Source organism: Exophiala mesophila (genome assembly GCF_000836275.1).
Source record: "Exophiala mesophila strain CBS 40295 unplaced genomic scaffold supercont1.3, whole genome shotgun sequence".
NCBI classification, from domain to species: Eukaryota; Fungi; Ascomycota; class Eurotiomycetes; order Chaetothyriales; family Herpotrichiellaceae; genus Exophiala; species Exophiala mesophila.
Genome location: NW_015622506.1, coordinates 3,189,703 through 4,227,250, shown reverse-complemented (window position 1 = coordinate 4,227,250; position 1,037,548 = coordinate 3,189,703). Strand labels below are relative to the sequence as shown.

At 50.4% G+C, this 1,037,548-nt stretch overlaps 319 protein-coding genes, 2 non-coding genes and 1 pseudogene across 351 annotated transcripts in view; 169 read left to right on the top strand and 153 right to left on the bottom strand.

Moving 5' to 3' along the window:
• PV10_05022 (uncharacterized protein) overlaps nucleotides 1-1,568 on the top strand; it is a 2,705-nt gene extending 1,137 nt beyond the window's left edge. The window contains exon 1 of the mRNA XM_016369623.1: nucleotides 1-1,568. This exon is cut by the window's left edge and continues 1,137 nt beyond it. Coding sequence (XP_016225411.1) covers nucleotides 1-1,479 — 1,479 coding nt within the window. The 3' untranslated portion in view covers nucleotides 1,480-1,568.
• An 8-nt stretch (nucleotides 1,569-1,576) lies between these two features.
• Nucleotides 1,577-5,620, bottom strand: PV10_05021 (uncharacterized protein). The gene has a single exon (XM_016369622.1). It carries the CDS (start codon nucleotides 4,791-4,793, stop codon nucleotides 1,854-1,856), a length of 2,940 nt encoding a protein of 979 aa, XP_016225410.1. The 5' UTR covers nucleotides 4,794-5,620; the 3' UTR covers nucleotides 1,577-1,853.
• A 3,233-nt stretch (nucleotides 5,621-8,853) lies between these two features.
• Nucleotides 8,854-11,741, bottom strand: PV10_05020 (uncharacterized protein). The gene has a single exon (XM_016369621.1). The coding sequence runs from the start codon at nucleotides 11,201-11,203 to the stop codon at nucleotides 8,984-8,986; it is 2,220 nt and encodes a 739-aa protein (XP_016225409.1). The 5' UTR covers nucleotides 11,204-11,741; the 3' UTR covers nucleotides 8,854-8,983.
• A 311-nt stretch (nucleotides 11,742-12,052) lies between these two features.
• PV10_05019 (uncharacterized protein) lies at nucleotides 12,053-15,026 on the top strand. The gene has a single exon (XM_016369620.1). The coding sequence runs from the start codon at nucleotides 12,377-12,379 to the stop codon at nucleotides 14,666-14,668; it is 2,292 nt and encodes a 763-aa protein (XP_016225408.1). The 5' UTR covers nucleotides 12,053-12,376; the 3' UTR covers nucleotides 14,669-15,026.
• A 33-nt stretch (nucleotides 15,027-15,059) lies between these two features.
• On the bottom strand, nucleotides 15,060-16,906 carry PV10_05018 (uncharacterized protein). Its single transcript, XM_016369619.1, has one exon. The coding sequence runs from the start codon at nucleotides 16,584-16,586 to the stop codon at nucleotides 15,225-15,227; it is 1,362 nt and encodes a 453-aa protein (XP_016225407.1). The 5' UTR covers nucleotides 16,587-16,906; the 3' UTR covers nucleotides 15,060-15,224.
• A 1,549-nt stretch (nucleotides 16,907-18,455) lies between these two features.
• On the bottom strand, nucleotides 18,456-20,717 carry PV10_05017. Of its 2 annotated transcripts, XM_016369618.1 has the most exons (2): nucleotides 19,292-20,717; nucleotides 18,456-19,213 (listed from the first exon to the last, which is right to left on the bottom strand). In XM_016369618.1, exons 1-2 carry the CDS (start codon nucleotides 20,550-20,552, stop codon nucleotides 19,200-19,202), a joined length of 1,275 nt encoding a protein of 424 aa, XP_016225406.1. In that variant the 5' UTR covers nucleotides 20,553-20,717; the 3' UTR covers nucleotides 18,456-19,199. The 2 variants fall into 2 exon arrangements, with proteins under 2 accessions (XP_016225406.1, XP_016225405.1); XM_016369617.1 differs by having other exon boundaries at nucleotides 18,456-20,717.
• An 822-nt stretch (nucleotides 20,718-21,539) lies between these two features.
• On the top strand, nucleotides 21,540-23,558 carry PV10_05016 (uncharacterized protein). Its single transcript, XM_016369616.1, has one exon. It carries the CDS (start codon nucleotides 21,712-21,714, stop codon nucleotides 23,212-23,214), a length of 1,503 nt encoding a protein of 500 aa, XP_016225404.1. The 5' UTR covers nucleotides 21,540-21,711; the 3' UTR covers nucleotides 23,215-23,558.
• Nucleotides 23,559-25,207: 1,649 nt separating this feature from the next.
• On the top strand, nucleotides 25,208-26,724 carry PV10_05015 (uncharacterized protein). Its single transcript, XM_016369615.1, has 3 exons — nucleotides 25,208-25,483; nucleotides 25,546-25,687; nucleotides 25,744-26,724. The coding sequence occupies exons 1-3, from the start codon at nucleotides 25,412-25,414 to the stop codon at nucleotides 26,118-26,120; spliced, it is 591 nt and encodes a 196-aa protein (XP_016225403.1). The 5' UTR covers nucleotides 25,208-25,411; the 3' UTR covers nucleotides 26,121-26,724.
• Nucleotides 26,725-29,229: 2,505 nt separating this feature from the next.
• On the bottom strand, nucleotides 29,230-38,688 carry PV10_05014 (uncharacterized protein). The gene is made up of 3 exons (XM_016369614.1): nucleotides 38,526-38,688; nucleotides 33,137-38,421; nucleotides 29,230-33,090 (listed from the first exon to the last, which is right to left on the bottom strand). The coding sequence occupies exons 1-3, from the start codon at nucleotides 38,536-38,538 to the stop codon at nucleotides 30,421-30,423; spliced, it is 7,968 nt and encodes a 2,655-aa protein (XP_016225402.1). The 5' UTR covers nucleotides 38,539-38,688; the 3' UTR covers nucleotides 29,230-30,420.
• A 1,174-nt stretch (nucleotides 38,689-39,862) lies between these two features.
• Nucleotides 39,863-43,444, top strand: PV10_05013 (NADPH-cytochrome P450 reductase). The gene is made up of 2 exons (XM_016369613.1): nucleotides 39,863-42,269; nucleotides 42,323-43,444. The coding sequence occupies exons 1-2, from the start codon at nucleotides 40,491-40,493 to the stop codon at nucleotides 42,617-42,619; spliced, it is 2,076 nt and encodes a 691-aa protein (XP_016225401.1). The 5' UTR covers nucleotides 39,863-40,490; the 3' UTR covers nucleotides 42,620-43,444.
• A 230-nt stretch (nucleotides 43,445-43,674) lies between these two features.
• On the bottom strand, nucleotides 43,675-45,585 carry PV10_05012 (uncharacterized protein; the record flags this gene model as incomplete). The annotated part of the gene is made up of 1 exon (XM_016369612.1): nucleotides 43,675-45,585. One exon carries the CDS (start codon nucleotides 45,583-45,585, stop codon nucleotides 43,675-43,677), a length of 1,911 nt encoding a protein of 636 aa, XP_016225400.1.
• A 1,745-nt stretch (nucleotides 45,586-47,330) lies between these two features.
• On the bottom strand, nucleotides 47,331-49,666 carry PV10_05011 (uncharacterized protein; the record flags this gene model as incomplete). The annotated part of the gene is made up of 3 exons (XM_016369611.1): nucleotides 47,331-49,274; nucleotides 49,329-49,508; nucleotides 49,568-49,666. 3 exons carry the CDS (start codon nucleotides 49,664-49,666, stop codon nucleotides 47,331-47,333), a joined length of 2,223 nt encoding a protein of 740 aa, XP_016225399.1.
• A 313-nt stretch (nucleotides 49,667-49,979) lies between these two features.
• On the top strand, nucleotides 49,980-52,247 carry PV10_05010 (uncharacterized protein). The gene is made up of 5 exons (XM_016369610.1): nucleotides 49,980-50,243; nucleotides 50,304-50,461; nucleotides 50,511-50,670; nucleotides 50,730-51,612; nucleotides 51,666-52,247. The coding sequence occupies exons 1-5, from the start codon at nucleotides 50,192-50,194 to the stop codon at nucleotides 51,712-51,714; spliced, it is 1,302 nt and encodes a 433-aa protein (XP_016225398.1). The 5' UTR covers nucleotides 49,980-50,191; the 3' UTR covers nucleotides 51,715-52,247.
• Nucleotides 52,248-52,942: 695 nt separating this feature from the next.
• PV10_05009 (uncharacterized protein) lies at nucleotides 52,943-54,527 on the top strand (the record flags this gene model as incomplete). The annotated part of the gene is made up of 3 exons (XM_016369609.1): nucleotides 52,943-53,375; nucleotides 53,425-53,512; nucleotides 53,564-54,527. 3 exons carry the CDS (start codon nucleotides 52,943-52,945, stop codon nucleotides 54,525-54,527), a joined length of 1,485 nt encoding a protein of 494 aa, XP_016225397.1.
• Nucleotides 54,528-55,515: 988 nt separating this feature from the next.
• PV10_05008 (uncharacterized protein) lies at nucleotides 55,516-58,378 on the top strand. Its single transcript, XM_016369608.1, has 2 exons — nucleotides 55,516-57,402; nucleotides 57,462-58,378. The coding sequence occupies exons 1-2, from the start codon at nucleotides 55,845-55,847 to the stop codon at nucleotides 58,103-58,105; spliced, it is 2,202 nt and encodes a 733-aa protein (XP_016225396.1). The 5' UTR covers nucleotides 55,516-55,844; the 3' UTR covers nucleotides 58,106-58,378.
• Nucleotides 58,379-59,446: 1,068 nt separating this feature from the next.
• Nucleotides 59,447-60,743, top strand: PV10_05007 (uncharacterized protein; the record flags this gene model as incomplete). Its single annotated transcript, XM_016369607.1, has 2 exons — nucleotides 59,447-59,799; nucleotides 59,879-60,743. 2 exons carry the CDS (start codon nucleotides 59,447-59,449, stop codon nucleotides 60,741-60,743), a joined length of 1,218 nt encoding a protein of 405 aa, XP_016225395.1.
• Nucleotides 60,744-61,255: 512 nt separating this feature from the next.
• Nucleotides 61,256-63,439, top strand: PV10_05006 (1-pyrroline-5-carboxylate dehydrogenase). The gene is made up of 3 exons (XM_016369606.1): nucleotides 61,256-61,565; nucleotides 61,627-61,734; nucleotides 61,823-63,439. Exons 1-3 carry the CDS (start codon nucleotides 61,419-61,421, stop codon nucleotides 63,305-63,307), a joined length of 1,740 nt encoding a protein of 579 aa, XP_016225394.1. The 5' UTR covers nucleotides 61,256-61,418; the 3' UTR covers nucleotides 63,308-63,439.
• Nucleotides 63,440-63,857: 418 nt separating this feature from the next.
• PV10_05005 (uncharacterized protein) lies at nucleotides 63,858-64,922 on the top strand (the record flags this gene model as incomplete). The annotated part of the gene is made up of 1 exon (XM_016369605.1): nucleotides 63,858-64,922. One exon carries the CDS (start codon nucleotides 63,858-63,860, stop codon nucleotides 64,920-64,922), a length of 1,065 nt encoding a protein of 354 aa, XP_016225393.1.
• Nucleotides 64,923-65,205: 283 nt separating this feature from the next.
• On the top strand, nucleotides 65,206-66,310 carry PV10_05004 (uncharacterized protein). The gene has a single exon (XM_016369604.1). It carries the CDS (start codon nucleotides 65,532-65,534, stop codon nucleotides 65,733-65,735), a length of 204 nt encoding a protein of 67 aa, XP_016225392.1. The 5' UTR covers nucleotides 65,206-65,531; the 3' UTR covers nucleotides 65,736-66,310.
• On the bottom strand, nucleotides 66,187-71,118 carry PV10_05003. 2 transcript variants are annotated; one of them, XM_016369603.1, is made up of 2 exons: nucleotides 66,883-71,118; nucleotides 66,187-66,792 (listed from the first exon to the last, which is right to left on the bottom strand). In XM_016369603.1, the coding sequence occupies exons 1-2, from the start codon at nucleotides 70,919-70,921 to the stop codon at nucleotides 66,437-66,439; spliced, it is 4,395 nt and encodes a 1,464-aa protein (XP_016225391.1). In that variant the 5' UTR covers nucleotides 70,922-71,118; the 3' UTR covers nucleotides 66,187-66,436. The 2 variants fall into 2 exon arrangements, with proteins under 2 accessions (XP_016225391.1, XP_016225390.1); XM_016369602.1 differs by having other exon boundaries at nucleotides 66,187-71,118.
• Nucleotides 71,119-71,377: 259 nt separating this feature from the next.
• PV10_05002 (ribosomal protein L24) lies at nucleotides 71,378-72,300 on the top strand. Its single transcript, XM_016369601.1, has 3 exons — nucleotides 71,378-71,457; nucleotides 71,524-71,636; nucleotides 71,775-72,300. Exons 1-3 carry the CDS (start codon nucleotides 71,439-71,441, stop codon nucleotides 72,045-72,047), a joined length of 405 nt encoding a protein of 134 aa, XP_016225389.1. The 5' UTR covers nucleotides 71,378-71,438; the 3' UTR covers nucleotides 72,048-72,300.
• Nucleotides 72,301-72,834: 534 nt separating this feature from the next.
• On the bottom strand, nucleotides 72,835-73,947 carry PV10_05001 (uncharacterized protein; the record flags this gene model as incomplete). Its single annotated transcript, XM_016369600.1, has 1 exon — nucleotides 72,835-73,947. One exon carries the CDS (start codon nucleotides 73,945-73,947, stop codon nucleotides 72,835-72,837), a length of 1,113 nt encoding a protein of 370 aa, XP_016225388.1.
• Nucleotides 73,948-75,169: 1,222 nt separating this feature from the next.
• PV10_05000 (uncharacterized protein) lies at nucleotides 75,170-76,119 on the bottom strand (the record flags this gene model as incomplete). The annotated part of the gene is made up of 4 exons (XM_016369599.1): nucleotides 75,170-75,259; nucleotides 75,328-75,628; nucleotides 75,718-76,014; nucleotides 76,070-76,119. 4 exons carry the CDS (start codon nucleotides 76,117-76,119, stop codon nucleotides 75,170-75,172), a joined length of 738 nt encoding a protein of 245 aa, XP_016225387.1.
• A 4,909-nt stretch (nucleotides 76,120-81,028) lies between these two features.
• Nucleotides 81,029-83,861, bottom strand: PV10_04999 (uncharacterized protein). The gene has a single exon (XM_016369598.1). The coding sequence runs from the start codon at nucleotides 82,791-82,793 to the stop codon at nucleotides 81,696-81,698; it is 1,098 nt and encodes a 365-aa protein (XP_016225386.1). The 5' UTR covers nucleotides 82,794-83,861; the 3' UTR covers nucleotides 81,029-81,695.
• Nucleotides 83,862-88,214: 4,353 nt separating this feature from the next.
• On the top strand, nucleotides 88,215-91,121 carry PV10_04998 (uncharacterized protein). Its single transcript, XM_016369597.1, has one exon. It carries the CDS (start codon nucleotides 88,528-88,530, stop codon nucleotides 91,078-91,080), a length of 2,553 nt encoding a protein of 850 aa, XP_016225385.1. The 5' UTR covers nucleotides 88,215-88,527; the 3' UTR covers nucleotides 91,081-91,121.
• A 371-nt stretch (nucleotides 91,122-91,492) lies between these two features.
• On the top strand, nucleotides 91,493-92,766 carry PV10_04997 (uncharacterized protein; the record flags this gene model as incomplete). The annotated part of the gene is made up of 3 exons (XM_016369596.1): nucleotides 91,493-91,710; nucleotides 91,789-92,383; nucleotides 92,446-92,766. 3 exons carry the CDS (start codon nucleotides 91,493-91,495, stop codon nucleotides 92,764-92,766), a joined length of 1,134 nt encoding a protein of 377 aa, XP_016225384.1.
• A 185-nt stretch (nucleotides 92,767-92,951) lies between these two features.
• Nucleotides 92,952-94,570, top strand: PV10_04996 (uncharacterized protein; the record flags this gene model as incomplete). The annotated part of the gene is made up of 6 exons (XM_016369595.1): nucleotides 92,952-93,190; nucleotides 93,241-93,477; nucleotides 93,534-93,655; nucleotides 93,705-94,097; nucleotides 94,149-94,430; nucleotides 94,494-94,570. The coding sequence occupies 6 exons, from the start codon at nucleotides 92,952-92,954 to the stop codon at nucleotides 94,568-94,570; spliced, it is 1,350 nt and encodes a 449-aa protein (XP_016225383.1).
• On the bottom strand, nucleotides 93,594-96,314 carry PV10_04995. 2 transcript variants are annotated; one of them, XM_016369594.1, is made up of 3 exons: nucleotides 96,078-96,314; nucleotides 95,955-96,010; nucleotides 93,594-95,866 (listed from the first exon to the last, which is right to left on the bottom strand). In XM_016369594.1, the coding sequence occupies exons 1-3, from the start codon at nucleotides 96,210-96,212 to the stop codon at nucleotides 95,095-95,097; spliced, it is 963 nt and encodes a 320-aa protein (XP_016225382.1). In that variant the 5' UTR covers nucleotides 96,213-96,314; the 3' UTR covers nucleotides 93,594-95,094. The 2 variants fall into 2 exon arrangements, with proteins under 2 accessions (XP_016225382.1, XP_016225381.1); XM_016369593.1 differs by having other exon boundaries at nucleotides 93,594-96,010.
• Nucleotides 96,315-96,495: 181 nt separating this feature from the next.
• Nucleotides 96,496-97,595, top strand: PV10_04994. 2 transcript variants are annotated; one of them, XM_016369592.1, is made up of 3 exons: nucleotides 96,496-96,649; nucleotides 96,759-97,045; nucleotides 97,126-97,595. In XM_016369592.1, exons 1-3 carry the CDS (start codon nucleotides 96,647-96,649, stop codon nucleotides 97,148-97,150), a joined length of 315 nt encoding a protein of 104 aa, XP_016225380.1. In that variant the 5' UTR covers nucleotides 96,496-96,646; the 3' UTR covers nucleotides 97,151-97,595. The 2 variants fall into 2 exon arrangements, with proteins under 2 accessions (XP_016225380.1, XP_016225379.1); XM_016369591.1 differs by having other exon boundaries at nucleotides 96,759-97,595.
• Nucleotides 97,490-99,783, bottom strand: PV10_04993 (uncharacterized protein). The gene has a single exon (XM_016369590.1). It carries the CDS (start codon nucleotides 99,683-99,685, stop codon nucleotides 97,631-97,633), a length of 2,055 nt encoding a protein of 684 aa, XP_016225378.1. The 5' UTR covers nucleotides 99,686-99,783; the 3' UTR covers nucleotides 97,490-97,630.
• A 241-nt stretch (nucleotides 99,784-100,024) lies between these two features.
• On the top strand, nucleotides 100,025-101,316 carry PV10_04992 (uncharacterized protein). The gene is made up of 3 exons (XM_016369589.1): nucleotides 100,025-100,274; nucleotides 100,370-100,615; nucleotides 100,667-101,316. The coding sequence occupies exons 1-3, from the start codon at nucleotides 100,214-100,216 to the stop codon at nucleotides 100,876-100,878; spliced, it is 519 nt and encodes a 172-aa protein (XP_016225377.1). The 5' UTR covers nucleotides 100,025-100,213; the 3' UTR covers nucleotides 100,879-101,316.
• Nucleotides 101,317-101,711: 395 nt separating this feature from the next.
• On the top strand, nucleotides 101,712-104,192 carry PV10_04991 (uncharacterized protein). The gene is made up of 3 exons (XM_016369588.1): nucleotides 101,712-102,013; nucleotides 102,060-102,488; nucleotides 102,542-104,192. The coding sequence occupies exons 1-3, from the start codon at nucleotides 101,957-101,959 to the stop codon at nucleotides 104,117-104,119; spliced, it is 2,064 nt and encodes a 687-aa protein (XP_016225376.1). The 5' UTR covers nucleotides 101,712-101,956; the 3' UTR covers nucleotides 104,120-104,192.
• Nucleotides 104,193-104,225: 33 nt separating this feature from the next.
• On the bottom strand, nucleotides 104,226-105,336 carry PV10_04990 (uncharacterized protein; the record flags this gene model as incomplete). Its single annotated transcript, XM_016369587.1, has 2 exons — nucleotides 104,782-105,336; nucleotides 104,226-104,639 (listed from the first exon to the last, which is right to left on the bottom strand). The coding sequence occupies exons 1-2, from the start codon at nucleotides 105,172-105,174 to the stop codon at nucleotides 104,226-104,228; spliced, it is 807 nt and encodes a 268-aa protein (XP_016225375.1). The 5' UTR covers nucleotides 105,175-105,336.
• A 2,982-nt stretch (nucleotides 105,337-108,318) lies between these two features.
• Nucleotides 108,319-110,273, top strand: PV10_04989 (aldehyde dehydrogenase). Its single transcript, XM_016369586.1, has 2 exons — nucleotides 108,319-108,607; nucleotides 108,681-110,273. The coding sequence occupies exons 1-2, from the start codon at nucleotides 108,442-108,444 to the stop codon at nucleotides 110,003-110,005; spliced, it is 1,491 nt and encodes a 496-aa protein (XP_016225374.1). The 5' UTR covers nucleotides 108,319-108,441; the 3' UTR covers nucleotides 110,006-110,273.
• On the bottom strand, nucleotides 110,129-112,556 carry PV10_04987 (uncharacterized protein). Its single transcript, XM_016369584.1, has one exon. It carries the CDS (start codon nucleotides 112,244-112,246, stop codon nucleotides 111,683-111,685), a length of 564 nt encoding a protein of 187 aa, XP_016225372.1. The 5' UTR covers nucleotides 112,247-112,556; the 3' UTR covers nucleotides 110,129-111,682.
• PV10_04988 (uncharacterized protein) lies at nucleotides 110,658-111,640 on the top strand. Its single transcript, XM_016369585.1, has 2 exons — nucleotides 110,658-111,027; nucleotides 111,126-111,640. Exons 1-2 carry the CDS (start codon nucleotides 110,746-110,748, stop codon nucleotides 111,552-111,554), a joined length of 711 nt encoding a protein of 236 aa, XP_016225373.1. The 5' UTR covers nucleotides 110,658-110,745; the 3' UTR covers nucleotides 111,555-111,640.
• A 956-nt stretch (nucleotides 112,557-113,512) lies between the features above and the next one.
• PV10_04986 (uncharacterized protein) lies at nucleotides 113,513-115,036 on the top strand (the record flags this gene model as incomplete). The annotated part of the gene is made up of 2 exons (XM_016369583.1): nucleotides 113,513-114,375; nucleotides 114,427-115,036. The coding sequence occupies 2 exons, from the start codon at nucleotides 113,513-113,515 to the stop codon at nucleotides 115,034-115,036; spliced, it is 1,473 nt and encodes a 490-aa protein (XP_016225371.1).
• A 615-nt stretch (nucleotides 115,037-115,651) lies between these two features.
• PV10_04985 (uncharacterized protein) lies at nucleotides 115,652-116,760 on the top strand. The gene is made up of 2 exons (XM_016369582.1): nucleotides 115,652-115,754; nucleotides 115,824-116,760. Exons 1-2 carry the CDS (start codon nucleotides 115,711-115,713, stop codon nucleotides 116,743-116,745), a joined length of 966 nt encoding a protein of 321 aa, XP_016225370.1. The 5' UTR covers nucleotides 115,652-115,710; the 3' UTR covers nucleotides 116,746-116,760.
• Nucleotides 116,761-117,620: 860 nt separating this feature from the next.
• Nucleotides 117,621-119,039, top strand: PV10_04984 (uncharacterized protein). The gene is made up of 2 exons (XM_016369581.1): nucleotides 117,621-118,082; nucleotides 118,187-119,039. The coding sequence occupies exons 1-2, from the start codon at nucleotides 117,632-117,634 to the stop codon at nucleotides 118,906-118,908; spliced, it is 1,173 nt and encodes a 390-aa protein (XP_016225369.1). The 5' UTR covers nucleotides 117,621-117,631; the 3' UTR covers nucleotides 118,909-119,039.
• Nucleotides 119,040-119,183: 144 nt separating this feature from the next.
• Nucleotides 119,184-120,854, top strand: PV10_04983 (tRNA-intron endonuclease). The gene is made up of 2 exons (XM_016369580.1): nucleotides 119,184-119,385; nucleotides 119,630-120,854. Exon 2 carries the CDS (start codon nucleotides 119,646-119,648, stop codon nucleotides 120,582-120,584), a length of 939 nt encoding a protein of 312 aa, XP_016225368.1. The 5' UTR covers nucleotides 119,184-119,385; nucleotides 119,630-119,645; the 3' UTR covers nucleotides 120,585-120,854.
• Nucleotides 119,570-121,801, bottom strand: PV10_04982 (uncharacterized protein). Its single transcript, XM_016369579.1, has one exon. It carries the CDS (start codon nucleotides 121,548-121,550, stop codon nucleotides 120,819-120,821), a length of 732 nt encoding a protein of 243 aa, XP_016225367.1. The 5' UTR covers nucleotides 121,551-121,801; the 3' UTR covers nucleotides 119,570-120,818.
• A 237-nt stretch (nucleotides 121,802-122,038) lies between these two features.
• On the bottom strand, nucleotides 122,039-125,378 carry PV10_04981 (uncharacterized protein). Its single transcript, XM_016369578.1, has 2 exons — nucleotides 125,093-125,378; nucleotides 122,039-124,755 (listed from the first exon to the last, which is right to left on the bottom strand). Exon 2 carries the CDS (start codon nucleotides 124,547-124,549, stop codon nucleotides 122,294-122,296), a length of 2,256 nt encoding a protein of 751 aa, XP_016225366.1. The 5' UTR covers nucleotides 124,550-124,755; nucleotides 125,093-125,378; the 3' UTR covers nucleotides 122,039-122,293.
• A 3,379-nt stretch (nucleotides 125,379-128,757) lies between these two features.
• PV10_04980 lies at nucleotides 128,758-128,857 on the top strand. Its single transcript has one exon. It is a non-coding gene; the product is annotated as a tRNA-Thr (tRNA).
• Nucleotides 128,858-129,158: 301 nt separating this feature from the next.
• Nucleotides 129,159-130,599, top strand: PV10_04979 (uncharacterized protein). The gene is made up of 2 exons (XM_016369577.1): nucleotides 129,159-129,404; nucleotides 129,456-130,599. The coding sequence occupies exons 1-2, from the start codon at nucleotides 129,184-129,186 to the stop codon at nucleotides 130,456-130,458; spliced, it is 1,224 nt and encodes a 407-aa protein (XP_016225365.1). The 5' UTR covers nucleotides 129,159-129,183; the 3' UTR covers nucleotides 130,459-130,599.
• Nucleotides 130,402-131,888, bottom strand: PV10_04978 (pantoate-beta-alanine ligase). The gene has a single exon (XM_016369576.1). It carries the CDS (start codon nucleotides 131,756-131,758, stop codon nucleotides 130,583-130,585), a length of 1,176 nt encoding a protein of 391 aa, XP_016225364.1. The 5' UTR covers nucleotides 131,759-131,888; the 3' UTR covers nucleotides 130,402-130,582.
• A 208-nt stretch (nucleotides 131,889-132,096) lies between these two features.
• On the top strand, nucleotides 132,097-134,765 carry PV10_04977 (uncharacterized protein). Its single transcript, XM_016369575.1, has one exon. It carries the CDS (start codon nucleotides 132,180-132,182, stop codon nucleotides 134,598-134,600), a length of 2,421 nt encoding a protein of 806 aa, XP_016225363.1. The 5' UTR covers nucleotides 132,097-132,179; the 3' UTR covers nucleotides 134,601-134,765.
• PV10_04976 (uncharacterized protein) lies at nucleotides 134,712-136,741 on the bottom strand. The gene has a single exon (XM_016369574.1). It carries the CDS (start codon nucleotides 136,498-136,500, stop codon nucleotides 134,890-134,892), a length of 1,611 nt encoding a protein of 536 aa, XP_016225362.1. The 5' UTR covers nucleotides 136,501-136,741; the 3' UTR covers nucleotides 134,712-134,889.
• A 197-nt stretch (nucleotides 136,742-136,938) lies between these two features.
• On the top strand, nucleotides 136,939-139,459 carry PV10_04975 (ribose 5-phosphate isomerase A). Its single transcript, XM_016369573.1, has 2 exons — nucleotides 136,939-137,823; nucleotides 137,874-139,459. The coding sequence occupies exons 1-2, from the start codon at nucleotides 137,448-137,450 to the stop codon at nucleotides 138,386-138,388; spliced, it is 891 nt and encodes a 296-aa protein (XP_016225361.1). The 5' UTR covers nucleotides 136,939-137,447; the 3' UTR covers nucleotides 138,389-139,459.
• Nucleotides 137,586-139,829, bottom strand: PV10_04974 (uncharacterized protein). The gene is made up of 3 exons (XM_016369572.1): nucleotides 139,729-139,829; nucleotides 139,422-139,665; nucleotides 137,586-139,306 (listed from the first exon to the last, which is right to left on the bottom strand). Exons 1-3 carry the CDS (start codon nucleotides 139,736-139,738, stop codon nucleotides 138,502-138,504), a joined length of 1,059 nt encoding a protein of 352 aa, XP_016225360.1. The 5' UTR covers nucleotides 139,739-139,829; the 3' UTR covers nucleotides 137,586-138,501.
• A 194-nt stretch (nucleotides 139,830-140,023) lies between these two features.
• Nucleotides 140,024-143,491, bottom strand: PV10_04973 (uncharacterized protein). The gene has a single exon (XM_016369571.1). The coding sequence runs from the start codon at nucleotides 143,319-143,321 to the stop codon at nucleotides 140,214-140,216; it is 3,108 nt and encodes a 1,035-aa protein (XP_016225359.1). The 5' UTR covers nucleotides 143,322-143,491; the 3' UTR covers nucleotides 140,024-140,213.
• Nucleotides 143,492-143,953: 462 nt separating this feature from the next.
• Nucleotides 143,954-145,649, top strand: PV10_04972 (uncharacterized protein). The gene has a single exon (XM_016369570.1). The coding sequence runs from the start codon at nucleotides 144,217-144,219 to the stop codon at nucleotides 145,588-145,590; it is 1,374 nt and encodes a 457-aa protein (XP_016225358.1). The 5' UTR covers nucleotides 143,954-144,216; the 3' UTR covers nucleotides 145,591-145,649.
• A 372-nt stretch (nucleotides 145,650-146,021) lies between these two features.
• PV10_04971 (uncharacterized protein) lies at nucleotides 146,022-147,596 on the top strand. Its single transcript, XM_016369569.1, has 2 exons — nucleotides 146,022-146,380; nucleotides 146,671-147,596. Exons 1-2 carry the CDS (start codon nucleotides 146,138-146,140, stop codon nucleotides 147,085-147,087), a joined length of 660 nt encoding a protein of 219 aa, XP_016225357.1. The 5' UTR covers nucleotides 146,022-146,137; the 3' UTR covers nucleotides 147,088-147,596.
• Nucleotides 147,597-147,753: 157 nt separating this feature from the next.
• PV10_04970 (uncharacterized protein) lies at nucleotides 147,754-149,547 on the bottom strand (the record flags this gene model as incomplete). Its single annotated transcript, XM_016369568.1, has 1 exon — nucleotides 147,754-149,547. The coding sequence occupies one exon, from the start codon at nucleotides 149,545-149,547 to the stop codon at nucleotides 147,754-147,756; it is 1,794 nt and encodes a 597-aa protein (XP_016225356.1).
• Nucleotides 149,548-149,840: 293 nt separating this feature from the next.
• PV10_04969 (uncharacterized protein) lies at nucleotides 149,841-150,946 on the top strand. The gene is made up of 2 exons (XM_016369567.1): nucleotides 149,841-150,403; nucleotides 150,619-150,946. The coding sequence occupies exons 1-2, from the start codon at nucleotides 150,109-150,111 to the stop codon at nucleotides 150,843-150,845; spliced, it is 522 nt and encodes a 173-aa protein (XP_016225355.1). The 5' UTR covers nucleotides 149,841-150,108; the 3' UTR covers nucleotides 150,846-150,946.
• A 288-nt stretch (nucleotides 150,947-151,234) lies between these two features.
• On the bottom strand, nucleotides 151,235-153,259 carry PV10_04968 (uncharacterized protein). Its single transcript, XM_016369566.1, has one exon. It carries the CDS (start codon nucleotides 153,034-153,036, stop codon nucleotides 151,243-151,245), a length of 1,794 nt encoding a protein of 597 aa, XP_016225354.1. The 5' UTR covers nucleotides 153,037-153,259; the 3' UTR covers nucleotides 151,235-151,242.
• An 873-nt stretch (nucleotides 153,260-154,132) lies between these two features.
• PV10_04967 (uncharacterized protein) lies at nucleotides 154,133-155,568 on the top strand. The gene is made up of 2 exons (XM_016369565.1): nucleotides 154,133-154,498; nucleotides 154,559-155,568. The coding sequence occupies exons 1-2, from the start codon at nucleotides 154,385-154,387 to the stop codon at nucleotides 155,276-155,278; spliced, it is 834 nt and encodes a 277-aa protein (XP_016225353.1). The 5' UTR covers nucleotides 154,133-154,384; the 3' UTR covers nucleotides 155,279-155,568.
• A 1,120-nt stretch (nucleotides 155,569-156,688) lies between these two features.
• Nucleotides 156,689-157,066, top strand: PV10_04966 (uncharacterized protein; the record flags this gene model as incomplete). Its single annotated transcript, XM_016369564.1, has 1 exon — nucleotides 156,689-157,066. One exon carries the CDS (start codon nucleotides 156,689-156,691, stop codon nucleotides 157,064-157,066), a length of 378 nt encoding a protein of 125 aa, XP_016225352.1.
• Nucleotides 157,067-157,685: 619 nt separating this feature from the next.
• On the top strand, nucleotides 157,686-158,111 carry PV10_04965 (uncharacterized protein; the record flags this gene model as incomplete). Its single annotated transcript, XM_016369563.1, has 1 exon — nucleotides 157,686-158,111. One exon carries the CDS (start codon nucleotides 157,686-157,688, stop codon nucleotides 158,109-158,111), a length of 426 nt encoding a protein of 141 aa, XP_016225351.1.
• Nucleotides 158,112-159,842: 1,731 nt separating this feature from the next.
• On the bottom strand, nucleotides 159,843-163,431 carry PV10_04964 (uncharacterized protein). The gene is made up of 4 exons (XM_016369562.1): nucleotides 163,066-163,431; nucleotides 162,874-162,959; nucleotides 160,505-162,691; nucleotides 159,843-160,449 (listed from the first exon to the last, which is right to left on the bottom strand). The coding sequence occupies exons 3-4, from the start codon at nucleotides 162,676-162,678 to the stop codon at nucleotides 160,293-160,295; spliced, it is 2,331 nt and encodes a 776-aa protein (XP_016225350.1). The 5' UTR covers nucleotides 162,679-162,691; nucleotides 162,874-162,959; nucleotides 163,066-163,431; the 3' UTR covers nucleotides 159,843-160,292.
• Nucleotides 163,432-163,460: 29 nt separating this feature from the next.
• On the bottom strand, nucleotides 163,461-165,493 carry PV10_04963 (uncharacterized protein). Its single transcript, XM_016369561.1, has 7 exons — nucleotides 164,987-165,493; nucleotides 164,782-164,871; nucleotides 164,704-164,717; nucleotides 164,419-164,630; nucleotides 164,286-164,367; nucleotides 164,082-164,217; nucleotides 163,461-164,027 (listed from the first exon to the last, which is right to left on the bottom strand). Exons 1-7 carry the CDS (start codon nucleotides 165,194-165,196, stop codon nucleotides 164,013-164,015), a joined length of 759 nt encoding a protein of 252 aa, XP_016225349.1. The 5' UTR covers nucleotides 165,197-165,493; the 3' UTR covers nucleotides 163,461-164,012.
• Nucleotides 165,494-165,819: 326 nt separating this feature from the next.
• PV10_04962 lies at nucleotides 165,820-169,136 on the bottom strand. 2 transcript variants are annotated; one of them, XM_016369559.1, is made up of 7 exons: nucleotides 168,873-169,136; nucleotides 168,752-168,800; nucleotides 168,594-168,687; nucleotides 168,302-168,386; nucleotides 167,949-168,243; nucleotides 166,531-167,894; nucleotides 165,820-166,480 (listed from the first exon to the last, which is right to left on the bottom strand). In XM_016369559.1, the coding sequence occupies exons 1-7, from the start codon at nucleotides 168,924-168,926 to the stop codon at nucleotides 166,367-166,369; spliced, it is 2,055 nt and encodes a 684-aa protein (XP_016225347.1). In that variant the 5' UTR covers nucleotides 168,927-169,136; the 3' UTR covers nucleotides 165,820-166,366. The 2 variants fall into 2 exon arrangements, with proteins under 2 accessions (XP_016225347.1, XP_016225348.1); XM_016369560.1 differs by having other exon boundaries at nucleotides 168,302-168,687.
• A 643-nt stretch (nucleotides 169,137-169,779) lies between these two features.
• PV10_04961 (uncharacterized protein) lies at nucleotides 169,780-171,672 on the bottom strand. Its single transcript, XM_016369558.1, has 2 exons — nucleotides 171,476-171,672; nucleotides 169,780-171,425 (listed from the first exon to the last, which is right to left on the bottom strand). The coding sequence occupies exons 1-2, from the start codon at nucleotides 171,557-171,559 to the stop codon at nucleotides 170,496-170,498; spliced, it is 1,014 nt and encodes a 337-aa protein (XP_016225346.1). The 5' UTR covers nucleotides 171,560-171,672; the 3' UTR covers nucleotides 169,780-170,495.
• A 944-nt stretch (nucleotides 171,673-172,616) lies between these two features.
• On the top strand, nucleotides 172,617-175,266 carry PV10_04960 (uncharacterized protein). Its single transcript, XM_016369557.1, has one exon. It carries the CDS (start codon nucleotides 172,756-172,758, stop codon nucleotides 175,066-175,068), a length of 2,313 nt encoding a protein of 770 aa, XP_016225345.1. The 5' UTR covers nucleotides 172,617-172,755; the 3' UTR covers nucleotides 175,069-175,266.
• Nucleotides 175,267-179,183: 3,917 nt separating this feature from the next.
• On the top strand, nucleotides 179,184-181,773 carry PV10_04959. 3 transcript variants are annotated; one of them, XM_016369555.1, is made up of 4 exons: nucleotides 179,184-179,467; nucleotides 179,592-179,654; nucleotides 180,087-180,955; nucleotides 181,011-181,773. In XM_016369555.1, exons 3-4 carry the CDS (start codon nucleotides 180,680-180,682, stop codon nucleotides 181,464-181,466), a joined length of 732 nt encoding a protein of 243 aa, XP_016225343.1. In that variant the 5' UTR covers nucleotides 179,184-179,467; nucleotides 179,592-179,654; nucleotides 180,087-180,679; the 3' UTR covers nucleotides 181,467-181,773. The 3 variants fall into 3 exon arrangements, with proteins under 3 accessions (XP_016225343.1, XP_016225344.1, XP_016225342.1); XM_016369556.1 differs by having other exon boundaries at nucleotides 179,184-179,654; nucleotides 180,087-180,117; nucleotides 180,735-180,955; XM_016369554.1 differs by having other exon boundaries at nucleotides 179,184-179,654.
• Nucleotides 181,774-186,054: 4,281 nt separating this feature from the next.
• Nucleotides 186,055-188,586, bottom strand: PV10_04958 (uncharacterized protein; the record flags this gene model as incomplete). Its single annotated transcript, XM_016369553.1, has 7 exons — nucleotides 186,055-187,065; nucleotides 187,115-187,282; nucleotides 187,328-187,902; nucleotides 187,963-188,057; nucleotides 188,106-188,142; nucleotides 188,195-188,315; nucleotides 188,363-188,586. 7 exons carry the CDS (start codon nucleotides 188,584-188,586, stop codon nucleotides 186,192-186,194), a joined length of 2,094 nt encoding a protein of 697 aa, XP_016225341.1. The 3' UTR covers nucleotides 186,055-186,191.
• A 10,924-nt stretch (nucleotides 188,587-199,510) lies between these two features.
• PV10_04957 (uncharacterized protein) lies at nucleotides 199,511-202,948 on the bottom strand. The gene is made up of 3 exons (XM_016369552.1): nucleotides 202,615-202,948; nucleotides 200,494-202,559; nucleotides 199,511-200,442 (listed from the first exon to the last, which is right to left on the bottom strand). Exons 1-3 carry the CDS (start codon nucleotides 202,808-202,810, stop codon nucleotides 200,407-200,409), a joined length of 2,298 nt encoding a protein of 765 aa, XP_016225340.1. The 5' UTR covers nucleotides 202,811-202,948; the 3' UTR covers nucleotides 199,511-200,406.
• A 511-nt stretch (nucleotides 202,949-203,459) lies between these two features.
• Nucleotides 203,460-203,984, bottom strand: PV10_04956 (uncharacterized protein; the record flags this gene model as incomplete). The annotated part of the gene is made up of 4 exons (XM_016369551.1): nucleotides 203,460-203,488; nucleotides 203,550-203,679; nucleotides 203,738-203,789; nucleotides 203,848-203,984. 4 exons carry the CDS (start codon nucleotides 203,982-203,984, stop codon nucleotides 203,460-203,462), a joined length of 348 nt encoding a protein of 115 aa, XP_016225339.1.
• A 9,869-nt stretch (nucleotides 203,985-213,853) lies between these two features.
• PV10_04955 (uncharacterized protein) lies at nucleotides 213,854-215,786 on the bottom strand (the record flags this gene model as incomplete). The annotated part of the gene is made up of 9 exons (XM_016369550.1): nucleotides 213,854-214,099; nucleotides 214,157-214,444; nucleotides 214,501-214,581; nucleotides 214,636-214,889; nucleotides 214,946-215,036; nucleotides 215,089-215,323; nucleotides 215,375-215,416; nucleotides 215,485-215,574; nucleotides 215,628-215,786. The coding sequence occupies 9 exons, from the start codon at nucleotides 215,784-215,786 to the stop codon at nucleotides 213,873-213,875; spliced, it is 1,467 nt and encodes a 488-aa protein (XP_016225338.1). The 3' UTR covers nucleotides 213,854-213,872.
• A 1,410-nt stretch (nucleotides 215,787-217,196) lies between these two features.
• On the top strand, nucleotides 217,197-218,377 carry PV10_04954 (uncharacterized protein; the record flags this gene model as incomplete). Its single annotated transcript, XM_016369549.1, has 3 exons — nucleotides 217,197-217,533; nucleotides 217,598-217,967; nucleotides 218,020-218,377. The coding sequence occupies exons 1-3, from the start codon at nucleotides 217,290-217,292 to the stop codon at nucleotides 218,375-218,377; spliced, it is 972 nt and encodes a 323-aa protein (XP_016225337.1). The 5' UTR covers nucleotides 217,197-217,289.
• Nucleotides 218,378-218,855: 478 nt separating this feature from the next.
• Nucleotides 218,856-220,242, top strand: PV10_04953 (uncharacterized protein). Its single transcript, XM_016369548.1, has one exon. The coding sequence runs from the start codon at nucleotides 218,918-218,920 to the stop codon at nucleotides 219,545-219,547; it is 630 nt and encodes a 209-aa protein (XP_016225336.1). The 5' UTR covers nucleotides 218,856-218,917; the 3' UTR covers nucleotides 219,548-220,242.
• Nucleotides 220,243-220,323: 81 nt separating this feature from the next.
• Nucleotides 220,324-225,019, top strand: PV10_04952 (uncharacterized protein). Its single transcript, XM_016369547.1, has 3 exons — nucleotides 220,324-220,580; nucleotides 220,646-224,451; nucleotides 224,511-225,019. The coding sequence occupies exons 1-3, from the start codon at nucleotides 220,572-220,574 to the stop codon at nucleotides 224,554-224,556; spliced, it is 3,861 nt and encodes a 1,286-aa protein (XP_016225335.1). The 5' UTR covers nucleotides 220,324-220,571; the 3' UTR covers nucleotides 224,557-225,019.
• Nucleotides 224,425-225,755, bottom strand: PV10_04951 (uncharacterized protein). Its single transcript, XM_016369546.1, has 3 exons — nucleotides 225,588-225,755; nucleotides 225,331-225,454; nucleotides 224,425-225,260 (listed from the first exon to the last, which is right to left on the bottom strand). Exons 1-3 carry the CDS (start codon nucleotides 225,630-225,632, stop codon nucleotides 225,097-225,099), a joined length of 333 nt encoding a protein of 110 aa, XP_016225334.1. The 5' UTR covers nucleotides 225,633-225,755; the 3' UTR covers nucleotides 224,425-225,096.
• Nucleotides 225,756-226,037: 282 nt separating this feature from the next.
• Nucleotides 226,038-226,964, top strand: PV10_04950 (uncharacterized protein). Its single transcript, XM_016369545.1, has one exon. It carries the CDS (start codon nucleotides 226,302-226,304, stop codon nucleotides 226,845-226,847), a length of 546 nt encoding a protein of 181 aa, XP_016225333.1. The 5' UTR covers nucleotides 226,038-226,301; the 3' UTR covers nucleotides 226,848-226,964.
• Nucleotides 226,960-231,000, bottom strand: PV10_04949 (uncharacterized protein). Its single transcript, XM_016369544.1, has 2 exons — nucleotides 227,985-231,000; nucleotides 226,960-227,929 (listed from the first exon to the last, which is right to left on the bottom strand). The coding sequence occupies exons 1-2, from the start codon at nucleotides 230,652-230,654 to the stop codon at nucleotides 227,045-227,047; spliced, it is 3,555 nt and encodes a 1,184-aa protein (XP_016225332.1). The 5' UTR covers nucleotides 230,655-231,000; the 3' UTR covers nucleotides 226,960-227,044.
• A 371-nt stretch (nucleotides 231,001-231,371) lies between these two features.
• Nucleotides 231,372-232,937, bottom strand: PV10_04948 (3-hydroxyisobutyrate dehydrogenase). The gene is made up of 3 exons (XM_016369543.1): nucleotides 232,633-232,937; nucleotides 232,421-232,578; nucleotides 231,372-232,218 (listed from the first exon to the last, which is right to left on the bottom strand). The coding sequence occupies exons 1-3, from the start codon at nucleotides 232,757-232,759 to the stop codon at nucleotides 231,493-231,495; spliced, it is 1,011 nt and encodes a 336-aa protein (XP_016225331.1). The 5' UTR covers nucleotides 232,760-232,937; the 3' UTR covers nucleotides 231,372-231,492.
• Nucleotides 232,938-233,274: 337 nt separating this feature from the next.
• Nucleotides 233,275-237,225, bottom strand: PV10_04947 (uncharacterized protein). The gene is made up of 2 exons (XM_016369542.1): nucleotides 236,711-237,225; nucleotides 233,275-236,659 (listed from the first exon to the last, which is right to left on the bottom strand). The coding sequence occupies exons 1-2, from the start codon at nucleotides 237,105-237,107 to the stop codon at nucleotides 233,652-233,654; spliced, it is 3,405 nt and encodes a 1,134-aa protein (XP_016225330.1). The 5' UTR covers nucleotides 237,108-237,225; the 3' UTR covers nucleotides 233,275-233,651.
• Nucleotides 237,226-237,739: 514 nt separating this feature from the next.
• On the top strand, nucleotides 237,740-240,141 carry PV10_04946 (DNA repair protein (mre11); the record flags this gene model as incomplete). The annotated part of the gene is made up of 1 exon (XM_016369541.1): nucleotides 237,740-240,141. The coding sequence occupies one exon, from the start codon at nucleotides 237,740-237,742 to the stop codon at nucleotides 240,014-240,016; it is 2,277 nt and encodes a 758-aa protein (XP_016225329.1). The 3' UTR covers nucleotides 240,017-240,141.
• Nucleotides 240,142-240,310: 169 nt separating this feature from the next.
• PV10_04945 (uncharacterized protein) lies at nucleotides 240,311-242,872 on the bottom strand. The gene is made up of 5 exons (XM_016369540.1): nucleotides 242,272-242,872; nucleotides 242,123-242,220; nucleotides 241,691-242,069; nucleotides 241,539-241,640; nucleotides 240,311-241,492 (listed from the first exon to the last, which is right to left on the bottom strand). Exons 1-5 carry the CDS (start codon nucleotides 242,635-242,637, stop codon nucleotides 240,446-240,448), a joined length of 1,992 nt encoding a protein of 663 aa, XP_016225328.1. The 5' UTR covers nucleotides 242,638-242,872; the 3' UTR covers nucleotides 240,311-240,445.
• Nucleotides 242,873-243,260: 388 nt separating this feature from the next.
• Nucleotides 243,261-246,258, top strand: PV10_04944 (uncharacterized protein; the record flags this gene model as incomplete). The annotated part of the gene is made up of 2 exons (XM_016369539.1): nucleotides 243,261-243,576; nucleotides 243,635-246,258. The coding sequence occupies 2 exons, from the start codon at nucleotides 243,261-243,263 to the stop codon at nucleotides 246,055-246,057; spliced, it is 2,739 nt and encodes a 912-aa protein (XP_016225327.1). The 3' UTR covers nucleotides 246,058-246,258.
• PV10_04943 (uncharacterized protein) lies at nucleotides 246,121-249,172 on the bottom strand. Its single transcript, XM_016369538.1, has one exon. It carries the CDS (start codon nucleotides 248,932-248,934, stop codon nucleotides 246,376-246,378), a length of 2,559 nt encoding a protein of 852 aa, XP_016225326.1. The 5' UTR covers nucleotides 248,935-249,172; the 3' UTR covers nucleotides 246,121-246,375.
• Nucleotides 249,173-253,804: 4,632 nt separating this feature from the next.
• PV10_04942 lies at nucleotides 253,805-255,757 on the bottom strand. Of its 2 annotated transcripts, XM_016369536.1 has the most exons (3): nucleotides 254,257-255,757; nucleotides 254,141-254,193; nucleotides 253,805-254,018 (listed from the first exon to the last, which is right to left on the bottom strand). In XM_016369536.1, the coding sequence occupies exons 1-3, from the start codon at nucleotides 255,150-255,152 to the stop codon at nucleotides 253,885-253,887; spliced, it is 1,083 nt and encodes a 360-aa protein (XP_016225324.1). In that variant the 5' UTR covers nucleotides 255,153-255,757; the 3' UTR covers nucleotides 253,805-253,884. The 2 variants fall into 2 exon arrangements, with proteins under 2 accessions (XP_016225324.1, XP_016225325.1); XM_016369537.1 differs by having other exon boundaries at nucleotides 254,141-255,757.
• A 429-nt stretch (nucleotides 255,758-256,186) lies between these two features.
• Nucleotides 256,187-258,738, bottom strand: PV10_04941 (calcium/proton exchanger). Its single transcript, XM_016369535.1, has 2 exons — nucleotides 258,349-258,738; nucleotides 256,187-258,299 (listed from the first exon to the last, which is right to left on the bottom strand). Exons 1-2 carry the CDS (start codon nucleotides 258,350-258,352, stop codon nucleotides 256,474-256,476), a joined length of 1,830 nt encoding a protein of 609 aa, XP_016225323.1. The 5' UTR covers nucleotides 258,353-258,738; the 3' UTR covers nucleotides 256,187-256,473.
• A 2,507-nt stretch (nucleotides 258,739-261,245) lies between these two features.
• Nucleotides 261,246-263,388, top strand: PV10_04940 (the record flags this gene model as incomplete). Of its 2 annotated transcripts, XM_016369533.1 has the most annotated exons (7): nucleotides 261,246-261,271; nucleotides 261,327-261,376; nucleotides 261,425-261,495; nucleotides 261,551-261,965; nucleotides 262,020-262,400; nucleotides 262,456-262,538; nucleotides 262,589-263,388. In XM_016369533.1, the coding sequence occupies 7 exons, from the start codon at nucleotides 261,246-261,248 to the stop codon at nucleotides 263,135-263,137; spliced, it is 1,575 nt and encodes a 524-aa protein (XP_016225321.1). In that variant the 3' UTR covers nucleotides 263,138-263,388. The 2 variants fall into 2 exon arrangements, with proteins under 2 accessions (XP_016225321.1, XP_016225322.1); XM_016369534.1 differs by lacking the exons at nucleotides 261,246-261,271; nucleotides 261,327-261,376 and having other exon boundaries at nucleotides 261,386-261,495.
• A 3,216-nt stretch (nucleotides 263,389-266,604) lies between these two features.
• PV10_04939 (tRNA(Ile)-lysidine synthetase) lies at nucleotides 266,605-269,036 on the top strand. The gene is made up of 3 exons (XM_016369532.1): nucleotides 266,605-266,838; nucleotides 266,902-267,075; nucleotides 267,128-269,036. Exons 1-3 carry the CDS (start codon nucleotides 266,721-266,723, stop codon nucleotides 268,483-268,485), a joined length of 1,650 nt encoding a protein of 549 aa, XP_016225320.1. The 5' UTR covers nucleotides 266,605-266,720; the 3' UTR covers nucleotides 268,486-269,036.
• A 52-nt stretch (nucleotides 269,037-269,088) lies between these two features.
• Nucleotides 269,089-270,311, bottom strand: PV10_04938 (uncharacterized protein; the record flags this gene model as incomplete). The annotated part of the gene is made up of 3 exons (XM_016369531.1): nucleotides 269,089-269,573; nucleotides 269,639-269,758; nucleotides 269,843-270,311. 3 exons carry the CDS (start codon nucleotides 270,309-270,311, stop codon nucleotides 269,089-269,091), a joined length of 1,074 nt encoding a protein of 357 aa, XP_016225319.1.
• Nucleotides 270,312-270,876: 565 nt separating this feature from the next.
• Nucleotides 270,877-272,229, top strand: PV10_04937 (uncharacterized protein). The gene is made up of 2 exons (XM_016369530.1): nucleotides 270,877-271,369; nucleotides 271,433-272,229. Exons 1-2 carry the CDS (start codon nucleotides 270,989-270,991, stop codon nucleotides 272,144-272,146), a joined length of 1,095 nt encoding a protein of 364 aa, XP_016225318.1. The 5' UTR covers nucleotides 270,877-270,988; the 3' UTR covers nucleotides 272,147-272,229.
• A 252-nt stretch (nucleotides 272,230-272,481) lies between these two features.
• Nucleotides 272,482-274,996, top strand: PV10_04936 (uncharacterized protein). The gene has a single exon (XM_016369529.1). It carries the CDS (start codon nucleotides 272,635-272,637, stop codon nucleotides 274,693-274,695), a length of 2,061 nt encoding a protein of 686 aa, XP_016225317.1. The 5' UTR covers nucleotides 272,482-272,634; the 3' UTR covers nucleotides 274,696-274,996.
• Nucleotides 274,997-275,179: 183 nt separating this feature from the next.
• On the top strand, nucleotides 275,180-276,486 carry PV10_04935 (uncharacterized protein). Its single transcript, XM_016369528.1, has one exon. The coding sequence runs from the start codon at nucleotides 275,400-275,402 to the stop codon at nucleotides 276,369-276,371; it is 972 nt and encodes a 323-aa protein (XP_016225316.1). The 5' UTR covers nucleotides 275,180-275,399; the 3' UTR covers nucleotides 276,372-276,486.
• PV10_04934 (uncharacterized protein) lies at nucleotides 276,296-277,171 on the bottom strand. The gene is made up of 3 exons (XM_016369527.1): nucleotides 276,979-277,171; nucleotides 276,801-276,917; nucleotides 276,296-276,727 (listed from the first exon to the last, which is right to left on the bottom strand). The coding sequence occupies exons 1-3, from the start codon at nucleotides 276,979-276,981 to the stop codon at nucleotides 276,533-276,535; spliced, it is 315 nt and encodes a 104-aa protein (XP_016225315.1). The 5' UTR covers nucleotides 276,982-277,171; the 3' UTR covers nucleotides 276,296-276,532.
• A 132-nt stretch (nucleotides 277,172-277,303) lies between these two features.
• PV10_04933 (uncharacterized protein) lies at nucleotides 277,304-278,489 on the top strand. The gene is made up of 2 exons (XM_016369526.1): nucleotides 277,304-277,756; nucleotides 277,820-278,489. Exons 1-2 carry the CDS (start codon nucleotides 277,475-277,477, stop codon nucleotides 278,072-278,074), a joined length of 537 nt encoding a protein of 178 aa, XP_016225314.1. The 5' UTR covers nucleotides 277,304-277,474; the 3' UTR covers nucleotides 278,075-278,489.
• A 351-nt stretch (nucleotides 278,490-278,840) lies between these two features.
• Nucleotides 278,841-280,236, top strand: PV10_04932 (uncharacterized protein; the record flags this gene model as incomplete). The annotated part of the gene is made up of 2 exons (XM_016369525.1): nucleotides 278,841-279,637; nucleotides 279,711-280,236. 2 exons carry the CDS (start codon nucleotides 278,841-278,843, stop codon nucleotides 280,234-280,236), a joined length of 1,323 nt encoding a protein of 440 aa, XP_016225313.1.
• Nucleotides 280,237-280,624: 388 nt separating this feature from the next.
• On the top strand, nucleotides 280,625-284,753 carry PV10_04931 (uncharacterized protein). The gene is made up of 2 exons (XM_016369524.1): nucleotides 280,625-283,217; nucleotides 283,270-284,753. The coding sequence occupies exon 1, from the start codon at nucleotides 280,908-280,910 to the stop codon at nucleotides 282,414-282,416; it is 1,509 nt and encodes a 502-aa protein (XP_016225312.1). The 5' UTR covers nucleotides 280,625-280,907; the 3' UTR covers nucleotides 282,417-283,217; nucleotides 283,270-284,753.
• On the bottom strand, nucleotides 283,006-286,982 carry PV10_04930. Of its 2 annotated transcripts, XM_016369522.1 has the most exons (5): nucleotides 286,592-286,982; nucleotides 286,442-286,534; nucleotides 286,113-286,391; nucleotides 285,931-286,021; nucleotides 283,006-285,878 (listed from the first exon to the last, which is right to left on the bottom strand). In XM_016369522.1, exons 1-5 carry the CDS (start codon nucleotides 286,718-286,720, stop codon nucleotides 283,546-283,548), a joined length of 2,925 nt encoding a protein of 974 aa, XP_016225310.1. In that variant the 5' UTR covers nucleotides 286,721-286,982; the 3' UTR covers nucleotides 283,006-283,545. The 2 variants fall into 2 exon arrangements, with proteins under 2 accessions (XP_016225310.1, XP_016225311.1); XM_016369523.1 differs by having other exon boundaries at nucleotides 285,931-286,391.
• A 231-nt stretch (nucleotides 286,983-287,213) lies between these two features.
• Nucleotides 287,214-288,377, top strand: PV10_04929 (uncharacterized protein). The gene is made up of 3 exons (XM_016369521.1): nucleotides 287,214-287,550; nucleotides 287,600-287,690; nucleotides 287,753-288,377. The coding sequence occupies exons 1-3, from the start codon at nucleotides 287,416-287,418 to the stop codon at nucleotides 287,803-287,805; spliced, it is 279 nt and encodes a 92-aa protein (XP_016225309.1). The 5' UTR covers nucleotides 287,214-287,415; the 3' UTR covers nucleotides 287,806-288,377.
• PV10_04928 (5-formyltetrahydrofolate cyclo-ligase) lies at nucleotides 287,560-288,947 on the bottom strand. The gene is made up of 3 exons (XM_016369520.1): nucleotides 288,670-288,947; nucleotides 288,127-288,621; nucleotides 287,560-288,077 (listed from the first exon to the last, which is right to left on the bottom strand). The coding sequence occupies exons 1-3, from the start codon at nucleotides 288,824-288,826 to the stop codon at nucleotides 287,977-287,979; spliced, it is 753 nt and encodes a 250-aa protein (XP_016225308.1). The 5' UTR covers nucleotides 288,827-288,947; the 3' UTR covers nucleotides 287,560-287,976.
• Nucleotides 288,948-289,357: 410 nt separating this feature from the next.
• Nucleotides 289,358-290,888, top strand: PV10_04927 (uncharacterized protein). The gene is made up of 3 exons (XM_016369519.1): nucleotides 289,358-289,710; nucleotides 289,774-289,888; nucleotides 289,975-290,888. Exons 1-3 carry the CDS (start codon nucleotides 289,585-289,587, stop codon nucleotides 290,490-290,492), a joined length of 759 nt encoding a protein of 252 aa, XP_016225307.1. The 5' UTR covers nucleotides 289,358-289,584; the 3' UTR covers nucleotides 290,493-290,888.
• On the bottom strand, nucleotides 290,764-292,164 carry PV10_04926. 2 transcript variants are annotated; one of them, XM_016369517.1, is made up of 5 exons: nucleotides 291,899-292,164; nucleotides 291,691-291,803; nucleotides 291,579-291,634; nucleotides 291,253-291,452; nucleotides 290,764-291,138 (listed from the first exon to the last, which is right to left on the bottom strand). In XM_016369517.1, the coding sequence occupies exons 2-5, from the start codon at nucleotides 291,771-291,773 to the stop codon at nucleotides 291,037-291,039; spliced, it is 441 nt and encodes a 146-aa protein (XP_016225305.1). In that variant the 5' UTR covers nucleotides 291,774-291,803; nucleotides 291,899-292,164; the 3' UTR covers nucleotides 290,764-291,036. The 2 variants fall into 2 exon arrangements, with proteins under 2 accessions (XP_016225305.1, XP_016225306.1); XM_016369518.1 differs by having other exon boundaries at nucleotides 290,764-291,452.
• Nucleotides 292,165-295,945: 3,781 nt separating this feature from the next.
• PV10_04925 (uncharacterized protein) lies at nucleotides 295,946-301,465 on the top strand. The gene is made up of 2 exons (XM_016369516.1): nucleotides 295,946-297,131; nucleotides 297,181-301,465. The coding sequence occupies exons 1-2, from the start codon at nucleotides 296,888-296,890 to the stop codon at nucleotides 300,354-300,356; spliced, it is 3,420 nt and encodes a 1,139-aa protein (XP_016225304.1). The 5' UTR covers nucleotides 295,946-296,887; the 3' UTR covers nucleotides 300,357-301,465.
• Nucleotides 301,466-301,493: 28 nt separating this feature from the next.
• On the bottom strand, nucleotides 301,494-303,006 carry PV10_04924 (uncharacterized protein). The gene has a single exon (XM_016369515.1). It carries the CDS (start codon nucleotides 302,709-302,711, stop codon nucleotides 301,722-301,724), a length of 990 nt encoding a protein of 329 aa, XP_016225303.1. The 5' UTR covers nucleotides 302,712-303,006; the 3' UTR covers nucleotides 301,494-301,721.
• Nucleotides 303,007-303,128: 122 nt separating this feature from the next.
• Nucleotides 303,129-305,221, bottom strand: PV10_04923 (uncharacterized protein). Its single transcript, XM_016369514.1, has 2 exons — nucleotides 304,991-305,221; nucleotides 303,129-304,941 (listed from the first exon to the last, which is right to left on the bottom strand). Exons 1-2 carry the CDS (start codon nucleotides 305,084-305,086, stop codon nucleotides 303,712-303,714), a joined length of 1,326 nt encoding a protein of 441 aa, XP_016225302.1. The 5' UTR covers nucleotides 305,087-305,221; the 3' UTR covers nucleotides 303,129-303,711.
• Nucleotides 305,222-305,556: 335 nt separating this feature from the next.
• PV10_04922 (uncharacterized protein) lies at nucleotides 305,557-305,963 on the bottom strand. The gene has a single exon (XM_016369513.1). The coding sequence runs from the start codon at nucleotides 305,928-305,930 to the stop codon at nucleotides 305,580-305,582; it is 351 nt and encodes a 116-aa protein (XP_016225301.1). The 5' UTR covers nucleotides 305,931-305,963; the 3' UTR covers nucleotides 305,557-305,579.
• A 978-nt stretch (nucleotides 305,964-306,941) lies between these two features.
• PV10_04921 (uncharacterized protein) lies at nucleotides 306,942-308,174 on the top strand. Its single transcript, XM_016369512.1, has 3 exons — nucleotides 306,942-307,295; nucleotides 307,352-307,569; nucleotides 307,647-308,174. The coding sequence occupies exons 1-3, from the start codon at nucleotides 307,081-307,083 to the stop codon at nucleotides 307,952-307,954; spliced, it is 741 nt and encodes a 246-aa protein (XP_016225300.1). The 5' UTR covers nucleotides 306,942-307,080; the 3' UTR covers nucleotides 307,955-308,174.
• A 2,158-nt stretch (nucleotides 308,175-310,332) lies between these two features.
• On the top strand, nucleotides 310,333-311,720 carry PV10_04920 (uncharacterized protein; the record flags this gene model as incomplete). Its single annotated transcript, XM_016369511.1, has 5 exons — nucleotides 310,333-310,508; nucleotides 310,558-310,716; nucleotides 310,770-311,093; nucleotides 311,145-311,484; nucleotides 311,538-311,720. 5 exons carry the CDS (start codon nucleotides 310,333-310,335, stop codon nucleotides 311,718-311,720), a joined length of 1,182 nt encoding a protein of 393 aa, XP_016225299.1.
• A 368-nt stretch (nucleotides 311,721-312,088) lies between these two features.
• PV10_04919 (uncharacterized protein) lies at nucleotides 312,089-314,797 on the top strand (the record flags this gene model as incomplete). The annotated part of the gene is made up of 3 exons (XM_016369510.1): nucleotides 312,089-312,357; nucleotides 312,412-312,513; nucleotides 312,566-314,797. The coding sequence occupies exons 1-3, from the start codon at nucleotides 312,301-312,303 to the stop codon at nucleotides 314,795-314,797; spliced, it is 2,391 nt and encodes a 796-aa protein (XP_016225298.1). The 5' UTR covers nucleotides 312,089-312,300.
• Nucleotides 314,798-318,768: 3,971 nt separating this feature from the next.
• Nucleotides 318,769-322,224, top strand: PV10_04918 (uncharacterized protein; the record flags this gene model as incomplete). Its single annotated transcript, XM_016369509.1, has 1 exon — nucleotides 318,769-322,224. One exon carries the CDS (start codon nucleotides 318,769-318,771, stop codon nucleotides 322,222-322,224), a length of 3,456 nt encoding a protein of 1,151 aa, XP_016225297.1.
• Nucleotides 322,225-322,363: 139 nt separating this feature from the next.
• PV10_04917 (uncharacterized protein) lies at nucleotides 322,364-323,645 on the bottom strand (the record flags this gene model as incomplete). Its single annotated transcript, XM_016369508.1, has 3 exons — nucleotides 322,364-323,102; nucleotides 323,219-323,557; nucleotides 323,629-323,645. 3 exons carry the CDS (start codon nucleotides 323,643-323,645, stop codon nucleotides 322,364-322,366), a joined length of 1,095 nt encoding a protein of 364 aa, XP_016225296.1.
• Nucleotides 323,646-323,993: 348 nt separating this feature from the next.
• PV10_04916 (uncharacterized protein) lies at nucleotides 323,994-324,684 on the bottom strand. The gene is made up of 2 exons (XM_016369507.1): nucleotides 324,393-324,684; nucleotides 323,994-324,334 (listed from the first exon to the last, which is right to left on the bottom strand). The coding sequence occupies exons 1-2, from the start codon at nucleotides 324,538-324,540 to the stop codon at nucleotides 324,285-324,287; spliced, it is 198 nt and encodes a 65-aa protein (XP_016225295.1). The 5' UTR covers nucleotides 324,541-324,684; the 3' UTR covers nucleotides 323,994-324,284.
• A 1,174-nt stretch (nucleotides 324,685-325,858) lies between these two features.
• Nucleotides 325,859-326,957, top strand: PV10_04915 (uncharacterized protein; the record flags this gene model as incomplete). Its single annotated transcript, XM_016369506.1, has 3 exons — nucleotides 325,859-326,045; nucleotides 326,102-326,343; nucleotides 326,400-326,957. 3 exons carry the CDS (start codon nucleotides 325,859-325,861, stop codon nucleotides 326,805-326,807), a joined length of 837 nt encoding a protein of 278 aa, XP_016225294.1. The 3' UTR covers nucleotides 326,808-326,957.
• A 2,747-nt stretch (nucleotides 326,958-329,704) lies between these two features.
• Nucleotides 329,705-331,691, bottom strand: PV10_04914 (uncharacterized protein). The gene is made up of 3 exons (XM_016369505.1): nucleotides 330,714-331,691; nucleotides 330,487-330,647; nucleotides 329,705-330,430 (listed from the first exon to the last, which is right to left on the bottom strand). Exons 1-3 carry the CDS (start codon nucleotides 331,468-331,470, stop codon nucleotides 330,182-330,184), a joined length of 1,167 nt encoding a protein of 388 aa, XP_016225293.1. The 5' UTR covers nucleotides 331,471-331,691; the 3' UTR covers nucleotides 329,705-330,181.
• An 819-nt stretch (nucleotides 331,692-332,510) lies between these two features.
• PV10_04913 (uncharacterized protein) lies at nucleotides 332,511-333,702 on the bottom strand. Its single transcript, XM_016369504.1, has 3 exons — nucleotides 333,592-333,702; nucleotides 333,368-333,534; nucleotides 332,511-333,312 (listed from the first exon to the last, which is right to left on the bottom strand). Exons 1-3 carry the CDS (start codon nucleotides 333,619-333,621, stop codon nucleotides 333,144-333,146), a joined length of 366 nt encoding a protein of 121 aa, XP_016225292.1. The 5' UTR covers nucleotides 333,622-333,702; the 3' UTR covers nucleotides 332,511-333,143.
• A 724-nt stretch (nucleotides 333,703-334,426) lies between these two features.
• Nucleotides 334,427-335,546, top strand: PV10_04912 (uncharacterized protein; the record flags this gene model as incomplete). The annotated part of the gene is made up of 3 exons (XM_016369503.1): nucleotides 334,427-334,489; nucleotides 334,572-334,758; nucleotides 334,813-335,546. The coding sequence occupies 3 exons, from the start codon at nucleotides 334,427-334,429 to the stop codon at nucleotides 335,544-335,546; spliced, it is 984 nt and encodes a 327-aa protein (XP_016225291.1).
• Nucleotides 335,545-337,941, bottom strand: PV10_04911 (uncharacterized protein; the record flags this gene model as incomplete). The annotated part of the gene is made up of 5 exons (XM_016369502.1): nucleotides 335,545-336,661; nucleotides 336,742-336,912; nucleotides 336,965-337,482; nucleotides 337,533-337,702; nucleotides 337,762-337,941. The coding sequence occupies 5 exons, from the start codon at nucleotides 337,939-337,941 to the stop codon at nucleotides 335,598-335,600; spliced, it is 2,103 nt and encodes a 700-aa protein (XP_016225290.1). The 3' UTR covers nucleotides 335,545-335,597.
• A 1,788-nt stretch (nucleotides 337,942-339,729) lies between these two features.
• Nucleotides 339,730-343,759, bottom strand: PV10_04910 (uncharacterized protein). Its single transcript, XM_016369501.1, has 2 exons — nucleotides 343,250-343,759; nucleotides 339,730-343,129 (listed from the first exon to the last, which is right to left on the bottom strand). The coding sequence occupies exons 1-2, from the start codon at nucleotides 343,270-343,272 to the stop codon at nucleotides 340,213-340,215; spliced, it is 2,940 nt and encodes a 979-aa protein (XP_016225289.1). The 5' UTR covers nucleotides 343,273-343,759; the 3' UTR covers nucleotides 339,730-340,212.
• An 863-nt stretch (nucleotides 343,760-344,622) lies between these two features.
• On the top strand, nucleotides 344,623-345,994 carry PV10_04909 (uncharacterized protein). Its single transcript, XM_016369500.1, has one exon. It carries the CDS (start codon nucleotides 344,667-344,669, stop codon nucleotides 345,873-345,875), a length of 1,209 nt encoding a protein of 402 aa, XP_016225288.1. The 5' UTR covers nucleotides 344,623-344,666; the 3' UTR covers nucleotides 345,876-345,994.
• Nucleotides 345,995-346,692: 698 nt separating this feature from the next.
• On the top strand, nucleotides 346,693-348,934 carry PV10_04908 (uncharacterized protein; the record flags this gene model as incomplete). The annotated part of the gene is made up of 8 exons (XM_016369499.1): nucleotides 346,693-346,958; nucleotides 347,073-347,357; nucleotides 347,411-347,664; nucleotides 347,730-347,866; nucleotides 347,920-348,021; nucleotides 348,074-348,213; nucleotides 348,274-348,383; nucleotides 348,441-348,934. The coding sequence occupies 8 exons, from the start codon at nucleotides 346,693-346,695 to the stop codon at nucleotides 348,932-348,934; spliced, it is 1,788 nt and encodes a 595-aa protein (XP_016225287.1).
• Nucleotides 348,935-353,134: 4,200 nt separating this feature from the next.
• On the top strand, nucleotides 353,135-355,199 carry PV10_04907 (uncharacterized protein; the record flags this gene model as incomplete). Its single annotated transcript, XM_016369498.1, has 3 exons — nucleotides 353,135-353,532; nucleotides 353,617-354,428; nucleotides 354,480-355,199. Exons 2-3 carry the CDS (start codon nucleotides 353,844-353,846, stop codon nucleotides 355,197-355,199), a joined length of 1,305 nt encoding a protein of 434 aa, XP_016225286.1. The 5' UTR covers nucleotides 353,135-353,532; nucleotides 353,617-353,843.
• A 1,050-nt stretch (nucleotides 355,200-356,249) lies between these two features.
• PV10_04906 (uncharacterized protein) lies at nucleotides 356,250-358,879 on the bottom strand. Its single transcript, XM_016369497.1, has one exon. It carries the CDS (start codon nucleotides 358,854-358,856, stop codon nucleotides 356,283-356,285), a length of 2,574 nt encoding a protein of 857 aa, XP_016225285.1. The 5' UTR covers nucleotides 358,857-358,879; the 3' UTR covers nucleotides 356,250-356,282.
• Nucleotides 358,880-359,084: 205 nt separating this feature from the next.
• Nucleotides 359,085-360,206, top strand: PV10_04905 (uncharacterized protein). The gene is made up of 3 exons (XM_016369496.1): nucleotides 359,085-359,370; nucleotides 359,424-359,467; nucleotides 359,521-360,206. Exons 1-3 carry the CDS (start codon nucleotides 359,308-359,310, stop codon nucleotides 360,050-360,052), a joined length of 639 nt encoding a protein of 212 aa, XP_016225284.1. The 5' UTR covers nucleotides 359,085-359,307; the 3' UTR covers nucleotides 360,053-360,206.
• Nucleotides 360,207-360,578: 372 nt separating this feature from the next.
• Nucleotides 360,579-362,320, top strand: PV10_04904. Of its 2 annotated transcripts, XM_016369494.1 has the most exons (2): nucleotides 360,579-361,016; nucleotides 361,114-362,320. In XM_016369494.1, exons 1-2 carry the CDS (start codon nucleotides 360,724-360,726, stop codon nucleotides 361,883-361,885), a joined length of 1,065 nt encoding a protein of 354 aa, XP_016225282.1. In that variant the 5' UTR covers nucleotides 360,579-360,723; the 3' UTR covers nucleotides 361,886-362,320. The 2 variants fall into 2 exon arrangements, with proteins under 2 accessions (XP_016225282.1, XP_016225283.1); XM_016369495.1 differs by having other exon boundaries at nucleotides 360,579-362,320.
• Nucleotides 362,321-362,476: 156 nt separating this feature from the next.
• On the bottom strand, nucleotides 362,477-363,751 carry PV10_04903 (uncharacterized protein; the record flags this gene model as incomplete). The annotated part of the gene is made up of 1 exon (XM_016369493.1): nucleotides 362,477-363,751. Exon 1 carries the CDS (start codon nucleotides 363,698-363,700, stop codon nucleotides 362,477-362,479), a length of 1,224 nt encoding a protein of 407 aa, XP_016225281.1. The 5' UTR covers nucleotides 363,701-363,751.
• Nucleotides 363,752-364,822: 1,071 nt separating this feature from the next.
• On the top strand, nucleotides 364,823-367,028 carry PV10_04902 (uncharacterized protein). Its single transcript, XM_016369492.1, has one exon. The coding sequence runs from the start codon at nucleotides 364,973-364,975 to the stop codon at nucleotides 366,950-366,952; it is 1,980 nt and encodes a 659-aa protein (XP_016225280.1). The 5' UTR covers nucleotides 364,823-364,972; the 3' UTR covers nucleotides 366,953-367,028.
• A 566-nt stretch (nucleotides 367,029-367,594) lies between these two features.
• On the top strand, nucleotides 367,595-369,840 carry PV10_04901 (uncharacterized protein). Its single transcript, XM_016369491.1, has 2 exons — nucleotides 367,595-368,014; nucleotides 368,080-369,840. Exons 1-2 carry the CDS (start codon nucleotides 367,754-367,756, stop codon nucleotides 369,061-369,063), a joined length of 1,245 nt encoding a protein of 414 aa, XP_016225279.1. The 5' UTR covers nucleotides 367,595-367,753; the 3' UTR covers nucleotides 369,064-369,840.
• Nucleotides 369,841-371,699: 1,859 nt separating this feature from the next.
• PV10_04900 (uncharacterized protein) lies at nucleotides 371,700-373,542 on the top strand (the record flags this gene model as incomplete). The annotated part of the gene is made up of 4 exons (XM_016369490.1): nucleotides 371,700-371,798; nucleotides 371,865-372,522; nucleotides 372,592-372,777; nucleotides 372,846-373,542. The coding sequence occupies 4 exons, from the start codon at nucleotides 371,700-371,702 to the stop codon at nucleotides 373,391-373,393; spliced, it is 1,491 nt and encodes a 496-aa protein (XP_016225278.1). The 3' UTR covers nucleotides 373,394-373,542.
• Nucleotides 373,543-374,073: 531 nt separating this feature from the next.
• On the top strand, nucleotides 374,074-375,331 carry PV10_04899 (uncharacterized protein). The gene is made up of 2 exons (XM_016369489.1): nucleotides 374,074-374,222; nucleotides 374,336-375,331. Exons 1-2 carry the CDS (start codon nucleotides 374,150-374,152, stop codon nucleotides 375,037-375,039), a joined length of 777 nt encoding a protein of 258 aa, XP_016225277.1. The 5' UTR covers nucleotides 374,074-374,149; the 3' UTR covers nucleotides 375,040-375,331.
• Nucleotides 375,332-375,334: 3 nt separating this feature from the next.
• PV10_04898 (uncharacterized protein) lies at nucleotides 375,335-376,967 on the bottom strand. The gene has a single exon (XM_016369488.1). The coding sequence runs from the start codon at nucleotides 376,836-376,838 to the stop codon at nucleotides 375,504-375,506; it is 1,335 nt and encodes a 444-aa protein (XP_016225276.1). The 5' UTR covers nucleotides 376,839-376,967; the 3' UTR covers nucleotides 375,335-375,503.
• A 593-nt stretch (nucleotides 376,968-377,560) lies between these two features.
• PV10_04897 lies at nucleotides 377,561-377,704 on the bottom strand (annotated as a pseudogene). Its single transcript has one exon. The product of its transcript is annotated as a tRNA-OTHER (tRNA).
• Nucleotides 377,705-378,225: 521 nt separating this feature from the next.
• On the bottom strand, nucleotides 378,226-381,640 carry PV10_04896 (uncharacterized protein; the record flags this gene model as incomplete). Its single annotated transcript, XM_016369487.1, has 13 exons — nucleotides 378,226-378,890; nucleotides 378,945-379,254; nucleotides 379,371-379,437; nucleotides 379,499-379,546; nucleotides 379,605-379,716; nucleotides 379,821-379,859; nucleotides 379,932-380,103; nucleotides 380,149-380,276; nucleotides 380,331-380,443; nucleotides 380,497-380,635; nucleotides 380,688-380,701; nucleotides 380,764-381,058; nucleotides 381,118-381,640. The coding sequence occupies 13 exons, from the start codon at nucleotides 381,638-381,640 to the stop codon at nucleotides 378,226-378,228; spliced, it is 2,625 nt and encodes an 874-aa protein (XP_016225275.1).
• A 1,099-nt stretch (nucleotides 381,641-382,739) lies between these two features.
• PV10_04895 (glyceraldehyde-3-phosphate dehydrogenase) lies at nucleotides 382,740-384,039 on the bottom strand (the record flags this gene model as incomplete). Its single annotated transcript, XM_016369486.1, has 6 exons — nucleotides 382,740-382,771; nucleotides 382,832-383,002; nucleotides 383,056-383,740; nucleotides 383,799-383,862; nucleotides 383,923-383,936; nucleotides 383,992-384,039. 6 exons carry the CDS (start codon nucleotides 384,037-384,039, stop codon nucleotides 382,740-382,742), a joined length of 1,014 nt encoding a protein of 337 aa, XP_016225274.1.
• A 1,250-nt stretch (nucleotides 384,040-385,289) lies between these two features.
• On the bottom strand, nucleotides 385,290-386,638 carry PV10_04894 (uncharacterized protein). Its single transcript, XM_016369485.1, has 3 exons — nucleotides 386,102-386,638; nucleotides 385,883-386,043; nucleotides 385,290-385,817 (listed from the first exon to the last, which is right to left on the bottom strand). Exons 1-3 carry the CDS (start codon nucleotides 386,125-386,127, stop codon nucleotides 385,426-385,428), a joined length of 579 nt encoding a protein of 192 aa, XP_016225273.1. The 5' UTR covers nucleotides 386,128-386,638; the 3' UTR covers nucleotides 385,290-385,425.
• Nucleotides 386,639-386,961: 323 nt separating this feature from the next.
• On the bottom strand, nucleotides 386,962-387,048 carry PV10_04893. The gene has a single exon. It is a non-coding gene; the product is annotated as a tRNA-Asp (tRNA).
• A 241-nt stretch (nucleotides 387,049-387,289) lies between these two features.
• On the bottom strand, nucleotides 387,290-389,393 carry PV10_04892 (uncharacterized protein). The gene is made up of 7 exons (XM_016369484.1): nucleotides 389,045-389,393; nucleotides 388,849-388,984; nucleotides 388,612-388,793; nucleotides 388,446-388,550; nucleotides 388,000-388,382; nucleotides 387,877-387,944; nucleotides 387,290-387,818 (listed from the first exon to the last, which is right to left on the bottom strand). The coding sequence occupies exons 1-7, from the start codon at nucleotides 389,120-389,122 to the stop codon at nucleotides 387,478-387,480; spliced, it is 1,293 nt and encodes a 430-aa protein (XP_016225272.1). The 5' UTR covers nucleotides 389,123-389,393; the 3' UTR covers nucleotides 387,290-387,477.
• A 1,402-nt stretch (nucleotides 389,394-390,795) lies between these two features.
• Nucleotides 390,796-393,155, top strand: PV10_04891. 2 transcript variants are annotated; one of them, XM_016369483.1, is made up of 4 exons: nucleotides 390,796-391,193; nucleotides 391,250-391,872; nucleotides 391,923-392,306; nucleotides 392,368-393,155. In XM_016369483.1, exons 2-4 carry the CDS (start codon nucleotides 391,313-391,315, stop codon nucleotides 392,984-392,986), a joined length of 1,563 nt encoding a protein of 520 aa, XP_016225271.1. In that variant the 5' UTR covers nucleotides 390,796-391,193; nucleotides 391,250-391,312; the 3' UTR covers nucleotides 392,987-393,155. The 2 variants fall into 2 exon arrangements, with proteins under 2 accessions (XP_016225271.1, XP_016225270.1); XM_016369482.1 differs by having other exon boundaries at nucleotides 390,796-391,872.
• On the bottom strand, nucleotides 392,723-395,055 carry PV10_04890 (uncharacterized protein). Its single transcript, XM_016369481.1, has 4 exons — nucleotides 394,853-395,055; nucleotides 394,543-394,794; nucleotides 394,356-394,487; nucleotides 392,723-394,298 (listed from the first exon to the last, which is right to left on the bottom strand). The coding sequence occupies exons 1-4, from the start codon at nucleotides 394,891-394,893 to the stop codon at nucleotides 393,914-393,916; spliced, it is 810 nt and encodes a 269-aa protein (XP_016225269.1). The 5' UTR covers nucleotides 394,894-395,055; the 3' UTR covers nucleotides 392,723-393,913.
• Nucleotides 395,056-395,190: 135 nt separating this feature from the next.
• On the bottom strand, nucleotides 395,191-399,306 carry PV10_04889 (uncharacterized protein). Its single transcript, XM_016369480.1, has 2 exons — nucleotides 398,487-399,306; nucleotides 395,191-398,434 (listed from the first exon to the last, which is right to left on the bottom strand). Exons 1-2 carry the CDS (start codon nucleotides 398,883-398,885, stop codon nucleotides 395,405-395,407), a joined length of 3,429 nt encoding a protein of 1,142 aa, XP_016225268.1. The 5' UTR covers nucleotides 398,886-399,306; the 3' UTR covers nucleotides 395,191-395,404.
• A 1,406-nt stretch (nucleotides 399,307-400,712) lies between these two features.
• Nucleotides 400,713-402,678, bottom strand: PV10_04888 (uncharacterized protein). The gene has a single exon (XM_016369479.1). The coding sequence runs from the start codon at nucleotides 402,528-402,530 to the stop codon at nucleotides 401,244-401,246; it is 1,287 nt and encodes a 428-aa protein (XP_016225267.1). The 5' UTR covers nucleotides 402,531-402,678; the 3' UTR covers nucleotides 400,713-401,243.
• A 1,042-nt stretch (nucleotides 402,679-403,720) lies between these two features.
• PV10_04887 (protein pyrABCN) lies at nucleotides 403,721-411,013 on the bottom strand. The gene has a single exon (XM_016369478.1). It carries the CDS (start codon nucleotides 410,892-410,894, stop codon nucleotides 404,010-404,012), a length of 6,885 nt encoding a protein of 2,294 aa, XP_016225266.1. The 5' UTR covers nucleotides 410,895-411,013; the 3' UTR covers nucleotides 403,721-404,009.
• A 1,187-nt stretch (nucleotides 411,014-412,200) lies between these two features.
• PV10_04886 (uncharacterized protein) lies at nucleotides 412,201-416,039 on the top strand. The gene has a single exon (XM_016369477.1). It carries the CDS (start codon nucleotides 412,400-412,402, stop codon nucleotides 415,904-415,906), a length of 3,507 nt encoding a protein of 1,168 aa, XP_016225265.1. The 5' UTR covers nucleotides 412,201-412,399; the 3' UTR covers nucleotides 415,907-416,039.
• A 281-nt stretch (nucleotides 416,040-416,320) lies between these two features.
• Nucleotides 416,321-417,623, top strand: PV10_04885 (uncharacterized protein). The gene is made up of 2 exons (XM_016369476.1): nucleotides 416,321-416,581; nucleotides 416,639-417,623. The coding sequence occupies exons 1-2, from the start codon at nucleotides 416,544-416,546 to the stop codon at nucleotides 417,348-417,350; spliced, it is 750 nt and encodes a 249-aa protein (XP_016225264.1). The 5' UTR covers nucleotides 416,321-416,543; the 3' UTR covers nucleotides 417,351-417,623.
• A 531-nt stretch (nucleotides 417,624-418,154) lies between these two features.
• Nucleotides 418,155-421,997, top strand: PV10_04884 (uncharacterized protein). The gene has a single exon (XM_016369475.1). The coding sequence runs from the start codon at nucleotides 418,408-418,410 to the stop codon at nucleotides 421,759-421,761; it is 3,354 nt and encodes a 1,117-aa protein (XP_016225263.1). The 5' UTR covers nucleotides 418,155-418,407; the 3' UTR covers nucleotides 421,762-421,997.
• A 19-nt stretch (nucleotides 421,998-422,016) lies between these two features.
• Nucleotides 422,017-424,929, bottom strand: PV10_04883 (uncharacterized protein). Its single transcript, XM_016369474.1, has 6 exons — nucleotides 424,209-424,929; nucleotides 424,123-424,152; nucleotides 422,899-423,063; nucleotides 422,773-422,843; nucleotides 422,451-422,721; nucleotides 422,017-422,397 (listed from the first exon to the last, which is right to left on the bottom strand). Exons 1-6 carry the CDS (start codon nucleotides 424,425-424,427, stop codon nucleotides 422,395-422,397), a joined length of 759 nt encoding a protein of 252 aa, XP_016225262.1. The 5' UTR covers nucleotides 424,428-424,929; the 3' UTR covers nucleotides 422,017-422,394.
• A 183-nt stretch (nucleotides 424,930-425,112) lies between these two features.
• Nucleotides 425,113-426,515, bottom strand: PV10_04882 (uncharacterized protein). Its single transcript, XM_016369473.1, has 2 exons — nucleotides 426,063-426,515; nucleotides 425,113-426,004 (listed from the first exon to the last, which is right to left on the bottom strand). The coding sequence occupies exons 1-2, from the start codon at nucleotides 426,108-426,110 to the stop codon at nucleotides 425,375-425,377; spliced, it is 678 nt and encodes a 225-aa protein (XP_016225261.1). The 5' UTR covers nucleotides 426,111-426,515; the 3' UTR covers nucleotides 425,113-425,374.
• Nucleotides 426,516-427,062: 547 nt separating this feature from the next.
• Nucleotides 427,063-428,809, top strand: PV10_04881 (uncharacterized protein). The gene is made up of 3 exons (XM_016369472.1): nucleotides 427,063-427,528; nucleotides 427,611-427,939; nucleotides 428,000-428,809. The coding sequence occupies exons 1-3, from the start codon at nucleotides 427,504-427,506 to the stop codon at nucleotides 428,276-428,278; spliced, it is 633 nt and encodes a 210-aa protein (XP_016225260.1). The 5' UTR covers nucleotides 427,063-427,503; the 3' UTR covers nucleotides 428,279-428,809.
• Nucleotides 428,729-430,363, bottom strand: PV10_04880 (uncharacterized protein). The gene has a single exon (XM_016369471.1). It carries the CDS (start codon nucleotides 430,294-430,296, stop codon nucleotides 428,833-428,835), a length of 1,464 nt encoding a protein of 487 aa, XP_016225259.1. The 5' UTR covers nucleotides 430,297-430,363; the 3' UTR covers nucleotides 428,729-428,832.
• Nucleotides 430,364-430,500: 137 nt separating this feature from the next.
• PV10_04879 (uncharacterized protein) lies at nucleotides 430,501-432,334 on the top strand. The gene is made up of 2 exons (XM_016369470.1): nucleotides 430,501-431,349; nucleotides 431,402-432,334. Exons 1-2 carry the CDS (start codon nucleotides 430,730-430,732, stop codon nucleotides 431,904-431,906), a joined length of 1,125 nt encoding a protein of 374 aa, XP_016225258.1. The 5' UTR covers nucleotides 430,501-430,729; the 3' UTR covers nucleotides 431,907-432,334.
• A 212-nt stretch (nucleotides 432,335-432,546) lies between these two features.
• PV10_04878 (uncharacterized protein) lies at nucleotides 432,547-434,218 on the top strand. Its single transcript, XM_016369469.1, has 2 exons — nucleotides 432,547-432,923; nucleotides 432,994-434,218. The coding sequence occupies exons 1-2, from the start codon at nucleotides 432,850-432,852 to the stop codon at nucleotides 433,196-433,198; spliced, it is 279 nt and encodes a 92-aa protein (XP_016225257.1). The 5' UTR covers nucleotides 432,547-432,849; the 3' UTR covers nucleotides 433,199-434,218.
• PV10_04877 (uncharacterized protein) lies at nucleotides 433,979-440,537 on the bottom strand. Its single transcript, XM_016369468.1, has 3 exons — nucleotides 439,496-440,537; nucleotides 439,325-439,448; nucleotides 433,979-439,273 (listed from the first exon to the last, which is right to left on the bottom strand). The coding sequence occupies exons 1-3, from the start codon at nucleotides 439,899-439,901 to the stop codon at nucleotides 434,542-434,544; spliced, it is 5,262 nt and encodes a 1,753-aa protein (XP_016225256.1). The 5' UTR covers nucleotides 439,902-440,537; the 3' UTR covers nucleotides 433,979-434,541.
• A 3,157-nt stretch (nucleotides 440,538-443,694) lies between these two features.
• On the top strand, nucleotides 443,695-445,243 carry PV10_04876 (uncharacterized protein). Its single transcript, XM_016369467.1, has 2 exons — nucleotides 443,695-444,167; nucleotides 444,224-445,243. Exons 1-2 carry the CDS (start codon nucleotides 444,008-444,010, stop codon nucleotides 444,958-444,960), a joined length of 897 nt encoding a protein of 298 aa, XP_016225255.1. The 5' UTR covers nucleotides 443,695-444,007; the 3' UTR covers nucleotides 444,961-445,243.
• A 7,450-nt stretch (nucleotides 445,244-452,693) lies between these two features.
• Nucleotides 452,694-454,444, top strand: PV10_04875 (uncharacterized protein). The gene has a single exon (XM_016369466.1). The coding sequence runs from the start codon at nucleotides 453,509-453,511 to the stop codon at nucleotides 454,118-454,120; it is 612 nt and encodes a 203-aa protein (XP_016225254.1). The 5' UTR covers nucleotides 452,694-453,508; the 3' UTR covers nucleotides 454,121-454,444.
• Nucleotides 454,445-462,856: 8,412 nt separating this feature from the next.
• PV10_04874 (uncharacterized protein) lies at nucleotides 462,857-464,359 on the top strand (the record flags this gene model as incomplete). Its single annotated transcript, XM_016369465.1, has 1 exon — nucleotides 462,857-464,359. The coding sequence occupies one exon, from the start codon at nucleotides 462,857-462,859 to the stop codon at nucleotides 464,357-464,359; it is 1,503 nt and encodes a 500-aa protein (XP_016225253.1).
• On the bottom strand, nucleotides 464,315-465,268 carry PV10_04873 (uncharacterized protein). Its single transcript, XM_016369464.1, has 2 exons — nucleotides 464,988-465,268; nucleotides 464,315-464,919 (listed from the first exon to the last, which is right to left on the bottom strand). The coding sequence occupies exons 1-2, from the start codon at nucleotides 465,112-465,114 to the stop codon at nucleotides 464,444-464,446; spliced, it is 603 nt and encodes a 200-aa protein (XP_016225252.1). The 5' UTR covers nucleotides 465,115-465,268; the 3' UTR covers nucleotides 464,315-464,443.
• A 792-nt stretch (nucleotides 465,269-466,060) lies between these two features.
• PV10_04872 (uncharacterized protein) lies at nucleotides 466,061-470,729 on the top strand (the record flags this gene model as incomplete). The annotated part of the gene is made up of 1 exon (XM_016369463.1): nucleotides 466,061-470,729. One exon carries the CDS (start codon nucleotides 466,061-466,063, stop codon nucleotides 470,669-470,671), a length of 4,611 nt encoding a protein of 1,536 aa, XP_016225251.1. The 3' UTR covers nucleotides 470,672-470,729.
• Nucleotides 470,730-471,015: 286 nt separating this feature from the next.
• On the bottom strand, nucleotides 471,016-476,369 carry PV10_04871 (uncharacterized protein). The gene is made up of 2 exons (XM_016369462.1): nucleotides 472,514-476,369; nucleotides 471,016-472,466 (listed from the first exon to the last, which is right to left on the bottom strand). Exons 1-2 carry the CDS (start codon nucleotides 476,180-476,182, stop codon nucleotides 471,186-471,188), a joined length of 4,950 nt encoding a protein of 1,649 aa, XP_016225250.1. The 5' UTR covers nucleotides 476,183-476,369; the 3' UTR covers nucleotides 471,016-471,185.
• Nucleotides 476,370-476,950: 581 nt separating this feature from the next.
• On the bottom strand, nucleotides 476,951-477,418 carry PV10_04870 (uncharacterized protein; the record flags this gene model as incomplete). The annotated part of the gene is made up of 1 exon (XM_016369461.1): nucleotides 476,951-477,418. The coding sequence occupies one exon, from the start codon at nucleotides 477,416-477,418 to the stop codon at nucleotides 476,951-476,953; it is 468 nt and encodes a 155-aa protein (XP_016225249.1).
• A 296-nt stretch (nucleotides 477,419-477,714) lies between these two features.
• PV10_04869 (uncharacterized protein) lies at nucleotides 477,715-480,641 on the bottom strand (the record flags this gene model as incomplete). The annotated part of the gene is made up of 2 exons (XM_016369460.1): nucleotides 477,715-480,512; nucleotides 480,583-480,641. 2 exons carry the CDS (start codon nucleotides 480,639-480,641, stop codon nucleotides 477,761-477,763), a joined length of 2,811 nt encoding a protein of 936 aa, XP_016225248.1. The 3' UTR covers nucleotides 477,715-477,760.
• A 440-nt stretch (nucleotides 480,642-481,081) lies between these two features.
• On the top strand, nucleotides 481,082-482,586 carry PV10_04868 (uncharacterized protein). Its single transcript, XM_016369459.1, has one exon. It carries the CDS (start codon nucleotides 481,110-481,112, stop codon nucleotides 482,568-482,570), a length of 1,461 nt encoding a protein of 486 aa, XP_016225247.1. The 5' UTR covers nucleotides 481,082-481,109; the 3' UTR covers nucleotides 482,571-482,586.
• A 1,282-nt stretch (nucleotides 482,587-483,868) lies between these two features.
• On the top strand, nucleotides 483,869-485,022 carry PV10_04867 (uncharacterized protein). The gene is made up of 2 exons (XM_016369458.1): nucleotides 483,869-484,318; nucleotides 484,374-485,022. Exons 1-2 carry the CDS (start codon nucleotides 483,981-483,983, stop codon nucleotides 484,990-484,992), a joined length of 957 nt encoding a protein of 318 aa, XP_016225246.1. The 5' UTR covers nucleotides 483,869-483,980; the 3' UTR covers nucleotides 484,993-485,022.
• Nucleotides 485,023-485,462: 440 nt separating this feature from the next.
• PV10_04866 (glutathione-disulfide reductase) lies at nucleotides 485,463-487,639 on the top strand. The gene is made up of 5 exons (XM_016369457.1): nucleotides 485,463-485,950; nucleotides 486,003-486,834; nucleotides 486,885-487,114; nucleotides 487,172-487,358; nucleotides 487,412-487,639. The coding sequence occupies exons 1-5, from the start codon at nucleotides 485,607-485,609 to the stop codon at nucleotides 487,442-487,444; spliced, it is 1,626 nt and encodes a 541-aa protein (XP_016225245.1). The 5' UTR covers nucleotides 485,463-485,606; the 3' UTR covers nucleotides 487,445-487,639.
• Nucleotides 487,640-487,928: 289 nt separating this feature from the next.
• Nucleotides 487,929-489,637, top strand: PV10_04865 (uncharacterized protein; the record flags this gene model as incomplete). Its single annotated transcript, XM_016369456.1, has 1 exon — nucleotides 487,929-489,637. Exon 1 carries the CDS (start codon nucleotides 488,048-488,050, stop codon nucleotides 489,635-489,637), a length of 1,590 nt encoding a protein of 529 aa, XP_016225244.1. The 5' UTR covers nucleotides 487,929-488,047.
• Nucleotides 489,638-489,830: 193 nt separating this feature from the next.
• Nucleotides 489,831-492,863, top strand: PV10_04864 (uncharacterized protein). Its single transcript, XM_016369455.1, has 2 exons — nucleotides 489,831-491,250; nucleotides 491,301-492,863. Exons 1-2 carry the CDS (start codon nucleotides 490,158-490,160, stop codon nucleotides 492,497-492,499), a joined length of 2,292 nt encoding a protein of 763 aa, XP_016225243.1. The 5' UTR covers nucleotides 489,831-490,157; the 3' UTR covers nucleotides 492,500-492,863.
• Nucleotides 492,864-493,634: 771 nt separating this feature from the next.
• Nucleotides 493,635-494,555, top strand: PV10_04863 (uncharacterized protein; the record flags this gene model as incomplete). Its single annotated transcript, XM_016369454.1, has 1 exon — nucleotides 493,635-494,555. The coding sequence occupies one exon, from the start codon at nucleotides 493,635-493,637 to the stop codon at nucleotides 494,553-494,555; it is 921 nt and encodes a 306-aa protein (XP_016225242.1).
• Nucleotides 494,556-495,337: 782 nt separating this feature from the next.
• PV10_04862 (uncharacterized protein) lies at nucleotides 495,338-496,666 on the top strand (the record flags this gene model as incomplete). Its single annotated transcript, XM_016369453.1, has 1 exon — nucleotides 495,338-496,666. One exon carries the CDS (start codon nucleotides 495,338-495,340, stop codon nucleotides 496,664-496,666), a length of 1,329 nt encoding a protein of 442 aa, XP_016225241.1.
• A 497-nt stretch (nucleotides 496,667-497,163) lies between these two features.
• PV10_04861 (uncharacterized protein) lies at nucleotides 497,164-501,548 on the bottom strand. Its single transcript, XM_016369452.1, has 2 exons — nucleotides 501,006-501,548; nucleotides 497,164-500,949 (listed from the first exon to the last, which is right to left on the bottom strand). The coding sequence occupies exons 1-2, from the start codon at nucleotides 501,236-501,238 to the stop codon at nucleotides 497,448-497,450; spliced, it is 3,735 nt and encodes a 1,244-aa protein (XP_016225240.1). The 5' UTR covers nucleotides 501,239-501,548; the 3' UTR covers nucleotides 497,164-497,447.
• An 877-nt stretch (nucleotides 501,549-502,425) lies between these two features.
• Nucleotides 502,426-504,733, bottom strand: PV10_04860 (uncharacterized protein). Its single transcript, XM_016369451.1, has 2 exons — nucleotides 503,449-504,733; nucleotides 502,426-503,396 (listed from the first exon to the last, which is right to left on the bottom strand). The coding sequence occupies exons 1-2, from the start codon at nucleotides 504,574-504,576 to the stop codon at nucleotides 502,794-502,796; spliced, it is 1,731 nt and encodes a 576-aa protein (XP_016225239.1). The 5' UTR covers nucleotides 504,577-504,733; the 3' UTR covers nucleotides 502,426-502,793.
• A 248-nt stretch (nucleotides 504,734-504,981) lies between these two features.
• PV10_04859 (uncharacterized protein) lies at nucleotides 504,982-506,168 on the top strand. The gene has a single exon (XM_016369450.1). It carries the CDS (start codon nucleotides 505,241-505,243, stop codon nucleotides 506,036-506,038), a length of 798 nt encoding a protein of 265 aa, XP_016225238.1. The 5' UTR covers nucleotides 504,982-505,240; the 3' UTR covers nucleotides 506,039-506,168.
• Nucleotides 506,169-506,193: 25 nt separating this feature from the next.
• On the bottom strand, nucleotides 506,194-507,800 carry PV10_04858 (26S proteasome regulatory subunit rpn11). Its single transcript, XM_016369449.1, has one exon. It carries the CDS (start codon nucleotides 507,424-507,426, stop codon nucleotides 506,410-506,412), a length of 1,017 nt encoding a protein of 338 aa, XP_016225237.1. The 5' UTR covers nucleotides 507,427-507,800; the 3' UTR covers nucleotides 506,194-506,409.
• A 232-nt stretch (nucleotides 507,801-508,032) lies between these two features.
• Nucleotides 508,033-510,963, top strand: PV10_04857 (uncharacterized protein). Its single transcript, XM_016369448.1, has 3 exons — nucleotides 508,033-508,255; nucleotides 508,358-509,421; nucleotides 509,470-510,963. The coding sequence occupies exons 2-3, from the start codon at nucleotides 508,387-508,389 to the stop codon at nucleotides 510,583-510,585; spliced, it is 2,151 nt and encodes a 716-aa protein (XP_016225236.1). The 5' UTR covers nucleotides 508,033-508,255; nucleotides 508,358-508,386; the 3' UTR covers nucleotides 510,586-510,963.
• Nucleotides 510,964-512,261, bottom strand: PV10_04856 (uncharacterized protein; the record flags this gene model as incomplete). Its single annotated transcript, XM_016369447.1, has 1 exon — nucleotides 510,964-512,261. One exon carries the CDS (start codon nucleotides 512,259-512,261, stop codon nucleotides 511,071-511,073), a length of 1,191 nt encoding a protein of 396 aa, XP_016225235.1. The 3' UTR covers nucleotides 510,964-511,070.
• Nucleotides 512,262-513,325: 1,064 nt separating this feature from the next.
• Nucleotides 513,326-516,038, top strand: PV10_04855 (uncharacterized protein). Its single transcript, XM_016369446.1, has 2 exons — nucleotides 513,326-514,400; nucleotides 514,469-516,038. Exons 1-2 carry the CDS (start codon nucleotides 513,758-513,760, stop codon nucleotides 515,641-515,643), a joined length of 1,818 nt encoding a protein of 605 aa, XP_016225234.1. The 5' UTR covers nucleotides 513,326-513,757; the 3' UTR covers nucleotides 515,644-516,038.
• A 1,522-nt stretch (nucleotides 516,039-517,560) lies between these two features.
• Nucleotides 517,561-520,398, top strand: PV10_04854 (uncharacterized protein). Its single transcript, XM_016369445.1, has 2 exons — nucleotides 517,561-519,657; nucleotides 519,714-520,398. The coding sequence occupies exons 1-2, from the start codon at nucleotides 518,161-518,163 to the stop codon at nucleotides 520,218-520,220; spliced, it is 2,004 nt and encodes a 667-aa protein (XP_016225233.1). The 5' UTR covers nucleotides 517,561-518,160; the 3' UTR covers nucleotides 520,221-520,398.
• A 238-nt stretch (nucleotides 520,399-520,636) lies between these two features.
• PV10_04853 (uncharacterized protein) lies at nucleotides 520,637-523,866 on the top strand. Its single transcript, XM_016369444.1, has 2 exons — nucleotides 520,637-520,949; nucleotides 521,004-523,866. Exons 1-2 carry the CDS (start codon nucleotides 520,760-520,762, stop codon nucleotides 523,715-523,717), a joined length of 2,904 nt encoding a protein of 967 aa, XP_016225232.1. The 5' UTR covers nucleotides 520,637-520,759; the 3' UTR covers nucleotides 523,718-523,866.
• A 522-nt stretch (nucleotides 523,867-524,388) lies between these two features.
• On the top strand, nucleotides 524,389-528,293 carry PV10_04852 (uncharacterized protein). The gene is made up of 2 exons (XM_016369443.1): nucleotides 524,389-524,925; nucleotides 525,051-528,293. Exons 1-2 carry the CDS (start codon nucleotides 524,824-524,826, stop codon nucleotides 527,805-527,807), a joined length of 2,859 nt encoding a protein of 952 aa, XP_016225231.1. The 5' UTR covers nucleotides 524,389-524,823; the 3' UTR covers nucleotides 527,808-528,293.
• PV10_04851 (uncharacterized protein) lies at nucleotides 528,131-530,746 on the bottom strand. The gene is made up of 3 exons (XM_016369442.1): nucleotides 530,359-530,746; nucleotides 529,908-530,296; nucleotides 528,131-529,855 (listed from the first exon to the last, which is right to left on the bottom strand). Exons 1-3 carry the CDS (start codon nucleotides 530,522-530,524, stop codon nucleotides 528,869-528,871), a joined length of 1,542 nt encoding a protein of 513 aa, XP_016225230.1. The 5' UTR covers nucleotides 530,525-530,746; the 3' UTR covers nucleotides 528,131-528,868.
• Nucleotides 530,747-531,123: 377 nt separating this feature from the next.
• Nucleotides 531,124-533,531, bottom strand: PV10_04850 (uncharacterized protein). The gene has a single exon (XM_016369441.1). The coding sequence runs from the start codon at nucleotides 533,255-533,257 to the stop codon at nucleotides 531,383-531,385; it is 1,875 nt and encodes a 624-aa protein (XP_016225229.1). The 5' UTR covers nucleotides 533,258-533,531; the 3' UTR covers nucleotides 531,124-531,382.
• Nucleotides 533,532-533,782: 251 nt separating this feature from the next.
• PV10_04849 (uncharacterized protein) lies at nucleotides 533,783-535,580 on the bottom strand. The gene is made up of 3 exons (XM_016369440.1): nucleotides 535,310-535,580; nucleotides 535,148-535,242; nucleotides 533,783-535,055 (listed from the first exon to the last, which is right to left on the bottom strand). Exons 1-3 carry the CDS (start codon nucleotides 535,358-535,360, stop codon nucleotides 534,200-534,202), a joined length of 1,002 nt encoding a protein of 333 aa, XP_016225228.1. The 5' UTR covers nucleotides 535,361-535,580; the 3' UTR covers nucleotides 533,783-534,199.
• A 2,020-nt stretch (nucleotides 535,581-537,600) lies between these two features.
• PV10_04848 lies at nucleotides 537,601-540,281 on the bottom strand (the record flags this gene model as incomplete). Of its 2 annotated transcripts, XM_016369438.1 has the most annotated exons (5): nucleotides 537,601-538,474; nucleotides 538,558-539,600; nucleotides 539,651-539,687; nucleotides 539,741-539,968; nucleotides 540,022-540,281. In XM_016369438.1, 5 exons carry the CDS (start codon nucleotides 540,279-540,281, stop codon nucleotides 538,393-538,395), a joined length of 1,650 nt encoding a protein of 549 aa, XP_016225226.1. In that variant the 3' UTR covers nucleotides 537,601-538,392. The 2 variants fall into 2 exon arrangements, with proteins under 2 accessions (XP_016225226.1, XP_016225227.1); XM_016369439.1 differs by having other exon boundaries at nucleotides 537,601-539,600.
• Nucleotides 540,282-544,420: 4,139 nt separating this feature from the next.
• Nucleotides 544,421-545,474, bottom strand: PV10_04847 (60S ribosomal protein L23-A). Its single transcript, XM_016369437.1, has 4 exons — nucleotides 545,391-545,474; nucleotides 545,254-545,304; nucleotides 544,897-545,057; nucleotides 544,421-544,844 (listed from the first exon to the last, which is right to left on the bottom strand). Exons 1-4 carry the CDS (start codon nucleotides 545,402-545,404, stop codon nucleotides 544,648-544,650), a joined length of 423 nt encoding a protein of 140 aa, XP_016225225.1. The 5' UTR covers nucleotides 545,405-545,474; the 3' UTR covers nucleotides 544,421-544,647.
• A 1,166-nt stretch (nucleotides 545,475-546,640) lies between these two features.
• PV10_04846 (uncharacterized protein) lies at nucleotides 546,641-550,742 on the top strand. The gene is made up of 3 exons (XM_016369436.1): nucleotides 546,641-547,262; nucleotides 547,315-550,312; nucleotides 550,362-550,742. Exons 1-3 carry the CDS (start codon nucleotides 546,981-546,983, stop codon nucleotides 550,520-550,522), a joined length of 3,441 nt encoding a protein of 1,146 aa, XP_016225224.1. The 5' UTR covers nucleotides 546,641-546,980; the 3' UTR covers nucleotides 550,523-550,742.
• A 433-nt stretch (nucleotides 550,743-551,175) lies between these two features.
• Nucleotides 551,176-551,951, top strand: PV10_04845 (uncharacterized protein). Its single transcript, XM_016369435.1, has 2 exons — nucleotides 551,176-551,620; nucleotides 551,686-551,951. The coding sequence occupies exons 1-2, from the start codon at nucleotides 551,279-551,281 to the stop codon at nucleotides 551,776-551,778; spliced, it is 435 nt and encodes a 144-aa protein (XP_016225223.1). The 5' UTR covers nucleotides 551,176-551,278; the 3' UTR covers nucleotides 551,779-551,951.
• A 366-nt stretch (nucleotides 551,952-552,317) lies between these two features.
• Nucleotides 552,318-556,141, top strand: PV10_04844 (uncharacterized protein). The gene is made up of 2 exons (XM_016369434.1): nucleotides 552,318-553,326; nucleotides 553,384-556,141. The coding sequence occupies exons 1-2, from the start codon at nucleotides 552,511-552,513 to the stop codon at nucleotides 555,745-555,747; spliced, it is 3,180 nt and encodes a 1,059-aa protein (XP_016225222.1). The 5' UTR covers nucleotides 552,318-552,510; the 3' UTR covers nucleotides 555,748-556,141.
• A 73-nt stretch (nucleotides 556,142-556,214) lies between these two features.
• Nucleotides 556,215-557,777, bottom strand: PV10_04843 (uncharacterized protein; the record flags this gene model as incomplete). The annotated part of the gene is made up of 2 exons (XM_016369433.1): nucleotides 556,215-557,581; nucleotides 557,641-557,777. 2 exons carry the CDS (start codon nucleotides 557,775-557,777, stop codon nucleotides 556,240-556,242), a joined length of 1,479 nt encoding a protein of 492 aa, XP_016225221.1. The 3' UTR covers nucleotides 556,215-556,239.
• Nucleotides 557,778-558,400: 623 nt separating this feature from the next.
• On the top strand, nucleotides 558,401-561,742 carry PV10_04842. 2 transcript variants are annotated; one of them, XM_016369431.1, is made up of 11 exons: nucleotides 558,401-558,655; nucleotides 558,727-559,016; nucleotides 559,068-559,253; nucleotides 559,326-559,344; nucleotides 559,399-559,593; nucleotides 559,677-559,963; nucleotides 560,042-560,248; nucleotides 560,333-560,841; nucleotides 560,938-561,038; nucleotides 561,127-561,356; nucleotides 561,478-561,742. In XM_016369431.1, exons 1-11 carry the CDS (start codon nucleotides 558,556-558,558, stop codon nucleotides 561,574-561,576), a joined length of 2,223 nt encoding a protein of 740 aa, XP_016225219.1. In that variant the 5' UTR covers nucleotides 558,401-558,555; the 3' UTR covers nucleotides 561,577-561,742. The 2 variants fall into 2 exon arrangements, with proteins under 2 accessions (XP_016225219.1, XP_016225220.1); XM_016369432.1 differs by lacking the exons at nucleotides 560,938-561,038; nucleotides 561,127-561,356; nucleotides 561,478-561,742 and having other exon boundaries at nucleotides 560,333-560,871.
• A 10,377-nt stretch (nucleotides 561,743-572,119) lies between these two features.
• Nucleotides 572,120-573,018, bottom strand: PV10_04841 (uncharacterized protein). Its single transcript, XM_016369430.1, has one exon. The coding sequence runs from the start codon at nucleotides 572,691-572,693 to the stop codon at nucleotides 572,151-572,153; it is 543 nt and encodes a 180-aa protein (XP_016225218.1). The 5' UTR covers nucleotides 572,694-573,018; the 3' UTR covers nucleotides 572,120-572,150.
• Nucleotides 573,019-573,910: 892 nt separating this feature from the next.
• On the bottom strand, nucleotides 573,911-576,883 carry PV10_04839. 2 transcript variants are annotated; one of them, XM_016369428.1, is made up of 3 exons: nucleotides 576,508-576,883; nucleotides 575,099-576,447; nucleotides 573,911-575,032 (listed from the first exon to the last, which is right to left on the bottom strand). In XM_016369428.1, the coding sequence occupies exons 1-2, from the start codon at nucleotides 576,831-576,833 to the stop codon at nucleotides 575,820-575,822; spliced, it is 954 nt and encodes a 317-aa protein (XP_016225216.1). In that variant the 5' UTR covers nucleotides 576,834-576,883; the 3' UTR covers nucleotides 573,911-575,032; nucleotides 575,099-575,819. The 2 variants fall into 2 exon arrangements, with proteins under 2 accessions (XP_016225216.1, XP_016225215.1); XM_016369427.1 differs by having other exon boundaries at nucleotides 573,911-576,447.
• PV10_04840 (uncharacterized protein) lies at nucleotides 574,055-575,807 on the top strand. Its single transcript, XM_016369429.1, has 4 exons — nucleotides 574,055-574,484; nucleotides 574,535-574,597; nucleotides 574,653-575,582; nucleotides 575,639-575,807. Exons 1-4 carry the CDS (start codon nucleotides 574,224-574,226, stop codon nucleotides 575,747-575,749), a joined length of 1,365 nt encoding a protein of 454 aa, XP_016225217.1. The 5' UTR covers nucleotides 574,055-574,223; the 3' UTR covers nucleotides 575,750-575,807.
• A 201-nt stretch (nucleotides 576,884-577,084) lies between the features above and the next one.
• PV10_04838 (uncharacterized protein) lies at nucleotides 577,085-578,501 on the top strand. Its single transcript, XM_016369426.1, has one exon. The coding sequence runs from the start codon at nucleotides 577,325-577,327 to the stop codon at nucleotides 578,381-578,383; it is 1,059 nt and encodes a 352-aa protein (XP_016225214.1). The 5' UTR covers nucleotides 577,085-577,324; the 3' UTR covers nucleotides 578,384-578,501.
• Nucleotides 578,502-581,291: 2,790 nt separating this feature from the next.
• On the bottom strand, nucleotides 581,292-583,583 carry PV10_04837 (uncharacterized protein). Its single transcript, XM_016369425.1, has one exon. It carries the CDS (start codon nucleotides 583,508-583,510, stop codon nucleotides 582,101-582,103), a length of 1,410 nt encoding a protein of 469 aa, XP_016225213.1. The 5' UTR covers nucleotides 583,511-583,583; the 3' UTR covers nucleotides 581,292-582,100.
• Nucleotides 583,584-584,049: 466 nt separating this feature from the next.
• Nucleotides 584,050-586,379, bottom strand: PV10_04836 (uncharacterized protein; the record flags this gene model as incomplete). Its single annotated transcript, XM_016369424.1, has 7 exons — nucleotides 584,050-584,633; nucleotides 584,688-584,987; nucleotides 585,038-585,132; nucleotides 585,182-585,271; nucleotides 585,316-585,406; nucleotides 585,453-586,218; nucleotides 586,277-586,379. The coding sequence occupies 7 exons, from the start codon at nucleotides 586,377-586,379 to the stop codon at nucleotides 584,369-584,371; spliced, it is 1,710 nt and encodes a 569-aa protein (XP_016225212.1). The 3' UTR covers nucleotides 584,050-584,368.
• Nucleotides 586,380-587,505: 1,126 nt separating this feature from the next.
• Nucleotides 587,506-588,831, top strand: PV10_04835 (uncharacterized protein). The gene is made up of 3 exons (XM_016369423.1): nucleotides 587,506-587,597; nucleotides 587,647-587,820; nucleotides 587,873-588,831. Exons 1-3 carry the CDS (start codon nucleotides 587,562-587,564, stop codon nucleotides 588,539-588,541), a joined length of 879 nt encoding a protein of 292 aa, XP_016225211.1. The 5' UTR covers nucleotides 587,506-587,561; the 3' UTR covers nucleotides 588,542-588,831.
• PV10_04834 (uncharacterized protein) lies at nucleotides 588,550-590,558 on the bottom strand. The gene has a single exon (XM_016369422.1). It carries the CDS (start codon nucleotides 590,426-590,428, stop codon nucleotides 589,868-589,870), a length of 561 nt encoding a protein of 186 aa, XP_016225210.1. The 5' UTR covers nucleotides 590,429-590,558; the 3' UTR covers nucleotides 588,550-589,867.
• Nucleotides 590,559-590,820: 262 nt separating this feature from the next.
• Nucleotides 590,821-593,073, bottom strand: PV10_04833 (uncharacterized protein; the record flags this gene model as incomplete). Its single annotated transcript, XM_016369421.1, has 1 exon — nucleotides 590,821-593,073. One exon carries the CDS (start codon nucleotides 593,071-593,073, stop codon nucleotides 590,821-590,823), a length of 2,253 nt encoding a protein of 750 aa, XP_016225209.1.
• Nucleotides 593,074-593,226: 153 nt separating this feature from the next.
• On the bottom strand, nucleotides 593,227-594,369 carry PV10_04832 (uncharacterized protein). Its single transcript, XM_016369420.1, has 2 exons — nucleotides 593,848-594,369; nucleotides 593,227-593,774 (listed from the first exon to the last, which is right to left on the bottom strand). The coding sequence occupies exons 1-2, from the start codon at nucleotides 594,311-594,313 to the stop codon at nucleotides 593,482-593,484; spliced, it is 759 nt and encodes a 252-aa protein (XP_016225208.1). The 5' UTR covers nucleotides 594,314-594,369; the 3' UTR covers nucleotides 593,227-593,481.
• Nucleotides 594,370-595,368: 999 nt separating this feature from the next.
• On the top strand, nucleotides 595,369-598,339 carry PV10_04831. Of its 3 annotated transcripts, XM_016369417.1 has the most exons (3): nucleotides 595,624-595,944; nucleotides 595,994-596,022; nucleotides 596,096-598,339. In XM_016369417.1, the coding sequence occupies exons 1-3, from the start codon at nucleotides 595,937-595,939 to the stop codon at nucleotides 598,096-598,098; spliced, it is 2,040 nt and encodes a 679-aa protein (XP_016225205.1). In that variant the 5' UTR covers nucleotides 595,624-595,936; the 3' UTR covers nucleotides 598,099-598,339. The 3 variants fall into 3 exon arrangements, with proteins under 3 accessions (XP_016225206.1, XP_016225205.1, XP_016225207.1); XM_016369418.1 differs by having other exon boundaries at nucleotides 595,369-596,022; XM_016369419.1 differs by having other exon boundaries at nucleotides 595,994-598,339.
• On the bottom strand, nucleotides 598,285-599,188 carry PV10_04830. Of its 2 annotated transcripts, XM_016369416.1 has the most exons (3): nucleotides 598,892-599,188; nucleotides 598,540-598,800; nucleotides 598,285-598,464 (listed from the first exon to the last, which is right to left on the bottom strand). In XM_016369416.1, the coding sequence occupies exons 1-3, from the start codon at nucleotides 599,076-599,078 to the stop codon at nucleotides 598,382-598,384; spliced, it is 531 nt and encodes a 176-aa protein (XP_016225204.1). In that variant the 5' UTR covers nucleotides 599,079-599,188; the 3' UTR covers nucleotides 598,285-598,381. The 2 variants fall into 2 exon arrangements, with proteins under 2 accessions (XP_016225204.1, XP_016225203.1); XM_016369415.1 differs by having other exon boundaries at nucleotides 598,285-598,800.
• Nucleotides 599,189-605,816: 6,628 nt separating this feature from the next.
• PV10_04829 (uncharacterized protein) lies at nucleotides 605,817-607,701 on the bottom strand (the record flags this gene model as incomplete). Its single annotated transcript, XM_016369414.1, has 2 exons — nucleotides 605,817-607,244; nucleotides 607,303-607,701. 2 exons carry the CDS (start codon nucleotides 607,699-607,701, stop codon nucleotides 605,817-605,819), a joined length of 1,827 nt encoding a protein of 608 aa, XP_016225202.1.
• Nucleotides 607,702-608,386: 685 nt separating this feature from the next.
• Nucleotides 608,387-610,266, top strand: PV10_04828 (uncharacterized protein; the record flags this gene model as incomplete). Its single annotated transcript, XM_016369413.1, has 5 exons — nucleotides 608,387-608,677; nucleotides 608,748-608,841; nucleotides 608,913-609,155; nucleotides 609,218-609,472; nucleotides 609,542-610,266. 5 exons carry the CDS (start codon nucleotides 608,387-608,389, stop codon nucleotides 610,264-610,266), a joined length of 1,608 nt encoding a protein of 535 aa, XP_016225201.1.
• A 3,724-nt stretch (nucleotides 610,267-613,990) lies between these two features.
• PV10_04827 (homoaconitase) lies at nucleotides 613,991-616,912 on the bottom strand. Its single transcript, XM_016369412.1, has 6 exons — nucleotides 616,808-616,912; nucleotides 616,237-616,737; nucleotides 615,815-616,177; nucleotides 615,238-615,750; nucleotides 615,105-615,183; nucleotides 613,991-615,052 (listed from the first exon to the last, which is right to left on the bottom strand). The coding sequence occupies exons 1-6, from the start codon at nucleotides 616,820-616,822 to the stop codon at nucleotides 614,229-614,231; spliced, it is 2,295 nt and encodes a 764-aa protein (XP_016225200.1). The 5' UTR covers nucleotides 616,823-616,912; the 3' UTR covers nucleotides 613,991-614,228.
• Nucleotides 616,913-617,161: 249 nt separating this feature from the next.
• Nucleotides 617,162-619,239, bottom strand: PV10_04826 (proline-tRNA ligase). Its single transcript, XM_016369411.1, has one exon. It carries the CDS (start codon nucleotides 619,084-619,086, stop codon nucleotides 617,251-617,253), a length of 1,836 nt encoding a protein of 611 aa, XP_016225199.1. The 5' UTR covers nucleotides 619,087-619,239; the 3' UTR covers nucleotides 617,162-617,250.
• A 189-nt stretch (nucleotides 619,240-619,428) lies between these two features.
• On the top strand, nucleotides 619,429-622,627 carry PV10_04825 (uncharacterized protein). Its single transcript, XM_016369410.1, has one exon. It carries the CDS (start codon nucleotides 619,477-619,479, stop codon nucleotides 622,555-622,557), a length of 3,081 nt encoding a protein of 1,026 aa, XP_016225198.1. The 5' UTR covers nucleotides 619,429-619,476; the 3' UTR covers nucleotides 622,558-622,627.
• Nucleotides 622,628-623,623: 996 nt separating this feature from the next.
• Nucleotides 623,624-625,913, top strand: PV10_04824 (uncharacterized protein). The gene is made up of 6 exons (XM_016369409.1): nucleotides 623,624-624,117; nucleotides 624,207-624,349; nucleotides 624,403-624,575; nucleotides 624,631-625,068; nucleotides 625,123-625,601; nucleotides 625,672-625,913. The coding sequence occupies exons 1-6, from the start codon at nucleotides 623,854-623,856 to the stop codon at nucleotides 625,750-625,752; spliced, it is 1,578 nt and encodes a 525-aa protein (XP_016225197.1). The 5' UTR covers nucleotides 623,624-623,853; the 3' UTR covers nucleotides 625,753-625,913.
• Nucleotides 625,914-626,526: 613 nt separating this feature from the next.
• On the top strand, nucleotides 626,527-629,079 carry PV10_04823 (uncharacterized protein). Its single transcript, XM_016369408.1, has 2 exons — nucleotides 626,527-627,761; nucleotides 627,810-629,079. The coding sequence occupies exons 1-2, from the start codon at nucleotides 626,924-626,926 to the stop codon at nucleotides 628,505-628,507; spliced, it is 1,536 nt and encodes a 511-aa protein (XP_016225196.1). The 5' UTR covers nucleotides 626,527-626,923; the 3' UTR covers nucleotides 628,508-629,079.
• Nucleotides 629,080-629,418: 339 nt separating this feature from the next.
• PV10_04822 (uncharacterized protein) lies at nucleotides 629,419-630,091 on the top strand (the record flags this gene model as incomplete). The annotated part of the gene is made up of 3 exons (XM_016369407.1): nucleotides 629,419-629,488; nucleotides 629,579-629,659; nucleotides 629,751-630,091. 3 exons carry the CDS (start codon nucleotides 629,419-629,421, stop codon nucleotides 630,089-630,091), a joined length of 492 nt encoding a protein of 163 aa, XP_016225195.1.
• Nucleotides 630,092-630,172: 81 nt separating this feature from the next.
• PV10_04821 (uncharacterized protein) lies at nucleotides 630,173-630,760 on the top strand (the record flags this gene model as incomplete). The annotated part of the gene is made up of 1 exon (XM_016369406.1): nucleotides 630,173-630,760. The coding sequence occupies one exon, from the start codon at nucleotides 630,173-630,175 to the stop codon at nucleotides 630,758-630,760; it is 588 nt and encodes a 195-aa protein (XP_016225194.1).
• Nucleotides 630,761-636,456: 5,696 nt separating this feature from the next.
• On the top strand, nucleotides 636,457-637,723 carry PV10_04820 (uncharacterized protein; the record flags this gene model as incomplete). Its single annotated transcript, XM_016369405.1, has 4 exons — nucleotides 636,457-636,574; nucleotides 636,638-636,899; nucleotides 636,945-637,464; nucleotides 637,517-637,723. 4 exons carry the CDS (start codon nucleotides 636,457-636,459, stop codon nucleotides 637,721-637,723), a joined length of 1,107 nt encoding a protein of 368 aa, XP_016225193.1.
• Nucleotides 637,724-639,650: 1,927 nt separating this feature from the next.
• PV10_04819 (uncharacterized protein) lies at nucleotides 639,651-641,858 on the top strand (the record flags this gene model as incomplete). Its single annotated transcript, XM_016369404.1, has 3 exons — nucleotides 639,651-640,464; nucleotides 640,544-640,902; nucleotides 640,953-641,858. The coding sequence occupies 3 exons, from the start codon at nucleotides 639,651-639,653 to the stop codon at nucleotides 641,856-641,858; spliced, it is 2,079 nt and encodes a 692-aa protein (XP_016225192.1).
• Nucleotides 641,859-643,514: 1,656 nt separating this feature from the next.
• On the top strand, nucleotides 643,515-648,546 carry PV10_04818 (uncharacterized protein). Its single transcript, XM_016369403.1, has 2 exons — nucleotides 643,515-647,289; nucleotides 647,344-648,546. The coding sequence occupies exons 1-2, from the start codon at nucleotides 644,143-644,145 to the stop codon at nucleotides 647,863-647,865; spliced, it is 3,669 nt and encodes a 1,222-aa protein (XP_016225191.1). The 5' UTR covers nucleotides 643,515-644,142; the 3' UTR covers nucleotides 647,866-648,546.
• A 69-nt stretch (nucleotides 648,547-648,615) lies between these two features.
• PV10_04817 (uncharacterized protein) lies at nucleotides 648,616-650,198 on the top strand. The gene is made up of 3 exons (XM_016369402.1): nucleotides 648,616-649,586; nucleotides 649,654-649,818; nucleotides 649,887-650,198. Exons 1-3 carry the CDS (start codon nucleotides 648,762-648,764, stop codon nucleotides 649,917-649,919), a joined length of 1,023 nt encoding a protein of 340 aa, XP_016225190.1. The 5' UTR covers nucleotides 648,616-648,761; the 3' UTR covers nucleotides 649,920-650,198.
• Nucleotides 650,199-650,385: 187 nt separating this feature from the next.
• Nucleotides 650,386-651,755, bottom strand: PV10_04816 (uncharacterized protein; the record flags this gene model as incomplete). Its single annotated transcript, XM_016369401.1, has 2 exons — nucleotides 650,386-651,517; nucleotides 651,580-651,755. The coding sequence occupies 2 exons, from the start codon at nucleotides 651,753-651,755 to the stop codon at nucleotides 650,386-650,388; spliced, it is 1,308 nt and encodes a 435-aa protein (XP_016225189.1).
• Nucleotides 651,756-652,656: 901 nt separating this feature from the next.
• Nucleotides 652,657-655,115, top strand: PV10_04815 (uncharacterized protein). The gene is made up of 3 exons (XM_016369400.1): nucleotides 652,657-653,064; nucleotides 653,121-653,354; nucleotides 653,422-655,115. The coding sequence occupies exons 1-3, from the start codon at nucleotides 653,049-653,051 to the stop codon at nucleotides 654,159-654,161; spliced, it is 990 nt and encodes a 329-aa protein (XP_016225188.1). The 5' UTR covers nucleotides 652,657-653,048; the 3' UTR covers nucleotides 654,162-655,115.
• PV10_04814 (uncharacterized protein) lies at nucleotides 654,116-655,402 on the bottom strand. The gene is made up of 3 exons (XM_016369399.1): nucleotides 655,158-655,402; nucleotides 654,844-654,956; nucleotides 654,116-654,783 (listed from the first exon to the last, which is right to left on the bottom strand). Exons 1-3 carry the CDS (start codon nucleotides 655,237-655,239, stop codon nucleotides 654,394-654,396), a joined length of 585 nt encoding a protein of 194 aa, XP_016225187.1. The 5' UTR covers nucleotides 655,240-655,402; the 3' UTR covers nucleotides 654,116-654,393.
• Nucleotides 655,403-655,679: 277 nt separating this feature from the next.
• Nucleotides 655,680-659,377, top strand: PV10_04813 (uncharacterized protein; the record flags this gene model as incomplete). Its single annotated transcript, XM_016369398.1, has 2 exons — nucleotides 655,680-656,081; nucleotides 656,144-659,377. 2 exons carry the CDS (start codon nucleotides 655,680-655,682, stop codon nucleotides 659,063-659,065), a joined length of 3,324 nt encoding a protein of 1,107 aa, XP_016225186.1. The 3' UTR covers nucleotides 659,066-659,377.
• Nucleotides 659,378-659,390: 13 nt separating this feature from the next.
• Nucleotides 659,391-661,082, bottom strand: PV10_04812 (uncharacterized protein). Its single transcript, XM_016369397.1, has one exon. The coding sequence runs from the start codon at nucleotides 661,043-661,045 to the stop codon at nucleotides 659,645-659,647; it is 1,401 nt and encodes a 466-aa protein (XP_016225185.1). The 5' UTR covers nucleotides 661,046-661,082; the 3' UTR covers nucleotides 659,391-659,644.
• Nucleotides 661,083-661,731: 649 nt separating this feature from the next.
• PV10_04811 (uncharacterized protein) lies at nucleotides 661,732-665,549 on the top strand. The gene is made up of 2 exons (XM_016369396.1): nucleotides 661,732-661,963; nucleotides 662,017-665,549. Exons 1-2 carry the CDS (start codon nucleotides 661,796-661,798, stop codon nucleotides 665,437-665,439), a joined length of 3,591 nt encoding a protein of 1,196 aa, XP_016225184.1. The 5' UTR covers nucleotides 661,732-661,795; the 3' UTR covers nucleotides 665,440-665,549.
• PV10_04810 (uncharacterized protein) lies at nucleotides 665,484-667,572 on the bottom strand. The gene is made up of 2 exons (XM_016369395.1): nucleotides 666,040-667,572; nucleotides 665,484-665,961 (listed from the first exon to the last, which is right to left on the bottom strand). Exons 1-2 carry the CDS (start codon nucleotides 666,095-666,097, stop codon nucleotides 665,630-665,632), a joined length of 390 nt encoding a protein of 129 aa, XP_016225183.1. The 5' UTR covers nucleotides 666,098-667,572; the 3' UTR covers nucleotides 665,484-665,629.
• A 959-nt stretch (nucleotides 667,573-668,531) lies between these two features.
• On the bottom strand, nucleotides 668,532-669,320 carry PV10_04809 (uncharacterized protein). The gene has a single exon (XM_016369394.1). The coding sequence runs from the start codon at nucleotides 669,035-669,037 to the stop codon at nucleotides 668,708-668,710; it is 330 nt and encodes a 109-aa protein (XP_016225182.1). The 5' UTR covers nucleotides 669,038-669,320; the 3' UTR covers nucleotides 668,532-668,707.
• A 4,125-nt stretch (nucleotides 669,321-673,445) lies between these two features.
• Nucleotides 673,446-676,405, top strand: PV10_04808 (uncharacterized protein). The gene has a single exon (XM_016369393.1). It carries the CDS (start codon nucleotides 674,207-674,209, stop codon nucleotides 676,091-676,093), a length of 1,887 nt encoding a protein of 628 aa, XP_016225181.1. The 5' UTR covers nucleotides 673,446-674,206; the 3' UTR covers nucleotides 676,094-676,405.
• PV10_04807 lies at nucleotides 676,398-679,124 on the top strand. 2 transcript variants are annotated; one of them, XM_016369391.1, is made up of 3 exons: nucleotides 676,398-676,805; nucleotides 676,905-677,053; nucleotides 677,127-679,124. In XM_016369391.1, the coding sequence occupies exons 1-3, from the start codon at nucleotides 676,764-676,766 to the stop codon at nucleotides 678,541-678,543; spliced, it is 1,608 nt and encodes a 535-aa protein (XP_016225179.1). In that variant the 5' UTR covers nucleotides 676,398-676,763; the 3' UTR covers nucleotides 678,544-679,124. The 2 variants fall into 2 exon arrangements, with proteins under 2 accessions (XP_016225179.1, XP_016225180.1); XM_016369392.1 differs by having other exon boundaries at nucleotides 676,905-679,124.
• PV10_04806 (uncharacterized protein) lies at nucleotides 678,902-679,525 on the bottom strand. Its single transcript, XM_016369390.1, has 2 exons — nucleotides 679,311-679,525; nucleotides 678,902-679,228 (listed from the first exon to the last, which is right to left on the bottom strand). Exons 1-2 carry the CDS (start codon nucleotides 679,395-679,397, stop codon nucleotides 678,983-678,985), a joined length of 333 nt encoding a protein of 110 aa, XP_016225178.1. The 5' UTR covers nucleotides 679,398-679,525; the 3' UTR covers nucleotides 678,902-678,982.
• Nucleotides 679,526-679,987: 462 nt separating this feature from the next.
• Nucleotides 679,988-681,641, top strand: PV10_04805 (acyl-CoA thioesterase II; the record flags this gene model as incomplete). Its single annotated transcript, XM_016369389.1, has 2 exons — nucleotides 679,988-680,539; nucleotides 680,655-681,641. The coding sequence occupies exons 1-2, from the start codon at nucleotides 680,333-680,335 to the stop codon at nucleotides 681,639-681,641; spliced, it is 1,194 nt and encodes a 397-aa protein (XP_016225177.1). The 5' UTR covers nucleotides 679,988-680,332.
• A 473-nt stretch (nucleotides 681,642-682,114) lies between these two features.
• On the top strand, nucleotides 682,115-682,881 carry PV10_04804 (uncharacterized protein; the record flags this gene model as incomplete). The annotated part of the gene is made up of 2 exons (XM_016369388.1): nucleotides 682,115-682,193; nucleotides 682,514-682,881. 2 exons carry the CDS (start codon nucleotides 682,115-682,117, stop codon nucleotides 682,879-682,881), a joined length of 447 nt encoding a protein of 148 aa, XP_016225176.1.
• Nucleotides 682,882-685,110: 2,229 nt separating this feature from the next.
• On the bottom strand, nucleotides 685,111-686,409 carry PV10_04803 (uncharacterized protein; the record flags this gene model as incomplete). The annotated part of the gene is made up of 4 exons (XM_016369387.1): nucleotides 685,111-685,649; nucleotides 685,706-685,894; nucleotides 686,060-686,243; nucleotides 686,305-686,409. 4 exons carry the CDS (start codon nucleotides 686,407-686,409, stop codon nucleotides 685,111-685,113), a joined length of 1,017 nt encoding a protein of 338 aa, XP_016225175.1.
• A 1,120-nt stretch (nucleotides 686,410-687,529) lies between these two features.
• PV10_04802 (uncharacterized protein) lies at nucleotides 687,530-689,018 on the bottom strand. The gene has a single exon (XM_016369386.1). The coding sequence runs from the start codon at nucleotides 688,806-688,808 to the stop codon at nucleotides 688,122-688,124; it is 687 nt and encodes a 228-aa protein (XP_016225174.1). The 5' UTR covers nucleotides 688,809-689,018; the 3' UTR covers nucleotides 687,530-688,121.
• Nucleotides 689,019-689,705: 687 nt separating this feature from the next.
• Nucleotides 689,706-692,308, bottom strand: PV10_04801 (uncharacterized protein). Its single transcript, XM_016369385.1, has one exon. The coding sequence runs from the start codon at nucleotides 692,122-692,124 to the stop codon at nucleotides 690,118-690,120; it is 2,007 nt and encodes a 668-aa protein (XP_016225173.1). The 5' UTR covers nucleotides 692,125-692,308; the 3' UTR covers nucleotides 689,706-690,117.
• A 1,597-nt stretch (nucleotides 692,309-693,905) lies between these two features.
• Nucleotides 693,906-697,920, top strand: PV10_04800. Of its 2 annotated transcripts, XM_016369384.1 has the most exons (5): nucleotides 693,906-694,510; nucleotides 694,570-694,938; nucleotides 695,500-695,652; nucleotides 695,702-695,775; nucleotides 695,823-697,920. In XM_016369384.1, exons 1-5 carry the CDS (start codon nucleotides 694,465-694,467, stop codon nucleotides 697,503-697,505), a joined length of 2,325 nt encoding a protein of 774 aa, XP_016225172.1. In that variant the 5' UTR covers nucleotides 693,906-694,464; the 3' UTR covers nucleotides 697,506-697,920. The 2 variants fall into 2 exon arrangements, with proteins under 2 accessions (XP_016225172.1, XP_016225171.1); XM_016369383.1 differs by having other exon boundaries at nucleotides 694,570-695,652.
• A 187-nt stretch (nucleotides 697,921-698,107) lies between these two features.
• PV10_04799 (uncharacterized protein) lies at nucleotides 698,108-699,611 on the top strand. Its single transcript, XM_016369382.1, has 2 exons — nucleotides 698,108-698,262; nucleotides 698,323-699,611. The coding sequence occupies exons 1-2, from the start codon at nucleotides 698,251-698,253 to the stop codon at nucleotides 698,842-698,844; spliced, it is 534 nt and encodes a 177-aa protein (XP_016225170.1). The 5' UTR covers nucleotides 698,108-698,250; the 3' UTR covers nucleotides 698,845-699,611.
• Nucleotides 699,612-700,427: 816 nt separating this feature from the next.
• PV10_04798 (uncharacterized protein) lies at nucleotides 700,428-702,989 on the top strand. The gene is made up of 3 exons (XM_016369381.1): nucleotides 700,428-701,030; nucleotides 701,102-701,986; nucleotides 702,038-702,989. Exons 1-3 carry the CDS (start codon nucleotides 700,953-700,955, stop codon nucleotides 702,278-702,280), a joined length of 1,206 nt encoding a protein of 401 aa, XP_016225169.1. The 5' UTR covers nucleotides 700,428-700,952; the 3' UTR covers nucleotides 702,281-702,989.
• Nucleotides 702,990-703,861: 872 nt separating this feature from the next.
• On the top strand, nucleotides 703,862-705,574 carry PV10_04797 (uncharacterized protein; the record flags this gene model as incomplete). Its single annotated transcript, XM_016369380.1, has 1 exon — nucleotides 703,862-705,574. Exon 1 carries the CDS (start codon nucleotides 703,874-703,876, stop codon nucleotides 705,572-705,574), a length of 1,701 nt encoding a protein of 566 aa, XP_016225168.1. The 5' UTR covers nucleotides 703,862-703,873.
• An 835-nt stretch (nucleotides 705,575-706,409) lies between these two features.
• On the bottom strand, nucleotides 706,410-707,398 carry PV10_04796 (uncharacterized protein). Its single transcript, XM_016369379.1, has 2 exons — nucleotides 707,188-707,398; nucleotides 706,410-707,124 (listed from the first exon to the last, which is right to left on the bottom strand). Exons 1-2 carry the CDS (start codon nucleotides 707,318-707,320, stop codon nucleotides 706,937-706,939), a joined length of 321 nt encoding a protein of 106 aa, XP_016225167.1. The 5' UTR covers nucleotides 707,321-707,398; the 3' UTR covers nucleotides 706,410-706,936.
• A 198-nt stretch (nucleotides 707,399-707,596) lies between these two features.
• On the top strand, nucleotides 707,597-709,345 carry PV10_04795 (uncharacterized protein). The gene is made up of 4 exons (XM_016369378.1): nucleotides 707,597-707,900; nucleotides 707,958-708,316; nucleotides 708,392-708,821; nucleotides 708,910-709,345. The coding sequence occupies exons 1-4, from the start codon at nucleotides 707,609-707,611 to the stop codon at nucleotides 709,068-709,070; spliced, it is 1,242 nt and encodes a 413-aa protein (XP_016225166.1). The 5' UTR covers nucleotides 707,597-707,608; the 3' UTR covers nucleotides 709,071-709,345.
• Nucleotides 709,310-711,905, bottom strand: PV10_04794 (uncharacterized protein). The gene is made up of 2 exons (XM_016369377.1): nucleotides 711,543-711,905; nucleotides 709,310-711,485 (listed from the first exon to the last, which is right to left on the bottom strand). The coding sequence occupies exons 1-2, from the start codon at nucleotides 711,600-711,602 to the stop codon at nucleotides 709,647-709,649; spliced, it is 1,899 nt and encodes a 632-aa protein (XP_016225165.1). The 5' UTR covers nucleotides 711,603-711,905; the 3' UTR covers nucleotides 709,310-709,646.
• A 929-nt stretch (nucleotides 711,906-712,834) lies between these two features.
• On the top strand, nucleotides 712,835-714,317 carry PV10_04793 (uncharacterized protein). The gene is made up of 2 exons (XM_016369376.1): nucleotides 712,835-713,308; nucleotides 713,366-714,317. The coding sequence occupies exons 1-2, from the start codon at nucleotides 712,894-712,896 to the stop codon at nucleotides 714,064-714,066; spliced, it is 1,116 nt and encodes a 371-aa protein (XP_016225164.1). The 5' UTR covers nucleotides 712,835-712,893; the 3' UTR covers nucleotides 714,067-714,317.
• On the bottom strand, nucleotides 714,308-717,787 carry PV10_04792 (uncharacterized protein). Its single transcript, XM_016369375.1, has one exon. It carries the CDS (start codon nucleotides 717,537-717,539, stop codon nucleotides 714,597-714,599), a length of 2,943 nt encoding a protein of 980 aa, XP_016225163.1. The 5' UTR covers nucleotides 717,540-717,787; the 3' UTR covers nucleotides 714,308-714,596.
• A 906-nt stretch (nucleotides 717,788-718,693) lies between these two features.
• On the top strand, nucleotides 718,694-720,805 carry PV10_04791 (cytosolic Fe-S cluster assembly factor nbp35). The gene is made up of 2 exons (XM_016369374.1): nucleotides 718,694-718,916; nucleotides 718,979-720,805. The coding sequence occupies exons 1-2, from the start codon at nucleotides 718,832-718,834 to the stop codon at nucleotides 719,920-719,922; spliced, it is 1,029 nt and encodes a 342-aa protein (XP_016225162.1). The 5' UTR covers nucleotides 718,694-718,831; the 3' UTR covers nucleotides 719,923-720,805.
• A 3,086-nt stretch (nucleotides 720,806-723,891) lies between these two features.
• On the top strand, nucleotides 723,892-724,710 carry PV10_04790 (uncharacterized protein; the record flags this gene model as incomplete). Its single annotated transcript, XM_016369373.1, has 2 exons — nucleotides 723,892-724,278; nucleotides 724,345-724,710. The coding sequence occupies 2 exons, from the start codon at nucleotides 723,892-723,894 to the stop codon at nucleotides 724,708-724,710; spliced, it is 753 nt and encodes a 250-aa protein (XP_016225161.1).
• Nucleotides 724,711-725,901: 1,191 nt separating this feature from the next.
• On the top strand, nucleotides 725,902-727,906 carry PV10_04789 (uncharacterized protein). The gene is made up of 3 exons (XM_016369372.1): nucleotides 725,902-726,640; nucleotides 726,699-727,453; nucleotides 727,521-727,906. The coding sequence occupies exons 1-3, from the start codon at nucleotides 726,273-726,275 to the stop codon at nucleotides 727,646-727,648; spliced, it is 1,251 nt and encodes a 416-aa protein (XP_016225160.1). The 5' UTR covers nucleotides 725,902-726,272; the 3' UTR covers nucleotides 727,649-727,906.
• PV10_04788 lies at nucleotides 727,882-731,506 on the bottom strand. 2 transcript variants are annotated; one of them, XM_016369370.1, is made up of 6 exons: nucleotides 731,409-731,506; nucleotides 731,320-731,347; nucleotides 730,604-731,244; nucleotides 730,174-730,546; nucleotides 729,852-730,120; nucleotides 727,882-729,799 (listed from the first exon to the last, which is right to left on the bottom strand). In XM_016369370.1, exons 3-6 carry the CDS (start codon nucleotides 730,621-730,623, stop codon nucleotides 728,137-728,139), a joined length of 2,325 nt encoding a protein of 774 aa, XP_016225158.1. In that variant the 5' UTR covers nucleotides 730,624-731,244; nucleotides 731,320-731,347; nucleotides 731,409-731,506; the 3' UTR covers nucleotides 727,882-728,136. The 2 variants fall into 2 exon arrangements, with proteins under 2 accessions (XP_016225158.1, XP_016225159.1); XM_016369371.1 differs by lacking the exon at nucleotides 731,409-731,506 and having other exon boundaries at nucleotides 731,320-731,382.
• Nucleotides 731,507-732,050: 544 nt separating this feature from the next.
• Nucleotides 732,051-733,829, bottom strand: PV10_04787 (threonine synthase). The gene has a single exon (XM_016369369.1). It carries the CDS (start codon nucleotides 733,794-733,796, stop codon nucleotides 732,156-732,158), a length of 1,641 nt encoding a protein of 546 aa, XP_016225157.1. The 5' UTR covers nucleotides 733,797-733,829; the 3' UTR covers nucleotides 732,051-732,155.
• A 1,308-nt stretch (nucleotides 733,830-735,137) lies between these two features.
• On the bottom strand, nucleotides 735,138-737,554 carry PV10_04786 (uncharacterized protein). The gene has a single exon (XM_016369368.1). It carries the CDS (start codon nucleotides 737,515-737,517, stop codon nucleotides 735,163-735,165), a length of 2,355 nt encoding a protein of 784 aa, XP_016225156.1. The 5' UTR covers nucleotides 737,518-737,554; the 3' UTR covers nucleotides 735,138-735,162.
• Nucleotides 737,555-737,807: 253 nt separating this feature from the next.
• PV10_04785 (uncharacterized protein) lies at nucleotides 737,808-739,243 on the bottom strand. The gene is made up of 2 exons (XM_016369367.1): nucleotides 738,730-739,243; nucleotides 737,808-738,625 (listed from the first exon to the last, which is right to left on the bottom strand). Exons 1-2 carry the CDS (start codon nucleotides 739,140-739,142, stop codon nucleotides 738,016-738,018), a joined length of 1,023 nt encoding a protein of 340 aa, XP_016225155.1. The 5' UTR covers nucleotides 739,143-739,243; the 3' UTR covers nucleotides 737,808-738,015.
• A 3,287-nt stretch (nucleotides 739,244-742,530) lies between these two features.
• PV10_04784 (uncharacterized protein) lies at nucleotides 742,531-745,159 on the top strand. The gene is made up of 2 exons (XM_016369366.1): nucleotides 742,531-742,775; nucleotides 742,858-745,159. Exons 1-2 carry the CDS (start codon nucleotides 742,543-742,545, stop codon nucleotides 744,362-744,364), a joined length of 1,740 nt encoding a protein of 579 aa, XP_016225154.1. The 5' UTR covers nucleotides 742,531-742,542; the 3' UTR covers nucleotides 744,365-745,159.
• A 41-nt stretch (nucleotides 745,160-745,200) lies between these two features.
• Nucleotides 745,201-747,140, top strand: PV10_04783 (uncharacterized protein). The gene is made up of 2 exons (XM_016369365.1): nucleotides 745,201-745,407; nucleotides 745,476-747,140. The coding sequence occupies exons 1-2, from the start codon at nucleotides 745,270-745,272 to the stop codon at nucleotides 746,856-746,858; spliced, it is 1,521 nt and encodes a 506-aa protein (XP_016225153.1). The 5' UTR covers nucleotides 745,201-745,269; the 3' UTR covers nucleotides 746,859-747,140.
• Nucleotides 747,034-748,615, bottom strand: PV10_04782 (uncharacterized protein). Its single transcript, XM_016369364.1, has 2 exons — nucleotides 748,243-748,615; nucleotides 747,034-748,148 (listed from the first exon to the last, which is right to left on the bottom strand). Exons 1-2 carry the CDS (start codon nucleotides 748,323-748,325, stop codon nucleotides 747,101-747,103), a joined length of 1,131 nt encoding a protein of 376 aa, XP_016225152.1. The 5' UTR covers nucleotides 748,326-748,615; the 3' UTR covers nucleotides 747,034-747,100.
• Nucleotides 748,616-749,162: 547 nt separating this feature from the next.
• Nucleotides 749,163-751,086, top strand: PV10_04781 (uncharacterized protein). The gene has a single exon (XM_016369363.1). The coding sequence runs from the start codon at nucleotides 749,408-749,410 to the stop codon at nucleotides 751,049-751,051; it is 1,644 nt and encodes a 547-aa protein (XP_016225151.1). The 5' UTR covers nucleotides 749,163-749,407; the 3' UTR covers nucleotides 751,052-751,086.
• Nucleotides 751,087-751,299: 213 nt separating this feature from the next.
• Nucleotides 751,300-761,328, bottom strand: PV10_04780 (uncharacterized protein). The gene has a single exon (XM_016369362.1). It carries the CDS (start codon nucleotides 760,691-760,693, stop codon nucleotides 751,640-751,642), a length of 9,054 nt encoding a protein of 3,017 aa, XP_016225150.1. The 5' UTR covers nucleotides 760,694-761,328; the 3' UTR covers nucleotides 751,300-751,639.
• A 1,214-nt stretch (nucleotides 761,329-762,542) lies between these two features.
• PV10_04779 (uncharacterized protein) lies at nucleotides 762,543-763,602 on the bottom strand. Its single transcript, XM_016369361.1, has 4 exons — nucleotides 763,359-763,602; nucleotides 763,188-763,304; nucleotides 763,019-763,135; nucleotides 762,543-762,964 (listed from the first exon to the last, which is right to left on the bottom strand). The coding sequence occupies exons 1-4, from the start codon at nucleotides 763,465-763,467 to the stop codon at nucleotides 762,672-762,674; spliced, it is 636 nt and encodes a 211-aa protein (XP_016225149.1). The 5' UTR covers nucleotides 763,468-763,602; the 3' UTR covers nucleotides 762,543-762,671.
• Nucleotides 763,603-763,774: 172 nt separating this feature from the next.
• Nucleotides 763,775-766,528, top strand: PV10_04778. 2 transcript variants are annotated; one of them, XM_016369359.1, is made up of 6 exons: nucleotides 763,775-763,941; nucleotides 764,022-764,072; nucleotides 764,127-764,171; nucleotides 764,245-764,319; nucleotides 764,382-764,669; nucleotides 764,734-766,528. In XM_016369359.1, exons 1-6 carry the CDS (start codon nucleotides 763,938-763,940, stop codon nucleotides 765,876-765,878), a joined length of 1,608 nt encoding a protein of 535 aa, XP_016225147.1. In that variant the 5' UTR covers nucleotides 763,775-763,937; the 3' UTR covers nucleotides 765,879-766,528. The 2 variants fall into 2 exon arrangements, with proteins under 2 accessions (XP_016225147.1, XP_016225148.1); XM_016369360.1 differs by having other exon boundaries at nucleotides 764,022-764,171.
• A 138-nt stretch (nucleotides 766,529-766,666) lies between these two features.
• PV10_04777 lies at nucleotides 766,667-773,007 on the top strand. 2 transcript variants are annotated; one of them, XM_016369358.1, is made up of 3 exons: nucleotides 766,667-766,798; nucleotides 766,934-768,117; nucleotides 768,163-773,007. In XM_016369358.1, exons 1-3 carry the CDS (start codon nucleotides 766,732-766,734, stop codon nucleotides 772,789-772,791), a joined length of 5,880 nt encoding a protein of 1,959 aa, XP_016225146.1. In that variant the 5' UTR covers nucleotides 766,667-766,731; the 3' UTR covers nucleotides 772,792-773,007. The 2 variants fall into 2 exon arrangements, with proteins under 2 accessions (XP_016225146.1, XP_016225145.1); XM_016369357.1 differs by having other exon boundaries at nucleotides 766,667-768,117.
• Nucleotides 773,008-775,804: 2,797 nt separating this feature from the next.
• Nucleotides 775,805-776,692, top strand: PV10_04776 (uncharacterized protein; the record flags this gene model as incomplete). The annotated part of the gene is made up of 3 exons (XM_016369356.1): nucleotides 775,805-776,167; nucleotides 776,230-776,487; nucleotides 776,636-776,692. 3 exons carry the CDS (start codon nucleotides 775,805-775,807, stop codon nucleotides 776,690-776,692), a joined length of 678 nt encoding a protein of 225 aa, XP_016225144.1.
• Nucleotides 776,693-777,362: 670 nt separating this feature from the next.
• On the top strand, nucleotides 777,363-778,196 carry PV10_04775 (uncharacterized protein; the record flags this gene model as incomplete). Its single annotated transcript, XM_016369355.1, has 1 exon — nucleotides 777,363-778,196. The coding sequence occupies exon 1, from the start codon at nucleotides 777,498-777,500 to the stop codon at nucleotides 778,194-778,196; it is 699 nt and encodes a 232-aa protein (XP_016225143.1). The 5' UTR covers nucleotides 777,363-777,497.
• Nucleotides 778,197-782,591: 4,395 nt separating this feature from the next.
• Nucleotides 782,592-786,105, top strand: PV10_04774 (uncharacterized protein). Its single transcript, XM_016369354.1, has 3 exons — nucleotides 782,592-783,094; nucleotides 783,152-783,440; nucleotides 783,526-786,105. The coding sequence occupies exons 1-3, from the start codon at nucleotides 782,803-782,805 to the stop codon at nucleotides 784,460-784,462; spliced, it is 1,518 nt and encodes a 505-aa protein (XP_016225142.1). The 5' UTR covers nucleotides 782,592-782,802; the 3' UTR covers nucleotides 784,463-786,105.
• Nucleotides 784,512-787,905, bottom strand: PV10_04773 (uncharacterized protein). Its single transcript, XM_016369353.1, has 2 exons — nucleotides 787,315-787,905; nucleotides 784,512-787,214 (listed from the first exon to the last, which is right to left on the bottom strand). The coding sequence occupies exons 1-2, from the start codon at nucleotides 787,488-787,490 to the stop codon at nucleotides 784,799-784,801; spliced, it is 2,592 nt and encodes an 863-aa protein (XP_016225141.1). The 5' UTR covers nucleotides 787,491-787,905; the 3' UTR covers nucleotides 784,512-784,798.
• A 541-nt stretch (nucleotides 787,906-788,446) lies between these two features.
• PV10_04772 (uncharacterized protein) lies at nucleotides 788,447-790,782 on the bottom strand. Its single transcript, XM_016369352.1, has 8 exons — nucleotides 790,347-790,782; nucleotides 790,082-790,276; nucleotides 789,930-790,024; nucleotides 789,471-789,871; nucleotides 789,294-789,419; nucleotides 789,128-789,243; nucleotides 788,780-789,068; nucleotides 788,447-788,706 (listed from the first exon to the last, which is right to left on the bottom strand). Exons 1-8 carry the CDS (start codon nucleotides 790,545-790,547, stop codon nucleotides 788,516-788,518), a joined length of 1,614 nt encoding a protein of 537 aa, XP_016225140.1. The 5' UTR covers nucleotides 790,548-790,782; the 3' UTR covers nucleotides 788,447-788,515.
• A 1,023-nt stretch (nucleotides 790,783-791,805) lies between these two features.
• Nucleotides 791,806-793,766, top strand: PV10_04771 (uncharacterized protein). The gene has a single exon (XM_016369351.1). The coding sequence runs from the start codon at nucleotides 791,985-791,987 to the stop codon at nucleotides 793,095-793,097; it is 1,113 nt and encodes a 370-aa protein (XP_016225139.1). The 5' UTR covers nucleotides 791,806-791,984; the 3' UTR covers nucleotides 793,098-793,766.
• Nucleotides 793,767-793,855: 89 nt separating this feature from the next.
• On the bottom strand, nucleotides 793,856-796,544 carry PV10_04770 (uncharacterized protein). Its single transcript, XM_016369350.1, has one exon. The coding sequence runs from the start codon at nucleotides 795,858-795,860 to the stop codon at nucleotides 794,721-794,723; it is 1,140 nt and encodes a 379-aa protein (XP_016225138.1). The 5' UTR covers nucleotides 795,861-796,544; the 3' UTR covers nucleotides 793,856-794,720.
• A 7,853-nt stretch (nucleotides 796,545-804,397) lies between these two features.
• PV10_04769 (uncharacterized protein) lies at nucleotides 804,398-807,435 on the bottom strand. The gene is made up of 2 exons (XM_016369349.1): nucleotides 807,026-807,435; nucleotides 804,398-806,970 (listed from the first exon to the last, which is right to left on the bottom strand). Exons 1-2 carry the CDS (start codon nucleotides 807,320-807,322, stop codon nucleotides 804,574-804,576), a joined length of 2,694 nt encoding a protein of 897 aa, XP_016225137.1. The 5' UTR covers nucleotides 807,323-807,435; the 3' UTR covers nucleotides 804,398-804,573.
• A 2,272-nt stretch (nucleotides 807,436-809,707) lies between these two features.
• PV10_04768 (uncharacterized protein) lies at nucleotides 809,708-811,842 on the bottom strand. The gene has a single exon (XM_016369348.1). It carries the CDS (start codon nucleotides 811,154-811,156, stop codon nucleotides 810,374-810,376), a length of 783 nt encoding a protein of 260 aa, XP_016225136.1. The 5' UTR covers nucleotides 811,157-811,842; the 3' UTR covers nucleotides 809,708-810,373.
• A 2,075-nt stretch (nucleotides 811,843-813,917) lies between these two features.
• On the top strand, nucleotides 813,918-815,026 carry PV10_04767 (uncharacterized protein). Its single transcript, XM_016369347.1, has one exon. The coding sequence runs from the start codon at nucleotides 814,028-814,030 to the stop codon at nucleotides 814,808-814,810; it is 783 nt and encodes a 260-aa protein (XP_016225135.1). The 5' UTR covers nucleotides 813,918-814,027; the 3' UTR covers nucleotides 814,811-815,026.
• PV10_04766 lies at nucleotides 814,832-816,493 on the bottom strand. 2 transcript variants are annotated; one of them, XM_016369346.1, is made up of 3 exons: nucleotides 816,425-816,493; nucleotides 815,711-816,379; nucleotides 814,832-815,606 (listed from the first exon to the last, which is right to left on the bottom strand). In XM_016369346.1, the coding sequence occupies exons 2-3, from the start codon at nucleotides 816,107-816,109 to the stop codon at nucleotides 814,899-814,901; spliced, it is 1,107 nt and encodes a 368-aa protein (XP_016225134.1). In that variant the 5' UTR covers nucleotides 816,110-816,379; nucleotides 816,425-816,493; the 3' UTR covers nucleotides 814,832-814,898. The 2 variants fall into 2 exon arrangements, with proteins under 2 accessions (XP_016225134.1, XP_016225133.1); XM_016369345.1 differs by having other exon boundaries at nucleotides 815,711-816,493.
• A 207-nt stretch (nucleotides 816,494-816,700) lies between these two features.
• PV10_04765 (uncharacterized protein) lies at nucleotides 816,701-819,892 on the bottom strand. Its single transcript, XM_016369344.1, has 5 exons — nucleotides 819,409-819,892; nucleotides 819,283-819,347; nucleotides 818,720-819,213; nucleotides 818,477-818,662; nucleotides 816,701-818,430 (listed from the first exon to the last, which is right to left on the bottom strand). The coding sequence occupies exons 1-5, from the start codon at nucleotides 819,582-819,584 to the stop codon at nucleotides 816,829-816,831; spliced, it is 2,523 nt and encodes an 840-aa protein (XP_016225132.1). The 5' UTR covers nucleotides 819,585-819,892; the 3' UTR covers nucleotides 816,701-816,828.
• A 2,216-nt stretch (nucleotides 819,893-822,108) lies between these two features.
• Nucleotides 822,109-824,472, bottom strand: PV10_04764 (uncharacterized protein). Its single transcript, XM_016369343.1, has 2 exons — nucleotides 824,010-824,472; nucleotides 822,109-823,958 (listed from the first exon to the last, which is right to left on the bottom strand). Exons 1-2 carry the CDS (start codon nucleotides 824,195-824,197, stop codon nucleotides 822,290-822,292), a joined length of 1,857 nt encoding a protein of 618 aa, XP_016225131.1. The 5' UTR covers nucleotides 824,198-824,472; the 3' UTR covers nucleotides 822,109-822,289.
• A 1,499-nt stretch (nucleotides 824,473-825,971) lies between these two features.
• Nucleotides 825,972-827,498, top strand: PV10_04763 (uncharacterized protein; the record flags this gene model as incomplete). The annotated part of the gene is made up of 5 exons (XM_016369342.1): nucleotides 825,972-826,131; nucleotides 826,189-826,527; nucleotides 826,584-826,844; nucleotides 826,898-826,957; nucleotides 827,020-827,498. The coding sequence occupies 5 exons, from the start codon at nucleotides 825,972-825,974 to the stop codon at nucleotides 827,421-827,423; spliced, it is 1,224 nt and encodes a 407-aa protein (XP_016225130.1). The 3' UTR covers nucleotides 827,424-827,498.
• An 814-nt stretch (nucleotides 827,499-828,312) lies between these two features.
• PV10_04762 (uncharacterized protein) lies at nucleotides 828,313-830,900 on the bottom strand (the record flags this gene model as incomplete). The annotated part of the gene is made up of 4 exons (XM_016369341.1): nucleotides 828,313-828,383; nucleotides 828,443-829,402; nucleotides 829,983-830,723; nucleotides 830,771-830,900. 4 exons carry the CDS (start codon nucleotides 830,898-830,900, stop codon nucleotides 828,313-828,315), a joined length of 1,902 nt encoding a protein of 633 aa, XP_016225129.1.
• A 3,193-nt stretch (nucleotides 830,901-834,093) lies between these two features.
• On the bottom strand, nucleotides 834,094-835,858 carry PV10_04761 (uncharacterized protein; the record flags this gene model as incomplete). Its single annotated transcript, XM_016369340.1, has 5 exons — nucleotides 834,094-834,533; nucleotides 834,592-834,866; nucleotides 834,916-835,167; nucleotides 835,214-835,741; nucleotides 835,789-835,858. The coding sequence occupies 5 exons, from the start codon at nucleotides 835,856-835,858 to the stop codon at nucleotides 834,168-834,170; spliced, it is 1,491 nt and encodes a 496-aa protein (XP_016225128.1). The 3' UTR covers nucleotides 834,094-834,167.
• A 423-nt stretch (nucleotides 835,859-836,281) lies between these two features.
• Nucleotides 836,282-837,424, top strand: PV10_04760 (uncharacterized protein). The gene is made up of 2 exons (XM_016369339.1): nucleotides 836,282-836,527; nucleotides 836,651-837,424. Exons 1-2 carry the CDS (start codon nucleotides 836,422-836,424, stop codon nucleotides 837,001-837,003), a joined length of 459 nt encoding a protein of 152 aa, XP_016225127.1. The 5' UTR covers nucleotides 836,282-836,421; the 3' UTR covers nucleotides 837,004-837,424.
• Nucleotides 837,425-837,478: 54 nt separating this feature from the next.
• On the bottom strand, nucleotides 837,479-839,472 carry PV10_04759 (uncharacterized protein; the record flags this gene model as incomplete). The annotated part of the gene is made up of 1 exon (XM_016369338.1): nucleotides 837,479-839,472. Exon 1 carries the CDS (start codon nucleotides 839,429-839,431, stop codon nucleotides 837,479-837,481), a length of 1,953 nt encoding a protein of 650 aa, XP_016225126.1. The 5' UTR covers nucleotides 839,432-839,472.
• A 1,672-nt stretch (nucleotides 839,473-841,144) lies between these two features.
• On the bottom strand, nucleotides 841,145-843,815 carry PV10_04758 (uncharacterized protein; the record flags this gene model as incomplete). The annotated part of the gene is made up of 8 exons (XM_016369337.1): nucleotides 841,145-841,515; nucleotides 841,567-841,862; nucleotides 841,924-842,030; nucleotides 842,084-842,706; nucleotides 842,917-843,219; nucleotides 843,277-843,500; nucleotides 843,561-843,615; nucleotides 843,683-843,815. The coding sequence occupies 8 exons, from the start codon at nucleotides 843,813-843,815 to the stop codon at nucleotides 841,145-841,147; spliced, it is 2,112 nt and encodes a 703-aa protein (XP_016225125.1).
• A 9,663-nt stretch (nucleotides 843,816-853,478) lies between these two features.
• Nucleotides 853,479-856,298, bottom strand: PV10_04757 (uncharacterized protein). The gene is made up of 2 exons (XM_016369336.1): nucleotides 855,651-856,298; nucleotides 853,479-855,602 (listed from the first exon to the last, which is right to left on the bottom strand). Exons 1-2 carry the CDS (start codon nucleotides 855,800-855,802, stop codon nucleotides 854,108-854,110), a joined length of 1,647 nt encoding a protein of 548 aa, XP_016225124.1. The 5' UTR covers nucleotides 855,803-856,298; the 3' UTR covers nucleotides 853,479-854,107.
• A 5,309-nt stretch (nucleotides 856,299-861,607) lies between these two features.
• PV10_04756 (uncharacterized protein) lies at nucleotides 861,608-862,886 on the top strand (the record flags this gene model as incomplete). Its single annotated transcript, XM_016369335.1, has 3 exons — nucleotides 861,608-861,796; nucleotides 861,849-861,992; nucleotides 862,041-862,886. 3 exons carry the CDS (start codon nucleotides 861,608-861,610, stop codon nucleotides 862,884-862,886), a joined length of 1,179 nt encoding a protein of 392 aa, XP_016225123.1.
• Nucleotides 862,887-863,267: 381 nt separating this feature from the next.
• PV10_04755 (uncharacterized protein) lies at nucleotides 863,268-864,276 on the top strand. The gene is made up of 6 exons (XM_016369334.1): nucleotides 863,268-863,325; nucleotides 863,386-863,439; nucleotides 863,495-863,509; nucleotides 863,659-863,809; nucleotides 863,867-863,932; nucleotides 863,988-864,276. Exons 2-6 carry the CDS (start codon nucleotides 863,392-863,394, stop codon nucleotides 864,011-864,013), a joined length of 306 nt encoding a protein of 101 aa, XP_016225122.1. The 5' UTR covers nucleotides 863,268-863,325; nucleotides 863,386-863,391; the 3' UTR covers nucleotides 864,014-864,276.
• PV10_04754 (uncharacterized protein) lies at nucleotides 864,132-865,339 on the bottom strand. The gene is made up of 2 exons (XM_016369333.1): nucleotides 865,243-865,339; nucleotides 864,132-865,182 (listed from the first exon to the last, which is right to left on the bottom strand). Exons 1-2 carry the CDS (start codon nucleotides 865,273-865,275, stop codon nucleotides 864,274-864,276), a joined length of 942 nt encoding a protein of 313 aa, XP_016225121.1. The 5' UTR covers nucleotides 865,276-865,339; the 3' UTR covers nucleotides 864,132-864,273.
• Nucleotides 865,340-866,135: 796 nt separating this feature from the next.
• Nucleotides 866,136-871,202, top strand: PV10_04753. 3 transcript variants are annotated; one of them, XM_016369331.1, is made up of 4 exons: nucleotides 866,136-866,471; nucleotides 866,541-866,932; nucleotides 866,999-867,145; nucleotides 867,195-871,202. In XM_016369331.1, exons 2-4 carry the CDS (start codon nucleotides 866,554-866,556, stop codon nucleotides 870,521-870,523), a joined length of 3,855 nt encoding a protein of 1,284 aa, XP_016225119.1. In that variant the 5' UTR covers nucleotides 866,136-866,471; nucleotides 866,541-866,553; the 3' UTR covers nucleotides 870,524-871,202. The 3 variants fall into 3 exon arrangements, with proteins under 3 accessions (XP_016225119.1, XP_016225120.1, XP_016225118.1); XM_016369332.1 differs by having other exon boundaries at nucleotides 866,999-871,202; XM_016369330.1 differs by having other exon boundaries at nucleotides 866,136-866,932.
• Nucleotides 871,203-876,738: 5,536 nt separating this feature from the next.
• Nucleotides 876,739-879,329, bottom strand: PV10_04752. 2 transcript variants are annotated; one of them, XM_016369328.1, is made up of 8 exons: nucleotides 879,114-879,329; nucleotides 878,917-879,043; nucleotides 878,447-878,862; nucleotides 878,330-878,383; nucleotides 878,209-878,279; nucleotides 877,871-878,152; nucleotides 877,218-877,787; nucleotides 876,739-877,122 (listed from the first exon to the last, which is right to left on the bottom strand). In XM_016369328.1, the coding sequence occupies exons 2-8, from the start codon at nucleotides 879,025-879,027 to the stop codon at nucleotides 876,785-876,787; spliced, it is 1,842 nt and encodes a 613-aa protein (XP_016225116.1). In that variant the 5' UTR covers nucleotides 879,028-879,043; nucleotides 879,114-879,329; the 3' UTR covers nucleotides 876,739-876,784. The 2 variants fall into 2 exon arrangements, with proteins under 2 accessions (XP_016225116.1, XP_016225117.1); XM_016369329.1 differs by lacking the exon at nucleotides 879,114-879,329 and having other exon boundaries at nucleotides 878,917-879,106.
• Nucleotides 879,330-884,372: 5,043 nt separating this feature from the next.
• PV10_04751 (uncharacterized protein) lies at nucleotides 884,373-885,425 on the bottom strand. Its single transcript, XM_016369327.1, has 2 exons — nucleotides 885,114-885,425; nucleotides 884,373-885,058 (listed from the first exon to the last, which is right to left on the bottom strand). The coding sequence occupies exons 1-2, from the start codon at nucleotides 885,251-885,253 to the stop codon at nucleotides 884,662-884,664; spliced, it is 537 nt and encodes a 178-aa protein (XP_016225115.1). The 5' UTR covers nucleotides 885,254-885,425; the 3' UTR covers nucleotides 884,373-884,661.
• Nucleotides 885,426-885,909: 484 nt separating this feature from the next.
• On the top strand, nucleotides 885,910-886,857 carry PV10_04750 (uncharacterized protein). Its single transcript, XM_016369326.1, has 2 exons — nucleotides 885,910-886,209; nucleotides 886,263-886,857. The coding sequence occupies exons 1-2, from the start codon at nucleotides 886,048-886,050 to the stop codon at nucleotides 886,566-886,568; spliced, it is 468 nt and encodes a 155-aa protein (XP_016225114.1). The 5' UTR covers nucleotides 885,910-886,047; the 3' UTR covers nucleotides 886,569-886,857.
• Nucleotides 886,753-888,031, bottom strand: PV10_04749 (50S ribosomal protein L4). The gene is made up of 2 exons (XM_016369325.1): nucleotides 887,896-888,031; nucleotides 886,753-887,838 (listed from the first exon to the last, which is right to left on the bottom strand). Exons 1-2 carry the CDS (start codon nucleotides 887,974-887,976, stop codon nucleotides 886,927-886,929), a joined length of 993 nt encoding a protein of 330 aa, XP_016225113.1. The 5' UTR covers nucleotides 887,977-888,031; the 3' UTR covers nucleotides 886,753-886,926.
• A 2,861-nt stretch (nucleotides 888,032-890,892) lies between these two features.
• Nucleotides 890,893-893,629, top strand: PV10_04748 (ribosomal RNA large subunit methyltransferase J). Its single transcript, XM_016369324.1, has 2 exons — nucleotides 890,893-890,999; nucleotides 891,059-893,629. Exons 1-2 carry the CDS (start codon nucleotides 890,963-890,965, stop codon nucleotides 893,518-893,520), a joined length of 2,499 nt encoding a protein of 832 aa, XP_016225112.1. The 5' UTR covers nucleotides 890,893-890,962; the 3' UTR covers nucleotides 893,521-893,629.
• Nucleotides 893,630-894,124: 495 nt separating this feature from the next.
• On the top strand, nucleotides 894,125-896,775 carry PV10_04747 (uncharacterized protein). Its single transcript, XM_016369323.1, has one exon. It carries the CDS (start codon nucleotides 894,400-894,402, stop codon nucleotides 896,509-896,511), a length of 2,112 nt encoding a protein of 703 aa, XP_016225111.1. The 5' UTR covers nucleotides 894,125-894,399; the 3' UTR covers nucleotides 896,512-896,775.
• A 6,995-nt stretch (nucleotides 896,776-903,770) lies between these two features.
• On the bottom strand, nucleotides 903,771-905,628 carry PV10_04746 (uncharacterized protein; the record flags this gene model as incomplete). The annotated part of the gene is made up of 8 exons (XM_016369322.1): nucleotides 903,771-903,974; nucleotides 904,027-904,133; nucleotides 904,218-904,261; nucleotides 904,318-904,484; nucleotides 904,539-904,551; nucleotides 905,161-905,285; nucleotides 905,340-905,433; nucleotides 905,495-905,628. The coding sequence occupies 8 exons, from the start codon at nucleotides 905,626-905,628 to the stop codon at nucleotides 903,771-903,773; spliced, it is 888 nt and encodes a 295-aa protein (XP_016225110.1).
• A 925-nt stretch (nucleotides 905,629-906,553) lies between these two features.
• PV10_04745 (uncharacterized protein) lies at nucleotides 906,554-906,808 on the bottom strand (the record flags this gene model as incomplete). The annotated part of the gene is made up of 1 exon (XM_016369321.1): nucleotides 906,554-906,808. One exon carries the CDS (start codon nucleotides 906,806-906,808, stop codon nucleotides 906,554-906,556), a length of 255 nt encoding a protein of 84 aa, XP_016225109.1.
• Nucleotides 906,809-907,271: 463 nt separating this feature from the next.
• On the top strand, nucleotides 907,272-908,755 carry PV10_04744 (ribosomal protein L15). The gene is made up of 2 exons (XM_016369320.1): nucleotides 907,272-907,704; nucleotides 907,842-908,755. The coding sequence occupies exons 1-2, from the start codon at nucleotides 907,367-907,369 to the stop codon at nucleotides 908,464-908,466; spliced, it is 963 nt and encodes a 320-aa protein (XP_016225108.1). The 5' UTR covers nucleotides 907,272-907,366; the 3' UTR covers nucleotides 908,467-908,755.
• Nucleotides 908,756-908,910: 155 nt separating this feature from the next.
• PV10_04743 (uncharacterized protein) lies at nucleotides 908,911-911,521 on the bottom strand. Its single transcript, XM_016369319.1, has 3 exons — nucleotides 910,883-911,521; nucleotides 909,515-910,822; nucleotides 908,911-909,413 (listed from the first exon to the last, which is right to left on the bottom strand). Exons 1-3 carry the CDS (start codon nucleotides 911,259-911,261, stop codon nucleotides 909,340-909,342), a joined length of 1,761 nt encoding a protein of 586 aa, XP_016225107.1. The 5' UTR covers nucleotides 911,262-911,521; the 3' UTR covers nucleotides 908,911-909,339.
• Nucleotides 911,522-912,950: 1,429 nt separating this feature from the next.
• PV10_04742 (uncharacterized protein) lies at nucleotides 912,951-915,704 on the bottom strand. Its single transcript, XM_016369318.1, has 2 exons — nucleotides 913,879-915,704; nucleotides 912,951-913,825 (listed from the first exon to the last, which is right to left on the bottom strand). The coding sequence occupies exons 1-2, from the start codon at nucleotides 914,992-914,994 to the stop codon at nucleotides 913,379-913,381; spliced, it is 1,563 nt and encodes a 520-aa protein (XP_016225106.1). The 5' UTR covers nucleotides 914,995-915,704; the 3' UTR covers nucleotides 912,951-913,378.
• Nucleotides 915,705-917,042: 1,338 nt separating this feature from the next.
• Nucleotides 917,043-920,426, bottom strand: PV10_04741 (uncharacterized protein). Its single transcript, XM_016369317.1, has 2 exons — nucleotides 917,761-920,426; nucleotides 917,043-917,704 (listed from the first exon to the last, which is right to left on the bottom strand). Exons 1-2 carry the CDS (start codon nucleotides 920,222-920,224, stop codon nucleotides 917,343-917,345), a joined length of 2,826 nt encoding a protein of 941 aa, XP_016225105.1. The 5' UTR covers nucleotides 920,225-920,426; the 3' UTR covers nucleotides 917,043-917,342.
• Nucleotides 920,427-920,723: 297 nt separating this feature from the next.
• Nucleotides 920,724-922,142, top strand: PV10_04740 (uncharacterized protein). The gene is made up of 4 exons (XM_016369316.1): nucleotides 920,724-920,917; nucleotides 920,997-921,272; nucleotides 921,344-921,601; nucleotides 921,686-922,142. Exons 1-4 carry the CDS (start codon nucleotides 920,912-920,914, stop codon nucleotides 921,809-921,811), a joined length of 666 nt encoding a protein of 221 aa, XP_016225104.1. The 5' UTR covers nucleotides 920,724-920,911; the 3' UTR covers nucleotides 921,812-922,142.
• Nucleotides 922,143-922,178: 36 nt separating this feature from the next.
• Nucleotides 922,179-924,515, bottom strand: PV10_04739 (uncharacterized protein). The gene is made up of 2 exons (XM_016369315.1): nucleotides 922,980-924,515; nucleotides 922,179-922,910 (listed from the first exon to the last, which is right to left on the bottom strand). Exons 1-2 carry the CDS (start codon nucleotides 924,224-924,226, stop codon nucleotides 922,544-922,546), a joined length of 1,614 nt encoding a protein of 537 aa, XP_016225103.1. The 5' UTR covers nucleotides 924,227-924,515; the 3' UTR covers nucleotides 922,179-922,543.
• Nucleotides 924,516-925,819: 1,304 nt separating this feature from the next.
• Nucleotides 925,820-928,250, top strand: PV10_04738 (uncharacterized protein). The gene is made up of 2 exons (XM_016369314.1): nucleotides 925,820-926,276; nucleotides 926,330-928,250. The coding sequence occupies exons 1-2, from the start codon at nucleotides 926,202-926,204 to the stop codon at nucleotides 928,178-928,180; spliced, it is 1,926 nt and encodes a 641-aa protein (XP_016225102.1). The 5' UTR covers nucleotides 925,820-926,201; the 3' UTR covers nucleotides 928,181-928,250.
• Nucleotides 928,251-928,874: 624 nt separating this feature from the next.
• Nucleotides 928,875-931,992, top strand: PV10_04737 (uncharacterized protein). The gene is made up of 3 exons (XM_016369313.1): nucleotides 928,875-929,124; nucleotides 929,188-931,109; nucleotides 931,163-931,992. The coding sequence occupies exons 1-3, from the start codon at nucleotides 928,935-928,937 to the stop codon at nucleotides 931,811-931,813; spliced, it is 2,763 nt and encodes a 920-aa protein (XP_016225101.1). The 5' UTR covers nucleotides 928,875-928,934; the 3' UTR covers nucleotides 931,814-931,992.
• Nucleotides 931,993-933,398: 1,406 nt separating this feature from the next.
• On the top strand, nucleotides 933,399-936,001 carry PV10_04736 (uncharacterized protein; the record flags this gene model as incomplete). The annotated part of the gene is made up of 2 exons (XM_016369312.1): nucleotides 933,399-933,534; nucleotides 933,603-936,001. The coding sequence occupies 2 exons, from the start codon at nucleotides 933,399-933,401 to the stop codon at nucleotides 935,999-936,001; spliced, it is 2,535 nt and encodes an 844-aa protein (XP_016225100.1).
• A 620-nt stretch (nucleotides 936,002-936,621) lies between these two features.
• Nucleotides 936,622-938,588, top strand: PV10_04735 (uncharacterized protein; the record flags this gene model as incomplete). The annotated part of the gene is made up of 3 exons (XM_016369311.1): nucleotides 936,622-936,726; nucleotides 936,785-937,137; nucleotides 937,208-938,588. The coding sequence occupies 3 exons, from the start codon at nucleotides 936,622-936,624 to the stop codon at nucleotides 938,586-938,588; spliced, it is 1,839 nt and encodes a 612-aa protein (XP_016225099.1).
• On the bottom strand, nucleotides 937,598-939,808 carry PV10_04734 (uncharacterized protein). Its single transcript, XM_016369310.1, has 3 exons — nucleotides 939,692-939,808; nucleotides 939,361-939,590; nucleotides 937,598-939,247 (listed from the first exon to the last, which is right to left on the bottom strand). Exons 1-3 carry the CDS (start codon nucleotides 939,692-939,694, stop codon nucleotides 938,830-938,832), a joined length of 651 nt encoding a protein of 216 aa, XP_016225098.1. The 5' UTR covers nucleotides 939,695-939,808; the 3' UTR covers nucleotides 937,598-938,829.
• Nucleotides 939,809-940,131: 323 nt separating this feature from the next.
• Nucleotides 940,132-943,515, bottom strand: PV10_04733 (uncharacterized protein; the record flags this gene model as incomplete). Its single annotated transcript, XM_016369309.1, has 1 exon — nucleotides 940,132-943,515. The coding sequence occupies one exon, from the start codon at nucleotides 943,513-943,515 to the stop codon at nucleotides 940,132-940,134; it is 3,384 nt and encodes a 1,127-aa protein (XP_016225097.1).
• Nucleotides 943,516-945,466: 1,951 nt separating this feature from the next.
• On the top strand, nucleotides 945,467-947,800 carry PV10_04732 (uncharacterized protein). Its single transcript, XM_016369308.1, has 2 exons — nucleotides 945,467-945,608; nucleotides 945,687-947,800. Exons 1-2 carry the CDS (start codon nucleotides 945,573-945,575, stop codon nucleotides 947,586-947,588), a joined length of 1,938 nt encoding a protein of 645 aa, XP_016225096.1. The 5' UTR covers nucleotides 945,467-945,572; the 3' UTR covers nucleotides 947,589-947,800.
• A 1,018-nt stretch (nucleotides 947,801-948,818) lies between these two features.
• PV10_04731 (uncharacterized protein) lies at nucleotides 948,819-951,636 on the top strand. Its single transcript, XM_016369307.1, has 4 exons — nucleotides 948,819-949,060; nucleotides 949,119-949,250; nucleotides 949,316-949,480; nucleotides 949,539-951,636. The coding sequence occupies exons 1-4, from the start codon at nucleotides 948,913-948,915 to the stop codon at nucleotides 951,410-951,412; spliced, it is 2,319 nt and encodes a 772-aa protein (XP_016225095.1). The 5' UTR covers nucleotides 948,819-948,912; the 3' UTR covers nucleotides 951,413-951,636.
• An 851-nt stretch (nucleotides 951,637-952,487) lies between these two features.
• On the top strand, nucleotides 952,488-953,501 carry PV10_04730 (uncharacterized protein; the record flags this gene model as incomplete). The annotated part of the gene is made up of 1 exon (XM_016369306.1): nucleotides 952,488-953,501. One exon carries the CDS (start codon nucleotides 952,488-952,490, stop codon nucleotides 953,499-953,501), a length of 1,014 nt encoding a protein of 337 aa, XP_016225094.1.
• Nucleotides 953,502-957,802: 4,301 nt separating this feature from the next.
• Nucleotides 957,803-959,486, bottom strand: PV10_04729 (uncharacterized protein; the record flags this gene model as incomplete). Its single annotated transcript, XM_016369305.1, has 2 exons — nucleotides 957,803-957,989; nucleotides 958,076-959,486. 2 exons carry the CDS (start codon nucleotides 959,484-959,486, stop codon nucleotides 957,907-957,909), a joined length of 1,494 nt encoding a protein of 497 aa, XP_016225093.1. The 3' UTR covers nucleotides 957,803-957,906.
• Nucleotides 959,487-960,217: 731 nt separating this feature from the next.
• PV10_04728 lies at nucleotides 960,218-961,746 on the top strand. Of its 2 annotated transcripts, XM_016369303.1 has the most exons (5): nucleotides 960,218-960,428; nucleotides 960,487-960,569; nucleotides 960,639-960,963; nucleotides 961,013-961,399; nucleotides 961,471-961,746. In XM_016369303.1, the coding sequence occupies exons 1-5, from the start codon at nucleotides 960,341-960,343 to the stop codon at nucleotides 961,608-961,610; spliced, it is 1,023 nt and encodes a 340-aa protein (XP_016225091.1). In that variant the 5' UTR covers nucleotides 960,218-960,340; the 3' UTR covers nucleotides 961,611-961,746. The 2 variants fall into 2 exon arrangements, with proteins under 2 accessions (XP_016225091.1, XP_016225092.1); XM_016369304.1 differs by having other exon boundaries at nucleotides 960,487-960,963.
• Nucleotides 961,747-961,962: 216 nt separating this feature from the next.
• PV10_04727 (uncharacterized protein) lies at nucleotides 961,963-963,858 on the bottom strand (the record flags this gene model as incomplete). The annotated part of the gene is made up of 11 exons (XM_016369302.1): nucleotides 961,963-962,113; nucleotides 962,172-962,349; nucleotides 962,400-962,482; nucleotides 962,534-962,584; nucleotides 962,635-962,759; nucleotides 962,809-962,892; nucleotides 962,946-963,149; nucleotides 963,200-963,306; nucleotides 963,360-963,475; nucleotides 963,525-963,647; nucleotides 963,708-963,858. 11 exons carry the CDS (start codon nucleotides 963,856-963,858, stop codon nucleotides 961,971-961,973), a joined length of 1,365 nt encoding a protein of 454 aa, XP_016225090.1. The 3' UTR covers nucleotides 961,963-961,970.
• Nucleotides 963,859-964,716: 858 nt separating this feature from the next.
• On the bottom strand, nucleotides 964,717-966,919 carry PV10_04726 (uncharacterized protein). The gene is made up of 10 exons (XM_016369301.1): nucleotides 966,628-966,919; nucleotides 966,240-966,561; nucleotides 966,068-966,189; nucleotides 965,780-966,002; nucleotides 965,706-965,727; nucleotides 965,575-965,653; nucleotides 965,439-965,519; nucleotides 965,252-965,385; nucleotides 965,058-965,200; nucleotides 964,717-965,009 (listed from the first exon to the last, which is right to left on the bottom strand). The coding sequence occupies exons 1-10, from the start codon at nucleotides 966,773-966,775 to the stop codon at nucleotides 964,790-964,792; spliced, it is 1,494 nt and encodes a 497-aa protein (XP_016225089.1). The 5' UTR covers nucleotides 966,776-966,919; the 3' UTR covers nucleotides 964,717-964,789.
• A 759-nt stretch (nucleotides 966,920-967,678) lies between these two features.
• On the top strand, nucleotides 967,679-968,565 carry PV10_04725 (uncharacterized protein; the record flags this gene model as incomplete). The annotated part of the gene is made up of 2 exons (XM_016369300.1): nucleotides 967,679-968,128; nucleotides 968,209-968,565. The coding sequence occupies 2 exons, from the start codon at nucleotides 967,679-967,681 to the stop codon at nucleotides 968,563-968,565; spliced, it is 807 nt and encodes a 268-aa protein (XP_016225088.1).
• Nucleotides 968,566-968,729: 164 nt separating this feature from the next.
• PV10_04724 (uncharacterized protein) lies at nucleotides 968,730-969,663 on the bottom strand (the record flags this gene model as incomplete). Its single annotated transcript, XM_016369299.1, has 1 exon — nucleotides 968,730-969,663. One exon carries the CDS (start codon nucleotides 969,661-969,663, stop codon nucleotides 968,782-968,784), a length of 882 nt encoding a protein of 293 aa, XP_016225087.1. The 3' UTR covers nucleotides 968,730-968,781.
• A 389-nt stretch (nucleotides 969,664-970,052) lies between these two features.
• On the top strand, nucleotides 970,053-971,228 carry PV10_04723 (uncharacterized protein; the record flags this gene model as incomplete). The annotated part of the gene is made up of 1 exon (XM_016369298.1): nucleotides 970,053-971,228. The coding sequence occupies exon 1, from the start codon at nucleotides 970,065-970,067 to the stop codon at nucleotides 971,226-971,228; it is 1,164 nt and encodes a 387-aa protein (XP_016225086.1). The 5' UTR covers nucleotides 970,053-970,064.
• Nucleotides 971,229-971,788: 560 nt separating this feature from the next.
• PV10_04722 (uncharacterized protein) lies at nucleotides 971,789-972,948 on the top strand (the record flags this gene model as incomplete). The annotated part of the gene is made up of 2 exons (XM_016369297.1): nucleotides 971,789-971,832; nucleotides 971,928-972,948. 2 exons carry the CDS (start codon nucleotides 971,789-971,791, stop codon nucleotides 972,946-972,948), a joined length of 1,065 nt encoding a protein of 354 aa, XP_016225085.1.
• A 109-nt stretch (nucleotides 972,949-973,057) lies between these two features.
• On the bottom strand, nucleotides 973,058-977,018 carry PV10_04721 (uncharacterized protein). Its single transcript, XM_016369296.1, has 2 exons — nucleotides 973,405-977,018; nucleotides 973,058-973,331 (listed from the first exon to the last, which is right to left on the bottom strand). Exons 1-2 carry the CDS (start codon nucleotides 976,951-976,953, stop codon nucleotides 973,155-973,157), a joined length of 3,726 nt encoding a protein of 1,241 aa, XP_016225084.1. The 5' UTR covers nucleotides 976,954-977,018; the 3' UTR covers nucleotides 973,058-973,154.
• A 779-nt stretch (nucleotides 977,019-977,797) lies between these two features.
• Nucleotides 977,798-978,647, top strand: PV10_04720 (uncharacterized protein). The gene is made up of 2 exons (XM_016369295.1): nucleotides 977,798-978,092; nucleotides 978,161-978,647. Exons 1-2 carry the CDS (start codon nucleotides 978,038-978,040, stop codon nucleotides 978,385-978,387), a joined length of 282 nt encoding a protein of 93 aa, XP_016225083.1. The 5' UTR covers nucleotides 977,798-978,037; the 3' UTR covers nucleotides 978,388-978,647.
• Nucleotides 978,648-978,858: 211 nt separating this feature from the next.
• PV10_04719 (uncharacterized protein) lies at nucleotides 978,859-981,495 on the bottom strand. Its single transcript, XM_016369294.1, has one exon. It carries the CDS (start codon nucleotides 981,305-981,307, stop codon nucleotides 979,049-979,051), a length of 2,259 nt encoding a protein of 752 aa, XP_016225082.1. The 5' UTR covers nucleotides 981,308-981,495; the 3' UTR covers nucleotides 978,859-979,048.
• A 189-nt stretch (nucleotides 981,496-981,684) lies between these two features.
• On the top strand, nucleotides 981,685-984,401 carry PV10_04718 (uncharacterized protein). The gene has a single exon (XM_016369293.1). It carries the CDS (start codon nucleotides 981,906-981,908, stop codon nucleotides 984,093-984,095), a length of 2,190 nt encoding a protein of 729 aa, XP_016225081.1. The 5' UTR covers nucleotides 981,685-981,905; the 3' UTR covers nucleotides 984,096-984,401.
• PV10_04717 (uncharacterized protein) lies at nucleotides 983,274-985,103 on the bottom strand (the record flags this gene model as incomplete). The annotated part of the gene is made up of 1 exon (XM_016369292.1): nucleotides 983,274-985,103. One exon carries the CDS (start codon nucleotides 985,101-985,103, stop codon nucleotides 984,318-984,320), a length of 786 nt encoding a protein of 261 aa, XP_016225080.1. The 3' UTR covers nucleotides 983,274-984,317.
• A 357-nt stretch (nucleotides 985,104-985,460) lies between these two features.
• On the top strand, nucleotides 985,461-986,894 carry PV10_04716 (uncharacterized protein). The gene is made up of 2 exons (XM_016369291.1): nucleotides 985,461-985,673; nucleotides 985,723-986,894. Exons 1-2 carry the CDS (start codon nucleotides 985,497-985,499, stop codon nucleotides 986,749-986,751), a joined length of 1,206 nt encoding a protein of 401 aa, XP_016225079.1. The 5' UTR covers nucleotides 985,461-985,496; the 3' UTR covers nucleotides 986,752-986,894.
• PV10_04715 (uncharacterized protein) lies at nucleotides 986,876-987,967 on the top strand. Its single transcript, XM_016369290.1, has 2 exons — nucleotides 986,876-987,305; nucleotides 987,359-987,967. Exons 1-2 carry the CDS (start codon nucleotides 987,210-987,212, stop codon nucleotides 987,791-987,793), a joined length of 531 nt encoding a protein of 176 aa, XP_016225078.1. The 5' UTR covers nucleotides 986,876-987,209; the 3' UTR covers nucleotides 987,794-987,967.
• A 396-nt stretch (nucleotides 987,968-988,363) lies between these two features.
• On the top strand, nucleotides 988,364-990,077 carry PV10_04714 (uncharacterized protein; the record flags this gene model as incomplete). The annotated part of the gene is made up of 1 exon (XM_016369289.1): nucleotides 988,364-990,077. The coding sequence occupies one exon, from the start codon at nucleotides 988,364-988,366 to the stop codon at nucleotides 989,951-989,953; it is 1,590 nt and encodes a 529-aa protein (XP_016225077.1). The 3' UTR covers nucleotides 989,954-990,077.
• Nucleotides 990,078-990,137: 60 nt separating this feature from the next.
• Nucleotides 990,138-991,430, bottom strand: PV10_04713 (uncharacterized protein). The gene has a single exon (XM_016369288.1). The coding sequence runs from the start codon at nucleotides 991,114-991,116 to the stop codon at nucleotides 990,286-990,288; it is 831 nt and encodes a 276-aa protein (XP_016225076.1). The 5' UTR covers nucleotides 991,117-991,430; the 3' UTR covers nucleotides 990,138-990,285.
• A 269-nt stretch (nucleotides 991,431-991,699) lies between these two features.
• On the top strand, nucleotides 991,700-993,680 carry PV10_04712 (uncharacterized protein). The gene has a single exon (XM_016369287.1). The coding sequence runs from the start codon at nucleotides 991,881-991,883 to the stop codon at nucleotides 993,546-993,548; it is 1,668 nt and encodes a 555-aa protein (XP_016225075.1). The 5' UTR covers nucleotides 991,700-991,880; the 3' UTR covers nucleotides 993,549-993,680.
• Nucleotides 993,681-993,790: 110 nt separating this feature from the next.
• On the bottom strand, nucleotides 993,791-995,244 carry PV10_04711 (ubiquinol-cytochrome c reductase, iron-sulfur subunit). Its single transcript, XM_016369286.1, has 3 exons — nucleotides 994,808-995,244; nucleotides 994,531-994,699; nucleotides 993,791-994,467 (listed from the first exon to the last, which is right to left on the bottom strand). Exons 1-3 carry the CDS (start codon nucleotides 995,118-995,120, stop codon nucleotides 994,215-994,217), a joined length of 735 nt encoding a protein of 244 aa, XP_016225074.1. The 5' UTR covers nucleotides 995,121-995,244; the 3' UTR covers nucleotides 993,791-994,214.
• Nucleotides 995,245-995,432: 188 nt separating this feature from the next.
• Nucleotides 995,433-996,705, bottom strand: PV10_04710 (uncharacterized protein). The gene is made up of 4 exons (XM_016369285.1): nucleotides 996,354-996,705; nucleotides 996,212-996,297; nucleotides 996,068-996,158; nucleotides 995,433-996,012 (listed from the first exon to the last, which is right to left on the bottom strand). The coding sequence occupies exons 1-4, from the start codon at nucleotides 996,415-996,417 to the stop codon at nucleotides 995,696-995,698; spliced, it is 558 nt and encodes a 185-aa protein (XP_016225073.1). The 5' UTR covers nucleotides 996,418-996,705; the 3' UTR covers nucleotides 995,433-995,695.
• Nucleotides 996,706-996,831: 126 nt separating this feature from the next.
• PV10_04709 (uncharacterized protein) lies at nucleotides 996,832-999,625 on the top strand (the record flags this gene model as incomplete). Its single annotated transcript, XM_016369284.1, has 1 exon — nucleotides 996,832-999,625. One exon carries the CDS (start codon nucleotides 996,832-996,834, stop codon nucleotides 999,508-999,510), a length of 2,679 nt encoding a protein of 892 aa, XP_016225072.1. The 3' UTR covers nucleotides 999,511-999,625.
• A 1,491-nt stretch (nucleotides 999,626-1,001,116) lies between these two features.
• On the top strand, nucleotides 1,001,117-1,002,381 carry PV10_04708 (uncharacterized protein; the record flags this gene model as incomplete). Its single annotated transcript, XM_016369283.1, has 4 exons — nucleotides 1,001,117-1,001,457; nucleotides 1,001,547-1,001,605; nucleotides 1,001,699-1,001,864; nucleotides 1,001,921-1,002,381. The coding sequence occupies exons 1-4, from the start codon at nucleotides 1,001,445-1,001,447 to the stop codon at nucleotides 1,002,379-1,002,381; spliced, it is 699 nt and encodes a 232-aa protein (XP_016225071.1). The 5' UTR covers nucleotides 1,001,117-1,001,444.
• Nucleotides 1,002,382-1,003,408: 1,027 nt separating this feature from the next.
• PV10_04707 (uncharacterized protein) lies at nucleotides 1,003,409-1,004,320 on the top strand (the record flags this gene model as incomplete). Its single annotated transcript, XM_016369282.1, has 1 exon — nucleotides 1,003,409-1,004,320. One exon carries the CDS (start codon nucleotides 1,003,409-1,003,411, stop codon nucleotides 1,004,318-1,004,320), a length of 912 nt encoding a protein of 303 aa, XP_016225070.1.
• Nucleotides 1,004,321-1,013,707: 9,387 nt separating this feature from the next.
• On the bottom strand, nucleotides 1,013,708-1,015,726 carry PV10_04706 (uncharacterized protein; the record flags this gene model as incomplete). Its single annotated transcript, XM_016369281.1, has 7 exons — nucleotides 1,013,708-1,014,013; nucleotides 1,014,088-1,014,622; nucleotides 1,014,686-1,014,980; nucleotides 1,015,046-1,015,236; nucleotides 1,015,290-1,015,541; nucleotides 1,015,594-1,015,621; nucleotides 1,015,693-1,015,726. The coding sequence occupies 7 exons, from the start codon at nucleotides 1,015,724-1,015,726 to the stop codon at nucleotides 1,013,708-1,013,710; spliced, it is 1,641 nt and encodes a 546-aa protein (XP_016225069.1).
• Nucleotides 1,015,727-1,019,538: 3,812 nt separating this feature from the next.
• Nucleotides 1,019,539-1,021,247, bottom strand: PV10_04705 (uncharacterized protein; the record flags this gene model as incomplete). The annotated part of the gene is made up of 2 exons (XM_016369280.1): nucleotides 1,019,539-1,019,774; nucleotides 1,019,816-1,021,247. The coding sequence occupies 2 exons, from the start codon at nucleotides 1,021,245-1,021,247 to the stop codon at nucleotides 1,019,539-1,019,541; spliced, it is 1,668 nt and encodes a 555-aa protein (XP_016225068.1).
• Nucleotides 1,021,248-1,022,133: 886 nt separating this feature from the next.
• Nucleotides 1,022,134-1,024,201, bottom strand: PV10_04704 (uncharacterized protein; the record flags this gene model as incomplete). Its single annotated transcript, XM_016369279.1, has 7 exons — nucleotides 1,022,134-1,022,448; nucleotides 1,022,520-1,022,626; nucleotides 1,022,685-1,023,204; nucleotides 1,023,277-1,023,593; nucleotides 1,023,642-1,023,803; nucleotides 1,023,861-1,023,878; nucleotides 1,023,925-1,024,201. The coding sequence occupies 7 exons, from the start codon at nucleotides 1,024,199-1,024,201 to the stop codon at nucleotides 1,022,134-1,022,136; spliced, it is 1,716 nt and encodes a 571-aa protein (XP_016225067.1).
• An 8,628-nt stretch (nucleotides 1,024,202-1,032,829) lies between these two features.
• On the top strand, nucleotides 1,032,830-1,034,363 carry PV10_04703 (uncharacterized protein; the record flags this gene model as incomplete). Its single annotated transcript, XM_016369278.1, has 1 exon — nucleotides 1,032,830-1,034,363. The coding sequence occupies one exon, from the start codon at nucleotides 1,032,830-1,032,832 to the stop codon at nucleotides 1,034,225-1,034,227; it is 1,398 nt and encodes a 465-aa protein (XP_016225066.1). The 3' UTR covers nucleotides 1,034,228-1,034,363.
• A 251-nt stretch (nucleotides 1,034,364-1,034,614) lies between these two features.
• PV10_04702 (uncharacterized protein) lies at nucleotides 1,034,615-1,035,391 on the top strand. Its single transcript, XM_016369277.1, has one exon. The coding sequence runs from the start codon at nucleotides 1,034,687-1,034,689 to the stop codon at nucleotides 1,035,140-1,035,142; it is 456 nt and encodes a 151-aa protein (XP_016225065.1). The 5' UTR covers nucleotides 1,034,615-1,034,686; the 3' UTR covers nucleotides 1,035,143-1,035,391.
• Nucleotides 1,035,392-1,035,749: 358 nt separating this feature from the next.
• On the bottom strand, nucleotides 1,035,750-1,037,234 carry PV10_04701 (uncharacterized protein; the record flags this gene model as incomplete). Its single annotated transcript, XM_016369276.1, has 6 exons — nucleotides 1,036,961-1,037,234; nucleotides 1,036,810-1,036,884; nucleotides 1,036,699-1,036,757; nucleotides 1,036,401-1,036,611; nucleotides 1,036,269-1,036,340; nucleotides 1,035,750-1,036,133 (listed from the first exon to the last, which is right to left on the bottom strand). Exons 1-6 carry the CDS (start codon nucleotides 1,037,204-1,037,206, stop codon nucleotides 1,035,750-1,035,752), a joined length of 1,047 nt encoding a protein of 348 aa, XP_016225064.1. The 5' UTR covers nucleotides 1,037,207-1,037,234.
• Nucleotides 1,037,235-1,037,548: the final 314 nt, after the last annotated feature.

Below are 1,037,548 nucleotides of genomic sequence, written 5' to 3'. Positions count from 1 at the left end.
TGGATCACTCATCTTGTCATTCTCGGGCATAATCACACCATGCCTCTCCAGGGCCCCGCCCCCCACGTTCTCTTTCAACTGCACAGATGGACCGAGTTGTATTCCAAGCATCACTCCGCACAAACACACTCTGAAAATCCAAATGATGCTCTTGCACAAGAGTTTGTGAAAAGCATGACCAAGGCATTCGGCCCGCCACCTCTCGGTGTAGGCGATATTTTGTCTCAAACAGGTATCCGTCGACACCCCGTCTATGCCGAGTTGAATGCCGGACCAAACTACTTCCTCTCAGATGGTGCTGTGGACGTTTCCAAGGTATCATCGCCTGCTGAAAAACGAGCCGCAGATGCCGCCAGGGAGAAGCCCTTGGGTCGCAGGACCCCTACCGACTGGCTCGCACTCATGACCTCTCCACCCTCTGGTCTCCTGGAAAAGGTCACCCAGGCTCAAGTCACCGCTTCGTCTACGTCGAGCCAACAAGACCCCAGCTCCTGGGACGCTCAGTCCACAAAGATCCAACCCACTGAGCCAAGTCCAACTGCAAAAGGTCAACCTCTTATCGAGCTATCCTCAGTCATCGTACGATACGGCAGCAAAACAGTACTCGGTCATCCACCCCCACAACCCGGCTACGACACACCTGGTCTCAACATGACCATTCGACAAGGCACACGACTCGCCCTCCTCGGTCCCAACGGATCAGGAAAGACCACGCTCCTCAGTCTCTTGACTTCCGACCATCCGCAATCCTACAGCCTACCCATCCAGTTCTTTGGCCGCAGCAGACTCCCCACACCAGGTCAGCCGGGACTGTCCCTGTGGGAAATCCAGAACCGAATTGGTCATTCCAGTCCCGAAATCCACGCTTTCTTTCCCAAACACTTGACCGTCCGTCGCGTCCTCGAAAGTGCATGGGCCGAGACATTCGCTGGGAAACCATCATTGACGCAAGAACGAGAATCCCTCGTCGATGCTTTCTTACGCTGGTGGGCACCTGAATTGCGTCAAACGAGTAGTGTTGACAACGATGCAACAAATTCCCACATCCCCGACGACGACCTCATCTGGTCAACAGACAAAACACACCATACATACGGCCAACTTCCATTCCCCGCCCAACGGCTCCTGTTACTCCTGCGCGCTATCATTAAACAACCAGATATAATTATCCTCGACGAGGCATTCTCAGGCCTATCAGCCGAAACGAGGGATAAAGCCATGCGGTGGTTGGAGTTTGGACAAGCCGACACTCAATTTCCGCGTCGAGACGATGAACATGTCTTTAATGGGTTGACGCCCGCGCAAGCATTGGTTGTCGTGTCGCATGTTAAAGAGGAGATTCCTCCGATGGTCGACGAGTGGCTGCGTCTCCCGGGCGAGGACGAAGTGTATGAGTCTGGTAAGGGTGTTGAGGGCGGTTTTGTTGCCAGAGGAGGGATCAGTACGCCGGATGGGTGGAGACGGGTTTGGGGAGTGTGAAGATCAGGTTCTTTTGTATACTAGAATCTAGGATCTAGAATCTGCTGGTTTGTAGAAACATGATACACGTCGAAAACAGTTAGGTACGGTCAAGTTAAGAGAACATCATGTCATTCGTAGATTGCAAACTGTAAATATCTGAATCTTCTCGTTAAATGGCTTCAAATGTGACTCAATTCACGTAAAGTAATCGTGTCCTCCGTCTAGATAAGCCACCCACCCCATCGTTCCATTCCATCCGTAAGCCTAACCAAAAAGGACGTCGCCGCCACCGAAATAGTAGAGACCTCAATTCCGGCATAGATCCCATGAACCCGGAACCCAAGGTAGAGCAGGGTATCGACGCTTCTGCGCCATGCAAAAACATCTCCCCCTCATTCCAGAACCGATCGATCACGTGCACTACTGGATCGATCAGGAATCATATGATAAGGAATGCTGAAAGCTGAAGCACTACTGGCCTGACTTCGGACGCTCGATTGTCGTTTCAGCTGCCGTGACATGACAACACTATTTGTGTTGCTATGCTGTGATTGATGGCTGCCGCTTTGTCGCGACATGTCCGGCGAATCTCGGTCTTGTCTAAACGACTGTCTTGGTGAAGACAATGGTATGGGAAAACTCGACAAGGATATCTCGCCGGGACTTGGTGGCACTGGTGCGTGGTTCAGATATCGAGGCAGGACTTGACCGTTCACATTGGGACGAGCCGAATCAATATCTTGACCATCATTGAGAATCGAAGGACCAGGACCATTCGTGTCCAGCTGGATCCGCGGTTTGTCTTGAGTAGTCCGACGATAGTTTGTGCCAGGGGCTGACGAGTTTGGATCCATATTCGAGTTCACACTGGTGGTGAGGCTGTGATAGGAAGTCCGCGGTCTGCCGTCATCGCTAGAAGCTGATGTCGCGGCGCTGTTCCTCTTGTCGGTGGATGTCGGTGAAGTAGTCCTGGCCTGAGCAAAGATGGAAGATGGGGCAACAGGTTTGCCGTCGCTCAGGGATGAATGATGCCGTTGGGTCCTGGAAGGCTGCTTCGCTGGCGGAGGGTGAGGCTGCGAGAGAAAATTCTCATTCAAGCTCTGCTGAAGACGGACCAAAGCTGCTCTTGCGTCTGCCTGCTTCTGGGCGAATTCCGCTTCGTCGAACGTCGATCGGTAGATGGCCGGTGCCTTGGCTACCTTGCGATTTGAATGAGCAGAATCGTGACTTGTTGTCCGGCTTGCTGTGGTCACTTGAGCTGGCCGCTTGGGCTTGTTCTGCAGGCTGGGCTCAAAATCTTCGGGAACACTTTCCAAGATAGGCTTGCTGGGGGTGACTGCAAAATCCCGAGCGGTCACGCCGAAGCTTCTACTCGGATCGACAAAGTCTATGGAATGAAGGCTTTCAGGTGTCATTTGAATGACCGGTTGACTTTGAGGCGTAACTAAGGCATCCGGAACTTCGGTGTGGTCTTGTGTGCCGACGTCTGTGGGATTGGAAATGCTCTTGTTCCTAACAGGGTTATTGTCTCCATCGCTTAGGCCATTCACACCATTTGGCATCGATCCCAGGCTCTCTGATGTAGTTCCACTCACAGGCGAATGCTCTTCTGTTGTGATTGGGTGTTGGAGCTGGTGGGACACCTCGGATTCTCTTGCGTCATTCGAAACGAGTGGGTCTTGGCCATTAGACTCCACGGAGTTGACGGATGGAAGTTCACGAGCAAGATCGTCCATGAGCTGCTGGTCAATAAATATACTCTTCCGAGGCTCGAAAGTGGCGATGGTATTGATGGGGGAGAAAGCGATGGTCACCGAGTTCGAAGGTGCACCCTGGTTGGGCCCCGGCTGATCTGAAACAAGTTTCCGAGGTGTTTGAGACACATAAGCGTCAGGGGCTTGGACAGGGACATTTGGAACGGTGCCTTCAAACATGTCTGGTGACCTGAAGGAGTTGGGCTGTCCCATGGGGTCATGCCTGATAACGGGGGACACCACCGCAGGGTGCATTCTTTTCATGGTGTCAGTTTTGGCACTCTCCAATATGGGACTTGAACTGTAGGTAGACTCGGGAGATAGCTCTGAAAAAACTTCGGAATCGTCACCAGTCAAATCCATGATGGTGCGGTTTGTCAGATTGATGGTTCTCTTGACGGAAGAGGTGTTGCTCATGGCAGACGGAGGTCGTCCCGAACGCTCGGAGCCATGAGCATACTCCCCATTTTCATCTGGCCTGGTGACGGGGCGTCGAGAGTTGGAGGTGGCTGAATGGTACTGGACTAACTCTGATTGGGAGAGGACATAATTACGAAGACTTTCACTGCGAGCGGCTTCGTGAGAGCGACCACTGTGTAATGTATGAGGTCCAACGAGCTGTCGGTGAGGGTACGACGAGACTTTGGCAAATGACCTAGAAGTCTTTTCACCTGGTAAGTGGCCATTGACCCTGTCGATATGATCGCTGGTGAGAGGCCGGGCTGGTGAAGAGATAAAAGATTCGTTGTGAGAGCTTCTGGGAGGTGGGGGACCATAGTTGCTGTCGGTATGGGCTTGTGAGTGTTGAGAGACAGAAGGGGAGAAATCTGAGAAGCCGACAAAGGGATCCTCGTCAGAGATCAGGACCGGGCCTCCGCGTTGATCCAGGGCCGTTCGCTTTGTGGAATTGATTGCGATTGGATCTCGATCGTCCAGATAGATGGGATAGGAAGAACGGGACAAATCGACAATGTCGCCGGGGAGAGGAGGATAAGCATTACGAGCTGCGACATCCTCTTGAAACTTCGCGGATTCTCGGTAAGGATAGCGGGGACTTGTATGGGCGATGCGACTGAAGTCGAGGTTCCTCTCGGCAATGTCTTCGTTATAGACACGTGGGCTGGCGGGTTTGGAGATGGAAAAGATATCGACTGATCTGGGCGATTTGGGTTGCATCTGATCTCTCGAGTACTTTTCGGTCGGTCGCTTATAGTCCTGTTCGGGTTGGGCGACAACAACGGAATCGGCGGCACGGTTCACGGCGGTCATGAGGCTGCCGCTTCCAGCAGTTCCTGGCCTGGAAGGAGCCGTAGACGGTCTCGAGACACCGACCAACATTGGCTGCTTCCTGTTACCCGAGGAAGGGCGGAAGGCGTCAGTGCTGGCTTGGTGGAGGAGTTTGGATGAGCCATTGCGTATGGATGGACCGGTAGACTGAGGTACAGTCTGGGATGCTGGATTGAGTGGACTGCTGTGGTTTGAGTGATTGATTCGCAGGTTCTTCAGGGTTGGATCAGCGGAACTGTCATGACCCTTGCTCCTTCTGCGAATCCACAATCTTCTCAGGCCCGTATCCATGGCTCAGATGCGCTTGCATTCCCAGGAGGGGTACGATTATACACAAGTCATGACAAGTCTTGGATTGTGTCCCATCAGGCATGGTAGGAGTGCTTCAAACAGTAGAAGTATTGAGAGGAGGATTCATTCAGCTTCGAGTCGACATGTGGAGGGGTTGGTGGTAGGTATAGGTCGAAGGATGCGAAGATGACGTGGGGCGGGAGGAGAACAGAAAGCCGAAATGAGGGAGAGGAAGAAGATGGTCTGTTGTCAGGACCAGTGGGAGATAAATGGCCTTGTCGTCGGTGTCAATTGAGGAGAGGGTCTGGGTCCAGGATGGCGTGCAGAGGCAGCGGCGAGGGCTGGATTTGAGGAAATCGGCGGCGTGCAGTGAAGTGCCGTGCAGTTGTGGAGGGATTGATAGAAAGATTGACAGACTTCCGGTGCGAGGTTGATTTCGCAAAGAGGAAAACAAACGTGGCGCGTAGAGACAGTCAGGACATGACCGGTTGATATCGTATTAGTGGCTGGCGGGTCGACAAAAAGATGTGCAGGTGTCAAGGCACCGACGCGACAGAGTGGAGGCTTTGAAATGGCCCGCGGCGTTGAGTGGGTATGGGCTTTGGCAGAGGCTGGTTCGAAGCAGCAGTATTAGCAGGTGGTCTGAGACAACGGGAAGGTGATGAAGAGGCTCCAGATGCGAGCCTCTCTGCTTAGAGAGGAGGATGCCAAAGAGAGCGTCCAGTAGGATATAGATTGACGCTGGGATGGCGTCGAGATGAAGAAGAGCTTCTTCAACTTGTCAGAATCAGGTGCAACGGTAAGAGGCAAGCGCCACTTACATTATGGCTGGCAGTTGCCAATGACGAATGAATGTATGAAGAAAGTGCCGCGCAATTGCAACTTGAGCTCGACTTCTTGGATCCGCGGGGCCTTACCGTGCCTACTTAGGCCTACTAAGGCCGACTTAGGCAGGGAGTGTGGGAGTTTAGGGGCCACTGAGCCACTAGGATTCACTCCCAAGGACTAAGTAGGTCACTAAGTGGTAGGTCGCCTGTGCAGATACGAGCATGCATCCGCCGGGAGCGTCCTCTTCTGGGTCGTGAGGGGGCCAAATGGGCGTTTCATGGAGCTTTATCCGCCTACGAATACGCCTATCCAACCCTATCTTCAAGCATGTGGACCCCCGAAGCGGCCGGGGCATGCTTTATAATGGACGATCAACCGCCAATCGATGTTCCTGATTGGAGGTTACAAACCTTGATCATCATCACCCATCCTCAGAGATCCAGTATGCAGGAGATTTCTCAAACTCTACAGTAGTGTTACAGTATGGGCAGACACCGACTTTGCTGGTGCTATTTTTTAGGCCCAAGATCAGCAGTTGTTCACTCCAAATCGAGAATGATACTTCAAATTATCCTTGGGAAAAAAGAATTGGCTCCGTGTCAGGTCTCTGATGTTGAAAAAGTCTCCGTTGATGTGCATCATGTGGGTGATGTGCGTCGGTCGACACAAAAAGGGCGAGCCAAACAAAATAAGAGGGCTGGAGATACCGTGCGTATACGAGGACGTTTGCTTGCGTCGGACAATTTAATATCGATGGGTACGAGTATGTGCGTAGAAAACCTGAGAACCTGACCCCAGATCAAGAGCCGAGGGGCCCGTTAATTGGTCCCAAGGGGCCTTCTTTTAGTTGGAAAGGAAGTGTAAGGAGAAGCGGAGGGCGGCTGGTCAAATCCTGGCCCGAAATAGCGGGACCAAGCCTAAAGGATGCCTAGAATATGCAGACTTCTGGTCGTCAAACTCCCCTGAATCCCCCAAGGCGGTGGCTCGTATTGGGATTGGGCCGCGGGAGTGACTTCTCGCGCCTGCATCTGCATCTGCATACCTACTAGGAATCCAATCCATCTAAGTACCTGGTATCTACCAAGGTAGGTATGTACTGCTCCCGTGATCGTGATGCGTAGGTCTGTGATCCACTCATCGGGTTTCCCATACCAATGGTTCGTCTTTGACATGATAGCCAAAATTCATGTTCACCTAGGCCGTGACTACTTTGGATTTGTCTCTTTCTCATTTATTCACCCTCTCGAATTGAAAATTTAGTAATAGACGATTAAAGCATTCAAGTCATGTTTACCTACAACCATTATATCCGAGTCTGGCTCATCCACCCTCCCAATTCCTCTCAACTCCCAAAAGCCTTGTCAAAATCCGTCAAGGTAAATCTGTACTTGACCTTGTTGTTACTGACACGCGACACCGCCTCTGCACACCCCTTTTCCGAGATGGGGATAGTCTCCACCATGGGGAATAGTTTCTTCTCTGCTGCCAGCTTCAACATGGCCAGACACTCAGGTCGATTGCCAATGTGGCTGGCACCAATAGAACTTCCATTGCTCATAAACATCTGCGGCTTGATTGCGGGGAGCGCCTCATCCGGCAGACCGACTTGATGGAATGTGGCGTTGACCTTGCAGAGAGAAAGATATTTGGCAATGTCGAACTTGTGCGTCATGTCTGCCGTGTTGAGGACGAAATCAAATGCAAATGCATATGGTTCCTCCCAACCATCTTCAGAGCTGATGACAAAGTTTTTGGCTCCCAGCTTCAGCGCATCCTCCTTTTTACCAGGGGAATGAGAGATGACTGTCACTTCGGCGCCCAAGGCGTTGGCCCACATGACGGCAAAGTGACCCAAACCCCCCAGCCCGACGATTGCCACCTTCTTCCCTTCCTTGACTCCTGCCCGGACGAGGGGTGACCATGTGGTCAAGCCCGCACATAACATGGGAGCGGCTAAATGGGAAGGGATCTCGTCAGGGATGGGAAAGGTAAAGTATTCGTGGGCTCGAATGTGCGATGCATATCCGCCTTGTGATACTGTCTCGTCTGGATCCTCGCTCTTGGGATACGGTGCGCCGTATGTGTCAACCATGTGGGGGCAGTAGTTTTCATTGTCTGTTTTGCATTGCTGACACTTTAAGCATGCCCAGATCTGTGCGCCGACGCCGACACGATCACCCACTTTGACCGTCTTGACTTCGTTGCCGACTTTGACTGCATGTCCGACAATTTCGTGACCCACGCAAATGGGCAAGGGAGCGTCGCCCCAGCCACCGTTGATGGTGTGTACGTCGGACCCGCAGACGCCGCAGCATTCGATCTTGATGTCGATGTCATGGTCACCAAACTTCTTGGGTTTGAACTAGAGAGAAACAGTCAGTTGCCATCGAAGCAGACTCTCTAGAGCGTCAAGTATAGGTACCTCTTGCTTTTTGAACTCAGTCCATTTCTTCTGGTCCTCGATCATGAACCCTTGGAACTGTTCTGGATAACCCATGTTTGTTGGTGAGGGTGAGGGTGCACGAATCAAACCTGAAATGTACGTGTACTTGTACTCCTAGTGTAAGAGCCGTAGAGATCCAAAGTCGAGGGCTACACCAAAGAACGAATATAAACGAAGCAATTATAAAAATCCAACGGACCAAAGTTAAACACCATTTAAATACATCATGACCAGCTTACCTGCACCACGTAATCTGTTGAACCAGCAAAAATCATGGTAACGTTGACGAACCTCACCTACGCCATGATGTAAGAATTGCTGTCGGCAATCTGTTTATGACCTCAGAGTTTCCACCTTTTTGATGTGTGGTTCCCGCCCGGAAGTCGAGTCCGTGCGGGCGATCCTTTTGATGTCAGGAAGTGGGCGAATAATTGGGATTCAGGGTAGTTTAAGCTCAAGGCTATGATTTACCGCACCATTCAAAAGCGTGGGAACTATTAAGCAATAAGGTAAGCAAGGAAGATCTGGGTTCTGTTTTGCACTAGACATACGAATGCAGTGCATAGGACGATAGAGACATCGTCAAGACGAGGTGGTTCTCGTGGATCTTTAATCTTCTCAGGACAATCATTCCTGTTGAGAAATGAATAAAATAGTCGCAGTCGCCATTTTGCTGTCCACGTGTCCATGTGCTTCAAAGACTGGGCAAGCACGCATCATGTCACGTCGATCACACCTTCCTTCAACTGCAGGTGGCTGGCAAGGCAGGAGCGACTGTTCACATTTTTTCCAAAATCAAAAAAGACCTTCTACGGAACTTCAGGCCGACTACCACGAATGACCCAGGAAACTGCAAATGTGAGAGGTGTGCATCATAGGTATATTGAACAGCGTCACCTCCAGCATATCAAACAGAGTTTCATCCAGCACCTCCATCCCCGAAATGCTCGCTCTCGCCGGCATCCTCAATGCTAGTGATCTTACTTAATGTCTCGCCCAGGCCCGGGCTCTCCTCTTGAGCAGCAGAGCCAACGCCCGCCATTGATGTACATGCTTTGTCCAGGAGTGCCTTGACCTGTTGTGCAACCGTGCCACAGCCCCATCGCCGACCTGGATCACGCTCAATCATCCCTCGGATGCAATCGACTAGTTGGTCTCCTGTGCCTGGCTGGTGGCCTTCGGCATCAACCTTGGCTGCTAATCCTACAGGGAGTCGTCCTTGTTGCAAGCCTTGGAGTACGTGCATTCGTTCTGTCCGCGTTGCGCAACACCAAATAAGCTCAACTAGGATCACGCCCATAGCGAAGACGTCGAGCTTCTCGTCCACCACGGCTGCCCGGCCTTTGGCCCTTGCTTCACGAAACACCGGTGGTCGATAGTACTCTGTGCCAACTGCTTTGGACGCTGGGGTGTCCACATCCGAGTCTCGCGCTAATTGTGCCACCAGTCCAAAATCTCCGATCCGTGGATTGACAAAATATGGACTGTGCTTTCCACAAGCGGTGCAAGTTCCAACGTCGAAGAAACCGTCAGGCACTAGAGATTCGCTCGCCAGGTCCATGCCGGCTAGGAACACGTTGCTAGGTTTGATATCTCGGTGTACAAGTCCTTTGGCGTGGATATATTGCAGTCCACACAGGATTCCCATCAGTATTCTCAGTGCAGGGATCAAGTGGAAGCAGTGTCGGGGTATGTCCCTGGTCCCTGAGCCTGCCGCCGTGTCCAATCCTGTATGCGAGTCTGTGGGTGTTGCAGGTGCGAGATGCTGCGCTAGTGTTGTTGGGTATAGCGACATCTGCACATAAAGGACATAGACCGAAGAGTCCTGTATGCCATCTCTTAAATTTGTAGGCCTCTGTACAGCGTTGCCATCGGAAAAGATCTCAGAAGGCCGTGCCGACGATGTCATCGAGTCATTCTCGCTAGGCTGTGCAGATACCGGGAAATTGGTGGCCAGTTTCCTCGACGGTGAGCCATGGCCATGTGTGAGAGCTTCCTCGTGGCTATCTAGTTCGAACACAACATCGTCACTTTTATCGACCGCTCTGATGTCGCGTGGCGGAGAATGTCGAAGCCCAATTGATCTGGCCGAGTCAATCCCCGACGGAGATGCCACTGCTGCTTCGAGAAGCCGTCTTCCTTGGACTGTCAAGCTGGGGGTTTTTTGCGGTCCATAAGCACCCGGGTTGGATGATTCCTCCTTGGGATCCTCGATCCAGGTGGCATGATATCTGACGATGTTGTTATGCTCCAGCTGTGCCAGGGCTTGCACTTCTCGGAGAATATTTTCTAATTCCCTATGTCCGGATTCTCTATACCTTCGAGATAGTCGGGGGCTAAGGGGAATCTTCTTGACAGCATATTCCTTTTGGTCAAAGAGGTTGTGCGTATGATAGACCGCGCCGAAACCACCTCGACCCAAGAACTTTATCTGTTGGAAACTTGATTCATAGTGGCTTGGCCGTGGAGAGGGAGAAGAAAAGACCATGTCAGAGTAAGGTGAAGGTACTTGGGCATTCCTCCCATGGAGAGACAAGCTGGCCATAGATTGCTGAAGGCCTTGGGCAAAAGATTGGACCGGATTGCCTTGACGAGTGACCGCCAGGGCCTGTTCAGTTGATCGACGCTGTACTTGGTTTGTTTGTTGCAACAGATGGTCACTTTGAATGCTGCTCAAAGCTAAGTTTTCTACTCCTGCCAAGTACGTCGCTCTTGCTTGCATGCTAGCTGCACTTTCACCCGCAGATGAGGGCGTGATCCAACCATTGCGGGCCAAAGGCTGGCTTGCCCGCTGAAATAGCTGTTGGGCAAGTGGTTGTATCTCAGGGGAATGGCGAGTGAAGTTCCTTCCCGGGTGGGCCTTGTTCATCTCTTCACAGGCACGATTTCGAACAAAGTCTTCGAGCAGGGCTGAAAGAAGCATGTTTCGATGTTGATCGACAGCGCCGTAGCCTGCGGAGACTCCATCCTGAACATCACCCGTCGAGATGCTGCCATTGCTGGATATGGACTCGGTGGTAAAGTTCTCAGCTGCCTCTTGACTCACGCCGTTCTCACCAACGCCAGTATCCGGTTCAGAGTCATCGGTGTCAGAACTTGAGCTGTCATCAGTAGGTCGACGGAAGAAGCCGGAACCCATGCCTTCATTTGACAGGCTCGTTGGTCACCAAACAGTGGTTAGTTGAATGGATTTTGAGAACATAACAGGTGCTGTTGGACCTATCCGTCGTCTGATGTGTTTGATTGACGTTGTTCTGATATCGTGGCGCCCAAAGCGCTGGGCGAAACCATAGGTCTGAAGGGAGGAGAAAAGACAAAATGATCAGAGACGAAGGGTGATACTGTTCGCGTAAGCCTGAGAATATGTAAAGAGCCGATCAATGCAAAGAGATGGGACCTGTTGACCTGATCATGCCAGGTGTAGATTCAGCCTTGTCAACGGTTTCTTGGCACGTCCGGCACCAGTTTCGATGACTTTCGATGTGTGCACAACGACCAAAAGGGCGTGGGAGAAGTCAAGGTTACTGGTGCAGATGCGGGCCGTAATGAGATGTGAATCGCTGCATGTGAATCTTTGATTGTTTAAGGGCGTGAGGTGAAATTCAGAGTGATGACTCAGTCGCCAAGGTTTGCCTTATCGTCGGTTGATGGCTGCTGAGATGAGGGAGAAGTACTTGACTCGAGAGCGGCACAGTAAGTAGGAGAAGTACAATGAGTAATTGGTGCCTTATTTGGTACCCTACAGAGCATCATCTGCTACCTGTTAGACAGACCCATGAGACCTCACCACCATGACCACGAATACCAGAGGTGACACTGGCTACAGGGAACTACAGAGGCACAAGAGGTCAACAATAGGCAAAGTGCGGGGTTGGAGCCTATCTGGAAGCTGCCAAGCCAACCTTTGGGTGCGAGCCTCCATGGCCCTTGCCTTCCGTTTGCCCCGGAAGTCCCATGGCGCGTGCCTTCCCAAGCCCCAAGGGTCCACGTCCAATATCGACACCAACACTGACGCAAAGACGTCTCAGAATCCCCTCACTCTCAACCTTCTGGCAATTTTCATATCAGTCGTCCTTCTCTACACTCCATCTCTTCTTGTAGGAGATAATTGCAGGTCATCACCTACCTGTGGTTTGTCTCGTGCTCTGGGCTCCGGCACCTGGTCCCTCGACAAGACGGAGCCAGGTGTCCCAGACGAGAACACTGCTACTGATTGCCCAGTCCCATTGAGCTACATGCCAAGTGTAGGTCAAATATCATCCTGAGCCGAATCCAACGACTTCAATTAGCTTCCAGTACTGTCAGAGCTACTATGGCTGCCCCGATTGATCCCAGTCAGGATCCACTGGTGGCTGCTCTGCCCCCCGCCACCGATTATGTGACTTATTTGACTCTTTTGGAATATCAATTGACCTCTGAAAACTTGCCCACTCTGACGAGGTTGCTGACTGAAGATGATGGCACTCTGGCCGAAGAAATTGGCTGGGACCTCTTGAAGCTTGTCCTTCGTCTTTTGGTCAAAACCCCCCCCGAGGCAAACCGTTGCCTAGAGATCATCAGTCGCAGGGGCAACCCACGTGAAGTGGTGGTTCGAGTCGCTGAAGAACTGGAGCAGCTTGGTGAAACTGCAATTGAAACTCCCTGGAACGAACAAGAAGACGACAATGAAGGTGATCAGTTGCCAACTTTTGCGGGAGAGGCTCCTCGCGTCCATCTTGGAGACATGACGCTGGACGGCATGAAGCAGGACAAGCAGCAAACCCCCCCAGCAACCAAACCTCAATCCGTTAGTCCTGCCAACTTGCCCTCAGATACAGACGTCAATTCCTTGAAGTTTACAGCACTTGTTCGGATGCTGGGTATTTTGCATCCTAGGATCAAGACTCAGTACCCTAGTCGATTCTTGGCCACTTCTCTTCCAGCCGCCCTAGGAGCCTACCGACATATTCCAATCACGGAAGCCACCACCATATCTTTCCTGGATATGTTGGAGAAACTCGCCGCTGAAAGTCGACCTCCTCTTCCTCCCCGAGCGAGCGCCACTCAAGTTCCAACCACTGCCTCCCAAGCTGAGGGTGGCTCAGAGTCAGCAAATGTTGCCGTGCTACCAGATCCGGAGTCCAATGCGGAAAAGAACGACAAAGGCGTCAATTCACCCTCCCCGGAGGAAAAAGTCATTGTCACTCGATTACTGCAGGCCGTACTTTTGGAAGTTCTGGACGAGTATCTATCCTCTTTCACGACCCTGGACGATCCCTCCATGTCCTGGACCAGTCGTCTGCGAGAGCAATTCGAGCCAAAGAGGGTTGTTCCCACCAAGACTACAGAAACAAAACGTTTTGAGAACAGTCCAGATCTGAAACAAAGAGACGCCATTCTTATGCAGTTGGGAAAGCTGAGCAAACTTCTTGGCTTCGGAGCATTTGAAGAGGTGAAAAAGCTCGGTCATGATGATGATGATGACACACAAGAAATCCATGACCCAGAGCATCAAGTCTCCGAATATCCCACTACCCCGAGTCAGATCCCGCTGCCTGCCAACGGAATCATCTTCTTATGTGCATCCCAGTTGTACCTGGACTCCCAGGCACCATACTCGACCCTCCCACTTCCTGTCATTGCTCACTTGATCGATCATACCGCCCCACTCTCTGCATCACCGACCATACCAAATCCCGCATTGCTGGATTCTCTCTTGTCACTACTCTACAGAAAGACAGTTGTCTCAGGGGATGCCGAGATAAGTTCATCCTCGGACTCCCGATTGTCTCACGCCAAGTTCCTCCTCCTCTTGAGTACCCTAACCCAGCTCTTCACCATCACGCCCTGGGCCGACCTCCGCGACTCGCTCCACTACGTGGCAACCAAATTGCTCCATGCTTACCCTGAATCCGCTACGAGACTGCAAGTGGTGGCTCAGACTGTGCAAGGTAGCACATTGAGCTCCAACTGGGATGAGGTGGAAGAAGAGCCAACCCCTGTGCCTGGCATCGATGAAGAAACAGGTCTTACCAGAAGCATTTCAGCTTTGCAACCAAACCCCATTCCCTTGGCTCCTCCCCAACAACTGGGCGTCTTGAGATCTGTTGGAGTGGACTGGCTCAAGGATGAGTTTTTGACTCGGCTTCGACAAGAGAGCCCAGACGCCAAAAAAGGGCTGGGACTTGACCTTCTTGCCGACGGGGAACATGAATTCTCATCAGCAAGAACTCAGATCCTGGACGTTCTTCTTCCGGACGATCTGCCATCATTAGCGTCCATAGCCAAAACCCATGCATCAACCACCTCATCGGCACACGATGAGGACGATTCTGTGTCCGATTTTCTCTTGAATATACCTTTTTACATTTCGACCTTGAACCTACTCTACGTCGTGGCACCGCAACTTTCGTCTGAAAAATTTGTCGAATTCACCCGCCGCGCGAGGGGATTTGTCAAGACTCTCAATTCGTCACTTGAGTACCTGAGCTCAATTCTGAAGCAGATTGGGGATACTGGGGATAACCAGGGGCAGGACAACTACCTTTTAGAAAGCTTGGGAGACGTCAATGCTTTGCAGGATTCGCTCCAACGTGTGGTGGCGATATCGAACCTTTCAAGTTAAGATCGGGCGAGGACAATGGTGCACAGCCTGTTCTCGAGGCAATATGTATTTGGAAGGAACATGATTTGACTGTGTTGGAATCATCGAAACGCCAGAACTGTGACTTTCGACAGACGATGGATTGATTTGTTGTTGGTTGGCTACCACATTCTCTTTGCTTCTGTAAGATGAATCAGAAATTGATATTGTTGACGAAGTCATTGACTCCAAGTGCGGTGCATACTTCTTCCGAGCTTGATCGAAGCGTCGGCCGAACGAGAACAAGGTTTCAAGGGGTGCAGACAAGCGGCAGCACAGGACGACATGTTGGTCATGGACGAGCTCACATAATATGGACAAGCAAGAAAGCGGATCGCCATGAACCAAATGAAAGCAGATTGAAGCTGCGTCTATAACATTATGAGTCGTTAAACATTGCGATCTGATGACACAAGTAGGGGGCCTCCTTGATTCCACATGTTCTGCCCACCCTCCCGACCCAAACGCCAAACTCATTGCTGAATGCGAACGACCCATGAGCCCAAGCCTGACAACCGACTTTTGGGTCATATCTAATCTAACAGAAATTGAGATCTTGCAACAACTCCTCGGCGATGACATCCATGCCTCCGGATCTGGAATCCTCGATGCCAAATCCAATATAAACAGGGTCGTCGATGTAGCCGTGGTATCTCTGGCCGTGCGTCTTCCAACTAATGCTGGTGACGTAGAACATTTCCGAATGATTCTCGGGCAAGTCATTGCGACCTTCCCATAGCACGGCGCCTGTTTCCTTGGAGAAGCGAGTGCGTCCACTCATCCAGTAGGGCTTGGAGGAGATGGAATGCACCGCGAAGGGGGCCGTCTGGCGGAATAGAATGATATAGGGCTCGTAGCCACCGTGCCAGTCGAAAAAGGTCTTGTAGTGAAAGATGTGCATGATAAAGGTGTTTGAGTCGTCGGGCTTGCAATTAGGATCAGCACGGCGGCAGAGTGTGATGGACAGAGCGTTCGTCGCCTGGTGAATAAATGCATTCTCGGCCGGCAATTGAGGCAGATACTGCTGTAAACACTTCTCGTCCTGGGGGGCAGCCAACGGAGCCAGATCTGGACCGACAGAGCCATCGGGCAATAGCTTCGCAAAGACTCGTTTTGGGTGGAGGTCGTAGTGCACATACAATTCCTCCTTGGAATCCCAAAACAGGAAGAAGTTCTTCTCGAGCTCCGCGTACGGTGGTGGGCGTTGAATCTCAGTACCCGCCTTGAATTGATCCACTAGAACCGCCTCCAGACGGAATTCGTCCACTAGCATGCGAGCATCCTGCACAAAGACACCGAGACAGGTGTATCCAGATAGAGAGCCGTAGAGAATGTAAGGTGCGGTTGGGCCGTGAAACACCCGGGCGTCTCGCGGACCCTGTCCAAAGTTGAAGCTGGCTTTGTCTCCCTCACATTGTCCAACCGTCTTCTCGATAGGGATGATGGTCGGGTCGGCGTTGCAGACGAGCACGTCGTTCAAGAAGCCCGCCGTGCACATGAGTTGCTCATGGATGTGTCCCAACTCGTGTGTCTGCACTTGTTTGGCAATAACCAGCCAACTGTCGTGCTTCAGGGGGTGAGGAATGAAACTGGGATTATATCCTTGCTTGCTTCCCAAGAAGACTTTGAAGTAATCGCCCGTGGCTGTCGAGTTGGAATGCAACGGTCGGTAAACGGCGGTGTCAATGACGGGCTTTCCATCGTCGTCGATGACGAGCATGTGTGACGGAGGGATCACCGCCAGAGGATTGCTGTCTGAGGTATCTGTATGCTTGATCCATGGGAACGGCGCTTGAGGAGGAAGTTCGCGGGGGGCGTTGAGGAAGTGAGGAACGAGGTAGCCGATGACGAGGAGTGGACTAAGCACGGCGACGAGCTTGGCCGTCGTCTTGACAATCATGGTGGCCACAACGGTCCGGTCACAATGCTACCAGCTTGACAGCAATATGACACGACCTGACACGGCCTTGAAGTATGGATGCGTGGGTGTGTGAGTGTGGTCGGTGCGTATATGTCACCCTAAACACTCATGCGCAGTGTATAGGACTATAGACCCCAAAAAATCAGGAACCAACAGGCGTCTTGCTGTCCTTGGCTTCACGTGTAAAAGGATGATGGGATTGATAGGTGCTTAGCCTAAGCATATGCATGCCGTCTCTCTCTGTATGAGTACAGCTGAACACAATTTGAGCCACGTTAGGGGGTAGAGGGGATTGACACAGGGAACAAAGATGCCATACCCAGGCATGCAACAGGGGGGACGAGGGATCTAATCTAGGTTCATGTGGGCTGTGGTGAACCGGCCTGGGTCAGTGATAGGGGGGGACCTGGCCCTTTCGGCTTCAAGAGACAAATAAAAGTCGATTGAGTAAGACCATGGAACCCCATTCAATCTCTCGCATGATTTGATCAGAGTTGCCGGTCCAGGCCTGGCGGCTAGTGGGAGTGAGAGAGCTTTGTGGAACCTCCATGCGAGCTTCTTTACGGGCGTCAGGCGCTTTTTTCGAGAAAAAGCCATTTTAACCTTGACGCTGACACTACTGTATGTAAAATCTGCAGAGGCAGATTAAAGAGTCACGAATGTGGTGCGTCTGAGCTCCTTGGCCGTTGAAAAGGCGTGAAAAAGGCTCCAAACTCAACCTGAGGATAGATTATTTGGCTTTCATCATTTATTATTGTGTCAATGGTGAAGCAAAAATTCAATTCTGGCGTCGTGTGTTTCCACATTTGGTGGACTGGCGCCACTCTACAAGTAAAAGATCCGGTGTATCAGACACACTGGGTCCAAAGCAAGCCACGTCGCGACACGAGCAACTAAATGGTGACTAGGTTGGACGAATTCAGACCACCAGTAAACATACCCCTGAGATCCGGGAATCCTCACTGGGCCGAACCATGAGCCATGGCCACTCCGAAAGCTTAACCCGCATTGTTCTAACCTGTTCCTGGCAGGGTGCCCCTCGTTCCTCCACCAAGATAGGCGTAGACATCATCTGGGATCTTCCATGTGGGATCCGCTCCAGTCTCCAGAAGGCCGAGGGGCCTTCTGGGGCCATTTTACCAAACCCATGGATGTACTCCGTAAGCGGATCCAGAAACGACGCATCCTCGATCCGGGCGCGACAAGGCGTGGGCTGAAAATAATCATGGGCTTTTCTTCGTTCCGTCTGGAGGATATAGGGGAATGAGGAAATGCAGGTCACTATCAACATCCATGGCAGCCGTTATCACCATAGCGTACTTAACTAGACTACTGTATGATAAAAGAGTCCTCAAATTTCGTGCAAAACCCCTCTACGCTCTTTTTCCACGCCAGATCGGCACAACGCAGCGCTGATCATGATGATGATTGAGGCAAAAGAGCCTATACGGACGCGTATCAGATCGTCATGGCCCCATATCACAAACCGTGGCCCAGGGACCATGGGATGCTCAAAGCGTTAACGCTGGTGGCCGAGGGGCGCCGGATAGCAGCCAACAAACCCTAAAGCGAAGCCACTTATTTGCTGACCCCTGCATAGCGCTTTGCATCCTTGAAACCAGGTCGGTTTTGTCAACTGCAAGCCCTGTCGTGCCTGGGCTTCGGGTCTTTGAACTTGGCAGATTAACCGAGCACATCCCGGCAGGGAGACCCGGTCAGTAGTTTGGCTCTATCGAAATCCAAAAGCCACAAAAATGTACCAACATACTATCAGAATCGCATCATCACCACATGTCGACATCATTTGCCGGCGGCTGGCCTCACTAATCACGGGCTGAGAGGGGAACAATATTGTTGGGTTTGACATTTCCAATACGTGACGACATTAATGCTACATCTCATGGGCTAGTAGTGGTCATCATGGTCGAAGAAGACAAAACCAGACCCAAAAACAATAACATGTAAGAGCTCAAAAGTTGTACTGTAGTCTAGGTCGTCATCATTTGATAGTAGTCCAGATTCCAGGCTCCCCTATCCAAACATCCGAGTTGCAAATTCCCATTCTACCCCTTGTCTACCGCTCCATACAGTTATGTTCCTTCGTTAATGTGACAATCAAAAACAAACCCCCAAGAGAAAAGTGTCACCAGAAGCATTCTATCGGCGGGAGCCTCGAGCACGGCGGGGGGGATGCGCGTGGGATATCCAGTCCGGCACCGATATTGATGATGCCCAAGCCGTAAAAAAAGATCCTTGTCCTCGAATGGATAACAACCTCAGACCAGGCTTTGCAATTCCTTTCTTCTGTCGTCGATGATGTGTCATGGGCCTTTCCTTCCCGAACCAAATCCCAAGCAGGAAAAGTAGCCTCTGCGTAAACAGAAGGCCAGAGAGAGTCGTATCGTGTGCGTGTGTGTACGTACGTGTAAATTAGGAACCAGAGGCCTTGAACGGTCGAAAATGCAATCCGCGGTGTGGCACAGTAGTAGCTCACCGGCTTTAGATCTGGTGGACCGTTTTCTCCACTGGTCCAAGCTGTTCATCAGGTGCATGTTATAGGTGGTTGTCGAAAGAAAATCTAGCGTTTGCTCATCAAGCTCTGCCACCTTTCTTGTCTTCAGCGGGGATTGCTCCGGGTACACCTGGTGCCATGCCATGGAACAGCGGCTCTGGAGGAGACTCACCAATGGGCGCCTGAGCTGCTGCTACGGCGTCAGCGGCAGCGGCAGCGGCTGCAGCAGCAGCACCACCGACATCGCCCGGTGGAATAACATTATCCTCAGCAGCTGCCCCAGCAGCCGCCTCAGCCTCAGCGTCTACAAAGGCTTGTTCTTCCTCCTCAAGCTCCTTCATAGCGATCAGTTTGAGTTGCTCTTGAGTTGGCAGCTTGTCGAAGAAAGCCGTGTTAGAATCCCAGAGCTTGACGCACTCGGTGTTCCAGTTGCACCTCTCCACTTCACCATACAGAGGATGCTTGTGGCGAGGATGGCTAGTCGGCCACGATGACGCGTGGAAGTGATGTTTGATCAGTGCGTTCTTCGATCCGTGGTTGCCAGAGTCCGAGTGACCTGTTCCAGCAGCAAATGCCTCCACCGTCAAGACCAGCGTTCTGCCAGCAAGCTTTGCTTCAAACATGTTGTGGAAGGGGGTCCAAGTAGGCTGCTCTCCTGTCACCGCTGATATCTCTGCTAGCACTGCTGAGGTGAACGCTGACGGTCCCGTGCCGCTCAGAACTTCATCGAAATCCAATTCAATCTCCGAGATGGGTTTGCCTTGCTCTTTGGCAATGCGATTAAGCCAGTTCAAGATCCCGTCGATCAGTCTCATCATGACAGGAAGTCGAGGTTTGCATAGGAAGGTCCACTGAACAAAGGATTGGGCTTTCTTGCCCAAGATGGGATGTCCAATGAAGCTGGGCTCATCGGTCTCGATTCCCACAACGATATCGATATCTCTCTCGTTGAATCGGTCGGGGATCCAGGCCGCAATTGGTTTCAAAGCTTCGACGTCGATATCGGCGTAGAGGCCACCTTCGGCGTACATGATGAGATATCTCAGCAGGTCGGCTTTGATGATCTTGTCCTTGAGTGATTTGTATGTGAAGACGACATCAGGTCGGTTGAATCCAGAGGGTCCAAAGTACTGCTCCACATAGCCCAGAGCATTCTCATCGGTCAGAACTTCATATCGATGATAGGGATTTTTGGTCGTCCATGTCAATGCTCGTTCCATGTCTCTTGTCTCGAAACTCAGCGGACTGACTTTCCATGACTGCCATATTTTCCTAGGGAACTTTTCTGTCTGTGACGGCGTGCTATCGCCCGGGCCAGCGATGGCTCTGTGGTAAAGGAAAAACACAAAGCCCACAACCAAGACGGGCAACAAGCGGTGGAATTGCCTGGGCAGCATGGCCTCTGAAGGACGTCGTATTGACTGGAACTTCATTCTGAGACTGAAGCGTCCCTCACGAGTGACGACAGAATTGAGTAGTCAATCTCTACAAATCGACAGCACTGGCAGCTTTTGACATGTGTTAGAAGGAGCTTAAGGATCCTCGTGGGAAGTCTTGGTAGTGTCAAAGCGATCAGTTTCATTGAGCTTATCGTGTCCACACATGTAAAATAAACCGCAGACCTCCCTGGCCAGGACTTGCCCGGAAAAGATGGGCGGATCTTATTACGCAGCTCCATCATGTGGTTTCTGCGCCATGGAGAGTCTCGCCCACGGCGTCAGAGCATGCCACCATACTCGGAAATGGCCTGGGCTGACAGGGGTAGCACCCTGGCACAGGCCTCATCAAAAAAGGACAATCTCTCTCTTGCGAGTGGGACTGGGAATAAACCTTGGTCCACCAAAAACGGATTAGATCAAACCTACCACCTCAGATGTGAAAATAGGTCAATATCCGGAAATGAATAGTCCTGCAGTTCAGCTTGCCACATCCCATCGCCACCAGGGCTACTAGATGCACTTTGACGACGCAGTCGAGACAACTTGGACGTTGTACGGACTAGAACCTGGTCCAACAACCGAAGCCTGCATGGCGATCATTGACCACTGCAACATTGGGTGGCTCTCTCTACAGGTGTGTTTGAGTACAGGTCTTACGGGAAATAGGGGTATGCCGGCGCATCCATCCGGCCAAAATGCTTGACTCTCACACACTCTTCTCTCCAACCAACTGCCCTCGATGCAGATTCCCACGTCAGGGGGTGGCTTACATAAGTGGACCAGGCGCGTTCCCAACGCGCGCGAGTGACAGTCTTTTTGCCTTGGGCACGGCAACTGGGTCAAAGTCCAGGTTCACAACACCCGAGGGCCCCTCGGGGTCCACTACCCTGGGCAGAGACGAGGGGCATGGTCCCTCCATGTTCCAAGAAAGAGATTCATTTATCTTATCGTGTCGAGCCGAAATTCCCCATCCAAAGTAGTCCGACGTGGGTGTGGTTCTTGGTATCGATTGTTCTAAGCATTTCTCCTAAGTTAGTCACTCTTTTTGCCTGTTCGACCACCTACTCCGTACCTGGCTTTGATGAGTACTTGGTCGCAATTGAATCCTTGATACGTTTTGACTCTATATTCCCACGTCAACAGCGACACCGCCATGGAGGTCTCGTTGCGGGACGAGCTGCCCAAACATGACCACGACCGAGCCAGCGATATCCACCCTGCAATGACGATATTGACACACGTCAAGCACGCTTGTGCCGACTACCTCCAACCCTCAATGTGGTTCAATATGCACAGACGCGGCAACAAGGTGCTCGGACGCACTGCTTATCTCGACGGCCTACGAGGGTTCGCCGCACTGCTTGTCTACTGTCTGCACCACCAGGTTTGGGGTCACTCAGGAACAAAGGCCGAATTTATACTTGAAAATGCATATGGATGGGACAGACAATTCTACTTTGCCTGTTTACCAGGTATCCGGCTATTCTTTTCCGGCGGACATCTGGCCGTGGCCGTTTTCTTCGTCATTTCTGGCTTTGTGCTGTCGGCAAAGCCTCTGAGCTTGATCCACGCAGGAGAGACAGGCCAGTTGAGCGACAACCTTGGATCGGCCCTGTTTCGACGATGGCTTCGATTGTTCATTCCAGTAATTGGCACCACCTTTGTTTGGATGACTTCGTGGCATCTTTTCGGCATCAAATCCAGCAATCCTGCGAGCCCTGAGCCAGAGAAGAAATACATTGACGAACTCTGGAACTGGTACGCTGCGCTCAAGAACTACAGCTTTGTTTTCCACGAGGACCCAGCATTTGCATACAACGATCACACATGGTCCATTGCTCTTGAGTTCAAGGGCTCCATTATCGTCTACACCGCGCTCCTGGCACTTGCACGGTGTCGACGAAATGCCCGGCTGGCAATCGAAGCGGGAATGGTCTTCTATTTTCTCTATATTGTCGACGGGTGGTACTGCGCGCTGTTTTCCATGGGCATGCTTCTGTGTGACCTGGACCTGTTGGCTCTCAAGGACGAACTTCCAAGTTTCTTCTACCACCTCAAGCCACATAAAAACACCATCCTGTACGTGCTGCTCGCAATCGGCCTGTATCTCGGTGGAGTTCCTTCCATGAGCGAAGACATCAAGCAACTCCGAGACTCGCCTGGCTGGTACTACCTGTCATTCCTCAAGCCACAGGCCATCTGGGATTTTCGATGGTTCTATCGGTTCTGGGCCGCCACGTGTTTGATCATCTCCATCTCATATCTCCCGACGCTCAAGTCATTCTTCGAGCTGGGCTTCTGTCAGTACCTCGGAAAGGTGTCATTTGGATTCTATCTCGTCCATGGTCCTGTGCTATGGACCCTGGGAGATCGAATCTATGCAGCAGTCGGCAGAGTGCGTGAAGGACACGCCGCTGTCGTACCGGGATGGGTCAATCTCTGCCCACTCCCGAGTTTTGGACCGATGGGTTTGGAATTCAACCTGCTCATGGCACACGTTGTACTTTTCCCTGTCACATTGTGGTTTGCCGAAGTGGTGACCAAGGTGTTCGACAACACCAGCGTACGAATCTCTCAAGGATTGTACAAAAAGACAAAGGAAACCGGAGACCGCCCCGATGCAGGCTCCAAGAGAGATCTATGGGAAAAGGTGTAGCAGACCCGGTTATTTTCTCAATCTAGTAACATTACACGGATATGTACATGCATCTTGTGCTGCTGCGGGATGTTCCATCATGGCCCGGGCTATGGATCTTGAGTATACGGAATGAAGAGGGATTGGACAGGGCCAATTTTAGAAGCGGACAGGCGTTGCAATCACGATAGGACAGGAGCAACATGGATTTGGATATGTCTCATTGGTGTTTGGATTGTGTGTTGGTACTGCCGGTATCCAGGTTTCCGAGAGGGCTTTCTCGTGTTCAGCCTCACAGTGTATCAGGAGGGTTGGTACTTTCGCGCAAATAGAATCTCATGATGCAAGCCACTTTGAAAGTACAGAGCCGTCTTCCCGATAGGAGGCGAGGCAGGCCACGAGCAACGCCTCTCGCATGGCCGTAGCGACGAGCTCGTGTATGTGCGTCCTCACCAGGAACACCGTCATCCGCCTGTTTTCAGACCTACTCCGTAGAAGGAAGAATTGCCTGCAGAACAAGCCAACCTAAGCGAAAACTATTTTGACACTATGCCTTATGGACATTCAATCGGTAGCCGTCGAAGCACCAGGGTGGGACGAACCGTTCTGTGTCGCAGCGGTGTTACACGTCAGTCAGGTGTATACATGAGGAAGAAGGCTCTTGGTTGGTCATGGTCCAGAAACATCTGTCGCAATGCAGTATTCACCTGAGTCATGACGAATGATCATTACGAATTTACGAGCAATAGCACACCATGGCAAGTCTACGGACCGAGTTCCGGCCACCAGCAGGATACAACACCAAGTACACTGCAGTCAGGAATACACATGTCTCAATCTGATGGACCTATAAAGCATCACAGTCTGGCTGCGACCGGTCAGATTTATTATCAAGTACGTCGTATTGCCTGAGATTGGATAACGCAGGTTTTAAGTAGGTGGAAGTACTGTAGGATTCATGTGCATCTCGTATGTAATTATGAGTGGTGCGGTTTCTGCCTTGGCCGGAGAAAACTACATACCCCAGCATCAGAGGAGCATCTGAGCCTGCGTGATAAGAAAGTAAACGAGTGTTCAAGATCAACTCTACCGCAATCTCAATCAGTTCCGGTCTTGGCTCGCAGAAAAATTGGTCCTGCTGGAAATTCGGCGGGCCAAGATGGAATTATGGAGCATTTTAGGAAGCAGATGCTTGGACGGCGATGAGCCATGCGAGAGCAATCGATTACCGTACAGGTACACAATACGGATTCCTAGGTAGGGTGGTAGGGTACGTACAGTAGGAGGAGGCTCTATTTCTCTACCTGTCGGAGGAGGAATCGCCGATGCTGACACTAACACAACGCAATACGGAGTACAAGATGATATCTATTTAAGGTTTGGTCCAACATGCAGGATTCAGGAACAGTCCTAGACCCCTGTTCATCCATGCCATCCATGGACCACAGCGCGCCATGGTGGGTCGTCCAGTGTCCACTCATGCCCATCCCTACAAATTTCCCTGAATGGAGTCGAAGATGGATGGCCCTGCTGGCTCTGCTGGACAAGCTGGGACTGGCGCTTCCGTCGTCGATGGTCGGTCCGCCTCGTAACTGACGATAGGGCTTTTGACGCTAACTCAATGTTTGTCTCCGCCACACGCCCATCCCGCAAGGAACGGAGAGACATGGGGCCAATGACACGGTCCCTAGCACGTCAAGGCCTGGAAGCCGTGTGGACAAGGGCGCGGCACCCCGAAGTAATTACAGAACTTCAGGCTGGTGGCGCTTCCTTCATAATCCGATAGTGGGCGCCGACTATACTCAATTGACTAGGAATCCAATCCGCCACGCCCCCTAAAGGAGAGTTGGCGCACCTACGCAGCCCGATCTAACCTTGCCAGGGTACAAGATTACGTCTTGAATAGCGTCTGATGCCTGTGAGCTAGGGCTGACCAGATTGCCTGTGGGACGCGGCGCCAGGGACCCATTGAGACTTGTTTGGTTCCCATGTGAGAATCCATCACCGCTTTATTATCTGCTCTCGGGAACTCGCCTTCTGAAGGTTTTCTCCTCTCTCTCAACCATTGTCGCTCGTTACACAATCGTTCACCAGTCGCTCGTTACAGTCACTCGTTTTTTGTCACTCGTTGCACGCCTTGCTCCAAAGTCCCCTCCCTCTTCACCTCAACATATCCCCTCGACCAACTATCAGTACATAATCAAGAGAACATAGCAAAATGAAGGGCCTTTTCGCTTCGGCCGTGCTGCTCGCAGCAACGGCTCAAGCAGGACTTGTTCCTGTCTCATCGGTTCGTGTCATTCCAATGTGGTGGGCTGGGGGACCATTTCCATCTAATTATCCTTATCGCAGGCTGTCTGCTTGACAAACGCCATCGTCGCCACAGAGTGCTCTGCCACCGACAACACCTGCATCTGTACCTCGGATGTCTTCTTGACCGAGCTCGCAGAGTGTGCCGAGACCACTGCTGCTGATGAGGAGCAAGCTGAGCAGAGTAAGTCCCCAACCAAGCGAGGAATGGTGCCAAACCCGAGTCTAACACCGATGTAGTGGTCACCATCGCCGATGCCTTTTGCGGTTCCAGCGGTGCTGATGTCAAGGGAGACCTGAGAAAGCGTTGGGGAGGTCAATGGACTAACTGGGGCAATGGTAAGCCCTGGGGAGGTCGCCGACCCGGTGGAAAACCCTGGGGTGGACGACGACCACCTTTTGGATTCCGACCTCCTTGGGCCAAACCAGGTACTCCTGCTCCCGCTCCCGCACCCGCACCAGAGCCAGCCAAAGATACTCCCTCGCCACCATCGTCTCCTTCTCGCCCTCCCTGGGCTCGTCCAGGATGGGGCCGCCCAAACAAGCCACCTGGCTGGGCCACCTGGACCAAGCCTTCTCCAGTCAACCCTCCTCCTCCGGTCAACACCGTCTGGTAAACAGATGGACCGATTGCCTCGACCTAGTCACTTTATTGAAACGTTGTTTGCCATGGCAGCGCGACGGGTCAGGCTTCCGCCTTTTCACTTCTTTGCTCTGACGATTTCCACCTCTCCAACTTGAAGGACCACCCTTTTTCGATCAACCAAACTTTTGGGTCAAGCGGAGAGGCCATGCCTTGTTTTTGTGTGTGCGACAGCGCGGAAACAACCTTTGCGAGTCTTTACGGTGTTTCGGGTAAATGTGGTTACGATAATGGACAGACTATAGACAAATCTCTGATAAGGATTTTCCCGAACACCAATGGCTCAGTCAATTTATGGTCACTTCCAAGGCGGTTACTATCCCGGTCGAGGGCACTCCCCTCGACTGGACGGTATGTCGTCATGAAATGCCTGATTTAGGACCATTAGATCCTTGGACCCTGAATTCTTTTCTTCAGTATATCTTGTAATTCACCTCTTGAAGCAATGACAGGACTATGCATTTGATACGCAACGTCCATGTAGGCTTCTCTGGTGACAGCAGTGGCTCACGTCTATGTGGCCCGTGTGACTATGACAGGCTTGACAGCTTGCTTCTACCGTTTTCGCTCGCACGCATGACATTTCTCCCACCCCCACTCCGGCGATCAATATTCCACCTACGCCAGTCTTCCATGACAGCAATGACAGAAATCGGGCGTCGAATAAGGTGTCCACTGCAATTCCTGTAATGGGCTCTGACATGTTTACCTGGGTCGATTCGCGGGAAACATCCATTTGCAAATCTAGGCAGTGGTGGCGCAATAGTGGCAAAGTATCGAATGCAAGAAGCCTTTGACACCGGCTCCCTCCCGTGGGACTTGCTCAGGTACCCGTCCTGGGCAAACACTCTAACACAGGCCTACTGGCTGTGACGCTGTAGGTTCTCAAAAGCGCAAAAGTTTGTTGAGACTTTGGCAGAAGGTTCCAGGCTGTTAATTTGTCTCAATTGAGTTACTTGGCCCTCAGTCTTCACTACTATGGAGTACTCCCAATTTGCTACGCTTTACTATTATTAAGCCGTTTTTGAGCCTTCGACAATCTCAAGATCCCGGTCGCTGTGCACATGTCAGTCAACAATATTGATGTCCTATGTGGTTTGACTTCTGTATGCATACAATACCATAGACTGATTGCTTTCTCGTTGATCTGCTGTCGTGTCCCAAGAGAGGCTAGCAGAGGAGTTATCCTACTGTGATTTCTGCTCCAGCATCCGTAGTACCTACTATTGTACACACATACTTATGCAAGTATCTACCGTAGTATTGTCTAGGCAAGATCTGCAAACATTTCTCTTGGGAGCGAAACGCTGGCTCCTTGAGTCGCCCATAAACGTTTGCGTGGCCGAGCGACATGCTTGGACGACATTGGCTCCTCATGTACAACTGCTCATTACAGGACTCTGCTGATCTTTCGCGTGATACTGCACAATGTCTTTTACTGTGGACACTCCTTGACAATCTTGGGCTTTACGCCCGTCAATCTGTTTTGCTATGCGTGATCGTCAATTACCAAGTTGGTTCGCCACATGCTGGCATCCGTGATGATATGCTACCACGCCCGTATGACCGCGAGCTCCCTTACTTACATTTTGACATCCATGCATCAAATACATCAGTGGCTGATTTCATATTGCTTTCTATCCTCTTAACTCAACTTTGGGGCGTAAACCGGAAGACATCAAAGATGATTTCGATATCTCAGACGACAGGGTGCTCAATTACCCATGCCTATTGCAATCTTGAATTGCATCCTTGCCTTAGGATCTTCACATGCACAAGGTGATTCAAAGCCACAACCAACCAGTCACACACATACTCGTACTCTGGGCGATCAGAGCATGTCGATCAACAATTGACTACAGTATCCTTTCTCAGCGGTAAGGGCAAGCAGCTTCCGCAAGTAGAACCCCCCCTGCGCATTGTTTCCGTAAACGGCCAACGCTGAAGTGACTCAACCGGGTAGGGGGTGGGAGGTTCCGACTATGAGTGCCAGGTCTTCAAACTCGCTCCTCCTTTATCAAAGCCCCTAGGCAGCCTTTGCGAGTCGCCCACGGGCTTGGAAGAAACCCCCCTCGGCCCATTTCCGGGGTCGTTCAAAGGCGTCGGAAGGCAGCGCTGAACGAATTCAACATTATTGACGTGACTGACGATCCTGATACTGCACCTGGCACTCGGTGATTGCCTCGCAGCAACAGCAACAGTAACAGCTTCAGCCGTGAAATATGCAACGCAGCCTTTGCCTCCCTAACACTGACAATCTGCGAGGCAGAACCGGTGAACGAAAGCGAAAGCGTGACACTCTAGACGAAACGTCGTCGCCAATAATGCAATACAACACTTCAACATGAGGCTGGATTCGATTGCATTGGACTGGCACCACTGGACGCGACTGATCGAGGGGCTATGAGTTTCTAACTAAACCCAGTTTGTCCCAACCACAACAACGATCAGAATGTTCAGAGACACAAGGAGCAAGCATAAACCCCCCATCACAAATCTCCCGCCAATCATTCTTTTGGAGCACCCAAGCACGCCATGGCTCAGAAAGAGCACAGGATTCGATTCAAGTGTTTCTAGCGTACGGGTGCCGGTTGCTGCCTGCCGCCTGTGTTCCTCTACAGACTACTCCGTACTCGTACGAAGGGCTGATCGAGACGGGGTAATCAGGGGTCTTATCTTACCACGGTTGGAGGAGAGGAGAAGGCCCAGTCCGGCGCCAGACCAGTCCATCCGTCCATTCATCCAGCATGACCATTCCCATCGTTACTGCTCCTTTTCCACGGTGTTACATGGTGGTAAAAATAACAATAACATGGGAAAGTGAGTTTTGGTGATCCTGAGGCGCCTTGGCCTCGTCTATCACGCCTCATTTCTCAGGACGTCTCACTAAGTAGAGGTCAGGCAGTGTCAACTCGATCGCTTCACTGGCTACGTATTTCAACTCAGGAGAGAAGCAGCGAAGCGACAACGTCTCCCAGGAGGAGGACGTCCAGGAGTCGACTACCTGTCCGAGTAGGATCACCACTCTTTCCCTCTTCGTTCTTCCAAGCATTCATTTTTAGAGTCGAGCCGTCCTCTCGTGACGTGACTCTCTGCGGCACAAAAGTACGAAGAAAGAAAAAAGGGGGGAGGGACTTTGTTGGATGCATGCACACTAATCAACGGGACCTGGCTAACCTCATTGAGTCATCGACTTTGGTATTTTGGTTGTTGGTGTATCTGCCCAAGCATTGCCAATGCCAACATAACAAGCAAAGGGCGCAAGCCCATGCATGATAAAGGCATCATCTAGGTACATGTACTCCGTATGTACTCGTACAGTAGGACTTTAGATCTTCACGCAGTAGGTTTGGGATTGAGTGGCTAACTGTTTAAGGTAGATGTACCCGCAATTCATTCCACTTTCAGATTCCAAGACCTTTCCAGCCGTGTCTAGACCTTGTAAAAAGTACTTTGACTGTGACTGTAGTTGTAGAGGTACCTGAGGTACATTCCATGTTCCTTGGCTACCGCGTACAGAACGGAGGATAGACATCCCTATTCTCTCGCTCATCTCAAGCGACTTCCTCCCGTCATGAACAAATCAGAAAGCATTCGATCCTTCCGCGTATTCGGTCAGGACATTGCATTCAAGAGCCGAGTAGGAGTTTTCCCATATAGTTAGAATCATGTCGTTGTCGATATTGATGAGAAGGATGGGTAGAGTGCTGACCGCTCAATTGACTAGCATATAGTACATCAAGGACATCCCATGTGGGGGCCACGCATCCTCCTATTCCAGAGTTCCCTCCCGTTGTCTGGACTGCTCAAAGAGTAAAACACCAATTACAATGTTGTGAGCACCACTTCGCGTAATGTCCGGTTTCAATGTTGGATGTCACCTGATGTAGCCAGACAGAGGGCATTGGCAACGACTTTCCAAACTCTTGATGCTGTTCTTTATGCGTTGTGCAACGTCTCTTTCTAGTCATACACATGGAAAGGCTTTTTCCTTCTATCCTAGAAAAGTTCTACTGGCGCCGGTCCTCTGCTTGATCGATGAGGCTTGTATGCAATTGCTGTTGATATTGTAATAGATCGTGGCTAAACGGTGCTTTTGTATTGGTAAAGCGCTTTGGTCAGACACACCGGTCTTGGTAGCTAAAGCTCACATCCTCAGATGTCAAGTCAGGCAAGTCATCAAGCCAAGGGAGCCTGTTGTATTCATTCTCAGACCCTAGGGACATGCAGGAACGATCAAGACCTTCGAGAAAGATGGCAACACATATGCCCATCTAGACTCCTGGACTGTTAGTCGGACTCAGGCTTGTGAGATTGCTGTTGCTGGCGTTGAGATACTCCAGCGGGACTTTTGGTACTCGTGGGCTTTGAAGTGCGGCCGCGGCAGGGTTATACCCTCCAGACTGGCCTCTCAGCCGAGTGCCCTCTCGGACCTTCTCTTTCTCCCTGTTGCTCTCACTCTTTCCACCTGTCAGCCGTCGCATGCCCCTTCGCATCCCTTGCAAGCTAAATGACCCACCACTTTCTGTTGAAGATGGATAGAGAGGTTGGTACTCTGACGGTCCTGGCCCAGATAAAAGGCGTGATTGTCCAGACGGTGGAACAATCAGCGATGGGAATGGGCTGTTTTCTCCGTCCGATAGTACTGCATCGTCATCTTGATCTGTGTAGTCGTCCTGTGTTCTGAAAGATCCGCCAAGAGGAAGTCCTGGTAGCCCTTCAGACGTAGGATGTGACGCTGCGAATTGGTTGGCTGGTGACGTGATTGACCGAGCATGCAGGCCTGGGCGGGTTTGACTGATGGGGCTGGTGATTGCCGTTTGAGCTGAAATCTTCTTCGTGGTAGACGTAGGAAGAGATGGGCCTGGTCCACCCAATTCGCCGATCGAGCTGAATGAAGACTGCGTCAGACTACTGTATGTGCTGTAACTAGGCGACGAAGAACTCGGCTGTTTGCGATGAGTGGTGCCTGGTAGCATTCCGGTCTCGCTGAAACCGTTCTGGACATTAGTCGAGGATGAGCTTGCAAGGCTCTGGCGCAGTATCGGCGCAGTTTGTTCATCGTAGAGTGCCGTACTGTGCTCTGGGAATGTAGGAATGCTCAGAGTCGCAGATAGGTGGCTGCTACCTGTTGGTGTCAAGACATTGTCTTCATCCACGTCTTCGAAAAAGTCATCGAGACTATCCAGTGTGTTGACAAGGTCACTGACGTTTGTGTCCGCAGCTACCTCCATAGATCGAATGGTTTCGGCCCTGCTTTGTGAAGGGAAGTATGAGTCGGTGTACCCATCATCGCCTGAAAATTCAATGTCAGGAGTGGTAGTACTTTGTGCCGTCATTGCTTCAGAGTCTCCACATGTAGAGAACACTGCATGCACATTATGCCGAGTCATCGCTGAGTAGATCGCGGGCATTGGTATGGACCAGCCGGAAGGAAGTGGTATGCCATACAGACTTCGGGTACTCTCATACTCCTTTCTTATGGCTTTCGCTGGACCAATGGCCATGCTCATGCGCATATGGTGCTTCTCCATAGGGGTCGTGGCAACTTCCATAATGTAATCCATGACTTCAAGTGCCTGTGCACAATGTTCAGTCTGAAGCAATCGAAGAAGAGGTGAGATCAGATCTGGGCCGTGGGCTGTGACTGCAGGATCTCTCATATTGACGAGTGGTATTAGTTCACACAAGATGTCCATGACCTTGATTCTGAACCATCCCGTTTTGTTGGTTAAAAGCCCGATCATGAAAATGAGGGCCTGGGCATCGAATGCTGGGAAATATGTGACTCGCAAGGCTTGCAATATGCCAGTCATCAGATCCCTACTTGTCGAGTACGTCTTATCAATGAAGCGTTGCAAGGACGTCGCGAGGATGTTGTGACCCCTCCCAGCTGCAATCTGGGATAACCTCTGCGCCGCTGCGATGGACATGGAATCATTTGTGTCTAGATCGAAACTCCGCAAGAGTCGAGGAAGGTTTGCAAAGATGCAGTAAGCCAACCGGTCATTCCTGCCGACAAGATCACAGTCTGGAAGGATCGCCAGCTTGTGAAGAAGAAGCAGGGTCTTGTCGAGGCTGTCGGCGGATTTGAGCCCTTTGTACAGCAAAGGTTCCAGACCGTCGAAGCCTCCCTCCCATTTTGATGGTTGTCCTTTGAGCATTGCTTCGGTGACATCCGTCGCTGACAAATCGATCTTCTCAATTAGCTTCTCTAACATTCCCACGGTCTCATAGAACTCGCGTTCGTGAATTGTATTTAGGCAGGCACATGTGGTCCAAAACAATTGTGGGTAGCGTAAGAGGTTTTTCGGCTCCAAGGCACCTATAATGACTTTCAACGTTGTCAATATCTCCATGGAAAAGGTCTGATAGTCAGTTTGCTCATCGGCGATGGTGTTTGACAGGCGGGCGAGCATATCCGCAAGCATCCTAGCGTCCAAGGTGACAGATATGCAGCGAAAGACCTGGAATGAACGGCATGCGAGATGTCGCACTGGGCAGATGGAAGCCCAGTGAAGAGCCTCCTTGGCCCAACTGTCGCTGAAATTCTCATAGGCGAGATTGAAGATTGATACCAAGTCCGATGTCAGAATTGACATTGCGGGAGGAACACGACTAGCCCCATCATCTTCGTCTTTGCGGGTGTTGTGTTCATACGACCATGTGATGCGAGTATCATTGGTGCGGGCGGCCTCTACAAGACTTTCTATCTTGGGTTTGGCGGACATGAGAAGCTCTGTGTCAATCTTGGTGGTCACCAACTCATGTATCAGATGCACAAGCATCTCTCGGGCTTGCTCCTGCACTGTACTGTTATAGTGGTCCCATAGAATAAGGACAGCATGGACAAGTTTGATGACTTCGTCCTTGACCATGATGATTGGAGTTACCATAAGATCAACCAAGAAGATCAGTGACACATGGCCCATTGATAAACCAGCCTACACTGTGTTAGTCATAAATTTCCAACACTGAATAGAGACATACCTGCTTGTTGCCAATGGGCAGCAAAGAACTTAGGTCCGCAACATAGGGTAGACTTCTTGTATCCGTCACAGCGGGACCCACGTTCTTCTTCTCGTTGACCATGTTCTTCGGAGTGAGTTGCAGCATAAAAAACTCAAACACCCGTGACCCAGCGGGTGTGGACGAGAGATAGACTACTACTTGTTTCGCGTGTTCGACAAAATTCTGGTCGCGTCGTTCTAGAGATAAATCGATGAGAAAATTGAGGATCAACTGCACATTTCCTGCATGTGGACCGGTAGCCAGGGCTTGCCATAAAGCCTGGACCTCGTTGTGTAATGTTTTGATGGATGAGACGGTGATTTCGAACATGTTCGCCAGGAGCATGTACGACATCGCTGTTGGTCCCCCGGTGCCAGGATCTACCTGCAGCTCGATGGTTTGAAGCCACGGTAGTATTGCGGCAACCATATGTCGCTGATGATCATTTCGAGCGGGCATGTAATGAAGGGAGAACTCAGAAAAGACCATGAAAGCCAGGTCAGCATTGGCTTTCGAAAGTCGTTTCGAGTATTCGAACTGCGCCAATTTGTACACCGCACGGGTCTTGTCTGAGATGCTGATGTCAAAGTCTTGGAGGTTTGTGCTCTTGCGCTGTCGCTCGTCTAACGTGCGGATAAGATGAGCGGACTTGATGCGAATATCCTGGTCTTCATTCCCAAGTGTGAAGATGACCAGTGTCAAAATCTTCCAGAATGGAATAGGGTAGTCTGACTGCTTGACCAAAACCTCGCAAATAACACCGAAGTAACTTTCGAGAGCCATCTCAGAGGGTGGCGCGTAACATTTCTCGATGGCGTGCTCGGCAATCTGTGGGTGGTCGGGATTGTGGATCAGGAGTAGCCTCAAGGCGCGTCGACCGATCGCATGCATCCTGTGATTGTTGGTTGCGAGAATGGTATCAATCCAGGACAGCATTCGTTGTAGATTGAAGGACAAAACAGCACTGCTGTCTGTCTTGATCGAAACGGGCCCTGCGCACAATGCCGCCATGGCACTCAGTGCAGCTATGCGAAGATTGTGCTTTTCTCTCTCGACGGCTACGCTGGGATTTCCACGATCATGCAATTCTCTGCCCTGACCTTGATTTGCATCGAAAAGATTCTGCTCAGCAGGGTAGCCGCACCAGTCTTCCATCAGAGCAAAGGCGGACTTGCGTGACTCGAATGGCATCCATCGAGCAGGGTCCTTGGTGCGACTCACCCCTTCAAAAACCTCCTCGACCAAACCACAGAAGTGGTACCGGAGCCGCTGGAAGCGCCAGTCGTTTTGGACATCAGTGTCACTGAGAAACAACCGCAGGTCGCGGGTGTAGGTGACAAGATTCTGTAGAATCCATTCATCATTGAAAGTATCTTCCTCGCGCAAGAAAGACGCGGTCAGTTTGTAAACATGAGTGACCTCGGTTCTGAGCCGTTCGGTCTTCTGTGACCGTTGAGGGCTGCTTGGTGTACGTTGATGGTTGATTCTTGCTTTAGCTTCGTCATTGCATTTGATTACAGCGTACTGCAGAGATTCGAGCAATGTCCTGTATAGCTTGCGATTGATGGCACCGAGTGCCGAAACCACTGCATCTCGAATGGCGTCGGGAGTCGCACCGAGCATTGGAATTATTGCAGAAAACAAGGCTCTTGCGGAGCTCAATTTGTCGTTGGGACGATCAGGGCCTTTGGATGTCTTCCTGGCGTGTGCCGCGTCAGCAAGTTGGCTCTGCGACTGTGCTCCTGGGGAGCTAATCGTAACACAAGCCATGACAAGGTACAATTTCCACTGTTCAAAGAGTACTTCGGAGGATGTGGCAGAGCTGCGTCCTTGGGTGCGATACTCGTAAAGTGCTGCTGGGCCATCCACGGTCTCAGATAATCCCTCGATATCGTTCTGCATCATTACCAGACGTTCTGTGACTGTTCCCCTGCATAAGGCGATTGCGTTTGGGCATGCATCGAAGATGACTCGGATGAGGTTTGGAAACGCCTTTGACCATAATGTAGCATCGTACGAGACTTCGGAACTCGATATCTCTATCAGTGTGCTTTGCCCTGTGTTTCCTCGCTTGTCCTTTTGCAGTCTAATGCGCTCTGCCGCATTGAGGGCATCATCCTGAAGGTTCAGGATCTGAGATGACTGTTGTTCCAAGACTTTCACAATCCGAGTCGGCTCGTCCTCACCGAGGACTTTGTCAAATTGAATGACGAAGCGGAGAACTTTGATCGCGAAAGCCCTCACACGTCGCGACTGAGAGCATAAAAAGAACAAGCCATAGGCTTCGATCTCGTCTACAAGAGGTATGACATTGGTCAACTCCATCTGCAGTGCTCGAGTCGCGCTTGTCCCTCCACGGTCCCTAGAGTCCGACGCACTAGCCATGGCCTTTTGCCTCAACTGCTCTGTCCATATTTGCAGCAGGTCAAGATAGAGGGAGAGCGTGGATTCAATGTGAGCAGGCCCGAGGCGACCCTCATCAGACATGGTCGAATACTGCGAATCGTAGTGAAAAATGAAACGTGGGAAGGCAATTGCCACCGCCTGGGCATGACCTTGGCGAGCGATGGCTTTCAGGGACTGTGTTGCAGATGCGGCAATATTGGCTTGTACGTGTGCTGACCCCGTACAGAGCAAATTGATCAAGGGATTCAGAGGTATGTGATCTGTAAAGCAACGGGGGAGAGCTTGAATAGCAACATGCAGGAGCTCGTAATAGGCCTGCTTCTGATCTGAGGCCAAACCATCCTGGGATCGTGCCAAGGTAAAAGCATCGGCCAAAGGAGTCTTGGGCGTTAGGCTCGTTGTCGAGAATTTCTCGTTGAGAGTGGCCTGGCCACCGAATGTGTTGTCACAGAGGATGGTGATTTTGCCCAAGATTTGACAGAATTGAAGATAATACTGTCGAGAGTTGTCGTCAAGACGTGCTATATTGACCGAGACCGAAGGTGGATCGTCGTCCTCGAGGGTGGCTGGCACGGGCAAATCAATGTTTAGCGCGGAACGAGTGTTCGCTGGGGATGGGGACAAAGGGTCGAGGGTCGGTGTAGGAGAACCAAATGCGGGAAATGGAGGGGCTCTGTTACCCTCCTTTTCAAGGTCAGCCATGATGGCCAAGAAGGATCGAATACCAATGACCATCCTCTCTGGCTCCATGTTCTCAATCTTGAGGCTTCTGCTTGATTGAAACATGTCTAAATGAACCAATGGAAAGATGACTGAGCGGAAGCAAAGATCCTGAGAGGCGTACCCAACGACTCGAATGAGTTGGACCAATGGTGCAGTCAAGGACGGGTCGAATGAGGCCTGCATCTTCCTGCCCTGGGGTAGGGTAATTCTGATAATCTCTTCCAGTTTTCGCGACCGGGACTGTGCAGATTCGGAGACTCGCATGAGATATGTCCAGACGAGCTGACATATGGCTTGCAGTGTCTGCCCACGAGTTGATCTGTCCTTGAGTTTAGGAATTAGGGATGTGATCATTGGGAACCATTGTGCGGTGAAGGTTTCGAGCGGAGAAATGCAAAGGAGGAGGATGGAGACCGGAAAGCCTGTTGCCCAATGGCGGACCTTGACGAGCATGTTGCCGAGCCTGGAATCTATGGCTTCGATGAATTCTTTCCACTTGGGTACGGCCTGAAAGCATTCTGGATTGCTGGCTACTCCAGTCAAAAGCCGTTCAAAAAGCTGGCAGTAGGCTTGCTTGACACGAGGCCCGTGAGCATCTGCAAACAGAGAAGCAAGGGTTCGCAACAAATCTGCGACTGGGAGAGCAGCTTCCCTGGTTGGACTAATGTGGATATGTCGCATACTCAGGAGCAGTAGTTCAAGCCTGGCCTCGAGTTCTCTCGCAACCATGGTGCCGGAGCTTTTGGCAAACTCCTTCTGCCAAAGGTCAAGTTGCTGAGTGAAGCGAGCGGTTACGTTGACAAAGTCAAGTCGACTCATGTGACCGAGTACTTGGCCATATATCCTCCAATTGGCCAGGCGAATGGTGGAGGTCATTATTTGAGCGGGCTCGACCTCTTTGATTTGAGTAAAGACGATGTCCTCCAGTTTGTTTGCCAGATCCTGGGTGATGGCCGCCATGGAGCTTTGCTCGAAGATAGCAATTAGGACTCTACATAAGATGTAAACAGAGATTGTGGCGCGTCGGTCAGCGAGGATGTACTGTTGGATCAAGGCTTCTTCGGCAGAGGAAGGATTGTCCAGAGTAGCCTGGGGTATGCTGGACTCTCCAGGGCCTTGTAGAGGCTCTGTATGACGACGTGGTAAGGATATAGGAAGATGCGAAGCCGTACCCCCGGCCTGGAGGCGAGCTTGGTACACTTCCTTCTTCTTGTTAGCGGCGGCATCTCCTTTGCCTTTGCGCCACAACATCAAGCTGTCGACCAGCGGCTTAGGGCCCTGGCGGGAAATGTGGCCGAGGGAAGAAATCAGCTGGTCAAAAGCAACATCGACGCCAGGAGCACAGGCCTGCTCGACAGGTGCCGGCGAAGTCTCAAGAATGGAAACACAGTGACTTATCCTCTGATCAGCACGAAAGACGAAGGCATGAAACAAATGGTGTAGAGCATATTCGCCCGGAGTTCGTGGTTCTGTGGGAGGGTTGGAGGTTTGGTATCCGTGGCCGCGCCTCGTGCGAGACTGATCTTTCCGTCTCCTAGGCTGAGCATACATGGGTTCTGGCTGAGGGCCAGGAACATCGATCAAAGTATCAATCGAATGGCCTTGGGTGTGATTCTGATGAGGTGACGTCGGGCTTTGAAAAGCGGAAGTGGATTCTGCATTGGAGTACTGCCCGCGGCGAGAGGTGGGTGGATATCGAGTATGGACAGGCCCGCTGGCCATTGGCTCGGGGGTAATGGGACTTGCGGAGGGAGGAGAGTTGAAACTGGGGCTGCGAGAGTGTTGCAGTCCATGGATGACAGAGGTCTGGCGATGGTGGCCATAGTTGTTCGATGTCCGTCGTTGTAGGCTTGTGTCGACTGGAGGAGGGGCGCGGCCGGCGCCTAAAGCTGTGTCTGAGGGGTTGGGCTGAACTGAGGTCGCGCGGGACGAAGACACGTATGTACCACCATGGTTATTTTGTGAAGCGGACTGTTGGGATCTGCCTCGGGGCAGTGAAGCATCCCTTGTATGAAACGTGGGAGGATACTGCTGTGGTGGGCGTGGGACGGTATTGTTTAGTGGCTGTGAGAGCTGCTCTGGCCCTGGACCATCGAGAGCATAGGAGGAATTGTCGCTTGAAGCGGGCAGAACATCTAGATAGTCGAGAGAATCAGCTATTGGACGGAAAGAGGGTAGGATCTCGTATGGCTGACGAGGCCTTGGAGGAGGGCTTGGTTAGGGAAGTTTCCGTGCTTACGGTTATGTAGCATTGTGTGCCGTTGTTGGCCGTGGTGAAGATTGAGTTGAGGGCTGCGTCATCGCTTCTGGATTGGCCTGGCACAAGAAGACGACCAGATAGAGCATGGATTGTGGTGAGATAGTACTGAGGGCAGGCCACAGAAGACCAGCGGTGATGTCTTTCAAGGAGTTGTTGGAGATACGAGATACGATGAGGATTAAGCGTAATTGTTCGTAAATTGTTCGGGGGAGCACGAGTTTCTACGGTGAAACACAATGGTAGTTGCGAGGGCACGTGGTGGCGGCATGGAGACACTGGAGGCAATGCGTGGATGGTCCGGTCTATCTCTCACGTGGAAGCCAAGAACACACTCAGTCCGGGTTGGGGCAGGAGGTAGTGAGTTCAGAAGCACCGCTACAGTCGGATCCCCTACGAGTAATACTCGTATGTAAGATTGGTTGACTGCTCGTAAACAATTGCAGAAAGTAATCTGGTGCAACATGCTATGGTTAGAGACTTGTAAAGTTTCTCACCTAGAAAGCAGCTGAACCTCGACCATGTGGTTGCAGTGCTACCAAATACGACGGCAAGGCTGGGGTGAGAGGGGCTATCATCTGAATCTCTCATAAGCTTAGCTACACTGAATTAGAAATAATGACGATGATACCAAGCATAATACGCAACTCTGAAAAGCTGGGGGATCTGATACGAGTACAATCCCCGGGAATTTGTACTTTGACAATTGTGACAGTCTCTAACATCTCGAGTCGGGAATTTACGCCGGTAAAATGTCTTCGGAAACATCAAACTTTATAGAGGCAATGCACGCCGGATTATCAGAAGGTATTTGGTCCGACGGGACAATGATTTGGTAGCATATGATCATGTGCAGGTGTGCATGGAAGGATGTAATGGGACAGCCGATGGATTGATGGGTAACCGGGAATAACGGGCACCCGAGAGGCCTCCGGACACGCTGCGAAGTGAGTCCGCGAATTCGAGCGTGGGGAAGGTCTAACAGTGGAACGGTACCCAGGCCGCCAGGCGTACCAGGAATACCCGGAGAACGTGTGGGTTTGGGTTGGTGGGCGATTGTGAGGGGTAACAGAGGCACAGAGCTTCTCACTCTTCACCTTACATCGACCCCACGGAGACGTCCGCATCTTGGTGAGTTCAGCTTTCTTTGTGCGTCTAGGCAATTCCGCGGTGATGGGCCGCTGGTTACTGGGTGCTACTGGGCCTTTGGGTTACGAGGTTGCCACCATAGGGTGGTTACCTTACTTTGGTCACTTGGTGGTATCTCTAAGTAAGGATGGCAGTTGGTCTCGCCATTTACGGCCCCCCACCATCCAGATCACGGCAATCATTTCGATTCCTGATTCCCCTGCCCGTTGGCTTCTGTCTCGACGACTCTATTTCGGACTTGGGACACACACACTTACTTCTTGTCTTGGGGACGGAACGCTGAAGAACTCTTTGGATTTACATTGACGTCCACGACTTTCCCGTCCTTCTGCTGAAGGATTCGTCCTCATCTTTATCTTTATTCCCAAGCTGGGCCCTCATATATCTTCTCGAGCGATAGAACCACGTGTCCTCTTCTCCTTCCTGTCCTTTTGCTGCAGTAGACTCCTCTGCACTGTACCGCACAGTGTGTTTGGACTTGGTCGCTTTGGTGGTCGATTCACCTCCACTTCTCCTTCCTCCCACAGGGGTCTCCGGCTTGGCAAGTCAGGCCACAGACGTTTATCTTTATCCGACTTCGCTCCGTCTGTTTTCCTACTGCCCACACCAATCTGATTGCCCATTGCTGCACCTGGACCTAAGGACACATCTTGCAATCCAGTGTCCGACCACTGGTTTGGCAATTTCTTGCTGTCGTCTGTCTCTTCTGCAATTGTCGCTCCTCCACGAGATCCTTTATCCAGTCCATCGCCCAGCCTCCCCCTACCTGCCTCCGCAGTTCCTCTCCCCACCGCTACGATGGCTCAAGTCGACACCCTGGACATTATTGTCCTGGCCCTCCTTCTCGTGGGTAGCATTGCATACTTCACAAAAGGCACATACTGGGGCGTTCCCAAGGATCCATATGCCAGCTCCAACCTCAATGGCAGCGCCACCAAGAAGGGTTCCCGCAACATTGTGGAGAAAATGGACGAGTTGAACAAGAACTGTGTCATCTTCTACGGCTCTCAAACCGGTACCGCTGAAGATTATGCCTCTCGCCTTGCCAAAGAAGGTCATGCTCGATTTGGTCTCGCAACCATGACCGCGGACTTGGAAGATTATGATCTGGAGAATCTTGATACCTTCCCAGAAGACAAAGTCGTTTTCTTCGTCATGGCTACCTACGGTGAAGGTGAACCCACTGACAACGCTGTCGAGTTCTGGGAGTTCATTAATAATGATCCTCCCTCTTTTTCTGAAGCCTCCGACGAAGCTCCCCTGTCCAAGCTGAAATATGTCGCTTTTGGTCTCGGAAATAACACCTACGAACACTACAACCTCATGGTCCGCAATCTTGACAAGATTCTGACAAAACTAGGTGCTGAGAGAATTGGCACCGCAGGCGAAGGCGATGATGGTGCTGGTACTATGGAAGAAGATTTCCTCGCATGGAAGGAACCCATGTGGGCTGCCCTGTCGGAGAAGATGGGTCTCGAAGAGCGAGAGGCTGTCTACGAACCCGTCTTCAGCGTCGAGGAGAAAGAAGACCTGTCCGTCGAAGATGAGACCGTCTATCTCGGCGAGCCCAACAAGAATCACCTGGAGAACGCTCAAAAGGGCCCTTATAATGCTCACAACCCTTTCATTGCACCCATTGCCGAATCCAAGGAGGTCTTCACTGTCAAGGACCGAAACTGCCTCCACATGGAGATCGACATTTCCAACTCTGGAATGACCTACACCACGGGCGATCATATCGCCGTCTGGCCCACCAATGCCGGCCTCGAGGTCGATCGCTTCCTCAAGACCTTTGGCTTGGATGCCAAGAGACACACCGTCATCAGCCTCAAGGCTATCGACCCTACCGCAAAGGTCCCCTTCCCAACTCCCACCACCTACGACGCTGCCGTCCGCTATCACATGGAAATTTGTGCCCCTGTCTCTCGTCAATTCGTTGCGACTTTGGCTCCCTTCGCTCCAACCGAGGCTGCTAAAAAGGAAGCCGCCAAACTTGGTTCCGAGTCTGAGTACTTTAAAGACAAGATTTCGTCTCAAATGCTGAACATTGCTCAAGCTCTTGCTACCATCACCCCAGAGCCCTGGACAGCCGTTCCCTTTTCAGCCCTGGTTGAAGGTCTCAACAAAATTCAACCTCGTTACTACTCCATTTCCTCCTCATCGGTCGTCCAGCCACAGAAGATCTCCATCACCGCCGTCGTCGAGTCTATCCGTGTTCCTGGGGCTGGACACATTGTCAAAGGTGTCACCACCAACTATCTCCTTGCTTTGAAACAGAAGCAAAATGGCGATCCCAACCCGTCCCCTCATGGTCTGACTTATGAGATTACTGGGCCTCGAAACAAATACGATGGAATTCATGTTCCTGTGCATGTGCGCCATTCCAACTTCAAGCTACCATCCAACCCAAGCAAGCCGGTCATCATGGTTGGCCCTGGTACAGGTGTCGCTCCTTTCCGTGGCTTTGTTCAAGAGCGCGCAGAGTTGGCCAAACGAGGCGAGGATGTCGGAACCACTGTTCTCTTCTATGGGTGCAGGAAGCCTAGCGAGGATTGGCTCTACAAAGAAGAGTGGGAGGTAAGATGCTCTCACACCCGATTGTTGCACTCCAGCTACTAACGATGCCGCAGACTTATAAGCAAGCCCTCGGAGACAAACTCGTCATTTTCAACGCATTCTCTCGGGAAACCTCCAAGAAAGTCTACGTCCAGCACCTCATCAAAGAAAATGGCAAGCTCGTCAACGAGCTACTCCAGCAAAAGGCCAATTTCTATGTCTGTGGTGATGCCTCCCATATGGCCCGTGAAGTCAACGAAGTCCTTGGTCAAATTATTTCTCAAGAGAGAGGAATCGATGAGAAGAAGGCCGAACAAGTCGTGAAGAGCATGCGCAGCAGTGGTGTCTATCAGGAAGATGTCTGGTCATAAACAATTCTCCCCAGACACCCCAGAGGCTCACCTCGGCTGTCAGTCTTGGAGTCAGAAGCGCAGAGACATATCACATGCACCCCGTCTAGAATTATTACCCTCCACCCTCTATGACACTCGGGACACTGCGACATCAGTCTGTCACCGCAGCGTCGTGAGCGTTCAACTTGTGTCCTCGGTGGCGCGAACAAAAACCTTGTCCCGCGACACGCATTGATGGGGCCAGGGTGCAATGACTGGGATCCTAAGGAAAGGTGATGGTGGGGTTGAAGAAATTGAGGTGGGGTCTGAAAAGTCTCAAGGCTGACGTCCCGTGCCTCTTCTTCGTCTTCTGCGGGACAGATCCGGAGTGCGGAATTCATTCTCTCCTCTCCAACTTGGACATTCCGACTTGGCGTTTTCCTTTACCCCAGGGAACCACCACGGCCACCTCCAAACTCCGCGATCTTGATGCACTCTCGATGCCATGCTGGCCAATCCTGCAGGATCCCATTGCAAAATTTTTCTTGGTGTCTGGAGGCTTTAGAACTTGCATCCTGCACCCCACCGGCAATGAGAGGAATGCCTTTGAGTGTGAGTCCAACGCGATCCATGTCTTCAGCAAGTCATACGTACATGCTTCAATTTTCTGCGCGCTTGTTGGTTTGGAAATCCGGTATTCATGATTTGGTAGATGTATAGCCTTAGTCGTTACCTTGCACCTTGATCTAGAGTCACGATGAGATACACGCGACCCGTAGCAACGACAAAGCTCAAGCTTCGGTTGTTCGCACGGATTGTACACGCCCCCAGATAGCTTAGTCAATTCATCATTCTCCCGCTTGAGGTTCTTTCTGGCCGGTGAAGTGACGTGGACTTGAGGTCTGTGACAGAACAGATGGTGTCGTCCTGATGCGAAACTCGATGATCTGTGGGTTGTGGCGCACGCGCTCCCTCTGTGAAACTCGCTGTGAGACTCGGTGGCTAGGTGGCAAGTCATCCATCATGACAAAAAAATCTTTGAAGAACAGCATTTCATTTCGCCTAAATAGCTGTCTTGTCGAATCGTAGGTTCGTCAACGTTGTTCGTGATCGTCGTCATTGTCGTCGTCATCATGCGCAGGAGACTGCGGATTGTCCGAGCCGTGGTCTAATTCGGTTCCATTCGTGGCGTTGACAATAGCTGCATCAGCGCCATCGTTGCCATCCATATCCTCAGCGCACCAATTCAGCTCTTGCAACAAGTCCTCCATCTTCACATCAATTACTGCTGATCTGGTGTCCTCGATCCCAAAGCCCACCAGGACGTCGTCGTCGATAAACCCATGGTATCCACTCCCCGGTGTCATCCAATTGATGCTAGTGACGAAGAACATCTCAGTGTGTCCCTTCGGCAGCAAGGCGTCGTCAAAAAGACGCCAGTAGATCGCATCGGTTTTGCGAGTCAGCATGTCACGACCGTTGATCCATAGAGCGCGCCGTGACACCGCCAAGACATTAAACGGCGCCGTGGCGTTGAAGATCAGGGCATAGGGGTGGTACAACGCATGTGACTCGTAGTACTCTTTGTGTTGGAAAATGGCCATGACCACGGTGTTGGACGATGAGGGGACGCATTCAGGGTCGTCCCGTGAGCACAGTGTCACCAGAAGAGAGTTGCTACTTTGGTGGATAGCGTTCACTTTGATGCCGGGACTTGTGTGCGTGTAAAGCGATAGATTGGGAAGAAGCCTCGACAGACACGTTTGGTCCTCTTTGGGAGACAGGTTGCTTGAAACTGAGCCATTCGCGAACAAAGTTGTCAGCACACGCTCTGGCCATAGATCCTGATGAACGTATGTGCTTCCTTCCAGATCCCAAAACAGAAAGTAGTTCTTCTCAATGTGATCATATGGTGGTGGACGCTGGATATCAACGGGTTCGAGAAATTCCTTTGGCTCGGCCGAGAAGAGTGTGTCTTTGATGTAGGATATTGCGTCGAGTTCTGGTACCAGTGCCCGAAGGTCATGCACCCACATGCCGTGACAAGAAAACGCCGAATGTGATCCGTACGTTATATACGGAGCTTCCGGTCCGTAGAACATCCGGACATCGTGCGGTCCATATAATTCGTCGCCTTTGCAGGGTGGCGTGGGTTCGATGGGTAAAAGGCTCGGCATTTCAATGCAATATAGCAGTCCTTCTTCGTACACCGCGTTACAAAACACCACCTGCGAATGCTTGAAGGCTTCGCCAATAGCTTGTCGTTGTGCAGCCATGATGTAGATGCCGGGCACGGTTGGATGTGGTAATATGCTAGGGTTTACCCCCTCGATTCCATCGCCCCAGTGAATCCGGGAATATTTGCCATCTGGGGTTGAGATTGACGAAATCTCTCGATACATTGTTTCGTTCATCGGAGGCGTGTATTCCTTGATAGTCATGGGCTTGAGGGAATTGGGTGTAGTGATTTCTGGGCCGGTGAGTTGTGGGTCAAAAAGCTCTGGTGTCGTGCCTTCTGGTGTCCTGAGTTGGGGCGTGGTGAGGTCGGGTGCGCCGAGTTCGGGCGCGGCGACACCTGGTGCGATGCTTTCTGGCATATTGAGTGCTGGCTGAGCGAGTTCTGGCACGAGGACTCCTGGTGCTGCAACTCTGGGCGGGGCATTTTCTGGTGTGGTGAACCCAGGTGCTGGAAGTTCCGGCTCTGTGTGTCCTGGAAGGATCGCTCCTGGTTTAGGGGGTTTTAAATCCAGTGGTCGGAACCTTGAGCCTTCAGGTCTCATCGGAGGTGGTACTGGCGCATGCCCGACATGCTGTGCAAATGACTTATCAAGTGGTTGAGGCGCCAATGGCGGAGAAAATGGTTGAGAGGTACTGGTAGAGGCGGGACCGAGGGTACGGTTCCAGTCTGGGATCCAGATATAAAAAGCAAGGACCCACAGCACTCCGCTGATAAGTATCGTCAGCTTTCGGCCGGCGACGACATTTTGAAGTCTCTTGGAGATCATGTTCCCCTGCGAAGTCCAAGTCTTCAGGCGGCGAGGCCAGGCCTCAATTAGGAAGCCAGAGGCGGTATGAATAGCACTTTGGCCAGAACCTCGGTTGCTTGAGACAGATCAACTCGTGAAGTGGTTAAATGAATAGTTGACACTGGCGTGATGATGTTGCATCAAAATCTGTGAGTGAGATAGGAATCTTGCAACAGGCAATACCACGAGACAAATAGTCTCCGGTACACAGGTTGTGCTTGCACAGCTCCTGTTTTTGAATGATACAACCGATGTGTAAGTGTTGAAGCAGCCGCACGAAGTAAGTAGGGGGGAATCTGGCAATAGTCTTTGAGCTCATACAGGGATACGAGTCCACTTCATTCGGTTTTCGAAGCCTCATGGCGGTGCCACTTTTCTCTCCTTGGGTGGGAAGGACATCTCTGCCTCGTAGTTTGTGTATACGTAGGAAGAAGGGTGCCAAACGCAGCGAAACCTGTGTTTGCGTTGGCAGGTAATCAAAGGCTCAGGAACCCAATATAGCGAGGTTTCCTCCTCCGAGTTATAGCACGTAAGCTGGAATTCGCTTTGAGGAAACCTAATCGTTGGAGAGATGAAACTTCACGGAACATAGATTAACCTCGAAACGGGTGATGGAAAGGTCCGGCCAGTTGGGTCCTTTACATTCAGTGGCGTCCAGGGCTCGTACTAGAACAGGAGTCGTTCCTGTTGGGCGTAAGGCGCCAGAGATGAGTCTGCGAATACATGGGTGAGAGGCGGTCGCGGGACATGGGCTATGTGCCGTGTGGCGCATCCTTGCGCATAGCATGCTTGAGTGAGATGGAATGCTGTAATCCTTCAGCAACGCCCATCATCGTGTGGCATGGTTGGATGGAGTGAAAAGGAGAACCTGGACGGGCCAGACTGGCGCTAGTGGTCCGAACTCTATTCTGGGCATGGCCCGAGGCGGCCGAGGGCCTCTCGGCCCCTGATCCACCATTTTAGTGTAAGAGCCAGGGCCCGTGGGCTTCGTTCATAAGCCGAATTGGAAGCGCATAAGATGATGCCGATAAGGGGAGTCCAATTGCAGGCCACAGCAAGATGCTGAAGCTTCGATTTCGCCTAATTTCAGTATGGTGGCTAGGGTCCTAGAATGCGCATCCTCGAGATTGCACCAACACGAAAAGCTCCACCCACTATCGATACCACGACAAGAAGTGAGCCTTGCGAACTTCGTACTCGTAGAGACTAGTTTGGTGATCGGAGCGGGAGAGAATCCACGTGTTTGTGCTTGTGGTAATCCCAGTGTGATAATACTTTGTGCTGTGGTTCGTGGTGATTCGACCGGCCAGGCGATCCAAGGAGAAAAGTCCGTTTGGGGCGACCACGGGTAGGTTGAATCAGCCGCCTAAGCATTCGACTATTGCCGTAAGATCAGACAGCGGCTCAGATACGAAAACAATCCGTCCATGGGCAAGGCAGGGGTTGTGATGACATGTGAATCTGATGTGACGGTAGCTAGTCAGGATCTGGCCTTTCTTTTACTTCTTTCGACTCCAGCGAATGGCCACATCTCTCACCAACAACCTAACCAGGCAGTTATAGGTACAATTGCCGATCAGATTGCATTCGAGTTCGCGATGGATATTCTACAGAACGCTGGTCAATCACTGTGTATGGGTCAAAGGCCGGGTTTCAGACTGCATCTCGCTATGCGGTGGTCAGGATGCGTCTATCGCCGGTGGAATTTTGGGATCACCAAGGGCTTAACAGCGCTCGAAAACTCGGTACAGGCCTTTGAGGTTGGCGACCTCGACGACGCCTTTCAGCATGCTGTTGGTGGCAATGATTCGTGACCGGAAGGCCGGGAAAAGGACATGCTCTAAAGCATGTTCGACCTCTTGGTAGCGCTTTGCCAGTGCTTTGTCCATGGCATCATCTGTTTGGCTGCTCTGCGCCGTCTGAACGGAGTTGTGCTCTCCATTTCGGTCGCACTCTGTTCTCGCAGGTTTTGACAACTGTTCCGGGGCATAGAAGGAGGCCAGCTCCCGCAGAAAGGAACGAAAACAATCTCCTTCGGTCGTCCAATCTACGAATGGACCCAGTCGAACGAGAAAGGTAGGCAGTTTAGCCATGGATGGCAAGTATCCCTTCACCAGCATCGGTATTGCCCCGAGAAGCCCATCTTCCGAGATCTCAAGGGAAAAATATTCCGAAAGCATTTGTCTGCGGTGAACCAGTTGATCATAAACACGTTGTATGACTTCTTCCTTTGGCAAGTCTGCACAATCGGGAGAATGGTGTATTTCGTGCTGTGCGCCGATATCGAGGAGTTCCCTGAGGTCCAAGGGGGGATCAAACGTGATCAGGCCAAAGTTGCCAAAGTCAGTCAGCCCGACCTGGTAGAAGAACTCGGCTGATATTAAGCCGTAGTCCACCAGGTAGAGCTTGACGCCAGACTGAATTGCTACTAATCTGCGGTTGGTATCAACCAGGCCAACATAAGTCAGCGATGCAAATACTTCTGTGAGGGCATTGTGCATGGACTCGCGAACCGTGGCGCGAAGGTCTTTGACCGAGGTCAGGCGAACATTGACAGGCTCCCTCAGCGTGGTAGCGAACTGAATCCCATCAGTCTGGTCCGTGATGGTATCTCCAGAACTGGTAGTCGTGAGAGCTGGGGGGAGCATCGAAGTGATCTTACGCAATCTTGAATCTGTGCGAACCAAGTTGTTCTCATAAGGCCTTCTGTTGGAAGATTGCCTTCGTGGTTGGCTATCTGAGGTTTCGACTTCCTCTTGTAGAATAGAAGTCCTGGGACTAGCAGAGGTTGCAGGTCCGACACCCGGGAGAAGGGTCTGTGTCTTAAAGGTACGGCTGGTGTCAACTTTGGACAGGCGCTCCCGAATATCAGAACAGACAAGCTCAATAATTTCGTCTTCGTGTAGGAAATGCACCTCTCGCTTTGTGGGATGAACGTTGACATCGACTCTAGCAGGATCGATTTCGAGGCTGAGATATATAAAGGGGTGACCGCCTTTCGGGAGAAATGCTTGGTAAATCTGTTCAATCGCTTTTTTGACGGCCGAAGATTCGACGGACCGGTTGTTGATGAACAGGAGAAATGAGGTCCTTTTGACACTGTAATTCGCATTGGTCACATAACCTGATGCGCGAAATCCCCATCGGTCATCCTCGACGCTCAACTCAATGAGCTCCTTCGCGATGGCACTGCCATGGGCTTGCCTGATCCTATCAAGTTTGGTAGCGGCGGAAGCTACAGAGAAGCCAGCGCCGGTCTCGCCATGCTTCTTAATGCTAAAAGCAACTCCCTCGCGGTGAACGGCGTACCTGGTGACGACATCGAGGACTTTGGCATACTCATCGGAAGGGGAGCGAAAGGCTCGTCGGCGATTCGGAACGTTGTAAAACAGATCTTCCACCGTGATCTGGGTGCCAGGACGCCCAGCACAAGGCTTGGGTTCAGGACTCTGGCCTGGCTTGGGTGAAGTCAGACGTCCATCAGCATAATGAGCTTGCCAAGCACAGCTCGAACTCGCCGTCCTGGTGGTAACTCTCAGATGCGCAATGTGGCTGATGCTAGCAAGAGCCTCGCCTCGAAAACCATAGGTACCAATCGACATGAGATCTTGAAAGTCTTTGAGTTTGGACGTGGTGAAGCGCTCACATAGGATGGGCAGATCATCTTTCTACATAGTTTTAGCAGTGCCACGGGGACATGGATTGATGTATTGGGGATTTACCTCGATGCCGTGTCCATTGTCGGTAATTTGCAACAACTTTAACCCGCCGTCCTTCACTAAAATTTCAATGGCAGTGGAACCAGCATCAATCGAGTTTTCGAGCAACTCCTTCAGAGCATGCATGGGGGCAACAATGATCTCTCCGGCTGCGATCTTATTAACGACATCTTGGTCGAGAGCCTGTGTATGATGTCAGTTGAAAGGCAATGGCGACGATGGCGCAGGCAGTCACGACGTGCCTTGATTCTTCTTGGGGCCTCGAGGAGACCGGCTTCTTGAGCATTTCGCTTTACCCCACGGGACGTAGTCATGTCATCGGTGTCCATGCTATCAGCCATGCTTCATATGAGGCCGATGGCGTTGATAGCAGATTGACAACCATGAGATTAGATATGAAGAATAAATGTCAATTTGTTGGGAGCAGGAGGCAACACTGTGGGCCCATCAATTTGAGGGAAGGTGCTCTCCAGAGGTTCGCCATGTTTGTTGCGGCAGGGGCGACACAGGACTTGTGGGGAGAGCGCCTTCCTGCATGGCGTATCAACCACTTCTCGGGGAACCTGCCATGATAAGATGCCCTGGTTTGGCGACGTCACATGTTAACTGCCCTGAGCAGATCCCTCATCCTTCGCATTCCGAGTCCAGTCTTTCCCCAGATTCTTGCTGCGACCAATGGTACATCCATCACTTTCAGCAGCCTGGTCTACTCACTTGACTTGTTTCTTGTCTCAAAAACACCTGCCAACGTGTCTTGAGACTGCTTGAATTGACACTCCAGACATTCAACACTGACCCAAAAGATCCATGGCCCCCCCATCATTATCATTATAGCACCGACTCGAAAAGCTGTCCCTTCTCTAAACATGGCGATGAACTTTGTGACATTCAACCAGGACTACAGCCATCTCGCTGTCGGTATGTCAAGCTGGGGCTGGGTTACTCTTTGACCAGGGTTCTTCTAACGACATCTCATAGGGACCTCTCGAGGCTTTCGTATCTTCACCACCGACCCCTTTGCGAAATGCTTCGAGTCAAGAGATGCCGGCAACATTGCCATCCTGGAGATGCTATTCTCTACCTCCCTCGTCGCCCTTATCCTGTCCCCCAGAAGATTGCAGATTAAAAACACAAAGGTGATACAAGTCGGCCTTCCCATCTGCCTTTCCCACTGACAATTGCCAGCGGAATTCCATCATATGCGAACTTACATTTCCGACAACCGTGTTGTCCGTCAAGCTCAACAGGAAAAGACTTGTGATTGTTCTTGAAGACCAAATCTATCTGTATGATATCCAGACCATGAAGTTACTCTACACCATTGAAACATCCCCAAACCCAACAGGTGGGTCCTCCCAATTGCATGACCAGCACATGAAGCCGGTTGACTGACGAGCACCACAGCCATTTGCGCCTTGTCGCCATCATCTGAAAATTGCTATTTAGCTTATCCATTGCCACAGAAGGCTGCCTCGACTTCGTTCGCACCTCCGTCGCATGCACCACCGAACGCAACCCATGTACCTCCAACGTCTGGAGAGGTGCTGATTTTCGATGCGGTGAAGCTCGAGGCCGTCAACGTGGTTGAGGCGCACAGGTCACCATTGTCGTGCATTGCATTCAACAATGAAGGCACGATCCTAGCAACCGCCTCAGACAAAGGGACCATCATCCGTGTCTTCTCCATTCCGGACGGACACAAACTTTACCAATTCAGGCGTGGTTCCATGCCTTCCCGGATCTACAGTATGGCTTTCAACATCACGTCGACGCTACTATGCGTCTCATCGGCCACTGAGACAGTCCATATATTCAAGTTGGCCCCTCCTACGCACTCGGAGGAGCATGATCATGATTCGAGCTCCCCAACCAAGACGTCGACGCCATTTACTCTGCGACTGAGCCAGAGTAGTGAGCGTTCTCTGGAGAATACCGCCGAGGAAGACGGCGAGCCCGGATCTCCCAGCGCTGTGTCCGGCCGCAAGCCCAACGGAACCTTTATGGGGCTGCTCCGAAGGACGAGCCAGAACGTGGGAAGCAATCTAGCGACCACTGTGGGAGGATATCTGCCCAAAGGGGTTGCTGAAATGTGGGAGCCTTCGCGTGATTTTGCGTGGATCCGTCTTCCGCGGGCGGCATCTGGAGTCAATCCCGGACAGCTCCGTAGTGTGGTGGCCATGAACAGCAATTCACCCCAGGTAATGGTGGTGACCAGCGAGGGCAACTTTTATGTCTTCACTATCGACCTTGCCAAAGGTGGGGAGGGCACGCTGAGCAGGCAATACTCGTAAGTTTTTTGGAGAGATCAAGTTTTGGACGTGGCTGACATGGGATGGACAGCGTTTTAGACGTTCACGACCGGATGGGTGCCTCTGGTGTCGACTACTAGCGTCGTTCGACTCGAGCAGTTGTTGGCGGTAATCTCTGGAGGTACACAGGACTGGTTTCTCTCCGGCCAGGCTAGCGTTGGTGTTTGGGCGTTTCCGGATCTCTTTTTGCGATGAACGAGGAGGTCACGATGGTCTCACGTTCCTTTGGTAGCGGTCTTGACGATTTTGGGGTCATTTCCGCAGAGTATGTTTGACCGCAGAGCAAGGGATTCATCCTCGAGCAAGTATCTCTGAGCGTTTCTCGTTGCCCTCGAATGCTGCATTTCCGAGGGGTCGTCGCGTTAGCGTTTCATTTCAAAGCGAGTAGGCAGGGCTACTGACGTTCAACGGCGATGTTCTCAAGATCGCGAGAGTTAGTATACTGGTGCCATATCACATCATGATTTACGTGATGTCGTCCAGACAAGCAAATTGCTGGGCGTACCAATGCTTGACATTGTTCATATGTGATACAGGAAGTTGCACTGTATCAGGTGATACGACGTTGGCTGATGGGAGTCGTGTGAAGTAGAGAGGGGAAAAGTAAGGGAGCAAGTCCCTCGCTCCTTCCTTCTCGTCTGCCGCGGCGGTTTGCGGTTTGCAAGCGAAAGAGCAACCGACCCTGACACGTTATTTGAGAGCTGCACTTCCCCGCTTCAGAACAGAACAACAGTACTGCAGGATATGTCGATCTACTATACAACTACTACCGTCAACTCAATTGCAGAATACAGGCAGCATAGTCGATGATCATTGATCGATCAACTAGGCTAGCATATATACGGTACAGCATGATGCATATCCCAAGCTATAATTTGATTGAGTATCGCAACATCCCCGCCAAAAGAACCTTTTATTATTATGGAAGGATTTCCTCATTGAATCTGGTCCACTCGCGGACCGCCTGCCCTGAATAGAGATCCAACCCTTCTTCGGTGCCTTCCTCATGATCACGGGAGATCCTCGGCACTCAAAGCATCATGACGCCTGGTGATTGAAACTCCAGCGTGGGATTAATGTTATCATTAAATTGATACCTAGGTACTTTTTCCACTTTTCACCGGCTCTGGACAGATACCGTCACCTGATGTGTTGATGCAATATCCATCCACCCATAGAAATTCGTCTCCTAGTCTGCCCGTATTGATCGGGGCAGTCCAATATACTACAAAGATATTACACGCTATCGAAGTAATGATACACCTATCCAGCGAACTTGCCTAGTCACGAGCAGCATACTTGCCCTTCATGGCGTCCAACAATGCTTCAGGAGGGAGCTCTACCATGGTCATCGAACTCCCTGAGCGGACGCTTCGAAGCAGCCGCTCAAACAAAGAATTCCACGAGGTTGTTAAGGACGATAGATCTGCTGGTGCCCTCCCACCTCCTACCACTGCCGTTCCACAACTACAGAAATGGAACTCACCACGCATCAATGTATGGCGTTGTTTTGCCACTTTTTATTCCTTCATTGTCCTTGGAGCCAACGATGCAGCATATGGTCCCCTCATTCCATATTTAGAGACATATTACAACATCAACTATACTGTCATCTCTCTGGTTTTCCTTAGTCCTATCGTTGGTTACTCATGTGCTGCTTTGACCAACAATCACATCCACACGGTGTACGGGCAAAGAGGAGTGGCCATCATCATGAGTTGTTCCCATTTGATAGCATACGGTATGTCGTGTAGGAACGTCCCGACGTCACTTATCTGACATGACCATAGTTGCCATCTGTCTCCATCCGCCTTATCCCGCATTGGTTGTTGTTTTCATTCTTGCAGGTTATGGGAATGGCTTGGGTGACAGTGGCTGGTAGGTGCTACGAGGGTCTCTCTTCCGTGCTTGACACTGATCCGTCTCTAGGAATGCTTGGATTGGGGACATGGCCAACGCCAACGAGGTGTTGGGCTTTCTGCACGGATTCTATGGACTCGGCGCCGCCATTTCACCTCTCGTGGCCACCTCACTCGTCACACAGGCTGGGTGGGAGTGGTACAAGTTCTACTACATCATGGTCGGTGCAGCGGCATTGGAAGTGGTTGTCCTGGTGTCGGCTTTTTGGGAGGCTGATGCAAAGGCTTACAACGCCGAGCATCCACATACCGTGGAGAACATAAACTCTAGCGAGAGCGATCCTTGGACAATTGAAGGTCACAACCAGGAACGCTCACCTGCGAAATCACGGAGCTTTTGGAAAAAGATTAGTCCATTTGGGAAAAGGGCCAAAGGCACCAAGAGCAAGACAGCCGAAGCCGTCAAGAACAAAATCACGCTGCTCGCATCAGTATTCCTCCTGGTCTACGTGGGCGTCGAGGTCAGTATTGGAGGCTGGATCGTGGTGTTCATGCTCAATGTCCGTAAAGGTGCACCATTTGCCTCTGGAATGGTGTCGACAGGATTCTGGCTGGGCATCACGGTGGGACGTCTGATCCTTGGTTTCGTGACCGGGAGGCTGTTCAAGACAGAGAAGCACGCGGTCGCCGTCTACCTCGTGTGCAGCGTGGCATTGCAACTGATGTTTTGGCTCATCCCCAACTTCTTTGTCAGTGCTGTCATGATCAGCTTTGTGGGCTTCTTCCTTGGGCCACTTTTCCCCGCGGCCATTGTGGCCATGACCAAGTTATTGCCCAAGAACCTGCACGTGGCCGCGGTGGGATTTGCAGCAGCGTTTGGAGCCAGTGGTGCGTGCGTCTTGCCCTTTGCTGTGGGTGCCATCGCCAACGCCGCGGGCGTCAAAGTCTTGCAACCTATCGTTCTGGCAGCCCTGGTAGTCTGCCTGGGTGTTTGGGTCTTTATTCCCAAAATCCCCAAGCAGAGAATGGCATGATCACGTGTATATATCACGTGTCATCGTGTCGTTGCTCATCGAGAATACGAACATGGGGGTCAGATGGGTATGTATACGAGGACATATAACATCGTAAAGCAATGTCTTGGGTATCCTAGGTATGGCGGGCGACAGGTGTCACTTTACTGGTCCAAGACTTGTGTTCTCAGGGGATCCCTTGGCCCTGCAATCTCGAGGGGTAGATGGCAGCGATGAGACTATGACAACTGATGCCATGTCGACCACGACCCAATCCATGTGGTTGGATTGATCAAGTTTGTGTTAATGAAACGTTGATTAACATGCCCCGAAGGCATTAGACAGTATTTTGCCTAGTGAATCTATTTGTGGAATGAGAATAGCCTTTACCCGAAATCCTTGGTTAAGCGTGAGGGGAGCGAAGTGGAGCGAAGCTTTGCCCAAGAAAACCGACGAAGCACAGGGCAAGTAATGCAGGACATGAGCGCCACCATGTCATTGCTTAGGGTTCGATACTACCGAAGAGGAGAGATTACAACAATGCAGAGAGAAGAAAAAATGATTCAGCAAGGGGACATGAGAATGTACAGGATGCAGTAGGAGAACATGGTGAGTAGAGGCGATTCGCAACCTCGTACTCTGTAAATTCTCAGGTGATCGCTGCCTAGAATTGACCATGAGGCGTCACTTGAAATGTGTCAAAAGGGGAATGTCAGCCGGCAAGGCTAAACTCAAAAAAGACCAGGAGGATTGGGCGGAGGCAAGAACCAACCCTCGTACTTGCCTGGCCCCGTGGTGCCCTGGAGCCCGTGGTCCCGAGTCCCCGAATATGTCCCCAGCGCCTTTCCTCCCCAAGTTCCCAACTTTTATTTGCCCCTCGCTTCCAATTTTGGCGCAATTCTGCATCTCGCATCCTCTCCACTTCGCTGAATTCTGGCACTTGCCTTTGCTGGACTCAAGAAAATTCCACAGTGGCTCCTCCCTTAACTCAAAGAAACCCTTGACCTCCCTTCACACCAACTTTCTTCCAACGTTCACTTCCATCTCCCTTTTCTGTGCTTTTTGGATTTATTTTTGAATTGCGCTGTCTTGCGCGACCTGTCCGTGTCATATTGAATTGGCCGTGCCAGACAATTGAGACCGATATCGACAACGTTGGGTTCTCTCCACTATACCCCGTCATTTCGCTCGTTACTTAGTCGCGTCGGAAACGCGTTACCAAACCTCCAACCCCACGCCATCCAATGAATTCGACGTCCAACAAGGGGTCTTGAATTTCGCCATTGTCCAACCGGTTGGAGACTCGTACTACAATCCTAATCCTGCCTTGACTTATTAATGTCGCTGCCCGGAGGCATGTTTACTCCACGAAATGCACCACTCAAGGAGGGCCGATCATTACCAGGTCTCCCGTATCCAGGTCCCTCCAGGCGTGCATTGAGGCCACGACAAGTTGCCCTTCTGCTCGTGTTTTTGATTTGCATTCCTCTGATTTACTATCTATATTCTGGCGACTCAGACCCAGCACCTTCGTTCACTGATCACGCTGATCACGCCACTTTTGGAGGCATCCCCCAAGACGCTTCCATCCACGAAGGCTCAGATTTAATCCACACCAACCCCATCGCAAACGCTCCTCATCAGCAAGGTGGCCCTCAAGCGCCTGCATCACCGGATGTCAATGGAGGACAATCAGCCGACAAAATCCCCTTCAAAGCACCTCCACCGGAGAACTCTCTCAACCAACCCAAAGCTCCATCTGTGGTTGAGGTCGACGAGGATGACATCGTCCCACCCCGAGAGGGGGCTGGGTCAAAGCCTCAGCAAGCCTTCAACGGAGCCAAACATGCCCTCTCCGACGACTCGGTTACCTTCGCTCAACGTGCCAAGTTCGAAAAATCACTCCGCCGTGTCATCGACCTGATGCCTGGAGAAATGGAAGGTCGAGATTTACTGCGTCATGTCGAAGGCACTGGAAAGGAGAAACTTCGTGAGATGGGTCTGCGTGTCCGAGAATACAAAAAGTATTTCGAGGCTTGGGAGGATCTTCATTTGTCCTTTGATGAAGATGGCGGCGCCTACGTTCGCGACGACGTGATCCAGTATCTTCGCTACAACTCCCATTCCTCCGACGCCCAGGATCTCGCTGAAGGTGAACTCGCTGCCACCGTCCACTCCTACGAAGCATATCGATACTTTCTTGTCAAATTCGGCCAGCTGCTCTTTCCATGGACCGCCCCGTACTTCCCAGATCATATGACTCTTCATTCGCATTTCCGCCAAGGCGGTCGAGGCATCGTTTTGACCGCTGGTGACGCCCAGGCGCCTTTCCTGCTCACCACAATTCCCACGTTTAGGAAACTGGGATGCGACCTGCCCATTGAGGTCATGTATCTCGGTGACTCAGATTTGAGTGAAGACTATCGACAAGACCTGGAGGCGCTAGATGGCGTCATCACCCGTGATATTGCGCAGATGGTGAACGACGAAGGATGGAAATTGGCTGGTTGGGCTGCCAAGCCGTTCGCCATCCTATTTTCTAGCTTCCGCGAGGTCGTCTTTATTGATGCCGACAGTCTCTTCTTCAAGAATCCTGCCTCGCTCTTCGAAGAACCCCAGTATCAAAAGACGGGTGCGTTGTTCTTCAGAGATCGGCTTATTATGCCAGAGAACAAGAAGCGCTGGCTCCAGCAGATCCTCCCTAAGCCAATCTCGAGGCAGGTCAAGCAGAGTCGTTTCTGGACCGGTGACAGTGGTCACCAGCAAGAATCAGGCGTCATCGTTGTTGACAAATGGCGACATTTTATTGCCCTTCTGCTTGTTACACGTATGAATGGTCCCGATCGTGACGGGAACAAGGAGGAGGGAAGAGTTGGTGTCTACGATATGGTTTATGGTGAGCCAACAACCCATCTCTACCGTGAAGTTTTGCGTCCAATTTAACATGTATCTCAGGTGACAAAGAGACTTTTTGGCTCGGATGGGAACTCGTAGGTGATCAAGATTATGCATTCCATCAAGGTGACGCCGGTATTATGGGTACTGCCGAAGCCAGGGATTCTCTCGATGGCAAGCGAAAAGACAAGAATGAACATCCACCCCCACCGCCTCCTCCGCAAAAACAGAAGAAGAAACCCAAAAAGAAACCGGCACCACCACCTCCTCCAGGTGAGGAGGGCCAGAATCAGAGCCAAGACGGCGAAGTCAGTACTGACGATAAAGCCGAGGGCGACGTGGATGGAGACAATGAATGGGAGGAAATCGACGAGGAGCCTGATGAGACCACGGAAGAGCCTGTGGCGTATACCATCTGTGCACCACAATTACTCCATCTGGATCTGGACGGCAAACCACTGTGGTTCAATGGTTGGCTGATGGAGAACAAATTTGCGGACAAGAAAAAGAAGAAGTTTGGCACATTTGAACACTATCTGATCGAACCTCATGACATCCGAGACCCTGGAGCATGGCAGTTGGAGGAAAGCAACATGTGCTGCTTGACTGCGGAACCCGAATATCGGCGGGACTTTACAAATGAAGAAAAGGCGCTACTGGCAATGATGATCCAGCAAGCGAAGGACGTTGGTGTTCCAGGATGAAGAAGAGAAAGGAGGACAAATGGTGGGCCCGAAGAGAGAATGAGAATTGAAGGAGATTGATTTCTCGACTGCATTATTACGACATATTATCCTTGCGATCTATTCACAGGATAGGGTTGAGGTATCATTGCCATGCATTTTTGTGTCACTAGGATATCTGGGAACACATTTCCCGAGGAGCGTACCAGGATCAGGGAAAACATGGAGACTTTTGGATATTTACGAGACCTTTTTGAAATGATAATCTAGACTTGCCAGCCGCGAATTCATGACTCTTTTCACTGGTTGAATAGCATCAGAGTGGAAAGGAGTGATATTATGATCTACTGGCCGGTACCCACCCATCTCATCTTCTATACGTGTTGGATTATAGATTTACACATATCATCTTCACCTATCTCGTCTCCTCAATCAAAAACCCTTCCCCTCCCCCCGGACCTGGTCTTGTGTTGAATGCCCACCATCGGACCTCAGCGCCCACGCATTCGGCTATCGGTCTCCGACACCCGTGTGTTCCAAGTACTTGTGACGAATAGAATTGCCCTACTGAAGATCGTTGTACTCCATGACCCACTAGATCTGAGTCTGTAAGAGGGAGGGATGGAGGGGCCAAGGCTTATCATAACATCAATCTACCGAACTTGGGACAAGGGGATTTGTTGGACTGAATATGCCATGTCGTCCGTCCATGCTGGGTTCAGCTTGTAATATCTAATCAGTACTTCGACTACCTACCTAGGTACTTGTCTGCTTACCTTTGTAGGTACCCTTTGACGATCGTCTATTACATTATTTAGTCTTCGGTAGTAGTTTTGTGACTTTTCTACTTCTTGATAAGGACAAAAGGACTTGTTATCTGATAATCAATTCATTAGGAGACAGGCATCTTGTAGCATGTCTTGCTGTGGTTTCTCATTATCTTGATTCTTACGAATCCTATTGGTTTCCTTTCAGACTCGAACTCTTCTCGTCATGCATAATCGTTATTGGTTGCGTGTTGCGTCCAGGACGATACGCTTGCTACCAACGGGGACGTCGTTTGGATCTGGGCGGCTGCCACGAGATGGTAGTGTTCAGAACAATTGGCATGTGTCCTGTCAGAAGATCGCATCTAGAAGCATCGTCTGGACGAGATCAGCATCGACAACGACAACTGCGACAACATCGACATCAACATCCGCAGATTTTCACCAATCGGCCATAACAACACCTCCATCGGTCACCACAAGCGATAGCCGTCATGTCAGGCTGTCTCCCCTGTCACGTCTCTCAACCGTCAGTCTCCTCCGCTCCCTGTTTCTTGGCTACTGCTTCACATCTGTTCGGCTGCTTCGAGTCTTGATGGGGGCGATGAATATCATTATTCAATCCAAATCACCCTTGTTGAATCCCGACCGAAACCCAATCGTACGAGGCGTCATCCGTGCACTGGTATACGACCATTTCTGTGCTGGGGCAACCGTCTCAGAAGTGAAGAAGACTATCACCGAGATCAAAGCAGCGGGCTATGCCGGGGTGATCCTTGGGTATGGTCGAGAGATTGTGGTGGATGCGAGGGACGCTTCTTCCGCACAGTCAAAAGGCCCAATCGAGTCAGATTCTCCGACTCAGCAAGACGAGCATATCGCTCAATGGTTCGAGGGCAATCGAGCCACATTGGCCATGATCGGTGCCAACGACTACATGAACATCAAGTAGGCATCAACATCGGCCTGTCAAGGGTCTTCCCACAACACTGAATATGGCAGGACTAACCAACCGTGCGCGCACTAGGTTCACAGGCGCCGGTCCTAATGTCAGCAAGTGCCTTGCTTCGGGAGCCGAACCACCAGAACAATTGCGCCAGGCTATGGATGCATTATGTACGCAAGCGGCATCACAGAAAAGCCAGATCTGGATCGACGCAGAGCAGCAGATTTTTCAACCAACAATCGATACCTGGACGCTGAATCTGATGAGAAAATACAATCGAAACCATCAGGCCTTGGTTTGGACGACTATCCAAACCTACCTTAAATCCTCACGTCAGACAGTCGGACGCTTTTTGCAATATGCCAGCGAAGAGGGCTGGACTCTGGGTATCAAGCAGGTCCGTGGCGCATATATTGCAAGTGAAATGCGTGACAGGATATGGGATACAAAAGAGCAAACAGATGAGTCCTATAACGGCATTGCCAGGGACCTACTCAGGAAAGAGACTGGACAGGGTGTGTTGTTTCCGGGGTTTACCGCCTCCGAATTCCCTGATCTACGGCTCTTTCTCGCAGGGCATAACAAGGACTCCGTCCGTATGGCCACATCTCTGGTCACCGAGCTCGTTCAAGCAGGCCGACAAGTGCCGCCGATTCAGTACGGGCAACTTCAGGGGATGGCGGACGACATCAGTTGTGATCTTGTACAACAGTATGAGGACATTTCGCGGGATGCGAGCGAGCACAAGGGAGAGGAATCGTATGAGCTCAAGCTTCGTACAGCTCCACTGGCTTACAAGTGTCTCTGTTGGGGATCCGTTACCGAGGTGTTGAATTTCCTCATGCGTCGGGCAGTGGAAAATGCTAGTGCGGCTGAGAGGCTGAAGGATGGTATGGTCGAGTTGAGAAAGGAGTTGAAGAGAAGGATGCTGTTCAAGACGACATGATATAAATGATGAATGAAGAAGCATGATATTTGTGTTATGATATCTCTATAGGAGAACCTCGACTTCACGTCGACGATGTGGTTGAGATGCCAAGATCGATATCACGTGAAGTCCGCCGGAATACCTTCCTAATGAACTTTTCATATCAACCTCACGTCCACATGCGATCAATGACCAATGTTCATATGACTTCTTGTTTACTTGATCAGACTGTTGAGATGTTTCTCTCACGCCTCAGACCTATGCTCCAACTCCGTGGCATGCCTAATCTAGGCGCCGTGACCATCAGAGAAAGCTCCCAATCATGTTTACCGCTCAAGAAATGACTTACCTTATCGGCTCCCTTGTTCAACCAAGTGCAATGGGACGCCCTTCTCCGCATGTTCGGCATGACTTACCGATGCATTCTCAGATCCCTGCAGTATTGCCTGCTCATGATGTCGCATGCGAGACTTAGTTGGAAAGATACGGGCATCCAATCTGACGATGACAAAAGGCGGAGCTGCTATCGTCTCGCCGGGACGATAGACAGTTATTTGGTAAGATTGGAGACCCCAGGGTCTATCAACTGGTAAGGGATGAGAGCAGATATCAATCATGTCGTGAATTCTGTTTTCCCGATATCAACTCGTCGCTGTCTCCGTATTGCAGACCTTAACATCAGAGTGAAAAGCCATGAGTCTTCAGTCAGCACAGAGGTTGGGTTTCGCAATCTCACCAAGACATAACGCTGCTGTTCTGTTCCGGCTACGGCCTGCAGCCATCAAATCCTCTCGATCATTGTCACATTGGAACCCTCCATCATTTGAGAATGAGCCTGTGGTGAGTAAATTCGCGCGTGTGAATTCCCTTCTAGAGCGGGCATCATTGACAGGGACGATAGAGGTTATATGCCAAGGGCTCCCCTGAGCGGAGTGAGATCTTGGATGCATTGAAGGCTCTTCGAGCAAGCCTACCCGCTAAGATCCCCCTGGTTTCTGGAGGTGTCGAGGTTAGTGTTCCTAGCGTGCAGCAACTTGAACTGAATTCTTCCCCCTTGTGCCGCTGCAGAGACCCTTTCAGACTAAACAAACATCCAGATCAATTCAAACTTGACCGAATCTCAACCAAACCCCTCAAAGTATCGAGAAATTGTGGCCGAATATGCCCCTGCTTCTGTTTCAGACGTCAACAAGTGTATCGATGCGGCTCTAAAAGCCAAACCGGCATGGGAAGCGATGCCATTTGAAGACCGGGCTGCAATATTTCTTCGAGCTTGCGAACTAATCACCGGTAAATACCGCGCAACGCTCAATGCTGCCACGATGCTCGGTCAAGGCAAGAATGTGTATCAAGCCGAGATCGATGCAGCTTGTGAGACAGTGGACTTTTTCCGCTTTTACATTCAGCAGGCTTTTGATCTATTTTCTCAGCAACCCACAATTCACACACCCGGAACGTGGAACAAGCTTGAATATCGATCTCTGGAAGGTTTTGTATATGCCATCGCACCTTTCAACTTCACCGCATTGGCGGCTTCCTTAGTAGGGCCAGCAGCTCTCATGGGCAATGTTGTAATCTGGAAACCATCACCCTCAGCTCTCCACTCCGCCTGGGTTTTGCACAAGATACTAATTGAAGCTGGACTTCCTCCAGACGTTATTCAGTTCGTCCCAGGCGATGCTGCTCAGATCACAGATACTGTGCTGTCGAGAGCCGAGTTCTCTGGTTTGTCATATATTGGCTCGACTGCAGTATTCAAGGAGATTCTCGGGAAAGTGGGTAAGGCTACGGCAGCAGGCACTTTCAATTCATACCCTCGCGTGGTGGGTGAGACTGGTGGAAAGAACTTTCATGTGGTTCACTCATCAGCCGACATCCGCAACGCTGCGCTCAACACGATCCGTGCCGCTTTTGAATACCAGGGCCAGAAATGCTCCGCATGTAGCAGGGTATACGTTGCGGAATCTGCCTGGCCTGAGTTCAAGCGAGTTCTTGTCGAAGAAACCTCGAAGCTCCGCGTAGGCCAGCCAGAGCAATTCGACAATTTTATCAACCCAGTGATTCACCAACGAGCCTTTGACCGGCTGGCAGATGTGATCAAGCAAGCTAAGACTGATTCTCAACTCGAGCTTGTCACAGGAGGCAAGGTCGACGATTCAGAGGGGTATTTTGTGCATCCAACGATATATCGGACATCTGATCCGCGGCATGACTTGATGAAACGTGAGCTATTTGGACCGCTTTTCGCAGTGTATGTGTTCCCAGACGCGGAATGGTCAGAGACTCTACGGCTGCTCGACTCGACATCTACATACGCCCTGACGGGTTCAATCTTTGCCCGTGACCCCATCGCAAGTCGCGAGGCTCAATCTGCACTTCGACATTCGGCTGGGATGTTGTACCTGAACACAAAATGTACCGGCAGTGTGGTTGCCCAACAGCCATTCGGTGGCAGTCGAGATAGTGGCACCAATGACAAGTCTGGCACTGCGACTCTTCTCAGTCGTTTTGTCAGTGTGCAGACAGTCAAGGAGGAGTTTGGTACGATTGATCAGGTAGCGTACCCAAGTAATGAAGCCTGAGAGATGGCGATCATGATGTCTCCGGTGGCATTCTTTTAATAGCAAGACTTATGATGGGGAGTGTCATAGGAAGTCAGGCAGAAAGGGCCTCCCATCTTTTGTAATGGTATAGCACAATACTACAACAATACCTCCACAAACATACATTACGAGACGGCCCTTTACCCTCAAGATCTAGTCGAACGGCCTATCGAGTACTCAAGGAGTCGATCGATCTCTTCTAAGAGTGGAGATTGACATGGAAAGGGTTCCCCAGGCATGTACGTCATGACTTTGGATGGATACCCCTGACCCGCGACGGTACTCAGACACTCAGGCACCAAAACAAGAGCATCATGATGACACCATGTTTCCCAAAAAGGGAAAAAAGGGAAAAGAAATGAGATACAAATAGATCGGCGACCTTGACTACCTGTCGCTAACGTTGCATCCATCTAAGACGAGTGTGTTGAGAAAAATTGACACATTTTCGACCTGGGCACCACTGTAAAAGAAAGAAGAAAGGGATAATCTCTGAGGAAAGAAAAGACACAGCAAACCACAAAGAAAGATGACATCGTCGCACGGCAAATCCGAAGACTCGGATCGAAAAGCAGAACAGAACGGTGAAGCAGACAACAATCACGAAGCCGTCGAAGAGCCCGAAGAGGACAATAACGACAAAGAAAATGACCCTCACGCTGGTCAGAAGAGAAAGGAGGCACCGACGAATGTCTCCCAAGAGCATTCGACCAAGTCGCAACGACAAGAGAAGAGTGGTGATGATGAACAGGGAAAGGATTCAGCCTCTACTTCCTCTTCCAAAGCCACACCCAAGCAACTCCTCAATTTCCTTCTCTCCGGCAAATCATTACCATATTGTTTTCCAGACGAGGAATTAGAAGCCGGGAAATCGTCGGGCAAATACAAATCCTACTCTCGATCATCTCCAACATCGTTAACTGCATTTGAACATTTGATATGCGCACACTTACTCTCCAAACCACTGAGCCATGTCCTAGGAATGCGATCGATTCGGACACTGTTGAATGAACCATTCGAACTCTGCAGCGCAGACGCCGTGGTCCAAGCCGGCGAGCAGCGTGTATGGGAAGCACTCGAAACCGCGCGGACCCAACATCGCCAGAAGACGGCAAAGTATATCTACGAAACGGGGCAGGCATATTCGGATTCGGAGACCATGTATGCTCTGTCCGAGGAAGCCAATGAGTCCGGGTCGCAGGGAGTGGTGCAGCATATCAAATCAACGGTTCCTGGTCTGGGTGTCGTGGGCGGAGAGATCTTCTGTCGTCGAATCCAATGTGTCGACGGCTGGGGGGATGCATTGTGGCCTTTTGCCGATGATAAGGCACTAGATGCCTTGCGTCAGATTGGTGTACCTGTCAAGGATGCAGATGATTTGCAGAGTGCAATTGAAAGGGAGGTTGATTGGAAATTGGTGGGTGATATGGGTTTGGCTGGGTCAGATTCCAAAGGATTACAGAATGAACTGTCTGGTGAAGAAGAAGAAACTCAGGTTCAGGCCGAGTTTGTCATTGTATTGGAGAGGGCGATTGGGTGTGTGCTTGAGGGGAAAGTGGAAGAGTTGAACGAGGCGGCTGCGGAACTGAAATAAAAAGCAATCTTGTTCGACATTAGGACACGGTTGTATCCAGTCTTGAGACGAAGTAGGGATATCTTGATACATACTATTGTGTTAATATACATATTTGATATATGTTTCATTCTGCATATCAAGTCTCTAAGCTCGTCACTATTCAATTACGGCAAACTATACAGTTTCTCCGCGTCATCCCTAACATCTGGTCGCATTCCTTCCGCCAATAGGAGACAGCCCTGTGTCCGCAAGGAAACCTCCAGCATACGAGTACACCTTACGGACACTATCCTTCCAATACTGATGCATGACTTACCATACATCCACCCGTAGCTTTCACTACACACTCTTTCAAACACAACACACTTATCCTTCGCAAGAGACGTCTGAAAGTGCGGACAACTAGTCCCATTCGACCTAGCTTACCTTTCCTTTCTTTCTCCCCCGAAATCCATCCATCTCTCCACCCCCTCGATTTGTTCAGTCTAGTTCTCTCAACCTCCGAAAGGAGCAAGCTGCTAGAAAGACAGACAGGCAGGCAGACAGACATCTTGAGCCATCCATCCGAATCTCCAAGCCCACCTACATCACCTTCACATCCACATTCACATTCACCTCAACATCACCATGATAACAGATGCCCAATTATACTCGCTGGCCGTATTCCTCGGCAGCGCCGCCATGTTACTGATCGTCTTCTACCATTTCCTCGAAGTCAACGCAGTTGAAGACGAATTATCGAGCGATCTACAATCCGAAAGCCAAGGCGTTGGTGCCACAAAACCTGTTGTTGCGGTGGTGGGTGGTGCGCCGGGGGTTGAGAAGAGGTGATGAGAGGAAGAGGTGGTCGCAATGACTTTCTGAGTGACCTCGGGGAGTAAAGACTTCTTTTTGCAGATCGCCCAACGTCCACGTCTTTTCGCACCCCTGTTCGAATGAGGAGGAAGTCTTCTCTCATATTATGATTGAACACACGGTTGAGTGAAGATGGTTTCGACTTCTTCGCCTTGGAATCCACTCGGAGAGCGATCCTACTTTCAAAGGGAAAAAAACCATTGTCACAAGCATCGATATGAGCCTAGTGGGCGGTTCTAAGGATTGATACTCCAAGCAACGTCTACGACGTCTCGGCGGAGTACCTGAATCTCCATCGGCTAAAGCCCTTCGATTTATCTACCACGAAAGTCAACCGATTCATAGCCACGAGAATATCACTTCACGATGGTAATTTGAATCTGATCTGAAATTGATGGATTTCCAAGCATGGAACCCGGAGGTTGCCCAACCTTGTACGGTCCATCTAGTGTTATCAGTCATCTTAGTTGGCAAATGCTATCGTGCTTTCATTTGTTGACAGCTACATTCAAATGTGCCATGTGATGTCGTTGTTTATTGACGTCTTCGACTCGAGCTCTCGAAAGGCTGCTTCCGTTCGCTTCATTTCCTTTTGCCATCTCCGTCGTCTGACGTTGAGGGCTTTGTACTGCCTCACTACATTTGTCGTCTTCCACCGAGGCCGAAAATACTTCTTTTTAATCCTCCTCGTCCACAACCATAGCGATACCAGGATTGTGTATGAACCTCGCTCTCCTCGCCTCGGTGGCTAGGACGGCGCCGTCGGTCTCGATACCACTTGTTTTGACTTTATGAACCTCCAGGGCACGAAGCATCTCTTCTGCGGCCGATTTGGGCGTGTATTTCTGACGATGATGGGCTTTCATAAAGCTGCGATGGGCCTGACGGTCTGTTTCATCATGATCGACACTGAGTAGTGTTATTGTATCCGGCTCTAAATCTGCTTGCGACTCTTCCGACACAGAGGGGGTTGCAAGTCTTCCTTGTTCGTCCGATAGGTATCTCGTCTTATCAGCGAGTAAGGTCTGGGGATCTAAGTAAGAAAATGTTCTAGTATCTGTTCGGCCAATCGAAGCGTCATAACGAAATCGCGAGAGATCAAATAGCGGCTTGGTCTGCTTACCGATGTGTGTGCTCGAGGGGCCATCTCCATACTTGAGCGTCAACGGGTAAATGTGATCGTCCTCAATGTGCTTCAACCACAACGCAGGGCTTACGAATGTTTTTGAGGGTGCCACCATTCCGTCGTCAAATTGTGTGAGGTGTTTACATTTTTTCCACCAACAGAGATATTCGGTCTCCTCATCCTCTTCGCGCCGAGTATCTTCTTGGTCCTGGTGGACTTTGATAATGTGCTGTCGTAGGGTGACGCGATTGTGCAACTCGGCTCGACATCCTTTCCAACGGCACTTGAATACTGGGGTATTGGCGGCCGCTACAGATGGAACCTCCACGGTCATGACTTGTTTTGCTGCATGTTGCATGTCGGCCACAGACATGTTCTTGCTTTTAGAACCAGGCGGCCGACCCCGTCTCTTAACCGGGACAACACTGGCCATCTCGTTAGGTTCGGCGGCGGGAGCAGAAGGAGGTCGAGATGCGGGGGTCGGGCTTTTGACTAAATTCGACGAAGATCTTCTGCTACTGCGTTCTCGCGTGTGAAGTTGCGCAGGAGGAATAGGAGCTGGAGTCGGTCTACTTTGTCCGGTCAGTGACTGTACTGCTCTCCCTATCGCGGCAACGAGAGAGTATGGTCGATGGTGTAGGTCGGGCGCCTGCACCCGATCGGTCACATGGCTGCGCTCTGACGCCTTTGTCATGCCATTACGACTGGGGCCACTGTGAATGACAGATTGGACATTTCGTGGAATTGGGAGGAAGGCCGCCGCAGGTGGAGGAGATCGCGACGCAAAGTCGCGGTCACGATTATCCAGTCTTGGCGCATGCATGTCACCTCCCCTCGTCACGTGATTATCATTGAATCTGGCATCAGGTTTGATCGATCGTTGAGGCGATCCCATCGTCATTTCGGTATACTCGACCTGGGGAGCTGGAGGTCCTCCAGGATCGACAGCATCCCAATCGAAAGTCGACAGATCAGAGTCAATGCTGATGTGACGGTTCAACAGGCCAGCCATATGCGCATTCAACGGTCGCTCTGTTGGATGTCGGCCTGATGCAATGAGGATGTCCCGAGCCACAGTCTTGGGATCATAGTAAGTCTTGGCCAGTCCTTCTGCATGATTGAGTGGTTTGGCTAGGTTCTTGGTAGGCGGACGAGGACCTTGCGGCGGCTTCGGAAGACCCATGAGGTGCTGAGGTTGCTGGACACTCACTGGTTGAGAGAATATTATTCGCTCGTTTGAAGCAAACGCTTCCCAGGCGGGAAATCGTGCTGGGCCGCTTGGTGTTGACATCGTCTGCTGGTTATAACCTCGGAGCGAGTCTGGTTCGGGGGATGGCTGTCTGGGTGGTGAGTGACTGCTCGACATGACATAATCATCATTGTCGCCTAGCGCTGTGAGATCAATCAATTCTGAAAAATCTTGTTTCCTGGCCATTGCTTCTTTTGATCCCGGCGGTGGTTCTGGTCGAGACGGAATGGATTTTTGTATCTTTGAAGGCCTGTTGTATGGTTTTTCATGCTTCACAGACATGACCACGCTATTAGAGGTTGGGAATTGAAGGGGCGTAACTGCTGGAAAGTTTGTGCTTGCTGTATTGCCACTGGGTGTCATATGAGGACCTACAGCACCTGTGATTGCCGTTGGTTGATGTGGTGTTGGGGTTCGTAGAGCTGCAGGAGGCGGTTGTGTGAGAGATTGCGAAGGCAAGGGCGATGGCTGAGGTTGCTGTTGCTGTTGCGCTGTCTCAGAAGCCTTGGGTGGTGTAGGTGCGTTCAAATAAGGTACACTGTTCAGCAACTGTCGAGCAAAGTGCCCTCGATGAAACCTCAATCCTTTACTTTCGAGAAGTATGCACAGCTCAATGTAGCTAGGATTTTTCTCGAGCATTGCATGAACCTCGGAGCTTGCAAGTTCGATATTCGCATTGCCTGGCAAGCCTTTGAGAAGAGACACAGCCGCGTCAGCAAGAGCATTTCTCTTTTCCTCAGGCCAGACAGTGTTACCGCTAGGCCTATTGACTAACGGTGACTTCGGACGAGCAGAAACTTGACTTGAGGCCGCTTGATGAACAGTAGCAGCTGTTGATGAGATTGATTGGGGTAGCGATGCCGCCACTTCTCCGGGGTAAGCCTCACTAGGCGCCTGGCTTGGGGTTGACTGTACAATAGTGTTGCTCGCCGGGGCTGGTGGTACTGAAGCAGCGCTGGCCTCATTCTGCTTCGAAGACCTGCCATACCGATTGCGGCGCTCTGCAGGGAAGCGTCCCAAGTCAGGCAGGCCTTCCGGGTTATTCTCGACAACAACTCGGTGCCTGTTGGGGGTTTGAGAGTTCGATTTGGCAGACTGTTGTTGTGTTGTCGCTGTGGCTGATGGCTTTTGAGGACTGAGCACCGAGTCTTGATGGGTTAACCCCGTTGATTGCTGTTTCGTTTGAGAAAGAGGTGCGTGCTGAGACTGTGTGATCTGTGGCGCCTGGACAGCTGTGGATTGATTCAGATGCGGCGATGGAGACTGCGTCGGTCCGGTAGAAGTGGCTGCTCCTTGCTGGCCAGGCTTGCGCATATCATCCCATAATTTTTGAAACATGGCCGGATCTTTACTGCGGAAGACCTTCATCTTCTCCATCATCGCCTTCATTTCGGCTGCCATGTCTGCTTCAACCTGATCTGTAGTAGGATTTGTCGTTGGATTGTCAACTGCTTGTTGCTGTTTGGGCAAGGGAGCTGTTTTTCGAACACCTGAAAGAGGAGTTGCTGCGTTCTCCCGCTGTCTCGTCGCCTGTTCTCCTGCAGTATGCAGTCTCTCAGCTTCAGCAGCAAGTCTCCGACTCTCAGCTTCTGCCTCCAATCTACGTTTCTCTGCGACCTCTGCGTCCGCTCTTCGTCTTGCTTCTGCCTCGGCCTCTGCTTGAGCTGCTTCTCTCCGGCGGCGCTCATGTTCTTTGTGGTAGGGGTTGAAGACCTGTGTCGGGTCTATATAATTGGGCATGTCATTAGCATTATCACCAGCCATGGAATACAGCGCTGCAGGAGGTTCGTTTTCGACATTTCGTGTCACAAGGTTAGAAATACTGTTGACAGGCAGCACCTGTTCAGTATTTGCATGGCTTGTTTTTCGTCTCTTGTTTTGCACGGGCGCAGATTCTTCAATCTGAGGTTTGGGCAAACTACGGACATGTGTACTGTTGGGTACAGATTGGCAAGGAACTGGTGGCGCTTGTGTCTGAGTAATCGAGGACGAGGCATGGAAATGTGGCGAAGCCGTCCGACTAATGGTATTCTGAGTCGCAGGCCTTGAAGGATTCCCGGTAGGAGACATTGAAGCTTGACCGATCTGATTTGATGCTTGCGGATAGCAACGACTGACGGCACCTGCTAAAGCGGTTGCGGCTGCAGACGATGAAGGCTGAGTGTTGGTTGGGTGTGACTCTTGATATGAGGAGTGAGTGCCTGGTCCCACATTTGAGTTGTAGACTGATTGCGACTGAGAACGGGAATGAGGTTGTGGCTGCGATGGGAAAGATGGAGACTTAATCCTGTGTGCCTCATTTACCATCGAGGGTGTAGAAGATACTGTGGACACACTGGATTGTTGCGCACCGTGGCCGTTTCTCTGTTGGGCCCCGGTATCATGCACAGAGACATAGGCGAGATTGTTCAGACCCTGGGTATTCTGGGAGGTGGATGTGTTGGAGTTCATAGAGTACTGGTAGGGAGGGCCATTGGATCCTGATGCAGGGTGCTGCGCATAGTCTGTCACATGCCTCTGGCCATCAAACCCCGAGTTCTGAGTGGTATTATTCTGCCACGAATCGATCTGACGTGTGTCTTGACGTGGAGCGTTTCCATAAGTTTGTTGGAGGCTGGTGTTCCATGCCAGACTTGGTGGCGCATACTGCGACCGGTCATTGTTAGGATACTGGCCGTAGCCGTTATAGGACTGGTTTGTAGCCTTTTGTGTGTTGGGGTCGGCTGTCGAATTGTGGTTTTGCGAATCGTAGTACTGTCTGTAATGTCCCATAGAAGAATTCGACATGACTCCCAGAGAGGTATTCTTCTCCTTTGAAGCTGCGGGTGCGGCTCCATCACCTCGGTGGTCGGCGCATTGGTCTCACCGGCGCACAATCGTCGCCCTTTGTCATTGAAAGTAGGCTTCTTGATCGAGACAGAGGAAGGTACGGATGATCATGCCGATCTGATTCAGAAGGGAAGGCCTATCCGGTCTGGTCTGCTACAGACTTTACAGAATGATCATGATCTACGCGAAGACAACGCGCGCAGTCCAAGGTTCATGCATATCAGGCGTCGAATGGTCCGCCGCATACAACAATCTGCGAAGCACAGAATCAATAGTGTAACTATTACGGAGAAGTATCACATAGTAATTTTTCGCCTTGCCCCACTGTAGGCCAAGCCAATTGGAAAAGGCGAGGTCACGAGTGAAATTCTTGGCGCACTTTCCCACTCGCCCTCTTCTCACACATTTCGAGATCAAACTGCGACAACTGGACAGTTTGAGTCGTCGACCAACATCTTCAAGCCACACCACCACAATGACGAAAATCAACTCAGGTACACTCTAATCTGAATCGATGGGACACCCTTCACGGCACAGGTTTGCTAATGTGTCAGGAATAGGTCTGGCTTCATCGAGGCGCAAGTCTCGCAAAGCACACTTCGGTGCCCCATCCAGCGTCCGACGAACAATCCTCAGTGCCCCTTTGAGCAAGGAACTGCGAGAAAAGCACAATGTATGGCGATATCCTCCTCCTTCCGTCTGTTGAATATCTGGGGGGATCTTCCTAGATCTTCTAGCCCTCACATTCGATCTTGAGTTCCGACAACAATGACAAAAAATATCCGTCTCTAACATGGTTTAAAAACTTCAGGTCCGCAGCATCCCCATCCGAAAAGACGACGAAGTCACCATCGTGCGAGGAGCCAACAAGGGCCGTGAGGGCAAGGTCACATCCGTCTACCGATTGAAGTTCCTCGTCCAAATCGAGCGAGTCTCCCGCGAGAAGTCCAACGGTCAATCCGTCCCCCTCGGTATCCACCCCAGCAAGGTCGTTGTGACCAAGCTCAAGATCGACAAGGATCGGGAAAAGATCCTCGAGAGAATTGGAAAGGGCCGTGAAGCCGTCAAGGCCAAGTCATCTTGAAAAGGCTGAGGATGGTCGAAACGTTCTGTTCTGTGTTCAGAGAGTGAGAGAGTGAGGAAAGGCTTACTTTTGATCCCGACAAAAAAAAGCGAGGCGATGATTGACAGCATTTTCCAAACGGGTTTTTGCGACCACTGGGGGTTTTCCACGGAAAGATGACATACAATGGCGATGGTTGATAGAGCAACGCCAAACATACCCGACGTTTGCACCTCGATCTTGCCTCCCAATGAAACAAGAACATTTCACAACATGGAGCTCCTATGGTCTATGGGTTTAGTCTTCCCTCTTTCGTTGTTCGCCACGTGATAAGACGGCCAATTTCTGTGATGCACTCCAGATCTCGGCGAGTGTTGGCTACCGCTCGTGTTGTCCCCTCATGCCCTGTTCTTCCCCTCTGCCAGATTATCACCCTGTCTACCTCTTGTTTCGTGGTAGCTCGGGGTAAATGACTGGCGCAGATTAACTTTACTCATGCTCCAAACGGCCCTTGTTCCTCTGGGAATCAAGGGTCTGAGCTGACTCGCCGGCAGACTGTAAATAAGGACATGCTCCTCTGAATTCCGGGATTTGGTAAGTGGTTTCTCAATCTCCCGAGTGATCGTCCCAAGGTTGAGTATAGGCTCGATATTAACGATTTATTTAGATGGCGAGAGACATTCAACAACGCTATGGCAGAATTGTGCTTTCATCCTCGTTGGTGCTTATATCGTCTGACAGGTTGATCAAGGCTCATATATTCAACTATCAACTATTCCAACAGCTAAACACTGTCCTGCTCCTAGTTTCAAAATTGTTTCTTAGTGACCCCATCTGCAGCATTCATATAACCCTGGTTGGCCAGCCCATTCTCAACGCCATTCTGGGTGATATCGTCGCCTGTGACCCTACTCAGATGCTTCTGCAAGCCTTCCTCACCTTGCGCGTGCTCGGCATGTCCGGCGTGAATCTTTTGCAAACTATCTCTCATAAGGAACTCGTAGTACCCTGTGGCGAAAATTGTAGCCGGAACGTTGACCAGGATGGATATCCAGCTGTAACTGTTACTGAAGGTGAAGGCTTCGCGGCCGAAGAAGATAGCAGCCACAATACGAGTGCCGAGATCACGGGCGAGGTTGGTGGAGATAGTGTTACCGGCGAAGCCCCAGACCATCGTGGCATAGGCGATGCCGATGACTAGAGGTACAGACTGGGGACTGACAAAGGGATTCGCGGGGTCAAGACATGCCCATATGACGATGCCAATGTATGAGTCCACGAAGAATTCCTGGAAGAAGAGAAACCCTTGGTTGGTCTGGTCTGGGTTGGGAAAGGGGCAGAGGATGCTAGCCACGCCACCGTTATAGACAGCGGTACCATGCATTTCCAGGTCGATTGCTTTTGCCGCTTGAATTTGAGGCCAGTAGCATCCCATGAGCATCAGGCCAGCCATGAAAGCGCCGAATATCTGGGAAAAGATGTAATGGGGAACCTTTCTCAACGGAAAGCCTTGCCAGAGCCAGAGACAGATAGTGATGGCTGGATTGAAGTGACCTCCAGAAGTTGGGCCACAAGTGATAATGGCGAAGGCGATGCCCATTGCGAAAGCCCATCCGATTTGGAAGAGAGAGCCAAATACAGGGACACCAAGTGCTCTACCTGCATCACTCGTTGTCGCAAGTGTGAAGGATGCAACGGAACCAATGCCAGCAAAAACGTAGAAGAAGACGCCTGTTGCTTCGGCCATCATCTCTCGAAGAATGCGAGGTCTCTTGTGCTCAAAGTTCAGTTTTCGTTGCGAGACTGGCTTGGGCTGTACGACGTGTCGGGTGACATGACGCTGAAGGGCATCTGAAATGCCTATCTCGATGTCATGTGTGTGCTGTCTCGCTAGGGAGCTAGAATGTCCAGGGTTTGACATGGTTACTCGACTAGTTTTTCGTTGATCGCAACCTGAATACTTAGGAATATCTGGAGCGACTGAATTCTGGGGAAGGCTTTCTGGAGAGAAAATTATTTCGATAAAATCCGGGGGCTCCTTGCGGTTCTTTTATGCAGGAAACACATACTCTCCACGGTCTCCCGCATTGCCCTTGCTCGGTAATCGAGTCTCTCTATTTCAGTTGGCTCCATGATAGCACCGGACTTAGGAAGGCAGTGCCACCCACGAATGATGCGGTGTTTGAGCAGCGTGACACGGCGACGAAGCCAGGAGTACGTGGGTCATTGAAGTGGACTGCGACCACAGTGACCACATTGATGACGACGAGGCTAATCTAAGCATGGTTTATGCAAATTCTCAGGGTGGGTAATGGGTGGGATGACATGGAGAAGGAGTGAGTATAATCAAGGGTAGCGGGAGGATCGGCATCTGCGAAGTGGCGTTGCTTGACCAGAGACAAGCTTTGAGCGGGTACTCTAAACTCGATTAGCGAATGGTGATCGGATATACAATTCAATTCGAAGTTGGGGAATTCAAGAGCGGCTCCCCCGGATCCTTTGCAACGTGGGGATGGTCGGATAGACCAAGTGCCGGCGTTGCAGTGAGGTGGAGGATAGGATCCTCTTGTAACCCAGTTGGTGATTGTGGATTGAGATGTACAGACCTCGGACCAAGTTCGAGTATTGGCCACGTCATTATTGTCCGGACCCTAGCGGACAAAGTATTGCCGTACTGTTTGACCGTCATGAAGATGTCGTGAAAGGTCATTGACGGAAATATTGTAGGTTCACAGGCCATGTTCCAAAGCTCTCGTCTAATTGGACAAGATGACTAGGATTTCAATTTTCGCGACAAGGTCAAATGGGGCACGAGAAGATGATAGAGAGACGGAGAGAGAGGGAAGCATGGGTGCAGTTGAGCTGCCAACGCCAAGAGCTCCCTCCTTGCTGATTGCACCTTCCTTGACAAATGAAACATGATATGGTCTTTCCAGTTTGCAACTTCGACACATCCTATCCTGATTAACATCACACAAGACCGTTAAAGGGGACATGGCTGCTGTATTGTGTTGTGGCAGGTTCTGGCTTCTGACATGATGGCCTGGAGAGAAACATGCACAGTGTAATGGGCTCATTGGATGGTGAGTTAGACAGGTGAGGGGTTTCATATTGCAATATATATGCCCGAAATGGGAGATTGTTTACCATTTTTCGATGTAGGGCCGGATATCAATCTCGTTGGTAAAGGTGGTACGTGGTTGAGTATGCAAGTGCCAGTACGAATCGGCAATCTATCACAAGAGGCATCAGTGTCGGACGCTCCAGATCAGGTATATGCTGAAAGATAATGCAGACTTACCGCGTCGGCGGAGATCTTGGCGTCTGGATGGTCAAACTTGTAGTGTTTGGTTCGTTCAATGTCGATGACGCCGTCAATGATGGCATGAGCCACATGAATGCCCTTAGGACCAAATTCCCGGGCCAGAGATTGGTATAGAGCTCTCAGAGCAAACTTGCCAGCGGCAAAAGACGCACAATGTGCGGAACCCTTCAGTCCGGCGGTTGCTGAAGTGAAAATCAAAGTCGGGGGGTGTTCAACCTTGTCGACAGCATCAAGGAGAAGAGGTAGAACGGCTTGAGAGAACAAGAAACCTCCACGGCTAAGATAGATGTCAGTTCTATCGTCTGAGACGCGTCGAGCTAGCTGAAGCTGAGGCTATTGCATGAGCCTTTGGTTGGATATACATACCCATTGGCTTCCCATCCAGACTCAAATTCTTCGGGCGAAAGTTCCAAGAAGGGTTTGCGAATAAAAGAGCCACCGACGTTGAAGATGGCGGCCGCAAGAGGCTCAGTCCCCCGAGCTTTGTTGATGGCGTCAAAGGCAGCCTTGACACTCTGAGCGCTCGAGGCATCCGTACTGACGCCGATGGCCTTGCCGCCGGCATTATTGATCTCTTGGACAAGAGCTTCATAGTTCTCAGGCTTTCTGGCAAGTAGCGCCACCGAGTAGCTTTTGGCGAAGCGGCGAGCAACGCTGGCACCTCTGTTTTATTGTCAGACAAGGCACTGATCGAGAGGGTGAACCAGTCTACACTCACGTGCCAGGTCCAACTCCGATTACGACGGCCCAGGCTTTTTGTGATGCCATATTGATATCGCCAGCTGGTACCTATGGAAGATTCTGGTATTGTGGTAGATGTGACGGTCGGTAGTGGATTCGGGTGTTTCGAATGAGAGATTGTGAGCTGGTAGAGGCGATACTCGTCGTTTTAAATGAGTAGCAGGTCAATATCGATAGTAATCAAGACAACGGCATCGGACCATGTTGTCGACCAGTGGATTGAATAAAGAGAGGAATCGACCTATGATATTACTCAATGAGACATTTGACCCCACAATGAGGTGCTCGCTGGTTACAAATCCATCGATGAGAACCCCAAGATTCATTTGCTCCAAGGCGTGGCATGGCTAATCAAGCACAGGGATGAGGGGAGACCGAGGGGCGAGGGGGGGTCCCTAGGTACCTACCTAGGTACGCGGCTTGGGTACAACCGGAGAGACCTACAGTAAATCGACCGTACAGAATATAGGCATGTCCTCCATTATTGGCCCTGAGACAATTACCCCTCAGTAATATTAAGGTGGGCAATTGTCCCACGCCCAAGATGTTTAGATGAACATTAGTCAGCCTGATCATTATTCAGGTACGCGAGATGAAATCTGCGTATGATCTTTTTTCTCTTTGATAATTTATGGCACAAGTTGAAGGAGGCCGCATGAAGAATGTCCAGGCATATTGTGAGATACAAGGAAGGGACGACTTCATCAAGGCATGTTATGCCGGAGCTTTGTAGATGGTATGTCGAGGATATTGTGGTGGGACAGCCTCGCATAGGTGAAGTGTCAAGATGCTATAGACATCAGGCTGGATCTGTAGGAGGATCATCAAAGGCTGCGGTGATAGTTCTCCTCGGCTGTAGGTTATACAGAGTATCACTTTGTCGATGCTGTATTCAAGTTCTCATGTTCTGATGTTCTGACGGTCTTACATACCATACCTTACGGAAATAACACAATACAGGTACACAGCCTCATGGTCACCAACGGCAGGGAAAAGGCCACCAGGCAGAAGCACGATAGGGTACCTGCAGGAGGGGAGAGAGCGGCAGGAGCAGCGCTTGTTTCAACATATCGACATTAAGGACATGCATGACTGGTAAATGGTGAGTGATGAGTGGTCGGTGATAATTCGATACATATCTGGAGCCCCTTTTTGTGTGCATGGCCAGCCTTGTCCGGTAGCCAACTGTGTGTGAAAGTGTCAAAAGTGTCAACTTTGTGGCGGGGAATGAGATGTTTGTCGCATGCCAAGACACTGATTTCGATGGTGAGAGTTGTGATGATCCAGGCTGAACCACACGGGATGCATGGCTTCCGAACCTGTGAAACTTGAGCATCCTAGTTTTTGAGGCTGAAAAACATCTCTAGCTGATCCTTTGTTGGAAGTCAGAACAAACGCAGGTTGCAGGCCGGTCGCAGGTTCTCAGCTGCAGAGTCACCATGATCCCAGCTGATGGCGGACAAGTCAAAAGGATTACAAGCCGACAACAGGACCTCTGAAAACTACCTAAGTTAGTGGTGCTGCAGTCAATTGACTGGCTGATGCAGGAGAAAAGGGTCTGTCCCTGGTTCAGGGGTACATTTCTAAAGGATGTGCATGTGTTTCATGCTTGCTCTAGATGCATTGGAACCATCGGTTTGACCCTGCAGGATGCCTACAGAGCCTAAGTTAGGGACTGCGAGTGCTGGGCATGCCTGGCGTGCCTGGGTACCTCACTTAGGCAGTGGTCGGCGATCGCTGCAAAATTCCCGGCATGTATCGCTTCCCCGCAAAGCCTGTCGCAGTTTGACTCCAGGGACTCTGGACCTTGTTGGTCGTCCGTTGTTGCTTTATCGGTTATCCGTAGTGGCGTAAGGTTATAACTAAGTCCAGGCACTTGTGGGGGGCGAGGCCCATCTCGGACATCGATTGGACTTCGTCAACCGTCAACCAAAAAGACTCCTTCAGACGTTGCCTATCATTTCCATAGAGTGTACAGACATACACCTATCAATGGATCTGTATATCCATCGTGCCATTTTCGGCGGGTACGATCTAGCCAGTCAGTCTCCTTACAAGCTGAAGCTCACGTTAATTCGACCACACTCTTGACTTTGTACAGTCAAAAACACGGATGTGAGCCAACCATCTCGTAGACTAGAGTGCAATCCTGCGAGTTGGCTCAGTGCCGCAATCACTGACTCGACCAGTACTATATTATAGTGACTGTAGTGTGCCGTCACCAATGGGCGCGTTAGACTTGCCAGACTTGGAACATCACATTTTGTTGGTGGGCACATGAGCATACCAAAGTGCTCGCAATGGTATTACCTGATTGAACAAGCGATCCATACGAAATCAATGGTTCATGCAAGCAGCTGGAAACGGCCTCGCTCCACGCCGCGTTCGTATTTGACGGCGCTTGAAGTGTTGATGTTGCCCAATAGAAACAACGTGACAGAGTATCGCCACCATGCAGTAACTCGGGCTGGAGGCGCTCATCCCGTGTTTGACTTTGGTGAGAACCGGCGAGTGTCAAGTTGTGCGTCCTTTAAGCGAAGAGACGTTCCATTCAACGATACCCTTGGTGAATGGATGAGTGGCTGAATACTATCTGATTTCTGATTTCTGACCTGGGTATGCTTGTGGTCGTAGGGTCATGACTACACCATGAGTCCATGATAATCATTTCTAATGGATTCAATGTTAAGTGTTGGGCAAGTAGTGCGTGGGGAGTCTGTGGTGCGCAATCATGTGTTCAGCTATTCTTAGCTGGTTACACGGCAGCCTTATGTTCTGGGAGAGCGAGCACAGCGATCTTGCCTTGTTCAACATGTTTGTACTCGGTCGTGCGTGCCAAACAGTATCTTACAGTGGTCGATCACTATTGACTGTAACTTTGGGGAACTTTAGGGATGCTGAATACGATGAAGCCGAGGAGAGCGCTATGCCTTCTGACTAGGTAGGTACCTAGTAATAGATGTGTATCTCGGCAGTTAAAGTAAGGTCCCTACCATACTACCTAGGTACCTAGTACTTAAGGTGCCTACTACTACTAGGTAACTTACCTACACTATACCTAGTACCTTGGAGGTAGGCACCTTGCTCTATGCGAGTAAGCGGACTGCTGTTCATGGAGATCCTCCCCTCTCAACGCCAAAACAGGAAATGTTTGTTCTCATGATGTTTGGTGAGTAAGATGCCGAGTCTCGCTAGCTAGGTAGAAGGTGTCATTTTTGGTTTTAGACATACAGGATGACTTCCAGATGACGACTGTTGGAGTGTGAAGGATCTGAATAATCCCTCTGGTTCTTACTTCTGTATGCAACCTTGGACGGACTGATGTTGTGCTTTGGAATCGGGGGTGGCTCCCAAGGCAGGACGCCTATAGGCCACCCGCAACCGCTTCCAAGACTACAACCGAAGTGCTTGCATGTCAACGTGCTGAGAACCCTCGGGCCATGCTTTTTAGGCTCCGGCTGCCCCGAAAATTCCTGAGGATTAGCCAATGATTAACCATTGTGACCATGGTGTGAGTTTTCCTTGTTCAGCCGCTGACGATCTCTATGCACTCGAATAAATAGTGAGATGCAGTTTACGCAGTGGCAATGATGCCTACTCGTGCAAAGAACATCTGTTAGGGTTTCTGTCTTTGTTCTGCCCCTTGTTCTACGCATATGAATCTTCACTAATACCTGCCTAGGTACCTCCCACCACTAGTGTTGCGATCCAGGTGGCAATGTGCGTGATCGTGATCGTGATCGTACAGGAAGACATACAGCCAACAGCATGGCGGCTGAACCACCACATACTGTAGTTGCCACCCCAATAGAATGTAATTTGGATCCAGTCGCCAGAGCCAGAGCCCCAGAAAAGCAATCTGGTAACAAATAAGATCGACATGAGAGGCTTGTAGTTTGTACGCGTCCGCGTATAGTCCATAGCCAGCCACACCAGCCATGCCAGCTGATCGATCATGATATCTAGAGAATGTCTAAGACGACCTGAAATTGACTACTCTGGACGGCCCGAGTCTTTAACGGTCTGTCCAGCTGATTCAAGACCAGCTACTACTTGCTTAGAAACTTCAAAACTTGGAGGGTCGGGTATTCGCACCGAGCCGCCTAGCAAGCTTGCTGCCTACCTACTTTGAAGGTCCATCTCAACTATTACCCAGGTAGATATGGGGGGTAGGCTGACCACCTTTTCTCTGGACCCCAGACCCTTCTACCCTACTACAAACTACTACATATTGCGATTAGAATAGACGCTGGGAGCACAACCAGAGCTGGACCTGATCCTTCGCAAATGCTATACCGTCCTCACTCGGTGCCCGTGAGCATTCTCTGGTCATGGTTGTTCTTTTTCCGTGTCCCACGAGGGCAAAGACCAATCACTTCACAGCCAAGCCCACGAAGCGCCATTGCGGCATGCCATGCAGTCTTTGTCACTCCCTTTCGGTCTATCTCCCGCGCCGCCCCTCACCCACCCCCTCCACCAGCCTCCCAGGTTATAGGTACCTATCTCTAGAACGCATCCACCACCCTCCACAACGCCAGCGTAGTTTGCCAGTAGTACTTGGTGGTCCAAGAGCATTGGTGTCGCTATCACAGTCCGTCGTTTGGTCTACTTTCTGCAACATTTCAAGACTCTTTCAACCGGTCGATGACATGCGCATGACCTCCATTAGTTCAATATAGTTGGTCAACCAAAACGAGCTACACTCAAATGTTGATCATCACACCTCCAGACCATCTACTAAGTGCTGGCAGTGCTCTTCTAGGTTAGGTCTTATTAGTGAATGACGTATGTTCTCTGCACATGCCATATTCAAGGCACAATCAGGTATTGTACTTTGGGCATTGGTTTCAGAACCAAACACAAGCTCGGTGAACAGGGGACGTTAAGCTATGCAGAAGATCTGGTTCTACAACACAAAACCGGCGAGAAAAGAAGGTCAGTTAACACTTCGATAAAACATTAGAGCAAGTAGTAGCTAGCTAGAGTACATGAGTGTCCAAGAAGGAACACATGGGGTATCATCGCTCTGGCGCAAAAATAATCATCTCCAAGCAAATGCAACCCTTTCCCTGCGAAAGAACAAACATCCTGCGCCACCTAGCAATGGTTCAAACAAAGTATGCTGCCCTGGTCGTTGGTATCCGTCCCGTGCACCATCCTGTCATCGTGTGTCGTCGTGCCATATGCAAAACTTTTGGTTTCGTCCATTGATAGCTGAGTCCTCCACAAACCCTTTGAGTTGCTTTTGCCTTCTGCCAGCCGACATAAATCAAAAACTCCCAGGCGCCTTTGATTCCCTGCGCCATGTCCCTTTCCATAACAAAGCCGATTAGTCCCCCAGACCGCGCTAACAAAATCAACAACGATGAGTGACTCATGGTTACTCCTCCATTGATCCAGAGCGGCTGCTGTGTTCTCCCCCCTGAAAACTCGCCGCTCGATCTGTTGGTACAAGAATCCGTCAACGCTGATGCCTAACGTTGAACCTCGCCGGGGACAGAAAGAACTAGTGAGATGGCTAGTGTGGCAAACTTTTTTTGACACAAAGTTTGCCACCCGAGCCGCAATGACTCAATGCTGCTCATTGGTCTGACGGCCCAAAGCTAGGCAGCAGATGGTCTTCGCAACGTGTTCTCGCAATTGACGTCGAAGCGAAGGTTCCAAGTGCGGACAGAATGCATGAACTTTTCCGTCGCCTCAAGGAATCTGTCACGTCCGAATATCGAATCCACGAATTCGGTCCCCGACTTCTTTCCCATCGTCTTGGATCCGTCACGCCGTGCCGCTTTGAGCATGAACTGTTCGCACTTCCTCAAGAGCGATTTGAAGGCCAGCCAGAGACGATCGCCACTTTCGATAAAGTCTTCCACGGTCTCTTGCTTGTCTACGTTGCGGATGCGGCCAACACACTCCTGGGCGCGCTTCATCTTGCCGGCTAGCTTGATTAGAAGTAGCCATAGCTCACCGGCCATATCGGCCATGGGACTTGATGCGCCATGGTGAAAAACCGTCCAATCATAGATCCAACGTCCGAGTGAGTTGGCATCGAAGACACTACCGAGGAGGATGATTGGCTTTTCAGCAGGGTCCCAATTCTTGTATGAGTAGCCGTCAGGGATTCCTGCCCGGATGGCGTCAGCCTCAGTGGCGGGTCGTGAAGCTGCAGCCTTGGGAATAGGAGATGGCTTGGTAGCTGTAGAAGATCGTCGAGGTCTAGTCGGCCTTGATAGTTCATCAATACCCTGTCCCTGTCCATAGTAAAACTTGGTATCAGTACTGTGCTTTTTGCTATGTTTGGTCCAGGATGACTTTGGTTCTCGGACAATATAGGTTGGTTGCGGTTCGGCATAACCAGCATCATCGTTGTAGACGTAGATGGGCTGGTTGTGCCTGCGCGATGAAGAACGGGTATGATATCTGGAGCTAGGAAAGGTTTGGTAGCCCTCTGATCGGCGGGGCTTGCCTGTAGCCTCACTCACATAATCATATCGTGGCGATTCGCGAAATGGTGGGGACGCGCCGGCCGGGGAGTAATAGCCGCCGACACGAGGTGAGGTGTAGCTGGCATTCCGGGTATGCTTCCTCGGTGGGGTGTGATAAGGCGGCGCGTACTGAACGTATTCGTTGCTGGAATACGGCGAAGAATCTCCACCGTAATATCTGGTGTAGTGCGCTGGTGGCACACCATAGTGGTAGCTCATTTTGAAAGCTGTTTGGCTTGGGTCGTAAAGGTGGTAATTCGGGCGTCACTCTCCTCTCCTGCCCCTCGTCCTCAGTAAGGTTCCCCTCGATCTCGGTCTATGCGTGTCGGGTCTGGTGTTTTGTGTCGAGAGAAGAGGGATGTTTGTAGAATGTTGGAGCGGCAGAATATCATAGCGCGAAAATGTCTCTAAATAGGTGGTTGGGAAGGTGACTAATTGAGCCGCAATTGACTCAATTGAGGTCTGATTGTGTAAGGCTTCGAGGTGCAGATTGATGACGCGCAATGTGTCGAAGAGAAGAGAATGCGAACAGACCAGAGGGGTTGGGCTCGCGGTTATAGTGAACCAAGGTCCAGACAATAGGCTCAGCCAAGGGTGAGTCAAGGTAAACGGGGGAGGCACGGTGGCTCCACCAGGTAGGCTAATCTAGGGGTCGAATACCGGATGACTGGCTCCGGTGTGAGACGACTGACGGACCAGCTTGGGGGGTCTTGAGTATTGACTCTGGGCTGGAAAAACGGGGAGGTAAAATGACCCTGTCGCGGAAGAAATAGCTCGTTGATGGTGGAAAGGCTGTGGGAGGGAGTGCCTCTTGACTAATTCAGGCTAGCAAGGAAGACAGTAGAAGGCACTCGGACCGGCGAGGGAGGGCTAGCACTGTGATGGAGTTGGTCCAATAACAATCCCAGAGGATTGAGAGGAATGGCTGGCAAGAGAGATTTGGCGTTGTCGATGGGAGATCAGGGGCATAAGAAGTGCTGATGCCAGAAGAGAGGTCGATGGAGCATGGCGGATTGGGGTTTTCGTTAGGAAGAAGATTAGGCCGGTGGATCTTTCGAAGACGCTGGGAATGGAATTAAGCGAGAGGGAGGCACGGGAGGAAAAGCTGGTCCATGCCAAAGAGATGGATGACAGGGATGGTGTGGAGTAAAAAGTGACAGTGAAAAAGGTGAGGGTGGAAAGGTGGATGTGTGGATGTTGTCTGCGCGTGTCCTGGAAAGACTACCCACACCCTAGACCGAAAGGCTAGAGGCTAGCTTGAATTGTGCAGGAAGGCGGGAGTGCCAGATGGCCACTAGCCACGAATCCTTGATGATGGTGGTGGTGGTGATGGGTCTCTTTGTAGCTTTTGCAACCTGCTCAAGACCTGCGGTGGGTTGCCCAAGTTGGAACCTAAAAGCAAGGGGACCACAACTGTTCTACGGAGTTCGGATGGGGCAAACACTGGCAAGATTTCATCCCTTCTGGTTCCATACCGTAAGATACAGAATTGAGCAAATCTCTACAGACGCACGAGACGGAAGTCCAATGGCCTACCTGCATAGCCATTTTGCAACTTGAATCCATCAACATTCAACGCCAGTCATCTTCATGAAATTGATGTCGATTCATTGATTCATGGGTGCCTAGAATCCATCCAGCAAGTGATGTTCGCCACCGAGACGACAAGTTTGAGAAGAGAGAAAAGATGTGGCGCGAAGAAAAACGAAAGTTGGACTGGAACTGGACTCTGGCATTGGTACGCGTAGGCTTAGGCACCTAGGACCTTGAATGGAGCCTAATCCTAGCTACCAAGGAACCTTACCTTTAGGCGCAAATGGCCCTCGGCCCTTGTTCCGGGGCGGGCGGGGGAAGTTCTAGCACCCAACGAAGCCCACCAGATGATCCCCATCCGAGCCTTGGAGAGTACGTTGACAAATTTCGCACTGCCCTGTTGTCATACATCTAGCCATCGCATTCTCCTTCTACATCATCCTTGGACCCCATCGACAAGAGGACAATAATCCAAGAGAACTACAGATGACAAACGCACGGTGCTGAGCCATCGCGGCCATGTACTCCGGTGGGTGAAAATAAGGGCCATGTCCAGCACCGGCGTGACCCGGTAGCCGTGATCTACGATTTGCAATCAATTGGCTCAGTACCCACGACTCAGCCTCGTCGGCTTTGCTGCTACAAAAAAAGATCGACCACAAGGTCCTCAGGACGCACAAGACTCTTGCCAGACGGGTCTTGTGGTCTCAAGTGCTGGAGCCCCATAGAGGCAAGACGATAATCCCATGAAATGGCTGGCTCATTTCCGGATCTTTGTGACGCACGACACGACGTCCGTCCGTCAGCTGCACTGCATCCAGCTTTGCAGCTGACACGGCGTGGTGGAAGCCGCTTCACCGTCGAAAGGACCAGCTGCACGATGGTAAGGGCAAGTGGGAAATATGATAGGTCCCACAACAGAGGTAACCTGTCGTGCCTGTCAAGTTGTCCCAACGGCGATATGCAGATTCTCTTCCGTTAGCTTGTGGTCACACAGGCTCGAATATTCAGAGTGAGCAACACTGGGCCGGAAGCTGATCATCACAACATGGCTATGCCTCCTGCAGTCCAGCCCAGCACATGACGATGGTTCCAACGTGGTGTTCGTGTATGTCAGGCATGTATTGAGCCATTTCCACAGTTGGTCAGGTAGGTAATATGGCATTGGGTACTGATCAGTGAGTCTCGACATGGCGTGCCTCTGCTTGTGCCGGTTCTTTATCTGGAGCCTGCCTGCCTGACAATTATCACGTTGTTGGCTGGTCCTTCCAGAAATCATGATGCAGCTGCGCTCGCGTTGTGCAGGCAAGCGCGACGAGTCAACGGGTGACAAGTCATCATGTACTGCGTGGCTCTTGGCGGTTTTGGGCATCAGCAACACCTCTTCCGCCAGTCCCAGTCATTGTTGCTTACCGCCAATTATATAATTTACTTTGAGTCTGCAATCATGGATCAACGATGAACTTTCTCCACCTAAAAACAGATTCGATTCTCAAACTAGTCTGCTGAATCCTCTCGACGTGAGGCATGATGGTGAGCGTCATTATGACCATCCAGTCTGCGCTCTTGCCCTAAACACTAATTTGTTTCCAGCCCCAACCCCAACGCCTTGCATCTGTTGAGCTTTCGACTCACTACCTCTAGGATCTTGTTATGATTCGGGAGGATAGTTCAATAATGACTCCATCATCAACTACAAGGCCGAGTACTCCGTAAGTTGGACATGTCATTGACAGAGCCTTGCGCCTTTTAGCTTCGACGGCTTGGGATCGGGTCGTAGCATCCGCTTCCTTAGCGCCTGGTCCGTGGGAACAAGATGGAAATGGCCCAACGACTCACTTTTCCTCCTCCATCGGTACGCAACACGTCGGCATATCGACTGAGACCGCCATGTCATGTCTTCTTCCTCGCCGATTTTGTCCTGCCGAGGCCTCGCAAGATCAGCAAGGATATGTGAGAACCAGCGGGCCTAGTAGTGGCACCAAAGAAGTGAAGTGAACGCATGGTGGGCCTGGGTATCATCCTGGTTTGTTTGCTTGTTGCTCTACCCTCGACATCTTGAGACAAACTAAAATTATTGAACGAGTTCATGGCGATACGGGAAACACAGACTAAGCGCCTTGGGTAGCAACTATTGAGTGTGTCCACGAGTATTCCTACGTACGTGTACAACCAACTGTGGCAGTTGGGTGAACATGAGTCTCATGTCACCAAAAAAACCACTCCCAATCGACCCCAGGCCAGAAAGCTTGAGAGTGATGAGTTGAACCCGACTCAGAAGCCAGAGGCCCTGCAGCCATAGGAATCTCAACGTTTGGACACTTCGCTAGTGTTGATATGCTTCTTCCGACAATGGCGCGGCGAAAAACAAACCAACTTCCGTCACGAATTGAGTTTGTCCTCATTTCTGAACAGCCATAACATTACCATATGGTCCCAGGACCCAAAGAATGGTAATTGGGTTTTGTTTACTCAGCCACTCTCACCTGCGCAAACATACTCCGTACTCCGTATGTTTTGAAATCATCGGTAGTATTACGGAAGAGAGCAAAAAAAGCATATCCGCAAGGCTCTGATCAGACTAGATCCCTGTCAAAACGGAATTGCAGAATCACAAAACCCCGGCGTGTTAATTTCCCCCGCTTTTCCTTGACCACGTTTGCGCATGGGCCAGCAGCCCACCAGAAAGCGATGATTTCGGTCTCTCATGGCTCTCTGTCAACATTGCACTTGTGCAAGGCTCCGAGTCTATGCTCTGCAGCCCCCTACGCAAACAATCCACACTGGTTTGACGATGGTCCATCGTGGTCCTTGCTCCACGAGATCCGACATCCGAAGCCCAGAGAGCCAGAGACTGACAGATGTCACCAAGCTTCGAATGTGCTTGTGGATACAGGGACGAGCATCCCAATTACAGTGACTGCTTGTTGATAGCCTAGCCCATCTTTCTTGGGAAGCCTGTCCAGGTGAGCCAGCATCGTCTTTTGCAGGCGACAATAATGATAATGAAAATGCACCGCTCTTAAAGGCTTGGCCAAGGGACATCAAGCATCAGCTTTACCTATGTGTATCCGGCGTTCCTCGTCAATATTTATCATCATGTGCGCAAAGGCTATGTTACCCTAGCGTAGGGAATCGAAACTCATCCGACTCACACAGTCGACTCTATTCTCCTGAACTCGTACCGTGTCGTGGGTGTACTACAAAGTACTACTTGTTCCATCTCCGTATCGCGTGCCACAAACAAGTTTCCCGCATCCCATTTGTTGTCTCGCACATTCGAGTCCACATACTCAGTAGTAACTGGCCTCTATCCTCTACACTTGGCAACATAATAATTTATCCCACATGTACACCATCTACTGATGCACTCTTTATTGCACCATCTAACATCCACAGTCAAGCCTTGGCTTGCCACTTCTTTGGCTATTGAACCTCCCTGGTCGATATCTCTCGGTCAGTCGCGGAAGCGCAAGTACTGACGTCCCTCCATCTGCCACATCTGCCTACCACAGTAGATAACAAGGTGACAATCGATCGGTGGCTTCCGACCAATCACTCTGCAGTCTTTGTCTCTCCCCGGGCCGTAAAGGGCTTTTGGCAAAGATGCTCAGCCCACCCGAGCGACGATCCCAGTACCCTCGATCACCCATCCAATGGGCTTTCGAATCAATTGCAGTTTTCCCCTGGCACGATCGAGCCACCTTACCTAATAATGACTAGCACGCAGCATGGAAGCTCTCGTTGACCTTCTCTCGAACCCATGAATATGCGTAAAAGGTTTCACCTTCTACCCAGCGTGCCAGTCGTGCCAGTTTATCACCACTGCCCCCCCAAAGCCCCCGCTCCCTCCATGCTCTTAGCATCATTCTGGTGTCGACTTTTCATGTCGATAATCCATGACCAACCCCACTAAACCTCACCTGCCCTGGCCCAACCGAGGTCGAGATAGAGACATGATTCGCAAGATTGCCTTGGTGCCGCCACAACCGTACAGCTCTCTCCCCAAACCTAGAATATTTCCATCTCCACCAGATTTGGCATCACTTGACCTTGTTCCTCTCTTCGCATTATTGCATGCATTTATGTTTCCTTCGCCTATAGATCTCACATTTCTACGCATACGCATAGTCTCTTGGTCAAGCTAGCTGCACCGTTCGGCTGACTGCAGCTCTTTAATACCAATCATGCAACCCAGGTTCGCTAGATGAGGCCGCCATCGATAAGCGTCCTTGCATAGATAGCTTCGCCTCATCGTCCTGATATAACCTTCTCGCCTTCACATCCCACCATCCGCTGTAGCGATCCAGAGGGGTGCGTGTGTGTGACATGCCTCAGATCTCTGGTGCTTGTGGGTGACCTCACCTCTGTCAGTCTCAATCAGCCTGCATTACATCAACCACCAGGCGGTTTCTTCGCCATGTCCTCGTCGGAGGTCACCAGTCCTCAGGCGGTCGTCCCTGCAATCATTCCTACAGTAAGCGAATCCACCGGACCTCGAAAGAGAAGGAAAAGGGCAACTGCTGCTGGCGCCGCCGACGACTGCTTTACATGTGCCACTCACAACCTCCAATGCGACCGCAGACGGCCATTCTGTTCTCAGTGTTTGAACCATGGCCGAGATTGTGCAGGTTATAAAACGCAACTCACATGGGGCAATGGTGTAGCGAGCAGGGGCAAGTTGCGCGGCCTCTCGCTACCCATCGCAGGAACGACCAAACTTGCCCCGCCTCAATCGCCAGAGAGATCGAAGCGTAGGGAGTCGCATGCTTCACCCACCCACCAACGCCAATCGTCCTTACCACACCAAATCCGACTGACGTCTATACAGCCATTCAATAGCCATGGCCTCCCTCAATGCTCCTCGCCGCATAGTCTTGAACCAGTCCTTGTTTCACCTCGTCACCATGTGCCATATCCCAGCGCCTCCTGGTCGACCACAGTGCCACCGGAAACAGCACCGACTCTACCTCGAGCCATTAAGCCAGATCCTATCAACTTGACATACTCAAACCCCACATCCTTTCCTTTGATGTCACCGCCGGAAGGTTTCGCTCTCTCCTGCAGGCCTACATCTAGCAGTGCTTACAATATGTCTGCCATGGTATCACCAGTACCATACTCTACTCCCCCCGAAGACACGCTCCATTTCGGCAGGATGATGAGCCACGGCTCCATGGGTATTCCAACGCGGATTGCATCATTTCCCCTATCTCCTCCACTTGTTCCCCCATACGAGACCTTCTCTCCCATTGTGTTTCACGACAGTGCACAAGCTCATGTACAACCATATCAAGAAGAAGCGACTCATGGTCTGGGCATCAATTACCAGCTTGGTTCTGAACCAAATCTTGTGCCGCACAGTCAAGCGCGGGACGATGTTGTGGCAACGCTCGAAGTGAAGGAAACTGATGATTCGCGTGTGATCGTCGAGGAAGAGTTTCCTGCCACCCTATCGCAACTATCTCGAACTTTCCGCCCCTCGGTGTCCCGTTTGGCAGGAATGGGTGCCATCGGTTCTACGCACCGGATGCAATATCTCATCAATTATTATACCCAGGTGATCTCACCGGTGATAGTGGCATTCGACGGGCCTTCGAATCCTTATAGGACGAGGATTCTGCAGCTCGCCGCCAGTAGTGAGACGTTGCAACATGCCATTGCCGCGCTCGCAGCAAGTAACCTGAGACAGCGGATCGAGAGCGGGGCCTTGTCTCCCGGTAGAACGGCGCCGGCTCGACAGTCATCCATGGCTCATCAGACTTTGACAACAGAAGCTTGGAAGGAATCTGGATTATTGTCCCCGCAGGAGCAGGCCAGAGAAGAGTCATTTCACAAAAGATTCGCGATCAGCTCTCTGAACAAGCAACTTTCCGATCCTCTCCTTCGCATGGACGATTCCATTCTGGCCACTCTGTTAATGCTGTGCCTTTTCCACATTTGTGATTCTGGGGTCGCCAAATTCCAAACACAATTCACTGGTGTCAAGAAGCTTCTCAGTCTGCGCAAAGCCGACCCGAGGTGGGATTCAGAGAGCACGCTGTGGATCACCAGAATGTTCACATGGTTCGATGCCATGACTGCCACGGTCAATGACCGCGAAGGACAATTGTGCGGTCCCTATATGGACCTGACGACTTTGTCCCAGGAGGAGTGGGCATTGGAGAATCTAGCCGGGTGTGACGGCCAACTCTTTCAGATCTTTTCCAGACTCGGCCGCCTTAATGTGCTGAGTCAAGGCAACTCCGTCATGGAAGCACCCACCATTGTCTCCAAACCAATGCCGCAGCAACAATCAGGTGTTCAATTCGGATTCAACATGGAACACGACTACAGCAACTTCGACGGCAATGGTTGGATACGGTTTGTTGAAGATGAGGTCGTCTTCTCCAGCAAGACTGCCGACGACGGGAGGCATATACAATTTTGGCGCGAATGGCGCGAAATTAGACATGCTCTACAGCTGTGGGAGCTTGATCCCCGAATGATCGACGGGACCAGCTCTCAATCGCCATCTCTCACCGTGGAGCAGCGGTATGACCTCGCCAACATCTCCGAGTCATTTCGCTGCTCCGCGCTGCTGTACACAGAGCGACTTGCCAACCCGACTGTACCCAGCACAGCCCCGTGCATCCGTGTCTGGGTCCAGCGGTGTCTGCACTACATCAAAGCAGTTAAATCAGATGTGTATCTTTTATGGCCACTCTTCATCGTGGGAAGTGAATGCGTCGACACCGAAGACCGTCGTGTAATCCGCGAACGGTGTTTAGACATTCAGAAGGACAGTGGATTTATGAATAACAAAAGTTGTTTAGAGCTCTTGGAGAAAGTGTGGAGGAAATTCGACGAAGAACAAGACAGGAGAAGTCATGAAACGGGCCAGGAAGATGCCTTAGATGCCTTGGAGTCTGGTTTCAGATTTTCGAGGATCATGAAGGCCGAGAATAACGAAGGCGAGTATATAGTCGTATGATTGAGCGACAGCCTCGGTAATTAGCGCATGAAACACATACGATCCACAAAATATAGCTATGCAGAATTCGATATTAATCTGCGTGCGATATCTGGGTAGTGCAGCTAAGTAGTGCAACTGGTCACTTCGAGTATCAACAGTATGACGCATTGGTAGCGGGAGCGGAGGACAGAATCTCTGTTTTCTCATTGGCGGAACTCGACCTGTAAAGGCGGGCAACATTTCTGAGGTTTATGGACACTCACTTTTCCTCACCTCTTTTTACCATTTTTATGGGAAGACTTGCGGGTGTCACTTCGAGCAGCGTTGGACTGTCCCAGTCAGGAACCTCAACATTGTCGTTCGATCGGTGTCGCCGCTCCCTGGGAACCATTTCTACTCCACCCTCCACTTAGGGAACACATCGTCCGCCATGTCAACGCCTGAAGAAGCCCCCTCGAGGTCGTCAACTCCACGAGGGTTCACTGCCCCAACCGCAACGACAGAAGACCTTCTCAAGTCACAAACAGTAGGACTTGTCAACCTCGCCGACTTCCGCAAACGACGCGCCGATGTCTTAGAACAGAAAGAGAAAGAGGCTCGTGATGGCTCGAGCGGACTTCGCACCCCGGATGTGGAAGATAGTGATGGGTGAGTTCGCAGTCTCATGTAGGCGCTGGCAAAACCGGCCACTCAGAGTTGGTCCTCGAGCTAATGTGAAAGGTACAGTGCGCTGAACACAACCAGTGGCCAACGACCGAAAAAGAAGAAAAAGAAGGCGGCTAAGGGCTTACTGTCCTTTGGAGGTGATGAAGAGGACGAGGACGGCGACAACGCTGGAAACACCAAAATCAGCTCACGGCCGACCTCTGCTAGTGGTCTACGTGCCTCCACCGAGCCGCACCTAGATTCGTCAGAGGACACCATACCTCGAAGAAAGTTAACACCCAACCCGAACTCGTCACTACCCGCCCCTCGAGCCTTGACCAAAGCTGCTCGGACGGCTGAAGCCCTTGCACGCGACAAACTGAGGAAAGAGTTCCTGGAGATTCAAGAGGTGGTCAAAGAAACGGAGATTTCCATCCCGTTTGTCTTCTATGATGGCGCCAACATTCCTGGCGGACGAGTCAAAGTGCGCAAAGGAGATCACATCTGGCTATTCCTGGAAAGATGTCGAAAGGTTGGCGCTGAGCTGGGCGTCGCTGGTTCTGGTTCTGGAGGTGGAGGATCCAGTTTCAAAAGCAAAGAGGACAGCAAGAAGCAGTGGGCTCGTGTCGGAGTCGATGATCTCATGTGCGTCAGAGGTCAGGTCATTGTGCCTCATGTGAGTTGTTGTTCTCTTGTTCTCTCTGGAGGCAAATATGGAATGCTAATGACAAAGGTTAGCACTACGAGTTCTACTACTTCATTGCCAACAGAATCCCTGATCCAGCGCGGGAAGGCCGGCTCTTGTTCGAGTACTCTGGCACTGCTTCTGCCAGAAGCCAGACTTCGGAGACTAACTTGCTCCGGGTGCCTGGACAGGATGATCTAGAGGGCTATAATGATGACCCAGCATTGACCAAAGTGGTGGACCGGCGATGGTATGAAAAGAATAAACACATTTACCCAGCAAGCGTTTGGAAAGAATTCAAGGTGGGCAAAGAATTCGAAGAATTGGCAAAGGGACGGAGGGATGCTCAGGGCAATGCTTTTTTCTTCAGTTGAATGAAGTCTAGAAGTCCAGACGAGCCTTGGTGATTATGCTATGCTATAGGGCTGAGATGGTGACGATATGCCGTTGCCCCATTGCTTTGCAAGTATGAGACTAAGAGGTTCAGATCCCGTTCAAGGACGAGGACAAGCACGCGCTTTTCAGATCAACGCTGTGTCGCTCTTGCCTTTTCAAGACGATGCACATAAGACCGCGTTGGCTTCTTTGGACGCTGCGGGTTTCCGTCACCCACACAATATCCTCGGTATCAACTGTTCCCTGGTCCTTTTCATGTTTACCATCAGTCTGTCACCTCTGGCCATCAAGTCTACCCTGCATTGCTGTTGACAAAATGGATCAACATCTCAGATGCAACAATCAAAAAGGTGGCTATTGCCGCGCTGAACTTACCCACACGGCAGTAGTGACAACTTGCTCGCATGTCCATCTCCTCTTCCCCCTTCAGGCTGCCCTCTGACCGTTCACAGTCATATCTTCTGTCTCGACTGCTCAAAAAAGGTTGGCTTAGCCGATGCTACTGCCGAGCAACGTACCTGCCCAGTCTGCATGACTGCACTACCTCACAACGATGATGCCATCCAAACTTTCCTCAGTCCTTCAGAAGAATACAAGACCAGTATCCTCAGTGGGCTGGATCCAACTACCATCATGGAGTGTGCATCGAGGGCTTTGTCTTTCTGGACATATCAGACCACACAAGAGATGTGAGCCATGCCCTTTTGATCTCTTCAGAGCCTTTCACTAACACAATCGTTTGCAGTGCTTATCAGCATCATGTCACGAAGAATCTGACTGAGAGATATTCCCACCTCAACAACGCCCTGGATAAAACCGTTCACGATGCCAACGCAGAGATTCATGGCCTACAAACGCAAGTTTCAGGTAACCATGTCCCGTCAAGTCGCTCTTTAAGTCTACTGATCTGTCTCAGATCTCAACGTCGACCTCAAAGCTGCTGAGCAAAAGTATGTAGAAGTGGTCGACCTATACCGCGATAAGAGCAGGAAATTGGCACAATCACAGAAGCTATACGACACCCTCAAGAAGAAATTTCAGGCCAAGGAAATGGAGACAGCTGCGTCTGTTGATGTCAACGATACTCTCAAAAACATTGACGCTGAGAGACGACCACCGCATTCAAATAACGTGACCGACGTGCCGCTGAATCATAATCATCGGAATGATTGCGACCGCAGGAGCTTGCCAGGCCCGTTTCCAGGTCCCGTTGAACAACTCCATTCCCATCAGAAATCTGGAAGCAGTGTCTTAGGCCGTGAAAATGTGGGCTTACAACCATCGAATAGATCAAAGCAAAATAGACTCCGTGAGTTGTCTCCCTGAGAATATTAGGATCTATCCTCACGCCGACGTATAGCAAGACTGGACACCGGGACTACCCCAGGACATCGTCTGAGTTTACCCGGTACTGCTACCACTGCAGCGAATCGATCTCAGGTTCCTCCTGCGACTACCCATGCTCAATTGCAAATGGCACATGGTGTTGCTAGTGCACAACGTCGCCCTTCGATCCCAGCACACCGAAACAAGCCATCCCCTTCCTCAAGAGTTCCAGGTGGTGTTATTTCGGGAATTAAATTCGGCGACGGAGGACGACCGCCGGCTATAGATCCGCCAACGAGGTTTGATCAATATCGTGGTCGGTCTAGTTTGCCAAACCCATGATTGTTGACCCTCGACTATCATTCCTGACGAATTTTAGCACCTCAATTCCGAGTTCCAGCCCATCCTCATTACCAGTACAATCGCCATGCTCCAACGCCAGCATCCTATCGATGACTTACACCATTTCCTCTGGTCAACCCTCCTCAATGCCATTGGCGCAAATCCAGAATACGCGTTCCATGATGCTTCGAGACAAAACTAGGGGAAGTGAAATTCTCCAGAGTAAGGCTCCACAAGCTGAGCTAGAAACATGGAACAAGCTCCAGTTGCACAGGCTTCATAGGGAACAGCAGGACTCTGTAATCGACCTGATCTCCCTGAGGTTGGAAGCAAACAGCAGGTGCATTTCATCTCCTCCATACGTGAATATGTTGAGACTGTTCGTGCAATATCCGTCCTTCTCTCATGCTGGGACTGTTGGAGGATATGGCATAGCTAGTGTCAAAGAATTGTAGGCGTCTCCGCTGGTTAGCTTTGGCGAGAGTGTTGGTAAGATAGTAGGCGTTTGATTGATAGCCTAGGCGGCACCAGGCCGCTAGTTAAAGAGCCTTTTCACTGCACAATAGCCACGGACTCATGATGAATTCCGCTGGCCTGAGGGATCGTCAAGAGTCTCGGGCGAAATTGGTATGCCGGTGCTACCAATTTCCTCTTCTTCCCTTCCCTCTGCCGCGTCCACCACCGCCACCGAAACCACCGCCGTCAAACCCACCACCTCCAGACCCAGAGAAGCCAGCAGAAGGTCCAGTCGGAGGCTGATTCTGGCCCATCATTCCAGCACCCCCTCCGGTCATAAACTGCATGAAATGAGTGGGATCCATGGTCGAAGGGTCCAAGCCTTGAGACGACATGGCAGCGAACATCTGCTGCATTTGGGCCTCGTTGGGCATGGCCATTTGCGACATATCACCGGCAGCACCGCCGGGCATTCCTGGCATACCTGGCATACCTGGCATACCGCCCCCAGTGGGGATTCCCTCTACAAAGGCCTTCATCTGTTCAGCTTGTTGATTAATCTCCTTGATTTCCTTGGGCATATTTTCTTGCTTGAGGCAGTACGACGCCCACGTGAACTCATCAAATCCGTAGTTGAAATAATCCGTGATATCAGCGCCAGGTTTCCGCCACGGCTTGGATGACTCGGTAGGGAAATCGGTGTCGAAGTCGGTCGATAGGATGGGCTTGCCCGTCGTCGGGTGGACCGGGTTTCCATTCACGTCGAGCTTCGAGGTGTGTCGCGCTGGGTAATCGGTGCCAGGCCGATCGTTGGGTTGCGACGAAACCGCGCGTGCGTCTCGAGGTGTGCCTGGTTTTAGAGATGGTTGAGGTGTAGAGGATAATTTGGAAATGTCTGCTGTTGCTACTGTTGCTGATGCTCCTGGTCCTGATGTTGTTGATCGCTTTGACTGACTAGAGATTATATGACAGTCAAAAACACTGAGACGGGCAGGCGCAGGCGAGGTGCAGGGTATTAAAGGGAGGGGGGAGGATAACTTACGATCCTGGCTCTGGTTTGATTTCTTCTTTGGCGTCGATGATAAAGTCGACATCGTCCTGTACTTTTTGTTAGGAGAAAAAAAATTAAAGGAAGCATGGTATCTGCAAGTGGAGTGTATAGTACATCACTATCTTCCTCGATCTCCTCACCCTCTTCCTCCCCATCTTCTGGCTCCTCCATCTTGACCTCATTGGCTGTTTTTCGGCCATTTGCACCTTCATATTGAGGGTAGATATCGTCATCATCGGAGTCCATCATCTTTGCGCTAGGGAGTGGTGATGCTTTGTACGGGAGAGGAGCAAATGGGAGGGACCTGGGAATGTTGTTGGAATACTTGGGGCAAGCAAGGAAGAACACTGGAGGAGCCTGTAAGAATAATCGCGGGGAGCGAAACGAGGCTGGAAGCACCACAGCCTTGTCCAGTCTCGGGGGGGGAGCATGCAAAGTTCCAATCTGGAAACTTTGGCGAAACGGATGGTTCGAGAAAAAAAAGTTGCCCGAAAGGGAAGCAACGGCAGGAGCCCCGACAGAAGAAGCCCAGAGCGCTCTTGCCCATCTGTTTACGACTAGCAAGTGGTACTTTCTTGCTTCAATTCTCTCAATCAACCACCATCCTCACTTGCCTTCGAGTTTGAAATCCACACTTTCGCTTCTTCTTTGATCTCCGTCTCGACCTCGTCAACTTTATCACAATGGTAAGCATTCCACATCTTGTGGAAGCCTCGGTCTGGCGCAATTCTCTCAGACCAATTCGATCAATTCTGTATGATTCTCATGTCGCTAACGACTTTTCTCGCGCCTTAGTCGACCGCCCTCAAGTCCATCAAGTCTCTGGTGCCCCTCCTCGATCGAGTTCTGGTGCAACGAGTCAAGGCCGAAGCTCGCACCGCCGGTGGTATCTTGCTTCCCGAATCGAGTGTCAAGGAACTCAACGAGGCCAAAGTTCTGGCCGTCGGACCCGGCGCCTTTGACAAGGATGGCAAGCGCATCGTCATGAGCGTTCAGGCTGGTGACAAGGTCCTCATCCCTCAATATGGTGGAAGCCCCGTCAAGGTTGGCGAGGAAGAATATCACCTTTTCAGAGATGCCGAGTATGTCCCTATCGCTACTTGCTTTGTTGCTTGACTTTTTGGGCTTGTGTCAGCCAGCTAACCTGCGGTGCACCTTCAAGGCTCCTCGCCAAAATCCAGGAGTAGATTCCATGTCGTCTCTTGAGTCGCCTCACCAGGCCCCGATTAGTCGATGTGTTGTAGCTCCGGATCCATCCTATTTGCACCATCGCGAGACCATCGCTGCTCCACCGAACCCCGACACCGACCTTGGGGCCATGCATACACCCATGTACACCATGTAACATCACCAAAACCAGATTTCGAATGAGGTTGCCCGCAAGGATTTGACAGTCTCGAGATTTGGACGCAGATGGAAGCACAATAATCAACCCTTAGCATACTATATCTCATGGAGCAGAAGAAAAATGGACAAAGAATCAAAGCGGCTGTTGAAGCACCATCTTGGGAGAGTGCAGAGTCTGTGTTTTGTTCTTGCATATACCATGCACGCTACCATTCGGTCCATGTGTACCTAAGTAGCTCCTATATTCTGCAAAAGAAAGCCCCCAATACAAGTCATCTCCGCTCAGCCATCCTTTTCATTTTCCCCTCTAGCATAACCCTTTACTGAGTCTCCTTCGTTCTGACTCGACTCTTGGAGCGACTCGCGCTTCGAGTCCCACTGGCCTGCCTGGGCGCGGGGACCTCTTTAGCCTCCAAACCCCTTCCAATGACCTCCCTGAAATCCAGGCCTACGTCACCCAGCATCTCAGTCTCATGACTCCAGACAACATCCATACATTCGCGCCACAATTTGCCACGGGTATCCACAGCGCTCAACTGGCGGGTCAAGAGTGTATTGAAGGTCTCGAGATGGTCATTGGACCATTTGATGCATGCGCTGGTGGTGGACGAGGGGAACGAAGCTTGATAGATGAGAACAGTGTTCTTGACGATGTTGAAGTAGACGTATGAGATGGAAAAGACGTAGCGGTGAAGGTCGCCTTCGAAGACACACTGGCGGGCACGCTTGGTCAGGGTCTCGCTGCGGGCTTGCAGGTACGTTTCTCGGGCCCGATCTTCATAACCCAGTCGGATCAGGTAGTCGGCCGTGCGTTTAGTCGCCTCCATGTAAGAGGGTGTCTCGACCAGTTCGCGGCAGAGTGTGGTCGCGAGCTTGGCCGCCCGTTCGTCCACCTTGACTGCGATGAGTTCCTGGGCGATCGAGTTGTTCTTCAAGCCTCGTGCCACGGTCCGCAACTTCTCAACCTTTTCAACCGCCGAATCAAATTGCTGGAGAGCAATCTCAATGTCCAGATCGTCGATCTGCGTCTCAATCCAACGGAAGTTCTGCTGTTTTCCATCCACCTCGATCAAAATGTCTGGTTTGTCCCTCGCGGAATTGAGGCTTTGGATGATCTCTTTCTGGCCAGCTGAGGCGGGATCTCGGCTCGCAAAGTAATTGAGGCTCTCGCCGGCGGGCTTGCTCTGCTCCTCATTCGTTTTAGTCGCCTTTCGAATTTCCTCCGACGCTTTACGAAGGGCCATTAAGAGTCCGTTCTTAGCCTTCTCATCGCGCTTCTCGTGTCGGTAGGTCAGAGCTCGTGATCCGGATCGAATCGACAGGGCGGATGCGACGGCCTTTTCCTCGGCCGCGCTAGCCGTTCCTGGTGCGATGCTGGCGGCCATGTCGATGATCTCGATGTCTTGGAGTGGCCAGCACTCCTCAGCGACCAGCTTGGTCGGGGCTGGGCCTTGCTGTGGTGCATTCGGGTCCACTCGTTTTCGTTTCTTAGACGCTACCAAGAGATGATCGTTCAGGAGAACTATATGCACAGGACGTTTGGGTTTCCACGTGGCACTGTCGAGCTCTATCCAGTTCCCGGTTTCAGCGACAATGTGGCGGCCGGGTGCTGTGGGCAAAAACTTCTGTGACTTTTCCACGTTCTTCCATAGAGTCTGCAGTTGAATATTCCACATTTGCTCCAGATTTGCGACCGATGTTCGATTAGGGTTCCGTCGAGCTTGGGATATGCCGTTGGCAACGGGGGATGTGGTGGTGGGAGTACTGGTGATTGTTGAGTTTCCTTGACCTAAGGTATCGGTGAGATCTGACATGAGGTTCTGCAGCACGGACATCTCGGTCTTGAGCTTTTCGGCTTCTTTGCTGATCCTGATGAACTGGGTTCTGTTCTGATAGACACTTCGTTGTAGGTCGGCCGAGTTCCCATTCTTCAATCGCTGTAATCCTGCTTGATATTCTTGAATGTCCTGCTCCGAGGCATTTGACAACAATTCTGTCACATAGCGCTCATGTTGGAGGTTGGGGTCTTTGAAGATCTCGCTATCAACCAGTAACGGTCTCGAAGACGAGGCGGGACCTGGTCGACGAGGCGAACCACCACCAGAACGTCGTTTGATCGCACCCGGGAGAGTAGGAACCGGAGGTGCCCCTGCATTACTGAAATCAGGAAGTTGGTTATATCGCGTCGAATACCGGCGTTTGACTAGATCAGAGGTTTCGGTGGGCGCATTTCGTTCTCGAGGGACGGCAAGAGTGCCAGGCTTGCTCTGCTGTGGTGCCGATCGATTTATGCCTGGACCAGACGGATTCTGAGGGGCGCTGATGACCGGGCGGTCCTTCCGTTTCTTTCTCAGGGTTAGGCCTCTAGTGTCCATCCTGAGATCGCCAGCTGGGCCTGAAACAAGTCAGACCGTGCAGGATGAGTGGCACACTGATAATGACTGTGATCTTTGAAGTTCAAGCAAGACAGGAGTGACGCGGTGCAGGTGAGACGTCCGCGTCCTAGGGACTAATGCTTCTCGGGAGCTCAGGGGAAGTGTAAGAGTCCGGTGAAGTAGGAATACCACTACACGCAAGGCTCGACAAGGTGGCTGATGTGACTTGATGTGGTGTTGGTGGCTGACCAGATGTGGCTTAGGCATGTACCAAAGCTGCCGCCCCCAAGTTGCATCTTGTGCCCCGATCGGCTCGACTCTGGGAAATTTCATGAGCTGCTACATCATTGCCTCTACCTTTTTCCAACCACATCACAGTTACACAGATTAATCCTGCACCATCATTCTGCAGTGATATTCAGACCCTTTCTGGGCAGAGGGTTTCAATTGGCATTCTACGAGTCCCCCGAAAATTACAAGTCTTTTGCGGACCAGCCCTGTTGTCAAGACTGACAACTTTCCACCATCATGGTGCAGACATCTACCATCGTCACGATATCTGTCGGGACCGTTTTGACCGGCGTAATTGGTATGTGTCGAACCCTGGGCGCTTTTGGGTCTTGTCTACAGCCATCGGCATTCCTACTTTCGTCGTCTTTATGGTCGAGTCTAACGAACCTTCAGCATACGCGGCCTACTTTGATTACAAGCGGAGAAACGATGTTAACTTCCGGAAAGCCCTAAAGAGAGAGTCGAAACGACAGGCCAGAGTTGCTAGGGAAGAAGCCGAGATTCAAGGCAAACAGCAAAGGGAAGAAATAAAGAATGCTGTGCAGGAAGCTATCGAGGAAGGCTTTCCCACTGATATTGAGGAGAGGGAAGCTTTCTTCATGCAACAAATAGCACAGGGCGAGACACTCGCAGGTGATGGTATGTGTCAACCTGCTGCAAATATGCACCAGATCCGCTGACCAGCTACAGGCTCCGACCCCGTTGCCGCGGCTCTTTGCTTTTACAAAGGACTCAAGGTCTACCCTGAACCATCCTCATTGATTGGAATCTATGACAACACCGTGCCAAAGGAGATTCTGGAGATTCTCGCCCAGATGGTGGCCCAGGATAAGAGCTTGAAGGTTGGATCGTTTGGTGCTGGACGTGAAGGATCGCCATCAGACGGACCTGGCGTCGAGTAGGGGCCGATCGACTTACAGTCACTACGAATGGCCGACCAGCATCAAGACCGACTCCTCTATGGCTGATGATGACCGAGAACCAAGTGTATCAACAGATGGTCGGAGGAGTGAATTGTACATGGGGAATCGGCAGGTAATCGACGAGGGTAGGATATGTCCACAGGGCAGAAAACGTCCACATCCTCATGAATCTCGCCTCTTGTGTACGACTGTTGTATATCAGCGCTGCGTGGAGGCGCATTTGATTGATCATCCTGAGAGTATGCATGGTCTATGGACGCCTTGAAAATACTCATTCAAAGGGTGGCGCCATACGCCCTTCTTGAGATCGACATGGCCCCTTTACATTCAAAAATGACCACAGTTTTTCTTGTAGATGGTGAGAGTATCTTTGATCATGGTTGATCGTTGGTTGTCATGAACTACATTTTCCACTCCCAAGCAACCGGCCCGGGTCCTTACCTCTTCCCGGCTATCTGCCAAACTCCAACATTGTGAGATGACTCGTTTAGCCGAAGTCAGGTCCATGCCATTCTTCTTTGTCAAGCTGTTGTGTAGCCTCGAGTGATTTCTCCTAGCAAGGCCAACGCAACGACTATCTCCACGGGACAAGTGGCACGGTTGTAGACTTTGATCATGTCGAGCTAGACAGGTTAGCTAGACAGTCAAGTCATTGGAATACTGAAAGAATGCCCAGTGTAATGGCACCATCTACGCAACGCGAATTTCCGTTCAGATGCTGGCGCACACCTCCGTCATTGGCTCAGACCTCACATGGCCTCGACTAGACTCAACCTTTGCGATAGCTTGGATGTCATTATATATCCTCGTCCCTCGCTTTAGATATAACCCATCTTGTCGAAGGGCGTTCTGTCGCGACTACATTTCTTGAATATAGACTTTGTTACTGCTCCCGTGAGTCTGGTTTCCAGAGTTATATATTCCTCAACATCCAATCAAGCATCGTACCTTTGTACTCGACGTTTCTCCGAGGGCTCATGTAGTTGGGAAACCACTCCTACAGCCAGTTCATAGCCCTCTCGTTCGCAACTCGTCCCAAGGTCCTCCTTTCGGCATCATGACACACACGAAGCAGCATCCTCTGGATCCTCTGACTCCTCAAGAGATTACCGCCGTAAGTGCCTTCTTGAGGGTTGAGTCTCCATCTGAATGATTGCTAGGTCGCCAGCCATGTCCGGTCAGCTCACCCAGACGAGGATGCTTACTTCCGGGTAATTTCTCTCTCTGAGCCTGCGAAGGTGACGTTGCAGCCATACTTGGAAGCAGAGCATTGTGGCACGAATGGTCTTCCCCCACCAGCCCGCCTTGCTATGGTCCAGGTCTTTCTTGGACCTCGGAACAGTGACCACTTCTTTCAACTCAAGGTTGACGTCAACTCCGGGATCATTGTTGAGAAGGAGAGACTCACAGGTCGCCATCCACATGTTGATTCCAATGACATGACGAGGACGGAACGAGCATGTCTGGATGATCCCGCTGTTCAAGCCGCCATCAAAGACCTCCAGCTCCCTGAAGGCGCTACTATCAAGATTGAGCCATGGACTTATGGCACAGATGGCCTCAACGACATGAAGCAGAAGATTACCATGGTACAATTTCCTCTTTCTAACCGTACCTTATTGCTCCATTGACTCCTTGCAAGTGCTACTTTTACATGCAATTGATCAGCCACCCTGATGCAAATCACTACGCCTATCCGCTCGATTTGTGTGTAGAGATGTCTGGCGATGCTCGAGTGCTCAAGATCTACTATCTTCCCCAAGGAAGCTCCAACGACATCAGTGACAAAGCGACGCCTTTTGACCGTCGAAAGATCCACGATTCGAGCATTGAATATCACCCTGACTTAGTTCCTCAACATCGAACCACCACAAAACCATATCATGTCTCTCAGCCCGAAGGCCCTTCATTTGAAGTCCAAGGGAATCACCTCAGTTGGGAGAAATGGACGTTTCGAGTAGGCTTCAACTACCGTGAAGGATTGACATTGCATGATGTGCGGTACGATGGTCGAAGTGTCTTCTACCGTTTGTCGCTTTCCGAAATGTTCGTGCCGTACGGGGACCCAAGGCTGCCATATACCCGGAAGAGCGCGTTTGATGCTGGATCAGATGGCCTGGGCCACACTGCTAATAACTTACAATTGGGCTGCGACTGTCTAGGGCATATCAAGTACTTTGACGGTTGGCACACGACCAGCGACGGCACACCCATCAAGATGCCTAATGTCGTGTGTTGCCATGAAGTTGACGACGGCATTCTATGGAAGCATACCAACTACCGCACCACCAATGCCGTTGTGACTCGCTCACGCATTCTGGTCCTTCAAACCATCGTCACCGTGTCAAATTATGAGTATATTTTCGCATTTCAATTCGGCCAGGATGCCTCACTCCACTACGAAGTCAGAGCCACCGGGATAGTATCCACTGTGCCCATCACTATCGGCGAAAAGGTCCCCTACGGCATTACAGTTGCACCGGGCGTCATGGCTCCTTATCACCAACATCTCTTCTCACTCCGTATCGACCCGGCCATTGCTGGTCCCAAGAACTCCCTTGTCATTGAAGAATCGCATCCTATGCCGATCGACGATCCTCAAATCCACAACCCCTTTGGAGTCGGGTACACGACCACGAGCCAGACTGTGGCCAATGAGTCAGGGCATGACCTTGATCACAATGTCAACCGCGTGTTCAAGATCGTCAATGAAGACATCATCAACCCCGTGAGCAATGTACCCGTCGGCTACAAGCTGGTACCCCATTACAGCCAACTCCTTGTGGCGCACCCCTCGTCTTTCCACGCACGTCGATCAGAGTTCGGCGCCCACGCAGTCTGGGTGACACGCTACCATGACGACGAACTCTACGCTTCTGGACACCACACCATGCAATCTCTGGGCGGAGAGGGTATCGCGTCATGGATCAAGGATCGTCAAGCGAAGGCAGAGGCCGGCGACTCGGGGTCGAGTAATGTGCGTAATCAAGACATCGTCATCTGGCATACCTTTGGGTCTACGCACAATCCCCGGGTTGAGGATTGGCCGGTCATGCCGTACGAAAAGTTGACTGTTGGCCTGAAGCCGGTCAATTTCTTCACAGCTAACCCTGCTATCGACGTTGCGGTGAGTACTCAGGAGAAGAACAGAAGTGTATTGGTCAATGGAGATACCAAGAATGGTGTCTGTGGGGATAGTTCCTGTGCAAATGGCACGTGAATGCCTATGGCCACGAAATATGCGGTAGCTTCGATAGACACATAAATAACCTTGGATACCTAACTTCAGTGGCGAGGAACCACTTGTAGTATCTAGTCTCTTTCCTCTAAAGCTCCCGGGTCCCTAAGGTAATTCCACTTGTTCCTGGCTGAACAATCATCAACCCCGACAGATATAAGCTGACGGTAGTCAAGATTGATGCCAGAATGGCGACTAGAACAAGAACTAAGATATTGGCAAAGGGACTTGCACGCAGAGTCTTTAAAATCTTGGCCCTCACATCGCCCAAAAATAGATATTCACCACCGTGCCGGCGTGCGATGCGCAAACCCGGGAGGCCGTCGAGGGAGCGCCGGTTGTTAGAGGCACGATACTCGTCTATGATGCCTTGCTCAACGTATTTGCCCGACCAATGACCAAGGGTATTGCGATCATCTAGGAAGGCGGTCGTTTTGTTGGGGGACGATGGGTCTATCTTGGTTGCGAGCAAAGGCACGCCAAAGCCACATGACGTTTGAGCCTGCCAAATGATATTATCAGGTTAGAAAAGGTAGTTGGTTTGAGCGGGTTCGATTCCAAGCGCTAGCAATCATGGGACAATGTAGACAATGTAACAGGTAGTATTTACGGAACGCGAGAATGATGTGATGGTTGGAGTTTACCTTGAAAACGTCGAGAAGAATGACGGCCCTAGCCCCTGCGAAGCTCTTGTCACCCATACGCTTCAACCAATCGTCGAAACCGGGTTCATTCCATGCGACCGCTCGTCCTTTGCAGAAGAAACGCATGATACGTGGACTTGTGTCGAACGAACAGAACATGACAGTGCACCGGCCATTTTCTTGAAGGTGGGCGATGGTTTCGATCCCGGAGCCTGTGGCGTCAACGTACGCGCACAAGTTGGGATTGATAATGGCAAACGACGATGAGGGCAATCCCTTAGGTGAGAGGTTGATATGTTCACCGTGCAAAGGTGCAGATGCCACGAAGAAGACGGCTTGTTTCATCGCCCATTCTTGCAAGTCCGGCGTGATCGAATCGTAGAATTTGACCATTTTTGCCGCGTCTAACCGATCAAACGATCGGTTTTTTGTGAAGCGCTTTGCAATAAGGCGCCCCTGATTAATCACTTGAGTACGACACAAGCTGCTGTCGTTGATTGAGAGCTTTGGATGGCCGATATCTTGTAAGTATCAGTGAACTCAATAGTCACGGTGGATGGATGATAGATAGCAACGATGAATATACATATTACTTATCGACGATCTACTCGTATGCTTACATGTATCCGGCACACCATAGCCGTCAACGGCTTCTGTGCCGTCCGAGAAGGATTTGAGAGACAGAGAACCAATCATGATGTGTGTCCCCCGCGACAGGAGCGGAATCGGGAATAAGGGTGTAAATACCTGGTCCTGGTTGGTCGAGAGCGATCTATATACTCGTATATCGACACCAACTGCTGCTTCGTGATACGGATGTAGACGCTGTCACGGGTATACATCCCTGAAGATACCCCTTTACTCGCCTGGAATTCACATTGAATGGATGATCAGATAAATCGAGTGGCCTTGGCTTTGGTGTGGGGAGGTTGGCAGGTAAGTTGAGTGCGCATCGTGGGACACAAACCAAAGGGCTTCTATGCCAGCAATGATAATGTATCAAGGTTGGCACTTCAATTGATTTGAGTGTATGTTTCATGGGCTTTCTGGTGACACCAAGGGTGCATGAGTTTTGGTAGGCCATCATCGTAAGGTTGATCTAAGTCACTGAGTTGCCTAGATACGCACAGACAAATCTTTCAAAAAGCCGTGCCCGCTGTTTGATAGAAGCTTCGCAGGAATCGAATATGAAAAAAAAAAATGGTCATAGCGAACATAGGAGAGATGGATTACACATATCCTTGGAGGACCTGCTTGGCGACTTAGTTAGGTTCAAAAAAGCAAAAAAGTCGACAATTCGACAAGCCCGAAACTTCGCATATCTTGTCACGGTGTCATCTCACATCGCCAATCCTGGGTGGAGGTGTCTCTGCAGAATTGCTTCCCTCAAGGTTCACCTCCATTGCTTAGCGTCCCGTAGCGATCGTGGTTTACACACACGAGTACGAAGAACGACCCAAAACTCCGAGCAAGGCACACATGATCAAGTGGAGTGTGAAGCGACGCCTCAAGCTCAAATGAATTGCCTTCTTCAATTATGACCACGACAGCCAAATGCCAAGACTGCACTTGTACAATATATAGGGACTTTTTTGCAGATTGTATCACGTGATTCTATTGCCCAAAAAGGGAGATAATCGTGAGCAGCGGACTCGCTATGTCATTTTCAACGGCAGTGGGACAATCTTTCGCCCCCGAACGCCGCCCGGCCTACAGAAGATCTTCGGCAATCCAGGAGGTATGCAGACTAAAACTTGCCATGGTCTCGGTACATGCAAGCTACCAGGTCGGTTCTCGGTTTCTGGTTCTCGGGCTCGCGTCAAAGAGTAGTCTCAGCCTCAGCCGAACAAAAGAGGTCTGTGTGTCAGACTTAGATTTAACCAAAGGAACAATTGCTTGTATTGTCGCCAGGCAAAATTGTACCGTTCATCGGATCAGAGGAAAATCGACACGCTTAATAAACACTGTCGGCCGAAAGAGGAAAGGTCGATCTGCATTAGAGGACGCCAGGATGAGGATGCAGCTGAGACGATATGGACGACGTAGACGATGTCCCGTGGGCCGATCTCCCAGACCAAAGGGGAGAAACACCTCGAGTCCAGACTACAGCGTAGGTGCCCTGTTCGGCGTTCGGGCCCCGCTTTCGGTGCACTGCAACAGGATGCTTTTTCGATTACCACTTACTAGATGTGACTGTTTCAAAGGATTGCTTCAAGGAGGCATCCATGGGAGCTGGATTGGCATAATCGAAGCGGGCCATCAGTCCTCCCATGCGCATCAGCTGATGGGTGGCGAGGTCTGCTGTATGGGTAGGGTTTTGATCGCACAAAACGTCATATAATAGTAAAAGTCGAAGAATAATGCAGGGCAGATGATATCGAGTCGATAGCTGTAACCTGTTGCTACCGAGCCAGGGAGGTCCCCACCTTGATCCGTGCCATTTGAAGACCTGGAGGCTCCACGGAAGCTAAATCTTCCTTTTCGAAGCGCATTACATGTGTTCTAGGTCACGGTTGAGCGGGTGCACAAGAAGCGGACCCGAGGAAGCAAACCGGGCACCTTCGTCCGGGGGGCGCTTAGATGAGGTTGCGGCACAGCCATGACATGATTAAAATTTGTGGGCGTGGGAGATTAACACGCTGTTTAGCCAAATCGAGGAGGGCAAGCGTGCTTTTCGATTTTTACCCCTCCACCCCTCCACCCCTCATTGTGTTATACTCGGTATGTATGGGGGGACGCCTGGCTGGACCAACCTTCCATCAACCAGCTACACCGCATGTATCTATATACACATATGTCCAAGGTAGGGACTGTAAGATCTCTGACAGGACTAAGGCTTACCGTGGTTAACGGTGGGAGATGCTGTGGTCAGGGTAATGACATTCCGTGTCAACAGCAGCCTATCACTTCATCCACTAATGAGTAGGTATCTTAGGCACTGTAGCTCGCCACTGGAGCTTAGGACGCCTGGAGCGCTTCACTCAATTTCCATGTCGTGCATGTCTAGCAATTCGACAGTAGTCTCAGAGCATCTAAGCCTCTTCGGACCCGCCCCCTCCACGGCCATCATCGGAGGAGGCAAAAGATTAGTATTCGCACGAGTACGTTGCTACACTCTTGGTACCTCGATTCGTTCATTAGTGCCAGTGGAAGACAATTGCGCGTTACCATTTCCCGACATCCCGACTCTGGATCCCATCCGTTGGTCCACCGTAAAGGACAGTTCTCGCCCTTCTGGAGCTCCTTATAGGTTCTGTGACCCTTTGATCCAACCCCGCAGTACTCGAAGATGCGGAAAAGATCCAATCATGGGCATGGCTACGCCTAGGGCTGACGGAATGAATGCGCCGCTTGTCCCAAAACCCTGTCGCAGCTACCCGTTCGGCCTAAACAACCGTGGCTTCCCCCCATGATCAATGGCTCGGTGTAATGGCAGTCGCAACCATGAGTGGATGCGGATGCAGCTCCTCCTTTGGACACTGACACGACTCACCCTCCATCGTCCCTTCCCCGCGCAGAGATATTTCAAATAAAAGAAGTCTCTCGACCCTCGGTCGCTTGCCTGGATCTTGTTTCTTCCCATCCCCCTCCATCTAATTGATTTTGTTCCACCTGTGATACCCACTTCGAGCACTTTTTCATCCATTCCATAACATCATCATGTCTCTCACTCAGAAAATTGAGACCCCTAGCATCACCTACGAGCAACCCATCGGTCTCTATATCGATGGCAAGTGGGTGAAGGGTGTCGAGGGCAAGACCTTTGAGACCATCAACCCCGCCACCGAGAAGCCCATCATCTCCGTCTACGAGGCTGGTCCTGAAGGTGTGTGAACCTGGCCTCGTCCTTTTCACAAAATGTTCTTTGTTCTATGTAAATCTAACCCATCTCGTCCCAGATGTCGATATCGCCGTCAAGGCCGCCCGTAAAGCCTTCAACGGCGTCTGGGCCCAGACCCTTCCTTCCACTCGAGGCGCCCTGTTGACTAAGCTGGCCGACTTGTTCGATGAGTACTCGGACACCCTCGCCGCTATTGAGGCTCTCGATAACGGCAAGGCCCTGTCCATGGCCAAGGTCGATGTTCAGCTGTCCTCCGGCTGCTTGAGATACTATGGTGGATGGGCTGATAAGATTCACGGAAAGACCATCGACACAGATCCAGAAACCTTCAACTATACGAGACACGAGGCTGTCGGTGTTTGCGGTCAGATCATCCCATGGAACTTCCCTCTCCTCATGTGGGCGTGGAAGATCGGACCTGCTTTGGCCACTGGTAACACTGTCGTTTTGAAAACCGCTGAACAGACTCCTCTCTCTGGTCTGTTTGCCGCCACTCTTGTTGAGAAGGCTGGATTCCCCGCCGGTGTCGTCAACATCATCTCTGGATTTGGTAAGACTGCTGGTGCCGCCATTGCCTCGCATATGGATATCGACAAGGTTGCCTTTACCGGCTCAACCGTTGTCGGCCGCACCATCCTGCAAGCTGCTGCCAAATCCAACCTGAAGAAGGTCACTCTTGAGCTCGGTGGCAAGTCACCAAATATCGTCTTCAATGATGCCAATATTGATGACGCCATCTCGTGGGTCAACTTTGGTATTTTCTTTAACCACGGCCAGTGCTGCTGCGCCGGTTCCAGAATCTACGTGCAGTCTGGCATCTACGACAAGTTCATCGAGGCATTCAAGGCCCGAACTGCCAAGAATGTCGTGGGTGACCCATTCAAGGCTGATACCTTCCAAGGCCCCCAGGTCAGCAAGCTTCAGTTTGATCGTATCATGCAATACATCCAATCTGGCAAGGAGGCCGGTGCCAAGGTCGAGACTGGTGGTGAGCGACACGGAACCGAGGGCTACTTCATCCAGCCCACCATCTTCTCCAACGTCAGCGAGGACATGAAGATTATGCAGGAAGAAATCTTCGGACCTGTCTGCGCCATCAGCAAGTTTGAGACCGAGGAGGAGGTCATCAAGGCCGGTAACGAGACCACCTATGGTCTTGCCGCCGCTGTCCATACCACAAACCTCAACACTGCCATCCGCGTTGCCAACAGCCTCAAGGCTGGCACCGTCTGGGTCAACAACTATAACATGCTCAGCTACCAGGTGCCCTTCGGTGGCTTCAAGGAATCCGGTATTGGCCGTGAGCTTGGAAAGTATGCTCTCTCAAATTACACTCAAATCAAGTCTGTCAGAGTCCGCATCGGTGGTGCTCTCTTTGGCTAGACGAGTCTACCAGAAATCAAATTGTGAAAAAGAAACCAAAAAATTACATATGCAACAAGACAAGGACTACCCGAAGTTGTTGTTCGGATGTACAAAGGATATGGCTCCTCGAGCCTGTGCAATGTGGATGAGGCTGCTGGCGCCAGAAATTCAACTATAGTCACGGTAACTCGGGAAATGTCGCCCGAGTTCCATCTCTTTAGTGTACATGTCATGAGTTATGATATAACCAAGTAGTCCCCAAGACCACCTTTGCAAAAACTCAAAAGTCATGTCTCCGTGGTCTCCTATCCATCATAAGTTTACCGCCCCGTGCGCCAGTTGGTCAGAAGAGATGTCTCTCGCCCGAGAGGATATCCACGTGACATCTGCCCCGCTCTAGAAGTGTCCATTGGGAGACGGTGCAATTTCTAATGGTCGCCGCCTCTTCAGTGCTAACGCCACCAATACTCCGCACTGGTTGCCCAGAATGCTGGGAGAGGCTGCCATGGAGGTTGATATAAATATCGAAACCGCCTCGGTAGCGCATCTGGGGCTTGACGTATATCTCACAAGGCTCAAATTGCTTACTCAACTCGGATACCCCAACCGCGACCCTGACTGAAGAATATTCTCACTATCGACATCACGACTTTATTTCTCTTGTCAAGCGAGACATTGAATCAAGCCCACCAATAGCAAATTCCACCAGAAGAACTGATTGTGTCTTCCTCTGACACACACATACACATCGCCCGTGTATGTGGAGAGCGGTAGTTCTAGTTCGACCAAAGACCGCATTGCGATTTTCAAGACCACAAGTTGCATTGAAGGGCCGCAACCCCAATCGCATCTCGGCTGCTTCATACAGCATGTCGTCTCCAATGGCCGGACCAGAACCGCCACCAATTCCTGAGTGTGAAGCAAGCAAGTCAAAGGGTGAAGTTCCGGCAGCACAATCACAATCACATCCTCCTTTGCCGAAACTCTCCATGCAGGACTTTCACGTGTTTAACCGCTTGGCCTCCCTCATGGAACGATATGTACGTGTTTCTCCTTGGCTCCACGGCTCTAGCCTTTTGATGCCGATCATATTTTGATATCACCATGCTGACATGAAATGACTTTTGTCCCTCTCCAGCATAACCATTTTCGACAAGTATGGAACATGCTATACAATGCGTGTTGCACGGGGTCGCGACCCCAGGGCATGTCGATTCGGTCGTTCATCGCCCAAGGCCTCAATCTGTGTCGTATGATCACCATGCATCACATGATTGAAGAACAGGAATTCTATCCTCCCCTCGCGGAGCGAATGCCCATGTTTAGGGATGACGAGCATTTGATTGGTCAACATGCCCTCATCCACGATGGCTTGGACAAGTTGCAAGAGTATTTGGGAAAGTGTCAAGATGGCGAGATCGAACTGAGGTTGGCTGAGATGAAGTCAATTATGGACAGCTTCGGCGAGGTCCTTTGGGCCCATTTGGAGGATGAAGTGAGAGATCTTGGTGCTGACAATATGAGGAGGTATTGGAGCAAAGATGAGATCCAGGCACTTCCCTTCTGAGAGCCGGGTTGGTGCACATGCATATCGCGCTGATAGAGGCAGGTAAACGTCCCTGCAAAATAAATACTGGACATCGAAGTTCTGCTGGCGCTGTATCTGCCACGGACCTTGATTGTTTGAGCTTGGAATCAATCAACTTCTCTTTCCAGGAAACTCGGATCATTTTGAACTCGTCGCTCGAATTTGGCCCACCATTCCTGAAAGCTCTTTAACGGAATGACTTCAACCCCATTGGCCAGGTTACCGGCAAAACTTGATGTAAAGTTGTAGGCGTTCTGAATGATCCTTTGGGCCAAAACTCGGGTATCTGGCGGACGTTTGGTGACCGCAGTGGAACTCGAGCCTTGAGAGGACTGTTTCAGTTCTGCCAGGAGAGCCTGAATGTTTTGAACTGGTTCGACCGAAATGCCCAGGTTGATTTCTCCCGGAGCCTGGTTGTCAGATATATTGACTTTGAACAACGCCGAGGGCTTCTCGTTGGCGATGGCCCCGAGGAACTTGAAGCCTTGCTCGCCTGGAAGCTGCATATACACCCCGGCTGCGGTGTCCGGAGGCAGTTGCTGGTTGGGATGGAGAAACACACCTACATTGTGAAACGGTGGCTGAGTCGGAATGGAAATCGCAAACTGATTTGGCGACACCGTGGTGAGCTCGGGTATCAGCGGCCGCGTGGGGACGAATGCTCCGAACATTTTCGAGTACTGGTAGGTTTTGATCCAGAAACTGCTTGGGTAGACAGTTCAGCACGTTTGTATATCAAGCTTGAGGTCCGAGTCACGGATGTGACCAGGTACGGAAAGAGGTCCCAAGGGGGATAATATCAAATGGTGTAGAACTGGACCGAAACGAGAAGAAATAGCTAGAGACAAACCACAAGTTCACATTCAATTTCTAGAGTTGGTGGGAGTGCCTGACAAGGCCAACGATGCTGATGATGAAAAAAAGATAGTCAAGATGTCATAGACAGCTATACGTTAAGGAACGCAATGATCTCGAGTGCGAAGCTCAAGTCGTTGGAGGATGAAGTTCTTTGGACAGTGGCATTTGGTGGCCTGCCCTCGAGTGAGAGGAGCTAGTAAGTCACGTGATCACAACTACGAGTGAACCTGCCAATTCTTTACGATTCAACGCGAGTTGCAGGAAAACTCCCCGCCGAATCTGGCGACCAGTACCGCCGCTTTTGGCAGTTTAGGAGTGGCCTTGCCAAGGATATCAAGTCTTCTCAAGGCGGACGACGACCCTCCGACCTCTTCGCTTTGAGGCTGTTATGTAACGACACCCACGAGGAGTGAATTGACAATGAAACGACTGTGTTAGAGACCATGCCTGCTCTCTAGACCACAAGCGCAATTCAGGAACAGTTTCATGCTTCGCTGTAGAGGAATATCCTGGCGGGGAGCATGTAAAACTCGGCCGAGATGTAAATGCGAACCGAAGCGAGGTCGTGTCCGTCACGTAACTCCCTTTCCTCATATATGGTCTGTACATTACGAAGTCACCGGCATAAAGACACCTTTTAATGACAGCATTACCTGGTTAGCCCCTCAGTCGTCGTATCAAGCACTTGTCAACAACTGCAAGCACGCTACTTGGTGCTGATATCAAGGTTTGCCAGCTGAGACAATTGGCTGCTTTTCCACTGGCCACCGTAATAGCACTCTGGAGTGCTCAAAGTCATCCTGAAAAGGTTTCCCAACTCCTCGAAAAATTCTCCTGAAAAGGTTTCCCAACTCCTCGAAAAGTTCTTGTCTTCTCCCAATGACTGTAGGAACATGCCCACTCTTCCTTTGATCAACATCTCACTCAGTGGACTCATCACCTGAGGTGTACGCGAAGATAAGACACGACACCGAAAGGCTTTGCGTCGCTAGGTGTCCAAGATTTTATTGCTTCGTCTGGACGTCCCGTCGCCGCTGGACCTGGTTTTCTTCACCTCTTGCCTCGGCAGAACTGAGGACATGAGTTGGGCTCGGTTGTCCACTCTCCTGGGGATTCCAGCGCTTCGTGCCGCGCCACGCGATGTTCATCTTCTCTATCTGTCACGCCTCCTTCGTACTGCAGCTTTCGGGTCTACTGGCGTGATTCTTGCTGTGTTCCTATCCAGTCTGGGACACAGTGAAATTCGAGTCGGAGCTTTTATGACTTTGACCCTTATGGGTGACGTGATGCTCAGTCTTGTGCTCACTAACTACGCCGATCAATTCGGTCGACGTCGCACCACCATCCTTGGATCTGGATTAATGGTGGTGAGTGGCATTGTGTTCACAATAGCAAGCAACTATTGGGTTCTACTGGCTGCCGCGGTCTTCGGAGTCATCAGCCCATCCGGGAATGAGATCGGCCCATTTCGGGCACTTGAGGAGGGAATGTTAGCTTCTCTCTCTGCTGGTCTGGACATGTCCTCTATCTTTGCATGGCATGTCGTCGCCGGCACCCTGGGTGTCTCTGCTGGGACATTTTCCGCTGGCTGGATCATGGCCGCACTCCAGAAGCTCTTGGGTTGGAGTGAGCAATTGAGCTACAGAGGCATTTTCGTTGCATACGCCTTTATTGGAACAGCGAAGCTCATTGTGGCACTCTGCTTAAGCGATGCCTCCGAATTGGAGCCTCGTAGGAAGCATATGAATGCTGTGGACTCAGAAGAATCTCAGTCAATGTTGCAGTCCGAGGCCACCGCGACCAAGGACAGGTCAACACACGGAGTGGTGAGACGTCTTCTCTCGGCATTCATTCCCTCTATCTCGCCTTCCACACGGTCAGTCCTCTGGAAGCTTTGTCTCCTCTTTGCAGTTGACTCATTTGCGAGTGGCATCGTCGCCTTGTGAGTATCTCATAAATGTCTCTTCGTTTGACGACAGCTGATCCTGGCAAGTACACTTCTGAGCTTCTACCTTAAGTCGCGCTTCCAAGCTCCGATGAGCCTCCTCTCGTCACTACTAGCAATTCCATTCCTTCTTAGTGCCATTTCCTCGCTTTTGGCTTCCCCGATTTCCAAGAAACTCGGTCTGCTACCGACGATGACGTTGACACATTTGCCATCTGCAATACTGCTTGGTTTATTACCGCTCGCACCAACATTAGAGCTGGCGTGCGTACTCTTAAGCCTGCGGGCAGCGTTGTCTACCATGGACCAAGGTCCTCGGTCAGTATTTCTTGCCCAGGTCGTCAAGCCAGAGGAACGAATCAAGGTCATGGGTGTCGTGAACACGATCAAAACACTGGCGCAAAGTGCGGGCCCGACGATTACAGGAGGTCTGGCAAAGGCAGGTTATTTTGGAACTGCTTTCATCTTGGGAGGAGCTTTGAAAGCTAGCTATGATATTGGACTGATCATTTGGTGGCTGAGTGATCGGAAGGTCGCGAAAACACACGAATACGCACTTGCAGCCACGAGCGATAGCGAAAGTGTTGGCGAATCAAATCCATCAAACGCAGGTCTTACATTTCAGCCATCGGAGGGGTCAAGACAGTTCGAAAGATGATCATGGAGGCTTATATGCTCAGCGCCCAGCAACGGGTGGGCAATATCCGGCAGGCACGAGATGGCCGTGGAATTCGATGCATCCAGTTTCGAAATTTCTCATGAGGCATTTCGACGTCCCTGATTTTAGATCTTCGCGACGACGAGACGAGGTCAACCGAGAGACTACGCGGCGCTCGTGAGAATGGTTGTGGACATGGAATTGCGCGTGGAGCCTGAAGCTACCGTCGCATAAAGCCATGCCTTGAATAAGTTGAGTCGCAAATCGAAACCAGATGTGTGGTTTGTACAGACCGGCACAGTCGTTGGGCCGGGCTTGTCAGGTAAAGTCTTGTTCAAAGTACCACGCTCTGATAAATGTTGGAATATTGAAGAACGTACCTAAGCGACCTCCATAGGGCAAAGGTTCTTTTACCAAGTGGCCCTCGGTGTACTTTCTTATTCCTCAGTTAGTAGTGCGTGTATTGGAGGGACATAAGTATTATTACCTACCTACTTAGTGCTTCTACTTAGTTTAAGTCATGTGATATCTGAGTCTTGATCTGCCAAGCAAACTTCACTAGATCCTTGAACCAAGGCTGATATTGATCATCGAACCTAGGTACTTTGCCATGTACCTGGTCTGAGGACATCCACATACTCAGCACCGGATGAGCCATCGTTTGGAGTCTGGAGATGGCGCGGCTTACGAATCTAGAACTGGCCAAGGACTGCGACAAGTAAGTTGTCACGACGTGCTCTCAACGCGGACCCCAAGTTTAAGGCAGGTTGAAGCTGACTTCATAAAGTTTCCCCTACTTCTCGGACAACCCGCAACTTTATGAGGCTACTGTGAACGATTATTATCATTTTTTACTAGAAGGATGTCCCTCGGTACTGGGCTACGTTTCATCAAAAGTTGCTGAGCGATTCCCCGCTAGCCGGCACTGGGAGATAGATGCCAGCAAAAGAACAGTCACCTTTCAGCCTCGTGATGAACAGGGGTCTGCAATCAGTGATTTCGAATCACGTAATGCCATACTAGCAGACTATCTTCAGTCGGTACGAGAACAGCGAGTGTTTGGGGTGCTCGACGGCTGGCGCAGTGAAAAATATCCCGTATATGGACCGAACAAGGAGATCCTACTCAGCATGGAAAGATCGGCAACCCCATTGTTTGGTGTGGTGACATATGGCATCCACATGACAGGCTATGTGAAGACCGACCAAGGGATGAAGATATGGGCTCCTCGAAGAGCTTTGAACAAACAGACATATCCCGGTATGATGGACAACACTGTGGCTGGTGGACTGACTATCGGAGAGCTGCCGTTTGACTGTCTGGTTCGGGAAGCAGAGGAAGAGGCCTCGCTGCCAGCCGATTTGGTTCGCACCGCAAAAGCTTGTGGCACCCTGACGTATTTTCATGTTCGAGATGCTCGAGCATTGGGTGAGACAGGGCTTTGCCAGCCAGAGGTCCAGTACATTTATGATCTCGAGATGCCACCAGATATCGTGCCAAAGCCTGGTGACAACGAGGCCATCGATTTCCAACTTCTGACCGTGGAAGAAGTGCAGACTGCCATGGCCAATGGGAAATTCAAGCCAAACTGTGCTCATCTCCTGTTGGAGTTCTTCGTCAGGCATGGTATCATGACGGCAGAGAATGAGCCAGATTATCTTCAGATAGTGTCGAAACTGCATCGGCGGTTGGAGTTTCCCATGCGCTAATAAGACCTGAATCACCACTCTTTCTTTCCACTTTGAGCATCGTTGCTGACCGGTGATTTTGGCCACGGCACTGGTCGGAGAATGATATGTACAACATCGTCGTGTGTATGTTTATTTCTTCATCAGAAGATAGACGTAGTCGATTCGTAGGGCGTTGAGCAGTTGGTATGGTCCGTCCATGTACAACAGAAGCCCACCGAAAGAGACATAAACCTTGCTGCAAGGCATTAGCTTTTCTTTTGTCATAGCCGTGAGAATCAAATTGTACTCACATGTTGTCTCCTGTGCCCTCTTCAAATCGATAGATCTTGCCATGACAGACATAATCGTATTCGTCCGCCAGCGTCTGTTCTCCTCGTCCCACCTCTCTCCAGCCCTTTCCGTCGTCCTTGCTACCATCAAGATTGAGGGAAAGCGCCAGTGCAACGGTCATACGATCGTCGACATTGAGGGGATAGAGCTCGGTATTCACATCAAGGGTGAGAAGAACTTCTTGACCATTTTCGCTGTAGGCCTTGATTCGCGAGACTCGATCATATTTGGAGTTGTTAAGGTCGGTGACCTTGAAGCTGTTCTCGAAAAGAATGTTTTCCGACATTTCGACAGGGTTAAGATGGTGGCTGCTAATGAATAGTCGGCCGGTGTAATGAGAGTGATGTTTTCGCGCAAGTGTTCTCTGAGGAATCCAGACGGACTTCCGGTTTGATTTGTTTTCACGGTCAAAGAAAATAGTTTGTTGCGTCTGACAGCTGCGTCATCCGCCGTAATGTGGCGGCTACGGTGCAGCATCGGACTATTTTTTCCGTTGGAACATTTACGGTCACCGCGTCACATGTGCCCTCTTCTCTTCTTTCTATTTCACTTATTCTTGCCCCCTAGGAACTCCATGTCCTTTCGAAGGCGCAATGTAGGCCTCACAGGCTCTACGCGACCGGATGGATCCTCTACCGCGCAAGTGCAAGCAAAAGAGAACATTGTCCTGCCTGGAGTACGTCCATCTCCCACCGATGGACGCTTGACAACTTCCACAGGCACGTCAAGTCTTGACGGTCTCCTTGCGGGACACTCCGGTCTCGTCTTAGGATCTTCCCTGTTGGTTGAGGAAAGCGGAACCACCGACTACGCAGGCGCGCTCCTCCGATTCTACGCTGCAGAAGGTCTCGTTCAAGGCCACCACGTTCACGTCATAGGCCTCCCAGAACATTGGGGTCGAGAACTACCTGGTGTGGTTGGCGATTTGGAGAAGAAAGACCAGCCCGCCAGTCGTGGTGAAAAGATGAAGATTGCTTGGAGATACGAGAGTCTGGGCCAGTTCGGCGCCGGTCCAAGTGCAAGAGGTGGGCATGCTTCTCCTTATAGCGCAGCTAGAGTCAATGCTACTGTTTTAGTTCCTGCTCGCGGGTTGTTCCCTCAACTCAACTGACCATACTCTTTCCTCCAGAACGCTCTAAACCATCCTCGCCACAGGAGGGCGACGCAAATGCGGCCTCTCAGTCCATCCCCATCTCATTCTGTCACACATTCGACTTGACCAAAAGACTGGTGCATCCATCATCGGCCAAGATCGAGTTCCTCCCGTTGGGAATCAACCCATCCCAGTCGCCATTTAGTGCCATCTTAGAAAGGCTCAAAGGTAGTCTTGCCAACTCCTCGCCTGACTCGGTACATCGAATTGTTGTACCGTCACTCTTGTCTCCAGCTATCTATCCATCCCACGCCAGCCAACCTCAGAATATTCTCGAATTTCTCCACAGCCTTCGTGCGCTGTACGCTACATATACCAACCGGGTGACAGCAGTATTCTCCCTCCCAGTCTCGCTGTACCCGCGGTCCTCTGGGCTTGTCAGGTGGATTGAGTTGCTGAACGACGGTGTCCTCGAGCTCTCACCCTTCCCGCATTCAGCTGAAGGCGACCGAGCGACTCGTGGCCCTGACGGTGCAACCGAAGATCCTCCGCAAGGTCTTTTACAGATTCACAGATTACCGGTGCTGCACGAGCGTGGCAGTGGCGCCCGCACCTCTGAGACCGATTGGACGTTCACACTGAGCCGGAGGAAGTTTGTTATCAAACCGTTCAATTTACCACCAGTGGAGGGAGACACAGATGCTCAACAAGCAGAAGGCCCAAGTTCCAAGAACAGCAAGGCTGATCTAGAATTTTGAGGGCTAGTAAGGGAAGGGAGGGATATGAAGGGAGAAGTGATCCAGACCATCCGACTGAGTCATCCATTTCTATGACTGTAATAAGACCCACACGGCCTGAGACAGGTCTTAATGCTATGATTATGAGCACACCTAAGGTATTCGAGCGCTCTGGGCCAAATGTTGGTCGCATGTTTGATTCAAAATCACGTGACAGATGTAGTTTTGCCAAGACCGATTCGAGATTTCAACTGTTTTTCCAACTCGACTCTCAGTTCTTTATCCAACACCTTCTGGTCTGACCATGTGTCCATGACCACATCATGTAGTCGCCTCCAGGCTCCTTGAAGATTGCTCATCAAGTATACTACTCTTCTAAAGCCACCTAGAGAACTCGCTGATCTCTACCAAAGCCCCACCGCTCTTGAGAACGCACCGAGAGCTCTTACCCAGGTCATCTTGAAGGCAGCGTTTCGTCGACAGTGTCAACGAGAACTGGTGAGTTTAAAATCTTTTCTCCTCTCACAAAATAACCACCTCCCCCTCGTCCATTTCGAATGATTACACAATATTTAATATCTGTCAATCCACTGAAAAAACGCTCCTTTGGAGTTACATGATTGAAGCGAAAATAAAATCGTTGTTGAAATATGATATCGATCCATATTAAACCTTCCATGTTGTCACAACTCGAGATTTCTTTACAAAAGATCTTCTTACTGACTCTGTTTCATGATCAAAGGCTTTCCGTCAAAAAGATGGCACACAAAGATGATATTGGCTTCGATTTTCAGCCGGAACTCCCCGTGGGGATTTCTTGTGTCGGAGGTCGCTATCTATTGTTCGACGTTCGGGTGGCGACGTATCTTCGTCGAAACCATAATATATGTGGCATGACGATTGGATCTCTTCCGTTAGCGCCGTCTCAAAACCTGTTTTTGGGGATGCCCATCGAAATCATGCCCGAGGAAGCTCAAGTGTTGGTCGAGAAGAAAGTGGCCTTCATCGTCGACGATGCACGTGAGCACCAGCGGGCGCTTCAGACTGCCGACGCCGCCAGACGCGCAGATTACCGGGCACATCTCCAGAAACAGACTCAGAGTGTCGAACAGGTCCGAGCCCAGGAAAGAGCAGAGTCCAAGAAACGGGGTCTGGAAAAGGTTTCAAAAAAAGCTGCAGGAACCCCTCAAACATCAGTCAATGACCAGCCAGCGCGTGATCCACTGGATTTTGAGAATGTCCAAGAAAGTCAAGCCCACCAGTCAAGCCAGGCCGACGATAATGTTGCCGATTCCACAGCGTCTGGTGTAACAACCGGCTATGAAATCACGCCAACAACTTCTCAACTCCTCGTCCCGACGAATGCTCCGTCTCCATCTTTGAGCAATGCTAGCACCCAAGCAGCTGTACCAAATCTCCCGTCATCATACCCTTTGTATCGCCATCTCCATAGCCAAGGATACTTTGCAACTCCAGGCCTGCGATTCGGTTGCCAGTATACCGTGTATCCGGGTGATCCGCTCCGGTTCCATTCCCATTTCCTCGCCGTGGGAACGGAATGGGACGAGGAAATCGATTTGATGGATATTGTCGGCGGCGGCCGGCTGGGAACTGGTGTCAAAAAGGGGTTTTTGATCGGTGCGCAGAGCCCTGTGGGTGATGTGAGAACATTCAGTGTCGAATGGGCAGCCATGTGAGCTCAATCAAGCTTAGATCTACGTAGATCACACTGTTGTCTTGACCAACCTAATGCCATGATGAGACTGTGCAACGGAGATTAGGTATTCCGCGGCGAAGCTTTTTTCCTGCATGATGGAATGACGTTGATTGTGCTGATGAATCTTCGTCGGAAAAGGTGGTTTTAATTTCTGCTGGCTCAAAAATATAATTCCACGAGCAGAGATTGAGGAGAATCTGAGCCCTATAATTTCTCAGACATTATCCATTCCCTTCCATTTGAATTTGCGGTTGGCTCTGTCAGCAGGACGAAATTCGATCTGATTGCCATGCAGTTCCATGACCAATCTTCTAGGCTCGTGATCCTTTTGATCTGTTTCAAACGGCAAGGGAATTTCGTAGCGGAAAACGGTGTCCTTTTTAGGCAAAGTCTTGACTTCATCTTTGGGCGTCACAACGACAAATGTAAATTTCGTATCTCGAACGACGATTCCCTTGATGCCAACCTTTCCGAGATCGCCGCTTCGTACGACCTGGAACTCGGCGCCATGGAAATCAGCACTAGCAAGCAGACTGCCATGGCTTTGACCCGTGACTTCTTTCTGTACACTACTAGCGACCACCTCGCCATCTTTGACGTAGCCAAGCACTTCCAGCATATAACCCTTCCACAATTCATGTAGGCGTTGGTAGATGTCATATTTGATTTCCTCCTTATTCATGCTCAAGAGCTTAAGCCTTCGCTTTTCTTTGGCGCTTAGTGGTCGCGGTTTGCGTTTGCGTATGTGATATTCCTTCTTTCGCAGTCGAAGTTGACGTCGCAAAGCCCGTCCATCGGAGGTGGTGGGTTGAAGGAGAAGAGGTTTATTCTTGATCTTGTCGGTGAAAATGCGATCCGCAGTGTCTGGGGAATGAGCTCGACTGAGCATCGAATACGCAGGATGAGAAATGGCAGCCGACAGGCCGGATTTAGGTGACGAAGTCATGGTTCGTTGCGGTTTCGTGAGACCACGGACAAACTCACCGTGTGAGGAGAGATGGCGCAGTTGTCAAAAGTCGACAAAAGGCCTGTAGTCTTCCCTTGGTGGAATTGAAGGATCATGTCCTGGAGGAAATGAAGGAGCAGATCATGTCTGACAGTTGCACACAGGGGAAGAGTGTTGCAACTGTAAAGTGGGCAGCAGTTGGGCAGTCAATGAGGGAAGAGTCATGGTTCGAAAAGGTATGAAGATCAGATCATTGGTAAAGAGTGAGTTGGAGTTGTTTGACCTGGCGCCCCTCGTCCCTCGTGACCTTTGACTGGCAGACTTGGCAGCGACGGGCACCACCACCATCTGACAGACATCCTCAACTTTAGAGGCGCATGTCGGTGGCAGCTACAGCACGGCAACAGCATCGACGCCAACGAAACAGCAATAGGTAAGGTAGGTACTCTATGGCCCATGAATGTGCATTCTACTACTCAAAAATCTCGTCAAGTTGTGATGTGTTTCATATTACGCGATAGAGGTATATTTCCATATTCACATGTATATATATATGCAATGCTCAAGCAACATTCCAAAGGGTATTTCCAGTTCTCCCCGCCCTAGATCATGCTTGGACTGTTGGCCGTCATATAAACACCGACACATAACAAGAGGTAGGAGACGTGAGTCGCGGCGTAACATCATCACCTTTCTCTTCAAGGATAGCCATCGGACGTCCCCGCCGTAGATTTTGGGATCAATCAGAGGGCTGGAATGCTGGAAAATCCATACATGTTCGTAGTGCTGTGCATGATATGTCCAGGAGTAGGAGGCACATAGTTGCCTTGATATGGTGGATTTTGCGCCGAAAAGTCGGCATTTTTGTACAGAGGGTTGACAATGCCCACGGGGTATTTGGGGCGAGCTGGTGCAGGAGTAGGGGCTGCTGGCGCTGTCGACGCCGGCGTCGGATAGTAGCCCGACGAAATCGAAGACCTTGTGTCGTACTCGTTCGTAATCCATCCCCATTTCTCTTTGAGATCATCGTTGATGAATGCCACTCTCCAGCCCGTCTCATTCTTGATTCGGTCGAAAATTTTCAAGACCTCTTCCTGCTCGCGCCGATCATTGAGGTTCTCGCCAGCTACGGCCAGGCATCGAATTGATGCAGACGCCACTCCACGATCTTTGACGTGAGCGACAATGCCGCAGATTTGCCTCGAATGATAGACTCTCATTTCTTGCATTTCAGCTTCTGTTTGTGGCTGGCCACTGCTCATCGGATGGACGGCCCCCAACAAGGCCATGGCAGTGTGATAGAACAGTTGGGCCACGATGGTGGTCCGTTTCAAAAGCCAGACCTCTGGAAAGGCGCTCTTGGATGTATTGAGGTATGGGGGAACGTATGCTAGAGCGTGCATGGTTGGAGGAATGCATCGGTGCCATCGCTCGCAGAATTGCTTCAACCCCATCCAAACCTGATGTCGCTGATGCAACCGCAACTGCTCGGCGTGGACGGAACTGCCGTCTGGATATCGCGGCTGGGCAGTTGATCTAAAGTTGGTGATTTTGGACAGAATCCATAGAATTTTGTGTGTCCAGTCGTCCTCGTTGCCACCAACCATTTGAGGATTCATAGTCATGTCGATGCCCCAGGTATCTGGGTCCCAAGCCACACCCCAGTTGAAGTGGAGGCAGCTGAACAGCTCCAAGCCGACATTGAGCCAAAAGCAGGCAGCACCAATGCCCGTCGCTGTGGCATCCCATCGGCATTCCTTGATCAATGCCCTGGCTCCGGCAATGTGATTCATTCTCTGTAGTGCTTTCTCAGACATGACCTCATACACGTTGAGAATGGTGGCAGTTGTCGCACACAAAACGCTGTCTCGATCGGGGTTTTGTAAAGACTTGAGCAAGAGCTGAGTGGCAGAATTGTAATAGTTGAGAGCATGTTCTTCAGGGTAGATGGGATTGACCAAGGTCAAATGGCGAACCCCACATGCAAGGGACGCATACTTCAACATAGGTTCTCTCAATGCTTGAAAGGGGATCAAGCGGGAGAAGTGCTTGCCAGCATCCATGCTGTCCATCCACAATGCGACCTCTTCAACAAAGACCTGCATGTAGAGTACTTCATTTGGATCGTCGAGGCATGCAACTGTTTGCGCTTGGGCAGTAGGCACCAGCATGTGTTGGTTGAAGGGCTGTCGTGCTGTTTGTGCCGGTTCGGCATATGCAGGCATCGAGGAGGAATTGTCTCCATAGGGTTGAGCAGCCGAGGTAGCATACTGGTCGGGAAAGGGGGTGGCATAAGGCGCAGCGCCTGGTAGCTGTTGATGCGACAGCACGGGAGCAGCGATTTGAGTGTAGTCGTACGTCAAGGCGGTTGAATCTAGCCTTGGTCGCTTGGGTTCTGGATCTAACGTCACGGGGTCGGGGTACAGGGCCAAGCCACCCTTGTACTCGGATGCGATGTCCCGCGAGTCGTCCTGGAAGACGACCTTCCAGTCATGTGTGGCCGGCAACAGGTAAGGCGGCTTTACACACTGGATATCGATGAAATTCAGGCGGACCCCGCGTTTACATTTGCGGTTGGACTTTTTGCAATTCAAACAGTCGGGCAAGCCCTCGTCGCACTTGAGGTGCCGCTCTCGGCAAGTAAGACATCCGGTCCTAACGCGTTTCGGTTTTGCAGACTGGCCACTATCCGACTTGGTCTGGACATTGGCCTGGACGTCAGTCATGGACAGGGGGCTGGTTTGTTGAGTCTGAGAAGCGGGAGACGAGTGATTCGATGACCCGGCAGGCGTGCTCGTGTGAACGTTGATGCCGGCATCAGCCTCAGCATATGGCGGGGTCAAAATTGGGCGTTGATGAGGAGTGGAAGTTTTGACGTTAAAATGCTGGAACTGTGCGGTGTGTTGTGAGGGATGCGCGTTGAGTTGATCTCTTGGGAAGATTGGGATTGGGCTGAGGGGCCGAGCTATGCTGGAGATCGAGTTTGAATGGGCAAGCATGAGTGAGTTGGTGGGATCCAAGTAGTGCGCCAACTTGAATATGTCACTGTGGGGGCATGGCCTGAGTGCCAACCCAGACCAATCTCATGTGCGGGTTGATTGCGACGAAGGTTCTTGGACCAGTGGAGAGACGATGGGTGAGCTTTGTATCGAGGAGGATAATCAATTGTAGGCGTTGAAAGAAATCCGAGACTGTAGAAGGTTTTCTGTCAAGAGTCCAATGTCAGCTTGTGGGATGGATGCAAAGCACTTGATCGGCCGTGTGCAATTGCCGGTATAGAGACGGCAAAGTTATGCACTCGCAGAGCCCAGCGGTCTCCTTTGAAAAGCGAGATGGATGCCGCATGCAGGAGTAAGACAGGACCTGCTCCAAGCGACCTTCTGTTGCAGGTCCAGGGGCTGAGCTGCGACAACAATGAAGGTCTGGGAGGGAATTGTGCGGGTGGTGGGCGGAATGACCGTGGATTGGGGCCAAAAAGGCTGTAATGTGTTCAAAGAGCCAAAGTGCACGAGGACGGTAAGGTTGCTAGTCATGAAACGTACCTGTTCGTGGTGAACAACTCGGCGATGGGAGGTATGGACAGAGGATGTATGGGGGACGAGGTGCAAGGCTATCAATGAGTTCAACGGTGGAAGATATACACAAAAGACCGTTAAGACAAGCGAGTCGTAAACGGAGCAGAGTTAGGGAAACTTCTGTCGGCGGGTATGGGGAATTATGAAAGAAAAGACGAGATGGATGGATTTCGATCGCACCAGCGCCAGCACCAGCATCAGCACCGATACCAACACCGATACAGGGCTTGAGGGTCGTGAGGGTCCAGGCGCGGACAAGGCGCCACGAATAGCAAAGTCACAGTTGACGAAGAAGAGTGATGAATTGGCAGTAGAACATGCCACCGTGCCACCATCGCTCGCAACGAGCAAAATCAGCAATAGCCTTGACCGCAGAGGAATGGATTTGCGTTTGTGCTGGCCGATCCGTAGATTAGCTTCAAACCAAGAATGAGACGGCCAGCAGCGTCAGAACTAAAATGGGTATCGTGAATCACCCAGAGATCCGGATCTTCAGCTTGCATGTCCCCATTATGGTCCATGACAAGACTCCAGGCCCCAGCATTTGAGCCTACCACGCCTGGTTCCCTGGCCCAGGCTAACAGAGCTAGGCAGCGACAGGCCAGAAACAGAATGGCCGAGCGAATCGCGAGACAATTGGCAGCTTGAAGCGGTTGGGACGAGCGTTTCTCGCCAAAGCCTGTCAGGGATCCTGCAACGTCAAAACTTGCAGGGGTGTTCAGGCGATGGCATACCCTGTCAGTCCAGTTTTCAGCGGCTTGTGGGCGACGAGGGCGGGGCCGGAGGGGCCGAGGGGGCCATTGCGATCTGCCCTTGCAGGCCAACACAGTCTTTGGGTTGCGAGTTACAGCTGTCTGAAGACTTGAGCAGTGTACTCTCTCTAATCGTCTACCGTACGCCCGAAGGACTGTCTGTAGGTCTGAGTTATTCAATTCTCTTCCAAGTGCCAACAAATAATTCCTTGATGCCCTAACAACACATATTCTAGGTGTCCTTACAGTTGATCGCTGACCCGGATCAAGTTACCGTGTCTCCTCTTGGCGGGTCAAATCTCTTCATTTCACCAAATTCTGCAAGGTGACAGGTTTATTACCTACAGCTAGGTGGCGCCTAACTAGGTAGAGGCATGAACTACGAGTCTTGGGTCTGTTAGACCCTGAGTTGCCAGCTGGGAAAGCCTTGTGTCATCATGCCTGAATGCCTACCTACCTAGCCTGAGATGGATAGGGCACTTGGTAGGTACCGTAGATATCGCTACTTTGCTATGAATCGCGATCCCTCCATCTATCCTTCAGCTCATAACCTCAAACATCAAACCACTCGGTGCCAATAGTGCCATATCCCAAATCTCGCTTTCTTCATCCTCCAGCTATCTAGAACAACTATTGAGCTTGGGGTTTCATATCTGATGTTTGGATGCAGCTGTACCAGGGTCCAAGTCGCCGATTTCTAAAGTACATGCATCCTAAGGCGCATAGACGGTAGTTAGGTACCTCTGGTCTGTACCTGGTTCTCGGGTACATGACTGCCAATGCTTCCCCTTCGACCTGTCAAAGACGCTTCGATCAACTCAATGCAATTCTCAAAGTTTATTTTGACAAGAGATTTCCGAGGTCGTTGGCACTGGGTTCATTGGTCCTCGGCGCCCCCGATGGCCTAGAAGCACTCAATCGGCTGGCTGATTTGTATTTTCCTTTGAAGTGACACTTTTTTTTGTTTCTCGCTGCACTGGAATTCAGTCATCGTCGGCGTTGTGTCCTTCTTTGGACCAGGAAATCCACACTGCCCATTACTTATCTACCAAGTCCTCCATTTTCTCCGTCTAGGATCTAGGGCAGCGTTCCAGGCACTATCTTGGACCCAGGCTTCAAAAGTTCCTACTCACCCACGCCCACTACCATCCGCCTCTGACGTCTCCTGGTCTGCCTTCCTTGTGTGTATTGGTCGTCACTGTCGTTCGGTCAGACGTTGTTCCATTCCCCTTGTCCTTGTACCGCGGTATATGTCAGCCATAAACGTCAAGCTTGCATCTCGCATCGCTTGTTTGGCAGCTGGTGAGGTCACGCCCCAGTTCCCCGGGTCGTCGCCCCCTGTAAAGCCCATGCGACTGGTCTCTTCCGAATGCCGGGGCACGGCATGCTCCGACACGTTCATACGAGATGCGTCTTGCTGCTTCCAGCGTACACCTAGGGCGACGTCTAGACTTCTGTCTCCCCTTTCAGTCTACGTCTCACCACTTTGTGTCCAAAATAGGAAGCAATGGCTGCATCTGAGGCTACTTCCGCCTTCTCGCTTCTTCCCAAGTGCTAAAGTAAACCCCGGCATGAACGTGGCTTGCTAGTAATGGCCCCGGCCACGTGGAATTTCGTTTTGCGATGCGAGCTGTGTGGCTTTGGCTCGACACTACAGTTCATAATAGCCGAAAATTCTCAATAATAATAAAATCCCCCCTTCTTGTGTATTTCTTGAACCCCGATCCCTGCACATCCTTTAAACTTGATACATTGACCAAGACTCGTTTCGCATCGAACCCCTGCCCATTATCTCCCAGACATGATTCTCATCCAGTTGCCGCAGCACAGGAGACCTGGTCGTTTCCGCTTGCCTCCTTCGCAGAGCGTGGATCCCTTCCCTCTGACCAATCGCCTTCTGCACATGAAATGTTTGGGCCTTTCCATCACAAACAAGGCCTCCCAATACTCTTCCGTTCAGCTTGCCTACACCTGCATCTTGACATCCTAAAGAGGCTTTTTACATAGTAGGTCACAGTCTTGCCACCATCAGTCCCCGCCTTGTCTTTGTAGGCAATAAATTATGAATCACACATGTGTAATTGACAAGATCTCAGCGAGCCGTGACCGTTACGGTTCCCCTGATCGTGTCTACGGTGGGTATCGAACAGATTCACTAGGTCTAACGATGCGACACCATCAGTCCACTTCCTTGCCTCGCGCTTCACCACCGTTACGCGTCAGCGCATCATGTTGCCAGCATTAATGGCTCCATTCAATTGAAGTGCTGACCTTCAAAAGCGAAACGTTCATGCTCCTCCCACTCACCATCCGTATACTCGTACATTCACGTATGCCGTATGCCGTAAGCGTAGATGAGATGTTATGGTGGCGCTCCCACCAGCGCTCAATAGTTGGGACTCTCAGGTCCACTACTAGCCTAATCTTGCTCAAAGCATTGTATGATGATGGGGCAACCACGGGGATCGCTGGCCCGGACCTTGACATCCACCATCCACCAAAGAGTTTGAGAAGAACTATTGTTTCTCTCCATAATTTCCATAATTTTGTGACCTCTTCAGGCTATACCTGCTCTTCATCAGATAGGCTCCAGCCGTCGAGCCGTCGCTGCGCAAGCGCAACGGCTTTCCTCATGCTTGACCAGACTTCATCTGTCTAACGCTGGTTGCACTGCACTATTATTCGACAGGCTAACCCTCTCTTGCGAGTGGCTTGTTGGATATGACTGAGACACTGATCTCGAACGTCACCATAAAGTAGGTAGAAATCGTTAGCGAAACCACCTGTAAAGAATCCGTCCGGAGCCCCACTTAAGTACAGAATACATATATTAAAACGTGCAGAAAAGGCTCTGATTTGACGTCACAGATGTGATTTGTCGCCCGCTTGGCCCAGGGGTAAGGCGTGTCACTCGTACCAGCCTTCAACCAGAAGTTTCATAGGGATGACAAGATCACAGGTTCGAATCCTGTAGCGGGCAAAATTTTTGCGCTTTGTGGTTAAGGGTTCTTTTTTCGCTAAACTGTTATCTCTTATTGCTCCTGGTTTCATTTGCAATTATTTTAAATCGAAATTCGTATACTTGGTCGAGTAAGAGACAAAAGCAATGAAACGGTCTTGGCACCGATCGTATCTTTTTGAATGGCCAGGCGGAGCGGAAAGTGAACAATATATTCACGACATCATTACAACGACCTTGCCAAACTACCTGCATGACTGAGTTAACAGATCTGCTCAGACAATAACTTAAGGTGGAATACGTGCGATGACCAGGCTTTTCACCCGGTGTAGACAATGAGGTAAATTATGGAGAGCAAGCCACCACTGCCAAAGTATATTCTCCGTGGCCATACGTCGACCATCCACGCATTGGAATTCTTTGCCTCAAATGAACTCCTCGTTTCTGGAGACGGTGATGGGTGGGTTATAGTGTGGAATGTATCTTCGAAACGCCCTGTGGCTGTATGGCACGCTCACAAGGGAGGAGTGATGCAGATCAAGCCCTGGGCGGATGACAGACTTGTAACGTCAGTCGCCATTACTTTCTTGGACATCCTGAGCGCTAACGGTTATCACAGGCACGGTAGAGATCATGCACTTCGAGTATGGCAGGTTCGACCTGACGATTACGCCCGGCTCAGTACAAAGCTTCCCTCGGAGGGTACAGACCAGGACAAGCATCTTCAACCTTGGCTTTTGCATTCTCTTGCAGTCAACGCCTTGAACTTCTGTCCTTTTGCCATCTGTGAGCAGCGTCAAGATGGTTTAGATTCTACAGCGTTAGAAGCTCATGCACCTCAACTCATTGCTTCACCAAATGGCTTGGATCAGGGTGGAGTTGACCTGTTCCAACTACCCTCTGAGCATCGCATCTCTCAGTTGAAGTCAGATCCAAAGGTTAACACAGGCATGGTCATGGCAGTGCAAATATTCTATGACGACGCCTTAAGCGGGCTGATGTTGATTTCCGGGTACGAAGACGGCCAAGTCATGGCTCACGTCTACCAAGGCGAGATGGACAGCCAGACACCCCGACAAGAAACAGGAAAATGGGTTCGTGTCATGCAACACAAGCCTCACTCGCAGCCGGTCCTTTCGCTCAGTGTTATGCCCTCAAAGAATTACTTGATCACATCAAGTGCAGATGCTACCATCGCCAGGTTCGCACTCGAGATTTTACAAGGGCACGGCAACCTTGTAAGCAGGCAGAATGCAGATAAAGTCATCAACACAAAACATGCAGGCCAGCAAGGCCTTTCGGTTCGATCGGATGGCAAGATATTTGCAACAGCAGGCTGGGATTCACGTGTGAGGGTCTATTCGTCAAAGACGATGCAAGAGCTGGCAGTGCTGAAGTGGCACAAAGACGGATGTTACGCGACCGCATTCGCCGATGTTGGCGAGAGCGAGAGGACAAGTCCATCATGGCCAGGTATGACAGAGTCTACATCAAGAGATGCTGCCAGGATACCGTCCGCGTTGGAGACTATCAAGCATGACAGGGAAGAGAAAGCAAGACGGACGCACTGGTTGGCAGCTGGAGGAAAAGATGGCAAGATTTCTCTATGGGATGTCTTTTGATTGACGTTGCGAGTCGTGGCCCACCATCCCGAGAGACTCCGCAGGCTCGATTGTTTACTGACAAGGCCCGCACGATCTGTGGCAGGTAGAAATGCGTGTTATCACGTCTGGCATCACCGTTCTCTCAGCTAGACTCCTCCCGTGGTTCCAATATAACATTGTCGATTAACCTCACTTGCTTTTGTTCCAGCTCTTCAAGCGTCTTTGGATGATCAAGGGGTAAGACGAGCATAGCGGCGCTTAGAACGGCGCCTCTGGAGGGATCAATCTTTTGATTATCCCTGATCATGGTCATTGTGTCTGGATCACTGACAGCAATGTAATCAATCTCGAGGCGGCAATGGCCGCCGAGTTTACCATCTTCCCTCTTCCTGGTCGCCGCTTCGTGAAAAACGGCGAAAGCGGCGTCCCTGATCTTCTTAGTCGAGATGACGCCGGAATTGTAAAGATCACGTGCGGCAAAAAGTGCTTTAGACAGAACCACAACGTCCTCTCGTCGCCGTTCTCCCAGATACACATTCCGACTGCTCATTGCCAATCCATCAGGTTCTCGACTGGTGGGGATCACCCTGACCTCGGTGGGAATCAAAAAGTCTTTGACCATTCGCCGAATGAGAACGGATTGCTGGACGTCTTTCTGGCCAAAGTAGACCTTGTCCGGTTGAACAACGTTAAAGAGTTTGGTACAGACTGTGGCGACGCCTCGGAAAAAGATGGGTCGAGATGCACCTTCGAGGACTCTGCCTAGAGGGGTGATGGTCACAAAGGATCCGTCGCCAGATATATCCGAGGATGGAGGGAGAGTTGGGTACATGACCTTGACGGTCGGTGCAAATATACCTGCAATACGAGAATGATTGCTAGGGCCAGCTGATGCATTATGCTCCTCCTCAACTTGTCTCAACATCTCGAGGTCATGTTTCCATGTCTGGGGGTAGGAGTCCAGATCTTCATGCGCCGCGAACTGAGTCGGGTTGATAAAGATGGACACAAAAACATCTGTATTTTCTTTAAGGGCCGCCCTGACCAGGGACAGGTGCCCTTCATGAAGTGCCCCCATCGTGGGGACAAAGCCCACTACCTTTGACTCCTTGTACATGGTCTTTCGAAGCGTTCGCAGAGATGGAACATCGCGAAAGACCGGGAAAGGGTCTGGAGAAGTTGAGCCATCGGATGCATCAGTCGAGTTGGCCCGGCCTGAGAGAAGAGTAGGTATTTGGACACGGTAAGGACTCGGACGGAAGAGTGGTCGCAGACAAGTCGGGAGTCTCACGCCAACCATGGCTGGTTTGGGAGGCATGGACGCAGGGAGTCTGAAGACTGTGAAGTTTTCGAGAGAAGAGCTAGCATCATGTTGACCAGCGTGAGCCAAGCTGGTGTTGATGGTGGCTCAAGCTAGTGTTCATGATGGAAAATGCTGCGTTTTATACATCAGGGATTGTTGAAGTGACTTGATATTCGACGTGTAAACTGAACCTGTGAGGGGAAGCTTGGACATGGCATTGCCAACAAGGCTGGATGGCGAGGCTGACCAGTTGGAGGCATCAGATCTCCGCACCTGCGCATCTCGCTCGATTTTCCAATGTAAACTTTCTCCACTAAGTAGAGAGAGATTCCAGACAACTTTTGACTACATACCCTCGTTCAACTTTCAATCACTGGTTGGTTTGTGTCGTTCCCGGACATTACGCAGGCCCAAGGGTCGCAAAACTCCATTCAGTATGGCCGAAGATGGCATGCTGCTGAACTTTGCGCTGGGCGAGCCTGTTGTCCGCAACAACAAATTCAAAGGTGGGAATTGGAGGGAACGTCTACAAGCCAAGAGAGACGCTCAAAGAGGTGGGAAACGACGTTCTACCGACCCAAACAAAGTCGCTCTCCCGATAACGAGGCCTGGCAAACATTCTACTGTCACAAGAGAGCAGGGTGCAGACTTGACAGACCCACGGCCCACGAAACGACGTCGAGACAGTGACTATACTCCTTCCTTCAGCAAACATGAATCTCGAATTCACCTACAAGGCCAGGGATCCACACACAGCAAACCGAACTCTGGCCCTCGAGAAGTCATATCTTCCCTTTTCTCATACAACCCCGAGCCCACCAACATTCAAGAGCCGGAGCCTTCTCATGACGAGAAACCTGCCCTCCCATCTAATGCCCCGCTCGTTGATGGCATTGACACATTTACCTCGCTTGGACTTTCGCCTACCATTGCTACTCACCTCCTTACCAAGATGAACCTTAAAGCACCTACCGCAATTCAAAAAGCCTCAATCACACAGTTAGTAAAGGAAGATAGTGATGCATTTATGCAGTCTGAGACTGGATCTGGGAAAACTTTAGCGTACCTTTTACCCATCGTACAGCGCATCATGACTTTGTCTGAGCTGTCAAAAGGCCAAACACAGGGAGTCCAAGATGTCGCCGTGCATAGGGATTCGGGATTATTTGCCATTATCCTGGCGCCTACTCGAGAATTGTGCAAGCAAATCTCAGTAGTCCTTGAGCGGTTACTCGGCTGCGCAAACTACATCGTGGCAGGCACTGTGATCGGAGGTGAAAAGAAAAAATCAGAAAAAGCCCGTCTACGGAAAGGCCTGAACATTTTGGTGGCCACTCCAGGTCGGTTGGTTGATCATCTCGAACATACCAAAGCACTCAGCGTTGGTACTGTTCGTTGGCTTGTGCTTGATGAAGGTGATCGTCTGATGGATTTGGGCTTCGAAGAAGAAATTGGCAAGATTGTGCAAGCCCTGGACCAGAAGAAAAGAAAGTCAAGCCGACAGGGGCTGCCCGAACGACGCACCACAGTTTTGTGTTCAGCCACTCTGAAAATGAATGTACAGAAACTTGGCGAAATCAGTCTGAAGGACGCCGTGCTCATCAAAGGGGAATCTGAAGGCCAAGAAACCTCTAATGAATCACACGACAACGGTACAGATACAGCATTCCTTGCGCCCGCTCAGCTCAAGCAATCTTATCTGGTCACAGCTGCAAAGTTGAGACTAGTCACCCTTACTGCCTTGTTGAAACGCACATTCGCACGAAAAGGGTCTGTCATGAAGGCCATTGTTTTCATGTCATGCGCAGATTCAGTCGAGTTCCACTATAAGGCCTTTTCCAGGGCACCAGAGAGTACGGTCGAGACCGAGGAGGCTGCCACTCAGCAACCTGACGCAGATGACGATAATGACAAGCCTACAACAGCCCCTTCAAACGTCGAGTCGGATTCGATCGCATCATCTCCACTCCTATCGTCCCCGCAGAACCCCATCACCCTTTACAAACTACATGGCTCCCTGCCGCAAGCTACAAGAACATCAATCGTCAAGCACTTTGCCAACACAACCGAACCCTCGCTACTCATCGCCACGGACGTGGCTTCTCGAGGTCTTGATCTGCCCAATCTCGACTTAGTCATCGAGTATGACCCAGCTTTCAGTTCAGACGACCACCTTCATCGCATTGGACGAACCGCTCGACTCGGGCGTGATGGCCGCGCAATTATATTCCTGTTGCCTGGAAAAGAGGAAGGTTACGTGGAAGTGCTGAAAAAGTCGTACAAATCTTCCGCCGAAGCCGACACCACCCGAAACGTAACTCATATGGCCGCTGATGACGTTCTCAAGAAAGGTTTCTCTGCTCTAGCGGGCGTCGTCCCCACAGCAAAATCCATGAAGAACTCAAAAGTACCCGAGAGCAATGCAAGTTGGGATGCCAAAGCAACCGAATTCCAACTCGAGGTCGAGCGCTGGGTCCTTGGCGATGCCAAAATCAAAGAAGCTGCCAAGCGTGCTTTTCAGAGCCATGTCAGGGCATATGCGACTCATATTGCCGCCGAGAGAAAATGGTTTGATATCAAAGAGCTACACCTGGGACATCTGGCCAAAGCATTCGGTCTTCGTGATCCGCCAGGTCGAGTCAATGTCATTGGACAGGGTCGTGCAGGTGGCGGCAAGAATGAGAGACGGAGACCTACGGGTGATGGTGCAACGAAAGGTGATGGTGGTCAGGATGGCCGTGGTAATCCCGAGGCAACGACAGATCAGGATGAAGCAGCAAAGAAGATGCGTGACAAGATCAGGGCACAGAGGAAGATGATGATGGGCGGCGGAGCAGATGAATTTAACATTGCATGAGCAACGAAGGGAAATGAATGATGTCTCTTTAATAGAAGTCTCGTTGGAGTATATTATGTTGTCGTCGCGAGATCAATGCCTTGGGCCTCCATTCAATACCCATGGATAGCCCTGAAAATCGGTGAAGTGATTGAGGTCTCTGGAAGTCCTATTTATATATACTAGGCTAGAACGTGACCTATGTGAATTTCCGATGGATGCTCTCGAAGGCTTTATGGGCAACTGAATCGCTTCGAGACCGTCGGCATGCAAAACGCTCACTCAAACATCTTGACGACGCACGACAAGGCTAAAATTTAAACACCGCCGTCTTGCTGCGAATGCCGTCAAAAACGCATGTCCCGTCTACCGGAACATACTGTCTGGTGAGGAGTTTGATGGACTCTTGGGCCACCATTCCACCTAGTACACTTGAGATATTGTGTAGCTCGCCACCTCCTACTCTCTGCACTTCTTGAATGGCCTTGGTCATGTTGTCAAGGACTTCAACATCCGTCGTCAATTCTTCGACGTGGAAAGGGGGAGGATTTCCGTTGGTGCTATTGAGAGCAATGAAGATTGGAAGAAGGCCTTCCCAGTCGTTTTCAATATGAGACTGTAGGGATTTGATGATTTTGGGGTCTTTTTCGGAAAGTCGGAGGACTGGGATACTGTCGTGATTCTCATTTGTAAGGACTCGGACATGAGAGGCACTCTTGCAGAACGACTCGATTTCCGCGTCGGGAACTGGGGTAGCTCTTCCAAGCGACTGTATGCTGACAGAGACATATTGCTTGACCTCAGCGACATCATGTCGAGCCTTTGATTTATAGATGTTTTGCAGTTTGATGTATTGCTCGCTGGTTGCTTTCATGTCTGGCAGCGTGCCAGGAAGTGGTAAGACTGTATGTTTTTCGTAGAAAGTCTTGACCGCATTCGCAATGATCCAGAAATTTGAAGAGTCTGGGTGGAGATTATTTGTTTGCTCCATGGAAAAGAGCTCTTTACATCCACTTCCTATCGGTGGCGGAGCTATGGTTTTCAGCACCGCAGCCGCGGCTTCATCGTAATTCTCTTCGCCACCTTCAGGATTCGCAGTCCGTGCAGCAGATCGAACAAGATCTCGGAAGGCTGACTTTTGTTTGTAATCTGAGGGGTAGGTACCATCCTGAGAGTTCTTCCATTCTCGTAAATGGTAGAGAAGGAGTAAAATGTATGGTATGTGACCGTGGTCATGATCGGAGAGAAGTGTGATATCGCCAAGGGAGTCTACGGCAGCATCTAGTTCAGGCCACGGGGCGAGAAGCCGCAAATCTTGAGTTGTCTCTGGATCTGGATGGGTGTCGACAATGGGGAACACGGAAGGTAGTTGTATGGAGAAAGAAGCGTAGAAGCCGGCCGACTGGAGATAGATAAGTGGGATGGAAGACTTGAGAGCATAAGAGGCCAAACGTTGGAGAGGCTCTTGAGGGATGGGAGCAGCAAGGAGTATGAGATTGAAAGGCTTGAGGGAATCTTGAACTGGTAACCATTCTGAAAGAGGCAGAGTGATAGAATGGCCAGTGACATCAGGGTTTAGTTCGGACAAGAACCGAGTGGCTTCCTCTGCTCTGCTTTTGTGCAAGGATTGGGGATCAAGGAAAAAGTTGACACCAAGATCGGCTTCGGTGACAATTGAAGAATCCGCAATGGTGAAATTGCCGATGCTAGGCAAGACCAGGTTTTTGAGGGTCTCGACACCAGCGACACTGCTGTTGGAGCCTGCCTTGTCATCACCAATGACTAGAAGAACATGAGATTCTTCCAAGGCACGTTGACCAGAAGCTGCCCACAGACGCAGTTGTCGATCGTATTTTTTTTCCTTTGCGGATGGAACCTGTATAATGGGTGGAGTAACTTCCCTGGGGGCGATATCTGCCATGATTGGAAATCTTGTATGGAAAGTTGAAGTTGATGTAAGAAAGTATTAGCGAGAGTGGTAAAAGGGCTCTTGCATCATTCTGTCTGTCTCTTCCGACTTAAGGAATGGCCCAGTGCCCTCCGATTGAGCTGAAGAACCAATTGAGAAATATGAGGATGAAAGGTACCTGGCAATCACCTAGGCAGAGAGTATCACGCTTTTTGGTGAAGTGAATGATACAACCATACAAAATGGATGTAAGCCATGAGGGGCAGGCAGCATGGGGATGGCAAATAGGCAGGTGCGGCGAACTGATATTAAAGCCGTGATCGTGATCGGTTTGCTCTTGCTTTGGGTGTGGTTTCATAATTGGCACTAAGACCTGACACGTGCCTGCCCTGATACTCACTGAGACTGAGTCCCTGGCACCTACCCTGGCACCCTCAGTCGATCCTTCCTCCGTCCCTGTCCTCCGTGTGTAGAAATCATCCCCGCATTGAGCAGAAACAGCATCTGCTGCTTCTCTAACAGCTCCACCACCTGACATTCAACAACCACCATCCATTTTTTGTCTCCTGACTTTTGGATGACCTTTTGCTCACCACATCGGAACACGAGAAGTTGACGCTTCATTACTCATCCTGTTTCTCTCCAGTCACCCCAGTCACCCAAAAGACGCACGTCACAAGCTTGACTACGTAATCAGCTGTATCCCACTTGCGATTTATGTGCTTGCGCCTGAGCACTCTTCAATTTCAGACTGCCATATGTAAGTCAAGCATAATTCCCCGCCTCACCACATTCATCCTGGTTTCTGATGCCAGTCTTTGTTGAATACAGACCGTCCGTGTTGGATCCAGTGGTCCAAGAAATCTTCTATAGCACAATTCCCTCTTACCAGATTCTCAACACACCTCCGCGCCTATTCCCAACCTCCCGCTTCCACCACCTCAACATCTCGTCTCAATATGGCCGACATTGAAGCAGCAAAGCGTGCTGCCGCTCAAGAAGCTGTACGAAATCACTTCCCGGACAACCCGCGCTTTGTCGGTATCGGTTCAGGCACTACTATCGTCTACGTTGTCGAAGCAATCAAGAATTCTGGAAAAGACGTTTCAAGAATAGGATTTGTGCCAACTGGCTACCAGTCAAAACAACTCATTATCAATGCCGGGCTGATCCCCATAGAATTTGATGCCTTACCAGATGACGCTCAGATAGATGTCGCCTTCGACGGCGCAGACGAAGTCGACGAGGATCTGAACTGCATAAAAGGTGGTGGCGCTTGTTTATATCAAGAGAAGCTGGTGGCCATGCGCTCTAAGCAGTTCATTTGTGTTGCAGGTATGAGATTCCTGGAATCGCCCCTAACAAATTCGCCTGACGATCACTAGATCACCGGAAGCTCCAACATCGTCTAATCACAAAGTGGCCCACCATTCCCATTGAGGTTGAACCCAAGGCTGCTCGCCAAGTCATGAAGAGGTTGCGCATGTTGGGGAGCAGAAGTCCCACGGGTGCAGGGCCCACCATCCGAGAAGGCCATATGGCCAAAGCCGGGCCAGTCAAAACCGACCAAGATTTCTTCATTATCGATGCTCCATTTCCCCACCCCTTGCTCATCTCCGAAGACATTGCCAATGGAAAGAAGGGCGACGGTGAGGATGGGGTTTGGGAAGTCGAATTGCTGGCGCGAACCATCAAGGACATCAATGGTGTTCTGGGTGTCGGCATCTTCTGTGGGCCAACCGGTCCAGAGGCCGAAGCAGCTTCCGTTGTTGGCGGTCAACGCCCAATTGCATGCTATTTCGGCATGGCTGACGGCACTGTGACTTTGCGCCGGGCACGTGAAAAGCCTCTTTCAGTCATCGCGTCGTACCCCCCACTGATACCCATCACGTCTTCCTAGCTTCGCTAACGGCGGCCATCGACCCATGAGCTCCGACTCTGCGTGGCAGTGTCAGAGTGGGGTAAAGATGAATCGAGATAAGATCATAGACCGTATTTCAAACAGCCTTGATATCACTTTGCCTTCCTCTTGACTTCGTTCTCTCCCAGCTCTCGGATGAAGATTCCGACCTGTCCTTCGCTGACGAGGTCCTTTCCGTCTTCGAACCCGGGGCTTATCGCTGTTGCCAGATATTTTCCGTTGGAACTGAAGCTTGTAGCTGCGACACCACTGGCCAGCTTTGGATAAATCCGGATTCTCCTCTTGGCGACCGCATCCCAGATCGCCACAACACCATCCCCACCACCGGTAGCGAACGTGCCATGGAGGGGATGAAACGCCAAAGCGTTGACGGGGTACACGACGTCGACGTCATCCACCGGCTGCCGATGGCATTTGAAAGCATATTTCCTGGCCTGGCTTTCAGCACTGGGGTCAAACCATTCCACCGCCACTCTGCCCTCGATGCTTGAACTGGCGTAGCCCTCATCACTCGGCATGCAGGCGACCGCCCGGGTCATGAACTTGAGGGAACTCTCTCGTCGTTGCCAGGGTTCCATGTCCAACTTCGTTTGGGTGTTGGTAGTTCCGTTCGCAGATGACGCCGCCAGCGCACTAAGGTCGTATATATGTAATTGGCGTGAAGACATGGCGACCACTAGTTTCGAAGGAGACAGGGACAAGGAGAATGGCTTGGACGGGAGAGCGATGCTTGCCGTGGGCCACGTCTCTGCGGTCGAATCGGCCCCGTTGTGGATGTGTAGTGTCGAGTCCCAAGCGGCGGAGATAACTAGCTTGTTCTGTGCATCGTAGACGACGGACCGTACTCCTGCCTCGTGGGTTGAAAGAACCGTTTGGGTAGATGATGCGACATCGATACTGGGAGATGATCAAGTTAGCACTGTGTTCTCGGGCGTGGGGTTCATGTCTCTTGATGGACCTTGATCGCCTTTGGGGTCTTGATTCGTGCTCATGGGGCAATTGTACGACATACCGTCTCACATCCCAATCCAAACAAGCGGAATATAATTCATTGTCATCTTTTCCAAAACACAAGTCGAGAACGGGTGCGCGATGTTCGTACTTGGCGAGCAGGGTGCATGTCTTGCCCTCGGTGACTTCGTATAGATAGACATGTTTGTCCCAGGACGAGGCGGCGAATCGAAGAGAGTTTGGATACGGCGAGAATTTGAGGGACGAGATGGCATCGACAGGGATGTCGGCGACGGGGAATTGACCTAATCATCCACTGTTAGTTCCGGATGCTGTCCTGGCTGAGGGGCGCGCGGGCCTTGACGTACTACTTGACATGATGCAAGCCGGATCAAAACGTCGTAATTATAGACCAGGTTAAGGGGAGGTTGAAGGGTAGCTCATCAAACGATTGTCTGCAAGTCAAGGCATACGACGTCTGGTTGTTTCCGTGTGGGTGAGGGGAGGAAAACATTCAAATGAATTTCTGCCGTGTTTCACCGCCTCTGATAGTAATTTACGTAAGCATTCAGTTTCCACACCTTCCCTACTTCGGTATCTTGTTTACACTTTCGATTACGGAAGATGTCTACGAAGTATTCAGACTCGAATGGTGCCAACGAATGTGAGAAAAGGATGGGGGTTTCTATAACCAACACGATATGCACGACTATATAATCGAATCGAATTAGAATAATGATCAGGCACCAACGGATAGTGTTGATGTACTGAGAGAATGACAAGAGTCAATAAACATCCGCCTTTCCAAATATCCCTTCATTGGAAGCTCCACAGCTCAGAGATTTTTGTGTCTCTAACATAGAGTCTCCTTCCATTCCTCTGGGACTTCATCGTCGGGGACCATTCGCCTAAGGTCTTTGAGGATTGCCTCGGTTCCTTTCTCCACGATTGCCAATCGTGGCATGCGGAATTTATTCCCGCTCACTTCAAGCACTTTGAGTCTCCCTGGTTCTCTTGCAGAGCCAACGAAATTTCCCAGCAGACCGAGCTTTGCGGGCAGTACCTCAATTTCATTGTTGCGAATGTCAAGCACCTCTAGTCCACGTACGCCTTCAGTGTCGACGCTGCTGAACCAATTATCCGTAGCAAGCAATGTCGTACAGTTCGGCCACCAGGCCCGCACCCATGGAACATGTCCAGCCAGCCGGTGGCATGATATGTTCAATTCTTCAAGTTCTGGTGCCTTCAGGTACGTCGTCAATGAGTCCAGAGACGCAAGACCAGTGCTAACCACATACAACGATTTTAGACTTGGCAGGAACAGTTCTGTAGACAGATATCCCGACGAAATGAGAGGATTGTGACTCATGTCCAAAGAGCGAACCGAATATTTCACTGCCGGATGAGTGAGGAGCTCCATAGGAACTATGGCGAGGTCGTTGTTCGAGAGTCTAACCGTATGCACGGGACCGTCTGAGCCCTCCAAGTCCAAATCATCCATGTTGATGTTAGTCAATGACTGAGACGATAGATCAAGCACTCCGTTACATGGCTTGAAGCGCACCGCCCTAGAAGAGACGATAGTGCTTGAGTCTCTATCAGCCTCTGGCTGCTTTTCTTCGAGCTTATTTGCAAGGTGCTGCTTTATCTCCGACGTGCTCATCTTCAGGTATCTCTTCTCGCGCAGTGGATTCCCCACCAAGATCAAGTTGGTAAGAGTTTCCATTCCCGCGATTTCAAGGTCGACGTTCTTGATGTTGTTTTGGCCAAAGTCTGCACTCTTCAAGCTAGCCAGGTCTTGAAACCCTTTGGGAATCTCTGCAATCTGATTCTCCGATGCCAATAGCGTAAGCAGCTGACTACACTTACCCAAACATGGCAATCGTCCGAATCGATTTCCACTCAAGTTGAGGTATTGCATGTTGGGCAGCTCAAGGCCTGACTTGCTAACTTCTTCCAAGGCGTTGTATGAGACGTCCAGGTTGCGCAGATTCTCCAATTTCAAATTCATCTGAAAAAGTGTGCCCGACAGCCGGTTTTTCGAAGCATTCAATGTGGTCACTGGAAGTGTTGCTAGCACCTCCCATGGCAATGTCTTAATCATGTTGCGTGCACAATTAAGCGACTTCAGGGATCTCAGGTTTGCCAGGCTCTCTGCTTTGATCGCAACAATCTTGTTACCCTGGACATCGATCGTATGCAGCGTGGGGAACATATTTTCGGCAACTTCAAATGACCCGCTGAGCATATTTTCAGCAATTGACAGCTGCTTCAGATTGGGAATCTGGCCAAGAATTGTCAACGAGTTGTTGTTGAGATGATTGTTGCTCAAATTCAAAGTCTCAAGCCTTTCCAGTCGGCGAAGGCCAATTGGAATGTCGCGGAGCAGGTTTCTGTGGAAATCAACATTTGTTAGTCCTGCAAATTGGTTCGTCTTCTCGTCATCGTTCATAAGCTCTTCTGTAGTGTAGTCTGGAAAGATGTCATCCTCGATCTTCTCGATTTCATTATCTGCTGCGGTGAATTTGACCAAGTCTACCATCTCGGACCATGGCACAGTGCTGTTGTCTCTCTCGTATAGTTTCATAATTTCATTCGGGATGCGCTTGAGCGACAATCCTTGTATGCTCAGGTGACCCGATGCAAGAGCTTGATTGAATCGGCGTTTCAGAACTCCTCTATGTTCCGGGTGATTCATGCCTTCTCCATCTGCCAAAACGGCCGGCCAAGATGTACCTGCAGAGGCATCATGAGAAACACTGGCGTCGGGGTCCAGGGCCTTCTTTCTCGCAGCCCTTGCTTTAGCAATCGACTCTCTGAGTGCAGCCGATGATTTAGGCGAATTTTTGATCTCTGATTTGGGAACTTCGAGTTGTTCTGTGGCGGAACGACACTTGGAAGCCACAGACGGCGGCGTGGATGGAGCGATCGAGTTCTCACCCCTCGTTCTCGGGCGCAGAAGAGTCTTTTGCTGTTCCAAGTTGGAAACAGCGAGTTTGCCAGTGTTGGGTACTGGTGGTGGGGGATCCTTGAAAATGGAAGCAAGCGAGGGTTTGGATTTCACAGAATGCGATGAAATGGTCTTGCTGCGATGAGTCGTTCTCGAGGTCCATGCCGAAGTTGATGTGTTCGATGAGCGTACAGAGCCGCTCTCGGCCAGATGTGGTGCTTCGTTTTCCATGGGTGTCTTCCCATCACGCAGTGGCTTGGCAATCCGTGACCGATGTCCTTTGACGAAAGCTTTTGGAGGGGTATAAATATTGCCCGGGGACATAACTGCCGGTAACGCATAGAGATCTTTCGATGGTGAGATCCTGCCTGGTGGTCGGAAGGGCGATTTTGTTGGTGAATCAGAGCGAGGGGTCGATGGTCTGGAGTCCTGGCGGGAAACCCTCATACTTGTGACTGGTCGTGTCGGAGATGGGATATCGGGGTGAATGTCTACAGGCCTGGCCTTTTGCGGCACCGGAGAAGGGCAAGGCGAAACCTGAGAGAGAGTCTCGACGGTCCTTTCAGACAACGAAGGCCTATGTTTCCGAATATTGGCGACGTCTCGATGGAGCTCATGCTTGTCATCCTTGGTTGGATTTTCGTCCCCTTGTTCAAAGATGGGAGCCTGAGAAGTTGAGCTTGGTGGTGTCGTGTCCAAAGACGCGTTCTGTGCTTCCCGGAGGGCATCTCGTACGGGTGACACACTCCTCGATCGGATCGAGCCAGTCCAATTAAACCTCGACCTGATGGAGTGATTTATGCTGTCTGTCAGAGGAGCTGGAATCTTGGGACCTGTTGGCCGTGGCAGATGAGAGTTCTTTTTTGGATCATCATGGTGAACCAATGCAAAAGCAGAGGATTTAGCAGTGAGACGTAAGTTGTCGTTGGAAGCCATCACACGTGGCATGGGCAGTCGTGAGAGGCGTAGACTGCCCCGAGGTGGGATATTGGAGCCATGTTCCTGGTCCATGCTCGGCAATATCTGACCGAGTCTGCAAGAAGAATCAATTTACTGTCTCTTTAGAAACATCAGCGTCAATTAAGAAGTGAAGAATCCATAGATGTGGAAATATTGGACATTATTTCCTGGGACTTTTGGCAACTGAATCCACGTTTGGGGTCCAAGCTCGTGGAGCGAGCATAGAGAGGTGACAATATCAGAGAAAAAGAGGCGGGCATTGGATGTTGACAGACGAGAAGAGGAAAGGGGCGACTGGGCACGGCCAGTGGGCAGGAGCGACCGGTTGTCTGGTAAACGAGAGTTAGGGCGCCCAATCAAGCCTAGCTTGTAGGTGTGTCCCAAAGCGGTTAAGTGGAACGCGTTTTATCCACTAGTCCCAAAACTGTCCAGTTCTAACCTTCTCAGGCTTCCCCAATTGTGTGCCTCCCACGCCCACACGCGGCCTCCCAGAGTGCAAGAGTCCCAGTCTTTTAGGTCTCCACTCCACCCACCTCAACGCCCATGGCACCCTCTGGTGGGCAAGGACAGGCTTCCACCCTCCCCCCCAGCCTCCAACCTCTTCCGCTGGGCTCCCAAACCGACGGCCCAGCCTGTCAAATATCAACCTTCAGTCCCCGTGCCACTCTTCGCGACGTCCTTCCGCATATCATCCCCTCTCAACCCAATCTCTCACATCTCACGGACTCTTTTGTTTCCACTCAACATGTGTCAAAGCCGGACAACGACTTGATCATCATTCCGGCCTGACATTTCCGCCTCTCAACCCTAGGCTCCACCATTATCGATAGCATTCTGGAGTCACGCGAGGGTTGTGTCTGAAGCAACAAGAACCCCTCAGTGCTCAACGTCTACCTTCCCTATCTAAAACACTACTCAGGACTCTTTGGTCCGGACAATCACGACGATGGCGACGCCAGCTACCGAATCGCGACAAGAGGATGTCGTGATTCCATCAACCCCTCCACCTGTGCGAGTTCCCTCCGCGGACAGCACAACCAAATCTGCCTACAACTCACCGCCCCCAATGTCTTCAAGCATGACACCCCCACCATCTACACAGCCGCCTCGAATTCACCCACCGTCAAATAGATCCATGGTCGAGACCAGTGACCCGTTGTTGGCGTCTCCGCCCGATACCGTCAACGCGAATGTTCTCCGCGCCCTCCCCACTCCCGATGCCATTGCCAACGCAGATAGCTCGGATCTTCGAACGATGGTACAGGAACTAATAGCGGCAGTTCGAGATGCACGAACTTCAGTTGCGCACCTCAAACTTCAACACAATCTGCTGGCCATGGAATCAGAGGAAGCCGCTCAACGCGCAGAGGTCGAACACCAGATGACGAGGAGAGAAGTGGAGGTATTGCAGGCCGCAGAACATCGCAATCGCATCTCTGTTGCTACGACATCTCACAACTCCCATCTGGCGTCCCAGCCACAAATTGAAGCTTTGACGCAGACTTGTAAAGCCCTCGAATCAGAAAGGGACGAGGCGGAGCGGAGACTTCAACGCGCAAAGAAATTGATCGAAATCGAGAAAGACAGAAGCGAGCTGCTTATGGAAGAAAATACTCTGCTCAAGAAACGAATTCGCGATAACAGAGAGCACTTCAGCCGTCTGAAAAGCCTATCGCCATCTTACAAGAGCCCTCGCGACACCTTCACTACTCCACAAAGAAAGATTGTGCCACGATATCCAGCCACCGCCCCAAACCACTCTAATATTGCGGCATTGCTCGCTGCTGATCAGGTTCTGAACGGCGAAAGCCTCAGTGTGCCATCGACACCGACCAAATCTCATTCCGCTAAGATCAAGCATGGTCACACACGAGGAGCCCATTCCCTTTCTTCACTACATACCACACCCAGCCAACATCGGCCCGTCCGCCACGGTGGATATGACACCATGGTGCCATTTTCTGCACCGGCTTCGCAGCTAGTCATTGAATCCGCGGAAAGGGAACAACACGACAGAGACAGCACCATTTCGATATCTGATGCTGAAGACGCTGGCGACGATGACATACAGCAGTCACAGGCTAGCTCACTTGCGAGTGACATGTTGCGGAGGAATCCTGGGCCACAAGAGAGCCTCAGGCTTTCGCAAAGTGCGGAGCGGTCAAGCAACTTGCTACAATCAAAACTTTTTGGGCCAGTCAAAAAGTCAAATCAAAGTAGGAAACGAGAGGCAAGCTTTGAGGAATCTGATATTGCGTCGAAAAAGGCGCGGCTATCACACGGTGTTGGATTAGGGATTGATTCATGGGCTCAAGGATAGGATACGACCAGATGCATGTTTTGCTTGTATGAATTGTAACATGATACCCAATCTCCACGAAGCTGAAGGACGAGAATCTCGTCAAGGAACATGTTTCCACTACAATAGCTCGTAACTCAATCTTACACAAATCAACGATTTTTTTTCGAATTAGATCAGTAACGAAATGCATTCAGTCGTCTAGTGACTAGGTAAGTAGACCACTCTCACGGGGGACATTGGGGTGGGAGCACTGCGAAAGGCTTCGTAAGGCGATTTCGGGCCCCTCAGGAGGGGAAGAAATTTGACGAGGCTGGAGATGTCGAGCCTTGGAAAGCATAACGCCAAGCCAAAGTCATGTGATCATTAAATCTTGGCATCGAGACTAGCGCACAACCAAAAGATTCATCGAACTGCGGTGGGCAGCACCGCACACGCAGACTGGGGATCTCGAAGAGAAACGACTCTTTTACCAATTCCCGCTCCCCTTCCCTTCTTCCACCACCACCACCACCACCCACCATCCCTCTGTTCAATCTAGTTGTTTCCTTCATCGTCATAAGACACAATGGCGATCAAGCACAACCAACAGCTCCCCAACAACCATTTCCACAAGGACTGGCAACGTCGAGTGCGTGTGCACTTTGACCAGCCAGGTCGCAAATCTCGACGCCGCGCAGCTCGTCTGTCCAAGGCCGCCGCCGTTGCTCCTCGTCCTACCGACCGTCTCCGACCCGTCGTCAGATGCCCTACCATCAAATACAACCGTCGTGTTCGTGCCGGACGGGGTTTCACCCTTGCTGAGTTGAAGGTAAGGAAATTTCCACTCCACCACTAGCCGGATTATTGTGTGGTCAAGATGGTACATTGGGAGCCTGAAATTTGAGGTTAAGAGGAGGATTGATGAAGAAATATCATCGCTGCATCAAGAATGGCTTTGAACAAAAACAGCAGATGGGATGGAGTTGGCCAATTCATGCTCTCAATTGTCCATGTCACACAATATCCATGCCATATCTCCTTTCAACACCCCCAAAAAACCCCATCATATTACATACTACTCGTGCAAAGACAGAGATGACTGACATGAAAAATCAACAGGAGGCCGGCATTCCCCGCAAACTCGCACCCACAATTGGCATCTCAGTTGACGCACGCCGCCAGACCACGTCGCAAGAGGCATTGGCCCTGAACGTCGAGCGCCTCAAGGCATACCGAGCCCGCTTGATCCTGTTCCCTCGCAAGGGAGGTCAACACAAGAAACTCGACAGCAGCGCCGAGGAAGTGAAGAGCGTCAGCAAAGAGAACACAGCCGGCAAAGTCAGCCGTGCCATCCCCATCGACTCCGGTGTTGGCATCAAGCATGCTTTGACCGAGATCAAGAAGAGCGACTTGCCCAAGGGAGAGGAGAATGCCTACCGACGATTGAGAGTTGCCCGATCAGATGCCCGTTTGGCTGGCGTGAGGGAAAAGAGAGCCAAGGCTAAGGCTGAGGCTGAGGATGCCAAGAAGAAATAGATGATGGGTCGAGGAGAGGCGAGTTTGAGTTGAGATGGGAAGAAACATGATCTGGCTTTTTTTCCTGGGCTGGAGTGGAAGGGAGGCACAAGATGAAAATCGTGCATGGCGAATGAAGATGAATGGGGCATAAGTTCATGAACTCCCTCAACCAAGCCCAGAGTGAGGCGTCTGATGATGGCCGCGGTAGCATTTTCCAAAAATCCCAACAAGCTGTTTCCCAAATCATCATTGCGGCGAAACGTCTTTTGATGCCTTGGAACTACTTGGCAGCGTCGTCGTCGTCGTCATCGATGTCACAATGCTAGTGAGATTCCTGGCCAGCTCCGTTGGGTCATCATGTAGCTTGTGTCTCTTACCCTTGCAGCTGTCTTTCAACTGGGGACAATGCTGTCTGCAGGATATCAGGGGCATGCTACATGCATCCTTGTTACACAATCGGAAAAAAAATTACTAAGACAATGCCAGTGGAAAGTGATCGCCTCGAGCTTCAGATGTTCTGAATTGTGATTTCTACCCAAATGTAATAGCGTGCTCGATCATGATCAGATGACATGGTCTCGATAAAAGCACCAGTAGTGGTCGTCTCTCGTAACAAACTCTTATACACTCAGTAGGAATGATCATTGTCGTAGCACCGTATATCCGACTATACTCGACGGTGTCCTACGCAACCCGCTTTCTCTTCCCACCTTTTGGCTTCGACAGAGACTTCGTCTCGAGCTCATCCTCAATGCTGCCACTCAACATCTTTTGCACCTCGGCAAGGGCTGAAAGAACCCCAGCTGGTCGTAGTAAACTACCGAAGACCGTTTTCAATCCTGCCTCTGCCTTCTGCGACACACCACGTACAGCAATGTCGATCGCCGATGTCTGTTGACCTGCCCAATCGATATCTATATCCCAGTTCAGAAGCACTTTCCTCGGTTTCTTCTTAGACTCATCTGTATTGACATCAATGGCAATCTTGGTGGAGTGGAGATGTGTGCCCAAAACACAAGCATGCTTTTCTGTCAGAACAGCGGGATCTTGAGCAAAATCTGTCAGTACCGAAGAGTCATCTTGATCTTGAGCTGACTGGAGTTGTTGGAAGACCTTTGCCCGAACCACAGCTTCTGAAAACCACTGGCCCATGCCCCAGACAAGACCACTGATATCAAGGCAATGAAGATCGTTTGACAGCCGACCTCGGATCCATTTGTATATTCCCGTACGGCGGCTTGTGTCGACAAGTTGAATTCCTTCAACCCGCTTGTCTTCTGGATCCATAGTAATCCTGAAGCGACAATGGAAGATGTGCTCGGGCCAGGGGATTGGCGGCTTAACTTCCAAATGGTGGATCATCTTAGCCCGGCCTTCATGTCGCTCTGGCTTGGTCGTCAAGTCAATCCTGAGCCCTCCAGGTGCGAACAAAGTCAAATGTTCCAGCAGCGACTTCTCATTAAGCCGCGAGAGATTCTCGATGTCCAGGCGAGCATCTGTGGACTCTAAAATGATTGGCGCTAGTCGACTCAAGGTCTTGTCGTCCAAATCATCTTGGTCGATCGCATCCTCTAACTCATTGATCTCGTTTTGTACTTGCTCGATGCTGACAAGAAGAGACTGGCGAAGCCGTTCCTTGATCTTGGCATTTTGAGATAGGTCGCTGGCATCAGGTTGGCTGTCAGGCTCCACTACAGTGTGCGGGATCTCAGCCACAGAGTATTGCTCGCTTTCCAGAGCTTCTACCGGTTCATCATCATTGACGGGAGATGGTGCCTTCTGTTTCAATGGACTACTGTTGTTGTGATCACTACCTCGTACGCGACGTCTGTGCTTACCACTACCGCCCTTTGAGCCACGAGGGCTGCTGCTGGAGGCTAGGCCTCGTGGTCTCTCAGGAGCAGGGCTCAAGCCAAGCTGGACCGGTGTAGGAGGTAAATCAGGCTCATTGCTCCTGCCTCTAGAGGGTGACCGAGGTCGGGGCTTTTGTACCAGCGTGGGTTCCATGATCTGCCGTTTCAAGTGCAGCGAGGTGGATAACTTTGCTTTTTTGGGGAGAGTGTCTTGAGGATTGTGCTCCGGTGGTGCCGATGACCGAGTGACCGCCGCTTGAGGACCGGAGAGGCTGGGCGCCGTTGTGGTCGAAAGGGCCGGAGGAACTCCAGCATCAGTCGCCAGGGTAGCATTTGTTTTTCTGTTGGTGACATTCACATCGTCCTGGCGGACTGGTGTTGGTGCGCCGCGGGGTTCTGATCTGCGACTGAGTATTTCGTCCCTCAATAGTTTTCCCTTTGACCCTGTGGTGGGGCGACGGGGTGATTTAGAGACGAGATGAGGGTGCGACCGCGCCAAAGAACTCTTTGTAGGGGATCTGTAGGACGCCCTTGTTGGGGTGATTGGAGGATTTGAAAGGGGGTCAACGGTGACGCCAGGCTCGGAGCTGTTAAGACGTCTCCGCTTCGCAGGAGATTCAGACATGTTGTAACCGTAGGGGGAGGTTGGGGCATCAGTCTCTCATGCCAGACGTTCATTCTTGTTCCGTGATGTTGTTAAGTGAGTCCATGAGTGCACAACTCGAACTGGTTACTGATTGTGGGGAAGACGCGCCTCGCTGGCCCTGCAAGTACGCGATGGGATTAGGGAGGAACGGAGCCATCAATTGGTTGACGAGCAGATCACGTGGGCTGGTATTGTCTCATGCGTCTGTCCAATTGTATGCTCTTCATTTGCCTTGACTTGACCCATGAACCGGAAACCAAAGCCGTGGAGTTCAACTAGATGACGATATGACGACGTACCAGTCATGAGTGGCATGCCAGGACATCCCTAGCCTTGGGATCACAGACTGAGCTTCCGAACAGCTAATCGGGTGGGCGCTCATCAATTCCCAGCTGTCGCCTCATCCCACATTTCTCCATTTCTGATCGTCACGACGTCACGACGTCATGAGCCCACCAACTGCGCAATGACAATGAGAAGGAGCCCTCGGCAACGGACTCCCAGCAGTCCCAACATGGCGTGCAGACCCAGAAGGAGTTGATGTTCTTTTCAGGAACCAGTGCTCGTCATGTTCATTGTTGTTTTCTCGAAGCTCCCACATCCTCATCAAAATTCCTGACTGAAGATACCACGTTGACTTCTCTTCCTTTTCAAAGCACTTTTGCTCATTTTTCTGACCTTCGCTCAATCCGCATATACAACTCATTTTCCAACATGTCTTTCGTCACTAGGACACTTCCTCCCATCCGCGTGGCTGCGAGGTCTCTTCCCTCGAGATCTGCCACTGCCTTCCACACGTCCTCGGTACGCAAGTCATTAAGTGAAGCCGATCGAGGTAGGTTCTTCTTAAATCCCCTCCTTGCCTCTCAAGCCGATATGTCAAGCGGACGACCTCAACATCTGAGCATCCTTGTCCCAATTCCACCACACTATACTGTCTCCCCTAGCTTCATCCCACCCGCCGATTGTTTGATCTTCTGACATGTTCCACAATATCTCCTTGTCCTCCTGAGCTGACTTTATCATATTATTGCTAACCGACAGGCTCAGATCACCCCGAGAAAGCTCAAACCATCGACCACCACAAGTCAGACAGCGTGGAAAAGGCCAAAACAGGCAAGGGAGAGTGGAAGCCCGAGCTAGCCTCAGCCAGCGAGCAAGCCATCAGTGGTGATAAAAATGACATGACCGTCGAGCAGATGCAGAAGTTAGGGGCCAAGAAGTCGGAGGAGGGTAAATCACCTTCTGGGAGCTCGAGCTCAAAGGGGACGCAGTAAAGCCCGAAGTGGGTAGGGAGATACGATTTTGTTCAAATTTCAAGATTCTTCCACGGCACCATATCACAGAGAATGGAGGTCCAACACCTGTATAGTTCTTGCTGTTAAGTGCTTTCATTGCACGACTCGGCAATGTAAATATTCAATAATACAGCATTCACCAGACTAGCATGAGCTTCTTTGGCGTTGTGGTGAACGTATCGCAGGAGTGTCCGTTGTGCCTGGCCGATGGCCGCTGCTTTGAGATTTATAGTGGTGAGGTGTGATCATGATTACACTGGTCCAGAAAGTGGGTTGAGGCAAATGTGACATGTCTATCTTTAATTATTTCAAGAGGTGCTTGTAGAACTCGACGTATATGTATCGTTCCGAGTAGATATTCAGGTGATCTTCTCCATCACAGCATGAACCGAAAGCCACCTCCGTTCTCGACGTGAAGTTTTCGCCTACCCCCGATCAAGGTCTCCTCGACTTCTTCTATATCATCGTGATCTCCCTCTTGCTTCCTGGTCGTACTCGGCGAGGCTAACATCTCATACTCTCCTGAGTCGACGGGCTTTTCGCCGAAGCCGTTCCTTAAATTTGCCTTGTGCAAAATCAACCTGAGCACGATAGACAGTCCTGCGACGCCCACAGCCATGAATGCAGCACAGGTCACCATGCCTTGAATGTAAAAAGGACCCTGGCTTTTTGGGAACAGACGAACACCGATCAGAGGACCACACTGGCCGACAAGGTTTAGAATGGTGAGGCCAGTACCTTTGCCTGTTGCGCTGGCCTGGTTGTTCAAAGTCCATGTGATGATCAAAGTGACCGACGCAAAAAGACCCATGGCAGCACCATAAACGGCCACATATCGGATCGTGATACTTCCAGCTTCACCGAGGGACTGTTCCAACGCGCCAGCGAGGGCGATGCCTGCGTATGAGGTGGCACTAAGCAAAGAGGCGCCTATGAGGAACAGAGAGCGAGAGTCCGGCACTTTGTCACTGTAGTGACCGATGATCAGGACAAAAACAAAAGCGAAGAGGTAAGGCGGAGCTGACAGCGCTTGAGAAGCAAGAGGAGAGAATGACATGCTGTTGATTATGGTGGGTAGGAAAACTGGCAGAGAGCTGAACGACACGTTGACACTGAGGAACATGAGGGCTGTCAAGTATGACTTCGGGTCGAGAAGAGTGTCAGCAACGTCTTTCAGATTGAGACGATGGGCAACAGTAGCTGCTGAAGTTGACGTTTGCCTCACATAAGAATTATTCTCGGACTGGAGCCGAAGCACGGCGACTTTACGCTCTCGGGGGGACAGGTATCGCACGGTTGAAGGAGAGTCAGGGATGTAGTACCAGGCAGCGATGGCCGTAAGGATGGAGGGGAAACCTTCCACTAAAAACAGTGCCCTCCAGGGCGCAATTGGGCCATCCTGGGTGATTTTGACAATGAGCCAAGCCAATGAGCTCGCAAAACTAGTGGCGAGGGGAGCAGCTGATATCTGCAGTCCCACGCGATAGGCCAGTTCGGACCTGCGATAGAAGAAGGTCATGTAAAAAGGAACCCCGGGGCCAAATGCAGCCTCTGTGATGCCAAGGACTCCACGAAGGACGAGCAGTTGGCCAAAGGATGTAGTGATGCTCTGCAAGCTGGCAACCAGGCCCCAGGTCAGGACGCACATAGAGATGTAGATGTGGGCGGGAACCAGTCGATACAAGAGGATCATCCATTCGAATGCAATATAGGTCATGTAAAAGGCCGTTAAGAGCCAGTCATACTGTGAAGAGGACAAGGACAAGTCCTTCTCGAGGCCGGCAATTCGAGCATTTCCTATGTTGGACCTGTCGAGGAAACTGAGCATGTAAAGGGCGCCGAGGAAAAGGACCAGCTTGCGATCGAGTTTCTTGACCACTGCTTCCTCCTCTTCGTCTGTGTAATCCTTGGACATGGTGGAGACTCTTTGTAAACGACTCTTTCTTGGAGGGGAGTCGATTTCGCTCTCGCTATCCGAAGCATGACTGTGGTAGGGATGGCGACTGGTAGAGGCATGTTCTCGTGTATCGTTGTGGGGAGGAGAAGGTCTTGCCGCGGTCGACTCTTGCGAGGGGCCATCGTTATCAGATTCGGGAGTCAGAATAGTTGGAGTAGAAGAGGAAGTAAGAAGAGAATGGACAGCCCTGCGACTGGAGCTTCTTGAGGACATTGCTCCCAGACAGGGATTCCATGGACGAGCAAGAAAACGCTGGTTATCTTCGCCCGATGGCTCCGTCCATCCGGTCTGGAATGGGCTGCGGGCTGCAGGATGCTATGTCACCGACGACCGCGCCCAAGGGGGCTTGAGGGACTGCTGTGAGCCGCAGTTACCCCAGATTATTGACGTTTATGGTAACGATGATGTCGTTGTGATGTGAGACGAGGTGGCACTGGTGGATGACTGGAGGGGCAGAGCCACAGAGCGAGGGTGGAGGAAGCGCTTTGGAGTCGAGACCCCATTACCCAGGAGAGGAGACCAGGGAAAGAACGACCAATTGACGCCATTCTCGGCAGGAGAGGCCCGGACTCAGAAGCTGGGCACTGGCTGGCGCCCGGAGAACAAAAGAGGAAATCTCCGACTTGCTCCTCACAAACAGGGGTTTACCACTCTCCATCATCTTAATCGTCAAATCATTGCCTGTATAGGACCTGCCCAGAAAGATGCGAAGAAGTGCTTTACGCATAGTATACGGACGATCCTATTATGCTCGGAGAAGGAGGATATGAGGCAGACCTGAACCTGTGATCAAGCGGTGAATCAGATTTCTTTACTACTGTACCTACAGCGCCATCTGATGCAATCCTTCCAGTGGTCTAGGACTCCCAACTCGTGTCCTGGTGGTTTCATGTTCCTCATCGGGCATTTTTTTTGCTCGGCACCACTAACGGCCCTCATATACTCTCCGTCTCCTGAACTCCGCAAAAGCCTCTTTCCCACTGATGAACATTATCTAAGCACACAATCAAGTACGTACAGATGACGGATGCAGCAATAATCAATGTACTGTGCGCATACAAATAGTCTGTAAGAGTCCAGTCTACTTTTATTCTAGACGATCAGCTCGGACCCGCAAGTGCCAATGAGCTAAAATGCAGGTTGTATCCTGTTCTCGTTGGTTCAGTGGGTTCAGCTTCCAGGGGTCAGTGTCAAGCTTGGGCAATTTCCCAGGTGGATGAAACACGGGGACGGCACGCAACACTACCACCTACCTATAGTCCCTGCTCAGCATGTCCTGCGGCTCGGACCACGGTTTTTCTATAATTATGAGGCGTGGCTGGATTTTGTCGCGACTCTCCTCATGAACCACTGCAACATCAGCCGGTCTGTTGAACTGTTGGTCCCTTCACCGTCACTCCTTCAGTCGTTATTGTTTCTCACTGCATTTAACCAAGTCGTTCATTACTCCGTACTCATATACGAGACAGTCGCCATCGCCTGAGCGCGTTCCTTCCGTCGTCGTCATCATCGTCGTCACCACCTTCCCACATTACAAACTTTGATCGCTCCTGCTATCAAAATGCATTCCATCTTGTTGGGCTTCGCCGTGACTGGCTTGGCTTCGTTTGCTCATGCATACACCAAACCCACCACCAACACCTGGGGCCCGCTGTTGACTCCAGACTTGACCAGCGTGCGTATTTACCTCATGAACTGAACCGCGACTACGGGGAAAAGCTAACTCCTATTGTAGCCCGTGACTCAAGGCGAGACGTACAAGGTCACATGGGATCCAGAAGACCATGATACCGACGGAGTCACTGTCAGTCTCGTCCTCTGCCATGGCCCCTCGTCCAACTGCGTTCCCTTTGACGATGCCATTGTTGAAGGGGTTCCTGCGGCCAGAAAGTTCTTTGATTGGACCGTCCCTTCGGATCTGGCTCCTGGTAAACAGGCCACCGACACCGGCTACGGCATGTTGATCATTGTCGACGGCACGGGCGAGTTCCAATACTCAACTCAATTCTCCGTTTTGGCTGGCAAGGGCAGTTCCGACACCACATCATCATCCAAGCCCTCAACCACATCGGCTCCTGTTTCCTCCTCGACTAATAGCGGCATCATTCTTGAACCCCCAGTGACTACAAACTGGGACAAGACTACCACCGCTTCCACCGACGTTCCACATGGTCCGACCAAGTCTTCTGCAGAACCCTTGACGACAGCTTCTGGTGGTCCACCAGGGCCCAAGCCCACCGGGGATTCCTTCACTTACGATGGGACCACCTACACCACCTTCACCCCAGTGGCCACCACATCAATGGATGTGACTGCTGCGGGCGCTACAAGTGGCACCACGACTGCGACTGCATCTCAGGTTTCTGCATCTTCCTTCGAAGGCGGTGCCCCCAGACTCGGTTCCAGCATGGCTGGTCTCATGGCTGTCGCTGGATTTGCTGTGTTGGCATTGTAAGGAGTGTCGGATGCAGAGCAGAGCACAATTGGGCCAGGTTCGAAATTGATAATGACATTAATTTAGCCATGGACTTGCGAAGTCGTTGCTCGAGGATGGTTGGATCAACTGGACGTAGTCACGACAGCTTGTCTGACCATGGTCCAGACGGTTGGAGCATAGATGTCATCTTCATAGCGTGCATATGTATAATAACAGATCCTTGTTGGGATGACTTTGATATCTACAGATAAATCCGAGAATATAGAGGTTAGATCTGGCATCTAATAGCGTCCACTTGTCGGGACGATCCCAAGCTTGGCTTCGCCACAAGTTCAGGAACACACCTCGTATACGTGGAGCTTGTCAAGAATGTGGGGAATCAAGCATGCGCCCTCAAGCCTCAATCCTTCTAGCTGTACTCCGTATGCGTAAGCAGATGCACATGTGTTGATAGCAAGTTGGAATGACGAGCTTCGTCACTGGAAACGTCTATCCTAGTAAAGGAAGGGGATTTTCAACGATGGCAATCATCATGTTGTCATCCATGATGCTGCATACGTGGCAGGTGGAGGAAACCATAATGGAGTCAATGCGCCAATGCGCCAATGCGCCTATTCGTTTGGAAGAGGTTGATGAAAGTATATCTATACATAGATATAGCGGCCAAACTGTGATATTGTACATTCGTATCACACAACGAGAGAGTGAGACACTGTACATACCTAATTTTATTACAGAAGTTACAGCCGTGCGACCAATGGATTTTGGTCAATCGCGTCGTCTTCAAACAACACTTATGTTTGATACACGGGAAAAAAAAAATAACGCCTCGAGGCCGCGTCCAACCCCCCTTCCTTGCCTCCCTTGCCCCGCAGCTGACGAATCCTGGCCATTTGGGTTCTCAATGACTCTCACATACTACTGCACTGGACTAAGGGTCCTAGCCAAGTGGTAAGCTGATCTCTCGATCGTGTACGTATGCATACAGCCCGCCAGGACTAACGACAAACGCCATTGTCACGTGTGTGTTGACTTGCGTGTTTTTACCAACCACACCTCCCCAACCGGAGGGGCCGGCTTGCCTATTCGTCTGCTTTTCTTCTCAAGATGGTGTGCGATTGGGCATCACGTGGACTGAGCGAGCAGAAAGCTGATGGGTCATGTCTTTGGCCGCCCGATCCGAAAGTGAAACATTTTCATGGGCGGGTTTTTATGAAATCGCGTCTTTGTAGACCTTGACGACCGTGTCATCTCATCAGATGGACAACAAACAGAGCGCAAGGAGCACCATGACCACAAAAACAACAAACCGAGATACCCAACAGACAGTCGCAACCTGGGCACTTTTTTGACGGATCCTCCCCACGGCGCCGGCGTTTGCAACCTAAGTCGCCAAAACAGAACCCGACCTGAAGCAGCCGAGCCATTATGAATTATCAAGTCACTATCCTCCTCGCCATTCTGTGCGCAATATTTGTGGTGTTGCTATGTTATGCCTTCTGGCAAATGTCGCACAAGCAGAAACTCTTCAGCAAGCCGGCTCGCGGCAGCAGAAAGGCGTTCTCACCCCAACAGCAGCAATATATGCGGTCACAGAGAATGAGGAATCTACAAGCGTTGGCCGAACTAGCAGACATAGAAGCAGGCTACGGAGCCGAAACTGAATATACCACGACCGCGAGCATGGGCAGGTTTAACCCGCCTCACGACAAATCCATTGCTGGATCTACGCCAGGCCACCTAGCATCCAACCAGTCCCGTCAAGACATTCCGGCCAGGCAATGGCAGGGACAGGGACAGGGATAGGAATATCCATGGAGATGAATATGATATGAACGCCGATAGCAAACCTGAAGTCCAGCCGGATGTTCTTGGATATGGCAGGTGGCTTACTTAGGGCGCTCTCTTATGAGCGACGCGGGATGACACACTGTCTGGGTAGTGTTGTCACATCCATTGTGTTATGACAATGGTGCGCATGATTGGTTTACTGGATTCTTGGTCAGCAGCGACGGCCTTGATGATGCTGGAGATCCTTCTAGGTCGATGATGAGCAGCCATGGTCGCTTGAGAGCACCCACAACCGCGACTTTGGCTCTTCCTGCAATAAAGCCATCGATTCTGTGGGAGCTGTCTTGAATAGTAGTAGCCTCTCATGGCGACGAAAGATGATTGAAGACTTTTTGTTTAAAACGTACCAGGCTTTCAACATCAAATGTGAAGACAAGACAGGTCATAATATTTTAACATCTGATGGCGACGATATTTTGAGGAGGAAAGGCAGGCAGGCAAGGCAACAGGCAAGGCAGCAAGGCGGCAGGCCATGCATCTGAGATCATGCCTCCTCTGCTGATCTCAAGGCCAAGGCGCAATTTTGGCAGGAGCCGAATGCTTGTTGTCCCCCAAGAGAATCAAGTGGAGAAGGATGGCATGCCTGTTCAGAGCTTGTTCCCCCCCCCCAACTTTAAGGGACCCCAGCAAGGCCCGAGAGGTCCGAGAAGATGCCTTGGCCCCTAAGTCGGGCCTATACGTACAAATATTAAAAAGCTCCCTGGACCCCGCAGAGCCTTTAGACACCCTGGTTTGCTCACCCTTAAACTACCTTAGCTACCTACCTAAGGTAGTCATACCTCATCCTTGGAAACCATTCAACAAGACTCATTCGACTCAATTTATTAATGTCGACTGCTTTCTCATTCCAAAGCAACGAGCCGCCTATGTAATTAGTCAGCCTGCAAGAGTTTGCAAAGAGGTGCGCTGCACCGTGATCTCTTCGTACTACCTAAGCTACCAGCGACGCATCAAACATCCAAGCATGACCAAGACCAAGCATAAACCCGCCCTTGACTGACCTCACAGAGTCACAAATATGAGTGTCGTCTATCAGGATGGTATGATTCATACCGTCTCTGATATCGATCAAACCCAGCCCCTCTGTCACGACTTCGATATCTTGGTCCCCATCCATCATGTGCTTCCTGGCTCTTACGCTCATATTGACCGTCCGAAGCCATGTCCCAATGCCGATCATGTCGCTTGTCCCAAGAATTATTGACCTCGGAGCCAACATGAAGGGATCGGCCATGGTGACCGTCATGTTCTGGATGCAGTTGACGACGACCCACGGCTCCCGCGTGTCTTCCGCCGCGTACTTGCCCGCTTGGTCCTTTGGGTGTGCCCCTGACTCCTTCCATTTCCACAGCGTCAAACTTTCTCTTCTTGCCTCCCGTCAACGAAACCACAACTGTTTTGGCCATCTTGTAAGTAGCCTCCAGTTCTGCCAGCATAATATCATCGACGTTCTTGTTCTGCAAGTGATGCAATGTGTTCTCGGCCGTGTCCCGCAAAAATTTGGCTGCCTTGGTGGTTCGTTCGTTTCCTAGATTGGCCACAGCCAGGTATTCTTCTTTTGCAGTCTCGTACACATTCCACAATTGGGAGAGATCGGCCACCATGTCCTTGCGGATCTTCTTCGATTCCTCTGGACCCCTTCCGGTTGGTTCAGTTCTTTTCTGGGAGGTGCCTGAAGACAATAAATGTCAGGACAGATTTGACTGACAAAATTGCAGCCAGTGTGATAGGACCTTGACTTACTCTGTTTCAACATGTCTCTCACATCTACAGCTTGGGTTAGAGCATCCTTGATCGAACCGTCACCTACTCTAACTCCCGCAAGACCGATTCCTAGGAACTCCTCACAATAGTACACCACGGCAGCCGGGTTGTCCAGTAGCGTTCCGTTGTTCGTCAGGCCCAGCAGCACTTTGTCATAGACAGTGACGTGACCATCTTCGAAGGCTTGGGATCGGCTCTGGAGCAGTCTCACTTGACGCTCAAACAAGGCCTTAAAACCTGGCTTGTCCGTGACAATGTTGCTGATGACGAGAGGTAAGTTCTTGACTTGACGGGCAATCTCCAAGAGACTGGCGACTTCGTCATCTGGGTGTGAGGGTGACGGCGACAGTGACAAGGAAGATTGAAACACAGTGTTTTCCGACTTTATGTTGAGTCTTGAAGACATGATTGCAAGGAAGATCTGTGGGAGCAGAGGACAGAGATGCTGAGGCATAGGAAACTGCGCTATGTTTGAGGGAGATGCGACTGCTCAACTCAACGGAAGTTGAAGGGATTTCAATGGGTCATGGGGGAGAAGGAAGAATAAACAAATAAATATCAAGATCTATGGCAGACATTGTGTCCTATGCGCATGCATGCGTGGCGGTGATCATTGACTGGTGACAGAGTGAAGTGGAAGTGCACGTGGTGCTCATCAAGGTGAGGCAGAAACAGCACTACACTCACCAGATCAGAGAACCATGTGAAAGAACCACACCAAAACTTCAAGCCTATATCACCACCAACACGGTCAAACACGATTAGGTCTTGAACTAACAGACTATACGTGACAATTGAGCAAGACTGTCTTTATTTCTTGCTCCTTCCGGCCTGATTTTCACGTGCTGAGGCTTGTCACAGTGTGTCCAAGCAATCACGATCGCTATCACGATGAAGGCCACACAGTTCATATTGCTGCTTCAAATGGCCATCTGGGTGGGAAGGATTTTAGCTTCTCCAAGGAAGACGAGACGAAATAAAGGTGTTATTCGACATTAGGGGGAATCTACCAAGGCCATGCAGCGAAGTCGATGTGTAATCTGGAATCATATCTTGGATCTCCCATTTGCAGGAACAAGACCCAAAGACCATAAAGCTACACTACATACCCTCCTGCCCATGTGGCATAGGACATGCAACAAGAATCATATCGCCCAGTCTATCATACACACACAAAAGGAAAAAAGATGACCTGGGAGTTCTGCTTTCCCAGCCCATGGAAACTTGCCCCTCCCATCGCGAGGAGAGTACTCCGTTCTCCGCATGACCTCCATCCGTGTCCTGCACAGCTCCAGAGTAGATTCATTCAAGAACACTCTGTAGGGAACGATGGTGATCAAAAACTTTTCCGTACGCATGCAGGCCTAAGAATCAATACAACCGGTTTTCAATCTGATCGGAATTTGGTGACCATCTCTTAGGCATTGGTCGACTCAGTGCCCTCGGCCTTTGGTGCTTCGTCTTCCTTGTTTCCGTTGGGACCTCCAGTAGTGGTAGGCTGAGTCTTCATGTAGTCGTCATACACACTGAGTGCTTCATCGACCTTCGAACGAAGTGCAGCGTCATCATCGACCCTATCGAAACGTTAGTACTGAAGTTTTTGGATGAGATGTATACTGTTGAACTTACAATGTGATGAGCTCCGAATTATCCATCTCCAAGAGCATGCCCGTGATCTTGCCAGCGAGTTCAGGGTGGATGGCGGCGATCTTGGGATAGATGGCTTCGCCCAGCATTTGCTTTTGTTGGCTGGGAGGGAGGGCTGCAAGGTTGCTAAGACTGGACGTCGATGGCACCTCTTCACGACCAGGGTAGTTGGGTCCTCGAGCACCCTGTTGGGGCTGACGACCAGCGCCACCGGGAAGTGCTTGAACGCCACCACGGCCACCACCTGGGGGGAAGTTGGGTGCTCCTCGAACGCCACCAGGGATTCCTTGGACGTTAGGAGGGAATCCTTGTCCACCTTGGGGTTGACCACGTCCACCTGCACCGCGGCCGAGTTGCTGCTGCTGTTGGAATTGAGCCATAGCTTGAGGGCTGCCATACATGCCGTTCATGAGAGCGGGATTTTGCATGAATGGCATTTGTCCAGGCAGACCGAACTGGGGAGGGAACTGCTGGCCTTGGGGAAGACCGCGTCCTTGTTGTTGCATACCAGCAAATTGTCCACGTCCGCCACCTTGCATGCCAGGAATGAAGCCAGGTTGACCTGCGAAAGGCAGGCCACCACGTTGAGCACCTGGAGGAAGGAATTGCTGTCCCGGGCCGTAAAAGACAGCGGGTTGGATGTAGCCCTGGGGAAGACCAGCAGCTGCGGCTTGTTGCTGTTGGCGAATGGTGTTGCGAGCTTGGATGCTAGCCTCTAGCTGATTCTTGCGAACATCCTTGCGCTGGGCTAGGGCAACATAGAGCGGCTTGCCGTTGATCATCTTCTGATTCATCTCAGAAACAGCCTTGGAAGCCTCGTCAGGGTTGCTAAAGCACACGAAACCGAAACCCTTGCTCTTGCCAAACAGCTTCTGAGATTTCTTGGTTTCTTTTGGTTCTTCTTTGGCAGCATCCTTGGTTTCAGCGTCTGATGACTCTTCTTTCTTTTCCTCGGACTCCTGGGTCTCGGTCTTCTTATTCTCCTTATCCTTGTCATCGGTGGGTGAATCGCTACGCTCGACACTGTCGCGCATGACCTTTGCCGAGGTGATTGTACCATATGAATTGAAGAGATCACGGAGCTTGTCATCGTCGATGTCATCAGCCAAGTTCTTCACGTAAAGATTGACACCCTGATACTTGGAGGCTTTCTCGAGCCGAGCAGCCTCGTACTGCTTGCGCAGCTCCTCCTCACGTTCATGCTTCTTCTGAGCACGGCCAACATACAAGTTCTTACCATGGAACTCCTTATCATTGAGCTCATCCACGGCCTGGGAGGCGGCCTCGTGGCTGGTGAAATTGACAAAGCCAAATCCACGACTCTTGCCGGAATCGTCGCGAGTGATGCTAGCAGAGACGACGTCACCGTACTTTTCAAACAGTTTCTGAAAGTCGTCGTCAGAGACAGACTCGTCAATGTTCTTGATATAAACATTGGTGAAGTTGGCCTTCATCTCCTCAAACTTGCTCTGGCGATCTCTCTTTGCGATGTGGTGACCGACAAAGACCTTCTTGTCGTTCAACAACATGCCATTGACAGATTTGATGGCGGAGGTTGCAGCCTCGGCGGTTTCGTAGTGGACAAAGCCGTAGCCCTTGGAGTTGCCCAATTCGTCTTGAGCGACCTTGCAGCTAAGAATGTTACCGAATTGAGAAAAGGTATCATGAAGAGCCTTGTTATCGATAGCGGCGTCGAGATTCTTGATAAAGACATTACCCTGACCAGTCTTGCGCAGGGCAGGGTCACGTTGAGACCACATGATGCGACAAGGACGACCTTTGATGCTGGTGTAGTTCAGATCCTCCAAAGCACGCTCACCGTCAGCAGTATTGTTGTAGTTGACGTAGGCGTAGCCAAGGGAGCGACGAGTGACGGCGTCACGGCAGACACGGATGGAGGCGACTTGGCCAATGGAGGAGAACAACTCGAAGAGCATGGCCTCGGTGACGGAAGGATCGAGTTCGCCAACATAGAGCGAGGCAGAGTGTTGCGAGCTGGAAGGAGCGGCCGAGAAAGGAGTCTGAACGTCGTTCTCGCCAGCACCCTCGCCCTGCACCACGCTTGTGTTGATGGTTGGGCCACCATTTTGAGCAGGTGCGTCGGCGGAGCCATTCTGACCAGCAGTGGGAGCGGTGGTAACGTCGGCGGCAGACATGATGGATGGTTGTCTATATGGAGATGTTAGTGGGAAGTTCAGATCAGAAGTTCAGATCAGAAGTTCAGATCAGAAGTTCAGATCAGAAGTTCAGAGAGTGTCGAGATGTGTGTATGTGGAAGAAATGATGGTAAGAGGAGGGCAGAGGTTGTTTGTCGCTCAACACACAAAGGAACGGGGGATGGATTCACCCACTTTTTGTCTTTTACTTCTCTTTCAATACTGAATCCGGAACGGAACAGGTGGAGTTGAAGGATATATGAATAAAGAAGAGTCGAGCACTGCAGGCTGGTCAGAAACCACGATCAGAAGACAGGCTCAAGGCGGAGATGGGGTTGCGGGAAAAAATCAGGAGCGCAGTCTTGGGAGGGAGTGAGTGAAACGTACAGCTGCGACTCAGCCTGGGGTTTTTCGTCGGAGGGTTTTCACGTTTTTTTGAGGACACGAGTATTTTCGGAGAGGGAACGGGGAAGAGAGCAATCGACTGCAACAGAGAAGCAGGGAAATGCTCAAGGAAGAGATTGGTGTGCTGGAGGAAATGTGGATGTTGGATAGTGGAAGGAGAAAAGTGGTAGAAATGAGAATCGGGGACCAAAAAAGTCAAGCCAGGCTAACCAACTAAGAGAAACTTGGTGGGTTTAGTTTGCCTGCGGCAGGAGCAGCAGGCACTCAGGCGCTGTGACAGTCTAAAATAATTAAACAGTTGGCATAAAGTAGGTAGTTTGCCGCAACACTTTTGCAGTCTGATGCAGGCTCTACACAGATGAATATTACGATGAAAACGAAACACCACCTTCAGTACTACTGGCAGAAACCTATTATCCTTCTATTGCTAACAATCAGAATGTCAGATCTCTTCTGATCTGCCTGCCTGGCTTTTTCTCTCCCTTTCCAAATCGCTGCCAAAGACGCTCCAAAAAAAAGTTGACACTGCGCTAGTCCTTTCTAGGTAAGGGCAAGTCATGGGCCCGTGGTTAGGATAGAGCGCGCAGATATGAGACTACAAGTAATTTACACTTATCACTGCTCAGGTCAGGTCAGAACACGCCATCAATTGTTCGTCGACAATGACCGTGAGGAATAGCAGTGGCAACATTTGTAATCACTGATACTTGGAACCATCGACAACATGCTCTCTGAGACGATTTCCTGATGTCTGGAGTGGTGCCTATTATTCTTTTTGCCCCCAAAGTCATTGGCCCTTCTCCTCCTGACAAAGTGACCAGTGACACGTGACAATTTGTGCGTCCATACAAGTCACGTGGACGATAGACACCACTCCTGCTCTGTAGAAACCAACGAGACCAGCTAATGCTCGATCTTTTTGACTGGCATCACCAAGGGTGAACCTAATGGTCGAAGTCATCAGCTGCCTGCATATAGATCCTGAAAGGGCCACTTACTCGTCCATCCCAGCACCAGAACGTTCCAGAGTCTGACTTGGTCTTGCCAGCAACTACCTGTAGCGTTTTGGTCACACTTTCCTCAGGACTAATGATCCCTTCAACTTCCCAGTCCAAGTCGATGTTGGCCATGTCACTAATTAGGTAGCGTCGTATGTTAGCTTGGGATTCAGATGCCCACGTCATCGAAAAGCCTTTGCTCACGTCTGAACTTCGCCGGGGTGCACCGCCAACACGCAGACATCATCCCACGGGCTTCCTTTTCTCTTTAGTTCGGCGGCCATGTCTAGTGAGACATATTAGATCTAAGGCGACAATACAAGGCTAGCCAACTCACGTCTCAACATCTGGTTTAGAGCCGCCTTGCTCGCACCATAAGCGCCGAACCCATCCTCATGGTCCCTAAAGGCCGACGTTGATCCGGAGTCGGAGGAGATGAAGATCACTTTAGATGGAGGCGCGTCACTGCTGATCTGTAACAGCTTCTGGGCGATGATGATGGGGCCAATGGTATTGGTATGTAGATGCAACGCAAAGTCACCGAAGGATCTGGCAAGCTAGTGTCAGAATAGTCTCGACATCGGCCGCCCATGGCTGGCCAGAAGAAATGAAAGGCCTGTACATCTCTGTAGCTCTCTTGACTCGTTGTTAGCTTGCGGTTCCGTGCCGGTGGACGCGATGGGAACCAGGATTTACTCACATTTGGATATTTCAAAACTCCCGCATTCAACACCACATTGTCAATCTTGAGGCCTCCAGCGACTAGCTTCTTCATCCGGCCCACGAAAGCCTGGAAGCTGAAGATTAGCATCCATTCCATAGCAAGAAGTATCATGTCGTGTCGGTGCACGTGCATCGATAACGTCGCCAGCACCAGGGAGGCGACTCTCACCAAAACTACGTACCTCGATGCTTGCTTCGTCTGTCACATCGCACTGGTCGATTATACAACTTCCTGGTCGTGTTTGCTGTGCCGACAATTGCCAGATCTGATTTGCCGTTTGGACATTACGGACTGCCGCGATGACTTGGTTACCTTGGTCTAGTAGCTGGCGAACAAATTCATATCCAATCCCTCTTGAAGCTCCTATAATGACCCAAGTTGAAGGGGCCATAGTCTGAGGTAGAAGCTTGAGGTAGATCCTTCGGACCTCGTGGAATGGGTTGTTTGGTTGCACAAGACTTCTGTCTATGTATGTTGAGTCACAACAGGCTTTGGAAAGACACACAAAGGACAGCTTGACAAACCTAGGGCAAGACTTTAGCCAGACAAGGTTACCAGGAAGCTCGAGGTTGGTGACAACAAACTCAACAACACCAAAAGCAACGAGTACGATACGGGTCCATGTCTCCGGAGGAAATGGAAATAGATTTCATCCTACGTAGTAATCTTGAAAGGAGTGCCAAGTGGGGTCCTGGTCATAACTCGCTGTATGGATACTAAGAAAAATTGCATACATGTGCGCCCAAGTTTCCCTTGAAGTCGAGCAGCTTGCAAGACCCCCAAGAACATGGGCAGGAGGTGCAAGTGGGTGGTTTGCGATCGTTGAATTCTTCCTTGATCGAAATCGTCTATACTTGACCTGCTACGCCTGCACAAACTTTTAGACCAGGGTCGAGGTAGGGGGTGGAACCACTGAAAAAGTCTCAATAGCGCCATCTATTGAGATATCGGCTAAAGATGACCATCGACGGAGGCATAGACGTTTTGCTAGGGCTGAATGGCTCAAGAAACACCCTCGGCTCCATCATGCCTGGGGAAACTAGCTTCCCGGGCCTGTTAATAATAATTGCGACCTGAAGCTCATCGAGGTCATGACTTGCTCCACTTCTTGATACGCCATATACATGAGTCTCAATATCCAACTCTTATTTCTTGACTTTGTGGATGCTAAACAGGAATCTTGCCCAGACCACGTCCTCAACACCGGTAAAACCATCCTTTTCGGGTTGTCTACAGGTGATGGCGCAGAGCCTCTTGGTTCTTGTCTCCCCATAGCTCCAGGAAAATTACCGCCGTCATGTATCTGCCAATTTCGCAGCCTAATCATGGGCCAAGGACCACGGAATCTGCACTGTCATTCCCTATGTGATTTAATATTCAAGGAGGGTGTGATCCTCTTTGTGGAGACCTATTCAAGAGCATCATACACATCATTTTGTTTGGGTCGAGCTATATCTATTCCATATGTAGAAACCCTGGCTCAATTCACCTTCATTCTTGAACAGTCTTTTCCATCACAGGCCGAGAATTCAGCGCCCGAATCTTCTTCAGCTTTACATGACTAGATCAATTGCTGGAAGGCACGGTTGACGGGAGAACGAGGCTTGAGTCCTTGGTAGAAGTCGACTGTGGCCTTGCCACGCTTGGCAATGCCTTCGGGGGTAAACTCGAATTTCTGCACACAGGTTAGTTGATGTGAACAAGATCACGACAGTTCCAGCTTACCTTGTAAACCTCCTTGTATGGTCCTGATGCACCGAATCGGTTCAGGCCAAATTGTTCATGTGAGTATTTGGACCAGCCCAGGGTCGACATGACCTCAACTGAGAGTGTGGGAATTCCGTCTGGGAACACCTTGAGTTGGTATTCCTTTGGCTGTGCGTCAAAGACCTCCCAGCAAGGAAGTGAAACCACGCGAGTGGTGATGCCGTATTGGTCCTTCAAAACCTTGACAGCTTCGATGGCGATCCCGACTTCCGAGCCAGTCGAGACGATGGTGAGACCGGCATCCTCAGCCTCAACTGCAACGTAACCGCCCTTGATGGCATTTTCGATGGTCGAGTTCTCCAACTGGGGCAAGTTTTGTCTCGTCAATGCGAGGATGGAAGGAGTTCCAGTGGCGGTGAGGGCATTGTAGTATGCAGCAGACGTCTCATTGCCGTCAGCAGGTCTCCAGACTTGGACGTTGGGAAGCGCGCGGAAATGGGCAAGCGTCTCGATAGGTTGATGGGTAGGGCCATCTTCGCCGAGACCAATGGAGTCATGGGTAGCGACCCAGATGACACGCTGATGCGACAGGGCAGACAGGCGGACGGCGCCGGCAGCATATGATACAAAGTTCAAGAATGTGCCACCTGCGGGTATCAGACCGCCGTACGCGGCGAGGCCGTTCATGATGGCGCCCATGGCATGTTCGCGCACGCCGTATCGAAGATAGCGGCCGGACCACTCACCAATTCCCAGGGACGGGGGCTGGAAATCAATAGCCTTCTTCCATCGGGTGTTATTGCTGCCCGTCAGATCTGCAGAGCCGGACAAAAGCTCGGGAATGACATCATGGATATCCTCCAACACTTTCTCGGACAGTTTTCGCGAAGCAACTGCGGCATCTGTTGGCTTATACACGGGCAATTTCTTTTCCCAACCCTCGGGCAGCTTCTTGGCCAAGCGGCGGGCGAGATCTGCTCCAAGGTCCTTGTGCTCGCCTTGATACTTCTTGAACAGCTCGTTCCAGGCCTGATCCGCTGCGGCACCCTCAGCAGCATGCTTGTGGTATTGGTCATAGACCTCTTGGGGGACGACAAATGACTCTTCTGGGTTGAAGCCAAACTTGGTCTTGACTTGAGCAGCATCATCGGCCTTCAGGGGGTTGCCGTGAACGCCACCAGTGCCCTGAAGCTTGGAGCCGAAACCAATGGTGGTAGTCAGCTTGATGACTGAGGGCTTGTCGGTAACTTCCTTTGCCTTCTGGATGGCAGCTTCGATGCCGTCGAGATCGTGGTCACCGTCTTCAACGTGCTGGGTGTGCCAGCCGTAGGCTTCGAAACGCTTCAGGACATCCTCAGTGAATGCGCACTTTGTGTCACCATCTGCTCATGTTAGAAGACCCCAGTCTGCTCGTGGAGATGTTGATGGGAGCTTACCGATCGAGATATGGTTGTCATCATAGATGGCAATCAAGTTGCCGAGCTGGAGATGGCCAGCAGTGGAAGCAGCCTCACTGGCAACACCTTCCATGGCACAACCATCACCGAAGAAGACAAAGGTATGGTTGTTGAAGAGCTCGTAGCCGGGCTTATTGAAGACGGCACCAAGATGGGCTTGGGCAATAGCCAGACCAACTGCGTTGGCAAAGCCTTGACCAAGAGGTCCAGTGGTGACCTCGATACCGGGAGTGTCATGTGCTTCGGGATGGCCAGGGGTGATGCTATCGACTTGCTGTTCCAGCCCGTTAGCTTGGTTCATTCACTACTTGCTGCTCCATGGATAAACTCACTCGGAAGTTCTTCAAGTCATCCAAGGTGAGCTTGTAGCCAAACAGATGCAGAAGAGCATACTGCAGCATGCAACCATGACCGTTGCTGTAATGATTCGGTCAGCCAATTCATTGATGGACCGCAACACTAGGTATGGGTATCAAATTGATCGGTTGTGATATCGAGCTGAGCCGATAACTCCGGGTAAGCTCCGACGCATTTTTGTCCTCAGGCATATGCCCTTCCTGCTTGATCCATCTCTTGCTTGGCAATTCAATGTGCGGGAGAGTAGAGAAACAGGTGAGAACTCACGATAGAACGAAGCGGTCGCGGTTGATGTAGTCAGGATTCTGGGGGTTGAAGGTCATGAATTTGTTGAAGAGAACGTGGGCCACAGGTGCCATGCCTGTGTGGGTAGTATTAGCTTCGATACCAATATAAATAGATAGGAATAGACTTGTTCAACTTACCCATGGGGGCACCTGGGTGACCGCTGTTTGCCTGAAGAGTGGCATCGACCTTTGAAGAAACAAGAGAGTCAGTCAACAGTCGACTTGAATCAACGAGGAAAAAGGTGGGGTACATCCATACCGCAAGCAGCCGGATAGTGTTGATTGCTTTCCAATCGGCGTCTGTGTAACCCATGATTGCGGTTGAAGGGGTATCTGTATTGAAGAGGCAGAGTGAAGGGAGGATGCAAAACTGCAAAGAAGCAAGAGAGGATGGAGGGGCAACAAGAGCAAGTACTGTTGAGAAAATTTATGGAACAGCAACAGTGACGGCAGGTTTGTTGTTCGGAGAGACAGCGGCAGGTGGCAGTTGGCCCGGATTGCTGAATTGAGGCTAATCTTCGTCACTCCTTGTGTTGAAACTGCAGACGGTAGTGGGGGGGGGAGGGGGGGTAGCTGGGGGTCGCTTGGGGGCTTTGTCGGTCTGTGTCAGGAGCTCGTCAAATGCAATATTTGGTGGGGCAGAAGCCCATCTACCCAAATCTAAAAGCTGCGGCTCCTTGGTCAGCGATTCGTTCTGGAGGGATTTCACCAGCATTGGTTGGTCTCCCAAACGGCAAAGGTGGAGTGAGCGGGCAGAAAATCAAGCCATCCTTACATTAATGCTGTCTGGAAGCGTAATCAACCCGCCAAGTCGTTGACTCTGTTGAGAAACAGTTGTCTTTCTCCGGGGCTTCAGTGGCACACTTTGGACCCTGAGTAATAATTGGTGGAATTGCTCGGCGGCTATTGCTTGTGGGTTCCGGAAACACTCGATGCGGTATGTCGGTCACTTCTATTCTCTCTATAGAGTGAGTGTTGTTTCGAACCAGAAGATGGAAATGATGAAATGAGGATGATCAAGGTGATGCAACAAGGTCCGGAGTTGGTTGTTGTGTCAGCTCGTTTCACTTCTGTTGCGCAGATGTATGCCTGTCGCCTTGTACTTTAAATGTTGCACTGTAGAAACTCGTACAAGCACAAATGAAGAAATCACTTTCTCAAAGATCTGTCATCAATCGCTACACCACTCAGAGTCAGTATCTATCAGGCATCTTCTCCAATACTTTAACATTTGCACCAATACCAAGCTGCGTTTGTGCCATCCACAGGTCCAAAAGTCTAGAGGAGTATGTAATCATGCCGATTATGCAAGGCTATTGTCACCCCGTTTCTGCTGACTTAGCTAGACTCGACCCAATCACTTCCCCGTCGCCCACTTGCCGCATTGGTCCCTGGCCAAAGCTTGAAACCATGTATGCCATGCTATGGTGCCACGGTCAAAGATCCGAGTCCCTGTCTGTAAACCACTGTTTGCATTGTTCTGGCTCTCTCCACAAAAAGCACACGCTTAACGATACCTGCTGGAGGCCTGACCATTGATCCTTTATCCTGCTACTTCTGTGAGACAAGCCTAGACTTGTCGGAACAGGTCGACCTTCGGCTGTCTGGGTAGGCGCGGGCACGTGGACATGGCTAACGGTGATGCGTCGCATCGAGCCTGCATTTGAAAGTCATCTCGGTCATAGATCACCGTCCCTTTAGACAACGGACAACATGTCGCCCAGTGCGCATCGAGTGCCATCGACACCCAACTCTGTCGCAGGGAGTATCACCCATCCATACAATTTGCAGGACTTCAAAACTGTCCACAATAAACATGGGTGGTATTCGTGCTGGTAGTGACGGGCCTTTTGCCTGAAACGGAGACTGTGTCGACGGCAAATCAATAACCACTTCCGCCGTAACCTGCCCCATATGAATTGGCTCCATACGCAGTCGCACCGCCATTGACGCCGCCATAACCATTGTAGCCTATGTTGGCTGGGGCTGGTTCATAGCCATCTGGACTCTGTCCTCCATTCATGGCATCAGCCCCAGCCACATCAGCCCCTCCAAGCACCAGAATGGTATCGGCGAGTTTTTTCTGTAGCACATCAATGCCACCGCGAACAATATCGTCTGGCTCAAGGGTACCAATGCCTTCGATGTCGAAGAAGAAAGCACTGGGAACAGCATCGGGGTCAAAGGCAGCATCGGCAGAAGAATCGTCGCCTTCCCACGTGGCGTTTCGTTCATCCACCGGCCACTCGGATCTAGCATCACTCTCATACCAGTAGTCAACGTGCCGGAGTTTGTTGTTTGGGTCGTACTCAAAACCCACTGCTGCGGTAGGGGCCCACTTTGCGTGTTCTTTCGAGATCCCCTTCTTTGCGATACATTCCAACTGGATCTCTTGCCCTTGTCTGAGTTTGGCGATCAATGGACCGGTGCCATTAGCATCACGGATCACAGGGGTGCCAATGTTATCTGCGCGAGAGTTGGCCACCATTAGATCACGGGCGTAGACGTTCATCGTTCCAGGTCTGGTACATCGGATGTGGAGGCGCAAAATCACTGAGCAGGCGTCACAATGATCGTCACATTGATCGCATTCGCGTGTGTAGTTTAGGTTTTCGCCAACATGCTTGCTGTGTAGAGGGACTAGGCCCAGTCGGTGGGAAAGGTATTCGTCCGGCAGAACTGAGGAATTTGTGGTGATGTCTACCAGATCGATCGCAATGGTAGGGATTTCGGCAAGGATGGCGCGACGCAAGGAATTGGCCAAGGCGAGGGAGCACGATTGAAGGACAAAGTCGACACGATCTTGTTCAACCTGACACTTATCAGATTCAACTCGCTAGAGGAACCAAGGGACGGACATACTTCTCTCACGGTGACTTTGGGTCCTGACGACTCGACGCCGTCCATTCCATCGTCACCATAGCCATTGTAGCCATTGTAAGCCATGATGCCTACGTCAACGTCAACGGTCGAGAATCGATGAAAGGACGTTCATCTAGATCCACAGCGCGATACACAAAGTGGATTGAACGGTGAAAGGGCAAGTGGCCGTGGCGAAGGGCAATGAAGGCGGCGCGACTCGACTGCGACGGTCCTTGAAGAAAAGTTTCCAGAACGAGACTATGCGGCTAACTTCATTGTGATACGCAGTATTGATTACGGCAGATCATTGCTTAGTGAAGTACATTTAAACTATGGAGTACGCACTCCGACTGGCGACATTATCGATTCTCCCACTCTCCCCACAATTTCAGAATTCGATGGGTGAGCATCATGGCTAGGCTCAAACTTCCTAGGCCTTACTTGATGAATTCTTCTAGTATTTCACCGGCCCGGATTCGGGAGTAAGAGGTCCATTGTTGCACATACGCCGGAGAATCTCCCACTGCAACAGTGTCAACTATAATACTGTTGCGGAGTTACGATGCCGCTGCTGAGGTGTAAACGGTGCTCGATATGTGATATAGTTAGGTACATATGTACAACTCAAAAAGCCTAGATAGATATCAGGCGAAGGCATCCTTGTCCAGTACGAGTTGCCTTAGATATGTTTGTATATGGACAGGATTTGGAAAGGTAGTACTCGCCTGCTGGGGTGTATATCAATCCAGAAACACTTAAAGTACCTAGATACCTAAGGTAGGTACTTGCACATAGGGCCGAGGCAGGCCACTTGGCCCCCATGCACGGTGACTGATTAGCGATGCCAGGGGCGACGATAGGCCTCACACCCTTGTGCCATGCCGCCCGCCCAATGCCGCCCCTCAGGCACCCCCGCGCCCGCGTGAGCATCTTGCATCGATGCTTCCAGATCTTGGCATGGATACGAGGCAGGCACGTCATATCATCCACTCACCCACTTCAAGCCTGGCATCATCAGTTTGTGCCACTTCGTCGTGTCAGGATCAACACTTTACTTATTCCTTTGATCCTCAAAACTCACCATGAGCCACGTCCTCACCCCCTTATGATGGTCCCCGCTGAACATCCAGAGCCGTCGGACCTGGAGCAAACAAACCATAGTCAAGTGACGCCTCCACAATCTCCCTCTAGCATTGTCTAGACTAGAGCAAGGCTATCGTGATATCAACTTGGCCTTGACTTTGAACGATTCATCTCATGTTGCCATTGTGCTAGAGTGGATGGCCATACTGATGCCATGGCTCAACTCTTTTTTGGCTGCCCTTCTTGCCCTGATTCCTGCCGCGTTCGCGCAGTTTCCTCCCCCGTTCTCTGACGACACAACTATCATCCTCGAGTCTCCCATCAACCCCAATGTCACCGTCAGATACACCCTTGTCCATCCTAGCACCTGCGCCACAGTATTCAGCACCCAGAAACAATATTCGGGCTATGTGACCTTGCCTCCCAGTCTCCTGGATCCGACCCAAGGCAACTATCCCACCAACACCTTCTTCTGGTTCTTCGAGGCAAGGCAGCAGCCCGAATCTGCCCCCCTCACCCTCTTCATCAATGGGGGTCCTGGTTCAAGTAGCATGGTCGGCCTGTTCCAAGAGGTGGGCCCTTGCAAAGTCGTCGAATTTTCCCACACCGTGCTAGGCACCACGCCTCGCGACTGGGGGTGGGATAGGAGCAGCAATATCCTTTTCATCGACCAGCCTGTCCAGGTTGGCTTCTCCTACGACACTCCTACGAATTCTTCTTTCAATTTACTTGATAACTCCCGTGTGACACCACCTACAGACCCTCCACCTACTCAGCCTCTGTACACCTTTCTCAACGGGACTTTTGCCTCCGGGAACCCAGCTTTCACCGCAAACACATCTCAAATTGCCGCTCAATCTATTTGGCACTTCTTACAGACCTTCTTGACCGTCTTCCCTGACTACAATACTGCTCTCCGCCCTCAAGGAACCAAAGCTACCGCAGAAATTCACCTTTTCACAGAGAGTTATGGAGGAAAATATGGACCGGCCATTGGCTCCTTTTTCAAAATACAAAACGATCGTCGGACCTACGATGCAGACTTTGCCGGCCGCACTATTGAGATTACATTGAAATCGCTGGGTATAATCAATGGGTGGATCGATCTGATTGAGCAAGCCCCTTATCATCCAAGGTTTGCGTACCAAAATACATATGGCATTCAGGCCATCAGTCAACTCCAACAGCTCAATGCCCTCAGCGCCTTTTCTGGAACGGACGGATGCCGCCAACTGACGACTCACTGCCGTGCTGAACAAACAAGCCTTGACCCCAACGGAGATGGAAATGTCGATCTAGTCAACCAGGTGTGTTCACGGGCACAGTTCGACTGTCAGACTCGTGTTGTCGGGCCCTACACCGTTTCTAATAGGTCAATCTATGACATCACTCAAAACAGGTTTGACCCGTTTCCTGACTCCCTTTATCTCGAATATCTCAATCAGCTCCCGGTCCAGCAAGCCATCGGAGTTCCGGTGAACTATACGCAAGACTCTTCAACTGTCTTCAACGCTTTCAACGCCACAGGCGACTATGCACGAGATGGGCATGTCCAGGCCTTGGCCGATCTCCTCCAATCTGGCACTCACGTTGCTCTCATCTATGGTGACCGCGACTACATCTGCAATTGGCTCGGAGGCGAGGCAGTGTCGTTCGCAGTCGCAGCAGCAGCAGCTGCTGCTACTGCCTCTAATTACGGGGAGTGGTACTCGGCCGGCTATGCACCCATTGTAGCCAACGAGACCTATGTTGGTGGGGTGGTGCGACAGTACGGAAATCTCAGCTTCAGCCGAATCTACGACGCAGGACATCTTGTGCCGGCCTATCAGCCAGAGACGGCCTTCACTGTCTTCTCGCGGATCATCGAAGGTACGGACATTAGCACTGGCAACATTGTCGATCTGTCCACTTACCGCTCTGATGGTGACGCCAACTCCACCCATGAAAACGTTCCGCCTCCAATGGCGGAACCCACATGTCATATTCGAGCCATGGGCGCAACGTGCAATACTGACCAAAGAGACATGGTCATCCACCATGACGGGGTCATCATCAATGGCGTGCTCTACAAACAATCGGCGGATTGGCCAGGAGGAAGTCCGCCGCCAACATCACATGGAGTAGACCCTGTGACACCACCACCCAGCAGCATATCCAGTGTATCCAGGCCCATGACCACCTACATGAACAGCAGTAGCAGTATCGCCCACACTAATCACTCTCAGTATTCACCCATACCTACGACGAGATCGGCGTGGACATCTGCAAGGACATCTGCATCTGGAATGACCTCAGAAGTCGCGACCACAAGCTTCCCGACCGGTGTATACACTGCAACCAGCATTCCCACGACGACCAACGCCACGAGCACCACCACCAGCACGGGGTTCATGGCAAAGCGGAACATCTTCTCGCACATAATGTCCATAATTGTTCGGACGTCAATTTCGACCGAAATGGCATGTGTGCTGGGGCTGGTGTATTTGGCGGTGTGTTGGTCTGTCTCCTGAGCGTGGCCGACCTCGTGACTGTTCGCATCTCCGACACTATTGAATGTAGTGCTAAAATCACATTGCTCTTAGACGGTCCAACACGCTGCGTCAGGAGGCATGGTACATGTTGCACACCAGTCTTGAACACGGCCTTGAATACAACGAAATATTGTGCGAGGTGGAGCGGGGCGATGGCATGTGGCTTGAAGAAGAGGCCATACACATCCAGGTTCGACAGAGCGCAGGTAGTACAGAACGAAAGGATGAGAGCATCAGAGACATCATTGACATTCATTCTGCTCATAAATGCTCTGGCTTGCTGATGCTGCTGCTTGCTAATCATGGTGGGAAGCGTGTCCATGATGGCTACAATGGCAATAAGGTGGTGCAGCAAGGACTGTGACTAGCCACTCGATGAACCAGCATGCTTTCTTACCTGAATGGCTGCGTGTAGTTGCCAACAAGAGTCTCTCTCCGGTGGTGCTGTGGCCTGGTCATCTTTTTCTCGGCTTCGGGCTCCCGGCTCTCAAGAGCGCGCCTGTGTGGGATCCGAGACCCTACACCATGTCTGACCAGTACAGTTCTCAATGGGAGGTGAAATGACAAGTATGGCACGTAAACCCTCGATCGGGATGTCTGCGAGTGTTGTATCAAGCGCCATTGTGCGACACTTCCCTACACGAGTGCGCTTCAGAAGCACCTACCTGTCCCCATCTGTAAGAATTGATTGACTGCAATAAGGAGATGTCGGCGAGTAGAAGAATGAGATCGAAGATGAGCACGTTTCAGTCCCATGTTTAGGCAATCCTATCGAGATCGAGTCAGCGTTAGTGCCTGCGTGTCCTTGCACTTTCCCGGTACATCTCTTGCACAGGGTGGGGGGTAAACTGACGCCTTCCTTATCCATGAATCATACGATCGCTGTTCAATGAAAGACAACTGGTTACCAGTATTGATCGATCAAAACACCCGATCCGATGTTAGTCAATGGGCCACGGTGGTGGTGGTGGATACTGGGACTTTTTCACCATACGCAGATTGGCGTTCTGTAGCCACCTACGGAGGGAACACTTACACCGATAGAGGCTGCAAATGAATCAAGGCAGGATTCGATCCCACTGGTCGCAAAACGATTTCCGCGCCTAGGATTCTGCTGCTAGGCGTTTCGAACAAAATTCTAGAGACCCTTGGCCTAGAATGTTCAAACCGTATGGTAAAGATCGAAAGCTGCTGGTGTATAGAGCCCTGCATATGCGGGCCGAACGGCACGCGAGTCTCGCTAGATTGTCCTGAGTTTCCGACTAGCGAGAGTTGCACTGGAGCTGATGGCTATAGCAATTGCTGAGCAATGAAACCCGGGGTGTGAGGACGAATTAGACAAACACCTCAAGGAAGTATCACACAGTGCATGGAAAAGCAAGCAACAGAAGTCGAGATTCGTGAGCTTCCCTGAATTGATTTGGTACCCAGATCAGAAACGCTGCGTGACGCTGCGTGATCCTAGTCAGTGGCTAGGATGACAAAGAGGTTTCCACGAGGCTTTGGCGTTGCTGGTTGCTCGGAGAAAGGATCCTAAAAAGAACACCACATGAGTCTGTCAGTGTCCACAGCCCCGGAAATCAACTGACTTATATCCACATCCCGGTGGGTGACAATCTCTCGGCATATGTATGTAAACACATAGCTCGCAATCGGCGTGTGTCATTATCGAAGTCATCAGACACTGCCGAAAGACATGACAAGCGTCTGAAAATTCCTTGGGACAGGCTGGACCCCTTGACAGGCATGAAAGCGTTCAAGTTCAAAAAATGCCCCAGGTCGATTGAGGAAGGCGCGCGATGCCAAATTGGTCCGCACATGTGCGTCCCATGGTATGAAATGAATGCACAGGTGCTGTAAAGTCGTGCGACCAAAATCAACCTCGACATCTCTAGCAGCTGTTTGGACTGTTGATTTTGACGAGTTAGATCAGTCTGCACCAGAGCTGCCGATCGGACTAGCATGTCATTACTTTGACCAGGGTTTCGTCTCTTGATATCCTGACAGTGGGTAGACGCAGAGCTGCCGATCGGCCTAACATGTCATTACTTTGACCACGGTTTCGTCTCTTGGTATCATGGTAGTGGGTAGACGGAGGTTGGCTTCACGATGGAGATGGAACGTTTCCGCGACGATCATCCCTCGTAGGACCCTTTAGAGGTCGGAACTGTTCGTCATGTCTACTGCAGAGGATTTCGATGATGCCAGGACATCCTAGCAACGCCGAATGCATGAATTTTTGGTCCCTGGTAAACGAAGAGGTCATCCTTCACATGTCGAGGGAAGTCGTACTGTAGGAAGTCGTGATGTAACTGCGACTGTCGTCCCAGGCTCACCGGGACCAACAGGATGCTGGCTATAAGTCGTGTGTCATCCGTGATGAGCCTATACAAGCAGTTTTTTTTTACGTCGGGCCAGATCAGCAAGACGGGATGGACGACTAAATCTGGGTACAACTCCGTAGCTTGCTCAGGAAAAAGACATAAATCTGCCCCTCCGGTACACATGGGGCCAGCCATGCGCCACGCTGAGGGAGCCAGAATCGGCCCAGAACATAGGTCAGGCTGAGACAAGAAGTAACAAGCGTTGGGAATAGACGACACATGACAATAGATTATAGGGCAGAGAGCTTTGACTAGGGCGTTGGGTGAGGGCCGAGGGCTCTCTGCAACCTTGAATGGAGACATGTGTTTTCCCATGCCGGCGTGTGGCCGTAAATGTCACCAGGTTGACTGCGCAACTTTCACGCACCAGTGTTCATTTTGTGAAGGAACTGTGCCACAGTCACAGGCGTGGATAACTGCAATTGAGATTCTGAGTAATCAACCGTGGCAAAGGCGAAGGAGACGGCAAAAGGTGTTTTGGGGAAGCCTAGGCCTGCTAGCATGCCATTGTTAAAGTGAGGATCCTTTTCGCAGGGTATGAAGTCGCGATAGGCTGAACAGTTGCCGTGATTCTTCGGAGTTGGTCGTGTCTCCGGACTGTAAGTTTGTCCAGCCAGGGGATGCCTTAGTTTGCTTGTTCATCTTTAGGTATGGGACGTGATGTATATCCTGGAAGATTGAGTTAGTATTTTGTACATACAAATAGACCAGAAGCGCTCTTTGGACAATGTTCACAAACGTGTGGTATTTCACATGGTTTTTAATACGAATTGGTATACAAATAGTATTACTCGGTCACCATCCATGGGGAGTTTGGAGGCGGAGTGGAAGATTTTAGGGCCTAGCTCGCATCTTGTCGGCGCTTGAGGTCGCCTGAAGGGGAGCTCGTTCTGGCCATTGATCTGTACTGTAAACTGTGAGTATCTGTCAGCCAAAATGGTCCCACTCCCGAGGTATGGACTCGTACTGTCCTTTATTAGGCTGACCTACTCAGGCTCTCTGAGTCGCTGACTATGCTTAGTTAGGTAGCCGGTTATTGAAATGCTTAATCGCCTTGGTCAAGGAAGTAGTTTTGTTTTAGGTAGTTGTGCATCAATAAGTGTGCGGAGTCTCAGATTTGGGGGGGACATTATTATTAATTCTTGATCCAGGAGCGCACCTAACCTCAAGATGCGACTGCCTATCTTGCACTTGGAGCAGTTTCAGGCAACTTTGCAGGAGACAGCGCCGGACCACACACGCATACACTCCACCGCATCAACTTGAGGTCAGACAGAGGACTCCCTCATCTGCTTGTCTGCTGTGAGATCATGTCACTTGCAACTCCTTCTCGTATGGTCGGTTATTGCATTTCGAGGGTGGGTGGAACGGGCACAACTTACATAAGAAATTGTCATGGAATTGGGGAAGCACAACTCGGGAAACTTTGTCGCCACCAAGGACGGGGTTGTGATTGGTGGAATCTATGGGTGCGTACGTGATGTCGAAAAAAGATGGAGCAACGTTTTTGCGGCAAAGTGCGTGCAGTCAGCAATCTGACTGTGGACAGCTCCACGGTCCACGGGTGGCGCCCGAGTGGGAACAACAAGAATCATCAAAATAAGAATGATGATGAAGCTGGGCTCCGGCTTGCGGCGTTCGGGGCTATGCCAATCCTTTAATTATGTAAGGAATTGCTAATCCTCCCATTTCCATCCTCTGCTCTTTCCCCTTTCAACTACCCACCAACAAAGTACCAACAAAGTCGCGACGCACCAGACCAGACACTCCAGTCTGCGACTCTGCGATTGCTTCACTTGGCCATTCGTTATTACCTACTCTATTTGTTATCGTTGCGCCAGACCTTCCTGAAGTTATCTCTAGTTGCCGGGAGCTTTTGCGCCGTGTTAATTACCTAAGTTGTGCACACGTCCGCCGTGACCTCGGTCGGCACCTTCTCGCTTCTCAATTCCAGTCGCGCCTGCTGACGATTACCTCTCCAACCTCGACCACCGGTACTTGTCCATCTTTCTATTCCCTCTCCCTCGCCCAGACTCTTTGCGCCCTGTGGACAGTTTTGCAAAGTCACAAACTTCGCCGTCAGGTCGTTTTAGTTGTCTAATAGTTGGCAACACACAGGCATCCTGCCTAACAGCCGATGATCACTGATCAGCGTTCGGCATTCTAAGGTTCTTTCCTCAGGTAAGCAGTTCTGCAGCCAAGACTGTGGTTGGCTCCCCCAGATCCTTGATTCCTTCCTCAGAGCGCCTGCCGCAGCTCGCACCTCTCACCATCCTCGCTGCCCTCACAATACACTCCCTCACTCCCTCACTTCTCACCTCTCACCTTTCATCATTCACTTGCCCCATCCCACCTCCTGGTCGCTGATCCTCTTCGTTACCTCTACCTTCTTCCACTTCCAACTCATCTTGGCCCATCATTCCACTTATCAATGCTCTGTGTGCTCGCTCACCTAGCAATGTGCCACGGCCTTTGATGGGACCTCTGGATTTCAAGTCTTGAGTCATGCCTAGGGCGCAAATCTGCTTGCACTCGGGCCCTTAGGCTCATGAAAACTTCCATCTTTGGCCTGAATGTCACCGCAAGCTTTCTGACTCTTTGAACAATCAATAGGACCATATCAAATCCACCAGATCCGAAAACCGTACGTATAGTAATCTCCGACCCACCCTCCGCCTTGGTCGACCCAGCCTGCGTCCCAACGCCCAGGGCTCGTCGCCCCAGGCCTTTCCTTTTGTGGTTTTCCCTCCTCACGCAATTCTCACCCGCTTCCAATTCTCGAATCTCCTCGCCTGGCTCTACCCTATCCCTCTCCTGGGCTCTGACCCACGACATCCCCCCACCCTGCCACCCACCCTTCTCATTACTGTCAGTCTGTCTTGTATCCTGTACAGTTTTCATCGTTACCGTATCGTTACCGTGTTCATACCGTTTCGCCTCGGTTTGCGTCCTTCCCCATTACGTACGATGCTGGCAGACTGCCCACACCCATCCTGATCTCATCCTAACTTTGGCTTTGGTTACATATACCCCCTCGGCACCACCCTCTAAGCCAGCCTCGTCTGTTGAGTCTGCCCTCCTTGTCTACAAGTCACTTCAGCCTTCTAGTACTGGACTTGCAAGTTTTTGCGTGACTTAAGCCTGCCACCTGTCCCAAGCCTCAACAGTGTGTCCCAAGCCTCAACAGTCCATCTCGACATCACACCATGACATCCATCACTCAGTTATTGTCTCCATGGCCTGTTTCTAAGCATTCAATAGTATTACGAGATCAACATTATCCGCCGCCACACTTCTCCAGTTACTCAGATCCTGTCGACACCATGCCACCAATGCCTCCTTCTCCCAGTGACCATGCCAATGACAATGTCACCGGCAGTGCTGAAAGCGATGGTGGGGAGAATAATGGAGACGGCCGCAAGGGCTATGGAAAGCGCGAGCTCAGCACTAGCAAACGCGCTGCCCAGAACCGAGCTGCACAGGTATGAAGCATCCTTCCCCTAAGCTGACTCCCATGGTCCTGACTTGCTTGACCAGAGAGCCTTCCGACAAAGAAAAGAGGGCTATATCAAGAAACTAGAGGAGCAAGTTCGCGATTATCAAGTTCTGAGTGAGAACTTCAAAACTGTTCAGGCAGAAAACTATCAACTTCGAGACTACATCATCAACCTACAGTCACGTCTACTCGAGTCACAGGGCGAGGTTCCTCCGCCTCCAAGCAATGTCGACGGTCTTCAGCCAGGAAAGGCGGGTCCTCCACCTCCCCAGGCGGGCACTTTGCCCCGTCTCTCCGAATTGGGTGCTGTCGGCCAGTCTCAGGACGCCATGGGGAGCAGTCATCACGAACCTCACCGTGGCTCGTATCCAGACCCTACGTACGCGGAGTCGCCAGTATCGAAACGTGCACGGACAGCTTCATCTGATCTGACGCCATCACAATCTGCCCTTCAAGGGCCAGCAATTTTGTCACAGTCATCTGCAGGCGTACGGTAGAGCTATTTGGCGACGGGGTTCGCGTCGAGACAAGCTCCCCAGATGCCGCTGTGGTTATTTTGTCCAAAAGGACCGGCATGGCATTACAGGTGTACGGAACACGGGTGGGAAGGTCGTCGACTTGTTGACTGGCGTTTGATGCATTTTGGATGTGCTCATGACGAAGACGGTGGTTGAGGGAGCCACTTGGAGAGCTGTGACCTGTACCAAGAACAAGGACCCAGCTCTCAAACTGTGTTAGCATAGAAGTCTTCAAAATATGGCTATGAAATGATATCCACAGGCTGAAGCCGAGCATGAAGAAGCATGATGAACTCGCGCGCGTGAAATGTCATAGCCAACGGTCGGCCACGTGATGCTCCGAATGTCGAGTGGACAGAAATATGTCGGTATAGAGGGTGAGCTGATCCGAAGAGATGACATGGCACGCGGGCCTGTGGACCAAGATGCACAATCGGCAACCGAATGAATGCATCATGACTGCGGTGGATTCTCCCCAAAGACGCAGGGTAGCCTCATGGTGGGACGCTTCTGTATGTATGCATACCGGACTGACCATCATGCACCTAGGATAGGCGGCCCAATTAGGATGCTGCGGGATGATCACCAAGCCCAGGGGTCTTCACGGTGCCCGGCACCTAGACGGGCTGTTTATGTCAGAAATGGGCACGGCAGAAGCGGTTTGGTTAGACCCAAAGTGGCGGATGGGCAATGCAAAGAGAGTGATTCCCAAAACATACATATCAAGCGCGGACCGCGAAGGGCTGTGGACGAAGAATGGCAAACTCAACGAAGCTGATACATGGGCAGCAATCCATGAATTACTAATCGTGAGCTTGTAAGTTAGCCAAGATGCGGCGTAGGCTGACTCCACCCAGAAGGTTCAACCAGCTAGCCCATTCGACGTGCTGACAGTGCGACGACTTAGTAAACGAGCCGCCATCTCGACCTAGCTGCATCTGGATCTAACACTTGTCGTGTGCGGCAGGCATTTGGTGGTGGTGCAACTTGAAAGACGAGACGAGATGGATACTCGGGCATCACGAGGTGATGAGGGGCACTCGGGGTTTCGGGTTATTGACAGAGGTCCTGGTGTTCTCGTCACGATAAAGAACGAGGAGATCTATTCTCGGCGCAAGATTGATAATGTTCCATGTGCGTATGCATAGGGCAATATGGTAAGCGAAGGTACTCGGGACTACGCGGTCGAGGCTACTGAACACGAGGGTTGAGCGATCGTGCATGGAAGGTCTGAGATATCTGGAGTCCCGTCTCAGGTCTAAAGGCATGAAGCGATACCTCGTTATACGATGATGATGGTGCTGGTGGCTGTGGCACCGTGAGCTCGCAAAATGGTAATAATCATGGGCACGAGGAGGTGGGAGCCTAAAGGGCCTAGAGTTTAGAGCCTAGAGCCTAGACCTAGAGCCTGGCGCCTACTTTAAGGACCACGAGCGTTTCCCCAGCTTGGAGTTGCGGGAGTATCGGGCCACCTTGAGCTGACATGCCATCTACAATCTCGGAACCCAAGTTGGGTACGTGATCGTGATCGAGATTCAAAGCCAGTGCCGCGGCACCACCATGTCCCGTCGGCCGAACTGGCGGACCCCTGGCCACAAGCGTCTCAATAATGGATGATGATCCAAGGTCCTTGGAATCACGCCAAGTTGTCAGCTGATAGTTTGATACCAAGTACAGTTGCTGCTCCTGTTTCGGAAGTAGATTATTACAACACGTCACGGTGGCTGTGACTGGTAAGTAGATATCTAAGGGTACTTCCTCTGAATCACCATGGTGAACTACCGGATTGAGAAATCGACTGTTTGAGCTTCTGAGGCTTTAGGGACGAGGGTCATGGGTCTACTGACCTGACTTTTGGGTGGAGAGTGAGATAAAAATGGTTATCGTTGCATGTGGGCACGGTGGTTGGCATCTATTGGTGGCAAACGTGGTACCTAGCCTAGGCGCATCCAGTACGTCCAGTACAAGGTACCTACCGAAGGCCTCCAGGGCTCTCAAAGGCGGGTCAACTTGTTGAGGTATTCATCACCCTTCGCGGCCTAGGGGGCTCTGGACCCCCCTAGGCCTCGAGTTCTAAGTAGGCTTTTTGCGCGTGGCAGGAAAAATACCTGGGCATGTAATTGTGATTATTATTAAGGGGGGATATCCCAGCAGTCAGTTGAAATCTTAGGTACCTTAGTTATCGCCTGTTGGTGGAGGAGATAGGTCGTGTGGGTGCCTTGGGCGTCCTTGGCCTCCTGAACCTAAGCGCCATCGGCCCCCGGTGTCTGAACATTCTTTCTCTGGGCTCATATGCCGCCTACAAGTAGGCATTTGTCATATCAGGCCTTGCATTCCCCACCGAGATCTGTCCATAGTAGGGAGGTACCTAGGTACTAGGTACTAGGTAGGCAGGTAAGGCATGTGGCTAAGGTATCACCCAAAGTGGGAAACTGAGATGTAGGTACCTAATGGCTACCTAGGTACTTTCAATTGTGCCTCCTGCACACGAAGAAAGACTCCCTAAACACACCAAACTAGGCTTGTGAAGGTTAGACCTTCATTGGAAATCATATCGCCCTATCAAAGTCAACGCACCGCCATTATGGCGTCAGGTTCGGTTCCCCTAAGCACTGATCAAGTACAGTCAGTAGCAAGTCAGCACAGGACACTCCCCATTCTCCATTCTCTAGGTAGTCTCAGGGTCTCAAGTCAAGCCTTCTCGAGCCAACTGCTTGCTACCTAGGGAGTACAGTAGTACCGTTTGATGTACTTTTGCAGGTCGCTTTGCTGTTGGACGGACCCTGCGCCTCGTATTGAATGTTAGAAAGCGGAAACTACTTTTAGTACGCATCGAAGACAACCACGACCTTTGTGCGTGGCCGAGAAGTTGGGGAAGGTGCCCAGCCTGAAGGCTTCGCTTGCAACTGCTCTTTCCCTCTCTTTATCTTTCACTTCTCCAGACGCGGCAGTTGCGACATGACATTCGCACACATCGGAGATTGGAAACCTCGTGGATTGTTCAGCAAGTTGAGATCCTCCTCCTTTGCCTTGACCATGTTCCACCACTCTACATACACATGACGAAAAGCTCTTCTTGGAAATGACTTCACTGCTTCATCTCGGACCTCTTTATTCGCCTCTGGACTCCCAGAGAACCCCCAACTGGTCAACCACAAACGAAACATGATTCGTCAGGCGGCCAATCAACTCGATACTGGGCCTGGAACCTCTACCTAGGGTGCGTATGGTATCTCCCTGGTATGCGTCGCCGTAATGCACAGGACGATCGATCCGCGCTTCATCCATTCGATACTGGGATAGACCAGCAAACCAACCACGTTATTTGGTCAGCCCACTCATCCGAACCCTGCGGCAGTCCATCGACCTCACGACCCCAAGGAAATGATCAAGTAAGGCACACCAGGACCTCATCCAATCAACATGCTTCGTAGAATAACCCAGAGAGATCAGACTTCCCTACTCTGGAAGTAGCAGGACATTCTTCTCCAGATATGCCCACTTTTTGGCCAGTTCTCTCTCAATGATTCCCGAACGAGTGGACACCAGGTGCAAAAGGTTTTGCCATTATTGTGGCTTACCTATCCTTGTAACTTCCCTTCTTGGATCATCCCACTCCTTGGTTGTCTCCAATACTCCAGACACTTTGCTCACATCATATTCTCCTTGCTCGCAAGAAGGAAGCCCGTCCTGGAACCCTGGCTCACACCAAATGGTGGGCTCAACAAGTCCTCCCCCCATCTCATCTAGGCTACAGCGCTTTCGTTGGCTACACCACCAACATCCAAGTTGTGCCTAACCATCCACATCGTATTCTCTTGTCGTGAAGTCATCCATGGCTTCGATGCTATTCTGTTAGAAAAGCAGTCGGAACTCCAAGTCGGCACTTTGCAGCTCTTAGCAATTCACACGGCCATTTTCCACTGTGCTTTGTCAACTGCTGAAGAATTCCCTTCCTTTTCACAAGGTTCCCAGACCCGAGCGAACAAACAGCCTCATCGTTGGACCGATTCAATACGAATGTGGGTTTGGAAATAAGTAAGGTGTTCTTGCGGCCCTTCTAAGTGATGTTGGCGCGGGCCTCAGGCTAGAAAAGATGGACACTATCATCCATCAAGAGATGCTATCAATACCGTCGTGATCGTTTGAAGTCTGAAGATAATACATGAATGCCGTCGTTATTATCTTGTCCACACGTACACATAGTCTTTGCAGAGTCAGGCCAAATAGTCTGGTCAATGCAAAGCCCGTTAACGAGACTGAGTCCTCGATCGAGGCACGGCAATGGTCTTACAGCCATGAAAATACTCTTTTCGACTAGAAGCTCGCGTTCTAGAGCGTGTATCTGAAGAGAGGAGAATCCAAATGACCTTGTTCCATTTTAATTTGCTTCCTAAGCGAACATTATAGAGCGGGATGAGTCGCAAAGCTTCAAATGCTGGAAGCCTCGGCAGGGTCCTTGACTACCGTAAGGACCGAAAGCATATAGATTAAGAGAGATTCTCTCTTAATCTACGTCCTGTATATAATATAGATCGCATCTCCTATATTATATTTACTTATAATGGAGATATTTAAAAGCTCGAACCACGCCGATTCAATTACCGAGTTATAACTTGAAAATCCACTTTGTAATGGCCTGCTTCATTCCTGCCGCCCCCATTCTTTTTCACCTATCTCAACCATCAGTACGGATGACTGATGCTAAAGAATACCGGGGCCGACCCCACTGAAGCCAAAAAAACAAAGATCTTCCACATTTTGATCGTCGGTCCAAAGATCAGAGCCAGGACCCATGATTGCTTCCAAGGCAGCAAAGTCGGCTTCTTCGTACGAATGATTGATGCAACTAGACCCAGCGTAGCTCACATCGTTGACGGACCATGCGGACTGCTCGCTATTTGCGACGTCGACTATGGGTAGTCCTGGTCCGAGAGACGTGTCCTCTGTAGATAGCGATGCGGCCGAAGCTGTTCGCTTTACGAGGCGATCGCTAGTCTGACGTCCCGGCGCGTCCGTGTCAGTGCCCACGCGCCCGGGCGTGACTTCGCCCACCATTTTGCAGAAGCGTTTAACCAATGTGACCCCTCGTTGGGCGTACTCGTTCCCAAAGGCGAGCATCTCCAGCGTTTCGATGCCCACGCCAACAGCATCTGCAACTCCGAGACGAGGGTGGAGGAGGGAATCTACCAAAATCAAAACAACGGCAGAGCTGCAAGCGTGGAAGTCGGAGTAAGAGAAGGCGGCGAGCCGGCCGACCTGCCGCAATGACTGAACAAGCCGGAGCACTGTGTGCGCAGACGAGGCGCAGAGCTCGGCCAGACGTCGCTGCTGTCGCTGTCGTTTATCTGCTGAAGTCGGTGAATCTGCAAGTTGGTGATCGATCGCCTGCTTCACCAGCGAGAGTAGAGGCGCGCGGCCAAGCTCCATCCAAATCAAGTTGTACATGACCTGAAGATGAATCGTTGCGCGCATATGATCAGGATCATACGAGCGGAGCGAGTCGGGCAAGCTTTGGTTCCAGATTTGTAGACGCTCCTCTATCTTCAAGATCTCGCCAATGTCTGCTTCTGACGTGCTAGAAACTCGTGAGACCGCCGCCTGACAAGTCCGAACATGGAACGTACCTGATCTGTGCGGCATAGCTTTGTATTTTGGTCAAGTCGACGAACGCCCTCAGTCGGACCAGTTTCTGGGGGTTGCTGGAGTCCAACGAAACGTGATGCGCTGGCATTGGAGCTGTGATTTCTCTTTCCCGTAGCATATCGGGTGCCCTCCAGACCAAAGAAAGTCGTCTTTTGTCTCTTAGCATCTGACTTCCCACGGGCGACGTGACTTACTTCTCCAGGCACCAAACAGTCCAAAACACTCTTCTTGACTCTTCCGCCAGTGGTGTCGTATCGAATGTTCGTCTATGCAGAGACAGCGCCATGGCCATGCGAAGACTCAATCCGATCAAGGTGTAGTTCGACTTCCGCTGTCCGACCGGAAGGAGGAATAGCGCCATAAGAACGGTGCTCTGGACACTTTCAATGCTGATATGTTGCATGATGTATGGCAGGAGCTGTTGTGCCGCCTCAAAATATCTTCTTCCTGGGAGTCGGTTGTCATCGTCCGGCATGTTCTGGAGATATGATCGCGACAAGGTTGGGAGATGCTGGAAGTGGCTGCCCATGGCCAGAGCCATGAGGGTCAAGCAGACGAATTCCGGCGTGGCCTCGCTGCTCTGAATACCGTGCTGATAGATGGAGTCGAGCCTTTTCCGGAACCTCTCCTGGTCACAGTAATACCAGTTGCTTTCTCCGTAATGGAAGAAGGCCGAGATCAAGGTGTCGGCCTTCGGCCACAAAGGCAGTTGGGTTAGGAGTTCACTGAGGAGTTCGTGATGGTCGTCGAAACCATGAAGGCTCCCCGTCTTGATGCCATGGTCATTTCATTACTGCCAGACCTGCTGCCACACGAGTGATAAGCTTACCGGTGTTGGACTCTCGATTGGCCTGCCCACGGCTTGCGAAATCTGTTTGGAGAAGTGGTCCAGAAATCCCTCATTCAACGGATATTGTGGTTCTGCTATAACCTCTGTTAGTAGTGCACCGTTAGATAACTCACACAACTCACGTGGAGCCGCCACGGTGTCGGCAACGTCTTCAACAACCTATGATATCAGGTCAGCAGCTCTCATGATGAGCTTGAAGGTACGATGAGACCCTGTACTTCTCCATCGCCAGGGCTGCCGATCGGATAACCTCGAAAGGCACATGCATTCCGGGGTGCAGCTGTTTCACCTCGTCTTCGATATATTGTTGAGCTGCTGGAGGGACCCGCCACCTCGAGAACATTTAGTTTCTGAGATCACCTGTTCAAGTGGAGCATACTTGGAGATGGACCGTCCATCAGTGAATGGGACTTCAATCTCCCTAGAGATCGCTTCGGAGTGACACTCTGTCTGATTCTCCTGGCATTGTACGCAAATCCCGCTTTCTTGCTGGCGACATTTCCGTTTTCGCTTGCGGCATTCCGTGCAGGCCTGCGCAATCCTCTTCCGCTTTTCAGGTGGTACCTTGGCGCGGAATCGCTTTTTGGGCGATGAGGTACTCATTGCATCCCAAGATGCAGGATAACGGGAACCTGGATCGGATAGTCAGACTGGATATCACGATGCGGCGAGCCAAATTGGGGTAAGTGGAGTTTCACAGGCAGCTCGTCTACAACCTCGGACAAGGCAGTTCTCCCCGACAGGGTCACGGGCTCGTGTAGACGGACGAAGGCCGCGAGTGGCCGCATCTTATCCAACGGGTACCTGTACGCGCTGATAAACCAAAGCTTATCGCTTTCTCGTTGCCTACTTCGTACCCCGTACTGAGTTGGTGTTCATTGCTGCTAGGGCCGACGCCATCGCGCGTACAGGTACCCGCCTTGCTGTGGGAGACACTCGCCTGGACGTATCATGCTCCTGTTTCAACCTGGCAAAGTGTCAGTGGCTGTTGAGAATTTAGGGTATTTGCCAGCCTTGCTATGGAGCCAACGAGTCTTTTCCTCAAAGGCGTTGCCCAGGAAGATATATGTTCCCTACAACAGCTGTTTGCATTTCCCTCGTGACGATACTAGTATACTTCAGCAACGACAAGGACTAGGACTATGGCGACACAGCAGAGCAGCGTGGCCACCCCGACACTAATCCTCGACCTGGTCAATCTAGCGAATGCATCTTGCTCAGATGATCCTTCCTCACTCTGGACCTCTGTTGAAACTCTTCTAGCTCGCCACTTCGGGTTTTCCCTCTTTACGGCCTTGTCCTTTTCTCCAGATGCCGGCGTGGAACGTGTCTACACTACGCGACCAGATCTACATCCTCTTGGAACGCGTCAACCAGTCAGCCGTATCGCAACGGAACCACCAAAGCGCGGTCAGTGGCAACAGCGGGTGATTGTGGAAGGAAGGCCATGGCTTGGGTCTGTCAGAGAAGACCTGAGGGACGTCTTCGAGGACTGGGAATTACTGTGGGAGAATGGACTAGGATCAGTGCTCAACGTTCCCATTCGAATCCGTGGCTCGACGATTGGATCACTCAACATTCTTGATTGCGAGCATGCCTATGATACTGCTGATCTGGGTATTGCGAATCTCGTTGCTCAACTGATAGCCCCCGCACTCGATGCAGGCACTTCCAACTTAGCTTCGCTGAAGTCTGAATAGACAATATTTACCGACTTGGTCCTATCTATACGTTTCAAGCCTAACGAGTGTGGAGCCTCGTCACCATCTTGGATTGGACGACAAGTGTCGTAGCTCTTGATTTACGTGGAATAGCGAATACTCTTGTTCTGCCAGTCTGTTTCGTCGAGCTGTGCCAGAACATCCTCCCCACCTTCTCCGGTAAGGACGTCCACTGTTCCAAACTCCGCGTCACGCTTTTTATTTTCGAAAGCCATGATCTGCCTCAGAGATATCACAATCGCAACATTAACAACGAAGCACGCGATCATGATATTATATGCAGTCTGCAGGAGTTAGCGGCGCGGAGGTCAGTGACAAGAGCGTGGCGTACCGGATAACTTGGAGCCTCCTTGGCAAGGAATGTAAGGGGTCCGATGATATACCCAGTGCAAAAGCCCAGGAAGAGCATTGCGTTCACGACTGCCTTTTTGGTGTGCCCAGTAATATTGCTGGAGATCAGACTGAGGATCGTCGGAAAGGCACTGGCGTAGCCGCCGATCAACCAAAGCCCGGCCAAGCGAGTGACCTTCTGGCTGGGATCAACAAGCTTGATCATTAGGCATCCCGCCAGAGAGATGATGTTCAACAATGCAATAGAGACACAGCGTGCATTCTTGAAAAACGTCGAGATAATGACGGTTAAAGCAACGAAGAAGAGGAGGAAAGCGCCGATCGTCATACCAAGGAGGTATGTCTGGAAGATGTTGTACCCGAAACTTTGCAAAATGATGCTTCCAAACTTGATTACTGTTAGTCTGCGCGACAGTGTACATGCAGCAAAGCACTCACCGCTGTCAGGCCGCCGCCAGGAAGAGTGGTGAAAATCGCAAGTAGGAACAAGAGCCAGGATCGGGGATCAATCAGAGCTTCCTTGAATTGATACTGATCCCACTTGCGAGTATCCGCTGAATGTCGTATGCCCTGCACGCGAGCAAATGCCTGCTTCCTCTCAATTTCTGTGAGGAATCTTGCCGTCTGCGGGTTATCTGGGAGCAGCCAGTACATGGCTACGCCCCACACGAGAGTGACGGCACCGAAAACCAGGAACAGAACCTGTATGTGTCAGCACTGCTTTGTGTGCGTTTGGAAGCTCTGTACCTTCCAGGTCGCTATCCAACTTCGGATATGCGAAATGCCGTAGGAGAGGATACCACCGAAGATGTAAGCGATACTGGCACCACTATACCAGATACCGTGGCGAAGAGCATGCTCTGACGGCTTGTACCACATTGATGTGATTATCGTGAAGCCAGGATTGATGGCTGCTTCAAATGCCCCAAGCAGGATGCGGAGTACGGATAATCCTCCAAAGTTGTGAGCAAGAGCCATGCACATGAGAATAGCAGCCCAGATCACCCTAGCGACGGGTCAGCAAACTGCCTCGAAAAACTGCATCTCCCGGCCCTGGTTCGTACACTGAGACGATGACCACCTTTCCCACGGGGAATTTGACCAAGGCGACCGCAGCCACGGGGCTGGCAGCCAGAAAGCCAACATAAAAAAAACTCGACACCCAGGAGTACTGACTCCCGACGAGATTCTGGACCAGTCAGCGAGGCTGGAGGCATGGTTTCATGCACTCACTGTGTCCGCAATGATTCCCATAATCGCTGTATAGCCGAGCGAGGTCTTATCGAGGTATTGGAGCAGATACAGGATGAACATGACCGGCATCAAGCTGTTGGATGTTAGCTGTGAACTTGCAATCCGCCATACCACTTACTGGAAATCTATCTTGCGCAAAAGCCGCTTCTCTTCCGAGGGTGAAAGAACGTAAGCCACCGACCCTTCCTCTGATGCTCGAGGGTGGTCCAGGACAACGTCCCCTTTCTCCTGGCCATGATCGGTTTTTGCTTCTGTTGCGGCCATTGTAGGATATCGTGATAACAGTGATTTACTTGAAACCGACTATCAGAATGCGACGTGAGCTGAATGATGTGATCTGCTCCAATGTCTTTTAATTATGAGTACTTATACCTCTGTGGTTGCGGCTTGAAATCACTCTACCGTACCCAGCCGAGCGTTCGGGTTGTGTGAACCGTATCAAACCGAATCTGGCACAATTTCGCCATGGGGGTCTCAGCGGATGCTTGAGATGAATGGCCGACGACAGACACTTTGCTGGTCCGGGGTAATCTGCGGGTACCTGTACCCGCTGGCTTGGGAAACTAATTGACTTTAACATGGGAAAGGGGGGAAGCCCCATTGTTACTCTCTGCCCAATGATATCGCGGGCGAAGAGAGAGTTTAATCGTTTAGAAAGCCAAAGGCGGGTACATGCTCCCGCGATGGATGCTCAGCGAAGATAGGGATCTCTCTGCTCAGGCGACTGCAGGCCAAGTTGAATATAAGGCACACGCACAGTCGCCCGAGCAAAAGTCGCGGCGTACCAAAACCTCGATCCCATCATGGCATCCACTCCGCAATCTGTGCTGGACTCCATCATCGTGCCCTGGCGCCTAACCCCCCGCCGGCGCTATGTTCTTTCCCACGCGAATATCATTGATGTTTGTCGGGGCATGATCGTTCAGGATGCAACCGTTCATATCCATGGCGGCCTCATCGTTTCAATAAATGGCAGCAACGAAGAATGGGAACAGGACTCTGCCACTGTACAGCTTGATCTTACTGGAAAGTATATTTGCCCTGGGCTGATCGATTGTCATGTCCACCTTGCTGCTGTGCCTGGTGAAAAGGACCTTGGAAGCCTGAAGGCACTGCATCCAAACACCACTATTCTACGGCAACCTCAGGTCTGCAACGCCATGCTGGAGAGAGGTTTCACCACTGTTCGGGATTGTGGAGGCGCAGACAATGCACTTCGTCAGGCCATCGAGCAAGGCGTCCATGCTGGCCCCCGCCTATTCATTGCAGGGCATGCGTTGTCTCAAACGGGTGGTCATGGCGATATGCGCGTTCAGAGTGATACCCGCGAGTGTTGTGGTGGCGCCGTGCTTAGCATCAGTCGAATTGTGGACGGTGTCGCCGAATGTCTCAAGTATGCTCGAGAAGAACTGCGTCAAGGGTCCGATTTCCTCAAGATTATGGGTGGTGGAGGTGTTGCCAGCCCCACAGACGCAATTGAGCATGTCCAGTTCTCGGATGAGGAAATTAAAGCCATCGTAACGGTTGCCAGTAATGCGGGAACATATGTGACAAGCCATGCGTATACCCCTCAGGCGATCCAGCAAGCAATCAGGCAAGGGGTCCGAGGCATTGAGCATGGCAACCTCCTTGACGAACCGACTGCAAGGATGATGGCCGATCGCGGCGTTTATCTGACGCCAACTTTGGTAACATACGCAACGATGGCCAAGCATAACTTCCTACCCCCGGTATCCGCCCAAAAGAACGAAGAGGTCTTGCATAAGGGGTTGCAAGCGCTGAAGATTGCTAAAGAAGCGGGAGTCACCATCTGTTTCGGAACTGACCTGCTGGGGCCTTTGCACTATGCGCAGTCTCGTGAATTTGGATTACGGGCTCAGGTTCAAACGCCTGTTGAGATCATCCAAAGCGCGACAGTGAACGCAGCAAAGATGCTCGGTCAGGAGGGCTTCTTGGGCCAAATCGCGCCGGGATTCGCAGCAGATTTTTTGATATTGAACAGTGATCCTCTGCAAAATATCAGCGTCCTGGATGACCCTGCCAGCAGTCTGATCGCCACTTTCAAGGATGGGAGGGTGGTTGCCTCTAGGTGGTCCAGACTAGCCACTGAGAAGCGTCGACTGGCGAAGCTGGCATGAGCGTGAATGCACGCCTTCGGAAATGAAGACAGAATCCAAGAAGACCTCGTGTCATGACATCTCGCAGGCTATATTAGTGAGAATAACTAAATATAAGAGCCCGTAACTACGCCCTTCTAAATACATAATATGTTAAGAACTAGGGCTAAGGGCCAGAGATATAGGTCTCTGGAATATACTAGTAGCTAATATACAGAAGCTACCTAGTACTTATGGGATAGCTTAGGTACCTATACATGGCTATAGCTTAAAGCGGCTTCCGCAAAGTCGCCACTTAGATTAAATAGTAAGATGCTCAGGTCCCGAAACGGAAATAGATTTAGGAGAGGGCAAGAATCGCAGCTGAGTACAATGGTACATAATATACTGCATCAAATCATGACTCTTCAACGACAGTTGTAGGGGTCATAAGTGTCCCCTTATGCTACACAGCATGGATACGGGTTTTTAATTTCCATGATCATCTCTACACCAATATTGATCGTCCCCTGATGCTTGACTCTGACTGAGGATGTTGACGACGTCATTCATACTCCTGAAGAAGTCTGGGTCGTCATCGCACACGACAAGCCTGTAGATTGTCAAAACCTCAACCAGACTGTACATGTATTTGTCCCATGTCACCCAATCAGGCGACGTTGTGTGCTTGAGATCGAAACAATCAATGCTTAACCAGGACAAACACTCCAAACGCCTCGTCAAGTATCCTGTCTGATAGATCTCATCGTCGATGACAACCTGATCTGCACCTGCCTAATCTGACCCAACCTGCCGATAACGAGGTTCTAATACCTCTCTCACTGGTACTGGTATGTGAATACTCAAGTATCTAACGTAAGTGCCTAAACATGTCGGTACCGTCCAATCTGATCGAACCAGTCGGATGAGAACAGCCAGTCTGACGTACTATGACTGGATGAGAATTTCATGAGGGGTGATGACATTGACGATGCAACTGCCTTGGTTGGTTGGCCTGACCAAATTCCCTTTCTGGATACACAATGAGTAAGGGCTGTATCCACTGTGACGCGATGCCACGAACAAATCAACATACGAGAGGTGTGTTTCAATATTTGAAATCTAAGATTTGAATTCCTCATCTCCAAATGCTGTTAGACTCTTGCTCAAAAGTGGATTCAGTTCCCGATGGCCGGCCGGCTTCCTCTCTCACATACATCCACCGTGTCTCCTCATTCAGCATAGACGAGTGCATATCAGGCCGATTCCTGGGCAAATATAATGTGAGGAACCATGCTCCATTATTTGGTCCAGACTTTAGCATCCGGCTCTACATCGGGGAGTAGCTGCTACGCATTTTTGGATACTTGATTAGATCATGATTGACGCCCTCAAACCGTGTTGAGATAGATACCTAATCATCGTCATCATCTCATGTATCATCATTATCATGCAAGCACGGAAACACCTTCCTCTGAAGGAGTGTGAACGCATCACATCCCAAAAGAGTGTTTACACTAAGTACCTACCTACATACGTATATGTACGTCCATAGCCAGGTCTCGCAATCGCATCCGGGGGATTTGTTGGACGTCCATGACCCAATCGGGCGGGAAAGCTTTGGCGAGAACCAACAAGTCCACCAGATAAACGACTGCGCCGTGCCATGTTGGCCTATGTATAGCTAATGATTCCAAGCGAGGACTCGCTCCACCTGAACTGCACACATGCATTACATCACTCCTAAGCGACGGTAATTCTGCCGAAGGTCATTTTCAACGGCCCTGTGGGTCAGGGGCGACAGATTAGGCTCTCTAGAGGTTCCATTCCCATGATCTTTACCGAAGTATTGGCCATGTCGAGGAGCATTGTTCGCTGCATTCCTCTCAATGGGGACTTGGGGACCCAAGGCATCATGGTCGGGTTCTGTACGTCAGAGAACTGCCGACGAGTCTCTCGGGCACATGCCATTTTCAAACTGTGACATGCGACACTCATCGAGGATGATAATCTCCCTTATGATGAAGTGATCAGGATGACTCAGAAGTCAGGCCAGTCTGGACCATTTTCGTCATTATGTGCTTGATTTCTTTGCCAGAGGTCTGCGGTCCTTTCGACAGGGTAGGCGTGACAGAAGCAACTTGTTGGCCAGGGTTGGTTACAAACCCGGAGAAATGAGTTGACATCCGGGGCGAGAAAGCTTTTTCCAAAGCTTGACTTGGCCTGGAACTTTGGAGGAGAGGAGACGGGGAGAAACATGGTAGCGAATCGGACTGTTACCTATGCATTGTGCTTGTCCTGTCCGACGACAACCGCTTCAACCGCGCCCGGCTCACCCAATAGCCTACCCAGTCTGTGCGAGACCTCTCTGCCCCTTATCCCCTTGTCCCATAGATCCGCAAGATGGTTCCCCCGGCGGTACTCGTGTTGCCGTAGACGCCTGGTCAATCCCTGATGATCAAGCAAACACATCCTCGATGAATAAACCGTGATCAGACCGTCAAACCTGAAGCATGTTCACCTGTGTGCGGTCGTTCGCCAATGAAATTGAGTATCTCGTGACATATTCTCCACTGTGTAAACGTTTGAACCTACAATGACCCCGACATCTAACAGGTTTTGGCATATTCTGGACAGGGAACCAGAGATGCTTCTTGTTGATCATGTTTTGCGGGAACCACCGGGGAAATCCTCCCATGGGTAATTGCTTTAAATGTTTCAGACCCGGTGGATCCTTGCGAACGAGGCTGCATCAGCCACATGATTGAATTGTCAAGCGGGAATCGATGAATCATGATGCGATTCACGTGAACAAGTCGAAGTCTGACGTCGTTTCTCGTTGCGAATTGTCCCTGAAATTAGGATCATGGATGAGATGGGGTTGCTGACAAGTCCTAGGATTGAATCGATCCTACCTTGAAACGGTGCTGACAATCGCATTCATGCTGTTTAGCCTTGCCATCGAGCTTCGCTCACTGGAAGCCCGGGTTTCAGGTTGCCGAAGTCTCCAGTCGTGCAAATGATATCGAGGTGATGACGACCTATGACTGCATCGAGAGCTCGCATCAAGCAGGGCTTAAGGGGAAGTCATGAGAATGTCATGACTTAGCTTCCCCGAGAGGGTCTGTCTGGGTTGCACCGCATGTCCAAGAACCTGGGCCTGGTGTCCTTGTTGATGAGCGAGCCATCCTCACGTGTCCTAGGGCAATTCCCAAAATTGGAATTAGCGGTTGCACGGTCGATCAGATTTGGTCGGGGGCGTCTTGCTGATAAAAGGTTGGAGGGAGGCTTGGAGGGAGCTTATGGGAGGACTGAGTCAGCAAACCTGAGGCAAGTCGACTCCATCTCGCCAAATGCCTCCCAACCCAGATAGGGACTCGCCTGAATCTGGATAAGCGGCGTCAAACATCTGTGTGCTGGAGCATCAAGGGGCTAGTGAGCTGGTACCTCTTGAGGTACAGGTTCCAGCTAATTGCTCAATTTCTCTTATTGTCACGTCCGCTCGTGGATACTACTCCGTAGAGGTCCAACCCTTGGATGAACAAGGAAGTTGCACCTTCTCTCATGGTGTGACTGGCGAGGTCGTTAATATTGCTCAGTGGCGTGTTTGTAATATCACCCGGCCACTGTATGATGTCCTCAGGCAGAGAGTAGCAACAGTACTGTAGGTGTGTGTACACAAGTAGGTATGGACGCTCAGTAGAGCGGGGAGGGACTGCCAGCGGTCGCAAGGCGCAAGTGTCTTCGGCTGGCATCAATCTCGTGTTTCAAGATTGCGACAACTGCACATCCATGACGGTAGACTTTGCGCACGAGTCGTATAGAAAGAGGGGGGCAAGGAGCCAGCCTATGTGCCTGAGTGCCTGTGTGCCTGAGTGCCTGCATCTGCGGGGGGAGTTTCATGGGTAGGGTCAACTTGCACATACGCCCAAGAGCTAGAGCGTATGCCGTGATCGAAAACACGCAAATCATTGCCACAAAGAGTGAAGGGAGGGTATGGGGTGTGCATGAATGAAGCAGTGCATTATTACTAATTCAACAAGGTGATGCACTTGCAAACTGGTGCTGCTGGCAGCCGGTTGATGGGCCGTGTTTAGGATGACGAGAGTGGGAGATCTACCACGCCGGCCCTCACTACCTACTCGTCGAGTCTTTATGCGTACGTACAGTAAGTTCTCATGTCGCTGCAAGCATGGGGTCTCGTTCCGGATACGAGGGAGTTAAACCACACGTGGTGTGGCGAACAATAGTGATGACCTTGCCTCGAAGGAGAGTGTCTCAATGATACTGTATGTGTCAGGTACACGTATGAGGTCAGGTACTGTCCGGAAGTATCAATACGTGACCTGTACGTAGGTAATGACGCCCTGTATCAATTCTTGTAACGGTCAGACAAAAGGCTCGCTGGACCTGCGTGCCTTGGGTAGGTACTGGAGGTAGGGAGGGATCCAGTTTTTTATTAATACCTACAAAGCCCAAAGCAGGCCTAGGGTTCAATTACGAAGAGAAGGCCATTGGGCCAGGTAAGGCAGGTTGTCGAGAAGTTTTGGATGTTCCTCCAGCCTCTTTGCCCAGATGAAACCCTACACCACTGTAAGTCTTTACCAGGACAAGATCTCGCCAGGACTGAACGACGGCATCGTGAGTATGCCGCATGTATCATCCATCTTATCAACCATTTGCCCATATAGGTAGTCAACAACGCTTAAGTACCTTGAGACATCTGAGATACCGGAAATACGTGACCCAAGAGCACCTGCCCCGCCCGGCGCCTACTACCCAAAGTAGATTTTTTGAGATTGAGCACCGTGATCGACCGTTCAAGACCGAGGTTTCCAACGAACGGGGACGACGGGTATCACGCGGATAGGAGTGGAATATGCATCGGACGCTGAGGGTAAGGACTTCTGGCAACAACGTTAACTCCGAAGGGACCTCCTAAGAGGCTCTAGTACAGAGAAGAAAAAGAAACAAAGGACCAGTGACGGTCATGGGTCATCATCACTGGACCCATCGATGATCCGATTTGGGTGATTGAGCGAGACAATGCGATTCGACGTCGTGAAGACGATGCCATGCAGAGGATTCTGGCTCCAGGGGATGAGATGGGCACAGCACCACCCTGTTGACCAGTACCAGCCTCCAAGTACTGTAAATGGTAGGTAGTAACAATGCCTATGATGCGTAGCCTAAGGCAATGGAGATCCTGGATCACGCTTAGGAGGCCCCCAGGGACTGGGGTTTGGGGCTCTGGGACCCGAGACCCGAGACCATCGCCTCCCCCCTTCCTCTCTGGCTTAGGCCAAGCGGACAAACAGTTTCTCTTGGATTATGGATAATGGATTCTTTATTTACTCGGCAGACCCATCCCGTCGCATCATGTAATATCTGAGTCATTCTCGACAGAGTCTCATTGTCCACAATTGGAAAGAAGTCAGGAGGAATGACATGAGTATCACCACACCATTCGCCGTCACTACGATCGATCCGACGGCTGCGTTTGATTCCTCGTCCCAAGGCTCTGACAAGTTCGCACTAAAAACCATGATAGTCATGATTTTATTTGACGATCGTGGCCCCATCATCTCCCAAGGCGTGGCAAATTGTCATCTAGATACTTCGTCGTGAGCGAGAAAATCAAAAGATCCACGGTCTGAAACGTCTAATCTTGCATCTTTGGACTGGTCAGCAGACGCTCGGGGACGATGAAGGTTTCGTGACGTACGGTAGATTTGTATACAGTACGTACTCCGTAGGTACGTGTCGCGCATGGCGCGCATCTACGGTAGAAAAGTAATAGATCAAAGCAAATGCTCACAGGTGGGGCCCATCGGCCAAACTTAACCCGCGATTGATTCTTTGCCTGGTTGGCTCCAAGGATCATGTTCCAACCAGAATGGGGGAATGGGATGGAGTTCCAGGATACAGCATTGGACTGTTCCTATGGGATGGGACCTCGTGGACTCCGTCAGCACCTCCAACCATCTCCACCGGAATGTTTGCGACATGTTCTCAAAGAGGAAGTGAGGTCTGTCGCAACACATACACCCTCGCCCTCACCTCACTCACAGCGATGCATAACTTCGTACACGGAATCCTACTGTCCAGGAACTTATACAAAGTAGGAAGGCCGACCGGATAGGATCAACAGGATTGCATTGGCCAACCTGAGCAGAAACCTGCCATTTGCAGGCGATAATGGTCCTTCTGTAACGAGCCCGAGGCCCACCACCAGCTCGCTATCTCATCCCACGCCAATACCCGAGAGCCATCGGTCAGCCAGGCTCGATACCTTCGTATGCCGTAACCCGAAGCAGGATTTTCACTAGTTGATCATCCATCCATTCATCCTTCTCAAACTTTCCCCACCTCTCTCGCCTGTCGTTTTGCATCTGACTACCTTATACGTACTTTGCTTGATCGCGTACCCTGGCCGCTGATTTGTCAACAACATCAGACACTTCCCTCCACACGCCCATCGAGCAGTGAATGGCGCACCGACACACTCACTTGGTCAGCGTCATATGAGCATCAGAAGTCGTCATATCGTCGTGAGATCTCGTACGCCTTGCCGTTTGCGCTGCGCCGGGGCCTGACCTCGTCGCAAGCTTCAAGCTCTTGCTCACCGCACCGTATCCACCTTGAATGTAGAGATCATACAATACGATGAGCTTGTGGCATCTGCCTTACTCTGCCTGGTCGTGTTGCCGTGTCGAACACAGACCCACTGCCTGTGTATAGAAACTTCACCGTGACCCGGGGGTTTTGCCCACCCCAGGAATGATTTGGAGGTCAGATCTCCATTTGCTGACACAACTGTGTGGGGAGACCTCCACACTTCATTTCGCGCCATATATCCGGATACGCCAGTCATCGTGGTGCTTCATACTCTGGGACCGTGAGATTTGTGACGCTCTTGCCCAACCAAGCAGGTTCAGGTTCAATGGCTCGCAATTGGTCCAGATCTTGTTCACGACTCACGACCCGACTCACGACCCGCGTCAAATGTATGACAAGCAGTTGCCAAGATCGTGCTCCTGTCGACGGTCAGCATTCCTAGTAAATGATGAAAAAACTTATGGATTTACCTTGAGGTACTCGCTCCCCTTTTCTTGGTACTCGGCGCGTGTGATGCTGGCAGCCTCGCGCTCTGTTGCGTCGCCATTACTCCACCACGACGCAGCCCCTTTCCATGCGTCCAGGATCGGGTTGCTCGCTTTGCGTACCTTGACGTCAAATTCTGATGGAGTGGTTGCAGCCAGTTCTCTCTTGAGGCGATCCTCGAATGATGAGAACATTGTGTTTCCCCCAGTTAGGAATACATCCTGAAGCAACGCCTTCTGCTGGTCGGTGTCCGAAAACCGGCTCATGACAATGCCCTCGATGATCTCCACAAGTCCCGCTTGGTCAACACCAGCGATAGCAGGTTGAAAGACCACCTCGGGAACTCGAATTCGTTCTACGTTGAGGTGGATCTGATTCGCTTCGCGTTGGCTTTCAGCGTCGGCCGGTCGGGCTCCTCGCAGGAATGCATGGAGAACGCTTTTGGTCCAGTCGTTTTGTGCCTCAATTGTGTCCTTCTCTTCAAAGAGTGGGTCATACTGGAGAAGTTCACTCTCGACGGCTTTCAGTGCATCCATCGGATCTTCTTCCGGTTCCTCATCGTCACTGGCAGGATCCGTAGCCACAGTGCGATAGACTCCCCAATCGTCATCGTTGGCGCCAAAGTCGTCATCATATTCACCGCCCCCTCTTCTTTTCCGCTTGGGTCCGTCGGCAGCGAGGTTGGCCAAGGTTTTCATTCTCATCTGCGATGCCATGCCTTTGCGGTTTCCTGAATCGGCCTTCTGCCGTGCTTGCTCCTTGATCTTAGCCAAGAGCGCCTCACGCTGGTCTCTTCGTCCGGCAATCCACTGATCGAACTTGGTCTCGCGCTGCTCAACGTCTAGTCTCTGCCGCTCTGCTTCTCGAGCTCTTTCGAGTTCCTTCTCTGCCTTTGCTCGAATCCGCGCTTCGACACCAGATTTCATCAATCGTTGGTGTCGCTTCTCTTTGATGCCATCTTCGTCAAGCTGATCATCTGGGACATCCAGCAGGGGAAACTTATTTAGCTGGTCTTCGAGAGTTTCCTCTTCTTCCACAGTACCGAGATCCTTATTTCTTGATTTTCGGATGGATTTTTCAAGGTCTCGAATGACTCGTTCCAGGGCGGCTTCATCTTTGAACTCCGCTTCATCGAGTAGTCGCCGCTGTTCCTTTTTGGTGGTCGCCTCCTGGTAAGAAGTGTGGACTTGTTGGTAATATTCGAGGTCTTGTTCCTTTTTCATCAGCTTCTCGAGTCGCATCTTGGCAGCTTGTTCCTGCAATCGGCGGCCCGACTCTTTCTTGCGTTCTGCGATCCGGGCGAGTTCTTCGGCCGACTTTTCTACCACAACTTGTTCGGTGAATGGATATTGGATGATGATGTCTCTTTCCTCTTCGAGGCCAGACCAATCCAGATACCCCGAGAGTTCAGGCACGTAGTCGTTTGATAGATAGCAGTACTGCCGAATGTATGATTCCATCTGTTCAAGTGTCAACTTCCCTGGGAAGGTTGGATACTTGAGGCGGATCAGCTTGAGAAGAAATTCTTGGGCTTGAGAACCACCCCAGTTCAGCCTAGCACACGATTGCATCTGAGGCTTTTGGTTGAGCACGGGAATGATATGGGTCGAGGTATGTGATGAAGAGACAATCAAGCCTGATTGACCTTTGTTATATCGATACGAGAATAGACTGTCGATGCCGTAGGTGACGCTCGGCGCGCCATAACACTCAAAAAGCATCTCGTTCATCATGCGCCGACTGTGGGCAAGGTTCGTAACGGGTTCGGTAATGACCAGTGGTCTACCAATGCTGCCTTCTTGGTCCACGCCAAGTTTGAGGAAAATGTAGTCATATATGCCCTCCATGATATCCCAATTGGTTGGGATGCTGGTGTGTTGCTCGAAAGCCTGGCGGATCTGGCCGCGAGTCGTGGCATCGGCGTAGGCATCGTGGCCGACAAAAGAACAGTATTTGCTATATTTTCGATCTTTGTATTTTGCGACAACAGGAGGAATGAGGAATCGGGGAGACTTGTCGAAGCAGAAACCTGCCTTTATCGTGCTCGCGCCTAGATTCGGCAGGTTAGTGTTTGTTAAAAGTCGCCGCCACTAAGGGATCCTCACCATTATCGATGACGATTGCGTTCTCAAGAGGTGCTGCCGCGCTCTTTTGGTATCCGTCGGGTTGAGGTGGTTGCCAACCCTTGAAGGGGAAATCTGCTGCAGGGTAGATACGCGGCTGAGACTGAGGTCGCCCATCAACTGGCGGCGTTGGGAGGCGACGTTCTGTCAAAATGCGGGAGGTGGCTGTGATGGTCATGATGGAGGTGGGTTTCTCTGCTCAAGGAGTGGGGTTTTACATCAAATTGCGTCTATCATGGTGATAGGAAGGATGAGCGTTGGAAGAGAGCAGGAGAGGCTGGGTTGGAAGTTTCGGGTGAGGTGTGGTTGTGACTAGATGCAAGGGTCATTCTGAACGTGGAATCTGGTCTGAAGCAGCCAGAGCGAAACAAAAACGCGATGCGGAGAAAGGCTCGTAGCGCAGCCTCGCGCAGCCTTGTTCAGCCTTGTTCAACCACATACTGTATATTCAGCCTCACCATGTGATCATAAGGCTGGCATTGCAGGGCAACTGCTTCTAAGCTCTCCTATTACTGTGGTGATGGTATCTCGGGTGACTTTGCGAGACTTGGGACATCAACCTTGATATGTTACCATCCCCTGTCGTAATCAAAATTGCCTGTCGCACACTTTGGGCGAACAGAACAATCCCATCAAAGACTCCCGCAGAATTGAGACTACTATCTAGTTGCCTAGCGTGTCAATGCTGGGTCCATCGACATTCACATGCTGTACACTTGATGTCGCGCCATGTGATACAGGGACAGCATAATCTGTCTGGTCTCAACGAAACATCTACCATCTTGAGGTGGTGCTGTAATCGAATGTCTGGCTTAAGAACCATAGTCTCATACCGGATCTTTAAGATTGTTGGTAGCTGTGCCAAAGTCAATAAACTTGAAACGCGGAAACCAGTTAGTTTAGTACTGCAGACTGACCTTCGAGATGAAAAAGTACGTTGGATTGATAATTTTTGAACATCTGTGCCACCAGCTCGACATTCATGTTCTGAATGTTGACTTCTTGCAGATTTCGATTCATCATAGCCACTGCTTCATTCAGTTTCTCCTGCAATAGAGTCAGTCAGTCGGACAGAAACGGTTGGCCCTAGGGAAGCAGGCCGTACAATATTGGTGATGATTCGCGAGAGGAGAAGGCTCTGCTGTTGCTCGTGTGGACTTTCCTGAGAAATGATCAATATGTTACTGGCCCAGAAACGAAATGAAGTCGCCTTACCATGATGGTACAAGTGCAATTTTAACTGTGTATGACAGTCCTTCGAGTTTTGAGGTTGTTGTCGTCAAGATTGTCCATATACGCGTCTTCTGGACGATTTGCCCCGCGGAATAAATATTGTGTCTGACAGAAACCATCTATCCTCTTCACCTGGCTTCATTGGTGGAGATTTCTTTCTAATGTCACGTCATTATGGCCTTCTTTTTTGCCTTTCCATCACCACCGGTTCAGCCTTGCTTCGATGGTTCTTTAGTAGGTATTTCAGATGAGATCTACGTTCGCGTACACGAGCACCCACTCACTGATAGGTTTTTACACGAGATAATTACTATATTCACTCCGTGAATAGTGTCGTACTTGGCTATTGTACTGACGACTCGTGTTGATTAGCCATCCTAGTGGTTGGATTGTGTTAGGCCGTTCCTGCCGGACAGGAGGCAGGTGCTAGGAAAGAGCCAGAGTAGGCAGGAGCCAGCTGGACTGGCTCCCTGCCTACTCCTCAGTCGTTTACATCCTCTTTCATAGAGATAGCTGTGCATAAGACAGACAGACTTCTTTACATCTGGTAGCAACAAATTCGTTTGCTGTCGGGTGGGTGGAGCTGTTTCGTCTGCCACCGCCCCGAGAGCACTCACCTCTGAATCTGACGTCCGGATAGGTTTGACCGTCCGGTGCCGTTTCTGCTATACGTATCCTTCTTCCTTCTCCCTCTACCGGTCTAGGTAGGCTTTTGGGCTGCCCGGCTTCGACGTCCTTACCTACTGGGTATATCTCCTATAAATGGCCCTACGTCTGACCAGCCCTGCATCGTCCTATCGGAGTGTAACGACTAAAAGTGTAGACATCCCGGCTAGTGGACAGCTACTGGATAAGAGGTGGTTGAGGGCCGCGGAGTAAGGCGACCTAGGGAGGAAGAATATCTATACACGACATCCCGCCTTTTATAAGCGGGCCTAATACCACTTCGACGCCTTCCTAGCGAAGGTACTCGCGGGTGTTGATCCGACCGCTAAATTCTATAAATTCCTGAGCTAGGAGGCGATTGGTAAGGCCGAGCTGGTTATCTAGGCCTGCGGTAAGTCACGAAAATTCAAGGACTACCCCGATAAGATCTAACCTTATCTACCCGGAGGGGAGTTCTACGAGGAATTTTGCGGGGGCCCGGATTTTCAATTCTAGGTGGAACGTTTCGTGAAGGGCCTAACAGCCGACCCTGTAATCGAGGACCGGAACGGCTCTAGGGAACGATTCTCTACTTCATTACTAGGCCAGGACGATCGTCAAACCACGGAATAGGGTGAATTATCTTATTCTGAGCAGCTAGACGAGTCACGGGACCAGGATTCACTGATAAGCCGGGTGCCTTCCCTACCTAGATAATCCCTAACGGAAAACTACTAGACTGCGTTAGCTCCTACTCTGCCTAAGGTAGAAGCCGAGTCTACACCTATAGCCGTGGCTGCACCTACACCTACGTCGACATCCGCTCCTACCTTAGAAATAGAATAACCCCTAATAAATCTAATTCAGCAAATTTTTCCTAACTAACCTTAACTGCTAACCTCCCCCCTAGCTATGACGCCTCGAGTGGTATCGACCCCTCCTATATTGTGGCCTCCCCACTAAGTAGGGTTATATCTAAGCGGACTTCCGTTTTTTAGGTTATAGGCGGGACGTATAGGCTCTAGACGGTTGAGAAAAATCCGATTCGCGGGGGTAAAGAGGCGTGCGGACCTATAGGCAGCAGCTATAGCCACTGGAGTACGTCTTTCAGCCAGGCTAGGGTTACCCCTATAGGGGCCTAAGCTACCAAACCTTATCGATAGGCTAGAGGGGGTACTTAGACCTCAAGCCGCCCAAGAATCTCACTAGGAGGCCCAAGAATCCTTACCCTCTCCAGTACGACCTCGAACACCACGTCGAGTAGGGATCCGGGAGCAAGTACCTAAGGACCTGAATCTACCCGTTTTAACCGATATAAGGGTGCCGACTGCGGCCAGGCTTTGAACGGCGGCGATATGGGATGACACTATTAAGAGACTCAGGGAGGAGCTCCGCTAGAAGGATGATGAGATAGTAGAGATGCGTAGGTAGATCCAGTAGCTCATGAGGGCCGTAGCGACTAACCGACCGTCATACTCAACACAGGACGCCCGTCCGGAATTTCGGGTGCCCTTAATGCTATAGGTTGAAATATATCCGGCCCAGTAGCCGCAGGAGATACTCCCTACCTTACTAGTTCGGCAACTAGAAAGATCATTACCTATTAACTAAGTTCAGCGACTACAGGCACCACCGCCGGCCTATATAGATTAGGGGCCACACACTAGTCGAAACTCGTTAGGAGAACATAGACTAAGGTCAGATCGAGCACCTAGCGTATATAGGGAGCTTAGAAATTTCATCGACCGCCTAGAGAGAGACTATTCCTAAGCCCGGATCGATCCTCAACCTACTCCGCGCCGTCAGCTTCAATCCCCTTATAAATCCAATAGGGGCTTGGACCGCGAGCCTGACGGGGAAAGAGGGGTCGGCCGGGCACGTCTATAGGCTAGGGACATAATGTTCTGGGATCCTAAGGAAGCCTCAGTTAACTTCTTTATCAACCGATTCTAATAGATTGCTACTTTATATCCGGAACAGGAAGTCCTGACCTAATTGCCCCTCTACCTTAAAGGGGATGCCATGGATTAGCACAACTCCCTATTAGCCGATATAAAAAGAGCTATGAATTACAGCTTACGGGAATGGGATTACTAACTATTAGCCGAATATAAACCGAATACCGGCGAGGCCTTTACGAAGGCCAGGGCCCTAAAGTTCAGATTTAAGGAGCAGGACGAGCTGCCATTAAACTCCTTCCTTAGAAAAAAGGCCGCCTTACTACGAGACGCAGGGGTGAGGGATAATTCAACCCTGATCTATCTATACTGGGAAGCTCTAGATAAATGTATTAAAACCTCGATCGCGGTTAAAAATGGGGAATCCTAGGTAGAATTCTGCTCTCGGGTTAGAGAAATGGAGCCCGTAGGCCATACGGCCTAGCGGGCTAGCCACCAGGATAGGCGCCAATAGGAGACGGCCCGCAGAGGTCGCGGTTCCCCAGGCCGAAAGTGGCAAGGCCGCCTAAGGGAGTATAACCACGGCAGATCCGGCGACTACTCTCCTCGCAAAGGGGAATACAGGGTAAACAAGAACCGAACCCCGTCTCCCCGGACGAAGACTAGTGCTCCGTAGGGACAGGATAAGCGCTTAGGGCAGGATGGTAAAGGGAATAATAGGTCGGAGGACCGGCGTTTTTCCACCGAGCCACGCCCGGATAGTTAACGGAGTCGTGGTTGGTATAGTCGGGGCGACGATAGCCGCCGCGGTGGTGGCTATAGCGGACGCCTAAAAGACTCTCATTTCGTGGAAGAAGATGATTCTCATACAGAAGGAGGCTCCGCCTATTATTTAGTGGATTCAGACTAGGAAGATATGGATTATCTCCTAGATATAGATCTGTCCGACTTATATAAGTCGGAAAACTAGTATCGGGGACCATCGAAGATAGTGTTAGCGCCTCGATACTAGACAACCATCTATACCTTACGGATATCGCAGATTAGGCGCTACCGGATAGTGTGGATAAACCGGCATCCCTAAATAGAACTATAAATCTAAGTAATGAGCAGGCCCTTATCCGGAGGGACTACACGATTGTAAAAGTAAAACACTACGACCCTGGCACACTCTCTATCTTGGAGGTATATTTAGACACCGGATCACTAGTGTCGCTCGTTAGCTAGGCTATGTTTAAGGAGTTTTTCGGAAATTAGGAGGTAACCGTAGTCTATAAACCCATTTTTATTAGGATCGCGGCACACTAATATACCATTAAACATTATTTAATAGTCAACATAAGATTCAAAATAATAGCCGGACGATTCGTATCGTTCAGCGCTAGGATATATCTTCTACCGAATCTGTCGTGTAGAGCACTACTAGGGAACGATATCTTATATTCATATTCGGTAGTGATTAATGTCGGACGGGAGCGTTTACTCCTTAGCCAGGATTCTCACCAATTCGATATGTCTATAGGACGTGGCGAGAAAATAAAGGTGGAACTAGAGCCGGCACCGACACCCCTAATACCCGTCAAAAAACATAAAACACTAAAAATCCCTAAGGTCCGGGTATTTGTAGCTAAGACGGTGGAACTCTAGCCGGGAACCGGATACAATATCGGCATTGATTATAAGCCCTTGCCGGCTGGAAAATCCTACCTCTTCACCCCATTCCTAATAATGGACGCGGAGAGTGGTAAGTGGGTATCAGCTCCGAGAGCCTTAGTCTCGGATAACGTGAGCCGTATCCTAATATTAAATCTGGGAGAGGTGCCAGTTAAGATGCTAAAGAACCGTCAGCTGGGCGTCTTAGAGGTAGTGGACGAGAGCCACATCGGGGCTATAGTTACTTAGGATGCTTATTTAGCGTCGGTTTTTGACAGCGCTATAGATAAAGATAGGGAGGATATAGGTTAACTAGAAAAACCACGATTTAGAAAGGATTTGAAGGAGAATAAAGGAAAGGAATAGGCAGATAGGCTGTAGTTCTCACTAAACCTAGAGGAAGCGGAGGATGTGAATCAGGAAATGGATGTCTTAGACTATTAGGGCCCGGAATATAAACACCGGATACTAGACCTTATCGCAAACCACCGCCATTTATTCCGGCCGGAGCTAGGTTTGTTCAACGACAATATCCGGATGCCTATCCCCTTTCTAGACGAATAGAACGTTTTAGGCCTGAAATAAAACCTATACCCGTTGTCACGAAGGGACCGGGTGGCCTGCGATAAAGTTCTTAGACCACTGGGGGACGTAGGCCGGGTTCGGGCACTCCCGCTAGGTGAACCATCCCTAGCGGCTTCCCCAGTATTTATGGTATATATAAAAGGAAAACTACGGGTGGTGGTAGATCTTAGGAAAGTTAACGTAAGATTAAGGCTAGATGTATACCTATTGCCGAAGTAGGATAATATCCTAGGAGCACTAGGCGGCGCTAGGATCTTTACATTACTTAATATCACAAAAAGTTTTTTCTAACAACGGATCTTAGAATCGGACTAATGGAAAACGGCGTTTGTTATACCTTATCGGGGATAGGAAGTCCTAACGGTGTTAACAATGGGACTAGTAAATAGCCCCGGATTTTTTCAACACCGGATAGAGGACCTTCTTTGACGATACTTGTGGAGCTACGTCTTGGTGTATATCGACGATGTAGTGATCTTCAGCCGGATACCGGATGAGTATATTGATTATCTAGAGAAAATTCTATCGGCTCTGGAAGAATCCGGCATCTCGCTCTCGCCCTCGAAATGCTATTTCGTATATCTAAGTATTAAGCTATTAGGATATAAGGTCTCACGGCTAGGAATAGCTATAGCGGCGGATAAGGTGGAGGCGATCCGGAGGAAAGCCTTTCTAGAGAATCTTCATCAGCTAGAAACTAGGTTAGGACTCTTTGGATACTACCGGAAATACGTACTGTTTTTCTTAGCTATCGCGGAGCCCCTACAAAAGATTAAGACGTGGGGATTTAAGCCGGCGCTAAAATCTACATCGGCTAGGACGCGATACGCATAAAGAACATTAATTAACTCTGAAGCGGTTCTGGGCTATCTTTCACCTAAACGTCGGAAGGCAATTCTGAAGGACGCCGGAGAGGCTTAGGACCGAATTAAGGAGGTAATTACCACGCAGGCCCCGTTGGCATATCCAGATTTCGCTAAACTATTCATCCTATACTACGACGGATCGTTGGAATATAGGCTAGGAGCGGTAATCCATCAAAAAACCGGAGAGGACGACTCGGAGAGACTAGTCTTATTCCTATCTCGATCCTTAACTTCGGCAGAGAAATACTATTAGCTAACTAAGCTGGAGACGCTGGCCTTAGTCTAGTCCCTATAGAAGACTCCCTAATATTTTAATGGAGATTTCACCGTAGTTACCGATCACTCGGTATTAATATCCTACCTATAGAACCGAGCCCTAGGAAAACGATCGAAACGCTTAGACAGATAGTCCTTATTTCTATTATCCTACGTTCTAAGGATGACGGTAAAACACTAGGTAGGCCGATTATATCTCAATACCGATGGACTTTCAAGGCTTTAGGATATTATAGGACCGCTACTAGTGGAATCAGAGATGATCGGCTATATAGTCGAATATTTCGCCCTATCTGTTTTATAAATAGATCCGGAATTTCTAGGATAAATTCGACAAGCTTTACTAATAGATCCGGTCTTCAAAAAGATCATGAAAGCACTACTAATAGAGAAAACATAGGTAGAGAAGCGGGGAGAAATAGTAACTAACAGGCTGTGGTCTAAAGGAAATTTTTCGATAACCTAGGAAGGACTACTCTTTCACTATAAAGGCGATGCACCGGAACGAGTATGCATACTATAGGCTATGGAAAGGAAAATCCTCGAGTTAGTATATAATACTTTAGCTTATACCGGCTTGCGGAGGGTATATAAGAAGGTGGAGGATATCGTCTTTATGCCTAGACTTCGTAGGAAGCTAGACGCCTAGATCCGGGCTTACCCGGCTTACGGACCTTTAAAACTATCGAGAAGGAGGCTATACGGTAAACTCTAGCCTTTTACTACCCCATCGAGACCCTTTAAGGTCCTAGTAATGGATTTTATGACGGGACTTCCGGCCAGCTAAAATTTCGATGCTATACTAATCGTTACTTATAAGTTTTCAAGGTGGCTGAGAATCATTCTAGGTTAAGAGGCCTTTAGGGCTAAGGATTAGGTGAACCACTTCTTCGATCATATCGTCCGGCTCTAGGGCCTGCCTAACGCTCTACTATTAGATAAGGATGTTCGATTTATAAGCTCCTTTTAGTAAGGCCTACTTATAAAACACAAGATACGAGGACTTATAACCGCGGTATACCACCCGGCTGCGGATGGACAGGTAGAACGAAGTAATTAAATAGTGGAAATCGCTCTAAGGACTCTACTAGCCGGAAAATACGAACAGGAATAGCTAGATCTGCTTACGGAGGTCGAATTCGCCCTAAACACACTTATGAATACCTTATCCGGCTACTCCCCTTTTGAACTGGTATATAGATTCCCCGTAAAAGTTCAATTGGCACTAGGACTAGTGTATAATGATGTGGAGTTATTCACCGATAGAAGGGAGATAATCCGGAAGGACGCGATCTAAGCCACGGAGCTCGCTTAGGCTAGGATGGCTATAGACTTCGACAAGAATCACACCCCACCGCACTTCAAGGGACAGGTTTGGCTAAAAGTGATCCGTATAGGTACGGGATACCGCATCCCAGGCTCTAGCAAACTATCGCCGATAAAGGTAGGACCTTTTAAGGTGAAGCGGCGTGTAGGATAGCTGGCGTACGAACTAGACTTACCTAAACGCTATAAATTCTATCCGGTTATATCCTATATCTACCTTGAATAATATCATCCGGATAGATTCGGTCAATAGCTTGACCAACAGTAGAGACCCTTAGTGGTGGACGGAGAGGAGAGATAGATCGTCGAGAAGATCCTCCGCGAGAAGGACGGAAAGATGGAAGTTAAGTGGAAAGGATATGAAGAGACCAGCTAGGAGCCGCGGGCCACCTTAGTGAAGGATATCCCTAAAATTGTTAAGGCGTTCGAGTCGAAGAATCGTGCTCGCCGCGGTAGGCGGACGTGAACCTCAGCCGGTAACGAGCCGGGAGGAGTAGGACATAACTTACTAGATAAGTGGTGCTATATAAGGAATATATAGTTATACAAAAAAGATTATTATATATATAGGTAGAAAAAATTTCTGCCACTTATTCCTATCACCGATCTTATAACACTTTTACTTTATCTTATCACCCTTCTACTAAAATTCATCACAAACTTATCGATAACTATCTCGTCTTTCGTTCTAACGGCGACGCTTAGACCGTGGGACAGTTATTTAGCCGCTCTAATAGGGACAACACCGCCGGACGACGACGACGATAAAAGACGGAGAGTTTAGCGCAGCCGATCTTAAATAACCCTAGCCCAGAATACACCGCAAAAGAATCTTTCATACCGCCCACGGGAACTAACCCTCTAAGAAACCCATTATGACTCGACCGAAAGCCTCTAAGCCTACGAAAAGGGCAGCTAATACCGCGGAAGGCTCGGCAAAGCCGGCGGGGAAGAAGATGTTGTCAGTAGATAGAAAGTTTAAAGCCTAGATCTAGTACCCGGGCGATAAGGAAACACCTTATGAACTATAAATAAAAACCACCGACTTCACCTATAAGGGATTGAAGATTATGGACTACATAGCCGACTACGACAAATAGTAGATAGAGTAGATCCGTAAGAAAACGATAAGTAAGGTCAAGATGCTCTGGCCGGGAACCGCTTAACTAGACGATGTGATAACGTATATTATAATCCGGATGTTCACCCCGATAGAGAGGACAAGACGTTTCCCTACCGACTTCGACTCTAATAGCAATATTCGTACACTCCGGCTATACTGGGGAGGCGGATGTCGAGTCTAAACTCGAGCCGGATATTAGTTCTTCATGATCTTTAAAGGATACTACTACCTAGTAGGAGAGGATGTACTAGCCGCCGAATACTTAAAGATAAAACTCTTGAGTATAACGGAGGGCCGTAACCTCTTTAAACTCGAAGATAGCCTCTCTTTCGGATAGATCGCCTTAACGCCGACGGCGGCGGAGACTTTAGGCTTTATCTTATTCCGATATACGGCCGGTCCGAAAGGTCTTACCCTATGTGATTCACTAGATATTGATAGGATAGCCGATATACTGGAAAGCCGACTCTCTAAACGTCCGATCTATAACGCGCCATAGATATCCATAGATAACCGAGAGTTTTTTAGGGCCGGTAAAAAGTTAGATAAGGTGATGGAGGAAAACTGGTTTAGGCTGGAAGATATATCGATTAAAGACCCCCTTACTCGCTTAAATGAAATACTGGCTAAGGTATAGGCGGCGAGAGAGTCTCGACCCCTACTTAAGGGAGCAGGCTCCACTATACGATTTCCTATCTAACTGTATTAGGAGACTAAGGAGGCAGAAGCTGCAAGACTATAAAAAGAGAAGTAAAAATAGAAACCTAAGAAAAGAAAAAGCTCACCTTAGATAGCCGAGGAGGGTACTAAGGAACTAGCTACGGAAACCCGGGCTGGCAGCGAGGACTTATCTAATATCGAGATACTACCGGTAAAGAAGCCAAAATACGAACATTAATATAAGAGACCTAAAACTACACCACGGAAGACTAGGGTGGAAGTCCTAAAGGAGATAATGCGTATACCGTGGTTAGATATAGTGGCTTTAGCCTCAGCCTATAGAGGATACCTAGTTAATAGCGAGGATCTCCTATAGATAATGGGGCCAGCTCCCCAGCCGACGGCCATGCCCCTTCTCCTATAATAAGCACTAGCACCATCCCTGCTAGAAATAGCTCCGAGACTACGCTAATCTACGATGTCGACGCCCACTCCGGGAGCTGAGGTAAGTCGCAATTCCAGTGATGGTTTTCCGACCAGACCATTGACAGAGGTGGAAAGCCTTCGACGCCGTCTTGACGAATTGTAAGGATATAACTAGGGGAATTAATAGCGCTGAAAGCTGAGAATAAAGGACAAAACTGAACTAAAGGATGGAACTGAGGACATCACCAAGGACTAGAATGAGACTATGGAGGGCTGACGACGTGTGGAAGCGGTGGAAGGCCGAGGACGTGCGCCTTCTTTCGTGGGGGGCAGATGTTAGGCCGTTCCTGCCGGACAGGAGGCAGGTGCTAGGAAAGAGCCAGAGTAGGCAGGAGCCAGCTGGACTGGCTCCCTGCCTACTCCTCAGTCGTTTACATCCTCTTTCATAGAGATAGCTGTGCATAAGACAGACAGACTTCTTTACAGATTGAGTTCGATTCAATTTCACCAACAAGGTCATAGAACCCTCGTGGACTGCCAATGGGTGCATCAGATCTGGTATCTGTATGTGTGTGCACGGTCAGAAAAGTCCTCTGGAGGAACGACAACTCCTTCCGCGATTGCCTTGTCCTTGCCTGCCTCTCGCTTCTTGAGGATTGCTCTCACAATAACCCATCCGACAACAGACAAGACTAGACAAGCAAGGGACCATGAGTGACCCAATCTGTAGAGAGGGGCCTGCCTGGCTACGTAGATTTGACCAGACACAATACCGCCTATGAATTTCAAAGTCAGCTAATGCACCAGTATGATGATGGAGATACAAGACATACCAATATTGGTTAATGTCAAGGTGATACCGACGGAGGCGGATCTCTTGCCGTCAGGAGCAGTATTGAGCGACAACCAAGCCATGTTGCCACCGGCGCACAGGAAGATGCAGGTCGAGATCAAGAAGCACGAAAAGTACCGAACCCCAACAGAAACATGTTGGGATGCAAGCAGGATGATGTATCCCACAATTCCGGTTGGAGCTGCAATCACGACGCATAGGAATCGTTGCTTGAACTTGTCAGAAAGGTAGCCTCCGATTCCATAGACGATGGCACCCCATAGGAAGACTGTCCGGATGTCAGTATGTTTGAAAATACTCAGCATGTGGCATGTTTCTGCCTACCTGGGATAGCGAGATATTGCGCTTCTTTGACAGAATAGTTGAAGCCAGTACGTAGGATGATGGGCAGGAAAACAGAAAATCCTGGTTACATGTCATTAATGGGCTGTAGCCATACAAATCTAAGCCTCAACTCACCGTATACCACAGTCATGCAGGCAAATTGAATCAGGCCGTGGAGCCAGGTTTTGGAGTCTTTTACGGCCATCATGATGTCCTTGCGTGTGTAGTGGCCTTGGCCACCATTGTATGATTCGGTGAGTTCTGCGCGCCGTCGCATGATCTTCTTGTCATCTTCGTTCAGGAAGTAGGCGGTTTCGTAATGGTTGGGAATGAGCCAAAAGCATGCGATAGCAATGACAACAGTGATGATGCCTTCGATGATGTAAAGCCTGCTATAGTTAGCATTGCTTGCACGGGTCAAAAGTATTCCACTAGACAATCATACCATCTCCAGCCCGCCATTCCATGCGTGCCATCCATATACAGAATGGCGAATGCTATGAGTCCGCCAAATGCGCTAGACAATGCCGCCGCAACTGGGAAGGTTATCAGCACAGTTCTAGATTGATCCAGACTACAAATACTCACTGTATAGATATGAGATGCGCAGTCCAAGCTCCTCCCGATAGTACCAATTGGCCATCAAGATTACCGAGCTCGGGAACAGCACTCCTTCGAAGAGGCCCAACAGCAGACGGCAAGCGACAAGACTAGCAAAGTTGGTGATGAAGCCATTTCCGAGACAGACAATGCCCCAGCAGAAGACAACAGTGGGGATCACACGGTCGAATCGAAGTCTCTTCACATAGAGAGAAGCTGGAATCTTGAGGATTGATTAGCTGAGAGGAATTCCTTTCGGTTCGGGGTTGCTCACTTCAGCTAGAATGTAGAAGACGTAAAAGATGGAAATGGCAATCTGCGTCGGGGTTAACATCATGTCAAATCATGGGTCTAGAAGACCAGAAGGAAAGACGACGTCCGTACGTTGAGCTGCACACCCTGCAGGCCGATGTCAACTGTCATGCCCTGCGAGGCAGCATAACCGATATTTCCTCGATCGAGGAACGAAATGAGCTAGCCATGTTGTTAGAGCTGGCAGTGGAACAAAACGACAAGGATCGACACACAGTCAAGAGGCCCAAGAGAGGCGCAATGTACAGATCAAGCTTGCGCACGAGACGGCGCTCCCTCTTTCTGAAGTCTTCTTCATCTTGAGAGATGGCTTCCTGCTCGAGCTGGGCGACTTGGGCCTTCTCTTTAAGAGAGTTGACGTCGTGATCAGACATGATGGATGGGAGGCGGGATTGATGCTAGGGCCGACAAAATTGGACACTCTATGAGGAGAAAAGGCGAGATCAGCGCATGCAGGAATGTGGGAATATATGTCTGGAGACGATTCCCAACTAGCAGGTCGTGTATTTCAACATTCTGGGTTAGGCCCTCACTTCTATGTGAGGATTGTCGGTCGGTTGCCACGGGCATTTCTTTTCCACCGGAAAACCTTCAGTATCGGACAGCAATAGAGCATATTGCATTCGGAAAGGTGCCGGTTTCTGCTAGGTCAACGATATGCCAAGTTTTGGTCGATGGATTCATTCCAGGCATGGTAAGGATCAAGCCACCCAAACCTATGAAAAGTAGGGGATTTTCTGCAGAATATCAGAGCCAAGGCTGGGGCTATAGGACCCCACAGGCACGAGGACAGAAGCTGGAGCACGGAGGCGGGGCACTATACCCTTTCTCGACTGTGCCTAGACCTTTAGTGCAGAGAAAACAGGTGGAATGAGAAGTGTAAAGGAATCTGACTGGCGCGACGGGTATTGATTAATGTCCAGAGCCCTTGCACCCTGGAACAAGCAGACATCTGCCAGCATTGAGGACCCGAAGCGGCCTCGGTTATGGAGCAACGCTCAGGAATGGAGTCAGGCGAGCAGCCTGTCTTACCCCGGGGAGGATCCCAGTGTTCTGGGATGCGGGGACACCGGGGGACAGGCAGGATTGTATAGACGAACATGAATGTTGATTCACTCCATGTGGTCGGCTATGCACGACTGTTGGTTTCTTGAGAGACGTCCTAAGAAGCAAGCCGGCGGCCGGGATGAGGACTTGGCTTCTTCTGGAAATCGTGGGAGAAGGTGGGAGAGCACCGCTGTCAAGACTGGCAGTTTTGATTGATAATACCAAGACTAGCTTCAAGTGAACTTTAAATGCCTGGCGTGCCTGGCCTCGAACCGTGCGGCAAAAGGGCGAAAGAGATGTAACCAACGACAGCGTAGCAAGAGGACTCTGATTTCCTTGGGGTAGCCAAAGTTCCTCTCGCGCTGTTCTTAATAAATGTTGAACTATTCTGCACCAGACTAAGAAAGCACCTTGGGCACCTGGTAGGCATCAAATTGTCATCAAATTGTCCATATATACAGAACTTACAGGAGCAAAGACGAATATAGAGCAAGGTCAAACTTCCTGTGGTGAGGAGAGGCTCTTGGGGCTTTGGCCGATCGTGTTTTCACAAAGTAGGGCAATTGAAGGCCGAGGACTTGAAGATTTCGGTCACCCTCGGCATCTCTGGCGGTCTGATTGGCCACGAAGACCTATGGAGCGTGGAGGAGGATTGGATTAATCACCCACTCACCCTGACTGTGAATGACGCACTGGTTCCGAGGGGCATTGCCTAGTTGATCAACTCCGCCGGTGACCGAACTACAACACTCTAAAGAGAGAGATTGTTGCTCAGCCGCGTTGCTTATCAACCTCATCAACCCTCAAAGCTGTATTTGCACCTGTAGACAATGTCGTCAGCCGGTGGATTCGTGCCTAAAAAGCTGCTCATAGTGGGAGCCACTGGATTGGTGGGAAGTCGTATCACGGACGCCATTGTGAAGAACCGAGATAGCTTTGAGCGGGTTGCGATCTTCACGTCGCCAAGCACAGCCCAGAGCAAAGCAGAGGTGATTGAGAGGCTGAAAAAGGAGGGGGTGGCGATCATTGAAGGCGACGTGACCAAGACGGAGGATATCCAGCGCGCATTTCAAGGTATACGCGAGTAGTCATAGGTGAACAGAATTAGTAAAAGGACTGACATATTGGTGACTGGTAGATGTCGACACCGTCATCTCGGCAGTCGGCCGAAACGCCATCGAGAGCCAGATTGAGATGGTTCGAATTGCAGATGAGAGCCCTAGCGTCCGCAGATTCTTCCCATCCGAGTATGGCACCGATATTGAACATGGGCCTGGTTCTGCCGTCGAAAAACCTCACCAGAAGAAACTCCAAGTTCGTGCTGCGATCAGAGGTTGCAAGAACCTCGAGCATACATACGTGGTGTCGGGGCCGTACGCGGATGGGGAGCCTGGATTGTATTTTGGAGCAAGTCCGTTCAAGGAGGCTGGCAACTTCGATGTCAAGAACAAGGAAGCAACGTTGATTGAAGATGGGCAATTGAAGATCAGTTTCACGACCATGAAAGAGTATGTAGTGAGTGGAGAACTCGGTCTCGATCAAAAGACTAACGATACACAGCGTCGGAAAGCTAGTGGTACTTGCGTTGAAGCACCCTGATGCTAGCAAGAATCGAGCGCTCAGAGTCAATTCGTTTACTACATGCGACAAGGAGATTCTGGGCGAGTTTGAAAAGCAGACAGGAGGTCAAGCCTGGAAGGTGACATATACCAGCCTGGACAAGTTGAAGCAGCTGGAGCAGGAAGCATGGAACAATGGAGTACCGTACGCAACAGTCTTTACTCTACGGCGCATTTGGGCAGAGGGAGGAACACTATACGAAGCGCGTGACAATCACTTGATTGAAGCTGACGAAGGGATGGAAACGTTGGCGGACGCGGTGGCAGAGGCGATTCGAGTTCAAACAGCAGCATCTTAGATGTATGGTGCAACGTTTGATGGAACCTCTACTGCTGGAAGTTGGGGTTGATTGAAGTGACTCAAAGACCTTGCTGGGCCTTAAACAAAAAGTATATAAGTTGAGAGGTTGAGAGGTTGATGTGGTTGACGATGTATACTTTGTCTGAGGTGCCTTCCGTTGTGGTATAGTGGATGGTGGGTTCTTGCCCTGAGTATTGTCATTGGGTGTCGCCTTGCCCGGGAAGGAGCCGTGGGCTTTTATGGCGTCCCTGTCCATTCGTTCTTTCCAAATAATTGGAAATGAGATGCACTTTCCCTCACCATTGATTGTGTTCCTTCCCAAAGATAAAAGAACCATCAGAAAGCCGAGTTGACGGCAGGCACGACTAGACTTTACCATATGCGCCTTCCACCTTAGGCCTGAAAACGCGACGCTCACATTCCACTTCCACTTCCACTTCCACTCCCATCCACCTCCCACCTCCCACCTCCCACCTCCCGCCTCACATCCCACTCCACGGCTTCTTCATCAGAGCCTCCCTCTACCCCGATCGTCAAGATGCCTCCTCCCCCGCCTCCGGCCGAAAAAGACGAGTCGCACCAAAAACTCCTCGATCAGATGGACATTTACTACGCAGTCAAGCCGTTTCGCAATCCCACCTGGAAACCCAGCACGCGCCGAAACAAAAACACCAAGCAGATCATCTCCGAGTCCCAGCGACGAGAAGCCTCCGTTCTCGCGACACAAAACAATTCTGGCGCCTCCACCCCATTACCTGCGACGGGGGTCACTTCAGACGGCGCTACAACCCCCGCCTACACCACAGCCAACTCCAAGCCCGTCAATATGGCGCAGGCGACTCAGAGCCTCAGCACGCTGGTGCTCGAGCGTAACTTGCAGCGGGCAGCCAACGCGTTGAGTGCGCCCAATGGGGGTCCGGTCAACGGCGGGAGTGGTATGATGGGAGGGCCCTTGGTCACATATACCAACATCGAGAGTGCCCCTAGCCTTCATCCCGCCAACCATCGCCACTATTGCGATGTGACGGGGCTGCCGTCCAAATACACCGACCCCAAGACCAAGCTGAGATACTACGACAAAGAAATCTTTGCTGTGGTCAGGTCATTGCCCCAGGGTGCCCCAGACCAGTATCTGGCAGCTAGAGGGGCCAACGTGGTGCTAAAATGAATGAGACTGGGTATGGAAAGAAACATGATCTTTACAAGCATGACATTGGCATTCATGAATCACGCATTATCTCAGGCCATGTCCCAAGGCAGCTGTCAGTTCAGCCTAGTCAAGCCCATTCCACCCGCTGCACATCTCTCGACGTGCAGTTCAAGAAGACGCTCCGGCTTAATTGTGAACTGTCTACAAGGTTGATCTTCGCCGGTATGACACGATACCGAATCTTCATGGCGAAGCAGATTCAGTTACAGCTTCTTGAAGAAGCTGTGGTCATGGCGCTGCGATGGTTATGGTCGACCCAATGCAGGGGCGACGTGCTTGTCCTTGATAGGCCTGTGGTCGATACCACGGCGACACTCGACCTCACCAACATCTAATATCCACCTGAGGATATCTTTTTACCCGATGGGCATAGGTTGGATTAGACTTGATACAGTAGGATCTTACATGACATGGCGGACTGATTGCTTGCACGTATTTGCTGCGCAGGGGCGGAAGCATCGAGACGTCGACAGCCATATCGTACGGCATGTATATCTGCCCTGGTTGATTGTCATGGAAACAGGGTGACGTCGGGGTTGAGTCGGGTGCTTTGGTTGCTGAAAGACACAAAGAAATAAAAATTGGTGCTTGCCTCATATTGAGAAGAGATGAGAATGTGGCTTAATCGCCCAAAAGGGGATTGTGTGGCTCAGGTGGCTGGTGACTTCCTTCTCCGCTCCTGGCGACTTTTGTTCAATAATAATAATAATACAAAGTGACAAGGTGACAAGTAAGTTGATGTGGCTGCGCAGGCACTCGACACCATCAGTTGCAGAAGATCGAGAGTGCTATAGATATGGTCTGTATGCATCACTCTCAATGACTGTACCATTCATGTCATTCTGTCCTCAATTCCCCATGAACAACCTCTTCTCCTACCACTGAACATTCTCCGTGCCTCATGCTTCCCTCTACCGCCCACTCCTTTTGATTCGGACTTTCAATCCACGGCTGCTGGCAGCCCAGCGCCGTCAAACTGGACATGTTCCAGGTATGCTTTTCCAAACCCTCAGTCCTCTTCTCTCTTCTCCCCATGGCGACTAACCTCGAACCCAGCGCCTGAAAGGCGCCATAGACAGCCGCATTGCCGAGGAACAGGCTCGCCAACGACAGGCTCAGTCCACCACTCAACCAGGGGCTCGCAATCCCGCTCGAAGGCGGACTCCTTCTCAGAATGCCAACTCCGATAGACGTCCATCCCGTCAAAGGCAACCCCCCGCGTCCACCTCCGGCCCTTTAGAAAAAGGCCCTGACCCCTCCGAATTCGAACCCGAGTTTACAGTTGGGGAAGATGACAGCGCTGTTCCAAGCAGAGTGGCAACTCCCAAACCGGAATCCAGTGACACCAAGGCCAATGACATCGGCGTAGATAAAGGAGGCCAAGGCATTCCAAAAGCCCAAAATGAACCCGTACAAGAACATCCAGGGGCTGCGTCTCAAGGAGACAAGTCTCCAGAACAGAACACCGTCCCTACACCCTCCCCACGACCCTCAGAACTCCCGACCGAAGTCCGTGTCAAATTACGCAAGCTTGAACGCATGGAATCCAAGTACGCCGAGCTGCTCAAAGCCTACAGAACTGCACATGCCCGAATCCAAACCGTCGACTCGTTCGAAGCCTCGTTAAGAGAGAACACCCCTTTGACGAGCATCAGCGACGCCGGCGCCTTTGTCGAGTATCTCTCCCAACTCAACCTCAAGACTGACATGGTCCTCGAAGAACTTAAACGTGTCACCACAGATAGGGATGATGTCAAGAAGAAACTAAAGGCTTCAGAAGAAGATGCTGCTAAGTTGCGTGATGAGGTCGAAGATTTGAAAAGCAAGCCATCTGTCGTAGCCGAGGATCAAACACAAGTTGAGGAACCGGCCAACAACACCGCATCCGATGCTGTTTCTGCTCCTGAGCCAGTCAAGGATGCAAGCGCCGAGGATGCGGTGGTCAAATCTCCCGCCTCAGCTTCGTCACGTCTCGCCAGCTTTTCCCTGTTCTCTCCCCGCTCCAAAGCTCTTTCACCTCCGACCCAAGAAACCTCCGAAGACTTCTTCTCCTTTGACTCGGAGCACGCCAGACTGGAAGCAGAGCTTCAAGAGCGCATCGCCGAGGTCGATGGCCTCAAAGACCAAAATTCAAAGCTCCAAGGTGATCTCAAAGTCGCTCGTGAGTCAACAGAAGGCATGGTCCAGAGTCTGGAGACTGCTACACGTGAACTGATCGAGCTCCGTGAGGCAAGGGACAAATTTAATGCATCAGAGACAGATCTCAGGCTTCAGATCGAATCACTGGAGACCAAAATGAAGACAAGCAGTGACTCCGACGATAACCTGAAGACAGAAATCCAGAACCTCACGGGCCAAAAGGATGAGCTCTCGCAAGAAATGGAGGCGTTACAGCTGCAGATTCACCAGCGAGACGCCGAACGTGCCACACTGCAAGAAAAACTGGAATCGAACATCAAAGACATAAACATTCTCAACGAGAAGCTGACGCAAAAAGACTCTGTCGTCAAGGATTTGGAGGATGCTATTGCGGCTTACAAACTGGCCGAGCGAGAACAAGCCAACAAAAAAACAGACAATCAATCCAACGGCAAGAAGTTGGCGACAATGCAAAATCTCATTGATACCCTCCGGAGCCAGCTCACCAACGCCGAAGCCACGATCACGAACCTCAAGACCGAGATGCAGACTAACATTGATGACTTCTCCAACCGCCCCTCTACCAAAATCCTTGGCTTCTTGGACGAAGACAACAGGTCGGGGCTGGAACAGTTGAACTCGCGTGACGATGTGGTCAAGTATCTGCAGACAAACTTTGGTCTACAGAAACAGAATGATGCCAAATCAATCATGGCCGCACCCACATCGACCGCTTCTCCCGCCCCGTCTGATGCAGGAGCCTCTACATCGAAGAAGAAGAACAAAAAGAAGAAAAAGGGCAAAGGTCCACAAACCGTGGCAGACGAGCCCGAGGCCGATGTACCGATCAAAGTATCTGAGAACCTCGCCGAGATTGATTCGACCACAGCAGGCACCAAGAAAGAAGAGTCCACCAATCTGGCCCAGCTCGAGACCGAAATCCGACAGCTACGAGAGGAGCTCTCTACAAAAGAAACCACTATTGAGAAACTGTCGAACAAATTGAAGGATCAGGAAGAGCTGCAAGAAGAGATTGAAACATTACGAGACGACCTCCTTCACCAGGGTCAAGAGCACGTAGAAGCTCGCGATGCGCTCAAAACGGCGCAGACGGAGAAGAGTGTACTTGAGCAAAAGTTGGAAAGCGTCGAGAAGGAGCTCTCAGAAGCACGCAAGGCTATTGCAAGCGGTGCAGACTCGGACAAGGCACACAAGGCTTTGATTGAAGAGCACGACGACTTGCGAGCAAAGAGTTTCACCATGGAGAAAGATCTTGCCGCCGCAGAACAACTAGCCACCGCCAGGTTCAAAGATATCACTGACCTCAAAGAATTACTCGCAAAGGCTCAACCTGAGCTTCGCAACCTACGGAATGAGGTCGCAGAGCTAAAGATTGCGAAAGACGATCTCAAGAACAAGACTGGAGAGTTGAACAGACTTGAAGCTCGCCATGAAGACATCAAGTCTGAGCTTAAGGGGCTCGCTAAACGGCTGAGCGACAAAGACTCAGAGATCAAAACACTCCAGCAAAAGATCGAACAAGAAACCGCCGCCCGGGCTCGCATAGAAAAGGAGCTCGATCAAGCTCAGGCTGATGCGCGTGCTGCCGAAGCCAAACGACAGGAGGCAGCCAGTAATTCGGAATTCCTATCCAAGGATCTCGAGAAAGCCAAAGGAGAGTCACAGGCCCTAAAGACTAAGCTCCGTGACCTCGAGGAACAATTGTCCAATCATACACGGACCGTCACATCCCTGCAGGAAGAGATCACCCTCAAAGCTGCTCTACACTCGTCCACACAGTCCATCGTCCAATCTCTACGAGACCAGACCCACGAGTTGAACATGCAAGCGCGGGAATCTAGCACACGCGCCGATAGCCTGGAAGAGGAGCTCAACGAAGCACAACGGATGCTGACTGAGCGGACTCGAGAGGGGCAAACGATGCGTATGCTTCTGGACCAGAGCGAGACTGGAACAGAGGCCAGAATCCGGGAGATGAAGGAACGGATGGATGCTGCCTTGGAAGAACGAGACCGGGTGGAAGACGAAGCGAGTGTCAGCTCGCGACGCATGATGCGCGAAGTCGAGGAGGCCCGAAGTAAAGCCAGAGACGCGCAACGGGCGTTGAAAGTCTTGGAAGACGAAAAGGACGAGCTTGAGACCCGACAACGCGAGTGGAAGAAACGCCGCGACGAGCTCGAACAAACCGCCGTGCGTGCCACTAAGGAGGTCGAAGAGGTCCGGGCGGCCATGTCGCGACTGCGCGAGGCGCTGGACGAAAGTGAACATCAAGTCCGTGACCTAGACACGCAGAAGAGCGAACTCCGGAAATCAAGCGATGAGGCCAAGGAGCGGGTGGACAAGTTGACCAAGGCCAACAAAAACCTGACGGACGAGTTGAAGGCGCTGCAGTCGGGGGCCAAGAACCTTCGCCTCCCTGGTCGACCGAACACAGGCCTTGATTCAGGTGTGCCCAGTTCGAGGACATCCATCGACTCTTCACACAATGCTCGGTCACCGGCTCCGAAAGAAGCCAGTGGCGCATTGGGCCCCAGTCGAAGTGAGACGCCCACCAAGGGTGGTACACCAGGCGTTGGGCTGAGTCAAGGGTCCGTCGATTACGTCTATTTAAAGAATGTGCTGTTGCAATTCATGGAGCAGAGGGACAAGGGCCATCAACGGCAACTCATTCCTGTCCTGGGGATGTTGTTGCATTTCGACCGGTAAGTTATTCGCTCAGCTTTGTTAACCTTCGGGCAAATTGGTGCTAATATGTCGACAGCAAGGACGAACAGAAATGGCTGTCGGCCATCTCGGCACGGTCGTGACCATGACAAAGACTTATGTACAATAGTAGACCCTCGTGTAATGTTTGCTTCGTCGCGGAGACAGTCTCATGAGGACTCTCCCACGTATACCATGAGCAATCCATTCCGTGGCCCCAATTCCTCTTTCTGACCATTTAAAAAGGGTCCTCTTTCAGTTTCGCATTGACAATCAAGCCATGCCTTGGGCTTTCTTCCTTTGAGCAAGGTGTCTCTTGATTGTGGTCGACACACATCGTAGTTGGATGCAGACTTCTTGGTGTTCCTCGATAGTTGTACTATCGATCCTCTCGATTTGCTGTGTGTGCAGGGTATTTGTCAGGGGAAGTTGAACGGTGTGCTCACTCAGCCCGGCTTCTGCGCCTCGCAGCAATCAGGTCTTGGTCGGTTCGGTACTAGACACAAATTGCTGTTCTCGAGAAGAAAACAAGCGCTGTGATTCCTCCTGGAAAAGTCGAGAAACTTGGTGATGATCCAGCTCAATCGGCGTCGACGCGGCCGAATACAAACGGCGTCTGAAGTAACGTTCTTGGACGTTCCTCCTCATCCGGCTTTCCTCTTCCTCTCGGCCTCGATCTTGTTTAATTCTTGGGTCAAAACCTCAGCCAGACCCTCGTTTCTCCGCGTCAACAACATGACATCGTCAGTCTTGATCTTACTGCGACCTGCATGCTTGGCAAAAGATTCCAGGTCGACTGCTGTATTCTCTGCGGTAGATGGGGTCAGTGACGACAGTACTTAGTCTCCTGATGGCTGTCCAGCTATGTGGCGACTCACCAATCTGAGCCCAAACGAGTTCCATCAGACTTCCAATGAATTGTGGGGTGGCGTTGACACCGAGTTCGATGCTCTCTTCATCGACCATTTGACCAATGTGAAACCATAGTGCTGATCGAAGTTTCTATATTCGCGACAAATACAGAAAATCTGGTTAGCCTAGTGGAATGCATGCATTGCATATGGGTATTAATTCAAGGTATACGTCTGCAGTGCTGAGAGGCATATGGGGGGTCTGCATGGATGGAAAGTGGTACCTCGGTAAGAGCCTGGGAATCGAGTTCTGGATCAGTTGACGGCATGATGATGTCGGTGTCGTAGGGGGGGAGGGGAGGGTGATGGTCCAAGGGGAGGTGATTATGGATATAATGAACTAGTATCGTCGACCAAGATGACCTGAGGAGTTATGGACATGAAAACCATCTATCGAAGTCATGTCATGTCACCAGGCAAGAACCAGGCAAGATTGGACGCTTCCAAGTTGTTGTAAAAGTGACGTTGAGGATTTGAACGGAAATGGAAAGCGACGCGTCGAAGGTTGACGCGTCTGCCTGCCTTGAAGAGTTATTTCGGCAGGCGCAACCCAACCCAGAAGTTGAGGAAGGTGCGCCTGTGCACGTGCTTGTGCGTGTCCCTGGAGGGGCAAAGCCGCAAAGCACAGCACAGCAAGGCTACACAAAACTGATATCATCGTCCAACTCCAACGTCCCAAGCCTTGCTCTCGAGTCTTGGGTTTTAACCAGCTTCAAGTCTTATTAGTTGTGTTGTATCTCTCCTCACCCCCCCTCACTCAATCGACCACCAAGATATCGGCACGATAGATCCTTCTCCTTGACAAACCAAAAGACTCGCGCATCTCACAACCATCTCCTCTCTTTGGACCTGGTTGGTCGACCAATTCGCTCCGATCTCATTTACACATTATACGGTCCCAGCTAGCTCGGCGAATATCTTTTTCATATTGACGCAGGATGGCAACAATCAAGACCAGCGTCGCAGAGAACGCGAGAGCGATGTACGAGGAAGCGAGCAAGCAGGCGGCGATATTATACACGCGACTACCGCCGTCGCTACAAGAGACTTTGGATCGAATACAGACCCAAGTCAGCGAGTCGCCGTACATGACGCGCAGCAACTTGCAGTTTGGGATGCGGATCGTCGTCGTCCTGCTCACCTTCCTGCTGTTCCGGCCACACCTGGAAACCTTGTACCGGAAACTCACCAACAATCCGGACCCGCGCACCGTCGAGCTGCAGAACCGTCTGCGCTTTCTCCAGGACCTCAAGGAAGGCAAGATCACGCCACAGGGTGGTGTCCAGGTCGTCGATGGCAAAGTTGTCCTAAAACCCCATCCTCCCCCGACTGCCCAGGGTATTAAGAACGCAAAGTCCGGGAAAGGCAAGGTTGTCAAGTTGATGGTTCCCGGCGACAACGAGTCTCCATCTGCCTCTGGCGCGCAAACTTCCTCAACAACGGCGACACCAACACCAGCAAAGTCGAGGAGAAGAAAGGCTTGATTGTGTATAAACCATAAACAGTTTCTCTACCTGTTCAAATTTACTTGTCAAAAGTTCCCACACTGTGAAAACAAAACACAAATTGAATAGATTAATTCTAAACATCTTCATGCTTCATCGACTCGTCTAAATTTTACCTGATTGACACCCGTTGCATGCCATCCAAGTTCTATTATACTCTATCCAATTACATTGCCCTAGTATAATCTTCGAAGGGACTCTCCCCATGCTTTTATCTCATCCACAGTGACGTTGTGCCTGGCATCTCGTAGACCGGCCTCCTCGAGGACTTGCTCAAGATCTGCATCTGATAGGGACAACAACCCCTGTTCCAGCATCTCTCCGTCAACGAATCGAAAGGGTTCGTCCTTCTCCACCACCGTTGTTTGCCACGCCCGATACTTGCTCCACGGCATGAAACCAGGAGCCTGCACTCGAGTGGCCAACGCCGTCTGTAGTAGCAGCAACACATTGACAAATGCTGGATTGATGGTTGCCAACATGTAAATCGCTCCTTCAACCGTCGCAATAAACGCACGCGGTGTGACCAGGGGTCCCGTCCGAGGTGCCGCGATGGACAACTTGTTCTTACCTTTGCTCGACTCGTTTCCGTTTCCAGAACTTTCATCTGAAACCTGAGATGGGCCAGGCACACGCGATATGGGAACAATCTTGTTGACCACTTCACCGAGGCGGAATTCACCAATCACCTCCATTCTTCTCCAAGCCTCATCCACAGGAGCGTCGCGGTTCTGGCGAAGAGCGAGCAAGTTGCCTTCCATGTCGCCTACGATCCATTCATGTTCGACAGTTGCGGCAATGGCAGAGCACCAAACCGTGGCAAAGTGTCGTGAGATCTCGCGCAAGTAATAGTTTGCGTCCTCCTCATCTGGTAAGACGACTTTCAAAACTGAGACCGACCTCATAATGTCAGCGACTGCGATCAAGGCTGGAGTGTCTTCTGTCGAGGGTGTGACTGCCAACGAGAGTGGATTCGACGCGGTTCGATAGGTTGCTAGTCTAACGAGCTCCAGAGAACTTCGACCTCTTGTCGACGATGATCTGAGCCCGTATAAGACGACCTGCAGTCAAGTGTCAGTGCAACGATACATGTATGAGGTGTGTTGGTGTCAATACCGTCTTGAGTAGCCCGGCGACAAGTTTACCCTCGCACATGGCCAAGCTACTCACCACCCCTTTGACGAGCAACTCGGTCACTATTTTGAGCTTCTTCTCCCTGTTGACTTCGTATATGATAATTCGTCCTTTTGAGACCTCTTCTCCATTGTCATCCTTGGCAAGGTAGCTGGTGCCGACCACAAAATATGGCCCTTGTGGAGATTCGGCATCGTCCAACGATCCCACTGAAACAATACACTGCACAAGTTCTCCGTCTTTGAGTTCGATCGAGTCAAGTGTCTTGAAACTGACCTCATCAGCAATCTTGACGGAGCTGAGGAGTTCCTCCACACCACTTTCCATGATCCGACGAATACAGCCCATTGCAAATATCTTCGCATCGGGCTCATATGTCAGGCATCTCACTGTTTCCCGGATCGGAAGTGTTTGCAGCTGGGTCGCGGTCTTGGTGCCAATTGAGGCAAGCTGAAGTTCGGATGGAGTGGCGACTGCGACCGCATCTGGATATGCTTCAGTGTTGAAGTAGCATACCCGTGATGCGCTTTCTGCATTAACTGCCGAAAAAACAATCCTCCCCTCCGATGAGTAGATCAAAGATGGTTGTTCACAGGAAGCAAAAACATGGGAGAGATTGGAGTCGGGGCCTTGGCCTCTGGGTAACTCTTTAAAGAAGACAGGTTCTGTCCCGAGTATGACTCGACTCATGTTGGAAAGCGAATTATTTGCCAAGTCGAGTGAGTAGGTCAAGACAGTGCCATCTGCCATTGCGATGAACAGAGAGGGTGGTGCATCAGGCAGAACGTTTGCCACGAGAACAGACCGTGGAATATCCGTGCCGGGCGTTCCAAGGGTCTGTAAACATGTGGGCTCGAGCGAGTGCAAGTCCAGAATGGCGACCGAGGAGGACTGCCAGAACAAAACGACGCATATGTTGCTGGAGGATTCTGGTATGGCAACACCCGAGATCTGCGAGTCGGATGGAAATGTTTTAGAGACGGATGGTTTCGAGTCACTATGGGCGGTATGGAAGACATGTAGGGTGTGTCCGCCCTGGACCACGAGCAGGTGCACAGAGTTTGAAGCAGCGGCGGTCAGTTTGGACGAGGCATCAGTGGGTCTCCAGTCAAGGGTCTGCATGCCTGAGTCGAGGTCTGTTATTCGGACACCCGATTCTACCACTTGCGCCAGTTTTCGATCGGAGAAATTGGCGGCAAGCAGCGTGGGCTGGGAGAGGTCGAGATGATGAAAATCGTCTAATTCCTCCACTGTGGCTTCCGAATCAAAGGCAAAGACTCGGGTCTCATTGACAAAGGAAGCTACCAATATATCATGAGTCCGCCCCCTCCCGGTGGAACTCAAAGCCCATAAATCGGTGATGTGGGAGAGTTCTCCAATGGTACCGAGCAACTCAAGTCCAACACCACTTCTGACACTGCGAATAGAGCCATCCTGCCAAGCTCCCGAGGCTGCGACGATGCGTGCTTGACCTGAAGAGAACTCCGAAGGTTTACCGCTATCTGCACCACGGCCGAGATCCATAATTGTGAAGTCCAGGATCGGGGCGATATTGTCCAAGGTTTGGACGATGCGAATTCCTTCCTCTTCGATGTGTACGACCTGGGAGTCACCCGAATGCGAGCCGACAAAAACATAGCCGTCGTCGAGGTAGACCAAGGTGGAAGCTTTGGAGGCCACACCGACAGGATCGAGTCTCCAGCCTAGCACGTCAAGGTCACCGACCTCTATCATTAAAAAGAACAGTTTTCCGTAGTCGTCGGCCAGGAGCCAGCGAGTATCGTCGATCTTGGTCCAGCAAGTCCATATCGTAGCTTCGTCGGCAAGGTCTTGGGTCACGACATGACTGAGGTCTCGGTCGACATAGCGAATGGCATGGTCACCAAGGATGAGAAAGCCATAGTAAGGAGCAGAGACGGGAATGAGGTGGCTAACTCCTTGATCGAGCTGGTCCCCACTCAGTTCGGCGACAGTTTCGAGTTCGGCGGTAGGTTGATCCCCGGTAGGCAGATACGTCAATTGCCGAAGTTTCAACTGGGGATTCTCAGAATTGTCCTCCCATAAAATAGCGAGTTGGGGCTTGTCTTTGGAGCCAGGCTCGGCATCCATGAAAGCTGATGATCTGGTCAGGAGCTCTTCGATTCTGACTTGAACAGGCTCGCCCAGTGAACCGACTGGCGAAGCGGAGCTGTGGTCCCGTGCCTGACGCTTGTTGGAGGGTTGTATAAAAGGCAGGATTGACACAACGCCATCGTAAAGTTCGAGTGTCATGAAGCGCCTGGTAGGATCTATATGACATCGATCGTTTTCTCTAGAGTCTCGAAGTACCTTGTCGGCAAGGTCAACATAGCTCTGCTCGGTGTGAAGTTGTTTGAGGTTGGGATTCCATGAACATGTGAAGTACTGATAGCGATCTGTGCCGACGAAGAGATGATCGGTTCTTGACGAGGAGGGTCGTATGCTTTCAAGGATGGTTATGTAGCCATAGACGGTCTTGGTGTAGAGCAGGTTCAGGCCCTCAGGGCCTTGTTCGTAGATGAGCAGACGATTGGCCTTTGCAACGACAAGGGTGTCGATCCCAGGCTCGAGGAAGTTGAGCTTGATGGCATGCCTGACTCCGCTTGCATGATGAATGGGTACGACGTAGGACATGGTGGAGGAGATTCAAGGAGGCAGCCTGGATGTTGCAAGAAAAGCGCAGGCGGCAGGCGGCAGGCGGCAGGTCGCTGGTCGCTGGTCGTGTGCGCCGGAGGCTCTTGCCTGCGCAGGGAAATTACAGTGTCGTTCAGATGAGGAAGGCACGCGTGAACATTGTGGCGGCAGAAGGAAGGAAGTCGCAGTCGAAGTCGCACGCAGAGGAGGCAAGAGGAGGCGGAGGGAAATTGTCGTGTGCTCACTGACGATGATCACTCATAGCATTGCTGAAGTATATATGTAGGATGTCATCAACTGGGCTTGTTGAGGTATGTTGATGTGAGATGGATCATTAATGTCCAGGCTCGTCATCACTCGTCTCCAGTGATTCTTAGGTAAAGGCCTCATTTGTTGGAGTAAACGTCAACCCCTCGGCCTTGGGCTTATATCCGATTTACGTCAGCAACACTTTGGGGGTTCACCCAAGGAGTTCCGCGTCCTTACTTAGTACCACCTAAGGTACGTAGGTACCTACCTACCTACCTTAGGAACGCACACTCGTAGACCCCAGGGCCCTGAGGCGTCCCCCTCACGCACGGTGGCTTGGTTAGATGCGGGAATTGCTTACGCTCAGCGAGAAATGTATCGCGGGGAAGCCCCCACGGGCGCGTCTTTGCATTGAGTGGTCACGGTGGCACAACCATCCTGTTATATTACAATGCCGCTGGACAAATATTATATTTACAGGAGTCAAATCAACTTTGGATTGATATAGCGTAGAAAAATGGAACATTCTCTGGCTGTCCGCTTGCGGGAAGCTCAGCTCCATCATGCCGTTCTCACGACAGTGACACGCCTACTCCTTTCCACCCAGCCATCTATACACCACCGAAAAGTCCTTGCCCTTGTGGGTCTTTTCGGCGTCATCATACACCTCCTTGGCCTTCTGTGCAAGAACAAGCTTCGCATCAGCTTCCGCAGCTGCCGTGATGGCAAGTCGGAGGTCCTTATTCATCAAACTAATTCCGAAACCTCCTTCATAGTCTCTGCTTGAGGGGGCTGTTGGGATCACACCGGGCACTGGGTTGTTGATTTCGCTGGGCCAGCTCTTACCAGTGGCCGAGTTGATCAGATCAGCCAAGGCCTTGCCTTCAATCCCCCATTTCATACCGAGATTCATAGCTTCAGCCGCGGCAATATTGTTGATTGCCAAAGCATAGTTGTTTGCTAGCTTGCCACTGAGTCCTGTGCCTTGGGGGCCCATGTGCCATACTTTTCTTCCCATGAGCAACATGATCTTCTCGACCGCAGGTACATCCTCTTTCTCTGCTCCAATCATAAAAGTCAAGGTACCAGCAGCAGCTCCGACCACACCGCCAGACATGGGAGCATCGACAAATGTGGCGCCTGCTTTCTCTTTGACCAGCTTTGCAACGGTACGAGATGTGGTAGGATCAATGGTCGAGGTGTCAATAAACAACCGGTTGCTCTCTGTGGGAGCCTTGGGCAGGGAGGTGGCAAGGATTTCGTCAAAGACGGCCTTGACGTGTTTGGGCTCAGGGAGTGCGGAGACAATGTAATCCTATCAGGCACAGTCAGTGTATTGGTCATGGCATCGGCGATGGAAGCAGATATCCTTGGGCTTGAAGTATTTCAGAGGATTGGCTATAAAAATGGAGAAATCATGACAAGAACAACCCGAAGGTCGTCCCCAACTTAGATCATAGATAGAACAAAGGATCATCATGTAGGGTATTGGCAAGAGATATGGACCGGTCACTCACCGCGTTTTCCACCACTTCACGGGGGGATTTAGCAATCACCACGCCTGTAGGAGTGGCTTCCACCGAGAACTTGTCAAGAGTAGCTTGGCTCACGTCGAAGACCGTGAGGCTGTCGCCTTCGGGAATTTTAGCTCGTAGGTTTTTGGCCATGGGGAAGCCTGCACAATGTTAGGTCATGTTCTGATTGCTTTGTTGCATTCGCAAACACATACCCATGGCACCTAGACCGATGAACCCCCATGAGGCGTCTCTCGAAGCGGAGCTAGAGAAACTTCTAACGCCTGCATAAAGGTGGGAGGATGATCGCCTCAAGGCGACCGAGGCGAATGGTAGTGTCATCTCTGCTGAGCTCGTTTGACATTCCGCATGCTGAGCATGGGACGGTCAAAGCATGAATTAAAAAGAAGGATAGGGAGACCACTCGGCTACCAAGCGGAGTGTTGCCCGAGGTAGAGAGGCCGGGCACGGTGACGGTGACGGTGAGTGAGCTGGGTACACTGGGGCCCCGGAAGAGAAGAGAGAAAGAGGGAGAGAGGAGACGGTCAAAGCCCAAGAGGAAGCGATTTCCGGGTTGTACTTGCCATCCAATGGGTCATTGTACGAGGGCACCTTCCGTTAGGTGGTTCACTGGTTGTGCGAGCCCTAAATCGGCCCGCGGGTAGCCGAACTCATCAGCCTTGGCAGGACAACTCGCCGTGGTTTAGTTCTCGAAGGCACAATAATAGACTGGAGTTTAACTCGTCGGTGAGATGACACAGACAGAGGTCGTGATGGTACATCTCTAGACAGGAATGCCTTCAGATTATTTATATAACAATAGAGTACTGGTTGGCTCGAGAGCAGAAAACCCTCCTCTTGCAATGGCACAATGCCTTGACCACAATGCTCGATCCCCTTCCATTTGTTCATCTTACACCTGACCAAAGTGAGCTGATGTCTATCAAGTCGGGAATAGAGACTCATGCTCAATGACCAGGTATCGCATTGTCAAGTTATCGGACGCCACTTGAGTATGTCAAGACTTCAAGGTGAGGCACATCTATTGGAGGTGAAAGGTGCTAGTATAAGATAGGTAGTTAACCTTCAACAATAAATCCGTTTCTCGCCTTGCCTGCTGCAATTGACAAAACCCCGAGAGACAAAAGCAGATATATAATTATTGCGCGTAAAAGAAGACGAAGTGAACAACAGCCCCTAGCATCGGGCTTGGTTTGCAATCTGATCGCTGGCCTTACCCGCGTTTGGATCGTCCTTTTCCCTTGCCTTTGACCCCTTCGTCAGACCCAGAGCTGCGTGATGGTGTCAACGCGGGAAACTCCTCTTCATGAGCACGGCGGCTCTCCTCTTCAGCGAGGCTGAGTTGAAGCGCAAACTCAAAATCATCCTGATCGACCGCCCCAGATGGTGATGAGACGCTCTCGCGAGCGAGAGATTTCGTCTTGCGGGAAGGTGTGCCGTGCTTCGAGGTCCTGGTAAAACGAATTGGAACGTCGAATTCGCTGGTTCCTGGCGATGGAGAAACATGACTACTTTCAAGCAAGCTCAGGCGAATTGCCTCTTCAAGCTCTGGATCGGTGCTGTCGATCTGTGAGCCTGCTGGTGCCGGACCCGCAGAGATTGATCTCTCATTGGAACGTTTGGCCTCTTCTGTTGAGAAGGCTTCCTCACTGAGCATTGTCGCATAAGCCAGCATTTCTTCTTCGCTTGCGCCTTCGCCCAGTAGATTTGTCCCGTACCTTCCCGTCAGACGTTGGTTTTCGCGCTGGCGTGCCAACTTGTCTCGTTCCATCTCGAAGCGCTCGTTGCTGATATAATCCTTAAGAAGACCTCGACCAGTGGCACTAACCTTCTGACTAGCAGGCGCTGAGTTGCTTCCGCGTTCGGACCTTCGACGAAGTTGTCCACGTTTGCGGCTCTTGTAAGATTCCGCAGCATTCGAGCTGTATGACCAATATCTCAAATAGGCTCCCAGGGACACAATGCCGCGCAAAACAGTAGGATCGGGGTCGAGAGTAATTGCACCAGCAGCAAAGTAGTTGTTGCCAACTCCGTGGACAGATGCTTCCGCTTGGGCAATTCGACGTCTAGCTCGGTCAGAAAACCGAGAGTTCAATGTCCGTACGGGGTCAGTGGAGGAGCCCAATGGGTCCCATGCCTGGACAAGTCCTTCGTTCCCGCCATGGACCACGTAAAGTGAAGTCATCGCTAGCGACGCAATCTGAGGGGACTTTGTGTATATGATGCGTACAGGAGAGATGTTATTGACGACATCTGTGCTGGAGGGCAAGCTGGCGCGCATATTCCATAACATGATCACACCCGACATTGTTCCAATTCCAAACAGACGTGCACGATGCCCTGGGATATCAGAAGCATTTCCTGGCGTCAATGCCTGACCAAATGGAGACGAGGACAGAGATGACGAATTGGACCCAGCGGACATCCCTAGGATCGGATCTTCCATGGCAGCTAAGAGAGCAAATTCGGAATCATCTGAAGCAGCAGCTGAGATGGATAAATTTCGGTGGTCCGCGAAAGAGAAGGTCGAGGTACGCCATTCCTCCTTGTATCTCAAGCTTTCTGGGTCGTCCTGACTAGAAGTCCGCGATCGTGGCAAACTCCTTGGTGAAGAAGGAGAGCCAATTTCTGAGAAAGAAAGGGCTCCACTACCAAAAATTGAAGGTCGCTGGACGGTAGCTTCAATGGTAGGCCACGTGTCGAGGTTGAAGTCCACGGTGACTTTGGACCTACAACGAATAAATCGCTGCACACAGGCCGGCGAGGCGCCGTCAAGTCCACACGCAATGACAAAGACTGATTCTCCAGCTCCGTGATGATCGTCGCCCCCAAAGTCGACCAAAAGTTTGCGCCGCATGTCCCATCCTTCACAGACAGACTGGTAGTGCTTTGGTTTATGGACAATAAATCTTTCAACTTCGATTGCTTCTGCGACAAGTTGTTCTGGGCGTAGTCCAGCAGCATCAGAAGATGTGCGGGGAGAATAGCTCCCATCGACCTGCGTAGTCCCATAGGGGTCGGGTTTCGCTAACCGTCTTGTTGCCTCGACGAGACGCCACTCGACACTTCTGCCGGTCTGCCATCCAAGACGATCTGTGTCTTGGGGAGAAGCTTTCCCAGCAAAATCAGGTCGCACAGGGACTTGATTCAGATAGAATACCTCACCCAGGGCATTGAGAACGACTGCCCAGACGCGGCCACCGCTGGTGCGGCGGGCCGAAACTTTGTCGTCGATACTGATTCCAATGATGGGCACACCGGGACAAAGTGCCCATTTCGCCGTTGGTTCACCCTTGTCCAGTCGCCGATCTTGAACGGGATTTACGCCCAATGCATAGGCTGAGAGCACACCATTGGAAAATCCAGCGAGAAAGCCAAACAAGCCGTTCGTAGCTTTCAGCACAGCTTCGGATTTGGCCATCCAGACGGCGGTGACTGCGCAGCCCAGCATGGTAACTTCGGGAATTCCGAGTTCGTGATGTGCAGCTGAGGAGATTGGAACAAATCTCCCACGCTGTTCGGTGGTAGACGTATAGAACAATCGTCCACCGGGACAGGCTTCACCATAGACTCTTCCATAGGGCTGGCTCACGTCCATGACGTTGCTCATCCCAACGACATTGCCCGGAGCGACACCGTAGGGCGACTCTCCAGGGAATTGGTCGGCAAAGTGCTTAAACCCCTCAAAGTCAGCCAATCCCCACGAGCCTGCTTTTCCACTTCCAGGTTCGCTGGTAGACACAAGACCTTGCTCAACCGCCCCGTGCATGAAGAGAGGCTGTTTCTTGTTCAGACCTGTGCCAAAGGTTGCATGAAGGTGGCTGATGGGGTAGTAAAGACCTGATGGGTATGTCGTTACAGCAGCCACGGCGGCACTGCCTGAGTGACGAGCGGCGCTAGAGCGGGACAACGACTCAATGGCAGGTCTTCCGCGAACAAGGGATCGTAACAACCGAGTACGAAGTATGTATTCTGATCGCCAGGAAGCGAGTGCCGAAAGACGGGTGAATATTCTACGTTGCGTACGCTCAACATCATTCGCAGAGCCGCGGTATTGACCTTCCGTGCCCTTTTCGACCGATTCAGAACCTGGAAAATACCTGGCAAAGGCGATTCGCCAAGCAGGGGGGGTAGTAACCAATCGGTGAAAACGACGAGAAACGAGACTCATGGAGGAGAGGTTTTCCGGCGGAAGGTGAGACAGGATGTGAGTCAAGACTTCTGCTTGCTGTCAGTACTGCGACGAGCACCAAGCTGATGCGGGCAACCAACCGTTGGGGAAATCATTGATTGAGACACGGTAGGGGCCTGGGTTGGTTGAAGGAACAACTTGAAAGATGACACCGTCGGACGGTTTTCTATAACGTGCATGTTGACGTTCATAGTCATCAATACGACTTCCGGGTGAGGCGTCCTGCGAAGAAGTGACCCGACTGCTTATCCGTGCGATGTTGCTACTCCGCCCTCGACGTGTACTACTGGACGACACAGAGGCACTGTCAGTGTCCTCGATGACGAGCGAAGACTCTCTGGGGCTTGTCTCATAGAGACTGCCACCAGAGGTCTGCTGTCCACTGCGAGGAAATCCATGCTGGGAAGGGGGCGAAGAGGATTGGGTCTGATAGAGTGACGACGCGATTTGGGATACTTCAGAGGGCGCAGATTGCATAAAAAGATCGGGGAGAAAAGAGGTAAGTTAACCAGGACTGAGCCAGAAGGTGGATCAGTCTAAAGGGGTTTGAAGGACCGGCGAGTCGAAGAGGGAGTCGATGATGCTGTTGAGCTGTAGAGAAAAGAGGGAGTCAGAGGCGTTGTTGTCAATGATGAAGATTAGCAGAATAATCTTCGAGATCACGTGTAACAAAGTGATCAAACTTGCCCAGACACGAAGGGCCAATCAATCGTCATTCGTGTACTCAGTAGGGAGGAAGGAAGGACAGATCCGCCAGTCAGTCGCGCCTTCCCTTCCCAAGAACTCTTGATACCATTTTAAAGGCAACCACGCATCTTGGCCTTGAACCATCAACCCATATCAAAGACTCTGAGATGACTATGAACAATGAATGAGCCAGGTTTGCAAAACAATTGATTGGTCCTCGCTAAAACCGGCTCCCAGCCTGAACCACAGAAAAGCCCTTCCTTTCGACCTACATGTTGTACTTGCTCTCCACACAAGGGGACAGGCAGAAAGCGCACTAACACATTTTTGGATTTCCCTGCCTGAATGTCCACCACAATCACATCTGACTCTCAAGACCTCGAAGCCAGGTTGGTTGTGCGGCTTCCAAAGCGCTGTTGACCATGGCGGACAGTATACGAATACTCGTCGCCACGGACAATCATGTGGGTGCCCATGAACGTGATTCGACCCGGGGTGATGACTCGTGGAGAACATTTCATGAAATAATGGAATTGGCCAAAGAGCGAGATGTGGACATGGTTTTGTTAGCTGGTGATCTGTTCCATGACAACAAGCCTTCACGGAAGTCCATGTACAATGTCATGCGATCACTGAGATTGAACTGCCTTGGCGACAAACCATGCGAGCTTCAGATGTTGAGCGACGAATCGGAACACTTCGATGCGACCTTCGATCATGTCAACTATGAAGACGAGAATATTAACGTCAGCATCCCTGTCTTCTCCATCCACGGAAACCATGACGACCCCTCGGGTCAAGGCCACTTTGCTGCTCTGGACATCCTTGCTGTATCTGGCCTGATCAACTACTACGGCAAAACCCCGCAAAGTGACAACATATCCGTCAAGCCAATTTTGATCCAGAAAGGGAGCACCAAATTGGCTCTTTACGGTCTGTCTAATGTCCGCGATGAGCGTCTTTACAGGACCTTCCGTGATAAGAAAGTTGTCTTTCATCGCCCAGGAACACAAATGAAGGACTGGTACAACCTAATTTGTGTCCATCAAAACCATCACGCCTTTACAGAGACCTCTTACCTACCAGAAAACTTCCTACCAGATTTCCTCGATTTGGTTATATGGGGTCATGAACATGAATGCCTCATCGAGCCAATGCTAAACCCAGAGATGAATTTTTACGTCATGCAACCCGGCTCTTCAGTTGCCACTTCCTTGATTCCTGGCGAAGCCAAGGCCAAACATGTGGCTATAGTCAATATAAAGGGTCGAGAGATGCATTCAGAACCTATTCGTCTCAAGTCTGTGCGTCCATTTGCATACAAGGACCTTGAGTTAAGCTCAGATAAAACCGCGTTTGCGATAGCAAGCAAAAAGGAACAACATCGAACAGAGCTCACCCAATATCTGATTGGCATCGTCAATGGAATGATTGAAGAGGCGAAAGCCGAGTGGGAGCACGCCCAAAGCGAACGGCCGGATGGCCACGAGGAAGAAGTTGAATGCCCACTACCTCTTATACGGCTACGCGTCGAAACGACCTCATTTGACGGTGTCACCAAGTTCGATCTGGAAAACCCGCAACGCTTTTCGAACCGTTTCATCGACAAGGTTGCCAATACCAATGACGTTGTCCAATTTCATGTCAAGAAAAAGAACGCCGCTGCCACCCGTCTTGCCAAAGATCACGAAGCCGACCAGCGCGTCATGGCAAAGATCGCTGAGTCTGAGAATTTCCAGGTGGACAATCTCGTCAAGGAGTTCCTCCAGGCTCAGGCTCTGACGATTCTTCCGCAGAACCATTTTGGCGATGCTGTGAATCAATATGTGGTCAAAGACGACAAACATGCCATGGAGTTATTCGTGAACGAATCCTTGGCGAGTCAGATAAAGAGTCTTGTGCAATTACAGGCCGACACCAACGAAGATGATGATGACGACCTTGACTTGGCAACTCACATTCGTGAAGGCCGAGCTCGACTTGAGGAGTTGTTTGCCAAGGGCCTGATCAAGAAGTCAAAGCCAAAGTTACGGCCACAGCCTGATGACTGGAACGAGGATTTCGACGGCCTTTGGGAGGACCAGCCAGATGCATTGATTCGTCCCGATGAGCAGCTCGACGCTGAAGATGATCTTGCTAGTGCGGACGGAACACCTGCCCCAAGATCGAACGCTGCTGCGCGAGGTCGAGGCAGGGGAAGAGGGGGCATCAGCACAGCCAAGGCAACCTCCTCGCGCAAACCAGCAGCAGCGGCCACCAAATCGCGGAGGCGGGCCGCTGAACCTGACCAAGACGACGAAGACGAAGAGGAGGACATTGTCATGATGGAAGATGACGATGACGATCACATACAAGATGACGGGGACTCCGATTCGCAGGCCATCTTTTTCTCCGAGAAGCGAAAGGCTGCAGCAAAACCCCCAACAAGCACTCGCACCCGGGCCACTGCAGCATCCTCAAGCGCACGGGGACGAAAACAGCCTACGTCGACGCCAGCTACGAGGAAGCCTCCTGCAAGATCTGCTGCAGCAACGGCGCGACCGTCGAAGCAAGCTACTTTGAATTTTACAGCAAGTCAAGCAAGCATTCTAGGCAATGGGAGCGGACGAAGGCGCCAAGCCGTGAGTGAAGACATTGAAGATGACGACGACGACGATGATGCCTTCGAGCCAGTGAGTGCTGTGAGAAGCCGTCGATGAGATCTAGCGAACGTCGTCGTTATGTCTTGGTACTCATTGATGGTGACGCTTGGCCACAAGTATCGTGGTGGTAGTCAAGTGACGACCGCCGTGGAATTGAGCATCAAGGGATATTTGAGGGGCTAGAACTGCATGATCTGGATCATACCAATCATGTTTCTGCAGCATCTAGGTCCTTAAATCTCCACAGATGCAGAGACATCTGCGCAGAGACCATCTAAGGGTAGCTTCTCAACAGCATAGCTATGCCATGGCTAGCATTGAGACATTGCAAAGACTGTGTCAGCCTGTAAGTGGGTTTTTAAAGAGCACAACGTATTGAGTCTCGTTTGAAATGTATCGTCGGCATAGCTTGCTATTATCACATGGTCGGAGATTGTACTTCCAACCTTTGCTCATCTCATGGCCACCAAGATTCGCAATATAGTCTTATCCTTCAAATCCGCCTGACAACCTCCGTCCGTCACCCATGGTGTTGTTTCTACCACGGAAATTCCACCGCGACGGTCTTCGTCCTGCCCTACCCTCTTCACTGCTATTGTCAAATGGGTCTGCCTCACGCTGCCTGGTTGTGGTGGCATCTTTTGGTTCATCCGAATCCTCGAATCCAGTTCCGAGGCCGTTTCGCACCCGAATTTCCCACGTGTGGTCAATTATTTCTGCCACCTGAACATATTCAGATGGACAGTCGGGGTCTTTTGTCCAGAAAGGTGTCCGATATACCACAAGTTGATTGTCCCGTTGGTAAATTAAAAGGCCCCAATACCAGACCATGCCCCACAACGGCGCTGTTATGCCAATCGCCGGCACAATATACCATTGAATCCCAGTTATTGAGGAGTGGAAAGGAGAGCCCAGGGTAGGTGGCACAAATGCTGTCACCAGCATGAAAGCGCTAGCGATGATGTAGACAACCACATGCACTGGGCTGATCCATGGTCGATAACGTCGTCGTTCCTGCCAATGCCACTGACCTTTTCGTAACTTGACCATCAGAAGCCCAATCGATACCCAGAAGCCAAGTAATGATACGATTGTGTAAGAGTATAGCGAAATCAGAGCTGAATATGCTCTCCGTGGATCGTGGATGGGTAGAGTGACGAGAATCAGCAGGATGGAAGTGAACCAATGAAGAACAAATGCAGCGGTAGGTGCTTGCTCCAGCTCTTCGTTTGGAATGGTGTTGCGACTCATCCATTTCTTGAACAGCCCATATGGAGTGGTGTATGACGTGGCAAACATCAGGGACTTTGGGAGAATTCCTTCTTTGGCGATTTCCTGCTTGACTCTGGCCGCTGTAAAGGTCATGACGATCAGGTTGCCGCAGATTGAGAATGCAATCAGGCCTGCCATTGCTCTTCTGGCACTGGTCTGGTCGTCGAACAGGTGCTCAAAGAACAGGCTCGCCATGTCAATAGAGGTAGGTAAGTCTGTTGAGAGTCGCGGGATCACTGCATCTTTCGGAACAGCGAAAAGCTGACTCATTAGCCCAGAGGCCGGATTTTCAGCGACAGCTACTCACATAGGCAACATTGACCAGCAAAAACAGAAGTGCAGCGATTAACAAAGCTAGCACAGTGTACTTGGGAAAGTATTTTCGAGGACTCTTGGACTCTGCGAGGATCTGCATACAGGTAAGCAAAGACTTCCACATGATGCGTAGGTTAGACAAACATAGAAAGGCTGCTCAAAGCCCGAGAATGAATACATGCACAGAAGCAACGAGTTGGACCAGCTGGTTGGGTCTGTACGATTTGTGGTGAAGACATCGCGAGTGAAGTTGTCGAGAGGTGGTCCACCAGGAGTCGGAAAAGCGCCGGCGGCCTTTGCAATTCCCAGCGCAATGATGGCCAGAAGCAACGACACCTTGATGATGGCAAAAGCATTGTTGAGGACAATGCCTCCACGCCGAGAGAACATATGCAACAGCACCACAGCTGTGAGGGCGCCAATTGCGATCCCAGCAGCGGTACCCTTATCTGGTACATCACCCGAGGTGGGATCATAGATGCCTGCAGCCGTCATGACCTGAATGCCGAAAGAAAGGGCATTGCTGAGATCGATTGTCAGCTGGAGTATTGATCCATCATGAATTAGATCACTCACCCGCTGAGATTATACATGAGGATGAACATGATACTGAAAGAACATGTTGTTCGAATATGAGGCAGCCTTGCACGGGCATTGGGGAACATGAACTCCAGCTTAGAGGATGTTAGTCAGTTGGTCAACAGCGAGACTTCAAGGGTGCATACAAAGTTCTTCTCACCACCTGATCGAGGTACTCCACGCGGTTCTGACTCGCCTCTGACTGTGCGTTGGGGCATCGACAAGCCGCATTCAAGCCAGACATAAAGTCCGCAAAGCGACACAAAGGCGCCTAGGACCCAAAGAAGGAGTGCCCCACCAACACAGCCTGTCCCAGCGAGGATTCTATGCGGTGTCAGGAAAATGCCTGTGCCGATAGTCCGGTTGAGGATGAGAGCAACCAGAGTCCATTTTCCAATCTTGGACTGTTCGGTGGGTGAGTAGTCGAGTCTCTGGTGGTCCAAGTCGATGTCCTCAATGTCCTCTTGTGTGGGATTGCCCAGTAAGGCTCTCTCGTTAGCAGTGAGCACCATGGTCACGAAGGTCTCTGCTTTTGCCCAAGATGTTCTGTTCGAGGCAGTTCAAAGCTTCAATTGACGCAAGGCATGATTGATAAAGGGCGAGATTGAAGCGAGGGACGTCAGCTCATGATATGTCACGCAAGACACGAGAGAAGGAACTCGCGACTGTCCAAGAGCTCCTCCATCCTTTCCTCTACGGACGACTTGTGTCACCAGGCGTTCTTCCCTCTTGGCAATTTGCCTTGTCGCTCTTATTATTACACCAAAAGCCAAAACTCAAGGCGAATTTGGGGGCTATAAAGAGAGTTCCACCGTCACCCAGGCACGCCAGGGCACACAACGTCTGTTGTCGCTTATCTAGCGCGCGTGGCTAGCCATGCTAGTCAGTAGCGAAGGCGGCACAAGGGTCAGGAGGTTATGGACGATCACTTTTACCAGGCAAAAGGTTGGCGGAGGCGCAGCGAACGCCCCATTTATCTACCAACGATTCGAAGCTAATCGCGGCCCACCGCGAAACCGGCGGTATGCGAACCAGGGCCGCCCCTCAGCCAAGAGGTCCTAGGCGAATCCCAATATCTCCTTCACCAATTGACAGGACGTGTCACGAGGCACAAGCCGATTTGGGGGCCGAAGCGATGGGCCGCACGAGGACAGCCACACCTCACAGGCACCAAGACAAGGATTCGGCACAGATATCTTTGGTCAACGTCGCTCATTCAACCTTTCATGGTAGGCTGAATTTGCTCACTGGCTCGTCAATCACCAAGTCCCTTGTGTTTGTTGACTGCAAAGAATATTCCAACGGGCAGATCGAGGAAGACTATCTCACATTCTCGCGACCTGAACCATGTGAAGTGATGGTGTGGGACTTCGGAGCTGGCGACGTTGTTGCCGGCATAAGGCTTGCACTTGCTGTCTATCAAGTCAGCTGTGTGTATGAGAATCGAGCTGGTGAGAGACAAATAGACTCCTGGAAAGGCAAGCATGAGCTTCTAACCAACTGTCTTAGATGTACGATATCGAAATTTTGTTAACGAGATTCATGGCTTTCGGGAGCTTCTAATCAAGCTCCAGACATCACTCAAAGATGCTGGAACTCGCTATGAGCGTGGTGGCTTGTTATCACGGGCCGCATATGACCCATCGTCCAGAGACTTCCGCGAAGAGGGCCGCCAGATAATAGGCCCTTTCAATGAGACCTTACTAGAATGCCAATTATTGTTGGAAAACAACAAAAAGCTTCAATCAAAACAAAGCTCCCTGTACGACAACATCACATGGCACCTAAGCGAGCAAGATCAAAAGATCGACGACCTGCGACGGCGCCTCCACATGCATTCCACCAAGATCAAGCTCGTCATCGACAGGCTAAGCATCAACCTATTGACCGACATAGATGCCAAGGTCGACGACCTGCTTGACATATCCGAGAGGAACTTCAATCTCAACAGAGATATCCAAATCGAGATTCGGCGCTTCTACACATCCTGGTTGGGGGTCTTGGCTGGCCATGAGCCATTGAGTGCCCTGAGCGACAAAGATTGTCATCTTGCGAGTGATCAGATCCAGGCTAGATTCGAACAAATGTTGCCCATCTACGCCCCTGCATCCATCGACATTGACATCCCGCTCAAAGAAGGCTTCGATGCCTTGTTAATACATTTTGAGCAAAGCTTTGAAGGCACCGACCAGACTCCGGAAAAGTATCTGCTCCTCCTCAAGACACGATGGCTTCTGAACCGCCTCAAGATGAGTACGGGCTACCAAAAGGCATGCCCTGGCTTCTTTTACAAGCGTGCCATTGGCCAAGTCGAACAAGCAATTCTGTTGCGTGTCAGAGGTTCCGACATCATTGCATATGACGATGAAACTCTCAATGGCCTAGCAGATGCGATGTACTTAATCTGGGAGCCTCCTCAACAGGAAGAATCACTGCAGCTGGACCCAACGACGGCCAGAGCGAACGAACAGGAGGTCATACGTCTTCAGCTTGCCTCGAGTAGTATTCAAAGTCCAGATTCTGTCACAGTCTTCCGCCAATCGATCGACCGCTTTCGCATCGTTCTCGAAACTACTACTCCCGATGGGCGTGCCATGATTCTACCGCAGACTCTATATACCCAGGAAGACAAACTCATCCCCCGTTATGCCTTGCCCACGATGATGCAGCCTTGTATGGAGATTGCCATCTTCTCCAGAAAAGAAGAAACACTGTATCGGTTCAAAAGTCCAACGGACATATTCGCCTTTCAGACAGCTCTGACCGGCTATGAGGTGTCACACGACCAAAGCAATATCAAGTGCCAGTTCTCGAAAGACTCAGCTGGTCAACTCGATTGCAAAGGTCGAGTCCAACTGTGGCAGGAACCAATTCCCCCACCAAATGTCCTTGACTCGTCAACAAATGGCTCGCCGATCGAATCATTCAGCACCCAAAGTGCGAGATCCCGCCAGAGTAGCATTGTTGAATCGATTGGCCCCACGACTACACTAAGCAAAGTTGGCGACGGGTTTGAGGCAGACAACCTCAAACTGCCAGCCTTGACAATTTTCACAGAATTGAAGGACAGAGCAGGCCAGAAAAGGTTTTCTATCATGTTCATCGAGCTGGACATTGGATTCTCCATCGATCCCAAAAAGTGTTCATGCCATCGTGCCTACAACGAGTGTCCTTACATCTGTCTTGTGCGGAGGAGAGACGAAGAATTTCCGGTCCATGTCTCATTCACAGAACTCGACCCCAGTGGCAGTCCAAATCCCAATAGCTTCGATGTTCTACCATTCCGACTCCCTCGCGATTCCAAATTCAAAGAACTCATGGTGAAAAAGACCAAATATGTTGTACTCAAATTTCCCACTTTGGCCGAGAAGCATACTTTCCGTACCGAGTTACTGCAGCGTTTCTGGATATTGGGCAAGCAGAAGTCGGATCGTGAGGCCATGTGGAAGACATTACGCCACCGACAAAATACGCCAATGGTGAACTATGCTGCAAACGGAGTTCCAATCGCAGGATCTCAGTCTGCCTCTTCAGCGAGTTACAGCCGTATTTCAAGCTCACCACCACAAATCATGATGCCAGAAATGAATACCAGATTCTCGGTTTCCTTGGGATTCGAAAGTGAACCAGGAAAACCGGTAGTTCCGATATCCAGTGGGAATCTTGAATCTGCTGGGTTCACGGACGAGAAAGAGGTGTTGATCACGCCGGCCCCACAGATGTCAAGTCGCAAACCGAGTCGTTTCCAGGATAAGGAACTTGAAGGTCATTTCGAGTCGTCCAACACCCGAGGCGGGAACGCCAGAAACAGCTCGGTCGCCATGCCTATTCGGCAGGCCAGGTCTAGGACCCTTTCGACTCAGTCGAGTATCAGAGAAGAGCCCAAACAACCGAGCAGCACGAAACGCTTTTTGAAAAATATCCTCAAATAGTGAGGCTTGTCCCATCCATGTACTTGCTCCACATTGAAGAGCTATAGAAACATTTCTTTTGGTCAGGAGCCTAAATAGGCTGTGTATGATTATTTATGATGGGATATCCGATATGATTGGAAATGGCGATTATGAGCGCACGTACTACAGAAGGCATTACCCGGTTGAGGGAAGTCAATATGCCAGTGTGAACCTTTATTCCCAGATTTCAATGACATAATTTTGATGATCGAGGGCTCTCAGCTTTTGCGATCTTCTTTCCAAGCATCTCCCACGTTCGCGAATGACCATTTAATGATCTGTCAAGGCTGCCAGATATCAGGGCTCTAGCTGAAAGGGGGTGACGACTGTGACTGGCAGTGCCACCGAGACATCCAGACTAGAGGTCGCAACAGATATCATGTATGTGCCTGCGTCTACCGACCATGTGCCCCTGTCTTGGTTCCAGTAGGCGAGACTCTGGGGGCTGATTTCGATTTGGACTTTCTGGGTCTCACCTGGCGACAGATGGACTTTTTCGAATCCGGCCAAGGTCTTTTTTGGACGGTCGATTTCTGAAACAAATGCTGCACCGACATAGATTTGGACCACTTGACTTCCAGGGACGGTGCCGGTATTTTTCACATCGAGAGTGACTCCTACAGGCTGAACGCCAGTCAAAGACGTTGCCGACAATTCCACCCCAGAGATCTCAAAGCTCGTGTACGACAAGCCAAACCCAAAGGGGAACAGCACACTGTCCGGCAATGAGTCATAATGTCTGTAACCGACGAAGGTGCCTTCTGCATATTCGACCCTGTCGTTATTGATGTCACCAGGAAAGTTGGCGTAGGTCGGACAGTCGGTGATGGCCCGAGGGAATGTCACAGGGAGCTTCCCGCCTGGATTGGTCACACCAAAGATGACATCTGCAATCGAGTGGCCGGCTTCCTGGCCTGGGAACCATGCTTGAAGAACGGCGGCTACTTGCGACAGCCACGGCATTGTGATTGGCGATCCTGTCGAGTTGACCACGATGGTCTTCGGGTTGGCTTGTGCCGTCGCAGCAATGAGTCGATCCAAGGACCCATCTTTGGGTAAATCCATGTTCTGTCGATCAGCACCCTCAGTTTCCCAAGCTGGCGTGTGACCGACGAAGACGATAGCAACCTCGCTACGTTTCGCAGCGTCGACGGCTGCGGGAATCAAATCTGCGTCGTGGTCGGATTGAAGCATTTTGCCAAATCGGAAGCCTATCATCTTTGATGAGATCGGTGAGACATCCTTTTTGGCTAGCTCATCAACATGACATTCAATGCGAATCCTGTATTCTTGGCCAGCTGAAAACTCGTACAGTTTGGTCTCCTCCGCCGCGGTGCCGAGCATGAATGCCATTACGTCGACGGAGTCATCTGCCTGAGAAAACACCATCTCTTCATTGATACAAAGCTTTGCTTTGCCTATGCACCCAAAGGCGAGGTATTCGACGCAGTCGACTGATGGTCGATATGTACCAGTCATGACCGCAGTCACTGCCCCCGGGCACGCAAATGGTTTTAGTTGAGCGGTAGAGCTATTCGAGACAGACGGTCCTCCATCCTTATCCGAGCGTCTTGTCACACGCAGGGTGAATCCAGGTACACCGTCATCGTCAAACACGTTGTCGGCGCCGAATACCGGTAGACTCTTGATGATTCGTGCTCCTTGTGCATAATTGAGCTCGACAGAACTTCCGAGACAGTCTTCGAATGCTTGGTATGGGGTGATTTTTCGATGGCTCTTGACTGATGCCGAGCCTCCTCCATGACCAAGATATTGTTTTGCCAGGCCAATCATGGCGATTGATTTGACTGTGGACTTGTCGAGTGGTAATATCTTTTTCTCATTCTTGAGGAGCACCATTCCCTCTGCTCCCGCTTTCCTGATGAGACGTTGATGTTCTGGCCGGTCGATGGCTTGCTCGCTGGGGATCTCGTGATTGTCAAAACTGCCCGCTCTTTGCAGGAGGCGCAACACGGCTTCAACCCTCTTGTTGAGCGTGGTCTCTAAGATCTCACCACTCTGTATGGCAGAGGTGACGTTCTGACGAGTGCGGTGGACAGGGGGACCAGGCATTTCCAGGTCAAGACCAGCGTTGATCGATTGAGATATAGAGTTTGTGCCGCCCCAATCACTCATGACTAGACCCTTGAAGCCCCATTGCTCTCTCAGAACTTTGGAGAGTAAGAACTGGTTTGCATCGGCGTGGACACCATTCACGATGTTGTAACTGGTCATGACGGCCCATGGGTCGGCTTTCTTGATTGCCATCTCAAATGGTTTGAGATAAATCTCTCGGAGAGCTCGTTGGCCGACCCTTGCATCAATGCTGAATCGTCTGGTTTCTTGTTCGTTGACCGCATAATGTTTAATGGTAGCACCGATGCCTTCGCGTTGGAGGCCCATGATGTAGTGACTAGCCAACTCGCCAGCAAGGTAGGGATCTTCTGAAAAGGATTCAAAGTTTCGACCACCACGAGGATCCCTATGTGGGCAAACTGTTGGTCCAAGCAGGACACGAGCTCCTTTTGTCTTTGCCTCCTCCGCCAGGCTTTGACCGATTTTCTCTGCAAGCTTTCTGTCAAAGCTGGCAGCCAGCGATACGGACGCTGGGAAACATGCGCTCGTAAGTCCCCCTTCGAACTGATCTCCTCGAGCTCCATTTGGACCATCTGAAACCTTGAGCTTGGGAATCCCAAGTCTCGGTATGGGATTCGTTGTCCATAAGTCGGCTCCAGCAATCAAGGAGGCTTTCTCATCGAGGGTTAGCTGGGAAAGGAGATATGGGATGTCGCTTTGAGGAGAAGTATCTGTCCCAAGACTCCGATAAACTTTGTGCAGCCGATCGGAGGGAGACATCGAAGTAGCCTTGGAAATGCCAGGATCTTTCAGGTTGGATATGAGGTCGTTTTAGGTTGTGGTCGATTCAGCATGGAGAAGCCAAGAGGCTCAGGGCTAGTTAGAGACGCCATGAAGCCGCAAGTAAATCGACGGATGACATACTTTGCTCCAAGTACACCTTCACCTATTGGTGACAGTATCCATTAGATGTCAATATATCCGGCGTGAGCGATGCTGAAGTAGTGCTGGATGTTTGAAGATGCTTTCCAAGTTGGGAGGGGTATTTGTCTTGAGGTCCTCGGTTCAATATACCACCGGCAAAGGCCAAGTTGGGTGTTCCCGATTAGGCAGCGAGACCGATCACGTGTGTGACAGGCCAATCCAATCATATGGCGCGAGGATGTCACTATGTCACTTGAAGAATGCGGGCTGTGGCTGCAGTCAAGAAGCATTCGCAAACAACCAAAATGACTCGGTTTGGATTGGTCAAGACTGCAGTCAAAGATAAGGGCAACCCGGCATGATGGAAGGAATGATTTGTTCGCAATCCTGGGCTACTGACCTGGGTCCACATTGATTCAGGTTAATTCACGCTTCTTAGGAGTTGAAATATTGTCTGAAGCCTCGACGAGGCCACTGAACAAGCACAAAGTCAATGAATCTGAGCGGTGTTTCAAAGTTGTAATTAGTAAATCCGTCGCCTGCTCTGACTTTTTCTGAGCACCAGGACTTCTTTCGTTGAAGGAAGTGCTTGCATTGGAGAAATAGTCTGCTGATGTTGATCCAGTTGAAGAGGGGGGCGTTGATCGCCGTTGGGAGTCTGCGGGCGAGGACATGGTCACAACCTTGGTATATTCGCAATTCCTAACAGGAGATGGTTTGATTGAGTATTGGGTTGCTGGAGGAATGGATATGAACAAGCTGGAAGTTTTGAAAAGCAGACTCGGAGCCACGGGTCTGCGGCTGTCCATGGTAATTATATCACCTGCTGTGAGCTGGGTCCTAGCAGACTAAGCAGCAGATGATTCGACGTTGAATTCAATCCTTTGAAAGCCGGCAGTCTAGAGCCTGACCACTGGCCAGAGCAAAGACACCGCACGCATCTGATGACCGTGCAGGGGATGGTGAGCATGAAAGGTGGCTGGATATATATCTCTAGCCACGAATGGGGTTGTGCCCTGCATCGACGGGCCAGGGTGTAAATGTTTAGATGTACAGTAGTCGGCCAATTTCAGGGTGTAGCAGAATATTTGACAATTTCTCGGAGAGCTACACATGGTACCTGAATTTTCTGAGATGATTGCGTGATATCATTGGGCATAACTCGACCAGCCTCATCGGAGTCAACGCGGTCTCCGCTAAAGTGTGGGACCTCAACGGACAAGACAACTGCACTTGCATCGGGGCGTCAGCACCAAACACAACGGTTACATGCTAAAACCAGCCCCAAGGACGAAACAATCTGTGTAGAACAGCTCAGTCGTGGGGGATGGAGATTTACCACACTTCATTTGGTAGCAGGTTGACAGGCTCAGATATCACGAAGGCTATGGTGGAGCCATGAGCGCTAAACTTGTTATGGAAGGTACAGCTGGATACTCATTTTGTGCCAAGATTCGTCATAGCCAATCAATTCAAGGTATCTAGGCTATAGCCAGGGACAGAGGGCGGGTACTCGTATGTGGTTACACTGTATGAACAGATCAGTAGATGTCTACCAGCGTGCCCATACACATCTCCTCGATGCAGACTAGCCTAATATTTATCATGTAAGCAGGTGGATCATGTCATGATGAGCCTCCAATGATTCATCGATCCGTTTTGTTGTTTGGCCAAATGGATAACGACACTACCTTTGCGAATCTCAATCTGTCGTATTTGAGTATTTTATTCCCATGCTTCTTCCCTCAGCAGCAACTCCGCTTTGGCTGAAAAGACCCCAAAATGCAGACTAAGAAATCATGTAAGCAGCCTGATTGCTACGCATATACGAATTCACATAGACATTTGTACATATGCGGGTGTTCCTGACTCTACGAGGTTGGATCGCTCTTGAGTCTTCCTAAAGCCTGTCCATAGCCAATAGCGTCCCTGGCCCGTCCCTGCACCGCCGATGTGGTTGTTCTGTACCCAACGTACTAGCTAAAAAGAATGCCCTACTCTAGCCCTGTGCCAGGACCGAGGATTCCCAAGGTTATTGGCCAAGACATGGTCGGGGAATGAATCACGGCGCCCCAAGTTGGCTCGTGTAATGCGTCCCGAAAAGGGTTGGTGCGCCTGTGGATAAAGGATTAGTGGATAACGAGGCTGTAACTCTCCCTACTTCAACACAAGTCTCTTCCATAATGAAACCCGTTAATATGCCGGCCCTGGTGTTTGTCTGAAGTATCTTGGACCTTCTGGGCAACTGCTCGTTAACCGTGTTTGGTAAGAACTTTTGCAAACGCCCGTGCCGCAACTCGCACCCGGTTTGTCCTCTCAATCAAGGCCCCAAAGTTCCACTTCGCCCGATGATTTCGCACGCCAGAAACACCAACAACAACTGTGGTACCCACGCATCATGTCCCAAAGTCATTCGTCCCTGCATATTCTATCTGTTGACTTTCATTGCCACTATCATTTATCCATTGTCTGCTAAGGCACCAGAATTGGGCTCCGTGTTTAATTCAGCAAAAAGTGTTTGATCATGTTTGATTCCACGTGTAGTGTGCATGTGGGTGTGTCGATCACACCCTCGCCGCCACTACAAGTGACTTTGATATAATGTACCTAATTTATGGCAACTACACTCAGAAATGGCACCGCCGGTCTTCCTTCGAGGAGACCTTTTCGTTCACACGGGTCACACGGGTCGGTCTGAATCTGTCCGTGCATCATGATGACAGACCCACTCAGGACCGATGGCAGCGTTGAGATTGTCGACGACGTCGACAATGAGGGCGAAGCAGACACTTCTGGAGCGCAGACGCCAACATGGAAGCCCAATCGACACGAATATGGAGTTATGCTGACCTTGAGCCTGACCTCGTTGCTGGTGGCTCTTGACGCAACAATCATCGTGACTTCTCTCTCCGTCAGCACTCTGCTCCCAATACCAACATCTCCGTCTCAATGCTAACTCCTGTGCCCCTGACAGACCATTACCAAAGAATTGAACGCATCAACAACCCAAGGAATATGGATCGGTACCTCGTATCTACTAGCCTGTGCATCAACCATGTCCTTTGTCGGATCCCTCAGCAACATCTTTGGACGTACGCAGTTGTTGTTTTCTGCCGTCTCGTTCTTCACTATTGGGACAATTGTCTGCTGCACTGCCCATAACATAGGCGCCATGCTGGCTGGTCGGAGTATCCAAGGTGTTGGTGGCGGAGGTGTCATTGTCCTTTCGCAAATCATCTTCACTGACATTGTCCCTCTTCGATACCGCCCTAAGTATCTGGGTATCATCCAGGGAGCATGGGCTTTGGGAACTTGTTTAGGCCCAATCCTGGGAGGTGCTCTGGCGAAGAACAACCTATGGCGCTGGGTCTTTTACATCCTCCTGCCAATATGTGGTATTAGCCTCTTCTTGATTCCTTGGACCGTACGCCTGGATGGCCGAAAAGCTTCATTGCAAAACATGTTGACCCGTGTTGACTGGATCGGTGGAGGGCTCTTTGTTTCCTCCACCACCAGCTTTCTGATTGGTCTCTCCTGGGGCGGTATCCAGTATCCGTGGTCCAGCGCTTCAACGTTGGTACCTTTGTTCATTGGAGGGGTGGGTATGGTCGCGACCATCGTATGGGAGCGTTACTCCCCCCATGAACCCTTCCTCCCACCCTCTATCTTCCATAATGCTTCAGCAATCATTGTTTACGGAGGCACCTTTTTCCAGGGATTTCTGGTAAGTGGTGGCCCGTTCGTCTGGCGATCTCGCTAATTACTCGTTGAAAGTTGTATGGACAATTGTACTATGTTGCATTCTTCTTCGCGTCAGTCCAGCTCAAATCACCTCTAGGCACTGCCGTCGTGCTGACCCCGTCACTCCTGACTCTGGTTCCGAGCGCAATCGTTGTGGGGGCTGTCATCACCCGGACAGCCAGGTATCGATGGGCCATGTGGTCGGGCTTTGCAGTCCTCAGCCTTTCAGCCGGATTGATGACCATCTGGGACGAGCACACCAAGGCCTCCAATTGGGTGCCTGTCTGCGTGGTCATTGGAATCGGTCATGGCTTGGCCTTGAATGCGCTGTTGATCGCCTCCCAATCCTCCTGCAAGTCTGGAGACGAATCACTTGCCGCATCAACTTATGTTTTTATGCGAAGCTTTGGCATGGCTTGTGGTGTTGGCATCGGCGGCACCATCTTGCAGAACGTCATGGCTGGCAAGCTTCGAGACTTGAGCCTTCCGACAAGCATCGCCCTCGAAAGTGAAGCCTATATCTCAGCCTTGCATCATCTTGAAGATACGCCTGAGCGGACCGCTATTATTTCCGCTTATCGGACTGCTTTCCGGGGTTTGTTTGGCTGCTTCTGCGGCTTTGCAGGTGCTGCCTTGATTGCGACCCTGTTTGTTAAGCACTACGAGATTAACAAGCAGCTTGTGTCCGAACACAAGCTCCGCTACAGTCAGAGATTTGATCAGACAGCCCAGAAGGAGGCGACCGGCACAACCACCTCTCAGTCCTTGCAATCGACTTGCTAGCTTGCTAGACACATCACGGAGGCATTTGGGTAGCGTGGCATGGTGGCTTTTGCCCTTTCCTGGTCTCATAGGGTAACAAAGCGACAGCTCGTGAAAGGTTGATTGTGGATGGACATATGTAAGGTTCGAGTGGAGTTTCAATATCGGCATGGGGTCTGTGAAGCTTGCTTCAATATACTTCATGGTGCCATCTAATAACCCATACATCGATCAACTGCGATTTATTCTTGCTATCAGATATGATACTCAAAATAATGTTGGCATTGCGACTCTAGGCGCATTCTACAGGCCAGATCTAACGTCGACCAAGATCTTGACGTGATTCTCTTTGTCGTCAATCAAAGTGCGGAAACCTTCCTCCTCGACCTTGTCTAGCTTGATCTTCTTCGTGATCATACCTTCGGGCTTCATTTTGCCTGGATCGATAGTCAGCCAATCAGGTCCAGGGTATTGGTAGGCTGATCAGATGCGGAAGCCTCGCACGCCAGGGTGATACTGCAAAGCCAGGAGGGAATAAATGAACGCCAAGGGATCTTACCACTAGAGATAGCTTCGATAACACCCTCAAAGTCTCCTAGAGCAAAGGTGGCACTGTAGGCGTAGCAAGGTCAGTCAATGAATTCGTCATGTGCCTGGGGTCGGCCCAGCACTTACACGCCCATGTATGCTCTTTCTCGAAAGACAAGGTCATTCATGTTCAGGCTAGCACGTTTCTCCCAAATTGCAATGTTGACGAGCATCCCTCTGGCCTTGATTGCCTTGAATGCGGTGTCGACGGCGACTTGAATTCCAGCTGCGTCATAGGCCACATCAACACCCTCACCGTCGGTCAATTTCTCCACTTCAGCCACCAGATCAGAATTTATTGGGTCGATAACATGATGTGCACCAAATAGTTTGGCAAACGCTCGCCTCTTGCTGCTGACTTCGCTGACAATTATGTTTTTGCAGCCTTTGCCGACGAGGGCCTGAACAACTGCCAGACCAATAGGACCACCCCCAAGGACCAAGGTCGAATCGCCGTCCTTGTACGGTGAGATGGTGACCGAATGCCACCCGACGGACAGAGGCTCGATCAATGCACCGACTTCGAGCGATATGTTATCCGGCAGTTTCTTGATGCAGTGACCAGGTACGGTGGCATGTTCCGACAGCCCACCGCCGTAGCCACTGAGTCCCACGAACCCGTTCTTATCACAGCAATTGACCAGACCTCTCTTGCATGCGCGGCAAGAGTCATCCCATATCGTCGGCTGAATGCAGACTTTGTCACCAGGTTGTACGTGTGTAACGCCCTCGCCCACCTCTTCGACAATGGCGCTAAATTCATGTCCCAACGTCAGAGGCAGGGTTTCATTGGTGATGGGGTGAGGGTTCCCTTCAGATGGGATCAGGTTGGCACCGCCGAGATATTCATGAAGATCCGACCCGCAAATTCCGCAGAACTGAGGAGCAACCTTGACGAATCCAGGCCGTACCTGAGGCTCTGGGATCTTGTCGAGACGAATGTCTTTCTGGCCGTAAAACCGAACTGCGTTCATGGTCGCCATTTTGACCAGACTGGGTTCTGCTCGGAGGCCGCTGAGGTAGAGAGGAGGATCTGAGGCGTGTGTCTCGAGACAAGGCCTTGGAGAACGCGGTTGGAGCGAGTCGAGGAGCTGCTGGACCAGTGAGATGGCAAGCTAAGGGGAACGTGGCGGATGTCGTGTTGACTGAATCAAGGAGGTTTAATGGGGGCTGAAGCTATACAGGGTCTTCCTGTGATTTCCAATCCTAAATGTGTGAGGACGAAACAAAGAGTAGAAGGAAGGGAGAAGAACGCAAAGAGATACTTTCAGACACTTTCGTCGCCCAGGGCTTGGTTGGTGTCGAGATTGGCAATGGGGACATGTGAAATACAACACCAGTGTGACAAGCCGAACTGGCTCATAGCAGGGGCAACGCCTTACGCATCATGAGACAGGAAAAGTTGTAGAGTAACATTTGCTCTAGGTAAACTGGTCTTGGGAACCCCGCCTGAGAGGCGGATTTGCACTGCAATTTGGTGGAAGGCGTTTGCGAAGTCAGGCTCGTCAACCGGATCTGCAGCGGGATACCAAAGTGGGAAAACCGGAGAGTGGGTATGAGTGCGGGGCCCATGGGCACGGGGACTCGGGGGCTTGGAGAAGAGAAGAAACTCGGAGACCCTGGATATTATGGATGATGAAGAAGAACCAATTGAATGCATTGATGAATCTATTTATCCATCCAGTGGTAGAGAGAGAGAGAGAGAGAGAGAGAGATGTACGAGATGAGGAGAATAGAAGAAGAAGTCTCCTTGGGTTCATCTGGCTGGACATCTTGGCGTGATCGAACCCACGTGACTATGGATCGCACAGATGATCGTCATTTTGATCAGATCCTTGATGCATGTCCATGTTCGTTCCTTCCCCATCCAGATTTTGTTCGTTCTCCAAAGCTGGGGAAGGAGGTACCGGAAGATAAATTCTGCAGCAGAGTATAGAGACCATGTCTGCATTTCATAGCTTCCACGTGACTGGTAGGAAAAAGGGATTGTGGAATCGGCAAATCTCGTCGCTGTGTGATCCTTTGCAACCGCGTGCTCAAGTCCTGCTGCACAGGTATAAAGCCTATGATTTGGTGTATAGTGGAAGCCCATCAAGACTACGACATTGACTCGTCCAATGGCCGCCCATTTTGGCCTAGGGATAAGTTGCAATACCACATACTAGGTAGCTTACAGCATCCCAACCCTTCCTATTCCAACGTCGTTTCACGAACCCATGATGTACATCCTATTCAACCGCGTCCCGCCAAATCTATTGGCACAATCCTCCCCGCTCCCCAGGACAATCCCATGTCTCCTCCACCTCATTCTGCAGGACAGTCGCTCAGACCCGGGGCAGTGGGGTAGAACCAGGCAGCAACTGCAATGATGATGTACAACATGATGAGCAAAACACCCTCCAGCCAATGTGACTTGCCGTCCTGTATCAAGTAGTTGACCAACAGAACGGCCACAAAAAGAACAGCAATTTGAAAGCCGTCAAAAAATAAGGTCATATCGTCCTTGCCCATTATCCAACCCAGTACCACGACAAAAGGTAAAACTAACAAGGCGATTTGCATGCTCGACCCAACGGCGACACCGATAGCCAGGTCCATTTTGTCTTTGACCGCCACAGTGACGGCTGTGGCGTGCTCGGCGGCGTTGCCAACGATAGGCAAGAGGATCAAGCCCACAAAGTTCTTGGAGATGCCTCCGCCACAAGTGATGGCATTGATCGAATCGACAAGATATTCGGCATTCAAAGCGACCAAGACAGTAGAAATGGCCAGTGTCAGGACAGCGACGAGGATCGACAGCTGGGGCTCTTCCGCCTCGTCCTCTGCCTTGTCTGATGTAGTCGATGCCTCGTCTCGGGATGGCATCTCCTTCGAGCGCAGTCTGTCTGGAATCATGGCATTCTTCAACTTGGATCCCACATCCCGGGTGGGATTCTTCGCGCTTGGCGCATTGTACATGGTGGAATGACTCTTGAGCTGGAAGAAAAGATAACATCCATATACCAGCAAGAGCAGGATTGCCGTCGCCCGACTAATGTTGGCCACACCCGGCTTTGGGTTTTCCGTCGTGGCAGTCTCGGTAGTGCTGTTGTCTCCTGTCCGGGCCCATTGCTCAAATGCAGTGGGAATGATCAAACTGCTGACTGCAAGAAACAGGAGACTGGCAGCCGTTTGGGCCACCGTCATATTGAATGCTTGCTCCATGCGATTGATACCTCCAAAGAAAAAGCACATGCCAAGCACGAGGAGGAGGTTGGACAACATGCTGCCGATCAAAGATGTCTGAACAATTAGAACTTGATCCTTGGCCAATGCAATGATGGACACAATCAGTTCAACGGCGTTGCCGAAAGAAGCATTAAGAAGACCTCCCAGGACTTCACCCGTCCGTAGCGCAATCTCCTCGGTTGCATAGCTCAGCATAGCTGCCAAGGGGATAATGGCAATGAAATTGATGACAAAGACGGCGACTTCGTTGACACCAGCGTAGTGGACCGCAATCCCCACAGGTGAGGCGATCAGGAGGACATTGATCCACGAATTGAACAAGGTCGCGTGAATTTGTCCCCAGGCTGTAAACTTCTTCTTTTCCTTGCCGTTGTTGTCGTCGGGGCTATTGGTGCTGTTGCTGAACAACTTCTTGATGCCATGTTTGTCCTGCGAATCACCATTGCTGCGGTTCCTGATGCCATCCTGCTCATCGGAGGGGTTTACAGCGCCATTGGAGTGGTATTCGCCACTTGGAAGAGCCCCTAGCTCTTCAGTGTGATCAGCTGTCTTTTCTTGACGCAACGACTGTGTGGGACTATCCGACCGAGGGATGATGACATCGTTGCCAGGATAATATGATGGAGCCTTTGACCGTGCATTTGGGGTGCTAGCTACCTGCCGAGAAGACGACTGGCCACCAACAAGTTGTTTTCCACCATCACGGGTCTCGGGTCGATGGTTGTTGGGATCATCGGTGATGGTGCGTCGTACAAAAGCACCATCTCCGCCCTCAGCCAAACTTAGGGAATCCCCCCTCGTGCCTGGCCTCCATTTTTTAAAAGGGTTTGGGAATATGGCTGTCGACTGTTCGTTTGGGTCATCGTACCAGGCGGCAAATTTTGCCTGTCGGCGGTATTTATCTAGACGTTGTTGTTAGTTCTATGCCAGTAGAGGAATTGAAATGCGTACGCATATCGGCGCTCTGCCACTCTTGCTGACCTAGGGCAGAATTGTGTGTTCTGAGGGCAGGAGCGGGATGAGAACTTGATTCTTTTTAGCATTCGTTGTCAAGGAATGTGAGTCGAGGAGAAGAATCTGTTCGACAGAATAATAGCGGCGCTAAAACAAACGATGGAGAATTCAAGGAAGGAAAGGTTGATCAATAAATTGCCCGAGCCTAAATCAAACACAATCAATGACAGACAAGAAATGTGACCGGAAATCAAGTTTTTGGGTTGCAAAGATTGACGGCAACAATGACTGGAGATGCCATGTTGATGGCGGTCAAACTCTGGATCACGGGAGATGGTCGGGCACGCGTAGAGACGAGAGGTGGATATGGAAGGGGCTGAGTACAGCATGGGACATGGGGCTTCGAAGAGAGTCGGCGCCAAATTACAAGTCGATCTCAGCTGAAGACTTCCGGGAGTCCACGCTAGCGCCAGCGGGGAATGTACAATGACGAAGGACATTTTGAAACGTGTGTACGCCACAGCGAGTCTGTTGAGTCCGCCTTTCATTGGGAGTTACTGAACCTTCAAACAGGATGTTCCACTTGTACAGACTCGGTGGATATGTATAAGCGAGGATGTCCTGGAGAGTCTGTTTGGGACAATGAGGCAAAGGAGAGACACAGCAAGGCAATATGAATCCATGATGAAGGGTGGGAAGTGGGTTTGATGAAAGTTCGAGCATGCAAGCTGTGGCTAGGGGTGATGTTGGATGATCTTGGTCAAGCTTGGTTAAGCTTGACACGCCTAAGCCTCCTATGTCAGGCTTAAATGGCCTACCATCAAAGGCTTGTCTTACTTGTTCTTCTCCAGGCCACACACGTGATGCAGTGACTGGATTAAGCAGTTGAAGTGGAAAGTGGAATGCCCGTATCCTTTCATCCCTTGACAGAGTCTTGTGTGATTTGACTTGCAAACTTGATATCACACCATGCCAACGCATTCTCACTCAACTCATGTTTGTGTCTGCCGAGTGCAGTTGTGGCCCAAGCCATGACAACAGTGCATCACACCATCTGAGGGGGAGATACATGACATCTGCACCAAACACTACTCAAGCCACTCGTGGCTACTTCAGTGGCTACCATACCATCAACTCCGTACGTTTACAACACTGGATGTACCAGGTTAGTAAGGTACCTCACTGTTAGTCTGACTTCATCTCGCGTTAGATGGGATAGTATTTCTACTCGCCTAAGCCCTCCTATCAGAGAAGCCATTCATTCTGTTGGACCATTACCCTTGCATGTCTTGAGGCCCAACGAATTGATTCACGTGATGTTCTTACAAGAGTGGAAAGTGCATACCTAGGTACATACTTTGGTCTCGAGGAGGCAAGAACCAACAACAATTCAGAACTTGCCCCGCATAAATACTTTTTGTCCATTTCAGTCGAGGCTTCCACGTGATACTTATACCTCTGACTCAGCATGGCAACGGTAATCCCCCGTGTCCCCTGACGGACGATCCTCCCATGAGGCAGATATCAAGCAGAGTGAGGTAGCATGTCTCGAGCGGACTGCACCCCTGGTTATCACCACGTCTAGACTTCCACTTGCCGGATTGCATCCATCGAGGAGATGCAGCTAAACAAGTGTCCCATTTTGCCGGAATCGCAGGTCCTGTCGCCACAAATGGTGGATACATGGCACATGGCCCCGCGTGCCCGGCATACGATAAGAATCTGACCTCATTCTTCTACGCTGGGAGCATGCTGGGAGCACCGGGGTGGCTGTTCCAATGTCCAATGCCGATCGATACTTGGTGACATTTCTCCAGGATTGGAGAAAATGCCCCGCTGATCTCTCCACACAGTAGAGGGGGTATTATCGCCAATCTCGAAAGCGCGGTCTATAAAAAGTTCCGACTCGGTGATAAAGATGAGAACCGCATCATTCAGATATGGTGCTCGAGGCATGTCGTGCTGTCAGTATTCCAGCGGGGTTTGGAGCCACATTGGGCCATGTGGTCAAGCCCCACGAATTGATGCGAAATGGCTTGGACTTTTGCCCTGGGGAGGGTGGTCTTGGTACGGTAGGGCTGTCTTGGTTTCCTGCCAATCTGTGGCATCCAGAGCTTCACACTGGTCTGTCAGCTCCAGAGGGACGTGGAGGGACCCTCCACTCGAAAAATGGGATATCTCCGCGACCGCTTTTCCTGGGGGGTGCCCGAATCTGGGGTTGTCACTTTGTTTCTGGTCGGATGAGTACATTAACCCACTATGCCGAGCGACTTAGGAATCCCGCCATTCCATTGTTCTTCTCCGACCACTTGGGTGAGCCGATGATTGCCTCGGTAATGTCATCTTGGCATATACATGGGTCATATCTACGAGTTTGTCGACAGGACTCTCGTGTTCAGCCATTCTATTTCCTCCCTCCGCCGCGCCTTATATGGTACTCCGTATGTTGTCGAATGGATTCCCCCCTTGAATAAGGAGACGACCATTCGAAATGCTTCTCGGGCTATTAGTCAACTCGGCGCCCCGGCCACCAGTGTGCCAACCTATCTCCACGCCTCCCCGTGGCCTCCACATCCGACTTCCAAGCGAAAACATGCGGGCCTCCGCTCACTTGGCGCGACTTGGATCCATTCCATGCCTCAAAATGAGAGGTCAGGAGGCTGAATAGCGACTTGGCGACCTGGCTGACTCTTCTCCACCTCCAAGAAATCATTTCTTTGGCAGAGCGCACAAGTCTCCCACTTCACCAAGCAATCAACCCCATGCTCGGCATATCTGTGGGGCTTACCTTTTAAAACTCCTTTGAGTTTCGACGCCTTCAGTTTTCCCCGTGAGATAACAATTTTTGGCCAGTACAGTCCAGCGCATCTATACTGTACGCGCACTCATTCAAGATGGCCCCTTTACACGACACTCACAGGTATGCTCGGTCGCATTGAGCATCTTAGTCAAGATGGCTACTGACCGTCCTTTAGTCATGCGCATGAAGAAGACGTGCCTGGCACATTCAATCTCCAGGCCGAAGGTGAGACTCCGTAAATAAACATACAACAAACAGGTCTAACAATTGCAGAGGGAGCCGAGACTGGTTACGGCCAGGCATTGTTCCCAGTCCCCAGTGCCGATCCCAATGACCCGTTACAAGTGAGCTACGCTTTTTTCTTTTCTTTCAAACGACTCAGCTAAGCCAAATTTTCAGTGGTCGTACTTCAAGAAGGCAATGATACTCGCGATTGTTTCTCTATACTCTTTCTTGGCCAACACTTCTCTCCTGGGACCTGCCGTTTATATTGGAATCTTCATCGAAACCTTCGGAGTGGACCAAACAGCAGCGTCCGGCTTGATCAGCTATCCAAACTTGTCATTTGGATTTGGTGCCCTTCTCCTAGTTCCCCTCTTCATTAAGATCGGTCGCCGACCAGTCCTGATTCTGTCCATGCTGCTGTATTGTGGTGGACTACTGGGCTGCGCGTTGTCCAACTCATATGGCTCTTTGATGGCATGTCGGGTCATTCACACCCTGGGCTCGGGCATTTGTGAGGTGATTCCTATTCAACTGGTCAACGACATCTTCTTTATTCACGAGCGTGGTAAAAAGCTCGGGTGGTACACAGGTTAGTGCATCCTGACAGCAGCCAGAGATACGGTCCGCTGACGCTGGTCAATAGTCTGCCTTTGCCTTGGTTCCACGGCACCCCTGTACGCTGGATATATGCTTGCTGGAGGCTATGAATGGAGACTTTTCTTTTGGGTCGAATTCGCCTTTGGCTGCGCCCTGCTCGTCCTCACCTTTATCTTTGTTGAAGAGACTCGCTATCACCGGGTCCTTCCCGCCGACCCTGCTACATCATCAGTCGATGTGGATGGAAAAGAGGACGTCAAACACATTCGAGATGTCGAAGAGATGCAGATTCCGCCGAGGAAAACCCGCATGCAACAGCTGAGTCTGTGGAGCGGTATTGATCACAATGCTCACTTTTTCAAGATTGCGCTCCGCTCGTTCACATACTACCTGGTCCCTGTGGCGCTTTGGGTCAACACAACATACGGTACGTTCTCCCCGTCCGTCGAAGTGCTGATAGACTTTTATCTAATTCTGCCAAGGAATTTACATTGGCCTTGGTGCCCTCACATTCAACTATACCTTTCCCATGAAGATTGTCCAACCTCCCTACAATTGGAGTCCGGTGAGCAGGCCGCAACGCATAGCACGAGAGATTCATACTAATTCAAGCAGACAAATTCTGGTTTAATTGCTGTCGCATCTGCGATCGGGTTTTTCCTCGCGATTCCTCTGACCCCGAGTTCCGATATCCTCGCAGCCCGACTTACCAAGAAGAATGGTTTCATTCGAGAGGCCGAAATGAGACTTGGAGCCCTTCTTCCACCCATGATCATTGCTCCTCTCGGGCTGGTAGTATACGGTCTGACTGCCGAGTACGATCTTCACTGGATCGGCTACTTCTTTGGCGTCGCCATGTGCCAGTGGGGAGCCTACTTCTATTTCACTTTCACGATGGCCTACGCAATCGATTCCTATTCCGCTAATTTGCCTGAGCTGTTGATTGCCACAAATTTGGGCAAGTCAGCAATCTCGTTCGGTATGGGTTATGGTGTGCTCGACTGGATCCTGGAACGCGGATATGCACGTGTGATATCAGGAATCTACATGGCTGTGATGCTGGTCAACAATCTGGTCGTCATCATCTTCATGATCTGGGGCAAGCGTATCAGAATCTTCATGGCCAACAGTTGGGTTGGTCGATTGCATACCAAGTCGGCATAGGTGAACAACTGGCGGGGCAGTGGCTATTAGGTGTTACGTCTCCATACCCAAGACTGAAAGATTCGGAATGCGGCGATGGATTGATGGTACCGTCACGATAATATTGTCTATTACAATGGCCCCAACGAACAAATTACCATTACTATGCTGTGAAGCTGCCGAGACCCCTCATTGCTTTGTAACATCCTTCCTTCGCATCGAGTTAGGATCGATAAATGAAGACTTGGGTCTAATACGTAGCTGGGTTGAGCCAGAAAATAAATCGGTTGCTACTTGCATCCACGTCTCCACATCTATATATGTATGCATATGCACAACTACTACTATGACTAGTGTTCGCGAAAGGGAAAACGACATCCAAGCAGGGGATGAATTTTTCCGCCTCGAATGAAATTGACCCAAAATTGACGATCTTTGCCGTTCCTGAACTCAAAATGACCAAGTCTTGACAAGCTCCATCCACTTTCCTTGACCGTTGCTTTTCCGTGCTGTCCAGCGGTGTCACAAGTGCCACAAGCGCCCAAGGTTCCGGCAGCAAAGGTTTGCAACGCCTTAAACGTCGCCGCGGGCTGACCCAACTTTCTGCTCAATAGCTACATCATCCGGGGTTTTGCTGGAACTCTCTCCGGATACCCTGATTCAGTCCACCTCTGGTTGGTTGGCTAAGGGTCCCTTTCTCTGCCTTCGGATCATAATGCCCGTCTTCCGATTCATTCCTCGTGCATGGGCGGTAGAATTGCGGAGATGGTCCCCTACATTGTTGTAAAGTATAAGAGAAGTATCCTCGTGGGAAAATCTAGGTATTGAGCATCTACCTTTACATCGACTCAAGCAGACCGCTTTCTGGAGATCGCCGTCTTCTGCATGAGTTACACACTATGGCAGCAGCACGCCATGAAGAACCTGTCGTCGAATCGACTACCAATGCTCAGGCTCAGAAAGCCATCGAGGATCCCGTGTCTACGCAGCACTTGGAAGCTAATGTAGCCCCTGAAGCCCCAAAACTCACCACGCAATCAATACTCGCCGTGATCGTAAGTTTGCATGGCCCTCTTTCAAGCCTGCCGCAGCTGAACGCTTTTGCAGTCCCTGTGTCTAGTCTACAATGGCTATCTATTCACCCTTCTCATGCCATCAGTCATTCTCTCGGTCATAGTCAGCGATCTTGACCCCGACCCTAACTACCCATGGATCACTATCACGTAAGTCATTCACAAAAGATCCAGATGGCAACTCGTTGCTGATGGCTTCCCAGTTGGAACCTTGCTGCCGCTGTCATCGTCACAGTCGGAGGTCGCCTAACGGACATATTTGGTCGACGGTGGTTTATGATACTTGGTACAGTATTTGGTTTGCTCGGTGGCCTAGTAGGGGCGACAGGTCAATCCGTTTCGCAAATGATCGCTGCTGGCATTCTGATGGGGTTTGGCGGCGGCTTTCAGGAAATTGTTTTCGCATGTGTTCAGGTTGGTGCCCGATTGTGCGAGACGTTGGAGTATTTAACCCATCTAACGGTTCGAACAGGAAATTGTACCAAACAAGTACCGTCTCCTTATCCTAGGTGAGACCGTTCTTATATCAAGTCATTTGTTATCAACAGCTAATAATATGTTAAGGATGCTTGGAAATCTCAAACGTATTCGCCATGTTTTCTCCTCTCATCGGCTACGCCTTCATCACCTACAGCCCTATCACATGGCGTGCATGCTATGTCTGGATGGTGTCCTTTGAGACAGCCGCCGCAGTAGGCCTCTACTTCTTCTATTGGCCGCCGTCTTATGAAACGAAACACAAGTACGATGGTAAGAGCAGGATCGAGTTGCTTAAGGAACTTGACTATGTGGGACTATTCCTTTTCACCGCTGGTTGTGTGCTCCTCCTTCTCGGCCTCAATTGGGGTGGGCGACAGCATCCGTGGAAAAGCGCTGCAGTCATCACACCCATTGTACTCTCTGGACCATTATTTGTCGCATTGGGCTTCTATGAAACATACCGTCCACTCCGATACCCGATTTTGCCGGTCAAGATGTTCAAGAAATGGAGAGAGTAAGTCATGCTTGGTCCTCGCCAGCCGGGAACTCATCTGATTTTGCTACAGCTTCACCTCTATCATTGTGGTCACCTTTATTGGCGGTATGCTTTACTATAGTCTCAACGTGTAAGGCCTACAGCCCCTATAATCCAGCCCCTTACTCACAATATTAGATTATGGCCTCGGCAATCGACAATTCTGTTCGTCCCTCCTGGCGATCCGATAATTCGTGGTGTGTATGCCAATATGGTTTCTTTCGGGACCATATGTGCCGGTATCTTGGTCTTGACTATCGTTCCATGGATCGGTCATGAACGCTGGCAGCTTGTCGGGTTCCTGGTCGTTCAAACAGTCATGATTGGAAGCATGTCAACTGTCGGGGTGGGAGACCGTGCACAGGCCATTGCCACCGTCATCATCATCGCCGCTGTCGTAACACCTCCTCAGTTCCTTGCCTTTGGTATGGTCTCTTTGGGCTTGGATGACCAGAATGATATGTGAGAACACCAAAATGTGACATGTTTATGTGGCTAACCAAGTCGACTAGTGGAGTATCCCAAGGTGTTCTAGGCACATCTCGCCTGATCGGAGGCGCCATCGCCACTGCGATCTACACCGCAATCCAAGCAAATGAGTACAACAATCTCGTGGGACCCAAGGTTACAGAAGCAGCTACAGCCTCTGGCTTTTCTGGGAACATTACAATGCTTGTCAAGGCAGCTACTAATGGAACTGCGGCGGCTTACGAAGCCGTGGGAGCCTCGGCGGCGCAAACAACGGCGGTTCGAGCTGCTGTGTTGGAATCAAATGCCGAATCCTTCCAGCTGGTTTACAAGGTAGCTGTGGCATTTGGTGGGCTTGCTGTTCTGATTGCTTGCACGACGAGAAGCATTGACGTCAATAAGAAGAACGCTTCCAGGGCCGCGATCCTGGAAAACGAACGCAAGGAGGTTGAGCCAGATGAAAAAGTTGCAGTTTGATCTGGATGGTATCTAGAGAGGCGATATAGACGCCATATGTTGTCAGAGACATCGTATCAACGCTTAGGTCAGAGACATCGTGAAAGAGCAATCCCGAAGTCGCTGACGAGGCTCAAGCCAAGTAACTTGCTTATGACGATCTGACACACAAATCAATAACATTCCATAGAATAGATATATTCTTCTCTAGAGAACCACTAAAGAGTGTGTTAGCTGGACTATTTAACATGCCTCATAGGTCACGAGGCTGACTCCGTAAGGGGCCAAAGAAACCGGCTTACATAATACAATTTTTTTGATGCCAAGGCCTTGGGACCTCTCGACGACAGATTCATTCTCGATTCAACTTGGGTTCTTCGTCGTCAACCTCATCCATTACCGCCATAGGAATCCCAATTCCATGTCGTTAAAGGGAGCAGTGTTTTAATTCTGGTCAGCGTGCTGAACGCATACACCGTGAATGGAATATTAGCGTCAACATGCGCGTTTCAGTCTCAACCGTTCTCAATCGAGCAGCAGCGCGACTAGGACATCAAAGAAGGCAAGGCACTGTCACAAGCAGGCCACTGATATGGTCACTGCCGAAGTTCTAGCCCGATCGAACCTGGCCAGCCACGTAGTCAGAGCAGTTCGCCAGCTTTGGTACAATGGCCTGGAGAAGCATACAGTCAATGGGGTTGCCAAACTCGGTAGGTGGACGCACAATATGTGTTATACTGACACCGTGGAACTTGAATCTGACATTCCCACAGGAGTATGTGTCAGTGGAGGGCCGGACTCTATGGCTTTGGCCGCCCTACTCAAACGTGTGCCTGAGCTCGATCATGAGTTGAAAATCGAGCCTGTCGCATTTATTATCAATCACAATGCACGACCTGAAAGTGGCGCCGAAGCGGCATCGGTGAACCGGAATCTATTGGACTATGGTAAGCTTAAGTGAGATCCCCCATTCTCCGACTGAAGCTCAATTTCATCAAGGCATCAAAAGTCAGACACTGCACATGCAGTGGCCAGATGTCGCGGAACCTCTGGCATTGCCCAATTTTGAGGCTGTAGCACGCTACAAACGCTATCGTATGTTTGCTAGGGCAGCCCTGGATGCCAACATCCGACATCTATTCCTCGGTCATCACCAAGATGATCAGGTTGAAACTATTATGATGCGACTTTTGAAGACCCAAACACGTTCTTTCCTCAGCCTTCAAGGTATCTATGCTCAGGGAGCCATTCCTTGCTGCGAGGATATTCCTGGCGTTACAGGGTTGCACCCCGATGCTTACTGGCCTGAACCAAGTCCTACCTCACCATCACAGGACGGTGCCAAAGAGGCTGGGTATGGTGACGAACCCAGATCTCCTGGCATCCAAATCCATCGACCCCTTCTGGACTACCCAAAGTCTGAACTTATTGATACCTGCACTACGCTTGGGATCCGCTACGTTACAGACCCCTCGAATTTCGACCCGAAGATCACAATGCGGAATGCGATTCGCCATCTGCGAAGCAAGTATCGACTTCCTCGTGCCCTCCAAGCACCCTCGATCCTACAATTGTTGAAATCTTCTCGCGAATCCATGGCTGACCTAAACCGCCGAGGTGGCAAGTGTCTTCAGAAGGCCAGAGTCGTGCACTTTGATCCGCGCGTCGGTTTCATGCAAGTTTATTTTGAACCAGCCTTCCGAAAAACCTGCAGAAAGGATCCTGAGGCTGCAGCATATGCTCTGGCGAAGCTGACCGCCGTAGTCAGCCCACAGTCTCGTGATGTCGTTCCCACTGTTGTCCCAGAAGACCGTTTGAAAGAGTTCCAGGCGATTTTGATCTCCCCAAACAATCATGGTTCGGTGACAATGCAACAAGTGTGGCTTGAGAAATTGGCCATTTCGCCTTATGAGAATCAAACAGGCAGTTTGTGGCAGCTCTCAAGACCACCACTCCGCAAACCGGAAATCGTGGCGACAACTGCATCCTTCCAACCCTTGTCCAAGATTCAAAACGGAAATTATATTTCTCATTGGCTGTTATGGGACCGGCGGTTTTGGATCAGGGTCAAAGCGAAGACGTCGCACGACATCGAGAAAACCACGGTTGAGACATTCGGGCCAAGTCGCCTGGCAGATATCAAACGTCTCGTCTCAAAAGCCCGGTCCTTGGAGTTGAGCGAAACTCTGTCGAATTCAGCGCCAGACAAGCTCAGGTACACGATACCGGTATTGTTGTATGATGGGCAGCTTTTATCCTTGCCTACGCTTGATTTTGCGATCCGCCGCTCTGCTGAGCGTTCGCCGATTGTGGGTTGGGAGTCTTACTTCAAGGAGATTCCGCAGGCGCTACTTTGACCACAGCGTCGACGAACGACACTGAAACTTGGCGATGGGGAGTTCTTTGTTGAATGTGGCAGCGAGCGACCTTGGAGGATTGTGGTGGAAAAACAATTACCAGTGGACCGATGTGTGCTTCTTCAGCTGAAGAGTTTCACTCCACCTCCACGAATACGCTGCACCATGTTGTCCACAAATCGTTGGATGATCTGACCCTTTTTACTCGCCGCAAGAAGCTTGTAAAGCAGATGGGTTTCGACCGGGATAGTGCCGTCATCGACCTCGTCCAAATACAAGATGATGATAATGGATGGAAATATAGCACCGTGGACACCAAATGAGCCGACCGCTGGTTTCAGAAACGTCGGGATCAACTCGAGGAGCCTCGACAATATATTCTTGGAATGCCGACGTAGTCCCGATATGACCTGCGCCGAGGACAGACTCTCAGGCACCTAAGTCTGTGGCATCTCATCAGTATTTCCTGCACTACTGGTATTGGTGCAGTTGAGCCTCACGATAGTTTCATAGTAAGCTCAACGCCTCTCAAAATGACTAAGAATGTCTCCGTTGCAAGACCTGGCACTCTATTCGTAGCTCGTTCTCGCCTAGGGGTGGATTTCATACAGGAGGGGCCAACTCAGTAATGATATACGTAAGCATGGCCTCGTCGCACCCGTCCTCTGTCTGTCTTCCTCCCACAGGCCATCCATTGGAAAAAGTGTGCATCTCTCCTTTGCCAATGTACTCATTGATTCTGACGCCAGCATCCCTCGACCGTTTGATCCATCGAGTGCTATCAGTCATCAAGATCTCGGCGTCGCCGTAGAAGATCAGCTGGGGTGGTAGTCGTGACACGTCAGGATTGAGGACGGGACTGATCTCTGGCGTGTCGAATGGTAGTCCCTCGGGTCTGAGTATGTCATTCATGGCTTTGAATGATTGATCGTATTTTCGAATGTAATCCGTGTCCAGAAGAGGATGGCCCTTGATTCCTGTCAGAGCGCTGGTGACATCTGTCCATGGAGAATGAGCCACGGCGCATCGAGGCTGTGGAAGATTTGTATGGTCGCGAATGTAGAGCATGGCGAGGAGAATCAAACCACCTAGACCATTGATTTAAAATTCACGCGTTCTCATCAGGCTAGAGCGGGTAGCCCTAGTCACTTACCTCCTGCTGATGTACCTGAGAAGACAATTTTAGATGCTGGCACACCTTGATCGAGTAGCCATTCGTACATGGCCATGTAGGAATCTCTTTGTGCCGGCCACCTCTTGGTTGTTGACAAGGCTAGATTGTGGGTATTAGTTCATGGAGATGGAGAATAGGTCGATGCTTGGATAGATCTGATGGGTAGTGGATGGAGTGACTTACGATACTTGACTGTCACATATGCAATATCCTGACCTCGGGCTTTGGCCTTGCCGATTATGCGAGGAAACATGGTAGAATTCTGCAATCCGTGACCGATGGCGTACCCACCGCCGTGAGCAAATAAGATGACTGCATCCTTGTTCTTCAACTCGGCGACTGGAGTGTCAGGTAGCACCCAGCCTCCAACTGCACTCTTCTGGCCGAGCGGCGTATTGTACTCTCCGGCGGCAAAGACGATTTCCTGGCACCCGTGCCTTCTAGGTTCGGAACAGAATATGTCGGAATTTGCCTCATGAGCGGTATAAATCCATTCACGTGCCAATGCATTACGCAAGGTGAGTTTGCGGATGCGAAATGGCAAAATGATACGGGTCAAGAGCAGGACAGTACTTCTCAAAGAAGCCAGAGTCACCACCTTGAGGAAAGTAAAAGGGTTCCTCAGCAAGACGTTCCATTTCACGGGAGGCATGGCGTACTGAGAGGCGCCAATATGACTGTGGATTGAGGCTGGATGCGCCGTACTTCGGTCTACGTTGTCAATGCCTTTGATCAAAGGTCGGAGTGTGCACGGATGAGATGTAGAGGAGCACGAGGAAATGCGGCCTACTTGAGCATTGCACCTAGATTGCCGAGTCTATCGTCGTGGAAGACAACCATGGCAATTGATAGCCGAAACTAATCGATCTGTGTTCTAATACGTCCCTCATGCCGGGTTGTAAGGCGGCTCGCGGGTGGGGGCTTGGCTGCTTTGGTCGGGCGTCCTATACCACTGTTTGTCCGGAAGAAGCGATGCTCTAGTCTTGTAGGGTATGGTGAGACACAATCAACATGTAGATAGAGCCCTACCAAGCACATATGCTGAATCCAGATAATTTGTCGCGAGCCTCGCCGCTCATATCAAAGGCACAATGTTATACCACGTGACTCGAGATGTAAATGGGGCTTCTCCACGTGCGTCATCCAGACTCTTGAGACTCTTTGCCTTCTTCTCCGCATTTTCGGACATCTCCTCCACCGCCAGCCTCGGTCTGGGCAGAGAAGAACGGTTTTAATAACGACTTGACCCCTCGTGATGAATGGTCCAACCAACCTGACTAGCTAGGCCTCCTTTCTTGATCATCGACAAACAAAGAATCACACATCACCATGGCAGCTCAAGTAGAAGCGCTTTCTGCACCAGCACAGATATTCGAAAATGCTCCTCCATTTCCAGATGACGTTCCCACAGCGCCTCTTCTTCGACTCTCGCTAGCCAAACTGCTCGATCGAGATGCCGACGAGGTCAATCGTTTCGTCCGCGCTTGCGAAGATCTCGGATTCTTCTATTTGGACCTTTCTGGACCAGGAGATTCGTTGTTGGCCGATGCCGATGCCCTGTTCGATGTTGGAGCGAGGCTGTACGACCTTCCGCTCGAAGAAAAGAAGAAATATGACTTTATGCACAAGAAGTCGTATTTCGGATACAAGGGATACGGCGCCAATGTGGTTGACAGAGCCGGGAACCTAGATCGCAACGAGTTTTATAATGTAAGTACTGTCGAGAGCCGTCGAGAGCTCTTCCCGTGTTCAGGGTGGTGCTGAACAAGACAGGTATCCAAAGATGACATCCTCGGAATATCCGATCCATGGCCTGCACCAAACGTACTCGACTCGCAGAGGCCGCTTTTGAAATCCTTCATAACATCCTCACATGGTATTGTGCAGCTCGTCCTTGAGCTACTGAACGAACACCTCCGACTCCCACCCAACACTCTGCAGGATATGCATCGAATTGAAGATCGGTCAGGAGATCAAGTACGCTTTGTCAAAGCCCCACCACAGCCACCAGACGACAAAAAGACTGCATTGGGCGAACATACCGACTTTGGCAGTGTGACTGTGTTGTTCAATCGACTAGGTGGACTCCAAGTACTCCCTCCAGGTCGAGACGCCGAGTGGTGTTATGTGAAACCTTTACCAAATCATGCCATTATCAATCTGGGGGATGCCATGGTCAAGTTCACCAATGGACTCTTGAGGTCGAATATTCACCGTGTCGTCTCTCCACCTGGTGAGCAGGCTGAGCATACTCGTTACTCACTGGTTTATTTCAATCGCCCAGCAGACGATGTGATGCTGAAGCGACTGGATAGTAGCGAGATGATTCCTCCTCTTGAAAAGGACGAGGTTGAGGAGGAAATCAACAGCAAAGATTGGATTATTCGCCGGGCATTGGGTCATCGAATTGCCATCCAAGGAGACAGCGCTTTCGACTTTGACAAGATCCGTGGTACTGAGGCCAAGAGTCAGCGAGCATATCTGTAAATGCTGGAATATAGTTTGATGACGGATATGACTCTTCAGGACAACTTATTGACAATACATAGGGTTGAATCGTTGGAAAATTGCACTCTCCCTGTCATGTTTCAATAAAAGAAGATATCTTGATATTGGAAGCCGGATCATGTATTCTTCCGATCCGTTGGAGTCTTCACAAGAGTGGAGTCACTCTGACATGAACCTGTGAACTGATTGGCTGATTTGTTCGGCACTTGCCTCAAACCGCTCACGCCCGCTTCTACCAAATCAAGACTAGCGTATTGTCCCACAGAATATTTTTCCCTCTAATAAACCTTTTACCAAAAGTTCGCAGTGGGTGAGAGTATTGAACAACCTACATCAATATCTTTCATGGGCTTTAATGCCTGTCTCATCCCCTCCTGTCACTTAATCCCTCCTAGCCATAATCATCTTTACGTTATTGACCGTCCAGTCGATCACATTTCCCATGCCCTTGAGGAGCTTGAAGGTCCATGGCTATGTCGCTAGCCCCGCCACTTCGTCGGCCAATGATGCCGACCAGTGTATCTTTACCCATCACAAAATCACATAGACCTTCTCTGCCCAAACAACGCTCAACACTCAAGCGATCGATCGATGAAACCAGCTTCATGGATGCCCCTTCGAGCCCTTCAAAGCGGTCCCGCGTGACCTTTGACTCTGATGTCGAGATCGTCTCTGCCGATGAGGAAGAAGAGTTGGACCCTTTGGTAGTCAAGGAACAAGTTCGCAGAGCCATTGAGAAACATCGTGTGAGAGATGACGAGTCATATGAACGCATAAAATCCATCTTCTCAACTCCGCATGACAAGGAAAATTCACCCTCCACCAAAGTGCTCAAAATTCACCTCCAAGCACTTCTTGCAAACATCACTTCTCTCAACAAAGACTGCTCCGGATTGGTCAATGCCCTTCTATACAGTGAATGGGTCGGTAGAGACCAAAATTATTACTCCACCTATGTTCGGTTTCTGAATAACTTGGCCGCTGCTCAGCGAGGTTATCAGCATAAAATCATGGGCGTCCTCGTGGATCTACTTGGCCCACAAAAGACTCGAAGAATAGGTGGAGCAAAACCTGTGCGACAGTCCACCATGCACCGCCGGGTTTTGCAAGCTATGCAGTACATCACAACCAATGTACCATCGGCTTCTGCTGCACTTGCAGACCGATTTTCCGCACGCCTCGAGTTCGACTTCCAAAAGAGTGAAGAGCGCATGACCTACATCCGCAATCTCATGGAATTGATCAAGTATGTGCCAGAGTTGACCGCAGAAATTTTGACCACTGTATTGCGCGAGTTGATCAAACTGGACGTCTCTGTACAAGTCGATTTGGACGACGAAGAAGATGATGCCGAAGAAGACATCCTCCAACACATGTCTTCCTCACAAACTCTCATCGCCCGGCAATCTCAAGACCTACTCAAGAGCCCGTTGGACTCAGAGAATGACGACTTGACCACCTCTGATGAAGATTCAGATATGGAAGACGACGACGTGGACCCAGCAACGATGCGCCGACGCAAGTTAAAGGACGACATTCGTCAAGTGGACATGATCATGGACATTCTTTTCCAATACAATGCAAAGCTCACCACGTCTACCAATCTGCAGACGCGCGACACTGCCATCGAACAACTCCTCACCCAGTTCCATACTCAAATCCTTCCTTCATACCGATCTCGACACCCGCAGTTCCTCGTCTTCCACTTTGCTCAGTCTGATCCTATCATCGTCGATCGCTTTGTGACGTCCTGTGTTGCAATCCTAGTCGACAAGAAGCACCCTCATCACATCCGCCAGAGTGCCGCGGCCTATTTCTCCGGATTTGTCGGACGCGGTGCACATGTCTCTCCTCAAGTGGTCCAAGACTGCCTGGAGCTACTATGCGACCATCTCACTGTTCTAAGAAGATCGTACGAAGTCTCTTGCACTGGGCCGGATCTCAAAAAATACGGTGACTTTTACGCCGTATTCCAGGCGATCCTATACATCTTCTGCTTTCGATGGCGGGACGTTGCCTCCACTAGCGAAGACCTTGAATCCGATTCAGAATTCGAAGCAGATGAAACGACGATAGAAACATACCATTTTCCAGACTCTCTTCGCGACTCGCTGAGGGGTGCGATCTACTCTCCTCTCAATCCATTACGTGTCTGCACTCCCGTCATCGTCGAACAATTTGCAAAACTCACCTTCGCCTTGCAACTGTTCTATGTCTTCCCTAAGATTGAGGAGAACAAGCATGTACGACTTCCAACAACCCATGCCAGGAGCACGACCGATCTGAGCATAAGCAATCCAGACCGCGATCTGAGCTGGGTCGGTGATAACGGTATGCTCGAGGGATACTTTCCTTACGACCCATACCATCTCCCAATAAGCCGACATTGGATTGAAGGCGACTACGTCACATGGAAAGGCATCCCTGGTGAACCACTGGACCAAGACAGTGATAGTGATGAAGACGGCATGGATGAAGATGTCGATCTCGACGAAGATCCAGACATGGACGAGGGGCTAGAGGGATGAGTGTGGACCCTGGTCCTGACTCGATCAGTTATCAGAAGCCTTCACGAAGAGTACGATGACCACGATTACGACTACAACACAAAAGTTCTTTCTATGTATGCTCACTTCACCGCGTTACGCATGGTGGCTCTCATTGTACTTGCAAAGCATAAGCACGCTCGGAGTCGGGATTTGATCGTATACGAATTGTTTGGTAGATGAAGTGCTCCGAAAGGGGAATGTCGATGGCCATAATAGTTCATCTAGAATAATCCATCGACCAGTACAGACTAGAGTTGGAATTGATTCCTGTTCTCATCGATGCCGTTGGAATGAACCTCATTCATGAACACACCACCAATGCTTTGCCATAGTTAGGCGTACACTTGACCGTAAAGTATTTTGAGAGTTCAGCCGCGGAGCATTCAGCCCTCTACCGCTGTTTCCCGTAATAATTATTTGGAGTTTTATTTGCGCCGCAGTCCCGCTCATCAAAGTCACGGATTTTCGGGTCAGAGGGTAAGGAATAAAACAGTACAGAATCTCGTCGCATGAAACAACCATTCCTAACCGGCGTGCATAAGGATTTGGATAACAGCCGTCCTCAGATATTTCATTTTCACTACTCGACTGGGCAACGCAATTTGATCTTCTCCGCTTCGCCTTAATCCTCTTCGAAATATTGTGAAAGCCCAAAGACAGCCAACAAATCACCACGAGACAAGATGCGGGCCAAACGAAGCAAGAAATATCGGAAAATCATGTCCAGCTATCAAATGGCATTTGGATTCCGCGAACCATACCAAGTTCTACTCGATTCACATTTCCTCAAGACCTGCTATTCCTTCCACATGCCGCTACAGAAATACGTCGAGAATACCCTCCATGGACAGGCGAGGCTGTTTATAACCAACTGTACATTGAGCCGGATAATGGCAGAGCATGAGAAGGAAAAGGCAAGACTCAAGGCCAGAAACGGCGAGGGCAATACTCCAAGACTGAAGAATCGACCAGACTTCTTGCCTCCCCCGCTGGACCTACCCATGCGGCATTGCAAGCACAAGAATGATGCAGGCGAGGATCTTGGAGTGATTAGTGAGGCGAGGTGCTTACTGGACTTGGTGGCAGACCATCCACATGGAAATGAATTGGCAAAGAATAAACAACATTACATCCTCGCAACGGCGGATGCTGATGAGAAAGAACAGAGGAGCAAGTCGTTTCTCAATGTCAGAGAGAGGGCGAGAATGATTCCTGGAGTTCCCATCATTTATGTCAAAAGAAGTGTCATGATCTTGGAGGAGTTTAGCGGAGTCAGCGCAAGGGTCAGGGTCAAGGCCGAAAAGGAGAAATTCTCCGAAGGACTAGTCAATGATAGGAAGCGGAAGAGAGGAGAAGGGGCCGACGACAGCAGCGATGAGGACGACGGTCTCGAGGTCTCAGAACATAATCCAAAGGGTCGTGGGCTGGGAAGGGCCAAAGGTCCCAATCCGCTCAGCGTCAAGAAGAAAAAGGCCAAACATTCACAGGAGGATGGGCCCCCTAGTACGCAACCAGATGGGTCTAGCGAAGGCCGGAGGAAGAAAACGCGGAGAGGCACAAGAGGGAAGCGCAGGCCAAAGGGAGAGAATGAAACTCTGAATACCACGGCCCAGACTGAGACCGGCGGCGAAGCGACAGGCGCAACGGATACATGAGTTATTTTCTTGAGAGGCGATTTGAACGATGCTCACGGACAAAAAGTGATTCCCCAAGGCTACATCGCATAGCATAGGCCAAAGGAAGTAATGAAGTGTATGGATTAGAATACAATGCCTTTCTTTTCCAACTCCTTTTTGGCGCATTGATTGATACGCTACTACTGCTTCGCTAGGAAAGCACGGCCATAGATGACCAAGCCCGTGACGGCGAGGACACCAAGTCCTGCAGGCAATGGCTTGCCGGTCTTGATGGCGCGAGGAATACTGCTGCCGGCGAGCACAATCGAGGCAAGCAGGGCGAGCTCGACGCCGTAGGGTTGTTTCTTAGAGATGCGGAGGCCTCCGAGGCCATACTGTGCACAACAGGCGTCAGTCAAACCTAACTAGTTTGATGAACGAGGGGAGAGGTGTCTCTCTCTTTCATACCAAAGCTCCGACAGTCAATCCAGCGGCAATGCTGGGGATTGATCCTGTCCGCACATAACCTGTCACTCCACCGATCGACGTGAGTGCGGCCAAAATGTAGGCGGGTGTTTCGTTGGCCTAGGGGTAATATTGTGAGCGGTGATCGGACTATCTCGTCAGGAGACTGCGAGGTACTGACCATACTGGACAAAGGTGGTTGGTCTTGGAAGATATCAGTACGGTGATGGAATTGCTCGGTCTGGTGTTCAGTAGTGGTACTTTTTTGGCGGCATTCAAGTTGTCCGACGCAGTAAAAGTAGGTACCTAGTAGTAATAATAATAATACCGCAAGTACGACTGGATGACACCATCCTGTGCCTGCCAGACTGCGGGGAGCACGGGGAGCAAGAGGATGAGGGCGGCGCGCATGCATCTCAAGGTCTGCATGATTCACAGCAAAGTGCTCCACGTGCTCCCACATACGGCGAACCGAACGGCTTCTTGTGCCACTTCTGTGGTAAGAACTAACGTAGGCGAACATCTGGCATCAAATCCATGATCCATCGGCCTCCACAACAACCAGACGAAGCTCAAGCAGCAGAAGAGCGCAATCCCGATCACGCCATCGTCTGATTCAGGCTGCAGTCACCCTGCCTCATCCTGGGAACTGAGATTGCTAGAACGACAACGATACCATGGCGAAGAAAGTCACACCAGGGCCGAAGCCTGCACCGGCAACTCCAACCAAAGTTCCAGCTGCCGCAGGTTCAACATTACCACCCTCGGTGACCCCAGCAAAGGTCCAGACACAATCAACGCTTTCACCTCGATCGTCTCCCCAGGAGATCATTGTTCACGTATGGAACAAATATGTTCAAGACACCCCCTCACGGACAATTCTCCTTGATGTCTTTATGGCATGGTTAGTAGTAGTTGGAGCAGTCCAGTTCCTGTACTGCATTCTGGCTGGAAATTATGTACGTTTCTCCCGTTGGGTATCTGCACTGGCCTTTTACATGTCTTATTGACCAACATCGCAGCCCTTTAATGCATTTCTATCCGGTTTCTCCGCCGCCGTAGGGCAATTCGTCCTCACTGCCTCTCTCCGAATGCAGACCTCCGAAAGACCCCCGGCGGACGCTTCACTGGTAGCGAAGAAGACCACGGCAAAGACCATTGATGGAGTCACGGGAGAGATCATCGAAGATACCAGGGTCAGCACCGAACGGGCCTTTGCGGATTTCGTCTTTGGTAGTCTGATCCTACACGGGTTCTGCGTCAACTTCATCAACTAGTTACGCTTGAATGAAAATGTACAACATAGAACGAGGGAGATAGACCAAAAGCAGGCCCTACCCAGGCGGGTTTTGGGTGTTGATTCGGTGAGGATGCCATGTATTCATGCATCTTGATTGGCATAGCTTGCCCTCGGACCCTCTTAGGCATCATGCAACGGTGCAATGCAAGGGACGTTAGAAGTCCTGGACGCAAAGGAGCACCAGTTACGCAGATCAGTTATTGCATTTCCATGGGCTCAACCAATGTCGAGCAAAAAGTTTTTAAGACATACATGACGGAGTTGCATCTTGCTGGACAATTATTAGAGGGGCCAGGCCTGAAAATCATGTTCTCTTAAATCACTCTACAGTCGTGGAAATCAACCCATTTACGGCCAAATCTGATCTAAGCTTTGGTCTTACTTCCATCACATCTATCATACTTGAGTAAGGGAAACTAGTAATGTGACCCCGGGGTCTGTGACACGACCATGCGGAAATAAGGCTGTGACGAGTAGTAGAAGTTTATAGGGCAACAACAGAGCCACCGCGACATAAATCGGAGTGCGATTGACTCGTCATCAAGTTTAGGGAGTGTACTTGTACTCTGTGTCTGTGTAGCCAAAAAAAACGATGACAAAGTGGCCGAGTCCCATTCTGAAACGCTTGGGAGCGCTGGGGCTCTAGTGTTTCACCATGGATTATCATCTCCTCAGGGCAGCTAAAAAGCACCACCTCCTTTGCTCTTTAATTATCGCTGAAATGTTATGACAACTTGCGCAAAATGAAAAGCGGCCACATCCTTGGTATTGCATTGCAGACTGCCTTTGCCGTCGTCGTCGTCGTCGCGTCAGACCCTGAGACGGTGGCACGGCGTGAACGAGAACAGCAACAATTACTTGAGCGAGATGACCTAGTCTCCGACGAGTTTATAAGGGGCGAAGATGGTCAGCACGACGCCAGGACGGTTGACGGATCGTCTACCGTTGGAGCGGCGAATTTATCAACAACAGATGGAGAGAGTGTGGCTCACTCCGAGGCCTGGACACATGAGCCTGTGTGTACAGAGTTTCTTGGCGAGCTCGACAGCCCGTTGTGCGTTTATACCAACTCTAGTTTCAGCGAAGGACGAGGCATTTCAATCTTTACAACACCAAAGATTGCAGATGAAATAGCCTCTCTTCTTCCATTCCAGGACGCAGCGGCTCTGTCAAGCCGAGGTATCAATGTCGCAACGGACACATGGTATACGAAGGAGATCCCGGGCAAGGGCATGGGGATGATGGCCAAGCATGACCTTCAGCGAGGCGAGCTGCTCACAGTTTACACGCCATTTCTGTTGGCACATACAGAGAATATCCTAAACACAACGGAGAGAGAAAAATATCTGCAGATTGGCTTGTCGCAACTGCCGAAACAGAGTCAAGAGCAGTACCGGGCCTTGGCCAAAATCTACCACTTGCCTGAGGTGGTGGTGCAAGATGTGGTGAAGGCCAACTCGTTTGAAATGCACCTAGGAGGACAGATGCACTTGGCCGTCTTTCCCGAATCTTCGAGGCTCAATCATGCGTGTGCGCCAAAGTAAGTGGGATTGAATATTGCTCACTCACATAAGTGGAGTGAAGCGGACTCGTGGCTAACGCAGGATATTCAGTGCACAATATTATCTTGATCCAGACCTTTTGACACACGTGGTTCACGCGGTGAGACCAATCGCAAAGGATGAAGAGATTACAATCTCCTACACGACTCCGTATGAACCGTTCTCGGTGCGGCAGAAGTACCTCGAGAAAGCATTCCACTTTACCTGTTCCTGTTCACGCTGTCAAGAGGGCGCAGCCACTGATAGTGGGTTGGTGGAGATTCATAACCTTCAAGAGAGCCTGGGCAATTGGGGGGCGGACTCAACGGCCAGTGTCAAAAAGGCGGAAAGACTGGTCAAGGTCTACGAGCAAGAAGGGCTCGATGCATTCCTCGACAATGCTTACGGCCATGCAGCCTTGATGTACAACTCGGTGGGGAGTATACGGGGGGCCCAAAAGTACGCTCGGCTGGCTGCTGAGGCTGCCTCTCTCAAACAAGGACCAGATTCTTCAGATGTGAAGTTTTGGTTAGAACTGGTGGAGAATCCTCAAGAGCATTCGAGCTGGAAAAGGAGAAAGGTGGATAGAGAGTTGTAAGGGCTAGGAGATCTAGGTAGATGAAGGATGAATATTGATATATACCTAAGTATGTATGTATTGTGACTACTAGATGTATCAAGAGGTTGCACGTGATACGTGCTGATGGGAGACTGTGACATCCATTTGCACGTGTAAATTTTGTCAAGCTATTTTTGTCCTACTTTTTAGGCATTAATATTAGGTTCTTATTAGGCACCGTGGGCCCTTGATAGGCACGGGTTCCGTCCCCGCGGTGGATCGATTCGCTCGCCCAAAAAGTCCCCAACCGGCCTCAACCGCGACGCTCTACCCTCCGTTGCCTCCGAATTTCTTTACTTTGAAGCTTGTCCGTCCATATGGAGGCATCACCGGCTATCAATGTGTCATCCAACGACTCCGTAGAAAACTAAGAGTCACTCCAAAAAAACACTCTCTCCCCCGGCTCCGCTCTTATCCTCGTCTCTCCGCTTCACTGCGTTGGGGCGCATGCATCTCAACTCCTCCCCCCTTCACCGCATTCATTCATTCCTCTCTCATCTATTGTTATCCTTGCCGATTGCCACTTGCCTCTGGCTCCCAGACCTGATCTCGTCTCATCCATTTTGGGATACCGTCTGGTCCCTCTACCTTATCAACACCCGCCCACAGCGCCTCTCATTATGAGAGCGCTACATCCTTGATGATAACACATGCTCACTCAGGTGATTCGACCATCTAGACATACCATACATTTCACGACCACCTTGAGTGTTGAATCATTACTTTCAACATCAAGTCGTCTCCCCAAGTTCTCACCAGCACCTTCCCAATCTCACTCAAAGCGACCGTGTACCCTCTCCCATCGCTCCTTCCACGTCTCATCGCAGCAACTTACTGGCTCTGACCCTCAACAACGCGCTTTCTTCACCTACTCATCTTCTGATACTCGCCGCCATCTCATCTCAGAAGGTCGCACTACCACTCACAAAGACGATCAACCCACCACATCCTCCTCACCCTCAGCTTCTCCCTTCTTCCTCGAAACGGGCTACTCTATCTTCGCCAAACGCCCCAGCCGTGCCTTCCCACCTCCCTTCGTATCCCTCCCGTCAGGCTCATTTTCTGACCCACTCACCACTCACAACAACCCCGTTCGCGGCCGCCGTCCATCATATAATGGTGAGCCTATTCGAGGCATCACCAATGGCGATGACGCCATTCTGATCGGCGATCAAAACTTCCTCGCCGTCAACGACGGTGTAGGCGCATGGGCTCAGAAGGAACGAGGCCACGCTGCTTTATGGTCTCGCTTAATAGCACACTTTTGGGCCGTCGAGATCGAAAAGTCACTCAGCTCCACCGATAGTGATGCCAATAGCAATGGCGTTAAGCTCGAGGATCTTGACCCTATAAAATGTCTACAAACCGCCTACGAGGAGACTAAACTTGCGACTAAAGGCAGGGCCGAAGGTCTTGCTGTAGCTGACGCCGTTGCCTCCGGTGCGTTTGATGATCCAAAGCAGAAAACCTCCGACCTGTCTCCCTCAACCACATCCTCAAAGAAGTCAAAATCAAAATCCAAGGACAACGACAAGGACAATGAGAAAGACCCGTTCGACATTCTCGGCACAACCACGGCAAGCTCTGCCCTGCTTTATCACAAACCTAACCCCTCCCCACCGCCTCCTGATCCAGTCCCAGTCATCCTCGCTACTTCGCTGGGAGACTGCAAAGTCCTAATCGTCCGCCCTTCCACCAAGTCGGTCATTTATCGTTCCACAGAACAATGGCATTGGTTTGATTGCCCCCGTCAGCTTGGCACAAATTCACCTGACACTCCTTTGACGAATGGTGTCACCGAGATTGTCGATGTTCAAGTCAATGACATGGTTGCTGTACTCAGCGACGGTGTCACTGACAATCTGTGGGAACATGAAATCTCGGATATTCTATGCCAGGGTGTCGAATTGTGGGAGGGTGATGGTGAAGGCGAAGAAAAGGCGGATGCTAACAAAGACGGCATCGTCTATGTCGCAAGAAAACTCATGAACGCAGCCCGGGAGATCGCCACTGATCCTAACGCAGAAAGTCCATATATGGAACGAGCCTTTGATGAAGGTATCGCGGCAGAAGGTGGTAAGCTGGATGACATCAGTGTCGTCTTGGGCATAGTGAGGAAAAGAAAATCACCAAGGAGCGAAAACGACAAGGCAGATTGATATCATGATGCTCAGTGTTGCCGAATATAATTCGTGGACCTTCCCAAAGTTCCACTTTCAGCTTACAGCAGTCCGGTCACCGCTGACGGTCTTCGATGCGCTATGAAAGCTGAACGACACTCAACGAGGCATCTAATGCCCGAAATCGGTTCCGCATTCTGTCTCCGACACAAGCCCGCTGCAAGATTCGCGAGTGCTGTTTGTTCTCTGCCAGCCACTGCCACAGCTTCCCCATCAGGTGCTAGAAATGGGAAATCCTCTATCCAAGATGTCTGCCTAGTCCACATGGCAAAACAGTCAGTATCCGCAAGCCAGAGCAAGCTCCCCAGCGCATGTACCACATTAAGACTGGATCAAGATACGCGATTTGACGGAGGTAGCTTGCCCTGGGTTCCAGGGGCCCTTCAAGGCAGCTTGTGGGTCCCAATAGTTCTCGGCAACAATCACCGAGTCGTTGGCTCCAAACTCTCTTGGATAGGGTACCTGTATGTTGATGGTGGCGATGGCTGTCGCCTGGTTTGTCCTAGTGGCTCTCAACACGTGCAAAGCATGGTCATACATATCGAGGAAACAAACACCTCCTTCATGGGTTTACTGGTGGCATACAAATGTTCTGATTCTTCATCATCCGTGGCGCTAGTGTGAATAGCTAGCTAGATTGCTAATATTGTATAGCCCTGAGTTACAGATGTTCAATCTCTGTGGGCCATCCAGAGTCGAACATCTATGTGTCTTAGATTTCCCGACGCCTTGCCATGCCCATGACTGACGGTTGTTCGCGTAAATCATGTCTGCTTTGCAGTAAGACTCCACCTTTAGTTTCGATCGCCTCTTCAAAGCTAATCGACCACAGTGTGTGATGAGACAGAGAGCATAGTCGCTAGCTATGAGGACGTCGCGATTAATTTCTGGCTTTCGGCCAATCTGCGTAGACCAGGTCGGTCAGAGTCGAACGCTCTCACAATGTGGCAGAAGGCAACTTTCTGAACAACTTCAACAAAAGAGCTGAGCCATCCGCCGGCGCTGTGGGTGCTCCTGGTGCCACAGAAACAGCATCACCGACCTGGCCAAACCTTTGGGTCGACCATATTCGAAGCCAAGGTACTGTTCAATTCTCCACCATCGTTCCTCATCCACTAAATCGGAACTTGCTTGCCTCTAACCGTCCCAACCCCTCTCGAGGAGCCACATTTCTTCGTCTGTATGAATTCGTGAAATCTTGCAGGAGGACACGCACTTTTCTTGACTCGTTCTGCTCCAGCTTGTCTGAGATTCCCTTCATCAGCTTGTTCGCCTCTGCAGGTTTCAGAGTGCCCGCTGGAAGGAGCTGCAGTGTATTTTGGACCCATTGTGCAGCAGCTTGGGGAACCAGACTGAAGAGAGACAGCAGGACGGCTGACGCATCTGGAAACACGTCTTCGGGGAAACTAAACATCATGCCTGTCAACACCCGATGAACCAGTTGCTGTCCAGTGGTGCTGAGAACTCGCTTGACAGCGCTTCGCACTTCGAGCGGTGTCACGGGAGTTGGTTCACCATTGGGTCCATTGAAGTTCGAGATCGGAGGATGGTCAAAGCCGAAGTCAAGGAAGTCTCGGAGGAAATGCAACGAGGCCAGAACTGGCTCCAGCGATTGAAGCGTCAGCGCAGTCAGGGATGCCTGTACCATGGGCTCTGCCAAGTGCGATGTAATAGCTTTCGCCGGATAGTATCTGATGGCATCTGACGCTAAACGGAAGAAATCTTCGATGATATCAGGGAGCTCAACAGGCTGTAGGTCGGCCAAAATACGGAAGAAAACCGTAGCTTGCTGGGCGAAGAATTGGTACACATTTTCACTGGTGGCCTCGTCAACGAATTCAGCACCATATGAAAATTCTCGAATGACCGCATTGGTGGCCCACAGAAATGCTCCCTGGCGAGAAGTCTCAAATCCTTCGGCAATGCTGGTAGCAAGAGCTGGCAGTAGTGGCGCAGTAGCGGTCCGATAGGAGATTATCATGGTTCTCCAGCACTTGCAAACTCGCTCCAAGATGGGAATCGACTTTGTAAAGTGTTTGGCGATGCCTGACAAGGCAGGTAGGATTTCCTGGCAGTATTTGACTGCTGGGTTTGCCTCCTGTGGTGAAACATATGGCTGAACATAGTCGAAGAAGATGGTGATGAGGCCTAGATAGTCAGCTACTTGCTTCTCAGCGGCTTCATCCTTGGCGTGTTGAGCGAGCGAAACCACTCTGTTCATGACAGGGTCGCAGAAGAGCTTCAAAGATGCGTAGATATGATCAACTGGCTGCACTCCAACCACTGCAGCAACGCCTTCGGTCACCTCTTCTTGACTTGAAGGTTTCAGTTTGTCTATCACACCTTCGTAGAATTGATGTAGCTGGGGAATGTGGTCTCCCAAAAGCCGTGCGCAATCAGTTCCAAGGAACTTGAAAGCTAGCGCTGAAGCCTGAACCACTTCCAAGGCCGGGTGATTGAAACCGGATATGACATAGGTAAGTTGAGACTCGAGAGTCTCAGGATGCTGAGCAGTCCACTCAGTATAACGGGCCAGAGCCATGATGGCCTGAAACTTGAGCTTTTCATGATCAGGTACAGTTGTGAGGAGGGGTATGACCTGCGGCAAGACTGTGCCTTCCTCAGGACCGACCATGCGTCCCATTGCTCTGAGGCTGAAGAGGGGTGCTTCGAGTTCCTGCCAATGGGGGACGGTGTTGCCAGAGACATGCGAGGCGTAGGATTGACCCCATTTTTGGATTAGGGCAAAGGATTTTGTCAGACATTCAGTAACGCCGACCACTTCGCAGGCATCCTTGAGAACATCGCCCATGCTATGCCTGAAGGCGCGGAACTTGTCTTCTTGTTCACGATCACCGTCAAACAAATCCTTCTCATTGCCGTCTTCTGGGGTGGGAAATTCGAGATGCTTGATCATGACGTCGACGAGCTGTGAGAAAAGAGGAGCAATCTTGGCCTTAGATTGAGCGTACTTTTCCAGAACGAGGATCTGCTTTAGCTCGTACCAGAAAATAAAGGTTGTGGAAATGGCTTCTCGATCTCTGTCGCGCACACAGCATTCTAGGACACATTCGACCAGGTCTTTGAACTGATCTGGCTGACGAGCAATTAGAACCATCCAGGCCTCGCCTGCCTCGGCATAGAGTCTCGTAATGCCTTTCATCATGTCAAGATCTTCTGTCGCAGCGGCCTCCTGAATGAAGGGTCTTCTGATCAAGATGGCAGGGTATAATTTGCTGATGACCGGAAGGGATTCATCGACGTCCCGAGTGTCCCGGAACATGCTGCACAAGCAGTCCACGGCGGCGTCAAAGGATGCGCTATCCTCAAGAGCATCGGTGATCTCTTTGAGCAGAGGCGAATTGACAATGTCGAGAGCGGAAATTTCCCGGAGCCACGAGGCTAAACAGGAGTACAGGTGAGGATTTCTGGCAGCTTGTCCTAAATCCGTGGATTAGCAAGAGGAGTTGTACTGCAACAGGGATCGGCGTACGAGAGGACTGGGAATAGCTAATCAAAAGTTGGAGGACCTGATTGGCATTGCTTTCCAGGAGTTCCATGGTTCTTGCTGCAAGATCCTCTTCCTATATTGCACATGGTGAATTAGACTGTGATCGTCGGCCAGGGTGAGGTGGATGGGAGGCCGAAGACAAAATGCTGCGCGGTCGGACATACTGAGATGTTGATTTTGCGGCCATCAATGACCTCTTCTGGGAGAATTCGGAGGAAATCAAGCAAACAATCTCCGCCCTCGAAGGAATTGCCCACGGCGGAGCCGATTGTAGACACCACGTCCTTCCATGATGGTAATTGAATTGCAAGACTGGCCAAACAGACATTGATTTGAATTCTAATGGGTCTTGGACCAGGAAGATAAAGCTGTAGTAGAGATATTAACGAATCTCGGAGGGGCGTTAAGGCATCTGGAGGGAGTTGGTGAAGGTCATATGTGATCTAGACAAGATTAGCCCAGTGGACGAGGACGGGCGAGTGGTTATACACGCCTTTCCCTTTAAAGTGGTGGCAGCGAAGAGCCTGGCTTCAACAGGAGCTTTGGAGTCTTGAAGGATGGCGTGTGTGGCATTCCACGCCTCGGACTGAACAATTTGTCAAAGGATAACTCAGACGACGGTTGAGTTGAAAAGAGAACGAACCGATTTCTGAAACTTTTCTAAAAATTCGTGTGCCTGCGTCTTTTCTTTACCGGACAGATTACTCTGCATGGTAGCGAGAGCCTTGAAAACCGGGGCGAAGCCATCTTGGACGCTTTGGTGATCGGCCATTGCGGGAGTGATTGGGAGGAGGGGCAAAGAGGAAGGGAACAGAGGCCCAGAGCCTGTGGACTATGGTGGGCTTGCGCGAGCTCGCATCCGGTCGAGTAATGAGGAGAAAGGAGCGATCGGAAAGTGGTGCAGGCAAAAGAAGAAGAACTTGAATGTCGAACAGGATATTGCAATGTCGTGGGCGATGAACAAAGTGATGTGTAGTAGTAGTCGTAGGACTGGGTGGGTGAGTGGGTGCAGGGTAAACTTGGGTGGGTTTGGATGATGCGAGGCTTGAAAAAGGTTTTGGCGTTTGGCAGCTTGGATTGAACACAGCAAGCGCAGCCTGCCACTACTTACGACATTACGCCTGCCGTGGCCTGCCACTCTGCCCACGGTCGGCCTTGCCCAGTTGCCCCCACTGCACAGCAACATTGCACTTGCCCTCGCACCCTCGTCCACTTTTTCCACCTTTCCGCATCGGGCTTTCATTCTTCCTTCCCCGACAAAATATCAAGACCAGTTGCACTTGCACCGCCTTTGCCTTGAATACACATCGCAATCCTTCTCACAGCTTCCCCACGATCGATCTATCGGCCAGCCTAGTGCTACAAGCACACGTTCAAAGCGGTTCAACGTCACAACGCTCACCGCATCCTTTCCTCGCGTGAGACAAGGGCAATCCTCGCCCGCCTTCAACCTTCAAACAAACCACAATGAATCGCGGTGGTGGTGGTCGCAAGACCCTCCTAGCACCAATTCACTTTATTTTCAGTCTTCTACAAAAGCGATCGACAGTTTCAATATGGCTCTACGAGAATCTGCGGATCCGCATTGAAGGAAAAATCAGAGTAGGCTCCGCCCTGCCATGTTGAGGCACATCTGCTAACAGACTACCAGGGATTTGACGAATTTATGAACCTAGTCATTGACGACGCCGTCGAAGTGCAGTTGGCAACAAGAGATGGGCCAGAGAAGAGACGCCAGTTAGGTAAAAACCAGAATCCCCCCGCGAAATTCCCTCCATCCACATACATACTCATTTCTGCATAGGACAAATCCTGCTCAAAGGCGACAATGTCTCTTTAATTCAATCACTAGATTGAGAATCACGCTTTGAAAGAAAGAAAAAAGGCGTGTTTTCTGTCCAATATCGCATATGGCCTCTCCTATGGCTTGCTGACTGTTTACGCTTCTGTTCAAAGCGCCAATTCTGCATGTGTCCCCCAACACCTGCACCCATCGTCTTTGGCAAAAAGCGTCTGGTCGTTCAAGCCTTACTCATGCGCGGTGAGCACCTCGTCAACAGGCCAGTCGTCATCGTTGACTGGGACCTTTTCCTCAGGGGATAGAATTTGTTGGCGGAGCGCAATACCCACTGGCCCAATGTTGGTTAGCCAGTTCGAGATGTTTGGCAGCAGTCTTACCGAGAAAGGGCATCTTCTGGCCCGGCTGCGCAGCATCAAGACATGTTTTATAGGTGTGCAGATAGCGGTCATAAAAACCTTTGCCATGACCCAGTCTTTGGCGAGAATAATCAAAAGCTACGGCGGGCATGTATATCACGTCGAGCGTTGGAAAGTTACCTTGGTCATCCATGTCTTCACTTGGCACGCCCATCCCTCCAAGAGCATTGCTCCTTTGCAGAACCGTGTCTGGGGAAAGAGAGGGGATGCCCCAGGCGTCCGGGACGAGTGACTCGAAATCATGGCGGTCGTGTAGTTTCAACATGTCCATGATCTTGCCTTTTGAATCCTGACCTTTGTGCAGGTATGGCACGTAGACATGTTTTTCATCTTTGAGTGCTTGCAAGACTATCTCCCGCGTTGACACTTCGCGCCCTGGCATGGACAAGAAGATTGCGAGCGAGGTCGCTTTCTTGTAGACTGGTGATTGCAGCACTTTCTGGGTGATGATGGCCGCTTTTGTTATCAGCACAGCGACTTCTACGCCTGATGTCGATGACCTACACTGTCTTTGAATCTCTTGTGGGCTAAGCTGCTTGAGCTCTGACTGGATTCGCTTCCGCAAAACAGTCTTCTGCTCTCGAAGGGTACTGATTGACATCTTGCTTGGCATCCACACAGCTGTCCTAGGCGTGGAATGCCGAAAACACAGAGAGATCATCGGCACCAGTGCAGGGCCATGAGGAGAATGGTGGATAAGACAAAGGATGCCCGTGTTTGATATCCGCACACGACTACTGTAGAGTGTCGTGCTCGAAAAAAGCAATAAAAATGGATGGTTGTCTACTTGGTCTTTGTCCGGAACTCAGTCCAGAATGTACAATATGGCCTGTCACGCTGGTTTAAATGACCCAAAGCGGACACAAAGGCGAATCTGCAGTTCGACGGAGTCCACTAATTATCCGTGAGATGTGATTGGTTTATGATTGAAGCGTGTTTTGAAGTCCGGATTGGCACCAAGCAGAAAGCCCCTCAGCCTCCTGATCTGCCCTGGCGTGCCTGGGGACCAACCACTGGGAGTCAGGGACCTCCAGCCTTTGAACAAGGAGACACAGAGGCTCCAGGGGCTGCAAGCAAAGCTCCCACGCTCCCACGGTTGCTGTAACTTAATCTCTAGCGTCTAATTAATTGCACCTCCACACACCCAGGCAGTGGCAGTTGCCGCGCCTCAGCCTCCGCGTCAACATCCATTCTCCGTTGTCTTGTCTCTGCAGCATCCTTCTGTCTCAGGAGTGAGATTCGTACACACTTCACCCAATATCCAACCCCAACCTCGCCTTTACACCCTCGAGAGATAAGTCACACTTTAACGGCCTCAATCTACATCCTTACCTCAAAACCCTTCGCCTTATTGCCTGTCGCTCCTTTCCTCTCCTCGCCTTCGCTAGCGCCTGCGCCTGCCCCCAAGAAGATGCGACCATGATTTCCTCATTATCAAACATCTTCACTCTGTCCCTTGGCCTTGCAGCCCTTGCCCGTGCACAATTCGATGAACAACTGGTAGGGACATGGACAACAAAATCCAGAAAGGTCTTGACTGGCCCTGTACGTTTCGACGGTTTCCCATCTCCACCAACAAAGTGTGCCGACTAATCTCCTGGACAACAGGGCTTCTATAACCCCGTCGAAGATCGATTCATTGAACCCGAGCTTGCGGGCATTTCATACTCCTTCACCGCCGATGGCTTCTTTGAGTCAGCATATTATAGAGCAGTTGCTAACCGTAAGTCTCACCACTGTTGATGCCTGCAAAAAGGGCGTTTGGACCACTCCCCTCCACGAATTGATACTAAACCATTTCTTCCACAGCCACGACGCCACAATGCCCATCAGCTGTCTTGCAATGGCAGCATGGTACATACACCATTGGTGCTGATGGATCCATCAACATGACTCCATTCGGTGTGGACGGACGACAGTTAACCTCGTCACCATGTTCGTACGACGAAGCCATTTACATTCGTTACGACCAACCAGAAAAGATGGAACGATATGAAGTCCGGACAGACCCTTTCCACAACGTACCGCGCCTGAACCTTTTCCGTTTCAACGGCGTGCCCGTCCAACCTCTGTACAAACACTATCTTACTCCTCAAATGCTCCCAACCCAGACCTTGAATCCAACATCCACCCCTTCGGCGACTGCAGGCAGCAAGCTGAAGCGAGGGCTGGGAGGGGCTGACGGGTTAAGCCAACAAATCTTGGAGCCTATGGGTAAACCTGGCTTGGTCAAGACATTGGAGCCCTTCAACGCCGATAAGATCTGGTGGGCCGGGGTAGGTCTCACCGCTGTCGGCACCGTCATGTACATTGCGACCTCTTCGTGAGCTTCGAGCTTCGTATGTGCATTGCATTGCATTGCTTGGAGTTCATTGGAGTTGGGAATGCGATTCTACAGAGCTGACTGACCACCGGCGTGTGGCACTGCAGATGTTTGACGTTGGAAAGGTGATGTGATACCGCTACGAACAGATACATCAGGTGGGGGCTATATCTACCTTGATATCGGCGAATTTGTTTAGATAGTGCACGATTGGTCATCCTTTTACGGCTCTGCACGCCTTTTGATATTGACGGCGAAATAAATGGAACGAATAGGCTGAAGTGAGTAGAGTATTGGGTGTCATCTGCGATGGACTGTATGTATACTATCGATGACCGTCCTACCAATCTGAATTCAGCAAGGTCGCTTTTGCTTGTACAAGAAGCCAAGCCCCATGTTGTCGACCTGTTCAATGTGAACGCTGCCCTTTCCCCCACGCCTATACTGCTTCCTAGTAGAGCCAAGTTGATTGCTCGTAACATAACGACCACCATCAAAACCATAATGTCGGATAATACAATCACTCGGATATCTAGCAATGCAATCTCCTACCCAGCAGTATTCGAAGGGGGCTCGGAGGCAGTCGACCCGCGACCATTGACTTTTCTCAATTTGAGACTATCAACATCGACGCCCTTGAGTATACGGACCTAAAGGGTGGGTTATTCGTCAGTACAGTGCGACAGTACTCAAGTACTGTCACTTCTCTCCGCCGCCGCCGCCGCCGCAGACCCAAACAGGAGGGACAGGGGGAAAACACTCACATTTACAGCGCGATTATCAGCGAAAAAGTTCGGATCGTTGCTTTTCCCGCCGATACTGGTGCCACAGACTGGACAGAACGAATGAACCACTCTCTTGGGTCCAAAGGCATAATGAGTCATCGAGTCTAGACCTTTATGCCAGGTGATATTAGTCTCGAGCGGATATACCATTAGGTAGCCGTTGATGTTGCAGATAGAGCCTAACGATAGGGGATTTGGTTAGCTGCGGCTCTTGAGGAGATATTGTTTCGTCGTCAGAGATAGATATCAAGGGACTAGAGCGGCTGCGTGGTGAGCTGTAGGGCAAGGATTGCAAGGGACCTCACAGTTGCAGCTCGTCACAGGGCCGTCTTCGACAGGAGGCGAGATCTTGACGCTGAACCTTGAATCACTCGAGTCAATAATAGGTCTGGTGAGAGACCCAATGTCGCCACATACTGAATGTTTCCACAGTGACAAGCACCATCATAGACCTGTGACTTGGGCTTCGTCGGACTGATTGGACTACCAGCTGAGGCCATCTTGTTGAAATCAATCACCTGGTGATGTTGCTGTTATTTGTCTCAACCGTGAGCATGATGATCCTGATGATGTGATCGCCATCATAGGCTTTTAATAACGTTTGCTTGCCTGGTATCAATCTTACCTTGGATGACTTGCCAGGCTGTTCAGATAGCACGTTGGGATAGCAGCCTTGCGCTATTATCAACCGTCAAGCAATCAACTGTCCTTCGAGTGTTTGTTGACGTGTTGCCGGATCAAAGTTGGTCCGGTTTCTAGACACGTGAACGAATTGAAGCGAGCGTAAGAAAGGGTTGAGCCCCAGATTTCGAGACCTTGGAATGCGACTTGCAGGATTTGCGAATGAGGATCTGCTGTTGCCTGTTGGTTGCGAAAGAAAACCACTGGACAGGCACGCAGGCTACTCACCCCAACAATAACCAGGGAGGAGATTCGAAAGCTCGGCTTTGCCATCTTCACAAGGGGCCAGGGTGCTTCCTGCATGCATTAGTGCCGGCTGTTCAGGAACGGTGATTGGTGTCATGAAAACGTGGAGTAACGAACAAAGGAGGGGAAGGGGAAGGGGGGCTGGCAGGCTGGAGAAGTTTGGGTTCCATGTCATGTCTGGTCCTTTTGGCGGGCGCACGCGTTGTGGTGTCACTGGTGTACATACTGTAAACGACGGGTCTGCGAAGTTGCAAATGGACTACTAAGCAAGGGTTCTAAGTCGCTGACTTGTCACCTTGTGCTTGTCCTCTGCGTGGCGCTCCATTGACCCCTGGTCCTGAACGAGTTTCCTGTGGCCGTCAACATACAGAATAGGGTCATTGTGAATTGGCATTTTCCCCTTCATGGGTCGCAGAATGCTGCCTGAAAATGTCGCTGTGTTTGGACTGGTCTCGTACATACGGTAAGTCATAATCTGCTGGACGTCTTGTCCCCCATATTACGTGAGAAGGTCGGGATGTTTTCTCTGGCATGCATCAAAATGATTCAAGTGGCCAATTCAATGAATGGTATTGACCGCATGATGCTTGGATACCTGGTACCTTGGACCAATGTCAGGCACTCCAATAATGCCGCTGGTGGGTTTCAACTTTGGAATTGTTGGTGCTCGACGATCCTGGGCTGGAGCAGGCGACGCGACCCCAAGATTGGGCGTCAAGTATGCCTGCTTGTCGGTTGAGGGTGAATTGTTCGGATAACAGACCTGGTACTACGGAGTACTTTATATCATCACTTGGTTCAACGGCCCAAACACGGGGGGATTCTGATGCGCCAGCGACCCAACAAGGGAAAGGCTGCTCACCGCAATGCACCTGAGAGGCATGGGGAGGTGGAGAGGGGGATGCATTCGAAGGTCGGTACACAGGTCTATCGTTATCTTCCCATCTCTTGAAAAAAGACCACTGGATTCGCATCATGAGTACCGATGACACATAGTTTATGTCGTCGCAAATCTACATCTGAAAAGACCGTTTGTCCGCGTGTAAGCGAATCGGTGCAGGATCAGAGCCCACACGCATCAGTGTGCCTCTGCTCTGGTGACTTTTTAGCCCTGAAGGTGCGGCAGATCATCCATGTCAACATGGAGGTGATTCGACCACGGGCTCGGGAGTATCCGAGCGTGGGTGGTCAAGAGTCGAGAGGTTGGTGGATTGCTGTGGTGCAACGACAACACCCGACGCCAAAAATCCTAGATAACGCCTCGTGCTGCAATGCGGAATGATGTGATGAATTGGCTTGAGACTGGAGCTATCAATGGCGATCAAACCTTGGGGCGTGCTGGATTGTCGAATGGTGTGACCAATGTCCCCGAGAATTCCAACAGACTGGCCAAAGACTGGCCAAAGAAACGAATAATAGCGGCTTGGAAAGCGAAAAGCGTGGGGTTTGACTTTTCAAGGGCTGAGCGGATAGTGACGCAGGGCCCAAAAGAGGTACAGGAACATGAGGGACTAACTATAGTAGTGTGTAATTGAAACGTGAGAGATGGAGATGGGACGGATAGCAACTAAGAAGAGCCAAGTCGAGGCAGACGAGACAATTGAGACTACACTCGGTTGTTCCGAGAATGAGGATCAGAGTGAGAACGTGGACAAGAGGAAGAAGAAGAGCGAGGAGGAGAGGAGAGAAAAGTGCCTCAGTGCCTGAAGGCTTCTTTCCTGGGAGAGCACCCACAGAGTGAAACTTGAGGTTGGCCGCGACTGCTGTTTTCAATATATAAACATACTCCGTACTCCGTATGTACCTACCTGCCTCCCTACGGAGTACTTTTAAGTTTCTGAACAATTCACGTCTCACCACTTTTCAACTTTCAACATCTCCAGAGCCTTGCTAGGAATCGACAAGCTGCACCATTACCTAAGCCAACGGCGGTGTGAATACGCATAGAGTATCACGAAAGTGTATATACCATTTTAGTGACCCATGGCTGGCCAGAATGGAGGATCGTTGTGTAACCTTTTCCCAAGCGGGTAGAAGATCAGAAAGTGAAGCGAAACGGAGTCACTACTTACTGGTGCCGGGAAAAGACGCGAAGACAGCTTATGCAGGTTTGATACAATCTACGCATATGCGTACCCCGTATACATACATATTACTCGTAGTAGGTGGATTAAAAGCATCTCGCAAGCCCCAGGGCCCCTCTCCCATTGTAACTTTAAGTACTAAAAGTACTCCTCCGCTGGCTCCAGCCGCCCGGAGGCAGGGGACCAAGGGGACCCAGGGCCAGGGGCGCCTCGGACTCCACGGGCCACGGATCCTCTTGACTTTTGAGACCCAACCCTTGAACCATGACGATCTTCATCTCCAGACATGTGGAGACATACCTAATGGTGACCACATGATGTCTTTTTCTAACTTCAAATCTCGAGAGTGGGTGGTTGACGTTGCGCTCCCCTTGGCGCTCTATCTCGATTCTATTTGTGTTATGGGTTACAGGTCGTCACCGTCACCGACAGTGGCTGCGTGCTGCCATAATTCCATGTCAGTCAAGGTGCTGGCGACCAGCTAATAAGATATCGAGCCGAGTCGCCCCGCGTCTTTTCCAACTACCAGCACCTGATGTTCAACTCACCTCAGGCAATCTAAGCATCAGGCAGAAGAAGTCTACGGAACATTTAAGTTCAAGTCGCCTCTCGGCGTGGTTGATCTCGAGATTGATAATGCCTCTGAGACTACTGTACAGAATAATGCGTTCTAGAGTACCCTGATGTGCATGTCGCGTGTGAGAAAGACACTACTCGTAGGGCCTAGGGCTCACACACAGCGCCAGTGGCCGCCGTCCCTCGGTAGATTATCTACTACTGCCACTTGTAAGCGATAGCTTTGCCTTGGTCTGACTGCTGTTTTCAGCCACGCTTGGGCTCACTGTGGGTTTCCGAGTTGCAAATTTTGTCGAGGCGAAAGCCAATCCCCTCTCTTCCTGGGTTCCCCGTACCATGAATCAAACCTGGAGCATGGAGTAGGTACTTCACTCTCGACCAGGTATCACCATGGGACAGAGATGGATACTCAGATGCGTACTCCGTACTTTTGCTTTCCTTTGCTTCCGTTATGGGCTATCTGTACGAGCGCAGAAGCGGTTCGGTCCTTGACCCAGTACAAGGACATTTGTCGATGCGACGATGCCTGGCTAATTAATTGCCACCACCCACACACGAATGACTGCTCCTGTTAGGGTTAAGCGCTGGAGGCTAAGCGGAGTAGGCCCGCCCCGAAGCCAAAAATCCAAGTCCGAGGGGGGCCGAGGGGCGGCCGCGGCCGCTTCTTTGTGCAAATCATGCCCAACTCCCCTTGTAAATGTTTGACAGGTTGGGCACGGGGAGTGGTGGAAATGGTACTGTAGTGATGCTGGGGTACTGGGTACCAGGTACTCTGGCTACGCATACAACCAGGGCATGAGAGTCGTAGATTATTGGGACAAGAAAGAGACTGGAGGGTATTGTAGACCAGGAGTTCATTTCTCTTCCTCAACTCTGCTGCAGTTCTACATTCAGTACAATGTGACCACCGCATCTTGTGAAGTCGTCGTTGTTCTGGCGTGCCGAGCCCCGACATCCGACCTCTCAAGCCTCTCACGTCTCCTCTACTCAAAAATTGTCTCCAAACTCAATCCCAACCTTTGATCCCCTCCCGTGTCCACTCTGCCATTCTGCCACTACTTTCTCAATCTCTCCCCTCCATCCCTCCTTCGCTCGTGTCTTTCCACCATTCCACCGCCGCATTTCCAGCCTGTCAGCCTGGTCATCCCGCGTTCACCACATCTGCACCCTGTCTCGTGTTGAGGCACTCGATCATGCACTCCGCTATACACACCTCCTCCGACTAATGCCACAGATCGATTTAGCCTGATCCTCTCCCCATGTCGCTTCTCTCCAGAATAACTGCGACTTGACCTGACCACACCTGGCCACACCAGACCACACCTGGTCGGCCCAGAATCCCTCCTGGCCAGAAGAAATCATTCCCCTCCACAACGTACCATTGACCACCGCCCTGGTGCCACTCCTGTTCCTCGACAGGTTCCATCCACCTACACCAGCGTCCGCGTCCTAGCATCTCGCCACTCTGCCACAGGCCATGAACAGCAGCAGAAGAAGCAATCCATCTTCCTCCATCTCAGCTCCCTTGGCCCACGAGGTCACCTGAACCTGCACATCCTGCACGCCCCGGTACCTGCATCCAAACTCGAGGCCATTCTCCCATCCCGCAGTCCCGCAATCTTCTCCCTCACCCCCATCTTCCTCCCATCTCGCCTGAGTACTCATTCTCACCTTGTCTATTGACTCGTCAAGCCTTGTCCATACACATCCATCTCACCCTCCGCCAACCTCGACCGCTACCAGCGCCCGACTAGTTCCTGACTACCACCTGCCTCGATATCGACCATCTTCTTACACACCACCGCCGCAGCCTGTCCCTCGAACTTGCTGATTGTCCGCTGTTCTAGACTTGTTACAGAGACACGTGCATGCGAGTTGGTCTTGCACTGCTTTCACTCCTCCGCCGCATGTCCATTCCCTCTACTAGTTAATGATGGTGATTGCTCAACGATACCTACCATTCCTCGGCCCTCTGTCCTTGGCTGTGTAAGCTGTTAGCCTTACTCAGATCCCCTCTCGAGTTTGCCATGGCCGAAACTCAAGTCATCTCCAAAGCCGAGGACGACCTCGCCATACAACATGACAACGACAATGACTCCGCCAACGAGGGCCCTCCCGGCCTCGACGACGCCGAACCACAATCCGGAGAGCCTGCAAAGAAACGTAGACGAGTTGTCAAGCCAAATCCGGACAAGAAATTTGAATGCAAACATGAAGGCTGCGGCAAGAGTTATTCTCGCGCTGAGCATTTGTATCGCCATCAGTTGAACCGTGAGTCATTCTGAATATCGTTGTGTTCACGAGCCTAAGTTGTCTGAAGACACCCCAAAGACCATCTATCGATGTGACTACCCCGACTGCCATAGGTACTTCGTCCGACAAGACCTGTGCATCCGACATCGAGAGCGACACACCACCCATGGCTCTCAATTGCATAAGCGTGACACTTTCGCGCAGTCAAGTTCTTCTCAACAACCGCCCGCTGCCCCTGCTTCACGAATGCCCGTCGCTCAAGCCACCAACTACGCAATGCCTGCGCCTACTTTAAAGAGTCCATCTTACGACGATCAACCCCAACTTGGCAATATCAATCCTTCCTACCCTCCCGATGCGCAACATGGTCAACACATGCAAATGTCTAGCAACACTGTCTCACCTTCGACCGCCTCGACCGAGCCCAGATATCATCCTCAGACTCCGCAAACCAACATGGGTGCCCCGGAGCCCAGCATACATCGAACAGGAAGCAACAGCAGCAGTGGACCCAGCCCGCTCCAGAAACAAGAGCCTTCCTCGTGGCAGTCAAGCCTCCGCAGACAGAGTTTTCATGGAGAAGTCGGATCCCACAACACGTCATTTCCACCACCGGGCACAACACATCGGCATTCCTCCCCTAGCGTCCCGCAATCCCCCGTCCAGCAGTATTCCAGCTCTACTGTCAACCCTGGCCTCGGAGGACGTTCTCATTCTGATAGTGTTGTTACAAGGTCAAACGCCACGTTGAATGGTTATGGTCAATCTGCCGACATGAATACTCTGCCCTACAGCGCCACGAGCTATCAGAACGCCAATGCCTCACGACCAAACGACGCAGCATTCGTGGCCGCTGTATCCCACGGCCTTGCGACTAGTGATGGTTATCCTTACCCCATCATGAACAATCACATTTCTGCCATTGATATGAACACCAGCTATGGCTTTCCTGTCTTTGGAAGCGATGACTACACCCAAACCCCGTTCAACGTCGCCGAAGACTTCACCCATTGGCTCTTCAACGACAATAACTCGGGATCAAATGGCTTTTCTCCCCCCAACTACTTTCTTGGACAAGGTGGGCACGACGGTCAGCTAGTTACGCCATATTTCGCACAGAGCCCAACCCTACCGAATTCACACCACAACATGAGCAACCTTTCAAACACCAATTACAATCCGAATCAACCTGTTCATCCCATGAGTGTGAATAGCCTACTCGGGGCCACCGCAACAAGTCAGTATATCATGTCAGAGGCCAAACGACAGGAGCTTCTTGACCTGATGCAAACTCAATTTATCGAGAGACCCCACGACGCCGTCAAGAAGAGAAAGGATTCCGTTTTTGAGGGCGATATCGATTCTGAAGGCCATATATTAAGTCTAAGAATGATGCACACATATATCGGCTCGTATTGGTACCACCAGCATGCGCAATTGCCAATATTACACAAGCCCACTTTCTCGGCCGATCGAACCCCCAATCTATTGCTTCTCGCCGTCGTCGCCATCGGGGCCGCCACGTTAGACAAGGCTTACGGAACCTCTTTGACCGATTCTGCTGCCGAATTCGCAAACTTTGTTGCTTGGCACATCCGCTGGGAGATCATTAGAGATGCAGATTTCCGACCCCCGGCTAAGCTGTGGGTTTTCCAAACACTCCTTCTGATAGAAACCTACGAGAAGATGTATGCCACTAGAGCATTACACGAACGGGCTCATATCCATCACGACTCGACGTTGACTCTTATGAGGCGAGGAAGCTCTCTCCTCGGTCGCTCTGCTTCGGATTCACCGCCCAGCTTGCGCGGGGAACAGGATAGTGGCAGGTTATCTGGTCCATTTGCAACTTCCGAATCATCAAGATCCGAGGAATCGTGGCACAGATGGATCGTGACCGAAGCCACCCGGCGTGCGGCTTTTGGTGCCTTTGTGATAGATTCGACGCATGCCACGATGTTCGGACATGCCGCAAAAATGGTGGCTCATGAAATGAGACTCCCTCTTCCTTGTGATGAAGGCCTGTGGTCGGCTGTGTCTCCTTCTGAGGCGGGTCGTGTACAGTCATCCTTGCAGACCAATGGAGTCAAGCCTACCATGTTCCTGGAAGGGTTGAAGAAAACCTTGAACGGTCAAAGGGTACGGACCAATTCTTTTGGCCGTACTATCATCATGGCAGGACTACTGTCTGTATCTTGGCACATGACTCAGCGAGATCTTCAAATCTCTTCCCTGGGGCCACGAACTGCCAACTCGTTTGGCGGACCAGACAAGTGGAAGGGGGTACTTCTGAGGGCTTTCGACAATTGGAAACGAGATTTTGACGAGGCTCTCGCCGAAGCCGCTCCCGCGCCGAATTCGCCAGTCCCAGCCCCGGCGGTTACACTGCACGGCATGCTACGTCCGGTAGATGATGAGAACATCTTCGAGTCGAGGACTGTACTGCACCATCTTGCCCATATCGCCGCGCATGTGGATGTGGTCGATTGTCAGGTGTTTGCTGGTGCAAATCGACTGCTCGGAAGGTCCATCACTCCCAAGGACTACAGCGTCGTCCGCGAAAAAATTGAGCGCTGGGCGACCAAGGCATCGGCCCGTGATGCGGCCTTCTACGCTCTCAAATTTATTGCCCAGGTTCTAGTACCACCGGATGAAGCAATCGATGGCATCAGCAGTCGACTTTACGGACATGCAAGTCCGATTCTTCCACAAGCCTTTGAGCAGAATCAGTACTTTGCTCGAGATGACTTTCTTCTCAACCGTCCTTGGGTGTTGTATATTTCGGCGCTGGTGGTGTGGTGTTACGGCTTTGCTCTGGAAGGCCCTATCCAACCCACACCCCTAGAGTCGGACTTTGAGACATACGCTCAAAAGGAAAAGGATATGCGAGATTATCTGACTCGGGTCGGGGGCGTCCGAGCCCCCGACGACCTTGTTAGCGTCAAAGGACGGAATCGATGCCTCGGGCTACTCATGATATTGAAAGAGTCCTTTGAGAGCACCAGATGGGAGCTTACTCATGAAGCTGCGGGGTTACTAGGTAATGCGTGCATGAAGCTTCATGGCCTTGAAGGCGACAGAATTGTTGGTCCCGGCTCCCATGGTGCTCGAGATGAGTTCCCGAACCGAAATGCCAATGGACATGCACATGGCCCTCCTCGAGCGACCTACGCTCAAGAGCGACACCGAGGTGTGGTCCCTCTAAATGGTCCACCCACAGACTACAAGCACAATAGTGCTTGAGCAAATCTACCCTTGGAGCCAGGAGCATTAAAGTGGCCTTGTTCAATGGATTGACACTCTGATCCCGCATTAGGCAACCTTACGAGTTCCAAACTTCTCCTCACCTGCATATTTGCTTCCAACTACATCTGGACACGTTGGACATATATATTTATCGGGATTGTGATGACGAGATGCCACCACCTGGAGATCCAGTGTTTTGGACTACAGCATTTGGAGATCATGACCGACTTCAAGCACGAAATATGGTTGGGGTTAATCAAATGTGCGATCATCATCATCATCAACAACATCAGCAACATCATCATCATCATCGGATCATTCGCTTGTTGGGATTTATTTTGACATTTAATGCGCGTTCAAGCAGGCGGCTAACTGATACCCAATTTTGTCTTGTCATTGTTGGTTTTTGTTGATTTGTTTCTTTTCTGGCATTCATGTAAATAAGTCATGGTCGGATCAATTTGTTTGCGAGCCAGCGCTGATGAGCCATGGCATGCATGCAAGCATACATGGGAAATCGAAGATGTTGATTGAGAAACACGAAATGGCGACGCAACATTCTTCAAATTCCACTCGCCACGGGTCACTCGACTTCGACTACTCGACGTCCGTCCGGCCGACACAAAGCCTCACTCTCACACACTCATATGCTCACTCACGATTGACGATCATCATCAGCCTCAATTGCCTGGTCTTGCCGACAAGTCAAGGAGAGACATGACATGGGACCGACCTACTTCCCTACCTTCAGACCGGATGAAAATCAACCGGACGTATGTCGTCTCACATCACTTCTCACGTCTTACGTCTTACGGCTGCAGTACACATCATCGTTGTTCTCCACTGGTCTCTCTCTTCCTCTCTCTGTCTCCCTGAACGCACGCCCCTCGGCATCCCACTTACTTGCAATGCATATGCAACCAGGCAACCACCCCCTTAATCTTCGCTTATTAATGCATGTTGTTTTATATAGACCACATAAGCTTTATGAAGATCAATGCTATGACTGACGATTGCCATCCGTCCATAAAAATAACTTGCATGGATCCTTCCCTATGGGTAAGGGAAAGAGATACGTATCGTTCAAATATCAAAGTTATTAAAAGCGAATCAAGGATACGTTTGTTCTTATGACAAGATTCATTTTCTCATTGCGCTGCTTTTGTTCGTGCTATGAAGTGATTATTTCAACGTACATTTTCATGAGCTAGGTCGCCTCAATATGGGTATTAGACGAGATTTTTTGTTTTTACAAAATATGTACAACCCTCGTTCCTACTTCCTTTTTGGTGAGGTTGTGAGTGGAGATGATAGATGTCCGTACACGTAGTATGTACACTTCACCATTAGTCTTCGTCTTGTTCAGACAACGACTCGATCATTGTCATGTCTTGCGACAAACATCTCGGCACGACCAATGAGCTCCTCATACACGGTCCAAGCCAGAGCCGAACTGAGTGCCTTTCTGCCCATTCTCAAGCCTAAACCGTCGAAGAAACTCTTGAATCCATCTTCTTTAATCATCAATCGCGTGGCTTTGATCATATTGCCATATTTCCGGGGCATGAGTTGCAGTCTTGTCTTGACTGCGTCGAAGGGATTGGTGACGCCGGTTGCCAGTCCGGCTGCCAACACACCGCTGGATGCATTGATGGTAGCGCTGGACCCACTAGACCTTCGCTTATCCTCGACGCCGCCGGCGGCGGTGGAGGAAGACGCAACAGCGAATAGTTTGTTCAACCTCGCTTTACTGGCTTCGTAAAACACCACATAGAGACCCGCATACGGTGCGTCTCGTACGGCCGTGGCCCCGAATCCGGAGAAGAATCCCTTGAGGCCTTCGGTCGCATGGATGGAGCGCGCCGCGGAGGATATAGATTTATAAGTGTAGAAATCAGACTCATATCGAACCTTGATTACCGTGACAGGCATGAGAACGAATCCAGCAAAAACACGCGCACTGGCTCCGGTGAGCAGGTTTTGGATATTAGATAACTTCGGAAGGACGGAGGAGCCATGGGTGATGAGGGCGCTGTGTTGGAGAGTCGATTGAACGGATTGATTGGCGAGGATTTGGCGCAGTGAGCTGAGAGAGGTGAAATACAATGCGGAGCCGAATCCGGTGCGCAGAGCGGAGGGAACGGTTCCTCGCCACAGGCTGGCGATGGGCCGAGGACCGGAGAGGATTGAGCGGAGGACGGGGAGGAGAGAGGACGACCGGCTTTGTTGGACTCGAGTCTTGAGTAGATCGGCTGGTTGGAGGAGGACTGCGCTGGAGACGCCGGAGGTCAACCCAGCCAGGAAGTGGAAGGTAGGATGCGCCTTCCTCGAGTTCTGGCCTCCATGGGACATGTTCCGCGAGGAAGGATGTGCTAGTGGGCTGCACACCTAGGACTGGCGCAGAACTGTAGTGACTATAGATATGCGTGACTGCAGACCAATACTGATGGATGGCTCATGGCGATGGCTTGGGTGCGTAGGTGGAATTACGATTTGTCACCGCCTGGGTAGATGTGTAGAGAGTATGGGTTCTTCAAAAGGGAGAATAGACTCCGATGATCATCTTCCAGTCACCTCGTCGGGTTTCTGAAAGGCGAAGATCGAAATAGAGTATGTAATACACAACGTTGAAACGTCGAATGGAAGACGGCGGATAAAAACTGGAGCTTGGATGAAGTCACTCACTCATATGTCCGTCCATTTTTGGACGGCGCCAACGGTTGATTTAAACGCAACTAGTACGTTAGAGAAGCTCGCCAAGCAAAAGCGGCATCAGGTTGGTTCTCAGGCAGAAGCCACGTGATCAAGATTTTGTGCTCATGTCAATGGATATGCTCTAAGTCGGTGCTATATAAAAGCTCGGGGGTATCAAAACAGAATGGGTGCTTCCATAAAGTGCACATGGTATACAAACACTGGCCTTCTTTGGTCTATACCTAGAAACTCTTCCTTGGAATGCATGTGCGGTAGATGCCAGTCCCAGATATTCCCATGAGAGGGTAGGATGGCCTTGTGTATGAATCGGAATCGTGCTTCCACGAAGCTCCATGAAGTTCTTGCGGTTCAGAGGCTACGTGTAGCCGACTCTGGGATCGATGTGCCTGTCGTTATACCTCAACCCAGGATCTTGGTCGAATGTATCCCTCATCAACGGGCTGTACGGCAATACTGATCGCTGGTGAACACTGGAATGTTCGTCTGGTCCTCCTCAGAAATGATGCATGAACACAATCAAGCCTATTCAGCCAGTGGTTGGGTCAGGTTGAGTGGGTATCCAGATCGATAGGTCGTCTCGCCGGAGGCATCTGTTTCCGGTTGAGGTAGTTCTCATTTATCCAGCAACCTTCCGTGCTCATTCACCTTGGTCATTTTCATACCCTTCGGTCTTCATGTCGCTGAGGCCGAGGTCATCCTTTTCTTCTTGGGTTCTCTCATACTCCTCGGTAGAGATCTGAGGATCATTCCCAGAATCGACGTTCAGCTGCACGAAGGAGTTGGCCAGTGGATCCTCCAGCGTGATAGAGTATTCAAACTCTGCTTTGATGGCGCGATCCAGTTTGTCAAAGAATTGGTCCCACCTAGTTTTAGTTTCCGATGTCATCGAGTCGCCGCCTGAAAGGTCTTCGTCACCAACGTTGAATATTTGCCCGTGCAGCTGTTCACGAACTTGACTCAGGAGGCCTTCAACGGTTGTGAAACGCCCGCCCAGAGTTCCTGGTTGGACCTCAAGACCTAGGTCCAAACTTCTCAAAACACAAGATTCTGACTTGAGAATGTCTCTCGACATATCCTCTATCGTCTTGATCTGCAAGACGATGCGTTTTCCTTTTTCCGGAATCTCTCCTCCTGTCTTGACGTCGCTTGTTCGATAGCCACAATGGTCACACACAGTGGCCATTATGATGACCTCTTTGAAATGCGGGATGTTTGTCTTTTTCATATTGACCGTGCATGGTTTCGAACAAGCAGGACATTCCGAATGCAACTCAAACACTTCATCGTCAACAACGGTCACTCCCTCCATACCGCCACCTTCATCGTCTTCAGTGTCTGCAGCCAGTCCAAGTTGGGCATTCTGCTCGTGTGTGCGCAGATAGTCCTGTCGGCTATACTTTGATTCCTTATCTTCTGGCGAAGGCTCGATGAAGGAGTTGCCTGAGATGTCATCCAACGAGACTGTGACTGGGAAGGCGTCGCCTTGGAGCATTCCGTCCAATTTTTGAATGATGGACTCGAGAGCCGTAAACACCTCTGGACTGGCTTCCTTCCTAGTCGGTTGATCAAATTCCAAATCGGTCTTGATCTTCAGAATCATGCTTTCGAGGTTGGTCAATTGTCCGGGAGCAGCGGGCATCTCGAGGTCGATGGTTTCGATACGAAAGATACCGGTGTCGCTTCGCACGACTTGTCGTTGAAGGTCTTTAACATTGTCCAATCTGAAGGTGTACTTGGAACCCTTCTCTTGAATCTGACCGGCACTCTTAACAGTGTTGTTCTTCCACCCACAATGGTCGCACGAGAAAGATTCGAGAAGAATGTCTTTGAAAAATGGGATCTTGATTGGCAGGATTCGTGTCATGCCCTAAGAGGAGGGTTAGCACCATTCAAAGGCAAAAGTGGAGGATGCGTACATTGTCGTGACAGTTCATGCAAAGGCTTTCGATTTCATAGACTCCAGTCTCATTCGGATCAGCGTGGATGACGCCTGGCGCATTGGTGTTTGCCATCTTGCAAAAGTGAGCCACAGATAGTCTGGGCTCTGGTTGCTCGAGGTTGTGGAACAAAAATGGCCGGGTTAGTATCAACCATATGGATGGGTTGCGTTTGTTTGCCTCCTTGGGAAATGCGAGACGCTTCTGGAAGCAAAAATTTTTGGCTGACAGATTGAATTGAGGTCGACGTATGCCAAGAGAATGAGGGGTTGATGTTTATGGGCACCATGGGCGCAGGCGGGGAGGGGAGGGGAGAGGGCCAAGGGGGGTTCGCGGGTAGGAGACCTGGTGCCTGTCACGCCTGTACGAGATTCGGAGGTTTCCATGTTCTGGGCGTGCTCTGACCCCCAAACTGTGCCTAACCCACAAAATCATAGGCGCTAATGCACCCCTGCCTTTACCAGAACTTCGGAGCCGCGCCGCGGCACAATTCGCACCCATTGCCACCTGTGCGCCGATTTCAATAGACGTGACAAAAATTTTGATGTTCAGCGGCAGATGGAAAAGGTCATCGCTTCATCATGTCCATGAAACTGAGAGACGGTTGACTGCTAGTCTGAGTAGTGCGGTTCAAAAGGGCCTGCAAACCGTCTCGATCTTTTCTTGCTTTTGCCCTCTGCTTGCTACTCAACTTGGGTTGCGCCGCAGCAGCTGGGCCAGGGTTTATGGCAGTGTCGCGTCCAGAGGTGGCTTGAGGAGCATTGGTTTTCTTTGATGGAGCCAAGATACCACGCTTGACTTTGCCTTTCTTCTCCGACTGCTGCTTCGTGACCCTACGGCATACCAGGCACTGTGAATTTTTAACCACCTTTGTGGAAGCTGTGGCTTTGTCGGACGCAAGTTTTCCGGAGGATTTCATCTTGCGTGAAACTATCCTCGTTGACGATGTCCATCCATGAAGCAAAATAGTGCCACAAGCGGCACAAACGTCCTCCACAGCGTGTCGAGCGGGTTGGGGATCAATGCTGCCAAGGGCATCTCGTTCCCTCATCAAATGCCTCGAAGTCGAGGGGCAAGATAGAAGCAGTGTTTGAGCTGACGTTGAAAGAAATTTATTTCGCACATCTCGATTTGCAGGTCCCATGAGAGCTGTGTTGATGTGTACCTGGAGAGTGGTACGGAACTGACCTCCTGTAGATGCTACCACCAATAGCTATTTCACAAACTAGGTCTCTCGATTTCCGTATATCTTTGGTCCTCCCAGAGCGACTAGAATGTTAGTGTCTGTAGAATGATTTGGAATGAATGAGCCGTGGCAGATGCCAAGACCTCAAACTTGAGTTCAATAGGCACTGTTAGACCCGTCGGACCCCGGGACAATGAACCATTGGTGGGTACCTTAGGTGAGGCTGAAGGCCAAAGAGCCTTGAAGTTGAATTAAACGCCAGAACCTTATAGGTATGGGATTTAACCGCGTTTGTATCTCGAAACCGTCAGCTTCGTTGACCGCGGACCGCACACAGGGTTCTTCCGTCCTGTTCCGACCGGTATAATTCCGGTGCCTGTCAACCCCGCCTGCCCCTCCAACGTTGTTTCCTCTCTTTGCTGCATGCTGACTGACAATCCTGCCACGGTTGGTAGGACGTGTTGCGCAAATCTGGTAGCTTATTAGATAGGTAGCTAACCAGTTCAGCTGCTGACCAATTTACTGCTACACAAACCACGTTATACGATCTATTTTCTCTTCACGTAAGACTTGAGTACTCTGATGCAGGCTCTTGAGGTCTTCGTGGTGCAAAAACCAATCATCTACTGCATACGAACTTCCGTCTATAGGACGAATTGCCAAGGAGACCCTACCTAAGTGACCCATCGCCTTGCCGTAATGAGGGACCTCGGATGTGGATTCAAGTAAGGGTCGAGACACAAAGGGCTCTGCCCACCACCTAGTAAGACACCTCCTCGGTTCTTCCCCACTAGTTCCGTCTTCTCGTTCTCCTCCTTTAAGACACCCTTTCCCCCTAGTACTACTACCTGTACCGAAGAAGGCATCTTGTGAGCATCCAAACATGTCTGACTGCTGCAAATCCGGTTTCAAGTGGGACGGTAAGCCAGTCGGCACCGAGACCAAACTCGCCAACGTCGATGCCTATGTTACTGGCTCGAATAAAGACGTGGCAGTGTTGATCGTCCACGACATCTTTGGCTGGACCTTTCCCAATGTCCGTCTTCTCGCCGATCATTATGCTAGTGAAGCTGGAGCTACGGTGTACGTTGGAGACTTGTGAGTGACAGCAGTGCTTGATCCTCTGCTAGCACGCAGGCTGACTTTGGGCATAGCTTCGGTGGAGAGGTCGTCCATCCAGACACAATGTCGGACCCGGCCAGGCTTGCTGCCTTCGATGTTGGTGCTTTCCTTGGGAAAAATGGCAAGGCTGTCCGAGAGCCTGAAATTGCTGCCTGTGCCAAAGCACTGAAGCAAGAACTTGGATTCAAAAAGGTTGGCGCTGTAGGATTTTGCTATGGTGGCTGGGCAGTCTTCCGTTTGGGGGCCAAAGGTCCGTATTAAAAGTTCTCTTACAAACGATCTATTGTTGTATATTTGGCTGACTGTGGAAACCCTTGCCCATTCCAGGAAACGCTCTGGTCGACTGTGTTGCTGCAAATCATCCATCTCTCCTGGAAAAGTCCGAGGTCGACGCTATCTCTGTCCCAGTGCAGGTCTGCGCAACGGAAAACGATCCCTTTTTGGCCGGCGAAATGATCGAATACATCAACAAAGTTATTCCAACGCTCGGTGTTGAATATGACTACCAGTACTTCCCAGGACAAGTGCATGGATTTGCTAGTAGAGCTGACACCAGCGACCCCAAGCAGGTCAAGGCATTGGAGCGAGCCAAAAACGCCACCGTGTCGTGGCTTCGAGAGCATTTGAGCTCATAGACAGGCATTGACATGTCGACCATGTAACTTGACATGGAGGGTGATAGCGATCTGGGGCGGATACCAAGAGCTCCAAAGTACCAAGAAGGCTTCACAACCACATAATCACTCCTTTCTAGTCACAGTAATGCACAGCTAAACTACCCTTGTCCCCTCTTGACAATATCGACGACCATTAATAAATGAAGTCGATCAGGCCCTACACATGCGTTTATCTCAGGGTATAATAACTTCATATTACTGCCCTCTTTGGATCAATGGAGGGTGAGCCCACTTCAACGTCACTGATATCTTAAGCCTAGTAGTATATACCGACCAAATTACGATCAAACCATATATTCGGGCCGACTATCGTGGAGGGAGTGCTATCTAAATAGGCTTTATCAACGGTCTCCCCCCTCACAAACACGTGGATATTTGCGGGGGGACAGGGGGTTGACCACGGGCTGAAGTACTGGAGGGCTAATCAAAATGCCCAGGGTCAATACTACACCATCATTAATCCACCCTTACTCATGGTGATGAGAACTAACTGATAGATTCCCTTCATCTCTCGTTCCCCCCTAGACAATCACTGCACTACTACAACGAAGACTTCACGCTCATTTATCAAGCATACAAAACGGATACTCGAGTCCTGAATCAAGGTTATCTTGGCCCATCATCTTCGCAACAAACTTTGACTTTGCCAAATGTGCTGTCTCCCATCGTAGACTTTAGCAATGATGGCATGGCAATGTCTCGATGTTGCGGCCTTCTGAGAGACCAGTGAACATCGAATGGCAGTCGAAGAAAACCACTCACGAAAGACATCAATTAGGGACGAGAACATTCATTGTAGCTGGAAATCTCATTTTAAAACTCGCGTCATGAATTGCTGCGTTAACAGATCCCCACAGATGCCATGTTCTCACCAACACATTCGCCTATTGGTACTCCTGAGACTGTGCCGTTTCGTTGGATCCAACGACCTCGGTACCTAGTATCTCGCTAGTTGCGCCATGGCACAGGCGACAAACACGGCTTTGAGCTGTTCTTCCTTTTTCTTCACCAAGTCACTTAAGTTCACTCTCATCTAAACCAAGTGGTTGGGACAGAGCGGAAGTAGGACTCGACGTCTACTGCACATGAATGTCAGGTGGATCTCTTTCGTATTTCCCTGGCCCAAAGAAGAGTAAATGGATTATTTAGTGCGTACCTAGGATACTTATAGTATATGAGTACGCATATTAGTGACTTCGGGTGGGTCTTTTATCACGCTGGGAAAGGGCGATTCAATCACATCCACGCCTCAACCTTCTCTGCATGCCGTGCAGTGTTTAGCGAGGTCAGTTATATGCATCAGCGATATTATACAAAAACATCACAGAATTTCTTTAGCAGCTGTAGGTGAGCAGTCATCTACGTAGTGGAAATACCACCAGAACCCGTGTCACCCTAAGGATCTTATTGCTCTATTTTCGGCTTCGTGCTCAAGTGATAGGTACAAATCGAATTACGCAAATGTGGCATTGGTGGGTCTGTTGGATCTCGGAATATGAAAGCTACCGACTGGTTCTGGGCAGAGTCTAGCCATGTTGGTGTATTAATACGAATAGCCGTTCTTTCGGACGAACGCTATCATTTATATGCATCGGTTCAGGAAAGCGAGGGAAACCCAGATTAATTGTACTTATGATTAGCCTACCGAACATGATTGGCTTCACGTCAACCATGGCTTTTGTTCTTGGATAGTATGATTGGCTCCTGGAATGACCTTCCATTGTGGATGAGCCATCCGGGGAATCCCTGACTTCTATAAAATTCCCGACCGCACGTGGGAGTGTCCCAGAAGGACCCCTACTTTTGTAGGGGACTTCAGGGTTCCCTTTCGTTGCAACCGCGAGTCCCAAGTCTCGAACCATACATACATGTATTTCACTACGGTCAGCCCACCCAAAAGGGCTCGAACGTTATTGAAGCCTCGAGTGCTATAATGGCGGATATACAGAAGTGTCACTCGCGCATTGAAGTCATTCCTCGATCCTTCTCAGGTGGTACGATACCTGGATGAGCTCTTTGGTCTACAAAAGTCACTTTTCACTTCAATATATTGTGTGCCTCCAGATGCCTCGGGAGCTACTCATCATGAGATACGAGTAGACTGACAGGCTTATCTATGGACCCAAGGATAGTCGGTAAAGCTAGGTGGATACAGGATACGGCGCCTTATCAAAAGACCCACGAACCTCTTTGGGAATACTTCGAGGCTTCGAGTTCGCGCAATGGACTCCACGCAGGTCTATATCTAGCTGAATACTTCCATGGTCTGGATATCTTCTCATACCTCACTGCATATTTCTAGAATCTAGCTTACTGGATTCCATAGACTTGCCAGTATGTCTGCTCGACGTTTCGTCTCTTTGTTATGGAGTGCATCAGTTCTCCTTGCGCCGACATCACTGGCGGTAGCTGTCAGCTCCGGCAAGGCTGTCCACAAGTTGAATGCTCGAGGATTCTATGATCATTTGGACCCAGAAAACTTCATTATTGCCTCAGTGATTCAATCCCCTTTGTGAGAAACATTGAAAATCCCACGGTGTGCTAGTGTTAATGTCATACAGTGAAGGCCCAATTCCCGTGTCTGTCTGGACCGAGCCACAGTCGCTTCCCCAGGGAACCTGGAACATTACTTTGACAACCCAAAGAGCTGTCAGATTCATCCACGAAGCTGCTGCTGGCGGCGTTGGTCTGCTGGCATTTCCTGAAGTGTGGTTTCCAGGGTAGATAATTTCCTAGTCCGCTGTGCTGAAGTTTTCCCTAATTGTCTTGTCAGATACCCTTTCCCGATGAAGGCTCAACCTAAATACACCCAAGATTACATTGACAATTCTCTTGTCGAGGGTGATTCCAATTGGAACGCTTTGGTCGAAGCTGTCCAAGAAGCAGGGATTTACGTTGCGATTGGCGCCTCTGAACGCCGAGGGGACTTACTCTTCATGACTCAAGTTCTCTGGTCCCCGGAGGGTGAGAAGCTCATCCATCGTCAAAAGGTTCGTGCGAGTGCGTATGAGCGCAATCTGTGGAGCGACGGGGACTGGAATGATCTGAAAGTGGTTGCCACTCCGTATGGTCGTATTGGACTCCTTGAGTGTTGGGAGTAAGTGTTCTGTGTCTCTTGCTCGGCCAGTTGGCTGCTGACCTGGTCTAGACATCTACATCCCCAGATGACCTTCCCAATGCAGGCCCAGCTTGAGGACATTCACGTCGCCATGTACCCAAATTTTGCTGATCCCCACATGGTCGACAATCCTGAAACTGTCTTGCATCCTTTCAGCTCCATGAAGGTCAATATGGCCGGAGTGCATGTGTACACTGCTACCTCCAAGACCTGGACCGTCGTAGCTGTCAATGGTGGCTCACTCATCATGAATCCTGTTGGGGTGATTCAGTCCATGATGGGACCTTTTCCTCAGGGAACCTATGATGCTCCTACTTACCATGGAGTCAGTGTCAACACGACGACTTTCCGAAAGAACAGGACTTACGAGGTAAGTATCGGACTTCCTGCCCAATATACAATAAGCTCACAATTGGATTGTAGATCAACAGCCAATTTGGCTTTGGGTCTCTGCTGGAAATGATTCAAGCGTATCCCGACTATATCCCGAAGGACACTGGGACATGGGTGCAAAAGAAGGAGGTGACTGTCTTCTACCTTTTGGAACAAGCGGCCCAGAATATCACCTACTTCGACGGCGATGATAGCGCAGAGACAATTCTATAGATTCGTAGACACTGCGGACAGTATGTCTCGAGCTTACCACGCCCTGACCTGAAGCCTCTTTTATGAAAGCGGATGGAGTAACAAGCGAGGTAGTGTTATCGGGGCAAAACCAGCTCGCTGGCAAGCTGACACTCGCCAGCACAGTCCGTACAAAAATAAAAAGTTACCTGGATCTGTTTGCTAGGACATGTTCGAGCACAAAGCAAAATGTTCTCAGGCCAAAAAAAGGAGGGATGTCTGGAATGGCACGTGACAATTTTGGTAGCAATCCTACTTCGGAGCATTGGGAATCTGGACGCCGCTGCCAAGATATGAATATCAGACTCAATATGTCGAATATCTTCCACTCTTTAGCAACAGTGTTCACAGTCTCTTTCATCGGAGTAATCTTTCGGTTCTCCATTGAGCTTAAGGGTCTGTATCGCCAATTGCACGATGAGGACATCCTCTCCCAAAGATTGTGTCCTTCGCTCTTCCCCGCAATCAATAAAGTCTTCCACGCTGGCATCGATCTGAAATACCCCAGGCAGAGCACAGAACGTTGTGAAAATCTCCAAAGTTGCACGCTGAACAGAGCAAAATGTCCGACGAAAGCCAGTCGGACAACCGAATGGTTCGACTTGCAATCGAGGGATGCGTGAGTCTCTCTTTGCTTCCCATTCTTGACGAGATCTTTTATTGACTGCTTCAGGGCCATGGCACTCTCCACGCGATATACGCGTCAGTGACAGAGTCATGTAGAATCAAAGGCTGGGATGGTGTTGATTTATTGATCATAGGTGGTGACTTTCAGGTTGGTGTCCTGCAATCTCGGTATTTGCTTCTTGCTGACAGAATCCCGCTAGGCCGTGCGGAATCAACACGATCTCAATGTTACTTCAATGCCTCATAAGTACAGACGAATGGCAGACTTTCATGAGTACTACAGTGGTGCAAGGGTCGCCCCTTACCTGACCGTGTTCATCGGAGGAAACCATGAAGCAAGCAATCACCTCTTCGAGCTCTACTACGGAGGCTGGGTCGCGCCAAATATCTACTACCTCGGGGCTGCAAACGTCCTTCGATTCGGACCTCTTCGAATAGGCGGTCTTTCCGGAATCTGGAAACCATATGACTACAACAAGCCTCACTTTGAAAGACTTCCTTACAGCGAGCGCGATATTGGTAGCATCTACCATGTCCGTTCAGTGGATGTCAGAAAACTCCTAGCTGTGCGGTCGCAAATCGACATTGGACTTTCACATGATTGGCCACAAGGAATTGAAATGCTAGGCGATCATCAGTGGCTCTTCCGCTCCAAACCGGGATTCCAGACAGACTCCATCTCTGGCCGGCTTGGGAGCGTTGCCGCAAAATACTGCCTAGAGTATTTGAGACCGCCTTACTGGTTCTCAGCGCATCTCCACACAAAGTATGTCGCAATTATGCATCATGACAAGTACCAGCCACCCGGTGCCAGCACATCAGTTGAAAACAAATCCTTCTCGAAGAACAGCGTCCCGAAGCACGACACAGGAAACATAGACCAGAGCCGGGATCAGAATGAGATCTCAGCATGGCAGCAGTTCGGTGTTGGAGCGCAAAGAGCAGAAGCTGAAGAAAACGGCCAGATACTGCGCGAGAGGGAGAGCCGTCGTTTCGAGGAAGCGCAAACAGGTGTTCATCGAGGGCCGCAGTACGTCTTCGAAGAGACTTTTAAACAGGTAGTCTCGAGTGACGATTTGGCTCGAAACGTCATCTCCACTACCACCAACCAGGTAGACCACGACCAGCAGGACTTGGGAAAATCGTCTACAGTATCTCAATTGGACGGTTGTGTCTCATCGAGACCCAGCAAGAAGCAGCGACTACACAGTCCTGACCCACAAGGAAATGATCAAGGTACTCTCAATACTTCAAGTGCTGGCAACAATCCTCCACAAGCAACTGCCAATCCAGACGCCATCGACATTGAGATGAGTGACGACGAAGAGGAGGTTGATCACCCCCCTATCATGGAAAAGGCAGTCGAGCCAAGTGGAGGATCGTCACAAGCTCGCGATGAACCGACCATTCAAACCCCTGCTGTCGACCAGAACAAGGCGATGAATGACAACTCTTACGAGAGTGAAGATGGCGGCGTCGAGTTGAACTCAAAAGCAAGTTCCTCCGCCCCTGTCCCAACTGCAGGTGTCCCGCTCGAACACCAGGACTCTCCTTTAGCATCACCCGCGTTTGAAGATTCTGAGCCCCTGTCCCAGGTCAAGGCGTTGGAGCAGCCAGTGGACGCGGTGAAAGATGTTGATGCCAACACCAATGCCAAACCTGAAAGCCAGGTCTCAGAAGAAATGCGGGCTCAGCTCGCTGCCCTCTCAGGAACTTTCAGTCAGCGAGAACAAGTCACGACATCGCCGGCTCTCCCACATCCAGAGACCATCACCAACAAGACAACCCACTTCCTTGCCCTAGGCAAATGCGAACCATTCCAAGAATTCCTTCAACTCCTTGAAGTCAAATCCATCACAGAGCCCGAAGGCCCCTCCTCCCTTGTTCGTCCACTGAAGCTATCATACGACCCCGAATGGCTTGCCATCCAACGTGCATTCGCGTCAGAGCTTTCCTTGGGCGGACACCCCAACCACCGTGCCCCTCCCCATCGCGGCGACACCTACTATCGAGACGAGATTCACCGTGAGTCGGAGTGGATCAATGAACATGTCGTGAAAGCCGACAAATTAGACGTGCCATTGAATTTCACCATTACCTCACCTGTCTATGACCCTGACCTTCACGTGCAGCAGCATGAGATGCCTCGTGAGGTCAGCAACCCGCAAACCCAAGCCTATTGTGACTTGATTGGCATTGAAAACAAGTTTGATATCAGTGAGGAAGAAAGAGACGCGAGGATCCAGCAGGGTCCACGGCCAAGTGATGACGATCGAGGCGGAGCGAGAGATCGACGCGATGGTGATGGACATCGTGGCAGAGGAGGCGGTGGATATGGTGGTCGAGGTCGTGGAGGCTTCGGTTTCGGTCATCGCGGAGGTGGGAGAGGTAGGGGTCGTGGGGGTGGCCGTGGCCGTGGCCGATACCATTGAGATTGAAGTGTCATTGACTTGTAGCAAAACATCAGCGTGTGGTTACGCTGCTATGATCCTATCTCCCGAGCTGAGTCAGCGTCGATGAGGGATTGTATGTATCATAGGAATTGTGTGTGGCGTGGAGACAAAAATGATACCCCTGGACAGTCATTCGAATGATCAGTGAACAGCAGTATTGTCAAGTATATTCATCATAGAAGCACTGACACCCAAGAATCCCGTTTGCGCAGTTTCCATGTTCAAGGAGTGATTGGCGGGTCTATCATTGTGTTATTGGAGGCAGCTCCGTTTTATTTTACAGCGACTGAGCCTCCGCCACTTGGTCTAGATGACTTATTTATCCGATCCAACTTCCTCAGAGTATTCTTCTTCCACGCCTCAAACGCCTTTGTCCTGTAATCGCTCAAGAAGTCCACAGATTCCTGCATCATTGTGCCCAGACCAGGCAACAGAACACCTTCGGGGTCGTCCTGCTCCTCTCCACGAACATCCGCACCACGGAGACGACTCTTTTTCCCACTCAACATGTCATCATCATCTTCCATTTCAGCCCCGTCCTCGCGATACTCAAACTCAAACTCTGCTTCCGGCACATTGTCCCACCAGTCCTGATCTCGAATGTAACCGTCTCGATTGACGCAGCGGATCCATTCCTCTACACCAGCAGATCGATGTGGATACTGGAGCTCTTGCACCGCCTGCTGAGAGATAGCCTTGTATACTGGGACGGTCATTTTAGATGTTTGCATCTTTGTCAATGTCATGAGGTAGAGGGCAATGAGGAGGCCTGTGACGGTTTCGTCAAGGCTCGCACCGCTTGGAATACGGGTGTCTTGGTCCCCATCGTCTGTTTCTGCCGATGGTGGCCAAACTCCGGCTAGTTCGAGGACGATGCAAGTGCCAGTGTAAACGTGAGGCGCCAACAGTGGAGTGTCAAAAAGCCGACATAATTTGCGGATTGAAGGCATAGTGAACCTGGGAGCTTCAAGTTCTCCCTCAGCGAGGGTGCTAGCAGGATTGATGGTCTTTATTTTCCCCAAGAACGCATGGCTCTTTTTGGTTTTTGAGGGTGTGCCAGCGTCGACAGGACTGGCAATATCCCGGCCCCCTCTGCTCGATTTGACTGAACCGTCCGCTGCTCTTTTCTTGGAAGTTGGCGTAGCGGACCCTGCTGCTTTCGAACGTGTCATTGATGCACTGGCCGAAGCTCCTCCTTTTTCATCTAGAAGGCCTTCCAAGAATGCAACCAACTTTTTGTACACCACAGGCTTGCAAGGGGCGCCGCCAGATTTGACGGCCGGTAGCCGGCATTGTGCTCTGAGACGCCTACATGCTATCTCGCAACATGCATGTGTGCGAGCGATCTCCTCTTCCGGTTTCAAGTTTGAAGCCCGTTGCCGGGACTGTGCCAGAAGAGACTCGGATAGATGGACAAGGGATGGAGGGAGTTTGGAGGCGTGGCTAGGAAGGAGGAGTTGTAGGGACTGGCGGACGGTCGAGGACGACATTGATGACGAAGGAGGATGTGAGGAGGGAGGGAGAAAGCACAAGAGGTCGCCGCTGTCTCATCAAGTCTTGGTTGTTAGGTACTAGGTTCGATGTCGATATTGACTGTAGACTTACTCTTCCAGATCTGCCAATATTGTTGCTGGGGACACATTAAAGTTGATCCCCGCGACGCGTCATTGGAAGGCAGTTGCACGCGTCGAGTGCTTGCAGCAACGCTAACCAATCTCGGTTTAGGCTTGTTAGACATATCGATCGCCCTTGCCTTTACCACAACTCGTCATTTCGCTCCTGCTTGTACGATGGATTTAATTCATGGCAAGTTTTTTGCAGTAAATGCAAGTCTGTATCTCTCTCCACGACCAGTTTCCAAGTACATTTGTCCCTTCAAGCCTCAGGCTCATTCCGTCACCCGCTCAACCGCCGCCCGAAGTCTCTCGCATGGTTTCGATGGTGATGTGCTCCCACTTGACGATGCGTGTGCCTTCCAGCATACCGATACATAGAATCATTGATCCGATCATCAATGCTGACCGAGTCCGTTTCGTAGATCTGCACACTTTTGACTAACCAGAATGCTTGCTCAAACGCTTCAGGATTCTTTTCCACATACTCGCTGCATGTCGGTGCCAAAGACGCGCACGAAGATGTGGTCCAACCACCGTTGATCCATGGTCCACAGAAATTGGTATTGAGGATGATTCGCAGATCTCGAAAATATGGTTCCAGATTGGTACCATTTCGACTAAAGACGGCAGTAGGCGTGCCCCAACTGATTTGTGCGTCTGCGTCGATGTACCCCGAGGAGTTTTGTCCAAAGATTTGCTCGCCAAGGGCTCTGTCCATTTGCCATGCCTTGATCCATCCACTCGTGTACTCGACCACCATAAATGAGCCGAGCTGTCGATTGAACTCGCTGCCAAATGCTTCTTGGGGTAGAACAGAGCTTATACTACACCCCCTTCCCCCAGAAGTTACCACATTGCAGTCAGTCGTTAGTGCAACGCCATTCTGGATACCACCCGCGAGTTTGGAGGAGATGTTCGACGGGCTTGTGTAATCATCAAGCGTCAGTATTTTGCTGGTATGTAGTGACAGCCGATTTTGAGTCTGATCATTGATGCCCTCGAGAATGTCGATCTCACCGGCGTCAGGCCATGGTCCATCAGTGCCGAGCATCCAAAACGCAGGCCAAACTCCACAGCCGCCGGGCATATGGTAGATGTCGGCGACGAAGAGACCCTGATTGAAGGTTTCTTTTGACTCTAGCCGTAGAGACGGCCGTCCTGTGGGTGTAAAGTTTCGTGAGTCTACACCGAGGTAGAGAAGGTCTGTCACTTCCTTGGTTGTATTGTCATCGTATTGGTAAATGTAATCGAAGACTCCAGTGAGCTGATTGTCGAGGGCTGATCTCATGTCCTGATAACTGACAAACCCATTTGCTGCGTCGTATCCGCCGTGAAGGTCGAAACCATCAAAGAAATACTCGTCGGCAGTGTCAGGATTGGTGGGAAACACTGTATAATTCTTGACGAGTCTGTAGTTTTGAGGCGAGCCTTGCGCAAGCAAGACACAAGTGCCAAGTGCGTATAAGGCAATTGCTTTCTTCATATTGAGACCAACAGAGATGAATGGAATGCTGAGATACACACGAGTGCTCTGAACAGAATCCGCGTCTTATTTGTCGCAATTAAGGCTGTTCAACTTGGTAAGCGTTTCGAGTTTGAGATATTCAGGGTTCTGGGTCAAGTTGGGGAGAAGATCACACCTCATGGCATATTTGACAAACTGATGAGACTGCAAACAGAAATGATCACCCGTGTCATTGAAAGACTGGTGTGATTGATTGAGAGGAAGCAAACCAGGGCATCATTCATATTGAATGGGCACAATAGCCATTGCATGAATATATTCAGCTTCTCCAGTGAAAGCATTGTTCAATCAGAAAAACTTATCCTCAGTCAACCATGTGAAAATCAATGCTGCCAACAATAGCTTGAAACACAGTGTCCAAGATCCGCGAGAGTGTCTGGAGAAATCTTGGACTCTTCATGGAAGTCCCTTTGAATTGACTCCTTGTGCAGGCGGATCGACATCTTGTCTGCACATTAGTAATATGTCAGAAAGAGGCTGAAGAATCGCGAGCATAGCTTTTGAGACTCTCTGAGCCCAGAAGCTGTGTTGATAATGTGTAGCCTACCTGTATTCTAGTCAATGGAGCACAATCAAGGTCGAAGTCGAGGAATAATATCAAAGAGATTCTGTCACGTGATATCGCGTGCCACTTTACGCGTCCGCGTGAGCCGCCTGGGAAATTCCCGTCGTCATCGATTTTGGTTCTTTCAGGGCCGCTTTCTGGCACGGATTCTTCATTAACATCACTTTATCAGCTAGAAGCGCTCATCACCCTTGACTCGCAGGGAGTGATGCACGCTATCCGTTGTCTATTAGTGCCATGAGCCATGGCCAAGCTGCAGGGAGCGTCCGTGTCGAAGGTGCCTGTCAATCGGAAACGCAAACGACCTCAGAAGCCAACCGAACCGCCGCCTAGTGAGTCAGAGCCTGCTGATGACAATACCACTGCCGAAACCACAACAACCACAGCTGTTCCTACAAAGACACATGATGGAGGCAGCGGTACCAAACGCGGAAAGACGGGTGCTAAACCAGCTCTTCTACAGCGAAGTTCCTCCTCCAACCTAGTCGAATCCGAAATTCCCTGGCCCGAACACTTCAAATTCCTCTTACAGTTACACAAAGCCCTTAACCTTGTATACACCTTCTGCTGCACGCGGAAGCATTTTGCAACTACTTGGGAGAATATAAAGTCAACAGTAGAGGGGCATATAAAGAGACCACTACTCGAAACCGATGTGGCGCAGGTCAAAGCCCTCATACCTCGTGCCATCAATTTTGCCTATGTGGATGAACACCACCTGCTCGTCACTTTGATGGGCGAGGAAGATGGTGTTAAAGGAGGAAGGGCTGATCACTTTCGGTCTCTGCAAGAGGACGAGAGCGGGCAAAATGACAAATCTGACACACAAAGGGAGTTGCTCCTATTTGAGTTCATCGATGGCGATCTCAAAAGGCAAGTTATCGATCCTAAGACGGGTCAGCCTACAAAAGCCACCCAGAAATTAAGAAATGAAGCTTTGAAAATGCCCGTATTCAGCCAAAAATCGATGCTCAAACTCATCGAGAAGCGCAATTCCAAATTTACGTCTGCCATCAATGTCTTCCTCAACCAGTGCGCGGAAGAAAAAGTGGACGCAGTGGAGAAAGTGATCGCTATGAGCCAGACTTGTATCCCCCGCCCTTCGACGATTGAGCCTGACCCATTGGATCTGATCACCACGTCCCTGCCAAAATCAATACCCAAAGATCGGAAATCAATATCAGAAATTGTAAAGGAGTTGAGCGAGATGGAATGGTACACGCAACAAATTGTTCCCGACGGACACCGTGTCTTTGATCCCCAGCCTCCAATATACGGCGACTTGAAGTTTGCCTTGTCTCAGAATCTCGTTAATGCGCTCTACAACTCCCGGAACATCACTCAGTTTTACTCACATCAAGCTGAGGCCATCAACAACCTTCATGAAGGCCACAACGTGATCGTCTCGACCTCGACCAGCTCTGGAAAGTCATTAATATACCAAGTGCCCATGCTTCATGCACTGGAGAATGACCCGGAGAGTCGAGGCATGTATATTTTCCCTACCAAAGCCCTCGCACAAGACCAACGACGAAGTATGAAAGACCTGCTGAAGTACATGCCTGGATTCGAAAATGTCATTGTCGAAACATTCGATGGCGACACGCCTATGAAGGAGCGAAACCTGATCCGCGACGAAGGACGGATCATTTTTACCAATCCTGATATGCTTCACATTACCATCTTGCCACAGGAGAGTGGGTGGAGGACATTCTTGAGGAACCTCAAATATGTGGTGGTGGATGAATTGCATGTTTACAATGGTCTATTCGGTGCGCACGTCGCATTCATCATGAGGAGATTACGTCGAATATGTGCTGCGGTGGGAAATCGCAAAGTCAAGTTCGTATCTTGTTCAGCAACAGTTGCAAACCCTGAGGAACATATGAAGACGATCTTCGGTGTGGATAAAGTCAAGCTGACAGACTTTGACGGCTCCCCATCTGGCCGAAAAGAATTTCTCTGCTGGAACACACCGTACAAAGACCCCGGAGATCCGTCTTCAGGCCGAGGAGACACTTTCGCCGAGACTGCCCGCTTGATATGCCAGCTGATCCTTCGTGGTGTTCGCACCATTGCGTTTTGCCGGGTACGGAAGCAGTGCGAAGTACTACTCGGCGCAGTCAAGGTTGAGTTCGCGGCGCTGGAGCGACCAGAATGTGCCGCATTGGTAATGGGTTACCGAGGAGGTTATTCGGCGCAAGATCGTCGTCGAATTGAATCCGAGATGTTCGGCGGCAAGCTCATGGGAATAGTTGCAACAACGGCTCTAGAACTGGGAGTCGACATCGGTTCGCTTGACGCTGTTGTGACCATGGGCTTTCCTTACACTATTGCAAACTTGCGACAGCAGAGCGGGCGAGCTGGGCGAAGGAATCGCGACTCACTGTCAGTTCTCGTGGGCGATTGCTTCCCAGTTGATCAATACTATATGCAAAACCCTGATGAAATTTTCACCAAACCCAACACAGAGCTTCAAGTCGATTTAACAAATGACTTGGTGGTCGAGGGACACGTACAATGTGCAGCGTTCGAAATGCCCATTCAGCCAGAGGAGGACAAAAAGTTCCTTGGAAAGACACTTCCCGAGATCTGTAGCACGAGGTTGTCATACGATCCTATGGGATTCTACCATTGCCACGAGCGATTCCGACCACAACCTTCCAAATGTGTGAGTATTCGAGACACCGAAGATGGTCACTTTGCAGTGGTGGACATTACACACGGTCGCAATGTCGTGCTCGAAGAGGTAGAACCATCTCGGGCCTTCTTCACACTCTACGACGGTGGCATCTTCCTCCATCAAGGGCGAACATACATGGTCAAAGAATTCTCACCTGAACGCAAGATTGCACGAGTGCAACTTGTCAAGGTGGACTGGACGACACAGCAACGCGACTTCACGGATGTCGATCCGATCGAAACAGAACAAGTCCGACGAGTGTCAGCCAATTCTCTGACGAAAGCATTCTTTGGTCGCATCAAGATCCACGCTGTTGTGTTTGGATTTTTCAAACTGGACCAAAAGCGACGAATCTTGGACGCCGTTGCAGTGGACAACCCTCCCATCGATCTATATTCACGAGGTCTATGGCTCGACATCCCTAGATACGCGCTGCAGATCCTCAAGGACAAGAGACTCAATCTCGCGGCTGGGATCCACGCCGCCGAACACGCACTAATGAGTCTGATGCCTCAATTCGTCATCTCCATGCCAGGAGATGTGCGGACGGAATGCAAGAACGCTTTGAAGGAGTTCGCAAAGAAAGAAACCCAGCGTAAACGACCGGCCCGTTTGACCTTCTACGACGCCAAAGGCGGAGCTGCAGGCTCGGGGATTGCGGCCAAGGCGTTCGAGTTCATCGACGTCTTGCTTGAACGTGCAGTGCAACGAGTTTCAGCCTGTCACTGTCTCGAGGGATGTACTGAATGTATCTGTGACGAGCGATGTAAGGAGAAAAACATGATCATGAGTAAAGCTGGTGCAGAGGTGATTCTCAAGTCTTTGATTGGCATGGAGATTGATCTTGATGCTTTGCCGGAGGGTGAAGAAGAGAGAGTGCCGGCCGGGGTAGAGACGGTTATCTTTGCAGAAGAAATCTTAGGCAGAAATGGCAATCGTGTCCAGGAGCGAGAGTTTGTCAAGCGTGAAAAGGACGACGATGAGGCTATCATAATAAAGGATGAGGAAGACGATTGAATCATCTTAGTTAGACGCATGTCTATATATACGAATATATGTCTTGAGAATCATGACGAGACCTGATCTGCTGTGTCAGACATGCACACGTGTTGGTGGGCCGCCTCCCTGCATATCCTGTTAGATGCTATCCCTGCGGTCAAAGGCCCTTAGTCACGTTCCTGACGAAGGCATCAGCCTCCCGCCTCATAGTCTGGACGTCGACTTTGCCCGTGCCATAGACCTTTGCCAATGCAGCCTGGACTTCTTCATCCTCAAAAAGGCTCTCGTCAGTGGCGGCATCGCTCTCGATAGCCACAACGGTCCGCCAATACTCGTCGTCAACGGCTTTGAGGCTGCTGTCCCTGACAACGGCATTTCTCACCACCGAAAACGCCCTGAGATTGTTCGACGTCATCTGCAAGGCCAGGTTCATCTTCGTAAGGAGTTCTTCGGTGCGACGTTTTGCCAGTGTGGGATCTGCCGACGATGGAGCACTGAAGAGGAGGAACCGGCCAGTGGCTGATGCATAGATAAGAAAGGCGACGAGGCCATCGAAGAGGGAAAATGATAGGTAGCGTAGGGTTGAGGCGAGCCAGAACGTGCCGGCCGGAGAAGGGGTCATCGGAGCTGTGACGGGTGTATAGGTGACGGCCTGCCAGATGTCGAGCGAGAACAAGATCACGGCGCCGATGAGACTCAACCGTCGCCAGTGGCGAGCTTCGACCCCAGAGACGGACTCAGAGGTGGCAACACCAAGCGCCAGGATGTGAATGAGGTGCGGGAGAAGTATGTTGGTCGGTAGGTGGTACAAGAGATACGTAAAGGCGTCGTTTGGATGGCAGAATGTACAGTCAAGTAAAGTTGAAGGGCCAAAGCGGAGGTATAATTGGCGAAGTCTGGAGAGTTTATTGCATGTGTTAGGGGTGGAGGTCATGTGAGGAAGAGGCGGATAGAATGAAGACCCTGGGGAAAGACAGATCTTTCGTCTCCTGGGCATGGGAAAAGGACTTACGATTGAGTAGTAAGCTTCGACTTGAGTTCCTCGTCAATTGGTGTCAGGATTCCATGATCTCGCATGAGCGCCAGGCGTTGGAACAGAATATCAGTGGGCTGAGAAAAGTGAGACTGAGTGACGACGAAGACATTATGATCTTCAATCTTGCCTAGGAGCGGCAATGACAGATAGATGGATATGCATATGGAGGCGAAGAGTACGTTGAGTCCGTGGCTAGTTTGTTGTGGGAGTGGTCTCGGAGGCGGCCTGGTCCGGATAGCAATTTTAACCACGCGATAGTAATTGATGGCCCGTGGCAGGACGAATGTGAACAGAAGCGGCCAGAATGGTTTGATGCTTGCAAGATATCAATGGCGATGACCATGAAAAGGATTCAAAAGATGGCATGAAAGTCAAGTAGCACATACCTTTGCAGAATTGACATTTCTGAGGCTTGGTTTTGCCTGTGGGCACATTACTGATCAAGAGAATTAGACAGGTCAGTCGAGCATAGGGACAAAAAAGTCGTCGTTGGCGCTGTAATTTCAGAATCGGCAGGTTGATCAGTTGCACACTGTGAGGTTTGAGAATTGAAGTCGCGACGATGTCGATCGAGTAGGAGATGTGGCAAGGCTGAGGAGCCGCGAGGCTGAAACACAAACTTTGACAGGCGCGATTTTGGGCAGGTGGGCCGGCTCAAGTACAGTAGTACCTCAAGTTTGAGTCGGTGGGTGAATCATCGAGAAATTGCCAGCCACGATCAAGTCTACTTGAAATACATACAGATCAAAGATCAGGGAAGCCATGGGACGAGATATGAATTCAGTCTCGAAAAGTCAAAGAGATCTAATCGTGAATACGTGACTTGACCTTGTAGCAGCCGTCGACTGGCAAAGCCTATCCAAGCCCCCAGTGTATTCACTGGTTAAATACGCCACGCCATTTATACGCCATCAGGACACCTTGCTAAGTTGATCGTCAGAGCTCCATCACCCGGTGAATAAGAGGAGAGGACGAGAAACAGGAGGATCGAAAGACTCGAGAGTTCTGAACAAATCCTCTTCTGTCAACGCCCCGCGCCATGTTATTTCTTTTTCTGATCTGCAACCTGACCGCCAGCCTTCGCAGCCTCCGCTAAAACAATCGTCAGATCCATTGGCGGAGAAGTAGATGTATTGTTCAAGATACCAACCTTTTGCTTGTTTGGCTCTCATGATAGCAGCTTGGTCTTCTTTGGTTCTGGCAAATTCCGTGCCAGACTGGGTGTTCTTTTTCTTTTGGCCAGCTTGTTCTTTGAGATTCTTTTCGCGGGCCTTGTCTCGTTGATTGCCGCGAGTCATGTTGGCGGATGAGGGTAGAGAGGACTTGAACTAAGCGCGAGAGGATGTGAGAGGGATCTTGACGGGGGATTCTGAGGATTTGTGCGACTGCTGGTGGGTGGATGTTGGTGAGAAATGAGGCTGCGATTATAGTGTGGAAATTGGGAAGGGTAGAAATTGGTGGAGTTGAGGTGGCTGCGGATTCTCCGACTCTTCTTGTGCTGCCTCGCCCGTTTGGGGTTCAGCATGCCTCTTCCAGCATCCTCATTCCCGCTTGTGTGGTACTTCCAGTCACTTAGGGTGGGGAGCCGAGAGGGCCGAGGGGCCCTCAGGCTGCAAATAGGGAAGGGAATTGGGTCGAAGCGCCCCCTCGGCCCCTCGGGCGTCGCCTTACTTAGGTCCCTCGGTCTTACCGACCCTCAAATTAGACTGCTGGCCAGTTCTCAGTCAACTAAAACATTTTGTTTGTCCTCCTCCTACCCTTTCGGATCGTTCAACAATCGTCTCAACATGATGCTTTATTCTTTCACCCAAGTTGATTGATCGATTCTTCGCCTATGGGCCATTCATCACTCATTCATATTCACCAAGGTCCAGGTCGGAGCAGATGGTGACCACCAACGGCGCCAAGGTGTTGGTTATCATTGTCCCTCGAGAGAAGTGTTTCAGCAGGTGCAGCTCTCACAATAATGTCGGTGTCTCTCAGCCAGTCCTTTTCATGAGAGCCTCAATGCCTGGGAATCCCCTCCCAGATTACTTCATGCTCGAAACTACTTGACTCAGGATGCCATCTCCGCGACCAGAGCTGGCCATGTCTCACTCGTGAGTATCAGGTCAAGTCTCCCTGCTTGAAACTGTCGTCAAAGTCTGCTCAGGCCATGATCGGATGCAACCAATGATGGCGCATTGAAGGTGAAATGGACAAGAGTCCTACGACAGCGTCACACTACCCTCGCGCGCTTCCTACCATATCATGGCCATATTCAATGACCTTTGATTGAAGACGATGTTCACGACGTTGACATCACTTGATCTAATATCTACCTTGATCACCTATTCTCTCATCCCTCACTGACCCATTGTTGGAACAAGTCCCATTTTGCTTCAACTCATGTCTTGACCAGATGTTCTCAATAGCCAGCCCATTTCCCATTGTTCTATTCATGATTGCACAACTATATTCTTAATCGCACTTTTCTTCCAACTCTTCTCTGTTGCCTTGCTACGCCTGAAATATTCTTGACACCTCTCACTCTCACACAGCGTCGTTGGTACAACACATTCAATTGCTTCGTTCCTTCCATCCTCACCATAATCACCCACGTGGTCATCTTCCGTCATGCCTTCCTTCGGCAGACGCCTTCTCGGCGCAGGTTACGTCGTGCTCAATGTCATCCGGGCGATGAACATCATTGGCCTTCTCTCAGTCATCGCGGCAAGCTCGGTCATGCTGGTCAAGACCTTTATCATCTCCAAATTCTTCTTCTTCGACGCCTGTGAACATGTGGTCAGGATCATTATGGCCGGTAAGTTCGATCTCCAGCTAGATCTGTTTTCTCTTCTCCGGCTGACTCAAGCTCAGGCTTCCTGATCCTGACCGAACTCCCACTCTTCAAGTCGTACATCTCTCGAAATTGGCCTCTTTTCAGCCCCCGATCAGGATTTGTCATGCTTGGATTTGCCATGATTTTCCTGGGCAACAGCATCCTCGGAAATCTCAACAAAGAAGCGACAAGTCAAGAAAGTCTAGGGATGGCTTTCTGGCGGTTGGTCATAGCCTCTGGCATTATTGTCTTAGTCCTCGGGCCCATCAACATCCTGGCTGTAAGAGCTATCAAGATTTAAGCGTGATGATATAACGATTACTGACAAGCTCACAGAGCTACATTTTTCGAGACCATAAGAGCCACGTCACAGCTCGACAGGTACGATCGGACGGTGCCGTTGCCTCTCATAAAGCGGACGTGGAAGCATCTACACCCAAGCCACCCAGCCGCAAAAGCCGATATCGATCGTTTCTTCTAGGCAATCGACGAGATTCTCTTCCTTCCTACTACTCGGGCAAGACGGCAAAGCACAATGACATGGTGCAGACACCAAAAATTCATACCGCAATCTCCAATCCTTTCTCCCAGGACTCAACCAACTCCAGGGTTGCTCAAAGTCCCGGAGGGTCGAGCTCAAAATACAGCCACAGCCCCAAAAGCGAGCGATATTTCCAGAGCCCTGACATGAGTCGACCCCAACTTGCACGACATCCAGCAATGACCGATGGACATGCTTTGTAGTACCGGCAGTCTCTCAACAGTGTCGGACGGTGGGAGTGAGTGGTAAAAATACGATTCACGGGGTGGTGGCAGATGATTTGCACGGCGTTATCTCAATGGGGATCCTATCTACGCAAGGCGAAATGGGGAATTGGATGTAGGGCTGAAGCCTTGCATGGGATGAAGATCTATGCCAAAATACCGTGCAGACCCAAAGCACCATACCATAGACAAGAACCACACTTAATCGATGTATGTGAACCTCACCGTATCATCCATCATCAAGGCTGTCAAGATAGACCAAGACGAGTCATGGATGGCCAGACCGGATGTTTTTGGCGTGATGATCAGACACGCGCGATTCGAATCCAGACCAAGCATTAAAGTTCGTAAGGACAGGGATCACCAGTTTCCCCTTGAGTTTTTCCCCATGGATTGTCAGATGCTGCAGTGGGCAAGACTATAGTTCTTATCAAATTGCCACTCTGGCTGGGAACCGGTGAGGACCGAGAACCGGCCTATGAACGAGGTTTGTGAGACGGGCCAGCCATTTCCAAGACGCGAAATGAGTTCGTTCTACTGGCTGCATCGTACTCGATTTCCAGATACGTTCGAGTTTGTTCAATACCCCTCACTTCATTTTTTGCCTCGAAGCCTTGGAATTTGATGCACGACAGAGAGGTCATTAGGTGTTTTGGGGGCCGGGTCAAGGAGTTCGCCATATTCGATTCAAGTTTCAATCACCTCTTCTGCTTGATGTGCTTGCTATACTTGCGCTACATATCACAGTTTCGCCTGGTGGTCATGGACTTGGACGGTGGTCTTGGTCGAATTCCACAACGCCTCGCCTCGACTCAACTCACCCGTCGGCCCCGCGCTGAGAAACTCGGCTCTGCACATCAATATGAACTAAACTCGAACTACTGAAGCAGGTAACAGATTGGGTCCACGATAGTGTTTTCCCCTTATCGAATCCGCATGTGCCCAATTCATTTCCACCATTGCTTGCCTCTATCGCCACCACCAGTACCATCGCCTCCTCGCTCCTACTCGTCCTCCACCTCCTCATTGAACCCCTCGTTCGCTCGTTCTTCTCTTCTTCACACTACACTTTCCTCCATCTCCACCTCCACCTCTCTCCATGTACCCTTTCCCCCCACCCTTTGGCTTTCCAATCCACCCCCTCCCTCCTTAATCGGACCCATGACACTACTTCTCGTGGCGACAAGGTTGAAAAGAGGGTCAAATGGCGGCGCGAGGCGTGAGCACGCAAGCACACAAGCATGCCTCGAGCAAACAGCTCCTGTACCCGTCCTAAACAAGTGATTTGACTTCCTAGTTGGGTCATTCTGCCATATCTTCAATTCACGACAGTTGTAGAATCGCCACCTAGGTGGATACCCAAGCAATCCGCCTTGCAGTATTCAGTATATACCCTGGCCCGAGGGCCCCCATAGGCGCCTCGGACGTCTGCTAGGCTTGCTGGTGAGGGATTGGTACCTAGAGGCTACTGGGCCACAGGACACGGCACACGGCACATGGCACATGGCTTGACAAGCTTAGAGTGGTGGAATGGGATGAAACTCTCTGAGAGGCGCGATTACTCTATTCATCCACTCGTGCTTTTCTGTGTTACTGCGTCGTGGAGGAATGTTCATTTGCATACAAGGCTTCATGTCATTCGGCCTAGCTATGTGTTACATCGAAGAAGATAGTCAAGTCTCGTTCTCCTTCCTCTCGGACTCAGATGGCAAAACCAACATGGCAGGTACTTCTTCTCATTTGAGACAAGCGTTGAAGTTGCAACATTGACATGTACCCATCCACCTTAGGTGCCTAGGTAGGTACATACGGTGTGTCCGGAGTACAGTACATACCCACCCTCAGACGCTCCCGTGCTGCCGTGCTGCCATGCTGCCCCGCCGCCCTGCGCGATACTGACATGTCACGCACGCATGCGGTATGCCCAACCATGTCCCTGTCCAACCAACGACCAAGGGATGATCCTTGTCAAGGCTGAAGTCTGGATCCTTACGGGCTTCAGCTCCAGCAGCTAATAAGCTTTAGGCTTGGTGGGACGGGACTTGAGATCGTCCTTAGCCTTACCTCAAGGCACAGGTGCCCTACTGTAACAGCCTCTACCCGTGCAACGCCGTGCGACTCGTAAAAGTGTCTCCTTTGCTTCCGGTGCCCCAGTTATTTCATGCCGGTAAAGAAAATAGGTGGTTGGGCGGATAGGGCAGGTGGTGCAGGACAGTGGAAGTGACATTACTTACTGTTATGAGGGTAGTGGCTCTACTTAGGTACCTGGTAGCTACCCAGGTACTGTTGCATGTGGCCAAGTCGACCGACCACGTACGTACGTTAGATGACATTAAGTAGTACTTGTTGAGTACCTATCTAAACGATAACTCCGAAGGTATCCAGTGGACTATCCAAACTGCTTGGACACTATCTCCATGCTAAAGACCTACTTACGCTGCTGAGTCTCTCCGGTGAAGACAGGTACTTTCAAAAGGTGCTGTGAATACTCAAGTACGTAGGAGGGAGCGGTGGTCCGTGATTATCATGTGCAAATTTGTTACACATGATCTCCTGTCCGGTGGCCGTGGCGATAACTTGTCGATATGTGTTGTGACTGGAACTTTTATCGATCACCAGCAACACGTGCTGGACGGCCTCGGGCAGCCGGCCTCACCAATCGCCAGTTATTTGCCAGCGTTTGATTACTCATTCATCATTCGATCATCCATCATGTGGCGACGTCTACGCCGTGAAGGAAGCAAAGATATCCAATCCTGCCAAATTGCCCTGTTGGGATTCTCGAAATGGTAATCGTAGGGGAACAAATTTACGATATGCATTTACAAGCAGTTACACAGATACACAGATGAATCGATGGGTAGATGCGACATGTGTGATTGTCTCACATGTTGTAGTAGATAAAAGCCAATGAGTTGTCATACAGGATTGATTAAATGGAGCTGCGATGCGAGTCCAAGTAAAGTCGCGAGAGACGGTTTGACAAAAAGTAATACTCCCCAGTTGCTCCGTCATGTCGTTTCGTCTGTTGGTTTGCTCCTATCTGAGGTATGAGCCTGGCAAGCTACATCCCCTGTGACCATTCTTGAATCAACCTTTCAGTCACATCTTAACGTCCCTTCTAGATTGTGCTCGCTATTGGTATCAGCTCGTTCCATGACTCCTCATCCGTTTAATCATCTGTGGGGCGTGCGATGGTATGTCACCAAGAATGAAGCATCCAGGGTTTCCGTTAGGAGCGTCGCTTGAGATCCAGCATTTCTCGGGCAAGGCGTTCTTCTGATGTTGCACTTGCTACATGGTTTTCGCCATCATCAATGTTTTCCATGTCTTGATCATTTATCTCGTTTCATTCACGTGAACATCCAGCTTCTTCGCGACGGGCTCTTGCTTCGCGTCTGGCTCTTTTCTCGGACCACGTACATCTTGTCACCTTTCTTGACGTAGCGATCATTGGGCGTCAACGTTGTGATGGTCTTGGTCTCCTTAACATACGGGCCCGTGATGAGTTTTCGTTGTGTTAATCGGCGCGTATGCTCGAAAAGCTCGTCCTGGAGACTGTCGTCAATGTATTTCTTGATGATGATGAATTCGCTGTCAGCCTATCGAATATCGAGTTAGCTGGCTGGCTGGTAGTCAAGTCGGCTTTCGCACTCACCCCATCCCATTGCCAAGGCAGACCATATGCATCCAGAGTGTCAGGATGTAAATACTTTCGGTTGACTTTGATATAGGTCGGTCGGTGAAGATCGATGGCCAGTGTCGTCTTCTCTTTCTTCTTTTTGTGAAGCACCTCATCCACATAGTCGGCGCTGTAACCTGTTTGCGAAGCATTGCCATAAGCCACTAGCAACAATAATGGAATGGAGATGTCTAAGGACATACCAGCATTCATGAATTTCTCCTTGACCTTTCGCTCGAATTCGGCATCTTCGGCCTTCTTCTTTTCTTCCTCTTTCTTCTTTCTCTCTGCCTCTTCTCGCAGAACTCGTTCTCGTAGTTCCTGCGCCTCCTTTTTCTTCCTCTCTTCCTCAATCTTGGCTTCGAGCAAGATCGCCTCGCGTTCCTTCTTTTTCCGCTCAGCCGCTAACTCTTCCTCATGTTGCCATTTCTTTCTGGCGTCGTCGCGTTCTTTTTTCTTGCGCTCAGCCTCGAGCTCTTCTTCGTATTGCCATCGTTTCTTGGCTTCCTCACGGTCCTTCCTGATTCGTTCTTGCAGACGCCTCTCCTCTTCCTCCTTGCGTTGGAGGCGAGCATAGTCGATCTCCTTGCGCAACTCATATGGGACATCGGCTTCGGTGACGGCATAATTCTTGCTGTATCGACGACCACGGTGAGAACGTGAGCGTGAGTGGTCGCTCGAACTTCTGCTTGAAGATCGTGATCTACTGCGATGACGATGACGACTGCGGCTACGGGAGCGCGAGTGAACGCTTGGGGCCGTGCCGATGTTGACAATGGTGGGTGCGGGGCCGGCGCCTGTGCTGGAGGCCCGCGGACGAGTCTGAGGCACACCTAAATAATTATTGACCACAGCGGGCTCTCCGCGTGACCGTCCATAATCACTCCCACCTCCTCCAGAGCGCACCGGCATAAGGTAATATTCATGCTCTGAGGTTGATGAGCGGCGTGAGTACGGCATTGTGACTATTGTTCAATTCGTCGTGGGCGAGCTTCTCCTACACGACGCCCAGAAACGGTTGGAGATCGGAGGGCGCCCACTTTCAGCCCTATGGTGGGGGATACAGTGTGTGGCAGACGCTGTGGAGCACTGGAACCGGGTGGGTGTGTGGTATGTGCGCTGGGATGCCAATGAGATCCGTGAATTCAAATGGTGAGGAATGTATTGACTCTGGAGGTGGTTCTAGGAGGAGGGAAGACTAGGATGAGCGATGGGCGTACTTATATCCGTAGGAAGTAGCGTGAACTTAGGAAGCATACCGCAATTTCAGCTGGTGGGGGAAGATGATGGACGGTGGTCACGCAGTTGGCTTTATCAAGTGTTTGCAGCCCTGCAACTGCAAGTTGGATGCAAGCACGGGTCATGGGTGGCTCTACGGAGTACTCTTTACTGTCGGCTGCAGCCACTTGCCTCCTGGCCCGTGGCCTGGGGCCGAGGGGCCTGGCGTCTGGGGCCTGAGGGCCGGCACGATAGACAAAGAATTGACTTGTCAGGTCAACCACAAGGTTAAAACTGGCAATGAAATTGGCAGCAATTGACCGCCGATCGTAGATGGTAGACCGTAAACTGTAAGTAGACCGGTTACTTGGGGCCAGAAGGATGTGCCAATAAAGATGCGCTGTGGTGGAATCCCTCCCCTGTTTGTCACGCGCAATCCCATCGTATTTTTACCCAGTCAGCGTTCTCAATCAACTGGCTACGATTCCGGTTGGTGCCACTCTGTCCTCGGTAATGTCTGGCATCCGTTACAGTTGCGTTTCGTTTGCTGGCCGCCACGACTGTTTTCATACTGACGTTAGTGATCGAAGGATTCATTGTGCAGTACCTAGGTAGGTACCTAGTTAAAGGTGGCAAGCAAGCGTTTGCTGGGCAGAGAGGGTGGCTCCAGGCTGCACTGCACGCTTACCCACCCAAACCCGTTGCTTAAAGCCGGTGCTTTGTCACTAACAAGCCAACAAGCCAACAAGCCAAAAAGCTTGGGCTACCTGGTCAACACAACAGCCACAGTTGCGGTATGGGTGCGCCTAAAATCGATTCGCACGGCCGAGGGGCCTCTTGCATGAATGCGTCATTAATGATTCTTCGCGTTCCCGTCATCTTCATCTGGACTAATATTGAGAGGCAAACACAACAGCAGGTTTGTATGACCTCTAGGGTCCAAATCATTTTGCCAAAGACCGGCCTAGTCTCACAAACACAGAGTCTCACCCGGGACGGACCTCCTGCCCCTTTCCATGGCATACCTCGTGGCTCATCAGGGTTCTAAGGGGCCCATTCCTTTGTAGCGACCGGGTGAATTTTTTTCTTGTCGCTAACTGATACGTACCCAGGTCACTCAAGATACTGCAGTATTGAATCGCAGAATTCGAGGAAGTCTTCGTATCAAGTGCTACAATATCCATCTGTTCATTTCAGACGTTCAAATCGTGGCTCCACGTGTTCAGTTGTGTCCTAGTGGCCACACCCAGTCGATCGTGCATCCAGGACCCGAACGCGAACGGAGTAGGGTCTCGCGGAAAGCATTTCCCGTGGTTACTCAGATACCCAGCTTTCAGGCTTTGTGCGACAAGGTTTTCGATGTCAGACAGTCTTGCGATTTGATTGAGCAAATACTGTCTCGGTCAGATTGCCATTCATGAGCGACCACTTGTTTGAAGGATCTTTTCGATGTGTTGCCGGCTGTTCTTGTAGGTCGTCTCTTGATAATGTAACTTCTTTTCCAGGTCGGACATTTCCTTGGACAATGAAGACGACTCCGAGGCAAGGCGCTGGGTCAGGGTGGTAATAGGCACGGCGACAAACCTGGACAAATTGGTGTCAGTTGGATCATGGGAGGCAGAAGACACAGTGGACTGACATCTTGCCAACGCCCTCATAGACGTTTGTGTCCTTTGCCAGGGCCTTGATTTCAGTAGACGTCAGGTGGTTCAAACGAGCATCACGGCGTTTGGCATTGAGTTCTGCCTGGGTCTGGGTAATCTTCTGTTGCGAAAGGATTGCCTGCGTTTCGACCTCTTGCAGCAGCTAATCGTAAATCGAGTCAGAGGACAGCGATAGACATGGGAACTCGGGAAACCTAACCTTCTGCAACGCGGCATTTGGAATAGCCATCTGAGTGTGTATACCACGAGAGACAAGTTGGGTAAATAGTAACGTCGTGGAATGATTTGTAGAAGCAACCGTAGAAGCAATCGGCACTCGGGACAAATGTGAAGGAAGGACTTGGCCGCCAAGTACGTGTACGGAGTAGGTACTAAGGAAGTACCTACTAGGGTAGCCTAACGCCTAAAGGTACCTATAAGCACGCTACCTACATTTAGGCAATGATTGGCTCCACTGAGGGGTAGATTTCAATGTCATATTGGTGGGGCTGGGGGTCCAACAACCAGAGTTACAGTGCAGCCTTCCAAAAAACTTAAGTTCGGCGCCTTGAATTCGGATTTCTCCAATGTCCAAATGCTGACCAGAGATGTATGGAAGACAGCTTACCTACTGAAGCTGCTGACTGCAGGTTGATGAGGCCACTCGATGGGAGGAGACATTCTGGATACCTCAGTATCTCGAAGTTGGGTGCCTCAATACCTAGGTCGTTATAGGTACTGTTTGTGCATCAGGACATATGTACCCATCGTGCCATCACATACGTCACATCTTAGTCAGTGCCACGACTCAATCAGCAAAAAATCAGGAAGCAGGAATGATTGTCTCAGGAATCAAACACGCTCCCGAGCCTTCCACTTGACACGTTGACAACATTTTTTATCAGAAACTTCCCAAAATCTGGACTGCATCTTACACCCATCTTCCTTGATCATTTACCGTGTTGGAATTCTTTGTGTGACTTCGACCTTCGTATTGATCATGTCCTCCCCCTAAACTCACGTCTGACCGCAATCTTCTTGCATCCAATCCCACGATGGTTTCATGGCTTCCTGCAGTCCCTTACCCCCCGCCCGACCAGCCTGGATATTGGGATCCAGTGACCTCTACTCTGCAGTGGTGTGAAGAGGCGAGCCTTATCCATCGTCCTTCCCTCTTACACTGCGGCTAACCATCGATAGGATTACTATGCCACTTACTATGCCGCGGAAATCATCAATACCCTTACAAACAGCTTGTTCATCTACCTAGCCTACCGGGGTGTCAAGAGCTGTCGGAAGCATGGTCATGATACTGTCTTCCAGGTCGCATACTTTGGTTATTTCCTTGTTGGGTTTGGAAGTCTGATGTTTCATGCCACCCTCAAATGTGAGCTCCCAACAACTGCCACAGTGTCTCATCCATACTCATCAAATCGTCTAGATCCGTGGCAGCTGGTTGATGAGTTAAACATGATCTACACTACGTGCCTGATGGCCTTTGCCAATTTGTCTTATTCTCGATCTTTCGCCGCCCAAATGTCTCTCGCCGTCTTCTTTGTCATCTTCTGTGCCGCCATCACGGCCTACTATCACTACATCCAAGATCCAACCTTTCATCAAACCGTCTATGCCGTGCTCACCAGTTTCATCGTCTTTCAGAGCATATACCGCATGGAGTTCACTCTTCGGCCGTCGTTAAGGAAGAGTGAAGAGCGTCACCGTCGAGAGAGAGAACAGCTTAGTGACCACCTCCCTTCCAAGGCCGATACCCACTATGAGAACACGAGGGACCTGCACATTCTCAAAACCATGTGGCTTTTTGTCGCTTTCGGTCTCTCCGTCTTTCTTAGCGGATTTGCAATATGGGCACTAGACATTAAATATTGCTCCACCTTGCGTACCTGGCGCAGGCACGTCGGTATGCCATGGGGTTTTCTGCTCGAGGGTCATGGATGGTGGCACTTGTTGACAGGTCTCGGGGCTTATTGCTATATCGTTTGGGGTATTCACCTACGACACATTCTGAATGGCGACCAAGAACACTATGTCATGGTGTGGCCGACCATCTTTCGTCTCCCCGAGATCGTCAAAGTGTCTGATCCTTCGTCGAACGCAAATACATCCACTAACGGCGCGGTCTCGAATGGCAGTCTCAAGGCATTGAAGCAGAGTTGAATAGATTTCATCTATGGAATGAAAAATAAGGTGCACCGCACCTCCTCGTCCTCAAAAAGCCCTCGCATACACCGCAATCGCCATGCCCGCCCTCCCACACTGCCCAATATTCTGTCCATTACAAGCGACGCAATTGTCGACCACCTGCGAAGATGGCGAGGTGATTTTAATTCCACAATAGCAGTCTCCTTGCGTCGTACCGTTCTGCACTGTCCCAAAGAAATTTCGATCCCCGCGACTCATGCAAGCATTGGCACACTGCGATGCAATGTTCTGTGTGCTTGAGCCAGGATACGTTGTGAGATACCCGCCCGCTGTCGTCTTGTCATCCAGGCCATAGTACCCTAGCGAGCACGCCGCCGCATTGGGAGAGCAGGTTTGCGCGTAGCACCCAAGATATGCGAACTGTATTGACGCTGATCCCTGCGGCCCCGTTGCTCCTGCTGGCCCTGCCGGTCCTTGTGGTCCTTGTGGTCCTTGTGGTCCTTGTGGTCCTGCTACGCCCTGCACTCCAGTTGCGCCGGTCGAACCTTGTGGCCCAGTTGCACCTGTCGCTCCCGGCGAGCCTTGTGGTCCAGGTACTCCTTGCGGTCCAGCCGCTCCTTGCGCCCCTTGAGGTCCAGTTGAGCCGGTCGCCCCTGTCGCTCCGGTTGCTCCAGGCGAGCCTTGTGGCCCAACAGCTCCTTGTGGTCCAGTCGCTCCTGGTGAGCCTTGCGCTCCAGTTCCACCCTGAGATCCCGTAGCACCAGTTGCACCTGTCGGTCCAGGCGGGCCTTGCGGTCCAGGCGCTCCTTGTGGTCCAGTTGCACCGGTCGCACCTGTGGCTCCAGTCGCTCCAGTCTCACCTTGGGGTCCAGTTGCCCCAGTGGCGCCAGGCGATCCTTGTGGCCCAGCGGGCCCAACTGCACCCTGAGGTCCAGGAGAGCCTTGCGGCCCAGTTGCTCCAGTTGCTCCGATCAAACCTTGAGGTCCAGTGGCCCCCGTGGCTCCTGTCTCTCCTTGTGCTCCTGTGGCGCCTTGAGGTCCAGGATCCCCTTGCGGTCCCACTGGTCCCTGTGGTCCTGGGTCGCCTTGAGGTCCAGCGTAGCCCTGGGGTCCGGGAGAGCCAGTTGGTCCTAGTCAATGTTGTCAGTCATGTTCCTGGTAGAGTTCACAGCACGACAAGATCGCCATGTGGGAATTAGGAGAGACAAACCAGTTTCTCCTCGAGGTCCCGAAGGGCCTAAGGTTAAATCAGCGGTAGACTTCTCCATAAATTCATTAATACAAACCTGGTTCTCCTTGCGATCCAGTGGGGCATAAGATATAGTTAGTTGTGTCGCATACGTGGTTTCGAGACAGGACAAACCTGGACTTCCTTGAGGACCTACCAATTTGTTAGAGAAAGCCATATACCATCAAAATAAAACTTAACCAACCTGGTGGCCCGCTCACTTGAGGTCTTCCGGCTCCACCAGCACAGGTGCTAACCCTAGTCATGCTCAAAAGGACAAACACGCAATTTGAAGGAGCAAGGGACGGCTCTCCAAAGACAGCCACGATCGTGTTGTCCTCGAGGACACAAAACCGGGCAAAGTTGTTATAGAAGTCAGGATGTGACCACAGGAGGTTATTTTGAGAATCAACGGAGAAGGTGCTGGTGATGTCCCCAGGGCTCGCACTGGGAGTGAAATTCGCATAGATCGTGCCAGCAGTGGTGCCATATTGGGTCGCGCCAGAGCTGGTGTTTGCAAATAGCTGCCCGTTGAGGAGGTTGTACACTACGGCATTCTGACAACTGTTGGTGACCTGGCCTGATCCACCAAGATATATGGGATTCTGTCGCTTTCGCAGCCGTTTATTCTTCTTTCCATAACTTCGCCTTTGATGACCTTCGACAGCTGAAAGTGACAGGAGAAATGTATACCCAGTGACGTAGCTAAACTGCGAAATATTGCTTTTGTGTGTCAGTCATGGTATCTGCAGTAGAGTGAAGGAGATGTATACATCGTAGGGATAGCTGTGCTCGTTGTAGTCGTGGTTGACTGCTTGACGTACGACACACTGGTTCCCGTGTATATGGCATTGATCGTAGTGGGTGCATTGTCGACATGTAATGTCAGATAGTCATGTACTTGGAGAGTTGTATTTGCTGTGGCATAATAGTTGATATGAATCTACCGCATATGATGTCAGCAAATGTTGAGTATAATCCTCGTAGCTCTGATGAACCTACAGGGATCAGAATGAACACTTTTGTCACTGTAACATCCAAAGAGCAGTCTCCAACATATTGTCGGCGAGGATGGACCAGGCCACGCTCCAGTTCATTTGGAATATATGTTGCATGTGCCCGTTGTTCTGTGAGCAGGATCGATGCGATCAATGACTGAAATAGAGTGGTAAAATGAAGCATACTGGGAGACTGCTTTCTGCACTAATGTCAAGACAACAAAAGAAAGTACTGGAGGAAAAGGAAAAACACGCAAGGAAAATATGGCAGGTAGAAAGGAAGAAACAATGAAGCGAGTGGAAGTAGAATATATCAAATAGAAACGAACAAGCCGAATGCCATGGTCACTAGGTGATGACACTGATGAGTATTAGTTCTCGCCTGCAACTGATGGTCATTGCTGAATCTAGAATAAAAGAAATCATGATTGCAAGCACAGATCGTGGAGGCGGTTGCTGTGTGGATCTCGATTGAGTTGGAATGCTCGTGTTGCTTGGGAAGAAGGGAGAGATGTTGAAGTGAAGGAGATGAGGAAGATGAGTCTGCGTCTTCAGGTGTTATGCTGCGCTGTATTATATCTAGGCATCCTCCCTGGTCTGACGCGATGTGATTGGCTAACCATGAACCTCATTCCTCAAGATGAGGGTTTCTACAGAGACAACACCACCAAATAGATTCACAATCAAAGGGACACACAGTTGAGTGTTGGTCATTGAGAATTCTGCTCCCGGTTTTTTCTAAGAGGAGTTTCACCTGTCGGCTCTCTGACCTGGCTACAACCACACTTATCAATTCCCTAGCCGTGCGAATGCTGGTAACAATTCCACGAAAATCAGAACTCGAGCAGTTTGGCCTGGCATCAATGCAGCACAATCTTCCCCCAACGGTTTCCCTTTTCGGCTCAAGTCAAGCTCGGCCATGATTCATGATGGCAAACCCACAGCCAAATGCAAGCACTGTATCTAACCTCCTCACCACCCACCGCGCTCTGTTAGATACGGTGACATCATTCCTGACGGTTGTCACACACCACATCCTCTTCCTGCGGCAGCTATATCCACCTATCTCCTTCTTATCCGCACGAGCATACAATTTCCCGGTACGACAAAATCGACACCCGCAAGTATGCCGATGGATCAACGACGCCGTGGCGGCGATCCGCGACCAACTGGAGAAGAACACAGTCGAGAAAATCTGTCTGTGTATCTATGAATGTGCCGAATCTCGAGTCTTGGAACGTTGGACCATCGACCTCCGATCGTTCCCCAGTGTTGCCAAGCGAGATCGCGATGTGCCGTTCGAGGACAACCCGTCTGACGCCGACGACAGTAACACCACAGGGGCCGCTGAAGCCGAGTTGTCTCGTAAAGTCAACCTCGCTGACCTCGAGGCAAACTTCCGCGCCATGTTGTCTCGCATCAGTAGTTCGGCAGCCAAACTTTCTCCATTGCCGCAAGGGCCAGGTGCGCCAGAGTGTAGCTTCACCTTGACGATTGAGGTCAAGGACGCGGCTGACAGGCCGGTCGGCCGCTTGGAGAGGGAGGAGCGGAAATGGATCGCTGCTGAACCTGATTCGTTCGAAGAAGGAGAGAATTCATCTGAGGGTGGGCAAACATCTAATGTTATGGGCAAAACCCACCCGCGAACACACCCTGTCCGCCGCTTGGAAGCTGGAGAGCTGCGCATGGAGGTCTGGGTAGAAGAGTCAGCGACCAAATTCAACTATCCCTCTTCACGTCCAGTGTCGGCAGCAGAAGCTGCAGCCATGAGGAGGAACAAAACATCCTTCGGTGCGGGAAAGGATAAATTCGCCCCGGATGGTATGCATGGGGATTATGATCTAGAACCTCCAGATGTGAACCGAAAGCCACAAGGGGGAGCTGGCACAGACTACCAACGTGGGTGAATCATACTGAATTATGCCATTTTTGGCTAGCACGGGAGTATATATGTTTGTCTTGACCTTGGTGATTAAGATTTATGTGCCTGAATTGGAAGGGGTCTATTATTATTAAATCACCGGCTGCTGTTCATTTGAAACCTTTAAGGATGGCATCTGCAACCCATGAACTCAGTCTAAGTGTGCGAGCCCACTTTCGTATCTGTGAAATGAACCAGTTCATCTCATTCTGCAAATCATAGCTGCTGGTTCACCACTGTCTGAATCGCTTTAAAATGATCTCATTCTCCGTGATCACCACTCCGAGGATCATGATGCGACAGTACTCTCATGGATAAAAGGAATGCCATCATGAATTGTGCTGTCGTCTTGTAAAGTAGCTCCACTGCTCGTGTTTCAACGAAACAAGTATACATGCTGAAAGGAGAATGGAGCAGTATATGTCGTCAGGTTAAACCTTGGCTGGGCTATAGTCCTCGTCCTCGTCCTCGTCCTCGTCCTCATCCTCGAATAAAGCCATATTCATCTGTCCAAGGGAAAGTAGCCCTTGGCATTTAAGGAATAAGAGGGCGAGTGCTACCATCTGTCTTGCTTGTATTTGCGTTCGTGTCTGCGTTTCCAAGAAAGCCATGCACACGTTGTCTAGCAGCAGCTGCCGTTGGAAATAGCAGTTGTGATTGCATCGGGATCATATTGACTTCCGGGGCCATTGGGGAGTCGACGAAGTCTCTGAATGGAGTTGCGGAAGGATTGCCAGTATCAGTTGCGAAAAGAGGCATCGTAGGGATAGGCGTGTCGAGCCACGCCATGGTTCCGAAATTCCACATATCTGGTGTCATTTGCGGTGTTCGGTAATTCATTGTCAGGTCCATCTGAGGTTGAGTTCGCCCCAATGCTGGTCCGGGTTGGTGAGGTTGTTGCATCATGTTCAGTGTGTTTGTTCTGGGAACTGGAGGGGGAATAAGCAATTGATCTGGCTGTTGACCTGGCTGCTGACCTGGTATTTGGCCTGGACCTGGGCCTAGATGCTGGCCTGGGTTGACATTGTGCCAAATCTGTGGCCTGGTACCGTAGTTCATCAGATTGAGTAGGCCAGTGTTTTGGCCGTCATTTCGTGTCGCGTTGTTCTGTAGTAAAGCAAGTGAGGCTCTTCGCTGCTCATTAAGCAGGTTTCTCCTACGGATCATCATTTGGAATTGACGCTGTTGTACGTCGCGAGTGAGCCGAGCATAGGGTTGTGGAGCCATTGCCATGGTATTTCTGCCAGTGTTTCCAGCTGGCTTAGCATCGAGACCATTGGCATCATCTCGTCCGAGGCGCAGTTTAGACTCGTCTATGGTAGAATCTTCCTCCTTGGCTTTCTTGATGACTTCGTCCTCTGCAACTTCAGCTTCATGGGCATGTCTGTTGAGACCTGGAACATCGTGAAGAGGGCATGTTGCGTCAGAAAAATGGCTATAAGCCTGGTGCCCAAGGCGAGTGAGATCAGCTTGACAAACATAGCACAAGATGACTCTACACTGAGAGCACACTAATTTGTTGCATCCTTGGTCTTTGACGATCTTGACTTTGCACTTGGGGCATTTCCGCATGACAGCCTCTGACCTGGCCTCCTCGACGCGGTGACGGACTGTGAGATTGTTGACCTCGGCTTCTCTGACCTCCTCACACGTCTTTGGAACGTGGCTTTCCGAGTCACATCTTCTGCAGGATGAACGAGCACAGTTTGGATTTTGGCAGTGGAAAATCGGCTCCGCATCTACCGCGTCACAGATTGCTTTGAAATCACAGAAGGGGCACTGCGCAAGACCCTCAATTTCCGCCGCCATGATTTCAGCTTGCTGTCGGTTGAGTTGGAGACGATCATAGGTCTTTGTGCTTGTTGCCTTTGTGACGCCATGCGGAGACAATTCGGCTTTACATCCGCTACCATCCATACATGTCATTTCATACTTCATCAGACCAACCTGAGACTCCGCTAGGGATGAAATGCAACTGAAGCAGAAGAAATGAGAAACCTCTGCTTGACAGCCGACAACGCGATTGAGGGGGATCTCAGAGTCAAAGCAGCATTGACATTCTGCGAGGGCGCCGGTGGCTTTATGATGTTCTAGATTTCTGTCTTCTGCTGCAGCATTTTCTTGCTGGGCGGAGATTTTGTTTTGTTCTCTGAACCAATGTTGTTTTGCGGCCTGAAGTTCATTAATTCGACTAGGGTTGTGCAGCGCTCCAGGCCGACCCATAAGTTGATATTTCTTCTCCAATGCAACACGTGGAGCATGAAGGCGTCTGTATGGACGCTTTGAGGCTTCAAGCTTGTGGTACCGCGATTCAAGGTTTTGCAGGTGACAAAAGGTGTCAAAAATGGACTTATTCTCGACGATCTTTCTGAAAATATCGATGGTCGGGACATACGGAAACTCCTTATGCAGGAGCGCAACACCATCTGCCAGATACGAGCCATCTTTTGGTACATTCTTGTCCCAATCGATTGTGGTTCCCGATCCATCGCTAGGTTCTTCCTCTGGTTTTCTGACTTTGGGTTCTTTCGGGTAGTCCACCATCTCTGCCAATCGTGTGATGATGTAGTTTGCTACATCAGCCATGCCTGTAGAAGGTAGGTGGTTCTTCATGTTTGGTTGTGGTCTTAAGGGGTGGTCTAAGATCTGGCGCAGGACAAAACGGCGCGCGGCGTTTGGGAAGACATCCAGGACGATTGCGAGGCATTGTTCAGCCCATCTTGAGCTTAGCAAGCGCTCATTGTCAGTCAATATCGCCTCACAAGACTCTGGATCGCTTTCGATGCTGTGCTGCTCTGCAATCATTCCAGTCCCATGTAATCTCGTAGGCCCTCGCTGCGGCTTTACCACTCTGAGTAGTTCCCATTCCTTGCAGAAGTCTCGATGTTCCTTGACGTCGCCCAAGACTATGGGGAATTTTTCGTAGCCGGGACCCCGATACATTGTGACTCCCCATACTGGATCACAGTAGGAGGGCGGTTCTTGGCCAGAGCCATGTTGCGATTTGAGCAGGGTATCGGCGAGTAAAAGGTCATCAGATACAGGATTTGGGTGTGATGGACGAGATGAAGGCTTGAATATGGGTTCTTGCAAACCAATCTGAGCAAGATCTGGCCCAATTGACCGTTGGTTTCTAACCTCAATGCCGTAGTCGAAGGGATTGGAGGCGTCAGATAAGGCGGATTGTTGGTTCGACCCACTTTCTACAGTCTGAACACCTAGACGAAGACGCTTGTTAGTATAAAGACCGTGTCGGAACTGGCCATCTGAGATCTCGCTGTGCGGTCGAGTTGATTTAGGCAGAGGGGTTTGGTTTGGAAGTGATGTGGCTTGATCGAATTGTTGGCGAGTAATGGTGAGGATCTCGTCGTCGCTCTCGTCGCTTCCATTGTCTGAGATGTCGACGGTGACAAATGGTCGTGGGGAAGGGATCTGGTTGAAGCGATGCAGCCTGAATCTCGAAAAGATGATGATTAGTGAACAAAGACACAAAATGAGAAGTCAAAGTCGAAGGATTGGGAAAGAGGGGGGGGGGGGGGGGTTCCAGTAAATGAAATAGACATTGGCATACCAGGGGTTGTGCGCGGCTTCCATGATGAGCAATGATTAGAAGCGGTCTCGATACATTCTTGATTCTCAGTGACAAAAAGGCAAGAAGTTCGGAGGATGCGAGGTTTGTATTGACAGGAGTGGGAAGGAAGCTTCAGGGAAAGTGGAAGGGAAAGAATGAGGATGGAGAGACAAGGCAGTTTCGAGGCCAAGCGATAGAGTTCACCAGCTGCGCTGCAGTGATTGCAATTATCCTGGGGTGAATGATGGCAGGAACATTGAAATTGCCTGACGGTTGAGTGAAGAGTGCAGGAAGGACATGGACAAACGAGCGAGGGATGGTGAGGGAGCCAGATAGTAGTGGGAATTTGTATGATTGAGTCGAGCAAGTCTAATGTAATGGTAGAAACGGTGTCATGGTGTCGCCTTTGACCTCAAAGAATGAGAAAGCGAGGAAGAGAAACCAATTGACCAGGTAGAGCAGAGTGAGAAGACGTTGAATTAAAGAAAGACCACGAGGGACGACGACAGACACGAGAGGCAATGTTGTACGCGTACCAATGAAAGGCTGCCAGGCTGCAACAGCTGACTGAGCATCTTTTCTCACAGGAATGGGAAGGGAAATGGAAGCGAGAGGGTGACCGGAGTTGACTCGCCTGTGGTATGTGACTCGTGACTCGAGGAGTAACGGCCAGTTAGAAACAAACAACCATGACGTTCAGTTCCATGAATGTTGTTGTCGTTATTGCATGTTAAATTTTTAGGTGTTCAACAAAGAAATAGTACCAAATTGACCCAAAAAACAGCCTCAACAAGAAAAAGTGACCTTGTGCTAGCCCAATGCATGGTTAGGGCCGGGGGTAGCTCCTTTTAGAGTGCCACCTAAAAAGCTAAAGCACACATAAATATGCCTAAGTAGTGCCCTGAGCCCCAGTGGCCCCGTTACTTAAGGCCCAGCTAAGGCTGAGAGTGCCTATAGCGTTGCCCAAGTTAGCCGCAACGCGAACACGCCCAATTCATACCTACATACTTACCTACGGAGTAGTACCTATACTTTAGTTATGTGCTAAGTATTCATACTAAACGCCCAAGTGTCGCTGCTCCCCGCAGATCTCTACGCCATGTGTAGGCAGGTACTAAGTAGGTACCTAGGCAAGTGCCTATCTGTTCGCATATTATCGTGGACTTTAAAGTTAATCTCTCGGGTCTAAATTTTAGGCTCTGGGCGCCTGGAACCAAAGTACTCCATAGGCGTCCATCGCCCGATTGTCCATCCCCAAACAATATGGATGGCAGGTAACATTGAGGACTCTGCCTGCCGGTGTGCTTATGCTTCTTGAATGAAAAAAGATAAAAAAACTTTTTGTCGTGCAGAGCCGCAATCAGCCCACGGCCATTTTTAACCACTCAGCTACAGTTGATTGTCACGCCTTTACACCATGGCCATTACATCTTCTGTCCTGCAAACACTAACAGGCTACCAGGAACCACCTCCTGTACCGTCAGACCTCCTCCCTCTCGCAGATTCCCCCGATGTCCACCTGGTCCCTGCCACAGGACTAGAATATGTCCAAACTGCTATATTGAATGGCGTCGAATGGAAAGGTCCTTTGACCCTCGAGCAGTTTCTCGAACGAGAGGTGCATCTGCAGGCCGCCGAGTTGACCAAGGATGGTCGCATCACTGGTTGGATTCTGACAAGCAGCAAACTCCCTCCTAATCCTGATGGATCGCGACCCATCCTAGCCTCGTGTGAAACAATTCCCATCCGTGGTCGAGTCTCCCGCAAGGGTGCGGGCCATGATGTTCAGGCACATGGTGTAGCTTCCGTCTTCACCAGGCCTGAACATCGTGGCAGAGGTTATGCTGGGAGGATGATGAATGACCTAGGCATCAGGCTGGAAACTTGGCAATCGACTCAGGGAGAGACTAACGCCTTCTCTGTGCTGTATTCAGATATTGGAGACAAGTTTTATGCTCGACATGGTTGGAAAACCTTCGAAAGCACACACATCCACCTCGAAACCATGTCATCGCGAGACTACGACGATATCATGGCGTCCTTCCCACCGGTCAAGGACCTCGTTGCCACCGATCTTTTGAAGCTTCCTTCAGTTGCCTCTATGGAGCAGCATCTAGACCAGCTGTCCAAGGCAGACCCATCGCGGCCCTACTGTGCAATTCACCCAGACGTTGAACACTTTGCCTGGCACCATACTCGAGAAGAATTTCTAGCTATGATCAGTGGAAAGGTGGCACCCCAAATCAAAGGGGCCATTCATCCATCGTCAGGCCTGGCGATTGTGTGGAATCGCAGATACACCTCACATCCTAAGGATTGTCAACTACACCTTCTCCATGTCGTTATCCCGACAGACTCCGATGCTAGCCAAGACACGGGCGCAATCTTAGCTGCCCTCTTGTTACGGGCTCAAAAGGAGGCAGGGGACTGGGCCATGAATGCTGGAGTAGAGATATGGGATCCAACAGAAGAGGTGGTTGCCGCGGCCCAACTCCTCAAAACCAATGCCCACGAGAAAGTCCATGTCATAACTCGTGATAAAGAACATCTCTGTTGTCTCCGGTGGACGGCCGGTAACAAGGAAGATCCCGTTTGGATGAATAAAGAGAAATACGGCTGGTGCTAGTATACCGGCGCACAGAACCCTTGGAGTTTATGGCTCATGCGGTCACGTTATGGAAGATTCAATGGTACAGTGACCTTATGAGCATCCTCTCATCTGAAACTCCCAAGGCTATATCTCACGAAGTCAAGCCCTCGGGTAAGACAAGATGGTTAGATGCTTTGCTGGAGGGTCACGTGAATACAAGGCTTTCCCCCCAACTGCCAGTCCCCCGCCGTCCACGTGATGGATGTCAACCCTTCAACATCCACACATTGGATTGTCTCTGTGATGATGATAATTGTGATTTGTAGTAATGGCAGGGAGGTCATCACGTAATTCCAAACACCTGAATAGTCTATCACAGAAAGGCCACAGATTCGCCAACTCGGACCGACCGGTTTGAACGGCATAATTGCGAAGTTGTTCCCCCGCATTACAAAGTGGTTCCCGAGGTTCTTGTTCCCCAAATGCGGATGATAACCCCAGTTTTTCCAATCCAAGGCATTGAGACAGGCCTACGAGTCAACATCTCCGGCTATAATGGCGGATTATGTGTCAGGAGACTTGTTTTTGATGTATTTGAAAGCAAAGGACTTTGACCTCATTGATATACAGCCTGTCTCCTCAAAGAAACGAAAGTGACATCCCCCACCTGTTGGTCTCAAACATCCTTGTAGATTTTCGATTCCTATCCAACTCCAACTTCCCTGGAGATATTCCTATCTTTGGCGTTACCGATAGAGTTAACCCATCTCTTTTCTCACCCTTGCAAGTCTCCAGACGCTAAGCTCAATCCACCTGAGGTGAATATCATTATACATATCTCAATACATCAAGTATGGCGCCATCCAAGGATGGAGAGGGTTTCTCTACCAACCCCAACGGCGAGGTGTATAACGAACTGGGCTGGCTTGTTCAAGATGCCTCAGGCTATCGCATCAACGAAGATCCATACGAAACACGTCGCAAAATCCGCGTGATCCATATCGGCGCCGGCGCTTCAGGAATCACGTTTGCTAAGTTCGCCGAAGATCGTCTACAGAATGTCGAGTTGCAGATTTACGAGAAGAATAAGGATGTTGGTGGTACGTGGCTTGAGAACAGGTGAGTAATAGATCCAGTCGTTGTCCTTGTCTTGTGTGTGCTCGACACAGAGATTCGCGCTCCAAATTCTGAGAGGAAACTCGACGTACTAACATGGGTATGCGTTTGTAACAGATATCCAGGCTGTGCCTGTGACATTCCCTCGGCGTCATACCAGTTCACATGGGAGAGAAACCCGAATTGGTCGCAATACTATTCCGAGTCCCCCGAGATCTGGCAGTATTTCAAGGATGTCACTGTCAAGCATGGCTTGATGAAATATATTAAATTGGAACACAAGATCGCTGGCGCCTATTGGAAGCCTGAAGAAGGTGTTTGGGAAGTCAAAGTACAACGACCTGACGGCACCGAATTTACAGACACTTGCAATGTCTTGGTCAATGGTGGTGGTGTTTTGAAGTAAGATTTTTTCCCTGGCTCGGTCGTGTGAACGCAACTAACTTGTTCAACAGCAATTGGAAATGGCCTGAAATTGAAGGTCTGCATTCATTCGAAGGAAAACTCACCCATAGCGCCAACTACGACACCTCCATCGTTCTGAAAGATAAACGTGTCGCGGTCATTGGAATTGGGTCCAGTGGTATCCAAATCACATCCAAGATCGCCTCAGAAGTCGGACAGCTGTACACCTGGGTTAAGACCCCTACCTGGATCACAGCAGGCTTTGCGCAGAGATTTGCTGGTCCAAATGGTGGCAACTTTAAATGTATGTCATGACCCCAGTGTCTGTCACGGTGTGTTGAAGAAAAGTGAACTGATCTGTTCTGCTAGACACCGAGGAGCAAAAGAAACGCTTTGCCGACAAGCCTGAGTTGTTTTTGAAGTATTCCAAGATGATCGAGTCTGAGTTGAACGTTCGATTCAAATTCATCTTGAACGGTACCCCAGAAGCCGAAGGGGCCAGGGAGGTATGTGTGAATGAACCCATGTTTAAGCCCTGATTATTGACATAATCTTCCAGTTCGCCCGGCAGGAGATGACTCAGAAACTGGGTTCAAATCACCCAGAACTTTTGGAAGCTTTGATTCCCAAGAACTTTGGGGTGGGATGTCGAAGACCTACGGTACTTGAATGCCCCTGAAATCTTGACTGCGCCAAAACTAACACTGCTTCAGCCTGGCAATGGTTTCCTAGAAGCCCTCAGCCAAGACAATGTCAAGGTCTTTACCAAACAGATGCAACGGATCACTCCTCGAGGGTTCGTCGACAGTGAGGGTCACGAGCATGAAGTAGACGTCATCATCTGCGCAACGGGGTAAGTTGTCCATGCAGTCCAAACGAATAAGGGACTCGGGGCTGACATAAGGCCATCTAGATTCAACACCTCATGGATACCACGTTACCCCGTCGAAGCCAACGGATATAGTATCGCCAAGATGTGGGCAAAAGAGCCATCATCCTATATCTCCCTAGGCGTCCCCCATAGTGAGTCGCTAACCATCCGAAATTGTGCCTTTGATAGGCTAACCAGGTGCCTCCTAGTGCCGAATTATTTCATGATGGCCGGGCCTTATGGACCACTCGGCCACGGCTCATTCCTCCCCATTATCGAGACACTGGCCGGCAATATCATTCAATGTATTGACAAGATGCAGAAGGATCGCATTAAATCTCTGACACCAAAGGAAGAAATTGCCCAACAACTCAAACAACATGCAGCGCTATTCCTGCAGCGGACAGCTTGGACGTCTGGCTGCAGTAGTTGGTTTAAACAAGGTCGTATTGACGGGCCACTTCCCATGTTCCCCGGGTCTCGTCTAGTATACATGGACTTGCTCTCGAAGCCAAGGTTCGAGGATTACCAAATCGAATACGTCAATTCAAAGAACATGTTTGACTTCCTCGGCAACGGTTTTGCGACACGAGAGTTTGACGGTAGGGATTTGTCTTATTATCTTGGTCTGTTGGACGGAAATGATCACCAGATCAACCTTGAAGATGACTTGCACGATGAACTGGCAGATCTAGTGCATTGAGTTGATGCCAGATTGTGGGTGGTCGGTATTGCCAGTGTCCTGACTCATGTTCTGTAATTGCTTTCCCAATAAATATTGCAACTTACTGTATTACCTATTGTGCATCACATGATCTTGTAATACATTTCGAACCGGTGTGCCAAGTACAGTAGTATAGAAGACCATGTCAAACAGAGAAATTGTGGTGGTTCTGTTTGTGATGTTGTGGTTAGTGCTGTACCGATGGTGGTTCTCGAGTGACTCTAGTGACATGGCAGAATTGTGGTCATACAAACATATTGAGCCGACCAATTTGCTAGGAAATTTGTGCCCCAAATAGATCCTTGACAGCCATGTGGGATGAGCGTGGATGGATGTTGATGGACGTGGATGGGCAACCCTTGTGGACGACCCTCGACGTGACCACTGCGTCATTGTTGACGATCCGTCATTTCGTTTCTCCATGTTGAGCAACGCGCTAGCTGACGTGGCGTTGTGTGGTGGAATCGGTCACGGCTTGTCTTGCTTGTGTCGTCGCTAGTAATCGTTAGTTCCCGTGAGGATTTGCTGCTACGAAGGAAGCGAAGAAAGCGCGAACACGGTGGATTGGTGGTCCCGTCACCAGGTAGCTAATCTGAATCTCTCCCCAACGTGGCCATTGCCATGTCACGCCTAAAGGTGACAGTTCTACGTGGCAGCCTGGCAGGTCCTACCAAAGTGCATTCAGACACCTTACGTACATAGTAGTTGTAGGTACCTAATAAAAGAATATGAGGTGTTACAGGCAGTTCAAGGTCTATGTAGCAGTTGTCTTTTTGATCTATTCACTGCCAGGTACTGTACACATATAGACCCTGGAAAGTGTCACAAAATTCCACACCGGAGATTCCCAGCTGTCATATCTGCTAAGCTTCCCATGGGCAGGGAGGATGTTTACAATGAGCCCGTCTAATAATAAGCAATGTTGGCTTGGCAGGGGTCGAGCGCCCAAGGGGACCCAGGGGGCTTGCCCAGGAAAATTAAGCGGAGGAGGGCTTGGGAGTCTTACGAGGACTCGTATGGACTTGCAAACTTTTTTCCTTGGTACAGAAGTTCCCCGACTGATGATGTTTTGCTGACATTATTACTGGTGCGTTTACTATGGAGAGAAAAAATCAACACCCCCGGGGCCTGAGGTCAATGCTTATTGTGGGGAGGATGAAAACCTGATGGAGAAGTAATAATGACTCGGTCCACGGGCAGATGTCATCCGGGGCATAAAATCCAGCAAGTGCCTTTGCTCCAAACAATTAACAAAGGCGACAATAATTTGTTCTTCCAAGCCGGAGACTGGAATTCTTATTTCATTATTTTGATAATTTTGATACCAGCATGAATAGAATATCTATATGTGTAGGTTTATCAAACTGTACTCCGTATGTTTACGAACTTCGTATGTCACAAAATCAGTATACAGCGTGACAGGGCCAGGTGAAGGGCCGAGGGGGCCGAGGGGCCAATTGGGGGGACTCGCTCCTTCCCCGGCATGGGTGGCTTCCCTAGGTGGCTTTCTAGGGAGGCAGGCGCGCTGGCAGGCTCCCGTGGCTCCTTCCTTCCGCCGCAACAAGGGTCCCCACTTTCCACGTTTGTAATTTTCCGACGATCTGCTCGTCCAAAAAATCAATAGTTCTTCGCCTTTCCCCTCCATTGCCCACCTTAACAAGCAGTCATATCTTGACTATCGAAGACAAATGAGATGACCTGGGAAGTCTTTGTTTGTTCCCCCATCGAACCAAAGCTTGATCGTCCATGTCTTGTACCTACTCCGTAGACCCCCCCCTTTTGAACCTCTCAATGGGTCATTCTGTCACCAGGCCATGCCAGATGGGACAACATGAGCCACGCTTGAGATTGTTCGGCAGTAGTACCTCGCGTGCCAGCTGCATCCTGTGCCCACAATTGGCCATGATTGTTTGATTCACCTTCTGCACGTCGAGCATGTGGACCAAGACAGCTGTCTGTCCATGCACGCGATCGACATTGGTGATTGAACTGTCATATGAAATTGTTCATGCAATTGGTGCTCCCATCCTTGGTCCATGGGCCTGGCGAATACGAGTCGGAGGATTTGGCCCGACTAGTGGTTGACAAGCGAGAAACCAGCGTCAAGTCCAGTCAACCAGTCGTGTCTGCAGTCAAGCCGGCTCCTCGGATGGTCAAGCGAGATAATCAGGGTCCCTGTTCGGCTGAGGAGCAAAGCCTGACAGCCTGACAAGCCACCACCACACCACACCCGTTGACTCGGCCTACCTAGGCGTCCTAGCATCGCACATCCAAGAACCAAGGATGAGCGTGCTACGTATTTTCGAGAGCCCATGACAAAATACCTCTATCGCAAATGGTCAGATGGAGGTCTCAACCTAGTCTCCATTGGCAACCCTGCTGACAAGACGTCCTCGTCGCCGTCAAACGAAAGAGTTGGGTCAGCTGGCAGCCAATTTCAACTGTCGATAGCGCTTCCCACTTCTGCAGATTTATGCCCGACAACATTCGCTATCGATTGGCTTCAAGCCTCTAATGACCGACGTTGGTGACGCATATGTGTACAGAAATCGTAATACCCGCAATACGACCGACCCAGGAAACCAATATGGTGAGATGACCGGTTGGTACGCATATGTTTCCATTCCCAAGACCATGGAGACGCCGCTTAGGACAGTGGCCACGATGATTCCGGGCACCCATGCGCAACCCGACGTGCAACTCGCGTCCGTGCAGGGGTGTGACATGGAATTCAATCTTAAAGCCCGATGCCCGATCCCACATGCCCCAATCAGCATTTGGCCACGGTACTTGGCCGGTATACCCCTGCCGAAGAAATGCCCTTCCTCCCTGTCAACTGCGGAGGTCTCCAGGCGTCATAGGTGGCACACAATGTCTATTTCTGGCGATTGTGGTCCATTGGCGATTGTCATTCGAGAAAACAACCATTCAGATTCCGGGGCGGATGCCAGACACTCGCTTATTGTCATGCTAATTGACACACCGTCCACACATAGTCAATGTTCAGGCCTTGTGTGGAATGTATAACACTTCAACTCGCCTTGTTTTGGTCGTAATGGGGGCCACGGGGCCAACCTACCGGGGAACACACTTTGGGCCCTGTAGTGTGCGTACGGAGTACCAATATGCATGCGAGTACACGTACAAAAGACATACCTTGTTCTTGGCCTTTTACAAGTTGGATATCCAGTTCATACTTCGTACCAGCTTGGTTGGTTCTTCCCAATGCCGGCAACTTGACCACCCAACTGGGCAATGAGTCTGTTGGCGTTGCAATCTATTCCAACTACAGATATCCGGGATTGACAATCCTCCGTATCGGTTTAGACGGTTCAGCCACAACTCCACGGATGGCGGAGATTTCCACAGGTCAACGGTCCGATTGAGGACTAGGAATACCCTGCCATGTCGAATAGACTTCTCAATTCGGGGCCTCGAGGCGCCTCACCTGATCCGTGAACAGAACTTTGAGCTTTTTTCTTTTGGCGGATTTGCGATTCCCATTTCGCACTTGTGCACAGACCCTAGCAACGAACCAACGGTGAGAATTGATGCAGTAACAAGAGTATCGGCTGAAGATCAAGTCTTGGTCTTGCGGCTGGCTAGGAGTTCAAGTTTCTTAAGCCTGAAATCGCCGCCAATACAGGCGTTTGGCGATCCACTAGCCAGACCCGTATCCGCCGCGAAGCTTATCCCTGATTGCGCGGATGGATTCGTGAAGATCACATTGTGGCCGAAGTCTGATTTCAAACAATCATGCCCTTCCTGGTTCGCATCAAACCCTGCTTCCTCTGGGGCCGCTTAGGTTGTGGCTGATGCCATCTTCTTCCTGGCTTGCCGAGACATCACTATCTGGTACTACCGAGTTTGGGTTGAATTCATCTTGACGAGCGCTGGAGCCTCCTCTAGACCACGCCTCCACTCGCTACTCTGGTGGGATAGGCCATGTCGCAATTGACAGCGGGAGGGAGGGCCAAGTGTCCGTCAAACCAGAAGCTAATGCATACCTTCAGCTCCCTCATGGATCCCTTGACTTTGCATCCATATCCTAGTGGACCTGGCAACGGCACTATTGGGCGAACCCTCTACCTTTTGACGAGAGGAGATCGTCGTTTGTCGGCTGTTGAACATGAACGAGATTTGTCCACATCTCCAGTTTCCACTGCACCTCATGCACGGCTGCTGCCCTTGCATACACCAGACAATGAATGTCCTTCCCTGGCCATGTTTCTTCTTTGCCTCTCTTGACCATTCGTTGCTCGTTTTTCTGGTGTTTACGATTCTGACTTGCGCGTTCTACCAGTCCTGGACACGACACTCGATCCAGCCGCCTAACTCGCCGACGACAACACCATCCATCACTGGCTCTTTGACAGTCGCACGACCTCTGAACCCGCAGTCGCTCCTTCATCTTCTCTCTCCTCTCCTTATTGTTCTGCCCTGCGCACTTTCGAATTCACGGGAAAGTGCCCCTCGGCCCAATCCATTCTGTTCGCACTTGACCGGGTGGCATTGTTTTCTCTGTTTGGTCAATATTGGTTGCACTTGCAATCGGGGCCAAAATCAATCTCGACAAGGTATGGGACGCTGGTCTTCAGTTATGCTGTGCCCAATTTCTGGCCGATGTCATTGGGCTCCAAAAACCGCTGACCTTTTCCAAGCACTTGACCGACATCCAAATAAGTGTCGGAAGTACTCATCGTTGAGCCTCTCACCTCCTCGAGCCTTTGCGCCCTCTTCTATAGGACATTGCATACCACGCACGGTAACGCACGGACGCTCCTAGAGACGTTGTTTCCTTCTTCTGCCTCACCTGCTCAGCGGTGGTCAGCATCGTTCCAACTTGCATTCGACCCATGCGCAAGTTCACTTGCCAATCGTGACCCTGATGCAGACTTCACGTCCCCTTCATTCCCTTCTCTGTCATAAATCCTTCCAGAAGCATCGATCCAGCATTGACAGCTCGCGATACACGGTCGACCTCAGCTTGCCAAAGCCACTTGCAGTGCCCATCGGGGCATCACTGCCCACCCCTCCCATGTCGGGTTCTCCACCCCCAGATCCGCCTGTCGACCCGCCTCAAATTGCTGGGAGGAGAAGAAAGCGGTCAGAGAGTCCGCCGAGGATAGCAGTCGGTCCACTCGCGTCTCCTTCGACACCACTGGAACACGGCAGCTTACGACCTTTCGCACAATCAGCCATTGACGATAATCGGCCTGGGTCATCTGCCCAGTTTCATCCACACGCTTCAAGATATCCCCCTTCTAGTCTCTATGCATCGAGCTCGAGTACACCCTCTGGGTATGTGGCGGCCACACTCCCAGACTTTCCGCGCCCTCAAGAACCCATATCTCCTAGGGCTACCCGAAAACCGAAGGCCCATGTGGCATCAGCTTGTGTCAACTGTAAACGGAAACATTTGAGATGTGACAACAATCGGCCTTGCAATCGATGTATCAACAACAACAAAGCTGTAAGTCTTTGAAAATTTGATATAGAAACCACAACACTCACTCTACAATAGGACTCGTGCCGCGATGTGGAGCATAAGAAGAGAGGGAGACCTCCTCTGAAGCCGGAAGACCCAACGACAAGACGTCCCCACGAACAACCGACCCCTCAGTCAGGATCATTAGGGGAACCCATGAGGCGCTATTCTGGCTCCGATCCGGCATATCAGCCAGCTTCTGCATATCCCCCCCTTCGACCACACCCACTCCATTCACAGAGAGCTCCTTTCCCTCCAATGATGTACGCTCCGCCTTCAGTATCGCCAACTCATATCACGGCAACAGGCACTTTTACCTCACCCACGCCACAGTATTCAAGTGGACCTGCATCGATCGGTCAAGCACCTGGATCCTACCATCCGCCTCAAACAGATCCCCTGAGGCCTTTGAGCTCCTACAGTGGCATGTCAAATTACCCACCCCTTCACAATCAAATGCCACCGCACCAAACACACTATTCGAACCCGATCTTCTCGCGGCCGCCCCTCCCCCAATCCTCAGTAGGTGATAGTTTGCCTCCATTACACGGGCCAGCAAGTCTTCAACTACCACCAATTCGTCAATCAGCACCCATTGGTCCTATAGACCCTGCAATCTCCGAACAACAGAACCGGCCACAGTCGCAACAGTCGACCCGAGGAGAGCAGGGCAGGGGGGACAGGAGCCAAGAACCGCAAGCAAAACGACCTAAAATGGACATTCAAGGTATTCTAGGTCCACGAGACCGAGAATGAGAATGTGCCGCTAGCGCAGCATAAATGCGACGATTGTGTGCGCTCATCTTTGATGTGTACGACCCAAGCGTGATTCTTCTTTCAACACTACAGACGGTTTTCCTGCCTTGGTGCTGGACACAAGGCAAATGAAATGACTCGATCCAAATTACATGTTTGCGAATGGTCCTTCTGCACACTTACTTTGCCTTCAGTTTCTTTACTCATTTCCTTCGGTACATCCAGCTGCCGGGGGCTGCTTTTAGCCAATACTTGGTAATGAGGGCGTGTCTTATGGGTCCCAACAATTACTGATGAAGCACGACTATGATGCCTTGAAAATATACACAGAATCTCTAGAGAAGCCCACAGATTTCAACACACGAAGCATTTTTTATTGCAACTGGCGGAAATATACAGGCCGCCGAGGAGTTTCACTCTTTTCCATGTCGATACTTAATACAGTTACGCATTCAACATTGGCTGGCCAAGGCCAATCAATGGCAGCGGCGACGAGTTTGGGCCCGAGTGTTCACAATGGTGTAACATGAACCCAACAGAGAAATTGATTCAGAGTCGTACGGACGCAATTGAAAGCGAATACGACCCAGCAAATGTACGATATCCATCATGCATCAACTCTGTTCTGGCATTACGCGACGAATGCCTGACTTTTGCCGCGGCTGGGCCAACTGCGGGAGAACTTTTCTTTTCAACACTTGGAGCGAATGTTCAGGATGACCATGGAGACCACACACTTGGATAAAGTGGTTGTGGTTGTGGGTACCGCCGTCGACCTGCAATGCTCAATGTTGGCGGTGCGACTCATGAGGAAACACAAATGCAACGCGGGAATTGGTTCCTATATCAACGACTATCAAATTCTCAGCCTCGCTACATGAGAAGAGGCTAAGTGCCTAACCTAGGTTAGGTTAACATACACATGTACTGTAGTAATAATTATAATAATTCACTCATCACGATTCATCCCGAGAGAACATACATATGTAGCTAAGTCTGGTTGCCTACCTAACGCTCAAGTAGGCGCACCTCTCCAAGTCTACCAGTAGTATGTATTGTAGTTCTAAAGATTACCGGCGATCATCATTGAGCCAATAGACCCGACGCAAGAGCCTCGAGATCCTCAAGAGTCCTCGGCTGCTGATCCTCGCGATCGAGTGCCACACCACGACGAGGTTTCTTGGACTTTCTGGGCTTCGTCTTTGCTTGGTCCTCTTCCTCTCCTGAAGAAGCGTCTTCAAACCATTTCTTAGGTCTTTTAGCCTGGCGATCCACCGCCTCCTCCTCCTCATTACTTTCATCCTCCACATAAGGAATCAACTTAACCCCCTCATCGTCACCACCATCATCCCCATCACTATCTGCATCACCCATATTCGCCCTCCTTTCCCTCTCCTTCCTCTTGACAATCTTCTCCCTCCTCTTCTCCCTCGCCACCTCCTTATCCACCACATCCTGTTCCGCCGCCCTATCTCGTTCCCGATCTCTGAACTGCATGATTTCTCGCCGCACTCCTTGTTCGCCTTGGCCTGAAAATTCAATTTCGTCGCGATATGCTTTGTGGTCCTTAGGTGTGTCGCTGTCACTGTCGAACGTTTGGTGTGTGCCGGTGCCTTTATATTTAAGGAGCTTTTTGCGTGATAACAATAGTTTGGCGCGCCGGTTACTGTCGATGGTGAGGGGTGCGGCGGTGGGGTTGTCAGTGAGGGTGACCTTTTGAGGAGTGGGTTTGGAGGTGGAGGTTTCAGAGACCGAGGCGTTTTGATCGAGGCCTGCGTCCCCGGCTTCGAAGCGTCGTTTGACGGATAGGAAGTCATGGTCGGAGTCGGAGTCGGCGTTGGCGTTGGCGTCGATGGTCTTTGATTTAGATTGATGGCGAGTACGTACTTGGCCATCACCGTCGGACTGGTCGTCATCTTCATCGTCTTGAATCATTTTCGCGTAATGAGGTGCCAGCACGTCCTGGTTGCGTCGTTCGAACATTCGGTCGTATTTCGTTCGAACTGTCTTGGTCTTGTCCTGTTTCTTGCTGGCGATTTTGTCTCCTTGGCCATCAGCATCACCGTTGTCAACTCCGTCGTCGTCATCAGCGCCTTCGCTATCACTACCTTCCAACGCAGCAATCAAAGCCCTCGGCGCATTCTTCTTGGCCTTGATGTCTTCGCCTTTGATGAATTTCACCCTCGGTGTGCCAGGTAACCCGAGACTCGACGCATATCCTTCTAGATCCAACGCCTTGAGATTGAATGTCTCTTTGTCCTTTTGCACGTGGATACTCCTCGTGTAACTCACAAATGCTTTCTGACCAAGATACTTCAGTTCGGGGTCTTTGAAACACATGTTCTGTAGCAGATTTCGAACCGTGTTTTGCATCTTCTTCTCTCGCACATTGATCTTTTCGAGCTCGACCTTTTTTTTGGACAGAGCTGACAACATGCCTTCCTCTTCAGACGGGTCTAAAAATAAGACGGCATGACCTTCATGTTCAAACCGGGCGGTTCTCCCGACTCGATGGATATAAGTGTCTGCATCCTCTGGCGCGTCGACTTGCACGACCCAATCGACTGAGGGAAAGTCGAGACCACGTGCCGCCACATCGGTGGAGAACAGACATGCGTACTGTGAATTGGCGAATTTTGTCGTTATGTCTAATCTGGCAGTCTGTTTCTGTCGGCCGTGCAGATGGAGGAGAGTGATACCAGGCTGCAGATGGCGGAAGGACTCATAGACGAAGCGGACTTGTTTTCCAGATGAGAAGAAGACGAGGATCTTCTTCTTGACGTTTGCGCGGATGAAGGACCATAAAGTGTCGAGTTTGTTGGGAAGAGGAGTGATGACATAATTCTGTTGTAGAGTTGACGGGGTGGCGCTTTCGGCAGTTTCGTGGACTGAGACAAACTCCGGGTCTTTGAGACTGAGCCGGGCCAAGTCAGACACCTTCTTGGTCTGTGTAGCGCTGAAAAGGAGAGTCTGGTGCGAGGGAGGAAGATGTTCAACCAGAGCATCAATGGTCTGCTGAAAACCCATGTCCATGATTCTATCCGCCTCGTCGAGGACCAGCATTTGTAGGTTTCCAACGTCGAGCTCAGCTGTTTGATCCATGTGTTGGAGCATGCGACCGGGTGTTGCTACCAAGATATTCATACGACCCAGTCGTTCCCGCTCCTCTTGTAGATTCTTGCCCCCAATGACCAGGCCGGCAGAAAAGGTATGGTTCCGGCCGACTTTTCGAAGAACTTCAAAGATCTGGATAGCCAACTCACGGGTTGGAGATAGGATGAGGGCGCCGAGGCCGTCGTATTCGGTCCATCTCTTCCTGTAGAGATTCTCGAGGACGGGGATGAGGAAGGCAAGTGTTTTGCCAGAGCCAGTCTTTGCCGCGCCGAGTATGTCTGACTCTTTCAAGGCGAGAGGAATGGTTTTGGATTGGATTGTAGTCAGGGTGGTGAAATGTGACGCTTTCAGTCCATCTTGAGTGGCTTGAGAAAGAGGTAGGTCTGAGAAGTTCTCGAAGGCTGGGCCATTAGAGTCGAGGTCGGAGACTCTTTTGGAAAGGGATTCGAGATCTTCTTCTTGTCTCTTTCTTTTGAGAATACGAGGGCGCTCTGAGTGTTTGATAGGCTTCATTTGCCCACGTCGGCCTCCCCTAGACGCCATTGTGGGCAGAGGCTTAGGTTCACATTGAAGTTTGGCGACACGATTCAAAGGTAAAGTGATTTTTGGGGTTGAAAAGAAAATCGTTATCGATAAGATGGGAGAGAGCCTTGCTGAGTCATCTCCCTTGTAAGGCTTCGAAGATTGTCGCCAAACATGCCTAGTTGGGATACGACAGCCTTATTGTTTTTACCACGCCGCCAGACAACTCCGCAGCAAGTCTAAGGCGCAGTCGCAGTTCGCTTCACGAAAGACTTATGTACACTTTTCTACTGAAGACGTGGTAAAATATCTGAGAGTTCCTGTGCTCATCTCAGTACCCCACAACTACTACTTGACACTCTTCACCTATTCGGGACAGAAAGCCTTTCGGGGGTGGTCCTTACGATCTTGCAGTGTCTCGTGCAATTCAGGCACGGTTTCAGAGTGGTAAGAGATACACCAAAAGCCCACCATGGCTAATGATGAGACGGATGCCCTTGATACTCTGGAGAGAGAAGCCAAGGAATATGACAAGGTGAGTTCAACTGCTTGACACATTGTACCAGATTCTGACAAGCGAATCCACAGGATGCTGAGATTGACCGGATTCTCAAAGCCTTTAAACTTGATTCGTAAGTATGGCTCATGCTGACGCACTTGATGTACTGTATACTAACTGCAAAAGATATGCCGTGCTAGATTTACAACCAGGTGTGCCAGAGTCGGACATCAAGATTGTCTACCGCAAAAAGTCACTCATGATCCATCCGGACAAAACCAAAAACCCTCAAGCACCAGAAGCGTTTGACCGATTGAAAAAGGCACAAACTGCTCTTCTCGATGAGAAACAGCGTCAACATTTAGACGAGTGTATCGCGGATGCCCGCCAACTACTGATCCGACAACACAAGTATACAGTGGACTCGGAAGAGTTGAAAACAGATGAGTTCAAAGTGGAATGGAGAAAGAAGACGGTAGAGGTTCTAGTTGAGGCGGAAGCGCGAAGACGGAGACAGCTTAAGGCTCGAATGCAAGAGGAAGGTCGAGAACAGGCTAAAGAGGAAGCGGAACTGGAAGAGCGGAAGCGGAAACGAGATCACGAGAAAGAATGGGAGAATACTCGTGAGCAACGGATTGGGAGTTGGCGTGACTTTCAAAAGGGAAGTAAGAAGGCAGAGGATGGGAAAAAGAAGAAGAAATTAAAGGTTCTGGGATGAGGAACAAAGGCATTGCGAAAATATGACAAGATTAAACGGATGGTGTTCTATGGTGATAGAAGGGAATAATGGCATTGATTTTAGGTAGGGAAGAGCTAAGCTGCCTATCAGATGACATGGGCGGCGTTTATTGTGTATGTTAGGTACATAGAGTACTATAGTACTATAGTACTATATTTAAAAGTACTACCTACTAGGTAGAGGTACCTGTACTCCGTAGTCACCTGAGACCAGCAAGGCTCTCATCCAGGTACCTAGGCACCCAGACTTCAACCTTGAGCCTCATAAGTGGTGGGAGCCCCCTCGGCCGCGGGGGTTGCCCCTCGGGCGCCTCGGGCTCTCATCTCGAGCCGAGGGGCCCCGGTCGTGGGGATCAGGCGAGGCAGCCACCGGAAAGTCGTTGGTGGTGGAAGTCTCAGGCAGCCAGTAAGACAAGATCAACGGGTTCGTCTCGGAAGTCCCTGGATTTAATCCAATGATGAAAGATCCATCTGCTTCTCCGACTTTCACTCCGAAATAGTAATTAATTTGATTCACGTTGTTCGCCTTTTGAAGTGCCTTCTTGTTACAACGACTGCCTTTTCTGTTGCAACATCAACCACGTTCTCTACTTCCCCTCTCACCTCTCTTTACCTCCGCCATTTCTTCACTCTCTCATTCATGTCAACACTATGACCAAGTCTACATCACTGCCGCCCAATGCCCCCACGACCAATGGCACTGTTCCGTCTGTTACTGGTCGTGGAGAAGTCGATGTAATGCCAGTTTCCCAATCTTCCCCGCTCTCACCATCAACTGGTGTCTTATCCTCGTCCTCCCACACGTTACAAGATGTCTGTGCCAGTCTGCATGCACAAGTCACTGCCTTCTTGTCGTCCCCGCCTCCAGACGACATCACTCGAACCACTCAAGAGCAAACGCGAGTGGCCTGGCAGGTCATTGAAGAGGCCTTGGATCGATACTCGTAAGAAAGCGATTCTCCCTGCGCCCTGGCCCCCTCCCTCCCCCACCAAGATCATGTGTAACATATTCTGTCGCCCTGTCTTACACCTCTCTTTTAGATTTCAGCATGTCTCTCTATCTTATAACGGCGGGAAAGATTGTCTCGTACTGTTGATCATATATCTGGCCGTTCTACATTCTCACTACACCCGACCATCCTCCAGCCCTCAGACAAAGAAATCCGATTCATTTCCACAAACAATTCCCTCCATATACGCCAAACCACCAGACCCATTTCCCTCGGTCTCCTCCTTTGTCGACTACTCGTCGCGTCTCTATCATCTAGACCTCACACATATCTCCACCAATCCAGGACCTCACAAAAAACACCGCTCCCACTCCAACCCACCACTCACTACACCACCACCCAAACTCGACCCCTCGACGACGACTTCTCACGAGATTCCCGCCCCAACACAGCCAAAGCCCACCATCTCATTCCGCGACGCCTTTGCCCTTTATCTTGACTCCCATCCCTCCGTCCGCGCCATCTTTGTCGGTACTCGGCGCACCGACCCGCATGGAGGCCATCTCACACATTTCGATCCGACCGACCACAATTGGCCCTCGTTTATGCGCATTCACCCGGTCATTGATTGGCATTTGTCGGAGATCTGGTGTTTCTTACGCTCTCCGTGTCTCAAGGACCTCGAGGATGGATCTCCGTTGAAGTATTGCGCCATGTACGATCAGGGATATACCAGTTTGGGCGGAGTCAATGATACGCTGCGGAACCCGGAATTGAAGTATATAGATGCGAATGGGTCGGAGAAGTACCGTCCCGCTCATGAGATGACTTGGGATGAGGGCGAGAGGTTGGGCAGAGAATAAGCTGCGCCCACCATCCCATGACTCCGTCTCCGGGGTAATACAAGCCAGCTCCTTTTGATTAGGATGGCTGGGCAAGACGAAGACAAAAAGACCAAGCTCAAGCCGGCAAATGCGATCATGGATTGTTCTCAACGCCAAATTCGCGTATTTCGCTCGCATTCATCGCTGCACGCGAAATTAACTGAGCGAGGTAGAGCTGGGTCAGGGCTCGGAACTGTCACCGTCACACAAGTCCCTCAGCAGAAATTTGACAGGATGGATATCTATACCAGTTCACTGTATAGACATATGCTCCCATATATCATATCATCTACTGTCAGGGTCGACCTGTCGTCATGATCACGCCAGGCTATATTCATCAAATATCATCATACCATCATATTCCCATATTTTACATGCTTATCAAGGAAGAGGTAATCGTGATAAGCGAAAGAAGTGGTTGTAGAGCGAGACTCAATTCAAAGAAGAAAGGGCCGGATAGATCGGTCGGTAAGGAGGGAACAAACAAGAAAGTTTGTACTCTATAGCCTGGAAAGAAACAGGAACTGTTTCTGCGCCCCGAGTTTGGACATCCACTTCCTGGCCCTAAGCCTACTCTAGACGAGCCACGTCGTCCTGCACCCAATTGTCCATGCTTTGGAACTTGAGCACCTCATCGCCCCATGACCACCAGCCTGCCGTCAAACCCCGGGCAAAGAGTTCAAGCGCTTGGTAGTTATCTGGCAACAGCTGCTCCAGAAGCGGCTTGAGGCTGGGCTTACGTGAATGTAGGTCTGGGACAGCAGCAATGACCCGACGTCGTGGTTGAACCGTCGTCATGCCAGGAGGCTGGCTAGCTCGACGGAAAATAAGGCATAATTCATAGGGCCGGCGCCAGACACCATCTAATTGGGTCACGGGAACCCCCTGACTTGTTACTTTGACCCAGACCCATTCTTCCCACAACGCCATGTTAATGGTCCGAAACCGGTCTAGCACCGTGTGTCGAATGGAACTTTTGTTCGTGATCCATACTGCCACCAGGCCTGGATCTTGTAGGTGGCGCTGCACAATATGCACGGCCTGGTCGAATGGATCAACTGGCTGGTCTTGCGCTGTGAGGTAATGGCTCGAGCGACGTGCCGAACGGTTCGTCCAAGGCGGGTCCATCAATATAAGATCAAATAATGGAACATGAGGCGCGAAAAGCGTTTGGGAGCCATGGATAAAACTCTGTAGACCGGATCCAAGTGTCGCGTGGATGAACGTGGCTTCGGGAGGAATGACAAACTCGCCTTCATCGGTGGACATAAGGCTTGTCCGTGGCCAAGGGAGTGGGGGATTGTGAATAACAATGCCCGACAGAGCCTGAAGAGAGGGAAATACGGTGCGCCATTCGGTGGTTGACAGTATCATGGGCACCACCGAGGGCTGGAGTGGTCCGTGAGTAGAGTTTTTCAAGCCGTGACAAATGCCGGACGAGGCTCGTGCCTGGGTTGCCGGTAACTCTCGTGGCCATTTATTAGGTCGAGAGACTTCAGGGCGAGGCACGTGCCAATTGCCGTTTTGGCCGCGAATATAGTCCTTTTGAAGAGTGGCTATAGCCTCACGGATGCAATGTTGTAATGATGAGTGGAGGGCCTGATCATCAATTGATAGAGCCGCAAGGAGAGAGCCTCTTTTCTGCTCCCCAGGTTCGTTGCTGGGGTAAGGGATCTCAATGACTGGAGTGGAGGCCAGCCTGGATTGACTCTGTTGGGCATGCTGGATCGAAGAGGGAAGATCAAGGAGAACAATGCTATAGTCGGGGTTATGGAACAGGAAGGGAGTTGGCATCAATGCATTTCACCCGTTTGCAAACGCTGGGGCTGGGTGGTGCAGGAGCCTGATGAAGTCAGAGATGCCCACCAGAGCTGAGAAGTAGAGATGGAGTACACCACAGCTCTGCCCCGTGACTTGCCTCTAGAAAACAGTAATGAATTGAGAAAATTAGCCACGAGAATGAGATGAGGGTCTCGAGAAAAACTGGGTGTAAGCGAAGTCCGCGGAAAGATGGACCACGTCGAGTCTAGAGCATGAGATTAGCGAGATCTCAGGATCTACTAGTAGGCGATGCGAGCGGAGAACAGGACCAAACTTGTCTCGCCAAGCATGTACAGAAGAGGCGTGTGGGTGCGCATGGAGCGAGAATATGGGTATTCTGGAGAAGAAAAGCGTGATGTACGGAGTAGGAGGTGAATGGGGTGAATGGGCATGGAAAAGGTCCGTGGGATGTCAGCGCACAATATTGAGAGGACCCTTCCTGTTGTCAGAGCACCTTCCGTACTGTCATAGCGATGCCACGCTTGTCCTGTTTCAGGCTAGTCCATCAATCAATTCCTCTCCTTGGGAAGGCGGCGGGTGAGGCTGGCCGAGGGCGGCCTTACTTTCCTCCAATCCCTCTCGTGCCATTTTCATCCACCTCCATCCACCTCTCCCATTGTGGAATGTAGCTTCTCTGCATGGACTTCAAGATGGACCCTGCACGCACCAATGCGTCCTTCCCAGATCAAAGCACGACATATGTCGATCCATCTCAAACAACCTTCTCAAATCGTCCCTCTACGGAGTACTCTTGCTAACCCCGATGCATGCAGATCTTGTTACCCGTCATGCTACCGGAAACATCCTCCCCACAGTGTGCACGGTGCTGATCGAGGCAAAAATATCACATACTCCGTACCGTTCAATGCTCAGAGTTGGTCACTCTCCTCCTCATGCGTTTTCTGACAGCTCCACTCCCTTTGTGCCGCAATGTTTATGCCCGTTGTCCTGTTCGCTATACTCCCTTCCTTGTGCTGGTTCTTCCTCCCATCTGCCTGAACACACCCACCCACGTTTACTCTGCTCGCGAGATCATCCATAATCCCTACATTCGCTGTTGCAAAGTCGCCATATCTGCTTTCAGCCTGGCTTATGACCATCTGATCCTCCCTTTTGCATCTTTGGCTAACCCTTTACGACGCTGCGGACTTATTTGGGAGCGCGATACCATCACTCGAATCTAGGAATGTCACCTCGATAACGTCCTGCGTAGTGTCAGGATCGCAGGCCCTTCATCAGAGCAACATGTCCAACTCCACAAGTGACACAGTTAGGACCGATTTTCCATCGGTGGACGACTTCCTCGAGCGTGCAGCTTTGCTGGACTCCAAGGCCGGAGGATCATTTAGCGCGGACCAAATCAGAGCCATTCATATCGTCTCTCTAACATGCGCATGCATCAGTCTCTTAACCGTCTTGGTGACGTTGAGATGGTTCGTCTTGATGAGAAGAAGTTTCCGGCACCGTCTGGTCATGTTCTTGATCATCAGCGACACATTCAAAGCCTTTTGGTACTTTCTCTTCCCCGTGGTCATCTTTAGTCGTGGCCCTGTCGCGAGTTCCTCCAATTTCTGCCAGGCTTCTGGCTTCCTCCTCTTCTTCGCCGTCGCGGCCTCCGACATGGCCATCTTCATCATCGCTCTACACTCGATCATTTACATCATGAAGCCCACCAGTGCCACTCGTACAGCCGAGGGAGGATTGTATCCCTGGCGGAACTGGATCTACCTGCTGTGGCTAGGACCGCCCGTGATTGCAGCTAGTATACCATTTGTCAACACTCGAGATGGTTATGTCACCGCTGGAACTTTCTGCTTCCTTCCCAAACGACCAATCTGGTACCGGCTGGCCTTGTCGTGGATTCCGCGCTACATCATCATCACCCTCATCATCCTCATGTATGTCTGGATCTACCTTTACATACACTACAAATTCCGAGGATTCGAGAACCTTGGCGAGGCCGACTCCTCGTACGATTCCAACTCGTTCGGGAATGCGAACCAGAGGCCTAATGGATCCAATGCACAGGATGTGGAAGGCAAAACGTTGGCGCATAGGAAAGACTCAGCCACACCATCGGCACCAATTCCTGCGACAAATCGACCACCGTCATCTCAAGACAACAGTGATCCTGTAGCTCCACCTCCTGCGCCTTGGGACAATGTCAGTTTTATCACATCACGCTCTTCGCCGGCCTCACTGCCGACCCCTTCTGTTGAGCCCGTCCAGGAAGAAGATGTGGCCACGTTTCCATCGCGATACGGCAGTTTGTGGTCTGACGAGACCCAGGTGCCCTCAGGTCGCGGCTCCACCAACAATCTCAAGACAGAGGAATTGGCCAGAGGCAGCGCCCAGCCAGCTCCCGGCCTAACGGTGAAGCACGAGGGCACAGAAGAGGCTATAACTTCTTCTAGATCCCGTAGTGACCACCCCTCAAGCCTGGGAGCGAACAACGAGCAACTCAAGCAGACACGTGCTGCGATCCGGAAGCAACTGCGTTACCTCTTCATCTACCCAGCGGTATACATCCTCATGTGGAGCTTCCCCTTTGTGGCTCAAGCGATGAACTATGATGAATACTACATTGATCACCCGGTCTTCTGGGTATCCATGCTGTCTACGATAGCTCTTGCACTGCAAGCGTTCGTTGACAGTGTGCTCTTCTCATGGCGTGAGAAGCCGTGGAGAAAAGTGGACGACAGGTCAAAGTTCTCGATTCCATTTCTGCAGCGCCAAAGCAAAGCATTTGTGCAAAAACGATGTCCCGACAAAAAAATCAAGGCAGAACCTACGCCAGCACTGGCAACTGAAGCAGCTCCGCTCCCCAAACGGCAGGCGCACTGGTGGGAAGCAGAAGGCCGACGCCGTAATGATAGCATCTGGATGGGCACCAGCACTTTTCCTGACAATCTCTCCCCCATAACGACACGAACGCGTACACGGTCAAGAAGTCCCGAGAAGGCACTAATGCCGCGGATGTCTCACGTTCGCGCGATGAGTTCAGAACTACAACGATCAGGTGGCCCGCTTGTGGCAGAAGCGTCTTCTCCCAGTGTGGCACCAAGCAGTACTCCACCAGCTACGGCGCAGCCATCTCGAAGAGCGACATTGACGTCAACATCGATGTCTACAGCGGGACGAAATCAGAGGCACCGCCTGAGTTTACAAACCACCAATCTCTCTCCCATGCGAGAGAATGCCATCACCACCACCGAGCAAAAGTAATGTCTTGTGTAAAAATATAGAAATATAGCATAGGTCCGGCTTCAGGCATTAGCGATATGACATAATTAGTATTGAGTATACATATGTGCCGTGAGAATGACGGTGATATATAGTTGTGACCCTTTTCGACGTGAACTTGGCTATACAGTATCTAAATGTGGCCGCGAGTAACCGGATGAGGCCGAGGGCTTGATCAGAATTGTAATAGGCGATTGGCGGTTGGCCCTCGGCGAGATTCAGGCGATTCCGGAGGTTCCAGCGTTTGTCTTGGGGAGTTCGGGGGCCGAGGGGCTCTCGGCCACCCCACAGAGCCTCCGGAATTAGAAGCTAGAGTTAGAAATTTATGTACCAGGTGCTCGGGGGAATACGATTGTTGGTGCAGACCCCGTGACATGCCCACACTTTTTGGCCCCAGTCTTCAGAGTCTTGACTCTCCCTCGAGATCCGAGGGGAAATATCCGAGGCCTACAAGCCAAGGATGGAAAGTGAAAGTGCAGCGTTTGCCGTGCCTGCCTGGCAATGCACAATCCAAGCCCGAGATTTGATCGGCCAACGGGCCGTGTTCGCTCTTCGTACACAGACCACTGTGACTGCCACTGTTACTGCTCCTGCTAAACTGCCACTGCTGACCCTGGCCGCCAGCCGGGCTTTTCCAATTATTCTGCTCTGGACATTCTGCATCGTTTGCCCCTCGCCTCAAAACGTCGCAGGCATTCTTCACTTCTGCATGTTCTACTCGTCGCCATTTGCATGACAATATCTTTCCACCTTAACATGCCCTGATTGCCGACCGCATTGTCGATGCCTACCCGAGGCTCGAGCAATGCAGCAACAACATCGTCATCATCACACACTTCCGTCATGGAAAGCTCCCCTTCTACTCGGTTGCTCGAGGAGCCCGTGCCTCGAGCACCGAGTCAGAGAATCTTCAGCAACGATGATACCACGGTGACACGGGCGGCCTCTTTGAAAACCCCCTCGCCGCAGGCTACCCGGCTGGATAAGAGGAGTTGGGACTACATCGCCCGCACAGGACTGGCGGGAGGATTGGCAGGATGTGCGGTAAGTTTACTCGCGTGCCATCCTATATCCTGCGAAATTACACCAGTACTGACATGACAACGCAGGCCAAAACAGTCGTCGGCCCTCTCGATCGTGTGAAGATTCTCTTCCAAGCCTCAAACCCCCAATTCGCAAAATATACTGGCAGTTGGTTTGGCGTCTTTACTGCAATGCGTGACATCAATCACCAGTCGGGCCTCCGCGGCTTGTTCCGTGGCCACTCTGCCACCATTCTGCGCGTGTTTCCTTATGCCAGCATCAAATTCCTGGCTTATGAACAGATACGAGCAATTATTATCCCAAACAAAGCTCATGAAACCCCAGTCCGACGGTTTTTATCAGGCTCACTGGCCGGTGTCACTTCCGTCTTCTTCACCTATCCTCTCGAGGTCATCCGTGTCCGCTTGGCTTTCGAAACGAAACAAGATTCACGCTCTTCCCTAGCTCGCATTTGTCGGCAGATTTATCATGAACACCCTCCCCAGCCTCAAGCGTTAGCAGGCAACGGTTCGATAGCCGCTGCTTCGAACATTGCGACTCAGGCAATTCCTAAGACGGGTCTGGCCAACTTTTATCGTGGCTTTTCCCCTACCATCCTTGGCATGCTCCCTTATGCTGGCATGTCTTTCCTGACACACGATACAATTGGTGACTGGTTCAGACATCCCGTTTTGGCCCCTTACACCGTGATGCGGTCTTCTGCGACTAGCAACACGGCCGCGGGCGATGGCACAGAGGCTACCACAAAGACTTATAAACGCGTACCGCTCACTGCCCCAGCTGAGTTGATCTCTGGTGCCTTGGCCGGCCTGGTCTCCCAAACGGCCTCTTACCCTCTCGAAGTCATTCGCCGCCGGATGCAAGTTGGTGGCGCAATTGGTGATGGCCACAGGTTGAGCATCGCCGAAACCGCCCGGCGCATCTTTATGGAAAGAGGCTGGAGAGGCTTCTTTGTCGGCCTCTCGATCGGTTATGTCAAAGTCATCCCAATGTCAGCCACTAGCTTCTATGTCTGGGAGCGAGGAAAGTGGTTGCTTGGGGTTGACTGAGCAAACGCAAACCTGCCATCTTGTACACTTTCACACCTGTGAACAAATGGCCCAATCCAGACTCACACAAATCACCTATCAGGTGAATATGAGGTCCTCCCCAAACAAGGCATTCAGGGCACGACTCGACAAATATCTCTATGCCATATAATGACACGAAGAGCACACACATAGCAACCGCTTATGTGAAGTCTGCTCTGATATGCCCGCAACAAGGCCATTGAAGAGGCTTGTTTTCTTTGAATGGTAACTTGACCACTTTACCGACTCCACCAGCCAATTCGGTTGGTGTATCAGTCGTAAGCCATCGATCTAGCATAGCACAGAAAGGAACAATGATCAACTCCAGCAGCCCTGCTCTAGGGACAGATATTCGCAGCAGAATGAGTTTGCGAACATCGCAACGTCGAGGCAGCACGCGATATTGAGGAAGGACTACCGCCTGTTGAATTGGATACGGGGCGTCGCTGCAAATCCCACGAACGAGATGTATATACATAAGCTGCGAGCTTATCACGCTTGCTGGACTCCTGTTAGCAACCCTGTACTTGCCACTTACCAAATTTGTACAAATTGACAGTCTGGGAAAGCGACCCAGAACCTTGTCGGCAGCAACTCCTTTGATCTTGTTCTGTACCCGAATCAGTGGCTACAAGTGGCCTTGGATATCATCGTCCAATACGCACTATCTCTGAGGTTCATGAGACCATCTGGAGAGCAATGAGAATGTATGAAGCAAGAAATCGGTTCCACCCTTTCCAGTGTGGGTGGACAAATGTGTCGATAATGTATGGCAAAGGCTCCCTCGGCCACAGTATAAGCGCCCGCGACCCACGAGCTTGGCTCACATGCCAAACTGCAACGGGAGGCTGCCCGGCCCACATGAACCAGGGCTCACGAGCCGTGGTCTAGCCATGTGGTAAACGACGCACTGCTGTTAACTTATCAAAAATGTGACAACGATGTGGACAGGGTGATAAGATTGATGCAGCTCGGTCTATGTGTGCGAGTCTACGACGTGTCGTAGGACGGACTGCAATCTAGGGACATCATTCGCGTTTCCGTCCATGCAATAGGCACGATTCCAACACTGTTGAACCTGGCCCAGCAGTACCGGAAGTGCCACTGCTGCAAGTCCTCGGCAATGGCCTGGCAAGGAATCTCGATCATGATTCACTAATAATACTCGGTACATTATCATATCATATGCCAGATCACCAATAGCATTTCAGGTCAACCTTCCCGAAAGATCCGACAATAATGCGCGAGACGCCTCATTGCCACGTTTCCAACACGTGCTAATCTCGAAAGTTCTAAAGGACCGGCGAACACGAATCTCCTCCTAGTCTCCTTGTCCTATCTAACCTTTGGCGTTGGTGCTCACGCTCATCTCATGTCTGTGCTCATTGCGAGTCAAGCACCAATGACGAACAAGTTCCAAGATAAGTCGTCTGATTGATGCTGGTGACCGGAGGCTAGGGGGTGAATCCAACCAACTCGACCACCTCGACATATCAATCTTCGCTTGCTGAACCAAACTAAGAATCGGCAAATGATTATGTGGTCACATCCGATGACATCGATCTTGAGGGTTTCACCAGACGTGTTCGCACAGCACGAGGCAGTAGTCGAGCACGTCGAGTCTCCTGGAGAAGGATCCCGCTCCATAGCCGCGCCAAGGTGGCGCCAAGGTGGCACCAAGCTGCGGCCAAATATCTTGGAACGTCCTTCATGAACCAATTCCTATCTTCAACCTATGACCGGCTCAGGTCTTGTCCAGTCAGGATGCTCAGCCTCGCTGGCGGAATTGATGCCAAGGCCTTGGCACTCCTGCTCCACTGATAAGGACTGACTTGAATAATCGAGTACAGCAATACATCCGCTATCAACCAGCTTCGAGGTCGCGGTGACATTCCAATCCATAACATTAACGCGATCCGCTTGGATGAGATTGGAGCCATTGCCCTTAATGTTGCACCGCGCTCTTGTCGAGTTCTAAGCTCTGCGCCAAGTTGACTCCGTCTGTCCGATGCCTAGAGGTCCACGGCGATCTCTAAGAATGCTCTGCTCCACCCCCCACCGTCATGCCTAATCCGGGGAAGACAAAGTAAGCATCCAGTCTTTGCGGTGCGCGAGTTTGTCCAGTTACCATAGCCAGATCTCGATGACTGTGACCTATTCAAAGACAGTGACCTTATAGTGGATTGTCATAGTCTGCTGTGGCTGAGTACTAGATATCTTGTTGGGCCAGATCTCAGATATGCATCAGTCCGCCAAAACCTTGCCTTTGCCACGTTCCACAGCAGATTAGCCTGGGCGATCAGGACACCTCAGGATTAGGTTTCTACTTTGGGGTTTAGGCCTATCAGTGTCTATCTCTTGGCTTCCAACTCAGCATGGCCGACAACCACTTAGCATGAATCTCACCACCCTTTGCGACAGGGCCAGGTTGGATTATCGTGTTGCATATTTCTAGATATATGTTGGCTGCCTGGGCGCGATCTTCAGACATCTTCTTTCTTCCCCCCCCCCCCCCGTCCGCTCTTGTTCTCATTCCATCGAGACCGCCATTGGTCTTAATCTTGGTGTATTGGCCATATAACTGCAGGTTGATCTTGTAACAACATCACTGCATCATGTCTGAGATTGTGCCAATCACAGAATGGCCCGACTACAGCGAAAACCCTCAGGGTGGTGATCCAATTACACAGGATCTCAATGCCCCATACAACAAGGTAAAACCTCCTTGAGAGCTCATGCACCTGCTTCATCTCAGAAACCATTCTAACATTGACGTCCAGGGCGATCTCTGCTGGATCCTGGTATGCACAATTCTTTGCTGGCAGATCACCCCTGCCATCGGCTACCTTTATGCCGGCATGCACAGGCGTAAGGCGGCATTGACTATGGTCTTTCAATCTCTGTTTTGTGCCTGCGCATGCGGTATCCAATACTGGATTTACGGATACAGTCTGTATCAATCCCATACCTCAAATCCAATCTTGGGGAACCTGTCCTTGGCCGCCTTCCACAACATCTTGGCTCAGCCGTCGCTGGCAAATTCGGACATTCCCGACCTCCTGTACGCCTGCTTCGGCTTCACCTTTGTTACTGCAACCGCCATGATCTTGGCAGGCGCCATGCTTGAGCGTGGTCGTTTGTTCCCCTCAATGTTGTTCTTGCTCTGCTGGACCACATTTGTCTACTACATCTTGGCCTACTGGGAGTGGAATCCCAGTGGATGGCTATACAACCTTGGAGTCTTGGACTTTGCTGGCTCTGGTCCAGTGCACATTGCTAGTGGATTTTCTGCCCTGGCATGGAGCTTAATGCTGGGTCCTCGACTCAACGAGCACAGCAAGGAGGAGAGACAAAAGATCATTCACACCAAGCCACATAACCCTTTCCTCGTCGGAATCGGCACGTGTTTTATCTGGTTTGGTTGGTTCGCTTTCAATGGTAGGATATTGCACGCCAGCCGCCTCTGGCAAAACATTTCGATTGTCAGATGCTAACGAAACATGACAGGTGCAAGTACGGCCAATTTGTCCCTGCGATCGATCTACGTCGTGATCAACACCAACCTCGCAGCTTGCGGTGGTGGCATCGCCTGGGCTCTGCTGGAATACTACTTCAGTGGAAGATTTAGCATCATCGGCTTCTGCTCTGGTATCATCTCAGGGCTGGTGGGAATTACTCCTGCGGCTGGTTTCAGTGAGTTGACATGTGTCTTGACGTCGCTCTAATCTGGACACACGCAACTGACAAATATCACCAAACAGTCCCGGTGTACGTGGCGGCTTTGATTGGAGCTTTGACCTCCTGCTGCTGCTACTTCACCAACAAGTACAAGCATCTTCTTTCGATCGACGAAGGTCTCGATATCTTTGCCATCCATGGTGTTGGAGGCTTCGTGGGTGATATCCTGACCGGCTTCTTCGCCGCCTCTTGGGTTCCAGCCTTGGACGGGGTCTCTGGCGACGCATACGCAGGTGGCTGGTGGGAACACAACTGGATACAGATGGGATACCAACTAGCGGCCGCCGTAACCTGCGCCTCATGGAGTTTCGTCATCAGCTGTATCTTGTTGTTTGTGATCAACAAAATCCCAGGATGCCACATTCGCGCCAAGGATGAGGATGAATTGCGTGGATTGGACTTCAAATACCTCAGCGATGCTCATTGGGACGATCTCATGGTTGATTCCCATCCTCCTGCTTCGAGCACCGTCCATGAAGGTGTTCCTTTTACAGGATCTGGCCCAGGCAGCGAGAGTGGAAGTGGGTCTCCTGTCAAGAGAGATGGTGCTGAACCTGCCAAGTTGGATTAGGCTCTGGGAAAGTACTGCCATCACCATGTCTTAGTTTTTGCGTGGTAGAGATAGATGATCCCACCTCATTCACTCATGTTCAATGGGAGGGAGGTTCGTTTAGATTCACTTGATGTATTTGTTGACCACTGTCAAGAGTGGAATCTAATGTGTGTATACTTCACTGATATGGAGCTGACGTCTAGTTGTGCCACGATTATTAATATATCTGGATGCGAAGAATGGCTTTGGACATGATCAAGGAACTCGGTAATATTTCGAATGTACGAAATAGGTAGGTATGCTGGAACCCACAAGCCGCTTTCCTCGGCACCCCAGTAGAAGCTCATGGTTATCCAAGGCGTCGTGGGCGCCCATGGATACCTGGGGGCAAGGGGCCGAGAAGCTATACGGAGAAATTCTAGGCACTAAGAGGCCCGAGGCCCCTCGCACCCCCCCAGTAACCTCCATAATTGCAATGGCGCTTAGAGGTCTTTGACTAATAATACAACTTAGCTCACTCTTGCCCTTTTTTGGTGGTGAAAATGGTGGAAGGCGTGAAGGGTACCTTGCAGCTGCCAACCAACCGACGAAACACACGTCATTTCTTCGGCCTGAAATTTGAGTTCAAATGGTGCAGGAGGTGCCTGGCAGCCCCGCGTCTTTGGAGGCAGCCACAGAATCTTTTGTCTTTATCACTTGGGAAACTTAGCCCACGACCGCATCTTGCATTCTGAACTGGCATAACACCTAGAGTAGTGGGATCAGTTCCAATTTATGGACATCTCCAACCTCGCCCCATTCCAGCAGACCGGCATGGCCGATGAGAACAGGGCCTTTGTGCCACTCGGTAAGAGACAAACTTTGTTTGCTGCACCAGGCTGAGTCCACCGCAGCAGATGCACTGACTTGCTCATTTACTTGTTCATGGCTTGAGCCTTGACTGACATGAAATATCATCAGAGAATAACCCAGAAGTGATGACAACACTGGTTCAACAGCTAGGTCTATCGCCCAAGCTACAGTTCCACGACGTCTGGTCACTGACGGACCCTTCTTTACTGGCATTCCTCCCACGGCCAGCCTATGCCCTCCTCCTCGTCTTCCCCATTACATCCACGTACGAGAAATTCCGAGAAGAAGAAGACGCCACACGAGAGGAATACACTGGCTTCGGGCCCAACGAACCCGTCGTCTGGTTTAAACAGACCATTCACAATGCCTGCGGCCTGATCGGTCTGCTACATGCGGTGACGAATGGAGAGGTTGTCAACTTTATCGATCCAGGTTCCTCGTTGAAAGGTCTGCTTGACCAGGCAAACAACTTGGCTCCGACCCAGCGTGCAGATCTTTTATATAACAGTCAGGCATTGGAGGCCGCTCACGCCACCGCTGCGGCCATGGGCGATACACAGGCTCCAGATGCTTCAGAGGATGTAGACTTGCATTTTGTCGCATTTATCAAGGATGCAAACGGCGGTTTGTGGGAGATGGATGGGAGGAGAAAAGGTCCCTTGTTCAGAGGCACTCTGGCAGAAGGCGAGGATGTCTTGAGTGAACATGGTCAAGAATTGGGTGTGGGGGCATTCTTGAAGAGAGAGGAAGAGGCTGGTGGACGTGAACTGAGGTTCAGTGTGGTCATGTTGGGACCGAGTTTCGACGAGTGAACCACAAAGTCGAAAACAAGCACACCAGAAGCAACGAAATCATGGGCGGTGAGGTCACCGTACTTGACCACTGACGTAGGGTCAGTCGGTCGGTACTAGGTATGAGGAGATTGAGGATTCGGGGTTTAGGGATGCGGGATGGGAGGGAACATTCATATCTTCAAGGAAGGTCATCTACGATTTCCATGATGATGATACCGAAATGAGACCATGAGACCACGACGAATTTCTGTCCGGGAGGAAACGAAACGGGAAAGATACCGATGAAACCAATGAAACACACCCAACCAACCAACCAACCATGAATCTAGGTTCTATTCCCCAAATGTACAGAGTGTGATAATATGCTGTTGTTACATAGCCAGCGAGCATCATTTCGACCACCTCGCGGCACCCATGTCTCTTGCACGAAGAGTGATCTTTCCCGTCTCCTTTGCCTCTTTCTTCATCGTGTATACCTCGACTCAAACTCGCTCCTCGCCCTTGACACCGGCACTCTGATCCCACGACCTCTCCATATCCGCCTTATCAACAGCGGCAGCAACATCAGCACCAGTAGATCTTTTATTCCTCCGCCTCCTCGAATTCCGTTCCACATGTTCAAACGGCTTTTGTACATCCTCTTCATCGCCATCAACACCTTCACCCCAAATCCCACCCTCACCAAATTCAACATCTGCTTTCTTCGACTTCAAACCTAGCCTCGTATTCCTCACACCCCATAATCCCTCCAAATCCATTTCATTGCGTTTAAGTTCTGTGAACATCTGAACCACGATTCGTGTGGAAGAGTCTTTGTCTCCGAAGCCAGCGTATTTATGGGTGCTGGATTCGGATGATGATTGGTCGAGGTCGAAGTCGGGACCTGGCGGGTTTTCATACTCTTCTTCCTCATCCTCTTCGAGCTCTTGCTCGTTCTCATCTTCGAGGACCCGGCGACCATTCTCATCACGAGCAACCGATGATACTGCAACACCCTCACCGTTCCCGGTCCCAGTAACCTCAATATCATCATCCACCTGGCCCATATTAACACATATCCAACCCGTTGTAATCCCATCATCCGCACTATGATCTCCATCCATCAATGTATTGCCTACACTCTGCGCGAGTCTCAACCGTCGGGCCTTCCTCCTCAGTTTCAACTTCAATTCATTCCGGCCCAATAATCCATCTGCATACGGTCGTAATTTGTATTCTTTCCTCGCCCAACGACAGAAGCGATCTGCTGAGACATTTAAATGCTTGACACTGCGTGCGGTGCCGATGATCATCAGGAGATTGGATCCTAATGCAGGTGGAGGGTTCATGTCTCGAAGATCGAGGATTATGAGGTCGTCAAGACCGATGTGAGTGGAGAGGTGGTCGAGGATCGAGGGGAGGATCGAGGGTGGGTTTGCGGGCAAGGGCGGGATTTCTTGTCGGAGCAGGTCTTGAGGAGTCAAGGGTGTGATGGGAGGGGTTGGGTCGGGGACTTGGAGATACCAGGGTATGGAAGAGGAGGTTGAGGATGTGGATGAGATATCATTGTTGAGGTCTGGAGATGGTTCGTTTTCCGTCGTCTGAGATTCCGACTGTGGCGGAGATGGAGATTGAGATTGAGATTGGTTCAAACGTATTAAGTGATGAAATGGTCGTGATACAGGTACATGAACAGATCTGGATCTGGCGATCGGAGAGATGAGTGCGTTTCTTCCCGTCGACGATACCGACGCGGGTATCGAGATCCCTGCTAAAGAAGTAAATGCATCAAGTACAGATACCCGACATGTCGTGCATCTCTGTATTGAGCGATGCATTCTGGAACAATCTTGTCTTGAAAAACGAAAGGACAAATGGCGCAAGTAAGAAAGAGCGAGGGTGATTGCGCTGAAATCTAAACGGGGTCAGAAATCGTGGTGGAATGCATATATGTATCAAACGGCTTGAAGGATCGCGAAAAGTTCCCCGATGGACAGAAACAAAAAGTTGAAATGCCATCATGGACCTAAATACGGACTATTGTTTTCCCGAGAGTGTAGGATCAAAGAGTTCGCCTACGGCGATGTAATTGGTCTGGCTTAGACGTCGGTCCTTACTAACTCATTACCCACTTCGTCACACACTACTACTGAATTCGAGTTTTGTGGTCGTTATGGTCATGTCTGTTTCTGTGTGTGTATCATTTGACGTCCCAGCCTCTTCACGTGGCTATGCACAATCTTTATACCTACCTATGGAGGGTATTCAGTACACACATCATACACCGTTGTTCGTAGTTCCTTATTCTCCCAGCCAGCCATATACCTATCGCGGAGGAGGTATAAAATTTAGGCAATGCAGTTCTCGAGTAAGGTAGCGATCACCAGTGAGGGAGGAAACCATAGTATTAATCCCTTAATAAATTTTCACGGTAGAATATTTCTGGATCCATCTCTCAGACCAAAAAACTTGGATAAAGTGTCCCATAGACTACTAGGCTACTCAAAGCCTGCACCTCATCATAAGAAGGTGAGCCTCAGTTGCAGGCAAAAAAGAAAATCTCCCCGACAGGGAATCGAACCCTGGTCTCCCGCGCTCGTTACTTGGTAGTGACAAGCGGAAACTGAATTGCATGTTAGACAATGATGCACAACTATTTGCTTACGTGATAAGAACTTACTCATGACCACTAGACCATCGAGGACTCATTCTAATTGGTCAGAATGTACGAAAGTACAATAAATATAATGTGTGCATTGCGATTTGCTTGATGTGCCATGATGCTGGAAGAGTCTAAGTAGCTGTATGCAATATTTACTACAAGAAAATGATTCTTCAAAACTACGAAATTCAGCTATCAACTATGCTAAATTCCTCATGGTTTTGCAGCAGGAATAAAAACAATGGTACGGAGAGGCTCAGGAACAGTTCATTCCGAGCGTCTACATTTCGTTATTCTTTGATCGTATCTATCAAGAATCAAAGTTAGAGGGAAGGACATGGCATAATATAACATAGGAACGGCATCAACTACACATGGCGACTGGTAGAAGATTTCTCTTCATTCTCTTCAGATACAATCCCAGATGCGACGACCAGCTAGATAGGTACTTATCGACTATTTCCATCCATCCTCCTATCTCCTCTACAAAGGATCCAGACACCGATGCTTGCTTGTGTGATGTCGATATTGAGAACTAGGATCAAATGAATAATAACTCGACCTTATTCCGTCGTCATGTACACATCGCCACCGTTGTTCGGGCCTGAGGTGTTGGTAGCGACACCGGCAGAGGTACCACCACCACCACCACCACCACTCGTAGCACCTTCATCCGAAGTTCCATCTGTACTCTGGACGACAGGAACGAGGAACTGGTGAGACGTAGAGTCGAGGGCCCTTGCCGTTTCAGTCTCAGCCGGGTCGTCGATTGTGTCGCCATCACTTTCTCCACGTGTGTTGTTGGCCGTCGCCGTCTCGCCTAGGACGTTTCGAGTATCGTTGTCACTTTCGGTATCTCCAGAAGTTTTGACTGCGACGGCATCTTCCTCGTCTTCAGTCTTACCCTCTGCTTCATCGTCGTCTTCATCTTCATCCTCCTCGTCCTCGTCACCTTCAACGTCAGCTTTTTCTGCGATCCACTCAAAGACCTCTTTCTCATGCAGCTTCATCATCTCATTGAGGAGTAATCCCTCGGATCGGACTAATGTGCCATATCGTTTGGACGCTTTGCCGTCTTTCTTCCACAGACTGTGTGCCCGTGAAACGAAAATCTGAGAGTTGTCTTTATACCATTGCGGGAGCCATGGATGGTTATGGTTGTAGATGGGTCGGATCGGATTGGTCGAAATGAAACCAATGATTCCTGTAAGGTTGGGGTATACATTTTCTGTCACCGGGTTAGTATGTGTCGGAAAGCTGCTCGAGGTGACCTTGTACAGACCATTCTCGGAAACCAGTTTGGCAACAGCATGGAATGCATGGCCTGCTCCAATTAAGAATATCCCACCAGGGAAATCATATGGTTCAACATAATTCTCCCAGAGGTAAGAAGCGAGCTTTTCTCCTTCGCGCCGTGCTAGGTCTGTTTGATTGCTTGAGTATTCCACATTGTTATTTTCATACCCACCCGACTCTCCGTAGGACGAAGACCCGGTGTTGGGATCGACAGTGATGAACTCTGGAATGTTTATATCAATGACACCATAGTTGTGTGATACTCCCCAGCGTATGTACGACTGTACGCCGTCAACCTTTGAAAGTGTAAGAGTAAATTTTTCAGATTGAAGCGGACGACGAGGGCGAAAGAGACAGTCAGGTAGGCAACGCAGATGTCAATGGGAACGGGGTGCAAACGATGAACACTTACAAGCCAGGTATCCTGAGGTTTTTGTTGCGTTGTAACGCCAGAATTGGAGCCGAAGAGTAGATCAGGTCTGGTTTCAACTGATCAGATTCATGAATGAACGCAGAAGCACTTGTCGGGAATCAGCTTACGAATCATGAAAAATCATCAGCAGGTATTTCCGTGCTTCGTAATTTGGTCTGCCAGAGTAACGTCAACATATGACAACCCTCCGCCCGTGTTGTCAGGTCAACTTACGAGGCCAGCACCTGCTGGTCAAACGACTTGGAGACGGTATCACGGAAGACGTGGAGTTGAGTCAACTTGAATTTATCGTACAAATGCATCGCTTGCCACTGTCGGATGATGTCTGTGTTTGGTTTTGTGAGCTCATGGTCTTTCATACGCGACGTCTCCATCTCTTGACAGGATGTTCTGCTGGAAATACAGCTCTTCAGACCCGTTTCCACTCACCATGTAGTCTTTCGCCCTCAAAGGATCCGCTGACAGGTTCTATTTTACTTTGATTAGTGTCAAATGTCTTGAAAGGTAGGAGTACCAGTAAATGCAGAGACCATGGTATACCTTTTGGATACACGCTCCTCCAATACTTCGACTGAACGTTTCGTACTTTTGCAATCGTATCGATGGCTGAAGCTGTCGCACCTGTGGCAGGAAGACGATCTGGCGGCTCTCCCATCAAGGTTCGTGTCACGGCGACGGCGGATTTGGAAATGGCTTGGAAATTGTAGCCTCCCTGAGATCATGTGAGTGACATGTGTGGCCAAAAGAAGCGACTCACCTCGAGACAGACGGCAATCTTGCCACCCGCAAGTGACATGAGCATATGTGTCATATGAGCGTAGCAAGCAGGGGACACAAAACAACCTCCAAGCTCGTCACCGGCTGCGGCATCGAATCCAGAAGCAACTACGACAGGGCGTTAGAAAGATCTCCGAGGGTTTGGGGGATATTGTTACTTACCAATAACAAAATCGGGATCAAACTCGGTCGCAATGGGCATGACAACCATTTGGAAGGCGTACATATAATCTCCATCTCCCATTCCTTTCGAAGGCCAGGGTATGTTGACGTTTCTATGCTATTAGTGCTTTGATCTTGTCCGTCATATCATGGATCCGACACTCACTTGCCAAGTCCTGCCCCGGCGCCACAGTGATACATGTCACCCTCGGGGCCAGAGGGATAGAACTTCCCGTCCATGTGGACATGTAGGGAAATATAGAGAATATTCGGATCATTATAAAATGCTCCTTGACAACCATTACCTGCTTACATCAATATGGGAGGTATCAAATAATCTGGACCATGTTAACCTACCATGATGTACATCCCTGGACGAGATCAAAGTCAGCATGGGGGAGTACGGCGACAATGGATGCATGTGTTTTCTCACCAATCCACAATCAAGATCTTCCGACATTCATTACCGAAGTCTTCTTGGCATACCTTTGAGGCAATGCAGACATTATTGAACAGACAGAATCCCATAGTTCGAGTGACTTCGGCATGATGTCCTGGAGGTCGAATAACAGCTATGGCATTCTTGACTTTTCTTGAAACGACTGCACGGCATGTTTCGATGGCGGCACCAGCAGAAAGCTTCGAAGAAAAGTATGAAAGGTTGTTGAAGTAGATTGAGTCCATGGTGACGTCTTCTGACAAGTCAATGAGGCTTTCGTCACTCATTTCTGTTGTCACGATTAGCCGTGGTCCTTCAGAGCAGTAGAATAAATAATTGGCGACGAACCTGCTGTAGACTTGACGAATTCATAATGTTCGTCAGTATGGATAAGGAGACATTCTTTCTTTGTCGCTTCACGTGCTTCAATCCTTAATAGAGGATGCTCGACGAAAGGGACGACCCCAGGTTCTTCGACAAGACCAGCCTCGCGAAGCTCCTTGTAGATGTAGTAGATACGGCGAGGGTCCTCGGGGTGAACATTTTCGCCACTGGTAGCTGCGATTTCGGAATGATAGCGCATGCGCTCATCATAACACAGCCCAGTGCGAAGCTGCGAGATGGGAAGCCCTTTCTTTGAAGGGGGAAAGCCATCTTCGAGACCAGAAGAGCTATCAGAGAGAAGACTGTCTTCGTAGTCGTCGTCCTCGTCGGAGGTCTCCAGCTTTAAATGAATTCCAACTTCAGTCGAAATGTCCGGGGTCTCACGCATAGGCGTGTCATTGCTGGTTGAGCGGGGTTCTCGTACTTGCGGCACAGGTCTTGGAAGTCTGAAGGCGTCGACACCTGGACCTGCCGGGGTCTGAGCCATCCCTCCAGCTTCCACCAAACGTTGAGCCACTCAATCACAATCAAACAAGAGCGAAACTGGTGCTAAAGCTCAATCATAGTCTGCTAGGATGGTTTGGTGGTTCCAGTGAGATCTTGGCTCCTTTACTTGGGATGCCTTGGTCCAGGAAGCCTGCGCCAACCAATCAGGTTTTGATGAGGTACAATAAGATCAAAGGAACATACTTGGAGTGTAGAGAGGGGCGGAAAGAAGAGTGTCTGAAGTCGAAGCCGGACTAACCCCAAAAATCTGAGCTGATGGCAGACTAGGTGTGGGAATAGGAGGAGGTGGATGAGGTAGATGGATGGTTGTACCCAGTGTCAACAATCCGCTAGAACAAAAAGGGGCTGACGCATCGCCTGCATGTAGAGAGATCTGCTGAGGTGCTTGTATGGAACAATCAGCAGTCGCATCAAAACCGAGATTGAACTGGTGACAGATGTATGATTGTATCTGCAAGACTAGAGGTGGACACGAGAGGAAACACGACTACAGCGAATAACCTGAAGTGGTATCAGGAAGTGCCAAGATCTTCACGTGATTAGATGAAAGGAAAGGCGAGTCACGTGTTGTGGCTGCTGTTCCAACTTACGACGACGACGACGACGATGACTTGCTGCAGCGTGGAAAATCTATGCTTAGTATTTGGGCGTACGTACTTGATCAAGGTAGCCGCTTGCAAATCTTTGTTCATCATGCCATGGATATGCTGTGTGTGGTGTATTGCTGTGCGAGTGGTCTGAACTCGTGTACTTCAATTCATGCAAAAGCTTGTCAACTATAGCGCGAACGATAGCAGTAGCCAATTACAGCTCAATAGGCAAGTCAGGTTTTGGTGCTTTGCGTGGTTGAACTAGGTACGAATGCTGCTAAAGATTATTGCTCCTCAAGCAAGCTAGCACAGTCGATCATCGCTTAGCAGTAGGCTCGGGAGTATCGATCTATGAGAGGTCCACTTTTCCGTGTCCAGACCCCAGGATCTGATCCCACCAGAGCAAAATCTCCACCGCTTTCCTTCCAGCTCAATTCATAAGAATCATCACAGACCAATCTAGGATATTGTTGCTCGAGAGATGGAGCTTTAAGCATTGCCATCCTTCTTAGCAATGTAGGCTAAATTTCGACGTCAGTAAATTTGATCCCGAAAACTTCCGACTCGGTTGTTGCACTTACCCAAGAGATCGAGGACACGGCGGGAGTAGCCCCACTCGTTGTCGTACCATGAGACAAGCTTGATGAAATGGTCGTTGAGGGCAATACCGGCCTTTGCGTCGAAGATGGACGAGTGGTTGTCTCCGAGCAAATCGGTGGAGACAAGGTCGTCCTCGGAGTATGCGAGAATGCCTGAGATGGTTAGCTGGTTGGAACATGTGTGTAAGACAGCTTTGTTGACATACCCTTGAGTTTGCCCTCTGAGGCATCCTTGATGGCCTTCTTGATCTCGTCATAGGTGGCAGATTTCTCCAGGGTGACGGTGAGATCGACGACGGAGACATTGGGAGTAGGGACACGGAGCGACATGCCGGTCAGCTTGCCATTGAGAGAAGGAATGACCTTTCCGACAGCCTTTGCGGCACCGGTGCTGCTGGGGATGATGTTCTGAGCAGCGGTACGGCCTCCTCTCCAGTCCTTGGCGGAAGGGCCGTCGACGACTTTCTGGGTGGCGGTGTACGAGTGGACAGTGGTCATCAAACCTTCCTTGATGCCAAAAGTGTCGTGGACAACCTTTGCAAGGGGAGCAAGGCAGTTGGTCGTGCAGGAGGCGTTGGAAATGACGGGGATGTCGGAGGTGTATGTCTCTTCGTTGACACCCATGACGAACATAGGAGCATCAGCTGAAGGAGCGGAGATGACAACCTTCTTAGCACCACCCTTCAAATGGGCAGAGGCCTTCTCAGTGGTGGTGAAGACACCGGTGGACTCGACAACGTAGTATGCACCGGTCTCAGACCATGGGATCTCGGAAGGATCTCTCTTGGTGTAGAACTTGACGCTCTTTCCATTGACGACCAAGGTATCACCCTTGACCTCGATTGTGCCCTTGAATTGACCGTGTGTAGAGTCATACTTGAGCATGTATGCCTGGAAAGGGGGTGATCAGTATGTTTCTAGACGACGAGGACTCGATAAAGATACGTACGGCATATGTGGGCTCAATGAAGGGATCGTTGACGGCAACAACGTGGACATCGTCGTGCTCGACACTGAAAGGCAGGTTAGAAAGAGGCTCGGGGGAGATTCAAAGGATCGAGAGATGGACTAACGCATTTCTGAAGACCTGTGAGAAAAGTCAGCTACTGAAGAAGAAGAGCATGGTCGTTTCTGGCACTCACAATACGTCCGATACGACCGAAGCCGTTGATTCCGACGTTGATAGGCATATTGTTAGATTGAAAGAGGTTTGAAGAAGCTGTTGGCAGAAGGAAAGTCAGTACACAGAAAGTCCCAAGTCAGATCAAGGGTTGAGGCTTGCGGCGATGATTGTGGTTATATGCAGTTGATATAAGGACAATGAACGCACGTGGGAAGATGGCAGGACTCACGTAAGTGAATATCAGCTTTGGATGATCAAATCAAGGGTTTTGAGGTTTCTGATGAGTTGCAAAAGAGACTGCAACTGTGGTCTGATGAGGTGATGAGGGTAGCTTTTTGTTTCTTTTGAGCAAATGGTGGGGCGGTGTTGATGTTGAGGGGCAGGATGATAGCTGCGATTAAGAGTGGCTGTTGCTTTCAACGCAAATGTGGCCCAGACAGCCCACCAACGGGAAGGCAAGGAGGGGTTCCCACGGTTTCCCCAAGAGACTCTGTTAGCAAAAGATTGCCCTGCGGCCTTGGCACCAACGCCAATCACAACTGGTTGTCGGGTGGTCGGGTTTTTTGGTCGGTCCCGATGGAGGAATCACTATGTGTGGAATTATCGTGAAACGATAATCAAACAACTCGATTCTCCGTTCTTACGATAAAAGAACGGACGACGGACAAAGACTCTCGGATGTTGCACTACAAGTATGGGTAGTGGGACTGATGTGATGAGGCTATGATGTGATCAATTAATCCACACGTGGTGGAAAGGCTGGTTATAGGTACTTATACAGCATCATTCCCTACTCATTGTGTGTCGTATGCCTGCAGGGTCATGACCTGGTGGTGACTCAACATGGTCTTGCTTATCAAGGATAAGACCTTCATCTCAAGTACGAGGTCAGGGCAGCAAACATGGCCGATCAGCATTCATCCAATCGTCGTGGGGGCCCCGGATGGGTGTGCGGCACAGCTGTCGGAGAAATGGGTTGATCCGCAAAATCTCCCGCCATAGCCGACATCTTCGCCCGACACTTGAAGAGGATGCGTCGACAGTGGAAGATCTTTGGCATAAGAAAAATGATCTGGACCAGGCCATGCTACCACTATTGGCTTTAGAACCTGGTAACTTCAGCCAGGTCTCATCTCACATGATACTATGACGAGGGGGTGGGCGTTGAAAAACTCCCAAAAATGGCGCATGTTGAACCCTTCACATGTCCTTAGCGGAAGCCCGGTCCAAGCTACCTGATACGCAAAGCCGATGCGGCGACGGGATATTGGATCCTAATTTCAGTACTGTCAAGTCTAGATTCAACTCGATAACACTGGGGACAACACGTGCACGTGATATCGGTACGCTGCTCTGACTATTGCTCAACCAGAAACTGATAAGATGCGTGGATTGATCGATCTACATGCGAATTGCTTTTGACTGACTCCAAAATTCTATGACATGGAACTGTCTATTCATCCTTGGCACCACCGCGGCCAGAACGCTCTGCGGCCTCAATGCTGGCCTTGTCGCTCTTGGTCTCTCCTCCGCCCATGTTAAAGGGACCAGCAGAAGCCTTCCATGGTCGCTTGAGCTCGCCAACCGCAGGCTGGCCGAACACATGCACCTTGACCAGATTGCCCTCAAGCGCGCTCTTGACCGGAATAATGGACTGGATCAGGAGAGGATTGGTGTAATTAAGGTAAAGATGCATGAATGCCATCATGGCCACACCGGTGAGCTGGCCCTTGTATGCGGCGCCGAGCTGGTTCTGATCGTACTCTTGGATGGTGGTGGTGACCAACTTGGGCTCCTCGCCGGATCCCATGGGTGCCGGCTCAACATATTTGAGTGTAGTGAGATCTGAACAGAGAATGTGTCAGCTCCCTGGTCTCACATGCGCTTTGGGACCGTCTCTGGAAACATACCTCTTTTGGACTTAATCTTCATGCCAATGTAATAGTAAAGGGCCACAATGATCAAGTTGGAGCAGATGTACAGGGCGCGCACCCCGTTCAGCACGGTAGGATCATCGAATGGGATTCGTTTGGAAACTTGCATCATCCCCAGGATGATGGCCAAGTTGGTGCTATTGCGATGTTCAGCCACAATTCAACGGTTGCAGGACAAGTCAAGAGGAAACTTACATCTGGGGGTTGAGCATGTTGACCATGGTTGCGACGGACGAGGAGAGACTTCTGATCCTACCGAGAAAGACGAAGAAGCTCAGTGGCACCAGGGGGATGCGATGAATTCAGATATTATAAGAGAAAGGTGAACTGGAGTTGAGGTTGAGGTCGAGATGATCGAAATGGACAGATCGCAGCAGCCAGATTGAAGACGAATATCAAGTGTAACCTAGTAAGGTCCCACTAATAATACACGCGAGTGTGGACGTTGCCTCTTTGCCGCCAAGATGTGGCACCCCAGATAGGGAAGGAGGACGATGCCGCCCTTGCTCACCACCCACCAGCTCACGGAGTAGGTCTGCCTTGAAAATTGGTGGCGAGTAACAGTGTCGCAAAGCAGCGTTGTGTCCTAGTGTTCGCTGGGTCGTTCTATGGACCTTACATTTACAGTACAGGTGTGTATAGTGTACCTTCGATAAAACGGGACCTGCCACTGGATACCCAATTGCCCAGCCACCCAGCTCGCCCGAATTTCCCAACCTGTATCATAGGTGGCACTCTTACAACTGCTGGGTTAAAGCGGGCAGCTGTGGTTTAGCATAGCATTATATATATACTCGTTGGGATCCTGGTTCTACGCAGTTCTATGAAGAATGCTGTTACATAAAATATAGTTACATTAAATGAGTCTCGTGTGTCCGTCCATAAGTCTCCTAATACGAGCGGAAATATCCAGGCGTTATGCCCGAGAATTTTTACTCATCGGATTTCGCGAGTTCTGGTTGGAAAGAGAAATCGCCAGCCTAATTCTGAGATACAGAGGGGCTAAACACATGACCTGTTCACCAAATAGAACAAAAAGAAATTACAAAAAGAAACTCCCCGACAGGGAATCGAACCCTGGTCTCCCGCGCTCGTTACTGGGTAGTGACAAGCGGAAATCATGACCACTAGACCATCGAGGACGTTTTGCGATTGTTGAGGGGAAACCTAGACTAACAAATCATAACTCCTAAGAATATGCGGAGCCCTCTGTCAGCGCTGAGCATATTTACACTTTTGGGCTGCCAAGATGTGGACAAGCGCCACAATTTTGTCACAGCCACTTCACCAGATTTCGTAGCCAGACAGGAGGAATTCCATCCTCAGATTGGCTATGCCGACCTGCTCTCTCAAGATATGTCGACTTGCCATTTCAATATGGCGCTTGATTCGAAACTAGCTATATTCGTGGGTGAAGATTACCTTCTACAGTGATTACAGACCCAGCTAGGACACCCAATATCCATCGCCGAGAAACACTCCACAGAGCGCCGTATAGTCCCCTTGCTTGAAGATGCCCTATTGACTTTTGAAAACTTGTATTTTATGTCCTCGTTTCGGATGATCTTCTTTCAGCATTCACCATTTCTCTGATTCTTACCGCTGTCCGAACGCATCAATTCAATGTCATCGTTGTCTCCCTGGCGAGATTCCACAGTCACACGATTGCTGAGAGATTTGTGACTTTGGGAACCTGTACTTGGCATAGAAGATTTTGAAACTCGGTAGGTTCGTTCTGATTCGGTTCGTTCTGATTCGGTTCGTTCTGAATCGGTGCTGGATTCGATGGCACTGCTACCAAAGCAGCTAGGGAAAACTCGGCGGAGGAGTGCGCGAATTGCAGGGAGGCAGCAGCAGATGATGCTGACAAAAGCCTCAAGGACGCTCCAGTACGCTGTCGGTACATTGTCATCTAAAGACAAAATCAAATTAGGATCATCCTTGAAGGGGAGTACTTCGGTCTGACGTACATGTAGGGTTGCTTGTTGTCGCAAACTGCACCAATGCGGTCAATCGAACGATACTGACGATGGTGATGCTGTTCCAAAGTCAGTCAAACTATACCCAGCCATCGTGGTGTGGATTTGACTTACAAAAAGCCAACCGAGAACATCAAGATGATATGGATCAACTTTCGTCGACCCAGATCTAGCTTGATCAACTGTGGAATCGGAAGGACAATGATGAAGATGTCGAAAACAATATTGACGATAGCGTGAGCCCAAGCAAATGCATTGAAGTTGATGCAATGCCCTTCCACCTCACCCGTCCAGCCTTCCCAACCAAATGAAATTGGTGTACAATGGAAGATGACTCCGAAGGAGAAGGAGATGATGAATGCAGAAGTCAAGATTAGCGAGGCAATCACGATCTTGCGGAACCTCTCGGACTGGAATACACGATAATAAAGGAGGAGAATGGCCGCCTTGGTAAATCCAACGACGAACATATAGAATATCTCGGTATACCAGGTGAACTATTCGGGTTAGTTCAAGATGAAATCGAGTTAGAGAATGTCTTCGACGGCAGGAATTCATACCTTTACAATTCGGGTGATCTTATCGAAAGGTATCGTCCAAATATCTTTGCCAAACCCGTCACTGGACATGACGAATTCAAGGGCAGCCATCGGAGTTGCGAGTATCTGCAGAGAAGGTTAGAATTTCAAAAAGCACGGCATCATATTTCTCCAGGGGTTTTCATACCAGTGCAAGGACAACACACAAATCCGCCCATTGAAGTCGGGCCAAGTGCGGAAGCCGATCAGCAATTCTTAGAACAACACAGACAACGGCCAGGGCTCCTGAGACACCAGTGACAATAGGCGTGACTGCTGTGTTGTCTCTGACAGGTTCGTTGCAAAATGTGGCAGTGAAGTTTCGCGCCGCTGAGCAGGACAGTTAGCTTGACATCTGTCCCAAAAACAGGTGTTCGGTACATACTGAGACTATCCTTGACTGAACAGCTGCTCAAAGTGCAGTCTTGAACGCTCGTCATGAGAAAGACGTCGGCACATATGCATGGTGCATCTGTCGAGTCACACGAGGACTGTGGTAAGAAGGTCCCAAGACATGTGGCCTAAAGTTCAAACTTGTTAGTCGACATGGGTACCCTCAGCAAAGGTGAGGTAAGTCCTACAGCACATGATGGCAATGACTGTGCTCGAACCGAAGCCCACAGACTCAAGGTAAAAAGACACAGCCAGATTGTGTTCATACTGAAGTTGAACAAGCTAGATGGCGATTTGAGGATATGGCTGTTTGAGACAAGTAACTGCGGTACAACGACTAAGGCATGTCATATATGTCGTTTGGTGCTTTTCACGAGCGAGAGACACAGTCCCGGGGCACTTGAGATGTGATACGAGTAGGACCTCGAGATTTTCTTCATTGTGGAGGTGGAGTGTCAGTAATGGGCTGGGAGGTGGCCAGTGAGGAACGAACGTCAGCGTGCGCGACCGAAAAGCCCGTTTTTGGATCAACGGCAGTGGCGCCAGCCCTGTGGAGAGCCGGTTGGGACACTGGACCTGAAACTGCATGGGCTCATGCTTGTGATGAAGTTGGTCTTGTACGGCTTGATGGAAGGTGACTTCCGTCCAGGACCGGCAGCAATCAGTCTGAGACTAAGCTGGGGTCCGAGCAGGGTTCCGGGTAGAGGCATCGATCCGCAACGTTGAATAGATTTCACCGGGCATACTTCGTGTGTCGTAATCCACTGATGGGGCGAACTAGTCTGGTTCCATACGCCAACCCTTCCTGGGAAGGGATTTTCCTCGTTGTGGTATGAAGCAACCAGTGGCGAACAGATGCAAACCCAAAAGGCGAGACAAGTCTGTCAAACTGCAGATAGGACGTGGACAGAGTGACAGGCTACTAGTCTCGAGAACGGTCGGGTAGCGTAACCAGAGCTTCGCCTGAAGATGCAAATCTTGACATCGGGGCGGGGGAGGCAACTCAGAGGACTAATGGAAACATTGGTGAACAGGTGTGACAGGCTCTGCGGCTCTGCGCATATTGGGTCTAAGATGGGCGCAGGCTTGCGACGCTCAGCTGAGTTCTTGATGTCTCGGACTGCAAGAGAAGTGGTTCCTGGACAAAACTGCTGCTTCCACCATGAGGCTTAGCTTATTAGACATCAATTTGAACGGAGTGTTTACCCTGGCCAAGTTCTTTGTTCGCTAAAAACGGGGGATTTTGACAATCTGATCACCTCACGATGGCGTGAATGTAACTGGTGAGTATGCATGGTTGACAGATTGCCTCTCGCCAATTATGGAGATCTATGCAGTAGTCGAGCATCCCACTGTCTGAAAACCGGTTCACTTGTACCCATGTGCTGGGATTAGCGAGGGTCACCATGAGAGCGTCTCCATATTGCGTTCCCTTCCGTAAAGTCAAACCAGACTGCGATGGATGGCGTGGTGGGTCGGGTCAGGGATCAAGATTCGTCAGGACTCAATGGCAATGATGGTGGTCTGATTGGCCAATTCGGAGGCGCCACTGGGGCTCGAAAGATACTCCGTAGATCGAGCATCGAGCTGGGGATGTGCTACTCCTGTTAACCGAGACGTGGGGTCCGTTCCGGGTGCCGTGGGGCTGGATGTGAGTGCTCAACACTGGTTCAGGAGAATTGTAACTTGAACCCAGACTAGTAGTGAGTCTGGGTGATTTGAGTGAGATGGCAAAAAATAAGAGAATCTCGAGGAATGGTTGTCCAGTAGCAGCCTGAACCACGATTCGAGGAATCAAGGGTTGGAGTTATTTTGACAGTTGACATTTACATGGACATGGAGATGTGGCTAGCGGGCCTTGGCGGAGGTTCAAGGCAAGAGCAACCCAATGAAGTATCGTTGATGCAGGAACGACCGATTCGAGCATCCAACCCTGCTTCATCTGTGTCTGCACCAGAGCCAACCCTGGCTTTTACATTTATACATACGTACATACGTACATACATACATCTATGTTGGAGTTCCCGTTTAGCAAGCCACACGAGCCTGCCGTTGCTCCACACTTCGTGTCAGGAGTCTGTGACTGACCTCGGAAAGAACCCCCCGTCTTTCTCCCACCCGGTGATGGGACAATCCCACCCGACTCTTCTCCAATGTCTCTATCTTAAGACTAGGGTGGGCAAGGAGATCAGTCTAGCCTGGGAAAGAGTTAGAACTTTGGTGATGGACGACAACCCCATCCCGGCAGATGTGCTGGCCGGATAGCGTTGTGAGAGGGACCGAGGATATAGTCTGCCATGGGCTTCTATAACGTCAGGGTCCCTCTGATTATAGGCGGTCGCATTGAGCACCTCAAGTTTCCATCCTATCTTGCAAGCTGATCAAGTTTTTAGTTCACTCCTCCCTCGAATACACGACGGAACGGCTCTGAGGCATAAACAAAGTCCCTTCTGACCATGGCCATCCCGTTACCATCCACTTGGCACCTCCTCTCTCTGGCATCCCTGGCCTGGATTTTGGGGGTTTTTGTGACTTACTGGCTGCTTTGGATTGTATACGCCAGATGCTTCCATCCCCTCCGCAATATCCCTGGACCATGGCTGGCTTCCGTCAGTCGTACCTGGTATATGCTGCAGATTGCAAAGGGTGACATGGAAAAGAGTCAGCGGCGACTGCATGCAAAGCACGGCCCTCTGATCCGCATCGCTCCTAATGAAGTTGCCTGCTCTTCACCTGATGCCATCAAAAAGATCTACCGGAACCAAGCTGGCTTGGCCAAGACTGACTTCTATTCAGTCTGGAACAGCCAAAACTTCAGCAAACACCTTGATATGTTTACCATCATCGATGACAAGTACCATGGCGAACGAAGACGTATCTTCAACCATGTTTACACTCTCTCCAATGTCCTCAAGTCGGAGCAATATATCGACATATGCTCCCAGCTCTTCATGGATCGTCTCAGCGAGTTTGCCAGCCAGGGAAAACCATTAGATCTTGGCAAATGGCTCCAGATGTGAGTAGATCAAGCATTACCTCAGTACAACGTTGATGTTAACCCTTCAGGTACGCTTTTGATGTTATTGGTGAGCTGTACTTTGGAGAAGCCTTTGGCTTCTTGCAGAATAGCCACGACCATGGCTCCTGGATACACTCACTCGATTTGTTGATGCCCTTTTTGTGCATGACAGCTGTGGCACCTTCCTATATCCGACCCTTTATTCTCGCCTCATCCCTGGTTGTTCCTGGGTCACTCAAGGCGTTAAAAGCAATTGAAACCATTGGAACGTCGGCGAGAGCCTGTGTTCTGCAGCGCTTCAAAACGCAAGGCGCCTATGAGAAACAACCCCGGGCTGATATTTTGGAACAATTATACTCGATTTCCGTGGAAAAAGGTGACCAGGTCGATTTCAAGCTTGGTGACATTCAACAAGAAGCATACGTTGCCCTGTAAGTCCCTTTGGTTGTTCTCTCAAGCTGGATGACCGATTGACCAACTGACTTGTCACAGATTTGCTGGCTCCGACACGACTGCAATTGCCTTACGGTCGGTTTTCTATCACCTCATGAAACACCCGGCAGTCTATGCCAAATTGCTTGCGGAAATCGACGAGGCTACTGCCCAAGGTCAACTCAGCGAGCCAGTCAAATATGCCGAGGCCATCAAGCTTCCGTTCTTGTGTGCATGCATCAAGGAGGCTCTTCGCTTACATCCTGGCGTGCAGCTGACAATGGCCCGCCTTGCACCTGTCGAAGGTCTCGAGTTATCTGGCACATACATTCCCGCAGGTTATCGAGTCGGCATGAATGCAGCAGTCGTGCATCACGATCAATCCATATTCGGTCTTGACGCCGATCTCTACCGGCCAGAACGTTGGTTGGAGGGGAATGCAGCCGCCATGGACAAGCATCTGCTACACTTTGGAGCCGGCACCCGAACCTGCATCGGCAAGAACATCTCGCTTGCGGAGCTGCACAAGCTGGTTCCGTACTTGCTGACGAAATTCAGGGTCGATCTGTGGGACGAAAATGACACATGGTCGACGAGGAACTTGTGGTTTTGCAAACAAGAAGGTTTGAATGTGCGTGTGACACCCCGGACGGGAGCCACTAAACAAGAAAGCGGATAGTTTTGAGGACTGGCCTAGAAACGGTTGACTTGACTTTTAAGCCCATGGATGGTAGGGATGGTATAGAGAAATCCAACACGACTTTGACAGGCACGACAGGTTACACATCAGAAATTCTGTTAGGCTGCATATTGACTGTGATAGACATGTCGCATCTTGACATGGTACCACAAAGTGCCTTCCATGCGGCCCAGCATGTCCTTTGGTCGCCACGAGTAGGGAAGAACAAGTGACATGAAGTGTATGATTGGAGTAGACTGTAACTTGTCGATCAAGCCCAACCCCATGCAATGCAATGTTGACAACGGCGACATGGAGTCCCCACCAAAAGTATGTGTAGGGCTAAAACCAGCATGACCTTATGATTGAAACTTCGGATGCACCTTTGGTACAGTTATGCTTTTTCGGATGTTGTTTTGGCATATGGTCACGTGATGACGAATCATTTTGTGTCCACATGCTTTGTCTCTTGGCTGCCACTCGTGCCACTCTAAAAATCCCAAGGCGTGGCCGCCATTAAGGTGATTGACCTGACCCAGTATGCCGGGTGTACCGAGTTTGTCAAATCGCTGATGAGAGCGTTTTGTCACAAGACAATAGTTAGCTGATGACAGGTTGTGAGTCTTGGATTTCCTCTGCGGAGAATTGAAATCCAACACACTAAAGACCGAGGTAAGCGAGCGCAAGCCAAAGTCTGCGGGCTCATGGCAACTCGATGATGGCGATCTCGCTTGGTGGACGTATCTGACCAGCATGCCAATGGAGCCCAGCTGGACCGAAACAGTGCTAAATGTACGAAGTAGTCTTGACAAGAGTTGACAAAATTTCGTCATAGTCGTCAGACTTGGCTTCGCATGACATGTGGGAATGCCTTGCATTGACCAACGGTTCTTGCTGAAGATTGGATGTGGGAAATCGATGAACGACTCAGTGGCCATTCTCAATCTTGACGTCCTCCGCGGAGTCGTCCTTCTCGTCTTTGACAGTTCCATCAGCCAGGACTTTGATAGCCACTTCAGGTCCAAGTGTGCCTTCCCCGCCTGGCATGACGCTGCTGACATTTCCGTCCTCGTCCACAAACTCGAACCTGTATCGTGACAAGTAATGAGGGATGGAGCTCAGCTGAGGTCCATATCTTGCAGTATTGTCGTACAGCTCAAACAACGGAACCGCCAGCAACTTCATATTCTTCGGCACACTAAGCACTTTGTTCGGAGGAAGGTGTATTAGGTACAACTTCTTGAGCTCCTTCGGGCGTGAAACATGAGCAGGGAGAAACGGATAGAGGAAGGTTTCGTGATTCGGTCGCCACCTGCACACTCATCAGTACCTTGGTAGGAGAACTCGTGCAAGAAAGTGTTAAAGTTACCATTGGGCCAGACAGTCTCCGATTTCCCAATCCATGTCGCCTTCTTTCGGGTTCGTGGGAGCGAGTCTATCATTCAGACGAGCCTTGAATCCCTCTATTTCATCCGCGTCGTGGGGCAAGTAGTCGCCTGGCCTATTGTCCAGCGTCAGCAACGCATCTTCAGGGTCTTCGGACATCAATTACGTACAGCTTGAAGAAGGCATTTGCGATCTGAAGCATCAGGACGTGTGGGTGGTTGTGTTCATGGCAGACCAAGATACCCTCACAAGTGCGTCTCATGCCATAGCTTTCATAGTGCTCTCCAAGGCGTTTGAGCCGGGCAATCACTGAAGGATCCTCCTCTGGTTGTGTTTCTTTTGTTCCAAAGGTGTAGTTGGACAGAGGATAAAGGCGGACGGTGGGAGGCTGGTTGGCGGAGAATGGAGGAGGCAGAATCGGTCTGGTCGTGCATATTAGGACTTCACATCAAGAATAGCGTCGCTAGGATCTCTTCTCACGGATTTACTGTTTTTAGGGTGGCTGTGGTTAAGGTACTCATGGCGGAGGTTTCTGCGGTGTGTGCTGGAGCCTGCGGCCGTCACCACGGGGCACTGCGCAAAGTCGCGTTGAGACACGATATAGCTCAGTAGATATGCGATCAAAGCAAGACTTCAGAGCCCCGATGAATACGATCCTGAGTTATAGGTTGCGTTGGTCCGGGGCGCAAGTGGGAGTCACGGACTCGTGTTTCAAACAATTGAATAATTGTTGACGCGGAGTTGGAGACGGCAACCACGCAGGCATAAAAATGTTTGAGGGGAAGGCACGCCTCATCCACTCGTGCCACTCTGAAGCACAACATCTTCTTAAACATCTCCTTACCATATTATTAATTGTCCAGTACCAATGCATAAACTACTGCCCTTTGCAGGTGTCTATCTCTACCCCGATGATCTATTCAACATGATAGTCCTTTGACAGCGCCTTCGCTTGGTACCTTACAGTTCAGGTGGCGGGTGACATCGTAGCCTGAAATCCAATATAATCTAATCACACCTTCAGCCACATCTTCATAACTTTGACTCGAGGTCCTCGAAGTCTCGGATGTCCGAAACTGCAACCGGTCCTTGAGTGACCTGCAACCCTGCTTTCCATTGATACGCATCTTCGATGATTATCGGCGTGGGGATTTGAGCGGGAGCTTCGACTTGATTAGTCTCTGCCATGGGAGGTTTGATCTTCAAAGCCACCATGACCTGAGGAACTGCTTCTTTCATCTGGACAAGGACTTCGTCCACTTTGGTATCTGGGAGCGATTGACTGGCATAGGTCTTGATCGAGTCTAGAACTGCTTGTTGATTGCTGGGTTCCACATTTTCGAACTCCTTCGACAAAGCAGCTTCATCAACGTCGACGCCGACCGTTCCAAGTACCTGGCTAATCAAGCCTACCATCTGGCTTTTCTGTTCTGCTGGTGATAATTCTGGTGGTGTCGACGAGGCTTGTGCCACCAGATGCACCGAAAGTTTGGCTCGAGTGGCCGATTGGGGGTCAATATAGTGAGTGTAGAACTCTTGAATATCTTCCTTAGTCAGCTCGCGGATCTTGCTCACATCTTGGTCAACCTGCTCGAAGTTGAGGTATTCACCGCCAATATAGGCCCAAAGGCGATTAGTCTCAAAGTCCAGATTCTTCAGCTTTTCCAGTCGTTTGTTAACCAGACTTCGCTTGTGGCCTTCAAAGTCTTCGGTCGACATGCTGTCTAGCATGGTCTTGATTTTCAGCAAAAAGGCATTAATTCGGGTTTCGAGGTAATCCGGGGTTCTTTCACTCTGAATCAAGACCCTGAAACCCATGGTGACGGCAGCAGGACGAACACTACTCCAGACGACGTATCCCAGCTGTTCCTTTGTTCTCAACTGATCGAATGCAGGTTCGTCACAGATCTGTGCAAAGAGCTGAAGCTTCGATCGAAGAGGCAAGTCCATCACGTGTCCAATGTCGAGATAATACTCGATGGCGTGATTGACGTTCGCTGGGTCGCTCAACGTGTGCTTGTAGACATAGTTGCTTCCCGGGGGGATGATAATATTTCTTCGCAAGGGCCATTGCGAAGGTGGCAGTGGTCGTGGCTTGAGGATGGACTCAACTAGATTGGCAATCTTCTTTGCTTCTTCTTTGTACAAGTTCCCGTGTGCCAGGATTTCAATGTGTGCCTGTTGAAGCAGTTGTGGCTTGAAGCTCCTGATGTCTTCCACCGTGATGTGGGGTAGCTCGACCTCGTATGAGTCGTTCATCCACGATTTCTCATTCAACAACCATCTCGTGTAGTCGCCAATCTGATAATAGGGCTGCTGAAAGCCCCAATTCTTGTATTTGCGGGCCATACGTTCCTTGATGACATCAAAACGGTCCTCTCGGATCTCAATTTCTTTCAGTGTTGTCAGGATTTTTTCCAAAAGAACGGCCATCTTGTCGTTGTATCCGTGGACACCAAGATCCAGTCCTAGCATGTTTGCAGTGATGGCATAAGACAGTCCGGAAATTTCGGCGTCGTACGAGTAACTAGACAAGGCGTCCCTGACCAAGCCGACAAAAAGGCATGATTTGACATAATCCAAAGGATTGGCATAGGTGACTTGGTTGCGGAGCTTGATGCTCAGATTGGCTTTGGGAACCCAAAATGTGTCATCTTTCTTCCACCACAGGCGAACGGAACTGTCGTTTCGGAGGAGCTTAGGAGCCTTGGCTGGCTCTTTGACCTCGATTTTTTCAACGTCGAGCTTGGTGGGGATGAATTCGTTCTTGTGCGGAAGATGCAGATCTGGAATAGGGCTAACCTCAGGAGCGGTGAGAGCAGTTTGGATATCAGCCAGGACCTCTGAGGGGACTTTTTCCACCTTGTATTCTGTCCCATACCACTTCTCTTTCTGGTCCCAGGTGCCGGGGAAGTCACGAGACACAACCATCAGTCGAAAATTGTCATGGCGGAGAAACTGCATGGCTTGGACAATGGCTTTGGCGTCAAACTTCCGGAATTTGCTGGTGCTGCTCAAAAGCCAATTACGTGGCATGTTTTTCTGCATAACGCTGCTGGTGCCACTGGTGAATCGACTGGCAGGGGATTTCTGGCGGAAGCGGAAGTCGACATCGGCCATGTTCTTCATTTCCTGATGCATCCATTCCAAGGGAGGACTCGATTTCATCATTCCAATGTATTTGAAGACGATCTTGACGACTTCATGGTAACTTTCGAGACCTTTGGGGGTCAAGCCAATGTCGATTTCGAAAAAGGCGGAGCCAGGACAGACTGTATGATAGCCGGCAGAAAGTGTCTGGGCGAGGCCGCTCTCCTTAAGGTAAGCGAGCACGCTGCCGGGACCCTCGTGGCCGATCAAATGACTAATGTATCTGGCGGGCTGGGTCTCATACATGTCTTCTTCATCTTGCCAAGGAAAGCTGATTTCCAAGGATCGCGATTCCATGACGGGTTTGGCAAAGACTTGGGTTGACAGCTGTTGTTCTGTCAACATATCGATGCCGTCCCACCGATTCTGGCTGAGATTTTTGTTCTGGACGTTGGAAAAGAGCTCGACGACCCACTTCTCAAGGTCGTCGAGGGACTCACGGCCGAGGACAACGAGCTTCATGCGGTTGGCGGAATAATGACGGTCATAGAAACGAATGAATTCGTCACGGATCTTGACACCTCGCTTTTCGGGGTCTTCCTTGAGAGTCTGCAGGTTTCCGGTGGAGAAATGGTGATAAGGGTGGGAGGGATTGGAGAGAGATTTCGCCAGCTGGGATAGCCTCCATGCGTCGCTTTGCAGGTTCTTCTTGTTTTCCGAATCGACAGCCTTGAGTTCTCGGTCTAGAGTGGTCTCCAAGAAGAGCGGCTTGACAAAGAACTGAGCAAAGCGGTCAAGAGCACCATACAAGGGACTTTGGCGCGAAGAAGCTCCCAGGCCGTTGGGGCTGTCATTGGATTCTGAAGTAGCGGCACATTCGAAGAAGTAGTTGGTCTGGGTGGCGGCAGTGTATGCGTTGGAATGGCCGGAGTTGGAGGAGAGAAATGAACTGTACTCGTTCTCTACAGGATACTGGTTGGTGTTAGCACTCAAGTCAGCGAGCAGGCGCAGTGATGATCCTGACCTTTTCTGTGCCCATGAACAGCAGATGCTCGACGGCATGAGCCATGCCCGGCATGTCATTTTCGTCGGAGAAGTTACCGACATTGACATTGAGGCTGGCACTTGCTTTGTCTGTCTGAGCATCTTGTACTAGTAAGGCTTCCAATTTATTGGGCAGTTCAATGACTCGGTATGATCGGTCGTCAAGATCTGGCTTCTCAAGTTCGTCGGCGATGCGCCTCACCGAGCCCATGACAGTAGCGAATTGTCGAGGAGGAGACTGTTGGTGGTATGGCAGAGAGGACATTGGTGGAGATGATCGGAGTTTGGGTCGGCTGAAGAAAGAAGAACGAGGAGCGGCGTGGACGATGGCGGATTTGGGGTGAAGCCAGTGACCAGCAAGACGAAAGGGCAAGGTCATCTAGAGCCAATGGAGAAAGTTGAGTACGAAGAGACAAGAGACGGGAGGTGAGACGGTGGGATGGTAAGAGGAATGTGTGTGTGGACACGGGAATGAGAATGGCTGAGGGAACAATGTCGTGCTCTGTGCGGATGCAGGTTAAAGATGCAGGCGCAGTTGGAGTCGTAATGTGTAATGTGTGCACTGAATCGTAGTGACAGACTGACAGTGAGGGTCAACCCGCTGGCTGCCCGTGGGGTCCAGGCACGGGTAGCGGTGATGGGTGCGTGTTTGTGGCGACGCCAAAGCCGTTATCGGCAGCCAACAGTTGAAGGTGACGGTGAAGGGCGGTGGGCGGTGGGCGATGGACGATGGATGATGGTAGGGGCATCCTTAGATCTCACTTAGGCGAGGCATGGCAGACCATGGCAGACCAAACGCCCCGAGGATCCTATCGAGCCTCAGTTGAATAGTCGGTAGGTAAACTAAAACTACTAAGTGCCTAAGTAGGTAGGTAAGCAGTACCTCGCATGATGACCCATCAATATCGCCATTCCACTCATCGACAATCATACTATAGGGCTTCGTGGGCTTTCTAATCTGCACTACGTCATCAATTGATGGCTCCACTAATCAAGTGAAAGCAATTCAATTCAATTCACTCAGCATTGATTGCTTGCTGTAGTTGAAGTTGCATTTTTGGAGTTGGAAATGCCCGGTTTCGAGATAGAGGGACTGTACTTCACGATGCGATGCCTACCACCTGCAAGCCAAGAAATCTCCGGGCACTTCTTGTGGTTTGGTAGGCAATCAAATCGCCCGAGGCGCCCTTAAGTTAAGCGACAATACCCCAGAGCCAGCCAGCCAAACATGCGCATCTACAATTAAAAAAAAAGTGATTGACTTTCCCCCTCCATCGTCACCGCCTTTCATCGGTAGTGAATTAGTTTGTCCATTATTGACAGCCTCGACAAATCCCACGCCGTCAACGTCAACGGATCTAACATCCATTTGTCCTCAACGTCCACTGTCATCGTCCACCGTTTCACAGTGTCACCGTGCCACGAGTTCTCCACACTGGGGTTGTCGTGTCGCTTTCAACGTCTGATCTTCGCACCGAAACTTTCCTACCATCCATGTCCAACCTCCCATTCCTTTTTCGTTTGGCCAGTAGTACTTTGCATCAGACCAGCACTTTGAAAAATGAGGACCTTGAACGAGATTGATTTTCTCTATTTGACTCGGAAGTCAACTTCAGGTCCTCATGCTTGGCATCGGCCACTCCTCTAATAAGTCAGGGACATACATCAGTACCTGGCCCGATTCTTCCCTGGCTGACCGACGTCCCATCTCTGTATCACAGAGAGCCATCATATATTATCATCGAGCCTGGCAGCAATCTGTCACCCATCGTGCATTGTGCTACAATCAACCGCATGCCCTAAGGGCCAGTCTAAGTACTGGACGAGTAATATCTTGCATTTGTGTTGCTTCTCTGCGATTGACTGGTTGTTGGATCGTCTGCTCCCGTTTGGTTGGTCACGCACGAGTCTTCTCTGTAGCCAAATCCTTCCACGTCGTCATACCTGTCGGGTTGGACCTCGTACCATTGGGCCTGTTTTCAATGTCGTTGCCTATATATATCCGTCTTGTCTTTTCTGCCGTCGGTGAATATACGCTAACGATCGAGTAACTAGTTACTTACACTCAAATGGACTAAAGAACTATAAAAGCGAAATTCCTCAATTTGAGTTACAAGTACTTCGTTCTATATGGTTGTTAAAATGTCGGCACGTGATAAGGCTCTCCCCATAGGCCAGGGGCATGTTCAAAGGAGTTGTTCGAAAATTGGGATGAAATCGTTGCATTGTATTCATTGCATTGATCATTTCTCTAAATATCATACTATCTACCATCACGGTGCCAGCCAAGGGCCCATCTGCAATCAAGAGATCAATCCTAAACTGCACTCCATCCTTCATACTCATTCCATCCATTGTTGATTTGATGCTCAGCTCATCCTTTTGTACCGTGGTTCCAGTCTTCGTGTATTAGTTGTAGTGGTTCTTTCTTTTTCGATGCATCAAGCGTGTGCCCCATATGTCGCGTGGTTCTTTGTCTTGATCTTGGTGTTGTAGCGGTTTTTCGTTGTGCCACATTATCGCGTCAAAATTCATAACAAAAAACCCAAAGTATTAAAAATTAGTAAGTATGCCTCTCAGTGTAAAAATAAAGAAGAAAATTGTAATGAAAAGGTAGGAGGTGGGTGGATAGGGTTGTGTGGATGGGAAGATGGAGGTGATAATCAATCCTGAAGGGTTTGGGGTGGTCGAGGGACGTGACGGTTCAACGGGCGGCGTTGGTCATCCTTTCATCGATCTATAGCATTGCCACCAAGCCAACAACGGCGCCAATGACAGCAGCGGCGGCTCCAGATGTCTGTTTGGAAGCAGCTCCGGTGAAGGCACTGACCGCGGCCGGGACAGTCGAAGTCGAACTTGCCTTGATGGATGTGGTAGGCTTGACAGAAGTGGTGATGGGGGCGACGGGGACGGACGAGGTGGTCACAACAGTCACCAGAGAGCTGGATGACCAATCATTCCAGACTTCCGATGTGGGAGCAACTGGCACGGGAGTTGTCGTTGTTGTCCAATCTTCCCAGTGTGCTTCCGAAGTGGTCGTGGGAGCCACAGGAACTGTGGTTGTGGTCCAGTCAACCCACTGCACTTCCGTGGTAGTTGTAGGAGCAACAGGGACGGTGGTAGTAGTGGTCCAATCAGCCCACTGAGCCTCGGTGGTAGTTGTAGGGACTACGGGAACTGTGGTTGTCCAGTCCTCCCAGTGGGCCTCAGAAGTGGTTGTAGGGACCACCGGGACAGTGGTCGTAGTCGTCCAGTCAACCCATTGTGCTTCTGTGGTAGTGGTAGGGACGACAGGGACAGTGGTCGTAGTCGTCCAATCACCCCATTGTGCTTCTGTGGTGGTGGTAGGGACTACAGGGACTGTGGTAGTAGTTGTCCAGTCAACCCAATGGGCTTCTGAGGTGGTGGTAGGAACCACTGGAACAGTCGTCGTTGTGGTTGTCCAATCCTCCCAGTGTGATTCTGAGGTGGTTGTAGGAACCACGGGGACTGTGGTGGTGGTAGTGGTGGTCCAGTCTTCCCAATGCTCGGTTGTCGTAGTGGTGGGGACAACTGGCACAGTTGTGGTGGTGGTGGTAGTGGTCCAATCCTCCCAATGCTCAGTCGTTGTAGTGGTAGGGACAACTGGCACAGTTGTGGTGGTGGTGGTGGTGGTGGTGGTCCAATCCTCCCAATGCCCAGTTGTCGTAGTGGTAGGGACAACTGGCACGGTGGTAGTGGTGGTCGTGCTCCAGTCCTCCCAATTCCCAGTTGTCGTAGTGGTAGGGACGACTGGCACGGTGGTTGTGGTGGTCGTGCTCCAGTCCTCCCAATTCTCAGTTGTCGTAGTGGTAGGCACAACTGGAACGGTGGTCGTAGTGGTCGTTGTTGACCAATCCTCCCAGACACTGGAAGCAGGCACCTCAGGTACTGTGGTAGTGGTCGTCGTCGACGACCAGTCCTGCCATGATTGAGGTCGAGCACTGGCCAACGTAGAGAGCCCAGCAGCCGCCACAACCACAGCCGATTTGGAACGAGAATGCATATTCTATACGGAACGAGCGGGGTAAAAGGTCAAGTTTACAAGTGGGGGGAGGTGGTCAATGCAAGTAGGTCAAAAGAAGGGATATGGCGCTATGATTGCTCTGATGAACGTGTTTGAATCAAAGCGTTCTGTCTTGACAAGACTGAATGGATAAGAAGAAAGGGAAACACAGACCTCCAGATGTTCAATGCGGCTATATACCTGTGTAGCCATGAGTGGTGGCGAGTCCAAGATGCATGTCGTGCTGCGTTGCCCCAGCCATCACGATGGAGAACTCGTTGCTGGAGACGAGCTGACATCAATGGTAACGACGAATTCGTCATTAGATTGGCCAGGGAAGAAGTGTCCATCCGGTTTCCAGCAAGTGGCATGGGGCGAAGCGAGAAATAATGGATGGCCGGATGAAATGGCGTTGAAGTTGGCTAGGAAGCCAAGACCAACCAAGCCTTTTACTTGTCTGTCATTGGTCCGTGAGGCCCCAACCACCCAGGGTCTAATCCAACTTGGAAGCTATAAACAAAGCTAACTCGTATGCAGGACAACCACCTTCTTTTCATTTGGTCGTCGAATCATCTCCCCCGCTGTCTTGAGTACTCCGTATTGTTTAAAAAAAGAGCATTGCGAATGCTGCAAAGTACTGCCCCAAACAAGTCCGATTCGTCATTCCACCTCCATTGTGGAGCTGGCATGTGGCCGGTGTCTGATGCGTGGACTTTGGAGAATGACCAGCCCTCGAAACCTTCTATGGACTCTGTCTTGCTGATGTCTAAGACTAGTCTGGGCTTTGAGGTTCACTTTTGAGAGGATGACATGTGGCACTCTGCATCTCCGAGTGGTGTTGCAGTCGCCATGTCAAGAGAAGCCATAAGCTATTTTCCCAGTCTTTTGCCTAGTATTGACCGATCTCGTCCAACATAGCAGTTTCAAAAGTGGTCTCTAAAGTGGTCTCTCAGGCAATGAGGCAAGGTACATGAACCTGTTACACGTAATCAGAGACCTTTTCGTAAGCCTTTCGGCTGAGCCGTCAAGGATTTGTGGGACTTTAGCTTCACATACAATATTGGCCCAATAAACATGAGGCGGGTGTTTCAGGCTTTATGCCCCACCCGTGAGACACTGTCGCATTGCACAAAAGTCCATGTCATCGATCAGAACACAAAATCATTACGGACTTCAAGTGAGAACAACGTGCAAATCATATTGTTACAGGTGACAGAATAATTCTGTCTACATCTCCGCCGTCTGACCATACAAGGCCTTGTACAAACTACTCGTAGTCGCATCACTCGTAAGCAATCCATACTATTTAAGTACGGCAGCTTTGCTATCCATAAACTAAAACATGCTCTATATACTTTTGATCTGAGGCAACATTCAACGACGAATTTCAACCTTTGCCGAAAACAACAATCTGACAGCCAGACCCAAGGCATTTCGCAAATTCTATGCACACTTTTGTCTTTCCATCTCGATCTTGCTCTAGTGCGAAAGCACCAAGGCCAGGAGAGCCATCCTTGTGTACAACCCATATCGCATCTGTCTAAAATATGCTGCTCGTTGGTCAAAGTCCACTTCCTCACTGATTTCCCGGTTGCGGGGTAGTGGATGCATCACTACCATGCTGGACTTGGCGTATTTGAGAACACTGTTATCCACAATCAGACTATCCTTGAGCCGCTCGTATTCTTCCAGAGATGGGAATCGTTCTTTCTGCACTCTGGTGCAGTAGAGGACGTCGCTCTTAGCAACAATCTCTGGCGTGAGCGATTCGGACTCGACGCCGAGCATGTTGTTGGCCACAATTTGGTCTCGAACTTCGGCGGGCAAAGCAAGGGCTTTTGGCGACACCAGATTGATCCGGACTTCGTAGTATTGAAGAAGCTTCACGAGTGAATGGACGGTTCGGCCGTACTTGAGATCACCAGTAAATGTCACTGTAAGTCCAGTCACGGTTCCGAGCTCCTCCCGGATAGTGAACAGATCCAGGAAAGCCTGAGTAGGGTGTTCGCGGCTGCCATTGCCACCATTAATGATTGGCACTGGAGAAAATTTGGCAGCAATGGCCGCAGACTCATTATCAGGATGACGGAGAACCACCGCGTCACCATAACATCCCAATGTTCGAATACTGTCTTGAAGACTTTCTCCCTTCTGAGTACTCGAAAGGTCAGTGTTGATGGCAATTGTCCGGCCACCTAGACGCTGCATGGCTGCATCAAACGATGACGAGGTTCGCGTGCTTGGTTCGTAGAACATTGTGCATAAAACTCGTGATGGAAGAATGGGTAAGATACCCTGACGCTGAACGCCGAGTCGCATTTCTTGAGCAACTGTGAACAAGATATGAAGGTCTTGTCGAGTGTACTGGTTGACCGACAAGACGTGTCTGTTCTTGAAAGGCGAAGAAGCCAATAGAGAAAGTAGGGATGGGGATATGGTTGATGGCGCCGTGGGTTGTTGAAATACGGCACTTGGCAGGATAGGGCTGTTGGACTCCAGCACCTCGTCCATATTCCTGGTCCTCGTGATTGGCCTGCTTCTGCTGGGGAGTGGCATACGAGGCGAGGTAGCAGTTTCTAGAATTGATGACCGGCGATCAAGATTGCTTTCCTGTGCCCGAATGATTGGTGATGAGGAAGCTCCCTGCACTGGTGACATTGGATGCAGCAAATGCGATGACATGTCTGCTCCCTGTGGCGTATCAAGCAAGACTTCGCCATCGAGGCATACGGTTTTCCCCTGGAATACCACTCTTGAAACCGCACCTCGTAAAGTCTTTCCAACAACTGGCGACCAGACAGGCCCGGCCTGGAGAACATATGGTCGGTCGATATCAATCTCGACAGAGGTTGTGTTCTGATCATGGAGTTCAAAGATCGCCTTTGGATTATCGTAAAGGCGTCTGGTAACATCGTCCAGGGTCAGTCTTCCTTCAGCAACAGCCGTCAGGAGAAGGGGGAGTGCATCCGCGATGCCAACTGTAGGCACGGCATTTTCACCCGCAATCTGGTATGGGAGACTGCCAATCGAGAAGACATCGATAATCGCGACGTGGTCCCAGAGAGCTTCTTGATCCTTGGCCGTTGGTAGGGCCAGACATTGAGGGTACTCGGACTGTGATAAGAAAAGACTGTAGACAGACACATCACATGTGACTTTCAAGCCCTTTTCTTTGGCGAGGGCAATCAGGCTGATGTCGTCTTTGGAGGTGACATTCATGACGTGTACCTTTCTGTCATGCAAGCTGGCCAGAAGCAGAATGGACGCGAGATCTGTTGCTTTGGCATCGGTGACGATTGGCTTGTATGTTGGCCATGTGCCGAAGTGGGAGCTCACTGTTGCGACTTTGTTGATGTTGCCAGACAAGTGATTGAACAAGATGAACAGCGATCCAACGTCACCTTTGACATGAACAATTTGATCGGCGTTAGTGTTGGTAGCTGCTACAGAGAGATTGAAATCGCCATAGGCGCAGTGGATTGCATTGGCTTGTGCAATCTTGAGTGTTCGAGCATCAGTAACGGCACTGTGGACTCCAACTGGCATGATTCGGATCATGCTGAAACCGGCCGCAACAGATGCTTTGCTCACAAGAGAGAAATCGTGAGAATCTCGCTCGGCCACACCAGGAACGAAAGCTGCAATGTTGATGAGGCCTGGAATGACCACTGTCCGATGGCTAGTCTGAAAGTCAATCTCACGAATGTTTAGATCGTAATGTCTGGCAAGAGCTTCGATCAAAATCTTAGCAATCTTGACGTTTGTTATCAGCGGGGTCTGGTAATCCACGGCCATACGTCGAGTGCGATAACCCTTGCTCATGTAGTTGGCCGGTCTCCTGAATCTGTTACTCGAGGGGAGATTGATGTACAGATCAATCTTGTTGTTGGCCAGATGCTGCGTTAAAGAGTACTCCGACTTCTGGTCTTTGTCTTCGCTTCCAAGGACCTCCAGGAATTTGACTTTTACTCCGTGTTCCTCAAGGAAGTCTGCGGTTCCGGCAGTTGCAAAAAGATTGTAGCCCATCTCGTGGAGCTTGCGTACTGATGGAAGCATTTCCATCTTATCCTTGAATGAACCGATCGAAAGCAAAATGTTCTTCTCGGGAAGCTTAAAGCCGGTGGAGATGGTGGCTTTGATGTAGGCTTCGTAACGATCACGGCCAAAAGATGCCACTTCTCCAGTCGAGGCCATCTCCACGCCCAAGACGGGATCGGCACCAGACAAACGAGAGAATGAGAATTGAGGTGCTTTGACACCGACGTAGCCCGCAGGAATGTTCAAAGGCGGGTATGGCACAATCGGCTTGTCCATAATCACCTTGGTGGCCAGTTCGATCAAGTCCAATCCCATGACTTTCGATACGAACGGGAAGGACCTCGAGGCACGAACATTGCACTCAATGACCTTGATCTCGTTATCCTTTGCAATGAATTGAATGTTGTACGGACCAGTGACGTTCAGAGCGTTTCCGATTTTGCGAGTGGCCTCCTCAATTCTTGCAATGGTTTCTGGTTCAAGATCTTGAGGTGGGCAGATTAACGTCGCATCTCCAGAATGCACACCAGCATTTTCGACATGCTCGGAGATAAAGTGGCCAACCATGACACCGTCTTTGGCAACAGCGTCCATCTCGATCTCCTTGGCATTCTCGATGTACTTGGTAATGACGACTGGGTGATCTCTCGACACCTCAACTGCTTGATTCAAGTAGTTGGCCAGGTCGTCCTTGGAATACACTGTGTTCATTGCCGCTCCAGAGAGAACATATGACGGCCGTACCAAGACTGGATATCTGACTTTGTTGCAAAATTCCAGTGCTTCGTCGATGCTGGTCAGCTCCTTCCAAGCAGGCTGATCAACACCGATTCGGTCAAGCATTCGGGAGAATTTGTATCTGTTCTCAGCCGAGTCGATCATCTCTGGAGAAGTGCCGAGGATTTTGACGTTCAGTCTATGCAGTGGCAGTGCAATGTTGTTAGGGGTCTGCCCTCCCATGGAAATAATCACCCCACTCGCCGACTCAAGCTGATAGATGTCCAACACTGTTTCAAGATTGATGTTCTCGAAATACAGCCTGTCTGCTTCATCATAATCAGTGGACACGGTCTCGGGATTAAAATTAGCCATTATTGTCTTATAGCCTTGCTCTCGGAGGGTGCGGATTGCTCGAACTGAGCACCAGTCAAATTCAACTGAAGAACCAATACGGTAAACACCGGATCCGAGAACCATGACGCCATGGTCCTCGAAGGTGATATCGCTCTCGGTACCGTTGTAGGTCAGGTAGAGGTAATTCGTGTAGGCAGGGAACTCTGCAGCCACGGTATCAATTTGCTTGACAATAGGATGAATGCCGGCCTCTGCTCTGAGGCGCCTCACTGCGAGTTCATTTGAGTTCCAGCATCTGGCCAACTGGCGATCGGAAAATCCCAACTGCTTGGCCTCTCGAACCAAGGTGGGAGGGACTGTGGTTGCGTTAAAGGTGGACATGAGTTTAGCAAAATCACTCAAGCCCTTGAGTCGTGACAAGAACCATTTGTCGATCTTGGTCATCTCCCAGATCTTGTCCACAGAGTATCCGGCATGCATGGCATTGGCAATGGCGAACATTCTCTGGTCAGAAGGGGTCTGAAGTTCATCATCAACCGACATAAGTGGATTGGAGATGTCTGAAAACCCGAGATTGTGGAAGTCGACGGAGCGAATAGCCTTCTGAATGGCTTCTTCGAATGTTCTACCGATTGCCATGACTTCACCAACACTCTTCATAGAAGATCCAAGCTGAGTAGACACGCGGGTGAATTTCTTCAAATCCCATCGTGGAATCTTGACAACGACATAGTCGAGCGAAGGCTCGAAACAAGCACAAGTCTTTTTAGTGACAGAGTTCGAAATTTCGTTCAGGGGAATGCCTAGACCAAGTTTGGCTGCAATGAAGGCTAAGGGGTATCCGGTCGCTTTTGAGGCCAAAGCGGACGAACGTGACAATCTGGCATTGACCTCGATGATACAATACTCCTTGGAGAACGGGTTGAGGGCGTATTGAATATTACACTCGCCGACGACGCCCAGGTGACGAATGACGTTGACTGCGGTGGTTCGCAGCATGTTGTAGTCTTCATCAGAAAGCGTCTGAGAGGGCGCAACGACAATCGAGTCGCCAGTGTGGATTCCCAGAGGATCAAAGTTCTCCATATTGCAAACCGTGATACAGTTGTCACGTGCATCACGGACAACCTCGTATTCGATTTCCTTCCACCCCTTCATGCTTCGTTCAATCAAGACTTGAGGACTGGCGGCGAATGCTTTTGTGCAGAGTTCTCGAAGTTGAGTAGGGTCTTCAGCAAAGCCACTACCCAAGCCACCGAGGGCGTAAGCAGCTCGGACGATGACAGGGAATCCGATGTCTTGCACGACTCGCATGGCTTCATCAATGCTTGAGGCAGAGGCAGACTTGGCACACTTTTCGCCAATCGACTCCATACTTCTTGCAAAGAGCTCACGATCTTCAGTGGTGATGATGGTGTCGATCGGGGTTCCAAGGACACGAACTCCAAGGCCTTCGAACTCGTCCTTGAGCTGAATTCCAACCTGCAAAGCTGTCTGGCCACCGAATGTACAGTAGATACCGTCTGGCCTCTCATGCTTGATCACCTTTCGCACAAAGTCGGCATTCACCGGGAGGAAGTAGACTTTGTCCGCCAGACCCTTCGAAGTCTGGATGGTTGCGATGTTGGGGTTGATCAAGACGGTGTAGATACCCTCTTGTTTCAAAGCTTTGATGGCCTGACTGCCAGAATAGTCGAACTCGCCGGCTTGACCAATGCTGAGACCACCACTTCCGAGCACAAGCACCTTCTTAACCTTGACCCTCGGATGGGCTAGATCATTGTCATCAATGGCGCCACCTGGGAAGGTGACTGGAATGGTCAAGGCGGCAGCCGAAGCAACACTCTTCATGATGGCATCGATGAATACATCGAACAGGAACTCGGTATCCCGAGGGCCCGGCGTAGACTCAGGGTGAAATTGAACGCTGAAATATGGGCGTGAAGTATGTCGAATGCCTTCATTGCTGCCATCATTTGCGTTGACGAATAATTCCTCCCAGCCATCTTTGAGGGTCATGGAATCGACGGCAAAACCGTGATTTTGAGATGTGATGTAGCACCGACCGGACAACAGGTTTGTACAAGGGATGTTGTGGCCACGATTACCGAACTTCATTTTGAGGGTTTCGGCGCCTGTGGCGCGGGCGAGCAGCTGATGACCAAGACAGATGCCAAAAATGGGTGTTCTGGCTTCCTTTAGAGCTTCGGCAATATGGGAGACTGTAGGTGCGAGTGTTGCTGGATCACCGGGACCGTTGGAAATGAACAAACCATCGTAATCTTTCCCGGCGAGCTTAGGGAAATTGTAATCCCAGGGCACGATTAGGACCTCTACTCCCCTGGAGAGGAGACAACGAAGTTGGTTGTATTTCAGGCCAACGTCGACCACCACAACTCGAACAGGTCTTCCGGAAGGATGGGACAAGACTTTGGATGCTGGAGGGGAAATGAGTCGAGGCTCTTTGACAGAGACTTCTGAAACAAGATTCCGCTTGTTTTGATCATGCCATTCGACCTCCTCGACCTGGTCCCTCCAGCTAAGTGGTCCAGAAAGAATGTCGGGAGTTGCAGAGTTGGACCTGGTGCCATTGGTCAGAGTAGTTGGGGGAGAAGACCTGGCGTGCAACATTCTTCCCAGCATGCTGCCTTCTTCTCTGATTATCTTTGTCAGCGCGCGGGTGTCGACGCCGAACATGGCAGGAACATTCTGTTCCTTCAGCCAAGATCCTAGAGAAGAGGTTGCAAGGTAGTGTGAATAGGTCTCTCCGGCATAGGAGGCAACAACAAGACCTGCGACATGGATCTGGTTGGACTCGAAATGCTTGGGAAGATCACCAAGTAGCTCATCCAGGGTTTCTCTGGAGGGGACTCCGTAATTACCAACCAGCGGGAATGTGATGACTAGGATTTGACCGCGGTACGAAGGATCGGTGATAGATTCAGGATAACCGACCATGCCGGTTTGGAAGACAAGTTCGCCGGAGATGCTTTTCTCGGCTCCAAAGCTGATGCCATGGAACACCTGGCCATCCTGAAGTTCTAGGTAGATGGATTTCTGCTCATCCTTGAGAGCGTGGGCTGTAGCGATTGGATTTAGGGAATTAGCCGAGGCACCGACGGGCGTGGACGATAACACATAGTCAGTGGCGTTGCTCAGTCCCACTGAGGCAGCGACTGAAGGGCTCTGAGGCAAGGCGCCGCCGCTAGAAAGCGGCCGGCCGTCATTTTGGAGGGGTGTCGATCTCGACATGGTAGACAAAAGAGTGAATTGCCGCCCGTTGAGCAGGCTGCAAGGTCAGGGAATCATTTACCCGATTTTGGTCAAGGTTAGATTCCCAAAGATAAGATGGAAGCAAGGGCGACAAGAGGTAAGAAACAATGATGTTGATGGTGAAGCACAGATGTTGTGAGGAGTGCTGAGAACTTTTTTGATGCCAAGACTTTCCTTTTTTTTACGGGTCCAGAAGATCCTCGCACTGGAGCGGAGCATTACAGTGTTTAGTGACGGGCAATGCGGGAAGGGGCCGAGGGCCTGGAATGGCACGCGTGGTACGCGTACCTGCCCATTCGTTACCTACTATTGTTCATACTTTACATATTAGGTAATTAGGGCTGTGAAGTGTCGAGTCTTGGTACCACGGAAGATGAAGTGCACCTGGTGTGGCTAAAGGCGTGGTGGATGTCACATGCATATTCAAGAATCAAGTTAGGCAGTCTTTGGTCGTACTTTCCTATCTTCAGGCATCTTGTCGCTAGTTTTGACCGCCACTACCGCGAAGATCGAGGGTTCCCTGGACCAAGGGAGTGCCAAGGTCGCCCGGAGAATTCATCCTTATAGGCGAAGGAGTGGGAGAGAGTTCACACAGACTTGAAGAAAGCTACAATTTCTCCTGATCTTCCCCGTGACGGGATCCCGTAGTCTAGAGGACATCAAGAGTAGTGTATATCAAAACCAAGTCAACGCCACTACAATCTACATCTCCTTTTTAGACGTTCAGATCCCCCACAGTAAATATGACCCGCATGAGGTAGACGTAGACAGGATGAGGCGCCATCGATGGATGCCGTGGGTGCTCACCCACCTGTGGCACCTGAACAATGGAAGCTTGGGCGATCTGGGTTCCCCACGCTGCAAGCTGCAGGCTGCACGGCTAAGTAAGTTCGCTTGGATCTTGGGATTGCATAAGTGCCCCCAAGGTGCAGCTGGCCTGTCAAATAGCCAATCTCGATCCTTCAGAACCTGCCTGTCACCAGTTGTCTCCGTGCACAAACGGCCTTTGATGTCACCCATCCACCCTCCATCAGCGCATTCCACCAACTACTACAGGAGATGTTTTCCTGGCAATGGCCCTTTGCCTTCTGACAGACGCATCTCCTACATGGATACGGTGAGTCTGGGTTGGCTGCACTCTTGACCGATATTCGATACTATTCGAGTCAGATGGCAACTGGGTGGGCACTGACGATCTTTGATCCATGCCCCATACCCACTTTTCTCACGCGCACGACTTCTGCGATCTCCTGCCGTGTTTTGGTCTCCCACTTCAATCAACACCAGTGAATCTCCCATCTTTTATTTCTATAGGATTTCTTTACTATGTCGCAGGTTGATTCTACGGCCCTATTCCCTTTCCATGCTATCTCCTTGAAACCCTTGATCCATGAGGGCATGTAGAAAGCGCGTTTGTTTTCTCGATCAAATCGACATATCCTTCTCCCCCGGTGGTTCTACTCCACGTCGTTCTGGACAGACCAATGTTTTCATCTCTCCTCCGTCCAGTTCGCAACAAGCGTCGACGTGATCACTCACCTTTCTCGACCTCTTATGCCCCTTCAGCACGATCACCAGATGTATCGAGGGCCAACACACAACGTCGAAGGAGGAGATCGTCAGATCAAGAGCATGATAACTTGATTACAGAAGAGGAGGAGTCCGAGGGCGATGGAGACGAGGATGATGCCATTGAGGATGACATGGAGGATGAAGACGAAGATGTGAGCGAGTCGGACGAGGATGGTCCGGACGATAATGCCCCGTTGCTCCCTATCTTTTCAGCCGCACGTCTCGACTCCGTCCCGACCTACGCCTTGACTCATGCCATCCGCACGTTGGTGAGTTCGAAATGTGATACTGTCTTGACATGGGAGCAGCTCAGGTCGCCGCAAGTCTCACAATTTCTTGTCAAGCCCATCGAGCAGGAGGTGCGCCGAAATCACTTGAATCCTGCCACAGAGTACGCCTTGTTGTCCAACTGCTTGCAATACACCAAAGAAGCCGCCGATTCAGTGGGCAACAGCGGCACCAACAGCACACGAGCCATGATCTGTGAGCTACTCGCCATCAAGCTATTGCGAGACCATTCCACTAGGGAATTGATCGATGCCTTGTCCTACGACTTCGACCCTCTGCAGGGCTACCTGGACATGGTGGACTCTGCCAATGTTCCAGGACCCCGTGGTGCTGACGCTTCCCGTAAGCACGCACAACGACCTGCCCGTATATCCTGTTTCGAAGTCGCGATTCGTGCTCAGGCCAAACGATTTCTCGCCCATCCTCTGGTGGTGAAACAGCTGGAAGCCATTTGGGCAGGAACCATTGTTTTCCACTCGGCCGCTGATAATCTGCATCGAAAGTTGCCTGTCGTCCCACAGCACAGGACCTATGGAACCGTGACACAGGGGCCGTCCTCTAAAGGTGACTTCACACTTGATCACGGGCCCGTACGGCGAGCCGTGACTCTTTATAATCCTCGTGACGCTTCTTTGTTCAAGCTATCCAGGTTGCGGGTCCCTCGATATCGAAACGTCTTGTCCACCATGTCATTTGCTGTGCTCTTGAGTCTCTTTGTCGCAGTCCTGGTTCAGAGATCGTTGGAAATCACGCCGCTCGAGGTTTTCTTCTGGTTCTGGGCGGCTGGCTACATGCTCGACGAAGTGGTTGGTTTCAACGAACAGGGTTTCAGCCTGTACCTTGCGAGTTTCTGGAACACATTTGATTTGGGCATTCTCCTTGTCCTGCTCATTCATCTTGCCTTGCGCGTCTACGGCATCCTTATGCCTGATGTCAGGAAACACACTGTGGCCAATTTGGCGTATGACATCTTGGCCGCCGACGCCATCCTGCTGTTTCCTCGGCTGTTCTCAGTTCTGGATCACTATCGGTACTTTTCTCCTCTGCTGATCGCCTTCCGCTACATGGCTGCAGACCTCGTCGCCGTGTCACTTTTGATCCTGATCAGCTGTAGCGGGTTCTTCGTGGCACTCACGCTCTCTTTTGGCAATGATGGAGTTGACACGCCCAGCTCGGTGGCATATGCACTCTTGCAGATGGTCATGGGATTCACGCCAGCGGCCTGGGATCGATGGGACCGCTACAATGCCTTGGGCAAGTTCATCTTGACCTTGTTCCTGTTCATTTGTCATTTCCTTGTTGTCACGATCCTGGTCACTGTCCTGACTAATTCGTTCATGGCTATTGTAAGAAATGCTCACGAAGAGCATCAGTTCCTGTTCGCGGTCAACACCATCTCGCATGTCAAGTCGGACGCGCTATTTTCCTACGTCGCGCCTACAAACATCGTTCAATGGACGTTGGTACCTACCAGATACTTCTTGACCTTTCGGCAGTATGTCAAGCTCAATCGCACCATGATCAAAGTAACCCACTTTCCTCTGCTATTCATCATCTACCTTTATGAGAAAACGATCTTGCAAGCGACTATCTTTGACAGCATCGACCTGGTGGAGCGGCGGGGGAGACCCAAAAGAACACATACTACTACGAAGTTGACTCGTTTGAACAGAGCTCCTTCGATTGCAACATTCCGACAGGATATGGCTCTGGAAGAAGTCTTTCGACAGCCCTTTGACAGCACGATGCGCAGTGCCCAACACAGTCGCAACAGACGCAAGACAAGCAATGTAGTCAAATCCTGGATGAAAGGAATCGGGGAGGAGATGGCTAGCTCACCGGGTGACCACGACAGAGCGGCTAGTGTTGTGCTGGAAGGAAGAGAGGTGACCCCTCGACGAGGGTCAAGATTGAGACCGTTTACACGGCCGCGTGACTTTTCTCGGAACACCATGTCCATCGCTTCAGACCCTGCCGACTTTATGACGCATACCGATTTCTTGTCACCACAGCCAGGTCCAGCTGTGACGGATGTTGCGACTCCGTCGCCTCTTGGGGAGACATTAGATAGCACAGATGCAGATGGCGACGACGAGCTTGTTACAAATGACGAATTGGAAGAGGAAGCAGAGACGGCGACATTCTCCCAGAAATCAGCTGGCAGGCATGACCCAGATGTGGATCAAAACACTCGAGATGACATTCATCAAGACTACTTTGCAAATCGAAAGTCTCCAAGAAGTTCATTGCCCGGACTGGCCATGACGAAAGCGAGGACAGCAAAAACGAAGACCAAATCCGGTGCGACCTCGCCGATGCAAGAATCCCCTCAACGCCGTCCTCGGCAGCATTCGCGGAACGCGTCAACGGCGACAATGATTTTCAAGCCTGCAACAACGGATTCAGGAACGGAGAACTCGTCGAGAGGGGAAACAACCTTGCAAGTGTCAGGACAGGCGTCGGGTACTCGAACCCCGATATCCAAGCAAGGCTCGAACGCGGCCGGTCATCGCACACCAAAGCGACAAGGACCAGGGCCGACACGGATGCGGCCAATCATGGCCAACCAGGAGAATCCGGCCTTCCGATCGACGCCCAATTTTGCTGCACTGATCGATGGACGAAGTCGACCCACACCCCAACGAAGGCCATCGCTCGAGATGGATTTAGTGTCTGACATCGGTGACAACAGAGCCCTAGGAGGAGGATTTATCGGGGCACTACCTGCGTCGTTCGCGTCACAGTTAGGCCACGGTGGAGCTGGTACCCGGCATGGCAAGGATAAGGCCAAGAACGATGAGCAGCAAATGTTTACCAAGATCATGATGGCTCGGATGAACACGCTGGAAGAAGGCTTTCGAGAAGTGATCCATGAGATGAGGGAGTCGATGAGAAATGATCCGAGTAGAAGCCGCAGTCGGGGTCGAGCAGCACGACCGGCGGCGATGGTGACCAAAGAAAAGAGAAAGGAGAAGGAACGGGATAGGCCGTCGACGGCTGGAAACAAAGAAAACGTGGATCCGGACCGAGATGGGACGGCGGCCACAAAAGATGGCGTTGAGAAGGGGCTGGACGGAGAACAGAATGATACCACAAGGTCGGTTGAGGGGGAAGACAGACAGGGTGAGTAGAGGCATTGATAAAGAGAGGAGGGGGACACGGGGATCATTGGTCCTTGGGAATCTGTGTCAGTATACGATGATACCCTCAGTGCTGCGTCGGGTCTTTGTAAAGCAGGAAGGCATATTTGAATCCTTAGCAAGCAATCATGGATTGAGTTTTATCTGGGTTTGTCAGAGTCACCAATTGCCTATGCAGCCTACTTATATGTATTTTCTTCTCACGAGTATAGCAGTCTCTAGAGTTCCAAGCACGTGAGAGAGTGATAGGACTGCGGTACAACTTTTATGATTCACCGAATCTATTCCTGCACGTGTCCTAGCATTTGACAAGTCACGTGCTAGTTCCACCATGGATCAAACGTACGGAGTAGTATGACGACAATGACGCAACTCTCGCCTTCCCACCCAGAAAGCACCTGACAACAGCATCGTTGATCACAGGTCCCAGGCTCCAGGCCGTAAGGAGTAGACTCTTTCTTACGTTTCGTTGATCGTTGACCACCATTACTGACTGCCACGAAATCAAGAGACACCTATTCATTACGAGCAGACTATTGGACCTTGATTTGTTCGTTGTGTTGTCCGTCAGGACCAGGAGGAGACTGTCGACAGCCCTTAACAATATCTCCCCACCAGACAAGCTGCGATGGCGTCCAGCTCTAATCAGTCGCACCAGCTGCTCTAGTAAGTGGTGGCATCAGATCATCTACGAGAACCAAAGCGACTGACTACATATTCTAGTGCATGTATTGCACACGGCACCACCATCCTGACCGAGCATACCTCACCTGGGACCTCCTCTACATCAGCATCATCTCTCGCCTCTGTCATTCTTCCCAAGATATCACACTCCACTCCCGCCAAACTCACTTATACCCATGATCGCCTGTTTGTCCATTACATTGCGGATTCACCGTCATCAACCTCCAACAGCCCCGATGAACAACTGTCGAGCCATGCGGCACTGACATACTTGGTGGTTGCTCAGACGGAATTGGGAAGACGGATACCATTTGCCTTTCTGCTTGAACTCAAGAAGAAGTTCCTAGGGCAGTTCAAGCCCGAAACGACCGAGTTTATGAGCCTTCCGGCATATGGAGCAGCCGCCTTCAATGCTACACTCAAGGCCATGCTTCAGCAATACAACACCGCTCCCCCCAACGACGCATTGGCCAATGCACGAAAGGAGATTGACAGCGTCAAGGACATCATGACGGAGAACATCGAGAGAGTGCTAGAGAGAGGAGAGAGAATCGATCTCCTAGTAGATAAAACAGATAGGCTTGGTGGTAGTGCACGAGATTTCCGAGTTCGCAGCAGGGGTCTGAGGAGGCAGATGTGGTGGAAGAACGTGCGTCTGATGGTTTTACTGGTGGTGGTAGTGGTGTTTCTGATCTATCTGTTCGTTGGCTTTGGGTGCGGTCTGCCTGCCTGGGGCAAATGTATTGGTTGAAAGGGGCATACACAAGATTTTAACAACCAGCGCGGGTTTGGCGTTTCATTTTTGGCCTTCCTGTTGTATTTTATATACATAGTACAGTTGGAGCAGGAGTTCCGTGATATTCGTACCTCAGCCATCGAATCACGAGTGCTTAGAGAGGAGTCAGTGTCAAACTAGTTTTCAGTCAAAGGAGTTGCTGGAGTCAGCCATGTCACTAGAGTCACCAGCACCAGAGGAGTCAAACTCACTGCAATCATTGCTTCTTGTGACTCGATCTTCTCTCACCTCCGTTTGACCCTAGAAATATAAATATCTATACTCACTCTTTCTCACTCTCAGTTCTCGGTTCTCAGTTCTCACGCGCTCTAAATATATATACATATGTATATATTATATATATCAACATTCTCAGGTCCTATAACGGCGAGGACAGGCTTAGGCTCGCGGGCGGCTGAGGATCAAGGGCACTGCGTCGCGTTCCTCTGTTCATTGGCCTGAACGCGGCAGACCTCCAGGGTCTGCCCGCTTCTCCCAGGGTTGATTGCGGTTCCTCTCCACCTGACAATGCACAAGTCTTGCGAGCCATTAAGCGACGACCATGACATTTCAACCGTTCGCGGGGCTGGTTCTGCTGATTTGGACCCTGTCGTGCCTGTCACACCTCATCAAACGGGTATCCTGCATGACCACACATGACGGGCCTTGAGCAGGTTCAGGCCAGGCAGACATCTGGACCGTTCACAATCATGGTTGTCCTTACAAAAGGCAGACAGCGGCTTGTTCTTCTTTTCGCCTCATCTCCATCAGCCTCACAATCTCATTTTCATGGGGTTGCTATTCATTCGCCCCGTTGCATGCTGGTCACACTTGCATCAACGTGGTTGACGTCGACGCACCAAATCACTTCTTCACACAAATAGCCCAACCCTGGTTCAGCCTGATCCTCGCCTTGTGTCACACGGCCCTCAACCTTCTTGACACTGTTGCGACTTGCGACGAATTCATCTTCCTCTAGCACCCATGCTTCTCTGTCGCAGTCTCCCACTGCATCTTTAGACAATCCCTCAGCATGGCTTCCAATGTCCCAAATCAACCTGCGACATCCACCAATCCGCTACCCAGCCGCTCTACCTTTGATCCGGCCTGGAATCAGATCCAACAATCTACGGACCTCCCAGATGACCCAGATGTTCAAGATGCCATCAAAGCCTCACTTGAAGAAGCCTCCAAGAGACTTGCCGACTTCAGCCCTAGCCAAACCCAGAACATTTTCGCAGCTCAATCCCAAGATATCGAAAATGACATCGTCTTATCCCTGAGCAACCATTTTGCTCCCTTGGAGGATCCAGATGCCGACACGGCAGTCTACATGGGATACCCTCCCCAAGGTCCTGAGCAGAAAGACAGCGAGTACTTCCATATCAAGCACCACTTTGATCGTGTCTTCCTCCTTCACAGTGCCAATTTGAAGCTCATGGGCGAAGACTCCAAGTTCTACAAACTTCTCGGTCCTGTGTCTGCTCGCACTGAGCGCCGACTTCGAAAGCAGGGCTTGCTGGACATTCCAGAGGCCCAGCGAGGTTCAAAGTTCAAATACTACATTGATCTGAGGCCTGACACCCAAGATGAAGAGGCTATCATCTTGTTGACTGATTTGACTTCCACTAGCGGCGTTCTCAATTGGCATTTGGCGAGATCAAAATACCAGCTTGATCCTAAACTAGTCCTGGGTTACGATGACTTTGACTCTATACCCAAGCTGAAAATCCAGGATGATGATGCGAGCTATCACGAAAAGAAAACTGCTCACAAAGCTGCCACGACATCAAGCCTCCGCCAGGGCTCTCTTTGCGAACCTCCAGCCAGGTCACAGCCTCCTCAAGAATACTCTCAACTTCGGCACTGGTCAGCCATTGAGCGTTTACTCAATGCTATTGAAGGTCGCAACCCAAACCTAGACTCTGCTCCCAAGGTCTGGACCTTTTTTGCTCTCGCAAAGTATTTCGGCTGTGCCAAACATGAGCGTATCTCGGGCTGGATTACTTCATGGATATATCGCGAGAAGAACGAGAATTTCATTCAATGCAACCCTGAAGTCGCCTACAGAATTGGAATGGGCATCCAGTCAGCCATCCTGGTCCAAGCTGCCTTCTCAATCCTTGTCGGTGAAAGAGCTCTACTAGTCGCATACAAGGAGTTCAACCCACCTAAGGCGTCAGACGACTTGAGAAATGTCCACCAACGAAAACCGGAATCGATCGATGACGACGAAACCAACCGTATTGATCATGCTGCTTCTTCGTTGGTCCAGCGCATGCGAGAAGTAGTCCATCAACTTTGCATTTCCATGGCCTGGCTTACCGACTGCCCTGAGTACGCGAAGCTACACGATGTCGTGGCCAGAACAGAGAAAGAACAGAATACCATCAACAATGCCAAGGCCATCATTCAAGAATATGTTCGAGGAAGAATCTACTACGTCGTTTGTCAAGCACAGCTTGCTATGGATCAACTAGAAATGCATCTATGCGATGTTTCTTCCTTCCGCTCGTGCGTGGGGTGCCCGTTTGAGATCGTCTACAACACGCTCAATCAATCGATGAGGGTCTTTACCAAGACGCTATGGATGGCACTGAGTCGCACCATGTTCAATGCTGGATCCAGCAACATCGCATCTATAGGAACTCCTGGCCAACCTGGACTTACTGCGTACACCCAGGCTTTGATCGATGAATATCCCCGCGACCCTCTGAACGGCATCAAGTGTATTCGGCGCACTGAGCTGAATAATGCTATTGAGGCTGTCAACTCGATGCTACTATCCCATCGTCAAGTGGACGCGAGGATCTCTGTCCATCCCGTCGATCTCCAGAATCTCATCGCAGTGCTCGATGTCTTTGAATCATCTTCTCTCAAGCATACTACCGACATTGACATTCGAGAGGCTCAGGATCCAACATCACCGCAAAAGCGTCGCAAAACATGGGATCGTGCAGATGCGGAACCTATTCCACCAGTGTCAGTGTCGGAAGAAAGCATCGGCACAAGTACCAGTACATCTGTGAGACAAGCTCTACCGTTGCGACAGCGTCTCCAACCAGCACATCACCAGACCGGAGTGTCCACACGTCCCCAGGGTCTTTCTTCGAACGAGTCCTCACGCACCACCATTGACCACTGGTGGAATAAGAATATTGGACATGCACCGGCTCATCAGAATTCACCCCAGCCATCAGGCCAATCATCTACATTTCCAACAAACACCGACACCACTGTCCAACAGGAGCATGTGAACAACAACATCAACTCCACCAGTCCTGGTACTGGTACTGGTACTGGCACTGGTACTGGCCCTGTCTCTGGTTCCTTTCTGAATCCAACCGCCGCATCGTTCGAACACTCAGGACCTCCCAAATCTCAACGAACTTCCAAGCCGGCCCAGCCCATCGCCTTTCCCGCTGTTCCCACCTCCACTAACACCGACAAGTACATGACGACAGAAATCCTGCTCCTCCAAGTAAACCGCTACATCCACAATCTGTGCTCCAAAATCCTCCATCCCACCCATCTATTCCACGGCACAGGCGCCACGGGGATGCTCCCCACCAATCTGTTCGACAACCTGCTTTGGCTGGAAGACAACGAATGGAGATATCTCCCCCTTTGGGCTGGCGGTAACGACGACGGTACAGGTGGTGTGTACGATGATTTACCTCTTCCGATCATCGACGAGGCTACTGCACAAGCAGAGAGTTTCCGTCCAGGACGTATTCGACGAGGCTTCGATGCGCCTTCGGAATCGGACGAAGCGGGAGGATCGGATTGTTTTGAAGAGATTGAGAGTTCGCAGGCGTTGAGTACCGTTGGTCGTGCGAGTAAGAATGCGACGGATGGCACGGCCAAAACAATTGCCGATACGGTTGTGAGTTTGGGAAGTGAGAGTGGAAATGAAAGTGCAAGTGTGTCTGATTTCTCGGATACGGCGTTTGTGAGGCTCTTGCTTGATGATGTCAGTCTGAGTGATGGCCATCATGAACCAAGACATGGATATGGACATGAACGTGCAATGTCTCCGAATGTCTCAGATGATGGTCTTGACACAGAACATGAATTCGAATATGACGACGACGACGATGATGATGATGACGACAATGAAAACGTCAGTGGCAACGACAGCGACGATCAGGAAACCATTGCTGGAGGACTCGACGATGACCATGACGAAGGATTTGAGGAAGTTGATGACAATTATGGTGTCACGACAGCAGTTCCGCAGACCATTGAATCCGTCGATGTGAATATCCATATCTATGACAATGGCCGGGACGGAGACAGAGACAGTCACATTGCTCCAAATCCAATGACGGGAAACGTCTCAAACAATCCCAGGTCCATGGAAGATGATGATTTCGAAATGATTTAATTGGAGGGAAACAATACAGAGGAATTCAGAAAATGACCCGTCCCTCAATCAGAGAGTGAGACTGAAGAGATGAAAAAGTTCATACTATGAGACCAAACAACCATTGGAGACATCAAGTCGAGAACCCTGCATGACAACTTACCAAGGTAGATAAACCGTTACGGATAGCATTTCTATCATTGCAGTACAGCGACATGTACACTGTGGAGTGGTGCTGAAATAGATCAAAATCCAAGAAAAGAATAAAAAGGAATTGCACTTTACAACACGGCTTCCACTTCAATCAGTAGAAAGTACGAGTCTTGGGGGAATTGATTGCAATTACAGGGCCTTGAAACTAATCGTCTATCACGCCTCGGCCTGCGTGCGAAAAGGATGTTGTTCCGCGCTCAGATATGAACATCCCACTCCCTCCTGTCCTAACTCCCGTGCACCACGTCGGAGCCAACTGCCCTCCAAGATTTGTCGCCCAGGGATGATAGTGAGTGCATGGCAACGCATCGTTCTCTAAAGTGAAAATTACATGATACAGCATGCTTCCCATGTCGAGTCAAAAGCGAGAGAAAGTGGAGTGGTCGGGTAGGTCTTCAATCTAAGCCAGGCGCAGCCTTTGCATCGAGTTGTCGTCCTCATTTACTGATACGGGTGTCAGTACAATGCACTCAGCATATCAAGTCGACGTCGCTCACCGAGATCTCGTCCATGGCTTCGTCTCCACCGGCGGGAGCAGGGTTGGCCCCGTTGGCCGGCGCTGCCGGGGCAGCTCCGGTAGCAGAAGGGTTGTTGCCTCCCCAGTAGTCTGTCATCTCGGCGTCCAACTCTTCTGCGGTCTTCTTGGGTCGCGCGTTACGACCGCGTTTCGGCTTAGCATCCTTGCCAGCGCCTTTACCTTTGGCACCGTCCTTGGCGGTTGCTTTCTTCACATTGACGGCAGATTTTGGCTGAGCCTTGGGGTTGGCACTGGTTCTGGTCAGTGGTTCCGACTTATTGGAGCCTTTAGGTTTTGCGTACGCAACACGTTCGGCAAGTGGCTTCGGGGCAGCCGGTTGCGGAACACTGCTGGCGTCAACCACCACTTCAATCTATTCGAGGTCAGGATGGATGTCGTAAAGACAGGAATTCCGAGATGGTGCTTGCCTTCATGGGCTTCTTGTCAACAAGCATTCCGTTGAGTTCCTTGGCGGCTTTGGCAGCGGAATCTGCTTTGCCAAAGAGAATATCTGCAATACCACGGCTCTGTCCACTCTGGTTGTATTGCAATGAGACTCTCTTGACAAAGCCTACAGATTTGTTGAAGTATTCCTGTTGGTGGCATAGTGATCAGTAATCGGTTGAACAAAGGTAGTAATAGCAGCGCTGATCGACTCCACGCACGCCTCCAACGACTGGGGCAAGAAACATATCGCTCGACAGAGAAGATTCCGGATACCAGTTCATTCGAAAGGGCGCCAGTGGGATCGTGTACACAAATTACAGCAGCAGTAGCATGGCGGGATGGTCTGGGAGGTATGTCGAGTCGCGAGACAAAGTGTCTAATGTTGGCTGGTGGTAATGCATTGAGCGGTTCTCGGAATCCAATAGCATGCGCAGATGTCGCGCTGACAATCGATCAAACTCCACGTACTCTTCTGTCCCGGAAGAGGTCTGAGCGAAATGGTATGATGGACAGACATAGCATCTGTTGCTCTAGTCTTGGAATGCTGAACACCCCCCCTGCTCAACAAAATATAGTCATGTTGAAGGCGAGGGAAGGGCCGGAGCGTTGAGATCCATGCTTGAGTTGTGACTGCTTCGTTTTAGGGCGGAGAGGCCGCCGTCAGGCTGTTAGCATCACATGTGTTGGATTCCAGGTCCAGGTTCGAAATGGGCGGAAAGTTGTATCCAAGATGGGAATGACCAGTGCGCGATGCTGTGCGATGTGTGTACTGCTAAATTCACCCACTGACGCCACAATCGAGTATATGTTGAGGGAAGTGGCAGCATTCTCAGCATGCCATATCATCCTCTCGGCAGATCTGCTTCAGAGCCTTATGCGGTGGCTAGCCAAAAGGATGAGTAACGCAAGATCGTCGGCGATCTGTAATCTCGTGCAGCAAGCCGCGAATTGATCAAGCGGTTGCTAAAATGAGCATTCAGATGCCGGCCGTTGATGTAACCAGCATTTCCAGCATGGTTTGTAACATCATTGGATATCGATTCTCCTTCTTGGACATAGTCTTTCCATCTCGCAACATCATCTTCCTCGCTTGCCCCCCAGTGGCCTCGACTCTGAATTGAGCGGCGGTTGAAAGAGCGTAAACATAGCGGGTGACGACGGCAGGCGACAGGGTTCCAAGGTGGAAAGCCTTTTCATCAACATACCTTGATCTGGCTTTCGTTGACATCGTGTGGCTGTGAGAGAGTCAGTTCGTGGATCAAAGAGATGAGGTGAAAAGATGGGAGCATACCAAGCCACTGACGACGATTTTGGAATTTCGAGAAGGTTGAGTCTGACCAGCAGTTGGTTTGATGGCTGACTTGACAGGTCTTGTGGTCTTCTTGACGCCTCCAACGGGGACAGCAGCTGTCGTCTTTGGCTTGACGCCCTTGCGACGACGGGCCTCGCGCTTCGCTTTGTTACTGGTATCAATGATTGATTGAAGGGATTGATCGAGTCTGCCAGACATCTTGAAGATCGGAGGGTAGGAGGATCGGTGGAATCAAAGATGAAGAGCGCGAAGACGAAAGTAATGGGAGCTGCGGGGTGGGGTTGCTTGCAGTTTGAAAGAAAGACGTCGTAAGGCGCGAGGTCTTCAACCGTGGTTGGAAGGGCAAGGCGAAGTGGTTGAAAGAGAGATTCGAACTGAAGAAAACTGGCTGGTTGAGGACAAAGAAGTAGATGTTGATGATGAGACTGTTTGCAGACAAGGTTGAATGGGAGCGAAACAGGTGATGATGGTTGTGGTTGATGGAAGTGAAACAAAGACGCAAACGGGGCAGGTGAGGTGAAGATAGGAGCAGATCACGTATTATTAAGTAATAAGGTGATAGTAGGGAAGGCAGGCGCAGGCTGAGGCCCGGACGCAGGTGGGCAGGAACAATAATGCGGCTGGGTTGTGTTTTGAGTCACGTGGTAGTGTTTTGGAGCCGTGGCAGGCAACAACGCTGGAGCCCGATTGACAGAAAGGGTTGGGCTGGCCAAAGCAGTGCGAGGGTAATCCTAACATCTTACTAGCGCCAGATCTCCATCATGTTGGATGCTGCTTTGCTGGAGATGGATGACTGTATTTGTTCATAGATTCATGTGAGTCACGGGTGTCTTTTGCAGAAAACCGTTGAACGAGGTCATCGATAGCACGTGACCAGGGTTCTGGCGGGGTGTGGGTGGAGACTTGCCTGCGGCGCACCTGTCGTGATCAATATGCGCATGAGGGACCTGAGTACTATACACATTCTCCGTGGTTATCTATGCCAATTGCATTGATCCAAGGTATTCACGTCAATTCCCATGGTGTCAACTCAAGAATTGCAATCAGTTCAACGTCATCCATCGTATCTCGTTCAATTCATGTCGACACGGCTGACTTCACTACCACCTCATGCCAGAAATAGGGTTTAGAAGACCCAGACACACTCAACTCTTCAATGCCTCTAATCGGCCTCTCATCTGCGCCAACTCGGCTTCTCTGTCTTCTGCCTCTTCCTCTTCTTCCTCCACAGGCAAATCGGGGATCTTTTGCTCCGGTGCGCCCAGTTTCCCCTTCAGCACTTCGCTGAGCACTTTGTCCACTTCAGTTTCTGCCTCTTCATCCTCGCCTTCTAGTAGCTGATCGTCTGGAAGGACATCGCCGACCATTTCTTCGATAATGCCGGCTTTCATTAGCTCTTGGCTTAGTTCTTGCATTGTGCCGGTCAACTCCGGTAATCTAACCAGTGTGTTGACGTCTTTCATGATGCCAGTGCTAGCCTTCAGACTGCCTTCGATCTTGCGCACTGAAAAGGCCTCGTTGACTTGCATCTGTACACTCTGAAGTTGTGCCTTTGAAGTGTGTAGCCTCCCAGCTTGCTTCCTGACCCGCAGTAATTCCCGGGCATATATTCGTGTCTCATCCGCAGCTTGTTTCGCCTGAGAGGGGTTCTTTTGTGCACGTTTGGAGGAGTTGATGATGAGGGATCGTGTCTTCTGCTCAGTGACTTTGAGGTTCTGAATGTCCCGGTCTAGCCCGCGCACGTTTTTGCGTATGATGGCATCGCATTTTCGTTTCTGAAACAGAATATGTCAGTCGGCGCCAAACAACAGTCGTGTTCTGGAATGGTGTTACCTGTTCTTTGGGATCTGCTTTGAAGAAGACGGCTTTGAATGACTGCATCGCGAGAATAGGCAGTTGCCAATCAGACAGCTAGGCGAAGACAAGGTGTGGTGGTATGGAAGGGGGTCTTGGTCGACGCCAGCGCAGGCTGCAGGTAGGAACAGCGGCCGCTCTGATGAACCAAGACTACTGGACCATGGCGGGGGACCAAGGTAGGCTGATGACGCGGTCGCCGAATCGTCGTTCAAATGTCCTAGGCAAGTGCGCTACCGAAACGTATCAAAGTAGATAAGGGATGGTGTTGTAGGCGGTAATGGAGTCGTTGTCGTTTGGAGTATGGCACAGATGACAATAGAATTAGAGTGTTGTAGGGCTAGTAGTGCTGATGGCTATTCGCTTGGCTGGGCGGTGGGATGAATTGTGCCTGGCCGACTGATCAGTGAATTTGTGGGTTGATAGGGAGCTTGTAGCCTATAGGTTTAATGAGGGGGAATCCCTGTTTATGCGAATGGTGACTAAGTGTCCAAGGTTCATGTACCATGCTTGGTGGCTGTGATCGCACGAATGGGCACATGCTATACACGCTTTGATATTCCAGCTTCCGAGTTGCATGTTGAAATAATGTTCCAAATTACGAAGAATTAATGTAAGCGTGCCTGATCCTCGCTAACTTGATGCTCTGCGTCTGGATCTCATCGTGAGGTTCCTTGTGGAGGTACGTGGTACTTACCAACCTAACCTAAGTATGGTAGTCAAGACGCCTGATGTGGTAGGTGCGATTGGTGATTGTTACCGCCTGGCTAGAGGTGCTAGTGACCCTTAGTCATGGAATTTAGCTAAGTCTGGGCCCGAGGGGCCTTCGACCCCCAGGCCAGTCAACACCTCAGGCCATCCTCAAGCTTGCGCCTCTCTTAAGCTGGGGTGTTTGTTCTCAAGCTGGGTATCAGGACACCAAGACACCCCGAAACCCCGTCAATTCTGCCCTATGCTCCGTACCACCCGCCCGCCCACCAACCCACTCTGCCATTGCGCATCCTCCCAATTCTCCATACAAAACTTTTAGCTGTGGAACAAGTGCGCAGTTTCGATGTCATTCGTCGCCATTCGAACAGCCTCGTCAGGACCATCGTTACGTTGCTAAAATTCCTCAGAGTTGCACTTCAACGCACAATCCACAATCCCCTCCGCAAACACAACATCTGTTCAATTGCCATTGTCACGCCGAAAGTATTATCGACAAACCACCATCTGACCTTCCCTTAAGTCCGCCCGCTTCGTTCTGTAACGCAGGCACTTCCTACAAAGTCTTGTCCCTCGCACCTCATCCAAACCTCCAAAATTCCACCTACTGCCGCTGCCTTGTGGCAACTTTATCTCCTCTCAACTCTTCGCCAAACATCGTTTCTCAAGCTGTAATCCTCTACGGCGCATAGCCTCCGCTTAACATATCGAGATGTCTACACAAGTCACCCCCGAAGGTATGCATGTCGATCGCACTTTGGGCTCTGCCTGATCTGATGGTCTGCCGTTGAGCTCTTTCACTAACATGCTACCCCACAGTCCTTTGGGCCCAGCGCTCTTCTGCCACCGATGCTGAAAAGAACTACGTCTACCTGACCATCTCGGTTCCTGATGTTCCCGCCAAGTCCTTGAAGTTGGACCTCACACCAACTGGCCTGACCTTTACCGGAACTTCAGACAGCAAGAAATCCACATATCACCTGGACATCAAATTCTACGAGGAAATCGATGTTGAGAATTCCAAGACACACCACACTCCTGCCAACATCCAGCTCGTCCTGCGCAAGAAGGAACTCAAGGAGGAGTATTGGCCCCGCCTACTCAAGGACACCGCAAAGGTTCACTTTTTGAGAACCGACTTTGACAAGGTATGCCCCGCTCAAATTTTGCTGTCTTCCATAGGAACAATCTAACCTGTGATTCGATAGTGGGTTGACGAAGACGAACAAAATGAGGCCCCCGAAGATGACTACATGAACCAATTTGGAGGCGGTCTGGGTGAAGATGGTGGATTTGGTGGAATTGACTTCTCAAAACTTGGAGGAGGAGACGGCGCTGGAATGCCAGGTTTGGAGGGTCTAGGCGCTGCGGGCGCTGGCGCTGGTGCAGACGACGATGAGGGCTCTGATGATGACGAGGAGCTTCCGGATCTCGAAGACGATGATAAAGAGGCAGCCGATGCCAGCAAAGGCAAGGCCAAAGCCTAGAGAGTCGCAGCAGATGCCCAAGGGGTAGGGGTTGGGAGAAGAGGGAGACACATATGCACGACGTGACAATTGACTCATCTTAGCCTCTTCTCACTGAACGCGATATCATATCGCAACAAGGCAAGAGGGCTAATGACCCCCTTGCACAGACAATGCTTAAACCTCCACATACGCGCTCAAGTGTTTGGCATCCATGTGTCTTTCAAGGATACCCCCTCAATACAATCAATCAATCACTCAGTACATTGGAACAGGCAATCAAGAGTACTGACATCGACAAGCCCTTGTCTCTGCAGTCCCTTTTCGAGTATACTAGTTTTTGAGGATAGGATTGTGGACATCTGGATGAATCATTGGGCGCAACAGAAGTAACAGATATGGAAACAATTCTATCAACTGTTTTGCTAGAGTTCGTATACAATAACAGACACAATGAAACAAGTCAGGGTTGTAGGGATGTAGGGATGATCCATTCACTTGACAGAGGTAGCCTCAAGTATTGTACATACAACTTCCATGTAGGATTGTTACATTTTGTCACATTCTCAGCGTTGTCACCTCCTTCTTCTCTGTTCCCATGCACTGGTGCCTTGAAGTCCCGCAGATTCTTGTCCGGCTTCCAAGGCTCGCATTCCGCGGTCATATTCTACACTTCCGCTACTTCTTCTTTCTCGTTCCAACATGTCGTCAAATTCCTTTTGTGCCTGTGATCGTGCATACGATTTGTCGGCGTCGGATTTGGAGAAAGACCCCCCTTCGCTAGAACTTGGCATGGGTTCGCCGTACCGATCTTCTCTTGAGGACCTCGAGGAGTTCCAGCCTTGTGACTGTGATGGTGTCTCCGATGATCCTGTACTCGGCTGTGACCTGCCTCCTCTCCTTATACGATCCCAAGCACCTGGTCCGTACGATGTACCATACCGTGACGGGGTGGACATGTCAGGGTCGTTTCCGGCTGTGGGCGAGGCGTCATCGTCGAAGAAAATATCCCCACCGCTGGGCGGGCTTGAGACTCGAGGGGCCGGGGGACGTTCATATGAAGGGCTTGTACCAGTCCCCGAACCGCCCCACCGAGTACCATACTGATCGCCACTTCTATTATTTTGACGGCCCGAGTCCTGGTTGCTCTCGAATGTCGAGTTCCTGTCGAAAGACTCTGGAGTAGATTCCTGATCTGCTGAGAAACCTTGATACGAAGCCTGGCCGTACTCGTAAGAGTTTTGATCTTCGCTTTGGGCATGGTCGGACTCCTGTTTCCCACCTGGCGGTGCACCACTAGCTGATTTCCGGAGATGTGGAGTGGCGCTGTTGAGGCCTGCTTTAAGTAGAGGCTTCAGATGTTTCGTTCGATCGTCCTCATAAATACCATTAACCATTTGATAGTTAGCCACCGCGTTAAAGATCGGCCGAATGATGAAAACGCAGACCATGCTCCAGGTACTGTAGCGAGCAACTTGCCACATGCTTTGAGCTAACGACCCAGTAAGCAAGGGTATGGAGCGAGTGGGAAAAGCGTTATACGCATTCAGTGGTTTAGGGGAGCGAAAGGGAAATTTCATGTTTGCGGAGGTCCTGTAACCGATGGCGCAGGCAGTCGATACACCAGTAGCCACGCCATAGAAATTGTATACCGACCTCTTGGCGGTATGATAAACGATGCCTTCCACTTCGGTTTCCGTCAGGTCCTTCCCTGTGAACACCTCCATGCCAACCAGTGCGTCAATGGCTTTGACGCCTGAGACATATCCTCGTTTTGGGCCTCCGTAGACTATCCACCTTTTGAATCCGGTCAAAGGGAGTCTGTCGAAAGAGAGACTGTAGGAGCGAGTGGAGCCCTTGAGGTCGTAGGAGAGAAACACCCCTGACTCTTGGAGACGGACATTATATGTCGATCTTATGTTGGGTGTGTCCTTTAGAAGTGCATCTATGGACCTCTTCTGTTGGTTTTCTGTCGTGGGCCGGGCACCGGGACCTAATGAAGGGGGTATCGAAGAGGAAGGAGGGTCTTGAAGAGGCATGATGGGACATGCGCATTCAAAATGCGTTGTGCATAGCAGGACGAGGTTGAAGTTTCGTCGAGAAAGCTATCAAAGAAAGCGCGTGATGCAGATGCAGCTGACGTCGTGACTTCCCCACATTCTTTCAGTTTGTACTTAGTGTGAGTTTGCACCCACTAACCCGTTCCTCAGGCAGAAAACGGCAGGAGCACCCGGAATATCTTGTCGCCGGACTTGTCACCTCCACCAAACTTGATAATCTCAACCGCAGACAACTCTTTGATTCTTCATTCAATTTGCCGCTAGACCTACGGGTTCCCCTCCTTGGATCCCACTCACTGCTGACCCTAACGACCGTCTCGTTGGATAAAGATTTCACCGCTCTCAAACGCCTCACCCACATTCTCAACACCCCGACAGCACAAACCCCATCTCAGCGCTAAATTAATTCACCATGCCACCCAAGGCGAAGGGCAATGAGCCACCGAAGAAAAAGGCCACCGTCGATGACAAGACATTTGGCATGAAGAATAAAAAGGGTGGTAGTGCGAAAAGACAAATTGCACAACTCCAGGCTCAAGCCAAATCCAACAAAAGCCCCGAAGAAAAACGCAAAGAAGCCGAAAAGGCCCAACGAGAGAAAGAGAAGGCTGCCGCCGAGCAGGCGAAGTTGGAGGCTGCCGAATTATTCAAGCCAGTTCAAACTCAGAAAGTGCCCTTTGGTGTAGACCCCAAGACGGTTCTGTGTCAATTCTTCAAACAGGGACATTGCGACAAGGGCCGCAAGTGCAAATTCAGTCATGATCTCGACATTGTCAAGAAGACGGCCAAGAGAGACTTGTATCAAGACACTCGAGAAGCAGAACGTGAGGAAAAAGAAAAGGACAACATGGACGAGTGGGACGAAGAGAAATTGCGCAAGGTGGTGCTCAGTAAACATGGCAATCCTCGCACGACCACCGACAAAGTCTGCAAACACTTCATCGCTGCAGTCGAAGATGGGAAATACGGATGGTTCTGGACTTGCCCGAATGGAGGAGACAAGTGCATGTACCGTCATTCGCTGCCTCCTGGGTATGAAACTTGCCCCATCTTGTTTTCCGAATGTGACTAACATTCTATTTAGGTTTGTCCTCAAAACCAAAGAGCAGAGGCGTGCGGAAAAGGCCTTGATGGACAAGTCACCTTTGAACACACTGACACTCGAAGACTTTTTAGAATCTGAACGCCATAAGCTCAGCGGAACATTGACTCCTGTGACCCCGGAATCCTTTGCCAAGTGGAAGAAAGAACGTCTGGACAAGAAAGCAGCCGAGGCGCAAGCCATCAAAGCCAAGGAAGCTACAGGACGAGCCATGTTTGAAAGTGGCGATTGGAAGGATTCCGAGGACGAGAGTAGTGACGATGACGATGATGATGACGACCAAGGCGCATGGAACCTGGAGAAGATGCGTCAAGAGACCGAACGTCTCAGAGCAAAGAAGGAAGAAGAGCGATTAGCCAAGTTGGACGGCCAAGTTCCCCCAGATCCGAACGAGGACAACGAGAACGGAGACTCGGGATTGCAACAGGAGGCGAATGACGACGACGATGACAATGGCGGAGAAGGCAGCAGCGGAGGACGTTCTTGACACACTATGAATCAGCGTGAATACACCTTAGCCCAACACGCGGGATCCCCGTGTCCGAAATCACAATCCTCTCGAGCAACACACATGCCTGTCGAGAAAGACAGTTCTCGGGGGAGTTTGAGGATTTGTCCAGGGACATATGGGCACGACCGTAAAGCCGTGCATGTGTCTTGCGACGATGATTGATGAGAACAGATGCTATGATGCTCTGACACATGGTCATGATGATGGCGTTGCCTCTAACGAGGTTTAGATAGCGATGTCTTACCTCTATTGGGAGGTTGGTCGACTCCTACATACCCTCTTTCAGGATGACAACGTACTGTAACTTGAATTCCAATTGGGTCAAAAGAGGCGTAGATGACATGTTGAAGGGATGGTCTCTACTACCCAATGGCAAGGCAGTCTAGAAGTGTGACTTGATCAAGAGTATCATTTGCAATGTCAGATCGTTGTATGGCGGACGGACAAGATTGTTATATGATACGATCAAGCGTAACAGCCACAGTAGAGTCGTGCCTTCCCCGCAAAAGAAGAACTTTGAGGCGAGTGGAGCTCGGCAGGTGCCAGCTTCTCCACTTTGGACGGTAGCACCTTCCGACATACGAGTGTGCATATCTTAACATTCCTGCAACGGCCACAACGACCTTTTCCTTGCTCTCGTCTTGCCCTCCATCACCACATCTCTCGCCCAGAGCTGGTTTTTGGGAGCTCCTTTGAGACCCCGAATCATAGCTTAGCTCATTCATGTCCTGCTACTTTCTTGTTCATTGCCACAAATTCCACCAAAAATCACCTTCTCACTGGTCGGCCTACCCTCACTCGGTGAACTAAAGCAGCCTTCCAACTACACTGCAATACAATCGATCGAAAGCCTGCACCTGGATAGAGCTTCTAGTTCAGCAAGCCATCCTAAACACCATCTCTCCGCACCTCCGGAAAAATGCCAGAACGCCCTCCTCCCAATCCTGTCCCACAAAGCTCGATACCAGGTTACCGGCCCGCTCCATATTTCACGTACGTTCCCCCCCAAAAGAAACTCGTGTCAGTTGATGTAACCTCAATATCTAACAACCCCGCCCTACAGACGTGGCAATAAGTGGCTGTTAGCCAGCTTTTTCTTCATCCCCACCATTAGCTACATCTGGCTAAAGCGACTGGAAGCAAAATCGAGGCAAGAGAACAAGATCATGGAAGAGGAAGGTCGAAAGAATTGGATTCAAACTGAACGCCAGCGTCTGGCGAGTAAAGACTTGAGCGTCACCGTTGGAAGGAGTGGCGGTGGTGTATGATGTTATCCACGCAGTTGTAAAAACTATCACTCTGCCATGTCGCTGTGGACCCGAACCAATCTGCCGATATAATCTCACATCCACAACTTCTACGAGGTCGGTCATGTCAGATTGAAGTACAATATTGACCCTTCCGATGACCCTCACGAACCAAACGGACTGAGTACTGCCATGGACTTCTGACAACAGCTAGTCCGTCGCGCCCGCGCCGATACGCTCTGTAAAGTCTCTGTGTCGCAGCACCCCCTCAAGCCTGATCTTGGGAGGTACAAAGACGACGAATTCGACTCTCAATGAAGATAGCGATCACGAAACAGACCGTGACTTCTTCCCTCGGCCTCCAATACTCCAAAGTTTGTTATTGGTTGAGATGCCACTCCATATGAACCTCATCTAGCCGCCCAGCATCACGGGGGCTGTGAACTCGGAAGCGGCCCTGTTCCAGATAGCTTGGCCAAGTCGGTAGGCCGAGGATAACCCCGACGAAGCGCGATTTGACCGGAAGCCACTTGCTCTCAGGGCATCTCGCTCTTGTCTCATTATTTGCTGACACAACCACTTCCGAGAAGATGCCGGATTCCGCTGTACCACATCATCCGCCAATATGAGCCACAACATGCAGGCCAATGTCGGGCGTGGAAGGCGGTCTTCTAGGCACATTGTGCAAGGCCAACTAAGGACGGTATCAGAACGAGCCAAGCAAGGCCCATGGCAGTCCTCTGCCCTCCAAACTATGGCATTCCTTAGTTTCAAGTACTAATCTTGCCAAACATTGTTTACCTATCGACATACCCATACGGGTATTCTCTACTCTGCTCATCACAACATCAATTACTCAAATATTCTCCACGTCACCCTCTGCGTTCTCCTCGTAATCACTCACGACCACAATCACCCACATTCCGAGAAGAAGGACCGACCAGCAGAGCTCACCATTTTCACATCTCGTACCTTCATAATTACAAATCTGCCATCATCACTGCCGTCGGCATCATTCAAAGGACCGTAAAGAATCAAAAGTAGGAAAGCTCAGTGTCGGAGCTTTGACAGCATGAGACCGGGCTGCGCGTCGGACTCTTGCGAGCCTAGGTTGATGTATTCAAATCTAGATTGATCCTTTTACCTCTTTTCACACCCAATTGTCCTTCCTTTCTCCCTCCTCTCCTTTCCTTACATCCTGTCTGTTAGTGACATTTCTGTTTCCCACTTTCCAGGCTCGAAAGTAGGTTCCGATCCAGACTCGGGCCTTGTTTGTTGAACAGGTCGCCGCAGCACAAATCGTAGCACCCCAAGTGAACTCATATTGTCGAATGCCCAGCATCTTGTATTCAACGATTAGCCACTCAATTGATCTCGACGCCTCGACCCATGTTCATCGCTGAGGCCAGGCTCTCATAAGGGCCGACATTGCCATCAGGTACTCTGGGGCTCATCGCTGCGTTGTCATCTCCCCTCCTGGCGCTGCTGCGTCCAACGCCCGGTGTTCCCGCCGTAAGACTCTCGTAGGGCTGAGGATGGCCATCACCGATTCTCGGACTCATGGCTTGATTGTCATCATACCTTCGTCCACGGCTTGGACTGCGGGCGCGGCCGAAATTGCGCAGTTTGGAAAATAGCTGCGACGTAGCGTTGCTGGAGTTTGCGCCGCTGGCTGCGTTGTTGGCGCCGAGACTGGCCTCGTTGCCACTTCGGGCCCGGCGATGAGCGCCGAGCAACGGTGCTGATGCCAACGCTGCACTCGGCAGAGGGTCCGCGAACGTGGCTTGAGCAGGTATCGCCGACATGGGGAGCGGCACGTTCTCGGCATCCGGGTTGTTGTCATAATGGCGAAGGGTCGACAAAGGGGCTGGAGGAGAGAAGGCTAACGGTTTTGCAGAGTGTGGCGGAGGTGGCGGAGGCGGCGGCGGTGGTGGTGGTGGAGGAGGAGGGACGGGCGGCATGGCCAAATGTTGCAACTCGGGGAGGATGGGCGGATGATGCTGAGGAGGTGAACTGGCATAGACAATTTCAGGGGAGGACATGGTTTCGTTGAGACTGGCGGTGCCGACACTGATGTGCGACAGTTCACGTGAGTGCTCCCCTGGGTTTGGTGACTTGCGTGTCGCGCGATCGCGAGATGTTGTTCGTGTCCTTGATGATGCTCGCCCCTCGGGGCCTTTACTGTTCGAGCGACTTCCAGCGATACGTGTGTCGTAGGCTGGGTGTTTCGGGATTGACGAGAGGAAGTCCATGGATGGAGGAGCCCGTGCCGAACCCGGTCGAGAAATGCTGCTATTTGTGGTTTCCGTTTCGTCACCTCGAGTTGGGGGCCGGTAGACTTCACTGGTCAGAAACTCTGTGCCTTGAGGCTTCGCAATAGGAGTTTCATCTGCAAGATGGTATCCTCCAGAGGTCGGGGTTGGGCTCCCCAGAACCCCAAAGTTCGCCATATTAGTGATCAACGATGGAACCGCTTGCCTGCTGGGCACCGGATCGTCATCGCTAGATGCTGGTACCATCGGCGGGATGTTACTGGTTGAATGTGATTTTACATGCGATGTCACGTCCCCAGGATGCGGGATGCTTGGAACAGAAGGTCGTCGAGTCAAGGATCTGCGACGGGCTTCTAGCCTTTCCGCTGCAGCCTCTTTTCGCATTCTGCTGCTCCCCTGAGGCTGGCTGGCAGGGCGAAATTCGTCGAAGTTCTCTGGAAACTTCTCCTCAGGATCGTCAGGGTGAGCGCTATAGGCTGCGTCACTAGGCCGCCGGCGTCCCTTGGATTTCTCGCTCCTGGTTGGCTGGGATATAACGGCAGACTCTTCGGCCTGTCGGCTTCGAGAACGAGCGCGGCGCCGCCGTCGATCAGGAGAAGAATCTCTCACAGCACTTGTGCTTCGATGAGTGTGGCGGCTAGAACTTCGCGGGAAAAGGTGACGGTCTTGGGATACGAGGCGTAGGGCTGAACCCTTGTCGAAGCGGCTCTGCCGATCCTCTTCGGACGGAATCATTGGGCGTGGAGAGGAGGGCGATCGATGTCCGCTCTTCTCTTTGTGCGTCGAACTCCTTCCCCTCGGCGAGTAGAGGCCGTTCCCACCTTCAGGGCTCTGCTGTCTGCTGCCATTGCGACTTCCAGCTTTGGTTCTTGTGCCTAGCGTGCCAGACTTGGACCTCTGACGACTCTGCTTCGATGACTTGGCTGCTGAATGCGAGCCTCGTCGACCTGAACTAGACATGGCGGCTGGGGTATCTGACCGGTCAACCCCTGAGAGATTGGAGCTGGTGTATGTATAATCGATGCTTTCTACACTGGTACCGTACAAATGGAGATCCTCTGGCGACATTGGTACCGGCGAGGAAGGTGATCGCTTCCCAGCAGGAATGGTGCGACGCGGTTCGTCCGGTGGGTCAACGCTGTGGGTCACACGCTTCTTTCGCTCGGAAGTATCGTCTTTGGACTGCCTGCTCGTGTTGCTGAATCCACGAGCTCGCGGGTGGTTCGAAAAGAGGTGTGCTTGATCCAGACTGCTAATGTATTGGTCCCGACCTCGGGCTGTGAGCATGGGACTTTTGGCGCTTTGAAAGCTTCTCCCGGTCGTCGGCGGGCTTGTCATGCTGGCTGTTGTGTCGAGCAACGATCCGGTCGTCCCCGGCCTGCTGATGGGATCGCCGTAGCTCGTAGAAGGAAGATATTCCTCGGACTGATTGACTCCGACCGATGCAGTTTGGATGGACAGACCGCCAGGTCTCTTACTTCTGGCTGTTGACTTTGAATGGGAGTGCTCCAGACCATCATCTTGAATATTGTCTTTCGTGGCGGGGAATCTCAGTATGGTCGATGGCCCGACTGCTGTTTGAGGCGTTTCCTTTACAGGAGTCTGTAATGGCTCATAACGTGCCGATGTTAGGACCGTGAGCCCTTGTCTGCCTCTCGCCAATGTCTCTTGTGCCAGCGAACTATCAGTCTTTTTGCTCGATGTCAGCATCTCAACGGGAACCGAGGCAGATCTGAGCGGCACGGAGTCCGGAAATTGTGGACTTTCGACATCAAGTGGCGTTTCTCCGATAGCTGGCAGCCTATTTGGCAGGAAAGCACTGGGGTTGGTCGGTTTTGCTGAAAGTGCACTATTGATGCTACGAATATTGTTGAGACGATAAGATCCCAAACCACCGGGCGACAGGGCAGAGCCACCCACTGCAGATTCGGCGATAGGTGTGACAGCCGCCGCGACGGTCGGGGTACGATCTTGAGGCTTGAGACCGGGAAATTTGAACTGTACATTGGATTGTGTTCCGAACGAAGTAATGAGTTTCAGAGCAGAGGTCTGAGGTGTGATGCGCGTCCCCTTAGCGGCAGCGTTTCTGAAAGGGGTCGGTGGAACTGGCATGGCATGTGCATGCGGCGGCGGCATTGCTACAGGGGTGGGAGCGTCCAGTGTGCGGCGTCTCTCCAGAGTCTTGATATAAATGGCAGGTAGTTCAGTGGGTTCCAGGGGTTGCACCTTGTGAACAGGCTCCTGAGGCATGACGGGAGGAGAGACAACCTCCAATATGGTGCCTGTTGCCTTTTGAGCCTGGGGTGATGTCCATGGATCCGAGGGCTCGACACCAGTGCAAGAAAAGCACCGAATCGCAAGTGACTGCTGAGAGTTTTCGACCACGTACTCGCCCCATTTCCGTACGAGGAAAGATTGTCGCTGCCAATCATCGGGAGACAGAAGACAGGTGAGGAGTACGGCTTCCATATACTGACTTCTTGACACATAGACCTCGATTGCATCACTTGTATCCCCCAGAGCAAGCATCAGTGTGGCGGCAGCATGGATTTCCCCCTTGGTTAGCAGCTTCTCGACGAAAACCTGGACGATCTTATTGGAATTCACATGATTGCTGATTGTACCGAGGGCTAGCAACATCCAGTCGAATTGTGAATTATTGCCCATTGAGCCAAGGACTTCAGCGAGTCGGTCGGAGTCCTGTGTGAGCCATCTTGAAAGCAGTACTGCGTTTTGACTGTCTGGAGGGTGGTTTTGATATTCATGCAAGATCAGTTCATCGATGTCGCCATCCCAACCGAAAACAACGTTCAGCATCTGCAAGCGCAAATCATCGGGAGTCATGTGCACATCGTCTTGAGCACGCGGCGGTTTGTAGGTAACATGGTGCAGTCGTGCTCGGGTGTGGGGGAATAGGTCCACAAACTGCTCCGGTTGTTCTTCAGGTGTCATCACAACCTCCTGCCTCAGACGAGAAGCCTTGCGTGTCGTTCGGCCTCCGATTGGTGACTGTGGTTGATATTGTTGTGGGACCTGTGCCTGTGGAATGTATGTCTGATGCGACTGTATGCCAGTGTCGAATGAAGTCGTGGTATATTCGGTTCGACCTGCGGGTGATGCGACGTCATGGGCAGCTTTCATGGCAGAACTCTGTGGAGTGGTGGCCGAGTCAGGAGTGGGAAAAGTATTATTACCCCCTCTCATGGCCTCGTTGGTGCGTAGGTCTCTTCTCGCACGCGCGAGTGGAGATGCTACTTCTTCTTCACTCTCTGATGTTGTCGTCCACAGTTGCCTCGAATCTTCTGGCGGCGTTGGAGGGATCGTGAGGGGCATATGACGCACATTTTGAACCATCTGGGACCTTTCGACATCATATTGTTGGACAGTGTAGTCAGGGCCCAAGGTAAAAAGTGTGCCAGTGGGCCCATGGGCAGTCACACCTCGAACGCCATCGATTGTAGGGACAGGCTCATACGTGACGTGCTTGGTTCGGACATCCCAGGCCCAGGTCTTTCCCTCTGAAAATTGAAGGATGCGACCATTCTTGGACCAAGAGATCCAATTACGACCCAGTGCGTAGGTGTCGGAGCGTTTCAAAACACGAATCACTCGCGGGGCTTCCGCGGTCGGAGGTTTAGACACACTCCAGACTCTCAAGTCACCATCTGCTGTTTGGGTTGCAAGCATGTCGGATTTTTGCTTTGAGGAAGACGCGTGCCATGTCAGCGAAACAATTGGTGAGGGTGCTCGTGATGTGGTCAGCGTATGAAGAATGGTGAAGGACGGTTGCAACGCTGCAAGCAATATAGAGCCATTGTTGTATCTGTCCAATACTCAGCAACGAAGGGTTTCTATTTTGATGAATATGGCTTACCCGATAGCATATGTTTTACAGTCGTAGGAGGGCGCAATAGCAGTTATGGGATCGAAAATGGTTCGAGCGGATATATGCTCGCTCGATGACGGTTCAAAGAGGATAACCTCGCCTTTTGCGTTTCCTGTATGGTGTCAGTGCGGGTGCTGGGAGTAGACTGGTTCAACATACCAAATGCAATATTTCCATTTCTCATCCAATGCGCCACGCGAAGAGACTCATACGAAACAAACCTCGACAGTTGTTCTCCAGTAAACAAATCCCAGATGATGGCGGTTTGCCCAATGTCATAGGTCACGACCAGTCGACCAGCCCCCGTCTCGCTGACATTGTCGGCAGAGATCAAAATGACGTCCTTGGAGTGCTTTTGAAATCGTCTTTCAACGGCCAGGGAATGATGTTGAAGGCAGACCACGGTAGAACCCTGCGCATACAAGACCAAGGAAGCGGTGCAGGCCAATGGTTCAAAGGTCGAGTCTTCGAGAGGTTGTCTTGCGCGTGGGTTCGAAGGCAGGCTGATTCCTTTGGCCTTGCTTGAGACAGAACGCTGCCGGGAAATGCCGACAGCGGCCGACATATTGAGGACAAGCTATGCAGTGATCTCGACGAGTATATCGGTCGAGCAACGACTTTGGACAGCGTCCGGGCCAGCAGTTGCAGCGTGTGTGTCTATTACTCGCCGTGGGTATCGATCATGTTACCCGCGATGTCCAAATATGATCGAGGTCGTTGGATACAGGACTTAGGTAGGAGTCGCTGGTTAGTGAGGTCAGAGTGAATGAACAGTAGCGACTGAGGGATATGGCAAAGGGGAAAAGCAGCGAAGCGCCTGAGTAGCCGCGGAGAGGTCTCCCTGCAGCGAGTATGGTAGGCTCAGTGAGGTTCGCAAACGCCGGGTCAGGAGAGATTGATGTTTGTATCGGCGATCGGAGCAAAGAGACAACAAGTCATGCAGACAACGACTGAAGAATATGCAGCGGGCAACGCCTGCACCAGCGATATAGAGCAACGAAACAAAAGCAGTGAAACAAGTATAACCTGAGTTGACAAGTCTTTGACGGTGACCCAAGGCAATAGATCGGTCCACTCAGACTGTATTGAGGCGCAGGGAGAGGCAAAGATGCGCAAAGCACCGAGGAGAGGGATTGCTGAGATGGGCGTCATCTCTGGTTGTGCCAACGGGAGGATGGAAACACATTTGCAGGGCTCGACTGGCGGGCGGCGCTTGATTGCAGCCCCGCAAAAGGCCAGGTAGGTGAGCAGGCATTTGATTTCAGAGGTCGGCAGAATCATGGCGACGACCATCTTGTGGCATCTGCAAGAGGATTGTGTGTAGAAGACATCTGTATGGTGGAGGTTGGACGTACGATGGATGAATCGAGGATAAGTCGAAGTCGAGTGGAGGTTGAAGGCAGGCACAAAGCTTGGAAGGTACAGGCATGGGCGCTTACAAGAGCTCGGAAGCTTCCCTGTCACACAGCAGGACATTAGACCCCGACCAATTAGAAGCCCATTCTAGGCTTTGACTGACCTCTATCACAAGCGGGATGCTTAGGCGGTGGGCCAGACCGGGGGGCAGAATAGGCTTGGCCAAAATTTCAGGCTCTCATGGCGGTCCAACCGTTGCACCTCAAGCCTAATGGCACTCATGGCACGGTGACTCCGTTCACCGACCTCTCGTCTCTCGACAGGTGAGACAACGTCTCTGATTTCTAGAACAATCATCAGCGCCTACGCATGACAAGGTCATCAGGAGTTAAAAAAAAGGAAGGGATATGAATGCCCAATTGACGCTGGTGCAGGTGTTGAAGAACGTTGTTGGTAGGTAGGGTTTAACCACAGTAAGTACCTAGGGACGGGAGCAGATGGAGCAGATACGGGCTTTCATAGGCCCTGATCCCTGGTTCCTTAGCCCGAGGGGCCCATTTTGCCTATCATCGCTTCGCTTAGGCTTCCGGCGGGACTACATACCATCTCTGGCATCTACAGGCAAGAATGTTCAGTTCAAACATTGTCACTGCATCTCCCTAGGACATGATATAAATTGAAAAATTATGCTATGTAATGGTCGAAATGATAGTCTAAAACATACCCACTTACGCATACTATCAATCATCTTCAGGGAGTTAAGTGTAGACCAAGTTCAAGGACTGAAGTTTGAAGGCTGTTCTATTTATGCCACAGGGTTCAACATCAAGTCCCGCCCAAGATCGACTTTACTTAAGTCCGGGGCGAACCTTCTCCCGTTATGCAAATCAAAGGGTTCATTGGCTGTAGGTACAAATATAGAGTTCGACAACATCAAGCGAGAGTACTTATCGTCCAGGTATTGACGCACGTAGGGTCCTCGTAGAATTGATAACTGGAGGTGATGCAGCATTGATATGTTGGTCTGGGGCTAGGGCCGGACTGGGGCTGGGGGGCACTCCCGACTGCGAGGGGCCGAGGGGGCACCATTGGCACTCATGCTGCGTAGAAAAGATCGGGCCCATAGGGCCGGGGGCCACCGTCCTTGCGTCTGGCTGGCCATGCGTTAGGTACCTAGGTACCTACCCACCTAAACACACTACCCACCGCTTCCTGACCTAGGTACCTAGGGAATATCCATCGAGACTTGGGACGACAATACCACACCACGTTGTGCAAATTTCGATCACGGTCTGACTGTTGACAGCTATATACCGTCACACTTGATAGCCACGTTCGTTGGTTCGAACGTGCCAGGCGTGCTTCCACGCGATCAAAGGCGAGGAGGGGAGTAAAAATAGTTGCAGAAGTCATGCAGCCTGTTCTCTCCGGCCCCATACTGCATACATCACATCCCCAACCAGGTTGCCCGCAGTCTTTCGTCCCATCAGCCGCTTGACTGGGGAATTACGCGCCGACGCTAACACTAGAGATTGCCATCACGGTCCAATGAGATGACTTCAGAACCACCACAATGCGATGGGATTGCGATTTTTCGACGATTCGAGGCGAAAATCCCCAGCCTAATTAATCACCGCCATCCGGGAAAACCCTCATGGGATATTATGCTCGGGAAATTCTTCAGGTGATGAATGCAGTCGGACATATTGGCACGAGCTAGTACTTGAATTGATTAAGTCCATTGTTGAAGTCCTGTCATCCAGTTGCATGATACCTCGAGACGCGATGGTACCCTACGGAGCCGCATCCAATTCAGAGTCCAACGCTTGGACATCACAACTAAACATGAGCCTCATAGAAGTCCATCGTATCTACATCCTTACCTAGGCTGCATTGTAATTAGTGTCTTGCAAAATGACACAGTCTTGACAATTTCTCGACACACGTGTAGGACGACCCGCTGCATGCACCTTGTCCCTTCTGCAGACACTTTCAAATTGTGAGACTTGCATTTATCTTGTGGGACGTCCTCCCGGATTACAGGGGAGATGTCCTCCGAATGTCCTCCGAGAGTCCAACTCTGCCCTGTTCCAGACGGCTTCCATCTTTGCCGACATCTCACAGGAGAAAAGGAAATCCGCAAACGGGCTAGCCATGCAGCTCACATTCAGCACTGGGGGTTCTCCGCATGATGAGTATTTGTACCCAAAGGAAAAGACGCAGGCCATGTCCAATAGGTCCATGTGCCCAAGCAGACCGTGGAAACCTCATGTAGTGAGTGAGGCTTCGTAAAGCCAAAGGACACCGTATTGAAGCGATCGGCCCCGGCTGTGTTGATGTATCCGCGCGGCAATGAGACTTGGTGTGGTCCATGTGTGGCTATTTTCAGCAAAGGTAGGGTTGGGGTTGGGACAACTTGAGGCTCTGCGACCTGCCAAGCGGCCTATTTACAGTAGATGATGTTGGTGAGGCTGTGGCTATGATATTTATTAGCCTTCTGACCATATTGAACACCCAAATGTGTACGTGGTGAACGCATAGCTCTATGTATAACGTAGCTGAGATCTGAAGTCATGAGTGTTTCGTCTCGTCCCGTTGAATGTGGCTTTGTTGTTTCATGAACCCAAACCTGAAACAGTTCTTCCTCCGAAGACCTTCACAGCAACTTCAAGTGTGCTTGACTGTCATGGCGGGCGGGGTTGAGATGAAGAATCGAGAATACTATGGATCAACCAACAATGTCAGAACTCTCCCCATGTAAAGATCATACCTCATCACATCATGACCCAGAGAGTTTGGTGCATCACAAGATAACCTCAAAGTAAGCGTTGTAGAGGCAGTAAGTTGGTGCTTGTTGAGGTGTAGAGTTCCCGTCAAAGAAATCTTGAGCCTGCGGATCGAGCCTCCCAAATGCTTGGCATCAACCCCTGATTCGCGTCAAAGTCGCTTCAGCTAATCTCAAATCTCGTTTCCGCGCTTTTCAACAACCTCCACCCACGCCCACCAAATCTTGGACCACGCATGGGCTTGAACAGTAGTCATTCATTTTTGGCAGCTCGAGGAGACTGCGCCTTCAGTTGACTGGTCAAAGACCAGCAACAATGTGGACACTCCAGCCTAGAGACCCATCGGTCGACTCCAAGACCCCTACCTTCGAGGCTTGATCTTAACTTGGCAGATGGGGTCAACAACTACAAATATGTCGACGCGGTGCCATTATTTGTGCACATGGTGTTCTGATAGAGACTTGTTGCACTCCGAACACCCTCCCAAACGACCCTTTCTCCTTCCCTAGGACAGCATTCATCCGACAAGATGCAATACTACTCTGTGGTTGTCGTCGCCGCGCTGGCCGCGCTTGGATCGACTCAGAGTGCTCCAGACTTCCCAATTGATGTTACCAGTTCTTTGCGTGTCAACTATGAGAATGGACCCACCCTTGGGAACAATCCTGGCGTTATGCTGACGCGAGAAGGTAAGACCCTGTCTCATCGTCCGCCGTCAAGCCTGTGAAACTAACACAATTTCAAGATACATTGGATGCGCCGACTGGGTTGGGCCCAAGAGGGACGACAAGGCAGGGCACATACGTTTTAATCATGGTCGACCAAGATGTACAGCTAGAAGAGGGTGCCGACCGAGTACAGCTTCTGCATTATCTACAGCCAAATCTCTTTGGATCCGAAATCCTGTTCTACGATGAGTCAGCGCCGAACGCGACGACAGCTACCGGAGCCCCCTACATTGCCCCCAACCCTCCAGCAGGTGATATTGCCCACAAATACACCTTTCTCATGTATCGACAACCTGTTGGATTCGAGATTCCATCCGAGTTTGCCTCCATCAACCCCCCTGCCACTGTGAATGACAGAATTGGATTCGATGTTGAGGCCTTTGTCCGAGCTGCCGGGCTTGTCGATATCATTGGCGCAACATGGTTCCAAGTTCAGAACAATGCAACCGACGACTCTTCCAGCAGCAGCGGCGGCAGCAGCTCCACGACAGAGTCGTCAGCATCCACAACTACAGAGTCGGATTCAGGCTCCCAAACCTCAGCCGCCGAAAGCACCAGCACTATTGCAACCGCTACAGCAACTACAAGCGGAGACTCGTCGAGTACGGGCACCGGTGCCGGTTCAACAGCCAGTGCAACTGCCAGTGCAACTGGGACAAATGACAATGCGGCCGGTATGGTCACAGCGAGTGGCAGTCTATCTCAAATGGCTAGTGCCATCATCTTGGCAGCTTTTGGAATGTGGTTCCTGTAAGGGAAACATCCTACTTGGATTGAAGGGAACTCAAGTTGCCATGTCTAATGTAACAAAACAAAATATGGAATATATCATATGGACCTCAGCATCTAGGAAGGCTGTTTTAGGGTCGGCCAAATAATTGCAGATTTTCCATGTCCGAATACCGTCCTCCGCATCTTCCGTCCAGAGTGACTCCCACAACACCTCCCAAATGACAACACCCTATCGTGAGGTCAGAATGAGCCATCGCCGATTTCACATGCCCACAAAGACCGAGGTACTTTCTGGCTAGCCATTTCAAATCACATGGCTAGAAGACTCGGGCAACGAAGCTGAATCTTCGTCAAGTTCAAGCTGAGAACAAGCGTTTGAGTTACCTTGGGCAGGATGGGCAATGGTCGGCAATTTGATCCTTTCGAGTCATTTCAGGACTGACAAAGCTGGAGCTGCGAAGGTCAGATGATGTCGAGATGAAGTCTTTCGGGCGCTACCGCCCATGGACACATCGTGGCAAGGAACGAGGTCAGTAAGGCAAACCTTCTAGGCAAACAGACAACCCAGCAAGAAATCTTTTGATATCAAATCAATCGATCAGGCCAACCGCATCAAATTATTAAATACCTTGGAACGAGGCGGGGGTGAGGCGAGCTGAGGCGAGTCATGGCGAAAGAGAACCAAGGAAGACGTTGCAGTAGTGACGCAAGACTTTTACTTACCTGCAACAGCCCCAATCACTTCCCTCTCAAACAAACACAGTGTTTGTTCACATGATACACCGTTTAGGCCTTACAACAACGGCTGACTCTCACATGTTGCTGCCCAATGGCCGTGACTCGAAATTTAGAAACCGTCCTCACAAATGGGCATATGAAGCATGTGTTTTTCAAGGAAATGGTCAAGGTCCGTGTGATCTCCTCGGTAGGCAGTCATTGTGACACACATCACAGTGCCTCATGTACAGTATGTACGTGAGCTGTTCAGAGATCCACTTCTAATCCTCCTGATCACACAACCCGCATGTGAATGGATTGTCAGAAAAGCCCGTAAGGCGGACCGTTCCAGCCTCGATCGCGCATCTACGGGCATAGGCGACGGATGACCCTCATCACGTCACGTAGGCTATGCGTCGGGTAGGTAGCCACGCAGCCTGACGCTTTGCTTTCGTTTAACCTGAAAATCCCAGGCGACCAATTACTCGTTGTTATATCTACAAATCATGCCTCGTTAAGGTGGTCTGGTCTGTACACTGCTCCGTGGGGAAAAGTAGGCAGAAAAGTACTCTGCATCTACAACTGAGCAAATGTACCCAATCATCACGTGCTAATAAGTCGAGACCTGTGGCAGTGCGCAGATGTGGCAATTTTATTGTGGCGATGTTAATGTGGTATGCGACTGTGGCGGTGCAACAATTCTCTGTGCCACTGTCCGGTCCACGTGATTGAACCCCAGGTCAACATCTCCGCCTCACTTCGCTTTTAGCCGAGCAAAGTAGGCCGAGGTACGGTACACGGTATACGGGTACCTAAGGTATGTTCGGTCCGTAGGTAGGCACTCATCATGTTGCGAAGTTTAGTTGATGGCTTCACTCGTACAGTACCTCCGCATCCACGGCTTACACGGCATCTTGACCGGGCCTCTTTCGGACCTCTAGTGATGGTGACCAGGGAATCACCGAGTAAACAAAACAAGACACATTCTATTGATCGAAACACCCGATATTGTCTTTAATGGTCCCATCCACTAGACAACTACTATTGCTTCGAACGGGGCCGTGAACGGATACTGGACCCAACCACCTTGAATCCGGGCGCCACACAAGAGCACAAGGTGAAAATGTGCTTCGCGATGTGCATGAACAGTGCATTATTCCATAGCCGTGGATATCGTGTCGGAGTCGGAGAAGAGAATGGTTGGTGCCCAAACAATGACAGACGCACCCCAGGATTGCTTACGGTGTCGTGGGTATGTACAGCAAAGGGCTCCTGCATTCAAACTCTATTTGCATCACATTCTACATTCCCACCCACACTCATACAAACACGCGACGCCGACCGAGTCCGACTGATTCCTTCTGAACTTGATCGATGCTACTGCAAACGAGTCATGGTGCCCAAGCCTCGAAGGTTTCGCATCCCTTGTAAGGCAGATGACACTCCTGGAAAGGGAGTCTTACTTACAAGGGAGGGCATGCCACAGGCAGACAGGTACCTAATTCCCGTCGTCGGAGATAGATTTGTTCCCACCCTTGGAAATTCGCATCCTGTACAGCACAACAATTATTGTTGTAGGTACCTAATAGAAGGCCCAACTCGGATCCGGATCGAGCACCCTGACCTTGACCGGAAAGGCAGCAAGCTACTAAGAGAAGGCCGGAAAGTGAGGCGGGGTAAAAAGGTTGCTCAAGGTAAAAAGGTATGGATTGTCTGCCGCTTGCATGCGATTTGCTAGGTTACGGCTTGATTTCCAGTAGGGTTTTCGGAATAAGGTCTTCCACTGAGACCGTTTCTTGAGCTCTGTCTGAGCTTTCTCCTCTCAGCTCTCCTCTCTCAGCGCTTTCGGAGCCGTGGCCGAACAAGAGTTGCCCGCACGCCCGCTTTTACCCCGTAGTAGCCCCCATCTTCTTCCGACCCTGACCCTGGAGCTCCACATGTTCCACACTTTTCGGCGCGAGCCAGTGAATCAACGAATCAGAGGGATGGAAATGGTCAAGGGTCTAGTGAGGGTTGTTTTCGTGGCCTTGCGACGAGAGGTGACCTAAACCTATCATGATATTGATGTTCACGGGTGCGGTGAAAGTTTATGTTGCTGTATTGACCAGAAGGGCTCCTTTGTTCTGGAGAAATGATGATCTCCGGAAAGCTAAGCTGTCGAGCGGGTGAACTGGTGAACTACTGGTGAAGATGGAAGAATCCGGGGAACAAGATGCGCTAAGTAGAGGATGAGAGTTTCATGTTGAGTATACTTTGATTTATCCCATAATACGAAAAGCAAACAGGATGCAAGACCTCAGGCGGCTACAGTACAGTAGAGTAGATCCTAGCGCTGATCCAATACCGTGGACACGAAAAGAATCAAGCACAATGATTTGTTGGTGCGTTTAGATATTTGTTGAAGTGGATTCCGACCATGGCCGCGTATTACTCCTTAGTGTATGCATTTCGGTCAACATTATCCTACAGTGATGGAAATGAAAGAATCCAAGATGTTGGGGGTTTGTGAACGCCGTAACAACAGGAACCTCGAGATACGATGAAAAGGGTGGTGGACATAATTCAATCATTGGATCATTCCATCCATCCATCTCTCGTAGACCATCAAACCAAGAAACATTCGCGAGTCGCGGCTCGGCCACGTTGTAATCATCATCTGATTGTTGCAGCTTACTCAGAGCGATGTGCTGATTAACCGCCCATGCCATGGAATGGATGGTCGCCCCCATGTTGACCCCCATGATGATGTTACATGCCAATGATCGGCAGAGTACATAAGAACTGTATATCCAAGCATAGGTCACACACCTCATTCAGTAATGAAGAAAGAGGATGGATGGATGGTTCTTGGTGATTCTGATTGATGACCAACACCAACACCAACGCCCAACCACTGAGCTTCCAATTTTGCCGGTCATGTCATGGTGGCCGTGCGGCATACATGGCGGCAAACACCAAAAAATGACCACAGGAATTGACAAATAGACAAATGCTACCTGGACTTGATCCTTGGATCTTGGAAGTTGGAAGTTGGAAGTTGGACCTTGGGTGTAGAATGGGATTAATTTGATTTCCTCCCCTTGCAGCACGGCATGGTGGCATCATTAATGGATGGTAATTGTACTTGGTGGCAGCGATGGCAGAGGTGGTAGCATTTAGTGGTAATTGTTGCGAATTCCTACCTTGGTAAGGTCTCATCTTGGACATTCCATCCCAATTCCAACCCTGGATGTCGGTGTCTCTCCCTGCGTCTCCGTCCTTGAGATGGCACGTCTGTGTTCAGGAATGAATAGGTAGCTTAGCTATGCGTACCAGTCGGTCAGTCTCTGTCAGTTAGGTAACCCCCTCGACTCCGGCATCTCGAAGCCAAGGGATGAACCGTTCTTGTACCGGTTAATAAGAACTCTAAATCGAAACCCCCAGTTCGTAACAGTTAGATAGACTTCTGACCTTATTAGCCATTATTGGGGGCGGGTGCCCCGGGCGAAAAGAATCCCCAGAGAAATGTACCGTAGAGACTTACCGTGCCGACGACTACCTACCATACCTTAGGCAGGTTATGCCTCCGTAACGTGGGCCCCTAGGGCGCCTTCGTATAACCCCGCGACCCCGGCGGCGCCCCGAAGATCTGCCCTTGTAGCCCCGACCATCTACCCCGAAGATCTGCCTTGTGTTTGGCTCAGAAATGAATTACCCAGAGATCTCTGCCGGCACGCTCTGTGTTGTGCCGTTTGCGACTCTCCGAGTTCAACGGGGATAAGTCGGATTGGGTAGAACGAAGTATGTAGTTTTAGAGTCCAGTATGAGAACGGAGGTCCAAGCGTCTGTATGTCCACGCATACGAGATGCATGCGAGAATGGCATACGCCCCCCGTGTATCCTGTGCGCCTCGTAAATTGACGACCGAGACATCTGGTTGATTTTCTGGAGCACTGCCTATCCCAAGGCACCAAGGTACCATGGTACTCACAGAATGCTGGCCGAGGACCTCGGTGATCTATCGCCGTTATCGTTATCATAGCCATAGCCTATTCCCGTAAGGAGTTTCACCACAAAGTACTCCGTACAGGACCTCCAAGGGCTTTGAGGGTCACAGAATGGAAAGATCCCACATCGCTTAAAAGATCTCGAACACGGGGCAGTGGCGGGCGTCGACTTCCGTTCGTCGCGAGCCTTTCCTTCGACATCTGGAAACAGTGGCTACATTGGACTGCCGGGTTGTGGGCACTGTACAGGCGACTAAAAAAGATCCGCGGCTGGCTAAACAGAGATCCGCGGGTAGTGCAGCCTGCGAGTACTACGGTTGGAATAGTCAAGGAGAGGCGACGACCATACCATCGGACTACGGAACTGTCCCTCGTGCGTATGCGTAGGCTTGATTGTCCGGGTACAACGAGCACCGCAGGTACATCCCCAGGGGTAGACAGGGCTTCTAGTTGCCGAACATGGTTCTTCTTGCTATCAAGCGAGATTGAATGGGCAGCAGTTGTTGATCGCAACAATACATAGCAATATCCACTTTTGGACACCTTCTCTATGCACTCCTTTGATGATTGGGTACCAAATGAAAGTCGACATCGACCTCGACATCCCTAAGCAAGCGCAATTTGATCGTTCAGGGTTGGGCCTGGAACCGGATGTGATGATTGTTTTGCATGTCCACAGTGACTTGGGCAACCACGGCAACATAGCACATGGCTAGACAGGCAGACAGGGTGACAGGACAGAGAATAGACGTGAAAGTCGGGGTGAAGGACCCTCCAGGTGTCTACGGAGTATTCCATTATTACATATTGCCTCCAGACCGCCCCAGACCAAGTGGGGGACGGGGAGATACCAGCGTCGCAGGCAAAAGCACTACTACCGGGGAAGTACCGGTACCCACGCTGTTGGTCCAGGCCCTTGAACGGTTTATTAACCGTAGTGGCAGAGTGACAAAGTGGATAATAAGAAATGGTGGAATTTGGGGGCGTGCTTCTCTCAGGAGTCTGGATGTCTACAGAAACTTGAATGAATTACCAGACAGCGGTGACAGAGAAAGTGTGCCTGTAAACACTGTACGTACATAGCCACATCGCATACATGGACCGAGTGCGACAGCTTCCAGACCAACAAAGGGCTAGATGTACGCATAGGCAACAACCCGATTGGAAATACGAAGCAAACAACTAAGACCATGCCATGGCCCTGGACAGGTCTGTCTCAAACTTGGAATTCATTTTCGTGCGAGTTTGGAAGTTCTACCGCTCCAAGCACTATGACATCGTTGCTCAGATAAGTCATATTACTGTATGAAGTTTCCACCTGCGTGGGTGAGGGAAAAATGAAGTGAGAATGTCATTAATAATGATGGGAAAGAATTCAGCCGAGAAAAACAATGGAAGGAACAACGTGGGAGAAAAGGGCACCTTCTCTTTTGGGCAAATTAGGTGCTCAGATAATCATGGATCTGATTGGCTGGATGGCCTCTCGTTCTCGTTCTCGTTCTCTCGACACGCGCACGCGCTTTGTTACTCAGGCTGTTTGTTGCCTTGCCATGACGAAAGATCATAGGGAAACCGGGTAGACAACGGCACATTTCAGGTTTACTAGCCAAGTTTCTGAAAGAGGCAATTGAGAATTGTCAGGAGGAGAGGCACGGCAACCATGGCATTGAGTGGTTGTGATGATCAATGCACCACACTAGTCAAGGGATAGGATAGACAGAGACAGAAAGAAAGACTCGAAAGTGATGAGTTCCAAAGTGTGAATCAGGAGAACCAGACGGTGGTGACGCGAATCTCGAACACCACACACGGGATGAAGCTGTGATTGAAGCATCCTTCACATGGCTATTCGCGAGTCGCAGCGTCAGATTGCTTCTGATCCAATATGGTGGTCCAGACAATTGACCAGTCAGTGCCGAAGAGAAACCGTCACATAGAATGAAAGGCCATCGGTCGCTGAACAGTCTCAAGCGTCAAGCCTCCAAGCAGGAGACCGAGCGCCCCCTCGGCCCATCATCGTGGGGGCACGTTTAGGTACCTTGTCCGGAGCAGTTCAGGCGCCTCCCGCGTGTGGACCGCCAGCCGAACGCCAAAAGACCAGGGTTTACAGCAGGGGGTGTCACCAGAGCCACTGCCTATGCCCAGGCTTTCGCTGTGTCTCTACGGAGTACTCTAGACTCTCTGCCTGGAGGCTGGACGTGTCTACGGGTACAAGCGACGTCGCTCGAGATATCCACGATACCTCAGGTGCTCAGGCACTAGGCCAAGAGGCATCGTATGACAGTTTATAGGATTGACTCCACGGTCTAGACTACCTATGTAGTCTCCTGGATGCCTGACCGCCCTGGAGAATTGGCTCGTCCTGAATGAAGCTGGAGGAAGAGGAGTGAATGAGGAGGTGACGAGTCGATTCGAGTCGAATCTAGTTTGTGACTCAGTGGCCCGGGGTTGAGGACTTGTTTAGCCGGCCGTGGATATGATTATGGTTTCTGGCGGTTGTCGCCTGGTGTGGGAGTGCTTTTGGTTCAACCGTGTCATGCCCTTGGCACCCTGACCATGTCCACCATGTCCAGTCCGAGGCGGATTGGGAACCCCGACCCCTGGTGCCCTGATGAGCTGTGCCCTGTGGCCCAGTAGTAGTAGCCCCAGTAGCCCCGAGTTCCTCTGGCCCTCTCGCCCTGGAGCCTAAAGCCATAGCCCTGCTCCATGTCCTTGTCCAGATGCACCAGCACCGCGTGGCTGACCAAAGTTGGCCTTGTCTGGTGTCACATCCTCTCAAATTCCTGTCAAGGCGGTCAACAGACCGGTGCTTCAACGCCAGTCAATCACAGACACTCGTCAAGTCATCAACTCCGGATGCGGAAGGACGGCCAGTAGTAACTAGTAGAAAGTCGTGTACAATAATCAGCCGGCCAGGGCCAGCTGGATCTTTCTATCTGGGCACCCGCGTGGGAGGTATGAGTGTGAAGGTGACTAAACTGATCAATTGTGCTATATCATCTCCTTGTCTGCCTGTTGCCAGATGATTGTGACTTTCTTCTCACCCTTGACAGTAATTGCAACACATTTTGATTTTGCCTACACTGCAACATTCTCACTTTGACCTCGACACGGCTACTCACACACACAAACCTTGCATTGCCGGTCGGGCATTCCCCCTTCAAGTCCTCCAGCCACCCTGTCGGTACCCCATTTTTACGCTACCACGGTCGTAGTACCGAGGAGTCAAAACACCTCCGAACCCAGGTCGACCCAGGTCGACCCAGTCACTTTGTGATCCACACCGTAACCCACCGATACGACGACAGGTGCCACCCATCGTCCATTCACCCTTGGCACACCGAGCTGTCCCGACACGCCCGAATCCCAGTCCCGGGGATTTTCGCCATCCATCCTTCAATCTGGTATCCAAGAAAGCACGGGGAAGGGGCAAATTTGGTCTTTGGTCGCTCCGGATCCTTGATTCCTCGTGGATTGAAATACTCACACTCCCCCCACAAACCGCCATTCCTGAAGCCCTTCTGCCATAACACATCTACACACCGTCGACACACCTTCAACACCCTCAAAATCCTCCCTCTCGACTCTCAAACACTCTCGTGTGTCCAAGAAACAATCCCCCGGCACTCCCACCCATACCAATTACCGGCCTACCACTTTACCTCAACTCGGTCATTTTCCCCGACCGCCGCTCAACCCTGACTGCTGACATACATTGCATCACCACCCGAAAACAGTCAGCGCGTCCTCCCATCCGATACCCTGGCTGCAAACAGAGGATATCACCCACCGACTTTTACACAGTCAAAACACCTTCACCATCTTCCACGTTCTTCATCTACTCTCTGTCGTCATCCTGTCGACGCCATGTATTTCTCATCGCCCACTAGCAACATTACTCCTGCATCCACATCAGTAGCCATGTCGAGATCAGATTCACGCGACACCACCTACTGCAACGCCAACACGTACTCATACGCTGCTACCAGCGCGTATCTGGCGTTGAGCAATGCATCCCCCAACTCACAACCACTCATGAGGTCAGATAGCAGCTCATCAAGTACTGCATCGCCACTCTTCTCTGCCACCACCATGCGACGAGACAGCAGCAACTCCAGTTGGCTACCCAGCCCATACCGATCATGTCTCTCATCCTTTGGCGCAGAACCCAGCTCCTATCTCTCTGATGACGACCTTCTCTGCTCTGCCGATGAGTTGTCTCTTCCCGTCGAGACCATCCCCACCCCCACTCCCAAGAAGGAACTCACCACCGAAGAGCAAGTCGCCATGTTACGTGAGCTTCAAGAAAAGGAAGCCGCCTACCACCACCACCATCACTCGGCACATCAATCCGAGTCACGACGCAAGGTCGTTCGCTTTGCTGGCCCCACCGAGGGCTCATCCAGAAGGTCTAGCACCGTCAAACGACGACAGACTTCGGTCAGAAAGGGACTCAACCACCTCAATGGACCTCAGTAATTGTGCATGCACTACATTGCATTGCATTATCAGGTCGAGGCTGGCCCTCACCGGACATCATCCATCTGTTTGATCATTTGACTTGCTTTACCTTGTTTGCCTAGCGAGCGTGTGCAGCGAAATTTTTAATCCTCCTACGGGATTTTGGGCATTTCCAAGCGTGCATATTTGCATCATCCATCGACCCAAGGGCGATGTCGATATGGAAATGGAATGGGTTATGGACAACGAAGCTTATGAGCTTCCATTATTGCGATTCATGAATTGGTCGAGTACGCTCCCAATCAGTATTATTACTTAGTGACAATTATATGATTATACCACACCAACACTGTCAACTTTCCTTTCTCTCTATTCAATCTTTTGTGACCGTAAACAACACAACACATCGCCCTACCAAAGAGAAATCTTTACATGACTCACCGACCAGAGAAAGGCATCGCGGCAAGGCCTCCGAGTCACTGCCGACAGACCGACAATTGATGCTGCCGCTGCCGTTGTTGATGCACCGCATGGTCCAAATCCAAGCCTCGGTGAACCCTTCCTTGCCTTACCTCGAACCGAGTCGACTCGAAACCCATCAAACGGGCCCGTTAACGGTTCACGACTACTGAATGCAACCGCAAACCCATATTCCAGGGTCCTGGCTCCTCTCACACACACTCACACACACACTGTCTTTGCCTCTTCCGAACCAAACGAACTAATTACGGACCCCTGTCCTACCGGAAACCCACCCGGATCGAGACCCCTGTCCACTTGTTCTCTACCATTTTCGCACTGGAAAGCCTCCCATGTCTCCCACCTCCGTGCTTTGTTCTCCACAACTGGACCCGAGCCACCGTGCTGGTGGTGCTGTTACTGCCTATTTCCCCACTTTCGACCTTGGCTCAATGCCAAGGCCCCACAGCACGAAAACGAAAAGTGACCGGTTTTGGTCAATCACTGAGTCAGTCGGTGGTTTTATACCGAGCTCAGACCAAACTACTTGTACTGCTAAGGGACACTACAAAGAGGGACAGTAAGCAATAATTAGGTAGTTGTGGAGGGAAGGATACCTGCCTCGGAAAGGGCCTTTGCCTTGGGCTTCGTGGGTTTTGAAAATTCGGTGGTCCGTTCCATGTGCGCAACGCTGACAAGTCCGGGGAGCAAAAGGAAAGGAAAGGAGACTAGCCCTAAACAGATACAGCGATGCGATACGTTACTCGCACACACTGTCTCTCGCACACACTACTGACATCGACAATCAAAGGTCAGAAAATAGACACACCAATATTTTGTTTTGCCGAGGCCTCGGTCGGTAAATTCCTGGATATATGTCTCTACACACCGGGAAATCATCAATAGCCATGAGCCATAATTGACAATATCGATTCAACCTAGTTCGACTCGGTTCTGTTCAATTCAATAGTACATGTGAGTGTGTGTTTGTGTGTACCTCGGACTCGGACTGCGGTCTCTTCACCTCGTACCCTGGCCAGGTACCTGAGTCAGGAATAACCGAGTACATATTATTTATCTATGTACTACGACCGATGCATTCTTTCTGTATGTACATCCAAGCTGCAATGACAACTTGTGCATGACAAACAATGATGATTACCTATTCTTCACTTTCTTTGTTTGTATACACTAACACTCTCGGCCACGACAACAAAAATGATCATATGTATATCAAAATACCTACTGTAGAAAAGCGAAGCTGAGTAAGAATCACCGTGTGTCATCAAGTAGAGGTACTTAGGTGCCTACCTGTATCCTTTCAGTAAGTCCCTAGCCTCCCTGTGGTTGGTCGGTCATGGCACCGAGCACCAGACGGGCGAGTGAACGTGGGTTTTCACCGCGGCACTGAAAACTTTTCTTGGCGCATCTGAGCGATACTTGTTGAACGTTTGCTGCCCGTGCCACACCCATAAGGAATGCTCTCCAGGCGAGCTTTAGGCTTTCCCAGGGCTACTCGGGGGTGTGTCTCGAAGCACCCAAGCGCCCAAGGTCAATGTCTGGGCGTTTGTCCGACCACCGAACAAAGTCCATCTCCATGACACCTCCATTGCATCTCCGATCAAATATGCCATATGTCAGTTGAAGATTATTATTCTTCATCTTCGCTTCTCCTCGACACGAGTGCTTGAGGAACCGAATTACCTTTTACAAGATTGTTTGAAAACTTTTACTTCATAGTGATGATCTCGGATCAACGGCCCTGGTGTGAATAGTGCATGTGCGCAGTTGAGTGTATCCTGCCTCCTCCACCTCTGAATCATCGCCCGGGCGTCCGAACACGAACACGGGGATAAACCTTGAGTGAGCCAACCTTCCCCCGGAGCAATCCCATCAGCGGGTAAATGTAGGCAGGCAAGGAGGTAGGTCAGCAATAACGGATAATTTATTGGGCGCTTACGCCACCCAACCAGCCTTTTACCGCCCGCAAACTCAAACTCAAACTCGGGGTCAGTTATATTGCCCATGACCATAAGGTATTATTATTATCCCGGTCGGCCGTCGGTCGGCTTTACTCGTTTCACACAACCCTTTTTCAAGGTCTTGGCGTCATCACCACATCGCTTTGCCCAGATGCGGTTGCCCGTTTAACTCTGGTCGCTGTCGCTTGGGTCTCGTTCCCGATCGTCTTTGGTCTTCTTACTTTGGCTTTTATGACGATGTCAATGACATGGACTTGGACAATGACGCTGAAGGACATCACGAACCCTACAAGGTTGATTCCTGGTTTTCTTTCTTTAGCCTCTACACATTACTTCGGTATTGGTTCGCGGCTGAGAGGAAGTGCATCATTATTAGCTATAGCCTTTTAACCTCCATGCAGCCTTTGAGTAAGCCCTCGGCCTTTGGCCATTGCTTGTACTGTAGGAGTCATCCTCTGAACCTAAGCTTGTTCCGTCTAGGCGGCGGTAATTCGTTTCCGTGGAAAGCAGGTGCAATCGTCCACCCTCAGGACATGCCAAGTTCACGTGACTCTGTTCTCAGTTGCCAAATCCTGTGAGCACTAATTAATAACTTGGCCATTTTACAATTCCGGGACAGGTCTTCCAGAGTTTGCCGCGACAGTGACAGACCAATCTGGATCAATGCAACTGTGAATTGCTTGCGGTAGACATACTCGGCGTAGGGAGGGCGCTCTAGCTGGCGACGTTGTAAAATCACATGCCGCGATTAGAGGAACCTTTGGCGAGACATCCATATGCCACTCAATACAGTTTTCATGTGATGTGACCTTGGACGTTAGACACGGATATTATCGACAATCATGGCATCTACAACCAGCCCACTCCTGCCACTCCACGGATGCATGGCCACATTAGCCCCCAGACATGGGATAGGGGTGCAGCAGGCATTCAATTACCCCAAGTATGTACTGTAGTAAGCGGCACATTGTCGGTGTGTCGCTTCGAGATACTTGGTTTTGTTGGTTCGAGAGTGGGGTGAAAGGTTTTGCTGTGGTGATTGTACACTCCTATCTCATAATCGAGGCAACCCATGGCATGTGCTCATTATCGCTCAGCTCGACCCCTGTAGGTTTCAATTCGGCGGTCACCGAGAGACACAAGGCAGAGACAAGAAACATAGACAGAGACATGTCACCAAAAGAATCCCAAATATGGTGGGGTGTAGTGCAACAATGTGTTGTAAAAACCAAACACATGAACCCAATATCGACGCCTTGCTTTTTGGTTGGATGTAAAAGCGTGGGGCGATTTGGGGGTGTTTTCCGAGTAGTCGCGACATTCACACATGGCAACCCGCAACAACGCAGTAGCAGCATCGTAGAGGGGAGGGGGAGCAGGGTTCCAAGGGTCCCACGGGCCACACCTGCAGCCCGCCGCCGGAGTGGGCGTACCAAAGCCAGCTAGGCTGCCCGACGGGCTTCTAGCCCAAAGAGGCCTGAGAGTGGGGTGGTCGGGTAGGTGGACATTCTTTTGCAGCCCAATGCTAGTGGGGTGTGATCTCTGTGGCGAGGCCCTTGGGGCTTTCTGGCAGATTTGAGGGGAGGTTTGCCGAGAACATGTGAAGCAAACCATCTGCAGGAGGCGGTCGGCATATGAGAATTGGGAATCCGTGGGTGGTCCGTGGGCTGTGGGCTGGTCCGTGAAGCTTGCACAGGGCTTTTGCCTACCAAGCCACCCGCATTTACGCCGTCCCCAGGCTTGCTAGGTTAGGGTCAAGCAAAGGTTGTGGTGACTGGGGGCGAACTTCGGTACTGGGCACCTGACACTGGGCACCGTGGACACCAAAGCTGTCAGCACTCACAGTTAAAAGCCTTTAACCAAAGCAGACTCCCAGTGGACGCCCCTCGGCCGACGCACATGCCTATGGGTATACCTATGCTTATACAGCCACCTGGACCTGACCCACGCAACACCTTGTCGCCGGGTCTACGCGAAGGTACTCGGTCGGTACTACCACTACCACGGTATCACTCATAATTTTGCAAGGTACCATTCAAGATCCATCCATCTCGCCTCCCATCAGGATTTTACGGTCAGAATCCACCACCATCCTTCGAGAAGGTCCAAGGAACAAAGTTAGTATAAACAATTCCATCAGATGATGCTACTGTGGCAAATAGCTTTCTCACCTATAGACTGTATGTAGTATGTCCAATGTTTGTTTTCATCGCTAACATTTGCCATTGTTATGGGAGGCAAATATCAAGTCTCAGAATTCGATTCTCGACCGCGTCAGCAATTTCATATTCCCCCGCTCCGTCGGTGAAATGCTACATGAATCGAACAGTACACAGCCCCAATTGACAGAGCCCATCCCGCGTTATCATTCCATCGTAGACCGCGCTCAGCTCGGTCCATCTTTTGGCTGGTCCATATCAATGTCACGAGTAACCGCGTCTGCACGTGAGACCGTGAAGCCGGTACCCCCATCATGCCCATACATTCTCCCTTCTACCGCTCTTTACACATCCGAAGTCTGGCCACACATCGGATCCATCTTCCACATCTCATCAGCCATTCTGGGGTTTGATTGACACCTGCCATCGAGAATGTCACACTGACCGATCGCATTTCTGATTTGCTTCCTGTCAGTGCGAGATTGTTCTTGATGAGCTGCAATCGGATCACCGCCTTTGGTCCATGTAAATGTCAATGTCCCTTGTCCATGTCACTGCGGGCGGAACTTCCGCGACACATGCCAGATCCTAGGCGTTGCTTGGGCCTGAAGCCGGTCTGAACCATTTGACCTAGAGAGACATTCGCGACACTTCATTCGACAGCCACTGACGTCCTTGGCTGGTCCGACCCTGTGTGTTATCCAAGCTGACTCGAACTATCGATACATCGGAGGTTGGTAAGAAATGTTCGGAGCTGAATGCTCTTGGTCTATCCTCTACAATCTCAACATGGCACTCATGGCTCCCCTGGACAAGAACCTCCTCCCCAAATGCAAGGGGATCATCTTGTCACATCCTCCCTAGCAGAGGTAGGTACAGTGTATACTGGCTGGCGTACGTAACCCTGATGCTACAGGGCTATTGCACCAGCTGAACAGTCTATTCGCCCTTGTACATACATCCAGTACAATGAATGCCCCTTCCAAGCAGCATGCATGAATGACAAGCAATAATCGAAGGGCCGGCGATACAAACACCCTACCTTTACCACACAATCAGATACCATGGTAAGACTTGGACTGCCATTATAACCTTCCCTTTGATCTGAGGTTTGCGGAGCATTCATTGTGCTTCTCCCCACTCACATCAGAAGCCTTGAAAACAATCAATACAAGTCATCTTTGCTCAAGTCATTATATCGATGCCCCAACGGTGAGCTATATCTGAGTATCAAAGCTTACGTATTGAATACCTTTGATCTGTCGGACTTGAATTCATTCAAGTTCCTCGAAGAGGTCTCTAATGCCACCGGATGTCGAAAGGAAAGCAATCTGGATACCTTGGTCTTGACCTTGACCTCGACCTCGACGTCATTGCAGTATGACATCGTTCAGTGCTTTCACATTTCCGACGACTATGCTCACTGCTTCCAGATAAGTCCTCAGTATATATATACATATACATCAGTACCTTGTTATTTGGCTACTCTTTTTTCTGAGTTTCTTACGTACGAGGCAGTGGCAGGATAATTCAGCGCTGTCTTTGACTGGAAGACCGCCCAAGCCTATTCACATGACCTGAGGAGAAAATATCAGCCTGTTATAGCAAAACTTCCAACTTTCACTTCCACTTCAGGCAACTACACGTTAGGCTGCTGCGCTTCCCAACACTGTACCACGCTACGGAGTTGAGAAACTCTGATCGACTAGGCTGTCCGCACAATGACAAAACTTTTAAGGATGGGTTTCGAAAATTTACTAGGCAGACAGAGAAGGAACATACCGAGACTTTACAGCAACACGTTCACTGCATTCCCACCAGTCATTCAGTTACTTCACAGCTTGACCTGAATAACGATATAAGTGACAGGCGCGACGAACAGACAACAGGATGAAGTGACACAATGCCCAAGACGCCCTCATCCTCAAGCATGGCACCCAAGCATGATTCGCTCACCCTCACCAGGTTGTGAATAAAACAAAACATATGTTAAGCAACTGCGATTTGAGTAACAACCTCACCTCACCGTGAGTCATGTAACGTCGACATTAGGGCCAACCCGTCGCCGCCGAGATTATTCGTCTGAATTCCCACGATCTTCCTCACAACATCGATTGACCGAAAGCGAATTTTTTTCCTGATCTTGATCAAAGCACTTTCTCGTCCTTGCAAAGAGCTTTCGCTGTCAAAGATTGTGCAAGCATCATCATCAAGTTCATTCCTTGCCCCTCTGCCTGACCCTCTCTCTCGTCTTACGAGCTACCTGCCTGTTGTGAACAGCGTCGACCAGAACTCCTTCGTCACACCCCTTCAAGTGTCCCTCAACCGACCAACAGACTCAACGGCCCCAACATGTCTGCTATGGACAACCTCCTTGACGGCAACTGGTGGGATGATTCCACTGATAATGGCCAAGATGAAGACTTGGACTGGAGTCTCCAACAAGCATATCCAACGGAGTGGCCCTCTCAGCCATGGCGTGATGAGGAAGCCGCTAGAGACTTCCCAAATGCCATGGATCCGCACTCATGGTATCGCAACCCTCCGATGGACGAAGGTACACCCAGACCCTTCTCCCAGACACGTCTCGGTAGTCTTCCCAGTGAAGTCCTCCAAGTCATTTGGATCATGCTGGCCGGCAGTGATTATGGCCATGATTGCGAGATCACCCACGATTATGGTCAGTACGAGAGACCACGTTCAGGGCCAGAATATCTTCGGCTCCATGATTGTGGTTATCTCCTTGTAGGGATGTCAAGGGAACTGGGGGTGTGTCAAGAGATGAGAGGTGCTCTCATGGATGAAATAATGCGGTCGACCGTATACAGATGCTGGGACTATCATCGGCTTCCGGAAACCATGTCCGACCTCCGATCTTCTGGGCATCTGCACCTGATGCAAAATATGAGTCTCAACCTAAGCAAATTATCGAATTGGGGGTCAGCAAAGCGGTTCCCAGAGATCCTGGGACTGCTCTGTGGGGAGATGCCTGGCTTGGAGCACTTCGTTATTCACACCAAGCACGATGATTCGAAGCCTGCGTACCCGGAGGCCCAGTCAGGTGACCCAGAGTCCAGCTTGGTCACTCGAAGGCAACAAGAAACCCGTCTTCTTCTGCAGTTGGCCGCCTTTTTCGTCCTTCGCCACCCAAATCTCGACGTCATGACGACGGAACCTCCTGTGGAACCAGAGACCTGGGAGCAAACCCGCAACCGGGGGACGATGGTGCAATTGTTCTCCAGACGTTTGCATGAGAATGTCATTCGTGATGCTGCTCGGAGCAAGCCTTCGGACGCCACCAACGAGGCAGAACCAAAGGTGGGCACCCTCCCCATTCTAATAAGTCGCCGACATGTATTTCTAAAGCTAACATTCGAAAACAGACATACATCCTGAACGCCACCAAGATTCGGCGTCATCTCTGGACCGAGATCGCTCAAATGGATCTCAAGAAATTTGTCATCCCCAGCGCTGATGCATACACCGAACCTCCCGAAGAGGCCAAACGTTTCGAGAGGGTTGATCAGGAGGGATACATCGTTCCGAATAAAGAGAAACCATGGATACGTGGTCCTTCGGTTGACAGCTTGATCATTGAAGGACGTGAACGTGAGGCGTTGTCAGAACTAGTGACGAGCGCAGCTGGCGAGACCGTGCTTCAGATACGAAATCGATGATGACGTTCGATGGATAGAGCTGGATAGAGCGGAGGACGACAGGGAATGATTGATGGTGTTCGTTGGAGCGGAGGACGACAAGGAGTCATCAACGAATAATCCGAATCGAAAAAAAACCCGACCCTTGTCATGACCGGTGCTGGATTAGACACAATCTTGAGAACGGTTGGGTACAACAAAGCCCAGGACCGAAGAGTGTTATCAGTGCATCACATCACATCAGGATGCACAGCAAATCACGAATTGCTTTTACAGTTCGTAGATAGAAAATCACAAACATCCGACCTGTCAGTGCCAGCCTTGCATGACGTAAGCATTTCTACGTAGTGGGTCGATATCAATATGTATCAGATATTGATTGATATCGGCAAGGCTGAGCATTCTCCGTACTCGGCATAGAACCAAGGCTTTCAAAAACAACCTTGCAATTCTACAAACAATCCATTCACTAACAATAACCCATAGTCACAATGTGATATGTCAGACTCTACAACCCTGACTCCTTCTCCTCCAACGGATCAAAAGGCTCGTCCTCGTCGAGCCAAGATCTCATCTAAGCGGCAGGCAAATCCCCTGCGCAGAGGAATCATCGCATTTTGTGCCAAGAGCGGGTTCCGAGAAATAAATCCCATCAATCACGCCGCTGAGACTGAGACTAAGAACAAGACTGATGAGACCTTGGCCGCAAGTCTTTCAGTCGAAGATGTGCCCAAAAGATTCACGAGTTACCCTCCACTACTGCTCCTGCCGTTTAATTTCGCGCGACACAGCGAATCATGGGCAAGGTTCTACGACAAGTTGAACAATGACGAAAAGACGGAGTTATTTCGATCGATTGCAGGAGATGGATTTGTAGGATCAGGGATTACTCATGTCGCCATCAGTGCGCCGATCGCGCTTTCGACTGAACAAGGACATGACGACGATGGTGATGGATGTAATCTCGGCGAGGAAAAGAGGTCCCAACCTCTGACGCGGCAGAATGTCATGCGAAGTCCATCAGGATTGACTCCAGTGTATGGAGACTGGGGATCTAGAGACACTGATGGCGATGTCAATGCAAATGCAGATGCGTTTGAGAATGCATTCTGGGTCTCAACATCACAACATAAAGGAATCACGCAATGTTGGGCACCGCTTTACACCATGTTCAGTCGGGGGAATATTTCGGAAAAGGCCAGGATTCTAGGTATTGAGAGCGGAGCTCCTGCACCACAACAGCGCACACAGCAGAAGCCGTCTTTCTATGGTCTTTCAAACGACCAGCTCGGTCAACCTGTCAAAGATGTCGACGTCGTCGACTTTTACGTGGGTATTGGATATTTCGCTTTCTGCTATTTAATGCGAGGGGTCCGCAGAGTCTGGGGATGGGATATCAATCCTTGGAGTATCGAGGGTCTACGTCGAGGATGTAATGCCAATGGCTGGAATTGTCTTGTGGTCAGAGTGGATGAACATGGATCGCTTACTGACTCGACACCGAAAGATATCGCCATGCAGATTCTTCGACTTGATAGGAGTGACAGTGAACCGGCCCAACGAGTCCGATGTGTGGCTTTTTTGGGTGATAATCGGTGGGCGACCAAGGTTTTGAGTGAGATCGACAAAGCCATGTCGTCGATCGATGCAAGTGACGGGCAGGGTTCTGGGATTAATCTCAAGCACGCGAATTTGGGGTTATTGCCCTCGTCGAATGATAGTTGGGAGTCGGCTGTGGCGGTTTTGTCGAGGTTGAAGGATCGAGGAGTTCAGAGGTCCAGTTGGTTGCATGTCCATGAAAACGTGGACATGACCAAGGAGGATAGCATCAGGGAAGATATTGTCAACGATATCAGGAAAATCGTCGAGGCTGAGGCGGAGACAGTACGCTATGAGGATCAAGATCATAAGGTCAGCTGTGTCTGTTTGCATGTTCAACATGTCAAGACCTTTGCACCTGGCGTGATGCATTGTGTTTTTGATATTCAAATACAATCATGATGCCCATCTTATTCTCGTTCTCGTTCTCGTTCTCATTTGCATCTCGTAATAATACACTGGAGTCTTAGAATCTTGAAATCCCAATTACGACTGTCTCCTAAACTTAGCCGGAATATTCCTCTCCACGATATTACTCTGTTGTTCCATGAGGATACGATATTCTTCATCCTCGCGCAAGTCGTGTTTTCTAAAATGTTCAATATCCTCTGGATGGATCAAGTCCTCCTCTTTGGTGTTCTCGTCATGATATTTTTCGAAATGATGAATTTCATATTCATACTCGTCGTCTCCATGATGGCCAGGACCCATCTGAGAGTCCGGCAGTTTCTTCCCGTCACGAATGCCTTGCAGCCAGTCGTCGCGAGTAATCAACCCCGTGCCAGTTGCATCGAAGATCTTCAGGACATCGAGCACAACTTGATCTTTTTTGTCGGCTGGTTCTGACTGTAATGACTCGTCGTCGAGGCCGTAGGATTTTCGGATTTCGTCAGGGGTCCAGTAGCCGTCGTTGTTGAAATCGTGGAGGGAGAAGAATGAGGCGGGATCAAAGTTCGAGATGTCTGTGGAAGGTTAGGGGATGGGATCAACTCGTGGAAAACGAGTGAGGTGTTAATTGAGCAGGCCTTACGGTGTTCTTCTTGCATGTGGTAGAGAGCCCAATCTTCAGCAGGGTCTACTGATTCCTCATGGGAGTGTGAGCCATGTGCGCAGGCGAGGGACAGGAGGGTAGTGATGGTCACCACGTGCATCCGCATGATGATGCTGATGCAGAACGTGAAGTTTGTGTGCGACAATGACAATGACACTGCAACAGGTGGAGAATGGTGAGAATTGCAGGTGACGGCTCTTCTTGAATGATATGAATCTGTTCAAGACAACACCTCACAATCACGATTACTATCAAATGTACTGTCAAACATTTGATGGATGATATGACGTGGTTATAAGATGTGTTTCTGCAGGTACCAGGTACCGATCCTCCTACTGGGTCTAGCACGCCTAGGCAGGCCTATGAGCAGGAAGCTAGTGCCTGGCGTTGGGTTACTGGGCCGAGGGGGCCGAGGGGGACGAGGGGCTCCTCGGCCTCCCAGTGAGGTCTTTAGGCGTGCTTGGCCACTGTTAAGCCTTGGTGGTTTAACTAAATTTATGCAACCATACTACTTAAGTACATCACCTTCTGTGAAATGATGAATCCTGGCATCAGAATCCCATGCCCAATCTTCTCCTCCTTGGGACTCTCTTCACATCACCCAGTTCGTTACAAAACTGGTCCAGTCCCATGAGTCAACTCACCCAAGATGAGGTGAAGACAAGACTGGTTCTACTTCCAATTCTTGAGTAAAATCTTGAAACTCACACCCACACTGACACAACCCCTCTCTCGACAGTAAGTGCTGACATGGGACATTAAGCAGCAGAACAGTGAAGCAGCAAGTGACCTCTCTCACCAGAGTCACGCATGTTTGTCACCACGCACAATGTTTGTCTTACAAAAATCCCCCCTTCAGTCCCTCTTTCTTCAGGGCACCAATCGTTCAATTTCACTCATACTCATCCTCTGCGACTTGGAACGACGCCCATGACTTGAGCTCCCAGTCAGGTATCCCAATCGCGCTTCCTTGCACTTAGATACGTCCTTGTCCTCTATCTCGTGGAATGGCAGGCACGACCTTTGACGTTGACACAGCAGACCGTCCAAGGATGGGCGAAGAGACCTCCACCCCAATCCTGTCTCCATATCCTTCAGATGACGAGAGTGAGAGTGGTAGTGACGTGTCCATCACTCGCCCCAGCAGTGGGACAGCAACACCAACTCATGCCAATACTGCTGCCTTTGCAGAATTCATCACCACCAATTCCCAAGAGCTGCATCTAGCCGAGTCACAGGGTCCGTCTGCTCCACGGGGAGAGATTGTCGGAAGTGTCATTGACAAAGCACGAGACTATCAAGAAGAACTCTTTGAAAGGGCAAAGGATGAAAATGTCATTGCTGTCTTAGACACCGGCAGCGGCAAGACTCTCATCGCAGCCCTGTTGATCAGACATTATCTACAGCAAGAACTCCTCGATCGTGCCCAAGGTAGACCACGAAAGATCATCTTCTTTCTCGTCAACAGCGTCCATCTCGCCCGTCAGCAAGCCCGTTTCCTCAACCTCAACCTCCCCCAACCCGTCATCCCCCTATTCGGTGACTCCCATGATGATTTGTGGAGGCGAGCCCCCTGGGAGAAAATCTTCGCGGAGAGGACCGTCGTCGTTTGTACCGCTGCTGTCCTCGACCAGTGCTTGATGCACTCTTTCTTGACAATCGACCAGATCTCGCTTCTAGTCTTTGACGAAGCTCACCACTGCAAGAAAAACCATCCATACGCCCGCATTATCCGAGACTATTATCTCAAATGCAGCAATCCCCGTCCGAGAATCTTTGGCATGACCGCCTCTCCAGTCGACTCCAAGCGAGATGTTGCCAAAGTCGCGGATGACCTTGAGGATATGCTGCAAAGCAAGATAGTCACCACCAATGACTTGTCAATCTTCGATTTCGCCCCAAGAGCAAGAGATGCGTATTGGCTCTATCCTCGTCTCGGACCAGAGCTCGACACCGAATTGACGAGCAATCTTCGCTCTTCTGTGGGCTTCGTCGTTGATCTTCAAAAGTATTTCGACTATTCCAGGCAAGCCGCCAGAGAACTTGGGTGGTGGGCCGCAGACAAAATCTGGCACTACGTCCTTGCTCGAGGTCACCAGTCTGCCAAAGTGATGAAAAAGGTCGAAGTCCAACTTAGGGACGAAAGTTCAGATCTAGACTATCAACAAACAAGGCAGGATCTTGTAGCTGCTGCCATATCACTGGTAGAAAACCATCACCTCGGACCTGTCAACCCAGACGACATACATAACTTGTCCCCCAAGGTTCAATGTTTGTACCAAAAGCTCAAAGATCAGTATTCAGCGTTTCCTGACACCAGAGCTATCATTCTCACCGATCGACGGCTCGCAGCATCTCTTCTCTGTGACATATTCCATTCAATCGGTCTGCCCAACGTTCGGCTAGGCGTTCTTGTCGGAGTCTCCAAATCTAACTCGGAGACAGCCTCTTCCAGGAACCAAGAAGTAGTCATGGAACAGTTTCGAGACGGACGCATCAACCTGATTTTCGCAACTAGTGTGGCTGAAGAAGGCATTGATATCCCTCAGTGTAATCTGGTTGCACGATTCGACCTGTACAAGACTCCAATACAATATATGCAGTCACGCGGCCGTGCTCGCGTCAAGGACTCAATATTTGCGCATATGATGGAGGTTGGCGATGCGAAACAGTTAGCCCACGTCAATTATGCCATCGAAATGGACGAGTATATCCGTCTCTTCTGCCAACGCCTCCCTCCCGACCGGAAATTAGGCCGTGGAACTAAACTAAAACAGCTCATGACTCGTGATGCCAGCTGTGGGAGCTTTGTGACAAAGGAGAATGTCGTTGCAAATTTCAACAACTCTCTAGTTCTCCTCAACAGATATAGCGAGAGTCTGCGTGTCATCGGCGCTGAAGGATCCGAAGTCTACGTCGAAATGATCGATGCAGAACACGACATGTTCAAATACAAGGTTGTACTCCCTCCTGTCAATGAAGATTCGCAAGTCAAAGTGAGAGGTGCCACAGGCGAGGCACGTACCAACAAAATATTGGCTAAGCGTGCTGCAGCATTCAAATGCTGTCAAGAGCTTTATGCCGCTGGACTTCTGGATGAGAATTTGGACAGTATTTTTCGAAAGGTGAAGCCCGAGAACCTCAATCGTCGCACTGCCGTTCCTTCAACACTGGACCAGTACGAGAAGACGCTAAAACCCAACTTCTGGTTCGATAGTGGCGTTGGATCTTTAGATCTACCAACCCATTTATTTGTGACGCGAGTTACTTTCCTCTCGAGCACCGGGGCGAACAATAAGAGATCAGTACTCTTGTTCACACGCCTCCCTTTGCCTCTGATCCCAAATTTCCCAGTCTTTCTTGACGAAAATGTCGAACACGAGGTCCTCTTTTCATCCCTCCCTTCTTCCGTGTCTGTCACGACCGAACAGATCAGTCAGTTGACTTGTTACACTCTCAATGCAGTCTTTGCAGACATTTTCAACAAAGTTTACGAGGCCGAATCACACAATATGAGTTACTGGTTGGCGCCGGCCTCTGATCATACTGATGACGATTCATTCGATGCCTTAGTCGACTCCGAAGAGCTAGCTACTGCTGCATCGCCCGAAAGATTGCAATGGAAGACCATAAATCCTTTGTCAGAGTCGCACTGTCAGAGTGTTGACTCGGGAAAATGGCAAAATGCTTTTCTCGTTGACCCGGGGAGTGGAAAGTTCCACTACTCGACCAACAACACCGTGACCGGGGTGACTATCTGGGATAAACCACCAGCCAACGCGTTTCGTGGTGACAAGAAATACGACGATACCATTGTCGAGTTCACTGACAGCACATGGCGAAAGAAGGGAAAGGATCTGAAAACGCTTGCAGACAAATATGATCCTCGACAACCTGTCATCAATGCCACGCTCATCATATCAGGGCGAAATTTCCTTGAAAGTTGCCCTGGATACCAGCAGCGCTCCGGCTCATGCTACATTGCTCCTCAACCATTAGAAGTTGCACGCGTGTCAAAGTCTATGGCAGAGGTTCTCCTGGTCTGGCCTGCTGTTCTGCATAGGTTGGAATCGTATTTGATTGTGGGAGAGGCCTTTTCCAAACTGGATCTGCAAGAGGTTCCTCTGGGTCTCGCCCTCGAGGCCTATACTCAAGACAATGATGGAGTTGCAGATCTCGACATGGAAGAAGGCGATCAGCTTCCGGATCCGAAGGAGTCTTCCAAGACTGACAACGTGAAACAAGGAACTCGTCTCAACTACGAGAGACTCGAGTTCATTGGTGACTCACTACTCAAAATGATGACAACTATTACCGTGTTCAATCGGACAAATGCCGACGAAGAAGGCATGCACTGCAAACGCATGGCCCTGCTTTCCAACAGCCGTCTCTTTTCAGTGGCCTCGAAACCAGAATATGCCCTGTACCGTTACATCAGAGCAGGAACTGGTGATAATTGGAGAGACACTTGGTACCCGGAATTCCTCACGCAGAAAAAGGGGCGCAAGATCAAGTTGTCTGAGAAGCAACGCAGCCATGGTCTAGGACAAAAGACGATTGCGGATGTTTGCGAAGCCACTATTGGAGCCTGTATCATGACCAGTCAACATCTTCCCACAACCGACAAGTTCGATCTGGGCATCAAAGCCATTACAAAGCTCGTCGAAGACCCCGACCACGACATCGTTTCCTGGGCCCAAGTCGCTCCCATGTATAAACCGCCGCGTTGGAGCTTGGATACCCAAGACTTGGTGGCAATCAATCTTGCCGACACCATCTTCAAGACCACAGGCTATCGATTCAAAAGACCACGATTACTCCGTTCGGCATTCACACACTCATCAGATCAGAATTCACCGGTACAGGATCTTCAACGCCTGGAATTTCTGGGAGATGCATGTCTCGACTGGGTATGCATATGGTGGCTCTTCTCATCAAACCCTCATCGCGGCCCACAATGGCTCACCGAACACAAAATGGCCATGGTATCCAACAAATTCCTCGCAGCTCTTGCCGTGGACCTCCAATTCCACAAACACTTGATCGCATCCCATCCGTCATTGTCTTCCGATATTGCCAGATATGTTGAGGAAATCGACGACGTCCGACATGGACAGGACGACGTGAAAGCTGACTTCTGGACAAGACTGACGACATCTCCACCAAAAGCACTAGCCGATCTCGTCGAAAGCTATCTCGGGGCTATGTTAGTCGATTCGAACTTCGACTTTATCGAAATCGAAAAGTTTTTCGAGAAGCACGTCAAACCATTCTTCGAAGATATCGAAGCTTACGACACATTCGCCAATCGTCATCCGACTACCCACCTGTCACGTCTCCTACATGAATACTTCCACTGTCAGAGAACGACACCGGAGACTCTGGGGCAGGTGGAAACGTCGGTGCACACGAGTGATGTCTCGAGAGACGATGAAGCAGTGGCTGGTGTCACCGTTCATGTCGGCTGGGTCATCCATGGAAAGGTCATAAGTTCGAGCCGAGGGACCAGTAAAGGATATGCCAAGACACGTGCTTCTAAGATAGCTCTGACGAAGTTGGAAAACTTGTCGGTTGAGGAGTTTAGGGCGACTTATGGTTGTGATTGTACCACGAAGAAATCAAAGCGAGAGGAGGCGAAGAGAGCGGTGAGACAGCCTTCATAACACGCTTGGTGGAGAGGGAAGATAGGTAGTCAGTGGTGTGAGATAGACATATAGATGACTGCCCTCTACATTGTTGATACCCAGCTAGATCGACAAATGATAAAGCTGGGAAACACACCTATCCTGCTAGAAGTATTCAATCATGATTTAATTATCCATTCATTCTCATATTAAACACAGTTCAATCTCTTGTTTGACCTTGAGTTTTATTGAGACGGCTGACACATTCGGGTGTGGATTCATAATGTAGGTAGGTAGGTAGGTACCTAGTATCATGATGGATTTATTATTTATATTCCCCGCCATCTGAAGTCTCTCGACGTCAGATACCTTCAATATTCGATCGAATTAATCGCAAGAGACTATATATGATATCCTGTAGCACCGCTCCCGGCTGTTCAACTGCATATGCATTACGTTTACATACAGTGGCAGATCGGTTGGCGACTAATGGTTTTTGAACTTTGTATACTCGAATCGCCTGCAATGCGCAGGATCTTTACGTCTAACCTATTTAACCTTCTTTTGCCGCCGCCGCCGCCGCCGGGTCTTCAGAGGATGAAGGGCCCTGTTGTTCCGTAGGAGCAGGAGCCGAGGCAGCGACAGGGGGAGGGGGAGGTGGAGCTGGGAAAAGCTCCTCCATCAACCCAGGCAAAAACCTATCCAAACGCCTGTTGGTTTCGCTCCATATCTCAATGGTTGGCGTAGTGTCTTGCTCGTCTTCTGCCTCGTCGGTCTCTTTTCCTTCTTCTCCTTCTTCCTCTTCTTTAGCCGAGGTTTCGGGTTTGTCTTTGCGTGGTGTGACTGGTTTGGGAGGTGTGACTCCAGCGGCAAGTCCATTGCGTTCGAGGTAATCGGCGCCGTCCATGACCAGAAGCACATTCTTGACTCCTTCACGAACAGCCTCCGCTAGGGCATCGCCTTCGGTCCCAGAGTTCATTAGGCGGTCGAGAAGTTCCAACACTTTGACCCATACATCCGGCATCCGTCCGCATGTAACCAGGCGGTCGAGGTATCGGAGAAAGATCTTGCATAGAATGCTTGCGTTCTGGATGCGCGTTTCGTTCATACCTGTGGGATCCAATTGGTAGACCTCAGGTTTCAATAGTCGCAGAGTCAACGGGAATAGCACCTCGTCAAACACTGCTGTCCACTCGGCGTGCTCTTCATGATCTGCCACAGATCCTGAAAGAAGCACTCGCTGCAATGCTGAAAGGGCGCGGTGTCTGATCTCTCGGCAAGGATTGACACATTGCGCGCAAAGTGCTCGAAAGACGGGGCTCCAATAGGCTGCCCATGCCTCTTGACGCTCCAAATGCGATTGTTCAATGAGAGATGGTGCTAGGCTTGTGATCTGGTAGATGAGTGCGATGGCTTTGTTAGCGCGTTGGACAACAACGATGTCTTCGTTCCTTGCGGGTTTGGCCTGCTGGCCACGTCTCGCGGCAAATTCCCGTCGTTTTTCTTGTATTGAGCCGATCGACCCAGCGGCCGCGAAGTCGTTCGCCAGAGCGATTGTTGCTTCATAATTGTCAGCTGTAACAGCTGTTGGTGATGATGTTGACAATATCGACAAGATTGAGAAGACGTTCTCTGCCTCCGTCTTGTGCTGGTGTAGCCGTTGTAGAGTGGACCAGAAATCGGGAGAACTCGTGATATCATTACGAAGCGCATCTGGCTCAGCAATCAACAGAGAAAATCCCTGGACTACTGTGCTCGCCGTCCGGTCGAGCACGGTGTCGTCGAAGCTGGATATGGCATGTAAAACCACAGGCGCACGCATAAAGTCTTGATTCTGCTTGATGTCAGTGACAACTCGACCAATCCTGGTGAATGACTTACATGGCTGTACTTCAATAGCTCCAAGAAGTAATGTACAACCCGTGATGCAGCAAGAGGGTGCAGATTAGCAGCATCTCTCACTGCGCTTTGCAGAGAAGCCGTCAGATTCTCTCCCACCGTACCTATGGTTTCTTCATCCCTCAGTGTTAACATCGTCGCAAATTCCAGTAGGAATACTGTTCCAGGATCGTATTCTGGCCCAGCCTTGGGCATGCGGTGACCATTGACCCTGACTGTCACTGGCATGGGCCGTTCAGGCTTGACAGAAACTACAGGTGATGAGTCATCAAGCTGGGATAACAAGGCCTGGACAAGGGCCTTGATTTGGGGGGCGGGCAAGCTTGCAATATGTTTCATCACAACATCGACATTGCATGCTTTGACACAATCAATAGAACTTAGGGTATTTTCAAGTTCTTCTTCCGATGGTTCGGGAGGGTCATCGGCGGCGTAACTCGAGATGTAGGAGGTGAAGGTAGAAAAGAGACCGCCTTCACCAAGTTTACCATCTCGATCGATTACTTGGGAGGGTGGCTGCAACGGGATTGGTTCCAGACCTTTCAATCGGCTGCCTTCGATCTCAGGAGGATTGATGAGAGAATTGACAAACAAGTTTCTCAATATTCTCACCACATAGATCCACGTCTCGCCAACAGCAGCTTCATTCCCTGACAGAATTCGGAACAGGAGCACCGTTGATAATTGCATCCGGAAATCCCGGCCAAGTCGTACAGCCATCTCGCTGACCATGACCCTCTTGTTGCCAACTTGGACTTCGGTGTTCAACGAAGTGCTAGGAGGGATTTCCGCAGCGAGGCCGCTGATATAGCTGACGCTGTAGATGATGCGATCAAAGGCTTCGGTAATGCCGTATTTGGCGGCAATCTGTGCGCATTGATCGATTCCGACAACAACTCGAGAAAAGACAGCATCATCCGAAGCGGACATGAAAACATAATTAAGCGTGGCGATGATAGGCTTCCACGTTGCTTTGAACATTTCTGCATCAAAGGCGTTGGTTTCACACAGGTCCAAATCTCCAGCGTCGGTAGTTTTCATGAGAAGTTCCTTCCAGGCGTATTCAAAGGCATGTTTGTTATCATGTTCGTCCGGTAGGATGATCTCGTTGTCCCTGATTGCTTCGTATATATCCTGCAGGAATTCTATGGGGAAATCCTTCCCTGAGTTGACGCCGCGAAGGTTTCTGCCAAAATCTTCCGCAGTCATCTTCTTTTGGGTCTTGGAAGCATTGGGATTGTAGAGATCTGTGTTTAGCATGATGATGGCGTATGTCAGAACGAAAGCCGCATCTTTGTCTGCGATTTCCTCGGGAGCTGCTTCTGCGCAGTATTTTTCGGTAAAGGTTGTAATAATGCGCTCGATTAGGGCTGATTCACCAGGTAAGCGGAATGCGCCCAGCAGTTCTCGAAGCGCTTCGTCAATTCGTTTGTCTTCAAATTTGAAGAGACCAATGAATGCCGTCAGCAACTGGGTATTTGACTTTTTTGTCAAGAAGTCCCCCAGGACCTTTTTGGAAACATGTGAGGTGCTCTTCAAGAATCGTGCAATCTGTATTGGGTCATCTGGATTTGAGATGATGCCATTTCTCACCAGAAAAGCCACACCTGCTTTAGGGTCGTCGTTGAACTTGGTGGCACCGCTTTTGATGATCTTTTTCCTCAACCTTTGTTGTCGCATGTCCTCAGTGCGCCTTTCTGCCCATGAAGGCACCTCTTGATTCAGACGCTCGGCAATGAAGGAGATAAAATTGAGCAACGAGTCTAGGCAGAGCGGGGGAACATTGACGGTGCTCCAGGTCGCTGAGTCTGGGAAAGCATTGCGGGCGAGCAAGCCAATCATGTCCTCACACAGGTCTTGTCTGTCCACATCACAATCATAGTTGATGAATAGTTCGACCATGAATGTTGGCATTCGAACCAGAGTTCCAACATTTTCAACCATTGCCTCCCGTGCTTCGGGCCGCCTAGCACCGCCCTCTAGTCCTAGTTTTTGCCGATCCTTAATCGGAATAGGTGTTGAGCGTCCACTGCTGGGTTGTGATGGTGCTGGTCTGACGAGCTTCGGTGATTGCGGTACACCTTCGTACAAGGAAGGGTCGATCCCTGGCTCCTGTGGAATATCGACGCGGGGGTGGAGGCAAGCCACAAGATACGACAGGAACAGCTCCTGTTGAAGCTTAAGAAGCTTACGACAAGTGGCCAGCAAAGTTCCCGCCACCCGCAAAGAGCTGTTCAGTAAAACCATATTATCCGATCGAACGAGCTGGAATAGATGTCGACAAAGGTCGTCCTGAACAATGACGGCAAGGGTGGGTTGCTGTGCTATTGAAGGGCCAGCGACCTCCAGGGCAACATCGATGATCCTCAAAGCCATGATCCTCATGGGGTCTGAATGGGTCTTATCGTGGGGGTCCAGCAGTCCGATCAGCACTCTGAAAAGCTCTTTAATTGATGGTAATGAGTATGGTTCGACGTTCTCAAACTCGTCTTCCGCACTCTGGGGGACAGTTGTTTGAGGGAGAACAGAGGGATCTCTTGCTTCAGTGGTAGGTTCAATGCTAGCCCGCACATCGGTTTCGGAACTCGGTCGTGATAGGCCACCATTGCCCATGACGCTCCCGGTCATTGGTGGCTCAATTTTGAGATCTTCGGCAGGACTTAAAAGGGTGGTTCTTGTGTTAGAGCGGCTCCTCAATTTGGGAATTTCTTCGACTTTCAGTGACCTGAGTCGGCCAAAAACGACTTGACACATGGTGACCATGGCCATCTCGGCGGATCTTCGGAGTACTTCTGATAGCCGTGCCTGACAGCACATACTGAGACCAGTACTCATCATTTCACAAATGCTCTCATCGCCGAGTAATTGACCCTCAGGTCGTGAGATGATGCTCTCCATCAGTCTAAGTATCCTCAACAAAACCACCTCATCCGCAGAAGTGTCGCTTGCCTCGAAACGACAGTGTGTGATTGCGGCACTTAGCAAGTGCATGGCAAAGGCAATCCGTGGACTTTTCATAGAGATGATGTTGTAGGAGAAGAACTTGGTGATGGAAATAACGGCAAGACTGGTGATCGTGGCACTCGTCGACGAGCTTCGAATGACCTGTAGAAATGGGTGAAGAAGTTCAGGTGCGTCTACGGTCGAGACGTCTTTGCACCCAGCCAGATCTCTCCGCAGGCGGGCAAAGGCAGATAGGAGTGGATTGTCCTGGAGACTCTTGCCCTTCTTCCCTCGAAGGCCCCACCGACTGGCTAAGCTGGCGTTGTCGTCGTCCATAGCATGTGGAATATTAAGAGTCGCTTTGCTGGGGTCGGAAATGACGGCCATCTTGCTCCCGCGTCGACTTTGCGAGTCGGGTCGTTGTAGATCTCTTGTCTGTAGCCTGGAGGCACCTCCTCCGAGAATGGCAGAGACTGATGATTGGGCCCACCGAGCATGCTTGCGCATGGCCGAGGTGATTGTAATACATTCTGTAGTTATAAGCGCAATGGGATCGATTGCTATGGTAGGAAAGCGATCGAGTGACATCTCGGTCAGTAGGTAGGGCGATGTTGGTACATGGGAAGGCTCGATTGAGAGTCTAGAGAGATCTGGGAGAGGGGATCGGGGCTCCTGTGTCGCAGCATCAGGATTTATCAGGTTGGTCATTGTTTATGTGATCCCAGGGTGGTCGACGGACAAATGTTAAGAGAGGGTGTCGATCGCAGGTGAAGGTCAAGCTGTCATTGTGCCTTGGCCGTGGCACCGGAACTCTATCGTTTGGAATGGAATCATATCATGCTCTTGACCGGGAGAAGATGTGTCCTTTGAGTTCTATGGCCTGTATGGTCTACAGCCTTCATTTCATGGCATTGGAGCGAAGTTGCATCTGTGTCTTTGTCGGGGGAAGTTCATGGAACTGGGCAGGGAAGGTTTTCCGATGACAAAGGGGGTGAGGGGGGGACGCTCGTCACGTGAAAGTTGTTTGAGTCTATCTTATGCCCAATTTCTCGCTCATCTCGACGACTGATCATGAAACTTGTTCTACTATTACAGGCGCTGGAGTGAGCAGGCGAACAGGATGTACTGATCCTGCCCAGGTCTGCAAATTCCTTTTTCCGCCAGACAAACAGCTCCTCCGTCCTCCAAGATTTGCAGACGTTTACCTGTGTATCTCGTGCTTCGGTCGGTATACTCTATTGGTAGAGTACAACGCGTGCTTGGGCCGGGGAAGGAAGCAAGCGCTGGGGTCTGTTGACCTTCCATTCACGTAGCTGCGTGAATGGAACATGGCTCAGCATCAAGTTGCTCCGCTCAATCCTCCCAGCCCTGATTCGATCTGATGAATCGTTTCTGAGAGATATGGCAGGGACATCTTCTCAAAGGGAGAGGCGCTGTAGAACATAGGTGTCTTATCCGTGTAGTCTTCTCTTGTCCTCATAGATGCATGCCAGAATCATCATCTTGATCATCATCTCCAAGCCTGTCAAGCATCTGTTGACGAAGCTGCTCATCCGTGAGTCGACCTCCACTCCGCGATTCCACCGGTGCGTCGGCTTCTCCATTCACCTTCCCATTTGTGTCTTGACTTTCATGCCATCGACCACCTCGTCTCTCAACCTCTTGTTTCAAAAGATCGATTCTCTCTTGTTGCCGGGCAATTACGATACTGTTCTCTTCCACCGCTTCTAGACAGTCTTTGTCCCCTTCTTGTCTTGTTTCGTCTGGAAGGGATGTATCCGACTTTATGCTATCGCTGTACTCTTGTAGTTGTTTATTGGACCGTTCGAGGTGGGAGATTGAATTGCGGATCTCGTTGGCTTTGGAGTAGATGTTTTCGATAGGCAGGTCTTGGATGGCAATTTTGAACTGCTCTGCGGTAATGGCGCGGGATTCTGCAGACATGTCGGATAGTGTAGTATTGATTTATCGCCTCACAGTCCCACACTGGTGTAGTAGAATGGGTTGAGACAGAAATAGGAAGATGCGGACGGACATGATGGATCAATGTATGGATACATACAGTATCTGGAGAAGGAAGAAAGAATCACTGACGTATGCGGGGTAGCCTGACGTGCCTGACGAGGCTGAGATTACGGGGCACTGATATAAGATTGTAGCCTTGTTTCTTTGTTTATGTGTCCAAGCGTCGCGTCCAATTGATAACCCCTTGGACCTACTTCAAGCAACTTCATTTCCCAAGTTTGTCACCATGGGTGAGACTTGAACAATATCCTGTCATGGGGATTATGCTCGCCACCCTTGCACAAATTCGTGGACCTTGTCTATGATCACACCAAAGACAGCATTGACACTGTCAGCCAATACTTGATCCAACACCTTGACTGCCTCTTCTTCAGTGAGGTCCAAATGGAATCGCTCCTGGACTTTGGCAACAACTCCTCCACTAACTCCCATTTGCTCCTCCACTAATCTTACGTCTTGGATGGAGCTCTGCACCATGAGGCTGAAGAGATTCAACACCAACGAGCTCGACTTCCGTAGTGCTGCAAAGGCCGTGAAACAGTATTGCTTGAACTGCGCATACTGCGGAGATCCCGCTCCACCAAGCCCTTCCACCATTTCTTTGCACAATTTGATCAGAGGCGCAAATGGCTTGGGATCTCGACCAAGGATGAATCCAAAATCAATGTGGAAGAACTGGCCAGACGGTTGCAATAGGAGATTGTCCAGGTGACGGTCACCAACTCCTAGAATGTAGGTGATTACGCAGTAGCCTGCGCAAGATCTAATGTATGTGTCCATCGCTTCTTTCCGGACTCCAAGAGGTCCTGACGAATCAGGGTTGTTTGCTCGAAGATATGCCAAAACAGAGCCTTTGTACTTGGCCGAAATCACTGAGATGGCAGTCGATGGAATAAACTGCACTGCCCCAGCGAGAGGTGACGTGGCAAGGATTCTGTATGGTGTCAGCTTGAGATCGAGGTTTTCCTTGAGAAGCAAATCGTTCATCAGCGTGATGATTTGGACCACCAGCTGATCTTGTCTCAGATCATCTCCTGTCTTGAAAATGATCGAGTATTGACCCGCAGACTGTGAGCGAGATTGTATAGAAGTACTGGCACCATCTCCCACACTGGCGATTTTGAATTTCAGCAGCAATGGGGACAACGAAGATTTGAACACGTTGGCTTCCTCTGGAAAGATTCCGCTAACGTGGATCTCGGGGTCAAATGGAAGAGGCAACGGCGGATCGATCTTGATCAGCTCGTTTTTCGGATCTGCAAGGTATTTTTTGAGCCTTTCAATCTTGTACGGCCGGCTGTCTCGACTGGAACGAATCTCCTTGCCAACCCTAGTTAGGACGGCAATCAATTCGCCTTGTCGAAGCAGGACTTTGCGCTGTTCTGGGTCTTTCTTCTCCAGCTCGATCATGAAGTAATATTCCACCCTTGCAAATAGCTTTCGATTCGCCGCGTTCGTGTCTGGGCCTTGATCATCAATCTCCACCATAAGGAACCAATGCAAATAGTTTCCCAAAGTAAAGTTATTCGCAGCACGATCGATCAGGAACTTGGCTAGTGACGTTGGTGGTAATCCCTCTTCTTCATTACCATACTTCTCGAACTTTAGAGCTTGGACCAGTTGAAGGAGATAGAGGAGAAGTCCAGCGTCGTTGGCCTGCCGCAGTCTGTCGACAGCATAAGCTCGGACAAATGGACTGTCATAGGTAGGGCCCAGTAGCTCCAGTGCCGAGTCGACATCGATTCGAGCCCATTTTGGAATCAGTTCGGCCATTTGCCGCGCTTCGTTGGGTGCATTCCAGTCGGTAGCCTTGACCACCTTCGTCAGAGCGCGCTTATCGCGACTCAAGTGACGACGGAAAGTCCACAGCACATCCTTTTCCGGCGGTGTCAGCTCTTGCGTGGGGCCGTAATTGAGGATTTCATTCAGATGATCTCGCACTTTGGCGTTGGGTTTCTGGTCACTGTCTGAGTAAGCATTACGATTGCTTCGCACCAAGCGACGATGCTTGCTCTCGCAAGGGTTGTCTTTGTGAAATTGATCAGGATCAAATATCTGCATCACCGGATACTCCTCGTCATCAACGACGGTGCCAAATCCGGATATGCCAGGCCCGTAGCGAACTTCTGGCGCTGCTTTCCCTTGGGTCTCAGCTGCATGTTGGAATTCTTGCATCATTCGTGGAGGTTCGTAATCATGGTCTTCAAAGACGACCGGAAAATCCCATCGGGGAAAGTCAACATATATGGTGAATAATTCCTCATCCTCAAGCTCATCAATCAAATCATCGTCAGAGTCGTCATCAGCATTTAATGTTCCTGTTTTGAGTGTTTTGTGCTTCGAATTGATGGCTTCAAGTCTGGCAGCCTTAGCCAAGGCAGCCCTTTTCCTCGCAGCCTCATCCACCTCCCGAGCCTTCTTTCCCACCGCTTGGAAGACAAGTTGGTCCAGCCAATCGTTCTGTGGAATCTCATTCATTTCATGCTTTTTGAAGAGAAGCTCTAATCTTTCTAGCTCCTCTTCTTCTGGGATCGGAGGTGACGGTAGCTGATTACGCTTTCGTCTTTTTGGTCTCGGAACATGTGGGGTTGACGAGGGCATCTGACCATCAGCTGCCCTTTGGCGGTATACTTTGCACTTCTGCCGGCCCTTTCTGAGAGCGCCGTCTTTGTCGAACAATGCGATTGTGGTGCCACCGAACGGGACAGTGTGATTGATGCTACCGTCTTCGGGGCAAGGCGATATATCCCATATCGTGATGGCGATCTGTGATGACATCGGGCAGTCTTTGACGAGGACGGGAAGTTCCAACCACTTGTTCCAAACCCTGCCATTCTTGAAGAAAACGTGAGGCGTCTGCATCGACACCCCCAGCGGCTTGGATTCGGCCCATAGTTGAGCTGTCACGTACAGTTCTGAAGTCGGACTTTGTATAGACCCGATATGCCGGATCTCTGGATGCTTCAACAAGACTGAGCTTGGTACCGAGTTCTGTCTGCCCTCGAGGCTGTTACTGCTCCGGAGTTAGACTTGAAGGAAACGGGTGGCATTGAACCCCTAGGGAAGCGGTAAGTAGTGCTTACATTCTAACACATACGGGAAAGTTGATCTGACGTGAAGTGGCAAAGGTATAGGTGTCCATGGCGATGACAGCAAGAACATCATTCTGTATAATGCATAGTTTTTGGCCCTCGAATTACGATCGTGAGGTCTATTCAATTATTCAATGGAATGATGGATTAGCAAACAAGGCTGCCTTGAGATGACCAGATGTGACTTGGACTAATCAGGCTTAGTGCAATTACATGTGCCAAGGGAGTTCGCGTCAAATCAAGGCAGGCGCGTCGGTTGCACGCGCTTCAGAAGCGGTCGCAAATCTGTCTTATCCATGCACGGCTGACGGTGCAGACCATTCAGGAGCCCACGAAATAAAAGCCAGCAGTCGGCGCTTGAAGCAATCACAAAATCTCTAAGACAGTCAAGACGTATCATGCGAATTAACCGCTGACCAAACGGGGCCGGGGTCGTTCTCTGATTGTGCAAACTGGTTTCCCGCTTGATCAGTGGGGCATTCCTCTCCTACAACTATCGCCACAGTGACACCAGGAGCATGGCTCGAATCACCGCTCTTGTACAGTCCTCCGAAGCCCAATCTTCACGAAACCCTTCAACACCGACAGAAGACACCGCACCCCTCTCCACAGAGAGTTCGCCTGATCGCTCCCCCGATTCGGATAAGGAAAACCGGACCAACTCCAGAAGAAGCCCTGATAGACGAAAGGGCGGAGCGGGGGCCATGTCGGTGAGACCGGGCGCAGAGACAGGCAGCAGCAAGAAACGAAGAAGAGGTGAAGATGACGGCAACATCCAAACTCAAGCAGCTCATCGCAGAGAACTGAACAAGCTTGATCGGCGGCATTACGACCCCGACCAGAAACCGGAAGAACGACGACAAATCCGCAAAGATCTTCGTAGCCTTTACGATGACCTCAACGAATCTAAATCAGACTATGTACGACCGGAGAATAATGGTCTTCAGGAGATGCTGCGACGGCAGGACGAGATCTTCAAAGCTGTCAGACAACCGGCAGAAGCAACAATTGATTCAAGATTACTGGTGGATCTAGCCGATACGGCAGCGAAGAAGACAAACAATCTCACAGTTGGCAGTGCCTCTACTGGTGTGGACGTCGATGACTTTATCACCAAGTGTATCGGCTTTATGAAACGAGGTGATGAATTGGACGAGGCAACAGCACGAAATGCACCATCAAGTACAGCAACTCAGCGCCAGCGGAGACGGAACCGGGCCGAGGATGACGACGACGATGACGAGCCTATGAATTGGGCATATCTCGGGCAAAGTGCCTGTTTTTTGTACAATTCTCGGCCTTGTTTGACAGGGTTTCTACTTGGGCCTTTGTCTGTTCAGAAAAAACATCGTCAGCCCACACAGCGGAAAGCTAGAGAGGCGCGGACCGATGGCACGCAAGCAGCACGGCCGATAGAACTCACGCATGAGGACTTGGAGCAGCAAGAATCTGCCAGTCTGACAGTTGTGTGTACTGAGATTGCTCGACTACTGGCAAAAGCTCAGGAAAATGGGTCAAACAATGCTGATCGCGACTTTGAGTTGCTTGGTGACGAAGCAACACAAGAGAAGGCAGACGAGATCCTCAGACGGAACAACATAGCTGATAACGGATGTGTGCCGTTGTTCAAGTTCTGCGTCAACCCTCAATCGTTTGGTCAGACTGTTGAGAATATGTTTTATGTGTCTTTCTTGATCAAGGAAGGTAAGCTTGGGTTGGATTTCGATAGTCATGGTCTCCCCACTTTGGGAATTGCAGCTTCACGAACGGTGTCAGAAAGACAAGAAACGCAGCGAAATCAAGCGGTCTTCACTCTTGATTTCGACATATGGGAAGACATCGTTAAGAGCTATGGAATCCAGGATTGCATCATCCCTTATCGTAAAGAGGAGAACTATGATGACGGTATCGTTGATTATGGCCGGATGGAAGATGACGCCGACAGAGAGATTGAGGAGGACTCTGATGCTTATTCATGACCTGTCGAGAAAGCTGTATGGGATGCCTTTAGCGAGGTGTTGGAATCGTTGGATGACATAGCTAGACAGCGTGATAAAAAGCTAGTAAATGTCAACATCGTCAACAAATTACCGAAGGAAGGCACGTCCAAGGATGTGGAAGGCAGTCGTGCTGACAAGTGCTGTGACTCTGGGTATTGCATCATGTAAATTCACGGGCTACCGCGTATGCGTCATCACTGGTACCTCAGTCACAGGGGGAGTCTTGGCACTGGCCACACAGGAATCTTTTCTATAAGTATCTCTCTTGCACTCGATCTCTTCTTCCTCTCTTCATACTTGTAAGCACTCCTCCATCAACACCCTATATTTTATCATGCAACTAACAAATTCTCTAGACCTTGTGAGACTGGGTCAGCTCAAGCATTGGCCTCAGTATAGCGGTGTCCCTGCATTGCACAGCGCGGTGGAAATCGCTATTAAGTGTCCTTCGGGGCTCTTATTCGCGTATTTTTTGGCTCCTTCGCTTTCAAGAAAGCTTTTTCATCATCATCCTTTGCCTCGTGCAAGGTCTTGGAGAAGAGGTCTACGCTATGTCGAGTGGTAAAACGTACAGATGAGATCTGCGTGGCCCTCGGAGATTCGTGGTCTTGTTGGAAGATTATGTAGCGTTTGATTTGCTGTCTGTCAGGAGAGCTAGGAGAGAGCGACATGATGAAGATGAACAACATTATCGATGAATGGCCCGTATCAAGATCTGATGTATGAGCTTGGAGTCTCTTGATCACAGCTAGTCTGGTCAGAGTATCTTAATGATCTGTCCTATCGGTGCTGTTTGAGGTCATAATTGGGTTACCAACACCTTTCAAGCTGTCGCTCGAAATGACACGGATTTTGGCTGCAAAACGCGTCCACCGTAGAAAGAACATCTTAACAGCTTCCTGCCAATCAATGTGTTGTCAAAGGAAACCAGCTGTTACACGTCCGAAACCTCTGACATATCGCCATTCGTGCCTTGGTAAGCTTTGAAAGAGCTACCTACTACTGTACCCCTTCGGGCCCGGGCGCCATTCCTCGTCGGCTAAGTCGTCAAAGGAGACTTTGGGCCCCTCGGCATGCTGAGAGGAGGCACTGGAGGGAACACCCCCGCAGTCTGGAGTGGCTGCCCACTGCTTAAACACAGTCAGGCTTCTCCAACCTAACCTCAACGCAACCTCAGACCGCGGCCGAGCCAGCCTTTCGGTCTGGCTGAAATCTAACCGAGGTCAACACGACATCAAACCGACGCAATGCATACATTTATGACAGCAACTCCTCCAGACAAATGTTGTCCAGTGGTCTTGATCCAGACTTTGTGACCATCAGGTAGGGGTTCTTTCCTCCACTTACCAGAACATCCCAGACCGCTTTTGTTCTACTCATCCTTCCATCATGGCGCCCCAGGTGCCCCAGTCCTACACGTCCCTCCCATTGAGGCATATCAAAGTTTCTCACGTTCCCGAATCGTCTCCTTCCGCCACCGAAGTTGTCTTGATCACGTTGAATAGACCTACAAAGCAAAATGCCTTTACGGAAATCATGCGAGTGGAGATCGAGAAAGTATACGAGATCATAGATGCTGATGATCGGGTCAAGGTGGTCGTGATTACTGGGGCTGGGAGAAGCTTTTGCGCTGGTGCTGATCTTGAAATCGGTTTCCTGGGTGCTGATGACGGCAAAGGCGGCACCAAGAATGCAAAGACTGAGCGTGATGTCGACCACAGAGATGGGTAAGAGATTGACCCTACTTGTCCTCTCCTTTCTCATACTGACTTCGATACACAGTGGCGGACGAGCTTCTCTCGCTATTCACCGAAGCACTAAGCCTACCATTTGTGCCCTTCAAGGTGCCGCTGTCGGCGTGGGTATCACCATGTGTTTGCCAGCCGCAATTCGAATCGCATATGCCAAAGCAAAGGTCGGCTTTGTGTTCAGCAGACGTGGACTGATCATGGAGGCTTGTTCTTCGTTTTTCTTGCCTCGATTGATCGGCCACTCGAGAGCTCTACACCTGACCACGACCGGCTCAGTTTATACAGCAGACAACCCGCTCTTCGGTACCTTGTTCTCCGAGACTCTCCCTACCCCCGAGGCAGTTCTGCCCCGAGCCCTCGAACTTGCCGACGAGATTGCAAAGAATACCTCAACGGTGTCGACAAAGATGATGAGGGATCTGATGTACAGAGGCCCTGATAGTGCCGAGGGAGCGCATCTCTTGGACTCACGGATAATCCATGGATTGTTTGGCAGCAAAGACAACAGAGAGGGAGTGCAGAGCTTCTTGGAAAAGAGACCTGCTAAATTTACAGGGGTGGTCCCAGCGAATGCTCCGGACGGCTATCCCTGGTGGCAGCCTGTTGATATCGGTCCCAAGACGCTCGACCCAAGACATGCCAAGTTGTGAGCGAGGAGATGGCGAGCTAAGGGAGATAAGAGATATCTGTTCTGCTACGTTTACGGTCGGACACTGTGGATACATCAAGGTGATATACAAAACTGGCAACAGTGACATCACCATAATGTGTAGCGAGAATGCATGAGGCTAAATGCTGGATGCCACGATGCATACTTTTGAGTTAGTAGATCTGTCATGATGTGGCAGCGAATGAAATAGGTACTCGTTAAAATACTACTACTAGGATCCAATAAGTTGTAAATAGGACAAAAACAGCTTCAAGCAGCGTTAGTCATTACAGTTGGGCTCGAAGCGGCGTGAGATTCTCAGGATTAGATTGGGGCAGCCACGGCAAAATTATTAGCGAAGACGCTCGGTGCTTTCATAAGCAACAAGCCTGGATCGATCCAGGGTTTAGGCCAGCAAATAGCATTGCTTCGTCGCCCAGCACGCAAAACGCCCTGTCATCATCCCGGGATCTAGTCGATCACATCAGCATTGCACCGAGCCCACTCTCGTGCAGGACCTGAAAACATTTCGCGATAGATGAACCGACGGTACATTTTATATTAAAGACTACCCTGTCCTTGCGAATACGCTTTCTTCTTGTTGTTTTGAAGGACATGTCCTTCGGTGCTGGGCGATATCTCAAGCACATCTCTGCCCCGAGCCTGCGTCACACTTTGTCGAGTTCGTCGAACCTGGCATCCAAAGCAACCCTCAGCTCCGACCCCTCCCCCACGAGACTCGTCTCAAGCCCCGGGCCCGCACTGCGACTTGGTGGGTTATCGCGACACTTGTCCTCCTCATCCTCAAAGATGGCTCCTGTTACGAAGCAATATGACTACATTGTCATTGGTGGTGGATCCGGTGGCTCCGGCGCTGCTCGAAGAGCTAGCGGGTGGTATGGAGCAAAGACAGCGATTATCGATGCAGGCATCTCTGGGGGATGTTGTGTCAATGTCGGGTAGGTGTGACATGCACCGAATACAGAGAGCGTCGATGCTAACGAGCAACAGCTGCGTTCCCAAGAAAATGACATGGAATTTTGCATCCATCAATGAAGCCATCAAAGCCGGCAAACATTACGGCTACACCACCGGCGAGGTGTCATTTGATTTCAAATCATTCGTCGAGAAGAGAGACGCACGAATCAAGGTGTTGAACGGAGCATATGAGAGCAATTGGGCAAAAGAAGGAATTGAGCTGATCCATGCCACTGCAACATTTGTTTCTGCACACGAACTCGAGATCAAGCCCAAGGATGGCAGCGAGGCCTACAGAATCACCGCTCCTCACATCACCATTGCTACCGGTTCATTCCCGACCAAGCCAGAGAAAATTCCCGGATCGCAGTATGGCATCACTTCGGACGAATACTTCCTGATCAAGCACCTGCCCAAGAAGATGGTCTTTGTCGGGGCAGGGTATATCGCTGTGGAACTCGCAGGCGTGATGAACGCCATTGGAGTTGAGACGCACCTGTTTATCCGAGGAAACACCTTCTTGCGAAAGTTCGACCCGATGATCCAGGAAACACTGACCAAGCATTATGAAGAGGCCGGCGTGATTGTCCACCGCAATCACCCAGGTATCAAGGAGGTCATCCAATTGAATCCTGGGGCAGACGAGTCCGATCCTCGCGAGAAACAGCTGAAGATCATTTCCAACGACGGCTCAGAGATCGTGGCCAATGAGTTATTGTGGGCTATTGGTCGCAGTCCTGAGACCCGGGGCCTAGGCCTGGAGAACCTGGACATAAAACTCCAAAAAAATGGACATATTGCTGTTGACAAATATCAGAACTCATCCGTCGAGGGTGTTTATGCTCTCGGGGATGTGACTGGCCAGGTATGAAGCATGAATTGCGAGGCTGCCGACGATACTGACAAGTCTTTCAGGCCGAACTTACCCCTGTAGCCATCGCCGCCGGACGACAACTCGGAAACCGACTATTTGGTCCGCCAGAGTTGAAAGAGTCGTTCCTGAACTACGATCTGATTCCATCGGTGGTGTTCTCGCACCCAGAAGTCGGTACCACGGGGTTGACAGAGCCACAAGCCATTGAGAAATATGGCAAGGACAAAGTCAAGGTCTACAACACAAAGTTTTCGGCCATGTATTACGATGTGTAAGTGACCTGTTATGTGTGGTGGTTGTGAACGCTCCTCGTCTGACAAAAGAATAGTTTCCCTCCTGAGGAGAAGAAAAAGAACCCAACCCAATTCAAATTGGTGACTATCCTGCCGGACGAGAAGATCGTAGGCTTGCATATCCTCGGTGATGGTGTCGGGGAGATGACTCAAGGATTTGGCGTTGCGGTCAAAATGGGCGCAACCAAGAAGGACTTTGACAGCACTGTTGCCATCCACCCGGTGAGTCCACTTTGCTACATACTTGTGGGGCCTTTACTAACAATGAAATGTAGACGAGTGCTGAAGAACTAGTCACCTTGAGGTAATCAAAGATGGTGTTCATAGAGTTCAAAGAAATGTCTCTGTGCATGTGTGAGGCTCAGAACTAGAATACGGCTAATATACAGAGGTTCTGATGTAAATTACCACCACCTCTAACGATTCCTACACAAACATATATGTAGATGGGATGATAACTGCCTCCCAAGGTCCATATCAATGCTTCATCGCAAATCTCCGTCACATGATCTACAGCAGGTGCCAAGAACAAAATGACACTGAGTGGCGCCTGCGCCTCAACTGTGGCTGGAGGTCGCCTTAACCCAACGTCTTTGTCCCTGCCTTGTTTGCTGGCATGTCAAGTGGGTGGCAACTTCCTTGTGCAGGGCAGGATGAGTAACGCCTGCCATGTTTGCATTGGGTAACATATGACAACGTGTAACAAAGACGCCTCAACGTCTTGACCATTCATCATTTCTTCTTACCCAGGTACTCATCTCTCATGCGATGCTCTTCTAGAACAAGAATGTTGTTCTGTCGTGCATCTTTGATCCAACTTACATCTTGACTGGGAAGCCAGTAAATTGCATTCATTGCACAACTCCTAGACTTCAGCCTGTTGTCTCCTTAATTTGCCTACGCATCACCTCATGGCACCTGGCTCCCGGTCTCAGCTAGGTGAGTCCTGGGTCATAGACGACGGTGACCAGGATCCAGACTCTGGAAATACCTCATCCCCGTCAGATCAGCATGAAGTGTCATCTCGACATTCACCCAGAGGATATGCTTCACGACGCAGTGACAAGATGAAACCCTCAAAGCCAACGCCACATTCTTCTACGTTTTCCGAACCTAATCTCATCATGCCAACCCTCGATCACCAGTCTTATACTTCTCTACCGTCGCCTAAGCTACCTCGCAATCGCAAGGCCCCTTCTTCGACCAGAACAGTATCCTCTCGACCTGTTCGCCCAAACCGTCCACCTCTCCAAGAAGCAGACCAATCGGCACCAGACTCGCTCCTGATGCAGACAGTCCATCTGCTCTATCCAGTGGCGACATGGGTATATGATATTCTGAGCAGCTCGCTTTATGTTCTCAAGAAGCCTCTTTCCTTAGTCCTTGCATTGTACCTCTTTGGTGCCCTTGTGGTAATGACGCAGAACCTTTTGACGTCATCAATATATGTCGCCCTTTCTCCCATCTGTCGCATTCCTGGCGTGTTCCTACTACATCTTCCTATCTGCGAGTACACCTCGTCTAGCACCGATGCTCCTCGAATCACTTCTGGGTCGTCCTCGGCACCGGTCGAGTTTGACGAACTCATGAAAACGCAGGCTCATTTTGAGGAAATTCTCGCCGACTCTGCCGCAGGCGTTTCATTGCCCATGGACATGAAGCGGTCAGAGACTTCGATTCGAGACCTCCGCCAAATAGTTCGATTTTCACAACTCCAATCACGAAATGAGCTGGGTCTCGAGTTCGATGGGTTCATTGAAACCGCCAGGCTTGCATCCTATGACCTACAAAAGTTCAATTCCCATGTGGGTCGTGGCGTGGATATTGTGCTGAGTACTGCACGCTGGACAGAGAAAGTCCTCGATGATCTTAGCGTCAAGCAAGCCTCACGTGGAATTGTTCCCACTTTCTTCCTAGACACGTTACTCGCCCCATTCAAGCCGGTACAATTCACCGAGTCACGTCTTCTTGATCAGTATATACAGCACACGCGCATTGTCGCCGAAGAGATTGAACGCCTTATCGATGAAGCACAAGCACTGCTTCTGCTTCTCCAAAATCTCGAAGATCGCCTCGACGTGATGCATGGTATTGCTATGCACGATAACATCGCAGCACAAGCGACCAAAGATGAGATCCTCGCTCAACTCTGGACTGCCCTAGGCGGAAACCGTGGCCAGTTAGGAAAGGTCAACAAACAACTTTCGCTGTTGAAACAGGTAGGCACGTACCGAAAGGTTGCATGGGCTCATGTCTCGGCCACAATCCTCAAATTGCAAGCTATGGGTGCAGAATTGGAGGAGCTACGCACGCGCGTGGGAAGCGCTGAACTGCTCAAGAACCACAAGGAAATCCCGCTGAGTGTCCATATTGAGAGCATTCGGCTTGGAGTGGAGCGATTGGAGGCGGGCAGGGACAAGGCGAGAAAATTGGAGCAAAGTCACATCAGACGTGTGGTCGACGGTGTTGATGATCACATTAAGGCGCTCGGCTCGGAATGATGCGGTGACTTTTTGATCCTGGATGCATATACGACTGACGCCATCAGAGGGTTCCCACCAATAACTTGTGTCGGGGCATGTTTATTCTTAAACCAAGGATTTGATCTCTTGGATACTTCCACACGATTATTGATAGCGGCCTTCTCCAGGTTCGCTCTCTCTGGCAATGCTATGTCAACCAGACAACGGACCCGTCTGGCAGCGAGCAATGAGACCTACAAAGAAGTCCAAAGGGCGGTGTAGGTTTTGGAAAAGTCTCGACTCGCGTCATATCAATATTGGAATTCCACTCGAGGATTTGTTTCGCTTGAGTCTTGGCAAACTTCACCTCACTTTGACTTTATCAATGCGGTCTGCAACCAGAGTCGACCTCAAGGAACCTCAGTAACCTTTGGAATCCTCCTAACTGTCTGTCGAACATCACCAAACCATCGCAATGGCGTACGACAACTGCCGAGACCCCGATATCTTGGTGGGATGAGGGCATATTCAATAGTGGCCATCTCGTCACAGCTGTACAATGGCGGGTAAATCATTGCAAGCTCCAGATGGTTGTCTCGACATTGAGAACGTGGCGGGCCCTACATACTCAATTACTGCCACACGAGAGCTCGACACAGACAATAGCAACCATTCACATCACCATCAATATCGTGCTCCTGCACGCTGGGCCCCCCAGGTGCGGGCATGGCTTCCTCAACCCTCCTTCATCAATCTGCATTATCTCTACTTTATCTTCATGTCTCTGCTCACAAGTCTCATCTTCTGGGCATCCTCGACTCCTCCAAGAAGTGTGTCATATGTGGATAGCCTTTTCTTGTGTGTGTCGGGCATCACAGAAGCGGGTCTCAATACGGTCAACCTTTCCGAGTTAAACACTTGGCAGCAGATCATGCTGTTCCTCCTCATCTTCATCGGATCGGCCGTCTTTGTTTCCAGCAACATCTTGCTCATCCGGAAGCGTGCCTTTGAGAGAACATTTGCGCAACTGGCGCATCGTCGCCGACATGGACCTCATATGCGCTCTTCGGCACACCGTCGTTCAGCAAGTGTAACCCGGCCTGCTACTTCTTGGAATGGAAACAATCCTCAGGCTGCTGGTCTTCCACCCGTTGCGGCGTCAGTTGCACCTGAAAATTGTCCTCCACATTCCAAAAATAACCTAACCTCCGAGAGACATGTCGATGTTGACATGCATGTCCGATCTGGAGACCAGATTGAGCCCATTCAAACACGACAGCGAGCTGCTAGGGAATACCATAAAACCTTTTTTGAAGGGCATGGTGTTGGAGCTCACGGACTGAAGTATCATCCCCGAAACACACATCCGGTGGATTATTCGCCTGACGACTTGATAATTGGCGACAAGCACTATCAGCCTCCATCCAGATTGGAGAAGTACGTCCACACTGTCAATGGATATCTTGGCAGAAATTCCCAGGTCTATCATTTAACCGCCAAAGAGAGACGAAAACTGGGCGGCATTGAATATGATGCCATCTGCTTGCTCTCGTGGTTGGTACCTGTATACCTGGTGTTATTCCAATTACTGGGCGCTCTTAGTATCGGTGCCTGGATCTGGACCAATCGCCCGGACATGACAAGAAAGAACGGTATGCTCTCGTAGGTCGCTTTAAGCTCATGGCCAACTGATATTCTTTAGGGTTGGATCCATTTTGGACAGGAGCTTTCTTCGCCATAAGCGCCTTCAACAACTCTGGTCTGGCCTTGCTGGATGCCAACGCCACTGCCCTACAGACAAGCTACTTTGTTCTCCTAACCATGTCTCTGTTGATTCTGGCAGGTAATACCTGCTTCCCGCCTTTCCTGAGACTGATTCTCTGGACAATGAGCAAAGCTATTCCCGCTGATTCGCCGTCAATTGACTGGCAGCGGCGGAGGAGGACCATACAATTCTGCCTCGACCATCCGCGTCGGGTTTATACGAATCTGTTTAACCGTCAGGCTACCTGGTGGCTTGTTTTCTCATTGGTGATTCTTAACGGCATTGATTGGATGGCTTTTGAACTGCTCAACCTGGACAACCCTGTCACTAATGCCATTCCAACGCGCTTTCGGGTCTTGGATGGTTTATTTCAAGCTTTTGCTGTACGGAGTGGCGGCTTCTACGTAGTCCCAATTCCCAGCTTAGGGCAGGGGCTTCTAGTCTTGTATGTCATCATGATGTACGTATCAGCATTTCCTGTCACTATGACTATTAGGAATTCCAACGTTTACGAGGAGCGATCCTTGGGAATCTATGCCGAAGATCTGGCTCATGCAGATGAAGACCAGGGGAGTCATCATGTCCGCACACCTCACGCCAATCGCATCATGTCTGGACTTAGATGGACAATTTCAAGAGCACGTGGCTCTTCAGGAGACTCTTTGAAGATGCCTACATGGACTCGGCAGGACTACATACGATATCAGCTCCGAAGTCAACTCGGTCATGACCTGTGGTTGATAGCCTTGGCTGTCTTCATTATTCAAGCCATTGAACAAGGGCAATTTAACCGCGATCCGGTCACATTTGCGACATTTAACATCATCTTCGAGACCATATCAGCATATGGGACCGTTGGGATCAGTACTGGCGTGCCGTGGAGTGCGCATAGTTTCTCTGGTTCATGGCACACGACTAGTAAATTGGTCTTGTGTGTCGTCATGCTCCGAGGTCGCCATCGAGGTCTACCAGTTGCCATTGACCGTGCAGTGCTCATGCCAGACGAAAGTCTCGCTTGGGCGGAAGAGGAGGACGGACATATGCGTTCAGCACACCCAGCAGCAGGGACCAGGAGGTCAGGTCATGGCGTTGACAAGGAAGGGCTCTCTAAGCACGAGGCGGCGCACTGGGTGTAGAGGGAAGTTCTTCACGCCTCTTTGCAACCTCGACTACCTGCAGCCTCATCGATGTCGCTCCTTAATATATGTCTCCTTTGTTCATTGGCGTTAAGACGAGGATGGATCCATGTTGGGTACTTTGTCATCGATTGGTTAAGGACCACCAGCACTCATGGCCTATTCACGAGGCTTTGACTATACACACGGCCGCCTTACTACGACGTTCCTTCCCCATTTCTTTTGTCACCAAGGCGCCTGACACCCGTTGTCAAAGATATTTATATGACCAGTCAGCAACGAGGCGGTATGGCTCCTGTACAGACCTAGATATATTCGTTAAGATTCAAAAGCGTAACCTCTAATTAGAGACCATACCGTTAGACTGTCAAAGTTTCCAATTTTGTGTAAAAGTCTTACATGTAGAGGAGACAGACATCGCATAGTAGCCCTCAATATGTGCAAGTATGACAATTTGGATGAGGCTTGTCACCTTTTCGCCCTCGTCGCCGGCATGTCTTGAGGCTTGGGCAGCACGGCTGAGAGGGAAAAGGAGGTGGTGCCATTAGCTATAGAAACGCCCAAGATCACCCGCAGAACGCGCAAAATATCAGCATATCAACTTGCAAATTCGGGACCTTCCAGCGTGACCGATGTATCTCTCTAGTACACACATCATGGATGTTTCTTTGTTCCCTAGCGTTAGGACGAGAATTGATCGATCTGATTGGGCCTTTTGTCATCAATTAGTTAAGGGCTAGGAATGTTCTTTGTCTATTTAGTTGTCTCTTTCACCATATATTCTACTCGTTTACTGTGAATTTCTCTACTCACGCCATTTCATTTGTTACTAAGGTGTCTGGGACCTGTTGTTACTGAAACGACTTTCATGTCTCCTTGTTCAGGAGGCGACGTGACGCCCTGGAATATTTATATTTATATTTATATTTATATTTATATTTATATTTATATTTATATCTATATTTATATCTATATATGTATTTATATCATTTTGCTCTCTCTGAGATCTTCTTTTCCATTCTCTCCATCAACACCAACTGAACTGCTCAAATCTAGAGCTACTTTGAACTCTAAGCAAACATCAAGCAGAACAGACCAAAAAACCCCTCTATTGACCAGCAAACTTCCAGCAACAATGTCATCCAACCAGCAAATTCAAGGTGAGGCCTCGAACTCCAATGCTGCACAGCCAAGCAGCGCATCCGGAGTTGCGTCCTCCTCCACAGCGGCCTATACGGTCTATGAAGCGAGAACCATGGATCAGTTATACAATGAGGTTCGAAATGACGATGAAACCACTCGTATCATGGATGTAATGTCTTACCACTACCTCAATATGCACAAACAGGAAGGTTACGACGAGATCTGTTGGATCAACCTGGAAGGCAACCCTGAGGACGAGATCGCAAATGAGCCATGCTTCGAAATCGGCGACATTGTGCGCCTTAAGTGTCATGGGAGCCCAGATGATGATGATGATGCTGATGATGAAGACGACGACAATGGAAGCATTTGGGATGATGTTTCAAAGCTGTCATCCACTTGTTACAAGGTCATCGATTTGTCATATGAAGCGGACGAATCAGGAGTTGAGATCAAGGATTCTTCCCCGGAGACGCCATTGGCTTCTTCGTTCACTGCTAAGATGTCTTCTTCACCCGTTGCGAAACCTGAGAACGACGACGACGACTGTAAGAAGTCAGAGGTGAAGGAGGAGAAGACTGAGAAGGGCAAGGAGGATTTGATGGACTCCGACGCCGACGCTAAAGAGGCAGAGAACGACAACGGACCTGACTCCAAGTCTCCTTTGGACACGGATGAGAAGGAAAAGTGTTCCAAAGTGTGGTTGTATTGTCTCGAGCCGTTCGGAGCTCATCAAGAGTTCCTCACGGCAGACTTCTTCTGGGTTAGAGAGTATCGGCTGGTTCTTGACGCCGAAGCGATGGACGTCTGTGCTGACGACAACGAGGCCGTGGAGGACAACGGCGACTCTATGGAGGGCGTTGTTGAGACCAACGACAAGGCTAAGGGACCCTGGTTCGGACTCTGGAAGTAGAGAGACGATTCTATCTACCATCTCATGGCGTTCTCTTGACAACGAGACAGATAGATAGTCAGACTGTCCACACAGCTATGAGAGAATCGAATCTAAGTCAAAAACGAATACCATGATCCCATTGTTCTTCTACTTAGACCACTAACTGTATCATCAAACCCATGATTGATGCGTTTGCCTTGTCGAATGTGAGTGTTTCCATTATCTAAGGCAAACACAAGGCAGACTGTCTCTCTCTCTCTCTCTCTCTCTGTCTCACACACACACACACACACACACACACACACACACACACACACACACACACACACACACACACACACAGGATGACCGTGATCCTATCGAAAGAATATCCTTGTTCGTCCATTCCTACATCAACCTACTCCTTGCTGTCGTTCCGCATAACATCTCTCTCTTACTCACCCTTGATACCTCACGCAAACCTTTGTGTTCATGCCCTTCCGCGATCTAATTAGTGACACACGGTGAAAAATTACACTCCAACCAGGAAGCCTTGCGGTCCTTCATCGCCATGGCGATAGAGCTCATCTGTACAGTCGTCGTCTGGTCAACATGAAAGGCTTGGCCTGTAAGTTTCTCTGATGATGAAAGTGATCATCTTCTGCGACTCATTTGTTCCTTCCTCTTCAACAATCATCTTTGCCTTCCTGCCACTTGTATTCCCTACCACATCTTCATTGGTGGATCTTGATATCTAGAGCTTGTATGGGGAATCAAACTCAGCTCACCATCAATCGCATCAGCTAGTAGAACTCGGCAAGATGTCTCCGCGGACTCGTCAAGAGACTGGCCCATCTTCCTCTCCCCAGCCTTCTTCCTTATTGACAGAAGAGATCAAATATCCAATGATTCTTCACCAGCTGGTCTCATCTTCAAACGAGCCAGACTCGCTCTCAAGGCATATCCCTCGTGCGTTGTTGCAAACCGAGCTTGCAGGTCCAACCACTCTGTCGCCTGCGCTGCGGCAGTATAGTGCAGACACTTCATCTCAGCCGTCAGGAGAGACCTCTATCTCGACATCGACAATCTGGAGATCTCGTTTACGACAACGAAACCAATTTGTCTCCACAGCATCGACTCCATCGACTCCATCGAGGCCCGCTCCTTGTGACGTTAGAACTTCTTACTATGTGGATGGGCCAGAGGCAGTCAAAATCATCTCCGAATACACACTAGAAACAAACCTTAACGAATCAGAACATGGAGAGACGAATGAAGGTGATGGCTTAGGGTATGATGAGAGGGATGAGCCGTGTTTCTCACTCGGTGATTACGTTCGCATTAAGCGTCTCCCTGCTGACCATCACGCTCTGGAGTCCGGATACGCCAGAGATTCAGCAACCTCGATCAATGCCACGGAACAGTCATTGGCAACTCAAGCCGATCGTTATCTAAATCCAAGTGTTGAGCAGAAGGACGATATCGCCAGTGACACTGACATTGACGTTGATATGACGAAACTCTCTCCTCTGGCATATCGTATTATCCGCATCTATCGTGCAGAGGAAGTGTTTGCGTCGTATAGAGCCAAGATTGAGGACGAAATGCTTGAAGCAGCACTGATGGAAGACACTGATGTTTCTGATGATGGTGGTGATGATACAAGCAGCGATAACATGGACAAAGCCAGTCTGGTAGAACAATTTGCATATCAAGGATGGGTGTATCAACTGGATAGGCATACCTCTCGTTACGTGGCCGATTTTGAATGGTTCCGCGAGGATATGCTGGTATTTGACCCTGTGGCCACACAAGAAGGCACAGGAGATGTGTCTGACGAGGACGAGGACGAGGATGAAGAAACAGCAGAAGAAATATACCGCTCTTCTGTGTCTTCATCAGACGAAATGAGCGTCAGCGACGAGAGTTACAACCAGAGTCAAGACAACGACGACAGCGATGACGATGGCGACGAAATGGACCTCGATAGCCAGAGTGCCCGACAAAGAGACTCGAAAAATTCACCACCGCCGCCACAGTCACAAGTAACACCAGCAGTATCAAGAACATTCTCATCCGTCATGCCCCTTCATCGTCTTCGTACGGTGTCACTCTCCGACATGAAGAATATATGGAAGGATCTGTGGTGATTGATCAACCTCACTACAAGGTATCAGGCTAGGCTGGGTAGCGTAGCTAATCACCTAGCTTTATTACTGCTTGTTCGCCCCTGTTGCCCTATGATGATTCTCCCTGACGGGTCTCATCAATCAACAAGGCCGCGATGATGTATGTATGTGTGTATGGAATTGGGAATAATTGAGTGTCTGAATAGCATAGCACTCAGCGTGACCTCTTCAAAGTGCATATCCGTTTTCAGACCTCCTGGGTGTCTCGCTATCTCGCAATTTAAGCAATATTTAGCTTGCGAAGAGTCCAACCCATCACCTAATAAGATACAAAGAACTGGTATTCCATCGTATGTTTCACTAGGGTACAGCGAAACATACGTCCGAGCCGTATTGATGAAAGGACAGGGGTATTTTTTTTTGGATCTCTGGGGATACGTGGATTCTTTTATCAGCCGCGTGGCTGAAGGAGTTGTTAAGTGACGCAACGTCATGAGGGCAACCGACTTTGTCGACAGCTCCAATGCATGGGATCGTCAGCAATAGCAAGACGGAGATGAAACAAACACGTGTGCAGGCAAAGCATGTCGGATGGCAATGCTCCCGTTGTACATTACAAATTTTATTGCTTGTCTTTGCAGAACACTCTTTCCTGAGGTCAATGTGTATAGCCCTATTCCTGTGATAGAGAAGAATAATGACACACAAAGGCTGATTTTGATTCTGCAACCGTACAATGCAAATAAGTTATTGAAAAAAAACAGATCTCGTCGTCAATAGGTAAGATGGAAAAATGTCAAGTTTACATGACAAGACATCTACTCCCCTTTTTTGCGGGAGGAGGAGCAGTTGCAGCAGGAGGAGGCTGGTTCGAGCTGCTCATCATAGGCATGGGAGTCTGACTTCGACCAGGTTCTGCAATGGGTTCCCCTTTCTTTCTTCGTCCTCTCTTTTTCTTCCCTGGTGTCTCCAGTGCGCTTGGGTCGGATGATACCCGTCTTCCTGATGGATCTGGAAAAGGGAGTTGTTGTTGGTTCGGCATCCATCCGCCTGGCATCTGGACATTTGCGGCTGATGGCTGTCCGTATGACATGTAGGGTTGTTGTTGGTGGTAGCCTTGATTGGGATGCATTGGAGGTCCACCAGGCGCCAATTGATTGTATCCCATGCCCTGATGTCGTCCATATGCTCCTGGAATACTTTCGATCCTGGTCAATTGATCACCGGTCTGTTGAGCATGCATTGCCGTCATGGCATGAAGATTGGGCGTCGACGAAGAGCTCGATCCGACGGGACCGTTAGCCAGACCATTGGCTAAACCTGGTGGTCGGTAAGGTACAGGCGATGCAGACGATCCGTGCGCAATTTGTACAGGGTGAGGCTGATGTGGCTGGCCGTTGAGTAGGTTATTCGCAGAATTGGGATCATGAATTGGTGCGTATGCTCCTAGGCTCAGATGTGACTGAGGCGAAATCTGCTTTAAATTGCCAGCTTGGTCAGAATGTGGAATGACTACGTTTGTCTCATGGGAGCTTGAGGGTAAATTCGTTGACGGAATTCCCGCTGTGGCATTCTCCGAAAGAATTGAATTACCAACGGTTGGAGGAGGTGGAACAGGGTGATTCAAACGAGCTTGGAGATTGGCGCCCGTCAAAGTCACCGAAGATGTTGACAGTCGATTCTGCGCTTGGTTTATGCTTGAAGGCTCCATCAAATCCCCGGCATTTCCAGTCGGCCGGTCGTTCAGTGGTGAAGGTATTCGGTGGTCTGGCACATGATCTCTTTGCGAGATGGGAGTGCGCAAGGGCGACGGTCTCTCGTCGTGGGAAACAGGTCGTGATGATGGCTGAGGGTGTTGGTGGGGATATGGAGTAAAATGATGATCAGGCATTGATCCTTGTATCACAGGTCCCGCTTGGGATGCTTCACGAAATGGCTCACTGGGTTGGAACATTTGACCCGGCAGGGGGGGAATGTTCCCTCCAGCTGGACCGTAGTGACCCGGTGTAATCCCTGCAGGAGCTTCAGGAGATAATGGAGTAGTAATCTGAGGAAGACCCGTGCCAGCCTGGGGTTGAAATTGTCTCTCCACGTTCGAAGTCATGTGTGACTGAGGCATTGAGCCAGGGGCAGCCGGCATCCTCGAAGCTTCGGGTGTGAAGTGGTGGTTGCCCGCATGTCGAGAGGGAATTCCGTTTTCTGGGATGCCCGTCAACGGCATTGGCCCAGCACCCTGCCCAGATGGTTGACGAGGTTGAATGAGTGGGGATCCGAGCATGCCGGCAGGCTGGATATGTACATTACCTCCCGTCGTGTATGGTGGAGGGGGTGACTCCCAACCGTCTCCAGGAGAATATACTCGAACCGGATTGCGAGATTGGTCCATCTGAGCTGAGAGTGGAGGTCGAGGTGGATATCGAGCCGTTGTATAACCTGCAGCTGTTGTGGCGGCTCGATGTAAATTTGTTGATGGTGACTTAGGAGACCTGGTACCAGCAGCAGCGGCCGCAGCAGTTCGTTCCATTTGAGCGTCAACGTCAAGAGGAGACGAGGGCCCTGACGAGTCGGGACGGCGTTGAGCCCAGAGCCCTTGCGAAGGCATGGCATTGGTCGCAGAACGTCCTAGAGGCATGCTTCTGGCGCCGCGTGTCCGGTCACGCACAGTCCGTCTCCGCTCCATGGCAACTTCGATCTCCATATCACCAATCTGCTCGGTCAAGAGTTCTGGTTCCATTTCGCCCACTTCGATCGTAATTTCGCTGTTGTCCAGGGTCGATGGCGCGTAGTCAAAATCGAGAACAGAGAGGCGAGACCCATCCACAGGCATGGTTTCATCGCCGAGCTCCTCCACAAAGTGGTCCACCCCACCAGGAGCCACCACGATCAGTCTCTTCCCTTTGAAACCACATTCTCTTTCTTCACTCCGCTCTACCCACTTCGCTGCAGTGACCCCGTCTATGGTTCGGAGATGTTCACACTTGACGAACAAACTCTCTCGCCAGTCCACTTTGGCAGCTATTGAATCATCCTCGAATTCCTCACTGCTCCCGGAAATGGAAGGGGAATAGGCCATCAAGGGCTCCAACCGACCTGTTGCAGTTGTGAGAGCGACTCCCATTCGATTTTGCAAACTTTGTTCGTGTCTTTCGACCACGGATCCCATATCTGGACTCACGTCCAGCTTTTCGGGGACGCCGTACATCCAAAGGCCGGTTCCACTGAATCCTGCAACCACGAGAGTTCCATCCATAGTGGCGGTCGGGGCAGTGGTCGGAGCAGGCAAGCTGAAGCGTCTTGTACTTGCGGGGTTTAAAAAGTAAGCCACGCCTGTGCGTGTGTCGTCTGTTCGTACGGCGCGATACGACATCAGGGTGTGATCATAGGCGAACAGCCAATTGGCATCACCTTCTGTGTGTCCCTGTAGTAAGTCTGCGTGGCTGCAAATACTGCTGATCTGAGGGAAGAGAATTTGGGTGGTCCACATGCGACTATGAACTTCTTTGGGAGGCAAATCGTTTTCAGTGTAAAAGGGAGCTGTGATGACAACGGAGGAAGGTTCTTCAAGACTCTGAGTGCTCCCGACCAACATGGACCCGTCGCCTGAGAAGCTTAAAGCATCGACGGCCTCACTCCGTACAGCTCTACGGTCCGTAGAAAGAGCACTTTGAGCGAGGGAGAAAACCTCGACACCGCCTTCGTATGCAGCTGCGAGGACAGTCCCTTCAGGTGCCAGAGCGATTGTCCTAGGGGGATTGTCCATCACAAGCACTTGAACGTGTCTCACCCCAGTTGGTGTCAAATTGTAGATGTTGGCCTGGTATTTCGAAGACAAGACCGCCAGGGTAGTGCCATCGTCGGTGACTGACGCAGCAAGAGGCCTTCTGAGGGTTTTCAACTCTTTGCGAACAAGAATAGGATCTGTGGTGGCATCAATGACGTAAATTCGTGAAGAGCTCAGAGCGAGCATAGTCTGGCCATTAGGCGAGAAAGAAAAACGAAAGGCCTCTGCGCCCGGAAGGGCAGCAGAGGAACTGGCATTGACAGAGATGAGATTGATCAAAGTCTGTCGGGGTTTGAGGTATGCACGGAACAAATTTCGACGGACTTCGGCGGCGAATTTTGTCTTGAGACGAAAGAGGTCATTCTTTCGAAAAGGGCCAGTGATGACGGTGTTGGAGAGTGCATAAGACGGGCATCGTGAGAGGTGATGAGCATACAAATCTCTATCCTGTGCAACATTGTACCAGGCTTTGTTGAGGATGGCCAAGGAGGCAAATTCATTTGCATCAACATGCCACAGAATCCTGCGGTAGCGTTAGAAGGGGGAACATGGGCTTGTTTCAACGGACAGGAAGCATACTTTGAGATGGCAATCCTGGGTAATCTATGAAAAGCAGGAGGACTGGAATCATTGCGAGGCTCAGTAAGCGTTACTGGCGATGACGATGACGGCAGGTCTGGGGCGTTGGGGGAGGCCTGATCATGTGACTGTGATTGAGGCTCGTTCAGGTCGAGTGGCTGAGGAGAAAGCTCATTGTAAGAAATGACTGAACTTCCCTTGGACGCAGGACGGACGACCAGGTGAGGTGTCATAATGGACGGCGCGGATGACTCTCCTTATCCAAGGCTAATTGATGTGGACACCATGGGCAGGGAAGACATGGTCGATGGTGTTGTTACTGGAACATTGTCCATCGAACGCGTCGCGATGTGATGCCGGGGGCTGCACCAATAGTTGGACAAGGTGCGAGCGAGGCAGATAGCAACTTGATGGAAGGGACGAGTCAATTGCGGACCATGGTGTTGAAGATGTCGGTATAAGGCTGGAATCTAGGGTAGTTGTTGATAAAAAGGACGTGCCACGAGATATTGAAGATATGTGTGACTAGACAGGCACGACAGGTCAGGAATTTGGGACGAACAAAGGGAAGTGTTAGCGGGTGTTTCGAGTTGGTAGAGTGAGGTAGGCCACCCAACTCAATCTAGTTGGCAGGTTAGGTAGGGTGGCGTGGGTGGTAGGGACTGTTGTACTCGGTAGTAATTCATAATTCATAACTGGGAGTGAGATGCCACCACTGAGGCACGCTTAGGCTGTAAGCTCTACGGAGTAGCTTAGTGAAAGGCTCTAGGCTCAGAGGCACCACGACGATCCAGCTTGCTCGGCACCTGCAGGGTTCACAGCCCACAGTTGAAGGAAGGGAGGCGTGGGAGGTCACCCTTTAGCGACGCCCCTCGGCCTTGTACAAGAGGTTGCAGTAGCCTAAGCGAGAAAATTCACCAATCGCATAGGCAGTCGACTTAAAAGCCACTTTGGGTATCGCTGATCGATTCGTGCCACTACGATGGAGCCTGAGATGGATGTTACAAACAGTAACTCAAGGACTGGCTTATTTGATTCCCACCCAGAACTCTCGCGGGGATGCTTGGTTAGGCCGTGGCGACGCAGAAGATCGACAGGCAAAGGAAAAGGAGAGAGAAGGCGGACGAACTGCCCACAAAGCAAACACGAACTTCCAAGGCATAACCTCCCTAGGCCTGACTAATAAGTAGAGGAGGCTCCTTTCATTGTCCTGCTGACCCATCCTTCAAGCTGGCCACCAATCAAACATCCAATTCCTCCACAGATACCCAAGTATAAATGTAAAAAAAAGATGCAAGCAATCGGACGAGCACTGAAGTTCGGGCATAATTATCCCAGTTGATTCAGTGTTGGCTGGTAGATCGACAATTTCTAAGGCTTGTTCCAGTTCTTTGCCATTCCAATCAGGCCTGACAAGCCACTCGATTAAAAGTCCCTGGGGACCCTAATGCCCCCTGTACCGAGGACACTGCCATATCTTTTCTTAGAACACTCTATGCTCCCAATATGGGATAGGCTCCAACAGCGCCTTAACTTGCAGGCCGAGGTGCCTTAGGCTCCCCCAGTCTTATCCAGTCTTACCTAGAATGGCTGCCAAAGGCTCAGCTCAGTGACATGTCGTCACACTCCAATTCTACAATCACCATCACCAGCGTCGTTCTGTTCCATCACATTTCAAGTCCAATGACGGAGGTACATGATGGGAGATTAATATGTGCTCTCCAGAGTATTCGCAACATCCAACCAACTACATATCCTTTTGTACACTTTCCGGACCCGCCGCAACAACTACGACTTCTTTTCTTCGCCTGCCTGGTCAGATTTCCCAAGGAACCCAAACCAACCTCCCATGGCACTCTTCATTTGTTCCTCTTGAAACCGCTTTTCTTCGGCCTCACGCTCCTCCAGCCACTGTTTTCCCTCTTCTCTGATCCGACGATCAAACTCGGCATATTGCTTTTGTCCTCGTTCTCGGATCTGGTCCCAGATCATCATTCCATCTCCCATAGCGCCCGTGTTGAGCGCATCCGGATGTTGTTGTTGGCTACTAAGCCCTAGGTATGACGCGAGGCCCCCCAAGCTCTTCTTAGACCCTGTTTTCCTCTTCTCGCGTTGTTGTGCCTCAAACTTTTCCCGCATGAGTTTCTCCCGTCGGGCAAATTCAGCAGGGATATAGGTGCCTTCGAATGACTTGAGCACCTCTCGCACATCTTCAAAGCCCATAGTTGCCAAGTATTCCAAGAAAGGGATGAATTGAACCAATGTCTGGTCTGATGGGTCACCCTTCCACTTTGGAAGAATAATGGCATTTTCTGGTTGATGCTTCACATGGTGTGGATCCGTGTCGATGATGAGCACCTTCTTGAGGTCACGGTTCAGGTATGAGAGATCCTGAGAGTGGTCAGTCATGTCATCATTTTGATAAATCATGTCTCAAACAAACCTTGATATAGCCCCCGTCTTTGTAAAGCGTGGCTTCTCGGAATAGAGGCCACCGGATCACTCCATATGGATCAAGTTTTCGCAGGATCTGCTCCGTCATTGCCATTGGCTGGCTAGTGAAGAGAGCAATCTCATAGTAAGCACTGAGGTACCGCAAGAAATAGTCCAGCCCAGGTCTTTTGGCTACCCTCCAACCTTTGTCTCTGGTCCATTCCGAATGTACCAGCATGTCCTCGAGGCTGAGCACCAGGACAAATGGGAAGCGCAAGTTCGGATCCGCGTCCTCATCAGGAAGGAGTTTGGTGGTGACAGGATCCCGGTAATAACTCATGGTAGATCCGAGTCTGGCCTTGATCCGGTTATAAAATAATCCAAAGCCCCAACCGGAAGGTACATCAGGATGCGCCTGCTCCTCCTCTTCGCTGTCCCAATTGCGGCCCAGGTAGACCGAGTAGAGGATACCACCGATTCCGAGGAAAGCATACATGTATTTGAATGTTGCATCCTTCTTGCGATCACTGCTGGAGACGTATTCGGTTCGGGGAATATCGCTGCCGCCGCGACCGGAACTCGAGGCGCCAGTCGGTTCCTCCGATGGGTCTTCGGTGATGTTCAAACCCGAGCTTGATGAAGGGGTCTGCTTCGCTCTTGCTTGTCTGAGCTCCGCATCCAATGTAGAGGGGATGCCCCGGGTGAGATCTGGTAGAGGTGTCTGCGGCTCCTGGGGCTCTTGAGGGGCTTGGTCTGGTTGAGCGGTCTCGCGCTGCTGATGAGCCTCGTTGCTGGAGTCATCGCTGTTGACCCTCCGTTGCTCGGTTGCGGGACGATTGCTCGCCTGGTTCACTGTCTTTAGAACATTCTCGATGTCCTTATCGGCATTCACTCCAAATGCTGGATCAGCCTCAGGTGGAGATTCCGACTTGGGAGGTGGTGTTATGGGGGAGAAAGGAACTTTGCGCAAAGGCTTCTTCTCCGATGAATGAGAGGTTTCGCCTTCGGATTTGGGTACCCGAAAGGGCTTGTCTGGGGGAGGTTGTTTCGAATAAGTGCGGAAAGGTGGCAGCGTCCGCAGAACTGTTGGTCGAAAGTGCTGCGGCTTCACCAGAGGAAAAGCAGCTCTTCTCAGCATGATGAAGTCAGCATGTCCTGATGGGCAAGGTGTGATCTATCCTAGCCCATTCGCTGATGCAGAGGAGAGGGAAGTGTATGCGAACTTGGAGATGTGAATCAAGGCTGTTTGTCTCTGAGATGCTGGATGATGAAATGTAAAAGTTCGGGAATTGGAGATCATGCGGTCGTACTTTCCTCTCCTCACATATTGGGTTAGCACCTTTGGCACCTTTTAGCAGAAGGCAGGAGCGGCCGGCCTGCACGAGTCGCTCTTGCCCCGGCACTGTTTTTCACTCGCAGCCGTCTTGGCGGGAAGGTGCAAAGCGGAGTAAGGCCATAGCACATGACCGCGCCTCCGCTCATAACTCTTCTGCTCCCCTCTTCTTTCTCGCCTTCTTCTCTTTTCTCTTCTCTCAAACAGAAAGTTGAATCCCCCAGAATAATTTGACTCACCGTCCACAGACACTTATGTTCGAGGAGTTGTATTAGCTGGGCATACCAATTACTGCCGTTCTCCTCAAGAGCGCAAGAGAGGCCAGCCTATGATCTACCAGTCGCCCCGTAAGAACGAGACATTCTTCCCACCACCACTACTTTCGCAATGAGTGCATGAGTCGATCCTAGACGATCCGTCTCCCACAATCCCTCTACTCCTCCCTTGATATTTGTTCTCGGGAGCGTCCATGCCACCGTCATGGCGAGACGGACTCGTCAACGCTTTCCCAGTTCCAAAGGATCGCATGAAGTTCACCAAGAAGAGCACGCAAGCAACACCCACACAGAATGTTGAGGTGGAGACCAATGATGAAATTGAGCTCTCGAGCCCCATTGTTCCGTTCCGATTCTTCGACCTTCCTGCGGAAGTGCGCAATGAGATTTATGCACTAGTTTTGTTCAGTAGCGCAGGCTACCGAAGATCAGATGGTACCAAAAAATCCCGTACCTCGATTCTCACTGTGAGCAAACGAGCGCACTTGGAGGCTTCCTACGTACTCTACTCTGCTTCCACGTTCAAGATCTTCCCAATTCAAGATTTTGTACAAGAGCCACTCGTCCAGGAATTACGACCCATATATCGCTCGATGGTGGTCAATGTCGAGATTTTGGTTGGGTCTAGCTGGACGTGTCCGCCGAAAAGCTGGCGAGTCAGCAAGCTTCTGGCCAAGCGATTGAGCAGATTGACTTCTCTACAGACACTGAAGGTGTTTGTGGAAGTTGACCCTAGTGAGCCTGATTTTGAAAAATATCGCATCTCACTGGACTTCTACACAGACTTTTGTGGGGATTTGTTCCGGGATCTCCTGGTGGCATTGCCAATGGTCAAGTTTGTTGAAATGAACGGGAATCCTGGGGTCAATACGCGTGGTCCCTTGGTCACGAGACTGGTCAAGGAGACTGAAGCAAAAGGCAAGATACTGACCTTGGGCCCCACGAAGCCAATGCTTGCACCTGGCGGTGTGCAAATTGCATTCTGGAGCTAATCCTCCTTGACGGCGTTATGTAGTCACGATAATGAATGTAATGGAATACGGTTTAATGACTCTCTTCAACTACACTCAGGTTCTTCCATCTATATCACTCAATTTTCAATTCAAGTAGCGACTCAAAATAGCCCAAAAAGTTCTACATTCTTGCCGCGACAATGAAGCTCTTCGATGATTTGGATTTTTGGATTTTGGTGAGACTACCGTCCTGCCTGATGAATTGGTTGCGCATCGAATTCGAACGCCATGCATGCATACAACAAGCTGGGAAAGAAGATTCCCATGGCTCGACCCGGCCGTGGATACAAAATTACATTGGTGAATCTCGTCTAGAATTGTTTGTTCCTCTTGTAGTGCTCCTCCTCGGCTCACAGTCCGTCGTCCACGTCCATGTCACCATTCTCGTAAGCATGGCTTCCATTGCCGTTGGTCTGTTGGGCCTTCTTCGCCACACTGGCTTCTTTGTCAATCATTTGCCTTGATACCGCCACGATATTGTCCTCGATCAATCGCTGTCCGACATCTTCAATATGCTTCTTTGGGTCAACCTTGCCGACGTATCGGGTTTTGAGTTGCTCCGGTGTCAATTCGTTCTCCTCTCTCACTCGCCGCTCGTAACCTTCTGCTAATGAAACCAGCTGCTTCAGGCCTTCTTCATTCCGCTTGCGCTCGTCGCCGAAACTGTGTGGGAGCTCTAGGCCTTCTGTCCAGACTTCTTTGTGCAGATTCATCAACATATTCTCTTCCAAGCCTGTCTTGCGGTATTGAATGCCGATGCTGTAGTAATGACGATTTAGACCGTGGATGAGAGCTTGAATGGAGGGCTTGTTCAAATGACCAAGATTGGACGTGGTCTGGCGAGGCTCTTGTCCCATCATCATCGTCTGGGGGTTGATTAACCGGAAGGCATCGATGACGACTTTTCCCTTGACGGATTGGATGGGGTCGACTACTACTGCGACGGCGCGGGGAGTGAGCTGTTCAAAAGATTGCTGAGTGTTGATATCCACCGAGGATAGCCAGCAGCCAAAACCAGGATGTGAGTGATACCAGCCCACGACAGTCTCAGGCCGACCAGTTTGACGGAGCATGTCCATCATTTTTGTTTGGAAGACGGGATCGACAGATTCGACACTGACAGATGTTCCTGACTGGGGCATAGCAAAGACATCCACGACGCGGACTGTGAAGTCGTCGACAAACTCTCCCAACATCAGGCCCATGACTTCCATGGGAACACCGGCTCGGCCATGCCGAAGCATCTTGAGCAGTGCAAGTGAGGAAATGTAGACGGTTTCTGAATTGTCAACGAGGCTGGTATCACCGCTCTGGCCTTGCATGCCCATGCCTTGGGCGGCGGCAAGCATACGATTAAGTCGGTCCATGCTGAATATTGGTGTGTGGGAGGAACCAAGAGAGAGGGAAGAAGGGGTCTGAGTATCGCCGAGTCGGTCAAGTGTAAGTGATGTTCTCTGTTATGGAGGTGGCGCTGTTTGATAATCCACTGGATCGACCGGATGGAGTAGTAAACAGGAGAGGGGACACGGCCGGTGATTGAAAGGACGGCGATGATGGGACGCGAGAGTAGGGAGGGAGGCAGGCGATGGCAAAGTTGGCCTAGAGATCAAGGGGGAGAATGGCGTTTTGTGAAGATAGATGTATGGTGTCAAGTCGTTGATATAATGAAGGCCGCTTGTAGAGAAGGTACGAGTAAGAGGCACGCACGCCTTGGGGATCTTGGTGCTGTACTTTCCAGAGGTTGACTTTTAGGTGCAGCGCAGGCAAGGCAGGCACTATGGCGAAAGCTTTCTAGGCAAGTGCAGGCTGCGTACTGCTCTCCACTCCCTGGCAGGAGCGAGTCGCGAGGGACCTTCGCGCCTTCCTGGTTGTCCCTGACTTAAGCAAATCCGCCTTTCCTAATCAGTGCTAGAGCCATTCTCTCCCCGCCAGCCAAAGTTGGAGAATCACTCTTCACTCGAGTTATTACTCTCGACCAGTAACTTCTTGTTCCTTTGACAGAAATATATCTTTCTCTGCTCGACCAACTTCGTCATTTCTTCCCTGCATTAATATCTCGACAATCCATAGAGGCCAAAGCCGATCATGCGGTGCGCAAATTGATGTTTAACACTCTCAAAGCGGCATCGTCGCAGTTTTGTCGCGGACAGTTCCACCTTGTTTCTTAGCCCAAGACTACCAACCTCAACCTCAACGGTACGTGTCCAGTCCAGTGGCGCTCCTCGCTCACGACTGTCATCCATACGACACCGACTACTCTCCTTCTCGTTACATCCACTAATGACTCATGACTTACAGCTGTTCCAAAGACAACTCTCTAAATCAAAATGACCTCCTTCGCCCCAGTGGATTCGGTCCGACTCAACGGCGATGGGTCAAAGAAACGAGTCGCATATTTCTACGATTCAGATGTCGGCAACTATGCATACGTCTCGGGTCACCCCATGAAACCTCATCGAATACGACTTGCCCATTCCTTGGTCATGAACTATGGCTTGTACAAAAAGATGGAAATTTATAGGGCAAAACCAGCTTCAAAATATGAGATGACCCAATTTCACACTGATGAGTACATCGACTTCCTTGCCAAAGTCACTCCAGACAATATGGAGTCGTACCAGAAAGAGCAGCAGAAGTACAACGTTGGAGACGACTGTCCAGTTTTCGATGGTTTATTTGAATTTTGCGGTATCAGTGCTGGAGGATCCATGGAGGGCGCAGCACGCTTGAACAGACAAAAGGCTGATATTGCGATTAATTGGGCTGGTGGTCTGCATCACGCGAAAAAGAGCGAGGCTTCGGGTTTCTGTTATGTCAACGACATTGTTTTGGGCATCATTGAGCTTCTCCGTTTCCACAAGAGAGTCCTCTACATCGACATTGATGTCCACCACGGTGATGGCGTCGAAGAGGCTTTCTATACCACCGATCGCGTCATGACCGTCTCGTTCCACAAGTACGGAGAATACTTCCCTGGTACCGGCGAACTTAGGGATATCGGAGTTGGCTTGGGCAAACACTATGCGGTCAACTTCCCTCTCCGAGACGGAATTGACGATTCATCCTACAAAGGCATCTTCGAACCCGTCATTCGAGCCACTATGGAATACTATCAACCCGAGGCGGTCGTCCTCCAGTGTGGCGGTGACTCGCTATCAGGTGACCGGCTAGGCTGCTTCAATCTCAGTATGAAAGGCCACGCCAACTGTGTCGAGTTTGTCAAATCTTTCCACCTTCCTACTCTTATTTTGGGAGGGGGTGGCTATACCATGAGAAATGTGGCAAGAACATGGGCCTTCGAAACCGGTTGTCTTGTCGGTGAGAACATGCCGCCAAATCTTCCTTTCAATGACTACTACGAGGTGAGCGGTTTTCACATCTGCTATCATGACACGTCTGACCATACATAGTACTACGCTCCTGATTATGAACTCGATGTCCGTCCATCTAACATGGACAATGCCAACTCGAGGGAATACCTGGAGAAAATTTTGTCTCAAGTCCTCGAAAACATGAAGCAAACAGCCCACGCACCATCAGTCCAGATGACAGACATTCCCCGGGACTCGTTGGGCTTGAACGATGACGACGAAGCTGCTCTCGATGATCTCGATGAGGACGAAAACCCCGACAAGCGGACAACACAGCGTCGACGCGACAAATACGTCCAGAAAAATGGAGAATTGTCAGACAGTGAGGATGAAGATCCAGAAGAACTTCAAGCCTCTCGACGGCGACGAGCCCAAGTCAACTATCGTAATATTATGGATGTTGGGCAAAACGACTCCGGAGTTGAGACTGGAAGTGCCATGGGAACTCCAATGCAAGGTTCAAGCCTTCCCGACGACGCCGATGAGATGAATATCGACTCTGTGGGCAACACCAATCAACCACCCAGCCCCGCCAACGAACCCGTCGTGGCATCAGTCGCTCCCTCCGAACCTCCTACCGCAGCCCCCGCAGCACCCGCAGCACCAGCCACAGATGAGGACGTCGAGATGCAAGACGCCGACGTCAATGGAACTGCCCCCGCGCCCGAAGCTCCCCCAGCGGAAGAAGAGTCGACTATTACAGTACAACAACAACGGACGCCTCCTGATTCCCCGGCACCCCCAGCGGAGTCAATCGTGGAAAGTGAAGCCGGACCAGCGACAACTACCTCCGTCACTGCGGCACCAGCTGCGGAAAGCGCGCCATCTCCAGCCGCAGAACCCACGACAGAAGCTGCTCCTGCTAAAACACCATCGGTGGAACCCACTGCCGACACCAAGACACCAGAGGCTGCGGAGACCACCGAGACCACCGAGGCCGCTGAAGCCGCCGAGACCACCGAAACAGCCGTCAAAGCTGAGCCCGGGACCAAGGAAGCCGAGCCAGAGGACGATCTAGCGAAAGCACAAGCAGCGGAAGAAGGGTTGATTGAGCGAGAAACAGCGAATGCTGAAGGCGAAGCGCGAACGGAGCAGGCTGCCAAGGCCGAAGAAGATGAGCCTAAGGTGGACGAAGTGAGCACTGCCAAAGACTAGGTGGCCAGATGCAAGCGGCTCAAGACCTTGACTTTTGTTTTTGTGGTCACAATGGTAGTCTGGTACGTTGGCGTTTTCCCTGAGGCGTGGTGCAGCTGGAGGCTTGGGGTGTTTTGAGACGCAGGTTATGAGTACAAGACTGGTTGTATATGATATTTTGAGGTACAAGGGAGGATTCAGTGATCTACAAGCAGACCTGGTTGCCAGGCTGCGAGACGTGATTCTTTGCAGGCGATATTGCCCAAGAAGACATGGAATGAAAGATCTGAGGAGTACTTGGCGAGTTCAATCCTTGAAAACTAGATGTTGATTCTTGGTATCCGTTGCGTCCTCGAAGCGGGTTCACTCAATCATATCTTTAGACAGATAAAATCTCTCCATGATCAAACGCTCGAGGTCCAACTCTGGACAGTTGTGCACACTTGAGCAATTTCCTGCAGAGCGAATGGATCGGCTACGTAGAAAGCCGTAGAAACCCTCGTCCATCACTCCTCCGCAACTCTGATCACGACCTTGCCTGCATTCCTCCTCCCACGACTCTCTACCAACTCCATCGCCTCACGACCTTGTTCCAACTCAAAGACCTTGTCTGTATGCATCTGTAGTCGATCCTGAGCAATAAGCTTGCCCAAAATATCTAAATCCGATCCAGACGGGCGAACAATGAAGAACTTTGTTGGAATATCCGGGACGTGCGGGGTTTGAGGTGCCGATGCGGCTTTAACCATATCCTCGACAGGAGCAACGATCGTGACGACCCTACCTTTTTCACGAATGACTGGCTTCGGGTGAGACAAAATGGGAAGCAGAAGTGTGGCGCCTGTACAATCAAGCACTAAATCCACAGGCTCGAGGGAGAGTTTGGTGAAGATGTCAGGGATGGATGTAAAATCCGGAGATGGGTATTGGATGACATTTTCTGCATGAAGAGTTTCAGATACGAATGACAGCATGGGTGAGCTGCACACTGCCGTGACGTGGAAGCCTGCAGAATGTGCGAGTGATAGAGCTGGGACGCCGACTGAGCCTGCGGCGCCTAGGACGAGGATACGGTAGGATTTGTCCGACGAGGGAGAGTGCGATGGAGATGGCGTAACGTTGAGGGATGATCGTGGGAGGCCTCCGTGGATGAACATGGCTTGATAGGCTGTCAGGCCTGAGAGTGGGACGGTGGCTAGAAGTTCGTCCCATCGTGACACAAGGACAGTAGATGTTGAGGGTCGGTCGGGGATGAGGCTCAGTTCGCTCTCATGCGCCACGGTCAACGTCGCTGCCGCTCCGTCGCGGTCAAAGTCGATGAGTGCCCAGACTTTGTCTCCTACATTGAATTTGGGTGATTGGCTAGTAGACGGAGATGGGTACACCTTCTGGATGATGCCAACGACGTCGTGACCCGGTATGGCAGAGCCATACGGGTGAAAGCGGGAGGGTTCAAGAGTCTCAGGCCACGTTAATTCCCCGCGTGTGAGTGCGGTTGTCAAAACGCGAATAAGGTAAGCTGGTGTCGATTGGGAGGGCGGGTCTGATTCTGAGCCTGTGGATCGGGGTTGAGGCTCTGGAGGCTCTGGAAAGTTGGCAGAAGAAAACACCAAAACTGATGGCGGAGGTTTCTTGTGTGGATAGGTGAAAGCGGGTGTTTCCTGTAGTGGCACACCAGGAAGATGAAGCGCTTGCATGATTTGACGTATTTCTTATCCTTCTGCTCGTATGGATCCTGATATTGGGACCATATCACCACCAGAACACAGCGATCTGCTCCTGTTTTCCACTGTTTTCCAGATACATCTCTAGGAGTTTTATTGAGCATTCAAACCACCGAATCAGAACGAGATCAAACCCCGAGTATCCTAGTCGTGTACTCATTTCACCGTGTGTTAGTCAGCAGTAGAGGAGTGCGAGGTTAGTCCAAGACGTCGTATTGGTGGCCCGAGGGCCCCCGGATATTCATCTCCAGCCCCAGCAAGCCTACCTATCCGATTGGGTTTTGTTTGACACAAAGCATATCCGTAAATTGATTCGAGGAATTGCAGCTGAATAGGTGGAATGTGAAGAAGATAGAGAAGGTTGCTTTTTCGTTCAGTCGCAAAACATATCAGTAATAACGTAAAACCAGTTGACGACCAAAAGGTCTTATCGTTCTGGACTGGACTACCATCTGCAATGACAGTGGCCAATGCGTCGTACCATCGTGGTCGCTTATCGCAAAATGAGAACAGAAGCAAAGCAAAAGCCATTTATCAGTCAATCTATGAACACGGAGGCAAATCAAGGCGAGCTTTGAGTTGTGGGGCGAGTCAGTAGCGTGTGCACTTAGGGAGGCCGCGCCGGTAATTCGGGCTGCAACTCGTGCCTGCGAATCGTCTGTCGGCGTGCCCACGAGGGTTGCTTGGACGCCTAGGAAGCATATTGAGAAATGAATTAACCCTCCGACCATACAGGCTCAGCCAACTGGCAAGATACGGGGTGCCTTGGTGACCAGCCCGTGCAAATACCCTCTGTGCCTCTCATACCTCTCGTGCTCTGCCAATCTGCAATAATTTCCCTTTACTGGGGGGCATGCAGGTCCACATGAACTCCGTACTCCGAACAGCAGGCGCCCCCTCGCCCCCCTCCCTTGTAGCCCGTAGCCAGTAAGCTGTAGGCAAGGCTGTACTCGGGAGGCGAGCAACACGCCACAGGCATGTCGCCATCCTCTAATATTGCTTCTGCCTCACCTGCTGAAAGATTCGAGTACCTCCTCTCCTACTAAAACTCTCGCCGTTGTCTCTTTCTTCTCGCTTCTGGCCGTCGCCAGCTTGCTCTTGCTGCTTGTACACCTTTGACGTTCTCATCTCTTTTCACGTTTACTTCCATTCGATAATCCCTCCAAGTTCACTCGCCACAAACGCCTCCGATCTCTTTTTCCTCCCCAGTGACGCAGCCATGAAACTCTCCATACATCACCTCCTTGAGTGATCGGCAGATCCATCCTGACTGGCTCCCTTTCGTTCTCACGTCACGCATTCACGCATCCCCGTCCTCACTCGGCCTGCTGCGCCTCCAGGCCTTTGGGCCTCGACACCTTTACGCCTCCCATCCCAGACGCGACCTTTTTTCTCCAGGGTGCGGTCTCCCTCTTGACAAGAAACCTCACACTTTTCCTTGTCTTGGAGGATCGAATTCCAACAACATTATGCCATTCTCCGACCTGTTCTCCGTCCCCTTCGCCGAATACTTTACAAGTCCAGTGTCATATGCAAGTCGACAAGTCCACGCCACATTGGCCCACCGAGACCAGTACTCCTTTGTCAGTCATGCCTCCAACGAAATAGCGATAAATCGTGCCCATACGGGCCACCCCGATTTCGGCCACCTCATCCTCCTGGTCTTTGAAGCAGTCCTTGAAGTCGTATGTGTCAGTCTTCCAGGCTACATTGTTGCCAGACAGGGTTCCTTCGATGCAGAGTCACAAAAGTTTCTCGCCAACCTCAATGTCATTCTGTTCACGCCATGCCTTATCTTTACCAAGCTGGCTTCTCAGTTAACTGCGGAGAAACTTGCCGAACTCGCCATCATTCCAGTCATCTTTGTCGTTCAGACAATCGTCTCCTATCTCTCCGCCTGGCTCATGTCCAAATTCATGGGCTTCAGGAAACGACAAACAAACTTTGTCATTGCTATGGGTGTCTTTGGCAACTCCAACTCCCTCCCCATTTCGCTGGTTCTCTCATTGTCGAAAACCTTGAAAGGTCTTCACTGGCAGAAGGTTATTGGGGACAATGACGACGAGGTGGCAGCTCGTGGTATTCTATACCTCCTTGTATTCCAGCAGCTCGGTATGTCTTGACCATTCCCTTTTACACCTCGTTTTCATAGCCATTCCCTAATCTTATCTCTCCTCTAGGTCAACTTCTCCGATGGAGTTGGGGATACAACGTCCTTCTTGCACCACCCGAGACCTACACAATAGAAGAAGGTGGCACCAAGCAGCCAGATGCTGTGGAGCGGGGTCGGGGGAGCTTTCGCGATAGTGTCGACTCGGACAATGAGCAACGGAGGCTTTTGAGCCCGAGCTACGATGCACAGTACAGCAGTGACGATTTCGAGGAAGATGCTGAGACGAGGGTTGGCACAGAGTCCCCGACTATGTCCAAGTCAGATGGCTTCAAGACACCTCGTACACCAAATGATACTTCGGCGGGAACATCCAGGAATTCGTCCAGTCGAGACCTGACTACCACGGGTGCTCCAGATTTGATGGCCACTCCCACCAATGGAATGATTGCTCCACATGGCTCCATTGATATCCCTACGTGGCTTAAGCATCCTGATAATAGGAAATATGACGAGGAATGCGGTGGCATCAAGGGCTATTTGAACAAGGGAAAGAACGAGGTCAGATTTGCCTCGCTCAAGGTCGGCCACTCGGTCAAATCGTCGGTACAGTCGCTTTTTGCTTCGTTACCTCGAGGATTGCAAAAGGTCCTGTCGGCAATCTCGGCCAGAACCAAGAGATTTCTTGCCGGCTTGGCCGAGTTCATGAATCCTCCGCTATGGGCCATGCTGGTTGCCATTCTGGTCGCAAGCGTCCCTAAACTGCAGCATCTTTTCTTCCACCAGGGAACCTTTCTCCGGAACTCAGTGACCCGAGCTGTCGAACAGAGTGGTGGTGTCGCTGTGCCACTCATTTTGGTCGTCCTCGGGGGCAATCTTGCTCGAAATACCATCCCACGAGATCCTGCAGCGGCGACGACGGACCCGAAAGAAGAGAAGAAACTCTTGATTGCATCCTTGGTATCGCGCATGGTACTTCCGACTATTATCATGGCGCCTTTCCTTGCTCTCCTGGCCAAATACCTCTCCATCTCGATCCTCGAGGACAAGATCTTTATCATTGTTTGTTTCTTGCTCTCGGGTGCACCATCAGCTCTGCAACTGACTCAGATCTCAGCCCAGAACAATGTGTTCCCAGGCTTGATGAGTCAAATTCTATTCCAAAGCTACGTGATATGGATCTTGCCATCGACCTTGGTTTTGGTCATGTTGGCGCTGGAAACGGTGGAGTGGACCAAGCAGTAAAGGAGTCAAGCATCTCGAGCTGAGCCCCGACCGACAGTTTCACTGGTGGGAACCCCGTCTGGAAAGATTGATATGGTCATTGGTCGCGAGGAGGTAGTGACACTGACGAGCACCCCAACTTGAACGTTGCGGCGTCATCTCGCGCAGGTTGCATGGGAGTGAATTGATCCTAAACGAGGAGAAATTGTTGGAATGATAGATAGCCAGCAAAGGCGTTGTGGGAGTTCCGTGCTTTGACACGATGAAACAAAAACTTGGCTTGGGTCACTGTTGGTACATTGTACAGATACCTTATTGTTATGTCAAATCCCAGTGTGGTGTTATATTGCTACGTTTCTCGTTCCCTGCCAGGACGCAGAATACATATGATTGATGTGGTCAAAGTGCGACTTGTCCGAGGACAACAGCCGATGCTCCGTTATGTCCCTGACAGCCGCAAAGAACCAACTCTGATGAGCCCCCAACCAAGAGCATGGTCACATGTGGCACTTGCTCGGTCCTTACACCTGTCCACGAACGTAGCCATGTGTTGAACTCGCAGACGATGCGTTCTTGCTGGCTGCTTGTACCCACTCATGATGTGGAGTTGAAGCTGCCATGACGAAAGGTGCCTGGGCCTCTTACGTCGCCATGCATGATTCATGAAGTGGGCAGAAGTGGCAGTGTGGTACTGTGAGTGGGCATGGAGTGGCTCTGACAGGCGACGGTTGGTTCTCTGTGTGGTTGTTATGACGTTGCAGGGCCCAGGTTCTTCATCGCTAGTGAGCCTCTAGGGCTTGAAAGTCGATTGTGGGGAGGATTATTGGGGGAATCAGCACCTGGACTGAAGTGCCCATCGGCTCTAAGGAGAGCCTAATGAGTGCTTGTCTGGCAAGTCGTTGGCTTCTAAAGCAGCTAACTATGGTAGTTCACAGAGACCTATATCAATCAAGTTAGCATTATGCCATTTGTCCTAATAATAACTATGAGAATGCACAGTAGTCATGATTCCCACCAGTTACAGCGTCTTCGGCGAAAAACATACGCAAATACTCTCCACATAGTACAATGAGCCATCTCAATGCATCTTTGAACCAGACTTTTTCTACTCCGTACTCTTTTTCCAAAAATAATCTACTTCCAATTTCTACCGACACGAGAGAGGGGCTAAGTGGGAGACAGTAAATTGTACGAGGATGATCCTATCTATGTCGATCAACTCAACATGTCATGTTCCAGGTTGGCGGTTTGGATGAGGTTGGGAGGGCCGCATGGTGGCTTGATACATGTGACTTTCCGCAAACCAGTCGTTGATGATGCCTCAAGCATGGTCACTGTAGATGTATTTGTTTCCCAGTTCTTACAACTTCTCCGATTGCAGGGTGTAGGATTCAAGGACGTCGACCTCGTGAGTCAGGAATTAAGACGACCTGCAGCTGCCCAGAGTCGGAGCTTACGTACCTGCTTTGACCATATTTAGTCAGGAACCTGTTGAGGAAGGCAGGTACCGAAAAAAAGAGGACACGAGGAAGGAAGGGCTTTGTCCCACAATGTGCGAGTAGTGATCCTCTTTGCGACTAAGATACTCTCGACCTACTCTTAGCTTACTGCACACTCACACGCAAACACACACGCAACACAGGATCTTCAGGTGACAGCAGTAGCAGGTTTAGCAGTAGCCACGTAGGACATTTTAGCGTACATGTAGACACTGTGACTAGTAAGTCGTAAACAAGGTATCAAGACCTGGAGTTCCTTGACACAATGACACGGAGGCGCTTGAGGATACGTGGATGCTTTTCTAGCAGCTAACGTGCATTGCGTGCTAACTTATAGTCACTCCCAGGCAATCGAATCATCGATCCCACCAGCCAAAGGCCCAGGGCCGTGCCATGGACACGGGGGGATCGACATGAAAACTCTCCTCTTCTGGCATATTCCATCTTGCGCAAATCGCCTTTCCACGAATCGTCGTTTCGGCCCTGCATGCCACTGCCACTGCCACCATCTCTGTCATTGACGCCCCTCACAGGCTCACACCAAAGATCATTGTCGACTCATAGACTATGTTCTCTTCAATACCTGAGCTTCGCAGATAACCACATCAAACCTGCAGAGTCATCGCCCAGTTCGCCCAGTTCAGCCAGACCAAGTCACAAATCCTGCCTGCGCACTCGGCCTTATTCCAAACCTCGCCTTCCACAATCTCTTCCCTCTTTCGGGCCCGTAGGTTCCGGGTCGAATCTCCATCCAACTGAACATCACTGCCTCTCCCAGTACCACTGCTTGCTCAGCAACCGCCGTAGTCTCCAGCTCACTCCATCGCATGGGACCACTCCTACTACTACCACCTCTTTCTTTCATCTTCCCTGACCTCTACTTGTCCCTATTACACTCCAGACCTACCACACCACACCGCCCCGGGACAGCTCCGTTCCATTCGAACTAAGGGCATCTCACCTGATTGCATGTCGAATTGTTGAACAACCACCAGCTTCCAGCGCTTCTGCGCACCCACCGTTCACATCCTCCTTCAACATGACCGAATCACAACAACCCCTCTCTCCCAACATCCCCAGAAGCCCAGAAGACATCGCTCATGCAAACCCCGCCCACACCTCGCCGCCTCCAATCCTCAACTCTCCCCCTCGTCTTCCATCCTTGACTTCTCAGCGACCTGCCATGTCATCAGCGATCAGCCCATCTTCTGCTCCGCTGGGCCCTACCAATGCCGCTCGACGTCCAGGCCCTCCCCCCAGTCGAGCCAGTGGCTTGAATTCCGATATCCAGGCTAAGATGAAGGCATTCTCGCTGTCCAGACAAGGCGCTCCCTCCACACAAGCTGGACGTCCGGGTGTTCCGGGTCAGCCAACCCCCCCTGCCGGCGGATTCCCAGCTGGTTCTCTTGCTGGACCTTCCCCTACCTCTCCCAATATTCCTTCATCGAATCTGCGAATGTCTCCTCAGCAGAATGCGCCCAATTTCGCCCCAGGGCGTGTACCCAGCAGCCCACAACCCATGAACCCACGGTTACCCACTGGTGGCCTGGCGGCCAAGCGGGGTATGAAAGGGGCACTCAAACTTTCAGACGCTCAGAAGCCCGCTCCTACCGGTCAGCAACCCGTCAACCAAGATACTGGCTCACAATTCAGCAAGTTCTCGAGCATTATCGATACCCAAAAGGGTACCTTGAACTTCCAGAACAAGGCCGTCATCCATGGCAGCGGCATCGACTTTGCTGGGGGCAGTACATTCTCAATATCGCTAGACGAAGTTGACACCATTGCCGAGCTCGGCAAAGGCAACTATGGCACTGTGTTCCAAGTCCGCCATGCCCGTCCGAAGATGCGTCGACCTGGTCAAGGTCTTCGAGGAAACATGCTCCGTCAGGCATCAACCTCGAGCGCCCAGAGTGATGACAGCGAGCCTCCAACGCCGACCCCAGGGACTAGTGGTCTCGTCATGGCCATGAAAGAAATTCGCCTCGAGCTTGACGATACCAAGTTTGCCCAGATCATCATGGAACTCGACATCTTACATCGTTGTATCTCGCCTTTCATCATCGACTTCTACGGTGCCTTCTTCCAAGAGGGATCGGTCTATATATGTATCGAGTACATGGATGGTGGATCGATCGACAAACTCTACGGTGACGGCGTTCCCGAAGGCGTCCTCAAGAAGATTACTCTGTCGACCGTCATGGGTCTCAAAAGCTTGAAGGATGACCACAATATCATCCATCGAGATGTCAAACCCACCAATATCTTGGTGAATACTCGTGGCCAAGTCAAAATTTGCGATTTTGGTGTTAGCGGGAATCTTGTTGCCTCAATCGCCAAAACCAACATTGGTTGCCAGAGCTACATGGCTCCGGAGCGGATTTCAGGTGGTGGCATGGCTCAGGCTGGTGCTGGAGGTGGTTCTTACAGCGTCCAGTCTGACATTTGGTCACTGGGTCTCACCATCATTGAATGCGCACTCGGCAGATACCCGTACCCTCCAGAAACGTACGACAATATTTTCAGCCAACTGAGCGTGAGTTTTCACTTGATCCCTTCTCCCAGCACCACCACAACTAACACTGACGCTAGGCTATCGTTGATGGTTCCCCGCCTGACCTACCCGCCGACCGCTTTTCCGAGGCCGCGATCGACTTCGTACGGGGTTGTCTGAATAAAATCCCTCGACTCCGCCCAACCTATGCCATGCTTCTCCGACATGCTTGGCTGGCACCCCTGATGAAGCCTCCCACCATCTCCGAAGACGAAGAGGCCGAAGCTGCTGCCGAAGCAGGGCTCGATCCAACTCTATCCAGTACGGGAGCTCCTTCCACGGCAGACAAAGAAGTGGCCGATTGGGTCAAAAACGCAATCGAGAGAAAGAAGGCCGGCAAGATGGCAGTCAGCAAGAAGCCTGCATTGCACGAGGCGCCGCTGGATGCCGTTCCTGGTAGTCCTCTATTGACGGACGGAGATGTGCCTACGCCGGCTAAAGGCAACGACGTGACAGATTTGAAGCCCAATCCTGGTGTGACGGTGGATTCGCCAGACCTGAAAGCAGCACGAGTACACAGTCTAGACTTTGCGCCCACACAATAGACTGTGGGATGACGATCAGATGGGATTATGTTGGATGGGATCACGACATATCACGAGCAAAGCTAACTTGAAGCACCTGAAGAAAAGGTCATGATGATGAGAAACAAGTGTCATCTTTGGTAGACAGAAACAAACTTAAAGAGCACGATGATCGATGTATTGATAACTCAAGATCCAAGTCTTTCTCCTGTATATTGTATATTGTGGTTCATGACTCGTTGTGATATGATAAAGTGAGCAGGAACACTTGTGGTAGTTGTAACTTGTTCCCCTACACGCCGTGTCAATGCGCGACGTTTGAAGACCGCGAAGTAAAAAATGCCTCTGCTTGTTATGATGTCAGACTCTGACGCTCAGCCAAGATCTGATTGATCCATCTCCGACGTCCGGCCTGTCCATGAACTCACGGTCGACAACATCAATTCAAGCATACCACTCAAGTACACGTATAGAGTGTGTGCTGACGAATCTCCAACCTTGCATTCATTCTCTCCAATGTATGGTCGCGTTAGAAATCTTCCTGACAGCCACCGGTCACAATGCCTGCTTTGATTCGGAGGTTGTTGGTCTGGGCTGCTGCCGATGGACTTGTTCTGCAAGCTCATGGTCAAAATAATGAACAGCACAGGTCGATCCAGATTGATTACAAAAGCCGCCAAATCAAAGAGGCTCCAGGTCTTGAATACGAGTGGAAGAAAAACACACCCTTGGAGTCGCATGGTGTAATAGGTAAGGGCGCAATCCGACCACCATGTGTTATTAATTAGCTACTAACGTACCCAGGTCTACTGTCCCTGGCCTCGTCACATTTCTTAATCGCCATTACGCAACGAGAGCAGGTGGCACAAGTCTTTGGAAAACCCATCTATGTCGTGACTGACGTTGCAATCGTACCCATCACGTCCCAGGCCGACGCCCGCCGAGCTATCATCGCCGCTCGGACTTCTCGTGGCTCTAACAACTCAAGCAATGCTTCGAGCTCCGACCTGAGCGATGCTGATGATCACAGCGATAATGAAAATTCCGACGACGGTGAAGCTGCTCGACAGGAGAGCTACGATGAGCCTGAAACTCCGCACGACTCCAGACCCTCCCAACCCAGAAACCCGAGCTCGACCAGCATCGCCAAAGACGTCATTGCAAATCGAGGGCAGTATGGTAGATTTGCATCCCAGTGGTTTTCGAGACCGGGCTGGGGTGCTGGACGGAATGTTAATAATGCTCTGCCCGCCAAATCGAACCCGGAACCACAAACAGCGGCAGCATCCTCGTCCGGAGATACATCTTCAGAAAAGTCTCAGGCAGAGGAGGGTGTCAATGCGGGCAAACCGGCGGAAGTTGCGGCCAAAGACACCAAGCCTTTGCAGACCGATCAGGTCTCGCAGGAGAACTCCATCGCCGATGCTATCCCAAAGATTCTTCGCACCACCAAGATGATTCTGACATCGGGGAGTTTCTTCTTTTCCTACGACTTTGACCTTACTAGGAGACTAGAGTCTCTTGGTGAATCTGCCAGACCCCCGTCGAGAGAGTCGGTGGACCCGCTTTATTTCTGGAACCGGAAACTGGGAATGCCCTTCTTTGACTCGAGGCACGATGCGTTCGTTATGCCAATATTACAAGGGTTTGTGGGCCAGAGGTCGTTCGTGGTGAAGAAGACAGCGCCTCAAGAATCCCAGGCAGCCAGCGTGGTGGCCGCAGAGGAGACGGAACCATCTAGTGGAGTAGAGGAGGTGCTCAACAAGGCTAAACAAGAGATTGCTAATCTTGGAGGCGACACACAAGCATATTTGCTCACACTTATCTCAAGACGATCTGTCAAAAGATCAGGGCTGAGATACCTGCGACGAGGTATCGACGATCAAGGTAATTGCGCCAACGGTGTGGAGACGGAGCAGATTCTGTCTGCACCGGACTGGTCGCCTTCGAGATCCATTCGATCTTTCGTCCAGGTACGAGGTTCCATCCCACTTTATTTTTCTCAGTCGCCTTATTCATTGAAACCGGTGCCTGCTCTACACCACTCGACGCCAGTAAACGAAGCCGCGACGAAGAAGCACTTTGCCGACCTTAAACGCCGGTACGGTGCTGTGCAGATTGCCGCCCTGGTAGACAAGCATGGCACGGAAAGAATCATTGGCGAGGCATACGAGAAAACCATCAAGTCCATGTCCGAAGATCGACAGTTGGAGAATGTCGAATTTGAGTGGTTTGATTTCCACGCCGAGTGTCGAGGGATGAAATTTGAGAACGTGTCCAAGTTGGTCAACACTCTCGAGGAGCATGTCAAGACCCATGGTGAGACGCTCATCACCGACTCCGGCACAGAAACCAAGCAGACGGGAATCATCCGTACCAATTGCATGGACTGCCTGGATAGAACCAATGTGGCACAAAGCGCCTTCGGACAATATACCTTACAACGCGATCTAGACAGTGAAGGCTTCACCATCGATCTTCTCCATGATGAGACCACCACGTGGTTCAACACTCTTTGGGCAGACAACGGAGATGCGATTTCCCGACAGTATGCTTCGACGGCGGCCCTGAAAGGCGATTTTACTAGGACTCGACGGCGAAATTATCGTGGTGCCCTGAACGACTTCAGCTTGACCTTGACCCGATACTACAATAACATGGTCAATGATTATTTCTCACAGGCTGTGATTGATGTTCTACTGGGCAACTTGTCATGGAAGGTGTTTGAAGACTTTGAAAGTACCATGATGAGTGCCGATCCAGGCATCTCCATCGAGAAGATCCGCGAAGGGGCGATTGAGAACTGTGTCAAGCAAGTCATCCAGGAGGACAGTGAAGATTTGATCCATGGATGGACCATGTTAACCCCAGCTCACGAGAATACATTACGGACGCTCCCGTTCGAAGAGGCTGTCGTGTTACTGACTGATGCAGCACTCTACTGCTGCAAGTTTGACTGGACGACAGAAAAATTGGCATCATTTGAAAAAGCGGATCTCAGATCGATATCCAAAATTCGATACGGCACATACATCACATCCACTTTCTCCGAGCGGGAGATGAAGGAGGATTTAAATGCAGGCGTGGTTATTGTTTACAAACCAGGCAAAGAAAGCATGATTCGCACCAACACTAGATCTCTACAGAACTATGTGGCGCCGTCATTGGAGGGCACAGAGAACAGGCTCGATGGAGGTACGGGGATACTTTCATGGCTGAGTCCCAACTCACCACCATCATCACGGACTCTTGCATTGAAGGTCATTGCAGCAAGCACCAACGAGTCGGAAGAGACAGGTTCGAGCAGGTCTGAGAAGCCTATCAGTCTGGCGCAGAATATCGCAGATGAAATCCGGAGAGCCATCGTGGACCCATCGTCACGAGAGGCTCGAGAGGGTGCGGAGAAGAATGATGGGCTGGTAGAGAACAACGCAATTATTTCACTAGCGGAAGCAAGAAAGAGGACGGGATATTTTGAACAGTTGGGCCATTCAATTCGGAGACTGGTCTGGGCATGAAGGATGTCAGATGCACCCATGAAGCCTTGGACTTGGATGATAGATACCTAAATACTTGACCGTATCAGTTCTGACACGATGATGATGATCATAAAGAGGTATGAAGGATGAACAGAGAAATAAATGAATGAGGAGGAGGAATTCAAGGCGGGACAGTTTTGGGAGTTGTATAGGGAAGGAGGTGCAGCCAGTTCATGACCACCTTCCTTGTAAGTGTGGATGGATGACTTGGATCTTGTGGCAGGCACCACCATAAGATACCTAAGTACCTAGTAATTATTATTAACAACAGAAGTCCCTAAAGCCCTAGCCCCCACCTCTCTTTGGTACACCCATTCAACGTCTTGTGTGGCCCCTCGGCCTCACTGACAGATGCACGTCCAGCAGGGAGGCTTCTTTGCTCCAATTGTCTGGCAGTGTGACCGAGGTCCAAAATGACAGGTCCATTGCGAATTCATGCATGTCCAACAGGAGTTGCCGTTGCAGAACCTGAACTTGTCCCCTCGACACCCACGGCCACGCGGCGCCTGCCCAACCTTGGGATGGTGTTAATTGCCATGAACGTCCAATCATCAACCTACATGTAGACCCACTATAGACGCTAAGTACACCGTAGTACACATGCTAATGCGACTGCCAGAATTCTCACCACCACATTTGTGCCATCCTGAACTCCCACCACCACAACCACCACCACAATCACGAGAGGATCGCTCACCTCTCAGTCCAAAGTCTCCCCTCAACGATGCATGGTCGACATATGCATCCAGATTTCCAGTCGTCCACCCATTCTTGAGTCCTCTCAACCTTTCTACAGCCATTCCCAAGTTCGCATGTTTACCCGACTTCGCACCCGCCCACTCCCCTCCAACCCAAGAAATTTGCCCACTTTTCTCTGTCCTGTACTAGACTCTTTGCTCACACCATCAAACCTCTTCCCAAACGGTCCCGCGAGCATACATAAGAACCGATCGATCAAAATCTTTTACTAGATCCTTGTCGCCTAGTCCTTGAACCCCGGGGCAGTCAGCGACAACCTGCACTCCGACAGTCCTCCCCCGCCAACACATCCTCTTCGTTGAGCCTTGAGGGCGACGGTGCCCATCATGGAGTGGCGCCCGGAGGAGGAGGGGTTGAAACAATTGTCCCAGTTCTTGAGGAACTCTCTCAGTGGCCATGATAGAAATAAACAAAAGGAAGCAGAGCTGGTGAGTTGAAGCCTTTGCGCTTGTCAAGCATGAGACCAGAATACCAATCCCACAACGGCACCATCCCCTCACTTGCCCATGAATCTGGCCGCAAACTGACACTTTCTGTTCTCCCGTAACTATAGATGCTCATGAACGCTCGCAACAATTCCGACTATGTCAATTATCTCACCTACATTCTCAATGCCCCGCAGATCGGCCAACTCGCTGGTCTTACTGCGCCCAGCACATTTCTCGTTCGCTATGCTGCCGCGATCAACCTCAAGAATCACATCAAGCTCTTCTACAAGCAAATTCCCAAAGACCAACTCGCCTACATCAAGAGCGCTACCTTACAGGTGCTCCAGGACCCTAATCCTCAACTCCGCAGCTTTGCCGGAACAATCATCACCGAAACCGTCCAACAGGGAGGCTTGCTGCAATGGCCTGAAATATTGCAAGACCTTCTATCACTTGTCTCGAATGCCTCAGGGACCGCCACTCCCGAAACTCAGGAAGGCGCCATGTCTGCCCTGGCTAAAGTCTGTGAGGACAACAAAAAGCTACTCGACAAGGACTTTCAAGGCCAACGACCAATGACCGTCATCATCCCTAAGCTCCTGGAGTTTGCCGGTCATCAGGATCCCAAGATCAAAGTCCATGCTCTGACCACGTTGAAGCATTTCATTCCCCTCAAGTCCCAGGTCCTCTTCTCCGCCCTCGATCTTTACCTTCAAACTATCTTCCAGTCCGCCACAGATGAAGACATCCATGTCCGGAGGATCGTATGCCAATCACTGGTCACTCTCGTCGACACAAGACCTGACATGTTGGCACCTCATCTGCCTGGCTTGGTCAATTATATTCTCATTCAGCAACAGACTGTCGGCTGTCCCGAGTTGGCTCTCGATGCGGCCGAGTTCTGGCTGAGCGTCGGCGATCAAGATCAGCTGAAGGACTTGATGGGTCCTCATCTGCAACAGATTGTCCCTGTCTTACTTGCGAGCATGGTCTATGGCGAAGATGAAATCTTCAGGCTGGGCGGCGACGAGAATGATGCCGATCTCGAAGACCGTGCCGAAGACATTAAACCCCAGTTTGCCCAGTCGAAAGCTGTCAAGGGCCTGACTTCCAACAAAGATGATGAAGACGGGTCTCAACCAAATGGGACCGAATCAAAGAAAGCCGATCTGAGTGACGGCGAGATTGAGGAGTCAGAAGGCGACGACGATGAAGATGAATGGGACGATGACGACCCAGAGAATGCTTGGAGTCTCCGAAAGTGCTCCGCCGCCGCTCTCGATGTGTTCGCAGTCACATATCATGGTGCGGTCTTCGAAATCATCCTTCCATATCTCATGGAAAACCTCAATCACTCGCTTTGGCCTAAGAGGGAAGCTGCAGTGCTTGCTCTGGGTGCGATTGCCGAAGGCTGTATGGAAGCCGTCTCTCCCCACCTCCCTGAACTTGTTCCCTTCCTCATCTCCCGTCTTTCGGATGAAGAGCCCGTCGTACGGCAGATTACTTGTTGGTGCCTCGCTCGATACTCAGAATGGGCTGCATCACTTGAGGCTCCTGCCGACCGACAACGATTTTTCGAGCCTATGATGGAAGGCCTTCTTCAGCGAATGCTCGACCAAAACAAAAAGGTCCAAGAAGCCGGTGCTTCGTCATTTGCTTCCCTCGAGGAAAAGTCCGGTGATAAACTCAAGCCGTACGTCGAGCCAATCCTCCGCCAGTTTATGGAATGTTTCAAACGATACAAAGACAAGAACATGTATGTCTTATATGATTGCCTACAAACCCTGGCCGATAGTGTCGGTTCGGACCTGGCTCAACCACAGTTTATTGACCTTCTTATGCCTACCTTGATTCAGCGGTGGAATAAGATTCAGGACGACTCTCGAGAGATGTTCCCTCTCCTCGGCTGTCTAGGCTATATCGCAATGGCCTACGGAGACGCCTTTGCGCAATTTGCCCCACCGATTTTCGATCGTTGCATCAAGGTCATTTACTCAAACCTTCAACAACAAATGGCCTTTGTCACTCGAGAAAGCGTCGATGCTCCAGACAAGGACTTTATCGTCACGGCTCTGGATCTTCTCAGTGCGATTATCCAAGCCATCCCACCCGAAAAATCAGGAGAATTGGTTCAAAACACTCAACCACAGTTTTTCGACCTCTTGTCGTTCTGTATGGAGGACACAACCACCGATGTCCGACAGTCTGCATATGCTGTGCTCGGCGATTGTGCTATTGCAATTTATCCAAGTCTCGATCCATATTTGCCCAAACTTCTCCCCGTCTTGATTCGCCAACTGGATCTGGACGCTATGCCTGACGATGACTCGGAGAACCACTTCAACGTGCTCGCAAATGTTTGCTGGTCCATTGGCGAGATATCCGGCAAGGCTCCCACATCACGCCTAGCTCCATTTGCCGAAACCCTCGTCAAGGCGCTCCTCACAATCTTGAACAACGAAGAAGTTCCGGAGCCAACCTCGGAAAATGCAGCCACTGCACTCGGTCGTCTAGGCTTGAGTATTCCTACCAATATTGCGCCTTTCCTTCCCGAGATTGCCGAGCCCTTCTTATCAGCCATGTCCAAAATCAGCAGTTCTTCCGAGAAGGCATCTGCATTTGTTGGCCTCAACGCTGTGATTGAGCGCAATCCTCAGGCCATGGAGCGAAGTCTTCCCGCGTACTTCGCCGCGATTGCGCAGTTCCCCATCAAGCCCAAGGCTGCCACCGACTACACCGAAGTCCGGAACAGCTTTGCAAAGATCATTGGCGGATATCGCGAGTTGATCGGAACCGACGGATTCAACGCTTTTGTGAATGGATTGACGGGGCCAGTCAAGATGAAGCTGAGAGATGGATTCGGCGTGGATATTGGTTCCTGAGCATGAGCACGAACTACTGATTCTCTTTTCTACGTCACAAAATGAGCATCATCCATCTTCACCTTTGATCAATCATCTTTGGTCATCGAAGTAACGGAGCGAAGTGGAGGATATGATGTCATCTTCTGAGAAATGATACCGAAATGATACGGGGGCTGGTTGGGTGGTGGCCAGTGCTTGATTCTGATGAATGAGAACAAACAAGGACGAGGACGATGCATGAGAACGGACACGGCACGAGAATAGGTGCAAGAATAGCTGAGCGGTCGGTCAAGACAGCGAGCGGATTTGGTGGACCACGCATTAGTCACTACCCTCATGGACAGACATCTCAGATAGTTAGGAAGGAACGAGGCAAGACAGATGCGAATACGCGTTAGAGACCCCGTCTCTCGCCTCTTGGGGACAAGGATACTACTTACAGAATACATAGCAGGCGGGCTAGGGAGACGCCAGCCCTAACCAAGTAACAGGAGACCGAAACCGAATGTTCCCTCGGGGCAAGTTGTTCCCGATTCAAAAGAGGAACTCGGCGGACTTTTTGCCAGTTTCTCTATTTTGAAACAAAGCCGAATAGACATACCATAGTGAAAGCCCATCCATCTCCGCATAAAGACACTTACCCACGACGAGACCAGCCAGGAGGTGGAAGAATGTATGCTCATGTTCGGAAGGAGGAAGATCCAACTCGTCAACCTTTCCTAGTGATCATCGGTATGCAGCCCTGACTGGACGCCCGACGAGCCCCCAAGACTCCATTTCGTTGAGGCACGTTGACCATGTAGCCGGTTCCTCCGGCCTTGACTCACCAAAGGAAAACAAATCCACCGTGTTCCATTAAAATATCTCAAACTGTCCAAGCCCGATCATGTGATTCAATGAACTCATAATTATGATTTCTTGTCAGTCGACTCGCCATGATTTTGAAGACTTAGCTAACACCCCAATTCCCTTCTGAGCATGAAATTTGATGCAAGTGATGTGCAACATGAGATTCAAACCCTGGTCCATGCGGCGTGACCAGGGGACGATCAACTCCGGCGGTTCAAAGGATAGATTGCCTATACTGCGACGGCCCTGGGAGCAGATATAAATGCATATTTGGGCAAAAGTGCCATCTTCTCTTCAGGGCTGATTTCGTTGTCAGAATAGACCAACCTGGTTGACTTTGGCTTTTCCTTGTCCTTCTTGGCCGCCTTTTCTTCGTTGGCGTCTTCCTTGGGAGGGTTTGAGGCGGCGGCCGGTGCGGCTGGGGACGCCGTGGCAGCGACAGATGTGAGGTCGGCCTGCTTCGAAGCCGACGAGATCAAGTCATCGAGGGATGAGGCATTGTTGTCAAGTTTTGCAGGAATAGAGGACAACACCTGTGATTGTGGAGCAGGACTCACAGAAGCTTCTTGTGGGCGATACTGGGTCACAGGAGGATGGTTTGGAGGAGCAGGGAGCTGACCTTGATGCATTTGCTGGAATTGAAAAGCATTGACTGGTGGAGCACCAAAAGCGGGTCTCTGTGGCAAACCGGTTGCGTTAGGTAGACTTACACTGCCTGTACGAACAGGTGCAGGGAAATTCCCGTTTGTTGCAGGGGAGTGAGTCCGTTGTGGTAGGTGAGCTTGGGCTTGTGGCGGATGAGGAAATCCAAGTGGAGATCCTGCAGGCCCATATGCCTGGGCAGGGCTAGTGGCGTTGGGATACGATTGTCCCGGGTAGGGGGCTTGGCCCTGGAATGGCGGAGGCGAAAAGTTTGGCTGAGGGGGAAATCCAACCGGAGGTGGTGCCTGTTGGAATGATGGTTGAGGTGGTTGAGCATATGGTTGGTGTGGATAAGCGTTAGGTACAGGTGGGTACCCAGGTTGACCGTGAGGAACGGGGGGTTGACCATACGGCGCTGCTTGTACGGGCGAGCCGGCGGGGGGAAAGCCAGGAGCCGCTTGATAGGGAGCGGGAACAGCTGGCGGTTGAGAAAAGGATGGTGGTTGACTGTATGAGCCATTGGATGGGGGCGGAGCGTATTGTTGCTGAAAACCAGGATAGGAAGGTGATGCAGCCTATCGCGAATCAGCACATGGAAATAGAAGACGGATGGATGAGTTGACTTACTGCAGGAGTCTGGGCTTGAGGCTGAGCAGCTGGGTTTGGCGTTACATTGCCACTGCTTGTAGCACCGTCCTGCTCGGCGGCCAATTTGGCAGCCTTGTGTTCAGCGAGACGCTTCTTGAGGTCCGACAATTGTTCCAACTTTGGCTTCTTGGACACGTTGGCATTATTACCACCACCGGCACCGGCACCGGCATTGCCAGTGGCAGCCTGTCGGTCGGCTTGAGCCTGATGAAATTGTGTGAGAACCCGCTGTTGGTGTTGCTGAACGATGTCTTCTGGAATACCCTCCATGCCAAAGATCTCGATGTCGAGTCCGGCTCTATTAGGAAGGGCATTGTCAACTGCAGTGAGGTTCTCCTTGTGTACTTGACTCATATGCACACTCAAACCTGTGGCGCTTCAGTTAGCTCATACAACAACTGTAATTGGACAAGAATAAGAAAGGACTCACCTCCTGCAGTATTGAGACGACGTCCGCATCTTTCACATTTGAAGTGTTTGGCCTTTTGATGATTGATCAAGATCTTGAGATCATCAAAGTCTCTTTCACAATAATAGCACCATGGCCGAGCGAGGATCTCCTCGGCATCAGGGTGTCCGCGCTTCTTCTTGGTCATGATCTAGGGATGACACTCGGGGACTAGAGAGGAACTCAGGCCTGAGTGCGGCTTATCGTGACCGCGGTCGCTGACGGATCGAAGATGCTGTCTTATTGCAGCTCTGGGGAAAGGTAGAACGAGAGTCGCGATCGGAGGTTGTGATGATATGACGCGTTAAGGATTAAAATAATGACCAGGACAATGATCTGAATAAGTGTGAGAGAGGCAGAAGAAGTGAAGTCAAGTGAAGAGAAGGGAACGAAAGAAAGAGTTGTATGCCAAGATGCAATTTGGATTTGGGGCAAGGGCGACTGGGGTAGCTTTACTAGGCCTAAATAGTATTAGCCTATTTCTCCGTATAGGAACTCCGTGTCACTACGGAGTACGGACTACCACGGAAATGTATGGTGAAATGCCAATGATATTGCGATATTGCGATATTGCGAAGCAAGAGTAGAAACATTTAATGTGACGCGGTATTATTGGGATGCTGATTATGAATAGGACGGAGCTAATATCCTCCATTCCACACAGCATCTTTTATGGAACGATGTGAAAATGACTGAACAATACCAAGCGGCTTGGGCTTTCCAGAGCCTGTACAATGGCCCCTCGGCCCCATCAGTGCCCATCCTGGCGTGATGAATGTACTTATGCAACCCTATGCAAACCTGTGCCTGTGCGCCGGGCTCATAGGAGAAATGCCTAACTCTGCAATGCCTGATTTGCTGGACATGCGACCAATTACCCCCAAATTACCAGGAATGCAAGTGAACGTGAATCAATGTCAATGTCAATGTCGTTCTCCCGTTCTCCCGTTCTCCCAAGATCTAATATGGATATCAAGAAGTAGGAGGGAGGCTAATAACGGCGTTGCTAGCCGCTGGATCGCCGAGAACTGCGCATCGATCGTCTAAGGGGTGGACTTCCATTGATGACGATTAGCGAATCGCTGACTTCTGTGCTGAGACTCGGTCTCGATGACATGTCATTGGTGCGACCGTGGTCCATATCGTCTCGGGAATCACCGTTCATGGGAGCATCTGGTCCAGGAGACGGTACTGAAAATGCGGGGGCAGCGCGAATATCGTCATTAGACTCGTCGTCGTTGTGGTTGATGAACATCGAGATGCTCATTGCTGATCGTCGGGCCGTGCCTTGCGGAGCCTCATCCAAAATGCGACTATTTTGATCCTCTTGTGCGGGAGTTGTGGATGGTGTCACCTGCAAGCTGTCCGTCTTCGCCTTTGGTTTGGGCTTGACTGGTTTTTGAGGCTTGCTAGGCGTCTTTGTAGCTCCGCTGGCGGCGTTGGCTTGATCCTTTTTGCCTCGAGGTCGTTTGTCAAGATCGCGATCCTTCCAATAGGACCACTTCTTGAACATGCTGAAGCTTCGGACAGGATTGATACCATTGATGATCTTTTCCTTCCATTCGGCTTGCTTGGCGGGGTCGTCATGTAGCCATGTATGATGATGCTTGACTGCATCAACCAGTTCTGCGTCGGTCCACTTTCGATCCCGCAATTCTTGGTTGGTGAATTGTGTCCAGCTGAAGCCGCTGGGCTGTCCTGCCATCGGGGCTTGAGCAGCAGGAGTCATGGCCGCTGAACGTGGCTTCTGTACCGCCAATTCCCGCGCCTCTCTCTCGCGGGCCTCCCGTGCTTTCGTGTACTGGTTGGGATGCTTGGGTTTGGCGGCTTTAAGTGCATTTTGAGCTTCCTTAGCTTCCTGTGCCTCTCTCAACTCTCTCGCCTTGGTGTACTGGTTAGGATGCTTGGGTCGAGGTGCTGGCGTGCCTGGTGTAACTGCTCCTGACGCTGCTGCCGCACGTGCCTCTCGTTCTCTAGCTTCGCGAGCTTTAGTGTATTGATTAGGATGTTTTGGTCGGTTCACGTCGTCCTGTCTACGTCGTTTGGAGTTTGGAGTCTCGACCCCACCATCGTTGATTGGAGTATCAGCTCTCCGCTTGCTAGAGCTTACTGAGGGTGCTTCGGAGACATCTCGGGTGGTTGGAACTTTCTTGCCATCGAATCGTGTCCTGGTAAGACGGGTGACAATGGTCTTGTGAGGGGTGAGGGAGCCATTCTTATCCTCGGTGGTTTGCACAGGAGGTCCCTCGACGCTGTCATCCGCGGTAGATCGGACGTACTTGATGTTGTATTCATTGTGGTGGATCTGCTGTCGCGGGAGGTAGTATTTGCCGTTCTTGATGACTGGCGTCCAGCCATCGAGATTGGGCCGAGCCTTGATCTTTGCCTCAAGATCTTTCTTCTGTTTGTCGGTAGGAACGAACCCGCCTTGTTCGAATGGTTCCTGTTGCAGACGAACATCGTGCTTCTCACGATCGGTGACATCGTCGCCAGTTCGATTTCCAATGACGGCAGCACCAAGCAAAGCGGGTCGATTGGGAGAATACTTGTATCCATAAAGAACAGCTTCCTTTTGTTCTTCATAGACATCAGTAGGTGGTAGAGCTTGAGGATCCTTGTATTTGGTAGTGCCTTTGATCAAAATAATCTGGCGCTCCAACTCCAAGTACTCTGCCTGTGCGAGCTTCAGAGCCGCCTGATTGTTGAGGCCAGTGACGTAGAGCTGCTCACGAGTCATGCCAGGAGGCTTGACAAGAAATGATGATGGGTCAGTAAGCGGGTAGAAACCATCATCATTGAGCTCCTGTGTTGAGTACAGCATGGGCCGAGGAGTGTCGCCAAATGTGGACTTCCACTGCGAGTCCAGGTCAACACTCGCCATGCTGGGCACGACACGTAGCTAGTTAAAGATCGGCTGATAAATTCTCTGAAGATTGGTCTCAGAAGATCCTGTTGGAGTGAGGAAGAAGCTGAGTAGAAAAAGAAGGCGATGGCCTGACAAAGGGAGAGAGAGGGTAGAAGGAAGTACAGGGGAAAAGCAAGAGGGTGAAAGTTTAAGAAATGTCAGGACATGATGGCAGCAGTCTGAAAAGCGTGAGCTGAGTCTGAAACCGTCCTCTGATGAATGACTGTGCTGTGAATAACAAGCATTTGGTGAATTGGTGAATGGTGAAATAGTGAACTGTTCGATGGCTGATGAGGCAGTATTCCTCACCTCGGAAACTGACCAATCAGGGGCTGCCGGACACGGGTGGAAGGTGGCGTCGGACTAACCCGATTTAGTCGAATCTTGGCTCCAGAAATTTTCTTGGAACGGAGTCCTTGAAGTCCCTTTTTCGTGAATGGAACGGAATATGCGAGGTTGGTTACATGAATGGACTGGATGTTGCCGAGATGTTATTACATTGTACATGTTTGGCAGCTAGTGGACAATACTATCATCTAAAATGTCGGCTTTTGGAGTACAGTCTACTACTGCCATCTCATCTTGACAGTTCACAACTCCGCCTGGTGGTTGTCCTGACTATCACCAGTAGTACCCTATGACACTATCGTCCGTTTGTTTTGTCTCTCCTCAGACTGTCCGTTTGTTTTGTCTCTCCTCAGACTGTCCCTTTGTTTTGTCTCTCCTCAGACTGTCACTTTGGACGTGAATAGCCTGGTCGGCCTCGTCGCAATGTTATTGTAGCAAGCTGTCATAATACACAATGACTCCTATTGAGTTACAGCATGGACACATCTTAACTTGATGGCCATGGTCAATTTCCGTCATGAAAGGGAAAGGCTCGAGTGGTGTGTCACGAGTGAACCAACCCCGCCCTTCTCAACCAGCAGCTTCCTGACCCCTGGCTGCTCGTTCGCTCAGTCTTTTCTCGGTGGTCTTCTTCGCCTCTTCGACCCAAGAATCATAAGTACCGTCCTTGAGCTTCTTGCCAACCACTCCTTTCAAGATCTCACCGGTGAATCCGACAAAGTTATGCCGTCTCAGAGCATTCTCCCAGTCCCATTGTGCTCGCTTTCGCTTCTCTCGTGCTAAGCTCTCATAGTCCTGGAAGTCCTGGGCCTTGACTCGAAGGTCTTGACACGCAGCCATCAAATTGAACCTCACTTCGCCGGGAGGATATCTCTCGATACGTCTCTGTAGAACGGGGATGATCTTTTCGGGAAACTCGTCCGGCGTACAGTCGCCATGGGATATGGGATATGGTTGTAATCCATCAAGTTCGTACAGTTTGCCATGGTGAACGGTATAACCAATGAAATGGAATGCATCTTCTGTCCCCGCATTGGGGTCTCGCTGGGTTTCGTCTGCAAAGGGACTTGACTTGGCGAAGCTGTTGTGTGTTTCCCTGATCAAATCTGAGTTTGACAACGACTCTCCGCGGAGAGCGGCATCGAATCCTGTTGTGAAGTCTTTGAACTCTTGTAGCGAAGGCCCAATGTCTATCCTCGGCGGTGGCGCCTCCCCGCTGGCGGTCGTCTGTTCGGAAGATTGGTCGTTATTTAGGATGACGGAGAGGATGGCCTGGGTACCACAAGCATTTTGGATAGTCTGTGCAGCGAAGAAGAGGTCGTGGTCCTCGACGGCCGCAGGGTCATACGACCCATCTGCAGGTGCGCTTTTGTCTCCGGTTGAGGATCCAATCCATTTGAAGAGGAATATCACGCCGTAGACTGGACTGTTGGAGAGGTGGAAAGTCAGTCATGCCACAAGAATCGCAGCAGCAGAATTCAGGATCCAGGCAGGGGCTACGCACGACTTTCACATTACCTCAGTGCACGTATTGAATCTGCGTCGAGAGACACCAGTTCTTCGAATTGGACGCCCTTGACCCCAAGCTGCTCAATCAAAGATGTGAAGACACCCTACAGCGTAAAGTCAGTTGGCCAGTCCTGTCATGGCTAGATGCCTCAAAGTGAAAGGTTCACTAACCTCGTCGGACTCAATAGTACTCCAGCCCCCGCTGGATGACTCCTCGGCCATTTGGGGGTTGTATGTGGAAGGCAACAAACGAGGCAATGGGCTGTGAGCTTATGGAGCTTGGACAGGTTCAAACGATGGGATGGCAGCGGTTCGATTGGAGGACTTTTCGGCTTAGGAAGGCAGTGCAAGATTCGTGGATTGTTGGACAGGCACAGCAGGGCAGGTTGCAATGAGTGTTGGGTTCAAAGGCTCATTGGAACATCGAGATAATGGAGTACAGGAATTAATGCGATAGTTCGCCTATTATTTTATTGGTACCTGTCACCTCCAGCACAGGCTAGGTCCCTACTTATTAGGCCGAGGGGCGACCAAAATATACGACCTAGGTACCCTATCCACACCCGCGGCTGCTAAAGTACACCGCTTTTACTTAAAATCCGTCGCCCACGACTCATCCTACCATCTGTCCCCAGTCACGGGATAATAAGCACGTGACTACATCAAAGCATATAGCATGTATAGCAACTATCAGTCTTCTAGTGTGGAGCTTTGAGACCAGGGGCGCAGTCCCCCCTTAAATAGATAGTAAAGCCCTCCATCTCGGTGTATCCTCCAACCCATGTCTATTTGGGTCTTGGACACCATTCGATCTCGGAGAGGCTCTCCGACGTATCGCCGACGGCGCCACTATGATTCACACAAAGGGCGAAGCCAGTACGGGAGATGTGGTCGAGGTGGCTATCGACAGGAGAAAGTTTCGTGCTGACGACTGATCTGAGGCTCGTGGGATCAAGGAGCTCTGGAATCGAACCTGCGAGATTTTGTTGCTGCCGGCCCAGAAGGGTCATGGCACTTGATATCAAATTCGAATATATACAGCACCAAAGGATGGAATCCATTGGAGACTGGAAATAATCCAGAAAGGCGCCAGGTTTGATCCGATCATCCTGATTTCTCGAGCCTCTCGACCTCTCGTGGGCGATAAATCACTTAGTGTCGGATTGAGAGGTGAAAAAGTTGATTATCCCCTCCTCGTTGACAACGGGGAGGGTGCACTATCTATAGACTATCAGCGCAGCTCCTGGTCTCTCCAACCTGCACTAGAGGGATAGGAGGTGCCATATACAGTATCCTCTATGCCTTGATTTAGTCACGTGATCATTGTTTCACACGAATGGCGAGACCTAGTTAATTTCGCGCCCAGGTTCCCGCGAGCTGGGGGTGCCCTCAGGGCCGAGGAGTGGTGTCACCATGGCCGAGGGCGCCAGAGGCTGCAGATTGCTCTGATATTACCTGAAGAGAGAAGGACAAGGCGGAATGGTAGCCAGGCTGCCTGGACTGGTGGGCCAAGGGGGACTCGGGCAACTCGTTGGGCACCTTGGTAACTAAAAGCCACCTTTGACGCCAAGCACTCCAGAGGACATTGGGTGCCTACGGAGTACATAGGTACAGGTACTTAGAACGAAGCAGTCTGGGCCCCTCAGCCCCCAGCTTCTCTTGGTTGCGTCCTTCAGGAATGACCCCGGGGCCGAGGCCCGAGGGCCTAACAGGTGCCCCGTCGCCCCCGAAGCCTTCGTGGCGCCTTAACCAGACTTTAAGGGCACAATTTGAAGGCGTCGCCCTAAGCGAATGGAATCTTGCCATCTAGGCACAGGCTAGGCTGTAGTTGAGAATGCCGCTCATCCAAAACGGAGCCTGCAGGCTCCAGGTACCTTGGGCCCATCCATGCTAGTAATAAGTATCCCTATCACGACTTACAAACTCATAGCGCAACTATACTTATCCTCCAAGCATCACGACTCCTAGACAGTACGAAATACGATTCAAAAGGCGGTCGTTTTTCGCCCGCACCCATCCGATGTACTCGTACCTAATCTTCTAACTTTCGGTCGGGGACAAACACGCGCAAAGCTAACTCTTTCTTCCTGTGGCAGTGTCCACATTCAAATACCTAAATACAGAGTCAATGTTGAGTTCCAACCTTACAAAAGCCACATTTTTTTTACGTATCTACCTACCTACTACTACGATAGGGTACGAGTGGCACGTTTGGTAGCATCCCGGGTGATACAGACTTTGGTCCCAGTCTCGAGCAGCAACGTTGAAGTGATAAGGTAGGCTCTGTCATGCGGTGCCATATTCCCAGGCCACGTGGCTGTACGCTTAGCTTAGTAACAGATCACATCGTCTACGTACATTAAGTAAGGTTGGGTTGCTATTTTCGAGGCCTAGAAACGGGCGCATTATGCCACCTATAGCACTAGTCGGCGGTCCGTATCTGAATTGCTGTTATTCTACATGCGTGCCATTTTCTGCACAATCGCAAAGGATAGCAGGCTGCTTTCACCGCGTTCTTTACTTGGTTGTGAATCGGTGAGATACTACGATGGTTGCTTGGAAAACCCATGTGCAGGACTTTCTGCGGAACGACTCTCTTCAGTGCTTGCAGCCTCACTTGTGTTCAATCACACTAGGACGCATGCTTGGAACTTGTAGGTACACCTGATTACACGGGTGAGTTGTCGATACTTGACACACACCTCTGCAAAAATGGTACTCTGGATGGCCTCAAGTCCAATCAGAGCGTCAAGGGATGACCTCAGCTTTGGCAGGAATAGCCGCCATTCCCACCGCTGTGTCTCTGACAAGCAGAAAAATGACCTCAACATCAAACTTCAGTAACTCCTCAGGCGGTCCTTCAGGATGACAGAAGCCGTTTTTCAGCCTTTCATTCTCCCTCGATCAGTCCAACCATACTGAATCGCTAGTCGACGCTGTTCCTATCTCTCCCTTCTGGTTTTCCTCGCGATAAAAAGTGCTCGAGGTCTCGAATCTCTCGTTTGTCGGCTGACTGTTGGTAATTTGGAGTCTCTGCTCAAGCAAGTCGTAATCAAGTCCAAGGATATAGCTTCCATCCAGCTCCTGCGACGCGTTTCCCTTTTGTCCTTCGTGCGTCGAAATCATTGGTTCCTTGGCTTTTCAATGCCTCTAACATATGCATCATCTCACGTCATCGTTGGGGGAGAATCTGGCCCCACTGGTGGACCAGCCACGCCAGTCCGTGCCATGCCATGCCATTCCATCCAGGTCCTTCATCCGTGACTGTCATGGTTGCGGTAATCATGCTGCAAGCTGGAAGATGCCATTGTACTAGGAGGTGCTCCTGTATTCGTCCTGTATGATATGAATACTCAGCTCGCCCGATCTCTCATGATGACGTTCCAGCTCATGTCCAAAGCTGTGAAGGAGTGACGAACCGAGTATTCATATTCATGCTGCCGTATGGGTTGTACGGAGGCTGAACCTGTCCAAAATAATCCACACGTGATGCTTGCATTTCGTGACTGCTTCGCGGTTGTGGCGGTTGCTGATGAGTAGGCGACCCATATACCATGCTCATTGCATGACCCGAGCTGTTCGAGCTCATCCCTCGCTCTCCCAACGAGTGTGTGCGTGACAGACTGCCGATTGATGACATGGATGACTCCCGGCGCACATCTCCTCCTGAAGACCCACCGCTGAAATAGGATCCAATCGGTAGAGGAAGGCTGCTTGGGGCATGTAGAGGTGAATTCGAGTAAATTGACTGCGATGAGATGTCTGTCGCTGGCGATCCTACTGGTATATGAGGACCCACGTAAGGACTGCCGTGCGGTGAGTGATGGTAGTCCATATTATTGTGACTGCTCTGGCTGTTGTGCCTGTGCCGTAATCGGTATGCTGTCATGATTTGCATAGGGACATCCATTAATGACAATGCCACCTGAATACTCGCATCTTGCGGCTGCGTTGCCCGTCTTGTCCGCAAAACATCATGAATTCTCTCCAACGGTTGGACAGACATGCTACCAAGGTAAGCTCCGCCGATTTCGGGGAATAATGGTTCAATAGCCAGAGCACTCGCGTACAGGTGTGAGAGCAGAGTCAATGCTGGTAGATCGGAATCCCCACCCTGTAAGATCAAGGGAGGCAGCCAGAAAATCAAATCTCGAAGCGGTTGGAGTCGTGGGAAGGTTTGCTCCGGTGGCTGGGGATGAAGATCTCTCTGCAACTCCTGGATGTATTCTATTAATTGTGCAGCGTGGTCTGCCAACTCTTCTTTGTGCGACAGCCGTATTTGGAGATTGTGCAGGGCTGTAGATATCTGTTCAAGGCGACGTAGGTCTTCATGGGGTACGGGTAACTGCGCATGCGGCATCGTAGGTGTTGCGGGCGTCCTCGCTCTGGCCACTGACCGTTGATGATCCAAATATCTTGCCAATTCGGATTCGTGTATCCAGGGTCTCATGGCATTCATGACCTAAAGACCAATTAGCAATGCTCTTTACGCAGGGATCGGTGTGCCTTTACGGTAGAAACACCTTGCTGAAGGGATGCCCAGCTTCGCCTATAGTTGTGTCAGTGGCTGTAAATGTGTGACAAAATAATTGTATATCGTACCACTCTGTTGCTTGCCATGACAATAGCATTGATGCTGCGAGGATTGCTTCCGAGTTGTCTCGAGAAAAGGCACCAATCGCTTCATGAAGCCCTTTCAAAGCAACACCTCGATGATGATATGCAAGATTGTCGGTATCGCCGTTTTTTGTCTGCCAGGCCAGATGCGACGCCGATAGGGCCAATAGAGCACTCATGACAAAATCGTGCTGGAGCGCCGTATTGATGAGCCTGTGCAACCATATGAGTACTGCGACCCAACCACAAAGGAGTCAAGCCCTTACGTTGCCATTTTGGAACCCCATGCTGTACAAGATCCATAATTTTTTGCGTGCATGTCGGTTGACAGTGTGACCATGTGGTGGATTAACCGCAGATCGATGGTTGAAAACCGCGTCCAGTATTTTGGATCATGCATCTGTAACTCTGGAAGTGGGGACTCTCCAGTAATGCGCCAATTGTCCAAACGATGTTGAAGCTCAGGCGACATGAGGAGATCTGGAGGCCTCGAACCTTTCAAGGGCTCCTCTCCCGCGGCGGGCATGTCCATATAATCGCACCTACAATTATGTTTGGTGCAATTTCGACATTGTGGGAAGCTCTCGTCGCACCGAATGTGGCGCTTTTTGCATGTTCGGCAGCCTTTGCGAGACTTGGTATGGCTCTTTCGAGGAGGGCCTCCACCTGGCCCGGCCATCCTTCTCTATACTGCCAGGCCCTGGTATGCTTGAGAAGGACAAGAAGTGTCGGTTGATGAATGGCTGGCACCAGCAATGCGACAAGCCAAGGAGAAACTCGAGCGATGAGTTACAGTTAAACAGAATAGGAAGATTGAAACAGGTCAGGTTAGTAATCTTATCAAAATCTGGATTGGACTGAAGACTAGAATAGGTTCTTGGTAGCGAGTCGCCACAACAACAGTAGGTGACGGTCAGATAATGCCTCGTGTTGGGTAAGGCTGGAGAAGGGACCACGTCTCCACAACTGGGGAGAGGACGTGTCGAGCAAGGTGAAGGAGGCCAGGCCAGTGAGCAAATCTGACAGTGGAGTGGAGGGACTTGGGAATGGCGTACTGAGGGCGCCGTGAATCACGACAAAACCCATGCGTGGATGTGTGGTACTATGTCATAGCCGGTCAGCTTTGGCGCCGGGAAACAGCAAAGGTTAGGAGAGACGGAAAGAGGATTGCCACGAGGGTTTCATCGCGTCAAGTACGAATATGTGGCCTTGAAATAGATTGACCGTGATCACGGTGCGGATGCGGCTGGAAGCAAATCACAATCGAAGCTACTGCACCGGCCAGACGGGGCTTCGACAAGCCAACGTTCAATAAGAGGATGAAGGCTCAGCCTCGAATTTCAACGGGATCTTCCAGCAGCTGTACACCTGATCACCTTTTCAGATCCAAGGCTACCAATTTAGCTGGCAGAAAACTCTGACGCCAGGGTAGCCGAAAGAAGTATATGTGCAAAGGTTCACCTCATCTGGAGCCAGTGTAGAGATGGACACAGACCAGAGAGCTTCAACTAGACCGTTGTGCCCTTCGCCATGGAGGGTCTAGTCAAAGGTGACTAGATCCATGGTGGATGGTCTCTCACTCCTTGGGTCCGACTCAAATAGCTTGAGCATGCAGCTTTGTTGGGTCCTGCAGGGTTATGACAAGATCGAATCAATTTTTGGCGAACCCGACTTGAGGACGGTGGCCCTGGCCAATTGCGGATTTACACAGGCCGGGACTTGCCAGGATTCCATGGGCTGCAGCGCCAAAATTTTGGGAATCGGTAGCGGAGGCCGGAAAGCTCAAGGCGTGTGGGAGCCGCTACTGAGAGAATCGCTGAACATTTGGTCGGTCTGCCAATCATCAGGCACCAGTCCAGTGGCTTGGTCCATGTTCGATCGCGGGGTTTCGGAGTCTATGGATACTGTTCAATCGATCGAGCCAGCCGGGATGTGAGTCTTTAGGATTTCCGTAGGCTTGACCTTGTAAACAGAAACCCGCCTCATGGACTGGCGGGCTGTCTGTCGTCGAGGATTGCCCACTTCCCATTACAGTGAGGTCGCAAGCTTAGAGCCATCGCTTCAGGGTTGGACGGAATAGGGAGGGGTTAGGCTTTGAAAGTGCATGGACCCTCTGCAGCCCTGTCAAAGATGACAAGTGACGGTGGGTGTTGCAAGGGCCGAGGGGCTATGGCAGGACAAGGTGAGGGGGAAAACAACGTGTGGAATGAGAGGCACGAGGCCACTGAGGCACTGAGGCTTGCTTGATCCGTTGGTCTTGCCAAGGCAGCTGAAGGAGTTGTGGCGCCCAAATCACTGGGATTACACATTAGTTGGTCGGTACGCAAAGGGATGCTGCTCAGCATCTGTGTGCCTCTTACCAGTTGGCAGTTGGATGATGGATCCAAGCTACTCCAGAGAACTATTTGGTGCATGGATGGCGTCTCGAAGTAGGTTTAGAGGCCGAAGGGGCCCTGCAGCAGCCGATTAGCGTTGGTGGACCGTGACTTTTGTCCCAGCAAAAGCAATTGACCTCTCTTGTTTGCCCCCAGACCCGTCCAAGGGTCTGCAGGCGCCCAAAGGTCCATGCCTGCACCATCAGACCTGGCACGCCTGGGTACAACATGACGCGAGGGAGACAGAGAAGACGAAGACGTAGACATGCGCAGCTTTAGGAGATGCCTGGATAGTGTTGCCTGAAGTTTGAAGGGGGACTTCATCTGCTCTTGCCTTCTGAAAACTTGACAATACCCCGCCCCGCTTGCCTAAAGACGTGGCCACTGATCAGGTGGCAGGCACTGGTCTTGCTACGCGTAGTGGCATACTAATGGGCATGCCACGCGGTTTGATTGACTGCCGAAAGTTTCCAACGCTCCTCCCAAGCTTCAGAGTGGGTCGACATGAGCAAAAGCAATCGAACCAAAGACAAACATTGATGTCAAGAATCTCTCAAGTCTTTTATTATGACTTGTTGAGCTGTCGCAGAGGAGATTGGTGCTTCAAGTGCTATTATTCAAGAAAGTCTCTGGGGGCACGGTGTCGTTTTTAGGTACATAGACAAGGTCGAGGCTAACTAGAAGTTCTTGCTTCTCTGTTTCTTGGGGAAGCGAGAAGGTGCATAAGCACGATCTGGGGGCCGAAGGGGACTCCTCGGGCCAGTGGCCTTCTCGAGCCTGACATCACACCATGGCCCCCTTACCTAGCACAGTGCCGGTACTTAAGTAGTGACACTGACAATTCCACATCTCATGGTGAGTGAGGTGCTGTGCAGTCTGGATAGACTTGCTCCCAGCACACTCCATCGGTGGGGATGGTCCACCGCTGATCATCGAGACTGGGGCTGTTGGGCCCCTCGGGTTTGCCTTATAGCCTGTTGGGCCTAGCTTTGTCATTGGGGACTGCTTGTCCGTTGGTCCACTATCCTGACTATACCCTTGACTTTCGCTTAGAGCAGGATCTGGACACTTCCAAGACCGTGACCATCTTGGGACGCATACTGTGACTAATTTTTAGTGGCGATTTCATAGGGCACTGGTGGCCTTTCTGGCAGCCTTCCGGGCCCACGGGGAGGGATTACGCTGTTGCCGTCCGTGGTACCTGACTGCGCAAGAGGTCTGTGTGTTAGACCTCGCTTAGCAAACTAAAGGCGATCAGATGCACATCAACATCAGGGAATTCGGCTGTAAACAATGTATAGTTGACGACGGAGCAATGGTGAGATGCAACGAACGACTTGAGTTGACCTGTTCCCAATCAGAGTACGTGTGGTCTTCTAAGGGCATTGATGGTCAGGAAATCGATTTTGGATCTGCTTGACATTGCAGAGATGTCATTTCTGGATGGTTGAATCAGCGGTTTTCGTCATTACTTGTGTGGACCTTGTGTGCGCGGTTGCAGGTGATTGCTTCAAGAGGCAGTCGCATCCCTGTAGAACCCACACAATATAAACCTTGCCTTAGCAATCCCGCCCACAACTGTCATTCGGCTTCCGCTTCCAAGCTTCCTATCATCCATAAGGACGTGGCCCGTTGGAGTTGACCAGTTGGAACTTTTGCACTTGCCAAACCAAGCATCGCTCGAACCTTCGCTTCTCTTAACAGAATGGCACTCCCTTGTTTTCTTGTGACGAAGCTATAGTGTCGATTCATCTGTACCGAGGAAGATTGAATTGAAGTGGACAGGGAGTTACGACCCACCACAAGCCTCTTCCGCGTTCATCCTTCGAAATTCTACTTTAGTGGCTGTACGCGCAATCGAAGATCAATTACACCCGGCTTTGACTATTCCCATCAGACCTTAACCGAGCAAAGGCGCAAACTGCCCAAATCGGACTATGGCTTGTAGTTGTAAGACTCATGATTGGCATGTACATCCTCGCAAGAAGATGCCTGGCTGGCTCGATCGACATGAGGAATGTATGTCCGATCATGATTGTCAGCCGCAACCCGTAAGGCGCTCCAATCATATGCTCAACGATGACAGATCTACGTCTCCCATACTAGGACAGTACTGATCTGTAAGTATACAGACACCAATCGGGACGATCTAGAATAGGGACATCTTGCATAGGGACATCTTGAATAGGGACATCTTGAATAGGGACATCTTCAACAACGGGTCAAGTCTTGAGGAACCACCTCATGGGCAAGTCACGGACGATCAGGTTGTTGTTGAAATCGACGTAAGGCAGTATTTATTTCCAGTTCACACTTGGCTTCTTCGACGACGTCGCTTCAAATCATGTTTCGAATGCATTGTATCTCGAACTCATCATATTCTTTCGGTGTGAGCGGCTGGTCACGCTTAACGCGGTCCTGCCAGTCCCATTCGAAGAATTTCTCATGCGTACTCTCGAGTTTTTCGGCACAGCTTTGTGTTCCACCCATTGACAAACTCCATTGCATGCCACTGCTTTACATCACCACACCGCTGTTGCTTGCTATTCTGGGCCACAGTTCCGCGGCTTCTTTTCCAACAGGTCCAGTGATGGCGCTGCCCTTCATTTCACCCTTGGGGTTCACAATCACACCGGCATTGTCCTCGAAATAGAGATAGATGCCATCTGCTCTTCGCCAAGGTTTCGACTGTCTAACAACAACAGCGGGCATAACTAGGACAACCGGTGAGAAGAATATTCGACAAATAATGTGGTAACGACAAACCTTTCTTCCTCAATTCAGGCTTTCCCTTCTTGACAGTGGCCATAACCATGTCACCCACACCAGCTGCGGGCAGTCTGTTCAGGCGCGCACCGATTCCTTTGACTGAGATGATGTAGAGATTTCGTGCACCCGAGTTGTCGGCGCAGGACATCACGGCTCCGCTGTAGACGACATGTTAGCCTGGTTCATGTATGTCCTGTCATTTCTGCCCATCCCCAATTTCGTTCCAAATCTTCCCATTTCATATTGCCTGGTTCGTGCGCAAACAATACTTGGACATTTCTGTGGGGATTGGAGGAAAGTTTTCGAGGTTTTCGAGGTTTTCGAGGTTCGGGCTCATCGAGAGGGAAAACGTACACTGGGAGACCGAGAGTCATCTTCAGTTTGTTGCCAGAGGCACCACCACGACTACAGAGATGAGTTAGCGGTTGATCTGTGTATCATACATCGTGCGCACAGCCGAAACCTGGTGCGAACTTGAGGAATGAGCTTACCCTCGCTTCGACATCTTGACGTTGTTTGGACCTGGAAAGTGTTTGTTTGACGAGTTCTTGATTGAAGATGTGACAAAAGTGGCCTGCGGTCGAAGATTGGCGTCAAGGAAAAATCCATGTGTGGAGGACTAAAGTCGAAATCTTGGCATCACGTGATAGATCTTGGCGCACAGCCTTACGCTTCCCATGGCCTTGACCAATCGCCGCTAGTGCCGTTCTCAATGATAGATCTCAGAGCGACGATGTCTTCTTGTATCTCGTTTTAAATGACACCAAAGCAATGCTCATAAGACGTAGACACGATGAGGAACCCAGGCTACAACATTGCAGCCTCAGACATCCTGGATTTTCACCCAATATTGGCTTCCCCCGCTCTCGATTCAGAATTGGCCTGACACTTTACATGACCAGGGTGGTCGATACTACAGGAGGCTGAAGTGTTGATCTTGGGATTCTCACATGGATACTTGGGCGCACGAAGAGAGCGTACCGCCTGAACGCAGGGATTGCTCGAGGCAATACGATGAGACAGCAGCATTGGGACACCACCATCGATTCTGATGTGATGAAAGCCCGTGTTGCATTTGTGTGACCACAGGAATTGAGACATGCACATGAGTGGTGCGGCGCAAATAACAGTTGCTGACACCTCAAGACGTGTGCGCCATCGCCATCGCCGTCCATCGTAGCCATTCTTTCACATGTGACATATTGATCAATGCGAGTGCACGAGACCACCTTGCCTAGGCAGCGAGATTGTTGAGGCTGACAAGAGATGTGGATGCCTTGAAAAGTATGCGAGGGCTACAGAAGTCCCCGGTACGAAAGGACCTTGAATTGGGGGGGTGATGCCTACCCTACCACCCCCAAAGAAACATTGTCGTAGGGAGTAAATGCCTATTTGCCTATAGGTAATCAACGACAGGCAGCACCTAGAATGCACTTCTAGCAGCCAAGTCCTCCTTATCACTGACCCCAACTGATCCTTTCTGCTCCAACGTTATTCACACATCCTGCGTATCTCATCCAACGACTTTGTCCCGTGCTGACGAAAAAGATGGGTACATTCCTTTGGACCCCCCCATGTTCTAACAACTCTCCATCACGCACGGCGTCATCATGAAAATGTCTGACACTATTGAAAACTATGGAGAGCTGCTGAGCGAACATCGATTGGGGCGTCCGTCATTGGCTCTTACCCTGGTCGCGATACAGCCCTGGACATTCTTCGTCAACCGCCCCTTACCAATCACAGACTCAAACTTGTCAACACCTTCCTTCTGGCCCCATCGCGTTCCCCGGTCATCTGTAAGGCGCCTCGGTCCCTCGCTCCGCCCTCTCAGCCTCGACATGCCTTTGACCGGGGCCGATGTCACGTCTGTTGCGTCGTCTTACCCATCGTCTCGCCCCGGATATGGTCGTTGCCGGTGGTATCTGCGTGTTATCCCTCCACATCCTTTAATAGCCTCAGACTGGGTCTGACCAACCTCTTTCTACTTCAATGCTGGCATCCCCGTTCTTGCTCGACCTTCCTTTCCTCTGGTCGATAAGTTACACCAAAGACAAAATAGTTCCCACCTTGCCATAATCATGGCACGGACGCAGGACTCTAGTCCAGGCAATGATGGAGGAGCAGTTCCAGCTATTACTAGTACCATCAGGTCATTCTTCGAAAGTATTGCCGGCAGTACCCCTGATCCCACGAATCCCGTTGTCAATGGCACTACAGCAAAATCCGCCCCGTTCCTCGCTAGACTATTGGCCGATATAGCCAGTCAGGCTCCTCGTCTCGGCGAGAATGTTGCTCTCATCCATTCCCTGGTCGACACCAAACTCTTCGATGGCGGCATCGTTGACGATCGCCAATATCAGGTAAGCCAGATCAAGTGCTTCAACAGAGTCAGCGCTGACAATTGCCCTATAGTTGGAGAAGATCCTTCAGCTAGCTGCTTCACTTCCGGCGCAATCTAAAGCGCTTGGAGATCTCACAGGCCAGTTCATCAAGATCCTTTGGGAGAACCTAGAACACCCTCCTCTCTCCTACGAAGGTGATGAATACAAGTACCGTACTGCCGATGGGTCCAACAACAATATCATGTACCCTCACCTTGGCAAGGCGGGTTCTGACTATGCGAGAACTGTGGTTCCACAAACCCTTAAACCAGGTATTCTTCCTGACCCAGACGTCATCTTTGATGCCATCTTCGCCAGGGGTGAGAAGCGCCGAGAACACCCCAACAAAATCTCCAGCATGCTGTTCTATCTTGCCACCATTATCATTCATGACTGTTTCCACACAGACTCGAGAAATTATGGCAAAGTCAAGACGTCATCCTATCTCGACCTCGCGCCACTCTATGGTAGCAGTCAGCCCGAGCAGGACAAGATCAGGACGTTTCGAGATGGTCTGTTGAAGCCAGATACATTCTGCGAGAACAGAATTCTGGGATTTCCTCCCGGAGTTACGGCACTGGTTGTCTGCTTCAACCGCTTCCACAATTATGTTGCAATGCAGCTCAAGGAGATCAACGAAGGCGGGCGTTTCATTATCCCAAAGGATGTCTCAGACTACAGGGCAAAGGAAGCCTTGAAGAAGCTGGACAATGACCTTTTTCAAACTGCTCGTTTAGTAACATGCGGCCTCTATGTCAATATCATTCTCAATGACTATGTCAAAACCATCCTCAACCTCAACCGCACCAATTCAACTTGGACCTTGGATCCTCGCAAAGACTTCAATGAGGTTTTTGACGCTCAAGGGCTTCCATCTGGCGTGGGAAACCAAGTCAGCGTTGAGTTCAATCTCGTCTACAGGTGGCATTCAGCGATCAGTGTCAAAGATGAGGAGTGGACCAATGATCTGTACCAGGCCCTGTTCCCTGGCAAGGACATTTCTACTCTGACTCAGCAAGATCTCATCGCTGGCTTGCAGACATGGTTGCAGAAGATTGGGGATGACCCTTCGACATGGCAGCTTGACAATGGAAAGTATAAGAGGACGGAACGGGGCACGTTCAGGGATGAAGACCTTATCAACATCCTGAGCGATGCAACCGAAGATGTTGCGTGCGCTTTTGGTCCCAGGAATGTTCCCCTCGCTATGAAGTTGGTGGAAACTCTAGGGATTCGACAAGCCCGAGCTTGGAATGTTGCCACCTTGAACGAATTTCGAAAGTTCTTCAAGTTACAGCCGTACAAAGAATTTTCCGACATTACCACGGATCAGGAGGTGGCTCGCTCGCTCAAGGCCCTGTACCAACATCCTGACTACGTGGAGCTGTATCCAGGGCTGGTCGCTGAAGATGCAAAGAAGCCGCTTGCGCCAGGATCTGGTCTCTGCCCTGGCTATACCGTCTCACGAGCCATCCTCGCCGATGCGGTGGCTCTCACGCGTGGTGATCGCTTCTATACCGTTGACTACACTCCGGCCAACTTGACCAACTGGGGTTGGAACACGGTTAACTCTGACCCAGAGGTGGCACAAGGAGGTTGCTTCTACAACCTGGTCATGAGAGCCTTACCATCATGGTATCGTGGGAACTCGATATATGCCATGTATCCTTTCACCGTTCCTGAGGAGAACAGAAACATCATGAAGAAGCTTGGAAAAGAGCAGGAGTACAACTTTGATCGACCGGCTCAGATTGGTCCTCCTACCTCAATCAGATCTTGGGCGGCGATCACGCGTATTTTGCAGGACCAGGCGTCTTTCGGAGTTCCCTGGGGCCCACACACCTACTATCTGACAGGGCATGACTATATGCTCAGTGGGGACACCGCCGCGAATGCGACGCAACGCAAGGACGTGCAAAATGCCATGTACTGTCCCGTCAACGGGTTGGAACAGATTCGGGCTTTCTACGAAGATCTGACCACTCAGCTGGTTGTGGCGCGTTCTGAGCGCCTGCGAGGCGAATGGTATCAGCTTGACGCTTGTCGCGATGTTGCAAATCCCTCGCATGCAATCTTTGTGGCCAAAATGTTCCATCTTCCTTTGAAACAGCGCGGAGACATGAAACTCATAGCCGTCGAGGTTGATCAGCTCTACCTGGCATTGTCGGTCTTGTTTGCCTATGTTTTTCTGGACTTAGACACGGCACGGTCGTTCAAGTTACGGGCCGGGGCAAAGACGGCGACTGACAAGATTTCAAAACTAGTCAGGGCTGTGTGTGAGGCCGTCAGAATTGGGAGCGTTGTGCGTCTTGGGGAAATCTTTCCCACGGGCACTGCCGGACAGTTGCTTGAGGACTACGGGGTTCAGCTCATTAAGCGGCTGTTTGAAGGGGGTAAATCAGTTGACGAAGTAGTGTGGACCATCATCCCTACTGCGGCGGCTGCTGTGGCGACCCAGGCCCAGCACTTTACGCAGATGCTCGACGTCTTTCTCCAGGAGGAATACCACGAGAAGCACTGGCCGGAGATTCAACGATGTGCGTGGTCCAATGACCCTCAAGACTTTGAGAAACTGAAAGGGTACGCGCTCGAGGCGAATCGACTGGCACCTGCAGCATTTGGCCTGCTCCGGGTTTCCAAGGTTGACACTGTCATCGACGATAATGGTACCAAGATTGAAGTGAAGCGCGGGGATGCTCTCTACACCGACTTTGTCACGGGGGGTTTGGATCCCAAAGTGTTCCCAGACCCTCTCAAAATCGACCCAAGCCGTGATCGGTCGCTGTACATCCATCAAGGCTGGGGACCTCATTCCTGTCTGGGACGCCCCATGGTGGAGGTGGCTATGGCATCACAGCTCAAGGTGTTTGCCAAATTGAAGAACCTTCGGCGTGCCCCTGGGGAACAAGGGATCCTCAAGAAGACAATCCCTCTGCCCAACCCAACCAGCAGTGATCCACACCCGAACCCCGGCAGTATCTCAGTGTATCTCCTAGAAGATTATTCTTCTTGGTTCCCCTTCCCGACGAGTAAGTCAAGGCCACTCAGGTTAATGAAATGTGCTGACACGATATTTAGATCTGAAAGTCCATCACGACGGCCTCGTGGAACAGCAACCCGTTCAACTGGCTGCAGACACTGGTGTTCCAGGCATCCAAAAGCAGATCCAGAATAGTGACATGGCTCAGACGAATGGGTTCAAAACCAATGGCTACGATGAGCAGAGAGACACGGCGTAGGGCCGCCATGGGCCAAGAATCAGGAAGATTCGGCGTGGACGGGCTTAGCGGAGTCCACCAAAGACAGGAAGAGATTCGACAGAGGAAGAAGGCATTGTATCTGGATCCCCTCTTTCTGAACCCTTGCCTAAGTACTGTATTGTTTGAGACGACGTATTCGTAGTGTATCATTGGAAACTCATTACTATGATATTTACATGTGCGCCATACTGTATGACGGATGAGTCCTCATTGCTGATCGCGTTTCCGCTGCCGATGTCGGAATCTTAATTGGTTGGATGGGGAGCGGAGATGACCTGAGGGGTCTTGGACGATCCAGATCGCCTCCCCTGTCAGTCTCCCGTCTGTCCTTATGATGGTTCATTAGACTGCCGCGGACAACATGATCTGTCATGGAATTCAAAGGCAAAGGAATTACTATCGAGTCCTCTGGCTGTCCACGGCGAAACAAGGTGGCCAAGTCGTGCTTGAGCAAGCATGTCAACTGAAGGGCATGAAGAGGTGATGACCGTCGATTCAAATCATGGATCGAGCCTTCTCGCCCTGCCGCCAGAGATCCGAGTCGAGATCTTTCGCTATTTATTTGACGATTCCCAAATACTTGCAGACGGGCTATGTTTCATGAACGGGCCTCGTTGCGGGACAAAGATCTGCCTATGTTCCTTTCCTTACCCAGTTCTAGCCTCTTGTCGACAGCTTCAACGGGAGGCAACATCATATCTACTGGTGGCAACAACGCTACAGATCTCAGGTACGATGAATGAGATGGCCTCTAATATACCTCGAGCCCTACTCTCTACAATTCCACGAGTCGTTATCTCGAACGCACCACGATCATGGTCCAAATCGCCATTGCAGCTCGACATGTTCGACTCACTCAAGATCCTGGAGTTGCGCAACATCACGATCTGGTGCCAATACCATGATGACGAGTACCTGAAAAGTCTCGAGGGTGATGAATGCATGATGGGCCTGGCCTTGTTTAATCTGAACCGTATCAGCCCGCAGCTCACCCAACTGTGCGCCGATGGACAGCGGAAATTTCATATACTCCTCAGCTGTCAGTTTGTGGCCTCGTCCATGACAGGAGAGACAATTGTAAGTTTGAATGATGGTGGTCCGAGTCATGGCATCTGTCTCTCCTACTGACGTGATGGTATTAGCAAGCCGTCATCGACATCGACCAGAGAAAGGTATTGCATAAATCCAGCGGGCCTGCAATCCGCGATAGACATGCATGGGCAGGCTTCTATTGACACAGGGAACTATTTGCACTCATATCGTTGTAGACATATACGACGACTGTTGCGACTGGATACCCTTGGGCGGCGGTACTTTTGGGCGGCGATTTAGGAGCCAATTCTTTCAATTATATTATAAAGCTACGAGAATCATCTTCGCAATCGACCATTGGATATAGAAAACAGGACTTCCCGTTCGCTCAGTCGTACTTAAGCTATATGCCGGCTTGTTAGTAGTAAAGTGGGTGACCATTTGCGAATCCGGGCTGTTGATTGTTTTTGCATTTTCAATATTTTTGCTGGAATTGTATATTCTGTCTTCATACTCTACAGTAGATGTGAAGAGTATAGGGCGGCATCAGCCTCGTCCTAAAGAATTTGGCTTCACTTGTGAATACATTCACACTTCACTCAATCACACGTGACATGACGCTTGGCGTCTTGGGGGCGATTGTGACGCGACGCGACTTGTCACATCACATGATCATCCTGCGTTCAACGTCGACCGCGAATTGTTGGAATCGTGGGAATCTTTCATCCACTCACCACAACACCGCAACCTTTGACTTCCATCATAGCTCTTTCGGGTATTTGCTCACTGGCGGGCGTTTTGTTCTTCTACACTCTTGCATCCGGGTCTTCACCCCTGCTTTTGTTTTATTTCGAGGCGTCTTCAAAGGAAACGCCCGTGCTCCCGGAACTTACCCCAGTTCCCTCCCCACCCCTGATCCTCGGCCTCGTGCCACCATGGAAGAACAAGTGCTTCAATTGCTTCAGGCCACCACTCGCCCGGACACGGCCGTCATCAAGGCAGCAGAGCAAGAGTTGTTACGTCTGTACCAGCAACCAGATCTCCCTTTTGCATTGCTCACCATTGCCACACACCAGGACATCGACTCCAGCTCGAGAAAGGCTGCTCTTACGGCGCTCAAGAACTATGTCTCCCAAACCTGGTCTCCTCAATTCGACGAAACCTTCACCGGCAATGTCTATCTCGACGAGCAAGCCAAGTCCAAGGTCCGGGATCATGTCTTTGCCATCTGCGTAATTAACAACGACCAAGCCTCCAAGGATGCTACACTGCAAGCTCTAGCTGCTGGCGTTGTCAGCAAAATCGCCAGCGCCGACTTTCCCGAATCCTGGCCTTCATTGCTACCATCTCTTCTCAGCATTCTCAATGCTTCCACCACGGACGCCTCTGTTCACGGTGCTTTACGAGTTCTGTTCGAGTTGATCGATTCTGGTCTCACAGAGGACCAGTTCTTCGCCGTCGCACGTGATCTCGTGGCTGCTTTACAACATGTCGCCCTAGATAACAACCGGAGCCTAATCGTCCGAGCTATGGACTTGAATGTCTTCAGATCCTGTTTCGAAATGCTGGAGATGGTTATGGGCGATCACGGTCCTGCAGTCAAAGCCTTTCTTGATGAGTCTCTCAAAGCCTGGATTCCCTTCTTTACCGAGATTTTGCAGCAACCCCTCATTTGGTCCGAGAGCTCTGGCCTGGATCAGAACGACACCAATCTACGAGGCTTAGTGGCCTTGAAGGTTCAAGTGGTCAAAGTGAGTAGCTAGTCCCGACCCATGCTTAAAACATATCATCTAACCATATTGGATCAGACCCTCGACAAACTTCGGACTCTCTACATCCATGCCATCTCACCGCACGCCATAGGCTTGTTCCAAGTCGTTTGGGAAGAACTCTCCAGGGTCGCTCCATCTTATGGCGAATTGTTCGTCGACGGAAACGCCGAGGGCAAACTGGTTGATAGCGACAACCTTCCTTGCAGTCTTGATGCATTGGTTTTGGAAGAGCTAGACTTTTTACAAGTTCTCATCAAAGCACCCCCTGTGCGTCTGGAGCTTTCAACCCAAATGAAGCAATTGGGCGAAGCCCAGCACACCGTCTCCTGGCTTCAAGAACTCATTCGCGTCCTCGTCCTCTATGGCCAGATACCCAAAGAGGAAGAGGGCCTTTGGGAGTATGACTCGAATCTGTATCTTTGTGAAGCGACTTCTCTGACCGCTGCTTACACACCTCGCTCAGCATGTGCTGAAGTCGTTGTCCGCAGCCTGGGCGAATGGTTGAAACAAATTCCCATCAAGGCGATGCTACATTTCAACCAGCAGGTTCTATTGCCATCTAACGCGAGCTGGAAAGAACGTGAAGCACTCTTGTATCTACTGACTCAAGCACTCAAAGATTTAGACGATGTCCCGGCAAAACTGGGCTCAGAGACTGCCTCCGCTTTACTAGAACAAGTCTCCGCTCCACTACTCGACCAACACGTTTTCATGCGCGCAGCTTCACACATGACTCTCAGCTCCTTCTTCAAAGTCGCTGATTCCACCTACCAAGACGCTGGTGCTGCAGCCTTGGCCAATACAATCAATGCCGCCGAAAATGATGCCTGTGACATTGTGCAGGTGGCTTGTATCAGCATCGTTCCGGACTACCTGGAAGCCCTCCCCCGAAATGCTACTCAACCGCTTCAGGAGAACATTATATCCGTGATTGATTCTTTCATCTCTTCACACGACCTTCGCGACGAGCTTGAGGACGCCGACGACATCAAGGCAGCGTTGATACAAACTCTGCGTGATGCCATGATGCTTGACACCAGTACCATAACCACTTCAAGAGCAATCGACCTTTTCTTCAACCTTGCGTCGGACGGAGCGAGCAATTTCCAGCTCTTCACTTTACTCACCGAAGCATTCGAAGGCATCGTCAGCAGCGTCTCATCTCAAGGCCAGGAGCCATATATCGCCCTCTGCGCCAAAACTATCCCTTCCTTGACTGGCGCATTTGACGTTGCCAATATGACCCAGGAGTCAGCGCTCACCAATCTGGCTGCAGAGCTGGTGTCGGCGCTGGCTGAGTTCGGCTCCGATCCCTTGCCACCCGGATTCGTATCGGCAGTTATGCCCAAGTTAGAACGAGTACTGATGGAAGCCACCGAAGCCGAATTGGTACGACCAGCTACTCTGGCCGTCGAACACATGCTCTCAAAAGGAACACAACAGTACCTCAGCTGGACCAATTCGCAGGGCAAGTCTTCGATCGAAGTGACGCTGATGATTGTGGATCGACTGTTGAATTCTCCCGATGTGGATGAGAACGCAGGACAAGAAGTCGGCACGTTGGCGTCGTCATTGGTGGCGAAATTTGGAGTGGACAAACTTGGACCGGATCTCCTCCGACAGCTACTCGGTGCGGTGGCCACAAGACTAGCCACAGCCAGCCGCATCCAATTCATTCAGTCACTGTGTCTCGTGTTTGTGAACCTGACAATTGCAGCGCCCGCCGAAGTGGTGGACTTCCTGTCGGAATTTTCCATCAATGGGTCATCGGGGCTGGCAGTGGTATTGACTAAATGGCTCGAGAACTCTGTGCATTTTGCAGGCTTTGACGAAGTGCGACAGAACGTGGTGGCACTATCGAAACTATTCTCGTTACACGACGGACGGATCCAAGGCATTACAGTGAAAGGTGACTTGATCATCGAATCCAACCCCAGTGGACGGATCAAGACACGATCGCAGGCTCGCCTCAACCCTGACCGCTGGACCAATGTGTCAGCCGAGCTCAAGATCCTGAAACTCATGGTCGACGAGCTATCATCAGCGGCGACGTCACGCTACCCTAACCTGGCAGCCGCCCAAGCCGCCGCCGATGCTCTAGAAGAAGCTGACTCGGACGCCGACGACGCCGACGAATGGGAGGATGTCGGTACCGCCGGCGCCATCGATCTGGCCAGCGAATCTGTCCGTAACGATCTCATGGCCATGGTCGGCGAAGGTCCTCTAGCTGATCGTCGCGGTGGCGATGTTGCCAGTGTTACCAGTAGAGCTCGTGACGAGGAAACCACCGACTACCTTCTTCAGTGGTTCCAGACCGAGGCTGGAAAGGAAGGGTTTGCACAGCTCTTTGAACAACTCAATCCTGAGGAACAGGCGAGATTGAGGGAACTGGTTGGTTGATTTGTGGCGATATTTCAGAGGAGGAGGGGGAGTCAGGAGGGAAAGAGCAGAATTCAGACCGTGCAAAATCTGTTGGTGAGCCCAATTGTGTATCTGTGGGAGTCATACAACTATGATTTTTGGGTCATTGTTGGTCATCGTCTTGTATGATTGGGTTTCGTCTCTGCGCAAGTATTGCTACATGGCCTGTCACTCTGTGGAGGTTGGTGGAGGCTTTGCTCGTTCGCATTTATTCCATCCCAACTCAACTACACACTCACACTCACACCCACACCTCATCTCTATTTCCTACTTACTTCCTAAGGAGGCACTATGATACCATTCACGCACGTCATGACCAGACTGATTGATTACATACACTTGGCAATTCATGCAATGCATACACTTCAGAACCATTATATTGATTGATCTGTGTCTCTTTGTAATCATCGCCATTCATCCCATCCCCTCCCTCCCTTTGCACTCGTCATAATCCACTTGTCCATTGCTTTTTTACTTTTTATTATTCCTCATCGCCGCGAACTTATCATGCCATTTCCGTTTCTTGGAATCCGTCTCTGCAGAACCCGTAGCAGCCTTGGCTGCTGACGCCGTCAATGCACCTGATGCTAATACACTTTTCCCGTGGGAAGTGGATTTGTTGCCAACACCAAATAAACCTGCACCAGTATGATGGAGCTGGTTCTGCTGTTGGGTAATCCTGATTACTTCTTCTATTGATTCAGCTCCATCTTTGGTTTGGGATATCTTTGAGATTTCGATTTCAACACCGTTTTGTTTTGCACGTGTCACCAGAACGGGGATTTGACAGTATGAGGTCCATGTCTCTGAAACAAGATGTGACCATTTCTCGATGAAGGACTGGGCGGGTAGACCTACAGCACTGGTTGTATCGTTTGGTTGTGTCTGTGCGGCTTGAAGAATCCATTGTCCGATAGTCAAAGTCAGATCTTCGGCATTCCAGTCGCCCTGGACGGGGATAGTCTCCCATGCTTTGTCGACTAGGTCTTCGGGGTCGGGGGCTTGGGTGGCGGTGGACTCGGGGGGTGGGAGAGCTCTGAAGCGTCGTAGGATTGCCCGGAGGATATCGATATGGGTGGTGGTGGGCGAATTTGATATCGAGTCTGCTTCGGCGTCGCTGTCCATTTCAGCGAAAATCGATCCGAATTTTTCAGACTTGATACTATGGTCGGTAGCTTTGTCCGAGTCGATGTGGATCCCTCGAATGTTGCAGACCTGGATGAAGTCTTGCCAGGCAGATAGGAGGCGTGTGGGAGTTGGGATAGTGACGGATTTTGAGTTGATGGATTTGTTGGTGTCGGATAGGCAGAGGAATAGTTTTGTGGCAATACTGAGGATGGATCTTCGTGGTGCTGCGATATCTTGGAGAATTTGGTTCAGTGTCACGGGGTTTGAAGAACTGGGCCTTGGTCTAGAGATGGTATAGGTGTCGTCTGCTGTGGGATCGGTGCTGTATGGGATTAGGGATCTGATTTGGAGTTCGATGGCGGCCAAATCCGGCTCAACGGGGATGAGTTCCAGAACATTCTTGACTTGAGCAATTGCGGTGATTTCTCGATTTTGGTTGGGGTCAGAATATGTATCAATATCCATATCGATGTCCATGTGGACGTCACCGTTGCTAGACGTCCCCTTTCTGATGATTGATGGACATGTCTGGGTGACATGGACGCTATTGCTGGTGCTGACCTGTTTGACCGCCCATACCTTATCATCACTGCAGAGATGAAGATGGCCTTCGGTTAGGGTATTTGAAGGGTCATGGCTATTTGGTGTGCCTGAGTTCTGAGATATTGATGATTTGAATTGTAATCTATTGACCAGTGTCAGCTGTGGTCACAAAGGATGATGAGGTTAGAAAGTTCTTCTCACCGTACAGGTCTTCTGTCGTTGGATTTCGTTTCTATTAGATCCACCAAGTCAGGCGGAAGTTCTATGAGCCGGAATGATTGTTGGGGCTGGGTGAATGAGAAGCCCACAGGCCGAAATCCGGAGGTCTGGGTCGACATGGCTTGGACACGGGAAAGCGGTATTGGGATGGGTTGCGAGGGATAGAGTATTTGGATCAAGGCATCGCGTCAGGTGAGGTATAAATAGCAGGTCTGTGCCTTGCTGGATTGAAACTATCGTCTCCTTTTGCATGTGAATATGTGTGTATCAATGTGAATGTGGAGGTGGTGGTGGGGGATGAACACGCGACGCGTCTGTGAGGAGATGGATTACATAAGAAATCAATTTAGCTGATTACGGTTGCAGCGAGATTTTTCGCCGAATCTGGCGACAAGTACCGCCGCTTTTGGCAGGTTTCTTCCCTCGCTGTCTAGAAATGGTTTCTCAGCCCTCTCCACAGGGGATCCCCACGAAATGACTAAGAATCCTGGAGTGGTATAATAGAAATACTGGAATCCGGTGGAGGCTACGTGGGTATGACCCTTGAATCGGAAATCTACTTGTTCTTTTCCACCATGCCCAGAGACCCAGAGAGATGAATTGCTTGTGCCTTTCGAGTTTGCCGAACGGGATAGGAAATTCAGGAATTCCCAGCTAGGCAAGACTCCCGAAGAATACTTTCCACTTACGTTCGGCACGGCTTTCTTACCCCTCCAAACCACCAGACAACCAGCAACCAGGAGAAATCTGAACCTCTTTTTCAATCGATTTGACGGCTTGCAACAAGTCTACTGCGGTGCTCTCCTCTTCAGTTCGGCCACCTCTAGAGTAAGTCGCCAATTGAGACCAAGTGTAGCCCTACCGTCAGCCTCGATTGTCGTTGGTGCTGTCGCTGCTATGAGCTCGGCTCTGCAACTTAGTGTCGCGGAACGCCATGCGCCTGAAAAGACCAGACGATCTGTGGCATGTAACCACTGTCGAGAAAGAAAGATACGTTGTATGTTTGGACCAATGCCACTCGGTGCAGCTTATGAAGTTCATCCAAGTTGACCAGCTCCTATTATCTAGGTAATGGACGAACTCCGTGCGCCAATTGCCTGGATCGTTCTGAAGTATGCGTTGTGACGCCCAAAAGGACTCATCGTCTCCAGGGCACTCGAGGAACGGGACCCAGCCCCCGCCATCGCTCTAGTGCGCCGTCTAAGTCCTCAAGGTCGCATCACCGACAGCGGCGGCAGAGTCCCGGCAACCCACATATCTTGGAAATCGATCAACATGACCATCTCACCCACGCTGCCTCGGCCTCGCCGAAAGATGTACCCCAGAGGAATGCTAACCACTCTAACTCTGGGACGATTGTAAGTCATCCAAGGCTGGCCAAGATAACTGCCACTGATGTACCATCGCAGGAGTATGAGTTGGACAATATTCAGAATGACTCAGCTACCGGCATGTCACCTCAAACCTTCACTTTCATCAACCACTGTATCGAAGGCCCGGCAACCACGGCTTCAAATGTCAGTACTTTGCATCAAGAGACATCGCAACCCCGCCAGGAAGAGCAAGAGCATAGCAGCGTCTACGCGACGGACACCGTAAGTTCTGCATGAGCCCCAGCTTCCAACATTAAGAACCAGCACGAAATCTCTAACCCTCCACTGATATAGCTGAATCTCGAGTACTACGGTAAATGATGATGACACAGGGGCCTTCATCGATCTATTGCTAACTCGCAAGTAGGTCCGCGCTGCTTCTTGTCCTTTTCCTCACAACCAGGAGTGAAATGGATCAACTCCAAAGTCAGGTCCACCGAATTTTCCAATGTGGCTATGCGAGTCGTGACGGACATGGCTCAAATGCTGAAAATGAGCCGCACTCCGTCCCCAGTACGAGAGCCAGAGCCGAGTTTGGAAGCAGCAACGGAATACACAAAAGGTACCTGAAACCTTGACCCTCCTTTGTTATTGTTCCTCTACCTCTGATCTTCCTGTCCCGCTGACGCTGACGAACGCTTCTAGCCTACTTCGAAGAGGCACCGGAAACGGCATTTAATATTGTTGACCGCTCTTGGTTTGAATCTCGACTACGGGCCCATCGCAGTGGCTCGACACCGGAGGACAAGGCCTGGTATGCATTGCGCAATGTTCTGTGGGCCAGTGGATGCCGAATCCAGCTGTCCAAGAAAGACGATTATACTCAAGTTTCACGCGCATCGTGGGCGTTGTTTGAAAATGCACTTTCCGTACAGACTGAGGTGCAGTTCTTGCGCGCCTCTATCGTCGCTGTACAAGCACTTATTTTGATGGTACGTCCAAAGTTCGTACATTTGCCGTAGAGTATATCCTAAACATCATTGGGGCTAACGTATTCTTCACGCACACAGGCGTACTTTGCGGAAGGTGTAGGTAAAACATCCTTGCAGTACATGCTGTGTTCGACCGCCATGCGACTCGCCTGTTCCAAAGGATTACATAGACAGGCCCCAAAGTCCTGGAAGATCTCGTCTCACGAAGTCAAGCACAGAAACTGGATGTTTTGGTCGATCTATTGTCTGGAGAAACAAATTTGTACACGATCCGGTCGTCCATCAGTGAGTACCTTAGCTCTATTCCCAAACAACAAGACCTTTCTACGTGGGGTTGCTGAATACTAATGAATTTCGCTGTGCGGTCAGGCGATAGATGATGATGAAATCAGCACGCTTCTTCCTCAGAGCACGCTTACAAACCGACCTGGCGACATCGCGTATTGCCACATTCTCGTTGATCTCATACAGCTGTGCTCTACAGCCAAAAAGCGACTCTCTAGCGCTCGTGCTCTTCAGCAATCCTCCGAACAGTTGATACAAACGGTTAGTAGCCTAGTCCAGGAACTTGACAACATCAAAGACCGCGCTATCAGGCGATACAAATTTTCCCTTGATGGTCCATTGGACCTTTCCCAGTTGCCAGCTTCGGGACTCACCTTGGGCCAAGCACAGTCCCTCAAAGCCAACTACTGCTGTCTCGTGCTCGACATCAATACGCCTTTGAGCTACCCATGGTCTGGCATCCACCTGCACGCGGAACAAGATTCAGTGGCCTTTGCACAAGTTGAAAAATCCTGTGCCGCTGTCGCGGAGGCCGCAAGGTGTGCCATTCTAGCAACCAGACAAATCCAAGTCGATGCTAGCTGCACCGCACTGTAAGTCCACTTGATGAGATCTCTTTAAGCATAACCCATTAGCCTCAACCTACACTCTGATTTACCGTGCTCTGAGCAACTACTAAGTCTGGGCAGAGTTTCACTGTACACTCCTGTTTACAGCTCAGTCAACCTGTTTATTCAAATCCTCCGAGACACCAGTGCGACTTCAACAAGATCCGATCTGATAGTTTTAGGTTCGTAGCTCGCTGCCTTCTTGGCTCCCGCTCCTGTCATTCGTTGTGGTTTAAGCGATGAAACTCGGATTGATAAAGGTGCATACAGATATCGCGCTGGGCTACTTTTCAAGCCTTGAATTGGTGACAAACCTCGAGCTATCGCTCTCTTTCGCAAGGGACATGTGCCATTTCGCTCGTCTTGCTGTCGACACTAACAACAAGGCCCTGGAGAAAGACGACGTTGGCCAATCCCATTCCCATGTCATCGCTGCACAACCTTTATTGGATATGTCTACCGACAATTTCCCGAATGAACCCCCGGGATTTGGCTTTGATGTAAGTATTCTGCCCTCAAGCATCCATCTGCCTGTTTCTCCTTACCATCTTGTTCACTTTCGGTCATTGGCGGAGCTGTTGATTCATTTGGACAAGTCACAATATCTTACCACATTTCTAGGAGAATGACTTCTTCGGCTCCCTGCCGGATGAGACCTTCGAAATGTGGAGCACTTTACTCCCATTTACGGCTACAGATGATTTCAATTTTTCGGCATGACGAATCACTTCCTGTCCGACGTTTATAAAAATCATAGTATGTGTCATTTCTACTGGAATTATTACTGTTCTGTTTGTGCTGCGTCAGCTTTTGCTGTAGCAGAGTAGCTAGATGCTGTTACGTTCGACACAAATACGTCCAGCTCAACACTTGTTCTGTGTTGTCATTTGAAGCAGATTGTTGGATATGGCAAACCTTGAAACCCTTTAGTGTGTGCCACTATACCCATTGACACCGCTATTTTCTTCTCTTGTTGCAGCTTTGACCCCAAGAAGCGCCTCAGCATTCTTATAAGCTATCAGATCCAGCTGTTCTGGGGTCACCAGGCCGCTTTGCTCGAGTTCGGTTATCCACTTCAATCCCTGTTCGTTGCTGGTGAATGGGTAGTCAATGCTATACAAGATGTGGTCGATCTTGGTGTTTCCAAGAATACAGCGCATGGGATCCAAACTCCAGCAGGCCGAGGTGGTGATCCAGATGTTTTCGTCCCAGACTTTCTGGAAGGGACGTTGCCGCCTTCCCATGATGAATTCTTGATCGCAAATCCTCTGCAGCATGTACGGCATCATCTCTCCAAAGTGACCCAGGACGATTTTGAGCTTGGGGAAGTCGTCAAATAATCCGGCAGCATGGAGACGCAGAACGTGAACACCCACGTCACTGTGCCAACCCCACATTGCTCCCCCGATCACAGTGGCAGATCTTAGAGGATAGTTGCCGGTGTATGTCTGTCGAAGGAGCTCGTCTGAAGGCCAAGAAGGGTGGAGATATATTGGCACATCCAACTCTTCGGCCTTCTTCCAGAAGATACGATATTCCTCGCCATCGTAGAAGTTCGCTCCGACTGTGATTTTATTGTCTATCAATGCTCCGACGAAGCCATGCTCCTTCACAGTTCTTTCAAGCTCGGCCGCAGCATCCTCTGGATGCGTCATGGGCAGTACCGCAAAGCCGGCGAACCGCTTCTTGGTCTCGTCCGATTTCGAGATTTCAGCCGCCAATTGATCGTTCCCAGCCCGACAAGCATCAGGAGATGGGTTCTCGGCGGCGCAGTGGGAGATGACCTGAAGAGACACCCTTCCGCTATCCATCTCCTTGAGGCGCAAAGAACCAGCGTCGAAGAGTCTCTCCGTTGCCCCGGGCCATTTGACAATGCCTGCTTTCATCGAGTTATCGAACGAGTCGAAGATAGCCTTGGAGTAGTAATGCTCCTCGAGCGTGATAAGAGGTGGAGTCATGGTGGACAATCTGGTGCAAATTTCGGTAGGGAGGCTCGAATGCTAAGGGGAGTGGAATTCTTCTAGAACTCGGGCGGTTCTTTATCAATGTCAATTAATCAAAAGGAGAGGATAAGTCACATCTAGATCTGATTTGCTAGACTACCACCGCTTTGATATATCAAAAGTCGTTCTGAAAATCCAAAAGTTCGCCTCTACATGAACATTACAACCTCCAACCACATTATGGAACCTGCAAAGCTTGGAAGTGCTGGTGGATCCTTAATTGCCTAATTCGCTCGGCTGATATAAGCCTCTCCAAAAGCGTTCGCCGTTCGATCGGCAACTGCTCCTCGGTCAGCTGGGTCAACTAGGTCTGAGGACAACGTCTAGTATGGTGAGAAGCCTGGACATCGTGTCAATCACCTGCACAAGATTGCGATTGATGCCGAACATAGATGGAAAGGAAGTTGGGACCGGGACAATGGTTGAGCCGCAAATTATTCTCTGAGCCTGCGTGACCAGCGCATGTGGCTCAGAGGCTGTAGGACTTTCTACCTCTGCGCCGCAACACCTTGTCCTAGTGTTTGAAAGTGTTTTAGAGCCATCAATTGGAACATATTCCCACCAGGTGAAACATAAGCAACACCATTCCAGTTACCTGTTTGCTCTCCCGACTCTACTTTCACTCATGGCTGCTCCTGTCGCCATCGTTACCGGTGGCTCGTCTGGGATTGGTGAGGCTCTAGTGCAGCATCTTCTTGCCCTGGGTTGGAAGGTAGTGGTTGCCGATATCCAGTCCAGCAAGCATTCCAGCAACAATGTCTTGTACATTGAGACCGACATATCCTCATGGGAGCAGCAAAGCGACATGTTCGCACGAGCCTATGCCTGGGGCAAGCGATTGGACTTTTGTGCGCTCAACGCCGCTGCTGATGATCGAGACAGCATCTTCAACTCACTCTCGCACGACATCAGTGCGCCACCTTCGGAACCAGATACGCGGTGTTTCAAAGTGAATGATATTGGAACGTACGTACCTGCAGCTCACCATTCTTGACATTTTCCCTTTGTAAAATCCTCTCCTGGACAGATGCCACTAGATCTATCAAGGCTAATAGCATGTCTCTCGTGGCGACTGCAGATACTACGGGATCAAGCTCGCCGCGCACTACATGACAATTCCCAGCCAGGAGGGCGGCAAGCCCAAGACAGGAGGCAAGATCGTCGTCACCTCTTCAGGAGGCGGCCTATTCCCGATCCCTGCGATCCCTCAATACACGGCCAGCAAGCATGCTCTGGTCGGCCTGGTGCGTGCTCTTGGACGCAATCCGGCCTCCCTAACTGCCAACGTTCGCATCAACGCGGTCTGCCCCGCCATCGTCGCTACCCCCGGTCTGCCGCCAGGGCTGGTGGAGAGGCTCCCCGCGGATCAGATCACCCCAATGAGCACGATCATGAAGTGTTTCGACGAGTGCGCCGACTTGGCTAGCGTGGCCGATGAGGACTGGGTCGAGCGTGGACGCACTGGCGAGACAGTGGAAGGTAACGTCCATGAGCTAATCTGGCACACTCCTCCACAGCGGCCGCAAGGTGGGAATAGCAAGTTTGTACGTGAATCGGGAGTTGTGGCTGTTGCTGAGGCGTATAAAGCCAAGCCTAGCTGAGCAGAAACGCAATAGCCACGGGCTGACACCGCTAAATACCACTGTTCCTAGTACACAATTATTAAACATAGTGACCTCAATTCGAGCTTACTTGTCATATTGCCTGAATAGGTCGGATTGAATGCGTAGGTACCTCTCCTCTATAATGTAGGAAAATAATTTCCCCATATAGTCTTAGACATATAGACTTGCAGAGTTTATGAGGCTCATCGCAAATTTTACGGAATGGAACGAGAGCAAGTACGAAAAACAAAAGATAAGAGTGGCTTCTTGACTATGGGTTCACTAATGACGGGCAGCTTCGCCTTCGGTCAGGCTTTTTGTTCGAATCGAGACCAGCCTCGTAAGCAATCCACAGGGATCCCAACTTGCATTAAGGATTCTTCTCTTGGGCGGCTTCCCAGTCCTGGTTGTTATCATGACCATGCCCACGCCTGAAACGGCTGACAGGATTCTCACCCCCAGCAGTGACGGCGGTATGGTTCGTGAAGTATGGCGAGGGATCCAGCACCCACAATGATACCACACATGCGATCACAAAGAACGGGATCGAGCTGTACCACACATAGGCGAATGCATCGCTATAGCCCCACCGAATCGCGTCCTGAGCGGCGGCCACCACATCCGAGGGGAATGGGGCGATTCTTGCGGGCACGCGGGACTGCAACGCCGCGATCAGCTTGCCCACGTCTTGTGCAGGATAGCCCAATGGAACGACAGCGGCCAAAACCCTTGGTGGAAGGGCTTTGGGGAGCCGATCGTTGAGAACTGTGTTGAAAATGGTGCTGCCCACCGCGCCTCCAAGATAGCGCATGGCACCTTGTAGGCCGTAGGCGAGACCAATGTCGCGCTGCGGAACATGAAGACCGACGGTGACATAGCCAATGACGATGATCCAGGTGAACGGTACATTCACTAGTGCGTGGAGAAACAAGCCTGGCGCAATGCGATCTGGCGTGGCGAGTGCTAGCAGGCCTCCAGCGAGGGCTTGGATTGCATTTGCTGCGAGCAGTTGCAAGGGAATGTGTTTCATTCGTGGCACCAAGCCACCAAGCACCGCACCGCCAAACAAACCGCCAACTGCAGCGGGTACATTATACCAACCAGCCGTAATTGGGTTAGAGGTGAAAACGAACAGGATCTGTTGTGGAATGAACGTAGTACAGGCAATGTGCCCCAGGCCGGACACAAACATAATAATAATCAGGGAGTTGAATTCTCGGAATTTCCGGAACAGTCGATAGGGGAAGAGTGGTCGGGTATCAGGACCTCTGGTAAAGTCCCAAGCGAAGGTGAGGATGAACAAGACCAAGCCAATAACCACTGGCGCGATGACGGCGGCGCTCCGCCATGGATGCTGAATGCCAGCCCAGCCCAGTCCAAGCAGAAAAAGTGTGACTCCAGCGGTGTAAAGAAAGATCCCCATGTAGTCGAGTTCATACAAGACTTCCCGTTTCGTGCGATCCTGGAAGACCCGGCGGGGTGGGTGGTAGAAGAATAGAGTGCCTACTAAAGCGATGACCCCCACAATGTCGCCCAGGATAAAGATCCACCGCCATGTTGCCCGGTCAGTCAGTGCGCGGGCTATCAATGGCCCAAACAAGGCGAGAATGGCGATCTTGACCTCAATCCAGGCGATACCCAGAGACCGCCACTTGTTGGGCAGAATCTCGGAGACACCTGCAAAAATGCTGTATAGAATAGTGCAATAATTAGCAAGCGTCGAGATTGACACTGGCAGACGGACCAGATATGGAGAAGGGGACATCACGTACACAAAGCACATGCCTGTACCTACGCCCAGGAGCACCATACCCGCGATGACTTGATTGAAACTCTGGGCCGTGGCACACGTAAGATGTCCAACAAGTAGAAATGCCTGGCCGATGACAATCACGTCTTTTCGACCAAGGTAGTCGCTAAGTTGACCGGCGATGGCGAACGCGACACTCCCACTTAATGAAAAGCCCCCAGCGACCCAGTTGACATTATTTGTGGACCCTTGGAGCTGCAAAGCCACCAGCGTGGCTACAGAGAGGAAACAGTTCAACGTGAACCCAAGGGATGAGAGAAACGTCAGACCAAGGAAGAAGACAGCCGCGCAGGTTGTCCAATTCACTCGAGTTTCTTCATCTGCGCCTTCAAGCGCCGCTTTATGGGGGTCGCCGTGGTCATCGTGGATATGGGAGTCGAGCACCTCCTCTCCGATTCGGTGTTTGGATGGTTTGACTGCGGACTCGGATGGGAGGACCTCAATGTTCTCCTGCTGGGTCCTGTCTTCAGTCGTTATCTTTTCCATTGTAGCAGCTCGTCTTTGAGTAGACTGTCGTTCGTCGCTAATAGGGAGAGAGCAAAGGACGACAAAGCCCTGCCTTTTTGAACAATAACTTGCCCTCAAGCTCAACGTTCTGTCGCCCGAGCCGACTCAATCGGGTTAGTCGACCCAGCTTTACCAGCATTCCCCCGCACATTCTCCTGGTTGTGGACGTTCGGTACATGTGGAGGTGGAGCAAGCGGAGAATGGGACGGCTGAAGAAGTTAACCTCAGTGATCGCGACACTGTGGAGCTCCGAGGTCTGCATCCTGGACCTCCGTGTTCGGCATTTCACGAAAAACATTGTATAGAATGAATTTTTTTGGTCATAGATCGGTTACACAAAAAGTATGAGGACCTGAGAGTCGTCCTCACCGCCCCAATCATGTTACAATGGATACAACATTGAGGCGGCGAACTAGATGAGTGTGCGCGTATGAGTAAAAAGTGGAACTGACAGGGGTTTGAAGCGATATGCCATCGACACTTCTCTTTGGTATCTAACAGAATAAGGGGGAGATACATATATTTCAAGTAGTTCACAGGGTTCTTATTGATTATAATAAGGCAACAGGATCTTGCGAAGTTTAACTTTTGACGCATTCACGTACATTGACTATAAAAGTAGCTCAGGTGACATCAATGCCTATGAGCCAAACTATTCAATTGAAAGCCTTTCATAGTTGACCTTTGATACGAGGCTGCGGGACACTATCAATACCTCTGGGTCCGATGTCAGGCCTGCGCATAAGGCTCTCTCTTGCTTCTCCCTTGTTGATTCGATCAATAAAATCTTCCGGATCGAAGTCGACGCCGATCGGATTCTGCGCAAAAGCTGGAGAGCGCATATATTCGTCTGCTGCGCTATTCTCGACGAAAACGTCGACCTGCGTCTCCAAAATGTTTCCATCTGGGTCGTTGTAATATAAGCTGATAGTCAGCCCGTGGTGGACGGCCCAAAATGGAAGCATGCCTTTGGCCTTCCTCTGACGATAGGCAAGGAACAAGGTCTCCAGTGAATCAAAAGTAAATGCGATGTGCTGTTTTTGAAAAACGTGTCAGTTATCACGCGGGGCCAAAGTAATCATTGAGCGAGATGACCTACCTCCAATCCGCATGTAGTAGGGTCCTTTGCTTTGAGACCTGGGATCTCGGCCAGCGCAATTCGGTGGTGTTCGTCATCATAAGTGATGAATGCCAGAACCTCGTTTTCATGCACCATTTCGCCACCCAGGAAGTCGCAGTAGAATTTGCCCATGGCACTTTTGTCGTTAGTCCTCAGCACTATGTGGGCCAGCTTTGTTGGCCGTGCCATAGGCTTGGATGTATCGTCAAAGTCGAAAACCATGATGTCGACTTTGAATCACGCTTTCAATGTAGTTGCCGTGAGGACAGTCTTCGAGTCCTGAAGGAAGGTAGCAAATTAAAGATAAACTTCTGGATGAGGGCTTTCACAATCGAGGAGAACGTAGCTTGGCCATAAAAGCATTCCCAGCATTGTAATTGATATGATCTGTTGACCACGTGGCACAACAACCATAATCCCGATGCTGGGTTGAGAAGCTTCCGCAAAATTACCAAATCGTTGTGCGGCTACTGAGATCCCTGAATTGAGAAGAGAAAATCCCGGCTTGTGCGCTTGGGTTCAGGTGGTCTGGCCCGCGGGGAGTTTGGTCTTCCCATTTAGTTCGGCGTTCCTGACTGGACTTCCTCGGACCGCTCAGCAGCTAACACGAAGCGGAATGTGGTATCACTTCATCACAAGACGCAATGGTCTGACCGGCATCATCGTAACAAGCATTTGTCGAGCAGTCCGCTTTGCAGCGGTATACTTAGACGCAATCCTGAGGTCCTCCGTAGAAACCATGCGCGGACAGTGCCTTTGGAAGAGTTTATGTCACATTCAGATCTTCAGAAAATATTAGCTGCCTCAGACACCCGAATAATGGCTGTTGAGGCATTCGTTCGTTTTACTGACCTCGAAGGGTCCGTTCATTACGGGGCCGTCTCTCAACAGCAATTAGGAGCGGACCTCAAGGGAATAGCCGTCGATGCTCTGAGCGGCACTCCATGGGATGGCTTTCATACCAGCAACCAGAAGATAGTAATCAGCAAGGTACTCAAAAAGTTCTCTCTGTACATTTCATGTCCGACACTCCAATGCTAAAAGTCAATGCAGATCCTCTGTCCGCTTGAGTCAACACCTTTGATCATCTGTATCGGGCTTAATTATCGACAACATGCAGCAGAGGGCAAGAACCCTATTCCCGAGTATCCGGTTGTGTTCACGAAGCCACCAGATGCTCTTACTGGTAAGTGGATAGTGGTGCAGATGTGATGCCGGGAAGTGGACTATTAACAAGGGCTGGACGACTTGGATAGGCCCCTATGACACTATCGATGTGCACCCTAGCTGCCAGTCTCTGCTTGACTACGAAGGCGAGCTAAGCATCGTCATCGGCCGCGACGCGAAAGATGTCACCTCTTCCCAGGCTCTCTCCTACGTCCTCGGCTATACCTGTGGGAACGATGTGAGCGCGCGCAACTTCCAACTCCCTGGCGCGAGTGGAGGCCAGTATTGTTATGCTAAGTCTTTTGATGGCTTTGCGCCCATAGGACCGGCGATTGTGCTGGCTCACGCCGTTCCCGATCCCCAAAACTTGCAGCTTTCCACATCCCTCAACGGACAAATTCGGCAGAATACCTGCACAGATGATATGATTTGGACAGTGGCACAGATTATTGAGCATTTGAGCCGAGGAACAACATTGAGGAAAGGGACCGTGATCATGACGGGCACTCCCAGTGGCGTAGGTTGTTTCATGCAGCCTCCTGGGCTTATCAAAGATGGAGATATGGTTGAGGTGGGAATCGAAGGTTTTGGAAGCCTGGCGAACAAATTTGCATTCACAAAATCCGATCAACAGAGTGGTCTGTTATGAAAGTGAACCATCGAGGAGGCATCCTTTGAACTAGATAAATTTCTGTAAACAGACCAAGTTGTCTCATGTTGAGTGACTCAATAAGAAAAGTGTTTCCATTTACGCTTCCTCCAATACAATATATTAACCTATGTTTCAAGTATCTTTGATGTCGGCGGATCGATTAAGTAGTAGTGCTCGAGGGATCCAATTTTGAGTCAATCGAGCCAGGCGTTCGAAAATCCATGTAACTTCGATATATAAAATCTAAGCTAATGCAATGACTTGGACCCCGAACAAAAGTATTTCCATTTCTGCGGCCACCGTTTTGAAACTTGCTTCCCTCCCCCCAATTTTGGCAGGTGACATTGTTCATGGCCGCGAGGCACTTCCAGCGGTAGACGCCACTGACGGCTTAGAGTAGAACTGTGTCATATCACATCCGATGCTCATCTCGTGCTGTACAAGGTTATCAGTAGGGCGGCTGGAAAGCAGATGACTCATATATCCACGGGTTCTACTCACTTTGATCAAGCCTACCGCCACGTCGGGATCTGTCTTCGCCTTGTCAAGAAGGCGGAAAAATGGATCTTTCTCCAAGACAGTCTCTGGGTCTGCCATCACACGGTGGAAATTCCGCGTGGATGTGATGTCGGTGACCTGGCTGAAGATTTGTCGGCGCATTTCATCGTATTTGTCCAAGATATCTACTGATGCATCTCCACTGTCGATTCCGTACAGGCAATCTACGAGGCTGCCCACGTCGCAAACGCCAGTGGTGAGGCCGAGGCCACCCCTTCAACGCGTTAGCAGGTTTTACGGTCAACTTTGAGTGACCAACTCACATGGGATTGTTCAAGTGGGCCGCATCGCCAGCGAGCAGGATTCTCCCGACTCTCATTTTCTCGGCACATCGCTGATGAACAGTGTAGGGAGTAACTGTTTCAAGCTCATAAGTACCAGGCTCTGGGTGGCTTGGAAGAGTCTTCTGAAATCTTTCGGGGAGTCGGCTTCGAATTTCCTCAGCCGACAACCCGGGCGTTTCTCCGTAGACAATGCGCCATAAACCTTTCTTGTCGATCCTTGCGATGACAAACCAGTCCTCAGGGTGGATGATCCACTGGACATCGGAGAAATCAAGTTTGTCAAAGTCCATACGAGCCTACACTTCAAGTATCAGCCTAAACCTGTCTTTGCAGAGCTCAACCATAGAACTTCGTCCTGACCGAGACTTACGTTTACAGCAACAAGTGTTTTGGGCCAAGTAGAACCAGGAAAACTAGCCCCAGACACTGATTTTCTCACGGTACTTGATCCGCCATCGCAGCCGATGACAAAATCGGCGTGCATGAGATTGCTGGAGCCATTAACCTCCACCCAAGCCTTGTCACTGTCTTGACCAACGTTGGAGACTCGGTGGCCCCAGTAGATCTTGACGCTGGGATAATTTTGAACTTCTTCCAACAGGAGAGCAGACAGTGAGCCAACGGGAAGGATAACACTTTGTGGCAAGCCATCGATACGAGCCTCTAGACGATCAAATCCGGCGATGAGCGTACCGTCAGGCTTCCTCCACGCGACATCTTTCGGAATGAAGCCGCGTTCGATGGTTTTATCGAGAATCCCAGCTCGGGCCAACACTCTGGGGTAGAGGAGTCGTCAGTCAGCATCTGTCTTATGCACAGTCCTTAAGCCCATCCTTACTGAATTGCAGGGAGTCCATATGCCAATCCTCTGGGGGAGTTGTTGATCTCCTCGTAGGCCTCCAAAACGTCTACCTGAATGCCTTTCTGGCCTAGCAACAGAGCAGTCAAAAGCCCAACGGGCCCAGCGCCAGCGATGATGACTTTTTCGATCTTGTGCAGCGTCATTTTTGCTCGAGCTTTTTTGTTTCGGTACGACACCGCAAACGAGGCAGAAACTGACTGGGAGCGTGATATATTGCCGATATGGTAGTGACTGCAGGAATCGGCATTTCATACAAGTCAATTTTGCGATGCCACAATGGCTCGGCTCGATGGCGGGAGGTTGAACTCGTGCCAAAATTGGACCCGTTCGCCATGACTGGCGATCCACGGCAACCTTCTAAGGGATCATGTCAAACTTGACTTGGCTGCAGCGATCCACGACCGGTTCAATTATACACCGGTTCGTTTTTACTGAGAGCTCGTGCGGGGTTTGTGGGTAAAGGGGTCAAACAACAATCCATGTATATCTGCCGGCACTGTAAGCGAGGAGGTTGCGGGAATCACAAGCACACGGGAAAATAGAGTCAGCCGAGCCCTTTTGGATAAATCTATGTAAATTAAAACCTGCGGGGTTGTCTTAACGTCCATTGAACAATAGAGTTCGCCAGTGAACTTGTGAACACAGTCAAGAAATTATAGACAGACACCATGTCAAGGAAAATGGTCTATTCTCGGTATTTTATATCACATGATGCTCAAAGTTGATCCTATTCATGTCGAGATGGCAGATTCGCTTCGACGTTCTGTCCCGCAACCTGAAAGTCATGGATAGGTAATACTACTGCCGTGATTCGGGCCCACTCAGTTTGGCTCGTGTTTCGCCAGGAGTGATTTATCGCTCGCTGCACCAGTCCATCTCCTCGTTTCAAGGTTCTGCTTTCGCCGGAGTCCAAGATGACCTCGACTTCCCCCTCGATGACAAAGTTGTAATTTAGGCTCATGCTTCGATGCATGGGAGATTCATAACCTGGAGGGAAGTCTATGACTCGGGCGGCGGATCCATCTGGGACTACGATCCCAGGAGGATTTTTAGTTATGTTCTCGTATACCTCGATGTCGCGATCGACACTCAAGTCGACAGGAAAGCCAGAGGTGGCGTAGTATAACGCAATTTGCATGCCGCCAGGATAACTTGAAATTGGAGGAGTTTCTGGCACTGAAAGGGCTTCGAAAACGGACGCCCCGGTGGCTTTGTTGTGGCCTGTTACGAAGCGGCTGATGGGCCGGAGGTTGGTTTGCGGTACGGACATGCTTGACCGAGAGTTGCTATTTTTCCGCAGATGTCTTCAGTGAGGAAGCTTAAGGAAAGAAGAACAGTGCCAGCTGCTCTGAATTTGATCCTTGGACATCTAGCCCTCGGTTATAGTGCCATCTGAGTAGGCGCTGGCCGTCTTTGTTTTCCACAGAGGTTGAAGCCATGCAATGCAATGCAATCACGCTAATTCTGTTTCGTTCGGCTGACTGGCTTTCGGCGAATGGGTCATCCAATCAGTTGCCGTCTTGTGCCTTTTGTTGCCATCAAGTTGGATTCTTGTCAAGAGACTGGACGATTATCGTAGGAGGCGCCAGGTCACAGATGACCGCCTAGGCCTACTAAGCCACGATCTGGCCTGAACAGACTGTATATGTACAACTACCCTTCCTTGCCGCTTTCACAGAATTCGACAGTCTATAGAGGTTAAAAGCGGCGGCGTGACTAGTGCGCGACCCATACCCGAAACGGCTGGACCGCCTAAGCCGAACTTTAAAAAATCAAGTTAGCTGATTAGATTAGATCTACATACCTCTTTCTCTCCGTGAGGGGCACCCCATCGTTCCTTCCACGTTTCTTCATTTAAGACTTTGGATGTAGCGGGGCAAGCACCAACACATTTTCTTTGAACACTGCATTCACTTAGGGTTAGGGTTAAGACCACCAGGCGGTCAACAATTGCTTCCAAAGATCCGAATGTAAGTCCAGGCACATTAGGTTACAAAGTCACCAAGTCCACGTTTCTTCGGCTGGCAGTGCTGCCCCTCATCACATGAGCCGAGTGGACGAGATCGTCAGGTACCAACTCGCCCCAATCCCAAAGCATAAAATGTAAACGTCATTATCATGTATTGGATTGCGCCTCTACACATGTCCCACTGATAATATGTACATCCTCACCCTTGATCAGTGAGTCAGTACAGCCTCTGGACACAGGACATGGACAAGAGAATCAAGCTTCAGTTGACCTGAGGGACGGGCCTGTTGGACAAGAAGGTGATGGCTAGGATGGCTAGGATGGCTAGGCCATGTATTTCCTCTCCCACGAATGACATCGATCTGGGAGAGGCTCTCGAGCGAGCTCAATGATGCCTTTACGATGAAGCTTTGCTGATAGAGTTGACCACACGTCAAAGTCACCCCACCATTCCATTTCCACTTCCCAACCAATGCTCGATTGTGCTTGGATGCTGGCGTCAACAGTCGAGTGGATGGACCCTTTACGAGTCCTGGTGCATTTCTGGACCCTGCCTGAGTCGCGCCTTCCCTCGGAGGACGGGCCTGTATTACACCGACTTGCCTGATTTTTTATCGTCCAAAAAGTCCCTCGATCGTGCCGTCATCGTTTACTTGTTTGTTCTTTTCCCTCTGTGAACTTCCTGCGTTGGGTGATCTTTCATCTTGTTCTCTATTTCCTCTCGTACACGCGCCGTTTGGCACCTCATCATTACTTGTTGCTTCTTTGCTTCTACTATCGCTCCTCCGATGCCGTAGTCCCAATCTCCTCCATTCCTTGTTCCTCCTCACCATGACCTCCCTGGTGACCTCAGCACTCGATCAGGCTCGTGGCTTTGCTGGGGCCTTTGCATGGGGACCAGCTGTCAGCGTCTCCAGGAATCTGGTTCTCGCCCTATTGAGTCGCATCCAACGTGGCCGTCTCACGATCCTAGAAAACGATGGGACCACAACCATATGCGGGCAAACCTCAGGTGACCCTGTTGAACCAAATGTCCACCTGCGTGTAGTGCGCGATGCCTTCTGGTTGCGGTTGGCTCTCTTTGCAGATATGGTGCGCATTGTAGCTGTTCTCTGGTGCGTAGAGACTAAGTCATAGCACAGGGTTTCGCCGAATCTTTCATGCTGGGCGAAATACAATGTCCGGATCTGACTGCCTTCTTTAGAGTAAGCCATGGAGCCTTGCTGTTGGGCAAGGACAACCTGATTGACACCAAGGCAGATCTTCATCCTCAACCGTGACAACCTGTCCAATGCCACCACCCTCACCTCCTCCCTCTCCTCCGCGATCAGTGGTTTCCTGCGCCGCACAAACACCTTGGCCAATGCCCAGTTGAATATCAGTGCTCATTACGACATCAGCAATGCCATGTTCGAGGCCTTTTTATCTCCAGACATGACCTATTCTTGTCCCATATGGAAGCCGAAGTCGGACATGACTGAAGAAAAGGCAGATGAAACTCTGCAAGAGGCCCAGTATCGCAAACTGGACAGGTTCATTGACAATGCCAAAATCAAACCCTCCGACCATGTCCTTGAGATCGGCACGGGCTGGGGCAGCTTAGCCATCAGAGCCGTCCAGAGGACCGGTTGTCGCGTCACCTCGCTCACCCTCAGTCATGAACAAAAAGATTTGGCAGATCGCCGAATAGCGGATGCTGGACTGACCGACAACATTGAAGTCTTGCTGTGCGACTACCGAGCCCTTCCCATGCCTCGCGAAGGCCCCTACGACAAGATCATCAGTATTGAGATGATTGAAGCCGTCGGACGGGAGTTCTTGACCACATATTTTGAGTGTGTCCATAAACTGCTCAAGCCTATTGGTGGCATTGCCGTCTTCCAATCCATCACAATGCCCGAATCGAGATATGAGGCTTATGCCAAAGGTCAAGACTTTATTCGAAAGTATATTTTCCCCGGCGGACACCTCCCCTCTGTATCCCAGCTGGTAGAAGCCATCAACAAAGGAAGTAAAGGTCTGTTGATTGTGGATTCAATAGAGAATATTGGGCCTCATTACGCCAAAACTTTGAGACTGTGGAAGGACAATTTCCAGCAAAACTTTGACGCTAGGATCCGCCCGGCATTATTGGCAGAACATGACGGAATGACCGAGAGTGATGTGTCCCTGTTCCGGAGAAAATGGGAGGTAAGTCGCCGCACAGAAAGAGTACGTGTCCACAGCGGCTAACAACGACTTTCCAGTACTATTTCACATATTGTGAAGCAGGCTTCAATACCAGAACGCTGGGAGATGTCATCATCACTGTCTCGCGGGAGGGAGCCATGGAGTTGATGGAAGATGTTCCTCTGTAGCACTCGTGATACCATAATGACATGCCACTCCAATCTTGGATAATTCTGTTGTGTTTGGCCTCCTAGCATCTTAATGCCTCTTCTTTTTCTTCTTCTTTTTCGACCTTGCTGGATGGGATTGGTTGTCGGGCGCAGGGGATTCAGATTCAGGCGCTGGCGCTGGCGCAGGTGGAGCCGGCCAACGCCGAGAGTGTTCCTTTTCAAAGCTTGCTTTGTCTTTTCGGAACAACAACATGCATGCTCTGGCGTCCTCCACACTTGAATGAGCACCGTCCTGGATCTCAAAGCCCAATAACTCGGACGTCAGGATCTTGAGCGCAGGCCAACTCCCTCCAGCCCATTTTCGGTACGGAGGATGACGAGAGGTATCCCGTATATCACGTTTCGGATGACTGAGCATCATCGCCTCGAGATCATGGTGGATGGCATGGCCAACGAGAATCCTGCCCGTGATGATCTTGGACACCTCGGCCTGGACGTGTTCCAGCGACCGTGCCTCGGCCATATGTTCCGGCCGGATTCCACTGACATGAGTCCGCCAGTCTGTCACAGGCTCTTTGCTGAGGACATATGAATCGTAGACTTGTTCGCCATTGTAGTTGACGAGGCTGACTCGCGCCAATGCCGACTCTCGTGCCGGATTGGGGCCCACTCCAACCATTTCGCAGTCGATGGCGACATATCTTCCCAATTCAACGCTGAGAGACCACAGAAGTTAGCCATTATTCTTTGAAACCCAGCAGGGCATGGAAACATACTGATGAGACAGCCCGGCATTGACCAGCACCGCCGATGGTGGTTCTACCCGCAAACGCTGAGTGTCATTGGAGGATTCAACCTCAAGTATTGTAGTCTTCCTTTGCACTTGTGAAACTCCTGACGCCATGCTCTTCTTTCTCTTGAGATCTCTCTTGATCGCCGCTTGTCGACTTTGGGGCAATTTCCCTGCGCCTACTCGAGCCTTCAACGTCGATTCGCGCTTTCGTTTGGTGCCATTCTTCGATGGTGTGGGCTCGACAGATGAGGTCTTGGTCAGTGTCTTCTGTAGCTTTTTCCAATTTGATGAAAGTTCCCCCGTCGCCATTGCCTCACCCCTCTACGGGGCTATGGGATTATAGCGAGAGAGAAACACAGAAAGAGAGAGATCGGGGCAGAATATGAGAATCTGGGGTTCAAAGATTCACAGGTTCACCAACTTTGGGAAAGTTTGATCCGAAGTATTCCCGGAGGGGATCCGCAGTCTATGGGATTATAGATGATCCGGTCCGATAGATTCATCAGACTCCATATACCTTTTGATTTCTCCCAAACACTACATTCACCTTGTCCATTGGATGTGTGTGAGGGTGCTTGCATACGAAAAGGTTTGGAAATTGATCTATTTGTTGCTCTGCACAGGCATTGATGTTGACATTTGGTGCCCACAAACTCTGACGGGAAGTAAACATATAACTTCGCCGGAATCCAGCCTTTCAACAAAAAATATATGCACGGGACTAGACCATCACAACATCACAAGTCTTCACAACAAGACACACAGAGCCTAGAGAGGTCTAACACCGCACAACTACCGCAATGGCAACACCACCAGAGACCAAAGCCGAAGCCGAGGCACTGCTACCACGATTTCAAGTGGACAAAGTCTTGAACCAAGACCAGAGTGGACGGCGGATATCTATTGTGGGCACAATCGACTTCCAACCAGCTCTGATCGTATTAGAACGAGCAGCTCTACCAATCGAGCCCGACCTTGTCACCGTCATCCTAGGAACCCTCACCAACACGACCAACCTCGGAGCCAACGACATCTACCGCTGGTACCTCTCCAACCGAACATCCTACCCACCCGCCATCCCCATCGGCACGACACTGACATCAACCACATCATCATCACCCGTCCCAACCATTCCCGACCTAAAACTCAACCTCATCTATCCCTGCACAGAGCAACATATCCGGAAATACTCCGCCCAACGAGTCCGGCAAGTCAAGGAGACATCCACAATCTACCAACAACACATCTCTCCGTTCATTTCACGACAACGACAATCCGGACGTCTGGATTGGATCTACAACATTCTCGACGGACGCACCGAACAGGAAGACGTGCTGTCGCGAGTTGATTGGGACTCACCCTCTGATGACGGGTTTCTCCTCCTACCGGATCTGAACTGGGATCGCAAGACCGTCACGGGGATGCATTTATTGGCGTTGCCTCAACGGCGGGATCTGCACTCACTGCGCTCGTTGAAGAAATCCCACGTTCCTTGGTTGAAGACTATGCATGCTCATATCACCGAGGCGGCGACCAAGGTGTTTCCGGGTCAGGTGGATCAGGATGAGATTAAGTGCTATATCCACTATCAGCCGACTTATTATCATTTTCACGTCCACGTCGTCCATGTCATGCTTGAGGCGGGGACCACGCAGAGTGTAGGTAAGGCGATCGGTTTAGGTAGTGTTATTAGTTGGTTAGAGTCCTTGGGAACGAACGGTCATGGTGATGATGCTGAGACGAGTGATCCCGGTCTGGATACTGTTGATCTCGAGTATTGGGTCGGCGAAGAGAATGATTTGTGGAAGAAATGCTTTGGCAAGTTGAAGAATGGTGAAGAGGTTGATTTGAACAATTGATTGGGTTTTAGAGAGACACGAATTAGAAAAAGTTACGGTATAGTTAACGAATCGGTCTGGGCACAACCGCTACATCCTCAAGATTAGAACAAGACTGATAGCCAAACATGAATATAAGATAACGTGTGAGAGATGATCACAACAAACGAGTTTCACGCGGAGACGCAGTATTCATATGCATGTTAGTGGTCTTGAAACAGGGCAAATCTGTCAGTAACGCTCCAAAAAGCAGCTAGGCCATTCTTGCCACAAAACACGAGAGGTACCTGTGACATGGACATGACTGCATGACTTTATGCATTTCTAGAGATCTAGAGAATCTTATCCTAGAGAGGCTCCACCAAAAAGGGATATCGTCATCCATGCTAGCCTCAGGCCGCAAGAATGATGCTTCCATAAAACCCCCCACCCCAAACAAATGTCTGTGAATATATACAACGAGAATCGAAATCATATATTTCTGTCGTTCTCACACTGGGAACGACAATCTTCGTATGCTTGCTTGCAGCTAGACAATCAGATGTAGATGTAGGTATCTTGTCCAAGAACGAAGAATTCACCCTAGTCTTTTCCGAGACAACAATTGCCGCACACTGTTCAATGGTGGCAAAGACAACCCGGGTCTCTACCCCACAGACACAGCGAGAAAATCTATTCCTCGATGTAACAGACAAATCTGGTTGGCTTGCCGATGCGGCCAGTAACAGTGCTGCTGAAAGATACTGGTGAAGTCGAGATAGGGTCTTCGATGTCCGACGGCAGGGTGGGTTGAGGTACCGGATCTGTGGTGATGTCTTCGACAATATCAGATGTAGTGGTGGTGGTAGTGATGGCTGCAACAGTGGTGGAAATGACGGCAGTCGGAGCAGTGATACTCGCAGTGATGTCGACATCCCCAGCAACGGAGGTGGTGCTGTAGTCCCATCCGCCTGAGGTCACAGCTGCCGTGGTACTGCTGACAGCCGCTGCGGAGGTGGTCGCGGATGCGCTCGTATTGGTAAATGGAGGAGGGGTGGATCCAGAGCTTCCCAGCACAGGGGGTCCGGGAATGACATAGCTGGACAAGACTTGGTAGATGTTGACGAAGATGCCTGGGTGGTCGTTCTGGAAGAATTCGGTTGCCGGTACTCCGCCACTGGTCAGTGGGTTGCTGCCGGAACCGGTGATTTCGAGGTTGAAGCATTGAGGATAGGCCTGGGACCCACCCACCTCATGGGCAGCGTGAAGGGCAATCGTGTCGTGGCGAAGGACGTATTTTCCGGGAGCAATACTGGATGGGATGGTCACACTCCATGTGCTGTTGTTGGCAATCATGTCATCCGAAGCCCAGTGGCCAGGCGGCGAGCTTCCGTCGATGAGGCCAGCCTCGTCGATCTTGGTGAATAGCAAGCTGGTCTTGTCGATTGTTGTGCAGTCATCACCACAAGGGGCGAGGAAATCGAAGACCGGGCCATGATGTGATTCAGGCCATTCTGTCCATTGGAGGTCGAGGGTCGAGCCGGCCGTCACCTTGATATAAGCACCACCAGGTGTGGCCTGCTTATGGCAGATGATGTCTGGGGAGGAATAGTCGCTGACGAATCCGTTGTCAAGGTTGTCGGCTGTCCAGCCTGCCACCACTGGAGGGGGGTTCGAGAACTGGAATGAGGGAATGTATCCACTATACCACTCGCCATCGGCAATGACACCAGTGACATGGCCGTGGGCTTGAACTTTGGATAGAAGGGCAAGTGTCCCGAATAGAGCCGTTGATTTGAAGTATGCCATCTTAATCAAAAGGGGTGCGAGAGTGTTTCGATAGATGATTTTCTCTGGGTTGTTTGCTCAAAATGTACTCGAAGGAGTGACAACAGTTGGCTTCAATCAATGAAGACCTGAGGAATGAAAGAACGTGACGAGTGAATGGAACGGTCTGATGACCTGGCAAACGAAAGACCTGCTTTGAAGCTTTTGGGAGGGAATGATGAGCTCTGGATAGGAAAGAAAGGAACAGAATATGCCCTGAAGGAAGTACCTCTGGGAAAGATATATGCAAGTCATGATTGCCGAGTCCACACTAGTAGACATGTAGGTGTACTCCCTGTCCAAGCAATCACCAGTACTGGTGGTGGATAACACTTTTTCAAAGCCCTTCAAGTGCATTGCTGGCAAGTTTCATGTCAGAGGGGCAGGTCCAGATGGCAGCAGCAACAAGGCTCTGCAGGGCACGAATAGGAGATTATGGGACCGTCGTTCAGTTGGAATGTAGATGTGCTAGGCAGAGTGGTTCTTCGGCCAGACTGCGGTGATGGGGGGTGATGGGCGGGGTACTTGGGCTCCATAGTGGCGTCTTGCCCTTCGCTTGTCAAACACTGGATCGGAGACACTGGATCTTGGTATTGCATAATATCAGATCTGCTCCCATAGACATGCGAGTACTCGGTACTGGGCATGCCAGGGAAGGTAAATAGGCATGTTTCAGGATTAACGTGGCGAACAGGGGTGACCGATGTCTCGTGATTTTGCAAGATGAAGTCGCTGGTTTCCTGCGATTGTTTCAAACTCACCATCTTTACACCAGTCGGCCTTTGAAATCTGTCTTTAGCATGGTCACTCCACGGGGAAGAGCAGCAACCTCGAGCACTGTTGTCAACGGGTCTGGACATGTTGAATATCACATCCTGACGTGAAGAGAAGGGGGGCATGATGCCAAGGGAGGGATGAGGTTCGATTTGTGGAGACATGAGGTGGAATAACGACAGCTTATTGGTCAAAGGTTAGCCGAGTGCCAAGAAGTGGATTTGTTTCATCCCTTAGGTCGGTTGGTCTTGATATGGACTGACAAAGTCTTGACCATTGTCCACCGGTTGAATGAAGCGGGATGACCAGTCCTAAGCAGAGTGAGATCTCTATATTATATCAGTTCTCGAGTCTACATGTGCATCGCCTATATAGCTAATATGTATCATAGTATATCACTGAGTATGATGCTGTCAGATGGCCCGGTAGGTCTTCAGCTTGCCCTTGACCTGGCCGGCCGCCATCACTACTATGTCCCTCTTGAAAATCTGACTTGGAGGATTCGAAAACCTCTTGAGCCAATCTCGCCCGGATTGACCCCACCTGGACAGTTTTTGATCTAGATGACTCGGAGGCTATCATGAACAGCGTCCATCCCTGTTGGCAATTCCGTGACCGTCGATGCGTGGCACCAGGACTTCAGGAGGAACAAGCGAGGAGGTCGTACACCAAACCTGGGTACGGGTGATTGTGGCGCTTCGGCTCTGCTCCGGGGTTCTTTCGTCGTCTCACACAAGCGAGGCTTGCCATGAGATTGGACATCCCTCTTAACTTTGGCTTTGACCTCCAGTGCCAATAAGACGAGGAGCTGTAGTCGAAACTCATTGACGCGGCCCGGTTGCAACCGTTGTATATCAACTGCGCTTGCCATGGATTTTGACATGATTGCTTCGCTAAATGCATGCCTGAGAGTGTCGCCGAGCACTAGCATGCTAGCAGAGTGGGCCAAGTATAGAAGATTCGAGTGACTGGTAACGTGGGTGGTCGTGTGTCCGATATCAATCCCAGCACCAGAATTCATTGTGATCCACGCTCGGCAGCACCGAAATCCCTCCACCTAGAGCGAGTAGGATGGTCAAAGCCATGTCGGATAGTGCAGAAGAGGCAGCAGACAGAGCCTCAAAGTATGCTGGTCTGTGTTGTGTTTTCCATCACAATTCAGACCATCACTCGACGCAACCCGCTTGTGCCGCCCAGGACCCTGCGTCCTGTGATCGCACAACGACCCTTGCCGCTTTCCCAACTGCCTTCGAGGCTCACAGGTTTCGACTGTTCACCGTTGTTGTCTTTTTCGTCCGAGTTCTCGTTTTCATCCTCTTCCCATTCACTCATCTTTTCCCCTTTCATGAATGCTTCTTGCCTTTCATGAGTGCCTTCAATCCACTGAAAAATGCACTTGTAATCAAATACATAACCGGTTTGGCAAGCTGCAGCAGTGGAGATCGGATGAAGGCAAATGGGACATAAATCGCTTGAGGCGGGAGGTGGTACTGTAAATATCGGGAGATAAGTCGTGCTTGAAACGGGGCTTTGGAGGGATCCACCGGATGGCATCGTTGCTCCTGAAGCCTTCTTCTCTGCCGAGGGTGTCTTCGCCAGGCCCATCCCAGATACAATCGGGGGTGGGAGTTCCAACCCTTCTGCTGCCTTTCTGGTCAACTGTCGGGAAAAGTCGCTGGCGTGCCACCATTCCAAGAACTTCAACGCAAAGATACTGGTGGGCAACAGGATCTTCAAACTGGACAAGAGTCGGGGATACATTGTCCGGGGGTTCAATAAGCCACTCAAGCCCTGACCAGGACGACCACTCGTTGAAATAGCCTTCTCAGCGGCGGCAGAAGCAGCATCGATAGCGCGATAGTCGGCGGGGCCCATCCTTCGCATCCGTGTCCCAATCATCCACAAAAAGGGGCTGGAGTATTTGGTGCCGTCGAATAGATAGCCAAGGCTGAACGCAAGGATACTGAAATAGTACGCGGCGTTTAAACTTGGGTATACATTCCGCAGGAACCATTTATAGTACCACATCAACCTTTGTTTGATCGTAGCATTGTGTGGAAGAGCATCACGGTCCAAGTATCGAGGTCCTCCTAAGCTGCCACTCATAAGTAAACTTGCACTGGGCGCAATATGGATGTCGTAACTCTCATCGAGCTTTCTCTTGAGATATGGGATGCCCACCAGCACCGCCAGGTTTTTCCAGACGTCTGCACCTGCGAGACTCAGCCTCTGACGGACTTCGTCGGGAACTGCAAGTTGAGTCCTTTTGATTTCGCCTCCCTGGACACTGAGCACCTTCTCGCGTTTCAAGGCATAGAAATTCTCTGTGAAACTGCCACCGAAAGTCTGAAGGTAATACTTCTCCACCACCACGCTCAATAATGCATATACTTCGTCGTAGTTGTTCAATATTCTTAACAGATATCTAGGATAGCGATGTGTGGCAATGGCAAGGAGGTATCGGAGGGTCGGTGGCAGTAGGTCAGCAAGCTGTTGTTCGGAGAGCAATTCGAACAGCGAAGGCTTCAAATCATCCACAGGGGACTGAAGGGCGCTGATATACTCCATGGCGTCTCAGGCGCTATGGCACATGGGTGTGAACACAAAATCAAGAGCAGCTCCCCACTGCACAAAGCAGAACAGTGCAAGGCGGATGACTGTCACTTAATAACAGAATCAATCGACAATCCAAACTGCGCTGGCGGCAATCACAACCAACCGAGGCTTTCGTTTATGGCGGTAAACTCCACCGTGGCCAGAATGGCGATGCGGTGAAACGTTAAACCATTTACGCACTAGCTAGCCTGCGCCCCCAAACTACCCCCCTATTTGCCACTGTTGACTAGCAATGTAGATGTAATGACTGCAGACTGCAGGTGGCTAAGAGCTGGAGAAGAGAGAGGGTTCTCTTGGTGAGAGATCTCTATAAGGAGACCCACTACGCAAATAGAGGAAGATGCGCCTGTGGCTTAACACCACTACAGAGTCTAAGAGCTACTCAGATTGACGAGCAAAGGTCACGATCTGCCAATGGGAGTCATGGTTTTGGTAGACCGGGTCTTTTTGAAGATTGTCATATTATCTGACACGATACACAGTTTGAATACAGTGTCTCTCCCCCTGTCATATACAGCTCTGTTGTTTGTACATTCTTTGTAGCACATATTGAGTTCAACGATGATGACTGACTTGCATATCCCTGCTAATTCCTGATCCATGTCGACATATTGTTCATGCAGAAGTAGCGATGACTTGCCAATACATGAGTGAAGAATGCATCGAGTATTCTTACGATTCAACTTTTAGTCTGACCATGCTTGCAACAAGAATGGACAAGGCGGACAAGATGTGAAACCGCCGCACCAAGAGGACAGTGCAGACCCAAAGCTTGTGCACTGGTGGTAGCGAAACCGTTCTGAGATGCATTCACTTGCTGGATTGAGGAGTGCCCGAGTAGTTTTCTTTGCCACTGGCAGGCTCGATGCGAATTGTCACCTTCTTGGGACTTGGGGTTTGAACCTTCTTCGAATCCGAGTTGTCTGCAAGGATTGGGATGGTAGAAGCAACCTTTGATGGGATCTCAATGTATGGGGCAACACTTCCACGGAGTGCACTGGTGTTGGTAATGGACTGGAGACCACCTTGCATCGGCCAAGCAGAACCTCGAGCCTTGTTCATACCGGGCATGTCACTGAAGGAATATTGTTAGTATTCGAGACGAGTTGAGTAATTAAACTGCACTTACGCCGGAGAGACTGACGTCGCGGGGGTAAATGCATTGCTTGCACCGGCCGGGGATTGGTAGCTTCCTGGACTGATGTGGTTGTTCACATTCTGAAGGCGAGTCAAGGTTGGAGATGGAGTGTGCTCAACCGAATAGCTGTACTCGCGACTGCGCCAGTTGCGACGTTCTTGACTTTGTTGCTTGAGTTGTTTCTGGGCTTTTGTGTCTGCGAAGCGTAAGAAGAGCTTGACACCATCATGTTCCGTCAGCGTGCTGTGAAACTCTTTGACCACACGTTCCGCAATGTCTCGAGTTTCAAATCTGGCCCATGAATAAGTCTTGATCTCGAGTTTGGTTGTGATTTTTCTTACCTGGCAAATCCAACTTCTTTGCTGACTCCAGATGGGGCATCACGGCAGATCTTGGTAGAGACGGCGAGGTATGGAATAAAGTGTTTGGCCAGGTCCTGTGTTGTTGTCAGCTCCCGATGCAATACAGAATAGAATTCAACATACCGACTCGTTCCAGTCAATTGGAACACCAGTGCAGTAGATGTTTGTCGAATTTCGGTCTTCGAGGTCCTTGAGACGAGAGTTGCGAGATTTCTGCAAAGTTAGACACCGTCTTGCCGGGTCAAGGCTGAACGTACCTGAGCATAGCTGGCCTGAAACCCTAGATGGAAAAATCCCCGAATGCAATTCTCAGCCGAGGCAGGAGAATAGTACATGACGAATCCAAACCTAATCTTTGTCAATTCGAGACCAGAGTGGGTTAAGTTCTTCATACCCTTTGCACTTTCCCGTGTCTTGTTCGATGATGGCTTTGCAAGACTCGATCTCACCGAAACGAGATGCCCAGCGGTCGAGATCTTCATCAGTGGTGTCTGGCATGAAGCCACGAATGTAGACATTGGTGATACCCTCTGGGTTCTGAAGACATTTGGCAAGACTGAGTTCTTCTTGATTGGTCCATAGCGCTGGGACCGCACGAGGAATTGGAGGATCTCGAGAGACGAGTTCGTCAAGATTGGCCAACTCATAAGCCTTGTTGTCCGGCAATTTCAAGGGTTGGATGGGCCCAGCAATGTAGTGCTGGTTAGGAATGGCACTTGCAATGTATGAATGTCCAGGATAGCAATCAGCCTGTGTAGCCACCGTAGCACCATGATTGTTGGTGGAAGGATCCTCGGTGGAAGACCAAGATCCACGACGGGCAGGATCAAAACCAGGGATGTTGGAAGTCAGTCCATAGGGCCAGCCATAGCCATGAATCGCGGCTCCAGAAATGTTGCTATTGCCAACGAAACCAGGAAACAAGCCAGTGTGGACGTATGGAAGGTGGGCAGAGTTGGTTGTATCTCCGCCACCAGATTGACCTTGGCCGTAGAAGCTATTGAGGGAAACGGTTTGACCAGAAGGAAGGACCATCAGAGGGCTGTTATAGCCTTGACGACTGGAGGCATTGATCTCACTCTCAACATGAGTGGGTGCCGGAAGGGAAGCCTTCAGGGCCTGCATGTTGGTGAACTGGGAGGTGCCAGACAAGCCGAGACCTGAACTTGGTCAGTGGATGGGAAACAGTGAAGTTCAAGGACCTGGTGCTTTACTCACCTGCAGCGTAGCCTTGAATACTTGGAGTAGTGTATGGCAGTCGACCTTGTGGATAGCTACTGTAACTGTTGGCCACCGCTTGACTGGCTGGTTTGTCCGACATGGTCCTTTGGCACAAGATAGTCAGAGATCAGACAACGATTCGAGTGGGTAGGGAAGGAGGAGATCCTCAGATGATTGGCTCAAGAAAACTGCATACCTTTTGACTGAGCGTTGCGGGACTCTGCCAGGGCTCTGATCGTAGAAGTTGGGGCTGGACCCAATGAATAGAGCAGTGATGAGGATTGTACAATGAGCAAGCCAAGATGTAGTGCAGGATGGATGATTAAGAGAGAAGAGGCTAACAGCCAAATTCTGGAAGCAAGGCTGTAGCAGTTGTATAATGGAGAGAGTGAAGAAACGAAACAAGAGGAAGAAGACTGAGGAGAAGAAGAGAAGGGCGAGGGAGAGGTCTTCAAAGAGCTGAATCCACTTTCAACATGGGAAGGAGCTTCTTGACAATAGCATTGGAGCCTGCAGGCACCATTGACCTACCTGCATAAATCAGATGATTCTGTCTCCATTCATGCTCATTTAGAAAGAGCAGCCGGAATTTTTCACATTGGAGTATTCCAGAATAGGAGGGTGCCCTCGTTGTCAACCCAACGTGTCCTGTTCGAGTCTTTCTGGTGCCGAGCTGGCGACTTCAAGATTGACACACAATCATGACCCATTCATGATCTATCTCTGCTGAATACAGCTGAAAAGTATTCGCACCAGTTGGAACAGGCAGTATTGTCCCATCCATAGATGCCAGTTGTGAATGGGTTGAATAGGCTACCTTTGTGCCCTCTTCCTGGACTTACAGCTGCCGCCGTTCCCCGTTCCCAATGGACAATACCTAGGTCCGTCTAGTACTCACCAATGGTCTGAGACTGTAGGGGCGATGATGTAACATGATGAATAGCCGATTCATGCCCTCCAAAGGCATGTAGACGAGAAAAAACGTTCCATCGACCATGTGGGAGGAATATTGGGATACTCTGATGTCGTTGATGTCGGAAGATCTGCATCACTCAGCATTTACTCATACTTGACCGTAGAGGGTAGGTCACGTGTGACGATTTGAGATAGGGTGAAGCATTATACTCCACCATGTAGTTCTCCAACGATGAAGTGGGTGTGTCTTAATAACTCCAAGTCCCCATATTGCGGCTGGGGTAAAAAGTTCAAAAATTAGAACCAAATATCTTCGTCATTGGGTTCCTATTCAATGCGCAACGTGCCTTAGGACAACACAACAACCATGGCTACCGAAATATCGGAGTCTTCTTGGAATGAGGTCAGGATTCTCTCCGAGCGAGAACAAACTCAGCTAATTCCCAACACAGATCGTCAGCTCTTTTGACACTACCCTGGAGAAACTCGAGGCGCATCGTACATTACTCCAGAGTCTCGTGCCTTCACAGATATCACGAAATGATTTGGCTGTTGAACAGATTCAAAAGCAACTTGAGCATACGCTACAGATCATCGTGATATTCAAACAATCAATTCCGACTAATGTGTGAACAAATATCCCCAAGATCCCCTTCACCATGATCTAAGCGTCTCTAGTCAAAGCCTGCCACGCGACCGGTCGCATCACCAGCTCCGCCCAAAAGCCCAGAACCCACCGAAGAACATCAAGCTGAAATTTCAAGGGGAGAAGACGACAAAGAAACTACTTCAACGCCACATATCCCCGCAGAGCCCACCATCGACCCTAGCGGGCTGTTCTCCGTCGACACAAATCCAACTCCTATTGAAGAACTCATCCGAGCCAAACCAGTTCATGCCGGGAAGCAGCATAATGACAGGGGTCATAAGAGAAAAATCAGTCAGACAGAAGGGGCTGCATTAGAAGAATACAACTCGAGTGAGCACACTCCTAAAAAGAACCGCGGCAAAGATTCAACCCATATTCCCGAAGCAGACGACTCGTTCGAAAAGGGCGTTGCAGCAAGATTGAAGGCCAAACAGGATCGAAAAATAGCCAAAAGCAATAAGAAGAGGAAGAGGCAAAGTGATTCATCTAGCGGCCCCGGCTCATCATCAAATAAAGCAACCCAGAACAAGAAAATGAAGAAAGCAAATGGGAAGCCGAAAGCCAATCCGTCGGGCACAGAGTCCAAGACAAATCTGGGACTTCGTCCAGCGCCGAAAAAGAGAAATAGTGGTGGAGGGGCTGTCAATGGTGACTCGCACAATCAACGAGCTAGCAAGAGGAGAAAGAAGTCGAAGTAGGAGTGGAGACTTTTTCCGGTTTGATTGAGGTTGAGGGGAGATTGTATTATTGTGCAGCTACACCAGATGACTGCCTGCTAGTCGGTCAAGGCAGGCCCCATGATATGAGTGAAATGAAGTAATGACACGAGTGGCATATTGTATGGATCAGAAGCGGTCGGATCAGATACCATCAAAAAGCCCTCAGCCTTGTTGTAACTTGATCCACTAGATATCGAGGTATGGACGGGGTATGGCCCTAGATCAAAGCCCTCCAATCTCACGGTCCAAAACCCGGTATACAAAATCAAGGCTCTGTGTTCTCCAACACCTCACTGCCAGTCACCATTCACACCAGACCTGATTGCGCCTTTGTGTAATGCGACTGATCTCTGCTGTGGAATATGCCGCACATGTCACTGATTGTGACACAGTGCCATGACTATTAGAGCCCAATTTCCCGCCCTCTCCAGTCTGTGTAACTTTGCAGTGCCAGTACACAACATATCAACTGGATGTAATCTGTCGAGCCTTCAATGAGATACATATAAGGTGTGCCATCTTTTCGTTTCAAACCAAAGAAATCTCATTTCGTCGGGTCTTTGAGATCGGCGATTCGTGGTAGCTTTTGTTCGGAACGTCTGCGCGTCTCCTCAAACTCGCCTCTTCTTGGATTCCACGATAGATCTTGTGAAATACACTTGGTCTTCGCAACAACGTCTCGCATATCATCTCTCCTTGTCGCAGACCACCGAAGGTCATCATCTCGGCCAATTCTGCAGCGCACACGGATTGTCCTATTCGCGGCGGCGAAGGTCTAGTTTTGCAACCATCCCTATAGAGAAATGCCCCACAGATTCAAGTGTAACTTTTCTTGCTGGTCTACCTCAGAAGGCTCCACAGCAGCTCGACGTGCCGATCTGAATATGTCGAAATCGCGAGACAGAAGCCGGCGAAGCACCAAATCCCATCCAGGACAAGCTCGTAATCAACCAAGGACCGGTTCTGCCACCTCCTCATCTTCAAGTTTGCCAGCACCGGTCATCATCAACCAGCCGTCTTCAATGACCAACTCAGTGACGATGGAAAGCGAGAACGCTAGGGCTGAATTGTTGAGACATGGCATCAAGGTTCGAGATTTTCAGGTCGAGGCTGATGCAAAACGCTATGCCTTGCAGGGAGCATTTTGAGGAACCAAGTCTCACGTTCAACTGGACCGAGCCGAATAGTCCAAGTTGTCAAGGCAAACAGTGGGGTTTTGGTGAGGACGGAACTGAATGGAAAGGCCGGAACAGGGAAGAAGCACGCTGAAGCCGGCGCAAAGAGAGAACCTGTCTGTTATTCATCTCAAGGCTTCTTCTCAATCTCTTTTCCGGTCTCCTCGTCATACTTCTTACCCTGGTTCCATACATCCCAAATCTGATCCATGATCATGGACCCATAACCTTCACCTTGATCAATCTTCTCTTGCTCTTCTTTCAGTCTGCGCTCCTTCCATCCCTCTGTCTCGCCACCCATCCAGATCTCTTTGGCTTTCTCCCCCAATAAAGTGCCTTTCTTACTTTTGGTGTCGGCAGCATAGCCTGACTCCTCTAGCAATCGCTTTTGTTCCCGCGCTTGCGCCATCATGCGTTGTTGCTCCTGTATCTCCCGAGCTTTGGCGGGCATGCCGAGGAAGGAAGGCTTTAAGCCAGAGAATGTACCACGGTAATTCGCAGACAGGATCCAAACGCTAGCGAGAGAAAAGGTATAGAAGTCCAGCTTGCGTGGAGGTAGAGCGATGAGAGCGGGGGCCACAAACAAGGTGGCTAGAGTGACAGTATTGACAAAGGAATCGTAATCTGCCGCCATTCGTTGGAGTCTATCCGTAGAAGGCTCTGGAGGTTTGTTGGGTGTGGAGGTCGACATGATGATGGCTTTAGTGGAGGGGTGGGATGGGTGATAGCTGAGTAAAAAGACTTGATCCGCGGAGACAAATTGGCTAGGATCCTGACGAGGTGAATGTATTCACATTGCTGAGCTCATATGAAGGGAGTGCCGTCGTTGAATCAAAATTTAAGTCTTATGATGCTTGCATTCAAGGTAAAGAAGAACTGCATAAGTTGGTCTAAATACCCACCGAAGGTTTATACGGTGCAACTTGTCTCCGCAAAAATCTCCGCATTTTGTCACGACAATGATGACGGCCTCTTGTGAACTGGTCACAAGAAACACCCGTGAGTTTCTAATGTGAGATCTATCAACCAGCATGGAGCAATACTTTGGTAAGTTCTTGACTTATTCGTCATTCAGATACTAGCTCAAGCTGCAATCCCCAGCCCTTTGACATCAGGATCTCCCAACAGGCCACTTTTGACTTCATCCTCGCCTATTCTCAACCTGACCTTGCCAGCCCTTTCACCTCTACTTCTCGCCTCCATTGCGATAATGCCGCTTTCTAGAAGCTCCATCGCTGCTCCACCCAATGCCAGCACTCTCGGCATGACATCGGCTTGTTTCTCTGCTCCACTGTCCAATAGTAAGAAATCGTGGATGGCGCTGTTCTCAGCAATATCAGCGATCCGCTTTGCCTCTACAATGACATCGCCGAGTGTTGAGTCGGCTACACCAGTCCGACGAACGCGAGCCAAAATTGCGGCGAGAAACAGCTTGGATGCCAAGGGCAGTGACCGTAAATGTTGTGCAATGGGAGACGAGGTAGCTTCGTTGATAGCTTGCTTGATGGTGGCAATCGTCACCCTAGCTGTCCGTGTAGCTATGGTATTAGATTTGTCGCTTTCTTGTTTACGCTCATTTCTTCCTGTCTTGCTCGGCGTGGTGGCGACGGAATCTTCGAGTCCCTGGGCCTGAGAATTCTGAGATTGTTCTGCAATTTCAACCGCGCGTCGACAAATATCAAGAGCTCGCCGCGCATCTCCCGAGACAGCAGCGACTTTGCGACTGGCAAACTGGATGGCATCTGAATCAACAATGTTTCCAGGAACTCCTTCCAATCGAGAAGAGATGATCTCCATCAGCTGTGAATGAGTATAGCCAGGAAAGGTGATTCGCGTCAGTCCGAGTCGAGAGCTGATCTTGTTCGATAAGGTTCGCTCTGGCAAATCCATGGTGTTTGCCACAGCAAGCACAATAAGCCTGGAGTGACGCATGGCGGGCCAGTTGAAGAAATTGTACATGACGCTTTGATTTTTGGTTACAAGTTGATCCAATTCGTCCATAAGCACCACGCATGGGATCCGGCGAGGACTAGGATAGGAGAACTCTTGTTCGAGGAGACTCAGAGCATGATTTGGGCTGACACGGTCTCCTTTCAGAGCCTCCCACAAGAGCGAGTACGACTGATGCGGCTCTGTAACCTTCATGCCGTTAATCTCGACAAAGTTGAAATCGTCCAATTCTTCGTCGAGAACGGATTGATGGAGCGATGTTACCACTTCCCGAACCGTGGCAGTCTTTCCAGTCCCGGGTGTGCCTGAAATATAGATACAGGCTCCAGACCCATCCGCGATAGCCGAATATAGATGTGAATAGACGGTACTGAATTCGTTGGATCTGCAGGGTAGTGAGGTAGGGACGGCGGAGACGTGAAGAGTCGTTCGGGCGTGGGAATAAGGAGTGGACATGATTTGGCTAGGGGAGAGTATTCTGGTGCCAAGGGGTGTGATTTCGAGAGGTTTCTTGATCATGATTCTTTTGTGAGAGGGTGTAGTGTATTTCGAAGCTTTGACTGATGATTTGGGAGTCGTTACAGTCGATGTCATTTTCTTCCTCTTCTTAGGTGTTTTTGGTTCGTCGTCATCCATGTCCTCTTTCTTTTCTCGATACTCTGTGTCTGCATTTTTCAGGGACGCTTGTGACTTTCTCGCCTTTGTTTGATCTTTAATCCAATCGATCAAGTACAACAGGTCCTTGGATCCTTTGTAAATTTCGTCCCACACCATGTCTTCAGTGAATCGCAGAGTCCTCTGCTTCACACCTCTTCGACACAAGATCGTCTTACTATACTGGCTTGCAGCTGACTTGGATTTTGGCGGTGCACCATTAGGGTATCTTTTCATGAACGCATCTTTCGAGAGAACAGTAGCCTTGCCGTTGATAGCGGTCAATGGATTCATGTTGAAATCTGTTGTGATGTATGATTCATTTGGGAGCACGTCCAGAAGAGTCTTTGACCGTTTGCCAAAAGCAAGTTCTTCAGGCGAGCAAAACCATTGGACATAGACTGACTTCTCATCGTCGCCATCTTCGTTGGTGTCAGAGAATGAACAGACTAGAGCAACCCAATCTTTGCCTTGCTCAGGGGATTTCAGGAGGACTGCTTCTCCCACTCGAATTGAGAACGACGACATACGTGCTCCAACTATAATCGGCTTCTTGGATGAGTCTCGGAGGGCGTTCGCTTTTCTCTTTCTTGGATTTTCAGGCTCTTCTTCGCGTTGACCTTCATCTTCGTTGTAGATCCACTCCCAGGGGTGATCTTCATATCCTAGCTCATCGTCCGAATCTTCTCGAGCCAGGCCACCCTTGGTCGAGTACGTTTGCAAGCGACCCATGACCGCCAAAAGATTGGAATTCAGTCGTCAAGTGAGTTGGAGTTGTTTTAAGCTGGTGATACTCTCTTGGTCACAGTGTTGTCTCTGACCTGTAGAAATCCTTTTGACGCGTGAAGAGACGCGCCTTCTAGAACGCGTCACACGCTAGTGGTTACTCAAAGTGCTTGCATGCCAAGGGCGGAGATAAATCACGTGACATGTATCTCACCTTGTGATCCTAGCCAGCGTATTTTCACGTTCATTTCGACCCATGGCACGCCAAAACTATTTTATGTTCCAGGTCAATTAGCTAGAATTATGCACCAGTCGAACTCCTTCACAGAAGCCATGTAGGAATGTGACAACAGGTGGCTTTCGCAGATTACTAGATCTTGAACTCCATCCCGGTATTTCGGTCTCAGTGTCTATCTACTCTGTAGAGGGAGGGTTCTCCAAAATCCACTTGACCCATCCCGCAGCATCATCGCTGTACAGGTCAAAGTAATTCAGGTGAGTTTCGACATCAGGGTCGCTGCCTCCTACGGCGGCGCAAACGGGATCAGCAATGTCACAATATGACCGCATGACACTAGCAAAAGCATTGAGGCGTTCGAGCTGTGGTTCGGGTCGTGGATTCTCGGCGGCGGCACTGGCTCCAGACAGCACATTGTACGACTGGTTAGCAACATGACGATTGTCGCCAAAGAGAAGCACGGCGCCAACTAGAATTGTTTGTGATCAGCAATGTGCTCCATTCAAGTTCCGAGGAGGCGTTGAAACAGCCGATAGACTTACTCTGATTTCCGGGGCTTGTGGTTGGGTCGAGACCATCTGTATATCCAACGCTGCAATTCAGTGGAGGTGTGCCAAATGGACCACCTCCACCACCGAGAATGTCGCCTGCAACATTGGCGCCTTGTGAATAACCAGAAACAACCAGTTGGGATTGCGGACAGCGTTCAGCGTAGGCAGTGACCTGAGCCACGCCGTTGATTGCGCCTTCAGTCACCGAGCCACAGTAATCGTCTTCCGGGGTATTGCTGAAGAGAACATCTTCATAGCTGCAACTGTCGAGTCCATAGCATATCGCGCCGGTCAATTTGCCCTGTCGACCTGGGTATGTCTCGTTCCAGCCCTTGGCTATGAAGATATGCACGGCAGAACAATCATCTTGCCTCTGCTTCAGAGACGGTAAAGGAGAAGCAGAGATGGTGGTAGTTGCAGCGAGGCAGACCGTCGAAAGGGTAGCGAATCTCCCCATGTTGAAAAGATTTTGCAGGTTGGATGATCGGCCTGGTCAAAGGTCGGCGTGGGTTGGAGCCAGCCATTTTATGGAGGCGCATTGCGCATCAAAATTTGCCATGGGATGACGTTGCTGGTTGATGGATATCTTTGGAAAAGCTTACGCATAGGCAAGTGGCACTATCGAAAGACTTGGGCTGGAAACTGGATACTCAGGTGACAAAGGAGCGACATTCCACAAATCACAAGCGGAGCGGGTAAGACAATCAGAGAGATGCCAAGCAACGACATACTTCAAACCTCAACGTGGGTGAAGAGCTTTGTGGCGATAAGTTGGGGCCGATGAGTTCCTTTCGTTCCAATGATCCTGTACTCAAGCTCGGGTCGAGGCGACGATGGTATGGACCTTGGTATCCACACAGCGTGGGGCGTGGTCATCCGATCGGATAAGACTCACTCGAACTCAGTTGCCGATGATAATGATTGAGGGAAGAGAGGGAGCTTCTATGGTTTGCTAAACCCGATAATCCGAAAGGTTATTTGAAGTACTCGTCCTTTCTTCATGCAGCTCAGCAAGTACCTAGTGAAGGGGTCTGAACATGATACGCTGAATGTTGGCACTTGTCGAAGATTGTCAGTATGCACAAAAAAGGTGAGTGGACATATTACTAAATTAGGAATTCTGACTGCTGCGCTTGGGCAACACTGCAAACTTTGATGCACCGACTGACGGAAGTTGCACTGTAGGGTAATTTTTTAGTGAAAATGAGTGGCTGTTGTGATCGGGGTGCCCACGTGCTTTACAACAGTCACGTGGGTCTTGTCTTCAGCAAGGTATAGTACGAGTATAAAATCGGGTTTGCTGGTGGGTCCGAGTGCACGTGATTTACAACAGTCACACATGTACCTAAGGTATCTACCAGGTAGTCTATAAGTTGAGGTGTGCCAGTGTCCAGAAATTAGGCCTAGATTATGGACCACTATTGAGAGTCAATTTGAGCTTAGTCCACGTGATCTACAACAATCATTAATACCGCCAGTCCTTCGTTCCTTCTATGGAAATGCTGGTACATCCTGTGTCTGATCTCCTGCAATGGCTTGAGATTATCCGGGATACCTGCCTCATCTCTCCTATCTTGCAAGTTCCCTCTCCAGGATTGTCTCTACGTGAATGTGCATGCTAGATGACTCTAGATGCTCTTTTCACTCCCTCTGAGGTCAGCACATACAATTCTTGATGACTGTCTAGATCAATAGATTCTGTTACGGTTGAATGTGGAGTCTTGTTTCAGCCTACTGACTATCTGACTATCTGACTTCTTGCTGGACAGAATTACTGCTTTTCCTTCAAGCTCACGCCTCAATTGGACAGATCACTAGAATTCACACTCTAGGACCGGGCTCGAGCATGTGTGACTTGCCAAACACGTGGTTATCCGTCTCCTTGTTGATAAAAATCTCCTCATAGCCCACTACCCTTTCAAAACCTCTTCCACAAAGAAATCTTCTCAGACAGGAGTTGGTGGGCTTCATCTTCATCTCACTTGCCTAAGGCTTCCCCTACTGCTCATTCTCCCAAGCTGGTGCTCATTCACTGTTTTCCAACGACCTTGCCGGGAATTTCTCCTTTGTTGCTGCCCCAATGAGCGAGTAGGTCACTGGTTTCTTCAGGCTCGACAAAAGCTGACCTCGTTCTTAGCCACGAAGGCGAAGGCCTGGACCTCGACAGTGAGTTTTGACCCAACTTTCAATGACCAGGCCTCCGGATCTCTCTACTTTCCAGGTTGCTGACTGTTCTTAGAATGGGACAATGCCAGTCTTCCAGGCTCCGTGTACTCTTTTGGCGCCAGTACCGTCCGTGGGACAGGACTCTACTCGCACCAGGCCTCTAACCCCTCTCACCTGTCTCTTCAAAGGGACCCCTCTCGACAAAACACCGAAAGCGCGACTACCCAACCTCGAAACCAACCGTACGGTCATCATCCCATCAGAACTAGTCATGGCCTCTATGGAAGATCGCTACCCGAGACAGCTGCACTACGACAGTTTCAGCGGCATGATCCGCCAGCAGACCGCTACCAGCTGGGACTCGTCTGGAACAGACTCTGCATGATGGCACTTCGGGCAGACCTAGGAGCAGCCATGGTACATCCCCGTGCTAAACTTCGTGAGATTATGATATCTACTAGCACATTTCTGAAGGAGCCTTTGAGAGAAAGCACCGAAATTCTGATCTGGGGAGACCAAGATCAGGTTGCGAAAGCAAAAGAAGCGCTTCGAGAATTTGAGGTTCACACTCGGTCGGCCCCAAAGGCAAAATCAGACGCATGGGCCAGATCCAATGCTCTAGACGGTCGTGCAGAGCATCGTCAAGCCCGTGCAGAGCAGCAGAGAGAGCTCCACGATGTCTTGCTCAGGGAAAACTTTGAATTTCCAATTGAGGCGTACATTTTGTGGCCACAGGACTTGGATATGGATGTTTTCATCGCAAAACACATGACTACAATCGAGGAGTTTCAGAAGGAGTTCTTCTGCCGCATCACCCTCACACAATCTAAACACAAGCGGCTTGACATTGGCGCCCAGAAGAGGGAACACCTCGACATAATCTTTCGCCGACTAACAAATCTTGTCCGAGAAATGGTCGCTCACCGAGATCAATTGGTCAAAGTCAATCTCATTCATCACCCGTCAAGCAAGACTTATCTGGATCAGGTTCGCTTGGACAAGGATGTTGTTACAAACTTGTTCCTACCGACACTCTTTGGTAATCCAACTACCCGTGCCGAAGAGTGGGACAGTCTTCAGGACGAAAAGCGCAGTCGGGAACGTCGGAAAACACGGAAGGCACTGGAAGAGTGTATCAAGGGCCTCCGAGTTTCTCAGTGCCATGTCCGAATGAGAGTCGTATTTGGCGAGCTTGGATTCAGTCGCTTCCAGAAGCCGGTGAATGGGACTGACGGGTATTCATTTGACGATTTCTCCCGAATGTTGACAGATAGTCGAACCAAGGTCTTGCTAAACAGCTTGCCAGGCCGACAGGGAGACGGCATGCTTCTCGCCGACGCCATCTCCTCCCTCGGTGCATTCAAAGACCCTGTCATGACCTATGGGGCTTTCTTTGATTTCCAACCTTCCAAGGGTGCGTTCGATCGACTTCGACTGGAATGCATCTCCAGCGAAGTCAGAGAAGACCCTAATGACCTTGAGGTGCAGCAGCAGCGGTGGATCACTTACGGTGAGATGGTGCAGAGACTTCAAGTCAGCATCTTTGATTTTGAAGCGCCCGACTATCAAATCACACTTGATGCATTCCCACTGCACGACGACAAACGCGTGAGCCAGGACATGAAGAGTTTTCAGAATACAGTCGAGTTCACTCCTTCTGCAGGGGGTATGAAGTCCAGCCCGGTGCGTCGCGTGAGATTTAAGCCCAGGAGAACTGCACTGGAGAGTGTGTCCGACATTACGGTGATGAGATGGAGATTCAAAGATACAGATGGCATCTTTGAGCTGCGGAGAAAGGATACGTTCGACACTGAGGGAGGAGCACTGCCAAGGGAGCCTTCGAAGTGGCACGCATTCTACTACTACCAAGAGTGGGACAATCTAATGTCAGAATTGGCGAGTGCGCGGCCTGGCGAGGAGGTATCATGGGGAAAGTCGGTGGCGACCTTCTTTCCAGAGAATGGAGAAGACGAGGGATTGGCATTGCCCAAGGGGTTCCAGAGCTTCATGGATGAAGTAGAAGACGTTCAGAGACTTTTGGCCGAGGCGATTTCGAAGCTGGCCAATGAACCTTAAGACGCACAACAAGGAAAGATATCTTCAGTCTTGGAGCTGTGATGTTTATTGCTTTTGCAATTGAACACAAAGTGGCACTTGTCGCTCAGGAGCTGACAAAGAGAGCTAGTGAGAGACACCAGCAATGTCCATCTGCATCAACAACGACATTCAACCAACTGGATTGTGATCGATACAGATGCTGTCCCTGGAGCATCCATAGATCATTAGACTTGAGAGAAATGAATGAAGAATTATGAATAGTCATGTCATGGTATTTGTCGTAGTAGTAATGTCCTTCGTCTTAACCCGCCGCAGCCTGTGCCTGTCCCGCTCTTGCTCCAGCGCTGCTCTGCTGTTGCTCTGCTAGCATTTTCTGCCTCATGACTAAACCATCAATGCTTAGTCTTCGCCAAACGATGACCATGTAGCAAATCCCAAAGGGGGTGGGCCATAACTTACCATCTTCCACGACCCTTAGGTTCTCGTTCTTGCCGGCGACAACTTTTTCAATGTTCGCAAGATTCTTGGCCAACTCGGCTACTTTGCCGGTGTAGAAGGTAATAGCATCGTCCGTTGTTTTAGTCACATAGAATCCGGTGCCGACGTCCACGAGGACGGTAGCTTTTGCCTTTCCGGAGGAGGAGGATGACGACTGAGATGGGTTGGCAAGTGTGCCTGGGACGTAGAGCGATGTCGTCAATGGTATGAGGAGCGGGGTTTCTATTAGGTGGTGAGAGTTAGTATATGAGCAGACTTGAGTTTCCAGCGCAGAGAGCGAAGGAATGGGAGCGGATATAGGAATGGCATTTACCTCCACTCTTTCCCTGGACACCATCCTGAATACTGCGGATACAATCTCGGAATCTGGACTGAGCGGCTCGTAGGCGTTGGAACGACGAACTCAGGTGCTCGAGTTCTTGGGACAGGCGCTGTTGGAGCGCAGCCAGTTGTTGAGTCGGAAGTGAGTTGATGTCGATGCCATTCTGTGGTGAAGACATGGCGGGCAAATGGTGGGAATTGGTGGGTTGAGTCTAGTTTCGGGTTATACGTTCACACAGGAATAAGTCGAGGCGTCGATAGGGGGATAGGGCTGGACGTTGTGCAGTTGTTCCAAAAGTGGGATGATATGCGGTTGCTGGACATGGAATTTCTTTGATGTCTGTCGGCCTTGGCCGGATTGATCCACAATTATGTCAGCAGAACTACAACGTCTCTTCTTCTTGAACAAACCTGACATTTAATGTCGGATCTCAATGTCTCTTTTCAGCTGATTATGAGAACTTTGCTGCTCCGATACCATCAGGGAGTGTCAATGCACCTATGTGCCCTCTATCAATTGTAGCCCCTGTATCGAGATGGGGTTCGACCATGAGCAGATTATACCTGCCCAAAGTACGAAACGACGCACCTGCCTTCTCAAGGATTAAATATCGTGTTTGGCACCTGCATTATGTGTCTAGTGTGAGTCCTTGGCGCACAGAGGCATTAATCCCAAATTCGAATTCGCTCTGCAATTTTCTGTCGTTGGTCAGCTAAATGGCGATGCTCTGAATACTCTCTACATGACTTTCTCTGCCCATAAGATCCTAATCGAATTCGATGCCCCACGAAATGGTGCACACATTGCCCTGGCAAGCTGTTGTCTCAGTCTAAGCTGATGCAGACCTTGCCCACATGTTGACCAGATGCAACATACTCCAAGGCCGTCCGGATCCCTTCTTTGGTGAATGGAAATACCTTATGGACTGGCATAGGTAAGTTGCGGACGGCAATGAACCGAATCGCCGTCTCAAGTTGTTGTTTAGACCCACCCAGAACACCACGGAGGGTGGCTCCTTTGAGGAGCGTTTGCAGCGTGACATTGGGCATCTTATCGTCTGACAGTGAGGCAAGGAATCCAATCACCGAGACGGTGCCACCGTGGGCCACAGATGCTATACTCTGTTCGATCGTCCCGACGCCCCCGACCTCGATAACCTGGTCCACCCCAACACCATTAGTGATCTTCATCACTTCTTCTGCCCATTTCGGATGAGTCTTGTAGTTGATCGTATGGTCGACTCCGTAGTGCGACTTAACCTGCTGTAACTTCTCATCGCTGGAGGAGGTGATGATGGTAGTTGCTCCGGCAGCTTTGGCTAACGTCACAGCCACAAGAGATACTCCCCCAGTTCCTACAGACAACGGTCAGCCAACAGCCTCTCAACAGTCTATGTCGAAAGTCCACCTACCTAGCGCCAATACCGTATCGCCAGGCTTAAGTGGTGTAGCCCCATAAAATGCATTCCACACAGTATACACCGCTGTCACCGTGGCCGCCCAGTCATTGAGGTTGTGGTTCGATTTCGGTACTTTTATTGCCGTATTCCCCTGCAAAGTAAAATACTCTCGAAGGACCCCATCTTCTGAGCCTCCAAGACTACCAGCTCCATCCTTGACTGGGCCATATAAGGTATCGAGGCTGACGGGCGCGGTGACCCAATCCCCGACAGCAAAACCACTGACTCCCTCTCCTACTTCAACCACCTCGCCCGCCATGTCCGAACAGGGAACCAAGTTGTCCTTCACTGGAACTGGATACGTTCCTGTGGCGATGGCAACGTCACGGAAATTCAACGCCACACTCCTAACCTTGACGAGAATCTCATGTTTGGCCGCTGAAGGCACCGGCTCTTGAAAAGACTGCAACCCATCGAACCCCGTTCGCGAAGTCAGTCGATACACGGTTTGCAGGGACATATTGGATTGGCCAAAGATTCACATTCGAAGAAACTCCAACTCGATCGTCGTTCTCAAGTAAGTTGGTATTTTAACCGCGCGAGGGTTCCAGTTCTCCAGCTTGTATGCACGATATCATCTAGAACGTTTGCCCGGTATCAGATTCAAGGTCATTGTGCAACGAATAAACATTATCGCTCTGTATGCCAATGCGCTACTCCAGACTTTCGCATCATCCGGCCGAGGAACGCGGACAAGTTCTACTGGCTTGGAACTGAGCGGGTAGGTTGGAGGTATATCCCCACTCTTTTCTTGGAGATCACTAGACATATTTTATTCCTCGCCTCGGTATCGTACCGCAAGAATGAGGCCTCCTAGTACCAGGTGGGCTTATCGGATGGACAGATATGGCTATTGAGACATGGGTTCGTAGATTCATGTGCTTCCGGGCCATTCTCACCATGGGCGTGTATGTGGGGAAATCTCACGTCAGGAAATGATGGGAAATCCTTACATCAATCGAAGACACAGTATCTCTACACTTTGGAACAATTCTTGCTCCCGGTCTACGTTAAATTGAAGAATTGTACAGCTTCCCTCGAACATCGCTTTATCAGTGAACCATTACTATTGTCGCACGATTCAACGTTCAAGCTCACCATTCACCAACCTGAACTCCTACAAAATGGCTTCCAGCAAGAACCACAGGTTTTCAGCACCTCCTGGTGCCGTAGCTGATGTCAGTATCATCGACTGTACCTCGAGAATCATTAGGCTTCCAGTCGGTTTCTTGATGCAACCTCCAATGCAGGGAATGGAGTACATGCCCGATATCCCTACTTGGGCGTTCCTTATTGAGAGCCCGACAGGCAAGAAAGCCTTATTCGACCTGGGAGTGACACCCAATTTCCTGGACTTGTCTCCTGTCAATCAGGAACAGCTAAGGAATCCAGCATGGGAAATTCGTTCTGAGAAACATGTTGCGGATATTCTCAGAGAGAACCAGATCGATCCAGCTTCAATTGACTCCATTGTTTGGAGGTGAGCCTCTATTCCGTGGTGGCATGCAATGATTCCACGGGTGCATACTGACTCTATTTCTCAGTCATTGGCATTTCGATCATATTGGAGATCCGTCTACCTTCCCGGGCACGACGGAGCTGGTGGTTGGGCCTGGATTCAAGGAGAAGTTCTTCCCTGGATACCCAGCTATCGAAGATGCTCCTGTACGGGAGAGTGATTTTGCGTAAGTACACCTTTTGGTTGATTGACTGCCTTCTAGCCAGCTGATGGCGACTTCTCAATACAGAGGCCGAACTACAAGAGAGATCAACTTTGATGAAGGACTCACACTCCAAATCGGGCAGTTCAGGGCCCTGGACTTCTTTGGGGACGGATCCTTCTATCTTCTTGATGCCCCGGGTCACACAGTAGGGCACATTTCGGGGTTGGTCCGCACTACTTCGAACCCTGACACTTTTATATTCTGCGGCGGGGACCTCTGTCACAACGGAGGTGAGATACGTCCGTCCAAGCAAATTCATCTCCCCAAGGAGGTTCACATAGAGCTACCGGACCAAATCGCTCCGTGGGTATGCCCTGGGTCTCAACTAGAGCAACTGAACCAGAATCGCTCGCGCGGTGTAGATGAACCCTTCTTCATCCCGAATCCGGACTTTTGCTTTGATGCATCAGAAACCATGAGAACGATCAATAAAGCGCAGGAGGCCGATGCAGACGACAATGTCTTATTTGTCTATGCTCATTCTAAGGCCATCGAACGTTATGCGGATCTCTTTCCGCTCAAAGCCAATGACTGGAAGAGCAAGGGTTGGAAGGCCAAGATGTTTTGGGACTTTGTCAAGGATTTCAAGGTGGCAGTGGAAGCTGATGGGAAAGAGGCCAACGGAGCGGCATGATGATCACCCCATTGTCGTGGCTGATGAACCCATAAGTCATAGATTGGAGTGTAGGGGCGTTGGTGTGCCACTTGATTCAGGGCACCTGGTGGTTACTGTGTGAAGATCTGATCTTGAATGAAGTAGTCATGCTTCGTCCCGATTCGCTCAATGCGTTTGCGTTATCATCTTGGTCTGAGGAACGGTTAAGCCGATTGGCCTGGAGCTTAACCGAGGAAGATCTCTTCTACCGGCCTGGCTTGTCACTTCTAAAGTCTGAGGGGTACCACACCCCAGATTTTGCATAGAAATGCAATATCTGAGAAGATAGCAGAAGTAATGTTCTATAGTGGCCGAGATCTCAGGGAAAGAGCGTCTCAATCCAGCATCGCCAAGGCAAGAGCGGAAGACCTTTTAGAATTTGAGGAAGGTGCTTCCCGTCATTACTCCCCCACCAGCTCCTTCCTCCACAAAATCTGGGGTGGATCTAGCTTAGTCATTCCTTCCACTTCATTCCCGCTGAAAGATTCTCGATTTCGCACTTCACCACCTCCTCGCCCATTCAACGGATGCAGTCATCTCCCAAGATCCCTGGCTTGCAACAGGAGAGCGACAAGATGACCGACCAGCAACCCACAGAGCCTGCTTCCAATATGGAACCACCAGCGACATTAATCGCTCCGTTGAGCACGCAGAGACCCATCAACCGATCTTCGGCGAGAAAGCAGCGAGCCAGCGTCGCCTGTAACCAATGCCGGTTCCGCAAAGTCAAATGTTCCGTGCTCAGAGACAATACATGCTACAACTGTGTCTTAGAACAAGTAGAATGCATCCTCCCTCAACCTCGACCACGAGGTAAACCAAAAGCTCAAAGACCAACAGCCACCGTTCAGCCCAAGGGCCTCATGGCTCACTCTCCTGCCGTCTCTAGCACTCCCGTGAGACCGAGACCGACTTTCGAGACTGCAGATACACAGGAAGATCCATGGTTTCCGCCGGACCCTCATCGCAACGAGAACATGTCTCGGTCGCCCTGTGCAATACAGCCTCGCCTGCTGCGCAATCCTTCTGGCGGGGACTCTTCTCTCAAGTCGAACGACATCCACGAGACCGTGGCCCCTGACCGCAATTTCGACTGGTATGGAGCTGCCACGCAAAGTTTGACTTCGCCCATATCGCCCGATGATAGTGCGGCATCGTTGAGTGCGACAGTCCTTCCAGAGACAAGTGCACCATCGTCTCAAGATCCAGACCTTCCACCGTTTGTACAGCCAATCGCCTCGGACCTGGCTATCGATGACCTGCTCTTCCTGCGTCGCAAGGGTGCCTTGACGCTTCCTGATACAGAGCTGCGCAATGACTTGCTCAGAAACTACATGGAGCTAGTTCATCATTGCCTGCCTGTCGTCGACCTAGATGCCTTCCAAGCCTCTCTCAACGATCCTGTACGCCATGGGCGGATTAGCCTCCTTCTATTGCAGGCCATAATGTTCTCCGCCACCGCACTGGCAGATGTCAAACTTGTCCGTCGGGCAGGCTTCCTGACTCGTGATGCCATGCGGCGGGCATACTATCAAAAAGCCAAGGTTTGCCATCCACCCTTTAAAATATTTCTCGACTCACCGTATGGCAGTTGCTCTATGACTTCAACTGCGAGCGAGATCGCATTGCCATTGTGCAAACACTCGTTCTGCTCACCACCTGGTGGGTGGCTCCGACAGAACAAAAGGACGGGTATTACTGGTGCAGCGTTGCCTTAACTGTAGCCAAGTCCATCGGTTTGCATCGAGAGGTCCACAGTGAGGGTCTATCGCCGTCGATTCGCAGACTTCGGAGACGAATCTGGTGGTGTTGCCTGGCACGCGATGCCATAACCTCCTTAGGTTGCAACCGTGCACCAAGGGTTCGATCCCACGACTTTACAATGGCTCCACTCACATTGGATGACATGCAAGGCTCTGAGAATGGCTCGCTCGCCCATCAACACCACTCTGATCAAGCCCAGGTCAAACTTGCTTCGATCTGGATTGCAGCAACCAAGCTTTGCCGAATTCTCAGCACAATTGTTGACCTCTTCTACGCCGAGAACCCCATTGGCCATATTGGTGTCCTCTACCCAAAACAGGATAACCACCGCGCGGCCGCATCAAGCAGGAATTTTCCGATTGATGATTTTCAAAAGCTCGACATGTGTGAACAAGAATTACAGAGGTGGCGTGATCAAGTACCAGACGAGTTACTGCACCAGTCCCCCGTCCCGATTGTTTCTTCCTCGACCGAGGAGGCCGTTATTATACACCGGGCCTTTTTGGCCATGATGTATCGAGTGGCCCAATTCTGTCTGCACCGACCACGTGCCTTGGCAGATCGTATGGGCCTAGGAGCAGGTCATGATCAAATGAGGGCGTCACAAAAGTCTATGCGGGCTGCAGCCGAGAACCTCAACAAGATCATCATGGACTTGTACAGACTCGACCTGATGCGTCGTCTCCCTGGTACTGGTATCTCGTGTATCCTGACCATTAGCTGGAGTCACGTTTTCGATTTGCAATCTCCTAGTGACGAGATACGTCGAGAAGGGGCTCGCCGCTTCGAGGAATGCAAATTGGCACTCCGGGAGCTAGTGGACAGCAACGTGGCTGCAGAATGGGCCATTGCATTTCTGACGTTTGCAGCATCGCACGTTACCCGACTTTTTAAGCGACAACGAGTTCTTTCTGCTCCAACAGACAGTCTGGCAAGCTCAACGTCAAACTCAATACAGCATGCTACCACGACCACCACATCCCACCCCACCGGAAACATGGTGCAGGAGAATGACTCCTCGACGAGGGACTGGACTAACATCAATGCCATTGAGATGTATACTCGTCAGGGTTCCGGTGTTGGACTCTCCAACTACGAGGAATCTGCCCTCGGAACTGTCTTGAACCTGCCAGAAGATGAGTTCTTCAACTTAGATTTCTCCAACCTGACTGACATGTGGGTGGGTATGCCAACTGCAGACTGGGATTTATCGACCAATTCTCCCAGTTTGTGAGCTTCAACGGTGGAATCGCCGCAACATTCAAATATTCAATGTATATACCTCTCTATGAATACTCATTTGAAGGTTTCAATCTAGTTCTCAATATACCACGACAAATTGTTGGCCGGGTCCAGTTCTAGGCTTGTAAAGCCATTACCCAAGAATGCCCACTGGTTACCACTTCCGTACTCGATGTCGAAATCTTCGCCACGAATGTCTGAAATAAGCCGTCGAAACATCAGGGCACTTCCAGCAAATGCTGCTGTGACTCTTCCGTGAACCGTATTTCGCTTGAACCAACTCGAGCAGCCCTCTGACCAGACTAATGACTGATGGACGCCGTCACCATATCGGATCAAGTCGTCTACTGTCTTTGTCTTGGGCGTGACGGCCTTGATGTTTTCGGTGGCAATCTTACGGAGCCACTTGACGATATAGTCTCCCGTCCAGTTTATGGACTCCAACAAAGACCCGTGGGCGATAACGGCGTTAGGTCCCAGGAACATGAAGAAATTTGGCATGTCTCGAGCCGCCACCGATAGGTACGACTCAGGGTCGACCGCCCACTCCTGGCCCAGATCGACACCGTGACGACCGATCATGCGCCATTGTGGCCGCAGTGAGACATCGAACCCTGTTGCGCATGCGATCACGTCGACTTCAAAAGACCGTCCATCGGCCGTCACAATCGAGTTTTCTGTCACGGTGGTTACTGCACTGCTGACTAGCTCGACATTGGGGCGCAGAAGGGATTCTAGAAACCCCTCAGCTGGCGTGATGCGTTTACATCCAAGAGACCAAGTCGGTATCAGTTTGGCACACAAGTCAGGATCGTTTTGGAGTTTAGTCGCCATCTGCTTACGCGCAACTTCAGTGGCTGCTTTGTTCTCGACGGATCCCTTGATATAAGTGGGAAAGGCGCTGTTGATCTGGTGAATGATCCTCCGTCGATACTCGCGGTGAAAGTTGGGATCCTCTGAAAAGCGTTTCTTGTCCTCGTCGGTGAACGGCGGGTTTGGCCGGTCATCATCTTGTCGGCCCAGCAGTGCCGCAGGAGGCAGGGGCATATAGACGTAGTTGGCACTTCGTTGAACGGCAAGGATGTGGGTTCCTGGCAATTGAGCGAGCTTCGGCACAATCTGGACTCCCGATGAGCCATTTCCAATCACTGCAATTCTCTTGTTGGTATAGTCGTAGTTGGAATCCCACGACGCCGAATGACACTTATGCCCTTTGAAGCTGTCGAAGCCATCGATGTTCGGCCACCGCCATTTGTTAAGTACTCCCTGCCCGGAGACCAAGATGTCGGTATACTCGATGAAAGTTTCTTGTCCATTCTTTTCCACCGTCAGCTTCCACTGACTCGATTTCTCTTGCCAGATAGCTTCAGTTACTCGGTGGTTGAGTTTGACATCACGATCAAGATTCCACTTTTTCACTGTGCTCTTGATGTATTGTTGGATCTCAGCCCCAGACGCGTAGAAGTTATCCCAGTCTGGTTTGGGGTCAAATGGAAATGCCTGAGAGACTAATTAGTCCGATTAAATCGCTAAATTGACAGGAGAATTGGTTACGAACATAGATATGAGCCGGAACATCACATTGAATGCCAGGATAAGTATTAACCAGCCATGTTCCTCCAACATCGTGTCTCGCCTCATAGATAGTATGGTCTATCAAGGCTCCAACATCAGGATATTGATGTTGCAGCTTATGTGCGAATATCAGTCCGGAGAAGCCAGCGCCGACTGTGATCACCTTGAGCTTCTTCTGTGGTGTCCAGGCCGGGGCCCGGCTCGTTAGAGGATCAGTATTGCCATTGAGGAACTCGTGTCCACTGTCATAGGCGCCGTTGATACCAGCGCCTTTCATGTCGGCAGGTCTATGGACTGGGTTTTGATCGTTTGAGGATGTGGGAAGATGTTTGCTAGATGGCAAGACAATACTAGACTCGACAGGGACTTTGATCTCAGGCATGGCTCGACTACAAAGAGAATACTACGCCAGTCCGATGACATGGGTAATAAGTATATCGCTAGAAAAGATGCTAGGTTTCTATGATTCATCACAGAGGCAGAAACCGTCAACTCGAAGTGGCACGTTCTCTGTCAAACGTGGTGTTTGATCAACTCGAAACCTCGCATCAGTCCACCAGAGTTGCCCAAGGAACCATTTCTACCGACATATTTCCAAGCCACGCTTCGGGCTCACTCATCGATGAGTCTAGACTGGACTCCTCGGACCTGTTCTCACTTGTCCCATGGAAAAACTTCAAGGCCTTTGAAACTTTGATTTGGGGGGGGGGGACATCAGGCAGGACGTCTCGCAGGTCGGCCCACAATATTTAGGGTTACCAATAGGAGACCCACACCATCGTGCATTCAACCGGGGATAAAGTCCCAGGTCAGAATTCCGATTGGCCATACCAACGACATATTTATCCTGGCCCGAGGAAATGGTCCCTGGCTCAGGTCAAACGAGGGGAAGTTTGGCCGTGCCGTCGACCCCAGTCTCATCTCCCCGGATTTTTTTCCATTCTCATGTTTATCGTGGAGAGAAGTAGTTGGCGTGGAGAAAGAGGCGAAATGGTGAGCAGTCTGGAGTCTGTCAAAAAGGTCAGATGAGTGAGTGACCATATATAAAGTGATCAGAATCGCCCGCCATGTTGAAAGGGATCTTGAACCATCGATCAATTGGAGTCGACTCTCAGTCGTTTATCAAGATGCAGAACACCACCGCCAACACCACTGTTGTCAACCCTCGCGAGAAGTTGGCTGCCGATGTTCAAGAGAACTCCACCGTTGACTCTCAACATGCAATTGAGAAAATCGACGAGGCCTATGTCGAAGATGCAACGCCAGTCATCGACCGGGCCGCCGAGAGGAAACTCGTGCGAAAACAAGATCTCCTTATTCTTCCTCTTTTGGGCCTTGGATACTTGATGGGTGTATTGGTATGAAAAGGACTCTATTGTGTTTGGTTGGTTGACTGTGTCTCGAAACTGACGCTTCTGCTCTCTGCAGGACCGAAGCAACATTGGAAATGCCCGTCTCATGGGCATCCAGCAAGATCTCAATATGACAAATCATCAGTTCTTTCAGGTTCTGATGGTTACCTGTGAGTCGACGCCCATGTATTTATGCATACCTTGGGACAACAAATAGATTAACGCAGCTACTGCTCTCCAGATATCGGTTTCCTGGTTCTTCAGACCCCTGCAGCACTTCTGATGAAAATATTGGCTCCCCGCTGGGTTCTCGGCGGTTCGATCACAATGTTTGGCATGGTCGCCGCCTTGTTCGCAGTGGCCCGCGGTTTCGCTGATCTAATTGGTCTTCGTCTGGTACTGGGGTTTGGCGAGGCTATTGTCCCACTGTCTTTCTTGTATCTCAGCATGTGGTATAAGCATGACGAACTCGCTTTGAGAGGCGGTAGGTGTTGAACGATCATAAGACTGAATGTTTCTGGGAACTAATACAGCGGTCTCATCCAGGTCTGATCTATTGGTCGACTAGTGTCGCTAGCTTTGCAGGCGGCTTGATCGCATATGGTGTGGACAAGAACGTCCACAACGCTCACGGCATTAGAAGCTGGCAATGGTTGTTCATTGTAGAGGGAGTTCCAACTGTCGCTATTGGTCTCCTCATCATGGCGCTGTTGCCAGGATATCCGGACAAAGTCGTCGCCAAGGGGCATTTCTTATTCAATAGCTCCGAGAATGAACTTCTTCTCGCGCGAATCAAGGCCAGTACGTATTGACCTCTTTCCTACGAATCGTCGTTCTACCAGGGACTGACTAACTTCCAAAATAAAATAGGTCAGAATACAGCTGGTGCTAAAGTGGTTCCCCGCCAAATCTGGATTGCGATCAAGGATCCCAAAACATATCTAGGATCACTGATGCTTACTGCGGTGGGAACCAGCGCTGCCGCGTTCTCTGTCTTCTTACCGACGTTCATCAACGCCTTTGGATTCGATCGACTCACTTCTCAACTCTACACCATCATCCCCTACAGCTTCGCGGTGGTGTCGATGCCTCTAGCATGTTGGCTGTCAGATAAATACCAGCAACGTGGGATTGCAATGGCCGGGTGTCTTGGCTGCTGTCTCATTGGCATCATCATCATCCTAGCATCCCCAAATCCCACTGTATCCATGGCAGGCACCTGCTTTGTTGCCGCTGGCACATATCCAGGAAACCCCATCGCCGTCGCCTGGATCAGCACCATCCACGGAGGATACACCAAGAGAAGCACCGTCTATGGTATCCAACAGATTTTCATCAACAGTTTCATCATCATGGCAACCCAAGTCTTTGACACCCCACCCAAGTTCTACAAAGGCAATGGCATCCTGCTAGGCATCTTCGTTGTCGCCTTTTCTTGCACTGCCATTCTGTACTTTTGGCTGAGACACGAAAACCGCAAACGCGATGCTGCAGCCGAGGCCCGTCGTAATGGAACTGCACCACCACTGCCAGATGATATTGGTGACTTTGAGACTCTCTGTGATTATCATCCAAACTGGAGATATCCTCTGTGAGTCTGAAGAGGCCGGTAAAATCATCTATGGCAAGGCGGCATTAAGAAAGCCCAAAAAAGGGGGTGGCTCTACTTTTGCAGAATCTCAAGCTTCATGGGCCTGGTGGTATCAAGATCTTATAAAGGGTAAAGGGAGTACTTAATCCGCCGTAGGAGAGCCGCAAAGGCACGATGTACAGTCGTAACAATGATAGTTCTTCACTGTCTATGTCAGCTTCAACAAATGCACCTAAACTAAACATTTGTTGTTATTTTTGCCACTGTCACCATATCAACGTAAACCACAAAGAATAGATAGATGAACCATGCCCATTGGCACATTCGAATCCAGAGTTCGCTTGGAGGGAATTAGTACACAAAATGCTACAGACTAGAGATTCTCTGATGCTTCCGACGGGTAGGCCGTCTTTGTCTTCACTCTCGTCTCTAGAGATCTTAAGCAAATCACGGCAAAAGTGAAAACTGGATCAGCATCCACAAGTACCTGAGCCCATGTTGTTCTCTTCGATTCTACGCTTTTCGACGAAGTCTAGTGAGTGAAATCTCTCATTCCGACTACAAACCTCGACCAACCTCATGATCCCTGGCCAATGGACCGTCACACGGCACGAACACATCGCATTACTTTGAATCTTTTGCAGGTGGATAATCTCCAGACTGCCTTAACTCATGGAAAACCTCACTCGCGATAATGAGAGCATCTCTCCCAGCAGGGACGCCACAGTAAACCATTGCATGTCGACAAGCCTCGGCGACAGTTTCCTCCGTACATCCATTATAAACCGCGCAACGGATATGAATGCGCAGTTCAGGAGCTCTACCCAGTGCCGTCAACATGGCAATGTTCATCAATGCCCGTTCCCTGAATTCCAATCCTGGTCGAGCGTACCCAGACCAACAGACTTCGGATATGAATTCCTCGCTCACGGTTGAGAAGTAGTCCTTTTTCTAGATCGATAAATCATGGTCAGTTCGTGCAGAAGGATTTGACTAGTTTTGAATAGAGATAAGACTGACCATGGACGCCGCAACTGCGTCGACGTGTTTGTTTCCGGCAAACTTCCTCACCATCTGACGGCCCAGAGTGAGTTTGTCGACTGATTGGGGTGGTGTTCCATTGCTGGCAGACATGTTTTCTGGTTGTGAAGGAAAGGATGATGGCGTGTATGATAGAGATGAATAAATTCGATAGAATTCCTGATGATAAGAAGATTCGACAATTGTGTAACACTTCAGGTGTCCTATGGCTGATGTATTCCTGCAAAATAAAAGAGTCGGGTGTGTTTTACTTTTGACTAAACAGCCAACCCGACAGAGATGACTTCGACAAACCTAAGGAGAAGAATTCCACATTCCTCTCCCTCGGAATAGAAATCCTCAGTGTCACTTACCCTTGGCCGAGTCCATTTCCCGATAGTCACCGACGCAGACTGTGGAGTTGGTCTCGTTCTGGCGACTACTTGGCCCTCGTCGAAGATCTGTGTGTGCCCACGGCGGCGGCAACGGAAGGAAAACAACACATCAAGGGGTCCCCACAAAGGATAGAGCCTCTCGGATAATGTACTGTCCTCCTTACCAGCTCCGTGGCACAAGAGATATCCCCAGGTTCTGAACACGGCCTCCCCGCAAAATATACACTCCACTCCACGTTTCCGACTTTCCGATTTGTGGAACGGTAGGTATATTGAATTTACCCGTGGCTCAGCACAACAGTATAGTATGCCATTGGGCAAACCATCCTAACATGGCTCGTCCCTTTAGTGCTTGCAACCTTCCACGCTAGTACGAACTTCGATCTTCCCTAGGAATCAACACAGTTTGTTTCGGACCATGGGGAGGTCCAGACCAGAGACATTTGCTCCCTATTAGTATCTCCTGCCATATTTGTTCGGATCTAAATCTTCGCGGCATCATAGATCAGGACATAGACTTGTCGAATCAAAACTTGGTAAACATGCCTGTTGCTATCGTCACGGGGGCTTCGCGAGGGATTGGGAGAGCTGTCGCTCTCAGACTTGCCGATGATGGAATGGATATTGCCGTCTGTTTTCACTGGCATCCTTCTCTATTCATTTTCAGGTAGAGTGTCGGATGGGAATGATGATGGGCTGACTTTCTCTCTCTTAACAGATCAATGATCTCCCCAAGCAAGCACCGCTTCTTGAAAAGGTCAAGTCAGAGGTTGAGCAGAAAGGTAAGTACTAGTAGTTGTGATTGCAGTAGGGCAAATTCGGCTATAAATCAGTTTGTTTATTGCCGCTTTTGCTTCACAATGGTTGACATTTCCCGTGTTTCAGGTCGAAAGTGTCTCTGCTTTGCAGCTGATGTCGCCAACGAAGACCAAGTACGGGATATGGTGAAGAAGACGGTTGAAGCGTTCGGAGACCTATCAGTATGTCCGCTCTCCAAAGTATCAATCCACCAGTCCTAGTCTCACCTTGTACAGGTCATGGTAGCAAATGCGGGCATCATCATCCCAAAACCAATGATGGACACCGACATGGGCGAATTCAGTCTGATTATGAATGTGCGAGGCAGAGAGACCTATCAAACCCTTTCCAAGACTATGTCTTCAAGAATGGCCCCTAATATATGCTTCTAGGTCAATGTTATGGGCACATTCATCTGTTTTCGCGAAGCAGGTATGTGGAATCAACTCTCCCTTTCCATTTCGCCACAAGACTTTGACATCTAATGGCCACATTTAGCCCGTCAGATGATCGCTCAAGGAAAAGGAGGCCGCCTCATTGGAGCATCTTCCCTGGCTGCTCATCGACCAGTACGTACCCCAAACCGTATGCTTGTAGCACTTTGGCAGACTCAGCTTCTTTCTCTATACTGGCGACCTACTCATATGTTGTTCTCATTTAGTCACACGGATCAACCCCATACGCAGCCAGCAAATGGGCAGTTCGAGGATTGACACAGAGCATGGCATATGATCTGGCGGAACACAACATCAACGTAAGAACAGACCCTCCAAACACTGCGGGATTCGAAGAAAACAGCCAACTGATCATCTCATCTCGTCATTATAGGTAAATGGTATGAAAACAAATGCCCATTAATAGCATTTTATCAGTCTCAGCTCTAACTAACACTGTTCGACTGAAGCATACTGTCCTGGTCCTGTGGATACTCCGGTAGGTGATGAAGAAAACTCAATCGAAAACCAGTCAAGGGCTACTAGCTTATCTCGACAATATCATGTAGATGTGGGAGCAAATCGACGAGACTCTGGCCAAAGAACAAGGTCTCGAGAAGGGTGTGGCTTTTGCAAGATCTGTCGAAGCACGATGCGGTTTCAAGAGACCATCGGTAAGCATGTCTTTTCCTATCGTATCCTATCTTGGGATCCTAAGATTTTCTTCTAGAAACCTTGGTCGCTGACGATAAACATCTTTTGGTAGGTTCCTGATGATATTGCTGCAATGGTCAGTTTTCTCGCTGGGCCTGGATCCCGAAATATCACTGGACAAGCGTTGATTGTGGATGGCGGTATGTTTCTTCACTGTCTCTCCGAAGCACTCAGGGGTAATAATTGTCGTGTCGCTTACATTCTCGTCGACAGGTATTGCCTACTGATCGATCGCAAAAGCCTTTTAACATTCCGTGCATTGGGGCTCGAAGCATTGAGTCGATGTTCAACTTCTCGAACAATCCGTATTTGAGCTAAAGACAACAGATATATAGATGACAGTGGCATTAAGAGCAACAATGACTCTTTTGTGGAATGTTTTAAATGTTTTAAAATTGGTGACTTTTGGGGTATATGCGCCCTTTATTCCTTTTCCTCTCATGCTGCTTTTGTGCAGCCACAGTGATAGGACATGTATGTACTGTCACGGATCTCGGTCATCTAACATACAGTCCGGTGACTCCGTGACTGTGCCGTATTCTCGGTCTGATGTCTTTGCCGCCAGACCGCGGGCCATACTCAAGACCATGTAGTCTCTTGGTCAACTAGGCAGCCTTAGCAAGCTCATTCTTGACCCATCCAACCAACCCCCCCTTTGCAATGATTTCCTGCAAATTCTCAGGGAACTCTCCAATCTTCTCTTCCCATTGTTCCCCATTCTCCCCCTCCTGCACCACGATGACACTCCGGGTAATATCCCATGTCAGGGTCCATCCAGTACGCCGAGTGGGTACCTTGTTTTCCGAGAAGACAGCGCGAAGACGTTCCACCAGACGTGGTACTTCAAGACAAGGCAGTGCATTATTGACGCCATTCCGGACAAAAATGTTGGAGAAGCTGCCCGCCACAACAAGTGGAATATCCCTAGCCAGGAGAGCTGTAGCTGCTTGTTCTCTCGATGAGCCACACCCGAAATTGAATCCGGAGACGAGAATATCGCTGGGTTTTGTGATTGACCTGAACTCTGGGTCATAGTTTTCCATGCAGACTCGTGCCATATCTTCCCTTGTCATATCATCTTGATAAGTATATTTGCCGGCATATACGTTGTCGGTATCCAGATTATCAGCATCAGCGAAGATGATTTCACCAGTTATCTTGGACGGGAAGCCTGGGAGGATGTTCGTGCCTGATTGGGCAGCAGGATCATCGCCGAGACCAGCGGTCGTCTCAACCCTGTCGATCAGAGACTCGAGCTGCTCGAGAGCATTGCCGAGCTCGTTTTCGATTGTTGCAGGTTTTCCGGTGCCGTAACCATACTGGACGCCGTTGTAGTTCTCAGGCACCTGGTAGATGCCCGGACCTGAAAGAACGCCGTTTAAAGCGCTTGCAGCCACGACCTCGGGGCTACTGAGGTACGCATGAGCAACTTCTAGATGTCAGTCTTTCGGAGTGTTTGAAAAAGCAAGAGGAGAACCCACGTCTTGACCCGAGACGGCCCTTGAAATTGCGATTTGATGCAGAGATCCCAGTTTCGCCATCTTCTAATAGACCCGTGCCCTATGAAATGTTAACAATTGACGTAATTCCACATGCGGAGCGGTGACCACTTACCAGTCCGATACATGGGCCACATGAAGGTGGGAGAACAGTAGCTCCAGCTTCGACCAAGGTCTGCCAGCTACCTTCATCCTCAGCAATGGCCTGCTCACTGGCTGAAGCTGCTGCAATGTATAGCTTGACACCATCTGCAATCTTGGGGATTTTGCCACCATTTGACTTGGCGGCAGCTTGAAATACCTGGGCTGCAGCTTTGAGATCTGAACTTCGCGAGTTAGTGCAGCTAACAATGTATCCCTTGTTTATCTTGATGTTTTGTGCTGCGAGGTCATGCAGGGGTGTTGAGATTTTGACCGAGTTCGGCCCAGAGATATAAGGAGACAGAGTAGAAAGGTCAAGGTAGAGTTTCTTTGCATAGTGCGCTCCAGGGTCAGCCCGGAGAGGTGTGGAAAAGAGTTCGTCAACCATTTCGTGCGTAATTCGTTGTCGAGTCGTTCGGTGCTCTAGCATTGCTGCCTCTGTAGCCTTGTATCGCATCCACCGTTCTAGTGTCGTATCCAAGGGGAACTGTAAAAAGAAGAATTAGTCGGGTTCATAGAAATGCAGACTGTAGCTCAAGGAGGTGCCATACCATTGCGGATGTTGCAGACCATTCAGTCGACATGTTACTGATTGTCAGTCTGTCGTCCATGGGGATGCTCGCCATGGTTTCCTCCGATCCCACAAACTCAACACTGTGGTTCAGCACATCCAGTGGGAAAAGCCCACAAAGTGCAACAATAACGTCTTTCCCACGAACGCCTGGGGGTAGTGTCCCCAGAAGATTCACCTGCACGATTGGGGGGCACTGGAACCAACTCTTCCCAGTAGCGTATATTCCGGCCGCATCGGTTCTAACCAAAGCCACTCCCAAGCTTCCCAGGGCTCCGTACATGTTACTGTGACTGTCGGATCCAACGCATAATGTTCCTGGCCAAACAAAAAGCTCTTCCACCTAAGAGTCCGTTAGCAAACCAAAGGTCCCTAGTATGAATACGACGCAGAGAAGTATACCATGATTTGGTGGCCGATGCCATGACCTGCACCAAAAAAGTTGACGCCATGCTTCTTCGCAAACTCTTCTATCTGATGGTACTTCTTCAAGTTGCTGGGACTTGTGTTTTGTATATCATGATCAAGTGCAAAGACAAGCTGAGAAGGATCTTTAATCTTGGTAGCACCCGTCGACATAAATCGCATGGCCACAGGCCATGTATTGTCATGTGTGAGGCATCTGTGAGGTTGAATCTGGACGTAATCGCCGCTTCGAACAACTTTGCCCTTTGGAAGGCCAACCGAGTAACGCTGAAGGATCTTCTCCGTCAGCGTTTGTGGCGTTGTCACTTCATTTCCGGTCGCGAAGTTAGGCGGCGCTTGCTCTTGAGGGTTCGTCTGGAAGGAGGAGAGAGTAGTTGCGTAACAGCGAAATGAGCTGTGGTTATATTGGGAACGCGCAAGGCTTCGACGAGGGCTGTCACGAATGAGCGACCGAGCCAAAGGATTGGCTGTCACTACCTTTGAGGAAGATTAGCGTCTGCTAAATGCAAAATGTTTCAAGATAAAAGAGAGGAAGAATATCACCTACCACTCGACAAGACATGTTACCCCAGGCGCAAAGCGCAAACCTCTGGCAAGAATCAGTGTTGTAGACAGAAACCGAAAGAAATGATCAATGAAATGGCCGAGACTAAAAAAGTACAGTAGTAATAACCAAAAGCCGCTTTGCTAGTGGTCGAGTCATCCTCAGTCATGGGGGTGAACTCCAGAGCAGTGGGGGCAATTGAGGATCGCGTGCGCCGGGGTCGGCATCAATTTTTTCTTTTCGAGCATGGGTACACGTGATTTGACAGATAGTCACGTGGATATCATGTGACAGCCCCTTTCAAGCACGTGATAAGACTCCTCCAAATCGAAGACAAAGCAGATTGCAAGACGGCCACACACAACACATCCTTTATATTTTACACACGAGAGGGGTATTAGTGTGCTACAAGCACGGTATATAAGCACGGTCCTACTATACACGTCTCAGAGCCGTTGTAATAACCCCTGGACGACTGGCACCACGAAATTTGTCTCGATCTGTTCCCGGAACTTTAAGCGTCGGCATTGCACCTCGACTTTGTTATCCTTCAAGCCTTTGCCTAGTATCAGCAAGATGGGATATCCGATCATGTCTGCATCCTTCATCTTGAACGGGAGAGTGTTGAGCCGATCATCGATAATAGAATCAACGGGATTCCCTGGAACGCATGACAGGTTGTCGTACAACTCTTCCGCCAACTTTGCCTCCTCAGTCCTGTGGCTCAGTATCGCAACCTCAAATGGCGCTATGACCCTGGGCCAATTCAGGCCGTAGTTGTCTGACAGACACGAGGCGACGGCGGCGATCAGCCTTGAGACACCGATGCCATGACAGCCCATTTCCACCGGAGTCTTGACCTGGTTATGCTGCCCTTCGTGCCCTTCAATTGAGACATTGAGGCCCAATTTGGAGCTGTATCTCGTGCCAAGATGGAACGTATGCCCGATCTCAATCGCATGTTGAATGTCTATCTTTCCACTGTCGCATTGTGGACAGGGATCGCCTTGTTGAAGCTTCCGTAACCTGATGGGGTTCGGGCTGCCTTCAGCTGTTTGTACCACAAAGTATTGCATGTCGGCTGAAAATTCCTTCACGTCGGCCTGTACTTGTTCGGAAATGTCGTCAAATGAAACCTGGGAATCCAAGATATAATATACCGTGGGTTTCTGGGGTATCTTCTCGAGCTGTGTCGAAGTCCGGGCTTGATTGAAACGCTTGAGGGGGTTCTCAACACCAGTATCTAATTCAACCATGCGATTGAGGATGGCTTTCAGTATATACGAGTTGATTTCCTGGCGGGGAGCAGTTTCGGAACCTGGCTCACTTTGCTTTCGTGGTGCAAACGTCCTCACCAGCGTGAGGCCATCTTTGCTGACATAATCTTTCCGGAAGGATGGGATGGGTTTATCTTGGATAGAACCAGCCACGGGCACATCTTGCAAATTCTGGACTGAGAGGATTGGGGTCTGATCGACATACTCTTCGTTTCGGGCTAGGTCGCACTCGGAGCAGGTCAAGATTTGGTCTTCGCCGGCATGATTTGGAAAATGATACTCGTGACTCAAGTTCCCTCCCATGTTTCCCGAGTCTGCGCGAACTTCAACGTATTTGACTGTGAGTTCATCGAGAAAGTTCCGGTATCCCTGTCTGATCTCATCATACGTTCTGTGGGCATCTTGCTCTGTGGCATCAAAGGTATAAAGGTCTTTCATCAGAAATTCTCGACCCCGAAGGAGTCCACCTCGAGGACGGAGCTCATCTCGATACTTTCTTCCAATCTGATACAGCCGAACAGGAAGGCTTTTGGGGGAGGTGACTGCAGGTGCCATGAGGGTAGTTATCTCTTCCTCGTGAGTCGGTGCCAGGAGCAGAGAAATTTTCCGGCGATCTTTGAATTTGAAAAACTCCGAGTCAGACTGAAGACGCCCAGATTTCGCCCAGAGAGCTTGTGACGAGACAGATGATAATGAGACTTTGGATGCACCGAGTGATCTCATGTACTTGTCGATCAAACGCTCCAACTTTTCCTGGACGCGCAAACCTAAAGGCAACATATGAAAGATCCCTGCGTATGTCTGTCGTACATAACCAGCTTGCATGAGAAGTGTGGTCGCATCAGTCACAGCACCCTCCTTGACCTCCACACGGACGTGGGGTATCCAGAAAGAGCTGAGCCTCTGTCGAGAATCGGTATGGTTGAACCGTACCGAGCCATACTGACAACAGGGTCGACCAGCTTTGGGTCTCTGACCGGCTTGGGCAATTATGCGAAGCCTCATAACTTGCAGCTTGACATGAGTGTATCCCGCGTGCCCAACGTGGCGGTATTAGGATTAAGATAGAGATATATGATGTGGATTGATTCAGAGGTTGAAAATATAGCTCTCCAGATGACAGCCTATACTTGAATCGAGCAAAAGGTAGCAGTCAGATGTATATCATATTCAATGAGAAGAGAGGATGTTTTTCATTCACGAATCAGATGATGGAAAGGAGAATATGATTCTAGGCCCAAAGCGGTTGGCGCCATTTCGGAATTAATAGTAACTCCGGCTGCCGCAACTTTTTTTTGGAGTCGCTGCAGCAGATTCCGCATGTCGAAGAATATTCACACAGCGATACAACACGATGCGAAAACCCTATGAATACGAAACCAGCCCTTGAACACTATGGCTAAGACACAATCAAAGGGCCAGGACCCTCCTGTGTCAAGTGGAGCAGAAAATGACGTCTCATTGACATCTACAACTCAGCCTTCCACCGATGCCTTCAAAGACCTGCGATCCAAGATCCAAGCCCAGTTCCAGACTATCGATCGTAAAAAGAAGACGCCAAAGGGCAAGGCAAATGATGAAAAGGCCGACAAGAGCAAGACTACGGAGCCTCAAGAGGAAGAAGCCACCAGCGGAAAACGTGGGAAGAAGCGCGAACGCAATGGAAAAGTCAAACCCGAAGTGTCTAGCACATCAACACAACCTACAGACACGATCGCTGATGCCGACGAAGAGTTTCTTGCCGAAGTCAAACTGCTCGGTGGTACCTCTGAAGACCTCGATCTGATTGCTGACGTGGAAACCGACTCAGAAGTGGAGGGTGATATCGAAGCACCGCAGAAATCTCATCCCAAACGAAAATCTGAGGACCTTGACAAGGGCATACATAACATTCTCAAGGAGATAGCGCTAGCACAAGGCGATGTCGAAGCGGACGAAGATATCTCCGAGGAAGAGCCATCCGACGACGATGAACCTCAGTCCACATCGAAGGTCACTACACAAAAAATCACAAAAATCGAACGAGGAAAGCCTTCGAATTATATCTGCGAACTCAAGCCAGACTGGTTCAATATCGAGCAACCAAAGTTTGACTCTAATGCCCAGATCAAGTTTCGAGTGCCTGCTGCCACAATCGACGAGTTGCATGCATATGCCAAGCACTTGCTGGATGAAGAAAATCGCAAGCTCAGGGCGGCTCAACAATCATCCTCCTCCCAGTCTTTCTACAACACTGTCATTGCGTCTGGAACGCTGTCCGATAAGATATCTGCTCTGACTCTGGCAGTTCAAGACTCTCCAATTCACAATGTCCGAGCCCTCGAAACCTTGATCGGACTTGCCGGAAAACGCAGTCGATCGCAGGCTGTCGATGTTCTTCGGTCGCTCAAAGATCTCTTCGCCCAGGGATCATTACTTCCAGAGTCAAGACGCTTGTATGCGTTTGCCTCGCAACCTGCGTTGCCACATTTATTCACCAAGACCAAGCAATGGAAAAGAGGAGAAAAGCTGCCTCGAGGGCTGACAGAACAACATCTTGTCGTATGGGCCTACGAAGACTGGTTGAAGGAGCAATATTTTGAAGTGCTCAAAATTCTCGAAGTCTGGTGCAATGATGAGATTGAATTCTCCAAATCAAAGGCGCTCAGTTTTGTGTATGAGTTGTTGAAGGAGAAGCCTGAGCAGGAGTCCAATCTCCTACGTCTTCTTGTCAACAAACTTGGAGACCCGGTCAAGAAGATTGCGTCACAAGCATCATACCTTCTGATGCAGTTGCTGATCCACCATCCGGCCATGAAACCAATTGTCGTAGCAGCGATCGAAACGGATTTCATCTTTCGTCCCGGCCAAACCTTACACGCCAAGTACTACGCCGTTGTGACGCTGAATCAGACAACCTTGAGCACCAGAGAAGAAGAAGTGGCGATCAAGCTACTCGACATCTACTTTGGATTGTTCACCATTCTCCTGAAGTCTTACGAATTGCCAGAGGCTCCTGTGGCGGAAGAAGAGCCTCACGACGAACAGGAACCTCGAAGACGCAAGAAGCCGAAGAAACCAAAGGCCCCTGCGCAGCCGCAGGCAGAAGATCTGCGAGAAAAGCTGACGTCGGCGGTGTTGACGGGGGTGAACCGGGCATACCCTTATGCCGGTGACAGCCACAAGAGCTTTTCCGATCACATCGAGACATTGTTCAGGATTACCCATTCTTCCAACTTCAACACCAGCATTCAGGCCATGCTTTTGATCCAGCAGCTATCGACAACTCACAAATCATCCAACGATCGATTCTACCGAGTTTTGTATGAAACGCTCCTTGATCCACGACTATTATCAGCCTCAAAGCAGCAGCTTTACCTCAACCTCCTCCACAGGGCGCTCAAGGCTGATCTCAACCAGAAGCGGGTCAAGGCATTCGTCAAGAGACTGATACAAGTTCTGTCGCTGCATGATTCCTCATTCATAGTTGGGGCATTTTTTCTTTTGCAAGACCTGAAGTCCACCTTTCCATCGTTGGCAGGGTTGTTCGACGAGCCCGAAGATCACGACGATGAAGAAGAAGTCTTCCGGGACGTTGAAGAAGACGGTCAACCAGCACAGGATCTTGGAACGAGTGATGGTCATGTGAGGTTATACGATGGGCATAAGCGTGCCCCGGAACATGCCAACGCTGACAACAGCTGTGCCTGGGAAGTGCTACCATTTCTTGCCCATTTCCATCCTGCAGTTTCCCTCAGTGCGGACCATACTCTACGACATGCTAAATTGCCCGGAAAGCCCGACCTCAGCTTGCATACGCTCAGTCATTTCCTGGATAGGTTTGTCTATCGTAACCCCAAGTTAAGCGGAACAGGCCTGAAGGGCTCGTCAATTATGCAACCAATGGCGGCAGCGGACTCTCAAGGTGTTTTGATTGGCGATAGTTCAGGCGCACGCCGCAAAGTACCAGTCAACAGCGAAGAATTCCTAGTGAAGAAGGATGTGGCGGCAGAGGAAGTGTTCTTCCACCAATATTTTGCCAGCCTGGGCAAAGCACCGCTGAAGAAGGCGCTGAAGAAGCGCGACGATGAGGACGAGTCAGATGATGAAGATGAAGTGTTCAAGGCTATGATGGACAGTGCTCCTGATCTGGAAGGAGACGAGGAAAGTGATGACGATCTTGACCTCTCAGAACTTGATGCTGAGATGGACGCCTCGGATGCGGGCGAAGGAGTTTCCGATGATGAAGGCGTGGATATTGATCCTGCCCTCTTTGACGAGTCAGAAGATGATCTAATGGACTTGGACGAAGGCGTGACACTTGAGACAGAGGAATTCGGAGGGTTTGATGAAACCGATGAGGAAGAGATGCCTGCCAAGAAGAAGAAGAGCAAGGCTGCCAAACAGGAGAAGGCAAGGAAAAAGGCGCTGCCTACGTTTGCCTCAGTGGAGGATTATGCGAAGTTGATTGAGGATGATGAGAACGAAGATTTCTAGTGTCGGAGAGAACAGAGGAGTTTGAGGCTGTAATGGAGATCACGTGGAAAGTAGCTGCACAAAACGTGTCCAGTTGCCAGAGCTGCGATCTGGATCAGATACAAATCAGCAGACGATACTCGGCGAAAGGCTTGACAAGTATATCTGTGATCTCTTCTCTGCGGACGAATGGAGTGAGTGTATTTGCTTCATACAAGATTCTCGCAGCAACGGCCAGGGCCCCGACTGTAAAACCAATGACGAAAGAGGACGGGCGTCACAAAGACCGGGGTTCTTACGGGTGCTCTTTTCAAGCCTTCTTGGAGGATCTTGACGCATAAGCTTGGCCAACGCCACGCCAATCTCGTAACTGACAGGTTTGACTCCATGGCACGGTTGAGGGTGTTATGCACGATTCTATGGCTGTTTTCGAGCCATCAAACTAAAGTAATGGCCTTTGTGAAAAGGTGATGTGCTAGTTGTATGTTCAAATCATCTGTGAAAGTCGTGAGCATTGCCATCGACCGTGATAGAAGGATGATGTTACAAACCTCGAGAATTGTGGCCAAGTCTGCCAAGCTTTAGCGCAATGCTTCGTTCGCCTCATCAATCGCTCTTGCCGCAAGGCGAGGTGAGACGTAATCGCACCTGCCGCCGTAGGAACGGGCGCCTGTTGACTGCAATCATCACGTCAGCTTTTGCCTGCGTTGAGAAAAAGACGCCATAGTCATCTACTTTGGCCCAACATCGCTGTTGATGCACCGTCTTTGTCACAGGTATACCCTGCGACAAGCTGTGACTTTGACGGTACCAGGTGCCTTCTAGAGTTGCATCTCCGGGCTTAAACACAGAAGATCGAGCAGTACCCATGGCGCCATCCGCAAGGTTTGACTCTTCTGAATTATGACTGGCTCATAGCTTTATGCACAACTAATCCTCGACCCTCAACCCGCTCCTCGACCCGCTGAAGATCGTCAGTCGTTCTGCCACGCACGTCACCGTCTCAATGGTTCTGCATTTCACAAACCCCCGGGTCGCCTCGCCCGTGGAGTCGTCATTTTTTCCAACTTTGTCAAAGGTACCATTCCAACCTTTTATATCAGGGCAATTTTGCTATTCTTGTGTCTTTGCTATACGGTGAATCCATTGTAGGTCGACCTTCTAACTTTAGGACACTGCAACAATCTCGCACAGTCACATGCAGCCATCAATTCGCTGCGATCTCGATCTCCTTTTCTACGCCTGTTTCATACGGGCCGTCCGGGCTGTCAAGTGGCGTTGAACCATCCACCCTAAACTCCGAGACACCTGCTCACCATGTCACATATCAATGAAAAGAAAGAGGAGCCAGGTTTTGGGCAGTCGGGGTTTCTTCAGCCTGACGAAAATGGACCAACTGACGCACAAGACCGACGTTATTCCACTACCAGTGTCCATGGTCGCAGAATGAGTAGAATCGGTCCCCCACGCAAGTCGTCGTTGAATATAACCGATGATGCGGGCTCTGGCGATGAGTACAACAGGCTCGTGGAGATGGAGGCCAATGATGCCATCAAGTATAGGACATGTTCCTGGCAAAAGGTTAGTCTTCAGTGGATGCTTGAGAATGAAAAGGCTTCTCTAAACGGGCCTGGAAGCCTCATGACCGGACAATTTCTGACAAGGCATAGACTGCTGCATTGCTCTTCTCAGAGTATATCTGCCTGGCAATCATGTCGTTTCCCTATTCGTATTCCATCTTGGGCCTAGTCCCTGGCATCATCCTGACTGTTGTCCAAGCCGCATTTGTACTCTACACTTCTCTCATTGTCTGGTAAGCGAATGAAACTAGTTGGAAGAGCCATGTTCGTGCTAAAGTTTGTCAAGGGAGTTCTGTTTGCGCCATCCTGAGGTCAGAGATGTGTGTGATATTGGCCAGATGCTGTTTTGGAACTCCCAGATTGCATGGTACTTCACTGCCGTCATGTTTTTGCTCAATAATACGTTTATTCAAGGTCTGCATGTTCTGGTCATTTCGAGGTATCTGAATACGATGACAAGTGAGTACTTCTGCACACCTTCAAGCGTATGGTAATGCTGACGCTTGTCCAAAAGACCACAGTGTGTGCACCGTTGGTTTTGCCGCCATCGGAGCCGTCATCTCCTGGGTCTGTTCTATGCCTCGAACCTTCAACACCCTGTCGAAGCTCGCCGCTGCCTCGGCCGTCTTTACGTTCATCAGTGTTATCTTGGCGGCGGCGTTTGCAGGTGCAGAAGGGAAACATGGCACTGCGGGATATAACCCAGATCCTAATTTCATTAATGAGGCGGGCCAGAATATTGGTGGGGAGCCGCTGGTACTGGTAGTGCCCATGGCTGGAACGACTTTCGTTTCAGGCATGAATGCCTTCTTGAACATTGCATACACATTCATCGGGCAGATCACTTTGCCCAGTTTCATTGCCGAAATGAAGAACCCATACGACTTCCGCAAGGCTCTTTGGTTGGTGACCATCTGTGAGATTATTGTCTTTAGCCTGGTGGGCGGTATTGGTAAGTTGAAACAAAGCTGCCGAATTTGCAATCTCAGGCTGACAGCCAATGTAGTATACGGATACACGGGCACACAGTACAACACGGCTCCGGCTTTTGGCAGCCTGGGAAACGACGTGTACAAAAAGGTGTCATTTTCTTTCATGATCCCAACACTGATATTCTTGGGCGTCCTATACGCGTCAGTGTCTGCCCGGTTTCTCTTCTTCCGCATCTTTGAAGGTACTCGACACAAGACGAGTCACACAGTGGTTGGATGGCTGGCATGGGCAGGGATTTTGGCGGCGACGTGGATCATGGCATTCATCATTGCAGAAGTGATTCCATTCTTTGCGGATTTGCTATCCTTGATGAGCTCGCTATTTGATTCCTTTTTCGGCTGGATCTTCTGGGGGACGGCGTACATTAGGATGAGATACGCGGACCTAGGACCCCGGTTCTGGACGAAAAGAGGCATCCGTGGATGGATCGGGTTTCTGGTCAACATCTTCATCATCCTCGTGGGGTTCTTCTTCTTGGGTGCTGGCACTTATGTGAGTGGTTCTTTGACTGGTTCTTGGGAAGATCAATGGGAACAACAGATGACTAACATAATGACACTAGGCTTCGGTCGACAGCATCATCCTAGATTACGAGGCCGGAAATGTCAAGGGCGTTTTCACCTGTGCCGACAATTCATTGTGAGGGCACCAGTCAGCCTGAGCAGCTCGAGAGCAGATGAGCGTTTGACGGGTCCTGAGAATGACAAGAAGAACGAGGGAGGTAACCTATCTCGAAAGCGGCAGTGACATCGAGCGAATGGCCAATGCGTTGCACTAAAGAGGACAGATATATGGGTTGACGGGGGCCAGACAAATAGGTATTATTCTCGATTATTCTCATGATGATCAACGTAATTCCTGTGTATCTGAATAAGAAGTTAAGCAACTCTTCGTCTAAGAAAAAGCTTAGGTATCGGCGAGTTAGAGGACAGAAAAATCGCTTGTTCTTCCTCGCTTACTACTAACTGCACACCGCAAAGAATTATTTGTGGAATTGGTTGGTGTCACTGACGTCGGCAGTGATGGGGAATCAGATCTGGCACTAAAATTATCATCATGCCATCTCAGGCAACCCATTCAGGCCGTCTCGGCCGGGGGGACAGCCTGGGATCCTGTGGCCACTGACCACCCCTGCAAGTCGCCCGCTTACGCACGCAGAAAGGCACATGCGATAGGTAAGATCTCTAGGTTACCTTAAGTAGGAAGTCTCAAATGCCCACGCTTGCAACTACGAGCTGTGGAAGCCCCTGGAGTACGAGTACATTGGCCCCTCGGCATGCAGCCTTGCACAAGTCTCGCCTGAAACGTCAGTTCGGGTTCGTCCAGTAGTGGTAAAGGGGCCAAGCCCTCAGCCGTCGTTCTTCCATTCTTCTGCGCATTAGCCAGTGACGCCGCAGTTCAATTGGCAGATGCACTTCTCGAGACAGCATCCAACTCTCGCTTCAGCTAGAGGACATCGACGTCGACATCCCTCCACAGGATCGAATCCTTCTTGGGCTATTCACCGCTGCATCCATTCATCACCCTCTCTTGCCGTCGCGCAGTTTCTGGCATCATTCTTTCTCCCTCAGTACCTGCACTCAACAATTCCCCCAACCACTTTCAACCCACACCCTCCCTTTCCTCCTGCACAAAGAGGATTCACCGGTTTCGGCACACACTCATTCCCACTTCCCTCACCCTTTTACCCTCGACCCTCGACCCTTGACCCTTGATCCTCGACCCACAACTCCCACGTCCGTCAGGTAGAACAATTCTTCCCAGCTTATAACACACACCGCGTGGACGGAACAGAAGGGTGATGACCTGGAGGGATGAACAGGCATCACGCCTTAGCCAACGGCTACGGTGCCGGTAAGAAGCGCGACGACGATGTATACTATCTGTCAGAAAAATCCGACCTCGAGAGCAAATATATCTGGGGTGTTAACGACTTGGTCGACGATGAGAGATCAGACTCTGTATTTGGCCGACGCTTCGAGCCACGCAAGAAGGCTGTCTACAACCGGAACCGCTTAATTCGTTTGGCATTGCTCGCGGTCTCCTTCATTGCACTCCCATTATACTTTTTCTTTCCATCCTCCAAAAATCTTGCTTCGCTTTCATCCACCTCTTCTACCAAGTCGAGGGCCGGTGACGAGCTGCAAACTCTACGATATTACGACTTAGACGATGTGCAAGGCACCTCGGTGGGCTGGGAGAGAGAAGAAAGGGTTTTGCTGTGCACCCCATTACGAGACGCCGCTCCTCACCTGCCTATGTTCTTTTCCCATCTCCGAAACTTTACCTACCCTCACCATCTCATCGACTTGGCCTTTCTGGTTTCCGACTCCAAGGATGACACCGAAAGCTTGTTGACTCGCATGTTGGAAGATTTACAAGCCGATCCCGACCCGTCACAGCCATATGGAGAAATCTCCGTCATACACAAGGACTTTGGGCAAGCCGTGGGTCAAGATGTGGACAACCGTCACGGTTTCGCTGCACAGGCGGGCAGAAGAAAGCTCATGGCTCGAGCAAGAAATTGGCTGCTGAGTGCCGCCCTCAGACCTTACCATAGCTGGGTCTATTGGCGTGACGCTGATGTCGAGACGTGTCCTTTTACGGTCATTGAGGATCTGATGAGACATGATAGAGACATCATTGTGCCGAGTAAGTTGCGTTCACCCCTGCGATCGATCCGTCACTGACCCCTTGCAGATATCTGGCGCCCTCTCCCTGACTGGCTGGGCGGTGAGCAGCCTTATGATCTCAATTCCTGGCAAGAATCCGAAACTGCCATTGCTCTGGCCGAGACCCTGGACGAGGATGCCGTTATTGTCGAAGGTTATGCCGAGTATGCCACCTGGAGACCCCATCTCGCATATCTCCGCGATCCCTATGGTGACCCGGATGTCGAGATGGAGCTCGATGGTATTGGCGGCGTTTCCATCCTCGCCAAAGCCCGCGTATCGCGTGCCGGAGTCCACTTTCCTGCCTTTTCATTCGAGCGACACGCCGAGACGGAAGGTTTTGGGAAAATGGCGAAACGAATGGATTTTTCCGTGGTTGGCCTACCACATTACACAGTGTGGCATCTATACGAACCATCCGTGGACGATATCCGCCACATGGAAGAGATGGAAGCAGAGAAACGTGCTAGAGAAGGGCAAGAAAAAGAAGCTGCCGAGCTTGCACGTAAAGTCCAACAGACCTTCCAAACGGTGGACAAAGAGTGGGAAAAAGACAAGGCAGCGATTGCAGAAAGCGTGGCCAAGACGAAGCAGAAACAGAAGCCGAGTGGCGAGATTTCTGACGAGGATATAGACGACCGGGAACCGAACGAGGGCCCGGCTCAGGTTGCATCGCCCGGCAAGCTGATGGAAGACGACGTCGAACCTGTGGCTTTTGAACACTAAGCCTAGGCAGGCAGGTCAAGAATTCTCGACATCATTCTCGATTGGCAAACATGATTCAGGATTACATTACTGCTATGGGTACGACTAGGACTATGGGACCATGATAGACGGTGAGCGATCAATCCAGGCGGGCATACATTTATGGGATCAGGCGTTTGCAAGCCGGGTGGTGGGTATTTCGCCAAAAGCAGCATATTTTTGTGGGAGGTGTGGTTGAATGGCCAAAGATGGGTTCGAACCAGGAATCAAGCGGCCCTATCCATATATCTTGGAAGACGAGTGGATCGGTAACTGGTTCACAGAGGGTACTTGTAACATCATGACATCCCATGCCAGTTCAGAAATCCTCCGAAGTTGAAGCCAGGAGGTTGAGGTCGAAGGGACAGCACTGGTTATACCCGGCCGGAACGGTAACTAGGAGAACGTCTCGTCATGCGAGACTTGACTGGGAAGGATGGAAGGCGGTTGGAGATCAATTTCAAGTCAGGACATTAGCGTTGTACCAAAATAGAGGCAGGAATGGCAGACTAGAAGAGAAGTGTATCAACAGAAATGATGCATCCAGATATACTATGTACTCCGTACAGTATTGTGTCCTAACTTTGGAATGGCGATCATTAAAATGACGTCACATCGTGGAGGGCCGAGGGGCCAGCCCGCACGCGTCTGGGGCTTCTTCCCAAAGACGCGTCGAGACACGGTCACGGGACAACTAATTCTAAGTAAATCCCCCTCAAGTAGCAGTCGCAGGCAATACCATACAACCCCTACAACCACTACAACCTCAATACCCATTCCTTGAGAATATACCCCTTCCGTCGCCTGAGACCGACAACTGAAGAAATCTCATAGTCATGCTCGCCCTTCAGAGACCTGCACCTCACAAACAAGACAGGTGCACCCTCAATATCATGCCCTGTCGCATCCATCACAATGGCCCAACCAAAGTCACCAAACGATACTGGAACCCCGTCTCAACAGGTAGGTGTCTGTTGTACTGCTGCTGGAAATGAGCCGGTCTCTAGTACGGAATCATGGACTAGCGACCAGCTAACAATTATACCTCAACAGACTCCAATGAGACTCAAACATCATATTTCCGAGGCCGCAAGTTAAAAGGACGAGTAATCAAGATTGCGGATGGTTACGAAGGTACATACCTGTCTACCTACGTGTTATGCATGAATTTGCAAAACAGTGCTGTACACAGTGACTGACTGATATGTACATCTTATCATTACAGGCGTCGTCGCAGAATCCACTGATCGATATCTCCCACAACCCGCCAATCATACCTCTGTTCCCAGATATACTACCATCGATGATGACATTGAAATTGAAGAGGCAGACCAAGATGATGAAGATGAAGATGACGAACCTCCCGAACCAGTCCGGCTGTTGCAACAGGCCTCGACATTCAGCGAAGTCGTGGTTTGGGGTCACGATGCTGTACCTGACGCAGATGATTCCTTTGTAAAAGGCGTCCAGGATTGGATTGCTTTTGCTCAAGCTTTACATGGTCATCCTGGTGCGGTTGAGAAGGCTGATGATGACGACGAGAAGAAGACGGATGAATCGGTGTGAGATACGATGAGATGAGCTTCTCCTTGTTCAAGATGGAGAGGGAAGTCTGCGAACAAAATTACCCTGCACTCATCTCCTGCTATGCGTGGACAAGACGATGACGGACAGGCCATAAATCCCGTCTTTCCTGGTAAAACACAACTCAGATGGCTCCATTTTGTCCGACTCCGGTCTTTTGGCGAAACATCACGACATCTACGCCGGAAATCCTGGAAAATGTCACTGGCAACGATCCTATACGGGAGTTCTGGCGGCAACTATTTCCAGCTCCAGTTGTTTACTGACACAGCACCTCAACGTTGGGCTCTCCAGAGACATCTGATGAAACGTCTGATGAGCACCCGGACATGCATCAAAATAGCACGATATCTGCCAAGGGGAGTTAAATCTGCCCCTACCTCACCCTCGATCGGGATACTGGTAAAGCCAATGGTATCGATTCACTCGAGATACGTGCATTCATCTCATCACGAAGATTGCGTCGTTCTTGAATGGCCACGAAATGACTGCTCAACCTCAGTTGGACTGACTTTCGAAATACTATCCTCTCCAGACACTTTCACGTTGTTGGCCAGAGGACCCTGGTGTCTCGCAGGCCTTTTAAATTTGGCAGGGGAGAGACATAGAGAAATCTCGGCATTCCTTCTCATCAGCCAAAAATTGTTTTGACAGCTCAGGGATGTTGAAGATGAGACTACAAGATCCGCTAAACTTGACCAACTCGTGGCTCCTAAGTATTGAAGCACGACTGAACGCATTCCAGCTGTCCACCACAGGAAACAAGATCTGACAACTTCAACCCGAAAACCGTGGGGAGGGTTTGAAATTGTTGCCAGAGAACGAATATAGAAATAGTTGATGACATGGAACTACCAAGCTATGTGCAAAACCATCACCTCACAGAAACTGAATCTGGACGGGTATGCCTTCGATCTAAGCTTCATACTGATCTCTCGTTTCCAAAGTGCCCATGGCTGGCGATGCCTTTTCGGAGTGCAGATATAGCCCCTCATTTCTCAAAGGATTTTCCGGTGAGAATTTCTAGAACAATTACTCCGTGCTTCTGCAACGGCTCAAATGGCAGGTCTATCGCTCATGGCCGCCATGATGTCTGTGATAGTCTGCGAGCAAGTCCATCGACTGATTAGTATTGCCAACTGGAATCCGATGTTCAGCCTCTTCTAGTGACTAATCTCTAGGATAGGTATAGCGCATCAGCCAAGGATTTTAGTCGTTTTGTTTACGATACCATACGTCCGGATGAGGCAGCACCTAGGCACCGATCCTCCAGTCTCGCTCTGAACTACCTACTTTGTATGCCATGGCCGAGCTCGCCCTGAATGCCCATGGATGGTAGAAGTTAGCAAGAGTTAAATACAACTACAACCCGATCTCAACTTTCGCTGTCTCAGTGTCACTGGCACATAAATTTACCCAAGTACTGAACACCAAATAAGTAGTGGGCACTGCCCCATGGCTACTGGATAATGATCACGGTCTCTAAAAATCGTCAACGAGCCCAGTTCTGACTCTGTGAATTTGTCTACCAACTGGAAGGACGCCATTAGACCCCAATGGCTCCTTACAGGCGAATATTATCGCTGCCACTCCCCCGTGCAACAATCAACGGTCAGAAGTTGCTCATAGAATCCGCCAATCTGACGTGCGCGGTCGACCAGATGGATCTCGAGGATCCAATGCCTCTTTTGCCCTTTCGCATCAAGCTGATTCATTCTTTCTTGATTGCCTTCGGTGATATACAGGGTGATCTTGTCATTTGGGATCCTCTCATGAGGGAAGGACCCAACTAGATGGCCAGCAATGGGCCCACCAAACTCCCAACCCTCTTCTCGAGCCACTTCGTGAGCAATGCCATATAATTCACCACCTGTTATATCCACGTTCTCTTTGTATCGAGATTTGACCTTGTTCCAGACCGGTTCAAGGCTGTCGCGCAGCTTCATCTTGACTGGGTCTTCTCCAAGCACAAAGGTGCGCCCAAAATCAGCTTCCCAAGCTTCAAACACCGGGCCCAGGTCCACGAAAAGGATATCGTCTGGTTGTATGATGCGATCCTCGGGGTTTTCGGCATACGGCATCAACGTGTGAGGACCACTTCTGACGACGCGCTTGTGCCAATGCGTGCGCACGTTGAATCGTTTCGACCCAAGCTCATGGATCTCATTGCTCAGAGCCTTCTCGCTGACTCCGGGACGAATCAAATCCCGTCCAATCTCTTCAAAGAGCTTGAGGGCCATGGTCTGCGCATCTAAGAGAGCGCTGGCTCGTTGCTGCTCTGTAGCATCCATGTCGACTCGATTTTTATGCTACGCAAGAACGAGGCCTGCACCAAAAGGAAGAGAGAAATTCCCCCAATTGTTGGGGTTGGCGCCTGACCTCGGTAGGCTTACCACTTGTGCGAAGCGGCTTCGAGGGGTGACGGAGAATCCCGCGTACGCTGTGCTAGAAGTGTTGACAATCGAATGGACTGAGTGTACCCTGCTCGCCTGGGATCTGGGCGTCGGAGGACATCCAGAACTTGAATATTGGCCTTGCTACAAAGTCTAAAATCATACAGCTAGGTCAAGAGTGTGTTTGAAGAATCATACCTCGCTCGAGGCGGCCCAATTCAAATGGTTGGGAGCTCGTCCGCGCTGATGGATTCCTGCTCTACACTCATGACAATTACCTAATGTATGAAACCGCTCGGATGAGTACACTGGATCAACGGTGTCATAATCACCAAATTTATCGATTCAAGTGCATACAGCCGTCTTCATCGATTTAAAAAATTGGGAGTAACATTTCAGAATTTTAACAAATTTTCGCCTTTCGCCGTTCTAAGTATTTTCCAAGCTACCTCGAAACCCCACAATCTATCCAACGAGCGGAGAGGGGCCACGAACTCTGTGTCTCCCTCATGCAGCGACATCAATATCCCGTGGACCGAGGGGAGGCCGGCTCGCGGCTAGGTTGCATTGGCGAAACAGTCTGACCTCCTCTGGTGCGAATGCACCTACGACGCTGTGCAGGACGCCGTGGTTGTTGAACAAAACCAGATCCCCCTCCTCCCAATCATGGGCATACACGAGTTCGGGAGAAATGCCGGGTCGCTGTAAGTCGTGGAGAATCTCGCGCACCTCTGCTAAATCATCGATCACACTGCCATCCTTCAGATGGATTTTACGCACCACGGAAGGGTGGACTTGGAGAGCTAGCTGGTCTGTCACTGGATTTCGCCATGCCATGGGCAGGACCTGTATATCACTTTCGTGCTCGACGGGTGGAAGTTGGTCTAGGGGAACCTCTTTACCCTCTGAACTTATGCCGAGGCCATCGGGGCGCGACTTCACAGATGAAATCCACACATACGGGTGTGGAGCATATTCTATCTTCGAAGTCAAGACAAACTCCCGTTTCTCGGGACTGAGCCTATCCAACATCTTATAGCCGGAGACGAAAGCGGTGGTCCCAAGAGGAACGTCGAGCGTATCGTTTGAACCATCGTCGTACAACAGAGTCTGTCGCCTGCCCTTAGGAACCTGGACTGCCAGGAGAGACGTGACAAGCGGTGGGTGGAGCTCTCCATAAAGGGCTGCGTCGATATGCCAACGGTAGAATCGAGTATAGTCCAAATCATGATCATTAGGAATCACGGTTTGGTGGAAAGTTCGGTGGTGAGGATGTCTTAGCTGAACGTTGGTGAGACCTTCATATTCAGCGATAAAGCCATTGCCGATGACCTGAACTTCTGGTTGATGGGGGATGGTCTTGAGGTCTGGATGGAGAACTGAACGCTTCGCGTCTATCGTCTTCCCGTGTCCGTATGACATAGCGTCGGGGTCGAAGCGGCGGGTCAATTCAGCTTGGGCTTTGGGAGTGAGATTTCCTTGCGATTTGATACAAATCACGTTGTACGTATAGAGAACGTTGCGAAGGACTTCGAAGTCTTTGGTTGATAGAGAATTCAAGTCCACATTTTCGACCAGGGCTCCAAGATCCGGGGTCGCTGGACTGATAGGTTGGACAGTGATGGTTGCCATCGCAAAAGGGCTGATTGACGGAATGTGCTTTTACCGATTCAATGCAAAGGATGTGCTAAAGTGTTCGTCGTAACTCGTGAGGGCTGTTCGTCTATGTGCACTAGATTGTGTAATGGCTTTGTGCAGAACCAACATGTTTCTGGGAGGCATTGATTTTATAACCATTATTTCGAATCAACCTCCTCTTAATAATCAGGCAAAGTGAAGTCATCGCAGGTGTACAACGAAGATTGCCTCGTACGTGAAGATCAACATGTGAGGCACAATATCGTCCCAGATAGGACGGCCACGCCGCCATAGTCCGAGTACGAAGCCAGGCCGGAGGTCTCCGTAAGTGGAAGCAAGATCTGTTTCGCGGGTTTGGCGCCACATTGCGTGCCTACCTAGGGAGTTAGGTAAGATGATGCTACGATTAGCAATACACTCGAGCCTATCAAGGCATTATGAATTACTGTTTTGTCAATGATGAAGTGATAAGCAACCATCGAATATCTTTGCGTGGAAACCGATGATCATCATGCAACCCTCTCTAGCATTTTGAGACAACTCTACCGTCCAGACAACGCAGGAAAAACTATAGTACCTAGTAGTTTCTGACTATTAGGCTGTCTGACGTTCATCTATCATGCTCACCCTGACACCACTTCACCCTTTTTCGAAGGATAAAGTGTGCTAGGCCGCAGGAGAAAACCAGACGAAGCGTGGGTTCGCAGGATATCAATTCATAAAGGCTATCTCAGGTTGCTGCCAGTGTCGAGATCTACAATACCACTTTTGGTCCTCCCACTGGAACCACTCCATTGCCCTCTTCTCGCATGTCTTAAGGTGAAGTTGCCAGCCACGGTCCAGGATCTCCTTCGAAGTTCAATTCCCAATGCCTCTGTCAATCTCTCTGGGGTCCTAGCTTGTCCAAGAATTGATAAAGCTACCTATATTCAAAAGCTGTTTCAGCGAGTATGTCAGTCTTGCATGTGGCTACATTTGTAGAATGCTAGAGCCACTTCCTCACCTTGCGTAGGCCCAGCCAGCCCATCAGTCATTTGCCATTCCGCGATGTATACATCTTTCAGTTTGCTTCGAATTTCGGCGACAACCCTCAACATAGTCGATGATACCGCGGGCAACTTCGCATCGGTCATTTCCGATCGAGACCCCTTGTGATTCCAACTCCTGCAGACTGGTTTGGAGCAATTCCAGCTTCGAGTCAGTGGCTTCAAGCCTTCTTAACGCACGCACAAGGCTGGTCACTCCTGTCAATTGATTATTACGGATAATGAGAACTAGACTCTCTGCGGATGTGGCCATTTTCGAAAGGTGATGAAAATCAAGGAGGCGAGAATTTCCTAACCCCGGTGGTTTATAATACCCTCTTCATCGAGGCGACCTTGTTAATAAGATAGGATTTCGCGCGGAGATAGTCATCAGATCGTGATTCGTACAACGTGCCCAGGTGTGGAAGCTGCAAGCGATAGCACCGGAACTGCCAATGCCTTGCTATCTCGGGATCTGGCGGTCGCTGCTTTCCAAGCCTCTGTGTCGTCCCTATGATCCTCCCAAATACTTCGGCTTTTCTTTCTCGCCAGTGAGGGGCTCATGACGCTAGCTTATCTGCATCACAGTTCACAAAGCATGTTATTGCGCAGTGAGGGAGAGCCATTTTCCCTCCGACCTTCCCCTCCCCTCCTCTCTGCACCTCATCTCGATCTTAACCAAGACTCAAAATCATCCGTTATCTACTCGAAGTATTGTACTGGGTCCATAGTCCGACATTCTCTCATGGACTCCAGGATTCGCGAGGAGGATGCGACTTGCTATTGCTGAAATGTTGACCTGGAAGGTGATTTCAAAGGAGACTGGGTAGAAATGAAGATAGTTCATATAGACGCAATTCTTGGTGGAGTATGAGGTTACCTGGGTAGTCTAAGCCCATGTAGGTGCATGGCAGCGAGTTAATTACCCAAGTACTCGGTATTAATATACAAGTAACGATACCGAGGCCAAGGAGCTAACTAACGTAGTAGTGGTTCTTTGGCTAGTATAACGAGGACTAAACGAGGGTTAATTCGTACGCTAATTAATCGGTACCCCCTGATTTACCTATGTAGGTTATTCTCTAGGTCTTACGAGAGACTATTATCGACAACTGGTTAAGTCGTCCCACCAGGCCCCTGCACGACTTCACGGACTATCTGCCTCGAGGCACAATCTGTCATGTGAATCACATCACGCAAAGACATCGAGATTTTTTTTCTTGGAGAGTGTGGTAACATAAATCTCCCGATCCAGATCTAACTAAAATCGTCGCTTGAGATAGTTCGGAGGATGGCTAGCTTATCATCAACAGATGCCAACAACGCACATCAAATGGCATGGGTAGATATTACCTACACAGACACTGCTGTCATCCTTGATCATTCGTCTTTCATCGCCCACCGCACCAGTACTAGTGGTGGACTTATCGTTGATTTTTCCAGTGCAGACTCCTATCTCTAAGCCAAGTCAGCGTGGCAGAGCACTGCATCCCTGCTGCTCGTCGCCAACCAGGTTGGCTTCTGCGGCCAGGCCCAAGGTGAAAGTTGCTACTTCAAGGTGGACAAGCTAGAGTTCGCCGACTCTCTTCGCAGCTGTAGTGCGTCTGGAAAGTATCAAGAAATCCGGGATGTCTTGGTCTTCGCTGATGTTGAATGGGGTGTATACATCCCTGGCGCCCGCCCTCCTCGATTTACTCCCGGCTCGGGAGCTTCGCAGACACATGGTGGTGGCTCGTAGTCATCGTCCTCAACTACTTCAAGCCATCCTTATGTCACTAGCTCGTCGAGTAGGAGGCTACCCGACCGTTTCCGGAGGGAGTTCCGGTGGCTATTCTTCGACGACTGGGTCAGCAAGCCCAATAGGGTCTTCCACAACCATTGGCTCCTCCGACTCTGTCATACTCGTCTGGCCTTGAGTCTGGGTCTCGGAGGAGCTTTCGATCTGACCATGCTGGAATATGTCGTGAAACAAGTCTTGCGAATGGCCCGGCCTGACATGATGGTCATGTTTGGCTTTGAATTCGCAGTCTTGTCCATAACAACCATCAGTACCGTCATAAGATATGCAATCAACCTGGTCGAAATCGGCATGGTTCGAGAACAGAAGAAACAACGCATTGAGGAGACCAAGAAAGAGAGAATGCAAACCGCTGTCACACAATACCAGGATGCTCATGCTCTAAAAACCAACAACAATGCTTCCTCCGACCCAGAAAATCAATCTCCAACCATGGAGAGGCAGGGCAGCACAGCAGGGTGCGAGACAAGGGCCGCGAAACTACCAATTTGGGCCCTTGCGGTTTGGCGTTGGCGCTGTCCAAGGTGGAAACATGTTTGAAGAGCTCCAACAGCAATTGGCAGCTGATGGACGGCCAAATCCTGCACCTCAGGCTAATGGCGATGCGAATGGTCCTCGTCAATTTGGTATGGGCGTTCGATGGGCTGGGCTGCGAGGACGATCGGCGAGACTTCGATCGCAAAGGGGAGTTAAATCTGCCCCGAACTCACCCTCGATCGGAATCCGGGTGTCGCCGCCTTGTGTTTTCAGTCAATTCTGAGATGCTTCTCGAAGTCTATTACAGTGGAGGAGAGTTACTTGTATAACCCTCATATGATAGTGCAGCCCCTCCACGCAACTCCACACAATGCTACAACTTGCAATAACATCTTATGTAACACAACTGCCCTAAACAGGGCCCAACCTGGAGCCATCTGGAGGACAGCTCACAACGAATATCTTGCTCTCAACATTGTATCTCAATCCTGGAATCTCCGGCCGCTTGCTTCTCTTCCTCCGGAGCGCCGCTGCTTTCATTCGAATTATGCTCCTCGTAATATGGTATGATAGCTGCCACCACTTGTCCGCATAGTAGACACCCCGGTGTGTATTGCAGAAGGATGTGTGGTGCACTGGCATTCATCCAGTTTGTGGTCACACCCAAGAGAACACCAACCATTGCTGCTATCGTTAGAATCGACTTTCGCCAGCGGCTATGTTTTCTCCTTCCAAGCACTAGCATGGACACAGCGAAGATGATTATGGCAGTCATCAATACCTCCGGTGACGGATCTCGACAGAGTTCAATCTTACCAGCGTTGTCAGTATTTGCCATCCCATACTTCCGAGACTTACCACTATGTTTCGCAGTTCCCTATATGCTTTCGCACACATATATGAACCGGAACTGCCGCCGGACCCAGTTTTTTGCAGCGTATAAATCTCTTCGATGTGGAAACTCGGTTCTCCATCTTCCTTCCCAAATTCCAACGCAATGCGATTTCTTAAAGATTCCAACTTATATCTGATGCTTGCAACTTCGTCTAGCATGCCCGAATGGTAACTCGTGTGTTTGTGTCTCATATCATATTGACTAATAACCAACGCGGCGCCTAACCCGGACGCAATCGAGGCGATCGTTCGTACTGTGGATTCGAGTAAGTGCGGAAACGACACTGCGACGCCGGGAGCAGGACTTATTTCCATGGTAAAAGCTGGGAGACATATAGGCAGGCGGGAAACTCCAGTCAAGTCAGAAGGGTGTTGATGTCGCAGTTGAATGGGGCTGGGCGAAAGGAGGAATGACTATTTTGCTAGATCGCTCACCCAGCCTTGAGGAGCAAAAGAGAGAACAGGGAAGCACCGAAACGGGCCCAAAAGCCAGGTGGTGAGGAAGGCAACCAAAAGGCAACCAGATACGAGTGCCAACGTACAGTGAGATTAAATTGACCAGTCAGCACACTTCTAACAGGGTTGGAAACCTGTTTTTAAATCTTCTGGTGGCTGTGGCTGAAGCGGACAAGCTGGAGCAAGGTAAATTGTCATCCTTCTGATGCAGCAGCCAACTCCGATCTCAGTAAGTTAGGTACATTAGGAGCTTATTACCAGGCTGAAGTCACAGAAGTAAAATAACTACCCATCCACACCTACCTATCCCATTCATCATCCCATCCCATTCATCATCCCATCCCATCCTGACCAGGGTGGGAGCAATCGGTCACCCTCCTCCCCTATATCACTCACATTCCCGGATCTCTTACCATTACTTTTTTTCGAGCCAAGGCGTATGTATATGTTTGCTTTCCTTTACCTTCTACATGGCTACTCCAATTGTGCCTAGACAATAGAGTCCATAGCGAGCACGTCCCGTATTCACAGCGAGGATAGAGGTTGAACAAAAACAAGCCTTGTCAACTTTTAGCACGCTGTCGCTAGACAGGTGCTCAGGCTCAGACTCCGCATCAAACCATCGACCTTCAGGTAAAAGGACTGTGCTCGACGAAAGACCGAGCAAGTTGAGACCGGTCAAAAGTATGTCTAGTCGCAGCAGCGCGTCTCATTCTCCCAGACTGCAGTCACAGGCGTGTCGTTCATCTCCACCCAGATCTAGCCCAAAGGTTCAACATTGTCAACATGGTGCTTTGGGCAGAACCAAAGTACCCAATCGCGACCTATATGACCCCGAGCGGTCACATAAAGAGACCAATATGTTCCTTGATTCAGATGCTAGACCAACTAGCCAAGAGCAGCATATCCATGAGTTCAAGGGTACATACGCCGAGCTTGTAATGGCGGAGAAAAGATCCGTTGAAATATACCAGGCACAGTCGCAGCAGACGTATCGTTCATCTCCACCCAAGTCCAGCCCAAAGGTTCAACATTGTCAACATGGTGCTTTGGGCACAACCCAAGGACCCCATCGCGACCTATATGACCCCAAGTGGTCGCATCAAGAGACCAAGATGTTCCCTCAGCCAGATACTAGACCGATCAGCCAAGAGCAGCTTATCAATGAGGTCAAAGGTATCTACGCCGGGCTTGTGATGGTAGAGAAAAAATGCGTTGAAATATGCCAGTCCCAGTCGCAGCAAACAAACAAGTTGACCGATGAGCAGTGGCAGGCGTTGATAGCTCTGCATCGAACGCTGTTACATGAGCATCACGACTTCTTTCTGGCAAGCCAGCATCCAACTGCCACTCCTGCACTGAGGAGACTCCCACAAAAATATGCCATGCCAGCGAGAATGTGGCGGCATGGGATCCATGGTTTCCTCGAATTATTAAGGCATCGCTTGCCACATTCGCTTGAACATATGCTGAGCTTCGTCTACTTGGCGTATCAGATGATGGGCCTCTTGATGGAGTCGGTTCCAGCATTTCATGAAACATGGATTGAATGCCTCGGCGATCTGGCTCGATATCGAATGGCGATTGAGGAAACAGATATGAGGGATCGTGAAATTTGGTCAAATGTGGCAAGGACGTGGTACAACCGTGCTGCTGATCGCTCGCCAGATACTGGTAAGGGACTGCCTTGCTGACACATACAGGTACCCTAATGCTCTATTCTTTTCTTCTTCTAATGGTTTTCTTCTTGCAGGACGGATCCAGCACCATCTAGCGGTACTAGCTAGACCTAATGTCGTCAGCCAACTTTTTTACTACTCAAAGGCATTGGTATGTGCCACTCCATTTGTTGACACCAGAGAGTCGATTGAGCGTCTATTCTCGCCGTTGCTGGACCAGCCAAATGAAGTTACAACTCGAAATATCCTCCCCTTCTTACGTGAGGCCCAAGAGAACCTGGATCGACAGAATTTCGTTGGTGGCCAATGGCCTGAAGATTTCCTCGTGCGTGGCTTGCTTTGGGCACTATACTACTATCCACCCGACCTTTTCGAGGGCCAAAAGGTCGATGAGAACGAAAGCATGCTGGAGCACCCAAGCCACCACGCGCTCGTAAGTGTGCAGTGTTATCTTACTGTTATCTCACTGATAATGGTTTGTAGTTTACTCATCATGCATACCATGACCCCAAGAGACGACCGTTTGCTGCAGGAAGTTCTCCTACGACCCTCATTGAATCTACGACGGAAAATGCGAACCAATTCCAGGCACTGAGTCCTTGGACAAACACGGCTAGACGATTTCAAAACGTGGTGAACAAATCGATTAGAGCTGTGCTCGAAGGGCCGGAGTTATCAGTTTTACAGCGCCTTCTAGCAACGACATCTACGTTTAAGCTGCTATCGCCAGTCCTTGCCCAAGAGCCACCAGATTCATCTCCAACGCTCGCTGAGCATTCATCGGAGATACCTCAGGAGTCCCACCACTGGGGATACGTTGCTGTCGGGTTTGGCAAATTTCTAGTACTTAATTTTGGTCCACCAATTGTGTTGTGTATTTTACTTCGTATCATCCAGAATATTGCATTCCGATGGTCGAACCGTACTGCATGGCGCAAATCGGATCAACTGAAGAATCGATTTGACCATACAGAGTACTGCGCTCTTGTGTCGGCAGCGCTTTACTTAGCGGCTGCGAGACTTCCCGATCCATGGAAGGTGTGCCTTGTGGTTGATGCTGGCTGGTACCAAAAGCAACATTGGGATGCACACTTGGCCGCGCAGCGTCAAATCAGGACCGGCAATGTCGCAGAATACCTTGTCTGCCTGTTTTCGAGCTTCCTTTTGGCAGGGGCTGTCTGTTGGGTTGCCGGTCCCTACGGCGGTGGTCTCGTGGATTTTGTCTCTTTGATTCCAATCTCGTCGCTGGCCGTTGTCAAGCTTATCACTAGTGGCATTATTCCGGCTCTTACAGGGAATACTGGCCTACCTGGATCATGGGGCCACCATTTGCCTCTGCCCGCAGTTACTCAACCTCCCCGTGTGAGACGACTCACCGATAGGAATTGACGGACAAAATGGAAGCCAACGCGATCTACTCAGAAATGATTGCTCCTACTTGTTGCAAACCTCCACCCGCAGCGCGCCCAGGTAGGGTTCTATGGGAAAGTATTTCCCTCCAGTCAAGGCTCGACATCATTTTGAACTTCAGCCTTCATATATAACACTGGCTTTAATATGCCTGTATACGTTAAGTAAGCAATGCTGTGATGCAGCCACAAAAGGGTGTGTATACGTTCACGGGGCTTAGGCTTGGGATGAGAGAGTCCAGATAAACCTCAAGTCGCATTAGGTACTATTGAAATCATGACGAAGACCTGGACACCTTCTGAATGCATCTCAGCGCTCAGTTACTGTAAGGATAATTGTGAATATGTCTTCCGGCTCCGTTCTAAGTTGGCATTCCCGTCGCATCTGTGATGAGTGTCTCTCGACGTTCTCTCAATCGCCAGGCCATTCATGTGCATCAGGATATTTGGATGATTCATCTCTTGTGACGCCGTCATCTTCTCAAACACTAAGGGAGTACTCTGTACGGTTCAATAATCGATTCAGTGGTCATCCAGACTAAGTATTTAACAATTCATTTCCGCTCCTTTAACGGGCGCCCCCACAGAAACGAATAGCAAGAGAAAAAAAAAATGGACGCAGAGTAGTTGAGATAGCAGGCTTTGCCACTTGTAAGAATTTTGTACTTTTACCTTGGATTGGGCGGAGGACACGGGGATGAGCATAATGAGTAGGCCCGGCTCGTGAGGTGAGGGCAGATTTTAGTTCCACTATCCTGCCAGGGTCACACAAAGTTGGCACTGAGGATGACTGCCGTGTCTGCCCGTCTCGAACAGTATGGTCTTTATAAGGCTGACCTGGCAATGCTCGAAGACAACTCAGTAGGTGGGTTCGGGCGTCAATCCAGGCATCGGGTAATCAGCTAATCTGGCACATTGACCAAGCACAGGCTAAAAGGGGTGCACCTGAATCTACTGCGTATGGTCAATTGGGGTGACAATTATTGAGTTTTGGCTACAGTACCTAGGTACCTAGTCAGTGCCTTGCTACGGCTAAGTGGTATGTACCTACCTACTAAGTACCTAGTAGTGGGTTGGAAATCTCTACTCCGTAGTAGTAAGTAGACATCTGCACCAGTATAGGAAGGTGTGCCTACCGCGGCTTCATACTGAATACTTACTACTTCAGGTAGGCACATCCGTAAAGACCAATTACTGCCCACCTAGGAAGAGGGCGAAAAGGCATTTGGGGGCCCCCAGCGGCCCGGGGGTCCTCACACATCGCATGCTTTTCAACTAACCGCCACTAACAAGGTCCCCTAAACGGCGACCCGTGACGGACCAGCTGTCAGGCAACCTCCTTTACAGCCTTGAACCGCCACTGCCCCCGTGACTCCCCGCCATTATTGTTCAAGGGACATCCCAGGAGGAACAGAAAACTGTGGTCAAGACACACAAACGCACACCCAAGAAGCCCTATCAGGCTATCATGCCTGGACCACAGCTTCGAGGGCCTCTCGGGCCCCAGGGGCTCTAAAGTCAATTAGTACTGGGCCAGACTTTGCCCTGAGTTCCTGACTACCACCCAGACACTCTCTCCATCCAAGTACTCCATCCACTTCCATCTCGAAACCCTATCCCGCATGGCCTCCTCGGCCAACTCGGTGCCACCCAAGTCGTGCATCACCTTCATCGCGAATCACCATCACACAACTGCTGCTCCCCTGTATCTCCCTTCCCACCTCATCCCTCCCATCTCGTCCTGACCTCGAAACGAACTCGGTTTGGTGACAAGATTTGCTCCATCTTCCAAAGCCTTGCAGCCTCTCACTTCGCCGCTGGTCTCCCTACTCATCCGCTCGCCTTGCCTACATTGTCCTCCTGCCTCTATCCTGACTCCTCTGCACCACCACCGACCCAAGGATAACCCCCCACTTTCCGACACCGCTGCTTCAATAACCCAGCCCGCCTTCAAGCGCTCACCTCCCCTTTTGTCGACCTCATTACCCTCCAAGCCATCCTCAAGACCCTTCACCTCGGTACTCTCGTTGACATTCTATACTTGACGCTGGCCAGGAGCATCTCCGACCAGACACACTCTCTCGCTTGAAATACACGCCTTGTTCATCGTCCTTGCCCTACTTGGCACAGTTTCAGCCTCCACCGTGCTCGATCATCTCTACAACCAGACGCAGGCGATCATGCAGTTCTTGATGACCACACTGCGCTCCAGAAGGCAGGTCATCACCCTCGGCCTCTCCCACACTGCATAGTCGATATTGGCGATGCAAGATCTGCACAAGGTAGGACAGAGTCACAGTTTGCAGGCAGAGCCCGTCAAGACTCGCTCGGCGCTCGGCGGCGCCTTTACTTACATTGAACCATCTCGCTCTCCTCCAACGGATCGTCTTTCACCACCCTTGCAATCGGCCGCCATGTCCGCCGTCTCTCCCCGGCGCCGGGCCGCTCAGGAGGCTGCTATGGACAGTTATATCGCTAGCCCCGACCCTCCACCGCCCATTTTAGTCCGTGCCTTGTACAACTACAACGCCGACGACGAGACCAGTCTGAGTTTTCGACAGGGCGATATCATTCATGTAATAACTCAATTGGAGAGTGGATGGTGGGATGGGGTCATTAACAACGTCAGGGGCTGGTTCCCTAGTAATTATACCGTCGAAATAAATGCGGACGACATGGTTGCGTCTGGCAACGAGGACAGCGAAACAGGCTCTGGTACCGAGGAGGACTATGATGAAGAGGAGGAGGATGATTCTGATAACCATACCCAAGATGGCGACTCCGACCTGCCCATCGAGGGCAATAGCACACTCCTCCAGGATGAGGCAGCCTTCTGGGTTCCCCAAGCCACTCCAGACGGACGTTTATATTATTTCAACACCCAGACTGGCGTCAGCACTATGGAGTTACCTCTAGAAACCCCCACCAGCCCCGATGAAACAGGCCCTAGGGATCGCACCAATTTCTATGTCCCCGAACAAACAAGACCCCCACCCCAGATGATGGCACAGGGCTACTATCAAGCTGAAGACGAGTATGACGGTTCTGCCTCGGAGGCCGACGGCGAACCGTCCAGCTGGTCTCCCCGCAGAAACCGCTCTTTGGCCTCCGACGGTGTCTCGACATCGACGTCCATGGACTCAATCGACATCAGCGCTGCCAGGCAAGCAGGCAAACAAATTCCTCCCAGCTCTACCAGCACCTTTGGTTCTCAAGCCATTTCCAGCGCCCTGCCCCCCCTGGGCATATCAACAACTTCGTTCACCACTCCACTACAGCCTCGTCTCGTCAAGTCACCCGTTCCCAGGTACTTTGTTGACAACACCATGGCCACACCAGCCACGTGGGATACACTGATTGAAAACATGCGTTCTGCCATTGACGCTTATCGTAGCGCTATTCGCACTCGCGCACGTGCCGATTATCTGCGTCGAGCGGAGGATATCTCAGACCATCTCCGCATCCTTCTCACAGCCGGCTCTGGAACCACCGACAATCATTCAGGCAACCCCTCTATCATTTCATCCAACAAGGCTCTCTACCCACACTTTCGGGAGATGATGTCAAAATTTTCCAAGCTTGTCTTGTCGTCCCATATTGCTGCAGCAGATTGGCCAGGCCCAGATGCCCTAGCCAAGTGTTTGCAAGAGGCCGACGGAGTGATGAATGGGGTCTATGGCTATGTTGAGGTGGCCCGACAACAGAGAGGGGAAGAAATTCCGCGATTAAATCCTGGCTTTATTGTCGGCAGCAACGCGGGTGGAAACTGGCACGACAATAACCTTGACTTCCAGGCCAATCTGGACGAAGTCTCATTCATGGACTCTGGTGATGAATCTCGCTCACGACCGTCCACGCCCCTTGACCCCACCGTGTTGAGAAGGATCGACGAGTGTAAGAAGAACATCACCCAAGCATTGCGACAAGTGGAAGAGTCGTTGAACCTTCCGGAAAAGATTATCACTCCCACCAGGCAGGCGGTCATTGGTGACACTGTTTGTCAAATGGCTGGCATTGCGTTCAACCAGTTCAGGCCCTGGATCCAACTCATCGAATCCATCGATCTGTCCGCTGTGGGAAATTCATTCCAGAACCCGAATTTGGCAGACTTTGCAGCCCAGAAGCAGCAAGCGTACGACGCGGCGGCTGCGCTGTTGCTAAGGTGCCAGGAAATTACGTCTCCTCTGCCGGACGAATGGGCTGAGACCCGAGGTGACCCTCTGGACAGTCTCCTAAACAACGTCCGCGAGGCATCCAAGGAGCTGGACACCAGCATTGCCAAGCTAGGATATGCCCTCCAACTATTGCTACCTGTGACGGCGCTCAACACGTCGTCGACGAATAAGAAGGACCATCGACTGACAGACGGGGGCGAAATCTACCAAAGTCATCACCTGCGAGGAGACTCGTTGCAGCGACCTGCACTCGCAGATATTGGTCAGTCGAAATCATACACTATGGGTCAGGATGCTGCGGGAGACAAGCTGCGAAGACCGCCCACCAAGGACAAAGCCAGGCAATTTTTCGGTCAACTGCCACCCAATCTCGCCAACATCAAGACAGCCAACGAACCGAGTTTCACGCCAGGAGAAGATATGCCCTGGTACCTACAACTTGATCACGTGGATGAAGTTCAATATAATACGGTCAACGGTGTACAACAGGTCAAGAGTGGATCATTGACCGGCTTGGTGGAACAATTGACCCGGCACGATCGCCCCGATACCATGTTTGCCACCACATTCTTGCTGACCTACCGCTCCTTCACATCAGCGTCGGAGCTGTTTGAGCTTCTGGTGAGGCGATTCAACCTGCAACCACCAAAAGGGCTGACGAGGGACGAATACTTGATCTGGGAAGAGCACAAACAAAAGCCTGCACGATTTCGAGTGTTGAACATTCTCAAGTCGTGGCTGGAACTGTACTGGATGGAAAGTGAGAGTGAGACGAGTCAGAACATCCTAGAAAGGATCCTGGCATTTGCGAAAAGCACATTTGCTAGCACCAAGATACCGCTGGCCAAAGCGTTGATCACTATCGTTGATCAACGGATGAAAGGACAGGAGACGACGTCCAAGAAGTTGATATTAACATTGAACAGTTCGGCGCCGCTTCCGATCCTACCCAAGAACATGAAGAAGATCAAATTTTTGGATATTGACCCTCTGGAGTTTGCAAGACAGCTGACCATTATGGAAGCGAAGCTATACGGCAAGATCAAGCCGGTGGAATGTTTGGAAAAGACGTGGCAGAAGAAGACGAGTGCCGAGACGAGTGAAGCCGCTCCCAACGTGCAGGCTTTGATTTTGCACTCGAACCAATTGACCAACTGGGCGGCGGAGATGATTTTGAGTTACCCGGAGGTCAAGAAGCGGGTGTATGTGATCAAACAATTTGTTGCCATCTCAGAAGTAAGTGGAGCAGATGAGTCAATGGGCGAGGATAGACGAGACTAACAAGTGCAGAAATGTCGACAACTGAACAACTTTTCAGCGGTGACTGCGATTGTGTCAGCGCTGGGGATGTCTCCGATTCAGCGACTGAACCGGACGTGGCAGCAAGTGCCTCCAAAGACGAATCAAATACTCGAATCGCTCCGCCATCTCATCTCGACGACCAAGAATTTTAGTGTGTACCGAGAGACACTGCACGCCGCGACACCTCCTTGTATCCCATTCCTGGGAGTGTACCTGACGGATCTGATCTTCATTGAGGACGGAATCGCGTCGTTGATGAAGAACACGGAGTTGATCAACTTTGCGAAGCGTACCAAGACGGCGGAGGTGATTCGAGACATTCAGTCATACCAGAATGTGCCGTACGGACTGGCGCCCGTGCCGGAACTGCAAGACTGGATATTCAATAACATGAGAAATGCAGGCGATGTGCAAGAGGTGAGCATGTACGATCGCAGTCTGAAGGTGGAGCCTCGAGAGCGAGAGGAGGAAAAGATTGCACGACTGTTATCTGAGTCGGGCTTTTTATGAGATATCAAGACCATTATGACATATTTTGGGATAATCTGTGGTTGGGAAGACCTTCTTTGGACATTGGCACACAGCGCTCTGTGCTTACACGATGGCGGGAATTGGTGAATACCCCTACAGACCGTTTGAATTTGAACATCATGATGAATTGGACGACTTAGCATGAGGCCCGACATGGGTAGACTCTGTTCGGCATGTTGACTCAATTGGGGGTGAGCGGAGAGCTTTGGATAATATTCCAGGCTGCGTTGTGACGCTGCGGTGATCGTAGATGGAGATGTTTCCTTGACGGAGGATTCCCACACGGGTCAGGAGATGGGGAATTGACAATTGTCATCATTATGATTCTTATTGACTCGTTTGTTTGTTTCTCTCGTCGTACTAGAAGTCCCTAGGGCAAAGGGCGAGAACAAAAGTCTTCAGGGTCCTTGTGAGAATTGGTGGCCATGGATGGAAAAGATGGACGCATACGAAGAGGAAGAAGAAATGATCCCAAGGCCACTGCAGTCGCTCCTTCCTGCTCCAGCGAGGTCAAGTCAGGGAAGTCACAGGTCTGCACATTCCTTCCGTGAGGTTACAAAGAATGTCGCTGGCCACTTCTTGTCTACTTTTTGTCTACTCACTTTGTAGAGAGGCATCAACCACCTTACTCAAGCGGCCAAGTCTCTTGTGATTCATGACTATATATATTCTCTCTCCTTTCTACCGACACCTTGTATCATTTCATCTCCAAATTCTGAATTTGGAGAAGCAAAAACCCCCTCCGGACTATCATCCTAGTTGACCGGCCGACCCACCGTCGCACCCCATATTGCATTGACTGTGACCAGATATCTGTTCGTCTTATTGTCCTTATCTTCAATACCTCACATCCTCTACAGCTCCAAGACAAGTACATGCCTCGTCTCTCCCAACCTGCCACTCCATTGGCCTCGTTGCGATTCCTGCGTCGAGCTGCATTCTCGCCCTCTTCCCCGCACCGATTTCACAACCACCATCGTTGTTACCACCCACTCTCCTCAATACCACGTCCTCGGGGCCAGAACCCTCAGTTGAATCAGTCGATACTTGCCTCCCCGGCCCTTCGAACCATGTCCTCCCTTTCTGCCCAGGCTAAGCGCCTCGCTGGCAAGACCATCGTTGTCACTGGCGCCAGCAGCGGCATTGGCAAATCCGTCGCTCAAGAGTTCGCGCGCACATCCCCGGACAATCTCAAGATTGTCATCACAGCTCGCCGAATTGACACTCTCAAAAAGGTGGCTGCTGAGATCAACAGCGAGGTCGGCTCCGGTGTAAAAGTCCTCCCTGTCCAGCTCGACGTCTCTGACCCCAAAGCCGTGGCTGGTTTTGTTGGTGGTTTGCCAGAAGAGTTTCGCAACATCGATGTTCTTGTAAACAATGCTGGCCTAGTCAAGGGTGTCGACCAGGCGCCCAACATCAAGGCTGATGATATCAACGTCATGTTCGCCACCAACGTCACCGGCTTGATTAACATGACACAGGAGGTCTTGAAGATCTTCAAGGCCAAGAATGGTGGTAAGGACGGTGGTAGCGGGGATATCATCAACATTGGCTCCATCGCTGGCCGTGAGGGCTATCCCGGAGGCAGTATTTACTGTGCCACCAAAGCTGCAGTCCGGACATTTACCGATTCATTAAGGAGAGAGTTGATTGCCACGAGAATCAGGGTCATTGAGATCGATCCTGGCCAAGTCGAGACGGTAAGCTCACCCAACTCCAAGATGAAATCCGTTGTTGTCACTGGTTTGACTGACTTGACTTCATTAGGAATTCTCCATTGTTCGTTTTGGCGGCGACAAGGCCAAGGCCGATGCCGTATACAAGGGTGTTGAGCCTCTCACCCCCGACGACATTGCAGAGATCGTCGTCTTCACAGTCGGACGAAGGGAAAACGTCGTCATTGCCGACACCTTGATTTTCCCCAATCACCAGGTCAGTCCCATCCAGTGTTCATCTGTTCACATCAGCCATGGTAAGAACTAGCATCTGACATTGTTTAGGCCGCCGCAACTGTCATGCATCGAAAATCATAGCCGGGTCATGCCAGTCTGGTAATAGCACCGGTGCAGAGAGGCTGTTGAAAGCCAGTCCCACGTACTACTATATGTATGGACTGTCGATTTTATTCGCATCTCCAATGTTACTGTAGATAGTGACCGACTTATTAGATATGTGGGAAGACGTCACGCTAGTTCAATACTGGTTTGCACGTTTAAAATTTGAGACACCTTGAATGGCAGATATCTCACCAGCTAGCCTGCACCCCCCGGGCTGAATGGCCATGCAGATGAAAATATGTATGCTACTGCAACTCATTCCCCATTCTTCGTTCGATCCATCTATCAGTGCAAACCCATGACTTCCGCTCTTCCAGTCGAGATCATTTCTCTCAAAGTGGCCAAAGACATAAGTTGCCCAATGACTTGACAATTCAGTTTTGAGCGCTCCAACCAACATTGTCTCATTTCGACGCTCCAACACTTTCGTCGTCATGGTTAGCTAAGCCTTCCGAGCCTTCTTATTCGGCCGGCCCGTCTTTGGCGACATGAGTTGCTCCATCATCTCGGCATACGCTCGCTTTAGACTTGGTCGAGGTTCAGGACGCAATGAAACGCGAGCTCGAGGTGGCATGGCGCGGGACGCTCGCTGCAGCTCCTGCCTGGGTGGCGAAGGTGGTGGAGGAGGCGGCGGCGGCGGCGACGACGATGGTGGTGGTCGTGGTGATGACTGCTGCTGTCGTGGTCCTCGTGCCGTGACCTTTGACTTGGTTCCTTTGGCATTGCCATTTCCATTACCAGATTGTTTGCCATTGCCGCTATTGGTACCGTTGGGCTTGCGATTGTTATCGTTGCCATTCTGACCCCGACTGTCGCCACGACGCCGATTATCACCATGGTCTTGAACGCTTCCAAAGGCTCGATCTGTTCTTTCTTCTTCTTCTGCTGCTGCTGCTGCTGCTGCTGGAGTCTTTCCTTTTGCCTCTCTATCTGGGTTTCTTCTGGTAGGGCTTTTTCTCACGGGGCTCTTTCTGATAGTGATCTTTGTTTGTCGAAGTTGCCGTGAATTGCTTGATTGACCTATCGACCAGGTCTCTGTGCCCTTGGCATTGCTTCTCACTAGATGTTCGGCTGCGGCGAGAATTTCAAAATGGCCGATCTCTCTCGCATCTCCGTTTGTATCCAACAGCACCATTGCCAGCGCCGCTGACGAGCCAGATGGCCAGTATGTGCCTGTTGTGTCGTTCAAATTCATGTTGTAGGTCGGCTGTCTTGAGCCAGAAGTAATCATGCCATCTTCCTCGAATGATCCTCCGAGCGACATGTCCAGTGCTTGAGATCGCTGGTAAAGCTCGTCAAGAATATCATCTCCCACGGACCGCGCTCCGATGGCTCTTCCGGAAGGGACAACGAATCCTTGGAGTTGTTTATCAATCGTCGACGGGAGTGGAAGGCCGAGGGTTGTGGGATCTGGATACACCCAGTTGGATGGCTGTGCCGGCGTTCCCCATGAGCTGTGATGTTGTGGGAAACCATGGTTTGTTGTTGTTGTTGCTGCTGTTGTTGCCTCCCAAGGCCCGCTGGCCGTGTCGAGAGTCCGATCCAGAGCAGGATCAATCGGTGGATGGTGATTGCTATGACTTCGTCAGTTAGAGGAACGGGGTTCAGAAAAGGATGTCGATCGCAAAGGACATACGTATTTTCAATTGATCCTGGCCCGACACCATAAGCTGGTGTCTGGGAGTTGGCATTGAAGCCACAGTCATGGCTGGATTGTTGTCGGCTCAGCTCTTCAGACGAGGCAGACTGTTCGATGCTGGCTTGAGCCGTTCCTTGGCCGAGATACATTGGCGGATTCTTGTATCGAACCATCTTGATGAAGCCCGTTGGAGATCAAAAGATTAGGAGGACAGAAGACAGAGGACAGATGACTCAGGAATCAAAGCACAATCTCAGCAAGAAAGTAGAGTTCACAAGACCGTGAACTTTTTATTTTCAAGCTCGTCGAATGTGAGAATGTGAATGCATCGGGAAGAAGGTCTCGCATGAGCATGGCGTTCTGTCACATTTCTGCCCGACCCCAATGGCGTTCATTCAGACAAAGCGACCAGCGCAAAGTGCGTCGACATGGCGATCTCGTAACCCATGCAGCAGCATTGGCATCGATGTCGTCGCGCGACCCATGCGCGGGCGACAGCCCGAGGACCATGTGTCGTTGATGACGAGATGAAATAATTATATATATGTATAGGTATGTATATATATATATACAACGAGGAAAGGGGGAAACAGAAAACTTGGAGATACGCGGCGTTCGAGATTTATATAGGCATCTGGTGCGATGAATGACTCACGGTAGTGAATGGAAGGGAGTTGATATTGAGAACTAAATGAGTCTGAGAGAGAGCCAGTCATGGATTCTTACCAACTTAACGTGTTCCCTTACCTGATTAACGTATTGCGGTATCAATGGGCGTCGTTTAGAATTCATGTTAATGTAGTGGCGCACTTCACTGACAAGTGACTAGTGGCAGTTTTCACTGAATGGCGGCAGGATTCACTGAACGTCCCTCCTGGTTCTGTCAAAGTGAGTCTGTCTGTCAAATTCACAACATACGGAGTAGTAGGTCATCTAAACGAAATACACGATGATTCTCCCAGACGACGTTAACTTGATATGTGACATATGACGCGTTGCCTGTTTGGGAAATGCGAGAGCCTCGCGTGGCATTTCTTCACCCGCCGCTTCAACAGGTTTGGTCATCCTGGTTCATCTTCCTCCGCAGGTCAACTCAGCATTGGGACGTTGAATTTGCCTCGAATCTACAATGTTGACCCTTCGACAAGACTGACCTTACTGAGATTGAACCCACAGCCCCCCCTGATCCTCTCATTTGACTCCATCTTTGCCCCCGGTTTTCGAGGTGAGACGCCACCTCTCTCGCCTTGGCTGCGACCAACTTCCTCGACCCTGCGAACTCATCAATTGCCTCGATGCGACCAGTACGACGTTGACGACATTCGCCCATTTGCCACCGTGGAGGGCTCGGTTTCAGTAGCAAACAACATGAATGAACGCCGTTGATTCTTTTGCCTCCAGTCCCTGTTTCCATTCGTCGTCTCACTGCGCGGGAGTCGATCGCTCGACGATCAACATTTCCTGCCATGCCTGGACTTCCTGGTACGTTGTTTACACTCGCAAGCAGATCTTCTCTTGACTTACTTTTTATTAAATAGCCAGTATTGATCTCGACGAGTGTATCGCCCAACTGTACAAGAAGAATCTCCTCGCCGAATCCCTGATCGAGGCCATATGTGCAAAGGCAAAGGAGCTGTTGATGAAAGAGAGCAATGTCGTCCATATTTCAGCACCGGTCACTGTTGTCGGGGATATTCATGGCCAGTTCTTTGACATGATTGAGATCTTTAAGATTGGAGGATTTTGTCCAGATACCAATTACCTCTTTCTTGGTGAGTCTTGTCTTGTTTTGGAGATGGGTTGATTCATGGGCGCAACGTAACTGACCATCCTGTCCAGGTGACTATGTCGATCGTGGTCTGTTCAGCGTCGAAACCATTTCTCTTTTAGTGTGCCTGAAGCTACGATACCCGTCACGAGTCCATTTGATCCGTGGCAACCATGAATCACGAGGCGTCACTCAGTCATACGGGTTCTACACAGAGTGCGCCAGAAAATACGGCAATGCCAACGTCTGGCATTATTTCACCGACATGTTCGATTTCCTGACACTCAGTGTCGTCATCAACAACCAAATATTTTGCGTCCACGGAGGTCTTTCACCTTCCATCCACTCGATCGACCAGATCAAAATCATCGACCGATATCGAGAAATCCCCCACGAAGGTCCCATGGCCGACTTGGTCTGGTCCGACCCTGACCCGGAAAGGGACGAGTTCTCTCTGTCGCCTCGAGGCGCTGGATACACTTTTGGAGGCGATGTGGTCAAGAAGTTCTTGCAGGTCAATAGCATGTCCCACATTCTACGTGCCCACCAGCTGTGTCAGGAGGGTTATCAGGTCTTGTACGATGACCGGTTGAGTACCGTTTGGAGTGCTCCCAATTACTGCTACCGATGTGGTAACCTGGCCAGTGTCCTTGAAGTTAGCGACGCCGGAGACCGGTATTTCAACATCTTTGACGCAGCGCCGGAGAATGATGTCCATCGAACCGAGCAACAGCAACAGCAGCAACAGCAACAGCAGCAACAGAATCAGGGCAAAGACGGCCAAGGTTCTCATATCGAGTATTTCCTCTAGACATGTGATTCTACACCTTCCCATGTTTCTATTCTGAACTAGGAGAATAAGAACTCACTACAGAGACAATGTTGTCTCCTCGCGCTCAAGTGCTGGTCACGTGTTGGACCGACCAGCTACAACGCGAATACCCCAGCCTTGGATCTCATCATCATGCTCTCGAGATTCAGTGCACCAGGCAACTGGTCTGGTCTGGAAACTCCTCATAACTCCCATGGTGGGCTATCGTCAATCACCAGTTCTTGGCAATGTCAAACGACCATTCAAACTTCAGATGGGTGACATCGTCGTCATCGACAAACCGCGAAATCGCATCGTAGTGACCCCGAGCCATCATGCCGGAAGGCGCTTCCTCAGGTGCGAATTTCTTGGTGTATGTCGGCTTGTCTTTGGTATTTGGTGCATAGCTGCCAATCATTTCCTGGTCTTTGCCGAGAGGGATACCCTTGCGCTTCAGAGTTTGAACATACTTCAGACCAGAGAGAACCTGATGCTGAACGACGAAAACGGCCTTCATTTGATACTTGCACCCTTCCTTGATGGTAAAGGGCTTGCCTTTCAATGAATCCAAAGCTCCTGGCTGAGAAAGATCGATCGTGATGTCAGGTCGACCCTCGACTTCCTATGCTGGGTGATTAGCTCAAATAGATTTACAGAAGAACTTTGGTGGCGAGATAGATACCAGAGCAAGAGACTTGATGATACACAGCCGAGGATCATTGGGATCCGAGACCGAGTTACCAGCAGCTAGACCAAGAGAAGCCTTCCATCTATTCAAAGCATCGTCTTCCTGATCTGAAATGTGTGATTGTTGGTTAGTCGTATGGTCATGTTATTGTCTTGTTCTGGCTGGTATGAGAGGCATGCCAAGAAGAGTCAAAGGGAGTGGTTGAAGAGAATCCCAAGGATACACAAGACTATTGAGTAGACGTACGACAATCATGGACAATAGACCAGCCTTGTGCCACAGATGTCGGTTGATGTGAACTTACTTACCCAGACTGTGATATTCGTCCAATGTCTTCTTCTCCCCCACCTTGAACCCTGGCGTCTTGTCCGCCGCTGCGTCGTCCGCCATGTTGGTCCCTTGATTGAGTGTTCTGAGTTGCAATAAATCCGAAGTCTTAGACGACGAAGTTTCAATCTTGAGATCTCGGATACAGACAGTGTAGAGTCAGCGAAGTCCAGAGAAACCCAAGCAAGATCTTGGGCAGACGGATATGAGGGGCACCTGAGACATGAAGCGTAGCAAGAATAGAATCATAGAGGCGGTCAGATTGCATGTTTCCCAATGCGGTAAGGTCAGATGTTGACGGGGAGAGGCACCGCGCTAAACTATTTCTGTACATCCATGAAGTGGCAGGCGCCAAGTCTCTCTTTATCACGTCGTGACGTGACGCGACTTGACGCGACCAAACGATTTCAGAACATCGCTCAATGCCACAATATACCTGACGAGAATCCTCCCACCTCTTCTCCACGTTGACATTGTAAGGCATTGTCTCTCTCGCAGCAATCATGCCTGGTCGACTGGTAGAGAAGTCTCAGAAGAGAGTCCTTGCTGACGCCACCAACACCCACAATGTCCTCAAGTCCCCCTCCTCGGCAAAGAAGAGGAAACTCAACGACACCGGCCTCAATGCCAATTTCACATCCTCACAAGCCGCCCAGAATGGCGTACGATCTAAATTTGGGTCTAGTCAGCCCAAGAGCCATTTCGAGACCGAGGTGCTTGCGAAGATGACCCAGGACATCACTGGCTTGAAGGAGAATAATTCAGAAAAAGATCAGCAATGGGACCGTCCGAGTCTCGATGATTTCAAACCCGACACAGATGACCTCTGCTTTCAGCAGATAGAGATTGAAGAGGGTACTCTTCACGGGGGTAGAGTCACGTTGAAAATGTTTGGTGTCTCAGAGGTGTGTGATCTTACCTTCCGTTCTCTACCATTAGTGATCAACGAAGACTAACAACCTGACAGACCGGCCATTCCATTCTCCTCCATGTTACCGACTTTTTGCATTACCTCTATGTCGCCGCCCCCGTCAACTTCCAGCGTCAAGATGTCGAAGGGTACAAAGCTTTCTTGGAGGCCCAACTTGCACAACATCAGCCCGCAATCCACTCCGTCCAAATGGTTCTACGTGAAAATCTATATGGCTTCCAGGGCAATCAGAAGAGCCCATACCTCAAAATCACCGTCACAGACCCCAAGTTCATCAACAAACTGCGTTCGGCACTTGAAGACGGTCGGGGGAACTATAAAGGCATGTGGAAAGCGGTCGAGGGCAAGATCTTGACCTTTGACAGCATCCAATATGTTCTACGCTTCATGATTGACACGGGAGTTTCTGGAATGTCCTGGATTGGCGTTGGGCCAGGAAAATACAATGTCATGCCTCAGCACGAACGCCAGTCCAACTGCCAGATCGAAGCATATTGCCATTATCGAGATCTTATCTCTCACGGCTCCGAAGGACAATGGGCGAAGATGGCCCCACTCAGAATTTTGTCCTTTGATATCGAGTGTGCAGGCAGGAAAGGTGTCTTCCCTGAACCAAACATCGATCCTGTCATTCAAATCGCCAATGTGGTCACCAGATACGGAGAAACCAAACCATTTGTCCGCAATGTTTTCGTCCTGGATACCTGCAGCTTAATAGTCAACACCCAAATCTACGAGCACGACTCCGAGGCCAAAATGCTCATGGCCTGGCGCGATTTTCTCGAAAAAGTCGACCCCGATGTCATCATCGGCTACAATATTGCCAACTTCGACTTTCCATATCTTCTCGACAGAGCAAGACATTTGAAACTGACAAAGTTCCCATACTGGACTCGAATGAAGAGCGTAATATCTTCTTCGCAAAGCACAAGCTTCAGCAGTAAACAGATGGGCAACCGCGACACCAAATCTACCAACACCAATGGACGTATCCAACTTGATCTTTTACAATTAGTCCAGCGCGACCACCAACTGCGCAGTTATACTCTCAACTCGGTGTGTGCGCATTTCCTGGGAGAGCAGAAAGAAGATGTCCACCATACAATGATTACAGAATTGTTTAATGGTACACCTGACTCCCGACGAAGATTGGCTGTATACTGTCTCAAAGATGCATACCTGCCACAACGGCTTATGGACAAACTCATGTGTTTGGTCAACTATACCGAAATGGCCAGAGTCACTGGTGTCCCATTCAACTATCTCCTCGCTCGTGGTCAGCAAGTCAAGTTCATCAGTCAGCTGTTTCGCAAAGCACTCGAACACCAGCTTGTCATTCCGAATCTGCCGAATGAAAGTTCTGACGACCAGTATGAAGGTGCGACTGTCATCGAACCGATCCGAGGATATTACGATGTCCCTATCGCTACACTGGATTTCGCTTCTCTATATCCCTCAATCATGCAAGCACACAACTTGTGCTATACGACCCTCCTCAACAAGAATAGTATTGACAAACTTAACCTCAAGAAAGACGAAGATTACATCCTGACTCCCAACGGCGACTACTTCTGTACTGCCAAGGTCCGCAAAGGTCTGCTCACGCAAATTCTGGAAGAATTGCTGGGTGCACGGAAGCGAGCAAAGAAAGAGCTCGCGAGCGAGACAGACCCTTTCAAAAAGGCCGTTCTTAACGGTCGTCAGCTGGCCTTGAAGATTTCGGCCAATTCAGTCTACGGTATCACTGGTGCGACGGTCGGAAAACTACCATGTCTTGCTATTGCGTCAAGCACGACTGCCTATGGCCGTCAGATGATTGAGAAAACAAAGCACGAAGTCGAGACCAAGTACACTATCGCCAATGGCTACTCCCATGATGCACAGGTCATCTACGGTGACACGGATTCAGTCATGGTCAAGTTCGGAGAGAAAGATCTAGCGAAGACTATGGAATTAGGCAATGAAGCTGCTAATTTTGTCAGTTCAAAGTTCACCAAACCCATCAAGCTGGAATTCGAGAAAGTCTACTTTCCGTACCTGCTGATCAACAAGAAACGTTACGCAGGATTGTACTGGACCAATCCTGACAAGCACGACAAAATGGACAGCAAAGGTATCGAGACCGTACGAAGAGACAACTGCCGGCTCGTCCAGGTCGTGATCGAGACTGTCCTTAAGAAGATTCTCATCGATCGAGACCTGGACGGAGCGCAAGACTACGTCAAAGAAACCATTTCCAACCTTCTCCAGAACAAGATCGATTTGTCTATGCTAGTCATCACCAAAGCCCTCTCGAAGAAAGAATATGACGGCAAACAAGCTCACGTGGAACTTGCAGAACGCATGCGCAAACGTGATGCAGGCTCAGCTCCCGCCCTCGGCGATCGTGTCGCCTACGTGATCATCAAGGGCTCCGCCGGCAGTAAGAACTACGAAAAATCCGAAGACCCCATGTACGTGTTAGAGAACAACGTGCCCATCGACACCAAATACTACCTGGACAACCAACTCGCGAATCCACTAGGGCGGATCTTCGAACCCATCCTTGGTGAACGTCGCGCGAATTCCCTCTTGGCAGGAGATCACACCCGGTCGATTTCAGTGGCAGCACCGACGTTGGGAGGCTTGATGAAATTCGCCAAAAAGACACAGACATGCATGGGGTGCAAGAAACCGCTGGTCGGCAAGGAAGAAGCACAGGGTGCCGTGTGCGAGAACTGCCGGCCGCGGATCGGCGAGTTGTATTCACGCCAGGTGAAGAAAACAGGCGACCTCGAAGTGCGCTTCAATCGCCTGTGGACTCAATGTCAGCGATGCCAGGGCAGTATGCATTCTGAGGTCTTGTGCTCCAGTAAAGATTGTCCCATCTTTTACATGCGTATGAAGGCACGTAAGGAGGTGGAGGAATCTGGCCGCGAGTTGGCTAGGTTTGATCATGACGTTGGTGCGCTTTGGTAATTGTGATTTGTGGAGGATGGTCTGCTCTGGTGTGGCCTGAACCAATGTGTTGGTCTATCAATCCGTGCTTTGGAGCGAAGATTCACGTGTGAAGACAGAGTTCTTATGATACGAAGACGTATTCGCTTTTTCTACATGATCCTATGGCGTTGCGTGTCTCTCGCATCCTTGGTAACACCTGAATTCGTGGGATCAGTGAGATGATAAAACAGAGGCGTCCTCACTCAGGTATTGATCACGGTAATGATTATCCTATAGGCTGTCGTCATGAGAGGCAGAGTCATACATAGGCCAAAATCGTAGTTCAACTCGCTATTTGGGGTATCTGATCTCGAAAAGAAGGAAACATGCTTTAATCACTCGCTTAGTGTGACCCTGAGCCTCAACCAACAGCCCCATCCCGCTCATTCTGGAAGCTCCAGGCAAGAAGTTCTTCTCTCATGAGAGTGTCGATACCAATGCTCCAACGTTCAAGTATCTGATCGATATCGAACTTGACAGGGCAACAATCACCTTTGACAAATTTGGGTCACATTTCTGTATCTCCAGCTCATCCTCCTCGTGTGCAACCCCATATCATCACAAGTCTGGGTCGTCAAGGTCTCCAAGCCTACTTGTCATGTCGTCGTCCCCATAGCGCGATGTGACGAATGAAGCGGCGTCCCATCCGTCGTCCAACATTTGCGGGACATTACTCTTGAGTGCTTCTTTTCTGATACTCATCGCCACAATGGCTATACCGAGCGAATTCCAAACATCTTGATCGCTCTTGCTGAAGTCAAGGTTGATCATGGTTCTTAGAGTACCGGGCTGCGTTTGTTCGAAGGTCGTTGAAATGTTTTTCAATGCTGTTTCCTTTGGAGCGATGGTAGTAGGGTGTTCTTGGTCTTGGTCCCCCAAGTGATTTAGCGTCACCACAACCACAACTGAAGAAACGATTACAAGGCCGATCATGGTTGGACAATCTTTGTATTCTTCGTCGGCATGAGCGTCCACGAAAGGAGTAGTGGAGGGATCGATCTCGACACTTTTGTAGACTGTCCGCGCCTGCCGATGACGCTCGGCTAACCTGTGGAGTTTTGTGGTCATCTTTTGAAGAGTCTCCAAGGTAGAGCGGCCCTTCCTATGGGCGAGGACGATGTGGGTGGGTAAAAAGTCCGGGTCTGATCTAGGCCGTAGGCCAATGTCCGCTAATGCCCAGGTCAGATAACGATTGACGACACGTTCAAGGATCTTCTCCCTGCGCAAGCCTGGACTGACATGGGTTCTGTCACGAACATCATGGCCTGCTTCAAGGAGATTGCGAAGGGCATGTGCAGCGCGAAATTGATTGTCTCGGGTCCCGTGGATCAGTGGTAGATCGGTCGAAGCCTCATGAGCAAAGACACTTAGAGGCAAAGTGTCAAAGTCAATCATCCAACTCTGTGGAAGAAGAGGTTCAAAGCCACGGTAGCCGAGGTGGTAGTAAAGGTCCTGCTCTGCCTCGGACCAGATACCAGAATCTTCGGGGATCCTGATCGCAGCGGCATGGCGCCTTGCAGCCTCGATCTGATCCTCATCCATGTCTGCTATTCTTCGCTTGGTCGTATTCATCGAAGTAAATGAAATGGCGTCGTCTTCTTTGGGCCTTTGTGGTTGACCGAAGGGTGTTGTGGGAGGTGGCATTAATGATCGATCTCGGTCAGCTTTGGAGGTGTGGCCGAATGGCTGATGTGGGAACGCAAGTGTAATTGTGTCTGAGGTGGTGTCTAGCGAGTATGGAACCGAGTCTGGTCGACCTTTGAAGAGACGCGGGCGTTTGGCAGACCGGAGAAGATTGTTGTCACCGTCGTGCAGATCTTCATTTTCGCTGTCGCTTTCGACTTGCTTGCGTTTTTTTCCTCGAGGCTCGACCTCGGCAGTACGACTCTGAGATGCATGAGTGCGGTTGAAGAGTTTTGAGACAAAGCCAAAAGTCGATCTAAACACCGCGGCCGCCATGTCTGGCTTTGTGCCCAGGACGAACAAAGAAGTCGCTGCGTTCGGGCGGTGGGAGAAGTCGAAGGACAATGGGAAAACCGAAGAATGATCTGATGAGTGTGGCAAGATTAGTTTAGTTAGGTTCAAGCGACGTCGAGAACCGCAGAGGGGAGGGCGTGCTGGGAGGACGATGACATGGCGAGATGCCCGTCAAAGACACAGGACATTATTGTGACCGCAGTGGTCGATGCCTAGCCTGAAAACGGGCTTATACTAGCACTGCAAAGGAAGGTTACGCGCAGCGTTCGGTGGACGAGAAGAGCACCCGTCCCCCAATGAAAGGTAGAGTAGTAGAAGTTGGAAGTTGGAATATTTGGTAGGGATTGGGATGGATGGGTTGGATGGGATGGGTTGAGTTGGGTTGATTGCAGCCAATGATGCCATATGGTGGACATGAGGCAGGCACGATGACATTGACCTTGATACGTCAGATTTGCAGGTGCGACCCAACATGCTTCCACTTTGAACGGCAGGAGCCGCGGCGCCAGACGCTCGCGCCTGCCTTGTCTCGCTGGGGGCCGAGGGGGCCGGCTTAAGCCATTTCCGGTTTAGCTTGGGGCGCCCAGAGACACGAAATCACATGTTCTCCAACTTCGTCCCTTCCAATCCCTTCAACTTGAAACGACCAACAACAACCAACAATCTCCTTCTTTTCCTACCCTGACCAAGGTCTGCCGATTGCCTTGGTCTAACCATGAGAGTAAGGATTCAATGGATGCCGCCGAGCAAGATCTCGACGCAAAACTCTACAAGGCGTCCGGCACTCTCCTGAATGAGATCAAATTTAAGTTGCCTCTACTGCTATCCCATCCTGGCACAAAACCCCCAAAGCCTCGTCTACAGGTTCTCAATGTCAAATGCGAAGAACTCAGGCAACTCGTAAGCACCGGCAGCCGGTAGGTTCTAATATACAACGACTGATCCCATTCTAGCTCGATCGCTTTCAAGAATGGCCTCAGCTGCTCGATCCGTATCTGGCCACCATGGTACAACATCTAGCTGATGCCTTCATCTACTACATGGCGAATTCCCGCTCAAGTTACAATGCAGGCATATCCAATACATCACCCTTGCCACGCGCAATCTGTCGGCTTCTCTATTCATTTTGCAAAGTCAGAGGGTACAAGGTAATTGTCCGCTTGCTGAACAATGAACCCAGATACCTTGTCCCCATGTTACAAACCTTTCAAGCTTGGAATCACTCCGGCTTGGGTATGACTTGGGAAGAGCGCTACATCATGTTACTGTGGCTGTCTCACTTGATGTTGGCGCCCTTTGAGCTGGTCAACATGTATATCGACACCCCTGATGTTGAATCCCGCCAATCAAGTCTAGGCATGGGGCAACTTCCAGGTATCGCGGCTGATGTGGCCCCCCTTGCGCTCGAACAGCTTCAGACATCTGGCAAGGAACAGCAGACAGCAAGTATTCTGCTCGTCCGGCTGTGTCTTCGTAAAGATATGCAACAACATGATCTGCATGGCAGAATTCTCAACCATGCCATTCGCACGTTACTTGAAGACCATACTCTGGTGGACAAAAGCCCCTATCGTGCTCTTGGCCTTTTGTCATTGTTACATGGCATCTCAAATTCAGCGTCTGACAGCGAAATTGCTCCTTATCTCGAGAAAATCTTTCAGCTTGCCTCTGCTATTGCTACATCTAAGAATGATCGACATGTCCTCCTCCGAAGCTTTGCCCCGGCAAGGAAGTTGCTCTTGAAAATTACCCGGGTGGTTCTGACCCATGCCATCAGTTGGTGTCAGTCAACGGCCCGTTTATCAACAGATTCCCTCAACTTGATGCTTGAGGGAGGCATCCAGTACTTTCTTGATGGTCTGGGTGACAAGGAAACTCCCGTGCGAATGACTGCAGCAAAGGCACTTAGTATCATTGCCCTCAAATTGGACCAAGACATGTCAGAAGAGGTTATTGAGGCTGTTCTTGCCACTCTGAAAGAGAATGTCTTCCTCGAAGATCCGCATACTCGCAAGTTGACACCACTGACTGAGCGCAACAATTCAAAAGCAAGGGGCTTGAGGACAAATATTGATGCTGTTGACCCGTTGAAGTGGCATGGTTTGATGCTAACTCTAGGTCACTTTTTGTTCCGTCGATCTCCTCCAGCGACAATGCTCACCTCGATCATACAGGCGTTGATATCAGGCCTCGAGTTCGAACAGCGGTCCAACGTGGGGACCTCAGTTGGTGTCGGCGTCAGGGATGCAGCATGCTTCGGCCTCTGGTCTGTAGCGAGAAAGTACAGCACCGCTGAGCTTGCCCTCGTCGACATTTCACAACTTGCAGGACATGCGCTCCACAGATCACTTCATATTCAGAGCGTTCTCCAATTACTGGCTTGCCGGCTCTCCGTTTCGGCCTGCTCAGACCCCTCAGGCAATATTCGTCGTGGTGCTTCCGCTGCTCTGCAAGAACTCATTGGCCGACATCCAGACACCATTAGCCAAGGCATCTCAATCGTCCAAACAATTGACTATCATGCTGTTGCACGACTGTCTCGTGCCATGCTAGAGGTCTCCGTTGAAGCGGCATTTCTCGATCCGCTCTATCACCTGACTCTCTGCCAGGCTTTCACCGAATGGCGTGGTTCTCGCGCCGTGGACCCAAATCAGAGACGTTGGGCCTCCAACGCCCTACGGAAACTTGCTCAGAATTTGCCATTGGAAGATGTCTTGCTGCTCACACGCACCATTTACATTGATCTTCTCGACCTCAAATCTCTCAATGTTGGCAGCACTGCCGGCGTCCGGCATGGTCTCCTGTTGGCGCTGTCGTCTGGATTACAAGCTCTTGCACAACATGACCCCACCTTCGCAATGCCCGTGAGGTGGCTACCAGAAGGCGAAAAGATCATCGATTTGTACAAATTAACAGGGAAGATTGACGGCCGGCTCACTGCAGATGTTGAACTTATCATGGAAGGTATTTCCTCCGTTATCAGTACGATGTCAAGTTCTATTGCGATCGCGCCTGATTCGGTCAGCGACATGGAACAATCATGGGTTGCATCCGCGTGGGAGATTTTATCTCACTGTACAGGGTCTAGCAGCCGCGAACTCGTTGTCGAAGCCAGCGCCCATGCCAATTTCGAGGTCATCACACATCTCCCTGTTGAGGAGCAAGCTGCAATACTTTCCAAGTGGCTTGACCCAGCAGACCAGTCGCCAACAGTCTACACCAGTAAAGGACGCATGAAGACTCTCAGCCTCCTTCATAACCATCTCGTCTCAGCCAAGCCGAGCCAACTGGTTCTTCTCCGGAAGGAGGTTGTGTCCTACCTGGTCGGAATTATCGAGGGCAGCTATAAAATTGAAACCCGGGTGGACGCCATGGAGGGTTTAAGCATTATACTCCCAAGCATCGTGCTCAACAGTGTGGCAGAAGCACGCTCCATTGCCGATGCGCTGAGCAGTGGCCTGGCTGACTACACCAATGATCAAAGAGGCGATATCGGTTCCACACTGAGACTCAAAAGCTTGGATGCAGTCGACTCGCTTAGGGACAATGTCAACTTGTCCGCAGACGTTTCCCGTGCTGTGCTAGAAGCCGTGATGCCGCCCATCGTCAAGCTTGCGGCAGAGAAACTAAACAACGTTCGATTTCGAGCGTGGCAGTCACTAGAACGACATCTATCGGAGGAACATCCCACGCAGTCCAGTCCGCGCTTCGACTATCTTGGTCAGGTGTCCTCGGTGGCATATTTCGAAAACCTATTGCATCTTCTCTCTACGGAATGGGCACGAAAATCATTGATCCAAGGCCTTGTATCATCTGCGACAGCTGGGACCGAAGACATTTGCCGAGCTGCATCCAATGCATTTGTGGCATATTTCCAGTCTCTCCCTGTCTATGACCGAGATGTCCTTGTACGATCGGTGTCCAAAATTGTGCTAGACCATTTCGCGGATAGTGCAACTCAAGACGACAAAGCTGTGCTCCCGATGCTCGATTTCCTCGGTGTCATGATTGACCACGATCTCTTCCACGTTGACCTCGTAAAGGCTGGAGACGTGGATCTGTTCTCGGCATTGCTCGCGCTGCAGGGTTCATCGTGCTCTCTTGCACGCGCAGAATCGCTGTTGAATGCATACTCACGCATTGTTGGAATTGCCACGTATCGAGTACCAGCGCTAGACAAGATGACACGCCAGCTTCTCCACCGGTGGCCCAGAGTACGTAACACTGCAGCAGACCTGTTGTATCTACACGCGGAAAATGAAAAGTTGGCCGAGTGGGACTGGAACCGTCAACCGGCGGAGAACAAGCCAGTGGTTCTGGATATTAGGAAAGATTTGGGCATTGCTGGAGGTGCAAAACAACCGCCCAGTCGTTAAGAATAGAAGGTACTCGATATGTAAGATAGAATCGAATCTAACGGTACTCGACTGGCGTGAGACTATCCTCAAAATCCAGTTATAGATATTTTTCTGAGAAACCAGACAGAGCTTCCGAAGCCCATCGCTTAGCCGCATTAAGTGTTATCTGTTCATGACTATTGCGCAGCCATGATGATAATATCATGGCTTATCTCCCGTCGCCATCAGATCTGCCAAAGGCTTCGAATCCTAGCAGACACACACACAAGTCTTCTGAGAACAAAATCCCCCAGTGCCACATTCCACGACAACCTACCATCCACGACTGATATTTCTCAATTCGAGGCCCCTGCTCGGTGTTGGCAAAGGCAAAGTTTCCCACATAGTCTGCCGACGTCCTCTGCCCATTTTTGTGCCCAAAGGTGACGTGACCTAGCATAACGACATCTTTATTATCATGGTCTGACACGTAAAGCTTGTTAATCTCGTGCTTGCGAAAAGTGATAGGATCCCAGGAACTATCGCGGAACTTAAATATTTCTAGTCCATCGTCGTTGATTAGTCGTCGATATGCACTGTTTCAGGGTCGACGACTCGTGGTGAGACGAGAGTACTCACCTTCATGACCCTTGCAAACATGTCCAGCGCCATCAATTCTCCTGTTGAGGTAAAGCATTTGCTGAACATGGTGCTTCCTTCTTTTGTTGGATCGTCTGCGGCAGTGAAAAATCTCTCGATGACCTGTTGAGTGGCACTGCCTTGTAGGACCTTTGGCCACAGGACATCACGTTTGGCGCCGTTGACTTGAGACATCATGATTTATAGGTAAGTAAATTAGCTTGGGATTCATTACTTCATTCACAGAGTGGCGTCATCTCCACATGATATATGCAGGCGCAGCTTGAGCCTGAGGAAAGTCGTAAGATATAAAAGATGATCGGCAATCCATGCTTCCATCGGTTGTCCTGCTGATGGACACATTCAGTATGAGCAAGAGGAGGAAGTACCGAGAAAGGAGCTCGGAAGTGTAGTCGGCGTTGAGCCAATCAGGTTTAAGAAGCCGAAAGCCGGTTAAGCCAGGGACCCGTTATCCGAAAAGAAAAAATGGCCGAACGGAGTACATCATGGGGAGACAGCAAGTGCATCAATCCCGCTGAGCCTCGTCGTGAAGACTGACAGGTTTGTGCGAGTTGGGCGGCTTATTGTGTCCAAGATGGTCAAACCGGACCCATCCTAATTGACAACCACGATACATCTCGAATGGGAAACAACATAACAATCGGGCACCAACGACATGATCTTTGAAACTCCTATGCTTATTCGGAATTTCGGTCACTGCATACCCTTGGAGCGTGGGGCGACAATCATGACAGGCTCGCCCGAGGGTATTGCGGCATTCATAAAGCCTTCGCCCTGGCTGAAGAACGGAGACACTGTAGAGATTGAGATGTCTAAGATTGAAAACATCCATAAAGAGGTGGTCTTCTCATATGAGAATAACTTGCCTTTTGATACTCGACCTCCAGGCTTTCGAAGCGCAGTGACAAGGCGGCACAGCGTTGGATAAGGCAACAAAGCTGAATCGCACATTCTCGGCACACAAGGGAGTATCTTGTTGAGTTCCATGAAGGTAATCGTAAACCCCTGAGGCAACGAAAGCAAAATGCAAGAGGGACCTAAAATCAGAACCTCTTAGGAAGGCACTATGGTCCTATACGTGTTGACACGTGACCTTTGGACGATCTGAATCACATGCTTTGTTAGCATTTCCATCAGCTGTTTTAAACACTCGGTTGCTGCGACAAGTCAAGTTGGAAACTGTGGAGAACTTGCTGAGTGGAGTATCGCATCTCGCCGTGTTCCAGTCGGACTAATGTGCCGTAACATGACATGACAAAGAAGGTCTTCGGGCAAGGGGAGCAAGGGTTGCAATGGTAGAGTGGGATTGGTCAATCGATGATGGGCATGAGGATAGATTGACACCCGACAATGTCTCTGAATCAGCGCACACTTCCAACTGGCGCAGGTTCACACAACACTTCGACTTCGGAGTGGCCCCTCGGTTGTATCGTGTCGGCAAACCCTTGCAGATTGTCAAATCTCAATACCAGTGATGATATTGATGAATGGCTGGTGAGACTGTGTGACTGGGGCCACACAGAAATCGCAGCCTCAGCATGTGTCTAGCGTCTGGGATAAAAACCAAAAGTAGGCTGTTCAGGTCCTGCACAGAAATGAAGTGCAAGGAGTGGACCTTGGTTGGCAGGTGAGGCGGACATGTTTCTTGTCCTCGTGTCTCGGTGATGATCAATGGTAATTTGTGCGGCACAATGCCAATGAGATATGACCTTGCCTTCTTCTCGTCAAGACTAGCCAGCCTCTGGATGACGACAAGAATAATGACGGATTGAATGACCGGAGTAGACAGGTAGACTTTATTGCCCATGACAGGGAAGTCCTAGAGCAAATCAAAGCATACTATGTCCAATCATCATCACAGCTGGTCAAAGTGGGCAAGATACGGAACAAGCAAGCAGCATGATCAGAACACGAAGTCTCGCCCCAACAGCATGAGGGTACGTGGTGATAGTGCAGTCCGGAATTCGCCAGCTAATCAGCTTTCGAACTCTCAAGGGGCTGGTTGCGTAGCAATTTGCAAAAGGAAAGTAGAAGATTTGAGACTCAGCCCGCGATGCCGTCTACACCGAGAGATGAGTTTCTCAGGTGTTATCGCCTTCGTCTAGGTGATGATGAAGGTCGTGGATGGTAGACGCGAGAATCGGTGATGAAAAGTGGCTAGACCAAGTGGCCAAGTATCGATAGAGCATCGGCATGCGGGATGAGTCGATGATAGATTGATCCGCCCACCAAAAAGAGGCAACAGAAACGAATATTGTTGCCGAGTGAACCGGTGGGCAGGGCCATTCTCTGAAGTGGACTTTTGGGGGTTTAACGCACGTCAGGCCAACAATGTGGGATTAGCGAGAGGGCAAATGAGACGATGCATCCGCATATGCGTACTCCGTACGTGTATGCGTAAGAAGGAGGCCGGGGGAGTGATGATCAGGAACCTGGGTTTCAGGCCATCGCAGAAGAAGAAGGTCAAAAGGGTCAAGAGTCAAGAGTTCTAGTCCTTGAGGTACTTCCGGGGGTAGCGATAGGCTTGTTGGCGTCCCCAATCAACCAGTCATTCATCGACCTCTGGGCCCCTCGGGCCTATGAGACCCTCCAATAACATTCTTAGGTAGGTATGCGTAGGTATCTTAGCGTGCCTACGCCCAAGTTATTAGCGAGCAGCGTGTGTGGCAGAATCGGAGGACGGCGAGTCCAGCTTGCCTGGTGCCTGGTGAATTGATGCGAAGCCCGGCACGCCTGTAAGATCCGAGGGCCCTGGATCCTCACTGCTACGGGGAATGGAGTAGAGGCCTTCAGGCAAAAGAATCGCCGGGTGATAATGAGTCCGACAGTCCTTGCAGGCACCCAGGGCCATCATTGGGCCTTGGTGGCTCTGGAGCCTGCTTGTGACTTGTTCCGTGTCTCGTTTCGCCGATTGTTTTCGCATAGGGTTGGCTCTTCCATGTTGCATGTCTGCCTGCTTTTCAAAGTCCCCATCCATGCAGGTTCTGTCAGTCTGTTCTCGACTTCAAGAAACATATTTCCAAGGCAACATGCACTGTCACAAGGGGGGCCGGGAGATCACAGTCACCCGTCCTCGTCACCCTTCATCCACCTTGCTCGTCATGCTGTTGCTTCACTATTATTATTGCATCGAAGCCACATGTGGAGCCCACGGCCGCACATAGTTATGAGGTCAGACATATTCAGCGCATATCAGACGGCCTAGATTCGCCGGAATGGGAAACCAGCTGATCATGGCGCGTCGCAGCTCCAAGTGGCCCTGGGTGACCAACTGACCCATGGCTTGATGAAGTAGTGGGTAATAAGTGGTCAGTGGTGCCAACCCAGCTGAGGCAAGGCAATGCAATGTGGCACTGTCAATCCTAAACTTCCAACAACCTTTCGAAAGGAGCAAAACGAGAATTTGTGGTTAGATCAAGAAATCAAGTGCTGCGTCTGTGAGTTGTGACTTTCCACTTGTCTCCTCTTGCGACTACCCAGGGCCCGACCTGAGGAAAATTTGCACCTCGATCTGCATTTCATCAGTCTTTTCCCATGTCATTTTATTAATATTTCGTACTACTATTGTACGAGTACTCCTGGTTCTTGATACGGTCCATCCCCCCAAGATATGATTGTGAGCAGGCGTGGCAGCCTTCCCGCCAAAAGTCCGCTGGCCGCCCAACAACCACGAACACAGGCTCCAATTTCGATCGTGATTCGATTAGATTCATGAAATCATCTCTCGAGGCTCGTCAGCTGGAGATGCTATTCTTGTAAATCTCTCTCTTTTCTACTCATTGTCGTCACCTGCCGGATTTGACAGGTGTTGAGAAACCGTCCACTTTTTTCGAGTGGCTAAGGCTCTCAGCCCAAATGATTAGCTCACTAGCAAACTGTCATAGCGTAGTCTGGCATGATATTTCCAGAGTACTCCGTACGCCAGTCTGTCGCCCAGAATGCCCGTAACTCGCGGTTGGTAAGCCTCAAAATTCCACCCTGGTCTCGCCACTCATGAACCTGGTAGCAACGAAACAGACCCCATACCAGGTCCAACATCCACGCCACCCGATGACCGTCAACCTCCAGCCTTTGATCTCTGTGAAAGGTCACCTACTCCGTAGTGGACGAGGGAGCAACGAGCAGGGGTTTAATCCGCTCCACTTGCCCGTACACTTCTACGCAAGAAAACACCCTTCTCGCTCCCGAGACGTGTCCCCCATGGGCCGCCTGTTGAGAGTCAAGAACCCTCACTGAGGATGGCATGTCTTCCGAGCCATCCTGCACAAGCTGGTTTCAAAGCATGCATCAACGCCATTCACAACTGCGTCGCATGGTCACACCTCGGTAACGCAACCATGGAAGATGCTCCACAGATTCATTTTGACGCATACTACTACTGTATCTACTCCGTAGTCCACCATGACAGTATGGAGAACCTGATAATCCTGCGCCAGCTCCGTCCACTCATGACTAGGTAGCCCGTTCAATAATCAGCATGCTCACATTTGACTATCAACCACATCGTCGTGGTGGCCAAGCCGCCCACTTGTAAGGTGTGGCCCTGGGTGGACTTATCGAAGTCAAGTCTCCAATAATCATCTTCATGAATAATAATAAACATGTCCAACCTGGACCCCGCCACGACCTGGCGCAAATAGCCTTGCTCCGGCCCAGGGAGCTGTTGACCTCCTTGCTTCAAACAATCATAGTGGGCAAATCAGCCACCTCCAACACCGTCACTCTGGCTTTCCACCAGTCTGCGTTCTCGCCGTTCGTACTGCAACTCCTCCACTACGACTGGACGACTGGACGTCCGCATTCCCCCTAGCTTGAACCTTTGATCTTCGACCCTTTCACCTTTTGCCCTTGCCTGCCTTTGATACCTTGCATAGCTCATGGTCACGGGCCTGAATTGTGTGCCGCTAAAACTGTCCACAAACGGAGCCTCTCTGAGGAGCCTTTGTAGGATCCAAGTCAGACTTCGCTAATTAGTCTTGACACCATCACCGTCATGTCTACCCCTTGAGCATTGCATGTATATCATTTGTCAATATGTGGCTTCGCCGTCGTACATTGCCCGGATTGCGTTCTCGACTCGGGTGCAACTCGCCGCTGCGTCAGGGAGCGCAGCGCAGCCGTCCGGTCATCTCCACCACGACGACAGTAAGTACTACACACAGTACGACAGGACAGTACCCTACTGTGTGGTTTGCCAGTCGCGAGTGGCGTGGCAGGTGGCATCAGAGCTCTTTGAAGACCGATCCGACCAGGTTTAGCTTCGACTGGTCTTGCCATCCAAGCCATGCAAAGTCTTAAAATATGAAGGGCACAGAGTGCCGGGATAGTAGTAGCTAGTCAAAGCAACGATTATCCACCACCAACCAAGCTCAGCATCGGTTCAAATCTACTTTCTATCGATCGGCAGTCTCAGGGCATGTAATGTGGCCCCTCGACCAGGTCCAGCCGCCGCGTAACTAAACCAGCAAACTTTGCAAGAGCATGTTGTGTTTGAAACTCTGTTTTCTGGCGTACGTGGGTGTTGGGTGCGCACGGGGTACTACCGGTTGAGTGAGATGCTAGAAGCGGTAAAGAATGTCACCTGGAGGAGGTAAATGGGCTCGGCTTTGCACGGCAGCGGCGGCAGCGACGTCTGCGGATGCGTCTTTGTGTGTGCGTACTATCCCTAGGCGTGCAGGCAACGCCGGACTGGCACCAGTAGCAGCCTGGCAGGCTCGATCAAATGTTGGACCGCCCCTCATTTTCTCACTCACGGAGACATGTTCGAGTGGATGATCCACCCAATAAAATATTACCACCGCTGCCAGTACCAAAGACGTGGCTGCCTCTGCCTAAGGGTATGGATCCCCCCCTTCATTCTTTGAGTCGTTGCTGATCCGCCGTGGCCCCGGCAAAACTGGTTAGAACTTCTAGGGGGGCACGGGGGCCACGTCCGTGAGGTTACGGACTACAGCAAGTCACGCCCTCCCGTCTGCGTAGAGCAATTTGGCCGGACTCCAACACGCAGGTTTCGGTCCTGGTCATTCGCATCCACTTGCATTGCATTCTAGCAAGTTCGCAACACACCCCAAGCGCAACGAGGACTAGGTCTGTGATCCTCTAATCCTCTCATCCAACGTCTCTGCCGCCCCTGGGCCCCAATTTCAGTTTGTAGAGCCCGACAATAATAATCAACCCAGACCTGACCGTGCTCGACTCCATGTCAGTATTCCGTTAGCGCCAGTGGATATGCCCATCCTGTAAGAAAATTCATATTATTGCTTGCTCGCCTACGGAGTATGTACCGTACCCGTACCTCATGATGCTCCTCCAGCCCGGGTCCCCACACTACGAGTTCCAGTCCAGTCATGGCCAACCAGATGCCTGCAAGACACTCCCTAACGCCCAGTTTTCACAGAGTTTGGTGCCATTTGCGCGAGTCGATACCCGCGTCAAAGAGTCCAGAGTCCCTGATGTTCGACCGATCCGATTCCTAGCCTGCCGATGGTCAAGTCACCCAAGTCAATCCACGAGGCTAACTTTGGCTTGCACAGACGGAGAGCCAGAACTCGCCGATCACCATTGACCAGTCCTGACCATTTTTGACCAGTGACCACTGGCCCCCAGTGCCCCCCTCTACCTCCGGGGCCCTCGTCAGAACTTTGGACACAGGCACAGGCACAGGCCCCATTACGACTGACACACGGGGCCCTGTCTGCAAATCCGCACAACTCTCTTCAATTCTCTTAGGTGTCCCAAATTTTTCCATCCGACGGTGCATAACCACCCCAACTAGTAGTAGTCAGACCCAAGCCAGTGCCGTCGGATGGTTGCCCAAATCCTTCCAGGCTCTCCCTTGGCACCAAGGCCAGACTGATCCCCTTGACTCCATAGGCTCCAAGCCCCAGAGGTCACAAAAGTCACCATCAGACTCGGTGGCCCAGTGGCCCAGTAAGTGGTCCTGTGGCCTTGGATGTCCCAGGGAAGTCCCCACCACCAGTCATGATGCAGGCCTCGGACGTGAAAGTGAATGATCAGATACGACAGCCAGCCGAGCTAAATGGCAAATGCTTGCGGCCATTTTCCACCAGCCGACTGTGCTCGTCACAATACCACGCACCACCGGTTTTGGTTTTGCCGCTCGTTGGTTTTCTTTTTGGCTTCCGCCTTCATCATCTATCCTAGCAACCCTTCTTTGTCCCAAACATGCCATCACTTACACTCCGCCATCCCGTCTTAGTCCACTTTGGCATTCATCGCACCAGTCTGTTCCCATCAACTTGGGTCCCTGTGCTTCCGCCTTGATTGGCTCGGCCGCGTGTACCCAGTCTCGTAGTTACCTTCCCACCCTCTGGTGTCTCCCTTTCTTGTCTGATTCTTGCCTCGTCTCTTGCTGCACTGGCTCATCTGCTAACCCGCTCCTGTTGCTCCGGACTGGGGCCCTTGACATCAACGTACCGGCCGAGCCTCCAGCCGCCCCTTCCCTCCAAGACAAATTCCTGTGCGAGCGTCTATCAATGGAATACGACCGCAGCGAGATCATCGTCGGTCAGCCATCTGAGCCCAACTGTCCGGCGCAGCCACAAAACTTACCTTGCCGACCTTCGGGTGACTGCGTCCTGATTCATTTTGTCATTTGCGTCTCCTGCTGATTGCTCCTTCTCCATATCTGACCTCTGACCTCTTGGAGGCGTTTTGTCTGTTTGGGTCCTGGGTCCATCCTTACTTGCCTGACTTACCGGAAGCACGACATTTGTGTTGAAGCTTCTCCCTCCACTTGACCTTGACTTGCCTCGCGGATCCACCACCACCATATGTCCATTCCTTCATTCCAGTCCCCAATCCAGTCAAACCACCAAACATCGTTTTGTTCCTCACTTGACTCCCACTGAAACATTCATCAATCTGTTGAACATGCTTTTCAATTCTACTTCACCCACAAGTCAACCTTGATCCCCTTCCTCTTGGTGGGAGTCATCCTTTTTATCCACCTGCCTGTTTATATCACGTCACTATATACACCTATATTCACTGTCTTCGCCTTGTCATATCTTCCACCACCCGTTCTTGAGCCACAGTCACAGTCACAGTCACTCACCCATGCTCACCACGCAACCCAAACCACCACCGTCCATCTTCCTCGCCATCTCCTCTCCCCATCATCCTCATGTCGCCCATGTCGATTCCCAATCGCTCAGATTGTGACCTCGATTCGAGGATATACCCAACGGCCTCAGTTTTCAAGACCACTCCACCGGCACAGGGCACGGACAAGAACTGGCATCAGGGACGAAACATCTTCCTGAACGGTTTGCCCACTCCACCCTCAGCGTCTAAAGCCATGCCTGGTGTCCTTTTGGGCAACAACTACACCACGTTTGCAGACCAGGGATATACGGAGCAGAGGGCATGTGTCCCTCGTGCCTACGACAACATTGCTCACCAGAGATCGGCATCTACGGCGGCAAGTGATTCTCAGATCACACTGGCACCCCCCATGGGCCTCGTTGGTACCTCCTACGGTCGATCTGTGGATCAGAACAGCACCAACACGATTGCACCCCATCTTCAGATTCCAGAGTCTGTCAACAAGAGCAAGGGAAGCCTGGCCGAATTTGCGGCTGAAATCACATGTTTGTTCTGGTTCGAGACTGCGGAAGCACTCCAATATGCAGAGGATCTTCCCCTTGACCAGCCCTACACGAGTGGGCTCCTGCGGGATGCAATTCCATCCGTAGGATTCCGAAAATGGGTCACTACAATCATCAGTACAACTCAGGTGGGCAAAAACGTGATCCTGCTGGCTCTCATGTTCATCTACCGACTCAAGCGATTCAACCCAACTGTCAGTGGTAAAAGAGGGAGTGAATTCCGACTTTTGACAGTAGCTCTGATGCTGGGAAACAAGTTTCTCGATGACAACACATACACCAACAAAACCTGGGCTGAAGTGTCGGGGATTCCAGTCAATGAAATCCACATCATGGAAGTCGAATTTCTCAGCAACATGAGATATGACTTGTACGCCTCGGCAGAAAAGTGGAGTCAGTGGAAGGCCAAGCTAGGAAGGTTTGGCGCGTTTTATGACAAAGCGTCCCAATTCCCAGTGGTAGACGAACACCGTCAGATCCCTCCCCCAGTCACACCCATCACTCGGAGCATTTCACACAAGTTGCCATCACCACCCTCATCGCACTATACCGCCAACCACTTTGCTGCCAATGCACCCGCTACCAATAACTACTTCCCTGCTCTTCCACATCCTCTCTCCACTGTCCCCAACCTGCCTAGTTCTCCCCTGCGTCAGCAGCACAGTGCCAGCCCTCATCAGCTTGACCGAAAACGAAGCATGGATTTCGCTGCAGAACAACCGCCTGCGAAGCGTCATAACCACTCAGAAGCATTTTCAGGGCAACCTGGGATCGATCTACCGCTCTCTAGGCCATTTCCGTCCAATAGCCTCCAAGTTTCCCCTCTGTCGCGGGGTACCTCAACCGAATTCCCTTCCTATCCTAGCAACGTGGAAATTCCTCGATTAGATGCCTTGCGGGTCCCATCAACTTCATCTACTTTAGCACCCCTATCCATTCCCTCAAGCCGGTCCATGTCCACTGTCTATCCAGCAACGACAGCATACTCCCAGACCATGACTCCAATTTCCGCAATCCCACAGAATCTTTACCAAAATCCTATCCCTCTTCTTGGCGATGTGCCTCGACATATGCCTGGCTATGCTTCGACGCACACATCGCCTTCGAACGGCTACCATACAACGACTCCCACACTTCCTGGGTTGTCACCTTCGTATTTTTTGACGAATCGGACTTCGCCCTATCGTCCTGTGCGATCTGTCAACACCCTCCTGATTCCACCTCCCTCGGGAGCACTCCAAGCACCTGTTCGGCACGTCACCACCGACCAGATTCACTATCAGCCTTTGAGTAAGGTCAACACAGAGCGTCATACTGGTTTGCTCCCAATGATGCAGTTTGACCCATGGCCACAGAGCAACGTCTCGACGCCTCTGGCACACCACCGTTCATATCAAGCCTAAGACTGAAGTACATCCGGACGGTCAGCCAAGTGTTTTCATATGGGCAGGCATGCTCTACATTTTCGATGCATAGCGCGGTGTTTTATGTTTAGCTTGGGGGGAATCCAGACAGAACATTTTCTTTACAAAGCATTCAACGGCGTCGGAAGCCCTGGATGGTTGTCATGGGACAATCAGGGCCAGATACATGGATCCATATTGTACAGAATCAAGTCAGAAGCTGAGGCTAGATTGCCCTGCTCCAAAGTCTGGCTCACGAGCTAGCTCTCAATACAAGAAGTTTTTCTTCTTTGCATACCAGATCGTTCATACCTAGTAGAGTGAAAGACTATCACTTAATCGTTGATATGAGAGATTGGTACCACTTGCAGACTATCAGGGAGCGACATCCGTGTCTGAGTCACGTGGTTAGAAACCCCTGCAAAGAATGGATGCCCCTGAGTCATGCGTGATGAATCACGACCAGAGAATGACCTGTGAATCTGGGGTGTTACGGAGTATCCTTATTCCGCTCCGGCCACGTCTGCGGCTTACATTCACCCAAGTTCGTCTCTCATGACAAAATGAACAGCATCACAGACTCACAGTGTCCTTTCGCCCAATGCCCCCTGACATCTCAGTTCCTGGCAAGTGATGATGCAGCAAGTAGCCTGCGACACATTCCGAAAGGATGCGAAAAGTACTACTTCTCGTCTTCATCCATGGCTTCAAGGTGAGTGTGAATAGAAGAAGTCCTGAACTGCCCCCGCGGACCACGCTTCACCTCCCGCCACTGATCTACAATTTATACTAATGTAATGGATGTTTCTAGGGTGGCGATGATACCTTTGGGGCGTTTCCTGAACATCTCCGAGCTCTTGTTAGCCATGCGCTGCCAAAGATCGACGTTTTCGCCGTCACCTACCCCAAGTTTGAAACCCGCGGTGAATTGAAAGACTGCGTCGAGCGATTTCACGAATGGTACGTTCTGGGTTATTGGCTTATCGACAAGATCATAATGGAATCTCTTCTAATTGACCGATTCATCCGCCAGGCTGCAGAACAAAGTCATTGACCTCGAGGTCGAACGCATGACACCATCGCCCACTGTCGACCCAGCTGTCCATGTCATGCTGGTCGGCCACTCCATGGGTGGCATAGTCGCAGCCGAGACCTTTCTTACCCTCGCAAATGAACAACCCATTCCTCCGCAACACTCACGACAGAACCCCGAGAGACCAAATTACCCATCTAACACCACCCTGAACTCCTCCACTTCAACCTCACATCCGAACAATGCGGTCGACAACGACTCAGCCAGTCTTCCATCGTTCATGTTCCCACATATCCAAGGGATTCTCGCCTTTGACACTCCATACCTCGGGCTCGCTCCGGGCATGGTTGCTCACGGCTTAGAAGGCGGACATAAAGTCGTGGCCAATGCCTACAACACATACTCAGATGTCGCCAACATGTTTGGCTGGGGATCCAAGTCGGAGCCAGGCTTGAATGCAGCCACCTCTGCTTCGACCAGGAAAGCAGTTGGTGCGTTGCCGGCCCCGGCGACATCGTCGACCGCAGATGCGGCGGCAGCTCCCAAGTGGCAGTCGTGGGGTAAGTACGCCATGTTTGCTGGTGCTGCAGGTGCAGTCGTTGCTGGTGGCGCGGCTGCATTGTATTCGCAGCGGGAAAAATTAAGTGCCGGATGGCAATGGGCTGGGGATCATCTCTTGTTCGTTGGCGAATTGTTCAAGCCAGAGTTCCTCCGCCGCCGGGTCGATAATGTCGAAGCGGCTTGTCGAGAGCGGGACGTCGGCTGGGCCAACTTTTACACCAATCTCGGCAAAGGAGCGAGGGATGGATATGGAATCACAGCTAGCCTGGCGGGCAAGGAACGGACTTTTTGCAACTTGCCGGTACGTCTCAGCCAAGGAAACCAAAGACAGAGCGAGGACGACGATGTGCAGGGTGGCGGAATGCAATGGATCAAAGCCACCAACGACAAGGCCAAGGACGAGACGACAGGACACGTTTCCATGTTTTTCCCACGAGACAATCCAGGATTCTACGCACTGGGTGACAAGGCCAAGGAAAAGCTGGCTTCATGGGTCGATCAGGGCTGGTATCAAAGCAGCGAGGGACCGTCTCATGAGACCAAAGACGAGGGTGCCACTCTGGGAGAAATCGGAGATGGCTGGGAGAAACCCGACTACGCGGATGCAGAAATCAAGGCCAAGGAGCGTGAGCGTGATCAGACCGGTTATTCCACCGGATTCTATGAGGAAAATTTCATGCCTAACGACTGGGAAGGAGTGGAATCGCAGCGACGTGATGACAAAGATCTCACGGAAGATGGATTCCGGATGAGAGACGATGACGGTGACGAGGATTTGGAAGACAGTGTGATTGTGGAAAAGGCTGCAGATGGTCAAGTCCCTCTGCCCAAGCCGAGAAACAACACGGGCTTGTGAAGCATGGGAATTCTGAGCGACAATGGGGAAGACGGTGGTTTTTAGTCGACGATTATGAGTGACTCCAGCATTCAGAATGGATGGGTGGATGACTTCGAGCTCGAGCAACACGCGAGTCCGACGTCACTAGAATTGATGGGATTCGGCATACGTGGATGGATCTCTTCCACGCCATGGGACATGGACATGACATGATATTAAAGGCAGGACAGACATGACATGAAGTAATGCAGCTTATGACTTGCAAGAAAAGCATTCCAAGTCAGCACGTAACGGTGAAGTGCGATAATAAAGGTGAATCTGGAGTGGCGATTGTAATCGCCAATCCAATTCCCCCCTACAACCGCAACGACCAGTCCTGGAATGAAAAGAGCAAAGAGTCAAAACTTCCTCTTCTGATTTCTGAATTCTTGAGTTCTGAACCAGCCAAACGAACTACCTATCCCGTCCCACTCGTCTCCTCCAATCCCGCACCATGAGGCAATCTATTCTGACCATCTGCCTGCATACCTTCGCACCCCGTGATAGATCCAGCGGCACTTTCGACTGTTCCCAACAGACTCGATTTGGTAGGGGGACCAGAATCTGATGATGAATGTGCGGCTTTCATCTCCTGAACCGCTTCGTCCTTGATTTGTTCGCCGCTGGGATAGCCTAGTGCTGATGATACGGCGCCTTGGACGTACTGTGGGTGTGGGTGGTTAGTAAGGATTGTTTGGAATGATGTAGAACAATACATAGGTCGATTTGTATTGATTGAAACTTACCTTGGCATGTCCACCGAGGAGTGAAGGATTGGAGTCACTGGTGGAAGAGGAGGAGTTGTCTGTTGTTGTTGATGAAGAAGAAGACATTGTTCGGAATATAAACTTGGTAGAGGTTGAATGATGAAACTGTTGGCTAGTGATGATGATGGTTTGTTTATAGGGGGTGTTTGGATGATATATCACAGTTATAGGTACCTATATAAAGGTGGTTTATATCTATAGTAAAGGGTTGGCAATAATACATTTGCCTACTGCCTACCAGTCTTCCAATATTATGACGCGCATTGATTTTGTGTCTTTGTTGATGATGTCACTTTGACTACAGGAGTCCATAGTCAAAACAGTTAGTACTTAGTACTTATTAGTAGTAGTGAGAAGTGGCACCAAATATCCCCAGACTGATGTGGACGGGAAGGTAGGCCGATGCCAAGGGGCAATCACGTGGGTGGACCATCCGTGCTACTCCCCGCGCCGCCAATCCCCCCCCCAGTGGCAGAGTGACCCTGACGTGCCTGAACAACAAGCCCATACCTTTGAAGTGCCGAGGCATATTCCCCAACGATGTGATCCCCAATTGGAACTCACCGCAATACGCGCTTTGCTGACCTGGTTCGCTTCGTTCGGCTGTCTGTCGGTCTTTGTGTTGATATTTATTTATATTAGGGACATATTTATCTACCTTGTGTATATCAGTCGTCAGCTACACGGGACTGGTACGTTTCTTCATTCAGAGGAACAAAAAGAAATATTAGAGACGTCCATACACCCTCCTCATCTTGACGGTTTTATATTTCGAACATCCACATCGCCGAAACCATCGATAATCATGTCTTCCAATCCACCACAATAAGTAACTCAGGTAATTCTCATATTCAACAGTCACATGGTTAGTCGAACACTGGGACACACTCAAACAGCAGGCACCAACGTCGTGACTGCCTGAAATCCAGCCTCTCTTCTTGCCGCCTTCCCCATCTTCCATTACACCCCAACACTGTCCAATCACAGACCTTGGATAAATCATGACACCCAAATTCGACACTGCTTTGGACAAAACGCCCATATCATGGAAGAAATTGATGGCATTGCGGGAAACGGGGAAAGATACTTTCGAATCACTCACCCCAGCCTGGCCACCTGCTCCTTTTAAACGGACCTTTGGAGGTCATGTATACGCCCAGGCCGTGTATGCCGCTAGCAAGACTATCAGTCCCGGGTTCTTTGTTCATGTAAGACACTCCTCAACCCTCAATCAAGAAAACCGTGACCCCATGAACCCGGTTTTCTCCTCCCCTCTCCCTGTCAGCCCCCATGTCCACCATTAACATATAATCCCCTACTCAGCAAGTAACCGGCTATTTCATCCTGCCGGGGGAGGTCGACACACCATTCATCTACCGCATACGACGCGTTCGCGACGGAGGAGTCTACAGCCTCCGCACCGTGGACGTCTACCAAGAAACCGAAGTCGGAGGATGGGGCAAATCGCCCTGTTTCATCGCCACAGTCTCATTCAAACGACCCGAGAACAACAGTCGCAAATTCATCGAATTCTCCCATCAACACGTTCCTCGCGACCACATCCCTACCACATACCACAGTGTCCTCGACGGCAAAAAACCCGAAGACCACCCGCTCGCTCCTGGCGCCGACGCCCTCTGGTGGGAGATAGAGGAACGTGAGGCATGGGAGAAAGTCGCGTCTGCATTCCCTGGCGTTGAGACTCGGAAAGTCAATATGCGTGCATACAATCCTGTTGTGCCTGTCGGTGGAGGGCCAGATGGTGAAGGCACCTCGCGGTGGAGACAGTTGATCATGTATCGCATCATTCTGGACAAACCTAATCCTCCTTCTGATCCATCCTCACCGCCCCAACCCGTCGACCTCAACCTCCACGCCGCGGCACATTTATATGCATCAGATCGGAATTCCCTTTTCATGATCCAACACGCGGCAGGATATCAAAACGTTCGTACTAGCATGGCCTCACTGTCCCATACGGTCGTCTTCCATGGTGTGGCTGATACAATGCGCATGACTGACGACCAAGGGAATCCGAAATGGTTTGTGCAGGAGGCGTGGACGACTCATAACGGTGACAAACGTGGGTGTCATAATAGTTATCTGTGGGATTACTATGCCGGTCGAGTGGTCGCTACTACGATTCAGGATGGCATGGTGAGGTTTCCCATCACCCCGCCGAAACATTCTTTGAATATTCGTCCCAAGACAGCAGTGGTGCAACCTAGTATCACGATGACTACGACGAAAAATGCAAATGATGATGCAGATGGAGATGGAAAGTCGGATGCTGTAAAGAGTAGATTGTGATGGGATTTATATACATATTTCCAGCCATGGCAGAGCAAAGCCATTCATTGCCTGCTACACGTAAATAGATTAATAAGAATCTAAATCAAGATCAAGACCACACTTCGACGCTGTCTCACCACCTCCGCGACCATCTCATGTGCCACTCCGAGACCAGGCCGAGGCCAGTCGGATCCGTTGAAACCGCATGGTTTCTCTCTCCGCGCTTTTAGTCTAGTCTAGGCTTTGATTCAACGAGAAGGTATGTTTGTATGCTTGTTTGCAATGTGTGGTTTTGATTTCATTCACTACATACGTATTGTATGAGAATACAGTTGGATTCTCACACAAACCACTTGGCTGTGTGTCATCACCGGACGTGGGCTATTCCATCATCACGATCTGGGACAGGACTTATTAGCAGCCGTGAGTGTACTCCCCCTTGGGAATTGCAGTCATTCATACACCTCACATGACTTTCTGGCACTTCCAACATGCCCTGCTGCTTCTGTCTGTACATGGGCAGCATCATTTCATTTCTTCGTAACTTCAAAGACGCCATATCGCGCCTGGGTATCGCTCTCTTTAAGGCAAAGGTTGCATTATTAGTGTACTGTCAAACTCCACGCCGTGCCCATGCGACTCCTGCCCCCTAGACAAAAACCCATGTGTTGTACAAGGGCCGAGCTGGCCATATGTCCTCGACATCTTTCTAGACATGCTTCATGGCTCATCTCAAATCATCGACGCCAGGGCCCACGCTAAGATCACTAGACATGGTCGACCAGATACTGGCCTGTCGCTCGCTGACCGAGCCGGAGCAGGAGGGTCGAACGGACTACCATTCCCTCCTGAATTGCCTCCATTCGATCTCGGCCCTGTCGTCTGACTAGCTGTTGCGCTCGAACTGGTCGTTGAAGAGGCATTCACTGTGCTGGTCGTGGTCGACGTCGAGATCGACGTTGATGTTGATTCTTCAGAACTAGTCGTCGAAGATTCTGACGTGGATGTCGCCGTCGAGGACTGCGAATCGGATGACACTGATGATGAAGCCATCGAAGACATGGTGTTAGAAGCCTGGCTTGCCGATGTTTGGGAAGCATTCGTATTGGAGGCTGCGCTGGCAGTCGAGGCTGAACTGGTTCGGGTTGTCATTGTTGTCGTGGACGTTGCTCCGCATAGAAAGATCACCCCACTTCCCTCAAAGAACATTCCCAATAGTGAGGATGAATCGGCCGAGTCTCGGGTGCAAGCTTGCTGAATGTTGGTTTGTGCGCTATGGATATTATTGCGACATGTTGTAGAGCATGTTCCAGTTCCACCAATGCCTGACAGGTCTGAATAATTGCAACTCTGAACGGGTACCGCGTAGGCCTGGGTGCAGGATGACGAGAATCCCACAATCACTTGGATATCAGGGAATGAGATGGTGGCATTCGATAGATTCGTCAAGGTCAAGAGGAAGACAAGGATTGCGAACCGGCGCTGAAATAGGGAATCCATTCTCAATGTGATTTGGTTGGTGGCTGTTGATATCTTGTTTTGTGCCGGAGAATAGTCGAGGTCGAGGAGAGGTGTCGTTGTTGTTGAGGTGTGGCAGAACAGGTGGTTTAATTGCACAAGATGACGAAGCCGTACCAGTGAGTGACTGGATCGCGCCAAACCGTAGCTTCGTCTAAGTCGTGACTTGTTTGTCCCCAAAAATCCTTGGTTGTTTCTCAACAACACAACATCGTTCCTTCGACAATCTCAAAAGCCTTAGTTTGCGAGATATGTATGGAAGACTCTGTCGTGTTTAATGCTTCGTCCAGCAAACTGTAACGAGAGGCCTCCTTCTCAATACAAACTTCTCTGCCCCAAGGTTTGCAATGTGGTTTTGATTATGCGAGGCTGAATGTTTGCCTTTTGATGAACCCCTTCTCCACTGTCCCTGTGTTTCCTGCTTACCACACTGATCCTGGTAAAGGCTGATCGCGTTAATCGTGGTGGAGTTCCGAAAGTGAGATCAACCGGTGGCTACGTCAGTCCCAAATGGTGAAGCCAGTCCACGAGTTAACAGGTAATGAAGTGATATATGTGGATGCTGTGCAGATGGTGCTTGGTGCTGATCGCAATCAAAGTTGCATAGCCTCTAATCAGAATGCAGCGGTGGATCGGCAGGCGGAGGGGTATAGAAAGGCAAATCCGTCGGTCTGAAACAGAACAACAGAGACGCTTGATTGGAGTAGAGGATGATGTTGTCGTGTGAGACTCGACAAGTCGAACGTCAACGTTGATGAGGAATCTTGTCGACGGTTGTCCGTGATCTCGACTCTTGGACCTCCCAAGGCCTCGGTGGGAAAATCGAGTAGAGAAGGAAAGTCATTCCACTAGAGGGCCAGGGTGCGTTGATGAGGACGTCGAATGTGTGTGGCCTGGTGACCATCTCTGTGACAAATACGGAGTTGGTACCAGGACTCACCATGCAGCACGAACTACCCTGAGAGAGAAACAGGGGGTACATCTTGTGCTGAGGCTGCTACCGGCGAGCAAAGGTGAGCGCATCCGGCGTCATCTTCAGCCTACATGGTCTAGAGCAGAGGTTCCCCAGGCACACCGGCAAGAGGACTCGGCCTCGAGTGGTGGGTGATTGGGTGTGGTCTGATGGGCGGTTACAGACAAACACAGAAAGCAGGTCACCATGTGGGATCAAGATGATGATGCGACACTTTGGGGTCCCTGCATTCAGGCTGCGGATGCTTGTTGGAAGGCCATGTCAAAGATGAGTGAGCAAGAATGGTGTGAATGGGCAACGGAGGTAGAGAGAAAGAGAAGATGAAGCAGATGGAGTCTGATCGACAGGGGTGCCAGGGTGAGGATTTGGCGTTGATTGGCAGCCCGGGAGCCCAGGGGAATGGCTTGTTTCATCTTTCCCTGGAGCGTGGATCCAGGCCCCCTCGGCCCAGACCCGCAATGACGATGAAGTCATCATGGGTAGTCAGATTTCGGGGATTAAATCATCTGGGACTGTAGGACTCTGTTTGATACAGATGCTTCTCGGAAACGTGGGGCCCGAACTTGAGATAGACGAACATCGAAAATAAAATTGACGGCATACCATGCGCACCTTCCGTCGACCGAGGGCCCACTACTACTCCGTAGTCGCTCCTGCCTCAATCAGTCGATTCCTCAGGCAGAGATCTGGGCAGGTGCGACTGGCATTGCATTTCCCCTCGGCATCATCCTTGCTGCTTTTGACATTCGGGGGTTCTCCCATCACGTGCATACACTGTCAACTCCCTTCACCATCATCATCATTGAGCTCTCGTCAAGCTAAAGACAACGCTCTGCCATTTCCAAGTCTTCAAATCTCGTAGCTTCATTGATATCACCTTGTTTGTATTCCGCTGCAACTAGAGACAAAAGACTCAATTCCCAGTAAAACTAGAACTAGGCCCCCACCCTAGTCCCCCTCCCCTCCTAACGAAACACACCGTTCAAAATGGTTGCTTCATGGGACCAATACACCTCGGAATCTGACCTTTCCTTCAAGCATGTGCTTGAGGGCTTCGTTGGCCTGGTCAAGAGGGAATTTTTCCACCATGCAATTGACGCCGTGCAGATGAGCAAAGCTGATTGCTTCCTCACTATCCAGAGAATGCCCAGATGGCCATGCTTGGATCCCGAGTCCCTTTTGAATCATCAATGCAGTGTTGATTTCCGTAGGTTCTGCCGCCGCCAGGATAACCAGCTTGCCCATGGGTGCAAGGCCGCCCAAAAGTGATTGGATGTCCTTGCCCGATGGCGCTGTGAACAGGATCGCACTCGCCCCTCCCAATTTCTGAAGTTGCCCGCCAATATCGCCCTTAGAAGCATCGATGTACTCATGTGCGCCCAATTTATGTGCAAATTCCTTCTTGGCCGAGCTGGAAGAGATGGCAATAGTCCGGTAGCCCATCTTGCTAGTGTACTGCAGGGCAAGATGTCCCAGTCCTCCCAATCCCTGCACCGCAACAGTTTGTCCTGGAAAGATCTTTTGCTGACGTAGTGCTGTTGAGGGGTGTTGTTAGAGATGGTTCTCTAGTGCAGTACGGTGGTTGACTTACAGTTGAAGACAGTCACTCCAGCACACAGCAATGGAGCGTAGGCGACGGGATCAATATCTTTTGGCACTGATACAGCAGCCTCGCTTCGAAGGATGGCATATTCGCCGTGAGTTCCGTTCCTTGAGAGTCCATTGACTTGCTCCTGGTCGCAGGCTTGGAAGAGACCTCGGCGGCAGGATACGCAGTGGCCTGACGCAGATACATGTCAGTACGTTTCTCGAGGGAATTTTGACCTGAGTGTATGAAGAAGACTTACCGCAATCTATTATGTGCACACAGGAAACACGTTAGCAATCTTTTGTCTGATGACAGCGACAGATGCTGTCAGATAATGGAGAATAGGGTCAAGCTTACGACCGCCGTGCCATGCGCCCCCAACCCGATCGCCAACCTTCCAATGATCCTCATCAGGACCAACAGCGACTACTTCGCCGATGGCTTCGTGGCCAGGGATGATGGGGAATGGGTTTCCCCAGCCGCCGGATTGAACAATGGCATCCGAGTGACAGACGCCAGAAGCAAGGATCTTGGCAAGAATCTAGAGACAGAGATGTCAGTCAATGGCTGAGATGCTTCAGAAACACCAAAAGGAAACATACTTCGCCCTTCTTTGGCATCTCAAGCTTGACCGTTGCGATGACCAAAGGGCCGCCGGCCTGTTCGAAGCGAGCGACCTTGTACTCGGATGGCAAATTGGTGGTCATGTTGTCGAGTTGAAGAGAGATTGGTCTGGTTGGTGTGTTTGTGTTGTGTTGATGAAGATGGAACTCGTTGTTTTATCTGTGCTGTGAAGGTTGAACTGTTGAGACGAAGTTCAAAAGTACTTTGGGCGCTGTCTTATAGTTTACGATCGGCAAGAGCTTGACAGTGAAGCTAGCAGCAACGTCGCAAAGAAAGAGCATACTCTATCTAGTTCAAGGACTTGACAGACGGAGATTGGTGGAATTACAGTCATCGAGGATATTGCTCAGCCGCAACTACGTCAGGATTGACAGCCGTTGGAAAGCATGGTCTTTGTCTGAACTCAGAAAACGCCGAGCCTTCTCGGGGATGTGCATATCGCCATAGATAACATGATTCTTTTGGGAAGCACTTCCGAGACAGGAATGGATTGTCGGCCATGACAACTTGCCAAAAGACAGACATTTCGGGGATAAAATGGAGCTTCTCACAGGCAGAATGTCATTGCGCATCACTTGTGGGCGGAATTAATAATGAGAGAGAGTTTTGATGGCTTTTTTCCCGTACGTATCTCATGGGGGGCCTCTTTGAGGAGACAGACAGGGAGATAACCATATACACCGTATTGGCATTGTTGGCATCGCTCTAATTGGATACAATTCCAGACCAAAACTTAACCACGACATGCGTTCACCACACTTACATGTCCCTCTGGCAGATTTTCAATCAATTATTGGATGTTCACATTGAAGACCCTGGGACATGCGGTTGTAGGTCGACCAGTTGGATTTCGCGCCGGGGATAGATTGGGCCGGGTTCCATAATTGCCAAGTTGGGCAATTGCAAGATGGACATCTGGGCCCGCTTTCACTACGCCGGCCGAAGAGACCTGCAGGTACTTTGTTTAGTCATCTAGACAAATTACTGTGCCCTCGGCGTCAAGTCCATGGAAAAGCATAAACTCCTCTGCTTTTTCTGTTTCTTAACCCCGCTGTTCAGAGTTCATGTACTATTTGATAATCACGTCAAGGCTGATCATGGCTGACGTGTCTTTGGAGAAGATTGAATACTGAAAGATTAGTCAGGCGGGCTGGGCTTCGAATGCAAAACATGTGACTCGCACGTGATTACTGGTATGCTTGGTTTACAATATCATTTGGCTATTGCTAGGTACTTGAAAGGACAAAAAATGACTACACCAACTATCCACCCATTATCTCTACCAACATCAAACCAAACAATGGCTCCAAATTCGCCGTCCTTCCCATCCTCAGGTCTTCGTGGCTCACAAGACTGACGTACATCCTGCCAACATCGACCTCCATCAGCTCGCCAACCCATGCCCATTGTCCTGCAAAGCAAGCTGGACAGTTACACTCGCATAGACCTCGCTTACAGATCGGTGATCGTATGAGCGTTTTGGTCGAAGAATACGGTGTTTGGCAAGATGGTCTGCCAATTGATGCAAGGGTTGACCGTCGGACTTGAAGCCATGGCATGTCGGGCCTGAGGCAGCAAGCATCAGGAGAAAGGAGATATGATGCAAACCAAGGCCGACCAACGCATCCAGCGTGCCAGTGCTAAGCCAGACCCTTTGCATCAATTCACCAATCTCAGCTTCATCTTGATGAAGAAATCGGAATTTCCGGCCCACGATCCGATGCTGAGCCACTAGTCTTCCCTAACTCCCCAACCAATCAACTCACTCACTCTCACCCAGATCATCCTCCGCCCATCACGGCTTAGTCTGAGGTTCGCGGATCATACAAAACAGATCACAAGCAACCCCATTATCATCACAGACCATCTTCTTCGCCAGCTTAAAACCAAGTTTCTCATAGATGGCAATATTTGGATTGTCGCGCGAGCTTTCGAGATAACACTTCCTCCCCTCACGATCAGCCATGTCAGTGACGACGGAGAACAATTTTCGACCGATTCCTTTTCCCTGAATACCCGGACGGACGGTGACGATGTTGCAAAAGTAATACCCCTCTGGATCGGTCCATAGTTCTTTTTGAGCTTCCGCCTGTTCCCTCTTCCAGATATAGTAGCGTTTAGTGTTGAGGCCGCCTCGGCCTTGATATCGTACAAGGTTCCAGCCTTGCTTGAACCATAGGACATATGAGTCCCACCATTCCAGCCATGTCTCTGGTGTGCCCACTCGCGCCGGTTTCATCCACATCCCGACTCCGACCACACGGCCGGGGACTTCGTCTTCGGTGTCGATGGCGACGTGGAATAAGGCGTGTCGCATCCCCCATTCGCATTTGGCTTTCAGACTCATGTAGTTGCGTTCCCGGTTGAAGTTGCTAGGGTCGAATGCCCATTGGAAATACGGGTCTTCGGCGAATGCTAGTTGGATGCATTCTACCACGGACGAGATGTCTTCGGGTTGGATCGGTCGGATCTCGATCGTCATTTTGTCCTAGGGTTCCTTAATTCACCGCCGTGCCAAGTTTGTTGTTTAGAGAGGGAAGCTCGGGAGATAGGTATTGAATATTTGACAAAATATAGTGATGTAGCTTATGTTGTAAGTATCCAATGAGCTCGTTATTGTTGTATGTGTATGTGTGTATGGGTGTGTGTTTCGTTGGTCTGTTGTTATTATGATGAATCCCCTTGAAAAGACCTCTCTCAATGGTGATGGAGATAACCGAAAGATAATGAAAGCCAAAGTTCCCCAGTTTTTTCCTACTGCCGCCGTCGCCGTGAGTGGAGTCTTTTAAAAGGGACCATTCGACCCTCTGTAGCTACGGAGTAGAATCTGGACCCCCCGACCCATGCTTCTTCCAGGCAGTAGATCCGAGCTTGGGCAACATCGTCACCCAGATTTCTGTCACTAGGCCCTGATCATCCAATATTTGAGCTTCACCTACGGAGTTCAGAGCTCATAAAAATGCAAACCAAAGCACAGATGTTGCATTCTACATTCTAGGGAGATAGAGGCTAAAATGATGGTGTATTGCAGTGTAGAGTAGTGGTAAGGAGAAATTGATTCACCAAAGTCACATGCAGGTCACATGTGTTGATGGCATAGGCTTTCTTTGCTGTGGCATCGCGAGTGCCTTCCCTTTACATTGCCATTCCCATTGCCAAGCCCACTGACTCACTCTTCCTTCTTAACAACTCTTTCATCAGCATCTCAATGTGCCATAATGCAATAAAAATAGAGATCGAAGAAGAAATCAGTTACAAATTTGAGACGGGGGTATCATCCGTCTAGCCAACGGGAGAGAGACAACAATCCTCCCCCCTAGGCTGCGCTGCACCGCATTACTAACTCTGACTTTTCAAAGAGAGGCTACCTAACCAAGTAATCCGCTCCAGTACTTCCAAGTCAAAATATCACATACAAGAATCCAAAGAACCTCGAGCGAGAGAGACCCAGTTCTAGTCATACATCCATCCAAGAACACAACAAAACAAGTGGAACCAAAAGTCGAATATCAATGCCTTGCCCTCCTCCTGTCATTCGAGAGGCTTGCCACCGTGCCCGAAAATATGAGCGAAAGACATCCTGATCCCATAATGTGTCATAACTCGTCAAAATCGTCCGTAATAGCCATGTGCGTCTGCACCATGACGCCTCAAGGTTTAGCGGTAATGTCAACCGGGAGAAGAAAAATACCCTCATTAAGTATATGGATCCATCACAAAATCGTCGAGTGCCCCATGATATCCAGTAAATCATGCTTCATGTGAGAGACGTCGGACAGATGATTCCTGCATCAGAGTCGCCATATACTGTTGTCGTTGTGTTGTGAATCATCCTCTTTCGCGAGATCCTCCAGCCAGGCTGAATCAATAACCTGGGATATCGTCCAGCGATCGGTGACATTCATTTCCAGGCAGCCATTCACCACTTCATAAACGTCGTCACCTCCTTTTTCGCGTAGTTTATTCCGGTCCCAATCACCGGAGAGAATGGCCATGACAACCCGTGGTTGGAATGCATCCTGGAATGGTCGTGATCCCACAATCATGCTGTAAACACAAACTCCATATGCCCAAACATCCACCGAGGCTGATACGATGGACCTTTCCGCAGGCCTCTCGTCTTCGTTCCTAGCCGCAATGCGTAGAATTTCTGGGGCAGCATACTCCAGGCTGCCCCCAGTAAAAGCCGACGATGAAGTGTCGGCTGGACCAATGTGCTTCTGTGGTGGGCGATCTGAGTCATGAAGCGAAGGGCTCGGTGGTCCTGACCCGCTGTCGTTGGAAAGCCACTCCGCCATGCCAAAATCGCACACACGGAGTCGTCCAGGCTGACCATCAGGAGTAGGTTCAACCAAACAGTTCTCCAACTTGACGTCTCGGTGCACCACACGAGCATCGTAGTGAAGATAAGAAAGCGCAACCGCCAACTGATACCCGTAGCTTCTAGCAACGTGCATCGGCAGTCCTTGGCGGTTCGCCCGCACGAGATCGAATAGAGTGCCTCCAATATTCAAAGGGATAAAACAAAATGTCGCTTCGTCTAGCTTGTACACGGCTTCTAGAGGGAGGATGTTGGGGTGGTCCAGAAACCGCCAGAGTTCCACTTCATGTTCGAATTCAGCCTGGGCCTGATCATTTTCCGCTTCAGATTTGCCATCGATCCTGCGACGGACAATCTTGACGGCCAATTTCCTATGTTGCCCATCCTTGAGCTGAGTGACCTCCTTGATAGTGCTGAATCCACCAAACCCAATCTGTTTTCCAAGAACGTAATCATCACCAATTGTCTGTCCCTCGGCATCGACAGCTGGCGGCCCCCCACCGTCGCTGCCATCCCCGTTGCCTCCGCTGCTGATGGAAAAAGACCGAAGATAAGATGAGGCTGTAGATCTCGGAGATTTGGTCGATCCCATTGTGTCCTGGCGGGAAGAGCGGCCAGCCATGTCCCGAAGGCTTCGATTGCGCAAGCTCCCAGCGCGAGCAAAGAAATCTTGTGGTGAAGCGGAAAATTCGCCGTCCTTCCACCGCTGCGAAGCTGTGCGTCGAAATGACCTTGGCTCTTCGTATGGAAATCCTTGGGAGCCTAGGGGCGAAACCACGGCGGGTGAGAGGAGGGCATTCTCATCGTCACGGGGAGTTACGGGCTGTGCGAGAGGAGACATGGTGGATTCCGAAGTCAACGACATGGGCTGAGCAAGATTGACGTCGGACTCTCTAGCCATCTCGTCCACCGTCTTTTGTAGAAGGGGGAATCGGGCTTCGCCAACCCGAGCTTGTTCGCGAGGTGGAGTAGTAGAATATTTAGACATGCGACGGCCGGTATTCGGATCATAGTGGTCGCTTTCTGATTCGCTCTGTGCCCGAGTAAACTGCCTTGAGTCGGAAATAGCCTTCAGCACTGGTCTTCCTCGCCGGCGGTCACCTTCTGGCTTGACCAGAGGGTTTGGAATAAGTTGGGGCTCCTCGGACTCTTGAATGTCGAAGTTGTTGGATGCATGTCGATGGCGCATGTAATGGTCAATGTATGTGGCTGGTGAAGAAGGATCGTCTTCGATAGCTGTGGCGTCCCCATGCTGAGGAATAGCTACAGGTGGTGTCGCGGTCGCTCGGATGGTATCTTGACTCGTGGCAGACCCTCGATATGGAGGGCGGGAGCCCCGTGGGTTGTCGATGACAAGATGAAGATCTGAATCACGTTGTCCATGAGGGGCCGAAGTGAGTATATCGTCTTCGATAGCAGCGTCTGTGGTCAAACGCAGTCCGGTGAAGTTTTGAAAGTCGTTGTCAGCCTGCGCCATTGCGCAGCTGACGGTGCGATGTCCTCGAACACTGGGAGATGGGAACCGCGCAAGGCGGAGCTCGGCGACTGTTCAAAGGCTCAAGGTCAGAACCAAGTATCATTTGACTGGGATGAGTATTCTTCTCACCAGATCAAAGTCGAGACACGAGTGTTGTGAGTGAGAAGTCAAGTTGAATAATAGGTGAAGGCAATCAAGTGATAAAAGTCTTCTGGTCCACGTGCGAACGCCTGCGGACAGGAAGCCAGAGGGTGGATGCCTCCGGGTGGGTACCTTGTTCATGGTGGGCCAAGACCCTTCCGGGGCAAGGCAGGCCTATAGAAGCGTGTGTAGTGGCCTAAGACGCCCCGAACAACAGCCTTAAAGTTAGGCGGACCAGCCTGAACAAACCTTGTTTTGGGCGTGGGGAGGCGGAGATGGCAGTACCGAGGGTGGGCGCAGCCGAGTACGAAGAAAGAGGTTGGTCATAGGAATTTTGGCCTTGCTTGGTCTTGACTCTTTGAGACTCATCGAGGCTAATTAGCTGCACGTACTTTTAGAATCAAAATCCATGGTTGGGCAAAGGCTGCGGCAACAGGCCTCAATGGCCCAAGCGTGATGGTCATTTGCACGCAGTGCGCGCTCACAAAGTGGTTGTTTCCCCGCCATAGATCGCTGATCGTGGTACCGAGCAAGTAAGACGCCAGAGAAAATCTTCGCACATCACAAGGAGGAGCAAAAACAAACCCTGCATGCTAAGATGTGCACTCTGTGGCGACTCGTGCCTCTGAGATGTACACACTTCTCGGCATCCTCTGTTGGTGGGGGATCGTGTGGAGTTGGAGGGATCGATGTAAGGTGGTTTTTACCTTTGTTTTGAAGGGCACGTCAAGTAGTTGATGCCGGCACCGTCGCATGATGGAATATTGGTCGCCATTGCATCATCTCACAGCCTGACGCGGACGAGCAGCACCCGCGTGTAACAGGTTCCACAGAAGCCAAATCCTGTTGTATTCTATCTTCTGCAGGGAACCGGAGGGTGCATGATTCATTCTACGAGGATAACTATTGGTGGTCAAGACGAGAAACACGGAGCGGCCTATCTGGAGTGTTAAACTATTTGAGGGTGTACAGGACAGTATAAACAACCCTGTAATTTAGGAATCTACATATGGACAGCCGCCCCCAGAAGCCCCCAAATTATGATCAGGGATAAGTCCATACCTACCTCCCTGATTTTCTAGGTCGTGTTGACTGAGTCCGATATAGGCGTCCGACTTTATTGTCAGATTAGGTGCTCGGGGGTGGCACTTTAAAATGATCCAGCGGCTCTAGCTGCTTAGGCGCTAATCTTGAGCGGCACCAGGTGCCCGTGACCGCCGACGGCCGACTCCTATAGTCCTCCGTATGTGAGACTGGCTGACTGGACATGTCCTCCGCCTAAAGTGGGCGTCCTGGCTGGCTTCTGGGCAGTGGACTCGCGGATGCAGGACGGCGCTTCCCCCAATCAGCAACGCGGGGGTCCCAACCCCCATCAACTCATCGCAAGGCCAGCATCATTGTCATCGGTCTGACCACAAGTTAAAGGGCGTGAATGGTCATGTGGCCCCCAATGATAAAGGTATGACGCGAAGATCATCTGGGGCGCCAACTTGGTCAGACATAATGTTAATTGATAGACACTCCTCGTATGATTGGGTGTCTGGTTGAAACAATCTTGGATCTCCGAGTGCACGGGAGCTGCCAGGGACCTGCTTTTTTTTGGCACTTCAAGTCAGGGGAATGGAACAGAGTGAGTCCAGTCTGCCACTACCACACACCACTACCAACCACTACAGCGCTATCCAGACTTGCTCTTCATTCTTTGGTACTCAAGTCTCGGAATCATGGACTCAAGAATCACCACTCCATTCTGGAACTCTGTTTCTTGACTGTTGGTTCTGGTTTCGACATTCTTTTGTCCTCGTCCATGTCAACATAACCCACATCGCCATTGAACTGCTGTTACTTGCTCGACCACCCTCCTCATTTATCCTCCGTACACACCATCACACTGGACCCGCGCCCACCATCTGCGCAAACCCTCCAAAACCTGTCAATCCTTCATAAATCGTCTCCGACGCGTCGCTCCTTACTGTTTTACTGTCTCGCTATCGAACCTGACTTTACACGCCTTGGTCTATCTGCCCGAACCACCTCCTGCGACCTCACTAAATCCGCCCTGACTCCCCTCCGCGCAGCCTCCACAACCCCGGGCCATCTCTCATCCTGCGCCTCTGTCTCTATGCGACCTGAATTGCGCAACAGGCAGTTGATCTCCAAGGCCCTGCACGGGAATCCAGATTCAACATCTCCCTGCAAATGGTTCGTGCGATGACAACATTGAAACCGCAGCTCGTGAGAGCTGGTAAGAACTACACTCTCCCATACCAAACCTTTTCCTTGACTCACATGCCATACACATAGATACTCTTGACTTACAAGATCACAATACCCCTTCCGCTCAAGATCATTCCCGCCAACCTACACATCCTTCCCCATATGGTTATGGGCCTGCTGCTCCACACCAAGCCCAAACTCTCAGACAAGCCGAGCACGAGGCTTATCAACAACAACATTCCAGCCCCAGAGCCTCGGAGGACAAGTCTGCTGGAGCGGCCTTTGGCTATGGCGATGCGGAAGACGAGCCTGGTGGAGGGAGTTCCCAAAATGGTCCCATGACTTCAAGCTACAATCCCCAGGACACTGATGAGGCCGAGAGCGTTGATTCCCACGATGAAGACATGGACGACGATTTATTGGATAAGATATCAAGCTCACCCTCAATCGATGATGGTAAATACCCCCTCCCTGCGTGGCCCCCACGAGTCGACTCGGTCATGTGTGGAGCCTCTCCAGCTTCTTCATCACCGATCGATCGTGAAATCCCTTCATCCTCACCGTTTTCGTCTACCCCTGATCATTTCCCCTTGAACCTTTCACAAGATTCTACTTCGACCAGTCATCTTGGTGAGTTCCAGGTCTACCAGGATACCGAGGAAGAAGACCATCAAACTGGCCATCATAATCATCTGGACTCCGAAAACTCAACTTCCGTACTCCCAACTTCCATACTCGGAATCTCAATTCCCTTATCTGAATCCCAAGAATTCCAGAAATATCTTCTACCCTTGGACGACCCCCTACTCCTGGACGAAAGTGACACGTCTCACGAGAATTACTCGGCGCATGCCCACTATCACTCCAGCGACAATCAATACGCAGACTGGCAGGATGAAAATGTGTATATCCTGGACCATGACTCAAGTTCTGATGATGACACCGAAGACTTTTCCTTTACAGCTGATGATCGTTTTATTGATTCTGGTTGGGGAGGAGAATGCTTACGAGACATAGAGGACATTGATTTCGAATTCGTCTACGCTTTACACACTTTTGTGGCCACCGTCGAAGGCCAAGCCAATGCTACCAAAGGCGACACAATGGTCTTGTTAGACGACAGTAACAGTTATTGGTGGTTGGTTAGAGTGGTCAAGGACGGCAGTATTGGTATGGCTCATTTGTTCTCTTGTCCTCTTCCAAAACTAACGTCGTCAAGGCTATCTTCCTGCAGAACACATTGAAACTCCCACGGAACGTTTGGCCCGCCTCAACAAGCACAGGAACATCGATGTTCGTCTATCAACCCCTCAGATTGAACTTGGCTAACCTTCAAATAGCTATCCGCCTCAATGTTGGGAGATAATCCGGAGAAATCCAAAAATCCTCTAAAGAAGGCCATGCGCCGAAGAAACGCAAAGACTGTGCAGTTCACAGCTCCAACATATTACGAGCCCTCTGATTATGAGTATTCTGACGAGGAAGACGAAGCTGACGAAAGTCAACTGGATCAGATGGGCGACGATAATGTCGATGATACAGATGCAGCAGAGGAATCGCAAGACAAGTCAACTGGAGAAGTCGAACAACAGGCTCAGCGCACTGCAGTGACCACCAATGGAGTGCAGCGGATGACCAGCAATGAGAGTCTGAACAGCAATTTGTCAGCCAGTCCAGTCAAAGGTCTTGCGACCGAATCTGGTATCGAACAATCCAAGGCTGAAGAACCTGTGTCGAGGTCACGGAAGGGTAATGTTAGAAACACCGACTCATTCTTCAGAGACGACACGGCGGAAACTAAGAAGATCTCTCTTACCCCTCGGTTGCTTCGAGGTGATTCGGACGCCAATGTTTCATCAGTGGAACAGGAAGATCGGCAACGACCCAGCATCGATACCTTTGACAAGGTGCTGGCGGTGGACGATAAATCGAAGGAGAAAAAGAAGGAGAAGAAGGGCATGTTGAGTGGATTCTTCAAACGCAGCAAAAAGGGTGCCATTCAGGAAGAGGCTGAAAGACCGTCGGAAGAGGCGCGCCAGTCACCACAATCCAAAGAATCGCTGGACTCGCTCAATACTCGACCTGAGGTTGGACCGGAACGTAAGCCTAGCAAGCTGCAGAAACCGCCCCGGTCTGTATCACCCAAGGCTTCCCCAACGGATCACCGTAATCCCCAGAGTTTTGCTACTGGAACGACGCAGAACACAGCTTCAGCAGCAGCCGGGCCCGCTTCTGCGACCCTGTCAAGTACTCTCCGAAAGGTGGATAGCGAATCTAGTCAAGCATCGGATGACCCCTATGCAGCGACAAATCAGAACCAGTCTGTCGCCCAAGTCAAGCGATTCCCATCTCTCTCGGAACAACGCTCGATGTTTTCATCGAATACCTCCACCACCCTCAAACCCACGCAAATGTCAACCTCGACCACCACCTCTCCGGCCAAGGCTGGCTATCTCCAAGGATCCAAGGAACAGTTGGACACCCAAGCAGACGTATCAGATGATGATGAGCCAACTCCAAGGGCAGCAGAACAGGAGACTCAATCCCTATCGTTCGAGACAGCTGGTAAAGGTCAGTCTGTGCAATCAGAATTGAGAAACCAGCCCTCAACAATGGACCCATCTTCGCAGAGTTTCAACGCCCAAAAATCTCATGCACAAGCATTGGGGCCGGAGTATATTGACACCAATCCTGCCGATTCTGAAGGAAGTGCAAGCTCGTCCAAGCCTTCGCCATCAAGTGCGACACATACACCATCTACGGCTCGGTCAACGCCAACATGGTCTGATGCATCACTGCGGATGTACATGGAGAATAACCAAGATATTAAAGACCTCCTCATCATTGTGCATGACAAGTCGAATGTTACTCCAGTTGGGCCTGATCATCCTTTGATGAGCAATCTATTCGTGGATGAGCGAACCAGGTTGGCAGAAATGCAAACGCAACTTGATACCATGTTGATGACTTGGATGGGCAAGAAGAATTCGAATCTGTTATCGAGTTCGAGTTTTGGGGGATGATAATGACAATGATTATTGGGGATCAAGGAATTAGCCAACGATTTATGCGATGTGCACGGGGTTAATCGTTTTGCAGATTCAGTTGTCGGCATGCCAGAGAAATCGCTCGCCGTGTACAACAAGAGTCATTGATGAATGCTTGCTTTGATTCTGTACTGACGACCAAGCTCGGATTGAAGGAAGGACGAGCCATGAAGCCTCAAGGCATGAAATATTGAGCTGAGGCACACTGTACAGACACTTTGATATCGAAAAACAAGGTCATGGTCATGGATGGAGTCGGGTATTTCCAGGACGCTTCATGGTATCTATTTGGTTGGGACAGCGGCGACTAGGAATCTAATCCATCACGAATGGCATTGATACATGATGATTGTTCTCCTTGCATTCGATAGTATGAATAAGTAGCCCAGCGAGGCTGACTGTTGACGTGTCTGTGTGTCAGTTATTTCTATTTCCTTGGTATCTCACACGTGACTGGAACGTCAACCCCCTCCTTCTCCAAAAGTACATGCGGGAGGATGCGACGCAGGAAGGATAAATTTAATCCTGCTCACGTCCGTGTGTTGGACATCGAGTTGTACTCTTCCACTCTACAACGTACGACAACTTCAAGGGCAGTCCCTCACCCCTAGACGAGGCCAGTGTGGTGCAGAGGGTGGTGTGTGGATATCCTCCAATTCAGCTTTCTTCATTTCTCCAGACGCGCTGCGGCCGCCGTTAGCGGTTGCACAGCCAATGGATCATGTCTGTCACGGTGAGTGGTGAATTTTCCCTAATGATGGTCCAATAGACACTGACACGAGCGCCTTGATAGTTGCACACCACACACGGTGACATCAAAATTGAGATCTTTTGCGAATCCGTGCCCAAGACGGCGGAGAACTTCCTAGCCCTTGCTGCCTCTGGCGCCTACGACAAAACACCGTTCCACCGAATGATTCCAGACTTTATGGTCCAGGGAGGAGATACCTCACAGTCGCAGCGACAGAATGCAAGCGACGGCACGACTACGGTCGTCAAGGGTGGCACGTCTATCTGGGGAGAATACTTTGAGGATGAGATTAAAGTACCTGCACTACGACACTCTGGCCGAGGGATGGTATCGATGGCGAACAAAGGCCCCCGGACCAACGGTAGTCAGTTCTTCATCACGCTGAAAGAGGCACCACATCTCGATGGCAAGAACACCGTGTTTGGGCGTGTCATCGAGGGTGCGGAAGACGGAGGTGCTTTGGATCGCATCGAGGCCGTTAAGGTCGACAAGAAATACAGGCCAAAGGACGAAAAGATTATTCTGGAGTCTATCACAATACATGCAAACCCGCTGGCTGAATGAAGGAAGAACGAACGAGGGGTTTGCCAGCCCAACTCCAGCCTGATGCAACCCGGTTAGCGATTTCGAACCATGCAGAACCATGCCGAACACGAGTTCTCCGGGACGCCAGAGAGACGTCCTCAGCGCCGATTTGCGACCTCGTCCGTCCAACGAGCACCTGAGGGAGGAGGATCTCCTCTCCGTGTGCAGATGGCACAACGCATCTCTGCATCTCTAAGAACATCACGATATTTGCCAAATAGCCCCACAATACGAGATTGGGTCAGTACAATGCTGCCCGCGTTGTGATGTCGATCTTGTGAAACTCTGCAATTGCTTTCTCACATAGCGAGAAAGCATTTGGATCGAGAGACGCGGAGAAGTTCTCAAGATGCCAGGAAATTACGAGGCATCCTCCATGAGCACCACAGCTCCTCTCTTTGGTGGCTTGTTGCACTCCTAGAGAGCGCTATGGGGATGATATTAACAAGGCTTGATGGGCTCTGCCTGTTCGTATTTGACTAACGGCTCTGTGCATCTGTCATATGGACATGTTGGTATGAGCACATGACTTGTCAGGGTTGCTCTGGTGTACCACCGCTATCATGAAGGCCTTGGCTTTTGGACGTGGCTTCAGCTGAATACGGTAGTAATTGAATCAAATTCAACGGCTCAAGAGCCTTGTTCTTATCTACGGGTTGTTTGCGATCATATTAGCTGAACGTATTATGAGAAGCTGATGAGGCTGAGGGGCTGGAAATATGAAATCGCTAGTTCAGGCAGATATACACATCCCTGTCTCAGTACATTATGTAAAAGGCACGTGAGAAGTCAAGCCAAATATCAGTAGTAAAATACTGTGGTACTACTGACCTTTGATGTACACAGTTGGACAAATAAAGGCACTGGGCCGCAAACGGTCGCTGTTAGGCGTCCAGAAGAGGCTGTACCAACGAGTAAAGATATCACTTTCATTTGGGGGCCGCCCAATGCGGGTTTTTACAAAATGATATGGGTCGTGCTTTGTTCTCCACGATCAAATAGTCAAGTCATGAATGATAAGATTGGAGGTAATTCAAATGCACACGTGCCTTGTACACGAGTCAACCCACCTCTCCTCCATCTTACCTTGATCTTGAAATGCATAAGGGTCGATGCATGTGCTTTGACGGGAGAGTCTCTACCAAGGCGGGCCAAGCGTGTTGGGTAACCAAGTCCGGAGTTGGAGCACCTATCAGAGAGCCCCAAGTAAGAAGGCTGGCAAATAACGGCCCCGGAAGTCGCCCGTGCACAACAGTCATGAAGCCTAAGTTGACCTACTCCGCAACTCTAAGTGAGTCAGTCGAGAACCTGCAGGATTCTCGGGACTCTGGGTCCCTCGGGCGTACCTTCAGCCTATAATTTAGGCGCTCTAGGTATCAACTCTCAACTGACAAAGTATCACCAAGGCTTTTGACATACTTCATGGCTTGCCTGTCCAGCCTGCGGCCAGCCCGCGACCTGCATCCTGCAGCCTGTATCTCCGTAGTCTCCAGGGTCTATCATCGCATCATCCGTCACTAAGACGCCTTAATTCTTCTCCTACTACTGCCTTACTACTACTACTCACTACTTGTTGTGATCATTACATCGTCACCCGTTGTTTGTCCTGTCGTCAACTCTGTCAGCCCATCTCACGATCCCTTTGCCCAACGCAACTCACCTCCGCCCGCGTCCTATATCCTCGCTTTCTCTTATTCAGTCCTCTATTCCTTTATCCTCTCCAATCGATTGTCCCTCATCGACTCCAACTTCAGCCTGTATCCTTAGTCATCCTCGAATCCTCCCTCCAGTCCGCACCCTCCCAATCCAATTTACACCGTGGACAAATCCTACCCACCACATCGTCTCCGACCCTCTGTTCCACGCGCATATCAAAACACAAAGAAGTCCAGCATCGTCTCCGTTTGCTAGCTTTCATGTAACACTAGCACTTGACAAAGATTGTCCGTCTCTATGGGCCGCCCACTATCCACTCTAAGGACAAGGCCCCCGCGAGTATCCTCCTCTTTGACGACTCCCTACCAAAGGCCTTGCTCTTGTATATCTACACCTGATGGTCACATTGTAGGCGCCTCCTTCACGAGAAGATGAGCGCTTTCGTGCGAGTTTCCGGCCGCCCCAATACAAACTTTCTCGTCGGCTACCCGGGAATCTCTGCTACACTGGTGCGCCCGCCCTTGCTTTTGTGTTGATGTGTTGCCCCACCTCATGTGCGATACTGACCACCCATCCTTAGCCTCGCATTGAAGGAACAGTCGAGATCAGGCCGGGGGTCGGCATATCCAGCCCTGTCAATATCTCCGTCGTAACCATCGCCCTCCAAAGGAGGGAAAGCATCCATCCCCATGCCGATTCCGTCACGAAGAAACATCTGGCCGCCCCCAGGCGAGAGTCCACCGAGACTGTGGGCAAAGAAATGCTGTTGTTCCGATGTCCCGCAAACAGAGAATATGAAGAGATCATGTTTATGGACTTGCCCTTTGTCATATTCATCCCCTTTGGTCGCGGAGGTCAAGAGACGGCCAGAAGAGTGCCACCTGCCAGTCTCCAACTGCCCAGAAGGACCGCCGAAACCTTTTATGAGATGGTCGTGACAGTGGCTTATGGATCCAACGACCGCAAGACGTACAACTTCCCTGTTCCCATTACTCGGTACGACACTCTCTCCACCTTTGGCATGTACAATCGGCCCGAAACTGCCGAGCGCGTGACGGATCACTTGGTCACGTTAGGAATCTCTTTACCCAGGTGGTCATACGGCCCTCTAGATCCTGTGAGCGTCTACATCAAACTGTCACCGAACCCGGATTGGCTTTCCAAGGCGCGAAAGGTGACCATCAAGAAGATTGAAATTGGCATTGACGAGGAGGTAATCTACAATCATGAAGGCGACGAACCACAGAGAAAGGCCAAAACCTTGGTCAGAAAGGTAGAAACAGTTGGCGTCAAGATGCCAGAAGGAGGATATTTCACCAATCTAGGCCTTGTCTTCCCCGCGAATGACCTTCGAGATGCCGACGGGGTGATGCCTCGTGGTAGACCGGCATATCCAACGTATGCCGTTCCAGGATTCACCACAACCGCCGGCCTGTACAAGGTCGAATATTACTTGACTATCAAGGTGAGTGTTGACTTTGATGATATCGCCTATCCCAAGCTAATCAGCCACCAGGCTTCAATGACAGGCGCCAAAGACATCATCCTGAGACAGCCAATAGTAGTTTGTCCTCTGGATCATGCCGCCTGCAAAGCTGAGATGGAGGCCATCGAGCAAGCCGCCCGAGACGCTCAACACATCAACGCCGAAAACCCCATGTTACCACTCGCCACCATCATTCGCGCATCCGATCCCAACGCTCTGAATTGTATTGGAGTAGCCATAGTTGGATCGGCCAAGAAACCACTCATTGACTGACAAAGCTACAGTCACAACCAGAGACGAGAGACTCGTCTACACCATTTGCGGGAAATTCCTCCGCCAAGATTTCATATCTGGCCTACAGCACATCACCTCGCCGAACCTCAGATTCGCGGCTTGCTGTCGTCAGTGAGATTCCAGCTGGAAGGAAATTCCAACATGGACGGCACCATATTCCACCACGATTCTTTTCAGCTATTGGAAACAACATGGTTTCCAGAATGAGCGATGTCAGTCATGAGGATTGGTAGATTCTTGCCCGCGAGGGCCACCAAACCACCGACCCCGTGTTTACAACGACGTCAACGAGATGTGCAGGTGTCAGTACACATTGAAGGTTTTTTGGCACATTTCCCGGAAATTAACGATCAGAGACACTTGAGAGGGCCTTGAACAAGTGTCCTGAGCGAACCTGTATGAATTGGTGACGACCTGGTCATTCTGGTTATGGCGTCGTCGATGGTGGCGATGATGTCTTTGACTTTGGCCGTACCAAACTGCGATCCCTAATAGCGACGCAGAGACGGAGGGCTTAAATCCCGCTACGGTGCTTCCCTTTTCTCACACCTTTGATGTCTTTTCTTTGGCACGGCGTTGATCTCCCTGAAGGGTTAGAGATCGGTCCAGGCAGTATTTGGAAAGCTGGGATAGTGTTAGGATAGTTACGATATGAAGCTAATGCCAAACATACCCTGAATTTAATTAACCGAGGCTATACACGGTAGAAAGAGGCGAGATGTGAGAATTGTTTTGTAGATTCTAGGGTCGATGAAGTGCCGAAACGACGACACTTGACCACTCATCCAGTGTCACCATCACCATGTCGAATCTACCGCAAAGACAATCCGGACATCAGTTTCAATACCTCATCTTCGATCGCCTGAAAACTAGACTCGGCATTTGCCTCCACTAGCTCTTCGCTTGGAGTCTTCACCTCCTCTCGACCATCATTCTTCGTTGCAGTCTCCTCGTCCAACAAGCGTAAATTTTCTATCAGATATTCATGCATCAATTGCCGAACAGAATAGTATTGCTGCGATTCGGCACCGAAAGTCGCAAGTGTGTTGGAGAGGTTGAGCCGAATAGTTGCAAGAATGGCGTCGAGGGATTTTGAGGCTGACTCATTCTTGGACTTGGATGATGGGGTTGTCATGGATTCAAAGTCCAATGGGATGAATAAGTGTCATAAAGGCTCTGACATTCTAATCCCAATGACAAGTTTGATCAATCGAAGTCAGTGCGTCTGCCCTGGCCTGCATACGGAGTAGGTTTTATACTGCAGTAATCATATATTCCCCGCGTGGGCACCTCAGTTCATTTCTCCTTTCATGACTCAAGTATCTCAATTATCTTTACAACACTGACTCAGAAAATATATCCAAATTCACTTTCACTTTCACTTTCACATTCGCATGATCAACGCCTGAATCAACGAACATCAGACCATGATAAATCCTCACTTTTATATTCGTCGCATACGAGTGCTGCAAACCGTCAAACCCTCATAATCACCCACCGAACAATATATAACCCGCATTCCTCTCGGGGACTCCTCCCCACCACACCACCTCCCAACCCGTCCCCGCCATCATGGCCGACGCCGACGAAGACCTCATCCCCACAAGACCGCCCTCCTCCTCAACCAACATTCACGACGACCAGGATGACTTGGAAGACGAGACACAAGATTTCCGCTTCCTCGCCCAACTCACCAAAGGTTCCTCATCAGCACACGGCCAGTCACAGTCAAGTGTGCCTAAACGTGGAACCAAAGACTTTGAACCGAACCCGACACGTGCTCAGGCATCTGCCCTCGATGCTTCGCGACTCGCGATGCATACGGCCTTGAGTGCTGTGAGAGTGCATGCGAAGAAGAATCATGTCGTGGGACAGTATTTTGCGGACGAGAGGTTATGGAAATGGGATGCGAAAGATGGTGGTTCTGGCAGTGAAAGTGGTGGTGGAGGTGATGCAAGAGGATTCGCTCGTCCGGTCGTCATCTACAAGGTCAAGAGTGCACATATGAAAGTCATGGGTCAGGCGGACAGAAATAATTGGGTGTGGCTGTTGCCAGAGGAGGCGTTGTATTTACTTGAGAGAGGGAGTTTGGATATTCGGTGGGAGGATGTTGAAGAGCACCGGTCAGAGGTGGCTAGTGGTAGTCAGGACAATACCGTTGCGATCGAATCGCATGACGCAGGGGAGAGGAAGAAATATGAGACGCTGACTATGTCGGATAGTCAACTTGCAGACCATGACCAAGGAGAACAAGAAGAAGAAGAGAGACATGATGACCCCGAAGACGAAGACAATGTTCACGAGCAGGGTCCAAGTCAGGCTACCACCACCACCACCACTACCACCAACGAGCCCACAGTCGGCGAACTCCCCATGAGTTTGCAAGGCGCATATGCAAGTCTCATCGGAAAGGATGGTCTTACATTGGAACGATATATCGTGTACGCCGCATTGAAGCGAGCAGGATATATTGTTCAACGAGCACCGACCTGGCATCACGATGTGTCTGATGACTATGACCATATCGCGAACGGACACTCCACCTCTCAAACACCGTCTTCTTCACTCCAACATCCAAACTCCTCCTCGCCTTCTCGAATCCAACCATTTTTCACTGCCACGACCCTCATCCGCCGACTCTGCGCCTGGCTCTTCCGGCCTCAACGAGGACTTTCATGTCCCTCACTAGGCCCTCTCGTCGCCCCAGGACTCTATAGAAACTATGCCGACATATTCCGTTCTCTCGCCCTTGTCCCATTCCACGACTCCACCACCCAGAACGAAAACCACCACTCATCCTCCTCACCCTCCTCCTCACCCTCCCCATACCGCATCTCCTACAACATCTGGAAACCCAATACCGCCAGCACATACCGCAAAACCGCCCCTCCACCACCCGACTACCGACTCTGCATCATCGACGCACGAGACCCCTACACATGCACGATCCCCACTCTTTCAGAGATCTCACATCTTCTCGACTCGCAAGCTCTAGACGTCTCGTCAAAGACCAAGACTCCTCGGCTGGAGGCGCGGATTAAACACGGGACTCGGAACGTTATGCTCGCGGTTGTTGACTCCGGTATTGTGAGTTATCTCCGGCTGAGTGATGCCGGGTTTGGGAGGGAAAAGTTATATGAAGAGAAAGTGGCGCGGAGTTCGAAAGGTGGAGGTGGACGAGGGGGAGGGGGGAAGGGACGGGGAAGAGGTGCTGGTGGAGTTGGAGGTGTACGGGCAGCAGCGGGAGGGAGTGTCTTTGCTGGAAAGAATTGAGAGAGAGAATCGGAAGTCATATATCATGACGATGGGGTCATGGGATGAAACATTCACAGAAGGGGGGGGAAATTGGTGCATGATGATTTTATGACTATAGATCCAGTAAGGACCAGGGCTGGAGATGGAATGAATGGCCTCATTCACATATATTAGATACCGATACACTAGGTCCACTGATAGACTTGATACCCATACATATATACATTCAGAGCAAATTCCTAGGACCCAGGTTCAGGTTACGACAGTATCTCATTTCACGACAAAGTCGCATCAACGTAAATAAGATATCTATACAGGTAAAACACCAGAATTACATGAAGACCAACCTCACGTATGGTCTATTCAACGATACTCATGTCAGACATTCATTCAGTGAGTCAGGGTCAACCGATGACTGTAAACAGATAACATCGCAGAGCACACACAATGCCCTATTCTCTGAATCTTCGTCTTTACAATACAAAAACATAGAAAGATAAAAATATATATGTCTCCCCGTGAGAGAACGTCCGGATATCGGCACGGAAGAAAAAAAGCCCGCGGACTGCCTGATGATCTAGGGTCGTGATATCTGATCTGCCATCTCATATAGACGTCGGCCTGTAGGAATTCCTCGAACGAGGGCAGGTGGATTTTACGCGACGTATATGCTTGAGATGGGTGGAATGATGGAGGAGGAATGGGGAAGGCAGATAACGGGGATAGGTTTGATGGGTGGGTGGCTTTCATAGTGCTCATTTTGCCAGGTGGAAACGAAACGCTGATGATCATAAGGATGGAGTGGAATGAACAAGGGAGAAGTAAACCTTTGATCAGAGCTGAAAATGACAAAACGCTGACCTTTTTGGTATAGGATCTTCCTGAGCGTACATCCCAGGTTCGAGGACACACATGTATCTCAGTAGCCGTAGACGAAACAGCTCTGGCTGAACCTGAGACATAGACAAAGCTCACATCATGCCTTGTTCTGCATTAACCATCTGAATTAGGTTGAGGATATCCTGCCACGTAGACACTTGTCCATGCCTCGCAGGTCCCTTCCTCCAGGGAGAAATACCGTCGCCTGTCCTTAAGCAATGATTGTATGCTGGTCGGATTTCTTCTGCGTGTATGTAAGTTCGGCGCTCGATCAATTGATACGAGGCTGATAATGCAGTATGTGGTGCGATTGCCGTGGCGACTGGATGGCCTTTGTGTGACACGATACTCTGGGCGTGTATGGTTCGGCGAATACTGCAGAGTATGTCCCGCTAATTCTGAGAATGTCGTCTGATATCATCATCCGAGGGTGACCACGGTGATGGGATGTTGGGACTTCGTAAAGCACTTGTGGAGTGCAAGGGTGGTCTGCCAAACATCTCAAGTTATGAGATAATCAGCAGCCATGAGCAGTTCCAGGCAAAGCTCTGAAGGAATATCCATGTCTGGGACACCGACACTATCGCGGTATTTCTCGTTGTAGTAAAAGTATTCGACGACTTTTTCGAGGACAATGCCATTAATGTTCTCCAGGTGACAAACTCCGGTCTGGGCTTCACTGAAGTTGCCTAAGAGGACGAGCTTGTCAGTGTTGAACATGCTTCATCGCCCCCGCATCATGGGTCACCTACTCTGCAAATCTAGCATTCGACGAATCGTGGCTGAAACGCAGGCAGCAGATCGGCGAACATGGAACTCAAATCCATCGGAGGAGACAAGGGTGACGAACGGAGATGGAGCTGCGGTGACCCCGTTGGCAGCCATGGTCGAAGAGAAGATGACACGTTCCGTAACACTGTAGAAGGAAGATGTTGGAAAGAAAAACGGTAGGGTTAGAAGACAGGCAAGACATTCGACGCATCAACAGAAAAGAAATGTCGGAAGTCACAAACGCGCCAAGTTTGGAATGCCAAGAGTGCTTTCTCAATCAAATATCTCCACCGTAGGGTAGAGACGGCGGAGCATTCGGACCGTTTGGCTCACCTTTTTTTCCAATTGGTCGATCAAGTACTTTTTCAAATGTTCAATCAATTCCACAACGTCCTATCACTCATGGCCCGGTTTGGTCGTTTAGTATGTCGTCGCCTGGCTTCAGCTCGACCAAGCACAATATGTCTTCCTCGGCAGTTTTCATCTCAAGTTGGATTGCGACAACACGATGACCGATCGACCTCACGGGGCCCAAAAGCATCGCACAAGGAGGTCGATTCAGAAGACATCGATTTTGATGAACTCGACGCGGAATATGTGCCTCCCATTAAATCAGTATATCCTAAGACCTCTCGCGAGGCGAGCATACACTCGCTCAATGTAGACCGTCTCAAGTTTATGCTGCCTTCGAATGGTAACAAAGCAGTTTCGCCATGCCACCAGTCCCAGGATACTGACTCTTCTCCTTTAGATGCAGATGAAAAGGGAATTCTTCACCACTTGTACGATGCCGATTTTGAAACCAAGCTTCGATTCTACAATATCACGAATGTGGACCGGGTCAGAGAGATGCAAACGAGTTCTGCCACCGGAGAACCATACGGAGAACTCACGGTATTATTGACCGGTGGCATGTCAGCAATTTCCTTAGCCGTCGCAAATGAACTTCTTTCTGGTGGAGTTCGTCACCTCATCCTCGGCACGAGTTCCGCCAAAGAAGGCATCGCCGCCATCCAGTCTCTACTAGGGCGGTGGAAACGGAAAACCCTTCCCATCTCTTACTACTGTTACAACGACAAGACCGGGGAACACCTTTTCTTGGACGACCTGGTCAGTCACCTGCAGGTCATTCTTTTTTCTCTCCATCGAAAGTAAAGGCGTACTGAATCAAACTCGTGTGTATAGGACCACAACGTTCTAATCAATTGTTCCGATGTCAGCGGGACGCTGCCCTTCCTGTTGGAAACTTTGCAATCTGTAAAGGAGCAATGGCAGACCAACTATCACCTGCCGCTCCACCTAATCAGAGCCATGATGCGAGCCTATCAGAAAAAGGCGAGATTGCTCAACGCCGAAAAGTCGAGGACCGGATCTTCATTACAACCGAAAACGCGCCCTACCAAGTCATGGTGTGTGGTCAATGTTTCATCTATATTGGCCAGCCACGGCGGCGCAGGCTCCGCTCAGTATGCCGCCTCTAAAGCCGCCCTGAATGCTTTCACGCGTGTCATGACTGTCGAGTGTAGAAATCTCTGGGCCCGGTATGATAAGGTGCTTCCTCCCATCAGGATGAATGCCGTCTTGCCCGGTTACATGAATACCAGAGAACTGGCGAGTATGTCGCCGATCCCCATTTCTGTCTTCTCTTCTTTCAGAGGAACAAAACGTATGATTGATACTACTGCTGACAATTCATCTTGCAGCTCAATACTCACGAACTAAACGGGACAAAATGAAGGACCGAGTTCCCCTCCAAAGACTCGGAGAGTGTCATGAAGTGGCCCACGCCGTGGGCTTCCTTCTCCAAAACGAGTACGCAAACAATTGTGTCCTCAACCTGGACGGAGGTCTCAGCGCGATTTGACCCCGGTCGCGTCGTCGCTAATGCTGTCGCCTTCAGCTCACCATTTGTGACTTATTCCCACATCCCACCTGAGCGTCACGCCAGAACCATCTCGTCGATCCTGGTCCTATGGCTCCATCAATCCTCCACTTAAGAGATTGTGTTTCGTCCGTATAGAGCACGATCTGGCATCATGTATACTATCCAAGCAATGACTATAATTGTCACGACACCATACTTACTTTTGGTTCAAGTCTGGCATTGACATGTGTATAATTTGACAAAACTCTACCCCCATCAGCCACATCACTCAACTTCAATCATCCTCAGTTGTTATTTGCGTCAAAGCGCTTGTATTGTACAGGCTCTCAAGGTTGTCCTAGGAGCTGTAAAGCTATATCTGCACTGCAAGGCCCAGTGTCTCTGAGATTCTGTGTCTATTGAATCTTTCCACCTTGGTCTATCCAAGCTGATGCTAGGACTTCCAAAGGGTCCACGAAGCATCATGTGCTGAATCCTCCAGTCATTCATCCAAGGTTCAGCAAATCATTCCGCCTGCTGGGGTATCATGAATTTTCTTCCATTCTCTGGCCCATTCTAATCGTCCGCAATCACAAGAGTACCATCATCCTCATCAATCACAATAGCATCATTAGTGGCTGCTGGGCCCACTGCGCCTTGAAGCTTTTTGGCTACTGGAGTGCCACTCTCTCCTGCGTCAGAGAGAGCTCGTTTCCTCTTGGTTGTTGAATTGACCGAAACATCGTTCCCATTTGTCCCGTTGATCCCGTTGGTCATACTTGCTTCCGCGCCGTCATTCTTAGGCACGTCAGTTGCTGAGGCGGACGAATCTTTCTTTGGCTTTTTGGGGAGTTCAACGGTATGGCCTTCTTTCTCAGCAATGGCAATTGGATTTTGACCTTCTGTCGCCTGTTTAGCCAGAACGGCCAATTGCAGGTCCACTCGTGGTTCATCTTCGTCATCCTTGACAAGTATGAAGCTAGCGTCATCAATTCCCAGCTCTGTCAGCTTTCTCTCAAGATTGTCTTCCAGATCAGGATCATAGATGATACCTGCATCGTTCATGACGGTGATCTCTTCTCCGTAGCCGAGCTTCGTCTTCAGGATATCATGGACCAGATCTTTCAAGGTCGCCTTCTCCAAGTCAACATGGACTATGACGGATACAACATTGCAGACGGGACATTCGGGATTTGGTTTTTCCAGTTGGTCGGTGGATAAAGAGCCGTTCCTCAACCAGAGGTATTTGGTGCGGGCGAAATCTTGCCTGAGGACTTTGAAGGCTTCCATTGCGCAGAGTCCGGCAACCATAGCGTTGGTGGTGGCGATTGCGGGGATTATGTTTCCTGCCATTTGCTTGGTGTCGAATTTTGATTTTGGATCGATTCCGAAGATGATTGCGCGCAGATTGGCAGAGGCGATGACAAAATCAAGGGTGTCGTCGTCGTCTTTGTCGAAAGTGATGAGAGGGGCGGGGAGGTTGGCCTTGCTGGCTTCGGCTTGATCATTAGCGAGTCGCTTTGCCAGTCGCTCAAGTGAGTCCTTGAAGACGACAAAGTTTTCTGCGCGAGACCAAACGGTCTGGTTCTGTTCTAGGATGGTGAGAGGGACGGACGAAGCCTCTTGTTCGAGAGAGTCCCACGAAAGAGGCTGTGGGGGACTTTTGGTTTTCCACATGTCTTCCATGTTGGCCAGTCTTTGAATGTCTTCACTGAAGACCTTGTCAAACACCTGTCTTGCAAAAGTTTCAGAGCCCATAGACTCGCGAATTTTCTTCAGAGCCTGTGCTTCCTCTTTCAATTTCTGGATCTCTTTTGCATTTTCTGAATCTTCTGCGGTGTCAAGGTCGGGGGCTTCATCTTCTGCAGTTCCAAAGAGCTCTGGAAGGAGATAACTCTTTGCCCAAACGATGCAATGAATTGGCTGGCTGGGTGTACTCCGGATTGTGCAGACAGGGTATGTGACAGGGGTGGATTTGAAGGTACAATCGTAGCATGCGGTCTGGCCTTTTTTGATGACCTGAACCTGGCCTCTAAAGCCGGTAGTTCCTGATTCGATTAGCGGAACATCGACAGCGAGGCACATTTTATTGACATGTTTTCTGGCGTCCATGTTGTCGAGGGCGTTGAAAACAAGATTGAAGGAGGAGAACCATTCGAGGTTGAATTGTTTGTCTTTGATATTGGCATGATAGGGAACGAGGGTGACATGTTTGTTGAAGGCTTGAGCAACCTCTTTGGCCACGATGGCTTTGGGCTTCTTGATATGTTCATGTCGAAAGAGGAATTGACGGTTGAGATTACTGAGATCGATCGTATCTAGATCAATGATATGGATTTCGCCGAAGCCAGTGAGGACGAGGTTCTTGAGGAGTTCGCAGCCGATGCCACCTGCGCCGACCAGTAGAACGCGGGACTAGAGTAGGCTTGTTAGTCTGCGACATGGAGAAACAACAGATCTGTGCAATGGTACCTCTTTGACAAGACGATGGGTGGCACCCAAGGACTGTTTGGCCCACGTTTCGCGAGGCATATTGGAGGTTGAAGCTTGGAGAAGAAAGTGTGATGGTGGATCGCTAGCCCGAGAAAGAGCGAGGCATCTTCAGATCCAATTGGAGGTGGGTAAAGACTGTTGAGAGGAAAAGGCGAAGAGATGGTGACACGGGTTCAAAGGATGGAGGGCGCAGAAGGGAAATAGAGACAGGTGAAAGTAAAAGAAGAGAAGGAGAATCAATGCCGTTTCTGGCGAGGCTGCCGTTGATGGAACGATAGAAGTATTGGAGAGACACAGAGGTTGAGGTGCAGATGATGGATGATCAAATGATGGTCTGCGCTGCGCTGCGGGAAGATGCTGAGGGCGCATTGCCTTTTCCAGTATCTGTACTGGAGGGCGCGCGACAATACAGTACGAGTACAGTGATGTAGTGACACGGTGGTACCGCGGATACCCAAGTTCCGATCTAAGCACGACACACGATTGACAAACTATGCGTGGAATTGACTTCCTAGGGACCTGACGAGGTAGCTAAGGGACGGAGTTTAGAGTTAATTTGTGTTCTGTGGTGCGACGGTGCCTGAGGCTGAGAAGCGAGAATCGATTGGGAGGCCAGATTCTCTTAGGGAAAAGATTAACCCCACAATCGATGGTTCTGCTCGCTTAAGCCGCGTGGGCATCACCAGTAACCAGTATAGGTATTTGCTCGTGCTACTGTATGGATGGGATGTTTTGTTGGAACTGCCGTGCCCGAGTAGGAAAAGCGATGAGTATGTCAAGGGGAGATATAGAAGGAGTTTGCACCTAGAAGAATAATTAATTACTTGGGTCAGGTAGGTACGTAACCCCAACCGCCCCTGCGCCTATCACTCATCATCTCTTAGGCGCCCAAGCCCTGGCCTTTTGGCAGATGTTACCTAGGTATTTATCAACGGCGTATAGGTCAGGTACAAGACATGCATGTAGGGCCGACCACCTTCTGCTTTTCCCGGGAATCCTGGTGCTCCTGGCCCACACTTTGATCGACATCAAGATGATCCTCAACACACCATTCCCAGGAGAAATTCAAGCGTCCTTCTTGAAGCCAGTAATGGACGAAGGGGTTCAACAAAGGTGAGGATTTGTTAAAGCGGCACTGCACCGTTGTAGTTCTCCCTGGCTCCTGCATGGAATGGCATCGGCCGCAAATTGTTGCCTAAACCCAAATCGGACATGCATGCAACCACTTTCCAGCATCAAAACTCCTCCCAGCAAAACTTTACCCCAGCACAAGTGACATTCAAGCCAGAACGATAACTTGGCTACCTCATGTCTATTGTCACCGCAGAAGATGTCCGATGATGAAGCCGACCCGGAACTCCTGGCTCTGATCCGGCAGTCCCTTGGTCTGGGACCAACTTCTCCTACGGCTCCCCCCAACACAGGAGTTTTGAAATCCGCCGAGTACATCTGCGACAATGCCATTGATGTGTCAATATCCATGTCGGGCACAAAAGCCGCCGCCCATACAGTATGGCAATTGATGCAGAAGAAGGGTTATTCTACCCAGACCTGGTCCGAACATGAACTCCATCCCCAGACCAAGGACGAAGCCACCGTCAACTTTATTTTCACCATGAACTTACTCAATTTCTCCTTCTGGTCGGAGCTGCCTGCTGACCAACGATTTGCGGTGCATTACAAGGATCGCACCTGGACTGGCTACTGGTCTTTGGTTGCTGCTCTCCAGAGAGCGTTAGACGAAGGTATTTGGAATTTAGTTCCCCTCGCTCCCAGACATTGGCTCACTCAATCTCCAACAGGCATCTCCATTACCACTCCATCATTCTGGCAAGATATCGACGCTTGCCCGGATACACTGCTGGCACATGTGTTCCGGTCTGCAACGGCTGAGCCAATCCCCCTTTTGGAGGAACGGATCTCTATCTTGCGTGAAGCAGGGACAATCTTGTGCCGAGACTTCGAGTCTTCGCCCGCAACACTAATCAAGCAAGCCGATCACTCTGCTTCCCTGCTGGTCAACCTTCTTGTACAACATTTCCCCAATTTTCAGGACGAAACAACCTTCAAGGCGCGACGGGTGCACCTTTACAAACGGGCGCAGATTATGGTGGCGGACCTGTGGGCGTGCTTCAACGGAATCTCATACGGCGAGTTCTGGGACATTGGGTCGTTGACCATGTTTGCCGACTACCGCATCCCACAGATGCTACAGTCGCTCAACTGTCTGTGGTACTCGCCACGGTTAGAGAGTCGCATTGCCCGGCTCGAAATGCTCGAACCAGGCGAGCCAGCTGAGGTCGAGATCCGCGGTTGCAGCATCTGGTGCGTTGAGCTGTTGCGCCGACAGATCGAGTCCATGTACCCCGAGTCCAAGGCCCGCCTGAATGCAGTCTTGATCGACTTCTTCCTCTACGACACTTGCAAGGAGATGGAAGCAAGAGGCGAGATCGACGACGAAAAGATCCTCCCTCACCACCGGACCAGGTCCATCTACTACTGAGGATCCTGGCATCTTCATCCATCATTTTTCTTTTTCTCTTTTTCTCCTTTCTTTTGCAGGAAAAGCCCACCTCGATAAAACTCAGCAATGCACGGCGTGTTTTTGGACAAGGCTACATAGAACTTGACTTTTGCTCTGTGGCTCGGATAGACTTTTTGGCTGGAGCAATCCTGCCTCCGGGCTAGCGATGTAAAGATACTTTAAAAATAGAAGATTCTGGGATTTTCAATAAAACTAGACCCGTTGATTCGCATTTTTTTTGAGCAACTCCTTCCCTTCAGGTGTATGCAAAATGCAATGCTCTCTGTATGTACGTGCGTACCTTATTTACTTGTTTATGCAAACTGTATGCATTTTCTGTTAGTCCCAACCAACCCGAGACAAATTTGATTTATCCTTCACCCGCCACGCCACTCCTCGTATGTTTCAACAGCCATGTATATTGGGACAACGCCTCCGACCTCCGACTGTACTTACTGTACGCAATTTCAAACCGATCCATACCTAACCCACAACCCACACTCAACCCTTCAATCCACCGCAATGGGTTTCTCCGCCTCTACCTCCACCGGCGTCGTACTACCTCTCGACCTCGACATACTGAAATGAGCCAACACCTTCTTGGCCTCCCAGATACGCCAAGCCAGATTCTCGACTTTACCATCCACCTTGACGACCTGAGGGGCAAACTCGATTCCAAACATTTGATTCACCGCATACACCACCCTCTTTGCAAACTTGCCATCCCGATCCACCAATCCGCCAAATGCCTCCTTTGCCGTACTCGGCGCAATATCCGGATCACGATCAAAGCAGTTCTGCACCAGAGGCAGCAATGTACTTTCAATAGCTCGTCGAATCAACGCATCGTTATGTGATGACATTGGCGTCGAGAATGAGATGTTACTATCGAGTAATTCCAGTTCATCTTCGCTGAAGCGGGGGATTCGGACTTCAAACGGCAAGGAAATCGCCATTACATTGTGTTTGCCGTTGTGGTGGTATCGGAATTCGAAGACTCCTTGTGTCCACCAGAGTTTGTCGCCTGAAAAGACCATTTCGCCGCTCATGTATTCTTTTTCAATTCCGTCTTTGGTCTTTTGTGTGACTTTGACTTCGCTCTTGATGAGGCCTTCTTCCGAGAGGTCGTATTCTCCGAAATTCGTCGCGATCCACCGTCCAGCGGATGATATCTTGGTGACTTCGCGGCTGTAATTGTCGGAGACTTTGTATAGGCCGACCCAATCTTTCTTGCTGTGGTTCAGTGGGGCGGTCCATTTCACGGTGATGGGAGCTCCGTACTCGAAGAGAAGAGGCTTGAAGTCGTCGGTTCGCTCTGCTGGTGAGCCACCGAAATGGTCGCCTTGGTCGCTTGAGTATGGTGAATCAGGGAGGAATGATGGTGCTGTTCCTTCGACAACAAGTGCGTAGTCTTTCGGGTCGACACCGACAACCTCGGTTTCTTGGGTGGTGATGGTGATGCGAGGGAAGAGGCTCTTGGTGTCTTCGACGATGCTGTTGACTCCAGCGGCGAGCTTGGGTCGTGCAGCGTCGAAAAAGTCTTCCATGTAGTCGAGAGTCTCCCCCAAAACCTTGTCCATGCCATCCTGCCACTGGCGGAGTGGTGGGGGAAGGGATCTTCGCAAGCTACGAACCAGACCGGCATCTTGTCGCAGGCTTCGGCCGTAAAGTTTCTGCATATGAGGGCGCTCGACGAATTGGATGAACGCAAGGCTGAGGGTGTGACTGAGTAGGGCAAGGCAGAAGATGGCTTTGCTGTTGGTGATCAAGGCAATACCCCAAACTCCCGCAAGGCCCAAGACGCGTTCGGGGTTGTTGAGAAATCGATAGATGCCTCCGTAGGTCAACTTGGGTTCTTGAGCGAAGAAGAAATCTCCAAAGAACCAGCCAAACTCGCCCAGTTGATCGTAAATACTGAATGCGGTCCAGACTTGCAACGCAACCAGACTGAGACCGATCACATGCTTGAGGAGCACGAGGCCATACGCCCAATCAGTGGGCAAAGTGTACATTTTCCACGATGCAGCTGCGAAGCCTGCATAGCATAGAGTCATACTGAGGTGGTATGTGCCCTTCCACTGTCGCCAAGCCTCACCGGTGCTTTCACCATATTTCAAAAAGTGGCGAGTCCACTTCTTCTTGACGGATTGACGGTTGAGGAGATAGCCAAGTCCGACAGAATACCACAGCCGACAGACCACGGCAAACATGACGAAAAAGAACTTCCAGAACGTGGTGTCTGGTGTGCCAATGGTCAATGCCAAGAAGAGGAGCAAGATGATGGCGATGGAAGTGTCGGTGGTGCGATAGAGATCAAAGTTTTGGAGTCCTAGAAGATTGTGCGTCTGGGGTGGTTGAGCGTGACCTGGGACAGGCCATGATTCTTTCGCAAGGCTTGACTCATTTTGGGAAGATTCTGACTGCCCTAGGGGAAGCTTGTTGACCGACTGTCGAGGCGGAGGAGAACTATAGGTGCGTTCGATGTGGGGGTTCTCGACAGCAAGAAGGAAAGCAAACTGTGCGGCGTGAGCAATTATGGAGATAAAGAGTACTTTGTAGCTCGCGGCCATGATGGAAGTGCCATAATAACCAACATATCCAATCGAGTACATGGGATGAGGGGCCATCTCAAAGACACCGTCAAAGGTCAGCTCTTGGTCAATGAGGAAGAAGAAATCCCCCCAGTACCAGGCGTAATCCTTGACGACGCGATGGGCATCCAGCTTGACCCAGAGGTTAAAAATGAAGAGCAGCGGACCCAGGGCCCAGCGGAAGATGGTCATAATGAGGGATTCATTCGGCGGGGTGTGGGCACAACAGATGCTAAACAGCATGTATGAGGTAAAGTCACACATGAGGATGAGGTCGACGATTCGACGAAAAGCTAGCCAGGCGTTGTACTCGATGGGGGCAGTGTCGAAATTATAGTCCTCGGCGATCTTGGTTTCGAGTTCACGTTTGACAAAAGCTCTGAGTCGAGGGTAAGGATTCTCTCCATTTGACGCGCTGGGGAAGAGTTTCGACTTGCGAGCCCAACGGACCATCAGTTTGTGATGGGATTGCATATGCAACAGCCAGCCGATGCCAATATTATAGCCAGCTCTCCACACGAGGAAGACGGCTCCAAGGACGAAGGTTCGGTACTGCGTGGGCAATTTCCAGGCCAAGATGAAATGTAACAAGAGAATGAAGAGGACGAGAAGATCTCCAAAGTTCTTGGGTTCGGTAGGGGACAGCAGCTGGGTAACCATGTCATGAGTTTGTGGAACAAGAAAGACTTTGCCGTCGGGACTTCGGCCATATGTTTTCCTATCCTTTTCTGCCTTGTCGGAGTTCTCTTCCAAGGCATTGAGATGCAAGACAGCCTGTCGAGCTTCATCCTCGGTGGCCTTCTGATTTGAGTCCTTGCGCTTCCGAAGACCATCAGCGGCCATGTCCACTGAAGTCGCCATGGTTGAGACAAAGGTCAAGATGCTAAGAGAAAAGAAACTCGACTTGTTCTGGGCCCTTTCAAGCGATGTCACCAGGTGGAGCCCTGTCGGATGTCACAAAGACGGCTGAAAAAGGAACAAGAGAAAGAAAGTCTGTGTGAATCAAGGAGACATTGTCGAGTTGATCTGGATTGCACACAGTGCGCACATAGCCTTGGAGGCGGGGTCTGGAGGAAGGTATTTGGAGTTCTCTTGACTGTGGACTGGAGCTTGAATCGGATAAATCAACAGAGGAGAATTTTGAAGAGTGTGTGAAGTGTCCTCGACGAGTTTCTGTGGGTACCATGTGAGAGTGCAGCAATTAGCGCGTACGGAGAGAGTGGGAGAGCACGGAGAGTAACTCGCAGAGGCAGAAGCGAGTTTGTTGGGTGAATTTGCGCAGACGTGACAGGCTGAAGCGGTTCTTTGAGGGGCCGAGAGCCCCGAATTATGCTTGGACCCACGTGCAGGTGAACCATGCCGTGCATTCCAGTGCCAGTGATAATTGCCATATTAACGGCCAAGGCATTGTTAGTGTCTGTTTAGGTGGGTTAAGACAGCCACATAGCCTATAACAATAATGGTAGGTATGCCTCAAGTGCCTACGGGAGGTGGCCGAGGCACCGCTATGCATCCATCCCACCAAAGGCATTAACGAGGGAAGAGGGGCACCATCCTACTCCAACTCCCGGCACTTCACTTTCTCCCTCCAAATGACGCCATACGATTTTATGTCCAAGACTTTACACCAAGGGCTAGAATTCACTGCATATAGGTACCTAAGGTAGTATCTTACCTATGCTGGTGCAAGTCTGCATTGTTCATCAATGTTCAACGACTAGCTCTCAAACCTCTCCCATGTCGCTCCTAACAAGAATTAAGAATTGTTCACATCTCATAACCTTAGTATGTGTAAAGTCAAGGACTAGTTTTCTATCCACAGACTGTTTGGTGGAATGTCACCGAACTTGACTGACCAATAGCGAGGGGCCGGTCTCCGCCTGCCCCGGGCCCAACTGCCGCCTGGACCCTGCACCATTCATGCCTAAACTTGCCTCTAATTCGTTTGTTCTTTGGGCGGCTCTGGTGGTCAACAGCCTCGTGGAAACTCTCCGCTTGGCCCAGTCATATTACCAATCTTTCTCTCTGCCCATGCGCCTTTTGCCATCCCACTATCCTATACCATCACCACTTACAACAATCACATCCTCAACCCCTTGCATTCGAGAATCAAATCATCACACGACTGGCCACCTGTATAAGAAAGCTGACGAATGGCGCCGTCCTTCGAAGAGCCTCTCGCTGAGGCTCTGGAAGCCCCACTTAAGAAGAAGCCTGACTTGGTCGCACCCGAACCTGGTGAGTCGCTCTTGTTTGACAACGGGGTTTTTGCTGTACAATATACTAATACATCTCTCAAGAACACTGTCCCGGTCCAGAGTCCGAACAAGCAGGCCAAGGCGACGCATGCGCAGGATGTCCAAATCAAGCCATCTGCGCATCCGCCCCAAAAGGGCCCGATCCTGATATTCCCATCATCACGGAACGATTAGCTGGTATAAAACATAAAATCTTGGTCCTGTCAGGGAAAGGCGGAGTGGGAAAGTCGACATTTTCTTCCTTGCTGTCACATGCCTTCGCAGCCAACCCTGATTCAACCGTTGGCATCATGGACACCGATATCTGCGGCCCATCCATCCCCAAGATGATGGGCGTCGAGAACGAAACCATTCATGTCACCAATGCAGGATGGAGCCCAGTTTGGGTGACCGACAATCTCGGAGTGATGAGTGTTCAATTCATGCTGCCCAATCGAGATGATGCTGTCATCTGGCGAGGTCCCAAAAAGAACGGGTTGATCAAACAATTCCTCAAAGATGTCGAGTGGGGTGACCTAGATTATTTAATTGTCGACACTCCGCCGGGGACGTCGGATGAGCATTTGTCGGTCAACACTTTCCTGAAAGAGTCAGGTGTCGATGGCGCCGTCGTTGTCACAACTCCACAAGAAGTATCATTGTTGGACGTCCGCAAAGAAATCGACTTCTGCCACAAAGCAGGCATTCGCGTTCTTGGTTTGGTTGAAAATATGTCGGGCTTCGTCTGCCCAAAATGCACCCATGAATCCCAGATATTCCGGCCCACCACAGGGGGAGGGCGGAAATTGTGTCAAGACATGGGAATTCCATTTCTTGGTGCCGTCCCTCTTGATCCGAGGATTGGCATGGCTTGTGATTTTGGTGAAAGTTTTATGGACAGTTTCCCTGACAGCCCGGCCTGTAAAGCCTTGCGGCACGTGGTCAGGACGGTGGGTAAATTGGTGGGAGAAGACCCTGACGATGTTCTACCGGATGGTCCAATCTGATCTCATCTGATAATATTGATACATGAAGTTGCTAACGGGGAACTCTACACCCGCGTTGGCTTTCACCTGGGACATTTACTGCATGTGATTGCAAATCTGTTCATCGTCACAGCCTGAAGACTCTGTCCGACGAATCACCCTGGCTGAACCATGATCTCCAGCTGGGCACATCATACAGTCGTTGGGATCACCCGGCCAAATCTGCTACACTACTGTGATCCTAATGATCTGCTTGATCGACACAATTGGAAATGAGTTGACGATCCAAACCAAGCACATCACTTTGGCGTCCCACTCATCAGTCCTTCGGCGGTTTGTTGAAATCCAATCAAGATGGCGCCGACGTGATACAGCAATTGGCTGACATCGAGTCTATTGGACCTGTCATCACTTAGGGCAGATTTCTCTCTCGAAAAGGGGGGAAAGGAGGAAACCAAGCCTTAACCCAAGATCGGCTGGGTATTCAGTGCAGCTTGCACAGGGAGGCGGTTCCTGACGGCTGGGGGCCGCAGGCTTTCATCTTGTCTAGCCTCCTGTCCAACAAGGTTATGTGTGTTGACAGTCCTTGACGTGTGCTTCTGCCCGGGGGGACCACTGCCTGATCGGTTACGGCGGTGTTGAGTCGCTTTTTGAGTTGCACATGATTATGATGGATGAAGTCGTCGTGAGGCTGATCCATATGTAAGGCAACAAGGCGTTTGGTCTTGAGCCGACGGATCAGCCGCCAAGGCCCGTTAGTTTGGTTGACGAGATGTATGTACACATGCAGGCGGTGAGTCTGGTTTGGTATTCTCATAGACATACTATCGCCGATGACCATATATTCTTGGATGAAGAGATCATCATTGTATACCCTCTTCGTGCAAGAAGGAGGAGTGTCGTTCATCAATCGCGGCTTACTTGCCGATTATGGGATTTAGCTATTAAGATTCAGCTAACGACCTACACTAACTAACTACGGAGTAGTTGCAAGGCTATCACCCCCTCGGGTCCCTCCCTGACCCATCGGAGAAAAGGACATGTGGCGAGCCCTAATGCCTCTGATCTAGTTTTAGTTCAATCGCAGTGGAAAAGTACATTGAGGAAAGCCAAATGAAATAATATCTGTGTCCGGAGGAGGAAAGACTCGCGACTCTTGGGGACAGGTGGCCTATTGAACCATCAGCGGCTGTATGAATATACCAGATTTGGACGAAATGATAGAGGAATGGCTTAAATCGAGACTTACTGCATTTTTGGTAACGTCCTCGACGTTAAGCTCTAGTTGAGCAAGAGTGGCTCTCAATCTGAAGTCTGAATCGCGTCCAATACCCAACTCTAGACAAACAACAGGCTGCAAAGGGTCAGAGTTGGCACGATTCTCAGAAAAGCTCATTTACTAAACTCACATTGAAGTCAGAAGCCAAAAACCGGAATTCTCCACAGCCATCGGGATCGATCGCGCAAAGCGATCGATCGCAGCGCCGTTCGTTGAGGACTCCCACACGAACCCCTTGTTCGTTCCAAATTCCAGCAACAATTCCTGCGGCCTAAAAGACTGACATTAGATAGGATCATCATGAAGAAGAGGATTCTGGCAAATCGCAAATCCTCTATGAGATGTCTCTTGACATACAGTTTGCTTGACAATATTCCTTGCCGCGGCCTCTATAAGCTCCTCGTCGGATTCAGTGATTGCGTTGAGAAGTGCCCCATTTTGCAGGAAATTGACGGTGTCGGCTATGGTAGGTTGAAAGAAGATATCTGTGATTCCTGTGTCCATGTATCCCCTCAGAACACCGCGTAAGTTATCCTGAATTGGTTTGAAATTAGATCTTAGAGAGTTGACAAATGGTGTGCCGTCATTTGCCGGATCATCACCGACGTTGATGGGAATTTCCTTAACGGCTTGCTAAGGACTAAAAGTTAGCAAAGATGAAGCGGAGGAAGAAGGATCAGTTGGTATACTTTGATCCCTTGTTTGATGAGGCCTTTCAAGGCAACTGCGAAACTGCCACCTGCCGAGAAAACCGGTAAAACTAGCTGGACACCCAACAAGAAACCGGAGAAAAAGGCGCCCACATCAAAGACTTGTCTATCGCGGCCGAAGGCAGTCTGACCGAACAAGACTTTGACAAGCTCCTGGTTACTATGGACTTGTAAGTCTGGGTAAAACAAGCAATCAGGAGGAGCCAGGAATACTTACTTGGCATCGAATTTTTCTATGGCTCGATCATAGCCTTTGATCTCGGCTCTCATCACTCTCCACAGGTTGTGTAAGGCGATCGAAAGCCATGGTCCGGTGAATTTATCATATCTATCGCACCTGGTTTCCACCACACAAGGATCGTCCTCTCCGAGACAACTGAACGCGGGAGGGGTGACAAGGACCAATTCATCTCGGTATATTCGGCCTGTCCAATCATCGACTATTTGAAGATTTGGTCAGTTGAGACACCCGTCAATGTATGAGAGGATTGGACGAACTTGGCGGGTTTGCAGTCAGGAACTGGGTAAGGACATTGTTCATGTCGATGCCTTCCCAGATGACCGGGCCTTGGGAGTTGGGTAGCCCTGACGGGGAATCGGCAAGCAGATTACACATTTGTTGGTTAAGATTTTTCTGCTCGTCGCTCAGTTGCGGCTGTAGAATGTCCGAGTTTACAGCATTCTGGCTCATTGAACCTGTGAAAAGGAGGACAAGGCATGCCAAGTGCCGCCATGAAGATAGTAAATTCATCGTGGATAGATCGGCCTTCTGCTGATGGATTGACGTTGACCAGAAAAATCAAAGCCAGTTGAGAGAAAGAATTGATCGACTTTGCAGCTTTAGGCTCTGTTATACAGTACCTAGTAGTTGGTTGCTGACCTGGCGCGTGGCGGCGCTATGTAGTCGACCTTAGATTTACTCGTGTGCTGGTCACCCAGACCAAACAGCCCTGCCCGGGAGCTAACACTTTTAAGGATGCGGCTGTGGCTGTTCTTTACTATGAGTAGCCTATTGATTTCCGATCATGGCGACTTGAGGCGTTTCGTCTTGCGGAGTGGGCAAGGATTGTCGGATTATCATGTTCGAGTTCACTTTAAGCAGGGATCCGCAGTTTTCCATTAATGCTAAATATACTATCCTTGAGACCGTTGACGGGTTTCTTGGGCAAATATCCAATAGAGAGGGTTATGTGTCTGAGGCAGGATTCAGTAGTAAAGGCGTCTTGACTATCACTCATGATTTCTTTCACCGAAATTCGACCAGGGATGGTTGCATATGCATTGAATTTGAGGCATGCATATTGGTTTCTAGACCCCGGAATGGGGGCGAAGTCGATCTCCACCTCAGCTGGAGGAACTTGCTTTCACCGCAACCTCTCTCATGCACTTGTCCATTATAAAGCTCGTAAAATGCCAAATCACAACGGGGCCGATTTGATAATTAGGTAGGAAAGTCGGCTGCTTAGCAGCAACCAGGCTGTTGGCCAGCATGCCTGGGGAACCGGCCGAGGGGCGACTCGTTTATGTACGTGGCCAATCCAAGACTTTGAGAGCATCAGTCAGCATTTTGTCAGTAAGTTAAGGTGCAAGTCTGGTTAAGCGGTTACTGTAAGTGCAACCCCATGATGACCAGGGCGGGTATTGGAATCACGCTATTTGAAGGGTTGCGCAGGAATACGAACATGGCTTTGCTTTTAATTGTCATGAGTGCCTCGAGCGAAATCCTTCGCAGTCAGCACTAGTTAGTTCATCTTGGCAGACCCCAATGTCTCTAACAGAGCAGAAGGATTCGACCCATGCCCAAAGAATGGAGCAATGATGAGCCCGAGGGGCGCTTCGGCCCTTGCAACTGCTGGCAGTTTGCAGTGTGTGATAATGTGAACTCCACCAGGCAAGGTTATAACCGCTGAGAGGGACTACACGTTGATTCTTCCGCCATTACCATTATATCTCTTCAAGGTCCTCCCGCCACGCCAACGCATTTCGACGACGACGAGAACAATGGAGCCCCTTAGAGGATTTGAGAGTGACATCAAACAGACCGAATCTCTTCTTCCCGGCGCAGCAACCTTTCCTCGACCGAGCGGGCGAGTACCCTTTCGCCGCAAGCCAATTAGTGAGAGGCATGAGCGACTTGTCTACCGGACGCGCTTGACTCTTCGCATTCTCACCTTTGTCCTCTCTCTGGCACTCGTGATTGTTCTTGGTCATGCCGTGTCTGTTTATTACTCATCCAAGGACAACACAATGTTCGACAACAGCCTCCGCATGGACGTGCGAATCTGGCCCCTCCACATGAAGATGAAGCCAACGCTGTTTTTACTGGGCTCTGCATCTGTGGCAACACTGTTGAGCGGTATCATCTGTGTCGGCAGTTTTTCCAAGGCTGTAAGTCTCCTTAACCCTCGTCGCACCTGTTCAAGATTGCTCACCATTTCTGTTCCTCCTTGCCAGATCCGCCGCATCACTACGGTTTCTACGATCATCGCGGCCATAGTAACAACCATCACAACTATCCTATGGGTTGCAATCGCCATTTTTTACAAAGTTGACGACCTGAATCCCAATGAGCAATGGGATATGATCTCATTTACGTGTGCCCGCCGCCATGACGTGAATCTAGACAAAGCGATCGGAAACCTGGGCAGTCTGTGTCTTCAGATGCGTTACTCATGGTTCGGTGCGCTGGCGATTGGAGTGCTTGAGATCTGTAGCCTGGGTGTTCTGGTGTGGGCCTGGTGGGTGGGCAGAGCGAAGAAGAGCAGTAATGCAAACTATGAGATGCTCCCACCCACGAGGGAGCAGAACATTTCTAGCTAGGTTGAAAATGGAGAGAGTCACTGTACCTGGTGGCACAGAAGAGGTGTTATACTGTATTTCCAAATGCTCTTAGAAAACTACAATCTTGTATTAGTGAGGAAATGTATTGCAAAGTACTTGTCTAGTATTTCACGATGGTTATTTGATAACAACGTACTGCTGTCATTATTACCCTGTTAATTCGGTCCGTGGTGGGCATTCCAACTCCAACTCCAATTACAATACTATAATATCACGTGTTTGCAATGTTAGCTTTCTGAGTAGTACAAAGTAGTGAGGCGATTGCGGCTTTCCATTAAGTAGTGGTTGAGGTATGCCATGAATGACAATAGATGTGGGGGGACCCTGAGCACTACTCCGTACATACTCCTCCAGTAGGATAGATGAGTAAGCAATCATAGCACAGACAATTCAGTCAGTCCAACACCGAGTCAATTCAGTCATCCCAGTTCAGTTATCTCAGATATCCAGAGGCAGTGCTGACGTTGCCCTACTAGGCAAAAGACAGAGAGTGCCCTTTTTGAGTCTTCCTACTTGGTTCCGCGTTCGGCGTTTACGGGAGAGTCCTCTTCACCAAATGCAGCCTATTATGGGTCTGTACTCCGTACATAATTCATAAGCCCACTTGAATTCGGGATCTAGCCAAGATTCTCCCTACCACGATACGAATAGAATCTGATGAGATGGAGTGGATGGCCAGAATCCAGAATCAGTCGAACGGAGTCTGCCAAGGCTGAAGCGCTTCTATGGCAGGTGCCAAGTTGCCAACGAGGCTCAACCCCGAAAGGCCCAAAGTTTGGTTCCTGCATTCGAAACCACAAAAGACGTGACGCTAAACCGGATACGGGTTCCACCTCCTGGTTCTTTCCCCATTACGTGTCGACGGCTCCATTGCGCCTTCCCTGCATCCTGTGTTTCATGTTGTTACCCCTTTCCCATTTTTCTTCTCCATCTCAACCACAATTGTTCATTGAAACGTCGTCAATGGCTCTCTCGACTTGACAACCGTCCCTCTCAGCCAGTGATCTCTCTGCCACGGTCAAGCCTCCGGTAGGCCTCGTGTAAGCCCATTCTCGGCGCTGTTAGCCTGCCTCTTATTGTCAACCGAAACCCATGCTTTCTGTGGAGAAGGTGGCTTCTGACACCCACGGGTTGCTCCGATCCAGGCTCTCCATCTGAGTTGTCCTCATTGAAAACGCCGCGCAAATCCTGAGACGTGCAGATGGCGTCCTCCCAATGTCGTCTAGCTTCATTCCAGTTCAGGCCGTGGCTTTCCTTGTTCAGTTCTCCCTCAACCCATGCTCTTTAATACTACCGCTCATCGCAATTCATCCGCTCGACATGTTTGCTTTCAGTCCATTCTCTTATCCTTGCATTCATTTCTATCGTTGATGAGCCTGGTCTCATCTAGACTTGTTTAATTGTCCCTCATTTCGACGTTCAAGGCAGGCCCTTCGTCCTTCTCTCTCCTACAAAACTTGTTCATAAAGCACTGGTGCCAGGAGAACAACCCTCATTTCTTGAACCTGGCCTGTGACTGGATATCCATCATCGTCATCAAGATGGCCAGACTTGATCTTTTCCTCTTCACATTCTTTTGCATTGCCGCTGTGCTGGCCAGCCCCATTAAGCAAAAACAGAAACGCTCATTCAAAATCCCGCAAATCCCAAACCCAAACTACAAGCCCAATGGCAAAAGAGCCTACAAGCGAGCATTGTTCAAGTTCGGGCTTGGGGACATCAGCTTCCTCCCGGACGGAGAAGTCGCTACCAGAATCAAAGCATCAACAGAGGCTGCTGTGGACGACGACAGCAATTCGGACGGAGCGACAAACGCCTCTCCCACTCAAAACGATGCTCAATTCTTATCCCCTGTTACTATCGGTGGTCAGACCTTGATCATGAACTTTGACAGTGGTTCGTCGGATACGTGAGTTGCCCGGATGTCGTGTAACATAGTCTGCTTTACGCTCTGACACTTGGACCAGGTGGGTTTTCAATACCAATTTACCAGTTGCTGCTCAGCAAGGTCATACCATCTATGACCCCTCCAAATCTACCACATTTCGAAACCTGCAAGGCACTTTCAATATCACATACGGTGACAGCTCTTTTTGTTCAGGGCCTGTCGGTTTCGAAACTGTCGACATTGGTGGCGCCACAGTTGAAGCCCAAGCCATTGGCTTACCCGACATTGTTTCCCAGTCCTTTGTGACAGACTCGCATTCCAACGGCCTCGTTGGTCTTGCATTTTCTCGCCTCAACACCATTCGTCCCCAACAACAAAAGACCTTCTTCGATAACATCATGGCCGATTTGACTCTCCCTGTCTTTACCGCACAACTCATCTCAGGCCAGGTTGGCTCATATGAATTCGGCAACATCGACACCACCGCCTTTGTTGGCAACCTCAGCACTGTTCCTGTCGATAGTTCAAGGGGTTTCTGGGAAGTCCCTTCGAGGTCGGCCATCATTGGAGGCCAGACCGTTGAAATTCCCAGCGGGCGAACCATCATTGACACCGGCACATCTCTTATGCTTGTTGGTGACGAAATGTTGGTGGCTTACTGGAGTACTGTCCCCGGGGCGCAACTCAGCCAAGATGCAGGCGGAGTGATTTTCCCGTGCAACACTGCTCTCCCAGATCTCCAGGTGGCCATCGGCGACGACTACTTTGCCACCGTCCAGGGCAACGGTATGAATTTTGCCCAAGTTGGCAGAGACAGAAACACAGGAACTGAATGTAAGTGTGGATCCTCTTCGAAGTACAACTGAGCCCTTGAACCATGATGACTAACACAAAACCCCAGTTTGCTTCGGTGGTCTTCAATCGAATCAAGGTCTTCCATTCGCCATTTACGGCGATGTGTTCTTCAAGTCCCAATTTGTCGTCTTTGATGGTTCGGGCCCTTCACTGGGGATCGCTCCACATGCGTAGGCTCGTCGCGAGCCCTCAGAAGGTGTCGTCTGGGTTGTCGATGTTTGGCATAGCGAAGGAGTTTCAGGTTGATATGAGGTTGTCACTAATCTCTCCCGTGAAGTCATGATGTTGCATCTTCCACGAAAAGTTACACGATGTCATGACATTACAACGACGTCTCGGACATAGAATCAAGTATCTGAAGATGAAGAACCAAAAAATTGCAATCATACTTGTCTCACAAGAATTGTCTTGATCGTTCATTCCATCATCCACCGATTCACTCGAGAACGCCGTGTTATGCTATGCTATGCTATGCTATGCTATGCTAATACGACCAATCATCAGCCTAATCCTCTGCTAGGCGATGTGCTAAATAGGTACGTTCCAGTCGTCCTTTATCAGAAGGCCATTAAACCCAGTGCAAGTATCATATCACTTGACCTCTCTCCCAACATTCTGGCCATGACAGGCCTTTGCCATGGACGCAGGTCCAAGCCAAATCATCACGAATACAAATTTCCCAACAAGGGCGCTTCGAGGGGTCGGTCCGAAAAACAACAGTGCTGGATGGCAGTTCCCCCGTCATCCCCCATGTCCGGCGACGTCGACATACTCCTGATGCCCAAGTCGCTAGGCTTTCCACCCGAAGGAACCACGCCCCAGCTCAATGGTCGCAGCACGGCTTGGTCCCGTTCTGCCTGTGTGTAGCCTGGTATGTGGCAGGCTGCACTCAACGCGATCGAGTTACTGGCAATCAGAGGCATTCCATAGGGCAATTTCCGCCATGATGTGGCGATGAGGAAGCCGAGAATGACGATCGCAAGGATCAGAAGGAGCAGCATTGCCAGGGGGCTGTAGGCCACAGTCGTGATCTCATCCTGCATGGGCACGTCGCCGTCGCGTGGAATAATCGAGATGTTGGCCAGGAAGACGCTCTGGGACACAAGCCAATGCGTCAGGCCAGACCCACCGAGTAGAGGAAGGGCGTATTTGTACGGTAAATTGAGGAAATAGGTGCACTTCTGTTCACCTTGGGGGTTGCTGACACGAATATACTTTCGACCCCTTCCAGTCGTGACACTGAAGGTCATCAGTTCTCGGGACAGGAACATTACAGTAAAAAGACTGTTGTAGCAGATGTACAAGAACGAAAACAATGCTTGTGGGGTATTTGCGATAAGAGTGCTGATGGCAATCGATGTGTTGCCGTACCCGGGCAGATTGAATCCCATGACCAAGTTCTGTGGTTTGACATTTCCGAGACCAATCGACCAGGGGCTATCGATGGTCTTGTCGCCTTTGAGGGCGTCGATGCCTAGGATAAGGCAGACAAAGGTTCCAACGCCGGCGAAGGTGAATAAGCCAAACACAAAGGCCAACTGTCTCCAGGTGGCCGCTTCGAAAAACCGTTGTTGTCGTGGCTCATATCGCATTGAGGTCGTTGTATAACCGAGTTTGGTCGAAGCCGTTATACTGGAATGGCTGGCGAGACACATACCTTCTGATGTACGATCAGGATGTCGAATAAATGATTGAATTGCGTCGCCGATGGTCACAAGCGGAGACTCGCCCAGATAGAACGCCACGTAGGCTATCCCAAGCACCTTTAATAAATTGAAGCCCAATACCACTGTCATCAACACCCATGAAAAATGTAAATGGCAGTCGGATTCGACCAACTCGGACAAGCAGTGATCGACTTCGAATCCTCCCGTGGTCCATTGGTCGGCAATATCGATCAACTTGGGCGTGATCTTCGAACAAGGGACAAAGCCGTATTCGTTTTCGCAACACGCTTTTGTTACATTGACAACGTTGGGATCATCGCAAATCCAGGCAAAGGCGTTGTACTCTGTGGTGAACTCGACGGGGAATTCTTGAGATGCCACTTTAAAGAGAGAGCCCTGATTAGCTGGGGGGTTCTTGACGATGACGATAACATTTCGTCGGTCTTCGACAAAGTCTTTGGCGTAGCGGGCGATGCACTGTTCGTTGGTCAAGGATTCGAAATCAACAGCTATGCGAGCCTGGATATCGGTTACATTTCGGTCTTCGTCGTCGGGAAACAGCTCCTTGTCGTAGGCATCTCCGTTCACGAAACCCTCAGATGCGTAGAGTATGTTATAGTTGTTGGTGGCCAAAGCGGAGTAAAATACCGAGTTATATCTGCAGCTGTTAGCAAAGCCACGGCCGCAAAACGGTGAGGCGCGGGACTAACACTAGATGCAGGGGGACTGAAGAAAGTCCAAGAATCCACCACAAAGTAACCTTCTTCTTGCTTAACGAGGTCAAATTGCGAAGGCTTGGAATGCCAATATCGAGCCACTTCTGTTTCGAGTGGGCTCTATCGACCTCTGAACGAGTCGGCGATGACAGCAGTTGCATGCAGTAGTTGGAACTGGCCAGGAGGACAGTTGCGACGAAATTGAGGGCCAAGTGAATCCAAGCATCTTTGGTCTCGATTTCTCGACAACTACCTTTGTAAACCTAGAGAAACACATCAGAACGAGGTGGAGGGGGCTTCTGAGCTATCAACATACCATGTATACGCCATCCTGCATGGTATGACCAGCACCTACAATGCCGAGAGTCAGGCCAATGTTGGTTACCAATACCAGAATTGCGCAGGTGAGTGCGATCTTGGAGCTGGCTTGCCATCCCCTTCCGATCCATCTATTCTTTGCAGGCTTCGCAGAGGACAAAAGGGCAGGCGAGTATGGGTTGGGCGTCGCAGCAATGTAGTCAGGAGTATATGCTGTCGAGCTATCGAGGCCTGGGCTGAAGAGGCGCGCACTCGGATGGTCTGAAGGAGGACCTCGTCCCGTACTTGGAAGAGGGGTGAGATGAAAGTCTTCCGTCGAACCTAGGTTCTGATATGTCCGTTTGAACGGTGGCCAAAGTGGGATGTTTCGCCTATCATTTTCGCGTCAGTCAACCAGATTAGGTTGGAAGTCTGATCAAGAAACTCACCTTCTACCACTTGACTCCATGTTAGGCCGCTTGCGCTACATGAGCAGTAGCAAAGGTAGGCCGTAGGAGCATATAGAGTCGAGTCAAGAAGATGTGACAAACCAAGAATGCACTACCCACCTACTTAGAGTGCTTACCATGAGTGAAAGGTGATAGTAAGGCGCCGGACTAGCAATGGAGAACAGAAGGGGCATTTCGGGTCATGGAGTTTTCACGATCTTGAGTTGGGCTCGCCAGGAACCATAAATGGGGAGCATCACAATAGAGTTGTCCGGATATAGAACTCACAAGCGTTAGTTAGGTAAGCACGAAGCAAGCCATCAGCTCCACTAAGGGACAATCAGTGGCTTGAGAGGAGAAACCGAGGCAGGGATAAGGTGTAGAAATGTTACTCCGTCCTTTATCCAGGTTGTGTAGCAAGCTTGTTCAGCCGGAGGGGACATGGGGAATTGGTTTGTTCAGGTAAGGGTGTATCGCTGGTCAGGCCGCCCTCGACCCATTTGGCTGGCTGGACGGACTTCGCTTGCACCAGCAATCGTTTGCTAGCTGGCGTGCTCGCAAATGACCAACTTGAAAAGTGAGCTTGGCCGTGAGCACTGCTTATCACGGAAAGTCGGTGGTGGGACTGATAACACTTGGCGCTGCTCATGTCGGTTAGCATTGTGATTGTATAAAGCCCTGGTACGGAGGGTGTTCTGTTGAATCTGTGTACTTACGGGGTAGATTCAGGTTCCCAGAGATCTCCTACCCCACGATGTGGTCAGTCGCTGGAAATGGCTGTGCAGCGTTTGCCCTGAGACTTTACCGGAAGATTGACTCTGAGCGTCACCTGATACGAGATCCATTTTTGGTTCGAAAGACGAACCCTCGGACACCGATGGGAAAGGGGGTGGGTGATGAATCTAAGGTTGGGATGGGCCCCAAGCTGAGGTTGTTCGGCCGAATCGACTGCAACCTGAACCGCAGCTGCGACTTTACGGTGAGAACTTGAGAAGAACCCGTGATTGCTGAGGGGGGGAACTAGGGAAGGTGCGGGTCTCAGTGCTCTCGTACCTGCCAGTTGCAAGCCGTGAAGCCACATGAACACCCTGCAACATCTGGAAACGGTAGTACTCCTTACACATGTACATGTGTAGACGATATGCACGCAGTATGTCCAGTCACCTACCTTAGAATACAGTTTGGTAAATTGGAAATAAGCTTATGATGTAGGCGGAGGGGAACCAAAGTCCGAGAGCACTTGGGGGCAACGTTATTGTTCCTCTTATTCCTTAAAAAGACGCCCAAGAAGCCTGTGATGGCCCCCAAATGCAACCTCTTACTCGCAGTTCGTTGCTGAAGTCCGCCTTACGCCGATGCCAGGCACAAAACGGAATAAAGGATTTTTTCCACTCATCTGAATTTCCCTATTTCGGCATACGCTGCCAGTTCGCCTGTTTGAGGCTGCCTCTTTCTGATTTTTATCGGTCACGTGGTTACACTGGAAACGAAAACTGCCATAACAGGTCAATTCTTTATTGGCACCCTGTTACGAGATCGACGCATTCAATTTTTATCTAGCCTGTTTTTCCTTTTCCACTTCCTTGGTGATAAGACTCCGAAGCCCGGCCAGACCTTCTGTACTGGAAATCTTCAACACCCTTCTCTCTTGCTCATCAAGTCCGACGAATTGCTCTGGGAGAATGCGGCCAAAGTCAAAGTCGGCTTCTTCCTTCAGAGCCAACTCTACTGCACCGGCAAATTTCGCTGGATGTGCCGTTGCAAGAGAGACGGTAGGCACGTCTGACGCTGCGGTTGCTGCAATCTCTCGCAGGCTTGCGGCGACTCCGATGGCCGAATGAGGATCCAGCACATATCCCTTGTTGGTGATGGCCTGACCTTTATAGCTGTCCCGAATTGTCTCAAGCGTCTCGGCATTGCTGACGCGGTGTGTGGTGAAGATTTCACGTGCACTCTGAACAACCTCAGGTTCGACAGTGAACGATCCGGTTTGTTTCAACTGCTGGAACAATCCGTTTAACTTACTGCCCGCCTTCAATACCGACTCCTCGAATTTGACTCCAGGGTTCTTCTTCACCTCGTTCTCCAGGATCAAATGCCACAAGAGTCGTTCAAAATTGGAAGACACGAGAATGTCCATGGCTGGACTGTAGGTCTCCTTGACCCCGTCCTCGTGGGCCTCCGCTCCGTCTTCCTTGAGGCCTTCATGGCCTTCACTTGCAGGTTGTTGCTTCTTAGAGTAGGATCCAGTCTGCCAGAAACGATGCAAAATATCATTCTCGTTGGTTGCAATGACAAGCTTGGCGACTGGGAGTCCCATGGCACGAGCATAGTAGCCGGCGAGAATGTCGCCAAAGTTACCCGTCGGGACCACAAACTTGACTTGCTTCAAGTCGGGCCGTTGCCGCAGCAGTTGGAAGTAGGCGTAAAAGTAATATGTGATTTGAGCCAGAATACGGGCCCAGTTGATCGAGTTGACGGCGGCAAGATGATGGATCTTGTTCATTTCGGCATCAGCAAACAATGCCTTGACGTAATCCTGGCAATCGTCAAATGTTCCTTCCACGGCCAAGCAGTGCACATTGGGGTCCAGCACGGTCGTCATTTGTGCCTCTTGCACAGGCGACACCTTTCCGTCAGGGAAGGTGATGAAGATGCTGACATCCTTCTTGCCGCGAAGACCATAAATTGCCGCTGAACCAGTATCTCCAGAAGTGGCTCCGATCACAGTGAGGTGGTGCCGTGCTTGGCCCTCCTGGATCTTCTGGTTCTTGCGCACCAAGAAGAATTCAAACAGATTGCCGAGAAACTGGAGTGCCACATCCTTGAAGGCGAAAGTCGGTCCGTGGAAGAGCTCCAGAAGATGCAAATCCTTCTTGTCATCCAGGGAAACCAGGGGTACCGTCTCAGGGTGCCTGAAGGTAGAATAGCTGCGATCAACAATAGACTTGAGCTCCTGGTTGGAAATTTCATGGTCATCCACATATAACCTGATGACCTGGAAAGCCAAATCGGCAAATGATAGATCTTTCCATTCCAAGTACTTGGATCTCACGTCGGGGACTTGATGAGGATGAAACAGTCCACCGTCCGAGGCTAGTCCTTTCAGCACCACATCCTCAAAGCTGAAAAACTCCTGCAGAGTCGGGTCATGATACCGCGTACTCGAATATTTGGATTGTGCAAGCACCATCTTTGATGTTCTGTTGGCCGGGGTGTAGTGACTTAGATCATGACTCGACTTCAAGTCAAAAATTTCCCCCAGACAAACAATAGTCGTGCAGCTGGGATTCAACCAATCGACCAAGGCCGAAATGGCCTTGGCACATTTGTTCTGGCCATGAACATGTGCATTAGAATCACGTGACACAAATTTTGTACTGCATTCTCCGTGTCAGGGAGTCAGACAGCACAACGAGAGCACAGATCTACGGCTTCTGGTGCGCCGAGTGAGTATACAGAGTTCCTAATCTATCATCCACCAAGATTACGACAGTCATAAGTCACATGCGAAGGGTGAAGCATGAAAAGAGTGATGAACGAAAGTGCAGGGTGAGTGAGGAACAACAAAAGTTTCCACCAATCGTTCCCTGACAGCCGCCAAGACTCAGAAAATCTCAGTGGGTCGCAGTCTTGGCACCTCTGAACTTTTTTTCTATAAGTATCTGCACTCTCCTCCCAATTTCTTTCCACCTGTTTATGCGACTTGTAAGCCTCCCTCCACCCACCCTACATTTTCATGTCATGTCTATTGTCCCTCTTGTCATGTCTATTGTCCCTCTACTAACACAGTGCGTTTACACAGTACTTCAATGAATCTATTCATATAGTAAACGTCCTCTTCTGAGCTTCTCACCGAAGCCACAGAATCCTCAACCTGGCTGACGATAAAAAGTCTTCGGTATCCTAGAGTGAAAAGATGTCCCTCTTCGGAGGGTTTACTCTCGACAGTTTTTCTTCTCAGGGTGCGGAAGAGGTTCTGCTTCTTTCGTCATCTCTGTCAGAAACAGAGAGTGGTGATGATCTTTGACCTACGTTTGGGGTTTCTGGCTTCGTGCCGCTCAGCGTGGTAGGTACCGACAGACATACTCTGACAGGCTTATGTCCTTTTTTTTTTTCATAAACTTTGTTCAACCCTTGCTTGGTTGGAGTTTGAGAAGAAAAGAGAATCGATCAGTCAGAAGAAAGGTGAAGACAGAGAAAACGGGTTGCTGCAGAATAAACACTCCAGTCAAATCTCAACTTGAGGCGGTTCACACAGACAGGTTCATAAATCGAGTCATATTGCAAGGCCTACATCACAAGTCATGCTGTAGATTCAGTGGGAGCCAAAATCAGGACATACATAGATTGACTGCACCACATTTTGCAGTTGATCTTGTTGACTACTCACCAAATCGTGACCTCTTCAATTGCTACACACAGAGAAAACGAAACACAGGGCTCGGTCTACACAATCGCCAGTGGATGCAATAAGACGCTTTACAATGGACCTCGATCTCTCGCATCCATATGACATGCTGATATTCTTGTGATTTCGTTCTTTGATTGCTTCTTGACTAAAAATCGAGTTTACTACTGTCAATCTTCTTGCCAGTGACTGTTGAAGCCTCCTTCGGTCTGCCCTTCCGGTCCACTTTCTCATCTCGTGGGTCAAAACCACCATTACCCCAGAGTGCCCATTCGACAGTCTCCTTGCAGTAATCCTCAGGGCGGAAATCTTGGCCACTTTCCAGGAGCTGGAAGAACTTGTCATAGTCGATGACAGTGTGCCATTTTCCGTTGATGTGGAAGCGATTACTGGCGAGTAGAATACAGCAGCTGTGTGCATGCTCGGCTGCGATACCATACTCCAAGCCACGCTTCGCCAACGCCACGTTCAAGGCTTCGACAAATGCTGCCACTTCTTCGTAGAATGGTACGTTCTGCATCGTCAGACCAGCGTTGGTCGACGTGCTTGTGCCACAGTACGTGACTCCCTTGACTTCGATGAAGCATGGTAATCCCTTGGCCACCAGATTGACGTAGCCTTCTACCTCGTCCTCGATGTTGAATCCCTTGACCAGAGTCAGGCGGAATACAGTTCTTTGAACGAAGCGCTTCTCTCGGAGAATGTCGAGACATGCTTGGAATCTCTCCCAGAAATCTCGGTGGAGTGGACGGTCGATCTTGCGGAGACTCTCCTTGTTGCTGGCATCGATGCTGACATACAATTGTGTAACTCGCTTCACGTCTTGGAGCTGCTGTGGGTGCTGGGCATTGCAGACCAGGAAACTCGAGATACGTTCACCGTGCAGCAGATCGAGGAATTTGTTGATGTGTGGATAAAAGATGGGCTCGCCCACAAGACTCAGAGCGCAATGGCGGATGCGCATCGCTTCCTCAAACCGGTCGCTGCGCACTCCTGGCACACCACGCATCATCTTGATTTTCTTGTAATGGCCTTCCTTCGCCCCTTCGAATATCAAGTTTGGGTCGTCGACTTGCCACCTCCAGGTTGTGGAGACAGGATTGGTCCCGTGACGCCAACAAAAGACACATTTGTTGCTGCAAGACAGAGACGGTGTTGTTTCCATACAGAGGTGCGAAGCGATGCCGTAGAATGAGTTCTTGTAGCAGGAACCACGACCACGGAGAGCAGACTTGGTCCATCGACAGATCTTGACTCCAGAGTGTGTTCCCACGATGGTGTAACCCTGCTTGGTCAGAGATGCGTATGTTGGAGACTCTTTGGGCACCATGGCCTTGAGTACAGGCTGCGTCACCTGGATTGAGGAATATGTGGTAAAGTCGACGGCCAACGACGAGTTCTTAGTCTTAGTCTTGCCACCAACATCTTCAAGGTCAGTTGTGTTTGCGATCTTGCGGCGTTTGTTCCGGCCAGAATCAGGAAATTCCTCTTCCTCGTCGACCATTTCAGGTTCCTCTTCGCTCTCGCTTTCAATTGCGTCGCCGCTACCAGGAACGCCCTCTCCAAGAGAGCCCGTGGAAATCAGCTCTTCCAACACAGTAGATACACCGTCAGTCCATTCACGGAGTGCGTGGGTTGCGTTATCTTTCACATCTCCAAGACCCAGTGGGTATGCTCTTTTCCTGCCAGTCAGTTTTGCCATCCACTTGTCAACCTCGATTGCTTGTGAGCAGAAACCTTGCTCTTCACTTGGCCAGCCACTTTTGTCCCCGATGCCGAACACAGTGTACCCAGCGAGGACCGCAAGAGGAGAGGTATCGATGCGAAAGTCGTTGTGGGTTTCATCAAGGTGGGCAGTAAGGGTATTCAATATGGTGTCGATATCATATGAGGGGATTAACAAGAGGTAGAAGAAAACTGTCCCGTCCCGCGGCGATGGAGTCTTGGGACCAGAAATGAAGTAGTCATCAAGGTCGACATAGGACAAGTCGTGGACTTCTGGTTGAAGTATTGAAGTGTTTCGGGTGGACAGCGCTTGGAGACTTTCTGATGCAATCTTGGACAGGCGCTCAGTGGTACCCGTCAGAGAGGAGAAGAATATCAAGGGTTGAATGTGTGTAACTTCCTCTTGAACTTGGTTTAAATTTCCGTTTCTTGCCGTTGAAGCTGGCTTGCGTCCGGTGACGATGCGGGCGGCGGCAGGTCGAGTCTTGACCTTCTGTGTTGGGGCCGCAGCAAGGGTTGTCTTGTTGTCGACATCATAAGTTTCTGAAATGGACAACTTCTCGATTTGTGATCCTTGAAGAGCATCCGCCTTTTCCAGCGCCGGGGAGGAACTTTGTGTGAAAGGTCTTGTGGATCGCCTTCGTTGGACGAGAATCGTCAAGAAGCAGACGACCAGCACCGCAGTCAGAATCACTCGACTCTCATGCCAGACAGTGAGGCCTCGATCCAGCCAGTCGGCGAGGATGACTGGCATTGCTCCGCCGTCACCTAGATCCATGGTGACAACTCATTCGATCAGAACCGGAACCATGAAAGGGACTGGCGATGATTAAGAGGCTGGCCTATTATTTCTCTTCAATTATGAAATCGAAGTCAAGCCGAAAGGCCGCAATGTGGGGAAATTTTTCTATGGCGGATCATTGTAGGCGCTCAACGCAAACAGCGCGCTTCCAAGACACACGCACATATGAATGAATTCTTAAAGCAAGGCTGAACGACAATCCAACATGTTGATTCCTCTGAGGAATTGAACAAGATTCTTACACTGGTCCTCTTCAAGCCGTGTCTGGCATAATGAATTGAATTTTGATACGCACAAAACAACGAAGCCTAGCCCAGCCTCGGTCCAAAGGTCTATGTAGGTATCAATGTATAATCAAAGTGCCTCTCTCAGTACATGGCACGCTCGACAATCGCACCCGCCCAAACTGACTGCAAGTGAAAATGACTGACCATCAAATCAACCTCCAGCGCCGGAAATGCACGCAAAAACCCGTTATGCAAAAGTCTTGAGCAGTCTCTCACACATGATGGTGATGGCTCGCTTGGCCGCGTCGAGTTTGGCGTCCATTGCTACAAAAGGATGGGGCATTCCTTCCATGACCATCACATCGGCGCACACCCTGTTGGCTCTGAGCTTCTTCGCGTATTCTTCCCCATCACCACGGAGGACATCGAGCTCGGCCACAATTACCAATGTCGGGGGGAGGCGGGCAAATATCTCGTCAGAAGCAAACAGAGGGGATGCCTCTGGGTGTGACCAGTCCGCTTTATTTGGCAGATAGTGGTGCCTATACCACAGCATCTTCTCGGCCGGCAAGCCTGCGGTGAACTCGTACCTTTGCCAGGTCGGGTTGGTCAACGGCGTCGCAGTGTTGTCCGTAATGGGCACCACAAGAAGTTGCGCACATATCGAGACACCGGGCTGTGGGTGCGCCACTGCTCTCTGTGCCATGACGGCGGCAATATTGGATCCTGCCGAAGCCCCGCTGAAGACGATTTTTCGGGTGTTGATGTTGAGCAGCTCGGCGCCCTTGGAGGTGGCCCAAAGAAATGCTTCCCAGCCGTCGTGGATGGCCGCAGGCCAAGGGCACTCGGGGGCAAGTCTGTTGACGGGTTGCAGTCAGAAGGGGATGCTTGCAACAAGACCAAATCGCGAATTCGGGACTGCTGAAATCAGAGGGGGGCTCGCTGCAGGAAGCATGCTAACCTGTAACCGGTTGTGATCACTACGGCCTGAGCGCGAACGCACAGGTTTGTGCAGATGGTGTTTTCGGACGAGATGTCGCCAAACACCCAACCACCACCGTGATAGTAGAGCACCAGCGGCCAGCCGGTTTTCGGTGCCGCTCCATGTGGGGTAAAGCAGCGCACTTCAATTTTGGGTCCAAAGGTCTCTCGGCGAGAGATGCGAAAGTCCTGGGTGGTTCCTACGGCAAGGGGGGTGCTGTGAGCTGGGGGAGTTTGTCCGCCCTGTCGGGATACGGCGAGTGGCAAGTGTTGGACGAGTGGTTGATTGATCAGGTACCGGTTGTAGTGGTCCACATAATCCTTATCGAGTCGATCCCTCACGCTGGGGTGGATGGGATGATACTGCGAAGAGTATGCTTTGTGCACCACCATGGTGCTGACGACGGCCGATTAACGAGATAGTTATTCGACTTGAGAGCTCCAGAGCGAGGATTGAATGCATCTGGTCCAAAGGAGATGGAAGCTGATGTTCAAATACGATGACCATCAGTGCCACAATTTACTAGCAAAACGGCATCTCGAGGGACGGGTCGAGCCCATTTGTGCGCTGGAACTCTTGTCGACCTTAGCTTTGACTCGCCATCCAAACCGAAGACGCACAGGGATTTGAGGTCCAAGCCGTCCTGCACGACCAGGGATAGTTTCCGGCCAGTGTCAAATCAACGGCGTTGTTTCCCAGCACAGTGGAGGTCTTGACCTCCAGTGACTTCTCTTGGATGCATTGTAACAACCCAGCTACCGGGGCACTAGGGCATAATAATGGTCGAGCTGGACTTTGTCACTGGGTACCAGACATTCATTCCCTGCCCTGCTTGGTGCGCGACAAGTGCGTCACGCTACTTACTCGTAGTTGTCTACCTCGAAGCCGAAAGTAACCGTGCCTGGGTAATAAGTGCGACTTGTGAGGCCACTAAGTAGACAAGCCGGAAGAGGATCGACAAGCAGGACGAGTCCTTAGGTACTTAACAATGAGCCGGTAGCGAGCGGTGGGGATGAAGTACTGGGTACTTAGGCCGAGGGGTCAAGTGGGCATCGATAATTAGGCTGGCACGGCTGGCACACTGGCTGGTACCGAGTTACCAGTCCCTCTGGGTGGGGTCGAGGGGCAGTTGTCGGGCTTTAGCATTGACTACTTGCTGTAATCAGGTCAATAAGCAAGCCATGGGTGTTGCTTGTCAGAAGGTACTCGTACTGGTAGGAGAGTATGGTGCTCTCTGCCCATCCATCTTCTCCCTTGCCCTTGGGATGAAACTCTATTGCCCTTGTCAGTCGTGGCATGCTGTCTTCACCTGTACCGTGCTTTTCCGTCAGACGACTTCCATCGATGGGCTAGACTCAACTCATGTGGCGGTCTAGGCATCAACTACCGGCAGGACGAGGCCAATGACCAGAGAGCGTCAATGGGTCGTCACGCTTCTAACGACATTCGCCTCTTTCTCACGTCGAAGGACTTGACCACGGTTTGCCCGTAAAATTCGAGCATGGTTGGACCGACTAGTCGTCGCCCAATCGCCCCTAAGCGAGTTAATGGACGGTGGAATATCATTCGTGTAGTGACGCTCTAATGCCGGCCCGTTTCAACAGTGGTAGCGAACGAACAGCCGGCCTCGACTTGAACAAGGTGTTGCTAGCGGGAGTGACCTGTTCCTACTCTGCAGAGCTCGCTTGTCACTGGTGGTTGACTAGCCACTTGCAGGCTTTTATGGCATATATATATATAGCTTTGCTTTTGATCGTGGGGACTACCGGAAATAACGAACTGACAGATTCGGTTACATCACATGGACCGCGTATCAGAAGTGCTTTCGCCTGCTTGGTGAAGTCTCCAGCAACCTATCTTGTAGTCGTCGCTCGGTTACGTCGATCTCCCGACGACCTGGCAGGTCCTTTGTCATCAATGCGAGGTACGAAGCCAGAGTTGGTGCAACCTGGTAGAACTTGTCGGTGGTGGTACCCAGCAACATAACCGACTGTCCCACGTGGGAAGCGTTGATTGCATGTCGTTGGTTGGTTTGTGGTACTAGCCCTGTGCCCCAGAGGTGAGTAGAATGGTCGGGGCCAGTCCAGTCTCAAGGCTAGAGATGATACACAGACCCTGATTACAGGGATTGATGCATACATGGTACGAGTATCTCGAAACCAACAAGCTTCTCGGCTGTACCCTCACCGACCCAGTCCAGTCGCGAGCTAGAGATCTGTTGATATCAAGACCGAATCGACATCACCTGAGAGCAAATGTATGTATCATAGAGGCTGTGCTCCACCTGGATTTATATTGATTTGGGTTGGGTTACATTTTGTAAGCCAGGCAGGACTAGGCGTGGGGTATTGGGCACCACACACTGCAATGCCACCTCTATAGCTCCTGATAAGTTTTGGGATGGTATCATCTGCCTTTTGCAGGGTCGAATGGATCTTGAGGACTTCTCCTGCGTGGATGAGGTGATGGGCAGTGGATGATTGGTAACTCCACGATATAGTGCGTGCTTCTTAAGTGAACGAGTGGATGTTCAGGATCAAGATTATCCTCGCTGCACATTCATTAGGAATCGTCAGGAAGTATTGCAACAGGTGCACCTGATAGTCTCGTCAAGACTGAGAACTTGTATGAGTAGAGACGCTGCAGATACCGAAACAGCCAAGCAGGGAGTTCCTTTGAAATACCTGTAATCGGAGTTGGCACAACTTTGTAGCCGCTACTGGCTCGAGCGAACTCGTCGCCTCGCCTCAGAAGCTTCCATGCTCGCTCTGGTCATCCTATAAGTATCACGTGTCTACTAGACTGAAGCAAAAAGGTTCGAGCGTGTCATCACATAGCTCATCGATCAACTAGGCGATGGCAGCGGGCTTGGCCGACCAGAGGTTGGTCAACGTGAGACAAAGGACGAGGGAGTTCAATCGGCTGTGTGATGGGAAAAGCTGCCTTGTCTGGCTCTGCCGGGTGCTAAAATAATCATGGCAACAGAAGAGACCCCATCAGCTCTGGACTTGTCCTGAGGGAGAGACGTCCTGAAGGAGAGACGGGCTTGATCGATATGATGGTAAAGATGAAGAGAGAGATGAGAGGAAAGGAAATGGTGGCAGTTCGGTGGAAGTCAAAGTAGTCGTGTTGATGCTAAAGGCTGGCACCTGCCCTCGGGCGATTTGCTCCAGACATCTTGTTGGGGAAAGCGCGACTGGGGGAAAAGGCAACCGCTGCACTTCCACACGGCGCAGAAGAAAGTGAAGCTTGTGGCCGCTAAAGGTCCTCTCTACTCCGTACACATGGTTATCATCATCCAGTTGGGCAAGTTTGCAAGGTCAAGGAGTATCTGCAGACTGTGGCCTGAGTGGAAACGGAGGCCAGTAACAACAAGGCTGCCGTAATCTACTCCGTAGTGTCAAGATAAGCACACTGATATCACAAGATTGCCTTGTGCGAAAGTCCCCGGCACGCCCGGTCTCTGTGGCACGGCCTGAAGCTTGTATCCAATTGTCGATGCCAGAGCCCCCAATCTTTGCGACACCACTGGTCGATCCCTCGCCTCCCCGCCGCCTTCGGCTGTGCCCTCCACGAGGAGGCAAACGCAAGGCCGCATCGTCCCTCGTCCCTCGTCCCCTCGTGCTCTCGGCGCTCCCAAGAGATTGGCCGTGAGAATCCCCCACCCGACCCTCCTCCGTACTAGGGCCTCCGAGATCAAATACTACCCTACCACCTCGACCTCCACCTCCCCCGACGATTATGATATTATGGTCCTCAAACCAAAGTCCCTCTTAGTCAAATGGCAAGAATATGTCCACGACAGAACAGTTCACCCCGACGTTGTCTCCAGATGGTGGAGGATTGACCTCGTCCAGAACAGGCGACAGTTCCGTCCACATTCCTGTCATGGAAAAACAACGAGCCCACACCTCTGAAGAATGGGAGGCGATTCGCCCAATCTTCACCAAATACTACGCGGAGCGAGGATGGACCTTACTCCAGACGCAGGAGACGCTCTTGAACGAACACAATTTTTATGCCACGTGAGTGCCTCCGTTTTCTGTGTCGGACTTGCCAACCCTGTCCGCATGTCGCGCTATTCCTGCTGACTGTCTGATCGAACAGTCGGAAGATGTACAAGAGCCGAATCAAATCCTGGGGTCTCAACAAGTACATGAAAGCCAACGAAAAAGAAGTCATTGCTCAATTCATTTCTGCAAAGGGTATCTCTGGTCCTAACCTTCAGACTCTATCTTACAAAGGTCGTCCTATTCGTGCCGACCTCGTCCGGCGATACTGTAAAAGGACCAAGGTCCACTCGGATATTGCCGACAGTCTCCCAGCCAAAGCTGATCAGAATATGCTGGTGAAGCGCTCAAGGTCCATGGTCGAACATGAGTCAGACACCGATCCCAACATTATCATCGAAAGCGAGGAAGAAATCGACTATGATGACCAAGCCACGAGTCAAGACGACAGAGACCAAGTCTTGCTTACACCTCCTTCAGCATCCACTGATCGAAGTCCGTACCAGTCATCACTCGAATTGATCCTGACCCCGTCCCACTCCACGTCAACAGATCTCAGCGAGCGTGCTGTATGGCACGTCCTCCAATACCTATCCTGGCACTTTGCTTGTGATACATCATTTCACGGCACCGTCTCATTTCAGCCAGCCAGAGGATGGAACGCTGCGCCGGCGATTGGACTTGCGGCACGCAATCAGCTTCCTGCTGCAAATGCTGCCTCGTTCTTTGAGAAGCTCTTGTTCGGACTCGAGACCCTCGCCCAAGAAAGCTCGCAATCACCCACTGGTTGGACCTTGATCAACGAAGCATGTGCAATGGCTTCGGATGTCCTCACAGAACAATATCGTGGATTCTTGAAACTTTTGATCATGAATTTCACCGACGACCGATGGTCCATCCTGCCAGCACTCCGCGAGCACCTTCTGCAATATCTCGCCTCGCTCGCGTCGCGGATCCATGGTCCTCACCATTTCCTGACCAGCGTCCTTCAATTGCTGAAATCGGTCAGCGTCCTCGAATCCACCGCCGAAGCCATGATGCAGGCGATGATTGACATCTATGAGCAAAAATACCCCACCATTGTCGATTATGAAGTTTGTCAAATGAAACGCGCGTTGGCAGATATCTATCGCAGGTCTCTCGACTTTGAAAATGCATCGCGAGTTTCTCAAAAGATGTTGATGGAGACGGAGAATCTTAGAGGATGGTATCACGCCGACACTCGTCGTGCTGCGCGAAGGCTAGCAGACATTCACATTGACCAAGGGCATTACGAAGCGGCGGAAAAAGAATATGAAGATTTGTTACAGAGGTCACAGCACGTCGATGAGGGAACCGTCTTTGCATTGCATGCTCTCCAGTTCATCAGAAATCGACACCACCACAATTTTGCAAACACTAGGCAACGTCCCTGGGTGCAGAATGACTACGAACAGCATCTCCGTGCAGGGCTCGAGGCAATGCACCTTGCCGATGAAGATGAAATTGACCTCAAACTCAGAAAGTTCTCGCACTCTCTGATATTCCGTGAGAAGTGGCTGAGGACCCAACAGTATAGCGACCGGATATTGGCTCGCTGGGCTATCGATAAGAATACCGGCTGAGCCTTACAGATATTGGTATCATCGTTGAATGATATCATACCAGAATCCACTTACAGCCAAAGATTACGACGTCCGAGGAGTCACGTGTCATAGTGGCTCTTCAATGGGACCTCTTTGACCTATATCAACCTTATGCTCACAACATATCTCTCACTACAGACCATCACTGTATGGTTGAGTTGCGCCGTCCAGCTCTTCGGGTCAGTCTTCTCGTCACCGTCTCACCACTATCAGTGAGGCAAGAGCATGGCTCCCTGTCGTGCGGAGGTCCTGTGGAGGTCGTGTGATCCAACAGCGCACAGTCTCGTGGGCTGGACGGTTGTGATACTTTCACAGCGACGAGGAAGAACGTGCTGAAGATGTCAATGGCAACCTTTCACTGAGCTCTTTGCTCAACACAAATCCCAGCTCTACCGAGTTGAAGGATAGACAAGCATCACCGTGGCGTACAGACGATTGAAAACTACCTAGTTTCAATCTTCAAGGTCACAGGGCAGGTCCAAAGATGCAATGATTGCAAATCAGAGAAGTCTGAGCTCAAGCTCACTGCCTTGAAGATGTCTTGGGCACCTTAGCATAAGTCTCTCAAAACATCAATATATCAACACCGGCCGGTGCAAACAGAAGAACCTGTTGATACAGATTGAGGTGCTCCATCAGAAATTCTCGAGATGATTAAATTTCTAGGCTGCGTAGCTAGGATTGATGGTGTGGTATATCCTGCAGTTGAAGCGGTATCTGCCCCTGTATCTGTCCCTGTATCTGTCCCTGTATCTGTCCCTGTATCTGTCCCTGCCAAGCCGCGTCTGAATCTCAAATGTTTCCCCGCATGCGCCTTCAGTTCCCACCCATTATTTACATTCCTCACTCTCCAACCATTCTTCTTTCAACTTCAAAATGTTGCCATGTCGCTACCCGGCCTACCTGGTCTCGGGCTAGACGAGCCAGAAGAGGAACGACCAGTAGAGACAACTCAACATGACCTAGCCAAGGAGCATGAATGGCGTTTTGAAGTCGCCGTGGGAAAGTATGTTCAAGTCAAGGTCAGCACACCACAGCTTCTCTCCATGACCAGCGCGACTCTTCCTTGTACTGACCGATTCGCCCATAGATCTTGACAGGAACGGCCGAGCTCTTCGGAACAGAACTCATTGCGGGAAATACCTACACCTTCACCGGCACCAAAGCCGCGATTTACACATGGCAGGGCTGCTCCTTCGAAGTCAGCGGGGATGCCTTGCAGAGCGAATACACGGCCGAAGAAACCCCGATGAGCGAATACATCAACGTCCACTTTGCACTTGAGAGCTTAAGAGATCAGGCTAAGGCGAGCGGAAGACCGGGACCCAGAGTCTTGATCGTAGGACCCGAAGATGCAGGCAAAAGTTCACTGGCCAAGATCTTGACAGGCTACGCGCAAAGAGCCTCACGGTCTCCGGTCCTGGCCAACCTGGATATCAAAGAAGGCGTCATGAGCATCCCTGGCACCATCACGGCCACCGTGTTCAAGACACTCATGGATGTCGAGGAAGGTTGGGGCGCGGCGCCCATGAGTGGACCCAATGGCGCCATTCCGGTCAAATTGCCTCTGGTCTACTTCTTTGGGGATTCCAAACCACAAGAAAAGGATGGAGCCGTGTACAAGGCGCAAGCTAGTCGACTGGCTCTTGCTGTTGCAGGTCGAATAGCCCAAGATCAGGACGCTCGAGAGAGTGGTTTGATCATTGATACCCCTGGGAGCCTTACTTCTACCAAAACCGGTCCCATTGGGAATGAAATCATTCAGACTATCGTCTCGGAGTTTGCAGTGTCTGCCATCATCTGCCTCGGATCTGAACGGCTGTACAGCGACATGGTCAAACGCTTTGATGGACAAGCCACATCTACTAGAACCACGACCAATCCTCCCGAGACGATTGCCGTGATCAAACTCAACAAATCTGGAGGATGTGTCGATCGGGACGAGGCGTACATGCAGGCGCTACGTGCAGCGCAGATCAGAAGTTACTTCTACGGAAACCCACGGCTCAGCAACGGCATTTCATTGCAACCTCGACAACAACAAGTCGACTTTTCTACTCTGACAGTCTGGCGACGCATATCGTCGACTCCGGACCCAACCAGCGGAATTGGCGGCGTGGGCCTCGATGACGACGATGACGAGTCATTTCTACCTGGTGGCATCGACGACGACTCATCCTCACACAACGCCTCTGGGTCAAAAGTCGCGCTCCCGGCATCACAGATCTACGAGAGGATGACTGGACCGGCTGCTGCCATGCGACAGTCAGTGTTGGCGGTCCTCAATTGCGAACCTGAAGCGGATCAGGAGGTGATTCGAGACGCCAGCGTCATGGGCTTCTTATATGTTACGGACACAGACGAAGCAAGAAGTCGAATCAGCTTGCTCAGCCCGGTTGCCGGAAGAGTGCCAAATCGAGCTATTGTTTGGGCCGGATGGCCCGAGAGCGTGCTCGGGCTCGATCGTTCGTAGGAGGAGCTAGAAGAACCATCCGCAAGGCACCGGCGTCGGTATCGGTATCGGTACCGGTATCGGTATCGGCATTTTCATTTTGCTTCGCGTTCGACTAGATGGCCTAGAAACACACGGACACCTTTACGCCGCAACAATTAGGTAGAACCACAGGATAGAAGATATTGGATACCGAGAGACATCATGAATTCAGGATGGTAGATAGGGTTCTATTCCCCCAGATACAAACCCAGTCAGCGTCTCTAAGAATCCAGCAACTGTTTGAAAATAGCAATGAGACTCCTAATGCCCTGCAGAGCATTCTCGTCCGGACCTTTTCCAGGTGTCCAGCTAGCATGAGCAAAATCAATGAGTCTGGTCTCAAGAACTCTCTGTGGCACAATCTCATCTCCATCTTCATCCTCCATAGGTTCTTCTTCTTCATCGTCTTCGTCAACACCTTCTTGGTTTCCTTTTTCAGCAGCCTCGTGTTCAATCTTCAACCCGGTCTCCAACGCCTCATCATCCCCTTCATACACGAACAAAACGCTAGCCGAATACATGCGACTCTCTTCATTTTCCAAAACATATTGAATGCTCTCCAACTCGCGCAAAATCCTGCTAGCCAGTAACTTTGCCCGTGGCTTGACCGTCTCGGGATTCTTGGAATTGATGCCAAGGTAAGTAGTAAATGCATTGGAAACATTAGTCTCATCAAATCCACGGCCGTAATTCTTGTTATAGGACATATATCCATCCTTAAACTCGACATTTGGTTCTTCTTCTGAGTCGGAAGACGGGGTTGGGCCAACGTAGATTTTCATACCCGCAACCCGGAACCCTAGACTCCCACTGGTGGTTTCTGCGGCAACTTCGTCGAGTCGACGGCGTTTCGACATCGGGGCGTCGTCATCCCATAGGCGAGCGCCGAGTTTGACGTCCAGAACATTGGGTCGTGTGAATCCGGCTGTGACGTTTTCTAGTACGATGGCGAGGCCGGTGTCGAGTTTCTGTCCGCCGGAGGGTTTCCATGTAGATGCACGTTTGATGGGGCCGGGGGTTGGGATTGGATCATTGGTGGTGGTGTCGACGCCTTCAGCCGGGGGAGGAGGAGCAACTACTCCGTTGGTGTTTGATTCTAATAATGGTGCCACGGCGTCTTGGTCGTCGTGTTGGTTTAGTGCTCCAATGAATGTTGGCATGTGGGCTTGGAACATTGGATGGTCTTTGGCAGATTCGTAAAAGTCAATTTCTGCTTGTACGCATGGCTTGATCAGGAGAGATCCAGATGCATTGGAGGATATGCCATCGCTGGTGAGGGGGTTAGTTTCTGGACATGGCGGACGAGGTAGAGGTAGACGGAGAGGGAGAGGGAGCTGGAGAGTGGGAAGAAACTTGAACTTACTGTCCTGCGGCGCCATGTTCGAAGGAGACTAATTCGGATTCACTGGGCATGGCCAGTTTCTTAGAAGGACGTGTATCTGCCATCAGGATTGGTGGTGGTGGTGGTGGTGAGGATGATGTTGAAATTACCAAGGGATCAAGGGTTGAAGGTGCTAGGGGTGGGAGTAGGAGAAGGAGGAGCTGTGTTTGAGGTAGTGTAGGTAGTGAACAGAAGAGTCAGACGGCTTCAGACAGGGTCATCCAGGTTATGTAGTTATCGTAGTGTATAGAATCAAACAAGGCTTTAGTAAGATCAAGATCCAGCTGAAAATGCCAAATCAAGATCAAGGGTGGCGTTGAGACAGGATGAGATGAGAATTGGGCCAATGTGCAAGTCAAATCATGGCACAGAGGATGACGATGATGAGTTTTGGGATACAACTTGAGGAACTTGTTGCAATTGCACGTGTGGTGGATGGGGTTGGAGGAGATGATTGGGTGCTTTGGGTCTTCTTCAGGCGTTTCTAGGCTTCTAAGCTCCCCCAGGTTCAGGGTAATGGGCGTGGTCGGACGGGAGGACAGGCGGTGCGAGGCGCCGGGCTGTGCCTAAAGAGACTGCTTTGCCCCTCAAGGGATCCGTTAACAGGTGTATGGGCAACTCCCACGTGGGAAGGCATCCAAAATCCAAAATTCACAGTGAGAAGTCGGTCTAAGTCACTGTCTCAGTAACTCAACCTCATTCAACCTCACTTCATCAGCCTGATCTTAATGACACAATCACCTTTCGCTATTCAACCTCGTATCACTAGGGTAAGGGTACATGCGTTTCTAGCCTGAGTGAATGATCGACCAGCCTCAAGTCTTCTATGGTGACACAGAGATTGTACACCCAAACTCTGCCTCCACTCTCTCTGTATCTTCACCAAACTCAACCCTCAATAGCCACATTCATTCAACTTCATCGGAAGTGACTTGATCATTTTCTGAGTCAGATGGACACCGCACAGTTCTTATGAAGCCCTTCAATAGCCTTGATCGACATCATTAACTTTCCCTTTCGTTGGTCCTCATTTCTTCCCACCTTCTTACACTTTTTGTTTCTGTCCTGGTGGCCCTTCGGACCTCCGCCTCAACTCCTCCCCACCGCCAACCAGTCTTTCACGATATTTCATGTCTCATAAATCATCATGAACACCCCAGGCGAGGGCGAACATGACATTTCAGGGCTTAACGAATCCCAAACCTCAGGTTCTCACCCAACTCCAGATTCCCAAGGCATCCCACTGAGGGTCAAGGAAAACACCGATATGCCACCCAACGAGCAGGTTAATGCCGGTGACGAGTACGATCCTGGTCCAGAAAATGATTATGGCATCATCTCGAGCCATCCACCCGAACTTGAGAAGAAAAAGAAACGAAAGAAGCACAAGAAACCAGCCAGCAAACGTGGACTCGGAGCCCCTACTGGTTTCGAGGATTTCTTCGCCGACCCTCCTCTCACCCCTGAGCAGTATGCTCAAAACAAAGAACTCTTTAACCCTGTTCTCCCCTTCTTCGACCGCATCATGACTGCCATTGAACGCTTCCAGAGGACCCGTAAAATGACTCCAGAACGCAACGAGATCTTCCGAAAATATCTCACATATGGAGGAGTCAACACCGGTCCCACTGACTTCCAAAAGAAACAGGACACAAATGGCATGGACAAGAGCACTATGGTGCAGATCAGCATCAACGCCGCCCTCGCTGAGGAGAAGCGAAACCTCAACTCCGAAACTAGCGTCTGGGTTGTTGACTTTCTCGGTTGTATGAAAGGTTTTCTGTCTCGACACGGTCCAGACGTCGTCCGTCATGGCTTTGAGAGTCGAACCGATGTCGAGCTTGTCACTTCTACCCTAGAACGCTTCATGGACTATCTTCTTCAGCACGACGTCTGTGTCGAATACCAAGCCGACGTCCTAGCCACCCGAAACTTCTGCCGTGAAGCTGTCTCGGAGTTGTGGGATGTCGCACAAGCGATTCGAAAACTCCCCGGCGACTTCAATACTGCATGCTCGACCCTATTTGGAGGTAGCCATGCCAACGACGATGGCGAGGCCTGGTGGGGACCGGACGAGGCAGCCGCCAAAGAAGCTGGTTATGTCGGCATGAAACCGGACGAAGCCCGCCAGATTCTACACTTTGGTGTCTCTGGCGCCGCCGACGAGGAAGTCTTTGCCCACTATCTTGCGGCCGTCAACGGGTCCAAGTCACTCGAAGTCGTTTCCGTCACGGCACACACCGGTTTCGAGATCACACGCATCGAGTACCCCTCGGCAGAATGCAAAGCCATCTACACCACTCACTCAACCCACTTCCGACCCGTCGGCCGTGTCTTCGCCAAACCATGGGCCGACCCAGAAGCACCGCCCGAGGACTTGACGGCCGCTGAGCGAGAAGAGCTCGAAAACCGCCCCATCGACCCCGATGTCTCTGACAACGAACAAGAATACCTCTTCTTCGTCGAGTCCATCTTACAAGGCTACCTGCGCATCGGCACAAAGATTCAAGCAACTGTCCATACACTCAACTGCGGCATCATGTTTTTCGACGCTTGTCTCGCCATCTTTCCCTCGTTTGACGTCTACTTGCCCAATGAGCTGATGGCTGGTTGGAAAGCTCCACGACCTCTTGAGGGTGCATTCGACTATGAAAGTCCAGTTGAGGTTGATCCCACAGCTGGAGATGATCATGGTCGTGGTGATGGTGATGGTGATGGTGAGGAAGACTATGTTAATGTTGTTGCCGGGGCTGATGATGACGATGGCGATGCTGCATTCGACGAGAAATGAATCGAAATGTACTGAAACCAATGAACAGAATGGGATGAAATGGAATGACTGGAACTGGTTGGAATTGAGTACATAGAACTCAAACAGCATCCTTTGACATTCCAAGTTATGACTGGACTCGGCCGCCTAGGGCTCAATATGCTCGCTCGCTGATGTGATGACCGGTCCTCCATAGAAAATAGAAAATAAGACAAAACATACATCGATAAGTATGACCATGACCATGAGCACGGGTATGGGTATGGCTATGGGTATGAATATTGATTATTGAAGAAGGCATGTATGTATCATATTAATACCATTCTTCACTCCTCTGATTTGCTTTGCATTGCACATCCTAGTCCCTGGGCCCATGCGTTGCAATAATAATATTCAATGATCGATGATCATCGCCTGTTTACTTTTGACTCAATCCCACTCTACCACCCCGTGCCACTAAGTACTAGGTAGTTTGATTATCTATTCATAAACCTGGCCAAAGAATCTCGTGAACAAACATCATCGCTTTGCAGTCCTCATCTGTCTGTCAAAAAGTATGGTACTGTACCAACAGACCAACAAGCCCCGTCAGTCCTGTACCATCTCAACTCAACCCAACCGGTTCAAAACCTTTTTGCCCAACAAGAGGACACTTTTCTTCTTGGATCCTTCGGGGTCACTTTCTACGCCGCCGGCATCCTCCTGCTGGCTTTGACTCGATGGCATACGATGATGGCCAGGGAAGCCATTGCCCTTCTCCCTCTCCTTGTCTTTGTCTTTCTCCTTGTCCTTTTCTCGATCCCGCTCTCCCCCGCTGCTGACGTGCGTATCACTCCGTCCCAAGCTCAACGGTCCAAAATGAACCCCTCGCTTGCTTGTGTCACCCGAAAAGTGCCGTCCAAAGGTGTCTTTGAGTAGACTCCGGTGCCCACTAGCCGTGCTAGGCCGTTTGGTCGGATCTAGGCTCGATGATCGCTCTGCTCTTGTCCCCATTAAACCAGATGAATGAGATGTCGGTGCCGCCATACTCGCACTCGTCATACTTCTGGGTGGATTTGCTGATATGGACGACGGGAGATTGCCGATGCTGCCACTACGCAGCAAGAGTCCGCCGAAGCCACCATTCTGCGGTCCTTTACTGGTTACCGGTGACTGGAATGAGATCCCACTGGATTCAATATCATCGTCCCTGCCATCCTGTGAGAATGAATACAATGAGTTGCTCTCGCTTGTATCTGGAACCCAAGTTGTATCCGAAGTGGTCAAAGTCGAATCGTGCGCAATTTCCTTGAGTCTCTCAACCTGCTTCTTTGAGGGCCGATGGTGGGAGAACTTGTTGCCGATGATAGCACCAGTATGCGAAATCAGTGCTCGGATAACATCCTTCTTCAATCGAAGAGCCAAGTCCAAATTCGACCATGTTTTGTTCCGATACTCCAAGGTCGGCATGCGGAAAACGAAATCATGCAGATCCTCAAAATTTCGATCGCTTTTGCCCTTGTAGCTCAGACACACGACAAAACTGTTGAGCTTCACGTGAGCTAGTGTCATGTAGTTGGATGCACGAGACATCATTTGAGTCAGATCGTCAGGAACTTTCTCCTTCTTGTGTTTGCCCCCGTGTTCTTTGCTAGAGACACGTTGCAACCCGTTCTTCTTCTTTTCTTCGCTATGGCCCAATCCTATTAGGCTAGACGTCGATGTATCGTTCTTTTTGCTGGAACGGAGACTGCTCGCCGAGGATTTGCGCACTGGGCCATGATTGAGAGCACCTAGTGCAGCACGTGGATTCGAAGAGATGGCACCAGAATTGTTGAAGTGCTTGAAAAATTTATGGTGGTCACCAGAGATTCCCAGACCCTTCTTGCCGTGCGAAGGCGGTGGGGTATTGCGAGCGTAATCAAGGTGATAAGTCGGCTTCAATCTCCTGGCCATTGCTCCTGGTGATGTCTCACGCTTGACTTCAATGCTGCTCGATTGACGGGGACCTTCCTCTGGCAATAAAGAAGAACGTGCCTCTTTCAATTCATCATCGTCCTCAGCATCGTCCAGAGGCTGCATATGTTTGACCATGAGCGGCGAGAAATTACCATTGTCAAATGCGTTGGACCCAACGCCAGGGAAAATATACTCGAATAGCTTCTTGCTGAGGTCACGCTCGAGTTGAACTTTAATGGGGAAAACGTTGACCTCGAATTGTTCCAGGACCGGAATTCCTGCAATTGCCTCGAGCATATACCAATTCACATGAACCATTTTCCGGACATCGGCAGTGCTGGCTCGCTTTTCGGGATCGAAGTAGGGACCAATGATCTCCGGGTAAATTGCGTTGGGAAGCAGATTCCAACCTCGAATATGCTCGATTTCTACTGCATTGTGGTTGGATCCGTCACTGTTGTCGATACGTTCATATGCAGCGTGTCCAAGCTGAAATTCAAGTAATGGGTCATCCTTGTCTCGCATGAGATGCCAGACGACCTCAGATGCGCTGAGATACCAGCGTAAGAGGCCGCTTGATTCGTTGGACTTGCGGTCATCATTCTTCTGTTGTGACGTGTTGATGGCTTTCATAATGAAGAACAATTCATCCTCACAGTTGGCTAAATCCTTCTCCAGACTGATTCGATCTTGCCAACCTTGTTTATCCAAATACTTAGCATTGATCTGGAAGTGCAACTTGATGTCTTCAAGTTGACGGATGCGTTCTTGAAGACTTTCAGCCATTTCAGGTGCGCCTCTCAGGTCGCTGAAATCAGACGCGAGCATGATCTTCTCCAGTCGTTCGCTTCTAGTCTTTTCAAGAGGCTCACTGTACAAAAGCAAATCCAAGACGATGATGTACATTGTATAGTATTGAGCAGAGTCGCATCGAGCGCGGATGCGTGGGAAATCGACCCATAAGTGATCGATGCGATTCTCTTTTCGCGAGGAACGTCTAGATCCTCCGGACTGGAGATTTTCGACCTCTTCATTGTATTTGAGCCGGAGTTGGTTGTACTTTTCGTATCGGAGGCTTGCAGAAGTTTTTTGTATGACCCTTTGAAAGCCGAAGGGATCAAGGTGGAAGTCAAACATGGCCTCAAGAGCCACCCATGGCGGCCAGGAGGATCCAGGAGGATTGCCATATCGGTTACCTGAGTACAGATGATGATATTTTGCCAGAGTTTTTTGCGATGCGACAAAGAATTGGGCGCCGTCCATGTCCAAGGCAAAGCGTCGTTGAACTAAGCCACTCACGTCGTCAGACATTCGTTCTTTGTCCATTATCGAAACCACCTTGAACTGCATTCCTTTAGCTGATACCAAGACCACTGACTTCTTATTCTTTTCACTTTGAAGCTGGATTTGTGGTGCAACTAGTCGTATGTGGTACGCATTCATGGCCTGGAAGTTTTCCGCAATATTGTCACTGGCTTCACTGGTAATAGAAGCTCGTCGTCCCTCCTCGCTCTCTGGTTTAGATTCCTGATCATCACTTTCGGCGTCACCAACATGAACAAATCGTTTGGCATCGTTCAAGAGCTGATTGATTCTATCTTCAATAACTGCATCTTCGTCCTTTTCCTCGGAGGGGGAGATGACGCTCGGAGTTGCGGGGATTGGGATGTCATTATGTTTCCTCTCCTTCTTTCGACGAAGCTCCTTCGCTTTCGATTGCTCGTCCACGATGTCGAGAATGAATTTAACGGCACGTCGAGACATATAGTAGATGAAGCCTCGGCGCTGACTGACTTGGTGGCTGTAGCGAAGAATGATGTTTCTCAATGAATTGTTCCACTTCAGTTGGACATTGTGTATGATGAATCGATTATTGAAGTCACTCGCAAATTCGTCATGAGTAGAAGAATACAGACCATCGATGTCAACATGAGATGTCGGCTGCGACGATCCGTCAAGTTGTGTTGTTGAGGTTGCATTGCTGCCATGCCGAGAATTGCCATCATGTTCAGGGACTTCGCCTGGATTGGCACGTCCAGCAAGTCGACGAAGTCCATGCTCCAGGAATTTTCGCTTGTTTTCCAGCTCTTTATGCTGAGCAATTAGATTATCATGCTTCTCTCGGATGGATTTGTCGTGGTCACCATCACGCACCAAGCGTAGCTCATGGTCAGCCGTGATGCGTGTATGAGCTTGTAGCTTCTCTTCGAGGTCATGAAGGCGTTCCTTAATCAGGTTCATTTGCACAGTCCGAGGATCGTTATTTCGAGACATGACGCAAATATGCGTATTTTCCTCTCCAAAAGGACTGGTCCGCGACTCATCTCCTTGGATGGCGTCTCCGTGGTCGGTCTGGCGGAAGTAGGTGAAGCGAGGTGTGAAAGCGAGCGGTAGTATCTTTGTCTCGGGATTTGATTCAGCCGGAAGCACCCAATCCAGCTCCACAAAATCATCCATGTCAATCCAGGTAAAGTCATGATCGGGAATGGTAAACTGGGACATATCAACGTTTGCTGGTGTCTCCTGGAAAGAGGAAAGCATTTCGTCGGTCGCTTTCTGGAGGTCTGCTGCGGAGGTACCTGCGATGCTGGCAGCAACAGCTCTCAAGTCAGCTCGAACAAAATCAACTTCGGCTTTGTTGATCTTCATGGCACTGGTCCGCATTTGCTCGGATTTGCCTTTGGACAACGTGTCGAAATACTCTCGCCGTTGATGGAGGTCAAGCATGAAACTGTCAATCTTAATCTTCAGTCCTGTTGCAGACACGATGTCTTCTTGGTAATCTTCAGCATCCTTGTGCTTGTACACATGTGCTATGAACAACGGTGACAGAAGAAGCCCATACTTGATGGTTGCTAAATGTCTGCCAAATTTCTTGCTTGACTTTTCCGGGCCCCGCCACAGAGGTCCTTGTCGTACAGGAAGAGACATTATCCCAGAAAAGAGAGACCACCAGTTGAAGAAATGGGTGAAGAATCTCGGACTTAGGTGAACACTATTATAGCTTTCGGATGGCGAGAGGTTGTTGCTGAGCCAGTCGCGGTCGGACGGCGCTGCCAGTCCAATTGAGAGATGTATGTGGTGGCTTCGGAAGCCGCGGAATGCGTCGTAAGTGCTGAGGTCAACGTTGTGCATCTGCGTCGGGTTCTTTAGAATGACATTGTAGTGAGGTTCAAATAGAGATGTTCGGCCTCCATTGTCCAAATCTCTCTCAAACACCAAACCCGCAGTCCATTGGACATTGCCAGAGACTTTCATGATGACCTTTTTAAAGATGGCTGCATTCTTTCGAGAACTGCTGGTTGAGATGCTGTCAGCGTCCTGGCCAGCCTTCTGCTCCGGTAAGTTTCGAGCCTCATGGCTGTAATCTGGTATGGCAAGCACATATTCACCACTTCTTACAGTCATGAATTGGCGGGGATCGTCGCTCGAATGTATTGACCATTGAACGTCGCTGCGCCAGCACATCACAAAGCCAGCACCATAGCCAGTCACAACGTAAGGGTCTCGAGAACCTTTAAGTCTCAACTGGAGGTCTCCATCTCCTTTCCAGTTCACCGTCAGGCGGGAATGAAAGCTTAGCCGTATCTTGTCCCAAAACCCAACCCTTTCTGACGGGTCGATCTCAGGTTTGGTGAAACCTTCAATGATCATCATCATATCCTGGATCACCGGTTGATACGAGGTTCCCCATGAAATTGTCGTTGGCAGACTGGTATTGATGTCAACGACGGCTTTTGAAATCGTCTTGACGGGAGATACTGTTCTCCTAACGTCCACAGCAAAGCCAGGTATAACCTCGCCATCTACACCGTGCTGGCCTTTGGGAACTATGTCAACCTTGATGTGTCTCGTCGATTCATCGTCACGAAACTCTTCGGCGATTACAAAATCGGAGCGGAAGGACCAGCTGGGCAGCCGAGGCGGTTGACCTGGACGTATGGCTGGGATATGAAGCAAGTTCAAGGGATAGTCCCGAAGCAGCACCCTTGCCTCACCCATGTCAAGCGATAAGCTCACAGGTATCAATAGGGCATATTCGGTGTCATATGGCATACCCTTGCCGATTTCGTGCAAGAATTTTGGCAGCTCATTCAGTGGAAAAGACGGCTTGTCGACAACAAGGTGGAGGTCACTGATTATCATGGTCATTAGACCGGGTCGATTGGGGATCCCAAGAATGGTTTCGTCGCCATCATGGTCGGACGGCGCCATATCAGCTCCACTGAACATTTGTCGGATGTTTTTGATCGTCTTGTTCTGAAGTTGGGTCATCCAGTCGATTCTTCGCTTCCAGCTCCGAGCATTGTGGTGTTGTAGTTTGTCCCACGCTTCACTCGCTTGAATCTTGGAGCTGTTTGTCAAGGAACACACGCCGTCTCGGTCGTAGCGGATTCGCGCAGAGGTCCGTCCACGTCGGCCCCTTGAAGTGGATCTCTTTCGAGGAGTAGGGCTGGGATCTGCACTTCTGGATCGACGATGATTTCGGCCAGTTGCATGGCTCGGAGACGTCGGACGACTGGACTGCGCCCGATATCTTGACGACGACCGAGGATGGCGCTCTTCGTTCAGCTTCTTGACCTTTAACCGAAAAGCATCTTCCCGTGCCAGCCGTTGCTTTTGTTCGATGCGTCCAATATGGTATATTATACCAAGCTTCCATTCGAATGGGTCGTCTTCGAATTCGAAACAAAGAGCTTTGCACCGCAGAGACACGCGAGGGATCTTTTTGGGCGCAACAGGATCCTTTCGAAGAATATAGTCATTTGTCCGGGTCCTAAAACGATGACTCAGTTGCGCCATGGCTTTCCCAGTATTGATGAAATTGTCAAACACCTTGTACATCTGAAGGCCGTGTGGGACAGCCAAGCGGATGAAATCCAGTGACAGGTCAATCGATCGTTCTTCGGTGGTCCCATGAGCCATCTTTTTCTTGTTATGGCGAAGATCGAGTCGAATGTTGCTCGCGCTCAAAATCCGAGCCCAACTACACTTGAGATGGGGTGCTTCTGCGTGCAATCTGATGAGGTCAGACCGGAGAAATGGTGCGGACCACCTGTGTCGGCCTGCAGAAACGCCATATATCTGCAGGAGCATTGGAGGATCAGCAGGCATTTGGCCTTTGATCTGAACATAATCTGCTTTGACGTCAATTGTAATCACCTCGGAGCCGAGAGGAGCAGGGTGAGCTAGTCGCTCAGCTTCATGGACTTGAGACGGAGAAGGTCGATGTGAGTCTGGGGTGTGAGAAGCTGGACCAAGGAAGGCATCTTTGAGGAAGGACGCTCCAACGCCAAAGGAATAAAACCTGTACAGGGAGAACTCCAGATAGATCGACCGTACTATCGAGTGGACGTGGAATAAAGGCCCTTGTTGATCTCGAGACGTGCTCAGCGCAACTTCGCAACGGGGAACAGACAAAAATGGGCGAGATTCCCAAGTGTCTACGGATTCGATGATGTAGCCCTCGAAACCTTTTATGTGCACAGCAAGACGCCGTCCGTCCGTAGGGTCATGATGATGACGTCGTGGAGGAGATATGGGTTGCGAATTCTGCTTCCCAGTTGATAAAGCCTCATCGAAGCGAGCGGAAGTACTGGTCTTTCGTCGTGTCAGACCAGGTTTGCGAGGACTCTCCGTTCGCGACGACTGATAATGCGCAGTCCAAGTCTCCAGTTCCAACGCAACACCGCGGGTCTGGCTAGAGATGTTCTCATCTACACCGGCAGTTTCGACACTGCATCCTGACCCCTCAAAGGTCACGTCGATCAGCCATGCGGGAAGTCTTCTGAGGAAGGCTGTAGGCGACGGCTTTGCAGGTCCATGCACCTTGTCGGTCGAGCCATGACGCTTAAAATGCTTGACAATGTTGTAGATACCTTGACAGACTTCTTTGCGAACCATCAGGATTGAAAATGTGCGCAAATTGCCAGAAATGACCACCGAAACTGTCTTGGAAGCCGACACTTGGATCTTGAGCTCCAAGGACTCGGTAAGAACCAGATCATGCCTGGTCCCTGTGGTTGTTTGATAGTATAGTTGGTGTGACATAACCCTGAAGTTGGAAGACAAGGAGTACAAGAGCTCCCCTCCGGTGGAATGTGAAGATTCGACATCTAGAGAGATTGAAGATATGGAGGAGATAATCATGTCGTAATCCCCAGGGTCTGCATGTGAGGAATCTGCGGGAGGGAGGATAAATCTGACTACGGGTTCATGGATGGAGAATTTTATACTCGCTTTTGGAAGCAGTCTCGAGATAAGACGATGGCGGTTCTGAGGTCGGGAGTGTTGGGGCTCGTTAGGCTGTGCGATGGCGAGGAGCCTAATGAGGTGTTGAGGGACCAAATCGACTGAAGGCGATGTTACAACGAGATTTGCGTAAAGAATGTTGGTGTTTCTTTCAGCAACATCACGTTCAAGAGTAAAACTCATAGTCTTAGACGGCAGGGTAGTCCTAATGGTTGTGGTGGCCATGGGGATGTACATGATCCTGTTCGTGCGGCTGTCATCCTCGTCCAGACTAACGGAGATGGAGAGTGCAGCAACGAGAGCTTGATGGGCGACATCATCTCTTGCAAAATAAGTGCGATGAGAGGGAGAATTCTGGTCCAGGCGATGCAGGTCAATGCCAATTTCATGGATGACAACGTTGGCGGTCAAGGGGAGATTGGCTTGTCGCAATGAGTCAATCTCTTTCGAAATGCGGACGAAACTCATGCCCAGTTGGATTTCCTGGACACTCTGAAGAATAGAGCTGAAGAACTCTTTGGAGTCAGCGACAGTCTGGACAATAGAAGCTTCCCGGCTGCCTGGATCATCAAGTTCTCCGACAACATCCTCGAAAGACATTTCATCAATGGGGCTCAGGACCTGGGTCTTTGGCTTGGATTTCATTTCTCTCTTGCCTCGGTTGGAAAAGCGAACGACCTCGTCGACAGGCACGTACAGGCGGCCGGCCTTGATGGCGATGGAGGTGTCACGGAGTCCTTCGCGATCCTTGTAGAGCAGACCGTGCACATTGATGGTCATGGCATCGAGGACTTCAATAGGCTCACGGCCACCGACTCCCATGACGATACTTCTGACAGTGAAGACCCATTCGGCAGGCTTTTGGCCGCCAAGGGGATCCTTTTTGTGACGGAAGAGGCGGCCGCGGTCGAGAAGTTTGCGCCGGGTATAGACGGCGGCGGTGAAAGAAGAGACTTGAACATAGCCGACGCCGACGACCTCGAGGCTGGTGTTGTAAGCACTAATATCGAAAGCCCGTAGTAGATGGATGTTGCGATGGAGTCGTTTGATACGTTCCTTGACATCGGTCAGCTTTTTCCACACCAGGCTCTTTCTAGGCGAACTCGTTTTGCCATTGGACGAGTCGGCGGAGGATTTGTCCTCAGTCCGAGTCGAAGGAGGAGGTTGTGAAGCGGCCTGAGAGTTTGGGTTGCTCTCAAAGGCTGGTGGGTCGATGGTGATTTTTAATTCCTCGAAGACCAGACTGACCCATGTCGGCTGCGCAAAGGTTGGGCGGTGCAATCTGAGACCAATACCACGCAAGTCCACCCTTAGGCCTTCTCTTGGAGTATACGAAATGTGTCTGAAGCTGAGATAGCCGATCCGCTGAATAGAGACACCGGTAATAATGCGCAAGACGGCAAGAAGAACGAATGTGGATAAGTAGAGGATGAGGATGGACGCAGCGACGGAGGTTGGGTTGACCAAAGGCATCGTGGAGCTAGGAAGAGATCGAGCAGATGGCCTGAATGCTCTTGAGGTTTGTAGATGTTATCGAGGTCATGTCATCTGGCGCGAACATTGAGAAAGGGAGATGAGCCGGGGGATCTTGGGTGTGAGCCAGCCTGCGCAGTTGGGATCAGATCCATACATATCGAGGCAGATAAGTCATGGACAGCTGAATCTGGGGCTTTGAACTCAAGGACAAAGGAACCATGGGCGGAGGAAGATCCCGTGATAGCTTGTCTGCGAACTTGCGACAATGGATCAGAATCGGATATGGTGGAAGCTGGTGACAACCGCTGATCAGCTATCGGATGTTGTCACTGTTTAGTCTCCAGCTGTTCATGGTAAGCCGGGCCAGAAAAGTTGAAATGGATGTCATGGGCCAACAAAAGGCGACTGAAGGAGGACCGGTCGGTGGATTAAGAACTGGCGACAACCAAGGCCGTGGTTGGAATTTGTGGAATCTGTGGAATCTGTGGAATCTTGGTAGACTGAATTGTGTTGGCTGGAAGCGCATCTGGGTGATCGAATTGGGATCTGGAGGATTCGGGGATTAAGTGGCCGCAGTTGGGCGAGGCCGCCAGGGCCCCTCGGGCCCAGGATGGATGGATTATTGAGGATCGCGTCCTTAGTAACTGCGGAGACACGCACTGGCCAATTGGCCTGTTGCGGCTTGTGATCGTGTGGGTTTCTAGGATTCATTCAATCAGCGTGGGGATGTTTTGGGAGCTACGCCGTACTCGTACAGGTAGACATGCCACTCGAAGGGCCCGAGCTCCCGCACCCAAGTCGGAGGTTCCCAGGTAGTCAGGTTGTCTAACGAGCGAATTGCCCAAAAGGACGGAAACGAGTCAAATTGAGTCAAACTTTCAGAGCTCGTAAAAGAAGCGAGCAACGAAGAATGAGAAAATTGCAGAGACGTCAACGGAAGAAGGTGCGACCATCCTCTAAGATCAACGCTCAACGCTCAACGCTCCTGCTGTTTTCCGAAATGCTGCCTAATGCTTGTTGCTTCCTTCCTGCTTTGTTTAGCGACTGCGCCTCGTGATCTTACAAGCAATTCATCTGCAGCGCAACCAAAAAGAACCTCATCTCCACCCAATTCTCGCATCTGCACATGGGCACTCGTATAGTAAAAGTTACGAAATTACGAGACGATAGTCGAGGGTGGGGGAGTTTAGGCCCAAAACCCTTTCGGGTGATCAGTGTCACTAACATCGCCCATGGGCCACGAGCTTCTGCTCCACAGGCATTATGCGAACGCCCAGCTAATAGCGAGAAAGCTATCAGAAATATGGCATGCATGGCCGCATGGCCACCCGGCATGACGGTAGCTTGCTTTAGCATCACCATAAGCCTTTTAGAGCCATAACTTCTGTCCAGAGTCCTGACTCAGTCTGTGTCAGCCAATGGCGCTAATGCATCTGATGCTGATGGTATCATCGGCTGAAATGCCAGAACCATTGTCCTGAAATACCCTGGCAGCATTGGATATAGAGACTTTCCTGATTGATTTTGGCTCTTTTGGCTTCGATTTTGGCTTTGGCTTACCGCGCTGACAGATAATTGAAGCACATGTATTATTGCCTGTTTTATTCTAGATCAAGTCGTCACGTCACGTTCTTGGGGATCATCTGTACATGTTGATTTAGGCTACTTACATTCTAAGGTTAAGTCCCGATCTTCTCCTACGGACCAACTGTAGGTTCCTGGGTCCTACTGTCAGTATTAGGTGCCAATGGCAGCACCTCACATCCGCTATTATTGACCTTCTCCCCTTCACATACTTGGGCCGAGGGTCCCACGCAATGTCAATATTTACTGGCCAACTCACCCCCACAAATCGATCAATCAGATTGCCAAAACTACCAACCGGTGCATCTTCACTGCTGAGATAGCAAATTGAATTTATTATATACACATTAAAAATATGGTTCAATCTGTTAAACCGCATTTCCCCATACATCTATACTTTGGTATCTTGCTGGGCTTTGGCACGGTTCAAGTCGGCAATCTGGTCATCCACTATGGAGATCTCGGCTTTGACTCTCAATAGCTTAGATTGCAGGATGTCGTGGTATTCCTCGTCGGTAAGAGACTTGAAGGGATTCCAACTCTTACCCTGCTGCTGCCGTTGCTGTTCGGGCGTCGTGGACTGTCTCTTTCTCCTCATATTGTCGTAGGCGTTCAGTCCTACCTGCCCAAGAACTGAGAGTGAGCCAACGATGATAGCACCCTGAATGCCTTTGACCTGGGGCACTGTATTCTTATTAGCTGGGGCGTCAACCTCGTCCAAATATCACGGAGACTCACCAAAGGCACCAAAGGCAATTCCAGCAAAAGACCCGGCAAGCCCGCTTGCCATGACCCTGTGTGATGCAATGTCACGTGACAGAACATTTGTCCTGTCGAGCAGGATAGTCCGACCGACTGGCAACATCAGACATGTCGAGAGCACCGAGACGGAGCGGCTTGAACATACAGAAAAACACGGACCCAGCAACGCCAAATTGAACACTGCTCAAAGCCGTATACAGCCGGGGATTGCTAGATTGGATCAAGACTCCAGTGACACTGCCATATGCAAATCCTAGCGCCCCTATGATGCCATGTGAGTTTCCCTATAAGTATCGAGAGTTCAAATTGCACCCACCAGAAGCAATACCAACGCCCAATGATGGACCCCACAGGGTAAAGAGCTCGTGTTTCCATCCTGGTCTTGCCTGTGGTCTTGTAACATCAACCTCGCCCACATTGGTCATGGCGGCGTCGCGATGATGGAAATAAGCCCACACGCCAGCTAGTTGGGCCGAACAAATGTACTTGTCAACATCTGACGGTATGCCATTGAACTGTAGAAGACCAGTGAAGGACCTGACAAAAGATGTGAATGATGATTTCCAGGTGTCAGGGTGCCGGGTTGATTCTGCCAGCAGACATAGTAGTTACACTTGGCCCTATTATCTTGGCATACTAGTCCCAAAAAGTCAAAGACTCGGGAAACACTCTCACTCAAGACTGGCAGACTGCGGACGCCAGAGCCCTTTTCACGGATTTTATTCGAGTGCGAGTGCGAGTGCGCATCCCATCAAGGCGCTCATCTCTATCAACAGCCCACCTATTTCGGTCCCCTTCTCAATCACGGCGCATACGTGGGAGAAGGCTACTTCAGTACCCCTCTATCCTTCCACCTAGATTTTTTTTCGATCCAGCTCTTGCCGCCCCTGCAAACATGGGTACGTCGTCGGTGCACCTCTACTGCACAAGGCTCCCACCCTCCCACGTCTCAGGCAATCCGACTTACGATGTTTCACAGGTCCCAAAAAGAACCAAAAAATGTCCCTCGGGACCTTCTTACAAGATGAGAGTGAGAATCGACGTGGAGAGCTGCAATCCCACCACGCGCGCTGACCATTGACAGATTACGGCTCTTGGGCTGATGAAATGGAGGACATGCCTTTACCATGTATGGACTCCCCGGGCAGCCGCGCTCACCTCACCTCATGCTACATCACTTCTAACCTGGTTTCCAATTGCAGCATCTGACTCTAGACCTACCTATGGCTCAGAACGTCGCACCTTCGGTCCCTCCTCCAGTGGAGCGGGTTTCTCTGGTATGCACAAATTTCCATATCAGCCTTCCTTGTCATGCATGGCCTAATTGTGACGTCCTTAGATCGACGAGATGGTTATCCTCCCCGAGAGCAACTCCCTCTTCCTACCCAGCCTCCTTACACTGCACATCTTGCCAATCTATCCTTCGACGCCACCCAAGGTGATGTGAATGAATTTTTCAAGGATTGCTCTGTCACCAATGTCCGCATCGTCGAAGACAAACTTGACCGCAAGCCAAAGGGCTTTGGATATGTTGAATTCGCCACACTTGACGGTTTGAAGGCTGCCCTGGCTCTCAGTGGCAGCAACCTAGCCGGGAGACAGGTTCGTGTCAGCGTCGCGGAGCCGCGTAAGTCTTGACCGCCACAAAAGCGATGCACATGCTCTCGTTCCCGAAACTAATCTTTGATCAGCCAAGGACCGCCAGGATACCCGTGATTTCAGCGACTGGTCAAGGAAAGGTCCTTTGCCTGATGTGCCGCAAACCCAACGTCGCGTTTCAGATCGCCCACCATTCGCAGGTCGAAACCTAGATCCAGCTTCAGATGCCTCGAATGAGCGCAACAACCGACGCGGCGCTTACGAACAAGGCGATGGAAAATCGCGCGATTTTTCCAACTGGGAGAGAAAGGGACCACTCTCACCCGCTGCCCCTGCACCATTATCACTTCGTGAGGGTGGTCGACAACAGAGCAAAGACGGCCCTGGAGGCTTCCGCAAGAATTCGCCCGCTTGGGGTGAAGGCAGATCTCAGGATGGATCTCGTCCACCACGACGAGATGTGGTAGACAAACCCGCCCCAGAACGTCAACCCACGGCATCTGAGCTCGACAACCAATGGCGGGCTAGAATGCGCCCTGATGCTCCAGCCAAGGCCCCAACTCCAGAGGCAAGCGAGCCCTCTTCTCCGGCTCCATCGGCTCCGGCTATGCGTCCTAAGCTCAATCTGCAAAAGAGAACCGTTTCCGAGGCTGTCGAACAAGTGCAATCACCCCCAGCCGATTCGAAGTTTAGCCCATTCGGCGCCGCACGGCCAGTTGACACCGCCACTAAGGAGAAAGAGGTCGAGGAAAAGCGACAGCTTGCCCTACGGCAAAAGAAGGAGGCAGATGACAAAGCTAGAGCCGAGAAATCCGAGGAAAAGCGCTTAGCAAGAGAAAAGGCCGAAGCTGAGAAGGTCAAGGAGCCCTCCAGCAAAGAGGAGACCGCGGCAAAGGATGATGGGGAGACCAAGGATGAAGAAACCGCACAGCCGACCCCCAAATTTGATGTTTTGCGCCGAGCTGGCACCGAGTCCAATGATATGGTTGCCGACGACGATGTTGACGACGAGACTGAGACGCCACAGCCGACAGACGACAAAGCAGTGAAGCCGCGAGAGGTAGTCCGAAACACACCTAGCCGAGCCAATGGATCTTGGAGAGGACCCAAGCCTACCCAGGGAAATGAGAGCACCACCGCAGCTGCTCTGGAAGAAGATGGCTGGAGCACCGTGTCGAAACCGACCAAGCAGCGCAATAACCGCCGCAATGCGGCTCCTCGAGCGATTGCCTCTTAATCGGACACGTATCCCCAGCGACGTCTGCCTGCATAGGATGGCTTTTACGATGTCGACGATGGGATGAACAATTTTGACCAGCGTTGCATTGTGTCGAACCATGTGTGGTAGACATGTGAGCGACGAAGACCAGACATGTTCACCTGTGCGATTTTTGGCTACTTCCCCGCTCGAACCTCCTCTGTATCACGCTTCTCATGGATTTAGCTTACGTCTTCAGCATCACGGAGTTGGGAAAAAGTATGGGATTGCGCCTGGCTGTCAACGGGGGAAAATGGTAGGCCGCCCCGCGGCAACCGCGCTGCTGCTGCGGACAGAGCCAGACTGTGCAGTGATGTCCAAGTTGAAAAAGCAATCACGCTTCGCCTGTGTACTTGAGCTGCATGCTCTTTAGATGGATCATAGAAAACAGATCACCTTACAAAGCACAGGTATCTTTTTGATTTGCTGTGGCAGGCAAAAATGTCGCCTTTTGAGGCAGCCATTGCTTCAGCTGTGACACCAGATGCGGCCACTCCTGCTACAGGGCCATGCATCCTGAGCTACCTACAGGAACTTCCGCCTTGAGCTTACACGGCACATCTGTATTCTATTATCTCAACCATTTCAGGGCCTGAAGTTAGACAAACGCAGAGAAAGGCCTTTATGTAGAACTTCATTCGTTTCATTATGGTGGTCAAGTTGCAGCCAATCAAATCACATGCCAAGCCTTCAGCACGTGCAGGTCACAGATCTCGTGACAGTAACTTATTCATGCAAAAAGTCGAGTCCAAGTCACTGATTCGAACCTCGTCCAAAATTGATAACCCATTCTCACTTTGCCCCAATCGCCAACTGAGATGGATGCAAAACAATGTCGAACAGTGTGGACGAGTTGATCGATTGTCTTCTCGAGGAGATAGCGATCGGGGGTCGTCAAGGTCAGTAAAGGAATTCAATTTCTCCGGTGGCGTAATGGGCAAGAATGTGAAACGCGATGTTTGGTTTCCTACACATCCACCCTCTGATTCATCCTTCAACATCGCCGAAACTGACCAATCTTTGCTATGGAATAGGTTTGACCATTAACGAGATTGGGAAGCGCGTCGATACTTTATACAATGGTCCTAACGTTCACTCCGCGCATCTTGACGGCAATGAACCTTTGCCCGTCACAGTTGATGGAGATCTATTGGCATGTGTCTGGAGATGGCTTGCCCGTCACCCTGATATCTCGATCGGAGAAAACAAGAGATACAATAACGAATCTCTGGCTCAAATAATCTCAAAGTTTCCACATTATCTCGACTCAGCTTATGCCCTTTCCCAGGAGCAGTCTAGACCCATCGATATCCCCTCCGAATTGAACGAGGCTTCAACACTAAACAACAACGACCTGGACAAAAGCCCTAGAAAATCTCCGTCTCACACAGACACTGGCCCTAGATTCACCGTCGCCGAAGAACGTGCTTACCGCGCTATATGTGGTCACGCTCCAGATCCTGCTAAAGTTGCTCCGCTGGAATTCGAGCTTCTGTGCCACATCGCTGCAGCACGATCAGACGGGATTCTTCAGGGTCCTCTAGGAAGAGTCTCGGGACAAGACAAGCGATCAGTGCCAAAGCGCACCGATGGACTTTATCGCAAGGGCTACATCGTCAAGGAGACCGTCTATCACCATGGAACCAAGACAAGTCGTCTAATTCTCACCAAGTTTGCTGACTTTTCTACAACGAGCCTGAATAAGACTGGCGATTCAAAGGGCGCCTCCCTACGCGAATCGTTGGTTCGCGATGTGGTGCGCAGAGTTTTTGAGGAGCTCCAGCGCCAGAATCTACTTCCACAGTCCGAATTGGCCGAGAGTTTGAACATGTCATCGTCCTCCAAATCCACAGTCCTTGCGAAGATCATTCGTCGCCTCGAACAAGTAAAGCTAGTCAAAAGAGTGAGAATGGCCTTTGGTCCAACTGCGATCACTGGAGATCTCAAGTTATGCATCCAGAAATTGCGGGATTTGGATGACAAGGCCCTCCAATCATTCGATACGGATACGCTGTCGCTGGATCAGCAAATCAGAGGTCTGGCTTTAAGTCCCGAAGACGAGGCCTTGGAACCAGAGCCAGGCATTGAAGTGGAGAATGACCACACCTCATCGACCTTGTCACACTCGTCTGCCTTGGCCTGGAATCCAGATCGCTCTATGCCCAATATCTTGTGCGATGCTGTCCGTCTATCCGGTGAGAACGGCCTCACTAACCTTGTAAGTACGTGCTCGACCATTTTGCCCTCTTCTGACTGGTTACAGAATGCAAGAGAGCAAGTCACCGGTATGATACTTCGTCGCAGCGTCGAGGCATTGATGAATCGCATATCATGCCGATCACTAGTACAGCAGCCTCCTCATCTAAGACATCTTGCCATTGTCCGCTGCAATTTGAGATTTGATGGCTTTGCACAGTATCTCCACTTTTCATGGGACGCATTTAAAGCATTAGCGGCAGAGAAGAGGATCGACATTTCACAAGTCCCAGGTGCTAAGAAAGTTCTAAAGGCGGCTAACAGTACTCAAAGCCAAAGTCACGCCGACAAAGAACTCCCTTCTCAAATCAAGGTAGACGATTTTGGTTTCCCGCCACATGAGTACAAATTTCGACAGCTGAACCATGGAGAGGTGACTTTTTCCGATCTCGTCCGTCAGATGTTTCAGGCAACCAGTCGTCTACCACGGAAAAGTAGAGGCGTTGTTGGAGATCCTGAGGTGCGCACGAGCTCGCAGCGAAATGACCATGTAGGTCATGCTGTCAATGTGCAAATTAAAGCAAGCCCAGTCGTACTCAAGGACGGCCCAACTGGGAGACCTCGAAAGTATCTTCGAGGTACTGAGAAATTTTGGAAACGGATATTCGGGCAAGCCCAGATTGATGCCAATGTAAAGCGCAGAAATGGAGACGCCGTGAGTGCTATGAAGGATCCAGAGTCTCTGAGGTTGTTTGCTCAACGTCCAGAAGGGTTTGATGAGCTTTTGGTCCGAGCGATCGATGCTGGCCTGCCAGTACCATGGAGGTTCGAAGACATCAACGTGGCCTGGGTAGACGCCACTCAAGATATCCTCAATCGGTCTGACCTCACGGTTCGCATTTCGCCGAAAGGCCTTCGACCCTCGAGCACGAAACTTGCATCTCAAATCATGATCATTGGCTCTGCCCGATTGAATGAGGTTGATTTCTATGATCGCAACAAAATACACGACTTTCGATTCATCACCTCCACTGTCGCTCACAGCTTTCATTATCGACGCAATTACTCCGGGTCGGCGGGTTTCTTGGGGCGAAATGGTCGATCCTATGTTTCAGCCAAACGAAGCTTCGGACCTCCGAAATGCATCACAAAACAAATCGATCAGGCCACAGCAGAAAGAATTGATCTAGAAACTGGCACCACCTCGCCCCAGAGCAATCATGCAAACACCTCATCGGCTTCTCCATTACAATCTGAGCAGGCCCTGGATAATGCTCCTGCGGATGATTCAAAAACCGCGCAGCTGGGATTTATGGTTTCTCAGGACCACGTCGGTTCCGTACGAAGACGCAGTACGCAGATTCCAGGGGAGATTCCGCCCCCGTCTGGCGAGATTAATGCTCCGTCTCGTCCTCCACCAAATGGCCTCCCTATCAGTGGCATGACAGCAGCCTCGGCAGGTCAGACCTCTAAACAGGTTCCTAGATCTTCCCTTCTGACGGAAAGTGTATTGTCAATTCAGTCATCTACCATATCTACAATGGTAGGAGTGCCCAGGGATCACCTTCCTCTGTCTGGCACACATAATCAGCCCTCGGCGATCCCGCAACGGCAAGACCAGGCCACAGATAATGTGAAAGGCTCTTCATCGACAAGGAACGACCCGGAGCATGTTATAGCTCCTCCTGAGCCTTCCACGCCCGAGCCTGCTACTTTACAAAGACGACCAGGAACAGCTACAGGAAGACGCACAGCCAAAAAGCCTGCCTTTTCGAGGAAGAGGGCTCGGTCGCCATCACTCGACTCGACACTATCACAAGACGAATTTGAACATCAGACATCCCGCAAACAACAAAAGACAGAAACTGGTTTGACCGGAAGACGGCAAGGCTCCTTATGCCGGGAAATTGTGCTTGATTTGATAGCATTGACCAACGGAGCTGCACCTAACGACAGTTTCACCGTACGACGAACTTCTGTCCCACGTTGGCAAGAAAGAGGAGGTGGAGATGGTCCTCAGCTAAAAATTGTGAAAAACGCAATCAAGAGTCTTTGCACGTCTGGAAAGTTGAAGCAAATGTCCTTCTCATTTCGGGGTAAAGATGGTGCGATGGTCAAGCGATCGGCCATCTATCTGCCTGAACTTGACTCCGATTCTGATATTGTCCAATCCCTTAGGCAGCATATCATTAATGCTGAGCCCATGGATTACATTGCACCAGAATGGATAGCAGAAGCCTCGCGTGCACCACTACTTGGAAAAGAAAGTCGAGCTCGATCTCTCAGCAGTGAGCCCTCTCCGTCGCCTCGGCCTTCCCGCCAGCGACGGATGTCAAGAACCGCCGAGTCCAGAGACTTAGACGACAATCTGTCGACAGCAAGTATCGACGCTCGTCCCGAACACATTCGCCTTGACAGTATACCATCTACTGGCTTCGTGACCCTCAGTGTACCCGCATTGTCTTCACTGCCGGTCGTTGAGCTTCAGAAATGGTGGACAGATCTCCCGACGTTCTCCGAAGTCGCCTCGATAGCGTCATGGGCGAAGAAGAATAAACGGCGAGCAGCCACTCGTGGATCTGGACGTTCGGTAGTCTGGACCAATACTGCAGACTTCCCCAGCTCATTGGAAGACCTATTCAGCAAATTTCCTTTTGTGGGTCAGATTGAAAACCCAGAGTATGACGACATGAACTGGCAACGATTTGCTCGAGAGATTGAGAGCGTGGAGCGTTGGGAAGAGCGTGATATAGCATCCGCGCAATCTCAGCGAATGAGATACGCATTCATCAATCACTCGGTCCCATCAGCCCTCTATCCCAGACGGCTAGAATACAACAAGATTACATATCATGCTCTGTTACAATTCTCGGGAGACGACCAATGTGATGAACAGCCTTTCCCGCCAACCAAATCACTACCGCTATTCGTTTCAGCCTTGGAAAACAAAGATGAAGAACGTCATGCTTTGATAGCGATGCGCGGTTCTCAAGTCGAGGCAGATTCTGGATTGGAATCTGATACGATATGGAACGCCACGACCAGAAGGAAGCGCAAATTCGACGGCAAAGACGACGGTTACACTCCAGAGCCAAAGCGACGGAAGGCTGGTTCCAAGACTACGAACAAACGTGCTCAGGACTTTGTCACAAGTTACCCAAGGACTCTAACAGCCAAGATCGGCAGGGGAACTCAGTATCTCCGATCGATGAGTGAGGATCAAATCCATCGAATCGCCATATCTGTCGCGGTCGTCCGAACTATGGCTGGAGGGATTGAGGGTTTTATCGACTGGCCATTGGTACTCGCCTTGTTTCCGGATATGCCTGAGGATTCTGTCCGAGGCAGTTGGAAAACAATATCGAAGAAATACAGCAAGGAACTGATTGCTTTTGTGGCCAATATGCAACCCAAATACCTTGAAGCCCTTGAAGCAAATGAGGTACCATCTGTCAACTTTGCTGACTTGAAGGCCACAGATTGGGAGGGTATTGTTGCTTGGGCACTACGAACCGTCGATAGATTTACGGCAAGAACTACAGACGAGCTGCCTCCGTCACGGGCAGATCTGCTCGAGGCCAAGGAGATGTCCTTCCCTGAGCCGAAAAGTTACTCCAGCATCCTGGCGTACAATGTCGCCAACACTGGGCCAATGAAGGAAAGTCTCGCGGGCTCTATAGTGTTCGCCTCCAGACTCAAGGACCCTGCAAATCAAGTTCTTCACCATCGATCAAATTCCTCAATTCACGCCATTGATGCAGCCACGAGGCTCGCCAAATCCTGGGCGCTCGCAACCGTCCTGACACCGGAACAAGACTACGATCCCAGCCTCACCGAGATCAAATTGAAGAAACTAGCCTCAACCATGAGAGATGTCGATAGCCTGCTACACCGCGCTCTCAAACTGCTACAAGAAGAAAAGATCGTCCAGCAATGTCCGAGACATAATCAGGCGGACCCAGGGGCGAAGTTGCGTGGGTATGAAATATCTCGAAACTTTTTTGAGCGATTTGAAGAGCGACGCATGATTACAGCGCCTATGCTTCGAAGAGCAGCATGGCACAAGTTCAATATCCTCGACCCAGCATTCATGAACAACGTCAAGGTCACACTCGACAAAGGAGCTATTGTTCACGACGGCGAAATGGTTGCGATGTTGAATCTTCTTGCCGGTGGCTGTGTCAGAACCAAAGCCGGGGCTGATGTTCCACGCACTCGGTACGGACTCGATTGGGAACGAATTGGGTACGAGACAAGAAAAATGGACAAGTCTCGCCTTGATTTCAGTGTCGACATCGTTCCAACCGATGTCTACGAGTTTGGAGATGCCTATTCTGAGACTCGTAAGCATCCCATCCCACGCGGTCAAGCTGACGATGATTCTGGCCTCATCCCTCCTTGGATCGATATCCACGGTACGTTTCAGCCGGCGTTATGGGAGATGTTTGTGGCAGGTGTGCTAGGGAGTATCACTCAGCTTCCTGGCTCCACTGCAAAGGAACTCAGCCGATTGTTGGGATATGCTCTTGATGAAGACGAGGTTGATCTACTCATGAGCTGGTGTGTCTCGGCTGGGTTTGCAAAGCATGATATGCAATCTCACGGCTACGAGACCCTTACGGGCTGGTGGTTGTGTCTTTCTGTTGGGGTGGAAAATGGGTGGGAATGGAATACTCCCATCGGGTTTAGAGGATGATGGATCCTCTAATGTATGATATCAAAGACGTGCATAACGAGATATTGATCAAAGACGATGGCCAGGTAGAGAGCCACCAGGCAAGAATGTAATTGAATCATTCGCCAACTTGGACAATTTCGAACGATATCTCGAGATGTTTTGTGTCTCACTTTTGTCCTTCCACCATCGAGCCCTCTACATGATGGGACATATGTGTTGTACCACAAGACCGAGCAAATTGAGCACGCCAGTGAGGTCTAACTGCTCGTACTGTTGATCAGACTTATCTCGTAGAAAATCACTACCTTAATGGACCTTGCAGTACCCTGAGAGTTTCAGAGTCTTTGATCCCCAGCACGATCCACCCTCCCCGTCTTGCCCATCACTCCAATGAAGCTGTGCTGATACTGCTCAGGCCTATCTGATCGTGAATCTCGGCCCCATGCCCATACCTATCGTGAAGCGAAGCGTGGATTCATGCCTATACACCCCACCTTGTCTCAAATGGCGGACTCATGCCATACTGATCGTGAAGAAAAGCGTTAATTCGTGCTTGTCCCTATCTGAGATGGAGGACTCATTGCCAGTCGGACTCATGTCCCCACCTGTCTTGAATCCCGCTAGTCGGACTCACTACTACTCAGACTTCGTCATCAGCCTTCGGAGTCATCGTTGTCGTTGAGTAACGTACAGGACCAAAGTTATGACGCACCACATTCCTATAAGTATCTCCTTCTGCCCGCGCCAAATTTCAACTTCTCTCCCTCATTCCACTCTCTCATCCTTTCTTTTCCTGTCCATATCTCATCTCTTCAATTCCTTTTCACTCTCTTGGACTCTCTTCAACTCACTTTGACTTCTTCCGCGCCTTGTAAGGCTGGAAAGTGAGTCCAGAAAACTTATCTTCTGCCTCAATCGAATACTTTGTATAGGCAGCAGATCAACCCGCGCTTTCACAGTCTCCCACAAATCACAGAATCCTTACTCAGCAGGCTATGAGCAAGCCATTCAGGATAATCTTTCACAAAGGCAGACAGTTCCAGATCCTCCCCTGCAAACCTCAATCTCACCGTCTATTTCACAAAGACTGCTACCTCAATCACATCATGTCTACTCTGGTATACTCACCCTGAAGGCTGCCACCCCAAAGTGTATGCCTATGATCATCTTCCTGGACATATTACCTCCAATGTTTCCTGCGATATATGCCATCTGGACCTTTACTTATGTCAAGCCTTTGGCCCCTGAGTCTATGTGTTGGCCATGGGAAAATGCATGATTTCTAATATCCTTACATTCTGGACCTGGATTGAAGCATGAAATCACATCTCCTTTCTGGAAGACACCTTCTGGTCAGCAGGCCTGGCACCCTGAGCATGTGTCTGTCACTTCTTCCAGGCCCTTGTGCTTCTTCCTCTTCTTCTGGATTGCACATACCTCTTCAGGATCCTTGTCCAAGTATGTCCCTGTCCATGACAACCATGTCCTCATACATACTACCTCCAGAACATGTGCAGGCAGTCCTGGTCAACATATTGTTACAGCATATGTCACCATGATATCACTCTGGCCACAAGGCCCTCACCCCCTGGATACTGCAAGTGATGGCAGGTGACAATACCAACAGGCCTCCTCTTCTGGGTTCAAGATAGCTCTTCAACATTCTTGTCAGAAGATCAGACTCCAATTCAGAATCAATACCTTCTCTTGCAGAATTCCCAGAAGGTCTACAGACACATCTGGACAGACAAAGTACCTTTCGTCTTCAACATTTCCATCTGGACCTGCGCTCGACCCAAATACTGGACAAAAACTGAACATCCAGTACTATGTTGTCCTTTTGATATCTCCACTCTGGACATAAGGTACCCATCCCTGAACATTGGCAAGAACGACCAGAAAGACACAACATGGGATCTCATTCAACACGTACTCTCCTGTCACAAGGCGTCTACCCCTGAAGACTGACCAGAATGACCAGAGAAACACAGCATGTGTTCTCATCCAGCATTTCCACCTTAATCATATGGCGCTGCCACTTGAACACTGGCTGAGACACAGCATGTGCTCTCCTTCACCACTTCCCCATCTGGTCGCAAGGCGCTCACCCCTGAACATCGGCAAGTGACGCTCATGAGAACCAACACCTACAAATACTACCAACTACGCACCCCTGCTCCTCTGGTGCGTATATATATATAAAAATCAGAAGCGCCTCTGGCCTCTGGCGCTCCTTCCAGGAGGAGACTGGCTCCGTCCGGTTGATGATCGCTCCAGGCTTGTATGGAGTGAGTATTTCCTCTCACCTTCTCTATCTATGTCTATTTGATAGAGTTTTACTAACACTTTGGGTATTCTAGATTGGACTATGAACAGCAGTCCTCGCCCAGCACCATACCTGATCGTGGGCTTTTGCCCAGAGAGTTGAACTACGAGATGACGGTGCCCAGAAAATCAGAGAGTTTCGACCGTGAAAAAAAAGTTCTGGCGTCCCCAATTGCTGGTTCGGTTCCACCAGGACAGCGCCGCAAATACTCCATATGCCATGGGTCGTGCTATGAGGTGACCATGCCCATGGAATCAGAGATGCCGACTATCAAGACAAATTCTGAGGTGTCCATACGATCAGAGTGGTTGGAGTGGTCGATGGATGTGGCAGACGAGCTTTTCTAAGAAATGGATAAAGCATTGAACCGTGCTCCATCTCAAGACAGCCTCGAATATCTTGTTCCTCCTTACGCCTGGGCCGACCCCGAGGGTTCTATCCTTCATTTCCGACTTCCGCTGGCTGGGGCAACGAATAATTCCATCCTACATTTCTGCTTGCCGTTGCCTGGCCGGGGGCTTGTGTACGGACGATACCTGACAGACGACGAGGTCGCCTCGCTCGGCTCCGAGGTACGGATACCCCCCGTGAGGCCACCGCCACCCTTAAGGCCAACGCGGACCGCGGCTTTGACGCGGACGCGGACGCCGACGAGGAGTTCGGTAAACGCATTGTAATTGAAAAGAGCTGGACCGGTTCATTGGCATGTTTGTCGCGGCCAAAGCCCAGGGTTTCGGCGTCCGGGGCGTCGAAGACAAGACCCCGGTCAAGACCGTATTAGCCTTCAAAGACATGGCCGCGGGCCTACGCCGCGGCGACCCTCTATACGCGGCACTTCTAACTCCCCCCTTCGACCCCAAGGCCAAAAAGGGGCTGATGGAGTACGACGTGTTTGCCCGCTGGAAGGCCAGCAAGATCCAAGGCGCCTCCTTTGCCCGCGCCATCTATATAGCCGCGTGTTTCCACATCGTCGACACCTACCCCGACTTTTTCCCCCCTCCGGCGGCCGATGCCACCGACATGAAATTTGGGGACGTGACCCGCGAGAATGTCAATCGCGCCATGTGCGTACTCCGGTTCCTCGTCGCGAACCATAAGAAGTTACCCTCTCTCGGCGATAAGCTGCCAAGCCCGTCCGCTACCTGACCGACGACGAGGTCGCCGCCATTAGCTCCGACGTGCGGATAGCCCCTCGCGAGGCCACCGCGGCCCTTAAGGCCTCTACCGCCGTGTTTTTAGACGACCGCGGCTTCGACGCCGACGCAGATCTCGACGAGGAGTTTAGCCGACGGATCGAAATTGAAAAGGCTGCCGGCGTTGATGGCCTATTTAACCCCGATGGCAACAGCGCCGTATTGTCCATCGTTTCCGACTTTACTAGACTAAAGGTAGGTTATTTCTTAAAGTAGTGTGACGAGGGCCCGAGAGGCCCGGGGCCCGGGGGGCTATAATCTAGGCCTAGATTATGGCCCCCCCTTCCGCCCTGCCCGCGTCGTCTTTTCTAACCGTCTTATGCTAACACGTAATAGTCTAAAGGCCTCTGCTCGGTCCGCCGCCGACGAGTCACGCCGACCTCTCCTCACCGAGGAGTAGGTTAAATCGCTATTACTCCGGCAAGAGGCCCGCGTCCGTGTTCACCACGACGAGTTTGGTGGCGTGGCTGAGGCCATGCAACTCCAACACAAAATGCATGTTGCGCGTGCCGAGGCTGAGGCCGCATATGCATGGGTACGATCTGCTCTACAAGGTCATCCTGGTCGGATGCTTGTGTATGGCCATTCAGGGAGACGATCTGCTATACGAACTCCGAATGGTGAACGTCGAGGAGTGAAGGAGATAGCCTCATTTGCAAATCCTATCGGTTAGGGCTCCAAGGAAACAGAATCAGAACTCACCCTCATTCTCCTGGACAGGACACCCGGGGCTGAGCTTCGCACGTCCTTCGCCTTACAATCATCTCCTCGACAAAGAGAGGCTATTATGCGCTCTTCCAGTGTGGTGGCAACGGCGAAGTGCCATCCACTATATATATAAAAACAAAATGACTGGAGGCATTCCCTGGACCCGACAATGGAGGTCGGCGCCGTTTGAGGAAACCTGCCAGATGGCATCCTTTGGGCCTTTGGTCGGGGTGGAATCGAAATCTACCTCTCAATACGAGAGACATTGCGTGTTCTTGCCTGCGCCCCGACAGCAGTGAAGACCCTGGAAGTCTATCTCCTGGACTACCCAGATCTACCATCCTCTGGGTTGGTGTGGCCTCGAGTTCTGCCTCTTGAGCTGCGATTCACAGTCCTGTTTGCCTCGTGCCTTTGTCCATCGGGGGGCTTGTATACCATTCCCACACATCAATGGCATTTGGGAAGTCCCTGTCGTCCATAGTCATGGCCAGGGTGTGATGAACAAGCGGCGAAAGACTTCCCAAGTCCGGGAGATGAGAGGCGCTCTGATGGATCAGATAATGGAGTCGACCACATACGCTGCTTCGACTGCAATCGACTGCCAGATACCGTGTCTGCCCTCCAGTTTTCTGGGCACCGGAGGCATAACCCGCACACAGGCAAAGGACCGACTCGCTGCCTCGTTCCCTCGCCGATTTCTGGAGCATAATGCGATATACACCGCCGCCAAGTACCAGGAGTGGTACGAGCAGGGACTCATCAAGGAGCGACACTCGGCGAAGACGCTCATGACGATGTACAAAGAAATCGCTGAGACTCGGGCCATCAAGGACTTGGCGACACGTCCTATCTTGCTTTGGGACCCCGATCTCCCGGAAACCCCTGAACTGGACCGTGGTCAGCATCGTCGAGAGGCACTGATGAAGCAAAAGTTCCCTATGCAGGCAGACTCGCTAACCCCGGCATCATACATGGGCCTGCACCTAATACGTAACATGATTCTCAGCCTGAGCAAATTGTCGAAGTACGGGCCAGCAAAGCGTTTCCCAGAGATTCCTGAAATGATCTGTGGAGAGATGCCTGCCTTGGGGTACTTCTATCTCTTGATCTATCATGATGAAATACAAGAGACATTGCGTGTCGCTGTTTCGCTCAGCCACTCTTCGAATGACCCATGGTGGTGTGTAGGTCCTTGAGAATCCTCCAGAAGGCTTAAAATGGCAAGTTTCGGAGAAGATGTATCCAAAAAGGACCACACTGAAAATCCGTTTATATATATAAACTTACCAGGTTGGTCTCCCTCCTCCACTGCAGACCCCATTCTTTGGATGAACAATGAACCAGACTAACCATGGCTTTCTACACAGGCTCCACTCAAAGGATGACACATCCTCAAGAGCCATCACTGCTGTATGCGTGACTGGCTGACTGGCTGGAGGCTCGCCCATGGACTCCAGATGGGCCCCATCCCTCTTTCTCGTTCGGCGGCAGCGATCTCATGGAGTCACGATGGGCTAAACCTCTCCCTCGTACCTCGGCAGGAATCTCACTGCCACTGGTGCCACAATGTTCTGATACTGGCAAGGCCATGGTCGAGACTGCACTCAGGTTCACGAAGCAGGCCTGCTCGGTCCTCTAAAGTCAATCAGCGAGTCACTACGTTCTTCCGCCTGGCTCTGAGTTAGGCTATTCTACTTCGGGTGGACATCCTTGGGTTCTGCCAGACCAATACACCATGATTGCGCCCTTCCAGGACTCAATCGACGGGCGGTCCTCGCTCAGGTGCACGAAGCAGGCTCGCCTGCTCATCAAAACCGGATCAACAGAACCCTGCTGGTTGGCCAACCACTCACGGATTCGGCTTCATCGAGTTCGAGACACCTGGTTGCCCTTGTCCTGGAAAATTGTGATATTTGGAATGTAAAATACATTCTCACATACGACTGTGGCTTTTGTCTCTGTGCAGAACTTCTACGGCATATTTCTGGGCTGGTTCGACTGCGCCACTTTTTACGATTTGCCTCGGAAATGCGATTTGGGTCTTCGACGAGAACAGCACCCTAACCAGGATGCTGAAGTCGAGGTGAATCCAGGCAGAGCATACGACCAGACCCTAGACTGTCCGGGGGTCCACAATGACAACTCCCGTCGGATCCGGAGGTCTGCGACGAGGGTATCCAGGTATCCCTCCCCCTGGCCATCGTCCTCTCTGCGTTGTCGGGAAGATAAGAATATCCGCGGGTGCATCCAAAACTTACGATGTCAAGGAACATGTGCCTCTTCTCGGGTGGAGACCTCGATCCGATTGATCTTCCGGGGTGAGCAATCCTCATAGGACATAAGTGAGGACTCCGAGTCACAGATCATGAGTGGAGAACTGGAGATGGTTATCAATAGAGGAGGAAATGGATTTGGAAATAGATCAAATACAAACATTCAACCTCTGTGATAGAAACTCCTATGTGATGCTGCCTGCAAGTTGAGATGAGTATATGTATAATGCAACTAGCCCAATCGTCTATCGGAAGTCAAGTAGTACTATGATGAATCTGCTGAGTTGCGTTCATGGTATCGCTAGAGGTTGTCTGTCATGAGATTGTCGTCGTGGATGGTATTTCATATCATGAACGTCAAAAATTCAATTCCATGTTTATGGGTCATGAAACTTGGCTCACGGGCTCAAAAACGTCGCGCCAGTATTGTGTCACGCGATCGCAAATGCCCTGTTTGTCCTTCCAACAACCAAATCGGTGCTCGTATTCGCAAGCGGTCCCTTTGATCTCCTCCCAAAACCTGTACTCGACATCAAATCCAAAGTGGGCGATTGCTTTCTCTCTGCTCATCCAGCAACGAACCGAGGTACCATTGCTGTCAGTGGTAGGGCCACCTGAAGAAATGACTTCACCGGCGAATCCCGTGGACTGATGCTGGAAGATGGTCGAAGGATCAAACTTGGGTACATTTGCGTGAATGAAAAAGGGTCTTAGTCGAGCAGAAGCCTTGACAATATCACCGAGTTCATCTTTGCTCTTTTCGTCAGATGTCGGAGGTTGTTGTTGTTGGGTACGTCTAGATGCCCTGTAGTCATGGATGGGGTCGTGTTGAGCCATGGCACTGCCAATGTAGTTCCCGTTTGAATCGGAGCGACCGAGAGCGGCGACGGGCTCACGAACAGCGTAGAAGGGGAAGCCTAAAGCAGCGGCTGCCCAGGCAAAGGTCTCTTTATCGCCTTGACCAGGTGCTCCCTGGGAAAGTAAAGGGTAATAGTACGATGGACCCCAGTAGTTGTAATAGGTGGCGAGCATAATTGACATGGCGTGTTTAGATTTGGAGTAGAGTAGTTCTCCGGATTCGACGGAGGGTCGGTCGGTCAAGGGAGGTACAGGGCTAATTTTGGCAATATCGAAATAATAGGGAGATTCGGAGGGGAACCAAAAGTCAGGCCAGACGACCATTCCTGTGCGGTTGAAGGGTTCTTGATCAAAGAGTTGTTCGGGATCATGAAGAGGAAACGAGTCTGAGTCGAGAAGAAGGACCTGTTCAAAGGAGGAGAAGAGGATAGCCATAATCTTAAACTGGTAGCGGTCGATGGCGACGCCTGAATTGGCAGCATGAAAGACATCTGACAACACGAGGCACTTTGCGTTTAATGTGGGAAGTACGTTCTCGCAAATGTCATCGTCGTAGTCGGAGTCATCGGCCAGGAATACTTGGACGGGTAACAGGGACCAGGTGCGACGTAGCATACGAATGGAGACGACCAAGACGGGCAATTGATTGTAGCCAGCGGTCATGACCAGACCTCGCGTACCAGGTTCATAGACAAGAGCAGGAGGGTTTCTTTTGAGGTCGGCGACAAAAGTGGAATGGGCTTCGGTGAGGCGTTTTACATCGGCAGGGTTAAGCCATAGGACATCAGGACGGGGATGATTGTGGGCAGGGTCATAAGGTACATCGAGCTTATGTGGCAGGACAGGATCTGGAGGATGGTCACAATTGGGATCGTTATTGAGGACGATGAGGTACAAATCCCTCCAAAAGGCAGCCTGCTGCTTGAGGAAGGGGTGTGGAGGACGATTGGCACCGGGAGGAGATGTAGAAGGAGTATGGCTCTTGACTTTGACTGGGGAGGAGTGGGTATAGATTTGGACAAGGAGAAGAAGGGAGAAGAAGGCGAGTAGTTGGAAGATGGTACTGGTGGTTTTGCGTCTGTGCCATTGTCGAATTGAGCGAGGGAGAAGCATTATCGAGTGTATAAAGTGGCCATTACAATTGACAGGGAGAGATAGCAAAAGGCTGCTGCTGAGATAGAAAGCGACAAAGGATGAGAGTAGTTTGGAGGGCGAGAACTGGTAGAGGGAGCGCAGTGTTGGGATTTCAAGTACATACCACGTAGAGTCTGGCATCAATAGACAGGAGGGAAAGAATGGGCCAAACAAGAGAACCATGACCAACAAGACGCAGGCAATGACGACGGTGCTGTCATAAGAGAGAGCTTTTGGAGGGACGATTGGACAGGCGAGCGAAGCGAGGAAGCCAAGTGTGGAGATGACAGGGCTTGAAAGTTGACTGATTGACTTGTTGAGTAATAAGTTGGAATTCGGGGACAAAAAGTGTCAGTTTGGAGGTGGAAGAGGCAAGGTTATTATTTTTCTTAATTATCAAAATGATTGATCTTAAGAGTGTTTGATTTTATCCATAGAGAACGCAGGTTCAATAAGACTCAAACCTCGCTCGCTGCCTTGTGGTTGACTATTGCTGAGATCGAGGGGCCAAGGGGCCAACCTGCGGTGTGTCACAGGCTCAATTAGGTACCTGCCTGGATGCCCTTAGTCATGTGCCTCGAGGCCCTTCGGCCAATTGCCTCGGGCTTGCTTTTACCTGACATGCCCCTGACATGCCCCTAACATGTCGCCAACGCTTCAGAATTAGCTTCAGAATAAGGGCTTCGAGCTTCTGGCAGCTAACTCGCACCTCATGCCACTGATAGGGTATCTAATTAACCAAACGCTGCATGTCGCCTGTAGATTCACATGTAGGTTTAATTGATTACCCCAGGCACCTATTGAATCCCCCTTCGAACCCTGCTTGCAAACACAAATAGACCAAGGGTCTCTGACTTTCAGCCTTGCGGCTCTAACCGTCTGACAGGATACCTAAGGCATAGGCTTTGGCCAGTAACAGCCACAAGTCGTCTGATTAGTTTGGACTTTTGTCTCATAGGCATGATAGGCTGAGCTTAGATCTTGTCTTACTCTACTCCGTAGGTACTCCGTAGGTACTTACTCCCCAGGGTTGACTCGGTCATAATAAGCAATCCCTCCCAGTCCCAGAGTTCTGGGTGCTCCAGGCTAGTAAACGACCCATGCTCACTCATCAATCCACATACCCCATATTCGCACGAGGTTACCCAAGGTACTAAGGTAAGTAGGAGGGCACGGACGGCACAATAAGGCGCCGTGCCTGCCACTTGACCATGATTACCAGATATGGCCTTATTCCTCAGGCACAGTGGCACCTTCCGAATAAATGGACATGGACTGAATCGTCTTCGTCTTCGCCTCGCCTCGCCTCGCCTCGCCTCGCCTTCCAATGACTTCAGGTTCTTTTCCTAGTCTGCGTTTCACCATCATCTCCACCATCAATGTCATCAATGTCATCAACATCATGATCATTATCATCTCCCTTCTTTCCCAGCATCTACCTCTTTGATCCATCATGCCGCCATCCATTGGCAAATCACGGCTTTCCCTCCTCCAGCGCTTGAGCAGCCATGCTCTCCGCTGCGTGTAACATCCCACCATGACCCAAGGCAACACCCTTGCCTTGGACATTGTCACGCCCAAGATATGGGCTGAGCGCCACGCACCTCCTACTCTCGCGCTTGACTCCGCCGCTGTGCGCACACGTCAACTGCTCAAGCCTCCTCGCAAACAACGGTCCAAACCTGTCTCTGATAAACGCCTTGACTTGAAAAAGCTGCGCGATGCCCAAACACAGATGCGTAAACTTCCTACCAATGGCTCTCTCCTCGACCCTTTCCATACTTTACCCATCAAGTCCAACCCCCAAGTTGTCCATGCAGCCCAATACTGTATGCCATCCCTATCATCTTTCTTCTCTTTGACGAACCCGTACTAATGCCATCTAGATTTTCAAGTTTGGGCTCCTCAACATGGACGAGGCTTTGCATTCGAAGGCTATGCCAATCCATACCTGAGCCTTCTCTGGCCATTTGCTCTACAGAATGACATCTATTTCGAAGCCCTTATCGCTCTGTGTCGTGCCGCCTTGTTGATTTCTCTGGGCAGTCCTTCGCACAAAGATGCCATGTTCGTCACCCACAGAAACAATGTCATGAACAAACTCCGTCAGCGACTCCAGTGTCCCGATCTATGCGCAAATGATACCACCATCCTCGTCGTCGCCACCCTTGGCACGTGAGTTTGCTCCCCCTCCCTCCTGAGTCACTTTGTCCATCCTAATTACCCAAGCCACACTACTGACACTTGACTCCACCACCAGCATCGACTACATCCTCGGGGACCACAGTTCAGCTGGCACTCATCTCTCCGGAATGCGACAAATAATCAAAATTCGAGGCGACCTCAAATCTAACACGCCCTGGGAGAGGCTTCTTCAGACTAATGTCGCCGCTTATGAAGCCCTGTGGTCATTTGTCCAAGCCTCCACCGTCACTCCACCGGCCCAGCCTCAATCCCTCGAAACCACAAGTGATACTCTGGAGAAAACCCAGCTCCCCATCTACATGTCTCACCCGTTTCCTCAAGAGGCGTGTGAGATGCTCGCAAAGCTGCCCCGTGGATTTTCCGACCTAGGTCTCACAGGCATCCTGTCCCTGCAGATCATCCGCCTTTTGACCATTTTCACTACCCTAGCCTCCTCACCGAGCCTGGCAGACCTCGACAAGGACGAAAAAAGCACGATACAGCCCAAGATCCGCAACCTGATTGAGGATCTGCACCGACTCGAAACCTTACAGGTCACCGAGATGGAACGCTTTCTTGTCCACGCCCTAGTGTCGTATTGCTTCCTGCTCCGCCATGTCTTGTTCAACGACCTCATCGACGGCTTCTATGAAAGCGCTCTTAAAAGAATCACCGATGTGGCACTCGCCCAAAAGTCACACCTTCACCCGTCCGCCGAACATAAGTGCTATCTGTGGTGCTACCTCATTATTGGCACCACCTTGCAGCTCGCCGAGGTCCCGCCTTGTGATTGGCCTTCTGTCATGCCCATTTTGCTGGACTGCTACCCAGAGGGTAGGGTCTGGAAGTCCTTGCGAGCTGAGAGTGCGGCTTTCTTCTGGCCTGCGAGTATCGAGAATCTCGCGCAGAGTGCCTTTGACCAAGCCATGGCCAGGAAGTGCCAAGTGGGCAACCATAGCACCGTTAAGCGCAGTGGCCACAACACCATGGCGATTCGCAATGTTATCTCATAAAACATGCCAGAGCAGGACAGCAAAATGAAAGGGTGGGTTCAAGAAGAAACAAGGTTAATCATACACCCTGGAAAGGCTCTACTAACGAGCTAGACGAATCACACAAGAAAACTTTCCAACGCCTAGGCCCCATACATAACAACTTGCACACTCCCCGAGAGATGTTGGCAAGATCTAACAAGTCATTAATGCGTCATCAGTGAGATTGTGATATCTCTGTTCCAGCTCGCTCTGTACCGGCCGAGCAACCAAATGTCCTCACCGTCCGAAATCCACACCCCCAGCAGCGCCATCCAACAGGTCATTACACGCCTTTGAGCAATTGTCTTACACCCTTCAATATGTCTCCTCGAGCTCCGTGCTCCAAGCCGCATCACTGTCATCTATCCTCCGTGCTTTTTCATCCGATACTTCACGGAATTGATGATGGCCATGGTGCTGCTGCGAATGCGGGTTGTTAACATGCATCCGCATCTTGGCTGGCGGTGGCCCCATGGTTCCTGCAAAGTTGCCATGGCCGTGCGCCGTCACCGGCCGGATACCGTTAAAATTGTGGTTCATCCCCAACGCATTTGTGGTTGACACATGAGCCGTGTGTGGATGATTCTGCGATTTAGATTGGTAGACGTCGCGAATATCCCTCTCAGGTTCCACCTCGGATCCATCCGAGAAAGTCTCCCAATTCTCGGAACCGGATGCCGTCGTTCCCGTTGTCATGTTGGAGGATGAGTTTGATGCTTGACGAGATGCTGTTGCGAGAGACGCTGGAGCCGAGGGATTGTGACGATGTGACACACTTTGACTATGTGACGAAGTCTGAGATGATGGATAGCTCCGCTGATTATGGCTCTGATAGTACTGGTCATGGAGCTGGGGAGGGGGTTGCTGATATCCAAGTACTTGCCTCTGTTGTTGGTCGCGTTGGACGAGGGACGCAGACATGTATGACATTCTTTCGCTGTCGTTATACACATCTTCTGGGCTCGTATGTCTCACATATCGACTGCTTTCATTTGACTCGGAAGACAACGTTGACGCTGGTCGGGTTGAGGGGTTGAGATTGTGTTGTTCTGTGGTCATGGGCTGCTCTGGTGGAACGAACAAATCTCGCATTTTGGGAGGTGGCGCACGAGGGGGTCCCATGCTTCTCGCCGTCGAAGCATAGTTTTGGACCGGTTCTGAGGGAGGGCATTGCATGGCAGGCTGGGTTGCGTTTCGTCTTTCTGGAGAATGGTTTCCGTTCTTGAGATTACTCAAAGGAACTCGAGCGGGGATCTTAGAGGGGGATTTCTGAGAAGCTGGCGCTGTTCTTGTCGTAGAAGGCGCTGCCTGTTGTCTCAGCGTACCTGGTCGGCTTCCTGTGGGCGTCTTTGCATTGGATCTCGGGGCTGGCGCTTTCATCACACTTGCAGGCCGTGTTGCTTGGGGAGCTTTGGCTGCACTGGCCTGTGTCTTCGTCGTCGTCGGTGCTGGGGCGGGAGTTTTGGTCCTGGGTGGAAGTCCGTTTGGAGTCTTTGACCGGGCTGGAGGAGCTTTGACCTCGACTTCTTCGAGCTCATCAAGAAATCGCTCTCCATGGATCAAGAAAGGTCGGCCATATTCATCTTCGTACTTTTGCAAGGTCTTTGCCAGATCCGCCGACACTTTGGGAAGTTCTTTTGCGATTCTCTTTCTCATCTTCTCCTCTCGTAACAACTTGCCAGGATCACGCTTCTCGCCCTTCTGAGGTTTCAGCAGCAGTCTCGAGGCATCATTGGCAGATGCGGCCAGCGATTCACGATCCGCGACCAGCGACCGGTATTTTTCCACTTTCTCCAAAATTGGGGCGCGTTGCTCTTTGAGTGTAGCCAATCTTTCGATTTCTGCTTCATGTGCCGAAAGAAGAGCATCGCTGTATACGTCGGAGAAAGCAGGTGTAAAGTCGAGCATCTCCTCTTCCGAAAAGAAAAGCGAATCCCACAATTCTTGTAATCTGACTCGAGCATCCTCCACAAACAAATGTAGATTCTGTCGCTTGAGTTCATTCAATCTCGCCAATTCATCCTCGAATTCATTGATTGTTCTCAACCCACAACCACGATTCGCGGCGAGAAAGGCCTTTCGATCACCTTCTTCAATACCGAGCCGGTCCCAGAGATTTTCAATCGATTTCTTGATATCTGCCAACCGCTTTTCACGACATTTTTTCTCGTCCAACAATTTATCGCGTCGACTCCTCAAACGATCCACATCCGCTTGATGCAGACCCAACTGTTCCGGCGAATCACGATAATGTTGCACAATAAGCGAATCGGTTTGCGCCTGTGGAATTCCCAATTCGGACCATAACCTGACGATCTCCTCTGATGTCTGTTGAACGACGACAACTCTTCTGTTGTATTCATCGTACACACGCGTGAATTCTTCGTCTAGTGTAGTGACGTATGAAGGCGAGAGATCAAAGTTTGGAGGACAGGTGTTGGATGAGGTCGGTGGGAGACGGATCTTGACGAAGGAGGATTCGAGATGTGACGAGTATGACTGGAGTGCTTGAACGAGTTTCTTGACTTGTTCGAATCGTTCGCGGTGGAGTCGGCTGACGACGTTGTATTTCTCTTTGAGGTCGCGTAGGCAATCGATGAGAGGGTATGTGACGCGAAGACCGTTGGTGTCGAGATCATAGCCAGCATCTTTTTCGTCGTCCAGCGACGATTCCATCTGTTTGATGGTTTTGATGATGTTTTGCGCTTCTTCGGTCATTTCATTTTTCTCACTAGAAAGAAAAAAAGAGGAGCGTGAATGTCAGTATAATATGAGCTTGAGGAAGGGTGGGAGGGTAGGTGCGTATTGTGGGATTTGTAGTTGTGACGTACGAGTTGACCAGGCGCAGCTGGTTATGTAGGGTTTCTGACAGAGCTGCGAATAGCTCCGTCTCTCGAGAATCGCGCTCATTTCTGGGGACCCCGATCTCGTCAAAGATGGAATGAAGTTGGCCGATGATGGTCGTCACTTGCGTAGTCAGGTAGCTGGTATCCATTGGTGGAGGCATGGTGGATGATGATGGGTTGACAGGTGGTGTGGTAGTCAGACTCGACAACCTTGGTCGACCAGCTCACGCGGCGCGTGTTGCGTAATGTGTTCTGATGCAGTGCAATAGTATATAATGCAAAGCAAGAGGATTATCGATCTAGATCTATGCCGTTAGACAAGCAACCTCAGACGAGGTGACAAGCATGACAACAATAGAGGTCGAAGTTGGTTGGTGGGCTGGCGGCAAGGTGTCTGACGATGATCGTAGGTAGGTGGCTAGGTAGGTAGGTAGCTGTGTGTGTACACCGAGATAGTATGCCGGATTGGATGGATAGGATGGATGGATGGACAGACAGGAAAACGAGGTTTGCATGGATAAGGGTCAGCAGGAGGTCATGGCGTTTTGGTCTCCAAAATCTTTTGGACGAAGAAGGGAAAAACCGTCGTTCAAGAGGTACTCTTGCAAAGCATACAACATCAGAAGCATCTCGAATTGGACTTGGTTGAAAACACGATCGCGTTGGCCGAGCAACCGTACCCCGCCAGCCTTGTTGGGGCTTGGCGCGCGCAAGGCTGGATATAAGGACTTGACGTGCCAGTCTATCTATACCTTTGCCCCTCATCAATGTACTGGTTGCAGCTATGTTCCAGGACTTGGAGATGAGGACTTGGAGATGGATGGGGGTGGGTAGGTTTGTTGTTTTGTTCCACTGCCTAGCTTGGTATGTTGTTGTTGTCGAACTTAATGTTGCGTGATCATTCAGCTCGAAGAATCTATCCCATATCTAGCATTGACTTTTGGTTGTCAAGGAGTTGAGGACAAAGTCCGCTGCCCTGCGTAGGTTTCTCGATTGAACTCCGCTAACGATCAGCACGTTAGAGATCAGGATAGGTGGAATGTTCGGATTTTGGGAGCTCGTGGAGTCTCTGAAGAATATTCATTATCGCTGTCCTCACATCTTGAAATTCATCGACCTCATATAAGGTGTATAGAGACCAGGCACCTCATGCTATACTACTTGAGATGCCTGATATGTATTGTCATTACTGACTGATAGGTCCTGCCGCAGGCGTGATCGCCACCGCGTCAAAGCTAATGCGTTTCCTATCCGCATCCCTGTGTCCAATGGAGTTTTCTCCTTCTTCTTCCGACTCAGCGACTTGACTGACTTTCCTTCTTGCTTCAGCTCGCCTATCTCGCCAAAGCAAGATTTGGATAAGAGCGGTCCACAGAACTGTGCAAGTGGTACCGGTCAGTTCTCAAGAGTCTCGAACGTCCGAGAATGTAGTGCAAGGAGGAACACTTACCGAGGAGAATCTGAAGCACAAGCGACCACGTGTAACCCTTTCTTGCGGCTGGAAAGTCGGTGGTCTTCCACACAAAGTTCGGAGCTACTGCTTGGACGACATAGGCAAAATCATTGCCTGCTGCCACGAGCAATGCTCTCTTCTCCGTGTCGGCCGAGCAGATTTCATTGATCCAACTCAAGATGAGTGGGCCAGCTCCGAATCCGATTTGACTCAGCCAGTAAACCACTTTTCGACCCTGTATGTTGTCATACAACGGCATTTGGCGGAGAACAACGGCAAAGATCAGCTGCAATCAAATATCAGTACGTTCTGTAGAGCGGAAAACCTTGTCCCTGGCACACGTACGTTGATTATAGCACCCGCGTAGATGAACGGGTAACGTCGACCGCGGAGGGGCCCGTCGGACAGCCAACCCCATAAGAATGCCATGCCGATGAACACGCCAATTGTAACATTGGGCACTAAGCTAGAGTCAGTGAGGGTAAACATAGGCGAACTGAGAAAGACTCACGGTAATTGATTTGGGGAATGGTGAAGTGCGTGCCAGGAACTGGATAAGGTTCTTTATTGAAGCTCTTCAGCCAGAAACCCATGGCTGGTTGAAAGCCACCGTTGTTCCAGATAACATAGAGCATGGCTGTATCTGGTAATCAGCATTTGGAACGGAGAAATCACACAAAAGACTCACGTAGAACATAAGGATGCCAGCTGAGAAAGACTCTCTTGAACTTAGGCCACGTCCAGGGTTCCTTGCCAGCACGACCGATGGCATTCATACGCTTCACTGACAGTTCATGCTCTGCCTGTGTCGTCCACCATGTTTTGTTATCTTCTTGAGGCAGGTTTGGGAAGAAGGCGTAGCCTGCAAGTGCCAGGGGTAGGGTAATGATGCCATCAACGATGAAAAGCCATCTCCATCCGGCTCTTCCATGAACTCCATTGAGGCCGGTATATGCGGCAGCTTGTAGGAAGCCACTGAAGAGTTGTCCCATAGAGCCGGCCAGCCAGAAAATCATAGCTCGCTTGCCAAGCTCACGAGGAGTATACCAGCTGCCGAGGAGATAGTGAATTCCAGGGTAGAAGCCAGACCTGAGGAGAGTACAATCAACAATCTGAATGAGACCTACGCTGTAGAGAAGGGACTTACTCGAATAGACCAACCAGGAACCTCAACGCATACAGCGCCTTGTATGACTTCACGGCGGAGGTAGCGATTGTTGCGACTCCCCAGCCCAGTTCGAGCTGTGGTGATCAAGTCAGACGACAGGTTTTGACAGACAGCAAATATTGTTGACATACAGTGGGAATGACTATCCGAGGTGACAGCCTTGTCAACAGTAGATTGGAGGGTATCTGTCCAATGACATAGCCCACGGTCCAGATGGAAGTGCTTGTGACCAGTTGATTTCCATACATGGAGAGGTCCTCTTGCATACCACTGAGGAATGCGTTGTTGACGTTGTATTGATCAAGGTTTTTGAGAAAGTAGCCAATCTACCAAATTCACAAGAACCTCGTTAGTGGCTATAATAGTCTGTACGTAAACAGGAGGAAGATATCTTACCGAAGCAAAAGTCAAGACAAAAGCGTCGACTTTGAACAGAAGCCATCGTTCCTCTTTAGGAAGATCCCATGTATCCCATAGATAGCCCTTCCATGTCGAGGTAGTCTTCTGAACATGTTCTTGCGAGCTATTTGAGGTCGAGGACCCAGATTCGACGTCAAGGGTCGACGCATTGACCTGTGTTTCTTTTGATGTAGCCATGAGGAGCGAAGAACAAGGCCAAGAGGTTCGAATCGGAGAGAATACGATGATCGCCAACGAAGCATTGTGGCAAAGCTTGACCGACCGTTTGAGTCTTATATATGGATGATGGTTAGTCCTCTCGGTCGAGGCCAACACAAGTCCAAAGCACGCAATTCCATCACTGGATGTTAAACCAACACCGAAGCGAATGATTAGGAACTGATTGGTCTCAGATAAGAAGGACCGGGATTCCACATCTCTTTTTTCTCCTCGAATGTCAAAAGACATTGGTGGTGGTGCTGGTTGCTAGGACTGGGGCACAGCGGTCGCGGTCGAGATGGGCCGAAGGCTATTCGTCATACTGGGATTAGATTATACCATAGCAAAATTTTGGCCAGCACCACAAGGTGACATTGAGAAGAAAATTCGGCTCTAAGGACAGGCGATATCGGTACCATCAGACGACCTCGAGCATGTTCAAGGGTTGATGCATGTCCGTGATACCTTTCGTATGTCTCACTCGCACTCACTGGATGCTTAGCTTCGAGATTGAGCTTGTCGTGCTTGTCCGGGCGGACCAAGAAGTCTTAGCCAACATGGAATTTCAAAGTAATTATGAGGTCAGGCATACTCCCAAGATTTGTGGCTTTGACTCAGACTTTCCTAGCTTACAGAAGTGCTGAGACTGTTGTGGGTGGTCTTACATTGTTGACGGTGTTGCCCAGGAATATCACCGATGGCGCAATCGTTGGCAACGAGGGGCATAGAGAGCAGTCTTCTGAGAGACAGTGTCGACTTTGGCGACGTAGATATGACGAAGATCTATTACTAGGTACTTTTAGGGCAAAGAAGAGAATATGACGAGATGAGCGTATAAGTATAAGGCACTTCCATATCAAAGGCATCAATGAAGAGACAGGTTACTAACGGTCGTTCAGTATTACAGCCTTAGGCCCCTCGGCCCCCGGGCTAGGGGGGAAAAGGCATACCAGCAGTCCGAGAAGCCCCCGGCCCTTGACCTCGAAACACGCCCCTCGGCCCCCGACTCAGAACCCAGGCGATTTCTATGGGGGACTGACTCGCCAAGTCAAGCTGTCGGGTCGGAGGATCTTTGGTCCTGGGACATTATAAAGTACCTAGGTATGGAGAACCAACTGCAACCGCGGCAGCGCCCGGCCAATCTGCACAGAACATTGCAGGTGGTTAATATCATCATCAAGCCTTAGACATTCAGCACCAAATGCCCTCCTTCCTCGATCTTGACAACAATCTGCCACAATATCTCATTGCAGCTTCCATCTTGCGCCGTTCACTAGTCTCGACCACTCTTCCTCTACAAACTCCCATCACTCAAACAAACTCATCAACACCCTTCCGTACTGGTCACAATCCTACGATCCTCAGATCCGTCTGCCACCCCTCCCTCTCCGACATCCCCATCCTCCACCATCAACCATGTCTACCCTCGCAGCCTTCCGAGAATGGGAGGCCCAAAATAACATCATCACCATCGACCCTACCGAAAATTCTCTTTACGATCTCCCTGACTCTGAGGCTTACAGAGCTCTGCAAAATGCTGCACCATGGAAAAAAGACCCCAACTATTTCACCTCAGTCCGCATTTCCGCCCTCGCTCTACTCAAGATGACCACACATGCTCGTTCCGGCGGCAGCATTGAGATCATGGGTTTGATGATTGGCTATATTTCTGGCAAATCACTCGTCATTACCGACGCCTTTAGACTCCCCGTCGAAGGCACAGAGACGAGAGTGAACGCACAGGCTGACGCCGACGAATACATGGTCAACTTTGGCATCGCAGCTCGAGATCGCGGTGGTCAGTTGGAAAATGCTGTAGGATGGTACCATTCTCATCCAGGCTACGGCTGCTGGCTCTCTGGGATTGATGTCAATACTCAGATGACCCATCAGATGGTCAATGATCCATTTGTTGCGGTTGTCATTGATCCTGACCGCACCGTCTCTGCGGGAAAGGTCGAGATAGGTGCCTTTAGGACATATACCGAGAGCCAGCGTCCCACAAATAAACAATTTACTGACGACAGTGACGACTTTCAAGCCATCCCCACTGGTAAGATTGAGGACTTTGGAGCTCACGCCAATTCATACTATGCCCTTGAAGTCCAACATTACAAATCCACCCTCGACTCTCACCTATTGGGCCTGCTCTGGAATAAATACTGGACCTCCACCATCTCTCAATCTCCACTCTTCACCAACCGTGGCTACTCCAACAAGCAGATTGCCGACCATGCAGTGAAAATCCATGAAGCCGCAAAGAGACAAAAGGCTGGCACCACCATCAGTCGTCAGCAACCAGAACTCGCCGGCAACGGTGAGACAAATTTCAAAGTGGTGCGGGATGGTTCCTTGGAAAAGGTCATTAGAGGAGGCAGCAAGATTGCAGGAGAAGAAGCCGCAGGTTTACTGGCAAGCGACGTCAAGAAACAACTGTTCTGGGGGGTAGTCCAAGAAGCAAGATCAAAGACAGGGCAATCACAAGCCACCGCAGCGGGCACTAGTGCGTCGGTGAGCAATGGCGGGTGATCTGTTGCTTTCACCACAAAATCAACGATACTGCACCCGATCTGATGACTTGATACCACCATCCATGCACTGGCCAAGGCCATTGCATCCCACAGGATCCTCCAAAATTGACACCTTTAAAGCATCTGACCAGCGTCCGCACCCAAAGGAGGACGAGTTGTGCTCATCATGTCATGATTGACACACTTGAGGCATCAAGTCAGGTCACGGGAAATGATCCTACGCTTTAGGTCAGGCCACTGTCGCGATGCTGCAACAACCACCACAACTGAATTGGCGACATTGTCTTGAAGATGTGAGTCACGGTGGTCTGCTCATATTCTAGAGAGCTTTGAATCTCAGATGCATCACCATATTCTCCGCCGTTTAGAATACGAAGGGGCCACTGCCATACCATGCTATGCCATACCCATGAACACATGTCTTACTTGAAGCAGTTTGCCTCTTCAGTCCGCGTCTGGACTTGGTAACACTCACAGAGCAGTCACCTTGTACTCAAGTGGACGACATGTCGGTGGCCTGGTTCCAAAACACTTGTCTCGTATATCCCCCACTCACAACGCATTGGTACGGTCGGTGAGGGGTGGGAGATATGTGAGGATGAGATATAGACAGAGATAGATACCCACATGCACAAAATAGACAAGCGGCGAATCAATCAATGTTCAGATGACTCGACATAACGTGAATCCCAAGTTTGCACGTTCCCACGCGTACAGAAGCTACATACACTCAGAACCATCAAATGAGCCATATACTGGGTTGGTCTAAGAATGATCATTGACTGGGAATACACGCGTATTCAGTGCTTCCCAACATTGTGTGGCTACTTAGGCATTTGGCTGGCGAGATCAAAAGGAAACTTAATTGAGATCCCTCATTCCCTGGAAACTTCACAATCCCATTCTTCCTCTCGTGTTCCCCCAGGTTTCCCATCACCGATTCAAGACGCAGGAGACTGACTCACATGGCCAATAATGGCTCTGCGGATCGATTTGACTTCCATCTTGATGGGTTTAGTATGGTGGTGTTTGGTTGTTTGGTTGTTGTAGTTGGCCGATTCTCATGTGTCGAAAATCAAGGCAAATAGATACACCTCTCATCGCTCAAATCGCTCACTCCCGTCCTCCCAGATTGACTGATTCCCATCGGCCCCGCGCTCCATCCCATCCCGAGAGAGCCCCCTTCCCAATATCTCAAAATATCCCCCCAGTAAAGGAAATCCAGCGGCCGTGACAGTCTCGTGCACATTTCTTCTTCACTCTCCATTCATAAAATTCTGCTTGATTGGCTTATTCAAGATCCCGGAGCGGTATGTCCGGTCTCGTAGCCGTTGATCCATTGGTCTGGGGTGCGGAGTTGTTCAAGATGTCATCTTGACATGCGGTGGCACGCGTCATCGGCCACTCGAGTCTCCGCCCGCCAACCAAATATTCCATATCCTTGGTGCAGGAGCTTCCCATACTCGCACCGTATGCTTTCTTTTGTATTATAGTCAAGAACTCGCTAATGTGCAGGAAACCAATGCCGACAAAATGACAATGAAAACGCTAAGATGTAACAAATGATGGTGATGTTGTTGTTGCTGCTGTTGTTGTTGATGGTGACGATAAGGGCCTTGTATCAGGCTCGAGTTCTCGCCATACGGAACGACGTCACGTCGACTAGAAAGTCCTCTGGGTCACTGTCATCATCGACTTCGATGTCATCGGCGACCAAGAGCGGAGGCTCTGCATGTGAACCGATATCTGGAGCACTGAAAAAGCCTGGCCTCGATAGCTTATGACCAAGTGAATGAGGCATGCCTGGAAGAGAGCCAACCCCGAGTTTCGGGGTATGAAGCACATCTAAAGACGGTCGGGTCGAGAGTGTGGCGTCAGAGTCACTCCCGCGGGGGAAATCCGACAGTGATAAATCGAGGGCCTCGGACTGGGACTGTTGTGTGGCTTCGAACTTACTCAACACTTCAGCCGTGGACTTGACCCTCACGTGTAGATCCTTGAGTTTTTGCTTGAGTATATCCATCTCCGTTTGGCAATCTCCGTCTCGAAGAAACTGATGTGCAGCAACCTCACAAAGAGACTGGATGGATTCAAGTTCTTTGTCAACCTGAAGGAAAGTGGCCTCGTGATTAGTCACTTCTTGTTCGGACGAAGGTTCCGTCTTTTGCTTGCCCGGTAACGCCGACGTACTCCGTGACTTGTTGTCGTCCAGGGTATTGAAGTCTCTCACCAAAGTCCGTGTCAGTCGAGGGAGTTGGAATCCACGAGCGGCGACAAGGGAATTTTTGCCCTTGCGCAGGTTGTTGCGGCCGTTGCCCACCAGTCGGACCAAGGCGTCCAAGTGCTCTTGCATAAATCCGTCATAGTACACCACGACTTGGTTTTTGTTCCTGAACTTCTGGGGTCCGGAGGCTGCAGAGCGGATGACGGATCCTGGCTTTCTCTTCCTTCGGGCTTGTGCATACAAATATTTATTTCCGGCTTCAAAGGGATCGATTTCGACTCGGTCGAGGGACGACGAAGAAGAGCTGACGGACTCAGGGCGATCAATGGCTTTTCCATCGCCATTGTTGAGTGAAGCAAGAGACGGTGTCTTTTTCCTTTTCGGTCGGATCTGATTGACTAAACGAGCATATTCAGCAACAAATTCGGTGTTTTTAACGTGAGCCCGGTAGGCCAAAGTGTTGACCTCTCTCTGCCAGTTTGGAATATTTTCGACGAGGTAGACAAAGCTCGAATGAGCACTCATAATTTGAGCCATGGTGGAGGCAGCGAGAGCTTTGATCGATTATTCTGTCAAAGACCTTTCGAATGTCCGGACTAAGACATGACCTGTGTAAAATCTGGGATCGGTGAGAGGCCGAATGCAATGGGGTAACCAAAGAAGTCGATAATCTGGTCTGCAGGATTGGATATTAAGAGGGAGGTAAGGTTTAAAGAGAATGCGGTGAAGATCTTGGTGATGTAAGGACGATGATCGACTCCAAGACAGATGCCGATGAAGTGCCAATCGTCAGAAAGGACCGATCCAAACAGGCAGGGTTCGTAGGGTTTGAAGATTCAAGGATGATGGGTTGAAGATGCTCGGTGTGGTGTGAGATAGAGGATTCGTCGAAACCACAGGCGGGTAGGGTAACGAGACTGGGTAGGGTTTTCGAGGTGGAGTGTGCGGAGGAAGGATGGAGGACGTAAGTGAGGTTGAGACAAAGATGAGGAGGGAGGGAGAAATCTGAAAGATGGTGGAAAGGAAGCGGTGTCTAGATCTGGGGCTGCCCGCTGTCACAGGAATAAGCCAGCGTGAAGTCTTGCGAGGAGCATAGAGTTTCCAATAAAAGCCGATGATGGACAAATGGGAGGAGATTTGAGTAAGGCGGTGGAAGTAGATGTAACGGCCAGGTTGAGTTGGACTTAGTGAAGAGGCAGGGTCGGGGGGTGATCATTGATCAATCAAGCCAGAACAAAAGTTGGTCTTTGAAAGTGCGGGTGGGGAGGAAGTCGAGGGGGGATGCTTAACAACGCAGCCGGCCGGCGTTGGTATCGGTCCGGGAGTAGAGGTCCAGAGAGGATGAGAGGGAAAATGAAGGCCCTGGGATGCCCAGTGCAATAATGAATTCAAACTACTGGTCAGTGGGCGGAGATGGACCACATCGTACGTAAAGTGACCTTGAGCGACCCTGGTACATTAGAACGGTCGATAGAGAAGGAAGAACCGTTGACCAGTGGACCTGAGGGACCTGACCTTGTTCGAGCCGGGGGTGGCCTCGTAACACATGACTGGCGCAAAGAGTCACACTGGTGCGTGCGTTGATGCGATGCACGCAAGTCCAAGTGCATCGCCTGTCGCCTGTCCTGTCGTGCCTGTGCCTATGCACGCTTCACAATTTGGAGGGTGGGAGTCATGTCCAGGTACCAGGGTATGCCTAAACTGGTGGCCGTGGGGCTGCACCTACACTGGAGCTAGCCTCTAGCGGGGCGCCTCTAGGGCCGATGAGGCCCCCATCGGCGCTCGATGCCTGACAGGTGGACGCTACTGGGTCCGTCGGCGGGATCCTCCGGCTATGCCTCACAATTCTCGATCACAATCTCTTGTTAAACTTCCACTGTCGTTTGGCTACAGCCGCAGGTGAGCACAGGCCATGGCTCTTGAGTGTGCCGCCCAGAACTGAAGGTCGAGCCGAAATACACATCACTATTATCACTCACCTGTTTGTACTTGGCTAGGGGAAAGTGCAACCCAGAGGATGCTTGGTGGCATGGCAAAGGTGGCATTTTTCATGCTCAGTCGGAACGACCAGGGTCCTTGGAAGCACGAGGGGGCTTCTCAGCCATCAGACTGGGGATCGACCTGATCGTCTCTAAACAGAGAACCACACTGGTAGGTGTAACTGTGGGAACATTTCTGGCTGGTCAAGTCAGAGATTGAGAAGCCCCGCGAAAACACAGGATTGGAGGACAGAGTTGCGTTGGCATATTGTGGGCGGGGGTCTATGCCTACGCGGTCCTGGCCACACGCACATGATTTAATTCCTACAGTTGCTGTACATACAGGCTGTGGTTGCGTTGTCCATCGCTGCTCCATTGACCTGCCGATGAGGACCAAGCGACATGTCCATCAAGACTCTGTTTGGTGCAGAATGAACTGTGTGCTCACGTGCCTGCTGCAAGTCACTTTCCTGCCTGACATGCTCTCTCAATGAGACGGGGCCAAGCATTGACTTGACTTCCGAATTCAGGCATTATCCAAGTTCTTACGCAGCTTGGCGGGGGCTTTGAGCTAGTCACGAGTCTCTAACCACTGCTACTGATTTGGCCTGGAAGTACCTCAATCTGAGATCGAACTTGATTTCATATGGCAATGTTGATCGTTCTATCCCAGAGCCCACTTTCTGGCGTGAACTACCGTACGGCCCGCAGCTTGTTTCAAGCAATAGCTGTTGAACACTGGCAAGACTGTATGTACAAGCACTGGTTTCCAGACGGCAAGGTCTATCTGGGCTGGCCGGATACTTCAATCAACGAAATGTCAAACTGCTAACAAACAACGGATACAATCTGGACTGGAAGCAGCCCTTAAGTCAGCTTTGCCCTATACTTTTAGCTGTTATTTCTCAATGCTCGAGGGTTCGTGACGTTTGCGGAACGAGTTGCAGAATCCTTCATGCAGATTTTGACATCCCTGCCAACTTCGGATAGAAGCGATAGGTCGATTACGCACATGTGTCACACCCAGTCTGAGCCAGCTGGGGGTAAGAGGGCAATCTCAGAACCCCAAGGAAAAGACCGAGTAAGAATAGACAATCATGGATGCCATGACCGAATGGCAAACACGCTTCATGTTGATCCATGAGTTTCATCTATTGCATAAAGACCAAACCATGGCGGTCAGGTGAATGGTGATGGAATTATCTGAGGCCTCTCGAAACGTCAGAACGAGGCGGGGCTTGTCTCTCAGACAATGCAGGGTCACACGTCAAGAGTCATCACGACAGCAGTCGAGTCGACAGCCACCTCCATCGAATGTGATGCCATACAGTAGCATGTACCTGTGCTCTGCTTCACTGACACATGTTTGACTTGGCAGCTACCAGTTGTACTGCTACAGCCAACGAATCCCACAGATATACAATATCCAAGCCTCGGACCGAGTTATTAACTAAGCACAGTATAATAAATGTATGATCAACGGGCACAGCCCGGATCCAGGTGGATGAGGGACATTCCGTTTGGCCAAGGAGATCGGCCGCTTTACCCTTCTCACAGAAGAAACCCGAGTGGGATACCCCTTGGGAGAGACATTTGCAATAATGGACAAAGGAATCCCCCATCATCGCGCCGTTTGGCCTACTCAGGGATTCGGTGACTGGCAGTAGTGGGTGGGTGGAACCCTTTCCAGGCGCCGCGTCAAAGACTTGAAGTGTGAACCTTGTGCAGACCTCCCCCCTCGAGAGGCCTCCACCTTCTCCAAGCCAGCGATAGTCGCCGATCCTTGCGTCTCTTCGCAAGCCACAAAACTTCCACTCTGGCTCCTGTACATCGGCCCTAAAATATGCACCTCATCATGGTAGTAGAAGCGCACGTTGTTGCATCGTGTGTCTAAAGTCGATGTGACAGTCGACAGATGCATGGAAATGGAATGTTTCATCCAGATCATGTGTCAGAAAAGAGAAGCAGTTGCAAAGAACCCAGCAATGGGACAAATGACTACTCAGTAGGCTACCAGCAGTGGAGGGATGGGCCGAGGGGCCAATAGCTCGGCAATTTGGGCGGCTATATTTTCTGTAGCAGGCATAGGCTGCTGTAGCAAGTACTTTCTGTGACCCCGTGGCCTAGCCAACGCAAACGACAGCCAAGTCACGGTAGTAAAGCTTTCATCTCGGCTTTGCTTCAAAGATGCTCCATTTGAACCAGACGAGGCCATTGCTTGCGTGAACAGGCACCAGCGTGGGGGTTTCAAACAACCGCGTAGATTTTGGAAGGAAGTAAATCAGCTAGGGGTGCCTCTGGAGTGCTAGAGTACCCAATTTAGGCCTCTTTGACGCCTGGAGGATACTTAAAGGTCGGACTTAACGCTGGACAGAGAGTGCGTACGGAGTCTGCGTAGCATGGTCCGCGGAGCACAGGCGAGCCACTGGCGGCCACGTGGACCAAGGGAACAGCCGTCATTCTCAATCGCCCAGCAGGGATTAATCTTTCGCATCAGATTTGTGGCTTGGACCAATCTCTCCTCCACCCCGTCCACCATCGTGCTAGGTATCTATTTATCAACTAGATCCTTACAGCCCTGTAGAGGTGGATGCAATATTGTGTTTGTACTTGAGGGAGTTCGACTGGAGTATTCGACATGTGAAGCCCCATTTGTTGAATTGTCATGTTCAGTAATGATTGCTTGGTTGATGTCGATTCTGATTAACGACCTTTTTGACTGCGTCACTGGCAGATAGAATAACCTTCAGACTGTTCCCAGTAGGGGAAGTCACAAAAAGTATATGTTGGATAATTGAGAGCTCTGAGAAGAACACTGACATTGCTCATAGAGAGCACAGTCCACCGTCTTGCTGATGCTCCTCTTTCTAGGCTGCCATCGACTATCTGTGCGTATCCTCCAGAACAATCTATCCCTTCCATTACTGGCGCACGCACAATGTTTGGGGGCACCGGGGGAGCCGGGCAGCCACCGTGCCTCTCTCTAGCCTCGCCTGACCTCCACCCCCATCGGCTTGCTCCAGCGCCCCCGAGGCCGTTTCGCTCATTAGATCGAACGAAGCCTTACCCTGCTGCATGCCTACCTACCTAGGGAGGTAGGTAGCTAGTGCCTACGCATGGTGCCTAGTGCCTCCCTTTGAGCCACTGCGTGCCTGCCCCTCAGCCGCCAGTCGGCTTACAGTAAAAAAGTCACCTTTCCAAGCTCAAGATCCCTACCGATTTTCGGTAGTCAATCTCGTCCAATCCCTGCTCTGATTATGACAAGCGGGGACTCGGGGACCTGGTGGGGAGCAGATCCCCATTAGGCATTCGCACTACCCAGCTACGGCCGTTAACAAACCTGGGGGTTTCTGAGGTCTGAGCAATGAGCATGCGTGCCGCCCATGGATGAATGAAAGCTGCCTTGTTATTTTTGACAAGCAGGGTCATGGCGATCATTCAGGTACTGCCAGTGCTGACAACGTCGTCGAGAACAGTTGTTCGATGTTCTTGGCTATACCAACAGTACCCCAATCACTACCATCGGTATGCCTGTAGTACGTAGGTAAGGTAGTTTTCAGCTGCTCCAAACCTGCCACGGCGTGCACGGTCTACCCCCATTTTGTATCCACATATCTCAATTGTGTTGTTGCAAGTCTTTGTCAAAAGATCTGGCTCTGCTGATCATTGCAGATCAAAAGTCACATTCCGCCCTATCACCAATTGTCCATGATTGACCTAGAGCGAACCGATTCAGCAATCATGGTAAACAGTTTTGGTGATGGACGCTGAAGGTGAAACGATGATCATGCCAAAATTGGGCAAAATTTCAGTCACACCAAGAAACCCGCGACACCTCCCCCATTTATTATCAAGATGGTTGTGCGATATGTACTACTGTGGGGGGAGTCTTGCTGCTGCTGACTACAGCACACCAGTCTCATCTTGATTGTCCGTAGCCATTAGCCTATTCCAAAACGCGGCGCTCCTTGTCAACAGGTGCATTTGCGAGGGTCTTTCTTCTTGGGGGGTGATTGCGGCTTGCATTACCGACAGTCGGCAAGTAGACTTGAAATCCCCTGGCCAGTCAAACAAAGGCACAAATCACACATCACATCTACCGATCGTTCCGTCCCGGTCCGCGTTCAACTTTGTCCAACTGCACAAGACCAAATCAGGGTCAATGAAGCAATCCACAAGTTCTTTTCCAGGCCCCCATTCTTGATGTGAATTTGGCATGGATCAATTCTCTAATGCTCACTTCAAAGCAACCGAGAGACACGCCCGACTGCAGAGACTGCATGAAATCACCGGCCCCAGCATATTTGTTAATATTATGGTGTGCATTGGCGGGGATATGGGTCGGATTTCAAGACTGCTCTTTCTCCAAACAAGTCGCGTATGCGCAGTACATTGTTTCGAATGCCGAGATGTTCGAAGTTCGTGATTCGAGTCGTGACTTGAACATCTGACCTACCATAGTAAGTCGGCTTCACTATTAGTGGACGTGTGCTATTTTGAACAATGGGGCAAATTTCGAGGCGAGCTGTTCAACCACCTGGTAGCCATGTGTCAACAGGTCAGGGCTTCTGTCACGAAAAAGGGAGTACTATGCTCGTTGATATCGGATCCGAAAGGGATGCACTGTAAGCTTGAGCCATACGCGATTCCAGAAGACAATCTTGCTCCAACACCAGTCGTGATTTCCGTCAGGTCATCAGGACAAAGCATGGCCATGACTTCGTCTTGGGGATTTCGTTCAACTATGAGTCAAACAGTCAGTTGGCGTTGATTCGCCATCGCAGAAGCCTATAATGCAAGCCCCTCATGGTCACAGGTAAGTAAAGGCGCACATTGCAAAGGAGTCTTGTTTGCTCATTGGTGGGTTCGTGGGGAGATGTTGGTGAGCAGCAGCGCAGAATGACAGGAAATGTCTCACATCCAGCACGATTTGAATGTTCTTGTTGCTTTGCATTGGAGTTCCCGTTTCTACCACGGCAGAGACAGCACCAGGGAAAGGTGCAGATCGAGCCACGGGCCTCGCGCCACGAGCCACGGGACACCACGTGGGTGGCCGTTCTGCATGAGCGCAATTCGTAACGCCGTACCATCCTCTTAGGGGCATTCAAGGAAACTTATCCTGGGATCAATGCATCCGCAGTCTTTCAGTGACAACACTGGCGTCGCGCAGCACGTATCCGATCTCTCGACATGGGCACGAGCCGGTCACTCGCTCAAAGGATGATAGGACGACTGGCAAACAGACGCAAAGAACTGAGAAGGTACCTGAAAGGTAGGGAAGGAAGAGGAACTGCGATGGCTTCTCGAAACCATCGAGATGTGTCGGGACATGCTGCGCCGTGCTTGTCCCAAGAGTGCCTGGATGTCTACAAATGTGTCAGCTGTACCAATAACCTGATTCCCACCGAAATGCCTCGAAGTATGACGCTATCCCCCGTGACAAGATGAGCGCCGAGCCATGGCGAAGAGCAAATACTAGTGACATGGAAAATATCGGGTCGTTGGCATTTTCCGAAGCAGTTCAGGACGTAGTAGTGTCTTCAGCAACAGAATAAAATGGACATAATCTTGTCAAATTCTTAGGACTCAAGACGATCGGGAGATTTGATTGGAATCGAGGAACGATGAGGCTCTCTACAGTGCGTCATTGGGGAAAATCCAAGAGCGCCATTAGATGGTGCCAAGACACTTAGGTGTGGCTCAAAGTGGCGTCACTCACCATTACACGACGTCGCTGGCTCTAAAGCCACCTGTCAAGCCACAACATCAGAGCCTCGCGACGTCATATTACACTTTTGCGACATCAACTCCAGAAAACTGCTGACGAGTCTTTTGCTCCTTGGCACACGATTTCCCTGGTAATAGCATCCTACCAGGTCTATATCGGGAGCTTGGATCGTCCCTTGCTCGTATCAAAATTTCCAGGGCTGACCTCATCTCTTGTAGACAAGACTGGCGTGACCGGATCTCTCGTGCCGGCTCGCATGGCCAGGTGGGTAATTGGTATGATGCCATAGAACTCAAGAACAGGACCCCCATCATGTCATATCGATTGAAGATATAAATCTGTCTCTTCCATCTTTAGTCTGATTCTTTCCATCCCATATACTATACCCATCGCGAAACTGTACTTGATATACAAATATCAAATCTATACAACCCCCAACACCTAACAAACCCTATATCAACCTTCCAACATGACGACCAGACAATCATCCAGCGTAAGTCTTTTACCACCTTACTGTCGCGCACACTAGCGACAACTCATGTAGTGCTAGCATCCGACTAACAGTCTCTCTCGATAGGGCAACGTCTGCCTTTACTTCCTCGCCATCTTCCTACCCTTCGTCGCAGTGCTGCTACGTGACGGATGCGGTGCCAACTTCTTCATCAACATCCTTCTGTGCGTGCTAGGCTGGATTCCTGGCGTCATTCACGCATGGTACATCATCTCGCGGCGTGAGACGGTGCGAACCACAAAGACTCATCGCACCGGTGGTCGTGGTGGTCGACCAGTCATGCAGCAGAGGCGGAGATACTAGACACGAGGTCATTGCATGGGAGAGAAGACGGAAGAGAATGAGCATGAGCATGCCTGTCAGTGACGGCTGATGCTTCAAAATCATCACAAGCGACACCGACAACCAACAACCCAGCGCCGACACCGACAGCATCAACAGCAACAGCAACAGCAGCGTGAATATTTATTTCACCCTTATGAGACACGCCTTGTTTTGTCAACGAACCTGTTATCAATATTTGACAATGTTGAGTTTTGTATCATTATTCTCATCATGTATCAGTAATAACAACAGATTCTCATTGTGTTAGCAAGTAATCTATCAGTCCTCTTTTTGACCTTTCGTGTTATGCATTGGCCAAAACATCTCACAGATCACTGTGAAGACTTAGGTTACCTTTTTATCTCCCTTTCGTAACAATCTACTGAAGTAAGTAGTATCTAGATCAACTTCTTACCTTCAAAGCCGATAACTGCGGTTGTAAAATGTCCCGCACTGCCAAGTGCAATGTCTTCAAAGGCTTAGAGCTCTTCTAGTACTATCACTGCCGGTAACGACTGTTGATATCTGGACGTGTCAAGTGATTAAAATCGATTTCCATTGGGTATCAATAACAGAATCTTGATGTATGATCATAATCCATCCACACGAGAGACGACACATGCAATATCACGCCATCATTCAATATGGAAGGGTGCTCTCTCTCCATTATTATATTACCACCACCACTGAGGTCTCACTCATATTCTTTCAATAATAGATCTTTTCCTCATAAACCGGAGGCCGTCCACCGGTTGCTTCCTCATCCCAGACAATCTTGCCCTTGTCGGTGAAGTAAGCACCCTCGTCGGTCATGGGAGTCACTTTGTTGGTATGTGAGCATTCTTGTCTTGAAACTCCCATCTCGTCACGAGGAACCCACAGCAGAGGCGCTGCTGCGTTGACCGCTGGGTGTTGATATGCATCCCTCTCCACTTCTCGAGCATATCGAATCTCTCCAAAGTCCTGTGGCACTAATTTGCGCAGTTCTGCGTAACTGCAGTAAATATCTGGACGGAGAAATTTCTTGATGAAGCCAATCTTGACATCTTCGAGTCCACCGCTTTTCTTTGCCTTCTGTGAATCTTCGGCCGCAGTCTTTTCCGACAACTCTCCTCTCGTTGCCGGGCCAGCCAAGTCTGCTTCCGCCGCATTTGCATCGGCTGACAACAACGCCAGTTCTTCGGCCTCTAGAGACTTTGGGAGGTAGTGGACAAGTGGGGTGATCGCATTTGTAAGAGAGATATGGTACAAGATCATGGCGACGAGAAAGATGACCATCAAAATCAGCGGACCTGCTGCAGCTCGAATGCCGAAAAGGCCAATGAGACAAATGACCGACAGATAGCAGCCGACCAGAGTGTGCTGAAGAGCCTTGGCATAAACAAGTCCTTTGGTGTCGATAACGGAACTGTCAACGAACAGGAGGTTGTATCGATACGCAAAGTAAAACAGTCCAAGACCAATTGTCGCAAACCCCATCATCAAAGGCGCAATCGCTGAGTAGGCGATAGAAATAACAGTCATCAGCTCGATGATAGGGAATACGCTTCCCCATCCAATTGACTCCAAGCCGGACCATCGATTGTACATTTTGCGAGGGGTATTGTCGAGAATCGTGGATAGTGCGGTGAAGACAATTAGACCGACAATGCGAAGCAATTCTCCAGACGAGAAAATCAACCCCTGAAGGATGAAGTAGGAGATGTAAAAGTTGGAGGCCAAGGGCAAGTTCTGGGCTAGTAGCGTGGTAATGGAACCAGGATCTCTGATAACCTGCGGTACTGCAGCGCTGGCAGCGCTGGTCAAGGTGGTGACGAGGAAGACTTGAATGACTTGAAACCAAAAGAAAGACTCATGGCATCGGAGTTCAACCATGGACAAAGTAGCCTTTCCGGCAACCTTGCCCATGAATCGCATGATGGCCGGGACCAAACTCATGAGAAGAGACAACATGATGACAGGTAACAGATTAGTGATGACACCCAAAATAACGTCGGGGCAGTTGTTGATGAAGCTCAGGAATGGCGCGACTCTGGTCAAATATGAGATCTGCGAAACGGAGCCAACAAAAGCGACGGGGATAGACCAGAAGATGACCAGAGCGGTAATAAAAGCAAGCGAGCCAAAGTTGCGAAGAGTCTGTGTTTTCCAGGTGATGCCCAGATTGGACCATATGACATCCTCAGGGCTGAGGCCGACGATTCGAGGAGCCATATGAAGAGGCTGGTGGTGAGCAACTCTTTGAAAGGCGGCTTGAGCTTGTGTCTGGGTCCAGAACTCGACAAAAACGGCATTCTTCGGAGGTGCATCACCGGCACGATAGCGAGTCTGATCGGCCTCGATGAGCGGATTCAGTCGTGCGATTTCCTCGCGACACCAATTAATGGTGTCTACTTTTTTGCCAATCAAGAACTTCAAGCGATGAGTGGGACGATCCTTGGGAGAAATCCAGCGTGCGGCGGCCGAGCCAGATTCGCTGCCGTATTCAGGATCTTCATCATACCTCTGGGCCTGACTGTCTTGAACATTTTGGGCATCTTTGTTGTCTTTGTTTTCCTTGAGAGACTTGAGGCGAGCATCGTTGGCAAGTTTGATCAATTTTGTCTCAGCGGCCTCCAGTTTCAGAGCGATCTTCATGCGCTCTTCGACGCGGTCTGGCAACTCCTTAGCATCTGATGCAACCCAAACATTCTTCAGTTCATCGCCGAACATGCGGCGGATCTTATTCTCATCGGCATACTCGGTGGGAACGGCCTGGAACAGAACTGTGCGAGAGGAGATGCGCGACGCATAGAGAGGCGATAGGAGGTAGGCTTGTCGAAGGTTGATGAAGTAGATAGATTCCCTCGTCACCATGAAGAAGACAAAACCAATGAAAATCCAGGCGACGAAGACATGGGCGAAATAGCGATTTTTATCCTCGACATTGGCAAAGGTGAGGATGTCGAGTTGTACTTTACCACCACCGCCAGTGGCATTGACGGGGAACAGAATGGGCCAGGTGATGAGGCAGCCAACGAGGCAGATGACAACGGATAGCTTGAGGTAGCGAAGCAGGAAATAACCATCAAGAGAGTTGTGCTGGAGGACGAATTCGTCGGGGATCTATCAAATGCGTGGTTAGGGTGGATAATGACTATGCCAGGGGTTGTGGGCATACTTTTCTCATGAAGGGGATCCAGCCCAACAGAGAGTTGGGAGCAGCGGGTGTCCTTTCCTGGGGCAGTAAGGCTCCCAAGTATGTTCTTGGGGCATATTGTCTGGGAAATCTAGTCCGCAGGAGAAGGAATGTGGCAAAGTAAGCGACAGAAATGAGGAGAGTGGGCACGAGTGTCGTGACGAGGCCAGATAGCGAGGGAGAACCTCCTCTAGACGAGCCAATATTTTGATCGTCGTTGGCGTCGGTGCTCAAGGACTGACGAACAGCCAGGAGCGCGTGGGCGCGAAACCCATCCATGTCTTTGGGTATGATTTCCCAGCAAAGGGACTGCCCAAAGGTTGGGTTGAAAGGATAGGCAAGACGACGACAAATTGGTGGTCAAGGCGCGTGTGTCTGAGGGTGGGAGGGTGGGAGGGAGAACGACTGTGGAGCTGGGATGCGTCCCTTTATCAAAGAAGGAAAAGGCTAGATCTGGTGTATGCTGAAATCTCGAATCGATGGCAAAGTTTTGGACGGTGTTGTCGGAGGTTAGAGAGTGGCTGCAACGAATGTTGGAACATAGACGGTGAACAAGTGGTTTTGTTCCATATTTACCCCATGTTGGTGGTGGCTCTGACACTTGCCAGTTCAAGTTTCACGAGCCAAGTTTGCGTATCAACGAGTCGGTCCAAATGCCAGATGACGATGACCTGCAGGGCTTAGCGAGCCTTGATCGGTCCTTGCCAGCTGAGACTCGATAGGGCGCGAAAGGACGCGACAGCAAAAGAGATGGAGTCACGAGTGTCGATTGAGGACTACTACAGAGTACTACTGATTAACGGTGGATCCAAGATGGTCCACTTGTGACAGTCAACTAGCCTGATGCTCCTTTGATTGCTCGAGCTTGTGCCTGAATGACAGCCATTTGGGTATTATTATTTGTTTTTTGGGGGCGATCAGAGGTCTGGATTGGTATTCGTAGGCGCTATCAGTGTTAGGTTAGAGGGCTTTTGGGGGTGGTTTGATGTGCAGCTTGTTGGCACAGTTTGCTGGTATGCAGTCGTCTGGTTAGAGAACCTAAGATTTCTAGGCTCCACGTCCTCTAATCCTTGCCCACCTGCAGCGGGCCTTGTCATCTTTTTCCTCCATAGGAAACTGGATTTCACCAACAACTTCTACAGACTACGGAGTATACATATATAGCTGAGTATGGCAACATTCCTTTTCTATTGTTTTCTAGAACAACAGGCTGTCGGTCAACCGCAGCAATGTATACAAACACGTCTATTATTGAAAGACGCGATACGATGTCTCGAGGAGTCAGACCGTAGAAGATGAAATTGAGTTTGCGACGGCAGGGCCCCTTGGGCGTCGTCGAGCCCCTCCCAATGTACGTAAGGGTCCCTCAGATTGGTCCTCTAATCCTCAGCCTTGAAGCCTCGGCGAATTGAATAAGTACGCGTGTGCATCTGATGATCACGTTCATGTGCACGGCCTCGAAGGCGACACGTTGGAATCAAGGATGCCGTTTTCCCATCATTGATAAAGTTTAGATAATGCAAGCTCATTCTCATTCACTCGTCTTCTTGTGAATGATCGCAGCTTTCGATTGCAAGTTCAACTAAGTACGCTGGTTGAGTGCACCATACCTAATTTTTCACTACTCCTGCAAAACAAATCTCCCAATGGCGTTTAGGTAGGTGGCTCTGGCGCCTTCGGCCCACGCCGGCGTCGATTTTCCGCGCTTTCGGGCACCAAACTTGTTGGCAGTCTCCTAGGCCCTGAACCTTAAAGAGAAGCCCAAATGGCAACTGGACACATACTCACACTTGGGCGTCGAGATGGATTCACACAAGCTGAAGTGATCTCCTCGTCGGCCTTGGCGATCAATGCCGGTAACTTACGAGTCCCTGAAGATTTATGAGGACTATGGAGTATATAGTAGTAAAAGGCTTCGAACTCGAGGTCCCGGCAAGCAAACCGGAAAATCAGCGTGCTTTTCGGAGAATCACCACGTGGCTCCGTGAATCCAGTACAAGAGTGACGATTTTCCCAGCTCGTTGAAAGTCGCCATGAGACGGAGATTTTCATTATGCTGATCAAAGATGGTTCACGTATATACTTATCATTTAATAGAATCGATTCATCGCATTACTATACGTACTTTTTGAACTTTTGATTGATAGGATTGATACTTTGTGCCTAAACCCCCGAAATACCCGGCATCCTCACGGTTGCATCTCCAAAGCCATATTCAGTAGACGACACGACGATTACTACTACAACAATGTTTCCACCCATTTGACTCAAATCCCTTTCCTTATTGTTCTGAGAACAACAGACCATTGACCTCGTGTCTACCCATGGCTAGCAGGCGTGCCAGGATTTTCATGCCCTATCCTATGCACGTGCATCTTCACTGTGTGATCCGCCGTCAGGTACCACGCCACACGCGCACTGGCCATTGGTGCAACGAACCAGTAGGTATCGGTTGGGGAAAATTTCAGTTCTCAACTTTCCTCACCGAGGACAAGATCATCGTTCGCCTTCCCGCTCTCGCTGCTCATTGACTATTGATTCCGCCTGGGACTCGAATTTAAGTTCAGAATGGGATCAGAGCTACGCGGTGGCTGAGATGACATGTCTGTGCGCAGCGTGGATGAATGACCCGAGCACTCATGTCAAGGATAAGAATGATTGTGGCGTCAAACTCCTCTCAGAATTACGCATGTGGACTTTCTCGTCAAAATTATAGAACAAGTCAAGAAAGGACATCAAACGGCATTAATGAAGAGAAAAACGTCTCCTTGTGCCTTTACTATCAATCAGGATTCGAATGATGGGATGGCTCTGTTTGTTCTATCGAAATGTCGTGAGCAAACACAAAGATACCGGCACCAATTGAAATAGCCCCATGTCTCATTTTGTCGTGCAAGGTAGGTGTAGAACTCGATCAGTACACTTCACATCAAAACCCCCTGCAGATGTCTTCCTCAGCATCCCACCGCTGCCACCCAGATGGTGATCAAATCAGTTGGCACGGCATCATCGTCAATTAGTGGAACATCTCCCAAGTCGAACAGGTGACCAGTCACAGACTCGACCCGTTGTTCGAGAGATTACCCTCATATACCAGCACACGCCAAAAGCTCTCTCCGCCATCTTGAGCGGGTTCTCCCCGCGCATTCAAGAGGGGTGTCCTCACATAGAACAAAGAAAGAAATGTTGTAAGGATACACCCATAAAATGCAGGGTTCCGTTTGTCCGCTATGTCTCAACGCCACCTTCCCGTCAGGAAGAAATCGCCAAAGTGCCCTTAATGCTCCCCAGTCGTTACAGTCGTGAATCTCGCAAAGAGCTTGATCTTGTTCAGATCCACGGCTTGGCCAGTGAAGTGAGCTTGTCCTCGAAGATACCGCCGTATAACTCGGCGATTTCGTCCAAGTAATCCTCCACACCAAACTTGCACAGACCCTTGTCCATGATTTCTCGTTCTTCTTCATCCATCATTCTCGCAGTGGCGCCGAACTCTTCAGCAATCTCGTTGACTTGAGCCAACTCCCTTCCGAACGGGTGGTTGGGATCTGTTGACCTGTTGAAGATATCCGCACTGTTGCGAGCTGGTTTGTTGAGAGTAGTGGGAGGAGGCGACATTCGCTGAATTGACTTTTTCCGCGACAACTCAACATGTGCCTTTTTGGAGTGTGAAGGCGAACGTTGTGGAACTGTCGGTGTGTCGAGGACAGATGGCGAGGCGATGGAGGGTAGGACGGGTGGTGAAGTTTTGGAATCAAAGAAAGACTTGATTTCGTCATTGGAAGGGGTCATGGGTGTAGCAGGTCCACTGCTCTCGATTGAGGAAGCGTCACTTCCTGCGTTGGTGAGGAAACTTCGATCGATGGTTGAGAAATCGGAGTCGAAGTTGGAGTTGATCGAGCCAGTCGAGGAACCAGACATGGATCGAATATCGGGGGCGTTCAATGCTTGTACATTGGTGGTCGAGATGAGTTCTGTCGGGAGCGAAATCTGATTGCGATTGATGGTACCCGGGGCATACTTGACGGACAAGCCGCCTTGGAAGGACGACTGATCAACGCTGCGTTTGTTACGCCTGGTGAAGGCTCGGGCAAGCGCCATTGTAGAGTTGGACATGACTCAATTCTAGACGAAGAGTGTGTAGAATCTCGATGTAGTGGTCTGGAGAGTCTGTGCCCAATCAACGCCCAACTTAGACTGCCGTGTAACAATGGGGTATAGATTGAAGTAGGGTCGTTTGCCTGAGGTTCGACGTGCCTAGTCGACCGGAATGTAGTGTTGGTTGTAGAATGGAAGTTTTAGTTGGTCAAGGGAGTGTCAATGCGGGACGCAGTCCACGCAAAATGTGAAGGATCGGAGAGGTTGGAATGGTCAAGTTGGATGTAGTTCTGAAGGAGAGAATGGCTTCGCAGAGCCAGCCAACACACGGGTGAATGGAGGACGCCGAGGTGCGGCTACAGGACGAATCGACCGTCGTGTTAAGGAAAGTGTGCGTGTGATTGTTGGTTGGAAGAGAAGCTGAAAAGAAAAGAGCGGACGGATTGGTGGTCAAATGAGAGACTTTTCCTTGCCTGCAGAAGAAGGTGTGATTTGACGGGATGGATGTGTTGGGACAAAGTTGTATGGAAGGATAGACATGCAAGCTGCACCGTGACAGGAGCGAGGATCAAAGGTACACACGCAGGGGCGAGGGAGGGTGGAATCCAGAATCGCGCTGGAGAAGCGTTCCCTGAACTCTAACTAGAAGATGGTCTACGGAGTAGACAAAGTAGACCGAGATTTTTGAAGATTGGAGCCTTTGGGGGGACGGGAACCAGACGAGGCGAATGGAAAAGACTGCGGGCTGGCGCGTATACCTACGGAACAAGTACAGATGGATTGTTGGGTGGAGAGGCAAAGAGGATAGCGGATGGGCTGCTGGATGCCTACTGGGTACCTACTGGCCTTCACTGACCAGGATCCGCGAGGTCAATCCGTTAAAGGTTGCCCTCCATCGGGACTTTTGCCCACTCAGATCGACGCCCAAGCTCACATGAAGCAGCGGCGTGACAGTTTTCATGCAGGGAGTCGATTGTCACCCGTCTATCCCTGTCCCGTGCCTGAGGTTCTTTACCTAGCTGGTCCTAGTCTACGGCCCAAGGGTCTCTATTCGGGACTCTAACGCGTTTGCCTCCCATGATTATTTGCCCATGCCACGTTCCAGGGGATGGATGCACATGCCCTCGGCTTTTACAGGACTTGACCTGGCCAGTCGCAGCCGCCAAATTGTCTGTGTAGCCGCCAATCCCTTGTCCTTCTGGTAGGGAATTTGCTCGCTTTTCAACATGAAACGCCCTTAGAACATAAGCACTTGGCCATCACAAACCACATCAGGCAACACGGCAAATCAACTGGTCCCCTCGCATGCCTCGCAAACCTATGTCACGCGCCTCTTCAAACTTCCAATGTCGCCAGCTCGCTGTGTGATCGTCATACGCATGACATGATGGCTCTCCATCCCCACGGTTCACCACTGTCCGGAGGCTAGAAGCGAGTTCCGCGGCCGTGGCGAAGCTGTAACAAGAAGCGACAGTGACAGCGTCACAGACCAGAAGACTGACCTGCCATGATCGTCAAGACTTGCCATGCATAGCCTATCATGATTGTACTGTAGTTGACTGGACACAATGATTCAAGTTTCTCAACCGGAAGACTCCTGCAATCAATTGCGGCCATGATGGCCATGTCGAAGTCTATAGAGAACATCTCCACGATTGGCTGCGTCTTTGTATGGAGTACCGTGTACGAAGTCAGGGACTGCTTGCAGATGGATCGATTCCGCTTTTGGCATGAGAGCACTTGAAAATCAGGTACAATTACAACAGCATATGTACCGTATATCATCACGCCGCTCGTTCCAGGATCACATAGTGACCCAGTTCTACATTCGTACCTGACCTTTGACCATTCGCGCTTTCGTACTGCAGAACTAAGTACCTACAGGACATACTTCTCTCCATCAGGACCCAGAATTGTCCTACACCCAAAACCAGTCATGTTACATATGTACAGATGACATGCGTAAAATATGCAGAGGTTGCAGAGTCTTCTCCTTTCATGTATCACAACGCTTGTCACTTTCGATCTGGACTGCAGTACCGTGATGCATGAGTGTGGCAATCGGCCCCTCTGCCCCTCAAAAGGGAGACAGCCATACGTACCCGTATATCCATACTACTCCGTAACGTCGCTGTGTCCCATCCTTATCATCTCGTGCGTAGAACCTTCTCATCACTATCTCAGGGGTTCTTTCGTCAGAGCCCACGATTGCGGGGTTTATCGACTTCTATATTTGGGCGATATTTCTCGACTGGCATGCTTTGCTCGTTTCACCATTTGAGGAGTCGTCGTTGTACTCGTACTACTGTAGACGAGGAATGTGGGTCACTGACCTGAGCTTTGCAGCTGGTATGGGGAAACTCCTGAGGGACGCACGGGAGGCAGCCCACAGCAGCCCCAGAAGGTTAATTTGGCGCGAATACAAGACTTCGGTTGGTGTTTCATCATTTACGAGTCACGGGTCACCACTTGAGGCGAGTGGCTGTTGATTTTTGTGGAATGCCACGGATGCATACCTGAGAATTAAGTATTTCGCTCTAAAGAATGGTCCAAACTTCAATGATCAAATATGGTAAACGTCCAGCTGTGCCCAGTTGAAGTCGGAGTGAGGGTCCATGAGGAAGAAGGATATCCATCTTGCATGTGATCCGGGGCATGAAACTCTACTCCGTACGCTAATCTCAGCCTCGTGGCCTTGCCAAGTGCAGTGCCAGTGCTCGCGACTGCTGCTTCTCCAATTATTTTCTCTGCGCATTTTTGAAAGTCGCCGACTTGCCCAAAGCTCTACCGTGCTCTCCCTACAATCATAGATATGTAATCTTTGATCGATCACCTCTACATCACCTAGTACGACGATGAGAGACCATGACATAACTTGGAAAAAAAACCATGGTACGCATCAAACATCGCTACCTCCTCTTCAACATCCTCTACCCGACCGACGTCTCCGCAGTGCCATTTGAACATACAATTACTCGCACTTCTACCCAATATCATCACGCCGATCACACGCCCTCCGCCACAACCAAATCTGCGCCCAAGCCAACGCCAACACCACCAACATTATCCAGCCACACATCCAGCCTCACACCAACACCAAGACCAACACCTTCATTCATCACCATCCACCGACCCAGCCCCTCTCATCTTACGTCCCAGCTCCTACTATCGACATTGCGACACACGATAGCGCACAACTTTGGCGACCACGGCTTGGCCGTCGTGCAAGCCGGACTGCGCGTCGTGTATTTCTCTCCTGCCACCTCGACTTGTATACTGCGCTGTCCTCGAGCTCAGGTCAGGCTTGTGTGGGCTGGTTTGACTTTCTTGGACGGGTTTCCAGGGTCACAGAGAGGGGGTGCCGATGTCGCTTGTGTGGTCCAGGTGGTGCGTGTGAGTGGTACGATTCGTAAGAGTGAGGAGGAGTTGGTGAGGAGAGCGAGGAGGGATATTGTGAGGGCGAAGATGGAGGGTTGGGATACTACAGGTGAGGAAGTCGACATTGATGGCAAGCTATTAAAGGGTGTTACCGGTGGTGCTGCCACTAGGGGACAACAAGGTCGAATGGCGTTGGCGTCTAATATCGCAGGGTCGGATGGAATAGAGGATATACCTGACGAGGAGGAGGACGACGAAGACTTAGACGACGATATGAGCGACATGGATGAATGATACAAGGCTGCATCTTACCGTGGGGTATCACATCTATTAATTGACAGCAGTTTCAAGTGGCAATATAACCAACCGACATCAGTGGATGTCATGAAGGTCCTCTCTCCTGTCTTTTATCACCTTTCCGCCGAACCTTGACCCCTCCATCAAAAGGGACATCTTTCCTAAAATCATCCAAGTCCATATCATCACCAAGAGACATGCCACCATTTCCACCTTGACTCTGCATTCCCTGATTCCATTCTTCCTCTCTCTTCTTCTGTTCCTCCTCCTCTTGTTTCCTCTCAATCTCATCCCACTCGTCTTTCTGATCGATCCATCTCTCCTGCACATCTCTGACGTCGAGATTACCCATGCCGTCTCTCACGGCAACTTGCCAGACGCTGTCGCCGGCACCTTCAGCGCCTCCAAAGGCATACCCTCCAGCGCGGTCGATCGTCCTCAATAACGACATCATACTCTTCTTGTCCTCGACGGCCAAAGTCTCGAAGCCGACGAGTCCAAATTCCTCGACAAGCCGGATGATGGCCTCATTTAAGGCCTGGAACTTGCCTTGTCCGAACATGGGTGACTCTAATTCCAGTTTCGGGAGAAGATATTCTAGGTCTTGCACTTCGGTGTAGTAGTCGAGGTTGAAGTCGAGGGCGGGAAATTTATGGAGGTTGTCCATCTTGGTGAGGACGTTGATATGGGTGAGATCCATCTGTAGCATGCTGCGTAGACATAGGAGGAGGGTAGAGATGTATAGGGACGGGAGAGTTAGGGCATAGGAGTCGATTAGATTGACAACGACAAGCTAGAAAAATAGACCAATTGTCAGCAAAGCCTTCTTTTCTCGTCCATTATCTCAGTCGTACCCCGAAGGAGGTAGAACCCAAAAGGAGGATATTGGAAACTCACACGATACCCAGCTCTCTTAACCAATGCATTCACAATCTGCCGCAGACTGTCATGATGTGTGAACAATTCCACCTGACCCGGACAATCGAAGAGAACGTAATCGTCACCAAGTTCAGAAAGACGATTTATCAGCCAGTCGAGGTTATGCTCGACCTCTTCAAGCGCATATAGGACTCCGCCATTAGGACCTAGCATGGTATCCTCATCGCCCATGATCGATTCCAACGTCACCAGCTCGCGTACATCCACTGCGGCTTTGTATGAGGTCGACTCGTTAGCGGGGTCTAGGTTCACAATGCTTGCTTTGCGTCCTATCGCCCCCATGAACTGTTGCATTCCATTGCAATATGTCGATTTGCCTGCACCCGGTGGACCAATCACTAGTTGTGCGAATGGCATGGTTGTTTCTCCTGTTTTGTCTTGTCTCCGACTGGTACGGTTCGGAGGCCGCTCGCTCTGCGTCGTGTAGTTTGCGTTGGTTGTGTCGCAAGTCTCGAGATTCGTGCGTGCGTACGTATGTATGACAACAGATGTAGGGAGGAGGAGGAATCTCGCACAGTTCAGCCAATTCTTGTGGATGCTAGGGTCGATGAGGACTCGGTGATTGTCTGCTGCGCTCACTGCAATTTAGCGGGTGATTCGGTGGGTGCAGTCATGGCGCATTGATTTCTATATAGTCAGAAAGGTAATCAGGTCATGGAGGAGCAAGGTTACTGTGTCAGCCCTCTGTCGCCGGTCTCGTGAACACGTATTGTGAAACTATTGCTCCGAGTTGTCTCGTCCACCGTCCGTCACAATAAGTTTGTAAGAATGCAGTGACGCAGTTTCATGCAAATCTGTCGGAACGGCAGATGAATTTCTCCGAAGCCCCGCCAATCAACGTGACCCAGGAGGCCGAGGGGCCCCTATACACACCAGCCTCACCACAAATAAATTCTCTCGATTATCGATAATAGCAACACAAGGACTATACATGCTTCGAATTCGCCTTCCTCGCGTATAGATATAGATATAGATGGAGAAATTGGTATTGTACTGTACACCACCATACTGTACAAGCTTTGGGTCTGTCATTGGTCATACATCTTGTCCTGTGTATCGTCTTGGTCCTTTGGTCGTTATACACGTGCCCCACCCGTTTTGCCCTCAGCGCCGACCTCATACGAGTTCTCCACAGTAATATCCCATTTCCATCCCCCCATCTTGATCGATGACCACCCTTCCGGTCGAAGGCCAAAAAGTCCAAATGCCTCTGTCACCCATGTTGACCTGTCTTGACCTGTTGGTTCAATGTCCAACAGCCCGGTCTGTAAGACCCCTGAGCGTCCGTCATATCCTCCACTACTCTCACTAGTCGGTGTGGTGGTCAGCTCCACGTCAATACCGTTCTTCTCATGATCCACCATAGTTGCTTCGTCACTCCGCCGACGTGGAGACTTCAAAACACCCAAGTGATTCTTGAACAACGCCGACCGGGATGACTCGTTGTCATAGACTGTCGACGCCGTCGAATTTGACCTTCGAAAGTTGTGAATGCTACTTGAGATTGTGCGCTTGCGTATCCCTCCCCGAGCCAGATGGCCGAATTCATCCATCATCACCTCAGCAAAGTCTTCATCAGTGTGTCCAATATCCAACTCATGCTGTTGAGCACTGAAAAAGGATAATGGCACATAGGTCAAGTCTTTTGTCGCTGAAGTGGCATGGATGTCCCTCAATACTCTCACGGTGAGGAGTGTGCAAGAAGTCATTTCAGTTTGTAAGCTTCGTCGACAGCGGACGCGGAATTCTTTGACAGAAAACTTGGCTCCCATCATGGTCGAAGGATCGCCAATCATGTCCACAAGCTTGACGAAAGCATTGTAAAGGCTCCAACGCACGTCGTCTTGCAACTGTCCTCCACTGGCTCGATTGGCCAGGGCCGTCATGACATCGCTCACTGCCATTTCGTCGTAATATCGCAACTGGTACATTTGCTGGTTTGAAAACTGGTGTGACTGGATCGTTGTATAGGGGAGTTGACTCTGACAGCCTTTCTCGACCAACACGTCGAAGCTCTTGTAGACGCTGGGTCGGAGCATGAAACACGCGAGATGAACGCCCGGAGGTGGAAGCGACTTTTCGGTGGTGCCCAGATCCATCCTTTCAAAGCGTTTCACCAACCTTTCACGGCTTGTTTGCATGTTTTTGGCCAAGGTTTCCGATACTTGGCTCACGGAACCAAATCGATAGCCAAGCGCAGCGAATTTAGCTGTCTCAGCCTCGGTGAGACGGCGATTGAGGAACAGATACTTGCCTTTCGCAACAGTCATGGATCTTGCACCGCCCTCGGCATCGGAACCATACTCAAAGGTGTCACTGACGGGAGTTTTGTTGCCTTTACCTTGAGTCCCAGAAATAGGCGTTGCTCCTGTCTCCAGTGGCTCTTCGAAGAGCACTCCTACCCGCTCGAGTGGTTCGTGAATCAACGTTGCCAGCTGCTGAGCAGCGACGCAGAACAGCTGTTTGAAAATGGGAGCAAAATTCATGGAATTCTCGGTGAGGTTGTCTGAAATGTTTGGATGCGTCTGACTTGGTCGATACTGGCGTGCGATAGGGTCCTTCTCCAGATAGTCGGCCATTCCTGGGATGTATTCTCGGATTGTGCTCCAATGTCTGGATGCTCGGTAGATCCAGACGAATGTACTGTGTGATCTACCGAGATCGTCGTCGCCGAATTTCTGTACTGAGTCAGGCCTATGCCCTGCTAAGTGGATATAGACTTACCCTTTCGACATAATGGTTTGTTATCTTTTGGCTTGGTAGCACACCTTCTTGGGTAACCATGATTCGACCTTCAGCATCAAAGTAGGCACAAGCCAGAACGAGCCTCTGCGCTTTGTGCTTTGCGGCCATCAGGTTGCGACCTCTGATGAAGGCTATTACCAGCAGCACGAGGCATGAGGCAATCGACTATACAAAAGTCAGGATTTCAGAAGCAACGACAGAGAAAGCAGGATAGCGGCTGACCAGAGTGGACGCAATGATGGAGGTGATGTTTCTCGAACTTCCATGGACAGTCAGGTTTCCCTTCCATCGATATTCGGTCCCGATTGCAGCAGTCCAATGCATGCCCGACACAGCCAAGGCTAATGCCACACCACACGAACCCCTTTTCCACCAAGTGTCGGTCCATTTTTCTCGCAGGCGGAAGAAGACGCTTAGAGCGACGAAGCTGGCAAAGACGGAGATGATAGCTGCTCCCACGACATTGCCGACCTTGTAGGAGCAGTGATAGTTTTCAATGCCCAACTGACCCAGGTAGTGCATGCCACAGACGGCCGCGCCGGTCAAACATGCAGCAATGGCGACGTGAAGCTGGCGGGCTCTTTTTGTGACACCAAGGGTGTAGAAAGCAAGGATGAGAACCAGAATTGGCATGAAGAAGGACAGAGCGGTATATCCGGGATTGTACAGGATCTGACGTTCGGGCACACCGTACTCCAAGACAACAGCTCTATTGCCTATAATTGTGTCAACATCGAGACGGGACCGATGACGAGGATGGAGGAAGAGTTGAGCAGGAGGCTTACCGACGAAGTGCATTGCCCAGATTCCAAAGCCTCCCATGGTGATGGCAGCGGCACACAGAAGATACCTGCCAAGGGGTCAGTGATGGGGAGATATCGACATGTACGAGTTTTGGATCGTGGACGGACCAATTATAGATTCCTTGGATCGAGGTGCGCCGCTGTAGCAGCTCCAAGGTTGTGATACATCCTATACAAGATGTGAAAAAGGAAAGGACAATGTGCCAGGCAGCATAAGAGACATGTGAAGGAAGTTCCTGCCGTGTATATAAGGATGAAACGAGGGGAAAGCCATTCTGATCCATCCCATCAGAGGGGATAGGAACGATGGGCAAAGGCTAGGAAAATAACGAGCGAGGCTGAGGGTTGATGTCAGGAAGATATGCTCAAAGCCTTTTTGATATGCGGCCGTTCAAGAATATCGACGACTTGCCTTGGGCAGGTGCCACGACAGAAGTCAGGTGAGGGCGAGACGAGTCATCAGGAAATGGACGGTGAAGGAATGAGAGGTGGTGACTTGTTAAAGAAGGGCAAGAGCTCACAAGAACCGTTCACCACAGTGGAAACGACGTCCGCTACCACTCGGACGAATGATCTCATCGTGAGTGTCTCAGAGTATTAGAGCAAGGGAAGAGTTTGCTTAGGGTTTGGCACGACGCGAGATGGGCCGGGCATCTCAATGTGTCAAGTGCTCATCAACACCAAGGCCAGCGGCGGCGGGTCGGGGATGCAGTTCAAGCTAGTAGAGATGTAGGGGGACGAATAGAGAGCAGCGGTGGCGCTAGGATCCGCCTGCATTGAAATATAGTTGACATATGTGTACAGATATCTTGGAACAGTGGATGGTGGAGGATCTTGGAGAGTTGGGTTTGGGGACAAGGCGTGGAAGACGTTGAATATGGGACTGACAGAGGATCCATCGCTCGCGAGGGAGAGAAATCTCGACAACTGATTCGACGCAGGCTTCGTGTGGACCAGAACGGTTGGAAGTGATAGGTGCAAGTGGCACAACATGTCAAAAAGGTGACAGGACGGGAGGGTAGGGACGATCGCACGATGAATCTCGGCCTAGCATTCCAAGCAACGTTAGAAACGTTAGCAGCATTGATGGACCAGAAACATGACGCGGGGAGAATTGGTCCGAGGGGCAAGACCAGAAGAGGAGCAAGAATCAATTTTGCAGAGATGAAAGAAACCTGAGATGATGGTCCAAGGCTCAAGCCAAGATGGTCGAGATCTGTAGTACAAGTTCTGGTTTCTAACTAAAGACGCCTCTCTCCCAGTTCCCCAGTACCAAAGCCCTGGTGGCCAGAATAGGCGAAATCCAGGCTACACTTTACCTAGTAGGTGGTAGTTGGGGTCCCGAGGGTCCCTAATTCGCGTTGAGTTTGCACCTGGTAACGTTGGCAGAGAGTTGTGGCTGGAGAGTTGAGTTTGAGTCAAGAGACTTGGTGAGCAACTCTCTACAACAAAAAGTCAGAATTTACATACTGCTACTAAACTGGATACGTTCAATGTCTGCGTACAGTGTTCGCAGACCTTGTAGGCAATGATCAATGGAAACGAGATTAAGCGACAGCAGTGGGTCAACAGAACATGTCGATGAGGCTAAAATCTGAGGCTCATTCCCCGAGCCGCGTGCATGTGTGCATGGCATTGGAACTGAAGGACAAATCGCTTTGCAACATGATCGATGATCGTCGTAGAGATCGGGGATCTGGAGATCTCAGGCTCGATACGAGAACAGGATCGCACTGTGAACTACAAAGGCGAATATCATATCCGAACTTTGTGTGAATGCCATGATGCCAATGACAACTGACAGTCAGTGACAGCTGTATGTACTCAGTGAACATCAAAGGCAAAATAATAGCATGCCAAGGGAGAGCGCTGTGGTCAAGACCCTGGAGTGTCTGCATGGGTGGCCGAGGGGCCCTCGGGCTGTTATTGGGGGGGATTTACAAGACATGGGGCATGGCTGGGCATGGCAGGGCCGTATTCCTGAAAAGGAAGACCTACCCAAGGACCTAAATTCTATACTTGCGCCACAAGAGTCCTGCTCCCCAAGCAATAGGACCTGACTAGAGGTTACAGAGCTCGCCAGCTTGCAACTTTTCTGGAGCAATGGAATCAGGAGGTCGAGGATTGTTATTCGCCTTAGTTAATCCCCGACACTCTTACCGACAAACTCTAGATGAAAAACCCCTACAGCAGCCACCATGGAGTCTCTGGGAGAGGTGCAGGAACCCACTCGGTAACTTGATATCTACTCCGTACAGAGTACTTAGAGGCGGGGCTATTGCCGAGGGGCCGAGAGTTTCTTCACTTGACCTTGTTAGGTAGGTGTGATGTACTCCGTAGAGGAGTAGGCTCATAGGTGTGTTCCCTTGTCCCAATAATAATAAATTGAGTTCCCAACTCAACTGCACATCCACGTACTTATCTCCACCATAGTCAAAAGTATATGCATAGGACCACGACGTTTATGACTTCATCCAAGCCGAACATTTCACCAGAAATTTGCGAGTTATTTCTGAGGCACCTGGGCTCATCAATGCGAGAAATGCATAGGTACGTAGCTAACCAGCTCAGTAAGGAATCGTACTTGGAGCAAATCTGAGCAATTGCATCAGACCCAAGAACACGAACTGCCAAGACGGATTATTCCTTCCGTAGAAAGAACCCCCCTCCTCGTCCCCCCCTTGGCCGCTATACGTAAATGTCTTCCCCAAACACGAGGGCCAAGTGGCTTCAGATGAGACCAAGATCCCGACACTTCGGCGCAAATACCAAATGCAATAAAGATTAGTACCTTCTGTAGTACTACTCCGTACGTGCTTGGGCAAATCTACTCATTTCTGTAGCGTCATCGTGCGGCAACATGACCTCCTGGCCAGAGTCTAGTCCTCGACTCCTCCACCCTGCGCCGGCTTAAACAGTGACTAAATTACAAATCGTCCCTTCCAACCTCAACTTGGGCGAAGCGTGAGACAGGGAGACCACAGTAGACTTATCGCTCGTTCTTCCGTGCAACCCCAGATCCCTTGTCTTCATCCTCACTGTCGGAGGCGAGGTCGTAATGATTCGCTTCCATGTCTCGTCGCCGTGAACTGGGGAGATTGTCCAGTTCATTTTCATCAAAATCTCCCGCTTCCACGTCTCGGCCTTTGAACCCATTGGCAAGGGGCACACTGATGTAGCCTTGATCACGAGCTTTTCTGCGACCACGCCAGACCCACCATCCAAACAGTGCCGCCGCAATCAGTACAAACACTAGCGCCGCTTCTCCGCTGCGATAGTATGCCTTGAGCTCTGCGTCCTTTAACTTTTGCTTGCCGTCTTCAATCGCCACCGTGCTGTTGGGATGACCCCCAACACTCGTCTCGCTGCCTGCCCTTTCGCCGTCTATGCGACTATCGGCCGGTGTGCCTCCGATGCTCGCAATGTCCACTCCCATGAACCGGTCCAGCATGTCTCGGCTTCGGCGAGGCCAATCAAACGGAACCATGTGGCTGGCGTTGTAAAAGAGCACATACGTGAGGTTTCGTGCCTCCTGATAGATGCCTGCGGGCTCGCCCTCAAACGTCCAGTCGCGCTTCGGAGCCCAGACACCAGGAGACAATTCGAACCCAGTGCCGCCATCCCATTTCATATTGCTGATCATATCTTCTGTCCCCTTGTGGTTGCATATCAAGTCTTTGGCTCCGCTGAAAAGGAGAATGGGGACTCCAGCCTCGAGAATCTCAGGCAAGAAGTCGACGCTGGGTTTCGAGTGACTAGCTCGGAATGCAGACGATACGGCACCAGAACACTCGGTCCAGCCAGTCCGCTTGTCCGGGTTGATGTGCAGAGCATCCACGACGTCCTGTTGCCTCAGCCACGGCGTCACAGTGGTCAGGTCAGGAGGCCATGCCATACCACATGATGGCCAGTCGTCCTTCAAACGAACGTCATACATGTTAAAACACTTGCCATCCGCCTTGCTGACGTCCAGAATCACCGAAAGCACACTTTCACAGATGCTGATGTCAACCTTTTCAGTCCCACCGGGTTTGCTTAGTTCTGCCAGGCAGTTGACCTGTGCCGATTCAACCCTTTGTGCATTGGGAGTGCCGCCTTGGATGAGACCTTCCTCGTAAGCAAAAGGCAGGTATGCAGGGTATTGCTCTGAAGGGGCGATCCAACCATTGCCGATAAGCAAGCCCTGGATATCCCATGTCTTCTTCCCGGCTGCTCTCGCTCGCTTGTTCCGCTGCAATAAGGTTCGTACAATATAGGGGATATGCTGACCGGCGTAGGATTCGCCAGCAAAGTAGATGTCGTCGTTCTCATATTCGGGAAACAGCGCAAACCATTTTTCCAGGAAGATGACGAATTGATCGGCCATGTCTTGCAGCTCATGCAAATAGCTGTCACTGTTGACGTAGCTGAAGCCTGTGCCGACGGGATTGTCGACAAATAAGAGGTTGGCAAACTCGTCCCAGGATCCCTCGTTGTACCTAAGCTTTCCGCCCTCTTGCACACGGTATGGGCCCAATTCCATCAGCGCACCGTCCATTGAACTACAGCCCGGTCCACCATTGAGCCAGATAACGGTTCGCGATCGATCGGCAATGTGTCGATTCTGGTAATGCCAGAAGAACAAGTGTCCGTTATGTTCGGGGGTGATTTCAATATGGCTATCTTGATGTCAGCTGGCATAATTGAAGAGCAGATAGGGTCGAACGCACCCTGCGTGCATTTTTAAGAGCGGCCCATCAGGCTGCCCAGGAAGGGACTTGACATAGTAGTCTGATGCAGTCTTATCCGCCGCAGATGTAGAGTGTGACATGACCAACAGCGCAGCCAACGCCCAGGGCAAAATCCGCGTGAGCCGAAGCGGCCATGTCCGGAAGTGTGTAGGTGAGGGTGTCCTCATCTTGAGACCAAGGAGAGAAAGAATATTAAGGAAAAAGTCGCGATCGAGCTATTAACATCTTCTGCCAATGTCAGACTAGGCAGACCGTCCGAAAAGGGTGGTTCAATAGGTTGGCGTGAAAGAAGCGTCGGAGAGAAGACAAGTATTAAATTTCGAAGAGATGAACGGGAGGAGCGTCGGAGAGAACGAGAAGGATATCAGTGACAATAACAAAAGAAGGTAGTCACAAAAAGGTCGGTGGTGGCTGATCAGAAATATTGTAGAGGACTTTAGAGTGGCCACAGTTCAAGGGACGACAGGATGGTTCCAAGTTCCAGGGTGTTGAATTGATCTGCGTACAAGGTTGTTAGTAGCAGACTACCAGCGCCCAGCACGTCCAAGCCCACTATAATCGTGGAGGCCACCAGTTAACGGCTGTTTAGGTCAGCCGCCAGAGGGCCCGGGCCTCGCACTCGGCTCTTTTAGGGGCACTAATAGCGCGTTGACATGCCGAGAAGCGCCCCTCGGCCCTTGACACGTACCTGAAAGGGTCCCTGAAGTGAACCATCCCTTTTTCCCAGTCTGATAAAGTGTCTCATCTGCCAGGTGCTACCACAGAGGACGTAGGGTTCTGCGCATGTTGCAGGCTTCCAATGCACGGCTTGTTTTGCGGCATTGAGGGTCCATAATGCTGGTCCTCGTACAGCATGTGTGCATGTACAGTATGTGAATATCTACTATGCTGTCGGTGCTGATCAAAACCTGACGAGAATCCCCCTGTTTCCTCATCTCTCAAATATGGGTATTCTACCTCGAACCTTTCGAGTTTACCATATCGTCATTGGTGCTTAGCCGTTACACTTGAAATTGAATCCCTCAGGGCTTGTTTGCTCCTTGTGAAATTGAAACTTCCAGCATCGCCATATGTTGTGGGCCTGTCGACCGTCTTCCAAGCACTGTACCATGTGTGCATATGGCATTGTGGCTATGCTATGATCTGGTGTTGGAGCTTGATTCATTTACAGTGGGTCATACCCATGACTTTGTTTGAAGGGACTTTCTCTTTAATTACACCTCCATCTTTGTTTTTCAATCTGTTCTCAGTCTGTCAAATTTTGCAGATCATGGAAATGCTGGGTTGTGGCCATGGGAGGAAGAGCCAAGTTCTGCAGCACAGGCAAGCTCAATCCTTCAGGCAAGCTCAATCCTTCTCCTGATATCTGGTGGTCGTTTGACATTATGGAATGAATTGAGAGTGCTCAGTATCTCACAGCCATTCGGCATGCATGCGACATCCACCTCACATGTATGCCTCGCATGTGTGAACTCCATTCCACCTCCAACATCGCCGAGGATGATCTCTTCGTAGCTGCAGTCGTCATCCTCATTGTCGTCAAAATGCGAGGACTTTCATCTCTCTTTCTTCTGCTTCATTCGGTTTCGAGCATTGATGGCATCGATCATTGTCCTCGAATGGACTTGATCCTATTGATAAAAGAAAATTCTGCTCCAACCCGCATTCTCAACACCCAGCTCTCGCCCTTGATATTGTGCTCAATACACATTTTTCTATTCAACCCAGCTTCAATCGCATTCCCAGCCACCCTCTCCCACAAGAATCAGAATCCATCTCCCATCAGTTTGCCTCACCGCCTCGATGTCTTCTTTGATCAAATATTCTCAAATCTCAACTCGCTTCAAAGATAATGTTCCAATAACATCTTCTTGCTCTGTTCGCTGTCGTTTTCTTGACACCTGAATCTTCGTCCCCTAGACTTACCAGTGTTTGCAAGCCATGGCTGAAATCAGTGCCTCCCAGACGGGAGCAGTCAACCAAATCTCCGGAGTCGAACTGCAGGAGATGCGAGACTCGATCTCAAATCCGGAGGGAATGCTTCCCACCAACGTCCGCCACAAGTGGTTTTATGGAAAGAACAGCAAGGGAAAGCCGAAGAGTAAGATTAGGCACATCGTCAATATCAATGTGCGAACTTCACTAACACAACCAACAGGAAAACGCGGTCTTGTTGACACCATATTCACCAGTAACTTCAAGCGTGTTGATTCTGTGACTGCCCGTCAAAAGCCACTACCATTCCTGCAAGACACTCCTACAAACAACCGCAAGTCTCGCCACGACTCCATGTTTAGCAACCAGGATCTCAATGCCGGTTGCCATTCTGGTCAAGGTCCTTCAGACCAGTCTTCTGAAGGATCCCAAGCCATATTCACCACGGCTCAAGAGGTCTCGCATGACTCATCCGGAGATCGCTGGACTGGATCTACCCTCGGCAATGTGTCTGCAGTGCAATTCGCCTTTGCCAACGCAGGAGTCGACATTGTCTTTGGTGGTAAGCTCGGTCAATCCAAGTCTGTTGGTATCGGGCTCTGCTAACATTCACTTCAGGATCTCAACAAGATGATCTCATGGATCTTGACGAAGGCATTGAGACCAACTCTGAGTACAAGCAGAGATTCTCTTTGAACCCGGTCCCGTCTCCAAAGTCCGAGGATGCTTCCAATCGACTACGCATTCTCAAGACTCGCAAGGGCTTCGCTACCAAACCCAAGCATGCTTCGGATTGCCAATGTGAGGACCCTTCCAGCCAATATTGCGATCTCAAACTCAAGACCCCAGTCTTCGACACATGCATTACTGGCATGCAAGGTAAGAAGGGCATTCCTCGATATGGTCTCCTTTGACTAATGGCATTCATCCAGTGCAAAAGCGCCCTGCTGACCTTGATGATGATGCAACATCAGACCATTACCATGTTGAAGGTCAGTAGCACACTTCGTCTCACAGTCCTCCCCGTCTTCGACCATCCACTGACCTCAAACAGACGACTCTGACCATGTGCAAGCATCCAAGAAGCCTCGTCTGGAAGACCACCACAGCACACAATCCACATGCCCTTCAATCAATGACTGCGAGGTGACAAGCCCCGTGATCGAAGAGCCATGCACCAACACCACTACCAACAACGATGAGCCGCTCGTGAGTCCATCTCTACTCAGCGATGGCACAATCTGTGACTACCCCGGCCGATTCGAGAGTCCCGAATCAGATGCACTGAAGCGATTCAAGATCTCAAGCCCATCAGAAAACCCCTTTGTGATGGGCGACGCCATCCATCCACACAGCACCATCGTTCATACGAACTTTATCCCCGACCCGAGTTGGGAGGTGTTGGACTACGATCAAGTCACATTAGACTACGGACCGCGGCTTCGCAAGGCGTCATAGGATGATGCCGTGCATCTAGCGATCGAGTCTGCCAACGGCGAGGTCGGTTCCGAGGCAGAGGAGAATTTACGTCGTGAAACACATCTCGAGTGTGCCATGGCTCGACTTGAGGGTGTGGTTGTCGGCCAGTATCGGTACTATCAGGGCCATATGACCATTGAAGATTACAAGGCAGCTCATCTCTGCATCTGTTGGCAGGAGTGCTGGTGCGCAAAGATGTGTACTCGCTTCGGTGACATTAGATGTCCTTGTTCCGATGACTTGGTCTTGAACCATGATTGATGAGGTATGAGGAGGAACTCGGTTCGTGACACTCAAAGGTGCCATGAGGTGGAAAATTGTTCTTGCCGACGCAAGGAGATTGGCACACGCACGCACACACAGAGTAATGATCATTTGCACAATGTCCTCGGCAGTATTATCAGATGCGTGCAAAGAACAGCAACAGCGGGAAACATAGAGAGGGGTTAAAAAAGTCAATGCTGCGCTTGAGTTATCACCAGGATAATTCTGAGAATCAAAAAAATGAAAAGATATTTTCCAGAACCAAGTCTATGACTTGTTTTTGTTTCTGCAATTGAGAAGAGCGATGTTCAAACGTGATCACATAAGATTGTTTTTAGCTTATTCTGCTCATATCGAAGACGATGTCATCTGTCTGGTCCTAAAATAGCAAGATGCATTGTCGCATACTTCTCGTTTGGAAGCTTGCTTTGGCGCAGAGATACACCAAACCGCCATTGACGACATGTAACCAAGATCAACTCCTCCAAGGGCCCTAGGATATCTGGGTTGTCACGTTCTTCCATGCTCTATAGACCCCACGCGAGTCGTTGATGTGTACGCATGACGCAAGTAAACGGTTTAAAATTCAATACCCTGGCTCTGTTCAATCATTTCCACTTCTGCTCAACAACGGCCATGTCAAGAAGCCCTTGAAACGCTGCAGGATCGTCTGACCTGGAAGCAGGCCTTGTTAGTAAAGACCTCAAACGTTTTCAGCGCGCCGGACTGCTCACCATTTCGAGGAGACATCGGCTCGTCTTTTTGAACAACTTGCCCCTGACATTCATTGCGTCCAACTTGAGCATTTGCAGCGTCACTATCCTGGAAAGCTCTTGGCATCTGCACACTGTGATCTGAACCTTGACCATCGAGCTCAGACCGCTTGGCTGCAAATGAAAAGATGGTCCCCGGTTTGAAGGTGTTTATGTCAACATCACTTTCAAAATCAGAGCTGTTAGAGAAAGGGGACATGGGAATATTTGCCTGTGATTGCTTTTGCGGCGAAAGAGGTAGTGAAACCTCGATACTTGGAATAGGTCGGTCGGCTGGACAAAGCGAGGACGTCTTTTGCACTGACTCGGCAGCTGCTTTCTTCGGAGGTCCAATCTCGAGGGGTCTGACCGGACCATTCAGGGGATCGACTTCGGTCTTAAGAGGAATATTCTTTTGGTCGATGGGTGCTTGCTTTTTGCTGGCCCCGCCAATCTTGACAGGTCGTTCTGGAGAGGTGGGCGAATTGGTACTTGCCTGGCTCTTGACCTTCCGAGGAACTACATCGTATTCTTTGTCACTGTCGATGCCAGCATCCTCGTCGGTCCCAGAGTCGTCAGAGTGAAAATGGTGTTTGAAGCTCAATATTTTGCCCCTCGTCTGGCGCTTAGTCGGCAATACATCTTGCGTTCCATCCAAACCGGGCTCGGTCTTGATATTGCTCTTGGCCTTGGGGGAATCGGTTTTTACAGGGGCAGTCTTCCGCTTCTTGGGGGTGTTTCCTGCCACCGTAGTTGAAGCACGCTTCCTGTTCTTGGGTGTAGCACCATTCGTGGGGTCTGGTGTAGCATTTGGCAACTTTGAGTCCCGAATGTCAAGTGTATCGCCACCTTCTTGTTCAATCTTGTCCCGCAATCTGGAAACCGCATGCGAGCAGCCGAAAGGTTCAATCCGGTGGAGGCAGCCAGAATGTTGTAGTCGATCTGTGAGAGCGTGTCAGAATAAAATCTTGAGGCTGACGAAGGACGAGCACACCTTGCCGCCAGCGGCTTGCAGGCACCTGTACAGAAACAGCACATTCGCATCGGACGACGTCTTTGGAGCCATGACAGCTGTGTCAAGCGCTTGACCTGACTTTGAGAATATCCGATCGTCAGAGGGTGAAGTGGAAGACTGATGACCAGGAGAAAAAGACGAAAAAGGTCGGTGGATGAAGAAGAGTCCCGATCTTTCTGATGAGATAGCAAAAAGGAAGCTGATCTTCCTCGTCAAGTCTTGGCGGATTTCAGGCCCGATCTCAAATGGCACCTTCACGTGAAAATGGTCACAACGCCCAAGGGACAAGTTCAATGTTGATAATGTGATAGGTCCAATCATGGCTTTGGGGTGACTCCGTTGTTCGAAATTGCAGTTTGGCTGTAATGTGCCAGACAACACGCCGGTATTCAATGGGTTTTGTTTGACCGGATATTCCTCTGTAGGACAGTTGAGGATCTCATGTTCTCATTTCAGTATCGGTGGTTCCAGTATTGACGGATTGCTTCGTCTGTATTTGACCGCGACTCGAAGATTCAAGCAGGACATCCTTCAGTACAGTCTGCGCTCCACGAGCTGCGGCAACGGCACTGTCAACAAGCTCATCGAATCCCAGGCCACCTTCGATTCCCTGAGCCGGCACCGCGCCGTTGGTCCACATCTCAACAACTTCATCCCGTGATGGGAGGTATGCAACCATACACATGGATAATACTTCGTCATGTTCAGCGACCACCGGGTCCAGGACTCTGAATGGTTTTTTCAGGGGACCAGATACAATAGCGCCGACGCCTGCACATAGGAGGTCCAGAGAATCAATCCTAGCATCCGCAATAGCCGCCATAGCAACATTTATGCAGCCAGCTAACATATTGAACAAACCCACCCCGGTTATTCGATCTCCATTGCCTGGATCTTCTTCACCCTCCAATACAATCACAGCAATATCGAAGGCGCTCTTAGGCCATCTCTCTGGTATGATGGCTCCTTTCAGAGCATTCTCCAAATGCAGTCCCAGGTCTTTCTCAGTCGAATTGCGAACGTATCCTTGCCGAATTCGAGTTGCGAATGGAGCAAACTTGACTGATGCTGTCAGCTGTAGATTTGATGAGAACGCTGCCGTTCTCGGAAGTGGCTTTGGGCCATGAAGTGTGCATGATAGTTTTATTGTCGAGGGAGGAGAAGGGAACGCGGTCTTGTAGTGAGGCGGGGTTTCTAATTCAAGGTAGGCCGAGCCACTGGCGGAGGGAACAACTCCCGTCTGCAAAACTAAGTATGGTCAGTGCGAGTAATATGATGCCAGTAACATGTCATACATATCCTGCGAAGTTCATTAGGTTTTCTTTGACGCTGCTGCTGGGTAGGCTTGTGTTGTTGAGGTGCGACGGTGAAGACGGGAGGATTAGTGGCGCCGGGAGGGCCAACAATCCGGCGTCGATCTGTCATGAGATGGGAAGGACTGCTCTTTCATGAATGGAAAAATGTTCACATATCATGGCACGGCCTTTTGAAGGAGTACTGGTTCGAAGGTTAATCGTCTGGCTGCGGTGTGCATTGCTTGACTTGAACTGATGTTTTTTGATATTCAGACTCCAAGACCCGCTCCTTCTCCAATTCTGTCTTGGCTGATTATCTAATCAAGGTATCTTCCCATAACAGGACTAGCTTAGTGCCGCTGGTATCAACTCTTGACTCGACGACAACCTTTATCCAAGTCCTTACTTTTGATGTTGGAAGAGAATACACAACGTCGAAATGGGGAAAATGCTCGAAGGAATGTCTGAGGTTGATTGGCAGTCAGTTCCAAGACCATATTCAACACAATCGCTGCGATCTGCATATTCGAGAGGCAGAAGCTTACTCTTCCTCAGCTGCCGTGAAGAGGATCAAAGGCAAAGAAATGATATTCCAGAGGTTGGGCATGAGAGCATTGCATACTTTTATCGTGAGTGCCACTCTGGAACGTCATTGAGTATGGGGGTGAGTAAGTCTATGTACGGGGTATGCCTGAACACCAGGTCGTAACAGTTTGGGCAACGTCAAAGCCTCAATTCACTCCTTCACCACATGCCACCTACCCAGCTACACGCAGTCCGGATCAAAAAGAGGGACCCCAGTTCGAATCCCTTCAAGAATCGAAAAAAAATCGTGGTCGGCCGTCTTTTCTACCCTCTCTTTTTTTCGCACACTCTCTCTGATGGTGAGTTCTGAGATTTTCTCTCCCAGGAACTTCTTTTGTCCTTTCTGTCTTCTTTTTTGGATCTTTATTTGCCGTTTCTATGCGGATCTTCTTTATTGCCCTTTTGTTTTTTGATGCTATCTACCCTCCACAATTATAGAGCAGCTGTTACGGGTGTCAGAGCATCTGTCCCTCCACTCTGGACACCGAGAGGGCCCCCCGGCCTACCACGATATCAAGCCGCCCCGCTTACGAGTGGGACAGATGATGGAGGTATCGGAGCGACTTGTGACAGGATTTCTGAAACTAATAATTATTATTTCTCTTTTTTGGGACATGTGAAGTGAAGGCTGGGGGCTGTGGCTGCAGCTGGGGGTCTGGCAGTGAAGTGAGTGATCCTGGCAGCGAGTCACATGTTTTCAGATCAGGGCGTGATGATTTGGCATTGATCACAGAATACAAATAGGGGTCGAGCCTGGAGATCGGTATGAGGTGTCTCAGTGTATGCAGACCTGGACCCGACACTGGTTTTGGTCGTTGCTGGCTCTGAAAGACGTTGAGTCGACTAAGCATCAGCATATCCTTCCCCAGTTGCTTCCATCGGCTGAGAGATTCGAGAATGGGGCACCGAATTACCCAAGCCGCTAATTGATAGTTCAACGCCCCAGAATTGGCAGCGAAGCATGTCGAGAGATACCCGCCTCTACCTTCTCTTCATCAACCAAGATATTACGCCGCCGGAGAAGGCGAGCTGTCTCCAAGTGAAGAAAGATCTTTAACCACGGTTGTTGACCCGCGACCCAATCGATGAACTAAAGGGCAACAACATGTCATCCATGTTCAGAAACAGGCTCATGAGTCCAAGCCCGTTGCAAGTGCTGGTGCGTCACTGAGCATAAGCCTGAGGACAAACAACTCAACATAATGCTTTATTCCAAGCTAACAATATAGGAAAGGAGTAAAGCGGCTGAGCTACAAGGTGACATTTACTTGGATAGACAAACTTTGAAAGTCCGACCAATCGACACTGGCCGGCATAGCACCAGCCAATCAACCACCCCAGTCAAAAACTCTATGATGCCAACATCGAGAGCATCTTCGACACTTCTCCTCAATCTCGACCATCTAGAACTTAGACAACCTTGTCCGAACGTGCTTACTGTCCGGGGTTTCCAGCGACTAGCCCAACAACCATAAGCTGTCTTTTCGTTTGGGTTTGCACTACTCAGACACTCTGAGGCATACCTTTATCCTTGCCACGAGGAATAAGACGGACTACCAGACTGCTTAATGACGACAAGACTTCTAATAATGGTCTTGTCGATGCTTCGTGCAATTCGTGATGTTTCATACCTGAACTTCCCATGGCCGCTGAGACGCGGGTGAAGTGGGCCATGGACGTGCCTCGGGTCATCAGGCATCCTGTATCAGCTCTCGACCTTTTCCCCAGACAACAGAGGTGAGGACAGCTGAATTCCTCACATATAGTCTGGGGAGACAGCTTGTCAGCTCGTCAGATCCATCTTTGCAAGTACATCATTCACACGAGATTCTTCCCACGCGACCAAGATCCCCAGAACCCAAGATGAGACTTCTAACATTCCTCACTCCTCTGGCCCTGTCCGCATGGACTGTCAGCGCCTGGAACGGAAAAGGATACTGTCTGTCAGACCAAGACGCACAGTCAATTGCCGACCGGTCGACAATTTTCCTCGAGCATCTCGATATTGACGCCGCCAACGCCACGGCACAGGGTCTTTTCGCCGAGAACCTCCAGGAGTTTGGCGACTCGATCAATTCTCTGCGCGGCGACGCGGTAGGTGATCCCCCGTGCCACTGTATCCAATTCGCTGGACTGACTTCCCCCTTCTAGCTTGGAACTCAGGTCGAAAACGGCAAGGCCAAGTACATTGAAGAAACGTTGGGATCGCCTCCGATCCCATCCATCACGACTATCGCAATTGTCCACGGTTGCACAGATATGGTCTGGCAGTGGCAGTTCGACGGTATTGGAACAGGCCAATACCGCGTCCGCGGCTTCACGCTCATCGAGGTCGACCAGAACAAGCAGGTTGCGTACCAATATGTCGAGTTCAATGGGCTGGCTTGGGCTCTCGACATTGGCTTTACCATCACACCTCCAGCCACAGGTCCTTTCTCTAGCAGCGGTGGAAGCAAATAAGCCGAAATAAGTGTTGAGTTGCGGTCTTCTGGTTATACGACGTCGTTCTCCTACGGATCAGGAGGCAGCATTTGGGGCGACACTCCAATCAGTTATCTTTCTTCTATATATATACAAAACTTGTATTTAATTCGGAATAGGATTTCCACAGTCACGTGGAATAATATATCTCTACCGCAGGTGCAATGCAACTTCCAAGAACAATAGTTTGAATGAGTAGACAGGTTTAACCTATATTTACAGCCGAGGGGAATGCTTCCCCTCGGGTCGATGGGTGAGTGGTGTACAACGGATGCAAGTCATCCAGGCACAAAATCTTACAAACACCAATAAACACAAACACACACATCCTCTATCCCACAGACTCGCCCTCCGACGGCAATCGCTCGAAGAATATAGGCATACTGTTCTTCGACGGGATAAGAGACTTTTTCTTATCGAAATCGATGACCGCACCGTGTTGATCAAACCAATCTGGTGCAAGCGCGGTCCGGAAAGAGGAGTAGATTCGTGCCAAGGTGAGACGAAGCTGAACACGAGCGACATTCATGCCGATGCACATGCGAGGGCCCGCCCCGAAGGGCATCATATGTCGTCGCATCATACCATAGCTCTCCGAGTGGTGCGGGATGTCCCATCGTTCAGGGTTCCATGATTCAGCGTCGGAGAAGGCCATTTCGTTGCGATGGACTGAGTAAGGTTGAGCGCTGACTTCCATCTGTTCGTGAATTAGTCGTTAAAATTCAAACACTATACACAGCGTGTGTAGGACTTACTCCTTCGTGCAGTGTATGGCCTTGTACTTGCACTGAAGTCTGGGGTGGGACTTTTCGTTCAATAGACCCACTGATTGGAGGGTTGCGTCGCAAAGTCTCCTGAATCACGCACTCGAGGTATGCAACCTGCTTGACCTGAGAGAATGAAGGCGTTGCAGCAGATGTGATTCCTGATTGAGCCAACTCGTCTCGCAGTCTCTGCTGGCGATGGATGTTTTTCGGGTGTGAGAGGTGAAACACAGCAGCGCAGAGGACATCTGCTGTGGTCGACGTGCCTGGCCTGGTTAGCCCATGATCCTGACTGTATGAATGTAAATCTCTTACCTGCTGAAATATGATCCAAGGTATCGCTCATGATGTATTTATCGTCAGGGATGGCATCTGAATATCCTTGGGCGTGGACGTGATTCATGAGTCTTTGAGCATGAGTCTCGAACCCGGCAGCTGCGATTGTTTCATGTTTCCGAAGCTGAGCGATATGCTTTCGAATACTTCTTGTAAAGATGGAGGACTCCGAAGGTGATAAATCAAACCAATTTGGCAATGTCCGCACTCTGTCCAGCCACATTATGAATCCTAGGTCCTGTCAAAATCAACACAGTCATATGTGGTAGTGACATACTTGGAAAAAACAACATGAGAGCTGACGGAACAGAAAAGATTCTATCATCCAATAATTGCACATCTCCTTTCAATTGAGCACGACGCTCCTCGTCAGCAAATATACCCAGAGAGTAGTCCTTGCCAAGTGCTAACTGGGTCGAGATATCAGCACCGAGCCATCGAAACATCGGAAACATGTCAACGACTTTGTCTGACTTGATCTCTCCGTCGATATATCCAGTAAGAGAATCCAGACAACTGGCAAATACAGCGTATTTCTCTGGTGTTTCCACAGCTCGAGCCGAGTAGAGAGACCTCAGCGGCTTCCTTCGTCGCTGATGCAATTCACCATCTACTGTGGACACAAGATTCTCGCTCTTGTAATTGTGCAGCATCAGTAAAGGACTGGGTCGATTGAGATGTCTGTTGGCCATGAAGATGTCTCTGATACCATGATTATCTTTGACCGAGATCTGTTTTGGACTTATCTGCACTAGGCGACCATATTTCTTGTGTAGGACTTCAATGGTTGGGTCCCGTCTTCCTACTGGGTTGAGCACGAAAACTTTACCAAGAACCGTTGGGTCATCTCACCTCGGATCTCGTGCCACCGGAGCCACCATTTAGTCAGTCCAGCTATTCGAGGACCAGGGAATCGGGCCATGGTTCTCATTATGTGATTTTCGTTACGAGAACCGCCATTGGCGCCGAAGCTATGATGACAGTCTATGAGCCTAGCTTGTATGTCGATATATGGTTTGTGTCAGTCTCGCAGAATAGACCATCTTGACCTAACAGTGTTAAAATCAAAGTTATGCGAAGCGTTTAGATACATATTGCAGCCTCGAAACATCCTCGGCGCCCGCGGGTGCCGTGATGATCGTATTCATCGTATCAGGCGTCTTGTATAGAATAGGTACCTAGACATAACAGCCCGAGGGCAGCCTGCGGAGCCTGGGGCTTTTAGTACGTCTGGTGGGTAAAATATGTTTGGCATGTTTGCACTGGCGCACGTGACAGCTTGGCATTTGGCATTTGCGAAGCCAAAAGTTTCCCAGGCCAGACTGCAAACCTCTCGAGACGGAGAGAAGCTTCATACCATTGACAGTCAATCAACCACCACATTACCATCGTCAACCCTACAATCTCAATCGAGGTGCCAAATTCCTCCGAAGCCACATCCACCTTCACGAACCTTTGTAAAACACCTCAAGCCAGTCCGCCAAGATGGTCAAGTTGGAAGAACTCGAAGACGAGCATTTCATCAACCGACCGGCCACCAGCAAAGATGACGTCCTACTAGCGGACGACGACGATGACTATACCGACACAGGTACGTGAAACCCAAAATCTCTAAGGAACCCTCTGAAGTGCTCGTCGCGGCAAAACCATCCCCAATCCACTTCAATCCAAGACCATCCTTGACTGACTGCGGCATGATCGAATCACGACATAGACTCTGAAATCTCGGATGCATCAGACCTAGACGGCACAATCGACGAGACACTGTACGACCGAATCAGCGCGCTCAAGGACATCGTGCCTCCCAAGACGCGGGCCAAGATCTCATCGGTTTCGCACTCGATATACTCTGCCACCAGCACCACTATCACATATTCCGGCAAAGGCCTGTGGGTTTTGGCCACCAGCATCTTGTTGCTGGGAATTCCCTATGCTTTGGCTCTCGGTGAGGAGCAGCAGTACATTGAAGAGGAGAGGCAGCGCAGCATGATGCAAGAGGGTGCGCAGGGTCTGTTGCAGCAGGGTGGTGCTGCTGGTGAGCAAGGCCAGGCCAAACCGGCTCTGTAAATTGTTCAGTCCTCACTCGACCGATGCACGGCGGACTCGACGGCGCTCAGGCTGCGATTTGTTGGGAACCGACGTTTCTGGCCGGGTTATGTACAATACACTACAACAACAATATTGGAGGGCAGTTGATCACACATCCGACGACGAAACGTCAAAACTGTCGCTTAGGATGCTCGAATTCCGTCAGATCACCAGTGTGGTGGTGGACAAGGGAGATTTGAAATGTCGGCTGTCCATACTTGGTTAATCACAGAAGCCGTCTTTGTTTGAGACGAAAACGAATGTGATCAAGGCAGGCCAATAATTAATCTCATGTCTTAAAAGCATATTTTGTGGTTGCTTTAGCTCGCTCTATGCACGCTAGAAAATCATGACCCATGTCTCTGGTCAACTGGGAGCCCAATGCATATGCGTGATTTCTCCAACCTCGACGATATGTCACCACTTTCTCTGGTGATGGTTGCCTCGAAACGACTTACGCTTCCATACCCAAGCGGGCGTCTTCAAGGTTGCATTTGAATGCTGACCAAAGCTCATCAATCATGCCCGTACTATCCATGCTTTCAACAACGTGCTCGGCTTGTCGTTCTCGTTTCTTTTTGTTGATCTTCTCGCGGGCGACAATGGCTTCGGCAGACAAGACGCCTTGCTCCTCAAGGTACGACATCAAGCTCTCGTTCAGATGATGCTTCCAGTGGGTTAGCTTATGTCCCATTTGAGCATTGGCCGCACAAGTCCGACCCAAGTAGTATCGCTTAGCAGAACTTGGCAGGGCATAACCGTGTTCATCGTGGTCTTGCCCAGTTGCGTCTTCATCCTCCTCGTCAGAATCATCGACAGGCTCCAACGTCTTTTTGCAGTACGGCTGACCAGAGAAGATGAACTCATATCGGGCCGGATGGTTGGTTCTGTTGCATGCATCACAATCTCTAATGTGGTCTTCATCGAAGCCCGGGAGTAGCTTAACTTTCATTTCCGGTCGGGCCATGATGACTCGCTTGAACTCGGCACCCCAGGCTGAAGAGATGAGTCTACTGCCGGCTTGAGCTTTAACTTGGTCCTCTACTCTGTCAAAGGCCAGATTGTACAACTCATCTTGACGAGAAAAGGCGGGGGCAATCTTGTTCTTGACGAGCCATTCGATAATGTAGAAGAACAATTCTTTCGGTTTGGCAGAAGCATATGATGTGAATTGTAATGGGATGTCACGCAGAGGGCGACCGGGTCTCTCTTCGCTATCATCGATGATGAAGTCGTCCACATCGTCGTCATCATCATCTTCCGCTCGGTAGTCTATATCAGGCACTTCATGGAGACTATCGTCTGACAGGTCCCCTTGAGGATCATATTCTCCAATCAGATCGATGTTGACGGCACTAGAATGGTTTGAAACGCTGTCTGATTCGTCTTCAGAGTCCCGAATTCGTGGTATCTTTTCGCCCGCTCGCCGACGTCGAAGTAATTCGAAATGCTCTTTGGTGCTGTCTCGTTTCGTCGTGACAGGTCCACCTCTTGTGCGGGACATTGCAGGAGACTCGTCGATATCTGAGTTCTGGAGATTTTCAAGTTCATCATCAAGTTCATCTTGCTCTTGCCTCGTTCGGGTGTGACGTGCTTTTCTCCTCTTCTGGGTCGTTGCAACCCGGCGGCTGGGACTGACTTCATCATCAGATACAATAAAGTTGTCTGTCGATCTCTTTGGTCGATTGGGTCTGCGTGGTTTCGCGTCTAGATCATCCGAGATGTACGTCACGTCGTCATCGTTGGCAATGAAAGAATCCTTTTGTGGGATGGACCCTGTGCGGCGGCGGCTGGGCAGAGGGCGAGAAGCGAGAACGACGTCGTCCTCATCACTGGTCTCGGCTGAGGCGAAATCCAAGGATGGTTTGGAGAGGGGAGAAGTTGAGGCAGGATGTAGATTGTCATGAGGTGGAGATTGAGAAGGCTCTCGCCGCCTCAGCCGTGTAGATCGTCTTGTTGGTGAGGCAGGAGTGATTTCTGTTTCTTGATCGTCTGAGTCGAGACAGATCTGAGTGGTCGGTTTGGAAGAGGAACGGGTGAATCTTTGAGGAGTGGGGGAGGTAGTGGGAGCGGACAAGGGTGTCTGGGATATTTTGCGGCGTTTCTGAGATGGAAGAACTAGCTCATCCTCGTCTGAGTCTTCTGATGAAGAGATGACATTGGGATCTCGTTTCAGCTGGTCGATCTCAGGCTGAGAAGATGGTTCTGGGGTGGGCAATGCAGGTTTGGCGCGGGAGAGCCTGGACATTTTGGATGAAGAAGACGTTGAGGGACCAGTATAGCGAACAGACGCTAGACGGTCATGCACGGCTTCACTGTAGCCATCTCTTGCTGGCGAAGATGAAGGTAGAGCCGCGAATCTCAGAGTGGTCTGCTTGGGACGGTTACGGTAGGCTTTCTTAGCCATACTGAACGAAAGGGTGGAGGGTTGCGCGGGGCATGGGTGCGACTGAGTAGTGCTAATGTATTATGAGAACAAATGAGGAGATGGGAAAGATATTGAAAAATATACTATCCCAAATGTATAGTGTTGATATCTCGTGACTGTACCAGGTTGTGATTATGGTGGAGGTGGAGGGAGAGTAGATCACTGGTGTCCTTGTCCAAGGCGTTCTACTGTAGGTTGGCGGCTGTTGCCTGCATGACTGCCTAAAGTGCCTGACTAGTTCAACGCGTAAAAGGAAAAAGCTGGCGCGTGGTCACGTGAGTTCAGAAGGTTTTCTGGAAGGAGCCTTGTTTGAAACTGCCCAGTTCGACTCTCTTGATGTGAGTGAGTGTTAGATCTTTCAGTTGGATACAGTGATGTGTGCCCAGAGTTTCCCACTCCTAACTTATCACGGTCAATATGCGAACCAAGCATGTGACCCAATCGGATTGACTTTGAAATAACAGGGTAGAATACCTAACTTTCATGTAGGTATCAAGTGTCCAGAGCCCGATCAAAGTGTATGAAAAAAAACGAGTAATGATCAAGAGGAACACAAATGGTATCTCTGTGTTCAAGACTGAAGTTGACTACGAAGACGCAGCCAAAGCTCGGAAGAAGCTGGTTTCCTACATAGTTGGTGTGTTTCTTATGAAGTGATAAGTGACCTGGGTACGGGTCAACGGATTACTATAGGTTAGTATGCTAGTCACAGGACTAATCCCCCAGGCTCCCCTAGCATCTATACTAAGTCGTCGGGTCACCTGTCTTCCATCCTGTCCTGTAAGCGATGGCTGATGCATAAGGCGAGCGCTGGTCGCTGCCGTGGTCTTGTCCGTAACACCAAGGAGGTGTGATTCATCGGATTCTTGGCCATTCGAAGAAGCAGATAGCGAGCTATCTGACTATATACTATATAGGGGCTTAGTGGGACCTAGGCGCTAAACCACGGAATTGTCCTTAGGCCTCGAAGGCCTCGGGGGTCTTAATGAAGGCTCGGCGCCTAAGAATCGAATTCTCCTCTAAACACTAAACAGCTTAAGATAGGTTCTAGCGAGGTCATAGTAGAGCAAGGTACCTGAAGGTGAGGGAGTTGCACAGAGCTTGTAAGCAAGCTAAAGGATCGTACGTGTACACGAGAAAGTCCTTCTGCCCGAGAACACTGCAATAGCCGAGGCGTTCAATTGTTTCACATCCGAGAGTGCCAAAGATCTATCGGATCGACACTTCATTACACCCCGCTTCGGAATCTCCCCCAGTTGTCGAAAAGAGCGCCTTCGGAGGCGGATTACAGAGCCTTCTATGTGGGGATTGGCGTAGAACGAGAGTCGGACCAAAGGATAGATAGTTCGCCCTGTCACGGATGTGCAGAAGTTGGCACGTCTGTGGTCGTGCTCGTGCATGCAAGAGAAATACGGGATTCTGTGAATAAGAAGCAGCGAGGAAACCGTTGAAGTGGGACACTAGACGTTGCCACCATAGGCCAGTTTTCCGATGTAATACAACCCTCCTCTGAATGAATCTGACGGCAAGACCTGATGGCATGGAAACTGGCATTTCCCAAGCTCGTCCCTGAGACAACAGCTGGACTGGTTGTATTTCTCGAGCTTGGTCACTAAGAAATGGCATTGTTGCATGCCACTAAATGCTGGTGGATAATCTAGCCTTTACGTTCTTTATAGCGACGAAAGCTGATTAGCTCTGTAGACCCAAATCGCCAAACTTTGCAATGAACGATTTGATCCGAGTCATGGACACATCGTCATAAAAACCTGCATCATTGTCGTGATTGAGAGAGTGGCTCGGTCGATCCACATACAGCTGAGCGAGAAGCCAAAACTCCGACGCATGTCTCCAAAAGCCAGGTCTCCTCCACATACCAGACTCATCTGAAGGAGTTTGTAGGTGTTGCTGATCTGTAACCTGCACATCAAAGTAACGTTCGTCCCCGTTCAGAAGACGTCGATTCCAAACCAACTTCCAATTTGTCAGGCCTCGCTGGACGGACTGGAACGAGTATGCATTGACGGTTAGAGGGTCGAGGTAAAAGATCATCGAAAGGAAAGCTGCGATAGTTCTTCAGCATCATCCTACCATCTCTAATGAAACGTCCTTACCACACACAACGCACCAAAGATTGATGAATCCCTCATGGGCGACATGACCTATATCATCTTGGTCCATCTCATATCTACAAAAGCGTTGGAAGAGGGAGTACATCGACGGAGACCTTCCGTTCCCCGTCCGTGCCACCCAGCGCTGGATTTGGTCGAGGCAAGCAGAAGAACTTTCAGCTTGAAAGCAGCGTTCACTGCTTGCAAGACCAATGGAGATCTCCCTCAATGCAAGGTGCGGTGGCGTATTGTTGAAGACCACAAATGCCGTGTCGAGCAAGAATACCCACAGGAGAATTCTGCAGTCGCGGGTTTTAGTGACTGACTGTTGAAAATTGAGGTGCTGGACAAATACCGTACCGGATCATCTCCTCAGTCTCGACGAACTTTTGCCAATTGAAACTCTGCATGGTCAGTAGAGAGAGATCGTCATGCTTAACATGACATTGCACGAGGTTTCTGAATGTCTAAAGAAAAATTAGTGAGGCCATCAATGCGACAAATGGCATTTATCCGGTACCGTGATGAGTAATTTAAATCGCTGTCGGCGAATCCTTTGCTTTGCAGACAACGTGCCAGCCCAGTTCTGACAAACGCACACAATGAACGCCGCTTGTAGAGCCTGCACCGTACTTCGGCGCTCCGCTGAGCTTCGAGGTTGATGCCCAAGATTGTTTGCCATGCTACACGACGAATGGGGTGTATCGAACACCATGGCCTCCACCCACTCATACCATTGTCGAGCATTGATTCGGTCAGTAGGATTTGGAGAATGAGAAGCGCCCATCACCACCATGGCAGCAAGTAGTTGTGCAGGCGCTGATAAAGGGTCGAACGTTGGTCGGTGGATGAAAGGGCAGTTGGGGGACCAGATCGTCCAGTATGCCTCAAGGAAAATGCGTAGCTTACTAGGGGAAAAGAACCGGAGACACATAACTTCCAATATTGGGGACCATGACAAACGACCTGTTGAGCCGAAGTCGTCAGATTTCGCGCACGATTTGATGCCGTATACAATTTCATTAGTTTTTGCCAGTAGTTCATCATCATGCCATTCATCAGGAACGCAATGCAAGGAATCTTTCCCCACAGAAGGAATCAAGGATGTCTGACAATTCGTGAATGCTGTAAGGGTCTGATGGTCTGCAGCCATTTCAAACGGGTGGCAGACCCCGGCATCAAAAGGAAAAGCGCCGGTTTCTAGATCTTGCGGATTGAAAATTTGAGAATGATTGAGATCGATTTCAGGTAAATCGAACATTACGTCGGTGTTTGGTTGATCCAAACCTTCAGAGTCGTGGTCGAAGGGATACTTTGGGTCTCCTAAAAGCGTCCTGCAAGTATCTTTTAGACTCAGCAGTATCGCGTCTGACTCAAACACGAACACAATGCCGGCGTCTTGGGTGAAGTTGGCTAAGAAGTAAAGCGTTTCGGCAGGTGGTCGCGCCGGGGGTCTCAGGAAATGATAAAGTGGGAGGCCAGAGCTTTCAAAACAGTCTTCTTTCGACGCAACCTGAACACTCCTTGTCGGAGATAGGGCAGCTGGTCTCGAAGCCCCCATTTGACCATCTGCGTGGAAGCTTGATGCGTTCGGTGAAGAGGAGGGATCTGTCGTATTCTCGTGACTAGATTCCAACTCGGTTGGAAGAACATCGACTGAGGAACGGGCGGCGGCCAATTCAGGCGGGCTGCACATCGCTAGATCTTCTCCACTGGCCTTTTGCTTCGCATTAGATAGTTGGTCTGTATCAAGGTACTCGCAGGCCTTCCGTTGCAGTGTACAAGTATTGCATGGCCACTCCAGATCGCATCGTCGCTTTTGTCTGACACAATGCTGACAAGCTTTTCTCCGAACGGCTGATGCTCGACGCGACATTGAGACCCGACTTAGTGTCTCACCAGGCTTACAGTTGCGCTGATGGCGTTTGAGGACATCACTGAACGTTCGATCAGTAACACGACTTAGACCGCGGCGTGAACTTAGACAGGGGACGGACTTCCTTTTGAATGGCTTACCACATAGGGCGCAAGCAAATGGGTACACAGACGTATCTTCAACATGAGTATGATCAGCCTGACACCTCCGTGCCTCCAGAAACTTGACGGTAATAACACTTACGAGTCAGATAATGTCGATCCAGGTGTTCCATACGGCTATAGATTCGCCCACACACAGGGCACTGGTGGCCATGACGGCTCGAGGCGCCATTTCCTGAGTCACTATCACTTTGAGAAGGCGGCGCATGCGACATGGCAATCTCAGCTAGGCTGAATCCAGGTTGATCTCTGTGTGCTGAATGATTCTGTAAGGGCGGGTCTTAGAGACGATTTTACTTTCGAGGCGAGAGCTATTCCGCTTGTTGAATCAGATGCGTCTTGGTCGTTCTTGGCTCAGTGATTACAACACAATGACTGTCTTTCAAGGAAGCGAGAAGCGCACCACAAACTGCCTGTGGTATGGAGTGACAAATTTGAGAGAATGAAAAGATGGAGAAGAATCTTCCTCCCTCTCGCTTGTGCCCCTCATCACCTAGCAGCGCCACAAATCGGTCTCTGAGAAGATAAAAGGGGGATTTTCCGATTAGTCTGGCCGTAAACTGACGTCTTACTGGATGGGCTGAAAGGAGGGTGGATCCCCCAGACCCACCCCCACAATGTCCGCGATGTGAAGCTGGGGTCCGGGGAGCGGAGATTGTGGTGGTCGTCACTCTGGGGATCCTGACCTCCTACTCACCATAGAGCTTGAAATGTAAAGGTATTAAAGCAGAGTATGCCCATTGTGTTTCCGTTGAATGTGGATGACATACATAGGGTTGCCGAATTCAATCTTCTCACTCAAAGCTCTTTGGTCACAATGCTATTCGACGTCCAGCTGATTTGGAGGCTTTGCGTCCTTGCTCTATTCCTCTTTCCAGTTGTCTGTCTTTACTGGATCCTATGGATCATTTATGCAAGAACATTGCATCCTCTCGCGGGAATCCCCGGCCCGTGGCTTGCGTCTGTTTCCAGAGTGTGGATTGTCCTGAACACACGTCGTGGCCGCATGGACGAGATCCAACGCGCCCTCCATGCCCAATACGGACCTCTGATCAGAATTGCTCCCAATGAGATTGCATGTTCCGACCCAGAAGCCATCAAACAGATCTACCGCACGCAAGCACCCTTGACCAAAACGGACTTTTATCCGCCTTGGAGAAACACTTCGATGTCCAAGTACCCAGATAACTTCAGCGGAACAGACGAAAGACTCCATTCCGAACGAAGGAGAATCGTCAATCATGTCTATACTTTGTCCAATGTATTACAGTCGGAGGTGTACATTGATAAATGCTCGAAGTTGTTTGTTGAGAAGATGGGAGAGTATGCGGACAAGGGAAGCCAAGTCGATCTGGGAGAATGGTTGCAGTGGTAGGAGTTACCCCGGCTAGAGTGCACAGTACGGTCATCTGCTAACAAGCCTTGACAACTAGGTACGCATTTGATGTTATTGGAGAACTTTACTTTGGCCGCATGTTTGGGTTCATGGAGTTCTCTCGAGACCACGGCAACTATATTCAGTCGCTAGACACTCTGATACCCACAATTGTTACTTCGGCGGTTTCGCCAACCTATATTCGGCCTTTTATCCTTGGATCAGCCATCATAAGTTCGGAAGCCAGGCGAGCTTTGAAGGCCTTCGATCACATTGGAGATGCGGCTAGAAAATGTGTTGCGGAAAGGATGAAGACAGCTGCCAATTCTCAAGATAATTCTCGACGAGACCTCATGCACCAGCTCTTGGAGATCGTCCAATCCAAAGGAGAGAAGCTTGATTTTGGTGTGCACGAAGTCGAATTTGAAGCCTACGTGGGTTTGTAAGATATCCCCGGAGTTTGCATGGTTCCCTACATGAAATGAAGTTGTACTGACAGCGCTTAAACAATATAGATTCGCCGGTTCCGATACCACAGCCATTGCCATGCGGGCAGTTCTCTATTTCTTGATGACTAATCCCGCCGAGTATTCAAAAGTGAAGGCTGAGATCGACCAGGCTGCCACAGCTGGCGACCTCAGTTCTCCGGTTAAGTATGCAGAGGCACTAAAGCTCCCTTATCTGTGCGCTTCGATCAAGGAAGCACTGCGCCTGCATCCCAGCGTCGGCCTCACCATGCCAAGAATCGCGCCGACGGAAGGACTCAATCTCTGTGGTCGTTATATTCCCAAAGGATATTATGTGGGTATGAATGCGGCTGTCGTTCAGCGTGATCCGGGGATTTTTGGCCCTGAGGTCGATGAATTCAGGCCGTCAAGATGGATTGACGGTGACTCCAAAAATATGGACAAATACATGCTGCACTTTGGGGCAGGGACCAGGACATGTATTGGCAAGAATGTAAGTTCAACCTGTACAAGTTTCTCCCTTGGCTTTCACCAGGCCTTTTTCTACCACAAAGAGCTGTTGGGGGACTTATTGTTCAGACCTGACTGTGTGCCATTCGAATTCCTGACATTTCCCTAGATATCGATCTGCGAGATCCACAAGCTCATTCCGACGATTCTTCGAGAGTTCGATCTTGAGCTGGCTCATCCTGGACGGCCTTGGGAGACTGAGGACTTGTGGTTCAACAAACAAAGAGGGATCCATGTCAAACTTGGGCGGAGGCCAAAGGCATAGCATTTTGAGATCGAGGGATCTTCTGTCATGTAACCATGTAGGAATTCTAGCCGAATTTATCAGCGTCAGACTCATGGCCTCATTTAACCACACGGCGGCCGCCCAGTATCCTTAGCATAGCCGTAACCGCGACTATTCTCGCCTTACTTGCCTCCAAAGTGGTATTCCGGTCATAATGATCGCCAGCATCCATAAATCGGGCAAGGCGAACTTGATGGGGATGGGAGACGTTGATACTCCTTAGAACTGCAAGAGACATGCAGAAGACCTTGTTACCAGGCTTACTTAGTTGTTGCTAGATATCATAAATGCTCTAGGACCTTATGGACTGAGATGATGCCAAGGCGCTCAACTTCTCTGGAGTGATTCCGAAAACTCACGTGACCTTGTCTGGCACCAACTCACCTAATATACTACCTAAGTATTCATATTCCTCTTTATCATTACTTGTTGTACTTATATAATGTAGCATCGTTAGGCGACTGAACATCAAGAGAAGCAATCTCGAGATTCCCCATCCTACATAAATTTGTCGGCTAAGTTGAATTGTAGTTAGGAAATCTTAGTCACGGGATAAAACGCGCCTCGCGGTGTACTGTAGCTAGAGTCCAGCAGTGAGACTTGTTGGACAAGACGTGGCAAAGGTTGCACAGTCCGAATGAGCACGGATTTCCCTGTTTCCCACATTTTGATCAATTGATGTTTGCGTGGCCCTGGCCGCCAACTGGTTACGGGAGGTGCAGATTCCTCGCTTCTCCGCACCTTCCAGGTGAGGCGATGGGCACCAGCCACGGGAGCTTTACGGAGTAGGTGCCACACTTTCTCGGGCTCTGAGTGGTAGGATGTCATGTCCAGGAAATTCTGCAGTCCAGATCCAGTTGATTCCATGGCCCCACCGGAACGTCATTCAATGGATCTCGATCAACAAAACTACATTTTGAAAATTTCCCCATGCACACAAACCTGGTCATGATGACGATATCCAAGTTGGATTGGTGTCCTATTCGTGAAACAGGGCTGTGGGTAGAGCTGGCATCGCAGCACTAACTGAGAGACACACGCGCACATGGTGGGCGGCTGCGCTACAAGTCTACGCATAGTCACCGTACCGTGGGTCGTGGCTTCCTCGCCGAAGTTGACCACATCGACAATAATGGTACGCGTAAGCGTAAGCGGCTTGATCTTCTGATCGCAACTCGTCCTTTTTTGTTCCCATTTCGACTAGAGAGGCAGGAAAACAGACTCATAGATACAGGTACCTTGTTATTATCATATGTGTGTATGTCGGTAGTACAATAATCATGGTATCCAGATCATGTTGAATCCATGGTGCTTCAAATAAGCTATCCGAGGCCATCTCTAGCTGCCACTCGCTTATCATCAAGCTGATGGCCGCATCTGGAGTGGTTGATGATTTGATGGAGAAAACACCCCAGTGACCCCCTAGTTTTCCCCAAACAGCACAGAGTTTGAGTGGCAGACCATCAATTGCATCTGATTCCATCTAAATTGCATCTGAATTGAGACAGGCCCTGGCGGATGCGGCTGTTGCCCGCCGACCCAATGGGTCCATGCCAGGTGCCAAGGCAGACGGCAGGGGGAACATGACATCAGCTTGTCGACTTTTCGATGTCATCGCAGTTGTCTGCTACATGGTTTTCTCCACAACTCGTCCCATCAGTGATGTCGTTTGCTGAACAAAGCCACCTGAATACTGAACCACTCGTCGTGTCTAGTACTGACGATCGGACTATTTGGTGGTTCTGTCCTTGGAAATTCAAAAGGTTGACGTTGACGCGTGCTAGTCTCCCTCTGCCATGCCTGAGCCACTTTGGTTTTTACATCACATCATCCTCCCTTCACGCCTCGTCCATGTCCTTTTAACCCGCTCAATCTGCCCATGTCCTTACATCATCTTTCATCTCTCCCACATCTATCCCAGCACTTTTTTTCATTGTGATACCCGCTGAGCCTGTCTTTTTTCTACACTCTCCTAACACTGTGATACCCTCCCTGCGACACCTTTGACCTTGACCATGGCTACCGTCAACCGTCCTACTGACACCACTGTCAAGGAGAAGGACATTAACCAAAAACTCCAGCTGTATGGGATTTACCAAGCCTTTTCCAACGGCAAGGTTCCCTCCAACCAACAGATTGATGTCGCTCTGAACAGCGCCCTCGCCTCGAGAGCTCTGTCTTCCCCCTCAAAACGACTCTCCGACGAAGGTAAAGGCCTCGTTGCTGACCTGAAAGAGGTCATCAACCAAGCCAGGCTTCTCCTCCTCAGCAAGAACGAAGGAAACCTCCTTCAAGACTTCATCTGGCAGACTCAACACCTCGACGGCGGAAATGCCAAGTTGCCCGGTGCGCCCACAGACAAGGCTACCGCTCAACAGCACGGTGATGAGGCTCTCGACGGTCTGAAGACGCTTGGACGTCTGATTCTTTCCAACGGCCAGTTCCGAAAACTCCTGAGTGACGCTACAATCCTTCTACGAGACATCGCAGGTGATGCTGCACAAGAAGCTGCCACTCGTGTCAACCCGTCCGAGGATCGTCTTCGCCAGATCGACGAGCCTGCCGAGGACAATACTTGGCATGACGTACCTGATCTCTCAAGAGAGAACCTCAAGAACCAAGCTCGCGCAGCCTATGACAAGAATAAACCATTCGACCAACAAGAAGCCCAGCAGGCTGCACAGCAAGGACTCGACACTGCTCAGCAACAACCCACTCAGGACAATAGACAAGCTGCCGAGGCTGGTGTGGGTCAGGCTGTTGACAACCTCAAGTCTCAAGCTCAAGCCAACATTCCCGAAGAACGACAAGAAGATGCCAGAAAGGCCAAGGAAACCGCCATTCAGAATTCGAAGAACTACCTTAACAAGAAGGTTCCCCAGGAGCGACGCGACCAAACCATCTGGCGCTTGAAGAAGTTGGTCGTTGAGATTCAAGGACATTCCGATTGTGAGTCGACCGCCGTTTTAATATTGCCGATGGTGAACTAACATTGAACTAGACCAACAAGCCATTGAGACTCTGCTCTCTCTTGCAGAAACATATGCAGGCCATGCCAGCGATGTTGGCAACCAGTCTGTTGGAACTGTCAAAGGTGCCCATGATGACAATAGTTTGAGATCTGCAGAAACTGATCTAAGGGTGCGTTAGGTCTCCTAGACGATAACAAGCAATCGCTGACAAACTTGAAGACTTTGATCGAACGATTCGCCAACTCTACCAGCACCGACGATCTTTTCGACTCACTCAACCAGATCTACCGAGATGCCGATCGTGATCCAGAGTTGAAGAATTGGTTCAAGGCCACCGACAAGTTCATCCGACGCACCCTTCAGGAACAAGGATATATCCTCCGCGACAGCTCCAGCGAAGAATGGGATCGTCTTTACGAGCAAGGTCGCTACCTCTTCCGCGACCGTTATCGCAACCACACCGACCGTATCCTCGACGAGCTCAAATTCCTCGGCGACCAATTCGACCAAGACCCACAAAATAAGGCCTTTGGCGATGCAGTGCAGAAACTCTTCTTGGATCTCGGGAACGACGAGAATGGCAAGGCCAAGTTCAAGCCTCACTTGGTCAAGGATCTGACCGAGGTCATTATCCCAGCTATCTTCGAGAACACACGCTACGTTCCTATTCCTCGTATTGAGATCTCCGACCCAATGGTTGATGTTGTTGTCGAGAACTTGGTCATTGAAAGCGACAACCTCTTCCCCAACACGTTTGAATTTGGCAGTGACAACTACTGGCGCATGGGACGAAAGTCAATCTCCAACAAGAGAGATAACAAGATCACCGTGGCCGCCTCTGGCATTCAAATGGATTTGAGGGACGTCGCTTACTACATCAAGAAGAAGCAGGGCTTCCCCTCCATCACCGACAAAGGTGTCATGGACATCTTCCTCGGTGGTGAAGGCTTCAGCTTCAAGTTGACTGCTCGCAACGCCAAGAAGTCTGACCGCAGCCACTTTGTCGTGGTTGACAATGTTGATGTCAACATCAAGAATTTGAGCGTCAAGATCAAGCAGTCCAACCACAAGCTGCTGTTCGCCGTCGCCAAGCCCCTACTGCTCAAGACCATGCGACCTGTCCTCCAGAAGGTGATTGAGAAACAGATTCGAGACAACTTTGCCAAGGGTGATGCGTTCGCATATGCCGTGCATCAAGACGTACAGCGATCCGTCGAGGCCGCCAAGGAGAATCCTGAGGACGCTCCCAACATCTACCAGAGTTGGGTCAACTCCATCCAGAAGCAATTCACTGAAAAGAAGCAGAAGGCTGAGCAAGTTGCCTCCAATACTAACGTTAACATGGCTGTCACCAAAGAAGATTCCATGTTCAAGAACATTTCTCTTCCTGGAGGAATCTCGTCCAAGGCCACTGAATACAAGCAGCTGGCTGCCAAGGGTGATAAGTGGGAATCCCCCGTCTTCGGCATTGGAAGCGCAAAGGCATCCACCGACATCCCTAAGCTCACTCCCGTCAGCCGCAAGCCTCACAATGTCACCAAGGCCACCGTGCGAGGTGGGAATCACCCCAACGCTGAGCCATCCACTGGCAGCCTCGGTTCGTCCCACCCAGGTTCGGGTTACGCTGGCGGTGAAGCACCAGGATTCACAGGTCAGTCGGCCACCCAAGGCGGCTTGGGTCAGACTGGCACGGCTCCTTTGGGTCAGACTGGCACGGCTCCTTTGGGTCAATCTGGCATGGCTCCTTTGGGTCAATCTGGAACCCTGGGTACCAACCCCATCGGCACGGTACCCGCTTCGGGCGGCGCGGGAACAGGTGCTTTTGTCAGCCAAGTCGACCAAGCTTTTGAACCCAACAAGCCTTTGGGCGTCGCTGGTACAAATGGAGTTTCTGGTATTACCAATGGAAGCACCCATAAGACATACCACGACAATGTCACTCGTTAAGCCGTCTTTCGCATGAGAGATGATGGCGCTTTTGCGAGCTTACTCCCATGATACCCTTGAATAATACTTGGCTGGTTGGGTCGTAACAAATCAGGAATGGAATGGAAAGAATCATACCTAACTCAGAGAGATGACAGACGCTTTGCACGACAAATGACGAATGGCTGGTCAAATGCGGGTCTTGTTTATAGTCTACTTATCTCTTTGAGAAGTCATCACCTGCCAACATGTAATCTGTGTAACAAATGTGAGAATAGTAATAATTAATGTGAAATTGGAAATTCTTTTTCTCAACATAGCAGCTAAGCTAGGAAACGGATCTATTTGCAGAGCTTTACAACTTATTGCCATCCTTCTTCTCTGTCTCCACTGGCGCATGATATTCCTCCAGTGGTTTCCCAGCAATGTCGAATGGAACGCAAGACACTGTAGTGGCAACAAAACGTGCTGGCTCCGTCTTGGAAGCATTATGCCAACGATGATTAGTGCCTCGCTGGACGATATGGTCCTATAGATGAGGATACGTTAGTTTGAAGCTCCTCAACACGCATATTCCTTTTGACCCTCGCAATTTCTACCAACAAAAGCGACCCAAAGGAAATCAGACAGACAGAAAAAAAAAAGTACTCACCCCAGGTTTCAACGTCACCGTCTCACCTGAATCCAACTCATGCAGAATCGTACCCAACACACAGACCGAGAAATCAATCGAAACCGTGCGATGCATCTGACTGACTCCACCTGGCTCAAGGTCCACAATCAGAAGATTAACACCATTGGGAGTGACAATATTAGGTTGAGTCCAGCTAGTGACCTCGTTGGCGTCAGAGGAAAGATATGCTTTCAAGTCGGCGTCGTCGGTCAATGTCGCTGGAACACCAGACACGGAATAGGAGCGGGCGAGGCCCCCAACACCGGGAATGGCAATGAATTGTTGGGCGGGCGACGTCGTATAGATGGATTTACCGTTTGCGTCGTGGCTGGCGATATGTCGCTTCAACAAGGGGAGGCCCGCGACGGGTGTGGTGGTGCGGTTTGTGGTCATGTTGTAGGAGGGAATTGAGGAGTGTGTTTGTTCGTTGGTGTTGGTGTTGGTGTTGGTGGTGGATGTTGTAAGTATTGAATGAGATCTGTTTTTGATCTATATCAATTGTCGGCGACCACTTTGTTCCTCGAGGTCTGAGTCAATCAACCAGTCGATGAAATGACCCTATTCAAATCAACCACACACTCAAGTAGACCTTAGCAAGTGTGCAAAATGTCGATTTGACAATAGGTAGATGGGTACCTAGGTGGTCTCCTCAGCTCCTGTCACTGTATTCGACAGTTAGTGCTATGATGGATAAAGATACCCGAGTACCGAGAACCAACCCCGCCCTAACTTTTGCTTTTTTCTGACGTCTTTGTCTTGTTTATCTGGACTCTTCACAGTTTATCCAGTACTTAAGGTACTCTACACTTTCCCCTCCCCTCCTCCCTCGGTCGGGTGCCAAGTGCATTCTTATATATCCATGATCCTGAACCTAGGTCCATGATCTCGGTGTCCGCGACAGGACAGGATAGATCAAAGTTGGACAATAGTTTCGCATGCTCTGAGTGGTGGTTTGGTGGAGCGAGCTCCGCCGAGTCAGCGAGTCAGCGGTGAGATAGTCAGATGAAGTATGGAGTAGTTGGATTTAGACTAGACCACGGTAGATCCAAAATGAGGGGTGTTGGGGGGGGGGGGGATTAGGAAGTAATAATGAACTGGACGATCAAGGAAATGTACCTTAACCGAATCTGATATTGGATCCGAGGCTGATGGGTGGGTAAACTTAAAGGAGACCAAACAGACACGAGGCGTCCATCTACATACCTAGGTACAGTATGAGTACTTCATGCATCCTGATGGATTATCTGGGTTATCTGGCTTACCTACCTGCCTAGGTAGGTAATGTAAGATGAACTGCAACCCTACGATCCTAATTCTAGAAATAACTTCTTTGTGACTGTGGTCAGGTACGACCTACTGCCAAATATGAATTTAAAGGTAGGGATAGTAGGTAGGAGTGTAGCGGTGTGCACTCGCACGAGATAGGAGTTAGGCAGTGAGGGAAGAAAAGGATTCTCATTGTGCGTCAACCAAGGCGATTATTTGTGTCACCTTCTCCCTAAGTACTCATGTACCTGGACGACACCGCAAAAGGATTGACTCTGTGCTGCTGTGTTCGAGGGGTCTTCGAATGTAAGATCGACAGATATGCCACATGGCACTGGCATACGACTCATCCCACATGGCACACCATCATGGCGAAATAAAGATTGATCAAAGAATAAGAACATTTCAAAGTCATGCAATACATTCCTGCTAGCAACGCAGCATGTACAGCAAGCTAATTCTAAACATCTGTTGTTTCTTTTTTGTTTCATCCGGTGCACTATGATCACCGTCTATCATATTCTCCTTTCAGACATGCAATGCTCTGTAAAACATGCAGTCGATTGCATCTGAATGGAGGATCTCGAGATCAACAGAGTCACTTAAGCTCTCTTCACCAAGCATGCTGTCCAATCGACGTGGGCTTATGCAAGCAATCAAACCACCCCTCTGATTAATCAACAACTTCCACAAACGCCGATATTCAATGTTGCGCAAGCAGAAACTATGTACAAGAGGGTATCAATCCAAGTTGAGACACATCCATCCATGCCAGTCATTCCGGTATGTGGTGTGTCTCGGGAGAAATCGGGGTGGTCATGGTCGACCAAAGGTATCGACAAGAAGGACTCTCATCCACAGGTGGTGTCAGCTTGGAACCTGTGGACAAGTGGTAGGTTGATATTATGGGTTATTATCGGGAGGTGTCAAGGGTGAATTGGGTCGGACGGTCGCACACATGTCAAACGCCTGGCTAATCGCATATCATCATAATCTCCGAGGTGGTTGGTTGAATTCAAGACTGCGACATTCTCACGGCGGGAGTGCACCCGAACCGCTTTCTGTCGAAGTATCGCCTTCGACCGTCTTCCTCCACGCCTCTGGCAGACAGACGCACACAAGGGGGAATGCCTTGATTTCCCCAGGAGGCGCAGGTGATTCTTCTCGATTGCGTGTCCCGTTCGAAACTCCGCTGTCTCTCTGGAGCTTATGCTTGCCTTCGTAGTCTTCAGCGCGATCATCGATTCGGACGCCAGTAGCCCAGCCGTCGTCCCAAATGCCGACCACTTTGAGCATGTCTCCTCTTTCTAACTCGAATTCATCGCCGGCTCGAGGTTGGTATGCCCATAACACCGACACTTTGTCTTGTGGGTGGATGTCCTCATTCGAATAATAATCCTTAAAGAACGGAAGTTGTTCGGACTGGCCACTAGCCACTCCATCTGGCGAGGAGAAATCCCCGTTACTGCCCGGAGAGCTTCCTTGCTGCGACCCACTGAGTGACCCCTTGACTGCTCCCACGCCAAGAGCTTTTTCGTTGGACTCAGGGCTATCGCCGTATGGATCGGTGTGGGATGTGTAATTGCGAGGCCCGACCTGAGGGGCCATTTGAGCTCCCGCAACCCCAGGCTCATCTTGCAGAGCAGACATACGAGTCACACGCCCGCCAGGGAGGACCTCATAGCCAGGCTGTGTCATGGGCTGATTGTAGGCTGACGAATTTCCTCGCCTTTGAGGTGATGGTTGATTCAACGGGCTCCCAGCATTGTTGTTGCCCCGTCTGCGGCGGAGACAGACAATCGCGAGAATAATCAGAGCCAAGAGCAGCAGGAAACCAAGGACTGAGCCCACGACAATTCCTGCAATCTGGCCGCCACTCAGACCGCTCCCGCCTGCGGCTGCACCTGCAGTTGCCGACGAGGAAGCTGATGAGGTCGGAGTGCTGGGGGTGGTCGTGCCAGTAATGATGTCTGAAATGGCTGAAAAGACAGGCAAGGTGACATCTTCACAACGACCCGTGGCATTGGCTGTGAAACAACACGAATCGGTGCCATTGGTAGTGCTGGAACGACAAAAGTTGCAAAGACCCATCAAATTGGGACCAAAGCCACAGTCATTAGGCTCGTTGGCTGAACCATCAATACATCTCCCGCTGATGGATTCTGCTGGCAGCGCGCAATTGGTAAAATCGGCGCGTAACTCGTCGGCGTAATTGGCCGCTCGTCCAGGGCAGAGTTGGTCGCTGGAAACAATTTGAGACTCGCTGAGTGCCATTTCAGCACACGAGTCTACACACAATGGTCGGAGTTGGTCGCCCGACAAGTCACATGCGGCGCCAGTGATTTGTACCATGGCATTGCAGAGGAAGCTGGCGGTGTATCGTGGGTAGTAATTGGAGGTGTTGGCCAGATCGACATTGTCACAGCCAAAAACGTCGGTGAACTTGGAGGAGACATATTGTTGTGACAAGTACTGAGAAAACTGGGTGTCGAACGACTCGGTGGTGGTGACGAAAGCTAGAAATGGACTGGTCCTGGTTAGTGATGGGTTTGCGAATGATGATCCAACGACTTACAATCGACTAGACAGATTGGTGTTTGTTGAGATGGCGGCATCACTGAAAGCTGGACAAGTGGTTGAACCCTCAAGGGAGATGCACAGCTGCGCAAGGGCCGCCTGAGAGAACAAGGCCAAAGCGCCCAGCAAGGTATATCTTCTCATGAGCATGATTGAAAAGAGGTCTTGTCAAGAGTTGTAGAGAATTCCCAGTGTCCCAAGATTCATCGAATTTCCCAAGCTCATGCTGAATCCATCCTCTCCGTGGGAGCCCCTTTGTTAATCTTCGCGTTGAGTCGAGGTGCCACGCGACGTGGGCGTTGGATACGTAGTGGCAGGATAGGAGTTCGAATTAAGCAACGGGTGGTTCGAGCTTTGACAGGTGTAGGGAGAGCCGGGTCGGGGCTCGGTGGAAAGCTGCAGTGTGTGCGACCGACAAGTTAAGGTGAGGTCCGAGCTGGGGAGGGCGGAGTGGGAAGCTTTGTATAGCGGTGATGGCGATGACGCAAAATCAAATAGGGAAAAAGAGCGACTGATGGTCAGAGTAGTAGAAGAAAACCCCGAAGGTCTAAAGGCCCTGTGGCGGGATGGAACAACAACAAGCAAACGGGAGATGGAGTAACAACAAAGGCAAAAGGAAGAAGAATCGAGGTGAAGGACGGCGAGGTTTGGTAGATGATTGGGAGAGTGTGGCAGGGCAAGCTGCAGCAGCGACGGGAGGCGTTGGTGCCAGGACCAAAATGGGCACCCACGGCACCCAATGCCCCCAAAGTCGCAGGATGGGTTGGCAGTGGCAGTAGTGGGCAGGTGCAGAAACGCAGGAGAGTGGATTCGACGCACTGGCACATCCGCCGACTTGGACTCTCGTAGCTTTCGGCTTCTGGGGGGGTTTGGAGTTTAGAGGCGGCGATCCCAGGCCCGGGGTTAGCTGAGACTGACACGATTGGGAGAGAAACTGGAGGTGTGACGATGTCCTGCAGGCTTGGACGGTGCCACCTACGGAAGCCCGTGTCTTTTGACAGCTACCCAGAAGTGTCGACGAACGCAAACTGGGGACCTACTCCGTATGTTCCTACTTTTGGCTAGCAACCTACTCCGTAGTGTGCGCTCGAAGCCTCTGCCGCTCTTACTGTCACTCCTTTGCCTGGGAGTCTGCACCAATCCACGCCGGCAGAACTGCCTAGCATTAGCCCTACCACCTACTAGTCCTGTTCCTGGCTGTTACCATCACTGCATGTATTGGAAATGCAGGTGTGAATCAGGGACTCGGTCATCACCTCCCATCCTCCCCAACACACTCATCTTGTCCACGACGCAACGATGTCAATTGTCAAGTGATAAAACAATAATACTATGCTGCAGTGAGACTCTTCTTCATCGGTCTCCTCACTCCTCTCGTCACTCTGGGTGACCAATCTATGAGATCCAAACCAGCTGGACAAGCGTGCAATGGTGACAAACTAGCGGGATCGCGACGCAGATCTACCCATGTCCCAGGGATAGTTTCCTACTTCGCTAACCCCCTTGGGCAAAGTATGTGGCTTCCAAGACCTTAAACTTCAAGCCTCTTGCGCCAGACGAGGCACAACTGCTCCTCGCCCCCATGTCTGGCAATTTTACAGACCCTCTTACCACCTCTTTTGAGTCAAAAATGCTGAAACAGGCATGGGGGAAATTGCAGAATTGTTTGAGCGTTCTAAATTGTTTGTCCATCGTGTCCTCGCATGATCCTGTGCCTCGTTGCTAACAACGGTATCCTGAACTCCAATATTGTCCTGAAACAACCAAACGAATGGCCACCTGCTCGCCACTGATGAGTGACCGTCTGCCACATAAAGTTTGCCGATCCACAAACCTAAACGACCCTGATCGTCCCAGAGGATGAACACCACAGACTTCGAAGCGAAATCGCAGTACGGAGTACAGATATATACTCGCACAATTGTATGTACTACTACAACTCGTAGATATACTATTGAACAACAAATTGCCCTTCTCACCGTGCCTGCCATCATTTGTTCACCTTCCGCCACGGTCCAGTCAGCCAAGGTTTGAGCCTTCTGTCGTCCTGCCCATTCAACGTTGATGGCCGTTGTTGTGATCGAGGTTCGACAACATCCCCATCAGCAACTTCGTCTGCCCAATTTTCCAACGAACCCTTCCATTCATCCAACACTGCTACTTTGGCTTTCCAGTCCGACTGTCTCTGTTGTTGCGCAGGGTACTCAACAAGGACCTCATTTGCAACTTCATCCGCCCAGTCGCTCAAGGGTGCGTTCCGACTGTCAAGCGCCGCAAGCCTATCTCTCCAGTCATTTCCAGGGTGCTCCTGTTCAATGAGTAAGTCATCCTCAACCGCATTCCAGCACTCGCTCAGTCGTGACTTTGGCAATGGATATTTGAGCTGGCAATTCTCGTCCCTCTCGAGCTCCCTCTTTCGAGGTCGAAGAAATGCCTTGCAATCGTCACGGGTTTGCCACTCGTGCGCAGCACAAGCAAGAAAGTTGGGCCGTTTAACAACGCTGTTGAGCATCACCTCGGTGCTCGAGTAAAGTTCCGGTGCCATAACGGGGACATCTTCGCCCGGCTTGTAGCTATCGTGCATCCAAGAACCAACAGGTCGATACACTTTCCTACAATGTCCTGTCACTGCCTCTTGCAGTTTGGTCCCCCATAGAGTGTATAGATGCTCTTTGGGCCCGTTGTAGATAATAGGGTCGATATAATGCATCGCATTGCGCGCCACGGCAATCCTGATCAGTTGGAAATCTTCATCCATTCCTGGCTTTCCGGCATCAGTCTTGATGAGCACCAGACTCACAGCAGGAGGTGTAGCCGTCTTCTGCATCACATATGTATTGAAGTAACTCAAGTGATGGAAGTTACGAGGGCCAGGGATCAAGTGATAGCGTACGTTAGAATTTGATGTCAAAGGTCTGACGCTTCCCATCATCGCCTTGTCGCACGAATCAATGTTGGTGGCTGAAAAATCATTTTGCTCCAGGTTCGCGATGGTGTGTTGACCATTTGCAGAGTCATAGCGCAGTTCGTGATTGTCAGGCGCATCTGGTTTCCCTGGGGAATCTGTTCGATCGTCTGTGGTGGATTCATGTGAAGAATTTGAGTAAGCGGGTGGGCTCGTACTCGCACTCCTCGTTGAGGACGACGGCGAAAATACGTCTTTCAGGCCACCCTGAGCTTCATGAGCCTCGTCATCTTCTGTGCTGTGCTCCCCATGTGAAGGAGAGTGATTGTCAGGAGTTGGGATACAAGTGCTAATTGATAGGCACTTAGAAGCTGTAGAAAGATCGGTCCCCTGAGGCAAGCTATGGGCTTTCTGGATGTGGTTGTTTCCGCAGCTCTGAAGATTCGAGGTAGGTCGACAATCCATGTAAGGTCTTATTAATTTCGATCGATCGCCTTGAGGTTAGGGTTGGGATCGTCTGGTCTGGTCAGTCTTTACGGGGTTTGAGGATGTTCGAGGTATCTGTAGTTGTTGAACAGCGTTAACTAGACGTGAAGGATATAAACAGGTGTTGGATGGCAAGAACCTGGATAGTAGTGTGCTACCGAGACTAATGAGATTGAAGGAAAGGCGGTTGAGGATGTCTGAAGCAATGAAAAGGATGAACAAGGTTGAGTTGAAGAATACATATAGGTGCTGGGTGAAATGAACGTGAAGATATTGTGGCGACAAGGGTAAAGGGTTTGAAGGAAACGCGATTGCCGTGATAATGGAAGGTGACAATGCGTGGGCCAGTGAGGCGACAGTGAAGACAGTCAATATATCCCCAATGGTGGTCAGTACATATTGTTGAGGAGCGGAATATGTTCCCAAGGCGGTGCTTGAGCAGGGAAAGAAAGGTGAGTGAGTACTCATGAGATTTGTTTGCATCGACACTTGAGGCGTAGCCATCGTGCGTCCCCTTCCTCGTGAGATACTGTTGTCACTGCACCGGCTTTTACCACTTGACCTGACGAGTAGCTTGATGAGAGCTTGGGTGCAGATGAGGAGGGAAGAGGAGGGAAGGGGGCTCATATAGGACTGTACGTTAGCTTTCTCCATAGACACAGCCTCCATTATCGTGCTGTTTCTTGCCCGAGCGAAGATGATCTGATCAACGTCCTCATACTCATTCATACTGACTCCATGTGGGTTGAGAAGTCATGATACCTAGCCCGATCTTCCCCTTGAAGGTGCCCTCACCGCGGACTGTTGGGGTTGCGCTGCGCAGCACTGATGAGGCCACAGAGACCTCTGGTTGTCCATTCATTGTGTGCGAAATGCAAAGATCAAGGCCCGAAAAACTCTGCACGGGAAGGAGGTTGAGCAGATCTGGACTTGTAGGCAAGGCAGGAACGATTGTCACTCTGTCTTGAATCACAAGGCGCATGCCGCGTAAAGGACAACGATTGTCCTCCTACCACAATCATCAACCCGTCACGAGACCGCCGCCATGACCTGTGGGTAAGGCAGAGAAGATGAGACAATCCACAAGTACGCGTGTTTGCAGGTTTCCTGTCTCTCCTCTGGTTTCGGAGAGTTGCATTCCACGTTTGAAGTGATCATCAATTTTGGCAAGTACGGACCATTGGAATAAGACCAACTAGTCGAGTCAACCTGGTCAAGTCGAACGGGGTACCTACCTACCTAGGTACTTTAGGTACTCATATGCACTACCGAAAGATAGGAGGTAGATCAAGTAGAAACTCGCACGTGGCACTGGGGGTTCGTTGTGTGTGTTGGTACGTAAAACACGTGGGCACACGTGCCACACGTGCCACACGTGCCCTTCCTTGCAAATTGCCTTGTTGCTACGCCCGAGGTAGCTCCCTATCCTCAGGAGCTGGCGGCGCCTTGGCTCTTCTGACCTTATCTTAACCTGTGTCTGCATACCTACACACTCTTGGTACAGGATATAGGTACGTAGGTACTTACGATCAGCAGTCATGTCGTCAGTCATTATCATTAGGTCCACGTTTGATGTTATGAGACTCCATCATCCATCCCTAGACAAACATCTAAGGCTTCAAGGTTCTTCTTTGCTTTCCCTCAGTGGAGACTATCTTATGTATGCGATATCTGTCGCGTTGTTTGTCCATCACTTGCTTGACCTGGACGCTAATACAGTCCAACCTGAAGACGAGCATCTCCCTGGACCTGTATGACCAAGCAGCCGGCTTCCTGCTCCTGCTTCTCTCCCCGACCAATCATCAGCCCTCTCTTAGTCGAGTCCACGCTGGACACTGCGTTGCAGTTTCCAATCGACCCAGCATAGCAATTGTAAGCAGGTATGTTGATCTTCAGTACATTCTCTACTTCGACGTGAGGACATTATCTGCTTCATTGTTAGCGACCATTGTAAACCTATGGCTTGTCATTGCAGCGTGCGACAATCTGACTATGGATACCACCAACTTGCCACCAGAAACAATGATTCTCGTGTGAAAATCTCCCCTGCTCCCAAGGTTCTACACCCGGAATTCTCTTCATCTCTTGCATGATGCAGCCGACCGGCCGGGGATGTCGCGACGCTGGATGTATATGACATCCTCGCTCGTGCAGAATAAAATGCAAGGCATGAATTCTCGCTTTCGACTGTCAATATGACATAAACATTGTTTCGGCAGGTCATCTAACCAGCAGATGTTCAAAGTTGAGGCATGCTGCCATGTTCGACATTCGTCTTCAGAGCATCAATTGCTTTTTGTGTCCACTCTTTCATCTAAGCCTGGTTGCCAACCATGTGACTCGCTATTTTCTATGGATCTAACATTTAGGACTCTCTCACAATTCAATTCCCACCCATCCATCCGCATCGGCTCACCCGTCTTCGAGCCGCAAACAATCACAGTCTGCTTCATCTTCAATGGACAGACCCGCCGTAAGCGTCGAGGATTTCAGTGAATAAGATTCAGATCGGCTGCTCCCAAGAAGACAAACATTCACACAATCTCTGCTGTTGCACTTACACAATGGCTGTTCAACTATGCTCTGGTTGCGAAATCGTCAGCTTCGGTATCGGTGGACGAGGAGCTCATCTTGTTATCCCCTCCCTGGTTGCTCCGATTCTCTCCTCCTGTCTTGTGTTGAACCGGCTGTACTGGCGTATCAAGCTGCTTGGCCGCCTAGGATGGGACGACTACTGCACCATCCTCTCAGTGGTAACTATCGTCTTCTGCGTGTGGGACGAATGGATGCTGACAGTAAAGGCAGATCTTCCTGATTATTCAGTGCAGCGCATCAATCTTAGCGGTTAATTATGGCTACGGGCGGCCTCTGAAGACCATGAACACTGACCAGGCTGCAGAAGCCTTGAAGGCAAGTGCATCGATCTCTTCAGCTCTGCTCCAGTCACAAGTGCATAGCTAATCTCTGTTTTGATTTCAGTATTTCTTTATGGTGCAGATATTCTACAAATTGACCATCAATTTCACCAAGCTTTCGATCCTCTTCCTCTACCAAAGAATCTTTGTCGACAAGAGGTACTTTGTGCGCACATGCCGGGTCTTGGTTTATATCGTCCTACTCGCCTGTGTCAGCCTCACGACAGCTACGGTCATGCAATGCAACCCTATTCAATCTGCCTGGCATCGATGGGACATGAAGTCGAGTTGTATCAACATTTATGCCCTCTGGTACAGCAATGCAATTTACAATATTCTCACGGATTTCATCATCATTCTGATGGTACCTCCTGTCATCTTCAACTTGAACATCTCCTGGCGTCAGAAACTAGCCTTGACTTGCATTTTCGGATTGGGCATCATTGTCTGCGCAGCTTCGATATCAAGATTGACAACCCTGTACTCCTCAGCATATGGCAATGATCCCACGGCAGGCTCTCTCGTCTCCACAATATGGACCACCATCGAAGCCGGTTTGGGAACTATCTGTGCAAATTTGCCAATGCTGCGTACGCCGGTTCAGCGGGTTTTTCCCAGAATTTTCCCGTCCAGAAGGTCTACATTTCACATACCAAGCAACGCAACGTCTGGTCGATGCCTTTCGAGCAAACCTGACACATTGGTCTCATCCAACTCAACCCATTCAAACCTTGACTCAGAGGCTGCACCGGTTTCGTCGAAGCATATGGTCGTGTCGAGATTTGATGCCAGCCATCCGCCTTCCACGAACCTACACGAAATCCCTTGTTGGCAGCCAAGCCTGAGTTCGCTTGCAGAGCACGACGATATCGAGCTACAAGATCGAAGTCTCAACGCCCATCGCAACAACTGCCCGGGTGCGACCTAGATGACTACCGTTATGTGACATTCTCAGTCTCGGGCGGGAAGATGTCGTTGTGGAAAGGCATGGAGCACCTTCACGCGGCAAAGCTCATTCTCGAACCTGACTCCGAACCTGGGCGAATATGCAGAAAGCAGTGAAATTTGTGGAAGTTCAGCATTATGGGAGCGTCAACCTCAGTCCTAGAGAATTCTTGATTCTATTTTAATTGAAAAGTCGAATTGAAATGAACGTGAAATATTTGTGTCTAGTCTTTGATTTTGTATCACGTGACCATTCTTTCCTCGCCGTCCTTCAGTAATTCCAAAATAGGATTAGCTTAAATCTCTCTTGGCATCCTTGCTGCGATTGACGGAAGTTACAGGAGCTACTGGATTTGATGCTGTTGAACGATCAAACAGCTTCTTCCTCACTCCCAACTCATCTCCGACTGTTTGAGTCTCCTGTACGTGATCAAACCACCGGCGCAGAATCTCCCCCCCCAACACTGACACCCGCTTTCCAGCTCACAATGTCGTTTGTCATTCGCCGAAGTGTTTCAACCTTGGTCCCCCCGAAGGTGAGGAAAAAGCTATCTCGAGAAAAGATGAATAGTTGCTGACGCGCTCAAACAGGTTGCAAACCCTCAGGTAAGCTCCAGCCCACCTCGAATTTGATGCACACGGCAGTCATCACCTCGCGCGGACGACCCAAACTGGACACCACGCAATCACCCTCAATTGAGACCGAATTCTTGCACACATCGATCAGTATGGATTATTGACGGGGAAATGAATAGGGACTCGGAGCCGCAAAAGATGCCATCCGCATGGCTCGGATAGTCAAGTTCTACGAAAAACTACCAAAGGGACCGGCCCCCAAGAGAGAAGCCACTGGTCTGTTGGGACGCTACCAAGCCAAGTACTTCGGCGAGAACCCATCAGCAGCGCGTACGTCTTATTCATGTGGTCGATTTAGAGGGATATAGACGAACTAACTGGACACAGCAATCTGGCATGCTATTTTCGGTATCATGGCTGTGGGTTACAGCATGGAATACTACTTCCATCTGAGTAAGAGCGGCTATCTTTATGCGTGGCTTGGATTTGTCGACTAACGAGATCGCAGGACACCACAAGAACAACGCCCATTAAGATGAATTCGATTGCGTCGGGTGATTGAACAAGAGTGTACATAAACCGAAATAAACTATGCCTCCAAGAACTGGCGTCCAATATGATTCAACCATCAAAAAAACAGTGGAATGCGGAACCTTTCCTGCTTTGAACCTATGTGACCTTCGCTGCATATTGATGCTTTCATGGGAACACAGTGCAATGAAATTATCATGGCTGCCCCCAAGACTACTATTATATCTGTTGCAGAAATGCCATGCGTTCCCAGCAATGGCCATTCAGGCCTGCAAAGCGTCTCTCAGAGCGTCCTTGAGGAATGTTTCATCCTTGAGTGAAACCCCCAAAACGTCATTATCGAGCTTAGGAAACCACCCATTGCCGTCAGCGGAGTAGGCTCTAACGAGAAAGCCAGACATTGCAGGAGGGGTCCTGTCTCCTCTTGCGAGAGCCTCTCGGCTCTTGCGCAGTGCGTCTGCACTGTCAATGCGGATTGTCGGCCACGTTTTCTCTGGCCGGAATCCCTTAGCGTAGGCCAACAAGTCGTTTTGTGTGGTGTGGACCGAAGACATGAGAAGAACCTTGTCCCTGACTTCCGGGCTATGGCGCTTTCGAATCACATTGACTATTGCGGTGCCTATGTCGTTGAACGAGCTCAAGGCGAATTTACTGTCACCGTCATCAAAGACCATGGTTGGAGCATCTCCACCGCCCTTCATATTGATGAAGACCCCGGCCGTCAGAGACCATTCCAGGAACACGGCAGTGTGGATCATTGCGTAGGACCATTTCTTGGATTTGTCCTCAGCCCGGTGCAAGACATGATCCTCCATTCGGAGTTTCTGTTCCAATGCCGGATTAGCCCGTATCGAGGGGATTCGTGTATCTAGACCAAAGCAAGAAGGAATGATTTGTTCGACCCCAGCCTCGATCGCGGCGTCAATGACCTTGATATGAGGGTCCGCCACAGTCCGGCTGATCAAGATGACTACACTGTGCTGGCCTGTCAAGGCTGACACGAGTGAAGAGTTGGACGTGTAGTCAACTTCGGTAATGTGGATCCGTTCGCTTGAGGGAAATGTCGACTCAACAAACTGCTGCGTTTTGTTCTTGTCACGAGTGAGTAACGTCAACTCGAAACTGGTCTTTGTCAGTGACTTGATGACAGGGGCACCAAGTGTGCCATTGATCTGAGAAGAGTAGAATTGTTAGCCTTTGCGAGGTCAGGTCGTCTACAATCAATCGCTTACCCCTACGACTGCGACTCGAGTCTCTGCGTCCATGCCGCACGAGCGAGGGCTGGACAGTTTTGACTGGTTCTGGGCTATTGGTCAAGGGTTTGTAAAATATTGAGAAATTGACAAGACCTGCTTGTATACTGAGCAACAGTCAAAGCAGCAAGTTAGCGGGATGGCAGAAGGGTCGAAGTGTGACGCTTTATAGCGGTTAAAGGACGTAGGCACTGTGGAAGTAAGTAGTTTATATAGAACGACCTAACTGGATACTGATCTATGCCACGCATAATGGCCTGCACATGCATTAGTGAAATGCCATACTATAGCCCCAAAGCGATTGGGAATAGTGGTACATGGTGCCACTGTTGATGACGAACACGGGGAGAATCAGGTACTGATTTGCTCCTGATCCAGTCCAGCGCAACCTACTGTACTTCCAGATGGGGCAAAGTCTGCGAGTGGAGGGGATCAAGGCAACCAACCAAGGGTGTCGATAAAAGACTCTCGTATAAGAAGGGTACGTGGATGGACATAAGCAGAGGTGGTGGATGGATATAACAGAATATCCGTGGCATGGAGATCACAGGGGCATAAGCACTCAAGATTCATCACGTGTTTCACGTGATGATGTAGGTCACGAGCACAGGATTGCTTCCGGAAGAAAGAAGGTTTCGAATCCAGCGCAACTGCCTCTGAATTTGGTGCCAAGACCCGTGACCTCAGTCCGATGAAGACGCCAATTGATCCGTGCTGCGTGTTGGGTGCTTGTGTCCCGCCGCTACAGGCCGAAAGATCAGAGCTTGAGATGATTGAGTGGCTCACAGGCTGCACCCACGCACCCACGCACCCAACCATCCAGTTCCAGTTGCGACTGTCGCTGACTCTGACTCTGACTCTGCCACAGAACTCCCGCAACTGCCCTCTGTGCCCTTCACGCCTCTCTCTACATGTCCCATCCCCCGGCCTCGCATCGTCTCCACCTTGCCTTGTGGTCATTTGCCTCACCTGCGCAGCCTCCTATCTAACCCTCTCTTGCAGCCACAACTAACCTCTTCCCTTTCACTGTATTTCTTTCTTTCTTAGAGGCCCCTTCAGACACCCCGGCCGTCTTTGTCTCGGTCCAGTCATCGTCTCTCAGACTTCGGCCTAGCGACCTGGGACTGCACCAAAACCACACCACCTCAATCCTCCACCCATCCGTGATTGACAGCCTGGCAATCGTGGCCAACTACATCCTCTAACAGGTACACACTCATTCCCTGCGCATCCTCAATCACGCCGGAACCTTCAAGTCTAACCATCCTCCGCCTCAGATCCGAGTTTGTTATGGCAGAGCAGAGAGCACAAGATGTGGTAAACCAATCTCAGTCGGTCGGCGACCTCTCGCCCTCCGACGCACCTGCGACCACTTCCACTCCTGATATCAAAGTTTCTGGGGACGAGTCTGGTAAAGTGGAGGTTGCGCTTGCGTATAAAGAGAATGGAATCCATACCTTGTCTTCTCTCAAATCCGATGATCTCGATGACGCCGATGCGTCCGTTCGCTCCGACACCGACACCAGTCGTGCTGATGGAAGCGTCGCCGGTGACAAGAATCCTGAGAGTAAAACCCTCAAAAAGTTTGTCACCAAACCCGTCAGTTTCGCCAAATATTCTGTCCCAAAAGTGGTCGCTACTACCGCCAACTCCAAAACTGCCGACAAAGGTATTTCAGTTCCCAATCCGTCCTTTATGGTAACACGACTGACTTGATATTCCTTTGCCCCAACAGCAGCTTCTTTAAACTCTTCAGCCCCATCTCTCACCCTAGCTGGTCGTCCCCGTCTTGTCGCCAAAACAACAAGTTCGCTTCAAACACAGGGCAATCCCCATAAGACGGTATCGCCCGATCCCATGCAGGTCTGGAATAAAAATAGAGGTATTCTTCTTTGCGACTCAATCCACACAACCCCCTGACAATGTTCTAGCTACCCCCCAACCTTCGACGAAGCACTTGACCGATGAAGAATTGAAACAACAGTACGGGATTCATCTAACGTCTCGAATTCAAGAGGATGGTGAAGGAAAAGAGGCGAAGTGGGCCGATATCGACGATGATGAAGACGACTGGGCTCCTGAAACTATTGAATGGAACGACGGAACGAAGAGCACTCTCACCCCGGCAGAAGTCACTGCTCAGGCCCCTCCGAATCTCTCCTCTACTGTCCCAACGAACCAAGACCCAAAACAAGCAACCGTCCCTCCCAAGGCGTCACCTCCTCAATTCACGAGCTCTGTGGGACCGAATGCCACCGTACTGAAACTTGGCGCAAGTGCTGAGAGGCAAGCCCAAAAGGCCGCAACACTCACTTCACGAGGTCCAGCAGAAAAGATCGTACTGTCGTCAACCAAAGGTCTTGCACCCGCACCAGCGAGGTCGCCATGGGCCGTTTTACCGCCCGTGGACAAAGTCTCACCCGTCATTGTCAACCCTCAACCGTCCATGCCGCCGCCTAATCGCTTCCTTTCAAATAACGCATATCCACAAGCTCCTCCGTTAGCCACCGCACCAGTTCCCACCAAGGAGATTTCCGCCGATGATTTCAATCGTGCATGGAGAGACTCTTCTTCGCAACCTCGTGAGCTCTACATACCCAACTCGGGGAGATATGAAGCTGTCCCTGATGGTAGAAGGCGCCTCTCTAAGAACGACCCCGGGTTTCGTGCTGCAGCTGTCCTACAGCGACCCGCTCCACCTGATTCTCACGCTCCCGCCGAGCCTTCCCCGGCATTTCAGACTCACCGAACCAGCTCTGATTCTGCAAGAAGAAGGGCTTCTTCAACCATTTCCGGTGGTAGCGGTCAAATCGCCCGTCGACTGTCGATGAAATCCAACGACATTGTACATCCGGTATTCGATAATCAGCACGGAGCTGGCGACTTTGATCAGTCTTCAGTTACGCGGGAGGATCCAGTTTCGCAGACACAGACCCCGGCATACCAACCGCGAGGTCAGAATGACTACATGAATGCAGGTGCCCAGTCTGCCACTGATGGTGATCTCGATGCCCAACGTGTTCAGCAACGGGCCCTCATGAAGGAGAACATTGAACGCGCTCGAAGGCGAAAGCAAGAGGAGGAACAACGCATGGAAGCCGAAAAGCAGGAACGTATCAAGGCAAAATTGGCATCTCTCGGAGTTGGTCCCAGTGGTGGGCCCGAGAAGAATGATGAAAACTCTCGCACCACGGCTAGCCGCCGGGAATCAGAAGCGCCGACTTCGTCGACTGCACCAGCTCCAAGTCATCAGCCGGCAAGCCACTCTCCACCTAAACCGCCCCAGCCATTGGCATCAGGTGAGCCACAGCAATACGGTATGATGAAAGTTCATCCCCTCGATTCGATCAAGAAGTTGGTTGCTTCCAACTCGCGGGCCTTTGATGCCCACAAAACGCCGACTTCAAAAACAGAATCATCTCATTCGACGGAACCTCCCGCGGCAGCTTCTCAAGCACCAGCCCCAATAGTGAACGGTGTGAGAACCTTGATTCCCGACCTGCGCCACTCAAGCGGCCAGGAGGGCCCAACCGGACCGGAAGCAAGTCCTAAAGTTTCAAAACCTGGTTCCGCGGGCAATGATGCGCGGAGTGGATGGCATGACCTTCGGCCTGAACATCGTCCCGTCCAGGCAGGGAATCTCTGGGGCGTGTCTAACAACAAGGCATTAGGTAATGGTACTTTTGACCAAAGTCTTGCAGGTTACGCACCGCAAGACCTGTCTCGAACCTCTTCCACAGGCCAGGGCTGGATGAACGGCAGAACGCCCCGTACTGGACGCTCTCCCCAAATTCAACACGCGAACCACGCTGTCCCGGATAACCGAACATATTCTTTTCAATCCGTTATTTCCCAGGATCGGGGCCTTCTAGCTATCGATAGTGAGGCAGACTCTTTGTTTCCCTCTACGACACCTGCTCCTATCGGTCCTCCGCAACCTCAACAGACTCATGCTCCAATCAATGGATATCAGAATGGCAATCGTTCTACCGGCCTCGAAGCCTGGAACAATTTCCAAACAGTTGCCAACCAGCAAGAGCGGGCCGAAAGTGATCAGATCCAGCGTGAGATCGCAGCAAGACGGGAGGAAGAGCTACGCACTGGAATTCGACAAGGACCCTCTTACAACTTCAACGAAACTTGGAAACAGGTTCAGGTAGGTGACCAAGCCAACCAGCGTCACTTAGCGAACGCCACCCAAACTACCATTCCTGCTTCGAACGTCTTTGGTGCTGTCGGCTCACAGCCTGCACCTGACTCGGCCTCCAGAGCGATCAACGGCCAGGCTGGGCGTGGCTCGAGATTCTTCCCTCAGCAACCAGGTGGCCATATAGGCCAAGATCGTCGTGCTGTTACGTACAGCCACCCCGAACCACCGAGGACGCCTTCACCTCCTCCAGCGGAAGAATTTGCGAGCCATCATCCGGCATTTGATCATGATACGGATCGGCCTGTGGTCCATTTTCCGCGAGAGAAAGCCGTCGTCAAACTGCCGCCGAACATGCCACCGACTCCTCCGAGCCCTGTCGACGCACAAGCCACGCCTCAGCCAGATTTGCAAGTTCCATTGAGTTGGGCTGCCAGAGTGTCGATGCCACCTCCAGCTCCGGTGGCAATGCATCGATCGGTATCCACACCAGTCGCCCAAAATGCCTCTTGGCAAGAACGATTCAATGGTTTGCTAGGGAAGAAGTCTTCGCCGGTCAGGGCCCATGCACTTCCAACGGGAGCAGCTTTGGCTGTGACATCATCCTCTCGAGAACCTCTTGAGGTGCATCATATCACTCTTCCAGGCGCCTCTGTCTCACTCCCTCTGGAGTCAGTGCTCGAACTTGTGGCCGAAGAAGAAGAAATTGCGAGCACCAAACATGTTGAAAGTGAAGAAGACCTTTTTGAAGATCGAGAAGCCGGCTCCCTTCCCACCGTGCACTTCCCTCGCGATACACCGGAACTTGCAGGGCCTTTGGCAAGCCCTCCAACCATCAAAGCCCCTGTTGTGGACGCGATCTCTACGGCGGCTTACATGGTCAGCAACCTCTTTGAACCACGTGGTCCACCCAAGCCACAATATGCCATCATTCGATTACCGCTTTCTACTACAGGCTCTGTCAAGAAGGACATTCCTGTGAGAGGCGCACAGGCGAGTCATGGTCAGCGACGCCACCCCAGTGGCCCACCAAGTTCAACCGGATCATACACTGGCAAAAGCTCGAGACACAGAGGAACACCCCGCCCTCGACAGGCATCTAAAGCACATTAATTAAGCCTGGCGTTTCTCGCCTTTGATTGAGATTGGGAGAGATCGATTGACAACTCACTGATGGAGTTTGTTTGAGGGACGATGAAAAATTTCTCGGCGAGAGGTTGCTTTCTCGAATTGCATAGATGGGAACGGCAATAGCTTGTTTTCTACTTGTATCCTTTCCCTCCTGGGGACCGACGCTGTAATTTGACGGCGAAGGTCCATACAAAGAGCGGGTTTGGCTGTTGCCATACTTGCTCCGGCATTGTGCCACCACTGATAGTAGTCTATACTAAAGATTCAACCATGGGGTCAAACGAGTGAGCACTAGCATCCTGTGATACACATCGTCTTAGTGCCTTTTCAGTTCTTCTGTGATGAGGTTGTAGGTTACATCCAAATGCCTAGTTGTATCACGGGAAGCCCAAATTCATTGCCACCACTTTCTTTCGCAGTCAACCATAGGCTGAGGAAAACAGGGCCTTGGAGCTGCTATTGCCCTGCTTGGGTCGGGTAGTGTCAGGATCTGGCAACAGAATCATTGGCTTAACGCTTAGAACAAGGAAACAAAGTCTTCCTGTGGTTGTCTGTAGCGAAGAGGATTTAGCTCCGAGCTCAGACGTCGTTGGTGAAGCTATCCTCCACCTTCTTATAGAGTGTGATGAGAGATTCAATGTCCTCCAGAGATAAAGTCCGAACCCATTAAGATATCACAAACGCGCGTTTGCTGTACTGCAAATTCTGTCCAATAGAACATGCGATCAGAGTGACAGGGAGTTATATACGTATGAAACGTCGATTCTCTGAAAAAAATCAAACAGACCTCCTCTATCCACGTTGTGCGTGTTTGGTAGGTGGCTTTTGGTATGCATCTGGTATTTCGGACGAGTCAATGCCCAGCTGGCCTGACTTGATTACGTACTAACCAACCGTCTTCTCTCTCGGTCGCATCGGCGCCGGGCGGCGCCGTCGAAAACTCTTCTCGATAGACAACAGAGTCGCTTTCTTTCATCCCTGGTGCTAATTTATCTCGATGAGACTTTCCAAGACAGCATTTTTGTGATGTTTGTCGACGGCGGCGAGATTGAGACGGTAAGCGCAGCGGTTCGTTATGTCTTATAGAGCAGGGGGCATTGCTACGTCCCGATTTCTACCGGACTGGAGACATGTAAATAATGGCCAGGGTAACATAGTAAAAGCAAGGCCAAGGGCGAGGACGTGCGAACTTGTTTGGACGTGGAAATCAGGTCACGGCCGATGTGTTGTGTACGCTGCTGTGGTCTTTTCGGAGCTCGCTCGTCTCCTGCCTCATTGTTGCTCCAATTTCTCTCTCGCCCTAAACACGAATGGCATGTCGAGCTTGACAGTAGACGTAGTAAGTGTAAGAAGTTCTCTGTTATCTAACTGACCTCTCTCACCAGGAGAGAGGAAAGGTGATGTCTACCTATTTCGCAAGAGGCCAGTCCGGCTGGATCCTGCCTCAAAGCACATCTTGTCACCTCAGTAGTCGGCTCAGCAGCAATCGTATCGCTTCCTTCTCGTAACACACTACCTCTGAGATATGCTCTAGGAGTTCTTCTCGTTCGTTGTCCCCCGCTGCTTCCTGTGAGGATGCCATAGGTTCTGTTCATATAGACGATCTAGCAACAGTTCGAGGGGTGGGGCCACCCACACCTCGCAGGGGGCTGCACTATCGTCTCGTCTATTACACTCTACCCATGTAGCTCGGATTCAGTATATAGCAAGCAATAGAGGCCCTCCGTATAGAGCAGTCATGTTTCTATCTCACGAAGGTCCGCTGGCAAGATACCTCGTTGGCTTCAGACTGCTAGCCTCGCTCCTTAGGCGGATAGCATCTAAGTGTCTCTATACCGGTTTACATGCAAAGAGCATCAAGATTTGCACGCCATGTCCAGTAGCTTGACCCCCCAGCAGGCAACTCAAGACACGCGAACAGTCAGGACAGTACGAATTATTGTCCATACCACTGGTGCTGCAGGACCGACTATAAGCGACAACCATTGGTCTATCTTCCTCCTGCTTCACGATGGGAAATCGGTTCGGGTCAACATGGCAGCGGAGCCTGGATACGTGGATGGCGAACTTCGGTGGAGTAACCACGACTATCAGCGCTCAAGCTCTGCAATTAGGCACTGGGATTTTGAGGTCAGAGTAACTATACGTGTATGTGACTTAGCAAGACTTCTCTACGAGACTCGTCGTCATTTGTACGACATGTCAGGAGGAGGTTCTGGATGTCGGTGGTGGGTGAAGGTGGCACCAACTGGTCTTTTGGTACAAAGGTACATATGACTGATCTCTCTAGGTACACCGTTCTGAGCGACTGGTGCGCAAAAGGCTGGCTCGTGGACGATGCAGCAAGAACCATGTGGCCCGATCTTCTTTATCGGTACCACGCTGTCAAACCCCGGATTCCGTTGGATATGGTAAAGGGTACGTTCCAAAGTTCGCGAAATCGCAGGAAGTAGGTACTTAGGTAAGACTTCAGCAACGCAGCTGAGAAATCAGCAGGAGGGTCGTGTGTGTTGGGAGACTCGAGAGAACTTGGAAGGCGTCCAAAGTTCGAACCGATACATCAACCTTGGGATACCGCCCTTGGTTTCTTATGCTGCATCAGAGTTGGCGAAATTGTAGTAGACAATACCAGGTACTTTTGGTAGGATATCACGTACAGATGAAACCGCTGAGCATATCTTTCCCCATGTCTTCGATATTAGTGCCACTCGATCAGTTTCGCATTCAATTATTGGAATTTGGAAGATAGTGCTACTTGGCTCAGGATTCGTGTGAATAAGTTAAGAGTAATGTCAAAGATTGAGGTGAAATGAATTACTTAGGGCTTCCTTGTTTCTAAGGGGGAAACCCATCTATCTATAGCTAAATGTATGGTTCTACAGTGTACAGGAGGCTGGCAGATGTTACCAACCCTTATGCAATGATGTTGGCGTCCGACAAGTAGGTAGGTAAGTCAGTACTTTCGGTTTCGAATGTCCAAATTTAAGAGATCTCGTTGAATGTCAACAGGCCTACAGAGGTCTGCTTTCATTCTCAAGGGTTTCACGCCTATGTCTACTTCGTTCGAACAAAGACCCCCTGTAGGCTACACCAATGCCCTTCTACCCTACCTTTTTCTCTCATTAACCTTCGTACTGTGTTTTTCTGTTCTTTGGTGTTGGCAATGGATTCCCCTTCTCTTAGTACTAGATTAGTGGTGACCTGCTGAGGCCAAATACAGTGTGTAAGGTAACTGGTATGAAGACATAAGATACTACTTCTTTCTTTAGTGGAAACAAGTCGAGGTGACGAGAAACCAATTCGGAGCTTTGAAGCGAAAGGTTCACTCCTCGGAAAAGTTGTCAAATACTAGGTACTTACTAAGTAGGTAGAATTGAGCCATTGCGCGATCTCTTCGACCGTCTCAAATATAGGAGGGTCTGATTCCTTGAGGAGGAGAGCACGAGATGGTCCGGGCTTCTTTGAGCGTTGAGCTGCGAAGTGATCGAAGGCTCGGAGTCAAACTCCTCGCTGTCATGGGTCTGTCAAAGTTTCTTGATCTTTCGCCGTGCATAAACAACCTCCATGACGAGGTAGCCGCACTCCTGCTGATCTTGGAAAGAATCGTACACCTAGGGCTCTCAAGCCAGGTACCTGACCTACTGTACATCAACACAATCTGACAGTTTTTCTTACTTTATATCTGAGACTTATCTGACACCGTATAAATGTGTCTTCGATGCTACATTAATGCTACATCAATTTGGTGTAGACACAGTATCCGAATTAGCATCAACCCGGCATTGATATAGCTTCAACACCGTATCAACACCGCATCGATACTCGATCAATCTAGTGTGAATACTTCTTACCTATCTCTGAGACGGCATCGACACCGCATCGACACCGCATCGATTTAGTATCGATACCTGACAATTTCAGCAATTTAAGAACAGTATCGATACTAACTCAGATGCGGCATCGGATACGGTGTTCAAAAATAAAGTCGATCTTCAGCAAAGGTTTGTTGTTGCCCTTCAGATAATCTGTTCGATGACCATGCAACTTCAACTTCCAGATGTTACCGTGTTTTCTAAACGCCAAGACTTGACGGTGTGATTCTCGTAGGATTATCACACAGTCAACCCGACCACTTTCCCCACCCAACACGAGGCTCCATCACTCACCCTCACCCTCATCATCCAACTCCTCATCCAACTTCCTCATCCAACTTCCTCATCCAACTTCCTCATCCAACTTCCTCATCCAACTTCCTCATCCAACTACCTGGTACCCAACCGCCTTAGTCCACCGCCTTAAGGAGCTCTCGCGCCTCAAGCCACTTTCCCACTTCAGATACCAGGCACAAGTACCGGATACTTAAGTACCTCACCAGTACCTACCTACTATTACCTACCTGACCTAGGTGGGTCCATGGGTAGTAAATATTTCGAATGTCACGAAAGATATATGAGCCTGGCCAGTAAGTAGAAGCTGCCTGATGCATTTGCCCAAGTTCAAGTTCAATTGCTACTGGTAGGTACCTAGGTAAGTAAGTACTTACTTACTTGATACTTACCTACTATGTTCCTAGGTACCGACCTAATGGTCAAGCTCCATACCAACTCCCCATCCGAGCCTGTTTATTCAGCCGTGGCAAATAGGGCTATAATCCTATGCGGGATAGGCACGTAAGTCTAGTAGGTACTAGCTAGGTACTACTTACCTTACTCATAAGTCAGTACCTTATCCTCCTGACTGGAATGGTGCTCCTCCTGCTGGACGAATACCTAACCCTCATGAAAGGATCAGCTCTGTAGTGGTTCGGCGACATTGAGTCACTATTTCCACTCAGCCAGCGTGGGCGACTGGCCCTGAGCATTCAAGATTCTGATTTTAGGATTCAATGGATTGAAAGTTCCAAGCCCCGCTCCGTTTTTGAGCAGTCGGCCACTCTCCAATGTTGATGTCGTCGGAGCGATACCTAGTCTAATAGTAAGACACGATATGCTTCTAGGTAGTAGGGACCTACTTACCTTAGGGGGAAATGACCTGCCACTTTAAGTCTTCAACTTTTACTGAGCACGGTCAACAAGCCAATGAGCGATGAGCAGCTGAACAGACTATGTCCAATTAGGGTATAGCGTTGAAACTAGTCTCTATTAGGAAGGTGCGTGGCACGTTACTTAAATGCCTTGTAGGATGGGAGGGCTATAGTACCCCTATTATAGTACCCCTAGATAAGATTTAGGGATGAGTATAAGAAGAAAATTATAGTAAGTACTTATTACTAGTCAAGCCTTCTAGAGGGTGCTAGCCCGGGCTCAGCCTAGTACTAGCCCGAGCTGGTGCCGGGCCAGGGTGAGCCAGCCTGAGCCAGCCCGGGCTAGCTCGGAGCTGTCACCGGGCTAGGTGCCTGTTCCGCTGATCGAGCCACCCCGGGCTGGGGGGGCTGAGGTGGGCTGGCCCGGGCTGGCTCAGGCTGGTACTGGGCTGGTACTGGCCTGGCCCGGGCTAGTATATACGGCCTCTACGAGATGGCCTACGGGTCACTAGCACGTTCTGCAGGTAGACGTGGAGATTAATATAAGAACCCTCCTAACGAAAGATGTCTACTCTATAAGCTCTTATATCAAGGTATACTTTGTCTATAGCATAACACCAGAACTTAGGTAAGTAAAGTAAGTAGTACCTACTAGTAGGTACCTAAGTTAGTACTTACTAGTACTTTTATATATGGCTGAGCGCGGTAAGGACTTACGGTACCTTACTTCCTAGTCTGGTACTAGCCCGGGCTGGCTCACTCTAGCCCAGTACCAGCTCAATTCTAGCCTAGACTGGCTCGGGCTACTAAGTACTAGGCTTGCACTCTATAGAACTTCATGCTATACTTTATTAGTAGAAGTCCCTTAGATACTCTATCTATACCGAATTCCTTATATAGGATGGATACGGTAGGTACTTAAGTACTTAAGTGAGTACTAACTTACTTACTTACTTACCTTAGCACTTAATATAGGTAAGTACTTACTTAGTAGTACCACTTATTAACGCGATATTGGTATGGTATTAACACTAGGTACCTATTCTAGATACCATATCTATACTGAATTGATAGAGCATTAATGCGGTATTGATGTACTATTGATGCAGTGTCGATACAGCATCGATAAGGTTTGGTTGGGTAAGTCTTAAATATAGGTATTATAAGAGAAGCTGCCAGATTACATTAAGTACTTAGTAATTAGGTATTAGGACCACCTCTTACTTAGCCGCAAAGGTACTTCGGGCTCTCAACTTGGCACCATACAGCCATAGGAAAAACATACCGCCCACCCCCATCACTGAGAGGACCGAAGCGAGGAGACTGACACCTTTACCGATGCCGAGGCTTATGAACATCGGTCTCGAGAACATAACGGCGCCAGCGGCAAACAGAGCTCGAGAAATGTCGTTGGCGGCGAACAAGGATGCCGTATATTGTGGGTATGAGAGAGGAATGTACACAAAGATACACTGGAAGATGATGAAATTAGACCCAACCAGAATGACGACGCCAATCATGTTGACGATCCAATGAATCGAAGATCGAGCCGTCCAGCCTGAAACAGTTTTATTGATTAGCAGACCGCAATGCGACACAGTTTAAAGGTATAACTATTAGATTTAGTACTTCGTGAGTTAGGTCGGGACTTACCGAACATAAAGTATCCTGCCGGTGCCGTAATTGCGGCGAACAGAGCCGGCACAAGACGATGTTCAGGTGCTCTTAACCCACGCTTCATGATGTCGGGGATAAGATACTTGACTTGGTAGACATTGAAAATGGCAACACCGATCAGACAAGCAATGCCAATGGTAAGGAACGTCAGTCCAGTCTCTCCGAGATTGAATCCATAATACGGCGGGTAAACGAGGGGAAAGACCTCGAAGAAGGAATAGTAAATGCCGTAAATCAACGACGTATAGAGATTGACGTAAGTGATCGCGGGATCTTTGATAAAGATCTCGATAGGCTTGATGATGGCATCCCAGAAGATCTTGGAGAATGTTAGGTCGGCTTGGTCAATCTCAGACTGCGCTTTCAGGTCCGTTCGATTCAACCGCTTCCGAAGTCGTGCTGCTCGTCGCCGTAAGATATTGTCGGATGATGTCTCAGGAAAGGCAATGAAGAATAGAACAAAGATTGGCCCTGTGAACCAAACAATCTCCCAAAGGGCCCATCTCCATCCCTTGGCCTGAACGGCGAAGCCCGCAATGGCCGGGCCTGCAAAAAAACCGCGTCAATATATCGCCTTCCCACCAAAACGACAAAGAAGGTAGGTAGTAATAGAGAACCTTAGAACTTACCCAGTGCTGGTCCCCAAAATGCTGCGCCTGTCCAGGTGGATAGGTAGATGGGAAGCTCAAGAAGTCCAAACATATCGCCAACTGTGGCACCGCCATTCGCAAGACATGGGCTGCCAAAGAACCCCTGGAGGAAACGAAGTACGAGAAGTCCACCATAATTCCCAACGACGGCAGTCGGGATGGATAAGATCACGAAGAGAAAGAATGTTGGAATATAAGCCAGGTTTCTTCCGAAGCGTGCTATTTCACTCAGAGGAGCGAATAGAAGAGGGCCAACACCATCTTTAACATTGTCAAAACCTGTAGAACTGTATTTTGGGGTTCGAAACAAGACTTACAGCCAACGACAAAGATTGCTAGACCTAAAGAAGCTGCAGCATGGCCGACACCAAATTCATTCATGACGCCTCTGCGGGTTTATCAGTCTTGCATCCACGGAATTTATGGTGGTTGACGTACTCTGAACCAGCAACATACATGCTCGACGAAGCATAGACGGAACACGTATAAATCCTAGAGAAAAGGTCAGCTCGCCTTCTCTTGGTAGTGTGACAAGCAAGCGGAATGATCACGTACGCGAGCTGAAAGAGGACAAAGTATTTCTTGCCTCTGCTCCAGTTCTGTGGATTCTCGGGATCATCTGTAGTGTACCAAGTGACTAGAATGTTGCCATCCGAAGTTTTGGTCGGAGCGATTGGGACGCTTTTGGTCCTTTGTATCTGCATTTCACGCTCCTCTTCAAGACGTTCGGCGCTGAATCGATAGCTAGATGTCCTGGTCAAGATACGTTCGACATCTGCACTGTGATCTGCCACGGTGCGCCTGCTCTCGAGCCGGTGCACTGTTTGATCTTCAACAGATCGTCTCGCAATATGGTCGTCTTGCTTTTCTTGCAAGGTAACGTCTTCTTCGGACGAACCTTGGGAGGTTTGAGTACCTTGGTTGGCTGCAGCGGTAGATTGGTGTTGTTCTTTCTCTGGTTCGCTGGTTCCCTTTTATACAGTCAGTTCATGTTCCTTATGAATCGTATCTCAGACAATTCCTACCGGCAAGGGCCATTGGAAGCTGTCCTCTTCCTCAGGATATTGAAGGTATTTGTTGTTGAAAATGAGCCTGATGGCTTGGCCAAGCCAGGCGTCTCTGATGATGTCCTTCATTGTAAACAACAGATGCCTGCTTCGATATGAATTCTCTGGTACAGACTGGTGGAACTCGTCAAGCAGAAGAAGCGGAGAGGACTTACCAGAGGCTATATAAAGGGACGAGGATAATTGTGTAGTATCAGTAATACTTGAAGGACGCCACGACGGACGAGTAGGCTCTCAAGGGGGGAGCGGGTCCGGCGGACGAACTGGGACAGAAGCGTGTCGAAATGGATAATGTAATATGCAATGGGTCAGCAACCCACTGTAAACGGCCCATGACCAGGGCCATGGGCTTGATAATTGATAAAGTTGAGCGTTGCATGACAAGGCTAGAATTTAAGTCCGACGACCAGTAAATTCCCTCAATCAGACAAAGGTTGGGTCCCCTAGAGGAAGCGGTTATATGATTGGTAGTTTGTAAATGACTGCTGAGCAGCTACAGGGCATGTTCGTATTCGGTTAAGATGCCAGACTGGAGTTTCCGCAATAGGTAGTAGTAGATACAAAAGAAGGCTGAGAGCCAAATTTTCGTTGGTGATGGTTGTTAATCAATGATAGGTCAACGAATACTCCAGACGCTCGACGCATCGATCCAAGGCAATCGCATTTGGCTTGCAGTGGACATTCAGGGCTCTCTTGGAAAGCTCATGATGACTCAGAAGGATCTGAACAGGTGAAGCGTGGAGAACAAGAGACAAGCTCAAAAGCTTCCTCGTGTTGAATCGAGGCTCGGCAGCGATTACGGATGACTAAATTAGCCTTGGTCGAAGCATCGTCAACTCCCGGGCTTCCAGATGGCAAGTTTAGTGATCAGGACGAGGAGGCAAAGGGCTGTGGATTATGTCAGATCGTACTATCACTCTAGCAGGTGGAGCGGTTTCAGAGACAATTTGTGCCCGACAAAGGAATTTTGGATTTGCAATTGAGAACCGTCGAATGGGACGTCTCTGTGAGATGTGTCTGTTTGGTCTGGTAGAGATCATAGTCAGTAGGTAGATAGGCAAATCTCACTGCGCGCAGAAGAAGCACGATGACATCACTCCGCTGGTCTTGAATGACCTGGGGCAAAAAGAATTGTAGAATCGATGATTATCTAAGATGACGGATGACAGATGTTAAGACAAGGATGAGGAAGAAGGGTGAGAGGAGAGCCCCACAGCTGCCATTCACCGTTTACCGATTCTCCGTATTGAGAGATGCCAAGACTACAGCGAACCTTAAAGTCCGTTAACCGCTTGTTCTTCAGCCTCACGGCCTCGAAGGTTGCCTCGAGTCCACGGCGAACTCTTTCGCTGGGACCTAGGGACACCAGATATATGTTAACAACCGAGAACAAAGACTCTTCTGGGAATTTAGAAGCTACTGTTTACGGGTGTGTACTATTGCTCGACTCTGAAAATCTATAGTGGATGACCCTTTAGGGGCTCCTCGATTCGAGACGCGATGTACAATCATGATCACCATTGACCAACTTTCTCTCCTAGCATCCGACCATCTGCACAGTGAAGACTCTGGATCAGACTCAGCCCTTCTTTTTTCTGAAGGACAAATCAGTGCAACCATGTACCACACTGACCATGTGGCTCGTTGTGTGAGGGAGCGTGGGCAATATTACTAGTCGTTGTAATGACCGAGACTTAACATCTACATATGAATACCACTAATGCCGCATTGCCTCATTGGCATTGAAAGATCCAATGCCTAAGCCCAATCCACCCTTGAGAGTGAAACTGGTCAAAGCCCTTCACTCAAGCCACAACACATTGACGGTTGTATCGAGCGGGGCCTCCAAGGCACCCACCCTCCATAGTGAAAGACCCAAGGCCCCTTGTGTGCTGCCTTTGCGAAATGATGCTCATCGAATTTCGCTCGCATCCGACGTGAATCATCTGAAAACTTCAGAATCCGCCCTAGCCATAGTCAGCTGCGACGAGTGAACTCAGTCTCCTCCAATTCACCATTTCTGAACATCCCTCATCAAGCGGCCAAATGGGCTGACGGGACAATCATATTGACCTCAATTCGACCTCCAAACATCATTGAAAAACTCCGTCGTGAACTCAACTAGGTTCTTCTTTGTTTTACTAAGGTAGTAGTGATGGCAATCAACTGGAAAGAGCGCGAGAATGTTTTCAGGTTACTCGCTGCTGTCTACGCTGAGATGGGCGACGTAGCAGTAAGTCTTTTGCACCGTAGAGATATCAAAAGGAGCCATGTCTAATCATATGGTTCAGTTCAAGGGTCGGTATCGCAGCATCGCAAAGTTCTATGGCCCAGACGCTACCTACGACTCCGTGAAGTCCTTTTTTGCGAAGGAGATCGCCAAAGCTGCCGAAGACCTGCAAAACCAAAACCCTAGTCATCAACGCACATCGAGAGAAGTGCCTCCCAAAACAAAGTCATCTCGTCGGACACTACACCTGGATTTCAACGACCAGGATCTCAGCTTTGTCAGTGAGAGAGAGGTTGAGGTTCATTCACGACATGCTCTCCAGAGACCACCAAAGCGGCTGCGCACTATTCCATCGCCTCAGCTTCCAGGACCGCTTGTGCCGCATGTTGTTGCCAAAGATACGATAGACATCGGTCCTTCTGTGCCTGGTTTGCACGAACAAAGGACATTCAATGCCCAACGTCGAGACCTCACGCCACATAGACCACAACTTCCTCGATGGCCAACAGAGTCGCCCTCAAATTCTACTGACCCAGAATACTTTCCGTCTCCGAGCCCACAACATGAACCTCCCGTGGAGCCTCAAAAGGCCCCCAAAAAGCGATCATTCAGGTCGATCGCACGAGTTGACATTGACCTTGATCAATCTATTGCCTCGTCGTCCTCACAACCGGGCCAGCCATCAGCGCAAGATACAGAATCATTTGGATACGTGACAAACACTGGTTTCTACCGCTGCGCACTATGTTTCAGCCAGCTACCAAGCCAGCAGGCACTGGACAAGCACGAGCAATTGAGTAAACTGCACCTGAGGAACCTTCAGAACCCTTCAATGTTGTCTCAAGGAAGGAACAAACTCGCCCAAGTCACAGCAGTTCCCAATCATAGACCATACCAAGCGTCTACCTCACCGACTACATTCCGGCCACTTCAACTAAGTGGGTTTGACACCGCTGTAGCGACGAGAGAGTTGTCACCTAGAGACACCAATGCTCAAAGCTGGACTGACACCGCCGTAAGCTCAGATCCGAGCTCAGGAAATCTATTTGGAGTGCAATCTCACGATGCCGCCCCAGAATCTTCAAGTAGCGTCGAAACAATTGATCCAGTCTCTCACTTATCTAGAGATCCTCCGTCCGAAGCCACAGAACTCGGAGGAGGGCCAAAAAAAGCCCCTGAAGAAGTTCAACCTGGAAAAGAAGACAAAGGCAAACAGCGGGCGACATCGTACGGGGGCCCAACGGCTAGCCACTACGGACCACCAAACAAGACGTATGTTTCAGAGACCACGTCAGTTGTCCCAGACCAACCATACAATGCCAATCCTCAAACCTCTGAGAACGAACGCCACCCACTACCTGGTCCGAGTGACACGAAAGCAACAGCACCCAAACCAAAGCCTCGCCTTCGGCCATTGGAAGTGGCAGAGATCCTTCGCTTGACGGGAATCCGATTGGCGGAGAGCTACATGGCAGAACACCCTGACCTAATAGCCGAGACGATGGGACGGGTTCAACGAGAATTCACCGCTGCATCGACCACATCAAGGGGCGCAGATGGCGGTGTGGGATCACGTAGTGTAAGTATGGGAATAACTGAGGTTTTGCATGCAGTGGATGAGGAGCGAGAGAGACGGAAGCAGCAGGCACAAAAGCGAGGCCACGGTGGCCAAGGACCTCCTATTCCCAACAGCTCTACAATCAGGCAAGATGGCTTGGGTAGCGAGGCGAGACCGAAGACTCATGTCAGTGACCGTGGCGGGCCAGATGCAAGTGGGAAAAGACCTCGTCGAGCGCCACATGCACCAGAGATTGTTGTTTTAGACTGATCGAGGCCAATATCACCATGTATGTGCCATCTGCGCTGTTGTTGTGTGATGGTCGCTCGCTCTAAAGGCCCCTGATTTGTTCACCGAAGGGAAATGGTCTAAATGAGGTCTACAGCATTTCTCTCCCTAGACTTGTTTCCTCTCCTCTATGCCCAAATGAGGCATTCCTCCTGCACAAGCAAGGACTTTCAGGTCAGTGAGGAGGAAAGAGCGCCAGTATGCCAGACTAAGGCGATGCAGTGCGGACAGGAAGAATCATTCATCATCCGAAGAGAGAGACATACACAGAAATTACCGGTTTGGATTGCTCCAAGCACGAATAGGCATGGATATACGGATGTAGGCATGGAATCTGTTGCCCATCACTATCACCCATCACTATCACCACAGCAGAACGGAACCCGAGAGCAGATACCTGTCTCGTGTCCTCGCCTACCATCCAATGAGTTTACAACTAAGGTACAAAAGGTCCTACAATCTCGCTTCTTTTGTGTGGATGTATGTAGAGTAAAGATGTACTGTACTTTACACGTGTCATTTTGTCACCATTATTACCAGAACATAACTCTCCCTCTCTAGGCGACATACATACGTCAGCATTAACGCGGAGAGGTTGGTCAGGGCCATGAGCTCTTCGAAACTTTATTCTTCGGGACAGTGTGCGATCAAATCCGATTGCTGACCGCCAGACAAAACATTCAAGGGGGCTGGGGCTGGCGGAGCCGCATCGAGCTGCTGAACCGTGGTGGATGCGTGGAGGAGTGGAAAGGTGTGCTGAGGTTGCGTGGTTAGAAGAGGGATATCCCTAAAGTCCTTGGACTGGATTGGGTCCTAATCACATAGTGCCCGCATTAGCGGGAAAGTACAACGCGGGCGGGCCCCCCATTAGCGGTGCCGAAGAAGTAAATGGCGGAACGAGCATCCTGGTACCCCGAACGCATTGTGGAGACAGCCTAAGCAATTTCCTGTAGCTATGAAGCCTTTGCAACATACATATTGTTGAGGGACCGGTCGGGGCAGGGTTTCTCATATTGAGCAGATTGCAGATTGCGGGTTGCAGGTTGCAGGTTGCAGGTCAAGAGAGACGTGGTGATCTAGACACGCTCACGGACTATCATGCAGGATACCGGTTTGGGATGAGTGGCATGGCGACAATTTGATTGGTCAGGGAGGGCTTGTTGGACAGGCGACGACATGCCAAGGTGGGGCTAAGCGAGCCAAAATGCGCACAATTGAACGACAAGTCTTGGCGCTTTCTATACTCGCTCTTCAAGTATTCCAGCTTGAGGCCCGTTTGTACGAATCACTTGTTTTCTCAAGATGAGGCAGAGACTGATAAGCTAAGTGCCTGCAGAAGTCCTCGTCATCAAGAGGGGCAAGCCGAAAGGGGAAATTTGAGCATCCAATGAGTTACAAGAGTCGAGCTGGAAGGATTGGAGTGCCCACACCACCGCCCCCCTCCCAGCTTTCTACCTACTTTCTCTGCCTTTCGACTCGCCACAACAGCTCCAAGTCTCGGTTTGCTCGACTTTCCACAAAATTGTACAATCTATGTCTTGCATTGATACGATTCCATTCTCGATTCCAACGATCCCAAGGAGTGCCTCGTCTTTGTTCGTAGTCCACGATGCCATAGCTCAATCACTCACTGGCCATCAGAGATGAGGCCCTGATATCCGCCGTTGAAGTGGTGGGAGCCAGCTTCCATGGTTTCTTTGACGGCCAGGCACTTCAGCTCAAAGTCGAGAGGCATCACCTCAGACTTGATACCATAGAAGACTGGCAGTTGTTGTTCCAACTGGGAGTTGAAGGATGTCTCCTCAGTCTTGATGTTGGAGACCGAGTTGCCGTCATCAGAAAAGCGTTGGCCATCATACTCATGATTGACTGGATGATCAGCCGACTTCTTGACTCGCCTTACCGACGGCTTCACATCATCATCTTCTCTTTTGCGCTTGGTGGGTGTTCCTTTTGGTGTTGTGAAGATCTGTCCACTCAGGAGTTTCTTTTCCGCATCATTTCGGAGCTTGTAATACTTTTGGCTTGGAGAGTTGTCAGCTCTGGCACAGGGAGCAGTACGAGTGGGTGGTGCATTACCTGACGGCGGATGCGCTCAGCCCACCACCGAGCAAAGCAGCCACGACAGTCCATGTGTCTGCTGAAGGCCTGAGGTTTGCCCGTGAGATGGCAAGCAACAGCATCTGACGCTCACGTTCTGCGTTCCATTGATAGGGCATTGTCACGTACTTGGCGGAAGAAAGATGGCGAGGACAATGATGCTCCAAGTGGTAGGGAAGTGGAGAGAAGATAACAGTTGTAGAGTAAGAAAGTAGAGCAGAACATGGAGAGAAGACGGGACAGAAAAGTGGGAGTTCCCAGAGGTAGACTTCAAGCCAGCCAGAGATTGAGCTGTGTTCGAGAGGGTTATAGCGGGTCGGGAAGGCGATCGAAAGATGGCCAGCTGGATGTGCTGACGGGTCTTCAAGGGTCTGCAGGAGTCGTCCTGTCATCAGACGCATGCAAATCCGCAGGACTGGCGTGATAAAAAATGTTTGCTAGCAAGGGTACGAAAATGGGAAATAGCATTGGACGGGGAATAGGAAGCTCTCGCTGATCCAGTCCTGGCATCAGAGTATAAATCGCATTTGTCGATGCCAGGGATGATAGGCGTAGGTGCTTCCAAGCCACAACGCCATCAGCAAACGCATTGCATCCTCGCTTTGCACTAGGCCGTATGGAATCTCACCTAGTTCGACCCATTTTTACCGAATTGCAAACGGTAAAGAAAGTCACAGAACGTGTGGATTCCGGCCCCGCCTCCTGGTTATAGGCGCGGACGCCTTTTTTTGAAAATGATTGTATGACAATACCGTGCAGATACCCCCATGGTTTCCTCATGTCGGTCTCTCTTTTCTGAGAGTGTCGCCATCCTTTGATCTCTGAGTTGGGCTGCACTGGATCTTGCTGTCTGCTCTTAACAGATCTTCCGCCTTAGACATATAAATCCAGCTCCCCCGGCTTTCAAAAAACAATGTCTCGTCTTCCAAGAAGCTATACCCCCTCCAGATCTCCCACAAAGCCTCGTCAAAAAGAGTCCTTGGTCAAAATAGCAACAATGGATAGAGTCGTGATCAAGGAAGCCGACATGGCATTCCTCGTCGCTGCGATCCAGAATTCGGTGGGTACAATCCAGGTAAAGTGTTGCAATGCATAGGTGAACGAGGCCCTTTCACTGACCCGTTCAAGGTGGACGCGGAAGGCATGGCAAGGCAGCTCGGCATGAGCTTGTCGACTATCCCACCAAAGTTCTCAGCTCTCCGCAGGAAGTACCATATTGATATCAAGGTGCTCAACTCGGGCGCCCTTCAACGCAACAGAGCCAACACGCCCAAGAAGGCCAAGGTCAGAAGCACACCAGAGCTCGACAAGGCTGGAGACACTCCGTCGTGTGAGGAAGAGTCACCCGTGCCAGAGACAGGATATACCCAGCAGCCTGCTCAGGCCCAACACTATCCTGGCTCAACCCATGAAGGACCCACGGGCTTCCTCTAAGAGGCCCTTATCAAGCAATGGTCATATTCAAGAATCGTCTCGTTTTGGCCGTCCCGAGCAATGGACTGTGTCTAACTTGTCCCATGGGTTCCACAAACCTCCATGCCAGAATGCTGGATGCGTACGAGACAAATGTGTAAGGGGCGTTGGAATGATATGATCTGGGGGGAAATCATTTGGAACAGAGCCTGGGAATGACGAGTGCTGGTTGATAGCTTGGTACATAGAAAAATTTGATCTCTCCCACTCGTTGAGTGACCACATGTCAACCAAACGAAGATGACATGCTTCGATTTCTTTCTGGCTATTGGAGATTGGCTGTAGAACCATGATCATTGACACCTGCTGTAATACTAATTTACAAAGTCTGGTCAAAATATTGGACAAAGGGAGAATCCGCCTCAAACTCGGTGTCATACTCGGGACCCAAGTCGCTGCAGTGCATCCAGAGCAAAGATTGAAGTGCCTGTCGCTCAATCACAATCCGATTGGTTTCGAGGAGATTTTTCACATCCACGTTCTCAAGGCTTCTCAACATTCCATGTCGCCCGATTGTCTCCATACTTTCAAACAACTCCGGTGAGGCATCCTGCGTCGTACTGGTGACGAGAAGACTGCGACCGTTGGCGTGGCCAATTCTGTTGCGTGTCATGACCGCTTTGAGCCAGCTGTCACGTGCGTCGCCGATGTTGTCGGGTAAGCAGATCTCGTTGTCGAGAATGATCAACTCTCCCTTTCTGTAGCGATAGCTCAATGCGGTTCGAACTGCTCGAGCATAGATTTTTTGCGGCAATTCGGTAGAAAAGTCCCGGGGATGGGGTCCGAAGGCGACACCACCACCTCTTCGGGTCGGAGACTTCTTGTCACCTGCACGAGCTCGTCCTGTTCCCTTCTGAGGAACGATCTTTCTGTTGCTGCCATGGACGTCCTTTCTCCATTTCGTGCTTGCGGTACCTTGTCTTGTCTTGTCGCCTTCATAGATGACTGCTCGGTGAAGGATGTCGCGTCTCAGGGGGACGTCGAGGAATTTGGGGTGATAGAGGGCATAACGAGAAGGTTCGAGTTTCGGGAAGTTGTACAACGTCGCCAGAACGGGTGATTCAAACGCATTCAAGGAGAGCTTGGGAGTGTTTGTCGATGAGGTGTTGGAAGGAGTGTCTGCTTTGGTTGAAGACGCCGCAACTTCTGCCTCAATTTCTCGGGTCAGCTCCGCGACTGGAAGGTGAGTTTCCGATGCGAAGGATCGGGTCAACCGAGGCACTAGACATTGCTGTTATAAAGGTCAGTCAGCGCGACAACGAGGCCGGATTATCGTAGAGAGACAAACCGTCAGAGGGTCCGAGAGATTCAGGCGTTTGAAGCTTCTGGAAAGGCCTAAAAGGCTTCTAGTGGTAGAGGGATGTCCCATCACTAGATCTCTCCTCGCACTCGGATGGAATGGAAATTGTAGTGGTCAATGTCCTCTCTATGCACTAATTCCAAAAACTTTCATTGAGGTTCAAAACGGATTTAGGATAGCCAAACTGCGGTTTGGATGTATGTACCGCCGTAGACGCTACGTCCAAGCATTTTGACCCAACGAACATTTAACCAGTGCAATTCTCTGGTGGAAGGTAAACCATCCATTATTGTAATTACTACTGACACGAAATCCCCTCTCAAGGTTTCCAACATGACCGCTATTGAAACACATCAAAATTCATTACTGTACAAACCTCGCTAGCTTCTATTTCCACAGACCTTCTGCTTGAAGATTTCTTGCTCATCATCACCCGAGACCGACTGAGCGACATGCTAATCAGTCAACCACCTCAACGCCATGGGGCAATGCTCGTTGAGCCCCTAAATGGTTCAGACCAACTATCACAACACCGAATTCTGAGATCAACGTCACCTGAGTGGGAAGTCTCTAAGAAATCTGCTTAATCTTGCACTGCCAGCCTGATTCCTTCTCCAACAGGGGCAAGCTGGCGCCCAGACACCAGCCTAGCTCATTGCCCTTGATCTTTTTAGCGATCCTGACCTCTCTGTCGATGGGCATTTCGTAACCTGTGTGGAGCAGGGCTCCCATAAAGTTGAGATCAAGGCACCATTCGGGCCTGTCCTTGAGTTCGGCGAGAGCCCCTTCGATGCCGCTGAATGCACCCACCCACTTGTCTTCTCCTCCACATACCTTGCTGGTTAGATCCTGAAGTTCTCGAATAGTGAAGGACTCGGGCATGCCCAACTCCGAGGTACGATCGTAGAAGTAGGAAAAGATGTAGATGTCTTCTCGGGCAAAAGTCTTTTCCAATGCGGGTTGATGGACACCATTGAAAGAACAAGGTGCCAGGGTGCAAGTCTTGTCTTTGTAGAGAATGCCCTCTGCAAGTGCCCGACACTGCGCTGGAATGGCGTCAGTGGGACCTTCCATGGTGACGGTGTGGTCGCCCGCCAACGGGTGGTCCGGAGGCATGGTGACGTCGATCTTCTTCTGCACTCCGGGTGTGATGCAGTGGTTGGGAATTGGTTTGGAAAGCCAGGCGCGAGATTCGGGATTTTGCTTGTGCATATGATCAAGAACAGACTCATGCAACGCCTTTCGGGCCGACATGAGGCCATAACCGAGATGGGAATGTTGATATAGCTCGAATTCTCGGCCCCCAAAACTTAAGCGGTATTTATGATCTCCTTCCTCCATCTTGGGTGGCATTCCTCCGTTTGGACTACCCTTAAAAGTCGGCTGGAAGACAATCTGCGTTGAGCCGCCCCCAAGATCAAAGATTGCAGCTGTAGGGGTATGATCTGGGCCGCCGATTTTGCCCAGGAGGTAATTAGTCGTGATCCAGGCAAAGACCCCTTCGTCTTCACCTTTCATGATCTCAACACCACCCTTTTCCTTGGACACCACGGGGAAGGGGTAGACAGTCTCGAGACGAGTCCTTACTGCGTCCAAGATCTTTTGACTCATCTCGTCGCCCAGAAGACGCAGACCCGCGGTGGCCTTGACCGCGATTGGAGTGCACGCTTTATAATCATCTGGGACCGTCTTGAGGGCAACTTCGAGCAGGGGATCCAGACTCTTTGCTGCGCCTTCAGCATCGCTTTTGTACGAACTCAAGCCAGAACCCTCTGGCTTTTTCTCGGTCATCTTGAACTCTTCACTTTCCAATTCTGGTGTGGGCCCACAGTTGTTGAACTTGTACACGTGAATACGACTGCCTGTGCTCCCGGCATCTATCATGATGGCATATTGCACCAGAGGTTTGGAAAGCTCATGGGGCTTTGTGCATTTGGAGGTGGGGGAGGTGGCCGAAGTATATACATTGTTGCCGCCCGCATAAGTGTTGGAACCGCCATTGAAGAGGAAAAGATACAACAAGACGATTAGAGAAAGGACTCCGCCTGTCTTGAGGTATCGAGCCTGACGACTTTGCGTCATCCAGGCGTGTTTGATGGAATCCAGTTTTGAGGGTGGGCGGCCGACTTGACGATCGGACTTTTCGAATGGGTCCCAGGGAGTGTTGGCTGAGCCGTTGCGAGTAGGCAGAGCGCCAGAGACAGAGCGTCGTCGAGGAGAGGAACCGAAAGGAACGTAAGACCAGATTCCGGATCGGTCGTCGGGTTTGGAAGCAGGCATGATTGCGAGGAAAAGAAGTTGAAGGCGCAGGGAGAATTGGGGAGATGTGGAAATTAAAAGTATTTGTCTGACAAGACCAGGACTTGGGTGCGGGCAAGCATTCAGGGGAAGGAACGGCCTCTGCCTCGCGGTGAATTGTCGAACCTGACGCGTGTTCCCAACAAGAAGAGGGTTTAACTTATTGTCAGACGCAGCCCCTATTGACTTGCAGATGGAGGCGCCCCTACTCTGAGGTCAAGACGGGAAGACACGTATCTATGATGATTGAAATCCCAGATCATGAGAATTTCTCATGACTCTGAAAGGGTGATACGTTGAATTAATGCAACAAAATAGTCTCTGGGAGTGTTGCACAAGAGCACAGTGCATAGCCACCACTTGATAGACTGAGTCTCCAATCACGGTTCTTCAGATATCTTGTAACACAAGGGAGGATAACAATGGAGAGAATAGTAAAAATGTTGTCGGATAAGAGATAGAAGGTATGCCAGGGGTGACAGCCACCTGGCGTTAAGATTTACAGGCACTGGAAGGACCAAAGGACACTTCAGAGTAAAGAAGGAGGGGAAGCATAAGGCTGAGCCTTGAGGTTTGGCAAGGCTGCGCAAAATCGATGCGGCTAATCCTCGGGACCACATGACTTCGACTCTCAAATTTCTGTCGCTTGGGAAACTTTTGCCCATAGATTCTCTTGACGCAGCCCACCTTTAGGACCACCCAAACCAGTGGACATTTGAGAGCCGACTCTGTAGTTGTTGTGGTCTTATCTACAGCCATGGCAATTCAGAAGAAGCACGGAAAGGGTCGTCTCGGTATGTTGAAATTCTCTGCAACCGCAAACTTGCAGAGGGCAATTACTGACGATTTCTAGACAAATGGTACAAACTAGCCAAAGAGAAGGGATACCGAGCCCGTGCAGCATTCAAGTTGATCCAACTGAATAAGAAATATGGCTTCCTCGAAAAGTCAAAGGTCCTCCTCGATCTCTGCGCCGCCCCAGGGTCATGGTGTCAAGTTGCTGCAGAGACCATGCCGACAGGCAGTCTCATCATTGGCGTCGACCTTGCACCCATCAAAGCCATTCCTCGAGTCATTTCCTTCCAGAGCGATATTACTACAGACAAATGCCGAGCCACCATCAGACAACACATCAAACATCTCAAGTGTGATACGGTCTTGCACGATGGCGCCCCCAACGTTGGTGTCGCTTGGGTGCAAGATGCATTCTCCCAGGCAGAACTCGTTTTACAGTCTATGAAGTTGGCCACTGAGTTTTTGAAAGAAGGAGGTACATTTGTAACAAAGGTGTTCCGATCCAAGGATTACAATGCCCTTCTATGGGTGTTCAAGCAGCTTTTTACAACGGTCGAAGCAACCAAGCCTCCTTCATCGAGAAATGTCTCGGCCGAAATATTTGTCGTCTGTAGAGGCTTCAAAGCACCTAAGAGACTTGATCCTAAATTCCTCGACCCCAAACATGTCTTTGCAGAACTACAAGCTCCCACTCCCAATAACGAAGCCAAAGTCTTTAATCCGGAGAAGAAGAAGCGGAAACGAGAAGGCTACGAGGAAGGAGATTACACTCAGCATAAGGAAGTCCCCGTGAGCGAATTTATCCACACCACTGATCCTATCGCCATCCTCGGCACAGTCAACAAGTTGAGTTTTGAACAAACGGACAACGGTGATTTGGCACTTGCAACTCTAGACCGATTGCCAGAGACCACAGCCGAGATCCGCCAGTGTTGCGCTGATTTAAAAGTCTTGGGCAAGAAAGAGTTCCGCTCATTACTCAGATGGCGTCTCAAAGTCCGGGACAAGTTCGGCATGTCGAGCAAAGCACTAAAGGCGCAAGCAGAGGAGGCCCAAAAGCCACAAGACAGAGGTGGCGAGGGAGATGAGGTAGCAGAGGTAGAGTCGATGGACGAGGAACTCAAGGTCCAGGAAGAATTGCAACGCATCAGGGACATGAACACCAAGGAAAAGAAAAAAGAGCGTCGCAAGGAGAATGAGCAGAAACGCAAGGAGATCATCAGAATGCAGATGCACATGACAACCCCGCACGACATAGGACTTGAACAACAAGGTCCCGCAGGCGAAGGGTCCATGTTTCAAATCAAATCGGCAGAAAAAGCAAAGGACCCGACCAGAATTTCCACAGGAAGGATGGAAGATGTAGAAGACCTCGACTCGGATGATTCAGAGATGGAAGAAACCGACGAGGATTCTGACGATGACGGCGACCGGTTGGAGCGAGAGCTTGACGCCATGTATGAATCCTTCCAAGAAAAGAGACAAGAGAACGATGCCAAGGCTAGGGCGAAGAAGGCGAGAAAGGAAAAGGAAACAGACGAATGGGGAGGTCTGTCAGATGAAGACAAAGAAGAAGGCGCTGAAACTGATGGAGAGTTTGATGATGAGGATGGTTACGGGATGCATCAACTCCCATCTGCTGAAGGCCTCTCAATGAAAGCGGCCATGTTCTTTGACCAAGATATCTTTCAAGATCTGGGAATTGAAGGAGATCAAGAAGACAACGATAGTGCGATTGAACTGGAAGATGAATCGTCCGACCAATCAGGAACAAAAACTGGGGCCAGCAAATCGACTAAGCCAACAGCAGGAGCGACCGCAAAACCTCTCAAGTCAGCTTTGAAATCGTCCGGCAAATCTGCAGCGGAGGAGTCTGATTCAGAAGATGAGAGTGTGATTCCATCGGCTACGGTGCCATCAAATCGACCGGAGGACCCTCTCCTCCCCAACGGTCAACTTGATGTGGACATCATCACGGCAGAGGCCATGACTCTAGCGCAGTCATTGGCGACTAAAAAGGTCAAAGCATCCGATCTTATTGACGACGGGTTCAACAAGTACACGTTACGTGATACGGATGGTTTACCAGAGTGGTTTTTGGACGATGAAAACCATCATTCGAAGCCCCATCGACCCATCAGTGCCGCCGCAGCGGCAGCAATCAAGGAAAAGCTACGAGCGTTGAACGCCCGGCCGATCAAAAAGGTGATGGAAGCCAAGGGAAGGAAGAAGATGAGGGCGGCAGCACGTCTAGAAAAGTTGAAGAAGAAATCGGCATTGCTGATGGAGGACGAAGGAGTCAGCGAGAAGGACAAGGTTGGCATGATTGAGAGGATGATCAAGAGAGCAACCAAGAAGGGGAAACCCAAAGAAAAGGTCAAGTTGGTGGTTGCACGTGGTGGCAATCGCGGTATTGCTGGTCGACCTCGAGGCGTCAAAGGCAAGTACAAGATTGTGGATCCCCGATTGAAGAAGGATGTCAGGGCCGAAAAGCGATTAAAAAGAAAGTTGAAGAAGTAGCGCATATTGACATGAGATATGATGATGATGAATATTTTCTGGAGAGCAATAGCCAGGCTGTGAAGCCATGTCTTTCTTTCTCATGAGTCTGGTAGATACCTTACTTAAGTAGATACTATACAGTACCAGGTAGTGGACTACTTACCTCTTCTGGGGTTGTGTGTGATGTGGGGAGATCAGGCCACGACCCAGCGCTACCGAGTACCCAAGGGGATCTTTCCGTCGCCTACGTGCAGACCTAAAGAGCAAGCTTTCTAACGATACTAATAAGTAGGCGGCAAAACAGCCCCCACATTTGAAAATTGGATCCCTCGTGGATAAAAACATGTCAAGGCCCAGGCGAACTCAGGCACGCCTCCGCTGCCGCCACCTGGTCAACTCCTTGGCCAATGAGCAATCAAAGAGCTCAGAATTAAGCAGCAAAATCTGGGTCCTGTGGTTGGGCCGAGGGGCTTGTCCTGCCACGCCTGCCACGCCTATTGAACCAGTTCCAACTCCCCCCAGAAAATTCTCGGAGGGGTTACATAATTGGGACTCCAGGCTCTTATGGGCCCCCTAGGCCATCGCTTGATAGCCATCAGGGGCTGCTAGACAGAGGGATTTTGGCCTTTTCCATCAAGCTACGTCGTATCTGTTCAGATTTCCGACACAATTCATTCCTCATCCTCGCCAACCCTAACTGGGATTTTCAGCCTCATTTCTTGACCTCCTTCAAATCTGTGAGAGTCTCCATTAGAGTCATGGTACCATCGTCATAATTGTTGGCTGGTTCCAACACCACTCCCGTCCTCGAACGATCAATCCTTCGCATGTCCTGATTCAACCCCAACCTAGAGGGCCTGCCCCAACCTACGGATACAATACTACTTGAGAATAATCATGGGTCCTATCGAGTTCAACAAAAGGCGGATACTCATCCTTGTAGCAGCCGTCATCGCGTTTGTCATTCTCCTCAACGGCTTGACCTTTCACGACAGTCTCAAAGACGCGGCCGCCCACATTCCTCTGCCCATAAACCTGACCCCTACTGGCCACACACCACATGTCCCCTTCGAAGAGGATGATGACGATATCTGGGATCTTGACGATCCGGACGAAGCTGAAGCGCCGCCTCCACCTCCTGCGCCTTCGTCACCATCAACATCCGACGATGGCGCAGCTCCTCCACACAACCCCAAGCAACCTGCGACTCCCGTCAAGGCGACTCTCGACTCCCATCCCATCGCGCAGATGATGGAAGACGCCGACAAACAATGGAGGATATATGAGAGTAGTGTCTCTACCACATTTCGACAGACAGTGGAAAAGTACCGAAGCACACATGGAAGACATCCTCCTCCAGGATTCAAGGACTGGTACAAGTTTGCTCGCGAGCGCAATGTCTTCAATATTGACGACTTCCAACAAATCATGGACGATCTTCGTCCATTCTGGTCCGTCAATGCATCCGATATTCGGATCCATGCAGCTCACATGGCCGAGAATCCTAAATTTGGGGCTGCAGTCATCAGCATTCGCAAGCACAAGGTGGCCAACGTTCTGAACGGTAGTTGGAGATCAGAAACAATGGTCAAGGTGATCGATACTTTTATCAAGTATTTACCAGACATGGACATTGCCATGAACCGGCTCGACCAACCCCGTCTTCTAGTGCCTTGGGAGGATCTGCAGGAAATGCTCAATCGAGAATACGAATCTCGAGCCATGCCTCCTGAAGTCTTGGACAGCTTCACCGTTGATCAGTCGGAATTTTTGGACTTTACCATCGAAGATCCCAAGGACGACCCATCCACCCGCCTGGACGGTGGTTGGTTCTTCCGACCTGGGCAGCAGTACATGGATGTCGCATCCAAAGCCTGCCCCCCAGAATCTCCGGCCAGGGCTAACTTGACCATTGCAGAGGCGGACGCCTTGTACAAAGATCCCTTGTCTGGGATTGTCAAGAATTTCAATCTTTCATCGGACTTATGCACAGTCGGCCCTACCATCCAAGATCTTCATGGGATGCTATATTCCGCCAGCAGCATGATTGTATCCCATAAACTCGTGCCCATATTTGGCGAATGCAAGGTCAACGTCAACAATGACATTTTATTCCCCGCCAACATGTATTATCGACATGACGTCCGCTACGACTACGACCCGAAGGATGATGTGGATTGGCGTGATAAGAAGAACGACATTATTTGGCGTGGAGTCACCTCAGGCGGTGTCCAATTATCCAGCAATTGGGCTACCATGCATCGACAGCGACTAGTGCAATTGTCCAACGGTACTTATGTCAAGGAGGCTGGTGTCACAGCCAAGATTTTGTCTCAGAAACGGGCTGGGACCACTCCTCAAAACAGCTCCTATGAACCGGTGGCAAACTTCGAGCCATCCCAATTCGCCAACGAACATAGCGACATAGGCTTTGTGGAAGCCTGGGGCTGCGTGCCAAATTGTAGTTTCTACAACAACATCTTCTCGTGGAAACCCCAGGTTCCTCTTACATCACAATTCAAGTCGAGATACTTGATCGATATTGACGGTCACTCGTTCTCGGGTAGATGGCATGCATTCTTACAAAGCAAGAGTTTGGGATTAAAGGCCACTATTTTCCGAGAATGGCACGACAGCAGACTGTTTGCTTGGCGTCACTTTGTCCCTGTCGACAACCGCTATGATGATCTATATTCTCTACTGACGTATTTCATTGGCTATGGCAGTCCCAACATGGAACATGCTTTGGAAGCTGGAGATGCCAACCCTCAAGTCTACGTTCCCCCACATGCCAAAGAAGCTCAAACACTGGCCAAGCAAGGCCGAGAATGGGCCAACAAATCCCTGAGGCGCGAAGACATTGAAGTATACATGTTTCGACTACTTCTCGAGTACGGACGTTTGATTGATGATAACCGCGACTATATTGGGTATTCCGGTGACGGAAGTGAATTGGACAAATACGATGCCGGCGAAGAGGGCCGATGGGGCATCGGTGGATGGAAATGAAGATACAATATGATGTGCATTATCAAGGGATAAGTCCCAATTATAGGATGGTTTCTCGACCTACAACGGCAACGCATGTTTGGATCATTCGGCTAACCGCTTTAGCCGAGAGCGATCGTCTGTTTATCATTAAAACCAAGGGCGATTTTCCTGCCAATGTTCATGTTTGGCATACTGAGCAGTCCAAAACCCCTTGACGTCGATTGTTATATACATACCCTTCTGTACTTAGTCGTAGCCAATAAGCGATGCTTTGGTGTAAAATCTGTCTTACTGGTGCGCGAAGGACTGTAGTCATGACATGATCCATATTAATAAACCTTCCGCCATCCGCTCCGCCGATTGTTCCGCCCCGCCGGATCAGATCAGGCCACCAAAGGAGTAGGAAAGTTAAATCCTTGCGGTGGAGACATGCATGAAACGCCTGGTCTTACAACATTCGTAGAAAACGTAGTCTAGATCTCTACGTGGATCATATTACACCGTGTTCTGGAGGTCCCAATTAAGGACCTCTATACCATGTCGTCCGCCAAGCTCATTCAAGATAGCTCGATGGGGAAATAAATGGGCAATGGGTGCAGGCCAACGACCAGAAGCTTAGAGCGGTAGTCATTTTCTCTACAACACAAGTCTCGTGTCGTAGCAAGCACTGGAAGAGACAAGGGAGACATGATCAATGATTTCAGTCACATCCTCTGGTGATTGCCACAAACAGTACAGTACCAGAGTACCTGAGCTAATTAGGTAAGAAGTGTACCATACTCTTTTCGGCCAGCGAGCCAGCGATCAGTCAGGGGCTCGATCTTGTGAAAGAGACAGAGTAGGTATGAGGTCAGAATCAGGTTCAGAGTCTTGGGCTTGGAGAGGTCTGGGAAGGGCCAGGTGACGAAAGAAACCCCAGACAGACTTTCACGAAACTAAGGTTTTACTTTTGTAGCTTCCGGATATGGCTTGAGAGAATGTACTCCGTATGCACTTGCGTACCGGTAGTTGAGACCTCACCCACCGAAAGGACGAATCAACGATGAATTTGTTTCTTGATTATGTCATGATTTTGAGTTTCTCATTTCCTGAAGACCTCATGGCAGTCTAAATCACCTCTAGAGCGAGTTCTGCGATGTCATGGGGTGCAGTACGAAAACGTTTGTCAGAGCCTCATGGTGGGCCACGTCAGAAATAGGTGATGTTCGATTGCCATCGGTTGGAATTGCACACCTGACAGTGAAAAGAAGAAAAGAAAAGTCATGTTTACCTACATCCCTACCAGCCAGATCTTTGCTTAGCGGTCATGGCAGTCTACATATGACGACAAGGATGGAGTCATTCGTAGAACTTCACTCGTGCCACTGGTTCAAGCGAAGGAAGACGCTTAGAAATTGGTCGTCAACGCATTATTCCACGATGCCAACGGATGCTTGAGGTGAAAACCAAGTGCTGAACATATTCAATTCGTTCAATTAGATCTCCGATCCCGAAAAATGCACACACACACACATAAATCCACACCGATTTGAGTTCATGATCGACGAGGCTCAAACGTCTTTGTACTATTTGAGTATGAGGTTTTGTATGGATATGGCGTCACAGAAACTCCACTCGATGCCCGAACTCTGTATCTCTCAGGCTATTATTTATCCATCGAGGACATCTCTGTTCATCTCGAATTCTCGAGTTCTTGACATCTTGGCTTTTTTCACTGCCCTCTGTGCCTCTCTCTTCCCCTCTCTGTTCTCATGCTGTGACAGAGCCACACTCCAAGCCGGCCAAGCAACGCTACCAACGCCAATTACCAACACCAAAGCCTAATATGACGAAAGCCATGGGTTTCCACCATCGAAAAGTAGCACGCATCACGAAAACCAAAACATAATAGTAGTGAGACCAGTATGACTAACTAACCACACTTTGGGCGATCATTTGAAGGCCGTTGGACTGCCCAGCCTTGTCAAATTGGCCCCCAATTTCGCTTCTTCTATGATGGGTTACTGCGACAGTGGGCTCGAGGCGAAGCCTCAAAAGAGTAGGAAATCTCCCAGTGACGTAATTGATCGACGTGAGACACGCTTTACCGCTAGATTGCGGGACACATGGCGAGAGAGAAGCCACTGACCAAGACATGCAGAACGGAAGATCTGGGTTCAAACTTCAGATAGTTGCAATTTGTATCAAAAAATCGTCTATCGCTTAACTTAGTCTGAATAGCCACTGTGCCTCAACGTCCCCAGCTGCAGAAGATTTGGGTCATGGGAAGTCAAACAGACAGGAAGATAGAAAATCGTCTGGCATGCCTCATACATCCACCCCGTGGTGGGGTTGCTTGCCTGCCATCATGTACGCTCTGCTGTGTAACAATCTGTTGGTGCGTGCCAGTTCATAGATACCACCATCTGGAGGGGTGTCCCGCTACCCAATCCATGCCTCTGTGACAAGGCATCATATTCTGGAGAAGTAGATTTAACAACATGGTTTCCCTTCGCCGTCGGGTTTAAATTGCAAATCGGAATCGGGGGCTCTTCTCGCCAAGTCCCTCGATTTCAATGTCTGTGAGGCCTTCCATGAGATGGTCTTGCTTGCCTTCATCACGCAGTTTGTTTTGTCTCTTGAAGTGGAGATGGAGAATGATGTTGAGAAGGAGCGAGACGCTGAGAAGTCCAAGTGATGCAGCATAGCTGACTCTGAATGTTGGAGCGAAGCTGCTGTCAAAGAGGAAGGGAGATGCCACGCCGGAGGAATTACCAATTGTCAGGTGCATTCCTGTGGAAAAGGCACGCTTGCCATAGCGGGGGTTGTTGGTTGGAACCCATGCGAATGAGATGCCAGCGCCGGTGAAGATGCCGACGGCGACGAAGAACGTTCCGGCATACGAGGTGGCGGTGCCATTGTTGGAGAGTAGCATGCCATAGCCGGCCATAGATGAGATAATAGCGCCAATGATGAAGTAACCCCGGCGTTGTGTAACATCTGAAGCGCGTGCGCAGATGAGGTAGATGATGGCACCGAAAGCGTAAACGGGAACAGTCATTGCCTGAACCACAGTAGGACTCCAGCCAGCGCCCATGTCGTTGATGATGGTTGGGAGGAAGACGACAAAGGAGTATAGCATAGTCAACAATGGGAAAAGGGCGAAGCAGTATGCCCAGGTAGTCCAGTCCTTCATACCGTCCTTGACATCAGGCCATTCCATATGGCGCAGGTTCCTGGCACGACCAAGTTGTGCCTCGTGGACTTGGACTAGGACCTCGCGATCTTTTTCAGAGAGGAACTTGGCGGTCTCGGGCGAGTTGGGGAGCACGAATGGAATGACCATGCCGGTGATGATAGTAGGAGCACCGTTGATGAGAATGATCCATCTCCATGCGCTCCAGCCAGCGGCACCGTCCATGTGACCAATGCCGTAGGCCACGATACCACCACAAAGACCTGAGATCGCAGCCGTTGAGTAGAAATAGGCAATGCGAAGGGCCAAGCTTCGGCGGCCGTAGAACATGGACAGATATAGAACCACACCGGGAAAGAACCCAGCCTCAAACAATCCAAGGAGCAAGCGAACAGCGACCAGCGAGCCAAAGCTGTTGACAAAGGCGCCAAAGGTCGCCACGAAACCCCATGCAATGGTCAACCCTGCAAGATAGCGTGCGGGTTGCAGCTTCTTGATGATCATGTTGGATGGGGCTTCAAACAGCTTTTGAGTGAATCAGTTACCTGATAATGGTGTCAAGGAGGAGGATAAAACTTACACAGTAGGTGACGAAGAGCAGTGATACTGCCATCTGGAATTGATTCCCCTGCAATCCAAGATCTTCCTCGAGACGGAAGAGACGAGCATTGCCAATGTTGACTGTAGCGCGAATATTGTCAGCCTAGTCCATTTGGCTCCATGGCTTGCGATGACTGAAGTACTGACCTCGATCCATCATGTTCATGAGATAAACCCACATGACCATGGGCACGATACGGTAATCCAACTTCCTCAAAACAGCTCTTTCAGTAGCCTTATCGACCACCATGCGGTCGGCACTAGGCAAGGCAGCCTCGATATGGACTGAGGAGTCGTCCTCATCTTTGGGAATATCGATCTTCTCGTTGTTCAACGTGCCCTCATTCGAATCCGACGGATGATACTCTGGTCTTGCGTCGTCCGATGACTTATGCTTTGGTGCCATCGCGTGCGACTTGGAGAAATCTGGCGTTGTCATATCCGATGGTGTTGGTGCCGTCATTGTTCAAAGTGGAGTGGATTGGTTCTGGTTCACAGAGACGGTGATAGCCAGAAAGTTCTCTCTGATGGGAAAAGGGTCCTGAGGCGGAGGCCTCTCTTATATAGACCGTTGAGGTAGGGGAGAACTGATAACCTTGAGACGGAGGGACGGGGTCTCTTTCTGGGGCCCCAGATGAATCAAGGGATTCACGGGACATCATTTACGCCTGTTCGCAAACGACCGGGGGCTCAATGGACGAAAGACGAGGACATGGGTGTTCAGGGTTTCCTTGAGGCAGAGATCCACATCAACAACCAATATGACACAACATGAACACAAAGATTGCGAGATTCGACGTCTGTTGAATCTCCACGGCGTCCATGTTGCTATCCGCGTGCCCACCTTGATGCTTACGCTAGTGCAATCGCCATGGGTTTTGCCTCCGTCCCCATGCTGTTCCACGGTCGCATTATTTGAGGCAGGGATCGCGCTAATGACGATATGGATCTCCGCACAGTGATTGTCTCTGGGTCTGGGATAGCTTGGCAGCTGTAATGAACTCCCGCCCATGACATTGTTGAGTGCCACGCCGGGTCAAAGGCCAAGCAAGGTGAGCTTCGACGGGCCAAAGGAAGAAGCCTCCTACGTAGGCGAACTGGGAAAAGCAGCGTTGCAGCAGATCTGATCCTCCTGTCGTGTTGCATCATTGGTGATTAGCCAAGAGATGATAAGAGGAGCAACAAGTCTCGGCTCTGGACTGGGCATGCTAATGGTGCAAACAGCAAATTTGTCGGTCAACAGAAACGAAGGATGGCATTTCAACCTTGTCAAATGTAGAGTGTGTAGAAGCAATACATGATCTCTCATCGTAATTCATCTTAGGACGCGTTGTCGACACTTTGCTACAGTTCTTGTTGATATGATATGAAGATTCAAGGAGGAGGAGGAGGAGGAGGAGGCTGTGACGTCTGTCGACTGCCAAGTCCGCCAATGCTGCCAAGAAGTGATTCCCCAAGAAACCCCTTACCAGTAAAGCGCCTTCCCCCTCCGCTCACGTCTAACGGCGGTGGAAGGTACATTTACGGAGTACGCGTAGATCATAGGACCCATGTCATAGACCAGTATAATGCGGCCAATCACTGTTCTGGTATAGTCTCTCGCTGCAATTGGAAGAGGCTTCCTGTCCTACTATGTACAGTAGTTCAGATCTGAATACTGTATGCACGGAGGTCCGTAGCCTCTTTTCAAGCGGCTAAATCTGACCAAGCACATCAACTCCTTGATCCTAGTGGGCCAAGATTCGCCTGAGCCTTGTGTTGACCAAGAAGCAATTGCCAGAAAGACGTTCGAATTAGAGGCTTCTCCAATGATCTCTAGTAATCAACCTACGAGAGTGCAGGCCGAGTGGGGTCCTTGGCAGGCAGGCATCCTTCCAGAATGTTGGCTGTCGGAGGTGGGTCGACTTCTAGAAAGATGTCCTCTTGGCACTCCTCCCCCTTTGGCTGAAAGCATCTCCGTGGCCAACTGCCGTGTGATGAATCTGTTGGGACATGCTCTCCTGCTATCATTTACTGGGTCATGGATTCTTGGCCCCGCGGTATGACCGCCTATCTCAGTCCTCTCCATTCATCCGAACGCCCTCCCGCTGGGGGGAAGCTGGGGACGGAGTCAGAAGTCCGTTCGCGGCAGATAGATGGCACGGAAATGAGTATCATGGTTGACAATCAAACCTTAACTTGCATTGCCAGTAGGGCTATTTGACCGTTTTCTTCTAGAATCCGTTATTGTTTTCATACTCCTAAGTCTGGATTGGTCATCTTCACCGAGATATACCATGCAGCATTGATAACATGTCTTATGCAGCGCAACCAAGGCCATGTATGACCGGGGCAGGACCCCCTTTTGGACCGTTTGGCAGCCTTTTTCTATAAGAAAAAGAGGGGAAAATACGCCACGGGCCACACATGGGACACCCGTGGTGGAACTATTTCGTTTCGCCTATAGATCTCAACTTCAAGATCACCGAGGTTGCTTGTTATAACCCATGCGTTTCGGCGGAATGGAGGATTCAAGCGTTAGGCGCAACTATGCCAGCGTTTCACATGGAAAACCCAGCCAGATTCAGTGCAACGACGGGCATGTCATCGGGGACACAGATTCAAGATCATGTCGGGCTGGGTGGTGTTTTTCCCTCCATCTTGCTATGCTCTAACAACTGGAGAGGGGTCCCCAGTTAGACCCTTGTTCATGATCTCGACTTTCCTTGCTGAGTGTCGAAAAGCCTTTCGCCTCCACAATGTCAATGGCGGGGACGAATATGGGCCATGCATATCCTGAAGTTTAACCAGACCGGTCGTCTGAAAAGACACTGGAAAGGGTGCATTCCTTCCCCTGAGACTGGGACCACATACTGATGACCTGAGAATGCTCTCTCGGAGTGACACCGAGCCGACGAGGGTTAGCTCCAAAACAGGCTGATTTGGTGAATGGCCTGATTTCTATTGCCGGACAACACAGCCATCCAGTGCTGAGTGGAAACGCCCCGGGTTCGGGGCTGTCGTGAAAAATGGTTGCTTTTGATTGTCCAAAAGAAATTCGGCAGGGGCGATTGGCCGCAGTCAAAATCTGAACCTTCTGTCGCACGGAGCTCGTGGGACAAGAAATCTGTCATGAAACACCTCCAGTCTCATTATCTGTCATTCTCTCGTCTATCATTGACACGTGTCATTCTCTGAGGGATAACTTATCCAGCATGATTGTCACTTGATCTAGGTATTGTAATTTGGGATGCTGCTACTACGCAGTTTTAAATCAGTAGATAGAATTTCTGCTACTGTTGGCGTGCTCTGCGTTCGCACGCTTTCGACGATGTATCAGAAATTCCGCCTCACAATCGGCTACGGATCAATCATTCTTCAGAACCCTGACCTCAATCGTTCCTCCTAAGATCGACTTCTCTTATCTCCAAGCCAACATTTAAACGCTGGACGACCGTGTTGGCACCTCCACTATTCGCCGCCAGAGTTTGCTGCTAGTCACCCGATGCGGGTCATTTGACTATCAAATCATGTATCGGAAAGATTTCTTTTCAATATCAGCGCGATTAGTCGCGATAACATCTTCCTCCAGCCGGGCAAGAGTGGACTGATCGACCACGCCAAATGATTTGTCCCTGCGCTTGTTCCCATGTCGCAGAATAACCAACAATGTCAGCATGATAACTACTCCGATGCCAAAACAGGTAGCTGTCGCAGTGAAACCACTCTAAGGAAAGCCGTTAGCACCTGTGTGATCCTTTGACTAGACTAATAAATACCAGATACTTGGGCGACTCCCGAGGGAAGAACAGGGATGGACCGATCATATTGCCCGCACAATATCCGACAGTCGCCATAGACGTCGCAACGCTCTTCTTGGTGAAACCTGCGACGTTAGAGGCTATTATGGAAAATGCAATGGCGACCGTGCAAGGGTAGGCCTAAAAGATCAGGAACCCAAAGAGCCTACTTCTAAGATTTGGGCTAAACTGCACCAGCAGAGCACTTATAAGGCTTATTGATTTGATCAGACAAGCTTCGTCATCTTTCAATCGACTGGATCAACAAACCTCATTGAGCACAGGATGGCACTTGTGATGCACCGAATGTTTCGGAATCTGGAGCAGATATAGGTGGCGATGATGCCGAAGAGACCATGAATGGCACCTATGGCGATTAGAAACAGGTTGGCCTGGTACACATCAAAACCCAATCCGACGAGAATGATCTGAGAGAACTGAGATTCTGTCAGTAGGTATTACTCATTCGTGCTCAAGCTAAAGGGTCTTACCGCGGCGATGGAGCTGCGATATATTAACACAGCAAGGAGGTAGAAGCAGAGTAGCCAGACCGGTTCAGCAACGCCTCTCGAAATTAATTCCATTAGAACTCGTTGTTCTTAACAACCATCTGATTACAACGGAGCCGTTTAACCGCACGCACTTTTTGGGGTCCCGATAAGAACTTCGCGTTTCCAGGGGTGTCAGGAAGGAAGAAGAATATTACAATTGCCTATATAAACGTGATAATGGCAGGAGCAACGAGAAGCCACTGTTATACCGTGAGATGATTGAGACCAGCGAAATTCTAGAAAGAGACGCACCCTCCAGGCACCAATACTTGTTTTGATATGGGCTATTCCAAATGAAAGAATGCCGGCGAGCATGATACCGAGGGAGTTCTCTATGAACCAAAAGCCGTGTCTGAGGGCATGTTCTTTTCGTGAATAGTACATGCCTGTCAAGAGGCTGAAGCCTGGGATAGCTGCTACCTCCGCTGCCCCTAGTAAAGCTCGAACGTCCATGAGACCTCCAAAGTTCTTGATAGCTGTATGGCATCCGATGGTTATTGCCCAGCCAATAATACAGTTGTCAGAGTCTGTGAGTGTTTCCGCAAGAGCTGGTCTAGCTCACAAGGTGAAATAGAGAACTTTGCCGATAGGCCAGCGGACCATGAGATACGGCGTAAAATATGTGAAGCAAAGACACCAGAACCAGAAGATTGAGCTGGTCCATGAATATTGACCACCAGCCATGTTCTGTGTGGGTATGTGAGTGCTGAGATGTTGGGACGAGAGGCGGGAACAAATTACGAGATCTTGAATGATGCCCAGGAGAGAAGCAGCAGGAAGTGCTTTTTTGTCCATATGTTGAAGTGTCATTGAAGGTGGCATTGAGGGACAAAGGCTGTGTGTATTTGCGGTCAAAGGATGAAATGCCCCTTTCTGCTGGACTGGACAACCCTTACCACAAGTCAAGTCGTCTTATAAGCTTCCGGTCCTCGTCTGGAGACATCGTAGCAGCCTCCATTTCGGTGACCGTAGGGTCTTTTTCATCAGCATAATTCAGTTCCGGCTGCTGGCATGGAGTAGCGGTATTCATGGTGATGAAATAGGTCAGACCTTTTACCTCCGACTTTGTGAGAAAGGCATGTCTATATATATATAGACTCTACGGTGCCCAGAATTTTCACTACAAACGTATATTGGAAAGCACATCTCACCTGACGGCGTCGAGCAGAGACTTCAGGAGAGTTGAATACACTTGCATCTTCTCGGCCATGCCCCCTCGGCCCCAGCTCTGATGCCCCCAGACCCACAGGAATGGATCTGGGGATGGTGGGGTCGCTCTGAGAGGCTAACCATGAAAGTGTATCGAACCCCGTATACGGAATGAATGCCAGCGTTGACGGACAAAGGACGGATCAAAATACGAGGGTCCTTGTCATCTCGTTCGTTAACTTCAGCCAGTCTCCTCATGACAAATTTTCTTGCTCTTGAATTGCTCAGTCCAAGAAATATCCAATTCATGTTCGACAGGTCGACTCCGGTGGAAGCGGCCCATGAAAGACGAATGATCAGGAACAGGGCGTGAGGGTCAACAAGCCTGGTGCACCGAGGTGCCGACGCATGCAAAACTAAGGATAGACTGTCATTATGGCCTTGGTCTAGACCTGCTACTTGCCCGCCCTTCGAAATCAATTAGGTAGAAGTCTGTACGACATGTGTTGGAGGGAGGGAGCCCCTCGGCCCCTATTTTGGTAAGGCTGAGCGAACACTTTAGGTTCACGATGGACATAGAATTGAAACTCCGAGGTCCGACTCACTTTTGAAGAGATAGACTCATATGTGTTGGTTCTGCTTTAACACACTTTATGCACAGCATAAGGAACAAACAGTCACATTAGTACATGTCGCCAAGAGAACTTACCTATGCATCACATCTGGTAATTGGAAATGGATTTACAGAAGCCCTGCCTGTACTAACAGATGCTAAATGTAGTAAGCACATTTGACGTGACAAGCAGTCATTTTGGCAGATTGATCTGCTGGTCCAACCACTTGAACAAGACCTGGTTCTGGAAAGCCATGGCACCAAGATTGCAATGAGCATCAGCAGGTTCAGCCTTCGTAAAATGCTTATACGTCGCCCTCTTGTCCGAGGCCACTGCCCCAAGAGGGGACTGAGCCGCAGCAACGTAGAGATCAGCCTCCGCGTCGCCCACAAAGACTGGACATTGTACCTGGTCTAAGAGACCACCGGATAAGGTCATAAGCTTCATCTTCTGCAGCGCCTCATGGGTCGTTTAGGTTTTGAACGCCCACCTGAACTGTCCACATATCCATTTAAGGGTGGTGCTAGATTCTCCTTTCCGTTAGAGCTCCTGTTGGAACTTTTCTGCGCAATGAGCGCAAGGGTTGATCCACCAGACGAAGTAGAAAACTACCTCCGCCTAGGGAGGGCGTATGACATATAGAGCAATGACATCTATCCTTCCAAATTAAGGTAACACACAACTTCATCCGTCGGTATTGTTGTCTTGACGAAGGACTTGTTCGCAATAATATTATTCCTCGAAGACCATCGTGTAAGTACTTCAGACAGGTGGATGGTGGGCCCAGCGGGTCAATAGTTATAGTTAGGGCGGCACCAATTTAATCCCAAAGGAGAACTACCTAAAATTGCTTGGCATTGGAGCAACTGGACTTTTGGAACTTTTCCCAAACCTCAAACACCTCCCGTCACCAGCTTACCAGTCCTTTGCCAGTCCAAACTCACCACCGGTGTCAGTCCGCTCTGTGACATCCTGCTCTCACGGAGTAGTGGAGTTCTCTCAGCCATGCCACCGCGACTCCCATTCCGCCTCTCCCCGATCTCCCCTGCGACCACAACTTCAATAACCCCATCCTCCATTCCATCTTTCCTCCTGCCATTCCTTCACAGCAAGACCCAGTTACAGCCGCAGTCGCGCCATGCATCAATTCTAGCGAGTCTCTCCGATCGGCCTGGAGCCTATAGCAGACGTATCAGACGCGGTCGAGGACCTGCGTCCGGCAAAGGAGGAAAATCCGGACGAGGAAGCGATGGTCAGAAACAACACGGAAAAGTTCCTGCTGGGTTCAATGGTGGTCAAACGCCTGAACATATTGTTCACGGAAGATATGGTTTCAAGAATGTGTATGTTTACCCTCGCTTGCCATTGACATCACCATGTCGAGGCCACAGAAACTCCAAGACCTGTCCCTGCCACTTTTTCGTTCATCTCCTTGGAGCTATGAGACCACCTCCCACTAACATGAGCCTGCCAATACTAGACACGGCACGACATTCTCTCCATTAAACCTCGGAAAAATCCAAACCTGGATCGACAGTGGCCGACTTGATCCCAGCAAACCCATCACCGTACGAGAAATTGTCTCTAGCAACATCATCCACGGGGTTGACGACGGAGGAGTCAAGCTTCTCGGAGACGGCGCCTCTGACCTTAAGACCCCCATCCACATTGTGGTATCACGAGCTTCTCAATCTGCAATCGCCGCAGTCGAAGCCATCGGCGGCACCGTTGTCACACGATTCTACACACCTTCAGCAATCCGACGGATCCTCGACGGCGAAATGCATCCGTTCGTCAGTCTACGATGGGATCAGAAAATGCTGAGTCGACCAGGTTTGACGGTCGCTGGCGCAGATGATTTCGTCGAGCGAGCCAAAGCTATGGGATATACATACCGACTACCTGACCCCAGTGGGCGTAGTGACATTGAATACTACCGTGACCAAAAACATCGCGGATACTTGGCGCATGAGGTCAAGGAAGGAGAGTTGCCTAGCCTGTATTTCAAGCCTGCTGTTACCTTGGAACAGATCAAGGAATTGAGACGTACCTCGGGCAAGAATATGGCGGGCAAGAAGAGGGAATCAGATAATAAACTGTGGTAATGATGATGGTAGAATTGGGAGCTCACGACTAGTCGAAGATGTCAACCATGACTGGGTATCGATGTATCCCCTCGCCATCCTACCACCCGTCACCGAATCTCTCGACCAATTCACCAACACCATTGGCCAGATGCGTCAAAATGTATAAAAGACAGAAGGGAGCAGACAGGCTAGCTGTATTGTTGTTAGGTAGCTGGTTGGGAACCAGAATTCTGTATAGGCTGAATCACCAATTGCAGCCAGTAAACTCGATGCGCATATTTCACCATATACATTATATCAATCAAACCATGTGACCATATGCTTAGGTAGGAACCGATCATAACGACACTTAATCCACATGTGAGTTGCTCTATCGACTGAGTACATTCATATATCCCCACGGATATGCGAAAAGACACGTGAAGAAGCAAAAAACCACGCGATCCTAATGAAGAAGGCCAGTACCGAAATAATGTTATATCCATTTCAAAATACAAAATACTCTTGGTTCTTGATGAAAGTTTTGATGAGGCGCATTCCTTATAGTAGCTTATAGCCTATAGCCTCAAAAACAGAGTACAGAACCAAGGTCCACGCCATTTCTCATCATTGTCAGTCTGGCTGGAACCAACCAACCAACCGCCTAACCAACCCAGCCAACCAACTAACCCCTTCGCAACATAGGTCATGTATCCAGCTAGGGACAACGGGCCACCCGGAGTACAAGTCACAAGTCACAAGCCATATTCACCACTACAGATAGAGAAGATAGCAGCAAGCATCATACTGGGGGCTCTCCTAGCCCAGCCCAAAATCCGTCAGACATACGAAATGGCAGGCGGAAATTTCCCGGGAGGGTTTTGGTGATACTAGGTAGGTACTTGGTTGATTTTACTCTCGCGACACGTCGCGGCCGAAGAATTTGGCTTTGACCCAATCGAAGAGAACGAGGACACGATTTCTCGCTGTGCAAGAGGAGATTAGTATCATGTCAGAACATGCGAGGGGATGGGAATGAAGTTTGGTTGGGGCGGCACGGAGTGTAAATGATGGGATAAGAACTTACTGCTAAAACACATGCTGAGATAGGCGCTCTTCCAGAAGAGATAGGTCATGGTACCGCCAGAGGCGATGTTGCCACTGAACCAGCTGACATCGGCGACGGCCTTTTCGGCCCCGATGTAGGCGAGGGAACCTTGGTGGGAGTAGGAGAATGGGCCGATCTGCTTGACGCGGCGGAGTTGTTTCTGGCGCTCGGAGATTTCTGCGAGAATGACTTTGCGGTCGTCGGGGTTTGCGGTCGCTTGTTTGGCAGAAAGCTCTTGCAGCTCGGCTTCAATTGCATCGGTCTTGGCCATGGTGTTGAACAGACGGGCGAGGAATGCACCTTCTTGGGCCGCGACTTGAGCGGTGGGTGCATAGTTGGCAACGGCGCAGTCGCCCACGGCCCAGATGTTTTCGGCGCCGTTGACGACGAGGTATTCGTTGACTTCAAGACCACGACGAGCTTTTGCCTGGGCGGGAATCTGGGACATCAAGTCCTTGACCACGCTGCGGAGTGCGTTTCCGGTGGCCCAAACGAGGAGACCGTAGGGGATCTTTTCAATCTCTTTGGTTCCGTCTGGCTTGTTGACCTCGGCTTCGATGTACTTGTCGGTCACGTTCTTGACCATGGTCTTTGTGCGGATATCAATGTGTTCCTCCTTGAAGCTGGACTCGGTGTATTCGATCAATTGCTTGGAAAACATGGGCAGGACATTGGGAAGGGCTTCGACGAGAGTGACATGGAAGTCATCTTTGATTTGAGGCACCCATTTGAGAAGATCTTCCTGGAAAAAGTCCTGGAGCTCACCGGCGAATTCGACACCAGTGGGACCACCACCGACAACAACCATGTGCAACAAGCGTTTGACTTCTTCGGGAGATTGATCTTTGAAGGTGGCAGTTTCGACACAATCCATAATCTGTTTGCGAATCTTTTGAGCATCACCGACCTCCTTCAAGAAGCAGGCATGTTCACGGACACCCGGAATACCAAAAGTAGCATTCTCAGCTCCTACGCCAACGACGAGCATATCAAAAGGAATTTCGGTCGACATGGTATCACCCTTGACGTCCGAGTCGTCTTTTGCGTAGACGACTCTCTTCTCGTAGTCGATCTTTGTGCATTCAGCTTCGTAGAATTTCACAGATGCCTTTTTGTGCCGGAGGATGTTGCGGATGGGTTCCATGATGGAGCGATGTTCGATGGTACCGGTGGTGCAGGAAGGGAGGAGAGGGGTGAAGAGGAAGAAGTTCCGCGGCGAAACGACGACGACATTGTAGTTCTCGGTATCGAGGTTCTTCAATAGAGAGACTGAGCCCCAACCGGTGCCTGCATGATGCTATCAGTAAAGTGACGAGGAGAAGCGATGCAGGATGGGGGTTCACATACCAAGGACAACCAATGTTTTCTTGGTCGGATCAGGATCGACTTGTTCAGCAGGGTTGCGCAAGTCCCAGATCAGATAACCGGTGTATCCCACACTGAACAGGACCGAGAGATAGGTGACGCGCCATAGATTGCGGAAGAACCTGAAGCGTTTCTTGGGCTTTGGAGAAAGCTCAACCTTGGGTGCATCTGCATAGGAACGACGGAAAGCCTGTTGAAGAAAAGGTCTAGGAAGGAAAGCTTGAGATCTCGAGCTGTGAAGGGGATTCGAAGGTCGAGACTTGAGTATGGTGTTGGCGGGGGATGATCGCGTCGCCAGGGAGGAGAAGGTCCTGTGTGACGCAATCGAGGTGAGTCGCATGTTGGGGAGCTTGCTAGCCATGATTATGATGGCTGCGGCTGCTCGGATTGAGGAGGTTGAGTCAACGAGACAGGGCTTATGGGGAACTCATTGAGATGAGAGTGCAAGACAGCCGTCGATATGAGAGGAGATTCCAAGCAAAAGAAAGAATGGTGGTTGAGGTCGAAGGAATAGAAGGGGCGTGACTTGTGGTGGTGATAATCGAGGTGGTCGCTCAGCAAAGGTTGTTTTTTTTGGCGGGTCCCGGTGCTAAGGCCACAGGGTGCAGCGGGTTTTCCGTGGCGCCCCCCCCAAGAATGACTCAACTGAGAATTCGAGACACAAGGAACAATCGCTGGATGCTTTTGGATCCGGAGAATTTCCTTATGGAGCTTCTGATTAAGGAAGTGAACCCCGATGGCCCGACAATTTTATCAAAAGCTGTGGAACTTCCAAGTTCCAGGGATCTCTCAATCAGTAATGTCTAAATGGGAGCAGCTGGCCGGTTAATTAGTGTCCCAAACAGAAGCTGACACAGTGTGATCGCTAGCTATTCAATAATACTCAGGATGAGCTTGGACGGAGCTATGGATTCTTGAGTATGACTGGTTCGGCCGGAATAAGCTGTAGTGATAGACGCGATGGGGGAGAAGAGATCGTAGAATGGGTGGGTGCCAATTGGTGGCAACGTCGGCTGGGTAAGCTTATCTTCCAAAGCTGAGTAAGTGGGGTTTTCTTCAAGTTTCAAGCACATGGGTCGAAGGGAACCTCTTTAAATTTCTGTGGTACGTATCAATCCATGGACCAGTGAGAGGCTCTGAGGATTGCAACTTACTAGTGACAATGATGGAGCGGATGGTCCCGACTTCAGGATCAAAGGAATGATGTTGTTCCTCTACGGTGAGATGGAAGTGTGGATAATGGGCGAATGGATGAATGGCTATGGATATCGTGGAAGCTTTAGGTATTTAGCACTTAAAGTACAATGATAGGCCCCCCCGGCCCCCCTGGCATGCCGGTGCACATGTTCTTTAATTAAACCGCCTGCATAAAAGTAACCACAGTACTCCGTAGGTAAGGGATTGTAGTACCATTTTGCTGCTGTGACGCATTCCAAAGCCACACACAAGTTTCTCAACATGACATCCACTACATTGTGCGACTCAAGATGTGTCTTCAATTAATTTGCCTTGTCAAGAATCCCGTCAGTATTGTGATTGATAGGGGCAATATAGTTGCCTCTTCTAGTAAATCATAGTTATTGAATTTCGTGCTGCCCATCCACTCCACCGGACTTTCTCGATCTGGTACTGCCGAAATCCCAATGCAATAATAATGGTTTCGGGGATTCGGTAAGATTCGGTACTTTGAGGTTAACAGTCCATTCTACGGGTTTTTAATTGAACCGAACCTTGCATCGATCATAAACTGCTAGTAGTCGCAGGCGTGTCACGTGCCTTCTCTTTCATCAACGTTGCAGCTGACTGATAGTTAGATAGTTGGAGAGAAAGAGAGGCCGTTGGTATCGTGGCACCTTCCCTAAGCAATCCATGGCGACAAGAGCATAAGTCACGTGATATGACGTATGCTGTTTGCAACTTGTTACTTCTGTACTTGTTCCATACACCAAATATGCATACTACAGCCTCGTACATTGATCCAGCTCCATCAGCCTCGTATTCGATCAACATCTCACATCTTAGGTAGCATGGCTATAGAATAACTCGCAGACCAGAGTCATCCACCGAAAGGCATCTCCCAGCTCTTCGTCCCCCGACCTCTTGTAAAAGCCTTTGTGCGTCTAAATCCAACATGTTCAGGGTCTAGCAGCAATATGGGAGATGATATGTCCAAAGCAGCAAGTGAGCTAGTCATTCCCAAATGCTTCATAGACGCAACGCGATATAACCTACAACAACCGGGATCCTCGTACCATGTCCGTGCTACCTTCCTGTGACCCAATTTCCCACCTCACCCAGCTTCCAACCCGCCGGAGCCACTCGTTTCTCTTTTCGTCAATCATGCAACCGGTCGTTGAAAAGGAGTGTAGGAAGCCCATCCCAGCTTGTCAGCATGGTTGCAACGCTCTCCTCAAGATGCTCTAACCACCCAATCCAATGCTCGTCACCTCGTCATCGTCTTCACCGTCCTCACCTGGGTCAACTTCCTTCCTTTTTTTCCTGCTCTTGTTGCTGCGATTCTGACAGAATTTTATTCGCTTCTACCTGGCCCTCCGGTGTGAGCTCAGGTCCAGATTCTGGTTGCTCTTTCTCATGCTCTTGAACTACGGTTTGCCGCAGTTCCTCTGATTCCTGATCTGACAGCGCTCCATCCGGCACCACTCCAGAATGTCGACGAGCCTCGGCCACTATCATCTCCACCTCACTGACGGCATGCGTGTCTTTGCTGCTCTCGCTTTCCACTCCAATGTCAATCTTGGTGTTCTGCTGGAGCTTCTGTGGGTCAAATCGAACCACCATCACAGAAAGATTGTCCGTCGAGAAGCGAGCCAGGGCATAGTCCACTAGCTTCTTCGACGCCGCTTGAGGATCATCGATATTTCGTACCAGATCTACTGCCTCTTGATCGGAACATACGTCCCACAACTGTACCCTGTTAGCGTCCGTAGTAGACAGGATTGGCCGTCGAGTCGACTCACCCCATCGCATGCCAAAATCAGGAACTCATCTTGATCTGGCTGAATCACCGTCTCGGTTGTGTAGGGATGACCAGTCACCAAGTCCTTGAGATATGAATCACCCAGAGCACGCGTCACCGCAAGCACGCCGTTCACTCGGTTATTTAGAATCAATCCACCTGCCTTGGAGATGCGGCGGCCTTCGTTCTCGTCCATACCTTTATGATCGTACGACAAACGAAGTGCTTTACCGTTCCGGCACAAGATGATGCGTGCATCCCCGACGTTGGCGGTATACAACACTCTCTGACGAGTCGCCTTCTGTCGGGCGTCTTGAATAGCTGCTGCCGCAGCTTCAGCGACTGAATTTGACCGCGGTGTTGCGTCCTTACCGTTGATTGCTTCATTCTTTTCTGCCTCTTTCGCCGCCTGTGCCGCCAGCGGTGCTATCGCTTGCGACCCTGTAGCTGAGTGAGCCGTTGGGACTCGGTCCTCCCACCGCAGGACTGCTGTGATGGCGGTGCACCCGCTGTTCTTCAGTGGAAGTTTCTCCAACTGGTTGTCAGCCGAGGTGTAAGTCTGATCCAGTAACTCTGGCACGGCCGTGTTAGGATAACGGCGCATCAGGTCTTCCAAGATGATGTGCAATTTCTTGCCACACCATTCGGCGGCGAAAGTACCCGCGTGGCCATCGAAAATGGCAAAATAGCCATTGTCGGTCTCAACCACATGTTGACTAGGATCTGACGGAATGGTGGACAAGTTGGGCTTCTCCTCCGTCGATGATTTCTTGGTCAACGATGTATCTGAAGGGATAGTGGGCGCGGGAGTACCCAGGAAGTTGTACAAATACGAGTGAGTGTCCTCCATGGTGCGACGGCACTTTTTGTTCTTGTCTTCGGTGACGCCAACCAAAAAGGAGGAATTGGGGGTAGGCTGCGACTCGCCAGCGGAATTGTTCAATGAGCCTTGGGGAACGCTCAGAGCGGCGTCGGTTTTTGATAGTTTCTGCATGGGTGTCTGAGGCCCTTCACGATCTCCATGAATCAAAGAGTTCTTGGCCTGAGTGAATATCTCTTTTGCTTTGGCACTACTACTTCGCCTTTTCTTGCCATCGGTAGTTGGCGATGAAGCCATGTTGTCTTCTGGTTTTCGAGGGGTATTGATCTGGCCCGTGGGGCTGGTGGGTGATTCAACGAGGCCCGCAGGCTCGTCGGAGCTGTTTGTACTCGGAACTGATTTGTTGGACTCAAAACTGGTTCTGGGAGTGGTACCGTCCGAATCTACATCCTTGTCTTTCTTGTTACCAAAGACTCGGTTGAGGAAGCCTCCATGTGTGGAAGTTCTTCGATCGGTGGTTCCCGCCAGCTTGAAGGCTTGACGAGGGCGAGGGTTGACGATTGAGGTGGGGTAAGAAGACAGATGGATGGGAAGGGACACCTCTGGAGCATGCGATCGAGGTTTGCGAAGGAGGTGGTGGACTCTGCCTAAGAAAGGCGAGGGAGGAAGCTAGAACTCGTGTTTGGAAATCAAGGGCGGCGGAACCCAGCAGTGGCGGATTGCGGGGACGGCGCAAGGTATGGTGCTTGAGTAGAGGAAGCGTGGTAAAGGTGCAAAAGAACAATGAGCCAACCTTTGAAGGAGGAGATCGGTGACGACAGGTCTGGAGGAGTGTAGATGTGCCGAGAGGGTATGTGGTAAAAGGAGGATCAAGGTATGACTGTGAGAAAGGATGTGCGAGGCTTGAGGCAGAGAAAGAGAGGAGCGGGAGTATGGGTAGTAGTAGGAGTATGTGCAAGATGGAGTGCGGTGCGGGCGTGGGCGTCACTGTGGATGGTGGATGACTGGATGACTGGATGCTCAAGGGAAGGGGGAGAAAGGCTTGGAGGCAAGACAGGATTGGGGAATGGATTACCACCGAGTATGGATCTGGGGACAAAGGACTGTTCCGTCACCACCTTGGAAGCTTGGAGACGAACTCCCACACTCCTTCTTGGGACCTGGGAGTCGCAGTAGTTTGGTCCAGCAGTGATCGACTGGCGTAACTGGTCGTGGGCTCGTGGTAGGGGCAATAGCTCCGCAAGCGCAAGGGCAATGCGTGGCAAAGACAATCCTGTCTGCGGGATGGAGGGACCGACCGGCTTTGGCTCTGGCTCTGACGCTGGTACTGGTACTGGAACTGACGGCGACTGGCAACTGGCACCCACTGGCGTTGAGTTTTGGGATTGCGTTTAGCGCGGGGAACCTGGTATGGATGCTCTGAGCATTAGACTGGACGTCAAGCGCAACCACAAGCGCACTGCAAGATGCAGTCTGTCCAGACGGACCAATTCCAGCCGCTTCGGTAGCGTACATGTTTAGGACGGCAGATTCCAGTCCATGACCCTCGAAAAGAATGGAATTGATCTCTCCAGATTCATGCGTCTCGATATGCATGGGGTTCTTGGGTAGTCGGATTTGATGGATGTCGATGGCGCAGCATCTTTTACATACAGTTTTCCTTCCACCAACTGGTCTCTACAGCCGCTAACTGCCTTAATTAAGTTACAGGTCGTTGGGCCGACCATGCCACACGTGTAACCCAAGAAGAATCCAAGTCACACAGAAGCCCTACCAACGACCAGGGCCTCGATCCTATCATTACGAGCCTCTTTGTCAAGTCGCACCAAAAGATGCTTGACAAAGTGCTAGAATCGCTGCTCATCGTGGACTGCAGGGTAGGTTTTGTCAGGAAGCCCGAGGTAGAATTGTGGTGGGGCTACGATGAGCCTCGGGGGTGGTACACCTGGGCCCTCGGGCTTAGGCTAAGGGCCCTTTGGCTCGATCGACTTCCCCCCCGGGCGTTGGGGGTTCCCCAAGAAGGTCCCTGAATAGATTCATTTGTAAGATGTTTGGACACTGCCCATCACGGAGCTCCGGAGCACAACACGTGGTCCTCTTGTCCCTCAGAATCCTGCTCTCCACGTTCCAGCATTCCCGCGGCAAATGATGGCGTGTATACCTATACATAGCCCCAAATGATGGGATCTGTGTTTATGCCATCTATGAGTCTTTATCGACCTCCTGTACTCCATAGTCCGCAGCCTGAAGCCATCCATGGCTGCCTAGAAAGTTCCCGCCACTTTGTGTTTGCCGGCGTGACGGAAGGCGATGACGTCGATGTCCCTGACTGTACAAACCATGAATGAAACGAAACTCTCCTTAATTGGCACAAATCTAATGGACCCCTGTCAAAACCAAATGTTGAAATTGGGAGTATTACAGTATGTACAACTCGTCGCTCAACGGCATTACCAAAGATACCATAATCAATATACAAACAAGAGTTGCGTTGCTTGCAATAAACCGCTCTGCATCAGTCGATGGTATCAAGTGGAGATTTGAAATCCTCATGCGTCCGCTTCAATGCAGTATTGTCCCAGGCGTCAACTTTTCGTTTCATCGTCACCAAATCAAGCTTACAAACCCCTGTCCAGATAAGGTGGTCAAGAAACATATGCCGCAGCTGCTCCAGGAATAGGTCCCTCGAGGTCGATGACCGACACCCGTCGACGTGTCTCACTCGAGTCTCGTACCAGGTTGCTAAAGTATTTTCTTGCGACTTCGCTTTCCTTCTGAATCTTGGCCACGTCTTCCTTTTTCTGTCTCAGCTCTTCCACGCCCGACTGGAGATCAGTGGACAACCGTGATGCTGGGTAACGAAGTACTCGTCGTACTTCACCCGCAATTCGTGCTGAATTGCTATGCGTGTAGTCCATCTGAGCCAACGTGGCCGAAAGTTTGGACGCTAGGCGAGGGGGAAGATTTTGAGGTATTGTTGATAGAATGTAGGCAACAGCCACAATAGCTGCAAATAAGTCATTAGTGACACCAGAATTAATAGACAAACATCAATAAACTTACCAGCAGCAACAACACCCGGAACAAACATTCGTCTCAAGTTTTGACTCCCCGCGATTTTGGCTGCGCCAAAAGCCCCGTCCACCCAGCCAACGCCTCCAATTGCCCGCGAGCCAACTGTGCCGGCCACCGTCAGCGCTAGCCCCGTACCAACTGTCTTCTCTTGCCGTTCCCAGAGTCCAGCAACATCGAAGAAATCCCAAAGCTCAACGTTCGTGTCAACAGTACGCACCAGTGCGTCCCTGCGGCGTTGGAACATTTTGTCGGCCTGGAATGAGAGGTTGTCATAATCCTGGCCCACGTGCAATAGGCCAAGTGATTTGACCATGTCGACTCCCTGAACGGTTTTGGTACGTGCATAGGCCTCGCAACTGGCCACTGCTTCAGCGATTTGGTCAAGCATCGCCACACGGAGATCCTCCGCATATTGGAAGGCAGAGAAAAGACCGGGATACTCGACCCCGTGATCGTCTTTGCCCACATTGGCAATCGTGCTTGACAGCGTTGACCGAGTGTGGTCGTATACTTCGACTGCCGTCGACTCGATATCCTTCTCGAGTTGCTCTGAGATGGTGCCTCGAAGCTTAGAGCGTTTCTCAAACTCTGGCTCAATCTCCGACAATTCTTTAGAAACCCGGTCAAGCTCGGCCTGTGACACGTCTCGGTTCACTGTGGCCAAGACATTCATATCGCCCAGACAGTTCAACAAGTACGTCTTTGCTGGTGCCAGCTTAGACCGGGCTCTCTTCTCCAGGACGAATCTTCTGAGAGCAGCCTCCAGAACTTGGAAATCTTGTATTTTTTCCTTGTCCTTGCCTTTGCCCTTGGAGTCTCCATCATCGCCATCGTCCGGGGGTGACGATCCGGACGAACCGGAGCCAGAGCCAGAGCCTCCGCTATCGTCCCCACCACCTCCGCCAGGCAGTGTAGGAATAGCATTGCTCGAGACAAAGTGAACCAGTTCCTGAGCTTCCTTGAAAGTCTGCGGGCTCAATTTAGCTAGTTGGTCAAGGATTAGTTTCTGACAGCGCTCTTTGTCTCGAATGTTATCAAAACCATTGACGACCATGAACATATAAGCTTTTTCGTGAGCTGCCTGCCAGATGAACTCCTTGGCAGACAAAGTAAAGTGATTGGCGGCCGAGACCACGAAGACGACGACGTCGATTTCTTCCTGCCTGGCGAAGACCGCGGTTGTCTTGACAGAATCGGCATTCAAACCAGGAGCATCGATGAGGGCGATGTCGACAACGCCATTGTTCAATAACGATTCATCTATCGTCCTGCTGTCCTTGACGTAGACTTTGCATTGCATATATTTCTCATTGTCCACAACAATCTTTTCCAAGTCTTGCAGGGAATAAGCGTCGTACGTGCTTTCATCGTTCCGATCGTAGATGGCATCCTTGTGCACGGCGTGCACCTCCTCCAGCCCACCATTCTCCCTTGCGTCAAGAACTTCACAGAAAATGCTGGTGCAGGGCTGCTGGTCTTCAGGGAGAATCTTCCGCCGTAAGAGAGCATTACAAAATGTCGACTTTCCAGCATTGAGATCTCCAGTGACCAGAACTTTGGACGAAGTGTCTTCTATCCGATCCCGCAATGACAGAAGATGGCGCACGCTCTGACTGATCTTTCCATCAAGCAACGACGCGATGGACTTTTTCTCGAGAGAATGCACCAGCTCTGTTTGCGACAGTGCGCCTACCTTGAGGTCGAGTTTGAGGATAGAGAATTCTTGGGCAATCTGAGGGGTGATGAGGCGTGGTTCGGGAGTCTTATTGATGATCGGCTGTTCGCTTGATTCGCCAGAGGTAATCTCTCCGATGGAAGTCCCATATCTTCTGGCGGCGCCAGGACGGAGAGGTCTCTTTTGGGCGTCTTGAAGGGAGAATTCGGAATGATCTCGAGTGGACTGAGCGGTGGCAAGAGTTGGACGAGCCGGGGGTGCGCTAGTGTCGGTTTTCTGTGTGGATGGATAATGAGCTGGCCATTGACTGTTCATCTCTTGTAGTTGTTTTAACATTTCGACAGTCTGGGAAATCGCTTTGGCTAAAGCGACTCGATTTTGATTATAATAGAGTTGGTGAACATGACTGGCAAGAGCTCTTTTCTCGTTGTCTGACATGGAGGCAGGCTGTCCGTTGATCTGTGGAGTATGAGCAGGCGTGGGCCTGTCTCTGAGAAGCTCATCTTCCCACGCGCGCATTTCGCCACCGGACTGTTGAACATCGCCAGGCATGCTGCCATAGCCAGAGTCGTTTTCCAGTTGTTGCATCAGGGCACCGGCGTGGGAGGATTGTCCGCCAGAGCCAACGGTCATATATTGAGGCAGATGATATAGAGGAGGATGAATGGGTTCGGGAGACGACAAGGCTAGGTCAGGCTGGTCGGTTGAGGTGGAAGGTAAAGATGAGGTTGATTTGCCTGGGACTTCCGAGTCCGCAGGCAAAGAAGGTGGACTCATGACGGCAGGGTCACAATAGGTGAGGGATCTATGTGGGCGGCATTGAATACCTGAGAAAGACCTTTGAAGGAGGGTAGGGCCTTTGCACTGGTCAAGGGAAGGTTGAGTGAAGATGAGGTCGTTGGTTTCACGGCGGCGACAGGAACTCAAGGACAATAATAATACTGATGATGGAGTGACACTTTGGTTGCAGATCCTGAAAAAGTCGCCTGTTGGTCAGATGGACGCCTCCAGCCAAGAACAACGGCCTTTATGTCAACCATGAGATCGGGTGCAGCCTTGTTTGGGTTCATGGGCGGCAGCTGGACCCAGTTTAGGGGGTTACGCCGGGCAGTCCCGGGCCTCTCTAGCCAAAAGCCAGCAGATTTTAGGCGTCGTTGGCTCTCCAACCTTGCGGGAGCTGCAGCCTAATCAATTGCCCGCCTGGACTGGCAACCAACCAACCGCAATAATACGTCACTTCCTTGCTCCCAGACTTGGTCCGTTCTTCCACTCATCGCTCCGAACCAACCCACGCCCGACTGCACCGCCTGTCATCTTTGGGTTCCTGTAACCTCCGTGACAAAACCTATCAATCCATAGCATCAACTGCAATCTCAATAGAGGAGTTGTTCTTCGACACACCACAGCTGGTGACACACTTACTCCCCTCCCAGCTCACTCACATCCTTCACACCTGGCTTGACCATGAATGTAAGCGTGCATGCCCCGCCTGTCTGCCTAAACCACGTCGCGAAATGGACAAACAGCCAAACTAAACCCTGACACGTAGATTATCGAATGGGCATTTGGCAAGCGCATGACGCCGGCTGAGCGTCTACGCAAACATCAACGAGCCCTCGAAAAGACACAACGAGAACTGGATCGGGAGAGAGTCAAGTTGGAAAATCAAGAGAAGAAGCTGGTCGCAGATATCAAGAAATCCGCCAAAAACGGTCAGATTGGGGCATGCAAGATTCAGGCCAAAGACCTTGTCCGCACGAGGCGGTATATTCAAAAATTCTACCAGATGAGAACCCAGCTGCAGGCCATCTCATTGCGAATACAGGTAATTCTACAGACTGCTCTCCACGATATATATGCAAGGCTGTGCGCTGACATAGGCCTGCTTCTGTCTAGACCGTCCGGAGTAATGAACAAATGATGCAATCAATGAAGGGTGCGACGCAACTCTTGGGAAGCATGAACCGACAGATGAACCTCCCCGCGCTGCAGCGGATAGCCATGGAGTTTGAACGAGAGAACGATATCATGGATCAACGGCAAGAAATGATGGATGATGCTATCGATGATGTTACAGGGCTGGAAGACGAGGAGGAAGGTGAAGAAGTCGTCAACCAGATCCTCGATGAGATTGGAGTCGATTTGAACAATGCTGTAAGTTTCCAAAATATACTCCTTGGTCAAACCCCTAGGTCCGCTACGGCGAGAGCAACGACCAGTACTGACTCTTCTTTTTAGATGGGAGAGACACCAACCGGCCTACAGAAGGCAGCTGTACCGGAGACACGCGTCGCACAGGCTATTGGTGGTGGTGGAGGGGACGATGACGACCTACAAGCCCGTCTAGACTCATTACGTCGTTAGGGATGATGCTAGTGCTGGATCCCTCTGGACGCGGTTGGTATACAGTCTTTATTTTCTGCATGTGTGTCTCTGCAGTCAAAGCATGGTGTTCTGGAAATTTCGTTTATAGACAAACAACATCTGCTCGCGTTTGGAAGTCAAGGCACGAGAAGGTTGATATGTGTAGCTTGCACTCACTGCCTCTGCTCAGACTGGAGGGAGGGGTATGAATACCTGACATAATCTGTCTCGCAGAAAGCATACGTTCTTGTCACCGCTCACTACGATTCCGCACCAATGCTAATGGGTCCTTTTGAGCCAACCCCTTCTAGGTACACCAAAGAATGCTTCGATAACATGACTATGTCGTTTGCCTTGGTGCAATCTCTGGTGCTAATCTCAAACAAGCGGGATCATCATTAAATACGTGGATATATACGTAACTACATATTAGCGGAGAAAGTTGGTTGAGTCAGAAGCCCATTCGTTTCTCCCGTGGCGAGCCAACCATACCCAATGGTGGCTTTCACCAGGTTGGCAAAGTGATAACCATGCATGATATTTGGCCTATATATCGACTTGTGCCTGCATGTATCTCGGATCCAGACCTGAAACGACCGTTAACGCTATGCTTTCTTCGCCTTTCCCTAAGTCCTTTGTAGTTGAATCTTGAATCAAAATCTCTCCAAACTATCAAGCCCTTCCATCATACGAAGCAACCATGTCTTCCGACATGACTGCCATCGCAACCACTTAGTTAGGGTTGGCGATAACGACGACAGTAGGTCCTCCGAGAGGAGCGCCAACGTTGGCATATGCTCCACGGATGTTTCCGGGAGGGCTGTAGTTGCAAACGGTGAACCAGTTGGTGAACTCGGCATTGACAAGACCGTTAGGGCAGTACTGTGTAGCACAGCCAACGTTTTGAGTTCCCTTCCAGACGATTTGAGTAAAGTGGCCGAATCGTCCAAAGTTGGTCAAATCGATGTTATCAGTGTCGTAGGGACCAGGATAGTAGCCAATTTCGCCGTTGTACATGTCGTTGGTGATCATTACACCGGCCTGGTTGGGCGTATAACCGGCGCCAATGTTTTGGCCGTAGCCACCACCGCCAGTGGTACTGATAGAAAGGATTAGTTCTCGTCTCAAACGAGAGAGAGGGGCACAGGTGGGTTGAATGTGTACTTACACGTCGTGAGCATAGACGCAGCTGGCAGCAGTTTGGCCAGCGATAGTAGCAAGGTCGGCAGACCAGACGAGATCCGCAGCAGAGTGGTTGGCACGGTGGACGTTGTGCTGTTGAATGATAGCAGTAATGTAATCAAGACCACGGACGTCAGCGATGACAGTTGACCCACTTGCGGGAGGCGAAGTGGTCGTGGTTGTCACAGGAGTTGTTGTGGTTGTGGGAGGAGTTGTTGTGGTCGTGATATCGTCGATGACCGAAGATGTGGAGGTAACGGCGTCTTCGGAGGAAGACGAAGACGAGGAAGTGACAGCGGCCTCGGATGACGAGGAGCTTGAGGTGACAGCATCAGCCGAGGAAGACGACGATGACGAGGTGACGGCATCAGCCGAGGAAGACGACGATGACGAGGTGACAGCATCCTCAGACGACGAAGAGGAAGTGCTTTGCTCGCCGGGGTCGACGGAGGAGCTGAAGGAGGTTGTTGTCGTCATGCTGGAAGTTGTGCTGAAGGTGCTTGTCGTTCCCTCACCGGGGCCGACATCAGAGCTGGAGGAGCTTGTCGTTCCCTCACCGGGGCCGGCAACAGAGCTGGAGGACGTGGTGGATGTGCTGTGGCTCCAGCCGGGCGATGTGGTGGAACCAGGAATGGGTCCGACTCCCCGAGACGTAGTTGAAGAGGAGTACGTGCGAGTACGACTGCGTGTGTTGGTTGGCGCAACCCAGTCAGCCCATGGCTCAGTCTCCGTACCTGTCGGTGCGGGTCCGATCACGGTGACAGTCTTCGTATGAGATCTCGTCAAGGTGCCTCCGTTGCTGTCATCCTCAGCATCCCAGTCGACCCATTCGAGGTTGTCGGTAGGTTGGGGGCCAGTCCAGACAGTCTTGGTGATGACTGCGCCGCTGGTTGGCTTCAGTTCGAGTTTGATACCAGTCTTGGTGGTCAAGGTTCCGGCGGTCGTGAAGACAACGACGATGGGTCCAGCCTTGGTCACAGTCAAAGGCTGTTTGTACTCGGGGTTGATGGCACCGGTGACGGTATATCGGGTAACATCCTCGGGCTTGACAGGCTTGGTCGCGGCGTGAGCGGGAGTGACGCGCACCTCGCCGTTGCAAGGGCAGACCTGAGTTATTCGAGTCAAGGTCTCGGTGACAGTGGCATCTTTGAATGGAAGCCAGTCGTTCCAGGAGCCCGCCAAAGCTGAGCTACTCGTGGCTAGCACCAGTAACGCGTTGGAGGTGACCTTCATTTTGACTGAGTAGAATTCGATATATGGTAGTTCGTTAGGGCAAGGTCGAGCGAATGCGACGGAGGAAAGAAGGAGTACGTAAAAAGGAGTGACAACAGCGCAGGAGTAAGAGAGTGACTATGGTGAGTATGTCTGTGCTGCGAAGGAAAGAAAAGAACGACACCTAGACGGTAAAGAATCCTGTGCGGCGGTCTGGAAGTATATGTTTCCCAGACACCGTCATGGGGCCATAGTGGTTTAGACTGGCGCCATGGTCAACCTGAGGTTGAACGCGGTAGCGTTGTCCGGCCAGCTCGTGGGAAATTAGACAGCAAGATGAACTGCTGTCATCACAACTCAATGGTAGGCAAAGTGGCACGGGGCGCTCGAGCCACCTGTAGACAAACCGATCCACTTTATGATGGATATAGGATTTGAGCTCTGGAGGAGAGGATGATGGCGGGACATTTTGTCATTGCGACGGGGTCCAGAGCGTGGAAACAGGAGGCGAGCTTGGAGACGAGCAGGGTAATTTTCTGATTCTTCAAGAAAGGCAGAAGGTGTCGAGCCGAGGAAGTATTTGGACTCCGTGCAACGCGACAGATCAAACACAGGATGCAGAAATGGTTGGTTAGTATGCTGTAGATGCTAGACACACATGGGCATCTGCCAATGATGGTGTCTTGACACATGACATCGAGAATATAGGAGAGATTGGACGGATGAGACTGCACGACACGTCTTTGATGGTAGGGGATAGGAGGACTTGGTGTCAGGCTAATAGCTGGGACACAGGATCTGTCAACAGCTGTCAGAAGAGGGCACCAAGCTGTACCTGGATAGGGAGCACTGGGCATTCAAGCCGCCAAGATTGATCACATCGTCATTCTCAATGTAGCCCTCTGCCCAAGATAATAACACTGAGCCTCAACTCACCAAGGATTGCGGGCGTTGAGAAGATGGTCATGTCTCTACCGAGATCCGAGTTCAGATTGGCGTCCAACGTCGAGGTCTGTGGGTTGAGCCACACCTTGTTGATGCACGCAATGTCGATCATCTCCCAGAAGAGTCTTTGTTGTTATTTGCAGGCAAAATTGCAATGTCATATGATGGCAATATAGCTTGGGCCTGCAAAGACCAGCGAGAACGGCGACTTGCGACACGAGGGTAGAAGTTCGAAAGTGAACGATGGTAGTCGTTGACAAATATTGCCATGGTGGACAAGGAAAGAACGGCAGTCGCGCTTGCCACATACCGCGCCACGAGTTACCATCACGTGAGAAAAGTCGCTGAGGCTGTTTATACTCCGTAGCATTTTCTCTGGTGCCTGGTTGAGATTACTCGCTGCTGTAGAGCTCTTCTCGCCCTCAAAGCGTGCTATGATTACCTACTACCTAGAGGTATTTTAGGGGACGGCTCTAAGTCACCAGAACCTCACTTCGATTATAGTCGCGTCCAATAACGAGACAGCTCAATAACAATGGCTGTCTTTCTTTCTTACCACTTCTTCATCTCTTCATAGCCAAGGTGTGCGGTAATTAGACATTGGGGTTTCTCCAGACAACGCACAAGTCAGTTGAACATGCCCAGAGGCTGCTAAAGTAGCACCTAAGGCTCCCTAGAAGTCCTCCCGCAAGACCCATTCATGCCAATGCCGTGACCCCTCGGCCTGTTGCTTTCGCCCTCACGCCCCCAACCGTCCTTAACGTCTCCCTGCAATGAATACTTGGCGATCCAGATGCCCAAATTAGATGGCTATTGGCTGCCAGACACGACATCGCAATCAATTGTCCCTTATGAGATTGGAAGTCCACCATCATCACTTCTCATAAAAATCTTCCCGCCTAATAATACCGGATGAAAGTTCCATTGCCATTTGCCCGCAATCGTTCAGATCCATGGCGTGAAGCACGTTCCAACTGACCCCAGGATCAATCTCATGAGAAACCAACTCTCCATGTTTTGATCGCAATGCATCCATTCAATTTCAACGGCAATGTCTGAGCATGGGCACCCCTCCACCAATCTTCCCGTAGCCAGTCAACATGAGCGACCTTTCCTCTACTCGTGGGTCAGTAGCGATCAAGCGTGTCTGTCGGGGTCTAAGCTTACGCAACATCACAGAACCGCCGCCTGCGACATCTCCATGGCGTCTCTCTGCGAAATCTCCATATCACGTCCAACCACTCTCGAACCCGCGGAAAGACCGTCACCGATGACGACGCGCCTCTGAACCTCGTTTCTCCCGCTAAGCGCGCCTTACAGAACGATGTGTATCACCTGCAACACGCTCGCTCCTTTAGCGATTTGACTGCGTCTTTGGAAAAACAACCTTCTCCTCTAAGTCGAACCAAGGCCTCAACCTCGTACGAAAAGAACGATGGGTCCCCCAAGAGGAGGCCCGAAGGTAGGCTTCGGCGAAGAAGTACCCTGCACTGGACTTCTGCTAGTCCACGGGATCGCCAATCCAAGCTCGAAGACATGGTGCTCAATCGGTTGGCTGATACGTGGATTTCCGTCCACTCTTCTGCTGCTGAGGAGCCCATCTATATCACAGAGGTTGTTGAGCGCAGTATGAACCCAACTTACGCCTACTTTGACCTGGATGGTTGTGATCCTGTTGCTTCTCGATCTGATGCATGTGTCATTCGAGTGTGGGCAACACCTTCCACCACCGACGAGTACTCGCTGCTTGTGGAGCTCGACGTCAATTTTCGATCGTTGCATTACATAGGCAAAAACCTGGAGACATTCCATCATCCCTTACCCCAAAACTGTGTCCTCCTTCATCTCTCTGATGGTATTTACACTAGTTTTACAGACCTACCAGCCAGCTCGCTTTCCGGCTTCATCCCTTACAGTGATGTCAGTGACCAATCTGCCACCAAGACGACATCGTCATTTGATGCGCTCATGCAGCTTGCTAATCTGGACGACTGCATTCGTGATGCGATCAACGTGAGGACGCAGTTGGAGAACGACATCAATGCTAGTCTGGATGGCAACAGTCGAGCCTCCAGCCTTGATGATGCGGCCGACTTGACTGACGATGACGACGGGCCACAGGCCAGAACTGCACTCGCTGCCGAACAAAAACATCTTCGGCAGCTGTCTAAACGCAAACATGAGCTAGAGGATTCGTTAAACCACAGACGTGATGCATTGAGAGAAGGTCACCAATTCGAGGCCCAGATTCAAGCGGTGTGCCACGAACGGGTCAAGTCTTGCACAGAAGTTGAGGCCCAGGTCAAAGAAATGGAGAAGAAATCGGTCGGCCAGATGCGTCGAATATGTGAGGGGTTGCTGTCCATCTTCCCTATCGAGCCCATCAAGAACCGTCCGCTGCAGTTTACCATGCGTGGAATACACCTTCCTAATTCTGTGTACAACGACACGAACCGCGATGAGATTGCAGCAGCGCTTGGATTCACTGCTCAAATGGTCCTCCAGTTGTCCCTCTACCTTTCAGTGCCGCTGCCATACCCTTTGGAGGCATATGGATCGGCCTCATATATTTCCGACCCCATCTCCGTGGCTTTGAGCCAGAGACGATTTCCATTGCACCCTACGAACGTGCCGTACAAGTTTGAATACGGGGTATTTCTACTGAACAAGGACATCGAGTTTCTGATGAGTCGCTCAGGGTTGCGAGTCCTAGACATCCGGCACACGCTACCAAACTTGAAGTATCTCATGTACGTCTTGACTGCGGGGACCGGCGAACTACCAGCACGGAAAGCCGGGGGAATTCGTGCTCTTGGAGGCCGGCCAACGCCTGATATCTCCCGGCGAACCAGCGAAGATAGTGTCCGGAGTCTGCCGGAGCTGAAGAAGGCATCAATCGATCTCAGGACACACGCAGGAATGCTCAGTAAAGAGAAGCGCGAAGAAAGCGATCTGGCAGATCCCTTTCTCACAAGTACTCCTGCTCAAGGTCTTCCATTTAGGAGTCGACTTCCATTCCATACCGGGTAGAACAAGACTTGCAAAGACACATACCTAGAGAACCCTGTATAATCATGTTCTGAGGACGTAGCGAATTGCCACACGTAATCTATGGAGGCTCACTGATAATGATGCCGACATGTGAGTGTAGTGGTGAGATGGACTCAATTGCTCCAATGAATATCTGCAATCTCAGGACTTTGGCTGAGTGTGATTCACGGGGACTAGCATACGCGTGTCGTCGGATTTTAGCCGTCACCCTTGCTCATAGTGACTGGAATTGATGACTGCATCTCAATGACAGAGCACGAAGCACTCAAGGCAAGACATAGATATGCCAAAGCCGTTGTCTAAATATACTAAGAATATTCTGCATCCTGTTATTCATACTCAATACGCGCACAAAATCTCAAACTTAAGCAAGCTTCAGCTTGTATTTTTAGTGCAAACAACATAATCATTTTCTTCTGAAGTTCTACCGACTCTGAGACGTCTCACAACCAAGGCAGAGGACCTCAAGAAGGAGTATCAGAGCAGGCAGGAGCGGCCAGCAACGCCGCTGCCTCGGCCCCCACCTTGAGCCGTGGCCAACCCTCCTTCCCTCTCGTCGTCCGACTGGAGCTGGATTGTAAAGGTTTAATCCGATTGGCTCTCACTCAACCTCTCCCGCCGGTTATTTCGGCCTCGTTAAGACACGGAGTTGGATTGTAACCACACCCTGTATCCCACTCACCACCACTACCCGCGTGTCTGCGTCTGCGTCTGCATTTGCGACGCCGCTGCGATGTCTTACGCATCTTCTGGCCAGTTCCCCCCCCTGGCGCAGCCAAACAGCTACTCTAAGCCAATCGATAATTCCCTCTCCCCAGAGCCATCTGACCAGGGAGGCCGGGACGGTGGGCGACACCCACACCGACGTGGCTACCAGGCCTGCCAGCGATGTCGCGAAAGAAAAGTCAAGTGTGATCTTGGAAGTATGTGGGGGTGACATCATATTTGCGTGCCTGAGATTCGAGACTGACAGGGTAATGTCATAGGTGTCGATGCCCCATCTACTCCTCCTTGTAAGCGCTGCTTGCGCGAGCGACTTCCTTGCGAGTTTGCGCCGACCAGAAAAAAGCAAAAGAAATCCGATGGAACTGCAAGAGATGTGTCTCATGATCACACCCTCCGACCTGCCAACGATGCGATCTCTCCCATCGCAGCAAAACTGACCAATGCCACTTCGCCTCATGTCGCAAACTCTGGTGGCGCCCGATTAGGCTGGTCAGCTCGCGAATCCATCACCTCTCAACCGCGGGACGAATATCTCTCCACGGGAATTGGCAATTCGTCCAACAAGCACTCCAATGTTCACCTACACAGTCAGGTCGCAGCGGCGACTCTTAATGCCCCTATGTCAAGCACGCAAGACAACATCATGTTACTGGTGGATGCTGCCAATGCATTCTCGGAAAATGCAACTCCGATTGAAAAGGATAGTCCTCATTCGGAACGGCCTGGACGCAAGCGAACCCACTCCAATATGAACCACATCGGACCGGACGCGCCTAAGGATGTGGGGATGACTCCAGAAGAGCAAGCTGAGCAACAGGCCGGCATCAACGCATGGACAGATATGCGATTTGTCAGGAACGGTTGGTTTACTGCGTGGGAAGCGATGGATTATATTGAGTACTTCTACGAAAGGCTTGCACCAATGACGCCTGTCGTGCTTCCCGATTATCGATCTCCATTCAAACACCGCGAGCTTCTCGTCAATGAGCCGATTCTGGCACTTGCCATGCTTGCAATTGCTTCCCGTCATATGCGACTGTCAGGGCATGGTGCTTTATATCGGTCGTACTTGATACATGACAAGTTATGGAACAATCTCCGACGTCAGGTAGAACGCCTTCTCTGGGGCCAGGAACAATTTGGGGGCGGTTTCTCTGGCGGCGGCAATGCCTCAAGCTTGCGTGAATCTCAATCCGGGCAGCTGACATGGACTGGCAGCTTGCGCACTCTTGGCACCATTGAAGCACTGCTGGTCTTGACTGACTGGCAGCCTCGCGCACTTCATTTCCCTCCAGGTGATGGAGAGACGGGGCTTCTGGACGCCACTCTGGTGCCGCATACTGATAATAAGCCGCGCGAGCCGAGGGGCGGCAGAGATTACGAAAACTTGCCATATGCGAGTTGGTTGGAACCGGCATGGCGTTCGGACAGAATGTCATGGATGCTTCTTGGACTGGGACAAAACCTCGCGTTTGAACTCGGGGTGTTTGATACTGACCACCAAGATTGTCGCCATTCACACGGGCCCGATTCCGAGTGTGCACGGAAAGCACGGATTCGGCTCCTTCTATTGGTCTATGTCGCTCAGACCGGTGGCCGGATGGGCGTCCAGTCGTCCTTGCATGTCGAGCAGTGGGAAGGTGACACCATCTGGGAGCGTAACAAACAAACCATTGAGCCGAAGCCCGGAGAGTACTCAGTTGATCTGATGCAGAATTGCTGGCTTCAAATTGCGAGGTTGATGAATAGAGCCAACCGTGATGTGTTCTCCTCGGCACAGTTTACACGAATATTGACATCCAGTGGCAGGTACAAAGAGGCTATCAAGAAATTCGAGCCTTTGTTGATGCACTGGAAGAATGTGTTTGAAAATGCCAAGGAGCACATTCATCCGGTGATGAGACACATCCTGACGATGGAATATCAGTATGCCCGGCTGTATCTGAACTCCCTGGGACTGCAGAAGGTGGTGGAAACATGGGTCGAGTCGGGGTCGAACCAAGGAAAGGCGACACTAGCCAAAGTGATTGAAGAGAACCGAGCCTACATTGGCGAAGTGACTGATGCGGCTTTGGCTATCTTGAGAGAGGTGACGGAAGGTATTGGGCCAAAAGGCTATCTGAGAGATGCTCCTGTACGAACATTCCTACGCAGCTTGTCAGCTATGATGTTTGTGCTTAAGGTAGGTTGCAGTTCTTACCGTGCAAGCAGACGCGATTGGCTAACTGGTATCAGCGATTCAGTTTAGGAACGCATGAGAAGATGGTGAGAGAATGTCTGGATCAGCTGGAAAAAATCACGACGGAGATGTCTAAGCAGGTGGTGGACGATGTTCACCTCAGCGCATCGACATCACGACTAGTGACCAACATTGTCAAGAACGTAAAACAGACGTTGATCCGAGTTCACCTCCCCGGCACAGGATCAGCAGGGCCTAGCAGAGATCACTCTCGGCCGCCGAGTCCGCAAGGAAATGGACAAGGCAACGCAGAGGTTCCTCACTCGTCATCTGTCCTACCATCAACATTGGCGCAGCAGCTCAGTCCCGGATGGAGTTTACGCGATCCTTTGGCGGGGATTGAGGCGAAGCCTATGGCGGAACTGGAATCGCAAATGTTTGTCCCTCCGCCAAACATGGTGATGGATGGCGATATCCTCGATCATGCGTTACCGGTGGATTCCAGCCTCGATCCTTCGATGACGGATTTCTCCGACTGGTTCGCGTTGCCGCTGGACAACCTCTGGCACAATTCGGATGCCACGGTGGACAATGGATTTGGAGGGCTTGGACCGACGGTTGGACGACAGGACATGCTGGAAGTGCTGACCAACCAAGACTACAATCAAATGCCGTGGAATGGAGGGTTTCCTTCAGGACTACAATAAGGCCAAAAGTATTTGCGAGATGGAACGAGAGGCAATCATGGCACCTTGTTGACGATAGCATGTGCGATATACCCACATTCCTATGATTGTTTTAGACATGATATGGCATAACGACACAGGTAACGTTTGATATGCAGAGCATGCGCGTGAGAGCGTCACAGTCGGCATCTGGGGCGATGGATATCTACTTTTAAAAGCCTTTACTGAGTAAAGGTTGACCTCCAGTATAAAGACAAAATGCCGTCGATGACTGGAATAAAATGATCAGAAGTCATCGTCAATGGTCTACGTAGTCTAGGCTCTGTACGGCTCTGGACGGCTCTGGAAATCGAGTGGGCTGAACAAGAAACGATTTAAACTTTTGCCAAGACGTAAGCGTCGCGTGGAACCCCACCGAACCAATTGCTTGACTCGTGGTGGAAGTTGGGAAGGAAGGAATTGGTAGCTCCTTTGGCAGGCACTACTCATACAGGGTACATCCGAGCAGGGTTGCAGGCTCACAATCTGGGAGGTTTTCACTGGCCAGACTCACAGCTCGAGTCGAGGGACACACAAATTGACGCGAGACCTAGTCCAGATGAAGAAATGACTTGCCTGATCACTACTGAGGATCCTGTCAAAGATACATAGCCCATAAGGGTTCTGGTCTGTACATCCCAGGTACTCATTTCACTAGTATAGTTGCACATATGTATGTAAAACTGTGCGGGCGTGGTGAGGCTCTGGGAGGCGGCACAGAAGCTGCGTCCCCGATTCTGGTGGACGCGTGATCAGGATATCGCGTTCCTGCCGAAAATGGACGCCATGACGAATCAAAGAAGTCAGCTCGGAAGTAATACAGAAGGAACGAACCAAAGGAAGGAGCAGAGGGAGTTAGGACCTTTGGGAATGTTGGAAGCTGGGTGTGCAAGCTGCAAGCTGTAAGCTGCAAGTCCAAAAGGCAAAGTACCTAATGAGATACTTACGAATAAGTCATTCCTCGGTCCTCCCGAGCCATTACAGGTCTGTCTATCTACGTGGCCTACGCTGCATAATAGATGCATAGTCGTACTAGGTACTACGGTTCTCATCCGCCTGAACCTGCGTCTCTTTTTCCAGGTAAGGCGGCCTTGCTGCGGGGCACCGTCGTTCCAGCCAATCGCCTCCCGGCTCCTATGAACTGGCGCCCACAAGATGGGCCGTGGGCCCGAGAGCCCTAGGCCCTTAGGGGCCCCCTCGGCCGCCTGCCTTACCTGAACTACACCAGATCAATCTCAATCTTCCATCCGAATCTCCTCCACAGACCATTTTCCCTTCCACTCCCGTCACCAACACCAACATCACGACCCAACATCACGACCAGCGTTCGTCTTAACCGTACCTCACTACACATCATCTCGATCTTGACAATCACGACGACAATATCTCCGTCCAGCTCATCCACCAGATAACATCACCACCACCCTTTTGCCTGCCCTCTCCAGCCGCGCACCTCGCGAGTATGACCCTGCGCCTCGTCGCATCTCGATAAATCCCCATCCTCCTCTTCACCATGTCGTCACGACACCTTATCCTCTCCTGCTCGGACCGGTAGTTCATATAGAGAATGCCAGATAATGCTCCTATCACGGCTCGCCAACTATGGGGCCAGATGAACACGGCCACGGCCACGGCTACCGCCATAGCAGCCACGACCACCGAGTCAGGCTTATGGTGTACGCCGCTGATATTGCCCTCCGGAGGTTGGTCTTTTATTCTACCCCCCCCTTCATTTTTCAGCATCCTCTCACTGACTTGATCCAACTTGCAGGCGTAATTATCTTTGGTGAGGAAGAGACAACCACCCTAGAGGCCCGCGTTACCTTCAAACTTCCTTGCGAAAACCCAGATCCCATCATTAGCCCCGACACCACTGGCAATGCCTCGGTCATTGGGTTTCAAGACCCTTTCTACGCCTCTATATCACCTCAGATCTATGTCCTGTCTGCCACCACCGTCATCAGTTACATCCTCGTCATCCTCATCTTCATTACTCCCCGAACCTTCTTCATCGGTGGCCCTGGCGGTGGTTCTGGATTCTTAGGTCGAAGGGGCATGCTCCCAGGCTCTCATGGCTCCTCTCCTATCATTGGTGTTGGCCGCCGGCCTCTCCTCCAGAAGATCGCCACCGTCACAGTCGCTGTGTCCTTGACCATTGCAACTGCCGACACCTTCCAAGTAGCCAAGTCTCAGTACAACGAAGGCTACATGGACTCTAGTTTGTTGGTGGACGATGTCGTCGGCAGTATCGAGATCCGTATTATCCGCGTTATATCCGACACCTTTCTCTGGCTTGCCCAGGTTCAAACCTTGATTCGCCTGTTTCCCCGCCATAAGGAGAAAGTGACCATAAAATGGCTGGGATTTGCCATGGTATCCTTCGACACCATCTTCTCTATCCTCGACTCCTTTGTCAGTGGCAACTCTCGAGTACGTCCAAGGAGTTTCCAAGACGTTATCCCTGCCCTCAACTATCTCTTTGAACTTTCCATCTCCATTATATACGCCTCCTGTGTCGTCTATTATTGCCTCTCCAAACGTCGCTTCGCATTCTGGCACCCCAAGATGAAGAATATCTGTCTGGTTGCTTTGATTTCCCTTATATCTGTTGCGATTCCAGCTGTCTTTTTCGTCTTGGACATTTCTCAGCCAGATCTTGCCGGTTGGGGTGAATACATTCGTTGGGTGGGTGCTGCGGCGGCGAGTGTGGTGGTCTGGGAGTGGGTCGAACGCATCGAATCTTTGGAAAGAGACGAGCGTAAAGACGGCATTCTAGGACGCGAAATCTTCGACGGGGATGAAATGTTACACATGACTCCTTCTGATGACTCCCATTGGCGTGGTCATGATCACAATGGGGGTGATGATGGAGGTCATCGGAAGGGCATTACTGGAGGAATCGCTGGCCAATATGACCGTCTCCGCGCACGCCTGCCGCTCAGAAAGCGTCGCAGGGTGGGTCCGTCGGACGGCATCACACCAGGGACCGATGCGCTTGGTGTTACTTCGTCGCGAATGCCAGGTAATTCTCAGATGGTCCACCCGGCCGAACAGCTCGTCACCCCCAGCCGCAGTGACACCGGAAGCGCCACGAGCACTGTCTACGCAATACGTTATCACAACCTCACCAGCCCCTCCCCCAATTTCCAACAAAACGTCTCTGAACCTCCCCAACAAGGTGCTGGAGTTGTCGACGTCCCAAAGACTGTTTCCGATCCATCGGGCTCAGATACTACACCTTCTGCCGCTGATAAAGAAATGGCTCTCAACACACCTACTACCAAAACCGAGCCTGAAACCGGTCGGAATTTATCTCGTCAAATCTGGCAGGCTGTCCCCAACCCTTTCAAACGACGGCGTGCGGAACCACCGGCTGAGGTGGCCGATGCTCAAATTGCGAGCGGCATTCGACGGTCACCAATCGATAGCCGGATGAACATGCGTGGACGGCTCGAGGCATTTGCATCGGCCCAGAGGGATCGCTTTTCTAATCGAGGCACTGTGAGCGTCGCTCCCCTGCCAATTACAGTTATTCCCGCTCCGAGAACCAACGACCGCACCTGGTCCCCAGATGATGTTCGTGACGGACGACCGTCTGATGCTTCCAATGATCAGAGCCCAGATTCGGGTGGCGGAAATCCTCAGACATTGACATCAGGAGCAGCCCAAGGACCTGGCATTTTAGTTATCCCCGCCCCCTCTCCTGGTCGAACTTGGTCTCCTGAGGATGCAGAAAATCCCGGCAGCCAGAGCACTCCAGCTCAGAGGGTGCAGAGGCCTCCGACAGCAGCGAGCTCCATACCAACAAGCCGCAATTTGGATGGATCTCAAACTGTGTACACCTCGCGAGGGTCACTGATTATTTCGGAAAGCGATTCGAGAGCTTATTCGTCCCCAAGGAGATCGACGTACATACGGCCTCCAAGCACCGTTCCGGAGGAATCGGTGGTGGACGATGTCGCTGCATCAGAACGAACCAGACCAGCTGATCCTCCGCCCGTTGTACCTGACGATGAGACACGCTCTGGCACTGATGCGCCAACGGTATCATCTGGATCTTCGACAACGATCGTGCCAGATCCTCCTTCGCCGGATGAGCCACAGGCCTTGACCTCTACTCACACTGCCACTGAGGAGCGAAATACGGATGGTTCAACTGGACCACCTTGATGATGTTATATATATAAAAGGACTCGGGCATATGTGTATTCGCACTCCGCCCTTTGTCGTGTTATGTTGTCATGAATACCTATACATTAATCAGTCTTGTTCTCGTTTAATGCCAAGTGGCATGTGATGCTAACAGATCAACAGACAATGTGCATGCACGTGACATGTGCATATTTTTTGGGCTGGTGATAATGTCTGGCTTTATGCTTAATGTTCTTATCACGGGCATGCCTATCCGTACCTAAGCAAGGCAGTAACGCTTTGACTGGCGCCTATCAGTAGGCCAAGGGATGTCGTCAAGCAGAGTTGCCTGGGCCAAGACTTGGCCTCGCCGCCCCGTCGGACCACCGGCCGTTGGAGATTCTTGACACCCTCTGCTCTCCAACCACCGACGTATTGGTAGGGCAATAATTTATTGGCTGAATTTTGACGACACTTTTACCCACTCTCTCGGATCATTACTTTGGATATCCGGTACGTGGCTTTTCGCATTGCTGTTGCTGTCCTCGATAGCCACAGAGGTTCCAAGGTACTGCTCGAAGACGTCCCTCAATCAGTCATCTTTGACGCACTCCAATGACACAATCAAGTCGGAACAATACTTCCAATGGTGCTGCAGCATGACATTTCGAGGTTCTCATCTCTATGTCAATGGACCTGAGATACAACATGTTTTTGGCGTCACCAGTCTGCCCTTGACAACGGTCGCCCATATCATCTCATACGTAAGGCCTGCCGTGTCTACTTTTTGACCGTGGAGGCGTTGAGGCTAACTGCGCCAAGTTAGACGACGATGTCACATCACTTTCGCGGTTATGCCGTACCTCAGCCTCCCTCTACTACATGACCCTTCCGCACTTGTGGAAGTCAGTCACATTAACGTCACACCCTTCTATACGATACAAAGATGGAGAGCCAGAGGGCTCTGGAGGCGCCAGCCCTTTCTCCATGGGTCTTAATGCCCTGGTCACCACCAAGGTTGCCCCGCTCGTGCGAAATCTGATCCTACAAGGCGATTTTGGATGGATGGAACCCCATGAATATTCAAGAGCTGGACGAGTATCGGAAACAGGCATGGTATTGAACATTGCAATATGCGCGGCACTTGACCGGTGTCCTCAACTCGAATCATTCAGGTGGGTTTCGCTGCTGCGTCCGCTGAGGTGCAATACATCCAAACCAAGTGGGAGCTAATGGACATGACAGGTGGGATCTAAACACTCGAATCCAGCCCAATGTATATTCCAGCCTCGCCAGATTGCCCAAACTCAGGGAACTCTGGCTCCGATTTCCCTCCAGTCGCGCTCCACATCCGATCACTGTTATCCCGCCAATGCCCACTATCGAAACACTGTACATAACTCATTTTGATCCTCTTTGCAACCCTGACGATCTCTCGACTTTCTTTTTCCATGCGGAAAAGCTGAGAACGCTCCAGATGCATTTTTCCCCGCGAATGCGCGACGCGGGCGAAGCATCAGTTATCGTGGCACAATTCTTTAGGAAAAATATCATAGAGAAGAAAAAGTTGTTCCTAAAAAGGGTAGGCATGTACAACTTGTTCGCACAAATGGACGTCAACGACTGTTTACATGCGGTGGATACGGGTCTGTGCGACGACTTCACGGCTCTGAATTGTTTCGGCCCTGACGAGAGTCCCTTCAAATCATCTTCAAACGCAACGTGGTTCCTCGACAAAACATGGCTGATTCCGAGTGACAAAGTTCTTCCAAAGCCCAAGGTGCTGAGGCTCGATCAATTACATAAACGCCACACCCATGATCTGGCTCGCGCAAGTGGTTTGGAACGTCTCTATTTGGTCAATGCTCGGCATGTGCCACGCAATTCAGGCCACGCCGTCACTCCCAGTTCGCGGGACCAGTCCCCGTTGATCGCTCCCGCCACTTGCAATGGGGGCACTGACGCTGCGGCGAATTCCATCAGAAACACTACCAGCATCCATCTCCGTGACCTCTACATGGACAGCATCTGCGACGTGTGTGGTCCAACGCTGAAACACCTTATACTCCCCGCCAGGTGGCCGTTGTCTCAGGAAATGATCGTCAGACTCATTCGCTCCGCGCCAAACTTGACGCAACTCAGTGCACCCATCATATGTTCGGGCTTTGACTTCTTCCGCCTGGTTGTCCCTTTCCTCACTCATTTGTGGGCATTGAGAATCCTGGCTCCTGCAACCGAAGGTCTGGAGGGAGAGAGGCTAGCGTGTGAATTCCGCCAGTTTGTCGACCAGCTCGACGAAGAATCTTTCGAAGAATGTCAAGTTGGTGAAAATGGGCCATTTCGTATAACCCATAGCGGAATGGAAAAGGCGGCGGTCGACGTTCCTCACATACGTTATGTGGGCTTTGGGGACAAGGTGTTTGAGATTGGGCAGGTGTATGAAGATGTCGTCAAGACGCCGGTCGCCCTGAGTAGCAGAGATGGCTCTGGCGGTGACTCGGGTATCGTGGATGACCATGTGGAGTATTCGCAGGAGGTTGTCAGGAAGAGGAGAGTGACTAGAATTCCCGAGTCTGATGTCGCACATGTGGAAATCTGGAAGATGGATAGTCTGGATGTAATATAATTGATATGATAATACCCGTGGAGTGATTTTGGCCGAGATATACCAATGTGAGGATGATCTTGTTTCGAGGTGCTTTTGACCGGCGAATTGAACTGTCGTAATGTGGTGATTTTGTAGTCAGCCTTGACAAGTCGTCGATATGAGAAGGGAGCGCGTCGTGGAGATGGAAGCTCGACCAGGAGATCCAACCACGATTCCAGGACTCCAGAATTCCCATCATGATAATTGTCATTCATTAACTTCATTCCTGAAAAACCCCCGCCCTCACCATAACGCCCCTGAAATCATCCACAGTGACCCCCTTTCCCACTCCCTTTCCCTGATTCGCCTCCAAAATCATCGCCTTCAAGACATCATCACTAACATCTTGCTTGAGCAACCTCGCCACGGCGCGTAAATCATGTAGATTGATAACCGGCTCTCCATCGACATTAACACTCGCGACCGGACCTGAGGGTGTGCGACGCCCCGCTACATTAGTAAACAGAGCAAATGCATCATTGACTTCTTCGGCACGTGTTTCGTCGGTTTTGGTCGATAGTTGTAATGCGCAGATGGCCACGAAGTGGGCGTATGTCACGTACCCGGTTGATGTGGGGTCGAGGGTTTCGAGAATGGAAGTGAGTTGGGAGGCGGATTTGGGATGCAGGGATTGGGCTCTATGAGAGGAAGAAGGGGTTAGAAGGGATGGGGATGGGATCATGACGGGTTGTTCTGGCTTTGGATGATGAGGATGATAGTGGTAATGATAACTGGGATGGGGAAAACTCACCTTAACGCCGCACTTACATCCCTCGTCCTCACAATCCCCATTTTCTCATCCTCGAATTCCTCTGGCACATCTTGATCGTTGGCGTCTAAGCGAAACATGTTCCATGCTTCTTTGATTTCAGCTTCTTCTTCAGCGGTGATGTCGTTTTCTTTGGCGAGTGCAGAGCGGCGGCCTTTGGGTGTTGATGATGTTGATGGTTTGGATGATTTGGCTGTTGATTTCCGCGGTGGCTGTGTTGGTTGTTAGGGATACTGGGGTATTGTGGCTCTGTGGTCCTTGGGGAGGGGGAGGAGACTAGTGGAGGGAAAGAGATTTTGGGCAAGGAACTTACCATTTTGAAGACGTTTGGCTGACGCCTAGAAGTGAGGGGACCTGGGATTGGACTTCTTCTTTCTAGCAACAGCGGTTCGTGGAATCCAAGAATACTAGTTTTAATGATGTCTGCGACGTGGAGAGAATGGATGGATGTTCGTTCAGTGACGCAAGGCTGTGAGGTTTGATGGAAGGAGTCAATCGGACAGTTCTGATTGGTTCCTTGGCGGACCAGGCAGCGTTATGACGTCACGGCATGAGGCTGACGAGGCTGAGGCATGACACGTCCCTTTCCGCCGCTTTATGAATGGAAGAGGCTCTTTTTGTAAAGTTCCTCTGACGACTGGAGATTGAATCATCAGGTGTTTCTACATAAGTATGCCTACGTTATCATGATTGCAGTAATTCAACCTTTCGGACCATTGTTGCCCTCCTAATGGCCATTGCCCCCACGGCGTTTCAAGCTAAGATGATTTGTTGCCACTTTACTCCTGGCAACTTGAGAACTTCCCCGTCCATAATTCCATGGACATAACTCTCACCAATGAGTGTGTAGACCGCCTGGGAAGAGTTCTCTGTATCCTCCAACCCCTCTTGCTTCTCTTCCTCGCGAAGCACAACCGGCACACTGGCACCATGGAGAATGGCCAGTAGATCACCGGATTTCGCCTTTTCAGGGACCAGAGCGAATTTACTCTCCAGGTCCAGATCCGTTGATAGAAGGGTCACGCATCTGTTTCGCATGGCAGTGTCAACACGCTTGCAGAACGTCTCCACTGCAAATTTGCCGTCTCCTGGACGGGGGCGATGCCCAGATTCTAATAGCCATGTGAATGCATCATCGTACCAATTGGGAGTGCAGCGGTTTCCGTTGTGATCAATGCCAGCGACAATCGTTCGGCAGAACATTTTTTTGGCATCAGGCCTCTCCAATTCTTTCCATAGTAACAGGTGCCAGAAGGGTTCTCCCAACTCCCACTCCATCGTCTTCTCGAGCCGCCCCACAATCATCCCCCTGCTAGCCAGCATGTTATAAAATCTCGACTGCCACTTCAAGGCTCGTTTACGAATCAAATGTGGTTCACTTGCCTGCATAAAGGGCCCCAGTTCTCCTCCCAGAGCTTTTATACTGCCGCTGGCATTGTAACGAGGCTGACTCAGCGGATCGCCAACCAGGAAATCTGTTGCTGACGAATTTTTGCCCTGCGCTGCGAGCTTCCATGGCGAAGCAAACATCCAGTCCGGTACCCAGCTGGGAAAACCGGTATCTTCTTGCGAAGGAACTTGTCGTAGAATCGTATCGAGAGACTTTCCCTTGCGGATTATATGGATCGCAGTGTTTACACACACATCTAGCATTTCCGCAGTGTAGTCAATCTTGATTGAGGTACCATCCTCCGCAAGACCGAGTAAAGCAAAGATCCTATCTTTAGGATCTTTGGTTGTTTGGCCAGCGTAACTCCACAGCAGAGCCTCAAGAGGCAAGCTTTTGCTTTTCAGCTTGTCTTGATCAGATGTTAGTTTGTATACCAAGTGGTTGAATGCCACGACTTGATGTGCGGAAGCACCAGAAGTGGTGCCGAAAGGGAAATTTTCCGATATACGATGCTGATGCCATTGATGAAGTGCTGAGATGGACAACGCGTCTTCGAGCACGTTCCACTCAACGTGTTTTGGCCCACACCAAATTTGCACCTGTTTCGCGAGAATGATATCTTGCAACACCCACACTCCGGACCAATACTCGTTCTGGAGAATTGGTTCGAGGGAAACCAGCTTGTTGAGATCATATAAAGTGTCATCGAGTCTTGCTTTAGATATCCGAGCAAGATGATCCATAGCAATATTGGTATTCAGGCCATCTTTCCCCAGCCAAATGAGAACTTCTTGAGCTTGGGAGTAGATGTTACCCATTAGCGATACTTGATTCGTCTTTTCGGCAGGATCGCCATGCTTGATACAAATGGCATCGTTCCATAGGTAGAATGGTTCGGGAAAATGAAGTACCAAGATGGCATCGACGATAGTCTGTGGGAGTGGCAGATAACTATCTTGAACACGAATTCGTCGGACATTGGGTTGGTCTCTCCAACGTTGTTGGACCTGGACATCATATTCCCAAACGCAAGATAGTGCACGATAGGCCGGAGCATCTTCCAATGGGACGTGACAAATGTCAGCCTCGATGTCACCCAAGCCCCAGCGAGACTGGATCTTCAGGAGGCGTATACAGGGTTCTTTGGATAGTAATGGCGAATGTCTGAAAAGTTGGGGCAATGCAGTCTTGGCCGTGCTTTCTTGAGGCCACATTGGATTGAGCGACATCGAGGTCAGTCTGCGGAGATATGAATCTGACTCGGTCAATCTCGATCCCATGTATGGCGGTTTTGGACTGATTGCCGTCTGGCCCCCTAATACCAACGATTGCTTGGTCAAGCTCAGGCTCGTCTCAGAGACATTAAGGGTAGATGCTATGCTTCTGATAATGTCGACTGCTAGGAGCATATATGCAGTCCTAGTGTCGTCATCAGCTGCAATGATGTGGCCGTACCAAGAGCCATCTTCCGCATCTAGGACGGCGGTCCCAGACTCGCCGCGGAGGAAAGGTCTCTGTGCATCAACCCGGAAGACCTCCAAAAACCGCTGCGATCCTGGAAGCTTGTACCAGAGAGGAGCAGGGTATAAGGTCCCTTTCTCGCACTCCTCGGTGGAGGTTGCCAGCCAAACCTCCCGAGCAATCTTGATCGTACTGGCAGTCTCATTGATCCTGAGTCGTTTCCGATCGGGTTTAGGGCCACTGACCATGTTTAAGCCCCCAAATTTCGCCAGTTCCTGGCCATACCTCTCACTCGGACTGATTAATGCCCAATCATGCTGCCATAGAGGCTCATCTGAGCTGCGAAAGGCAATTTCACCTACTTTGACCATGTCATGGACCGCATCGGATGCTGTGTTGGTCGTTCCAGCGCTCTGAGGCATATGAGATGTCGCCTGGACGCTTTGGATAACGTCCGTTTCAGGCAGGCTCCTGACACGGGAAATGATAGACTCATTGGCGCCAGAGTCAACTTGGGTATTTTCGGGTGGAGATGAAAGCCCGATACAAGACGGCGTTTCACCCTGGACGTGTTCATCATCGTAAACCTCCCAGACTTCATCATCGTCATCCTCTTCGGGGTCCGAAATCGCAGACGGGCTGGCTGTTGTGCTACTTTCACTTGGCGGCGAGTATATGCTCTGCTGTTGCAGCTTCTTGAAAGCGTGCGAGACTGAGATGATGTGTGGTTCATTATTGATGAACAGTGTCGGGCCGAGCCTGGCTCGCCCCAACGAACTGGCGTCATTCGCCGATTGATCAGCTGTATGAACAAACTCAACTGTTGCACCCACAGGGCAGAGTATGCCGTTGCTGCTCACAGCTGACAAGCTTCCCGACATTTCATCATCAGTGCAAGGCTCTGGTGCCTTGGGCGCGATCATCAACATTGAGGCTGGATTGGATTTGTGGAACCTCTGCCAACTGTCGCTTTCCCCGACCATATCTCGAGCCAAAGAACGAGCGTATCTATTTGCGCAGTGTATGACCACTGCGATCTTAACTTCTCTGTCCGTCCGTCCGATATAGCAAACCGAGCAAGCAATACTCTGTCGGCACAGAATTTCGTCGCTGCTGAAACAGTCTTCAGCCTCTTCTTTGACTTCTAAATATGCTTGTCGAAGCGGGTTGAGGATATCCAAATCCCAGCGACGAAAGGATGTCTTCCACACCTCGACGGGTTTACGAGAATTGCCAAGCTGGACTTGGGTCATGGGCAGGTATGGGGGTCTGAAAATGCTGTTCATGGTCACAGGACATTCTGATTTCAACTGGCATCCATGTTTCGAGCCACGAGTGGACAACAATTGCATTAATACTTTGGGAGCTGGGGAGAGCAATCCAAGCGGCAGTGTAGGCAGATCCTCTTTTGTTCTTTGACTGATTTCCTCTCATAGGTGTACGTAAGTGACCTCCTTGCTATTAAATCTGCCTTGTAATGATGACTTATCGCAGCCACCCGGTGGTGATTGGCTGATCTTGGTGATGAAAAATTGATGTCACGCATATCTCGTATTTCGAGGCCTGGCGCAGCTGCGCCCGAATTCCGTGGATGAAGCTCATCAGCCTTGCTGAGACTACGAAATAGCGCCTCGGCGCAAGGAGCATGAATGTTTGCCTGAAGCACGAGTTCGGTATATAGCATCGCTGATCTACTGCTCAGTGCCACTCTGCATCAAACCATTGAATTGAAAAGGCGAGGGTCAAATGGCCTTTCCCTCGACCCAGAGCCAAGGAAGCCTCCAGCATTCCGCCAGCATTGCGAATAAACAGAGAATACTCAAGGCCTGCTGGGATTTGGAGTTGAAGGCGATCGATTTGCGGACGGCTTTGTACACTTACCAGGCGTATTTCGACCATTACGAGGCTATCTGCCATAATTGTTCCACTGACGATGTGGGACGACTATCCCATGAGCAATTTCTGCACGCAATTGAACCTATCAGAACCAAGACTTATCACAGCTGTCAGACAGAGATCATGGGCATGACGGACTCTTTCAACCTTGCTTTTGCAAACCCACATGAGAGAGAGAGATTCGTACGTCTATGGATAACATTAGTAGGAAAGGCAGTATTCCTGTTGGACATCAGAGAATGGGCTGGTGATTGCACGCTCCAATCATGGCTTACGGATAGCCACTTTTCGGAGACTGAACAGAAGGATTCGTTCAGAATGCCAGTTTCATTTAATCTCAGGAACATCAACCAGATCGGAGGTCTCAAGATCCGGTGGACGAGTGTTCTCTCGGAGCATCTTGCTCTCGAGCATGACGAAGAGCAAGTGGCCATCTTTCATCAGGCCCAAATGTTGGGTCTCATGGCTCGCAGGTATGTTCGTAGCGACAATTGTTTGTTTATCCAAGACTGAACCAGGTCGTAGCGGACTCTGCCCTACCGGGCTTGTGGACGAGGTCCGACTGACATGCAGCATGCTGCTGCCACGTTACGAAAACAGTTCACGAAGGTGGCTGAAGCAACAGCTTGAGAAAGGGAGCCGCCGAGCAATTGGCTCATGTGCAACGATGGACCCAAGTGTTGGAAACACGCGTGGTCTGAAACCTTTAGAGAGGAACATTAACGGTCTCGTATACTTCAAAGACCGCATGATCTCGCTCAAGGATGTTTATGACGATCATGAGCCACAGACTTTTATGCAGCAGTGCAGGGACTATCGTAAGCCCGCTCGTCGATGGGGCTTCATTATCGCTGCTCTGGTATTCATTTTTGGGTTGGGCCAGCTTGTAACAGGAGCGATTCAATGCTATAAAGCCTACCACCCATCGGATAAGCAGTGAACAGTGGACCTTGAGAGGTTCACATCTCTGAAGAGAACCATTTCCGGTCCTGTTGAAGGCTCCTTGGCGAGCCAGAGTTGGGAGTCGAATCTACGACGAGGGACGACTAGTGCCTGTTTTCTCGGCTCGGAGGGAAATCCTGTCAAAGCGAGAGGTGAAAGGTTGATTGTTCCTCCTCGTTGTCCACGGGGAGGGCCTCCGTATCTAAAGATTAGAAACTGCGCTGATGGCCCCTAACGTTTACCCTAGATGGCTGGGAGGTGCCACAGACACTCCGCCGTAATTCTCAACGCTTCCACGTGACTCTCTAAAAGCGGCGGCCACAGGCGCCAGATTCGATGGCGTATATCACTGGAACCTTCGTTGACGTGTATATTTGTCCGCCTTGGATGGAATCCATCCTTGACTTTCTGCCACCCCTCTGACAACTTGTTCCTGTCTAATAACAATAGAGATACATTAGAGCGGACTGTACTTTTGGTGGATGTCCACCACCACTCACTTATCATGGACGTCCAACTCTACGTTTATGACTTATCTCAGGTATGTCAACGAGTTGTCCTTGCCCAAACACATGAGCGAATGAGATGGCTCGAATACTCACACGATATCCATCTATAGGGCATGGCCCGACAATTCTCTCAAGCACTGACTGGAGTTCAAATCGACGCCATCTATCACACTTCGATAGTGTATAACAATGTCGAATATTTCTTTGGCCAAGGCATCCACCGCAAGATCCCCGGCTCAACCCATCATGGCTCACCCATGAAAATCATCAGCATGGGGTCAACTCAATTACCGCCAGATGTTATTGACGAATATGTCGCTTCTCTGGAATCCATCTACACTCCGGAGTCGTACGATCTCTTTGTCCATAACTGCAACAACTTCAGCCAGGATCTGGCCATGTTTCTCACGGGCAAGAGCATCCCTGAGGAGATTTCCAGTCTACCAGAGACCTTTCTTAGGACCCCTATGGGCCAAATGTTGAGAGGCCAGATAGACCAGTCAATGAGATCTATGACGCAGGCCCCCGATGCCGTGTCAGGGAGGGATGCTGTCAGGAAGCCTCCGTCGACTTCACCTGCACCAACCAACGGATATCCTAAACCTTCAACATCCTCCACCACGTCTCTTAAAGCCTCGTCTTCCTCGGCCATTATCAACAGCCAACCAAAGCCCACCACACATGGACGTGTGTACAATATCACCACACCTTCCGAACTCGATACTCTCCTCGCCACTGCTCGCGACTCTTGCGCTGTCATCTTCTTCACCTCAGCGACCTGTCCACCGTGTAAGATTGCATATCCAACATACGACGAACTTGCTGGTGAAGCGGGTGAACTCCCCTCGGCACGTTTAATCAAGATCGATATCTCGGCCTCCCACGCCGCTCAATCTGTTGCCCAACGATATCAAATCCGAGCCACACCAACATTTGTGACGTTTCTCAAAGGCAAAAAACAAGATGAGTGGTCTGGTGCTAATCCATCACAACTACGCGGAAATGTTCGATTATTATTCGAAATGGCGAAGCCGCCACAACATCAGCATGCCAAATTGAAACTTCCTTCATTCCAGCGCTTCATCGAGCGACCAATGCTATATACACGCACCCCACCGTTGGAGAAGCTACTGGCCAAGACTGGCGCGGAATTCTCTTCCCATCCTTCAGTGCAGGAAATAGTGGCTCACATCAAAGCTCGTGATGCAAAGGGGTCGAATGAGGCACCATTGCCGAACCTCCATCAATTTAGTCATTACCTTGCATCGAGCTTCGCGTCATTACCTGCAGACTCGCATTTTGCAGTCGTTGATCTCGTACGTGTCGCCGCCTTGGATCCTCGCGTCTCGAGTTTCCTCATCACGGACGAAAGACAAACGATTTTGAATACATTGTTTCCCAAGTTCGATCAGCAGGATGGAAACTTCACAGATGCCAAGTTCAACATCCAATCTGTCACGATACAGCTGGCATGCAACCTCTTCAGCTCGATTGTATTCCAGGAGCAAATGTATCGATCTCACAGCGCTAACGGGGCCATCTCTGGTGCAAGTCAACTCCGAGAGACAATTGAGACTTTGGCTGCACAATGTCTTCTTTCGCCTCATGCGAACGCAAGGTCTATGGCGGCTGCTCTCGTGTACAATCTCGGAGCTTATTCACATAATCAAAAAGTCAACCCTTCTCAAAGTCAGGGTGATGACCCTGAGTCTAGTCTGGGAGTCAGCGATGATGTCGCAGCGGCATTGATCGAGTCGATTAGTTCATTGGGTGGCATTGTTTCTGCTTCGAGTGCAGGCACGAATGTGAACGGCAAGGAGACACTACACGCGCTACTGCTCGCTCTAGGCGTGTTGCTGTACGGCGCTCCTGCAGATGATATGCTTTGGGATCTGTGTCGTGCGATGGAGGTCAGAGAGTGTTTGGCTCAAATGGCGAAGAATCCATTATTCAAGGGAGAGAGCTTGTTGAAGGAAGTGGGTGAGGAGTTGCTGGGTAAAGGGGCATTTTAGTCTTCTGGGTTTGATTGTGTGACGGAGTTGGTGAATTCTTTGGGCAATCAATGAATAGATGAAGATATGTAGAGAGGGAAAGACAGCGCTGGCGTAAGGGGTGGCATTGCACATGTAAACTGGGTAGAACCATGCAACTAGCAAGACGTCTCGACATTGATCGTTTCAGACCAGATGCCTGATCGTGACAATTACGAAAATTAACAAGAGAAACGATGAATATGAAATTTTGACAATCATCGATCCATAAGACAGGCATGGGAGCCATTCTTTCATAAGAATATTTAACAGTACAACACAATCTGTCTCCGCACAGCCATCAACTCGCAATCATGTCGATAAGAACATGTAAGAAATAAAGCGAGAGTAGAGATTCCGGCGGAACCCACGACGGAGGAGTCGAAACGCGAACGCTTCGTCCATGCCACCAGGGGTAGTTTTTAATCTGGCTTCCCTGTCCACACTGTACTCGCTTTGGTGTATAATTTGTTTGAAGCGGCCAGCTCTAGCATAGATAGAAGCATGATGGAGGAGGGGTGGATATGTGTCAAGGTAGGGGAGGGGGTAGGATGGATGGGATTAAGGAAAAGGTGTTTTGAGAGGGTGAAGGGTGGTGATGGAGTGTGTGGGATTGGACCTACCTGTCTTTCCCTACCTGGCTTGCTTTGTTCCTGTGATGGATCTTTCTCATCTGAATGTTGCCTCTATGGGTGTGATATGCATCTGTCTCAGAGAACCCATTGGGTTAAGAGGTGGTGGAAAGGCTTTATGTGTAGTCAAGTTTAATGAAAAGGTTAGAGGAAAAATTGAGAATTGAGAGAAAGATGAGGGTGAAGTGAAACCAAGTCTAACCAAAGACAGCCTAGGTGATTAATTGGGCGGATCTTAGAGATGCGACGTGACGTTCCTCTGCTCCGCGGTTCCATCCCCTGATGATCTCAGCCAAGTCTGGGGTTGGGGTACCAAGTTATGTGTATCCCCTCATCTTTTAACAAACGCGTGATCATCTTCTAGGCTTTCCCCGGGTCAATGGCAATAAAGCTAACCCCCACAAGACTCTTTTAAGCACTCCCTAGGCTTCAACCGAGGTGCCCAACCCTGGCAGCATTCTTAACTGGTTTAACTAAAAACCAAGACCAACACACAACCCTTGATCTCTTTCTGCCCTCGTGACCCCTCCTCAAGGTTAGAAGTACACAGTAGGACCCGGCACTTATTCTCAGGATCACACACATCATCTTGCATTTTTTACATTGCTACATCTCATCTCATCTCCTGCGCTGGCGCAGAAGAAGCTTCTTGTCGTCGTCTTCACCTCGAGACCATGTTGCACAATATATGGCATTATATTTCTAGTCTAGCGATTTTCGCACTGCTACTGCGGCAGGGTCTTGCTCGTATTCCCGCCGACCAATTCGAGGTCCCTGTTCCCCAGCAGGCGTTAAACCCGGTTCAGGTCGGGGATGACGCAGGTACAGTTATCTCTTATCACAATATTCACATGTTCCAGCGGCTGATTTTTGTTGATAGAGCCAGTGTGCTGTTTTAAATCAGGGTTCGATCACCCTGGCAGCTTCAATGCTGGGCACAGATTCAATGTCCGCACGCCAAAGGACGATCCCCAGCGGCCCATCCAGGAGCCGGACTCTTACAATAAATCATGTATGTGTTATGTCTCTTTTTGTCCTGTCTGTCGAGCGTCAAGGTTGAAGCTGATGATTTAAAAGTATTGCCCTTGGCATTTGAGCCCTTGCCCTTGGGCTCCGTCAAACCACTTGGATGGCTGGGGCAGCAGATGCGATTGATGGCCGATGGCCTTCCGGGCCATATGCATGAGTTTTATCGTCTGATCAAGGATGCTCCATGGTTAGGTGGGCACCAGGAATACTCTTGTAACCTTGCCCTTGTGATCCCTTCTTAGTCCTCACAAGCCTAATTGCTTCTCTGCAGGGTTGAATGAGGCATGGCCTTATTCCTACAATGCCCTGGTGCCACTCGCCTATGTCACCGACGACCCAAGGCTCAAGAGCCATGTTTTGCGAGTCACAAATTATATCCTCGATCATCAGCACGCCGACGGATGGCTTGGTCCAGAGGAGCAACTCTCGCGCCGCAATTTCTGGGGTCGATATCCTTTATTTCTCGGACTAATCCAGCTTATCGAGGTCGAACCTGAGCTTGCTAAGACTCGCATTCTTCCTGCTATGCACCGATTCATCGACTTGATGCACGAAATGCTCTCCCATAATTATCAAGGTTTTGTATGGAGGCCAGGTGACGAGTTTGATGAGCAATGGGGCAGGTCGAGAGCCGCTGATATGGTCTTTGCCTTGCAATGGCTTTACGAGAAACACCCTGATGGAAACCAACGCAAGATTCACCATTGCATGGTTCACCTCTACGAAATGGCATATGATTGGGGTTATTGGTTTGACGAAAAGAATTTCCTCAAGGTTGATCTGGATCTCTTGCCTGTCCAACTGACCAACTCCTTATTTCCCTATGTGCACGGAGTCAATGCTGGACAAGGGTTGAAATGGGGCGCCGTGATGCGTAGAATCGCTCACGACGATTCGTTGCTCGACGTTGCCCGGAATGGAGTGAACTGGACGTTTACTTACCACGGCACACCCTCCGGGGCCATTGTGGGCGATGAGCGCGAGGCTGGATTGAGTCCTGTCAGAGGTACCGAGCTTTGCAGTGTCGTCGAATCCATGTTCTCCCTGAACTACCTCTACCAAGCCCTGGGAGATCGAGATTTCGCCGATCGAGTCGAACTGGCTGCGTACAATGCCTTGCCGGTTATGTTGATGCCTGACTGGTGGGCACATCAGTATATTGCACAGACCAACCAGCCAGTCAGCCGTCGCCTGGAACAATCACCATTCTGGAACGTTGGCCCATTTGGCCAAACATTTGGAACGGAGCCGAATTTCCCTTGCTGCACCGTCAATATGCAAGGTTACTCTAAGTTCGTCCCCGCCATGTATCTCAAAGACGGAGACGAGGGTCTGGTTCATGCTGTCCTCGGGCCAGCTCAGGTGAGCACCACATTGAAGGGGGAAAACCCGGTCGTCATTCAATGTGAAACCAAGTATCCTTTTATCAACGTCTTGAACTATGAGATCAAGGCGAGGTATCCATTCAAGTTCTCGTTTAGAGTGCCATCATGGGTAGTGCTCTCGGAGAGCGGAGTATGGATCGACGGTGGAGCAAAGCATCATCTCAAACCCAACGAGGCGACGGGTCTACACACTATGGTTGTCCCGGCCGGGCTGACACACATTGAGGTCAAATTTGGGGCAGAGATACGCATCGAGCCTCGAGCAAATGACACGGTAGCAGTCTATCACGGGGCGCTCCTTTACGCTGTGTCGCCGGCGGGCGACTATTACTACACGAGACCTGGAAGATATCCGGATTCGCAAGCACCTCCAGAGGCGAGAGACTGGGAGATTGTCCCGTGGTCATCATGGAACTTGGCGATTGATACAACCACCCTGAAGCTTTTCGAATATCCCCCTCGAGACTTGCCCAATCCAATCTGGCGCTATCAGGCACCGCCAGTCAGTATTTCAGTGCTGGCATGTGAGATTGACTGGAAGTTGACAGGTGGCTATGCCCCAAATCCCCCATTGATGGGCCAGAGGAATTGCACCAGCAGGGCATTCCCAATCGAACTCAGACCATATGGAAGCGCGAAGCTGCACATGGCCGAATTGCCGACGGTGGACCTTCGTCCTGGTAGCCCCGATTTGTGGCGGCCAAAAGATGGAAATGGAAACGAAAACAATGCAGAATGGGATTACCAACTCGAATTATAATTATATAAGAACGAATGTCGGCAAGATCTTGAGGGATTGGCGCGAGAGGCTGTGAGACCTTGATCTGATTCAGCTGATGATCGAAACTCCTGCGATGGGTTTTGAGCATTGGATTGGCTGGATGGATAGAGTCCATGGCTTGACTATCTGATGGCCTATTTTAGAGTGGTAAATCCATGGACTAGTGGCCCCCCCTGTTCCTATTCGTGAATCCTTTGACTTGATCATGTGCGTCTGTAGCGGTGAAGGTCCAAATCAGTTGAGGAGATGGTGGTGTTGATCAGGCGGCTGAGTGAAGGGGTTACGGGGGCCAAAAGAGTCTGTCATTATTCAAATGACCATGTCAGAATCACCTCCTAGGCTGTCTCTGAAGTACTAGATTTAGCCCTTTCTCTCCAGATCACGGGCATTTTATTTTAGTGTCAGACAAGGTCCCTCTTGAATTGGCGCCCTGGCGTCTCACGAAACCTTGACTGGACGACATCTTTTCTCCCACCATTCACATCCCATCTCTCAGAGATACGAATCAGACCAGCAACAAGACCTGGGGCTGAACGCCTGGACTCTGCAGTTGTTCAATGGCAGAGAATCGACTGCTTGGTCGCTTGTTTCGAAGCACAGCCGCCCTCAGCCGCGATTGGCGCTTCCACCGACCTTTGCAAGTCTCATCCACCTATCCCCATTGACGCCCACTGTAAGCGCCCCGAAGTTGCCGAGTCTCAAGCTTCATTCCTACGGTCCAATCGTTGATACGTGATGACTCCAAGCACTTGTGATGACGACCACTTGAACACAAGCCCGTCTCCTAGCAATGTGCAAAGACCGCCCTGATGGCAACACCGAAAAACGACTGCGTTCTGTCTATCTTCAAGGTAACATGTTTCATGACTTCTCTTTGTCTTTCTTTTGTTCATTTTCGTTGGATTTCAAGCATCTTGCGATCGACGTTGCTGCTTCAATTAGGCTCTGGGTTACTTGCGTTCAGGCCTCCGACCACGTCATTGCTTACTCCCACCCAACTTTCCACACTCTAGAGTTGGAAACGGCAGCTGGCTGCCCGTGGTGACCTGCAGACATGAAGAACTATGAATATCCTCAAGTCCGACCTCCTACATCCTTACAGCCACCGCGTTTTCCATCCCATGACAATCGTTTCTCTTGGATGGACGCAACAGCAGATGAAGAACATCGCTTGTGGACGAGAAACACACGGAGGCCTTCCAACATAGCCGCACCGGCAGCCTTGTCACCGTTAGAAGAAACGTCGGCCCAACCGATGCCGACCATGAATACCCCCCAGCAAGATCACGAACACCCTCCATATCCTTACCCTGGTCACGAGCCACTGACACAATACGCCAATGATTCCTCTGTACAACAACATCCCATCTCTTCCCCTCCCCAGTCCCAACCTCAGCCAGCTCAAAGAGTTCGCAGCCAAGCCACATACTCCATAATGCCCTTTATTCCGGAACCCACCAAGCACGCTGTCCCAAAAGACGAGCCTGCTGCAAGTATTGCACCAGATGCAAACCCCTTGACCCCTACCACACCGAAATTCAATCGACCTAGCACCAATATGGCCATCATTCCTCCTCCCGACCCCTCACAATATACCATTAGCTCCTTCACACCCAGCCCCCAGGTGATTCGAGGAGGCACTTGGCAGCATGGACTGGGTTCTTGTGCTGAGCCAACGACATGTTTGACTGGACTGTTTTGTCCCTGCATCGTCTATGGTCGGACCCAATACCGATTAGGGTTGAGACAAGACAAGAAAGATCCGACCAACATGTTGGGCTATACGGCGGTCAACGGGTCCTGCATTGCTTTTGGCCTCTTGTGCGGCATCAATGGTATCTTGGCCGCGATACAACACTCAAGGGTCCGGAGGACATACAACATGAGTACCGAAGCCGGCAACGTCGCAGGAGACTGTCTCAAGGGGATTTGCTGCTGCTGCTGTGTCGTTGCGCAGGACGAAAAGGAGGTTGCTTATCGAGAGGGGCAAGCTCGAAAAGCTAGCGGCTTGAAGCAAGAAGGCTATGTAGCTCCAACCTCCATGGCATATGGGGCTCCACCATCATGAGAGCTACCCCGGTCGACATTTGGGCCCGACAGGCTGGCAAAGTCTTTATCCGTCGCGTTGGCGTCACCATCCTGTCGCTCAGTGCAAGCCGCTGCAAAAATAGGACCCTGTTGCCGAATGGCGAGGTTTAAGCGTCGACAATGTCCTCCTTGCTCGACCGGTCGGTCGGGTTCTCTATCCCCGGCCAGACCCTGGATCTCCACAAGTCGATGACGAGCCCGGAATCTCTACGCGTACGCGTAATTGTCTGCGCCCATTCAAACGGACCATGTAACCATGTGGCGCACGGAAGACACTGGCCGGTCGCAATCTGCAGTAACGCCTTGGCAGTTTGGGGGCCAAGGTATTGCGACATCTAAAATGTACTTTAGACTACATTGGTCCATGGACCAGCAGCAATGACATCCAAATCAGTTCCCATGCATGAACCTAAGACAACTATGGGCCTCTTTTCAGCAAAGACATGGTCTCGCGTTACCGACCATTATTTGATGCACAGTAGCTCAGCATTAGATCCCTCATCCCAGCCAAATTGCAAGTACTTCAATGTCCATGCCAGCCACGTCCTCAAAGATACAACAAAGGCACATGTAACAGCTACTGTCTCTCCCATGTCCTCCTTACCAAAGCTCATTATACTGCCAAGGCATTTAGCGACCTTCCTGCTGCGGTTGGGTCAAGGCTGGCCTCCTGACTCTAGGAGGTCGCTGGACCAAAACTAATGCGACCACCTGGTCATGCCCTTATCTCCATATCCTGAGAGCTGGAGGCTGGAGATTGATGCTGCGCCTGGGCTTGGCGAACAGTGATAAAGGCAACCTCAAGGCTGTCCGACATCACGAGAGTACGCCCAACACACGCCCAGCGCTCTCCTTCTTTCAACCTCTCGTATCAAAAAATCCCCGACCATGGCCGAGCCTCTTATTTGTCCTCCTCGTGATGTACACGAACCATTTGTATTGTACTTGTTTGCTCTCGTTGTTCTGATGGGCGGGGCGAATGTCCTACTTCTTCTGCCCAAGTCACCGCCGTCACCGCCGTCATTTCGTTCGCCTTTTGAATATTTGCTGGACGGGTTTTGGACTTCAGATTCACTATTCAAGTGCCTGGTCACTAAGTATCGCAGTTCGCCAAAAAGGAGATGCAAAAAAAGAAGATGTTCTGCAACCAGACGTTGGCTACACCGTTTGCGACAGACCGCTCTCGATACACCTCCAGACCATGCATCATTTCTACCAATACTCCGGCAGTACGTGTATCTACACATTTGCCACAAGCATACATCCAAAGGATACAATGCAGAGCTTGTTGAAGAACTAAGGAACTACTTGATTCAAAGACGAGGAAAGCTTCAATGGCTCCCGTTTTTCTACGGAATCCTGACCACGATCTTAACAGCATTCTTGAACACCATCTTATTTGTACTCTCTCCGGGCAAAAAGAGCCGGGATCTACCACAAGATCAACCAGACAACGAAGCTGATATCGAAGAGGACAGCGAAGAGGATATCGAAGAAGATAACGAAGAGGACGACCAAGAGGATGGAGCAGATGACACAGAGTTCTTATCAAAGGAGCATCCTCTTTTCAAGAGCTCTCGCCGGAGGAGAGTCTCGCAGCTGCCACCCGCGATGCAAAGCAGAGATAATGATGCGACATTCAGAATCTATCAGCCTGGTACCAAGGACCGTCTTCATATAACTGTAACGAGATACAACAAGGAGCCTTCTGCGACAGAACTGAAGAAGAACACCAATGGGGAGTACATATACATCATTTCAGCTTTACCTGATTCCCCCCCGGAGTACTCCCGATATATCAAAATTGGTAAATCGAATGACCCGGAAACACGTGAGATACAATTGCAAGATTGTTTGCCCATGTGTTTCCGAGGTAACACAAGCGAGAAGAGACCGCGGACAAGCGATGAGAAGCTGTGGACAAGCGAAAAGACACAGTGGATCATGCAAATCGAAGATCTCGTCAAAGAGGACTTGCGTGAATTTCGGCGCCTGAGAGAAAAATGTTGGGACAGTAACTGTGAAACCCAGCATAGCGAATGGTTCGAGTATGATCGGCAAAAGGCCATCGATGCGGTCAATTATTGGATCGGCTGGCTCAAAAAATTCAACCCTTATGAATCCGATGGATCGCTCAAGTTGCGATATGTGCGAGAATTGTTCAATACCGACATTTCATTCAAAAACGATCCGAAAACTTCTCCCGCTTTTTTGTTCGACTCTCAGGGCAGATGCTGGGTTGACCATAGTCAAATGGAGAAGAAGAAGAAGAATAAGAAGAATAAGAAGAAGGAGGAGGAGGAGGAGGAGGAGGTTGAATCTTCGCTTGGCCAACATGCTAAACGTCGCATCTCTGCCACGGGACCGCGACCTACTGAACCCAGTGCGACTGCACATCTTGCCCTAGTGCGGCGACCCGACTCTAGTCCTTCTGGCCTTTCAGCACTTTTTGAGTCAAGCTTGCAAGTACCTGAGCCTATCGACGTAGGTTCTCGCCCGGAACCAAGACGCCCAAGAAACTCACTGAACGGCTCAACACGAACCCCAAAGTCAGCAGCCGGGAAATTGAAGGCTCAGCATCGTCTTTCTCCATCTGTCCAAAACCCGCCATCCTCAAAATCTGTACCAAATGCACGGTCTCGAGCAAGCTCAGCTATGCAAGCCTCAAAATCAGATTCTAACCTAGCACCGGTCAGTGGGCCTGGTGTCACCACGGGCGGGAGGTCTGTCTCGGATTCTGCAATTCGCCACGTTCCCAGCAAGGGCGGTAGAAGGACGAGTGAACGGTTGGAACAGCGTTCCAGACACGATAGCGCTGACGACTCGATTCTTCCTCAACGCGTGTCAAGTGCACCCAAACCTCGTGGGAACAAAGCTGGCAAATACCATGCGTTGCAGGCAGAAGCACCGTTCAGTGTGCACGGATCTGGTTCCGAGAATGAAGATAATCAATCCGATCCACAGACGAACGATGAACAAGACGAGACAGTTTCCGAAGATGAAAATGACCATGATCAACCAATTCAAAGTAAGCAGGAAGAAGATGACGGCGAAAGGGCATGGATAAAGGCGAGACCATATGAGATGTATGAATCAGATGAGGATTCTGAGAGGAACAGACACAACGTCCCACCAACACCAACAAAAAAACCAGAACAGCGGCGACCATCATTACCAAGGAAAGAATTTATCTTAGATGAGGACGAGGATACAACCATGATCGATCCAGACCTAAAAGAAGACACACCTGCGGACTCGTCACCGGTACACGAGAAAGACGATCCAGAGTGGAAAGCTCAGGACGAACAAGACACGACGGCCCTGGAGGACGACCTGGGAGATGATGGGGAAAAGGAGCCTCAGAAAGATCCCCCAAGCTCTCCACTAATCGCGTATCCATCACGTCCAAAAGATGAAGATAACGACATCGACGTCGAAGCAGCAGATCAGGATACTCCATCACAGACAGCGAAATCCAAATCTAAATATCGACCAACATCAGCTCGGAAGAGCAACAAGCCAACACCTCGCAAGGCCACCAACCGTCGATTAATCACACCTACTACTAGACAGACAAGATCCGCTCCCGCTGCCGCCAACACTGACCCCAAACCAACCACCACCACTAATACCATTATTTCATTTCCTTCACCTGCACGTGCACGAGCCTACACTGCATCGTCTACAAGAACAACAAAAAGAACACCCAAAAGGGGATCTCTACGATATTCCAATATCGCCAAAGTCTTTGACACCGACGGCCGATCCACCATGGAGACGGTCCAAGCCATAGTAACCCCACGACTCACGACACAACCAAAGTCGTCATCATTATTGTTAACAAGAACAAGCACAGATGAAGTCGAAGGTCCGCTATCGATCATCAAACTCGCTGTAGAAAACCGGCGTGCGAAATGTCCCCACATGAAGGAAATGCTGAACTGAAATGAGGTGGATGAATCAAACTTGGGATGGATGGAGGTGTGGTTGATTTCGTCATCAGAGTAGGGGGCTCAGCCTTGTTGAAGAGAAGTGGAGTGAGTAGTACTCGCTTCAACAAGTGAGTGGATAACCTATCCTGTCATGTCGGATTATATCATATAACATCACACGATTGCCTAGCGTAGCGTCATAATAGATAGCTCGTCAGGTACCAGGCCACTCGTTTTATATGTATCAACACAATCAATGAACTTATGGACCTCGTGAATATTCATCTCTCGCTGCTCGAAGCGCGTCTTGTCTGTGGTGGACAGGATCATAGAAATCGATCTCCCCACCCCAATTCCTCCTTTGATATATCATGCTGTGTTTTTGGTGATTATATCTTCCTCCATATTGAGTATATGTATCACTACAGATCAGTTCTACACTAGACTCACATCTTATGCTTTTGTCTCTTCCAGCAAAGCACGAACGGCCTCCTCGATTCTATCGCCCAGAGACTTGTCGACTTTGCGGAATAATTCTAAGCAAATATGTATACGTTAGCAATCATTGACTTTGGATTTGCCTTTTGGAAGGAATTGCATCATCAAGAAAAGTAATACATACCATATACCTTCTCCCTAAGCCAATCTCTCTTGACACCAGCGATATTCCTCGAGATGTTATGAATGAATCGATCCTGTTCATCTTTGCTGAGCACGTCATTCCACAACGCCCTCGGTTGTTTGAAATCCTCGTCTGTGACTTCACTTGTGAATACAATCGGTCCATGTAATGACTCCTCAGTCGGTTTGTATTGCGATGCAGACGTGTCATGAAATGAAATAGGTTCGATAGCAGTGTTGAGATAATTTGGATCGTCGCCATAGTTCAAACCATATGTAAATGCACCATCCCGTTCTGTAGGGATATATATCGGTGATTTGGCGGCATTGGTCGGAAGTTGTTGATAATTGACTCCGAGTCGATATCTCTGAGCATCGGGGTAGGCGAACATTCGGGCTTGAAGCATAGGGTCAGCAGAAGCCTCGATTCCAGGCACCATAGTAGAGGGGGAGAAGGCGGCTTGTTCGATTTCAGCAAAGTAATTTCTTGGGTTCGTGTCGAAAACCATCTTTCCAACAGGTCGTAAAGGGTAGAGACTGTGGGGCCAGATTTTGGTCATGTCGAAGATATTGACGGGACACGAGGCGATGTCTTTAGGGTGTATGGTTTGGATTGACACGGTATAGGAGGGGAAATTGCCGGATTCGATGGCGTTGTAGAGATCGAGGGTGAGATAATCGGGGCTTTCGCCAGCGAGACGGATTGATTCTTCGTCGGTGATGGTTTTGATGCCGGCGTCTGCATGAATGTGGATCTTGACGTAGTGGAAACTACCGTCTTTCTTGGTCCACTTGTAAGTGTGGCCGGAGTATCCGTTGATATTTCTGAGTGATGCTGGGGTACCGCGGTCGCCGAAGAGAAACATGAGTAGATGGGCTGATTCGGGGGCATTGACATGAAAGTCCCAAAACATATCTGCGTCAGTGGAATGGGTGGCAGGATGGCGTTTATGAGAGCGATTCACCGAGGGAAACTTGATCGGATCTCGAATGAAAAAGACTGGTTGGTTGTTGAACACCCAGTCGTTATTACCCTCATTGGTTTTTATCTTGATAGCCCAGCCATGGACATCTCGAACAGTATCGGCAGATCCAGACTCTGCTCCGACGGTCGAGATTCTTGTGAGGAGTTCGGAGCGTTTTCCAATGCCGTTTAGAAAGTCGGCATCGGTAATATCAGAGATGTCATGTGTGACTTCGAAGTAGCCGCGAGCACCTGCGGCTTTGGCGTGGACTACTCGCTCAGGGATCCTTTCTCTGGAGAAATGAGCGAGCGTCTCAATTAACTGAGTATCTTGAAGTAGAACCAAGCCGCCGCCATTCTTGTTGCGTACTTGAACTGAAGTATCATTGCGTGGTAAAGGAGTTCCTTCTGCAAGGGTGTAGAAAGGTTGTGGGTTGGAAGCGATCATCTTGGGGGATTAAGCAGACTCAACGATATAGAGCCGATGGTGACTAGAGGGGGATTCGAGTGACCCAAGGCCAGCAACCTACCTTTTGTATTTCAAGACAACTCAGGCACATTACTGATACTGGGATGAACATGATGGCGTCGAGATGGCAGTTTGAGCCATTAATGGTCTGGCGTCAATGTTTAGCCAGTCAGGAAGAACGTTCTGAAGATGTCGACATAACAGACGGTGAAGTTTCGGCATTACTCAGCCTGGCCTGTTGGAACATCACGTCACGAGTGACACACAAAGACTAATCATTTACATAGAAGTCCCAAAACGGTGGCCTATGGCGAGTATTATGATATTAGGAGGTGGTGAGTAAAATTAGTAGCCAATCGAGAGAAAATTCTGTTTTGGGAGTGGAGGAATATTTCACCCGACTCAAGCATTGGGGGAGTACTTCATCATGTGCTGCTATACACCCTCTCAACTTCTCTCCCACACATGAACAAAAAGAGAGATCCCCGTCTTCTCGAAGGTAGCTTCTTGTATGATTTGCGACTACTAAACGACCCGGGAGCTTATCGGTGCTTGTTTGGCTTGCTTTGTGATTTAGTGAGCCACAATCCACTGTATCCAATAGCAGGTCGACACAAACGCCTGAATTAGTAATTATGAGCGACCGCTCAACAATCCTCTCCCAACTTTAAGTCAGTAGTCTTCTTGCGTCGTCCCAATTTCTACGTCGGGCCTCTATTACCTAGTTCTCGACCATAATATTACTGTAAAGATTCCAATCCGACCCTTTCTACCGCGCCCACAGTGACACATCGTTACGTGATTGGAGCCCCAAACTGTCTACTCGAGCTGCGATGTCTCTCCCCAGCCATTTCCCACTGAAAGTTGCTGAAGGCAACACCATTCTAATCCCATCAGTGGGATATGGAACATGGGCATCAGGTGACTGACTAATCCCATCAAAACACACTATCAGCCATCAAACTCACCCCTGACACAGGCTCCAAAAGCTGGTGTAAAGACGCCACCCTAGCTGCTCTCAAAGCTGGCTATCGCCACCTCGACTGTGCGTGGATGTATGGGGTATGACTTCCCCCCATTCACACTCATACGCTACACATCGACCAGTTCCACTTACTTATCCCTGCAAAGGTCGATGAACAAATCGGCGAAGCCATTCGCGAATCTGGAATCCCCCGCTCCGAGATCTTCATCACCACAAAGTTCTGGCCTCATTTCGCAGCTCCAGAATATGTGGAGCTGTGTCTAGACCAATGCTTACGAAATATGGGACTTGATTACATTGATCTATTCCTCGCTCATTGGCCATTTGCATTTAAACCGATATCGCATGACGCGCTGAAAAATGCTAAAGCCAATGGGTCGAACGAAGAAAAGGGCATTCTGGAGGATCCTAAGACAGGGAAACGAGTCATTGATTGGGAGCATACTTCGGCGAATATTGCCCAAAAGGCTGGTATGTTGCATCATATGGAATCGTTGAGTTGATCGCTGACAGGATCCAGGCCATGAAGGGAGTTTTGTCCCTACCTGGCTAGCACTCAAAGCTCTCGTCGGCACTGGCAAGACAAGAGCTGTTGGGGTATCTAATTTCTCTATCGCTGATTTGAAAGATATCCTTCCCTATGCAACTGACGTGCCTATATCCTGCAACCAGGTCGAAGTCCACCCATGGCTGCCCAATAATGAATTAATCGATTTCATGAAAGAACATGATATCCTTGCGACATGTTATTCTCCTTTTGCCGGACAGAAGGAAGACGGAGCGACGTTGCTCAAAGACCCAGTGGTGAAGCAGCTGGCGGAGAAGAATGGAATGGATGTGGGCCAGCTACTGCAGAGCTGGGCGGTACAGAGAGGGACTGTACCTCTGGGTAAAAGTCAAACAGAATGTGAGCGAACAATCTTTCAATGACTAAAGGCCTTGGCTTCGTTATATTGCTAACGCCGGTGCCTTCAACAGCCCGCATCAAGTCCAACCTCGACGTGAAGAAGTTGTCTGAGGAAGATATGCAAATCCTGTCTGGTATGGGCGTTGCAGATGGTAAAGGCAGGACAGTTGATCCCAGAGAAGATCTGGGACTTTCTCTCTACGAGAACTGATAGAGTAGCCATGAGTTTACAAGCTTGGTTGTTCTCGATGACCTAAACAGTATCAGATATGTGAGGTACATGCTGTGCTCATCGTGAGATCTTCCCTTCCTAAGCCGTCACATCATGGGGCATTATGCGAATGAGTCGCTCGAATCGACCGACCTCGGAGCTTGCCCTTGGTCCTTCTGCCTCTTCAGGTCTTGGTTATGAAGGTGACGCATAAGGAGAACAATCAACGCAGCTGCCGCTCCGAATCCTGCAGTGACATAATTACCAGCAACGATATATGGTTGCTTGTTGGCCGGAAAGGTGAAAATCGGGACCCAAGCAGTGAAAATGTAGGCAAAGGCATTCATCTGTAGAGGCAGGTTAGCTAGATGGCTTTATTCCCAGCAAAATGTCAGCACGAACCAGGGCAGAAACATATGCTCGTTTTTCCTGATCGTGTCTATTCACTTCATTCACCCAAGTCCAAGTAATACCTGCGGCTGTTCCAGCTAGAGAAGTGAGATCTATCAAAATGGTCAGGTCAATATATTTTGTCGATTTGCATGTGCGAAGCAGGCTTACAATAGAGTGCCCAGCGCGATCCTCTATTTGGAGGATGAACCGGCGTCGCAGCAAGGGCGGTGGGAAAGATGATGGCCATGATGCAGGCAAAAAAGATTCCAGGCCACCGGAGAGAGCCAGGCAAGCTGTCTGATATCCACGCGTTGACCAGTGTGCAAACAATTGTGATCACATTGATCTATTCCAAATTAGTTAAGTTCTGGCGGTCGACAGATCAGTACGACTTACGCCAAGGGGGATGATGTTGATCTCTGGGACGGAAAAGACAAGTGGCTGTCCTTTGACGTTATAGCTTTTGACCCAGAAAATCACTGTATAGGTCAGTCCCCGAAGCCGAAGAAATTGCTCAGTAGCTATCTTACTTGACTGTCCGGACTGGCCAAATTGGGCCATGAATGCAAAGAGTAATGGAACTGTTCGACAACCATTAGCAGAGTAGATGTGGGACTACTATTGTGCTTACAGAGGAAAGCATGCCAAGTCGTGTGCCATCTCTTGATGTCTTTCCACTTGAATAGACCAGTCAGAAGCTTATGTTCACTGGGCATTCTCGCCCTGGCTAGGTCGATTTCAGCCTGTGTGAAAATCCTGTCCGGAAATCAGCTTTTGCTAGAGTAGGAAGAAGTGATATACTAACCAGTTGGGTTTCGCTCGAGCAGGAAGTTGAGGAATGGCAAAAGCAGTCCAGACAGCACAAGGGAAGGAGATGCAGCCGCAAATTCTGTTGGTGTTAGCGTAAGTTTATGGCTTGTGAGATCAAGAATGACAACCCACATGAACATCCATCGCCACCCAGCAAGACCGTGCACTCCATCGAGGCCAGCAAATACTGCTGCCATCAGGAAACCGGAAAAGAGAGGTCCGATACCAGTCGAGATTTGGATCAATGTGTTCCGTCGGGCCAGCTCGTGGGGTTTGTAGTAGCTCGAGCATACGTACATGACCGCTGGGAAGTGGCCGGCCTCAAATAGACCAACACTGTTATCAAATTAGAGACGACGAAAGATGTGGACATGTAAAAGACGTACAAGAATCGGAAAACGTAGAGCTGATTAACGTTCTGAACACCAGCTGTGGCAAAGGTGAAGATTGTCCACGACAGCTCGATAAAGGCGATGTAAAGAGGGGCATTAACCTTGAACCGCGTCAACATACTAGGTCCCTCAGAGAAAAGAGCGATGGGCTTACTCTGGTAAGTAGCAAGTTTGAAGGAATTTGACCAAAGACGTATGCTGCACTCCAAATAGCGTTTGCGTAGTTGAGCTCGCGACCGTATAGCTCTAGATCCTCCTTCATACCACTGTCTGTATATATGCCTTAGAAGAGCCCTGCGAATGTGGTAGAATGACATACTGAAAGCATTGGTGATGTTGACTTGATCAAGGTAACGACACATAACTCCAAGCGCTGAGGCGGAAATCAAGGTCAAATCAAGCTTGGTTAAGAAGCGGGCTTCTTCCTTGGAGACATCGAGCGCTATTGTGATGGATCAGCCAGTGATTTCGTGGGTGTAGGGGTTTCCAGGATGAGGCTTACATGACCAGATGTATGATCTCCAAGTCCGCTTCGGTTCTTCGACTCCCTGACCATTTGTTTCCTGCGTACTCAGGCCAAGAGGCGCATCGAGGCCGCTTTCGCCAACGACAAAGGTCTTGAGAGCCTTTTCTTTCTCTTGAGGATGCGACATCTTGTCCAAAATTGGTCGGTACACATATTTTCCATTACCACCCCGCATACGGGAGGTTAAATAGTCTTATCAACTGCAATCCTTGTCTCGTTTGGAGGATTATCCGATGACAGGTTCGCCGGTGGTGTCGCCTTTAGAGGGTTTGATGGCGACATCAAGTGCTGGCAGCGTGCCGAAACTGTCACCTTCGCGGGGTCTGATTGCGACATCGAAGCGTGGCGTAGATTGGAAAAGATATACGTTTACTTTGTCAATTATTTCAATGTACGGGCGCTTGCTAACGTCTAGATCCCTTTATACGACGAATAATGATAAACTCAACCTTTTGCCAAGTCGACGGGGGCTGTCTTGGAGGTTATAACTTTCTAGGGGCAAGCTTTCTCTTGATAGGCTTCGTATCTTGGGCACGAGTGGTGGACAACCTCAAGTTGAACGACAGGGTTGTCTTTATCATGGGCGACGATGGAGCTGAGTTTGATTTCATCCTGGTTCTCAGATAATCGAGACCATTCCATGGGCTTGGAACCTCGCCAAATTTGTGCTCTTCTGTGATAGCGAGTGAGGCGACATGCCCTGCGAAGATCTTGGCCGTAGATTGTGATTGGTATCAACGAGTTTGAAGCATCGCTCTCTCTAATGGGATGGCTGTAAGTACTTTGGCTCCTTTACTGACCCTCGGTCTCGGTGAGGCTCCTCATTTGTAAGCTGAGACATTTTTCATCAACGGTCCACTGGGTGCCAACACCAATACCGTATATTGCTGAATCGCAAGTTCGTAACCCCGAAATTAGGCACCTTTGATTCCAGCATTCAGAGTCAGCTCGTTTAGAGCAGTACGTCGAAGTTGATCATGCATTTCGATCAGTGAGGCTACATTTCACTGATTTTTGGCAAATATCCTTCACGCCTATTCAACCACTCTATTCAAGCCTTAACTTGCCGCAGGCTTCGCCATTTCGAGATGTGTCTCTCCGGCCTTCTCCTCCTCAACTAGAGCTTGTCCATTGGCAGTCATGTGGGTTACGACATGATCTCCAAACAGAGCCCCAATCTCCTCCATAGGGATGAGTTTGGTCTCGGGAATGTAGAAGATGGTCAGGACAAGAGAAACAACTGAGAGCCCGGCATAGATGAGGTACATACGCCAGCCACTGCCGGCTTGATCAGCTGACGAAATCCATTACGGCAGCTGCACTTACATGCTTTGGAATGCCACCGCAGCGGGGACACCAAACGTGATTGTGCCGGCGAAAAACGCAAACACTGCAAGACTGACCCCTTTGGCTCTGAGACTGGTGGGAAAAATTTCGGCCGCCCAGATAACAGATGGAGCATCAACACACTTAGGGACTGGTTAGTGGATGTTCGCACGAGGAAGATTTGCGACGCGCACCTGGTAGAATGCGATGAAGAGAAATATGAAGAGGACACAGGCCGCATTCCCAGCTTTGTCGTCTGTGCCGACGTACTTCCATTGGAGAAGAGCTTCACCAAGGCCAATACACGCAAGAGAGGCAAAGCCGATGACTGTCATGAAACGTGTCAGTGCCGTTCCATCATTTCCGAAGACTGTCACTCACTGAACAGGGTTCGACGACCAAATTTATCCACCACAAGGAGGCTAAGTGCCACGAAAATGGTTCCACAGGTTGTGTGAACGGCTGTGGGTGTCAGCTGTCCGCGATTTTGAGAAGACTTTGCACGCCTATCTCTTACCATAAAGTATTAGCGACATGCCGGTGTCTAGTCCGAGAGAAGCGAATATGACAGGGAGGTAATTGGTGACGCCGTTAACCTATATGATTGATTAAGCGTGGAACAGCATCTGATCAGTTCCGTCTACTCACTCCTGTGGACTGCACAGCGAATCTGTCAAGGTAGGTCAGTGATGGCTTCCAATGAGGGGCGTGTGTGTTCTTACAGGAGAAAGAGCACCAACAAAGACCTGCGTCTCCACGATGGCTTTTTGAACATTTGAATGAATGTAGCCTTCTCTTCATTTTCGACATCGACCTGTCTCACAATTTGAGTGAACTCGGTGCGAGCGTCTTCATCTGTCGAACACTCAGGGTCGTGGTGCAGTCGTTTGAGTATTCTCCAAGCCTCATCTAGCTCGTTGCGCCAAATGAGAAAACGCGGCGATTCTGTTACGAGATCGATAGTTAGTGACGGGACGCCCGGCAGCTCCACTCTCTTGAGGAAGGCTTACCAGGAACAAAAAGCAAGCCGGGAAGCAGGAACAGCTGCGGGACGCAGGAAAGGGAAAGTGGGAGACGCCAGCTCAAGGTGAGATTCTTTGCGTGATAACAGCCTACTGCTATCCAGGCACACCTGCATGTTCTGCGTCAATACCGGTTCGATTAACTGGTTTGAATACCCACGCAACAAAGCCGAACCCAAATGATAAGACGGTAAGTCCCGTCAAAAGACCCCTCGAACGTGGAGGAGCAACTTCGGCAAGGTAGATGGGCACCAAGGCCAGGAGTGCTCCCAGACCACAGCCTTGAATGATGCGGCATGCTATCATCATGCCAATGGCAACTGATCCAGCCACCAATGCGTTACCTACGAGCGCGATAACGCCCGCGAGAAGCAACGCCTTCTTGCGTCCCCATTTGTCGGCAAACCAGCTCTGACCTATAGAGCCGACGGCTGCTCCAAAGCAGTAGAGTGCATTGATGGCAGTGATGATGCTGGCCGTGTCTTTACAAATGCACAGGTTAGCCGCGTGAACCTCGACCGATGACGAGCGCAGGGACGAGGACGTACGTGAACTGGCCGGGTCCAGATTGAAATACAGATAAAATCCTGGCTGACCGATGCTGGTGATGAATGAAGAACTGCCGAAGCCGAAGCTGAAGCCGCCGAGAGTGACGACAAGAGCGATGGCGATATTGTAGGATGTGAGTTTGGCCATATTGACGCACCGCTTGTTTTGAAGCTGTAGGAGAAAGGGCGTTCTCTGTGTATAGCTATGGGGAAGTGGGCAAATTCAGGGCGTCTCCCGAAAGCTGAACCGTCTTTCTCTTTATGTAGTCGATACAAGGTGAACCTTGGAAGACACTCCGCATTCGCCATCCCCATGGGGGAGGAGGCGGGATGTCAAGGATACACGATTCCATCGCCGTTGTTTGCTGATTTGTTCAGACATCCGAATAGAGGGGATCCTCCACTTCGATAACAAGAGACGCTCCTGGGGATCTATCGATTAGTGGTCGCTCAACTTCGCTTGTGTGATGAAACTTTATATCGACAGAGAGAGAGAGAGAGAGAGAGAGATCCCAGCTGTGGGCTCCTGCCTCAACAACCAGCACTTCCCTGCAGCATGAGCCGCAACATCTTGGATGCATTCCAAGGCTTTGGACCACTTTCGAGGCTGTCATTTTCAGCCCCTGCCGCAGTCTAGAACTTAGAGCGTGCCAGAAAAGAAGAATCACTGTTCGATCGAGCCCTGCGAATGGGGAAATACGGCCTAAATTTCTTCCGGCGAATCAGGTGATATTACGTGATCGGGGCAAGGCTATCCCGAAATCACGAGGAGGTGTCTGGATGAATCCCAGAGAGCGTGCCATGGGTGGATTTCCCTTGGTAATGGGTCGAGAAAGTCGAGGAGTAGTTTGGGTTCCTTTAGAGATGAATGGTCTGGCGACGTTCTTCTCGATCGAGATACTCTGACTCTGTCAGTGGCTAGCAAAGACCTAGTATATAGAGTATCCCTGTCTCGTGTTGACCTACTTATGGAAATCGTGTTCAGTCGCTTTTGCTATCCGCACGGTCAAAAGTACCTGCAAACTTGCCGACGGTGGTAGACATGACCGCCATGAGGCTTGAGGAGATGGTTCCAATCTCGATTCTTCTGATTACAGGATCTTTTGTCACTCCGGATGCCTACGCTTCCATCGTGGATGGGGTCACTGGCCAAGAAATCGAAATCCGAGCCTTGCACTTACCAACCGTAGGCGTGAGCCCTCGACAAGGCAGAGACGGGAGACCGCCAACCATGTATGACGACGCCGCTTTCATAGCGCAAGAGGTTGATCGGCTGGCGGACCAAGGCAAACATGTCATATTGATAGCACACTCTTACGGAGGCGTGCCTACCAGTCAAAGCATCCAGGGTCGAAGCATATCAGACCGACAGAGGAAGGGTCAAAGAGGTGGAATTGTGAGAGTGGGATATATGACCGCCCTGGTCCCCGAAATAGGTCACTCGGCGCTCGACGTGCTCGCGGAGGTACCGCCAGAGGGCCAAACGCAAATGGAGACTGATGTATGTGTAATTTATGACTTGAGAATGCCTACCCTCTATCCCAGTCAAGTGTTGAATGTCGTGGTCACTGACACGAGCAGGAAAACGGCTGGATGCTGCATTCCGATCCGGCTGCCAGCGCAAAGATCTGTCTGAGTTCGCTGCCTCTCGAGGAGTCTGAACCGCTCATACGGGAATTGGCAAAACATTCTGGGGTTAGCTTCACCAACAGCCTCACCTACGCGGGCTACAGAGATGTCCCGGTCTCGTATCTGTTGTGTACCGCTGATCTCTGCGTCCCTCCGGCTGCCCAACGAAAAGGAATCGACATGATTGAGAGAGTGAGTGGAACAAAGGTCAAAGTGACCGAAGTTGCATGCGACCATGGCGTGAACCACACCTCCCCAGGCGAAGTGGTGGCCTGGATCATGAGTGTAGCGGCAGAAGCGCAGAGTTGAGCGAGCGTCCGCCTCTTCTGAGTTTCGGAAGAGACGCATGAAAAGATGGATTATTGTATTTCTTCAGCTACATGATTACTTAAAAACGGCAATCCCATCGTCCATCATGCCCCAGATCTACCTCTCCTCCATCGTGTCCATCTTTTTCCATGGCAAGGTATATACTATGTTGTGTTAGACAGTCGCCAATGAACATTGATGGAAGTTGTTTTGTTATCAGGCTCTCTTAGACTGACGCACGGCCTTCTCGACGATATCTAAGCCTGCAAGCTTCTTCAACACCACCTCCGGAAGTCCAAAGGGTCGAAGGCTGGAAAGCCACCCCACCCATGCCTTTGTTCCTCGCCAGATGTTCGATGGAGGTGGATCGTGCTTCAGGAGATCCTGCGCGACCTGGCGAGCCCATTGTTCTGCAGTGACCTCCATGGGAAACCCATCTCCCCGCATTGTCCTTTCCACCGCCTCCTTTGCGACCTGGTATATTGACCCGTCTGGTAACTGTATGTCCGCTTTCCCAGCCTGGTTGTTGTAGTTGTTCGACGCCGCATTGGACGTTCTCAGATTGACCACTTTAACCCCAAAGGGTGCCAGCTCTAGCTTCATGCAGTCCGAAAACATAATCATGGCGGCCTTGGACGCATTATATGCTGACTGGAATGCAATCGCCTCGGAGCCTGCAGACGAGGTCTGATTGACAACAATTCCTTTGGACTTGATCAATGTTGGCAGGAACGCTTGCGTCACGGCGAGGTATGACCACACATTCAGATCGAAGAGCTCCTTGGCTCGGGGGATTGACATATCCGAAAAGGGCATGCTGTAGAGGGCGCCGGCATTGTTGACCAAAATATCAAGCGAGGGAACTCTAGCAACGGCGGCAACGATCGAGTCTTGCGACGTTACGTCTAGCGTAAAGGTTTCAATCCCATGAGCTTGCACCTGGGTCAGTTTAGATGGGTTTCGGGCCGTGGCGTAGACGTGTAGACCGGCGTTGTGTAATTCAATGGCGAGAGCGGCACCCAGTCCCCCGTCTGAGCAGCCTGTTATCAATACCGAGCGGGGCTTCGCGATGGAAGACTTCGTGTCCTTGATGGTCATATTGAACGAAGGTGAGCGGTGGATGAAATCAAACAAACCTGGCGGGGACCGACCTCGACGACTTATATCTGCGGACTGAGATCCGACTCATGCTGTCCAATATGAGCAGTGGCGCTTGTATCTGACAGTACGACACCGATTCCCGAGCATAAGTCGGATTAAACCATCATGGCAGTTTTTAGTAATGTGGCAACACTCTCACAGAGGTTGTGGCTATCGTGCACGGGACACGTCCCGTCGGCAAAGAGACATCACCGCCAACGCACTGATGTATTACGTGATCGGGAGGATGGTTGCTCCGAGTGTATGTCCTCCGCCCCGCTGGTGAACAGCACCACCTTACTTCACACACTATCTCACCATGCTGTGACTGCACAGTCATACAGGCCATCACATTGTGCATGTCGCTTGGAAATTGTGTAGAGCCAAAGTCCGAGACGTCCTTGATCATGGATGATACGGAGCTGATGTTACGTATAAGTCCGAAGCCTTTCAAACTCCACCAGGCTGAACCTGATCCTCTCCAGCAACGCCGGGAAAGTGGCAAACTTGCACAGCGCAAGTTTAGGCACAGGCAGGCGGCCAAAGCATTGGAATTGAAACAGAAACATGAAAATTTGACGGCGATTGTGGAGCGAATTGTGCTCGCTCAGCGAGACAATGACCAGACCTCTTTGAACCACGCCATTGTCGAGGCTGGCAAAGCAGTAGGCGTGGAAGTGGGGCCCTGTTCACAGTCGACCGTCCCGAATTGTCCCAAGGATACTCATACTTCGCTGGATCCTAGTTCAAGTTCTGGAACACATACGTCGCCGACAGTGCTCCTCGACATAGCGCGGCCTGGCCAATCAGTTGGTCGCACTCACTCTGGTCGCTTCAGCCCACGGTTGGATTACGGCCTATGGCTTGATCCCGACCGGTTTCTCAAGATATTCGAGCCTCCGACTGACATTCGTCCGTATATCGGGCCCGGAATGTACACGGTCGCAGGTCACATCGCATGGGCCTGCCTGGATTATGGCCATGCGTGTCTGCGAGAAGCAATAATGATGATTGAAATGAACGATGGCACGCACAGAGGTGATCTGGGGAGTTCATTACCCCCAGGGTCTACCGCTCGTCGAGCATTTGACCTATCGCTAGGCCACTCAAAGCCCCTTCACGACATTGCTTATATGATGGCCCTTGTCGAAGCACGAATGGAGTTCCGTAGATTGGGCTACATGCGGTCAGATTCTTCAGGCGCCGACGAATCCACGCGGCAGATCATGGAAGAACGTGTTTCGGGCGACTTGCATAGAAAAGGCTTGAAGATGGACCAGTGGTGGTCTGCTCTAGAGATCGAGGCTCATGTTCAGCAAAGGCTAGGCATTTTGGAATTTTCAGCATTTCAGACAGCGCTGTGCAACCAAGAGGCCACTGAGACACAGTTGATGATGCCTTTGGCAAAAACCCTGTCACATCGTGGAGTTTGCTTTGGGAACGGACCTCGATGGAATGCAGTTCACGTCATGGCGCTTGTTGGTGAGTGGGCACACCAAATTACAACAGTAGTAGAATGGTAAAAAATTACGGCATAATGCAGAATCAAGCTTGAATAATCATGACCAGGATGAAATTTCTCCTCATCTCGTGGAATTGTTGTTATTTTTCGAAGTTGAAGTCACGAATTGTACTGTGGTTACTTGCAGGTGGCTACTTTAGCAGGCACGACAGAACTCATGTTCGCTCCTGCTTCAGTAGGCGAGTGATTGTATCGGGAAGGAACCATGCGTAACATGTTAAGGAAGGAACGAGTGGGAATTTGTTATTGAGCAAAGGCAGTGACGCCAACCAAACCTCAATTCTCAACCAAAAATGGCGAGCGTATATAGTAACAAGGTAAGGGTGCGAATGCATTATCGACAGCGCGGGAGAGAAGAAGTATCAAGGCGCCGTCCCACCCAAGAAAACAGCAACATGTGCCCACGCAAGGATCGGCTAAACCATGGTGATTCCCCGCAAAATCTCAGCCTCGTCAACTTTTTTTCGTCTGCGATTCTCTTACATCTTCCACACGACGAGACATTCCATACTTGATCAAGTGCGACTACAATTCAAACTCACAAATTGCTAGACGTCAAACATGCCTCACAAGCACAAGCGCAAGCGCGACCAAGACGATTCAGAGTACGTACTGCAAGTCCAGTCAATCACTCCCTCGCATCATCCAATTCCTATACCCATTATGCCACAATACTCTAACTAACAACCACCACCCACAGCTTCAATCTTCCTCCAACCTCTCGCGCACGTACCCTCACAGTCCACCAAAAGTCCGCCTCGATATTCAGCGATGATGCCGCCAGAAAAGAAAAATTCGCAAACAAGAAACGACGGAAACACGGCAAAGGTGGTGCACCTGCAGATGACACGCCCAAGGCATTTGCCCGACTTATGGCAATGCAACAGGGTCGCAAGATAAAGAGTGGACTTGACGATGGAACAAGTGACAGCAAGGCCAACAAGAAAAAGAGACTTGACAAATCCGCTGCGAAGATCAACCAGGACAAACACAATGGCCAGTCAGAGCCAGAAGCAGTACAAGTCGAGGACGATGACGACAATCAGCAACAAGGGGATGTAGACACCAGCGCCAACCAAGATTCTACTTCAAGCCCTCCGAAATCACAGCCTCTGACCATCCTCCCATCAGAGCGCCTGTCAGATTTTGCCCTACGAGTCGACCAGTCTCTACCCCTCTCATCCATCACTAAGCGCAACACAGCGGGGACTAAGATCCCGGGTGTGAACATCAAGACACCACAGACAAAACACAACAAACGGCTCGGCCGAATGATCTCAGAATGGCGCAAAACCGACGCGAGACTGAAAGACAAGCGCGAGGACGAAGAAGCCGATATGGCCGAGCAGCGCGAGGAGGATAGTCTACTGTGGCTGGGAGTCGATGCAAGTGGTGCTGGCGGGAAAAGTGCCAAAGGCAAGAAAATGAGACGTCGAGAACTGGAGGACCAGGCCGATCCATGGAAGAGTTTGGTCAGGAAAAGAGCCCAAGAAGAGCGACAGCGTCGAATTCAAGAGGCGAGCGGTGATGTTGGCGATAAGGACAAGAACAAAAATACGACCACGACGGGATCCATGATTGGTCGTAATGCCAGAGGCAGGGGTCTCAATGCTAGAGACGCCGTTCAGGCTCCTCCTGTGTTGAAACCACTGAAGAACATCTTCAAGCTCAAGGATCCAGTTACGGATACGGCTGTGGTTGAAAGATCCATCGTCACATGATAGATGGCGGGTATCATAAAATTCAGTTATCGAGGAGGATAGGAACATCTAGACGAGACACACGACATTTTCCCCTGAAAGGATACATCGAGACGATTACTTCCAAGTTCGCATCCTATCTCTACTACACCGCCACAACGACGGCATGGCATGATATATTTATTGTCACATAGATCGATACACATAGATGTATGGACACAGTTTGACTATCCCCAAGTCCCACCGCCACCACCTCTCCCTTGTCTCTTTTGCGCACTAAGTCTCCAATCATCCTCACCCTGGAATTTATTATGTAGGGGTTGAATTCTCTCGGCCTTTTTGCGTTTACTCAATCGATCGGTCGGTGCGACTTTGAAGAATGTCGGTGCTGCTTCGACGAGCCACTATAAAAGCCAAGTCAGTTCATTGTGTTCATCTCTCCAAAAAGAAACAAAGACAAGATAGAGGATAACATACCTTTGGTTCGATCACCGTCGCACAATGCATATACTCCTTGGTCGTCAGCACCAACGTATGAAAAATAACATGTTCCGCCGGTTTCCCAAACAACGCACTACTCGGATGCATATACACCGGTGTACCCTCAATCAACGTCTTATAACCCTCCTGGGGATCCTTTCTCGCCGAATTACGGAAAAATCCCGAACACAGCGCCTGACGCACTTTAAGTGTATTTCGTCCACACGAGACAATTTGATGTTTATAGCGTTCCATAATCGACACGAGCTGCTGTCGCACATCTCTGGCACGTCCAATCTGGCGTTTTTGAATGAAATTCTCAAAACACCAGGGATCGGAGAATCGGGAGGTTTTCCATGCGTTGTAGACGTTGAGTAACGTCAAGTGGTCGCCGTGTGGGTCGTGGAATTTGGCCTTTTTCTGGTCGGCTTGTTGTTGCTTTTCGCGGGGCCGGTAGAATACCGTTTGCACGGACAGCATGGCGACAATAGTGAGCATTTCTTCACTGCAGCCGATGTTTTCGCTGGCGATTAGGGCTTTCGCTAAGGCGGGGTCCATGGGGAAATCGGCCATTTTGCGACCGAGGCGAGTGAGGAGACCTTCGTCGTCGAGGGCGGAAAGGGCGTAGAGTTCTTCGAGGGCGGTCAGCATGGTGTTGGTGGGGGGTGGGTCCATGAAATCAAAGTGCAGGAGGTCGTTGATGCCCATGGCTTTGAGCATGAGGATTGTGTAGGCGAGGTTCTGGCGTTGGATTTCCGGGATGGTCGTGGGCAGCATTTCGGATTGGTAGGCCGCTTCGGTGTATAGGCGGAAACATTTACCAGGACCTGTTCGACCGGCGCGACCGGCTCGTTGTTTGGCTTGGGCTTGGGAGATGGGTGTTACCACTAGAGAGTCCATGCCGAGTTTGGGGTCGTAGGCGTTTTGCTTGACGAAGCCAGGGTCAATGACATAATAGATGTGATCGATGGTGATGGATGTCTCGGCGATATTGGTGGCGATGACGACCTTGCGACTCCCTTCTGGCGCAGGGTCGAAGATACGACTTTGCATCTCACTAGGCAGGGCCGAGTAGACGGGAAGGATGAGTAAGTCGGGCACCGAAGGTCCTAGAGCCTTCATCCGTTCGTAGAGAACTTCACAGCTGGTATCAATTTCTTCTTGGCCCGTTAAAAAGAGCAATATATCGCCAGCAGGTTCGGTGAGATGGATTTGCATGACCGTAGTCAACGCCGCATCGAGATAATCCTCTTCAGGCTCTCTGGAATACATGATCTCCACGGGGAAGGTTCTTCCAGGGATGGAAAAGATGGGACATTGGTTGAAGTATTCGGAAAACTTGTCAGCGTCTAGAGTTGCTGAAGTGACGATAACTTTGAGATCCGGACGTCGTTTGACGGTTTTCTTGAGGAGACCAAAGAGAACATCGGTGGCAATGGTCCGCTCGTGCGCTTCATCCAACATGATGACCGAATATCTCTTGACGTCTGGATCCAGAAGAATCTCTCGCTGAAGCATGCCGTCCGTCATGTATTTGATCTTTGTTTCGGGTGATGTTCGATCTTCGAAACGGATGGTGTATCCCACTTCCTTTCCAAGCTCACATCCAACCTCTTCCGACACACGCTTGGCGACCGACATTGCTGCGACACGACGAGGCTGAGTGCAACCAATGATGCCATGGTTGCCATAGCCAGCCTCAGCAAGATATTGAGTCACCTGAGTAGTCTTGCCCGATCCTGTATCGCCCACCACGATGAGTAGTTGGTTGTTTGCCACGGCGTCAAGTAACTGCTTGCGGAATTTGTACACGGGAAGGGACTCGCGCTGTTGCTTGATAGTCATGTTTGTTCTCCTGCCAAAAGATTGGTCCTTGTTTTGAGTAATGCGCTTCCATTCTGGAACAGCTTCTGTTGCCTTGGAAGACTGTTGCTGTGTCTGGCGCAAGTCGGATGCAAACTTGCGGTGCTCAGGGTTGATCATAGGGTCTTGCCATTGGGCATTGAGATCGACCTTGGAAGCTTCCTCAGCCGCACGGTCGGCGGCCTCCTGTTGCTTCAACTCTCGTCGTTCCTTGGCAAGATTTGTTCCTGCTTGGGCGGCTCGGTTCAGTGATCCCTCTGGGGCTTTGACAACGCGAATCGGGGACAGTTCAAGAGATTGTTTGGTCTGTCCGGCAAGGAAAGGAGGTTCTTCTTCTTTGACTTCAATGTCAATGTCCTCCTCTTCCTCCATCTGACCTTCTCCGTTGAGAGTTGCATTATACTCTTCGTCAATGTCGGGATAGTCTTGTGCGGAGATGGCGCCAGACGCAATCAGTTGTTTGATCTCCCATCGTTCTGGGGATGTCATTCGTTTGCGGGATTTGTGTGACCTGGCATTGTAGTCATCCTCAATGACAGGAACTGTCGATCCTAGATTTCCGTAGCGGTCATTTGATGGGAGGCCGTCCAAGCGTTCCATGTTGGCTCCAGAGGCGATACGACGTGAAGGAACCAGATCTTGGCCCGAAATTTGGTCCACCTCCTTCATGGACAAACTCAGTTTGTTGTTCTCCATCTTGATAACCTTGACTTTGACCTCTTGACCACGAGAAAGGAGATCGGAAGGATGATTAACTCTTGCGCCATCCTGGATTGCAGAAACATGGATCAGACCACTTGGATTGCCCTTGACGTTCTGAAGATTTGCAAAGGCACCAAAATCCTTGATGCCGTTGATAGTGGCATCGTAGACTTTGTAGAGAGTAGGGATCTCGTCAATTTCTCGGCGAGGAGGTTTTCGAAAGTCGTCGTCGTCGTCTTCCTCATCGTCGCGGTGTCGCCGCCTGCTCTTGTGATGTCCATTTCTGCTATCATCATGCCGATCTTTGTGCCCATTACGTCGGCGATCAGTACTGCGGTCGTAGTCTCGGTCATAGTCGTCATCACGCCGCCGCGACCGCTTGCCTTCTGCTGGACTGGGACTGCGGGACCAGTATTTTTGTCGCGGACGTCGGTCTCTCGAATATTCATCTCGGTCCGGACTTCGACTTCTTTTCCTACTCCGTTGACTTGAGTGGTTGGTCCCATTGGTGGGTTTAGCAGCGAGTCCTTCGAGGAGAGCAAACGTATCGTCTTCCTCAACACCCGGAGGTGCTGTCTCTTCAATGGCTTTCTGGCCGACCATGTCATCCTCATAATCATCCCAGGCAGGTTCACGATCCGCGACGGCAAGGCCTTTGAAAACCCTCGCCTTCTTCCCAATTGCGTCTAATTCATCGAGGTCGGCCTCGGGGTTTCCATTCTGTTTGGCACTTTTTGTCGCCTTGTGCTTTGGGTGTAATGTGAGGATTAAACGGTCAATACTCTCGACGAGACTGTTAGGGAACTCGGCACCCATGGCCGCCAGAGCCTTTTTGAAGTCTGCAAGATTTCCATTGGATTTCTCATGTTGATCGATGACGAACTCGGCGAGGGTTTTGTCGCTAATGCCCAGATGATTCTGCAGTTCGGACGTGACCTTGGAGACGAGGGAGAGGAGTTCGAGGGATGTGAAGTCGTCCATGGCCTATGTCGATGTCGGCCGTTGGACCTGCGAGTGATTGACGGGCAGGTGGGCGACGAGTTGCGATCGGCGTCATGTAAAAAAATGGGTTGGAGTTGGAGTTGAAATCAATCAAAGCGCAGGCAAATTCACGAATCAGGCAGAAGGAGTCTGGGGTTGGAGTTGGAGGGTTTTGATTGGAGGGATGAGGGGTTGGAGGGTCTGTGAGAGGATGATAGGCGCCCCGGGCTTGTCTGGTTGAGGGCCGAGGGTTCGCTTAGGCATGGATTAGGTACTTGGGGTTAAAGTAGCGCCCATAGTATGGCGTGTATGGGTGTGCATGGTGCCTATTATTACACCTAAACCGATATCACTACTTCCTTAGACTGGACTTTGTTACAATTCCTCTCGTTAGCGTCAACTACAAGAGGGGACTGTCAAAGAATGTCCATGTCCAGGACTGGCTCGGTAGTGATAACCCCATCTTGATGCTCTCTCGGAGTCTAAGAACCCGTTCCCATCTTAGAGACTAAAAACAACTGTCCTTGTGTTACTCATTGCCGATCTCCATACATAGTTCGACCTTCTGGATGGTCTGGATGGCAATCTAGAAAGACGGCACGACAGCTAACACAGTAACCACAAGCAGACCTAGTCAGAACCTACTGTATGTGGACAAGATGTGGTCCATCTGAGTCTCGGCAGGGTCCAGATCTTCCTTCAGCCGGTCTCTGAATTGGTGGTTCAGAGCGGCGAATCGGTCCTTGACCCAGCCCAGCGGCGCAGGTAACAGAAACAGCATAACATCATCATCGTCCACGTAACTGTCCTGAGGCTCGGATGGGTGACAGGTGGGTAACAAGGTGGGAATCCCAAAACCCCTCCATCCCCGCCCTGCCTCTCCCTCTGAGCTGTCGTAGCTGTAACTGTAAGTATATTTGAGGACTTGTTGCCCTCAGCTGGACCTTCTTTTATTTCTCCTTTCTCTCTCCTGGCGTGTGTCTGTCAACAGATCATCCATCAAATCAATTATTCTTGGACACCAAAAAAGATCAATACTAGTACATCACATCACCTTATATCACATCACTACTCGACTTCCACTATGGATAGCGTACGAGCAAAGATCAAGCGTCGTTTCAGTCACAAGAATGAGGACAGTAAGAAATCAAACCCTCCCCCATTGCCCTCTTATACACCATAACTAACCCTCCCTCCCTCCTTCTAGCCAACTTCGATGACCACGACGACTCCGGCGATGAAGAAACCCAAGAATACGTCAACAAAGAAGCCGACGAAGCCGAGAAAGAAGGCTACGACACAGGCCGACCTGGCAGTCTATTGAACCGAATGATCTCACATGGAAACAAAAAGACTGAGGATCAACTTGCGAGAGAATATGCTGCTGCCAACCCTGAGGCTGGTGGCACCAATAAAGTGGTTACTCAGCGATGAATGTACAACTGGCCAAAAGCTCATGACATTTCCCACACTATTCATCCTGATTTTTTGGCATGTATCAAGCATCGGTACTCGTTCTTTAGGGGTATTAGATTGTTCGACTGCTTGTTAGTTACCTACTTAGATGCCTAGGAATGGTACAAAAGAATGGAAGAACACGTATCTTGGTAGCACCTTCCTTACATTATAGACAAGAGCCAATCAAAGTCACAGAAGGTCGTATTGTATCGTGTGATTGGTTCGGTGGATTTGGCCGCTATCCCAAGGTAGTGGCGGTCTTGTCTTTCATGCGACTGCTGCCTGCATATCATCTCCCCTCCCCGCCTTTTGCACCAAAGACGGCCGAGGCGGCTCTTGGGCACCGCCCCTAAGGACCCTTTCACTCTCTCACTTTGGCCCTGGGGGTATGAAACTTGTCACTTTTGGGTACCTAGGTACCTAGGATAGGCATACCTACCTACCTAAGGTACCTACCTAATTATTGGTACAGGGGATAAATACCTACCTTAGTTTCGTATAGGCACCAGGAGAGAGAGAACCCTTAGCCATCTATGCAATATATACATGCAAGTCTTCCCTATCCATGAACACATTTTAATGTTATCACAACCAATATCGTACACATCCATACCTTTCTATATCAACGGCATGCTTTCTACGCATTCGCCGCCGCGGCGTTGTTGGCAACTTCACCAGTCGAAATACTACCGTCCAATGACCCCTGTGTCCAACCGACAGGTAGCGCAGATTCCGAGTTCTCTGCTAGGCTGAGTTCTGTAGTCCCTTCTGGCACTTGGATGAGTGTGGATGTGCCTGAGATGACCTGTTTCTTTTGCGCCAGCACTTTCTTCCTGAGCGCTGGATTGGCCGAGAATTCCATTAGACATGTGTTAATCTTCGTCTCCGCCAGGTCTTTGGCATATGTCGCCATGTCCTGGTCTTTAAAGTTGTTGAGGAACCGGTAGCTGAGCCAAAGGTACAAGATCAATGACTTGTGTAGATCCTCCAGCAGTTCAAGATACTTGCGATCTCCCGACATTGGAATCTCAAGGACTTCTAGTCGGATCTCTGGCACGTCGGCTACCGTCACCTCTCGTCGATCCGCCACAATCTGTGCCAGCGCCTTCAACACTTTGTGGAGATGACCACTGGTAGCGGACGCTGGAGCGGCCGTGAAGACCAGCCTCTGTGGGATACTCAAGCCTCGCACCTCCTCAATTGTCCGACCTAATTCACTCTGTTCTCGAATGTCGCACACTTTGAATCGTGGATGCATCTCCGCAGCGATGCAAACACGCTTTAAGATGTACTCGAATGGGACCCCTTTAGGAAGCCTAGAGGCGACTTCTACCAAGAATTCTCCAGGTGGGAGAATCCCCGCCCTTCGGATTGGCGACGCGTTTTCATTTAGAGCTTCCTGCACATAAGGCAGATCCGCCTCGTTGAGCGTTGTCACCAAACCGGCGCTGCTTTCGGACTTGACTTCGGTCGTCCCTGACTTGCTCGTGGCTTGATGCGCACTGCGGTATCGCCCCGCTCGCCCAGCAATCTGTTTCAGTTGAGGGATCGACAAACGCTCCATCTGATACCCGTTGTACTTGACAACGCTGTGGAAGATGATTCGCTTCACACTCAGGTTCAATCCCATGCCAATCGCGTCACTGGCCACCAAAAAGTCATAGTCATTCTCGGGGTCATTGAACAATGCCGCTTGCTGTGCTCGCGTTTCTGGGGGCAAACTACCGTACACAATTGCGCAACGCTTCCCCGTGTCCAGTTCGATTTCTTTCTTGAGTGCATGAATGTTGAGGATGGAGAAGGACACAACGCAGTCCCCTTTCTTCAAATTCTTCAAATCTCCCTTCAAGCTGTGATTCATCACCTTGAGTGGATTCAAACGATCGTACCGGTGGATGTGTAGTGAGTCCCCCATGGATGCTGTCAGTTCTTTGATCAGTGGTACAACTCTCGGTTCCCCACAGAGATGGACTTCTCGCGCATTGGCTCCGAGGAAAGCTCGAGTCCACGCCCATCCACGCTCATCATTCTCCATCATTTGTACCTCATCAATCACCGCAACCTCCACCGGCTTGGCCGTGTCCACCATTTCTACCGTCGACGCTGTCAAAGCCACATCAAGATTGTCATCCAGGCGAATGTCATCGCCAGTGACAAGATCGCAGGGGATCTCCTTGGCCTTGAAGCGTGAGTATACCTCGTGCGCTAAAAGTCGAAGTGGTCCAGCGTAAAACCCACTTCCCTTTTCCTCTAGCCTCTTCAATGCATTGTATGTTTTGCCCGAGTTCGTCGGACCGACGTGTAGATGTATCTCCCGCTGTGCCGCTCTCGCGCTGGCATACCATTCTGTAGGGTATCGCAGGTCGGCCACTGTTCCGTTTGTCCCAGACTTCGAGTCAACGACATAGTCAATGAAGCTAAAGTGTAGAACACGGGAAAGCTGATTCTGCCACGAATTTGCCGAACCAGCATTTCCAATAGCGGTCAGGAGGGTCTTTTGCCTTTGTGTCCGAGAGCCCTCTGGGTTTGTCACAAGTTCTGTAATATACTGCACGAAACCATCCCAATTTTCCCCGGTAGGATCCAGCGCTGTCAACTGAGATTCATCCCCGTCGTCGGTCGCTTTTGTAGATTCGAGTCGAGTTTTGAGAGCGGGAAGGCTGACTTTCAAGATTCGGGTTTCTACCACAGTCTCCGGGATAAATCTTCGCTCTCGCGGTCTGTCGAGCGGCCGTTCATTGTTTGATTGTTTTCGATCTAAAGGGCGTCGGGAGATGGACCTCAAGTGGAAGTTTCGTTCGTTCGAGCCTATCTTTGACCGCCGTATCGGTCCAGCGGTGGCAGTTCGAAATATGCAGAATATGCATCGTCCATGTCTGCTAGGGCGGGCGAGCATATCCCGTCGAGGTACCTAGCGCAGACCAGATTTAGTCGATGGAGTCCGCGCAATATTTTGACCAGGTGAGCTGGGGATTCTGAAAGTTTAAAGTTTTCCTTTGTCAACCCATAAGAGAGACTGTCAACAATTGCTGAGAAAGATTGACCGAACCCCTAGCCAATATGCAACAAGACAAGCAAGAATAGTGACTATGGTGGTGGTAGAAGTTGTAGTATCGATGACGGCGAGAAACATTTTCGAAACTGCGGAACATAAACTTCAGCGGAGTAAATTTATGCTAATGGCAGTACGGCGGAGTGTTTCTCAACCAGTTGAGGGGCAACTTGAAACTCGATCAGTCCGAGGTGACATTCATACTCAAACCTCTACTTCTGCCTCTATCGGTGTCTGGAATGCACTGTATGCTTTGTTGAAGAGTTCAAAATCACCACAGCACCTCAAATTTGACTAGAATCTTACTGTTGCAGCCTCAAAACGACACAGACTGAGTTGTTTGGCCGTGCTGGCATTGCCACGCCTGTCCACAGAGTAACATGTGAACAGCAGTCTACTCGAGCACCACTGCCGTTGACCCTCGAACCCGCCCACGCCGGCCATGGGCACCTCGATATTGGATCTTCAAAGGAGCATCATCCTCGACACCCTTCGTGCCACCAGTGGTCGGGACTGGAAGGTCCTGATCCTCGACGACCAGAGCCGCCGACTGATCTACAATGTCACCAAAGAAGACGAACTGCTCAATGCCAACATTACCAACATCGAGCGCATAGAGGAGCGCAGGCAGTCTCAATCAGATACAGATGCCATTTACCTCCTCTCACCACTCCCTCATATCGTTGAATGCCTCAAGGCAGATCTCAGTCGCAAGAGGTACCGCCGTGCTCACCTGATATGGACCTCGCAACTCCCTCGCCCCTTGGAAGAAAGCATTTTCTCCTCCGAAACCCGCGCACGTCAGGTGGTTGAGAATCGGGCCCTGAACATTGAATATTACCCTCGAGAGTCCAATCTTGTCTCCTTCCGCGACCCCTCGAGCTTTCACTATCTCTATCACCCAGGATGCGATGCAATGGTCAAGAATCACCTAGATACTTTGACCCAGAAGATCGTCTCTATATGTGTGTCACTGGGCGAATACCCTTTGATCAGATACTACAAACCAGGAGAACATCGGCGATACGCGGCCGACGTTTTGTGCTATCATCTAGCCAGCTTTGTCCAGAATGCCCTCGACGAGTACGCCCGCGATGAACGCAACAACTTTCCCCCACAGTCTCAATCGAATCGGCCGCGAGCGGTACTCTTTATCACGGACCGAACGATGGATCTGGCATCACCATTTGTCCACGAACTCACATACCAAGCAATGGCAATGGACTTGTTACCAGTTCGAGACGACGAGGACAAAGTCACATACAAAAATGTGATACGACGTGGACAGCCCGACCAAGAAGAGCTAGATGTCGAGATCAGCGAACGAGATAACCTGTGGGTCGCTCACCGCCACATGCACATGAAAGACTTGTTGGTAAAGTTGAGTGAGCGCTTCAGGGAATTCCAGGCCAAGAATCCTCAATTCGCCGAGACTGACGGACAGCCTGCAAGTATCAATACCATCAAAGACATGCTGGCAGGCCTCCCTGAATTTCAAGAAGGCAAAGAAGCATTCTCGCTTCACATTGATATGGCCGAAAGGTGTGCTAGAATGTTCTCGGAGCGTAAATTATTGGATGTCGTGTCGGTGGAGCAGTTACTGGCGACAGGGCTCGACGAAGACAACAGAAAGCCTAGGAATCTAGCTGACCAACTCGTGAGACTCCTCAACGATGACAGCGTGGTCCATGAAGACCGAGTTCGACTATTGACTCTATACATTCTGTACCGAAATGGAACATTGCGCGGCGACATAGAGAAATTGAGATGTCACGGTGAATTGTCGCCAATGGATGGCGAGACCATCTACAACCTCATGACACTGGGCGTCAGGGTAGAGAAACAGTTACAGGACACGGTTGTCCCAGCGCCGCCGCTATTTGCACCCAAGAACGCCGCTGCTTCCAGTTCCATGGAAGAAGTCAGTCTCTCTCGATTCGAACCGGCGCTTCGATATATGCTCGAGGAACAATGTCAAGGGACTTTGGATCCACACATCTTTCCACCCCTCAAACCACATCTCAATGATCCCAACATGCAAACCGGCGTATCGCAAACATCACTCAGAAATGCTGGCAAGCCCACATGGGCACAAACGCGGGCTCAATCCAACAAGCCTCGACAACGTATCATCGTATTTGTTGCCGGCGGAGCCACATATGCCGAGTCCAGAGCATGCTACGAGGTTTCACGCATGGCTGGAAAGGAGATTTTCCTTGCCACCACACACATGGTCACGCCCAAGACCTTTCTGCGACAGGTCAGTCTGCTGAGTACAGGGCGGCGACAACTCGACCTCCCCGCAGATCGACCTCCACCCAAACTTCCCTCTTGGATGTCTGATCCTCCACCTCAAGCCCTGCAGCCTCGACCTCAGGCACCTCCTAACGGACGACCGTCCAATGGGTCTTTCAATCCACCAACGGATGCAATGCAGAGGATGAACATTGGCGCCAGACAACCATCTAACGGTATTCGTCCTGGAGTGGGCACCGGAGCACCCGGAGCATCTGGTCCTCGACCACCAACGGCTGGGTTCGTCCCGCCACCAGATCCATTGGCTGCTGCCAGCCAGAACTCCGGCAAGTTAAAGAAGGAGAAGAAACATCGTGGGCTCTTCAAGAAGCACTAGCGGATGCATTTTGGTTGATCCTTAGCCCGGAGTTGGGAGTTGGTCTGGTGGCCCGGCCGCAAGAGGCACGGTGTGGTGTGGTCTGGTATGGCAGCCTTGGGGATAGTCAGGTACCTAGGTAGCCCAACCGTCGCATCTCGATGAGGTGGATACAGTATATCGAAGAATGTGATTGTGAATCAATGGTGATTGAACGGTGAATGTTCAGCAGTCCAGACCAGATCAAGAATTCGGACCCAAGTATTCTTCTAGATCCGGTCCATAGAACGACTGTCGTATCTTCTCAGCCCGTTTTTTCGCCTCAATATCCATCTTGCGAATCTTCTTCGCATTCAGTCTGACGATTTTCTCTTGTTCATTCTTGACATGACGTTTCTTCTTCTTCCGTCTGCTCTGTTGTTCGTCATCGTCATCTGGATCAACAGACTCCCTTAACCCGACCGTATCATTCTTCTCTTTGACTTTAATCGGAAATCGAATCCCTTCCGCTGATGCGCCCAGGCCTTTTCTCCCATCGACATCCCATCCATATGCAGTTAGGTATTTCACCCCGACACGATCTCGATCGATGTTGGATGGCTGGTATGAGTGTTCTAAACAGACTTGATGGGCGATGGAGGATTCATGGGCGTTTAAAGTGGTTTTATCTTGCGAGTTGTGGGTGGTGAGGAGGGGTTGGTTGCAGACGGCGCATGTGTTGTTGTTGTTGCTGGGTTCAGAGCCAGACGGATTGATATCATTTTGTTTGTTCTCGAGCTCGTTGTTCACAGACGATTCGTCTTTGCCCATTACAATGGACAGATATCTAGCACCGACATTTGTAGGCTTGGCGGCTGTGGTTGTCGAGGCGAGGATTGAAGCATTGGTGTCTGAAGCAGGCACGAAATCAATGGGTTTGCGTCTTATGCCGGAGCCGAAAACTCGTTGTTGGGAAAGTGGGACGTTGTATTCGTCGTCGTCGTCATCATCTCCATGATCGCTTCTGTCTCGGTCATGTTGTGTGGTCATCGTCGCTGGCGGGAGGAAAGGAGCACTGGTATATGCATCGCATCGGTTGTACATTATTTGAAGCGGGCTTGAAAATATCTGGATCGACATGTCACTGATGAAATAATATCTTTAGGCGCACGGTCCTCGCTTATGATTAGCCATACTTGGGGACGAGGGGCGGGTGGCGTCATTGTTAGTTACCTAACTTAAGCTTTCCAGGCACCAATGGCACCCCCAATGGCCCGAGTGGCCCCTCCCGCGCCCTTGTCCCCTGACATCCGCACCAGACGTGATTGCTTGGTGGGAGGCCATGGCCAGGCTGCGCAACAAAAAGATTCCTGTCCAAACCCTTGAATATTCTACCGCGTCCATTTTATTTTCTATCCCACCTCATTCGTTACAAATCCCAAAATGCCGGTTCCTCTGCTGGCGGAGGGTTTTGGCAGAGGTATCACCAACATTCCACATATCTGGACAGCTGCTCAGGTGGTTGTTGGCATTGCATTGATTTACCTTCTCAAGTCGTACTTTGGCGGTGCGTCATGTCGGGCAGAGCGGGTGATGCATGGGAGGGTGATTTTGGTGACAGTGAGTTTATCACCGGAGGACTTCGTTGTGGTCTCTAACATTAAGTCAGGGTGGAACTTCAGGAGTTGGAGCTGAAGTGGTGAAAGAGCTCGCAACCAGAGGAGCCCAAATCGTACTCCTGACCCATCATGCCCCGTCCGATCCCTTTCTCGTGGATTACATCGAAGACCTCCGTACAGTGACGAACAACGAATTGATATATGCGGAACAAGTCGACCTCTCCTCCCTCCACTCGATCCGCGTGTTCGCGACCAAATGGGTGGATAATGCTCCTCCTCGAAGACTGGACATGATCGTCCTCTGTGCGAGTACGATGACACCATATTTTGCAAAAGGGCAGGTCACAGTCGATGGACTCGAGGCTGAGTGGATGATCAACTACTTGAGCGCATTCCATCTCCTGAGTATTTTGTCACCAGCACTCAGGGCCCAACCCCCGGATCGAGATGTCAGGATTCTGTTCAGCACGTGCAGCAGTTACATTGGCGGACAAATGAAATTCGAAAAGACCGAGTCTGCCGCCACATCAGGCAGTACATCTTACGCTCGCAGTAAGCTGGCTGTCATGGTCTTTGCCCATGCATTCCAGAAACACCTCGATGCCTACAAAAGACCAGATGGACAGCCAAATAACTCGCGTGTGTTGGTCGTCGACCCAGGATTTTCACGCACGCCAGGAACTCGACGCTGGCTTTCTGGTGGTTCTCTGTGGGGACTGTTGTTCTATCTTGTCTCGTGGCCTGTCTGGTGGTTGATTCTCAAGTCAGCCAACCAAGGTGCTCAGAGCTATCTCCTTGCCGCCATGGAGGCCGCCTATGGGCGAGGTGAAGGCGGCAAGTTGATCAAAGAGTGCAGAGAATTTGAACCCCTTCGACCTGAAGTCCAGAACGAACAAGTTGCTAAGAGACTTTGGGAGTTCAGCGAAAAGCAAATTGAGCAAGTGGAAAAAGAAGGGGCGGTGAAGAGATCTCTGGCTAAAAAGGAAGCTGAAGTCAAGGAGAAGAAGTCAGTAAATGAACCAGTTTCTTCCGAGAAGAAGCAAACTGCAGGATCCAGGAGAAATCGAAAAGCGAAATAAATTCAGCCTGTACCTTATTGGTTCTGAGCATCATCTGTCCAAATGCTCGATGATGCTCGGTGATGCTCCTTCCCTTTGCGAATACGTCTCGAGGTCTTGGCGAAAGCTTCGCCCGCAGGCAACAGACCGTCACGTCCAGCAGATCAAGATGTAACTTCGTATAGACATCTTGTCTGTGGCTTGGGAGGTGGGAATCTCATAATGCTCAAGAGCTTAAGCAACTGGTCTGTGGGTCTGTGAACATTGATGCCTGCTTGACTGGCTGATGCCTGAGCAATGTTTGGCATTCAATTTCTAATCCCTCGACAACGACAATGACCAACAAACACCTTAAATGGGACAGAGTCTTGGACATTGAGTTGTTGATCTCTATTATCCTGTTTACAAGACATCATCTCGTTGATTCAGCCTACCAACTGAGTAACTAACCAGCCAACCAACCCAGCACGTATACAAACATGTCTACTCATCCTTCATCCATCTCTGGGGGATGTCTTTGTGGCTCAGTCAGATACAAGATTGCGTTTCCTGACGCTGCATCCTGGCCACCGAATGTATGTATGGCCTCAGTCTCATAAACAAATACCCAGCTCTGACAAGGACGTAGTCGGCGACTTGTCAGTGTACCATGTGTCGAAAATTCACCGGAGCTCTGATATCACATGATCTTATGGTCCATCCTTCTCAACTGGTTGAAGATGTGACAAAGTCGCCGACTTACAAAGAGTATCAATCCAGCGAGTCGGCCATTAGATCATTCTGTTCAGAATGCGGAAGCGGTCTAACTTGGCGGATTAAGGGGATGGATGACTTTATTGTCATCTTTCTTGGAACCGTGGATGAAGAATTCCTCATTGGCACCAAAGTGAATGGAACGGAAGAAACTACAGAAATAGGTGTCAAGTTTCGGCGAGAGGGCGGGCTGTGGAAGGACTTGTGCAACCCTAACATGGGTAGCTTGTTCTGGAACAATGCCATTCCCGGCGTGACTGACCACGATATGGGAGAAACCAAATTTCTACAGTCATTCCCCCAAGAGTAACAATGGTGTGATGGGGAACCTAAGCTTGAGATGGCATGGGCAAAATAGAGCTGTTAAGAGTCAGTTTCCGCTTCTACAGGGTCATGTACAGGGTATCAGCTGAGTTTGCCGACATTTTGTACATCCTCGGGTTTCTGGAATGAGACCGCCAGTACGACCTCTCTTTATGATCTCTATCCTTGTGTCTCCCTCTCTTTGTCTCTCGGCAACACCCCCACCTCAGAACTCCAGGCAAATGAACCAATTAGCTTGGATGCATTTCTGAAGTTGAGTTTTACAACGCGGCCGCTTTCCGCCCCAGGCTCCTCAGCCCCGTCTGTGGGGAGCGGAATGGAATGGTTGCTCTTGCCTCGCTCCCCCACAATGCACTTTCCCCCTCACAATTGACATCTTAGGCGGAAGGGCCGATGGATACGCGATGGATACTTACGTCCCCCGCGGTTGCCATATAACCATTGCTCTCTGTGCCATGAAAACCTCGTCGTCTTTTATCGAGACTTTAACTTTACTCGACACTCTTCCCTCCATACCCTTAACCGCCATTCTCTCCTTCCCACATCTGTCTCCAACATGATCGACAAGATTTTGACACTGGCTCGGAGCCATGCCGAGACATCACCCATTTCCTTCTTAGCGTTTCTTGCCGCGGCATCAGCAATCCTCTATCTATTCCTCACAGAAGTCCAGCGATTACAAGCACGTATCCCCGGCTTTTCTGGCCCCACGGGCCTTCCCATGATCGGGAATATCCATCAGATCAGAGTCAATGCCGCCGAACAATACCGTCAGTGGGCCAAGACATATGGCCCAGTATACCAGATCATGCTGGGCAATGTCCCTGTGATTGTGGTCAACGGGGCCAAAGCTGCAAGAGAGATCTTTGGTGCTAATTCCCAGGCACTCGCCTCGAGACCCGAATTCTACACCTTCCACAAGGTGGTCAGCTCAACCGCGGGCACCACCATTGGCACTTCACCCTTCAGCGAAAGTCTTAAACGGAGACGCAAGGGTGCTGCCAGCGCTCTCAACAAACCGAGCGTCGCAACCTATATCCCACATATTGATATCGAGACTCGGGACTTTGTGAACGAGTTTCTTCTATATGGAGAAAATGGTGAGAAAGCTGTTGATCCCATGCCTATGATTCAACGTCTCTCGCTCTCTCTCGCCCTCACTCTAAACTGGGGCACACGCATGGCTTCTCAGAACGACGAACTTTTTGGTGAAATCACTCATGTCGAAGAGGAAGTCTCAAAGTTCCGCTCCACAACAGGAAACCTTCAAGACTATATCCCTCTACTTCGTCTCAACCCCTTCAGCTTTGGCAGTGCCAAGGCACGTGAGATGCGCCAGCGTCGAGATAAATACCTCAAGAAGCTGAACAAAGACCTGGACGACCGCATGGCTGTCGGCTCACACAAACCTTGCATTCAGGCCAATATTATCCTAGACAAGGAAGCGAAACTCAACGCCGAAGAGCTCACCTCCATCTCGCTGACCATGCTCTCTGGTGGCCTCGACACCCTAACAACCCTAGTTGCATGGTCCATGCCTCTACTTGCCCAACGACCAGAAATTCAGGCTAAAGCTCTGAAAGAAATTCGTGCCGTATATCCAGAGGACCAAATTCTCTGCGACGCCAATGACGACCAGTCCATCCCTTATATCTGCGCACTTGTTCGCGAACTTCTCCGTTACTACACCGTCCTTCGCCTGTCCCTACCACGTGGCACGGTCAAAGACGTTGTTTACAACGGCGCGACAATCCCTGCCGGCAGCGTGGTGTTCTTGAATGCTTGGGCGTGCAACATGGATGATCAAGTGTGGGACGACCCAGAAGAATTCCGTCCAGAGCGCTGGCTTGAGCAGCCTGATGCTCCATTGTTCACTTATGGACTGGGTTATCGCATGTGTGCAGGCAGTCTCCTGGCGAATCGCGAGATGTACACCATCTACCTCCGTTTGCTGAGCGCATTTGAGATTAAAGATGTTGTGGGCATCGACGGCGGCGAGACTGCCTTTGAAACACACCCTGTCAAAGGCGTTGAAGACCAAACACAGTTGGTCAGTGTCCCCAAGCGCTACAGAGTAAAGCTAGTGCCGAGAGATGCAGCTCAATTGAGGAAAGCATTGGATGAGTACGTCGATGTCGCACATTGAGTGTCTTGACTGGTTTTCAGCACAGGATCATTGTCCAGCATAGTACTGGTTTGACGAAAGGTTTATATGGCATCCACATTTGGGTTGTATAGGTCATACTGAGCAGATGAGGTTTGAGAGTCATTGCCATTTAGACTCATCTGTGATATTTGAATTAGTAGCGAACAAGTACTGAATTCATTTTGGTCTTTATAATTCATAGCCATTGGCTCTAGTCTATATTTGGGCGTGTAGAACTGTCTATATCATCACCCTTGTCTGTCTATTCTAGGAAACATGGTTCGGTGCCTGTCCTCGATGCCAATCCGCTGAAGGCAGACTTTCGAGGAGACTTATCGGACTGTAGGTCTCATAGTCGAGCCGTGTTCGATAGAATTGGTCCTATGCCTCTTCAAGCCCTCCTCCGCCAATTTGCGCACTGTCTTCTCACCACCGTAAATCTCCTGTGTCTCCTCAAGGATACTCTTCCAGGTCGAGAAAGTCGTGAACGGAATCCCCTCATTCTCACAATACGTGATGAGATCCTGACCCTCACGCGCAAACAACAGATCCGTCTCCCTGGCCGCACTCAAATCACTGACCCCATCACCCGCATACAATAAAGTCGGCCTTTCCTCAAACGGCATCTTTGCAATCGCATCGGCATAAGGACGAATCGTGAGTGATTTATCATGTCCGAATCCCGAATCATCATGAAACTTGATCGTCCATCCATCCGCAACATCGAGCGAGTTCCCCGGTGCTCGTAATTGAGTCTCATTAGCGACGATTTCAATATCGCTCATCAATTCCTCGCCCAATAGGTGTTTGAGTAGGGTTTCCAGAACGGGAACCATGCCGCTACTCAGCACGATGACGGGGACTTGATGGGCTCGTGCCCAGACCATGAAGTCGCGGAAGTGCGGGTCCAACGTGATGTTTTGGCGGAGGATCTCGAGGACTTCGGGGAAGGGCATGTGCCAGCTATCAAGCATTTTTTGGAATGTGTTGCGGAAGGTGTCGGTTTGGTCGATTACAGCGTGGAAGAGTTGGCGGCGTTCGGCTTTGCCCATGCCATAGTTGTCGGTGATGAAGTCGTTGGTGTCTTGTAGGGTGATGGTGCCGTCGAAGTCGGTGAAGAAGATGACGCGGGGTTTCGCGTTGAGGGTTTCGGGGAAGGGCATTTTTGGCTGTATATATTGATGGCCTTTTTGGATATATATCTGATCTCTAGTCCTCTAGGGTTTCTTGGAAGTTGATTTTATAAGTTGTATTAACAAAGGCGGAGTGAGACGGATGAATGCCACCTGTCGTGAAAGTGAAAAAGAAAGTAAACAGGCTGGAGAGATCAGCAAAGGGGGATGGGCTTGAAAACTGTGAGTTGAGTTGACCCTGGGACCCAATTTCGGGTTGTGATGGGTAGAAAGATGGATCGACAAGACTTATAACTGGGTCTGGTGGGTGAGGCTCGTGGTTCTCTCACTCTTGAAAGGTCGCCTGGTTGCCCGCTATGTAAAAATCCCGGGAGAATCAGTCCTGGCGAGTAGTTCTGAAACTTTTGGCGGGACAGACACCGAATGAGGAAACCCGCGAAGATGGCGTCGACTACGGAGTACTTGATCGGTCAAGGAGCCATGCTCGGAATGGATAAACACATGGTCCGTGGATCGGTTGACTTTCTGTTTTCGGTCACCAAGAATTTCTTCGCCGAGTCGCCGATGACGGGGAAGGAGCCACGGAGGGAAAGTGGCAGGCAGGAGTGGCAGGATGGTCGAGGGAACGATCGAGAACGACGTCTAAGGCACAGCTTGTATATCCCACGCCAAATTCCATCTTCTGGTCAAAACCCTCCCTCGAAGAATTTGCCGGAGGAAGAACAGGGGTAGGATTCATTTCCAAAGCACACAGTTTGAATCTGTGGCTTGGATCCTCCTCTCGTTGCTCGACCATGCAACCAGTTCCCCTGCGGCTTTCCCAGACTCTGTGGTCCGCATTTCGAGCTGCTAATCCAGCAAACAAGAAGCGCTTGTCGATACCCAGCTCCCGCCCTTTCTCCTACGTCGTTCCGCCATGCACGTCCTCGGCATTGCGTCCTCCAAGACAGTCAATCGCTCAGCAAGCTCGATATTATAGTAGTGAAAAGTCCGAGACCGATCGAAAAGTGGAAGAAGCCAAGGCTCGAATAGAAGAAAGTCTCGATGCACGAGCAGACCTCGCCGCACAGTCTGACGACAAGTTGAAGGATCCTAAAGATGAAACTATAGTTCATACCATCCCAGAGTCTTCTTCCATTGTCTATACAAAGGAGCATGAGTCTACAAGTTCGAGTGCTGCACCATCAGCATCCGCAGTTCCTCCCCCTCCACCACGAACACCACCTTCACAAAATGGCGACCCAGCCGATAGATTCCTCCCCTCGGAACTTTCCAAACGGTATTCAGAGCTTCGCAAACGTTTCACACACCTCATGGACAATTACCAAACACACATCTTCACTGCGTCGCAGCGGCTTAACGACCTGACGGGCTACAGTGGGATCGAGGCATTGAAGAAACAAATCGAGTCTTTGGAGACACAGGTTCAAAACTCGCGACAATCTGTCAAAGAATGCAGGGACAGATACTCCGAGGCAATTGCAACTCGAAGCACGACGCAGAGAGAAGTCAACGACTTGCTCCACCGGAAACATACCTGGTCTCCAACTGACCTCGAACGATTCACAAGCCTATATCGCTCCGACCACGCCAATGAGCAAGCTGAGATCGTCGCACAGAAGGAAGTGGCCGATGCAGAAGCCCAGTATGAGGAAGCGTCGACCAAGCTAGCTAAGAGTATTCTTGCGAGATACCATGAAGAACAAATCTGGAGCGACAAGATCCGACAGATGTCGACCTGGGGCACATGGGGACTCATGGGTATCAATGTCTTGTTGTTTGTCATCTTCCAGATTGCAGTGGAGCCATGGCGCAGAAAGAGGTTGGTCAAGGGTTTTGAGGAGAAGGTCGAAGTGGCTTTGAGAGAGCGAGATGCCGAGTTGGCCGCCATCAAAGCTTCTTCTGGATATGGACAGACTCTTCAGCCCAATCAATCGACCGCCGAAGGTATTGCTCAACTCTCGGCTACAGAAAAGGCTGAAGCAGTGGCGGACAAGATTGCAGAGCAGATTGTCGATGCTGTATCTGGCGCGACGGAGGATGATGGACCGAGTCAGTCAACGACCTTGGCTTCGACCTCTCTAAATCAAGATTCGACATCATCACCACAACCAGACGCCGCCACCAAGATTACTCCCTCGATATCAGAACTCGAAGCCGCAGCTGAAAGCGTGACAAGTCAAGAACTCGACTCGACTGTATTTTCACCTGACCAAGAACCCACATCCACTGAACCTGAACCTACATCTCCATCTCCATCTCCATTCTCACTCTCACTCTCATCCCGCTGGACATCACCATCCTCGAGTCTAGCGTGGTATGAAGATTGGATCCGTGCACGATTCAGCGACGACCGTCATGTCATGTTGACGCAGCGTGAGTTGACCACCGTGGCAATGGAGGGTGTTGCTGGAGGTATGGCTATCATGGGTCTGCTCTTTGTTTTGTTGAGACCTAGATAGAGAGAAAAAAGTAGAAAAGTGCATGAAGCACTGGGGTGGGGGTGGCTGCTTTGGCATGCTGAACTTCAATCCCAACTTGTATAGTAAGACAGACACTAGATGTAAGACAATCCAAAGTATATATACATATACTCGTACATATATACATGTAAATATAAATATGCATGTCAATAATGAAGATTTACCCTCCAACCCAACCCATGTTAATGATCATTACTCATTTATGAATTGTATTAGATCTAGCTAGTATAGCATTATATCACACCACCAAACACATCGATCCAAGCGCAGACTGTGCAGACTGTACAGTTAAGAAATCAAGAACTCTATCAAGATATACTCTTCTTTTGAACGTTTTAATGTTATTCTTTAAAAAAAGGGCTTTGACTGTAGATGGAAATATCCGTTCCCATTCATTGTAGTCTCCATCATCCACACTACTCCTCTGTGCTCTCTCCCTCTCTAGTATGTACACGCCTGGATTCCACCAACCCACAACCGGCGAACCCAGTGTCATCTTTCTTCTTCATCTTTTATTTTCTGGTGTCGAGAATTGTCGACGTCTGAGAGGAATCCATGGTAGGAATCTGTAAACTTGGATTTTCTCTTGTCGCTCTTATTCCCTCACACACATCTTGTCTTGTCTTGTCTTGTGTGTGTCCTTCTCTAACCAATCACCAACTTGTCGTCCTCGGGAAAGTCGTAGGCTGGGATTTCCAAGTTCAAAGGAGCGGGTCCTTTTCGTATACGGCCAGAGATGTCGTAGTGAGAACCGTGGCAAGGGCAGAACCATCCGCCGAAATCACCGGCTTCACCAATGGGGACACATCCCAAATGTGTGCATACACCCAACATGACGAGCCATTCGGGTTTCTTTACTCGATCGCTATCGCTCTGAGGATCACGAAGGGTTTCGATTCTATAGGTGGTGGTTAGCCAAGGGTTGTGATTTAGAAGGAGTATTGCTCTGGTGTGTGCATACTTGACGGATTCGGCTTCCTTGATCTCGTCTTCAGTTCGGTGTCGGATAAAGACGGGCTTGCCTCGCCATTTGATGATGACGTTCTTGCCTTCGGGAATAGCACCCAGGTCGATTTCCACCTTGGCTTGAGCCAGCACATCGGCGGATGCGGACATGTTGACTAGGAAATCTGTGTTTTGGTAGCTCTGGTTAGCTTATATGTCTGTCGTATTCGCGCCCCGAAGCTTTGTTCCAACCCTTTCCCACGACTGGCAGCTCGAGCGTCGGTGTGACATACCCTGTACAGTAGCCTTTGCGCCAGCAGCGGCAAGCAGACCCATTGATCCAGCAAGGAAATATGAGAAAACACGATTCGAAACCTCGCTGTTCTTGGATTGGTAGGCTTTGAAGCTTGGGATCTTGGTGGTGTCCTTGGTCACGAAAGGACTCTGGAAGCTGGATCCTGAAGCTTCCGAAGATTGTTGCCGTCTCTGGGAGCTTGATGTGAAAGCTGGGGCGGCGAGACGGGAAGATGAGGACGAGGAGGACGGGAGAGTATGTCGGGTCCAGCTGCGCAGGGCAGAGCCCGCAGACGCTGGGACGGGACGCATCGTCGAACGTGGATGTATGTGTGGACAGAGGCGAGAGAGGTGGTGGGGAGCTCCAGATGTAGACAGAACTACAGGATGTCGTGATGTTGCAATGCTCTCATTCAAGTAGCAAACAGTAACTGGGAATTCATCGTCGGATGGGAAGCAAAGTCCAACACGATTTCCTGCCAAGCCAAAGCTCCTTTACATGCAACATGATTGGTTGGAAGCTCGGGATTGGGACTAGTCCGTTTTGGGACTTGGTTAGATCCTCCCAATGAACTAAATGTCATACAAAAGACTCATGGTGGAAACAGTTATTGATGGTAGCATCGCTGGAGTTCGTGATTTACATTGATTCAATATGTCGCCCCCATGCCTTATGTTGGGTGTCAACCATGATATGTATGCATGTACCTCCACTCCCAATCCCACCCTAAAACAAAGTACCAACAACGCCCGTCGCTTTGCTTCCATCCGTGCTATTGCCCAAGACCGTCCTAGGTCCATTTTCCCAATGCACCACCGAATTCATAGAGGTATCATTGCCTTGGACGTGGCTGCTGCTGAAATCTCCAGGAAAGACCACCGGATCTCTAATCCGCCATGACAATATCTCTGATAGGGTCCGGATGGCCATGTGGACGTTGATTTGTTGATCGGTGGGCATTGGTAGGCTCAGTAAACGTTCCATGTCCATTTACTCCATTGGCGCCGTTGGGTTGATCTGTTATTGTGCCATTGTACATGGCTCCAGGTTCGATGGCGATACTCGTCCCAGGATTCCCTGCTGCCTCGGCTGCTGCACGTGCAGCCTCTTCGGCCTTTTCCTCCCGGAACTGTCGATATGTTTTTGTTTTGGGTACTGTATCAGATAGAAATTCAAGATTGTCGATTCTCGCTACTGCTGCCGCTAAAAGCCAGTTAGTTCATGACTTTCTTGCAGATTCATATCGTTCAACACCTACCAACATCCTTGTACGCAATATTCCGTCGAGGTTTTCGATCTGACTTGGCAACATTGTGTGCTTGCTCTGTCAAGTAGTGAATGAAGATCTCCTAGATCGGTGTTAGGAGGAAAAACATCTGGGACTTTTCTTGCAGGGACTCACTGTTGCAATTGCTATTGAAAAGGCTGCCGTGGTTGAACATTGAGCAATGTCATCATCTTGAGCGATGATCTTTTTGACACGTGCGACTGCGGAAAAGTGAGTGAGAGAGTCTTGGGGCATGTTGCGGTGGATGATGACATACGGGGTAGTGCGGTTGTGCCCGTAGGCGCCTCAGTGGAGGCCGTATGAGTATTCTGCTGTGGCATGATATGATCTTTTGTGTGCGCGCGGTCGTAATAGAAACGATGAAGATTGGTATATGTAGATATGTGTCGTGCCCAAGAGATGAACTTATCAAGTTGGGATGGTGGAAAGTGAGCTGAGAGACGAGAAGCTGTCCTCACGTGCGCTGTTGGCAGACTCGCGTTGAAGAATCCCCAGTTCTGTGAATCCTGTGGGCGTCAGGGTAAGGATTTTCAGCTTTGGACGCGTTTCCAGACGTGTTTCTCGTGTTTCTAGATCTTTTCAACCGTTTTTCAAGGTTTTCGTCTTAGCCTAGGAAGGATGATGGACAAATGTCAAAGTTGAGTTCAAAGTCGTGATAAAAGAGAGGCTCTGGGCATGTCCCAAAAGGGAAAGGTGACAGATCGGAGTTCGACTTCAACAATTGGAGAGAATCCATGGCACTCATCCCTCGACCATCACTTGAGCCCAGAATTCCCTCTCTGGTACCGTCACAAGCACTGTTCCAGACATATCCTTCGGGCCATGATAGACGGGTCGATGTTATGACCTCGCGCGTCTCCTCCTCGACCTCGTCCGCGCCTCCGCGTCCCTCCTTAAGCCATCGACGATTCTCCAGGCGCCAATCCACCGTCTCTAGTATCGAGCATGGCGACGACCTACCCCCCATCACACCGCAAGACCAGGCAATCACCGAAGAGATAGCCGAGATCAAGAGATACGAAGATTTCACCACCATTGATTGGGTCCAAGATGCTGCTCAGGAACAACTCCGCAGAAGCGCCAGACGGAGAGAGAGCAAGTTCTTTGCCAGGGATGGAGCCTTGGGATGGCGGCGCAAGATCTGGGAAGCATATGATGCTGCACAAGCCTGGGTCGTCATCACATTGGTGGGTATTGTTATTGGGTTGAATGCTGCCGCTCTGAACATCATCACGGAATGGTTATCAGACGTCAAGCTGGGATACTGCACCACGGCTTGGTATCTCAACGAAGGCTTTTGCTGTTATGGCGCTGAACAGGGATGCGTTGAGTGGAAGAGGTGGACTTCGTTCACAGTCGCCAACTATTTCATCTACGCCATCTTTGCAGTCCTGCTGGCTTTTGTCTCCGCCTTTCTCGTCAAGGCTTATGCGCCCTATGCTGCTGGTTCAGGCATTTCCGAGATCAAATGTATCATTGCTGGCTTCATCATGAAGGGATTTCTCGGTTTCTGGACCTTTCTCATCAAGTCGATATGTTTGCCTCTGGCTATCGCCTCAGGCTTGTCGGTTGGCAAGGAAGGGCCTAGTGTCCACTACGCCGTGTGCGTGGGGAATGTCATCTCAAGATTTTTCAGCAAATATAGGGACAGCGCTTCCAAGACCAGGGAGATTCTCACAGCAACCGCCGGTGCTGGGGTGGCAGTCGCCTTTGGTAGTCCCATTGGCGGTGTGCTTTTCTCCCTCGAAGAGATGGCTACACACTTCCCTCTCAAGACGCTTTGGCGAAGCTACTTTTGCGCTTTGGTCGCCACGGCTGTGTTAAGCGCGATCAACCCTTTCCGGACCGGACAGCTGGTCATGTTTTCCGTCAAGTACGACCGAGACTGGCACTTCTTCGAAGTCGTCTTTTACATCATCCTGGGCATCTTTGGTGGATTATATGGCGCCTTTGTCATCAAGTACAATCTCATGGCCCAGTCCTTCAGAAAAAAGTATCTGTCCAACTTTGCCATTCCTGAAGCAGTTGTGCTTGCAGGTGCCACGGCGCTCCTCTGTTACCCCAACATGTTCCTCCGGATCGACATGACAGAAATGATGGAAAAGCTGTTCCGTGAGTGCGAGGCCGACTATGATTATGATGGACTGTGTGAGCCCAAGAATCGCTGGTCTCTGGTGGCCTCCCTGTTGGTTGCCACCATATTGCGCGTCTTTCTTGTCATTATTTCGTACGGCTGCAAAGTGCCAGCCGGTATTTTTGTGCCTTCCATGGCCATCGGGGCTTCATTTGGTCGAATGCTGGGCATCATCGTGCAATGGCTGTATGAAACATTTCCAGATTCACAGTTCTTTGCTTCTTGTCAGCCAGATGTCCCATGCATTACCCCCGGGACATACGCCTTCCTGGGAGCCGGCGCAGCCTTGAGTGGCATCATGCATTTGACCATTTCTGTCACTGTCATCATGTTTGAACTGACAGGGGCTCTGACCTATATTTTGCCCACGATGATTGTTGTTGGCGTGACCAAGGCTGTGGGCGACCGCTTTAGCAGTGCGGGTATTGCAGACCGGATGATCTGGTTCAACGGCTTTCCATTCCTTGACAACAAAGAAGAGCACTCTTTCGGCGTGCCTGTATCGCGGGTCATGACGAACATGGTGAGCTTGCTTCCTGCATCAGGCATGGAAATCAAGGCCATCCAAAAGCTGCTGAGCGACACCAGCTATTCGGGATTTCCCGTGGTGGAGGATCGAGAATCCAAGGTGTTGCTGGGCTATATTGGGAGAACCGAACTCCAATACGCTATCGACCGAGCGAAAAAGCAGGGAAACCTATCTTCTGACGCCAAATGTACTTTTGTGACTTCATCTGAGGATGAGGAAGATACAGGAGCGCCTCTTAGTCCTGCCGTGACCTTTGATGCGATGGCCATTCAAAATGCCGATTTCAGCTCCTTTGTCGATCGAACGCCCATCACAGTACATCCGAGACTGCCTCTGGAAACAGCCATGGAGCTATTCAAAAAGATGGGGCCTCGGGTCATCTTGGTGGATCACCATGGCCGCTTGGAGGGTCTTGTGACGATCAAAGACTGTCTGAAATTCCAATTCAAGGCTGAAGCACAAGAGCATGCAGCAGCAGCTCTGCGAGACGAATCTATTGCACACAATGAGAGATTTATTGATGTCCTACGGCGAATTGGGGACGCGATTGCAGACAAGATCAACAATCTTTCTCGAGGACGTTTAAAACTCAGCCCGCGCATGGCTCGGGGTGGAGCGGGCCGCTGGTCGAGGGTGGCAGGGGAGGATGATCATGGAGACGACTATACTAATGACTATCACAATGAAGCGGAAATACTGGATGGAACTGAAGACATAACAGAACATGGAGTAGAGATGGATCACCGTTGACAGAGACGGCAGGGGAGCAGGTGAGGGAGCACCCCTCCATGTACATTATCATTAACATTAACGACTGTTTTATCTTGAGCATTCACTGTTTTCTGGATTCTGGAAGCTGCTCGTGACTATTAAGATCTGATCTAAGTAACTTGATCTGAAATGCCCCGCGCTTGCCTATTTATTTCTGCTATCTTTTGTGGTTTTCCTCTTTCTACCAACCAATCTTCCTCACAAACTGATCATTCTCACAAACCAATCTTCCTCCCACGTCCATCTCACAACCTGAACTTATTCATCTACAACACCGCGTTATCAATTCTCATCTCCACAATCTCTCTCAACGATCATGACGGAATTTGGAGCCACGGCGACAGAGCAGCCAAAGTCTCTCTCTGCTGTCGTCCGGGCCATTCGTGAGCCCCCTCTACCTGGTAACATCACCTGTATCCTAACAAGACTGGCAGAACCGAAAGAGAAGCGGACGGTAGATATAAAGAACAAGAACAAGACAGGCCTCTATCATGAAGGACGCCTTGCCCGAGTAATGGCAGTGTTGGAAGAGAAGGACAAGAGCAAGAACAAGACGGGCGTCTCCCCGCCGCGACGGGTGGTCAAATATGACTCTGATGATGACTTTGATGACTCTGAAACCTCTGTCCCACCCGCCACAAGCATCACTCAGGACGAAGCACGTGTTGACGATTTGAGACTGCTGGTGAAGCTGTGCAAACTGGATACGGATGAAGTTGAATTCAAACTTCCAACTGGTAGCAAGAAGATCAAGACTGAAGTCGACAACGCCGACTCTGACCTCATCGATCTGAGAAACACAAATGAGCCCATCATGGCCGACGACATCTCTAAGTCCACGTATGGCACGAAAGATGTCACTGAGGCACATGGCGACAAGATCCAAGCCAAAAACGACAATGAACCCACTGATGTCAAACATGCCAGCTCAGTACCATTCTCCAAGTCTGTCCACACCGATTTCCCCACCAAATGGTTTGATCAATTCCAAGACCAATTTGTGCCTGGCGTGGGCTTCCAACATGGACCCGAATTTCTTGAGCAAGTCAAATCCCTCTACGACTATGTCACCACCGAAGTCTTTCCTGACAGTCAACGCGGAGAAGACATGGCAGGTGAAAAGGGTGAAGCAATCTACATCAACGACGGTGCCCCCCTTCGCGGATATGGAGGTGGTGGAAAGACGTACACAAACGACATCACGCCTACATCCCCACGACTAGTTGGACTTCGTCTCCGAGCAGCGGCTTGGGGTCACCGTTCTGGTGATGATGCTGATTTATGGTACAGAATACTCAAAAGCCGAACGTATGCGTGGCAGGAGCAAAAACAGATCATCCAAGAGATGATTGCACGATACAAGCAGCCCCGAGAAGAATAATGTTATACGAGATGTGTCAGATGGGGATCTGGAGAAAGTCCTCTTAGCTAATTTTAGTTAAGAAACCTGAATGCGGGGTGCATGAACATGCTTGGAAGTGCCTGGAAGTGCCTACAAATTAGGTACCTGGATAGGTCGTCAAGCTACTTAAGTAGTCCATGCAAGGCTACAATCGATCTGCATTTACACCGTCATTAATCATTCCTTTACTTCATCTCCATCTCCATCTCCACCTCCGCCTCCAGCTCCTCTAACCCCTCAGCACATCTCACTCATTCCCTTAGGTAATTGGATGTTGTAAACCTTGACCAGTCGGCTTTCAGCCATTTCAAGGTCCAGACCCAATGACAAACTCATTCGAGCCATGTGACAAGAGAGAAAGAGAAAGAGAGGAGGTGTTCACGTTGACCATTCCATGGAACATGTACACACTCTCTCACATCGTCGTTGAGTTTATTCCATTCACTTGAGCAAGTCCCCGTATCAGTGAAACAAACATATCTCAGAGACTGTGAGACGTCAAGTCTACAATATGCTGACAGCAGGTATGTCGTCGCGTTGTCTGGCAGACCTACCTTACAGGCCCCGCCATTTGCATCCTCGTATTCTCATTGACAATTCCATCCCAATATAGTGGTCACAGGTTGCAATTCAGGCATTGGCCATGAATTTGCAAAGGTCTTGCTGAAAGAGGTAAGTGGCCAGAAACCTGACGGATGGAGTCTGGCTGGACTAGCCCGATGTATGGCTCCCGCCTGTTAACGACCTGATCCTTGCCTCCATTAGGGCTACTTTGTCTACGCCGTTGATGTCAACGCCGGTGAAACACTCTTCAGCCTTTCAGGTCCCAATTGTCAAGTTGGCCGCCTCGATGTCGCATCAATCGAGTCAATCCAAGAATTCAAACTAGCCTTTGGAGATACAAAGCTCAACGTCTTATTGAACGTTGCCGGTATGCCACTTTGGATTATTCTTCTCTACTACCCTCGAATCCTAACCATCAAACAGGTGTCATGCCCAACAAGGCCTCCGACACTTTGAATGGCCTAACGCTCGACATGGTCAACACTGCATTCACCATCAATACTTTTGGTCCTTTCTTCCTGACTCAAGCCCTCTTGCCTAATATCATGCACGCCTCTGGACCTCGTCATATCGCAGTGGTGTCTTCACGTGTCGGCTCCATCGCTGACAATACTTCTGGAGGACTGTATGCCTACCGAGCATCCAAAACTGCAGTCAACAGCTTCTTCAAGAACATGTCGGTCGAGTTGAAGGATCAGAATATTGTGGTCAGTATGTTGCATCCTGGCTTCACCAAGACTGGTCTAGATGCGGATGTATGGAACATGAAGGAGGCGGTGGGGCCGGAAGAGGCTGCCACTAAACTGTGGAATGTTCTCAAGAGCAAACAGATCGAGGATACTGGGAGGTTTTGGCACCGAGAGGGAAATGAACTGCCTTGGTAGTAATGGCCTGGTCTTCCTGTACCGCGATCAACGTTAATGAATACATTACTGGCCCCGTAACTCGCGGCGTTGAAAGGAAGCAGGAACACATTGTCTCCTGCGATCCTTATGTTTCTTCGATCCTTATGTTTCTCAGTCCATGAGTACACCTGATCCCCATGGAGGTACCCAGGCAAGAGTGGCCTAGGTCAATCGTCCCTTGTCGCTTCTGCCCTCTCTACATCTCATCGTGGTCCTTGGCATCCCAACACTTTATCACCTCATCTTAACCTCACTTATTTCATGTCACATATTGCATCCCGCATAGCCAAGAGAAAGACACAGTATGGTAGATCTCGACCGAGGCTCTCGATCCCCAAAGCCGGGCGAATCAAATACCGATGTACATAGCAAAAAGGTGAGTCTGCCAGCCAATCAGCTATTTGGCTCCACAAAGAATGTTGTATCTCTCCATCGGAAGTACACGAAATCTGGGGCTGGCGTTGCTCTTGTTTATTCTTCTCAACAAAAAGCTATGTCTGTCCAGCGACTCAAGGTCTGTCGCTTCTCCTATGCACGACCATCGGATCCAATCAAAGGTCCATCCCTTTTCATGGATGCCACGGGCGGCGTGATTAGAAGCCGAATCATCTGTTATACGAAATACGACCACCGCCAAGGGACTAGTATTGCATCGCCTATCCAAAGTACGGTCCGAAATGATGCACGGTAAGAAGAAGAGAGTGACGAGCCGCTCCTCGATCAAGCCGAGCCTGTGCCGTAAGGGACAGGTGCCAATACCGATTGATAAATCAGCAAATAGACGCGGGTGCCTTTAGCAATGACCGGTATATATACCTATACATATACCCATCACTCGATTTCCTAGTCATCTATCGAATTCTCATTGCAAGGTCGACCTTTCTAGGCTTAGTCATGTACTGATCGGCCCCTCATTATTCCTCACGTCTGCAGAAACACTCTCCAAAAATATTCAGGTATCTATCTCTTCCTCTACTCATTCTATCATCACCAACCACTCCTGGAAATGGAAACTACACAACATTCTCTACAAAGGCACAAACTTCCACCTGATCCATATCTAGACGAATTTGAAAGGATCAATGAGCAGGTGTACTTCTACACCCCAGATAAAAGCGACGCGGGGAGCGAAAGCTCAGACCCAGCACATCAGCCAGATCTCCTCTTCATCTGCTCATGGATGTACGCATCATCGAGAAATGTGAAAAAGTACATCTCTGGGTACAAGGAGCTATTTCCCAACACCCCAATTCTTCTGCATAAGCAAGATGGTTCTGACATCTTTTGGAATTCTTTCGCTACACAAAGAAAGAATGTGCAACCTGTTTTGAAGCTCGTCAAAACTATGGTGGAGAAAAAGAGTCCCGCAAAGCTACGAGTCCTCACTCACCTGTTTTCTAATGGTGGCTCATACACCGCCAGTTTCCTCACCAACAACTATCTCAGGGAAACTGGAGATCTGTTTCCTGTCTCCGCGCTTATCCTAGACAGCACACCCTCGTTACCCAACCTCAATCTCTCCCACGAGGCGGTGTCAGAGACGCTTCCCAAATCAGGAGTTGTTCGAATTCTCGGATCTGGAGCCATTTGGACGTATCTCGTAGTCAGTGAGCTTATTCGCGCTGCGCTTGGATATGAGAATTTCAATTATTGGATAAGGAGAAAACTCAACGATCCAAAGGGCCCATTTACACAAGGCACTATCAAGCGACTTTATATATACTCTCAAGCTGATCGATTGGTTCCCGCTGCTGATGTCGAAGCACACGCAAAAGAAGCAATCAATGTCATTGGAAAAGACCGTGTGCAGACCGAAGATTTTGGAAGCAGTCGTCATGTTGGTCATGTGATTGCTGATCCAGAAAGATATTGGAAAATCATACATGACTTGTGGCGAGAGACGGTGAATGAGCAGTGATGTTGGCACTAGATGTTTGGACGACGGGTATTTTTGGATGTTTTACCAGCAACACTACCTAGATTTGGATACATGAAATGGACATGTTATTTATTTCTATAACTAGAAAGGGCACCTGGATAAGAACCTCTAAGCTCTCCTTCTCCGGCACTCCCAGATCACCCTATAGTAATAAGTAGGACGTCCTCGAGCTAAGCCAACAGCAGAATTTCTCATCTCTTGCGTCTTGCCAATGTTGATGACATCAATCCCTTAGCTGCACACGCATCAGGTTGAAGCCTCGGGTGCTAAATGGTGGAACAGGAACTATGCCACGCCTTTAGCCATAACGGAACAAAAGATATGGGACACCATCGATTCTTTCTGCTCTGTACTAACGAGGCTTGTAGAGTATTCGTCCACCGTTTGTAGCTGACACCTCTAAGCGCGCAATCCCCCATCAACATCCCAAATTGCCCCGGTCACGAAAGTGGCCTCGTCTGACAACAAAAACGCGATCGCGGTTGCAATCTCACTTGCTTCACCATGCCTGTCGAAGCACTGCATTGAGGTAGACATGGGACCACCCAGCTTCTTTTCTATCTCATCCGTCATCGCTGTCGATACGATGCCTTTTAGGATCTGTCAGCAAGAGATTTCTATAAGCTGAGCAGGTCAGATCTCGGGCTTACCAGGGCAAACGACGTTGATTCTAGCGTCTGAATGTTCCCGTGCGGCAGTTCTGGTCAGTCCGACCACGGCGTGCTTACTTGCACAGTAGCTGCCCATGCCAGCTGCTCCGATGTGGGCTGTTGCGCTAGCAACGTTGACCTGGAGAAAGGTTGTCAGACATCTTCTTCGGGCCTCGACTAGACACTGGAACACGGAAACACAGGAACACGGTGAGTACTCACAATACTGCCACCCTTCGAGAGTGCCCGGAGCTGTGCTCTCAAACAGTAAAACAGCCCTTTGGCATTAACATCCATGTTCAAGTCATATCCTTCATCTGTCTCATCAACGAGTCGCTTGTCGTTCTTGTGAACACCAGCCACATTTGCCGCCCCGTCGAGGCGACCATGATCCGTGACAATCTGCGAGACCCACGCATTAACTGCTTTGCTGCTTCGCACGTCTAATACCACGCTGGTATGTCTGCGAGATCCACTCGTTGAGAGGGTTTTGATGGCTTTTTCGAGGCCGGCTTGATTTGTGTCCGCTAAGGACACTATAGCCCCGCGTGATGCAAGTAGTTGAGCTGTGGCAAGACCAATGCCGCTTGCGCCGCCGGTAATTCCAATCTATATCGAAAGACTCATCGTCAGCCAGTGTCCTCTCCTTCCTAGCCTGAGATATGTCTGGTGAACCTCTTACCACTTTGCCATCCAGGGATGCCATATTGGGAATGGTTTTATTTGACAGAAGCTCCCACAACGTATCTTGTCGATTGAGCTTTTGTTCGCCCGTGAAAGAGTAGCAGAAAACAATATACTTTCCATAGATTCGAAACTTGCACGCTCTATATATGTTGGTTCGGGTCGGCACTCAGACTGTCACCCCACAAAACCTGTCAATATGGGGATGTGAGATCGATTCTGCGTTTCTCCATCTCTCCGCAAGACCCACAGCTACCTCACGCGGTAAACACGGAGTTTGCTTTCAGGTGCTCTAGATACCTAGAGCTCGTTTAGGGGTCTTCGAAAACTTGCTACCGCAACGGCAAGTACGGAAAATGAACAGAAATCAAATTCGCACTGGTACATTGGCGCTGACAAACAATCTCCCAACAATGATTGAAGTTGGTTTGAAATCCTGAATGGGGCATCGACACACATCTAATCGACAAACGGCAATAAACGCTCCCAGAACCTTCCTGAAGCGCCGAAATTGCGTCCACTTAGTCCTTTCGTTGTTGTTAGCTTATATCTCGAACCTCAACATGGCTGCTCCGTTGACCGAAGCAACAGAGACGGTCGCGATTGTTGGTGCCCTTGGAACCCAAGGTGCTTCCGTGATAAGGGCGCTCCAATCATCGCCAATCACTTCCCAGTGGAAAATCCGTGCCTTGACCTCTTCACCGCAGTCAGACTCGGCAAGAAGTCTGGGCCAAGAGGCCAATATCTCGATCGTTTATTGCGATGTCAACGACCTCAAGACCATACGTGAGGCATTCCAAGGATGCACGCATATCTTCGCCAATACTGCGTTCCATCCAGGGACCATGTTCGACAAAGGTCAAAAGGCAGGCGAGGAACTTGAAAATAGCCAAGGTCTGAACCTTATGCGCGCGGCAGCAGAGACAAAAACATTAAAGCATCTGGTCTGGAGTACTTTGCCTGATAGCAATGTGATTAGCGAAGGGAGCTGGAAAGTACCGCACTTCATGAGCAAACAGTTCGCCAATGCATACATCCTTGGTGGATACACAGGCTATGACGAAGAGGGGCTCCAGCATCAACAAGACAGAGGATGGGGTACCCTGAAGGACAAATGCACATTGATGTCCATTGGTGTGTACGGAAGCAACTTTCGAAATCATTTATACAGGCCCATAAAAAAGGTAAGTCAGAAAGCACGCAGGACAGGATGCCCCTTCATTTAGATTTCAACCTTGTACTAATGCTTTTCAAAGGAAGACAGTGATGACTATGTGATACGGCTCCCATGCCGTCCAGATGTCCCTTTTTCAATTGCCGGCGACGAGAGCGAGAATGTTGGAATTATGGTCCGGGCCATCTTTGAACAACCGGAGAAGTCCATAGGCACATGGGTTTCGTGTGAGTCAGAGCGCATCTCCTGCCGACAATGGGTGGCATGCCTGGACACGGCGGCCAAGTCGCAAGGGACTCAAAAATCAGTCACATTTGAGGAGTGTACCATTCAATCGCTGGAACAAAGTTGGGGCATACTGGGCAACGAAATCGGGCAAATGATGGCATACATTAGTGAGACTGAAGAGCGAGCGTTCGAAAATACTAGTGGTCTCCCAGAAATCAACGCCAGTCATCTCGGGGTTCAAACAGAGCTGGTCCCTGTGAATGTGTTTTATGACAAGCTGAATTGCGTGGAACTTCTACGGGAAGTCGATGATGGCAAGAAGGTCATGGGAACCGCGAGTCGGTAGTACCTGGTAGCTTACAAGGGACCTCAAATACATGGAATTACAAGTTCTTTGATTGTCTAAGTACATGGATTTGTATAGAACGTGATCGGCGCGACACAATCGACACGCAACGATCCAAGTCCGTCATGCCAGAATGTTAACAGTTGGCTCTGCAGGAAGTAGTGATACCGACCACCAACGCCACGGGCTTTACAGAAGATCTTGGAAACGGTGGAAACAGGAGTGCTTGGTAGTCCAGATGTGGTTACGTCTTGCATGCCGAGTACGTAGGTCGGGAAAAAAACGGAAAAAGAACTGCATGTTCCCCACGTCACTGAAATGGATGTCCAGCCAATGCTTGACCCTACCGCGCAAGTCAACGCCGAGTCTTCCTGCGGTATTGCGCTACGGAGAAAGGGAAGCGGGCGAAGAAGCGAGGTTTTTCAAATAGAGCACCGCTCACTACATTCCGTGACGGAGAAAGAGAATTGTGAACGTGGGTCCACTTTAGGCAACTTACAAGTCTCAAGACCTCCAGCCGCTATGGAGATGTGCCTCTGTATCAACTGTCGGTATCTTAAATAACCTGTGTTATTCGGAACAGTAGTCTCGCAGCAGTGACTCGTGTGTGTCTCTTCTTATCGCATCTCGCCAGGGAGAAACCTAGTGTGTCGTCCATCGTCCATCATGCCGCTCCCAATCCGCGATATTCATACCGTAGAAGAGGGCACTTATCCTTACATCATTGAACGAAATGTCTCTGTGCCATTAAAAGACGGAGGTGTGGTTCGATGCAATGTCTTTTTACCAGAGAGAACTCGCACTGGTCAAAAATATCCAGTCATTCTAACTTACGGCCCATATGGCAAAGACATTCCATACCATCAGTAAGTCCAGACTTTCCAATTGGTGGTTTCCCTTCCATCTTGGCTGACATAGTCTAGTTTTCATCCTGCAAGTTATGCTCAGGTACCTGAAGAGCAGAAATCGGATCATTCAGCTTTTGAGCTTGCTACTCCATCATACTGGACCTCTCATGACTATATCGTCATCCGAACAGACGAGATCGGCGCTGGTCAGAGTCCTGGAGTGCTGAACGTCTTTTCTCCAGGGATTCTCCACGCATTCCCCACTGTCATTGAATGGGCGAGCGAGCAATCTTGGTCTACTGGAAAAGTCGGTCTCCTCGGAATCAGTTACTACGCGGCGACTCAATGGTATGCTGCAGCTCAAAATCCCAAGGGACTGGCTGCTATCGTCCCATGGGAAGGCTTCTCCGACCTTTATCGCGACTTTGTCCGCCATGGCGGCATACTGAACAACTACTTCTTTGATGTTTGGTGGGCACGCCAGGTCAAGGCCACTCAGTATGGGCGATCCGGCAAGGCGAGTCGAGAATGGGGTCCGGACACTATTGAAGGTGCTTTGTCAGAAGAAGAGCTTTCGTACAACCTAATCAATACTCCTCAGGAAGTCATCAAGTTTCCCTACGCCGACGATCCGATGTTTGCTGCCATGAACATCAACTATGATGATATCACGGTGCCATTGCTCAGTGTCGCTAATCTTGGGGGCACGGGACTTCACCTCCGGGGGAACATCTTCGCATACACGCATGCGGTCTCGGAATTCAAGTATCTACGTTTCATCACGGGCCGCCACGATCTGCCATTTTTCCTACCCGAAGAAGTCGAAGTGCAGCGGAGCTTTCTCGATGCCTTTCTGCACGACAAGGATCCTGACGGCTGGTCGCAGAAAGGCAAGTTGCCTCCTGTCAGCCTGCTTTTGCGCAGAGGCAACCCTGGCACCAACGATATCGCTGCGGAGGCAGCAAGCTTTTCTCGCCGACCAGAGCTTGAGTGGCCAATTGCAAGGACACAGTACCAAAAGCTCTTCCTCACGGCCGATCGTGGACTGTCATTCGAACAGCCATCATCGCGGACAAGCACAAGCAAAATCAGCTACGACGCTCTGAATCAGACCAAATTGGGACATTCTGTTACTTTCAGCACCGGCCCACTCACCAGTGAACTCGAAATTACCGGTCACATGGTGCTCCATCTTCGAGTGTCCGTTGCTGGTGTGATACAAAATCCGTGTCCCTCCGATATTGACATCTTTGTGGCTGTCCGGCATTTCAACAAAGATAACGAGCAGGTGTTTTACACCGGCACTACTGGGCAACCAATTCCCGTGACGAACGGCCACCTGAGAGTCAGCCATCGCAAGGTTCAGTCGGATCATCGATACCATCGACCCTGGTTGCCATATCGAAGTTATTTGTCTTCCGATGTCCAGCCAGTCATTCCCAATGAGATCTACGAAGTGGACATTGAAATAATTCCAACCAACGTAGTGATCGGTCATGGTGGTCGTCTTGTCCTGGAAATCGGCTCGAGCGACCCGGAGCACACAGATGTGTTCAAGCATAACCACCCAGTGGATAGGTAAGAATCCCTCAGCGAACGAGCGTGTTAAGGTTCTAGAGATCTCGCAGTACTGACAAATTTATGAACCATAGAAACCCAGGTGTTTTCCGCGGCACGAACGCCATCCACTTTGCCGCAGATGCTCACAACTACCTCACTGTGCCGGTCATTCCAGAGGCATGAGCTGATGCTGCAGTTGGAAACAAGAGCGTAGGACTACTATAAGCTTTGAATGCGAATGGAAACGTAGCAGGGGTAGAACAGGAAGACATGGACTACATAACTTCACAAAAGCTAAATTACCACTGCTTCTCTACAATTAGAAAGGTTCTACACTGAACGTACTGTACTTCCTGTGAGCAGCATCTACCAGTATTCGGTCTTCTAATGCTTTGGAAGGAATGAAATATGGGTACGTGAACCTCTGGAGCTTTCCACCGGACGATATGAGAGCGTCCGTCCACTTCACATAACCCGAAATTCCGAACTATCTATCGTAGGAGCGAGGCCATACGAGCATCCTATACCTAGATACTCACTCATACGCACGGAAAATGCATTCTGTGCTTGTTCGCAGAATCACATGAACTTGCCTTTGCCAGAAGTTGTTTGCTTTGCATTACCAAGTTCTCAAGATAGAACTGTTTCAGCTCAGGGGTCGGGGGAGATCTATGCTACTCTCCGTGGAGATTGTCGCCTGGCCCAACATTCCAACTTGCGGAAAAAACACGGGAAATAACTTTTTAATTCCTGAAAGTCTAGGCAGGTCCTTGTACAAGTCTCACAATATGTTTTCCCCGTGTTGAGGATCGTGGAGTTGTGGGGACGGCGGTGTAGTGCGGCTGTAGATAGTTGAGTAGATGGTATATGGATACATATATTGATAGCCTTGAAATGTAGTCTTCGAGATAACTTTTAAGTCATCTGCCGCTGTACTCACCATAAACACACATGTGTCTAAACCTATAGCACAACTCTAATATCACGATGACTACCCCGTCTGAGAAGAAGGACCTCACACAGGAAGACAAGATGTCTAGGGAAGATCTTGGAATTGAAGAACAAGAGCTCGCCGTTGAAATTGACGATTCAATTGAGAAAGAAGATGCCACATATTTGTACAAAGGTACCAATCATTCAATCATTGTCAGCTTGTTAGCCGTCAAGTGGCTTTGCCGACTGATCCTGAACAGAAAACACGAAAGGAGAGGTGATTGAGAGGTACCTCGTCCCATGCCCGTCAGCAGATCCAGCCGACCCCTTGGTCTGGAGCCAGTGGCGAAAACATCTTGCCATGATATCGACATGCTTTTTTGTTTTCATGTCCCAATTCGCCAACGGCAGCATTACGCCGCTGATAGTCCCTATCATCATTGAGTTCAACATCAGTGTCGAGCAGGCTACGCGCCTGATTACTCTTAACATCCTGTTCACAGGCGTGGGTGTAAGTTGGAATAGTCCATTGACATTGGCTGTACGATAACTGCTGATGTACTAACTATCCTTACAGAACTTCTTCTGGATTCCCCTCGCGCAGAAATTTGGTAGGAGACCAAGTTTTATCGGTTGCATCCTTCTCTTCTTTGGGTGTAGTAGGTCCTAACAACCAATCACCTATTCATTATTAGGGGCATACCCCCAAAAGTTGACCCTTCGTGATAGGTGTTTGGTGTGCCGTGGCCACAAGCTATTCATCATTGCTGGCAGGTCGTATATTCGTCGGTTTCGCAGCAGCAGCTTGTGAGACACTTGGGGTAGCAATTGTGAGTTTCCTTCCACTCCTATCGACCTTTTAGGAGAGGTGACGAGATTCTATTCTGACTCTGACGCCTCAAGGCATCGGACCTTTACTTTCTCCACGAGCGTGGCGCCATGGTCAGCCTCTACGCGTGAGTAGCCCCAAGTTCCCACTTTCCAGGTTCGAAGACATCCATACGTGGTACTGACATGGGCACGAATAAAGCTTCATGCAAGGCGCTGGACCTGCCTTGGGTTCAGTGTTTGGAGGCCTTGTAGTTAACGCAACTAACAATTGGCGCTCAACCATGTGGTTGAATGCGATCCCGAGCGGAGTTTGCGTGCTTCTTGTGATCTTTCTGATTCCAGAAACAAATTTCCGTCGCCCCGTCAAAGCTGACAGGGCAGGCTTGACTCCCAGCCAATTTGAGGAGCTCCGCCGTGGTCTCAAATTCAGTCACAGGCAGGCTCTTAGCTTGACCGGCTGGTATGATCGGTATGTATTTTACAGTTCAAAATTTGCGGCATCCTGAACAATGTGCATGTACATCTACTGACAAAAGCAGAGAAACATCACTCTGGACCTTTTTCATTCGGCCGGTGCTTCTTTTACCTCTTCCGGCTGTCATGTATGCTTCTCTCACCTACGGTATAACTCTGGGATGGTGTGTCATTCAGGCCACGGCTAATGCAACGGCATTTCCTGAAATATACAATTCATCGGCCATTGGTGTTGGTAACATCAACATTGGAGTAGGTCACTACCAACACTCTCTTGTCTCTCTCGACTGGTTTTCAAGTGACCCCACTGGCTGACAATTTTTGTTTTGTCCAGGCTTTCATCGGTGGACTCTTGGGATGCCTCTTCGGGGGCCCATGTAGTGATTGGATCGTGCGCTGGCTGTCCATCCGGAACAAAGGACAGTTTGAGCCCGAGTATCGATTATGGTGCATGATCGGGCCTTTCGTCTTTGGTCCAATCGGCCTCATGCTCTGGGGCGGCGCACTTGGGGATCATCTTAACCTGTACATCGCAATAGCAGGTACTGGGATTTCTTATGCAGTTGTCTGTGCTGTGGCAACCATCGGCATCACCTACATGGTCGACAGCTACAAGCCGTTGAGCGCCGATACCATCACTGTGCTACAGATTTTCAGAGGTATCTTTGCCTTTGCAGTGTCTTTCACGGTTACTCCTTGGACCCTGAACTCTGGGTATGTTAAGATGGCGGGATACATGACCCTTATTGAAGGCGGTGTTTTCTTGGCGGCGATTCCATTGTATATGTATGGAGCTCGAATCAGACGATGGTCCATCAGGAAGTTCGACCTCTACTGAAAACCTCGCAAGCAACGACACTGGAGTTCTGTGGCAACATGAGGAAGCTACATGAGGAAGCTATGAAAACAATCGGGCGAGGTGTACCAGCAGGGAAGAGCGTACATTCTAGTGTGCATCACGGAGAAGAGAGACTTCCGCACGGGGGCCGTGCGGACCGGAGGCCTTCAAGTCACATCTTAACTACCTAGTATGGTTTCAATCATAACACATGTTTCAAGCCTGTGTAATGTCTGGCTGGACTCGCTTTTGAATGTATTCAGGACTGTCATTGATCGAGTGTTTAAGATGAAACCTGTACGCTTACGGCTCTGCTTGCGATCAGGAAGCGGGGTCGAGAAAATCCATGATCGTGTCAACGTCCATGACTAGACTGTGAAGAATTGGTCCTTCCTTCGGCCTTTGTAAGCCATGCCAAGAATTGATTTGCGAAGTCAGAGATAGTGAATCTCAAGTCCCAACAAATTGTGACCGGATTTAATCGGTCGAGTGTCAGGCATCATCAGTGACACCTAGCCATGGAGATAGATCCATCGACCCATAATCCCATCCGTCGATATCCAAGAATCCGAGGTCAATATCAGATTGAGTGGTATCAGCTGCGCTGCGGCCTGCTAGAACTCCCAGGCTATCAAGAGCAAACGATGGCGAGAACATGTCAACGCCAGGTCCGCCCGGTGGAAGCAGGTTCCATTGCTGGGACTGCATCAGATCTGGAAGATCATCATGCCTAACATTTAACTGGGGAGAGCCGGCGAGAGTGGCACTTTGCTGGGATAAATCAATCGTTCCTAGAACAATCAGTTTTCGAGGCTTCTTAAGCCATGAGGTTGCTTACCACCCAACTCAACGTTAGTCTCGTGAACAGGGTCATTCATTTCGCTGGAACTTCGCTGGATTCCAAGGTCGATGGTCTCCTGTCCAGGATCCTGAAAACTGCTTGATCCTTTCTGGAGTATGCCTAGGAATGTAAGAATTGAGACTCTTGCATACAAAGCCTCAATCTTAAAGCTTGTAAGTCCACGAACATCAATGTACTTGGGCTCGTTATCGAGTGCGGGAGGGTTTCTTTTGTGAATGTTGTACAAGCAATTCACATGAACGGTCTTGAGCATATCATATACAAGATTAGCGGAGTCATGGGCAAGAGACAGGGCAGAGATCAAAGGTTTGTACTAACCAGTAGTTCTGCAAACTTCCAGTACTCGGCCATACCACGTATCATCCGGATGTTTGTTCGCACATTTGCTTGTGCTTGATATCGAAGATTGAGATTTGAGCACCACATGAAGGGCATTAAGATTGCACAACCACCATAAGCCGCGTAGGCTACAAAGGTTGGCATCGCAGGGATCTTCGCGGTCGAGGCTAGAGCTGCTCTGATCAGATCAGAAACTGTACATGCATGCTCATATGCGATTTGGGCAGAGCATTGTCTGGTCGATGACCACGCATCATCGCCAGCAGTCCAGCAAAACAATGGCACAATCGCCGCATGAAGCACGCAAAGGGTTTGATGATAAAGTAAATTCATAAGCAGGACAAGAGGGAGTGTTGAACTAGGCACGTCGGCGAGAGATTCTGGCTCAAGTTTTTGGATTGTGGGTACATTTCCCCACCAGAACGTGACCCTCTCGTCCAAGGCCTGGATAGCCGCAACCCTGCCAGCAGAGAGGTTCGTCTCTGGGGTCCTGATGAGATTAACTGCTTGTGACCTTTTTATTGCCAATATGAGTCGGATTGCACAACAGCCGGCGGAATACCGTGGAATGGCTTACCAGAGTTTCATGATTTTGCACAATTCCGCAAAAAATGAAGTAGATCCTTCAATGGAGGTCAAGGTCGTCGTGGGCGATGTCAACGCACCGAGGCTGAAGTCCGCTTCGGGCCATGGCAAAGGTAAGCTCATCAAATCCGTGACTGCGTCCAGCATACCCGAAGGTTCAGTGCTGTGGCAATGCATGATGTACCATGACCAAAAAAGACGACGCAGGACTTCTGCCTCGAAGGTTTGCAATTTTAGTTGCTGTGAATATCCGATACCATGCAGGCAAAGTAAGTGGAATGCGTTGGCTGAAGTATTCCGAGTGAGCAAGGGATTTTCAGAAACACCTCCGCCTGCCAACAAGTGTTCTCACCTTTGTACAGCGAGCTGACTTTCCATGAACCCTGACAATGCCAGAATAGTGCCAAGTTCAACAAGGTCACCACGAGATCTTTGCTGAAGTCCTCGATTTCTTGGAACGCCAACTTTCCAGCCTGCTGAGCCCATTCAATCGCGAAGCCGCCCGTCTTGAATGTTGCGGACCCATTGCTGTCTTTGTAGAAGCTATAATTACACGCTCAATTGCGGATCTGTTTATGATGGTTGGCTATACGTACTGTGCTCCCCAGGCACATACGCTGAGAAGAGTGTGAGGAGCTACTGTTCCGCTTTGAACAGATGTCAAGAAGCGACTCCTGTGTAGCAGCAGTGTTGAATTGCAGACATTTTCAAAGAAGAGTTCTACCAGCTCTGGAATCAGTAGTCGCGGGATTCCTAGATAGGTGCCTTTGCCTTGAACGGCGGCATTCACACGTGTTGGTGTGATATTGTGCGTGACAAAGTTCGGAGCCGTTGGCTGTGGTCTCCGCCTGCTTCGTGGCTCATAGCTGCAACTGTGTTCAAGTCGTGTGCATCGCTTACATGTAGGCTTCTCGCCCGTACAGCGTATCTGATATCACGGTTATTGGATGGTCGAGGCGCGCATCGCAAGTATATCTGACGTTACTTTTTGGAGTTTACATGTGCTGCAAGCTTTCCTCGGCCGCCCAGACATCTTTCATGAGAGATACTGCCGGGATGCACAAGAAAGGTGGCAGTCTGTGCCAAGCGAACTAACGCTACGAGATGGATTCGGTAGCCCTGAGAATGATGGATGAAACCACGAGGATCTAGGTAAACAAAACAATTTAAGATAATGGATGAAAGAAAACACAAAATGCCAGGGTGCGAAAAGACAGCCAGAGTAATTCCACGCCACATGTTGGCAACTCGGTGGCAATTGCGCCTAGAGACTAAAGTACCAGCCCCGCAATGCCCCAGATTTTCATGGGCCAGCCGCCTCTGGCTCGCCTGGTTGAACACGGAAAAGCACGGGGAAAGATCGCATTTTTCATCATGTTTTATGACATGCTTGGTGGAGGAACGCGGAATATACACGGAAAAGGTTCTTAAAGTTCCCCCGAAACCACGTTGTAGACGGTTGACAGCAATTCGATTCCCCCAGATTTGCAATCATCACCATTACCCCAAACTCCAGCTCCAGTCGGGTACATACCACTTTGCCCATTTCAGAATCTGGAAGAAGTTCGTTTCTCCGACGCTGGGGTGTCAATTACCAATGGTCAAGACGACATCCATCGCCGAGTAACCCTGAATATGGTCCTTACACCATGAAAAATATCTGAATAACTTTCCAGTCAGATTCCTGTCATGTAAACAGTAACGAGTTTTTTGAATGTGATGCAAGACTACATTTCGAACGCTGACGGATGACTATATAAACCTATCGCAAGAATCTCGCCATCGACCCCCTTAGAATTGTGTTTTGCGGAAATAGAGGGTGTGCTCCTCGTGGCCGCCATGAAATACGACAGAGAGCATCAGCCGTTATCATGCCTCATGCACGACAAGCCATGTAAGATAAGTGCTCCGCCACTTTCAAGTCCACGCGTCCTAAGTTTCTAACGAATATCTCACTATCCTCACTCAAGTCGATGAAGGAAGTCCCAATCCAGGAAGAGACAATCTCATGGTCTTAGCCACCACTTAAAGTTCACCCTTCCACGGTCCCGCTGGCAATGCTTCATTGGGATTTGAGATAGCCATAACCGTGCCAGGAAATGATTTGCGTTTTCTTATCAAACGATTCGTGTCCAGAGATGTAGTATATCAATGACAATTACCAAGGTACGGTGACATGCTGCAGGCTGGTGCCGTGGCAACTTCAGCCATGTGCGAGATAGATGTCTTGCCTATCTAGGTAAGCAATCTATGGCACGTGCTCCTCCTTGAAATAGAATTCTTACCTATCTAGGTAATTATGCCGCTACAATAAACCTAGATAGGGATCACTCGGGCCGTGCTTTTCACTTTTCTTTGTGCATGTATCAGACATTTGTCCAACGATACGTCTTCTCGCCCCAGAATCTATGAATCGATATCATCTGCCTGGAGTGTTAAGCCTCAACTATATTGATGTGCTGCATACTAGACAGAGCCAGCAGCGGCAGTCATTGGTCACCACGTTATCTACAACCCCAGGTATCTATTCGCAACCCCACCAGTATCTGCCAGTCTCGATCTCCTTTTCACCATTCCGAGGTCTAGATTAGCAACACAACAACCCTCGTGAATGGCTCAATCGGCTATGGCTACGGCTACGGAGATGAACAAGGCCAAACCTATCCGGCCGAATAGATATAACTCGACCTGTCGACCCTCGAAACTGTCGATTCCTCAACAAGAGAAATTACAAAAGATCTTCGATAGCGATTCAGAAGCCCGCCAGCTAGACAAAATGTCTCAAGACCTAGAGAAGACGATGAAAATGGACAGCAAAGACACTGTCAGCGAAATGACCAATATCACTGATACCACTGGCGACAAGCAACTAAGGCGTAGGATCGACTTGTATCTGATGCCTCTTCTGACGATCTCATTCCTGCTCCAATTTCTGGACAAACAAACCCTCAGTCTTGCGTCTGTGATGGGTTTGATTCAAGAACTGGATCTCAAAGGCACGCAATACTCCTGGTCCGGATCAATCTTCTATTTTGGATACCTAACGCTCTCGTATCCTGCGGCCTATCTCATGGTCAGATTTCCTCTAGCGCAATTCCTAGCTATTTGTTGCGTTATCTGGGCCACCGTGTTGGCCTGCCATGCAGCAGCGAGCAACTTTACAGGTCTAGCAGTCACACGTTTCTTCCTAGGTGCTGCTGAGAGCAGTTTGGCGCCGGGCTTTGGTCTCATCATTGCCAGCTTCTACACTAGAGCAGAGCAGCCATTTCGTCTAGGAATTTGGTTCCTTGGTGCCTCCGTTGGAACCATGTTTGGCGGCTTATTTGGATATGCTGTCGCGCACATTCATTCGTCTGTTCTCTCAAACTGGCAGTGGTTGTTTGTCATCCTCGGAATCGTCACCTTTCTCTGGGGTGTACTTCTCTTCTTTTTCCTGCCGAGCTCTCCGAAAGATGCCAGATTTTTGTCTGCGGAACAGAAAAGTAGAGCCATCGCGAGAATCAGCGAAAATCAAACTGGACTTAACGAAGATCACCACTGGAAATGGGCTCAAGCGATAGAGGCGTTGACTGATCCCAAGATCTGGCTGGTTGTGATTTATCAGCTGGCAATAGCCATTCCCAATGGCGCCGTCACAACTTTTATGTCACTTGTCATTGCTGGTCTGGGCTTTTCGCGATTCGAGGTTTATCTTTTACAGATGCCCGTCGGTTTCATCCATGGCTGCGCAGCGCTGACCTCGACCTACATTTGCAGCCGCGTCAAAAATGCCAGGTGCTGGGTAGGCATGGCATTGAATGTTATAGCAATCATGGGCACTATCCTAGTTCGATATGGACCGAACACAGGTGCAAAGCTCTTTGGCTTCTTCTCATTCGTTGTCTTTGGATCCGGCATTCCTATTGGACAATCAATGATCGCCTCGAACGTCGCTGGCTATACCAAGAAGTCTGTGGCATCAGCAATGATGTTCTTTGCTTATTGCGTTGGAAATATCAGTGAGTCACTTTTTAAGAGCACCCCTAGCCGAATCAAGCTGACCATTCTCTCTAGCTGGCCCTTTCCTCTTCTTTCCGTCGGAAGCGGCACAGAATTATCCCTCTGGCTTCACCGCTATGACTATCTGCTTTGCAGTCGCAGCCGTTGCTGTGTTCACCTTACGTATGGTTTTGCGCGTTGAAAATCGCAAGCGGGATCGCGAGCAAGGGGCCATGGCATCGGAGGAAAACTCTACGGGGCGTACTGACGAGGGAATACTGTTGGATCGCACAGATGGTAAGAACAAGAGCTTCAGATATATGTTGTAGTAGTACGACAAAGGGGCGGACCTGGGGGTGCCTGTTGATCCCTCAAGAGAGAACAGTAATATGGAGGACGTCGTGGAGCCGAGGATGGAGCCCCTCTCTTTTGGCCCTCCTACAAGGATTTCTCTCCACCTATCTCCCTATCTTTGCTATAACCATCTTCATAACTTATACACTCTGTACAACTGTCTTTTGTCGTGTTTCTTGTCTTCACCTACCCACGGAGGTAACAACACAACTCCACCACCAGCGTTGTATGACCACAGCCTCTCGCAAGGTTCTCACAAGTTTGTCACCTGCGTTTCATAGTCGCCAAATCGCGACGCGTTCTATCAGTAGTGTGTGCGTCATTTTGAGCTCGCCGAATTGCCTATCAAACATAGAACAACACATCCTACTGTCAAAGATTGAGGTGAATGAGTTGTTTGGGCTTCCCGTTCCTAAGGCGGAAAGCCCTTCTATCTATAGCCAAAGGTACGACTCTACAGTGTACAGGGGGCTGGGAGATATTACCAACCCTTATGAAATGGTGTCGGCGTCGCTAAGCCTTCAAAGCCTGTTCAATCAGCCCCGTCATCTCAAGGACCTTTTCTTCCTCTAAGCGCTTTCCCACGCACTGTAGCGAAACAGGAGCCCCATGATAAAACTCTGCATCGTAATCTGCCTGAATTCTTGCGTCAAGCTCCGACAGAGGTCTAAAAGACTTCATATCTCTGGCTTTGTCCTGCACCTTGTCGGCAAATAGTACAGGGAAGGTACAGACAGAGAAGTCTACGACTATTAGTTGATATCACTCGTAAAAGGCAGATACCACTCACCAACATAGTTCCACAGCCCTGTGTACCCAATGTATAGATCACCTTGCGTACCTTGCAATCGAGGCGCCGCATGAGGGGCGGTTGCCATAATGATACCATCGAGAGGCTGGCCATCTGGTGCTCCAGTCATCCAGTACTCTAGGTATTCTTGCTGTAGATCATCCCGCTTGGTGATCATTTCGCGAATTTCAGTAATGCCGATGTCTTCAGCCTCTGCGGCAACCTCATAGCCTTTCATGCACGGGAAGATAGGCTCCCCGTATGGCTTAATGTCATTCATGATAGCGGCGCCACCGAGTTTGGAAAACGCTTCCACCAAATTCTTGTTAATAACATCATGGTTTTTCGGCGTCCATGGAATTATCGTATGTCCAGCAGCCTTGAGCTTTTCAGCGGTGAAATTCAGCGCACGTTCTACCGGCGGATGACAGTGAACAGATCCGTCGTTATTGCCAATTAGACCAAGCCGCAACTTTCTCCCTTGAGGCTGGATGACGTTGTTTCTCCATGGAATCGGTACGCATTTGTAGTCACGGGTCCAAGGCGCAGAGGTTTCCGAAAGTAGAGCCTCCGAGTAGATCTGGAGTGACTTTAATGACCTTGACATTGGACCACTAACCGCCACCAGAAACTCCTGTCCAGTTACACCGGTCCTACCGCCATAGCCAGGAAACCTGCCAACGGAAGGTTTGAGGCCGTACTGAAAGCCCTGAGCAGCTGGAATTCTGATGCTGCCACCAATGTCGGTACCGACTCCTAGTGGTGATCCCTTGAAGGAAATAAGGGTCCCCTCCCCACCAGAAGAACCTCCAGGTGTGAGACGCTTATGAAGAGCATTTCGTGTTTCGCCCCACACATTGTTTATTGTCTCCGCCATCTTCATGGCTGTTGGGGTATTAGTCTTGACATAAAGGATTGCCCCAAGCTCTCGCAGCATAGTGACAATGACCTGTTCCTTGTCTGTTGGATAATTTGCCCAATTCGACATTCCAATTGAAGCCGGATAAGGCGGTACAATGAAACAATCTTTCAACGATATTGGCAGCCCATGCAATGGCCCAATAGTCCTGCCATTCTTGACGATGTAGTCATCAAGGTATTGTGCACGCTCATGTGCTTCATCATAGAATACCTCGGTGATACAATTGGTGAGTTTCTGCGCGTATGCTGAGGCCTTGCAAAAAGCTTTTGTAACCATGAGTGAGGTCCATTCTCTTTTGGCGATATTCTGGAGTATAGTATCTGGCTCCGCCTCTATGATGATTCGCTCTTCAGGTGTGTAGTAACCTGAATTGAGGGCATACTCGGTGATATTATTTGGTAATGAAGCTTCATCAACTTCCGGTGGGTTATAGTACGCAGCTATTTTCGTGTTGCGACGCTTTTGCGCGATGGCCGAAACCTCGCGGTAATTTGGTATAGTCATAATCATTTTGGGCTGTTGCAGTGTGTTCGATGAGGTGTTAGAGAGACGTATCTTATTCCACTGCTCGAATAGTCCTGTTGACTTTAAGAACGGTACGGGTCTAAATAGACATTACGATAATCCTCCGCTATCGAACGAACTAGATCATAGAATAGATCTCTTTCCTTTTCCGTGTGTTTGCATTACGCCAAGGTCCACTTAGTGTTTCAGTCCACTAATTTCAACGGCCCTGGGTGGGACCATTACCCGGCACACAGATAGACGAGGTTCTAGATACCTCAATAATGTTATCACGTTACTGGTACTCTTATCGCACGGATGTGTAGAGTTCTGTCGATGCCCTGGTTTTGGAGAACCCACAAGTTACGCCCCGGTGAGTGCAGTGGCGGCTGGTAAGAATGCTGTCAGTTTCAAGAACTCGCGGCCATTACTAATGTATTGGGTGAGTTGGAGCCAGATAAGATCACGTGAGTTTCTTTGAACTCAGTCTAGAGCAATTAGCGCCTTGGCATCATCTCAGTCCATAAGGTCCTGAAGCATTGAATGGATGATATCAAGCAATAAGTAAGCAACCAAGTACACAGAACCAGCAGCGAGTTATTGCTGAGGGAAGTTAATTGATGAGAGTCTGGCTCCAGAAGAGAGTCCCTTTTCCCTTTGTTATCTTGGTCGTTTCCTTCACTTGAGAAATCCGTCATCGTGGCACAAACTGCCTCCAGGACTGCGGCACCTCTCTCTTACTCAGTCAGGACACTCCTAGCAAGCCGAAATACCTTCTCAACCTTTACACTATTGACGAGATCCTAATTACTTACCGCTAATTTCTACCGGATCTTGAGAGTTCTTGAGACTGGCTCCATGTACAGCTGGATGTTGCAGCCAGCCTAGCCATCTAGTCGCCGAGATGGTAGGCGAGTACCTCCTGGGGTCCTTCCGCCGCAATTATGTACCCCGGTTCGCATGAACTATAGCTGATCTTCGCCTGTGAGTTATAAAACTCATCGTACTGCGGTGCAAGAGCCTGCGCAAGGTTTTGTACTTCTCCACCTGGGTGCAAAGCCTTCCATGGAGTGATACATCCTTCGCCCTTACAGGACTTGGTGACCATCAATAGAGCATCAAGGCGCGAGGTAACCTTTTCAACCGAATTACCGCCGCAGAGTCTGGCATTGCTGTAGTAGATATTTTTCGTCTGGTAAGGATCAGACTGCCAAATTACCATGATTAGTGTTTGCGGAGTGGTTAATGCAATATAACGTTATAGGAAGTCAAACTCACCTTCATATCATACAACTCGTGAACATTGTTACACCATACAGTATAGAGTAAGTCATACCGTGGACCAGCGATGCGCATTGCCTTATAAGTGTTATTGTCATAAACGTCTTGAATTCATGTGTCAGATATTTGCTGAATATAGAGTTTTGTAGGAAATATACTCACCAACGCTGCCCATCGGACCATTAGAACCGAAAAAGCCCTCAGCGGCAGCGAGACCCCAGTATTCGATACTAACATGATCATGACCTGGCAATTTACCGGCCTTTTCCATCGCCGATAGCGTTAATGGTATTGGTTTACCGTCAAAATCGGCCCGGAGAGGAATCTTTGCCAGATCGAAGATAGTGGCCGCTATGTCGGTGTGAGAGGTTGTAAAATCAATGAACTGGCTTTTCGGAACGTCCGGTCCTCGGACTAGGAAAGGTACGTTAACGTCTTCTTCATATGCTAGTGATTTGCCTGGCTTTAGACGATGCTGGCCCATATGGAAGCCATTATCACTCGTGAATATTATATAAGTATTATCAGAGAGGCCAAGTTTTTCGACCTTATCGACTATGCCTCCAACAAGCTCGTCAACTGATTGTAAGGATCGGAGCCTATCTCGGTAAAATTCATCGTTCCCCTCGACTTCGGTCTGGTTAGCTCGAGGCAGATCGGAGATCCAGTTAACTCCTTGAACCTATACAGGATGATGAGTAAGGGAGAGGAGAGGAAAGGAAAGGAAAGGAAAGGAATAGTGCTTAGAACTTACTTCTTCGGGATTGAAACTTGGGCCTCTTGGGACAATCGCGTCTGCAAACAGACCTTCATGTCGTTTGGCCGGGACCGGAGGGATGAACCTGGCTAGTGGTTGGGGTTGACTTTGTAGGAATTCAACCTCTGTATGAGGGGCGATAGGAGCCACTCCCATAAAGAATGGTCGGTCACTCTTCGAGGCTTCGTCGAGGAATTTCAAGGATGCGTCTGCGACAATATCTGTATTATATTCCCCAGCTCGCCAGATAGGAGGATTTTGGTCCGCTTGCCAACAAGTATTGTAGTAGGTATAGGTTCCAGGATCGATCAGAACTGTCAAAATCAATTGTGAGCAGAAGGGGCTTGTAAAGTGAGACTCACAGCCTGTTCTATTCCAACCAGCGGGGAGAGGATCATTCCAAGTCAGGAGAGAGTGGGCGTTCATCAGCTTCCCGGTATAATAAGTATTATAGCCAGCTTCCTGAAGCCACGTAGGCAGATAGTCCTCATTAAGTCCTTGTTGAATGAATTTTGGGTAGCCACCTGAGCAAAATTGTAAATGATTGGCCTATCAGGCACTCGCATGGAGGGTAGACTTACCATATGGAGGATTCACATCTGGCCAGGCTTCAGTAAGACGTAAAAGCACATCGGGACAACTCACCTGTAACGTTTGTATTATGTGCCATTTTGCCTGTTAGGAGACTAACTCGAGAGGGGCAGCATACGGCAACAGTGCAATAGTGCTTACGAAACTCGGTTCCCTCATCTCGGAAGTACTTCAAGGTGATAGGCATATAGTCCAATGAGTTTAAGTGAAGGTCTTGATCATCAGTCATGATGAGGATGACATTAGGTCGCTTTGGGGTGGTGGCTTGCCCCACTACCAACATCAAAGCGAGAAATGCCCATAGCGATCGGAATAACGAGAGCTGTGCCATTTGTTAAGTCTTTGAATCCCCTTGATGAGTACTTCATTCGTTCAAGAGATGCTCCCATGCACCAATGGCCGAAAGACCTTCTTATATACCCTCAATCTCACGATGACCGTTGACCCCAGAGACTTGGCATCAATAGTCGGATATTCCGACTTGGCCTGGATGGCCAGATACAATAGTAAGTCAGCAACATGCTGATGATAGCGAAGCTCGTTCGCGGGGTGTGGGGTGCTGGAAAGTCCTCTTGCGATCAGAGCTAGCATATCAAAGTATAGAAACTTTCCAAAGACAAGGAGCGACGACATCTGATGACGTGGGATCAAGTGGGGTTTCCTCCGATGTGATAGATGTGTGTAGATGCACGTTGATGGGTGAATAGTTGCTCCCCGAGACCAGCAAGACAATGAGCGACAAGGGGGTTTGGATAACCTGGGGGCGGGGCACTTCCCCGCAAAACACAGTCCCACGAACTGAATTCCCTGATTCAGACGGCGAAGGGACGGGAGTTTACCATAATAGGTGCCTAGGTAAACACCCGAATATGTGGGATTGGAGGTGAATGATGTGACATGACTTATGGGGTGGAGAAGGGGGGGGGTTCGAGTGACGAGTTAGATCCTCATATGTGAACTTGCTCGTCTGAAAGATGAATGGAGGGAAGAGTAATGGATCGAAAGAACAGATAATTAGCGTATAAAGTGTAGATCTAAGTATGAATGTGATAGGTCTTGTGCAGTGCAAACACAAGATCCCTCACATTGAGGACTTGAAGAGCCTTGAGATTGTTCAAGACATTCAGGAGACCATGGTTTATACTAAAAGCTGAACACAAGTTGACGGAGTAGAAGGTTCAAGCCTGGAGGGTTTGGGGCGGCAAGGATGAATGACCTATGATTCTGGAGGGCAAGCATCAAATTTCATCCCGCCAAAGAGAGACTGGTTGGTCTCCGCAAACTCTGGCATACTTATTGTTCCAGGCCTCAAATGCCCGGAGCAGTTCGCATTGGTGCCTATAAGGTCTAGATCAACTACCTACTTACCCCCCCTTCCTCCTCCAAATCCCCTCAGTCACTTCGGCCCCTCGGCCACCCCTGCCACTGTGATCCAGCACCCCATGGGGAATGGGATATAATTATTAAAATGATTACATGCTTTGGACTCAGACTTGTTAGGTGTAATGATTAGCGCTCAGACTTTGGAGAAATACGTAAGCAATCGACGACAGACTCGGAAGGAGTACAATATCGTATATATCTACCCCCTGTTGAACCAGATAATTCAGATTTATTCAGCAAAGATTGACGTTTCACTTATTGAAGTATGTCCAGGGGAAAAACCAATTGTTCTTTATCTCTGGAAACGCGCGCCCCGTGAGCCCAAGCCGGGAATGCTTTCGACTACTTAATCCTCAGGACCCGATAGTTCCCCGTAAAAGAAATGAGTTCAGGCTGCCAAGCGAGCCCCTCATGCTAGCCATCGAGCCATATTCCACAAGCACGATTCATTAATACAAGCCACAGCAAAAGCGGTATTGAATACGATCGACTGCAAAGACATCTACGCTGCTCTCCATTTCTGGTGTCATGTCAACCGTTCCTCGCACTGTCTTGGGCTTAGAGTCTCTGCCTGGAGAACCGTCCAGCCCACGACAGGCGGCGTCACAGTTAGCAGATAAAATCCGTATTTGTCCATATTGCTCCCGCGAATTCAAGAAGAACGACCACTACGAACGTCACCTGCGATCGCACACAAACGAGAAACCATATGGATGTAGGGTTTGCGGGAAATTCTATCCTCGTCGGTATGTTTTGTTTCCCATAGTGTCATGATGGTGTGTGCGACTGAGATCAAAAGCGACACTCTGCTCCGACACCTCAAAACTCATCGGACAAGACAGCGCCGACAAGGTCTGTCCACAGCAAGCTCTATGGTCGGCATGTCTCAAGACTGCCAGAACGCGCCAGCAGAAGATGCGGCGTTGCATGTGTTGTCCACAATTTCCGTGACACGTCCTACTCAAAGTGGCCATATGGTGGCTCCAAAAGATGCAGCCATCGCATCAGATCTATCTCCTGGGGCTCATGAGGATATTTTGACATTCCCTTCGTTTGATCATGCACCAAACCAAAACACATCGTCGCACGCGACTGATATCACTGCCGAACCAAGTGTTGGTGAAGAAACTTTGCCTCGACCCGCACCTCTGTTCCATCCTGGGTTCCATCCTGGGTTCTCGCCCAGTCCAACAGATTTCGGGCCGTTTTCATCTTGTCAACAATCATATGATTTGCAGTCTCTCGTCGCAAATCCGCTCTTCAACGATAACTTCATGCAATTTGATGCAACCAATTGGCTATTGGACGAGCATCTCGTGGACCTTGGGCTGGGAGATTTAAGTTGGAACGAACACATTGGTGGCAATGACTTTTCAAACACAAGGTCCCAACCTTCAGCTCCAGCAAAACCGCCTACAGTCCTCGATGTCCGGAAAAGGTGGTATATACCTGCCCGGACAACTCTTGACAGCCTTTCTGACCGCGATGAGCCTGTGGGTCCGCAAATTAACAATACTATGACCAAGGACATTGACGAAAATTATCGCACACATATGAATGAGGAACTATCACCGCCCTCTCGCATTGAGCCTTTACCATCAATCGAGTTCCTGGTGGGTGTCTCGTCTGCACATATGGATCTATCTAATCAATATCACAGAATTTGTCTATCCACCTGTTCTTCACTCGATTCAATATCGGTTTACCCTTGGTCCATGCACCAACCTTTAGGCCAAGGGAAAACAACATCCTCGGGTATCTCTTGATGTGTTGTGCTGGGCTTACGACCATGCCCTCGGAAATTGCTGCTCGTATGGGCTCCACGATCTTCGAGCGAGTCCATAAAGCGGGTAATCTCGGCCCATGGGAACGAGGTCTTTCGGAACGCCCTCACCTCACACCTGGCAATATAACGGCAGCCATGATTGGTCAAACCTTTGCACTTCTTTCAGGTGATTCTACTCACCGGTCAATCGCGGATACGTACCATGGCGGTCTTCTCTCGGTAACGACCCAATCTCTTCTTGCCTTCCATGACCACCGACTAACCACTCCATGCAGCTGGGTCGCCATTTAGGATTGTTTAAGGCGCTTCCAGATCATAATCTGTCCGATCTATCCTCTGCACAGGACGTTGAAAAACGATGGAGAGATTGGGCTAAGGACGAGGAAATGAAAAGGTTGTGAGGAAACTTCTTGCCCTAGTCTACTACTAACATTCTGCGAAGGGCAGCTTTGTTCATGCATGTTCATGATGCTGAGCTAGCTGCACTATTCCACCACGAGCCCATCTTTCGGCATAAAACAACTCGATTGCCAGAAATTGCACCTACGAGTTTATTTCAAGCACCCAACGCGGGGACATGGGCTATCAAATATGATGAATACCTCAAGCGTCAACATGACTCGTGCGAATCCCACCGCAGCGCCGGTCAACTGACTCCGGAGTCGCAATCCCATTCTCGACCTCTTATGAGTGCTTATGTCCCTCGACAAAGTTGGTCTATGTTGAATTCGTGGGCTGTCCTTTCGGGGATTGGGGCAACGATATGCGAACTTCGCTATTCCAACGTGTTGTCTCAAGACCACATCTCGGGGTTACAGACGGACCTTTTGCATTGGTATACCTCGAGGAATTGTTGCAGCACGGAACCTTGTGGGAATAGCAAAGAATCGGACCTCCCATTCTGTCTCCGACCTCTGTGGCATTACACTTTCATGACGCTCGCAGCAGATATCGACCTTCTCGAGGTTGCAGTTGGCAGAGACGGTACTAATATATCTGAAGCAGTGCTGGATAGTGTCAGAAGTTGGATGGCCTCTCCTGACTCCAAACGGTGCCTTCTCCACGCCCTGTTTCTTCAAAATCTGCTCAAGTCCAGCACGGTAGATTCAACTGCGGCGATCCATACACCGCGAATCATCTTCACGGCGGCACTATGTTGGTACTGCTTCACACTGTACCTCCCCTGGTATACGGCATCAATGGACCCGGATAGTCCTTCAATATCGGATGGCGCAGTCGAATATCTCCAGGGACTGCCAGAGATTCAATTGCTCGGGGACAATACGAACGCCGCAGGGAGAAAGCTCGTGGACAGCACGGTAGCTGAATTCAAGAGAATACTCGGCGCAAATGCTGCCGACATGAAAGCCAGCACGCTTTGTGCTTTTGGCTCAACGCTTCGTCGACTTACGACCAGTGGCATCACGCAGAGGCTCTTAGAGTTGATCCATGTATTCATCACAGGAGAAATGTAACAAAAGAGTAGTGAAGGCATGGATCGAGCTTTAACTTCAGCTCATGGTGGAATATTTGAATGGAACTGCCTGAAGCGTTGAAGTTCTCTAGAAGTAGTTGTCTCCACTCCCAGCGAAGAAGTGATGCGGGAACAAGTGGGAAACTCCCCTCATTACTCTTTGGCTGGCATGGGGGTTTCATGCTGATGTTGTGGGGAATAGTCCCGCCATTACTGTCGTGTAGCCATGAGGCTCTACTCATAGAGAGCCTTTTGACATTTCCCGTGCCGTTGAACGGAACCCGTGATTTGAAGATAGGAAATGCAGGATATAAAGGCAGACCACATTGTACTCCGAATCCGTTACCTATTTATAACGATCACAGCATGTTGCATTGCTGTCATCGGTCAACATCACCTTCAGCCTCAGTTTCTAGACGAGCTGCGTATCCAGACCCGCCGTTAGGCACCCTGCCCTCAAGCATTCTTCTACAACGATGGAGAACCCTGCAACGATTGTCATGGAGCTGGGATATGGAAGAATAGCTGTATGGCTGTTAGTTCTTTTAATTGCAGCAACAGCTGTAAAGGTTTGTTCTTGATCAATTCCACTCGCCCACATACTGGACTGCCCTGACTGAAGGATTTCAAACAAAGATTATCCACGGCGCATATTTCACACCATTATTCGTCATTCCCGGTCCCTGGTATGCCAAATTCACGTCTCTGCCGTTGAAGTTTCACATCCTTCGAGGCCGTCGGGTGGAATTCATCCATTCTCTGCATCAGATACATGGTCCCGTAGTTCGAATCGCCCCCAATGAGGTCGATGTGACGGATCTTCAAGGTTACCATGCCATTCACAAGATCGGGAATGGCCTGTGTAAGAGCGAATGGTACCCCAGATTTCGAACCGCGTTCGAAGAGCAGGACGTGTTCTCCGAGACAAACATGAAAAAACACGGAATTCGAAGAAAGCTATTGTCACGTCCTTTCTCAAAGTCGAACCTGAAGCAGAATTGGGAGCCTCTGGTTAATCATAAAGCTCGGTTTGCCGTCCAAAGAATCAAGGAACTTGCAGAGGCAGGAACCTGTAATGTGTTTGACTGGTGGAACTTTATGGCGACAGATATTATCGGCAAAGTGGCCTTTGGAGAGTCATTTGGAATGCTCGAACTGGGCAAGGTTGGCTGTTCTCAAAATTAACTCAAGAACGAATGCTAACACCCAGGTCTGGCAGAAATCAGAGTTCATCCAGATGTTTGAGAAGTTTGCCCCGATTGGCATACTTCGATCTGAACTCCCCACAATCTACAGATTGATCTGTCTGGCACCAAGGTTCATGTTCGACATCAACAAAACTGAAAAGATCATTATTAAAAATGGTAAGGAAATCCTCGCCCGAGCCAGGACAGGATCAATCGACCGGACGAATGTGTTCACGAGCCACATAGAAGCCGATGAGAACCAGACCAACTCGATATCAAAAGAAAGCATGGTTGTTGAAGCAACAGGATTGGTGGGAGCTGGGGGAGGAACGACAAGTGTAACTCTTACCTATCTCGTCTGGGCCGTCCTGCAACAATCGCTGGTACAGAAGAAGCTGGAAGAAGAGGTTGCCACTCTTTCTGATGATTTTGTCGCCTCGGACCTGGAAACCCTCCCATACCTTAATGCAGTGCTCGAAGAGACTCTCAGACTGCATGGTCCCATCCCTGGAGCCCTGCCGAGAGTGGTTCCAACATCTGGCCTGTCAATTGCCGGATACTTCATTCCTCAAGGCAGCACTGTCTGCACTCAAGCGTATAGCATGCATCGACAACCGGAGATCTTTCCGGACCCAGAACGGTACGTCTTCCCTCATGTCCGATCTTTGGTCGCTTCCACTAGGCTATAGGCTAATACTGACCAGATTTGACCCTGAGAGATTTCTTCAAAAGGAGTATACGTTGCAGGAACAGAGATCTGCTTTCGCCGCTTTCGGCGCCGGAGCACGCGTTTGTCTGGGTATGCATCTAGCCTACATGGAACTTCGAATGGCCACGGCATTGTTTTTCCGCGAATGTGCTGGTGCCCGACTTTGTCTGAGTTCGCCTGATGATATGGATATGATGAATTTCTTTGGGGGGTTTCCGAAGGGCAACAGTTGTAATATTACACTGACGAAAGGATGAGAGCCGAGGAACGTTAGCGCTTAGTTGCATTCTGTTGTCCCAGCAAGAGGACGTAAAGTCAAGCAGTATCCATAGATAGCGAGTGTTGATTCAAAGAGCACTGAATCAAATTTTTCCAGTCACATTCTGCTTCTCTTTCCAGCAAATGGATAGCTTTGATTTACGAAAGGAATAGAAACCCCGTATAACCTCTGGGTACAGCAGAGAAATACTTCCCGCTCTTGCCCCGCGGTTCAATCAACATCGAACCTTAATTGACACCCCGCCAGGGCATCGGTATTTAGAAATCACATAAACCCCTCGTTGAAGCGTTGGACTGTATAATTATGTCACTAGGTAGGCCATTACTTGGACAACCGACAGCAACGTTCAACTGCGAACTTCTGCAATGACGAGCGACAAGGCATCTTCCAGCTCTTTCGAGCTATACTACAATCAATTCTCGATATGCTCACTCATGACGCTGATGACTTTTCGGTGGAAAGGAGACCCAGCATCGCCAAACGAAGCTGTCAATCCTATTGAAAAGGAGGTCGATATTTACATTGGTGACCAGAACAAGGAGGAGTTTCTCAAGAAGAATTGGAAAGGTCAAGTACGTGTCAAGTTCGATTGAACTGTGGTATGACTATGACATCTAGCAACTGGGCTAAATTGTAGATTTTCAACAGGTCCCCGTTTTGGTCGGTCCCGGCGAACTAAAGATTACCGACAGTTTGGATATTACTTACTATCTGGCGGAAAGATATCCCGGATTGATCCCTCAGACTCACAAAGACGTCATTACTGTACTCCTGAATGAACTTCATGATGTGTGGTATGTGAGCCTCTCTTTCACCGCCGCGGAAGGCCGTGGCGCCGGCATTGTACGCCAAATCAAAGAGATTATGGCTCGGCCAACAACCTCAGAGAGCTACAAGGAAGCTCTACAAAAGAAACTCAACAAGTATGTGGGAATGTTGAATGGGAAGGTGCCAGAACTGACTTCCAAACCAGCTACGGCAATAAATATCAAGTCGACCCGCACTCGACAGAGATAGTTGACCGAGAGCAGCAAAAGGCACGGACATACCTAGAGAAAGTTTCCAAAGTGAGAGCAGAACACAACAAGACTGCGACCAGCAGCAGTTGGATCTTCGGCGACGAGATTGGACCAACCGCACTGGACGCTCACACTGTCGTGTTCCTGGCACGCCTGATCGATGCGGGGAGGACAAATTTGATAGGCCCTGACATGCTGGAGTATGCGGAGCAAAACCTGGAGAAACGGGAATGGGCCGAGATCACTCAGGGTAGAACTACTTTGCACAGTTTGTGGGAGAAGCGGGAACAGGCTTGTTAGCTGGAGGAATCACAAAGGGAGCAGGGACGTACTTTTGGTCAGGAAGATGGAAGGTGGGACAGGGCTGGTGGTGGGACGGCGGTTCACATCAGTCCGAAATAAGGTAGCAACCTTAAAAACGTCCGAGAAAAGAGCCTTGCTCTGCCTTTAATTAGGTATCTATACTTCTTGATGTTGAAAATATTTATCCGTTATGGCAGTGAATGATTTTTTGACCATTTTCATACCTTAATCTACTTTTGTCAGCCCAATATAATTGATAATAGCACCGAACTGAGAGGCAATGATGAACCCAAGGGACCCTCGAAGACCTTGCAAATGTGACTTTGGAAATTTTGAAATAGTCGCAAACTCCACGAGCGTCATCCTCCAGGTTTCTCCAGCTTTCAAAGGGGTAGGCTGATGCTCGGTTGACAAGTCCGGAAGATAAGACTCTGTCGTGAGCTTTTACCTGCAATTTTGTTTCCTGTCATATCCAGGTCTCCGTCTCCGGACTAAGTGCTATGCACCGGTCTATCGAGTGAGACAAATGTGGTTGATCTAGCCCTAAGTCAATGGCGCTACTTAGACAGTTATTAGTTTCGTGCTAAGCGAGCACCTAGCCGCCTAATTAGGAAAGTTCACATCAGGCCGCGTGGAGCGGCATCTCCGAGATAAGAGGAGATTCGCCACCCCGCGCCCGGCGCGATTAGGTCACATTGGGAGCGAGATTTCTTCTAGATAACTTTCCTCATTGAGGTTCCGCAGGGTCACCAAATCGTGCTTCACCTGCTCGTCAGGAAAGCAATCTACCGTGCTTTCACCACCCACCCACCTTGGCTATGACTCTCGATACCCGTAGTGCGAGCGGAAAACGCAGAAAGGGAAAGCCTAGGGGCATACGACGCGACCGAGACTGCTCCACATGTCAGGACAGAGGAATCAAGTGCGACGTCAACCGACCTTCGTGTGGCCAGTGTCGTCGTGACAACCTGATCTGCCCTGGATTTGCTCTACGAGTTCGCTGGGCAGGGAGTCCTACCAACGCGGATTCAACAGCAGTGACAACGTCGAATAATGACATCGTGGCTTCGCCGGGGGTGTCCGGGTCGAGAATTGATGAAGGCGTCGATGCAACAAGCACGAGCCCAGATCTTTGCGTTGAACAGATTTCTCCAAGTTCTATAATTACATCGCAGGCGAGCGTCGAAGATAGTCCTAATTGGACCTCTAACCTGGCCGACTATCTGCACTATTTTACCTCGAAATACGCCCAAGCAAGACTCGCACGAAATCCCCATGCTGGAGCTGCTCCTGACGACCCCGGAGGTGTTGCTGGCGTCTGGCACTTTGCATGGGACCACATCAGTCTGCGTCTGCGAGAAAGCGGCTCCCACCACGCACTTAATAAGCACCTGCTATATTCCAGGGCTCTGCAAGGACTCAATCAAGCTGTACAAGAAAGCGATATTCTTGCGATCTTTGGAATGACGACATTGGCGTTTCTCGACGTGCGTGAGGGACCGTTCGGCAGGTGGGCTCGTCATCTATGTGGTGCGAAAGCACTGCTTGACCTTCATTGTCAAGATTTTGAAGCACTGTCACAGTTGTATTCAACAACACCTGGCTTAAAGCAAGCCGTATCATTGCTCCAATGGTACGATGTCATGGGACTCGTGATTCATCGGGATCGGCATCTAATCTTCGATGACTTTTACCGCAGAGATATGGATTCGACGTTTTTCGAACTCGTGGGATGCCCGCAGGATACCTTTAGGCTCTATGTCGAGATTGCTCAGGGTTACATGACAGCCGCCCCTCATCAGGCATACCATCGCGTGTGTACTCAACTGCTCAAGGTCAGCCATAGCCCGGATAATGAGATGCTCCTGTTACAGGATGCGTGGAGATACGCAGCTTTCTACGTTGCCCTTGACTATCTGCACCCAGATAGTGTCAAAGAGACGGACGAAGCAGCTGCACTGGTCGCCGACAGTATATGCGACATTGTGGACAAGATTCTGCCACTGGAAAACCACCTTTTTGTCCACTTGAAGGTTCAAGTCTTCTTCATGGGCATATTCGCACCCAAGGAGCGCCACCTCGAGAAAGCAGACTCTTTCTGGCGCTTTTGTGAATCCTTGACGCCACCCTCCTACTCCATGGCACAAAAACTCGCAGCCGCGCGCCGGAAGACAAGATTGCAGAAACAAATTACCTCTGGAATGTCACAAACCTGAGCACGATATCGAAGCTAAACCCATCACAAGATAGAACATGGTAAACGTAAGCAATTGATGATGGGGGAGGCATTTCTTGCCGTTTTAGGAAAGTCTTCTATGCGTTCAATCCGGCAGAGCAGTGGTGGGGCAATGGAGGTTCCAAATAGCCTTTTGCCATCGAGTCACACAACGAACACCTGTTTGAGTCGCATACAACAATGGACCTATGAAAAAAGCAGTGGGTAAGGTTTGAGGATCCGCCAGTCATATTCTAACACGGTGTACATACTCTAAGTGGCATGTTAACAAAAGCCGCAATGTTTGATTGCACAGGATTTGCACCGAAGACCACCATGACCCACAGTGATGCACCGATAATCGCCCGGGGAAATTTATATAAGATGGATGTCGTGCCATATCGTATGATGCTTGGTCATCACCCCCTTACCAGACAGCAAAGGTATATCAGCTCATACAATGGCCCCAAACGGCAAGGCCTACGTTGCAAAGCCAGATGCACCGGAGCCGCTTTTCCATTATCCGGAGGCTCGTTTCGCGCCAGAAACGCCGCATCGTGTGCTGTACGTTTCCGGCATCGCTTGCAACAGGCCAGATGGTACATGGCCTGGTGTCACGGAGAATAAGGATGGAACTCTAACCCTCGATATCCGCCAACAGACAGCTGCCGCACTAGACAACATCGACACTATCATCAAGTCTGCAACAGGAGGCAAGGGGAGCATCAAGAACCTCATCGAAGCTACCGTCTTCATCTTGGATAGAGATTCGGACTATGTGGGCATGAACGAGGCATGGAATAAAGTCTTCCCTACACGAGCTGACGGTCCAGCTAGAGCAACGATTGGGGTAAAGGAGTTGCCAGATCCTCGTATGATCGTGGAGATCAAGGCCAGTGCAGTAGTCGAGCTGTGAACATGAACGAGCTCCAACCTTACAGCAATATGGTCATTCTTCAACTCGACAGATCGAAACCACTTACGCGCAAATGACAACGGTATAAAGTACTAGCGATCAACCAATGGAATCTTTCACACGCTCAGTCGGCCAAGTAACTCGGGAAGCGTGTCTCATTGTCATTCATTATCTACATGAGGCCTCAATTTAGATTCTATAGTTCTTACTGCGAGTCGAGCTCCAGAGTTCACTGTCAATGAGTTCTACCACACTTACGTTCTCTTCACCTGTACTGCACATGTATCGTTTTCGACCGAGTGTCCAGCCTCTTTGTTAGATTCTGCCTAAGATGTTGAGACGACTTCTATTGACATTTCGTTACCCTGTGGCGTGGAATAGTAACATGAAACATCTATCTCACTCAGTAGATACCGAGATCTCTCGAGCCAGGAACATGAGAGACTCAAAATGCCTAGTACTAACCCTATGAATTGAGTAGAATGGGTTGCGGAACCTACTATCCACGTGATGCATAGTTTGCTCGGCAGCCGGTTAGAAAGGTTGGTGCTATCTATAGACTAGGAGTCTAGGAGATATATCCGACAATATCTACAGAGTCAGTACATCAAACGTGTGGGCTTTTGAAATGAAGATTGATAATCTCATTCTTAGCCGGGTCGCCCCCCACACGAGCGATCCGTTGAGACAAGCTCTCTGAATTTGGATCATAGAAAGGCTTCTCTCCATAGACGGCGGTACGTTTGCCCTCACGCAGGGTTGGGTCGTAACCCCCCGGAACAGCCTTGTGGGCGACGACGCGGTTGTCCCAGAATGCGACACTGCCAGGCTCCCACTTCCATCGCACCGTCAGGTCGTCGGCTGCGTGCAGATGCTCGCGCAGAAAGTTGAGAGTGTGGATCGCTTCCTGACCCTTGAGTTCGGAGATATGGACGACGTACGACGGGTTGTAGAACAGTGACTTGAGTCTAGTGACAGGGTGGGTTCGGATCTAGAATTTCAAGGCGGAAGGTGTTAGTAATTCTCATCAACGCCATAGGAAATGAAGTCTTGTCTTGTCATTTGTCTTCTTCGCACTCGATTCACAGACCGAAAAAAGTCTCAGGGGTTTTGAAATTGAACTTACGAGTGGATGCTCTCGTCGCACAGGTCCTCGGAATGGCTTGTATCCGCTATTCACGGAATTGATAAATCCTTGCTATAGGAAACATGTCAGCAGCAGCACTTAAACTCCTTGACAAGAGTTCTGGAGACTTACCTCGGAGCTATGCACTCCGTGCAATCCTTCCAGGTACTGTTGATACTTGGGGCTCAATTTATCGTACAGCGCCGTCTGACTTGTAAAGATAGTATCGCCTCCAGATTCGGGTGTTCGAACCATCCGTAGCAGAGTGTACGACGGAGGATTTACTTCCTGGGAATGGTCGGAGTGGAACTCAGATGAAAAGTTTTGGTATGCGCGAACATCGCTGCATTGGCGCGGTATGGTCAACCAATGACTCTAAAGCCAGTGTGTTTTGAATACGTAGGAGACATGCTCATATGCATCTACTCACTTGTTATTGCCTAGGATGGTAACATGACGAGGATCTTGTTGATTGGGGTCTCGGTCTTGCTGCATGCTTTGTCAGTATACAGCCTTGTGGCGCGTTCTGCGGCTGTCTTACAATGCCATAGTGTTTGGCCAATTCGTGCTGTTCATCTAGTGTGATGTCCTGGTCTCGGAAGAAGACAACTCCTCTCTATGGTGGTCGACGTCAGTGATATGTTGCTTCCCCTTTGAGCTGCAGCTTGCAGCATCAAAGAGTATTTTCTTACCTCTGCAATTAGCAGAGCGAGATCATCCTTTTGAGCCGGCGTGAGCTTGCTCAACTGGATACCGACCAGTTCGGTTCCGATATAAGGAGTCAAATTCCGGATCTTGGTGACGGCGCTCAGTAACGATTTCTTCTCGGGATCAGCAAAGAAGGCTCGATCCTTGGGAGGCTCAAACTCCTCGACCGGAGGATGAGGAGGCTTGTAATGAAGCACAGCTTCGGTGATGCCGACCTGAGTAGTACTCATCTTGGCGATGAACAGATGAAGGGACTGGACTGGTCGGGAAAGGACACAAGGATAATAACGAGAATACCAGAGAGGAGAACAACCAAGCCAGATGGGACAGCTGGTTCGCCTGGATGCAGGTACTTACATTACCTGCGACATGGTTTTATATGCCTCAACCTCGGCGGGGGGTAGTGCTAATGCCCGCAATCCCGCCCTGTGGGATCACAACATTGCGGCATGTTATGCATCATGTTGGGCATCCGATTGGTTTGAGCGAAAAGGATTTGTCTCAAGAAACACGGGCGGACCGTTCTGTTTGGTCAGCATCGTTCTCGTGCGGCTTGAGAATTGCGAGATAGG

Coding starts and splice junctions, on each gene's coding strand:
- PV10_05021 (XM_016369622.1), bottom strand. CDS start 4,793: ATGGATACGGGCCTGAGAAGATTGTGGATTCGCAGAAGGAGCAAGGGT.
- PV10_05020 (XM_016369621.1), bottom strand. CDS start 11,203: ATGGGTTCCGGCTTCTTCCGTCGACCTACTGATGACAGCTCAAGTTCT.
- PV10_05019 (XM_016369620.1), top strand. CDS start 12,377: ATGGCTGCCCCGATTGATCCCAGTCAGGATCCACTGGTGGCTGCTCTG.
- PV10_05018 (XM_016369619.1), bottom strand. CDS start 16,586: ATGATTGTCAAGACGACGGCCAAGCTCGTCGCCGTGCTTAGTCCACTC.
- PV10_05017 (XM_016369617.1), bottom strand. CDS start 20,552: ATGAAGTTCCAGTCAATACGACGTCCTTCAGAGGCCATGCTGCCCAGG.
- PV10_05016 (XM_016369616.1), top strand. CDS start 21,712: ATGGAGGTCTCGTTGCGGGACGAGCTGCCCAAACATGACCACGACCGA.
- PV10_05015 (XM_016369615.1), top strand. CDS start 25,412: ATGAAGGGCCTTTTCGCTTCGGCCGTGCTGCTCGCAGCAACGGCTCAA. Junction 25,484..25,545: donor GACTTGTTCCTGTCTCATCG/GTTCGTGTCATT, acceptor TCCTTATCGCAG/GCTGTCTGCTTGACAAACGC. Junction 25,688..25,743: donor TGAGGAGCAAGCTGAGCAGA/GTAAGTCCCCAA, acceptor ACACCGATGTAG/TGGTCACCATCGCCGATGCC.
- PV10_05014 (XM_016369614.1), bottom strand. Junction 33,091..33,136: donor TGCCCATTGGCAACAAGCAG/GTATGTCTCTAT, acceptor AACACAGTGTAG/GCTGGTTTATCAATGGGCCA.
- PV10_05013 (XM_016369613.1), top strand. CDS start 40,491: ATGGCTCAAGTCGACACCCTGGACATTATTGTCCTGGCCCTCCTTCTC. Junction 42,270..42,322: donor TCTACAAAGAAGAGTGGGAG/GTAAGATGCTCT, acceptor ACGATGCCGCAG/ACTTATAAGCAAGCCCTCGG.
- PV10_05010 (XM_016369610.1), top strand. CDS start 50,192: ATGGCGATGAACTTTGTGACATTCAACCAGGACTACAGCCATCTCGCT. Junction 50,462..50,510: donor TGCAGATTAAAAACACAAAG/GTGATACAAGTC, acceptor GACAATTGCCAG/CGGAATTCCATCATATGCGA. Junction 50,671..50,729: donor AACATCCCCAAACCCAACAG/GTGGGTCCTCCC, acceptor CGAGCACCACAG/CCATTTGCGCCTTGTCGCCA.
- PV10_05008 (XM_016369608.1), top strand. CDS start 55,845: ATGTCGCTGCCCGGAGGCATGTTTACTCCACGAAATGCACCACTCAAG. Junction 57,403..57,461: donor TGTCTACGATATGGTTTATG/GTGAGCCAACAA, acceptor CATGTATCTCAG/GTGACAAAGAGACTTTTTGG.
- PV10_05006 (XM_016369606.1), top strand. CDS start 61,419: ATGAGTCTTCAGTCAGCACAGAGGTTGGGTTTCGCAATCTCACCAAGA. Junction 61,566..61,626: donor CATTTGAGAATGAGCCTGTG/GTGAGTAAATTC, acceptor CAGGGACGATAG/AGGTTATATGCCAAGGGCTC. Junction 61,735..61,822: donor TGGTTTCTGGAGGTGTCGAG/GTTAGTGTTCCT, acceptor ACAAACATCCAG/ATCAATTCAAACTTGACCGA.
- PV10_05004 (XM_016369604.1), top strand. CDS start 65,532: ATGATAACAGATGCCCAATTATACTCGCTGGCCGTATTCCTCGGCAGC.
- PV10_05003 (XM_016369602.1), bottom strand. CDS start 70,921: ATGTCGAATTCTTCTATGGGACATTACAGACAGTACTACGATTCGCAA.
- PV10_05002 (XM_016369601.1), top strand. Junction 71,637..71,774: donor AACTGCGAGAAAAGCACAAT/GTATGGCGATAT, acceptor TAAAAACTTCAG/GTCCGCAGCATCCCCATCCG.
- PV10_04999 (XM_016369598.1), bottom strand. CDS start 82,793: ATGAGCTACCACTATGGTGTGCCACCAGCGCACTACACCAGATATTAC.
- PV10_04998 (XM_016369597.1), top strand. CDS start 88,528: ATGTCCTCGTCGGAGGTCACCAGTCCTCAGGCGGTCGTCCCTGCAATC.
- PV10_04995 (XM_016369593.1), bottom strand. CDS start 96,199: ATGATGACGATATCTACCCTCAATATGAAGGTGCAAATGGCCGAAAAA. Junction 96,011..96,077: donor AGATCGAGGAAGATAGTGAT/GTACTATACACT, acceptor CAAAAAGTACAG/GACGATGTCGACTTTATCAT.
- PV10_04993 (XM_016369590.1), bottom strand. CDS start 99,685: ATGGACACTAGAGGCCTAACCCTGAGAAAGAAACGGAAGGACCGCCCG.
- PV10_04992 (XM_016369589.1), top strand. CDS start 100,214: ATGGTGCAGACATCTACCATCGTCACGATATCTGTCGGGACCGTTTTG. Junction 100,275..100,369: donor CGTTTTGACCGGCGTAATTG/GTATGTGTCGAA, acceptor ACGAACCTTCAG/CATACGCGGCCTACTTTGAT. Junction 100,616..100,666: donor CGAGACACTCGCAGGTGATG/GTATGTGTCAAC, acceptor GACCAGCTACAG/GCTCCGACCCCGTTGCCGCG.
- PV10_04991 (XM_016369588.1), top strand. CDS start 101,957: ATGACACACACGAAGCAGCATCCTCTGGATCCTCTGACTCCTCAAGAG. Junction 102,014..102,059: donor CTCCTCAAGAGATTACCGCC/GTAAGTGCCTTC, acceptor AATGATTGCTAG/GTCGCCAGCCATGTCCGGTC. Junction 102,489..102,541: donor TGAAGCAGAAGATTACCATG/GTACAATTTCCT, acceptor ACTCCTTGCAAG/TGCTACTTTTACATGCAATT.
- PV10_04989 (XM_016369586.1), top strand. CDS start 108,442: ATGTCTCTCACTCAGAAAATTGAGACCCCTAGCATCACCTACGAGCAA. Junction 108,608..108,680: donor CTACGAGGCTGGTCCTGAAG/GTGTGTGAACCT, acceptor ATCTCGTCCCAG/ATGTCGATATCGCCGTCAAG.
- PV10_04988 (XM_016369585.1), top strand. CDS start 110,746: ATGTGGAGAGCGGTAGTTCTAGTTCGACCAAAGACCGCATTGCGATTT. Junction 111,028..111,125: donor CCTCCCTCATGGAACGATAT/GTACGTGTTTCT, acceptor GTCCCTCTCCAG/CATAACCATTTTCGACAAGT.
- PV10_04987 (XM_016369584.1), bottom strand. CDS start 112,246: ATGTTCGGAGCATTCGTCCCCACGCGGCCGCTGATACCCGAGCTCACC.
- PV10_04985 (XM_016369582.1), top strand. CDS start 115,711: ATGGCGCGGCTTACGAATCTAGAACTGGCCAAGGACTGCGACAA. Junction 115,755..115,823: donor CTGGCCAAGGACTGCGACAA/GTAAGTTGTCAC, acceptor GACTTCATAAAG/TTTCCCCTACTTCTCGGACA.
- PV10_04984 (XM_016369581.1), top strand. CDS start 117,632: ATGTCCTTTCGAAGGCGCAATGTAGGCCTCACAGGCTCTACGCGACCG. Junction 118,083..118,186: donor CGCCGGTCCAAGTGCAAGAG/GTGGGCATGCTT, acceptor TCTTTCCTCCAG/AACGCTCTAAACCATCCTCG.
- PV10_04983 (XM_016369580.1), top strand. CDS start 119,646: ATGGCACACAAAGATGATATTGGCTTCGATTTTCAGCCGGAACTCCCC.
- PV10_04982 (XM_016369579.1), bottom strand. CDS start 121,550: ATGACTTCGTCACCTAAATCCGGCCTGTCGGCTGCCATTTCTCATCCT.
- PV10_04981 (XM_016369578.1), bottom strand. CDS start 124,549: ATGCTTGCCCATTCAAACTCGATCTCCAGCATAGCTCGGCCCCTCAGC.
- PV10_04979 (XM_016369577.1), top strand. CDS start 129,184: ATGGAGAGCAAGCCACCACTGCCAAAGTATATTCTCCGTGGCCATACG. Junction 129,405..129,455: donor GCGGATGACAGACTTGTAAC/GTCAGTCGCCAT, acceptor CGGTTATCACAG/GCACGGTAGAGATCATGCAC.
- PV10_04978 (XM_016369576.1), bottom strand. CDS start 131,758: ATGCCTCCCAAACCAGCCATGGTTGGCGTGAGACTCCCGACTTGTCTG.
- PV10_04977 (XM_016369575.1), top strand. CDS start 132,180: ATGGCCGAAGATGGCATGCTGCTGAACTTTGCGCTGGGCGAGCCTGTT.
- PV10_04976 (XM_016369574.1), bottom strand. CDS start 136,500: ATGGCAGATATCGCCCCCAGGGAAGTTACTCCACCCATTATACAGGTT.
- PV10_04975 (XM_016369573.1), top strand. CDS start 137,448: ATGGCCGACATTGAAGCAGCAAAGCGTGCTGCCGCTCAAGAAGCTGTA. Junction 137,824..137,873: donor GCAGTTCATTTGTGTTGCAG/GTATGAGATTCC, acceptor GACGATCACTAG/ATCACCGGAAGCTCCAACAT.
- PV10_04974 (XM_016369572.1), bottom strand. Junction 139,307..139,421: donor TTGGATTGGGATGTGAGACG/GTATGTCGTACA, acceptor ATCATCTCCCAG/TATCGATGTCGCATCATCTA.
- PV10_04973 (XM_016369571.1), bottom strand. CDS start 143,321: ATGGACCAGGAACATGGCTCCAATATCCCACCTCGGGGCAGTCTACGC.
- PV10_04972 (XM_016369570.1), top strand. CDS start 144,217: ATGGCGACGCCAGCTACCGAATCGCGACAAGAGGATGTCGTGATTCCA.
- PV10_04971 (XM_016369569.1), top strand. CDS start 146,138: ATGGCGATCAAGCACAACCAACAGCTCCCCAACAACCATTTCCACAAG. Junction 146,381..146,670: donor TCACCCTTGCTGAGTTGAAG/GTAAGGAAATTT, acceptor AAAAATCAACAG/GAGGCCGGCATTCCCCGCAA.
- PV10_04969 (XM_016369567.1), top strand. CDS start 150,109: ATGTTCTTTTCAGGAACCAGTGCTCGTCATGTTCATTGTTGTTTTCTC. Junction 150,404..150,618: donor ATTAAGTGAAGCCGATCGAG/GTAGGTTCTTCT, acceptor CGACAGGCTCAG/ATCACCCCGAGAAAGCTCAA.
- PV10_04968 (XM_016369566.1), bottom strand. CDS start 153,036: ATGTCCTCAAGAAGCTCCAGTCGCAGGGCTGTCCATTCTCTTCTTACT.
- PV10_04967 (XM_016369565.1), top strand. CDS start 154,385: ATGCATTCCATCTTGTTGGGCTTCGCCGTGACTGGCTTGGCTTCGTTT. Junction 154,499..154,558: donor TGACTCCAGACTTGACCAGC/GTGCGTATTTAC, acceptor CTCCTATTGTAG/CCCGTGACTCAAGGCGAGAC.
- PV10_04964 (XM_016369562.1), bottom strand. CDS start 162,678: ATGTCTGCCGCCGACGTTACCACCGCTCCCACTGCTGGTCAGAATGGC. Junction 160,450..160,504: donor AATTCGGAGCTCATCACATT/GTAAGTTCAACA, acceptor ACGTTTCGATAG/GGTCGATGATGACGCTGCAC.
- PV10_04963 (XM_016369561.1), bottom strand. CDS start 165,196: ATGGCCCCTTCAACTTGGGTCATTATAGGAGCTTCAAGAGGGATTGGA. Junction 164,368..164,418: donor TCTAAACCAGATGTTGAGAC/GTGAGTTGGCTA, acceptor ATGTCTCACTAG/ACATGGCCGCCGAACTAAAG. Junction 164,218..164,285: donor CACCCCGGCGAAGTTCAGAC/GTGAGCAAAGGC, acceptor CTACCTAATTAG/TGACATGGCCAACATCGACT.
- PV10_04962 (XM_016369559.1), bottom strand. CDS start 168,926: ATGGGTTACACAGACGCCGATTGGAAAGCAATCAACACTATCCGGCTG. Junction 168,244..168,301: donor ATGACTTGAAGAACTTCCGA/GTGAGTTTATCC, acceptor GGGCTGGAACAG/CAAGTCGATAGCATCACCCC. Junction 167,895..167,948: donor TGACAACCATATCTCGATCG/GTAAGCTCCCAT, acceptor TAACATGAGCAG/ATGGTGACACAAAGTGCGCA.
- PV10_04961 (XM_016369558.1), bottom strand. CDS start 171,559: ATGGCTTACAATGGCTACAATGGCTATGGTGACGATGGAATGGACGGC. Junction 171,426..171,475: donor CCAAAGTCACCGTGAGAGAA/GTATGTCCGTCC, acceptor GATAAGTGTCAG/GTTGAACAAGATCGTGTCGA.
- PV10_04960 (XM_016369557.1), top strand. CDS start 172,756: ATGGCCATACTGATGCCATGGCTCAACTCTTTTTTGGCTGCCCTTCTT.
- PV10_04959 (XM_016369555.1), top strand. CDS start 180,680: ATGACATCCATCACTCAGTTATTGTCTCCATGGCCTGTTTCTAAGCAT. Junction 180,956..181,010: donor CCCAGAACCGAGCTGCACAG/GTATGAAGCATC, acceptor TTGCTTGACCAG/AGAGCCTTCCGACAAAGAAA.
- PV10_04957 (XM_016369552.1), bottom strand. CDS start 202,810: ATGACCATCACAGCCACCTCCCGCATTTTGACAGAACGTCGCCTCCCA. Junction 202,560..202,614: donor CGCAATCGTCATCGATAATG/GTGAGGATCCCT, acceptor TGCCGAATCTAG/GCGCGAGCACGATAAAGGCA. Junction 200,443..200,493: donor AGGGGAGCGAGTACCTCAAG/GTAAATCCATAA, acceptor GACCGTCGACAG/GAGCACGATCTTGGCAACTG.
- PV10_04953 (XM_016369548.1), top strand. CDS start 218,918: ATGCCTCCTCCCCCGCCTCCGGCCGAAAAAGACGAGTCGCACCAAAAA.
- PV10_04952 (XM_016369547.1), top strand. Junction 224,452..224,510: donor ATGTTGTTGCATTTCGACCG/GTAAGTTATTCG, acceptor ATATGTCGACAG/CAAGGACGAACAGAAATGGC.
- PV10_04951 (XM_016369546.1), bottom strand. CDS start 225,632: ATGCCGTCAACTGATCCAGAACTCGATTCCCAGGCTCTTACCGAG. Junction 225,455..225,587: donor ATTCCCAGGCTCTTACCGAG/GTACCACTTTCC, acceptor TCGCGAATATAG/AAACTTCGATCAGCACTATG. Junction 225,261..225,330: donor ACTCGTTTGGGCTCAGATTG/GTGAGTCGCCAC, acceptor CATCTACCGCAG/AGAATACAGCAGTCGACCTG.
- PV10_04950 (XM_016369545.1), top strand. CDS start 226,302: ATGGCAACAATCAAGACCAGCGTCGCAGAGAACGCGAGAGCGATGTAC.
- PV10_04949 (XM_016369544.1), bottom strand. CDS start 230,654: ATGTCCTACGTCGTACCCATTCATCATGCAAGCGGAGTCAGGCATGCC. Junction 227,930..227,984: donor TCGCCGGGCTACTCAAGACG/GTATTGACACCA, acceptor ACTTGACTGCAG/GTCGTCTTATACGGGCTCAG.
- PV10_04948 (XM_016369543.1), bottom strand. CDS start 232,759: ATGACACTACCATTCGCCTCGGTCGCCTTGAGGCGATCATCCTCCCAC. Junction 232,579..232,632: donor CATCGGTCTAGGTGCCATGG/GTATGTGTTTGC, acceptor AACATTGTGCAG/GCTTCCCCATGGCCAAAAAC. Junction 232,219..232,420: donor GTGAAGTGGTGGAAAACGCG/GTGAGTGACCGG, acceptor TGTGCCTGATAG/GATTACATTGTCTCCGCACT.
- PV10_04947 (XM_016369542.1), bottom strand. CDS start 237,107: ATGCAATCTGCGCCCTCTGAAGTATCCCAAATCGCGTCGTCACTCTAT. Junction 236,660..236,710: donor AATCAATGATTTCCCCAACG/GTTGGTTGCCCG, acceptor GACAGCAAGCAG/AAGTCTTGACTCACATCCTG.
- PV10_04945 (XM_016369540.1), bottom strand. CDS start 242,637: ATGGTGCTCACTGCTAACGAGAGAGCCTTACTGGGCAATCCCACACAA. Junction 242,070..242,122: donor CTCATGTATAATCTCAGCGG/GTGAGTGATCTA, acceptor AATCGATCTCAG/CAATGCCCTTTCTTTCGGCA. Junction 241,493..241,538: donor TGCTGGTCAATGTTGCCTAT/GTGAGTAGCTGT, acceptor CTAATGAGTCAG/CTTTTCGCTGTTCCGAAAGA.
- PV10_04943 (XM_016369538.1), bottom strand. CDS start 248,934: ATGTCTCCCTCCGATCGGCTGCACAAAGTTTATCGGAGTCTTGGGACA.
- PV10_04942 (XM_016369536.1), bottom strand. CDS start 255,152: ATGGCGACCATGAACGCAGTTCGGTTTTACGGCCAGAAAGACATTCGT. Junction 254,194..254,256: donor GAAAGAGCATACATGGGCGT/GTAAGTGCTGGG, acceptor CTACGCCTACAG/TGCCACCTTTGCTCTAGGAG. Junction 254,019..254,140: donor TATCGAAGCTATCTCTAGTG/GTAAGATCCCTT, acceptor CTATCGATCCAG/GCAAAATGAAGCCCGAAGGT.
- PV10_04939 (XM_016369532.1), top strand. CDS start 266,721: ATGGTCACTGCCGAAGTTCTAGCCCGATCGAACCTGGCCAGCCACGTA. Junction 266,839..266,901: donor CAATGGGGTTGCCAAACTCG/GTAGGTGGACGC, acceptor ACATTCCCACAG/GAGTATGTGTCAGTGGAGGG. Junction 267,076..267,127: donor CCGGAATCTATTGGACTATG/GTAAGCTTAAGT, acceptor AATTTCATCAAG/GCATCAAAAGTCAGACACTG.
- PV10_04937 (XM_016369530.1), top strand. CDS start 270,989: ATGGCAGCTCAAGTAGAAGCGCTTTCTGCACCAGCACAGATATTCGAA. Junction 271,370..271,432: donor ATCGCAACGAGTTTTATAAT/GTAAGTACTGTC, acceptor TGAACAAGACAG/GTATCCAAAGATGACATCCT.
- PV10_04936 (XM_016369529.1), top strand. CDS start 272,635: ATGGCTATGTCGCTAGCCCCGCCACTTCGTCGGCCAATGATGCCGACC.
- PV10_04935 (XM_016369528.1), top strand. CDS start 275,400: ATGCGGGCCAAACGAAGCAAGAAATATCGGAAAATCATGTCCAGCTAT.
- PV10_04934 (XM_016369527.1), bottom strand. Junction 276,728..276,800: donor GATTGACTGTCGGAGCTTTG/GTATGAAAGAGA, acceptor TGTTGTGCACAG/TATGGCCTCGGAGGCCTCCG.
- PV10_04933 (XM_016369526.1), top strand. CDS start 277,475: ATGGCGAAGAAAGTCACACCAGGGCCGAAGCCTGCACCGGCAACTCCA. Junction 277,757..277,819: donor GCATTCTGGCTGGAAATTAT/GTACGTTTCTCC, acceptor CCAACATCGCAG/CCCTTTAATGCATTTCTATC.
- PV10_04931 (XM_016369524.1), top strand. CDS start 280,908: ATGCTCACTCAGGTGATTCGACCATCTAGACATACCATACATTTCACG.
- PV10_04930 (XM_016369522.1), bottom strand. CDS start 286,720: ATGGCCGATCACCAAAGCGTCCAAGATGGCTTCGCCCCGGTTTTCAAG. Junction 286,392..286,441: donor CCACCACTTTAAAGGGAAAG/GCGTGTATAACC, acceptor AATCTTGTCTAG/ATCACATATGACCTTCACCA. Junction 285,879..285,930: donor TAGCTATTCCCAGTCCTCTC/GTACGCCGATCC, acceptor CCACGGATTTAG/GACAAGCTGCCAGAAATCCT.
- PV10_04929 (XM_016369521.1), top strand. CDS start 287,416: ATGAATCGCGGTGGTGGTGGTCGCAAGACCCTCCTAGCACCAATTCAC. Junction 287,551..287,599: donor GCATTGAAGGAAAAATCAGA/GTAGGCTCCGCC, acceptor ACAGACTACCAG/GGATTTGACGAATTTATGAA. Junction 287,691..287,752: donor AGAGAAGAGACGCCAGTTAG/GTAAAAACCAGA, acceptor ATTTCTGCATAG/GACAAATCCTGCTCAAAGGC.
- PV10_04928 (XM_016369520.1), bottom strand. CDS start 288,826: ATGATCTCTCTGTGTTTTCGGCATTCCACGCCTAGGACAGCTGTGTGG. Junction 288,622..288,669: donor ACAAGAGATTCAAAGACAGT/GTAGGTCATCGA, acceptor TGATAACAAAAG/CGGCCATCATCACCCAGAAA. Junction 288,078..288,126: donor CCAGAAGATGCCCTTTCTCG/GTAAGACTGCTG, acceptor ACATTGGGCCAG/TGGGTATTGCGCTCCGCCAA.
- PV10_04927 (XM_016369519.1), top strand. CDS start 289,585: ATGATTTCCTCATTATCAAACATCTTCACTCTGTCCCTTGGCCTTGCA. Junction 289,711..289,773: donor GAAAGGTCTTGACTGGCCCT/GTACGTTTCGAC, acceptor CCTGGACAACAG/GGCTTCTATAACCCCGTCGA. Junction 289,889..289,974: donor TTATAGAGCAGTTGCTAACC/GTAAGTCTCACC, acceptor TTTCTTCCACAG/CCACGACGCCACAATGCCCA.
- PV10_04926 (XM_016369517.1), bottom strand. CDS start 291,773: ATGGCCTCAGCTGGTAGTCCAATCAGTCCGACGAAGCCCAAGTCACAG. Junction 291,635..291,690: donor TGTCACTGTGGAAACATTCA/GTATGTGGCGAC, acceptor GAGTGATTCAAG/GTTCAGCGTCAAGATCTCGC. Junction 291,453..291,578: donor CCCTGTGACGAGCTGCAACT/GTGAGGTCCCTT, acceptor CCCTATCGTTAG/GCTCTATCTGCAACATCAAC.
- PV10_04925 (XM_016369516.1), top strand. CDS start 296,888: ATGGCCGAAACTCAAGTCATCTCCAAAGCCGAGGACGACCTCGCCATA. Junction 297,132..297,180: donor GTATCGCCATCAGTTGAACC/GTGAGTCATTCT, acceptor AGTTGTCTGAAG/ACACCCCAAAGACCATCTAT.
- PV10_04924 (XM_016369515.1), bottom strand. CDS start 302,711: ATGTCCCATGGAGGCCAGAACTCGAGGAAGGCGCATCCTACCTTCCAC.
- PV10_04923 (XM_016369514.1), bottom strand. CDS start 305,086: ATGGCAAACACCAATGCGCCAGGCGTCATCCACGCTGATCCGAATGAG. Junction 304,942..304,990: donor GCATGAACTGTCACGACAAT/GTACGCATCCTC, acceptor CCCTCCTCTTAG/GGCATGACACGAATCCTGCC.
- PV10_04922 (XM_016369513.1), bottom strand. CDS start 305,930: ATGAAATCCTCCGGAAAACTTGCGTCCGACAAAGCCACAGCTTCCACA.
- PV10_04921 (XM_016369512.1), top strand. CDS start 307,081: ATGTCTGACTGCTGCAAATCCGGTTTCAAGTGGGACGGTAAGCCAGTC. Junction 307,296..307,351: donor ACGGTGTACGTTGGAGACTT/GTGAGTGACAGC, acceptor CTTTGGGCATAG/CTTCGGTGGAGAGGTCGTCC. Junction 307,570..307,646: donor CTTCCGTTTGGGGGCCAAAG/GTCCGTATTAAA, acceptor TGCCCATTCCAG/GAAACGCTCTGGTCGACTGT.
- PV10_04916 (XM_016369507.1), bottom strand. CDS start 324,540: ATGACTCGCGGCAATCAACGAGACAAGGCCCGCGAAAAGAATCTCAAA. Junction 324,335..324,392: donor GAGAGCCAAACAAGCAAAAG/GTTGGTATCTTG, acceptor CGATTGTTTTAG/CGGAGGCTGCGAAGGCTGGC.
- PV10_04914 (XM_016369505.1), bottom strand. CDS start 331,470: ATGCCGTACTCACGCCGCTCATCAACCTCAGAGCATGAATATTACCTT. Junction 330,648..330,713: donor GGAGAAATTCATGAATGCTG/GTATGTCCTTAG, acceptor CTTCGCAAACAG/GTTACAGCGCCGACTATGTG. Junction 330,431..330,486: donor TGCCTTGGCAATGGGATGGG/GTGAGTGCGAAA, acceptor GATATTCGATAG/GCTGACAGCGAATTCATCAT.
- PV10_04913 (XM_016369504.1), bottom strand. CDS start 333,621: ATGGCTATTCCAAATGCCGCGTTGCAGAAG. Junction 333,535..333,591: donor CAAATGCCGCGTTGCAGAAG/GTTAGGTTTCCC, acceptor ATTTACGATTAG/CTGCTGCAAGAGGTCGAAAC. Junction 333,313..333,367: donor TATGAGGGCGTTGGCAAGAT/GTCAGTCCACTG, acceptor CAATTTGTCCAG/GTTTGTCGCCGTGCCTATTA.
- PV10_04910 (XM_016369501.1), bottom strand. CDS start 343,272: ATGGAAGCCGCGCACAACCCCTG. Junction 343,130..343,249: donor GAAGCCGCGCACAACCCCTG/GTATGCCAATGT, acceptor TTCGAGATTCAG/GCTGCATCGCTTCAACCAGA.
- PV10_04909 (XM_016369500.1), top strand. CDS start 344,667: ATGGCCATTACATCTTCTGTCCTGCAAACACTAACAGGCTACCAGGAA.
- PV10_04906 (XM_016369497.1), bottom strand. CDS start 358,856: ATGGCGTCTAGGGGAGGCCGACGTGGGCAAATGAAGCCTATCAAACAC.
- PV10_04905 (XM_016369496.1), top strand. CDS start 359,308: ATGGCTAATGATGAGACGGATGCCCTTGATACTCTGGAGAGAGAAGCC. Junction 359,371..359,423: donor AAGCCAAGGAATATGACAAG/GTGAGTTCAACT, acceptor GCGAATCCACAG/GATGCTGAGATTGACCGGAT. Junction 359,468..359,520: donor AAAGCCTTTAAACTTGATTC/GTAAGTATGGCT, acceptor TAACTGCAAAAG/ATATGCCGTGCTAGATTTAC.
- PV10_04904 (XM_016369494.1), top strand. CDS start 360,724: ATGACCAAGTCTACATCACTGCCGCCCAATGCCCCCACGACCAATGGC. Junction 361,017..361,113: donor GAGGCCTTGGATCGATACTC/GTAAGAAAGCGA, acceptor CCTCTCTTTTAG/ATTTCAGCATGTCTCTCTAT.
- PV10_04902 (XM_016369492.1), top strand. CDS start 364,973: ATGTCCAACTCCACAAGTGACACAGTTAGGACCGATTTTCCATCGGTG.
- PV10_04901 (XM_016369491.1), top strand. CDS start 367,754: ATGCCTACCCGAGGCTCGAGCAATGCAGCAACAACATCGTCATCATCA. Junction 368,015..368,079: donor GAGGATTGGCAGGATGTGCG/GTAAGTTTACTC, acceptor ATGACAACGCAG/GCCAAAACAGTCGTCGGCCC.
- PV10_04899 (XM_016369489.1), top strand. CDS start 374,150: ATGGACATCTCCAACCTCGCCCCATTCCAGCAGACCGGCATGGCCGAT. Junction 374,223..374,335: donor CAGGGCCTTTGTGCCACTCG/GTAAGAGACAAA, acceptor AAATATCATCAG/AGAATAACCCAGAAGTGATG.
- PV10_04898 (XM_016369488.1), bottom strand. CDS start 376,838: ATGCATCGCTCAATACAGAGATGCACGACATGTCGGGTATCTGTACTT.
- PV10_04894 (XM_016369485.1), bottom strand. CDS start 386,127: ATGGTCAACATGCTCAACCCCCAGAT. Junction 386,044..386,101: donor AACATGCTCAACCCCCAGAT/GTAAGTTTCCTC, acceptor ACATCGCAATAG/CACCAACTTGGCCATCATCC. Junction 385,818..385,882: donor GAAGATTAAGTCCAAAAGAG/GTATGTTTCCAG, acceptor TTCTCTGTTCAG/ATCTCACTACACTCAAATAT.
- PV10_04892 (XM_016369484.1), bottom strand. CDS start 389,122: ATGAACACAATCTGGCTGTGTCTTTTTACCTTGAGTCTGTGGGCTTCG. Junction 388,985..389,044: donor AGTCATTGCCATCATGTGCT/GTAGGACTTACC, acceptor TTTGAACTTTAG/GCCACATGTCTTGGGACCTT. Junction 388,383..388,445: donor AGATCACCCGAATTGTAAAG/GTATGAATTCCT, acceptor TAACCCGAATAG/TTCACCTGGTATACCGAGAT.
- PV10_04891 (XM_016369483.1), top strand. CDS start 391,313: ATGGCCATCCCGTTACCATCCACTTGGCACCTCCTCTCTCTGGCATCC. Junction 391,873..391,922: donor CTTGGCAAATGGCTCCAGAT/GTGAGTAGATCA, acceptor TTAACCCTTCAG/GTACGCTTTTGATGTTATTG. Junction 392,307..392,367: donor CAAGAAGCATACGTTGCCCT/GTAAGTCCCTTT, acceptor GACTTGTCACAG/ATTTGCTGGCTCCGACACGA.
- PV10_04890 (XM_016369481.1), bottom strand. CDS start 394,893: ATGAGTACCTTAACCACAGCCACCCTAAAAACAGTAAATCC. Junction 394,795..394,852: donor ACCCTAAAAACAGTAAATCC/GTGAGAAGAGAT, acceptor ATGCACGACCAG/ACCGATTCTGCCTCCTCCAT. Junction 394,488..394,542: donor GCAAATGCCTTCTTCAAGCT/GTACGTAATTGA, acceptor GCTGGACAATAG/GCCAGGCGACTACTTGCCCC.
- PV10_04889 (XM_016369480.1), bottom strand. CDS start 398,885: ATGACCTTGCCCTTTCGTCTTGCTGGTCACTGGCTTCACCCCAAATCC. Junction 398,435..398,486: donor TGTTCATGGGCACAGAAAAG/GTCAGGATCATC, acceptor AACACCAACCAG/TATCCTGTAGAGAACGAGTA.
- PV10_04888 (XM_016369479.1), bottom strand. CDS start 402,530: ATGCATTCTCGTTCCAAATCGGCTGTGGTTGTGGCGGCTGCTGGGCTC.
- PV10_04887 (XM_016369478.1), bottom strand. CDS start 410,894: ATGTCGAGATCGACACCCCTCCAAAATGACGGCCGGCCGCTTTCTAGC.
- PV10_04886 (XM_016369477.1), top strand. CDS start 412,400: ATGTTTTCATCTCTCCTCCGTCCAGTTCGCAACAAGCGTCGACGTGAT.
- PV10_04885 (XM_016369476.1), top strand. CDS start 416,544: ATGGCGTCCAGCTCTAATCAGTCGCACCAGCTGCTCTA. Junction 416,582..416,638: donor CAGTCGCACCAGCTGCTCTA/GTAAGTGGTGGC, acceptor TACATATTCTAG/TGCATGTATTGCACACGGCA.
- PV10_04884 (XM_016369475.1), top strand. CDS start 418,408: ATGGCTTCCAATGTCCCAAATCAACCTGCGACATCCACCAATCCGCTA.
- PV10_04883 (XM_016369474.1), bottom strand. CDS start 424,427: ATGTCTGGCAGACTCGATCAATCCCTTCAATCAATCATTGATACCAGT. Junction 424,153..424,208: donor AAATCGTCGTCAGTGGCTTG/GTATGCTCCCAT, acceptor ACTCTCTCACAG/CCACACGATGTCAACGAAAG. Junction 422,722..422,772: donor CCACTTGCCGAACGTGTTGC/GTACGCAAAACC, acceptor GACCAGAACCAG/TGCCAACCCCAAGGCTCAGC.
- PV10_04882 (XM_016369473.1), bottom strand. CDS start 426,110: ATGCAGTCATTCAAAGCCGTCTTCTTCAAAGCAGATCCCAAAGAACAG. Junction 426,005..426,062: donor AAGCAGATCCCAAAGAACAG/GTAACACCATTC, acceptor ATTCTGTTTCAG/AAACGAAAATGCGATGCCAT.
- PV10_04881 (XM_016369472.1), top strand. CDS start 427,504: ATGTCTACACAAGTCACCCCCGAAG. Junction 427,529..427,610: donor TACACAAGTCACCCCCGAAG/GTATGCATGTCG, acceptor GCTACCCCACAG/TCCTTTGGGCCCAGCGCTCT. Junction 427,940..427,999: donor TGAGAACCGACTTTGACAAG/GTATGCCCCGCT, acceptor GTGATTCGATAG/TGGGTTGACGAAGACGAACA.
- PV10_04880 (XM_016369471.1), bottom strand. CDS start 430,296: ATGCCTCTTCAAGACCCTCCTTCCTCTTCGATACCCCCTTCATTAGGT.
- PV10_04879 (XM_016369470.1), top strand. CDS start 430,730: ATGCCACCCAAGGCGAAGGGCAATGAGCCACCGAAGAAAAAGGCCACC. Junction 431,350..431,401: donor CGTCATTCGCTGCCTCCTGG/GTATGAAACTTG, acceptor CATTCTATTTAG/GTTTGTCCTCAAAACCAAAG.
- PV10_04878 (XM_016369469.1), top strand. CDS start 432,850: ATGCCAGAACGCCCTCCTCCCAATCCTGTCCCACAAAGCTCGATACCA. Junction 432,924..432,993: donor CGGCCCGCTCCATATTTCAC/GTACGTTCCCCC, acceptor CCCGCCCTACAG/ACGTGGCAATAAGTGGCTGT.
- PV10_04877 (XM_016369468.1), bottom strand. CDS start 439,901: ATGTCGGCCGCTGTCGGCATTTCCCGGCAGCGTTCTGTCTCAAGCAAG. Junction 439,449..439,495: donor AAATGGAAATATTGCATTTG/GTATGTTGAACC, acceptor GACACCATACAG/GAAACGCAAAAGGCGAGGTT. Junction 439,274..439,324: donor TGTAAAACATATGCTATCGG/GTAAGCCATATT, acceptor AGTATTGGACAG/ATACAACAATGGCTCTATAT.
- PV10_04876 (XM_016369467.1), top strand. CDS start 444,008: ATGCAATACTACTCTGTGGTTGTCGTCGCCGCGCTGGCCGCGCTTGGA. Junction 444,168..444,223: donor CGTTATGCTGACGCGAGAAG/GTAAGACCCTGT, acceptor CACAATTTCAAG/ATACATTGGATGCGCCGACT.
- PV10_04875 (XM_016369466.1), top strand. CDS start 453,509: ATGTATTTCTCATCGCCCACTAGCAACATTACTCCTGCATCCACATCA.
- PV10_04873 (XM_016369464.1), bottom strand. CDS start 465,114: ATGCGGATGCACGTGGTGACCATCACTACCCTCCTGTCCCTCGCCTGC. Junction 464,920..464,987: donor CCACATGCAAGAAGAACACC/GTAAGGCCTGCT, acceptor AACCTTCCACAG/ACATCTCGAACTTTGATCCC.
- PV10_04871 (XM_016369462.1), bottom strand. CDS start 476,182: ATGACCAACCTGATAAATCCTGATGCTGCGACACAGGAGCCCCGATCC. Junction 472,467..472,513: donor AGCTATTGAAGTACAGCCAT/GTAAGTCATTCA, acceptor GACATCAAGCAG/AATCAAGACTTTATGCGTGC.
- PV10_04868 (XM_016369459.1), top strand. CDS start 481,110: ATGGCTCGAATCACCGCTCTTGTACAGTCCTCCGAAGCCCAATCTTCA.
- PV10_04867 (XM_016369458.1), top strand. CDS start 483,981: ATGGCGCCCCAGGTGCCCCAGTCCTACACGTCCCTCCCATTGAGGCAT. Junction 484,319..484,373: donor GATGTCGACCACAGAGATGG/GTAAGAGATTGA, acceptor TTCGATACACAG/TGGCGGACGAGCTTCTCTCG.
- PV10_04866 (XM_016369457.1), top strand. CDS start 485,607: ATGTCCTTCGGTGCTGGGCGATATCTCAAGCACATCTCTGCCCCGAGC. Junction 485,951..486,002: donor GGATGTTGTGTCAATGTCGG/GTAGGTGTGACA, acceptor AACGAGCAACAG/CTGCGTTCCCAAGAAAATGA. Junction 486,835..486,884: donor TCGGGGATGTGACTGGCCAG/GTATGAAGCATG, acceptor CAAGTCTTTCAG/GCCGAACTTACCCCTGTAGC.
- PV10_04864 (XM_016369455.1), top strand. CDS start 490,158: ATGGCGGGTAAATCATTGCAAGCTCCAGATGGTTGTCTCGACATTGAG. Junction 491,251..491,300: donor GGACATGACAAGAAAGAACG/GTATGCTCTCGT, acceptor GATATTCTTTAG/GGTTGGATCCATTTTGGACA.
- PV10_04861 (XM_016369452.1), bottom strand. CDS start 501,238: ATGACACCTCACCTGGTCGTCCGTCCTGCGTCCAAGGGAAGTTCAGTC. Junction 500,950..501,005: donor CCCAGGATTGCCATCTCAAA/GTATGCTTCCTG, acceptor ACGCTACCGCAG/GATTCTGTGGCATGTTGATG.
- PV10_04860 (XM_016369451.1), bottom strand. CDS start 504,576: ATGCTGAGAAGAGCTGCTTTTCCTCTGGTGAAGCCGCAGCACTTTCGA. Junction 503,397..503,448: donor AAGACGGGGGCTATATCAAG/GTTTGTTTGAGA, acceptor GACCACTCTCAG/GATCTCTCATACCTGAACCG.
- PV10_04859 (XM_016369450.1), top strand. CDS start 505,241: ATGCCACCGTCATGGCGAGACGGACTCGTCAACGCTTTCCCAGTTCCA.
- PV10_04858 (XM_016369449.1), bottom strand. CDS start 507,426: ATGGACCGACTTAATCGTATGCTTGCCGCCGCCCAAGGCATGGGCATG.
- PV10_04857 (XM_016369448.1), top strand. CDS start 508,387: ATGACCTCCTTCGCCCCAGTGGATTCGGTCCGACTCAACGGCGATGGG. Junction 509,422..509,469: donor CTTTCAATGACTACTACGAG/GTGAGCGGTTTT, acceptor GACCATACATAG/TACTACGCTCCTGATTATGA.
- PV10_04855 (XM_016369446.1), top strand. CDS start 513,758: ATGCCATTCTCCGACCTGTTCTCCGTCCCCTTCGCCGAATACTTTACA. Junction 514,401..514,468: donor CCTTGTATTCCAGCAGCTCG/GTATGTCTTGAC, acceptor TCTCTCCTCTAG/GTCAACTTCTCCGATGGAGT.
- PV10_04854 (XM_016369445.1), top strand. CDS start 518,161: ATGACCGAATCACAACAACCCCTCTCTCCCAACATCCCCAGAAGCCCA. Junction 519,658..519,713: donor ATATTTTCAGCCAACTGAGC/GTGAGTTTTCAC, acceptor CACTGACGCTAG/GCTATCGTTGATGGTTCCCC.
- PV10_04853 (XM_016369444.1), top strand. CDS start 520,760: ATGCCTGCTTTGATTCGGAGGTTGTTGGTCTGGGCTGCTGCCGATGGA. Junction 520,950..521,003: donor GGAGTCGCATGGTGTAATAG/GTAAGGGCGCAA, acceptor TAACGTACCCAG/GTCTACTGTCCCTGGCCTCG.
- PV10_04852 (XM_016369443.1), top strand. CDS start 524,824: ATGGAGTGGCGCCCGGAGGAGGAGGGGTTGAAACAATTGTCCCAGTTC. Junction 524,926..525,050: donor AACAAAAGGAAGCAGAGCTG/GTGAGTTGAAGC, acceptor CCGTAACTATAG/ATGCTCATGAACGCTCGCAA.
- PV10_04851 (XM_016369442.1), bottom strand. CDS start 530,524: ATGACCAAGAAGAAGCGCGGACACCCTGATGCCGAGGAGATCCTCGCT. Junction 530,297..530,358: donor TCGTCTCAATACTGCAGGAG/GTGAGTCCTTTC, acceptor GAAGCGCCACAG/GTTTGAGTGTGCATATGAGT. Junction 529,856..529,907: donor CTCAAGCCCAGACTCCTGCA/GTAAGTCAACTC, acceptor GATTCGCGATAG/GCTGCATCACCTTCCTATCC.
- PV10_04850 (XM_016369441.1), bottom strand. CDS start 533,257: ATGGCGAGTGTTGACCTGGACTCGCAGTGGAAGTCCACATTTGGCGAC.
- PV10_04849 (XM_016369440.1), bottom strand. CDS start 535,360: ATGGCCGAGGAGTCATCCAGCGGGGGCTGGAGTACTATTGAGTCCGAC. Junction 535,243..535,309: donor GTACTATTGAGTCCGACGAG/GTTAGTGAACCT, acceptor TTTACGCTGTAG/GGTGTCTTCACATCTTTGAT. Junction 535,056..535,147: donor GATTCAATACGTGCACTGAG/GTAATGTGAAAG, acceptor CCTCTCCAACAG/TCCAGTCTACGGCGTGATAT.
- PV10_04847 (XM_016369437.1), bottom strand. Junction 545,058..545,253: donor ATGACTCTCGGTCTCCCAGT/GTACGTTTTCCC, acceptor TGTCGTCTACAG/CGGAGCCGTGATGTCCTGCG. Junction 544,845..544,896: donor GCCTGAATTGAGGAAGAAAG/GTTTGTCGTTAC, acceptor CGGTTGTCCTAG/TTATGCCCGCTGTTGTTGTT.
- PV10_04846 (XM_016369436.1), top strand. CDS start 546,981: ATGGCACGGACGCAGGACTCTAGTCCAGGCAATGATGGAGGAGCAGTT. Junction 547,263..547,314: donor TTGACGATCGCCAATATCAG/GTAAGCCAGATC, acceptor ATTGCCCTATAG/TTGGAGAAGATCCTTCAGCT. Junction 550,313..550,361: donor TTGGTTCCCCTTCCCGACGA/GTAAGTCAAGGC, acceptor CACGATATTTAG/ATCTGAAAGTCCATCACGAC.
- PV10_04845 (XM_016369435.1), top strand. CDS start 551,279: ATGAATGAGATGGCCTCTAATATACCTCGAGCCCTACTCTCTACAATT. Junction 551,621..551,685: donor CCATGACAGGAGAGACAATT/GTAAGTTTGAAT, acceptor TGATGGTATTAG/CAAGCCGTCATCGACATCGA.
- PV10_04844 (XM_016369434.1), top strand. CDS start 552,511: ATGGAAGAACAAGTGCTTCAATTGCTTCAGGCCACCACTCGCCCGGAC. Junction 553,327..553,383: donor TGAAGGTTCAAGTGGTCAAA/GTGAGTAGCTAG, acceptor ATATTGGATCAG/ACCCTCGACAAACTTCGGAC.
- PV10_04842 (XM_016369431.1), top strand. CDS start 558,556: ATGAGCTCGGCTCTGCAACTTAGTGTCGCGGAACGCCATGCGCCTGAA. Junction 558,656..558,726: donor TCGAGAAAGAAAGATACGTT/GTATGTTTGGAC, acceptor CCTATTATCTAG/GTAATGGACGAACTCCGTGC. Junction 560,842..560,937: donor GATGCTAGCTGCACCGCACT/GTAAGTCCACTT, acceptor AAGTCTGGGCAG/AGTTTCACTGTACACTCCTG.
- PV10_04841 (XM_016369430.1), bottom strand. CDS start 572,693: ATGTCCGTACCGCAAACCAACCTCCGGCCCATCAGCCGCTTCGTAACA.
- PV10_04840 (XM_016369429.1), top strand. CDS start 574,224: ATGACCTCCCTGGTGACCTCAGCACTCGATCAGGCTCGTGGCTTTGCT. Junction 574,485..574,534: donor TGGCTCTCTTTGCAGATATG/GTGCGCATTGTA, acceptor GTCATAGCACAG/GGTTTCGCCGAATCTTTCAT. Junction 574,598..574,652: donor ATCTGACTGCCTTCTTTAGA/GTAAGCCATGGA, acceptor ACACCAAGGCAG/ATCTTCATCCTCAACCGTGA.
- PV10_04839 (XM_016369427.1), bottom strand. CDS start 576,833: ATGGCGACGGGGGAACTTTCATCAAATTGGAAAAAGCTACAGAAGACA. Junction 576,448..576,507: donor AATGCCGGGCTGTCTCATCA/GTATGTTTCCAT, acceptor GTGGTCTCTCAG/CGTTGAATTGGGAAGATATG.
- PV10_04838 (XM_016369426.1), top strand. CDS start 577,325: ATGGCAACACCACCAGAGACCAAAGCCGAAGCCGAGGCACTGCTACCA.
- PV10_04837 (XM_016369425.1), bottom strand. CDS start 583,510: ATGGAGTATATCAGCGCCCTTCAGTCCCCTGTGGATGATTTGAAGCCT.
- PV10_04835 (XM_016369423.1), top strand. CDS start 587,562: ATGGCTACCGAAATATCGGAGTCTTCTTGGAATGAG. Junction 587,598..587,646: donor CGGAGTCTTCTTGGAATGAG/GTCAGGATTCTC, acceptor TTCCCAACACAG/ATCGTCAGCTCTTTTGACAC. Junction 587,821..587,872: donor AACAATCAATTCCGACTAAT/GTGTGAACAAAT, acceptor AAGCGTCTCTAG/TCAAAGCCTGCCACGCGACC.
- PV10_04834 (XM_016369422.1), bottom strand. CDS start 590,428: ATGTCGACCTCCACACCCAACAAACCTCCAGAGCCTTCTACGGATAGA.
- PV10_04832 (XM_016369420.1), bottom strand. CDS start 594,313: ATGGGGAGATTCGCTACCCTTTCGACGGTCTGCCTCGCTGCAACTACC. Junction 593,775..593,847: donor CACAAGCCCCGGAAATCAGA/GTAAGTCTATCG, acceptor AAACAATTCTAG/TTGGCGCCGTGCTTCTCTTT.
- PV10_04831 (XM_016369417.1), top strand. Junction 596,023..596,095: donor CGAAGGCCTGGACCTCGACA/GTGAGTTTTGAC, acceptor GACTGTTCTTAG/AATGGGACAATGCCAGTCTT.
- PV10_04830 (XM_016369415.1), bottom strand. CDS start 599,078: ATGTCTTCACCACAGAATGGCATCGACATCAACTCACTTCCGACTCAA. Junction 598,801..598,891: donor TGTCCAGGGAAAGAGTGGAG/GTAAATGCCATT, acceptor ACCACCTAATAG/AAACCCCGCTCCTCATACCA.
- PV10_04827 (XM_016369412.1), bottom strand. Junction 615,751..615,814: donor GGTCTGCAACATCCGCAATG/GTATGGCACCTC, acceptor TTCTTTTTACAG/TTCCCCTTGGATACGACACT. Junction 615,184..615,237: donor GTGGCCCATGTATCGGACTG/GTAAGTGGTCAC, acceptor AACATTTCATAG/GGCACGGGTCTATTAGAAGA.
- PV10_04826 (XM_016369411.1), bottom strand. CDS start 619,086: ATGAGGCTTCGCATAATTGCCCAAGCCGGTCAGAGACCCAAAGCTGGT.
- PV10_04825 (XM_016369410.1), top strand. CDS start 619,477: ATGGCTAAGACACAATCAAAGGGCCAGGACCCTCCTGTGTCAAGTGGA.
- PV10_04824 (XM_016369409.1), top strand. CDS start 623,854: ATGTCACATATCAATGAAAAGAAAGAGGAGCCAGGTTTTGGGCAGTCG. Junction 624,118..624,206: donor GGACATGTTCCTGGCAAAAG/GTTAGTCTTCAG, acceptor GACAAGGCATAG/ACTGCTGCATTGCTCTTCTC. Junction 625,069..625,122: donor TAGCCTGGTGGGCGGTATTG/GTAAGTTGAAAC, acceptor CAGCCAATGTAG/TATACGGATACACGGGCACA.
- PV10_04823 (XM_016369408.1), top strand. CDS start 626,924: ATGAACAGGCATCACGCCTTAGCCAACGGCTACGGTGCCGGTAAGAAG. Junction 627,762..627,809: donor TAGAGACATCATTGTGCCGA/GTAAGTTGCGTT, acceptor GACCCCTTGCAG/ATATCTGGCGCCCTCTCCCT.
- PV10_04818 (XM_016369403.1), top strand. CDS start 644,143: ATGCAAGATCTGCACAAGGTAGGACAGAGTCACAGTTTGCAGGCAGAG. Junction 647,290..647,343: donor AATTTGTTGCCATCTCAGAA/GTAAGTGGAGCA, acceptor TAACAAGTGCAG/AAATGTCGACAACTGAACAA.
- PV10_04817 (XM_016369402.1), top strand. CDS start 648,762: ATGCCTCGTCTCTCCCAACCTGCCACTCCATTGGCCTCGTTGCGATTC. Junction 649,587..649,653: donor ATCCTGGCCAAGTCGAGACG/GTAAGCTCACCC, acceptor TGACTTCATTAG/GAATTCTCCATTGTTCGTTT. Junction 649,819..649,886: donor TGATTTTCCCCAATCACCAG/GTCAGTCCCATC, acceptor GACATTGTTTAG/GCCGCCGCAACTGTCATGCA.
- PV10_04815 (XM_016369400.1), top strand. Junction 653,355..653,421: donor TACCAATTACCTCTTTCTTG/GTGAGTCTTGTC, acceptor CATCCTGTCCAG/GTGACTATGTCGATCGTGGT.
- PV10_04814 (XM_016369399.1), bottom strand. CDS start 655,239: ATGGCGGACGACGCAGCGGCGGACAAGACGCCAGGGTTCAAGGTGGGG. Junction 654,957..655,157: donor GGACGAATATCACAGTCTGG/GTAAGTAAGTTC, acceptor CACACATTTCAG/ATCAGGAAGACGATGCTTTG. Junction 654,784..654,843: donor TCATCAAGTCTCTTGCTCTG/GTATCTATCTCG, acceptor CACCCAGCATAG/GAAGTCGAGGGTCGACCTGA.
- PV10_04812 (XM_016369397.1), bottom strand. CDS start 661,045: ATGGCGGCCGCGGTGTTTAGATCGACTTTTGGCTTTGTCTCAAAACTC.
- PV10_04811 (XM_016369396.1), top strand. CDS start 661,796: ATGGATGCCGCCGAGCAAGATCTCGACGCAAAACTCTACAAGGCGTCC. Junction 661,964..662,016: donor GCGAAGAACTCAGGCAACTC/GTAAGCACCGGC, acceptor ATCCCATTCTAG/CTCGATCGCTTTCAAGAATG.
- PV10_04810 (XM_016369395.1), bottom strand. CDS start 666,097: ATGCTTTACCTCAACAGGAGAATTGATGGCGCTGGACATGTTTGCAAG. Junction 665,962..666,039: donor TGTTTGCAAGGGTCATGAAG/GTGAGTACTCTC, acceptor ACGATGGACTAG/AAATATTTAAGTTCCGCGAT.
- PV10_04809 (XM_016369394.1), bottom strand. CDS start 669,037: ATGGATGGGGACTTTGAAAAGCAGGCAGACATGCAACATGGAAGAGCC.
- PV10_04808 (XM_016369393.1), top strand. CDS start 674,207: ATGTCGCCCATGTCGATTCCCAATCGCTCAGATTGTGACCTCGATTCG.
- PV10_04807 (XM_016369391.1), top strand. CDS start 676,764: ATGCGAAAAGTACTACTTCTCGTCTTCATCCATGGCTTCAAG. Junction 676,806..676,904: donor TCTTCATCCATGGCTTCAAG/GTGAGTGTGAAT, acceptor GGATGTTTCTAG/GGTGGCGATGATACCTTTGG. Junction 677,054..677,126: donor GTCGAGCGATTTCACGAATG/GTACGTTCTGGG, acceptor TTCATCCGCCAG/GCTGCAGAACAAAGTCATTG.
- PV10_04806 (XM_016369390.1), bottom strand. CDS start 679,397: ATGTCTTCTTCTTCATCAACAACAACAGACAACTCCTCCTCTTCCACC. Junction 679,229..679,310: donor TCCTCGGTGGACATGCCAAG/GTAAGTTTCAAT, acceptor CCACACCCACAG/TACGTCCAAGGCGCCGTATC.
- PV10_04802 (XM_016369386.1), bottom strand. CDS start 688,808: ATGACGATCGAGATCCGACCGATCCAACCCGAAGACATCTCGTCCGTG.
- PV10_04801 (XM_016369385.1), bottom strand. CDS start 692,124: ATGGCGCAGGCTGACAACGACTTTCAAAACTTCACCGGACTGCGTTTG.
- PV10_04800 (XM_016369383.1), top strand. CDS start 694,465: ATGGTTCGTGCGATGACAACATTGAAACCGCAGCTCGTGAGAGCTG. Junction 694,511..694,569: donor ACCGCAGCTCGTGAGAGCTG/GTAAGAACTACA, acceptor CCATACACATAG/ATACTCTTGACTTACAAGAT. Junction 695,776..695,822: donor ACAAGCACAGGAACATCGAT/GTTCGTCTATCA, acceptor ACCTTCAAATAG/CTATCCGCCTCAATGTTGGG.
- PV10_04798 (XM_016369381.1), top strand. CDS start 700,953: ATGAGCGCTTTCGTGCGAGTTTCCGGCCGCCCCAATACAAACTTTCTC. Junction 701,031..701,101: donor CGGGAATCTCTGCTACACTG/GTGCGCCCGCCC, acceptor ACCCATCCTTAG/CCTCGCATTGAAGGAACAGT. Junction 701,987..702,037: donor AATATTACTTGACTATCAAG/GTGAGTGTTGAC, acceptor ATCAGCCACCAG/GCTTCAATGACAGGCGCCAA.
- PV10_04796 (XM_016369379.1), bottom strand. CDS start 707,320: ATGGCTGCCAACGGGGTCACCGCAGCTCCATCTCCGTTCGTCACCCTT. Junction 707,125..707,187: donor TCGAATGCTAGATTTGCAGA/GTAGGTGACCCA, acceptor TCGTCCTCTTAG/GCAACTTCAGTGAAGCCCAG.
- PV10_04795 (XM_016369378.1), top strand. CDS start 707,609: ATGGCCCGGTTTGGTCGTTTAGTATGTCGTCGCCTGGCTTCAGCTCGA. Junction 707,901..707,957: donor GTTTATGCTGCCTTCGAATG/GTAACAAAGCAG, acceptor CTTCTCCTTTAG/ATGCAGATGAAAAGGGAATT. Junction 708,822..708,909: donor GAATACCAGAGAACTGGCGA/GTATGTCGCCGA, acceptor TTCATCTTGCAG/CTCAATACTCACGAACTAAA.
- PV10_04794 (XM_016369377.1), bottom strand. CDS start 711,602: ATGCCTCGCGAAACGTGGGCCAAACAGTCCTTGGGTGCCACCCATCGT. Junction 711,486..711,542: donor CCCATCGTCTTGTCAAAGAG/GTACCATTGCAC, acceptor AGCCTACTCTAG/TCCCGCGTTCTACTGGTCGG.
- PV10_04793 (XM_016369376.1), top strand. CDS start 712,894: ATGTCCGATGATGAAGCCGACCCGGAACTCCTGGCTCTGATCCGGCAG. Junction 713,309..713,365: donor CCAGAGAGCGTTAGACGAAG/GTATTTGGAATT, acceptor AATCTCCAACAG/GCATCTCCATTACCACTCCA.
- PV10_04792 (XM_016369375.1), bottom strand. CDS start 717,539: ATGGCGACTTCAGTGGACATGGCCGCTGATGGTCTTCGGAAGCGCAAG.
- PV10_04791 (XM_016369374.1), top strand. CDS start 718,832: ATGGCGCCGTCCTTCGAAGAGCCTCTCGCTGAGGCTCTGGAAGCCCCA. Junction 718,917..718,978: donor CTTGGTCGCACCCGAACCTG/GTGAGTCGCTCT, acceptor ACATCTCTCAAG/AACACTGTCCCGGTCCAGAG.
- PV10_04789 (XM_016369372.1), top strand. CDS start 726,273: ATGGCCAGACTTGATCTTTTCCTCTTCACATTCTTTTGCATTGCCGCT. Junction 726,641..726,698: donor GACAGTGGTTCGTCGGATAC/GTGAGTTGCCCG, acceptor CACTTGGACCAG/GTGGGTTTTCAATACCAATT. Junction 727,454..727,520: donor CAGAAACACAGGAACTGAAT/GTAAGTGTGGAT, acceptor ACAAAACCCCAG/TTTGCTTCGGTGGTCTTCAA.
- PV10_04788 (XM_016369370.1), bottom strand. CDS start 730,623: ATGGAGTCAAGTGGTAGAAG. Junction 730,547..730,603: donor ATGGAGTCAAGTGGTAGAAG/GTGAGTTTCTTG, acceptor CGAAAATGATAG/GCGAAACATCCCACTTTGGC. Junction 730,121..730,173: donor TGCAGGATGGCGTATACATG/GTATGTTGATAG, acceptor GTGTTTCTCTAG/GTTTACAAAGGTAGTTGTCG.
- PV10_04787 (XM_016369369.1), bottom strand. CDS start 733,796: ATGGTGCTTGCACAATCCAAATATTCGAGTACGCGGTATCATGACCCG.
- PV10_04786 (XM_016369368.1), bottom strand. CDS start 737,517: ATGGATCTAGGTGACGGCGGAGCAATGCCAGTCATCCTCGCCGACTGG.
- PV10_04785 (XM_016369367.1), bottom strand. CDS start 739,142: ATGGTGGTGCACAAAGCATACTCTTCGCAGTATCATCCCATCCACCCC. Junction 738,626..738,729: donor GTGATCACAACCGGTTACAG/GTTAGCATGCTT, acceptor ACCCGTCAACAG/ACTTGCCCCCGAGTGCCCTT.
- PV10_04784 (XM_016369366.1), top strand. CDS start 742,543: ATGTCCACGACAGAACAGTTCACCCCGACGTTGTCTCCAGATGGTGGA. Junction 742,776..742,857: donor GAACACAATTTTTATGCCAC/GTGAGTGCCTCC, acceptor CTGATCGAACAG/TCGGAAGATGTACAAGAGCC.
- PV10_04783 (XM_016369365.1), top strand. CDS start 745,270: ATGTCGCTACCCGGCCTACCTGGTCTCGGGCTAGACGAGCCAGAAGAG. Junction 745,408..745,475: donor GAAAGTATGTTCAAGTCAAG/GTCAGCACACCA, acceptor ATTCGCCCATAG/ATCTTGACAGGAACGGCCGA.
- PV10_04782 (XM_016369364.1), bottom strand. CDS start 748,325: ATGGCAGATACACGTCCTTCTAAGAAACTGGCCATGCCCAGTGAATCC. Junction 748,149..748,242: donor GAACATGGCGCCGCAGGACA/GTAAGTTCAAGT, acceptor CCCCCTCACCAG/CGATGGCATATCCTCCAATG.
- PV10_04781 (XM_016369363.1), top strand. CDS start 749,408: ATGAACACCCCAGGCGAGGGCGAACATGACATTTCAGGGCTTAACGAA.
- PV10_04780 (XM_016369362.1), bottom strand. CDS start 760,693: ATGCCTTTGGTCAACCCAACCTCCGTCGCTGCGTCCATCCTCATCCTC.
- PV10_04779 (XM_016369361.1), bottom strand. CDS start 763,467: ATGACCAATGTGGGCGAGGTTGATGTTACAAGACCACAGGCAAGACCA. Junction 763,136..763,187: donor TGCTGGGTCCGTGTTTTTCT/GTATGTTCAAGC, acceptor TGATGTTGCCAG/TCGGTCGGACTATCCTGCTC. Junction 762,965..763,018: donor AATTGCCTTTGGTGCCTTTG/GTGAGTCTCCGT, acceptor ATAAGAATACAG/TGCCCCAGGTCAAAGGCATT.
- PV10_04778 (XM_016369359.1), top strand. Junction 764,073..764,126: donor GACCTTCTTACAAGATGAGA/GTGAGAATCGAC, acceptor GACCATTGACAG/ATTACGGCTCTTGGGCTGAT. Junction 764,670..764,733: donor TGTCAGCGTCGCGGAGCCGC/GTAAGTCTTGAC, acceptor ATCTTTGATCAG/CCAAGGACCGCCAGGATACC.
- PV10_04777 (XM_016369357.1), top strand. CDS start 766,855: ATGTTTGGTTTCCTACACATCCACCCTCTGATTCATCCTTCAACATCG. Junction 768,118..768,162: donor AGAACGGCCTCACTAACCTT/GTAAGTACGTGC, acceptor GACTGGTTACAG/AATGCAAGAGAGCAAGTCAC.
- PV10_04774 (XM_016369354.1), top strand. CDS start 782,803: ATGACCCAAGGCAACACCCTTGCCTTGGACATTGTCACGCCCAAGATA. Junction 783,095..783,151: donor TGTCCATGCAGCCCAATACT/GTATGCCATCCC, acceptor AATGCCATCTAG/ATTTTCAAGTTTGGGCTCCT. Junction 783,441..783,525: donor GTCGTCGCCACCCTTGGCAC/GTGAGTTTGCTC, acceptor CTCCACCACCAG/CATCGACTACATCCTCGGGG.
- PV10_04773 (XM_016369353.1), bottom strand. CDS start 787,490: ATGCCTCCACCAATGGATACCAGCTACCTGACTACGCAAGTGACGACC. Junction 787,215..787,314: donor CAGCTGCGCCTGGTCAACTC/GTACGTCACAAC, acceptor TTTTCTTTCTAG/TGAGAAAAATGAAATGACCG.
- PV10_04772 (XM_016369352.1), bottom strand. CDS start 790,547: ATGGCTACATCAAAAGAAACACAGGTCAATGCGTCGACCCTTGACGTC. Junction 790,025..790,081: donor CTCGGATAGTCATTCCCACT/GTATGTCAACAA, acceptor TGATCACCACAG/CTCGAACTGGGCTGGGGAGT. Junction 789,244..789,293: donor CATTCCCCAAATCAATTACC/GTGAGTCTTTCT, acceptor ACTCTAGCTTAG/TGCCCAATGTTACAATTGGC.
- PV10_04771 (XM_016369351.1), top strand. CDS start 791,985: ATGTCTACCCTCGCAGCCTTCCGAGAATGGGAGGCCCAAAATAACATC.
- PV10_04770 (XM_016369350.1), bottom strand. CDS start 795,860: ATGGCTCAAATTATGAGTGCTCATTCGAGCTTTGTCTACCTCGTCGAA.
- PV10_04769 (XM_016369349.1), bottom strand. CDS start 807,322: ATGGATGGGTTTCGCGCCCACGCGCTCCTGGCTGTTCGTCAGTCCTTG. Junction 806,971..807,025: donor GGATCCCCTTCATGAGAAAA/GTATGCCCACAA, acceptor CGCATTTGATAG/ATCCCCGACGAATTCGTCCT.
- PV10_04768 (XM_016369348.1), bottom strand. CDS start 811,156: ATGTCCAACTCTACAATGGCGCTTGCCCGAGCCTTCACCAGGCGTAAC.
- PV10_04767 (XM_016369347.1), top strand. CDS start 814,028: ATGGTACGCATCAAACATCGCTACCTCCTCTTCAACATCCTCTACCCG.
- PV10_04766 (XM_016369345.1), bottom strand. CDS start 816,109: ATGCCATTCGCACAACTAGTGATTGGTCCACCGGGTGCAGGCAAATCG. Junction 815,607..815,710: donor TTAAGAGAGCTGGGTATCGT/GTGAGTTTCCAA, acceptor CTATTTTTCTAG/CTTGTCGTTGTCAATCTAAT.
- PV10_04765 (XM_016369344.1), bottom strand. CDS start 819,584: ATGGATCAGAATGGCTTTCCCCTCGTTTCATCCTTATATACACGGCAG. Junction 819,214..819,282: donor CTGGGCAATGCACTTCGTCG/GTAAGCCTCCTG, acceptor ACACAATTATAG/GCAATAGAGCTGTTGTCTTG. Junction 818,431..818,476: donor CAAACCATTATGTCGAAAGG/GTAAGTCTATAT, acceptor GACTCAGTACAG/AAATTCGGCGACGACGATCT.
- PV10_04764 (XM_016369343.1), bottom strand. CDS start 824,197: ATGAGGACACCCTCACCTACACACTTCCGGACATGGCCGCTTCGGCTC. Junction 823,959..824,009: donor CTCTTAAAAATGCACGCAGG/GTGCGTTCGACC, acceptor ACATCAAGATAG/CCATATTGAAATCACCCCCG.
- PV10_04760 (XM_016369339.1), top strand. CDS start 836,422: ATGGTCAAGTTGGAAGAACTCGAAGACGAGCATTTCATCAACCGACCG. Junction 836,528..836,650: donor CGATGACTATACCGACACAG/GTACGTGAAACC, acceptor ATCACGACATAG/ACTCTGAAATCTCGGATGCA.
- PV10_04757 (XM_016369336.1), bottom strand. CDS start 855,802: ATGCTCATGAGAAGATATACCTTGCTGGGCGCTTTGGCCTTGTTCTCT. Junction 855,603..855,650: donor ACCAATCTGTCTAGTCGATT/GTAAGTCGTTGG, acceptor AACCAGGACCAG/TCCATTTCTAGCTTTCGTCA.
- PV10_04755 (XM_016369334.1), top strand. CDS start 863,392: ATGTCGTTTGTCATTCGCCGAAGTGTTTCAACCTTGGTCCCCCCGAAG. Junction 863,810..863,866: donor CGAGAACCCATCAGCAGCGC/GTACGTCTTATT, acceptor AACTGGACACAG/CAATCTGGCATGCTATTTTC. Junction 863,933..863,987: donor GGAATACTACTTCCATCTGA/GTAAGAGCGGCT, acceptor ACGAGATCGCAG/GACACCACAAGAACAACGCC.
- PV10_04754 (XM_016369333.1), bottom strand. CDS start 865,275: ATGGACGCAGAGACTCGAGTCGCAGTCGTAGGG. Junction 865,183..865,242: donor CTCGAGTCGCAGTCGTAGGG/GTAAGCGATTGA, acceptor TACTCTTCTCAG/ATCAATGGCACACTTGGTGC.
- PV10_04753 (XM_016369331.1), top strand. CDS start 866,554: ATGGCAGAGCAGAGAGCACAAGATGTGGTAAACCAATCTCAGTCGGTC. Junction 866,933..866,998: donor CTCCAAAACTGCCGACAAAG/GTATTTCAGTTC, acceptor TTGCCCCAACAG/CAGCTTCTTTAAACTCTTCA. Junction 867,146..867,194: donor GGTCTGGAATAAAAATAGAG/GTATTCTTCTTT, acceptor ACAATGTTCTAG/CTACCCCCCAACCTTCGACG.
- PV10_04752 (XM_016369328.1), bottom strand. CDS start 879,027: ATGAAGGACATCATCAGAGACGCCTGGCTTGGCCAAGCCATCAGGCTC. Junction 878,280..878,329: donor ATGTATGTTGCTGGTTCAGA/GTACGTCAACCA, acceptor ATAAACCCGCAG/AGGCGTCATGAATGAATTTG. Junction 877,123..877,217: donor GGCAGGATACTTTATGTTCG/GTAAGTCCCGAC, acceptor AAACTGTTTCAG/GCTGGACGGCTCGATCTTCG.
- PV10_04751 (XM_016369327.1), bottom strand. CDS start 885,253: ATGCCCTATCAATGGAACGCAGAACGTGAGCGTCAGATGCTGTTGCTT. Junction 885,059..885,113: donor CTGAGCGCATCCGCCGTCAG/GTAATGCACCAC, acceptor CAACTCTCCAAG/CCAAAAGTATTACAAGCTCC.
- PV10_04750 (XM_016369326.1), top strand. CDS start 886,048: ATGTCTCGTCTTCCAAGAAGCTATACCCCCTCCAGATCTCCCACAAAG. Junction 886,210..886,262: donor ATTCGGTGGGTACAATCCAG/GTAAAGTGTTGC, acceptor GACCCGTTCAAG/GTGGACGCGGAAGGCATGGC.
- PV10_04749 (XM_016369325.1), bottom strand. CDS start 887,976: ATGGGACATCCCTCTACCACTAGAAGCCTTTTAGGCCTTTCCAGAAGC. Junction 887,839..887,895: donor ATCTCTCGGACCCTCTGACG/GTTTGTCTCTCT, acceptor CCTTTATAACAG/CAATGTCTAGTGCCTCGGTT.
- PV10_04748 (XM_016369324.1), top strand. CDS start 890,963: ATGGCAATTCAGAAGAAGCACGGAAAGGGTCGTCTCG. Junction 891,000..891,058: donor GCACGGAAAGGGTCGTCTCG/GTATGTTGAAAT, acceptor GACGATTTCTAG/ACAAATGGTACAAACTAGCC.
- PV10_04747 (XM_016369323.1), top strand. CDS start 894,400: ATGGGTCCTATCGAGTTCAACAAAAGGCGGATACTCATCCTTGTAGCA.
- PV10_04744 (XM_016369320.1), top strand. CDS start 907,367: ATGCCACCGCGACTCCCATTCCGCCTCTCCCCGATCTCCCCTGCGACC. Junction 907,705..907,841: donor AGATATGGTTTCAAGAATGT/GTATGTTTACCC, acceptor TGCCAATACTAG/ACACGGCACGACATTCTCTC.
- PV10_04743 (XM_016369319.1), bottom strand. CDS start 911,261: ATGGCTAGCAAGCTCCCCAACATGCGACTCACCTCGATTGCGTCACAC. Junction 910,823..910,882: donor GAAAACATTGGTTGTCCTTG/GTATGTGAACCC, acceptor AGCATCATGCAG/GCACCGGTTGGGGCTCAGTC. Junction 909,414..909,514: donor TCTCAGCATGTGTTTTAGCA/GTAAGTTCTTAT, acceptor CCTCTTGCACAG/CGAGAAATCGTGTCCTCGTT.
- PV10_04742 (XM_016369318.1), bottom strand. CDS start 914,994: ATGGCTTCATCGCCAACTACCGATGGCAAGAAAAGGCGAAGTAGTAGT. Junction 913,826..913,878: donor TGATTTTGGCATGCGATGGG/GTGAGTCGACTC, acceptor AACAGGGTACAG/TTGTGGGACGTATGTTCCGA.
- PV10_04741 (XM_016369317.1), bottom strand. CDS start 920,224: ATGAGTCCACCTTCTTTGCCTGCGGACTCGGAAGTCCCAGGCAAATCA. Junction 917,705..917,760: donor TCCGGGTGTTGTTGCTGCTG/GTAAGTTTATTG, acceptor ACTTATTTGCAG/CTATTGTGGCTGTTGCCTAC.
- PV10_04740 (XM_016369316.1), top strand. Junction 921,273..921,343: donor CCATCTCATTGCGAATACAG/GTAATTCTACAG, acceptor GCTTCTGTCTAG/ACCGTCCGGAGTAATGAACA. Junction 921,602..921,685: donor GAGTCGATTTGAACAATGCT/GTAAGTTTCCAA, acceptor TCTTCTTTTTAG/ATGGGAGAGACACCAACCGG.
- PV10_04739 (XM_016369315.1), bottom strand. CDS start 924,226: ATGAAGGTCACCTCCAACGCGTTACTGGTGCTAGCCACGAGTAGCTCA. Junction 922,911..922,979: donor TGCGTCTATGCTCACGACGT/GTAAGTACACAT, acceptor CCTTTCTATCAG/TACCACTGGCGGTGGTGGCT.
- PV10_04738 (XM_016369314.1), top strand. CDS start 926,202: ATGTCTGAGCATGGGCACCCCTCCACCAATCTTCCCGTAGCCAGTCAA. Junction 926,277..926,329: donor GACCTTTCCTCTACTCGTGG/GTCAGTAGCGAT, acceptor GCAACATCACAG/AACCGCCGCCTGCGACATCT.
- PV10_04737 (XM_016369313.1), top strand. CDS start 928,935: ATGTCTTACGCATCTTCTGGCCAGTTCCCCCCCCTGGCGCAGCCAAAC. Junction 929,125..929,187: donor AGTCAAGTGTGATCTTGGAA/GTATGTGGGGGT, acceptor GTAATGTCATAG/GTGTCGATGCCCCATCTACT. Junction 931,110..931,162: donor CTATGATGTTTGTGCTTAAG/GTAGGTTGCAGT, acceptor AACTGGTATCAG/CGATTCAGTTTAGGAACGCA.
- PV10_04734 (XM_016369310.1), bottom strand. Junction 939,248..939,360: donor GATGTAAGTGCGGCGTTAAG/GTGAGTTTTCCC, acceptor TTCCTCTCATAG/AGCCCAATCCCTGCATCCCA.
- PV10_04732 (XM_016369308.1), top strand. CDS start 945,573: ATGGACGTCCAACTCTACGTTTATGACTTATCTCAG. Junction 945,609..945,686: donor ACGTTTATGACTTATCTCAG/GTATGTCAACGA, acceptor ATCCATCTATAG/GGCATGGCCCGACAATTCTC.
- PV10_04731 (XM_016369307.1), top strand. CDS start 948,913: ATGTTGCACAATATATGGCATTATATTTCTAGTCTAGCGATTTTCGCA. Junction 949,061..949,118: donor TCAGGTCGGGGATGACGCAG/GTACAGTTATCT, acceptor TTTTGTTGATAG/AGCCAGTGTGCTGTTTTAAA. Junction 949,251..949,315: donor GGACTCTTACAATAAATCAT/GTATGTGTTATG, acceptor ATGATTTAAAAG/TATTGCCCTTGGCATTTGAG.
- PV10_04728 (XM_016369303.1), top strand. CDS start 960,341: ATGTCTCTCCCCAGCCATTTCCCACTGAAAGTTGCTGAAGGCAACACC. Junction 960,429..960,486: donor ATATGGAACATGGGCATCAG/GTGACTGACTAA, acceptor CCCCTGACACAG/GCTCCAAAAGCTGGTGTAAA. Junction 961,400..961,470: donor GGGTAAAAGTCAAACAGAAT/GTGAGCGAACAA, acceptor TGCCTTCAACAG/CCCGCATCAAGTCCAACCTC.
- PV10_04726 (XM_016369301.1), bottom strand. CDS start 966,775: ATGGCCAAACTCACATCCTACAATATCGCCATCGCTCTTGTCGTCACT. Junction 966,003..966,067: donor CGGCTTGCTTTTTGTTCCTG/GTAAGCCTTCCT, acceptor ATCTCGTAACAG/AATCGCCGCGTTTTCTCATT. Junction 965,386..965,438: donor TGGTCGTCGAACCCTGTTCA/GTGAGTGACAGT, acceptor GTTTCATGACAG/TCATCGGCTTTGCCTCTCTT.
- PV10_04721 (XM_016369296.1), bottom strand. CDS start 976,953: ATGGACGACTTCACATCCCTCGAACTCCTCTCCCTCGTCTCCAAGGTC. Junction 973,332..973,404: donor CGACGGTGATCGAACCAAAG/GTATGTTATCCT, acceptor TGGCTTTTATAG/TGGCTCGTCGAAGCAGCACC.
- PV10_04720 (XM_016369295.1), top strand. CDS start 978,038: ATGGATAGCGTACGAGCAAAGATCAAGCGTCGTTTCAGTCACAAGAAT. Junction 978,093..978,160: donor CAGTCACAAGAATGAGGACA/GTAAGAAATCAA, acceptor CCCTCCTTCTAG/CCAACTTCGATGACCACGAC.
- PV10_04719 (XM_016369294.1), bottom strand. CDS start 981,307: ATGCTCGCCCGCCCTAGCAGACATGGACGATGCATATTCTGCATATTT.
- PV10_04718 (XM_016369293.1), top strand. CDS start 981,906: ATGGGCACCTCGATATTGGATCTTCAAAGGAGCATCATCCTCGACACC.
- PV10_04716 (XM_016369291.1), top strand. CDS start 985,497: ATGCCGGTTCCTCTGCTGGCGGAGGGTTTTGGCAGAGGTATCACCAAC. Junction 985,674..985,722: donor GGAGGGTGATTTTGGTGACA/GTGAGTTTATCA, acceptor ACATTAAGTCAG/GGTGGAACTTCAGGAGTTGG.
- PV10_04715 (XM_016369290.1), top strand. CDS start 987,210: ATGTCTACTCATCCTTCATCCATCTCTGGGGGATGTCTTTGTGGCTCA. Junction 987,306..987,358: donor CTGCATCCTGGCCACCGAAT/GTATGTATGGCC, acceptor ACAAGGACGTAG/TCGGCGACTTGTCAGTGTAC.
- PV10_04713 (XM_016369288.1), bottom strand. CDS start 991,116: ATGCCCTTCCCCGAAACCCTCAACGCGAAACCCCGCGTCATCTTCTTC.
- PV10_04712 (XM_016369287.1), top strand. CDS start 991,881: ATGCAACCAGTTCCCCTGCGGCTTTCCCAGACTCTGTGGTCCGCATTT.
- PV10_04711 (XM_016369286.1), bottom strand. CDS start 995,120: ATGCGTCCCGTCCCAGCGTCTGCGGGCTCTGCCCTGCGCAGCTGGACC. Junction 994,700..994,807: donor CGCAAAGGCTACTGTACAGG/GTATGTCACACC, acceptor ACCAAAACACAG/ATTTCCTAGTCAACATGTCC. Junction 994,468..994,530: donor AAGGAAGCCGAATCCGTCAA/GTATGCACACAC, acceptor CACCACCTATAG/AATCGAAACCCTTCGTGATC.
- PV10_04710 (XM_016369285.1), bottom strand. CDS start 996,417: ATGCCACAGCAGAATACTCATACGGCCTCCACTGAGGCGCCTACGGGC. Junction 996,159..996,211: donor TTTCAATAGCAATTGCAACA/GTGAGTCCCTGC, acceptor ACACCGATCTAG/GAGATCTTCATTCACTACTT. Junction 996,013..996,067: donor TATTGCGTACAAGGATGTTG/GTAGGTGTTGAA, acceptor ACTGGCTTTTAG/CGGCAGCAGTAGCGAGAATC.
- PV10_04702 (XM_016369277.1), top strand. CDS start 1,034,687: ATGGCCCCAAACGGCAAGGCCTACGTTGCAAAGCCAGATGCACCGGAG.